Raw genomic sequence first — 1,080,784 nt, 5'->3', positions numbered from 1 at the left:
AGGGAGCTGAGCAGAGATGAAAACACCACGTTCGCTCTTGGCGTCGCTTTGGCCATATATTTACTGTGTCTGTAACTCAAGAGGAGTCTTGTTTGGACTGTGGTCTTGAGGGCTCCAGTTTGGCAAAGGGGATATCATAGAAGCGGTTGGGAGAAGAGCCAAGAATGTGAACAGTTGGCTCAGCTATGACACCAGTGTCACCTTCCCCTTGTCAGAGAAAGGCCATTGCCTGTAGCTCCATCTCTGGGATTTGATAACCCGGTCTGGAGTATTTTTATTGTATAGAACAAGCGGTGAGTGCAATTCTCCCTGGAAAAGGGAGGAAACTGGAATTACAGTGACCACCCTACCCTAAAGCTTTGAAGCTTTTAAGCAGGATAACTGCTTTGGATCCCTCCTGGATCAGCTTTTGTAGTCACCATCTCTCTTTCAGGTTGACCCAGCGCTTAAGGATATGGTGTAGTTGAGAACTGTCAACGTTAGGTTAATGGTTGGACTAGGTGATCTTCAAGGTCTTTTTCCAACCTAGATGATTCTGTGATTCAGGGACTGGTAGGTACCAACATGGAGCTGCGACTCCCTCCCAGCTAGAGCAAGCTGATAGTGGGGGTGTCTAAAACCTCCAGCCACTACCTGCTGGCTTGTACAGGAGCAGGACAGAAGTCATGAAGGGGCAGAGCACTCCGGTTTGCTAGCAGCGCCCAGTTCTCATCTGGGGTGCTGCCACCTGATGTGCAGGAGCCCCAGGAAGGGTGCCTAGAGACCGAAGGGAAAGGTGCTTTCCCTCAGAGCATCTGATTTCCTTCTTCCTGGCAGCAGCCCCTCGCTGTAAGCCCTCCCTGCTCATCCCACGTTTCTCCCTCTCTACCCAAGCTCCACGGTACAGGAGTGGCTGCACCCACCGAGCCTTCCCCCAGCACCCAACCCTCAAGCTGGCTGGGGCCTCCCTCCACTGTCACACTAAAAAGCAAAAAGATAACGACAAGACCTCTCTGCTTCCTTCTAGGAGGCACCTCGCAGGACCAGAGATGTGCAGGCTCTGGACCCCGGGGGCCAAGGCAGATGTCTTGCCTAGACATACCCCGCCATTCCCCAGCCCCGCATGAGAACACAGAAATCTTTCTCCAACACAGAAATCTGTCTCCTCACGCACTTTCCTCCCTGCTGCTACTGCTGGCTTCTTGCAGCCTATTAGAGCGAGAAGAGGAGGAGGAGTGCCAAGAGCGGGATTTCAGCAAGAGACAAAACATTAAGTTAAAGATTAGCCCTGCCTGGGGGAAGCTGGGGGACATGCAAGGGGCATGGGGGGGCTCTCAGAGGCCTGGATTCATCCAAAGCTGACAGGTCCTTTTGCTACAGCACAGGTGTGTTTCCCTCTGGTGTTCCCCTCTGGGAAGGCAGCCTCTTTCCTCCAGTACCCAGGTGATGACCAGCCAGTCTCCCAAGGGCCCAACACACCTTGTCACGACAAGATCGGGACAGAAAACACCTCCTCCATGGAGGAGAGCCACCCCCAGGGAGTGTCAGGGGAACCAGGAGGCCCAACCAAGATCCACAGCGCACCAGGCGAGAGAAAAACCCCCAATGGTGGCCCACCAAAGGCCACTTTACCCCAAGGCAAACGGTACAGAACTACTCAGAAACTTCAGCTCCTGCTCATACAGAAACCAGCCCTTCATAAGGATTAAAAATAAATAAATAAACCCATGAGAAATAAATAATAAAAAAAAAAAGAGCCAGGTCCCTGAGCTCCGACCCCACTAGATGTCTCTGTCGGCCAAGGCACAAGGGCTCCTGAAGCCTCACCAAGAAGGTCCAGGGAAGCAGTGAAGGGGCAGGTCTGCAGGCTGCAAGCCCCAGACCCCTCTCCCGAAGGCCAGAGGGGAGGGAGCCAAGAGGAGAAAGAATGAACAGAGTGGGCAGGGAAGGGAAACAGTGTAGGCAGTGCTGGATGGAGCCAGGCAGCTCGGAGCAGCTGGCCTTGCCTGCAAGGTGCCTGAGTGAGGTACTTTGGGGGAAAAGCAGCTCTGAATCAGCCTGGAAAGTCCCATCCCTCAGGTTAAAGGTCCAAGTCTAAGAGTTCACTGATGGCCAGCAGCCCACTTGATATTTTTTCCCCTCCCCAGTTCACCAGTAGTTCCCAAGTTCTTCCCGCTCAGCCTCAGCACTCAGAGGTGTCAGAGGAAACAGTCCTCTGCTTGTTTCGTGTTAAAAGAAACCAGTTGTCAGGCCCCAAACGCCGCGTTTCGTTTTGATGTGGAGCATTTCTGGTACCACGGGATTTAGGCAACATAAACCCAGCCCTGGTTTGTTACTCAGAGCTGGTCAGGGTGAAACGCTGCGGAATTGGGGATGGGGAATTTAACAGTCCCACCGAGAAGTGGCACTACAAGGGGTTTGTATAATCCAGCAGCAGCTCAGAGGTGGAGCTTGACAAGAGGCAGACTTGCCCCTGGGCACACAATATATAAGAGGGTCTGACATTTGCGTCTCATTGCACCGGTCGTCTTAGAAACTGTGAGAAAAGTAAAGAGATCGGGGAACCCGATGTAATCATTGGGGGCAACCTCTCACCCCAGGAAGCCAACACAAACAACAGGGTCAGGGAACAGGGAGCCGAGAGGCTTTCATGCTGCTAGGAGCTATTGGGATACCTATGGGGGGCAGTGGGGGGGGTGGGGGGAAGGAAAGGCTGCACCCCCTGGAAGTGAACCCAGGCAGGGCTGCCTGGAGGTCAGCACCCCGAGCGGCTGGTCCCAAAGGGGAATGGATGACTTGCAGGAGGCAAACCACCAGGAAAGCATGCCAGGTCTTCGGGAGGAATTACAGCTGATGAATCAAAGGAAAACATCCCACACAATTGTTTGGAAAGCCTTCTCACACAGCCCGGCCAGGGCAGCCCAGCTGCTCCCAGGGACGTGCAGAGCAAGAGGACCCAGCGAGGGGTCTGCCTCTGCACCCCGAGCTACAGAATCCCAGAATCATCTCAGTTGGAAAAGACCTTGAAGATCCTACAGTCCAACCATGAACCTCACACTGACCGTTCCCAACTCCACCAGATCCCTCAGCGCTGGGTCAACCCGACTCTTCAACCCCTCCAGGGATGGGGACTTCCCCCCTGCCCTGGGCAGCCCATTCCAACGCCCAACAACCCCTTCTGCAAAGAAATCCTTCCTAAGAGCCAGTCTGACCCTGCCCTGGCGCAGCTTGAGGCCATTCCCTCTTGTCCTCTCACTTGTTCCTTGGCTCAAGAGACTCATCCCCCCTCTCTGCACCCTCCTTTCAGGGAGTTGCAGAGGGCCAGGAGGTCTCCCCTCAGCCTCCTCTTCTCCAGACTAAACCCCCCCAGTTCCCTCAGCCGCTCCGCATCTGACCTGTGCTCCAGACCCTGCACCAGCTCCGTTGCCCTTCTCTGGACACGCTCGAGTCATTCAATGGCCTTTTTGGAGTGAGGGGCCCAAAACTGAACCCAGGAATCTCCTTTGTGCTCGCAAAGACCAGCGCCACTGCCATACTGGATCATGTCCTTTACACCTGGTGCTTACTCACTCCTACAACTGAGCACAGAAAGGTTTAGGGGTGACCTCGCTTCCTTCTTGCCCAGCACGTGCACAGCAAACCCAGAGGGGATGAGGAACCTGCACGTTGCCCAGGTGGAGCCAAAATGGGGGGAAACCTCTATAGACATTTTGCTTGTCTTTATCTGGGAGACAACAGCCTTTCACACAAACACATGTGCCTGTCCACCAGTAAACACTACCACGTGCCCTAACACTAGCCTGTCCCCACCACTCATGAGCTCTGGAGAAAGCATTTAGATCAAAAAGCAGCTGTGCAGCATCCGACATCCCTCACAAACTAGTAGGCTCAGGTTCTTGCCTCCTTCCTCAAAGCCATTTTAGGGCTTGCAAGCAAGAAAGCAGCAAGTTATCTTTGGCCTTCAAATCACCACTTGTGTTATTACTTTGCCATCACATCTGTGCCAGCAGGGAGAATCACTTCACATGCCACTGTCTGTCTGCTGATTTGTTTCCCACACGTATTCCCCAGCTTGCTGATGGGGAGATGAGCAGGGAAAAAAAAAAAAAAAAAAAAAAAAATTAAATCCAGCACAGCAGCCAAGATTGTAAGCGGATTGTCTCCATAACATCCTTCAACAACAATGATCTCAATCCACTAGGCAGACCTTCTACCTCACAGTTACTTAAACTCTTATCTTATCATGGCTGAAGGCTCACCAAGTGCCAAATGCCTCAGCCCCACTTGGTTTCTCTGCCCAGCAACTCCAGTCTAGATTGTGCTGCTAAACTGGGCTCCGCAGCCTGGAAGGGGCAGGTTCCCCCCTCCCTCCCTCCCTCCCCAGGCTCAGATCCTGGATGCACTGGGCGAAACAGCTCCCATCTCCTGTCTTGTGAGTGTTGCAGCATCACCCCGATAGCAAGAGGAAAACACCTTTACTCCCCCCCACCCCTTGGGGAACATCAGGTGACGCTATTTACAGACACAGCAGCCGCCGCAGAACTCCTGGAAAGCATCTGACCTAACACACGCTGCCACCCCGACTGCCTGGGGCAGCTGGCAGACGTTCTTGGGAGAAACCCAGGGTCGAGGGAGCAAAGTGGGGACTGAGGTGTGCTGGGTGGAGGGTCTGCCCAGGTCTGGGAGCACACACTCGGGCAGAAAGGCAGCAGGAAAGCTCCAGGGGAGCAGGTTCCTGGCAGCTGCCACTCGACACGGAGCAGACAAGCAAACCACCTGCGCAGTGAAGCAGAGCTTGCACCTAATCCAGCACTTTCCCTCCCAGGGCTCACAGTGGGGGACAAGAATGACAGCAGCTTCTATAATTCAGGAGCACACTGTCACCCACAGGGAACACGAGATGCTCTGGCTCAGCCAGCTCTTACAATCACCTAAACTCCAGCTGGCGGATGGTTCAGCTACTCTGAGACAGTGGCTTTGGCTGTCTCCAAAGAGATGGGAGTCTCTCACTACACACTGGTGACCCTAAGATCAAGAATGCCCATTAAATGCCCATTTTTAAGCAGATGAAGCTGTCCAGAGCCCTCTGGTCTCTGGACCACATACAGCCTAGCAGAGGGGCTCTTTCACACTAAAAGCATACAGTGTTTTTCACCTACCTTGCTCACCCCAAAGTACAATCCCCTCAGTGAGAAGAAAATGCCAGACCCCAATTTCTGTATTACCAATAGATGAACCTGAAAAGGGAACATAAGAGCAGCCTCTCAGTAAGCTGCAGGAGACAGAACACAAACCTCAAGCTTTGCGGTTCTAGACTGAGCTTTAGCAGTGGTCAGCATCACACTGATGGAGCTCGTTTCTATCCAGCATCAAGTGTTTATTAGGCCTAGTCAGAAGACAAAGCATCCACCCTACCTGATTTACAGCCTCTCTTAGAGCAGTCCAGAGGACTTCTTTATGGAGGCAGGTAATTGCCCCTCTGAACTGCCAGGTTAAACATCTACAACAGAGCATGGCTGCTCCTCCAGAGCAATACAACCAGCAGCTTCTGCTCAAGAGAAGTCCAGAGAAGCCATTACAGGACACGACAGCCTGAGCTGCAGCTCAGTTGTTTCCTTACCAGAAGCACTAGTGTTTTTGCACCGCAAACAGCTGCGGGACTGGTAAATCCACCTTGGGACCCCTCATCTGGAATGAATTCTTTCTGCAGCACATGCCAGCGCTGCGAGGCCTTGCCTCAGCGGAGATCTCCGGCCATCCTCGTGGCAGCCCAGCCTCTTCATGCAAGCACAGCTGGCTACAGACCCAGCAATGGGCTCAGAGAGCACGCAGAGAGGGGGACTAGCAGGAGAGAAAGACGTTTTGTGACACGACAAGTGGACAGACAGCATCTTTCAGCGGGAAACGCTATGCCCAAGGCAGCATCACGCCTCAGAACAACAGCATCCTGGTCTAGAGTTCACTGGCACAGGTAAAACCTTTCACATCTGCTGCACTTACAGTAAGAAGGATGACAGCTTCTTTAGGAATACACAGACCTTCCAAAGGAGAACAGCATGGAGGGTTGCCTTGGAGACTGCAGTAAGCAACGTGCTGCCAGATGACTGGGTCTCATACCACAGCAGGCACTTGCCAGAAGGGTGATCTCAGCGGTGTGCACTGCATTATCAAACATTCCTGGAGGAAAGACTGAATCTGTGCAAGGATCGGGTGAATCAGGCCACGTGGAAGGTGGTTCTTTATGTTACCATTAGTCATGTTCTTTGGCTTTGCCCTCCACCCCAGCATGGCCACAGCGCTCATCAGAGCGTCGAAATGGCTCTTCCCCGAGAAAGTTCCTCCTTTTGCACGCACAGGTTAGCGGGACCGGTGTGTGGCACCCACCAACCACCCTCTGCTTCCCCGGCAGAGATGCGAATACAAATGCACTTTAAAAATTTATTTCCCCCCTTCTTGTGCGGGCTGCCATTTGACAGCGTATCCAAGGTCTGATCCCACTCATCTTTCATGGAAAACGGCTTTATCCCGTCATGACCAATCTATTTAGCGGACGATATTTTAAGAATTACTTCAGCATTACAGTCAAGCTACTGGTTACGCAGCATTGGCAGCACAGACAGGATAAGCAAAGAAAGCAATCCATGGGAAAATCCTCAGCTTGTTAAGAAAAATCAAGCTTCTGGACTAAGTGCTAGGCACGAGCAAAGCCTAAAATATAAACAGCAACTGCCACATGTTCCTTTTGCCATGTAGTTCAACATTTCAGGGGTGAGCTTTCCAGTTTCTGGTATGCTTATATTCTGTAGAAGAAAACCTTTCGCAAACCTGTAACTCCTATACAGGACCACAGCTCTTGGTACTCATAGGACCAATGCTTGTCAGTCTTCAAAACAAGAGACACCATAGCAGCACCATAACATTCTCCTTTCACAGAATCACCCAGGTTGGAAAAGACCTTGAAGATCATCTACTCCAACCATTAACCTCACACTGACCATAAAGCCTTTTTATTCAACATAAAATACTTTTTATTTATTTTTTCAAAAGCCTTTTTATTCAGGACATGTATTGAAGTGACCCAGAAAGAGTTAACCAGTACTCAAGTAATTTGACAAGCATTAACCCACTGTAGTTTTGTACTGGTCACTCTTCCACTGCAGGGCTGGAATCGAGGAGGGGAACAGATCAGGTGGAGGATTAGGAAAACATCTCTCATGGTGAGAAATCTGCCAGGCTCCCAAGGGAAACGATGAAAGCCCTGCTGCTTGAGTCACTTAAAACTGGATCCAGTACAGGAAAATCTAGTGTAGGGAACAAGCCTTCCCCCATAGAGGGAAAATGGAGAAGTTGGATGACCTCAGATCTTTCCCATCTCCATTTTTTGTGGTTCCAGAAATGTGCAGAGGCGATGGCTTACGCAGCGCAGAACAGGTAAGTGGGATGATTAACGATTAACGGTTGCTACCAAACCTGCCAGAGTGAGTCAACCCAATCTGTGCAGCCCATACAACAGCATCTGGGCCCTGGACTGTGAGGGCTGCACTCAGTCTGAGGTGAGGAGCAGCTTCTGAGGGGAGAAAAAACATCAGCATCCACAGGAAAACCCTCGTCCTGTGCAACAGCCAGGACAACACAGGACCGTGGGTTTACAACAGCCACCTTGGTGGCTTTTAATCTTGACTGGTCAAATCTCCAAGCTCAAACATTTGAGACAGAAGCTACCTGACAAGGAATTTATAGTTTGCATAGTGGAATTGTGGTGTTGATGTGTTTTCAGACAAATTCTTCCAGTTACTTACTAAATCTGAGGCCTCAGAAAAAACTAATAGTGAAGGAAACAGCCCCAGTAAGACTGAACAGGATACTGCTGGTTTTGTTGCTATTTAAGAGCCACACGCTTCAGAAACAGACTTACCTATTTACTAGCTGGGGTGAGGAAGAAAAGCTAAGCAAAGCTCATTCCTTCATTAATATCAGCCTCTCGTGCTTTCTTTTCAGACAACTGCTGCTAACGGCTGGAAGATACGGGACTAGACAGATCATTAGTTTCCTAGCAAATCCCAGCAAGCATAAGATAACTCGATTCATCTGGTTCATCCACCAGAGACCCGCACTGCATTCCATGATACACTAGCAGATAAACCCAGAAAGAGAAATCAACCCTCTGAGCCTGCCTGGATCTCTGGAAGGCAGCAACTGCCCGTGCAAGGATACTTGCCCTTGACAGAGGCTGGGCAGATCAGCTAGGAGGTCTATTACTATTGTCATTCTAGCAGAGCACCAGCCTGCCTGTTAAAACAAGGTATTTGCAGGGTGATGAATTCCGATTTCAAGATAATTTATAGCCTTGGTAAATAAACAGGCTTACGGCTGTTTAAACACTGTTTAAACAGTCATATACAACAGCCCTGGGCAAGCACTGAAGAACAGAAGAGTTGTCTGAGCTGGGAACAGAAAGCAGCGGAAAGCAAGTGAAACTTGAAACATCAGAAATTAAATTCTTCCCCTCTCAGAAACAACACCTCATCCCACACCCCCAAACAGAGTTCTCACTCACCCTTCTACCCACATCTCTGTGCCAGAAACCCAAGACATCTTTAACGTGACAGGGTATCACGTCACCTTTCACCACCTGCCTTTTACACTGCTCAATCCTACTCGCTGCACACCAGTTCACATCGATTTCACCTCACCTGTTTGGGCCACTATATACAGTAAAAATGGAAGTTATAACTTCTGCTGCTGTTAAGCTTTTGTACTTTGTGTGTTTTGTTTCTTTTTTTTTTTTTTTTTTTCTTTTTTAAGTGGGCTTGATAGGACTGGAAAGCCTGCAGACTGGTTTAGACACCAAATTAAGACACCTTTGAAACCAGGGTCATGGGGATCCACTTCATTTTTGTTCTGTTACCAGAGGTGTTTTTGAGGGGCTGCATGTTCCGCAGCACAACTACAGCCACATTCATCGGGGCTGGAGCAGAGGCAGGGAAGGAGGAGAGATGTTCTTTGCTTCATTTTAGATGTCTTCCTGCGGGCAAGCTGCAATAACCTGCTATACAAGAACAAGAGAAGTTATTAAGGGCTGAAGGCACCAACTTGAAAGCAAGCAGCTAAAAAGTGCAAGAAAGGAAACAGCCAGCCTACAGATACCGAAACACAGTAATCCTGTGGACAGTGGAATTATTCTGGACAATGCAAGGGACTGGATATTCCCTAGCAGTCATGGGATGAGAGGAAAAGGAAAATTTCAGCTGCCTACCAAGGGCTGCTCCCAGGAGGAAGGTTCAGATGAATCTCTTCTTCCAGGGAAGGGACAGAACGTTCTCCCTGCAACCAGCTTATCACCCCGCTGCGGCCCGCGGGGGAATATAGGAACAGCCCTGCCGTGGCCAAGAGCACGGAGGAGATGAACTCATTCCCTCCCCCATGTGCTTGTTCCTATAGATCGAGCCACTGGGAATATTTATCCCATGTTTCGATCACGCCTATGGGCCTGCTTGGCCGGCCGCCCTGAAGAGATTACGAGCAAGGAAAGGTAAATTGCTAGCCAAGAGTGGCAAGGTCTCTGGCCCCACACAGCGGCTAGGATGCGTTCAGCAAGACTCCCACCCCGAGCAAAGCCGTTGCAGACTCGGAGCAGTATGCCCCGCCGTTTGCTGCTGGGCCGGCTCGCTCCTAGGCCGGGGACATGATCAGAGCAGTGAGGAGAGCTGGAAAGCTGTTTCAACCATACCTTACCCCACGACTGAAGGGAAGCGCAAGTTAGAGACAACAGAAGCCACGGATGAGGGAAAAGACAGTCTTGTCCATACAGGATCCAAATAGCCTCTCTTAGACAAGAGACAGCTTCTACGCCAGCCTGCCGCTGCCTTGTCAAACAGCCTCAGGCAATCCTCTCAACCCCCGTTTCCTCCTCTAGGACAATACTTCAGAATCACCTTTGTAATGAGAAAACACACAAGACATTACTCTTACAGCAGATGACCTCATACAGACATGCAGAAGGCTTCACCGCAGCACGTATGTTTCACAGAGATGATGTTGCCTCACCTGAGGAAACAGCGCAGGGCTGGCAATAGCTCCCAGGAGCCTTCAGCATTGGTCCCTCTCCAATTACTGCATTTCACCCAAAGAGAACACAGCTCACACCGGGAAGGCTGCCAGGGCTGCCCATCCCTCCCTCACCCGGCAGGAAGGGTTCATGGATAGGTGGAAGGAAAGCTGAGCACAAGTCCTGGTCCTGGCCCAGAAAGCTGGCATCAGAGTTCATAACTTTGGATTTGGAGCTGAATTGCCACAAAACTCAGAGAAGCTCGAGTGCAGCCTGTGTCACGTCTATACATGTGCTATGCCTGTGTCTGAGCCAACTGGAAGTCCTGTGGCTGCATTAGCTCAGTGCCAAATCAGCACTAAAGGATCCCACCTCTTACCTGAGTTCACCACTGCTACGCGGTGCCAGTTCAGACCCGGTTCACATGCAAATGTCTCTGAACACAGGCAAAACGAACACGCATCTACCTGCAAAATACCATACAGAGGCACCTGGAAAGAAACAGGTCGGGTTCAGAGCGCAGTCGGGATCTTCAGGGATATCATCTCAGTCTCCCAAAGGTTGATCACCTAATATCCTGGAGCACCCCGCCCAGAGCACGACAAACCACGGTTACCTAAAGTCATAGGACACACCAGAAAGATAAACTCCAGTTGGCTCGGGCTTCATCTCACGCCTGACCCACAACACCATCGGAACTGCTAGGGTGCCCGACACCAGGCTGGGCACTAGTTGGTGCCACACAAAACACCCCGAGACACCTCTAACTGATTTACCGTCTCTTCTTGCTCAGAAACGTAGAGGTTTAGGATGTTTCCCAAACCTTCCCACCAGATCTAGTTTCTGCTCGCAGGCGTAGGTGTTACTGAGAATCGCTGCTGCTGGGAAGAATTGTTCAGCAAACACACTTTGAACAGGATCCATATAGAAGAGGTTTGTATTTCCTGAATGGAAACGAAACCCCTTTATATAGGCTGGATTGGAGATTCAATGGCCAAACTGTTCCCTTCAGACCTTATTTTCTTTGGACCTTGAGTATACCCCACATGAGACGTCTGGCACAGAGCTTACAGGATACAGTTTGCTTTGGCACCGGCTGGATTTTGGAGCTCACAGTGTTTAAACAGGATTTTATGAATTGAACAGTCTCACTCTCTTCTGTAACGCTTCAAATTAAGGTTTCCACATATGCCTTTAATAGAGATTCACTAAGACACTTATTGCATGTTAAATAAACATAACTCAGGGAAATAGAACACCCTCACTGACGATTAACAAACATACAATTCAGTCAGGCTGCCGCAGCTGTTAAACCTCAAATACAACTTCAATGTCATAATCAGTCATTTTATTAAGATAATAATTGCCCTATTAATGCTAACTAAATGACTAATGCCTTCACGCTCCTGGGATGCTGTTCACCAATAACCCTCGAAGCAGACACAGCAGTCAATTCCCTCTCCATCTCCAGAGGGGCCCAGGTTAGTTAACAGGACAGCCAGGAGTTGCTCATTGTCCACTACTCCAAATAAGCTTCCAGACAGAAGTTACGAGACGTGTGACCTGTATTTTTGGAGAATGAAGGGGGTGTGTGCAAACAAATGAACATCTTCCTGAAAAATGATGGGCAGGTTAGTTAATCCAAAGGGGGAGAGACCCAAGCTTGTTCTTAACCAGGTAAGCAGGGCCAATGTAACCAGCTACAGAGCTAGCAAAGTAGGAAGGGATCCCTACCCTAACCGCAAGGCCTCCTTACGTGCACATGTTGCCAAGAACACCTCACCGGGACCCCGTTTGGAGGGCTGGGGAAGCCCAAGCAACCTGCATGTCCAGCACCCTGCTCTGAGGTGCTCAAGCCATCCAGGAGGTAGAATCACAGAATCATCTCGAAGCTCCTCCAGTCCAACCATGAACCTCCCCCTGACCGTTCCCAACTCCACCAGATCCCTCAGCGCTGGGTCAACCCGACTCTTCAACCCCTCCAGGGATGGGGACTCCCCCCCTGCCCTGGGCAGCCCATTCCAACGCCCAACAACCCCTTCTGCAAAGAAATCCTTCCTAAGAGCCAGTCTGACCCTGCCCTGGCACAGCTTGAGGCCATTCCCTCTTGTCCTGGCGCTGGTTCCTTGGTTCAAGAGACTCATCCCCACCTCTCTGCACCCTCCTTTCAGGTAGTTGTAAAGGGTGATGAGGTCTAGAAGGGGATGGAAGATGCCACCACGCAGCCCACACCTCCCAGCGTGACCTCACAAGCCGAGCTCTTTCCCCAGGAGCATCTGGAGCTCTGCAGAGTCCCAGCTCTGTGCCTCGTACACCAGACACAGCTGTTCAGCCCCCACAGTCTAGGCACTCGTGCGGTAGTCAGGACCAGACTCCGTTGCCCGGCTGTTGGGGCTGACCTTCTGTCATGAGATGGACCAGATGTTCCAGCATGGGCTATGAAGGGGCTAAGCAGCAGCCTCGGGGCCTGAAGCCAAAGCCGTGTTGTAACACTTGGCTGCCTACGCAGAGAGATTCCCCTGCCCCTCATTCCCAGATTTTTGGTAATGATTATTACTTTAAAAGTTTAAAATAAAGAAAGCAAAAGTGGATTCCTTGCATCCTTGTCATTTTAATTGGAAGAATATCTTCCATAAATGGTAAACGTAATCGACTTCACCTCAAAAGAGGCAGGGAGGAGCCAGTTATCACTCACCATGTGATAGTAACCTTTATTGTAGCTCAGGGATTCAACCTATTAGCACAGGCAGGCTCCCATTTGTTAGACTATAAAATAACACATTGCCAAGCCCTATAATGGGCTGCAGATTTAGATATTGATTAATGGTTAAAATATCTCTGAAATGTACTATGTTAAAAGGGAAATGACCTCATGTTTCCTTTGAGACTCTTCACCTTCCTCCCGCTCCAAGAATTTCTACAGCATGGCTTGCTGCGATCCCTGCCACCCCCTTGCTGCAGGGGACTCCAGCACGACTCGCACGAGCCCTTTTTCAGAGCTCAGTTCACTCTCTAAAGCAACGCCAACCAAACTCGGCTCAAAAAAATGACACAGACTCCTTGTTAACCTGTTTGCCTCTCACTCAAGCTTCCTCTGCTGACATTGGGGAAAAAAGCGTCAGATTCAAGCCAAAAGGTTTGCAAAGACTGACGTCTGTGGTTCAGGTCAGTTCAGCATTAGACATGCTGTGGTTTGAACACAGAAAACATGAACGAGAGAGAAGACAGAGCTTTGCCGATGCCTTAAAGTTTTTCCATGGGAGACACTGCCTGTCCTGGGCCCACGTACAGTGAACTGAGACCCCAGAGGCCCACCCAGACACCCCACATGCCTGCCCGACCTGCAAACACAGGGCCGTACTCCTCAGTATACCCACAGGTGATTTTTATGTCATTCACTTCTTTCCTGTTCTTCAGGATCAATAAGAAGGCAGGAGCACCAAAGGCTCTTGAGATACACAAGCACACATCAACGTCACACCAGCGTGCCAAAGTAGGCACGTTTGAAATTCAAGGTGTTTGGATCAGAGTGTGATCTCAACAGGAGAGAAACACTGAATCCTGCTCCAAGCCCGAGGCTCCGGAGAAGACATTTGGCAAGACCACGAAGGGAAGGCCGGTAACCATGACAACCACTCATTTCTTAGTATCAGACAACAAAAATGACTCCTGAAGACACAGGCCCCGTGACCACTGCCTCTGTTTCCCCTGTCCTGGGAGGGCTCTCCATTAGTCACGCCACACACAGAACTACACCCAGGAATGTAAAACAGGCTCCCCCTTAAATCAGAGTCACCCCCCACCACCCCCGATAACCACACTTCCTCTCAGCACACTCATAGGAAGCTGCTGAATTTCATACTTCTGGGTCACACTCTTCCCCATTTCACACGTAATACGGACAGATGCCGGGCAGTCCCCTCTGAGCATTTGGCTTCCAAAGGCTGAAAAAAACAAACGGGAAAGTCATAGGAAAATTAACAACGTGGGTGCTAAGAAACAGACAAAGCTTTAGGAAATCCACCATTTCGTGGCAGAGCTTCATCTATCTAGAACAGCAGAAACGATTCTGAAACATGCAACTTAATTCTCATTGTTATTCACCGTACACATCAGGTAAGCAGCTTTCATCTCCACTGGGCAACCACATCACTGATTTTTATGATCTGTGCACAGCGCATAAAATTAGGAATAAAATTAAAACTATTCAGATCTCAGCACTAACGCAACTGCGGTGCAGGCAAAAAGCACTGAACAAAGCAGCACCCTCACCCCCCCCAGCCCACCTCTCAGGCATCTTAAACAGCTCACACAAGTAAATTCTTCCTTCTACCTTTCACTGCCTTCACGTTGGCTGCACCTTCCCAGCACCGAGGGCGCCTTCCGATTATGTTGTCCTCTCAGCACATTCACCTGGATACAACACAGAGAGCTGCTCCAATAAAAGCTTCAGTTTTTTGAGACAGCCGTTTGTTGTTGTTATCTGCCCCTGTTTTGGGGAAAGGGAAGGGCTTCTAGATCCCTGGCCACCCAAGGAAGGCTCTAGAAGCTGGTCAAGATAGAAATGGAAACTAAGGAGTGGGGGGAAACCCTGCATTACTTTGGCAAGTTTCTTGGCTCTTGGCCTCAATTCAGGCTTTTTCTAGATGACCTTTGCTTTCTCAAAGTGAGGGTTTTTTTTCAAAGACTAAAAAACACGTACCCTTACCTCCTCTCCCAGCAGCATTCCATAGCTCTCCACACCCCAGAGCATGATTAGATAGAAATGCAGTCACTGCACAGCTTATGCCCCCACCCCAATTCCAACAACATTTGTACTTTAGCGTTATGCTGTACTACTCTCTTTCCACCTTGGTTTTCCTGCATGTTGCCAACCACAGGATCCTGAAAGCAGCACAGCTTAGTCTCCTGGATCTGATGCAGAGGAGTTTCAGCCAGGGTCTCCAACATTCATCTCCTGCAAAACCAGATTCCCATTTAGAGCTCCTCTCCTTTAAGCTCCCAGTTCCCCAGGATCGGCTACAGGAACTCACCAAGCAAAAGGAGCATTTAAGCCCAGCCAGGTGCTCATGTTTAGCCTAACTGGCAGATTTGGGTTGAGCTGCACCTGGCACCAAGCCTGGCCTGAAGTGAACCCACCTGTCCCCACCACAGAGACACACACACCCCAACACCCACCCAGTCCAGCCCGCTGCCCAGGCAGCTTCCTCCATGCCAAATAAAACTGCCCTGTGGGGTCACTCCCAGATGACCAGTTAAATTTCCCTGTGCTAAAGCTCTGACACCAGGACTAGGTATTTGCTCTGTGGGGGACCTTTGGGTGGCTACAGACCAGGACATGCACCCTTCCCGGTGCTGATGCAGGGCAGCTTCTCAGTCGCTGGCAAGCTCCTGCCTTCCCACACAGCTCTGTCTCAGAGGGCAGCGGTTGCTTTTTCAGATGGGAAGACCAGCCCACAAGAAAACAGCCTGAGAGCCTGTATTTTCCTAGCTCGTCGTCCTTGAGCACCTGCTTTTCTGGCCCGTGTTCATCGCAAGGCACTCTGTGCAATCCACATAGCCCAAAGAGAAGCTCTGTTCCATAAAGAGAGCCAGGACTGTTTCAGATGTCAGTGTCTACAGCTGCTGTGTTGATTTTGAGGGAACAAACGTGCCTAGTGAAGCAGAGAGGTTAACATAACCCTGTCACTGCTCAATGCTACGAAAAGCATTAAGGTTCAAGGAGTGAGTACAGAGATCTGCGGTGAGCACACAAAAACCTTATTTGGAAATGTACCGATTTAAACACACAAAAGAATAAGAATGGAAACAAAATGCACAGAATTTCAAAACTGACATCAAGCGAGCTCTGCAGAATGAGCTTTTAATTAAGCCATGTTAAAGGCCTCTTCTTCAGAAAAAAGGACAGGGGCTTAAAGCTGTCCTCTTCTTTGAAAGATTTTGTAAAGTAGCTCTCATGAGGAGACCAAAGTTGCTGGGGGATGGAGTTTTGAGTTGGGGAAGACAGGTACCACCCTGCCTTTGGCAAGAGCAGCAGAAAGGAGAGGAGGAAAGCAACTCTGGCCTGGGACACTGCCTGGCTGTTCCGGTTCTTTTACGACTAAGCGCAGACCACTTGAACTGCAGCGATCAGGGGAGAGCTCAGGGCAGAAGAGTCAAAAATAGACAACTGGTCTGCTTTAACCCCAGCACTGGGGTCTTGCAGGGGCTTTCTATCTGGAGATACACATGTGTAGGTTGGGAAATGAGGAGAGAGGAGGGAGAAAATACAGCAGGGACAGGAAAGTGGAAAGGCAATTATGGTCTACAACTCTGTGGTGTATTTTGAGCCCATGGCTGCAAGTTTCCCTTCCTTTACTTCTAAAATACTTCTTTACCCAGCTGTGCCAGGTGCTTTGCAACAGAGAAGAAGGTGCTATGTGAACACGGGGTCTTAATATAGCCTGGGAGCTGAAAAGAAAATGCAGCAAATAAAATTTTAAAGGATCCCACAAACAAAAAAAAAAAAATCAGGAAAAATCTCTGCTGGACTAAATAAGGAAATGAATTCCCCTAATTACCACAAGATGCTCCCCAAGTCTGACAGTATCTCTTGGAGCAGATGTGTTCAAATAATATTTCCTCAGCCTCCAGCCTGCGTGGGCAGATTCCAGCACCAGCCACTAATGTTAAAAAGTACCTAATGAGTATCGACATTAAGAAACTGCCTTGGCTTTTGGTGTCTGCATTTTTCCCATCCTCCAGGCCAAGTTGCAAACATTTTGTTGGTATTATTCACATCAGAAAGTGCTTGATTTTAAAAAAAACAAACCACTAAAATCTGGATCCATGAAAGCAATTGCTAGAAAGGAAGGACTGGAGTCCTTGAAGTTCTTCTGTAGACAGAGTAAGTGCAAAGGGGCAGGTCTGAGCTTTTTCTAACAGTGACAGCAAACTCTGCCTGCCTTGCTCAGAAGCCCCTGCAGATGTTATTTAGGGTTGAAGAATTACACACTCACACATACATCCCAAGCAGGTTTCCCTCACTAATTTCCCATGTGATTAGCTGTATTCGAAATGCTGCATAGCGATGGAGGTTCTTGGAGGGCTATCTTCACCGATCAACAGGCAAGTTTGCAGTTGCAGAAGTGCAGCAGATAAAATTATGCCAGGATTTTCTCCACTGTGCTTCCCTTGCTGCTTAGGAAGGGCCTGTCCAAAGATCTCAGAGATTGTGTAGCAGACCCAAGAACAGATGTTCTGAATTCTGCCATCCGTTGCCTCCCCTCTACCACTGGTGTTACATAGCTGCTCTACAAATGTTTAAGTGGAGATGATTATAACAGCTTGCAAAGAACGACTTCACAAGAGCCTCTTCCACGTCCCTCTCCCCTCTCCTTATTCCCATGCTCAGAGCAAGCTCCTTCTCTCCTCAGTAATCCACATTTACGCTCAGAAAGCAACTGCTTTAATTAGACGACGATTGCTTTAAACAGAAAAAGATGCACTGAAATGAGGAGACTCAGGGAAAATTTGCCTTTGCCTGCGATAGCCACCTGACCTCTTATCAGAGCGATGCTGTGCATGTCCCTTGCAGGGCTCCATGAGGACAGAGATGGGATAGCTTCTTGAAAGAGCTGGAAATTAAGGAATGCTACTTGAAACCTTGCCAGTTAATCCTTCAAAGGGTGAGGGACAGGTCCCTACAGCACTACACTGACAGCAGGTATCTTCCCTGCTTGTTTTGAGCTCGGTTTCAGAATCCAAGATCTCGTCCTCCTCAGGGCCCCCCTCTCTACCCCCACTCTCCATCCTCATTTCTGAACGAGCTCCAAGGTTGATTTCCTGCGTGTTTGAATAGGACCAGCTTGACACAGCCTGCCTTGGGATGAAATCACCAACTTGGCTTGCCTTCTGTCTGAAAAACAAATCCTTCTGCAGGGCTTTCATCTAGAAAAAGGACAAGGATTCTGAAACGCAGGCAGGCCTCTGCCAAGTTCCTGCGAACTGCTGCCTGAGTAAAGCTTATGTTTGCTGTGTATTTAGCTTAGCTTTAATAGGGTTACCTAGCTGAGATTTTACACTAAAAATAATCAATGAACCTCCTCCTGTTTGCTCCCCTAGGAGCTCAAAATAAGGAAGTAGAAACAGAGGTGAAATATGGAGTGCTTCCAGGGACTAGCTGTTGTCAAAGAGGAATGGCAAAATGGGGAAATCTCACGTACCACGTGAGCAAAGGCCAGGGCAAGCTCGGAGAAAGGGAAACTAAGAACTAAGACACCAGCCTCTAAGCCAGAAGACCTTCTTCCATGACCCAGTCTTCCAAGGTATTTAGGTTGTGATGGGAATAACTTCTTCTGGGATATCTGGGCTTCAGCTTTCCGATTACTCTGCAGAAAATGGTGATGATGATGCTGACTTACGGGGAGCTGAGAGCTCTGCACGCAGGGTGTGCAAGCAGTGGCATGCCGTGGCCTGGTGGTATGACACGGTCTGCTGCACGCTGTGGTTCCTGCACCGGTTTTGGGACAGGGTTGCTTCTATGACAGTCCTCAAATTTAACAAGCAATTGATGTGCTGTTCTAGCTACGGATGGTAGGTGGTGTTTGCATCCTAAATGAGGGAGATGCTGTGGTGGGTTGACCTTGGCTGGGTGGCAGATGCCCACCAAAGCTGCTCTATCACCCCCCCTCCTCAATTGGAGGGGAGAGAATACATAACAAAAGACCCATGGGTTGAGATAAGGACAGCTTAATAAAGCAAAAGCAAAGGTTGTGCGTGAAAGCAAAAGAGAAGAGATTTTAACCTCTACTTCCCATCAGCAGGTGATGTCTGGCCACTTCCTGGGACGCAGGGCTTCAGTATGCATAGAGGTTGCTCCGGAAGACAAACGGAAATAACAAATGCCCCCCTCCTCCTCCTCCTTTCTCTCAGCTCTTATCACTGAGCCGACGTCACACGGTATGGAATATCCCTTTGATCAGCTTGGGTCAGCTCTCCTGGCCATCCTAAGATCTTGCCCAGCCTACTGGTGAGGGGGAATGTCGGAGAGACAGCCTTGATGCTGTGGGAGCCCTGCTCAGCAGTAGCCAAAACACTGGTGTGTTATCAACACCCTTCTAGATATCAATACAAAGCACAGCACTAGCCGGGCTGCTATGGGGAAAAATTAACTCCATCTCAGCCAGACCCAGTACAGATGCTGAAATTATAGCGTACCTGTTGTACTTGGTTTGCCCCTAAACCTTGAAACTAGCCCAAGGCCTATCTCTGCCCTTCCCCAACCTCTCTAATTTCCTTTCCCAGAACAGAAAATACAGTTTCTGCACTCACACAGAAAGGAGCAGAGACGGGCAGTACACTGCCCTCTCCCCAGCAAAGCACTGGAGCAGAGAAGTGCAGTAGGAGCTGTGGGCTCAGTGATGAGAGTTTGCTACACAAGGGCTCCTGTACTGCAGGAGTTTCTCAGCCAAGCTCATTAGCCCGATCCTCCTCAGCTTAGGCAAAGCTGAACCACAAAACAAGGCACTAAACCGTACTGGGTTGTGAAGGTGTTTGCTGGGGACATGCAAGCAGCTACAGGCAAGGCTGGGTTATGTATTTACGCTGCAGGGGCTTGCACTGATTCCTGCTAACACTTCTCGTTGCAGAGCTGGGGTCTGAAAGCCACCATATGGTTATCATTGGTACCGGAGAAGCATGTGGCCAGGACATGTGTAACTCACATTTTCCTCTGGACCACACTCAGCCTGCACTTGTTTGTTGTGGGGGAGGGACTGGAAAAATCATTGACTCACCGTCAGGAACAAAACATTTAAAATCTTCAGTTGAAAACGACTCTTTTTAACAAAGCTCTTCTGCTGGTGCAGAGGAAAGGGAACAAGTACTGAGAGGGGAAGTTTGGGGGCTGCACAGTGTTTTCCATCAGTGGATAGAAGTGGGAAGGGTCAGCTCTTTCTGGCATCGCTCTAGTGATGATGTGGTTTCTACTCTGGCCTTGCTCTAGTCTACACCTTGTTGAAGCCATACAGAAAAATAAAGAGCCACGCTACCTCTATTCCTCAAGTCATGTCTGGTTTAGGTATCACAGCACTTAGAAATGTCTCCATCAGAAATGAAAGTCAGGTGGGAACCCCGTATCTCAAACTACCCACCTGTCAGCTCCGATATAACGTTGCAGACAGACCAAAACTGCACTCTGCAACTGGCCCATGTGATGCTAAAACGCAGTGTGCTGGGAGAGGAGGGGAGTAAAGGTTTAACGTGGAATTCAGTGCATCACAGGTACAATGCACAGCCCTCTTAAACATTTACTGGCAACTTCATTTTGCAGCTTTGTGCCTCAGCTTACCTGCAGTAACGGGTCAAAGCTTGCAATGCCCCTGTAGTTCTAACAGTCTTGTATGATCTACAGCAGCAGAAGAAAATAAGTCTACAGAAAAATTAAGGACATAAAATGGCTGTGGGCAAAAAGGCCTCAAATTTGGGCAGCACTACCCTCTGTCCTGTTCCACAGCTGAATTCAACAGCTGCACTTGCGTCTGGTTCAGTGAGGCTGGCTGAAATGCATTCATCTACTCACAAAGCTCCTGCAGATCTAAGGAGGCTCTGCTGGGTCTAAGATCTGAGCCAAGCTTAAGCCTGGATTCTGTTGCATCCAGCTCCATTTGCCACGACGGATTCTGCCAAGCTCGCCTGAGCACGGGAAAGGCTTCCAGTTCTAATTCTCATCTCTGCTCTCTTGCTTCTTTCCGTTCTTCCTCTCTTGTTGTGCTGCCGGAAAACACACGAACAATGGAGATTAGCCAGAGCTCAAAGGCCTTTCAAGTGTTTTCCAAAAAGCACGAAACCTCTGCCTCTATTCCTTGCTGGCGTCACACAAAGCCAATTCTCCCCCCACCCCACAGACTCTCCCGGACATCTGAGAACAGAGAGTGCCTTACATAACTGAAGGGGGTTCCTGTCCTCAAATCTAACAAACAATGAGATGACTGAACATCTGGAAGGAACAGATGCTTCTCATATCCCCGGACGGCGCGTTGCAATGTGTACTTTATGCCACCCAGGGCTGTCTACCCACGAAGAAAGGGAATATGGGCTCCTTGGCAGAGCGGAGCCCCTCAGCCATGAGTCAGAGAGCTGCTGGTTCACCAATGTGTTGGATGTGCAGTTGGTGTCTCAGTGCCAAGAACAGATTGAGCTGCACTGTCCACCTGATGATCCTAAAATGCACAGCAAAGATAGGGAGGTATTCACAGTACATGTGGATAGGATAGACCAGGAATAACTGGGGGTAAGCTGCTGCTGAGGACTGTGCAGATGGGCACGTGCAAAATCAGCCGGCTCAGCCCACCTGCCCCTTGGCCCTTTTCTTTAGAAAATCTTCTCTCTCAGCTCACGGTGGGGTGCACAGGAGAACTGACCTGCTGGCTCAGCCTGTGGAGTCCCCAACCAGAAAGACTGATACACATTTGCAGGTAAATAACAGGGACTAAACCCACAACCATCAACTGCAAATGAGTGATCTCTTTTTGCAGCCGAAACCACTACCAGCGCAGGAGCCTCTCGTCTCCTGTGGCAGACCAAGAGCAGACAGGACCAAATACACCTGTCCTTTGGCCACGACATCTGAGCGCCCTGCTCAGGTATCACGTTTTCTCTGCCCAGCACCCAAGGAAGCAGGAGCTGTTCACTTCATTTTCCAGAGAGCGAGCGGCAGCACAGACCCGCTGAGGCTGACAACCCAAGGTTTCATGGGAAGTACACTTTGAAAGACCGATCCCGCGCTATTTTCACAGCCCAGCCCTTTGTGGTCTCACCTTTGGAGAGGGACAAGTGAGATCATACCTGCTGGGTGAGAAAGGGAAGAGCTGTGCTGACAAGTCCCACCTACCGGCACCGGGATAGGGAGAAGAGGACGTTGCAAGTGCCGCAGCTCTAGTCTGTACTCAGCTAAGCCGAGCTCCCGAACTCCAAACTCGTGGAAGTTTATAGTTCAAATCCACAAGGTATTAATCTAGTTCAGCCACTTCCAACACAGTCACTAAGCTGCCAAGCAGCAGCGTTGGGAGTTACATAGAAATAATCCCAGCCTGAGCTTCTTGTGGCATCATAAATTGCCTGTGTCGTCAGTCAGCAGAAACCTGAGACGAAATTCTTTCCTTTGCAGTTAATTATTTCCAAGCCTTTGCAGCCTTAGCAGAACTGGTGAAAGGTGCTGAACCGACAGCCCTGGAGAAATAGGCTTTCCATTTGTCCACAGAGACGGGCAGAAGTGAGCCAGTAGTGAGAACTTCAACCTGCTCTGCCAATGTGCTGCAAAGCTTGTGCTTGACTTGGACTACTCTTCTTTCCTACCAGTCCACACGAAGCAGCTCTGCTTGCGTGCCCCTGAAAAACCACAGCCTCAGACTCCCAGAGCTTCTTCGCAGGGCCAAACCCAATGCAAATTTTAGCCCGTGTGTCTGGCAGCCCTCTAAGGGTGAAGCAGCCTCCTCCAGACCCGTTGCTGACGTTTATCGTGGCCAGGTGCAAATCTTCTTGTGCTGGCCTAGTGCCATGAGACCAGCATGTTTTTAAGAATTTCACCCTACTACCAGACAATGTTTTTCAATATTTTGCATTAAATCTTCTGCTGTATTTGATTAGCCTGCAGCAGCTGTTTTCCACTCTCACAACAAATCATAAATCTATAAGCTTATGTGTGAGAGACTGTCTGTGCCTAAGAATGCTTGTGTCTGAGAAACCGCGTGGCTGCACAGCTGTGGATGAGCCTGTACCTGAATACAGGCTTGAGTGAGATAGAGCAAATCAATAAACCCTCCTACATAATTAAGTTTGGATCTACGGTGAAGGCCATATGATTGTCCAGGGTGGTTTATACTTGTTTGTATCTGCATGCGTGTAAGAATTCCCACTTGGACACGCAGACAAATTTGTGTGATTCTTTAAATGAGCGTTGCACACGGAGAACATGAGAATCAATGTTAATAAACGCTTGATTGCACCAGTGTGAGCTCACGTATGCACATACAAAGGAAGGAAGGTGAGATTTAGCACAAGAACATACAACACACGAGCGTGGGAGTATCAGAGCACAGGTATGAAAATGTTACGAAGCCCCAGTGCACCCATTCTCACGCACAAAAACATGAGTCCATGTGCAATCGGGTTTGTGATTGTGTGTACTCAGTCAAGAACTGCTTGTTGTGAAGCCAAGATCTCCTGTCCCGTGGCCAATTCAGATAAGGAGAGCAAATGGTAGAAAGAGAAGGGAGGGGAAACTGCTACATACATTTAAAAAAAAAAAAAAAAGGCGTTATTCAAAGACTATAAAAGGCAAAAGTTTGGATGAAGGAGAAGAGAGAGGGTTGCCAAGTTGTTACAAAAAAAAAAAAAAAAAGGATCAAGCTGCTGCCAGGTCTTGGCACGTGTGCTTTTACTTGTATAAATCAGTCACTCTAGACCTATGGTAGTTCTTGCTGACAAGCTGTCAAGCTCCTTGGCTGGGGGAATAGGGCATGTGCTTTACATGCACTTACAGAATAGTAAACTGTTATTAAAAGTGGGAAAAAACTCCAGTCTGATTTACTTGTGGTTTTGCCTGCTCGGCTGTATCATCACAGAACAAATCCACTCGTGCGCGGAGTAGTCTGGGTGCATGGAAAACTACAGGCTAACCTCCCTGTGGAAGCACTTGACCTCTTAAGGGGATAGGCAGAAACAAAACATCTCCATGAAGAGAGAACATTAAATGAAGAAACAGGCTAAAGCCACAGAAATGCTGTGGGGATTTCAAACAGCCCAAAGCACAGAGGGACGTGGTTCACCCATGCTTTGAACAGGACAGACACCTGTAAACGTCTCAGCCTGGTTCAGGAGAGGGGGAAAGCACCTCTAGGCAGGCTTAGATCAGCCTGGGATTGGGCCCACTGCTACGTAAACCCCAGACACATTAGTTGGGCCCAGAGCAGAGAAACTGCATAAGCTCAATTAGCAGCCAGCAGTCCTGAGCTGCCCAGGGGTGCGGCGCAGGGAGGAGAAGGCTGATGTTTTTGATGATGAGGGAAGCGGGGAGACGTGCGCTTTGTCTGAAGGCTGCTGGGACCGCTGGTGAGAACGGGCTTTAGACAGCGAAAGATAGGAAGGATGGATGCTCAGCTTAGGGGAGGGAAGGAGAATTAAAAGCAGAAAAGCCAAAGAAGGATTTAGAAATGTGATACAAACAGAAGAAATAGATAATTGTCTGAGGAAAACCTGACCAGACTAGTTCTCTCCGTATTGACTTTGCAGTTAAGTGCAGCCTCAGCGCTGCCTTCCCACGTTACAGGGCATTCACCCTGTTTTATCACTCGGCGAGCTGCACAAACACACGCACGTCTATGAACACAGGCATGCAGCAGTCTGGACGATCTGCCTGTGCTGCCCCACCAAACCACCACGTCGGCACTCATCCCAACTCCCATCCCGTCAGCCTTCCCAAGACAGAGGCCTGTTTTTCTAGTCCATCCCACAGAACACATGAACTCCTTTTGGATAGTATTACAGCACTCCCAGTGTCAGTCCACGCACCAGGTTTTTAGGAAACGTGCTTGTCAGGCTATTCAAACCTACAAGAATAAAAAGTGAAACCCAACAAAGATATGAAATTTTATGGCGCCATTTGTAGCAACGCTTCCCAAACTAGCTTTGGCTGGAATGCAGAGAGTTGGATCATACTGATCCAAGACCCACAAAATACACAGAGCATCCTTACTGGAAGAGATTGAGTTTTTCTGTATGTCTTTTACTGTTTTCCTCAGTTTAGGGGGTGAAACCTGTTCTGATCAGTCCCCAGAGCTGGTTTGTCCTCAGCAGCACATTTATGCCACTCTCTGAGTTTTACTGCTTATTTGTTGTAGTCACGTTTGGAGGGAAATACTTATAAGGTGAAAAAAGAACTACTTTAAAAAATAACTATCCTGCTAACAAAACAAAACCCAACAACTGCTGCGGCCTAATTCTCAACCCAGATTGAGAGCTTATTTGAGCGTGCAAGCAGACAAAATTCCAGTATTAATCCTACCACTATAGGGAGTACAAGTTCCTCAGGACATGGACTGTGGATAAAATGGAAAAAAATCGAGAAAATGAGATGTTTGTGTGGATTTGCAAAGCAAGGCTGTAGCCAAATCAAGCACTCGGGGTTTCCAAATCACAGCTCCTGGCCCCAGCTGACAGACTCGCTGCCTTGCTAGTAAGACTTGAACACACGACCAGAACAGCTCACAGGATGCTATGAAATGGTTTGTGCTGCTGAGGTCTCAGGGTGGATCGTGGGGAGAAGGTTAGACTTGTGCAAGACTCGTATGTTAAAGTAGGTCACTGATCCAACCCATCCATTTAGGGTTATATGCCTTACTGATGACTTCAGCATCTAACTGTCTTGACAACACCAGCGAGGAAGCACTGCTGCCAAAACATTAATGGATCTAGGGCAAAACTCAGCCCCGAGCAGGGAGCCAGCGTAACACCCAGGCACCTTAACCACCTTCAAAATGCTTAACAAGGACCTGGAGTTCACATAAGCAAACCGAATCATTAGTGAGCACGTTTGCAACAGCACTTAACGTCCCTGGGTGGTCTCTGCAGTTACACAGAGCTCTAAATCTGACGCCTTCTACACGTGACTGAGGATCACTGCCCGTCTTTTACAGATGGGGACAGTCAGGCCCAAATGGTGGGTTGTGCAACAGAGAACTGGACACCACCACCAAAACCACAGGCCTTTACTTTCTGAACAGTAACAGCGTACACCCAAGCCCAAACGAACCAAAAAAATCAAGTACAAACACTTCAGTTGTTAAGTACATGGTTATCTCAGGTAGTTTACTTCGGTCTTCTTTAAAAGGTGTGGCTGTGAACAAGTCATGAGGCATGGGGGATTAAAGGCAGGGGGAGTAAGAGGTTAATTGGATTCTATTCGGAGAGGGATTTAGGTTGGCTGAGTTTTTTCAGTCAGCAGCGCATAGTGGAACATGTCACTTGTAATTGAGCTAATGAAACACCTCTGGAGATAAAAAAACACAGGCTAAATTCAGACTTGGCTTAGAGACTTGAAGTTCATTCATCACAAGGTTATGGAGAGATGTAGCTGCTTTGTTTAAGGACAGCGGGCTGGAAAGGTAACAGCGGAACTGGTTTTACTTTGCAAAATCTGTTTTTTCTCACTCAAGGCTGCTGGACCTAGGGGTAATTAAGCAGATTGTTTTGTTATGGACACTCTTCCAGGACAGGAATTTAAACTCTGCCAATATGCTAATGCAATTATACTAAGTCCAGCCTCTCCCCTGCTCTAATGATATTATATTTGTTTTCTATAAATAGAATAGGGAGGCCAAGCATTTTGCTCCATGGAAAATACACATGGCTTAGCTGAAAGAGGGCAGCAAATACCTGCCCCTCTCGATGCACTTTTATGGTGGGCTGCCATCCTCCAGTGCAGTTCCTTTTGGTTTTCACAAGGGGAATTAAGGTTTTGTTTTCTAGTCTTCAAAGCCATGACAAAATCCCCTCTGCCCCAAAGCCAAACTACCAAACATGACTCGAATGCAAGTAAGGGAGTGCTGGCTTCCTGAGTCTGCCGAAAGGCCAAGCCAGAGTCCTGCAGGGAACTGCATCCTCTTTGTGAAAAATGTGAAGGATCTGAAATTACCTTGCCTTCCAAGCCAGGAAGTAAACCTTTAATAGCAAGGTATGTTATGGAAGAAAAATTGGAGGCATTTTCAGGAGGCAATTTCAAAAACACAGAGGTATTTCGTCCAAAAAGAAGAAAGTCTTTTCAAAATGAACCACCAACTCAGAATGAAAGTTACTTTCTAAATTAAAAAGTTGCAGTGAAAATTAGTTTCCAATTTTACGGGTTTTATATTCTTGCTTTGGGGATAATTACGATAATGCAGTAATTTTCTTTCCAAGACACTTTCAGAAAACCAAAACTTCACTTCTTTGTTCACCCTGTCTCCCTTCAGGAGTTGAAGAATAAGTTAGCTTTAATGAGAAAAGAGGACACAGTTGACACCCATGATAAAAACCAACACAGTAATGAATTTTATGCAGTTGTATAAGAAATTTTATGGGCACGAGGACCTCAGTCTCTGAGTGCACTAGAACGCTTCTGTGCCAATCTCACAAGTCAAGAAACCCTGAAGTGATGTGGCTGCACCCTGTATGAGAGAAAGCCATAACAGCACCTGGTATTGCATAAAACACAAAGTTACTCCATGAGGAGATGGAGTGTAGACTTACGCCTGTAGCCCCTGCGTAGACTGAGCTGGCACGGAGATCCAGGAGGCTGGTTTTTTATATCCTGGTAAGAGTGATGTTTGTTCAGCAGGAATTGCCTTTTTCTCTTTGATTCCCTCTGCTGTGGAGGAATTCTTCCCTCCTCCTTCTGAGGTTTGATTCCTCTTTCTCTGGCTTTAGGAGAGAAGACAGATAAGTAGCTGCCTGGTCTACTAGCAGGTACCTAGAAAATGGAACATCTCAGGTTAATTAAGGGATCAAGGTGGCCAAGGTGCTGAAGGAGAGGAAAATGCACCCTGGTATGTCAAGCAAGCTGCATTCTGTGCTGCTAGATTCTTTGTCTCTCCCAACATCCAGCTCAGAGGCTCTGTGTTGGACAGCAAACAAAAGAAAGGCTTTTTCAGAACACGGGTCCTGCAAACCCACTTTGAGATGGGAATTCAAGCTGCAGGCTTTCTGGCATCATCACTAGCAATAAAGACAAAACCAGATCGTGCCCAGTTACAGTTCTGCAGCTGATTCAGTGAATTTGCACAAATGGCAACCGATGGGGAAAAGGCACCATTGCCCCCAGAGTTCTTCTCGAAAGAAAGGGATCCAGTTCCCTTCCCCAGAGCTGCGTTGCTCCTATAGCGCTGAGACAAAGAGGGGCAAAACCAGTAGCAAAAAAACTACTTAAGACATCACAGGCAGCAAAAAGGATCATCTCCGTGGAAGAGCTTTATTGTACCGAGGGCTCTATAGCCACTCTTTTGATGAGAGCCATACTTTAAAGGCAATCTGCCCTGAATTATAAACCATACAATATTCGAGGAGCCAAGAGCTTGCTATTTCACACTAAGCGCTATTAATTGTTCTGGTTATCATGTTGTGCAGTTTGACCTAACCTACTGATTTCCCCCCACTCCTGCTGCAAAACATCCATCACTTTTTAAAGGGTTACATAAAGCTACAGGGAAAGGTTCTGGTTTGTGTTAGCTTGATAGCTATAGACTTTAATAAAGCACCCATCACAGCTGCCTAGCTACACTATAGATCAAGCTCCTATAATTCTTTTCATGTCTCCAGAGGGGAAGGCTAAGCAAAACATAAAATTTAACCTCCCAGTGCTTTATTTCTGGCTTGGAGAGATGTCAGAGGCCATGTGAGCTTTCACTTTTTCCTTGCTCCCTTAGAATCCACAGCAACAGACGGAAGGAAGCAAGCGGGAAAGGCGAGCAAGGACAAGAAGATGGCTGCAGAGACCGCACTCCTCACGTCACCTAACAGCACGCCAAGGGCAACATGCAACGCTGAGTTACTGGCCCAGGAAAGACAAGTGTAAACAAGTGGCCTTTGGGAACAAAACAGCTAAGGTAGGTGGCTTTGAGATCAGGATTTTTTACCTCAGCAATTCTACTAGGGATGAAGCTGCTTGTCCAGTGCTGCCCTGTGGCAAGCCTGGCAGGAAATCCAGCACAAAGGCTCCTCACAGCTGAGCAGGCACGTATGAATAGTGAGCGTGGTACATTCTGCAGGTTTTCTTGACGCTTTTCTCACCGAACCTGTTGCATACAGGGTAGTGAATTCCCTGGATGACTCACACTAGCACACATGGCAGTGGGATGTGTAGCAAACCCATCTTGTGTAGGAGCCTCCAAAATCTGCTTCCTTCTCTCCCACTGGAAGCAACAAGGCTCCTCGGTCTCCTACCACTCAGCGTGGAAAAGGTGAGGAGGAGCAAAGAAACAACAGGTTTAATTCCTGTCCCTTGTCTCTTCCTGGATGTGTTATTCCCTGTATCAACAGGAGAAATCCTGGAGAAACAGAGAAGCCACATTATTTGTTTGGTAAGAGATCCACCCTGGCATTGTTTTGCACACCTACCTCACACAAGGGCAAATTAATTCCAGGAGGTTAGCTCATGTCCGCACAAACCCGTTAATGGTCCTGAGCAGTAATTGCATCCTGCCTCTATCAGACAGATCACAGAAAATGAGCTGGGCACAACTCCTGTACAACACAGGCAGGGCTCAGGCTTTGCCACTGCCGCAGCCAGCTAGACCAAGAATTTCCCTGTGTTTTCTTTACACGGATTCAAGCACGACCAAACGGTGTTCACTCTAAGGAAGCATTCCTCTCTGAGGTACCAGACGCTGCCCATGCAACGCGCAGCAGCCGCGTTGCCTTCAGTTCCACTCACAAACATCTGAACGCCTGCCAGATGGCGAGTGGAGGAAGTCATGTGTGTGCACACACGCGTACGTGGGCCTTCTCCCCAGACAGCGTGGATCAGCGACGCTGGAATCGCAATACCCAATGATACGATGTGTTAAACAGTTTGTAAAAAAGTTTTAAAGTCAAAGAAACTTGAGCAAAATGAAAATATTGATTTACCTTACAGTCAGATAAAAAAAAAAAAAAAGAGCTGTAAGCTTTAGAAGATAAACACAATTCTGTCTCTAACACAAATAGAATTTTAAGAGCAATTCACTTTGTTCTTCAGGGAGATTTTTCACCCTGGGCTTGTGCTCACTTTTGAAAAAGAGGCTGACCTGAGCATTTTTTTATTATTTAAAACATAACAAGTCAACCCAAAGCCATTTCTTTTTGTTTGGCTCTTTCTTTCTCTGTATTAATTTCAATTCAATCAACGAGGCAGTTGCATAACTGTTGTTTATAATTGCTGTCACGTCAACGCTGAAACTGATCACTGCAACACTGAAGTTATATAAAAGGTTTTGTTAGGATTTTTGTTATTTTTCTCATTTAAATTGTGGGAAGATGAAGTTCTACCCTGGAGAGATGTTTTGGTTTTCTGAGCTCTGTTGCCTATTAGTCTTGTGCTTTGGTGTCTTTTCTCTCCAGTTTTGTTCTACACAGTGCAAGGGTCTGTTTATGCACATAAACTCTCCAAAAACAGTTCTGTCCACCCCATTAATACACAGGCTATAAAATACACTGTGCTGAGTCAGAGAAGCAACTGGCAAGAGTAAAGTTCACCAAATGGGTAAGCTCTTAAGGAGCAATTTAAACACATTTCTGGAAAGGCAAACTATTTAAATGCTTAAGTGGACTGGGATTGTAATTTACCTTGCTCTTCTGAAGCCTGCAGACTGTTACCCTTCCGTGATGTAGTATCAAACCCCGAGGGATCACTTCTCCTTGTGTGTGAGTCAAAATGTCTTCTTCAACTACACACAGAGAAATGATCCTGGAATTGAGAGTCATCTCCTCCACCAGCCCACAAACACATCATGGTTTCCTCACTCCTCTCCCAATACTTCTGGTTATTCCTCTTTGACTCAGAAGTCTACTCACCTGGAACACTTTTCCCCTGCCTCCAAAGAATTCAGATGATCCATTTTGCTGTTAGTTTTTTGTCCTTCTAGAGGCATGAATGCCAGGGGCATACTCACAGCTATCTTGGGCCCAAGGTAGTTTCAAAGCTAAACTGCACTGCAAACATAAATGCTTTAAGCCAACAAATAATTAAGGGCTGTACTTTGTTTTGGTGTAAATGAATACTGCCCATACTTATTCGATGTTCCTTCATACTTAACAGCAATCTATTTGTAGCTGACATTGTTTTTTCTTAGAAATAGTCTGGAAAATGTCAGAGTCTATGCAGAGAAAAAACTAAAAAGAAAAATATACTGAAGTACCATCGACACTCCCCTCTCCACCAAAAAGCTCCCTCTCAAGACCGCAAATTACATCCGCTTCCTTAAAATTAATATCTCATCCATAAATCCTGCCTCCCTGTGGACGAGAAGCTTGTTTAGAGATGAGCGCAGGGTCGCAGGGAACCATGCCTCTCCTTTTCACTCCAAACTCAAGAGAAGTTTGCACAGGCTAACAGAAGAGCGAAGCAAGGTTCTTGCTGGAGGTTTAAGCTAGTAACCTGTCTCATCCGGTGAGAATTAACCAAGATAAGGACAGTAAGAGCAGCTTCTGTAGAGAAGCAGCAAGGAGAGTTGGTCAATCGACGCGTTTGTTCGGTCATTGTTCAAAGTTCCTTCTGAATGAGCACGTACAGGGGAACAAGCAGTGACTTGTGAGAAAAAACTGTTACCTTCTAAATGATGGGAGTAGTACAAAACACAGGGCCTGAGCATCTAGCTTTATTCAGGCCTAGGGAAGACTGAGAATGCAGTTTAGGCAGGTGTATTCGCAAAGATAACTCCCACCTAAATCCAGTCAGTTGCACTGGAAATGGGAGGCGTGTCTGAGAGTCAGCGGTAGTGGCGCAGCCACACAAGTTAACGTACAGTTGAGCCAAGCACCTCTCTTAAGTTGAGGTCATTCCCTTCAAAATTTGGATGGAAGAGTTTAAACATTCCCTTCAAATTTGGATCGAAGAGTTCAAAATTTCAACAATCAGAGATAAAGGGTCAGGTGAGATACACAAATAGATGCCCGAGGAGTTGCTCTGTAGTCTTTACTGTGAGACCTTGTGACTGAGACAAAGGCAACTGATGATCGAAGGCAATTAACTCAAGCCTTTAAGAGTGGTTTTCAAACACATGTTTTTCACTCTGGGTGTCTGGGGCCTATTTCGAAAGGATTTGTGGAAGGCAACTAAGAAAATCAGGGCTACTATCCTTAAGTGTAAATGAGCTATTCAAGAGTGCATGCCTCCTCTGAAAAGTGTTAACAGATCCCCAAAATCAGAATGACTGAAAACCACATGTCTCTGAGCTGTAACGGAGGCTCTAACATGTACACACTTACCCCTGCTCTGCTTGCTCATGGTCTCACAGCAATCTCTGCTCTAAGAATGGTGATGACAGAGTTATGCTCAGTGCTCTGGAGACGCAGCATGCACAAGCAGCTTGTGAAAAGCGCTTTAGACATAATCCAAGCCAGGTTTCTCTTAGCAGCTTCATTTTCACCAGGATATCACATACGTAGGAATGGTGCAGTAAGCCCTGGGAGAACTGTTCCCTGCTCTACTACATTCTCGGTAGCTACGAGTTCAATCTCATCTCGGCCACTCTCCTCTGTGCAAAAGAAATAGTACTTCATTACTGTCAGGAATAAAATGCTTAAACGCTGTAAGGAAGCCACAAAAAAACTTCATAGCGTACACTTGCTTTAAGGATGTCTAAAAGATGTTTCAGGCTGAACTTAAACATATGGTTGTGCTTTGGAAAAATCCGCTCGAGTCACAAGGCTGACCCTCGATATCCATCAAAGGTATGCATTTCAGCAGCCTTGCCTTAGCTTTAGGACAGTATATGCTCATATACAGTCATACAGGCTTTAGATTTGTAACGGTCTGCTAAGCATCACTGCATACTCCTAACTGGGTCTGTCTGTCTTCAAAGCAGCAAAATTCTTGCTTTTATGGGAGACCAACAGACTCAAAGCCTTTACATCTCAGCCTTCCTTCTCTCCAAAGCCTTCACCAGATACGTTCCCTCTTCCAACCATGCTTTTGATAAAATACTTCTGTCCCTGTGCAAGGTCCCCAGGAAAACAAGAACTCAGAATTCAGCCACTCTCAACCCCCCACCTCCCAGGCTCATCGTGGCTGCTTACTCCACACCACAGAATGCTTCTCCATTTTTGTTTTCACTCCCATGTCAGATGCTGAATGTGATTTGACCGCCAGTGTGTTAATCATGCCTGCCTGCTTGTTTTCATACAGGCTACTGGGCAGAGTTCTAATCATTTCAGCCAAGCAGTTACAAAACTTCCATTTTCCTACCTGTGCCCTAGCTAGGTGTTGATCCAGACAGCATTCCAGCTCGGTCAGACAGGTGGGTCTGTAGGAGGCAAATTAATTTAATTGCAAGGGCTGCCAGAAACAGCAGAGGTGTATTTTAAGTCCCATGACTCTAGGCTGTTATATGACTATTTTGAAGCTCACAGCTGCGATCACGATGACTCTGTCTACTGTCCTTTTTAAACATCTTCTGCTTTGACTAATTTGATTAGGCTCATTCTTGGCTGGCTTTCCATCAGTAAAACCCCGTTCAAAAGATGGCCCCACCGCTTTTGCAGAATACAGCCTAAAAGAGAGCATTAACAAAAGGACATGTAATATACAATGGAAAATTAAACAGAAATGTGTACTTTATTCTTAATACTCTTCACTCATGTAACTTCTCCAGTCATTTATTAATGCTTATTTTGTTTTAAACTACCTTCCTCCCAATGACAGCTTCAGCAACAGTGAGTTCTCCTCATACTCAACTATTTTGAGACTCATTATAAGCAAAAGTTATAAGCAAATGTAGCTCTAGCAACAGAGTTGCACCTTCTTACACAAGGTCAAAGCTAGTCTTTTGTACTGGAAGACAAACTCTGGTATAGTTAAATAACGACACAAAGCAAAGATATACTCCATAAAACATTAATATTTTAATGAAAAATCTTAGCTTCATGTTTCTATCCAAAGACACTCAAAACTAGTTTTTCTCCCCCCTTAATTTTGACCTATAATGGGACCAGTTTGGAGATATTTTTTTTTTGTATTTTAGAACATTTTTTTTTAAAGATTAAACAACCAGGCTAGCAAAAAGGTACCCAATACATACTTTTCTTATATCAAACAAGCTAGTATTTCAATACAATGTAACTATACAGAATATATACATTACACATATGATCACAAAGCAAACACTACAGGCTCAGAACAGATTTGAAAAAACATGATATTCACATTGATTACAATAACTCTAAAAATGATTGTAACGTTGAAACGGCACTTAGTTTACAAAAAAAGTCACAAAAATATATATAGCCACCAAGAACTATGGTTCCTGAAAAATACTAATAGCCAGATAGTATTATATAAAATGTGAAGTGTATTTAAACATCGTATACATTAAAAAACAAAACCAAAACCAAAAAACAATTCTGTTAAGTCAATAAACATGCCAAGTAATCTAGCTGTGGCCAGCATCAACAAGAGAAGCTGTACTGTGGATGAGATGACGACTGGATATACGGCTGGTGACCGGAGACTGGCACAGTTAAGGGGGTTTCACTGTTACTAAAATGCACAAAGAAGCCCAACAATAATTTAATTCACATTTTTTCCTCCAGCTTACTCTTTTCCCTCTTCGGGGTTTCACCATAGGGCAGCACCTAAAGTGAAGGCACTGCAGGAACAGGGCAAAGAAGCTGTCCAAGAACTTGGTGTAGCCAGGGCTATAAGTCAGAATATCAAAAGCATGCATCAGCTAAACGAATGGTTAAACAAAATCACTCCTCTGGGGACTTCAGCAACCCTCAGGAAGACCGTAGGTACAGTTGCCACACAGGCTGGCAGCACCAGGAACTGATTCGGCTTTTTTTTTTTTTTTTTTTTTTTTTTTGTTAGTGCAACCAGATTTGCAGTTGAGACCTGTGGGACACTGAATTACTGTGATAGCACACATTGAGTTAACAAAAACCCAGAGCAGTAAGTACTGTTGCATCAAAAAAATTCACATTTGTTTTTTATGGTACATTTCCTCAAATACTTTGAACCGACCTCTATTTGCTAGGGGCCTCTGATGTGGCTGAGGCACCATCCAGCCTTGAACCCTCTTATCTGTCATCAAGATGCTATGGAATTTATTATGTCCATACTTGGAGATGAGAACCCTCCAAAACCGGGTTTCACCTTGTAAGCAAAACTCGAACTTAATCGATCGGAATGAAAATTAGCTATTTTCCATATTCTGATGGTGTGGAAGTTGCAATGGATGTAGGAGCAACAGGTGCTCCTACATCTGCATTTTCTCCATCCCTGCAGGGTGCACAAAGCTCCCGTTCTATTTGCATATAAAATGCTTCATGGTTTGTCTCAGAGAGAGACCGGCAATAGTCTCAGTGCTCTTACATCCTGGGGCTGGAGGGGAAAGCCAGCAACCAAGAAGCGACTGAAGCCCTCATATAAAAACTTTAAACCATAGCTTAAAAACAATAAAATTTTATCCCGTAAGGGACATATAGGGATCATAGTCTTATAAAATATATTTTACTGCATTGGCAGCTATTACTTTTTTAAAAAGTTTAAATTCACACCTTTTAGACTCAAGATACATGTGAACCCAGAACCATTTTCAATAACCTAGTCTACTAATCTCTCAGTATGAGAGACTTGACCATAGTATCTGCGAGCCTGACAACTGAACTCAAACTGTAGCGAGACAGACAAATCATCAGGAACACACATCTTTTTTCAGTGGGGTATAAGAACAGCGACAAGCAGTTCTGATGGGGAACTTCATTTGCTAAATGTGTAGGCATCCCCCATGGATCTCCAGGGGAGGAGTTGTGCTATGTGTCTGCATTGAAAAACAAAACAAACCCTTACAACTTGGCCAAATCTCCCGCACAGCTAAAACATCACTTCTTTTTCGTCTGCTCTCTGTGGGGAAATAGAAAGCTGCTGATTTTTTTCCCCCCTCTCCCAAAACACCGTGTTAAATCAGGAAAAAACCCATATCCCTTCCTTTCCTATTGTTCCCATCAGACGTACTGCTCTACACAATATGCAAGGAGTAAAGACCCTGCACAGACTCTGAGAATCGGGGTCCCCAGCATACGGCAGAACCTTGCTAGTTCTGTGGTAGTGAAGGCACTCTGCTTGCAACATAGATGGGTGAGGAAAGGATTTTCCACTGAGTGCAAAGATTGGTGCCACATGGGAGAAGGACATGCAAAAGCAAGACATAAATCACTTTGTGAATGAATCTGGAGACTAATCATCGACAAAGGAACTGCTGCAATGGGTCATACGTGTAGCCAGTTAGAAGAAATTCTAAACAATTTTTAAGGGCCACAAAGATGATGAAGGGACTAGAGCATCTGCCATACAGGCTGAGAGCGATCGGACTGTTTTGTTTGGAGAAGGCTCGGGGGATCTTATCAATATGTAAAACTACTGGATAGAAGGGGGCAAAGAAGATGGAGCCAGGCCCTTCTCAGTGGGCACAAGCTGAAATACGAGAAATCCCACCTAAACATACTAAAACCTTTTTTACGGTGAGGGTGGTCAAGCACTGGAACAGGTTTCCCAGAGAAGTTGGGGAGTGTCCATCTTTGCAGATATTCGAAATCCAACTGGACTGAGCAACCTGTTCTCGCTGACTCCGCTTTGAGAGTGGGGGTTGAACTAGATTTAAGCATCTAGTTCACTAGTTGAACTAGATCACCTCCAGAGTCCCTTCCAATCTCAACTGCTCTGTGATTCTGTGATCCTTGTCAAGCAGAAATATAAATGCATACCGAATACTCTTTTGGGGGGGCGGGGGGGGGGGAGAAAAAAAAAAAAAAAAAGAGAAAAAAAGAAAATGCAGCCCAGAGTTCAAAACCCTCTCATAATGTACTGAAAGAAAATTATGCTTTAGGTTTAATTCCAAATGTAGTTTAAGGCAAGTTTCTTCTAGCTTAGTTAGATATCTATGTCTCTCAATTTGGAATCTAAGCATATTAGCAACAGAGATTGTTTTAAGATGCCTATGTTTTTACATCTCTCCTGTAAAGAACACCAGCATTTCAAAGAACTCAACACTTCCAACAAGTTAGGGAAAAGAAATAAAACGATATTTGCATTTAATCTGTGTTCGCTTCTATGGAGAAAAGAGATATTAACAAGAAACAATTACAAACAGGAAAATTAACAAGTAAACCCAACCCTAAAACAAACAAACAAAAAAATCCTCTAAGAACTATTGTTCCTGCAGTTGAATCAGACTGAAAAGTGAGAACTAAATTAAGATGTTATGCAGAGATTACAGGCTCGAAAAGATAATGTGTAACACAGTGCAATGAACAATGAAACCCATGACTTGCCTTGTACCAAGCTGTTAACAGTTAATGATACTCATTTCTTTTCAAGGAAGAACAGATTAGAGCTACAAAGTCTTTTTAACTTTTTTTCCCCCCTTCTCTTTGGTATTCAGAAAGCAGTTTGCCTTCTGACACAAAATTTTAAGCCTTAAAAATCTAATATCCAGATATGTCTATTGTGTATTTGCATATTTTCTCACCAATAAACTGTTTAGCAAAATATCTAATGGGTGAAAATTATCAGAGGCTAACAGAAGATTATGTCCAGCTATACCTGACCACCTTTGATTATTTCATCTGTACAGTCTGGAAATGTGTTTCTACGTGAAGTACTTTTTACTACATGAATCCCCAAGAATTCTCATATACCTGCAAAGTGGAGTAACACTTATCTGAAAAAAAGAAAATGATGTATTTGAGTTCAGTGTCATAGCCCTATAATTCAGGATAAAATTCAGCAAAAGGCATTGCCTTGTCTCACTGGCTTCTCAGTTACAGAAATCAGAAGTGGAAGAGAGCTGGTCTTTAAATTCAGCCCATCAACAGACACTGGACTAATTCACAGTACAGCATCCCAAAAAAAGAATTTCTCCTTCAAGCCCTTTTAAGACTACTTACAAAGGTAGACATACAAGACTGAATTGTAGCAGAGAACTTCTTTGCAGCATGTTTCTAAAACACCCTTTGGATCTGGTGGAGAAACTTCATTCCAGTAACTTGCAAAAGACTTAAATCCCACTGGTTTTGCTCTATTTTACTAAAATGTGTGTTTTTTACCTAAAACACAGCAGAGAAAAATTGTTAAAAGTCACTGAAACCCTTTAAGCTTTTTCCAAAGGGCAATAAACTTTTTTCCTTACAAAAGTTGGCTATTAGTAGAAACAACTCAGGCCTACAGAGTATCAGAGCTGCCTAAGCTAACTGAATACAAATTGATCTTGCAATAAAATACGACTTTTGTGTCTTCTGTTTCTTCAGGAGCAACCTGTCTCTATTGGTTTCATTTCCTCCTCGTGTTTGCGTAAAACAAATCCAGACAGAAAACAACAATTTAAAAAAACAAGATTCAAAACTAAGGGAGTATACCATGCCTTTGGAATCCTAAGACCAAGTAATACCTACTCGTTCAGCGTGTCATCTGTAGGCGACAGGCATTTGGCATCAAACACTGAGTTAACTTCAGAAGCAATAAGAAAAATCACAAACCTCCTAATGTATTTCCTAATTCAGGTTTCAAAGCAGTACTATAGCCCAAACAGCCTCGACAAAACAGGACTCACTGCTCTGAAAATCCCACACCCGAAATTTGCAGCTTTTTCTAAATATGGAAAAACGAAATTGCAAATCTTTCAATTTATTGCTTACTTGAGCTGTGTGTGTAGCTGGAGTAATGGCCTTTAATAAACCGAGTTGGCAAGGATTTAAAATGTTTTGAAACAGGAACAATTCATCATTGCTATATAGGCTTTTTGTAAACAACCCCCTGTTGGGTTAGAAAGTTGGCCTCTAAAGAGAATAAATTGCTTGTTTTGTCCAAAACAGACTAGTAAAAATCGCAGAAACTATACATGCATATGTATAAATAAAAAAATGTGCAATAATGCACAAAAGAGCTCATTTTTTTCCCATCTGTAAACTCTCTCTAGCTAGCTTTTGGAGATTAGTAAAAATACAGTATATATGATAGGGGAAGTGACCAGAACTGCAAACAGTCTGGCTACGATTTAAGAATTTCAGTTTGGGAAAACCTGCATTTTCATATGTGGTTCCCCTTCTACAGAAAGATACAGTCATGAGATGTTTGTCAGGCTTGCACGGATATATACTTTTCTATCATCCTCCATTCATTATGCACCATTAGACTTTTCCTGACGGTACTATTTCCACGCCTAACCTTAGATGGGCAAATCTGGCCAGACTATTTGATCAAGCGGTTTCTAAAAGGGCTGGAATATAAGAAGTAGGAATACCTGGCATGACATCACTTGGTTTGTCAAAAGTGATTCATCTGAGATGAAAAGGGACAACGTGTTTTTAAAAAGCGTGTGGCTGTTAGTTTCAAAAATGCTTACCATTTCCAAGAAAAGGGTTACAGTAAGCGCTTTGAAAAACAGCAGGCACAGAGATAGGAAGTGTCATTTTTTTATGCAGAAGATTAAAGCATCCACTCAAAACTAGTCAAAACTGTTCAATAATGATTTCCAATGCATCCTTTTGTTTGTCATTTTAAAAAGGTTTCCTCTGATTTCTCTCCCTTAACCAGAGGGTCTGCAGAAGCAAGAGAAACTTAATGAGCTGCTCTAACTGTGGAAGAAGAAATAGTTAAAGTGATCTGAATCAGTTGTTCTTCTTTAGAAGTGTATCACAGCTTCCATGATGTTCTGACAAGATCTTTTTGTGCATTCAGTCTTAAATATTTTCACAGAAGTGAGCATTCAGTCATGAAAAATAATGTAACATCTGTTGCAGTTTTCTGTTTAAAGCGTAGCTTACAAAGTAAAAAGGGAAAATCTCCCCACTTTTTAAAAAAATTAAATTAAAATGTACAGGACCAAACACAGGCACTTTCCAAAGAACAAAAATGAAACCAAACCATGAATTATTCAATAGTAATAGATGACAGCTCCGGTTTCGGAGGGTCACCTGCGGCTGCCTCAGCAGTGGCGTTAGTCTTTGGCTGCTCTGGCACATCTTCTTCCTTCTCTGCCAACCCACCCAGAGACCCCAAGGGGAAAGTGCTTTCACAATTCTGAGTTGACGACACCTGTGAAATGACAGGCATTTGGACAGAAGAGTTGCTTTCAAAGCCATGCTCCCCTAGCTCATACTGCCCGAGGGTCTCTTCTTGTTCCTGGTTTAAGTAGTCCGGTACTAGGAAGTCACTAGAAGAGGGGCAAAGGACAGAAGAGAAATGTCATTTCTCACACAAACATCAGCGATATCAGTTTCTCTGCATCAGTTACATCACACAAGCTACATACTGCATTGCACAGAGAACAACGATATTCACTTCACATTGCTCTAAGATCATCACAGCGACATACTTCACTGAGCACTATAACCTGGTTCTCATTTAAACACACAGAGAAGTTATTCAAAAGCATCTCTTTTCCACTGTTGTGCATCCGTATTTCCTACACAGCAACTTCTTATTATTTAGATTGTATCACCTTGATGAGAATGAAAGTTAATGTCTCGAACATCATATGGCACTGAAAACCTCACTGCAAAAAGGGAGCACTGAACCTTTAAAAATAGAAACAAAAATGAGTTCAGCACTGGCAAAGATGTGGGCCTTTTCCACCACTGAGAGAAGATCCACCCAAGAAACAGCAGCAGCACTCCTCTCAGAGTGGACAGGCTGTAAACAGAAGCATGAGGTGAGGAAGCAAGGGTTCTGCTGAAAGCACGAGGAGGCTGCCAGAGACAGCGGGGTTTTGTGATGTTGACACGTACCACGCTACTGCAAAAAGAACAGAATTGCATTTCCTTCCTGTTTCAGCCCTTTCTGGACAACAGTTCTGTAACTCACTCTTACCAACTGGTGGCTGAGTGTATCCAAAGAAAATCTACCAAACTCTCCAGTAGCATTTTCAGAGCATGAGCACATTACAAAAATAAAATTTCTTTGCAAATTTTCAGCACCAGACATGTAAGTTTGTACTTGAGGCAAGTATAATATATATATAACACACATGTACATTTGTATGCTTTGGTTCCTCCTTGCAATAATCCCTTTAAAAGCAGTCCTTTGCTTAAATGACAGCAGCATTCGCTGCTTCAAGTCCAAATTCACAATCAACTACGCTCAATGTAGTGCTTGTAAATTCAAGCTAAAGGAAGGCCTATAGACAACTAAAATCATATACTTTAATCTGACTTTAATTTGACGATGACAATAAAGTGCTTACCACAATCACGGCATCATCCCTTAAGAGTTTTCACTCTAGTTTTGGCACAAGCGCTAAGAACAAGAACTGCGTAAACCCACTTATACTTTTAAACAATATTCTGTTGGGAAAACAGTGACTGGCTTTCCTGGTTTGTTTTGCAAATTTTTCATCCTACATCACTTCTGAGATAACCAAATAGAACAAATTGCTGAAATGTTTTGTAGGGGGAAAAGCATAATGTCTAGAAATCACGAGAGATGGTATGGTAGATGCCATAACATTTACAATACATTTCTTTTGCATTGCTGAAGACAGATGACTTAAGACGCACCAAGCTGCACCCTCTCTGTAGATTTAAGAGCTGTGAGATCTATCTCCCTCCAATTTCCCTCATCCACTTTCGTATTTTTCCATCTCAAATTCCAACGGTTACAAACATTTCTTTCAATATGAGAATACAGAGCTAGTCTCATGCCTCAGAACCCTTTCAACAGTCTTCAGTGAAGTGCATTTGTGAGATATGCCAAGTCTTTTGTGCCCTGATAAACAAGAAATGTCCAACTGGCCCTCACTATTTCAAACCCTATTAGTCTGATCATTTAGTAGTATGTTACCTAGAAAATGAAAAAAGAGAAGGTATGGAAGCATGCAATCTTTCCACAATATTAAGCAAGTACTTAAAATGAAGTAATAAGTCTATTCCCTATGTAAGCGAACAGGCTACGTACGAGATTTTGAACAGCAAATCATTTACAGAACCCCACAGATACTATAGTATAGAACGCTACGGCTTAACACCATCAGCCTGTCCATAGATACTACTGAAAAGAGAAATTAAGTAGCCCAGAAGCAGCTTCTGCATATCACTCGATTCTTCAGTGCCCTCCTATATAGCTTATATGCTGTAAGACAGATCAGATATAACAGATAGTGGCACAAGAATGAATTTGACTGGAATTAGCTGGCAACCTGATGAGAGGCACAGCAGGCTGCCCTGAAAGCAGGAAAAGATGATTTAGGAAAAAAAGAAAAAAGGCAAAAAGGAAAAAAAAAAAAAAGCAAGTTTCCCTGTTAGGTTTTTGCTGTGCACCTCACCTGCTCTGGAAGTAGTTTGCTAGCTCTGACGCTTCATGGTTCAAGCTCCTCAGGTGAACGATTAAATTTCCAGAGTTGGTGAACATGGCGCCACATGTTTTGCACTCGTAAATCCGAGGCTTGCGGATAATATGCCGGGAAACCCGCATGTGGTGTTTATATTCCCCGAAGGAAGTGAAAGTGGCACTACATATCTGGCACCGGAAACAGCGTTTACCTTCGTGCTTCAGGCGATGCATCTTTAGCGAGTAAGCTCGGGTGAACTTTTTCCCACAACGGTCACACTGAAATGGTTTAATGCCTGCGGAAGAGAGAGCAAAAAAACATTCACCTTTTGTAATGAGAGGTCACTGGCAAAATCCTTCCAGATTTCTAACAGCAAAAGGACAGCAGCTGTGGCCAGTCACAGCGAAGCGCTGGTTTCGGATGAAATTCTCTGCTTAACTTCAAAATGGCAGAAACAATTAGAACAGAGCTATGCTTTCTCAGAACCAACTGCTAACAGGTTTCCTAACAATGTCACCTGTCCGTAACGCTTACACGTCTTCTTCCCCACAGTTTAAAATGAACATAAACCTCCATGGATTAGACAATGGCTAAGATCCTGAGCCACAGCCAAAAAGTATCCGATGCAGCAGTCATCTCAAACCATCTTTGAACTCCTTTGATCTCGGGAGATTCTTGTGCCAGACTGGTTCCCAACAATGCAATTATCAGACTACCCTTAATTGCAATGTCTTTTTCTGGCTGCCTTTGGCCTCAGAGAATTGTTCTGGCAGGGGGACTGTGTGCACAAGGATGCCCCTGTAATGCAGCAGGAACGGTGATAAAAGGGTGAAGTAGCAGCCTTTATATTGCGTGGGAACCTTTCTACACAAGAATCTTCAGGAACTCTGCATGACAGACAGCTCTCCAAGACCATTTACGTTCATGCTTCTCATTTTTTTCTCATATTTAGAAATTCTGTTGCTAATTCATTTTTCATTTATCACAGGCATTAATAAAACCCTGAAACATATGAGCTCTACAACATGTTGCAGTGGCTGAGAGTACATAATCACACCCAAACAGAACTATGACAACATAAAAGACTGAATCACCAAAAAGTTAAGATTTAATAAAAAGTCTGAACTCCAGAAAGTGTGGAAATCCAAACACGAGGCCAAGAATCTGGAATATGGAGCTCTATTCATAATAGGGCTGTCAAGGAATAAAAAAGGTTTTTTCAAAAGGCTGAATGTGCATCAGTCCAGGCTGTTAATTCCACCAGTCTTTCACTCTGCTTTCCTTATGTTCAAAGCGGGAGCTGAACTTTTAATTGGGGCTTTTATACAGAGAAAGCTGTAGTTAAGGTTACACTGAAACTCCTTGTTAAGCATGTGAAAACAAGTTAATATACTAGAATATTGTCTTGTGGAGCTAAAACTTTTCATGCTTTCGTACTGTCCAAGGGCATCTACTTCCTCTGATACTCTAAGGAAAATCTCTTCAGCCATTTTGCTTATGTGAAAACACTTTCAACATTTACAAGTTTTGAGAGTTTCTTTTGCATGCTAATTACTCTAAACCAGCTATTCAAATCTCTCCCGACTTTGCCCAGGGGTTGCCAGTTGACAGGTCGGCCAGAGATGCTTTGCTGAAGCCTCTCTGTCTGCCATCAGTTAAGACTTTAGCAACTGGCTTGGGATAACGTCACACCTGATGTGCCCACAAAGTTTGCTTTTTTAAGTATTAAACACGTATTATTACTGCTGGCCTAAGCACAGTGTGGTCATTTTGCTTGAAATTATTTGACAGATAATTGCTGACAGTGAAAAACTTACACTGCGACAACTGTGGTTGCTCTGCCCAAAAACGGTACAGCATCTGTGTGCAGGTAAGAGTCAACCTCAAACCAGGAGATGCTAAAGGATGAGGCTTAGTGCTCAAGTGCAATAACCCTCTAATACTCCCTTCATTCACTAAAATGCCAATGCTATTGCCAGGTAAGGCTGACAAGTTTTGAAAAACACCGATAGCAAAGACATTAGGAGTTCATACTTGGGTTAGAAATCAAAATGAATGCAACGATTTGGGGATTGAGACTCAGAGGAGGCATTCACACAAACCTTTTGCTACCTGTACTATCTGTAGTAGCTAAATTGATTATCAAACCAACTCAGTTGTCCTGCAATCCCTCCACAAATTCTGAGATCCAAAGGCATATAACATTCTTCAACGCAAGGACATAAGATAGGTAATATTTTCTTATGGCTGCAAGTCTCCTCTAAAACACAGCAGACAATTACAACATGTAAGAGGAAGAATTTCAATCTACATCTCAGTACAATAAAAGAGCCAAGTATACTTTATTTCATCTCAAATCTTTATCATGAAAATGACTTATTCTGATGAGTTTCAGGCAATCAGATTTTTTTTTCAGTCCACACAAACGCTAATCATCCATGAGTAGAGCTATCAGTCAGATTTGATGTATCAAAACAAGCGTTCAGGGAGACGTACCTCTGCCCAGTCTTTCTGAAATCAATTCTCAAGCACTTGGCAGGTGATTAAAAAAAGAATCGCATTATTATATTTGCTGCACAGTGAGCAAACCTCTGTGAGTCTATAAATTAGTAACTCTTGGAAACGGTAACACTTCTTACCTGAGTGGATGAGCATGTGTTGTTTTAAGTTCTGAATGCGAGTGAACCGGACCCCGCAGGTTGGACACTGAAAAGGTCTGTCTGGACCATTTGGGCTGGGTCTCTCTGTGCTGCTGGTAGAAGGAGCAATGTAGAGTTGGTAGGGATACTGAACGTTCTCCAAACTACAAAGAAAAAATTCACTGATTTACAAGCAAGCTAAGAAAAAAAGCAAGAAGCCTTGCCCATGGAAATCTGAACCCTGAACACATGGTTCATGGGTATGCAAGGAAGAAAAAGGCTGTTGTTTCACATTTCTCCTGAAATCTGTATTTATGCTGGAAATCTCTGCCTCTACAGCAGTGGGTCCGACCTGCACCTGAAGTCTTACAGTCACTGACTTTGCACATCTGAACAAAACCAGAGAATAACCTCTGACTTCTGTTTCTTTGGGCAACAGGCCCAAGCACCAGCTGCAAACTGAACTTTATTTTCCAGGCATGGGCATTTTCTCAAGCGTATCGATGATTTACAATCAGCAAACAGCCCCTGGGGAAGAATTTAAAGAACTGAGCAAACTGGAAAGCAAAGGAGTATTTTGCAGTTCCAGTGATATTTACAAATGAAATTCAAGCTGATTCATTTTCATTTCAATCCAAGTTCAATGAACAAACATTAGTATCTATAATTACATATTTCTAAGTTTAAAATATCGATGTAATTAGTCAAGACTTGCTCCTTGTCTGATTCAATTGGCTCCGAGAATAGTTCAAGCGCTGTATTTAAAAAACAGCACACAGACTATAATAAAGGAACAATTTAACTTTCAAAGTAATTTATTTAAAACTGACTAATTGCTCCTACATAGCCTCTAGCTGTAAACTGTTTAAGGGAACTACAGGGTTATAATCCAAGTCCTCTGGCAAGAAACCTGCTTCGCTAAAGGGCATAGTGAAATAAAAACAAAACTGCTGGTACAAACATAATAACAACTGGAGTTTGTACTTACCTGGGGTTTCCCTTTCCTGAGCATTCTATATTTTTTGTTGAAGTAAGACATTTCAGCTTGCTAACAGCCTGATGGCAGATCAGACGTCACTGGAAGCAGGGAACTGCTCTGACCCTGAATACTCCACGGCCAGAACCATGCAATTTTAGTTCTATTAAACTGTAACGTCTGAAATGTATTGAGAAAAAAGTACAACAATGTCTCCTGTTGCACACAGTCAGAAAGTCTCCCTGATTGAACAAATCCTTTCGCTGGGTTGCTTCCATCTCAAGCCCAGATTGCTGGTTTCGAGGTTAGCCTGAATGTGTGGACTTCTAACGTTCACAGGGATGAAACGTGTGCTTTGCACAAATACATTTTCCTATGCACATCATACAAAAATCCACAGAGCAGATCAGCACAGGAGGTCAAGAACTAGGACCGTCCTTTTAAAATAAATACCTTGACTGTCTTTTTCTACTCTGGAAATGGCTGTCAATACAACTGTGAGAACTGGATATCTGAACTCGGAGTACAATGATGGGTCTTGCTGGCAAAAGTTCCAGTTGTAAAATTTATCTGGAGAGAGAGAGCAGCAGGTATTGCTCAACACACACAAGATAAAAGTGTTTCCTGCGGGAGTTTAGTATCAATAAGTCTATAAAACCCATACTGATTTCTGGTCTCACATGGAACTGGAATAATATTTGCTCTAAGGAAGAAATTTTATTGTCCTTCACTTCTTTTTATACACAGTAGGGTCCTAGAGAGCTGTGGAAAAGACAGATGCTGACAGACTACTTGATCTTTGCTAAAGGGAGTATTTGCAAGAGGGAAGTTACCAGCTCACGTCCTGGGCCTGGCAGAATGTAGTTCACTGCCACTTAGGGGTCTAAAAAAGCCAACTGACAGCTCACCAGATGCACTTGCAGTAAGTGAGGGTATTTTTTTTAACATAGGTTGTGATTTGTCTAACCAAATTTCTGACAAACTCTGGCACTCCCGTTCCTCTCTGTGAGCAGATCACTAGACAAAGATCAGATTTTAATCTACTCAGATGCGGAGACACTAGTTTTGTCTCTGGAGTTGGTATGACCATGCGCTTTCCACTTTACCAAGGAAAACTCATATCAAAACAGACTAACAGACAGGTCTGTTATCCAGAAAATTTAAAAAATTGAAGAAAAACATTGCAAGAAAAGCGTAAGGCATAGAAGTCCAGCTGCCATAACAGCCGAACTATACCAAATAGCCAAAAAAATAATCAAATAGCCCAAATGATTGGGGCCCAGAATAGAGAACTTGCCCCTCATCTGGTATTTGATGAACGTCATGCACTCTGGCTAAGGGGCAAATCCCTTCAGAAAAGGTTTCCTTGCGCTCAGCTGACTGGAGAATTCACAATTAAAATTTTCACAGCCATGTGCCAACAGAAGTGACAGCTGCAATGCAGGGGTGATAAAGGGGTGACTGGCTGGGCAGCCAGAACTCCTGCTCTTAGATGTGCATACAGTTATACACGTGGTGTGCTCAAATAAGAATTACGTTTTGGCTTTTTGCAACAACATTTAACTTGCTTTATGGAGATCTTCGTCTTCTGGTAACATGTCTCTTAGGTCCTTCCTCCCTCATTCCTGCGTTAGGGAATTGCCAAGAGGCAAAAGTGCCTTGTGCTCCTTGAGCTTTCTAGGGAGACACTCTAACTAGGGCAGAAATTAGGAGCCACAGCTCTCCTTTTGTTCCCAGCTTTCTGAGGCTACCTCATCCTCAAAGCCTGTACTGGTGCCAGCTGCTCTGCAACTGAAACAGAAAGAAGAAGTGCTGTGGGGACAATCTCCCTAGAAGAAATTTAAAATAAAGTTTGTTTCTTTCCTACATAAAAGCTTCATGACGAGAAAGGCCGGTTAAAGCTGATAAAATAGGAATCACGAGGCTCTCCAGCTACCAGTGACTGGCATGTCTTTTTCCATCCTCGCACTGCAAGCAAGCTGAAATACCTATTGGTGACATAACTGTGGGCCTCAGCACAATGAAGAAATTACATTTGAAACACAACCATATTTTCTCTCCCCTGCTTCCTTCTCTCCACATATACTCAGTTTTTCATGACTTGCAATTTGTGATAAATGTGGCATTTAACAGTTGAGATTTGTCTAACATGCCAGAGAATTTCTCTAACAGCTAGATAAAGAGATCGGTTTAAAATGTTTTCACTGTAATGCTTGAACATTCTACTTGCAATTTTTTCTTCTCTTCACCAAGAGATTATATACATATTTAACTATGTAGAACTAAACTCTGACAAATGTGAATGCCAAAATGCTCAGTGAGCCTAAAAATGTTCTCTATTTGTAAATAACAATTATTTTAGAAAAGTGGAGGTTCTCATTATATTGGATCAGAGAGATCTTTTATAATTGAGCTTTTGCAACTCCTTTTTAAATGCAGCCACGAACTGATACAGAGACAAACTGTTCAACCAGCCAAGGCTGAATTACAGATCTGCGTTAGAAAAGTCTATTACAATCCAAATGCAAAATATCAGAGAAAGAATGTATCAGAGTTCACTGTGAAACAGTAGTTTTAATACTTAACAGATTCCTGTGTGTCTATTGAGCTGACAACAACTGCATGTGACCTTCTGTTTATGAAACGCTGATTATGGAGGAGGACCAATTAATGATGTTAATTATTTAACACAGAAACTCAAGAGATAAGACATTTTAAATTTTGAAATATTTATGATTGTTTCCACAGTGGTAAGGATGTAATATTGAAAGACCTTCAGATGGGCTAGCCTTTTGTTTTGTTTTATTAATAGAAATATAATATATACTTACTACAAAATAATTTTTTCAATATAAATTTGCACTGTCACAACTGATTTTGACATTTTGAGAATCTCTGCTAATAAAGAAATGTACAACCTGGACTTAAACTAAAGGTGCATTAAAAAAAAGAAACCAAACAAAAAGTGAGGGGAAATTTTCTCCATCTCTGATTTATTGCTCAAGTTTTCATTTGATTCAGTTAGAGATACGTGTTTTATTTTATTCAGAATCCTTATGCACCCAAAACCGTGTGTCCAAATTGCTGCCCAGAGAATTGATGGGCCATATTTATTTGCTGATGTGCCCATCCTGTGCTTGAAATGGGAGTTTAGAAGTCCAGTGCTCGAAGGGCTGTCACAGCGTATCAGAATGCACCGTCCCATCCTGACAGGCATATACATGCACACATGTGAAAGGAAAATTCTTAGGACCTGAAAGCACCATTTTACACATTTACCCGATTCACGCAATAAGTACAGTCTTGGCACTTTCATTTGAATTTATAAAATAAATCACTTGGTAGAAAATCTAGGTTCTGGAGTCTAAAATTCTCGTAAATTCCCTTAACTACTAGTTCCTTTACTGTTATATAAACAATGTGCAAATTCTAGTTCATTTTGTTGATGCTTTTGTTACTTTCAAACCTGGGCATAAACTAAGGCAAATAGTCTTTCCTTCTCTGCACGGAAGACATCTTTTAGTGGGAATTTTCAGTGTGTTTGAAGGATTTTATATATTTTGAATCTTCTATGCAGTTTGTGCTGAAGCTCTGCAATTTTATAGGAAATTTCTGAAACAATCCACGGCTGAAAATATGTATGCCACTTGACTTTAGAATGATAGCTTTTAAAACCTGGATTAGTTCTAATGCAACATGTGCTCCTACTATCAATTCAAACCCTAAGTGCTGGGTATTATTTTTATACTGAGGTTTGTTAACAGACAAAATCCTCTCTGTCATACAAAAAAATCTTATGTAGACAGTTACTTTCCCTTCAGATTTAATCCTACAATGGGACAGGTTTTAGATGGAAATGGCAGGAAAGATTTTTATGAGCTATGAAAATGCAGCTCTCGATAGTTATCTCTATAGGGAGTGTCACTTGACACAGTTTCTGGAACAACTCCCAAAGGTTCACACTTCTTCCTCAGACCCACTTGTCTAACAAAACACTATGCAAGAGCTACCTTGTCAATACTTTAAAAATGTTGCTTAGAAAGGGAATAGCTAGCTATATGCCACACTTGACACATACCACAAAAGCAAAAAAACAAAAGTCAAACCAGCAGCGTGTACCCTTGTATGGCACTTGCAGGTACATCACTTTGCTGTAACAGAACTACGGTACATCTTTGACCAAACAGACCCATTTTAGTTTGGCCTTCTCTGCCAGCCTTCCCTGATAAGGGACAACCTTAATAACTCACTCAGCACAGCAAAAGACCGCTAAATATTTACTGTAAGTGACACAGAGCTTCTTGGTAAGAAGCTACATGCAGAAAGTCTGGGAGAAAAGATTTAAGGCTGCTCTGCCTGTTCTGTGGTTTATGGCAATAGCAATGTCTGGTGAAGCCAAGACGAAGTACTTGCTTTCATTTTGTTGCTTTTGTGGCTTTACGTCAGCTTTAGCATGCATGCAACTACCACACCTGTTTCACAGTAAAGATTCTTTTTTTAAATTATTTATTAATAAAGAGCAGTGATGAAGAAACAGCAAAAACATGACTATCTTTCTTCACCAGTGTTGCCTGGAAATAGACAGGAAATGAAAAGCAACAAGTAAGCAAATTCTGACTTTCATCACCTACATTTTCTAAAGCATCTGAACCTTCAGGCACTGATCGTACTTTGATCAACACAGAGAAGTAGATGTAAAAACAATTAAACATTCTGGGATGAAGGCTGGGTAGGTTAATTACAGCACAGCACTTGCTGCAGAACAGTCTGCACACTACATAGGTACATACCGATCATCATCATCTGCGTGAGCGTTAGTGCCAGAGGTGCTTTGGAGTGTGGGTAATCCCTCCGTAACCCCCTCATCTATTGAGCCTAGGCAAAGAAAAAAGGGCAATTTAATGCAAAGAAGTGTTCAAAAAGGGTTGGGGGGACGGGTAGATACACATAAAGCTTGCTTTCCCAAATCTCCGAGAGACACTGCTTCCTGGGTGATAAGATACTAAAATTGTCTTGGGAAAATCGTTTAGAAAACCCAGAAGCAATGTGTTCCAAAGCAACTTCTCCTCTGCAGCTAGTAAATGGACAACTCAAGAAAGTGCAAGTATTTGGCACACCTAGAAAATGGAAAGACATCTATGTTAAATACAGCCAGAGCTTTCAAAACACATGCAGTGCTAACACTGTAAAGCAGAAATGTTACCTTCACCTGAAGGGAATATCTCATCAATTTTCAAGACTTCTTGAGCAATAAAGAGTTCAATCCTGCCACACTACGTTGCTTTTGTGTTCCAAACATTCCATATATATATATTTGTTGATAATGCCTTCATTTATTGATAAGATGCCAAGACAGGAGGAGCCCTCCGAGAAGTCAGAAATGCAACACAAAAGAGACCAAACATCTGTTTGTAAGAGAAACGTCTACACAGACCCATTCCAGAGCTTCAAGCAAACATCGCTCAGGTGGGTTTTGGAAACAGATTCTAAGGTAAATGCAGCACTAAAACAAAACTACAACTTCATTCACTTGATGTGGCTGTTGCTCAGACAGGCCTCCCTCATCATCACTTGGCGTTTGGCATTCAATCCTTGTTTCAGCGTATTAAACAAGGTTAGTTTGGCCTGATGTCACTGTAACAGGGAGGGAAGTTGGCAGTACAGGACTAAAACAATTCTAAGAACTGGTAGCCACCTCCCGCCAACCATACCCCTTGATTAGAAAAAAAAATCCTCTGGTTTGGTTACATGCGACCATGTTTTGTTCCCTCTTTAAGGCGAGTGCAGAGAGCAGACTGGATCACCTCACATTCCTCCTTTTCCTCTGATGATGGCTCTGGGTGCAACAGGAGATGATAAAAATGAATGACTGAACTCCTCCAGATTTCCAAAGGATCAGAATTGCTGTTGTTCCTCTCCACAACAGGGGCTCCCAAATCACAACGTGTGCGTAGAAGTCGCTTGGAAGTGGTAATTCCATCTCATCTCCTTTTCCCTCTGTTGAGACTGAATACCAAGCACTGTCTGAACTTTTCTGAACAGCCAAGTCGCCTTTGGGTCTCTACCACTGATTCCATGTCAGATGAGAACAGATGGGGGAAGACTTCTCTGTCTCCACCTACATCTTGAGAACAGGCGAGGCTTAGGAGAGTGCTAGGAGCCGCTCTTGCTGCTATGGTAAAAATAATTCTGCTTTCTAAGAGAGTGGTACGTGAGCAATCTGAATTTGGGAACCCTCCTCTAGAGCTCACTAGGAAAATCAAGTAGCACGAGGTCTACAATGACAAGTGTCAGACAAAATGGAAAACCAAAGAGAAGGAACAAAGACATGGAAAGTGAAGCAGAAAATGTGCATATTTTGTCAAAAAGAATGGGAGTACTGTCTCTGAAAAAGGCTGTCCCTATAAAGGACAGTGTGTTCTACAAAACCTTACTGAAGTAAAAGATTATTGTCTTAACGTGACCGCTTGTTATGGGGCCAGTGACGGGAGGAAACTTGTATCTCTAGCAGGTTCAAAAATATTTCATTTTGTTATGAGCTGACAACCTATGTTTGGGAAATTCAGCAACTATGCAATCTATAAAGTAACAAAAGTTAATCCCATTTTGACTTACCCAGCTTTCTCATGAAATATTTAACTGAAAGTCAACTGAAAAATAAGCCCAATTGCTCTTAGGTTTAATTTTATGCCTTCACCTCTCAAATGGGAACAGTGTTAATGAGTTATGAAAATATCTTCTCAGACATAGCTATTGTTGTAACTATAATGACTTATTTATCAAGGCCCTGCTTCACGTCTCCTTCCGTATTATAAAGTACCTCCAAATATAATAAATTGCAAATGAACAAGTCTTGAAATTGCCCAAAGAGTGAATAAGAGCTTTTTGCAGTATCAGAGAGAGAGGCAGGAATGCTTTTATAAATGCACTATAAAACACTGAGATAAATATATGCAATTATACGAGGAAAATATGTTCAGGGAAGAGAAAGCTGTACTTTAACATATCTTGCTGCCTCCATTTACTGTTCTTATATTGCTGCATAAGGAAATACATCTTTGGGAGGTAAAAAGTGCTTTCTAGCTACAAAACGTGCCTTATCATATATTAGGTACACGTGAACTGTGCTAAAAAGCAAGCACACTGTTTCTCTTTACAGCAAAATATGAAGAAAAACTATTCTGAGGATAGTTAACAATGTTATGCAAAAAACACTAAATATGAATTCAAACATATTCAAAGACAAAAAACAGATTTGCACTTCGAAGACTTTGGCCCAGCTCATTTTTCTTCTCTCTGTAGCTGTTTTAAGGAAGAACATGCTGTACTAACATCCTCAATAACAGACATTTAAGTTTAAACATTATAATCACTAAAGCCTAAGACCCTCTGCCCCGTGCCGTATACGTGGTCAGGTACATGACCTCAGTGGTACAAAACCTAGAACGGGAAACAGAAAATGCAAAACTTTCCCAAAAACATCATGTGGCTTCCAAACGGGTACCTTCTGAAGACAGATGTGCAAATTTGCTTGTTAACAGAAACCACATCAGGAGACTGGCTAAAGCAAGAACAGAATTCAGTAAGGTGCCTGACTACTGGAGTACATTTCAAAGTAATTTTTGTTTAACTCAAAGACTCTTAGAAAAGGAGATTCTATAGCGTTCAGTGGCACCTCTCTCTCTACAATTCAGTCCTAGTCTCACATTCTCACGTCACAATTCACTCAAGCCATTTTTGGGTATGCAATTTTTCTGATATTTCTCACTCCAAAAAATTCCACAGATCATATCTGTAATCCTGAGTATACACCCAGTTTCTTAAACTGCTTGGGTACATTTACAGTTGGTAAAACTCCCTCTTTTCACTTGATATGCTGTTTTTAACCTTCCCTAATCATTATTCCTGCTTGTTCTATTTTGTCTGTGATGGTACAATTACGTTAATGAAATAATTTGCGTCTCTGATCGCACGGCCCGGGCAAGGCCTTTCCGAAGTTGCTACTATAATGAGTTAAAAACTGAGTCAAACTAAACCTCTTCTTGAACAAGGACCACTTTTCCTGGAGACTACCCAGCAAACTGTTTCTGTTAGTTTTTAATCTATGCACTGTTTTAGCAAACTGCATTTAAAGATTTATATTTAAACTGCTATTAAGTCTGCTTCTCAGAAAAGGTAAACAGCCTTGTCTCCAGTAAATAAAACATTTTAGTTTGGAAAAAGCATTACTGATCTAAAACATTAACACATGAGCTATACAAACTGACAAACGAAACCAACATAAAGTCTTGAAGGACGGGAGAAATGGAAAATATTTTCATTTCTTTTTAGTGAGTACTACCTGAATAGTTGAACAACACTGATTATATATTGCAATCCTGGAATGGTCAGACTGATCTAACACTCACGTTACGCTGACCAAACAAAACAAACAATGCAGGCTACTAGACTGCCTTTATTTACTTTGTTGCATTTATTTATTTAATTAACCAAAGCAGCCTTTCATGTATACATTATTTGAATGAAGCAGAGCACTACATTTGCCATTCTTATGGTCTTCAAACAAAACAGGCTTTATTAAAAATCTTTCAGTAAACAAACTCTCACCGAGCACAGGTCAAGCCACTTAACTGAAAGCAAAACAGCTGACTTAGGCAAAATGTTGGTAATTAAACTAGAAATATTGCAAAACCTCTATCTTCTGGCTTACTAAAAGCCATTCAATGCATTCTGTGCAAAGAGGAAAAAAGGGATTGCTACAGTAACCTTTAAGTATTAGGTATTAATAAACAACAGCCTGCTAAAAGAACCCAAAACTGGCTTCAAATTGTCTTTCATGGAAAAAAGGTTTCTCTCAGCAATTGGCAGTATTTGAAGAAGCAACTTGAGAACCAAATCCCACAGAAATGGAAAGATTCTCAATATTATGACTGTGTGGTTTTGTTTTCGTCTGGGGCATTTAAGATGTCAGTGTTCCACCACTTATTTTGCAAATCTTCTTACAAAGGCTCTCTGTCATGATTATACAAGATTTTATGTCTGATGCAAAGTACCATTCTATCCCTCTGTGGCTACAGCCACAAGTCTTTCAGACTCGGTGTTGCAGCTCAGCTGAGATCATGCCTTTTGACACTAATGAAAACAGAATTATTTTCCCCAGTCAAGCAACTAGAAGTAGAAAGGGGTTATCAATCTCTACTGAATAAGGAGGTCTTCCTACAGGCTTACCTTTCTCAGCTGCCTTCTGAAAAGTATTTAAAGAGCTCCAAGTCCTGTCCCCCATCAGGTTTTACATGTAACATTTCATAAAACAGGAAAAAAAAGGCAGTTTCTCAAAAGTAAAACACGAAGCAGATTTCCTCCAATAAAATCACAAGTGCACACGTGCCTGTTTGTACATACATCTAACCCCAGAAATGGTCGTACCTATAGAGGAAGACTGTGGGCTGATCAGGAGATCTTCCTGCACTTGCTCACTTCCTGGGACCGTCTGTTGATCGCTCAGAGAGCTCTGGGATGCGCTAACGGGCTGCGATACTTCCTCGTGAACCTCCTCATCGCTTAACCTTTCCACTTTGACACGCACGTCCTCTTCAATCACCAGGGGAGAATTGGCTTTTGTGCTCTCACAAGTCACGTAATCTGCAATTCTTCTGTTGGACTCGGAGGGTCCAGGCATTTCCAAAGTCCTAGAGTTCTCCGCCTGCTTCACCTTCTCAGACTGAAGCCTTCGATCAATTCCAAAAGGAAAAGTCCAAGGAAAAGCTAAGGATGAGTCCACAGGCTGATTTCTGGACTCCGGGTAAGAAGTTGAAGGATTCAGCACTTGGGGGGAACTGGTTTGGGTGTTACACTTAAGGGGGCTCTCAGGAGACATAACGATGTAGCTTTTGCGCTTTCTTCGCGACTCTCGGCAAACAGGAATGGTTCTTTCCACCACGCTGCACTCAGAAGAAACTGGAGAAAGGCTGCCGTCTCGAGAAGTAAAATTGCAGTTTGCGCTGTTCTCCTGTCCCGCATCCAGCACCTTCTCCTGCTGGCTGTTGGGCGTATTCCACAAAATGCTGGACTTCATGAATTCTGAGCACGTGCTAGCAACGCTGAACATCTGCATGTAGCTGGCTGCTGCCAACACATCAATAATGTTTTCTGTATTAATAGATAGTGTTGCTGTGTAAGCGTATTCCAGAAGAGGTATAAAACCAGTCACTGTCACATGGTGTAGGTCTAACACGCTCTTGCTCTCGTCTTCTGCTTGGCCGACCAGTTTGGAACGGAAAAAGTCGCTGCAGGCTGCCAAAACCACCTTGTGCGCCCTGAAAATTTTGTCCTGGACGCGGATGGTGATATCACAAAAATGTCCATCGTTGCGGAGCATGTTCAGCTTCCCCAGCATCTCCTGACTGTGAGCAGGGGAATTATGAGTGAATGTTTTAACACCCATTTTTTCACCTTTCTGCTAGCGTTCTTTCCACATACGAGAGATCACAGGTATCCTAAAACAAAGAGGAAAACTGTCATTTTCATCTCTGAAAGCAAAAGTAAAGTGGTTTCATGATTATAAGACTCTGTATGAAGAAAATTCAGTCGAATTCTCTAGGGTCGTGCCTTTCTAGGATGCAGACTGTGCAATGGACTAACTCTACAGAAATGCAATTACCTACTTGTAATTTTCAAAACCACAGATCAAATTATTTGCAATCTACCACCTTCCACATTTCTGCTACTGCCTGCTCAAAACAAATTCCTAACACAGTTTAGAGAAAAACAAAGGTCTGTAATCCTAAAAAGAAAGCATTTTTGAAACAATCATCTGTGTAAGAAACCGGGATTTTTATTTTCTGGGCCCAGGAAACTATTGCTCACAGTTCTTAAACCTGACAGACTTTGCCAAATGTTTCTTTTGAGTGGAAAAGACGTGAGCTTGGGTCCACTTACAAGTGTGCAGGAGCAAGCAAATGTCCCAGACAAGGTGTTTAATACCAGAAAAGCTTTAGAGAAACTACAGCGTGAATTTTCAGAGGACAGAGTTCAAGCTAGTAAACATAAAATAACAGTTGCCAATAGCTCTTCTTTCCTGCTGCAGTGCAGGTACTGATTGCCTAAAGATGCTTTTGATAAATAGGTTTGGACTAGGATGAGAAGTTATTGAAATTTCCTTCGAAAACACAACAGATTATAAACCTCAAAGGAAAGTTTAAGTTTAAATCAAATACACACAACTGGATTTTACATATGTGATAAGCATATATAGCAGGGCAACTTCTTTCTTCTGAAAAATACCAAACTGCCTTCTTGGGGACCAGTTTTCTCCTACGTGTGGGAGCAAATGCATGTTTTTTGTGCAAGGTCCTGAAGGAGTAGAAGGGGGTGTACGGCCCGCACTGTCTGCAAGTTCTAAGGCTGGAGCAATATCTGAAAACTAAATGTCTCTGATTTGAGGGGGACGAAGCTGATCCACGAGTCGCTCCCTCTGCAATACAGAGGGGAAAGACACTGTGCCAAGCCAGGTGCAACATGCCCAGACAGCCTCTCTGCCTGCAGTGGAACTTCCGTGGCCACCAAGGCTGGGTCTACTTGAAGAGAGCGGGGCATCTCTGAACAACGAAAATCAGTTCCTGAATTTCCTCCAATTATTTCTGAATTATTTCACTGTAAAGGAAACATAAGCCACCACGTTTCACCTTCTTAAGGCCCCCCCACAAGCCTCCATGAAAAGTCTTCTGTGTTCCACATGACTCACATGACATAGAAATATCATCTCGGTAAAGTTGGTGGTTAAACATCAACAACATAATTGGATCTGATTATTTCCTGGAGTCAGCCAGCTTCTTCACATCATCCTTCTCCCTTCCCTTACACGTATGCAAAAACATACCACGCTTGCAAACTGCTCGTGTGGAGCTTCACAGATACAAAGAGCACTGCAAGTTTGGAACAACTTACCACAAATCTCACAAGTCTTAGCACATATTTAAATGGCAGCTGTCAGAGCCTACCTTGCTCTACAGAGATTTACACTTGGCTGCTTCTTGTTCCTACAATTTCACTTTTGATACTGCAAACCCTTTCAGACAGAGGAAAAATATCTATTTGAGAGAACAGATTAACTAACACTTAACAATATATATAAAGCCCGAGTGAAACTGCAAGGGCCGTTTGGATTTAAAATGAAATTTCACACTACTGCAGAGGAAGAAGTTAAGCACAAGCAAAACACTCCCTTCAGTGAAAGAAAACATATCGACCTCAAGAGGCATCTGAAGACCCAGACTGTTTGTTCTCCAGCATGAACCAAATGAAAAGCATATTTAATTGATCTCAGACCAAAACACTACAGTAAAATCTTGTAACAGCATATTCTAAAATGGCCTTGGGATACCCTTCCTTCTGGATTCCCAGTCGGTGCAGCAGTTCCTTGGCACATCAGAAGTCCAGAAGTACTTCTGTTCAGCAACTGGCTACAAACAGAATAACACATTGGCAAGGGCTATCAACAGTACATCTAGTATTTAGAAATAGAACCGATACATAACTATAAACAAGGAGAAAAATCTAAGCAAGCAATACTCCCAGTTCTTATATGCCCAGAAGACTAAGCCATTTCCCTTCTCCGTTCATCCAAATGAGTAAGGCTCGTCTCTCCGGAGAGCTCTGTTCTGCTCACCTCCTTCAAACCCTGCTCTGAACCATTCCTTGTCCTGCTTCCCCCTCCTGCCCACCTCTCCCCTCTTTGGCTTCCCTTCCCCTTCTCCTTTCATCTTTTGCTTCCTCGACCTTGATCTGGTTACAGAATTTAAAATAAAATAGCGGAAGTCAGTGATGTGCAGTAAATTGATTTAAATCTATTACAGGGGCAGCGTGCCTGCCATGAATGTGGGATATTGCTCTGTTAAGTCACTTCTGTAAAATAACCTTCCCCCTCACGGCACTGACACCACCGTTCAAACAAGTGGCTCCTACACAGGCTTCAGTGTGGACAAAGGAGTAGGCATATGCAGGCTATTTTCAGAAAAATCAAAAGAGGTGGGCTGAGGAGGGGGAACAGTATCAGTTCTTTACAGTTAACGAGGTAGTAAAGACATCAAATATTTTTAGACGGTAATTTAAACAGTATGAAAATATTTTCCACATGAAAAGATGAGCATGCTAAAGCTCAGCCAGGTTATAAAATGGTTCGATTCTCTTTGTTAATCTTTCAGTGGCATAGGGCACTTTTATAGCTGCACTAAGTCACGGTGACGAAAGGGGGTAAAGGGCTGCAGTATTACAACTTCACCTCAAGCCCAGCATCTCTGGATCATCACCATTTCAAAATGACATTTTGTCACGTCTTATTACCGATTATTAGATAGTCCACGACAGCAATTGTTAGACCATAAGGTATAGGGTGTTATATTCAGGAGTGATTAAAGAACCATAAACTAGAACTAAATATACACCATAGCCTGGGAGCATTGGGGTGGGGAGATCAAGGCGCACACATAAACTAAGTGATAAGTGGGTTGGAGCTGGGAAAGTTGTTCATCTTCGAGCCACAAACCATCAGTGATTCTCTAAGCAGGGGCTGGGGTTGGCATCAAAGAAACGGACAGTGGCTTGCTTCTCCTTCCCAGCTGCTGGCAGCGTGGCTCCTCCTCCCCACAATCCACGCACGCCCTTATGCCCTAGCTCACACTACATTAGAGTGTTTCAAAGTTCAAGAGAAACACGGTGAAATTTAAAGACACTTTCAAAAGTTTTAAAAATATTCTCAGCAGGACACTTCGGCCTGTATCCAATGGGCTGTATTTAACTTGGCCGCAGAACCTACAGTTCGAGGGAATGGTTTTTCCAGCGTGAATTCCTGCGCTGGAAACGCGTGGGGATTCACCACCAAAGCGCGGATCCCCGGACAAGGTGAGAATTCAAACACGAGCACTTCAGGACTTCCAGAGCAAGGAGAATTTTCTCCACTATTAGCTGAAAGCAGTCTGAAGGTAAGTGCTACCATACCAAAGACTCTGTACAATTCATCTGAAAATTAGTTGTTTTTTTTTAATCCTAAGAGCACTAATGCAGACCTGACCTTTAAGTACTTCAAAGTAACTTAGTTCAAAGTAACAGAACTTCTTTCTGTTTCAAGGCTACTGAAAAACAAGTTTTAGCAGCAGTTACCAGTTCACATACACTGTTTTGGGACAATGATTAAACCCATGTCAAGTTTTGGTGCTCAGAAACAATAAACATGTGAAAGTGTTCACTATGTTGTGTAAATGGAAAAGAAACGGTAACAGAATTGAAAAAAATTGCTTCTATGACTTGCCTACTTTCATGCACTCAAAAGTTAGCTCCTTACTCACCTGATGCCTGATGTTATGGCTCAAATAATTTTGAAACACGGTACCTATACTAATCTTGGGGATTTTTTTCTTTGGAAGAGTCAGTTAATCAAACTCATAGAGCTGTTCGCATTCAGTTCTCACTTAGTTATATTGTTTTACAACAGAAGTGGAAAATTTTTTAGCACCATAAAACTACCACCCCACATTTAACCTCTTTATCCTGACCCACGGCAACTTACAAAATATCACAAAACCACTAACTTTTTTGAATGCTAAAACCAACATAATTCAGATACAGAAATGACACACTGGCTTTAGTGCCCAAAAAGCTCAGGGAATTCCCACCCTTGCGCTCACCCATCCCTCAGGTACACTGATCCAGCTGTGAGGTCATGGTGTAAATCAGATCACTAGTCATCTTTTTTTCGAAATTTATTTTTAACCCAGACCACACCTTGGGCACTGGTTACAGCACCATCCCGCACACAGCGGCAGCAGCCCAAGCACAGACAAATCTTCTGTGGGGATAAAGGTGTGACCTGGACCACCTTATCTCTGCCAGCTTCTCACAGGTACCAGCACCCCTTGCTCCCTCAAACTGCCTAAGTGGTTAGTATAATTAAGTTTATAATTGAATTAGAACAACTGCTCTTAGCGCATACTTAACTGCAAGTTTGCTATTTCTCTTTCAGACTTGAAACACTTGTTTATCTAAACATGCATCTGTTTCCCCCAACACCAGCTGGCCTAATAAAAGGTACTATCTCCCACTACAAATCTTGCCTTGCTTCACTTGACAAAACTGCTGGCTGGAGCTGCCAACCCATTCTCGTTTCAAACGAATCCACAGCACTTTCTAAACTTTGTTTCAAACCGTGTTTTAAGCCAGGTCAGTAAACCTAGTTTGAACTCAGCCCAAGCCTAACAGTCTTTATGAAAAAGAGACGGCAAACACAAGGTTCCTGTGCTCAAAATTACGTCAATGTGCAGTATTCGCTTTGGTGTACTGGAATCTGTGGAATGCAAACCTGTAACCTTTAGCTGCAGTGGGTGACTGGACCAGGGAAATGAACCATCCTGCTAAGCATGCAGTGTTTCAGAACTTCAATTTCCTCTAGGACAGCATACTTCAAACTGTAAGTGCACAAAGGAGCTAGTGTTAGCTTAGCTACTTCATAAACACCGTTATGTTAAAACCCGAAATAGATGCTGAGCTGCAGCCTATAAACAGAGGCTGAGGTGATACTATACCCTGCAGAAAAGGAGAGCATTCAGTGCTGGGGCTGACCTGGTCCTCAGTCTCTTGGTTTGGGAACCAGACTTTTACTCTCCAAACCACTCCCATGGAAATTGCTCCTGTGTCCCTTTCTTCCCAGTTTCACAGAAGAGGACAATTTTCAGGCATTTTCCGTTGTAAGGAGTTTGTGGAGGGCTTTTGTTCTTGAACAGGGCTCTTGAGCTGCATGTTGGACAGTCCCCCAGGAAGACCTGTGTCTGCCCAGCAAAGAATCACGGACAGCGAGATAACCAACTCCGGAGAAATCCACGTGGGAGCTTTAATGGTGGAGCAATTTCACATAGCAAGCTGAAGACCTGAAATACTACAGTCCAGCAATTTGTTGTTAGCAGTAATACTCCTTTTCACAGTAGAAGGCATATAAATGAGTGTGTTGTGCTTTTCCTACATACTCCAGAAGTACTGCATTTGATAAGGCCATTTATTTTGTAAAAATTGGGGTTTTGGCACACCACTTTTGACAAGTTCATGTGCCAGAGTTTTTAAGGCCATTGACTGCATCTGCCATTAGTGTCGCTCACAAAAAACATTTGTTAGACACTTTGTACTCACGCACAAGCTTGTACCTATGTTCACCACTTTATTTATTTATTTTTATTTTTTTTTTTTTACAAGAGCACTTTCCAAGGATGCTACAGTGGCAAGTTGCTTCACAAGTGCCACCTCTCCCTCTGAAAAATTCCTGGCCAAGAGACATTCTAAAAGAAGATCTTCCTAAATTTTAGGTACAGATCACCAGAAGCTGCTCCAGAAGGGTGGCACACTATTTCAGAACTAGAGTTAAAGCTTCACAGAGGCAGACTAAAGCACTATCAGGAAGCAACTATGGTTTCAAATGTGTAAGTGCACAGAAATAATTCTAATTGATTCAGGTCAGTATAAATAGCCTGTATAATTTTCAGGTGAAAGATGAACTCTGTGCACAGGCCTCTGTTTAGCACTTGAAGAAACTGCATTGTGGCAAGAAGCTCCCCCCCAACCTTAAATGAATTTGTAAGGATCTAGTTAAGTTCCTCGCCAGCAGTTTACAAAGTCGAAGCACCAAGGCTGCAACTCTTCACAAAAAATTGTTGAGAAGATTTGCACATCTGGAAGTCCTGAGCTGCACCAGGGTCCATGATAACTTTACTTGCTTGGTACCAACCACGGCAAACCTCTGCAGGACAGCAAACAGAGGCAGGTGCAACAGCACACGTTATTCCTTTAAGCTCTCTGACAGACCAGGAATAGTATTTATCTGCAAAGGACAAGGAGAAAAAGCATCCAACAGTTCCTCTTCCAAACTGATTCCTCAAGAACAAGGATGGCCCAGAGCATCTGTGAAGAACCTGTTTCATATTCCTAACAGATGTCTTCAGTTTCCCCAAAATTAAACCCTACGGGGGTTTAATAGAAAGGAAAAGCTTTAACTGTAACATGCCACAGGAAGAAAGATGATGTGTGAGGGCACGGCAAAGTCCTAGATCGCAGTCGGAGCACTGACTCACATTATCATTGCTGTTGAAAACATTAATCTTTAATGTAGATAGGAAAAGAATGACTCGGATGATGGAAAAGTGGATTTGCATGATGCAAATCAGGTAGGTGCATTTTAATTCTCAGAGCTAGTGAAAGCATTGAGACAAGTAGTGGGGTGCCAAAACCAGCAATTTATTCTACAAAATGGTTTTATTGTAAATTGAGATGGTAGGTCAGCTGCAACAGAATACTTCTGAAAGGATAAAATTAGAAAACATTTACATATACATTTTAAGGGAAAGTTCAGGGTGTGATTTTTGCAGTAACAACAGACTTCTCTCCCCTCACAGCAAAATACAGACTATCTTAAAACTGGTTTGCACGACTGGAGCTTCAGCTGATAGCCCTCCTCTTCGAGATGCTGTGGCTCCCAGCCACTTATCTCTCCAGCAATTTATCATTCCAAACCCAGGGACTGGTTTTGACAACTGTGCCTTAATCACTGTTGGTTTTTTCAGAAGAAGTTAATTAGATTAACTTCTTGAAGTATATTCCCATACAAGAGAAGGCAAAAAGTTCACCTATTCTGGCTTTCTCTTTTAACTGTTATTAGCATCAAGGTGTTAGCTTTGGTCAGAAACCAGTGCTGCTGCTGAATGCACCAAACTCGAGCTCTCCACATGCTGAAACATGTGGTTTACTCAGCGGTGAGGAACCTGATAGGGCCCAGGTATGAGGCTAATGAATGAAAGAGCTCCCGTTTCTGTGCAAACTCCTAAAAATAGTTACAAAAGTTCTCAGCGCTCTCCTCAGCTTTTGTCACAAGCCCAGGGCCTGCTCACCAAAATCGTTTTGTCATCCTCATTCATCACCCTGAAGTAGGTTGCAAAGTTTTGACTGACCAGAGTGTGCTTCTGGCCAGCACTTTTTCAAAACTCCAGCAGCCCGTCCCCCAGCTGCCACTGCCCTCCTGGCACACAGGGCGAGAAGTGCGTCCACTGAGCACGGCTGTCTTGACTCAGGGCTGATCTGAACAGAACTGAAGGGGCCTGTGAGAGAAGCCAAACTGTCTCGTTAGAGACTCTGGAAACGACATCTTGCCAAATCTCTGCTGCGAGGCAGGAGGGGGACAGGCACTGTTCTTGCAATCCACTTCTGCACGTTCCTGTTACTTAATTTCAACTTTGTTTGCCCGAAGACAGGCACTACCTTAGCACGCTCTTCTACTTTCTCCTTGGTTTTGCAGAATTATTTTTTTTTTTACACCATAGATATTAAACACAAACAGCACAATACCTGCTGTTAAAGCAATCCAGACCGAGAATAAATCAGAAATATTTGCTTAGTTCCAAATACCTCGATTGTACTGGTTCTAAACTATAAAACTCCAAGTAAAAAGTGTACAGATTCCAGAGAAGACCAGTCTTCCCCATGCTACAACTCTGCCTCAGCATATAAAAGCAGGATGTTTGCTAGATACATGAAAAAAAGCAACATCTACTGTAATGAACCAGGGGAACACATCTACTACTTTTATTTTAGAATGTTAAAACCAATTTAAAACATATCACAGAGCTGTTGTTCTTGTACCATGAGGTCATTACAAAGAAAAAGCCGTAAACCATCAGTTAAACTGTCACTATTTTTCAGGAGTTGCTGTTTCTACACATAATGTGAAGCGCAACTGTGTCTTTGGGATTCTTGTTTTGGTTTCCTGATTAGTCATTTGCATGGAAATGAAGAAGTTGGGTGTAAAAATTCAGCAGTCATGATCTGACAGCCTGGCAGGAGATATTAGATAAAGAGAGCCTGGGTGCAGGCTGATAGGAAGAAGCCTTACAGCCTAAAGAGGAGCCTACGTTAGAGCCCAGCACACAGCAGAGAGAAGGGAAATGCAAATGCATGCACCTAAACCAAGCTGGATCAGTCAATAGCAGTGCCTCCACAAACCTCCAAAACCTTCCCAGTGATGGAACAGAACAAGACGCAGAACTTACCAATCTGTGTCGACACATCTTCCAGAGTGTCCCTTGCAGACTGTATCTGTCTGAAACCCCCAAGCATGTCCTGGAACTCAGAAAGGAGATCTTCCAACCCCTGCATCTGGCAGAATTAAGAAGTCATCTGCCTGACCGTAATAGATGACAGATGCCAAGGCCACATTCATTAACTTCACCAGCAGCTACACACTGGCAGCAGGCTCTCCTGCAGCTCTGGCTTGTCACTTCCTCATGAAAGTGACACTTCTAGATTTATCCTTGCCCCTCAGCATCCCCTATATATGGCCTACAGGACATGGCCTGTAAGACTTTCTTCTGACTGATCTCAAATTGGCAAGAGAATTTAATCCTACTGTAAACCCTTCTTTTTAATTTCTATTGCAGGAACTGCACACCACTTATGTCTCAGGCAAATGAGAGACAAATGAGAGTTTTGGTCTCTGCAGCTGACGAACTCACAGCTGTCATGAGGCTGCTCTATAGCAGATAACCAATACACAGATAAATCGCAAAATTATTAACCGTGGAAGTGTCGCAGAGCTGGAATTCAAGACATACATAGTGAAATTTAACCTGCTAAACGGCTTCTGGGCAGTGAAAATTCATCTGCACAGCACTGTAAAGGGCTGTGGCCAACAGCAGACCCTTCTGACTGATGGAGAAGCTATGAGCTGACAGCAGCTTGTAACCAAAAAAGCTTGGGAACCACCGACAGACACCGAGAGCTCTCTACGTAGGCACTGAGTGTGCTAGACTAATACAGCAAGAAGATTAAAGCATAGCTACAACTCCTAGTCTAGATAAAACTGGAAGATTAAAGATCACGTTGTAGGTGTGTAAAATGTTACCACTCCTTTCATTAGAAGTCAATCTAGAAAGGTTTCCATTAGGCACCGCTGTGATTACGAACATGCAAAACGGTATTTTAATCCCAAAGGTGGTGGTGTCCTGGGAGAAAAGGCAGGACTATTCAAAGATTGTCTCAATTTGTGGCACACACCTGCCAGAAAGCTTGGCAACACTGACACTGTGTTGATTTTATCTCTCAAATATTTAGTGCAGAACCTCCGATTATTTAAAAATTTAGAGATGTTTTCATCTCTCAAAGATACATGATTATAGGTGTTTGTATACAACTGCAGAAATCGGGCTAAATGAAAACAATCTGAAGAAAAGAAGAATGAAGGATAAGAAAAACAGAAAATGGGACACCACCTGTGTTTACTGAAGCTAAAGTATGTCAAACTGACTTGATAATGTATTTTTCAGAAAAAAAAAGGAAGTGTCACATGTGATGAGAACTTCATTAAAATGTTTGAATAACATGACATATAGAGTTATTAGTGAAAACAAGGAGATGAATAGTCAAACTGAAGCTAAGGAGCTGGCTGAAAAGAAGTAATTCATGCACTTGAAATAACAGGTTAAAGAATTTACCTGTGAAGTGCCGTAAAGACTTGTTTTAGCAATGATCTCTGAGTGTTTCTGTAGAGACACTGGCTCACAAAATGCTGATGAAAAGGTTAAGATGTATCATCAGCACAATGCATAAAAACAAAATGACTTGAGAATTGGAGTCCTAGGAACAGAACGAATTTCACGGGAAATCCAACAATATGAAGTAAAACCTTGGCATTATGTACCAGGGAGCTAGTAACGGACTTGAGCTATAATCTGGAAGCTAATTAGTTAAAAGTGACTTTGGAGTAAGATCTCCACACTACTAAATTAAACGGAACAGCAAACTGAAAGGCCTGCAGAACAACCAGACTACTTTAATATCTCATTTTTTCTCAGGTATTCGTCAATATCTATTTTAACCTCCTGAAAGGTTCTCAAGAGGGTTTTGGGGTGTGGTTACTTCACTGAGCTGCTCCCCCTTAACATGTCTGTGAAGTAAACTATGCCTAGAACTCTTCAGAGCATCTGACTTAACCCGAGGATGCTTCAGCTAGAAACATGTACTAGCTAGAACTGATAGGGCATACACTCAACGCACTGATCAGCAAGACGGCTCTTAATCTCAGGATCTAATTAAAAGAAGAGATTACGATAATCAGGGCAGTACAGCAGTGTGTGCTGTATGTAAACTGTTGATCTGACGCCACTGACTGATTTTACACAAGAGCTAGAAGATGTATTTTGAAACCATTTACAGATACATAAAGACAACAGAGTCACTTTCTTAAAAGACTCTGTAACTTTCTACATAACTGAAGTTCGCTGGCTGTGACAAATCCCATGTTTGGTGCAGCAGCTCAACTCTTAAATAAGATTTATCTGGAGAGAGTTTAAAACAGTAACTTTGCACCATTCTGGTGCAGACCGGGCAAAGAGCTTCAGGAACGCAATCAGGTACAATATCCTGGCTAGTCTTTATTCCTGACGACATGCAAGAAACTCCACACATTTTCATAGTCCTGTATTCCACCCCCGCACACCCTCCCCCAGTCTTGTTTTCCCTAGCGTGGAAAAGTTTTCCAAGTTTTGGTGCGATCATCTGAAGTCAGTTCTTTCAGAGGACAGAATGTTACCATTCACGACTTCAAAGGACCCAGATTTAACCTGTTGCCTTTTTGAAGCTGCAGTGCAAAGTATAAACTTTATGTGCCTAATATAGCTTTCACGTGGTTGAATAAGCAAACTAGATAAATGCCACTTTCCCCAGCCTCCAGCACTTTGAACTCTCATTGTAGGAATCTCACATTAGTGTTCCATATAACACATAAAAGCAAATTTTCTGACAGTACTTAAAACTGAGGCTCATTTAACAATACAAGCAGTAACTGCTAACAGGTCTTGTTATATACTGAGTTACATTTATTCTCTTAATAAAAATTAATGTGCAAACTTCACTAGATAAAACCTATTGAGGTATTTCACAACAGATTCACTGCCTTTCAGATTTCTGTTTTTCACCAGTTCTCTGAAAAAGCACATGACCAAACTATTAGACTGCTGGTTTAACAGTGGTTTGTCCCGAAAGCACATGCTGGAGATGTGTCTGCCATCAACGTATAAGCTAACCTCTGTTTGGGTTGTTTTTCTACTAGAATAAAAGCAACAAGTGAATTCACAGTCCTCTTCATATCCTCACGTAGGCAAGCCCCACAGAATGTAATCAGATGACACTGAACGGACTGATGTGTTATATCCCCGAGGCACACGTTCAAATTTAACCACTCTTTCCATGACAGTGTTTGTGCATAATTTTTGTGTGATCTTAATACCTTCTTTACACTTTTGCTCCGTGCAAATTCAGGTTGAATTTTTCCCAAATGTCTCAGTGCAGAAAAACCACTACATGACCGTTTCCCACCCCGCGTAATAAAAAGCGAAGCTTCTGTTTTATAGTCTTTGGTCTTTAACAGCAGTACAAACAAATGACACAAAAGAAAAAAAAAACAAAAACAACAAAACCCAAGTTGAACGTTAAATTCTTCTAAGTACTGCAAATTGCCAAAAAATATCCTAAAGTACTTTTATTTGTCACGTGTCAGCAACTTTCTAGTTTAAACTAATTCCAGAAAGCTATTTTTTCTTTTTTTACCATGGCTACCCATAGCATTTCACTCTTCACTTTCAGAAGCTCTGCAAGCACATCAACATAAACTTATGAAAAATGTACATCAGAAAGACTACTTTAGCCAACCTCCCAAATTAGTTACAAAAGCAAAAATCTCCAAGCCCTTTTTGGTGCTACCACGTGAAAGAAATACCAAGAAAAACAGCATGGGTTTTGTATCTGCATATCAAAATATTCTAGTATGGTTCAAGATGTTCTTGGTAGCACTACTGCAGTAGATCCACAAGAGTCAAAAGAAAAAAAAAAAAAAAACAACAAACCTTTCTGTGCTTCCTCACACACGTATACACCTATTTACAGAATAGTGCCAAGTCCTACTACATGTCTTTGAGGAGAGAAAAGGGCGCATGCCCCGTTTTCAGGCAGAAAAGGGTCGATTTTGGAGACCATTTTAATTGACAGCAGAGTGAAAACCATGCTTGGAAAAGAAATTACTTCTTCATTTCCTCCAAGACAAAACCAGGGCCTAACTGCATGCCTTATGCCCCAAGAGTGCCAACAGCAACCAGACTTTGGTAGCTGAAGAACCCCTTCTCTCGGCTATCACCCCCAAGGCTGTGCCTCCTACGTTATTGTGCGCAAGGCTTTAATTTTTGTCACTTGGAAATGACAAACCTGTCTCCTCATTTTACAGAAACAAACGACTGTAACTGCATATCACAATCATGAGGTTTGTGACAGCCAAATTTGGCTAAGTGCTAGTCTTTACTAGTTCAGCACAAAGCTTACTTGTCAACCGATTTGTTGTTTGAAGTATTCAGGTTTATTACAAAAAATGACAGCTTTCCTTCTCTCACTTTTATTCCAGATTAGCAAGGAAGCATTATACCTTAATGAAATCTACAGTAACGAGAATAAATGAATTTTTCTGAAGTCCAATGCAAATCTTAAGTCTCCCTGAAGCGCGTTAGCCCCATTAACGCCCGCAGTGCTGGAAGCCTGCGCTGACAAGCAACGCCACGGAAAAACCTGCGTAAAGAGCAAAGGGGAGAGATCAAGGCAAAGTCACACACCGTGCACCATCTGAAGAGGCGAAAAGGCATCGCTGATCCAGACAGCATGGACGGCGGCCAGCTAGTCAAGGTGTCACAGACATACAAACAAGCAGCCACCTTTCGAACGGAAGCGGCTATAAAGAATCCTGAACAAGTCCAAGCAAGGCAGGAATGTGGTTGTGTCATCGCCCTTTTAGCACTATGTGTACCCTTTATTTTCCTAATGACTCATTTATGCAGATAAACTTAAATGCCTAAAAGGAGTTCTTCTTGGCCCCCAAAACTAAAAATCCTTGTGTTTATCCACAGATCACCTTATCAGGTGAGCAGCAACTCTACAGGCTTTCTAACTTGCTTCCCTTGTATGGCCAAACCTGGACTGGCAGAAGCATATCTGTGGTTCAGGCTGGGGATAAGGAGAGTTTTGGGGTTTTTTTTTTAAAGCCTTTAGCATCTTTACTAAGATTTCACAGAAACTTCTCAGAGTAGATCTTTCTTAACAGGGCTATTTAGGCTATTTATCCACTTAAAAAAAAAAAAAAAAAAAACAAAAAACAACAACCAACCAAAACAAGACACTGAAAGAAAACTGCAGAAACTGTCAGACCTGCAGAGCTCCAACACTATGTAAATACCCGTGTTTAACATGAGACTAACTTGCCCCTTAACCCACTAGTGATTTTCAAACCCACTAGTGATTTCTAGGGCTCCTGGGTTTCCACAGAACATGGCATCTTTATGCTTCCAAAACCTTCCAAAGGACTTTAATCTGGCAAGTACCCACCCTCATTGCAGCTGTTCCATAAAGCACTCTTGGTAACATCCCAATAGAAAAAAATAATATCCAAATAGAAAATATTAATATCCAAATAGAAAATCAACTACCATCTCTAGCTAGATTTACAAACTAAGACCTTCTTCAATATCTGTAACTATTTCCAGTAAAGTGGTGCTCGCTACAATTACTATGTTCACTTGTACTTTTGAATATAAAATATTACACACAGTAAATGTTTATAATGTTATCACAGATGAGCTACAAAGCATCCTTTTATTAGAAAGCATCTCTTAACGCTCTGAAAAAACTGCCTTCATTCAGTCTTCTGGGGTAAAGCAAGCAAACAAATGTTGTGGTCAAATCACCTCAAAACAATATAGCAGAGCTCAAAGAAAAAAAAAAGTCATGTAGAACAGCCTCCGCAGACAGATGTACTAAATAGACTGGGACAATACAGCTTGGAAAAGGAAAAGAAAAAAAAAAACAACAAAGAGAGAAATCTGAGAACACAGAGATCTATAAAATTGCAAATGAGGTGGTGACTGGAAAAAGATTCTTTATTCTTTCTCATACTACAAGAGCTAGGAGGCACTCAATGAGATTACCATTCATTGGGTTTAAAACAAAAAAAATAAATACAAACAACCCCAAACCCAGGAATTATTTTTGCACAAACTGTGGGATTCATCGCACAGCATACTGTGGAAGCTACAGGTATAAACTGTTCAAAAGGCTGAGGCAAATCCACAGGTGACAGGTCCAACAGGCACTACGAAACACGGCTGTCAGCACCTACCCTCCAGCTCAGGCCACCTCCAAACCCTGCGCCGCTGGTAGGTGCGCCGAGGAGCGATTACTGCGCTGCCTGGGTAGGCTCTTCCACTTTCCCCCTAATGATTTCCTCCTGGCCACTGCCACAGACCACATGCTGAGCCCGACGCACATTTTGCAGTCCTTATTATCCCATCGTTCACGTACTCTGATAAACCTGTTCATGTGAAATAATTATTTTCCCCAGCTCTAAATTGGAATATATTAAAAACGCGCTATCTGCAAATAATGCACGGTTTAAGTCACTTCCTTAACTTGATTAAATGGAACGTAAGAATTAAACGAAATGCCGAGAGATTACAATTCCTCTCTTCCCATCCATCCGCGCGAATGCCATTTTATTGGGTTTGTCGTTCGTTTCCTACCACCACCATTTCATTTAGGCACCTTGTACAGAGCAAAACTAGACATTTGTTTTCATCCAGTGAAACCGTTAGAAGAATCAATTTGATCTCCAAGGCAAGTTAAGAGTAATGGACTCCTATGTTTACTTAGCAATAAGTATACAACTATTTAATTAGATCTATATGCCAGAAACTGCATCTTTCGAGGCAACAGCAGCCGCCACAGAGTGAGGCGTTTCAGCTACTTACATAAAACAGGGTTTTCAGTAATTTTTCTCTGCTTACAACTGCTGAAACGCTAACCACCTACTTCCATATCAAAAGGCTACTACAGGTAGAGGCACATCTCCCACCCCGTTTTGTTCCTGCAATCTTACACAACGCTTTTTCAAAGAAACAAGCGATTAAGTTGCTGCCCCTTTTCAGCCACACACGATTCCAAGACTGATGTCACATTTCAAGTGACAGACTGTGAACGCACTCTGCAACCATGGCATTTAATTTTGAAGTCAGCACTTGACACATTGAAGTATTTGGAATTCCTTAAGTCTGGCTGTCTGCACAGTTGCATAATTTGAGCAGGGATAACCTACTTACAACCGGGCAAGATAGAAGAATGTCAACAGGTGATCCCTTCTACATCAAGGGACATCTCCTTCCCCGTCACGTGCCAGCAAAAGCATCACTGCTTTGTCACAGTCTGACTTTCTTCTTAAGCTAGCGGAGTACAACGCCTAAACGGAGCGAAGTTACACGTATTGCCAGATCTTCTCGTAGGAATATACTCAAACGTTCCCAAAGCCCACTGAAAAAGGAGTTTACCAGATGTAAGAGACAGCGCCCAATACGAGCGCAGAGCGCCCAAGACCTTCTCCTCATCGGTGACACACAAACACCATTCACCTCGCAGCGCAGGCATCACACATCCATTCACGAGGACGTAAAAATAAAAAGCCTCCTTCAAGCAAGGCACGGGACACAACTGAAAATAACGTTCGGCCGCTTGTTCAACCTCACACGTGGGGGAAGCTGTATTTGATTTTGATCCTCTTAGCAAACAGCTGACCAGACCCTCCTAGCAGCACACATTCGCTACAGGCACCGCAGAACGAAACCACCCCTTTTAAAAGTTGCCAGAGTTTATGATTAACCTCCTGTTGCAACAAACATGGCAAGGATTCAGTTTCACTTGCTGACTACTTCTCTTACGTATTACAGAAGAAATACATAGGGACACTCCCCCCTCTCCAAACCTCACAGTCACAAGAAGAGGAATTCTCTCACCCTGTAAACAAAACCAGCGCAAAACCTTCTGTGTGGGAAAGCGAGCGCGATCCTCCCTCCTGACAAGCCAGCATCCGCACAACATCCACCTGGGGAGACTAAAGTAGGGCTGGAAATTCCCTTCCCCTGGAAAGGGACTGCTCAGAGTGTTCGCACCAATTAAAGTTTCGGATTAAAACCAGCTGTTTAAATAGAAGTAGTCCCTAGGGAGAGACACTTAGAGCATTGTAACTGGTTTCTGGTATAAACAGTTTTACATCAATGGAGGCATTTATACCGGTAGAGCTGTGTCTAAGTTAGCAGGTTAACACTTGTTCAGCTCCAGCTCCTTAAGTAGATGCACTTAAACCCAAGCAAGGTCTCCAGGTGCATCACACCTTGGATCTGCGTTACATGTAGACATCAAGCTGCAGTAAGAGACCTCAATGGCAGAAGAAAAGCACATCACACTCGAAATACCCTAAAAGACTCCCGGATGCGACCTGCCTGCGGTAAACAACACGTCACCTCGTCTATGAAAACATGCTGCCAGAGCCGGGGATCAATTCGGGAGGTGAACTGGGTGACCTCCACCTGGTTAAAAGCTAAATGTACTAGACACCCCAAGGATAAATACAATAAGAATTAAAAAAGGGGAAAAGGAAAAGCCTCATGTCAGGCAGAAGCACAGAGGGAAAGCAGGGGCAAACATGTAACTGGGAAACTGTGGGCATGGCAAACCAAGGACCTCCTCACGTGAGGGAAATAATGAAAGCAGGAGAATTCTAGAAACATCAGAATAGATGTTGGGCTGGAGAAATTATGTATATGACCGGAAAAGAGAAACTGAATATATTTTAGACCCACGGTTTCCAGCCTGGGATCCGCAGGTACCTAGGAAGTACACAGATGACTTCTTTTTATTCTGGCGGACTGCTCAGCAAAGAAAACCCAAAAGTGGAAGCAAAAAACCAAGGTAGGCTTAACCTGACCGTATCGCACTGCAGCATCAGCAGGGCACGGGAAGAAAACAGGTTGAAAGTCTCAGTCATGAAAGATGTAACAGGCAGCCATGAAGCGCAGCCAAGGAGAAATAAAACATGGGTAAGAAGGGGTGACCTCTCCGGCACGTGTAGCAAGGAAGTGCTACGGTCTGGGGGCAGGCACCGAAACAGCTGCTGCCGGGTGTCTGCGGGAAGATGCACGACATGAAAGGACAAACAGTGGAAACCTTCTCCCTGGAAGCGTGGAGGAGAAATGCCTGCCTGCCTGCCAAAGGCTACCGGTGAAACGCTGCCGGCGCCCCTCCTGCAAACACGGGCATCGCGGGGTGCACCGGCTTTGGGGGGGGCAGTCAGGGGGATAACCCTGGTGTGTGTTTGTAGGAGGAGACAGACCCTCCCTCATCACTGGGCAGAATAAAGCTCCACAGCGCAAAGAAGAGGTGGGCTGGAGCAGTCATCCCTTAGGCTTTGGTGGAAGATATCCGCATGTCTATTTGGGTGGGGAAAAAAAAAAACAACAAACAACACACAAACAACTTTGCAGCTTTTTGTAGACAGGAAGAAGCCTCCTGGGGTGTGTGTATTTAACAAGCTGTGGTGTTCAAGCACGGAGGTATTCCCCAGCACACCTGCGTGTGGAAAGAAGTACAGTGGATTTTGGAAGGCAGCGGTACCCTTGCCCTGCGCGTGTGAAAGGAGGCAATAGGCTCTTGGCAGGCAAGAAGCAGACTATACCCCCGCTCCACCATCTGTCAGTGTTTATGTTTGCATATAGGAAAATAACCCCGAATACATGGAAGGAGAGCAGAAAAACATGCAACAGATCTCGGCGGATGAGCGCTACGATATCCTCACGGTGCACGGACACGGGTGCAGGCAGAGGCCCCTGGCAGATGGGCAGTAAAGAACAGGCAGAATGGGGTGTTGTAGGGGGAAAAAAAAAAAGCCAACAAAAACAACAACAAAGGGACAGCAAGCTTTGCCTAACAGCTAGTGGGAATCCCGCTTTCCCTCCCATCAGCCTGCGGTGGGAGGCAGCAGGTATCCCGCTGGGATGCAGGAGACAACACAACTCCCCCCACCCCCCCACCCCCCCACCCCTTCCCAAAACTACGTTGGCGTGAGCCCAGGCAGCCGAGTGCACCCACGGGCTTCGGCTGGCAACGCAGCGCGTCAACACCGGGCAGCACAATGCCCCCCCGGGGCTGCCCGGAGAGGACAAACACACCCGCCCTCCCCGGGAGTGACACGGTCCCCCATGGGAGGGGGACACACGTGCGGAGGAAGCGCACCGCGCAACAACACACACACCCCCCCCTCAGCCGGGCAGCCCCGGGGACGCCGGTCACGCCAGACCTACCCCTCGCCCCCCCCTCCCGGGAAACCCGCGTGCACAGCGCGGCGGCGGGAGGGGTGTGGGAGGGGGAGAGGGGGACGGACCCGCGGGGTGCAGCAGTCAAAGCCCTCCCCCGGGTGGGCGCCCGCCTGCGCGCCGTCCCCCGCCCCTGAGGGGAACCAACGGCCGCCGCGCCACCCCCCCACACCCCACAGCCCCCCCCGCGCCCCCGCCGCAGGCCCGGCCGCGCTCCCCGGTTACCTGCGGTCGGTTGGGGGCCGGCTGGGCCCGGCGTGCGCGGGAGGCCGAGCCCCCTATCTGGGGCCGCGCCGGGGCCCTGCCTGGGCCATGACGGTGAACCGGGAGGCGGCGGAGGAGGAGGAGGAGGAGGAAGAAGAGGCCGCCGCCGCCTCCCCCTCAGGCGGCGCGCGGGGGGGGGGGGGGCCGCGCGCGAGCCCCCCCGCGTGAGGTGTGCGGGGGGGGGGGGGGGGCCCGGGGGGCGTGCACGCGGCGGCGCGCGCTGGCCGGCTCGCGGGGAGGGGAGGGGCGGAGGAGGAGGAGGAGGAGGAGGAGGAGGAAGGGGGGGACGGGGGGGGGGGAAGGGGAGGGGGTTCCCGGCCGTCCGAGCTCCCGCGCGCCGCGCCGCCCGGCCGGGCACTTTGTTTGTGTCCCAGAATGCACCGCGGCGGGGCGGCGGGGGCGGGGCCGCGGCGGCGGGGAAACGGGGGGGGGTTGGAGGAGGAGGAGGAGGAGGAGGAGAAGAACGGAGCGCATGCGCAGTGCGGGGCGGCGGGACCGGCCGGGACGGGCACCCCGGGGCTGGCAGCGCCGGCGACGGGGCGTTCCGGGGTGTGCGCGGGCCCCCCCACCCCTACACCCCCCTACACCCCCCTACACCCCCCTACACCCCCTTCCCCAGCGTGTGTGTGCCCCCCCGTGACCCAAAACCCTGCAAACTGCCCCTCAGTTTTCATCCATCCCGATCAAATTCAGAGCTGACGAGTCTCGAATTAATCCGCCCCTATAATTTGCTCCAAATCCGCGCCAAATCGGGGTAAGCATAGCTTAATTTAACGTCATTAGCGCAACCATTTCCTCCATGGCTTGTTTTACGGTGGGTTGTTGGATTTTTTTTGTTTTTTCTTTTTTTGTCGGGCTTTTTTTTTTTTTTTTTTTCGTGATGAGCGCTCGCTAAATTGAAGCAGGAAACAGATTGAAAGGCCGCCGTCCAAAAATGTTAATCAGCAGTAAAAAATTTAAAACCGGCCCCTGGAAAACGCCACACTGCTCCGTCGGCAAAAAATAATAATAAAAAAAAAATCAGAGGCCAAACTCCCTGCGCTGTCGTAAAATCCCTGGGACCGTTTTAGCTGATTCCTTGCAAAATTGGGGAGAGAATCAGAGTCCCAGAAAGCTCCAGGGTTGGACTTTCTGCTGCAAAATTCTCCTTTTGCTTCCTCTTATATTGACTTTATGTTGCAAACCTGACACGCGGCCGCCTCCCGTTGCAATCTACTGTGCAAAGCAGGAGCAAAATAGCACCGATTTCAGGAGGCTGCACGTGCTCCCGCTTTAATAAGACATAATTTGCAAGGAAGAATCTGCGCCTGGCTAGCCGTGGTAACTCCTGAATCACAGAGGATTAATAAAAAAACTCAGACTGCCATCCCTTGCTTTCAAAATGCTGCTCTGAAAAGTGTGGGGCTGGGCGTGTTTGATGGTGAAACTGTTGGAGATCGAGTGATTTTAGTCAACCGACGGCTGTATCCTGCTTGAGATTTGCTCGGAGCAGGCCACGGGCTTTGCACGGGTGGGAAATAGAGTCCAAACTACCCAAATTTGTGTCTGGAAGACAGTAAAATTCAGCGTGGTCTATGTCCTCACTGTGCTTCGGCAAAATAACAGAATCCTCCAAATAAAGCATTTACACCAACAGCCTTTAAACCTGCTACGTGCGGCCTGGAAATAAGCCATAAAACTGCACAATGAAGCACCACGTTGACTTTCTTTTTAAGGAATTAATTAATTTCACATAAACATCCCAAGAATAAAGCACGGCCCCAGCGTCAGGCGAGCGATAGGGCTGCGGGTACCCGGCTGGGACACCCAGGCTTCCCCAGGAGCAGAGCTGAGCTCAGGGTGCTCGACCGGTGCAAATCAGCGTCCAGAGGTTGGATTTCCCTCCAAATCCACGGCAATTCCCCCCAAACGCAAGGCGGGGAGCTGCCCTGCGCACGTGTGCATTGATTTCCCCCCCAAAAATCGCCACATCTTTGGCGGTTTAAACCCATCCTGAAAGAAAAAAAAAAAAAAGCGCCCTTTATTTAATTTCTTTCTCTTTCTCCCTTTTCCTTACAACCTCCTGGAAAGGCACACCCAGCTCCCGGCCGCCGTCTCCGCGTGGCTCGTTAGGTTTCCAATTAACGGCGGGGCGGGAAGCCGCTGGGTTTGGGATACAGAGTGCATCATCACCGCGGAGGAGCATATCGTCCTCCCCAGCCTGACTCCAATATGAATTTCTTCTCACTCCAGCAGAAGAGGCTGTTTTATTAATAACAATTTATTAGCCCTCGATACCTGAAGAGGTTCTCCAGCGATTCCCAGAGCCACGTTTGCTGGAGTAAATCAGGGAGGGAGACGTATTGATTTACGCCTGCTCGGGTTTCCTAAGCTACTGGGTCATCCTTTATTACTGTTTGCTTTTTCTGCGGAGTTGCAGTTTCTCAGCGAGAGGCGTTGCAATGAATTGCCGAAATACCCACTCCCAGTGTTTTTGTGGTAAGGGGATTTGCCCTTACGCACGTTTTTACAACATTGTGGCCTCGATTTGTGGACACAGATGGAGCAACGCTGATATAAACCCTGAGTAATTCAGTGGTAAATCTGGTCTGTGCATCTACTGCTCATTTATAGCGACACAGGGACTTCAAGGAGTCCCTTGGCTGAACCGGCTGGAATTTGATGAGTATAAAACACCAGTGGGAAAATGAGGAGAAAGCTTTCAAAGGGTGACCCGTAGCCTCCACCTTTGGCTTTTAAACAGGATGCAAGCTGCCGGAGCCGGGGGTGCTTAGCAGCACGGCCTGCATCGCTTTCAGGACTTGCTGCCTCACCGCGAGGAAGGGGGTCCCATCTGCAGCACGATGGATGCAGCTGGAGGCTGTGCCATCCCCTCAAAGCCCTCCTGGTCTGTCTAAACAGAAATTGTGGTTTCCCATCCACCCAGGAGACACCCAGCTACCTCTCCCGCCCATCCCTGGTGTCTGGCTCCGCACTTTAATCCTTGAATCTCTCCCTTGCTTACCCCATTCAAGCATCCAGAACGTGCAGTTCCTGGCTGGAGGCTGGTTTACCCTCTTTTTGCAGCCTGTGGGATACATTTCCCTTCGCTTCAGTGGCTCCTGGAGCAGCTCCCGTGCTGCTAGGAGCTGCTTTCCTGCTCTGGGCAGCTGCATCCCTAACATTGAAAGCAAATGACACCTTCCCAGCACAGCCTTCCGCTCCCCTCCCTGACCTTGACACCTCCGGAGGGAAAACCTCTTTGCTCCCACCCTTGAGGACTCTGCCTCCTCCTTAATTTACCACCGGTGTGCAGGAGTGGTCTTGTCTCCATCCTCCTGCCTGTTGCAGTCTCCAGGGCTCAGTTAATTTGCTTTAGTTCAATCCTGCTGACTTCTCTCTTTGGCAACCCTGGATTTTTCTCCTGGCAGCGGGAGGATTTGGGGTTTATGACCTGGGAGCGCTTTGCCTGGTCCTCAGTGAGTGCAGTCCTGGGGTTAAAGCATCCTGGTTGGCAGGAGAGGAGGTTGTAGCAGGCAGTTTAGGAGAGGAACCTGGTATCTAAGATGCTCTGAATTGCAACAGCCCCTCTGAAATGCCATCACCCAGGAGCTCTGGGAACCAGACCACTTGCTTGGGTGACTGAGGATGGATTTAACAGGTATCTATATGAAGAAAGAGAGGTCTAGGAGAGCAGAAGGGTCGTAAGTAAGACTGAGGTGGATGAGCTGAGTAATGGCAGAAAAAGGACATTAAGGACATGTCAGGTAGGATGTTTGCATCAGGAATAGGGAAGGATTCGTGGCTGGAGTGCATCAGGTGCTGTTGTGACCTTGCTGGGACACCGTGGTCACTTTGTCCGGGGATAATAAATTCAGCCCAGAGCTGAGGAGGGTATTTTACGAGCTGATCCTACAGAGTCTGGCTTGCAAAGTTTAGCAAAATAAGGCTGGAAGAGGGTACAACTCATGTCTACAAACACATGGGCGGGGAGGTGTAAACCAAGGAGTGAGGAAAGCTGTTAAACTGAAGAACAGCGTTAGCACAGGGACAAGGGGGAGCAAATGTCCAGCAATAACTGGGGTTGGAGATCAGGAGAGCCCAGCCCTTGGAGGGAGGAGGTTTTGGAGCAAACCACCATTTCAGCAAGTACCTGGTTCTGTCCATGCACAGGGGAGCAGCCTGTGGCATCCTACAGCCTCTGAAAGTGCCTTATAAGAGGAAATATGCCGATAAAATATAATTACCCCTGATTGGGGAGCAGGACTACTTGCAGCATGGGGTGGGGGGGGTGGGGGGACAGCCCTGGGCTAACCCTAATAATTTCTCCCTGATGGGACTACAGAAATGCATCTCTCGGCCCGCTGGTCCTCGTCTCTGGGATACCATAGTGGATATGGTGACAGAGAAGCTCCCATGAGGTTTGTTATCCCACTATTCTTTTTTAAAAGTTAAATTATGGTGGTTATGCTGCTATGATTAATTAAGGGCTCTTCCCTACCCGGTAATATCCCAAAGCCTTTGGCGTTGCTTGAAATTCCAATTATTCAACCCAAACCCAGCAATGGCAACAAAACAGCAAAAAAGAAAGGTGGAGCAAAAGCTGGGACAGGCTGCTGCCTTAATGAGCTGAAACCCAGGACCCAGCTGTATGGGCGCCAAGGAAAGTCATCTAAAATGAATGTCACACCTGGTTATAAATAGGGTGGCATGTGTCGCTGTGCCCATTAACGTAGTGGCACGGCGATGGGTTAACCCTTTCCTTCACCCTCCCACGGCGCTAAATATAGGCAGCCTCTGCTCAGCCACGGCAGCAGCATTTTCTAGCTCCATTGGTGGATGGAAATCACCCAATATACAGAAACTAAACCACAGCCACTGTGCCACATCAGGCTGTGCTTTCACCTAGCTGCAGAGCCCATCTGACCCAAGCAAAGACATGCAAATTACCTTGTAATGAGTCCATGGTTATTCCAATGAGATAGCTCCAAGATCTGCATTGCCATATACCAAATTTCAGCAATCCTGTGTTTCACAGGACAACGCCGCACCTAGTGAGACAGCACTGAGTTCCTACTACCTATATTTATTATGTAGTTAAGTGAAGGAGCCAGCATCCCCTCTGTTTTAGCTCTGTTTAGGCTGTATGACCTCCTAGTAAGTAGCAGAATTATCTATATGTATGTATGTATAGAGAGGAGGTAAGTGCTCCTAAGCAGTCTGCAAAACACAGGTGATTCAAAACTTTTGGGGAATAATTTTTGCTCCCTGGGTTTTGTCTACTCTGCCATGTAATGTATCAATTTGGCATCTTGAATGACCATTTATTTATAGCTGAATAAGCTATGGAAAAGGGAGGTTTAAAGTATTGCTCTTGGGATAGAGACTAAAAAAAAAAATATCCTGAGAAAAGTGCAAATAGAGACAAATGCAAAAAGGTAAGAGGCAGAAAATCCTTTATTGAAGGGGTAAAGGCAGAGTCACAGACTGTTTTCAAAGTTAAAAACAAATACAAACAAAAGGCTAAAAACCAGAAAATTATATTTTCCCCCCTTTAAATGAAAGTCCAAAGCATAATTTGGGTTAGATTTGTTATGCTTACACAGCTCGGTTGGCAATTGCACCCTGATCTGGGGGCACTAGGGAGGAGGGTGACACCAGTCATATACCAAAGTGGTTAAACGATGAGCAGAGACGTCCCCTCTCCGACCCCGCTGCAGGTCTCGGAGTGGGGATGTGGGAGCAGCATGTTAAAACACAGTCTTTTTTTAATTTCTTTTTTCCTTTTTTTTTTTTTTCCTCTCTCCTTTCCAGACAGCTACTGTACAAAACCAAACAGAAATTCATAATAAATACCTAACACAGAGGCTCAGTACATTGCTACAATCCTTCACTGAAGGGAAACATATATATACATATATATATCCTAATATATAACCTCTTTGACTTAAATCAGCGTAAAGGCTACGTGTTTCTACGGGAAGGCTAGGGCAGGAATCCCACTTGACCATCACCCAGACCCCACACCTCAACCGAGCATCGCCACCTGCAGTCCCCCCGTTCCCAGCGGGGTCCCCATCCTCCTCCTTGCTGGAAAAGCAGCAGGATTTGCCCACAGCAGGGAGTTTTTTTGCATCTAGGAAGGGAGTTTTTGCATCTAGGGAGTTTCTGTATCTAGGAAGCTCTGGCTAAGCAACCGCGCAGTGAATATAAAAAAACTGGAAGAGACCCTTGGCGTGCACGACTCCTGTGTGATAAATACAGACGTTTTCCTTGGCACCGTCTCAGACTGAAATTTCTGACCCATCCTAAATGCTGGTTATGATGCTGGAGAGGAAACACACGCTGGCCTTTGAGTTAAAACCCTCGCAGACTCAAAGGGGAAAAAGAAAATAACCCTGCAAGGCTACATGACTTTAGCATCCAGCTATTTGGTAGAGCGAGAGAGGGCTTAAATTCCTGGAGATTAATTAGCAGACGCAGAACATTGCCCGAAGGTAGGTCTGAACAAACAGCTCTGCATCCAAACTCTGCAGCTGGCCTTTATTTTTTTTTTCTTTCCTAAAAAAAAAGAGCCAAGCCCTCGGTACCCTCAGTCCTTGGCTGTAGCCCATTGGTTTCAATAGGAATCATCTATGGGAGATAAAAGCTGAATATCTCGGGTTTTCAAGTTAATGATAAGGTTTCTGGCATGGCTTCGGGGGAGCAGCTCACCCCACAGTCCCATCTCAAACCTGCCTGGCCAGTGAGAAAAGGGTCTCACACGATCTTAAGTCAGGCAAAAGCAACAAGAAAAAGGATTTGCTCCATAATTGCAAATGGGGAAGCTCAGACATCGCAAATTCAAGTCCTCCTCGTCCAGCCCTTCTCCCCTTCCTACCACAAAAAGGTTGTTCCCACTGGAAATTCAGCATTTTGCTGCCAAAGGAGGAGCCGAGGCAGGGTAGGGGCATCCGCAGGGAAGCAGCGAGGGGCATCGAGGGGAGCCTGGAGATACCAAATCGCTCATCCAGTGATGGCAAAACCTTTCCAAATTCCATCCCCACTCCCCAGGGACTGGCTGCTGCCAGCACACGGGCAGCGATCGCTTCGAAAGGGGGAAAGTTCAGGGACTGAGCCGCCATCTGTGCCGGGGCCAGACAGTGGCTGGGCTGGGGAGAGGGGGCCTAGCTCTTCCCCACCGGGAAGGAAGAGCTCCAGCTTTGCCAGGCTCGGTTTTAGACCAAGAATTACTCAAGCAAGGCTGGAGCCTGGCACCAGATCTGAGATTCTTCACGTATCCTGGGAAAGCAGAGGTGAAGAGCAGCACCAGTCACTGCGGTGGGCTGGGAAAGAGGTTCAGCATCTGCAGATCCCGGGCTCATCCCTGCTGCAAGGCAGGTTAGCAACTGATCTCCAAAATTAAAGCAGAGCTGAGAAAATGAGCACGCAGGGGACTGGAAGCCAAGGATAGGAGAGGAAAGGCTGGCACACCCAAGTGTCGGCTCCAGAGGGGGGACCGGGTATTGCAATAGGCATTCCACAGTCCAAGCACTGCAGAATTAGTAAGTAATTAATTCTCATGGTGGCCCTGCAAGCCAGATCAGGTGTAATTAAGCCTTGGTTTTATAGCTGGGGAAATCGAGGCATGGGGTTGCAGCTCTAGGAAAGACCCTGCAGATGCTGGGGGTGTTTGGGGGCAGTGGTTTGTCACCTTGTAGACTATAAACCAGCAGAAATGGCTACGACCATCTCGCCTGTCCTCCTGCCTAACACGTGCCAGGATCCGGCCCTCGGCTTGTTCCCACTTCCAGCCAGATGAGCCAGTTATCTCCCAAGCTAAGCCCACAGCTGATAAAACACTCCTCAAGCTCAAGGACACCCACGCTGCTGTAGGGAGGGGACGGCAACCCGATCCAAGCCTTTTGCAGAGGGATCCCGATTTTATCAAAGCCGCCCACCCTGGACCTCCTTGACCTGCAGCTGGGATGGGGCGATGGCAAAAAGCAGGCTCTGCATTTTTTTTTTCCAGCAACAAACCCCAGCGAACCGTACATACAGTCTGCACTCATGTTTAAGGACAGCTCTTTGGGAACACCTTACAGATACGCTTATTTTTCCCCTTAAATTACAACTTGCCTGCAAGCGGCCAGCCAGAAAGGAAGAAAGAAAGAAAGGAAAAGAAGTGATTCCTCCCCGTTTTGCCGCTGTTATTCCCCCCTCTGAGGTAGACGTCGATGGGGCGGGGATGAACCGCTGGAGAGTGGTTTTTCGTCTAGCGAGCAAGCCCGCGGCGTCCTCGCCGTCCTGCCCCAGCTTTGCCAGCGCGGTGCATCGCCGCCGAGCCCGTCGCGGCACGGCTCAGCACTGCCGCAGCACGCAGGCGGTGGTGGCCGGTGGTGGCCCCGGCGAGCTGCATTTCTCCGGGGCGGTGATTTTACCAGCGTAATCGATGCAAGAGGCGTTGCGTGTCCGCACGCCCTCGCCACAAGTTTGGGAGCAGGGGGACCAGGGACCCAGGCGCCAGAGCGGGCAGGGGACGTCTCCGCAGGGCTTGATGTCCTCAGGCTTGAGGGCTCTGTCGCAGGTAGAGGAGGTTTGACCCTCCACATCCCGACAATCCACCGTCCGCCTCTGCCAGCCGGAGCCGCATGTCTTGGAGCACTCAGACCAGTCGCCCAGGACCCACTGGGAGGTCAGCATCGGTCGGATGACGTTGGCCGACTTCTTCTCTTTGCCCTTCTGCTTGCTGAAAGGGACATCCTTGGGGATGAAGAAGGTGTACTTGACTTTTGGTGGGAAGATCTCACTGGCGATGGTCAGCAGCTGGACGGTCAGAGGCTCCGGGAGCTGTCGGAAGCTCTGCAGCCTCTCCAGGGTCGTCATGGAGCCGCTGTATTTCAGGATGGTCCCCTTAATGAGGATGTCCTGCTCCATGGCCGAGATGGCAAAGTCTCCGTTCAGCAGGTATTTGCCCTCGAGGGTCCTCAGGGCCAGGTAATTCCCGTCGTGACGGACCCCTCGGTGGCTGCGCTGTTTGATGTCGATGTTGGTTGCTCTGGCGGGGATGGTGACGATGTCGTTGTAGCCGTATCTGCACGAGGCAAAGGGACACGGTTATTTTCCTGGACTTCTTAAGAGGAGACCCACTTGGCGAGTGGGATCGTGGCTCTGAAGCCGTTCCTCTGTAACCCAGAGCGCTCAGGAGCTGGAAATATTGCAGCCGTGCCAGATGTGTGCTCAGCTGGAAGATCTTGCTGAATTACATGCAAAAATGAGCGATGCAATCAAACGAACAGCCCCACGGTTACCAGCCTCGGAGGGAAATTTCCCCTTACTCCCTTTCTTTTGAAACGGATGAAGTGTTTGGGACTAAAAGCCTGGCTCTGCCCAGCGGTGCTGTCACTGTTGATGCTGAAGGATAGCAACAGCGATAGATATAGATATAGAACAGCAGAATAAACAGATATAGAACAGCAGAATAGGAGAGAGTCGGGGTGCTGTAGGTGCTGTACGCATAGAAAATACATACACCGGCCAGATGTTGCTGCTAAAACCAGATCAGCAGTTAAACAGTTAACCCAACAGACATCTCGTATTGTCGATGGCTTGATATGAACTCGAAAGCCTTTCCTACAAGACAGCAAGCACTACAGCAGCAAAACCATCCCTTATCCATGAGTGGGCATCTCTGCACTCTGAGCTCATCTTTGGAAGGGTTTTGCAGCCACCACCACGGTGCAGAAGAGCTCCTGTTGGAGGGCACAGAGGACATTCCCAGGCCAGGGAAGGATTTCCCTGCAAAGCCAGCCAGAGCCCATCCCCAGAGCACCACGGCTCCCAGAACAGGACTGGGAAGGCTTCGGTACTCGAGCCCTCAGCACCCAGTAATTACTTGTCGCTATAATAAAATGTCACCCTGGCGTGACTCACGCCGTGGGGCCGGCAGGATTGTTTTCCACGCATCCCCACGGTTGATGCTGTGGTCGGTAATTAGGTTTAGAGTATTTTGGAATAAAGCCTTCGGGTCAAACCCTGCTCTCAGTCACCCTGGCCTCCCTAACCCTGATCTTAATGGGATCTCTTCTTGGCTGTAGCTACCACGCTAATCTCTCTTTAGTCAACCACAAACAATTCATAGGAGAGTGGAAGCCCCATTTCAGCTGGCTCCCTGGAAGGAAACCATTTAGGAAATCTAATTTGACTGCGTGAGTCACCTCGCCGCATGGAATTGGACGCGTTGGGCTTTTGTTATGACCTTTTCAACAAAAGCCTTAAATTCAGCTCTTTGGCAAAGCCACGGAGATCTCGGGCGAGGGAAGCGGCTGCCTTGATGCCCATGTCCCAGGACTGGAATTCACCCCCAAGCCCAGGGAAAAGTTATTGAACTATTTATATCCCGCATCAGCCCTCGAAATAACGTGTCCAGCTTGCTGCGTTGGGGTGAGATGCATATTGTGAACTCCTCGGGGCAGCAGATTTACTTGCAGTGGCGTACCGAGCCCATCGCCGGTGTCAGCACCAGCTACTATTTTAGGAAACAAACTCTGCTTGGCTTGCATAACACTGCCCCGAAATAAACTTAGCGTAAGCTCTGGAGTTTGTGAAGGAGACCAGGCTGTTGCAAGGCCACCCGGCTGAGGGTGTCTGCATGGCTGCAAGCCCAAGTTGATGGTGTGGAGGGGAAGCCAAGCACTCCTCAAGTCCGGCTACTGCAAACAAGATCTGCAGCTAGGTGTGATGCTTTCGGTACAGAAAGCAAACTGGCTTTGCATGACCTAGGAAGAGTCTTAATATTCCTAACCTAGCACTCTTGCAATAAAAAAAGAAAGGAGAGTGAGATGGGAAGCTGTTTATTCTCCCCCCAGCCCATCTCTGCAGACCCCTTCTCCCCTTACTTGGATCGGTTGAGCGAGCCGGATATTTTCCTGCAAGTCGAGCCGTTGCCGCCGCACACCCCACACTTGTCCAACTTCTTGGAGGACCCGACTACGTGATCGCAGCCAGCCTTGATGCACTGCCCGTGGATGCAGATGGAGAGGGTCTCCGGTCCGCACAGCGTCCCATCGATCACCTGGGGGGCGGAGGAGCAATTAGGGCATGGCTGTGGGTGTGTGTTTGATGTGAGATGGGGTAACGAGGGGCGATAGGAATTATCATCACCAGATATCTTACTTTGGCCTCAAAGACTTTAAATTCACTCCTCCCTCTGGCTCGGCAGAAGAGCTTGCATCGGTCTCGGGGTGACACTCCTGCGTACTTGGGAACCCACTCCAGGAGGTTCCCTTCCAGATCCGTAAAGTTGTAGCTGTTGTACTTCTCACACTGCTGCTCCCGAAAGCTTTTCCCTGAAAGGAAAGGAACGGCTTTAAACTGCAACAGGGGAGGTTCAGACTGGACATTAAGAAAAAATGTTTCCCAGAAAGAGTGGTCAGAGAGTGGAATAGGCTGCCCAGGGAGGGGGTTGAGTCACCATCCCTGGGTGTGTTTAAGGGTCGTTTGGATGAGCTGTGGGGGGATGTGGGGTAGGGGAGAACTTTGTAGAGTCGGGCTGAGGGTTGGGCTCGATGATCCCAAGGGTCTTTTCCAACCTGAATGATTCTGTGATTCTGTGTGAAAGACGAAACGTGACCCAAAAGCCGCAGGAAGCCAGCAGGAACTGCTGTCCTCCCGAGGATAGCAGGAGCATGCAGCGAGCGTGCAAGGAGAGGAGGGATGCCACACACCTCTGTGGGATCACAGCCCCCAGCAGAAGGTTATTGCCCCCCCCCCCCTGAATATTCAAGGGAGAGCTGAGCAATCCCTGCTAATGGGTTCTGGACAAACGGGGGTGGGAGGTGAGCGTGCATTTGGGAATGGCTTCCTTTTGTCGTGTGGGTGGGTGGCTTTGCAAAGCTGGGCTTACCATCGGGCGGGCACTCATCGGTGTGGCAGGACTGGTATTTGGCGCGCTGGCCCTCGCAGTACCTGCCGCCGTGCTGGGGCTTGGGGCTGTCGCAGTGGCGGAAGGAGAACTGCACGCCGCCGCCACACGTCCGGGAGCAGGAGCCCCAGGGGCTCCATGGGCCCCAGCCGCCATCCACCGCCGGCTGCAAGAGGCCACGAGAAGCTGCTAGATCTGTCCCTGAGCCCATCCATCCCCTGCTGCTCGCTCCCAGGGCGAGTAAAGATCTGGAGCAACATTAAAACCAGCTCCTCTCCCCATGTCACCAGCTGGGGCCCTAAAGCACTTAAGCACATACTTCACATGAAGTTGTTACTGACTTCCACCAGTCTGTCCATATGCCTAAAGTTAAGCTTGGGTTTAAGTACTTTGCTGACTGACTCAGAAATCACTGCTAATTCCCCCGGCAGGGCAAAAAGCGATGATTTAATTGCAGAACTGCAGCTGCTTGCTCTGGTTCAGACCAGCCCATGCCTTGGCAAAAGGCATGGAAGTGTTTATCTACGAGCCAGGCTTGCCGGTAATAAAGATTCATGAAAGCTGCTGTTGAAAGAGAGATGTCCAGAAAACAAATCAGGCAAATCCAAAGCTAGTCCAAGAGGCAGCACCACTGGGGTGAGAGGTTTGGGAATCCCAAAGGGTCAAGGCCCAGCCCGTCAGTCCCTAATCCCACCCGTTACCTGGGGTTTCAGGGCATCCTGTGGGACGCAGCGGCTGTCCCAGCAGAGCCCGCCGGTTTTGCAGGGGGTGCCGTCGGCCCACGGCAAGCTGCCATTCTTGGTGTGGCAAAGGGGCTCCCCGCTGCCGGTCCTGCACCAGAGCTGGGCACAGACATCCTCCTCCGTGGTGTTGGGGCAGTGCTGGAAGTCCTTGCCAAAGATCTGCTGGCATTGCTGGTCCAGGCTGTACAGGGCTCCTTGGCCGGGCAGCTCAGCAGGAAGGGAGAGGGGGTTGGCCGGGGCATCGAGCAAGCAGTCACCTGGGTAAGGTGCAAGAATTAGGCTGGAGATGCATCAAGGCTTGACACCATGGACTGCACAAAGAATGGCTCCCCAAACCTCTGCCCGTGGTCAGATTTGACTCCCTCTCCATCCCACACACCCCTCCAGGCGTTGCAAAGAGCCTGAGAAATTAAGGAAGAGGTTGTCTTGAGCGACGAGGCTGCTGATGAAGCCTTACCGTGCCCTCCATCCAGGAACTCGGTGAGGTACATGGCACTGCAGGGAGACCAGGGCTGGGTCTTGTTCAAGTGGATGAAGAGAGGGGCCATCATATGGTGCTTGCCGAGGGGCCCGAAGAGCCGCTCGCAGGTCTTGGAGTCGTCGTGGGGCATGCTGAGCACATGGCCTGGGGGGCAGAGAGCCTCGGTGAGCCACAACCTCCCAGCCCCAGATGATGCACGGGCAGCAGGGAGCATCTCTAAGTCATCAGGCAGTTCCTATGGCTGAAAAAAGCTATTTGCTTCGATAAATCGGAAGCAATAAACAAAACTCAAGGTGTCTCCAAGGTACAACCCGCTGCGTGCAGGGCAGAGCCGCTCAAATTAGCCAACGCATCTCTAGGAGTGGCAAACCAAGGGGGAGAAGTGCTTGATCCCACGCCTCAGCTCACCACATCAGGTAAATCCACCCATTCACACCAACTCAGTCACTTCTAAGAACCTCTGCTGGTGCAAAGCAGCTTCTACCAGTGCCAGAAGCTCCCCAGCGCTGCCCAGGGCTTGGCGGGTGGTACCCAGCCGGGAGATGCTGGTGTTGGGCTCTGCTACATCCCCTGCCAGCAGCGGGGCTGGCCACGCCGGGCTGAAAAAGCAGAAACCCCCTCGGGAAGGGATGCATTACCCAGTTCGTGAGCCAGGGTGTAGGCTGCCTGCAGGCCCTCGTCCTCAATCACCGAGCAGCTTTTGTTGCGGTCGCACATGGTGCCGATATCGGCCACTCCCAGCGTGTCGCAGCTTTGGTGCCCGCAGAAGTCCTGTTTGGGAGCAGCACCGAGGGGGGGTAAGGCAGGGCGAAGGGGTCCCCGTGTTCGACAGCTCCGGAGCTGGGCAACCCCACTGGTGCTTTGCACCCCGAATGTAACCACTCCCCCCAATCGCTTTGCTGCAAGCTCCGTTCTTTGCGTGGCGGGGGGATCCCTCCTCTCCCTCCAGGGACACCTCGACCCCTTTCCTCTCCCCCCAGGGACCCTTCAGACCTGTCTCGTCAGCAGGATGGCGGTGTCATAGTGCTCCGGGTGCCGGTCGCTTGGGGGGTTGAACCTTTGCTGCCAGCTACAGAAGTTGCGCAGGGTGAGCCCGCCGTTGTCGGACACCTCCGGCCCCGCTGCTGCCTCGTCCACCACCAGCACCTTCACCACCACCAAGTTGATGGAGTTTTTCAGGCTGGGGTGCTTGTAGATGCGAGCCGCCATGGCCATCAGGGTCAGGACGTGGTTCTGCGGGGAGAGAGAGGGGCAGGCGAAGCCTGGGTGAAACCTTTGCCATCAGGCTCTTTTTTTTTGTTAGGAAAGGAGAAATCAGCCTCATTTCTGAAGCCTACCACATCCAGACCGACTCAGGCAGCCAGCTGGGTTGATGGACTAAGTGTTGCCTTTTCTGTATGTGATGCTTTACACCCTGTGCCGGCGGGAAGGATGGGCAGGACAAGCCCACCCCTGCATCCCCCTTCTCCAGCCGCTGTGTCTCACCTGCCACGAACCCTTTGCACCCAGAGACCCTTCGGGAAAACCTCACGTGTCCGAGTGCGTGCTCTCGCATATTCCCAAAGCATTAACTTTGCCCTCACTGCCCCCGGGTAGGAACCGCCTCATGCGCAACATCTCCCTGGTGCAAAACCACCCTCGCATTGCTGTGAAACTCCTGCCCGTGCTGGTCGGCAGGGTTTGAGCCCAACATCCTCAGCGACAAACCGGGGCTAAAGCACTTTGATGGCCAAGTCTTCGCCCAGCAGCATTCCCTGCTCGGGCGACTGGGACGACCAGAGATTACTTAATATGTCAAACGCGCCAGCGGTGTTTAGGCTGATGTAAACATCTTATCGGAGCATCGAAATTCCTCTTCTGCTTGGCACCCATTCATGGCCCCAGAGTCAGAAGAAAAAAATGCAGCTATTACACAATATAGTATTGGGAAAGAGAAAGTGGCTTCTCTCCTCCCCAGATGAATTACACCCCACGGTCTCGCTTCAGCGCCACTATCTAATTAAACTGGAAGGACTTGTGGAAACCCTGTCCGATGGCTGAGTTTCACCCAAAATCCTTATTTCCTGAGTGGAGCCAGCTCTGTGCGCTCATCCATCACGATGCTGCCGGGACAGTGATATGCACAAAACGCCATTTTCTTAGCAAACGAGGGAGATGTTTAGGGAGATACTCCCCCCCGCCCCAACAGCGATGGCATATTTGCTGCACCGACAGCCACTCGCCCAGGGCACTTGTGGCTATTTTAAATTATTCTGCCACATTTTATCCCGTCACTGGCAGCTCCATGTAAACAGATGTTTTGCTTCAGCAAGACATATCCTAAGTCCTCCCCGGCTCATTATCCAAGGGCAGGCCCCAGCAAGGATGATGGGAGCACTGAATAGACTGGTTTATTTAGACTGGCCAGATCTCTGTGACATGACTCACATCCCAGCCCGAAGCATGCAACAAATGTCACAGAGAAGTCACCGCCGAGGCAAGAAACCCAGGCAAGATCCCCGCGAGTGGTTGCTTCAGGGGACTGGGGGAATTGTTTACCCCATGGGGAAAAGTCTATCGGGAACTTCCTAAAATGACCTGCGTCAAGATCTAGAAGGATGCTCTACGCTGGAGCTGTGCATCATGGCATCATCCATCACTTGCGAGGGAGAAAATCCTGCCCCGTCCTTTGCTAACCCGTTACAGGTTTCTCTCCATCCTGGTGGTTGTTACCTGGGAGCTCTCAGTCCCTACCGCAGATCCCCCAGGACACCGACCCTCGCGTCCTCGGGGTTACATCCAGCCAAGAAACTCTTTCAGCAGCAGGAACGGAGGGACTCGGAAAACATCCGTCCGCCTTCCCTTCGCCTGGAAAGCGAAGATGGAAAGCGAACCGAACAAACAGCTATTTAGTGCAGATTAAAAGGTCAAATTCACTTGTTCCACCATCTGGTGTCTATTTATACCCATCCCTGGATCGTGCAGGAGTTGGTTGGGCTTCAGATGGATCCTGACTGCTCCAGGGAGAGCAGCAATCCACCTGCACCGCCTTGGCCTGGCCAAGGGTTTGGAGCTGGGGCCAAAGCAAATTACGGGATCCCCAGGGCTCAGGAGAGGCTGACTGAGCGCTTTCGGCCAACAACCGGCTGCGGATGAGTTGAATCCCGCTTGTCCCGTCCTCCCTGTGCCTTTGCAAACAGGCTCTGGCTTGACGAGCCACCCAGGAGGGAACGCTGCCTTCTCCAGGTTTTCCCTCCCAGCGTTGAGGCTGAGGATGGGGGTATCGGGATCAGATGCGGGGCAGCCACGGGGTCGGTTTTGGGGAGCCCAGAGGCACAAACAGCCTTGTTCCTGCCTCCTTGCGAGGCACTACCCTGACTTTTCCAACCAGCATCCCAGGAGATCTTGATGGGATTTCTGTCCAACTGGTAAATACAGCTGGAAAATCAGCCCCTTACCTGCTCTGGGGGGAGAGGACAGCAGCCCAAGCTGCAGAGGATGGGGGGAGCATCCCTTCTCTGCCCTATGTGCTGCTTTTATGGCCAGGCTTGAGTATCACAGCTGAGCCACCCCGCTGCAGGGGGTTCTACTGCCTGGTGATGCCTCCCCAAACCTCCCTCTTTTTCCCCTGGCTGCAATCCTTCATTCCCTATGGTCTCAAGGAGATCAAATTCCACCCATTTCCCACCCCCAAAATAAAGGGGGATGCCTTTTCTCCGACACACCTGCATTACAGCAGCTCGGATATCCCTCCTGCCACAGCACCGCTGCTTCTCGAGAGCCCTGAGCCAGACACGCGCAGGCACCACCAGCATTGCCCGGCAGCAAACAGCACGTGCAGAGGGTCAGCAGTGGAGAAAATAAACACAAATCAGAGCACGGGGAACTGAAGTGGTTGTTTTTAACCTGATAATGCTGAAGGACTTCGCTTTCTGATACAGGCTCTTGCAAAATCTCTGCTTATGTTCTCCTTTGCAGGAACCCCAAACTGTTTTGGTTTCTTTTTTTAGTTGTTATTATTTTGGGGGGGAGAAACTGCTCTTGCACAGACACTGACTATTATTGTGGTATGTACGTAAATGATCTAATATCGCCGGACCCACCCAGCACAGGAGGATGGCAGGGAGCACCCGTGCAACACCCCGGCACAACTCGCCTCCCTCCGACACATTCCCCAGCTCGTGGAGATTAATGCTCAACTCGACCTGGGGCTGTAGGTTTGTTTGTTTGTTCATATGGTTGTTGGGTTTGGGGTTTTTTTTTTTCCCCCCTCTCTTTTCTCCCTAGAAGCCAGCGTTTCTGTAAGGGGAAAAAAAAAAAAAAAAAAAAGAAACGCTGAGATTTCTGGAGCGCAAACAGATGGGAGGAAGAAAACACAGGGTCAGATGCGAGGGCTGCCCAACTTTTAAAAAACAACTGGTAAAAACATATCCCAGCCTGTCTGTCTCCCCTGAAGCGATGTCTGCGTGCTGGCCTCCCGGCTCGGATACCCACAGCGGCCGGTGGCCGCCCTGCCAGCCTCCTCCTGCAGTTTGAAGCCTGGGCCAAGAATTTCCTTGCAAAAATGCTGGCGGCAGCCAAGGGAAATGGGGGGCATGCCGGAGGCGAGGGGGACACCTTGCCAGCCTGCCGGTGTGCCTGGCTGCCCTCCTGCCTTCCTGGCTCTCTGCCTTTTCCATCTACCACATCGTTTTTCCCCTCTTCTCTTTCCCTCCCTGCTGGGTATTTGGGGCTGACCCACCAAAGCAGCGGTTATCCCTTTTCAGAGCTGGGGGAAACTGAGGCACACGCAGGACTGCCACCACCTCTTTGCAGGCACGGATGAACATGAAGCAAAAACCCCGTCCCGAGAGCATCCCGCGGCAGGAGCGCTGCAGTTTGCAGTTGCTCCTGGGCTGCTTCGGTGGGAGCCGGCTCCCTTCACGCTGCGCCTTTCATACCGAAGCCCTTGATAATCGGTGGTGACCGCGCCAGCAGCGGGGCTGAAACGCAGCAGCTGTTTGACATTACGGGGCGAAGCGAGGAAGCGACTGCATCGGCCAGGGGGAAGATTTAGGGAGGCTGCCCGCTCCTCCGACCCCTCGCACCAAAGCGGATGCAGGATGGGGTCACACCGGGGGGGCAAATCCCAGAGCATCCGCGCAGGTCCCCCTTTGCTTCGCAAAGATCCCTTTTAATCCCATCCCGGTTGCCTTTGGGATGGGCTCAGGAGGGGCCGGCTCCTTTTGTCAAGGGATTAAGCAAACTCACCCGCTCAAGCTGCAAAATATCCTAAAGCAAGCCTAGGAGCCGGACACGAGGGGACTTGAGGCTCCAGGGTGGCTTTGGCTTTACCTCCAAGGTCACTTTGATGGTCAATCCAGGTGTGGGAGAGCTGACAGCGGGACCCCAGCAGTGCCCCGTGCCGTGCACTCCAGCACCCGCCTGGTTCTAGAGGAAAGGGATTGCAACAGCACTCCTAAAACCTCGTAAATATGCCTGGAAAAAACACAGAAGTCAGGTGAGGAATCCTGCCTTGATCAGACCAATCTGATTTTGCCCTGTCCTCAGTCATCACTGGCTTTTGGCGTCGGGGATCGCAGATTCCGTGCTTGCAAGAGCAAGGGGGAAAGAAAAGGGGATCGCAGCCATCATGTTTGCAGAGGAAAGCTTGGAAACGCGTCTCATCTGCACCCAAGAGACTGGAGAAATCCCACCACAGGAATCCGATTCTGCTGCCAACTGGCTGGAGATGCTGTGGCCGGTTTTTGTAACCGCCTGTTGCTTTAGGTGTCTCGGCAAACATCCCCCGGGCCTCGACGAGCATCTCCGCAAGTGCAGCCTGCAGGTGCTCAGCCCCAGTGCCCTTTCCTCTGCACGTCAGAGGGATGAGCCCCTCCACCGTCTCCTGCCTCAGTTTCCCCCACTCAAAACCCCCACTTAATTCTGTTAGTGATGCTCACCGTCTGTTTTTTTTCTTTTTCCCCAAGTATTTTGGGTCCTCGACAGGAAAAATGTAAAGGAAAAATTGTGTGTCCAGCCTGGGGCCTCGCACTCATCCCAATTTAAGGGGGCTTTTCCTAATCACCACAGGTCTCATCCTGCCAAGTCCTCCACGACCTGCCAGCTGCTCACAAGTGTTATTACTCAGCACTGTCCTGCTACTAATTTCCCCCCAAACACCCCAATTCCTGCAAGCGTCAAGCCAGAAGAATGACTAAACCCCCATATTTCAGGTCTGGTTCTGCTCTCACTTAATCATTTCCTCCTGGTTTACATGAGTATTGATGGAGGTACAATTAAGCTCGTGTTATCTAAATTAGGTTAACAGCTGAGCTTTAAGGCTCTGATTGATTAGAAATAAATCATTAATAGAATTTTCCCAACAACAGCATGACATTGATAATAACTTGCAACACTCGAATGCATCTTATGGTGACTATCTTCTACTTGAGCTGTTACAGCTTATGCAAGAAAATAACTGGGAATACAAACAATGCTTGTGACCTTTAATAAATATTTGGTAATTAAAGTGTGGTTACGGGAAGAAAAGTCACTATATCAATATGGTTTCTTCTGACTCAACATTTCTGCTCCCTAGGCATCTCCCAGCCAGCTCTCTAAGATCTCACTAGCATGAAAAAGCCATCACTTTTTTTTGGCCCACAAAATGTAGGTATTTAGGGAGAAGCGCGATGGCTATTTGGTCTCCTGAGTTAGCAGCAACAGTGCTTCTCCCTGCATTTTTGTTGCTGAGAACAAAAGACACAGAAACCCAGCAGGTGGCTTTTTTTTTTTTTTCTTTTACTGCTACACCAGAGCTGGTTAAGTTTTCCCCCAAATACTTAAATATGCTCTTGCTCTGTTCATCCCAAACAAGATCTTTAAATGCTTCTTCCCCATCAAGAAATACCCTGTGAGATGATGCAAAGATATAACTCTTGGGGACAAAAAAAACGAAGGTAAAACGGGAGTCAAGCAGACTGGAAACTCCCTGATAACTAAAGAAGGAGCTGCCATGGACCTCCCAGGCAGCATCACCCACCCCCAGGGCTGTACCAGCCAAACCAGGGCAGGGTACCCGCGTTTCAGCCCCTTGGTTGTGTGTACGTGCAGCTCAGCAGCCTCCAAGAGCTGCCACGGCACAGAATTACCCAGAGGGTTGTTGCTTTTTCCTCAGCTCAAGCTGGGCATTATCAGGATTCCCCCACCCCAAATATCTGTAGCAGGAGGCAGACCCTCACGTGTTGTTTTAGAACCACTGGGTGCCCAACCAGCTGCAGAAGATGCAACACTTTTTTTCCTGTCCTCTTGGGGAATCAGAGACCAGCTTCACAGTACGGGGAGAGTCATTTCCACCACCACTTACATGCCTGTTGCTTCAAAATTCAGATTACTCCATTGTAAACTCTATTTTTGACTGCTGTGAGCTCGGAGGGGGGGGGTGGGGGGGTCATCTCCATCGCTCCTTGACTCTCTGCTATCTGTTCCTGCCTGCCTTGGTGGCGTGCAAAGAAATACCAAGCAAGGGGCAAAACCCGAGTGATGCTGAGCAGCTGAAATCAGCTGGAGCTCCAAGGTTTAGCGTTTCTTAAGGTCTGACCCTGCCTCAGCAAGGCTGGAATTAAAACGCTGCTTTATTAAGAGCGGAGAAGCTGGATGAAGCCCCCGGGGGGGAAGGATAAAGCGGGCAGAAATGGCAAAGCCAGGCTGCCAAAGCCTGGTTTCAGCTGCCCGACTGCTCCCTGCTGAGCTCCAGCCTCAAGGACTCCTCCAACAGCCCAACCAACCCACTGCAGAGGACGAGCAACTTCGATGCGCGGTTCTCCCCCTTGCAAAGACCCGAGTGCGTTTAGACCCTGCAAACCTGAATCTGGACCTGAGGACCCGAACAACCCATCGCTGCAGGGACCACGGCGGCGGGGGCTTTGCAAGAGGCATGAAAAATAACCCGGCGCCAATGAAAGTGGCCGGTCAACAGCCCTGGAGATGGATGTAGGGGGGATGAGAGGCTGGGACCCCCGCTCCTGGGGTCTCCACGACGCTTGGCTGGGGGCAGAGTCTCCGCAGCCGGAGCATGTGGGAAGAGAGGGAGCATTTCTGGTGGTGGTGGCTGGGGGAAAGGGCTGTTCGTGCATCTGCTCGGCTGCGAACAGGTGGCTCAGGAGCGGAGCTGCGCATTACTCAGCCCCTGGTTTATTTACTATTTGGCCCAAGCTCCTATCCGGAAGGGAGTTAAGCCCATCGCCTTGCAGCACAGCTCTTTCCCTGTAGCAAGAAAGGCATTAACCCCCTCTGTCCTCCACCTATGGGGTCACCAGACGGGGGGGACATCACGGTGTCCAGCCTGTGCGGACACAGGCTCCCTGGGATGGGTGCTGGCTCTGGGAAACGGTCCCCAAACACCGCCCGAACCCCATAGATCAACCCTGCAGGGGTTTGCCCCAGGGATTTACGGCCCCTACGCAGCAAGGAGGGGTGGGGACAGAGCCAAAGTGTCCCCCACCCCGTCCCCAGCTCTGTAACGCGCTCACCCAAGGTGGTCCCTGGTGTCCTGTGGGGGCCGGACAGGAAAGGGGGGGACACAGAGAGGCAGCGGGGATGGGGACAGGAGGGATGGAGGTGACAGGACGGGGGACGGGAGGGATGGAGGGGGGACAGGACGGGGGACGGGAGGGATGGAGGGGGGACAGGACGGGGGACGGGAGGGATGGAGGGGGGACAGGACGGGGGACGGGAGGGATGGAGGGGGGACAGGACGGGGGACAGGACGGGGGACGGGAGGGATGGACGGGGGACAGGACGGGGGACGGGAGGGATGGAGGGGATATAGGGGACAGAGGGTATGAAGGGGACTGGGGGTTGGAGGGGGACAGGAGGGGATACAGGGGCTGGAGGGATTGAAGAATGAAGGGGATGGAGTGGGACAGGAGGGATGGAGGGGACTGGGGGGACAGGAGGGACGGAGGGGACGGGGGACACCGCCAGCCCTTACCTCCACGTCCTCCCCGTAGAAGCGCACCATGGAGGCATCAGCCACCAGCAGCGTCTCCACGTACCGCGCCTGGGAGACGAAGCGCTTGGCCCGGCGGCGCGGCCCCCCGGGCTCGGTGGCGGGGACGGGGGGGGCGGCGGCGGGGTGGGCGCCCGGCGGGGCGGCGCGGCGCTGGAGGCGGTGCGGGCGTCTCCAGGGGGGGCCGGGCGAGGGCTGCCCGAGCGGCTGCAGCTCGTAAGCCGCCCCGTCGAGGAGAAAAGCGGCTCGGAACCCCCCCCCGCCGCAACGGCTGAGCACGGCGGGAGCATCGGGGCTCCCCTCGACGGCTCCCGAATAAAAACAACCCCGGCGCGGGGGGCTCCGTCCCGGGGGCCGCCGGCCCCCCAAGCGCTGGAGGCGGAGGCGGGGGGCCAGGAAAGCGGCGTCGGGGCGGAGGCGGAGGACGACGGCGCGGCCGAAGGCGGCCAGGCGCAGGGCCAGCTGCCCCGGCGGTGCGGGCAGGCGGGCGGGCAGCAGCGGCTGCGCTTCCCGGGGGGGCGGCGGCAGCGCCCACGCGTGACACAGCAGCAGCAGGTGGAGCGGAGCCCGGCCCCCCAGCAGCGCCCGCCGCCCCATCGCCCCCCGGCCCCGCTGCTGCCGCCCCGCCGGGCTCTCGGCGGCTCCCCCGCAGCCTCCGCGCCGGCTGCGGAGCCCGCTGTATTTATACTTTCTCCCCCCGGCTTTGACATAAGAGGTTTATTTTTGATCTCTCGCTGTTCCCCACTCCCCTCCCCTGCCAGCCAGAGCCTGGGGGAGGAGGAGAAGTGAAAGAGAAAAAAAAAAAAAAAAAGCGGAGAAAAAAAAAAACCCACACACTTTAAAAAAAAAAAACCCAAACCAAAAACCAACCCACTTTTGGATGCGATTTGAGGCCAATCAGGCGCCGGGAGCCCCGCCTGCCTCCAAGTGTCAACTCCAGCCTGTTACTCTCCCAGCATTAACCCCTTCAGCCCAACCTCTGCCCGCCCGCCCGAGCCTGATCCTGCCCAAGGATCCAGCTCGGGGAGGTGGTGCTGCCCCAGGGGTTGGGGTCTAGCACCCAGTTCTCCCCCCGCCATGTCAAGATTTGCCCCAGGGGTGTGAAGGACTGATTCCTCTCCCATTCCCCCCAGCATCCCTTCGCTGGTGGAAAGCACCAGGCCGTTGCCAGCTGGAGAGCATCTCCTTTCAGCCTGCAAGGCAGAAGGTGCCTCGGGAGGTTTTGCCCCTCGGTTCCCATGTCCTCGGCTTAACCAGGGACAGGGGGGGCTTTGGGCCGTGGGGAAAGCTCCGACAGTGACACACACAAGGAGGATTCCATGCCCTGAGCAAACAGCTGGGTCCACATGGGGTTTCCTCCAGCTGGAATAAGGCAACGGGCTAAATCAGGCTTGTGGAAAATACCTATGAGAATAAAACAATGCAGCCAGCAACTCCTGTCACTTTATTTTATTCTCTTTTATTTTTTTTTGGGGGGGGGGGGGGGTGTGACTTTATTTAAAACCCAGATCTCCCCCTTTCAGACTGAGTTTTTCTTCCCATCCTCATTCCCTTGCAGTGAGTGAAAATCCCACAGGAGTATGAAAGTCTCAGGCTGTAAAACCAGGTAGTACCATCATGTGCTCTGCGGTGGCAGACACGGGGACATGGGCAGAAACTCGCTGTCCCTGGCTGGGAAGCCGCTCAGCACCAGGGAACAACCAGCTGTAATGGAGAAAGGGAAATCACTCCTTATAGATTACTCCTTCTTTCCTCTTAAGCCCTCCTTCCCCATTAGTTCATGAGATTCCTGGCCTCTGGAGCGCCCTTTGTGCGGCACTGAGATATCCAGGGATGTCCTTGCCGCAGTCTGGGGGTGGTGGGTCCTAACCTGCTCCACGCCCTGATTCTCTAAACCTTTCACAGCACACGCTCAGGACTGGGCTTGTGCTCCTTTAACCTTGCTGTGGATGCAAGTCCAAGGACCAGCTCCTCTCCACCGCTTTTTTTTTTTTTTTTTTTTTTCCCCTTAGCTTAATCCTAAAATGATCTGAAAGTGTAAAGCGGCGTTTGGCACCTCAGCATCCCCGGGAAACCGGAGTCAGGCCACAGCTGAGCAATGGGGTGCAGGGCTAAAGGCTGCTCTCCCTTTACTGGAGGATGTATTTACATCTGCCCCTCTATTATTGTCTCCACTTAAAAGCCACATCCCTACCTATATAGTAAACACACAGCCCTGGCTTTAAATAGCAGCTCTGCCCTGGGGCCAAGGCTCTGATTACTTCTCTTCTTTTTAAAGTGTGGTTTTTTTGCTACCATAGGAGGGGAGGAAATAATAATTAAAAAAAAAATATATATATAGTAAAAGCAACCCCAGGCATGGTGTAGCTCGGTCTGGGACATCTCTCCAGGGCTGTGTACTGAATGTGGTCCCTCGGCACCCAGCGCCTTGGCTGCTCTCCTGGCAGGGAGCTCAGCCTGCAGCTGGAGCAGCTTTTTTATAGTGGCCAAGGTGGGTTTTCCCCCCCTCTGCAGCTTCGCTGGGCTGGGGACAAAACTCAGTTTGCGTTTTAAAATCAGAAGGAAAGCGCAGAGGCAGGACCAGAAGCCAAAAGCGAGCCCTGACTCTGCCTCCCCCCCCCCCAAACCCGGCTGAGGGTACCTGTGTGGGTCTCAGCGGGCTTGGCTCTGCCATGGGAGGGTGGGCAAGGAGCCGTGGTGCCCCTGCTCCGAACTAGGACAGGTAAGGCTGCAGGCGACACGGGGCACGTCTCTCCGACAGGATGCAATTTATTCCCGGCTTTCCGCTCTCCGAGCTGCATCTTTGATCTCGGAGGACACGCTTGCATCTTAGCTTGAAGGCACCGCTGGTTTTCATTAGCGGCTCGCTCTGCAAACGGTAGCTGGAATTTCTCCTAGCCCATACGAGCCTCGCCAGGCTCGTTAGGAACCAGCTCGAAGGCACGCTGGGAGACGGCAAAACCTCACCTGGCTGCCCCTCTGCAGCTCCTCCCAGCAGAGGAGGTGGCACCCCAGGATTTTTTGGGGTTCCTCCTTCTTAACCCACTGCCACCAAACCTCGGCTGCCACTCGGGGCTGCAGCTTGCGTTTCTATGGGGCCGCCTGACATGTGAAAGCCATTAACTCCCTCATCACTGTGATTTAAAGACCCTTTTGATCAAACAGCTTGCAAACGCCTGCCCTGCTCCCCTCTGCCCGTCCCCAGCGCCCCAAAGCCAGGCAGCGGGCAGTTCCCTCCTACGTCCTTCCCGCAGCTCCTGCTGCCCAGCATCCACCTCCCAGGGGGATTTTGGCTGCCAGGATGAGGCCCACGTCGCATCTGCTGCTCCGCAGCTGCGAGATTGCCCCATTCTGGGGGGCTCCAGGATGCTTTGCTGTGCCCTCCTTGCTCTGCAAATGGCACCGCATCCCAATTCGCAGCGCCAGGGCGGTGTTTTGGGTTGTTGGCTTTGCCCTTAGCCCAGGGAAAAAAAAAAAATGGGAGAATTATTTGAGCTATCAACAAAACAGCTACAATCTCAAAAAAATATTGCCACTAGATGTCAGTGCCTCTCTACGCTGAGTGGTGGGAAACCCTAAATCCATCCCTGAGAGTTTGCTGCCCCAGCCAGAGGAGAGTGAAGGGGTCCTGCAGCCAGCGCAAACCCCACCTGATGTCAAAAGAAACAATTCCATTAGTTTTCCTTTTAAAGTAAGCAGGTGGGATGACAAAAATTTCTCCCAGAAAAGCAGTTGGGCTTTAAATCAGGGGCTTGGCCCTGTGTCCTGCCAAGTTATCTTCAGTGAAACCATCTGACCTGCACAGGTTGGCAAGTGAGATTCAGGGAAACGGTTTCTTGCCTGAGGTTTGCATGAAAACGGGAGATTTGGGCTTGATTTGGAGCGAGTGAGAACGGGCAAGTGAATTAATTAAGCAGCAAAATGTACCATCCTAGCATTGAACCCCCACCACGAGCACAGCCACGAGAGGGCCCCCCTGCCTTACAAGTGGTGGTTGTTTAGCTTTTGGTACCTAAAAACCCTCCATACCCCATAAAAAAACTGGGTTTGCCTTCCCCTTAGTGCAATATTTGCACCCCCCCCCCCCCCACCCCACCCCGCCCGGTGCAGCAACCCATCCCTGGAGACTGTACATGGATGGCGTGAGGGGTTTGGCGGCTGTGAGAGTGATGCAAGGGGAAAACTGTAATTCCTGCTGGGTCCCTTAAATGTGGGGGAAAATCAGTGTTTTGGGATTTAGGAAAGGGCAGGCTGGGTGTCAGTTTGCCAGCTGATGATGCCTCCTCTGAAAACTGGGTGCCTCGAGAGCAAAGGACCACGGCTGTGATTGCATTTGATTTGATTTTGATTTGAATTTGATTTGAAAAGATTCTACCTCTGATTTCTAAACCATCTTAAGGCACCTCCATATTTAGTCCTTGTTTTTAATTGCATTTTGATTTGTAATCCAATCCATTGCATCCAATTACATCTCATACCTTGATTTGCAGAGCAAAGAAGTGTCACCAGAGGGCAACCTTGCTTCAGGGTGGTTTTGGGCTCCAGTTGCGTGCAGGTGTGGCTGTAAGGGAAGCAGGTTTATAGATTTCCAAAATCAAGGGCTAAATCTTATTTCGAGCACTGCAGCCTCCTCCCAGGCTTTGCGGTCTTTGGGGAGCTGCTTCTCCACTTCCCGGCTGGGTCTTGAGGGTTTCAGGGTGTCCGGAGACCAACACATCAGTGAGGAGAGTCTCCAAGGATCACCCGGTTCTTCCCCAAACCCCTTGCAAAGCTGTGTCAAACCTGGAGTTAAAAACCTCCAAATTTGACAGAGAATTCCAAGCCTGCCCTACGGCTGCTTTTCCTATGAACCAGCCCATTAATAGCGCTAAATAAATACAGCAAGTTATGATGAAATTACTCTTCTCTAGAAAAAAAAAAACCTGTCTGAATCCCCCCTCCCATCATATTCTACTCTCACATGGTTTATGGGCTGACGAAAATGAATGAACTTCATAATGGTTTGCCTGAGTGACGAGCACCCTCGGCAGCTGGCTTGTGAATCTCCAGCACACCAGGTTTATTCCAGATGTGCATAATTTTGACAACCTTTCAGCCTTATCCAGATCTGCAGCTTCACCCTTTCGCTAGCTTGGTGCCTTTATGTATCTTTGGTTTATGTGTTTCTAACATGAGCATCGCATAAAGCTAATAAATCGTGGGAGGACCCTGTCTCAGGCAGGTGGGTACAATATAGAGCTATGTAGTCCTGGGTCATAAATTTTCAGGCTGAAGGGGTGTGTGTGTGAACGATAAGAAACATGTGATACTGTTTTTTGGGGATATGTTGGACCATTGTCTAGCTCCTCTAAATGTCCACTTACTGTTTTAAAACACCCTGGAAAAAACTGTGTCTTTAAAGAGGAGAGACAATGCCAGGAGGGGGGTGACGAGAGGGGGGGATTTTGGATGCTTTCTGGGTATATGAACTATCAGCAACCCCAGGATTTGCAACACTGGCTGGAAATCAGTCAAGACCAAGCTTTAGGATTTTTTCAGCGTACCTTGGTATTCCCATATCGAAGCCCTGCCAGATGCCAGAGGTGAAATTATGCATCAGGACCGTGTGAGAAGGCAGCAGCGATGCTCCTGCTCCAGGAGCAATGAGACAAGGCGCAGGGATCCTTCCCCTGTGTCGCCTGTGCTGGGGGGGGGAGCAGGCTGATTTGATTTTTGTTGTGTTGCGCACAGATGTGTGCTTGAAGATGTTTAAAGCACAGATCCTCTTCCCTCACGGGGCGGGTGAAGTGCTGTTGCCATCCCTGTTGAGTAGGAGAACTGCAAGGGCTGCATGGGAAACCCAAGGCAGAGCATCCTGCCCGTCTCCAATCGCTATCATCCAAGCCAGAATAAATCTAATTAAATTCAGCATCTTCCTGGACCAAGGATGGGGCAGGATTTAGGTGACAAAGACCTCCACGTACTTAGGTTTCTTGCGTATCTCTCCCTCAGTGACCCCGTCTAGACCCAGTCAGATTTTTTTCTCCAAGCCTTTCTTTCCTGGAAAGCTGCCTAACAACTCACTTTTGACTCATCTTCAGTCCCTGGAGAGGATCCTCCTTCCTGCCCATGTGGTGGCGAGTTGGGAGAGCACAGCCTGAACTTTTGGGTGAGAGCCCAGGCCTCTGATCTGCCAACCTTTCAGCCCAAGACAAGTGAACGTCTTGCAACGCCAGCTTTTCCCTGCCTACAACCTTTCCACTCTATCTTTGGCCTGGAGCTCTCAAATGGTCTGTTTGAAACTATTTCTTTTGTGAACTGGAACACCCAGGCGATATGTGAGGTTCGGGTGGTTTTTTGCTTTTTTTTGTTTCTAAATTCACACCCTCGGCATCGCAATGATGAAAGAAAAGAACTTGTCGTCACTTCCCAGAGTCACTTGGGATGAAGCAGAAGGAAGGTGGGAGAAGGAGGGTCCACACTGCAGACCAACTCACGCTGATATTTCAAGATCAGGGTGAGCTATGGATTAGGCCTGACTGAGATAGGTTTTACCCTACAGTGGTTTCTAGGAAAAATCAAAGTAGCAGCCAAATTTACCTTATATACCTTAATATACCTTAATATCTGTAGCTGTTCGGTGAGGTCCACAGGCATCTTCCATCTCCGTTCCCTGCTTACCACGTGCTCTCCTTTAGGTCACCTGTATCCAGCCCATTTCCATTAAAACCAGGCAAACTACAAAGCAGCCAGATTCAGCCCTGAACGCCTGGAAAGACATTCAGGGTGAGACCAAGGTGTTATCTTGGGCTGGCTCTAAAGGGCTGCAGGGTGTAAGCAACGGCCAGGAGGTCCCCAAAGAAGGGACATGCCTGCTTTCTCCTGGCCCTGACCCTCCTCTCTTGCAGGAATCTGTCCCTTCGTGTTGGCAGGAGACATAACAGAGATATTAATTCCCCTTTGCCCAAGCTGCTTCGAGAGGGACGTGCTGTGGAGATAGAAGCACCCCGAGAAGATGCCACAACCCTGGGACTGCTCAAGGGCTTTGTCTCTAGTGACAGGGACTGGGAAAATCACATCATGGCCTTGAGCGAGAGAAAAAATAAAATAAAAATATGCCTTCCTTCTTGTCTGGAGTGTTCTGAGATATGCCAGTAGCCCCTGGAGCTGCCTGTAACGGGTGATCCCTAAGGGTGATATATGCTCCATATACTCAGCAGCTTTTCTACTCACCACGGGCAGGAAAATGAAGGCAGCAGATGATTTGGCTTGCAAACAAAGCTCTGGCTTTGGGTAGGTGAGTCCCCCCTGTTCAGACAGAGAGTGAGGACAGGGGAGGCTTGATCCATCCCCTGACTTCGACCCCAAAGATGCTGGCACACCGTTACCATTGTGGGACAGAGCAAGCCCAGCTAAAACCCAGCATCTGAAGGGATGGAGCGGGTCTCAGCTCAGGCCCAGCCAAAACACTCGCATTTTCTGCCTGCCTTTCCCCATCAGGAGGCAATCAGATGTTCTCCAGGCTGGAGGGGAAGTCCCACCAGTTCGGTTTGACTCATCCTCTGCCGAGAAGATCTACCAGATGGAGGAGCTGGAGCTCCCGGGGCAGCAGTGACTAACCCTGGCTTGAATGACCTCTGGGCTGGGGTACTTGGAGCCGAGTTGCTCTCATGGTGCACGTAGGGGCTTTTTTTCTGCTCCTTTTCCCATCTGCTCCTCACCGGTACCTCTGCAGAGCAGAGACCCCCCCAGGCTCCACGCAGCTCAGCGTACGTGCCACTCTGCGGGGTCTTCTGCTGTGTGCTGAGCACCAAAGGCCTCCTGAGATGGTGCAAGCGCTGCTGCCCGCCCGCCACGTGTGAAGGGAATGAGGATTTGCCGTCTTTAAACATGAAGCCACAAAGAGCAAACAAAGCAGAGGTAGGGATGGGAGGAAGAACAACAGCCTCCCCATCCCGCTCAGGAACCCGGCGCGGCTGCAGAAATAAGCTTCACTCCCAAAGTGTCCCCAGGAGCCACAGGCTCAGCCCAGAGCTGGGTGCTGCTGCTGTTAGGTGGCACCTCTGGGACCATGTGCCAGCCTGGATGTTGCTACGGTCTCTGGGATAAACTCGTCCTGTTGAACAGGGGCAGCGCTGTGGGGAGGAGAAGCTCCCTCCTGGCACCTCGAGATGCTTGAAGTCGTGTCTGTCTTTTCCCCCTCGCACCTCCACTCCCTGTGCTGCCCGTTCTCTCTCTGCGGTCCTATCGACATCCCTGGACACATTGCACTTTGGCCAGCAGACAAAACCCCTGATTCACTGAGCCCAGCACAGTCAGATGATTATTTTGGGTTACAAGTTCAGCTGCAAGGCACACGACTGAGCATGGGGAAGCGCTGGCACCGAAACGAGCCAGGCTGCAGGCTGTGGGCTCTGTGTCTTAAGCAACAGCCTTGGCTTATATTTCATATATGCAGAAATTCTTAAACTGTTCTTGCAGCTTTTGTTGAGGCTTGAAATGACATCAAGGCCAGCTTGTCTGTGAGAAGGACTTAATTGGACTGTTAAACCATCCTGGAGCGCTGGGAAGGAGCGTGGGCTGCGGGACACACAGGACTTGGGTGCGCAGTGGTAGCCTGGGAGCGTTACTGAAATATCCATCCTTCCCTCTGGGCCCCAAACCAGCTTGTGTGGAAGCAGAGCTGCTGCAGGGGAGAAAGACCCGTTGGGCATCCTGCTGTCAGGGTGCTTTTTGCTGTCAGTAAATCTATTCCTCAGCCACAGATTACTGAGGACTCTTCATCGCTCTCCTTCTCGCTGTCCCGCTCTAAAAAAAAATCCCACCCACGATGAGATTTTTCTACCTCCCCACAGCACCAGCTGCCCCAGCAGCCTCCCTGGGCACGGGGAGATTCCCGTATCCTCCGTACGGCGTGTCCCGGGGTCTCGGAGGGGGGGATGTGATGGGTGTTAACACTTGTGAGTGCTCCCTTTGGTGGCCCTGGGGGTGGAAATCGCCCCTTCCAGGCTGGAGCCGCTGAACGGGGCTGGCGTAGGGTAGTGAGGGTGTCCTGGGGTGCCTTGGGGTGAAGAGCACCGGGGTACCCCGGGTCTGGAAGGTGAAGGTGGGGCTGTCGGGGCGGCTTTTTGCTGGGGTGGCAGGTCTGAAGGTGCGTGGAGGGACGCAGCCCGCTGTTAGACTTCACCTGTGAAAAACATTAACATCCCCCCGAGGAAGTCAGAAATAACCCCCCAGCTGCCAAAAAGCAGGTCCCCCCTCTTTGCTGAACTCTCCCAAGTAACAGCGCGGAGCAAAGGACCTTTCACCTTCACTTCACACCCCACACCCCCCCCCCTACTCCGAGCTTCACCCCTCCCCTTCGCTTCGGGCAGGACCCGGCACGGGCAGGAGGGAGCGCGGCAGCCGGGAGCAGCCCTGGGGGGGGCTGCAGGGTCCCCCCTCCCCGCTGCAAGAATACAAGTGAAGCGGGGGTGTCCCCCCCATCCCACCCCATCCCGCCCGGCAGCCTCCGGGCGGAGCGCGGTTCTCCCGGCCCCGCTCCGCTCCGCCGCTCCCGGCCCCCCGCACCGGAGTGGCTGCGGCGGGGCCAAGCCGCGCCCCGTTCCCCCCCTTCATCCCCCCCCCTCCGCCCCCGGTTCTGCCGTATATAAACCCGATGCGCCCCACAAGGCAGGTAGCGGCGGGGCAGGCGGCTCGCACGGCCGCTCCGCTCCCCTCCAGCCTCCGCCGAGTTTGGGAAGAGGAGGAGGAGGAGGAGGAGGGAGGAAGGGGGGGGCCGGGTCCTGCTTTCTCCCCCCCCCCCCCCCCCCCCGCCTCCCCCAAACCCCGATGCCGCCGGCGTGACCCCCCCGGGACGATGCTGCCGCTGCTGCCGCTGCTGCTGCTGGGCGCCCCGGGGCTGAGCCTGCCCTCGGGGGGGCCCCCGGCGGACACCGAGGTGGTCACCCCCCTCCGCCTGGACCCCGACATCAACGGGCGGTCTTACTTCAGGCGGGGGCCCGCCGAACCCCCCCGGGGAGGGCAAGCGGTGGTTTTCCAGCTCTCGGCTTTCGGGGAGGATTTCTACCTCCACCTCTCCCCCGACGCCCACTTCATCGCGCCCGCCTTCGCCGCCCACTACCTGGGGGTCGCGCCCGGCGCTGCCCGCCCCCTCCCCGGCCTCCGCCACTGCTTTTATTCGGGGGATGTCAACGCCGACCGGGAGTCTTTCGCCGCCCTCAGCCTTTGCGGGGGGCTCCGGGGGGCTTTCGGCTACCGTGGAGCCGAATATCTCATCAGCCCGCTGGCGGGGGGGGCGGCCGGGGGAGCCCACCGCCTGCAGCGCCGCAGCCCCGGCCGCCCCGTCGGGGCCGGAGCATCCCGCTGCGCCGTGGGCTCCGGGCTCACCCCCGGGGTGCTGCAGGCGCTGGACAAGTACCGGGGGCGTGGAGGTGGGGGGAAAGGGGGTCGGGCCAAGCGTTTTGCCTCGGTCCCCCGTTACGTGGAGACCTTGGTGGTGGCCGACGAGTCGATGGTGAAGTTCCACGGGGATGACCTCCAGCACTACCTGCTGACCCTGATGGCCACGGCCGCCCGCCTCTACAAGCACCCCAGCATCCGTAACCCCATCCAGATCTCTGTGGTCAAGTTCCTCCTCATCGGGCAGGACGACAAGGGGCCCAAGGTCACCGGCAACGCCGCCCTCACCCTCCGCAACTTCTGCGCCTGGCAGAAGAAGTGGAACAAGGTCAGCGACAAGCACCCCGAGTACTGGGACACCGCCATCCTCTTCACCAAGCAGGTGGGTGCCGGGGGGATGACCTGGAGGGGCTGTCCCCCATTTCAAGGAGCCCTGCACTGCGCTAAGGCCTCCTGCCACCTGTGCCCCACCTCTGGTGCACGCTGGAGGAGGTTGTGCTTGTGGCTGATCCCCCTTTCCCGAGGGACCCTCCACGCTCAGATGCCGGGGCGGGGGGAGCGGAGGTGTGGAGCGAGCCCTCTTGAGCCAGCCCTTGCTCTCCTCGGGGCGGGTTTTGGCCAGCAGCCTGGAGAAAGCCCTGCCGGGGGGTGAGTGAGGCCAGGAGGTGTGTAAAGGGCAGGTTGTCCCCACGGGCAGAAACCCGCCGCTCCATCCCCTGCCTCCTGGCAGCAGTGGCCACCACCCTGAAACGCCGGGTCCGAGCCCAGAAGAGGAGGAGCGTGGCCTCGCTTCCCCCTCCCGGGCTGGGAAGAGCTTGCCGTGCCACCTGCCAAGAAAAAAAAACACCTCTCTCCACTTCCTCTGACTCATGCGCGGGGTCCTCCTGAGAACCTGGACCTCTCCTCCATGCTGGCTGCTCTGTGTGGACCCAGTTCAGGGCTGGAAGAAAAGCACTGGAGATGCAGCCAGCGCTGGCAGCAATTTTTGGGGTGGGGGGAGAGGCGAGAGTCCCCCCCACCGCTGCCGTGGGCTGGCTGCATCCCTGCAGTGGGAGAGGGGCTTTGCCGAGCTGCTTTTTCTCACCTTTGGCAAGGGCTCCGCGTGGGGTGGGGGGTGATTGCTGGGCCGAGATGAGCTCTCCATCCCGCACCTCGATAAACTGGGTGACACTGAAGCGGTGACACCGCTCCCAGAGCCTCCCCCCAAACGCTTCTCCTCTTCCCTGTGGTCCCATCTCAGCGTTGATGTCGGTGTGGTGCCTGGCTGGGGTGTTACAGCCCTGCACCCCCAGATTGCTGATGGGAGGGGAGAAGGATGAGCCCAGTTGGAAGGGGATGGTCACGTCTTACCCTGGCAACAGCAGGCTTTGCCAGCAAGAGCAACTTGCGTTCTCTCCTTCCCCCATCCCTGCGCAGACGTTCTGGGATTAAGGACAGGTCAGGAACTCCCCTCAACAGCAGGGACACCATTCCCAAAACATCTTTCCAGGTCAGGCACTCGTGGGTGGGAAGGATAAAGCATCCAGTTCCCTTCAGCTGCCCCCAACCTGGGGTCAGCGCAGGCTGACGATGGCCCGGAGCAGGAACGATGCTGTGCAGGACGTGTGAGACCTCATCCCACCCATCCTCCTTGTCCCCTCCCCAGCCCCGGGCAGGGGGCCGTGTCCTCCGGCCGGCTGTAAATCCTGCCGGAGCACAGGCAGGGCTGAACCCCAACCTGCTGGAGCAGGTCCTGCCTGCTACGGCTGCGGAGAGGGGGACGCCTGGTGACACCCCTGCGGGGATGAGCCAGCTCCATCTCTGGTGGAAACCCAGTGAGGTCACTGGAGCCGCACGTGGGATGGATTCGGTCCCAGCGATTTGAAAGCTGCGGATCACGGTCGGGCTGCATTTTTTGCACATTGCTAAACCACCCATTCCTGAAATCCCAAGGCAAGCTTCGGTGCAAAGGCACAGCATCGAGGAGACATCTGCCTTCCTTGAGTGCATCCATCTGTGGTCCCCCGACACCCCGAAGCTTATCTCCCTGCCAAAAAGCTGTTACATAAGCCCCCGACTTAATTTTCATCTCCAGCCCGGTTGATAGGCAGTTTCCAGTTATGTCAACGAGTTGCTGATGAATGGGGCTGTCCTCTCCCGCTCGGCTTTGCTCCCTCCCGACGTCGGTCGTGCCAGACTGCGGATTTGCCTTTGGGGAGCTGGGTCCTGCTCAGCCGGTGGGTGCAGATCTTCACCTTCCTACCTGAGCCGGTGCTTGTTGGAGCCTTCAGCTACGCTCCTGCCTCTTGGAAACAGCATCACACGCCACGGCAATGGGCTCGGCCGTGCTTCCCGCCCATCCCGAACCTTCCCACCAGCAAAGGTTTGCTGAACATCTTTGGCCTGCTGTAAAACTGAAGGGACGTTGCACCAAGGAACATCTGGCTGGAGCCTAGCATGCAGCAGAGGCTGCGGGGGAATTTGGAAACCCATAAAATTTCGGGGTTGCTTTGGACAGATGTGGGAAGCCTCCGTGGTAGGGAGAGCGCTTACAACCCGGTCTCTGAGTAGGTGAATGAACGCGCTAGTGATAAGGATCCCCCTCCAACTGAGCTGCAGAACATCTCAAGAAGTTCGCAAGGGGATGAAGAAAAACCTTGGGAGTGCCCACAGATGAAGGTCAGGCTGGCAGGAGAGCCCTGATGGGGCATCCAGCGGGTTGCTTGCAGCCCCTTGGGGCACTGGGCACCCCCCCTGTATTTGGGCTGTCAGAGAGGGAGATCGGTGACGTGCAAATGCAGAGCTGGCCCTTCGCCTGCCACTTTCCCACCTTAAACCTCTTTTATTTCTCTCTCCTCCCCTCTGAAGCTCCACCCTTGCATTGCATCCCCTCCTGAGCAGGCTGGACCCCCGGCAAGGCTGGAGGAGGTGTTTGGGGTTAGAGCCCAGAGATGCTGCCCAGCCTTTCAAAGTGGGCTGCCCCTCGGAGGCTGGGGGGGGGGGTGTTAGGGAAAACCCCATGAAGAGCTGCTCATCCATGTTCCCTGCAGCCATCAGGCGAGGTTCAGAGCGAGAAGTGGGTCAGTGTGTCAGTGCAGGTGTTGGGCTGGGAGCCAAAAGCTCGCCGCGCCAGCGAGGAAACGGCAACTCTTCAAAGAGCAGCGAGTGGGGAGCCGCCAGCGGCTGCCTCTTCCCCGTGAGGTTGTGTCATCCCACCCCTGCGCCCCACCTTCACCCCCCCAAACCCCCAGCGCTGGAGAGCACGGGCAGGGGGGCTTGGGCAAGCTGGACTAGCTCAGCATGGTGATGGCACTGGCTCTTGGTGGCATTTTGGGACAGGGGACCCTGTGCTGGGGCTTGCCAGCCCCATTTAGTCACCGCGTGCTCGCCGGTGGTGGCGCTGCCACCGGGGATGCTTGTCCTTGCCAGCATCGATGTGCGGTGGGATCAGGGGTGCAGCGGGGTCCCAGTCGACAAGGAAAACTGTTGCAGAGCAGAGAGCTGAACCTGGCTGCACGATGGGGTTTTCCACCGGCCGCGATAGACCCAAGCCTTTCTCCGCCTCGCCTCTCCACAGATCACGGTCTTGTCTGTGCCTCCAGACTTCGTAGCCACAGGTCTCCTGTTAAAGCCATCTCAGCCCTGGCCAGGGCTCTCTGGAGTCGTCGGGACTGTTATTTACCCACGGCTGAACCTGCGTGCGCGGGAATGCCTTCAGCTTGGAAACCTCGCTGGAAATGTTGGCAGAGCCGCTCATGCGAGATTTCGAGCAACCCAGGCGCTTTGGCTGGGCGAGCGCTGAGCATGAATCACGTTTATTTATAGCATGGGAGCGCCCGGCGAGTCCCTTGCGTTTTCTTTTCATGTGGAAAGCAGCTCCCTGCCCCCCACGTGGCCTCCCCTGCAGCTCCCAGCCCGGCTGGGACAGCACCGAGGGATGGGGACGATGCTCCAGCCCTCCCAAGGCACCGACAGACCCCAGCAGAGGAAGGGGGCATCCGAGGACAAAGCTATTGCTGAGCTGCCTCAGCGGTGCCTCTTCAAACAGGGACTTTTTATTTGCACGAGCACCTTTGGATCCTGAAGAAGGGTAGATCCACCTACAACGGGACCTTTCCTGTCCTCTGTCCCAGCTGCATCTATGTGGGGTCCAGCAGTGCTTGTGCTGGGGGTGGAGAGCTGGGCTGGTTCCTCCTTCAATCCATTGGGCTTGGCTGCTCCTCGAGGGATGGCTGCAAAGTGCCTTGGAGAGACAAGAGCACATCCCCCAGCCTCAGGCACCTCTGGACCTGGCCCAGAGGCTTCTTGTTCCTAGGAAGAGGTTGAGAAATGAGGTTGAGAAACGGGTCAGCTGTGAGCCCAAGGCCAGGTGTCTTCTCATCCACCCACCTGGGTCTGATCCTTGAGTTTCTGCTGGACAAGGGAGCCAGGCTGACTCCTCCGTGCCGAAACTGGCTCCACCCTGTCCGGAGGAGCCGTTCGGGTGGGAAAAGCTGTCGCTGAAGGCACAGGAGAATGCTACACACAAAAAGCATCCTCAGTGCCAGGGTTAAATGCAAACACATAATCACAGCCTGGCCTGGGTCAGGGTGAGGTTTCCTTTCCTCACCAGGCTGTGGCTGGTGTGGTCCCCATCCCTTTGGGCTGCCCCCCACCTGCCATCAGCTCCCCATGGGGTACCAGGGATGGGGTGGGGATGGGGGACCGGGATGCCTGCGCTGGCCTCGAGACTGACCCTTTGCCTCCATGCCTGGCAGGACCTGTGCGGTGCCACCACCTGCGACACGCTGGGGATGGCGGACGTGGGCACCATGTGCGACCCCAAGCGCAGCTGCTCCGTCATCGAGGACGACGGGCTGCCCTCGGCTTTCACCACCGCCCATGAGCTGGGTAAGGCTCCCCGCTCTCCTCTTCCTCTTGGGAGGAATGCCAGGAGCTGGCGAGGTTCAAAATAATTTCAGCCTCCGGAAGATCAGACAATAACCGGTATCTGGTGATGGGGAAATTCCACCTTGGGGCATGAGGCAAAAGGCTTTGCTGTTGTGGTTGCTACCTCGGTTTCCAGGATTCGGGAGTGCTGAAATAACAGGCGGAGGGCACACCTACCTCCGGAGACACTTGCAGGAGGAGGAAGAGGGAGGGGGGTGAGCGCTGAAGTCTCCTTCTCTTTGCAATTTCCCTCGTCCTTCCTTTCCCGTGTGCATTCCATGTGCACGAAGCAGCCGGGACAGAGTCTGGGAAGCTCGCTGGCTCAGCGATGCTGCCAGTGGGGTGGCTCGCCTGTCTCATTCCTGCGAGCTCCTGCATACAAGCATCGTCCTTCCCCAGGTGTCTCCTGGGCTGTCCACACCCACTGCAATCCTTGCAAGGGTCTTCCCCACTCCGTGCCTCAGTTTCCCCCATTTCAAGAAGCTGCGGGGGGCTCGACTCTGTGTGCCAAGCAGGGTTATTCATGCTGCCCCCTCTTATCCCCCCCCCCCCCCCCCCCCCAGGCCACGTCTTCAACATGCCCCATGACAACGTGAAGGCCTGTGAGGAGGTCTTCGGCCGGCTGAAGACCAACCACATGATGTCCCCCACCCTCATCCAGATCGACCGTGCCAACCCCTGGTCAGCCTGCAGTGCTGCCATCATCACCGACTTCCTCGACAGCGGCCATGGTGAGCCCTCCCGTGCCCCTCGCCCTCTTACCTGTGTCCCCACCCCATAGGAGCAGGATCCATCCCTGGGGCTGGTTGCTGGGAGAGGCTGATGGGCTGTAGAGCAACTCTTCTCCCCCTTCTGCCAACAAAGTAAGGAGGAAATGAGGAGTTTGGTGCTGTCCCCGGAGGTGATGGCTGCCTCTAGTAGAGCACGGCTCTACCCAGCATCACCAAGCACCAGGGCAGGGTCAGACTGGCTCTTAGGAAGGATTTCTTTGCAGAAGGGGGTGTTGGGCATTGGAATGGGCTGCCCAGGGCAGGGGGGGAGTCCCCATCCTTGGAGGGGTTGAAGAGTCGGGTTGACCCAGCGCTGAGGGATCTGGTGGAGTTGGGAACGGTCAGGGTGAGGTTCATGGTTGGACTGGATGATCTTCAAGGTCTTTTCCAGCCTTGAAAATTCTGAGATTCTGTGATGAGGTCACTCAGGTCTGGGGTGCAGCTGAGCTCAAGGGTATCTGGCCCCACTGGTGGCCTATGCCTGGGGTAGCTTTGGCCAAATTATCGGCAGCCATCCTCACCTCCCCGCAGCGATGCTCTCCCTCCCCACACTGCTCCATCCAATCCCCCGAGGACCCAGTAGATCCCCACTCTCGCAGGAGACTGTTTGCTGGACCAGCCTGCCAAACCCATCCCGCTGCCCGAAGACTTGCCGGGGACGAGCTACAGCCTGAACCAGCAGTGCGAGCTGGCCTTTGGTGTGGGCTCCAAGCCCTGCCCGTACATGCAGTATTGCGCCAAGCTCTGGTGCACAGGCAAGGCGCGTGGGCAGATCGTCTGCCAGACCCGTCACTTCCCCTGGGCTGACGGCACCGGCTGCGGCGAGGGGAGATTCTGCCTGAAGGGTGCCTGCTTTGAGAGGCACAACATCAGTAAGTACAGGGTGAGTACCTGCGCCGTGAGTCCCAAAAACATCCCACGGCATCATCCTGAGTTTTTGCTGGCTGAGCAATCCCCTGCCTCCTGGTGTTGGGGATCCGGCGGGGGGGACGCTGATGTGAAAAGAGATGGAGGTCCCTTGGGTATCGCGTATTTCTCAAGGAGGGGTGCTGCTGCTCTGCTCCATCCAGCAAGTCTGGGAGCAGTCAGCAGATTTTTTTGCTTGCAAATGGATGGTTCTGAGACTGGAGAGCCCCGGCTCGGGATGGAGCTGGTGACAAAGGGGATGCAGCACCTCATCCCCCTGCATCCCCGCAGGTGGATGGCGGCTGGGCGAAGTGGGCGCCCTATGGGCAGTGCTCACGGACATGTGGCGGCGGGGTGCAGCTGGCCAAGCGGGAGTGCACCGACCCAGTGCCTGCCAACGGGGGCTCCTACTGTGAGGGCATCCGTGTCAAGTACCGCTCCTGCAACCTGGAGCCCTGCTCTGCAGCAGGTAAGGGGCTGGAGCTCAGCTCACTTGTGTTTCTGGGCATGACCTATAACAAAACCATAAAACTGGAGCTGGAGGTCTGGGCTGGTCCCCAATCCCATGCACATCTCTGTTTTTTCCAGTGCCAGGGAAAAGCTTCCGCGAGGAGCAGTGTGAGGCTTTCAACGGCTACAGCCACAGCACTAACCGCCTCACTGCCTCCGTCTCCTGGGTCCCCAAATACTCCGGTGTCTCGCCCCGGGATAAATGCAAGCTCATCTGCCGGGCTAACGGCACCGGCTACTTCTACGTGCTGGCACCCAAGGTTGGTGAGAGACCCCCAGGGTCAGCATCTGGGTTGGAGGATGACTCCAGTGTGCCTGGAAATTAAAGATTTTTCCTTTTCTGGTGGGCAGATGGTATTAGATGAGGTTGTAGAGGAGAGGAATTTACCAGGCTGGTATGGAACAGCCTGTACGTGTCCGCTTATTTATTTCAGGGCTGGAGTTGGTCCATGGAGGGCGAGAACTGTCAATGTTAGGTTAATGGTTGGACTAGATGATCTTCAAGGTCTTTTCCAGCCTTGATGATTCTGTAATTCTGTGTGATTCTGTCTTCTGGGTTTGTAAAGGTGCCTCTGGGACATGCCCATAGTCCTGAAATAAAGGATAATAAAGGATAAGGGATGTATGTGTCTGACGGGGCAGGTGGCCAGACGCGGGACCAAGTGGGGTGGTGTTAGCTGTGTCCCCAGTGCAGCCTGTTCCCTTTGCGCTGATGCAACAGAAAGGGCAGAAAATTATGTAGATGGAGAAGAAAAGGGATATAGCCCCATATAGCTCTTCTCAGAGACCCTAAAAAGCCTGACTGAAAAGCAGAGCATGAGCAAAGGGTGACATGGCGCCAGATAGCATCTCTTCAGGACTCATCTGCTGGATTTGGGTAGCCCCGGGTTGGATGGCCACAGCTGGCGGGGAGGTGTGGGGTGGCAGAGGGAAATGCAGTGGCCTTGTTTTGCTCGCCCTCGTGCAGGTTGTGGATGGCACCCCTTGCTCCCCAGACTCCACCTCAGTCTGCGTCCAGGGTAAATGCATCAAAGCGGGCTGCGACGGGAAGCTGGGCTCCAAGAAGAAGTTTGACAAATGTAGCGTGTGCGGAGGAGACAACAAGAGCTGCAAGAAGGTCTCGGGCTTGTTCACCAAACCCATGTAAGTGTTACATGAGCTTCCCCCTCTCCCAGCTCTGCTTTATGGGGTGGATGTAGGAAGGTGGTGGAGGTGGTAACGGGGGCTAAGTCCAACCCGAGCAAACTCTCCTGGTGCTACTGTACATTGCTGCGTGGAGACCTGGGCTAGCGCTGAAGGAGAACCAGGACACATTTAATGTGCTATCGGCTTCTGCTGGTGGAGTTATCTCTGGTACATCTGTACTGTAGAGCCAGAGGAGCTGAAGCATCTTCCCGTATCTGGGTCACCTCATCCTAGATGAAACTCAGTGTAGGGAGGAGATTCAGAATGATCTTCACGGGAAGGACAAGATAACTGTAGTGGTGGGAAGATTTCAGGGCTGTAGCTGCAGAGCTTTGGGCTGAGGGCATGTCGTAGCGGGATGTCCCCCTGCCTGATGGCCTGCCCTGCCTGCTCTTCTCTTCCAGGCATGGCTACAACTTCGTGGTGGTCATCCCCGCGGGTGCCTCCAACATCGACATCAGACAACGGGGCTACAAAGGGCTGATCAGTGACGACAACTACCTGGCGCTGAAGAACGGGCAGGGCAAGTACCTGCTGAACGGCCACTTCATCGTCTCGGCCGTGGAGAGGGACCTGATGGTGAAGGGCAGCGTCCTGCGGTACAGCGGCACTGGCACCGCCGTCGAGAGCCTCCAAGCCTTCAAGCCCATCCAGGAACCCCTGACTTTGGAAGTGCTCTCTGTGGGGAAGATGACCCCTCCTCGGGTACGCTATTCCTTCTACCTCCCCAAAGAGAGCAAGGAGGACAAGTCCTCCTACAAGAAGGAGGGCAAGACCCCCCCAGACCTCAACAACAGCGTCCTCAGCCTGTCCAACCGCTTGGACGGTGGGAGACCGAGCTACAAACGTCCCTCCTACAAGTGGGCGGCGGGCGGCTGGGAGGCTTGCTCCGTCACCTGCGGTGATGGGTTGCAGAAGCGCTCGGTGGCTTGTCGCGATTCCTACGGCCAACCGGCCGCCGACTGCGACGCGGCACAGCGACCAGCTGATGTCCGGCTGTGTGGGGAGCCCTGCCCGGCGTGGGAAGCTGGACCTTGGTCTCCCTGCTCCAAGAGCTGCGGTCGGGGTTTCAAGAGACGGGCGTTGAAGTGCTCGGTCCCAACTGGGCGTCTGCTGCCCCGGGAGAGTTGCAATTTTCGGAGGAAGCCACAGGAGCTGGATTTTTGCACCTTGAGGCCGTGCTGAGCGGGTCAAGGGGTGTCTGTGAGGAAGGCCATGGTGTTCCTCTGGCTGGATGCGGTCAAGCAGCAGCCAGGGGTTGGGAGAGGGGGAGATGTCCATAGCACATAGCAAACAGGGGGGGAAAAAAAAAAAAGAAAAAATGGGAAAAAAAAGGGACCTGGGTGTGGGGACAGAGCACGCACACCCCACATACCCAGGAGAGAGGGCTTTTACCGACCAGGTCGCTCGGAGACAGAGCGGGAACGAACGTCTACCTCGAAGCCGCCGAACGACACGGAAACCCACCGGCAGAGGCTGGGAGTTGGGGTGGGGACAGATGGAAACGAGGAGGGTGGCTGCCCAGGATGGATCTGAGTACAGGCAGGGAGATCCCCCTAAATTGCACAGTTGAAGCCTCCCTCGTTTTCCCAGGGCCAAGCCTACCTCCCCCCTCCCTGGACTCCCCCAACACTCGTGCTAAATGGGACCAAAAGGATTTACCAATGCAACGACGGCAAATTATACTGTCCAACCACCGGTGTGACGAGGTGCTGGGACTCATGCATCCAGGGCTTGCTGGTGATGATTTGGAAACCCGGGTGGTCCGGAGAGCCCCAGCAGCATCCCCGGGTCAGGTTGGAAGGTGGTGGCTTTATTTTCGTTTTCTCCTCATGTTTATGACCTGACCAGTGTAGATTTTTATGGTGCTTAACTCTGTATTTTTTTAACCTCCTTCCTCCCCTGTGATGGATGTAAACCTTGCATAGTGGGGACGGCATTATTCCCAGTGGGCTCTCTCACCTGGCTGAGGTTTTCCTATGGTGCTTTGGGATGGGGCTGTGTGAGCACCCAGCACGTAGCTGGATGCTCCTTTACCCCCCGGTCCAGGGCAGGTTGTAAACTGCCCGCCTGAAGTTTTTCAGGGCTAAAAGGGATCACTACAGAGCTGAGATCTGAGCTGTCATTCCAAAAAAAATCAACTGTACTGTAGTACCACGATGCGGTGCCACACGGGGTCGGATGCAGCCCCGCGAGTCACTGGTACTTGACTCTGCTCTGGAAATGGTGCTTGCTGTTTAATGGGACCAGTATGCAGTGCCCAGATGTCCCACCACCCTCTGCCCTCCAACCTTTGGGCCCGGTTGGGTTATTTTTCCTCTGTGTTAAGCCTCTCTGAGCTATCCTGAGCTGAACTCTAGCAGACCTGGGGTGACTTCCCCAGCATCGCTTTTGTGCCACGAGAGCGGAAGATAAATTTGGGTTTTGGGCTTTCTTGGGGGAAAGGGGCCCAGCGGGGTTCAGGCGTGTGGGGAAAAAGGGGGTGTTGAACCTCAGCTACAATCAGTTTCCCCCTCCAGGGTTTTGTGCAAGGGTTTATTCTGTACCTCTGATGGTTATGTAGCATCATGCCCATTGTGGTTGGAGGCTGTCTTACCTCACACACCGCCCTCTTCCCAACGACCATTTAACGCATCATTTAGGTCTCTTGCTCAGATCAAATCATCAGGGACCATTTCACTTTTTGCTTTTCCACTGATGAAGGTGCCTCTTAATTAATTAGCTGGGACTGGGAGCAAGCCAGCGTCTCTGGGTTGAGCCATGCCATTACTGGGATCAGCAGAAAGGGACTATAGGGAGGACACACAGATTATGGGTAGGCAGAAGATGCTGTCTCAGCAGGTAGGGGCTTGGAGCCTACCTTGCTTGCTCGGTCCCGTGCAGGTCTGGTGTGGAAAGTCCTTGTGCCCTTTGATCTGCTCTGAAAGGGCTTCAGTGGGCAAGGTGAGAAAGATCACAAGAAACAGGATCCTGGTAGCACAAGGGTTTTCTTGCTGGACCTTTCTACCAGCTGAGCAAACTCCTCGTGACAATGTTTGCAGACCCATCCTCCCCTGGATTTATGTAATGCCTTTTTGAACACAACAATATTTTGGGTCTCCACACTGCTCGATAGAGCCAGGAGCAGATGTTGTGGTTGCTCTGCACGGCAGGGGATGGGATTTAATGTTCTAGGAAATCCCTTCCATGTCTCCATTCCCATGAACAGATCATCCATTTTTGGAGGGTTTTCCTGCATAGCCAAGCCTGCCGTGCTTTCATCTGGGGACAGAGTTCTGAGGAGCTGCCCTTTGGTGTCTTGCCATCCAACAGATGGTTTCCAAGCCACTGAGAAATCCTCACCCTTGTTCATGGGGAGGGGAAGGATGGGGCGGGAGGGATTTCTTGTGTGTGGTTCTTTTGCCGAGTGTGCAGCAAAAGGACGGAGATGCCGATCGTACTGGCTGCTTTGTGTATACCATGTATACTAAACATCGATCTCTGCTGTTTGTGCGTCAATAGCAAACCTGAAATAAAACCGTATTTAAAGTTACGCCTGGTTCCTCGGGGTATGCGATTGTGCCCGTGTCATTTAGTTGGTTGCTGCAGAGTATTTCTTGTCTTACTGCAATCCTGGCCTCGTTGAAGCCTCAACTCATTAATTGAAGGAAAAAAAAAAAAACAACAAACCTTGGAAGCCTAAGAGGTTTATTCTGACTTGCTTCTGCTACAAGATTTGTTATTGGCAAAAAAAACCCCAACCCATGAAGGAGCCCAGTGGTGGATTAGTCCCTGCAAGCCCCAGGGCTCGCTTGCACCGGGACGTTAAATGCATGAGGCTGATTTGCTTTAGCCTGAAATCCGGATGCTCTTTTGTCAGGATAACAGCACTATAGAGTTAAACGGATTAATATAAACTGGAAGAGCACTCTCATATCCTGGAACAACCGTGTCTGCACATACCATTGTCCCGGACCATCCCTTCCCAACGTGCTATTCCAGAGTCATCCTCTCCATATGCGGACAAAGCCTCAGCCACATCACCTTCAGATGGTCCAGGAAAAGCGAGGTTAGCTTCACAGCTGAGCTGACCCAGCGCAGCTGCGGGGCTGCTGGGTGCCCGGAAAACAGCGCCTGTTCCTCCTGCCAATTCCCAGCACGCCCTCCCTGAGTCAGAGCCCTCTTCCCCTGTAACACCGGGGCCAACGGTGAGATAAACCCCTTCCTTTTAAGGGGACACGTCAGCTCAGGGATGCCTGATGTCACCCCCACCAGCTCTCACCAGGGACAGATTGCCTGGTATTTTATTTCTGCCAGCAAATGCAATTTTTTCCCCCGCTATGTTGTAATGATTTGGCAAATTTCATGTGTTTTATTGGAGGGCAAGTTCACTTTCCTTTTCATTACCATAAAGAAACAAACACAACAAACTCGACCAAGCATCTTCCCCCTTGCTGGCTCCTACAGGGAAATAAAGGATTTATTAGGAACAGAGAGGGAGATTTTCCACCTGGTGCAATACCCTGTGCCATAACTTTCCCCTCGAGTATCTGTTCAGGAGCAGAAACCTAAGTTAAAACCAATGCCTTGCTCTCCCAGCACCAGGCGACGGCCACACTTTTAACCAGGTGCTCTTAAAAATCACTGAGAGACACTAAAAACCACACAACCCCCAAGTATTTACCTGGTAAGGAAGGAAGAAACTGAGTGCTGATGCCAGAAACACCCTCTGGTGTTTAGCCAAGCCGTGGTCTCTTTGCACAGGGCTCTTTGCCACAGGAAAACCGGTGGTGACTTAATGGGGCTGAGCCAAACCTGACCCCTGGCACCAGGCGGGTGACACAGGTGATGTCCCATATCAAGCCCGAAGCCGCAGGAATAGGCTCCTGGTGAAGGAGAAATGATGTGGAGCATCATATGCTGTGTCCAAGGCAAAGGAGTAACTTTTCCCAGCCTCATGAGATGCTGCCACCGATGGCTGTCGGGCTTTCTGATTTTCTGACACTGCAAGATTTTGTGTTTTGCTTCCCTTCACTGTGAATTTGTCTTCTTTGGATTCCCTGATATCTAATAAAAGGCTGAGCTGTCTGCTTTTCCTTTCAGGGGACACTGATGCATCTTCCCCTGCATCCTCCAGCTCCGCTAAATGTGAAGGAAACCTGTAGCTTTGAAACCTCAGCTTTGCTGTGGTTCAAATGGGGTTAAAAACAGCCAGGTGGTGGACAGGTTGGCAGACTGATGGGCATAAGACTCTTCTCCTTAGGTCAAGGAGTCATACCCAGGAGTCCCCATCAAGCTCCCAGCAAATGTCTCACCAGCAAAGGGCAAATCTACAGGCTCCCAGGAGTTATTTACACCCTGGGAGAGGCACAGGGAGTATTTCAGAAATGCCCTTCTGGTAGCATTTCATTTTCTTGTTCCCTGGCTCTGGCACATGGAGAGTGCTGTGGGGTTTTGTGTAAAAGAAGGAAAACCTACAAAAAGAAACCCTACTAAAAAAATCCTTTCCAAAAAAAAAAAAAAAAAAAAGACCGACTCAAGTCCTCTGCTACAACAAATGTGTTCAGTTCTCCCAGTTGTTTAGTTGTTTTAGCCTCCCATCCACTTTCTTCACCCTTTTCTTGTGCATGTCCCCAGGCATCTACTTCTGGCCACCTTTGGAGAAAGGTGCTGGATTAGACAGACCTCTGCTCCAATCCAATACACCTTTTCTTATGTTTTAAGCAGTAAAAATAGCATGAAAACTGAATCTACCCCTGTGGCATAGTAGCACAAGGCATGGCTGGTGTTCATGATGGGACATTGAGATCTCCAGCCTCTTAAACTCTTGCGGCAGCATGTATAACAAGTGCTAAACTCCCCAGATGATTTAATACACAAGGGGATTGGTTGAGAACGAAGGTCCTGTGCTGCTCCAGCCAAACCACTGCGTGCTTCACTCCAAACCCATCCCTGGCTGAGCCCAAGGACTGAAGATGGCTTGGGCAGTGCATACCAAAAGCCTTTATGAAACTAAAACTCGATCCTGCATCTGGGACCTCCTGCAAATCTGCTTGTTTTCATTTGTCCTAAGCTGAAACCCAAGAAGCTTGAAAAAAAATTTAAAAAAAAGGGGGTTACCTGAAGTGTAATGTCAGGGAGAGAAATGATCGAGGGTGAGGGCAGCGCTCCTGCCTCATCTGTCTTTCTGCTGCAGGGTGCTTCAACATGTCTGCGGGTCCAATCCCTGAGGGTGAGATGTTGCCTTGTTATTAGTATTTCTATTATGATGATTATTATTACTATTATTATTATTATTATTATGGTTTGCCAGGAAACAAAAGCAAAACCAGACGTAGGTTGAACAAATGGACCTAATTGATAACACATGTCCTGCAGAAAAACCTCTCTGGGGGGGGGAATAAACTGGGAAGGGCAACACAGCGCTCGGCTGTGCCCTGCGCCGCACAGGGACAACAGGGATGTTCACCTGGACTCAGGGATGTGAAATGAAATGCTGATGTGGAGCAGAGATGAGAGACTCCAGCCCCTCTCCCTGCTTTTCTCCATCGCCTCTCCTGGTGCCGACGGCTGCGATAACTGCCCTGAAGCCGATCGCAGAGGACAGACTGTGCTGGCTACGGCCGGTCCTCCCTGAATCTGGCAGGCAAAAACCTGCTGTCCAAGCAGAAAAGGCCTTTTTCCCACTCCGGCGGCTCTGAGGATGTGTCATTGATGCTAAGCCCGGGTCAGGCACTCGCAGAAAGCCCAGGCAGCATTTCTGCAGCTGAGCGATGGAGACGAGCTCCAGCACCGCTGCGGGACCAGCTGGGAAGGGATGCCAACCCCCCGGTGATGCCAACCTTCGCTGGTTACTTGCAGTAGACTAAACATCCCCCCGTTGTCCTCCCCAGCCAGCAAACTGACACGTTCCCACAAGCATTTCTGCTGGTTTGGGGTTAATATTTTTTTTTCTAATTATACAACGTGGTCAGTGCCAAACTTGTCCGGCCAGCTCTAATCTGGCAAGCAGGGCTCATGGATTTATGACAAGCAAACCCCCACCTGACTGGTGGCAGGAGCATGATTTTATCTTTTTGGTGGTCTCCGTCACATACTTTCACTCCTATAAATGCATAATCCTCGAAGAAGTGATGGCAGAAGGAAAGACACAGCGTTTGTCGGCCGAGCACCGCGTCAGCATCTCCGAGGGAATGAGCTGAGTAAATCAGGCAGCTGTTAAAGATTATAATCCTTAACTAGGTAAAGCCCTTGGAAATTGCAGCCATGGGGTGAGCGGTGAGAACTTTCCAGCCAACTCCTGGGGAAGGTGCTGCGTTTGGGTTTAGCCTAATTAATATCAAGTTCAGCCAAGCAAGCCTGGGAGGCGGATGGTCTCCCAAATGGTTATTAATGTGGCTTGATTATTTATTTTTTAAAGCATTTCTTCGCCCCCTCCCCCTTGTAAATGAATTTAGCGCTGGTGAGAGGTGTTGGATTGACAGCTCAGGAAATATAAGCCCTCAAGGAAAAATGTTTTGGAGTCGTGGAAGGAACAACAGTGTACGTAATCCGGGCGTAAGGGTAATTATTTGCAGTTACAGCTGCTTTTTGCTCTAAAATCAAAAGTAGAGACTGCAGGGATTTGACAGACCGTCTGAGACACTTTCAGGTGGCTGAAGCATCGGGCACGGCCAGAGCTGGCTAAGCAATACACTCTGTCCCTGAGCCACCGAGGCACTCAGGGCCACGTTTCGGTGCTTAATTGCTATTCGTGCTTAAATACTGCACATTTTTCTTAGCCCTTAAGCATGTTCTTAATTTTGAGCAGGCACTTCAGCACCTCCCTGCTCGGTACCGCCTGTAAGCAAAGCAACTTCACACACATGCTGGAAGTTTACACTGAGGCTGAATCAAAGCCTTTGGTGTGTACAGAGCTGAGAAAATATCCTAAATATATCTTTCCCCACGTCACAGAACATGATTTTTTTTTTTTTTTTTTTTTCTGATATACTACTTTGGCCTTTTCTGCAACTCTATATTGTTCAGAATATTTTCAAAGTGCAGCGCACAGGCTCTGGAGAGCAGAAACACATGTTCCCCAAATTATGGTCACTATAGGGACCACATCATCATGACAGAGATAATTAAGGGCTCTCTGTGTTCTCGATGACATATGTTGCCCAGAAGGACCCCATATACTATAGAAACACAGGCATGAGAGGTAGGGGAAGGCCATCTGGACAAGGGATGGAGGGGAAGGTGCAGGGAGATGATGAGTAAAGAGTAGACTGAGTCTACTTAAGCCTGGTCTATCTGGACATCTTAAAAAATCCCAGGGAGTTTGGGGAAAAAACCCAATATCCCCATGCTAGTTGTTAAGTGAAATTAGAGAGACTAAAGGCCACGGCTTCATCCATCTTTAGATGCCTCCAGGACTTAGGGGGAGGTGAGATCTGGGTTTAGGGGTCTTGCTCGGGGTCACACAGGATGGCTGCGGCAAGGTATGGCCTTGATCATGGTTTTCCCAAGTTGCCCATTAACCCCCTGGCTTCAGCACTTACTGTGGAGGTGAGGATATATTATGTGCAAAAACAAACACGGAGGAAAACGAGAACTGAAAGACAGGGAGAACCTGGGCTGTGTTTTTTTTTCTCCCAAAGGCAGGAGAAAAAGGAGTGAGTGGAGAGAAAAGGAAACAAGGAGAAAGAAGAAAAACAAGGGAACCCTCAAGAGGGAGATGCTAATGCAAAGCAGCTGTTATCCCACCTGAATCCTGGGTTTTTTTGGCTTCTCCACATCCCTGGAGCATCGCAGAGCAGCCAGAGACCTTCCGTGAGTGGTGCCTGCTGTGCTACACCATCCCCAGAGGGGCAGGTAAAACGTGGCTGCCAAAAGGTGATGGGGAGGAAAGGAAAATCACTTTTATGTGTTCACAGTGTGGTTGTATAAAACTGTTTGAAATGTGTGTCTTTTTGAAAAGGAAATCTTTGGCTCAATCCCCTTTAAACTTCTTTGTTTCTGCTTTTGAGGAGGAGAAAGGGAAGTGAAAAAAGACAACAGGTATCTTCCTTCCAGTCCTTAGCATCATCGCCTCAACAGCAAGGATCTGATGTCTTGAAGAAAATGTGAAGCACATAATTTTAAAGCATTTAAGCTGCTCTTTATTTAAAGAAAAGTCCATCTCCAGTATAAATGATTTGGTATAATTCCTTCCCTCCTTCCTTCCTTCCTTCCTTCCTTCCTTCCTTCCTTCCTTCCTTCCTTCCTTCCTTCCTTCCTTCCTTCCTCCCTCCCTCCCTCCCTCCCTCCCTCCCTCCCTCCAACCCTCCAACCCTCCCTCCCACCCCCAATGCAGATGCAAATAGAAAAGCTTTAGGGATTTTATTTCTAATGCAGCTGAAGGGTTGCTGGAAGCCCTCAGCCGAGGCAGTTTTCTGGTTGCAGCTGACATTTCCTATTGGGACCCGAAAAAGAAAAGTCTGCTGTAATTAGCGCGTCGCGTGTGTGCGTGGGGGAGTCAATGTTTTTCTTTCCTTTTAGCAAAGAAAAACAGAATAAAAGGCACAAAATTAGCTCTGTCACAAAGCCAATGAGTTGGTACAAAGTGATGGGCATCCAAATGATTTCTTCTGAGCCGCCCCAGGGGATGGTGCAGGGGCTCTCTGGCCCCTGGGGTGATGCTGAGCATCCCACGCAGCCAGGCGCTCAGCCCCGGCACGTGCCACGCAAGAGCCCCTCGCCTCCACGCCCAGGCCTGGAAATTATTCACCAAATCCGTCTGGGATTCCCTCCTAAAAATGCCATCGGGGGGTTGGGTTTTTTTTTAGGAGGGGTGAGTTTATGTGGGAAAAAAATAACCCTGTCCTTCGCTTTGCCCTGGGTACCAGACTACATGGCTTTTCTCTCCTCTCTGCTAGGGATTCCTCTTGCATTTTATTTCTGCATAGTTTCTGCTGGTGGGCAGCCAAAAGCACCAGGGAACCTGTTTCTGATTCATCCTCTTTCCCCTCCCCGCTGCTGGGAGCCCCCAGCTCCTTCGTGATGCGGAGACATGGCTCCGGCAAGGGTTAACTTCCACCGCCTTTTCACATTTTTCCTTTTTAATATTGCCTCTGAAGAAACAAACAGAGGCGAATCCCACCCTCTCCCCAGAGACTCTTTCTTGGCTTGTTCCAGAGAACATGCAAATAATAATTATTTGTCCTATATTTGCTTTTTCGGTGCCTCATTTCAGCAGCCTTGGGGATTGAGTAAACGAAACGACAAAACGAACAAGGAAAGCAATAAACCCAAATAAATAAATAACTGATAAAACTGGAGTGGGAAGGAGATAAAAAGACCCAACAACATTCCCCTTGTGGCGCGGAGCGTAGGGGCTGAAAATGTCGATAAACCAAACAACACGGTGGGACAGACAGACGGGGGCTCCGGGGCTCCGCTGAGGGACGCCAGCAGCGTGCTGCTGGCTGGGAGAGATGCAAGCACAGACATCTAGAAAAAGGCCCTAAATCCTCCTTATTCTGGGTAGCGAGTCCAAGTCCCTGGGGGATAAATCCTTCATGGAGCAGCAGCGAGATATTTCAGTGCCTAAATTTGCTTGCATTAAGGTGAAACTCCTTTGGGCTGCGACTTTCTGGTTCTTGCTTCCCACGTGCTGCTATTTCCACTCCTCCATGCTTTTATGCACCTTTTAGTCTTCCCTGGATGGCTTTTTCATCCCTTAAATTGGTTTGCCTATATATATATACCTTCTCTCCTCCCACGGCTGTAGGGTGTTGTGCCAAATGACCTCTGAAGCTAGAAGCAATCTTGAGCTCTTACTCAAATCTGGGCTGCAGAGGTTCAATCCACGCTCAAGCCCTGGCTCTCCCTGCGGGACGGACTCCAAACCCACTGGAGCTGTGGTAGGGCTCAGGTTTGGACCACGAGCCAAGGGCGAGGAAGAGTTATAAAAGGCATTTTGCACTAGACAAATGGGTATTTGCAATAAATCACATTTCTTTGCTGGATCAGAGTCTAGCTGGCTGCAGGGGATACATAAAACTCCTCTCCCGACCCATTCAGTCCTTCAGTCTGTTGCTTTACCTCTTGTCCTGGGATCAACTTCAATTTCTGTGGGTGCCTCCTACAAAAAATATAGATCCTGCTGTACAAAACAAATAACGCTTTATTTTTCCCAAATGGAAAAAAATATCAAGTTGGTGGGTGCACCCCAAGCTGCTCTGAAACTCCTGCAGTCCTAATGCATCGTATCTTCTGCAGGTTCTGGTTGGGTCTGCGGTGTCCTCGCTGGGGACACTGTTGCCTACATTATAGATACAAAGAGCCAATTTTGTGCTTCTCTGAGTAGAAATATTTGGGCTTTGCCCAAAATTTTGTGAAAAACAATGCAAAGAATGTGGTGAAATGAGGAAACAGGAGGAGCCGCATTGTCGCAGGTGTGGAGATCCTCCTTTCTCCACTTTCTGTTAGATTTTCCCTGCTAAAGCAACACTGGCAGCTGCTCATAGCCCACATCTGGTCACCCCTGTCATGGGTTTGGGCCACCTGAGTTCACGTCTGGATGCAGCCAGTATTTCCAAGGCATTTTCACATCTGACTGAAGAGAGATCCTATATTTTTCTTTCCCGGCGCAGTGGATTTCCCCTAATCTCTCATCTCCGAACTCCTTGGAGCCGATAATGAAAAGCTTCCTGCTGCTTTGGGACCGCTGCTTTTCTAGATTAAGAAATGCTCCTCAAGGAAGCCGACAACCATAACAAAACCATTTGCTAAGATAACATTATTTCAGGATCGCGGCTTCTTTCCCACATGCGCCGCAGCTCGGCTCCTATGAATACTAAAATGGCCCTGACCAACAAATCTTCCTAAACCCCAGAGCGTGCCCTATGAAGGTGGTATCCATCCCAGCACATCCCATAGATGATTTGAGTTGCATGTTGGACTGAATTGGGGATAAACAGGAGGTACCAGGCACCTGCGAGGGGTTTTGGGGATGCTCCAGACTTCACTGCTGCCTCCTGCATCCCACCACCCGCTGCCCTGCGGGTCTCACCCACCAAAACGGGCTGGCTCTGGCAGCCACATCACCTTTCCCTCCTCGCCCGCCATGGAAGGCAACCTTTTACTTTACCCTCTTGGCACATCCCCGCCTGCTAAACATTAACATCTGCTGAGTATAAACCAGTTAGCCGGGAGTGTTTGTACAGGCTTTGCAATCTGTGCTTCCATGTTTACTCACATCGGGCTTGTTTAAAGCCGATTTGACAGGAAAATGAATGTGTGTGGTTTTGTTATGACTCAGGGCAATCTGACATCTCCCCCCCAGCCTGACATCGCCTCGTTTCAGGGACAGCCAACCCGATCCACAGCCCACTGCCGCTCAAGGAGGGCTTTCGGCAGCGCTTAAATCAGGGGGTAAATAAATCAGGGAGTGGTGAGAGGAAAATGAATGGTGCAGGTGGATGATATATGTATTTTATTGTGAAGGAGGGAGAGGTACGTCGTTCCTGGTTGATGTCACCTCCATTTACACCAGCTGGCGATGAGACCTCCCCCGCCTCAGGGTTGGAAAGGCAGATGAGAAGGGAAATGATGCTCAAGGGTTCAGCTATTGGGTCTGGGTTAGGAAGGGCGCCCAGCATCTCTTTCCCTTTGGAAAGCAAAGCCCACAAATCCTCATAGATGATACTATTCCCCTATAAAGGTGAAAGTGAGGGTGTGGAAGGGAAGGAAATATTAATGTAGACCCTCTAGACATGCAACCACAAATTGGGATGCTCCTGAGCTTTCAGCATCTGCTTAGAGATTAGGGGGGACTGAAAAAACATGCCTTATCCTAAATTGTGCAAATCACATCCCCACGAACCCTACAAATGCCCGGCAGAGGAAGAAAGCAGAGGTCTGATTGCACCTGATGGCAAGGGGATGGTTTCCCAGCAGGAGGCTTTGGGGGGCAGAAGGATGGTGGGAAGAGTTGCCACCAAGGGCGGTTGGATATGTTGGCCTTGAACTTGCATTGCTGAAGGGGGAAGGGAGGTTCCCCAGGGAAGAGAGAAACAGGAGCCTCAAAGTAGGGAGAAATTCCTCCTTGTTCACTATTTCCTTCAGAAATCTAAATACCGCAAATAGCCTGAGAAGGAGGCTGCTTAGCAGATGGGATTTGGGCCCTTTTGGGAAGCTTTCTATCTGTGCCGCTGGGAATCCATCATGGGAATCTGATCTCAGGAGGCTGCAAAGCTGCAAACCCAGGAGGCTTGGGTAGCTTGGGAAATTCAGAGTTATGCCTTGCCCTGAACCTTGGACGGGAGCCCAGCTCTGATCTTGCTCCATTTAAGCATGCCACTAAGCCCCTTCCCCAGCCTGCGTCTCTAGACCTTACCCTGTTGAGTCCAGCTCTGCAAGGCCACCCCGAGTCCCACAGATGGAAGCTGGACAGATAAAACAGCCCCAGCCAGCCAGAGAAAGCCACTTTCTGTCCCAAAGCCACGTCCTCAGCCCCTTGCTTCTTCAAAGCACTCTTGTATCCAAGCCAACGTCATATCTGCTCTCATCAAAGACTTTCCCAGTGTCCTTTCCTGGCACTGCTGACTTCCTCCAGCCTTTTCTGGATGTTCCTGTTCCTGGGGACATCTTGCACTCATCAGCGCAATCCCAGCCCTCCCGCTCATTGCACAATCTGGGTCGAACGCTGCGACCTGGGAACTGGACGGCATTTCTCGCTGGACTGCTCCGAACGATCCTTGTGGGCAACTTATTTATCTCCTTTGCGGTCCCTTGTGCAATTTGTATAAAACCTGGCCTCCAGGAAAACACAGAGAAATGCTGTGGCTGCTCAGATTTCCCCAAATGTCAATATTTTGACTAGGGAAAAAAAAAAGAAGGGTGAATTTTCCATCAATTTTAGGGAAATTTGGTGAAGACTGCAGGGATTCTGTGATCAAAGCTGGGATTGGGCAGTGGAGAGATGTCCTTTGGTGCTAGCTCAGGCAGCGACAGTAGGAAAGCTCATGGAGAAGGGTGAGGCTGAATCAAAGGAGATCTCCACTTGGGTTTCAAACTGCATAATTTATAAATCTTCCTTTTCTTCCCCCTCTACTATCTAAACCAAAAGACAACACCTCATCAGTGAGTGATTCAGGCACCATGAGGTCCGAGAGGCAGCAAAACATCCTTGTGTACAGCATCTCCTGCACGGTGTCTGGCAAAGACTGGGGGGATCGTTGTAGGGATAAGAGTTTTCCAAGCTCTGTGATATTTTGGGGATAGCTGCAACCCACTGACCTCTAGCCAGCTCGTTCCTTTGAAAAAATTCCAGTTTAGCACCCGCTTTGCAGAGCTTTGCCTCCTCCCAGCTCCCTGTGAAGAATCCTGTGTTGGGTTGAGCATTTGGTGGGTCCCAAACCCACGCCACAGGGTCCAGCCAGAGGTGCTAAAATAAGGGTGTAATCTTGGGTTGTGCTTTAAGCGTCTCTGGATGGAGAGGAACGTGGGTTGACCCTGTAGCGATGCCTCCCCAGAGCATTGGTTTTCACTCTTGAGTGCTTAATGGCTTGTGTTTACGAGAGCTAAAAATATTTACTTGGGGAAGAAGGGGCAGGGAGAGGGGACATCGCTTGAAGATTTTATAGGCTCTGTTTTGGAAAGAGACTTATATAAAAATAACGTGGTATTAAAGATAAAAAAAAAAAATAAAAAGCACAACCAAACAACAACCCAGTGCTGAGCAGAACAAAGTCTCTGTGTGACCCCGAGGATTGGGATGGATGATGGAGACCCCGGCAGGAACCAGCCCCTCGGAGCCCTTGCTCATGTTTCATGGCCAGGAGGATTTGTATTGTTATCTGAGCTCTCCTCAGCGTTTCACCCAGTTTTTACAAGGCCTGGTTCCCGCCTCGCACTGTTGCTTTTACCACCTGCTAACAGCAGTTCCCGGGAGGAGGGAGATTTGGGGGTGATGCTCTCCAGGCAAAATTGCTCAGATGAAACCCAACCGGGGCGGCCGGCGAAGAGCGGGTGGAATTTTGGCTGGGGCCAGCAGCTCCCGACTTGCATGCTAGAAAAAAGAAGTGCTAATTCCCTTCTCCCCAGGGGCCTGGGCCAGCATGAGCCGGGGTTATCGGCATGGGCAGGGCACCCTACAGAAAAGGCCACGCAAGACCGAAGGCACAGCCAGTTCAGCTCTTTCGCTTGATTTTTAAAGGGCATTTTGTTTCCAGCGAGAAAAGGGAATAAATCAATGACATTCATCGCCCTGAGAAAGGAACGCCTGTACCCCACCACCATAAGACCCTTTTTGTGCTGCTGATCATCGGGCCTCCAGTGACATTGTACCGGTGCTACGATGTGCCGATGTACACAGTCTGTGCATTGTGTCGAGCATTTCCAAGGGTGAATCGGGGCCCGGCGATGCTGCAGAGCGTCAGTGCGACCCTCTCCATTGGCATGAGCTCCTCGGGCAATCAATGGGATATTGTCTGCTGAGAGTGCCGGGTGGCATATAGCAGTTGGAGCAGTGGCAGAGAGGTCAAGAACATAAAGATGACCCAAGAGCCTTTCGCTTGTGCTTTTTAACACTACGCAGTTTGCTTCATTTTCAGCACACCTTGCATTTAAGAGCTGTCATGCAGCAATATTCCATAACAAAGCCTGACAAGACTTAACAAAGGATCTCAGCTTAGAAGAGATGTCACCCAGCACAGGAACAGCTCTGTCTCTGCGGTGGCAAACGGCAGCGGAGGTGTGGGGTGGCTGGAGCTCGCGTTGCTGCTCCATCACAAGAGTGGTGGAAGAAACAACGTGGTGCTCAAGGACTCTGGGAGTGCTGCCAACCCGTTTGCTTCCCACCAGGACTCGTAGATGGTTTGCAGGAAAGCACATTACTGAGAACAACTCCGTGTCGCAGCTCAGAGCCCAAATATGGGTCTGATCTGAATTTTGTTACTTTGCCCTTGCTTCTGTCATGAGTTGAGCCCAAATTTGGGACTGAGACAGGCCCAAAGTGAAGTGAGCTTAGAAACCTGGAGCTGTGTTCACAGTTCCAGCTCACACCCAAGCCTGACAAGTCTCTTGCAGGGTCGTTAGTGCCAGTGATGAAAAAGCAAGAGCGAGCCCCACACCTCCACCAGCTCCTGGCTGAGCCTGCAGGCTCGGGAGCTGAAGAATAACCTCTCCACTTGTAAATGCAGCAAGTTTTCATCTGGGGCAATGAGTACAGAGGGATGTCCCTTTTTTATAGCCAGAACCAGGAAAAAAATCACTGCTGAAATCCCACTCTAAAGCCAAACCTCAGCCCCAGGGAAGCTGCATGCGACTGCACTACACCCCATCTCTGCAGACTGGGTGCGATCATGGAAACACCAACGTGGGCTTCAGCAGCTGTCTGGGCTCTGCCAAATTACTCGCTAAATGTCAGTATTCATTCACCACCAATGCTCGGATTTGCTGTTGCATGTTTGCATGCGAGCAGATGTAAGGAGAGGAGTGAGAGTAAGGTCCTTGCACGGGGTACGGCAGTGTGCAGGGGTGACAGCCTCTCTGGTTGTTTCGGAGCCTCGTGCCAGCAGGTTTTGGGGTAATCGGTGTCAGCAGCTGCATTTGTTGAATCTTTTGGTGTTTTGCAAGCCAGCAGCATGGTGAAGCCAACGGAAACCTCCTGTGAGTTTTAACGGGGATGGGGTTGGGGCCGGAAGGAATCTGCAATCTAAACGCCCACAGACCCTGCAGACATCTGGACACGGACCTGACCTCCTCCCCAGTCCTTAGCCACGGCTGAGATCACACACTCCGGGAGGAATAAGCCTCAAATATCCTCGTTGCAGATGAGGAATCCTACCTGGCTGCAGGGAGCGATGCACTGGGAGAGCATCTGTTGTTGCGGGCACATTGGGGAGCTGGCACATTCCATTGCGTCTGGTCACGCGTGGGGATGATGGCACCACCGAGAAGTACAGCTTGATGCTTTGCTTGGCCTCTGAAAGAAGAAAGCCTGGGGGGCTGGGGTTGATGAGATCCCCAGATCCCCCACTGCTGAGCTCAGGGGGTGTCTGATTAAAGGATGGGGTCCTCAGTGGATAACCATGAGAAGAAGGATGCAATGTCAGTACTGAGCAGCTCTGTTCTCAAATTCCTGCTTTCATCCACATGGTATGATTTTCCCTGCTTGAATTCCTCACGTCTATTCTGATCACATCTGACTTCTATCTCCAGCACGTCTGAACGACTGGTTAGAGAAAACAAAAGTTGGGAGGAGGGAGATAAGGTTTCTGATGCTGGAAATCTGTTTATCCCCTCAATCCTGGCGGCTACCTGCAGCACATAAAAAATCCTCTATGAAGAATCACAGGTTTCTCCAAGGGTCCCAGGAAAACCTTGCTTTCCTGCCTATCTCACAACACATCGACACAGATAAAATCTCCCTCCATGCCCAGCACGGATGATTTTTTTGTGTGTGTCTCGGCCCCACCAAACGTCCGTGAAACCCTGCCATAAACAATGAGTCAGCTAATCCAAACCACACGGCAGAAAGACGCTGGAGGTCAACCCAGTGCACGGTCCCAATCTTGAAAAGCAGAATTGCATCTCGAGAAAAACCAATAATAGTCAGACATTGGTGGAGGAAACACCCTCCCGCTTGCGTGGCAGCAGAGCTGAGGCCCTGGGAGAGAGAGTGACAGTGCCTGGTGTCACCAAGGATGGGTGCCAGGTCTGGTGGCACCCACCTGGGAGATGGTCCCTGGGGAGGTGTTGGCTTCCCACATCCTCGGGACTGCCTTGCTTTGCAGATACTTCCTCTGGATCAACTTCTCCACTCCCTTGCTGCTCTATCCCTCTTCCTTTGAGGATGATATCCATCTCCATTTTGTTTCCCCCTCCTCATCTTTCGCTCTTGGAAAGGCCTGGCTTGGACACGCTTGCACAGAGAAAAAAACGACCTCCAGCCAGCTGCCAGCTCTGCCTTTGGCCTATTGCTCCGGTTTCATGTTTGACTCTAATCCCACAATTTATACAGCGGAGAGCTCTGGGCCAAACCGAACGTCTCAGGAACCTGCCAGAAACCTCAGCTTTTCCTAAGCCCTATAAACAGTTTCCTGCATCCATCCCTGCACCTGCTGACCGTGACGCGCTGCCGGCCAGGGATGCTGGTCCATCTGGGGGGTGCGGGATGCCCCCGGTGTGCCCCACGCTGCCCTATCTCGCCACCTTCCCCGCCTGCTTGGCAAACGTCTCGCTTGAATCGAAACCGGCTGCTCCCTGCACCGATGGGAAATGAGCTAATGACACTGTTCCCCTGGGACAACACCATTTTTCCTGGCAGACCGGGCACCAGCCCTGTCCAAAAAGTGCATTCCTGCTCTAAGTTGTTTACAGAATTTTTTAAATCACGTGGTGCTTTGCAGGCTGGAGCATCCTTTGAGGGCTGGGTGCCCCCACGGCTGGTACCTCATCCTGGTGTCCAGACCCAGAGGTCTAAAGCAGGAGGATTTTATTATTGACGGGCTCTTCCTGCAACATCTGAGAGTTGTGAAATGCTCACTTGAGGCTGGAGCAATGAAGAAATTCAATGTCACACAGCGTGACCTTGGGGCGGTCCGGGAAGAGGTGTGCAAGGTTATGGGAGGCAAGAACGGAGCAGGGACAGGGACAGGCGGGAAAGAGAAGAAAGGAAAACACTCAACTCCTGCCTCCGAGGCCACTGGCTCATCTGAATTGTTGCGTTTCACACTTTGCCATTTGCGCATGAGAAAAACCAAAGCAGCGGTTTAGCGATGGAAGTGGAACATCCAAGGGAAATAAAACAAATGATATGATTAGGAGTTTTATCTTCCTGGGGCACTGATTGATTCTTTTGAAACTGAATTGCAAAACCTCTCTTCATGTTCCATTTTTCACTCTGGTATGTTTTCTGAACAAACAAAACCTCAGGGATGCAAACAAGCAGCGTGATCAGGGTCCGAGGTGCTTACGCCAGACGGCAATAAAAAGGTGCTTTCCTTGTTAATGCCATGATGTGTTTGAAATAAAGTTAGCACGAAGCAATAAACCGTGTCTCAGCTTTCTCTATTTGCAGCGCTACTTTTGGTGCAACAAATGCTTTCTAACCCTCCTTCTGAACAGTCTTTTGCTGGGGATGGACCACTCCATCCCAGCGAGGATGCTGCAAATTATTGAGCACCATCTGCTGGCACCTTATTTATTCACTCACTATTTACTTGTTCACGACACGGGACGTCCTTTCCCTAATCAACCCAGCTCTGCTTTGCCAAACAGCCAAACAACCTCTCTCCATCTGGACTTGCTCACCACTGCAGAGTCCGTGCACTGAGGCATCGTGGAGGCTTTTTGTGGGTGTTACACAAGGGCAGTATCTAAGATATATGTAAAAGTGGGATAAGAAAAATGGATGGGCCACGTGTGCTGGGTAAACCATTGCCCGGCAGAAGACTAAGGTAAAATCTCCACTGAGGGCAGGACAGACCCATAAACCTAATCATAATGGCGAGTTCTGAGCTTAAATTCATTAAATTGGCAGTGTCCTTCCCGAGCGCGAGATTAAAACCAGGAGATTTTGCAGGTCTTTGCTGGCAGGATTCAGGACTCCAGTTGAAAAGGACATAAAGCCGTTTCCTCCTATATAAATCACCTATTTTAGCTCATTCCGAGGCCTAAAACAATGATTTCAGACTCAAGTTTGCTGCTTGGTAATTCCTGCTGGCAGCTGGCTCCATCAATCTCTGGCACAGGCACGTAACTCAAGCCTCTGACAAGTGCTGATTTACGGCTTCGGCTAGTAAATCAGCAGAAAATCATCGCAGTGTTCACGAATATTTTTTCAGGCGGAGCCTTCTCACACGCAAGGCGAAAGGTCCTGGGACCCGGCGCGACAGCCCTCTCGCTCATTTTGGAAGACAAACTGCAGGCTGTTCTCACCCGCGTCCTACAGGCAAAGCTCCTGCTGCCCTGGTGTCCCTGCAAAGGGGGTTTCCCAAACCCATCCCTGCGATGTGGAGGGATGGAGATGCCAGGAAATGAATACAAGAGCGTTTTCTGCTGTTGGAGGCAGTTTGTGCAGGCGTTAAGTTGGCATCGCAGCGCTCTGGGAGCACAGAGTGGACGGATGCAATATTATTATGGGGGTTTATCAGGGGGGTCTATGGTAGTGGCGGTCCTGAGGGCTCCCTCAAAGGCCAGGAGCATGTCCTCCAGTGTCAATCCACATGAGATCCAACTCACTCTCCTCTGCAGAGGAAGAAGAGGGTAACGATGCCCTTTAGGTGAATTAACCGAGTGTGTAACGTTACACAGGATGACACTGGAGCAGAGTAAATGAGCTGGGGGCTGTGTTTCCCAGCATGTACATCTCTCCTGTGTGCTGTTCTGCTGGCAGTACAGGAATGTGAAATTTTCACAACTTCAAAGCCCCTCTTCCAGTCTGGGCTGTGTGATCCAAGCCAAAGTGCAGCCCTAATCCATCATCTAAAAAAGGGGTGTTTGTATATTTGTGTAAAATGACAGATTGGAGAGACCCGGAGCTGGAAACCAGATGCTTTCCCAAGAAATTAAAAGGCTAAGGATTTAGAAACGCAGGGACACAGAAAGATCCTGTGAAGAAAACATCACTGCGGCTACTGTCTTTAAAAACGCTGATCCTTGGCTTTCCACAGGCCATTGGGCTGGAAATGGCAGCATCTCCATGAGCATCACAGGCCCTCTTTTATGGAGGAGACAAGGGAGATGAGATGACATGACCAAGGTCACACAGTAAGTCAGTGCTGGAGAGGAAAGCAGCAGCCAGTTGTCCCTGTGGACTAGAGGAGGGTCTCCTTTTTCAGTTTTCCACTGTTTCATCATAAATGAGTAAGGCCTTAACGGGGCTAGTTAAGCCAGCGAGTTCAAAGAAACTACAGAAGTCAACCCTTTAGAGCTCACTCTCTTTCCAAATAATCATCCATCAGTAAGGGTAAACCTCTGATGAAAAGGTTTGTTTCTGTAAACAGTCTCTTCATCGCACAGTCCCACCGGTTCCTCCCTGGTCAAAAGTAAAAGGCAGAGGACAGCAGGGCTGAAACCCATCCCAAAACCCTACCAAGCTAAAAGCACGTGGTGATTTCATTCCTGGCTTGGATTTATTTATTTACGTATTTATTTTAATACACTTGTTTGGATTTGGTCATATGCAGGAAAAGCTGATCTCATTACAGCTAAAAATCCCCCGTGAGAGCCAGAGCCCTGCGATCTGATGTCAGGCTCAGGCTGTGCAGGTGGAAAGGAAACCTCCTGCGTGAGCCCCAAAAGCTGGGCAGTTCCTGCTGTTCTCCAGCATCTCACGGGCACCAGCCAAAGTCATCTGCACCCTCTGTTAAAAGCCACCCGAGGTGGATGAAAATCCATCTGTGCATTTCTACAGGGCCTTAACAGACCTCAAACAGCCCCTGGGAGGAGACGTGTCTCCCCACCACAGTCCCATCTTCATGGGGCATGGTAGGAAAAAGCATTTCTATCAAGGATTCAGCAAAGGATGCTGCTCCAGCCGTCGCTGGGGATGCACTCCTGGTGGGGTGGTGACTCGGAGCTGGGCAGGGTGTTAACAGTTTAACAAAGCTGCTAAAAACGTTCACAGGAGGCTGGCACGCAGGCCAAGTCTGTAAAAATAAAGATCAGTCCCCAGGTGCTAGCCAGGAACGGGGGGAAATTGCTTTTTTCAGGGTGTTTTAGAAGTGCTGGGAAGCTTCTCAGCCATCAAGATGGGATCAGCTGCTGGTTCCCGGGTCCTGCTGGTCCAGGGCACTGGAAAACCAGCAGGATTTGTTGCACGGCCTCATGCTGTGCATGTCAGAAGGGGTTTCTGCACCGACGTGCCCAGTGGTGAGGCATTCCCTGTACAGCACAGGCTCTGGCCGTTGTTCCCAAAAGCCCAGGCAAAGAGTCCTGTTTCATTTTATACGCCGTGATTAGCCACGTGGACGATGGGGTTGACCACTGGTATGCATGGCAATGCCAGAAGTAAATGAAACTCCTCCCCTGGGGAAAAGGGTCGATTGCTTTTGGCCGCAAAATTTGCGAAATTTTCATTATTTTTTCCAAAATGCCTCCTTGGAAAATGCCTCTGCATTTTGATTCAAAGAAACATAAGCCCACGCTTTTGATTGTGCAAGGGAAAAAAAAAAATCATTTATATTTTTGAAAGCTGGATAATTTTAGCCAAACATGGGGAACAGAATTTGAATAGGATCCATGGCCATTGGAAGGGCTTAAGAGAGCTTCGAAGAGTCTGCTGACAAGGGAGTATTAGCCTGTTGACACCTTTCAGATGCAATGAGTTGAGCTCGCTGCTACAACACAAATAAGCGGTAGGGAGGATGACAGGCGAGCCCTTGCAGCGATAGGTGCTGTGAAAACTCGGATCCAAAACACTGTCCCTGCTTTAAAACTGCTCGTGAGCTGGGATCTGGGGTGCTTCTGCCTTATCCTCGGCTTGTAGACTGCCGAAAAGAAAGGCTGGAAGAAAGGGATGGTGGGGAAAAAGAGCATAAAAGATAAAAGGGCAGAGAAAAACACCGTTTTTTACAATTTAATTTCCTTCTTTGAGTGGGAGCTGCTTTAATAATATGCACAAGGAGTGAATAATACTTTAAAATATTCCCAGAGAATGAATAATATGTAATAATATTCACAGAGCATTTATTTGACTAATTTCCCCCAGTGTTTTTGGACCAAGATCTAACAGGCCTGGATCTTAAAGGGGAGATCTGTGTTTGACTTCCTTGGGTCTGGATCAGGCCCCAAACACCTAACGAACCCATGTTCAAGCAAGCATCACCAAAGGGTCAACCAATATACCTCCAGTAAATGGTTGGGTCACTTTTCCCTCCTGATCTGCAAATAAATTATCTGCCAATAAATGGAACCAGAAGTGGCTTGGCCAGATGTTCTACCGGGGCCCCAGGGAGTCGTGGTGAAGAAAGGGTAAAATGGGGGGAGAACAGAGAAAAAAAAAAAAAAGCCAATAAAAAATAAAATATTAACATCCCAACCTCATTTGCCGCTCGGTGCCTCCCCAGCCGCAGCAGCTGTGCCCGTGTTACGGAGCGAGGTGCAATGCCCCAGCTGGGAGGACGTGCCAAAAGCAGGATATGGGAAAAGACTGTTTTCAAACACAGATGGATTAAACCTTTATTCCTTTTTAAATTACATTTTAATGCGCTGGCTACTCTGGAGATGTCGGCAGGACATGCTGGGCTTGAACAGGTTTGGGGCGAGTGTCCCCAGAGTGACTCAGGTGGCCCTGGCAGATCTCCACCCTCCCCAGCCCACCCTTTCCTGTCCTCCTGTTATTTGTAAACCACTTTTGGCAGCTATCGCAGCACCCCATCCTTGTGCCCTGGGTCACCTCGAACTCCTCCAGGTCCGCTCCATCTCGATTTCGGTGCTGTGGGGGTCACCAAAGCATCTCCCCTTCCAGGCGCTCGGATGCGTCCTGGGGTTTGTCCCACGGGTACCTGCTCAGCTCCTGTCTCCCATGGGAGATGGATGAAGGTTTAATGTCTCTGCATGTCCTGCTAGGCTGGGTTTGCTCCCCCTCCAAAACGTGCAGCCACCTCTCGGAGCATTTTGTGTCCTTAACAGAACTTCTTGAATTGAAGAATCACTGTGAATCGACAAAGAATTAAAAGGCTCAGTTACTCTGACAGCTTAAATCAGGGGTAAACACGTGCAACGCGTACAAGCCCCTCCACCATGCTAGGGGTAGCACTCTGCAACCCAGACCCAGGCGGTCACACCTTGGTGCAAGATGCCACCCTGCCAAGAAAAAGAAACCCGTAAGCTGTGTCTCATGTGAGACGGGCTGACGCGTTGAGCAGTATGGGTGGGAAGGGGTCTCGGCACACCCCCAGCCTGACACTTCTTGGGTTTTTCGGTGGGCAGTTTGACTCAGAAAGGTGATAGAGGGGCTGTTTGGGTACCTCGGTGGGTATTTATGTAGGGGTGGGAGAGCTGGCAGAGGGACTTTGCCCTGACCCGTGAACCTCAGCGTGTGTCTCGGAGGGTAACGGGTCCGAGTGCTCTGTAACCCCCCAGAAAGTGGAGATTTACAGATAAAGCAGAAGGACCTTTTATTTTGTTTTGTTTTTCCAGCTGGAAAGAGAAAGAGAAGGGAACGTTCCCACAGAGGAACCACCGTATTTACTTTTTTTTGGTTGCTTTTTTTATTGTGGTTGAGCTGAACTGTACCAAGTCACTTTAGCTCTCTCGAACGCAGGATTTTCTCACTTTCCGGTAAACTGCAGTTACCATGGAGAGGGCTGAGACAAGCCAAATGCAAAACATTGGAAACTTCACCCAAACTCACCGCAGCCATATCAAACAGTTAATTAGAAAGACCGTCCATGTGTTTCCCATTCCCTGGAATGGTTTGAATCAATTGCCCCGTGATTTATCACCTGTTTTCTGTGCGAACGGTTCAGCTCTGCTCTCATGCATGTGTTGGAAAGGGGATTTGTGCTGTGCAGTGAAGGAGGGAAGGGAGATATTAAGGACTTTTTTAAAAAAAAAACCCAACCCAATCATCAAATAACCAATTCTGCCCCTTCCCCCAGTATAAATCTCCCACTGGAATGATATGCTTTGGATCTTGATGGGATTTCTAGCCCTTGGCAACAGGGGGAAAAAAGGAGAGACAGCTTTTGCCTTGCTTTGATTTTGGAGAGTGGAAGATCATAGCGTGCCTGGCCATTCCTGAGGCTGTGTTATACTGTGCCCAGATGGAAATTCAGACCAGCGTGTTTCCCTGGGGCTGTTTCCTTTCCCCCCGCACATGAAGTTGGGCGGGTGGGTGGGTGGGAAGCAGGGAGGGGGTGGCTGGAGGGGAGAGGAGAGAAGGAGAAGAAGAAGAAGAAATCCAAATTTCCCACAAGATCTCCTCTCGATGTGTGAGGTTGTCCACCCACTAAGTGGTAACACCTCGTCGCACACCACGGTGGTGGCGGAGGTGTTTTGGTGACACAGCTTGTGGCTGGAAAGTCACTTGGAGACGGTTTTGTGCTGCCAGGTGCGGAGAGTCTGTCTGTCTGTCCAGAGACACGGCAATCCTCCTTCCCTGGGTGCCACCTCCCTTCAGTGAAGGCGTTGTGGTGGCCCCTCCGCTGCTCAGGCATCCCATCGCCACCATGGAAAGCGGGTGGCCGGCCAAGTGGGTAACAGCAACAGGTTGATGGGAAAACACCCGGAAAGTTTCATTCCTGAGCTTGCCGCGTCCTCCCCACGCGAGCCGGGGCTGCAGCCCTGCCATACCTCTGCTCCCCCTTCACAAGGCGGGGGGGAAAACAACACACCTTGGTCTCGCCTTGCATGCAAGCGCTTCGAAACTGGGTTGGTTCCTCCTGCAGGGACAGCCCAAGCATCCACAAGCAGCAAATGATGTCTTGGAGGAGATCCCTCCATGTTTCAGCTCCTTCCAAGCTGACCTGGTTTTATCTCTGCCATCTCCCTTCACATCCTAAGCTGCCAAGCGGTGCCTTTGCAGTGGATTTGTGAGCCGGGATCACCCGAGACGAACGCGGCATTATCAGTGTCAGCCGTTCCCCCACACCCGTGCTCCGGTGAAGTCTTCTGGCCGGGATGTGTAGGGCTGATTGGAAATCCTGCACATTTATCTAACCCATCCCCCAAAGCAGCTGTTGGCCTGAAAGGTGGCTGCACCTCTCGCGATCCACATTCCACCTTTCCTGCCAAGACCGGGGGAGAGAGGGAATAAAAGTTGCTTTCCTATCATTAGCAGATGATTGAAAAACCTTGCAGTTCCCCCGGCCAAGTGTGAGAGATACCAGCCCCTTTAAGAGAGACCCAAAAGGGTTTGACTGGGGGGCTTGGGGGTGAGGGTCACACTTAAAAGAGCTGGAAATGGGGATTTGTGTAGGATCCCCCAGCGGAGATGATGACAGAGGAAATCTCAATTTGAGGGGAAGCTGAGGCAGCGACAAGCGATGAGGAGTGGAGCAGAAGTGTGCCAAAACTGTCATTTATCCACACTCCTCCCTTTCCACAGTGAACATATGATGCACGGACTGGTTTAGCTTGAACTAAATTTACCTCTTCATCGCTCTGATTACAGCCAGTCTCACTTCTGCCCTGACCCTGTGGCCATCTAAGTGCAGCAAAATCCCCGTCTGGCACATGGGGGTATTTGTCCCATCTCTTCAGATCGTGTAGAGGTCTAGAGGAGGTCTCCTTCTTCAAAAGAAAAGGTCAGGTCTGTGCCTCTGTTTCCCCTCTCACTGCAAAGAAAGTAGCTGGTGGCAGGGGACGCACGGTGCTGCCTTGGGAAGGTGTGAAGCAGTGACCCCGTTGTGAAATGGCTGAAAGACCAGGAGAGGCAGTTTGTTCTAGCTTGCAAGGTGCTTTTTTTTTTTTATTGCCTGTGACCCTGCAATCTGCATGGAAGGAAACTGACTTCAAGCGGCAGGAAAAAAGAGAAATTTCCCAGCAATTTCTAAAGGTTCTCCCAGCCTGGGAAAAAATGGAAATGGTGTATATGTGCCCTGAGATTGCTGCGAACCCTGGTACTACCCTAACCCGCAAGACCCCAGCCCCAGCGTAAGAGCCCTGGACCAGGGTTGAGAACCTGCCGGCAGCAGGGATGTTTTTGGTACAATCCTGCTGTATTTCACGCACGCCGGTTGAGCTGGAGGTACTTCTTGATGTCTTCTCCTAGATTTGGTGGAGCTGCTCCCTGGGGAAGCTTCTGCGCTGGATTTCATCTCAGCCTTGCTGCAGTGACCCTGCAAAGCCACAAAGAAACCACCGACGCCTCGTTTCAGGGCTGTGGGATGCTCTCCCCAGCCTCAGGCTGTCAGCAAGAGCAAGCTCCGCTCACCACTTCGGGCCCCTACGATGAAAACGGACCCGGCTTTTACAGCTGCTGATGGGCAGAGCGGCGCGGGGGAAGTTTCCCAGCAAAGCTGAGCAAAGAGCAGGCGGTTTTGTTGGGGAAAAGGAGGAGAGGGGCTCTGCTGAAGGCCCCGAAACCTCCCAGCAGGAGGGAAGAAAATGGCAGAGAGATTTGCAAGGCAAGAGGGAATGAGGCTTGCGAAGAGGAATGACCTCTGCGAAGTGCTCCGAGGAGAAGCAGCTTGGAAAGGAGGATCACAGCTACAGATGTGTGAGTGATGGATCCAAGATAATTCAGCTGGGATCCAGCTCAAATGGGCGGCTTTTCATCAGCGCATACGCTCCCGTCCACGACAGCTCCTCTTCAAACGCTCTGCTCTGATGGATTAAAAACCCTTCCTCCTATCTTTGTTTTCTAAATCCAGAGTCAAGTCACTGTTTGGTCATTTTCCTTTTGAAAACGTGGCTATGAAGTGTTTCAGCATTTAGGGAAAACTTTCCCCAGTTTGGGGGGGATGAAGCTTTACATCAGGTTGCATTAAATTCCTTAAGTCTTACCCATTTTGGTGAGCAGGTCTCTTAGGACTCTGCCAGTGCTGCACGAATCGAAATCAGAGCTGCCAAAATTAAAAGCCTACACACATCCCAGGGGCTCACAGGGGTTGGCAACAGGGCGTTTGTCACCCCTGCAACCTGCAAGAAGTAATGAACATGGAGGAGCAGAGCCAGAATTTGCTCTGCAGGCATACATGTGCCTTAAACAAGAGCAAAAAAACCCCAAACTGCTTCAAAATATTAAGAGCTAAACCTGCTTGCTCTGCAGGTCCCAGCGTGCTGGTGTGACACGCGAAGGCTCTGCACAGTGATGGTAGCGGGGGTTGCTGGCCAAAACGTGAGCGCTGTGAGATCCTGGACTCGAGCCTCGTGATCTCAGACTCCAAAATAGCTTCAATTCAGGATAATCATCCAGGTAAGCGCAGGGCACGCTACATCCCCGCTCCAGGCAAATGGTAGAAGGCAAGTTTCTGTGTTCGGAGTCTAGGTTACACTGCCTTTTCATTTATCAGGGAGACGCTGTGGTTTTTGCATTTTATTATATTTAATGGGGTATTATTTTTTTCTCGCTGGCTGTTTGTTTGAGAAATTTCTCCCAGGGGAGCTTCTTTTGATCGCTCGGTTGCCAGACAGAATGACATCAGACAGACGCTCAGAGGAATGATAAAAAGGCAGAGCCTTATTTCTTAATAACAGTCTCTGGCAAAACACAGAGCTAAGTTAAACACACTGGAGAGCACCAGGCCCTGATGCTGCTTGGGGTACAGGGCAGGGGAGAGAGGAGGAGGCTGCTCTCCCCCAACTTGTGCACCAAGACCCCCACATTAGCCAGGGATACTGCCAAGGTCTCACATTCTTCTTCAAAGCAAAGGAGAAGGGGCAGCAGAGGATGTTAAGTCAAGTAGGTGCTAATGTCTTGCCCTGTCCTAACTATCCCTTATTTCACAGAGAAGCTGTGCAAATCTCCTCTATTCTGGCTTAGCCTTGATTTTCTATTTAATCCTTGCACCCCATTGTAGTGCTGATTTCTCCCGCAGCCACAGGGACTGATCCCCCAAAACGGTACCAGTTTAAAAAGATCTGAGCCCTTATTTACGAAGGGGAAACCCTGTGCCTTGAGCATCTCTCAGCCTCATCTCTTACCCTCCTCCTGGTTGACAGAGGTTTAGCCAGGGATGTCCTCCCCAAAGGAGCACTTGACAGCTTGCTCGTGTTGCAGCTCACTCGTTACTAGCGGGTGGTTTTCTGATTTGTCTTCCTCCTCAAAAGCCACTTGCCCCCACTGCGAGCATTGCACCTTTCCTCCCCAACCCACAGCTATCTTGATCTTCCCCTCCTTCGCAAAGCAAAGGTTTGCTTGTGTTTCCAGATCAATTCGTGCCAGAGTATGATTATGTACTGAAGTATAACACGTGCAACGTTGCTTACCTGTTTATTTTGAATAATTTCTTTCTCTGGAGCCAAGCCCCCAGGATGTGCCTTCAAGAGGAGCAGGTCTCTGGGCTGCTTTGGGAGTTTCACAGCTCCCAAGTCCAGGATTTCCCAGCATTTCTGCCAGTTCCTGCTGCTCTCTTCCTCATACCAGCATCTAAAGGCAAGAGTTTAATGAGATGGTCAGATACTCCCTTTTGGAGATGGGCAGAAGACCAGGAAATAAGTGATCAAAAGTTCATGGCTGCCTCAAAACCCAATTACAGACATTGCAGAAAGCCGACAGCTCCCAGTCAAAGCCCCTACAAAATTTGAAACTAAACTAAAAGCCATCTAAAGCTGTAGTTACATCTGGCTTTCAGTTTCTTCTCACTGACTTCTCTTTTTAAGTTGCTCATAAATTCTTGGATAAAATTCCTTTTGAGCTAAAGCTTTCTATGTTTGGACGTTCCTCAAAAGTACTTTTTTTTTTTTTTTTTTAAAAAAAAAAAAGAAGAAAACCTGAGAAAATGGGTCTGGCCATTCACATATTTTGTCACGTAAAAATCCTGTCCTCCCCCCACCTTCCCCAAACCCTTCTGCCCTCGCTCTGGTCAGCCAGACCACACCAGTGGAACTGGAATAATATGGCCAGTGAGTTGCGTGAGACCCGTGGAGGGGCTGGGTGGAAGAGGCCTCAGATCTCCTTCATCCCAGCCCCTTTCTCCTGGCACTTTTGCAGAGAAACAGGCCAGATTATTTTCTTTACAGTTCCTCTCCCACGGTTGTTCCCTGCTCTGCGCCACCACGGGATGCAATGCAGAGGCAGGCAGATGCGGGATTTGCAGGCTGGGTAAGGAGGGGACAGAGCCTATAACAATTTTGGGATAGCATCAGTGAGGAAAAAAAACTCATCCTGAACTCCTGTAATCACATATAATCCCCAATACACGTGTATTCCCCAAGTAATACCCCTCTTCTTAACAACATGCAAAAGGTGGCATGTGAAAATGCTAAAATCCACTGTGTCCTACATATTCAGGGTGAATTTGTGCTCTGTAAGAGGTGGCTGAGATGGTTCCAGGTAAACACGGGTCTTGACAGTCTGGGTATACCAGAGGGCTTTCCCTCCTCACTGGTTCTTTGTGTGCTCTTATAAGCAGGCTTTATGGGGGACTCCTGAAGAGCAACCAGTAAATAAGGCCGTAAAAGAGTATTTTCCCTCTCCTCTATTTTCTTTTAATGTACTGAATTATTTAGGAAAAGGCCAGCAGGAAGATCAAAGCCGGGACTGCCTGGGGTGGGAGCCCTCCCTTCACCCAGGAGCTGAGAACTTGCCTCGGGAACAGAGAGCTGGTTGTCAGCCCAACACAGGAGATCATTTTCCATTCATGCTCCGTGATCATTGTCTGGACCACAATGGCCATCCCCAGCCTCGGGCAAGACGGTGGTGCCATGCTCCGGTGGGTATCCTACCCCTTGGAGGATGGCCGTGCAGACAAGAGATGCAGTGTGGTGGCTCCTGGGTCGGGGAGGAAGGGGATGCACGCGTTAATTCACACATACAGAGCGGGGTTTGTAGCAGTCTTGTATTTTCTTCTTTTATTTGTGTCAATGCTTTCCTCCAGGCTGAATTCCCACTTTTCTGGTCAAGTCTGCAGAACACAGATACCCCAGTTTAATGTGTAACACACAAATACAGAATCTGAATAAGTAAAGCCACCAAAACCTAGTCCTTATAGATTTATTGGATCAAATTTACCTTCCAGTTTCTTCAGGGGTGCCTGTAGGATTCAAGACTAGTGATATGAATCAGGATTTCTCCAGCTGAGGGCAAGTTTGGGAAGAGCCTTTGCATAATTTAGATGGTTTTGCCTCACTTAGATGACTTTGCCTCATCTGCAGGTACCTTAAAGAAGCTTAAAAATTGTGCTTTTGTCTCCAAGCTTCGGAGACAGAGCGGGAACTGCTTTACCCCCTCGAGGATGCTCTCAGAGTCGGGATCCTGTATCCACACCCAGAACCATCCTGGCAGTTTAATTCAGGTCCTTAATACAGCACTTGTCTTCTTTGTCCCTTTCCAAGACCTTCAACTTGAATGTAAACACAGCTTTACTGCCACCCACGAGGACATAGAGCTGGCTTGACCCTACGGGGTTAATAAATCTGGATCTGAGCCAAAAAAAAAAAAAAAAAGGTAGGAAGAAACCCCCAACCAGAGCCCAGTCCCAAGGCCCAGTATCGCATCCCCTGCCCCTAAAAACTGTCCGGCTCCAGCTGAGCTGGATACCGGGCTGCAGACTGGCTTCATGTGAAACAGATGATCTTGAGAGGTCCTGGAAGAGCTGGCAGGGCTGGAGGCGTCCCTGGAAGAAGCGCTCCGGGGTGGGGAAGGGCGGTGAGAGGGTGGGACGGCAAAGGCTTCTTCCAGGAAAGAGCCAGCTGAGGTTATTACATGCAGCTCATCGTAACTTCCAACAAAAAGGGGCCTGGGAAGGCTGGAGTGAGAGACGGGCCTTCCTGGAAAGAGGGGGGTCTGAACGGCTGTAATCTGGGCAACACATGTGCACGCTCCTTGTCTGTATGAACCCCCTCTGCTTTCTCCCCTCCTGCTCCCGATTTTTCAAAAAGGTGGAAAGTTTCCACCCCTGCCTGCTCCAGTGTCTGTGGGCTTACGCTGTCCTCCAGCTTGACACCCTGTGGGAACGGAGTTTCTGGCCAAACTACCATCAGCTGGGAGAAAAAGGCACCCAGGTGCTGGCCGGGAGAGCCCCCCCCAAAAGCAGATGTTGCATCCCCCACCCTGAAAGAGCCTGGTGAGCAACCACATGCTCCTAAAACCCGCAATTCCTGGATCCAGCATTGCCCAGAAATGTTGCCCAAGAGTTAGGCTATTAATAACAGCAGCAATAACGCTTAACACGTGGACTGTGCCTTCTGCTGTCCAACTGCCTTTCCCGCATTAACCACCTAATTAACCGATAAGGGAAGGAAGCGGGGAACGGCTTTTCCAGTTCAAGCCACAATGTGAGATGAAGGATGCAGGATACATTTCCCCAAACTTAAATTTGGCCCTTTCTCCTCTTGCCAAAACAAGCAAACAAACAAATATCTGAAAGTTCAGCGTGGCTTTTTGTGGGACTCTAAGCGGTGGGGACGATGTTAATTTTACAACCCATCTGCAAGATCGTTTTGCTGGCAGCCTGCAGGGACGGAGACGGGAGCGTTGGCTCTGACGGAGACCCACTCGCTGATCCACCCGGGGATAACGCGGGTGACAGGACACAGAACAATGGCCTGGGATGGAGCTGAGAGGTTTTGATAGCAGCTTAAATGGGGAATCAGCAACATTCTGTCCCCTGGAGGTTCCTGTGGCATAGATCAGAGGACTAAAGTTCAAGGAAAACGTGAGCCAGCATTGTGCAATGCTGGCAAAAGGTCCCTTTTCATGGAGAATGCTTTGAGGATGTGGTGAAGAAGAAATGTGACCACTTTTTTAGCTTTTTTCCTACCACCCTGCCACCCAGATGGCCTTGGGCAGGTCCAGGTGGGTCTGCTGACCTTTCTGACGGCAGCCCTGCGATTTGTCGGTGCAAAGGGAGGCGATGCAGGGGTTTGCTCTCTCTGACAGCCCTGGTTGTCACACAACCTTCCCCAGGGACACACAGCTCCGGAGAAATGAAGGCAAGAGGCTGTTCCCCACACCTTCTCTGTCAGACAATTTGGGATGCTGGTAGAGTTTGGTGTTTCTTGGATTTAGATATAAAAAGGGGGCTTGTTTTCAGAGCAATATAGTGCTCAACCAGAAGCAGGCCCTGCATCCCTGTCCTGGACTCATTCCACTCCGTTCCATCGGAGACCGCGATATCTATTTTCTGAGCCAAAGCCATCTCAAACCCATCCTGCTGTTGCTCAGGGGGGTTTGGGTTTCAGCTGCCAGAGAGATTACTGCCTACGCGTCCTCTGAGCTGCTGGTGCCTCACAGACCCTCATAGCGGGATGTAAAGCCCATAGTCCCACTCCTTGAACCTCCTGGTTTGTGCCCAGTCGTTTGATCCTGCAGAAGGATTCACAGCCCCGAGAGGGCAGCACGTCCTGGGTGGTTTAAGGGAAGAAGGACCCGGTGTCCACGGCAAGGAAACCTCACAGGAAGGAGACATTCTCATGAAGGTTTTAAAGTTTCTTCTCCGTCCTGCCCCGCTGTCGGATCTGTACAAGCCCCCAAGACCATCCCACACCGACACACGCGCAGGCATGAGGAGATGCCGCGGATGAGGCCTCGGGTCTCAGCTCTTCCCCTCTCCCCATGCTGGAATCTGCAAACTCAGCAGCAGCCGCCGCAGAGCGCGCGAGCTGGGAGCCGCTGGCTCCGCGTGAGCCATGAAGCAGCCCCAGCCCAGCACCATGGCTGGATGGAACCGGGGCTGCTCACGCCTGGGCATCGCGTGTGATCCTGGCTGCGATGCCGAAGCGCCCTGTCACATTTCCCTGCAGTGGCCTGGAGCCAAAGCGTGTCCAGTGATTGCAGTGGGGTCTCCATGCCATGAAAAAATCATCCCTGGCAGGGTAGGCAAGAAAGAAACATACCCAGCATAGCTGGAATGAAGAAATTCCCTTCTCTCCCTCGTGCAGACAGAGGCACGAGTCTCTAACATGCAAGACCGCTCGCTTGTGACTGCAGTTTCATCATGGCCAGATGAAATCTAGGAGATAGGCTAGGAAATTAGAGGCCCGGCTTTGATGTGCAACCACCGCCCGTCTCCTTTCTGTTATTCCTCCTCCCTTGTGCCAAACCGCTATAATAGATGCTTCTCCTCTGCCCCCACGATTTGGGGGTCCCTGCACAGATGAATTCATCACTCAGATAACTATCCGGCGGCCACGAGGCGGGGAAGGCCAAGGTAAACACGCATCCATCCATCAGCAGACGCACGACAAAGCTCTCCCCCTCTTTGAGGGGTTCACCCTGGGAGTTCAATCGCGAAGTGATGGCTGGAGCGAGGCGGGGTGGGAGGGAAGCCATCGCTCACCAAGCTGGATCAGCCCTGCAAATACCACCGAGCCACAGAGGACGATGCCAGCGTCCCTGCCAACATGATTCATCGGGGAGGAGCACGGCCCTCCTCGGAGGTGGGCCCAGAATTGCCAGCCAAACTGATCTCCTGCAAAAGTCACTGAGGGGAAGGTGTTGGTGCCGCATGTGCTGGTAGCTTTGGCAAGAAGGCAGCAAGGACAGGACAGATGCTATCAGCTCACAGCCACTGACCTTTCTCAACTGCAGAAAACCAAAAGTGGCATCCCCGTGGTTTAAAATATCCCCCCAAAAGGAAAAAAAGAAAAGGGAAAGCGAGACAAATTCCCATGAAGACAGCAAAGCCCTGAGCGCTCCTTCACTGTCTCTTCCCATCTTGCCTTCCCACGGAGGCACGGATGGACCCTGGCTGATCTCCAGACCCCAGCTGGATGAGCAGTAAAAATTTTCCAACGCAACAAACTGCCTGATCTGTGTGACACAGGGAGCTGCCTCCTGAGCAGAGGGGCACCGAGCAAGATGCTCCCTCCCTCGCCCACCCCAGTCGCAAAGGAATTTGTGGCCTGCTGGGCCAAGCGAGATAAAAATCACCATCCGGCACTGCAGGGCTTCTCTGGGGGATGCTGGGACTGAAGGGATGGGTTTTTTGGCTAAGGGATGGGTTTTTTGGGAGGATAAGTCAGGCTGGGGGTTCACAGCAGCCCAATGTGGGTGGAAGGGGCTGGGCTGCCCAGTACCAGGTGTTAGCAGAGGGAGAGCGGGGCTGGCAACCACAACCCCGCACACATGTCTCATGGCTCCTGACCGGCCCTCCCAGCTGCTCTCATCAGGATTACTTTTAATCTTGATTAATCCATTCTTTCCATAGGCTGTTAGCACATGACATGCCTCAAGAAGGACTCCTCCACCTCCCACTTCATACCAGTAAAGCCTGCTGGGTGCAAACCCCTCTACCTAGAGCTGGGCTGGTCCCTCTTCTGATAAGGGTGACCAATGCTGTGTGCTACACTGGTCTTTGCAGGGTTAATCCTACAGGAACACAACTTTGAGACCTCTGTGTCTATGGGATGTGATGGGAGCTGGTCTGGGCTCTGAGGAGAAGGAGCAGACACGTCCACAGAGCAGCACAGCCATGGGAGCAGTTGGCCAAAGTCAACAGTGATACTGGGAGAGGAGCTCAGGCAGTGGTGGGGAGATCAGACATTGATGGATCTGAAAATGTACCATGTTTGCCTGGAGCTGTCAAGGAAAAGAAATTTATGTGCTGATAGGGTGGTGGCAAAGAAGAAAGAGAGAAACAAGAGGGTGTAGCAGGTTCTCTCAATGCTGTGGTCCACCCTTCAGTCCCACCCTTGGGTGGATTTGGGTCTCTTTGGACAGAAGATGGTGTAAGAGTAGAAATTTGGAGTGAAGGCAGGATCAAAGCCTTAAGAAGCTGTTTGCTCTGGTACAGCGTAAGACATAGGTGCACAGTACAACATTTTCCTGCCCTTGGTGTCCATTTTGCCCTTAGTCTTTGCACATAGAGCTCTGCCCTACGATTCTGTTGAGTTGGCTCCAATAATAAACTTAATTTATATCTGGTGTGAGCCCTGACTCTTCCCTCCCACCAACTCTGTGAGATACAAGTGCTCTGCCTGTAAATGCTGATATAAGGGAAACACACTGCTCGCAGCGAGCGCTCGATGCTGTTCCCATTGGCATGTGATATATCATGATTAACAGTCTCTCCTTCGTGATATTACTGGCCCCAACCCGTGATCTTGGGAAGAATTCAAAGTCTGGCTTATCAGCAAAAAAATAAGCTAGTTAAACTTAAAACAGCAAGACTCAGCTCAGGCTAGAGGATGATTTATGAAGAATCATGGACTTTGGAGACGGAGAGAGGGAAAGGAAGCCACAAACCCCACATACAGCCTGTAAAAGTTCCAGTTTATAATCTAACACGAGTGACTGTACAGCTTGGGTTGAAAAATCATCTGGGATTCATCACAAGGTAGAGACAAGCAGCTGCAACGAGTTCACGGGCAGGAGCGTCGCTCCCGTGGGCGCGATGCAGAATCCAGCTCCTCTTTTTGAGCTGCTCCTGTGCCCTCCTCGGGTACCCCCATCTCGGGCATTTCCCAGGCTTGGGGCCCTGAAGGAAATTTCTGGGGGTTCTTGACTGAATTGAGCACAGCCTGGCTCTAACGGGACTTCACAGTATCCTCTGTTTCAGTTAAAAATAGCTGCAGTTCCCCATTTGGGCAGCACCCAGTTGTTAACTAGGCAGAAATATCTCCTTTTGATCTCTAATAATTTGTTAAAAGGAGGCATCTCCATTATGAATATGTATCTGAAGCTAAAACAAGGCAAAGGCAAATGACTTATAACAATACATCACACTTTTTTTTTTTTTTTTTTAACAAGAGCAAAACAAAGTATTGGAAATAAAGTGAAAAGAAGATATCAGAAACAAGGTGTCATTTTTGCAGAGCCTTTTGATTTGGAAGAAACTCACTTTTTCCACTAGGAAGCCATTACATCCCAAACCTTTGGCTCACACTTAAAGAAAACACTGCAGGCGTTATTAATGATCACTAAAATCTGAGGACCAAAGCATCCAAGCTGACGCCTCCCTTTCTGCAAAAGGATTACATTCATTCATAAAACAACAACACAAAAAAAATCCGCCAATCTGATACCATCAAGCTGGGATGAAAATCATTCAGGAAACAAAGCAGCGAGGCTGGGTTTCTTAGCTTTGGCCATATCATTCTCATTAAGGCCTGATGTTTTAATACAGTCCCTGGAAACAGGGGAAAACCTGAGGTTCCCTCAAGGGCAAAATCACAGCTTGGCTTTCAGATGGGTCCTGATGAGAAGCGGACAGGTAAAATATTTTAATCAAGACTGAAATTCTTATGGGAGCGTCGATCAGGGGAAATTTTCCCTTCCCTGCTGACTGCCCAAAAGGTGTTTTGCTGTAAAGTGGGTTATAGGGATACGTGAGCGGTTATGTAGGGATGGGAGCGTGCCCGGTAGGGCTGTTAAAGGCCAGGCTTTAATTCCTACCAAGGCCAAAGCCTGGGAGAACAGCTGAGCGTGACTGCTGGCATTTAATACCCAACATCTGCGTCCTTACTGCTTTGCCACGCGAGGACCACCGCCAGGGGATGGAGACGGATGCGGGTGGCAGCGGGTCCCACCGAGAAACCTCCCGTGTGTTGCTCTTGGAGGAGGCAGCTGCTCTTTGCAAGGGCTCCTGGGACTTGTTGCACCATTTTTTGGCAGCCAAGTGCCAATCTGGGCGGGGGGGGTGTGTGTGTTAACTGTGAGTTACCTTCCTCCCAAAGCTGTGAAAGCAGATACTGCTCAGCTTATTGGAGACATCCTACCTGGGGGATACCCCAAACCTGAAGTCAACAAGGATGGGGAGCACATGCAAGTTTAGAAGAGGGGGAGAGGGTGGGGGGGTTGTTCCCCAGGAAGCAAACTCCTTCCTCCCCACCAGATCTGCTGCCATTTGGGCTGTGAACGTTGGCAGATGCACAGTTTGTTATCCGCTTCCCAGGAGAGCGGCGATAGCCCGGACCCTCGGCTTCCTCATGTTTGATCTGGAGCTGGCACCAGGGGAACCAGACGGGGCGGGCAGATAAGAGAGTTGAGTGCTGTGCTCCGGAGCCATCACCTCCGGCCAGGAAGGCAGAGTGTCACGGATGAGCGGGAAAGGCTCAGGGACAAGGGCAGAGGATAAACTCCTCTCCCCTCTTCCCTGCGCTTTAGAGAACAGCAACAGCATCTCATCTCTGCCTCGTGCCTCAATTTTCCCATCTCTGAAAAATGGATGGGGCAAATCCTCCTGCTAAAAGGGCTTCTGAGGTTTGTCTCAAAAACAACTTGTTGGATAACCCAGACACAGCACCCTCGGTGTGCAGGGAGGGCAAAACCCAGGGGAAGAGCCCTCTGCTCCCCAGCTTGGCCCCCTGCAACACCCCTTTCCCAGTATGGGGGTCCTATACTGAGCTGGCGAGGGCAGGAAAAGGTTTGGGAAAACCAGGGAGAGCCAAGGCAGCAAAGCCTCCCTGAGAGGGTCATTCCCCTCCGGCCCCTTAACCTGCTCCTTTAGCACGAGCCTGTGTTTGTGCATTCTTGTTTTATAGGGAGGGAAAAGCCAGCAAATATAAACTGAGCAAGCAGGGGAGCTAACAAACCACTCTCAGGCCTGTAAAAATGAAGCTGCAAAAGGCAGGGCTGGCCTGGGGCAGGGGATTGGTGCCTGCACAGCCCCTGCAGCACCAGGGTCTGCTAAAACCAGGGCTACCGCACCAAGCTCGTGACATGCCAGACCCCACACACAGAACATTTCTATGCCTAAAAAAAAAAAAAAGAGACTTCGTGGTCCCATTTGGGGCTGGTTGGGTGCTTTCAGGCTGGGGGTCTGTGCTGTGCCCACCCTCCAGCCCAGCCATCCTCCCAGGCAGCAAAGCTTTCGCTGGGACAGCCTATCCTAGCAGAGCAAGCAGGAGTGAGGGCTCTGAAGTATCGCTCGCTGCAGCAGCTGCGGAGGGAGCAGCCTGACAGCAAGCCTGCCTTTCCCGTCCACCCCCTCTCTGAATCAGCCTGCGCAGGACGTTGGAGGAGACCGTTTCCTCCAGGCTTTTAATTTCTACAGCCAGGAATCAGCGGAGTCACGGGACACCACGAACACCAGACCTCAACAAGAACTTTGCTCCCTTGAAGTCGCAGCCAGGCTGGCGAAGCACAGAGGGGTCAAAGCGTCCTGCTCGCTCACTTTCTGCTGCGGCAACTCCAGTTATTTCCACACAGAGTTTAGGCAACGATCGCACATTTGGCTATTTGAGCCCTTGAGCATCAGGCTGGTGTCTCCCAGGACCTGCCCCCAAAAGCAGCAAGGACCGAGCTGGGAGGTTGAGGCACTTTCACCCTCTGTGTCCCCAGCATCTTCCCCAATTCAGTTGTCATCTGAATTTTTACCTCCAGCCCCAAACAGTTATCCCCCAAGCCAGCCAAATGCTTTTAGCTAAAACACACAAACCAAAACGTGTGGTTTTATAAAAATTCCAAGCCAGCTGTGTGGAAAGCAGCCTGGCACCGCAGCGACACACACTCCACGCACCTCAGACCCTCTCCCTCCGAACATGGGCGGTGCGATGCAATTCTGCCACAGAGATCTTTCCAGGGCTTTGGAAACAGGGAGCACTGGGTGCAGTGAGCTGTGCTCATTCTCAGCTTCACAGCTGGGTCCGCCTCTGCTTTTGGGTACCCTGCTTTCAGACACCGAAGCCCTGCTCTTCCTAGCAGCTGAGCACTGATGGTTTTTATTGCATTAGTAGGTGCCAACAGCATTTTGCTTCTGAGACAGCCCCGTCCCTACGAGCAATGGTGCGAGTTGACCCCCGGCCGGCTGCCAGCCCGACCGACCATTTAATTTCCAAGTTATCCCCATCGGCCTCCACGGTTTATGTAATTTCACTTCATGTGAAGTGGATCCACTTCCTTCTCCCCGGAGGAAGAGATAAACAGTAAGGAGCCAGCTGCCGAGTGGCGCGCGGCCAAACCGAGCCCAAACTCAAGGGAGCTCGCGCTGCACCCCAGGACCCTCTTTTGGACATTGGGGTCAGCCCTGGGTTTTACTCTGAGTCCTCATTTACCCTAAAGAAACACACTCGCATCGCTCCAATCTAGCCAGCACTCCAGCGTAGACAAGTAAATAAATGACCAAAGCTAAAGTAAACCTGTTAAACGAGAGTTTAGCAAGTGCAGGCGGAAAAACAGACTCCTTTTTTTTTTGCCTCCTCCCGTTTTAAAACTGGTCAGAGGACGTTGGCAAACGCTCTCACCGTGGCCTAAGAGCCAGATGCCTTTTCTCTGGGACTTTCCTAAGAGGAAGCAGAGAACAGGCTTCGCTCCCTGTCACCGCACACTTTAACTCAAGTGGTTTTCACGAGAAATCACTTACACGTAAGAGAAATGTTCAGACACCAGCCTGATGATCCTGAGCCACAACCCTGTCTGAGGACGTTAGTCCCCACTCTTGGGAAGACCCGGATCTGAAAGAAATCAGCACTGCAATGAGAAATGGAAAGCCATTGCATATCAATTCTCGCTGATTCTCCTCTTCTTGTTCTTATCGGGTCAGGAAACCCAAGCTGGGTCTTGATAAAATTCTAGATAAATCAAAACCAGCTTTCCTGGGTTACTCTCCCCTCCTTAGAGTTGGGCCTCTCACATCCCAAAATGGTGATTTGGGATCCCTCCTCACACCTTCAGTATTAACTTTTGCTTTTCCAGTGGTTATTCATCTCATATTTATAAAACACCCAACACCTGGGCTCACACAGGATTTGCATTTGGGGGGTGGGATTCAGGTCAGCTGAATCCACAGAGGAAAAAAACTAAAACCAACCCCATCCCAGCCCCAAAATCTCTTCTTTCTCCTGAATTTCCAAATACATGCCGGTGGGAAGCGTGAGGCCTCGGCACCACCAACCCCAGGGGCTCAATGCCAGCAGAGGCATCGGTCCCCATGTCCTGCGCGGAGCTGACATCAGTTCCTCCCAGTTTTATTGACACAGTCCCAGCTCTGGCCTGATTTTTTAATTGCCTCATAATTCCTGCAGCACTTAGAGTTTTTATAAGCCTCCTGCTTTCCCCCAGGTCAAGAATGAGTGCCCCCAGCTCCCCCGTTTTCTTAATCACCAAATAGCGAGTGAGCAGTAAAAGAGGAACGTGGATGCCATTTCCTCGCACCGATGGGGTACGCACACTGTGCGGGGCACTGCAGCTTAAAGGAGGAAAAAATATGCACAATTTAAGGAGCTTTGTGGCCTTTCTTGTCTCCTTCCATCTCTTGGTGCCAGCAGGTACCCAGAAAAGTGGAGAAGATGTTGGAAAATGGACAGATGTCCTTCATGCCCTGAGCACTCTGGGCTCCCACTTTGGGGAGGTTTTTGAAGGCTTTTTGGTCACACACTTTGGAAATATCTTACAGGACACGGTAGCAGTAAGAGCTGAATTTAAACCTGCTCAGTTCACCAGGAGAAGTGGGCCTGATGGACTGCTCGTGGGTGGTAGGAAGCAGGTGGGCTTTGGCTTGCTTTATGGCAATTAGGAACAGATCGAAGCTATACTAGACTCTCTTAAGCCGGGTGTAAGGGCTGGTTTGAGTCGCAGCCAGGTGGGGTTTTCTAGGCAAGGTTTCTCATTAAAATAGCCACCATGCAACAAACCCGAGTGTGGCTGAGCACAGCCAGCACTGATGGAGACAATCCCATCTCACACTAGTGACGTTCACATCGCACACGAAGAAGCAAAATTCTGTGCTCTGTTATCTGGCCAAGACAGAGAAAAGATATTTTCCTCCCCAAACAACCAGGCAGATCTCCTGGGGCCCAGAGCCACCCCCTGCTCAGGGCAGAGAAATTCCTCTGCAGCATACACGCAGCAGGGCTTGCGTTTGTGAACAGGAGATATAGGATAATATATGTTACCGGGTCACTTGGTCCTGTTTAGGTTGGCCAGGCAACACGGAGTTCACACATCTGCCAGGATTGCCCAGCTCGCAGCATGGTCACGCTCTGCAGCCCTGGGAAAACCCTCGTGGGGGAAGCCACAGGTTTATCTGCTGTGTGGGGAGAGTTTTCCAATGCAGCTCTGTAAAGGTGACACATCCCCAACCTGAGGCTACACCGGAACAGGTCCCATAGGCAGGACGGGAGCTGGTTTTCGGTGACATGCAGAGAAGGGCTAAAAGTGAGAGAGTTTGGAGAGATGCAGACGTCAGAGGTTACTACCTGGTGTAGCTGGCTCTGCAAGACACTGTCCATCAGCAGGGAGAGTCGGCCTCTAACACGTGAGCCTGCACAGAGATAGACACTGATTAATTGGATACGAAGCCAACACAGCCAACTGCTGAAAATGGGTCTAAAAGGTAAAGCTTGTGCTGGTTGCAGGATTTTCACTCCAACACCACAAGCCCTGACACGTCACCTCCTCCTGCTTGGAGCTCCTGTTCTCCCATCATTTGGGCAAGTGCAACTACCACCTTTCCCGTATCAGAGGTGAGTGGTGGTCCCTGGAGAACGCTCAAGGGTGCCTGCACCAACTCAACTCCATTAACTACTCAGAATCACAGAATCATCTCGGTTGGAAAAGCCCTTGAAGATCATCCAGCCCAACCATTACCCTCATACTGACTGTTCTCAACTCCACCAGATCCCTCAGCACTGGGTCAACCCTCCCTGGATGGGAGCTGGGGGGGAGGACGAGCAACGCAGCATCCCCTGACAAGAGAGACAAGTCCTTCTGACCTGCCAGTCAAACCAGTTTGACTGGGGGAAATGGCCGGCCAAGTGAATCCTCTGCTGGGGCACTGGAGCTGCTGGCAACAGCTGATTGTGTTTATTCAGATGAGAACAATTTTCCTTCGCTTGTGCTCTCGACAGACCCTCCAAGTCCGCCTGCCAACAACAACACGAGGGCGGGATGGGGACCGTATCTATTTCCAGTTGAGCTGTCAGCTGGCCTGGGGGGCTGTTGGGTTCACGGGACTGCTGATTGAACAAGCATCCTCAGCTTTGAAAGGGAAACGTGAAATCACACAGCCCCAAGCACACTGCTGAACCCCCCCCTCTCCTAATAACCCACCTTAGAAGTGCTCATACACCATCACTGTGGTACCCAAGGCCGCAGGGATGGACAGCAGGAGCTCGTCCAGGGCCAGCGTTTGCCGTGGGGGGAGATGTCAGGGAGATTGCACATGCACAAATACACACAGGCAGGGGGTAATTTGGAGGCCTGGGCCTATTCGGAGAGGCCAAGTCCGCTCTTCCCGTGAGAAAGTCAGATTGGAGCTTCCAGTGAGTCCAGTTAAGTTCAGAAATACCTCTTTATCCCTCAGCAAGCCCTCTGGTAACACTGGAAAGGGACACAGCTCCTCCTGACCCCTGCTTTCCCTGGGTACCAGGATGAACAGAAATAGCACGGGGGACAGGGACTGAAGTGGAAAGGTCCCAAGCGACCGCCCCCGTGTCCCAGGACAGGAGGCAGGGAGCCGCTTTCCTGCGCACGACTGTCGACTGTCTCCATCCCTCTACACCCTTCCCCGGAGCACCTCGTGCTGGAAGCGTTACAGACCACATGTGGGCATCGCCTCAGGGTGCACCCCAAGAGCTGCTTTTACAGACACCCCCCTGTACCCTTCCCACACCAAACGCAGGTAGGATTGCTCACAGAACTCAGCCTGCACACACTCCGAGTGCCTCCAGAGCCTGAAAGACTAAGTAGAGGACACAGCCACAACCCAAGCTCACACACTATATGATTTTGGGGTAACACCAACTTCTCGCTGTCCAATAACCCACACAGCCATCGCTATCGCAGTGCTGATAAATTCAAAGATATCTAAAGGTTGCTTGATTTCACATGCTGGGGGCTGAATAATTTCATTAGCATCTTAAGTACTAAAGAAGAAAACATGTTCCTAGCTCCGAGGCTCATGGAGCAGCTCAGAGACATCCAAGAGTGAAGCAAACTGCAGAAGGAGCAGGAGCAACAAAAGTGGAATTAAAAAGAAAGCTCTTCATGTTTTTTTCAGCCAGTCCCTGATGCTAGAGAGGCAAATCATGATTTGTGGATGCCTAGAGATAGAGAAGTGGAGACCATCTGAAAAGGGAGTGCATAAATAAGAGTTTGTATGAGGGCTAGAGAGATAACTTGAAGGGAAAGAGAGCTAGACAGGGTTTTTCCAGCTGAATAGAGTTTTGCCAGACAGCATTTCGCAGGCACATTTCAATTTGTTGAAAACACCTATTCAGGACTGCGAAAGCATTGTGTTTCAGGAGGGTTAGTGCCTCGTGCTGCACCCTCATTCCTCTCTTGTATTTGATCTTATTTGTAAAGACAAAAGGAAATATTTCTTATTGCAAATGTTTCTTCTCAGGTTCAATTCCAAACGTCTAAATTTAAAGATGAGACCAACAGTCAGAAATTTTTGAATTTCTGACAGGATGGAAATTCCTTCTTTTTTTAAAAAACTCTGCTTTCTGCTGGCGGGCAGACCGAAGGATCATGGTGCACCAACTCCGGGATTCTCCTGCCTCAGTTTCCCCACGCACAAAGCAAGGACGAGGCTACAACGTTGGGAAGGGGCGAACTCATCTCCGGCACGTGCATTGCGTCAGGGCTGCCGATCCCCTACGGTTCCCTTCCAGATGGCCACGGAGACCCAGACGGAGCCTCAGACTGCTCGCTCCTGGCTGGGCAAACACCGGCGAGAAGCTAGAGCGAGCCGAGAGGGTCGGCGGAGGGCTTCCCCTTGGCGCTCGCAGACAGGCTCTTCCTTCTCACCAGACGTCTTGGCTGACGGCTCGTCGCTCCGCTGGCGGGAGAAGCGCCAGCTTTGTCTCCTGGCACATGCCGGCGGCGGTGATGGAGGGCGAGACTCACGGCGATCGAAGGAAGCCGGGTCGAGCCGGCAGCTCAGCCTCCCCTAAGTGCATCTCCAGCACGCGGCCGCCCGGACCGCGCCGCTGCCTCTGCCGACAGTTTTATTGCTGCTGAGGGCTGAGAGAGGTCCGGGGGGTGACCTGGCCCTGCACCGTCCCTGCTCGACAGCTGCTCTGACAGCGAGAAGAGTTTCGGAGAAATGAGGGAGAAATCCCCTGGAAAGCAGCTATGGAAAGTCGGCCACCCTCGGGGAAGTTTCTGCTTGGCCTTCCTGCAGTGCAGAGGAAGGCTGGCAGGAAAACCTCCCCAGATGAGCTTTTTCTAACAGGAAAGAAAAGGAAAAAAAAAAAAAAGCTGAGGTTTGCTAAGGCTGCCTGCAAACTGCCCTTAGCCCTTCCTGCACATCGCCTCCTAGTCCTGGCCCAGGTCCTCCCGCAGATGGGTCTCACCCTCTCCTCCACAGCAGAGCCCAACACTAGCCCAAATGCAGTCTTTGAAAGCCCCAGGCAACTGGGGGGCCATTAACCCCCCGTCTGGAGCTACCAGCACAGCCCCGCTTCACTCAGCAACCCCCTTCCCCCAGACCTTGTCCCTTCTGGGATTTTAGATGCACAAAATGCACATTTTCATTTTTTAAAAGTAAAGATAGCATTTCACAGAGGTAAAGCTAATGGAGATGATGGAGAGAACCACCACCCTTGACTAGGCTTAGCCAAAGCCCTGATTTCTGATTTTTTTCCCCCGTTTTCTTTCTGCATTGCCCGTACCAACTCTTGGGCATCCTCATTTGCTCATGCAATCACCTGCATCTTCCCCAGGCTCCTGGTACTCATCACACTCCATCCTGCAACCACTGTGGAGCATTTCAGATGGAGCCCATCACCTTGCAGAAGATACAAAAAGCAACGGGGGGAAATATCTCACAGGCAGAGCCAGGGCTGCAGTGGAAACAGCCGCGTTGGATGGGATCACGGGGAGACGGGATGGGGGTGGCAGGTCTCTCCAGCCCTGCAAGCATCCCACCCACACACCCACATCTGCCACTGCGGGGAGGTCAGGCATGGAAATAGCACCTGGAGATGAAAATATTTGGCCACGCCGGCAGCCCAGGTAGCTGCTGGGTGCGACGAGCGCCGAGGCTGGGAAAGTTTATAAGGTGGGCTGCGGAAAACTGGCTGGCGGCTCTGCAGACAAAGCCTGGCTCCTTCCAAAACAAACAGCGCCCTCTCCAAGCACCAGCACATGGGGCTGTGGGGCTCCCAGCCGCCATGGGGTATGAGGGGGACACTGCAAAGGGAGCTGGAAATAACTCTGGCCCTTAACCCTCGCTGCTTCTGGGCTTGAAGTGCTGCTGGAGAAAGGGCCAGTGGGATGTTTCATTTGCACTCTTGGCAACAAGCCACCAGCCCAGAGCACCCACGCCCCGTCCCCCCATAAAAACGCACAATTGAACCAGTTTTAGGAAAACACGTTAAGAAGTCTGTATCTGACACCGGTCGCGCTCAAGCGCTGAGCTCAGGACCCCTCTGCAGTCACAGGAGCCATCTCCCCGGCTCCTGCCCGCGATGCCTGAGCGCTGACCCTGTCTCCCCATCCTTCCTCTGTGCGCAATTTGCTCGTGGTGCCCGACGCAGCCCGGTCCTGATAAATGCCAGCGCCCAGACGTGACCTAGGTGTGGAGGTGGGCGATGGCCGAGGGCCAGCTGCCCCGTTATGAGATCCCCCACTGTTCTCCTCAAAGAATAGCCCCTTGTCCTGCCCCGACAGCTCCCCCTCGGCCAAGGGGGCTGGGGGTAGTGGGGCAGTGTGGTGTTGGGGACAAAAAGCGTTAGTTTGGAGACCCAGAGACAAAGGAGTCACAAAAGGGGGTCAGACGGGGCTGCCCCAGCCCTTGGCCCGTACTCAGCGGTACTGGAGCGATGGCTTCATGCCAGGGTGCTGGCACTCCAAAAGGCAAAAGGGCTGCTGCCCCTTCCCCATGAAACTTTTGTTATTTGGCGCTGAGGAACACACCGCAGGAGTGGGACGTTGGGGGACAGTGGCGAGGGGATGTCGGGGGAGTGAGGGGGGTCTCCCACACATCTGCCTTCCCTTGGCTCAGCACAGAGCAGTCTGGATGGGAGCGAGTCCTCCTGCTACACAGCAGCATCTCATGCTAAGCAGGGGAGGCACCAGACAGGCATTTGCTTCAAGCTGCGGCGAGAGTTTATTTTTCCAGCTAAAATAATTTAATTTAGTGGAAATTTTTCTCTCTCTCAACCTGTCTTCTCCTGTAACCAGTCCATCCTTGGGAATGGCTGGTCAGCTGGATGGGAACCAAGCTGGATGGCATGTCAAGTCAGAAGGCACATGAAAAGCCAGCCTAGGCGATGTCATTTATTTTCCAACCAAGAGCGTAGCTGGGGGTGCTTGTTTTCTTCTCTCCACCAGAAACCCAAGGCCCAAAATGTCATTGCTAATGGAATTTACTATTCCTGATGTCAAAGCAGACACACAGGAGGGGGTACGTGTCGCATTACACACTATGCTGCCTGTGCACTCGTATGCATGCACACGTTTTGTCCCGCTCTGCAGATAGAAATATCACTGCCGCTGCCGCGCCACACGCAGAGATATTAAGGGTTTATTTTAGCAGAGCTCGCCCAGCTACTGAAGTTGTAAGCACTAAGATAGCTTTATACGTGTTGTCTTGATGTTCTTCTCTTACAACCTGAACAGACAGCATGGAAAAGGTGGAACAAGATGCACTGAGCAATGCTAAAAATAAGCAGGTAGCAGGTCCACGGCCAGAGAAAAATCCACTCACCTGCTACGGTCTCAGCAAACCCCTCTCCTGGTGAAGATCCTCACACAGCAAGTGCAAGCACCAACCAGGGTCCTTGTGGGCTGTGGAAGGGTTGGATATCCGAGCTGAGCTGTCCACTCGTTGTTTGATAATATCTCCTGAGCAGAAGAAGTTAATGAGCCTGTAGGAAAAAAAAAAAAGCTTGTAATTCTTTATAACAATGCTGCCAGCTATACATTACATTTAATAGGACAGTTATCATATGTTAAATACTGGCATGATTAAAAACATATTTATAAAGGATTAACAGCTCTGTAATGGCTACATGTCTGTTCCGAGGCCGTTAAATGTCCCAGAATATGTTTCTAATCATCCATACAATAACCATCTTAATAAATCAGAATTAAAGGCATATTTGGGTGAGCGTGGATTCCAGACTGCACCTGGTGGCTTTTTGCAGAGAGAAAGCAGGGGGGGGGAAAAAAAAAACGGGCATAAGAGGTTTGAAGAAAAACCAACTGCTGTTTGCGGTGCATGAACACGGAGAGCATTTGATGGAGACACACCGCTCCTGTCAGCGAGCACCACCTCCCTGGATCACCACTGACCACAGGTTTGTGGGACTGAGGTGAGGAGAGGCTGCCTGCCCGCAAGCCCAACCCCGCTGCTGCGCTTCCCACCTGCTAAAAAAACCCAGCGCTGCCAAGAGAGAAACCCCTCCACAGCCCCCTGGGGTAGGAGAAACCCTTTAGCTAAAGCACGAAAGCACCCAGGACGGACAGACTACTACTGTGGCTGCTCCAAAATTTTTCTTGTGCCTCTATTTGGTTTCTTGCCCAGCATCGCAAGCTCACGCTCCAGCCGCGCTCCTGGGGATGGATTTGGGGCAGCGGTACCCCGCTGCTAGCAAAACGCCCAGGCGCAGCGAAGGCATTTAGCAAAAATAAACGCCGAGGCAGAATTTGAAATGTTTATTTTCCAACTCCAGGCCATACATCCAGTGACACCACTCTGTTCCAGTGAGTCTCCCTCTGTTTATATCAGATGATTAATGAGACACAGATTGTCTTTAGCCCCGACGGATGTTGCAGTCACCAGGGGTAAATACAAATTTGGGCTTGATCTCCCCCTTTCTCCTCCCACCTCCATCTGCAGCCACCACGCCATCCTGATTGGCCTGGAGAACAGATTTTTCTTCCTGTTTTATGCAATCAAAAGCAAGATTTTATTGCATTTTTTGTTCTTTTTTTTTTTTTTTTTCCTGTCCTGTTCATCTGTCCTCTGCAGTCAGCCCTCTTTTGGCTGGAACCTCTGATAACACAGGAAGGGGGTCTGAGCTGCAGGAGAAGTGAAGACACAGATCAACCAACAAATAAAGGAGAGAGACGGAGAGGTAATGAAGAAGACAGCTTGGGATTGGCCTGCCCAAAGCACGCTACTAAATTAGGGGAGAGAGATCTGCCAGGATACATATGGCAGTGCTTGAGAGTGCAGCAACCACCGGACACTATAACCAGTTATAAAAAAACCAGCCTAAAACCAGTGTGATGCACAGATGGTAGTCCCAGGGGACACAGGGTTGTCCCTGCTCCAGAAAACGCACTTCAGCATCACCCACGTACTTGTTCCCGCTGAGCTACCGACCTGCTCAACCTCGACCTTTCCCACACGACACCCGTCGGTGCATCTCCAATTTTCCTACAAAGGGAAGACTTGTAAAGCAGCTCAGCTTTGCCCCCATCAAGAAACTACTGTAAAACACTCCCAAGAGTTTATTTCTAACAGGCATGCCGCAGCGCAGTGCAGAGGGACTGGCAAGCTAGGGCTAAAAACAGAGGCACGGAGTCTAAACTGCAGGTGCCATGGCTAATTAGCCCCACTAATCAAATATCACTAGGTAATCATGTTGCATAGAGATGGGGAAGCTATAAGAAAGGGCAGGACATAAATTAATGAGCTTCAATTAATAACGATAATAGCAAAGACATCTTTGCAACAGCAATCAAAAGAGACTACTGTAAGGCCTTTGGCACGGTCTCCCACAACATCCTGCCCTCTAAATTGGAGAGATGTAGATTTGTTGGGTGGAGTGTTTAGTGGATGAAAAATTGGTTGGATAGTCACATCCTGAGGGTAGTGGTCAATGGCTCAATGTCCGGATGGAGATCAGTGATGAGTGGTGTCCCTCTGGGGTCCGTACTGGGACCAGGACTGTTTAATATCTTCATCAACAACACAGACAGTGGGATCGAGGCACCTTCAGCAAGTCTGCTGATGGCACTGAGCTGTGTGGGGTAGGTGACAGCCTGAGGGATGGGATGGCATCCAGAGGGACCTGGACAAGCTTGAGAAGTAGGCCTGTGGGAATCTCATGAGGTTCAACAAGGTCAAGTGCAAGGTCCTGCACATGGGTCAGGGCAACTCTTGGTATCAGCACAGGCTGGGGGATGAAGGGATCGAGAGCAGCCCCAAGGAGAAGGACTTGGGGGGATTAGTGGATGGAAAACTGACTGTGAGCCAGCTCACAGCCCAGAAAGCCACCCGTGTGCTGGGCTGCATCCAGAGCAGTGTGGACAGCAGGACAAAGGACAGGATTCTCCCCCTCTGCTCCGCTCTCGGGAGACCCCCCTGCAGTGCTGGGTCCAGCTCTGGGGGCACCAACATCAGAAGGACACGGACCTGCTCGAGCGGGGCTGGAGGAGGCCACAAAGATGCTCGGGGGGGGCTGGAGCACCCCCCTGTGAGGACAGGCTGAGAGAGTTGGGGGGGTTCAGCTGGAGAAGAGAAGGCTCCAGGGAGACCTTACAGTGGCCTTCCAGTTCTTAAAGGGGACTTACAAGAAACATGGGGACAAACTTATTAGCAGAGCCTGTTGCAAAAGGACAAAGGGTAATGGCTTTAAAGTAAAAGAAGGTAGATATAAGGAAGAAGCGTTTACAATGCGGGTGGTGAAACACTGGCACATGTTGCCCAGAGAGGTGGTAGATGTCCCACATCCCTGGACACATTCAAGGCCGGGTTGGATGGGGGTCTGAGCAACCTGATCCAGTTGAAGACATTCCTCCCATTGCAGGGGGTTGGACTAGATGACCTTCAGAAGTCCCTTCGGACCCAAACTATTCTATGATTCTAAACGGGGCTGGATTGAAACCAGCTTGAATGTGTCACTGCAACAATGCTTTCGCATCCCCCCAAAGTATGGCTCAGGGCAGCAGCAGTTGACACATTTCTCCAGCACTCAAAGCTCAAATTGAAAAGCTGCCATTAACATTAAAAGGAAAAAAATAGCTTTTTAAAAACTCCATACGTTTCTATTTTTTTTCCCCTTCCTTTCCTTCTTTCTGATTCACCCTTCTGATATTTTGCTTGGACTCCAATCCTAATGCATTCGTCCTTCTTAGCACATTTTTGGGCTGCTTCCACCATTGTTCTTGGAAACTTTTTTTTTTAAGGACATATATTTAGATATACAACCTGGTCTCCCATGTTAAAAATCCTACCTCAGGCTGGAAAGGGAAGAGCATATAGAAAAGGGAATCAGGCCCCAGGCCAAGGCTGCCGCCTGAAGCACACATGGTGTGTGTGGCAGGAGGCATGTGCTGCAGGGCTGTGCAGGCATGTGCGAGGTGTGTGTGTGCAGCTGGGGGTGCATTTGTGCACACGTGTGTGTGCAAGGGGTGTGCGGTAGCTGAGCCACAAGCATGTGCTGGGGATTACCTGGCTCTGGGTGACAGGGACCTCTCGGTGTCAGCAGAAGAGGCGGCACTGCCGGTGCGATGTTTGTCTGTGTGTGGCATTCGAGGGCTCCGTCTCCAGCACAGAAATGTCTCCCAAAAGCTTTGCCAGCACAAACGGACGCTGCAGTCATCCCCATGACCTCCCCATGGCTTTGGGGAACGGCAAGGGGTTGCACTGGCCGCAGTCACCCCACAACAGTCCCCAGCTAGACGAGGCTCAGACCATCCAGGTTGCTACAGGTATCACGCTTTGCCGGTGGAGCGGGTGGGTTTGGACGGGCTGGTTTTAATAACCCATGAGCGCTCAGCCCGCACCCAAACATCTCATTTTGAAAAGGCAGGTTGGAGTCCAAGAAGCACTCGCAGGCTTTTCATAAACACACTTTAATAATCTTCATCAAGAATTTTAATACAGAGTGAGCTGCCTGCCAGGAAATGCATTTACACTGTCAGCTGCTGAGAGAAATAGCACTGCACCGCTGCTCAATACCAGAAACACCCTCTCTCCCTCCCTCCGAGCTTTTCTCCTCTTCCCCTTTGTATGAAGCGTGGTGCTTCGGAAACCAGAGGGGCTAAAAACCCTGGTGGGGAGCCAGGCAGCTCCTTGTAGCACCCCCTGAATTGGGGTGCAGCCCCTTCACCTTGCCCCGCCACGTGCCCACCATCATCCCGCTCCCATCGCTTGCCAAGCTGGACCTTGGCTGGCCTCATGCTTCTCTTATTTTTATTATTTATTTTTGGGGGGTTTAAAGGCCACAACCAGCATCTTTCCTTCTCTCCCGTTAACCTGCTGAAGGTGCTGTTGCAGGGCGATGGCTAGTGAAAGTCTGCCTATTTAGACTAGGGGAACACCAGCGGGTTTTGCTAGCTACAGAGAGTTACAAAAGCTTTTCTTTCACAGCAAAGATTAATGGGATCAGAAAACATTTCCTTGCTGGCTGTGGTATAAACAATTAAAGGGATTAGTCGAGGGCTTTACCATCCTCTGGCACATCGGGTTTTGGTTTCTGCCAGAGGCAAAATACCCAATTTGATGTACTCCGAACCCAGAGGGCTGCTTATGGTGGGAATTGTATTTTACAGCCTTTTTCCCAACAGCTGAAAACGCTCCAGCTGTAACCACCCTCCATCTGCTGCTCCAAGACCCATCTGCACCCAGCTAAGGCTGCTGTCCCCAGGTATGGATGGATGTCACCCCTCCATGGCCTGTGCAACTGCCCCAAAGCCAAGTGCCACCTGCAGGGAAGGGCTGAGAGACCAGGGAGGGGACAGGGGGAGGTTGGAGAAATACCCTGGGGTGACTTCAGCATCAGCAACTCCTTCCACACACTTCTTATCAAGTCTTATATTACTTGCAGGGAGGATTTCTGAACACCAATTCCTGGCACATCAGACAGTTCGTCTATTTATAAGTCTGTTCCCAAGTGACTGACAAAAAGAAAGAATAAAAAAACCTCCTGATCCAGTGAAATAAAATGATGAGATTAGAAATACACGTACCAGATGGCCTCTCTGAACCTCATTCAGCAGAGGTGGGGAATGCCAGCTTTCCAACAGGAACAGCACCATCACCTCCACCGCTTTCCCTGTCCTTGTGAAGTTCTTGCCTTATTTATTTGCTTGAGATCAGAAAAGCTGGTGGAAGCTGTCTGGCAGAAATACCAACCTTTTGCCAAGCGTTTTGAAGTTTCAGCGCAAATTGCCTTTTACAGGCAGGGGGAAGAGGTAGAGAGAAGGTCATTTCTCCTTGAGAAAATGCCCAAAATGCTTCAGAGAGCTGAAGGGGCTTTTTCATCATGTAGGCAGCCCCTGGAGGGGCAAGGTGCCAGATGGGTTTGGGGAAATGGTGGTGGGAAGGATGGATGGGAGGTGCCTGGGTGGTTATGGCATGCACGGGCTCCATCTCTGTTACTGCCAGGGCAACACAGGCTGCAAGATACCTTAATAATAAATAAACCTTAAAATCAGTAAAAACTTAGAAGATGCAACCCCCAAAAACCTCTCCAGAGCAGACAGGAATCTCCCACGGACTTTGAGCGGTGCAGTGGGCCTCACCTTAGAGATACTCATTACTCTTGTTAATGCCCTTCAGCTCTTTAAGGCATCTACAAAATTGCTTCCACCTCCCCCAGAGCTCACTCCCTTCCCCTGTCTGAGGGATGCTGCAATTCTGGGGCAGTGCTTGTCTATGCCCTCGTGCTCACACACTGCTGGGAGCAAACTCGAGGCCACGGCACAAAGGCAGCAAGATCCTGCAAGAGCTGACACAGCAAACGATGACCCCAGAACTGGGAGAAAAAGCAACTTGTAAAAACCTTCACCAGTGCCACAGGACTCTCTGGGCAATCAACAGCAACCAGGAGCTTCCTCAGCACTGAGGAGCCGTGGGCAGTATTGTCCAGGTGCATCCTTGCAGTGGCTTCTCCCTGTGCCTGGGGCATCCTAAAAAACCAAGCCCTGGAGCAACGCACAAGCCACAATCATACGCTGAGTGGCCAAGGAGAAAAATCTAGGTATCCCGGTACCTCCTGTCGAGCTCGAAGCAGCAGGCTGCACCGCTGCGGAGCCGCTGCTCCCCGGGGGCTCAGCTTTCCACCAGCCGGTAGAACAAGATGTTGTACCTTGTTTATGTTTCTATGGTATTACCCTGCCTGCTGGCTCCCATCCTACAGCCCCCACCGGCTAAATCTCTGCGAGGTTAATTTCTAACATGAAAAACGGCCTCCCAAGAGCAACTGCGGTTGATTTAAAATAATAAAAATGGAAATCTCAGATTTGATGACTAATCCCAGGAGACCAGCTTAAATTAGTGCTAACCAATCGGCCGCAAAAGACCAGAGGAAAATTCCTGCTGGACTCTCTCCTCAGTCCACTCCCTGGCTTCATTTTCCATCCCCAGATCCTTCCAGCCTGCAAACATATACAGTGTTGCCTCGGCAACTCGGAGACGAGATATATGTACATGAAAAAATGAGACAATCTCTTTCCTCGGTGATTGCCTGGAAGGTGGAAAATGTAAACCTATTCTAGTCTTAAAGCAATGTCAGCTTGCACCAGACACGCTCACACCCCAACCTGCTCCTAAATGCGCCACCTCCAGCTCCCACGTGAACATAAATAACCGTCCCCTCACAGGCATCCATCCCCCGATGTACCTGCTCTCTCATCCCAAGGGAGGATGATCAGGACAAAACACACACTTTGCCCAAAGGCACTTTCTCTCTCGCATACACAAACCAGTTTCTTCCTCCGTCTTCCAGGAGTTCATTTATGAACTCCAGTTTAAGAAGTAAGCACGCTTTCAGTCCAGCCTTGACCAGACAGACTACTCAGCTGGACTACTGTAGTGACACCATCCATGGGTGCTACACTTGTTTTTTGGGACGTCCCTGCGTCTCAAGGCTTCTGTGTGCATGAAAAATAAGCAGAGAGCAAGTACACCGGGAGTTCAAAGCAGAGCATCTATGTTGTATGGTACCTCCTGTCATCTTTAAATCCTGCTCCGAGTCCCCACTGCTCTGCGCAGCATCACCCTTCGCAGCCCACGGTCCCCACGGAAGAGCAGCGTGGCCAGCTGAGATGAGGCTGTCCTGCAATAACGCGGGAGCACAGGGACGTGCCTACAGATCTCCCGGGGGCTGCTGCAGCCATTGCCACCCACCCCAGCTGCCTGTGCAACCCCTCTTGGGAGCAGCATCCACACTCTCACCAGTTATTCCCCCCTTAGCCTTGTGCTGAGTGAATCCTCATACTGGAAGTTTCGTCTGCATTATCAGCGTTTTTTCCTCTCCAAACCCATACCCTAAGGACCTGCCCAACCTGCAAGCAATCAAAACACTGGGTCTCATGAACTCCCCGCAATGTCTTGGCTGCAAAAGGACACGATGAAAAGACCAATTCCCCCCACTCCACCTCGGCACCAGTCTCCACTTCCCTTTGTTGTGAACCGTGGCTATCGGAGCACTCCTTACTCAGATGTTTCCCATCTGGAGTCAATCGCTCCATTGGTCCCCTCAACAGGCAGGAATCCTGTGGCATGTGTCTGATTGATTAAAACATGAACAACTTCTTACAAATAACAGGAGGGGTCCAAAACAAGGGAAATAGCTGGGTGAAGAAGGGCGCTTGCGTGTGTCGTGGATACAACTGGCTTCCCTCCACACTTTTGCAGCGTCCTTCCCCAACCAGGGCTTGGTCCATGAAGCACTATTTCTTTTCTGCCCAGCTATACACTCTTTGGTGTAATTCAGCAATAGTGGTGTTTTGGGAAAGCCTGGGCAGGCAGTCCTGGTGATGCCCCAGCTGCAAAATAGTTTGTACCCAGGAGATATCCTTCTGTAGGGGTATCAGCAGAATGGGAAACATTTTCCTACTGCAAGTGAGAAGTAGGATGGACTGGCCAGGGACAGAGATTCAGGGGCTGTCATCATGAGCAATAAAGATAAAACCCCCTTCGTTGTCCTGCTACAGCTGAGCATGAGTCAAGCTGGAGGCTCTTGGGGTGCCATTCCTTCAGCTCAGCCACTAAGTCCTTTGCTTGGGATGCTGTAAAAAGCTTAAAATGAAATTCTGGCTTCTTCAAAAGCAGTGCAGGCTTTGCCACAGGTCTCAGCCAAGCTAAGAAATCACCCCTTGCTTCCAGTCCCACCACCATCTTTTTCAATAAAGTTCCTCTTCTGACATTTTCCCCATCAAACAAAGGATGTGTCTGTTAACACCTGCCACCCCCCCATGCCAGGGGCACAACCAGATCCACTTCCAGGCAGCTCCATCACTGCACCACCTGATATTAAATAACCTCATCTCACATCGAGATTGTCATTTGCAAAAGTGGGACAGCAGCGTTACCACCCACTGCCGAGACATCCAGGAAACTTCCTTCGGGAGGGACTTTGAAATGCAAAACTGGGATAGTGGAGGATGGCATGTCATTACTCATAAAGACAAGGCGAAATATGCTTCACCAAAGCGTGAAAAATATTTATATCCAAATACAAAGTGTCTCTCAAACTTGCAGTTCCCTGTGCGCTCGGGAATCTGAGCCCTATTTGTGGAAATGGCTGGGAAGGTAAGCTAATTTCTGCCATTAAAATGTGCCAGTGCTGGGGTGCAGAGAAGATGAAGTGGAAAAAAAAAGGGTGGGAAAATGTGATTTGATCTGCTTTTTAAAGCAGTAACAGTTTCACTGAAAAGGCTCACAAACTGTAATGTGTAGGGTGGAGCAGGATTAAGATCATAAATAACTCCCAGAGAAGAAAAATTATGCCCTTTCACATGCTGGTAGCGTGTTATCTTTAAAGCCAAAGAAAGATAAAATAACTGTCTTCAAATATCACCACCTTTCATCCAAAAGGATTGTTTTAAACTTGTCTTACAGGGATCACTTTTTTCCTATGGACGCAGCGTGGCCACCTCTGGGCTGGAATGCAGCAGTGGCTTTGCCACGCAGGACCCCGCCACGGGAGGGGATGGATATTTATCCCGTTAAAATGATGAGCTGGTGTTGCAGCAGTTACGGGTAACAACCTCTCTGGAAGGGTAATTAAACACTGTACCGGAACGCTGGCTGGGAGGCCAGTCTCTAACTAGTGGAGATGAGGGTGAGGCCTGATCCAGGGGCAGAGCATCTTCTACATTAGAAACCAGCCCAGGACACGACTGGTGTGGGGCTGCTGGACCAGACACATGCTGGATCCCCCCCAGCCCTGCCAATCCTTTTCCCCCCTCTCTGTATTTTTGAGAACTAAGCATCCTGGGTTTCCACCACAAGACCTGTTCCACCTCTGAACGAGCCTTTTCACTTTAAAGATAAAGGCTTAAGATCCAAACCATAAACCCTACCCCCCAAAAGCAAGGGGTTTGCTTCTCCCAAAGGGGATGAATGCCAGATTCCCAGCTGGATTAGCCACACTGCTAAAGCAGGAGCTACTTTCTCACCAGTAGCACTGATGAAGGGCAGAGGTACTATTCAGGGCTGTTGATCAATGGTTGGGAATACAGACCCCGTACCGAGTTTAAAATGCAGGTGGAATTTTAGGTAGTTGGGATGCGTTTCCTTAAACTGGAATTTAGGCAGGAGTCCAAGACTAACACCCCCACCTCTCCTCTCGCAAATAGTGCCGAGGGCTCTTTAATGACCACGAGTGGTCTAGGCCTGGGTTAATGTCTTATCCATAAGTTATTCAGTATTTCCTTTTAAAGACAAAATAGTTGGAATACCTCTCTTTCTCTCCTCAAATTGCAGTTGTGGCGGCTACAAAAAAAACCCGCAGCTTCTGCACTATTTCCATATGCGGCACCGACACTGGGAAGTGTCCGTTTCATTGGAGTCCCACCTCTTGAATTTTTATGGGAACTCCAGTGTTATGAAGTTTATAGCAGTGCTAATACCCGCAGAGATAAAAGCAGCCTCCTTGTTACCATCAGAGCTTGGCGGGGCTGGGAAAAGAGGCTCCCCAGACTACTGGTCACGTCTCAGTGTATCCCGGGTGGGTTTTTGGGGTAGGTGTATCTCCTGGTCCTTCCACCGAGGTGACATCAGCGGGGGATGATGTCCAAAAGGGCTCCCAAGGAGCGTGAGCTGCCCCCCCTGTCCCAAACCAAAGCCTCGAGGCAGATGCAGTAATCTGATTTTGCACCAAAACAGTGTCCCATATGTAGTCAATGACCTGACTATCCTGGTCCTGAACACCTTAGAAAACTGGGAAAGACTAACCACAGGTCTGGATCCATCCAACATCTCCAGCCTGCTCTGGAAATTATGTCTTCTTCCCACGATCAACATTTTTTTCCTCCGCTTCCTTCAAGTTTTTCAGACCTTTGTTGAAAAATCGAACACAGAAAAGCCAAAACCATTTTGTTTTCTGGCACCAGAACTGCTCTTGGGAGGCTAATTCCCACATAGCGGATCTCGTTGTTGGGGAGGATACAGCTTCAGATACAGAGAAATCGAACAGGCAGGCTGAGCACTGCACAGAGCAGAAGGGGTTTGGCCGGGATGATTACAAAGGGAATCCTTTGGTAAGGCTCGAGGACAGACCCAGCCTAAAACTGTGGCTCTTCTCAGCTCCTAAAGGGAAACATTTTCCCAAGTGCCAAGCCTTTAATCCTATCGGGATTTAAAGCTTAGTTTGTTAAGCAATTTGGAAACGAGGCCCAGGAATGATTCTCGCATATCAACCGCGAGGCTTTGTGTGTGAATTGGTGTGGGTTTAGGGAACACCACTGACCATCTCCTCCTCTCTTGCAAGCATTATCTCACATGGATGCTCACAGGTAACAGGGATTGGGTTTTTGCTTAGATGGTCCCAGTGCTACAGGGCCTCCCTCTTTGATACGAGCTGCTAACGGCTACTGTAACGTTACAGCTGCTACTGAGGAGCTGGAAAGGCCATTGACAGGAGAAGCTTTCCATCCATCCAGAGCACAGGCATCAACTACATTTTTGGAATAGCTCAAGCAATCGGGATTCCAGAGATATATCATTAGGCGGGGAAAAAAAATGACATGGGGTTTGACGTCCTGCTATAAAAACCACATCTATATCCAAACATATGCATACATACGTATATACACACACACACCTCCCCACGCACACAAAGGAGATTCCATATTCCTGGAAGAAGTGCTCAGTAAGCCCAGCTCCCCTTTAAACACTTGCTAAAAACATCAGGCGCAAGGTTAGCTAAATTATAGCAAATAAGACTTCACACAATTCCTGACTGACTTTTTTTCCCCCCAGAAAAGGAGAACCATTTTCTGGTCTTTTTAACCTCATTGCTGTGAAGAGAAAAAAAAAAAACACCCCACAAAAAACCAAGCAGGATACTCTGAAACATCAGTCTCCATGATTTGCAGAGAGAACTTCTGCCTAATCCCTGCCTGTGCTGCCAGATGCAGCTGAACATACAAGTGGCACACGGCAAAGGTACGTTGGCATCAGCTTGGAGCTCAGCTTAACGGCAACGGGACTAACGTGGCTGAGTTTAAGGCACCGGTAAGGTAACAGGGATGTTTTAATGTTGGTGGTTTCTCTACAGGTGTGCTGAGAGGGGGTTTGGAGGCTGCTGGGTGCTATGAGTGCACACATTAAGCAACCATTCCTGTACCAAGGAGCACAAATATAACCCTCAGCCTTCCTCATTTACAGATGGGGACCTAAAACGCGAGGGAGATGCTTGCAGCACTGCCTGAAGGAACCCTCGGTTCTAAATGCCGGGCTTTGTATTTTTGTTGCACTCAGCATTGGCTATAAACCCTCCTAGTTACAGCTTCAGGTGCATTTGGAGTAACTCAGAAAATAAAGCCACATACTGTACTTTAAGCCTCTGCTCCAGTTATTAACAAGTCACAACATCCCTCCAACTAACAGTGGGGGGGACCGAGTGCTAAGAGGAAAAAATTGCCCGAGAGCCCAGTATTTTCAAAAATTTTCATCAAAGATGCACAAATGTTCATGGTGCTGCCCATTTTTTTTGCCTGTCCCACACGTGTTTCCAAACTGCAGCAAAACACGAGGCCGGCACGTGGCAGCCGGGATGGGTCTCCTCCATCTCCCCCTTGTTCCTGCAAACGTCCCTCCAGCTGGCATGTGGTCACCCCCCCCAGCAATTTAGGAGCACCAGGACATATTGGTGTCACTTTGCTTCACAAAGAGGTCTTGCTCTCTTTTTCTGGGTTGGGGGAAAGGCTGCCAGTGGTGTCACGCAAACCTGCTGGGGCCTGGCAAAAAGAAAAAATGCTTTCCCACTTCTGCAACGCTTTCTGCATGGGCATCAGTGAGGCTTTCACATACGCTAGTGCCTCAGTTTATTAGATGGAGGATTATTGCAGATATCCTGGAGAAAAAAGCCTCAAGCCTGTGGGAGGGAAAGAACTCACTGCAGGAGACACATCCAATCCATAAAATCCCAACAACCCTCTCCCCAACAACCCTCTCCCCCGGTTTTACTGCTGACCACAGTTACCATGCTGGGACACCATCTTCTACAACACCCCTAAAGAGAATTTTTCAAAGGCTCCTAAAAGAAACAACACCCAAGTCACGGCTAAAATCTTTACCATCATGAGCCCTGCTGTTTCAGCAAGCAAATACACTCAGGACAAGGGATGTAGAACAGCTCTTCCAGGGCATTAGTGCCAAAAACACACACAAGGAGGCATTTTCCCTACCCTATTTTCACATTTCTTGACAGGAATGGCAGCAACTACAGTGAAAGTGGAAAAGAAAGGCCTGGCCTAGAGCTCTTTGATATGTTGGTAAGCTCTCCTAAACGCCCATTTGCATTTGGATCGAGGATCTGGGTCACTTCGTAGACTGTCAAGAAATATATTTTGGTTTTGTGAAAAATGTCAGTGAAAGAAAAAATGCTTCCTTTGATATTTCTCTTTAAAAGGTTTCAGGCTTCCTTTGAAAAGAATATGCCAGAACATTGCAAGAGGGGAAATATCCAGTTTGGACACTTCTAACAGAAAACTTTTATTTGAAAATAATATTTTCCCCCCCTAGCATCCCTCTCATCTTGTATTCCCCCTCCCTCTGCTTGAACAGCAAATTGTTTCCATCTCCAGATTAGCATGTACTCAGTCCAGATTAATTCCTTCATTCCTGCCAGGTGCAGCTTTAGTTTCACTGCAGAAGCCAGTGGATCTAGAGGAAGATCCCACAGTCCACTGAAGACACTTCACTGTTCTAATCCATCGTGGAGCATTTATTGGCGCCAAAGGTACCTGTTGCTTTACCAAGTCACCTCCCTCTTTTCTAGTCTGGTACAGAAACAGATAATTATAAACTGATGATGACACGTCCTAGGATAGAGTCAGGATCCCTGCTTTGACAGCGTAATGTGCTTCTGAGCGAGGGTTAACGTGGAGCTGGCTGGGACGCTTATTTTATGTCATCTGGCAGGGAGGTGTTAATTCACAACAGTCAAAAATTCAGCTAAAATGAAGCAGTTGCTCAAGTCAGAAGGTTGGGTGGGATATACCTGGTCCAGCTCTTCCCCCTGCCTGACTCGGGCCAAAGCTCTGAATATTCAGATGATTTGCCTTGCGTGTTTGGGGCAGATAATCTGACCTGGAGGCTGCCCTGTGCAGGATCTCTCTCCAGCTGGCTGTTTGAGCTTTCCCACTTTGTGCAAATAATAAGTATTCTTGGGTCTCTGTTGTCCTGTGGAGCCCACATTTAAGTCCTGACTTTACCATCATACTGCCTTTAAGGGCTTAAACCATCAAGGCAGGTCTGGAAAGGTGTAAGACCTTCTCTGGTTCAGAGTCAGTCCAGATTTAAGCTTGCATTGCTTTACTTCTGAGCCCAGGGACTCATGGACTCCCTCCCTGGACAGACTTCACAGGGTCTGGCCCAATTTATCTACTTCCAGGCTGCTCCAGCATCTGAGTGGAGAGGACAGAGATAAAGCAGGGGGTGAGACAAGGGGACAGCAGCTGTGGGCTGCTCCTCTGCCATGTCCCATCAGCCTCCCCTCCCTGGGGAAACGAGGAGCCCTCCCTGCAAAGGGCTTTGGGCTCCCAGATGAATGGCACTATTGAGACTCCTGTTACTAAACATATCTCCGGCTCCGAATCACTACACAAATGATTTTTTTTGGATGCCTCAAGTCACCAGTAAAAGTTTCCCTTGTTTTCATCTTCCCAGCAGCTCCCAGCCACAGCAGAATGCTCTCCTCCTGCCAGGATAGCCAGAAAAACAGGAAAGGCCAGAAAAAATCACCCAAAAAATAGGGGTCACGCCACTCACAGCCACCCTCCACCTGCATACGCAGGGTTTGCTGCACCCATCAGCTATCCTGCAGGCAAATTGCTGACATTGGAGACTGAAAAGGAGAAATAGAGGCAGGGGGAAGGCTGGACTGGTCATCTTGGGCACACCTGTATGCCATTTTTTCCTGAAACATTTTCACAGATCCGCAAATAGCACAATACACTCCGAGTTCACATTGGTTTTGCAGCTTGTTCCAAAAGGAAACAATTTTGAGGGAGTAAAAATAGTCCCCTTGGACTTTTTCAGACAACCTAGGCACAAGTTTGGTTTCTCTCACACCTGTGATTTTCTGATTCAAAAGAGATTGCCGCTTCTAAATTTTCACCTTTTAAATTTAGTTGAAAAAATCAGAATGGAAACGGAAAAAAAGATTCCCTACAGACCAAAGTAAGTCTTGATTCGATAAGAAACCCTTCAGATTTTTTTACTAGCTGAGAAAAATCAACAGGATTATTTGGACTGAGCCACAAGCACTTTCTTAATTATTAAGCTTTTAGGAACTGCCCGTAAACCACAGAAACCATTATTCACACAGGTCAGGCTTTGTATACCTGACCTGGGAAACCTCGCAGAAGGCAGAATTTAAGACTTCCTGAAAATTATGTCAAGCCAAGCTTTTCAGATGAGTCCTCGCAGTCACCAGGCACTTGGGAAAAAAGCTTTAACCTCAGCCTAAAGAGCTGCAGATGCCACAAGGGGGTTTGGTCTGGAATTCACTCGTACAAGAGCTTGACTTTTAATGAGATGACAGTATTAGCTCAAGTTTATAAGGCAGTTTTTAAGCTGTTTTCATGTAAAGTTTGCAAATGTGGGAAGAGCAGATGGGCTGGGGACAGAGGTTTGGTCATCCTTGCTACGCGTGATTTGGATGCAGGCGAGGCGATCGCTCACCCTTCGCATCCAAGCCCCGGGTGTGGGAATTGGCAGCGGCGGAGGTGGAGAAGGGAAATTTGGGTGGACCCTGAGCTGAAAAGGTGGATGGGCAACCACCACAGGGCTGACATCACCCCCACTTACGTGGGTTGGGGATGATTTAAAGCAGGCGTGGGGCTGGGTGGGCCTGGGTGCTAATTCGGTGGGCTGCTGCCTAGAGAAAGCCTGCCTGAAATAACACCCCGGGGGCTTGGGGCTGAAACGCCGGAGCAGCCTCCAGAACAGCCCCAGAGCACGCAGCGAGCCAGGGAGGTAAATAGAGCAAGGGGCTACTTACTGCAGCATCAATCCCCAAAATATTTGGGAAATACCCAGTGCTCCACTAACTTAAAGGTACCGCCTTTAACCAGGAAACATATATTTTTTTTTAACCATTACTGCCCTCAAAGTGGGTTTGCTCGACCAGAAAAGAAGCTAAAACATGTAGGTGTGAGCAAGCTGGCTTCCCCTGGAGAAATAAGAGAGCAAACGCAGAGCTCATGCCTATAATTTGAGGGGAGCTTTTTTGCTCAACATAATAGGTTTGTAGCCTCTGTGGTTAAAACAGGGGAAGGAGAAAAATAACAAAGCAGGAGAAACTTGCAGTTGGGTTAAAAGTGACTGACTCTTTGGAGAGTTTTCAGAAAAAAAGCCAAATCTAAACAGAACTGCTTTGGGTCAACTTAATATATTCTCTGATTGAAAACAGTATTCTGTTTCACTTTGATTCATTCTTTTAATTTGGTAGTTTATTCTTTTACTTTAGTAGAACATTTTATTCTCAGTTTGGGCAATTTTTGAAAAGCTCCTATACAGAAAGAAGGGTCAAAAGGGTTTATTTTGAAAAATGTCAAAGCAAAACATTTCTACATCAAAAAAATGACCCCTTTCTGGCCAAAACGTGCTTGCCAAATTAGACTGGTATTTCTGAGTCATTTCTCCACCGCATTTTTTAGTGAATTTACTATTTGTCAAAAGAAAAAAAAAAAAAGGTTAACCTTACTCTAATGAGAGCACATATACATTGGGTTCACATAAACACACTTTGTGAAGAAGAAAAGGTAGTAGAAAGATCTTGCGCTTTACTTTGCATTTGTTTCAGCATCTGTCCCTGCACAAATTGGATGTAAAATAGAGGCACACAGATAAAACACAGACACAGACCCTCCCTCCCCTTGCTACAGACATTTCTCCAGCGAGATCTGGGGAACCACAACCCAGCCCCATGGAACAAAGCGATTCGGGTAACATATTGCAGCAGATATGCTTTTAGGTTTATTTAAACTTCAAAGTGGGGCACGGTGTATGGGATTGTTCAGGAAGAAAATCACCGGTAGTTCTGGCATCTTTACTCCAAAGCAAGACAGTCCAGCTATTAGCAGGTTCTTAACACAGATTTTTTTTCCTCTGTCCCTGCAGATAGCCCCAAAAACCCCTTCTACTTAAGAGAGACTTTCTCCTCCATCAGATGATTTTCAAGAAACTTATTTAAATAAAATCTTCCAATTGCCTAAATTAGAAAAAGAAATGGTGATTCCTTGCAGGTGAGCTGTCAAGTGCCATACCTTAGTCCCTGTCACTAGAGAAAAAAAAAAAAAATCAAAAACATTTTCCAGTCCAAAATCTCTGCTTCTGATGAAGGAAAAAATAATGGTGAAAACAACAACAGGGGTCCACCTAACAGCATTAAAAATCTAAGCATCTCCAGCTTCCACACTTAATGAGCCACAAGTTTGCATGCTTGTCATCTCCGAATAACTACAGGCAGCTGCAGAGAATGAGATCAGCCCGTGCTCCCTTGCACAGGAGAGCTGCAGACCCACGCTCTGGTGGATAAAATGGATCTTTCTGGTCCATTCCCATTCCCTGTACACCCATCCAACTCAAAAGCATTTTTGGGAAGACTCTGCTAGCAGCCCACCTCTTCAAATCAGCCCAAAGTGGTATGGGATGCATGTGGCAGAGCTCCAGTTCCCCAGGCTAGGATTTGCCCCTGGGATTTATGCGCATCGGTCTGAACAGTACAGAAAAAAGGAACCATTTGGACAATTTAACATCCAATGAAGGTGTTAAATGCAAGAGTTGTAATCACAGTCTCTGATAACACTCCACTGTCCTGGAGTCCCCAAGCTCTGCTTTGTTCCATGTTCCTTCTATGGAGCTTCCTCCCTCCAGCCTGAAATATAAAAATCCCTGCTAGGACAGCTTGAAAAATGGCCATTAAATAATTTTTCCAAGGGAAGATTGTGCTTTCATTTAAATAGAAAAAGCCCACAGAAAGCATCTGATTTCCTTGAAAGCGTTTGACTTGTTTTATTGGAAAATAAAAAGACCAGAACCTGAAAATCAAGAAATTCCACTCTGAGCAGAGAATTAACAAGTTTTGGTCACTAGTACCTTATTTCTTTTCCAACAAAAGTCAACCCTTTCCTTTTTTTTTTTTTTTTTCCCCAGACACATCACGAATGAACATTTTTCCTGGGCAAGCAGCACATGGACCTTAACTTTGCCTTCAGGCATCTACATATGACCAGAGACACACAGGACTATGGTTTTCAACTGCCTGGAGAAGGATCTGAGCGCAATGCTTGAGCACGGCCATGTTTACAGACCACTGGAGCACATTAGAAGAACAGTTTGTCTCCCCAGAGATGCAATCTGCCCCAGAAGAACATTTTTGCAGTTGTGCAGTAATGAGAGGAACCACACAACCACGTAGACGGACACCAACATCTACCCCCAAACCAGGCAGCTCTCTAAAGTTTTCTTGGGCTTATTCCACATCATTTGCCTGCAGATCAGTCAGGAAACAGCACAGTTCCTTGCAAAGGAGGAAGAACGAGACCTCTGTGTGTACAGAGCTGCTGTGGACACAAAGATCTGGTGATGCTCTCCAACTCCCTTGGTTTTGCATCAACTAGCCCACCATATAAAATAAACACACAGCCTTTCTCTAAATCCTTCTTCCTAGCACTCTGTTGTGACAGGACGGGAGGCTATCTTCACTAAGATTGATTAAACCTTCCACATCTGCAGGGTTAATGACATAAAAAGCTTTAGATTCAGCTGTTCTGAAAACAAATTTCCATCTCCCCCACCCCCTGAAGCTCTCTCGCTCAACCAGCACTTTGGTCTCCCCTGAATAATTCATGTTGTTTCCCAAGGTTGTTGTTTTTCTTCTTTCCATGAAGGCAGTCTGTGAATACACCTGTTTGTTCTCCATTTTGTTAATGAATAATCGTGAATTATCCATGAAATGCTAAATGGCACCATGATCTCATCAAGCATTAACCATGCATGAGACAAGCTTAGCAACCAGGCAAAACACAGCAGCCCAAGCTGGAGACCACTTCAGACAAAGATGGACTTTCCCAGTACTTAGCAGGGCAGGAAACAAAAATATCTTTCCTGGCGATAAGAACATCAGCACCAGGAGAGATGAAAGTGGCTCAGATGGGGCTGGGGCTGCGTGTGCAGCACTTGGGGATTTCAGTCCCACCGTGACAAGCTTCATCAGACTTGGTTAAATCCCATTTTTCTCTTTCATTCTTTTTTGCCTTCTCCTTCCTGCTGCTTGTCCCATCTTCCCCATTTCTGGGCTGTCTGCTGCAGTAGAAGCATCTGCGGGATGACACTAATGCTTTCAGTCAATGCTTTTTCAAGGGCACCATGGGCAGAACAGTGTCAGTCTGGGAAATTTTTTACTTCATTTAGCATCAAGAAGCAGAAAATTCTGACCACTGGGTTGGACATTGAGGAAAAAAAAGCGCAATTAAACACTTAAACACCTTCCTTCTCCCTTTCCCTAGTTCCGATTTCCCGTGTTTTCACTGTGGGTTACACTCTGTCTGTCCCAACTCCTTCGGGCAAGGTGGCTGCAGCTCATTTTTAAACCTGCCCGTGCTGGGCTGCACTGGCTGCTGGATGCGCTGACTTTTCAGTGCTCGACAGGGTGTTTCAGATCTGGCTGCAAGCAACTGGGACCAGCACCCAGCAAACAAACTGGGTGCTCACACGAGGATGCAGCAAACCCTGCAATGTATGCCCAATATAGACAGGATACAAATAGCTGACCCACTTGGGTCTTTGCTTCTCACTGAATCTCCAACCTGAAACAGAATCATCTCCATAGGAAAAGACCTTGAAGCTCCTCCAGTCCAACCATGAACCTCACACTGACCGTTCCCAACTCCACCAGATCCCTCAGCGCTGGCTCAACCCGACTCTTCAACCCCTCCAGGGATGGGGACTCCCCCCCTGCCCTGGGCAGCCCATTCCAACGCCCAACAACCCCTTCTGCAAAGAAATCCTTCCTAAGAGCCAGTCTGACCCTGCCCTGGCGCAGCTTGAGGCCATTCCCTCTTGTCCTGACGCTGGTTCCTTGGGTCAAGAGACTCATCCCCATCTCTCTGCAACCCCCTAAAAACCTGTACTCTAAAAACAGTACAAGAGGAATTAGGGGAAGAGTGGGGTGACAGTGACTAACAGCTTTGCACAAGCAGAGGGGCAGCCTCGCTAAGGGAGAAGGGCTGGCGCAGGGACCTGTGGGCAGAGGACCATCGTATTTCACCAGTATGGAACCCATCAGCTCCTTAACCCACCCAGCATCCCTGAGGGGTGGGAAAGCGTTTGCAGATGGGAAACTGAGACATACAGAGGTTCAGGCCCAAGGCCACGGAGTGAGTCAGTACCAGAGACAGGATTAGGACTCAGGAGGTCCTGGTGCCCATAGCTGGCTCAGCCCACCTTGGCCTCCTGCTGTGGACTTGGGTTTCCTCTCTGAAGGATCTCCCGACCTCCGGTGGGGCACTAACCCGCCCCACCCCTCCACCCGAGGAGCTATGACAACATGCATTGTAAACCACTGCAGTCCTGGACCACATCAGCCAAGAGACAAGGCAGGTTATGGGCTCTCCAAATCCCCTGCAGACACAGACGCCAAATCTAAATGAAATTGAGGGAGCCCTGGAGGCTCCCAGTCCCTGCTGATTCCATTCAGAGCAAGGTACAAGGAAGATGCTCTTCAAATTACTCTTTGCACTGGTACACCACAGCAAAGCAACAGGACTGGGGAAACCGAGGCACCGAAGGAGTCAGACTTGCCCCAAACCAGAAGCAAACCCTGTGGCAAGGTCAGGTACTTTAGCTGCAATAATCCCAGACTTCATTTAATCACAAAACCATTTCTCCCCTCTGCCCCAGGAGCCTGGTGTGCTTCATTCCCATTCTGATCAAAGCCAGCACGAGCTGTAAAATAAGGACGGTTTACAGTTATCTAATCATCAGCTTTTCAGTCCCTAGACACACTGGAGCCAAAGGTTTGAGTCCCACCAGGATCCACAACGTTGTTTGGCTTTAGGAGGTTCCCTTCTGATGAGAGCTTTAAAATTCAGCTCTTTACTGGGGAGATGTTTCCTAAGAGGGCACAGACATGTAGATAATTGCAGCCCAGCCCCAAATTATCTCTTCTTCTGTACTGTTTTGAGGTCCACGATCTCCATCCTCTGCTCAACAGGCACCCTTACGCTCCAGGTCCAGATTCAGCAAATCACTTCAGCATGTTTGCATGGGAGGAGGCTGCTAACTTCATATTTAAACAGGCCCCAGTCCTGACATCCCATGCTCCACGTGCTGACCCCATGACTTGCACAACACATCTTGATCTGGAGGAAAAGGAGTGATTAATGCTAAGCAAAACACTTTCGTAAGCTGTCATGAGAAAGCGATTGTGTGAAGAAGGGCTTAGCCAGTCACTTATAAAGCTGAACCTTACTCAAATTAACTTCACTCTACCAGTAAACCCTTGAACACAACCTGTTCTTTCTGGGCTGGGCATTAAGTCTTGTTTGCAGCTGTGCTAGCAAAGCCCAAGTGAAATACAGAAAGCTGGAGCAGTTCTTCCTGCCTTAAGCATGGCTCTAGCGTCACAAGCACATACATGGGTGCATGAAAAGACACGCTCACAAGCCAGTTATCCTCCCTTTATGTTATTGTGGTGCCTGGCCTTACCGAGATACCTAAAGCCAGACTCTGGGAGTGGTTTCACACTCCAGGACTGTCACACAGCACCTCTGTCCAGAGCTGGGGACATCCAAGCCAGCCCCTGCACTGGCATCCTTTGGACGAGCAGGCAGCAGGGTGGCAGCAGCAACTTTTTGCACAGACCTAGTCACTTCCCAACACCAAAACAGGATTCCCAGGCTCAGGGTGGAATGAGAAAGTGGCTGTAAAACCCCCTTTCTCTTACCTTCTCCCTCTTCAGTGCAGGGAGAAGGATTTTACTGTATTTGCACAGCACCCTGCACAGGCAGCTTTGATCTCTTTGAAGCCTCCAGCTGATACTTTAGAGCCTCACTAAACTCTCATTGACCAGGAATACAATCAGAAAGGGGGAAAAAAACCACACATCAGGATGTTTTCATACAAAATATTTATTTTGCTATCTCCTTGTTTTTCTGGAAGGCCCAAAAGAGCAGGAGGGAGATTAGAGTCTACTTAGCAAAACTGTTATGCTTGCTATTTAGGGATGCCATTCCATACTCGGGCTTTTCTGTCAGAGCCAAATATTTATCATGTCTGGAGTAACTAGCTTGTAAAATGCAGAGGTGGGAAGTTTGTTTTTTCTTGTTGAATAGGCTTTAAAGCAAAGTGCCTTTTGCCTCCTTTGTATACAGAAGCGTGAAAGTCCACCAGAGGTAAGCGGCGTTGGTGGTTACAGCAGGATCTAAAAACATCCACATTTTAGCTGGTGCTGAAGTGGTAAATATACAGACCCAAGACATCTTAGGCTACAGCAGCAAAACAGCCTGGTTTCAAGCACGGGAACTCATGCAAATAAACTCCACCTCACTATAACCCTACGAATATCCTCAAAGTCCAGCCCAAAAGAGCAATACTAATAGCTTCAGCCAAAAATCATGTTTTCTTTTTTTGTTGTTTTCAGGCCCCCCCTCCAAAAAAAAAAAAAAAAAAAAGTCAGAGCTGAATTTTTTTCCATTGAACACTGAAATATTCTGCAGAAACATCTCATATTTTCCAGCCAATTCAGAGCAACACTCGGTGCTAAAACGTACACAACCCATTTCACTGTAAAGTGGAATATTCAGGGAGCCAACTCCACAGCAAAATCCTTATTGCTGGATCCTGTTTATCCCTGGCAAGGAGACGATGAATTTGGGGAGGAATCTGGTTCATTTTGTCCAGTTATAAGACAGAGACGTCAGAAGGCACAGACACAACCACTTCACAGCCCAATTCTCATCTCACAGCATCATTTCACTGATTTCAAAGCGTCCTCTGAGCTAGTGGAGAAATCAGAGTCAGACCTGTGCTCATACAGGCTTGTGTGCAACACATGTTGGGCTGCCTTCGCTCAACACATTTCTTAAGAACTATTTTCTTAAGTACAATCTGTATTTAAAACACTGGGGACGCAATCAGCCCCCTAGAGCGGGAGCAGAGAGAAGTGGGAATGATGTTAATTCTCAAAAGTAAATTGAAAAAAAAAAAAAATAGTTGGAGAGTCAATGAAGCAACAAGACACAGGCGGGTCAGGCCAGCTGGTAAGGGAAACTGGGAGAGGGCAACAAGGGCTGGCTGGGGATGCAGCTGGGGCTTGAAGGATTACGAGACAGCGGGAGAGGAGCAGAGGGAGTTCAAGAGGGCCAGGTCAGAGGGACATGTTAAGTGGATTTAAGGGAAGAGAGTTGATGCAAATCCCATGCTTTGGGCTTGGAGGAAGGTCTGATTCATACCAACGCCGAGTCATTTTTACAGGTCAGCCTAAGGTCTTTGAAAGCAGGCTGACCAGCAAGCCTGTCGTGCCTTTTACCGACCACCCTTCGGTGCGGGGACACCGGGTGCAAATCCAGTCTGAGCTTACCCGCATCAGACCATCTCCAAAGTCAGCTCCATCAATGCAAACAGAGTCTTGGAGACACAACCGAAACGCTGCACAGTCAAGGAGTCAACCCGCTGCATTTATGGGCTGGATATTCCCGGGAAGGACCAGAGCTGATCGTTACAGGCATGAAAGCCAGTTTGTGAGAGCAAGCTGTGACAGGAAGACAGCACAAAACAGAAACTAGCCCATCTAAGAAAGCAAATTGCAGAGCTCAGCAGTCACCAGGCAGCCAGGAGGATGTAGGGGTGGTAAACCAGCGGTGGGATAGGCTATGGTAATAGCTTTCCAACAGCTTGGGATTTTGTTGTAGGTTGTCCTGAGATTTTTCCAGCCAAAACCTTGCGCTTAATGTACTTCGGATATTTGTGCCCAGGTGTTATTGTTATTTTACCATGGTTTTATCATCATCTAATAAAGAGTGGGATTCCTTTTTGGCATCCTTCGCTCCTGCCTGCTCGCCTGAGTCCCAAAGCAACGCGTGGTCCCTGGCTTGCTTTCCATACTCACTGCTTACTAACTGCAAGGACAACCGAGAGGTACCTGAGCCCAGACTAGCCCGGTTCTGCAAAGACACACACAGCTCTGGGCACGCAAGCTGCCCCCGTGATTTTTGTAGGCAGGGGTTAAGCAGCAGCAGAAAAGCTGCTACAGCCTATATCTGACTATTCAAGGAGCCGCAGCCCCCACAAGGAATTAAAGCAGCATGGAAAAGGCCTGCTGTGTGCAATACCCACCCATGGAGACGTGAGTGCAAGGTCGGGACCTGACATCGCATCACAACACGCTGCCATTGCTAGAGGGGAGCAGAGAAGGAGCCTCCCCGCTCCGGGTGCTGCAGGGGGAATAGAGAAGAGGCTCCGTTTCACTCAGTGGGCAGGATAGCAGGGCTAAAGCAGCCTCTTCCTCCTCCCAAATCACTATTGCAAGCAAGTCTTAAGCAACTCTACAGCAACCTCGGCCAGTTTTCTTTCCTACCCTGCCCCAAGTATCCTCACCATGAAATAGTGGCTGTGTTCCCACCGCATCCCTCCTCCAAAGGATGCTCGAGCGCCTCAGTCCTGCAATCAGCTTCACGCAGACAAACCCAAGCAGATCCCAGGGCAGGATCAGGCCTTCAGGGAATGCATCTTTTCCTCCCCCAGTGGCTTGCAAACACTGGCTTGCAAGTCTTAAAAAAAAAAAAAAAAGCTGAATTCCAGTCTATTCCATTACACCATACAGTCTCAGATTAAGGTTCCCAAGCATGCCTTTAATTTAAGCTTAATAAAGCTGTTATTGTCCAGTCACTAATGACTGCTTATTAAAAACATATTTATTGCATACGGTGCTGAGAGATCTCACAGAGAGAGCCCGAGGCAACAATCCCTACCTCCACCCCGTAGCGTTTAATGAGAGATACATGTGTATGGGGCCGTTAATTCACCGCAAGTATGTTTCGAATAAGCACTTGTGTCTCAGCTGAGGTAGCGCGCACGCATACCTGTACGTGCACCGACACAAGGCCTAAATGAAACGCAGATTTAGAAACTGGGTTTCGACAGCGTGAGCGGACAGGATGAAAACACATTATAGTGTCACACCTAGCAAAAAGCAGGTTTTGCCCTGTATTAGTAACAGTTTTAAGGATGTTTGGGTATGGGTGATGGGCAGGGCAGGGTCCAGACCCCTCTGCATCCTCCCTGCTGCCCTGCATTGCCCCTTAATTAAACCAGGACCACAGGCCTGAAAATTAATTTTATCCCAAGAGGTTGACAGATTCACTGAGATCCAGAGATAGCGTCAATACCAGGGAAAAAGTCCCATGGAAACACCAGGCTTTTTGCTTCATATAGACAAAGGTTAAGAAATCACCTGACATTTATGAGACGCAAGCTGGCATCGCTGAATTTTATGAATAGGACCTGCAGGAAGCAAAAGCCTTCTGCATCCCAGAAACTGCATTTTCAATTCCACGTCTATAAACACAGAGATTTGGCTGATTTTGGTACCGTAATCCCAATTATTGAAGTCTCAAGATTCTCAGCCACGCTGCAGATAAGCAAAGTACACAAAGAAGAGGAAGGTGGGGTTACAAGCAACCTGCCAGAACCAGCACCTTACCTCGGCACCCACCCCTCTGCCTGAAATACCACGCAAAACCTGTGTCCTGAGCCGCCAAAGGGAAATTGGTCAACAACAGAAGAACTGTTTGGGATTTCCAGTGAATTTTACAGGCACGCTGTGCCCAACGTCCTGCTGAACGCCTCGGGATCTGCCAACCAGGCTAGCCACCAGCTGATTTTGTGAGGGGGACCTGTCCCTCTTGGGGACCATGTGCCCTATAAAATAACGATGTCTCAGATACACAAGACATTGACTCTGCTCCGTGCCACTTTGCCCACCTCCCCCGAGCCACCCACTTGTCCAGGTTTATTTGCTCAGCTCAATGAGCCTTGCTGTGTCTGTCAGGGGGTTGTTTTTTTTTGGGGTTTTTTTTTTTTTGAGGTCTGACTTTTGGAGCATTCAAAAACACTCCCCCCCACTTCCCCTTTCTGTTTTCCCTCGAAGCAGCTTAGCCAGAGGTTGGGGGTAGGAGGGGAAATGCTGCCAGAAAAGCTCCTAACAACCCTCTTTGGAGACAGGGTTTATACGCTCAGCTGTCCCTTGTAAACTAAGCCCTGTGTGAGATTTTTTCCCAAACCTTTCAATTCCCCCTCCTTGCCCTCACCCCTCCTGCTTTGCTCACACTGCAACTATGCAGAAAAAAATACTTTGGTATAAGAATGTCCTTTTGTGCAGCAGGAGAGAGGGGGCAAGAGGAAAAATAAAACAACCCAGGCTGCAAAAAGGCAGGGGGAAAGCATCAATATCACCGTGGCTGTCCTTTCCCTGAGGGCTCCAGAGGGCTTTGCTGGACAGAGAAAAGTCCCTCTTCCAGACCCAGGTCCCCAAGACCACAGCATGGCCAAAAATCTGTTGTTCACCACCGCAGCAGCATCACCATCATGTTCTGTAAGTGGAAGTGACAGCACAGGGGGTTTCTGCCAGGATCTTTTTCCTGCAGCCTGTGCACTGGGGGGTTCAAATAACGCCTGAACACAGACAAGGTCAAGGTCTACAAAAGGAGCAGCCCTTGGTGGGCACTACTGAGCCCAAGATGGGGCAAAAAAGGGGAGTCCTGTGCAGAGTGGGGAGACATTGCTTCTCCGTGGAAGCAAGGATGATTTGTTGGTGTTAGCTGGGTGGGATTTCACTTGTTTTAGCTGGAGAGGGGACCAGTCCCGCTCTCCTCTCCGAGGCTCTTGATGCACATGTGGAGGAGACAAGACAGCCACCATCCCTGCAGGACCTGACGTGGCCCAAACCCTTTGGAAAAGGGAAACACTAAGCACTTTCTGGCTTGGAGTAGGATTAAAAAAAAAAAAAACCAAAAAAGCAAGCAGAATTTGCTCTGTTGTGGCCAGAGCGGATGTGTCAGCACAGCAAGTCTCCAGGGCGAAGGATTTCTGGCTCTGGCTGGGATGGACTCACAGTGCAGAGAAGAGGGTCCCAGAAATGTGTGTCCCTGCTGACCAGATGTGTGTTTTCTACACACCCGGGAGAAGAAACTCCAGCTAATTTGACTGAGCCAGGAGCTGCTGTCACCTCCCTGCCTTGCCAACCCCAGGCGGGATGAAGCACAGGGGATGGCAGCAGGTGCTCCGCAGTGGCAGGGCCGAGCCGGGGAGCTGGTGGCACTGAGCACTACTCAGAGCATCCTCAGCACATGCCCCTGCCTCATGACGAGCTCAGGAACAGCTCAGGGCTGGGCGATGCTGCCCCAGGAGCCATCACACCATGCAAAGGCATCGCTGCTATCAAAGCAGGTGTGAACCTCCCCGCCGGGGTCTCGCTGTCCTCCCAGCCGCTCGCTGACATTTGGGTGATAGACGAGCAGCATTACTCCAGCTCTGCTGCCTCTACAGCACAGCCTGGGCCCCGAGCCCAAGAGTTTCGCTCCCTGAGTTAATGGAAATATTATACACATGGAGCTGGCCCCTTCCCAAAGACACTCCGGCCTTGCAGAGGGAGCCACTCCTCATGGCTGTCTGCTCTGCAGATGGATGCATTGGAGGGGATGGAGGGAAGAAGGAGCCAAGAGCCATTTGACAGGCAGCAGGACATGGCAAAGAGCACTTGTCTGTCCTCCTTGGTGCAGGCTGTGCATGTAAATTAGGGGCAGGAAAACAACCAGCCATCTCCTGAACCCCAGAAAGACTCATTTCAAGGCAGTTGGGCAAGGAGAACCCCAGGGCTCACCCATCACTTCAGGCATGAAGCAGCGGGACTCATCCATTCCCAGGTTGTCCTGCACTGAGGTGCCAACCAAGCAAGATAAAACCCCTTCACGTCCCACTAGTCCAAGCTTTACACAGTGCAATGAGCCACAACTCAAGGCGGAAGAGGTCAGAGAGGGTTTTCTGCCATCAGAGCATCCTCAACAGCTCCACAATGCCTGTGGCTGTTTTTAAACCACGTGCAATGCACTGGCCTTTCATCCCAGCTATGGAGTCCAAACGCGAGGAGAGTCTTGTTTTTATTAAAATGTTTTACATCTTTTAAAACCTCTCTGCCAGCTGGACGGCTGCACTCTCAGGGCAATTATATGCATCATCTAAACATAATCTAAAATGAAAGGACTTCATTTAATTAGGTTATTTAAATGACACGTTTGATGGAAAAAGCCAAGCAGACTTAACAGGATATTTAATGCTCACGTTAGTTTGCATGCATACAGAACATTATCTGAAGGCCTCAAAAATTAATGGCAAGACTTCTGTTGACTTCAGAGGCTGCAGACCAGATGTCAGCAAAGAAATGATCAGAGAGATGATACAGGGAGCTGCCACCTGGAGAGCGTGGGCACCACTGCCGCGCAGGAGGTTGCCAAAGGGGAATTTTCACTTTGGTCAGAAGTCTGCGGTTTTTCTCCCTTACAGAAATAGTACTGCCATGAGTTTCACCAAATTGTTTTTTCCTCCTGCTTTTCTCCTGATTTCCTCTATGTGGAAATCGGAAAGATGTTTTAAAAAGGGAAAATTCCTTCCCTTCAGCAAAACCAAACCTGAAAGCATGTCTGCTGTTGAAAAATAAGAAATCTGGTATTTTGTACCAAAACCAGCTGTAGGTGTAGTTCCGATTCTTTCAATTCCTTACTCTCAAATTTGAAAAGCCTAAACCAAAGTGCAGATTTTAAGCTTAGTTTAGAAGCATGACAGAAAATACTTCCAATTTCATTACCCTCTAAAAACCACGATCTGCAGGTGCAAAAGGCAGAAGATGCACAGGGCATCCACAGATGGGAAGGTACAGTCTCAGGCGTCACACTGACAAGCACAGCATTAAAAAAACCCCACTTTGCCCAGACAAGCTGTGTTTAACCTTTTCAGATGGTATATAGCCATTCTGCTGGAGTACAGCTAGCCCAAACAGCTTCTCTTTCTGCATACGCAAATGTAATCAGCGCTGAGAGTTAAGAGCCAATTCCTATATGCCATATCCAATATTTTCCCACTGAAACACAGAACAGCAACTGCAACAGAGAAGAAAAAGAAAATATAGAGGATTGTCCTTGAGGAACTGATAGGAAAGACACATCTGTAACACTTATATGGGAAACTATTGGAAAATTTTCAGATTTCACTAACTGCGTAAAGTGTTTTGAAACATCCTTTTACTTTTTCCTAGCAGATGCTGCTTCTAACAATTCCCAGTTTGTCATAGAGAATGCGAAACTAACCTTTCCTCTATTTCCTAGACACTACCCAAAGTGATTTCCATCCGTAACACAGCACCTAGAAGTCCCAGTGCTGGACCAAGACCCTTCCTGTCGGGCAGCAAAAGGCAACAGGCACCCCTTGGCGATGCCCCCCTCCCTCCGTGATGCCTCCATCCCCAGGGCAGTGAGCTTTACATGGTGAGCAGCTCCTTCGCTTCTCCCTCAGCCCCTTCCAGCCCAGGAGGGCAGCCAAAAATGTCAGCAAGTGAGTCACCAGCAATGGAAAGACTTGTGCCGCTAAGCCCAGCTCCTGGCCCTGGCTCTTGCAAGTGACACAACCATTTTGGCGCTTGGCCCTCGCTCTCTCTTTAATCTATAGATCTACAGCCCCCATTGCTTTGCTCCAGAGGGGTCTCAGTGTTGCATACATACACGTTCCTTGGTCCCTTTCTCACCCCACTGCTGCAAGACAAAATAATCTGTGGGGCTGAAGGAAGAAAAACAGAAGTGCCTCTTGAAGCTGCAGGAGCCCGTCTTAAATCCTGACACTTTTTGGATATGAAAAGCTCTGGGGGGAAGAACCAAGTTAAGGAAAGCAGTAAAAGCTTCATGCTTGTCAGGAAGGTAGCAGGGAGCGTAATGCCCTGGCAATTTCCTGGCCATGGGCTGCCTACAGCTGTGGGACTGCCCTTTAAAACAGGTACGAAAGGCAGTGGGCTGGAGGCAGCCGAGAGCAAATGAAATGGGAAATATTACCCACTCATCATTAACAGGTAATCTGTGCAGGCAGGGAGGGGTGTGGGCAGGGAAGGGAAAGGGTACAGGCACAGCGGCAGCGCTGGAGCAGACACTCGTGGGGTGCAAACACCCTCAGGAGCACCCGATGGCTGCCACGGGATTTGGACTGGAAGCTCAAGGCTAATGGCAATGACATGTATGAAGCATGGCATCCCTGTATGAAGACATTTAGACCCAGATGCTTACCAGTGCATCTTTTATAAAAGATAACTGTCATTATCTTTTAGCACACAGGCCTGATTTAATGCACTACCCCACCTCATGCTACTTCCCTGCAGTTTATAAGCACCCTCCCTACCAAGACGACTATTCCCTAACTCCAGTTGAACTGGCTTTAACTTCAGCACTGGCTCCTCTTAGTCCATCTGTGAAAGCTCAGCATCATCTGCGAGGCTTGTGCATTTACACCCAGCAGAGGTTTAAGCAAGGAGAAAGCATTTCCAGCAGATTCGGGAGAGTTCAACAAACCATTTCCAAACCCAGCAGAATTCTGGGGAAACCTGTCCATGGCTCGGACCCTGCAGTGCAGGCGCTTCGGGAGGTCTGCGGGGAGGAAAACAGCCCTGGAAAAAAAGAAAAGTCTGAGAAATTTACTGAGCTTGGCTTGGTATGTGGTTGTGCATCAGAGCTGGGTAAATGAAGATCTCAGGAAAAGGTTGGTTTGGCTCAAGCCAAAACAAACTGTTTCCAAAACTGAATAAAGAAACCAAAAACCAGGTCCATGAATAGCCTCAGTCCCTTCCCTGCTGTTTCCAAAACTCCACTTCTTTTGGTGAATTAACTTTTTGGACCTCCTACAATGAAACAGCCACTGACGAATATGAACAGAGAAACCGAAAGCACGATCAAATAAACACTCTCCTTGTGTATATTTGGATCTTTCATCATGTACTAAGTTTCTGTGTAGGACTTTTATTTGTATTTGTAAACTTTGAGATAAAGGTACTCTCAGAGTTTACTTCTTTCTAACATCACACATCCAAATAACCAGAGAGCACAAATACCATACAGAGCTGTTTACCTTTTCCCCATATTTCTTACTTCAGTATCCTCCTGCCCAAAACCACCATCAAAGCAAACAAAGGACCCTGAACACAAACAACCTTGGTAGCATGATGCCAGTCTGCAAAAAGTTCAAGGATTCAATCTACAAATCCAGCCGTGAGACTCCAGAAACGATTGCGGGATTGGCAGCAGCAAGAGATTAATCATGTTTAATGATACTTTACTTTCCCCCCTCAAATTAATTTAGGTCTTCACGAACCATTTGGTTTCAAAATGGGTGACAAAAACTGGCAGCAAGATACACCACAAAAATGGGACTGCTGGGTTCAGTGTAAGCCCACGGTCATCAAGTGTAAGATCCTTGTTTCCTCACATGGTGCAAAACACACCGGCAGCCTGATGGGACATGGTTTTGAAACGGGAGAAATCCCAAGCAATCACCCAACCGAGATGAGGGAAGGCAAAGTGTGTCCGTCTTCTTTGCATCCTAAACCACAAACTCTGAGAAGACAGTCTGGAGGTGCACTAGGAAGGAAGCACATCAATGTATCCAAATTTTTCAGTCCAGCATCCCCCGAAAATGCCGACATTACCAAAAGCATCCCAAGAATTATATCCAGTTATAATTTTACGTGTCAGCAGTGAAACAGGGCACTTGTATTTTTTAGTCCTGTTTAGTCCACTCACTGCAGACAGAGGACAAAGTCTGACGACTGGCCCAAGACGCAGTCTATGTGCAGACCTACTTCAACTGCTTCTCACCAGGGATAAGCGATTTCCACCATTTACACCTCACCCAGGCTCCTACCAGATGGTTTTTAGGGGTGCAGACAACATACAGCCTCTCTGAGCAAAGGGGCTCCTGACATCCCTCCTGCAATTAACTCCTTTTCTGTTTAATAAGGGAAGAAGCAAAAAGAACACAGGGAAAAATAATAACCACATTCCTTCAAAAAATTCCTCAAAGAGTTTCCTTATGAATTATATGCACAGAAAAGTCATTTGTGTGGGCTCTTATTTTATCAAAACCATCCCACTTCCTATGTCAATAAAGGGCCATTACCGGTTACATGATATTTCTGGCTTGTAACTTGATGTCTTGCCCGTATTTCTTTGCACTCAAATCAAAAATGTCTTGTCTGTGAAGCGCAGGTCAAATAATCTGGGTTTTACAGTTGTTGGCAGCTCAGAGATCGTTTTCTTTTTTTCTTCCCCTTCACAATTGCTTGCTTCCTTAAACCAGTCAACATCTCTGCCCTCGGTTATCTCTTCTCTCCCGTAATTAGAACCCCCCTAATGAAAACCCTGGTATCGCACACCACACACCCAGGACAAGTCTCCATTGATTGCAGCAGGAGCCACGGGCACGGAAACCCACCCAACCCTAAGCACCTGCAGGAATTTTGGGGGACTGTCAGCAAGGAATATAACCAGGGACTTATCAGCTCCCTCGAGTGGTTTGCAAACACCTTGAATCAGGCTGATCCTAGGCCCAATCAGGGTCTGATCCTGCCTCAAAAGACCACTTCCTTCCTCTTGAATACACAAATAAATAATAATTTTCCCCAAACTGATGGGGTTACACTAGCATAGGCCCAAATGAGAAGGGGAAGAGATGCCTTGCTGCATCCCTACCCTGGGATTAATTTTCTGACCGCTTCAGCTTTGCGATAGCTTCAGCTCCTAGATGGCAGCTCTGCAATAGCAGAGTTCTGCTGGCTCATGGCAACAAACGGGGCTTCCTCAGGTTTTATTAATTGCACTGTAACTACCTCCGCATTCATGTTTCTCTTTCTAGTGATTTCTTGGTCTCTGGGAGCTGCTGATATTGTGTGTCTCCTCTCGGGCCATTTGATATCATGATAGAGCCGATCCTTCTCAGCGCCTTTCTGTGCTTTTCCTGCTGACTGTGGTCCCTCCCACTGCCTTTGTAATTCTTCACCTCTGTGCACCAGCAGCACAGAGGCTTCCTCCGACTTTCAACCGAAGCCAAAATTGTCCTTGTCCAGCTGGGTCTGCCATTAGTTTTATTTTAGTTTCACATCCATCTCGCTCCGGCAGATGGGAATAAGGCAGATGCTTTGCTGCAGGGCTGCAGTCAGGCTCCCCGCTCCTCTCCTTAATTTAGGAAGCACCGTAAGCAGGACCAGGTTATAAATTTCTCCAGATTGTTTTGAATCTGGAGGGGGAAAGAAGTGCAGAGTACCCGGGATCCTAGTTTTGCTGCCTCAGTCTACAGTTTAAGGGAGAAATAAGGGCCCTTGTGTTTATTTCACAGCTCTCGGGGGGGCTCTTCCAGTGCTCCGTTAAGTGAAGACAGATGAGCTGAGTACACTAACCTCAATGTCTCCTTGGGACCCTGTCTCCAAACCTCTTGGAAGTCAACATCCTTGAAGGAGCATCCGATTCCCTGAAAGGTGAGGTTATTCCTAATGAATCTCTCCAGGGAAGCAAGAAAAGGGAGGTGGAATTCTTGCACATGCAACTGAAAATCCTGGAGATGGCTCTTGGCTGGGCTGCGCTAATAAATAAGGACTAATTTCTGAGAGCATAACTCATGCTGGTGGGAGATAAGAAAGGAATGCAAGTTTCCCCTCTGAGAACAGCCTAGAAGAGAGTTATCCTCTGAGATCAGAGCAGAAATCATCGAGTCAACAGCAGAGGCCAGTCACCAATAATAAATCCAACCTCAGCAGAGCAGAGCCTGGATCGGTGGAGCGAGGCACCCGGCAGGCAGCAGGAGAGTAGGAGGCATGCCAAACTCTTGTCCTGGAGCAAGAGTTTGGTGTTTGCAACACAAACTCCATTTAAACAGCAGGCCATTTATCTCGGGTTGTGAAGCCAATGCATTCCTCCAAGGTGAGGCAACGGGCCTCGAGGACGGGAAACAGTGCTAGTCCTTCCAGTAGTGGTTTCAGTGGCACTCCTGACTGGGGAATCGTCAGGGAGGACGGAGGCAGGTCCGAGCGGTTTAAAGCTGGAGAGGGTCCCGGGAAGCCCAGCACATCTCTGCTTTCACAAGAAGAGAAGCAAGCCTCCTGGTTCCCTCTGCTCTTGCATGACTTCTGCTCCACCTGCTCCTCTTTTACCACATTTACCAAGTGATGGAGGTTCAACCAGCTTCTTAAGTGCACCGCTGCTTAGAGGGTCTCATATTTCTTCTGAAAAGCTACATCTTCCTTTGCACTCTCAGTTAAGCTTTTGGATTGATTCAAAGTATTGTCTACCTTGGATCTTGGAGATGTCAGGTAACCTTTACCCTGCCACCTCCAGGCTTACCGAGGTCATGCTATTGGTGTACAACCCCCATCCCTGATCACTCAGTTATTCAGAAACCCTAACACAAATTAACCTTCTTGCCTTTTCCTTCATGCTCTGGCTGCTTAAATCTTTCCCTCTAATCTTCACCAGAGGAAGGTTTTCACTACTACTTCTCTTAAATGATACTGCAGTTGTGGCCTGCATGGCTAGTTTGTCCCACCCTATTCACTTATAACAAGGTGATGCTCGAATATGTGACTGAAGAGTGTCCTGACTCACATCCATGTGAGTATTTTTGTATTCATTCTGTAATGGAGAAACTAATTTTCAGTTGAGAATCCTGTCCCAAATTCTAGATTATGAACAGCCTAAAACTTGGGAAATTCTTAGTGCCTGTCTTGACCCTTCCAAATCCAAATCTGGATTTTAAAGGAATTTAGGTCTTCTAATCCTAGGTACACACTCAAAAGCCTGCCAAATACAAAACTGCATCCAAACCATGGGTGTAACAAAAGTCATTCTGCAGGATGTTTCCCATTCCTTCTGCTTTTCCACAGAACCCCCGTTCCTGGTCTGTGGGGGCTGCGTACACATCTCCCTCTCCTCATCTGTAGTGACTTTTTTTTGGCAGCCAAGCCTTCACTGCCGCAGGAGAAATGGGCTGACAAAAACTCCTAGAGCAGCCTGGTCCCTTCCTGCTGTTTTGGGACGCTCACTGGTTTCACTCTTGCTGCTCTGGGCCTCGTAATGTCACTGCAGCCAGGTGACATCATGGTCAGGGATTATGAAATGCTCTTCCCTGCTGGTCAGGCGGGGCATGGCAGCAAAGAAACACATAATATGTGGATAGAAATAAATGACAACGACACTACACAGCAGCAATCCTACTGCTGGTGCCACGACAAATCCTACCAGCCACACCAGAGCATCCTCACACAACTGATGCGTACGTCCAGCCTCAGAGTATGCCATTTTGGTACAGTACCATAGAAATCTGCTCATTCTTGTCTCTCGTCTTTGCTGTCAAGCGTGGTGTGGACTAAAGGGAGCTGCAGCAAAGCAGCGGCTTGTTAATGTTGGAGGAGCCAGTGGCTTGTCTTGTTGGATGCCTCTTTCTTGCTCCACATGGAAGATGTTTGTCTCAACCACTTCTAGGATCCTGCCCAACAACTAATAAGGGCTTGTTGACACAGGACACTAAGGAATAGTCATCTGGATCTTTCTGGATTGGATTAGCTTAATGGTATCAAACTCCTGCGTGGTGTTATGTTCAAATCTTCATTCACGTTGGGAAGCCTGGGGTCTACGCAGTCCTCTCGTGTGCTCTGACTGTCCCTCTTAGATTAACACCTTCAGTTAACTCAGAAAAGCCTTTCTGAAAGTTTTGGCACAGGCAGGCCAAGATCTTTGCTTCCTTTACAGTTTCAGAGACAGCAGGAGACACGAGGACAGTGTTAACTGAGCATTAGACCTTGTGCCAGGGCAGACTCCCTCCCCAGCCATATTTTCTCTTTGATGGGAGCAGGACAGGGCTGCAGTGAAGTCTGAGAGTCAGGAAGCCCTGATTTAAAATTGGACACCTGCCTATCAGGAAAGACAGCAGAAAGAGTGCTGCTCCAGAGGACTCACAGTTGTGCAGGGAGAGGAGGGTTGGGGGCTGAGTTTTCCTCCTGCTCCCCTACCCTGTCTGTACTGGGGCAGTGGGAAAGGGACACCACAGACCTCTGGAACGGGGAGCTGAAACCCAGCTCTTCCCCATGGCTCAGACCATGTTCCCAGAGTGCTTGCTGCACCTGCTCTGTATCTATAGATCACTCTAGGGGGGAAAAAAGTCAAGGCAATGGAACCGTGGAGAAAACAGGGTGGGAAAATCAGATCTCAGCTATGCAACAGTGCATTTTTCTATGAGCATAATAAATAAAATCTTCTATATTAAACCAAAGCCAAAGCCACATTGTTGAAATCCTAAGGGGCTAATCCAGTTTCCTATCTAATCCCACATCTCCCCAGTGCATCTTCTAACAAGCTCCGAGATGTACCCTGAATAAATGGAAAAACGTGAGAAAAATTCACAGCAATCCTTTAGCCCACGTGTTTTAAAAGTTATAAAGGAAAGCTCCCTTCAAAGTGAAGGGTTTGGAGCTTTGCTGGAGCTTTTTACGTATCAGAAAACATGCTGTTGTAAGACAGTTACCCAGCGCATTGTCAAATTGTCAAAGACAGGCAATTCTGCCACAGCAGGCACTGTGAAATCTGTTTCTGAAATAGGGATGAGTGTATTAATGAGAGTCACAGCACCTAGGAAGCTAACAAATTGAGTTTCGGCACTGGCTTTCCCATTTACTAGCGACCATACCCTCTGCTCCACACAGTAATTGCTACCAGCTTAGTAATGTACTTGCAGGAACAGCTCATTTCAGTAGAAACCCCAATTTCAGAGCAATGGGCTCTTCTGGGGACCTCAGCTCCCAGCAGTGATTCTCTGTGGTCAGATCTTGCAAGCCATCAGTCAGCACAGCCCGACTGACAGGAAAATCACCTGCCCCTCTTGCTGCATGAGGCATGTCTCAGTAAGACAGAATTAGAGAAGTAACCTCCTGCAAAAAGGAAAGGAGGACTTCTTGGGACACACATGGCTTTAAGCACACCTTGGGCTCAATGAACACTTTTCCTAGTTTCAAATCCACCTTGTTAATTCCAGCGGGACCGTGCCAAAGCGACTGAGGACCCAACTCAAGCTGGTTACCTGGACTCCAACGTCCCCAAAGTCACTTTTTCCAAAGCCCGTTTTTCCCATTCACCACCCTGCCATAAAAAAAAACAAACCTGCAAACACCCAACATTAAAAACCTGCTGGGAACGCACTGGGATTTGTGGCAGCAAACACGGGCCAACGTGACAGAGACATCACCAAATAGCTATGCAAAGGGCTCTATTTTTAAACCTTTGCCTTGGCTACCTATTAACTCCTTTTCTCCTGGGATGAGGCGCAGAGATTCCTTTAAGTTTGCAGAAAGCAACAGCCCCGATTCCTGCCTTTTAGCCTTTACGATTTGTTTTCATCTCCAGGAGGGAGAACTGCACCCCCTGGACTCCATTTCAAGGCCCGGCTGTGTTAGTTTTGGACAGGTCCTGAGCTGTTTCATACTTTGCACTGGCACAGACTTGTTATACCAGCTGCTTAATAACAACACACCTGTATGCAAGCTGGGTCTGGGGGCTGCAAAGTAACCAGGCAGCGGTCTTAATTATTGCAGGGTGACACAGTGATGTCGGCATGACCTCATGGTTTACTTTAGCCAGATGATCTGATGCGATGAAGAGCACATGTTTTCTCAGCTGTCCGTGGCCCCTCCAGGAGACCTGACTGACCCGTGGGCTAAACCTCTGGTCTGGAGGTGGACACCTGTATGGAGGAACTGGAGCTGTTCACTCATCCTTAATAAAGTTGTATCTCTTCCCTGTTGATGGATAATCAGTTTTCCTCTTGGAAAGATTTATTGAAAGTGGTTTGGGGTTTGGTTTGGCTTTCAAAACTGATGAAAAGACTCTAATTCTCTCTTTCGGAAATCTGTGCCTTACTATAGCTGCCTACAACGGGCCAGGAAGCTACAAACCCAATGGCATCCACATAAAGACTAGGAAAACATCTCTACAGCAAGCTGAAGGCTTGTGCAGGAAAATATGAGACACATTTACGTAATAATTATAACTCACACTCGCACAGAACCTTTCAGCAGGGGATTAAAAAGCACTTTGCAAATATTATCAACCACAACTCTTCTATGAGGTAGGTATGAGTCCTCCTTTCTCTGCAGAATCCAAGGCAGCGAGAGGTGTTTTTCCAGCCCATATTTTGAGAAGGCAGCCTGCACGTTTGGAGGCCTCGGTGTTTGGATGCTGGACATGAAATCCCAGGAGGCCTGACTCCCCCGCTGGATTCAATGCCTGCACACAGAGGTGACAGCTCAGCTTGTGATGATCAGTATCCTCACAAACCAGCTCTGAAATGTTTTGAGAAAGGCAACTAAGGGGCTCATGCACTGAAGAACAGTAGCCACTTTTACGAATAAGAACATATAAGAAACTAAGATTAGGACTAGAGTCCAGGAGTTTTAATTACCAAAGCTTGAGTACAAATGCATTATTTCAGCATTATTATTGTACTAGCTAGGAGAAAAATGACATGTTCTTTCAGTCTTCATGCTTTAGGGAATAATAATCAGATGCACCATGGAGTACAGTTCACCCCATTTTCATTAATGTTTGCTTTTGCCAATAAGATTAATAGATTTCTGCTCTTCCCCCAAAACCTAACTAATGAATTGGAAAATACCAAGCCACACTGGAGGCAAAAGGAATTTGGAATCATCCCACTTATGATGCTCTAGAAGATCATCTCCTCCCTCTTCCCTTGCAAACAGGACTTAGTCAGGACAACACAGAAACCAGGAGCTGTCAACACGAGAGGAAGGAATTGCCACTGTGCTCTCAAGCCATCTCCTAGAGCCACAGTCATATCATGGCACAGGGGTTTCCACAGAATCATCTCGGTTGAAAAAGACCTTGAAGATCATCTACTCCAATCATTAACCTCACACTGACTGTTCTCAACTACACCATATCCCTCAGCACTATATCAAGCCCTGAAAAGGTCCGATTTCATGACCTTTTACAGACTGTTCCTGGAAACCTCGAAAGACCACAGCAAATCTGATATTTAGACCCATTATGGCCAAGAGGAAAGGTGGCCCAGAGCATGCTGCAAGGGTTAATTCACTAGCCCTGCTCCTAATACAAACATGTACAGACCTCAATTATGCTACCCGCGTTTTAAAAGGGCCATAAAACATATATTGCATTGGCAAGATAGTCAAAAGCACCCCTGGGACTTGTGCTCTGAACTCCTTAAAGAGGTTTTACTTGATTTGATTTTTATTTTTTGGTTAGGGTTTTTTTTTTTTTTTTTAAACTTATCCAATACATCTGCATTATTGTGAGGTATGTGCATAAGCTCTGGGAGAATAAAGAACTTCTATCTGTAAGTACTCTACCTATATATAAATAGATCGCATCGGACCAGAGGTATTATTTTCAAAATGCCTGAGTATCTGTCATCTATCTCCCACATCTATCTCCCACTCCCCATCTATCTCCCACAGCACGCGCTCCCAGGTCTCTAAAGATGAGCTGAAATGGAAGCACGGACTCCAACTCACCGGGTGCTTTTGAAAGCTTTGCTCTAGACCACTCCAGTCTCTGCGTTTTTCCCTGATTTCAGCACAATTCCTCCTCAGGCATGCAAAGTAGCCTTAAAATGTGGCTGCATTCAGAAAAGTAACTGTATAAAAATGACACCTCATTACCACAAACATCTGCCCCACATGTTTCTGGTGAGTCATATTCGCTCCGTTTACAGAGCAAAAACACAAACACATGTTTTTACTCCTCTGACCAACACAGTGCCAGTGCAACACGGGAAAAGCCCATGAGGGTCTCCGCTGCCTTGTGTTGTCACCACAAAACGGCCAGCTCCACAGTCCACATGGTGACAAAACAGCCTCCTTCCCCACACGACACCTTTTGCTCTTATTTCTTTTACGGGTAGGGAGACAGATGCGCTGGGGTCCAAAAGGATTTTCTTAAGATCGAGAGCAGACTGATGAAAGAGCTTTTTGTAATATTCAAATGCCAATATCTGCAGCCATAGGGGTTGCAAATCTTCAGGTGCTCTTGATAGCACCTCGATGACTGGGTTCAGGTTTGGGCCCCTCACTCCAAAAAGGCCATTGAATGACTCGAGCGTGTCCAGAGAAGGGCAACGGAGCTGGTGCAGGGTCTGGAGCACAGGTCTGATGGGGAGCGGCTGAGGGAACTGGGGGGGTTTAGTCTGGAGAAGAGGAGGCTGAGGGGAGACCTCATGGCCCTCTGCAACTCCCTGAAAGGAGGGTGCAGAGAGGGGGGATGAGTCTCTTGAGCCAAGGAACCAGCGCCAGGACAAGAGGGAATGGCCTCAAGCTGCGCCAGGGCAGGGTCAGACTGGCTCTTAGGAAGGATTTCTTTGCAGAAGGGGTTGTTGGGCATTGGAATGGGCTGCCCAGGGCAGGGGGGGGAGTCCCCATCCCTGGAGGGGTTGAAGAGTCAGGTTGACCCAGCGCTGAGGGATCTGGTGGCGTTGGGAATGGTCAGTGTGAGGTTCATGGTTGGACTGGAGGATTTTCAAGATCTTTTCCAACCGAGATGATTCTGTGATAGAACCATCCCCTTCCAAAACTTGCAGCCTCAAGGTATCACTGCTCTAGGCTTAATAGTGCAATATTGCATTAGGCTAAGCATGGAAATATGCACCCCTTGAGATGGCAAAGAGCTCTGCTGGTGAGCTTGGAGAGCAGCTACTATTATTGCCATTTGCTGAATGAGGAAACTGAAGCACAAACCCACGACAAGCAGATGCCCACTGTCATTTAAGACAAGTTCAGAGCTCAATACACAAAAGGATTGAGTGATGTCAAAATGGAGACCTAAACCTACGCACAGGGGCTTCTGCTTGAGCAGAAGATGCACTGTTTCAGTTTAGGTGAAATAGAAATGCAAGGAGTCTCAATCCAAACTGTCTGACAAAACTGTGTTTTCCTCCACTGCAATGCAGTTGAACAAGCTCTAGCACTTCCCGAATTCAGGGAGTGAATGATTAATGGTATCAGAAACCACACAGAGTTCCCCATCCACACCCCCAGCACCTCAGTAACGTCAGAAGGACTCTCTGGGTAAAACATAGCAGCACAACAGAGTTTTTGTAACAGAACACCTACTCCAACCTTCATCTACACCATGGAGAGACCAAGGAGAGCAGACTCAACAGCACACGCTGCCTTTGGTGAAGCTGGGAGATCTGGAAGGGAAATGGACTCTCAATTTACGACTAGAGTAATCCAGGTGTTTCTAAACCTCTATATAACACAAAAACTGAGGGCCAGACCCAGACCTGCAGTCATGTAAGTATTACAGGTCGGGCCCACCTTGCTGCTGCTGAGGCATAATGAGCATTCACCCTGCAGGATTGAAGTCAAGCAGATGAAACACCCTCTGCTCAAGTTTAACTGAGTAATAAGAGATTATCCATCATTACAGTGCATCCAAAGTGCCTGCTTCACTCCTAAGATGGTTTTATTTTATGGTGCTAGGAACTACTACATCCTGGAAAAAGCCTCGAGAAGTAAGTTTTGTTGCAACAAGTTAGGACCTGCAAAACCTGACAAAACAAGCAGATAAGCACGTCCTCAAATGCTCTGCTGAAAACAAGCCTCAAAGCCACCAGCACTGCAGTGTTTTGTCACAGCTTAACACATCAGGACAGCTATTAGCTATTTGTTAAGAGAAAAACCACCTCTGGATCCCCCCAAGCACTGTGCAAAGGCTCCAGTGCAGTCCTCTGCCTTCCCATCGCAACCAGACACAGCATCACCAAAGGGCAAGTCAGAGCCTGGACGAGACAGTTTTTCAGGCTCAAAAGGATTATAGTTGAAACTCCGAGGTTGTTCTGACCCACACGTCATGTGTTTCTCATTTTGACCCTTCCTAATTCTGTACCCCCCCTCCACTCACGCCATGGAGGGTGGTCACACAACCTCCGAGCTTTGACGGTATCCAGAGCCCATCCGAGATCATGCTTTGGCATCTACGTACAGTGAATTCCAGCCAGAAATGGCATGCAGGGCACAAGCTCTGATTAGGAAAAGCTGTTTCACAATGAAATGCAATTACAGGACAACTGGTGGATTCTGCCAGGAAGAGTTTATTTTGGGTTTTTTCAAAACAAAACGAAACCAGAAAAATGTGTGATTTTTATTGCTGGTGAAAGGTGCTGGATTTGCACTCAAAGGAAGCACAGTATTGTGAAATGAGCTGGGGAGAACTGATTTCCCTATCTGATGAAGTTTTGCAGTATCCTGAATTTCTTCACATCCATATCACAGCAGCAAGAACTCAGAATTACTTCTTTTTTTAAGGATTTTACATTAGCTTTGATAACAAAGCTGTCAGCTTCTGACTGCAAATCAGAATATCCAACTTAAGAACTGCCAAAATTTAAGTGTTCATATTTGTCAGTAGAAAAACCTTTAGTTTTCTCAGGAATTTTCAGGGACTGAGAAACATTTAACTAAAATCCCTCTAGATGAGGCTAGTAACCAGCATGGTAAGCAAGCCTCAGCAGGGGTTGGATCCTAATTTTACATCTGCAGATGAGTACATCGTGAAGAACAACTCACCCCTGGCTTATATTGTCTGCCCACCTCTGGTGGTGTAATGGCTCGTGGTATTATCCCAGAAGCTGTTAAATAAGCCATCTGGGTTTAAACATCCACCACCCTGCTAGTAAAAGGGCATCAGCTAATATGTAATTTTGGAGAAATGGGAAAAAGGAAGCAAATTTCTGATGGAGAAGATGATGGCTGCGAGGGAGGTGGGGTAAAGACAACCTCTAAATCCAACCTAAGAGTCTGCAACAGCAGCTTCAGCTAACAGCTCTAACAAATCATGGTACACACAGGCATTTTACTTCCCCCTCCATTACAGAGCATATAAGTAAAGAAGAATCCTGCTCTACAGGAAGGAAAACAAAAATGTTGTGCTGCTTTCAATGCAAATTCCACAAGTCAGGGAAGCGTCCCCATTGCAGGGTCTCTGCGGTCCCTTCTCCAACACCCATCGTGTTAGTCAACACACGAGCGCAGACCAAGCGCAGGGATCTATGGTTTCAAAGCAAACACACAATTGCTTTACACCACTGGACCACGTTCTCTCCATCATTTATCTTGGCCAGTGAAGAACTTGCACTTTTGATTAATTTTGTTTAGGGGAGCGGCAGTGAATTCCAGGCCACAGCGCTCTGATGGGACATGTGGATGGAAACCATCGTCGCTGAGCACGCAAGCGCTGCTAGGAAGTCTTCTTCAGAAAAGTCCCCAGAACTGCTGAACCCTTCTCCCAGGGCGCAGCCGGTTGCACCAAAGCTTTCCCGTCGCCCAACAAAAGCCGCGCTGCGAAGAATAGGGCTGGGAAAGAGTTTAAGCGGTGCCAGGATGCAATCGTTCCAAAGAACTCAGAAACCACAAAATAACTTCCCCAGTCATGTACAAAAACAATCATTTTGGAAAAGCCTCCTGTGAGTACATATACTCATTTACACTCTGTTGTTATTATTATACATGTTATTCTCCATTGGTGATGAAATCCATATGTCTGCTTTTCCCTTCGTTCTTTCTACATTACTATCTGAGGCTTTGATTTATTTCCTGGCTTTCTCAATTGGTTATTCAGAGCCATATAGGAGGGAAAACATGATACTAGAGACCCAGAGACAAAGTCATAAGCAAAAACAAAGGGGGAAAAAAAAAAAGACCACAGTGCCAAGTATCACACATTTGTAGTGTCTCTCAACAGAGGTGGGGGAAAACATCGAGCCGTTCTCTGAAATGAGACAGACAAGGATTTATTGCAAAAACTATGGTAAACTAAACTTATTGGGCAAGGGTTAAGAAACTAAGGACCCAATCTTATAAACACTGAAGCACATACTTAACTTGATTTCGACATCAAAGACGACTCACGTGAGTAAAGTTATTGAGCATGTGTTTGCAGGGCATGAGGGGTTAGCGTTACAGTCATAAAAGTCTGAAAAGGCTGGGATAGAGCGCGCAAATAAGCAAGGATTAAAAATAACCAAAATAGAGAAAGCTGGCAAGGAACTCTTGGCAGCTAAAATAATAATAGTAAAAACCCCACATAAATTAAAACATTGTTAACATTATATATGCGAGGGATCCTCAATCTGTTTGTTTGCCAGACTGAGCAATGAAATGGTCTTGCTGTTGGGACCTTTGTTCTTTATCACTCCTCTTATTGCACGTCTAAAATTGGAGCCTTGTATATGAGAAAACAGCTTTATTTGCTTAAATCTTCGCAGCCAAATAAGACAGCCTGCAGAGCAGGATGACTGCAGGATCAGCCCTGGTGGTTAAACCTTCCCAGTAGGACCTTCTCTTCCTTGTTGCGTTGTTTCTGCTGGAACAGTGCCTGATGCCAGCATGTAGATGGAGCAAAAGGTTGTTTAAAGCTAAGACAGGGCAAAAGCCAAGCTGCCCACCAGTCCTGTTACTTTTGCATCACTGGTAGAACAACTCTACCAGTTCCCATCCTAGATGAAGACCATACATCAGCCCGTTCCCAGTAATCTCCGCCTCAGGGTACACATTCACTGCATGAAGAGCAGATCTAAGCCACCAAGCCTTAAATGTTCCTGCAGGTACCACAACACAGCCACCATGGGCCACCTGACCCTTCAAGGGGCCAGTTGGCATCTTCTAGAAAACCTCAGAAAAACAATATGTTGCAGAAAGTTTATTGTGGTTCAGAAAAAAAATGCACTTTCAAATGGTGGACTCCTGCCTATTTCTAGATAGCGGCTCTCCAGCCGAGAGGAAAAGTCTCACCCGTTACTGCCCTTGTCCAACTTCTGCCAGCTCAGAAGAGTAACACTTTGAAACATCAAGTTCGAGCTGGAAAAAGTTAGTGACAGCAAGAAAGTGAGGAAAAACCCACTTACCCGCAACTAGCAAGTTTCCTGTGGGAAAATTAGAAAATTTTTTTGTGGAAGGCTGTCAAAAAAGGGATTTTTCCCATAACTTACTTTCTTTCAGGGGAAATGCTGGAGTTGCAGCCAGCTCTATTCTAAAGCTCTTAGGTTTCCAGTATTAGGCTGGGAATATAATAAAAATAAGTTTCTTTGGAAGAGTGCTGGTATTTCTAACTCCTAATAGAGCTGATTTTAGGACCAGCATGAACAGTGATTAGTAATTTTTCAGAAAACCGTCAATGGGAGATACAGCAGCACTGATTAAAAACGTCAGTAGGAGCTTTGGAGTACAGTTTAGCTCCTGTTTCCTTCTCCAAGCTACTTCCTTTGCCATATTTCTCAGAGACAAATTATTAATTATTCTCGGTCAGATAAGAAAGCTGTTGTAGGTGTCTGTCTTTGCCGTTCAACATCCCCTTAAAGCATGGTCTACCAAACTTTGGCTGAGGAGCTTGATCACTTTGCTTCATCAGCCACTTATTCCTCCACACCGCTCCCATTAAACAGCCACCCCAACCCACTCAGCAGCCAGATGTTCAAAAAACCAGCCTTGACATACAAGTCCCTTCTTAAGGGAAGCGGTGGGAGCTGCTCACTATTCCAGCTGACGGCAGCAACTGCTCTCCTTAAATTATCCCCCCCTTGTTTCTTTACCCCATTTCAGATGGGTGTGAGGTCCCACCAAAGCCCTGAGGGGCTGGGAGAGGTCTGCTGCTGACCCCTCTGAACCAGATGAGGCAACTTCTGCTGGTCATCACACATCAGTAGTTGCTGGTTTTGGGCTCTGCTCCTCCACCAACTAATTTTTAATAAGACAGCAAGTCCCATTTTGAGTATTTAAGGCAGTTAAGGGCTGAAACACTCACAGCTCACAGAGGACAGTCCTTTCCGTTGCTCCCACTGAAAATGAGCAGCACACTAACACAACTGGGTTTGACAAGAGATTCCCACTTCCTGTATTTCAAGGAAAGTCACATGACCGCTAAGAATTTCACCACGTAACTTGTTTACAGGTTCCTCCTCACATCTTTTCACTGGAAAAAGCTAACAAAAATAAAGGTGGAAGAAAGCAAAATTGGCCACAAAAAGAAATTAGGGGTTTGTTAAAGTCCAAACCTTGCTTTCCTGGAATAGTTGAAATGACAATCCCATATTACTGCACTCCAGTAAAACCCAAGGCATGTTTGCTAGAGCAGTTATCTCAGACAGTCGATATCTAGGGACTAGATCAGCACAAACTACATGCAACAAGGAATGCGGTGCATTTTTATCCCCAACTTCTTCCAGCAACCATTAACTTCCTTCCTCTACTCTTGAACTGTCTGGGTTTTCAGCATTTGGTACCATATCCCATACTCAGAATTGGCAGGAAGATTAAAGAAGTCTGCAGAGCTTGTCTTCACGAAGCATTGCAAAGGGATCATGTCATGGCTAATCCCTCCCCCCCCACCTATCACTTATTATTACAAGAAAACTAAACCTCCCTGGAACCAGGAAAGGTTTTTTTTTTTTCATCTTAAGATTGTCTCCACTTACAATCTACAGTGTAACGTTAAACCTCTGTCTCCAGTAACGCTAGCCCCGCTGGGCATCTGATCTCACCAGCGAGGAACTGTCCTACCAGAGCCACGGAAGTGCCGGCAGACAGGAATACAGGATCCAGACTTCAGCTCCATGGGACAGGGAGACTACCTTGTGTTCTGATAAGATGCAGCAGAAGGAAGAAAGAGCCTTAGGGATTTTTGAGAGTCAGTGAAGCCTTACAGCTGGATGAGAGAAAGCAAACGCAAGGCTCAGTAGCTCGAGCTGAAGAGATATTGCAAAAAAATACATCTCTTCCCTTGGAGATACCATCTGGGCCAAGAAACAGTAACCTGAGAGGGGCTGTGGTTACTGAACTATGCTAGATAACACCCTTAGACTGTCACCAAGACTTAGACCCGCCCTTCTCCAATCACTTTCCCAGAAGTCCAACCTTTTTCCAGGCATTGCTTTATTTTTTTGCTGAAAAGTTTGCTTGCCCTTGCCCCGTGGCTGGTTTCCTGGAATACGCTTCCCCTGCACTGATGACAGCATCCTCTCTGCTCCTTGATTAGTCATGGCCATTTGCAGACACCCTGAAAGAAACCCTGCAGCATCCCTTTACTTCCTTAACCACTACAGGTATAAAGCAGATGGTACCAGCGGCGTTGAGGTTTACCAAGGGAAGAACCATGACTAGATACAAGCTTGGGATAAATAGAGGGAACCTACTTACCCCCCTGTCGCAACACAGAGGCATGAGCAGACACCAGGGACCCCGACTCCCAGCCCTGTGGTCTGTCCAGCCTGGGAATACTAGCAATTTTGCCTGCTCCATGGCTTCTTGCCACAAATAAAAGCAATCATGCTTCAGGGGCTGCGCTTTCTTCCCATAGACGAGCTGCCTCTGCACATTCCCAAACAAAGCATTACACCATATGAAAAGAAGGCACAAGCCATGCAAAGCCCATCCCGCTGGCTAAGACAGGAAATATCTCCCATCATCTCAGCTAATCCTCCACCAATACAATGAGAAATGATGTCCAACAGCCGCCAAAAGATTATTAAGTGAAGAACAAAAATACTGCACCGCCCATTGCAACAGAGCCAAAGGCAATAAAAGGGGAAATACAAACTGCAGCCAATGGCTGGAAGGAGGAGGGGGCGAGGAGAAGCAGCAAACAGCAAGCAATGCCTTCAGCAAAGCCCCAGTGTTGGAGTACAGGTGGTTCAAGGACTTCACAGCTTAACCCCAGCTCCCCAGGAGGCAGCAGCATCCTTTTTGCTTCATCAATGCATCTGTTTTGCTGGAAAACAAGCTTACGTTTCCAACAACTTGACAGATACACAGGAGAGCGCAAGAGAACTAAAGTAAGGCCAAAGCGCTGATGTTAAAGTAGAATCCCAGAATCATCTCAGTTGGAAAAGACCTTGAAGCTCCTCCAGTCCAACCATGAACCTCACACTGACCGTTCCCAACTCCACCAGATCCCTCAGCGCTGGGTCAACCCGACTCTTCAACCCCTCCAGGGATGGGGACTCCCCCCCTGCCCTGGGCAGCCCATTCCAACGCCCAACAGCCCCTTCTGCAAAGAAATCCTTCCTAAGAGCCAGTCTGACCCTGCCCTGGCACAGCTTGAGGCCATTCCCTCTTGTCCTGGCGCTGGTTCCTTGGGTCAAGAGACTCATCCCCCCTCTCTGCACCCTCCTTTCAGGGAGTTGGAGAGGGCCATGAGGTCTCCCCTCAGCCTCCTCTTCTCCAGACTAAACCCCCCCAGTTCCTTCAGCCACTCCTCTTAAGACATGTGCTCCAGATCCTGCACCAGAAGCAGACCTGAGCACACAAAGCTGTCAGATACAAGCCAGGTAACCAGAAAGATCTCCCAGGCCACGCGAGCTCAGGCAATACCACATTTCACAGCAACATGCCAGCTTGGCATTGCATTTTCTATATGTTCAACAGCTTCTCCCCTTAGGTTTGGCCATAAGGACAGGACACAGAGGCCACGGCTCGAGTTTACAGTACACCCCAAGACCTACCTCCAGCTAACAGAGCTTCTAGGAACAGGAGACATCACTAGCAGGGTCCTACCTGTGCATCCTACCACAGAAGCACTATTTTTCCCCTTTTATCAGCATGTTCAACTAACAGAGTGGCTTTAGCTGCAAAGACACAACTAGAATAACCATTTGCAAATACTTTACTAACTACATTCAGGAAGCTGATGCTGCTTACATATTTCAGCATCAGGATATCAAGAGTTCTGGGTTATCTGGGATAATCATGGCCAGCACTGGCATGCCAGCTACTTTGAGGGGTATGGCATTTGGATGCTCAGGACAAAACTCTTGCAATATCTCCCTACTGCTCCTCTCACTGGTGCTCAAGAAGGTCTGTGAAATTAAGCAAGGCATTTGGATGGACAGCACTGAGGGAAACTTGGCATCTGCTTCAATACCAGCCTCCAAAAAGCATTTCCCAGGTTGAATAACTTGTTTTTAAAGGCAGTTTTCCTTGAGGGCTTTTCTTTGTTTTCTAACAAGTGCATTTAAGGCAAATAGATTTAATTCCCGCAGAGGCAGCATAGATAAGCCACCTTCCCTTTGCTCCCTCTTGGAGAAAATCTTCCGCTTCTAGTGTTTTTACAGAGTTCACATACACAGTCCCATCATGCTGCTGCCATGGGAAATCTTACTTTGGGGAATTTATCAGGAAAAAAAAAAATTATCCCACCGAGGAGGTTTAGACTTGATTTATTTTTTCCTTTCACGTGACAAGAATAAAACCCTCTAATTGTGCTTGAATTCATGTTTTCAGTTAAAAGCAGTGTTTTGAAGTTTCATGTTTTACCTCAGTAGAAAACATAGATATTGTAAAGCCCACCCTTACCATTCAGATCTTCCACTTGACCTTCTCGACACACTGCTCCGTTCCGATATAGCAACCCTTGCCACCACCATTTTTTGTTTTTCCAGCCTACAGCTTGCAGACACCCCAGCTACCCTTGCACATCTGATACTTCATCAGATCTTCTGTATTTATGCTGGTTTACACTTCTCTTCCCTTAGCCAGCAATTCTTCCACTGCCACAGAGCAGGCCTCGGTTCAGATGAGAGCTGTGCTCTGCAGAGGGTTGCAGTGACAGAGCAGTGCCACTTGCCGATCCCCGACAGCCGAAGCCAGACTTAATCCCCTGTATAAACAAGGGCCTGGGAAACAAGCATAATTGGTTTTAATTTGTTGTTTGCTTACATTTTTAATAACGAACACGGAGATGTTGACACCCTGCAGAGCACAATCTCTCCTTGGTGAGCTTTTCCTTGCCGACTCTCATTTCCACGCAGTGATATTAACCGATCCCCTCACTTCAAGGAAACATTTCTCGTGTGCTGGAGAGAACATGCTGACTCATATCCTGCTTCACAACTTCACCAGGCATTCCTGTTCCTCCAAAACATTTGGGAACACCTATGGATAAGTTTGGGCTCAGGGATGCAGGGTGAGATAGTGCTGAGAAATTGAGATCGATGGAGTTTCCATAAACCCCACACGCCAGCCCTTAAAGTAATGCCTAGATCTCAGCTGACTCCTCAGGCAGTTTCCACCCACCCAGATTTGAAGGCAAACAAGCATATTACATCCAGTTTTGCAGTCACATGCTTGCAGAAGCATTTGGGGAGACCCAGGGACCGATTGTCTTTGAGCACAATAAATGCCCGGGTCTCATTTTCAGCGAGGCTGAACTCCCATTGATTCTGGTTAGAGTTGCACATTACTGAAAATTGGGCCGTTTCATTGCAGTTCAGCAAAACACATGAATATGTGATAAAGTCTGAGACTGGGCCTCCTCAGTGGCACCACAATTATGCTAATAATGATAATAAAAAGAGGATGTTCCCTCCCAGAAAGTTTATAGTCTGAAGAGACAGCCAGACAAGACCGGAGCAAAGGATTATCATTATCACTAGTTTCTGTGACTCAGAGGGGCTTACCCAGAAGTCACACACAGACTGCAATAGTGCTGGGAAGGAGTTCAGCACCCTAATTCCCACACCCCTACCTCCCACGTGCCATACTTCAGCAGCTCTTCCCCTACACCTTCCCCACTAGTGGGACCATCCAGGTTTGGAGAATAAAGCTGTCTTTTAGAGGGAAGAGTCCTGCAGCTACTCAAGTTATTATGAAATCCTCCAGTTTCATAAATACCCAAGACACTTGACATCAAAGTCTGGTTTATGACAACTCCCAGCTCAAACATCTTAATTTCTGCACACAGGACACTGCCAATTGTTCTATAAAGACATCATTAAAATCCTATGGGAACACCAAAGCGATTACACCAAAACTGAACCACCCAACACCTTCAGAAAATCTTAAAGGTGTTTTCCTTAAACACACTCATCAAATCCTTTGCAACAGAGAGTGACCTATTCCAGTGTCTGGGTACTATATTCCCACTGTGGACCTATTGCCAAATTTTCCACATGAGTAATAGTGAGTAGGTGGCACAGAGGGAATGCACATCCTCGCTTCTCATCGGGCTTGAGATCTGCCACATGCCCCAGTCTGGCAGAGTGAGGCAGGGGGGCCCAACTCCCACCTCCACTGTGCCATTGGAAGTCATCTGCCCTCCAACCAGGTACTGAGCAACTTCATTGCTTGGGTCTGGTCTGAGTTCAAACCCACATAACTCCATCCTCACCTAAAAGCTGCCATTGCTGTTAAGCAGAATCATTTTCTCCTGGAAGACTTAGAGAGGGTGGTTTCCAGTGGAGGTTGCTCCCTATTAAACTGTCAGAGTTGTTCCAGGCCTTGCAGCAATGAAATCAAGTTTGCTACGTGGGGATGGCTTTTATTCAAAAGCCTGATGACTAGACTCCGCACGCAGAAGCTTCACCAGTTTGAAGCTCCTGGAGGAGTTAATGGAGAGAGGTAAGGTGCCACCAGGCAGTGTATCCCTTTGTTACTCTCCATCACTCCCTGAGGGTGGTTGTAAGTCTACAGAGAGCCCAAGACGTGCATAATCCTGACTTGGACACCTAGGTATGCATGTATGTGTAGCACACAAAGATAATCCTCCCACCATCCCGGCCTACACCAGCAACTCCTACAAGTGACAGCTGACAGCATGCTAATGCCGAGTTTGAAGGCTTGCAAGAGCCCTGTTTATACATCCCAGCACGATACTTGTGTTTTTATTCGCAATAGAAAACCACATGAGACCCAGGCCTAGGTCAACTCCAAACCCTCCCAGGCAGATCTGTTAGCTGGCCAGTCTTCCTTCCTCCTCTATTTATGCACCTGGTGATTTATGTGCAAACCTCGTCCATGACAAATTATATCCAGGGTTTGTTCCCCACCCAGAAGGGAGGGTGTTTCTCTCCACTGCAACAGTCGCCTCAAACGCTAATCTCATCCTCCGGCAGGCTCGCAGCACCTCCCTGACTGGCAGCACTGACACACGTATTCCCTCTTCTATCATCCAGAACCTCAGGGATTATGAAACACTTTGGGTTTGAGTGGTTTTTTTCAGGCCTGGCAAAATCTCACTTAATAAAGCTTGCTGTTTTGGCAGCGAACCATTAACAACTGTTCTGTGTCTGGTTTTCTCCTGCTTACATCTACCTTTTAGCAGCAGCCTCCAGACCGTGTTTCCCAAGTTAAAGGTCCACAACATAGTGCCAACAGCCTTCAAGTTGAAGATATACAAGTCTACTCTTCCCTATCCTCATATCTGGTTACCCATCAGGAAAGGCAGTTAAAGTACCTGGTTGAGAATAAATCACCAGTAATAGCCATTATTCCTTGACATTTGCTTGTTGTCTTCTATGTCACAGCAAGTACTTAAGTAAATATCAGGCAAATAACTACATAATTCAAGCATTCCATTTCAAAAGAGTTTCTGGAGTCATCACAAGTAACACAGGTCACAGGGGAAGCGTTTCTTCACATTGACACCGCCACATATTTACTTGCAAGGTGCTCACAGAGCAGGTTGATGTGAATTGGGCTCTATTTATGTTGAACTTGACCAAAATGTCTAACTCTGGAGCTATTAAATGGGCTAAACCCTGGGGCAGCAGGTATTCGATTAATGTGGAATCAGAAAAGCCAACAGAAGCGTGCATGGAAGCTCTGGGCATTTTTTTCATTCCCAAATAACACACCTATTGCACTATAAGGCTTATAATCTTAACACAGGTCTGCAGGAACATGCAAGAATTGGCACGCAGATTTCTTTCAAACTGTCTGAAGCAGGGAGAAAACCATCATTATAGGAACCTGGAAGCCACCTCTGCTTATGATTAAGCTCCCATTCTGCACACAGTTGCTTTTCACCTAGCAAGACTGGCAGAAAAAGATCTCCCACATAAGATACAGTACTATTGCAAGAAATTCAGAAAATGACTGTGAAAGCATAAGAAGTAGCAACAGAAGTGATCCAGCAGATGCTTCTCTATGATACTTTTCCAAAATGATGCTCATCTTTAAACAACCACCTAACATACGTAGAGAGCAGTCACCCTGCTCACCAGCTTGGCCAGACAGTATCAGACACCAGTTAATATCCTACTTCCTATTTCACGCAGGAATCACCAAGTTTTCCATTACTAGAGACCTAAACACCCACATTGCACCATTTTGCCCACTCCCTGTCTGTGGTCAATGATTTTTCTGGATTCCACTCCTGCAAGCCTTCCCAGCACGTGGCCGTAACAGCTAGGTTAAGCTCATATTCAGACATACGATGCCAGTTCCTCCACTGGTCAGCCAAGCCCTTCACATCCATGTGGTAGCAATTAAAAGATGAGCTCCCTTCTGCCTCTGTTTTGCTGTTGCTTCCCTGGCTTACTGCTACATTGCTCTTCCTTTGCTCCCCTTCTCACCCTTTTATTTCCATGCGAGTAGCATCTCTCCAAGGAGAGTCTCCATGAGACTTCCTGGAGCACTCTGGGCTAGACTGGTCTTCTCTTTGGCTATCCCACCCCTTCTCCATGTGCAGATGCTTTCTCTTGTGCCAGCAATGCACACAGATCTCACCTCAAACCTTTTTACACCTCCTGCCTCCACCCCATCGTTGTCTTGCTGTGATCCAAGAGCCCTTTCTCCTGGGGCCATGCACATGTCCCATATTCCACATCAACATCTCACATACATTTCCTGAACCTGGAGATAAATGCACCCTCCAGCCTCCCACTATGCCATATTCTTCACCTCAAAAAAAAGCTTTTTTGCCCCTCTTTCTTTTTCTTTCTGCCCCTGGACCTGTGCTACACACGAAGCATCACCCCACAGTGATGATTTCCCCGCCTGGAAATGGAGAAGATTTCTGCATCATTCTCTTTGGAAGAGACACCTCAAGTAACTCTAAAGGAACAAAACCCCTAAACAACAGTATTGGCTCAATGCAGTAAGTACAACCCCAATTAGCCGAGCAGAGAAGGGGTATATCCACAGCTCCAAGGTATTGTAACCATATGAGGAGCCATTCTACATTTGAGAGGAAGCCATGGGATTTATTTGTATCATGCGATGATGAAATAGTTTCTAATCCAACAGTAACTAAGAAGGATGTTAAGCCACAGCTAGTAAATGAGGTATTTTGAAATCAGCAAGCCCAGAGAACTTGTATTCAAGATTTAAAAGGGACCTGGCCAAAGAGTTCTCTGGATCATTAATGTTGACTTTTAATAAGTGTTTGGAACACTGAGGGCTGGAAGAAAGCTTATGCTGTGCCAGAGTTTTAAGAGGATAGAAACAGGATGACCCACATAATTATCCACCTGTGACCCTGACTCCTATCCCAGGTGAAATAATGGAACAGCTGTAAAAGAACTTCATTAATAAAGCATTAAAGGAGGGTAACAGCAAATGCCAACAGCTTGGGTTTATAGGAAGCAGATTTGTCACTAAGTTGAGAAATTTTTTTGGAGTTGAATATGTTCCTTAAGCTTGCATGCTGGATGTAAAAAGAGTACAAAGTTTATACAATTTAAAGCCAACTGAGGCCTTACAAAAACCTCAGCCTCCTATCCCTGTAGAAGGACTACCAAAACAGTTACAGAAACCCCGATGCAAGCCAGGAAATTGTGGGGTAAGATGGGCAAGCGATCCTCGAGTCACCACATGCTGCGGAAAGACAGTCGCATGAGCAAAGGGAAAGGAGCAGCCATCACGGGAATTTCCCTGGTGTGAAGTGCAGAACATCGTCACTCCCTGCTCTGGATTTCCTTGGCTCAACGCTTCCACTACTGAGAAGCCCATTGGCTTCTAATTAGTTTTGTCTTCAGTGCAACGTCAACATGACATTCATAAAAACTTCATTTATTTGAAACCAAATCCATAAACTGAAGCTCAAGCATGAATACCAGAGATGCTTCCAGGTACACACCAAAAGATGTGCCTCTGGTGCTCAGAAATGTCAGCGAGAGCCAGAACAGAACAATATCCTACTGGTAAGGGACTAGTAAATTCATTACACATCGTGAAGGCTTTGGGTCCTTGCCCAAGGGTAAGAAGAGAAATGTGGGGAAAAGAAGTAAAGTTGCTGTTCATGTCATCTTCCGGTATGAAGCAATGGGTGATGAAGAGCCAAACTGCGAAACGCTTTTGGGTCCGATATTACACAAAGGATGCGCTTCATCTCCAGCAACATCTCTGCCCTGCCTGAGGCTCCGTGGCAGCCCTCCTCCCTCAGCCCTTCCTGGGAGGTCAGCTATGGTGTGACCTTCGTGAAAAGGCCAGTTTTCCAACCCAGGAGGCAAAAAAAAAAAAAAAAAAAATCTTCAGTCACAACCCTGTCAGCTTCCTCTTGCTTTATGCCTGCATGGGAGTCCCTGCCAGCTCCAGGTGGAACGTGGCGAGTTGAGGAGAAAAGCCATTCTTCACTCTAAAATTGTTAGCACACAGCAACACACATCGGGTATCACCCCTCCTCTGCCAAAAGCTGGGCTACCCTGGGCATCTCATGGACAGACAGAGGGTCTGTGAACAATTTCAAAATCCCCCTGATGGTCATTGCTGAGCCTATATGACTTCATCTCAGTTACTGTCATGTTTTTGAGAGTCAAGAATAACATTAATTTTCCATATCTTGTGGTTTTTGGAGGGTGTGAATAAATTCTCTTGCTGTGAGTTATTTAGGTATCAGTAAACCCAACCCAGCAGTGGTGAAACCATTGAGCAATACAGAAGGCCCATGGTGGAGATGTGGCAGGCAAAGACTCACCAGTATGACACATCACGAGGCCCTCAGTGTCAAGTCAGGACCATCAAGAATTGCAGACACTTCTTATGGTCACAATAGGTCTACTCAGAGGAGTTACCTAAGCTCAAAACTTGAGAAAAGCCCATCTACCTTCCTTTTCTATGTTTGGTTTCACACCTTACACACATGCATGAATACAAAATGCCGAAAGGCAACAGACTTGATTCCTAATGGTCTGAAAGGGCACAAGTAATCTCCCAAATCCTTTGGAAAAACAGCTTGTTGGCATATCAACAAGAAAAGTGATGCCATTGTGATCTCCCACCACCGTGCTGCTTCTTCCCAAAGATGTATCTCAGCAGGAGCTTTAAATGGAGGCGTCATATGGTCCAATGGCCACTGAAAGTTAAGCGTAGCTCAGAAGCACTTAGACCTAGTCTCTCACAGCCTTATTCTCCTGATGTTGCCCATGTTGCTTGCTTGAACTACAGAGCAGCTAAAAGCTAGGACTACCTGTTAGGCCATGTCAGTCACAGGACTACAAAACATACTCTGGAGAGCCAAAAAAACCCCAAAGCTGCTTTTGGTCTCAGGCTTTATTCAGCTCATCCCCATATTTAGAACTCCAGTAGCACATACTTTCACCAGCTGATCCTGATGAATTCTCAGGGTTGGAAGAAGCAAGGAGGCCACAATGAACCGTGTACACCAAAGCCTGAATGCAAACTTGTACTAGTTAAGGCTACTTTCCTCCCTCACCTCTGAGTTTCCCTTTCTTCCTCCATAAACATCTTGTTTCTTTCATGTGTGCTCCTCAGCTGAGCTAAAGCACTCAGAAAACCCACACGGAAAGCCTCCATTTTACTCAATGGATTTTTGAATCCAGGAGGAACGAGCCTCCTACATGAACAAGTGCAGGAAGAACAGGAGGAGAAGGAGAGACCTCATTTAAGACTATACAAGGGGAAATTGCAAAAAATTACCTAAACCTTTAGGAACATATTTATATTTTGATTTCATGTAATATTACTTCCTGGTTTCCAGCACGTATTCCCTGGGCGTCCCCTATCAAATATCAGGCAGTATTAAATCACTGATCCCTGATCCCCGTAGCTCTCAGAAAAACATCTGTACTAATTTGTTGGTTTTCCTTAACACGAGGGCCAGATGAACTCCTCCAGGGCTCAGCCAAGTGAGATCGCTGACAGATGCAGAATAGAAGTGCAAAGATTTTTCCTTTATTAAAAATAAGGTTCCACACTCCAAGCCCTGAGCTTGTCGTTTGCCAGAGTGATGAAATGACACGCGGCAACCTTGATCCAACACTGTTGTGGATACAAAAACAGGGTTCTTACCTAATGCTACTCCACTAGCAAATGACTTCTGACAGCACATCCAAATTGGCACGGGCCAACAAGGTGAGGGGTCTGGCAAGTGGATACAGCCGTTTTCTGCTAGAGGTCTCTGAAATGTCTCAATGGTATATAGTTATTTAAGTTCACCGACCTGTGAATGCAGCAAATCTGGCACCCAGCTCACCACTTTGAGGGCCTTGACTCCATTTCTGACAACCTTCGCTGCAGCAGATCGACCTGAAGCTGCCTTTTTAAAAGGGACAGCAGATGTGGAGTTAAGCCAGCTCTTCATCCTCGCTGTTCACGACAAGGTACATCAATCCAGATCACCAGCAAAGGCCGCTGCTGGAATAAACTGCAAAGCCCCAGAGGGATGAGCTAGCACCATCTTTGGTGGGCAACCCCTGATACCTTCCAGCTCTTTTGCACATCCCCTAAGTCAGACTCGTGCTAAAGGTGTACCAGGTTCACTCTCTACAACTACCTGAAAGGACGTTGTAGAGAAGTTGGTGCTGGTCTCTTCTCACAGGTGATTAGTGACAGAACAAGAGGGAACGGCTTTAAACTGCAACAGGGGAGGTTCAGACTGGGCATGAGGGAAAAATGTTTCCCAGAAAGAGTGGTCAGAGGGTGGAATAGGCTGCCCAGGGAGGGGGTGGAGTCCCCATCCCTGGGTGTGTTTAAGGGTCGTTTGGATGAGATGTTGGGGGATGTGGTATAGGGGAGAACTTTAGGGCTGATGGTTGGACTCGATGATCCCAAGGGTCTTTTCCAACCTGAATGATTCTGTGATTCAGGTAGTTTGCAGAAGCAAGTAGGAATCAAGAGCAGCAAGCCTCAGCTTGCTCCTATCACCTTAGCTGTGATGTTCTGCATCAATGGCCTCATGCACCCCAGCAAGGTGTGAACACAGGCAGTTATTAACAATCATGCAGATGTTCCTCTCAGCTACTTTAATTTTCCACCACCACAATACGCAGACCTAGCCATATTCCTATTCTGCAGATGAAGCTGTGATCCTCTCCTGCTTTTGCCCTGACTTGGGGAAGGCACTCTACTCCAAAAACAGTTAATTGAACTCAGTTGAATAATCAGCCCTCCCTTGAAACAAAGACTAATTTTCATAGGAAGAGCTCCCTTCCAAGTTCACAAGAGTCCCAAGGGAAGGTGCTGTCTGCACACAAGTAACACTACAAGACCTTGTTTTTTCTCCCTGTCTGGTGGGCCTTGTGATATGGATGCTGCTCTTCTGCAGAAGAGTTTGTACACGCCATACGGGATGCTGAAGAGGTATCAGAGGCACTAATAAGAATATTAATCTGTGTGCCAGCTAGCTGCCAGGGAAAGACCTACTGGCATGTATAACCTCAGGCATGTGTTTAAGCCCAGAAGATTCACCACAAAACTTGTCAGCACCACGTTATCTCAGCACAGGAATGACTCACCCCCCTTTGCCAGTGCTGGTGGTTCACTGTGGGCATTCCCCCTTCAGGAAATTCTCCCTGGCGATGACCCAGTCAAAAGGCAGGAAAAAAACCCCACAAAAACAGATCCCTCCACCAGAAGCCTGAGGATGTGTCCCAGCCAGGGGCATTGGTCAGCCCATTGACAGGCTGTATCTGCTTTCAATAAACTTTTATAGTCTGTCAATGCGCTGAATCCTATGCAATAAAATTTGTGTCATAAAAAGAGTCTTGCAGTGCCAGTATCTCTTTTTTTTCCTTTTTTTAATTTGAGGACAGCTGGGAGGGATGGATTCAGGGGCCAAGTTCATACGATTTTTTTTTTTTTAAATCACTTTAAATTACAATGGGAATTTTCAGACCCTCCTTCTGGGGAGAGCAGCCATTTTCAAAAGTGACTTCATTTCCAGAGCTGGCTTACCTCCCAGTATTTGAACAAGCAAGAAAAGAAACATTCAGAAAGTAGATAGGTTTCAAGTTTGGCTTGATTGGTTTCAAGTTTAAGAGTCATAAACCAGCCGTTAAAAGTTCCAGGCGAATTCTAGGATGGTTTAACTTATCAGGCTGCCAGTCCTGAACTCCAACTCACTGACCAGAAAAGATCCTGCATAGCATTGCCTTCGGTAGACAACTTAATGCATAAACCTGGCACAGACACAGAACCTGAAGGACCCTCAGCTGGTAAATCTGTAGATTTAACCCTGGCAAGGCTTTTGCATGGACTTTCACAAGGGGCCATGGTCTGAAACCCTTGGTTTGCATCCTCTCCCTGGGATGCACTTTAGTGGCAGTCGTTAGGGGCCACATTTAGCCAGTTTTAATCCCTTTCAAGTCCCTGCACCTAGTGAAAGGGAGAGCAAGGGACTTAAGAGCAACTCAGAGACCCCAGTAAAGCACCAACTGGACACACAGGGACCAAAGAGACTTCAGGGCAGCTGACAGTCTCTTCAGTCCCTACCTTTAAGACGCAGATAACATGGCTTTCTTAACAAGCATGTTAGGAAGATAAATATGCTGCCAGTGGTTAAGAGGCTCCTTAGCTCTCAGGATATGCAGCCCAATTCCCAGTCCCACTGACGGCTGTTTAGGGCAGTTTTCACCCCAGCTGACGGTTGTTTGTAATGCCTGGTTATCAGGCAGTTTTCCCTGGGAGGAGCAGGGCTTTGATAAAACTCCTGCAAAAAGCTATGAGTAAGCAGGAGGAATTTTCCCTGCTCGCATTGTTTGGTCTGTCAGTCACCCCTAGCTTTGCTACATGATATAATACATAATACATGAGCCTACGAGAGAGCTGTAAATACCATGTCCCAGCATGTGTCTAGGGGAGGGGGGTTCACGCACGTAGGGTGCAAACAGCTGGAGCTATAGACAGCTGTTCTCCACCACAGCACATTGACTGATGGGGTCTCTCGCTGAGATGTCAGCTTTCGCTAGTGTTTTAGGAAAGATAAGTCGCTAATGACCGCTGCTTAAATGATTCTTGGCAGGAAGAAAAACACAGAGGTCCTTTATGAAGAGTTGCTCTTTATCTGTCAGAATAGCAGCGCCAGTTAATTTAATTTTTTTTTTTTTTTTCCATGCTATATGTTGTCTCTGGGGTGGGTTGGGGGATGCACGTGGGGGAAGAGCTGCTTTCCAAGTCTTCTAGACTAGATGTTAATGTCTAAGACGTGACGGACTGCCTGCTAGAGTCCCATGGCTGTATCTCCTAGTATCACCTCTTCAAATTTAAGCACTTTTGTTTCTGGTGAAAGGTGGGGGATTGACAGCAATCAGTTTGAACAGCCACAGGAGAGGCGAGGAAAGCTGCTCTGGTCTGCCCTGACACAGAGGGATCAGCTCAGACTGACAACACTGCCTGGCTGCCCATCCCAGAAGGGTGATTTATACCGATGGGTGGCCTCCGGTTATTGTGGTTTCCCACAGGATCTTTTTGGAGAGTTCAGCTAGCAGCCTGGCTGGCCAGAAAGCAAATTAAAAAACATAATCAATGCCTGTTCTCCAGGTGGCATCACAGGAAGAAAAAGCAAAGACAACAAGCCATACCCTGACGACAGAAATCTTACTCCAAATTTGCATGACTTCAGAAGTCACTCATTCTTGCTTCCCTATTTACCCTGTATGTCTCCTACCTCTTTGGGACTTCAACCTCCACTTTTGCATGGCAGCAAACCCAAGTTGCATGCTTCTCGACCCAAACCAAGTATACATAAGATAGCATTTGCCAAATCCCTTCATAAAGAGCAGGAGATGTTCCTATGAGGCCATTGGCATAGACGCAGTGAAAGGGCACTGTAACTGCAATGGGGAGAGCAGGTTCTGGAGAATCTGGGTCTAATCCCCTCCTGTGGGACCTCAAAAAGGTCACACTTTTCCTCCTCAGCTTCTCCGTCTGCACAGAGATCACAGAATCATAGATGATGGATAGCCAGACTGCCCTACCAAGTGGTGAGAATTAACTAGTGCCTGTAAAGCACGTTGAGAGACTCAGCTGACAGGTAGTATATAACTGCAAACTCTATTATATCATTCCACCATCCCCTTTGCCAAAAATCTGCCTTTGCAGAAAAGATCCAGACACCAAATATGTTATTAAGTGAGGATGTCTGACAGTAGTTCAGCTACGTAGAGATGTTAAATAGTAATAATAATGAAACAAAACTCAGCATTTGAGGATGCTGTACATCTTCAAAGCACTTCACCAAAACATTAACTGATTATACCCAAAATAAATTGCTCGCAGCTGTTAGAGATCCATGAGGTATTCAAAAGAAATGGATGGAACATCATCCATCCTGGATCATACAGGAGATGCATGTGCTATAGTGTAATCAAGAGCTCAAAGGAAATAACTTGCAGGGAGTTCAGCTTTTAGTGCTTTTCTGTACACCTCAAAGCATGGTTTATTGTTAGAAAAAGTATAGAGGACTGAGCTCCCTCTTCTTGACTGCAGAAGAAAGTTGTTGCAGAGCCAAAGCCTTATTCAAAGTTCAATGTCATCGCGTTAAAACTCCTATTTCAACTTAATCTTAGCAGAAATAGCTGCATGCCAGACAGCTTAAGGCATCTGTGGTGTTTATAGCCACAACTAAGAGAACATAGATTTGGCCCTCTTGTAGTAAACACAGCAAGCTCATCCAACAACCCGTTTTGCACTCATCTGTCTTAATTTAAGCATGGACCTCACTACTGCAATTCCACATTATGCTGAAGAATTAATACTACCTCCCCCCCCAATCAGTTCACATCCATGGCCATCCCTCTCCTCTGTCCACTTCTCCCACCCCCAAGCAAGCAGCTGCAAAAAAGCAGTTTCAGGTGCATGGCAAAAAGGTTGTGGCTGTAACTGCCCGGTGGCACACACGCCCTCAAAAGAGCACCAGGGCACTTGCATCTAAATAAGCCCAGGAGGAGTATTATTTCTACACACAATTATTGGCTGGAGCTAGTTCCTGGCCTGTTCCCTGCCAGAGCACAGCATCTGCCTAGGCAGATGCCTGGAAAGACACGAGCAGGGACCTGGCATCTGCAATAACCATTAAGGTATAAAAGGTTGTTTGTTCGCAGAGCTGGAGACTCGCTCGTTTACAGCGCACGGTTGAACGCTGCCACGGCCCCGGTGTTTGCCACTGACCCACTCTGTGGTTCGCCTACATTCCCCTCGAGGTCCCAAAGGGCAGAGCTCAGAAGAAAACAAGCCTTGAGAAGCCCCAAAACAACCACTAATTTAAGACCACTTTACCACAGCGTTAGGCTTGGCCTGTTTAGTCTCTCCCTTCCAAAAGCAAGGCAGCCCGCTCAGCGCAGCGCAAACACCTGATCTCTCATCACCTCACAGCAGAGGGGCAGCACGTCAGGCAGATGTGCCCTAGCACAGCAGGAGAGAAAGGGTGGAGAGTGCCCCAGGTCCAAGGTGGAGCGCACACAGAGCATCACCCCCGATAAAACCTGCAGCAACCAGCACAAATCAAAACGGAGAGGTCCAGCAGAGCTTCGTTTCGGGGGATGAGGCTAGCAGAGGGCAGAAGAGCAGTGTCACCGTGGAAAAAGCGGGCAAGACACAGGTCAGGAATAACCTGCCAGCACCACAGAGGTCCGAGACAGGAGCTTTCCAGATACCAATGGCTAAGATGAAGGCAGAGCAGCCAACAGTGGATCTGCACGGGATCACTGTGAGGAGCTTTGATCAGGTATGGGGGAAGTCAGGGCTTGCTAGGAAAGGGGAACAGCAGAGCGATAGCAAAGATACACTGACACTGCCCACATCTAGAGGAAAGAAAAAGCAGCCCTTCATTTTCTCAAGTATTTAAGCTCCCAGCACGCAGAATCTCGCAGGAGTTTTGGTTTCAGCCTTTTTACCATTTGCACGCCGTGTACTGGAGATCATCCTGCCACACATCATCAACATCCCCAAAGAATCCCAAGGTGACTGCATTTAAAATGAAACCTCCAGTACCCTCCAGGAAAGCCGACGCACCCTCGGTAACGGAGACAGCAACCTATTTAAAGATGAGCTATTTAAAAGCAGGAGCCTGTGGTACTTCGCCAAACTTTTCACTTAAGGAGAGCACCAGAACACATTTTCTCTGGTTTGCCCCCTGTTCACAACACACCAACTCAGAAACAGTGGAGGGGTTTGTTTTGCAAACTACATTTTAGTGGGGGTTCACTACGTTTATTGGGTGCTTTAGGCTCTAGAAGACAGGAATCACACCCTCACACTGTGCTACAACTTAACTGGGTCTATATAGATTATTTTAAGGAAACTGTTTAAACACACACCCTGCAAGCCACATCAGCTTGAGATACATGCTTGAGGGCACAAGCATAGAAGAGGGGCTGAAAAGCTCATCCCTGCCTTGTACAGGGAAGAAAATACCCTCATCACATCACACAGCACATCCGCTCAAGGTGTTTGGTATGGTCTGATATCAAGGGGCAGTGCTGCTCCGGACAGAAGGATGATGCAAGAGGCAGTGTGGATGTCAGTTAAAAGAAACATCTTTAGATGCAGCTCTGCCATTTAGGATCTGTAGCACAAAACATAAGGCAGGCTGTCAGCAGGTTGCATTGCTGAAGTCTGAAAGTACAGTTTAAATTAAAAAAAATAAAAATCTCTCTGTGGGGCATTGGAGAGGAAAGAGCCAAGACCTGCTGCAAATCAGCACTGGGGTGCCTTGGCAGAGCTCGGTGCGAGTTCCCAGGGCAGGTGTGAGCCATGCCCAGAGCCCAGCACTGCAGCAAGGGGTCAGACACCGGGTGATTTGGGGTGCTTCTCGTGGTCATCCCTCACCCCAAGCGCTGCAGGAGGGTCTGTGCACCCACACGGTCAAGGGAGGAGAAATGTGGAAGGGCAAAGCACGCACAGCACCTGCTCAGGCTGCGCCTGGATCCAGTCAACACTGTCAGCCTCTTGCTCGGAAAAAAAGCCACCACAAACACCGTTTCTCCCATCCAAGCCTCTCTCCTTCCCCCTCTGAGCTCATTCATGGCTCAGGCTCCAGGACAGCTGCCGGGTTGCCAAGTCCCCCCCAGCTCACTGAAGCACAGAGCAACACGATCGGGATGATAGCTGGGCCAGCTGTTAGAAATCACTGCAGGACTCAAAACAACTAAAGACCAAGCGGGGTGGGGGGAAAAAGAAACACCAAAAAAACCCAGCAGAAAGTCCCTCACTTCTTTTCCTCTGCCTGGACATCGTGGTCTCATTGTTACCACTGTCCTTAAATTGACAAGTGAGCCCTGGCCAAAATGACAGCTCATTAAGAATATTTAAAAATTACACTGGGTGGGGACTAAGGAGCCCAGGGAACTGGGACCAGGCAGTGGATTTTTTCACACCTAAGCGATTGTTTTGAATGCAGCTCAGGTCAATAGAAGTGACCTTGACCCTGACTGGGACCAGTGCCAGTGGACTCCAGTGCAAAGCCCCCCTCCCTCCAGGCATCAGCAGAGCCACACTGAAGTTCATGGTACTGCAGGGAGGTGAGCTGTGTGTCTGCAGGACCTGCTGGTACAGGGGGGCTTATATACATTTCTATATAGTCTCTGCTTGCAAAAGTTGCCCAACTCAGCAACCTGGAAGCTTAACTCTAAGGCAGAATCCTCTCTCTACCAAAGAAAAAGGTGTTTAGCTACAGGGAGTTACTGTCTCCTGCAGCAAAATCCACCAAACTCATTTGAAAACACCATTTTGTTTAAATTAGAGCACATTAAAACAGGCAGCAATGCCCCTGGCTATGTTTATGGGAAACATGTTGTTTTCTCATGGTGACTTGCACAGGGGGCTACCATGTCCTCAACTGACACTAAACATCAGCAAAGGGACGTCGAGAGGATGGAGAAGAGCAGGACGTGTGCTCCCTGAACATGCAGGGACCAAGAATAACACAAACTCAACAGCTCAGCAAGGAGGATGGGATTTTGAGATATAAATACCCACAGGAGCCCCACTGACAGCAGTTGTTCTCCCCAGAGAACAAGGGCAGGGGGGAGTTAGCTGACCAAAAATGTTCATACCAGCGCCCAGGCACCAGGCCCTGCATGGGATACCCCTCGCCAAGGAGGGGACAGAGGTCTGTCCCTGCACATCGAGTTGGGATGGGGCTTGGATGCCATAAACGTTGGTGATGGTGACAGAGGACTGCATGAGAAGCTGAGGAAATGCAGCAGCACTCAGGCAGTTAAGAATATAATATTTTCTCAGCATATCACCTTACTGCTGCTCCACAGCCTTCAAGGCAGGTCTTCCCAGCCCCTCCGTTTTCAGCAGGCAGGATGGGGGCTTGCAGCTGATTTCAATTTGAAACCATCACCAGGGGATAACATGATTGTTCCACTTGCCCTCTGCTCTCTGGCTGGCAGGGGCTTTTTGTGGCAGCACTGGGCCACTCTCCCTGTATACCCCACTGCTTGCACAGGGCCTAATCCAAGACACAGAAGGCTGGGAATTTCCCTCAAGATTTTAGGTGTTCCTTTGCCTCTGGGGTGGGAAGGGGGCCAGGCTAATACCTCACTCTGCACCACCAGCCCCACAGGTGCCCAGATACATCCTGAGCATCAGAACTGAAGAAATGCTGTGCTAGCTCCATAGAAATAGCAGAGCCCCAATCTGTCAGCTCTGTTTAGCTTTGCTGCAAGCGCATCTGATGAAGCAAAGCCAGAGGTTATGCTCCCCATTACAAAGCTGGAAATAAGGTTGCAAGGAAAAAAAAAAATCAAAACAAAACAGAGAGGACAGAGTTCTAGGCTGTGCCTGTCATCAAGATGCCTCCTGAGCTGCTTCCACCATCATCTCCCTGATGCACAGCCGTGTTTCTGTGCAGAGTGTTTCTGCAGTGCTGAATCCTTCCCATCTTTCCTCCCCTCTTCAGGGCAGCATATTAACCCCAGCGTGTGGCCATCTAAAACACCCTGCCCCTCCTGGCTGTGAGTTAAGCACAGCATTTCAGGGGGAAAGAAAGGGGGCTGCACCTCAGCTGTTCAAGAGACACTCTTGGCTCTTCAGAAGGAGCAATCATTGCACACACATTTCAGCAAACCCATGGGCTCCCACATCCTCTCAGCACATTAAGAAACAGCTGACCTGTTAGTTATTAGAGAGTCTGGTCCAGATGAACTCCTCCCTTCCTGTCCTCTGCCTTCCAGAACACTGGTCTCTCCCTTTGGAGAAGTCTCTCACCTACAGCAAAGGCTCTGGCCGAAGAGCCCAAGGGTTTGTCATTTTTGGTGAGAACAGGAGCCACTACAACCTCTCTCCTGCAATTGCTTTTCTTCATCAAGCCTCCAGCTGAAGCATCCTGACAGCTCGCTACCCTCATTTCAGCCCCAGCTCCCTACACTGCTTCTTCCCATACCACAAGCTCACCCCCACTGTCTCCAGGTGTGTAATAGAAGCATGTTTCTGCCTAAACACTACTCCTGGGCGACTGGCTTCTTTCTCTTCCATTCCTTTATCCTCTGAGGCTTTGCTGCGTGCACAGAAGACGGGACAGATGTACAGGCTGCTGCAGCCCAGGGTGCCCTGTGGGACAGTAATTGCAGGATGAGGTAAGGCAGAAGGAAGTGGGTGCTCTAGGCTGAAGGGAAGGACAGCTGTGGCTGTTCCCAGGATCTGGAGCAAGCTAATTGATAAATACCAGAGTTGGACCTGAAGGAAAGCTGGGCATTCACAGCCAAGAAAGCCGAACTGCTTTGGAAGAAGCCCTGGCCTTTGTTGCACAATCTCTATGCAAGGCACTCACTGTACTCAGAGAGCAAGAGGCCAACTAGGGATAAGCAAATGCACACCCCCTCACTCAGGCTTGCACAGCCCAAAGCACAGCTCAGCACAGGCCTCCAGCTTCCCACCTACCAAAAAAACAGAGCCTCCAAAAGCCAGCACTGCAGCTTAGCCTGCACAGGGAACTCTGAGTAAGAAGCAAGAAAATTTCAGTTTCTCTCAGGGCTCAGCAAATTCAAAGGCATGCACCATCCTGTACAGCCAGTTTCTGTAACTCAGTGCCTGACAGCCTTTGAAACCTCAGGGGAGTCAGCAGCAACAAAGACCTCAAGCATTCTTTCCAAAACAACATTAAATATACAACCAACTGCTAGGTAAATAATAATAATAAGCTTCACAACATAGAGCAACACAACCTTGTGCTTCTCTGGACACTTGCATTTGACATTTTATTAAAGGAAAACTCTGTTTGGTTCCCACCATCCCATAAATTCACCCAAATCCTACCTTATCACACAAGCAGCAACTCAGATCCAGCCAGGATTTTCTCTGCTGGACTGGTCGCTCTGACTGTTACAGAAAGGACCTGGAAAGAGGGAGAAAGATAGGTATGTCTTCAGAAAAATCAGGGTATAACATGCTCACATCCTCCTTGATGTTCCTCAAATCTTTAATCTCTTCGGTCACCGCAAGCTTCTTACCACAGAGAGGCCATCAAACATGCCCAGAGAGCTGCCTCTTTCATCCCTTCCCTGAAAAGCTCAGCCTCATCTAAGCCTGACTTATATAACCACCTTGCCCTCACACCCCTGCGAGGACAGGTTAACTGGAGCCACGAGGTTGACCTCCTTCTCTTTTGCAGGTGGGATGCTTTTCTTCGTTAGCTTTCTTCCTCCTCCTTGTTTCCCAAACAGTCACAGGCAACCCAGGGAACTGCCTTTTAGATGCACTTTAAAGCCTCTGTGGCTGATTGATTCTGGAAGACTTAGGAAACTCCTTATTTTTCCACTTTATCTAAAAAGCTTCATCAGGCTTAGAGAAAGCACGAGGAATTATTGCGCAAGAGAACTTATCTGCGTCACAGTCCTGCACCTGGAAGCACAGGCCTAAACCACCTGTACAACACATATACACGAGGCTTCCCTTCTCGTAGGTGCCAAGGCATCCACAAAATCACAGATTCATTTCAGAAATCACTGACGTGCACGCCCAGCCGCAGCAGCGGGATACAAACAAAGCCTGCGCGTACGCACACCCGTGTATGTACGCACACACACACGCAAAATACACGTGCACACCCTTGTGTGCAAATTATCTGTCTTCCGTTTGTATTTAGCTTGGCTGCACAGCCTGCTCTCCGTGGGCTCGGCCAGTAGATATCCAGGCTAAGATAAACACCAGACAGCTGCTGGGAGCCAGAGATATTTTGGTGATTAACAGCTGTGTGGGGCTATACAACAGAGACCCCCCCGACCTCTGTGATCCCTCCAGAACAAGCTGTTTCATTTCAGATTTCTGTTTGTCAGGCGAAGGCTGGAAGCGATCAGAGGAGATTCTCTGCGAAAGTCACAGGTGGGAAACCTGGTGAGGAGAAGCTGTTGCCCAAAACCCCATCCCCTTCCCGGCACGCCGGCTGTGGCAGCTTGCGTTGGCTTTGCCCAGCGCCTCTCGCGCAGCACCTGCAGCCACAACCGCAAAAATTCAGTTGCTTATTTCAAGGTTTCTTGAATCCACAAAGCAAGAGCAAAAAGCTTCCAGTGAAGCCTCTCCTCATGGCATTTATCACAGAATCACAGAGTCATTCAGGTTGGAAAAGACCCTTGGGATCATCGAGTCCAACCCTCAGCCCGACTCTACAAAGTTCTCCCCTACACCACATCCCCCAACAGCTCATCCAAACCACCCTTAAACACACCCAGGGATGGGGACTCCACCCCCTCCCTGGGCAGCCTATTCCACTCTCTGACCACTCTTTCTGGGAAACATTTTTTCCTCATGTCCAGTCTGAACCTCCCCTGTTGCAGTTTAAATGCAATATGTTTAATATAACCAATACTTCAGAAGAAGGTCTTGCAAGCGCTTCACTTTGAGCTCCTTGCAAATGGGCTCTTCTCTTCTAGTACAGGCACGCAGCGACAGTCTTGTCCTGGAAGCTGGGAAAAGGAGACAGATGTGGGCTTTGGAATAAGAAGGGTCTGATACACGGGGAAGACAAAAGAAATATTATTACCCCTTCCTACCAAGAGGGAACAGGATGCATAATGACCGTAGCTGATCATTTCCAAAGAGCATAAGGAAATTCCCAGCCTGACTTTCCTGGTTAGAAAGGGGAGCCGCAGCCGCGGCAGGACTGCTGAATGGAAATCCATCCCGAGCAGCAGCAGCCTAGGATGCCTTACACACAACTGCAGAGCCAAAGACGTTTTGACGGAGGAAAGGGGCGAAAAGTGGGAAGTTGCTCACAATGCGACTATAAAAACAAAGTCTAGGGATTAGTTAATAATGTGTGGTCTGAGAAAACAAACACATCTCCCCATAAAGACCCTAGTTCAAATAAACTGGTGCTGTTGTCATTAAAACCCACCATCTGCATGTCTGTTTTCCACTGGGTCTAGTGTGAAATTTAAAGGGACCACTGCGTGGAGAAATAGTCCCTCCACATCATCCTTTGGGGCACTTCAAAATCCAGATGTGGCTGAAAGACACCGTGACTTGGACTCATCCCTGCATAGCATTTGCATTGAAACTAAACGTATATAGCTGCAAGTCCTTAAGCTTTTATGCAAGGAAGCCTAAGTTGATGGCAACGGCTTCTTGGCTTCAAAATGATGAAGCCCGCAGACCCTGAAAAGCCAGTAAATGTAGGTGTGGGGAAAGATGGCTGGTTGTGGCCAAGGCGATCGCATGCCCCATGGAGCTCTCCTCCTGATTTCCCTCTCTGCTCCCAGCTCCCTCCCTGCGGTACAATAGGTAAAGCCCCGGGCCTAAGAAACCAGGGCTGGTACTAAAGCGCCCCAAGCTCGGTGGGGGAGTGGAGACCTCCCTGGCTCTGCTCAGGTCGCCCGTTCATGCCTGATTGCAGCTCATCAAGGCCCAAAGTCTAATAATGAAACAACCGAGGCCGAGAGCTCCCTCTGACAGCTTAACTGATGGTTGTAATTAGGGACTGGCCCACACAGCTTTTTGTTAGTGCGCCCGCAGCCCAAGAGTTATTACGACTGTTGTGGAAAGACGGTGCTTCACGTCCAGGAAAAAGGCATCAAGGCCCCCAACCTTCAGGGAAAAGGGGAGCAGAAAGGCTTGGTGCAAACAGGGAGCCCTCTGTGCTCTTACGGATTCATAAATGGCCATCAGTGTGAATTTTAAGTGCAGAGCGAAGTTTCGTTTACCTAGAGTTTTCATTCCAGGTACATCCAAGCACATTTTTATTTCATTGCACGTGGCGTATTCATCATTGTTAAAGCTTCTGCGGCACCCTGATTATTCCCTAGACATTGGTGACTGCAGGCAGTCTCTTGAGTCTCTCTGCTTCTTTCTCTCCAGACTATCTATGTACCCCTATATGAGGCTGACCACCTCTTTCCTGAGTCTGTGGCTCACTGGTTTTGGCCATGATTCACCTACCAGACTTCTCTGAGTTCTGGCTAAGATCTCCCGCCGCAGTTGTGGTGATGCGGGTTAGCTGGGGTGTCTGTATCACTTCCTCTGTTTTGCTTCATGAAAAATTAAAAATATTTTCTTACATAGCAAAAGACTAACCATACTAAGAAACACACTCATTTTCTAGATGATAGGTAGAGCAGAGTCCTCTGGGGTCCCTACTTTCATCCTTCTTTCTGTCTTTCCAAGCAGAACCTGGCTTCTCTTTCCTACACTGCAAACAAGATTTTGGGTTTTGTCGTTTGATTCTGCAGCTTCGAGTTTTCTTACTCCTGGGCAATGTCTGCTCTTCTCATAGCTGTTTTATAGAAGAACTTGTGATTGTAAATGGCAAAGTGAAGGAAAAGGAAGTAAACTGGTTATTGTGCCAGAATCACTTCTGGCACTCCTCCCATTTCTATTTTCTCTTACATTATAAAGCTGGAATAAATCAGAAGTGAGCAGTACACCGGTAAACTGATGAAAGGGGAGCAGAATCAGCACTCTGGTCCCTTGCACTGGGATGAAAAGGTGTAGTCCCATGCAGGCAACGGTTAGCCTGAATTACAAGTGGTGGGGAAGGAGAATAGACTCAGAGTGTTTATTAGCAGTCATAACCTTAATCAAATAACACTCAAGGATATGTAAAGAAATCTGTTCCACTGCAGCCTCCCAAGCCAAATAAAGGAGTAAATGGGACTTCTATCAAAAATCCCTTTTAAAATTCATGCATGTTGGGTTCTAAAAAAAATATCCCAATTTCTTGGGGAACAGCCAAAGCTCCAGAGGAGCCGCCCTAGATCAAACCAGTGGCCCATCGCACCGAGCATTCAGCCTCCTGCTGTAGCCAGCTCCAACGCACAGGAGAAAGGTGACGCCCCAGGATGAACCTGGCCTCTTGGGCGACGATGTCCACATGAGGAAGGAAGAGGATGCTCTCCCCAAAGCATCCTTGGGCCTACAGGCATCTCCCAGCTCAGAGATCTTGATCTACCCATTTCATTTTGCATAGCAAGAGCCTCACGTGCTCCCTCTCCCCCATCTACCGGACTGCTTTAGTCAATGTTTACATATTATGGAGAATTACATGGGGAAAAAAAAAGAAAAGAAACAGACTCTGTGTAATAGAGGTGCATGTAAATAATCACTAGTCTAATCCCCTTTGACAATGAAAGATATCCAACCAGAAAATGTTCACGTCTGTAACTCAACCTGAAATTTAAGCACAAGGAAGTCGTGTCAAAAGGGGACTTAGGTTCCCATAAAAGCCTTTCTACTTCCAGACCCTGGGCCCCCTAGCCAAAAAAACAGAGCAAACTTCCAGACATAACATCTGAGAAGTGCAGGCCTCACAAAGGGACTTGCTAACCTCTGCCAGAGAGACAACCACCAAGAAAACAAGCAGAGCGACGGAAGCCTTCAAGCCCAGATGAAGTACCTGCCACAGAAGAGAGGCACGCTTTCCATCAGAGATCGAACAGGCTGTGGCACATTATCCCACGGGGCCTGGCGAAAGCCCTCTCAGGGGAGTCATTTGAAACCAGACTGGACAAAGCCCTGGAGAAGATTCGTGGCTGGAGTCTGTTCTGCTCCGCTCTTGTGCAACAACCCTGAAGTTGATGCATGACAGAAGAATCTAGCTTGGGGTAGGAAGGGGAGCCCCTGGGCAGAGAGAGGTGGATTAAATAACTAAGGATACGCAGCGTGTGAGGCCCACCAGCATTGCATGGGCAGGACTGAAAATCTTCCTGAAAGCAGCACACATCATCTAGGGAGTGGAGGGCACCTCCGAAGGAGCAGGTACTCATGTCTGTGTGAGGATGCCTGGGGTTAATGCCTCCTTTGCAGTCAGTGATGATGTTAAAGAAATGAAGCAATAAGAGCCAAATTTAGCTCAAGACCCCTACCAAAAGCAGGGTGGACCACTGGAGCATCAGCTTGTGTTCCCGTTGCCTCCATGCCCTAACAGGTCCTGCCTGTTCTGCCTCCAGTCCCTAACACTTGCATGCTGCACCCTCTGCCTGCACAGAAAGCAGCGACACCCTGATGAAAGAGAAATATTAAGAGGAAAGTGTTGGGAAAATGGGCAGAGAGCAAAGCTGCTCAATTGCAGGACTTCACGGTTTCCCCTCTTGCCGTAAGCGGTGCTGGCTGCATTTCACCTTTCTTTACCCAGAGCCTCCAGACACAAGACTCCACTGGTATTAAATTCCCACCACGTGCGACAGTAACCCTCCCCTGATACACCGGGGAGTTTCTCTTTGCTGGTTGGGAATTTTCCGATGAGATGGTTTCTCATTGGAAAATGCCAATACACTGAAATCAAAGCCCTTTGTGGGAACGTACCAGTTTCGGGGAATCTTTCATGGGAAAATTTTCTTCAAAGCCAGGCTGGAGCTTTCCGCCTGAGAAGTGTGAGTGAGGGCACCCCGCATCCAACATCCCCATCACCTGGCAGAGCTGGCAGCCTGCCGGGATGTGGACACCAACACCCCTTTCTGTATTTTCTTCTCCCCATCTCCACACCCCTCAGACCTCTCACCGTGAGGTTCATGTCTCTGCAGACTTATTTGACCCCTTATAAATGCTGTAACCCTCAGGGACACACCCTTCAGCCCTGGGGCAGGTCAGCATCTCAGGGCACAGAGAAGTGCAGATTGGATGTGAAACCACTCTCACCAGCACGTGACTCTTCTAGATCACTTGTCCACCAGCTTTTCCTGAGGAAAACCAGGCAGAGCCTTGGGATCACCCTGGAAATGGGCTCAAATTTGGGAGAAGCTCCCATCCGGGAGCTGGGCCCTGTCCTGCACAGAGCTCTAGCTTGCAGGGAGGTGTGGTGGCGTGGGGGGGGGTTCACGAGTGTCCCCCTGTCCACAGTGGTTCTCCCTCGTCCCTCCCAGGCTCTGCGATGGCTGAGACAACAGCACCATCTTGTGCCTCTTGGCCTGGGGAAGAAAAATTAAGGGACAGCCCCAAAGCTCCCTCTTGCGGCTCTTGCAGTGAGCAGGTCACACCAGCCTGGAGCAGATGTTTCCCTGCACACCCCTTGAGGTGCAGGGTGGAGAGGAGGCGTGAGGCCCCTGCTAAATCTCTAGTAGCTAAATCTCTACCAGACCTTGCAGCTTACCTGTTTCCCAAACGAAAGCATTTCTGAGAAGTCACTCCTGGGCACGGCAGGACGTGGCATGTTGGTGCCACGTCTGTCCCCAACTCCAGCCACAGCAGCCGGGGTCCACACAAGGACATCACGTAGGCAAGGGTTTATCCAAGGCTGGATTTGGTAGGTCAGACCTGCTGCCGCAGAGCATGGCACGTTATTATTTCAGGAGCTACCAGGTTTCACTAAATTTGTTCCCAAAAAAAACATCTGCAGGGCTGCGGTCCTTCAAAAGATATTCAAAGCCAAGGGGAGGCGTCTCCATCTGTGACCTGCTGCTGCAGTGCTAGGCCCCGTAAAAATTAACCTTACAGGCAGTGTAACTTAAACTGCCAACTTCTTGGCTCAACAGCTCAAGGTTGTTTCAGGAGGATGTTTGCTGCAAACGTGCTGTCGCAACAGCAGCCACAAGGCTTTCCACACCTGCAGGTTCAAAGCTGGCACTTTTAACCGATTCGGCACAGAGCTGGGGGGGATTTGCTCCTATGAGGTTGTCCTTATTTTTTCCCAAGCGATTTCTTCCCCTATTGCAACCACTTTTGAATTTCACGTCGTGATGAAACTGGGTCCTTCTGAAGTTTTCCCCCAGAACGATCCACAGGACTGACAGATTGCAAAACCTCTTAGTGGCGTCTTATCTGCCAGTGCTTGTGCCGCACTCCAGGCTAAATACAGCTGCTGCCAAGCAGAAAAGATGAACTTTTTCTTAAGGACAAGGAGATCTACAGACCAAGCGTAAGGAGCTTTTTAAAGAGTATTAGTAGCTTTAGGTGTAGCTTTAGCTCCATCTTTGCCACCGGAGAAAGGTACTGACAGTAGTCCTGGTCCCTCATGCTAATCCTACAGCTGGATGTTTTAGGGTACCTGACCTGCGTTCCTCTCACCCGCATAGTTTTCCTCTCAAGCCACAATAAAGAAGTGCAGTTTTCAATCCCGTTCCCCTCTTTCCCTCCACGCAATCTCACTTTTTCATTCCTAACCATTGTGCAATTGTTCTCAGCTCCTTCTCCATCCCCTGCCTCCCACAAGCACGGGGCCATGCCCACGCTGCTCTCCAACTTGCTGGAGACACTTCGCTGAGGCTGCCAGCCAGGATCTTACCAGGCTTGACTAGCGCGAGCTTAGCGTCGCAAGTTAAGCTTGACTTCCCGCGTCCCTCGCCACGCACGCTGAACTTTCCAGGGAATATCACGCCTGACAGCGTGCCAGCCTTGTTGTTCGCTATCGATGAGATAATGTCTCTTAAATCTGGATCCCTGACACGAGGGCGTTCAACCCCCTTTTGCCTGTGGCTGCATTCCAATTTCAGGACAGAAATGACCGGGAGAAATATGAGAGGTTAGTGACATTTTTGGCTTGGAAATCGTCAGCCTGTCGTGGAAAGGAATGTGATCAAAAAGAGACATCGCTGGTGTTTATTTTCAAGCCCTTGATGTGTGATGCACTTTAATACACACTGTTCTAATGCAGCTTTTGGGCTTCAGGTGAACCTTATTTTTGTTGGCGGAGCATATTGGGTCAAGAACAGCCCTTAAAAGGGATCGCAGCGCATCGTGCCTATTTATACCCTGGACGCTGTTCTCCTCAAGACAGGAGAGCCAAGGGATGGACAGGCCCTGCCTCCTGCTTTTCCATGCAGGTGGTGGCAGGAACATTGCCAGATGCCTTTTTGAGGGCCTGCCTCGAGGGGCAGGGGGGATTTTTCAGATGATCCATAGGGGCTGCTTTGGAGATGCACATGAATCTGGGATAAAGCTCTCAAAACGTGCAAGGATGTTTGTGCTGAAGTGTGTTGGGAATGACAGCCATAAGCTAGTTTATTAGAATTTGCTTGCATGGACAAAAGGAAAAACTTAATACAGCTTGATGGAGCCCAGAGCAGACTTGGTTTAATAAAAGCACATTGCCTTTTGAGATAGTGATGAAGTGCAGTGCTGGGAAGGCTCTTTATCAGTCAGTCACGCTGGGAAAGCTCCGGTCGCTTCATCTTCATCACTTCCTCAGAAAAGGAGCAACGAGAAGCAATCTCCATCCTCTCAGTTATTCAATTGTTCCGACAACTCTTTTTCTAGAGAAACTACTTCCTCTCCCAAGGCCACATCCAGAGGGGCACAGGAGGTAATCTGGGGGAGAGATAAAGCGTGCTATTTGTGTGCTGGTGCTTGCAGCACGCGCGTGCTGGAGGTGAGGGAGGAATTGAAAAATTTTTATTGGCCTAATCAGACAAAAACGTTGACGAGGTCCCTACCGGCTCAGGAGCACTCTCCTGTCGCACAAACAAATTTCTCCAGCGGCCCTGACTGTACGGGCAGCAGATAACATCAGAGCATCTGTCAAGAAGAGAAGATTACCCACTGCTAATGCTCTAAAAGGCCTCGGTCCCGCAGCGGCTGTGAACATGAGTAAACTAGAGAATATGTTGCAGACAGACCATCCAGCAGCATTTTTGCAACAAAAAAAAAGTCACAAACACTATCATCTAGCTGCCAGTGGGAAGAAAGCTCAGCTGTGTCAGGAGCAGGGCATCCTGTGCTGGCCAGGCACAGAAAGGACGAGCCACCAACCTGACAACCTGATCTTAAGTAACACAAGCTCAGCTTCCACGGCTCTTTCTCACCATCCTATATGACGATAGCTCCTGAGGTACCCAGAAATGGCATCGATTGTCCAAGGGGACATGGCTCACGGTTGCCCTCACAGTGCTGTGCACGTCACCACCTTGCAACAACCAAGCGAAGCTATTAAATATCAAGTACTTCCCATGAAGCTGACATTTTTAATCCCCACGCTGCCTTCCCTTTTCACACACTGGTGGCTGGGGCCTTTCCCCACTGCGAGGGGCTTTCCCCCCCCTCCCCATTTCTCCAGCCTTATTGCTCCCTCCCACTCGCAGCTGAGAATTAAAAGACATAATAAAGAGCCCTTGAACAGGAGGGGGAGCGTCTGGTGGGGGGGAAAATAAAATAAAAAAAAAAGCAGGTCCCTTGTTTGAGCCCGGGATTCATCTGCCTCTCCCCGCGGAGATAAAGAGGCCCTTTCACCCCAGCAACCAGAAGGTTGAAGCTGGATATGTGCTTACCAGCACGGCCGTGGCTGGGAGCTGCCAGCCTGGGGTCTGACGGCGGTGACATTTCTCCCTCAGATTAGACGGTAACGGTGCAAAAACGCATTAGAGTTGCTGGGGAGACTGCCCCTTCATAAGGCTGCACGCTTGGGAGCGAGCCGCTGTAGCTATGAAACCGGGCCACGGCGTGGCTTCAGCCCCTTTCTGCAGATTAAGGTTAATAAGAGCCTCCCCAGCCCGCCGTGCCCACCGCGCTCTCCCAGCGGAGAGCAGACCGGACGAGGTGGGAGCCCAGCGCCTCTAATATCCCCACCGGCGAGCGCGCTGTGCCCCCGCTTTTGTTCTCCGCTTCTGCCCAGTGATTTTCATTACAAATATCCTCTTATCATGCGCGCATGGGGGGAGAGAATGGGGGGACCGGGCCCACACAAAGAGAAAGAAAAGGCTGCTTGCTAGAAAACCAGTAATTACAGGGCTCGGGCTTTCCTCAAGGAGGATTCATACGGATTCGACATGGCAGTGTTTCACACGTACAGCCCCTCCGGGGGCGAGCTCCTGTTTCGATTTCATTATCGGCAAGCTGGGCTGCCAGGGGAACTTTTGCCCCGAAATGAGTTTGCAAAAGGGGACAGTTGCACTTCTTTTATTATTTGCTTTGAAAGCAATTTCGCCGCTGCCCCCAGAAGCCTCCGCGTTGGCTCGGGCGCGCGATGGGAGAGCACAAATGCCATGAGTTGGCTTGTCGTTGCAGCGCTGCTGCTGCCCCTAAGCATGGGAAATCTTCTTCTATGTGGTCACCACCTATTTTAGCAAAATATGGAGGCATTGAATCAACCCTTCAAATGTCTCCTAACCCCATGCGTGACTTGTGAAGGCTGTGCTCTCAAGGTGCTTATAAAAGATAAGCAAATTCTCCATTTCTCCTTTTACAAGGGAGGTAAAACATAACCCATGTATAAATGGATGCAAGAAAGCCTTGCAGGACTGAAACTTGACCTTTTTTACTTCCTTGCCACAGGTTCTGTGTGATTTTCTTCAGTTCAAGCTGAATGGGTTAGCAGAGCACCCAGAGCTTTGCAGTGCTAGGACATCGGCACAGCTCTGGGTCAGGTTATCAACCTGATGTTACAGCTGGCTGAAACGATGGCTCAAAACAACCAGGCCAAGTTCATGCTGGAGGTCTGAGAGAAAAGGAACCCAAACTGCCTCCTCCCTGCTCAAAAACCTGGTTAGCAACAGACACCTCTCCCATTCAGTAATGCATCCTTATATGTTGTACACAAACCTGAAAGGGGGCCTGTTTGGGGTAATTCTATACCATTTCTCTGGGGAATGTGTCTTGGGGCCAGTTTTTCACCTTCCTTGGTGCTTCGCCAAGAACTCTGGGACATTTGTAGGACACCTCGCAGTAGCAGGACTGATGACGAGAGCCAGAAAACTCTGTAGGAAAGATGTTTCTGCCATTAGCGCACACGCTTTTAGGCAAACTACCCCAACCCTTTGTGTTTTTATGATGTGTACAAGACAAGGACCAGCACATCGACCCACTCTGCAATCTCAGAGGTGAGGTACAATTGTTTGATGACAAATACTAGGAAACGCGCTGTCACGGACAGAGCCCCATAGTGTAGGAGTCACTCCTGTCCCTGCAAGCTCACAAACTCAACATCTACCTGCGTACTTCTAGGTGCCTGGATCTGTTATTCTTGGGCCAAATGCAAGGAGCGGAGTTGGACTGTAGCTTAGGTTTCAGGTAACCCCGATCTGCTACTAAAAATGAGTCCCAGGTTTACACTTTGGCTCCTCGTAAAGACAGGACCATTTGCAAAACTCAGACCCAAGCCCGGCCTTTGGTTTCCAAACACGCTGAATTTTGCTTTGGTTCTCTCTTAATTCCCATCGTCTTTTCTTTCTCTCCTTATTTACTTGTTAATTTCCTGCACCCCGAGCCCTGCTGAGACCAGCCTCTGCCTACATGGGATTGCTCGCTCCAGCCCTTCCCTCTTCAGGGAAAGGTCAGGAACGGAGGTTTAGTGTGCTGAGAAAGAAAGGCAGCAGCAGACAGACAGAGAGCACTCATAAAGATCTGGCTGTGAGCCTCTCTGAGAAAATGTCAGGTTGGGGAGGCTATAATAGTTTTAATCTGCAGTACAAGGGGATTAAAAGACTCGTTCTCACAGGACAAAAGAAAAAGGAGCGGAGCGGAAGGAGCAGAACAAGGAGAGAATGAAGGCTGCAAGGGGAGGAAGGGAGAAAGTTAAAGAGCTCAACTATAAAGAGCATCGGGATTTAAAGAGCTCCGTCTTCTAGCGTAATAAATGTGAAGTGGCCTGCATGGAAAAGGGGCTTTAGCCAATGGCTTTGCTTTTGCTTTTTCACACTAAGCACACACACTCCAGCCTTCTTCAATCAAGGCAACTTGTTATGTTTGGCTTTGTTGATTTTCAGGGGCAAAGGAGTAGGAGGGGGAAACAGAAGGTTAATGAGGCTCTCCCAGATGCGACACTCGAGAGAAGCTGGTGGGCATTATATTTTTTAAACAGTGGTTTATGGTCTTTGATCCTCACCCCTGCTGTCCCTCCTCCAGCACGTCCCTCAAACCCCCCTTGTCCTCGAGGGCCGTCGAAGAGCAAAGGGGCCTGGGAACAGGAAGGAAGTACGTGGAATTGCAGGATGCTCTCCTCAAGTACTGCTTGAGCAACCTTTTCAGCTGCTCAGTGAGGCCAGGAGATGAAGAGAGAGTAATTGAAAAGGGTAAGGAAAGAAGGCGACTTTAAATACTTTTCGAAGGGGAAAAAACAACCCAAATGCCTCAATCGCAGGAGATGTAAGGGCCAGTCAGCCACCAACACGGACAAGCAAGCTGCGCTCCAAAAGGGAAACCAAAGACTCAAAGGCAGCTTTTAGCATCGCTCAAGTACTGCAGGAGACAGGGTTTCTTAGGGCTGGACGTTAACCTCAAATCAAGGCAGGACTGCTCCACTAGATTAGCAGGGAGATTTGGACGTGTTTATATTAAAACACTGCCAATACTCTCCTCAAAGACAAGAGGATGCTTCCCCCACCTGGAAGTAACGACATACTTTAGTCTTCAAAATCTTTGAAGAAATGGCAACGGGAAGGTAAGCCAAGCACCCAGGAGTGCTGAATTTCCTCCCATTAACACACTCACCAGCCTAAAGCACTCTGAGAAGAGAGAAGCGGGCTTCTAGCAGTCCACTATGTTAAACATGAATGTAACACTTGCTCTGATTATTATGTTATCCATCTTCTCAGCTCAGCAGGCTTACGAGTCAGGAGAGATGCTCCAGGACACCACCAGGCACACTCAAATGTCTAAGGCAGGTTCTCTCGACTATTTTAGCGGCTCAGCATAGTGCTGGGGGCTGGCTAGTGCTCTGTGCACAAGTTATACTCAGAGGGAAAAAAAATAAAAAGATTTTGTAACATAATAAGCAAATTCCAGACAGGAATTAGAGTATAGCATATCCAGTGGAGACAGGGGGCTGGAGTGGCATTAAGGTAGGAAGAATATAATTACCTGAACTGGACTGCGGCCAGGATAATGGTATTAATTTATTTCAAGCAAGCCAGAAGTGCCAAAACCTGGATTTTACATTTAAATCCAGAAGATGGCAAATCACAGCATCCCGATTCTATTCTTCCAGCGTTTGGCTGGAAGGAAAGATCTCCTGAGGGGTTCACACCCCTAACACCTACTGCCTGTGGCCATGACGGGAGAGCTCACCCTCAGCTCCATTTGGGAAGACCGGTGCCATCCCAGCACAAAGCCCTGTCGATGCTCTGCTACGAGGCAGATCACCAAAGCCACGCCTGCACTTTGCAGTACAAAAAAACCCCATCATCCTGCTCCCCATAACTCACCCGCAGGCAATAAAGCCACACTCAGTCACAAATCTAGTCACAAGCTCTCTTGAGCGTAGCCCCTAGTTCGATCTGGTATTAATTATCCACTGTTCTGCAGAGATAAATGCTTAATCCTCTGGCTGTTGACCCTGGAAATGGACCAATCTACCCTGGGGTGGATATTATACAGGGGAACTTGGCTTCAGCTATGATCCCCGCATCATGTGCTGTACAAATGTTCACTGGCTTGTAGGTAATGGATTTCATAGGGTGTACGGGATCTTTCTGTGGCAGAGCTAATCCAGAATAATACATGACTCAAACATTCATCGTATCAGGTTTTTCTTCTTCCCTCTATTTTTTTTTTCTTCGACGTAATATTTCAAATTTCATGTGGAATTTCTCATTTTCAGACATTCTCTATTTCCTTATAGCTTACCAGCTTTTCTCCTCCAGGACCGATACCGAGGTGAACTTCCTAAGCAGCAGTGCCCGAGGGATGTGCAGATGGGTCTGCACAACCCCTGCTTCTCTCGCTTTCACTTTCTTCCAGGAGAAAGGCCAAAGATCCCCACATTGCTTCTCTGGTTTCGCACTCACTGGAAAGCCTAAATCAAGAAGTTTTCTCGTCAGGGGGAAAGACGCAAAGCTGATGCTACCACAGATGGGAAAACTGTTCCTATTTCTGACCAAGCTGTTAAGGACTCTGGTCTTTCCCATGTCTGAGCAGTCCCACTAATGCCACCATGTGCCAGGAGGGCAAACCACTGTCCCAGACCCATTGCCACCAGCCAGGCGTTTCAGTACACCCGGGGAGATGCCTGCTCCCCCCTTCCCACTGGGCTTTCTTGCCTCTCCCCTACTTGCTCTTCCCTTCCCGAGGGTTGACTTACAGGCAGCTTCTTGGCAAGGGTGAATTTTAAACCCAAACACAGAAACAAGTTTGACATGGAGTATTATTGTACACGGAGTCAGAACAGAAGTCACAAGTGCTTGGGAGCAGCGTTTTGCTCCCCATTTAACAAAACAGGTTTCAAGACAGCACTTTTCTACACTGACTGGAGTAGCTGCACCCACAAATAGCTGATACAAAGGTTTGAATACAGAAAATACAACAGGGAGTCAGTGTGTGGTGGCACTCTCTTCTTCCCTGAAAAACACAATCAAAAAACAAGCTCTGGTTCAACACAACAACTACTGTTTAGCTTACGGTGGTGCCTTGAGGCTCTGTACCACTGCACTCTGTGTTGTACACACACACGCGCGCGAGCAGCCCTGCTTGCAGGGAACTTGCAGTCTAACTAGCCAGCACTGGGGGAAACTGAGGCAGGGGGAGATGAAACGCTTTCCTCAGTGCACTTGGCAAGCGGTGGGCTGGAAGCAGATCCCATACATCCAGTAGGGCCTCGAGAGCTGAGCACCCACCTGAAGCCTGTACTGCCCTGTAGCTAACATGACAGAAGCCTGCAACTTCTTCTTGAGATCAAATCTGGCTGCTGTCACCACCCTCCCTTTAGCAAGAGGTATCTAGAGCCTTCTGCACGAATTCCTGCAGAAAAAGGGAGCTTGCTGGGAGTATGACACACAGAGCGAGTTAAAGGTTTTTTGTTGGCTTTGTTTGTTTTACCAAAGCAGTGTTTCTAGTCTTAGTCCAATGGAAATAAACTCTCAGCCCACCTGAATGCAGAAGTTTGCCTTTGCCACCGTCATGCTCAGTTTAATCTGAAAATTACCATGAGGCAAAGAACTGGCAATAGAAAAAAGCTGAGCTTTTTATTGGAGTTTGTATTCCTTAACAACGAGATACAGAGAGGGGCTACTTGTTCCTGCCCTGTTCCTGGGCAGCTTCACCTCAGCTGTGAGAATGGACTAAGATCTAGGAGGAGAGAATGGGAGTTTGAAGCCCAGCCAGTAAGAGCATGAGAAAGGGCTCTGGCAACCCTGGTTTCTGTTTTCCTCACTCTAAGAAAAGAAAAGGGGTTGTGGAGATTAAAACAAGGATCTTGCAATCCAAACTCCCGGGGTCTGCTCCCAACTCCGCCACTGACTTCAGAGCACGTGCGAGTAAACCTACTTCATCCCTCTCTGCCCCAGCGCCTCCCACGTAAACTCAGAGGAGATGTTGCTGCTTTGCCACGTGAGCGAGTCTGCACAGTGCAGGCTGTGGGGCCCCTGGGTGAAAGGTGCAGATCAAGCAGTTGTCTGGTACAACCCCAAATCAGGGTTGCGCCATCCCAGCGAAGCGCCAGCTCTCAAGTTATGCTCCTCAGAGCCCGCCAGCAGAAATCGCAAATTATTTCCATCAGGAGGATTGAATACTGAGTCATTTGCATAATGCCAGAGGTCAGGGTTAAGGGCAGGGATGCTCGGGCTTCCTGGCAAAGGAGAAATGTAAGCTCGTCCTTCCAACATCACATCCAGTGTCTGTAAGGACTGTGCTAGACCTTTGCCCTCACGTGGAGCTGGCAGCGCGTATTTTGCCGTCCACCTCTGAAGGATCCTCTTCAACAAACACCCTCTTAATGATATCCCTAATCAACGACAGACTCCAATCGTGTGCTCCAAACCCGTAAAATTAATAAGGAAGTGATAGCAAGCGCACGCACCAAGAGCATGTGGGAAGCCCCCAAACACAACAGGGCTATGCTGCACCAACCCTGGCTGATGGCTCCTTCTCCTGCTCCTCAAGGCAGGCGATGTAGTAAATGGAAGTAGTAGGAGAAAGAAGGGAAACAGGAGCCTGGCAGTGAAAGACAGGGGTAAGTGGCTGCTCCAAGCAGATGTCGTGCTTAAGGATATATGGGAGTCCTGCTTCCCAACCTGCTGCTTGGCCATTTGGGATTATCCCACATGGAGCATTCTCCAACGCTTTGCCTAACCTACTCTTAAGTCTCTTAATGCACCTGCTCCCTCCTTTTCTAAGTAGTCACGGCTGAGAAATGGCTCTGGTAAGCGATGCAAAACTGCTTTGCTTCATTACATTGGATTCTGCCTCATCTCGGGATGCCCTTAGAGCTCCCTAAAATACACTTGCTGACAGCAAGCCAATCCTTCCCTGTATTTTCATACAATACATGCACACAAACAGAAGCATGAAGAAGCACACAAGAAGCTGTGTGTCCATTATTAAGCAGCTGCCTCTGGAAAGAGCAGAGTCTGCTTTCAGCAGTCCACATGCTGGAGTTACACGGCCTTCTCTCCACACATGCCAGAGAGTATCCAGCTCCAAGAAGCAGCAGGCCATATGAAATGTGCTGTTTGGTACTGTAACACAGACACTAGCTGGGATCCTGCAAGATTCCCTCTTGCGAGGTCTCCTCTTTGAAGCACTTTAAACTGTAGACAACGCCAGGAGCAGTATCCCCTTGATCAGCAAAGCCCAGTGCTGGCCAGTTCATATTTCTCCCAGGAAATACACCAAAACAGGGCACCGAACTGGTGTGCTGGTGCATATTCTCCGTGTCCATATCCTCCATGTCCATTTTTCCCCATCACAAAACTGTCAGCTGGGCAGCCCAAGCTTGCAAAACCACACAAGTCTTGGATGACCCGGAAAAGCGGCTGCCAAATCGATACGCCATTCTGTGCTGGGTGGCACTGGGCATCGTGACCTGACAAGCTTTCTAGAGCCCTCTGCACACAGCTGTTGCAAGAGCAGGAAGAGCAAACCAAAGCACAGTGACAACAGAGCTAAGGAGGTGCTTTCATGCCTGTCACTGCGGTCTAACCCACTGGCTGTCCACGACATGCGGCCGGTGTTCCTATTCCAGAGCTTGCTGTGACAAGCACTTTTGTGTGGGAGCTGATTTACTTGCTCTGTGTCACACGTGGGGTCAGCTCCTTTCCTCCAGTGCCTTCCAGGTGACAGTGTCTGGGACTAAAACGTGACTCAGCAGGCAAAATACATGGTAATCCTAAAGTCCAGCCTAGCTACCACTCCTCTTTAGCCTGGGGACAATCCTCTTTTCCAGGACCACAGTCTACCCTACTTGCATCCTGCTGCTTGGGCACCAAAAAATGCCAGAACAAGACCAAGTCAGAGCAGTGGCAGCGGGAGGCAGCTTATCCTCGTCCCTAAGGAAGGACAGCAGCTTTGATTTCTGCCCTGCTTTCAACCTCCCAGTGAGGTGGGATAGATCCCCAATGCTGACTTCAGGGCTATACCCACATCTCCATGCTCTGTTCTCTCCCTCTTTTTTCTTCTGGTAAAATGGATGGTGCTGCGTAGGCACAGAGCGGGCTGCTTAAAGAGCAGGGACAGCATTTGGTCCTCCCTTCACCTGTCCTGGAGAAACATCTACCAACAACACACCGTCGCGTCAAGTCTCTGCATGCCAGTGCCAGGTGGAGCCTGAGGCCACAAAAGCAAATCTGTGCTGTCTGCCTTTAGATGTTAAAGATGGTCAGAAATGTGGGGCAAGACAACAGGGGTTGTGGGCAGCCTGCATATCCTTCTCCAGCTGTCCAGCACAGCAGAGGCCTGGCATCTTCATTCCAGGCTCTCCATCAGGTCAGCAACGGAACAGGCGCTACACAGCAGAAAAGCATCTTCAGCCCCTGACACTGGGTTTAATCCATCACCCAGCCAAAACAGAGAAGCCTGGAAGCAGCCTCATTTAGCACTGGCTGGAAAAATTCTTTACAAGAAGCTCTCAGACATGTTCAGTAAACACTGAAAATCAAATCATCCCATGCCTGTGGCTGCTTCTCTCCTCCACCGCTGGCTACACCAGCCCTGGTTAATGTGCCGCAATGCCTGCTTTGTCCAGGCCACTAGATGCAGATGGCGCGACAGCTGCGGTCTCGAGCTCATCGCTGGAGCCCTTCAGCACCAAGAACTCCAGCAGAATGTCCAAGAGGCAGAAAACCAGGTGCCTGAAATGGAGAGAAGACAAAGCTTAGGCTGGTCAGGGCACAGCGGAGCTGGGAGATCAGCTCCAGACACGCAGAAGCCAAAGCTCACGCAAGGAAGAAGGATTCTGACTGCCCTCAGGGGAAAGACAAAAGATCTCGTACCCTAGAAGAAATGTTTTAAGGGATGGTTCAGGTTTTTTTCCACCCCCCAAACCAGTGGGTGTTTGAAGCTGCTGAGCAGCACAGAAAACACAAATGTATCTCCTGGAACGAGGTGGCACATGCATTTCTCTGCAGTTAATCACAAAAACGTTGCCTTCCAATGCACAGCGATGGGTGTACAGAAAAACACTGGCTATATGCAGCTCCCTGAGCTCCTCTAAAAACAACAAACTAAGCCAGGATTTGTCTTATTTCTGCTGACAGTCCCCTGACATCCACAAACTAAGCAGGCCCAACAACATAATTAACAAGACTGGCTCAATAATCTCCAGCCAGACCGAGGTCCTAGACATGCACCTTCATAATAAGCAAGACAGATGCCCTCTGATAGTATAACTCTAGGATAATTATCCAGATATGTTCTGTGCCAAGAAACTGGCAGTGTGAATCTCACGGCGAAGCCCTGAGTGTAGCTTACAGACCCCACTGCAAAGGCTACTGGGGTAAAGAGACTATAATCCACGTACCTGTTTATCACAGGCTGGGCCAGGGACTCCAGTACCAGGTTCCAGCTCATCCGACATTTACTGGTTCCAAGGATTTCTTGGATCACATCTGTCAAGGTCAGAGACAAAGCTTTAGGAACTGCACATTTCCACGGTAGTAAAACAGGGCCAGTCTGCTGCTGGTGGGTACTAAATCAAAGTTTGTGATGGGGCTCTGAGCCTGAGGCACCTCGTGCCCAGCATTACCATGACAGAAAACAGCCAGGGACAGGACTAAATGCCAGAAAAGGGTTCCAGGCTGGAAGGGCACAGACTGGTAGTGCTTCTTCATTCCCAAAGGATAGTAAAGGCCACTTACGCTGCAGCAAGGAGTTCAAAGTTCAGACTGCACTCACACGATTAGGCAGCAGCAGCTTTAATGCCAAAGGTCCCCGTGTCAAACTTCAAGAGAGGGAAATCCAGTGCAGCTGGGCTCATGATTGCAGCCCGGTGGAAAAGCCACTCTTTAGAGTGAGAAGCCAAAGGCTTTGCTTTATGGCTCTTCTCAGCAATGGCACTGTTTGGCAGCAGGTGGGAGCACGGCGTGGCACTGGCTTTCCTAAGCCCTACCTTGTTGGAGCTGGCTCAGCGAGAACTGCACCATCAGCACAGAGTACGCAGCCCCTCTGCATCTGGGAATCACCAAGACATGTGTCCTTTCTCTCTGAGCTGTGCTGCTCCCCGAATGCTTATGCAAACTACCTAGAACTGGGAAACTTGTGGGTTTTTTTGCTTGCAGGAAACCATTCAAACCTCAAAGGTCAGGAACATTTCTCAGTGCCTTGGCACAGGCAGACTCCATCTCTGGGTTTAACCACATTTCCAGAGATGCCAACGAACCGGAGGGTTCCTCAGCCTCCCCCTGCCACTGCTCCTTTCTCAAGGGCAGCTGACACATCTCTGGGGCACACTTACTAGGCAAGATCCCCATCAGGCTCTGCAGGGCCTGCTCTGCTGCTGCTTTCTTCTGTTCCTCTGTCCTGGCTGGTTTAGGCACTGCTGGTAAAACCCCTCCAGGCCAGATGGATTCCTGTAGCAACTGGAGGTACTGGACCCAACGCTGGGTGCAGGTCAGGTTAACCACCTGGACTTCCAGCCACCTGTGGGTAGAGGGAGACAGAAAGAAAGGTCAGAAAAAGTCAGGCTTGGTACCAAATCATGAGCTTTCCACCGACCAGAGGCCCTGGAGAGAGAAATCAGTTTGCTGGGTGAGTTATGCAGTTCTATACGTTAAACATTTTCACAAGTATTAATTAGCTGAGTTTCCCCGTGCACAGAAGTATGTAGATGTTCCCCCACCTTATAGAGAGAGACACTAACGCAAAGTCATGGTGGAAAAGCAAAAGCCATGAGAAGCTCCATCGCCCTGCTGCCTGCAGGAAACCAGTTGAGTAACTGGTGCCTAAAGGGAGCACGGCTAAGGGGTACAACTGCCTTAAGTTCTTAAGTTATGTCCACACACAAGATGGGAGAGATGAGAAAGAGCTGGGAGAATCACCAAAATTGCTGTTTTAACTCTAAAACAAGCCCTGTGACTGACTGGAAGGACACGAGCGTGGTCTGGCAACCAGTTCTCCCCTCATCAGTCCCTCTGCTACTTAAATAGTCAAGAGTGTCTTGCCTGGAGACCCAAACACACGCTCCCAGGATGGCAAGGCACAAATATCCTGCTGCTTTGCACTCCTCTCATCCCCCTGCTTCCCTGCTGTCCAGTCCTGCTCCATCCACTGGTGGCAGGCAATGAAATCATCGCCGCTCCCATCCAAAACCCCGCGCTGCACGTCTATTAAAAGGCAAGTTAGGTACCTGCCAAACAAAACTGCTGGTCAGCCCTCCCACTGGGCCAAAACCATGCCCTTTACATGGTAACAACCTGCAAATCCCGGGGCCGAGGGAACGCTGCTCCACGTTAGGGCTCGGAGGCGTCTGCAGCCTGCCCGGGGGGAGATGTGTCTGCACCACCCAAGCGCTGGCTGGGGAAAGGTTCTAAATCAATCAGGCAGACCCTCTTTCCCAGGCGTGAAATCACTTCCCCGTGTAATAGAAAAAGCCACAGCTGTCAGTCAAAACTCGCCACTGCTTAAAATCTTTCACCCCAGAATAAGGAGAGGCCGAATCCCTGACGCCACAGGGGACAACGGGAGGGTCCCCAATGATTGAACAAGACCGGAACTCGGCGGCCCCGCTGACGCCGTCCTCATCAGCAGGAGGGCCCGGAGCAAAGAGGGGAGCGTCGGCACGGGGTTGGGTAGGGAGAAGACTTGCGATTTCGCCAGTACTTCAAGAGTCCCAGAGGAGAAGAGTCCGCAAGCAGGGCCAGGAGACCCGTTCCTCTTGGCAGCTGGTGTTCGTGCTTGCAATTCCGTCACCACTACGCCCCGGCAGCTCATAGTACATCCAAGAGCATGGCCCCTGCCAAGGCAAACTTTATTTAACCTGCGCTCTGCCAGACTGTCTGCATTCTTCTCAGGCGAGGCATTCAGGCCAAGGGCGTCTTTCCCCACGCAACACGAGCGGAGAGCTGGGAATAGCAACACCTAAAGGTAACCAGGGGCAAAGGAACGGCAGGTAGCCATCGCCAGGACAAGGGCTGCCACACGATGCTCCCTTCTTCAGCACAAAACGAGGTGTCTAGCTGCAGGTCTTGAAGGATGCACACCTAGGAAATGTCAGCTGCAAAAGCAAAGACCATTAAAAAACCTGAAAATGAAGCCTTGGTACAGCTGTGAGGCCTGTTATGTGTCAGAGCACAGGCAGTGCTCCTGGGGATCCCAGTAACGGCGCTGGAAATGGGGAAGCAGCCTTTACATTCAGCCTCACCAGGGACCTCGAGTATTGGGGTTGCTACAAGATAGTGCCAGAGATGCAAAGCGTAGCTTCTACCTGTCTTAGAGGACAAAATGTCACAGCACAGTCTTGCCTGGGAAAAGGCCATGTTTGAAACACACCTGCTTAAAAGGGTTTTCATCTCCAGCTATCAGTAGAGTTTAACAACCTGGATTATGTTAAACCCTCCAGCCAACCCCAACCAAATTAAGTGTTAAACTGTGGCTCCTCTAGGGGTAAGAGCCTTCATTAACATGTTTTTTCATTAACATGTTTTCTTATGCAACCTGCTTTCCTAAATGAGAAAACATTTGACAAGCAACAGAAGTGCAGAGACTTGGGGGCAGAGTTGCAAACAGTACGACCCTGCATCTAGGGAGATCAGACTGAACGTTGATTTGAAGTTCACCTCAGCAACAGCCACCTACCATCCTTTAAAAGCTTGCAGAAAGCAAAGAATAAGTTTTCTTTTTCTTAGGAATGTTCCTAAAATAGAAAAAAAAAAAAAAAAAAAAAAAAAAATCAAGCAAATAGTGAGCAGAGTGAAAGCTGAATTTTAAGAGAATATAGCACGTGTTTCCAGACAGCTCGAGAGTGGACCGAGAACTGACAAATGCTGGAAGGCCCCGTACAAACAACCTACCATTTCTAGCTCATTTATTTCCATAAAGCCACCAGAACTAGGCAACGAGGCCTGGAAGTAACACCTATAAATCTGATCACACATGCACACGCTGTGATTATGCAAGTGCTTACGGGTCTTAGTTCCCACAGTTGCAAAATGCCACTGATGGATTGTTCACTCAGCCTGGCAGCTCGCTGCCTTCCGCTTTGGATAGCGAAGGGCAGGATCGGAGAATGGCTCTGTCGGTTTTGCCCCACCTGTGCCACAGAAGCTCCTAAGAAGAAGACAATTTGACCCATCGCATGGTGCTCAGATGGCAGGATGCCCACTGCTAGGAAAGGGGGAAGAGGCACCACAAAGTAGACAAAAAGAAGAAACTAGACAGGAAAGGGGATGAGAAAGAAGAAGGAGAAAACAAAGCGGGGTGAAAACGGTAGGAAGACTAAAATCACTGTGCTCTGGGTTCCCTTTTGTCGGTCTGTCAGTGTGCGGCCCCATCCCAAAAGCACTGGGAAGAGAGGAACTGTCAAGACTGGTCCATCTGGCTCAGCATCCTCCCTGGGAGAGCAGCTGATGCTCTCAGACGCTTCAAAGGAAAATATCAAAACAGAGTAACCTGCCATGAAGAGTTTTCCTCCCTCCTCTCAACGTGCACGTGTTAAACTCTCCGCCAACACTCGCTCTGGGGGACGCACGCCACGTTTACACAACACACACAGGGGCACGCATGAGCAACAGTTATTAAATGGCAAGGAGCAAAACCTCAGCTCTCACAAATGCACCTGCAACTCAGGGAGGGTCACACCAAGCTTTACTGAAGAATCCCACCTGAGTAAACCCCAGATTTCTAGGGCAAACTGACCTTTCCATCAGGCAGACTTGCTGCCCCAGGATCAGGAATAACACCTCACACTTCTTACACAGGAACTCCAAACACGTGCTGGTCCAAAGCTGACCTTCACCAGCAGATCACAGATGATTTTTCGTACTATTAAAGGACCAAGCATTTGAGATCCATATGCCACATCGAAAGCACACACACGCCTGCTCCCAGGTAGAAATAAATCCAGCAAGAAACACAAATAGACTTAACTTTCTTTTTTTTTGGATGGCTGATGAGTTACTATTTCCATTCTGCTATTTCATGAAGAAATAGCCTTAATAAGAAAGAAAGAAAAACAAACCCATCACCAAACCATCTCCTTACACTTCAGCTGAGACCAGAAATAGATAGAAAGTGACCTCCTGGGCTCAGACGTTCAAATGCTTTGATAATGCCCAGTGCAGAGAGACAGACTGCAAAGGCTACTAAGTCCTGGATGTTAGTCTGGAGGTGCATAACTTGCCCATGCTGTAAGGGTCCTCTGTTTGAAATAGCTGCTGATGAAGGAATGAAATGGCTGCTAAAAAAGAGCCGATTTAATGCCATGGCTTAAGCTGGAACTCCAAGGTCAGCTGAAGGGGCCCATTAAGATAGGAACGGCAGAAATGCCCTGGGAATGAGAAACAAGGCCTGGGGGGTACATATCTTGGCCCTCCTCCGGCACCTAGAAGCAACAAGGGCTGCTCAGAACAGCAGCCTACAGTAAAGACAGACTACGAGTCCGCAACAGGCAAAACACAGTGTACAGACTTGGTTTTACCTGGCTCCTGCGAGCTCAATGCACTCGCTTAAGTGGCCTACCCAGAGGGTTCACCTGCAGATAGAGAGAGCTCAGCTCAGCTAGTAAAGGTTGGACAGGTTGGATTTGCTTGGTCTGGAAAATAAAGATGGACCAGGAATAGGACAAAAAGATATGGTACACTCAAATAGCTGCTAGAAGCTGGTAAACCTCTGCTCATCCATCAAGGTTAGGGCAAGAACTGCTAAGTTCACTCGAGCCGAGGAAAGGTTGAGTTAAATAAGCTGATTGTAATTAAAATCTGAAGCAATAGCAATGCGATTCCCCCAGAACTGGGGATTTTAAGGATTTAGACAAACACAAACTGAAGGCCACGTTAGGAAGATGACAAAGATGAGAAAGCCCCTACTAGTCTGCTTTAGCTGTGTAAATACAAATAGCTCTATAAACATACATGAGCCGTGCATAACAGTAGCAAGTCCAGCTCAACATCTCCTACTTTCCACCCCAGAACAAGGCCTCCGTTTCCCTGAGGTCAGTTAACACGGCATGGCTAACCAGAAGCTCAAAAAAGGCCCGTGAGACCAAGGTAGTGAAAAAGATTTAAGAAAAAGGCAACATCTGGAAGCACAGCACAAGGCATTCAAGCATCTGACTCTTACGAAATCAAGAAAGGCTGGTACTTAAATCACCGGACCATCCCTCCCTTCACAGTCCTCGTCCCCCAAATTCCTCCCCAAATCGTGCCTCAAACCACAAGAATATCCTTAACTCAAGGGCTCTGAAAGAGCAACATTTCAATGCTTTGACTGTAAAACATTTCTGAGTAAGGCTTGTAAAACCGAAGAAACAGCTGCAGCGGGCACAGTTAGAAGAATGGAAAAACACAAACCTAGAGCTTTCGCCCCCAGGCTCGGCTTTTAGCACCTGCTACTTGAGCCCAGGTCCACCTTCTCGGCACAGCCGCCAGAAGAAACACGTGCAGCCAACTGCTGGCACACTCAGCTTAAAAACACCTTCAAAGCAAACCCACACTTGTCCCGGCCATCAGTAAACCCTTCGCGGAGGAAGGAAACAGGAAAGAAAAAAAAAAAAAAAAAAGCCCTCCATAAATCAAAGAATACGAAGATCCTGAGTCCTTTTAAGCTTCTGGCCAAAGACACACATGCAAAAAGTAAACTATCCTTCTCGCCTTACTGGAAATGTTCCTCTCCTGCTGCCCTATAAAAAGTTTACAATTGTATATGCTACGAACAATACGTCCTGTACCCCTGCCCCAGCACGGGGTAATGAAGTGTTTGGCAGCGGCCCGGTGGCTGAGCGCCTTCTCCTCGAGCAGAGTGTCTTGCACCCCCCAAGCACAGCTCCCCTGAGGGTGGGGGCACCGAAGGAACCAAGAAACAAATCAAGCTGCAGGGAGCTCACACCAGTAGCATTGGCAGCCGACATGTCTTGATTAAACTCACCGGCGTACAGCAGCGGGATTTTTCTACCTGCTTGACCCAGGCAGTGGGAGGTGGAGCTGGAAGAAGCCCTGTGAGAAGCGGGTATGCGGGATGTTTTACTGTTGGGCAGAGAGGAGGAAAAAAGAGATCATCCCCCACTGCCTGTAAGCATGAAACCGCACCTCTGTGTCAGGACTGGGGGCACCACTCTGTGCTGCTCTCTCCAAAACACACCTGCCGCAAAAAGAAATCGTGTAAACACACAGGGCTCCAACTCTCAACGTCTTTGCTCCCCACTGAATTCACCGAGCTGCTCTGTTTTTTTGCTTTTCTCAAGTCAGATCTCCCTGCGATGCCGTGGGGCTCAGGAAAGGGGGAGAAAGCTACGTGATTTAAAAAAAAAAAAATCGTCCCCAAAATCCCTTGATTTTTAACAAAGCATCCCGGCTTTTGATAACATCTTCATCAAGTATTTATTGAGCCAATTAAGCTCTCAGCGGTGCCCCAGGGAGAGGCCAGGCTGTCTCAGCCAGGTCCTGCTCAGAGCAGATTGCTTCATTAGCCCACTTCAGAATCAAAATACATAAAAACACCATTAACCCTTCATGAGCCAGGGGAAACTAAAACCAACAAGCAGACGTTATTTCCTCCCAATCTCTTTCTTCTTCATCTGCTCTATTTGAAAGAGGAAGTTGTTGTGGTTTGGGTTTTTTTTAAATCTAGAAAAAAAATTGGCAAGTATCTCATCGCTGAAAGAGAATCAAAAGGAGAAAAAGAGAGATGCAGTTAAAATAATGTTGCAATTGTTATCAAAGCACAGAGTGCTTACTTCATTCTAGTGGCTGGTTTTGGAAGAATGCTGCTTCTAGAAGAGGGAAAAAAAAATTTTGTTTGGGACAGAGACTCAAAGTCAGATCCAAAATTTCCAGGTGCTTGGAGACAACTGAATCGAGGCCCATTTCCAAGCTGATTTTTATTTACTTTACATACACACTGTCCCGAAGATCGCTTTTGCTGACATACTACAGGCCTGCAATTTCTACTGCTCCTTGCAGCTACAAGACAAACAGCCAAATCCAGAGATGAGGAGGAAGATGCCATAAGGTTGGTTCCCTATATACAAACTTTGTTGCTGGCTTTTAGGCCAGGGTGCACCCTTGCAGCGCTGCGGGAGGGACGGGACCTTTGCTGCTACGTACCTGGGCCTGCCAGCACAGCCCCTCGCCAGGTGGTTGCAAAGGTCCTTATTAAATGTGCCCGAATCAACCCCCCCAGGTAACAACAGCGAAAGGATTTAGTTGCCCCAGCTGCACTGATATTGCAGTTTTGGCAGCTCCTTTCTGCCAGCAAAACTCAGCCCGGAGGGGTAAGTTACCTGCCAGCTACAAAACCAAAGGAAAGCAGGAGCAGTCACGCTGGGAACAGCTTTAGCATAAACCTTCCCGGCTTCTCCTGAAGAGCACGAGTCAACCTGTGGCTTTAATGTCTTTTTCAGAAATAACCCCGGGAGGGAACAGGGAGCCTCCGCAGTAAATGCCTGCCCACACACAGCCACGTCCCCCCCCAGGATACACCCTACGCCGGGTGACACATGTGCAGCCCAGCTTTGTGGCGAGCCCCGGTGCAAGCTGGCACCGAGATGAGGTCTGGCTCACAGCCCCTGAGGGGCTCCAGGCGGCCAGGGCTGGGCAGAATTGCTTGCCCATGGGCAGCGTGTTCCCAGCACACCCGGGGCTGCAGGTGCTTGGCTGCCTGAGCGGGCAGGTTTACTCAGGGACATTTAAGAGGGTCAGGCAACACTACATGCCAGTGGCACTTTCAAGTCAAGAGGATCAAGGAGGCTGCCAAGGGTCTTTGTTTTCGCCAGTTCTGTTGGCACAGAGATCAAGGAAGAAAGAAGAAAAAAACCAGAAGAAAACCCACCCAGCACGCAACTCCCTGAAGCTATGAGCTCCTTGACTCACGCCAGCAGTTGCACAAGTGCCCGCAACACCTGGGCTGACATCGTCAGGCTCCGGCACAGAGCACCGCAGCCAAGAGGACAGCAAGAAGGCAAGGGCAAGCCTGGGGTTGTGCATGGGGGTAACCCCAGCACCAGCCCCCCCCAACCCCATCCTGAGCAATGGTCGGACACCGTGCTGCATCCCCGCTGAGGGAGGGATGGGAGACGTGTGTCACGTCACAAACTGTTCATAAACAGGAAACTGTTCGTAAAGAGGATGTCTCAAACAACTCAAGTGGGATGCCCTGTGGGGGAGAAGCGGAGCGAGCTCTGCAGAGGTAGTGTGGTGGGATGTTTCTCTCCCCCTCCCTCCTGTTGTTGCCCAGAGACAGAACTTGCCTAACTGCACAAGTACAAGCCAGAGAAAATGAGAACCTTCTGGAACAACCTACTGTGCATGCATAAGAATCACAGAATCATCTTGGTTGGAAAAGCCCTTGAAGATCCTCCAGTCCAACCATGAACCTCACACTGACCGTTCCCAACTCCACCAGATCCCTCAGCGCTGGCTCAACCCAACTCTTCAACCCCTCCAGGGATGGGGACTCCCCCCCTGCCCTGGGCAGCCCATTCCAGTGCAGATATCTGGGCTGCTGAAGGGGCCCCCAGCTTGGCTGCAAGGACCCTTTGCTGCCCCATTAAATTGACAACCCAGACCTTTTTGTCAATCACAGGCCACTGATATTGGTCTGAGAAGTTCTCCCTCGGTGGGGCTGGAAGCTGAGCGAGCCCCCAGCGGGAGGGCTCATGAAACCAGCCACGTGGCTGAACCGTTACCCCTCAATGAGGCAGGGATGGAGGGGGGGCACACATGTCATAGCCAAACCTTGCCCAGATCATTTCCATGGGCAAGCAGGGCCGCCTCTGTTGAGGCATTTGGTCTTTAGACCGGGTTTAGCCAACCCGTTGATCCTAACCCTAACAGACTGAACCCCCTGCCAAAATCCAGGCTGTAAAAAGAATTCAGATGCTCCAGACTTACTGTTGCTAAGATGAAGACTATCATGCCTCTGTGGCCTTGCCCAGCTCCTGACCCCCAGTGACGCCTGGCAAGATCCAGCAAGATCCAAATCAAAGACAAGGCCCTTGTTGCTACAGCCTCCCCAGGACCACCCAGCCCTGTTTTAGTGTACATAATCAAAACCTGTGTTTTGCCTGAGGGTTCCTTCTCTCCTCTGATCCCACCCCAGGGCACAGTGTCCCTCACGGCAGCACCCAAGAGCCAGGCTCCCTGCAAGACCACAGCCCAGGACTCAGCTCCAGGCTGGATCTGAGCTCAGACAGAATTTCCTTTCCTATGCTAGTTCAGCAGAGGCTGAAACTTTGGGAGAACCAGCTCAGGAGAGCAAACCCTACAAGGAGAAGAAGCCAAAGCTAGCCAGACTCGCAAAGGGAACTGGAGCTAGAAGAACTTGCAAGAAACCACTCTCATAAAAGCCTGATGGTCATCTCTAATCAGTCTCAAAGCGTCCCTGGCTCTCCCTCTATATCTCACACAGACTGGAACATCACCTCCCCAAACCCAGCCGCTCTGCCAAGGAACGATGGGGCAGGGACAAAATCTGGAGGAACACCAGAGTGACCCAAAGCAAACAGCAGGCCAAGCGGTTCTGAGCTCCCGGGTAAGGCTGGGGTGATTTGCATTTATTTTAACTCATGCTCAGTGGAACACGACACCATCAAAGCCACCTACGTAGTTCCTCACGCTCCCTTATATACACACAGGCGCTTCCGAGCGCCGGCACGGACTCTGCGCCCCAGCCCCGCTCAGGTTACAGGGTGCAGACAGCCGGGGTGCGCCGAGACACCTTCCCTCCGCTCGAGGGTTTGCAGTGTCATGGCTTTCTCTTGTGGTGTGGGAAGGAGCTAGGAAAAGCATACAGACCTGGATCTGCACCTAAAATACTCCCAGGTCCATCCCCAGGATCCGGGCACTCTGCTGGGGCTCCTCTCCAGAGAGAGAAGCAGATGTGGCCCTGGGAGAATCACCCCCCCAGTAGCAGTTGAAGGGCATGGCGAGCTGGTAGCCGGTGGCTGTCACCCCGGCTCCATGGCTGCCCCCAGCCCGTCGCGGTGCTGACAGACCCCTGACCCAGTGACCATCGCGCCGTCAGGGACAGACCGAGGGCAGAGCGCGGGGTCACAGCCACAGCGCGGGTCGCCGCGTATTTTTAACGCCTCTTTTGACTCACAAGGCTCTAAAAAGCACACGGATTCTCCAAATGCTTTTTAGCTCTTCCACCAAACACCCCCAGAGCCCAGAATAGCCCCTATCTACTCCCCGTTGCAAACAGGTCCCCATTGCAGCCTCCCCAGGAAAGAGAGATCCGTGTTTCCAGCCCGTGGGAGGGAAGCAGAGCCGGACAGAGGAGGGGTGCGGAGCCGGAGCGGGGCAGCGGGTTTGTTTACAGGCACGGACCCAGCGCGCGGAGAGGCTGCTGGAAGCAATCCTCGGCCCCGGGGTCGTTCCGGCTCCCAGCGAGCCTCCCAGCCCCTCCACCTCCCCTCCACCCACCTCTTCTTTCGGCTCCGAAAAAGGATCACTCCCTGTTACATAATGGGACGAGCGCCACGCTGATGCGGGCTCCCTTTTACTTAACAATACCTTTTTCGGTCATACAGCCTTCCTCTCCCCGGCTGCCATTAAACTGACAGTCAGGGGAGACTGATAGTGCCTGGCTCCAGCTCTTTCAGCTGCAGAGAAGAGGGGAAAAAGGAGCGTGGTGGGATGCTCCATGCAGAGACCCCATAATCAGCAACAGCCCGGTCACAGCAATCACTTGGTGTCACTGCAGGGGATGCTGTGGGCACCACGAGCCCAAGGGAGAAAGTCCCCAAAGGAGAGGGGGATTGGCTCTCTGGAGAAGCTGGACTGTGTTCTCGGTGGTTTTTTTGTTGTTTACTCTGCTCTGGGATGAGGGACACTCGGTGCAGACAGGTAGCAATGCCCATGAAGGCAGCTGTGAGAAGGCTGCAGGAGCAGCACGCTACTCACCAAATACAAGCTGGCAGAGGAGTATCCAGCAGCAACCCCCTTTCTTACACCCAAACCACTGATGGGACACCTTCTTTCCACCACCCACCACCTAACCCAGCCACTGACAGGAAGAGGGGACCCCCTCACCTCTCGAAGAGATGATGCCTACTTGTACTTTGTGACCAGCAACAGTTAGAGACAGGATGCGTGCCCATCTGCCGCCCCGCGTTTGTCTGCCTGTCAGAGACCCTGAATAGCACAAGCTCCCGGAACAGCTTCTGGCATTTTCTCCACCTGTAAAGGGTACCCAGACGCAGTGCCAGCCAGAATGCCAGTGCCAGGGCTGTGCCAGGTCTGGCCGAGCAGCGATCAAGTTGCAAATACTTAAATGGAAGAGAAATATCCCCAAATCCACGCTGTGCTCCCGGATAGGCAGCTGGCAGCAGGTCTGAGCTAGAGACTTCTTGAGCTGCTCAGGACAGCAGTGGCCACCTGGGCCAGCCAGGAGTACAAGAGGTCTCAGCCACCCTTCTGTGTGGCTCAGGAACAGGGTGCAATGGCAAGCCAGCACAGAGAACCCCCCTTCCCAATTCTCCTCCGCCGCAAAGGCAGCTGCCTGCCTCGTCTTGCATGTCCGTCTCAGGCATTGTCTGAACTCTGCTCTCTTGCCAGATCACAGCTTTCACGACAGGCAGACCCTGACTGCTCTCAGGGCAGTATCCTGCTGAGCCCCAGCCCTCCACATGGGCTTTACGCTCACTAAAAACCTGCCACCCTTGATTAAAGATAGGAGAACCTCTGCCCTAACACTCCTCCCTTTCAGGAGACCAAAGCACTGTCCCAGGGACAGCCTTCTGGGTTGGGGTGGTGACTCCCCTGAAACAGGGGAGGAAAATGTTCCCTGCAGCAACCCATGAGCAACACCATCCTCCTGGCAACGGGTCAGTTCACACTGTGCAGCTCCTTCCCCCCGTCCTCTCCACATCCCGACCTGCGGCCTCCCAACTGTCCCAGAACAAGAGCAGAGCCAGCACGGATTTCAGCATGGACACATCCCAGGGGCACAGGGATCATTCAAAAGGTTGTATTTACACCCTGATCACGACACCAAGAAGCCACGGGACTTCCCAACACCACCTCCAGCCAGAGGTTTGCCTGCAGCACACGTGGGTTCAGCCAGACCTGTCGCAGCAGAGCAGCTGCAAACACATTCACCCTCATGCTGCTCCACCAGCACAACTTGTGGAGCTCCTTCACCTCTTCCAGAGCCAGGCATGTGCTCTGTGTGTGTGTGACAGCTTCTCTAGTGGAAAATACCAATGCCACGTGTCGGTGCTGCAGGCTCCCTGGATGACCGGGACACAGCTTATTAGGAGGTGATGACGTGCCTATTCAAGCTTTCATACCTCTGTGCTTACACACAAGGATTGGGTTCCAGCTCATTCCCCAAGAGACCAAAGCCCATTTTGGAGAAATGGGAGCAACATCCACCTCCTCCCACCCAAGGAAACAGACTGGGGAGCGATGGCCAGCAGCCCCTGACCTCAAAGAGCTTCAGCAACCTCTGCTGAGGGTCAGCTTAATTTACCAGCTTGGTTATAATGTGCTGCCCTGCACATTCTGACACTGGCTTTGAATGCCTGCGAGAGAAGAAAGAGCGCAGGAGTGGGAAAAGCATTGCTCCAAGACTCCTCCTAGCCAAAACTCTTTCGGGAAGGCTTTCCTTTTACTCCAGAGGACCATTTCCTCAGCTAGTGATAGGCACCGACCTACACAAGACGACAGAAATGCTGTCTGTTTGTGTGTCTTGGCCTAGTGCCTTACCACACAGAGGTACTGGCCCCAGAAAAGCTTGGCAAGTATGTACCAGCTGGAAAGGAAGCCTGACCCTAATACATCTGCGGGTAATTGCCCAGGGCACGGGCACCACTGGCCCACCGCAGATCAGAGAGGGGTGCCTCAGCGAGAGCAAAGGCCCTGGGAGGACGCACTCCGAGCTGTTACTTGACAAGTTGCTGTTCCCTGGGCCTGTTTATTCTCCTTTTGTAGAAAAAACAAGCCGAGCTCCTGGGCAGCGAGAGACCACAAGCCAGTCTCTCCCTGGAAAGCCAAGGAGTTGGGCACTCTTGCCCTTTCATAAGGCGAGAATCCTCCCATTCCCAGGGTCAGATCCTTCCTTTCCCCTGTTATTAAAGGATAGGAGGCTGCTCACTAGAGTTATGTTGCTGCTCACGGGGAAAACAGCTCCTAGTGCACACCTCTGAGATGTTTACATACACACGACATCTTCATTACAGAACCTTGTTGTTTGCTGCGACGGAAAGCATTTATCTGCGTTCCGGCTCCATTCAGAGCTGCATTTTTATCTGCATTCAGAGCTCCATTTTAGACTGTAACTCCAAAGGCAATGCCACCTCAGAGAGCTGTGAGGTTGGTCGCTGAGGCCTTACCTTTGAATGAGGGTCCCGAAGAGCAGGTGGAAGACCTTCTGCATGTTCTCCGTGCACAACCAGCTCCAGTGATCCATCAGCAGCAGACGAAGCACGTCCAGGGCCAGGTCAGCCAATGCTGTCTCAGAGTCTGGCAGAAGGAAGAGGAGGGTCAGATGAAGAAGACAACTCAGTGCCTAAGCAAACCTGGTGGAAAGCATCATCCAAAATTCACTCTTTTTCCCCACAGCCTGCTTGATGCTTTTCTCCCCAGCCTAGGACCTTGTGCCACGTGCCCAGGCTCTTGCCTCAGTCTCTCTCTTTCATTTCCACTTTCATCCAAGCAGCCCCAACCTCCCTACCAAGCCCAGAATGTGGTTGCTCCAATTGCCCAGTTCCTTCTTAGTTAAACTGGGGGATTATCAAATCCCAGTCCACGCACGGGGATGGCAGTGTGCCCAAAACAGGTGAGAAGGAAGGCAGCGACTGTAGCCAGGAGAAAAGTACATTGCTGAGGACTATTTTCCTCGCCTTCACCAACACTTTCCCCTCTTCCAACGTGCAGTTTTTCAGGCACAAGGCTCCGTATGGTGTCTGCACGCTGCCATCGTGTGGCAGGTCCAAGTCTCAGCAGCAAGATGGATGAACCACACCTGGATAAACCAGATGTATCAGTTCACACAAAAACCCACACACATGCCCACATATCCCTGGTGACAGAGACCTGGGACAGCAAAACCTCTCTCTGACCCTCAGGAGGATGTCAAAGCCAGCAGCGTAAACACATTCTGCTTGCTAGAGAATTATTTCTATGCTGCTTGGCCCCAAAGCATCAGAGCTTATTGATGTACCACAAACCTGAGACAACCACTCCTAGGCCAGAGCCCCGACCTGAGGCTGCCGCGTCGGCTCTGTTGGCAGAGGGAGCTCCTGCAGAGCAGCTTCCCCTGCTCTGCCATTCCCCAATGCCTGATCTTTCAACCACTGCCTACAGAGAGCCAACGAGACTGTTCACACGCGATTTACTGCTGGAGATAAAGGGGAGAGGGATTCTGGACCCCAGCACCTCTCCTTCCCTCCTCTTCCTCTCCCTGCTGCGTATGAGCTGGACTAATTAACTCCAGGCCATTTCACTTGGAAAAGAGAAGGCATGAGTGCATTTGGTGCCTCTTGCTCTGGGCTATGTGGAAGTTACTCGTCACTTGCTTTGAGACTTAACTTCCCTGTGCGAAAGCTGGAGCAGGCTGTTCAGCTTTACCATAACCCCATACAAAGAGCATCCTCAACAAGCTCTGTTTACTCCCGTAGCGTCCAAGTCCCCTTTCTCAGAGAGCTGCTGGTCAACCTCTTCCGAGAAGTCACCCAGTGAGCAGACACAGACACCAGTTGCCTTTTTAGCCAGCCACTCCCCAGACTTTCATCCCCCTTACCCTGCCAGACCAGCCTGCCCTGTCTCGGCTCTGAAGCATCACAGACCTGCAGGCATTTGACATCATTTACCTTAAATTTCCTTAAGAGTTCAGCTAACTCGGCCTGTCTGTATCTCTTGGGCTCTGTGGCCTCCAGTTCCAGTCCTGCTTCCCAGCACACCCAAAACAACTGCGGGCGGGTGTTCAAAGATTATAGGCAAAGCTGGTAGCACAGGCTAAGTTTCAGAATAACAGACCCATCCTGTCACAAGCACATGCTTTCAGTCACAGCTTGCCAAACTTGAACCACTGGAGTGAAACTTTTGGAAAGTTCCAGCTGATACAGCTCAGCTATTCCAAGAAAAAGATTAGAGAACATATTTTTTGTTCGCGTTCAGGATAATCTCGTAACCACTCTGAGAGGCCGTAGCCTCCTGTGCTTCAGAGGAGGGATCTCTAACCAGAAAAGGAACATCATTCCTTGAACTGGGATTACATATTTGCTATTCCCACCAAATCTATCCAAATTTAACTGAATCTCGAAAGGTCCGTGGACATATCAAGGGTAACTTGGAGACTACGAAGAAAACATCGTTTGGCCATTTTTCTAAGAGCTTGATTTTATAACACTGGCAGTTTAAGCAGTGTGTCCTTAAGAAACTTATTTCTGCTGTAGCTGTACTGAGTACACTAAGGTGAAGATCGACAGTGACACAACTGAGCCAAGACCCAGTTTGCTTCCACTAGCAATAAAGACCAGAGCAATCGCCTAAGAGGACTGGAAAAACGCAGTTTGCTTTCCCTTTAATCAAGGTGCAACAGGCAGGAGACCAGCTCCTCATACTGAAGCCCCTGCAAGCTGAGCCTGCAGATGTTGGAGCTGTTGCAGTACTGAGGGAGATAAACTGAAGCACTGACAGAGGGGCTGAGCTCACCAGAGTCCGGATGTGTCCCCTGCTCCAGCCTGTCCATACCCTCCTGCACAGAGCCTTCCTTCGCTTCTCTGCCTCCCTCGCCTTCAGGAGCTTTGCTGGGGACTGCCTCCAGCAGCTTCTCCTGCTTCTGGATGAAGGACTCCATAGCTGCCAGCGACAGGGTGCCAGAGACCTACAAAAGTACCACAGCAGTGAGCTGCACCCAGCCCGAGCTGACCAGACACACCAGACAGCCCCCCACCACCTGGTTTGCACCTTGCTGTGGTTTTACCAGCACAACTACGACTGATTATCGCCTCTCTGCAAAAACCTGGCGGGCAGGAACAAGGCTGCAGCAGCCACAACTCTTGTGCACGTGGATTATTCCCAGCCAGCAGCCAAACAGGGCGATGATTCGGATCACGAAAGGATGGTGAGAGGGATCTGAACTTACAGCGCCGCCCTCCCTGATTGAGTACACGATCCTGTCATGCGCTTCGCTCACGCTCAGCACTGGAGCAATTTTACTGGATGAGAACCTCAGCCTGGACCTGAAGAGGAGAGACACACCAGAGTCAAGGTTTCCTCTGCAAACTGCAAGTGAGGAGTTTCCCAGCCTCAGCCAAGAACCTGGACCAGCCTCCTCTGTCCAGTGTCATGTCCAAGCTAAGCAGTCTGACAAGACCTAGAGTGGTTCAAAAAAAGCATCTGCCCCCAGGATAACGAAGAGGTGGCAGTAAAACCATGCAACAAAAGCATTAAGGTGCTTTTCCTCAACTACACACAGGCCTAGCCAAGGCTTTCTGACATCCACCTTCTTTGGCACGTATGTGACATATAAATTTTCATGCAGATACAGGCATTTCTGCTCAGCAAGGTGTAAGCATTGCAGCATACACAGGAGAGCGTTCAGAAACGCCTCTGAGATGAAACATACCCAGCAGGATTGGGAAATCCAATCATAAACACACACACACAGAAAGGAGGCTATTGAAGGGCGTTTGGGATTGTGGGACAAATTGTAAAATAGCCTGTTTATCATTAAGGAATGTCCTTTTCAGCCAAGATGCTTCAAAACTTGTACTTTTTTGGTTTGCCTTTTTGTCCAAAGCAGCTTTTTCTAGCAAAACATCTCTTTTCCGGAAAAAAACAGCCATACTCATGCAGAAACCTTCCCTTCTGTAAGGGAAGAATCACTGATGAGCACAATGAGGCTGGTCACTGCCAGCAACACCAAATAAACACTCAGTGAGCAACATACATGCAGTGACCTTAAACACTACTCCTACATAAATATTCAGATGTTTGCTGGGCAAGGCAGCACGCCACTGTGTGAAACATGTGGGAAAGGCAGGAGTGAACCTTCAGGTAGACACCTTACAGCTGTATTTTGCAGTGACTCACCACATATATAGGTCATGTGCATGTTTAAGGGTAAAAAGCAATTTTCCAGCAGCATCAACATCTTTGCCGGCAAGTGCCACCGCCCCATAGGTCCCTCAGGAGGAAACCCACCTTCTGTGAAAAGCTGAGCATTCTTAGAAAATCCTTTATCCAAACAGAAACTCAAATAACCTTGCTCAGTATGTGACAGAGAAAGCAATTTGGCTACAGTACAACAGCTTATCCACAACAGGTAAAGCACCAAGTCTTTTCCCCACAACAGAGTCGGTTTAGGCATGAAATCCGTGTTGTGCATAAAGCATGGGGGAAGCTGGGGGAGCCCTTACTTGTTAGCCTTCTTCCCGTCTGTCTGAGATTTCCCATCCACTTCAGACTCGCTGAGATCCTCCGTAGGGCTCTGGGGCTCTGACCTGGGGAACGCCGTCTTCAAGGTGTCCACAATGGCATTGACAACGATCTGCAAAAGCCAGCAGTGCCGTCAATTATTCAATATATTCCTATTCCTTGAATACGAATTAAGAGTTTTCAGACTTGCGCTCTATTTTCCAGGATAACCCCCAGGCTCTTTGAGATGGACTCCAAGTCTTCCTAGCTTTATGGCTTTCTGGGCAAGCTGAGCCCAGCTACACAGAAAGCGTTTGAGTTTTTTGGCTACTACCACAGCAGCCACATACGTAGACATTGAAGGCCAAGAGGCACATCTGGGTGCAGTTGCAGGTGGCTCAGATAACCAGTTTCCCACTTGTCTACCTTGTCTATCCTGGAGACAACGAAGGGCTTCTTGACGAACGCGATCCTGGCGTCAGTGTTCAGGGCGAGGAACTCCTGCACCTCCTCACTGTTTGCAATCTCAGGGACCGCACACAATTGCTGCAAGGAAGGATGTAACTTTAGGTCTTTTTTGAGTTGACTTCCCAGCTCAATCGTGTAAAGTGCTGGGGAATAGATCTGATGTGCTCCACTGTCAGTACAGAGCTGTCCCCAGCACTGCTTTCCAGCTCACAGGGGCATACGAGCAAGCATCTCACCTTCAAGAAAGATTCTAGCAGACTTTTTCTGGCTTCCACTTTATCGCTGTCCATATTTCCAAACGGGAGATCAGGGAACAGTTTCTTTGGGCCTTTGATATCTACAAAGGAAACAAATCCCTTAGCAAGCTTGAGAAAACTGCAACAGTTCTGTTAAAATCTTAATGCTCTCATGCTTAAAACTACCACTACGCACTGCCTGGCATCAGCCCAAGATAATATGCCCCTCAAGGCAGGGTAGCTGAATTAGACCTCAAATCCATACAGAACTTGCATTCTGCTGGACTTCATATCATCCGTGCCTTTCAAGTTCAAAGAAGCAAGAACACCAGTTTAGCACAAGGACTCTAGATCACTCAAAGAGCCCCCAAAATTCTCAACAAAGCAGTTTTCCAGCCAAACCCTCAGATCTGTCAGAACCAAAGGATTATGTAGGAAGAGGCTAAATTTAATGAAGCTTTATACATAAGTAGCATTAGAAGAAACATTGTTTTCCTTTTTAAAAAAGTTTATGTTCAACCCATACTACTCTCCTTTCTTACATGCAAGCAACATGCTTGCAGATACTGGTGTTTCTATTCACTGTTACAGTGCAAAACTACAAAAGCAAGTGTTGTGATCAGAACAGGAGCAAGGATGTTTTGAAACACTGGAATTTGCTGCCAAAAGGAATAAATCTCTCCTCCAGTCAGCTCTGCACAGAACAATGGAGGAGGTGGGCATCACAAAGAGCCCAGAGCTGCACATGCAGGACAGGATACCCTCAGAGCAGAGGAACATGGACTGGGGTGAGAGGGAGAAGGATTTTCTAAGGGAGCTCATGCAGGCACTGACTTTTCAGGAACTTGCGGAGCTCCGGTTTCTCCTCCAGTCTGGTTTGGAGGTTGAGGAACTCCCGGTAACGGCGGTTCACGGTGTGGTAAGCCATTTGCTGAAGGCTGCCTGCACTCTCACCCTCCAGGGCTGTCTCATACTGAGGAGGAAGGCAAGAGTCAATAATCCTTACCCCAAAAGATTCCTGATGTGCTGTGGTCCCTGTTGGCCCCACAGTCCACAGACCCCACAGAGGCCCCATCCAGCGGTTCCTCACATTGACCCTTCCCTGAAGAACAGCAACTGCACAGTATACAAACCCCTCATGATGAAAAAAAAGGATACAAAACACTCAACCAGCCCCACGCGACCCTTGGCCACGAGTGGGAACTCCTATCCCGCACCCAAACAGACACTGGAAAAGCCACTGTGGCCAATAATCCCCCACTGCCAGACAAAATCTGTTGTTGAGCCACACACAGAGCAAGTCCCTGTCTCCAAAACCACACGTGCGCCCCTGCCAGGGCAGAGAACTTGGAAAAGGGGTGACAGCCAGGGGACCCTTTACCTTGACAGTGTACAGGGTGTAGGGGTGGAAGCCAGTCCCGCTGTGCTCTCGGGCAGTGATGGTCCCAGTTATCCGCAGGTTCTGGATGACGACCGGCCCGTCGGGGCTGCTGAGGGGCTCGAAGCTGAAGGTGCTGATGGAAGCCGTTGGAGAGGAGGATGAGAGCAAGGGCAGAGTCTGCCCAGAGTCTGGGGGGCTTTGTGGTGGGCCCTCTGCTGCCCTCAGATCTTTCCCCAAGCTGGAAGGCCTCTGCGAGGAGGACTTCCTGGGGACAGCTGGGCTTTCCTCTTCCTTCTCCACTGCCAGGTCGATCTGGATGTCAGGGCAGGAGCTCAGCACAAAAGCAGAGGTGGGAAGCAGGCCAGCATCCGAACTGGTGGCCATGCCCTCCTCCAGGTCCCCCACGCCATTCTCGGAAGTGGCCGGTCCCTCCAGCACAGCGGAGGTGTCCTGGAGGGGTTCATCGAGGAACTCCCCCGCGGGTGATGGCACCAGCAGGTCTGTGTCCTGGCCCACATCGGGCGCGGGGGACTCCAGCTCCATACCCTCGCAGGGGAAGAGGGAGCCCAGGGCTCGCGGGCGGAGGAAAGGCTCCTCTGTGTGGCACAGCCCGCTCGCCACATCCTCTCCCTCCTCGCCAGCAGCCCCTGCCTCTTGCCTGGGCACCTCCGTGACCCTCGGGGAGGGGGGCAGCCCAGCAGGAGCAGCGTCCGTGTGCACCACAAAGGGTAAGAAATCAGGCACTGGGGGTGCAGGGGGTAACTCCTCACCCCGGGGCTTCTTGGAGAAAGTCCCAATGAGGAGCAGGTTGATCCAGTCAGGATCGGCCATCTTCCTGATGGCTGGCAGCAGCACATTGCAGGCGACCAGCTCCACCACCACGAAACGTCCCGTCCGTGTTTCCAGGTGGGGCCGGGGTACCAGCGCCCGCAGCAGCATCTCCACAGCAGCCCGGGCGTAGCCCACCTCAGCTGCTGGGCTGCGGAGGGCAGGGTGCGGCCCCACCAGCAGGCTGTACTCCTGCCACAGGGTCCGGTTGCCCTCTGGATCACCCCTCAAGGCCTCACGAGCCTGCAGGTAGCTCTGCAAGTGATGGCCGCAGAGGAGGAGGAGGCGGTGGGCCAGGGCTTGGCGGTCCACTCGCCCCATCCGCCACCTCAGCTCGGCGGCCAGGCCCATCATGGCCTTCTCCACCTCAGCCTCGAAGGCCGGCTCGTTGCTGACGGTGCGGTACCAGGAGGCGACGAAGTCCCGCACCACTTTGCGGACGGTGCTGGCAATCTCTCTCTCCAGCCACCCCTTGGCCGCCGGGCAGTGGGGCTGGGGCCGCAGGGAGCTGACAAAACGCTCCAGCCGCAGCCGCCGGCCGGGGGGGCTGAGGGCCCGGGGGCCCAGCCAGCCTCCCAGTGCCGCCAGCACCCCGCAGAGCAGCCCCAGTGCTCGCAGGTCGAGCAGCAGCTGCAGGGCCAGCAGCCAGCCCAGCGTGGCCACCAGCACCAGCAGCGCCCGACGGACCCCTGATGGCCCCTGGCCTGGCATGGCAGGGCTGGGCAGGGGCAGCCGCCCCGGGGCCCTGCTGGTTGCCACCTCAATGGCCACCACGGCCTGAATGGCTGGACACTGGGGCTTGTCAAGGCTTAACTGACCGGTCTCCTTCACTGGGCACCGCAGCACAACCGACCGGGCAACTCACCAGGCACCGGGGCTTGTCGGGGCTCAACCGACCAACGTTCTTACCAGGCACCAGCGCCCAACCGACCGGGCCCCTCACCGGGCACCGGGGCTCACCAGCGCCCAACCGACCGCGCTCCTTCATGGGGCGCCGGGGCCCAACCGACCGGGCTCCTCACCAGGGTTGGCTCTGCAGGCACCGGAGCTCACGCCGCTGCGAGGCACCGGGCCGTACCCTGCCCATCCCGAGACACAAGACCCTCCCCTACCAGACTCACCCCCCTCGCCGGGCCGCTCTCGGCGGCGAAGCCTCCCGGGGCGCCGGCCGCCACTTCCGGCTCCACTTCCGGTACCTCCCGCGCCGAGGAGAGCGGCCTGGCGGCGGCCTGGCGCCTCCCCACAGCGCCCCCTGGCGGGCGGGAGGGCTCGCGGGAGGACTCAAATACAAAACTTCCAAAAACATTCCGAAAAGTTTTTGGCGCGAGGCAGGGCAAAAACTTTCCCTCCCTCCTCCCCGCTTTTTTTTTTTTTTTTTTTTTTTTTAAATGCATTGGAAAAAGCGTGCAGCCCCCGCGCTGGGTTTATTCTGTCAGTCTTAAGAGCAGCAAAAGTTGATAGCGATGCATTATTTTTATTTTTGCATGTGTTAAAAAAGAAGTATTGAATTTATTATGTATGTATTTAAAAAAAAAAAGTTTGCGTCTCTACTATTTGAAAAGAAAAGAGCCTGCTGGTGGTGAAAACAGTCATTCGAGGTGCTGAGCGCCCTGGAAAACACCTGAGTCTAATTAGCCTCATTAAACATTGCCAGAAAAAAGAGAAGAAAAACAAGAAAAAAAAGGCACATTGGGGTCAAACAAGCATGAGGATCATCACCTACAGCAGGTAATTATTTGGGAGCAAAGTGTGGTGGTGCTTGTCTGTGGTGGGGCTGTGGGGAGAAAAGGGGCCTGTGGAGGGGTAGGTCTGTGGTGGCTCCCTGTGAACATGGGGTGCTCCTGCTCGCGATGTTGGCTTTGGGGTTGTGTTCAAAAATGTTTTGTGGATGTAAAAATTACACCTGGGTTTTCTTCTGTTGTGACTAAGGAGGTGGAGAACCCCTGGTAACCTCCGTTTTCTCTCTACAAGGGGCTTCCCAAAGACACTCATGGAGCTGCTGGGGACAGGCCACACGAGAGGAGACACAAGATGGTGGCAGGAACAAGCACTATGCAAAAAAGTCAGAGAAATTTTAAAAATCCTCTCTATGCTGGAGTGGGGGATGGGGATAGGGGGCTTGGAGGGGTCCCTGCTCTGTCGTTGGGGACCTTGCTGTGTGCATCTGGGTTCTGGTGGTTGGAGTGTTGTGGGAAGGTGATGATGCAAGATTTATTTATCCTGGGTGATGCTATTTGTTAAATATGGAAGGGTTGTTTGGGGCTGAGAAACTCCCCTGGCTGCAACGTACAAAACCTGTCAGGGTTTTTCTTTTCTCCTTTGTGTGTGATTGCAGCTCTTGAGTTCATGTGAAGAGAAAAAAATAACAAAAAAGCCCCCAGAACAGGAGGCAGCCGATGCTCATGTCTGCGGGAGCTGGTGTTGGGTGAATTCAGGTGCTGCAGATGGCGGGTATGGGGAGCTTGGTGTGAAATTGCTCATTCCTGAGTGAAGAATTTGGCACTATTGTAACAATTGCCCAAAATATGTCAGTTTTGAGAATGTCTTCTAGCCGTGGGTGGGTACGGCAGGAAGACAGAGCAGCAAAGGAAAACTTGGTTTAATGAAAACTTTCCTCTTTAAAAAAGGATCCTTTTGGGAAAGACTGTTCAAGGGGCTCCTTGCAGCCTGAATCCCTTGGGAAGCAGAGGCAGGATGCTGGTTTCTGTACTGGCATTGCTGCACATCCAGGGGCGTTTTTGGGTGCTGGAGCTGTTTGGGTGCAGGGTTGTGCTGTGCCCCTCATTGCCCGGGTGCTCCCACCCCTGCTTTGGAGTGTTATGGTGTAAATACATACGGTAGACAAGCGCCAGTACCCGGTACCATATGTTAGATGGGTGTGAAGAAATGATGAAGCAGGTCTGATGTTTTTTTTTTTTTTTTTCAAGCGAGCAAAACGTATGTCTTGCAAATCGTTGCTGCCTCCTAGGCGTGCTCCAAAGTACATGTATGCACAGGAGAGCTTGAGGTTTTGGGTTAGCAAAGCTGAACAGCAGAGCCTGACTTCTGCTCCGGCACTGAACCTCGAAGAGGTTTACAACCTCCTCCTTCTCTGCTGGAGCTCACCACGCTCGCCACATTGCAGTTAAAGCCTCGTGCCTCAGTTTCCCCCTTGGCTCCAGCCATCTGCTCCAGTTCCCCTTCCTTCTTCAGGAGAGATTTTGGGGAGAGGAGTTTCTGCAAGCTGTTGCATGGGCTGAGCAGCCTTACCCTTATATTAGGGTACTGGAGCTGGAGGATGCTGAGCTGCCACAGCGATACCAACGCATTTTAATTGTGATGCCGGCGGTGACAAATGTCTCTGTTCCCCCACTGGTTTCTTTATTGCAGGTGGGAGGGGGGCAGCGGGGTCCTTCGGCAGGTACTAACTCTTCAGTGCCATGTAACCGTGCGGCATAAAGAACCCGCGGGGAGCTATTGTTCCTGAGTTGGGTTGGGAAGCGTGGCCAATTAAAAGAGATTAATTTATAACAGGTACGAATGAGGAATCTGACAGCTTATTATTAATGGATAAATGCAGAACAGAGTGCGCGGCGCAAGGAGCAAAGAGCCTTGCTGATCTGGGGAGGCGAGACGCTGTGTACAAACCAGCTCCCGCCTGCCCTCGGAGATGAGGCTCCTCCCAAATGGTTGATAGTTGGGATTAAGTCACCTGCCTGAGATGCTTCGCCTTTCTCAAGCACCTAGCTTCATTTGGATCACAAATCTCCCCTCTTGCAAGCATGGGGGTAGGACAGGGAAGAATTTCTGGGATCCTTAAATATTTATGCCTGTTTTAGTTAAATGGTGCTTTGCTTAATGGGCCGCTCTTGGGAAGGGGGATACCTCTGCAAGGATGCTTTATGGAAGTTATGGCTGCCTGGAAGTTTTAAAGGGGGTGGATGTAAATGATACAGGAAAAAAATGAACTGGCTTGAGTATGCCATCTCCTAGAGCTCCTCATCCTTGGAAAAAATATCTGCAATTCCCTGTTTTGACAGAACTTTCCTATGTGGGAAATAACTTAAGATGAGATTCATCTTCTTGCTGTTCGGATGCAAAAGAGTTGATGGTTTGGTAAGGCGCTGCCAGAGCAGGCAGCTTCATCCCAGGGCTGCTATCCACCCTCTTTTTGCCAAAAAAAAAAGGCAGGAACAGCTTGATTAAGAAGGATGGGGAAGGCGGGTCACATAAATCCCACCCTTGGTCATTCCCCATAGCGAAACTGGGGCTGTTGCCCATGTTGCTGCGCTGTTTGGAGGACGAGTATCTTCTGAAGCCCTACGATGCTGCATTCGTCAGTCAGGTCTGCTTAAATACCAGCAAATAAATGGACTTGTTCTTTGAAGTAGGAACTCGGAGGTCAAGTATAGAAGACTTAGACACCTGACTCTTCTTCTGCGGACTTGAAAGAGGGGTGTGTGAAGCTGTTGGGATGATTTTCATGACTTGAACTCTGACACAAGCTGCAAAGCATCCCCAGCACAGCCCTGGAAGGCTGGTTATAAGGTCCTTTAGGTGTCTACACTGAATACAGGTGTTTTGCAAGCTCTTGCAGAGCCTTCCCCTAGTTGCACCCCTCCTTGCTTAGGTATGAAGAGCAGACTGGCTCCTTACATCTATTCTTCTGGGTGTTTTTCTTATTTTCTGCCTCCTTGGGAAACAGGGTTATTAATATGGAGACAGTCTGTACAGTGCCTGGAACAAAAAGACCATGGTGGGACCCTAGTTGCTATAGAAATGTAATTTGGAAGGTCCTTTGCCTCCTACGTGAGCCTTTAACTGAACAAACAAGTGTGGTGTTGCTTTTCTGCGATGTTCCACCAGCTTTGAGCTTGGCTTTGCACTTGCTGTCCTGTGATGTTGATTTTGAAGGGGCTCTTGGGCACTGGAAGCTGTTCCTCACATAAATATCCTGAAGCTGGGAGTCTTTCTGCCAGGGATGATAGGTCTGATCTACCTGGTCGATTTAGCAGTGCAGCTCTCCACCTGCCAGGGAGTGCAAGGCGATGAAAGACGCCATGCTGAGGTGCTCAAGAGTTGACCAGCCCTTCCCAGTGCTACTTCTGCACTGTACAGGCTAAAGATGTCCCTGTGCATTGCTCATACCTCCTGGGAGGGTCTGTGCTCATAGATGAGTTTGCTATGGAAATCCATCAGAGCAAGAGAGGAAGAGTCTTTTTGTAGCCAGTCCTGACCCTGAGGGCATCTTGAGGTGTGATCAAGTTGTCTGGGTTTGAGGTCAGTCCTGTGTTGGTGAGCTGGGAAGGGACTGGATAAGTGGTCACAGAATCATTCAGGTTGGAAAAGACCCTTGGGATCATCGAGTCCAACCCTCAGCCCTACTCTACAAAGTTCTCCCCTACCCCACATCCCCCAAAGCTCATCTAAACCACCCTTAAACACACCCAGGGATGGGGACTCCACCACCTCCCTGGGCAGCCTATTCCACTGTCTGACCACTCTTTCTGGGAAAAATTTTTTCCTAATGGTCCTCATGCTATCCAGGGATACGGGCCCCCTGTAGAGGATTTCTGGTGCCCCGTGGTTTGATGAGCATGGATCACCATTGCATCCAAGCTTGTCAGCTGGACTGTGGCTTGGAGACCTCACAGACATGAACCACACTTGACCATATATTCCTTAAATCCTCCACCCAGACTGTGCCCTGCTAGGAGGCAACATCCCAGCGAAATCTCGCACTTGGGTTGATTAACATACTCCTAGCTCATAAATCTAAGAAAGTGGATTTGGGGAAGAACTTTCCTGCCTCCAGTAAAACTTGCCTTTAAATTATTTAACAAGCTTCTTAAGCAACTCAGCCATTTTGCATGGAATTTGTCAAGGCTCCATCAGCTATACACAGTGCAATGTGACAGCCATACTTTTATTATGAGCAGTGTATTAATCTTGGAATAGTGCTATTTGTTTTCCTCTCTTGCTTTTATGGTGCTTAAAAGCATGTATCTTCTCCTGAAAATCAATAACTAAAGCTATGAATAATAAAAAACACTGCAGTGAATGGCTCATAGAGATCCTATGGATGTAAGTTGCAGCAGTAATGACTCTGTTTGCTATCCATTAAGTATGTGAACTCAGAAGAATTATGCAGATTATAATAGCTGTATCAACATAAGTATGTTTTGCTGATAGACTTTCCTGATTGGATCCACAGGATATAAGCCTGCTAATCCCCTGTGCAGAGGACCTGATTATATTAGAGTGTTCTGCAGATCTGCAGATAGAAAGTTAAGAAACAATTAAAAAAACTCCATTGGCCAGTGTGTGGGGTTTCTCAAAAGCGCTCGGGTTGCTGCTGTATTTGGGTTTTTCTTGCAGCAGATGTGTTTTTTCTCTGTGTCTTCGGTGGAAGCCAAGAGCCCAACTCCAAGCCCCGGTGACAATGCAGACGTGGCTGGTTTATGGACAATAAATGAAATTTGCCCCGCGCTGAGCCTTAAATGTCATGGCAGCTTTGCACTGCAACGGCTCAGCCTGAGGCTTGAGCAGCGATTTGGTGCTGGGAGGGGACCTCAATCAGTGCGCGCATGGTGTAGCCTTGCTAATTGCTCACCTGAGTGGCCAACTACCCTCATGCATGCTGCCGGCGTGTGTAACAAGATGCAGGCCTACGGATGCTTTTTTAACTCCCCTCCTCGCCTGCAGCTTTCTGGTGATTTGCTGGCTGAAGCGAATAATAGAGCTGCAACAGGAAGGAAAAAAAACCCCACCACCCTGTAATTAAAATAATCACCTTGCTGTGCACTTGACACAAGGTTAAACGTCATGCAATTTTGTATGTAAAATTTTGCGTGTAAGATCTGCTTATTAATATCACCTTGCTAATGCGGCATGTCACCTCAGTAGGACAGTATGCTCTACAAAGTCTGCTCCGCTTTTTTATTTTTTATTTTTATAATGCTTGGCTTTCTTGAAGTTGGGGAACTGGAGGCTGTGCCACAGGGAAGCGGTGCATCCTGCTTGCATGGTTTGTCTGTCTAAGCAATATTGCTGCCCTATATAATGACCTAAACGAATGGAACCATTTCCATAGCACACAGGATGCACGGCCACGTGGAACGTGTCTAAATCCCTCATCCACATGCCCACTAAGTTTTCTTGGTCCCGTAATTTCTTGTACTGCTGTGGGTTATTTGGGCACAAGCTCCTTGGCTCCCCTCTGCCTTTCTCATCAATGTTTGGAGAGACTTTGGCAGTTGCTGAAATGAGTGGAGTTTCTTGCGTATTAGGACTCAGCAGAAAAAGATCCCCCCAGTCAGCAGAGATGCATACAAGATTTGAAACATGCTTTTTTTTTTTTTTTTTGAGAGAGAGAAGATGAAAGCACCTTTCCACCAGAATATCTTCCAGCATCTTTGCTCCATGCTGAGTGATTGCCTGTGAGGTAGGGGAGAGCAGCATCGCAGCTCTGCGGAGCTTTGGGTATCACAGCGGGGACTCGTTTGCTCTGAACTGAACGTGCCTGGGGTAGCGTTTGCAGCAAAACTCCTTTGGTTGGTGGGAGAAATCAGACCCAGGATGGACGGCTTCACCTATCCCTGCTGTGGGTGAGACCTGCAGCCAGCAGGAGTAACTGGAGTGAGATTTTTGTCCTCGCATCTGTCTCCTGGCTAGCACTCAGCTTGAACCTTTCCCTAAAGTATGGCTGAAAAAGGAAGTTTAGGGCTTGATGGTGCCTCAGGATCCACAGGACAAACACTTATAGCTTGAATCCCATCTGGGATGTGAATGCAGTTAATTTTGGTTTCCGGACTGTTGGGGGAACTATAACGAAGGGTGCTGCATCTATATTCTAACATTAGCCATAGGGTTGGCCTCAACTCCTCATACAGAGAAACTGGAAGAAATGGTATTATTTGGGTTAGCATGAGGAATTTATTATCAGTGCTGGTTATTTTTTGGTTGGGGAACCCATTCTGCTTTGTGCCGTCCAGACTGGGAAGCCGTCGCCTCGTGCAGCAGCCTACCCTACACCAGCTAGCATCTCATTAGCAAATAAAATTGTTATTTTCGGGATAATGCTGCGAGTTAATGTGATGTGCGCGTCATGAAACCCCAAACGTGCCGCATGCAGAATCGGGCGAGTTGCAGTGATGAATGTCATGCAAAACTCGGAGGCACTAATTGAAGGTGGTTTCAACAGAATATTCAATTAATGCTCTCTGCGTCGCAGACAGTCTGGAAAAGGCGCTGTTTTCTCCCGAGGATCTGTGTTACTGTGCAACAAACAGATGAAAATGAACCGTTTTACGGCCTTCTAATTGAAAGTCGATGCACCGGTTTTATTAAAATTTTCATGGTGGGGGGAACTGGATGCCTCAAGGGCCCAGTAATGGGATGAATAAGCTCCCTCTTCTGTGCTGCCTTGCATCCAGCCCCAGGCAGAAGCGACTGAAAATAAATGCCTGAGATATCCCTAGTGGGATCTGTGGCCCCAGCATCTCTTCTTGTGTGCGCAGATCCATTTTATTTGTGTCCACTGCACTTTAGACACACCCTCGAGAGGAGCCAGGAACCCTGGGAAAAATTGCTTTTATGGAACAGAGTAGGGGACTGTTGGGTGAGGAGAGCGGAAGTGATTTTTCCCATCCCTCTTTGTGGGCAGCAGGCTAGGCTTCTTCTGGCTTTGAGTCTTTTTCCTTCTTTCTTGGTGCCATTGTGCCACACTCTGGGGAGCTGAAGCTTATTAGTAGGAGGATGGAGCAGAAGGAGCTTCTCTGCTTTGCCCCATCATCTCTCCAGAGCAGGAGACCCTTAGAGTGGGGAATGAAATAATTAAATGAACTTTTTTTTTTTTTCCTAGTCTGGCCTCCTGTTATCCTGCAGTAAACCCTGCTTCTCTGCATTTTCCAGCCAGTGCTGGCTGCCTGGGTAGCTGCATCTCCTCCCAACCTGCCCACAAAGTCATGGCAGCTCTTGAGGGCATGGCTGGGAGCGATTTCGTTCCTCCCTCTGCGTTTTTTTTTTTTTTTCTAGCTCCTCTGTTGCCCAACCTATCAATTCCCAAAGCTTATTGGGGTGAAGTTGCTATATATGTTAAGCAAAATGCCCAGACCGAGGTGATTGTAATTTCTGGTGCCGTTTCTGGCGCTGTCTGGGTGCTAGGAAGCAGCACGAGGAAGATGCTTTCGGTGCAGCTTCCAAAAACCTGGTGCGTTTGCTGGCTGATGCATGGAAGCTGTTAGCTGAGGCCTTCCGTGGCGTTGTGTACGGGTACTAATTTATGCTCTTGCATCCAGTGATGATTTAGCTATTTTAAAGCATTATTTATGATGAGTTCCTATACCCATTTTGCCATGGTGATAGTGTTGTGATAATGTGAATTTACAGTTCTTTCTGACAAGAAACTGTAAACCAACCGGCTGGATATTTTTTTGTATTCCTACAGGCCTAATTTGTAACATAAAGCACTTAATAATTGTTATTAATGAACCTGCTGCGGTCGGTCTATAGACCCAGCTGGAAATCACATCTGCTATCAGATTTGCAGCAAAGTCTTGTGAGTTGAGGGGGGCGTGAGCAGCCGACGTGGCCAGGAGGAGACAGCTTCAGCTGGCCAAAAGAAGTGTCCATAGATCAACGGGAGCTGTAGGGTTTTGGGGAGGATCATGGAAAACTTAAAATCTGAGTGGCTGCTGGGTGAGGTAGGAGCATCATAATGAAACAAAAAAAAAGAAAAAGGAACTGCTGGTTTCTTAGGGACAGGATATTTGGGACAATTAAATGCGTGTTGATAAACAATTGCCAGGGACTTTAGTAAACATCCTCAGGGATTTTCATACCCATTCCTCACTTGAATGGAAAGCAGCCAAGATTTTTACAGCCAGCTACTGATTCCTGACTGGTTCCAGTTTCAGATACCCAACCTGGGATGGAAAGATAACGGATGCTTCTCATTTTTCCTCACCTCTCCCACCGGGTTGTGTGTGACCTTGAGAAAGGTGTTAAATCTTCATGTACCTTGGTTCCTGGCTGAAATAAGGCCATGTTGTAGTCCTCTGGGTTGCAGCCAAAATGGTGTAAAGATACAGGCAGCGCAAGCTTTATTGGCAATATCTTTTATTAAACCTTGCAAATATCACTCCTGGTAGTCCCTCCTGTTTGTTTAGATTTTGGGATGTTCACTGACTTGGGATAACGGGCTTGGATCTGGGTGGAGGCATCTTCATTATGGGCATGGAAATGACAAATTAGAATATTTTTTTGGAAGGCATACAGATGCTTTCAAGCAATGATGTCAGTAATTAGATGACTTCAGAGGGTTTAATCATCCAAGCATCCCCCAGCTAAGCCCTCATCTCCTGATTCACAGCCCTGTGCCTTGTCCACAGCGGTTGAAATGAGGTAATGCTTTGAAGTATCATGAGCAGATCTTTGCAAGGAGGGTATTTTGCATAATTGGTTTCTGACAAGGCCTAAAATACTATTTAGAGTTACATGGCTGAGTGTTAATTTATGCCTATACTCCTAAGCGTAACTTTGTTACATGAAAGTGTTATTTATGATGCGAGCTCAGATCTATTGTGTGTTGGTGATAGCGCCGTGATAATGGAGATAGATAACTCGTTGTGGCAAGAAGCTATAAAAGAAATGGGTAGATGTTTCTCCGCAGTTATGGACTTAATTTTTTAATGTGAGATATGGTAGCGATCGTGAGTGATGCGATCTGGTAGTCAATAGGAAGCAGGATGGCAGAGGGTGTTGTTTTTTGTTTTTTGTTTTTTTTTTTTTTTTTCCGAGAAATAACTTTCTTCTGGAAGATGCTTTTTAGCTCATGCTGAGGCTGATCGCTTCCACCAGCATTTTAAGTGACTTGAAATCAAAATAGTGGGTATTGACTTGTCGCTTCTCTTTGTTTCTCTTAAATGTACTTCTCACATTTAATTAAAGCTTAAATCATATAAAAAATTAATCTTGTATCTTTAATACGATAAAACTGAGCCTAGAAGTGGTGAAACAAATTGTGTTTTGCTGCAGTCATTTCGACGCTTCCTGACTAATTCAAGCATTTCCACTTGGTGGAGAGGGTGAGGACTCTACCCTCATCCAAGGTGTGACTTTTGAAATACGTAGATATTTTTATACCCTTCCACCAGAGAAATTCTGTCTTCAGCTCTGAGTGTTGGTGACAATGGCTTTGTTCTGAAAAGGAGTGAAACGCTGGGTTTCCAGACTCCTTCAAAACATTACAGGTAGGAACATATCTTGGTTTTGCATTAGCTTATTTATGTCTTACTTGACAAAGCACAACGGGAAACAATTGAGGGAAAACAAGTCTGAGGTTAAAGTTGTTTCAAAACAAAGAATGCAAATACTGGATTTTGAGGAGTATCAAAGCAGGATGATTCAAAGTAGTCGGATGTTATTTTTCCCCCCTCTTCTGTGAAATGAAATTTTCTGCAGAAAAAGACCTGACTCGGCAGAGCATTGCACTTCCGACAAATCTCATTTCTCTGACGGAAAGCGGTTCCGTCCCAGCTTTTTCCACTCAGACCTGCAACTTACCCTTTCCCGGGCCAGATTTATTCCTTTGCTCAACGTGTTTCCTTGTAATCGAGATGGCCCCAAAGCTCTGGGAAAGGAATCAAAACAGCTCTGGGTACTTCAAAGGGTGGAAGTCACTCTAGCACATCGTGTTAGATGTCCTGTGACAACTAATCCAGTGTGTGATGTGACCCCTTTCCAGGTGTCCCTGCCTCTCTCAAAGACCTTGAAAAGAGTCCTGATAGACTGAACTCGACTTCTGCTTAAATCACCTGCCTATGATACTTTCCCTGTGAAAATGCAGGGGACTGTGGAATATGAAAGACTCACGAGCCAGATGAAATGAGAAACAAGGGGAAAGCAAGCAACACACACGGGCAGGCAACGTGTTAGCAAGATGGAAAGAGTAAATGCTTTACTGCAAACAATAAAAGCCAATATGAAGCTATCACGCTGGACATAAAGCTAACAATTTACCAACAGCCCTGTGGCATTAAATCATGGTTAAGGTCAATCTGAATATAAGGAGCGCTGATGTGTGGACTGTGTAGGCAGCTCCCTGGGATGGGGGAGGAAAGATGTTTACATGAGCAAGAAGGTCCATGCGCTGTTAGAGGGGGTTTACCGGCTAAATATGTGCAGAACTGAGGCTCATCTCGGTTGGGTCCATAAAAGGCAGATCATTGGCTTCATGGGACAGCCTGGAGAATGCAGTGAAACTGCTTGTTCTTGGCTTCCCCACAGGCTTTCCTGCATATTCATAATTTCCTGGGAGCTACTCGTGGGAGTAAAACTACATCTGTGCTTTAGTGTATTGAGGATTAGAGTAATGCCCGGAGGAAATGGAAGAAATCTATTGTTTGGTCTTGAAATCTCATCCCTAAGTGATGCAGAGGATGCTTGTTAATATTCTCTCTGAAGGCTGTTCATGATGATTCTTCACTTTTCACATCGCATTTAAAAAATTTTCTTTAAACTGCTATCACTTAAAATCTTCTTAGCAATTATGGTTGTTTAAAAAAAAAACTTAAAGAAAATCCCCAAGGTCAAAGCAGTCTCATCTTTATATGGATTGCAATAAATTACTTCAAGTCTATTCATAGCATAGGGAAGACCTTTTTATGTAGAAAGGATCATTATAGAGTTGCCAGGTCGTTAATTACATTGGGTTCTTCTACTTGCTATGTGAGTCATTTCCATGAAGCAGCTAAGATCATGGTGAGAGATAATGCAGTAAAAAGTGCATTAAAATGCTTGAAATGTCCTTTTGCTCATATCTGTACATCAGTCAGAACGACAACTGATTCAAAAAGGGCACTGCCAATTTAAATCAATAAACTTTTACTGGTGTGGCTGTGGCCTGTATAGATATTTTGAGTCAAGGCAGGGGGCTGGTAGCATGCTCTATGTTGATGTCTAGAAGTATTAAAGTTTAATAGACTCTCCAGTCCCATTCTGGCTGTCTGTCACGTTGGTGCAAATCCAGAGTCGCTCCATCGCAGTCAATGGAGGGATGCAGGTGCGAGAGCAGAATCTGGCCCTCTGTGCCTTATTTACCGCTCCAACCACCTGCTTTAGGAGATAAAGCAGCTGCTATCTTTCTAGCTTTAAATGTGACATTCAGCCAGTTATATGCCTGGTCCCCTCATCACTTTAGATGCTTGTTGATTTTTCTTAAATGTCAGAAGAGTGTTTAAACTTCATTTGAATTCGGCTGCCAAGCGTCGGTGGCAGCGCTGTCACCTCCCGCGCGACTCTCCCACGAGGTCTGTCTGCCGTGCGCGGGAGTCCTGTTGGTGTGTGGTTGTCTATTAAAACATTGAGGTGGGGGGGAAATTAGCCCTCTCCTTTGCCTCCAGGGAAAGATTTTTTTTTTTTTTTTTTTTTTTTCCCCCTGCGATTTACCTCCCTTAACGCTACCTCTTTTCACATAGGCATTGGCGTGTGGCTGGGGGTGGCCTGTTCTCACCCCATTTTCCTTCCATCCAGTGATAGCCAGAGAAGGCACTGGTAAATAAGTGCAACTTGGCTTTTTCTAAGGTGTGTGCTTTTAAAAGGGTTGCCAAAATATTTTGCAAGGGAAAACTCAGCCCCTTTTGTCTAGATTTTTCAGCTCAAGCTCCATCAGTCTAATTCAGTGGTGGGGAACTGCCTTCGTTTTCAAACTGAGGCACGGTCCTTCTCCTCCACTGACCTTGGCGGTGATGGCATCAGGAGGAAGAGGAGGCTTCATCTTCTGATCTTGTTTTCCAAAGGGCTCCCTTATGGTGTGTTTGGAGGGGGAAAATGTCAAGGGAAAGCTCTCTGAAGCTCTCAGCTCTGTCTCTGGCCGCTCTCTGTTCAGGTTGGGTGTCTCTTGAGAAGCCTGTGCAGGAATGCAGGCTGTCAGGAGGAAATTACTTCATTCTGGTTGGTGTGAGAAAGAAACAGCAGCTTGTCCAAGCAGCTCCAAAAGGCAGTGTCAGACCAGGGGGCTGCAAGGTAAATCCATTCTGGATTTGGCTCCCATGGGAAGGGTTGTGTAAGGCAGCTTCAGGTGAACCCAGGCAGATCTCCACCAGCCCTGAGCAAGGTGGGCTGTGGCTGGGAAGGCAATCCATCCCAAGCATGCTCTCCCAGGGTCTCTAAGCCCCAGTGGCCTGCTGAACCCTCAGTAGTGGGGCTAGGAGAAGTTTCCTCTGCATGGAAAGGACCGTTATCATCATCAACATGGCTATCTAGAACAGTTGATACTTAAGATTATTGAGGTCTTCAAAATACAGAGCTGATCAGTAGCTGCTCTAAATCAGCATTGCTTTGTAGGCTTAAAGCTTTCTATCAGCAGGAGATCACCTCAAAGCTGGAAAATGGTGTTTTTTGGAAAGCTGTGGAGACTGGCATGTGGGTTGTGAGTAAGGGGAGGAGGAGGAAGCGCGGTGCATGGCTGCAGCGTACCGGCCACTACTTCTGTGCAGGTTGAGCAGCGTTTGTAGCAGGACTGAAGTGCCTGGACCTGAGCTCTGCTCTCCACTCTTGAAAGGGGCAGGGTGGCTGTGGGGCAGGCACAAATGTGCTGTGTCTAATCATGAGCTCAAAGCCTTTGCTATCAAACCTTCAGCTCTTCACAGTCTAATTACAACTTGCCTGGTGCATTGGTTACGATGAGCAATGAAGATATAATCACTGCTGTTATTTGTCCTTCCCGGCTCCAGCTGTTAAAACAATTCCTCCTTCATAGCCCAGCCAATTTCATGGCTCTAATGTGTCCCCACCGCTCCCAGCCCGCTCCCGAATCCCGCGTGTGAGGAGCGATGCACCAGAATCTCCATGAAAGCAGCCTATTTCCTGCATGAAGCCCGTGAAATTGGGGAAGATAATATTTTCAGAGCTGCTGGTACCCTGATTGCATGTTTGTTTGAAATGACAGTTTATGTTGTCTCTCTCTTTCATTAGGGAGGTTCAGCGATCGCGATGTTATTAACTAACAACAGCACTCACTGCATATAAACATGATTCCGCAGAGACACTCCAAGGAGCACTTGAAGGCAGAGGGGAGGGAGATGGAGAAGGAAGAGAGATGTGATGTTTCTTGCCTTTTTTTTTTTTTTTTTTTTTTCCAGAGGAGGGAAGGTTTGGAAGAGATTTTTAACTATATTAGAAACTCAGAAGAGTTTCATTTTGTACTGAATCCCCTGACGGTGAAGGGGAAGCGTAGCACTGACTCTCCAGTGTAAGATGTCTGACAGTTCCTGCAGTGCTGGGCTCTGCCAGGGCTCGAGAACTTCCAGTGTGCCAGTAAACTGCTTTCTATATAGATTGGTGTCTTAAAGATGGGTCTGAAACAAAACCTTCCATCTCAAAAGGTTTGCTGCAGGCAGGGCACAGGCTCGATCAGCCACTGGTGCTCTGAGGGTGGGGAGATGAGGGTCTTCTGTTCCCCTAGCAGATCCTTTCCAGCCTTAATCATCCTACAAAGAGGACCAAGCTGCACCTAGTGATATACAAGGTGCCTTGCTGCAACTGCCTCCCAGTGTTAGCAGCATCTCCTGAAGCTGGTCCTTCCTCCACCTAATACCCCTCACAGCTCCACCTCTGCACCAGGCAAATGCTGTCACTTAATTAATGGACCATGAGTCCATCCCAAGCAGTCACCAGCTGAAGCCTCATCACTGCCCTTGAGAAATCCCCTGTGACAGGGCTGCTTTGCGTGGCATCCGCAGGCTTCTCTTGATGCCATTTAGAGATGGAAATCAGTATGGACTAATAAAACTATTGCTTGGGTGGGGGGAAAAGGAGGAGGGACCTTTCAGATTTTATAAGACAAGGACGTTATTGGATGCTGGGTTGCTGGAGTTTTTGTGGACACGGGCTTCTGCAGATAAATACCCCCCTCCAAAATATCAGCCAAATCCAGATGCTGTAGCTTTCCAGGGGAGCCTCAAAAGCTCCCTGCCCCAAAACTCTTGCTCTGTAACCTTGGGCTGCAAAAACACCATCTTCCCCAGGGTCTGTTGGCACCATGGGCTCCATGCTAAAAAATGACAATGTCCGGGAACTGGAGGGTCAAACAAAAGTGTTCAGCTATGACAATTGCCCTTGGGAGGCAGCCCTTGCTGGGGTGACAAAGTGGTAGGAGCTGTGGCTGTTGCATCTCTTGCTGGGATCGCTGAGAAAACAGAGGAGACGGTTATACTGCCAGGACTGTGGCTGGTTGGAGGGTTTTGCCCTTATATCTCTCCTGTCTGTGTGATGGAGGAATAAGATGAATCAGTTTGGCGTGTGCATCAGCACCCAACCTGCATCGCGGATGTGCTGCTGATTTCCCATGCTGCTGGTGCTGCCTCTTATTAAACATAAATAGCTGTGAAACGGACTGCGGGGGGGGTATCTATCCTGAGGTATGGAGCTTGCTTTAAATGGAGCCAGCAAAGTTGCTTACAGCCAAGACTGCCCATTATAAGATCCTGTTTGCAGCAAGTTAACTCTCTGCCAAGCGATAATTGTTCAGGCTAAAAATTTCCATGCTGCAAGTCTGCCTCAGGCTATATGAAATTGGGGGAGAGGGGACGGGTTTTTGTCTGGTTTTTGTATTATTTTTTTTTTTTTTTTTTTTTTTTTAAAAAAGTAACTTAACAACGGAGCTGAAGAGATCCCTTCTCTCCATGAGATGGAGGCAGAGACTTGGAGTTTGGCAGGGGAATGCGAAGGCTGTGCAGATGCTGAGATTCAGCAGTGGGTAAGAGCAGGGAGAGGAGCGATGGGTCTAGTGAGAGATAACTGTCTATTTTCATTACTACTGACTCGTAAACAGGAGGCTCTGCTGTGGCTCTAATAGCTGCCGTCTTGTTCGTCCCCGTATGGGCTGGTTGGTTAATGTGGTTCTCCTGGCTAGATAGAGAAAATGTTCACGAGAGATTGTTAAAGGAGCTTGATTAAAGGTATAGCAATTTAGGAAATAGCAGAAGGCTTCTCATTCAGCCTTAATTTGGCCATTTGCATGGGTTGGTTCACTGTGATTGTTTTGAATGATGTAATTGGGTGTTATTTTCTCTATGGGAGCGTTTTATCTATTGCGAGGAAGTGCTAGCTACAGCGCAAACATCCCTCCCTGGGTTCTGGTTTGTCTCTGTCTTGCCTGCAGGAATAAACATCAACAACAAAAGACAGGAGAGGCTGGAGACGTCCTTGGATGCTGGTTTCCAGCAACATGTGGGTTAGGGACTTTGAGCTAAATGTGTGAGATTATGCTCCTGTTCCAAAACCTTTTTCTTCCTGAATTTGATCTCTTACTGACCTTGCCCACACTTCTGCCTTTCACAGCACCCTGTTGCAACAAGTTTGAGCTCTGTATGTGTGTGTGTGCGCGCAGAGAAAACACCGGCTTTGGTTTTGCATTTGAAGCCTGCCAAAAACCAGCGTCTGAACTTCAGAGCTGCTCATCCCCCGTGGCGCTAGTGGAGAAAGCCAGTGAGCTGCATCTTTTCCCCCCTCCCTGGGGAGGGCTTCTGGGCTGGGGTGGTACCCGAGGCCCCCTCCCCAAAGGCGAGGCAGTGGGCTGGCGCTGCTTCGGCAGAGCTGGGTGGTGTGAATGCCTCCCTGCATGTGCCAGCTGATTAGAAAGCAGAAGAATGGCAAGAGAAAATGAAAATGGGAAGGAGCTTGACAGCCCATGGAGAGGTATTTCAGCTGCAACACAAAACATTTGGTGGTAATTATAGAATAACCTTCATTTAAATGCAAATAAGCCTGTAATTAAGATAAGGGCTCTGTCATTTGCCAGTATTCCTCCTTCCCTCCCTTGCCAGCCATGGGTTTTGAGATGTTCTCCATCTCACTGTGGCACTGCCTGTTTGTCTGAGGGCTCCTATGGCGAGGGATGGTGAGATGAGCAATAAAGGAAACAACTTCTGGTGCACTTTGAGCCCATCCCAGCCAAGCAGAGGAGTCTGAGATGGCACTGCGTGTCCTGCTTGGACCCTGTGGCTGACAGCTTTAGCTAAAACTGTCGCTCCAAATGCTTCTTAAGTCTCTGAGGCTTGAAAATTGGATTTGGGCCGTGCTTGGATGTTGCTGAGATGCAGACCTTCTCCACAGGCCGTGCTGGAGTCTGTGCTGGGGTTGCGATGCTCAGCGGAGGCTGCAGGAACAGAGATGCTCTGCCATGTCCTGCTGCATCTGGGAAGAGCTTGGGGGATGAGCTTGGAGCCTGGTTCAAATCAAGGCCAGGGTGGTCCACAGTTCCCATGACAAAGATGAAGTGCATGTTGTGGAGAGTACTTCTAGCCTTGCTTCTTGCTCGGACTTTCAGGAGACTGGTCTTTGCTGGGAGAAAAAGATGTCACCCTTGACCTTAGCCACTCAGAACTGGGTAAACACAGGTTGGTAGGTTGAGTTGGAGTGAACTGCACGTGTATGTCCACACAGGACTGGTGGACAGGGTGTGATAATGGCACTCTATCCTGGAAGCATCAGTGTCATGGCACTGAAAAAACACTGATGATGACTTGTAATGCTTGGAAATATCAGTGTATGGGGAGGCAGCGCCCTGCCACTGCTCACTGGGAGCACTTGCACAGGCAGCAGCTGGGCTTGCACCGGGTCTCCTTGCTGGGGAGGGAAACCAGAGCACTGGAAACAGCCATTGCTGGAAAGGTTAGCCAGCAATCTTTGCTTAAACTGTCTCAATCTGTATGAAATGTTATCTCTCTGCCTGACTAAAGATATGTGAGCCGAGGGAGCGGAGATGCTCCCAGATTGTATTTATCTAGCCCTTTGAAAGGGCGTTTGAGGAATTAACTCGGCAGCTTAGGAGAACTTTAATGTTTCGGTAAGTGGCTGGTGCCGCATCTCCACCTGCCGCAGCGTGACACCTGCGATGGAGCATCTCCGTAGCAGACGTGGCCTGGTTAAGAGGAGGTAAACTCCTCGTCCCAGTTGTGCAAAAGCTGCCAAGCTCCCTAGTACCACTGGTGCCCCTTTGTTCCCGGGCTCTTCCCCTCCCATCCTGCTGAGAGCAGGCAATGCTGTCTGGATCCATCCCTCGGAGCTGGGAGTGGGCGATGCTCTGGCTGAACCAGCTTCCCCGAGCCCATCTGCATTGCAGATTGCCATGAAAATGATGCCTGGTATATTCATGTATTCCCTTTTTCTTCTCCTTCCTTCTCTGGAGGCTTCTGCAGGTGTTGGGGGAGGAGGAAAAGCAGGCTCAGAGCCTGTTGTGGTGGAAGTGGAGGTGACTCCAGCCTGCTCCAGGAGCAGGGTCTGGGGTGCTTTCTTGTGATGATGGTGAGATTTGGGAATTAGACCTGCGACTTGGCAGCAGCAAGACTTTCCTGTTCAGTAACTCCTGGGGATGGAGACAAAAAGGCAACCAGAAGCGGTTGGAATAGATGGTGGTGTAGATACTTTCCTCTGGATTTCTCCAGTAAGCGATCTGCAGGGGAGAGCAGAAGACCTTGTCATCTCTAAGATGCAATGCTAAAGAGGTCACATTTCTCTTAAATACTGTCAGCGGGATTTGCTCATGAGACTGCTGAGCTGAGCAAGGGAGGCGGGAGAGGTTGGAGAGGAACAGAAATTTGCAGCCTGCTGGCCTGGATGATTTCTGTGCTCCCAGCAAGGTCCAACTGGTCTCCATCCCAAGAGAGAGCGTGGGGGAGTGTAATGGTACAATTAAACAGCGAGACACATCAGCAGGCCCTCAGGCTGCTCAGGAAACAATCCAAAGGAGGAAAAAAGGAAAGAGCAATTTACTGGTGAAAGTATTCTTGAATATACAAAGAATATGTCAATATAACTCTGCTTTTAATATTTGATACTGGCCTATAAATAATTCACCTAAATGTACAGCCAGCTTGGTGACCTCTGAAGCAGTACTGTGCGCAGCGGGGGAGCAGAGAGCGCATGGACTTGGGATAAATGCTTTATAACGGTAAAGGGGACAAGGAAGCCCCGGGGGAACCCACGGGGGAAGAGTCCCCGTGCTCTCTTCCTGCTGCCCACGAGATGGCAGACGGTGCCCACGCAGGCACCCATGCTTGAGCACCCACCTCACCTTGGTCCAAGCTGCCGGACTTGCCCAAAATTCAGCACTTGGGGCTCTTTTAGCGTACCCGAAGTCATGAGTTGCATCCCCAAAGATGTGAGAAGCTGAAGAAGCTCAGCACTTTGGTCCCCTGTAGATGGGGAGAAGGGGATAGGATTACTTCTAGGAGCTAGACTTGCTGCTTGGGGAGGCCAAGCTCCTCAGAGGTGGCTCCTCAACTGAAATGCCTGTATTTGGGATCTTCCCAGAGACAGAAAGGATCCTCCATCAGCTTATTTTCTGTAAGATGGAGCTAGGCTGGCCGACGGACCCACTCAGGAATGCTAACAAGGAGCCTTTAACGTGGTGATGGACATGGGAGGGGAGCCCTGCTTCCCTGGGGAGGCGCTGACTGCAGTGCTGGGGGCAGTTTCCCATCATTAGCCGTCTGATTGCGCTCCCAGGCTGCGTGGAGGTCTTGGTGTCAGGCCCCTGATACTTTATTGATTACTGCCACTTGTAACACTTCATTTTCTCCATTTCCTCCAAATCCAAGCAGCTGGCAGATTTCTTTTCTCTCTCCTCCTGGCCCCTCTGAAATTACTTTGAAGGTTTATTTGTGATTTCCTATGTGTTAAATCTGTATTGAAGTTGAAAAGAGTCGTGAAAGAACTCGACCCAGTACCTGCCTCCAGAGGGGATGCAGGCAGGCTCTGCCCACGGTGCGGGGGGTCCACAGCTGCCTCACCCGGGGGGGGATATTCGGGTCTGCACGGTTTGCAGTGGGAAGGGTGTGGGTTAGTGCTCCCTGTTGGGGGTGCCACCCCATCCCTGCCTCCCTCACCCATGCCAAAGCCAGCAAAGGAGGCCACTGTCCCCCGTGCTGCCACAGCACGGCAGAGGGCAGCAAGCCCCCGCTAAGCCAGCCTGTCCTGGTCCCCCGTCCCCCTCCCCGGCATTGCCCCTATTGCTACAATAGTTCATGTGCTACAAACAGGCCCAATTACAGTATTGATCTCCTACACGCTGGGAGCTGATGGTAGGTCCCTCCCCAGCTGGCTTGGTAAACAGAGCTCTCCATCAGCAGGCACTTCATGAATGTCACAGAGCAAGTTTCTCGTCATCCTCCTGTGGCCATACCAGGCAGAGTGCTGTAAGGAAAAGGTGAACCATCTTGTGAGAAGTAGGAAGAAATTGGGTCATCCCTTCCCCAGCATTTTCTGTGGACCTAAAACTGGATCGCCCATGCAAACCTCATGAAGTTCAACAAAGCCAAGTGCAAGGTCCTGCACATGGTTGGGGCAATCCCAAGCACAAACACAAGCTGGGTGAGGAGTGGATGGAGAGCAGCCCCGAAGAGAAGGACTTGGGGGTATTGGTGGGTGGAAAACTGACTGTGAGCCAGCAACATGCGCTCGCAGCCCAGAAAGCCACCTGTGTGCTGGGCTGCATCCAGAGCAGTGTGGGCAGCAGGGTGAGGGGGGGATTATCCCCCTCTGCTCCGATCTCCTGAGACACCCCTGCAGTGCTGGGTCCAGCTCTGGGGGCACCAACATCAGAAGGACACGGACCTGCTCGAGCGGGGCCGGAGGAGGCCACAAAGATGCTCGGGGGGGGCTGGAGCAGGTCCCCTGTGAGGACAGGCTGAGAGAGTTGGGGGGGTTCAGCTGGAAAAGAGAAGGCTCTGGGGAGACCTTAGAGCAACCTCCCAGGACTGAAAGGGGTTACAGGAAAGGGGGGAGGGAGTGTAGGGATAGGATGAGGGGTGACAGTTTTAAACTGACAGAGGGGAGATTTAGATTAGATCTAAGGAAGAAATTCTTCCCTGTGAGGGTGGTGAGGCCCTGGCACAGGTTGCCCAGAGAAGCTGTGGCTGCCCCCTCCCTGGAAGGGTTCAAGGCCAGGCTGGATGGGGCTTTGGGCAACCTGGGCTAGTGGAAGGTGTCCCTGTCTGTGGCAGGGCATTGGAACTAGATGGTCTTTAAGATCCCTTGCATATGGGGGGCTGCAAGATTGCAAGCAGTGGGTGGACACTGATGTCCCAGTTATGCTATGGGTTGGTGACTTGTTGACGGTACTTTATGGGGATTCCCATTTTCCACGGGTTACTTAAAAGTGTTGCTAAAAAAAATGAGTACTGCCCACCAGAGAAACCCTTCCTGGAGAGGTGAGAGAGCTGATCCTTGCTGTGGTTTAGGAGGAAACATGCTCAGGATTTCCTGTAATGAAGTCAGTATGTGTTACTGGGGGTGCAAAAACAGGATGTGGTCCATGGTCCAAGTTGGGGGATCCAGCTTGTTTTGCCTTGCATCATGTACTTAAAAATGAAATTACTTGCTCTGGACTGAAAGGATTTCATTACTGTGAATCTCATGTTTGCTTTTGTTTTGGTGAGGAAGGGGAGAACACTGAAGGTTGGTTTGGTGTGGTGTTTGCCAGCCTTTATTGCTTTCATGGCTGGGCCAAAATAATCCATGACTTGCAAAGCCCTGTCTGCATGGCAGGTCCTCGAGGGCTGGGGAATTGAAAATCTTTCCTGGAGCGCTTGAAGTTCAGAGTAGACATGACTAGACGATGTGATGTGTAATGATGGGTCATGTGTGGATGAGACCTGCTTTTTTTTTTTTTTCCTGGCTGGTAATGCAATGTACTGTATGCAAGGCCTTTACTGTGCAAAACCCCTGCAGCGTATGGGGCATATTAATTTGCCAAGCCTCTAACTGGAAAGCCCCCCCATGACCTTGGGAGCTGGAGCGCAGCTCAGGAGGGTGCTGCTGTCTCTGCAAGCCTAGGGCAAGTGATTTTTTTCTCATTTTACCAATATGGTCACCCTGTGCTGCTGATATGGGTAAAAATTATGAGTGTGCAGTGTTTGCTTTAAAGCAGTTTCCTTGTACAGGTAGTCCTGCGGGAAAGCTGCCTCCCTGCTCAGTCCCCCTGCAAGGGACGCTGCTGAATGAGTGGTGGTTTCAGAGGCAGTGTCCAAGCTCCCGTGGAGCTGATCACATAGTACTGGCTGTGCACCATAGCCAATGAAAGCCATGTCCATCAAGAAATGGAGTCCAGAGCATTGTTTTTACTGGCTCTAATTAGAAATATTATGGAATGGCCCAGGTGTGTCCTTCTGTCCTTGGGGTGAGATGCTTGAGGAACAGGGAGGAGGGTGTTTTGCCATGACTTGGCAGTGCAGGATGAGTTGGTACCTGCTGGTGGAAGCAGCCTCGTGTCCCTGAGCTGTTAATACCCATTATCTGAGTGTTTGCGCACAAGATGATAAGGACAGTCAGGGAAAGGGACAGAAAAGCCCTTGGTTTCAGCTTCTAGATGTATTGGCTGAATTAAGTGGTCCCAAGCTTGGCTGTGCAGTCCTGCTTGAACATGTCATCCTCATCTGGAATGGGTTGAATTGACCGTAGCATGGCTCCTGCTATGTGTCTGGCTTAAATTATTACTAAGCAACTGTGGGAAAACTGTCACAGTAGGTGTGAGATGAAATGGGTGAGACTGTACGTTCACGTTTGATTGGTATGAGGTCCTACTCAAGCTCCTTTTGGGTAGGAGCATGCTGGTGGTCTTACTTAAAGCATATGGTTCTCTACCTACCACGGGGTGCAGAAGACTCTGCTCTGGATTTGAAAGCTCCTTGAGTAACAACAATAGGAGCAACCCAACGGGACAGCTCTTTTTTTGTGGGGGGATTTACCAGTAAGGCTAGGAAGCAAGAAGGATTTAAAACCCTATTTGTATTTGTCCGGTGTTGCAATTTGCAGCCAAATCATGAGACTTGGATGCCGAGAGAAATCTATAGTTGCCATAACAACCAACAAACTATAATTAGTCAAAGAAGTGAGGAGAGGGGTCCAAAGAACAAATGGAGAAAGGAGCCACTCTTCGAGGGATGTCAATAGAGATCAGAAAGCCTGGTCACAAGCGTGTTACAGGAGAACTAATCTCTCCAGAAGCCATTTGGTCTTTAGGCCTCCAGTGGAGTTGTCTGAAGCCTTATAAACTCTGGATTTTCTGATGTTTTCACTTCTAGAGGACAGAAGGTTTAGAAACACCCCATGCGTTGAGGCTGTTGCTTTTCAGGCTCTTGCTTTTGAGGCATGATTGGGTTGCACTGGCGGAGCCATGTAGGCTGATAAAGGGGTTGCAGAGTTTTTTCTTGACCTAGAGAGGTGGGGTGTAGGATGTGAGGAAGAGCAGAGCTTGAGAAACCAGGCTGAGCTGCAGAAAGGACTCCTTTAGCTTGGCAGACAGATGAAGAGTGAAGCTTTGACACTGCTGAGTAACCAAAATGCATGTTTCTGCATTGCAGATCAGACAAAACTCACCATAGCGCCAGCAGCAAAACTTTATCCACAGCATTTCAAGCAGTTGATGGAATGTGTGCTGGAATGGTTGAAATGAAGTGTGCATGGGTAGGGGAGGAAGGCACAGCCCATCCTCTGCCCGCTGAGCTGCAGCCATGTATGCAGCAAAGTGCATCCCACCCTCTTGCACAGGGTTGAGTTTGCAAGAGGGGACGTGTCTGTACCTCCTTTTTTTTTCTCGTGTGGCTGTTGGCTTGTCCAGAGAGGCTGGAGGTCTTGGGGCCGTTGGTGCTTGTGTTTGGTGTTATCTGCTCTGAGACTCAGCTCAGTTGTCCTCCTGTGACTGGGGCGACAGGGACCCCATTCTCACCGGCTCCTGCAGTTGCACGATCCTCTTGCTGAAATTAGGTTCAGTATCCCTGTTTATCTGGGGAGGTGGACTGGGGTCCGGCAGGGCTGGTGGGCTTCCTGGGCTCTGCTCTGCTCTTCCACTGCAGGCTCCCACAGGCTTGTGCCCTTGGCTTTCCTAAAAACGGCTTCTCCACTTTGGTTTTTCTCACTTGGGACTTTGCTGTCATTAAGACTGAAAATTGTTACCAACGTTACAAAAAGCAGTAGCAAAAACTGCGTTTAGCAGCAGAAAACAGTCCGGTGGCAAGTTAGGTCAGGATTAACAGAGAAGTCCTTTCAGGGGCCCTGGGACAGAAATCCATGGTTGGTTTTTTTGGGTTTTATTTGCAGCCTGGCCTGGTACAGGCCACTCTGCTATTCGGTGTCCCAGTTCTGCAAAGGGAGTGCCAGCAATAAAACCACGTGTCATGTGGGGAAAGATAATTAGTTCAATCACGACCCCGAGCAGTGCTGCCCCGGCTCTCTGCCCTCTTACCCCTTCGCTTGCTCATTTCTGAGGAGGCTGTTCTCATACACGTAGGGGCAAGAGCAAGGCAAGCAGCATCCACGTGGAAAAAGGCATGCTAGCATGAAAAAAATACCCATGAAACACCTCACAGACAATATAGAACAAAAAAAAAAATTATAATATGTCTAGAATACAATAGAAGCAAAATCTCCTGGCAGCAAACATTCATGCACTTGACTGCCAAGAAAAAAGGACCTTACAGAAGATGAGACATGAAAGGGATCCCTGCACAAAAACTAAAAGTCGGAACACAATAGTATATATTTCAGGCATATGAAAAGGAAGTGCGACAGTAATACTAAGGAGACAAGATACTCTAACAGAACCAGGAGCTGAGGAGAGAAGAAACTCAATCAGCAGTGACACAGGAGGCTTGGAGAAGGCAGCTCTTTGAATGAATCGGAGTCCTTTTAAAAAAAAAAAAAGGCAATCCTGCTTATTTATTTTTTTTTTTCCCTGGGAATTAATCTTTCTCCATTTTTCTCAGCTTGTACAGGAACAAGGGAACACATGAATAATACATTGCCAAGACCAAAAAGATACAAGGGGCTGCATGCACGGGAACTAGCGGCATCGATAAAAATATTATGCAGTACAAGGATGACGCTGCTGGCTTTCGGCAGTGGCAAGGGGTGTGCAGGGGAACCAGGGGGAGATGAGGAGTGGGTCTGCTGCTGGGTGGGCTCCTCAGGGGAGGCCACGGAATATGCAGAAGGAGCAGAGCAAGATGGGGCTGGGTCCAGAGCGGCGCAGGAGCTCAAGCTGGCTTCTCACCTGGGTTGGTGCCTATCAAAAATAGGCTTATTTCTGTCAATAAAGATTTGCGGTGACTCTTACTGCGGTCCCAAGGATTTGGCATCTGTGTGGGGCTTGCAGCGATGTCTGCAGGAGCTTTTCCAATGCAAAAAGCACCAGCGTTGCTCGTGCTGGTGCTGGGGGTACCGCCGACAGTGCTGCGAGGGAGGGATGCTCAGAGAGAAATCCCCGAGCTGCTTCCTTGCTGTCAGCCTGGTGACAAGGAGGGAATTCCCAGCTGGGCGTCTTGCACATCTCTCCCTTGTCAAACCCTAGCAAGACTTTCTGCCTAGCCTTAGAACAATTTTTTTTTTTTTTTGTGTGTGAGTATATTTAACAAAAGAGATTATTTTTGTCCCGCTAGAGTGACTTGAGCCGGTGCTTCAAGGGGAAGAACCTATTCCTGAGCTAAAACTGCAGGAGTTGTCAGAGCCTTGACTCTCCTGGTCAAATGAGTTGGTGTCAAAACGGTACAAGAGCTGACTTTTAAAAAATTAAATATTCAAATACAGTTGAAGGGCTTAAGCCTGGTGTTTTTCTGGCCTTGAAAGGTACAAGAGCCCAGAGGCAGAGACCAGGGCTTTCCAACAGTTTGATGGCTCTATATGAGAAGCTAAATTCCTTTTTAATAGGTTGTTCTCTCTATCCAACATCAGAGAGCTCGCCTTTCCCCTCGCTCATCCCTGGCAAGGCCCTGCTGACTGCAGTTCAAGCACATACATTATTTTTAATGATGTCCTGTAACAAGAAGCCTCCTGCAATCATCCCATTTAGAGCTCAAGCCTCTAAAGGATGGCTTGGAAAATCTGAAGTGCTGAAGCACCTTGGGAAGAAACAAAAACCTTTGCCAGGCATTTCCATGGTATGGCAGTGCCAGGAGATTGCAGCCCTGATGCCACAGCTGAAGGCTGGAAGGGGGCATCGATTTGATTATCTGTGATTTCCCCAATCAAGCATCATTTTAGAGCCCAGAAGGCGGCAAGGGAGATTTTTGGTCTGACCCAGCATGGCTCTGCTGATGCTACTTGCCCTAAAGCAGGCGTTTGGCTGCAGTCTGGTAGGCTCAGAAACAAAATACTCGGTTCAGGGTAGCCTTTTATTATTATTTTTCATTTGTTATGTGAGGAGTGAGGCTTCAGAAAGAAAACTTTGGTGCTGTTTTAGTTGAATTTAGTGGAATCTTCAGCTCGTGCTGAAGATGAGTCTTGTAGAAATGTGAGAGACTGGCAGAGGGAGGCGCAGCTTGTAGGAGCATCCCATCCCCGGGGACGCTCAGGGAAGGTCCCATCTGCCAGCTGGTAGCGGGTTCTTCCCACACCGGAGGGGAGCAGGGAGGATGAGGAGGGGCTTGGGGAGGACTGGACCTTGTTGATTTGTCTGGCTGTTACTTTTGTTTACCTGTCCTAATGCTTTTTATGGGGCTGCCATAAAAAACACTCATTAGACAGTGTTGATTTTCATTAATGTTGATTCACCAAAAGCTTAATCAATCTTCTGTGACCAACGACCCCATTCCCAAGGGAGAACAAAGCTGTTGAACAAATTAGCCTTACAGATTGGAGGCAGAGCTTGCAGATGCGACAGCCTGGGTACCAAAGCGGGCTGTGTGTGGATTCCTGTAATGTGCCCAGGAACAATGGCACTCAGCTGCTTTTTTTTTTTTTCTTTTTTTTTCTTTTTTTTTTTTCTCTTTTTTTCAATTTACATCCTGACCGAAACATGCTGGAAAGGAGGCTCAGCCCTTCTCTTGTCTCACTTTCCCTGTTACAGGCCCTGCCGTCTGCAGGCACAGGGAGACAGAGCAAGAAGGAGAGCTGTTAATGGACTTGACTGAAATGCAGACGCTCTCTGTTTGCTACCTGGCTCCACCACCAAGTCTTGCGGTAGCCGCCAAGTCCCTCGTGTCTCAGTGCTGTGGTGCCTTGCCCTTAATGATGAGTGCAATGCTTTTCCACCTCCCCGGGGGGCTGCGAGGGTATAAGCACATCAGTTGAAGAGGGGTTGGTTTTGCAGTGAGAGGTTGTTAAAAACAGCCGGCATCCAAGTGTGCTCTTCATCTCTGCTAGACCAAAATGCTTGCAGTGTGCTTGCTGAGAGAGGTATGTAAATGCTTGGAGTGTTTTCATAGAACCATAGAATGGGTTGGGTTGGAAGGGACCTTAAATATCATCCAGTCCCACCCCCCTGCCCCAGGCAGGGACACCTTCCACTAGCCCAGATTGCCCAAAGCCCCATCCAACCTGGCCTTGAACCTTTCCAGGGAGGGGGCAGCCACAGCTTCTCTGGGCAACCTGTGCCAGGGCCTCACCACCCTCACAGGGAAGAATTTCTTCCTTAGATCTAATCTAAATCTCCCCTCTGTCAGTTTAAAACTGTCACCCCTTGTCCTATCCCTACCCCCCCAATCAAGAGTCCCTCCCCCCTTTCCTGTAGCCCCTTTCAGTCCTGGGAGGTCACTCTAAGGTCTCCCCAGAGCCTTCTCTTTTCCAGCTGAACCCCCCCAACTCTCTCAGCCTGTCCTCACAGGGGACCTGCTCCAGCCCCCCGAGCATCTTCGTGGCCTCCTCCGGCCCTGCTCGAGCAGGTCTGTGTCCTTCTGATGTTGGTGCCCCCAGAGCTGGACCCAGCACTGCAGGGGGTGTCTTCTGAGAGCGGAGCAGAGGGGGAGAATCCCCCCCTCACCCTGCTGCCCACACTGCTCTGGATGCAGCCCAGCACACGGGTGGCTTTCTGGGCTGCGAGCGCATGTTGCTGGCTCACAGTCAGTTTTCCACCCACCAATACCCCCAAGTCCTTCTCCTCGGGGCTGCTCTTGATCCCTTCATCCCCCAGCCTGTGTTTGTGCTTGGGATTGCCCCGACCCATGGGCAGGACCTTGCCCTTGGCCTTGTTGAACTCCGTGAGGTTTGTACAGTCCCACCTCTCCAGCCTGTCCAGGTCCCTCTGGATGGATCCTTCCCTCCAGTGTGTCAGCCCCACCACACGGCTTGGTGTCGTTGGTGAACTTGCTGAGGGTGCCTCAATCCTGCTGTCCATGTCGCCAACAAAGATGATAAACAGATTTTTTTTCTGTAAATGGGATGGGATAACCTCAAGCTATAGCCAGGGAGGGGGTGAGATACTGTTAAACACATCTAGGAGGACTGATCTGGACCCCACACTCTAGGAGCGAGGGTCTGGAGCATCCCTAATGGCAGAAAGTGATGGGACTTCGTTACAGAGAGCTGGGGAGGATGCTCTGTGCTGCTCTGTGACATTAAACTGGTGTTGCTCGGAGGCTCTGCAACCTGTTCCTCATTGTCCTCAGGACTTGCTGGCCCACCGACTCATTTCACACCGACTTCTGCCCAGCTGTCAGGTTGGTAATGACTTTCCTTCTCCCTCCTGGCCTGGATTTGAATGGCTGGTCTGGAGGTGAAAGGCCCCCGTTCCCATTACTGATCCAATTTCCTGGACTTTTACCGGGTAGATAGGAATTGCCAGAGCGGAACAGCCTGATGGGCCATCGAGCCCGGTGTCTCCTCTCTGACAGCAGCTTGTGTTTGCCGTGTAATTAAAAGCCTTTGTACTATTTGACTTGTAATTTAATATCACACTGCCACATACATATCTCATTCAAGAAAGAATAGGCCCTGACATTTGCAAAGACGGAGACAAGCCCTCTTCCTCGCGTGTTGCATCCGTGGGGTCAGCTCTGCATCCGCACTGTGCATCCCTCGCTGCGCACGGGCAGGGACTCTGCCCTGAGCGTGTGTTTCATGCGAGGTTCTGCGCTCTAGCAGGGATGCTTCCCTCCGGCATTTTCCTGGGGGAAAAATTTAGGGAGAGGGGAGTTTGCAGGGAGCAGTGTTGTGGCTGCCAGTGGGGGAGTTTCTCTGTGATTTATTGGGTTCTACTGCAAACGCTGAGATTAAGGAAAGTGCCTTAAATGGTCCTTAAAAGCTGGCTTTGGTAGAAGAGATGAGCCTGTGTGATTACGCCCTGTCTGCCTCAGCGTGGGCTTGCTTGAGCCCCTCTTGGCTGACATTGCTGCCTGACTTTGCGCTGGAGCAGATAAGGAGAGTGCACAGCCCTATCCATCAGCTCTGCCGCAAGGGCAGGACAGGGCGCGGGAGGTAGCGCGGCATCAAGCCACGCTCAGAGGGTTTGTGGCAGATGCGTGCCTACTCTCTTAGCCTTAACAGAGGGGTCGGGTTGCTCTGCCGTGCCGTGATAACCACGTGGGAGATGGCAATCTGCTGTTCCTGCGTTCGCTGCTCTCTGTCCCGGGTAGGCGTCTGTAATGTAAAGCAATGCTGCTCCATATGTATGTGCTCTACGTGGTGCTTTCCCTATAGCTTGCGCCTTGTTCTGCAGGCGGGCTGGTGGCCACCCTCCCCGGAGGGGCCGGCCATCACAGGAGTGGCTTGTCCAAAAACACAGGGGACCGAGGAGGGACTGCTTGAGTTAAGATGAAGCATGTTGGGTGCAGAGGACTGGATGCGAGAGCCTGTGAGAGAAAACCTTGGCAGGTCTCGAATCACTCTGCTTGTGATCAGAAGCAGAGAGAACTTTTGAAACTCAGTTTTAGTGCGAGTGAGATGATGCTGAAAACCTTGTGCTGGCCGTTTTGCAAGGGTAAAGCTCACCTCAGTGCGGGTTGCTCAGTGAGGGTTTCCATCAGCACCAGGGTTTGCTGAGACTCTCTCTATAGTGGGGCTCTACTTAAGACTGATTAATTTGCCCACCTGAGTGCTATTCCCTCTAATTGACTGAACCTACAAGAAAACAAACCTGGGCTGATCAATAGAGAAATAATTTTGCAAATTGTGGACATAAATCATTCCCGATCGGCGTGTGCTCACGTTTGTTAATGAATAAACCAAACTAAATCAATTTTCCCTATTAAAAAGCAATTGTTTCATCTATTATTACTTCAGGCAGGTGGCGTGAGGAGGGGGACAGTGGCTGCTCACCTACCGCACGCCTGCCATCCTGAGATGGGATCGGGGAACCGCACGAGCGGGTACACCATGGCTGTGGTCTGCGTGTGTGTGCAAGTGCAGTGGGGAGCATCTTCTTTTGGGAAGCCATATGCCCAGCCAGCCACGTGTCGTGGGGTATTAATTAGCCTCATTACTGCAGTATTTTCTCTGCAAGGAGGAGATAAAGGAGCCAGGTGCCTGTGACAGTGTTTTGTGTTGCTGCTGTTGTCACCTATTGCTCATGCTGCGGATGTTCAGCCCCTGGGATGGGAGCCCAGCGGGATCTTCCAGCTCTGATTGTGGGTGCTGGGTATTTTGGGTGGCTTATCCCACTGCTCCCTTTCCCTCGGGGAGATGTCCCTTCTTGGTCTGTGTGTTTTGTTGCTGTCAGAGCTGGAATTGGCCAGCCAGGCAATCGATGCCTTGCTCTATCCTTGGGTCTTTCCCCTCATCAAACAGTGGGGATTTCCCCCCTGTAAAGCGCTTTCAAGTCTGGAGGGGTTCTGGTCTGGGTTTGGAGGGGTTCTGGTCTGCATCTGGACATCCAAACCACTGCCCTTCTCAGAGATGAAGGGCAATTTTCTATCCCCTGAACAACAGGAGGAGGATCAGGGCTGCTTTGTGTTCTGATTTACAGCCTTTCTGGCCAGGAGGAGAGGCCAGGGTCATATGCCTCTTGCTATATGTGATAACTGCCTGTGAGAGCCATGTGAGTGCCCTAAGTGCCTGTTTAGGGAGCCCCATCTTTTTATTGATTTTTGAATAGTACAAATGAACAAATAACAGTGCAACAATAAAAACAGGGGGATAAATAATCTGGTACTTGGCACGCTCAGCTGAACGGGGCCAAATGAAATGCCACACAGACGTGTGCTTGGAGAAGGTCAAGTTTTTAAATCTAAACTGGAGCTAAGTAAAATATTGGCTAACTAACTGGATTCCAAAGCTCATAAAATGTTGATAGTGCTGAATGTCGGCTGGAATATATCTCCTCATCTTTTAGACAGGGAACTGGTCTTTTCCTTGATCTTCCTTCCCTGGGGAAATGCTCCTTGGGAGCCTGTCAAGTGGCTTGTTTTCCTCTGTGTTGGCAGGGCAGAGCCGGAAAGGTCGCTTGGGTTAAGAGCAGCAGCAAAAGCTAAGCTACAAGTGGTGCTTCAAGTTGCCGTGCTTTGATTTCTTAAGCTGAGCCATGGGCTGGGATGGTTGCGGAGGATGCTTGGGAGAGGGGATCTGGGCTCAGACCCTGACTTGAGCATTTCCCTTCTAGTGTTGAGCGTAAGGAGAGAGGGTTTGGGTGCAGGGGGTGGAGAGGTGTGTGCGTGTGTCTTTCTCTGGGCCCCGGTGTCCTCCTGCGATGCAGGAGAGCACCCTTGTACTTCATGTACTTTGGCATGGACTTACCGTGAGGATGGGTGTTGTGACAGGTGAGATCTCCCACTAGAACATCTGTAATGGCTTAATAAATCTGAGGGTTCAGGCCAATGAAGAAACCACTTGCACTGCCCCCTCTCTACCCTGGCAGAGCCCCCCAGCAACTAGAGAAGGGCAGATTGGTGCCCAGGGCACCTGCTGTTCATGTGGCTGCGGAAGCAGCGTTGGATGCACCAGCTTGAAACTGCAAAGCTTCGGGCTGGGGCCTGAACCAACCTGCGCCTGCAGCACAGAAAATAATAGTGCCTACCACAAAGAGGTGTTGGGAAGACAAGTCAGTTAATGTTCGCACAGTGCTTTGAAACGGGGAGGCTTTTGAAGTCGGGATTTGGCTCTTTGCTTTTCTTTCTTCTTTGTTCCCTTCAATGCTCTGTAAGGAGTGTGGCTCAGTGGTGTGCCGGTATCAAGGTTTGATGGCCTCTTGCTCCCCGGGAGAATTACGTTCTCCCTCGACGGCTTCACTTCAAGGCAGCGCGTTCAATTGGTATTCTCTGTATGGCATTTGCTCTTGTACATAGTGCATTTTTATTCAAATAATGGTATTGATCGTGGAAAAAGTAATGGAGAAAATAAATGAAAACAAATAAACACAGAAGATTTGTACTAAACTTTTTCAAGGTCTGGTTCTGAAAGTCAAGGAACTGTCTGTGTCCTCCATAGGAGCGGTGACTGGTGATGCAGCTGGTACCTCCTTTATTAGCGTGTAGTTGCAAAATGCCTGTGGCAGCAAAAGGGGTATAAATATGTGAATGGTTGGGGCAGGCACCTGCTCGTAAATCCCGATCACAACCATATGTGGTCTACGCCAGTTATGAAGATATCCTGGCAAATATACCTAGCAAATGGGGTTTTGCACCAGCTCAGCTCATGGGAGAGGAGATGAACTGCTGCCTCTCCTTGCCAGGATACGTTGTATAGTCTGCTTGGCTTGGTTTGGCCAGGCTTTTAGCTTGCAATAGCGTTGAAAGATCTAGGCTTGTGTTTTGGCTCACGGTCCATCTTCTATCATTTATTGACTTGAAAGCTGGCATAACAGCCCTGCTTTTGAATTTGATGCCAGGAATGTCATCAATAGTTTGAAGCATCAGAAGCATCGTTCCCATCTCATACCGGTTGAAGATGATGACTTCAGCACAGAGCAGAACTACAGCTTTAAAAATTACTTTTTCTTCCCTAGAACAGACATTTCACTGATATTTCTTGCTCCTTTGAGAGTTCTGTGGTGGAGAGAGACTCTCATTTTTTTGTTAGAAATATTTCCAGGCCTTGTGGTTGATATGAAGGCAAAAGGCATTGTCTGAAACAGTTGGAAGGACTATAATTTTAAGCTTGTTTGTGGTTTTGGTGTTTTGTTTTGGGTTTTTTTCAAACTAGCCCATCATGGGGAGGGTGTTTAAAGGTGAGTTGCTTCAGCAGTACTATATTTTTGCACCCAAAGGATAGAACTTTCTTTCTCATTTGTATCAGACTAAATATTTCTAGATTAAAAAGCAACCAAAGAAATGAAAGTGCGGTCTTTACTTGAAAACACCAACTGGCTGCCCTTTCCCAACTTGGTGCAGAAAGGCTGCTGGGGTGCTGAGATGGGACAGCACAGCCAGCAAGGAGCAAATGCCCCAAAATTACACTCCAGCCTGTTCCCCAGCCCCAGAGAAGTGTCCTCTCCCAGATCAGATGTGGCCTTCAGGTGGTCCAGGTGGGCATTTTACCTGGGTCTTATGTGTGGCTCCTGCAAGAGTTTGCGAGTGATGGAGTGTGCTGGAGGAGCTGGCCGGTTCCAGCTGACAAGATAATGAACTGCCAAATAAAGCATGGGAGAAAGGGAAATCCATGATAAATCCACCTCTCACGCACTGCAGAGGAGACGGATAAACTCCCTCTCTCCTCATGACAGCAGGATTTTTCTCTCCCGCGTCCGCCGCGAGAGATGCGGCAAGGATAGTGCTCCCATCTCCACCCCTCGCTCCCCTCCTTGGCACTGGTGGACAGACGGACAGACACATCACACCGTGTTGCATCATGTCCTCCTGGAAGGCTGTGCTTGGTTGGGGCAGAAGAGCTGTCCCCGGAAGTGCCATGTCCCTTTGTAGGGCTGTGTCTCCCTTCAGTGTTGCTAAATGACCGTTGAACCCTCATGCTTGACCGATGACAATTAATTTTGAGGCCATCGGGCTCTTGTTCCCCTCCTCTGGGATGGGGGTGTCCTTCAGCAGACTGAAGCTGCTCCTCCAGCTAGATGCCCCAAAGTACAAATCTAATCCCAGCTCCCAAACCCAGACCTTGCTGCTTCTGCTTCTTCCATCTCTCTTCACAGGGATGTGATGCAGTCTTAAATTTTCTCTGAAATCTGTGAAATGCACATGCTGGTGAGATAAATTGGGGTCAGTGGAGCTTTTGGAGGTGGAGAGCTGGGGTATTTTGGGTGCGGGTCGCTCACTGCGTAGGCCGTGCCGGCAGTGCATTAGCGGAGAAGCAGAGCAGGAGATGAGGTGCATCAGAAAAGCAATTTAGCTTGTGGGCCACAGACTGGAATAACAAGGGTGGTGGCAGGTCAGTGTGGGGACAGAGCCGAGCAGCCCCCAGAATAGTGCCATTAGGGACATCCTGCAAAGCGTGACGGAGCCGTGCTGCCTGCCCGGGCTGGGGTCAGGCTGGCTCTCAGCTCTCCCCGGCTTTGCCCAGTGGTTCAGAAGAGGTCGGTCTCTTATTTTCAGTGCACTCACTCTCCCAATTCTTTTTTCCATGTCTGATTAATAAATCATGAAGTTTGCCCAAGACTCCCTCTGTCCCCACCCAAATACAAACATTCCCCATCACCGCCACCTTGCAACTAGCAAAGCTGCTCCCTCTGACAATCAATTACCCTCCGGAGATGAAATTATTGTTTAATGGCTTTTGGAACAGGCTCCTGCTCTGACATTCATCACAATCAATAATGCATCAGCAGGGACAAAAGAAATTACCTGCCTCCTGCTAAGTGAAAGAGTCCATTTGTATTCTGCATGGCCCCTTCACGCCCACTGAGCCGGCAACCACCGGTGGATCGTGCCGACGGCACAGAGGGCAGCTGGCTCCGGCTGAGCTCTGGCAAAGTTTGCTGAAACTTCATCATCGGTGCTCTTATTAGCAGGGCTGGGTGCGAGGGCCAGGATTAGGTGATGGAGGATGCCTAGGGATGGGGGGTGCAGGTGAGGTATGGTTTGGGACAGGCTTTCCTTAAGATTAAGATTTAGGTTCTGCCTTGCTGAGAATACAGCTGGGATGGAAAGCCTGGCTGCTGGACTACTGAGGGCTAATCTGAAGGGTGGAATAAATGCATTGGGGCAGGGTGAGGGGTGGGTGCTGAGATGGGAGGGCTGGGAGGAGAGATAGGACCATGGAGGGCGAGCCGAGAAGTGGTAGGTATCCCTGAGCAGCCGTATTAAGCCTGGCCTAGGTTGCCTTGCAGGCATCTTCTCCCTTCAGGGATCACTGCTCACCATGGCTGTAGGTTGGTCTTTACCTCCAATAAGTCAGGAAGCTGCTCTGGTCTTTGCTCCAAGCCAAGAGGGCAGAGCGTCCTCCAAGGGTTAGCTCTGATCTAACTCATCTCCTGAGATGTGGTATGATATCAGCGTGTCCCTGCAACGGGATCGGTGTGATCGATGCATCTGCAATGTGAGCAGCATGTCTCTTAATGTGTCTGCAGCCGGGCTTCCGGGTTATTCAAGGTCCTCGGCGGGGAGGGGGGGGACACCGCTGGGTCCAGCATGTGTTGCTGCAGCATTAGGGAGCAGTGCTGCACCCCAGCGATCCCAAAGAAACCAGTTGTTACAGCAGGCTGGGTGTCTGCAAGGCAAATTTTGCTTTTTCTGCCCTTAAATCTTCAGATAAAAAGCCCAAATACTAAATAGACAGAGTGCTGCTTCCCTTAAGGTGACTTTTAAGGTACCAGGTCTCCAGCAGCATCAGTCTCCCAGCATACGCCACAGTCCGGGCCATGCATTGGAGGATCTCGTAGTGATTAGGTAGTGTTATTTTATTTTAAGTGGCCGTCCCAATTAGTGATGAAGTGGGGAGCCTCATCAGCTCAGCACCTTGAACACCGCTTGCGTTAGTGCCACTTGATTGCTATTGTTTGTTTTCCCACCTCAGCCATCGCTTTACCCGGAGCATAACCGTGGGAGCTGGGATCAAGGTGGTGGTGGATCAGATGGGACCAAGTCTGCTGGGCAGGCTGCCGAGGGTCCCTGTTCCCACAGTGAACAAAGCAAGTCCCTGCTGTTGGACTCCAGCGGGGAAAAAAAGCCCCAAATTCCCTAATTTTTTTATTGCTTGAAAAAGAACATCTGTGATAGGGAGCCTGTTCCCACAAAGAATTTGAGGATTTGGCAGCCCTGAGGGCTTCCCAGGGAACTGGCTCCCACGGTGTATGACCAAAAGCACCTAACTTCTCAGTTTCCCCAGCCTGGCATGTGCGTTGGCTCATTATGGGGCTCTTCACTGCTGGTTTCAGCCCACGGGCACCTTTTCTTGCATCAGGGGTATAAGCCCTGAAGAGCATCCTGTGCAGCAGCAGCGCTGCGGGGTCCTGAGTAACACCAGCCATTCTGCAAGGGGAGGATTGCGCAGCAAACTGGGCTAAAGAGAAGCCTTTCTATGATTTTTTTTTCTTTTTTTTCTGGATACCCTGAATTGGCTCCTTGCTGAAGGTGGATTGAGCAAAGGGGTTCACCTCCCCATTTGGGTCTGAAGACATCCTTTTGAGTGGAGTCTCATGGTTTTAGGGCTTGCTGGCAGGTGGCTGACCGAAAACCAGCACTTGCTAGAGACCATCCCTTGCTGTGGGATTCCCAGGCAGCAGCGAGAGGATGTCAAGCGAGGAGTGAACAAACACTGAGGCTGGAGAAGGAGAGAGGAGGCAATGAGAGCGGCAAACGGCATTCACACCGGCACCGTGTTTAGCTGTAATCTAACATGACTTTCCCCTCTGTTGGCGAAGGGGCGCACATGATGTTAACATTCATTATCATGTCATATTCGATTGACTGCCAGAACGCATTACGCTTTCTCCCGTAACGCGCTGAACACTGACAAACCCCATTCGCTCGCTCCGCAGAGGTCTGCGCCTCTGAATCGTCGTGGCGTGCTGGGGAGGTGGAAGGCCATCGATACAAACGTAATGAGCGTCGTCCCCATGGGGAGGGCTCCGCTCGTGGCGGGAGTTACCGCTCGCCTGGGATGCAGCTGCGCGGGATGGCTCCTTTGCAAAAACAGATTAATAATAATAATAAAAAATAATGAAAAGATAAGCAGGGTGCAGCAGGAGAGATAACACTTGGGGGTGGGGGGGTGTGCACAAGCGTGCTACCTGACTATGACTAGCGAGGAACAAGGAAAGAGGGTGCTGCAGCAGTTTGATTCCCCAGGCTCGGTAATCAGGGAGGTCAGCTATAAAATGCCACCTGCAATCCTGGAGGAGACGCAGCATTTCGGAGCAAATTCTGCTCAGGACTTCACAAGCCTCCATGCCCAGAGAAGGGAAAAGGCGCTTGCAAAGAGAGGAAACATCCCGTTTGCTCCCCGTGCAATAGGCACTAGGTAGTGAAACTCCTTTTCATCCCCCAGCAAGGGGGAGCATGTTCCTGGAGTTGGCTGCACAGATGTTATCACCAGGTGTTCTATGTGGATATCTGCATATATCCTTACACTGCATGCAAGTACCTAGGTACTTCTGCACCTTGCCTGCCTCGTGCTTCTCCCATGTTCCTCCAACCCATGGCACCTACAGACTTGGGTTTGGTCTCCAGATGATCCATCCAGCAGATATTCAGAAAGCCAAAACCTCCAAAATCCCCTCTGGTGTTTCCCCCCAGTGCAGCCCTGTAAAATAATACATCTTCGCCCTGTCTTCTCCCAGGCTGAGGTTTCTGCAACCATACAAACTTTGCCCAAGCTCCCTATTGATTGACTCGGTGATTAAGCTGTTGAATCAGCGCTGCCATATTTGTAGTGTCTAACTGTCATTTTTCTCCCAAGATCTTAAAAGGATTTTTAACTGTCAGCTATATCCTGCATATTTGCTCCTAATAATCAATATTGATTTTCTCATAATAGCGTCCATCTAGATGCCATGCCTTATTTGTTGTAAGATTAGAATCTCGATGAGCTTATAAAATAAAGCACATATTTTTCTCACGTGTCTGCATGTGTGCATATGCAGAAATACCCTGTTGAGATAATTATCTTGCTCTGCTGGCAAAAAATTTGAGTCATGCCCTGTAGCTGTAAAAAAAATATCCAGCTTTGGCCACTTTGCTCTTGCTTTAAGGTGACCTGTCATTCACATGGGGAGGGAGATACCCTCGCCCTGGGATGCTGCTCCCCATATGTGTGATCCTGTCCAGGGAAGATCTTGGCTGTTAGACTGCGAGACCAGGGTTTGTAAATGCTTTTAAAACAAGTTTTTCTCTACACAAAGGAACTGGTTTGCATAATGATCATCTCTGACGTTGAAGCCTGCTGGAAGTTAGTGTTTCTAAGTGGTTTTTTTTTGCAATGGACACTGGTATGTTGTTGTTAGAAACCATGAAACTGGGTTTATGGTTGTGTTTAATCCCCCAGTGTCTTGGGGCTGGCCAAGAATCAAACTGTTCTCCTGAGCTGTGAATACAAGACATAAACAGTATCCTAAATGTGTGGCTAATATGTTCTGCATGGCATTACCTGCCTAAGCAGTAAGTGGTATTCTTATGTTGGGTGGGGTTGGGTTTTTTCCAGGAATCTTAAAGCTTATTATTGGTTTTGGTCAGAGAATGGTAGGATTTGACTGGAGACAAACTCCCATTTCCTAAGCAGGAAAAGATTTCCCATAAGGAGGCACAGCAGAGATAACAATAAAACAAAAGGTGATTGAATGTGACTAAAAATGTGCCAAAGAAAAGACAGGGTTTTACCCAAGGTGTTGGAAGAAAAAGTCGATTTTCCCATTTTTGACAGAGGACTGCCAGATAAGATGCTTCAAATCGGCTTATTGAATTATAAAACGCCGACATTTCGAAGCAGAAAGCTTCGCTTTGAAGTGAAATGCTGAGATTTTTCATTCTGACATTTCCCAATTGATATTTTTGGTAACTTTCTGCACACCTGGTAAAAGTGAGATTGGGGGGAAAAAAAAAATGCAAGGCATTAAAATAACTGATTTGCTGAATGGGTAAAAAATGCCATCCTCTAGATAATTCTCATTAAAACCAAGCTGTTCGTTTTCTGCTTCATCTCTCCATCACTATTCATAAGCATGGCCCAAAGTACCCATCAGCCTGATTTTTTTCTTTTTTTTTTTTCACCAATTGTGGCAAAGGTCCCGTGGAGTTTTGCATCTCTGAACCATTGGAGGGGCTTTCTTGAATATGAAGATTTTTCTCTTCTTTTCCACTCAAAACTTCCTGATTACTGAAATTAACTCCCAAGGGAGGTGGGGGAAATCTCTTCTGCTTTGCGATGGTTTCATATTCCTTTTTTTTTTGGTTGGTATAAAAATATTGTCTCCATTTGGATTTGCTGTGAGGGGGATTTCTGGGAGAAAACTTGATAAATTATTCTTGATTTCACACAATTCAATTTGGAGTTAAGCAGGATAATAAAGTCGCTGCTCTTGCCAGAAATAGCTGTTGCAGTGGAGACAGAGTTGAATTGCTTTGGTTCATTTTGGGTTTTTCTAGTTCCCGGGCATTTGTCTAGGGTGGAGGGAGCAGAGCACAAAATGGGGGTCACCACAGAGCCTGGGAAGTATTTGGGGGAGGAAACCAGGTTGGAGATCTCTCTAATTTCTCCAAGTAGTCCATTTGCATGTGTTGGTTTCAAAATCTCTTCTGGCAGAGGATATGCAGATGTTTCTCACAGGGCGTGTTTGGACTTGGGCTCTTCCTGACGCTCGCTCCTTGTCACCCCCTCCACGGGCTCTTGGCCACGGGATGGGATTTGTCGACACGCTTTGTGCAACAGGGATTTTTTCTGCAGCAACCTAAAGAGGGGAGTGTGCATGGAGAGAAGGCTGGAGGGTTGTAATATGCACCAAAATGTGCCTTAAAAAAAAGAAAAAAGAGTAATAAATAAAACTAAGGAGAGAAGGAAAATTAAACATCAAAAGAAATGAAAAGGCAGCGAAAGACAAAGTGAAGTTCTGCTTCTCAAGCGTCTTTTGTGGCTCTCTGCACATCCCGCTTGGATTTCCTCTCGGTTTGGGGGCTGGAGGAGGGGGGCAGAAAGCTGCGGCTGAGCAAAGCTGAGCCAAAGATGCTTCGTATGGTAATAACCCCTCCTGAGAGTCCCCAAGCGCCGTGCACATGAAAGCCCTGCCCCTAGCACTGCTGATTATACAGCCTCTAATTGTCTCCCATGTCTGTGCGCAACATAAATACTGGAAAAGAGAGAAACCTAGATACTGTCTGCTGAGCTGGCCAAGCCAGCCAAGTTCCTAAAATATCCCCCCATTGCATTTGGGAAGGAAGAGTCGGGTACAAGCGAGCCACGGGTCCTTCCCGTCTGGGGACGGGGTGGTGATGGCCAGGGGTGGTGATGCCAAGGATCTCCCCAGCCTGGTGCCTGCAGGGAGAGGACATGTGTTTGGGTTAGTTTTGGGTAAAGCTTCAGCTTAGCCGCATGCGCTCAATAAAGCTTTTAGTTCAATACCTCTTAATGCTAAGCCTCAGTGTATTAACTCAAGACTTCCCCGTGATCAGGGCATAAACATACATGAGCTCTTACTGCAGAGAAAACATTGGATGCTTCCCTCAAAATAAGATAAAAGTGGGAGATACCTTCTCCTTCTGCAGATTGTCAGATAGTCGAAGCTGCCCCAACTGGTGTCTGGGACCTTTTTTGGTCCCAAAAGGACCAGCATCATCCCAGCACAGCCCCGGCAGTGATGAGGAGGGGGATATCCCTGTTGCTGCGTTGTCTTCCCTTGCTCTCGGGGTCCCTTTGCCAACGCCTAGCCAGACGCTCAGCTCCACATGACAAATATTTCAGGCAAGTGTTGCTCTCACGTCGTGTGCATTTGCAAAGGAGCAATTTATCAGAGCGATTTTTATCCTCATTAAGGCAAATTAAGCCCACAAAGCTGGCAATGGAAGGGGAGAGCAGAAAAAAAAAAAAAAATTGGTGTTCATGAAATATTTATTAAAAACAGCCATTGTAATAAATATTTGAAACCTGGTTATTAACGTTAAATCATATCAATGTCAAGTGCACGTTTCACATCATCTGTTCTGCTAATTGGGTGCAGGGGTCAGCAGACCCGTCCCGCCACGGGGTCAGCTGGCACTGGGTGCCCGGTGCCACGCTGGGGCTGATGGCGATGCTTTGCTTTTGGAGGGTGAGGGCAAAGCCTAAAATGCAGTAGATGATAGAAATAAGTGGAAGGAGAGCAAGCCCGAGGGCTTGCTGCAAGTGGCGTGGCTCTTCTACACCCGTGTCCCCACGTGCGTGCCCCGATCGTAACCCAAACGCCTCTGTGCAAAAGCTGATGATTATTTTCCAATATGTATAAGCACCATGGTTCACCAATGGGGCAAGATAATTATCCTGAGGAGGCGTAAAATAAGGGTTTGTGCTATAAACCACCCGTCTCTATGCGATGCAAAACAAGGAAATAAATCTCCAAACTGGGATAATAACGCAGGCAGTAAAATCAATATTGATTATTAGAAGAGGGGGCAGGAGGCAGTAAAACTGGCTGCGAGGCGAAGGTAAGATTATTGTGGATAGCGACTGTTTAAGTGATGAGCTGCGTTGGGGGGGGCAAGGGCTTTTCCTGGGGGACACATGTGTGATATGGCTCTTTATTGGGACCTTTGGCTTGACACACAGGTCTGGAAAGGGTGGTGGGGTGGAGGAAGGGGCCGTGTTTGACACAGGAGGCCCATGGTGGGTTTGGGATATCTTCCCCTGCACAGCGGGATGTGCCGGCACCGACCCTTAAATGGGGCTGGCAGGAACCAGGTGAGGCTTTTTCAGAGGGGAAACCCCAAAGATTTGGCTGTTTTGCATGGTTTTCCCCAAGCTGTTGATGTCTGGGAAAAACTAATTTTAAAAATGCATGAAAGTGTCTGTTATTAACAGAAGCAGTCTTTGGTTCAGCTGACCTTTTGTTTGAAACATCCTTTATATTTATTAGAAACCCAAACAGCAATAAAAGCTTGAAAGGGAAGCTGAACACTTGGTTAAGTCTCAAATTCCATCCCCTTCTTGCAAATAGCTGTTGGGGGTCAAGGTGCCTCATAGCTGGTGCTTGTACAAACACGAACACGCTGCCTTGAACGGGCAGGGTAGAGACATGAGCATCCTTTGCTTTTCTTGCAAACCTACCACTGCTTTACTACACGGGCTTTGGCAAGTAATGCTGCTCCGTGCCTCAGTTTCCCTGCCTTGGAGGTAGTTACTTGACACGTAATTATTCAGAGACTGGTGGTAATTATTGAATGCATAATTATTCAGAGACTAGCGGGAGTATAAAGCGTGTGAAGCGGTCGGATGGGCACCCAGGAGCTGCTGACACGAAGCTCCCAGCTCCACATCAGCCCATCCCTCATGGGCACTGAGTCAGGGAAGGAGGATCCTGCCACCAGCTCAGCTCAGCCTCCTCCTGCTGTGGGTGAACCCTTGGTTGCTCTGCTCCATCCAGGCCCCTTTGCAAAATACATTTTAGTGATGCCAGCCCTCCAATCTGAGCGGTAGTGAGTATTTTTAAAAAATATTTGAAGCAAGCAAATAAATAAATGGTAATTTAGTCGTGGACCCAACCCAGCCTCCCATAAAAGCTGATGTAGACCAGATTTACAGCACCGTGCTGAGATGCTTTTATGTGAAACAGAGCTTCAGAGGGGAAGCCATCTATCAGGCAAGGAGCTGGAGTGAATGAGATTTAAAAGGCAGCTTCCTTTTGTTCCCTAATAGGTTGGACACTTCGGTGCAAAAGTGGGGGAGGCGGGAAGGGGGAAATCAGAAGGTGTTAGGAATGACATTTATAATGGCAACACCATGCACCTATTTCGGTAATAGGCTTTAAACATTTAAGAAGGTGAATCCTCTTATTTCCTGTGTTTATTTTCTCCGTCGCTGTAAATTTATCAGTCAGGGTCGACTCTGCTGCAAGCTGTGAGGAACCTGATGTGAAACGAGAGACCTTGGGTCCTCATTAGCGCGGGGAACCTGTAAGTTCCCAGGTTGCAAATCTCCTGTGTTAATTTGAGTTTACTTTTTAAACTTAGTGTGATGGCTGTCTAGCGGCCGTGGGCAGCTCCTCTCCTCTCCAGCATCCCTGCTCTCCTCTCGGTACTCGGCTGGGGCTGGGAGATGAGATCCCTTGGCTGAGTGCAGCTGGCACCGGCGCCTTGTGGGACCACTGATGCTCTCGCCATCTCTATATCTTGAGGCAGGGGCTGGCCAGTGGCCACCTCCCTCACCTCTTTGGTAGCCAACCTTGGGCTGAAATCCCCATGCTGGCGAGCCGAGGCTGGGCTAAACATCCCCCCAACCCCCAAATTTACCAGTAAAGTTCCTTCTCCTGACTTTTAGCTGGAAATTATGCAGCTATAGCCTCATTTACCTAAAAACTAATTTTTCCTTGGGAAAACCAGGCTATTGCCCTGCCTTATTTTTGGACTGAGGTTGGGGCAACGCTCATCCCCTCTTCCTGAAGCTGCCGTTGCTCCTCTCCACACATGCAGAGGTGATTTGCAATGTCATTTGCACTTGCTACTGGCTTTTTCCTCCGGAAGAGTACAGGCCAGTAATTCCAGTCTGCCAAAGAGAGGGGAGAAAAAATCATTAGCTTTAATCTTTGTGAAGGGAAGTGCAGGTGAGGGAACAAAGAAATGGGGAAGCAGAAAAAGAAGAGGGTGGACGAGAGGGTGTGGAAGGAAAGTCAGTGTGCGGAGAGATCAGATGGGAGAGATGGCTTTCAAGGGCGCGGGCGTGATGAAGAGGACAAAGGGCTGAAGGAAGGGGCTGACGGTGTGCAGGGAGGCAGAGCTCTGAGCAGGAGCTCCCCCCCCCCACCCCGCCCGGGACCTCTCATTTTGGGGGAGCTCAGTGCCACCCACATGGGTGCCACCTCCCCGCCAGGTCCAACCCTGGCTCCTTTTTCCTTGGCTGCGTGCACAAGTCCTTTCCTCACTGTGGCACGTCCCCTCCTGGGTGGCACGACGATGAGGACGACATCCCCCTGCACTTCTCACCCCCGGGCAGCCCTTGCTCCATGCTCCTGCTGGCTCCTTCCCAGCACCAACAGGATCCAAACCCAGCGGTCACGGGCATCGCTGCCACCGAGCTGCTAGTGACTCACACTGTTATAAAGCTGTCCGTAGGCTGTAATTCTCTAAAACGTCTGGGCTTAAGCTGGGACTATTTATCTTTCATCCCCTGGTAGAGCCAGAGCTTGGGGAGGGAAAAAGGAGCGGGTGTTGTGGGAAAACTGGGATCCTGTAGAAATCGGAGGCTGTGGCTGTTGTTTACGAGGTTTAGCAATATGCTGCCATCAGGGCATCTTGGGGTGGTCCTAGCAGAGCTGGGTCTCTCCGGTCCCTCCCTCCACGGCCCCGGTGTTCAAGCAACAGCAAAGTCTGCTGCCCGTGCGCCGATCCCCAGGGAAGGGATGGGAAAACTGACGTTTCTGTCGGCTGTCATGTAACATCCAAGGCATGGCTGGAAGGTGCTCGGTGCTTCAGCGATAAGCATGTTACAAGGGACTCTATTAGGGGAAGGTGTACGAGATCTGCTGGGAAAATAAGTTGTCCCTACAATGCAATATCCAGGTGATTCGGATTGACACAAATCAGCCCCCTGAATGAGAAAAGAGTTTCTAAAAAGACAAACTGCATTGGCTTTTTATTTCAGATCTGAAATGACTCAGCAGTGCAGCTGGCTGGTTTTTCCATGCTGGCTAACAGATAAGAAAACAAGAAGGTGGTGGGAATGCAATGTTTTGGGGCGATTGGAGGCTATTCCCTTGCTGCCCTTTGGTTTTCCCTTTCTCCCCGCTTAGAAATAGGCCAGAAAATATTATTTTTGCAGAAAGACTGGTTTGGAACATCTCTGCCCTGGGATCGGGGTCTCCGCTGGGGAAGCAATTCCCCATTCAGCTCAGAGGTGCAGGGCTGGAGCAACGTCTGAAGCGAGCGCTGGCTGAACATTTATAGGATATGATTTCAACTATTATTATAACTACCCTGTATTGCATCGTCTAATAAAGACATCAATTTAAACCCCTTACAAGTGGCAATTACCTAATAAAATGCAGTAAGGATCTTCCAACTTGGCAGTAAAATTAGCATTACCGGGTTTTAATTAATGGCCCAAGCCTGAATGGCTCTTCTATGTCCTGTGCAAGAGGAATGGCTGCATGATCGTGCATGCAGACGGGACAAGACTAGGAAAAAGAAGTCAATTAGCCCCGAAAGGACTCCATGCCTGGGAGACAGATGGGTGCTGGAGGTGCCAAGCAGCAAAGGGGACGTGTGGGGTCCAGCTTGTGGTGCTGGAGCAAGCGATGGGGGGGCTGTGCAGTCTCCGTGGGTCATTTGTTCCTGATGCCGCTTCCCCACAGACTGAGCAGCAACACCGTTGGCATCGCAGCCCCAGTGCATGGGAAATCCGTGTGAGAGCCCAAAAGCTTCTTGCAGCTGAGCCGGTGGCTCAGGGCTCTTCACAAAACACTTGTTTGAAGAGCCGCACGGCTTTGCCATCACCCCTTCTGCCCCCCCCACTCCCCAAGCGGTGATGTTATGCTCTTCCCATTATTTTTCCCAGATTTGTTCAATATCGTGCAGCCTCCATCCAGGCTGGATGCCAGGTGGGTCCCTTCCCTGCTGAAGCAGAGCTCTGCGACAACGCTGCCTCCGGGGATTTGGGTGAGCTCTCCCTTGCTGTTACAGCAGCACGCACAGACAATATTTGATCCAGTGTAAAACGGGCTGCTACAAAGTCAACCTGTCAAAAACCGCTGAACAAATTTGAAATGGCAGGGTGACTTTATACCTCGCCGGTGCTTTGTATCGTGTAACCGCCGGATTTTTGATGTGCTACAAGAAGCCCTAGAGCTAGGTTGACTTGCGCTGTCAAACCCCAGTCCTCCCTGTCCTTTTTCCTCGCTTCCCATCCCGTTTTCCTCTGCAAATTGGTAGCTCGTGGCTAGCTGGCAAGCTGCCTGGTGGAAGCAAATGGCAGGGGACGCTGCACTGATGGAGGGAAGGACCCCCAGTGCGTTTCTCAGGAGGGTGGAGAAATCGCAATGCTCTGGCAAGATTGCTTTTCTGGGGCGGGGGTGGGAGAGAGAGCACAATCTGCCTGCAAATGTGCATGTTGGAGAAGGGAAAATCAAACTGCTGCGTTTAACGGAGCCAATTTCCTCTCGGACCGGGAGGCGGCGAGGCGAGGGAAGCAGTAGCTCAGATTGGTGCTTCCCGAGCTAATTGTATTGACAAAATAATGAAAGTATTTGTATGCACTTGTTCTTGTTGTATATAAACTATAGCAAATAGAAATCCACCGTTGGTTTTTGTTTTGTTTTGTTTTGGTATTGCTGTTCTCAGGCAATTTGGAGCTGGGAAATGATAGGAATTCACTGCGCTGGTGGGTCGGCAGGAGACTTCATCTCTCACCCTACTCCTGCCCTCGCTGCCCAGGGGGATGGAGGGATGGCATTTAGTCCTGCCTGTGCCACCGACATGCCTTGTGGCCCCGCAGAAGTCACACACCATCTGTCGTCTCCCCCGATGCTCTTTAATTTAAAGGGTGGCTTTTGATTAAGGAGCACGAGCTGGGTTGGTGCGTTGGCTCCGAGGCAGAGTCCTGTGCGGCAGCGGGCAGCTTCCCGAGCGCTCGGGATCTGTGCGAGCTCGGGGCTGGTTTCTAGCAGAGCTGAACAAAATGCCACCCCGAGACACATGGTTCCCATACCCACAGCAGCTGCACGCCTTCCCTCTGTCAGAAAACCTGGCTGCTTCTGCTGAGTGCATACTACACTGTGATTTTTTTGGGGTGGTTTTTCCTTTTTTTGGCAAATCTGCTCCTGTCGCCCATTGCCAGTGCAGCGTGGGAATCCCTTCCCTTCGGTTTCCCCTGGTTTATGGGGTGGTTCATCACATTCTGTGTGTGAGCGTGGTGATGGAGAATGGTGCTGCATGAAGAGTAATTGCTTAACGTGCTTGCTGATCCCAGATCTGGGATCAAGCTGCCAATATTCAGGCAGCTTGGAGTCAAGGACAGATCCTTCATCGATTTGTGGTCAGTTGGGGCCTGCGCATCGCTTGGAATGTGTTACCGGAGCTGCAGGTGTAGCTCTGTGGAGCAGAGCCCAGTGTCTTCTGCTTGTCCAGGGTTGTGGAGCCCAGACCTGAGACTTCTGGGTGCTGCTGCAAGATGAGACAAAGGATCTGCTCTGGGAAAGCCTTGCAGCCGCCTGAATGAGGGGATCACTGTGAATGTCTCTGCTCGGCGGATAGAGGGATGGAGAAGAGAAGCTAAATGACCCATGCTGCTTCTTTGCAGGCACCTTGGTGGTCTTTTTTGCAAGTCCTCAGCTCCCTCATCCTCTGCCAGTGCTATGCAGGAGGGAGCCCCGCTGCTGAACAGCCCTTTCGGCATTTCCAGCTGCCCTTACTGCCTGGTTTACCCAGGCCAGCGTTGGCAGAAGAGGGACCAATAACTTTGGAGACAGTAAAGAGAAGCCAGGAGCCCTTCATAAAGTGTCACTGATGTGGAAATACAGGATCAAATGAGTAGCAATTCATGTGTCACCGCATGACAGAACAAAACCCTCTACCGAGGAATTAAAGCCATAAATATCCTACAGGGCCCCTTCCTGCTAACATGTTCCTGACATCTGGAGTGGCAGCCCACTGGAACCTATCTGCTGTCAAAGAGCTGTTGCAATTAAGTCGTGAATGCAGAGGGGAGAAGGGGGAAAACAATTTTTTAAATGACTTGGCAGGTGATGGAAAACCAAAATACCCTTTTCCATTAACGCGAGCAAATTTACCTTAAAAGGAACTGGGTTAAAGACTAAGTAAGTTAATTGCTGGAGTCATTCAGTCAGTTTTCGGTCTCCGTGGGGCCAGTGCGGGAGCGATGGAGGGTCTATGGTTGGGTTCCCACCTAGGTCTGTGCTGTGGCAATATTTAATGCTTCTTGGGCTTCTGTGCTCCGCCATGGCTTGATGGGCACGCAATGATGTGGAAACGCAGCCATGGCCAGCAATGGGGAGGCAGGTGAGGGTTTTAGCAAGGCAGTGCTGGGGTTTGCTGTGTCAGGCAGGAGCTCTTGGGTTTTTTTTGTGTGGGCAGCACTGCCCGGTGCTCCCATCATGTGGCAAAGGATGGGGGGCTAAGGAGATCTGCTGAGTCTGGATGTTGTTAGTCGGGACTAGAGGGGAAAGGGTATCAGGGTGGTGACTTGTGGTGCAATTAGCTTCAGTTGTGCCCTTAGGAAGCTGGAGAAACATGTCCCTGCATCCCGGGCTCCCCAGGAGCCTGGTGGGTGCAAACAGCAAAGACCCGCGGATCCCTCTCTGGGTCAGCATTGCCCCTCTCCTTGCTCCAGGGGGGAGCTGAGGCATGGGGATGGGAAGGGCCCCATGGGGATCACGGTGCTGTAGTGCCTGCTCCTGAATTGCTCTTCTCCAAATCAAGGGGGGGGGGGGTTGTTCTCTGCCAGCCTAAGGAGGTGCTGTGCAGTCCCTTGCAGATGGTCCCCACCCTGCTGTCCCTCCTGCACTGCAGGATTTCAGATGGCTCAACCGGGCATTAGCCACAGCATCCCTCCAAACCTTTACCACCCTGCAGAGCAGCACGAATACAATCCTGTGCAAGTCCTAAGGCTGCCCAGCCTCTCCCTCCATCCTGGCCATGGCAAACACTGCAGGAATGGTGCCTGCAAAGCCTCATTTGAATTCTGCGTGGCTGCTCGGTGCCACCCTGCTCGCTCGCCTTTCGGTGCTCTTCGCAGAGGTGGGACTGCGCTCGATGCAATTTGCATTTCTGGAGTTTACAGGAGGTGTCACGAAGCAGATATACTGGCAAGCTGTGTCTCGCAGAGAATTTATTTTGTCGGGGTTTCGCTCCCTCCTTTCCAATCTGGCCGGTTTGATTTCGATTAAAGCATCTAGCTCCTCCGCTAGAATATAAGACACCAAACCCAACAGCAGGCTTTGTGTTGGGCTTGTTTTTTCCTCCTCCTTGCCCCACCATTTGGCTCATCTCCAAAGGGCCAGCCGTTGTGAGACTGCCGCGTACATGTCTTCACTGGAAATTTTTCTCGCTGGCCATCTAAAAATCAGGAAGCAGAATTGATCCCGTATGCCTCAGATGACCAGGCTGAGCTCGGAAATAACGAATCACAGTTAATCAGGGGCTAAGAAGTTCAAAAGTGCTTTGATGACTTTTTTTCTTCATCTTATTTAAGGTACCTGTAAATGGGCCCAGTTTTCAGAAGGGAAGTGCCCAGCCCTGTCTGAAGACCGGTCCTATTGAGATACTGAGGAGTCTGTCTGAAAATTGCCAATCACTTTTGGCTGCAGTTTGCTAAACATTAAATTATTCCACCGGCAGCTTGGATCAAACCGGCATCTTGATCAAACTGTTTTCTGTAATTTTTCCCCCCCCATAATTTGCACGAACAAGGGGAAAAAAGACCTAATCTGAATAACCTGCAGCAAGTGGTTGGAGCTGCTCTCACGTTTGTTCCCCTTTGCTTTCAAAGCGATGATCTTTTCTTCCCAGCCCCATCTGATTCAACACATGCTCTCAAGGGCTGTTTGGAAAGGTTGGGGTTTCTTGTATCCGAAATAAGGACAAGGCCTGCGGCATCGCCTGGAGAGGAGGGTGGTTCTTGCTGCCCTCCTGGGGTCGGGTCCATCTCTCAAAGGCAGGGGAGAAGCCCATCATCTCTCCTTGAAGGAGCTCCTAGGAGTCTGTGCCTCTCCTTCCCTGCTGCCCTGCAGGCAGCTGCTGAGGGCTGATGCACTTCAGAAGTTTCCATTTGCTTTAAAGATGGGCAAATTGTGGCCTCAGAGAAGTTTCTTGGTGGTTTTGTAGGGGAAAGGAGCTAGAGCAGCTCCGACCGAGTTGGCACGTGGCATGGAGGGGCTGAGCGAGGAGCAGGGATGGGGAGAAGAGAAGCGCTGTGCGTTCTTGCCAGCTCTAACGAGCAAGGTGATCGCAGGCTCGCTGCAGCGGTTTCAAGGGTAATGCCTCCATTACACACCGTCCAAGCTGTTCCTCGCCACGTGCACCTGACCGCAGGGTCCATCTCTAAGCTTCAAACACCCACCAAAATCAGGCAGAACTTCACCTTCTCTTCAAACTTCACCTTGCAGAGCCTGTGCTGGAGCATCTGCCAGGTTTCCTGGGCTACACAGCCATCCTCTTGTATTATTCTGGGTAAATAATGTTTAGTTTTTCACTCGGAGCGAATGGCCTCTGAGTCCATGCGGTAATTTCGGGCCAGCTTGCAGTGTCTGGGAGTTTAACTCTCCAATTTGGCCTGCAGCAGCGCTGGGCAAATTGCTCGCAGCAACTAGTTTATTCACCCCCAAACGCGGTTTTGTGCTGACCCAAGCGGTCTACTCAGCACATGTTTTCAGCCAGGAAAAAAGAAATTAAAAAAGAGGCAAATTGTTTCCAAATGGTGTGTGTTTTCTATAAAGCCAGCTATACAGATTTTTTTTTTTTAAGGGATTTGTGAAGGAAAAAAGCCATCTGAAAGCAGTGTATTTCAGCTGGTTCAACTGTTCCAGTGATGTTTTCAGCTCTAGAAACACACGTACATGTTTTTAAGCGACCTGTTATGTTGGTGGCTTGTTCTTTTGAGTTTTATCAGGAGGCAGAACATGCTGTATGTGTTCCTTGTATGGGAAAATTGAGGGGAAAGCACTGAAATAAGAACTATCTTATTTTGTACATGCTATCGGAGAACCCTTTAGATTGATTTTAGATTTCGATCTGGATGACGCAGGGTCCTGAGGCATCATCTTGATGCTTTCTTTCAATGGGAAGAACCACTGGCTTTTAAGGTATCGGTTAACCCTTTCCTTTAACCCCAAAGATTGAGGTCCATCCCTGCTCCAGCTGTTTTCTGGACAAGAACCCACCTTTACTCTCTGAAGGTCACCACAGCGGTGGTATTGAACGCTTGGCTGCTCCAGGAGCTGGCTTTGGATGGCTGTTTTGCCACATAAAGCTGAAGGGCATCTCACTCTCCCCCCTCAAGCCCTTCTGGCTCATATCACACACCCGTGAGGCTGCTCGGGAGATTGGGAGCTGCCAGCTCCCTAACAAGAAAGGCCCTGGAAATGCAGAGCGTGGGGACTGCAGTGTCTTGGCAGAGTTGTCTGGACATGTTTATTGCACAGAGCCTGATTATTTATAGACAGCTCTGTAAGTCTTTCACTACATCTTGCTAACCAGACCTGATGTTTCCTCTGAGAAGGGCTGCTCAGATGTGTATTAGAGCTGGCCTGGTGCTGCTCCCCAGGGCACCTGCCTGCAAAATCCCACCTCGGGGTATGTGCTCTTGGTGTTGGGATGCCACCGCTCTCATCATGCCCTAAAACACCTCATGGCCACGTGACATGTCTGGTGATCCCCTAAATCATCTCATGGCCACAGCAGCTGGCATTGGTGGCCCTTCCCATGCCAAGGCATCAAAAATGCATGCCAAGGGCTGTGACCGCAGCTCCTAGGCATCTCTCCCCATCCCAGAGCCATGCTTCAGGTTCAGATACTGCTCTGTGAATTTATCTAATTTATCTATAGGTGTCTGAGCCCTGGGGGCTGCACCTGGGGGCTGTACCTTAGCGGGGGGGGGGGCGGAGGCGGGGGGGGAGGGGGTTGAATCTGCTCCCAAAAGTTTATGGGTGTCCTAGAACTCCCTGGAGAGAGGCGGCTGCAGAGATGAGGCACTTTGAAATGGGTGAAACACTGTGGCAACCGTTATGATTAAAAAAAGGGAGCGTCATCGATGGTTTTGTCTTATTTAATGCTGACATCCTGAGGTCAAACTGTTCCTCTCCAAGGGAAGCACAGCAACATTAGTCAAACACAGAAATCTCTAGCTTTGTAGTTTTGCTGCATGATTTATAAGCCACAGGGGTAAAAAGAAGTTTTTCTCTGAAAATACTAGGGAATATTTCGATCCTTTAGTTTCCTTGTTGCGTTCCCTTGCTCATTTTAACTTCAGTTTTACAACATCAAAGCACTGGAGTTGAGCTCTCCTGGTACCCGTTTGCAGGATTCGGTATCCTACCACGTCTGGCTGCTAGCTCTTGCCAGTCGTACAGCAGTAATACATCACATAGACACCATCCCACGTCCCTCTGGATTTCTTTAAATGAGCACCTCCTGTTCGAAATAGATGGTAAAATACTAGTAATGTATCTAACGTGGTGTGTCATCTGGCACAGGAGCAAGAAATCCATCCTCAAGCCACTTGGCAATGAGTAGCATGAGCTTTGTCAGTGCTCAGAGCATGGGGCAGCTGAAATCCAGGTCTCTACCAGCATCGGGACAGAGGATTACTTTTCCAGCCCTCAGCCTTGAGCCATGGTGTTAGGGAAATGTCAGGTCATCCTTCCCTGTGAGCATAAAATGGGTGTTTAAGCGTTTGGGTGGTTATTGCTGCTCTCAACTGGTCCTCGCATTTCAGCTCGGAGACCAAATGACACCGCGTGAACTTCTGATCAAGTCAAAAAGTAAAACTCCCTTTTAGGAAAGATTTCAAAATGATGGAGGGCTTTGTTTCATTTTGCATTTGCAACTCTAATATATTCTTCCCCTGCACTCCCACCCACTCCTCACACTCAACCCCAGACTTTCTACTCACATGGCTATCAGTGTCACTTCTGAAACATGTCTTTCCTTGAAAATCCAGCTTTTCATCAATTAAACATTTTTGACAGCTTTTCTGAAACAAATCCTCTTTTCAAAAAAAAAAAAACCAAACCCCAACCCAACACCCTCTTAGCTTTCCTGCAAAGTTTTGGTGGTTTTACCTTAAAATACTCCAGCAGCCCTACTGCGAAGGGGGCTGGGTGATCCCAGCTTGGGCAGCAAGATTTTGGGGCAGCTTTGGGCTGCTCCCGTGGGTGCTGTGGGGAACAGCCCCATGCCTGTAGCTTGTCACCACTGCTGTTAATTGAGTGCCACTTAGTGCTTGTGCAAGTCACTGGCAGGACGGGTGGGAGAGGGTTGGGATGGAGGCGTGTGTGCTGGGTGTTTCTTTCGTGAAGTGCATTGCTGGTATGTCCCCAGGTCCTCAGCTGGCTCGTTTGCAAGATGTTTTATTTCTCCTCCTCTTGCACCTCCTTCTTTCCTCCCCTAAACCCACCCCCTCCAAATAACAACCCACCCATCCTTCCCGCATAGCCAAACCCCCTTTCCCCATCCCCTGCTGCACACCTCTGCCAGTGCATTTGCATCCAGGTCCTCCCAGTCTAGCCCAGTTCACCACTGGCCGCTTCTTGCAGCGACTTCCAAGCACAGACAGATAAAACACGACTGCACTGCTTATAACGAGGGTCGTGTATCTGTGCTCCCACGGCATGAACCTTGTGCAGGCGTGTTCCCTGCCTTGGCTCTCATCAGCTGTTTTTCTTGGAAGAGCAGGTAAATCTCTTGCTTACTTCATCGCCTTTATCCTCTTCTGCTGTCTGACTTGAGTCCTTCAATGCGACAAAGGAGCTGATGATCTGAAATGAGTCTCTCTCTCCTGAATACATCCTCTCCAGTGGTTCCCCCTCTCGCAACATCCTGCCTTTGGGGAGCCGGGGCTGAACATCACAACCCAAACACTCCAAGTGCCTTAGAAACCATAAATACAGCAACCACATCCTCTTGCTAAAAAGCAGAAAAGCTAGCAATAGATCTGCAAAGCTAACCTCTGTGGCCAGCTTGGCCCAGACCTTGCTCTTTTGCCTCAGAATAGGTCCTATATGTTATATTTTCTATAAATGCAGTTTAAAACAATCTACTCCCTTTCCCTTTACTGAAAATACTTGTCTTTTTCATGCATCCTTCTCCTCCCATCTTGATCGAATTTAATTTTCTTGCCTAGTGGCACTTTGAAGATCCTAATGAACAGAAGGTCCCATCCCTTAGTGCCAGTCATACAAAAATGGTTTTGTGGGCACACAAATGCTTAAATGATAAGGCTGAACTGGCAGGACATGATGGCTTTGCAATGACTTGCAGACTCCTTTAATTAAGGTGCACATGTTTAGCTGGAGAAAAGCACAGTCTATGAAAGTATGCTAAACATGTTGATTTAATTGGCAATTACTGAATTTAAAGTAAGCATTCAAGTGTAGCCAAACCCCTTGTAAGACAAAGTCTTAGCCCAAAGTCTTCCGAGGCAAGCATCAAGAAAACAAGGCAGAGGAAGATTAAATGCCTTGCCCAAGGTTGTGCGGAAAGATGTGCCAGAGCTGGGAACTGAGCTGGTTTTTGCTGGAGCAGGCAGTCCCATGGCTGTCCTTCCTCCACAGCATCGCTCGCGTCCAGAGCGCTTTCTCATCTCTCCCCATCAAACCATGCTGCTCTGGCAGCATTGTAGAGCTCAGGGAGGCTTTTTTAACATCATCTTCTCTTGGAAGTTGGCTTTAATGACTTGGTGTTATTCCCTTCCCCCTTTCCAGTGGCATTGGGAACGTCATCGAGCAGCTGGCGTGAGGCTTGTGGTTGGTCTGAATCTGTCTTTTGTGCTACTGGCCCAAAATGGTCTCCTGCCATCTTTCCCCTCTGAATGTGTCGGTGGTTTGGATCTGCGGCTGTGTCTGCAACGGCCACAAACCAGCAAATCAAATCCTGGCCCCCTTAACCTTAGAGGAGCTTCGTTTTTTAAATTAGCGGTGGGTGCAGAATTCTAATTATGCTCATTAGGGGTGTTTATGCTCCCCTCTATTTCTGAGCATCCTTCCGCATTAAACATCCCTCACAGAGCGGGCGACACGGGCGGGGAGAGCTGACAGTTGCTTCCATTCCCTATAAAATAATAACCCGCCTCCTGCCCGCAGCGCGGGGAGCCTGGGCGCAGATGCGATGCCGTGGCACCGAGCGCGTTTGGAGGGACAACGTGGAAGGAGAGAGGCTGCGCGCAGCCAAGCCGGGACAGTAAACACCAGCCAAGGGCTGACAGAGCTTATTGGTGCTGGCCAGAAAGTGGCACTTGTGCTTCGTATTCAAATCTGGATTTTTTTTTTTTTTTTTTTTTACAAAGAGGACTAATTTGTGAGTTTTCTTGAGGTTTTGCCAAAAGCTGCTCCAAGCTCCCCTTTGGGGAGGAAATGTTTCAGTAGGAAGTTTTCAGGGAACCCCAGAGCTGTTATGCTGAGCCCTTTATTTGCTGCAAAGGATCATTTAAATTATGCTTTTCTAGCAGGGAAACATGCACTTTGCAGCATCTGAAACAGCCGGCGCCTCCCTGAGCTTTCCAAAAGAGGGAAACTCCCTCCTGCAACAGGTATCCTTCACTCCGAGCCGCAGCGATGGTTTTAGGACTGCCTTAATTCTTGCTAAAGCAAACGTAAAGCCTTGCCTATGTGCCAAGGCAGGGGTCAGTCCCTGCACGGCTGCTCCTCTGCGTGCTGCCGACTGCACCCTCCGTGCTTCTGCACTTCTGACCTTCCCCACTGGCCATCCATCGAGGAAACGTGGAGCAATCAATTCAATCCAGCACAATTTTAAATTTGTTTTCTTACACCTCCAAAGAGCAATAAGCCACGGCACAGCTGGGGAAAGCTTTTTGCATGTTGAAGCTTTGCATCCTGTATCTGGATAGAGGAAGAGTTGCGGATAGTAGCAAGGAGTGAGTATAGATACGTGTTGCAGAGGTGGACCAGGCTTACACAGGGATGGGGATGGTAGTAAAGGCTTGTACAATGTCGCTACTTCTGCAATTAGCTACTCGGGGCCTAAAGGAGCGAGGGATTTCTGTGCAAAGTGCTGACTTACAGAGGCGATGGTGCCGTGCGTGTGAAAACTGGTGGGAAGCCAGACAGGCGTGCGAGGAGGGAGAAAGGGCTCTGGGCAGAGGCAGAGGGACTTCCAGCCTGGCGAGGAGGTGTGCCAGGGAAAGGGGCCAGAAATCCAGGGAACGGGGCCAGGGCAGGGTTATTATAATTCCTTGGAGGATCGATTTGCCAGCTACTAAAGCAAAAGAAAGCAGCACCCTGAAATAGAGACTAGTTATTTTGCAGCAATTAACTGTTGCTGCCGGCTGCTGCTTTTGGAGGGGAACCAAAAGCAAACCGAGGGGCAGGGGACCCCGTGTTGGTTTGGGGTGAGTGCTTGCATCCCTTGCTGACACACTGTGGATGTCCATCAGACCCTCGTGCCTCGAGGCTGGCTGCACGCATCGTTTGGAGAGAAGGAAGTTGTCACTGTCCTCCAAAGCCAGGAGCTGCTGGATGATGCTGGGTGACGTGATTTTAGGTCCCTGTGGGGGACGGAGGTACAGAGGTACAACAGCCACTTATAAACCAGACCCTGCTTGGCGAGGCCATGGACATCACGGTGGCTGCCTGCAAGGGTTCAACCCTCTCCAAAGCCCTGAAAATGAGGACCTCCAGCAGGTGAGGAGTTGCATGGACACATGCATTACTACTAGTGCCTGTCCCAAGCACGTGGTGTGTTTATATACGTGCCATTTATGTTTTTACATGATGGCTGTGCCCATAGCACGTGGAGGATGGCGTACAGACTTTGCAAATATCTGCCAGGATGCCGGCTGCGGGAGAGGGAAGCGCCGGACAAGTCAGTTGATGGGGGCGGGAGGATGATGGCAGGAGTCTCTTCTTTTTACAGAAAGTGAAAAATCAATCCTTGACCTTTAAAGGAGTTTATGAATTCCTGGCTTAGGGATCAATGTGCATTGATTTTTGTGTGTCTGCGTGGGCTCGCCATGTACACTATCAGGTGATGAAAGCTGAGTTTTGCTGAGTCTGGAGCGGGCAGAAGCAGGTGCTGTCTCTGCCAAGCAGCTAGGAATAAAAACATTATTTCTCCTCCTTCCTCCGTGGCAGCTGTGAGTCTGGGGGTCGAGGTCACCTGGAAATACCACGTTTGGTATTTTGGTGACATAGAACCTCCCTGCCTCCTGCCCTGCCGCACAGAGGCACTCCATCAGCCTGCGGAGCATCCAAGAAAATGCTCCTGCCACCTCCTGTGCCTCACAGCCCTGCCCAGGGATGTTGCAGACTGTCTTGCCTCATTATTTAAAAGGTCTGCAAGAGGCGGAAGCTGCTGGCTTGCCTTGGGGGCAGCACCAGTGTTGATCTCCCCACATAAGTCAGGATGGGGCCATGCCTGCTTGCTTGGGGGTGATTTTGGGCAGTGTGCAGGCATGGCTGTGTTGTGGTGGAGGAGAGGACAGAAAGCTGCTGCTGTGGGCATGTCACCATGCAGAGATTTGGTGGCCATCAGAGTTGCCGCTCTTGCGTTAACCCTTGGACAAAGTGCCCAAGCCCAGGCTAGCAGAGGAGGTGCTGGTGGGAACCCAAATGCTGGTGACAACCGCCTGGGTAGCAGCAAACAAAGCTTTCCCATTTCTACCCCAATAAAACAGCACTTTTCTCCAAGACTGCAGACTCAGCCAGCACTGAAGTTAGCTTAATGAATTAAAACTCTGCAAGGCTTGACCTCGGAGGTGTGACGTTCCTCCTTGTGAATGAGGATTTAAGGGAGGAGATGCGCTGGCAGCCCATTTCCTGACCTGCTCCCACGAGACATGAGAGCAGAAGCAAGGCCCTCCTGTGCACATTTCTATATATATTTGGTGTATATTCATGTCCTCCCACTGATCTCCCGAGATGAAGCCGTGTGAGCTGACAGCTGCAGAGGAGCCGAGAGGTGCTGGGGGTGGGATGGGAACAGAAGGCTCTGAAGCCTGCTCAGCTGCTACGGGCTGGGGAGGGGAGCAAGGCAACAGAAAGGCTGACGTGTCTCAACTCACAAATGTTGAAGAAGGCATGGCACGACATATCAGTGCCCAACAGCACAGGCCTGAGTTGAGTCCCCAGCATAGCGTAAGGATAATTGCTGTTTTCTGCAGCAAGCCCCCATTCCTAATGGGCCAGAAGCACCAGCTGATATTAAAGGGGACTATTCTGGGGTTTGACACAGATGGGTTTGAAGAGCTCCATCTCCATCCCATGAAGTGTGGGAAAATAAGGTTATGAGGCTTGCTCTTGGAGCAAGAAATAACCCGTGGAGTCTGCAGCAGAGCCAGGAAGCAAATCCAGGCCCATCTCAAGTCATTTTTCAGAAGATCCATCTTTTTCCCTTGCATCATCTCCCTCGGGGTATTTTCCAAGTCTCTGATCTACAGTGAAATTCAGTAAGATGTATACTCACCTCTGCTGTCGTAAAATCTACCTTTATTAATAGGTAGCATAACAGGGTGCCAGAAATGCCCTGAAATATTGCAACGTTGCTTGTTTTTAGCCATCTTTGATACCTATGGTGGATCCATAGTGAAAAGCAGAGGCTCCCCAGCCTTGTCTCTTACGATTTTCCTCTGCTGTGGTGAATATGACAAGAAGAAGATGCTTTCCTGTCTTCTGGTGGTTTTCTCACTGCATCCACGGATCCCGGCTAGTGCAAGCCCCAGGACTTGGTGTTGGCAGTGCCATGTCAAATCTTATCTTGCCAAAAAAACACTAACTCCCCTGAATCCTAGAGCTGCCAGACCTGATGTGGTGGGAAAGGGGTGGGAGGAGAAAGTGGATCAGGAGATGAGAGGTGGGTCTTGCTGATGCCCGGGGCTTTATCCCCCACCCCAGGACCCTGCTGGTCTTGCCCTGGTCGGTGGTGCCTGGGCAGGGTTTGGGGGTCCACAGGGTGGGAGCTGCGAGGGAAAACAACCCGCCTGGTCGGCGGGGATTCTGACGCCACTTTATTTAATCTGACAATTTCTCCAGCCTCTCCTACTGTCTCTTTTAATGTATTCGTATTTGTTTGATCTCCTACAAACTTCCCCTCTCTGATCTTCTGATGAAATAATAAATCTGGGGCCCTTGAAGACACTTCACGGCAGGAGAGTCTAAACGAAAACCCTTTTAAGCATTTAGAGTTTTTTAATGTGACAATCCCCTCCTGCAAGGGTACCGTATATACTGGATTCCTCGTGACTGCTTCCTGTGAAATACAAGGCCATAAAACCTTGTAATTTCCAAGGCTGGATCGGCTTCCCCGTCTTTGAAACACAAGGATGTGGAATATCCTCCTGCCACATGGCTTAATGGCTGATGAGCAGATGCAGAGGATGCTCGTACTTACATTTGGAAAGATGCACACCTGTATCCCAGGTGAGATAGGTATAAGGCAGACTTGCTGTACGTGAGTGTGATGGGGAGAAAAGAGGAGTTTGAGGGCAGGTATTGCTTATTTTCACTCCTTAAACTGCTTTAAAAGGTAAAAAACCCCAACAAAATGGGTAGGTTTTTCTGATACCTGGCTGGTGAATGAAAGGAATAGGGGTAATTACGGGCAGCTCTGCTTGTTATAAATAGTGATAACAACCTTTGTGCAAGCTGTGGTGTCATCTGTTTGCAATCCCTGCTACTCTAGTTGTAAGGCAGGAATTAATTAAAACCAACAGCCTGGGAACCACGAACACGTTGGATCCATGTCCTGAGTTTTACTGGGAGCTCCTGAATGGCACAAAAGCCCTCAGAGTTGCTGCAGATGACACCAAAATCTCCTTTTATTTGACTTGAGATATCAGAAAGTGATGGAGTATAAACTGATCCGGCTGCTGCAACCACGCCGAGCGCTCGGTGTCCAGCCGCAGAGCTCCCTCCTGCCTGCAGTGTGATGCTGAGCACCTCTGCCCTGGATTGGAATGGAGTTGAAATGATGCTGTCAGAGAGACGGCTCTGGGCTGCTCTGCTGAGGTTGTCAGAGCCACAATTCTTAGAACTGTCGAGCTGTGACCCCAGCTCGAGCATTTTCCAGCACTCAGGCATGGGTGCTCTGCAAAGCCTGTGCTGAGCCTGCAGTGATTTGTGGGGTCTTTGCAACTTTCCTGCAAAACCTGAGCTTTTTGTTTCCAGCTTTTCCTATAGGCACAGCCTTTTGGTTTAATATTAACGTTTCAGGAGCGTCATGCCATGCTGTCCTTGCAGCTCTCCCCTTATGCCAACTCTGAGAAGAAAAGCAGCCATCGCCCTTGCTATTGCAAAGGCAAATGCTGCATTGTGTCTTGCACGGCCAGGCACTGCTGCAAAACCCGCTGAAATCAGAGGAATTTGGAAAACGCAGTGCCATCGTGTGGCTTTGCTCCTGGTACTTGCTTGCAAGGCAGGGACAGAGGCTTGGCTTCCCCACGCAGCTCCGCAGAGCCAGCCCCGGGATGTATTCCCCATCTCTTATTTCTTTACAGTGTGTAATGATGTTTTGTCCATTTAGTGGTTTCAGTTGCTGTTGCTCTTCATTGCATTGGATCCCTCAATCTGCAGTGTCTGATTACATCAGTGTCCAGGACCCCCCTAATCGTGTTTGCTGGCGTTTAGGTTTCGTGGAGGAGGAGGGCAGATTTGGGGAAGCCAGCTGCAAAAGAGCATCTAGTGTTGGGAAATGAAGCAGCTCTGATCCAGGTTGTGAATTTTTGCAGGGCAGAGCCACATTTAGGGAGTCTCTGGAGTATGAAGCTACACACGATGGCAGCTCAGGGAAGGTGCTGGGTCTGTGATGATCCAGTACTGGGGGGGTTTTGAGCTGCTGGGTACTCAGAGGCTGGTAGACTTCCAGAGCTCATCCTAGCTCTGAAATAGCAACAATTCACCATGCACACAACTAGTGCTGTTGGGTAACGCGCCCACGAGGTCTGCACCCTGAAGCCGTGCCCCAAAACGTCTTCAGCCATACACGCGATGCCCTGTGGAATGATAACATGCTGCAAAGGCCTCCGAGCTGCAGGAAGAGGTTTCTGCTGCCCTCTCTACTTTACAGTAGCTCCATCAGTCCCGGTGACGTGGTCATACGGGTAGAAATACCACCAAATGGCTTTGGGAAATCTCTCGTGTGCCAGCTCTAGACCCTGAGCCACGCAAGGCTGGTGCTAACCTCTGCGAGCCCCTGAAAGGGGCCATCCTCTCGCTGGAGGGTGGCACCACCCAGAAGTGCCTAAAAATTGCAAATCCATCATTTCTAGCCAAGGGGAGGTACCTTTCCCTCCTCCTGCCTTGGGGTGGAGATGGTAACTCCCTTTCTTGTGTGCTGTGGATGTCACTAAGTGCTTTGCAAAAGCATGCATGGCTGCAGAAGTGCCAAGCGCTGTCATTATTCACATCCCAGTGGCACTGAGAAACTTCGGTCGAGAGCAAGACTGATACTTTGTGCTGGATTTTGCAGGCGGACTGGCCGCGGCTCTGCATAGAGAAAAGGGGGGAGGCGGTGGAGATGGAGAAAATACCTTACACAAGGTCACTGAAGGAGAGAACAGTCTGGGTATTTTATTTCCAGGACCAATAGCCTTTCCTTGTGCTTCTTTTTATCATCACAGTTTTCCCTTTTTTCCCTTTTCCAATGTTGGCACCTGCTGTTTCGATCCCATCCGTTGTGAGTGTTCGGGCAGTCAAACACCCGGATTGGCTAAACATCCTTAAGTGATTTTAAAATGAGGGGAAAAACATGAGCTAGGGAGAAAATAATGAAGTTTGTGGCTCTGAATCTTAAGCAGTCGCTTTGGTAGGGGCTGTGTGGTGCACACGGATGAACTCGCCCCTTTACAAAGCTTCCCAGCCAATTGGCGGTTCCCTCAAGCCAAGCTGCTTTATAATTAAGTGATAATTGTTTTTGCTGGGGAGCACACAAGAAAGATAAACAGCTTGAGGAATCAATAAGCATCAAGGTCATAGGCTGAGTTATTTACTGAATCATCTGCAATTTATCTCCCAACTTTTCTGTACAAAAGAAAACAGTGACTATTTCACAGAGGGTTTAGGAGTACTGGGGTGAGCATCCTTACTTTAAAACAAAACAAAACATTGCAAATTTGGTGGCTTGATTTGGAAAACCTTCAAGAATTAACCAAGGAAGGTTTCGGGGCAAACTGCCAAGGTGCAATAGAGTTATCCACGCGCATGCATACACACGTCCACACATGCACTTGCTCTCTTACATTGGTTTAACCAAATCGATGTAAAGCCCTGCCTGGACGCTTACTTCTCATTAGCTTAAATTTGTCCTTAATTGACGTAGACCAAACTGCGGTGAACTTGGTTTCAACTGAGCTGTGAGCAGCCCCTCACATCTGTGGATTTGAATGGCTTTGAAGCTGAACTCTTGCTCGGCAGAGGCCAGTTTGCAGCATCGGGCGGTCGATGAGCACAGCAGAGGGCTGGGGGGAGCAGAGGACCTGCGGCGACCGAAAGCAACGGGTCCTTTTTTTTTGCTCGTGGCAGCTGAAAGTGGTCTCTCTGCACAAGGGCTGTGTGGTGGTCCCAGCTTCGCTCTTGGCTTGGTCCAGTTGCAAAGGGGCAGGTATATGCCTGCTACCCTAAACTGAGAGACAGCCCCTGCAGCGTGGCTAATGCATCAGTGCCTGTACGTGGCACATTTCTTGCCTCCTCCTTTGTGGTACCTCATGCAGGCTTTGCTGGAGACCCTCTGTCTGTTCTCCAATCCTTGAGATAACAGTTACGGAGCGCTTTCCACTGGGGGACCTCAAATTTGTATATTATCCCTATTTTACTTACGAGCTAGGAGAGAGGACCCAATGGGGGATTTAATTTGCTCGAGGTTATCTACTGAGCCAGCAGCAGAGCGGGAAACCCAGGTCCAAGCCTGGTATGTTATACACCAGGCAGCACTGTCCCCTTGCACTGTGCTACAAGGGATGTTTAATTTGTGTACCCTCAAGTAAAGTGCAGGAAAGACTTTTCCCTGGCTAGAGGCATGCATCATCCTCATTACCTTATGTGAAATCCAAATAATAGTGAGCTGCAGAACTGATAAATGAGTAAATAGCTCAGCTATAGGACCCATATTTCCAGCACTTGGATGCCTGCAGTGCTCCGGGTGGGAGAACATCTCTATTTAAAATATTTCCCCTTTGCCAAGGGTTTGGAGGAAGGTGTCACATGCCGCTTCGCCCATGGCAGCACCGCGCTGCCAACTGACCCCAAAAGACATTAATGAGATCAAAATCAATCTGGCAGCTCACTTGCTGGCGTGGGAAGGCTTTTGCCAGTGCTGTGGCTGCGAGCGGCTCTCCTGCCGCGGTAATCTCTTCGTGCCGGATTCCACCTCCCTGTGCCTCACTGTATTGATTAACTAATGTCAGTGCTAGGCTTGTTTTAGATAAAGTAGCTTTGTGGATGGCAAAAGGCTGGGTGGATGCAAGGTGCTCCTGGCTGTCGTGGTGGCAGGGAGGTTTGTGGCAGGGCATTTCTGGAAGAGCTTGAGCCCGACCTGCTCTTCTCTGATCACTGAGCTTCGCTCAGCTGCAGGACCGTGATCTGTGGCTTCTCCTTTGCACGGGCTCCCTGGAATGCCCTGGGAGACACTCCTGGACCCCCTAAACCCTACGGCTTTTAGCATCCCTCATCCCTTGCTGGCTTTCCTACCTCCTTCCCCTCATTCTCCATAAGAGCATCCCTCCCCTTTTTCAGTCTCCTGATGATCTCCATCGCTTTCCTCCCGCTCTGACCTGCAGCATTCATTAGTCTCCCTTCTGCGACTGCCAAAACATCCTCCTATTTCTCTGTCCTGTTTTCCTGTGAGCAAAAGCGCCGGAGCAGGTACTCAGAGCCTGCTGTGCTCGTTTCCTTGTGGCATTGGAGCTGAATTTAAACAAAGGCTGGAGAGGGCTGGCTCAGCGAGCTACCAGGTCCCGGTGCTTGCCGATGGAAGTGGCAGGAGCTAGTGCGTTAGCAGGGATTATACAGCCCGTAGCTGTGTCACTACCTACTGTCCAGTCCTCTGCATCCAGCTGGGACAGCAGAGCAGATTTCTGGCATCAATTTTTTACGTCTCTACTAGCTGCCTTGTGTAGTTTCAGACAAGGTCAGCGGTCCCCCTGGATTTAGGGGAATGATATTTCATTTTTCCCATAGTCTGCCTGGTCGATGTTTCAAGATGCTTCCCATGCTGTGGAGTTCATGGGTTCAGGCAGCCGTCAGAATGGTATTACGTGGCTATCTCTGATGGGAAAAAGTAGGGCTGCTTGACCCAAAGGTCCCTTCCCGTCCCCCGTACAACTCACTTTTGTTCAGCTCTTTACTCTAATGTAAACCCGGCGAGCTGTGCCGCAACCCCTTTTCCTGTGCATCTGCGCTTCGTGCCACCAGATGCTTTCCAAGTGCTGCGCCTGTTATCTTGGGTTCCTTTATCTAATGAATTTATCATATCAAGGAAGCAATTCACACACCTCCTTCACTCTCAGCAAAGGCTGGAGTGCATTACCCATCATGCTACCGTCCAAAATTACAACTTGGCATAGATCAATCCTGGCTTTTGAAATCCATTTAAATGGATGTAGCGATCTCCAGCAAGTGAGACTCGAGAGAAGAGATGCTGTGTTAATCTGTAATGAAACAAGAACTAACCCTGAAGGGAAAGACAAGCGAGGGTGAATGGGGCTCTTGTTGGAATGAGCATTTCCCGTGATGTTCTCATTCTCTTTCCATTTTTGCTATATACCCTCTATTTTTTTTTTTCCTCTATACTTTCTTTCTGTGCGTTGCCTTTTTCCTTTGGAGATGCTCTATATAATGATCCCATCACTTGAGCTTTCCTGAAGAGAAACGAGTTCTTTCTTTTATTTCATTTGCTCACGACCCTAAGAAATTTTAAATGGAGATGGTGCTAGTGAAAAGCAAGCTGTAAGCATGAAGATGACAACCTTATATTATATTTATAAAGTTTGCCTTTAGATGAGTTTGAATATACTTTCTGTACTTCAGGAAAGAAACTTTTGAAATTACTCTCCCACATTACAATTAAATTAATTTCTTAAAGTTGAAGTGTTTGCAAAGTCAAAAAGTGCTTCCATTCGCTGTATCTCTGTGTCATAAACTTCTCTGCTTTACAACACAAATTAAATTGTTTTGGAGCTCGAGACTGAAATTTTCAAAAATGCCTAAAGCACTTTGATTAGAGCTGGTTGAAAAAATTTTCTAATGAATCAGTTTTCAAAATGAAAACACAAATTCACCGAAATCAAATCATTTCATGGGGCCGTCACCATTTTCTCATTTAAAATTTCATCAAAATGTTTTATTTCAATGAAGTTGAATCCCCTTGGTTCAGTTGATCATTTTGCGTGCAGGCTATGTTGCAATTTGTAGTAAGAAATGGTATTACAAGAGGAAAACAAAGCCTTTGATGAGATTGTTGTGATATTGCTGAGGTCAACCTTTTTTTTTTTTTTTTTTTAATTGTTTCAGGGAGGCGGGAAACTTGCTTTTTCTGGTTAATGAAGAAAACAATGCAGGTTGGAATTTCCCAAGGACAAAAATGTGGTGTTTGCTCCAGCTGTGGTCTGGGTGCCTATTTCTATTGAGGTTTCTCCTAGCACTGACCCCATCCACCCAACACTTTGCGATCTCCCCTGTCAGAGGAGCTCAGCTGTCGCCACAACTCATAAATCAAAATTTTGTCTGCAGTGTAGCTGGGACGAGATTGCTTTGAAGATTAATTCCTTTGAAAGATTAGGGCTGCGGGCAAGATTAGGACCTTTCTCACCCCTTGAAATGGCAGCGGTGATGTGCAATGTCTCGAGGTCTGAGGAAACGGCAGGGCTGGGTGGTTGCAGAGGGGGTTGGGGTTGTGTTTGGGGAGGGCTTGCCTGGAGCGGTGGGGCAGCAGGTCTCCAGCAAAGAGAGGTTGTGTTGCGTGGTGGGTCACCATAAGCCATGCATGCACCTCCAGCATCCTGGTCTCCATCTGCTCTCGAGAAACGTGTTTCCATTGGAAATTTGGGAATTACATCCTGAAGGCTGTGCTCCCCCAAATCCCATCCCCATCCCGAGCCATGGGGACCTGCTCTTCTCAACGCAGTCACGTACATCCCCACAGTGCTTCTCCAAGTCTCTCTTGTGCTTTGGTTGAAGCCCATCGGTTGTGCACCCCAGTCTTTCCATATGCAACAGCAATTGCTAATGCTCTTTAAACATAGAATATTATCTTCTGGGGTATGTTCTGCATGATAGGACTCCATTTGAGGTCAAACCCTCCTGTGGTGGTGGTTGAAAAAATGAAGGAATCATCCATGTCTTGAGGAGTTTCTTGTCTAGTAGGTAACTAGGCATGGAGGGAGGAGTGGAAGGTATTGCAACCCTATATCATACGCTGCAAAACAGCGCTGAGCTGACTCAGAGAGAAGCCACCATCCTAATAAAAGACTTCCTCAGTCTTTTCAGAGCTCAGCCTTGCTGCCAAACACCCACTTTTTGCAAATGCAGTTCTGCTACATCCCGCATACCCATGCCATTGGTATTTGCTAATTTTCCCTATTTTTTTGCATGCTACCTGTAGGGTTGGCAGAGTTGGGGTGAAAGCCCCATCACTGAGGTCCTTTGCTGCTTCCAGTGGACCTTGACAGCCCTGTGCCACAAAACCCCATGAACATGCTGGGTTGACCGGCCAGGAGACTTTTCAATTTCCCGGTGCAGACGGGTGCAGCATGAGGGTTGGGATTTAGGGCTTGGCCCAGCCATTTCTCCTGCCTGCTTGCCAATTAATCCCCTGCCGAGTAAATACATTCCCTGCGCTTTATCAACCTGCAAAGAGTCTTAAAGACAAACAGAAAAGCAAGAAGGAAACAAAACAAACCACCCGCCAATAAATTAAATGCACCAAGGAAAACACAGAAAAGACTAAGCAAACCCCAAGCAGCCCCTTCCTCTGAGTTAATTAATTGGAGCCCTGTTTGAGGACAAGCACCCTCTTAAATCCCCCATTGCTGAATGCAATTTTCTCAGTACAATCACTCAGTGTCCCTGACGGACAGGAGCCCAATCACTTCTCGACAGAAGGCGAGCGCTGCTGCAGCGCCGGAGTGAAAATAATAGATTTTTAACACTATAGCAAGGCTTGTAAGTACCCGATGCGAAACAATTCCCCCCTCCCGACCTCCTCTCTGTTCCTCCGAGGAGGCCACCACTGACAGGAGATGCTGGGCTTCAGCTGGTGTTTCCTACAACAGGAGACGTGGTGGTGATTGACTTCTCCCACCGCTGTTTGCAACGGGTGCAGGAACCTGCAAAAGGCTGGGCTGTGGGATGTGGTAGTTTATTATTCGTGGAGGCAAAGACCATGCTGCTACCCCTGCCCATCCCTGGGTGGGGGGGACAACATCTCGGGGTGTACAACCACCATGCAAAAAGTCTGGGAAGGACAAAGGCTTGGACGGGAGTTGTGTATGTGCAAGCAAATGGCCGGAGTAAAATTCAGGATGTATTTTGCGTAGCTCCGAGCAGCTTTTAGCTGTTAAATTGCCGGCTGTGTCCTTGACTATGAACTAGCCCTGAAGATTTTGGTGGATGTATATACAGCGTTGGCCAGCCAGCATGGGTCACGGAGGTCAGCGCTATTAAAGGCCTAATTCTCGGGCACAAGGCTAACGACTTAACTATGTTTATAATATCAGCGAGAACCCATGTCAAATCCATTGTTGCATGATGTGACCAAATCCATTACTGCACACATGGAAATCAATTACTGCACATTAGGGAACATTTAACACTTGAGCCTTTTCTGCCGCGTTATTTGCACGGCGTGGCTGGAAGAATCGTTATCTGCCACTCTGGAAATGGATTTTCTTTTTCTTTTTTTTTTTTTTTTTTAACATCTGTAACAAATGTGCACAGGTACAGAGCAAAACACGCGTGCAGAAGCGCTTAGTTAATGGCCAGGGGCTGAACAGAGGTGGACGGGGGCGATGCGTGATGCACAAGCTGGCGTTACTACTGACAGCGCTTACCCCAAACGAGTGGGAATCAATGTTTTCCTCTGCCGTGTTCACACGTACTCCTCTATCTGATGTTTCTGTCTCTCAGAGCCACCTCTCCCACGCAGGCAGCAGACGTCCCCACGCTCATTGGCCCACACTTCTGCATTTCGTTTATATTTTCTGTGTATTGAACCAAAAAAACCCTCAACAAACAGACAACCCTGCATGTTCATGGTGGTGTTGCAGGGGATGGAGCAAGGAAACAGTGTGTTGGGACGTGCTTTGGTGGTGGTAGGTGGGGGAGAGCCTGTGCTTGCTGGTGCTCGGGAGATTTGGCTTCACCTTTCTCCTTAAACGCGCTCGTCTCCTGATGCTTGCAAGGGCTGAGAAAGGATTTGAGGACACAGAAAGACAAAAGCAGTGCACAACAGCAGGAAAGGAGAATCCCCCTCCTGCGTAATGGGATTGAATGGAGCTCTTCCCCACCCTGGAGCATCCCTTCCCATCTCAGGTTGGGGGGGGGCTGATGCATCTCCCGTTTTGCAGCAGCCCTGTGCACCCTATTTCCTTACACCCTCTCCCAAATACTCAGCCCCACATCGGGTTTTTTCCCTTCTACTCCCGCTTGCATGTCCTCCTTTCCCCCAGCACTAATGTGCTCACTTAGCAGGCGCTCGCCACCTTTCTTCTCCTGCGCGCACCCTCGCACACGCACGGAGACGAAGGAAATGGATGAAGGTTAATTTTTTTGGTCCCTCTCATAATGACTCATCCATAACGATTTCTATTGGTTATATTTCCTTGTGTGACAGAAACAATTTACTGCATTCCTGCAAAGCCTATTTTCTCTGCATGATCTGCTTGTGTGGAGGTTTGGGGAAGTAATTTACAGATATTTTGCCTCAAAATAGCTTACAAAGACAATAGAGTCCTGTTGACACCCAGGTGCACTCCTCGTGAGCTGGGGAAACAGGATAAAACAGCTTAAAAATAAAAATACTTTGTGATAGTCACTCAAAGTCAAATTCTACATCACACACCATGGTCAAAAAGCTCTTTTTGCTGGTGGGGACTCAGGGAGGCGCAGGGCTTCTCCGAGGACTGCTTTTGATCTGGGCTTGGCTTGTAGGAGGATCCTCGGTGACATAAATTAGCAGGAGCTTCAGCGGGGTTTTGGGATGCTCCTTATGGATCTGGTCCTGTATATTCTGCTATAGGGGAAAGCCAGCCACAGGTCATGAGAGCACAGGGCTCCTCCATTAGGTACAATTTCAGTGTGTCTTGCTGTAGGTTCAGTCCAGAAGCCCGGAGGGAAGCAGGGGGTCGTGAAAGGGTGTGTTTTGGCAGAGCCCAGGGTTTTCTTTCTGTGTTAGTGCCCACCAGCCCCGCCGTAAGCTGCCCGCCTCGCCAAGCTGCTGCCTGTGCTTGGAGCTCTCTCCCCGCTCCGTGAGCAGTAAGCTCTGAGATAATGCCTATTCAAGGTAATTTGCTCAGGCAAATGCTTCTGCTAATGTGCCTGATGCTCTATGATGGATAGCTCGGTTATTTCTTGGGTGTCCATTACTTCAGGACCTAATCCCCCCTCCCTTCTTGTTTCCATTGCCCCCCGAGCTCAGCATCTCCTGTGCCTGGCAGGGCACGGGAATCACCGGTGGTTGATTCAAATGGAAGCAGCGGGGGGGCATTTCATGTTTTCTTCTCCATCTGCTCATGCATTTGGCCTTGAATTTAGTTAGTGGGCATGGTGGCAGAAAGGTGAGTGTTGCCATCCGCTCTGAAAGCAGGCACGGTTTTGCCTTCTCCTGCAGTCACTGATGTAGATAACAACCCCCCCGGGCTGGGAGCAAAGGCCACTGTCACGGTTACACCAGAAGCTGCACGGGGGTGGAGGCAGGTCGATGTGCCAGGCGCTGGGTGCCTCGGCCAGGCACGGGGGATAAATTAGAGAGGGTGAGAGGAGGGGGAAAGGTTTCTGTGCCAAAGAGCTGGGCTGCACTGACAGTCACAGCTGGAGTCAAAGGGATGCGGCGCACGCGATGCATTTGAATCCTGGGAGCTGGAGCGTTTGGTGTGAGCCTGTGCTGGTTTAACTCAGGATGGGGGAAACAGAAAAAGATAACCAAAGTTTAGATGGCCTAAACTTTGTGCCTTGCACCCAGGCTGAATCCAATCTGGGTGCTGCAGCTGGTTTGCCAGTGGTACCTGCCTCCTAATTGTCTGGGATTTCCTGGGAACTCTTAGCTGCCTTTCTGCTTTCCCTTGTTTCCATGCTCTGATGTTTTTTGGAGAAAGAAGATGCGTTTTGTGACTTATTTGATGCTGTGAAACCTGAATCGACCAGAAATTTCTTAACACGTGCTGGTTTAACACATTATGCTCTTAGAAGAATTGCAGGTGTCAAGGTCAGGACGAGCATTGGCCATGTCTCTGCGTGCCACTATAAATGATCCGCCACTCTTCAGCCTAACCTAGGGTGTATTTTGGAGGCAGAAAGATAAAGGAGTGTGTGTCAGCAAGATGGTAGGGGCTGGCACAACCCCTCTTGGTCCCACTGCATCCTACAGGGATCCCCATCAAATACCCTGTCTGGAGGTGGATGGAAACCAAAGTTTGTTGGTTGGACCCCCCCATATTTTTGCATAAACTGTTGGTGTCACTCTCCAAAAAATGAATGAAGGCAAACAGCAGAGCTGTGATGCTCAAGGGAAGGGCTCTGCTGTCAGCACCGCTCCCCCTGCGCCCTGGAGAGCCCGAGTCAGGGACTCCTGCACAGTACCTGCCTCTTTCCAGCATCCAAGTGTCCCTTGCTGTCCCCTCACAGGGCTGGGGTGTTGGAGGGGGTCGGGGGCCATCGCGGATCCGGGCGTGGGGAAAGGCAGGCGCTTGTTTGCAGGCCCAGGTCAGCCGGTAACGCTGGCGGCAGCAAACACTGGCTCTTTATCTGCCTCCTGCTCTGCAAACACAAGCCCTCTTGTTCCTGCACATCGCGCTCGCGGCAGCACCCGAGGAGCGGGCTCGAGTGCTGCTGCAGGCTCGGGCCAAAGGCTATCGTTAACTGAGCTGTCAACGGGCCCTTTGTGCAGGGAGTGAAGGCAGAAGGCTGTGACATGAAGCCCGTCACCCCTCTGTGTGCTGTGGGTGACCAAATACGATGTGGCTTTGTCACATCGGTCCCTGCTGCAGTGTAGGGTCTGGAGGGACTTGGTTGCATCGAGCGCCCACAGCCCTGGTTGTGTTCGGTGCTGAATAAAACTGGGAAGAGCAAGAAGTAGCATCCTCTTTCTCCATCTCTCCCCAACGTTGTGTTTCTCCTCCTTTAGCTCGCTTGCCCAGCTCCCTGCGCAGTCCCAGGGAGCTGCCTTGGGGAAGGCTCGGGGCTGCTTTTGCAGCCTCAGGAGCATCTCTGGATGTTGTCCTCCCTGCCTGAGGGCTGCAGAGCTTGGTTTGAGCATCTCCAGGAGCTTCCTTGAGATGAGCAAAGGTGGTGCTTCTCCTGAGAGCAACGGAGACTGCACCAAGGTTTTAACCCCTCCGTGATGAAAGGCATGTCAATGGATAAATGCTAGTCTGTGAGTGGCAACAGGAGAGAGGACTCAGCTGCCGCAACAAGGCAGCTTCACGCTTTGCTGTGGCCGTGCTGGTGACCCCAATTAGAGCCCCGCTCCACTCCCTCACCTCCGACGATTGCACGTCCTCAGCTGCTCCAGTTGCTGCGTCTCTCATCGGTGCCCCACGAGCAAGGGGGAGCATGTGGTGGCCTGTACCAGCACATGTAAATAAGCTCCATCCCTTTGAAGGGACCTGTTGGCGGCAGGAACCATCAAGCGTGTGCAAGCGGTGGCACCAGTTGCCACCAGATCCAGGTTGAGGTCTGAAAGCCTCAGTTTGGGCTCAAGGATATGGCTAATGCCAAGGGCTGGTTGCTGTGCTATTTTCACACTTTTTTGGGAAACTTGAGGTGCTGTACATTGGCCCAGCCCAATTAAATCCATTGTAGGCAATTAGGGAGCATAATTGGCTGATTGGATTTGGGAGGCATGAGGCCACAAGTCGCCTTTCTGCTGGTGTATTCTGAGAGTGGAGCTCCTGGAGTAAAGCAACTGATTTGGGGCCCGTTCCCAAATTCAGAAGAACTGTGTGATCCCTGACACTGGGTGTCTGATGCAACCGCCTTCGCCCCAAAAATGTTTCAAATTCTGAAAAGTCATTATCAGAGCTGCTTGTATCCAACTTTCTTTGTGACATATCAGGGGGTGATTGCCCATAATTTTGCTGTTTTTTTAATTTTTAGGCCATCCATCCGTCACTGAGGCGAAACTCTCACCTGAAATTTTAGCTATTGAAAAGCCCCCTCTTGAAAATACAAAGCAAGTTCCCTGGATGCTGAACAGGTTTGTTGCAAATGTGGCTCCAGCACATTTTTATTCAGGGCCCTTGCACACCAATCTGGAGGATCTCTTCTTCCTTGAGCCATCCTGACCCACTGTGAATATTCAGCTTGGTCCCAAATGACACCAGACTTGGAGCAGGTATAAACTTCACCTCTATGCAGAGGTCTGCTCTTGTGCTCATTCCCTTGAAGCATTCAGGGAAGGATTTTAGGGATATACACACCTTTTGCGGGTTTGTTGGCAAAAGGCTGAATTTCTCCCCAATTTATTTGATTATGTTTAAGGGTCTGCATTTAATCTTTTTTTTCCACCCATACCTGTTGCAACAGGACAAAACCCCGGACCACTGGTGTGCAGAGCAGGTAGCAGGGATCTTGCATAACTGAGCCCCAAAAGAGCAGCCTCGGCCGTTGAGGCTTCTTTCTGTGCTAATTTGAAATGAGGTGAGCGATGGCAAATTGAGTTTCAAGGGCAGCAGAGACAACTTGTCAATTTAGCCTCGGCTCCTCTCTGTCGGTGCAATCCTTAGGAGCTGGATCTGAAGCTTGTTTACGGCAGTGGATATAATAGCTGCAATCCTCCAGGTAGATTAAGCAATTTCTTCATTTAGGACTCTCAAAACTCTATGACACTGTGAGGGATTTTTCCTGACCTTGCGAAGGGCGAACGCTGCTTTCCCCACCACCCTCGTGGATTTTTCTAGTGAGTCCAGGGGGAAAAATAGGGCTTGTCAGGATGGAAATTGCCATGGGATTGGGTTTGTTGGGGAGATGTGGGTCTGAGCCGTGCTGGAGCACAGGGAAATCTTCCCACCACCTTCTGCGTTGAGTTTTAGTGATTGCATTCCTAGCTGGGGATGTGGCTCTTTGCTGAGCGATGGGTGAGCAGGTCCTGTCCTCTTTGCGTGCCTCATTTTCCCTGTCTTAAACTGCCCTTTGTTTAAAAAAACAAAACTTAGAGATTTACTGGCAACGTGTGTTGGGCAAAAGGAAGGAAACATTATTTACTCTCACAGTAGCATCCAAAATCAAACAGGTGCTTTGTGAATACAAGAGTAGCCCCAGACTTGGCAGCGAAGCACTTAAAACATCAGACGATGAAGCACCGGGGGAGACGTTGAGGCAGCGGCAGTGTCAGGGAGACAAGGCGTGAGCCAGCTGCAAAGACCATTCCCCCAGACGCAGTTTCGGAAAGGCCCTCAACCTGTGACTTCAGTCTAAAGCCTGAGTTTGTACTTGTTGAGCAAAGGGGCCTACCTGACCCCCCCCTGGTGCTAAAGCCTGGCCCACGGAGGTGGATAAGCAACTAAAGCTGGAAGCAGCTGCTCACGTACTGATTTCTTCTAAGGTCTAGATGCTGTCAAGGGCTGGAGCGTGGGTGCAGTGTGATATGTGGTTGGTGTTGTCTTAGCTCGTCCTGGGCAGCTGAGAACTGCTGTGGGGTTTTGAACGGGGGGTTTGCAGGGTGTTTTGCAGGGGGGGCAGTGGAGCGGAGACATGCAGAAATCTCAGCAGCGCCTGAGCAGGCGACATATTTACCTCCTTCAGGGTTCATTTGGAATAGGCTTGTGCATGTGAGAATCCCACCAGGCAACTCATCTGCATCTTGAGGTACCTAAATGCCTTTGCAGATCTGTCTCTCAGTAGCTGCCAGAGCAGATCAGAGCGGTAGCGCATCCAGCTCAGGACCCTGCCCGGAGTTGCCAGTACCCCTGGATGCCCAGAAAAAGGTGGGAGGGAGAGTTTGCACCGGGACAGGCAGACAAGGTCAGGGTAAGGGGTGAATTGCCAGGAGCAGGGGTGTGAGGCAATGAGCAGTCTCTGCTTGGATGCTGAAACTCCTCGAGCAGAAAAAAAAGCAAATAGAACTTTTTAACATTTAAGAAAAAAGAAAAAAAACCACACAGTAGCAACGCGAAAGCTTTCAAGGAAGAAGCGTGGTTGGTGACATCCCTGCTTACCTCCCCGCTCCGCTTGCAGCTGATACGCTGTCTGATTAAGTCTCAGTAGCATGAATGTTCACAGCTGCATGTAGGACATGGAAAGTGCCTAATGACTGCTCGAGCTGGCGTAATTCCTAAGTAGGTATGGCATGTGGTTGCTCTGTAAAGGATTTCGGGACTGACAGTCTGTGAAAAGTGATAGAGGAGAGAAATGCCAGAGCAGGGAATTAAACACATGCACAGATTAAATGAACTCAGTACTGACAAAGCAGGACTGCTCTGGTATTGCCTGAGCCTGGCTTGGGCTCACACAGCTGGGGAGCAGAGAGTGTTTTGGGGTGCATGCATGGAAAGTGGGTGACGACGGTGTGTGGATGGGAGGGGACGTGCAGAGTGAGCCCTGGGTCCACCCGATCTTCATCTTTTGGTGATGCTTCATGGGGTTTCTTGGATGCTCCAGGGGTTTCCACGTGGAGCAGGGACCCACCAGCTGCCTGCTGCGGGCGCCAAGTCCCAGCTTGCCTCCTGACAGCTTTCTGTGTCTTCTCAGCCAATATTTAGGGTAGAAAGCAGCAGGATCCATTCCCCTGGTCTTTGGGCCCGCGGCTGTTTCGCTGTACAAATGCTTGCTTGGGGGAATTGTGCCTTACAAATCCCCTTCTCTGCTCATCTTCGCCTCTCCTGCTGTCCCACCAGCCAGCCCTCCCCTCCACACATACATTCTCTTCCCAGGTTTTCATTATGGTAATGAGGGGATTAAAATAATTTTCAATATTTTTAAACCAAATGGTGAACTCACGGGTTGCTTTTGCTGCTGCCATATTGCTAAGTGTCTTAATAGGCCTATTTCCTATTTAGATATACTTCATATGTCATTGCTCAGATGGTCAATGTGCAACAGCCACTATAACCATTCCTGGTTATGCAGTGAGAGTAAGTGACCAGTTTGTTGAAGCCTAATAAAAGAAATTATCGGCATTGTGGAGCAGAAATAAATACCTGGCAAGGACTGCGTAGCTTAGGAGGACAGTATGTGGATGCGGTGATATTTTAGCATCGGGATGCTGGTTGAAATGCAAACAAAAGTGGGGTCCTCCAGGCTGTGCATGCTCCTGGGGGGACTGACTGGATCATTTGGTTTTATTCCTTGTTGACAACGTAAGTGTGTGTGGGGAAACCAGCAGTAGATTAGCAGGAAGACATTTGTGGGCTCCGAAGATGGGATCTTAAATTCTTATTTTGGGGCAGGATACAGCTCTGGGCTCTTGGGCTTGATCCCCAACATTGAAAAAACCTCTCAGTGGCTTCAACGAGCTGCTAAATCTTGCTGAAAAGCAGGAGGTTGGTTTGCTCCAACTCCTGGGTGCTCCAAAAGGTGACCAGGAGCCCAGCTTGGCTCTTAGCCTCCATGAAAGGGGCATGGGTAGGTTTGCTCTCAGCTGGAGCAGGCTTTCTTCCATCCCTCCCTTCAGGGCTGTCAGGCCTGTGATGAAGCAAGTGAAATCAATACTCCAGGGGGAAAAAACCCAACAAAACAGACCCCAAAAGAAGCCAAAAGTATCATAATAAAGCGTAAAGTGTTGCAATAAATATTATTAGAGCATCTTTGGCAACAATAAAAAGATTAATTTGCTATTGCAGGAAAGAAAAAAAATCAACAATGGGTTTATGCTAAAAATTGCTGCCAAGAATTGCTTTTCATCTAGTGCATTCTATTTTATTGGGTTTTTTTTGCCTTTTCGCCCTCCCCTTCCTCCCCCATCTCCCTGAGATATCTGTATTGCTGTAGGTGATGGTGAAGGTCTGATCTATTGGTAGGATATCCCTCAAACATCTCACACGCATCTCCCCAGGGCTCTGCGTCTCTGGATTTTACTTTTCCCCCCCCCCTTTTTTTTTTTTTTTCCACCCTGAAGAAACTGATTTGCCTCCAGCTCCTCTAAGAGGGTTATGCATACTAGACTGGCAACATCTGATGTATGGCCACATTTGGAGCCACAGACTACACCAGCCTTAATAACATTCTTCTTTACAAAGTGCTTACTGTTAAATATTTATGAGACGATGCAAGAACAACCGCTGCCATGGTCCACGAGTGCACGAGCATCCCTCCTCCCTGCGGTTTAATGGGCCTGTGTTATGGAAGGCAGGTGGGCAGCCTCTCCTTTATTATTCGTATATAGCTCTGGGCTCGCCAAGCCTTGACCTGCCCTTACTAATCGCGTTTTCAATGGCTGAATATTGGGCATTACAGATTTACTCGGGGCAAGGGACTCTGTGGAGTCAGAGGGCTGTGTTTTTTAAGTTCTCTTAACTGCTCCAGCCTGGCTTGGGTCCAGGGGATATGATTTTTGTTGATGTGCAGAGGATGGAGGCTCGTGGCGAGGCTTGGCTGCGGAGCGGGAAGAGTTGAGTGAGATGAGGTCCTGTTCTGAGATGCTTTTTGTTTTTTCTGACTTTTTTTTTAATGTTCTTAATTTAGGGTCAAACTCTTCCTCTTACCTTAGCCCCCACCACCCCTTTGGGAGGTCTCCGAGGCTTTTTACGCTTCCAGTTTGGCTCTTGTCCCACCCGTAAGTCTTTTAAAGTCTCTGAATGCCAGTTAGGTGCTGCCAGAAGAGTAGCTGGAGGGGAAAGAGGTGACTTTTTTCCACCCACTGGGAGGATAAAAGAGCCACTGCTGCTGGCTAATGCCTTTCCTTTGGTTTGGGAGGGTTTATTTTGACAGTCGCAGATCCTGGCTCTGTTCTCCGCAGTGGGAATGTATCACTGCTGGCAATTCTAGCGTTACTTACACGCAGCATCATTAAAGCATATATTATATCCCAAGGGGAGATGGTCTAAACTCAACATTTCCAATTGTTTTAAAGTTATCTGATTTTACCCAAGCGATAACGATCTACAAATTGCACTCGTCATCTCCAAAAGCAGGCTTTCCTGTAATGTCCTCTTTGCGTTGGCTGCTGGGGAATTGCTTTAATAAGCATAACTAGCTCTTATTAGCATTTCCACCCGTAGATTCGGAGCTTTTTTACGGAGGACATGGCTTTACCCATCACTTTGCAAAGAGGGAAAGGGAGGCGCAGCCGGTGAAGCCCGTTGTCCAGGATGCTGCTGGAGCACCAGGCTGCCTCGAGGCACGTTGGCACTTCTGCTGGAGGTGCCAGCCAAGCTCCCGAAAACCCACACGAGCGTGTGAAAACTCACAGAGCGGCTTTAACTCCTTCAAACATTGCCTTTTTAATTTTTAACCTCGGGAACGGGGTTTTGGTTCAGCGCCAGGCTGAGTTTCCAGTTGGCGCTCCCTTATTTTTATTTTATTATCTGAACACTGAGGGGATGGCGAACACGTTTGTAGCCTCCAATTCAGCATAAAGCGATAACGCCGCGCGACTGAAATGCTCTTTACTCCAGTAACTTTCACTCAACGATAGGGAAGGAGCTCTAAACCTGGTCACGGTGGCAGAGCAGTGTTTCTGTAGAGCCTACTGCAAGCCAAGGCGCCTTTAATAAAGAAACGAGATTACAGCAAGGAGGCTTTTAGGGTAGACAAATTGGGGTGATTCTCTAGCTTGCTGCTTGCTACCTATTTATTCTGGCAATGGGCTGGGTCATAACAATTTCCGGGGAATGCTGGATGTGGGGTTTTGCTGCCCTCCCTCATGGCAAGCAGAAGTGGACCCTTAGGATTGCCTGTGCTCAGAGGAGACACACAAATACAGTCAGGACTGTGCAGTCCCAGCTCCTGGACTATTTAATGTGAAATCGTGGCTTTAATCTTCCAAGAGGAAGTTTTTAACCATTGTAAGAGAGAATAAGGTGACTGCTGTCTAAGGCCAAAGAAAAAGGACTGTGCATTTATGTACTCCCGTGATTTTTATGATCACCTGAGGACGTTTGGGGCATGAAGACTTAGTGCATATATATTTATTTCTTTCCTTGATGTATCTGTATGGATGGCACATACATGGCATGCACGTAGGCAACTCAGTGTTGCAGGGTTGACTGTGCTAGAAGCCTCCTTCGCCTCCCAACATTTATATTACCATGCCAGGGCGCAGTGAGTGACAACTGGGGGACATCTAGGTGGGTGAAGAGGGGGAAAGGGATAAAGGACCAAGCCCTGGGATTGAATGATTTGGCAGGACACTGGTGTTGGAAATGTCATCCGGCCTGACAGTCACTGCTGTAGGCTTGAAACTATCCCAGCCATCAGATTGCGTGTTGCTGCTGGGTGAGCCCCCAGGACATGCGTGTTGAGCTGTAAATGGGACACGTAATATTACTAATAATTTCACAGACAGCTCTGTTCGTTTCTGAAGTGAGAGGAGACACTTGTGCTATTCCGTCTGGCTCTCTTTATGGTATAATCTCCCATTGAGATTCAAGGCACAGCTTCGCTAATTAAAATGATGAATGCCGGAGGAAGGCTTTGGGTTTGGGTTTGGATTTTTTTTCCTTCTTCTGGTAGGTCTAGCTGGTATCTGCACACACAGAGACTGCTTCAGGCAGAGGATATTTGCTCGCTGGATGAGTACCCAGGATAGATAGAAACGCTCCTGTACCCACACACAAATACTGGCTGAGAGATACCTGAGCCCCACTGAAAGCTCGTGCAAGCCTGGGTTTTGTGTCGGTGCACGCAGCTGGCGCGGCGTCTTGAACTGCGCCTTTCGGAGCCAGCCTTGTGCAACATGAGAGCCGCCGTCCTGCAGCAACGATCTCGCCTGCCTGCAAGGAGGGTGCCGAGCTTTGGGACAAGGTGGCTTCATGGGTTGAGCATCCTTCCCGTGGTGAGCTGCAGCTCTCCTGGGGACACTGGCCTCAGGATGTGACGGGGTTTAGTGCCACTGCTGAGCTGGGGTAGCTGGAGGGCCGCTGGCATGATGAGCTGGAGCTCCTGAGGAGATGCGGACACCTCTCCACTGCTGTCCCACGCTCCCCTGACTGTTTTAAAGAGCTGCCGTGCTGCTCCCTACTGGCAGCCACAGATTGGTGATGTGACTTTTTAATATTTTTTTTTTTTTGCCAATGAAGCTATGAACTTGCCTCGTCTCAGCCCCTGGAGCAGGAAGCAAGGAGCATGGGCAGCGGTTGCATGGGCATCGCTTACCTTCCCAAAGCACCACCAGGGGCTTTGATTTTAGTTGCCCACCAACACTTTTCTACTTTAAATGTCTTATGTTTTAATTAATAAAAAGGCAGGCTAAATTAAGAGATCTGATGGGCTCTCTTATCCTGTAATTAAAGCCTTTTTTTTTGGAGTACAGCCTTGAGTACAGGCATGGAGGCACTCGAGAACAGTGGGAAGATCTGGGAGCAGATGTGTACTCCGGCGGGTTGTGAGCGAAGGGAATGAATGAGCAGAAATGCATCAGGATGGTTCGTGTGGGGGATTGAAATGTCTGTGTCATGTGCTGTCACCAAAGCAGAGCTTTAAATAGGAGCTGTCTATAAGGTGCTTGCATAACTGGTGTGCTAACATTAGCATGGGGCAGGGAGGCTATGTGGGGCAAAGGGGCTAATCTAGACAAAGCAGGATTTTTTTGTTTGTTTGTTTTTTTGACTTGTGACATCCTGGTTGTCCTCCCTGTGTTTGTGAACCAGAGGATGGCAATGATGGTCAGGTTGGACTTGCCCCTGAGGGTCAGGCACACAAAGGACGGCGGGGAGGCTGCTGCATCCCCGTGGTGCCGTATGGGCTTGTGCTGGCCGGGCTGTGGGACTTGCCGAGACAGCTCCATTGCGTGCGCAGGCAGGGAGCTGCCCAGGACACTCACTGTTGTTTCTCCTCCTGACAAGGTGGCTCTTGTCCGAGCGCTGGCTCTCAGCTGGAGCATCCCGTATCCCACGTCAGAGGTGTCCCAGGGCCGTAGTGGCTCTCCCCCCAGCCCTGAGGGATGGACAGAGCTGCCTCTGGCTCCTTGGCCAACTTTACCCACCCTAGGTGAGGTTTGCATTCAGCTCCTCGCTTCCTCAGGACGGCGAGGGCTGGAAGTGTTTGCTGATTTAAGAGTAAAGTGGAAAATAAACCCCATACCTGGGCCAGAGGGAAAAGATCCCAAGTGAGTCCCCATCCCTGGAGGGGTTTAAGAGTCGGGTTGACCCAGTGCTGAGGGATCTGGTGGAGTTGAGAACGGTCAGTGTGAGGTTCATGGTTGGACTGGAGGATCTTCAAGGTCTTTTCCAACCTGGATGATTCTGTGATTCTGTGACTCAATCAGTGGCTGCTTACCAGCACGTCCTCTGAGCGTGCAGGGACCAAGTGACAGCCTCAGGGAAGGGGTGACATGCACTGCCCCAGGGTCCCAGCCCAGGGAGCGGAGGGGATGCATTACCCTGCTGAAGCTGGCTTTTCTGTTCTAGAGCTCCTCTCTTGCACCTTCTGAATCACATCCGAGCGGGTGGCAACCCCACACGTGCTCTTCTGCTCAGCTCCTCTTAAATTCTGCAAACCCCTAGACATGGTGGGACTTGGGTCCTCCGTGTGCTGTCACCCAAGTCTCCCCTTGGGATGCAGCTCAGTGTGGTGAGATCTCATTCCTACAGGCTTGGGAACGTCCAGGCAGATCGTTTTGAGCTTGGATCTAATTTCCATCAGTCTTCGACTGGTGATTTTGCAGCCAGCTCCTTCGCCTCCGATCCAAACAGCTGTGCTCGTGGGGGCATGGGAAGGCATGAAAATCTTCAGGCAGATGCTCGAACTTGAACTGCTCTTTAATTCAGATGATTTAAATGGAAATCATGAGAGCTTACCGCGGGACGCGTCCAGCCGCTCCACAGCAGTTGAGCGTTGTACATTTTACGATCTGAGCTCTTGCAGGACTGGATTAGTTTGTTTTCATTTCTCCTCTTGCCTGCTGATCATCCAACTGTCTCACTGTTTGGGTGAGATGCAAAGATGCTTAGAAATACCAATAATAATTAAAAATAACAGGCAGTGGAACCAAAACCGCAGCCTGCAGTTTGGCTAGCGGCCATTGGAGACAGCTCAGTCCTGAGGCACAGAGATAGGACCTGCGTGAAAACCCCATGTCCTGGAGGCTTTGGGTGGTGGTGGTGAGGTTTTGATGGATAGCAGCCCCCGAACCCTCTCTAATTCTCCCTGGAGCGTGTGTTTTAAGACATGTAAGGTGAATTTCCTATCTACATTGAGTCACTCAACTTCAGCGTCCCACCCTCCAAATCCATCTGGCTCTCTGCCCACAAGATTATGTTATATAAACCACCTCTAAATGCAGTGTCTGGGAAAGTGCCTTTATGTTTTAATTTCCAAATAGGCAGGCAAAATTGAGTGCTCTGATTGGCATCTGCAATCAGAGCCCCATTCAGCAGGAGCTGTGAAGGGAGCTGATTGCAACGAACGCTGCTCTGACCTTCTGGGGCCTCCGCTGCTGCCTCTGCTTCATTAACAGGATAAATATTTTTCCAGAAACAACATTTCTGAGCTGCCAGAAGTCATGACAGGGATGGGGACTAGTCTGTGGCACGGTCTGCATCGAGGCAGCTCTCTCACACACTCTATGGCTTAAGATTTGGGGGATAAATGGGTTTTTTTAGCAGGCTGGTGATACTGCCTGGGATGTGGCTGGGGACACCTGGGCTCCGCTCCTGCACTGCTACAGAGTGGCACAGTGTGATCCTCCCTCCTTTCACGCTTGCTGTTCCTCAGCAGCTTTCCTCCCTCCTTTTCCATTGAGCTTGTGAGCGACACAGAGCAAGGACCCTATTTTGGGATGTTTTGTCTTAATGGAGCCTTGATATGGTCCCGGTGCCTTGAAATAACATCCTGGCACTTACGGTGGCAATGATGGTAATGGGACAGGAAAGACCAACTGCAGTTCTGTGTCCCAGGAGTACATCAGGGCCACGGGCATGGCTGATAACCCTCAGTCCTGTGCTGTGGCTGTGCTGCAGTGCCCACAAGTTGGTACGGAGTCAAACGCCGCGGAGTGCCAGAGCCTGGTACTCAGATAACAGCATCTGCAGCATCAGCTGAGCCCCTCCAGTGAGTTACAGCCTGGTCTCTGCTCCAGGGGCCTCTTAGCATCCTGCAGCCGGTAATAGATGTTTTTAATTCTCGGGGAATTATTGAACAAACATCAGGGAAATATGTTTTACAGTCCAGAGACGGCTCTGAGCATCGTTAACATTGTTATTGGAGACGAGGCGGATGATTTAAGCAGGGACCTCTGACAAAGACGCACACCTGTCCATGAATAAAAGGCTGCAATTTAATACCCGCGCCGTTAATTAAGAAGAGGATGAAGGTCAAGTGTAGTGCCCGTTTTAAAGGTCTCCCGAGCCCGTCAGGCGAGGTGACAGCACTAATGCCTCCTTCGCTGCTCCTTGGCATGCTGAACGGGCATCGGTTGCGAGAGCGGGTCTCGTAAGGGCACACGAGTGTCGGGCACCTCATGTTAGCTGTGGTCCGATGCCACGTAATCTCAGCACAGAGCCAGGCGGCGCGGCAATAGAAATGAGCAGATGCTGCCAGCTTCAAGAGCGGGAGCGCATCCGTCTCCTATCAGAGCAGAGCAAACTGCCCTCCTGGCCAGGCGCTGACAGCCATCAGCATCCACGGCCCTGGCTGGAGCGGGGAAAGGCTGGCGCATCCCTTCATTGCACGCCAGTGCCTTGGAGGCGACAGCTTCCCCCTGACCTGCCAGCCTGCCCCGATGCCAGGGTTTTGGGGTTTCATCAGTTTTGCGTGGAGCAAAAGACAGCCCGTCACCCTGCAGCAGTGAGCTCCTGAGCTCCGGCATCGCCGGAGGCAGCTCAGGGCATCTCCCCAGTGCTGGTATATGTGGATTTAGCTTTGCCCCAGTGAGGGGAAAACGCAGCCAGCTCTGCACATCTGCGCAGAGATCCTAAACCTGCATCCTCGTCAGCAACACAACACTCTGTGCAAGTGCTCAGGCCAGTTAAGACGACACTATTTGCTTTAAGGGTGGCATTGCATGGTTATGTCATTGCTCCTTGCCCTGGAGCTAGTCAGGGCTTTGCTAGGCACGAGTGCCATGAGGTGACCACGTCTCCCAAGTGATAGATCCCAGCTAGCCACAGCTGCTGATGCAGATGCAGCAGCACCAGAGATGTTGTGCTCGTATCAGTTCGGTGTCTTTGGTATAAATTGGCATAACCCACGTGCCAGGGTGCTCCATGGCAAGTGCCCCAACAGCCAAATGATGCCAAGCAACGTCCCTGTGAGCTGAATTCAGAGGGAACAATGAAGCAGGGAATTGCATCTTCACGCTGTCGTGGGCTGAGATGGTACAGGAAAACTCGTGCAACAGACCCAGGGCTGTGAACTGGGAAAAAGCTCCATTTCCACTCCCTTTAAATCCTCCCTTGGTCTGCTGAGGTTCCTCCTGTTGTATTAGGGCTTGCAAAGACTCACCTGAGCTGCCTGAACCCGTCTCCCTTGGTCACAGCAAGCACACGCCAAGGTTTGGTATGTCCTGCCCTGCTTGGTCCTGCTTGTCTCTAACATCTTTGCTAGTGACTGAAAAGGTTGATTAAAAAGCAAGGCTAGAAACATGATAATCCTAGGAGGGCCTCAGAAGCTGAAATCTTGTATTTTGGCTGTCAGTGAGCTCTAGAAATGCTGGTAAACACAGATTTTGCTTCATTTGGATGCAGAGATGAGCCTATGGGAGATTTTGGAGAAGCAGAGCTTGTTTGCATGCATGTTTAAGCGCACAGGCGTAATCGTACACATGTTGGCGTACAGTTTGGTTCACTTCACTTGCATCCTGCGTAGGCAGCCATGCAAGGAAATTACTTCTGCATCAGTTGTGTTGCTCTATTACAATAAAGGACCAGCAGCTGGTAAGCTCCTACTGCTCCTCATCTGCCTCCCCTCGGACCAAACAACATTTCTTCTCCAGTGTAACTTATCTCTTCTTCACCCACACGTCTCAAATCGTTTTCAGTGTCCAACTCTACTGCTTTCCTACTGCCCATGGCTTCTAGGAGAGAAAGGTGGGGGGGAGGGAGGGTGGGGCGTGATCCAAATGCTGTATCTGGTAGCAAGATGCTGGTTTTTGATTTTACCCAGGATGGAGTCCCCATCCCTGGAGGTGTTTAAGAGTAGGGTTGACACAGCGCTGAGGGATATGGTGTAGTTGAGAACTGTCAGTGTTAGGTTAATGGTTGGACTAGGTGATCTTCAAGGTCTTTTCCAACCGAGATGATTCTGTGATTCTGTGATTAGAAGGTCTCTGTCCTGCTGCCTGCAACATCTATGTTCCCTTCTCATGCGAACGGCTCAAGTGCCCATCTTGCGTGCAGCAGCATAAGTTGGAAAGTCTCTGGCAAGCTCTTTGCAGCTGGATTTCCAAAGAAGTGGCTCCCACGGGGCTCTGCATGAGTCTTTTTCAACGAAACTGCACCCAAAGTTAGTGGGTTTGGTGTAGGCAGCTTGGTGAGGAGGGGAGAAAACCACCCAGCAAGAGCCGCTGCGGGAGGAGAGGCAGCGACGCGAACTCATCTTTTACTGGAGCCTTGGAGGATCCCCAAATGAGTGTATTGTTATGAATTCCCCGATGGTGGGGAGAAAAACTTTGATCAGAGCTCGCACCTCATTAGACATCAGAGAATTGAGCCGTGAGACACCGATCCATAGGCAGCCAGGCTTCATTAGTTTTGCTGCTCATGGGACTGCCTGCTTAAGGAACACGTAGATGCTACAAAATTGACTTTTGTTTTTAATTATTTTTATGAGGACTTGGTTCACCCCATGTTTTTTTGCTCAGAGGGCTCCAGCGAGATCTTTGCAGCAGGCGTTGGGTGGCTGAAATCAGAATGTTTTGTCTCATCAAAGCAAGCTAAAAGTTTTCTTTTAGTTGAATATTAATGTGCGTATCTATCTGCCATGCCCAAGGGATCATGTTTTGGATCATGGGTCCCATGGGCCAGGTTCCCAGCTTGGACTCGCAATCCCCCACCACACATCCATGTTTCTCCTACTGCTGCATTGCAGGAACTGACTCCCGACCTGCGCCGAGCTGATGTTTCGATTCAGCCCAAAAAGCCCAAGTTAAACACTGCAGTTCAAGGATGCCAGGCAGCAGAAATGTCAAAAAGAAACATTTCGACATTTCCCAACCAAACCTTTTCAGAACTCTCTGAAAACAAATAGATGGAAGAGGCAGAGGGACTTGTCAGCCGTGGTTCGGGGGCAAGCAAGCAGATTTCAGAGCAGCAGAAGTCCCCGCGGGATGGAACTCTGGGCTGACTTCAGCCATTAAGGTAGAACCGGCTGCAATCTGGGGCTGGGTTTGGAGAGCTTTGCGTGATCACGTTCTGTGAGTTGAGCTGTTGGGCTTCCGTGCTCAGCTCTGCCTCTGCCCTGCCCTTGGTTTTGGAGCATCCCTTCTTGCAGAGGGAGGTGGAGGACAGCCCTGAGCATGGAAGGCACGGCGGCGCTTCCGTAAGCATAATTCCTGTAAAACTCCTCGGTTGAAAGATGTGGAGGAAGATAAATGGGGCTCTGAAAAGCCTGATTTGCACCATTATCCTTCCCAGCTGTGCTCTGAGAAGACACGTGGCGAAACACAGAAGCCCCATGTGCTACAGACGGACCCCACAGCTGAGGGGAAGGAATTACTCGCTCGCGGACCGTGTTCCAGTCGAGATCACAGCTCCGTGAGAAAATAGAAGCAGACAAGGTAGTCCTGCTATTGCCTCCAACCTACTTGATACAGAAATGGAGAAGAAAAGCCGAGTGCAGAGCAGATGAGAGAGATATTTGCCTCCTTGTGTGCAGGCTGACAAGAACCGGGGATGGACGAATTCATCGCAGGTTCTCTGTCGAGTGGAGGCGGGGAATAGGAAGCCATCCAAGCTGATTAGTGAGAAGTCTCTCAAAGAGACAGGCTGGCTGGATTTAATTCCCTAGTCAGCATTCCCAGTACATTGATCTCCTCCTAAGTAGGAGGGAGGGGGAGCAGAGAGAGGGATGGTGGGGAGTGGGGAGAGGAGAGAAAAATAGGTTAGGAGGTGGTGAGAGAATGAAGGCGGAAGGAGAAAAATGAGGAGTGGAAGAAGAGAGGAGGAGAAGGGAGAGGAAGACGGCAGGGATGCAGAGGTGGCAGGGATGCAGAACCAGCCTTGGTTACGCTCCAGCTGTGCCATCAACCAGCACCAGAGCTGTCACGAGTGTTGGAGGCATTACTGGTGAATAATGAGGGAATCCAGCTTGGTTGTCCTCTGACCTCCTCCTTGCCCACGCCAGGGACACAGCAGCCCTCCGTCACGCTGCCAGTCATGCCCAAGGAAGGGCAGGGGATGCAGGAGCAGTTGGCCATAGCCCTGAGCTGTCTGGGTGGGGAAGGAGGATGATCAGGTGCTTACAGATGTGCTGCAGAGCACAGAGCAAATGCAGGCAGCTTTATCATCTGATACCTCCTGCAACACCGGGGCTGGAGATGGGAGAGATAAAGTCTGCAAGACAGGGTCCCCCACTTGCAACAAGCATGAAGCTTTAATTTCTAGCCCCAGCTGGTTGTGAGATATTGGGCATTAAAAGTACATTATTCTGATTACTGTCTTACTTCTTCTTCCACTGTTATTCCTCACTTGGATTCCAGCTTGATTTTAGTGTGTACTCCCTCAAGATCCACAAGTGCCAGAAGTCAGTGCCGTATACCATTCGAAAGCTCAGGCTCCCAGCTTTCAGATGGTATAATTAAAGCATTAATCTCTTACTCCAGAAGTCTGTAAGACAGCAGCTGCTAAAATAACATGGAAGGACTGCTACAAAAAGGTGCTTTGCTTCCAAGATAACTGCAACAACTTTTAGGGTCAGCAAACATCCTCTCACGCTGGGAAGGGTCCAGGGGCAAGAACAGTACTGGCCTTTGAAACTAGAGGCTGCTGTTGAGTCTCAAATCTGCTCCTCCCTAAACAGTTGCAACCTGCTATAAGGCAAAACATATTTGAATTTCTTCATGCTTTGTTGAGCTTGAGTTGGCCTGGTGGCTTCTCGTGTCCAAACCTGCTTCCCTGTGGTTGAAAGACCTTTGGGAAATGCAGCCTTGGGCTTGGTGTTGCTGAGAGAGACGGTGCTGTGCGAGTCGAGGATCCATCATGATGCTGTTGGACGCAGTCTCAAAAATTGTTGGGCTTTTTCTTGATGTGGGAACATTGATTATTTTTGATTTTTTTAATAATCTCTGTGGGAGATTATTAAAACAGATTTTTTCTGTTGTGTCGGGTTTTTTTTTTTTTTTTTTAAGATGCTGTTGCAAGTAGCTGGACTTAATCTCTGTGAGTAATATTAATTTCTGGAGCAGTATTGAACCTTAGGAGAGAGAAGGCTCTGATATCCCATGTGGAAACTTTGCAGGTAGGTACCAGAGGTACTATAGAGTAGGTACCAGAGTGTGACTGGCTATTAGCAAGTATTTCTTTCTAGAAGGGGTTGATGGGCATTGGAATGGGCTGCCCAGGGCAGTGGTGGAGTCCCCATCCCTGGAGGGGTTGAAGAGTCGGGTTGACCCAGTGCTGAGGGATCTGGTGGAGTTGGGAACGGTCAGTGTGAGGTTCATGGTTGGACTGGATGATCTTCAAGGGCTTTTCCAATTGAGATGATTCTGTGATTCTGTGACATAGCCTGAATCCCTTCTCTCCTCTTCCTTTGGCATCCAGCTGCACAGAGCAAAACATCTGCAAGGTCCAAGGGAAGGTTTGGGATCTTGACTCAGCTTTGTGAAGGCCTGGTTTTGGGCTTGTGTAAATATGGAAAGCTGAGTAGCCCGTGGAGAAACGATACCCTGGAGCTCGTGGAGATGCTCTGCTTGCTCGCAGGCTGGGATGGCACCGTGCCCCAGGTAGCAGGTCCCGTGGCTCTCTGTAGCTGTCCTTGGAGAGGAGCAAAGCCTCGGTTCCTCTCAAAATGCAAGCGATGAGCTCTGGTAGTGGGAGAACAGATTCCTCCTGAGGTGCTGTGGCCTCTGAATCCACGCAGGGTGTGGTGGGTTGACTGTGTCTGGACACCAGGTACCCACCAAAGCTGCTCTATCACTACTACAGTCCTCATCTGGAAAGGGGAGAATATAACAAAAGGCTCGATGAGGTAAGGACAGGGAGAGATCACTCACCAAATACCATCATGGGAAAAACAGACTCGACTTGGGAAAAAAATTAATTTATTGCCAATCAAATCAGAGTAGGATAATGAGAAATAAAACCAGATCTTAAACACCTTCCCTCCACCCCTTCCTTCTTCCCGGGCTCAACTTTACTCCTGACTTTCTCTGCCTCCTCCCCGCCAGCGGCGTGGGGGGACAGGGAATGGGAGTTGCAGTCAGTTTGTTGCCCGTTGTCCCTGATGCTACTTCCTCCTCAGGGGAGGACTCCTCACACTCTTCCTCTGCTTCAGCATGGGCTCCCTCCCATGGGAGACAGTCCTCCACAAACTGCTCCAGCGTGGGTCCCTCTCATGGGGTGCAGTCCTTCAGGAAGAGGCTGCTCCAGTGGGTCCCCCGCGGGGTCCCCAGTCCTGCCAGCAAACCTGCTCCAGCGTGGGCTCTTCTCTCCATGGGGCCACAGGTCCTGCCAGGAGCCTGCTCCAGCGCTGGCTTCCCATGGGGTCACGGCCTCCTTTGGGCATCCCCCTGCTCCAGTGTGGGGTCCTCCACAGGCAGCAGGTGGGTGTCTGCTCCCCTGTGGACCTCCATGGGTGCAGGCCACAGCCTGCCTCACTGTGGTCTTCACCACAGGTGCCTGGAGCCCCTCCTCCCCCTCCTTCTTCCCTGACCTTGGTGGCTGCAGAGTTGTTTCGCACATTCTCCCTCCTCTCTCTGACTGCAATTTTCTTCTCCCCCTTCTTAAATATGTTATCACAGAGCACTAACACCATCACTGATGGGCTCGGCCTTGGCCAGCAGCAGGTCCCTCTTGGAGCCAGCTGTCATCGGCTTTATCGGACACAGAGGAAACTTCTGGCAGCTTCTCACAGAAGCCACCCCCGTAGCCCCCCCACTACCCAAACCTTGCCATGCAAACCCAATACACAGGGTTTCTCTTCATCAGGGCATGAGCTGCCAATGATTTTCATAGCTTGCTTAACGCACTTCAGACCGATTTCCATTGGCTGCTGCAGAGGAGCAGAAGAAGATGGATGTTTTCCATTACTTGATGTAATGACTATGAGGCAGCCTAATGAAACCTTTACAACTGAAGTTTACAGAGAGCCCGCAAACAGTGATCAATAGTCGAGCTGGAGCTCCCCTGCATAGATTAGTGGGGGGCCATACTGCAGGAGACCAGCGGGGAGAGATGGAGGATGGAGCCGGGAGCACTGGAGCAGGGAAAGGACAAAGTCTTGGAGATGTCTTGGGTGTGAAATAGGATACACAAGGAAGGGAGGTGGGAGTTGGTGGGTTTTGTTGCTCCCACAGCATGTGCCTGCTTTGTTTAGCTCTCCAGTGCAATGTTGCTGGCTTTTCCATTCCCTCTGTGGGTAAATCATTGCATCTCCAGGCATTAAATTGCCTGCAGAGCTCTCTTGCTACCTTCCTTCAGCTACAGTGCCCCGAAGGAAGAAGGAATGAGTGCAAAATCCTTGGGAATTGGTAAAAATTTCCCCCAGAAGAATCAAGGTGGGCCTACACTGAAAAAAAAAAAGGCAAAATAAACCTCTTAACCACATCCAGGAGGTGCTTTAAGCTCCATGCTTCCCATCTGACCCACGGGAACCACGTCCAAAAGCCAGCCCTGAGCCAGGCTGCTCTGCGGCTTGGATAAGCCATTGCATCAGTCTCCTCTGTGTAGTGGCTTAGCAAGTATTGCTGAGTGAGAAATTAGTGCAGCACAGCCGGTTTTAATTGACTGGCCTGTTGGTAGGTGGACAACAACGCCGGGAAAGGGATCTGAGTGTGCACTTAGGACCATCTCTGCATGCATGGCTGCAACACGATGCTGGAAACTTGCTTTACGGAGCCGGACTTCATTACACGGAGAGCAGGAAAGCGTGTTCCCAGCTGAAGAGAGGTTAGTCTGTAATTTTCAGCTGAGCGAACAGGCAGGGCAGGGTGTCACCAGGACAGCATCTGTGTTAAGCAGGAGATGTCCCAGCTTTTGTTTCTTGCAGAGGACAACTCCTTCAGGCTCCAATCTCCTCCCTTGCAGCTGGTGGCTCCCACCTGCGGGAGATGCGGTGTTGGGAGGGCAGGGATGTGGTGCTGTTAGCATCGCCAGGCGCAGGCACTAATGGGTTCCACCTGCTAGCACACAATGCTGGAGAAATAAAAAATGCTCCATTGTGCCTCCGGAATAGCTGCAATTAACAAAAACTGAACAACCAAAGGTTGGATTCATCTCACGGAGGCCGTGGGAGAGAGCTTGAAATGTACCCACAAGCACTGATCGGGGTCTCGAGCCTAATTAGCCCCCAGGAGGCACCCAGTTAGGATGCAAGACTGATGTGGTGTGGGCTCCAGGCAGGTCTATCCCACACAGAAGCGTGCTGAGCTGCTGCGAGGAAGGGCTGAACGCCGTCCTTGAGATGCTGTCAACCTGCAGCTATAGCAAAAAGGGCACATGGGCAGTATCAATGCCTCTGCTGTGCTGGGCGAAGCCATCACCTTGCTACCTGATGCTGAAATGCTGCAAGAAGCCATCTCCAGCCCTGAAGATGGGCTTGGGCTGTCCAGACTAGATCGCCAGGCTCCATCGAGCGCTTAGGGATATGGTGGAGTTGAGAACGGTCAGTGTGAGGTTAATGGTTGGACTGGATGGTCTTCAAGGTCTTTTCCAACCGAGATGATTCTGTGATTACCTGCAGTTTTGCTGGTAGGCTGCGAGCAGAGGGGTTCACACTCACACCCCAGGATGTGACTGCCCTGAGCCGCCCTCCTCAAAGTGGAGGAGCTGCCCCTCCAGACCATGGGCACTTTCATCCCTCTTGCTTAACACCAGCCAAGTCTGTGAATCTAGATGTGGCACAGCTGGATCCAGGCAGGTCTCTATCCTCCTAGGAAATGGTGCTGATGTCAGGCAGAGCCCCAAGGAACACTGTGGATTATATATATTTGACAGGGACAGAGCAGTAGATTATGGCTCCAGAGCTGTGTTTTATTCATGACTCAGCCATTTCTCCATCTATAAAATGAGGATAGTGATACATTCTTCCTTTAGAAAGAGCTTGTTGTCTCCAAGTGTGTTAAAAACTCTGGCAACGATGCACATTAATTGAACATTTTCACTTTTTCGAGTTCCAAGAGAAAGTTTTCAGGGAGGATAATTCTTATTTGATCTGTATTTAATAATGTGAAGTGCCTGTCAAAGATGGCCGCATCCAAGGCAGGAAGAGGAGAAAGGACTCTGGGTCCACTCTCTGTTGTGGCATTGGGGCTCAACGTGCTGAGCAAGCACTTGTAAATCAAGCCAGCAAAAATTAAAGGCCCCAGTAATGGGTTGAATTAATCTGCTCTGACTTCCACGTCTAAAAGTTAGATGTCAATGTCGGGGTTGGTTGCCTCGGGCTCCCTCCTAGTCGGTGGAGAGAAATAGGCATCTCCAGAGGCCATTTATCTCCTCCCAGACAGGCTGGTTGGATGAATTGCCCTCTGGAGGTGCAGGTCTCTCTCCATTGACAAAGGGAGCTCTGGGTATGTCTTATATATTTATATTAAAAATATAGGGGGGGGGATGAAGGTGAATCCTGCCTGTTGGGATTGAAAGGAGACGGGTCTGCAGTTGTGTGGGGACTTTGGGTGCAGAGCTGCAGAGGTGCTTTCAGTTGCTGGTGCAAGGCCATACCTAAAGCAAGGGGATAACCAGCCTTTTCGGAGCTGCCCCCTCCCACACCTTTTATATCCCGAGGAATATTTCCCCGCCGAATCTCCAGACCGAAGCTGGAGTTTCTCTTGGCATTATAGTCACGTATACTTCATGGTTTGGCATGAAAACCAGACGGATGCCCCACAAATATTTGCTGCATAGCTGCATCTCACAGGTATAGGCAGGACCCTTAAACTACCAGTCTTTGTGAATACCAGCAAGGAAATAACATAGGTTCAACTAGCAAAGGTTTGCATGTAGACGCTAGAATGATGGGCAACATTATAAAATCATAAACCAGAGAAAATGGAAATACTGGGCTCCTAACTACTAAACCCCTAAGCTCTGCGCGTTTTGTCTTCCTAAAAACTATTCCAGAGATGTCAGAAACAAACTACGCACTTCCACAGTCTCTTGTGTCCTCCTTCTGTATTTCAAATGAATAATAGATAAAGGAATCATTTCCTTTAAAGAGAATGAGTTGAATGGAGTTTGCTTAAAAAAAGAAAAAATCCACACGAAAAGGCACCTCAGCACTCGTCCCTGATTGCTATTATAAAAGAAAACTTCCCTTTTTCATTTATTATTGAAGTAAATTAGGTTGATTGTCAGAAACTTGTGTGTTGGGTAGAAACGTTGCCATTGTGAGTTGTGGTGAGATGAACGTGTTTAATTTACCCCTTTGGTACATTCAGCAGGCGGCTGGTGAGCGGCTCCGGCTCTTGGCTCCCCTGCCTCCTCCCGACGAGGCAATCGCCAAGTTTCCTAAGGGATTTTCCCTGCTGGGATTTTGTCTCTTTGCAGGGTTTTCTTGTCCCCCTCCACCTTAGGGCTGGGTAGGGAAAAAGAGAACAAGGAGACATGTTGGTTTCTTCCCTCTGACAGCGTGCCGTAGCAGCCAAGTCCTTGCCTGTTTTTTTCGGAGCCAGAAAACTGCCTGAAAGCTGCTCAAAACAGGCAGGAGTCAGGTGTTGCTTCCAGATTGCCTTGGCCTGCGGTTTCCTCCATCAGAGCCGCTGCCCGCGGGGGAGCAAGGCTTCATCCCCGGGCAAAGGATGAATCGGCAGCCAAAGGGGGATGCGGACTGGCTGGTTTTTGGAGGCTCGGTGGGTACCATGGGTGCATTAACAGAGTCGTATCAGAGAGACAAAAGTATTTTGGTGCCACCATGGGCAGCCTGCAACTTCGTTGGAAGTCAAGCTGTGGATAAACAACGTTCAGCTTGGGACAAGACACGACAGATCTGTTGGTAGCCCTCCAAAAGCACCGTTTCTGATCTTGCTTGGATCAGAGGGATGCTGCTGACTTCAGGCCTGCATCCAGCTCTTCCACGGGTAGATGTAACCCCCTCCTAGCTTGCGATGGAGAAGACATCATTCCTGTCTTCCTCCGGTGCTTCCAGGTGCCAGGAACAAGCCGAGGGAGCGTTTGCCGCTTGGAAATGAGAGTGGTGGGATCCTATTAAATGTGCCGGAGGAGTGCGGAGGGTGTGAGTGGAGCTTCTGGCAGGGGCAGTGCAAGCAGAAGTGTGCCTGATGCAGGGAAAGACATTCATCAGCTCGGGTTAATGAGACTGATGGAGAGGGAAGATGCCGCCGTTGAGATTTCAGCCCCGGTGCACAGTGAAGGAGCCATTGAATTTCAGGTTATTGCTCGTTCGCTGCTCACGCCGCGCAGGCCAGCCAGGCAAAGGCTAAATCTCCGTGTTTCCACTCGCTGCACGCCTTGAGTGCATGCAAATCCACGTGTGGGTCAACGGTGGTAGGAGCTGAGATAGGTGGAAAATTCCTGGGGGAAGCCCAGCTCAGGAGAAGACATTGGTTGAACCGTACGCTTTGCTGCTAAATACTGGTGCTGGGAAACCCTTTGCTGGAAGAACAAATGAACCCAGAACAAATGAAGGGAACATCTTGAAGCAGAAAGGGAGAGAAGGGGGGGCTGCAACCAGGTCAGTGCTAGAACCAGTTGCTGATATAAATCAGCAACAAAGGGAAATCTTAAGAGGAGCGTGATGCTGGGTGACGCTCTCTGTATGCGTTAGCTTAACGCGCAGATGAGAAGCACGTGCCCTTCCTGCATCTTTATGCTGAATTCGAGGGTTTGAAACTCACTTCACTCAATGCTGTTACTGGGCAACGTGTCCTGGGTGTCGTCCTCCACCCCCTGGTTGTGTCTTGAGGTCATGCAGGAGCCCTGGGTGTTTTTCGGATGGTGCATGGCATGGTAAGCACGAGGTGAGCTACATAAAGCTCCAGTGACTTCTGGTAATCAGTGAGCATGAGAGCTCAGGGCAAGAGCAAATGAAGGATATCATCTTGGAGAGGAAAGGCAGAGAGAAGGAGCCACAGCAGACCTTGGCACTCAAAATGTTTGCTGCTATAATATCGCTGGCTGGAAGCATGATTTTTCCCTTTGCCAGTAGGTCTATGTACACAACCCTTCCACCGTGGTTGCAATTACACCGCTCTAAAGTATTTTTCTGTCGTTGCTTGTTCTGCCCAAGGAGCAGGACAACCTGTCCCGGTAACCCGTCCACACTGTACAGCACAGAGCCACTCGTATGCCAACAGTATTTGGGTGCCTGGCAAAGCCAGGGCAACTGCTTGGGTCAATTTGTTTCTCATCTGGATTTGCAAAATCAGAGCCAGAAGCAACTTCTCAAGAATAATCTATCTCCAGCCCCCCTTTTGTGCGTTAAGTCAACTGCAAACAGGCAGGAGGAGAAGGCAAAGAGGGAGAAGGTTTGATTGAAACTTTCCCCCATTTCATTGTGTTTGGTTTAGCTTGAATTTCAGGCAAGGCACAGGCAGATTGTGGTAGCAGAAACACAGCGAGCAGCTTCAATGACAAACTTCGGGGTTTGATTTCAGGGTTGGCCATGCAGGATTGTGCTTCCCAAGATCAATTGAGGATCAGGTGCAGCAGCGCAATGAATTTAGGGCCAGAAGGGACTTTTAGATCACATAAACAGGCCCTGGAAAGTCATTAGAAACCTCTTTCCTGAGCCTAGGATTTCGTGTTTGTCGAACATAAATCTTCCAAAAAGGTGTTCAGGGTTGATTTAAGGATCTCGAGAGATGCTGAATGCAGGACTGCCATTGGTAGTGGATTCTAAAGGTTAATCACCCTCACTGCTAAACATTTGTGCAGTATTTAATTTGTCTGTCTTTAACTTTTGGTTGTTGGTTATTGTGGCGTCTTTCCCTGCTAGGAGAAATCACCTGGCATATTCTCCTTTGATCTAACTGGACCTCCCACTTCTCTCCCCCCCCAGACTAAAGAGTTTCTCAATGTCCTTCAGCTCAGCTGTTTTTTATCACCCAATTTATCTCTGTAGCTCTTTCCCCTTTCAGATTTCTCCAACTTCTCTTTTTTAGTTATTTTTTAAATATGAAAAAAATTAAAAGGGCTCTGCAAAACTGAGGGGAGATTTTAAAAGCCAGCAAGGTTCAGGGGATGGCTGAGGGTAAGGTCTGTGTTGTTGCTCCTCCACCGCAGAGATAGTCCTGCTAAGCACAGGGGAGCCTGCCTACTGCTGAGCTTGGGCCAGAAACAAGGAGGCAGGGGGGGGGAAAAAAACTTTGTGTTTTAAAAAATGTAATAGATTTTAAATTGCATTCTGTTTAATGAATGAGTCACCCAATTACCACTGCCTGAACACCTGTGCCCAAGATTTGAAGTCTCCAGAGAGACTTTCACTTTTAACAATATTTATTATGATGAGTGTTATCGCATTAGATGGAATCAGCAAAGGAGGAAGGCTGCGGTTGTGGACAGCGTCAGGGCAGCGGTGGGGTTATCTTCCCCCAGATGTTCCAACGCCGCAGCAGTACCAGCAGCACGTGTGGCATGAATTTCTAAGTGTGCATCTCCCAGTGTGTAGGGTTCATGGTTGGACTAGATGATTTTCAAGGTCTTTTCCAACCAAGATGATTCTGTGAGGTCCCCAGAGCATTTTGTCCCTTTACATCATGCTAACCCCTCGCTCTCAAAGGACAGGAGCATACTTTGCTCCAAATTCTGCATTTTGTGGGTGGGCTGATTCCCCATGTGGCTCAGGACCATCTAGGTAGGGAGAATTTGCCTGGAGAGCTCCTTTTTTTTTTTTTTTTTTTTGGATTAACAAGTGGGGGGTAACCCAAGGAGCAATTGCCATGCTGTTATATCTGGTTTAATGACTGCAAAGTTATGCAATCACCAGGGAAAGGAGATGAAGAAACCCATATCTGCAGCAGAATCTCAGAGAAAGCAGGGGCTTGTCTGCTCAGCCCTTGGAGCTGCTGCTCCCTCATTGCTGAAAAAGCCTGTGGAGTTTATCAATAACCACAAACCACCTGAGCCTGATGCGGCTCGTTGCGCTGTGAGCTGCAACACCTGTGATGCTGCTCAGAAGAACTGGGTTTTACCCTGCCTGGGACTGATTAATTGCCTCCCAGGTGGTAGGTGTTGGTGGGCCACCTCCTCCTCAGATGAAAGGCAGGTAGGAGGAGGGTTTAGGCAGACATAGAGCTCTGTGAGAAGTTGGAGTGTTGTTAGGGAGGAGAAATAACTTTATTTTTGGTGTTATGGGCTGTGCTGAGGAGCTTTGCCAGGAGGTGAGTTGGTCTCTCCCCTTTATCATTTAGAGGTCTACTTCTTGCAAACTGGGAGAGGGATTTGGGGTATTAATCCCCCTCCCCGTTACAGGTTGTTTTTGGAGCTTTGACTAGGCCTGGTGGTGTGTCCTGCAGCACTTTGCAGTGGTTATTGTCCCTCTGCTCTACCTCCTCAGGTCAAGTTGCAGCTCAAGAGATGCTTTTGACTCTGTTTCTGCCCACACATGAGCTGCTAGACTGGGAGGTGACAGGATCTCTGGCTTGAGGGATCGTGCGTGTGGCCAGGGGGTCTAGGGTGAAGTGAGAAGGGCTGGGGAAGGTGGATGTGTAAGATACAGTAAAAAGCAAACGTTCTGTTCTCCCTCTCCCCTGCTAATTCTGAAGCACATCCAAGGCTGTGCTTTCTCCTGGGGTGCCCCTGCAGGGTGTAGGGGTCTGGCTGTGCACTTTGTGGGAGAAATGCCAGCAAAGCCAGTGCTTGGGGGAGGGCACTGCCTTCCTGGTATGTCTGTGCTATCTGCCTTCTCTGTCTATGTGCCACACAGGTGACCCTTCCTTGGAGCAAATTAACACTGTGTCCCTTAAGATAGCAGGAAAGGGGGTATGATGTGCTGCACCACCCTCCCCTTCTTAATCCCCCCTCCACTTAAGCCTGCAGAAGAAGGCAAAGACCAGTCCCAGCTGGAAATACCAGCTGTCTTTTGCTTCGATGTAAAACTTCTGGGGGTGTTGGGGGGGGAAAGATGTGTTTTTGCAGCAGCTGGTGCAAGAGAGCCAGGTGCTTGTTGGGGTTAGAAAGCCTGTGGCTCGGAGGCATCGAGATGTCTCAATTTTGACCCCTCTTGCAAACCAACTGATGATTTGAGAAGGCATCTCTCTTTCGAGATCTATATTTGTGTTAGCCTCTTGCCAGGTAATTTCTCATCCCTCCCACTCCAGCGTCGACCGGGTCAGGGCCAAAAGCCCGTTGTGTAGGGATGGGCGAGCTGTTGCGGAGCGGTGGCTGCGGCCGTGCTGGCTGTACAGAGACAGAGGTATAATTATCCCAGCTCCCGTCGCTCTTTGTGCTCTGCCAACGCTTCTGCAGGCCAGAGGGCTGAACTGATGTATTTATGCACCTTCCCCTGTCTGTGTTTAAACAGCACCTTGGAAAATGCAGTAAAAGAAGCCACAACTCTTCTCAGTGTCCTCTAGGGGTTTTAATTTATTTTTATTGTGTTGGATGCTAGCTTCATTGTGTTTTTTTAGGGTTTTTTTTCAATGCTGGAAGCTGGCTTTACTGCAGAGCAGAGGTGGTGCAAAAAAAGAGGCCACCAAACAGCAGAGTGTTAATAGGTATGATAAGTTAGCACAGAGGGATGTGGCAGCGTTGTCAATAAGCTGTGGGGTCGCTTTAGCTCCATGTTGAATAGCGAGTCTATGTTTTTTCCCCATAGTTATAATTGTTTTGGGCCCCTGTTTTCACTGGGGCACAGCCTGAATCCCTGCTCTGTTTGTCTGTGCAGCCAGGCTTCTCCTGCATCCTTGTGTAGAGATCTGATGCCAACTGAGGATGCTCAGTGCTTGAGGGGACAGTGTTCCCCCACAAAACAACCCTCAAAGATTTCTGTGGAGTTTAAGTTTTCCTCCTTGGGACTAGACTGTGCAATGGGGAAGGCTTCTATGCATTTCCTTAGGCCACTTTGTTATGCTTATAAAAAAAATTGCTAGAAATTGTTTTATTTGCTCCCCCAGTAGCTAAACTAGTGAGAAACAGTTGAGCTCTCTGCACCTTGAATAAATGAGCATCCTCTTCTCATTGCAGGCAGGGCCAGGCTGACTTGCAGCCACCTCAACTCTCCTGGCCACGCTGGACCCCTGCACCACCTCGAGGAAAAGACATCTCCAAGGTACTGTAGACTGGTTTTTTTTTTTCCTCTGATTACAAGATGATGTGTGTCTGAAGGGCGTAAATCTGTTTTCAATGCATCAAAAGGTGGGTTTTTTGTGTCTGTGGGATGTGAAGTTGCCTGCACGATGAGTTTTTTGGGAGCGTGGTTTCATCTGACTGGCATTAGGTAACCCTGCTTAATCCAGCACCAGAAGCTTTTGAAAATGATTTTGCAAACCTGGAGATGTTTCAAGCTTATGAGGCTTTTGACCTGTCTCATTTATGCTCGCCTCTTGCATTGCTAAGGGAGAAGCTTCGAAATGTGAATTACATAAAATATGGTGAGAAATCTTTTGAGATATCTAAATCGTGTGCATATACACATAGGCGCTTCCATCTCCTTAAAACTTCATCTCTCCTTCCTCAGTCAATCCACGTCTGCTTATATTATGCTGCAGCAGCTGGGGGCAGAGCGGGTAGGAGCAGGTGAAGGATGTAGACTTGGGCTCCCCATCTCCCTTCCCCAGCGGCATCCTGCCCCTCTTTCTGCTTTCCTCTCCGCACTCCACCCAGATCCAAACACAAAGTCCTCATTCAAATCCTGGTTTTAGATGTGGGGATGGTGGGAACAACCTCCAGCAGGCTGGGGGCTGTGCGTTTCCATGTCTTAAGTGGGTTTTTTGATCCTTTTTTTTCTGCCCTATTTCTCAAAGCTGAGAACCATGTCAGAAAATGTCTGTTAGGCTGAGAAATTAATATTTCTTCCTAAATATAAGTGTGTGGTATCTGCCTGGTTTTCATACATGGCATGTGTGCTCTTCCTGCTGTATTTCCTTTGCTGTTGCAAGGCTCCAACCTGTTGGTCGTGCTCTGGATCTGCACAGCCATTTTAAGTGGCCTTTGGTCTTGTTGCAGAAAGAAGAAAGTTAAGTGTATGCCAGGAGGTGTTGGAGGTGGGAGCATGCGGGTGGGCTGTGTGTCATCTTTCCAGGGATATTGGTGAAAAAAAACAGAACTTCAAAGCTTTGGAAAGCTGCAGCTGATAAAGGGTGACCCTCTGGTTGCTGCCTCTCCAAGTCCCATCCCACCTCGGTGTCTATAATCCCAGCCAGCTGCTCCGGTCTTGTGCCGGCGTCCTGCAGCACTGCGGCAATGTCCCTGGTGAGATCTGAGGGCAGAGACCATCTTTCTTCCTCCTGTGGCATCAGAGCTGCGTAAGAGCCTCTTCCTGAGGCTGCTGCAGTTGAAAGGAAAGGGAAGGAGGAAGGAAACAGCAAGGAAAGGGAGAAGAGGGAAAGAAATGGAGGGAACTGGCAAGATGGCTTGAACAACCTTAAGGATCCCACGCTTTTCCAGTCGTTCGGTGATGCTGTGTGTTTGCCACCTAATTTCATCCCAAACACCCTAAACTGAAAATAAAGTGCTGTTTAATAAACAGCAGTCGGCATTTCATTTCCCTGAATGTTCTGGTAGCAACTGCTCATTATTCCAATGATTTCCCCCCACTGTAATTATTCGGAACCGACTATTCACAGATTCTTCCATTGACTTATATATCTGTACACACGCACACTGAAATATGTGTATATTTTGGTGTCCTATTGAAAATTCAATAGGATCCAATTTCAATTGCTATTGCCTTCCCCCGGTGCCTCCCCTCTCCAATTTGCCGATGCTACAGCTGCACGATGGAGAAGAAAGGATGCAGCGTCTAGCACGGACGTAAACAGCAACGTCCAACTGAAATGGGGAGAGAAAAATTACTTCCTTGTACTACCACGCTCTTGACAAGAGCTGGCTCTTTCTTTTTTTCTCTTTTTCTTTTTCTTTCCTCTTTTTCTATCACGTCCAATTTTCTGACTCTGCTGGGCAGGTTATAGAACTAATCTTAAACGTGGTTTGAGTCTACTGTATAACACCACAAGCCTTTAAAGATTGAGGGGAGGGGAGAAGGAAAAGGAGCACGCGAGGAATGCAATTAGTTTGGGGCGGCAGGACGAGCGGGAGAAGCTAAAATTGCAAATGCAGGTTATTTAGGGGAAAATGAATCTCGTTCCTCCCAGGACTGGCTTACCTGGGTTTCTTTTTCGGCAGCTGGAGAGTGGGAGACATGAATTAGATGGGGAAAAAATCCCTAGACAGTCTGCAGGGTCTCAAATGGCACTTTCATCACAGAAAGTGTTTTGTAACGTGTGCATTTATTTTTCCCTCTGCAGTACAAAGGCTCTCATGTTTGAGGCCTGCCAAGGATCGACTGGTAATTAGAGGCTGGGCTGGATTCTGAGGTGTCACACGGGCTCTCGAAAGCAAAATAGGTGCTGGGTGTGTTTGAGTACTGCAGCAAAGACATTGTTTCTGTGTTGAGGATGAGGATAGCCCTTCCAGAATTGAGAATATTGGTCAATAAACAGCATCTGGTGGCTTTCTGTGTGTTCCTGGGTCCTGAGTTTGCTCAAGGTGAGATCACCTGGGATGTCGAGGTGGCTGCAGGCTCTTTTGTTGCCCACAGGCCAAACTGGTGTGCTGGGTCGCTGCTGAAGTCCTGGCCCTCTCGTTGCGACCATTATCTTCAGAGGGGCTGGAGAAGAGCTGTGTGAATGTTTTCACCCCTGAAGTCAATATCTCATTGTCAGTTTTGAAAAAAATCCGTGGAAATGTGAAAACACAAGAGCTCCAAGGGCAGATATCTTAAAACCAGCATGTCTTGCAACCCAGGCAGCTGGCTGAGTCTTTGTCTTCCTTCTCCAAGTCCCAGAGAGGGTGATGGAGAGCATGGTGAGGGGGAAAAAAAAAAACAAACAAACAAAGAATCGTAGGGATGTGCCAGGGCTGTGTCGCCCTCAAGCCCAGAAGCACGCACAAGGTAGTAAATATCCTCTATCTTCTCGAGCCATCTGTTTGCAGAGTCTTTGCCCACGCAACAGTGCCTCTTCCCTGGGTGGACTTGTTGCCTCCTTGTAATCCGTAGGTAAATAGACATCTAATCAACTGGAAAGCAGGGAGCGGAGGCGGTGAGCTGCGATAAGAGCCCAGTTGGGACGGGGACTAACGGCAGCACGTGCTCTGGCGGGTGGGTGCTGGGGAAGGTTGCTGTGAAATCTTTGGAATAAGGAGGAACCTGGTTCATTTGGGAAAGGAATAAATGAAGGGAGTAGTGGGACTACTCAGCACCTCTCCAGAGGCTTTTACCAGCTGGGTCAAACCCTGTTGTTTTACTTCTGTGTTGCAACAGGCTTGAAATTGGGAGAATTTTATTCTCTAGGTACTGCAGGTGACGGGTCCTTGTGTGCTAGGCGAGGGCAGGGTTTGCAAGCATGGCACTGTGTGAATCCCCTCCCTGCAGGGATGCAGGTCACTGCTCCCTCTGAGATTGCGCCTTTGTGAAGTCTGAGGGCCAAACCAGCACGGGAAGGTGTCGATCAGAGCTGGGTGACTCTTGCAGGGTGCAGTCTCGTGCCTGGGTGGCTACGTTGCCTGGCTGAACCAAACCCCTTCTCTAGCCACCCTTTCTTTCTGCTCCTTCTGCTGTGAATATCATGTTCCTCAGCACATAATTTGCCATTGTGGAACATTTTGAGTTGGAAGGGACTGATAAAGCTCAGAGTCCAACTCCAAGTGCAATTTTAATGAGAAACAAGGTGTGTTCAGCACTGAAGCTGCTGGTTTCTGGGGTTTTTATCTGAAGGGTTCCTCACAGAGTGCTCCATGGGGCTGTTTGCATTAGGCATTGCAGCTGTGAGCTAAAAGCAGGCCCAGTGAAAGGCACCTGTTTTGGGAAGGTGTGATGGGGCTTTCGGAGCTGGGATGGTGACCCAGTGCCCTTTAGTACATGGCATTACCGTGTTTAATGTACTCGGCGCTAATCTTTCTCTAAACAGAAGCGATCTTGCTGAGTTCAGCACTGAAGGAGCAATAACCAATGAAGGAGATGAGATTAAGAAAACTCACAAGAATCAAATGTGCTAGAAAGGGCTGGGGAAGTGCCAGGGGCACTGCAGTAAATGACCTCCCTGGGAATCGAGGACAAATAAAATCTATGCCCTGTCTCTCTTCTCCCAGGCGCCTTCTGTCGATTCCTTAGCCCTCCCCTCCCTGGTATGACCATAGATGTTGCTTTCAGGGTTATTTTTGCACTGGAGTACAACAAATCCTCTGTGCTATGGGGCCGAGATGAAGATCCGTGTCACTGCATTCAGAAAAACTAACCTCTCGAGCTCAAGGAGAGCTGCTTCAGTTGGCAGTAGCATTAGGTGCTTTATTCTGTCTGGAACAGCCTTGAGAGGGCAAACAAAACCTCTGTGCTGTGGCTCTTGTTTCCAAAGGCTCTCTGCAGGAAGGGCTGCTGGCGATTGTGTTTTTTGTTGTAGGGTTGTTTTTTTTTTTTCTCTGTGAGCCAGAAAGAGAGCCCAAAATTTGCCCAAACGCCATCAGGCTGGGATGAGAATGGGGTGCAGCAACCTAAGGGAATTGGTGGTCCCAGTCCCAGCTCTGCCGGGCTCGGTGGGGATATAGGAAAGTCTTCTGCTCAAGTAGCTGTGGAGCTGCTTCCAAGTGCTCAGAGGGGATGGTGGGGCTTTCATCTGGGATGTGGTGGAGGTGATGGGAGCAGTAGAGTTTGATTGTTTTTTTGTTGGTTTTTTTTTCCCATATGAAAGCATTGGGGATGGTAAATGCCTTGGTGATGGGCTGGTGGAGGTTTTCCCCTGGTGGGTTTGGTTGCCGGCAGCGTGAGGGTGTCCTTCACGGAGCCTGGGCACCCCAAAACGTCTCGAGAGCGGCCGCTGCCTCGGATCCCTACCCCAAGCGCCGTGCAGGCTCGGAGGCTGCGAGGATGACTTGGCAGTGATATATTTACTACAATTACCATCTCTCTTCCCAGAGGAGGAAAAAATAGATGAATAATATGTTTTGAAGGTGTCATGGAGTGAAAGCAAGAGAGGAGCTTGAGCCTGAACTTATGAATAACTTATAGGCTTCCTCCCTTCATGCAGTCACTCCATTTGGGCTTATCTTCCTCACCCGTAGGAGGTGTAATTAAAGGAGCAAAGCCGGGCATCCAGGCGCACGGCGGCTGCCTGTGGGCACTCGTCTGTCTGGCTCCATGTGTCCTGTGCATGCAAGGGCACAGGAGTGCAGAAATGCCTTTGTATGCAGACGTGGGCTGGGCTACACGTTGGGCTTTACAAACTTTCCCCCCTCAGCTCTTATCCCTCATTAAGAAAAAGGATATGTTGCACATAACTCATCTTTGATATTTTGGTATAGCTGGTAGAAGTGTTTCTTTAACTGTCCCCTCACGCTGGTGAAACTAGAAGCAGAAGTAACCCAGGATGGGGAAACACTGCAAGAGGAAGGAGGCAAGCCCTGCAACCCTTACTTAAGATTTGGGAGGTTTTTGTTCAGTTCTTGACACAGCTGGAAATCCCCTTCCTGACCTCATGCGGTGACTTAGCCTTTCCAAGTCTTATTTTTGTAGCCATAAAATGAGAAGTAATTTGCTCTTGTCTCAACACCTTTCTCTGCTTTCTCTATTTTGACTTTAAGAGCTCAAGGGAGGGACTGTTTTTTACCGGGTGTACATACAGAGTCTAACATAATGGAACCAGGATCTTATCAAAAGCTTGTGAATGCTATTGTAATGCATATAGTAATTATAGGTATGTATATGTAGGGATGATGAAAAAAAATCCAATGAAACATGGCATTTCCCTCTGGAAAAATGTTAGCGGAATAAAACCACGCCTGGGAGTATGTCAGTTCCAGCAAAAAATGTCTATTAAAAATTATGCAGTGCTGTTCAGCAAGGTCACAACGCTCCTTTTAGAGCCAGTAAGAGGTTTCATTTCAAAGCAGCATGTCACTTTTTTTTCCCCACTGCAGACTTTTAGCTAAGGTGTTGTATTTTAGTCTTCTATTCAGCTTTGGGGAGGGGGGGAAAAAATCTCATCTAAAATTTTGCAGAAATTTCTGCCGAAAGTGGCCTTGTGCAGCTGGATGTGCATGGAGGTGTGGTATCCCTGTTTAACACCATATATATGTGATTTCCAATGAATAATTTCTTCCCCCTGTCCCCCTATCTCGGGAGTGCAGCCCTGCTATCTGTATGTTCATATCAGCCCCGCACGTAGATATGTATGAGTGTAATGGATATTAGGCATTTATTGCAAGGCATTCTGTTGAACATCACCTGCTGTTCAACATGAAAAGTTGATGTTCCACAAAGCCACAAGCCGAAGGCTCCTTAAGAGCTGTTCTGGTGCATCGGGTAAATATACGTGCTCGGAACAAGCGCTGTGTGAATTAATAATGCATAGAGCAAATCTGTAGGAAGAGCAGCTACTGCATAGGGCCTCCTTATAAACTGCTCTCTCTGCTTAGGCAAATAGACAGGGAAGTTGTGTTTTTTAAAGCATAATGGGTAGGTAATAAACCAAAGTAACCTAATCAACCGCTTCCAGCTGCTGTAAGTACGGTAGCTGGCTTGGCAGCCAGGGTCAAATTTGGAAGCGTTGTGAAAGGTGGTAAAAACTACGTGGCATGTTGCGTTATTGTAGGTAACTTGCCTTGACAGAGTAGTGGGGAAGCAGTGGAGAGGATGAGATGATGTCATGGTGGTAGGAATCCTTACCCCCTACCAAGGTCTCCCCATGTAAAATGCATCACCTGGAGGTTTCTGGGGCAGTGACAAGTTTGAGCTGGAGGAACAGCCCCTCACTCCAAAAAGGCCTTTGAATGACTCGAGCGTGTCCAGAGAAGGGCAACGGAGCTGGTGCAGGGTCTGGAGCACAGGTGTGATGGGGAGCGGCTGAGGGAACTGGGGGGGTTTAGTCTGGAGAAGAGGAGGCTGAGGGGAGACCTCATGGCCCTCTGCAACTCCCTGAAAGGAGGGTGCAGAGAGGGGGGATGAGTCTCTTGAGCCAAGGAACAAGCGCCAGGACAAGAGGGAATGGCCCCAAGCTGCGCCAGGGCAGGGTCAGACTGGCTCTTAGGAAGGATTTCTTTGCAGAAGGGGTTGTTGGGCGTTGGAATGGGCTGCCCAGGGCAGGGGGGGAGTCCCCATCCCTGGAGGGGTTGAAGAGTCGGGTTGACCCAGCGCTGAGGGATCTGGTGGAGTTGGGAACTGTCAGTGTGAGGTTCATGGTTGGACTGGAGGATCTTCAAGGTCTTCTCCAACCGAGATGATTCTGTTACCATGAGATGGGTAGGATCAGGTATTAAATACCCCAGAATCTTTATTTGTTTCCTGAGAAATACCCTGCTGAATATGCAGCCAGGACTGCATCATTAGCGGTGCCGTTGCCATTAGCTCTTCCCATCCTAGCGAGGTGGGAGGTTGTGCAGGCACTAGCGAGCTGTAGGCTGCTCCTGAGGGTACCATAAAATGGTGGTGGAGAGTTGGACCTCCTCATGGTCTATGGTTTGAACCAAGACTTGGTAGAGGAAAAGGAAGGAGTGCTGAAAGCTTTACACCTGCTGCTGTTTTGGCAAGACCCCTGTGAAAACTGATGGATGATGGCAGCAGAGATCTTGGGGAAAACCTGAAGATGGGGGAAATGCATCTCCCTGGCTGGGGACGAGGGGACCCTTTAGCTGGTGGCAGGGATGAGCAGGGATCAGACAGGGCTGTTGGGGACATCCAACCGGCGCTGCTGATCCCTCCTCAGCTGTCAACTCGTGAGGTGTGGATCATTTTTGTTGCCCCTCTCCTGAGGTCCCATCAACAGGTCCTGGTGCTGGTGGTTTGTCACCTTTCCTCAGCAGAATGGCTGGCCCAGATCTGACTCGGAGAGTCTCTCTGGGGAGCAGTGATAGAGGGGAGAGGGAGAAACACAGCTGGATTTTTCCAAGAGTTTGCAGCCAAATCTTCTGAATTGCAAAGTGAACAGCTCAGATTTTGGAAGCCTCTGAGGAGGAATAAATACAAAAAGCCAAGATACCTTTTTTCCTTTGTCATTTTTCTGCCTATAATGTTGTTTTAAGGGGTTGTGAGTCACCTCGAGCAACAAAATCAGCCATTCTTACCACCACTGAAAATAATGAATATTTAACAAGATATTATTTATTTAGGTTGTGTCAAATAGGAGTCTCGGGGTTCAGTGCCTGTAATATTCTCCATCTTGGACAACAGCTGAAAAAAAAATTAAGGTTTTGTTTGGGCCTGAGGACCTTTTTCATGTAGGCATGTTGGTGTCACGCTCTTGACATTGGGTTGTGGTATGGACAGATGTGGTGGTGTTGGGTACCTTGAGTTGGAGAAAGGTCTCTCTTGTTTCTGTTGTTGCAAAATAAGCACCAGAAATTGGCGTGTGGGAAGGAGTTTAAGCAAAGGGAGCGGGTTCAAACCCAAGCAGGGTGCAAGTGGTCCAGATGTTGCTCAGAGCAGGAGATACCTTGTTGTGAGGAATCGGATGAGCATGGTTACATCAGGGAAGAAAAAGCCTTAATCTGGAATAAGAGTAGACTTCTGCTACAAACGGAAGAGTTATTCCCTATTAAATTGTCTTTTAGAGCAATTTCCATGGGGGATCAGTCCTATAGGAGGATGGTGTGGGGGAACAGTGGGGTGTACCTCCCATCACATAGGTGGTAAAACTGAGTCAGGGCATGGCTGGGGTCACCCCGGGGGGGTGTGTGTGGGGGTGTCACCCCGTGGGGGGGTCACCCTGGTGGGGGTCACCCCCCTTTCCCCAAGAGGGGAAGGGCAGTGGTGGGGGAGCCCCCCGGTGCGGGTGCCAGTGGACGGGGGTGTGGGTGTGTGTGTGCGGATGCCGAAGGGGGGGTGCGGGTGCCGGGGGGGGGGGGGTGCGGGGGGGCCCGCAGCCAATGAGTGCGGCGCGGGGGAGGGCTGCGTGCGCGGCCGGCGGCGTGTTGCAGCCGGGCGGCGTGTGCGGGCCGGAGCGGCGGGCACGGCAGCGCCTGTCCCTCGCACCTTGCAACCCCTTCCAACCCCCCCTTCCCCCCCTTTTTTTTTTATTTTTTTTTTCCCTCCCCCACCCTGCGGTGCCTTTTTTTCCTTCCTTCCCCCCCCCCCTCCCCCTTTTCCTTCCTGCGCTTTGCTCCGGGAAACGCTGGATTTTAAACCTCTCCCCGGCAGGCAGTGAAGGGAGGGGGGGGGGGGGGGAGGGGGGGGGGGGAAGGAGAGGAGAGGAAAGGAAAGGAAAGGAAAAAACGCAGCCCGCGGTGAAACATGGCCCAGGCGAAAATGCACCACCCCGTCTCTTGGGTGATCTTCGCCGGGATGGCCGCTCTCCTCCTCTCCCAAGGTAGGGCCGGGCGGGGATGCTGCGGGGGATGCGGGCGGGGGGTGCGCGGCCCCACTTGGGCGGGGGGGGGGCTGTGGGGGGGACTGAGGAACCCTCCCGAAGCGGGGGCAGAGCTGGGAGAGGGTCCCCAGCCCGCTGTTAAGTTGCGGGGGGTGCGGATGCGGGTACGGCACGGCTGCATCTCCCTATTCGTGCCCCCGCCTCCCCCGGGGCACCGGGCTGTGGGGGAACTTCTCCCATGGCGCAGCAGCCCCCGTGCTGATTTTTTTTTTTTTTTTTTTTTTTTCCGGGGGCGGGGGGGAAGCCGGTGCCGACAGACTCAGCCATCTCAACTTAGTTCCTGCAGGAGCAATGCATCCAACAGGCTGGGGGTGGTTTGGGGGGGCCCCCTCTGCTGCGTGTCCCCCCCCCCCCCCCCCACTTTGCATTGCCGGACCCGTCTGCAAGGTCGTCCCAAAAACTCGGTGCAGCCCCGGCTCCTGCCCGTCCTCCCCCCCGCCGCCCCGGGCTGGGGAGTTGGGAAGTCCTTGTCCAGCCTGTCCCGGCTGCCTGCCCACCCCCCCTGGGGATGGTGCTTCGCTGGCGGGGGGGGCTGTGCGAAAAAGAGCAAAAAGCAAGGGGAGAAGAGGAGGGAGGGGGGGGGAAGGGAGGAGGCAGGAGCCAGCCCCATCTGGCCGGGAGCGCCGAGCCTGTCAGCTCGCGTTAGTCTCCTCGCAGCCATCTGGAGGGGCCGTGGGAGTGGGGTTATCTCGGGTGGGGGGCACATCCTGCACCGGGCCGCCCGTGAGGCTGGGAAGGGGAGATGCGCCCCGGGGATGAAAGCGGGGGGAGGAGGGGGGGGTTGCAATGCATCGTGGCCGGAGCGCGTCCAGCCCCATCGCGGGTGGTACCCGGGGCTTTGCGGGGGATGGAGGCACCCCTGTGTGTGGGGGTGATGTACCCCTGGGGGGGGTGTGGGGTGTGGATGCACCCTCCTGCGTGGGGGAAGGGCGAGCACCCCTGCGCTGCCCCGGTGCCCACCGAGGGCTGGGGACAGGGTTTGGGTACCCCCATGCCCAAATCCATCCCTGCCTGGTGTCACCCCCCCGCCTCCCCTCCAACCCTTTCAGCCGAGGTGCTCTGCAGGACTCGGGTGGGGTGTGAAGGCCCTGCCTGCGTGGGGCAGGGGCGCTGCCCGAGCCGGGCTGGGGGCTGGTGTGAGCCGGCGGAGCGGGGGGAGATGCCCGGCCGCCATCTCCGCTCAAACTTCTCTCTCCTGGGCAGGCTGGGCCCGCTCTTGCCGAGAGCCACCCCTGCCATATCGACCGGCGCGGGCTGCTTAGCATGCACAGCACACGCCAAGGCATTTCTCCTCTTCGCCTTCCTCCCTCTCTCCCTCCTCAAGCTCTCTCCTTCGCACAGGGTTGCTGCTTCCCCGCTCCTGCTGCTCGGGATGCTGGCATCCCCGCATCCCGGCTCCCGAGGGGGTTTTCTGGGGACGGGAGCCCTGACCCCCTCGGCTGCTGCCTCTGCGGGGAGCCCAGGATGGGGGCGAAACTGCCTTTCCCCTTCTTATTTCTCCTACCCAGAATTTCTGCTTCATTTATTTATTTATTTATTTTTGGTAATACTTGCCTTTGGCTCCTGACTTGGCTTCCTTGCAGTCTTACTCCCTGCCTCTGGTCATCTCTCATGCTTCCTCTCCCAGCTCCCATCAAAGCTTACAGATCAGAAAGTAGTTGGGTTTTTTTCCCTTATTTTTTATTCTCCTCGACAGCAGACCGGTGGGGAGGAATGCGCTGCCTCCCCAAGCAAAAAAAAAAAAATTCCCCCCTCTGCCTTGCAGGAGTCTGCTGTGGGTGCAAGAAGTCCCTGAGTCACCGCTGGGGTGGGGGGAAACCATAGACAACTCCACCAAATGGTTCCATTTCTCAAGTTTAGGTTTGTATACAAAAAGAAATAAAAAAAGTGAACACAAGATTTTTTTTTTTTTACAATGGTGAAGAAATTTCATTCCACCACCTAACTGTTAGACTATTATGCAATTGGCATATTGCACTGTGGGCTGGGGGGCGGGGGGGCGACCCAGAGCAGAGCTGTGGGGTGCTGAGCAAAACTTTGCCCAGGGCAGCCTTCGGTAGCAAAAGGTTGGGGGCTTTTTTGGGCTGGGAGATGGGTATGCTGGGTTAGCGGAGGGAAGGACTCCCCCTGGGAGGTTTTCTTGCATAATTGTATTTAAAAGAGTCATTAAAAAAAATTTAAAAAAACATAAAGCAAAAATAATTTTGCTTTTTAACAAAAAACTTTGGGGGAGTTTTGAGAAACTGGGGGTGGTTCAGCCCCAAAGGTAGTATATAGGTAGGCATGCATTGCCACATAGTTTCATGAACTCCTCTGATACAGTGGGTTTTTTTGAATTTCTAACTTTTCTCTCTTGCTTGTTACACAAAAGTGGAGCTGGCTTGTGTTTGAGAATGCGAAAATTATTGTCATGCAAGAAAACTGTGTTTTAGACAAATCTACTACAAATAGCTCAAGAGATCTGTGCTGCCCTCTGCAGCAGTTTATCAATACTCCAGGTCATTTACCTATTTACAGCCAAACAAACAATAAGAAGAGTGGTTTGTGAGTGTGCTTGAGAGTAAAATGGAGCGTCAAGTGGGATAATTCGCAAGTGCTTGACCATCTGCATTTGTGAAAACCTCCTGAAGTCCTCCAAGTTTTGCAGATTCACTGTTGGTTTTCTGGAAAGTGCCCCCAAACGGAGGGTTGTTGAGTGTCCTGACCTAGGAAAGAGCCATGCCAGCCCCAAAATTGCCCTTCTTAAGGGAGTTGTTGCCTCTGAGGTGTTGGTGGGAGAGACCAAGGTCGGGGCGCTTGCTCAGACGCTGCATCTCTGTGGGCAGGAGATGCGAGTGTCCATCCCGTGGCCAAAGGTCCAGCTTGCCTCGGGGAAAGGAGCTGGGAAGAGGGAGGCTACGAAGGGCTGGGATAGCCCCGGGCATCAGGAAATGAGTGGCTAGTTGGCAACACAACTCTCATTGTGTTTGCTATGTTTTTTTCCTGCACGATTTTTAAATAGCGCCAGTGAATATCTAGAGCGTATTTAAGGACCCAGCAGCAGTGTTTTCTCTTCCCTCTTTCCGTGTTTCAAAGTCTTGCCTGTGCCCGGTGTCCCTGACTCACACCCACCTGGATTTCTTGAGGAAGAGGAGGGCTTGAGGAAGAATCCCCCCCCCAGCACTTGGGAGTGGAAGAGAGAAGAAAACTCTTTACTCAACCATGCGTAAAAGGATTAACCAGGCTAAAAGGTCATAGAAGATTTAGCTGGGCCTTTAGCATCAGTAAGCCAAGAATTATGGGAATTTGATTTACAAATTAGCATAAAGACCTTATTCTAATAAGCATACAAGCTGAAATAGGTATGTAAAATAATAGCATATGTCAACATCATACACGGAGTGTTTCTCATCCGAAAGAATTATTCGCTCTGTCAATGCGGCTGGGTTGCAGATAACTCCCCAACGGAGACACGGGCTGCGCTCGGGTGTGATGAAAAGGCTGGATCTGGCCTGGAGATGTGGCTGCAGGGAGGAGCAGGCAGCTGCTTCCCCTTGGGAAGGGCAGAATTTGGGAACTCTGCGTGGGTCAGGGCTGTGCATCCTGGGAGGACTTTTTCTTGGTGGAGATGTGAGGGGAAACCTTCTGGCAGTTCATGCAAGAAGGTAATTGCGTTAATGAATGTGTATAAGAAAAATTATGTGTATCGACATCTTTCTGTGAATACCCGGATTTATTGTTCCCTGGGGAAAATATTGGATGTGACTTCATGGTGGATAATAGTTACCGTGCAGGTCAATAAAATGTGATATTCACCCCAACAGCAGAAAATAGCTATTTAATAGGTAATAACAGTAATAATCAATACCTACATGATTAGATAACCCAGTTATGTGTAGTACATAAAAGGAGGGGAATGCGTTCTGGTTACTCAATGGCCTGATTTGGAGTGTTGCTGAACATCTGTCATTCCTGTTGATTTTAACTGAAGCTGCAAGCAGGTACCCGACACCTTTGGAAATCAGGCCACCACATGGGATTAATTGGCACATTTTTTTAAGACTCAGCAGAGTAAATGAGAACCCAAGCAGACCTTTGCCACTGGGAAGATGCTCTTGAAAGCAAGGCCGCGTTGCACAAGAACGTGGGATGGCACCCAAAATGCTGGGTCGATGCTTGGGATCTCGGTTTGGTCGGTGGCTTTGCCGTGGGCGCTCTGTGCAGCGTTGTACGTGGGGTTTTCCACGTGTGGCATATCACTGCTTCCCTGGGAGCATCCCCCCGTTGATTTGGTCATGCAGTGGTGAGCTGGTAGAATACAGCGAGGAGTAAACTTGCGGTTGCTCTATGCTGTGTGTATGGAGAGATCTCTATCAGAAGAGTCGTCATTTGTAATGAGATAGCTGATAGCGTGGCGTGATGGGGAACATGTGCTGGAGTTGGTTCATGCTGTAGCTGCAATAGGTTTAGGAGCCCCAGTTGAGGCGTAGAGATGTGTGAGGTCCTGTGTGTGCTGCCACATGTTTCGGGGCGTGTGCTTGCTTGCTGTTCTTAAAATGCAGGGAGGAAGAAGGTGGCTGTGGTTATCTATGGTGGGACACATGAGGAGGCGATGAAGCAGACCTGGGTTGCATGGCTGAGGAGGTATGGGGCTGGGACTCATTGGTAGGCCAAGAGGAGGCAAATATGAGTTTGACAAGTGGAGAAGATCAAGTGGTAGCTGTGAGCTTGGGGAAAAAAAAAAATCTCTAGTACAACTAGACTTCTGAAGCATCATAGGGACCATCCCAACCAGCTCAAAACAGACTTGCCAATCCCTGTTTACAAGACTTGCTTCTGGGTGCTTTGGAGGCTGCAACCAGTTTTGGGATGTCGTAGCGTGTAGCAAAAGCTGCTTTTTCTTTATCCATGTAGGCATTTTGACCATCACAGTAAGCCTGGCTTACGTTTTTTCTGTCTTCCTCTTGTGCCAAACGTGATTTGTGCATGAGACGAGTGCATTCAGTATTGGAAGTGTCTGCTTCGTGTATTCTTTTCTTGCAGCTTTTGCTTAAAAATATCCATATTGTGATTCCCCCATATTGTATTTTTTCCCTATGGGGAAAAAAATTGATCATTTGACAGATCTGGGTCAAGTTAGCAAGCAGGGTTTGCTGTTTTCTGTGATAAACCGGGGTGGAGGTGGAGGGGGAGAGCTCACCAGCTTGCTTCCCAGGCAACTCGCAGTCAGACAGCGGAGGTGGGCTCCAGCCTTCCTCCGCAGCATGTGAAGCACCACATGGGGAGTATCTTTCTGGCCTTGGAGATCGTAAAAAAAAAAAAAAAAACAAACAAACAAACCAAAAAAACCAAAAAAAAAAACCCACCACAAAAACCAAACAAACCAAAAAAAAACCCTCTTTTGCATGTGTCTTTCCTTCCCAAACTTCAGTAGTGGCGGGAAAGGGGAAAATTCTCTTTGCTTGTTTGCCAGTTGAAGGGATGCCTTACCAGAGCAAAGCTTTAAAGAGGGTAAATATGACTCTTTTTTTGGCGTTACTGGTAGTGCTTCTTTGATGTGCAGTGGCAAATTTCCCGTTAGACTCCGTGGGACCAAACATGATCCATCTCGGCTGTTCATGGCAAAGGCTTGGAGCTGCAACTTGGACTTGGAGTTAAGCTCTTTGTTTCAAATAGGGGCCAAAAGGAGCAAGGTGCCAGGTTTTGGGATTCTGTAGCGGAAGTCCAAGCTGTACTGCTGTCTCCCATTTTCAGCCAGCATCCTGCACCTCCTCACGTGGGTCTTTCCATGCCTTTAAGTAGCTTTTATAGGCAAAACCCGAAGTTGCTGAGGGTGAGCTCTCTGTCGCTGCATCCCCTGGGGCACCCCAATCCCAGTCGGAGCACCCTGATCCCCAGGGGCCTCCAGCCCTTTTGTGGGTGCTGGTGCATCCTCTGGCCATCACACACCCCGTGCTCCCGGCACGCTTGGAGCCATGGCTGCTAACCCGGAGGAGCTAGCCACCTCCCTTCCTCCTTCCTGAAGCATGCACCTTGCTCTTGGTTAATAATAAATCAGAGGTGCTGCCTTTGCCGTGCTCTGTTATCTCCCGCCATGAAGGATATCGTGTTTTTTTGATGCGCTTACAGTTAATATGTTCAATGCTGAAAGCTGTTGTAAATTAATTGACCTCTTGACCCCCTTGTCCTGTTGACTGTTCCCACTAAAGACAGTGTTGGGTTCTTGGCATCCTCCCCCCGCCGTTTTTCCCTTCCTCTGACTCCTCCGCCTCCCGCATGCTTTGCTTACTAATCAGGGGGAGCCGAAAAAGGCCCTCTCTGAGCAGGGCTTCATCCAGCCGAGGAGCTGCGGCTCCGAAATCCTTTGTAGCAGCTGTGCGGGGAAGCCAGGATCTCGAGGACCCATGGTGCATAAATTACTGCTGGTTGGAGTATTCCCTGTGCAGCACCGGGGAGGCGGTGCTGGAAGCTGGCATGGCATCTCCCGCCTTCCCCCGGGGACAGGGACAGAGCCATGTAGCTGCTGCCAAGCTAAAAAGTCACGGTGAGGCCCTGAGGACCTCCTGGAGGTGGGTGGACCCCAGCATCGGTAGGGTGCAAGGGTGCTCAGCACCTCTATCCACCTAGTGAGCTCTGGCTCATGCCAAGCCCTTAATTTTGGAGCTGCAGTGGCTTGTGGGGAGGATGGGAGTGGGTCCTCAACGAAGGTTTGCTGAGAAGGGGCAGAAAAAGATGCTGTGAGCCTGGAGGTCCTGGACTGGGACGTGGGTCCTGAGTTCATGTCCTTTGCTCATCCTGCAGGGATTTGGCCTCATTGCATGGTCCTTCCCCTTCCTCGCTTGGCCATGCACTCCATGAGGATACCAGCTGTCCTTCCCTTCTTCTGTCTGGCCTAGCTAACCTGGATTTAGGGGTCTTCCCCCCCACTATATAATTATACATCACTGAGCATGGGGAAACCCTCGTTTAGCTTGGAAAGGAGCTTGTGATACTCGGCCCGTGTGGCTGGTTCGCATCCTCCTGTGACTCGCGATGGGAGACAGCAGCTGCTAAAAAGTGGGAAATGCCACAGGAAATTGTGTAATATTAGAAATGAAGCGGAGTGGGGGTTTTATTTATTCCAAAATGGAATAAAGTAGAACAATTGAAAATTCCCAGTGAAAGTAAATTCTGGGAAAAATATGCATTGATTTTTTTGAAGTATTTTTGTTCTGATTCGGAGCTTGCAGAAGCTTTACAAAGTTGTGAAGTGATTTCAAACAGAAAAAAAGAGATCCGAAGGCTGTATTCCAGCGGTATCAAAAGAGCCTGGAGTCTCGAGCCTAGCTACACTTTTTTTATTGTTATTTCTTCAAAACAGATCCTTTGCTAATGTTTTGATTTTGCCAGAAACAGCATTCTTGATTTAAAGAACTGGTTTGAAAGCCACATCTGACCTGCCTCATTGGAAGCGTGACAGGCACTTGAAGCAAAGCAAGGTTCATTAATATTGTAATATTATCTTGCAGTTTAAGTGTTGGGTTTTTTTCCCCCCCATCTTGTGGGAGTTATCTAGTGAATAGCACTAAGTTCCTGGGTTGGTTTGGTTGTTTTCTAGCTTTTATTATCTTTCTGCAGGACAGATGGTATTTATAGATCAGAGGGTGCCTGCGTTAGACTTTTTTTTTTTTTTTGAGAAGTCAATCCCCAAAGCCAGCACCGGGGTTTTTGATAGCGGGCCAAGGCACGGGAGAGCGGCAGGGCTGGCTGGCAAGAGGTGAAATTGGATTTAGCGTGAGTGACATGTCTCTTAATGAAGCCCTTTCTGGAACAAGGCTGGCGAGGAGCGGGAGCCATTAGAGGCCGGTGGGTAATGGCGAAGCCAAAACCACGTTGTCATTGAAGACCACATTTAAAAAATTGTATTATTTATTGTTTACCTTTTTGTGCAGCTTTTCTGCGTGTCAGCGGTTCCCATTGTACGTTTTGGGCTTCAAAACCTGACATCACATTAGCAGCCGGCTCCAAAGCCCCCAAATAATGCATAAACTATGATTATTCCTTCTGATCCACTTGTGTTTATGTAAATGGCTTGAAAAGCGGTTTTCAGCTTATTTCAGAAGCTTAAGGGATTCATACCAAGCCTATTATTGAAAAATCAGAAAGTGAAAAGCAACTTCTGAGACAAGGAATTAGCAACTCAATGGCAGCGTATGTACCGCTGGCTGTACAGGATCCGGCTGTACCGCAGATGGGAATTCCCCCAGGATTCAAAATTTTAAACATGGGAACTCCCCCAGGATTTGAAAATTCAAACGCGTGGCAACAGGTTGTCGGGCTTTACGGGGAGGGGGGGCTCGAAGGAGGATTGCAGTTACTCCAGAGGGGCGAGGGTCTGGGGTGGGAGGCTGGGGAGGGGGCTGGGCTGCAAACCACTGGTGGTGCTGGTGTTGGTGATCAGGTTTTTTTGGCGGATGGTGTGTGTGAGGAGCGTCGCTGGCTGCAAAAGCCGCCGGCTGCTTGGCTGATAACCCTGGCTCTGGATCACATGTGTCCCCAGCGTGGCTGTCCCTGCCATGGGCGAGCCTTTTCCCTCTGTCCCATGAGAGATGGGAGCAGGTGCAAAACATCTTTGGGGCACTGGCCCCTTCTAGCCAGCCCTGCAGCATCTCATCCCTCCTCTCCTGCTGCTTTTTTTTTTTCCTGGTTTGGTCCCTTTCCCCCTTCCTTATGTTAATTTCCCACCTGAGCACCAAGTACTTTATAAATAGCAAATCTGAAATGAATTTCCTAGCAGCAATCATTATCTCCCTCGACAGCCATTAAACATTCACACAAGCAGAGCAAAATGACAAAGGGGATTGATTTTTACAGTATGTTGGGGGGAGGTAGGAGAAAGGAAATATGTTGACAAGGCTTTTTCCCCCCCCCAGCTCTACTCTCCCCTCCTTTCCAGATCCTCTACCTTGAGGAATTTAAAGTCACACAGCAACTCCTTTTTGCCACCAGGTTGGAAGGGGGTGGGAGAGTGCAAAGTTAGAAATAAATAAAAATAAATTTTATTTTTTTTTAAAAAAAAAGCCCTATTCCCTTCTTCAGCCCCTGCAAGCCTCGCTCCAGTGGGTTGGCTGCGTGCGACTGGTAAACATGAAGTTAGTTACGTGGCCCTGGCTGCTGGGATGAATATGTCAGAGTTAATGCCTCCGAAGATGGAGGGGTGGGCTGGAGGGGGTGGGGGGGTCCAATCTCCGCAGCCTTCTCAGCAGAATAAATGTGTTGATGCAATAGTTGGGAGCCGGCGAGCTGCTGCCGTATGAGGCACTGTAGCTGAAAATTTAACTTTGATTTCAATTTTCATATTTGTCAGCAATAATTAGATTCAAGAAATGTTTTTGCTGCTGTTCTAAAATACTAATAAGTAGGAGCCTTTGTAGTATGGCTAATGGAGTCTTTTTTTTTCCTAGTGGGCTAGAAAAATTCCATTAAAGGGAAAAGTCATACTATATTACCGTGCTTCAACATGCATTGACTTTGCTGCCACAGGAATATCTGCGCTGGGAGACAGCGGTCCTCGCTTCGAACTGCGGGGATGGGGCTGGTGTCCCACGACCCTGATCTGATGGGGCTTCCAGGGGAGGGCTTGTGCCGGGGGGGGGTGATGCTCTTTGGGGCAGCTGGAGGCTTTTGAAATGCTCTGAGATGTTGCGGTGGTAGCCTGGCTCTTGTCCAGCCTGTTTGCTGTGATAATTGTTTTTTTTTTTTTGGTGTTGCAAATTCCTGTGGGGTTTAAAGCCTTAGATCAATTAGGGGTCTCCCCTTGTTGGCTCTGCCCAAGACAGAAAGCCCCCTTTTCCCCCCTCCCCACCCTGCTGTCTGGATTTCCCTGGCGGCATGTGCCAGGTTTTATCCCAGAGCAACGCCGGAAAGAAAGGTGATATTAAATTTGCTGGCGATATGCACAGCAAATGGGGGAAGCTCTAAGTTGTGTCATTCTCAAGTTACTTCAGCCTATTAAGCAAACAAAAGCACTTGTGGAGTGAGAAATGGAAATGGCCAACACAGCCCGATTAATCCTGGATGTACAATTCCATTAATAAGCCAGCTTTTAATAGGTGGCTCTTTCCAGGAGCTGCTGGGACTAAGAATTGATGTATTCACTGTAATTGTATTGCAACTAATAGGATATGAAGAAAATTGTATGGAGAACCTGTTCCTTTGCCACCGTTTTCCAATCAGTTGAAATAATGCTCCCCCCTGGAAGAGCCCAGTGAGGTAATGATACTTAGATCTAAATAGGAACAGGAATATTTTTAATTTCGGTGGCAGGGATTTTAGCTTGTGCTTTTGCTTGCCCATAGAGCGGGCAGAAGCTGAAACAGCAGTTAGCAAAAATGCTGGAGAAAATAGGGATCCCAATCCCAATGGAGATGCTGTGTGGCTGGATACTGGGACTGCTGCGATGGGATGTGGCAGCTGATGCTGGGAGCTATACTGGGTCTAGGAGCTTCCAGCTCCATCTGGGGAGTTAAGGGGGGGTTTTCTGGGTGCCCAGGCACGGGGCTGCCCCTCTGGCATCTCACTCGGAGCCTTTTGTTCTCTCCATTGGCAGCCAGAGGAGCCTTTACCCTCCGTAGTCGAAGTGGTTTGCTGGGAGAGCTCGTTAATGAGCCTGAGGTCCTCACTTCATTCATCCCCTGTGTTTATTCAGACCCACAATCCCAGGGCTCTGACCGTTTGCTTGATACTCTCTTTGCAATGAACTTTTGTTTCCATACCCTTGCAAAAACTCACCTCAAGCCTTACGGAGCAAACGTACCTTTGTGGCTGCAACTCTGGGTCCCCATGGGTATTGGGAGAGGGATTTGGGCTTTTATGGATGAACATCTCTCTAAGGGCTCTTGCAGGAACAGCATGATGATGCTGTTGGTGCTGCAAATCCCAGCTGGGCTGGTGGGTCATGCCCAGCAGTGCCCCGGGATGCAGATCTCCATCATATCAATGCAATTGTGGAATAATGCACATTAAAGCGTGAGAAAATCTTAGCCGTAAGAGCTGACAGATTCAAAATCCAGGCAGCCAGGATTATTGCAGCCGTTGCTTTGCTAATGGGCTGGGGAATTTGGAGAAGTTCACAGCCACTTTTTTGTCTGTTCATCACTGCTGGCCACTGGTTTGGGGTTGTTTGTTTTTCACTCCTCCTCCCTATTTGTATGCATGCTCTGACCCTTCTTTGGTAGCAGGCTAGAGAGTAAATATAAAGGGGAGGGAAAAGAAAGGAGGAAAAAAAAATAGAGCCAAGGCACAGTTCAGCTCAAATCCCTGAGGAAACAGATGTGATTGCCTTACAGAAATGGTTCCAATAAGGCCAGAAAGGAATATTGCTTTTATAGCTTTTGGGATATAAAACATTTAGAAAATGTGATTGACTGGCAGGGCCTAATTTATCATTTACCCATTTCTTTCTCCATCCTCGTATCCACCCAAACAAAGAAGTATGCTCAGACTCATTTCCTCTTTTTCACTTTCTGTCTCTCCTGCACATAACACATGTGCAAACCCATATTTCCTTGCACACCGAGCCATGTGCATGCACACGCAGGCACGTGTTCCCATGTGCTCCTGCCTCCTTGTCCCTCTGCCTGTGTCATGGATTTATCATCATTCTGCTAAGCACTCCAACTCCTGTGGCTATTTATAATTAATGCTCAGAAACCTGCCAATCCATTTAATGACACTAGGAGGTCATGGCCTCCCTTATAGCTTCCCATTAATCATCATTAGAACAGTTCTGGGTTTTTTTACTTTCTTTTAAAATGTTAATTCACCTTTATAATGCTCCTTTCAGCTCTGACTGTAAAGGGAGACTCTGTAGTGACTCCAGACTGTCTTGCAAGTGTGTGCAGGTGAAAGGCGCAGTGGGACAATTGCACTTGATAAAGTCTCTTGGATGTCTCCCGCTGGAATGAATTACACTCACAAACTCTGCGAGATGGGATTTCTTCACTGCCCTCTGCTGCCTGCTCCTCGCAGTGATGCTGGCACCGCTCTCCCTCCCTCCCAGCTCCATCTCTGGTACCACCGAGCCCCGAGACCCTACCCCTGTGCCGCTGGGAACTGTCGCAGCAAGCTGTTCCCGGAGGGGAATAAACTCATCGATGCTGGCGCAGAGCTTGGTAGGGCCGTGTGTGCCCTGCCAGGCTGTGCTTGGGCATGGCTTTGCTGGGCAAACTTGCTTTGGCATAAGGTGGCCTCACGCGTAGTTTGGTTTTACAGGGTGGTGGTTGTTGCATCCCCTTGGCATCTTGGTTTGGGTGGAGCGTCAAACTTGTCCCTTGTGAAGGTTAAAAATCCCAGTTCCCAGAGAGTAGGGTTGCTCACAGGGGTGCGTCCATCTCCTTTTCTTTCCCGCTGCCGCCCTGGAAAGAGGAAACCCCCAGCCCTTACCCTGTATCCCAAAGCACCCGCTGTCGTCATCACAGCCCCAGACCCTCAGGGAGCCGATGCAACGGCACAGCAGAGGGGGCTTAGCAGAGATGTCAAGCGGCAGCTTGGAGTAAGGAAAGCTCCGGGTGCAATCTGGTAGCTTTTGGCAAGCAACAGCTCCTCTTAAATAGCCCTCTCTTGACTTGCTGTTGGAAGCAATCGTCCCCTCTCTGAAGTCAATCTGCGCTTGCCATTAACGGGAACGGGTCCAAAGCGGTGCATGTCTGATCCGCGTTCTGGTTTGGATCCTTTTGGGAGGGGTCCCTGGTGTTGATGGTGCACAGCTTTGCAGGAGTTTGCTGCGAGGCACGGCGCCACGTGAACGGCTTCTCTGATGGATCTCCTGGAGACTTTCTGTAACCCTGGGTGATAAACCCACAAAGCAACCCATGACTCTTGCTCCGTGATCGCATGTGGCTCGGCAGCACCGACACGCAGCCCCTTTGGTGGGAAGCACGCACAGCCCCACGTGGGCTTGGGATGGGTGAAGATTCATGCTGGCCTCTCTTTTTGGGTGAAACAGGATCACTCCTGCTCCTTTGGGGACTTCTGGTCGTGGTGAGAGCCAAGCCCAGCCCCGTTTCTCTGAGTAAACACGCCAGCAGCATTTGGCTTAATGAACTGTGGCTTTTAATAAATGGCTCTTATCTTGCTGAAGTGCTGCTAAATTGTCAGGATTTAAAATTAGCCTAATAGATTTGCGGGCGATGTTTTATTCACTGGTTAGTTGGAAAGAGACAGAGAGAGGGGGAGAGACGGCTCCACCCAATTCTCCCTGTATTATACAAGAGTTATTTATTTGTTTGGGCCGAAGGGGAAATGTTCTGGATTAATGTACGATGCCTCAGCACCTGACTTAATGAGAATTTAGAGACCTATCCCAAACTGATAGTCTCCAATTAATCACTCAGTGGCCCCTCTGCTTTGCTGTCCCTGGAATATATTTTTTTCAAAGTGGTGGTTGGGTTGTGGTACCCGCTGCTACTTGCCAGGAGAGGGGGACAGGGACGGACTAGGGAGGGATTTGAGTGCTGTGGTGTCTTACAGGACTGCTCCTTGCAGCTTTGCTTCATGTTGACGTTGAAGTAGAGCTGGTATATCCTTGTCTATACCATAGGTATACCTGTGCAACCTGTGTTCTTGAGCATAAAGTTGAACTGGTCCTTGCCCAACTTCTGATACATCCTGTGAACTTGCCTGAGCCACTTTGTGCCTTTTTCTTTTGGCAACGCGGAGCCAGTTACGATCCTGTTGACAGTTTGGAGACATATGGAGAATCAAGGCAGAACAGTGTTTTATAATAGAGTAATATGGGATCTGGTTGGGATGAAAGATGCCAGGGAAATGTCAATCACTATCATTATCCTAACAAACTGCTGTACCTGCAGAGATAATAATAATATTTAGCAATTATATAGCACCTAACAAGCTCAAACAGCACAGACGGAAGCTAATTAAATCTCCCAAGACTTGCTTTGGGTGGGTGTTTTCCGAAGAGTGTGGACCAGCTTCTGCCCAGAGGGTTTTGTGCAAAGCTCAGTGCGTTTCTCCCCCGTTTCACAGGTGGGGAAATAGCAAGGATTTTCAGTAGGACCTCGACAAGGGCGAGCCTGAGCTCGGGAGCAGACTCGCAGTGAGGGCAGTGGGCAGTCTCGGCGCTGCATTGTGCTGTTGGCTCTGTTTGCAAGAGCATTGTGTTGCCTTGACTTGATGACCTAGATAGCCAAAGGTGCTCAGATGCTCAACGTAGCGGTGTGCTCGTTGCTTGTCCTTTATGAAATCAGGGAGAGCTTGGGTGCTGGGCACCCAAATGAGGACCCTGCCAGTATCCCTTGGTGGTACAGATGATTTGCAGGGCTGGATGGTCAATGGTGCATTTTCTCCCTTGTTTTTCTGGCTTGCTGGGCTGCTGCTGTTTCCCCCTTGGTTCATCATTCCCCTGCCCAACCTGCATCCCTCCTGAGAAACCTTTTTGGAAGGTGATACTTCTCAACCAGCATCCCAGGTTTGGCTGGGGTATCTGAGATCACAGTGATTGAAAGCAAGACTCGCAGTTTTTCTCGATTTGTGTTCTTCTCACCTTGCCCTTTCTGGAAAGCAGCAGCTGAAATATGTGAGTGCTTGGATCCAGCTGGGATCCTCGGCCCCTGCCCAGCAGCGTGCTACTCCAGCCCAGTGAGGCAGCGGTCTCCCTGTGACTTTGTGAAGGTCAGCGTTCATGTCTGAAGTGGGGCTGGTAGTAGCAATGCATGATGCACGGTGTCGGCCATAAAGGAAATATTGTATATAAAAGATAAGTTTTCTTTTTTTCCCTTTCTTGTGGCAGAGGAACAAGGCGCCGGGTTCATTTAGCATTCATAAAGTCTTGCTTTGGAAACGCCTTTAAGTACTGCTGAGGGAGACTTGAAGGAGCGTGTTTGAGAGTCAAATGCACATCTCCTTGGGCTCTCCTTTCATCTGCTTTAAAAAACACAATCTTTTTTTTTTTAATCTTTTTTCCCCCTCTGTAAAAATACTAATCTTCTCCAACAGCAGCAGACACCCAGGGTGCAGGCGCTCGGCAATTAGTTCAGTGAACAGAATAAGCGAGGAGCAGAGGGAAGGGGAGACTCAGCCAAGTGCCGGGAGGACGGCGAAATGCAGCCTGCTAATTAGGAGGCAGCACAGCACGGAGCAGGGGGACGGCGCCTGGTTAATTCAGGTGCTAAGTTGTGATGTGTGTCGTCTGCGTGGGTGATAACATGCTTGCTGGAACACCAAAGTTGTCCTCAGGGGATGCTGGGTTGACCTTTGGCGGAGAGGAGCACCTAGAAGGGGGTTTAGGTCTTGGTCTGGAACCTGAAACCAAGTGATGAAAGAGCCCAGGGAGGATGAGGTGAGGATGATGCATGCAGTTTGGCTAGATTTACAACCTAGCAAGCCTATTCCCAACTCTAAGCTGGCCACGAGTCTCTGTTGGGAGGAACATGTGGAGGTTTTGGCTTGAGTCCTCCCTGGACTCCTGGCCAACAAGAGGAGAGGAGTGGCTGTCCTCCAGAGGCTGGGCTCTCCCAGCAGAAAGTCATCGTGTTGGACTTCCATGTCAGCGTGGAAATTCAACAGCCAATTCCTGGTATCGTCGCAGGAGCTGAGACAGAAGGAGCAAACATGAAGAGAGAAGAAAGCAACAAGTGTTGTCATCACCCAACTTTCTTCAGATTGTGAAGAGCCAGCTTTGTGAGAAGTGTCAGATGGGCAGAAGTTCAGCTCAGCCCCTTCTTTTGGCTGAAACTTTTCTCGTCCTTGAAATCTCTCTCCTTTGCTCTTCACTTGAGGGAAGGGGATTTATTGCAATGAAATATGTTGTCTTGTGGCTTTTTATGAAAACAGCACATGTCACTGCCCCTGTTTCCTGGAGCCAAAGGATGTGGCTGGATTTCAAAAAGAAAAGGACTGGATGATTTCATTATTGCTAACAACTGTTCCCACCAAGATAAGGACAGTCTAATCACATTCCCTGTGCAGAAGTACCAAGGGAACCAAAAGGGAACGCTTCCATTTGATTTTCCGTGTTGTCTTCTGTGTTTTGGTCATCTTTGGTACCGTGTGGTGCCAGAAGCAGACTGTGAGGTTAAATGTGCTTGTGGGGGGAGTCAAGGCAGCAATATGTGGGGGAGTGTTACAGTTATCAGGGCACTGGTGTCTCAGGTTGGAGATGCTCTGCCAGCAGCAGCCTCTGTCCGACCTCACGCATGGATTTATTTCACTGACTGCCCGCAGTCAGGGCTTGAGCTCTGCTGTCCCAAACTCCTTGAGCAAAATGAACTGATGATGGAGGCTTCGCACTGAGCAGAGACGTAGTTTTTCAGTCTTTTTATTTGCAAGTCCCCCAGAAGTGTCACCGCCCTCCAAAAAATTAGAGCTTTTTGCCAATTGGTTTGCTTCTCAACTACGTTTTGCAGACTCCTGATAAAGATACCCCTGAGAACTGATCTGTAGCTGGAAATTACCTCTGCAATGAGCACGCTCCATCTTGTACTGCCGAGAGATGATGTTGACCATAGTGCAAGTCAAGTAGAGCCAATTTGGCTCCAAACTGCCCACCCAAGAGATGGTGAGGACTGGGGGAGAGCAGAGCCAAGAGGTGGAGGTGGGGCAAGTTTCAGCTGTGCCCTCTAACACTCTTCTTCTGCCTTCACGGAGCTGAGCTGCCACGTGTCCCTGCTGAAAAGGTTCGTGTTGCAGGGAAGGAACTCTCTAGGCTTTGATTTGTCTTGTAGCAAGAGATAACATTATCATCTTGTCCTTTTAATGATTTGAGGACAGAATGTTTTTCACATCAATTTATCTATCTCTGTAGCCCTGATTCTTCTCTCATGCTGCTAGCGGGTGGATATTGTAAAAATCCGGTGCAAGCGAAAGGGATGAAGTAACTTGGTCTTCTTCCTCACCCTCCCCTTGTTTCCATGCCCTTGGCACTTAGGAGCTTCGTAAAGGCACTAATTGATCGATCCTGTTAACGCAGTCGGCGAGGAGTTGTCATTTGGCGAGCAAAGTGGGGTGCTCACTTCTGGAGTAGAGGGTCACCGATTCAGGTCCCAGCAGCGACCACCCAAAGAGAAAAGATGACTTATAATTACATTCATAATTGAAAGTGATTAATGGTAGCAAAAGAACTTCGAGCGATTTCTTGTAATTAAATACTAATTTTAATTCCTTTGCAGTGCCGAGCACCATATTTGCTTTACTGGTGATATTTATGGCTGCGCCTTAGCACAGTTTAATATCTTAAAAATACATGCTAAGTGATTAACGCTTTTTTGTAACTGGGTAAACAAGTAAATATCAATTAATTTGTTTACTTTGTGTATGTAATTAGCGATTATTATTTCATATTTTTGAGGATCTCTCTTCTGGAGGATTTGTGGCTTTGAGTGGAAGCAGAGGAGCCCTTGATTGCTCCCAAGCCAGGGGAGTCCTGGTCTCTGCTCCAGGCTGCTCTAGCTGCAAAATAAAACCCCAAAGAGCCAGGACAAGGAGTCAGGGATCACATCTGCAGTGGTTTAGGCTCAGAGGACATCATGGCCAAGTTTTGAGCCTGCTGGCAGTGAAGCCTCTTGGGAGCGTTTGGAGCAAGAAGGAGGGAATTGTCTGTTCACGGCATGTGCTCGCTGGCTGTTGCTTGGTCTTGAAAAGTGGAAGTGTTACAAAATCAGCTGCTTCTGCCAGGTTTTTGCTGTCTGTAAGTGACACCTTTCAAACTCAGATGCTGCTTGCGACGCTGAGTGTCAAGGGCTGCTCGGGGCTGCCCTCCGTCTCCCCTGTTCCAGCTGCCGATATCATCTCCTCCTCCCCACCAAAGCTCTTTGGAGAAGGCTTTTCCCCTGCTGATGCATGCTGTAGCCTTGGCCAGACCTTTGGGGATATATTTGAAGAATTTAATATTTCATCCTTAATACTATCATTGTATTTGATTTGGTTTTGATTTTTGACATGTCAAACGGGGCATGCCACCGCTGACTAGCATGGTTTGGGGTTTGGCCGTGGACAGGGAGCTGATGGATGGAGTTTTGGGTGGCTGTGTCTGGGTACAAGCCTGGGGGGGATGCTGAACCAGGCAGGATTCCCATCCTGGGGAGCGTGGGGCTATGTCAGAGACCTGCCAGTGCCCAGGAAGAGCCACAGTGTTCTGCTCCAACTGAAAATATCATTAAGCCTGGGTTTGTTCGTTGCCCGTACCAGCTGTACGGCTCTTTTTTCAGGCACTACAGAACGAGTGTTACATGCCTAAAAGTGCTCGTGTCCTTCCTGCACCTTGACAAAGTTGTTTTCGTGTGAGCCAGGCTGGGAATCTGTTTCCCGAGAACTTGGTCCTGCTCGCATAACAACACACTGGGCCAGAAAGCATTTGATGGAAATCTTGTCTCTTCCTCACCAGTTCCTTGATTCCTTGCTAATGCTTTTCATTCCCTCTTGCTGCTTGAGAGAGCTGATCGTCTGATTAAATTAAGACAGACACAAAAGCAGCTGGCCTGCCAAAGCCTAGGATTTTATTAAAAATAATATTGTTTACAGAGTTCTCTCCTTTTATGGTGCATATAAAACAGCGTGTTCCACCCGAGCAGCCGGCAGGCTTGCTGCAATTTACCCGGGAAGAGATGGAAAGACATTAAACCTTGTCTTGATGGGGAGTAGCGAGGGCATGGAGGAGAGGAAGGTTGGGGATAAGAGACAGAGGCGTAGCTGTGACAGCAAATGAGAGGCAAGGCAAGAGAGAAAAAAGCAGAGAAAAGGAAGGATGGTTCCCAGTTCCCCACCTCCCTTTCTCCCCTTGCCATACCTGTGCTGAAATGAAGCATTCAAAGAGGAGAGAGATCATGGAAGAGATGAGATAAACTAGGCCAAAGAGCTCCAGCTGGGGAGCCAGCCTCCACCTGAGCGGGGAGGAGAGCTGCTTGCCCTCCTTGCAATATTCAGGAGCCCTTCCCAGGCTATATGTGCAGGTGGAAAGGCTCTTCTGCTCTGCTCTCAGCTTGTTTGAGGTCTTGCAGCTGCTTTTGTGAGCCTGTGGCTGGTGGGGCAAGTCAGTGCTGGGAGTGCTGACTCCAGTCCAAGCAAGTGCCCCGGCCTACCAAGACCTCACCAAAAAGCCCTTGTGGTTGCAAATCATTTATTTGTAGTTTATTTGCACTTCAAAGGTCTGCCCGGGGTCAAGGGAGGGTGGGGAGGATACAGTGCATAGCAATGGGTCATGGCATGAGGGGCTGGCAGTAAAGCAAGGAGAGACCAAGAGGTTTTTCCAAGGTCACAGAAGCAGCTTGAGATAGCACCTAAACTTGAATCAGGGCCCCCACCTTCAACACACCTTGGTGCTGGCTAAAATGGGTTTGTGGCTTGCTTTGGGGGGCACAGAGGAGCATTGCTAATGCCCTGCTGCAGGAGTGCCCTGTCCCTGCTTTGCTTTCTCTTTTCTTTCTGTGTCTTCTGTTTGTTTGATTTGGTTCCAAATAATTAATTGTAAACAGCCATGGCTAATGGTTTGAATGAAGGATGGATGGGTACTTTAATTAACTCGTGAAAGGATTATACACTTATGTTTGCAGTCTCCCTGACCCCAGCCAAAGTAACAAGGCTTGAACATCCCCACGTTTCGAGGGAGCAGAGCACTGCGTGAACGTGACAGCGTGCTGGGGACGGGGGATTGGCCAGTGGTCCCCTGGGCTGCGCCGGAGAAGCCACTCAGACCATCCTGGGAAGATGCGACAGGGATCCTGATTGTAGTTAGTGTGTGGGGGTCAACCCTCTCCCCTTTGTGGATGAGCCCATGGGGACTGTGGGAGAAACAATTCCTGCCCCATTTCCTTGGACTGCTGAGCCCCAGCATGCTCATCACAGTGAGCACCTTCTGATGGCTGATCACCTGCTGGTTTTCACACCTTAAAGGAGCTTGGTGCAGGTGAGGGAGGTGTCCTGTGAGTTGTACAGAGACTTTAGAGATCGATTAGACCTGAGCCACATTTTGGGCTAATACATGTGAAACTTGGATTGAACGTGAGCCATCTGCCCCTTCTTTATAAGGTGGTTATCGTACAAGCTTCCAAGGTCTAGCGTGAGAAGAGTTGCCATGCACTTTCCAACCTAAATCAGACAAAATTCAGTCATTGAATCGGGTTGGGAACAAGCTCAGCATGCCAGTCTCGGGGAGCTGAAACTGCTCAGCTCCCTTGTGCGGGAGGATTTCTGCAAAGCCAGGAGGGGAGGGGATCACTAGACAAAGAGAGGTCTTGGCGGAGGTGGCCCTGGGTTTCTCCTTGCTAGCCTGTAGGCACACTGAAGCTTGATGGGTGTCAAAACCTGTATCGATTCTTCAGTCTGAAGACAGTGAAAGGTTTGGGGCTATAGCAACGGGTGCTCCAGCTTTTGCAGCTCAACACGTTGCTGTCTTGTTATTTGTTTCTCAAGAATCGCTGAGTAAGATGCTGAGAAAAAAATCTTTGAAGAAAAGTGTTGAGCATCCCCACCATCCTCCAAGCCTTTCCACACACTGTTCCTCCCAGCCCATCCCCAAAGCTAACTCCTCCCCATGACTTCTCTGCTTTTTAGGACAGTGCTAACAGATGAAAGGTGGCTCCCGCATGGATGTTTTAATGAGCAAATAAAACCCAGACCTGATTCCAGCAGGATTGGTGAAGGAGCAAGACTTTTGCAGCTCCTCCGCTGCATGGTTCAGAAAGTTGGGACCAGGCTGGGTCAGATAATTTTCTGAGTGAGTCAAAAGTGCTTTGAATATCTAACAGAGGGATGGGGCTGTAGCTTGCATCATGCTACTGAGTCACCAGGCAATTTCCCGTCCTTCCCAGTGCAAAACACTCCAGGTGGGAGCTTCAAGCTTTGCTGCTTAAAACAAGGCTGATTGGGCTTGTTCTCTCATGGAAAATGCATGAGAAAAAATGAATTTCCATGCTGTATTTCGGATCAAAAGCCGTTTTTACTCTAAACAAGGCCTTTTTGGCCTTGGTTCAGTAGTGGTATCTGCCCCTGGAATCCTCCTCACTTATCAGTCCCCCAGCAAGCCGCTCTGTTTGATTGCTAATCTGCCTTATTATGTTTTGAAATGCACTCTAATATTTTAGTGTTAGTGACTTTTTTTGAGGCCAAATTCCAGCTTCTGAAGTGCGTACCTCTCTTTACTTCAATGGCAGCCTTTCACGTTTATCCCAAGGCATAACATGGTCCTCAGACTGTTTGAAATTAGATGCACTGATTAGAGCATCTCTCAGCCACTGCCACTGTTCTGCACCTCAAAGGATGACTCGGAGAAGAGGCTGGAAGTTGGAGCTGGGAGTATTTATGTGCTCAGCATGTGATTTCTTGGGACTACATGCTTGCTGTAGCTCTCTTCAAGTGACCTGGAAATAGATGTCTGCTTGTAGGTCATGAAATGCCTTGTTGGTGGCGTTGATGTGTTTGGTAGGAGGTCTGTGATGTGTGGGGGTCGTGCCCGTGAGGAGATGTACAATTAATTCAGAGAGGAGAGACGAACACACAGGGTCAGTTGGAGTTCTTGCTTTTGCCCTGTTTTTCTTTTTAGCAAGAATGGTGGAATACTGAGCAAGTCACTAAAAACTGTTACACCTGATATTGTAGGTGGAGAGGGCTTCTGGTTCAGGTATTTAGTATTTTCTGTTCTTGCTGAAGCCAGCAACAATCTAAAATCTGCCATGTGTGCTTGGAGGTGCTCAACACCCGTTGCAGTAGGGTGCAAACCTTGCAGAGTGCTGTCTGACAGTCAGAAACGTGTGCCTGGAGTGCTGTCTGAAGCCTAGTTAGGCTGCTGCTCTGATTGTAGTAGCTCCTTGGAGAAACCTCCTTTTGTTTTACAAGAGTGAAGCATTTTGTTAAGGGAATTCATTTAGTTGTTTTGAGTTTGTGGCTTTCTTTTTTTTTTTTATTCCACTTCAGTATGTTCTTGGGGAAATTGTATGTGCTATAGGGAGGTGGTGTGATGGAGAGGATGGATGTTGCAGATGTGGGTTTGAGCTGATGATGATGCTACCTGGAGGCGCAGGACCCGCGTGGGGCTTAGCAGAGGAGCAATCCCAAGTTCTAGCAATGACATGTTTTGCTCTTAAATACTTTTTCTCTAAATGCTTTCTCACAGGCTGGGAAGCTTTAATATATCAGCATTTCAGATAGGGAAACTGAACCCCCCAGGGGAAGGAGAATGTGTTTCATGGAGCTGGCTGGCTTCAGGAGTTATTGTTCCTGTTTGGCTTGGGTGGTGGGGGCTTGTCTGGGAGGTGGGGCTGTGCCTTGGGGTCTCGCTCACCTGGGGATAAATGGTGTGATCTAAGTTTGGAGACAGGTACTGACCCACCACGATAACGTTTCAGCCTTCAAATCTTTGCAAAATGGATAAAAGTCCATCTGAACTCCAAGGTGCAGCCTTGAAATGAGGGGGTGATTAAAACAGTGGTGCTGAGGGATAGGGAAATATGTTGGATATCTCTATTGAATTCAAGTCAGCAGTCACCCTGCTCTTAATGACCAGTCCTTGCTGTCTCTCCAGGTAGGAGTGATATTTGTCTGAACTGGTTTAGCTTCTTGAGTTTCTAAAGATGGCCAGAAAGCCTGGTCTGAGTTGTCTCGGGAGTTTTTCAGTGCTTCTGTCAGTCAGTGTCTGAGGCTTAGCTGTCACTTTTAGCTGAGCTTTTTCAATCCTCCCCTTGTCAGAACCCTTGAGTGGTGTGAGAGGGGGGACAAAGGAGTGATGGGATGGTCCATGATGGGCTGAGGTGGATGGGATGCCTCTCGAGTCAAAGCCAACGTTATTATGTGAACAGTGGTAGCACCGTGTCCGAATACCACATAAAGGGGGACAAGAGCTGGGGGTGACTGGAGAGGCGAGACTATGATAACTCTATCCAGTGAAGCGGGTTGTCCCTGGAAATAGGACATGAATAAGTAATCTGGATAAATAATGGAGCTGTCTGAACTGTAACAATAAAGAATAAAAGTGCTGAGTGTGGCTTGCTGTGATTTGTGGGGTCACGCTGTCTGGACGGTGGAGCCCTTGCTCCCACTGGTGAGCAGGTGCTCGCAGGCGGATCTCGTTGACGTTGCGGAGATGACTTGTACAGCGCTCGCTTGCCAGCGGGACGAAACGGTTCATGGTCCAGCCTGTTGTTACGCTGCCACAACACGTTTGTGAAACCTGAAAGCTTGCTCTGTCTCAGCCTGCTGCTGAGTCACCTCCGTAGGATTACAAAACCGTAGGGCAAGGTGGGATCCCAGCTGATGTTGCCCCAAAGTGGAGTTGGCCACATGTGGGATGTCCTTCATGGGTAACCGAGCTGCTCTTTTGGTGATGGAGCTGGTGTAGCTTCCCCGAGACCTTCCACAAAGGTTTCATGAGCCGAAGTGAAAGTTATTCCAAGTACCCAACCCAAATTTTCTCTGCAGCAAATTAGGCAGTTTTCTTCTGCCTCTACGAAGGGATGTGGCAAACAATTATTCACCGCTTCCTTCATGTGATATTTATGTATGGGAAGAGCGCTGTCATGTCTTACTCAATCTCTTCTTTTAGTGACAGAGCAAACCCCAGTGTCTTTCATCTTTCTCTGGAGCTGTCTGCATCTCTCACCAATTTCATTGCTATTCCGTGGACTCACCCCTACTCGCTTGTGGCTCGGACGTGCAATCAATTGCATCATATCAGTTAGAGATGGGTGTCTTGCACTGTGGCAAACGCAGTTTGGATTGACCTGAAAAGAAAGGGAACCTCTAGCTGAGGGTTCAGTGGAGCCAGATGTGCTGCGGAAGAAGACGATCCGATTAGCACAGGTCAGTGGGTAGGTGCTAATGTGTTAAGCCACAGTGACTTAACCTTCAGCTTTCTAAAAGCACGATGTCCACATCAGGATGAAGTACTGCAGCTGAGCCCTTGCATTAAACCAAGTGGAGCAAAATAATTCTCCTTTGTCTTTCTTACAAAGTTCATGTTAACGTAAGATTTGCCATCTTTTTGTAGCGTGGTCACTTCCTTTATAGTTTGCGGCCTGTTGTAACGCCCCCGTCCTCTTCTGCGTGTGGTTCCCTAATTGTTTTTCTTCAGTTTTATACACACGTTTGATCTTTCCTCCCTAAGCTTATCACATCACGCTTGTCCATATTGGATTTCCTATCGCTCGGTTCTGGAGGTGATTTGAGATTCTGGTCCTACCCTTGGAGCCCTTCCAGCCCCTCTCCTCCTGGCTTGGCATCATCTACAAATTTTAATAAGTGTGCTCTTGGATCTGTAATGCAAACTGTTAAATGCAAATGTTGGAGAGAGAGCGTGGGGTTTGGGACGGGCCCCAGAGGAATCCCACTGTAGGTTGCCATCCCCGCTTGGTCGTAAATAATAGATAAGGGCTCTTTGAGAGCGCTTTGTCAACAGACTGTTATCCCTCCTCCCCTCTGCCCCCAGCCTCGGCGATTACATCCAGACCATGTTTCCTCAACTTTCCTTGGAGGGTGCCGTGTGGGACTGGCATCAGAAGCCTTATTAAAGTCAAGGTGTATCACGTCTACAGCTTTCCTCTTATCCACCAAGTCTAGTTATCCTGTCAAGGTGGAAATTAGGTTGGTTTGACATGATCTGTTCTTGACAAACTCATGTTGGTGGTGGTTGTGGGGTTTTTTTTCCTCACTTTATTAAATTCCCGGGACTTACAAGCTGTGATAGTTTGTTTTAGTATCTTCCTGGTGATTGAAGTTGAGCTGATTGCCTACAGCTCCCGGCTTTTTTCTTAAAGATATGAAGATTTCTTGCCCTTTCTGCTGGCTTCCACGAGCTCCCCGAGAGCAGCGCTGGTGGCTTGGGGATGATTCTGCCCAATTTTTTTCAGCACTCTCAGGAGAGCTTCCTCAGTCTCTGCCAGGTTATTTTTTTTTAACCCTCTCCCCTCCCTGCGCTGGTGTGAATGCCCATCTCCCTGTTAACATGTCTTTTGGAGCTGTCTGCTCACCGTATACCTTCCTTTATACAGATATAATCAAACACAGCAGTGAAGATCACTGCCACGTGCTTTCCTCTCCTGCTTGGTAACAGACCTAACCTTCCTTTTCCTCTTCCTTTGAAAACATCCCAAAGCCTTTTTGTTCTCTCGTGTCCCTCGCTAATTGAAACTTGTTTTGCATGTTAGTGTTGCTGACTTCATTACCCCTGTATGCTATTGAGAGTCTGTTATACCCATCCCTAATTATGACCCCTAGTTTCCCCATTTTGTTTTATTTTTCTGTGGTTCCTTCTTTATTTCTAGGTCATTGAATGGCTGCTGATTCAGCCATAGCAGCCTCTTACTATGCTTCCTATCTTCCTTTTGCGTGAGGATAGTCTGCTATTGTGCATGTAATATCGTCTTTCAGTAACAGCCAGCTCTCCCCTTCTTTGTACCTTAGATTATTTTCCCAGGAGACCCCATCTACCAGCTTCCTGAATTTGTTGAAATCTGGCTTTTGAAGTCCCTTATCCTTATTCTGCGGCTTGCTTTCCATCGGGTTGTGAACTCTATCATTTCATCACCGCTCTCGCCCAAATTACCTTCCCCCTTAAAGCCTGCAGTCCGTCTTTACTAGGCAGACCCTAGTCTCAGGTTTTTCCCTGCACCTTCCCATACCCTGAGCTCCCTTGAACACATAAGAGGGGCTCGATGGACTGTGTCCTGCTGTGTGGTGTTTGTGCTTTAAGTACCATGTGTCCTTCTGTCTGTCTCTTGATTCTTCGTTTGGTAAGGGCTTGCCAGGGACGGAGCACCCATGCCCTTGGTTCCATCCTCTTGTCCTAGGCTTGCATGTTTTGGGTTGGGGGCTCTCCTGGTTGTGTCCTGCTCCAGCTGAGGACATGAGGCAGTCTGCTGTCATCCTGATCATCTCAGCTGCTTGGGCAAACATTATGTCTGTGTGTGTCCAGCTCCTTGTAGGAAGGACTGGCTTATTTCTTCTCTACTGCTTTTCCTGGCAGAGCCTCCTGTGTCAATGCCCTGTGCACGGCGGCTGTAAGGCTTTGGTGGCCGTGGCAGACCCCATGGGGCTGTTCTGGGGCCCTGGGCATGCTTCTTGTCACTGAGCTGGTGGCTGTCATCACAGCTGAGAAGGCAAAAATAGCTTACACTTGACTCTGAACTTTAAGGCAGCAGACTTGGGTGAAGCGAATCCTGTCCTCTCTAACAAAGATATGTGGGGCCAGGTTGACAAAGACCTTTAAATGTCAATAAAGCAATTCTGCACAGCCCACAAATCTTGGTGGGGAGCTGACAGGGACTGCAGTGCTGGGCAAACTGTCTGACTCCGGAGCAACGGGTCTGTCTCGGAGCAGCCTCTGGCAGAGACGAGACCTGCGGAGTAGCTGCGGTCACAAGCCGAGGGGTCGAAGCAGGGCACGCTGATGCTTGCTAGACCAGATCAGTCTTCTTCAGTGGTTTCTGTGGACATTGTGGTGGGAGACCCCTTTCCCACGGGCTTTGTGGTAGCTTTTTAAAGCAGGCAGCACCAGGCTGTGGCAGCTCAAGCGTGGTTTGTGCAGGGCTCAGTTGCACACATGGAGATGATGCAGAGCGGCTGGATGGTGTCAAGAGACACCCAGCAAAGTCTGAAATTGCAACAACAGACTCAGGCTGAACTATCTCAGAAAAACAATCTATTCCCTTTGAGTTTAGCATGAGATTTGCTCCACTAGCAGTGCCCAAGAAACCTGTGTATGTTTTTCTTGTGCAAAATGCTGGCACCAACCATGGTGGAGTTAAACTCTCCAGAAACCCCTGGCTGGTTCATGCCTTGAGTTGGTGTTAAATACGGGGGTTTCAGGGCTGAGCTTCCCCCCAGCTGCTCTCTGTTTAGATGGAACACGGGAGGCTAATGCCCGGTTAGCCATGCACAAGGGATGCCATTTGGCATTTCCTCGGAGGTCACGGAGCCGGCAGCTGGTCGCAGCGGGGCCATGCGTGCCCCAGCGCTGTCCCAGCATGTGACATGCTGGCAGGGGTGATGTGGGCTCGTTGACAGACACCTTCCCAAAAAACAGGCTGTTGTGTTCTCAGCCTATGCTCAGGGATGTGTCGCCGGCACCTGGCCGCTGACAGCTGGATGTGCTGCTGCAGAGGAGGCACAAATTCACAGGCTTGGAGCTACGCTGCAGTGGAAAATATATCCCCTGTGTGCACCGAAACTCAGGCAGAAGTGCCGTGGGGTGGGTTGGTGGTGCCTGGGTCCTGCAAAGCTGGTTGGGACCTCTCCCCTCTGTGCATAGGGTCAGCGAGATGCAGTGCTTCTCAGTAGCCCAGGAGGATATTAAATTTAATGTGTTGATGTCCAGAAATTATCATATTTGGGAAACACTCATTAATCTCTGTCTGCCTCCCTGCCTTTTATTGTCTTCCCTTCTTGCGAGCCCTCCTCTGCCGTGACTCTTGCTCTCAATTCATGTCATCTTCTCTCCACCCAAGTTTTGTCTCCCACCCCTTCTCCCCTCCCGCCCAGCTCCCGCTGCACCTCTGCACCCAGGGAAGCTCTTTACAAAGGCTGCGTCCCAGAGTCCGTCAACTGCCAAACGAGAGGCAGGGGTAGAGCTTTTTAAATGCAGCTAGATTTTATTGGTGGTTATTTTTATTGCTTTGCAAGGTGGCAGGAGCGGAAGGGGAGATGGTTGATAGCTTGTTGGTTCTGGCTGTGGGCAGGTGACGGGCAGGGGGCTGGTGAGCGCCTCTATCTCTGCACCTCAGCCTGATCCCTGGCCTTGCCTGCTGGTTTTGGCATGGGGACGCTCTTCCACACGGGCTGTGCTTCATGCTGGCACCTTATCCCCAACCTGTACCACAGGGACAGGTCCCTCGGTTGCTAAACCTGCAGCCCTCCACTGTAGCTCCAACCCAGTGTGCATGCTCTGCTGCAAACATGCAGCGGCTCCCACCCTCCCCTATATCCAGGCCCTGAGGGAACCTGGATTTCTTACCATCCCATCATATATACACTGAATTTTCCCTGCTCCAACAGACAGTGTGGTGAAGGGGAGGAGGCTTCTGCACGGCAGCAGCAATAGCTGGGGCTGCTGCTGGCTTGCAACCGCGCCGGCCCTATCCCTTCCCTGGAATTTTCCCGATTGCTAAGCACACTGATTTGTAGAAGTCGAGCAAAATAGGCTTCTTAACTTAATGAGTAAACTAATTTGTCAGGCGGGCGCTGTTCTGTTTCCCTCCGCAGTGCAGGTCCTCTCTGCCAGCATTGCACATCTTGACACGCCGGTTACTGTACGGTTGGGAATAGCTCGGCCCCATCAGCAGGGCTGTAATTTGGCACCAAAGCTCTTTCCACACAAAGATTTTTGTTTAATAAAGCATAAGACTGAACAGTTTGCTCTCACTCATAGGTTCTGAAATATGCATTTAATTTAGGCTTAATGAGGAAATTATTGTATATAAAATGAAATGCCTTGTGATGGCTTTCCAGGACGGAGCTGCTGTGGGATGAGAGCTGTTGGGAGAAGTTAAGCTGGAGGATCTTGGGGATGGACTATGCTGAGGGCTAGACCTGGAGTGCTGAGGATGAACCTGCAAGGCAGGAGGGAGAGGTGCTTGTGGTGAAACCCCAGGATGGGAATGGCCGCAGCAAAGGAGAGCAGGGAGCTGTAGAGAGGAATGACTCGAGTCTTCCAAGTTTTTACACATAGACAAGTTTCCTGGTGTAAGTGAGCCTCACCAACATCAGTAGAGCTATTGCATGAGCACTGGTCTCCCAAGTGTGTGCAGTCTGTGGGTCGCAGAGGAGGAGAATCTGGACTGAGCTGCATCGGAGAAGCTCTGAGGGTGTGTGTTGGACATGCAGAGCTGGGGTAAGGAGCCCACGCAGGGCTGTGTGGTGCAGGAGGTAAATGCCTAGTTTCAGGTACGCATGGGAGGAATAGCAGGAAAAGAATTCGGAGATCTTTAGCTGAAGGTGAGTGCTAGTAGTGAGGAGTGTTGTTCCCCAGTACCTCGTACATGGGAAGGCACAAAAGATCTCAGTGGCTGCTTGTGATTCTAAACAGGACTGGATTATTTCAGGTATTTAGGTATTTATTTTGATAATTCAGCAAATACAGCGATGTGTGCAGGGTTGCCGTGGTCTGTAAGGAAAAAACTTTGGCTAGCTGAGGAATAGCTTTCGATGAAAGGGCCTAAAGATGCGAGCTCCATCCATTCCCTCCAGTTACACGGTTGGAGCAGTGGGGACGAGTTCAAAGCCACTGCACAAATAAACTCTAATAGCTTTCCTCTTGCATTTATGTTATTAGGGGGTTCGTTTGACTGGCATTATGATGATAAATGAAAAATGCTTTGCACCATTACGTTGGGCGCTAATGCGTAGTGGGAAGAATTTCTACTCGTTTTAAAAAAAAAGGCAGCAGCAGAAGGGAATGTGATGGGTTTGTGCAGCGGCACTGAGCTATTTGCATGCAGCACAAGCCTCTTGCCCCTTTGCTCTTGTGGGGTTGGGGTAAAGGGAGCAGTAAGGGGGGCTGCTGTGTGAAAACAATCCTCTGAAGGGTTGCTTGTCGTGAATAAATAGATGTATCTACACCCCAGGGCTCGGTGGGGCTCTCGTCTGGTAGTTGCTCTCCCTTTTGCACCGCGTCCTGCCTAACCTCATCCCTGCAGGGGCTGGGATGCTGCCTCCAGCCCCAGGTATGCACCAAGAGCAATAGCTTCAGGGTGAGGAGCGTGCTGGGCCCCGAAAGCTCGTGCCAGAGGCTGCAGCCACCCTTGGAAGCCACAGAGGAGGAGTTTGACAGTCCAAAGGCTTTCCTTCATTTTAAAGCTGTGGAGCAAATTGAGTTCAGAGGGTCACTGTTACTCCCAGCTGCTGCGACAGAAATCCCTAATGCACCGTATGCCTGCTTTCTCCAAAGCTTCAGCTGCTTTTTTATGAGGCACTGTCACTCTATTATCTGTCTCTGAGTTGGTCTTTAGCTCTTTAACCTCATGAGAAGGGAGGGGAAAAAAAAAAAAGAGAGAGAGAAAACAGGATGCTCTCTAGAGCAGCTTTTCATCCTTGGCCACGGAGCTGTAATTGGGTGCTTGGTCCTACTTGAAAGAGGCACATTTGAAAGGGTCCTGCGCCAGGGAGGGGGGGGCAGGGGCTCACCATCCGTTTTGGGAGGGGAGGTGGATGCAGGGGTTTGGAGATGATCAGAGGCAAACAGGGACTGGCTACCCTCGGTGGTGGTGTGCTGCCACCTGCTTTGGTCCCCTCCCTGGTGTGACAGGTGGGGAAGGGAGGAGGTGGGGACGCTGGTGACAGGTAAGGCTTGGAGGAGGAGAGCTCAATGCTGGGCTGGGGGCTGTGGCGTGGGGTGGATGCTGGCCAGGATGCATCACCTGTGGGTGCTTGGGTGCTGCCACTGTCATTAGGGGTTGTGGGTGCCTAGTACAAGCTGGGGAGGGAAGGATGGAGGGAAGAGGTGATGCTCGTGGAGCAAAGAGATGAGTTCCTCGATGTTCCTGCTGCTCTGAGCTGTCCCTGCTGCTTCGTGGAGGGAAACTGAGGCAGGGAGTTTAGGTGCCAAACCTAAGCCTGACTTTGCAACCTTGAGCTAAACGGGAAGAAGGGGAGCAGCGGAGGGGCTATGAATTAACCCGCCACCCTGCTCTCCTTCCAGCAGCGTTTCGCTGTTCCTGGCCAGCTGCTTGGCAGGCCCTGTGCACCATGGCACGAGACAGGGCTTTAGCTCAGCACTGTCTTCTGCATGCTAAACACGCCATCTCCCTGCAGGATCCTGCAGCCTTCTGCACTGCTCTGCTGCAGAGGGGGTGGGGAGATGGCTTTCGTCTTCTAGCACAGCAGCAGGCGGACGGCAGGGAGGTGGAAAGCAGCAGGATGGAGCCCTGCTCCCTTGGACGCGTTCCTGCGGGTCCGTTCTTCCCCCCAAATGATCCCAGCTCATGCTCAGCAAGCACCCGATCCGAGTTGCTCTGTGCCCATGTGCTGCTGCAGTGTGTTAACAGCAGCTCCTTTCCCTCCTGCACCCTGCAGGGATGTGCAACCCCGAGCATTGTGTTTGTTGCTCCTTGCCCCGGGGGTTTGTCTGCCTTTAATTCTGCTCCCCAGTGGGTCTGTAGGTGATAGTCCTAGTTTGAGGCTCGCAAGTTCCCTGTTCCTTGGCCTACAGCAGCAGTTGCCAGTGCTGTGGGACAAGGTGGCGGTGGTGTCACATCCTGACCAGGGTGCTGAGGCCACCGGTGGCATCTAACTGTGGGTATGTGGGGTTTTGTGTGTGTGTCCAGGTTGCAGTTGGTCCTGCATCAGTGCAGAGACTTTGCAGGAGAAGTTTTGAGGGAAAAAAAGCAGCTTTTACATTTTTTTAGGAGGCACGTTTTTATTCATTCAATTGAGTGAGGTCTTCTGTTGAGCTTGTTGGGAATCTATTGGGTTTAGTGTCACTTCAGGGAGCTCATTCCTCTTTTCTTTCCCTGTGCTCGCATTGATTTTTTTCAAAATATGAAAGCAGGCTCTTGGAATCGTGGACTGGTTTGGGTTGGAAGGGATCTTAAAGCCCATATAGGTTCCAGCCCCCTGCCCTGGGCAGGGACACCTTCCACTAGCCCAGGTTGCCCAAAGCCCTGTCTAGCCTGGCCTTGAACCTTTCCAGGGAGGGGGCAGCCACAGCTTCTCTGGGCAACCTGTGCCAGGGCCTCACCACCCTCACAGGGAAGAATTTCTTCCTTAGATCTCATCTAAATCTCCCCTCTGTCAGTTTAAAACTGTTACCCCTCATCCTATCCCTACACTCCCTCCCCCCTTTCCTGTAGCCCCTTTCAGTCCTGGGAGGTCGCTCTAAGGTCTCCCTGGAGCCTTCTCTTCTCCAGCTGAACCCCCCCCAACTCTCTCAGCCTGTCCTCACAGGGGAGCTGCTCTAGTTAAACCTGGGTCTCATTCCTCCAAACTGACTCTGAGGTGGTTTTCACCAGCCCTGGGAGCTGCTCCTGGTGACAGGGGTGTCTCGGGCCATGCGTGGTCCCGGGCTGAGCTTTGGGGCTGTGGTGGTCTCTGTTCTGCAGAGAAGTTTGAGGGAAATGAGCTATGGGAAGGATGCATGAGTCGGGGAGGAAAAGCATGAAGGCTTTTATATTGCAAGAAACGGGAGAGCAAGCTGTGGCAGGCGTGGGGAGAGCTGGGAAGGAGGGGAGCGATGGGGTGGCACGTTTAGGAGGAGATTTAAGGCTCTTGGCTGACTTACGGGGTGGAAAGAAATGTGCAGCTGTGTGAGGAATAGGCAGGTAAAGGTGTCTGGGGGAGAGGTCTGCAAGTCTGGAGGCCTGCAGGGACCCTTGAGCAGTGGGACATGCTGGTGGCCACGCAGGGTCGGATCTCTGCATTCCCAGATAAACTCCCACGCTGCAGCCGTTGCTTCTGCTTAGGTTATACCAGCAAAGGTGATATTGCACAGGGGTCTGCAGGGCAAGAGCATATGAGGCAGCTTGTGGTCTTCAGAAGCAGGTCCTTGGTATTTACAAAATGTTCCGTATTTTTAAGCAAGATCCAGAAAACGTCTGATGGTGCTTTTTCCTCCTTTCTAATATTTCCTTCTTTTCAGAGCTAAAATAAAGCACTGAAAGAGAGGGAGAGCACACCAAAAATGGAATTTTTAAAAAAAGTTTTTATTCGTGCCTAACAAAGAAACCACCATGGAAATATGTCTTTTTTTGGGAAAAAAGACATTTTGAATGGGGTGAGGGTAGAGAAGGAAAGAGAGATCACATTAAAAACTTCTACCAGCTCCAGTAATGAGATTAAGGGAGCTGCCAGATGAAACCATCTGCCTAATCTTTTACCCAGAGCCGCTCTGTTCCCAGTTTCCATCCAAGGATGGGACTGAAGCCACCCTCTGCTAGGGACTGGCCTGACAGAAGATGCTCTGGTGCTCACCTCCCCGCAGCCAGGGAAGGACCGTGCTCTCCAGACACCAAGCTCCTCACTGCCAGCCACTGTGCTGAGCACCCGAGGAAGAGGGGGGAAAGAAAAAAGGGAGAAAAGGAGAAAAAAAAAAAAAGCCACTCATAAAAAAGACAGTTTGACATTTTCTTGACTGTTTTGAAATTTTCCTAGCACAACAAGCTGTTTATCCGCCACTCCAGCTCTTATTGAATTAAAGTGTGGAGGGGGTGTTAGGAAGAAATCAATTCGTGCTCCATATGCTGCTCTGCTGAGGAACGTGGCTCTTTGCACACTATGGAATATGTAGGGAAGGGTGGGGGAAGGAGAGATAAATCCATCAGCTAACAAGATAAGTGCCTTGTTCCTCCATCTGTTACTGCTGTGTCCTTATCTGGGATTGCAGCATGGCAGCAGCGATACATCTTGTGTCAGGTATTATATTCCAAATTCATATGAATGAATTTTCATGCTCGCAACAATCCATGATCCAGCCGTGAGCCCCGCCGTGGGTGCGGGGTTTGCTGCGGAGCAGCCGTGTCTTGCAGGCTTGTCCTCACCCAGCTTCTCTTTTGCTGTTGTAATTTGTTACTTGAAGAGGGATCAAGTAGGCACAGCACCAGCTCGGCGAGGGGACGGTGCAGCCGGGAGGAGGACCTGGAGGCTGTCCAGCCTCGGGATGCCGACAGTGCGGACATGTGCTTTACAGACAGGAAAATCAGCCTGGGAATAAAGCGTGTGTTTAGAGGTGGCAGGAGGAACAAGAACTTCTCAGGTCTTTGCTTTAACGCTGAGTCTCTTTAGGTGGAGTTTCGTGATTTGCTAGAGCCGCTCTGGGGTGTGGAGGCTGCGGTCCAGCCCATGTGTGGAGAGGCAGTGCCAAAGTGCAGCTCCTATCATCCTTAGATAGCGGTTTTTTAGAGGCGTCAATCTCCGCTTCTGATGGAGGAGCCAGATTTCTCTGTTGCACCAGATAGTCAAGCTTCTGGGAGCAGAAGTTGGATGAGAATCCCCATCCTGCTGAGCAACCTTGGGGAGCTCATTTAGCTCTACATGCCTGAACTCCTAATGGTCTGCTCTGCCCAGCTGCAAACCAACTCCAAATGCATCTGGCTGTGAAAGCGCCAAATTTCTAGATGGTGCCTGTGTTTAAAATCAATTTAGTTCTGGACTGGCCTCAAGACCTGTACTGGATTCAGTGGCTCAATATGTAGAGAGCTGGGAGCGACTCTCAAAGTGTAGTCTTAAGGCTAATCCAGAGCTGTCTTCGCCGGATTGTTGGCACGCTCGTATTTGACTGTACAAACGTAAGCTAAGGAGGAATTTTATGGGCAGTCTTCAAAATGTTGGTCTCTATATAACCAGCTCACTGCCTGAAATCTTGGTCGTTACAGCTGTCTAGTCAGCTCGGTGTCTGCAAAGCTTTCTGCAGCTTGAAGGGATAAATCAAAGTCTGGCCAGGATGCAAGGAGGCTTGTAAAATCCACAGCATCATCGCGGAGTGATGCAGCTGGGGTGAGCAGCGGTATCAGCGTTTGCTGCTATGTTTTTTTTTTGAATGCACTCGTGTTTGTTGTCGTGCCAGTTTTTCCTGGAGAGGACACTATAGAGATACAGAGGGTTCAGGCGGGGAATAGGAATGCATCTAAGTCATCTCCAACTGGCCATACTCGACTGAGTCTCTCTTGACCTGCAACCCCTTGGGTTGCCCTGGAGGACCTGTCACTGCCGAGCAGATGAATTAAGTCTGCACAGGCTTGCAGGCAGCTTTGCAGAGGTTTTTTTCTCTGCCTCTTGGCTCTGGGAATATGATTTTTTTTTTTTCTTCCTGGCTGGGCTTTTTGCACAACTGGGCTAGGGGCAGGGGAAGCTGGAGGTGGGGGAAGCCAGAGTGAGATTGGTGAAGGTCAGAGCCAAACCCCAACTTTTGCTGGGAAGAGAGAGTGTTTGGAGCCGGCTGATTTATTTTTAGGTTTGTTTGGAATCTAGGTTCGTATTTGCTAGTGGAAGGCATGGACTGTGGCACCGTTCCCAAGCCAAGAATTTAGAAACCTGTTTTTAGAAGTAAAGTCTAATTCGGAATTAAAGCACAGGAATCGCTAATAGGCTCGTGGGACTAAACCGAGGCTGGATCCTATTTTCTGCTTCTCATGTGTGCGAGATTCCTTGGAGTATCATCCATGGAGAGGGATCGCTTGGGGTGATGTGTAGGGCTGGGAGAAAGAAGGTGAGGCGAGTCAGTCCATCACCAGGACTTTTGGACAGAGAGAAAGTGAGATACTGCCATTAAGTACCTGACTCCTAAGCATCCATCTTGCCTGGGACTGGGATTTAGGAATTCAGACCCTCTGAATAAATGACATAAATAAATGAATAAATTAGTTTGGGGGCTGCTTGTTGAGGTGAGCCAGAGGGAGATGAAGGTGTCTTCCTGCTGCTTGGGATATCGGTCCCAGGGTGCACAGGATGTAGGAATTGAAGCAGGAATAAAAGCAGGAGTTGTGCCTATTTTCTGGTGGTCTGTCCCTCACCTTTTGTGCCCTGCACGCCTCAGCTGGCGAATAAAAGGAATAAAAGCGAGGGCACTTATCTTTGCTTGTGTGAGCATCAGGGTGAAGAGCACGTTTCACTTGCAGAGCGGGAAAAACTTTCAGGAAAGGGTAGGGAACAGGACCCTGAGCTCAGCTCACTCTGGGTTTCATCAGAGCACGGGAGGCACGGTTTGATCTTGAAATATCCTTTCTAAACCCACGCTCAAGCTGAAAAGGGAGAGAGATGCCTGCGTGAGAAGCGGGAGCACGTCGTCTCTGCCCTGCCTGCGGGAATTGGTGCTGGGACAAAACCCAGCCTCAAAAGCGAGGGCTGTGAAAACCAGGTGTGCCGAAGCCGGAGAGGAGCTTTTTTTTCCTCGTTGCCCACCTTCTTGTTCTTGAATAAAGATGCTATTTTTATTTTCCCTTCTGTTTAGCCCTGATGGGCTTAACCCATCTCTGCAGAGGCGCAGAAATCCCAGCTCTAATTTCAATTAAGAGCGCTCCTTTTGATTGCAGCCCAGGCTGGGGTTTGGGATCTATTCCTAATCCCTATATTAGCACTGATTCATCTCTTCCATGAGTATTATCATCAGCGGCCCTTAGGGAAGGGAAGGGAGGGGAGGGATCTTTCGGGAGGATAAATACCATTTGTTTGTGTTTGTATTAGCTTCCACGCTGCATCCTGATTACATCCCGCATTTTGACACAACAATTATTATTAATTTCCCAGCGTCTGCATTTGGATTCTCGCCGACACAAAGGGAAGATGACGGATAATGTCAGGCTCGGTAATTGGGTGGGGGAGGGATGGAGAAAAGGGGAGTGGGGGGGGGCAGATGGGATATTATTAGATTGCAATTCTCGGTGTGGAACGGGGAAGGTATTTCTCAGCAGATGTCGGCACCGGCTATTTATCCGCACGTTAGCGCCGGCGGAGCGATTGTCTGCGACGCGCTGGGCTCCCTCACCCCTGCCCCTCTCTGCCGTCTTCCGCATAGAAATCCCATCAGCTCCTTGTTGTGGGAATTGGCTTTTCCGGAGAGCCCCGCCGGTTGCCTTCTGCTCAGCCGTCTTTGCAATTAACTTTGCAGAGGTGATCCCCGGCCGGTGAAGCAGCGAGCTGATGGAGGGCTTTTCTCTGCAGGCCGGGCTTTTCTCTGCAGGCCAGGCTTTGGGAGAAGCCCCGTGGGTCCGGGTCCCTTCGATGCTGGGCTGTAAGGAGTTGGTGCTCATTGTAGGAGCTCCTGTGTCTTGCCCAGTGTTGCTGCGGGCAGAGCCAAGATGGGACCTTGCCAGTCCTGCCTCCTCGTTTCAGGGATGTGGTCCTTGACCCAAAGCATCAGATGCTTGGCTGGGGCAAAGGTGGCTGCTAATGCACTGCAAAGTTGATGGAGAGAAGAAATGGGAGCAGGACATGTGCCCCAGTGCTTCTCCGTCCTTGCTGGTGGGGATTTTTGATAACTGCCTGCTTTTTTTCCTTTAATCGGTCATCATAGGAGAATTGCAGCAGGGTTGGTGCATCAAGCACAGCCCGAGAGATGCAAAATCTGGAAAAATAGCCAGGAAATCCCTTGTCCAACAGCCGGTGTGCAGAGGTCCCCTTTCCCCAGATCTCGCATCCACCTCCTGAGTGCTGACTTGCACTGGGTGGTGCCTGGTGGGACCCAAAGCAATGCTCTGGAAGGGAAGGTCTCCTGCCCTTCCTGCGTCTTGCAGTTGTCTCACCCTCCCACAGCGTTTGTGTTTGTGAAGCCCTGGGTGGTTCTTCCCCTGCTCTCCCCAGGCGGAAGGAGATTTGAGTTCAAGCTGGGAAAATAATAAATAAACCAAAGAAACTAAACTATGATTCAGGGAGCATCGATTTCTGAGGTTGATTGGAGAGGTGGTTATGATGGAGGAGAGGAGGAACAGATGGGTCTTGGAACCTTTGGGGAGCCTTCCTCCTCTTCATTATAAATCTGTACAGGGCAGGTGATTTGCTGGAATATCTTTTCCTCCTCAGCACAGTTACTGAAGATGGTGATGGACTTGCTCTGGGGGCTTGTGCATGGGGGAGGAGGGGGCCTGCAGCCTTGTGGGGCTTTAGCAGCGAGATCCCCTGGCTCTGGCTGGGAGATGAGCAGAAATGCTGCTGGTGCCTGACCCTTGCTGAGGTTGGAAAGTGCCTTCACAGCTGCGCTTAAAGCAGCAGCACAAGGTCAAGGTGCGTCACTGCCTGAGACAGGACCAACTTTGTAACCCGTAAAATCATCCAGAAGAGGTGTGGTGGTGGTTCTTGTTTGAATGTCTGAGCTTTGGCTGTGCCTGGCATCCACACTCAACATTGGGTCCCATCACACAAGCAAGTGGTTACCCTGTGCTAGCCCCTTGGCTAGACCCTGGTGTACTAATGGGGCAGGAGTAATGCTCTGTTTATGGGATGTGGGGTTCTTTTGCTAGCTGTGCCCTCGTTGGACATAGCCACATCCCTTTGCTTGTGCTGGCTCCCTCTGTGTAGGGGCTGGGCAGGTTTCTGCTATAGGGTAGGATGACAGGATCGTGGGGTATCTCCAAGTCGGTCGGGATCTCGTGCTGATGAGCTGGGCCTTCCCAGTCACCCTGCAAAGTGTTTAACCCCTGAGGCACTGCTCCCGGGCTTCACCCAGAGGGACACCTGGCCCAGCACAGCGATGTCAAGGCAGTTTGATGCCAAGAGCTGCGTTGTTTGGAAGTTGCACCCAATCACTGGAAGGGTTACACAAGTTCATCTATATGTTGAAATGTCCTGCTGTGAGCAGTGGGAGGACTCCTGGCCCTTCGTGGTGGCAGAGCTGGGATTGTAGGGGGAGACCCTGGTCCTGGCTCCAAGTTGGAGTCTTGCCCACGGATAGGGCGCTTTTGAAAGCTTTTTACTGAAATAAAGCTGCTTTCCCTGCTGCACGGCGGCTGGTCTGGCCGATGCACAAAGCTGGGTTTGCTGGAGAAGCCGGCTTTGTCTCCACCAGCGATGCAGAAGGTGCTTTGCGATGAGCCAAGCAGCTGGGCTTGGCTTGCAGAGGCAGGGCGAAGCCACGCTGGGGAAGGGGACCTGGTCTGCAGCAACTGGAAGAAGAATTAGGAGATTTGGTTCAGGTTTTGTCCCTCTTGGCAGCTTGATGAGCGAGCTGGGCTGCGAAAGGATCTCCTGGGGGTAGTCATGAAGCATTTATCTATGGGTTGGAATGGGCATGACTTGGCGCTGCCAGATAAGAGGGATCAGTGTGATGCTTTGCTCTGAAATTGGGCCAAATCGCAACCTCAGGATCTAGCTATTGAAATGAAAGGACGTGTATACATCGTGATATTTAGTCTTTTTAGAAGTGAGATAAGCTGGAAGGGGAAGAAAGGCTGAGTTAGGCAGGGGTGAGGTGGCGTGGTCCCGCCCTGGCTTGATTGTGCTCTAGGACCTGAGGGATGAGGATCATCTCGGTCCCTGCTGCAGATCCTGGCCAAGCCCCTTCTCCTCATTTTCCCTCTCAAACTTTGATCTTTTTTCTTCAGCCTTTAAGCACTTCCAGCCGTGGATTTGTATGTTCAATATCCAGCACAATTCCTGTGGTGTTGCTGGGGGTTAGCATAATGGCAATAGTAATGCAGGGAATTATCAGAGACGTTATCAAGACAGTCAAACCCAAACTTTGCAGCTTTTCCCATTCACCCCTAAAAGCAGGAGTGGCTTTCTGTGTGGTGTGACCTGTAGGTGCTGGAGCCAGGCCATTGGGTCATCTCATCTAATAGCAAATCCTTTGTCCTTAGAACAATAAATCCAGTGTTTCATTCGCTCTCTTGCATCTTTTTATGTCCATTTGCACATTGAAATCTCTTCAGCTGACTCCTGCCAGTCTTTACAAAAAGCTTTTGCTGCTTCAGATGTTTCAAAGATTGAAGGGTTGCCCATCAACCGGAGAGCTTTCCTTGTAAGCAGTTCTGGCTCTGCAGAAGGCAGTGGGAGGGAGGTGAATGTGTTTGGAAGAAATGGGGAAGGGAGGCAAAAAGAGAAGGGGTTTTGTACCCTGTTCTCCTGGGGGAAGCATTTTTTTATCTCTAAATCTGTGTAATTGATGCCCAGATACTCTGGTGATGAGTGCCTTAGAAATGCATCTGCAGTAATAATCTAATATCCGTTTGTTAGGGCTCCAAGGAAATCTAATAATACTGATGCTTTGCCTAATAGAGCTCCTTTCATCCCAGGATAAAATGCAAGGAGTTTGAGATGGAAAAGACCAATTTTAGGTCGTGCAGTTCATCTCCCTTCCAATGCAAAGTCTCGAGGTATTTTACACACATTAAATAATTAAAGAGCAGTTATGGTCAGGGAGGCAACTAGGTGAAGAAAGCAGCAGCTGGTGAGCGAGCGCACAGCCCAGCTCCCCGGGTCTGCTGCCAGCACCACTCGCTGCGAGGAGGAGAGCTGGGAGTTTGCTGGGGGTGGCACGCTCCCATCCCACTCCTGCGGCGAGGTGTGAGTCAGGAAAACTGGGTTTTACTGGGGTCTTACTGGTCTGGACTCTTGAGCAATGCTGGGGGTGGAGGTGATGCGCCCGACTCATCCAATCCTGCCCAGCCAAGCACCGCTGCTGCCGTGCTGGTTAATGACGATGACTGTTCTGGGACATCATCCCTGCTAGGTGGGGATTTATCAGGGCCATCAGGATTGGAGGCCAGCTGGGACAGCTTGGTGGCTGTAGGAGTGACCTCACCTCTTTACTGACCACCCGTATGAGCGATGGAGGGTGGTGACAGCTGCTGGAACTCAGCCATGCTGGAAGCCAAAGTGTCCCTTCTGCAGGAGCAGCTTCATAGAGGAGTTGCCACCCAAGTTTCCAGTTCACCAGCAGCTCCTGGCGGTCAGTGTAGCAGAAATATCTCCTTCGGTTTCTGGTGGTTGCAATCAATTCATGTCACAGAATCATCTCAGTTGGAGAAGACCTTGAAGATCATTGAGTCCAACCATGAACCTCACACTGACCGTTCTCAACTCCACTGGATCCCTCAGCGCTGGGTCAACCCGACTCTTCAACCCCTCCAGGGATGGGGACTCCCCCCCTGCCCTGGGCAGCCCATTCCAACGCCCAACAACCCCTTCTGCAAAGAAATCCTTCCTAAGAGCCAGTCTGACCCTGCCCTGGCGCAGCTTGAGGCCATTCCCTCTTGTCCTGTCACTTGTTCCTTGGTTCAAGAGACTCATCCCCCCTCTCTGCACCCTCCTTTCAGGGAGTTGTAGAGGGCGGTGAGGTCTCCCCTCAGCCTCCTCCAGGATAACACCCCCAGTTCCCTCAGCTGCTCCTCACAGAACTTGTTCTCTAGGCCCTGCACCAGCTTCGTTGCCCTTCTCTGGACACGCTCGAGTCATTCAATGGCCTTTTTGGAGTGAGGGGCCCAAAACTGAACCCAGTCATCAAGGTGCGGCCTCACCAGTGCCAAGCACAGGGGTAAGATCCCTTCTCTGTCCCTGCTGGCCACGCTATTGCTGATACAAATGTCGGTTGGTTATTTTCAGAAAGAAAGCTTATGAAGGCCTGGGTTTACGTTTGCAAGTGATGCTCTTCAGCTTCACCTCACACAGGAGTGGGACTGACCCTGGATTTGGGTCCCTTTGTGCCAGGCCCAAAGCTGGGGTGACCCCAGCTCTTCCCTGGCTCGGTAGCTCACCACTGGGAAGTGATGCCATGTAGGGTTTTATTCCCCCCTTGTGTAGGGATTCCCCTAATTGCCCTAAAGTGGGGATGGGCAGGATCTGGCTGCTGGGCTCTGCAGGGAGAGCAGCTCCTGCTCCATCTGGAGGAGGCAGGGGCAGCGGGGGCTTCCATGGGGCTGCAGCTGCTGTCGGTTTTAGCACGTTGTGTCTCCAGGTTCCCCAGGACGGGAGTGGCAGGAGGGTGGGATTTGGGGATTTGCAGAATTAATGATATCTGCAGTGAGGTATCTGGCCCCTGTGGCTCTGTGCAGAGCAGAGCTGGCGGCAGAGGGAAATCACCTGTGACCGGTTCCTTGGATCTGCCCTCCTGTAAATAATCATAGATGAAAATGTCAAGCCCGAAGCTCCTAATGCCAGGCTAAAGGAGGGGATAAGCAGAGGGAAATGCATGCGTTGGCGTGGGAGGGCGAGAGATGGAGAGAGTGATGGGGGGAGACGGTCGGTGCGTGACAGAGATGCAAGCCCTGGGCAGGGAGGGCTGGAGCCGATCTCCTCCGATCTCCTCCGCAGGGAATGGGCTGAGGGACACCCCGGGGGGATCAATCCCATGTGGGACTCTGCAGCGACGGGAAGGTGTCGCTGGGTTGTGTGGTACCTCTGACTTAGGATGATCTCCCTGGGACGGTGGTCCCAGCTTCTCAGGCCAGCTCCCAGTGCCAAGAGTTTGCCTCAGGGAGGGGATTTTTGTAGTTAAACATGCAGATGTGCCCTTTCACCCACGCAGAAACACAGAGCGCGGAGGGATGGCTGCTGCTCTTCCCCCAGCCAGGGCTCTGCCGCCTCCTCTGAAAAGACAGCTTCCTCCTGGTCCTTTGCTTCTCTGCTGAGAGTGCTAATTAGAGGGCCAATTAGTGTTCAAGGTCAATTTGATTTGCACACTCACTCCAGTAGGAATCGGAGGGAGCCCGTCTCCTCGTTTTGCACAGCAGACACTGCTGTGACTGGGGGTCACTGCCGAGCCAGGCTGACTCGGAGCAGGGAAGCGGGAGGTGAGACGGCTGCTCCCTCTCTCCGTCGCCACCCCGGCAACCTGGCGATGCGCCGTGCACATCTGGGCTGCTGCCGTGCACATCTGTGCAGCACTCGAGCGGTTGATGGGAAGCGGCAGGTAACAGGAGGACCTCTGCCACTGTGCAGCCAGGGTTTGCTAATGGAGAGTGAAGCTCAGAAGCACTCAAATGGGAGGAAAAAAAAAAAAAAAAGATTTGGGAAGCTCACAGAGGTAATAGTGAAATGAAAGAGGAGTGGAGAAATGAAGGGTTTGGAATTGTTTAATTTACATCCAGACACCAGTTTTGCTGCAGAGGATGGTAGTAGGTCGCAGTCTTCAGCCAGGGTCATCGTCCTTGTCCTCGGTTCCCCGTGACGAATCCTGCTCCAGCCTTCTGGGCAGGAACACTTTGCCTCATCTGAGGGTTGTGATGGCACTCGGGAGGGATGCAGTGATCCCTCCAGCAGTTCATGTGTGTGGGGATAAGCCTGGCAGCAGCATGGCTGGGTCTTCAGTCCTTTGCACTATCAAATTTGGCTTCCCTGGGTGTGGGACTGGTAGCAGAGCGTGCTTTCTGTGCCTGCCCCAAGTGCAAGGGCACAGCAAAGGCACAGGAAAACACCTGTATGTGGTTCTTCCCTGGACTCAAGTTTTCTGCCTGCGTTCGATGGTGGATAAGGTGCATAGACCAATGCCTGGAAAATATTTTGTGCCCGAGGTGGGGGTTGCCCACCCTGCACAGTCAGCATGCTGACAGCCCCCCACCCTGACCTTGCCATAAGGTTTTCTGGGCACAAAACAAGAAGCAGATGGAGCAGGAACCTGTACCCAGCCACGGGGCACCCTGCCTGCCCAGCTGCCCCATCCCTGCATCCCCCCAAAACCCCGTGGGTGCAGAAATACCCATACGGTGTGCGGGCAGGCCCGGACACGTGTCCCGAGAGACGCAGGCACGTCTGCCATCTCCACCAGCGCCTGCCTTCCCCACAGCCAAAGCTGGCTGTGTGAAATCTGTGCTGGGGGCATCCGCTTGATACCAGCTCCAGTCCAAAGCCGATGAGAAATGCACAGACCGGCAGTGCCGGACTGCATACTAATGGTGTGAGAGCTCGCAGGGAGCAGGGAAGAGAAAGGGAAGGAGCCAGACTGCAGCTCCTGGCTACCCGCAATTGATTTATTACCAGGTTTGCTGATGAATGTGTGAGAAATGCTATTGGTGATAAAGCAGAAAGCCCGTAATTAAAGTAACAGCTTTCAGTTTTTAAGCATTGCTTATGTGATTTTTTCTTTTTTTTTTTCTTCTTTCTGACAAATATTGCGTCTAGGTGCTGCTCGGCAGCATCCCTGCCCCACCATCATGTACCTTTTGGCAATTGGCGAGAGGCAGGTTACGGCGTGGTTTGGTCAGCGGCTGATTTGGAGAGGGAATGTGGGATTTGGGAGACAAGGGCTCTGCCGTGGTGGCATATGCCTCTGCGCTGTGCACCGGGGAAATTCCCCTCCTGCCCTTGCGCTTGGCAGAGCGCTGTCAAGGGGGTGGGGAGGATATGGGGCGCTGATGCTCTTCCCCAGCATGAGGATTGGGATTTTACTTTAAATCATTGCTGCGTGCTGGCAGAAGATGCTCAGCACCTTTGTTATAAGTGGCTGCCAGGGTTTGCTCCTGCCCAGACCAGGGGGTTGCTCCTTTCTCCTGCCCGTGTGTGCGTGTGCAGGTCCAGCACAGCCCAACGGGCTCAGCAGCCTGAGCACTCCTCATCTGCTCCAGCAACGAGTCACTGCAGCTGGCTCAGAGCACCTTTCCCAGCGCCTTTCCCACTTTATCCCCTCTCCCGGGCTGCCAGGGTGTGGGAGAAGGGTACCCCCTGCTTGATAGGGTATGGGGCTGGTGCTCCATGGCAAAATACGCCTTGTCCTCGGGTAGTAAATCGAGCAGAGAAGCACCCCGGCCCCTGCAAGTGAGCGGCTGTGATGGATGGGCTGGCAGATAGAAGGATACGTGCAGTGAGGGATAGGGGGGTGGAAGGGGAAGAGGGGGTGAGCACTCTGCTGATGACAGATGGACAGGCAAGGGGGTGTGTGTATAGATATATATGTGTATATATATGAAAGTAGGTAGGGAAAGGGTCTCTCTGATGAGAGATAGATTGGGAGAGATGGATGGATGGGATATTTATAGTGATGGCTAGGTAGATAGAGCTGGATGTGTGTTGATGAATAGGTGGATGATGGATAGAGGGCATGGATTGTGAGAGCTGGTGAGCTAAAGGGTATATACGGTGCTAGATAGATTAGATAGAAGGATATATGTGATGATAGAGAGATAGTATAAGCAGCAGCCTTTGAGTCCCCAGCAACGCTGCTGCTTTTAGCTACTCTGAGCTCCGGTGTAATCTCATTTTGCCCTGGTAAATTCCTTATCAAGGCAGCTTTTTTAAATGAAATCCCCTTAAAAGAAATGAAAAAAAATGAACAGATCACAACCGGCAGCGCTCCCCGGCTCCTCCGCTGACAGCCGCTGACCCGGGCTGGCCGTTTCCATGATTACAAATTAACTGATGCTCTGCAGCAGCTCCAAGTTTTTCTATGCAGCTGCGGTGGGGTTTGCCTGGGTGCCGGCAGGGAGATACCGGTCCCTCGGCTGCCACCTCCCTCCCCAGCTCAGGGAAGCCTTTCTGTCCTCGGGCAACCTCACCACGGTGTCATAGGCACGGAAGGCATCGGTGTGCGTGATGTCTCCGGTGCTGGCTCACGTATGTTTTGGCAAAGCCTGGTGTGATTCCCAGCGTTCGCCAAGAGGAGGGCTGGGAGACAAACGTTGGCTCCTTTCCCTCTCCCTGCCTCCTCCTGCAAACAGCTGAGGAGCCCCGAGGACAGATTGTGCACGGAGGAGAGCGAACTTCCAGCCTGCAGGATTCGGGGCTGCACGCCGGTGGTTTTTCCTTCTCCCTGAGCAGGCAGACAGACTCGGCAGACGTGCAAAAGTCTGTCGTTCCTCTGTGCCTATAGCAATTAAGATGTGCTAATGGGTTCAGAGGAGCCCCTAAAAAATGTGGATGTTTCGCTGAGCCTTCTGGAAGCTTTCTCTCATCTGCAAACATTTCTGCTGGTGGGAAGCGAAAGCTTTTGGCGGCAAGTCCTAGCACCTAAACGTGCCTTCTGCGGTGGCATCTGGAGTGACCCCTCTTCATCCCACACGTGGTGTGGAAGGTCAGGGAGCCCTTGAGATGTTTTCTGAGCATCCCCGTGGAGGTTTGACCTCAGCCTGCCTTTGAGAGCCACGGGATGCTATTTTACCTGTCGCTCTGTGTCTGTGCTTGGTTTGAGAGAGCAACAGGAGCGCTGGACTTACTGCAGGCTTTGCCTCTGCTCCGCTGCAGTGAAGTGATTCGCACAGAAGCTGGGCATTATTTTTAAAGGGTTTTGTGGAAAATACAGCCTAGACCCGGTTGGCTTCGCTGTCTCATGTTGCTGATGAGGAAGAAAGTACTTCGGGTCTCTTAGCTTCACCCAAGAGCTGGCTGAAAAGGGGGGGGGTGTCATCTGGTGATGCTCAGCACAGCATTTGGGGAGTTCTGCCTGAGACTGCAGGACCTGGAGCCCCAGCTGCCCTGATGCTTTGCTGTAGTTGACATTTTTTGACTGGTGGTCACAGATGCTGGATGCAGGTTCCGTGTTTCCACTATTTTCAGTAGAACTGAAAATATTTTCCACTATTTTTCACTGTTTTCCTATTTCACATGAGTAATGTGGTTGGTTTCCTGGACTGAGAACCTGCAAAGCGTCTCTGCTGCAAGTGAATTGTATCCCAACCCTTCTGGTGAATACCTTGCACCAAAAATAAAAGCTAGCGTGCTGTTGCTTGTTTTATTTAATGCGGTGGAGGAGTGGGGGAAACACTGAGCAGAACTAAAGTGCTCACGCTGGGATTTCCTCTACTCTTCCTCCTTACAAACAGCCTTGCAAACTAAACCCGCTTGGCCAAGCGTGTGTGAATCGGAGCATGAAGGCTTTGTGTAGTGTCGGCTGCAACCCTCGGCCAGAATATTGCATTTTATTTTAGTGGAAGGGCTCAGCTTTCCAGCACCCGCAGCTGCGTGTTGGGAAGTGGAAGGAGAGATGAGAAGGCAGAGTTACTGATGGAGAGCTGGGCTGCAGGGGTGTAGCATCACCCACAGCCCCTTGCTGGGCTGGTACGTGGTTCTCTGCTCCACGGAGGGCTTTTGGTCTGGCATGGAGGTTTCTGCATGAAGACTTGCTGGTAGCCAAGAAAATAAATCAAAACTTGCCCTGCGTTTATGAAAGTGCTCTCGTGCTTCCCCCCTGTAGTGTCACCAGCAAAAATAAATGGATGTGAGGGATGAGGTTGACTCTGATGGAGGGTGCTTGGTGCTCCTGGGATCCTCCATCCTGCACAGGCTGTGCCTGGGGGTGCTGGCCCAAATCCAGCCCCTCTCCCAGCAGGGTGGGTGAGGCCTCTGCTCTAATCCAGGCACAGTATTGATGCTCAAATAGGCAATGCTGAGAAGGTGGGACTGGGTGGGAACGTAGCTCCAGCCAGCCCAGAGCCTTTCTTTGATGCTCTATTAATTGGAAGCATCAGGGGATGTGTGAGGAACTTGATGGGAAGCAAATACCAGGTGGAAACAGAGGCAGGCTTGCTTAGGAGGGGAGACTTTCTGTGCTGGTGGGCAGGTGGTATGACGTCCTTTGTACCAAGTTTTCGGCCCCTGATGGTAAACACTTCGCTAACCTTATTATTATTTTTATACGCCTATAGTTTGCTTCAATGATCTGAAACAAAGCTGTGGCTTTCGACTACGCTTAATGGGAACTATTTGAATTTCTTTGAATTTTTTCCCTTCTGCTTTGCAAAACGTTAATGCTCCTTACGGAGGCACGGGCTCTGCTCCAGGCAGCCTCCTCCGTGGAGTGCTGCCTGCCTGCCTGCCCGCCACGGCGCGTCCCCTTCCAGCCAGCTCCTTGCTGCCTTTTGATTGATTGATCGGCGTGGCAGTCTAATAAGCGATAACAGCACATATGACAAACTAAACAACCGTCTAATGAATTGATTGACATCCGAAGGATTTGACTTGATGCACAACCCCAGTCACAGATAAGGTTAATGAGGGAGAAATTAAAATGTAGCTCAATGGGTAATGAATACAGCATGTGCCTTGTTGTAACACATGCCAAATCCATCACTCTGAATCAAGCGATGGTAGCAATTTCTAAATTATTTATTGCACCCCTCATCCTCCTGTCTCAAGGGAAGAGGCACTTGGACCGGCTTTTGTATTTTTTTTATATATATATATAACTGTATCTATCTATCTGTGCATTGTGAGGATCCATAGCCAAAGAAAATTGCTTTGAATTTTGCAGTTTTCATGTTGTTTTTTTTGTAAACTCAATAGCAAAAAATACAACAATCCAGAACCTGTCATGCCATTTGAATCATAATAGCTACAAATTCACTCCCCTGAATAAATGGAGAGGCTTATTTATCAAATATATACAAGATGTCTGTCTAGTTGTTAACACACAGAGGTATGAGTAGGCAGAGGAAATCGAGAAAGTTTACATATTCACTGCTATCTCCAGGGACCTTTCCTTTCCTCCTACTTCTTATTCTCTATCCCCTCCCCCAATTGCATCTCCAACTTGCTTTGACTTGCTCTGTGTGGTTTTTTTTTCTTTTTTTTTTAAATGCGTCTGGCTGACAAAACTTGGGCTGTCAGAAATGATCAAGAGATGAAGTTGCCAAGGAAGGGGAGAGAGATTTGCATGGAGCTTGCGTCTCCCCATGTCTTGCTGCCTACATGGGAGGGTATCTCCTCCGCTAGCCAGGAGGAGCGTCGGGGACTGTCAGTCTGCTCGAGATACTTATTATCACGTGCATTTATTTCCACTTTAGGAAAGGGGAAGCCAGATTCCCTGGAAGTGGGTCTATACTGGTTTTCAAAGGTCTTCCTCGGGGCCAGATGTGGATGGAGAAGCCAACGAGCATTGTATGGGCCCCCTGTATTATTATTTAGTCCTGAGCTGGGGTATTTGGAGCCAAGACTAAGGGATGTGTTGCCCTGAAGTGGGGTAAGGAGCAGACAGGGACCAGGCAAGTAGTTGTTTGGGTTTGTGCTTTCTTGTGAAGCTGCAGTTGGTGAGAGGGTGTTTGCTGCCCGTGTCGGCGGCCTTGGATGCTGCACGCCTGGGAAATTATCCCCGCTGTGCCTTGATCCGGGCAAGCTGTGAAGTCCTTGGCACCGAGCCGAGCTCTTCCCGTGAGCCTGGCGAAGTCTGCCCTGCTCCGGGAGGGAAAGCCACTTTTGGTCCCGCTTTGTGCCCCCAGCAGCAGCTAATGAGTTCATTTTTGACCTCGGCATCCTTTCCCTCATAGCGAGGCAGGGACAGAAAGGACTCAGGTAGCATGACTTCATCGCAGATGGAGGGAGACTGGGCAGCTAGAGGGGAAAAAAAAAAAATAATTCATCTCTTTGCTTATAAAGTGCAGCTGGGTCTGAAGCCATTCAGAGGAAATGGCTGTGGATCCCCCCCGTGCCATTCTTCAAAAATAGAGCCATTCTCCTCCAAGCACTCTTCCAGGATTCATTTGAAACCCCCCATTGTACCTCGGCAGCTATTGGGTTTGGAGCGCAGGAGTTGGTGGCTATTAAGAGGTCTGCTCCTGCCACAGGTGTCCTTTGGAGACAGTGCCTCTCTATTACGGTGCAGCAGGTAGATGCCACCACCCGGCGTCGGGGAGGCCAGGAAAAGCAATCTTAGCAAGGCGCCGGCGTTTCAATTAACCGGCAAGACAGCCAACATTTCAGCACCTGTACATCTCTTTCTCTAGCAGCCGGGATGTATTGTATTATAAATAACAATAAGCAGGCCCAGTCAAAGGCTGTAATTGAATCTCTTCATTTTGCTGACTTGGGCGAAAAAGCCCCTTTGAGTGAATTACGATGCCTGTATATAATTTGGGCAACGCGTAAAGGTAACGCGCTCAGTGTAATTAAAGCAAACATCCCTCCCCGTCGGTGTCGCTGCCCTTGGGGTGCCCAGGAGCTGCTTTGATGGTCTCGCCGTGGGGAGGTCCTGCTGCAAGCATGGGGAGCATCACTCGGCTCTCCAAAACTTCCCTTTCCCTGAAGACCGAGCTTTTGATAGCTGTTGAAGAGGAAAAACAAATTCCCTCCTCTTCTTGCAGCATGGGACTCAAACCTCAGCTCCTTTCACCCGGTGACTTTGCCTCCCTTGCCAGGGTAGGGGAGATGGCAGCCTACCCAGGCCAGGGGAGGGAGCAGCAGAAGCTCAAAGCTGTGGGGATCGCTCCTTGTGAGGGGGGTCAGGAGCCCCATCTCCCCAGTACAGATGTCTCGTGGTGTCTCAGGTGCATCACCCTGGTACAGGTGTCTCTGTTGTGGTCCCTTTGGGGGACTCGCTGCTCCGCTGTCCTCTTAGGGCTTTTCCTTGTTAGTGGTACTGCAGCCTCCTTCCTGTGTTGCCCACCTGTTCCCCAGTCTCAAAAATCCTCATTTTTGTGGTCACAAAGACCCTCCTGCCTGCTCGTGAGCTTCTGGGTGGTGCCCATCACGCACATCCCAGCTCTAAGCCCAGCATTAAGAAAGTTTTTTGGATCTACGTGAATACTAGATTGCTTTCGCAGCTGAAATAGTCACACAGATGATGTTGCCGTACAGGAATGAGCAGTTCAGTTGTCCTTTGCTTTGAGTTGTAGCCAAGGATGTCTTTTGGCTAATGGAGAGAGCCAAAAGTTGATGCCTTCCAGATTTTCAGTTCCCTTCCATCTCTTGAGCCTGACTACAATGCTCGCACTCGGCACCCACCCTCCTCCTCTCACCGATCCAATCCAGACATCTCCCGAAGGCCGGCACATTTTTCAGCCCAAATTTTGCACTGACAGAATATATTACATCTGCATTGAGGCAGAATGTGTAAAGTGAAGAGGAGCTGGGGGGGAGCGCAGGGAAATGAGGTTTGCTCTGCTGCAAGAGCCTGGAGTTACATCGGCAGCTGCAGCCAGTAGTTCTTGGTCTCTGCTCACTCCCTCTCTGCTGTTTCAGATTTTCTTGGAGGTTTGTGTCGAGAACATGCTCCGTGTATTTTTTTTTCTTCTCTCTAGAATCCACTTTGTATGTCACTTACTTTTTTTTTATTATTATCATCTTAAACATCCATTATTTAGAAACTGCTGGAGCCTGGAAACCAATTTCCGTGCTTATTTCAAAGAGTTTGCAGCGTTTAGGCGGTTATGTACAGGCTATTACATGGACTGACCATGGGAAAACAGAGCCTGGCAGGGTTGAGTGCCTTGTGGGGAGGGGGTGGAGGACCCCCGCGGGCAGGCGTGGGGATAAATACAGGATAACTCCTGCCTGATGGACATCTGTACCTCAAACTGACTGGGCGATGAAAATCAGTATTGCTTTCAGCACAGGGTCCTGTGCCAGGGGAGGGATGGGAGCCCAGATTTTCTTTTTTGTTTTTCTTCCCAGATTTGGGAGCCCCCATATGGGGTTTGTGGTGGGCAGTGGTGCCTCTGGGCATCCTCACCCATGGGATGTTGGGCTTCTTCCCTGGGTGGGAACATGGTTGCGGCAAGTGTCCTTCGTTGTTCTTGGCTTTGCAGGGCTCAGCGTGTAAAGTGGCGGATCCCTGAGGATGCCTTAAGCTCCTCAAGGGATTAGGCAGGGTTATGAGCAATCCCAGGACGAAGGAAATGTCAAGGCAGCTTGCAGCCAACCTCCTCCTCCTCTCCTCTGGCCAAGTAAAGGAGTGGAGGGACATTTTCATCTTGATTTTGCATTTGTGGGTGGATGGATGCATGACTGAGGAAGCCCCCGGTGAGGTAGGACTCCCTCTTCCCAACAAACCATGCTGATCATATTTAGGGCCAGGGAGGTGGTGGGAGGGAAATCCAGGCTTGAGGGATTGAGTTCATCCCCCTTGTAAGCCGGTCAAAGTCAGCGGAGTCGCGGCAAGAGCAGGGCTGGCCCGGTGCATTCGCGGCCCAAGAGCAATCCCTAAATGCTATTGACTTAGTGTAACCCTCTGCTGAGCTGGCTGGCAGTCACACCGAGGGCCTGCCCGGCACTCTGAGTCACAAGGATCTCTCAACAAATGCAGCACAGACTCGGGGGAGCCCTGGGCCGCTTCAGTGCCCTGATCTGGGGGCAAGGGAGCACCTCAGAAGTCACCGTCGCGAGGACGTGCGGACAAAGGGAAGACCTGTCTCAGCAGGACCTGCTCTTTTTTCCCAGTGTTAAGACCCAAGTCTTTTATCCTGAGATTTCAAAAGAGCTGAAAAAGATCAGTCAGTGGCATTATCTCTGCTTTTTGCGAACAGGGAAGCCAAGGTGGCAGAGCTGGTCCTTGCCCTCCCTGGGTGCTCCCACCCCTCTCAAAACTTCCCAGGGACCCAGCACCCAGGGTTTGCAAGGGGTCTCGCCCATGGAGCGCCTCTCCCTCCCCATACCCTTTAGAAAACCAAGATGTAATTTAACTCGTGATTGAATCAATGGGGTGCTGCAGCAACTCCTCCTCAGCACCCACGCTGGCACTCCTCCCCACGGGATGCCAGTTGAGCATCCCTGCCCCAAATTTGATGAGCAACTTGATGTGTGTTGGGTCAACTTGGATTTGCAGGACTTGTGCTGCAGCCCAAACCTGGAGGCTCTACAAGCATCTATTCAGCAAATTCATCTGTGTTGGAACTCCCTGAGCGGGCAGCCCCTTTAAGGCAGTAAGACAGGCTCCTCTCCGAACTACTGCCATCCTCATCCTCACAAAACAAAGTTAAGACTGAAATCCGAGCTGTGCTGTCGATGGTGGGAGGCAGACGGCAGTGGTGTTGGAATTTTCTCCGCGTCGCTGCGAGTTAATTCCTTCCAGTAAATCATCCAAAATAATTTGCGGTGAATATCAATTTTCTGTGTGAACTTCTCGCTGGCTGCACAGAAGTATCTTCTGCCGACACGGCTCCCTAACTCTGCTGATCTGAGACAACAAAGCAGCTGGGGAATAAACAGGAGGCAAGCTGGAGTCCCCAGGGCTGCCGGTGCGAGGGAGGTGCCAGGGCTGAAACACGCTCGCAGATAAAACCCACTGAACGCAGTCGATGATTAAAGGCTAATTTGCTGTCTGTGTAGTGTTAAGTGCCCCCCTTTCCTAACGAGGAGAAGGCACTGCCAACCACTTTCTCCTTTGCCGCCTCTCTTTTATTTACCTTTTCAATTATTTTAATGCTTTTCCGATCTTTGATAACGAGTGTGTCTCCTGGGCTGGGACTGCCAAGCCCACCCTTGTGCTGGGCTGGTGACGGAGGATGCTTTCTGTGCTAGGGAAGACTTTTATGGGTAGTGAATGTCTGGGGGAAAAAAAAAAAAAAACCAGCTCAGCCTGCTCCACCTGTCTTGTGATGGATTTCAGCCTGTGAGTGCTGGCACTGGCTGTCACTTGGTCAACCTTTCTCCCCACCAGCTGGTAGAGCAGAGCTGTCCCAGAGCCAAAGGCACGGCTGTGCGGGAGCCGTGTCACCCCAGGATGGCGGCCGTGGGGTGAGGGACATTACCCGTTAGCATCTGAACCACCGTCTGTCCCCACCAAAAAAAATCTCCAGGAAGTGTTTTGGGCTTGGTTTGGTTGGTTTTAAGGATGATATTTCATGGTCTGTCCTTGCAAGGAGAAACACGAGTGGTGTGGGATCCTGGCTGTGCATGCACAGGGTGATCCTGGGTGCAGGATGCTCTGAAGGAGGCACCCACGGGGCACGTGTCCTGCTGCTGCAGCCTAATGTCAGCTTTTTGGAAGTATGGTTATTTCTGCAGCTTTCCTGTGCCCGGATGCTCCCATCACCTAGAGCACACCTGCAGATGGCTTCAGGAACAAGGAATTGAGGTGACACCAAGTACCCCGTAACGCAGCATCGTTGACCTGCCGTAGTGATGCATTGCTGATGGGGCAGGCGGCGCTGCTCATTTACCAGTGCTGATGCCCAGGGGTTTGCTGGAGCACGGCAGCACTTGCAAGGCTGTGATGGATTAGTCCCTGGTTATACTGTGGTTATTTTCACACCAGGGGTTGGAAAACCCATTTGGATATTTCTGCTTTTATTCCTATTGAGATGGGAGCAGGCTTGGGGAGAGCTGGGATGAAGCTCGTTATTATGAAGAGGATTTGCCCGGTGGGGATTTACCAAGAGGAGCTGTAAAAGGGAGGAGGAAGGTGTTGTTTCCCCACTAGTAGGGTCTGACGCAACTTTTTTCCGTGGTACATGTTGCAAATGTCTTCAGCATCGCCTCTCAGCAGCTCTCTAGCCCGGGTTTTTCTGCTGAGGATATGGGTGCCTTCAGCTCCTCGCCTGCAGGAATTAGCCGTGTTGCAGCTTCTTTCCTGGGGGGAGAAAAACTGCTCCTTGTTGTTTCTCCCTGTGGATCAGGCAGCTCGAGCACCCTCTCCCACCCCGACCGGGTGAGCCAGCTTGTGCAACCCACGTGCACCGATGATGGGGGGTCTGCCGGAGGTGCAGCCCCCCCGGGGGAGCTCAGCTCCCTGGCACAGCCCAAAATAGATCTGGGGCACCCATTTGCAACCGGTGCTAGGATTGCACATCGGCTCCCGGTGGGGGAAGCGGCCCTGATTAAAAGAACTATTTATAAAAAGCCTGGATGCGGGAGAGGAAGAGGTGATAATTAGCTGGTGGCGGTGGGGGGCTTGGGATGGGTACCAGCTCAAACAGGCAGATCCATCCTCCCGGGGCAAAGGTGGCCAGGATGGGGAAGGGAAGAACTCCCTTCTCCTTTGCCCCTCTCCAAGAGGCCCAGCTGATTGATGCTATTTTATTATCGCTGTTTTATTTTCATAGTTACATCCACTCTTCGTTCCCGGCAGTGGGAGCAATAAGGGCGTCGAGGGCTGGTTGGAATTGTCTGTCTGTGTGGCGAAGAGGATTCATCAGCATTGGTTTGGGTGATGTTTTCCACCAAGAAGGGTTTATTTGTTTGTTTGCTTATTTGCTTTTTAGATGGCTGTGAGACAGAATGAATTTTTCATGCAGAAGAAATTCAGCAGTGTTTTATTGTTTGAAAAATTGGCTTTAAGTACATGTGTGTATATGTGCATATAGGAAAAAAAAAGTACTGCTCTTCAGTCATCTCCACTTATTTATTTATTTGTTTGATGTATTGGGCAGATTTATTTAATTGATGACAGCATCTAGAGCGTGTTAGGCACTTCCTAAGCTCTCACAAAGGCTGGGTTTGGTTTTGCTTCAGCGACACGCAGCCTAAGGACAGACAGACTTGGCGGTAGAGGTCAGCAGAAGGGGAAGAGCCGTAGACAATTTATGTACGAGCTAAATCTCTTCCCTCTGAGCTGCCAAGAGCCAATACCTGCAGCCTCTCGAGGGGCTGGATTAGCTCCCCGTCACCTCCCCAGAGTGGATTCGGTTTATATATATATGTGTGTGTGTGTGTTTCTCTCTTTCATTTGGCTGGGACAAAAATTGCTGAGTCAAAGACTCATTTTCTTACTGAGCCCCTTGGAAGGCAGATAAAGGGGACGGCGGCGCTAGGCAGGGCTATAAATAATGCATAGAGCAGAGGAGCAGCCCGAGCAGCCCTCTGCTTACAAATAGATTTCTCAATAACATACTACCCTGTCTACCGTCCCCAGTACCAGCACTTCTTAGCTCACCTGAGGCTAACACCTACCACTCGTGGAAATAAATAAATAAAAGAGCCTAATAAAGCCTCTAGTTATCACTAGTCCTGCCTGATCTTATCGTTGCAGCCCTCTTAACGCCCTGCTTGGCGTAGTATCCTGAGTTTAACGCTTCTCAAAGTCACCATGCTCAAGGTGATATGAGGACGGGGGGGGAAAATGTGCCTGGTTTATCCTTCTGCCTGTGCCTCTGCCTGTCCCCACCACGGCTTGAAATGCTGCTTTCCCACCATCTCCCTTCATCTTTGGGATAAGCTGCTTGTCCATTTAAATACGGAAAATGCCAAGTGGGAAGGCCAAATCCAAGGCAGCTGAGGATGCAGAGCAGGTTCAGATGCAGTTGGGTCTTCACCCACAAGCATTGTGACACACAGAAACGCATCTTAGGATCCACTCTTGCTCTGTATCATTGATCAAAATGCTTCCAACTGCTCGTTTCGAGGTCTAACTGCTGATGGCCTCTGATGTTGATGATGACTTGGCAGGGTGAAAGCCCAAGGCTTTCCTGGTGGCTCGGTGGCCCGGTTGAGACTATGGTTCAGTCTTGGCTGCTCTGCACGAAGCACTCGCCTGCTCGGAGTTGTAACTGGCTCCAGCAACCCTGTGGAGCAACGATGGCTCGTGTGGGCTCAGTCTTGAGCTCTCAGCGATGCTCCACTGAGGCACGAGTGAGCCGCAGCACAAAGGGAAACGAGGGTGTTGTCGAGTTGGCGAGGGCTCATGGGGGGGCTTTTTCATGCAGTCCCAAGCCACAGGGGGCTTCAAAGGCCCTTTCCCTTCCCTTTGAGCTGCTTGTTCAAACAAGCCTGAGCCCTCAAAGTCAAACGCTGAGCAAAACTGTCGCGTTTCATCCAATTATCATCGAGTCTCGATGCAGAACTGTACATCGGCCCCCAGTTGGCACAGGGGATCTGGGTGAATAAAGGGAGGTGCTGGCTCCCCTGTCTCGTGGTGTATGGACAGGGGATGCTGCTGAGTGAAACCAAAAAGCAGCAAATGTCAAACCGATGAAAGAAAATCTTTCTTCTTTTTTTTTTCTGCCTTCTTACAAAACGCATGGTTACTCCTGAAGTTTCTCAGCCTTTTTTTTTCTTGGTCTTCGGCCTCAAATCCCTTGTCAGGAGCCACCTTTGAAACCAGAAGCATAGCTGTGGGAGGGCGGGTGGGAAGAACACATTTCACAGCCAACCTGGACAACCTTGGAGAGTTTAGAGGAGCTCTGAATCATCCCGCTTCAGGGCGCTGGGCAACCTCTCATTAGAGAGGGTCAGGAAGGGAGGTTGGCTTGGGAAGGGTAGCCCATGAGTGCCATCTTCAGGATTGTTGTTACCTTTTTTTCTGAAGTTAAAACGAGCAGGTTGGGTGCTGCTGCTACCACAGTTGACTGCTGATTTGAGCATGCCGAAAATCCAGCGTGGCCCAAGTTTATGCTGTGTTTTACCCCAGCCCTCCTCCCCAGCTCTCACTGTGGCCATGCATGCTCTGGGCAATGCCTCCTTGATGATGTTTCTTTGGGTATTTTTGCAGTGCACTGCACTAAATCGCCTGATTCAACATTTTCAAGGGTATTTGGAGGAAATGTGGATGGTTCATTGAGTGGTATTTGAAGGAAGCGGAGAATTTAATTAAAAAACATGAGGGGAAAATTAGTAGTAAAGGAGACTGATTGCAAGGCTTGACGTAGGGAGGATTTAGGTACGGCAGCCCGGCCAGCACAGGCAGGATCACCGGGAAGTGCTGGCTCCCTGCTCCATCCTGGTCCTCTGCCCTTTGGGAGAATAGTAACAAGGGGAAGAGAACGGGGGAAAAAAATAGCTGTTTTTTATTGTTGTTTGTGATTTTTACATAAATTTTGCAGATTGCACAGCCTGGGTTTTTTTTCTTTTTTTTTTTTCCTCCTGTCTGCTCTGTTTAATGCAAACGGCACCTTCCTGCTGATTGCAATCACACACTGATTGAGAGAGGCTTGCTCTGCCTGGGCTGGGGAGGGAAGGAGGGAGCCTTAACCCTTTCTCTAGCCTCCCCTCATCCCTTCTTGCTGGCTCAGTCCTTCCTCGCTTGCTACTGTGTGACTCAAAACCCCAGTCCCAAAAGGCCTTCTGCTTATATATGCACAAGATGGTCCGCAGCTCTAATAGTGAATTTATTTTAATAAGCGAAGGCTTTGAAATAGATACAAACCTGTCTGCTTCGGGGCATGGGCCCAGCTCTTGCTAATGTGATTAGGACGAAACTTTTCTTGCAGAGAAATCGTTGCCTATCTGCCTGCTGCAGACGGGTGCTCCCGGGAGGCAGGGAGCAGCGGTCACTGTGGGAGGCGGATGCCTCCGCTCGGCAGATCATTGTCTATTCTGTCCCGGTTCTTGTATCCTCCTCATCAGCTCAGCGTCGCGGCTCCTTCCTATGGTGCATTAAACACCCGGCCCATACGGCCCCCTTGCTCTTACCCGTTCCTCACGGGTGGATTGATGGGTGCCACGGGAAGCCGCCTTGCAGCGAGCGCACGTCGCTTTGTGTCGGTGTGTGCGTGCACCGGCGCGGCTCCGTGCTCCTGGGGGACCGGGGCCAGATCCAGGAACCGGGGTTACATATATAAAGAGCATCGTGGAAAGCAAGTCGTTGGTGGTGGCTTTGCACAATGGCTGCTGGCGCAGTTTGGGCTTCTTGCGAAGGCTCATCTTGTGAAAACTTGTAAAAGCTCTTAAACCTCCATAATCCTTAACGCAGCGAACGCGCAGCTTTTGGCGGTGGAGCTGTGGGCATGGCCCGGGAGTTTGATGGGTATGATTGCTGTTTGCTCAGGTTTATGCCTGTCAGCTGTGTGATCTGGGATCTCCATCCCACATGTTGCCTTGGGGCTTGCATCGCAGCACTCCGAGAGCTGGCAGGCACCCGGTGCAATGAATCTCCTCAAAAAAAAAAAAAAACCCTCCTTCCCCGGGGAACAGGGATGCGGTGATTGCTCCTGTTTTGCTGCAGATTGCTGGTGCTTCGGGTGGGGGAGCTGGGTAGCTGCGAGGACACGCTGCACGGGGCTGATAACTGAACTTCTTAAGGGTTAACAGCTTCATGCCAAGCGATGTCACCTGGTTCTTGTGCATCAGGCAAAAATACAAGCGGATGTGGTCCTGGTCCCCTCTTGCAGGTATCTGGGGGCTGTGATGCCGCTCGGTGGGAGCTCAGAGAGACCAGGCACGTGCGTCCCGAAATTTTGGCTGTGCTGGTTCTCCCTCCTCTCTTGCTGTGTGATAAAAGGCGCCGTAGGAGATACGGAGTCGAGCACCTTGCAAGCGCGGTGATGCCTGCGCCGAGGTCAGGAGCAAATGTGGTCCACGGGCTGATAAGTTACCTGTGAAGGCAATGACTTCGGGGATTGGATTGCGTTGCCCAACTCGGTTACGTCTAGATAACATCGTGGTTTAAGACATCGATCATTTCAAAGGAACCTGCAGAGGGATTTTAATGCCTCGCAAATTGCTTTTCCTTCTATTCAATTTACATTCACGATTGCACAGAGCATATTTAGGAGCTTTCCAAACTGCCACAAACAATGACAAATCTCTCCTGAAATGTTCTCCTGTTGCAGTAAATTTGACCTGACAAAAGAGAGGGAGAAACTTCAGCCTCCTTCTGCGCCGTAAGGGCCTCTTAACCCTGCAGCAAGCTGGGGCTTGGGCTCGCCAGCTCCATACCTGCTGCCCTCCCCAGCAAGCGCAGGGAAACACTTTGCTGCGATGCTACAAACACCCTAGGGCTGCGTGGGGATGCGCTGCCAAGAGACGTGTGTGATGAAAGTCCGTGATCCTGGAATCACGTCCATGTAGAAAGCTTTATTGGTGGAGCTGGAGCCTCTCCAAGGGCTGCTGGTGCAGATTAAATAGCCAGGTGGGGTATACAGCTGCCCTCGCCGCTGGAGACGTGGTGAGGAAAGACAGGGATCACTTCTGCAGGAGGAAAGCCCCTTGCTTTAGTTGAGGTTGTGAGGTTGAGACCCGGGTCTCTGATTGCTGTCCTGCCGAGCACAAAAGCAAGATGAATTGATTGGGAAAGGAGCAAGGAGCTGGAAAATGGAAATATGCACAAAGATCCGGCGGCGTGGCTGGGATTTGTAGCAGAGGAGCTCTTCTACATGACATATAACGAGTCTTTAAGCAGGTTTTTTCCAGGGATGCTGGCTATGGCATGGAGCACGAGAGGTGTCTCTGGATTGAAATGCAGTTTTTGCTGTTAGACAGGCTCGACCATGCTGCCAGCCCTGTCGCTGCCTCTTGTGTCCTGCCTGGCCTACCACCCCGATGGGATTCTTGCTAATTGAAATGTAATCAATACGGTGGTGATTGGTTTGCTGGTGGGAAAGGATCCCTTTCTGCTGCTGAAGGGACAGGCTGCCCTGATACCTGGCGAAACACACGAGTCTCTGGCCTCACCTGGGGATCTTGGCCGTGCTATTTTGGAATTCCCAAGCTGCCCCAGTGTGGCTGGGTCTGATCCTCACGGTTTAGGATATACAATGCACTTTAAATTTTTGTATCTCTGTGCTCCCACACCCATGGGTTTGGTGTAGGTGTCTTTCCCGTGGCTCCTGATGGGTGGTGAGGAGAGGGCTGGAAGAGGAACCCAAATACCAGGAGGAGGGAAGGATATTTTTTTCCAGGTAGCCTCCAGGACTCGCTTCATGCCAGCACGGCTTTTTCCCCATGCTTCCCTAGCCACCAAGCCATGGTCAGGCAAATAAGACTCTTGCCTGTGTTATTATTTCATTAAAGACGTTAATTCTGGCCGGCTGTCTTCCTGCCCTGCCTCTGCATATTCATGAGCCTGTGGTGTCTTCCCGCTGCCATGGACAGCCGGAGGAGCTGCCATCAGGGCACGCAGCGGGTGCACGGTCCCACGAACGGGAGCATGCCGTGCTCAGTTCAGCCTGATTTCCCTCCAGCTCTTCTCTGCTGGTTACAAGGAACTTTTGAGATGCAGAGATGCAATAGGTTTGCTCCGAAACTCATTGGGCTTTTCCAGGAGCATTTGTTGCCCCCAAGGATGTCTGCAAGCCCACGTGGCTCCTGCTTGCTCAGATGCACGCGGGTGACCCCACAAAGTACCCCTAAGCTGCTGCAATTAGTTTCCCAAATGGAAATCTGAAGATCGCAAAGAGGCCAGCTGAGGTCCTTGTTTGTCGTGGCCAAGACATCAGAGTGAAGCATCTCGCTGTGTCAGCGTCCTCTGATTTCCTATCTGGTGCCTGCCAGAGCATTGCCTGCTCTGATAGAGCCAGAGATTTCAACTAGAAAATGTCAACTAGCCCTGGATGGATTAAGCCCAGGAGTTTTGGTGTTGTTCCTGGCACCTTTTTATCTCATTCCTCCATGAAGCTATGATCCCCAGGAATGACCGTGCTCGAGGGGAAAGAAGCAATCAAATGCATCAAGGAGTAAAGCTCCTACAAGAGAGAAAAACCTATTGCCAAGGCCCTGAGTGTGGACAGGCTTCCCAAGCCCTTTCATTTAGCTAGTGCTTCTGTTTGGGGATGGTGTGCTTGGCTCTTTCTCCAATTTCCCTGCGCTTTGGGGGTCTGAGATAAAGCCTTTCAGTATTACTCATCTGTCCCAGGAGTCTGGGAAGGGCTCTGAGGAGCTGGAGGCTGTGGTGGTGTTTCTGCTTTCCAGCTAGAGGTGGATGCAGTGCTGCAGGCTCTCTACGTGGGGCTTTCAAGCTGGTATCAAGCATTGCCACGTGCATCTGTGTCCCAGCTCTCTCCACCTCATTCCCCCTTTTTGGAGCTGTGCAATAGCTGAGCACAAAGCCAGTCTGTCCCATGGGCCTTCTTGCCCTAAGATGGCTCCAGAAGGCTGCCAACCCCATTACTGTTCTTGATTTAATCCTGGCTTTTACGTTACAGACTGAAAATCCTCACGGCCATTAGGGCACATCACATTAGGGATCTAGAGACGTGCATTCAAGCCTTGCTTGAGGCTCATGCTGAAATACTCCCACGACTGTCACAACCAGGGAAGTGTGCTGGCATGCTCAGGCAGTGGGAGAGGACTTGCTGCATCTCCTGCTCCTCTGCCATCAGCTGGAGAAGCTGATGGGCTCCAGGGCTTTGGCTGAGGAGCGAAATGACGTAGGTTGGGGTGGCTGGGAGAGTTGCTGCTGTCAGCTGTGCCTATGCTGAGCCCTGGTGCAGAGCTGGCTGGGATGCTCTCGAAGGAGCTGCTGAGCTGCCAGAAGTCACAGAGCAACACACGAAACACCAGCGAGCATCAGGTTGGGTGCTGGGCTTCAATGGGGGATGATTCAGAAGCTGCTGCGCAAGCGATTCAGCCAGAAGCCAAAGCAGGAGCGTTGGGATGGAGGTGCAAGGGCAAGAGTCTGTCTCCGGCAGTGCGATGTGTCGTGCTTCACCAGACTGACCCCTGAAGTTCATCCTTCCCAGATGATTGGGATACCCAGAGAAAATGAAATGGTTCCATGCTCGCATCTTCTCCCAAGTGCTGCGGTTAGACTGAGGCTTCTTAGTCTGGAGGAACATGACCCATGGGCATGGGAGCACCAGGGCCCTCTCCTGGCTGGGCAGGCTGCTGCCTCCAGCACATTTTTGATCTGCTCCTAATGCTTTCAGCTTTTTAGGGGCTCAAGCCCTTTCCCTTGGGGTAGCCCTAAGAGGTGTAGAGGAATTCTGATTTTTCAGTCTCTGCTGTCCTATTTTGCCATGTTGTTCATCCGAATCCAGGTTGGCACCGTGGAAAATATCATGATTATGTTCCCTTCCCCTGCTTTGCCCCTTCAGAGCCAGCCCTCTCATTGAATTAGCAGATGCACCATGGCTGATCATTAATCTTCTGTGGCTCTTGAGCACTGCTGGTAAATCTGCTGGGGTGAAGCTTGTAGAGTTACCTCTGCAAAGGGCTCTGACCCTGCTCAGGCTTCGGGAGGGTCCCCAAGGTGTCACCCAGCTGGTGGTAGCAGTGACACGGTGTTGCTGTGCTGGCTGGCAGGGAGAACAAGTGCTGGGCTCTCTCCATTTCTCTTCTCTCCTCCTGCCTGGAGCTTGCCAGTTTGCATTGCATAGGAGGAAATGGGAAAGTCATAAATCCATCTTGAGTGTTTCTCTTCTCTTTAGGGGAAAAATAATAACCCCAAACAAAACAAGCTTGCAGTCGGGAGAAAGGAATTCCTAATGACAAACTTACTTCAGCTAGGACACCAGGGGCTTCAGCAATATGAGATTAAACCTGCTGTGCTGAGACTCTATTACTCCATATATTACTGTGTGCTGCTGGACTGATGGTTCTCACAGGCGGAAATATAACCCTTTGAAATGTCAAGGCACATAATAAAGAGACCTAGCAGGGGAGGCTGGATGGCTCCGGGGATTGATAAAGCCTTTACAGTGCTGGCTCTGCTGTGAGGAGGGGTGGGTGCCTCGTGGAGCTCACACGCTTTGCTGGCCCTTTGTTAGGTGGCTCGAAGGGAGAGGTGGCATGGGAGAATTTCTCCTGGAACAACCCTGTTTAGCCAACTTTGCTTGGGAAATAAAGGCAGAGACCTCAAAATGAAAGCTTGGATGAATAGTCGACTTCTTCCGCAGTCCTCAGCTGTAAGTGTTTGTCCCTGGGGTGGCTGTCATGCTTATACCTCTTAATTAACTCTTAATACTTCCCGCATCCTCTTTGCGCTGCAAATCTCTTGTGGACGGAGTGTTTCCCTGGGAGCCCGCCTGGGTCTCCTGAGTTAGTGTAAGATCACGCCGTAAATCTCTCAAAGGGCCTTCCTAATGGCTGGTGGATACAGCCATTTCGAGATGAGGGTAGGCAGCAAGTGGGATCATTGTCAAGGATCTTTTAGCAAATCCTTCAGGGTTAGGAAAAGCATTTACTCACTGGCTGGTGGATCTGTAATTCCCGTTTTCCGGAACAGGCACAAGCTGCTGGATGAGCTGATGCTGGTGGGTCTGCGCCTGCTGGTCCCACGAGTCCTGCTTGTCTCTGCCGTGCAGCACAGGGCTCCCTGTTCTCCCCGAAAAATGCTGGTTGGTGGCTGTAAACTATGAACTTTCCCATCTCTCTGTGGCTGCTGTGGGCTCGTTAAGGCGAGAAGAGGGGAATAAATCTCCTGGAACTCATGAACTATTTACAGCTGTGCTGAGCAAGCAATCCGCAATTATTTATTTATTCTCCCCTGTCGGGCTGTGCTTGGGAGCCCAGGGAGCAGGGAAGGCTGCCAGGGCTGCCCGTGTCCAGCCCCACATGGTCTCCTCTCCCCTGGGGAGACACCTGGGGAGTCCCCAGAGGTCCCAAAAGGCAGCACACATGTCCTGGGAGTATCTGTGTGCGGTGCTAGATCTTGTTTGTGTTTTAGTGAGGAAAAAACCCAACCCTTCCTTGTGCTGAGCATATGTTCAGCCTTGCTCTGGCTGGGCATCCTTGTCCCAAGGCCACAAAAAGGAAGAAAATCATATTGTAGAAACAGAGAGCATTTTGCCTGGCAAGGAGAGACATGTTGGAGGAGCCTGTTCCATGTGAAATGTATCTGCAGCTGGTTTGGAGTGTAAGGAAGGGTGGTGGTATAAGCACACAAGTAATTCTGCTCAGGCACATGAGTAAGGGCTGGAACACAAACTATTTCAGCTTGTGTGAAAGTTGTTTCCCCTCTTTGGACTCTACTTCCCTGTCTGTAAAACGGGCACATGGGCTTTCAGCTCAGGACAGTGTGTGGTGAATGAAGGTGATGAAGGCTTGTCACGTGCTTCCTCCATAAGCTCCTAATGGCTTGTGCAGATGATGAAGACACATGCAATGTTTCTAGGGAATGGAGCCATTTCTTCAGTTTGAAAATCAAGGTCTGTCCTTGAGGGGCTGCAAGTTTGATGTTTGTCCCCTGCTCTGAGCCTTTTGGGTGGGGATTGCCCACTGGTGCTTCTCCATCCGCTTACTTTTATTAAATAGACTATTTTCCCTGCAGCATCCCCAGACAATCAATAGGTATTTATGAGTGATCATTACAATAATTATGCAGCTGCCTGTGTTTTGTGAAAACTGGTCTTTAAAGCAACCAGGCGACAAGGCAGGGCTCGTTAGGTTGTACCCGCAGCGCCCTGTGTTGCATGGGGATGTGTATGGGAGGCAGCACCAGTCACCCTGTTGTCCTTTGCCATGTCCCTGTGGTGCTGCCCCAGCCCTGCATCTCCCCCCGCCCAAATTTTGGCTGAAGGAAATGATGCTGCAAGGAAGCAGAAGCAGCCCCTTTGACTCCCCTGGCAGCACTGGAGCCTGCTTACCGGCACTCATGTTGCTTCAAAGGTTTTTTTTATGTCATGGGGCTTATGGGCCAAGGACACTTCTCGCCTGCAGCTTTATATCTGTCAGTTTGATCAGCAAATGGGGGAGAGGGCCATAAAACTGCGGAGGCTGAGTCCTAGTCCCTTTAATCCCGCCAGGAGGGCCGGCGTTATTTCTCCGCCGGGAGCGCTAATAGGATTCTAATACGCTGGCAAATGGGATTTTTTACAACTGCCATTCTGCAGTTACTGAGACGGTGTGTCACCAGGACAGCCCTATAAATTCTCTTGGAGATGAAGGGGGCTGGTGGCTTGGGAAGGGAATGGTGCCCGCTGCCACCCGCGGCAGCCCTCACGGATGATGCTCGCGTTGGGGGTCAGCTGGATCTCCCAGTGCTGCTTTTTGTGCTCTTGGGGCATCACCACAGCTTGGCTGGGTGGTATTGCCAGGCAATACATGCTGGTGGTTGGGCTGATGGGATGTAGGGGTGGTGGCTGTTGCTTGTAGGGTTGTAGGGTCGTTATCTGGCCCTGTGGGCTCACCCTCCTTGCACATGTGTGTGCCAGGACCGACCACCTCTGTGATTGCTCTCAGCAATGAGTTGGGTAGCCTCCCCATGGCCTTGAAGGAATTAAGCCCTAATAAACCTGGGGAGGCTCTGGCAGGACCCATTTCTTCCTGCCCTCCATCGCTAGCCCCCAGATGAGTCTCCTCTGTCACTGTCAGGCTCCAGCGCAGAGGTCGCATCCAGCACCCAACTGCCTTTCCCAGCCCGCTCCAGTGCTGGGGCCCATGGCAGGGGACCATCAAGTCTGTGGCACCGTGGGATGGGGGTTTCTTGGCAGTGCCAGTGCCCTGCGTGGTTGCTGCAGGGTGGCCATGGACAGAGCACCCACCCAGGGCAGGGAAACCCCCTGGGCTCATCTTCGGGGCCCGATTCCTTCCCTCACTTTCATGCGTTTGGAGATGCTGATGAGGTTATAGAACTCGTTGCATAGGAGGGCAATGCATTTATGGCCTTTCTATAAATCCCTCGCCTAGCGCAGGTGTGGCAGAGCGGGCAGTAGCCACGGGTGCAAACAAATCTATTTGAGCATCGTTTGGGCACCCACAGGACACGCAACCTCACTTCATCCCCTCCTCAGCGGGCAGCGCCTGACTCGACTGCCAGAGCCATAAATCTTGTATTACTGTATCCAATCTCAGCTCTGGATTGCTTTTTCTCCAGCCCTGATCGCAGAAAGTCAAGATGGTGGTATTATTTTCTGGAGCAATCACAGGTTGATGGGTCCTTGCAGCTGCTTCCACGCTTTTTGACACCGGTAACTAAACAGCTCCCCACACTCTTCTCTGAGTAGCACCTATTTCCCTGGGACGTCTGCTGGGGTTTTGTCGTACTTAGCTGCAAATTGGTACAGGAGACTGGCCCTATTCTTCTTGTTTTACAGCATTATAGGCATGTAGGCTTTATCTTATCTATTATCACCTCTGCCTGATAGCTAACAAGGTCGCATCTACCTCTCTTGCAAATCCTATTTGTCATCACATTTCTAGAGCTTCCCAAAAGTCCCAACCTGACGTCAGGCATCCTCGTGCTAGGTGCTGTACAAGCAGATTGCAAGAGGCAAACCTGCCCCACAGATAATAAAGCAGCTATTGTTATTCCCATTTTACAGACAGCTGAGCCAAGGGGAAATGCGTGGTCCAAGTTAATAAAAGCTCACGGAATAATCCCCCATGATTTATCCAAGGTTATAAAGGAAGTCTGAGGTTTGAAAAGAGATCTCAAGAGCGCTAAACAGAAATTTGCCTATCTGTAAACAGCTCGCTCCAGGTTTTTAAATTGCTGCTTTAGGAATGCAACCGAAGTAGCAGAGTTTTTTCCCTATTAAAAAAAAAAAAAAAGTTGAGAAGTTCTGCATATAAATCGGCACCAGAGAACGAGATCATGTTGTGCAATAAATAGGTGAAGGCAGGAAAATGTCACTTTTTATTGTGGCAAAATTTGTGACGAGAGAGAATATCTTCTCTTAGACTAACTGATATGTTTGGGGAAAAGTGAAATAACAGCAGACTCGCTTTTGCACAGTCTCAGCTGCAAGAGGAGGTGGAGAGAGGAAGGAGGTGGGTGTCCCTGGTAGGGACATCACAGGTCCCTCTGCAGCAAGGACATGGGAACAACATGGGGAAGGGCTCCCGAGCTGCCACCAGTTACAGCAGAGAGTTAATGCAAAATTGGTACCATCTGCTGCACTTCAGGCTTTGCTTCCCATGCTGTTCAGTCCTGCCCGCACACATCTGTGCAAGGAGGGGGTGTGGAAAGGGCTGCTGGGGACAGCAACCCTTGTGCTTACCGGGCAGTGGTTTAGCTCAGGCTGCTCCAAATTCTTCCAAATTCTCGAAATCCCAAGCTTTTCTCCTCTCGGGCCAGTGGCTGCAGCTCTCTGTGCTCCCGAAGCGCTGGAGCTGGGCTTGAATCGATGCAATGTCTTGCAGGCTTTGATGGGGATGGGTGAGATGTCCTCTCCTGGACCAAGGGGCTCTTCAAAGCCATTTCCCGGGCTGCATCTCCCTCTGCTCACTTCTTCCCAGAAAAGCCAGTGGAGATATGTCCCTTGGACAAATTAATTCCATTGTGTCACCATTTTTTATTTTTTCAGTCTTCAGAGTGAGACTTTCTAGGAAATCATCCGGTATCGTGGCTCTCAGCTTCCTGATTGTCAACAGCTAAACACCACCCTTTCCCAAGGCGTGCTGAATTAAAGCAAAAAAAAAAAAAAAAAAAAAAAATCAACACCTGAGCTATGCCGGCAGCTCGGTGTAAACAACCCAGCACCTGCTGCGTTAATAGTGCGGAGGAGAAGCGATGCTGGAGGCTTCAAACTCTGCCGAGCTGTCACTTCGGTGGCTCCGACAGGGTGTTCACGCTGACTCCCCAGATGGCTCAGGCTGGCCGGGGTTTGTGGAGCAGCAGTGCTCCCCACGCACCCCTCGCTGCTTTCCAGACCGCGCCAACATGGTGGGTGCGAGGCGTTGGGGTGCTCAGGCGGAATTTTGGGCTCTTGGGATAATTCTGTGTGAGCCTGTTGCAAACCTTAAGTGGCGTGTGCCTGTGTTTTGGTAGGTCCTACGCTTTCCATGTGCTTTCAGGAGGTATATCCCACTCGGTGCCTTGGGGCCATGTGATGGGCACAAGTCACTCTGTCTCCGCCTGCTTTGTTTTCTCTCTCAGTAAAGCAGAAATGCCAATATGAGGGTATTCACCTCTTTTCCATATCCAGCATCCTTTCCTAGCAGCTGTCTGCTCGTGTCTTTGAACAGCACCCAGCGTAGCGGGGTCCTGCCTGGGGAGAGAGCTGCTGCTTCTGCCGTCGTAGAAATTAAATATTAATATTTGTATCACAGAAGCTGTTCTGTTCACTATATTCATTTTTCTTCTCTTGTACGTGATCAAGTGGAAGGTCTCCTTATGACAGATGTGGAGAGGGGAGTTTTCTCTCTCATGGTCAAGATGAGATGGTGACTCGCTGCGGGGGGTCCCCACGTTCAGCAATGTGGAAGATTTCCACGTTTCCCTCTCCAACCCCCAGATTATCTCCACCCCCCTGCCCGAATCCGCCAGCGTGATGCATTTCCATGTGTTCTGCATTTGCAATGCTCCAGCAACGTGCTTGCAGCCCTGTTTTCCCCCCGAGGACTGCAGAGCAGGGTGATGGAGCCAGACTGCCACAGGCTCTCCTGGGGGCTTAATTTTATTTCTCTCATCCCCCTTTTTTCCCCTCAAGCTTCAGGGGGAAGCACCATTTCCCCTTGCAGGGCCACCCGCATCGCAGCGATGCCGTGCAGCGCGAGGACTGATGCCTATACCATCGCCAGTCCTTGGGGGAACCAACTGAACAAGAAACAGGGAAGTGGTAAAAAAGTTCTGGAGGGGGTTTTCCACCTCCTGAAGCATTTGGCACTGGGTGCTGCTGGCAACGTATCCCAAACCAATGGGATTTCAACAGAGACATCCATTTCTGCAGCTAGGAAACAAATAGTAACAACAAACAGCTCGGTGATGGGGGCAAGCAAGTCAGAAGAAACATGAATAGTTTGCTTAGAGAGGACTGTTTCATTCTTGTCCATGCTGAAATAGGATGCTCCTTTCCCATCCAGAAGGAAAATTAGGTTGTAGTGATGATCTTTGGATCTTATTTGTAGAAGGGTTCATATGGGAGGAAGGAGAAGTGGTGAGGAGAGGGACAACAGCCTATTCTCTCTTTGAACCTTAATGTGATTTTTTTTTCATTAAATATTTTTATATTAATTTTTTAAATTAATTTTTATAATTCTTTTATGCATGCTGGATAGTTGAGCTCAGAATAATCTGAAGCTTTGTACCCTGTACCGAGGATACAGTGAGTATGAAAGCTGTGCATGGCCAAGCCTTGTTAGGAGCTGAAAACTGTCTTCTTGACAGGAAATGGAGAATAAGACGAATAGATCAATTTTCATTACAGCCAAAGCTTAACAGTAGAGGGCCTCAAATTTCCTCTGGGGTCTAATGTTGTTTAACTTATTTCTTAATGGTCTGAAACACAGGGTGACCGGGGCTGTGGCCTTTGACTACAAGAGAAATATGAAGTTGCCCTAATAATGGAGCGTTGGGAGTTATGAAAAGGAACTGGATAAATTAGCTTGTGGTCTTGTGTGTGGCAATGGCTATGTCCTTCTGGAGAGGTAAATATCATTATTAAGTAAGGGGAAAGGGAAAAACAGGGCAAATTTGCTGTATATAGAGGAGAATTTATTCTAGGGAGAGAAATACTGGGATGCTCGATCCATGTGTTCATGCTGGAGCGGTGGGATTTCACGGTGAGCTGCGTATCCCAGGGCTTGCAGAGGGGCAGCTCTGAAATGTGCTGCTGGCAAAAACCAGGCAAGTTTCTGGTCTCAGCAGAGATGCGAGGAAATGAAAAGGCTGAGGAGATGGGTTCTGCGTGCGATTTTATGGTGAGGAGAAGCTTTTGGTTAGGCACTGGCAGGAAATAGCGAATATCTGCTAACAAATGGTGCTGATGTCCTTAGTCACGCTGGGTGGAAGTGACCCGATGCAAAATAGAGTTATAGATTTCTTGTGCTGCTGGACATATGGCTAGACTGGTATTTAAGCGCTGCTTTTGCAGCCTGTGGGCTGCAGCTATAAATGGAAGGAAATGCTGATACAAAGATGTTTCTGGAGACTCCCCACCACTTCCAAGAAAATAAAAATTAGAGAAAAAAAAAAAAAAGAGAACTTTTGCAATGCAACAGTATAAAAAAGAACCCCAAACTGAATTTAAGTACTTAATAAGAATAATTTTTTTCACTTAATGTTGGCTTTTTTTCTCCCCACAACTCTGCTTCACCCTGCCCAAGGCTTGTTCAAACCTGGTGCTGCCGTGGTTCGGGCCCCATCCACTATCCCCAGGGCAGGCGTATGAGCCCTCGGCATGACACACACGCCTGTGTTCCAGACTGTGTTGCTGCTTTAAATTCTCCTTCCTCCATGGGTTCACTCCATAGAAAGGAGCTGTACTTGGGGAACGTGATTTATCTTCCTTGCAGCAAGCGTTTGGGCTGGTGTCCTCCTCGATTTGGGTGATTTGTGACATTTCACCTGTCCTTTAAGCTTCTGAAGTTGTTGCACTTGAGCAGAGCAAGCTTCAATGAACGGTGAAGAAAAAAAAATAAAAACTAAATCCGGTACGTTCATGTTTTTCTTTCCCTGTCTACAGCTTGTTGAATATTCTCCTTCCTCGTCGGGAAGCGGGAATAAAGTTCACGGTGTCGGTAGCATAATCGAGCAAATGGCCTTTGCGCTTATCAAGTGCCTCTGTTCTGCTTGGGCATTTAATCACCCGCAAAAGCCATTTATTGCCTCGTATACTCCTCTTCTATGAACATTAGCCCTTAAATACCTGGCATAATTAAAGGTGAAGCTGCGGCGCTGCGCTCCGTCTCCTGCCCGGGGAAGGGTAACAGATGAGGTGGGAGTTCTGGCGGAGTTCAAGGTGAGAGCTGTAAAGCCCATTTTCTGCATGTGTCAGGGACATTATTTTAGGAATGTGTAATTCTGCTGGTGAAAATTGAGGCTGGCTCAAATAATAATTCACGCTTAATGAACTTAGAGTTATAGCCCCGGCTCTGCGGTTCCCTCTGTGCCTGGCGCGGTCCATTGGCCTTGTCAGATGTTTAAAGGATGGTGAAGAAATGACAAAAAGGATTTGATGGAATTAGGCGGAATTCCCCCCAAAACCTATTTCTTTGTGTTTAGATCCCTGTCTGGGAAGAAAGAGAGAAATTCGCCACAGCTTTGGCTGTAATCCAGTCGGCTCCTTGATCGGGACTTTTCAGGGCTCTAACCTTGTGCATTTTTCCTGCAGCTCAGCTCTTCAAGAGGCTTGTGCCCTTTCTTTATGTAAGGGAAAATAAAAATAAAGTATTGATGAAGGGTTAATACCCTGTGCTGTGTGCAGGTAGCAAATTTAAGTACCTGCCTGTCACGTTCCTTGACACATCCTTGGCTACCCAACAATCAGACGTTCAAAGACTTGATCATTAATGCAGTTATCCTTGTAACACCCCTTTGATAGTAAATTAATGGGCTGTGGTATGTAGAACATCAGACTATTGCTACTGCTGGGTTTATACACTAGCAAGCTGTATCGCAGGGAAATATTCACCCTCTGATGAGGTTGGGGAATGGAGGCAATCGACCCAAAGCTAAGCATCAAATTATTGCAAGGAGGGAGCTAAATGTGAGTCTACCCCATATTCAAACTCTCTGTCCCAGTCGCTGGTTAAATGCCAACTAGGTGACCGTCTTGCTTTCATGCAAAAGGGAATGCGGCATCATCTGCTGATGGTAAAGTTGTGCATCCATACAGATTGTCTTAAGATGGTGAAACCTTGGTGCTAAGGTCTCCTCGTCAAGGCGCTGAAGCAGCTGGTGTGGTATTTCACCTGAAGTAAAGAAAACAGTGATTTTATTTTTATTTTTTTGTTAGTACGTTAGGAGCTGAACTGCTGGCTGTTTGCTCAGCACTTGTTTCTGCCCCCGAAAGCCCTTCCATGGACTTAGTGACCTGCTGAGGAGAAACGGCCGTGGTGTGGGGCTGCTGGTGCTTCTTGAGAAGGCAGGTAGACCCGCTGCAGATTGCATGTCAGGCTTGGCCGGCAACGCGGGCGAGTGTGACCAGGGTGCATCTGGCAGCCGGGTGCTGCCGCCACGGCCTCCCATGAGGCTCTTCCCAAGGTTGCTGCAGACCTTGGGTGAAGGAGGGTTCGCCTTGGGGCCAGCGGGGATCAAGACCCCCCAAGTCACAGTCCCGTTATCCCCCCCTCTGCTTCCCGAGCACTCCTCTAGTGCAGGGTTGCTGAGCCCCACGTCTCTTCCTAGAAAGACGAGGATTTTTCTGGCTGTTGAGAACACTAGGCATCTGTATAAACAATTGTATTAAGCCGCTGTTGTAGTAATTGTGTTTGTACAGTGAAGCAAAAAGGCTCGGTTTACCCCTCTGCTGTCTGGAAATGATTCCTCCAGGTTATGTGCGAAGCATTTCTTCAGTGTACTGATTTCATTCAGGGGAAAAAAAAAACCAAACCCGATACTATTACAATGACATATTCTTCCCCAATGGTAACTTTATCCCTGCTTCTGGCTCAGTGCAGAATCATAATTCATTTTGTCACAAGGATAGCAAATAAATAATAAGAATAAATTGAGCAGATTATCTCATCTTTAAGCCATGCCCAGCATTCATCAAATCCATGCCAAGAAGCAAGACTTATCTGCAGTCAAATTGATCCTACAAGAACACCTACCTTAAGCTCCATTAGTGTACCTCGGAGCCGCTCACCCATCTCCCCCGTCCTCGCTCGCTTAAAATGACGAGTCATTAAAGTGACACACATTCCCAAAGTGTCTTTTGTATAAAAGGTCTGGTGAAAACGTTATGTGTTGCTATTTCTCACCATTGATTTTTACTGAAAGGACCAAAATATACAAAGGCTCAATTCAACTCGGTAGAGTTTGCTACTCGTGCTGCAGATGCAAAAACATCCATTTTTTTCTCACTTCAGTAAAGTTTTAATAACAGATGCTGCAGGGAGTTTCCACAGGACTAGTGTCTCATTACTCTTAGAGGAAGTGCTACTGTACATTTACTAGTGTAACACAAAGTGTTATAAATAATTAACGTGGAACTACACCGAATAAACCTACTGCAGGCCTACTAATTGGTAAACAGACATGTATTTCACTCGGAGTATGCGAGAAGTATTACCACTTTCAGTAGGATGATTCATTTGTATGAATTTAAGCTTATGAATAATGGTTTAAAGGGCTGAGGCTTGCTTTTATTTATTTCGCAGCGCTCAAAAAATGGTAGGTGCGTCATATGAATAAAGGTGAGTTTTGTTGCCCCAGGAAATACTGACTCTAAAGCCTCATCTAAACTAAAACTGGTACTGAAAGAACTAACTTTGTTAGCGAGTAACAATTATTTCACTGGAAGTCTGTGCGTTCAATTCAAATTATGTTCACCGAACCTACTCTAAGCCCCCTCCCAAGTTATCGCAAAAGAGCACACGCTGAATGCAAAATAAGGTTGTTAATTTGCAGTCGTGCTCTCAAGGTGTGTGTAACGGAGGTCTTGCTGACAGCACAAGACTTGTCTCCCCGTACGTTTTAATATGAATTTAACCTGATATATTTAAGCTGGAAAACATGCAAGGGTGAATGGCTCCATTTTGGCTCAACTTGATTGGGAACATATTTAAGATTAAGCTGGAACAAGCCCTTTTTAAACAGAAATAGATTCGTGCTTACAAGAGTGTTTGCCCCTGTTTAGGTGTGTTGGTTTAATAACTGGCTTTTGTTAAAAGGCGCAGGCTCTTGCTTAGCTACACACCCTCTATTATTCCCTCCGGGTGGATGCCAGGAGGAATTTTCTGCTGCAGGTTTGAGTTACCCTCGTGCAAAGGGAGTGTAAACTGGACGTGAAACCGTTACCAGGTCAGGTGAGAAACATGCTGGCATTGGGTTTCCTGCAGCAGAAGGGACAAGCTGAGGTGAAAGCTAACGTGCCAAAGTGGGAAACGTTAGAAAGATGGACTTGCAAAACACTCAGGTTTGCAGCAGGTATGGCAAAAAGTGACACTGTGACTCAAAAAGGCAAGCTGCCAGCATGGTGGCACACAACATTTCAAGACTATATATAAATATCTGACCTATTTCTTATGGATAGCACAATAAGGACTCGATCAAAACGCCATTGAATTCTGCAGGAGTCTTTCCATTGACTTCAATGGCTTTTGGATTGGCCCCTATAAACGGCTCTTGAGGAGAAGATAGTGGTGCATTTGCCTGACTATTTTTATAATGTGTTTGATCACTCACTCGGTGATTTTTCAAACTTCAGCCGTTCGCAATGGGGAGCTAGTGCAAATTACAATGTTCGATGTCCAAAGAAATGTCTCTTGAAATTGAACTGAGACTCATAAAACAGATAAATGTGTTGGCATCCCATGGCTGCCAAAATGAAAGGAGAGCATTAACACTCATTAAAAGGGACAAGTCAGTGCCATGCTTCCAGTGACCCTGTCACAGAAACACGAGGGTTTTCTAATTCTATTTTTCAGTTCTCCCAGCTTTTGGACTAGCGTGGGGCTTGTAGGATCAGTGGGCCAGCTCATTCCCTGTCCTCTTTCTGAAAAAATGGGAGTCTGGGGCAGGTCCAAGAAGCTTCTCAGAGTGTGGCTGCAGAGTAACATCCCTCTTGGAGATGTTTCTTCTTGACCCCGAAGCACAAGGGCTTGTTTTATTCCGCCACGGAGCTATGCAAGTTCTCATTGCTCGTATAAGTCTTCCATCCTTTTGGTTCCCTTTTAAGCTCTTCTTTTTAATGATACCCAGTGACAGGGAGGTTAATTATGCCTTATGGAAAGAGAGGTCTCGTCTCGTACCTTTGCACGGTGTTGCCTGTTGAATTTTGTGGAGGGGCTCCTCTGTTTCTGCTCTTTGAGGGCTGGGAAGTACTAGGCAGCAGGCTTGTGGTGGAAGGCTTTTCCATCTCCAGTTACAGTGAAATCAAAATATCTGGTAGGGTTGTTTTCACCAGAGCTTTTGCTGAGCATCACCAATGGGTATCATTTTCATAAGCTGGAGTGTTATTTCCCAGCCTTGGGTTTTTTTTCTTTGGTCTTATTTTATAGAATAAAAAAAAAAAAATATTGGAATCAAAATGAAAGCTTTCAGTGAGGTTAAAAGATTGTTCCTGGGAATATTCTGTGATGTGAAGGAAATTCACGGTTTCAGAGTTTTGCCCCAGGTTTTGCCCTAGATTTCAAAGTCTCAGAATGTCTTATAAAAGAGAATTTACATGTTTTGACTTTTTTTCCAGGGAATAAAGATGTCTGGTTTTACTCCTATTGTATCATGTTCATCTAGACAGTAATATTCAATCTTTGTCAAACCTAGAAATTTTCAACTGAAGGCACAGAGCATTTGAGAAATATTATGTGCATAGATTGCTTTATGCGATAATAATGGAGTTGTTTTTTTAAAAGCCTTTTGTGGATGTCTTAGAAGCAGTCAGTGGATTAGGTGTAGAAAAACGGCTTGAGGTTTACTCATCGCGTCTCAGCTAAATTGCTGGGTTTTGCAAGGACGCCTGCTTGGTCTGCAGGTTTTCGGATGGGTACAGCATTGGCTGGCGGTCCCAGCATTTGGTCCAGCCGTTGTTTTTGAGGAAGAGAGGATAAGTTTTTGTTGGAGTGAGAGGATCTGAGGCTCCTCCACAACCTGCAGCTGGAGGTCACCTTCTCAATGTCACCACCTGTCCCAAGGCTTGTCATTTAATTCTTCGTTTCCTGCTCTGATCCTGCCAACGATAATCTCCCTTCAATATGCAGAAGGGGCAAGTCTGGGACAGCTGTCTCCCCCGTGTCTGCTGTGGCAGAGATGACTGAGGAATTTATTTAATTTCTCCTCCATGTCCTTATGCTCTAATTGGTCCCCAGCAGACCAGCTTTGTTGGAAAGTTTCCTGCTGTTGATGGGCAGGGATATGGCTGAGGAGCTGGTTTGTGGAGGTTGTGGGTGGGATGATGAAATCTCAGGTTGCTCTCTCTGGTCTGACTTTACTCTCCACCCTATGGGAAGACCTGAATGTGGGAGCAGTGCTTGTCCTGACCCCCTTTCCCTTCCAAATATGTGATTTTTCCTGGGTCACAGTGTCCTTCTCTGCTATTTACTGAGCTCTAAAGCCTTGATTTTCTCAGCGAATCCAGCCTTTGTGTTGCTTAAGCCAAAACCAAGGAAAACTTCTCCACCAGACCTATGTGACTTTGTATCTGTATTTGTCTTCTAAAAATCACACTGCTGGACCCAAAAAGCAGTGCCTGACCCATTGAGCAGGTCAGCTCCCGCCCCCCCCATTTTTAGGCTGCTTTAGGTCCAGGCATTCAAACGATGTTTCTAGATCTTGGAAGAGGCCAGGATTATTTTGACCATGGGGGAATTTCAGTGACTGTGCTTATGGTTGCCCAGATGCTCTTTGGAGAGAGTTTCTCCTTTCTAGGATTCAATATTACTGTGTCTTGCCACTCAGTGCTGGAATGGGCTGTTAGAATTGACTGACCAAAGATGTGAGTTTAAAAAAAAAAAAAAACCCAACAGTAATTAAGAATGATATACTTAGCTCAGTTTGGTGGATGGACAGCAATTTGTCAAAGATCTGTTCCATACAGCTGAACGGGGAATTAAACTGTTTTTATACCCTTTTCAAAGTAGATGAGAGAATTATGTCCTATGCTTAACTTTTAAGTCCCTGTGACCCGCTTAAGTGCAGGTTCTCATATTTCTGTGTGACGGACTTGTCTGTCAGTGCTGTCCTGGAGGGCCATAAAGTGCTGCTGAGCCTGGTCCTTGCGTATCCTCAGGAAAGGTCCCGTCTGTCCCCCGATCCCTCCCGTGCCAGGGTCTCAGGCTGTGGTCTGATGCGGATTCTCCTCCATTAGCCACAGCAGGACTTTCTCACGATTGAAATGCGCTATTTTTTGCCTAAAGGAGAACTGAAAATTAAGCGAACTGATCTGTTTAAACCTTTATAAATACGTGTTTAATATCTGCTTAATGTGAGATGGAATTTATGAGCCGTTAAGTGATGCTAGATCGTTTTTATAAGAATAGAGAAGTCTAGTGGGAAAATTTCCTCCTGGGACATAATCTCATATTATTATTTTTTTAAGAGAGAGAGATTTAATATGTTATAGTTGACGTTTTCAGTGACATTAGAATATAAATCTTTATAAATAAATCTTTAAGGGTTTAAGTTAATGAAATCCTTATGCCAGTGGTGAGGATTAAGCCTCTTCTGCGGATGAGTAAACTGAGGCACGGATACAGAGATGAGCAGACCCAGAAATGGGACCCATGAGTCCCACTCTTGGTTTATGGTAGTTCAGCTACTTCATGGCTTTCCCCCAAATGCTGTGCTTCACATCTCCTTGTTTTTTTGGGGGGTTTTTTTGGGTTTGTGGTTTGGTTTGTTTTTTTCTTTAGTGTGGTTTTGTAGGCATTGGTAGCAGAGTACATGCTGCATCACCTTGGCAGCCCCCAGGTCCCTGTCTCTGCCCCTGCTTTCTTCCCATCATTTAAAAAAATCTTTTTTCCTTTTTTCCTTTTTCTTTTTTTTCTTTTTTCCTTTTTCCTTGCCCCTTTTCCTTGCCCCTTTTGCCCCTTTTCCTTGCCCCCTTTGCCCCTTATTTCTTGTTTCCTGTTTTATTTTTCCTTTTTTTCCCCTCTCGCTTTCTCCACCCCCCCCCCCCCCTTTTTTTTTTGTGCACATCTGAAAGAAAGAAGCCAATAATCTGTCCACTCCCATCTCCTGCTCCATATGCTGGGGGGAGATTCACGATTCAGATGCTCGTGGCCTTTCTGCGCTGACGGTGCTGCAGTACCCGGTCGGAGGAGCACTGGTGCTGCAAGGGCAGCCCCCTCCCTGAGCAGAGACTTGCCGCATCACAGGGCTCGGGGAGGGGGGGACGAGAGGCGGTGGGGGGCATGGGCCAGCCTGGGGAACGACTCAGACACGTTGTATGTGACGTAGCGATTTTAGTCTTGGTGACTTTGGGGGTGGCACTGCTGCTTTGAGGAATAAAGAGCTTTCTGCTTCCTGCAGCTGGTGCTGAAATGAGATTTTTTTTTTTTTTCTTCTATGCGAAAAACATCAATGAAATCCCTGTGTTGCTGTTGCAGTTTGCTTCTAACATTTTGAGTATTTCTGAAAGATCCCCAAACATTTTTGATATGAAACTTTAATATTTTCTCTTCTTTCTGAAACCTGCATTTTGAGGAGCATACAGATTGATGGGTGGGGGATGGATGGACAGACGAGGCAGATGCCACAGTTTTCATCTCATCAGGTAGCTCCTTCCCATCTGAAGACCTAACTTGATGCCGAGTTATTTTTCCAGCTCCAGCCCCGTTTCTCCCATTCCCAGGAATGCCTCAGAGGTCATTAGCCGGATGATGCTGGGAGGTAAATCCCAGAGCACTCCCTGTGCAGATGCAGGTCTGAGGCAGAGGCTCCCAGGTACTGCTGACAAAGCCTGCGCCGTGCCAGCAGTGTCCCTGTCCCTGTCCCCAGCTGTATTTATCATTCAGACCTTGTTCTAGGTTCATATTTGGTCCCTGGCCTGCAGCAGACGTGAGGCATAGAGACTTGCATTCCAGCTTCCTCCTGCCTGCAGCTAATTAGGTTCAACAGAGCCTCATTAGGATATGCTCCAGACCAGGGGTTTGACTCTTTCCCTGGGGGTCTCAGATGGATTGTGGCCTACAGGGATTGAGTTTTGCAGTCGTAAGGTCTCGTGGCCTCTTGCCCCCATTTTGGGGGTGCAGGGGGATCGCAGCATCCCTGCAGGATGCTCATGCCAGCACCTTCCCGGGTGGAGCTGAGAATTACTAATAATCCATCAGAGCAGGGCTATCTCGGACTATCGGCAACCGATTGCTGGGTTTCTTATGAATAATTAAAAAAAAAAAAAAAAAAAGAGGAGAGAGGCAGAGAGAGCTGAAGAAATAATCTTTTTACATTTTAATCTGAGCAGTTTTCAAGCAGTTTGATAAGGCGGGTTGTAGAAATGTCAGCTTCCCCTTATCTCTAATTGACTTAAAGTAGAAGCAGGCTTTAATCCTTGCATGCAGAGGAGCTTCTGATGGGGAGATGAGGGCAATTGATTTCTGCCTTTTTAATTAACAGTCTGTCTGCTTTTAAAAACAATAGGGAGGAGGGAAGGGAAGGGGAAAGGCACGTGGTGACATTTGGAGCTAGTGGCGTGGGCTGGGTGATGGGCAGGCACTCGGTGGGCTGTTGGAGAAGCTCAAGGTGCTGCCCGGTGTGAAGAGAGTTAGGTTGGACTAGTCCCAGTTTAACAAGGGAATTGTTTTGGAGACTGGGGCTCTGGGGATTCCCGCAGGGCTGTTGCATTAAGCAGACCATGAGGATTAGGGTTATCAGCCTGGCTGTCCCGGGCTTGGGCATGCTGGCTGGGCTCGGGCTGTGGGAAATGATGGAGGGTGGCAGGCTGTGGTCCCCACCATACTCTGCCTCCTCCGTGCAAAGAAACTCCCTGTGCACAAAACCCAGGTCCTGGAGCTGCTGCCATGAGCAGGACACTGTTTTCAGCGGGGATGGGGCAAAATCGACCTCATAGTTGCCATTATTTTGCAAGGCTTTCCTCTTGCCTCCTGACCCCACTGTAGCTCTGCTCATTCCAGACAAGTGCATGCACACATGTGCGGGACACACGCTTTATTGTGGTGTAGGGATATATGGAAAGTGTTTTCTGCTTGGGCAGCTCAGGAAATAGAAGTTTGCTTGGTGTCCTCTCCCATGCTGGATTCCTGGCATCACGCCGATGAGCACCGCAGAGTCACTGACCTCCTGCAAACCCCAAATTTTGCTTGACCCTGCCGGGCAGGACATCAGCAGTGCCAGAGGGTGGGAGTTTTCTGCTGATGTGGCTCGTGCAGCTGATTTCTGGGTGGGCAAGCGGCACAGATGTGCCGATGATAATGGCTTTCGCAGTGGGGGGAGCTCGCTGCTGTGACTGTTATGGCTCCATTTGCTGTCCTGCTGCAATACGCTTACACTTGTCCGCTTAAGTGTCAGCCACGCAGCAGAGAGGGTTGTTTATGCAGCACTTAGTAACATCTACGGGGTAATGGGCTGTGCAGAAGACCCTGGGATAATTGGTAAAATGTCTGGAAGTGGATTAGCTGTGTGTCTGGGCGGCAGATATTTGGAAATATATACATACGTTCAATCTTTAAATACATATTAGGCTAAACTCCTGTTTCTCCCAGGGATTGAAGAGGTGGGTTTAATGATGTGTGAATGAAGTGGGTTAAAAATCTCGCATCTCTGGGCAGTGCTGAGCACATGGCTGGGTACCAGGAGGGGCTGCGTGCCAATAGGATGATGGGGTGTGAGGGTAAACGGACACCTCATCCCCCCCCCCCCGCCATGCCACTGTGGCTGAAGAGCTGCTGAGGCAAGGTGGTTTTTGGCGATTGTGGCTGAAAGAGAGCGGGGAGATGTGGGAGGCAGGCATCGGAGCATCCTGGGAACAGGCAGCTTGCCTGCAGCTTGTTTGCACTTTGCTCAGGCTCTCAGTGGAGGAGGTCAGGCCGTTATCTGTCTGCAATGCTCCAGCTCCCCTGGGCTTCATCCTGCTCTCTTGCATTCCTCAGCCTTCTTTTTATTATTATTTTCTTCTGAGCAACCTGCTCTCTACCAGCAGGAGGCAGAGAAATAAGTAAACTTGCCTGCCCAGGGATGCGAGTTGCTCCGTATCATCCGGAGCAGGAGGGTGGCCACTTCCAAATGTGGGTTTTTGGGCCATCCCCAGCATCTCAGCTCTGCACAGAGACCCCAGGGATACACAGCCCTGTGTGCTCCGGCCCACCAAACCCTCCCACTGCTCGTTATATTTCAGGCGCTTTCAATGAATTGTTTAATGAGCTTCCTGCGAGGCTGAGCAGATGAGAGGAGCGCGGAGTTTGGAGAGGAGATGAAGAAATGTGGGGAATGCTTTTGATTTGTCAAGAGCCACCACGAGTGTGTGTGTGGGGGGGAATCAGACAGAGCTGGAGCATCCCTCTTGTTAGTTTGGTGTGGAAACAAGGCTTAAAAATGGAAGACTGGCCCTGTTCTCTCTGGGGTTTTTAGCCCAGGATGCAGCGTTGCAGGACCTGCGTTGTAGCACTGTGCAAAGGCGATGCAAATCCCAAAGGGTTTGGCCTCTAGCAGTGTGTTTTCCATGTGGTTTATAGGTATCAATTTTTCCACTTTTAAATCTCTCTAATAATTCATAATTTCTTAATACCATGTGCTGTCTCTCTCTTTCTGACAAATCAATTTGTTACGGGTTATATCTGCTGCTGAACCGTGATGGGGAGGAGAAGGAAGAACAGTGTTTTTTCTCCGCTTTTCACATTCCCTTTCATATCCTAAGGGTTATCAAGCCGCCACCAAAATGCCACAACCTACCGTGACGGGTATTTAAAGGAAAAAACCCAACCCCAACAACAATGTAATTCAGTAGCAGAAACTCTAAAACACATCTGAAATGATGAAGCGAGGTGCAAGTCCTGCTTCCCCATGTACAGATGTAATAGAAAAGCATTATCCTTGTGTGAGCCGCTAATATGTCCTGATGGAAGGAGCCCGCAATTCAATTTATATCGTGCAGTTCCAAATAAATATGAAAAAGCTGCCAAATCTGCTCAGATAAATCTTCGCCGGCTCCAGCGTCCTCGTCATCTGCAAGGAAAAATGAATGAGGGGACAAGCATAAGGGCAAAGGTGTAGACACCCAGGGTACAACAGCCTGATGGGTTGGAGGCTTTACTCCAAATTTCAGAAGAGAGTTGGCAGACCACAAGGATTCATTAAAAGTTAGTGGAGCTGAGACTTGGAATTGTATGGAAAAACGGGAATTAGACCTCTCAAATCATCTAGGTCCTTTGGGAAGCGTTGTCCTTGTGGTGCTGTAGAGCGGCACACGGTTCCCATGCCCAAAGCTCGGCACGGGTGTAAATTGATACAGCTCCAGCGGCTTCATCGATTTCACGTCAGGATCCGGCCGGAGGGGCTTTTTCTTCAGCCAGCCTGAGATTTTTGCAGCTTTGTGGTTCAGTATAATTAACATCTGGGAGGAATTAAAGGGGTCTTGGGGGAGAAAAGCAAGATCTGAAGTTTAAATAACAATTTAGTTTCAGCACAATTAAAAATAAGCTGCTTTGTGATTACTGGGGCGGCTGCTTACATGGAGAGGAGGGGAAGGTGGTTTGGAGTGCGTCTACCCGGTGTAAACGGGAGCTCTGGGAAGAAGAGATAAAGGTGGTGGTGAGCAAGGAAAGGGCAGGAGGCTGAATAAGGACCAAACCTGATCCTTGAGCTCCAGAGAATAAATGTGGGTTGCATAAATAAGAAAAGCATCACATAGCACTGGAGCTCAGTGATAAAAGCACTCACCACTTCGGGTCTTCTCTAGAGCTTCCTTGTCATTCTTTGTATGCAAATGTGGACAGAGCCAAGCTCCAACTCCACTTACCAAAAAAAACCCACCCCAAACCCACTCTAGAAACTCAAATATTGTGCAGGTTGGGTGCCAAGACCCTCTTGAAACTGATTGGTATCAATGGCCATCTGTGAATCCCATGCGATTTCTTTAATTGCTTTATTTTCACTCCTCTGATTGCATCTCACAATACAGAACTTGAAGGCAGGGAAAACTGAAGCAAACAGAAATTATTTTGTGCAAATGCTCCAGTTGCCCAGCAGCGAAGTGTTTGGAAAAAACTTCAAACTACTTTGGGTCTGACTTTAAAATACACCCAAATTTTTACAAACTTGCAGCAAATTAAATTTTTTATCCTGCCTTTGGATGGGGTGAGGCTTTGCTGTTATATATGTGCTAAGAAACTGCCCTGAAATAGATTTTTTTGGGATTTTGGTCATCTTCACCCTGGAAGGAAGGAATGACAGAGTTCAATGGCCAAGTGAGAAATACGTAAGTGACCAAAGGAAATATAATTTTAAGCAGGGTTTAGCTGGCCTGTGGAAGTCACTGGTGGAAAATATCACTGGCAACAGTTGAATTGGGAGAGTTGGATGAAGCTTCAAACCTACAAACTCGTGATAGGGTGGGTCTGTGGAGGGGAGGCTGCTTCGCCGCATCCCCCCAGCGCACCCACCAGCCATCCCTTGTCTCCGTGTCCCCCTCCGGTGATGGACCAGCAAAAACACGAAACCACATGGAATTCATCAAAGCGCAGCGAAGGAATAAACCTGCTCATTTCCTTACGAAGCCGCGTTGTACTTTGTGGGTGAGAGACAGCAGAGTCCCTGTTTTTGCTGGCTTTATGGATTTCCATATTTATTACTTGTTTTGTGCCGCAGGGGGGAAGAATGTTTTGCAGTTGGAAATTTCAGCGGAGGATGCGAGGGGTTGGAGATGCTTGCGCTGCTCCTGCGTCTTTAGGGTGGTGACAGCGTTTGTTGCTCATTAATTAAATAGAATCTGTTAAGGTGTTTTTGTTGGGGTTTTTTTTGTGATTGAATGTTCTCTGTGCTTTTATGTGATGGCTTTATTTAGATCCTTGCTTGGGCATAAAACCCTGAAGCACAAATGCAACCTTTGCTTTGTTTTGGGGGGATGTGCAGATGGGAACAGAGAGGTTTTGAAATTTTCTGATTTCATGTATTTTGAAGGGTGGGAGGTAAGCAGACATCAGTAGAAGAGGAGAAGCAAAAATGACCCTCGACTGACTTAACAAAATTCTGAAGGGTTCTCATAAATACGACTAAACGCTTTCAAGCCTGTGAGTTCTGTGCAGAAGGTCCGTGGCACACTCGCTGCTGCTTTGGTTCTGGTGTTGATGGGGGCCTTTGCATGAAATAAACATGATGGGTTTATGGGAAGCTTGAAAACTTTAGTTCTAAAGACCAGAAGGCCAGTGGAGAATGAGGCAGGAGAGATCTCTAGGCCAGAGCCTCTCCAAATGTATGTGAAAACTGGAACTCTGTTTGGTTTTTTGTTTATTTTTATTTTTTTTTTTCCAAGTGGCAATGTGGGTCGTGGCAGCTCTAGGAAAGTTTCATAGCCCCTTCAAGCCTCTCCTCAGGAATTATCAGAGAGGGCTGGCACAGGTCAGAAATGCCAAATGATTTTTTTTTTATTCTGAAAGACATTGAGACTTGCTTTAGTTTTCCCCACTATCTTTCCTCTCCTCTTTTTTCCCTGCAAGACATACACAAATGAAGAATGGAGAGTAAACTCACTCCCTGGAACTGCTCCGGGTGGAAATTACAAAGGATTTTTTTAATCCCTTTCTCTTCTAAATTTTTTTTCCTTTTTTGAGGAGAATTTGATCCAAATAGTCTCCACAGAAGTAGTAATTTTGCACAGAAATCCAGTTTGCATTTCCAAAATACACTCAGAAGAAACATCACTAACTTCTACCAGTTATTGCCGACTTCTATTTCTTGTGGGAATGAGTATCTCATTTGTCTTTTAATTTCTCAGAGCTCGCTTAGTGGTTAGTTTTGGACCCGGACTTATTTCAGTGATCATTTCCACAGCAGTTTGTACCCATTTCTACATGATATAGTTGGTGCTCTGCCTTGCAAGCAATTTGGGCAGTGGTGGTAGTGTTGTTCCTTGTACAGAGCTTTGCACGTGAAGCTGCGATTGAGTCTTCTGGGCGTTGCAGTTGCCCAAATAATAAATAAAATTAGCAGAAGGGAAGAGTGTTGGATAATTGGTCAGTGACATATTTTCCGTTTGAAATTCTTGTGCTGCTGCAATAGACTTGTTCCTTTCCTTTATTGACCCTTGATTAAATTTTTGTAACAATTACAGACCAATAATAGGCAGCTATTGATTTCCGTGGAGGTGAGTATCAAGATTTACCGACGTGAGAGTGGAAGCTATTGACTCCGAGGAGAATAATAGCTGGTATTGAGTTAGGGGGCTGGTTTAATGTCTCTCCAGCTTCGGGGTGGACAGACTGGAGAAATACAGCGCCTTGGTGTCTGTACCTGCCTGGTGTCAACTAGTTCCTCCTGGTGTGTCATCAGATGTGCTTTGAGACTGGAAATCTACTGTGTATCGATATTAGAACCACTTTTGTAGGGATTGAATCTTTTATTGGCAAAATCCAGTTTTGATGAGTTCCCAAATTGATGGAGAAGTTGGGACCTGCTGAAAATCCCTGAAATGTTTCCTTTTGGCGTTTTCAATTCAACTCTTCCGTTGAATTCAGCTCTCTTGTTTTGGGAAGTGGTTTGTGCTTCAAGATCTTTCACTTTCTGTTGCATTTGGCAGGAAAAAGTGCTTGTGAGCTCGCTTTTCATCTCAAAAACTCTCATAAGATCCCACTCTTGTGCTTATCACCTTTTCAAATTGAGGCTGTGTGTGTCATCCTGGGCACTTGAAATTAAAAGGTACTTTGATATAGTGCCTTTAACGGCATCGTAAGGATAATAGGCAACTTGAAATTGGCTGCTTCATCTCCAAAATGACAAGAACCTGCTGCTTGAACTGTGATTTGGATCTGCAGATGATGCTGTCTCCTCCATCGCCCGTGTGGACGTGCCAATAGGTGGCAATCAACGCACACGGACGTGGCGCGTGGTACCTCTCCTCGCATGTATGATCCCTGTTTTGCAGGAACTAATGTGGGAATTGTATGTCCGTTGATGTGATGGGTCTCCCGTGGAGGGAAAGAGGAGGCAAAAAAGGGGATTTAATCCTTTTTATGGTGCTACTTTAGGACTCCTTGTGAAGTTTGGTGGCTTTGCTGGGAGGGTGGGATGGAGAAGGGGGACAAACCAACTTCCTTGTCTCTTTAAGAGCCTGCGTTGGTGTAATGGGATCCTGGATCCTGCGGCTGCACAAATCACAGGCAGCCAGTTCAAGTCAATTCATATTTTTGCAGTTCGTTAGCAGCTCGGGAGGAAATTGCATTTATTATAATTGCCTCTAATTGCACCAGATTAGTGATTACAATTATTGATGGTGGCTGATTATTCATTAGGCTTCAAATCAATTCCCCTGCTTCATCATTACCCAAAACAGTAACTTTGATGAAGAGAGAGAGAGGTCTGGAGGAGTCCACGTCCACGCTCCTGCCAAGGAGCCTGCCTGCCTCCAGAAGTCGTGTGAAATCAGCACTCGAAGCTGATTAATGCCTTGACGCGATGGGAGAGGTCGTTAGCCAGGACTTGGGATGCCTTTGGTGGCCGGGAGCTGAATTAAGTCAGATCTTTTCCGCACGGTCGGGGCTTGTCCTGTCTCAGGTGGCTTCCTTAGCAGGGCTGGCTCTCTTTTGCACCGTGATTGAATCTCGTGGAGAAGAGTTGCAATAAACCACGTGGGATATGAAGTGATTTGTGATCCTCCGAGGCAGGGGGGGCAGTTGGAAGAAGTGAGGCGAGGGGAGCAGCTCCCCCAAACCAGCCCCCAGTTGCCCGTGGTGGCAGTCCTGAGCTCGGCACTGCGCACAGCCCCAGGTGCAGGCAGCCAGCCACCTGCGCCGCCTCCAAGAGATGCCTAATTGTCACGAAAGCTGCCTGACTCGCATAATAACCGGCGTTTTGGGTCGAACGCGTCCCTCGAGCAGCGCCCGCGCCAGCCTGCTTGGATATTCAGCAAAAGATGCTGCGTGATGCAGAAGTCCGGGTTCACCAGGTGCATTGCGATGCCCTCCGAGCTGTCCCCATCCCTCTGCCTTCTCTTCGAGTGGGTGCCCAAGCTGCAGATGGGTTGGTTGCTTGTCTTGGGGGGGAGATGGGCTGCCTTTCCACCCAGATAGACACGACTCTGGGAAGCTGTAGCAACTCAGGGTGGTAGCTATGCAGTTCCTTTGGCTGGCATGGGTGGTGTTGGCTCTGGCTGGAAACGCTGCTGCTCACATCTTCAGCTCTGGCTGGAGAATGATGGTCTTGACCCATCACCCTCCCATTCCTGGTCTGCAGCTGAAGGTTGCTTCAAAACCTCAAGCTGTCCCAGTGGCAACGTCAACGGGCACCTCTGCAAATCTTAATTTATGTAGCGCTGATTTGCGGGTGATAATACTGGGTATGGTGTTGCAGAGCTTGAACGTTTTCCCAGAAGTGGTGGATAGGTCAGAAGCCTTCCATATTCTGGGGGTCTGCTGCCAACCATCCCCTCTGCTGCCCCATGAAACCGAGATCCCAGATCCCTTCGTGATGGGGGGACCAAGGGATGAACTTAGTCCTTGAAGCAGCGCTAGCTGTTGGCCTCTCTCCAGTAATGGAGCTGCTTTGCGGGAGTCAAGGGGACTGTGTGCCAAAATTATGCCTGCTGGGCAGGATTGGGATCTGTAGTTGAGCAGGACATGCAGGTCCCAGATGTCTTCTTAAAGGCCAGTTATTATCTACCTTTTCCACCTATTGATCCTAGTTCTGCTGCTGTGCTCAAACATCGCTAGGAAAAAAGAATCATAAAAAGAGGGGGGGAAAGAGAAAAAGTGCTTGATTCTGTTCATTAATCTCCCCTGTTCCCATCATTGGGAGGAGTGGGGCCTGAAGGCTCAATTAGCCTTGGTGGCTGTGGCTTGGTGACATGTGACAGCTTCCATCGCTTTCTTCCTGGAGACATTGCCTCCCCACATCTGTCTCTAGCTGTTTATCCCTCACAGCTGGGCACCCGTGGCCCTGTCGAGGCTTTGTGGGGGATGGCGAGGTGGGGGGCACTGGTGTAACATGGGCATTGCCTCTTGCACCCGGGTGGGTGAGGATGGGGACGTGGTGGGCAGGAGCTGGGACAGATGGGGTCAGCAGTGCCTGTCCTCTTCAAATGCAAGATTTGTGTCTGCTGCGAGGTCCGTAGGGATGTTTCTTTTTGAAACCTGAGGGTTTTATCTGAAAGTGGAAGGATTAGGATTCCTGGATCCTTATCCTGCCCTTGCAATGTGAGTGCTCGATGCAGGTAGGTGGGAGCCTGGCGTTGCACTGTCATGGTCTTGAGCGTGTCTATCACTCTATAAACTCAGGGAAGGTTTTACTTAGGGTGAGACGGACATTTCGCCTCTCACTATAAATGTCCCAGTTGGAAAGATGTAAATCAGGGTCCCCTGGACCTCCTGTAGTGCTAGCAATTGCGTTTGTCCTGGGGGAGATAAAATTCAGATTGCAGTGCTAATGCAGCTAATATCTCCTGCTGGGGTTGAGGCAGAGCTTGCTATGTTTTATGCATGTCCCAGTAGCATTGCCAAAATGTTTGAGCGTGCCAGAAATGATATGAACAGGCACCACTGCTTCCACTATCTCTCCTGCTACCTGCTTGTAGCGGGTGGATGAGCAGCAGGAGAGGAGCTGGATGTGCACCATGAGCTGCTTGTGCCTCTTGATCACTTCCCCAAATGCCCTCTGACTCCCACTTCCTTGGTTACCTTCTCCCCCTCTCCTGGGCTCAGCAGGACTGAGCAGCATCTGTTCATTTTGGAAGTTTCTACCTCTTCTATTGTGTCTAACATGGCTGGTCTCTTTGTGCGTCTCTCTGGTTTTCCTCCTAATTTGCCTGAGCATATGCTCAGGAGTGATTTGTTTTGGTGATTGTTCACAGAAAAGAGTTATTCTTTTGTCCTGCTATTTTAAATAGTTATGAGCGTCTCAAGTCCCCAATTAGTTTGCAGTTTATATTCAGCAGGTATTGCCACAGCAAAATTCAGACACTCTGATTCCTCTCCCAGTGTCTCAAAGTGTCCTGTTCAATGTTCTTATGTAGTACTTTGCAATCATCTGTAGGGTTTTGGTGATGCAGTGGAGAGATCTCCTCTTTCACCAAGGTAAGAAATAACTCAGAAGCATGGCTGTAAAGCAGGTTTTTAAGGTTAGAAAGGTGTTAGCAAAGCGAAAAGACACCCCGGTATTTTCAAATCTCCTGATTTTTGATGTCTAGACTCCTGCTGAAGGTTTGAGATCCAACAATATGGTGAGCATCTTCCACAGGTTTGCATGGAATTTGTTGCCAGTAATACGGATTTACAGAAAGTGAGTTTTGAGCATGTCTTATTGAAAACTTTACCTTGCAAAAGTAAAGAAAAAACAGATAACAGTCAGGAGTAAAAATGGCATCATCAGAGCCTTTCTAGTAGAGCAACACAGCTTGAACTTGACTAATGAGCCAGAGTGTTTAAAAATAGATATAGCTATATATATATATCGCCTTTGTAACTTTGAAGTATTGGCAGTTTTTGGATGGCCTGCAAACGCACGCAATTTGGGGTCATGTTTGATGTCCACTGTTTACCCCAAATTTTCTCCATCTTGCTGCTTTATAGTTTCATTGCTGGAAGCTCCTCTCCATCTTGTGACACTGTCCAGTGCTCAGAAGTGACATTAGGTGTCAAGTTTCTCCTGGGGGTGCCTGCGACCTCAGTGATGGGAGAGGGTTTTCCCCCTTCCCCTAATGCTGAGTCAGTGCTGTTTAGGGTTGAATGAGGAGATCTGCAGGCTGTTAGGGAACCAGGATTCTCATTCTGGGGTGGAAAGATCTTTACCTGCAGGTAAAAGAAATTAGAAAGTGAACTAGCGAGTTGAAATCGTTATATCCGAGAAGTGTGCTGGATAATTAGCACGGTGCCATTGCAGGACGTGAACCCCAAGAGAGGAGCACGATTCCCAGTCTCCTTCCTCTCTTGCCTAAATGTGCCGAGGGAGTTTTCAAGCGATTTACAGCTGACTTAGGAGATCAATCTCTCTCAGCAGATGGGAGGGAACTCATTTTGGGGTTTTGAAGCAAACACAGTTAAATCTTCTTTTCCCGGCTGAGCTGCTTGTCTTGGGAATGACAAGAGGGCTCATGGCCAGGAGCTCTTCCCTGCTTCTGCCATGGGACCCACGGAGTCACCTTCACCGCAGGTCTTCAAACTGTGTGTGGCTTCACCGGGGGGACAGGTTTTGTAGGGGCCACGCAGGGAAAAGGGGGCTCCTGCAGCCCCGTTGCCACGTGAGTTATTGCCATGGGTTTTAGGGTGAAAGCACAAAATGCAGTGATTTACCTGGGTGTGCACAGCAGAGCCTGGAGGGGAGCCTTCTCATGGGGGTTCAAGCCCAATGTCTTACTGCTAAGCCGTTGCTTCTCCATCTCTTTTGGACAGCTTTCACCTTTTTTTGATGGCTCGGAGTGAAGTTACCTGCAATTGTCATGGAAACGGGCTCTGCTGCAGGGCTGGGTTTTAACACACAGCACAGAGCCATCTGACCCTCACCTGCCTCTGATTTCCCCCCGTTTGCCCCAATATCCTCAGTCTGAAACCACCCCGGTGCCACCGTCGGGCTCTCACAGACTGGCTTTCCGAGGAAGGATGCTCAGCACGTGGTGAAAAGTTGCTTGTAACTACTGCAGGAGGGTCCGGCTTTCTGATGGACTTTGTGTTGCTTGAATCTGTAGTAGGTGATTCCCCCACCCCAGATTCCCTCTGTCCTAGGCCTGAGAGAAATTTCTGAATAAGTGGAAACTGTTGGAAAAATATCGTGTGTCAGAAATAGGGGAGTATCCATCTCAAGTTGTATCTGAGGCAGAAATACTCTGTTTGGACTCATGTTGCAGGAGGAAAATTGAAATGAAATGCTTAGAGTTTATTGAAGAGATGAGAATCGACAATTTTACCCTTATTTATTTATTTTTGATGCAATCACTTGGGTTTTGGGAAGCACTGCTGTTTAAAGCACGAGCGTTTTCTGTGCATGAGTGTGTGTTTAGTTTGGGGTGGTGTTTTATGGTGTGGAGATGCTTCTGTCTGGCAAAGGCAAGGTTTCCAGTTTCCTGTGGGGTCGTGGCTGCTTTGTGGCCGTGCTGGGAGATGGTTGAAGCAGTGCTGGCTGCACGTGGAATAAAAAGGCAGGATCTGTAGATATTTATTCCTGGCTTTGCCACCGACACAGTCGGACCTCGTGGGAGTCAGAAAGGTGCTGCGTGCCTCAGTTTCCCCTTTCAACGTGTCTTCTCCTTATCATTAACACCGCCTGAGCCACGCAGGATGTTACTGGGGCACAGCCCAAGAGGGAGGGAGCGATTGGGAGGGAAGGAAGAGTTCGGAAATAACTTTTGCTCAGTGCCCGAATCCCAGATACAACCGAAAGCACTTTGGAAAGGTCCCAGATGCTCGCAGGGAAGCGGGCTGCTCAGCCAAGCGGGACGGAGAGGCGCATGATACAGCGATGCGGTGCTGGAGAACGACAGCCTTGTCACGCTGACTTATGATGGATGAGGAAAAAACCTATTTCTCATCGGCGGTGGGAAGATGTGAAGTGTAAAGAAGGATGCACCAGGAGTCTCTGGGCGATTCATCTTGTGTCGGGCATGCTCCTGGAGTCGGCAGAGTTGAGAGAGAGTGTGTGCCAGCAAAGCCAAAAGGCAAAAAAAGGAGGGGCCGGGGAGAAAATTCATTATGTGAAGGATAATCTCACCGGGAAATATCAAAATGTCAGCAGCACCCCAGATAGGGGTAGAGGAGAAAAATTAACTGGGGACATTTGTCAGCTGTTAAACCAGGCATGGATCGGAGCAGAGCGGCTGGATGCCAAGGCGTTGGCTGCCGGAGCGGCGTGGGATGGGAGGTGTTATGAGGGGGGAGCAGGGCAGAAGGGGAACATTCCCCCCACTGGAGTGGGGGGATTTTGGCATCGGGGTCGGGCTCCGCTGTAGCAGGCAGCCTTGCGGGGCAGTATCTCCTCAGCACCCTTGCTCCCCTACGTGCCGTGGGGTGCAGCTTTGAGTTTTTTGGTTGGGTTTTTTTGTGGAGGGGAAAAAAAATACCTTACTCCTACTCCCCAAGACCTACTTTTCACCCCTCGGGAATTACTGTAAATCTTGGTATTTTCTTTTCCTTTTTTTAATTGCAAAAGATGGTGCCTCTCTGCTCGCAGAGCAAGGGTTGGTGACCTCCTGGCTTGGCCGCTGGTTCTGGCCCCGTTAAAGCGATGTGGAGCCCCATTAGCCACGGTGGAGAGCTGAGGGGACGATCAGGCTGCCGGATCCGTGCCGTTATTTGCAGGAAACGGCCTGACCGCAGCCTGCGCAAGGGCCTCATTTCATCCCTGGCACAGAGAGTACCAATTTCCAGCAAGGGAGCTGAGCTCCCATCTGGACTGCAATAACTGGTTGAAAGAAAGTCGAGACCGAGCCCTGACAGAAGAGGAAAACCTTGATATTCTTTGTGAGCAGGATACTTATGGGGTTTTAGTGTTTTATCTCATCCTAGAGTGAATTTGCATGCTGCATGGTCGAGAGCATCACCGAGCTGCCCTCAGCATCCCTGCGTGAGCTGGGGAAGGGTCTGCACTCAGGGAGGCTCCCGATGCCTTGTTTTCCATTTGGTAAATCTAAAAAGTGGTTTTGCTTCGAGAAATCTCCTGGGTCAGGTGGCAGCAGTAAATAGCCGGGGCGTTTAGAAATGATTGAGCCATTATTTCAAAGTGTCACCAAGCCTGCTGCCCCAGCAGCGCGTCTGGCAGTGCTTTCTGCTCGGTATGCACACAGCGCAGAGAGAAAGTTTAATAGCTGGAGTCCCAGGGCACAGTATTTGGTATAACAGTTGGGGCTTGACACCAAATAAAAATCCCCTATTAAAGAAATCAGGTTAATTTACTGTGTGAAATGAACCAACTTAAACTGCTCCCAAATAGACAATATATTGTACTTTTTCAGTGGGAGTGGAAAAATGATTGGAAGCCTCTGCAGCAGCCTGTTGGTCTCCTCCCTGTGCTGCTCCTGGGGCTGTGACGGCTGCTCTCTGCCTTCATGTGCCTCAAACCTTCCTTGTGAAGGGGCTGGGCGATGCAGAAACCCTCCAGACGGGAGCACTCACCATCTCAGAGTTGCTCTCAAACGGGCTCTGCAGCATCCAGGCAGCTGCCACATCCATCCCAAGAGCTTTTAGAGAGGGGTCTGCATGCGCCTTAAACCAAATCCACGCTGAGGTCCAGGGAGAGGTTGCAAAGCTCTGTATTATTGTTCCTATGTGCATTATTTTTTGTGGTGATCAGGAGCATGCAAAGCTCAGGGCCTGGGGAGGAGACCTCTGCACTGAGCTGCTTGCACGCTGAGCACGAAGTGAGGGAGAGGTGGAGAAAGCTTTGGGTGAGAAATGTCAGCTGCTTTGCTGTAAAATACCAGGGTACCGCTTAGGGCCCTGTTTGGCTCTCAGAAATGGGCTTGGAACGCAGGTGGCAGCTCTCTGGGGAGCCCTGAGTGCAGCTCTGAGAGAACTGGAGGACTGGGGCCACTTGCTGTGGTGGCTGAGGGACCGCTGGGATCTCAGCTCCGCTGCCCTTTGCGGGGCGGGGCTGCATCCCGAGGGCCCGTAGTGCCAAGCCCTTGGTCCATGTGTGGGACTTGCAGGTGTGGGTGGGAGATGAGGGGTGCTGACAGCTCGCCCTGCATTGGGGTGTCTGGCTCTGCGCCTCGTTTTCCCCATCTTCCCATCGGGCAACGAGGCTATTTCCACCTGAAACCTCTTCTCCAGCTTGAGGCTGGAAGAACCTGCTTGCATTTGAGTCCTCTGGCAGAGATGAGCCCCCAAATGGCTTTAATGATCCTCACCATGAGCAATGCGGGGAAGCAGAGGTGCAAGTGCCACTCTCTCCGCTGCTCTAAGTGAGACTTTTCTCGCTGAATCCTGAAAGAAAAAGACAGTCTCCTCCGCAACCAGAGACCCCCTTCTCCTTCCCGCCCCAGGAAACCGTGGTACAACTTGAAACCGATTAATAATACACAAAGGGATGATGTGGTTGGGCAAAGTGTGGCAGTTTTCCTCAGCTAGCTTGTGTTATGCTTTTATTAAACCGCGATCTAAAGCAAAGGAGAGGGAGTGATTTTATAGCCTGCAGCGCCTTGTTTGCAGATTATTTTCCAAAGATGCGCGGTAGAATATCAATTGCTTGCGATGAGAAATCCCGGCAGGTGCTGCCTCGAACAGAGGAGGCTGAACAAGTCGGCGTGGTCCCTCCTGGTGTGGATACGCTGGTGCAGGCAGGACTCAAGCTGCTGCTCAGTCCCGTGCTCTGACTCGGTGTAAAATGGGCTGCTGTGGGATGGAGATGGACGCTGGAGCTGGGGACAGGCTGTCGGGGTGGGCAGAGGGCTTGGAAGATCAGTGGATGGTGGGGGACTGAGGCAAAGCCCCCCTGCCTGTGCTGTTCCGGTGCCTGCAGACCCCTAAATCCAGAGGTTTTAGTGGAAGCACAGATGTTCAGCCCTGCATGTCCAGGTTTTAATGGCATCGCTCGTTCGCAGGGAGCGTTGCAGCGGCTGGGGTTTTGGACGGGGGACAAGGAAACAGCCCGTGTGTCAGATGGCAGAGAAGGGCAAAAAGAAAGGAAAAATGAAAAGGGAACCGGAGAAGCGCAGTGACTTGCCCAAAGTCATGCCGCAGCGCGTGGGGAGGGAGCCAGGCTGCTCTCTCAGCCTGGGGACCTGTCTGCTAGATTGTGCTGCTCGAACTAAAAGCATCTTTTCCCTCTCTTTTGGGGACGTGTGGAGGGCAGCTCGTGGCTACTGGTGTGTTTCCTAGCCGCTGTGGCGAAAGCGGCTGAATTCCTGAACGGACAGCAGGAAAAAAAAGGGGGTAAAAAGAAGCTGGGTAGGGGTTTTGCTTTAAGAAAATAATACTCCCTGGTTCTTTGCTCTGAACCCTCCACGATCCCTTTGAGCCCCCTTAAGCGCCAGTCGATGGAGGGTGCAGACAGACTCCTGTCATTAAGCAGAAGCTCTCCGAGAGCCACAAAGCCCAATCAGCAGGAGGGGAACAATCGAGGCGCTGGCGGTCTCTGAGCTCTTCTGCTGATGAAGAGCAGGGTCTGGACAAATTTGGAATAAGAAATCAGTGGCTGAGGAGGAACACCTAGTGACCTAGCTGGGGAAAGGAGGCAAAAAGTTCTCATCTATTACTTCTGTGTCTTTTCAGAGCACCTTTAATCATACCCCGCATCATCTTCATCAGAGGGAAGGTGGTAATCAAGGCAGCTGGCTGGGGATGATGCTGTTTTTATACGCCGCCGAGGCTGTTCTTCTTTTTGGGGTAGTCATGAGAGTAGCTCTGGAGTGTGGGGAATGCGTTTTGGGCGTGTTTGGCTTTTTTTTTGTAGCCACTCAGGAGTTGGCTCATTCTGCGTGAAGGACAGGGATAGAGATGCTCTTGCAAAGGGAGCTAACGAAAGACAAATGCAATGTAGTCTCTTATTTATTTTTTTTTCTCCTGTCTGCTTTCTTTATAGTGGTAAAATGATAGAATTTCATGCAGTCAATTGAGGCTATTGAGTTGTTTTGCCACTAAAGTGCTGGAGCATTGACTGTATAGATTCACAGTGTCCCCTCGGAATAACATCCCTTTTAACAATGTGCCATCAAGGAAAAGCTGTGCAGGCTTTAAAAGGTTTTCCAGGGTTGTATTTCTCTCTCTCTTTCCACTCAATGCACTGAAATCAGACCTGAAGCAAGTTTCAAGGGAAGCAAGGGGCCCCGAGCTGTGGCCGGGAGGGAATGGGTTGTGCCTGTGCCCTGCTTTATGGCAAGACACCAAATCCCGGGTTTGCTTGGGGTTGGGGCCCTGTGGGATGCGTGTCTCTTCCCTGCTGGGTCTCTCACACCAGCTTGTTTGGCTCCTCCAGGAGTTACTGGGAGATAGCTAATGCTTGGTACTTAGGATAAAAGTAAGGAATAAAAGGAATGCAAATCCAAGGTTTGGAGGGAAAGCATACAGCTGAAGAAACCTTATTTTCTCCAAATTCCTGTGATTTTTTATTCCCCCCCCCCCCCCCCTTCTGCACGTGCTCACCCACATTTTCTGTCAGCTCTTGTCTGCTGCCCCTCTAGGAGAAACCTTTGCTTGAATTGAGCAGCAAAGGGATGTGCCAGGTCCATAACTCACGGGCTGAAATCTCATCATGGTGCTGCGCTTTGGTGGTGGCAATGGTCTTCGCTCTCCATAGCCGGTTAAGATGAGTTTTCCTCCAAAAGAGAAGAGTAGCTTTGCTGTGTGTCACCTGGTGTCGTCCCCGTGACTGTCACTGCTCTTGGGCATGTGTGGTCTTTAGACTGGCTCTTAGGAAGGATTTCTTTGCAGAAGGGGTTGTTGGGCGTTGGAATGGGCTGCCCAGGGCAGGGGGGGAGTCCCCATCCCTGGAGGGGTTGAAGAGTCGGGTTGACCCAGCGCTGAGGGATCTGGTGGAGTTGAGAACAGTCAGTGTGAGGTTCATGGTGGGATCTGGAGGAGCTTCAAGATCTTTTCCAACCGAGATGATTCTGTGATTCTGTCTCCCGGAGGGTTTCAGGTGGGGCTGGGTTAGCTGGGCAGACCCCCATTGAGTTCACTGCCTTGGGGTATAATCTGTACCTCTGTGTGAGATGAGTTGCAGCCAAAAAAAGGGGCTTGGGAGGCGTCATCCAGGGTGAGCATCCACCTCCTGGGCTGCTGGTGCTATTCGGTGGGGCAACTCTGCCGGGGAAGCGCCGTGCTCATCACCCCATGCCCGTTATCGAAGCACCTCCCCGCTGCGCCGGGCCTCCTACCAGCCCATGTGTAATGCAGATCTCTCCGGGTGTCCTTGCTGCATTAGCCCTGCTGCTGATCAGGCTGTGGCTGTGATATTTATGAAACTCAGCTTTCCAAATTTCAGCTTGTTTTAACCTTCAGTCCTCGGTTTCCTGGCTCTTCAGTGTGTGCTCTTTTAATAACTGTAACCCATCTGATAATGTTGTTATAAATTAATGATCTGTTTACAACCTTAACTCTGTTTTAATGAAGACTTTTTTTGTTGAGGAAAATAAAAGCTGCTGTAATTATACCTTGTAACTGCAGGGTTTTATAGCCGGTGAACTCATCCAACAAGCCATTTCGATTAGTTTATCCAGGCAAATATTCTGGTGTTGATTTCATACATATAAAAAACCACACAGCTACTTCCGTGAGCAGCAGAAATAATTATTCCTGGATCCCTGTGTGTCTGTGTCTCAAGAGCAAACTGGTGCTAGATTTTCTGATGTCGAAGGAAAGTTGAATTCACAGTCCTGCCTTTCTCTCGGTAAGAGCATTAATAGTATCTTTCATCTGACTAGCTTCCTATTTTCCCCAAACTTGTATCTTGGAGATAAATGTGTCCTTCTATCAGATTTTATTGGTATGGGTTATAAGGTTTTAGAAATCACTAGAGATGGGGAAAGGAAACAGCCAGGCAGGCACTGCCGGCATGTAAGCCTCATTTCCTCAGGAAACCAGACTGAAAATACTTTGGGTGCCATTAAAAAGTTGGAGCTGCTGGTGACTGTTGTTTAAGGATTAAACTTCAGAAATACTTGGAAGCTGTTTCCCAAGTGCTTGGTTCAGTCTGTACTTTCCAAAGTGCTTATCTTGGTCGGTTGGACAAATTCCTGCATTTCTGAGGAGCTCAACAGCCAACTTGTTGAGCGTGTTGGAAAATTTAGCTATTTCTTTTGGGTACCTATATGGACCTGGATCCACCAGATCCTTCTGAAAATGTTAGCCATCACAGATCCTGGTACTTTCATTTCATTTTGCTGGGGGCTCCCAGTTGTCTTGAGATTCACCAGCAAGCCTTTGCTTTCTGCTAGCTGAGGTTGAACCTGATTGCCAGAACACGTACAGTGAGGACAAAAATGGAGAGTAAAGGCAATGGGCTGCGATTTGGGAGACCTCAATTTTGGGTGGCCCTCAGTGCTGTGCTTTTGACAGAGTTGCGGAGGTAACTGCAGTTGAGCGTGTACACTTTTGGGGGCATTTGTTGCCTGTGGGACTGGGAAAATCAGGTTAGTCTTCCATGCTGATGCTGCTATAGAGGAGCACATGAGGATGGTGATTCCATCATCTGAGGAGGCTTCCTTCTTCTGTCTCTGAGCCACCTCTTCATCTCTCTGCCTGGAAATCCCCTCCCTAAGCAATTACTCCTTTCTCCCAACCCTGCTGAACATGGATGCTGGGTGGCTGCACGGTTCCTGGCTGTTGACCGCATTGACACTGGGGATTGAAGTTGCCTTTGTTGACAACACTCCCGTTGTGCCCTGCTCTCCTGTCGCTTCACCCCCCACACACTGCTGTTGGCCACAGACCTTGCTTTCTCCCCACTCTGGCTGGAGCCACTCATCTTCTCAGCTTTCTGCTTGTGTCAGATTTGCAAGTTGAAAAATAACCAGCGCTGGGCACGGAATAAGAATTCTGCCACCCTGCACCCACAGTCACTCCAATTCACACCTGGCATAAAATATGAACGTTTTCTGCCTCAGCAGCAGCCTTTGCAGTCCTGGCGATGGCACCAAGCTGGTGGGTCTTTGTGGACCTCCTCCTCATCTGCAAGGTGTTGAAAGAAATGAGTTTCCTGGAGATTTTTCTTATTCTATTTGGGCTTGCTTTTTTTTTTTTTTTTTTTGTGCGATAGGACCCTGGCTCTACCTCCTGCTTCTCCATGTTACCACGATGCCAGTTACACTAATAGGCGAATGATGATTTTGTTCTTTGTTTTTTGGGAGGTTGTCTCGTGAGGACCCTGGAGCGGGGATGTGCTCTCCCAGCTGGCACGCTGGCCTCAGCGCATCGAGCCGCTTTCTTGCCCTGCAATCAATTCCTCCAATTCCAGCCCCCTGTTGCAACAACAAAAAGTTGTGCAAAAGCATTTCCCGCCCCTGAAAATCCATTACTGACCCTGTCACTGTCCTTTTCTCATGGTTGCTTTTTTTTTTAAATTTATTTTTTTTGGCTGGGTTCAGGGAGGCTGTTTTCCCATACTGATTACAAGCAGTTATCAGAGAAATACTTTGCCAAGTGTCAGCCCGCAGCCACCTGAGGCAGCAGAACTAAGAGTTATCAGTATTTGAACAAGTATGAAATGGGCTTCTGGCCATGACTGGGGTGACGTCCTTCTTTGCGTCCTTGTGATGGGCAGGAGATATCATCTAATTAAAGATACTGAGCGTAGATGGAGGAATCGGGATTCGGATCTGAGTTTGGCCAGCCCTTAGTGGGTTGCCCCGTGAACTTGATGTCTCCACATGTGGGATTAGGTCCCCCAGATGCTGAACTAGGACCATGCATAGGGACTGTCTCACTGCTGTGACCCGCTTGGAGCTGTGCTGCCAAAGCTGCTTTTAGATCCATCATCACATATTTTAAAATTCCTTTTACCTCTAAGCGTGGAGCTTCAGGCAATGTTTCTCTATCATTTTATTTTGCTTATTTATTTATTTTTAATTCCCCAGTGGTGCTGGTATCTGAACCTTGGGGATGGGAGAGTGAACATCATGGGAAATCTATGCTTTAATTTTCTATCTTTCTTTTTCCTTCCTATCTCCGCCAAGAATCTGCATAAACCAGCTCCTCCACGTATCATTTATTCATATGTATTTTAGCAAGAGGCTCTGCCTTGCGATGGAGATGTCATTTGCAAAATAATAAGGTCCCGGTTGCTGCAAAAAGAGCACCCCCGCTCTATCCCCAAGAGGTCATTCCCTCTAAATTATAAATCTTTTTAACCATTACCTTGTGGGTATACATGAGCACAGCACTTAGATTAATTCCAGGTCTTCCTTGTCGCCTCCTTTCCTTTTTTTTAATGTACACATAAACCATTCAGCTCTCTTGAATGTCGGATCTGTATTCCTAATTGGTTCGCATCAGAGGATCTCTTTGCCTTCAGCTGCCGAAGTCTCTGCATTGTGAAGGGACGTAAGTCACAGGTGTCATCAGATAATTAAGCCGATATTAGGTATCAGGAAGCGGCGCTTCCCTTTTTGATCCCCTCCTGTGCCGTACACGGCATCGCAAACACCTGGCCCAGCCCCAGCACACCCTCATCCCCTCCGCTGCGGACGGAGGGAGGAAGGAGATGGAGGCATCATCACAAAATGAAAAAGGGCATTATTTTTCTTTACAGGGTCTTTTCCCGCAGTAGGTCACCCTGCAGATGCTGAGGGAGAGCAGGGCACAGGCGTTTTGGTGCACAAAACCCTTTTTTTTTTTTTGGCCACGGTCCATCCTACCCAGCAGGGCACGGTGCAGACCCTCATGGAGGGCACCCATGGGAACCAGGGGTGTGAAGCCAGGTTTTTTTCACCTCTCTTTTTCATCCCTCCTCCCAAACGCAAGACTGAGCCCTTAGCCCTGATTTGGCTCAGCCCTGCCAGAGACAAGGGAGCTGTGCTGGCTTACGCCGGCGCTAAATCCCTCCTTATATTTATGGTGCGTGGGGGAAGGATGCTTTTATGGGACATCTCCCTTGAGCCTACACTATTACCCTCTTCCTGCTCCCTAAACTTTGGCCTTTGGTCCCTGCATCTGCCCTGAAAACCACCTGAGGCTGAGACAGCTGCATCCCAGGACTATTGATGCAGCCGCTCTTAGGGAGGGGAAATTATTAATAACCTAAGGTGTAATTATATATGTCTTAAGCCTTGCTCAGGCTCTGCTGACATCTTTCCAGAGGAGGGAGGAGGGGTTTCAGGGAGACACCTTGCTGTTTAATAAATAAAAGAAGAGATTCATAAAGTGTCTGGCAAGCACATTCCTCACATAGAAATGTTACGGAATAACACAGGATGAATAATAGAAAAGGTTATTGAAAAATTCATAATTTCCAAGCGCCAGTGAAGGCCAGGCTTCCATGCCGTTTATTTGCCTGTAGAAAAGTGATTAAAATATATATTATTGTCCTGTCTATAGGAAAATGTATTATTAAGTGGATACTAGCATGACATTTGAAAAATCCATTTCATTCCATTTAGCGGCGGGCGGTGGGAGGGGAAGGGGGGGTCTTTCTCCCGCTTTTGTGGAGGAAGGTTTAACAGGCATTTTAGTCAGGCCTTCACAAAAACAGCAAAAAAATAAAAAGGGGGAGGGTTTAATTACGGCCCCTTGCCTCTCAGCGGTGCCATTCATTCTCCATTTTCATGCTTTGTGCATTAAAAATGAAATGAGATTCGTTCACCTTTATTTATTACTTTAATTGTCAAGAAGGGGAACCGAGGACAGACGGCTGGTTTGATGGGTGAAGGGACGGGGGGTTTTCATGGCTGATGGGTGGGTTTCTGCCAAGGTTTTGGGTGCTTTTCAGAGGTTCTCATTATCTCACTGGACATCAGGTCAACCTCGGAGGCCTGGAAGCAGGTGGAACTTTACTGTTGTGGTGCTGGTGACATTCAGGTTGTCACTCTGGGCTCGTCCCTCTTGTTTTTGGGTGCTTTGTCATAGCTTTATAAACAGTGAGTCCGTGCACAGGCCATGCTTGCAGACCTGTCCTGAGCATTGACTTGGGAAGCTGGAGGATTTGGGGTTTTTTTGGGGATGCTGGGTGCATTGTTTGGTCTCTGTTGCTCTCCTAACCCATCCAGTTGTGCAAAGCTGGGTGGGGAAGTTGTGCCAAGAAGTTTCCTTGACAAAATGCCAGGATGCTTTATTAGGACTGAAAATATCTCTGAGTTATCCTCTCAGTCTTGTCCTCTTGGAAGGAGTCAGTTGGTGAGTGTCCCCCCACTCCTGAGCCAGCCACATCCCTGCAGCGTGTTGAGGGTGGGTGTTTTGGGGATGGGTAGACACCTGGGTCAAACCGGTGTGTGAATTTGTGTTGCACCCATGGGATCTCATTCTCACAGAACTTCCTGGAAAAAAATACTGTTCTGTAGGTGAAAGGTAGGTCATCCAACAGCTGGATTTGGGATATTTGGGCTTTTTCTCCAAGAGCAGGTCCACGAGATGGACCATTTGGGCAGGAAAGTTGTCATACATAGCCAGGAGCCCCTTTACCCCCAGGGAGTGCATTTTATATACTGTCTGTGTACACTGAATTTATCTGGGGATTAAAAGGGAAGAACTAGACCCACTGCTCTGTTAATGTTGGCGGGGATGCGTCATTTCACATCAGCCTGGATCCACCCCTGAGAAGAGAGGTGGAAGCTTTTCTTCCCCCCTCCACGCCTTAGATCTTGAGCTGTGTCTATATTTGCTGCGTTAATGACTCGGAGCCTATCTCCAGCTCCTCTTTAGTTTTATTCATAGATCCCATCTGGGACTGTCGGAAATAGAAAGGCAAAACCTGCAAAGAAGCCATGTGGCAGGAGGGGACATGAGGCAAATAGCTGCTTCTAAAAAGGAAACAAGGGTTGGGATTGACTTAAACTATTCATCAATCTGGAAGGATTTGCCATGTATCTTCAATTAAAACAATTTAAGAGCCAAGGCCCCCTTTTTTGTGGTTTTTAATGAAATGTTTTGGTTTTGAGGGAGTGTCCTAAATTGAGCAGGGCCTCCAGTATCTCCAAAAAGCAGCTGACCAAGCGCTGATGTCGATCATCTCTGGAGGTACCTCCGTCCATCCTTCCCTTGCGTGGAAAGCCCCAGACCCTGCCTCTCAAATTAGATACCTGAAAGTACGTAAAACCGAGCGCTCCTGCCTGTGCCGCAGCAGCCGCGTCTCTGAAATGTAGCGGCGTTCATTGTGTAGAGCTCTTTAAATCTGCATGGAAAATCAGATTGGGAGTGAAGGAATATAGAGATCTCGCTGCAAAGGAGAACTTAATGTACCCAGAAGCCGTTGATAGACTGCCTGATACCCAGCAGTCACAGGCGGATGGGCAGTCTCTTCCTCTCCTGCCTAGAAAAAAAATATGTCTGAGAAGGAAAAGAGGCCGTGCGCAGGACAAATGGCAATATTTGGTGGTGGAGGGCTGCAGGTCAGTGTTCACCCTGGATTTGTGAAGGACGCGGAGGGGGGATTAGGTGGGGAAGGCGCGCGGGCAGGCAGAGGGATGACAGCATGGCAGCGGTGTGTGCGAAACTCCGTGGTCAGCATGGCAAATTGCTGGACACAACTTCTGCGATCAGCTATCTCTCCTTTCTTATTTATTTTTCTTTTCTCCCCCTCTCTTACAATCTGGAGCTAAGCTAGCCTCTTTCTCTAGCTCTCCCTCCCCAGCCCCAGTACCCATCTTGGACGATCTAAATTAAAATCTGTTATCATTTCCCGGATAATCCCCTTTGATGCCCTGAATACAGCAGAATCTGTCCTGCTTCAACCTTGCATGTAAGTGCTGATAGCTTTTGAACAGCTAAATGGCTTTGTATATCTCATACAAATGTCTGTCTCATCCAGGAGCTGGCAAGCACTGCGCAGTCGGCTGGGGAAGCTTTATGAGTTACAAGTGGAATTACTTTGGAGAGATGCTAAGGAGGCCAAACCTTTCAGTACACGTTCCCTTGGCATCTTCTGTCTGGCAGGGACGGGGCTTGCATTGTCTTAACCTCTCGGAGCAGCTAATTGGCGTCGCGGCGCTGATGCAGTTTGTCATCGGGGCTTTCCTGCGTGCAACCCGCTGCGCCGGCCCAAATCTACCACTCTGAGCTTCCCTGGGGATACCAGTTGCCCCCACACTGAGCTCCTGGTGAGCTTTGTGTTGAGGAGAGCTCATGCGCAAACTTTATTTGTGGGCTTTGTGCAGAGCTTGAGGCGGAAATGAGTGTTTGTGCATCTCTGCCCAACCTGGCTCCCGGTGCAGTTGACATCCCTGGCTCGGGCACTGGTGCTTGTTCTTCCAGTAGAGCTGATGTTGGTGCTGGGGCTCCTGAGTCACATCCCCAGCGTGTTTGGCTCTGGTGGTGCCACTTGTCCCTTTCCATGCTGGTGTTTTTCATTTGTGATGGGGCTGCGAAAGCTCTGTCAGCCCCTCGCTCCCCTGCCTGCCTTCTCCGGGGAGCTGGTTTGTGCTCAGGGGCAAGGTGAGGGATGACTTCATCATTAAACCTGCCCCTCAAGCTGCCGTCGTCAGAGGGGAAGTAAGAGGAGAGATGGAGCCTTGCAGAGGGAAGCTTTCCCCAGTGGGAAGGCATTGCAAATCGGCAGGGCTGGCATGGGGAGGTGAGCTGCCAGCACTCTGGGCACATCCCGGGTCTGCGAGCGTGCCCATCACCTGCTGCAAAATGCAAAGTGCAGCCCAAAAACTGATTGCCTGTCTAAAATACAAGCCTGGGAGAACAGTCTGAGGAGCAGCCGAGAATCGCTGTAGCCGGTGACGTCTTGAGGCCCCCTCTGAGGACCCGGCAAGATCTGTCGGCGTCTGGGGAAAGGGAAAGAAAAAAAAAAAATCTGTGAGAAGCTGGTAATAGTTTAGTAATGGCCTGGTGACTTGAGCTGATGTGGCAGAGTACAGCTGTGACTGAGAAGCATCTTTGCAGCTCTTAGCCCCAGGTGACAGAATATGAAAACACAGCCTCCTGTTTGGGGAGCTGCGCTTAGCAGAAAGGCCAGAGGAGGGAAGATTAAGGGGGAAGGAGCCGAAGGAAAAGAGGGGCAGGGCTTTATTTTTAAAAGAAAAAAAACCAAAAGAACCAGAGCCTTTTCAGTTGCAATCACTTCTCTGCCCTCTCTGCCTTGCCACAAATGGGTCTGCATCTCTTGGTTACATTACGGGAGTGTCGGTGATGGGTGCTGGGTTGGGGGCGGGCTGCCGGGGGGTGCGAGGTGGCTGCGGTGTGGATGGAGCAGGTGAGGGGAGGCTGTATTTCTGCAGATCGACAGCCTTGTGTGTAGCTCGGGGTGGGGAGAGGACAGGGACACACGGATGCAGCCAGCACCAGCTGCATTCATTTCTCAAAGCTGCCTGCTGTGCGGGAACTCATCTGCCAAACCGGCCAGAGCGTCGGCAAAGAGCAGCTAAGTGGACTTAACCTTCCACCTCTGCTTCTGCTTCCTCAACAAAAAGAAAAACCCCAAACAAGCTGATCTTGCTGAGCAGGGGCTTTATCTGAACCAAGGGCTAGGGGAAAGCAGGCAGCTGGGCTGCGGTGAGCATCTGGCTCAGGCCTGGCAGCCCTGGCTCCTCCAAGCATCCAGCATCCCCATGGAAAGAGGGATTCATCCCTGCTTCTTTCTCTTCAAAGGCTCTGAAACCTCCCAGCCGCTCAAGAGGGAGCTTCCCCTGGGAGGGAAGCCCAGAACTGGGTGGTAAGAGAGGGGCGGTGGGGAGGCTGGTGGGGAGCTCCCAAGGCAGGAGCTGACCTTGCAGCGTCAGACCGGAGCTATTCCCCAAGCCCAGCCGGATCATGGCACAGGATCTGGCTCTGGATGGCACCACTCTGCTTCCCTTCTAAGGCGCCATGATTTCCTCCCCCCCCCCACATTTTGGACAGATGCTCGTGGCTGGGAAGAGCAGGGCTGGACACCACCCACCCCGTAGCATCCCTCTGCAGAGGCAGGTTGGGGTGGCAGAGCTATGGGCACGGTGCGTGCCTGGCCCCGCTGCCGAGGGGCAGATGCGCTGTGTCCTTGGGGCTGGTGACTCTGCTCCGAGGGTGGCTTCTGCCAGCGATGCTGCGGGAGCCTGTGGGCATGGTCAGGGCTTCCCAGGGCTCTGCCTCGGTTCCTCCCCGCTGCAGAGCTGGGATCTTGCTGGCAAACACGGTGGTTGGTTATTGTCAGGCTTAGGATCAAAAGTGGTCACTGTTGTGATGGGGGGTGGGGGTGGGGGCTGGTGGTGAAGGAGGGCAGTTCCTTGCTGGGGGCAGAGATTAAAGCTTGAACTCTCAAATGAGCAGCATCCTGATGCCGCTGGGTCTCAGGGACTGATGCCCATGGATTGGGTTGGATATTTGTGTGCTGAGCTGCTTCTGTCCTCTGCATCCAGGCAGCCAGCGCCTTCCCACTGACAAAGCAGGTTTGCTCCCCGCCTTCCCCCGCTGCCCCTTTCCCTGTGCTGAATCCAGAAGAAAAGAAAAAGCACTCACCCTCCCTTAATGAACTCGGCATTAATCGCTTGTGTCAAATCCTTGTGCTAACAAGCTAACGAAATCAAACAGGCCTCCCCGGGGAGAGCCAGGGAGTCAACACTCATCCATTAAAATGGTAATTTTGTATTTTTCACCGAGGCATTTGTCGCCTCTTGCCCTTGTGCACTCGTTAGTGCTTTGGCCTTTAAATTACAGGATTTTTTTTTTAAAAAAAAAAACAACCAAACTACAGAACCAACCCTCTTCAGCCTTCTTCTCTTCCTCCTCCTCATTCTGGGAGATGCCGAGCTGCATGCGGACAGTTATTTTGGCTTCAGTAATAGAAAGAAAGTGCCTGTTCCTTCAGAGACGACCGCCTTTCTCCTGGCGGGATCGGAAAATTGATCCCACCCCCTCCAAAAAAAGCAACTCGTGAGCGTTTTGCTTGAATCCAAGTGGTAATTTCAGGTCACCTGTTATTTGTGGGCTCGTAATAGTTTCTTGCTTGTGAGATTTCTGCAGACTGCTGGGAAATCATCGAAATATTTGCAAGTCCTAAGGGTTTTTGCAGATGATGTCGGCAGTGTGCTGAATGCAGGAGTTAGGGGCTGGCTGCTATTTGATGCTCCCCCTGTTATAAAAAGTTAGTTAGCAGGGAAGTGTGCTGCAGGAGCGAGATTTTATTAGGCAGCCAGAGAAGGTGGACAAATGCAGCCTTCCTTCAGCAGGGCTCAATCAGATCTGGCTTTTCAGCATAAAAGCTGCTTTTTCCAACTGCTTCGGCTGCTCTAATGAAAGGCATCACCTCTCCCTGCAAACCTTGCTTGCTTCATCGCTGCTACAGTGGGAAAGCTGTTAAAATTATCGTGCGTGCAGCAGAAACGAGGAGTTATTGAAATGTAGCATCTCCAGAACAGCCCAGGAGAGGAGATGCCGCCGCTCGGGCATTGCACGGGTTAGGGAAAGCTGGTCTGCTGCCCAAGTTGCTTCAGTTTCCCCATCAGTAAAATAAGAACAAGGAGATACCCTTCCCGGTGAGATCTGCATATGGAAAATGCCACGGGAGGGTTGCAAATTGCTGTTGTGTCAGGAATGCTGAAAACAAGACGTGGTTTTAAATCCAGGTTGCGCTTGCTTGCTGTGAAATAGGTGCAAGTGCGAGGTAGGGCCGTGGGTTGGGCACGGGGGCCTTGTTCACTTTTTCCAGCCTGGGAAGCTGTTAAGTGACTGGTTCCCTGCAGCTGAAGTGTCTCAGCGCCCGCTCTCTGCTGACGCAGGAGGGTGTTGTGTTGAACTTGCAGCTCTTTGAGACGGGGGCTCACTCATCTCTCAATCGCGAGCGCAATTAAATACACCCTAACGACGTGTCAGGCGGCGCGGGGATGTGAGCACGACGGCAGTGTTTCCCTGCGGAGCCTGCCATGTAGAATACAATGAATAATCATGCCCGTCCTCCTCTCCCCACACAGAAGTATTCCGATAAATAAATAAAATAAATGAAATTTTTTCATTTCATTAAATTTTTTCCTCCATTTTTTTCCTTTCTATTTTTCATCAAAGCTCTCCCTCTGGTGAGCAATTTCCAGGCAGCGTGGCACTTAGCGGCTCAGAGGAGAGGATCTGCCGTAGTTGATGTGTTTCTCATCTTCTCATTTCCCCATTTTCCAGGATGAAGAGGGCTGGTAGTCCTCCTCCCTGGACTGGTTTCTGCTTACCATGATGCAGCTGCCCACCATGCTCTCCTGGAGCTGGTACCATTTGCACCCACGAGCTGATAGGGAGGGGAGGAAACTGTGTGTGGGCAGGAGGGGCTTAATTTTACTCATTTGGTATTAAAATAGGGTCAGGCAGTGATTGTCGGTGCAGTAAAAGAGAAGCCAAGGAGGCTTTTGTGTGTGTGCACAGTGGCAACGCCATGGGCATTCTGCAGGGCTGTGGAATCAGGATTAATGGCTCCAGCATCCTTCAAGCAAACTGTATCTCAGAGTGCTTTCTAGAGTTAAATGACACAAGACGGTGGGTAATATATGGTGTAAATCGCAAGAAAACAGCAGCACAAAGATATGGCAGGGGGAATAAATTAAAGCTTTCCGTCACAAAGCCAATAACGGGGAAAGGGGGAGTGGAGAGGTGGAAACAAGGGAGAGGATATTTATTTTCAGATGAGGTATGAAAGCAGTGAGAATCAATGACTAGAACATAGAGCATCTCATGCGTATCACCAATATATACACAGCCCTTGCTGCCAGCCCTGGCCAGATGCTGGGGGTGGGGGGGGGACTGAGGGTGCCCAGATTCTTCAGCCACTGTTAAAAGTGATGCAGTGTGTGCCTGGCTCATGGCACCAAGCTCCTGCGCTGAGGTTTTTCCTCTTGCAGGTGGTTGGTTTTGCTTTTTTCAGAGGTGCTGAGAGCTTTTGAAATAGGTCTCCTTACGGTGTCTCAAGCTGGGTCCCCTCTTCCCACTTCTTAGTTGGTCCTTCAAGGCCAGTCTTGCCTGGTCTCATCCAGCAGATGCAGTGAACCTCATGTAGAAAACTAGATTTTTGCCTCCCACCTTCCCCAAACCTCCCAAAAGAAGGAAATACGGATCAGGCTGGTAATGGGATGCTAAAGGTGAATTTTTGCAACATAACTGGGATAGCAGCATGGTTGCATCAATTTTTTTGGAGCCTAAATCACTTGGGAAAGCAAGGCATGAACACCCCGCTCACCCCAAGGATGTCAGCAGTTTTAATTTATATGATTTGTTCAAGGTCATATAGTGGAGCAGGACAAGTTCCTGGCGAGGAAGCTGCATCTTTTCCCCAGGCCTGCTTTTTATCAGGGAGGGGGCGAGAGGTAGAGGAAGAGGGGAGGAAGATCCCTCGTGCGCCTTGTTTGACAAGTTTGCAAACCAGGGAGCGGGTTTGCAGGCGTCCTCACGTCCCTGGCCACGCCGGGGAATCTGTCTGCTGCTCCCTGGCTCCCCGCTCGCCCCCTCTGATAAGGTAATGAGATGCAAGTCTTTGGTGTGTTTGACAAGCTGCTGTCCTACAGCGCGAGAGCTGAGAGTGCTCAGAGGCTGGGAGAGGAGATTAATTAATGCTAAAAGACACAGTTTGATGTGGCAATGAAATTTCGATTATAATAATCTCTAATTATCTTGTAGCACAAGTGCCTCGGCTCTCCCAGGTGCCTTCCCCAGTTTGAAATTGTTATTTGTCAGCATCAAAGAGAGAGAGGAGCGGGTGCAGGGGGTGCACGCGTGGTCGCTTGGGATGGGGAGCTCATCTTCTACTGGGGCTGTCCCTTAGCAGGGATGTCTGTCTCCTTCCACGGACCCTGTTGCTGCCTGCTGTCCCAAATCAGGGCAAAATGGGGGGATTTTGGGGCTTCAATGCGCTTTCTATATAGGGTGTAATTTTCAGAACATAGGGAGCCAATCTGAGGTCTGTGTAGCTGTTTTGTGGCACTTCTACTTTGCCTTTCCAAAGTGTGTCATTCAAACACCTGGTCCCCAGTGGCGGTTTTTTTCCCTTATGGTTTTTACTCAAAATCAACTTATTCCCAGGGAGAAGTTCGGTCTTGACAAAATGACACTTTGCCCAGGAAAGCCATTTCCTTCAGCAGGCTTCCAGGTGCTTTATTGCCTATCCTTCAGGCTCAGCGAGCTTTAAAGTCCTCCTCCTCTTCTCCCGTCAGCCTGAGCCCTTCTATCCCAACGTCTTCACTGTGAAATTGTGACGTGTCCCTTCCCAGAGGGATCTGGTGGCCTTTTGCAGAGGCCCCTGTGAGCAGGGCTGGACACTCATGCTCTGTGTGCTGAATAGCAGATGGGCACGTTAGCATCTCTAGGAGCAGGAATAATTGGCTGCTGTGCTCGGTGAGGGTTGTAAGGGGGTCTGTGCTGCTCTGAATCATATTTATCTACTTAAAAAGGTCTCAGGAGAGGAAGCATCTTGTTTTTCAAGTCGCTGCCCCCATGGCGTGCTTGCCATGCAGAGGATTAATTTACCCATTGCCTTCTTGGGGCTGCAGAGGCAGGAGGCATCCTTTAACCCCCCTCCTCCTCCAACCCTTCAAAGACTCGGGGGGTTCCCCTCTTTCCCAGGGAAGGCAGGGAGCATCACCAAGCCCAGGGTGGGAAAGGGGTACGGCATGTTGTTGGCTGTCACGACCTGTTGGGTATCGCTGGGCGCAGCACGGTTGCACTTGTTGAGATGCAAAAGGGTGGGGGGAAAGCAGCCAGCTGCAAGTGAAGCAGCTTTCCCAAAGTCCTCCCCAGGCCTTCGCCCTTACAGGTGATGGAAAAGTCCCTCTCTGCTCTCCCACTCCCCTCCGATGCATCTCTGCTGTGAGGGGGGAGCTCCAAACCCCCCAAAACTGCAAACAGCAAACCCGCTGCATCCCACCTTTGCACTTCGGCATCTACCGAGAGGGAGGGAGGAAAAGCAACACACACACCACAAAGAAAAAAAAAAAAAAAAATTAAACCCCTGCGTGGGTTGTTTTGAGTCACAGATCTGTTTGCAAATGAGCTTGGGGGCTCACTGGGTAAAAAAGGGCATGCTTGGTAAATCCTATTTCACTTCACCAATGAGCTGAGAAACTCTTGGATAATGGGTTATGAGTTGTAGATCTGTTTGATTGCATTGTTGCAAAGTGGGAATTGTTTTGCAACATAGATTCTTAATCACTGAGGCATCTGTGATTGAATGCGTCGAAAATTGGTTGAAATTGAAAGTTAACTATACTGCAGACGGCTTATTCTTGTGTATAATTGAAAATAAATTCTAATAACTCTTCTTGAAAAGGGCTGCCAGGAGGAAATTTCCAACCTTGTCCTCTCCTCAGCCCCCTCCTCCAAACCCACAAATCCTCCCCCCTCTCCTCTGATCCTTTTCTTCTCCATACAATCCAATCTCTGCATGTCACTCCCTGCATCGTCAGCTGTAAAATATTTAACTTGCAAATAGTTCCTGTCATAACGCCCGGGGATGGGAGCGGTAGAAGAAACTAGAGGAGGTGGTTGGTTGTGCAACGTATAATTGTACTGTGGGGTAAGGTGCAAGAATAAAATGTCAGCACAGGGAACATCAAACTTTCTGCAGTCTGTTGCATGGGCAGCTGCAAATTTGCAGGAGCTGAGGGTATGGCCATTTATAGCCTAAAATTATTTCCTTTGGTCTGCAACCAGGCATAGAGGTGCTTGGCCATCACTGAGGCATCTGCTCTGGGTGCAGGTGAATTATTCCTCTGTTTGCCCATGAGGGCGATGGAGAGAATCAGGGTCTTGTTTGCCCAAATATTTCAATTCTCTGGAGCGTTTTGCAGTGTTCGTGGGATGGTTAACGACGGAAAGGAAGTCAGCGGCAACTCCTCCTTGCTCTCTCGTAATTTGAGATCCAAAGGATGTCTTATGGAATTGAAAATTAACAAAATTAAACCTGATACAGGGGAATTTTATATCCATAATAAAATTTTAGTAGGAATGCAATGGCCCTGTGAGACCTCCTGCCCCAGGTTATTACAGAGGCTGAGAGTTTAGCAGACCTCAGGAAGAATTGACTGCTCCGGAGAATAACGTCATCTGGCATGGTATGGTGCAGAGGAGAAACCTTTGATGACGTCGTTCCTGCAGTACTCAAGGGCTAGTGGTGGGTAATCCAGGTCTCAGTGCACTACGTGGTCTTTTGGGATGTCTTTCTACATTGGCTAGACCTCTACTACACCAATTCTAGGTGACTCTTCCATCCTTGTCCCACCTGCGTGCCCTTAGGGCTGTAATGCAACCCCTAGGCTTGCTGTTTCCCCCCTCCATGTCTGGGCTCCTCACGCTCCAGGAATTTTTTGGGTTAGAGATGATGATGCGCACAAAAGGTCCTGCCTCACCGCTTTATGCAGACCACAGAGACGAAAATCAAATGGTACCTTGCTTTTTGCAAGCTCGAGGCAGTCTGCTGGGGGGTTATTCTTCGTGGGACGAGAGGTCAGTTTTGCTTGACAAAGAGAAGGGACTTTGTTTTTTTCTTCTTCCAGAGCTCTGTACTGTGCTCAAGCTATTTTTATTCCTTCTTCCACCCTCATGATGGGATGAGGCAGTCAACAGGGTGCTTTCATGGCCTCATTTCGGAGAAGGCTGTGCAGAAGTTGGAGGTGGGTTATTATTCAGTCCTCCTTATGCTAAAGATGCTTTGAAGCCACACTTGGACCTGCTCGCAATCTTAGCCTGGACCACCAAAGAAGAGAGGGCAGAGCAGTACTCCGGGGATGGGGAACAGAAAAAGAAAAGCTTTTTTTCTGTATTGACTCTCCTTTGATTGCTTGGGAAAAGCAGGCTGTTCTCTTCTGTGCTGCCCAGAAAACTTTGGGCAATTCTACCTCCTTTTGGAAGAGTACCATGACTTTTATAGGGGATAATATCTGTTTAAAGCTGGGTTAACTACGGAGTCCTTCATCATTACTTAAAGTTATCATCCAAATTTGGCACTTGACATCTTTTGGGAAAGCGCCAGCAATGAAATAAAGCAAGCAGTGGACCGAAACTCAATCTGAGCTTATAGATGTCTTTGCATGTATTAGAAAAGTTGCACAAAATCAAATAAATTGATTTTAAATCAATTTATTTAAAATGGTGCAAACTCCTAACACAGACAGAACTAGTTTAACCTTTGCTTAAATTGATTTTGCTTGCAACAGTAAATTACTGAGTGAGACTGAACTGATTTAATGGAGGGTTAAGCCTGTTTAAGTGTGTCCATTTTGGGGGTTTTCATTGGTTTGGAGGGTGAGGATGGCCCAGTCATTGGGAGCTTTTGGGGAACTTGGGAAACCTGATTTTTCTTTCTTGCTCTGCCACAGATGGCAGGTCCCCCTCCCTGGGCCTCAGTTTCCTCCATGTGATGGGGGATTATAAAATTTTCCTGTTTTCTAGGAGTGTTGTTGCCTTGGGACCTTGGTGGTGAGAAGTGGACACCTTAGGGTTTATCTGTCCTGAAAGAAAAAAGCTACTTCTTTACTAACTCAAGTTCAAATAATAGTAAAGTAGTTGCTAATAGTTTTAATTTGAGTTGGTCAAGCTAAGCCAGGGCTGTATTTTGGTTTGCAGGATGGAGAAAAATACACATTTTCCTATCGGGAGGTCTAAAACCCAACCAGGGCTGCCTGCATCCCTCCTCTGCCCATCAAATTTTGTATTTGGGAATGCATTGGAGCATCTCCTCCGGGATAGGGAGGAATACACGCTCCACAACCGTACATGCCTTTTGTTTTGACATTTGTCTTTCAGGGCTTGTTCAGAGAGGTGGAGGGAGGCTGCTGCGATGCACCAGCTTAGGCTGGCTCCTCCAAGATTTACCAGAGCTGAGCCCCAGCAGAGAGTTTAAGATTAAGGTGGTTTTTCCATATGCTGGAATGGCTCAGACCTGGGTCTTTGGGAGCAGAGGAGCCTCCGTCCACCTGAACAAGTGTTTTTCAGTGCATCGTAAATTTGCTGTGTTGCTTGTCTGGGAGTGATGTGATTTGAATTAATCAAAATGCTCAACTGCAGGAGGAGAAAAAAAAAAAAAGAGGTCTAGATTGATGGAAGAAATGGAGTGGTGATAACTGTGTTTTAATCCAGTAGCTGAGGGTTTAGAGCAGCCGCCTGGGAATCGATCCTCCTTTTTGCCTCGGGAATTTGAACCCCCAGCTCGCCGGGAAGCGCTGAAGGACGTTGGCAGATGGGAGGTGCTGGGCTACCCTCCTGCTTGGAGCTCTTTGCTTTGTATACCAATAGATATTTATTAATTAGGAATCCGAGTGGCTCCCTCGTTCAGAGGTTAGGCTACTCACTAGGGAAGCTCTGGTCCCTATTCTCATTAAGGTTTAATTACACAAAGTAAAATATCAAGAGGAGGGAGCAAGCCCCCCTGAATGCTGTGTGAGGGGGGTGGCTGGCAACACGCTGGCAAGTGGGAGATGGACACGGCTTTGGGTCCCTACGGATGGGAGAAGCTGAATGGTTCCCATTGGGGGGGCAAAGGGGGGGACCTTTTCAATTCTGTCACTTGGAAGAGCTGCGATGTGAATTTGGGGTGTCCAGCCTGCAGCAGTGGTGGTGTAGGACAGTGCTGATGCCACGGAGGTTGGTCGGCACCTGAGAGAAACCAGGTATCGCCGTGGAATGCATGGCAGAGGATCCGAGGCTGCTGTTAACTTAAATACCCATCTGTGTGCATCTCGGGAGCCTATAAATTTCAAGGGATAATTAGTAGCTGCTGTACAGAAAGCAGCGGGGCACTAACCATTTTCACTTGAGTTTCGGAGTGTCTTCTGCCCAGGCGGTGGAGCGATGGGGAGGAAGGACGGCGTTGTCCTTCCTCTTCAGACCTCCCGGAGGGTCCAACACCAGCACAACTCATTGCATGGGGTGGGGGCTCATCCCTGGGGGAGGAATTTAGAGGGTGAGAGGACTCAGGGAATGGTTTGTACATGGATGGCTTCATTTTGAATTGGAGAAATGGTGCTGGATGAGTGACAGCCTCACCTCAAACTCTTGCTGCTTGCAGCCCTTCTCTCTGCTGCATCTCCCGGACTTTTGCAACAGCAGGCACCTTGATCCTGCTTTTCCAACGTGGAAACTGAGGCAAGGAGCTAGACAGTGATTCTACTGCCAAGATAAAGACAAGTTGCTTAATTTTCCCACTGCTTCAGTCACCAGACTGCAGGTTTGGTTCCCGAGGTGGCTGCGGACAGAGCAGAGTCAGAGGGGCATCACGGGCTCGGCCTCGCCCCGGGGAAGGGAGGCTTTAATGAGTGCACGTTTTGGAAGTGCTCTCAACTCTTCAGGTGAAAGTTGCTCTCCAGGAGAAGTGCAAAGAGCGCTGATTTGCATTCTTATTGCCGGCAATATCCATAGGGAGAGAATGTCAGAACAGCTGTTATGTCAAATTACCTTCCTCCAGTAACAGGGGATTTTATCTGTCATCTCGTGGAGGGCAGAGGCACTTGCACCCCTTGGGGGAAGCCTGGTTTTGCATATTTTTTGCATCTAGTGCTTTGTGAAATGACTGAGCCTAGCCCAGCACAGTGCAGGAGAGGCACTGGGCGAGCAGCTGAGCAGGGTGGGTGGCAGGTTGAAGGATGGAGCAGAGCAAAGGGGATGGAGCGAGGGCTGGGGGCAGCCCCGGTGCTGCTCTTCCCCTATCGCTTGCCCAGGACGATGCCCAGGTCCTGGGCCCATCCTGGGCTGTTGTAGCAGCTCGGTGTGTCCTGTGTTGTAAAGCCTTTATTACAGGCTTTCGATATAATCACTTCTTAATTAACTCAAGCGATGGCTTTATTTCTTGGAGCTCATTTCCAAAGGCTTAATTTTATTTCTACACAAAATTAATATTTTACGTTTTTGTGCTTGGAAGAAATGCCTGCATCCAGGCAAGGGGGGAGAGGAGGAGGCTGAGCCAGCGTGGCTCCTCACACCAAAACATTTCTGGTGCCGTCTGTGTTTTCCTAAGCAGCCATCAAGTTCTGGTGATCATTCGCAGGGAGGAAAAAATAATAAAACCAAGCATGGATCAAGATCATTAAAAGGCTCCATCTGGACTGTGCTAAGGATGGGCGATGGCAGCAGGACCTGCCTGGCCTCTGCTATACCCACTGCAGCTGGGGGACAGCCAGCCAGACTATTTTTACATTTAGACAATATTTGGGGACTCGCAGGAGCCTCTAAATGTCCTTTGTGCCTCTTGGCTCTTTGTGCAGTAAAGCCCTGCAGCGGTGGGGGGATGCTGAGTGCAGGTCTGGTGCATCTGTGCCTGCATGTGCAGGGCTGGCGTTGGGGCAGGGATTGCCCTTTGGTTTCACGCTCCTACAATGCTGCAGTCCAGGGCTGCCGAACGGCAAAATGTGCTGCTGCTGCTCTCTCTGCCCACCTCACCCTGCCGTGAGAGCCCTGCCTTCCCCTCCCGCTAGGGGGCACACGTAGCTCAGGTGGGTTTTGTGCGTGGGGCCCCGTCGTAAAGCTCCAGGCTGGGAGCAGAGATTCAGTCCCAACAGTGATATGTTGTGCCTCAGTTTCCCCTCCCATAAAGCTATTCTGATGCCTTTTCTTGAGGCGCTTTGGAACCTATCGGGCCCCTTAGGAGAGCAAGGTACATCTGCTGTTGTCCACATGAATGGCTCCAGCTTATCCATGCCTTTTGCTCAGACAGCAGCTTGGAGCAAGTCTAAGCCAAGTCGCATCCAACGGGAATCTCTCCCTTCCTCTCCCGCTAATCCCCATCCTGCCCTAAGCTGCTCACGGGCATTAGGTCTTTAAATAAGCTTTGGATGGGACAGCGCACCCCAGGGAGAGAGGACTACAAATAGACCCAGCTAGGTGACTCAGAGTGCCCTGAAGTAGCCACAGGCTGGGTCAGATGAGCTGGATGTCCACAGCTTCTGTGTTAAGCACTTTGGGATTAAATCACCTCCCCCAGATCCCAGCCTGTGGCCAAGCCTGGGAGCTGGGACTCGGTCCTGCAAGGGTCAGGCTCTGCTCCCCATCCCCTGCATCCCTGCTGGGGGTACCCCAGGGATGTAACGGTGCCCTATGCCCCGGGTTGTCAGGTGGTGTTACGTGTTATGTCTTATTAATTGTAACGACTGGATCACACTAGCAAGCTTTGATGCATAATTCCGTTGCTGTGCTATCATTCCGGTGCTCCAAACAGAAGGAGTCTAGAGTGAGTTAAGCGCTGGAAGTGAGGCAAAGGGACGCTGGGAGATATTAAATTTCTGTAGCCTTTCAGAGGCTCCATAATTCATAATCCTGAAACGCACAGGCTGATAATTGCCCTAATCACTGGAGAAACATGGCCAAAATGTACTGAAATAAGCCATAAAACTCATTACAAGATAACAAGATTCTATCTATTCTCGGAGGTCGCGTTAAAGCTCGGCAGGTCAGGGAGTTAATCACCTCCTCCAGCAGAAGCAACGCCGATAAGCGGCGGTGCGGGGTGCGTGCCCGCAGCCTGCCTCTGCCCGGGTCTCACCTGCCCCTCACCCTGTGGTACCCACCTTGGGTTTGGATGCATATGGGGTGCAAGTGGGGTGGGGAAGCTGGCATTTGGCTTGGCCGGGAAGAAGTACTTTCCCTGGGGAGGTTGAGCTTTCCCTTCTCATCCAGAGAAGCAACAGCCTTTCCAGAGTGGTGATGCTTCCCTCGCCGTCAGCCACGGCCCGACGCTCCTGTAGGACCTGCCTTGTATTTTCTACTACTTTTCATATGCAACCCACCCTTGGCAAAACAAGGGAGTGATCCCTCTGCAAAATTTTTTGCAGGGTGTGATGCTGTGTGCCATATTTTTCAGGGGATTGGTCATTAGGATGCTTTCCTTCATCACTGGTGTGTATCAGCTTTTATCCAACCCAGCTCCATGCTGCGTTATGTCTTGAGGAGGACTTCAGGTGTCTCAAATCACTGCTCGGGGACACCCGCTTTGGCTTCTGGTTGTGAAATGTCCCTGTTAGGGGTCTGTCTGAGCAGGGGGATGGACTCTGTGCTCCTGTCCCTCGGAGGGGCTGGGGAGGACCTGCAGGTGCTCCCCCATCATGGGACAGCCGCGTGCTGGCGCCGCCGGCAGCTGCCTCCCCGCTGGACTTGTAGTGATGGATACCGGGCACGCCGCTAATCCATAAACCTCAGTAAATGCTGCTGATGAGTCAGTGCTCATTTAACATGAAATAGCCCTCCTGTGAAATCCATCTCCTTGGATTTAGCAGAGCTGTTTGTTGACTAAATATTAATTGGTTATTAAAAGTATCAGTGAGGAGGAAGAAATTCTAAGTTTCCCCAGGGCTGTGGCTCATTCTGTCTCCCGTGCACGTGCCCCTTTGTGGCCCTGTACGCAGGGACCCCTCCTCCTTTGCCTGAGCCCTCCTTGCTCAGATTTGTTATCCTTTTATTTACCACCCTCAACCTTAAAGGGTGGGAAAGGGACCCAAGGTCCTCTGCCACTGATAGTAGCAACACCTCCGCACATCCCTCCTTCTCTGACCCAATCCTCCTTCCTTTTTCCTTCTTTTTCTCATGAACTTTAAAAAAATAATTAGTTTTTTCCTCTCCCCTGCCTTGAGGGAGATAAATGCAGCAAGGGGAGATTCAGTACCTGTGATATTGGGGAGCAAGAGCGATGGTGGCACAGTAAAGTGTCTTCTAAATCCCACCAAATCCTGCTGTAGCTATGGAGGGGGCTGCTGGAGGGAGCCGTGAGTTTGATGGGAAGCTGCGAGCATGGGCACCACGAGAGCTGTGCCTTCCCCTCCATCCCGTCATCACTGTGGGGCTGTGGGAGTTGGCCAAGCCTAGAAGGCACCGAGGACAAAAACATCTCCTGCTCTGATGTAGCGTGGCGGGGTTGAAGTGAAGAAGGCCCTGGGGTTTATTTACAGATGTTGGGAAAGAGGGTTGTTGCTTGAAGATTAGCAATAATACTCCCCAAGGGGTGCTGCATCCCTCCGTGTTGCTGCTTGGGGAAGATCCATTTGCTTTGCTGTGGCTGGAATGGAGCATTTTAAGCAGAGAATTGGGAGAAATATGTACATCCAATGTGAACTTCAGTTGTTCGTAGGGAGGGTGGTCAGTGGCAGCCTGGCTCTGCTCCTGCTGCCGGTCTGAGCAGACCCACCCCAGCATCCCAGGTGGTTTGCAGTGATTTTCTTGTGGACGAGTTGTAGGGCGGGATTTTAAACAGGAAAATCATGTCAGTTGGAAAAAACACATCATTTTTTTCAGTAAGAAACGAATGAAAGGAGTGCTTTTTGTGTGCTTGCATGGACCTGTGTCCTGCTGGGTGACAGGAGCAACAGTTTAAAGCTGTCATGCATTTTTCTGTCCCCTAATCCTCCCTCCTGTTTCATGAGGGATGGCAGGGAGCCCCACGAGTCCTGCAAATGAAGATCCCCACAGGTGCAGAACATGTTGCTTTGCCCAGTGTGAAAAATCAATAAATATGCTTGCTGCAAAAAAACCACAATGCACAGCAAAACTTGCTACAAAGCGGGGAGGAGGGAGAGCAAGAGCTCCTCTCAAAGGAATAGTTGTTTGAGAGGGAGACCTTAGAAAACCGGTAATAAAGCGAAGCACTTTGCTGGGGAAGTAGAATAACATCAGACTGGGGATGTTACGGGCACCCGGCGGGAGGACACAAACCTGGTGAAAAGGTTTTGACTCCAGCCCTAGGTTTTCCAGAAGAGTTTTTGTCCTGTTCCCATGCCAGCTTTGCAGCTGTGAGTGGAGCCAGTCATGAAAAGGGGCTGCGGTCCCTCTCTGTTTTCCTGGAGCATCCCTGCGGGCCGGGCTGTGGGGATGATGCTGGGCAGCTTCCCCGGCTTCGGCAGGGCTCTGTCCCCATCTAGCGATGGCTGCGCTGTGGCTGGCACTGCCGCAGCCTCAGTAGCGCAGGAATGCTTCGTGTTTTTCGCTTGATTGCTCCCATGCAATGGGAACAAGCTGAACTTGACCCCTGCCTGCTCAGGGCTGCCTTCACCTCCCTGCCCGGCAGCACCAAACCCTCACCGGTCAGCGGGAGGGAGGGGAGTGAAACACACCGCAGCGACTTCTGCTGTTAAAGCTAAAAGTGAGAGAAAGCCTGTGAGTTGAAGGGGATGAGGAGCAGCCAGGCTGTCACCGCTCCTGGTTTTATGACGGTGTTAGAAAGAGCAACCTGTAATTTGTCAGAGGGGGCTTTGTTTGCCCTGCTCCAGGCCGGGGCTGCATTTTAGGGCATCCTCTGAGCAGGTATCGACCTTTTCAGGAGAGAAGGGGAGAGGGGTTTATATCTCATCTACCTGCAAAAGAGAGGTGTGGAGGCAGCAGGCAGGGCTGGGGTGTCGAGCGTTTGGAAGTCCAGCAAGGGGAGGAGGAGGAGGAGAGAGCCAGCAGCCGACCGTGGCGTTGCGTCCACAGGGAGCGGCGGTGATGGAGCGCTCGGGGCTGCAGCCTCCCGTGGCGAACGGGGCGTGCTGGGCCGTCTCAGTCTGGCGGTTTTGCCATAAAACCCCACCGCCCGTCACAAGCGCAACACATCGAGCCAGTCTCGAGCAGAAGGATTTCTTTTGTGCGTGCGCTACTCTCGGTAGCAACCATCAACTCTGCACAGGACGGTGTATTTGCAACCAGCAGACCAGGCTGCGGCGGGACGTGCTCTCCTCCCTCCAGAGCATCCTGCACGCCCCGTCGGGCACGCTGCTGCTTTGGCGTGTGCCCTGCCTGCGTGCAGGCCACCACTGTCCCCACTGGCAGCCCGTGCAGGCAGACAGCAGGCTTGGTGAGGCATATGGATGGGTGCAGGCGGTCCTACATCTGTTCCTCCCATCAGCTCTCCGCGGGAGTTGTTAGCACGATGCTCAGCCTGGATGAATAACCCCCACGTCTTCAGGAAGTCTTAAATCATAATCCATAGTCTTCCCATTCAGGCAGCACACGGGGTTGCAGATGCTTTGCAGAGGGATGAGACCAAATTTCTCCCCCTTCCTAGTTGGAACAAGCGAGACCATACGTCGTATTTCTACACGTTTGAGGTTTTCAGCGTGTAGCTCATATACCAGCAACGAGCGTGTTGTAAAGGTGGGCAGGTGGATAGATGGAGTTGATAAAACTTCTCCTTAATAACAAAAATCTTTTCTAGTACTAAGCATTCCTTAGTGTTAGGGCCTGTTAGGCTGCAGATAGCATTGTAAAAGATGGGGTAGGAGGCTTTTGCTTCAATCGTTCAGGAATGAGCTGGAGAAAACCCTTCACGGGTCAGTCCTGAGCCGCAGGAGGAGCGAGAAGGCTTCCCGGGCTCCCCTCGCACTTGCATTTTCCATCCCTTAAATGGGAACAGTCTGGGAAAATTAACTGGGAAGTGCTGAGGCATGCAAAGATGAGGTTGCTGAAGCGTTCAGCTTAAGCGCATTGAGGTGAACTCCCCCGTCTCGCCTCCCCCCCACCATTTCTCCTCCTTTATTTGTTACTTTGCCTTTCTCCAGCTCTTTCCTTTGCCCCCTCAGAGGGGAAGCAGCCGTGTGGATGCGTGTGCGCACACGTGTGATGGGAGGAGGTGGGCATTGGCTCAGCATGGAGCAAAAAGAGCTGTAACAGAGGGAAATCTGGATTCAAGGAAACACTTTGAAAGTAGAGTCCTTTAAAAGAGTGGGGGAAAAAAAGAGGAAGTGGGAGGAAAATATCTTTCAATTTTTGCCATTTCAAAGCTTTAAGCTGACCTGATTTCAAAGAATGCGTGTGTAATACTTTCCCTCTTTCTTCTCTCTCTCTCTTTTTTTTCCTAATAGGTAAGTGACATTTTATTCTACTCATCCTCAAGGCAAAGTTGTTTGGGGTTTTTTGATAATTTTTTTTTTTTTAAAACGGGGGGGATAAGACAATGCAGTGAAAGAGCCACACAGGCATAGCAGCCGGTGGCACCGGGAGAGAGGGATCAGAAAGCTGTGCAGGTAGGTGGCTCCAAGCGGGGACCGCCACCGACCCGGGGAAGGGGTGCAGCCCTTGGGGGACACACAGCCACTGTGGCCATCCCCAAATCCTCTGTTGCGCCCAGTTTTGAGCAAAATGTTGAGAAGAGCCTCAGCAGGGGCCTTCCCGGCAGCCCTTGGGAAGCAGAGGGAGGTGCTGGTGGGCAGGAGAAACCCGTGATGGGGGGCAGGACTGTGGACACGGGGCTCATTCCCCATTTCTGGGTGGTGCCATGGGTTTTGGTGGGCTGGATGTGCTGATGGCCAAGTGTGTGGATGCGGTGGCTCACTGACATTTTTACAGCCTGCTGCTTGTTCATCCCTTTTATTAACAACATGGGGCATAGGAACGCTTTTGGTGTAGGAGAAAAACATGATATAGATGCAGAAATTAATCCAGTTAGCATATGGAAATACTGTTGTAGCTCCTGGACTACATACTGCAATGAAACTAGACATCTCCTTGCCTTCCTGCACGTCCCTCTCAGCCCCAAAAGCTCTTAGGGTAGGTCTGATGGGGTGAACCTTGCTCTTGCATTTCTGAGCTGCAGCAGAACGTGGAAACGGCGTCGCGTGAATAACTGGAACGGTTTAGTGGGAGCTGGTTTTGCTGATGGTTTGCGGTAGGAATGAGGTAATTTCTTGGGGGCCTTTCCAGACTGATCTTCTGCGAGTGTGCTGATTTCTCCTGAAAATTTGGCCTGGCAAGGCAAACTTAAATTACAGCAGTAAATGCCCTGGGCACTGTCCAGGAACAGGCGGGAAAGAATTATTGTTTCCTGCCCTGTTTTGCTCTGCAGCAAGATGTCTTTATAACCACGTGTATGAGCAGGACATGGTATTGCCAAGCAGGTATGCAGCTGCAGGGCTTATCTGGAAGTCTCGCAAGAGAAAAAAGTAGCTGTAAACAACAGCAAAAAACCCTACCTAAGCAAACAGCAGTGTGTCCTTCCTCTCCCAGTATCCCTGTGGAGCCCAGAGGAACGTGGAGCAGCATGTTGTGAGCCCTTTCTTTATTTTTCATCTCCCTTTCAGCTCCTTATCAACCGAGTTGACCACCGTGTCACAATCCCTCCCTGCTTGTGCTCATGCTGATGCTCCAAGCAACCGGCTGCCTGGCTGGGTTATTCCGGAGCCCAGCTCCGGCTGAGCTGCTGGCAGGTGAAACTTGGGGAAATCTGCATTTTTTTGACTTAAAATTGAAGGCAGGACTGGGAAAAGAGGCTGGTAGAGAATAAATACGGGCTGTGGAGACCCCAGGTCTATATGAAGTTGTTTTGTTGTCTATGCAATCCCACCCGAGGTCTGCACGGATGTGCAGCTCCCTGGGACTCTCAGAGAGAGCTGTTCATTAGCAGCTTGCTGTGAGGGGAATATTTTTTAAGCCATATCGTTGTTTCTCAGCTGCTTATATTTTCTTTACCAGAAGGAAGTGTCAAGCCCTTCTCCAAGCATGTTTTGCTGCTCCAGTGTTGGGGGCGTTAGGAGGAGCAGGGATGGAGGCATGGGGGGACTTTGGAAGAGACAAGGTGTGTGTGAGGGGGCTGAGGCACGTTCCTGCAAACAGATAATTAATTTGTATTAAAAGTACAAGTTGAACCTTTTGGGCTGGGAGGAAAAGAGAAGTTTGAAAAAAAAGTCAGTGTTTTGATTTCCATTTTGAACTTTGGTGTTTTTTTCCCCCACCTGGATTTGCAGAATGAAAGGGAAAATAGAAAGTAAATGACTTAAAAACCACTTTGCTCCAAGAAGATAATTTTCCCTTTGCTTTGATGTTTTGTTTCAGGGAGGGGGATGTGTTGGCTCGAGGTTTGCTTTATCAGGTGACTTGAGATCTCATTCCTGCGCTCCCGGCGAGTCCCGAGCATCGCTGGCGGTACCCGGGCTGCTGCGGTGGCCTGGGGGACCCAAGATAGATGGGGAAGTCGAAGCGAAAACACCCCTGAGGGGAGCTGAGCTGAGAGGCAAAACACAAAGTGTGTTTGAGGCAAATATTTGGACAATCTCAAGGCTTTGTTTAAACGAAGCGTCAACCATTAATAGGCGATCCCGCCGGGAAAAGCAGATCCTCCTGCCACGCGCAGATTAGAGTGGGAGAGCTTCACTGAGGCGGGGGGACTGCAGTCAAAGTGGTCCCAAGCTCTTGAGTTTCTGCTCAGAACCCGCTTGGAAAAGCAACAAATGGAGCAATTTCTTCCCCAAAAGGGTGAGGTCCTGCAGCCCATCGCCGTGGTTTGGTGTTGGGAATATGACACGTGCCCTGCAGCGCTGAGGGTTTGGGGCAGTGCTGGATGGAGGTTTTCTTGTGTAGTTTAGCAAGAAATCTTAATGAGATGGTGGGGATATACGGGCTGGGAGACTAAAGCAGCGCTGGGGCCATTCCCACGCCCCTCCAGCCCCGTTACCAGACTTCACAGGAATTAGGAAGCAGCACTATATAGATTTTAATAATTTTTCCTTTGATCTTGCTTGTCCTCATACCTCTCCCATTCACACTCCTGTTTTTGATCTCTCTTGTAAAGTGTTTACATCCCACAATTATTGTAATTACCTGTAGGAAACCCAGGAACATGCTGCCAAACGTGGGTAAATCAAAGGGCTTTTAACCCTTTCCGTGCTGAGCAGTCCTGACAGCAGATGCCTCTGAGCATGCTCCCCATCCCGTTGCCCTGCTGGTCCTGACTTTGCTCTATTAAATGTGCTAAATACTGCAGGTGTTAAACTCATTGCTCAGGTTTTAGCGCCCATATGGGGGGAGTAAAATAGCTTTTGCTCCCTCTTCTCTCTGAATTCCCTCTGCCTGACCCTGCACCTCTGCCTTATACCCCTGAAGCAAAGGCTGAAAGCAGTTCCTCCTCAGCCAGGTGTTTGGGGCTGCATAAATGACAAGAAAAAAGCCTGTGGAGGCTGTAGTTGATAAGAAAAGGGCCTTGATCAAGACCCAAGAAGAAAATAAATGGACCTGTTGCTTCTAATACCTGCCCATCCCCTGTACCGGTGCCGTGGAGAGTCTGCAGGTTTTTTGCTGGTTGATGGCTGCGGCTTGGCCGTGGTGGGACCGGGGCCCAGGCCTTGCCTATGAATCCCATTGGTTCCCATCAGCCCCAACTGACAATGCTTTTCCTTTCTCATTTGGGAATGATTTTGCCTCTCCTTGGCCATCTATTTGTTTATTGATTTGTTTGCTGCTCGGGGCTGGCTCATTGTGGCTTTTTGGGGAAGCCCAGCTGGAAATGCTGCTGGGAGCAAGACAGCGAGCGATAGCAGAAACGTAGAAATGGATAATTGTGAAATACGGAGCTGTAATTCCTTCACACCGAGGTGGTAAATCCCTAATCAAGACGGGTAGTGAAGGTGTTGATGGAAGGAGGGTGGGTTCAGCAGGACCCGGTGGTTTGCTTTGCTCCAGCCAAGTCGGGGGTAGCTGGTTCCCGGCCTCCCTTGAGTGTGGCCGATGCAAGAAATTCAGCTGCAACCCGCTGCAGGGAGCCTTGTGCTCACAAGCCAACATTGCCCAGGCTGTGAAAAAGCTTTAAGGCTAAACCCCCGCAGATAAGCCATCCCTACAGGCGTCTGTTATGGCAGAGGAGTGATGGGCTCAGCGATGCACGACGCTTTCTCTCCCCGAGCGAGATGGAAAGCACGGGGGAAGCACCGAGCACTGCAACAGGTCGCATTTCCTCCCTCTCCTTTTAATCCCTGATTTTGGACAAACACGGACCCAGAAAGGGAGAGAAGAGGAATTAAATTAACGAACACAATTTCTCCCTGTCATTGCACTCTGACTAATGAGTCTATTTCTGGGTAATAAGAAGGAGCAGGAAGTGACAAGGCACTGTAATGAATTAGTGGCCCAGAACCTCGTTAGTCAGAATAATCTTTCCATGAAAGATAAACGATGCAAACATTAATTACGAAGCCGCTGCGGAAATGCATTTTGTTATTTGGCATCCCAAGACATCTCTCCAAGTTATTACTGGAGTGAGGTGCTTTAGGGGGAAAAAAAAATATAAAAAGAAGAGGTGATATGTTGGTCTCCAAGGATCACCTTTGGGAGGTGACGCATAAGCCGAGCAGCAGGGTGACTTCCAGGGGACATCACAGATTTCCAGGATGTCCCTCCCTGCTTGTATTAATCATCTGTCTTGCAGTGATGCCTATGGGTGCCTGCCAGCCCCATGCCAGGCACTGTGGGCATGAAGAAATGCCAAGTCAAAGAAATGCGTCCTCTGTGGGCTTAAAAAAAGAGCAGAAATAATAAAAAAGAAGAGTTGGGAGGTAGGGTTTGGGTTATTCATCTATGTCACACTGCAAATGGGGGTTGCAGAGTTTTGGCTGCAGGGTTTGGGTGAGCTCGCTCTGTCCATAGCTTGGTCGTTACTGCTTTTGTGTAAAAAGACAGCTTAGAACTGGGGCAGGTACATCCCTGTGAGCCACAATCACACCTCAGATTGCCCTGGAGTCAGTGGCACGGCAGCAGCTGAAACCAGGCTGGATTTTAACGGCAGGGAAGGAAGCAGGAACATCTTTAAAAAAATAATAAAATTAAAAATTGTATAGATATATGTATGTCTATATATCTCATGAGGGAATAAGGAAAACAGTTCTACCTCCGCTCTCTTTCCGGCTACTGGCTGCTCCCACCTCCCCTGTATTAGCACGGCTTGTCCCAATTTTCTTCTTTGTTGTTTTTATTCCTGACGTATTCTGGCTCTTCTTGGAAATTTCAAAGAGGCAGCACCCGGTGTTTGGTCGCAGCGGCGGCTGTGCCTTCCAGGTGCAATTACTTTGCAACACAACTTTATTTTTGTGCAGTGTCTTTCATATCAAGCAGCTGGGGAAAACGCTTTGTGGTGTCTAGTGGGGTTGGGGAGAAGGCGAGGGAGCAGTACCTGGGGGAGGGATGGAAGGAGATGTGTTTGCTGTCAGTACCCACATCACGTTTTAATTCGGCAGCCCCAGCAATGAGACTTTGTCACCCCCCCGATGCAGATGGGATAGATCTGGTGGATGTGATGTTCTCCTGGGACTTTGTTTCCCTTTGATGCTGCTCTTGGAGGACCTGAAGTCTGTGCCACTCCTGACCAGGTTTAGTTTTGATGCCCGGGGCGGGTTTTATCCGAGTAGCAGAACAAGTCAGATACTCGCACAGATGCTTTTGCAAATCCTGCTGAGTGTTTCCAGGATTATATAAGTGTTATTTTGCAAACCCTTCTCTTCGCCTCCCTGGATCGGAGATCACGGGCTGTTAATGGGAAGTAATAGTGGTACATTGCCTTTGCAGAGGGTTGCGAGGATACAGGCATCTGTAATTACAAGGTGCTCAGAAAGTGCCGTAATGGGGCCAGCTATGTATTGCAGCAATGCAAATATTTCATAATAATATCTGTGCTGCTTCTAAGAATCTGTCTCCGAACGCATTCGTACCGCTCCAGCTGCATCGCTCTGAGATGGGTCTAGTTAACGCAAAACAAATCTAATAGCCTGTGTGTCGCCGTGCTGCTAAGAGGGTATTGCTGGGTCTGGGTGAGACTTGGTCAGTCCAGTTTAAGATGTCTTTTTGCTGGTCCCATCCCTGAGTCTGTGTCCAACTTACTTAACTCTGGGGGGCCGGGTACGTTGTGGGGAAGGAGGGGTGAAAGCCCTCTCTGGTGAAGGACCTCACTGGCCGTCCCGCTTAGCTGGCCCTGCCTGAGCCCTTAGCCTGCAGCAAATCCAAAAGCAAGTGCATTAAGTGTCCTGGTCTTTCCCCAGAGGCGTAAGCAAACACGCTCAAATGTCAAAAGAGCAACTGGTTATTGCAACACTGCCTCGTCCACAAGACCCCATGTCCAAGCCATTAAATGTGTTCTGAATCCCAACCTGGGATCTATTTTCTTCAGGGTGTTGTAGTGCTAGGCTTCCACTGATGGCAGTGGGTGTGAGTTGCCTAAATGCTTTGGAAAGGCTTCTTTGGGGTCTTTCCTCTGCCCATAAGGACATTGAAGGAAAGCGATGAGGGGCAGGAGGGTTGGGGATGCTGTGACAGCAGCCCCGGTGCTGAGCCGGGACCTGCTTGGTACCCACATGGCAAATGCTATTTGTTCCCCTGGGCGCTGGGAGAGATGCTGTCCATGCCTGCCAACACTTGCACCCTGTTTCTGCCCTGCCCTGGCATCTCCTTTCCCTCAAGAGGCCAAGGGAAGGGGGAAAAAATGATCAATGAGTGAACCCGTCTCACTTTGCAGAGCCATAGGGAGCCCTCAATCACAGCATGAAATTACCTCACGCTCCCAGTAATCACCACCATCATCTTGGCTATTGTCTTAAGAAGGGGAGAGAGAAAAGAAATAACCCTGACCTTGTCTTTTAAAACATTATTATTGTTTTCCCTCAATTGTTAGCTAGTTGGGCTGGTACTTGAGTTAAAGGAAGAGAGAAAGAAGCTGGAAATATGCTGTGCTAAACCACTTCTACCCAGAGCTAAAGGACTCTGGTGCCTGGATAATTAAGGAGCCCAGCAAGCCCCCTACGCACCAGGTTATTGTGTTTCTGCCTCAGGTGCTCTTCTGCATTTTCAAAGCGCACAGGAATGGATCAAACAGGATTTACTCCTTTCTGCAAGGGCTGGCTGACAAGCCAGGATTATGCTCTGTGAAAGCATCTGATGAGGAATGAAATGAGACGTTGCAAAAAGCACTCTTTAGAAAATACAGCGAAGCAGGTGGGAAGGGAAGAAGAAGAAGAGAAGCGGCAAACGGGGATGATGATGTCCTGGCTTCGTGGCTGGGTGGCTCCTTGGGTGGCATGGGGATGGGAACGGTGACCCGTGCTCCCACCCGTGAGGGCCAGCTGGGATGTTGCGTGAAGGAATGTTGAGGTTTTGGTTGTGTTTGATATTGGGAAGGGGCTTGAACCTGAATTTCCCGGAAGGACTCCTAACCTCCTGGGTGGGCTGGTGTCTTCTGTAAGGTTCCTGCCATGACTTTCTGCCTCTTTGAGACCTTCTCCAAAGCTTATTGAGTGCATTAAAGCAATTTTTAATTTTGGCGGGTTGAGGATACAGCCCATAGAAAAAGGGGAACCCTTATTCTAACAAAACGTGCTGAACCCCTACCGAGGGATGCCACAACTGCCAGGGGCATTTCTGCAAGGAGCGCTGTTACGGCCAAACAGTCCTGTCCTCTTCTAACGAAGAGCATAACCACAACACCCTGGGGAAGCTTGCATCCCGTTTCCCCTCCTGCTGTCTGCCAAAGGGTGACAATTTAATTTCTGGATACAGCTGGGGGTGAGCTCCTCGCCATGGTGGGACACAGTGTGGGAGCCAAGACCCGGGAGGGAGCTGCCACCCTCCCGCCTGGGCTTTCCACGCCAGCGCGGGCTCTCGAAGTGCTCGCGTGCTGCCGATCGTCTTTTGCAAGCAATTGTCGTTTTGGAGGCTTGACATCCCTGTCAGGGGATTGTGTTTTTTCCTCCCCCCTCTTCCCGTCTCTCCTTCATCCCCCACCCCGGTTTCTGGCCCCCCCGGCATGGCGATGTCAGACGGCTGATGTGCCGCAAGGCAGAGCCGAGCGGGCGTACGTGTGCGGGGAGCACAGCCTCCGGGAGATAATTGACTTCAGAAGCGTTTCGTATGAGATCTGGGAAGAAAGCAAGTGAAAATATGTTATTTTACAACCTTGATACTCCTGACCTCATTGGAAATAAATATACACATAACAGCCTGGAGAAATCAGATGCTGCATTTAATGGAGAGGCAGGGATGGGAACACGGGGCTGTGGTGGCCTCGCACGGCTCCGTCGGGTACTACAAGGCTCCGCTACGGAGTAGAGATGCTTGGGAGGACGTGCAGGGTGCTGGCTTATCCCAAGGCAGGAGAAGAGCAGCCCCATTTTCCTCCCCAGCTGCTGCTCAGCGCAGTGGTGTGATGCTGTAGATGTGCTGTGCTCGGGGGGTGGTTTCGGAGGGAGCTCGGCCCATGTGCCGTGGTCCAGCTGCACCCCCAGAACACGAAGCTTTGGTGTTGACACCCCGGTGCACCCAAATCCCCTGGCCCAGGTGTGTGTGGAGGGTGCTGGGGCAGTGAAGCTGTGTCTCCCACCACTGCTACAGCCTGGCCGGGGGGGGGGGGGGGTTGGGGCAGGGCACCTTGGCTGCCCCTGCCTTCCCTGGGTCCCTCTCTGCCATCTGTGCCAGGGTCGTTAAAGGTGTGAATTAGTGCTTGTCGTGCAGCGCTACTTAAAGGTAATGAAGTTTACTTGGCTGGGTAAATTACCAGCTCTCTTTAAATGGCCCTTTTTTTCCCTTCATTGCTATGCAGATGTATGCTAATGCGATGGTCTCCAAACACAACTTTGATGACCTTCTAATTTTTATTTATTTATTTACTTGACAAAGCAGTTTCGGCTGGCAGTGTAATTTAATTAGCATCCCTATTTCGGAGCTGGCCTGGCAGGCAGGGGAGAGGAGCTGGGACTGCAGAGGAGCTCTGGCAAAGGAGATGGGGTGGGGGGGGGACTCCCCAAGCTGGGGGTCTGGACCACCCAGGGGTGTATTTGGGGTGCAACCGTGCACTGATGAGGTTTATCACATGGAGTGGGGTGAACCTTGCGCTTCTGGGGTGGTACAAAAGGCAGGTGCTGAAAATAAGCTTAATGGGGGGAGAGCTTTGGATGGAGGCTGAAGGAGGGCACTGCAGGGAGCATCTCCTGCAGGCAGAGAGAGCCTGTGCCGTGCTGCCAGCCAGCCCCTGCCCGGGAGGCTGCTGCCAATTCGTTATCTTCAGTGTGGGGAGCAGCTGGGGGGACAGGGACTGCGGACAAAGCGGTATCGCCTCCTCTTGCAAAGCGTCTGCCTTGCTGTAATGAATCGCAGCCCGGGAGGAGCGCCTCCGACATCGCCGGTGATATATCTGGAATTTCTCTCCTGCAAGGGAACGTGTGGCACAGCAGTAATCGGGGGCTGTCTGGGGAAATCAGGTGCTTGGACACGCAGGCAGCCACCGAGTGCCCGTTGATAGGTTTGAGAAGGGGCGTTTTCCCAAATCCCCCTCTCCTGCTGGACAGCCCTTCCTTTTCCCCTCCTTCTGCCCCTTCCCATTCCCCAACACCCCCCACCCCCCACCCCGCCGTCCTCTCCCACCCACAAAACATCCCCTCGGTCCCCGTGCCGGCGTTGTGTCGGCGGCAGGCAGCCCCAGGCACGCCAACTCCAGCTGCTGCTGTTTAGGTATAAGTGTTTACATTTGTTTATCACAAAGACACCCCTGAGAGTTCCTGGCTCATCCGTAAACGGGGCCGGAGAGCTCAGCAAGGAAACCTGTGAGAGGCATTCGTCAGCAAAAACATCCCCATAACCAGCACCTGGCTGCGTCCTCTGCTTGGAGGTGCTGGGAATGGGGCTGGGTGCCTGTGTGGGTGGTGTGGGAGATGTTGGAACCTCCCAGCTGGGGCCAGGGGGAACTTTGTCCCCAGTCCACAATGTTGGGGTGCCTCTGGAGTGTGGGACTGGGCTCTGCCAGCCATCCTCTCCTCCCCTGTGGTTTGCTTGAGGTGCTCATTTTGCAACTATCACACCCTGAGCCTGGTATAGGAAGAATAACAACAATAATACTATTAATAACAAGAAAAAGGTGCTGGCAGTGGGGCTGTGGCCTCTTCTGCCCATTTGTTCTGCCTGGTTAGAGGCTAATGTGAAACCCACGGGAGGGGAGCGCAGCTTTGAGCGGACCTGGCTCGAAGGAGCCTCCCACCACCCTCCTCTGCCCTCGCAGACCCGACATTGAGCCAAGCAGCTCCGCGCACGCAGATTTGTATCTCAGACTACTGAGATGTTGGTGGCAGCTGGGGAAGAGCCTCGAAGCCTGCAAGAGGTGGAAACTTGCTGCTGTCCCTCGCGTGGGTGCAAAGTGCGGTGTCTGTGGAGCGCAGAGCCACAGGGCTGAGTCTGGGAGGTCCATCTGTGTCCGTATGGACCTACTGAAGCTCCCCAGCTCCAAAGAGCTACCCAAGCCCCCTCCTCTCAGATGCTGGTCAAGCTGTCCATCCTCGGCCCAGTAAATGCAAGCAGCCCTGTGCCAGGCGGGCAGAGAGCACTGGAGAGGAGGCTGCGTGCCTCTCCCCAGTCTCTCATCATCCCGTTTTGTCCTTGGCCAGGAGTGGAGAAGCGCAAACCCATTTTGGTGAGCGTCTGGTCCCCCTCCAGCCCTGGGCTGGGCCAGAGCAGGGATGTTGGCAGCAAGGAGGTAGTTCAAACTTTTATTGGTGTATTCATGTCCTCCGATTGACTGATAAACTGGCTCCTCATTATGTTTTTGTGTTCTACTCGTCTTTTTAATTAGCCTAAGGGCCTCATTAGCAGCAGCAGCAGCAATGACTCTGTGATCAGCCTTGCCTGGCATCCAACCTGCATAATGTCACACAGGCTCCACGCAAAGGGGTTACCTGTGAACGGGGCAGAGCCGCTGCTGAAAGCCTCCCCCTTCCTCCCCGGACCCCGAGGGAGGGGGCACGGGGACAGGCCTGGAGGTGGATGGTGTGCGGTGGTGTTGGCTTCATGGTGTGCTGCTGCAAAAAAAGAGAGTGCAAGAAATGCTGCCTAGAGATTCTGGGTGTCCTGCTTTGCTCTTCTAGTTCCTATGGGGTGGCTGGTTTATGCATCAGTTTCCCTGCCCTCGTGCTGTGCCCCTTCCCCTCCTCCTGCCCTCAGGTAAGTGGAGGGTGAGGGTTCCTCTGGCAGGATGGTGAAAGGTTGCAAACTGTCCTTGTCCAGGGAATGGGGACCTCGACTTCTGCACCCGACTTTGCTGCAGGAAGCCAAAACCTCTGGCACCACGTAGCAGCCAGGCAAAGCACTGCTCCGGCAGCCAGCTGGTGCCCCCTTGCTCTGCCTGTGCCATCAGGCAGCCAATTAGCAAGAAATTAATATTGTGATTAGCAAATATTATGATTTTCTATCTGAATCTGTAATAAGCTGATTATTCACTTGTGAGCAGCAGCCGCTGCTGGTGGATGCTGCTGCTTTTCGCCCGCCGTGCCGGTACAGGGCAACATCCCGGGCCAGGGGCCTCATCCTGCCCAGGATGTGGGAAGCCTCCTCGGAGCTCGCTGGGCTCTGGGAAGCACCGAGGGGAGCAGGACGCAGCCATGTGCTGCCTCTCCGACGAAGGGCAGTGATGGGAGGGAATCAGGCAGCCCCTTGCCTGCATAGCAGCCCTTGCAGGCAGGAGCAGGCAGGCAGGGCTTGCTGCAGGAGCATGCAGGGCTGCGGCTTGTCAGCAGATGGCAATGCCCTCCCGCAGCACTGCAAAACCAGCCTGGTGGCACTTTGGGGACCGCAGGGGCTGCAAGAGACCACCCTCTCCAGGCAGCCCATTGCTGCCGGCAACTCTCACGGCGGCTGAGCATCCCCGCAGCGCTTTGCTCTGGGGAGAAACGGGCTCAGCGTGTTATTTTGTTATTTTCTGGCTTACCTGGTTTCTGCTGCAGCTCTGCGTGGGGCTGGGTTTTTTCCTGCTCCTTTAGGAGCATCTGTCTTGCTCCTCCCCAGAGGGGGTCACAGGCAGGGCTTGCTGGGTTTTCCGTATCAATTAAAACGCTTTATCATTTTTATGTTCACAAATATCCAGGCTGATGTGGGGCACGCTGGTGGATCTCAAAATCTGCTTCTCCTTTGCATGGTCTGTTGGGGAGAAGTATACATTTTGGGTCTTATGGAAAGCATCACTCATTCAAGCATTTATTTTGCAAGAAGGCACTGGCAAACTTTCCTCCCTTACAGTTCCCAGCATACTGATGAGGTGTGACAATAGATCATTTCCTCTGCGTTGTTAAAGAGAGGTTTTCCTTCCTCCTGCCTGTTTTTGATTGGGGAAAGCGAGGCACTTGCAGTGATTTCTCAAAGTGAAGAAAAAGGGGGGAGCACCGTGGGCAGGGGAAACAGGAGCAGAAAGCGAGGTTTCGTGTACTGAAAACAGTGTGTCCTCCCCGTTCCTTTCCTGTGCCCATCTGGGACTGCTCAGTCCGTTTCTCTGCGTCCACGTGCGAAAAATACTCCTTAAAACTGGCTCAAACGTGAGCATTTATGACCGTTTCGTGCTCTGGGGCTTCAGGTGCATAAGGGCCAGGTCTGAGCTGACTTTACAAGCCAGGTTTCTGTTCTGGGCTGTTCTGTACCTGTGAAATACTCCGTATTTTTGGCTGTTTATTGGTGGAAGAGGGTGTGTGGGATGGCTTTAGCTCGGTGGAGAGCTGAGCGCTAGATGGCGAAAACGAGCCATGGAAAAAGCTCCGTGGTCCTCACCCTGCCATCCTCCCCGCTCTCGCCCCTATCAGCTCTGCCGAAGACTTGGGGGAAAAAAACAGAGATAAGTTGGGGGAACGCGATTTCTCTGAGCGTGGCTGCGACGTGGAGCTGCAACTCTTCCCTGACCTTGAGCGTCCTCAGTCCGGGATACGATGCTGGTGTGTGGGTGGTTCAGCTTGGCCCTCCTGCTCTTCTCCTCCCTCCTTTGCTCCGTGATCCCACCAAAGGGGTTGCTCGCAGCAAAGCCCCACTGTCCCCGCTTGCACAGGTTGCAGCAGATGGGTGCGGGGCTCTGAGACTGGACAGAACTCACTGCTGCGGTGGGAACTGGGAGCAGTAACGGGCTGGTTGGAGGAGGTGTGGGGGGATATTCTCCAGCATTCAAACTCTGGGAGAAGTAAGGCTGGAGGGGGGGCAGGAATAGGAGGAGACGGTCCCGCAGCAGGCTGGGCACAGGCTCATCCTGGGCTCCTGTATCCCTCTGCGTGGGAAATCACTGCACCTCTGATGAGCACCATCCCATCCTGGGGTCTCTCCACCGTGTCCCCAGGCTGGTCCCCTGGGGATTTCCCCTATGGGTGTGGGTCGTGTCTCTCTGTCCCTGTGAAGGCACACGGAGCATTCTTGTTGTAACAGCGAGGCAGCATCATCTCCGCTCCCCTCCGGCGCTTGTGTCACAGAGTTTTTGGGCTCCTGAGCTCAGACAGACTCTTCGCTGCCTCCGGGGGCTCTCGCCTCCATTTCGGGGAGCAGCTGGCTGCCTGTGCTGGGCAGAGCCCTGCCCGGCTCCCGCCCACCGTGGGCAGAGCGGGTTCCCGCTGGTCAGCCATTTGTTTGCTTTCCTGCCATCAGGCTATGCCGAGCTGAAATTACTTCTCATCCGAGCAGCTTCGCCGCACGTGTGTTTACGACCTGTGCCTAAGGCGTGTTCCTTCCCGTCGAGAGTTGGCTGGGGCTCTTGCAGCTGCTTTTCCTCCCGATGCCAAGTCTGGAAGGAGTTTGTTGCATGCTAAACCGCAGCAATCCATCCCAGCAGGGAGCCGAGGCAGAAGCGCTGGCTCAGGGAGGGCCGTCTGGCCCGTCTGTTTGTCTGTCCGCACACGTAGCCGTCCTTCTGCGCGGGCTCTTCTGAACGCCGATAGCCCTGGTGCTCCCACCTACCCGGGGCTGTGGGAATGAAGGGGTGCAGTCGCTGCAAGCTGGGGAGCCAGAGGCATCCGTGGCTTTTCAGAGGCGAGCTTGGGAGAGCTGATGTTGTTTCTAGAGCAAGAAGTGAGGTTGCTGCACGGCAGCGTGGGCTTTAGGGGGGGAAAAATGGAAGCGGGTGCAATGAGGGATCCTGGGGTACATGGGAGAGGTGCTGCGGTGCTGCAGAGCAAATTAATCCTCTCTTTCAAGCACACACTTATCCAGGGACTTCATTTTCTGCTGTGGATTTGCCACAATCTGGATTTTAGTATTGAGGATTTCAACTTTCTGCCTTTTCTTAATTAAAATTGCTCGGTGGTTTTAGGGAAAACTGTGAAAGTAAGGATCTAAACTACCCCAGAGGCTCGGCAGTTTGTAAATGCATTTAACCCCTCTCCTGGACCACAGCAGGGCAGGTGACTGCGGGGTTGGTGATGCTGCAGGAGTAACACCGAGCAGCCAAGCGAACAAAAGGCAACGCGATGGGGACGTGGGGACTCTTATCCAGGCTGAGTTAGAGACACCAGCTCTGTAATCACTGGCAAAAAGGAGATTAAGAAGGGGCTTCGTTGAGGGCTTACACATTTCTGAAGGGAATTGAGCGGATTGATGCCACGAGGCTCTTTGAGCTAGTGTCAGATTAGAGGAACAAGTGGGCATCAATTTAAGCCAAGACGCTGCAAAGCAGGACACTAAAGGAATTTAGGTGAATATACATATATTAAAAATATTTTCCTATGTGCTGTGATTAGTTAATCTAAGTCATTGACTACCCAAGGCAGCAGTTGGAGTAATCAGTGCAAATGACTTTAAAATGAAGCCAAGCTGGTAATTAGGGATAACAAATGTCATGTCAGGGAAGCGGTGACTTGGCTCAACGGTGCTGGAGCTTTGCAAAGGTTGTCCGGACCCTGTGTCCACCCGGTGAGCGGGGAGGAAGCGTAAAAGATAACGACAGGTTGTTTCGTGGCTGCAGGAAGCTGACAATGCAAAGGTGTTGGGTCATGTTACCTGGCTCTGCGTGGCTGCTGCCTTGGGGTTAATGCTCTCCAACTGCCCTTTTTGGGTTGGTTTATGGGTGCCAAGGGACCTCTGCTTGGAGAGGAAGCGGAAGGCTGTGCACACAGCCAAAGAGTAGCTGAGCAAGTTAACCAAAACACCCAGATGACTTTTAACTCGTTATCAGTATGCTTCAGAGTTAACATCTACTGGTGTGAATGCGTGATAAGACATCTGACACGTCTGCAATGCTTAGCGCCCAAGTCTCCGCTGTCTGTACTATAATTCAGAGCAAGTGCAGACCTTTTCTGAAGGGAAGGACTATTTTTGCATGTTTCTGAAGTGCACAGCAGGGCCCTGATTTCAGCTGTTATCTCTGGGGCTCACTGGAACAATAACAATATCTGAAAGCATGGAGTTTTGTAATGACTGTTTTTACAAAGTCTCTCCTAGTTGCGTTTGAATTTTACTTCTTTTTTTTTTTTTTTTTAAGTTGCTCTGCGAATAAATTTAATGCAGACAAAAATCATAGCCAGCCCCCTGGAAAGTGTCACCTTCACAGTGACGCCGACCGTGGCACTGACAAAATCGCCTGTCGGGGTGACGCGCTGGCAGATGGCAACCTCCACTGGGACAGAGCAAATTAGTAACTAGAAATCCTGCAAAGAAATGGCCAAAATAACCCCCAATCTAGTCAGTGATGAGGGCGAGGGCTGTGTCTGCTGGGAGGAGTGGGCGAGGGACCGCTGCCGGAGGAGGGTCTGGGTGTAACACGCTGCCTCGCACCCTCCCAGCCAGCGTTTGCTGAATCTCTGCTAAGCCCAACCACCTTCCCGGCAAAGACAAAGCTAGAAATAGCCTGGGAGTGTTTTTTATTCTTCTTCTTCCCCTCCTTTTTCTTTTTCTCCCCCTGCTCTTTCCTGCCCATGACTCCAGCAGACATCTGTCTAATGAATTTGAAGGCATTTATACTGGGCAAAGTGAAATGTATGAGGCTGATCGCCTTCATCTTATTACCGCTAATGGGAGCCCGCGTAGATAAATCCTCATGGATCCTGATGGAAACTTACCTTTAAATATCTGGCATTCAGTGTGAAATATGGTAATGCTGAGTCCAGGAGAAGGGGGAGACACGGGCGTTGCCTGCTGCAAACCACAGGACTTAATTTGCTCCTGGGAGGATTTTAAGAGCGATCCCGGTGAGACGCAGTCGTGGAGGAGGAGACGGCAGCTCTGGGCTTGGTTTTTGGGAGATGAGGGTTCAGCAGCTGCCTTGGGGGGTGATCAGGGCTTGGACAAACCTTGGCTTGACCCCGCAAGTGGGACAGCCAGGCAGCTGAAGCCATCATCTCGCCTCCTCCAGTCTCCGATTGCTCCTCGACGCCGGGCGTGGATGGCCGTGCCCTCCGTGGTCAGTGAAGAGGGAAGGAGGTGCTGTTTCCCAGGGCTGTCAGAGCTACAGTTCTTTTAGTATTTAATTTTTTCCCCAACAAGCCCTGAACTGGCTAATTAAATAGCGAGTGGCTCTTAAGCACATGCTTAAGACTAAGGTTTAATAAGGCATTAATAGGAACTGTGTATTTTTACATGTGTACCCAGCCTTAGGTGGTCAACCTCAACCCAGGTGCTCTTTAAATAATCAATAGTTATTTATTAAACATAGAGCAGCTATCCAGCTTAAATTTAAATTAAAGCCCTAGCTGAGAGATGAGCTTGGGTTTAAAGTATTAAACAGTTAGTGGTCTAGCACAGCATGTGCTGGCATCCTAAAACTGTTTATCTTAACCTGGCCCCATCCCTGCACATCTTCCCACGCCATGCCCAGCTGCCTGCTCTGGCAGCCCAGAGGTGTTGTCACGGGGCTGGGAGGGCTGGGGACACCCATCCCCGTGGCCTCCTGGCTCCCCTGGGGCAGCTCAGTGCCTCTGTCTCTGGAGCACCGAGCAGCTGCCGGGGGAATAGCAGAGAGAAGCAAAACATTGCCATTTAATTTGAGCGAGCTCCCTGTTTGCTCTGTAAATAGCATCAAAGGTTAATGTTTTGAAAAGTTTTAGGCTGGCTTCTTTCCCTCTGCTGGCAATTTGGGTGCGTAAAGCCCAAACCGGAGCTCTCCTGGTGTTGCCACTTCGCACTGGAGCCCTCCAGCTCCCCTCGGCGTGGGGCTCATGGGCACCATATGGCAGGAGCCCTTTTTTCTCTGCAGGTTTGATGGGCAGTGGGGCAAAATACTCCAATTAGGGCATAAATTGCATCCATGGGGCAGATGATGAATGCTCAGGGCACACAACATTGGTATAAAGTTAATGCAACTCTCAGCATCACCTTCCCATACTTTGTCGTTGCTTTCGAGCTTAGAGATGTTCACTTATTTGTTTTATTATATTTTTCTCTGAAGGGGGATGGGATGGCTCTGTTCTGCTTGCACTTGAGCCAGATGCTTCTGGCATCTGGGGGCTTGCAAACCTCCCCCCGTGGAGCAGCTCTCCTCTGGGTTTTGTCTTCACTGCTTACGCAGCCGGCAGCCCCAGGCTGCGAGCTGGTTCCCAGCAAGTTGTCTGCGTTGAGAAGCAGCTCGCTGAGTGTCAATAACTCGGCTGCAATTGGTTCAGCATTCCTCTAAAAAAAAAAAAAAAAAGGGCCTTAACTGCTGCTGTTTATTCCTCTTATTTTCAGTTCATTTTATGCAGCTTCAAACACAGCCGACGCTCACCTGGATCCATTAATGGAAAATAAAGGTCAGGGCTGGAGGCACCGAGCGCTGCTGTCCCCGGTTCCTGTGTGCGGCGTGAGTGTGGGGGCCGCAATCTTTTCAATTTTCTTTCTGATCTGGTGGAAGCAATCGGGGCTGAATTGGTCCTGAGTGGCAGCAACAGCAGCAGCTGGCTCACACCGCCAGCCCAGCCCAGGGATGGGGACAGGACAGGGCAGGATGTGGCTCCTTGTCACCCCTCGGTCCAGGCTGGATGTTTTGCAGCGTTGTCTCCTGGGATGAATTGTGTGGCTAAATTTAAGAGCCAGTTGCAGTTCGTGGCTCTGTTTCAGGGATTTGGGATGATGCAGGCCAAGGTGCTGCCCCAAAACCTCCCTTGTCCCAAATTAATGCTATTAACGTTTTCCTTAAGGAGATTTAACTGATGTTAAGGGCTAAAACAAGCTAAAGGTGTGCTGGTGGTTTTAAGGGGGGCCCCTCCACCTCCCCAAAGCATACCGGGAGCTGTGATGGGCTGAAATACCGCTGGTGAGCGGCATGAGTTGCTGTTCGACACGGGACTGGGGCTTCTGGACTCCGGTCCCCTCTATCTTGACAGGAAACATGAATGAGAAACAGGCATGTGGGTGACACGTAGAGCTCGATGCCCTGGGTTTTCCATGGAGGCTGAGACAACGGAGCGCTCTCACTCTCCAGGAGATATCCCGTAGAGCTGAGTTATAATGCAAGGACGGACTCCTGTCCCTTCACGCTTTGCTGGCTCTTTGACGTGCAGGTCCCATCTCTTCACACAAAATGAGGGAACCCCATTTTGCCCAGCCTGCACTTTTACTTCTATCGCCTTATTCTTCCCCCCCCTGCCACCCCTGAAATTTGCTGCTGGGCTCTTTGCAGGGAGCTGCTGGCCCTGCAGCAGGAGGTACGTGCAGAAATGGCTCCATTTTCCTATCAAGTGGCCTCGGGGCTGGGTGGTCGGTGCCCAGGGCTCTGGCAGCCCCTGCCCTGAAGCTCCTAAACCTTGGGGTGCCTCTTGCACCTCACGTAGCTCTTCGCTTTATTGCCTTTCATGTGTAAACGTGACTGAAAAGTGGAGTCCACATAAAGTCAATAGGAACAGGTTAGCAGGAGCTGAATGTCAACAGGCTGGAGCAAACCTGGGTGGGCAGCAGACCCTTACAGAGTTGGGGGTTTTCTCCTCTGGTCTGCCACCGGATAACTTAATACAACCAAAAACTGGTTTTGAATCTTGCCTTTGTGGCTTTTCTCCTGATTTTAGCAATGTGTCAAGACAGCTCTTGAGTCTCTCGCGTGCATAGTCACTGTGTGATGTGTTTCTATCGGGCAGTGGCTTGTGCCGAGCATCCTTGTCCAGCATGGCAGCACGGCTCTGACCAGCACGCCCCACATTTCCCACCTCCCTCAGTCACTTTGTGATGTTGCTTCGTGACAAAGTCCTCCTGGCCGCTGCCCTCAGGCTCCAAGGTGGCAGTGGGGGAAAGGGGAGCTTCATTTCGAGGTCGGACACAAACTCCATTGCTCTTTATTCCTTCCGAGGCACTCGCCCATCAAGGCTTCCCTGTAGTCAGGTCCCTTTTGCTTTCTTGGATCTCCCTATGGCCTTATCTCCCAGCTGCTCCTTCCACGAGCTGTATGACCACCCTGCTTAGACACCCAGCTCCAAGGAGCATCTCCAGGACCCCCACTGCGGGCAGCAAGCCCCGGGCCAGTGGGAAACACACTTTAGGACCAGCAGATCCTCTTGTTTGTATTTCAAAGCACCACTGGATTGGGACTGGGATTTTTGCCAGAGTCTTGCTAGAGGGAAAGTTTTCTCTGGCTCAGTTCACACAACGAAGGATTCCACCCCCCCACCCCCCCCGCCCGCTTTATTCTGATACCTTTTTAACAGGATCAGCTAAATAAGCAGATAGAATATACCAGTTCACAGGCCCCTAGAGGTGAAAAGCCACTGCAGATTCAAGTATTTTTTGTGATCTCTAAAGCAGCTGTATTTTATATGCTGACCCTGTTTTGCTGATCCTGTTAAGGGGTATCGTGAAACACAGCACCTCATGGCTATATGTGTTTGGTTTTTGGTAAGCAGGGGTTTTTTTTGATCATGTTTCATTTTGGTGGATCCTGTGCCTTGCCTCAGTCCCTGTCTAACCAGACCCCCAGACATAAGGGGGCTGGAAGGGGATTTCCATTAACCTGGGACTCAATTCCCATAAGACTCTTTGAGAAACTTTATGCCCCACATCTTGAAGGTCACCCTCTTCTCTTCTGGAGTGACTGATGGTCTGTTTGGATGGAGGGAGCTGTGACAGTTCAGGGGCCAGGCTGGCAATTTCCTAGTTCTGTTAAACCCTGTATGGGATGTGGGTGCCATGGGCAAGGCTGGGGGACGTGTCCTCCCCATTAACCAACTCTCCCATTTCTGGGGGGGTTGTAGCTTCATTACACTCTCCCAGTGACCCCCAGGTGCATTACTGCTCCTCCCAGAACATCTCCATCCCTCCCCTGTTTCCATTGCAGCCCTTGGTCCAGGGACCGTGCAGAGATTTTGGGAGTCGCCATGACCTGGTGATAAGAGTCATGGACTTCCCTCCTCCCCCTGTTCTTGCAGGACTGAAAAACCCAACCACTGATGTTCATATTTAAAACCAGCCCTCCTGCAAAGCCCTGGACCCAAGTCCCCCCTGAGTTACCTGTCAGATCCAAAGGAGCCTGTCCAGGTACCCCCGCTCATGCTAATGAATAAAGACAGTAATTAATGATCGTCATTACTTGTGTCACCGCTGACTGTGCTGGCGATTACAAAGGCTGCTCCCGCATTGTGCTGGCCGGTGGGAGAGGATGAGGAGGAGTGACCGCGATGCTCGAGGCCGGCCAGCCCAAAAGTGCCCCTCAGCGTCACCTTGCTGAGCACGAGAGCGACCGGCAGCAGGTCCCCGTGGTGCTCCAGTCACCTCACCCTCCTCCTCCTCCTCCTCCTGGCATCAATCAGCCCGGCGGAGCCCGCTTCCCCAGATGGGTCTCACTTTCTGTTCCATCTCATTTGACACTTCATCAGCTGTAGACAGCAGAGAGACATGTCAGCTCCTGAGATCCATCCCCTACCTGCCAAAAGGCTTGTGCTCCTTGGCAAGAAATGTGATTAGTCTGCTTCACGGCGGAGATTTCTCTCAGCGTTATCTTGGGGGAGGTAATCGCAGCCCCCAGCCCATTTCCTTCCCCAGCCCAGCAAAGGCTTGTTGCTTATTTTGGCCCGATGTAGAGGTGACACAGAGCTCTCTATGCAGTGGGATGCTGGTGCAGTTCCTACCCTCTGCACCTCTCTGGTGCAGGGTGCAGACCCCCTTATTCGCTGGGTTAAGTACAAACTGCTACCCACTGTGAAAAAGTACCAGCAGCGTACGTGGGCTCACGGTCAGAAGAGGGGGAAAATGCTTTTCTTCCTCTGTGGAAGCACCCTGAGCATGGACATACCTTCTGGAAGCTTTGACGCTGGCTCGGTGCGGAGGGAGAGGCTGGGCAGCAGACGGCTGCCGGCAGATGCAGCCATATCATGCCAGCAGCCTCGTACCTTCCTGTTTCATCCTTCCATATTCTCTAGCAGCTGGGAAGATGCTGAGCCACTCCCTGAACTCCCCCAGAGATCCTGCTGCTCATCCCTCTCCATAGCTGGTCCTCGCCTCCGTGTTCCTGCTGCTGTCTGGGTGTCAGGGCTGGTGGGAAGGTCCCTCTGTATTTCTCTGCGTTTCCGAGGCTTTCTGCATGTGTGTCGGTGTCCCATAAACAGTAATGATGGACATTATGTTTTTGAGGCCCTTTGAAGGGAGAATGTAAAATCTAATAGGTAAAAATATGCTTCTCCATGCAAGTTCCTTAGGAAATTAAACACAGTCTGGCTTTCAGCGGTGCCTGCGTGGGTTTTGTGAGACCCCTTCCCAGGGACTGGTGGTCCCGGGGGCTCATCTCACCCCCATGGAGCTGGGGTGTGATCTCTGGGTCCCTCTGCAATCAGCTCGAACCCGGGGAAATATGTTGTCTCTGGAGTTGTTGGCAGGTGGAGAAGCTAAAGGAGGTGAGGATTTAAGAGTCTCGATTCCTCCCGTTGCGCACTGGGGCTGTGACTTGTGATAATGCCCCTAGGCACTGACTGTAATGCACGTAATAAATTAAAACCAAAAATGTGATTACTTTGTCGCTTGGAAGACAAATGTGTGTGCCTGGGGAGTAACAAAGCATGTTTGATTTGTTGTTGTTTTTACTATGTTTACTATTATTATAACTTATTCCAAATTATTCCAGTCTGAAACGGGAAGGAGGGTGTAGCTTGCAAACCTCCTTGGAGAAGTGGTTTTGGGGAAGGGACTTAAAGGAGACAAATCCTATAAAGCCGAGTGTTGTGGCACGGGAGGGTCTTGATTATCTGGATTCTGGTGGGGGAATTGGGAAGGTCTGGATAACGAAAGGCGTTGGATGGAGCTGGTGCACATCAGCTGGACTGTTTATGTGAGCACAGCGCTGGGGGCTGATGTGGAGACAAAAGCGCATTAGGGGCGAATGCTTCACAATCAAAATAGGTCAGAGTCATTACCCCCGTTTTTGGGACAGAAAGCTGAGGTGGAGCCTTGCTTACACTGGCTAACCTTCAGCTTGGAGATGAGTCCTTGACTTTGGGTCCAGCTTGCTTCTCCATCCCTCCCACCAAGCATCACCCGGTGCTTCCAAGACCCTACGAGGAACCCACGGGAATGAGTAAAGGAGGATCTGCTCTTATTTTTTCCCCTGTAGGAGCAGAAATCTCCAAAGAAATCTCCATCTCCCATCATTCCTGACTAGGGAAAAAAGAAATGGAGCTTCTAATACCCATCTCCACAGGAGTCTCTAATGCTAAAGAGCTTAGAGGGAGCACTCATGACTTTGAGAAGAGTAAAAGCCTCCCTTGTCCCCTAAGCGGTGTCCGGCTCAGTGAGCCAATACACTCTGATAACATGGCAGATGGGTATTTCTAGCATTTGTTTTGATGATGAAAGTGTACATTGTGCTCAAAGATGCCCCCAGGACACATTGTTCTCTGGATAAAGTGATGAAAATTAAAACTAAGTTTCCTAGGTCAAAAGGACGCTCATTAAACCGTTCAGGCCTAAGAGGAAAAAGAGGGGGGAAAAAAAAACCCAGCTAACAAAACCCAGTGCTTTTCTTAAAGGAAAGTGCCTCTGGGGGAGCCATGCGGGATGTGGGATCTGTTTGTTGTTTGCCTGCGCTGAAAAAGCTCGTTTTGGATGATGATCTCTGTGCCTCAGGTACCGTGCCTGTGGTCCCGTTAGGGAGCAGGTTTGGGGCTGAGATGCTGGAGGGGCAAAGGACTCTGGGGTAACTCTTTTTTCAGGGTTGCGTCCAATGCATTCGTGCCAGACAGGAAAACGTGAAGCCGTGGGGTTTAATTTAGGGAGAATGTGTTTTGGGGCTTGGTGTGCTGCATCAGCAGGCAGTGGGAAGCTGGGGGTGTGCTGGTTGGTAGAGCTGATGGTGGGAGAAGCATTGCAGGAATGGGATCACAAACTATCCCACCGTAATGCTACAAGGTGTGTGCTGCTCTGCAAAAAAAAAAAAAAAAAGAAAAAAAGAAAAAAAAAAAGGAGCCACTGGGGGAAGATGCAGACTTCATGTAGGTTTGGGTCCAAGAAGGGACCATGAGCGTTCCCCGCTCCCTCTGCAGCTGCTGGGCTTTTGTCCTCTGCTTTCTGACCCCCTCGCTGGTTTAGAGCCAAGTCAGGAGCCCCCAAAGAACGGCGTTTCCCTTGGTGAATGGAAAAACACCACGGTGCAGAGATGGAAATGCCAATCAGTGGGAGCTCGGGGAAGAGAGGAGCAGCGTGTGGCCTCTGCAAATTGCAGGAGAAGTGACACAGTTATTCAGAGCCACTTGGGTGGCTTGGGAAAGGGAGTTGGTTAGATGGGAAAAGTGGTCTTGGATTCCTTTTATAACCCCGTTATTGAGACAGCGTGGGCAAATTGTTTTCCATCTTTGTTGCCCCGGTTTCCCCAGCCATTCAGAATGGGGCTGATTTTTACCTTCTGTCTAACAGATATAAGCGAAGCGTGGTTTGTTCTTGCCAAGTGCTTGGGCATCCCCAGAAAAGTGATGCCATGGAAAGACAGGGTACTTTTTGGACTCAATAACAGAGTACCAGACACCTCAGCTATCATGTTTATGCTCTATACAGTTGTTACCCCATTTGAGAATATTTAAAAGCCAGCCAGGCCACCCATCAAATAATCCGATCTTGTTATTCACAAGGTTTAATAGATCAATTAAGAAGAAAAATTGTGTTTTGGAAGCGACCTCTCCCCTCCCTTCCTCCCAGAAACAACCCCAAACCAACAATCCTCATGCTGCTTTTTCTGTGTGTCTATTTTTATGCGATATAAACCGTGCTGTATCTCTCTGACTGCTTTTCCCCTTATTTGTTACTTGATTTGCCCTCCAGAGATCAGCAAAGAGCATCAAACGTCATTTTAGCTCTACCCTCTAGATCAAAGGAGAAGATTAATAGATGAGGGCTTTTATTGTGTGGGTACGTGCGTGTGCGTGCCGGGGTGTAGAGCTCTCTCTTCTCCTTAAACGTTTTCTGTCTGGAATCAAATTTGGAAGACTCTGCCCCAGAGTTGAACACCAAATTCCTCTTCTTCCCCTTCCCCCTCCAAAAAAACCCATCAGAAATATTAATCCCCTCAGCAGCAAGAAATGCCCTGGGGCCTCGGGTTTTGTCATCTTTTTCTCCATCCTCCACCAACCCCCATTTATTTTCTGTCATTAAACAGTCTCCTTTTGATCTGGAAATTAATTTCCAGATAAACTCAGACACACAGAAGCGTGCACGGGCGCGCGCATCCATGAGCGGGGAGACGGTTTGGTGGCACCAGCTGAAATTACGCCGCGAATCGAGCTGACTTCTGCTGCACCCCTGAACCACAGCAGGCACCAAATGCAACGCGTGTTTGGAGGATAAAGCTGTTCTATGGGAAAATATACATATGAATGTGTACTTATATGTATTTTTTTTTTCTATATTTTTTTTTCTCATTTTTTGCAAGCTTTTTTCTTTGCGGGGAGGCAGCGTTTTTGTTCAGGAGCTGCCCACTTTTCTCCACAAGCAATATTTTCAGTGCACGGAGCTTGTTCCCACCCGCCAAGCCAGTTTTCCTGACGCCCCAGCTGACAGGGAGTCCCGCTGTAATCCCAACTTCCCTTTCTGCTTTGAAGTAAGACTCTATTCAGGGTGGTTAAGCACAAAAGCTCCAAAAGGCAGATGTTGAGGGCTTAAAAACCAGGAGAAAAAAAAAAAAAATAGGAAAAAGGCTTTTAGTGTTTCTTTTTTAATCCCTTCATATTTTAAGGGCTGTGCTCACCTAATGAGAGATGCCTGAGGGCAGGGCTGCCCTTCGGACCAGTAGTGAGACGTGTGTGATGGGGAGAGGTGGGAACTTGAGTTCATTAATGGGTTTCCTTAACAGCAGGTTGTGCCTCAGTTTCCCTTTTTCTGATGTCTGGGCAGCGGGTGTGAACGCCAGGGAGGGGTCCAGGGACTGAGCAGAGCCTTGGGCGATGCTGGGGGCATGGAGAGGTGTCGGGTGGGGGGTGAAACATGAATCCAAACCTAAAAGGTGTTTAAAAAAAATCGTCTCTGCTTGACTTTAAAAGGGATTTATTTGTAATTCGCTCTTCATGTATGTACTATTAAGGATTTGGGCTCTCAGAGGTTTGGTTTTTTTAGACTTACTACTTTTTTTTTTTTTTTTTTAAAGGGAGCACGTGGGGGGGGAAAAGCAGCTAAGTTCACCTTTAAGGATTTATTATCATTTCTCTAGAGCTAGTATTTACTGGGGGTATTTCTCTGAGGAAATGACTGTCGATTATAAAAAATAAAATAAAATAATAAACACCCCCCACCCCCCCAGTCTCTCTTGAAGCCGGTAACCTTGCAGAGTGATGGATTGTCTTGCTGAAAGTGGAGTTAGGGAGAAATGGAGGAGGAGAGGAAAAAATGTAGATACTGTAGTGTACTCCAGGGGGTCGGGAAAGGGATATGAATTATTAATTAAAATTAATAATTGAAATAATTAACAGCTGCAAGAGATTTTTGTCCATCCTCCACATAATAGGGTAGCAATGTTTAGTATCAAGCTGTAGTAACCACTAGTAATTTGATGTTAATTAATTCGTTGGCTCAGCATTCCCAGCATTTATGGGTGTTTTCTTTCCTTATAAATATATTAATAAGTTTAAGTAATTCTACAAAGTAATTTCAAGAAAAAAAAAAAGTCCTAGCAAATGGCAAGTCATTTATTTTTGATCAGTAATTAAAATGGCTTTTTCCCCCCATGCATGCACATCAGAAGAAAATGGCTTTGTTCTGAGGAGCTTCTAATTTTTATTCTTCTTCCTCTGATACGAATCGATAACATTTGCTGTTTGGGGCCAGACCGCTGCACTCTCGGCGTTCTGATTTTTTTTTTGTTTTTTTTTTTTTCCTTCGTGAACTTTCAGAGCTTGTTGCTGGGTCTCCTAAAGACCAGAGGTTTTCCATCCCGTGGCCCCATAGCTCTCACGCCCTTGGATAATTTAGGCAGGACTGGAGACAAGGCTCCAAAAGACGTAGCTTAGTGATGATGGCTTGTATTCGGGGCAGAGAAGTGAGGGGGTGCTGGATAGATGGGGGGTGGCTGTGGTTAGGAGGAGCCAAACCCCTCTGAAAGCCCTGCCCGGGAGTAGATCCACCTAGAGGCAGATAAATGGGGTGCAGGAGGGTTTATTGCCAACCCAAGTGCTCTGCAATGGGGTCGGAGGTGCGGGATGCAGATGGCTGTGGGGATGCTTAAAGCGTGTCTGGGAGGGTGCAGCACTGCTCTGCTGACCTTCAGTTCCCTCTTTGGTGGGGAGAAGACCCCAAATGTGTCTGTTTTGAACAGCGAAGGTGTCAGACCCCTGTCCCCGGGTTCTGGTGTCTCCTGCTCCTATGTATCTTACAGCAAAACAGGCGCTGTGCAGCTGATTTGGTGTGGTGAGGTTGTTCTTTGCTGATGGCTCAGGAAAGGGTTGGTCTGGATGAAGTTCTCCCAGGTTGTGGCAGCTCTACAACTTCTCAGGAGGACCAGGGAGCCCTTCCGGGGGTAAAAGCAACCCCAGCAAGGCTGAGCCCATGGTCTGAGTGACAGCAGCTGCTTGTCCCCATGGGTGAGGCTTTGCTAGATCAGATGGAGGTTTTAAGGACCTTCCCGTGGGAGCAGATGCTGCTGTACCTCACCCAAGTGAAGAAGAAAAATTGGGGTGCACGGGGGAAGAAAGGGAACAAGGAGGGGTTGGTAAAAAAGGTGGAAGAAGAGCAGTGATGTGGGGATTTTTTCCTGGGCTGGGCTCAGAGACAGCATCAGCCTCCTGAGTTTGTATGGGGCTATGGACTGAAAAAGGCATTTCCCACAGGACATCAGAGAAGGGTTTTTAAGTGGACTGACAGCCCCAAATTCCATCCCAGGTTGTGCTGCTGGAAGCGAGTTCCCTTTCAGAGCCGAGGCAGCAGAGACGGTGCCCTCTGTGCCGTGCTTTGCTTTCCACCTGGGGAAACTGAGGCCACACTGACACACGGGAGAGCGAGGCTTGGGGCTCCAGGCAGTGTTATTTTGGCTCTGGATGGGGGTCTGGGAGCGCCGCTGGGGTGGGATGCTCGGCATTCGGGGTGCTCAGCATTCAGGCTGGTGGCAGATGGGGGCTGTTGGATGGGAAATGGCATCACTCTCCTCGGGGAGCAGCAGCATCTTATCTGCAGGCAGCAGCGGCGGTGCCTCCCTTTGCAAAGCTCAGCACAAAATAGCAGAGCGGGGAAGGGACTAATTCCCTTCCTCGTCAGCAGATGGGGGTGAGACGTATTTCTGGCCTGGCTGGTGGGAGAGGAGGTTGCAGGGAGTTATAGATATCCAGGCTGCTTTTGTGTTGGGTAACAGGGGCAATTTAGGTGCTGAGCTGGAGGGATGGAGGTAGGAGTCTCAGGAGATGGAGCAAAAAGTGGGATTTTTTTTTTTTTTTTTTTTTTTTTTAACTTGCTCCAAATGCTGTAGGAGCTGCGAGGTGCCCGGCAGCAGGGACTGACTCTGCTTCTGCCCCAGGGAGTGAAGGACCATTAAAAGTTTGAAGTTAAACTGATGGAGCTCAGCTATAGCAGCAGACTAGCGTGCATTTCTCCCACTTGGGGATTTGCCCTATATTTAATTTTTTTCCTGACTGCTTTAGTGACTCTGTAAACGTTGCGGAGTTTTTGTGTATTTTTTTTCCCTTCCTGCTAGATGAAGTGGGTTTGGTTTTTATTGAATCAGTTTCCTCCGAGGATAGAGGTTGCGAGTGGATAAAACCTCTTTCAATCCCATAAAAATGCCGTCAGGGGATTCACTTAAATTTATTTAATCCTGTGCACTTTATCGCGGTCACTTCATCATGGCAGGTAAGTGGATGCTAATGGATCCCTTCTTTTTACGGCCTATAGCCTCCTGGAATTAGATCCCCCAGCTGCAAATCTCTCGTTTGTGGTTGGCATTTTATCTTCTTTCTTTCATTTGATTAGCAGGAGGGGGGGCGAAAGGCAGGGCGCCCATTTCAGGGTATTAAGGCCAGGAGAGCTCGTTGCTTTAATCTAGTCTAACCTTCTGGGTAGCACCAGCCAAAATTTCACCTAGAGGAGATGCTCTACGAATGTCAGGAGGTGAAATCTTCCCTCCATCCCTCCCACCTGAGCCTGGTGAGCCAGGATCTCTTGGTCCGGGGTTGTATTTCCAAAAAAATAGGGAAACTTTTTGCTCTTCTCTGCCTTGGGGATGAGTCAGAGTTGATGTGAATATGCCTCTTCCAATGGCCTGATCCACTATTCTCCAAACCTGACAGGCCCTTTTCATTGAAACGTTGAACTTCATTGTCGCTAAACCATTTTCTTTTATAAAGTCGAAGTGTTTGGATGCTTTCAGGTGAAGGTTGTTGAATTGCCCACTCCATTAATGCTTTTAAAACTGGGAGATTTTTCCTTTGGTGTCACAGTTCTGCTTTTTTTCGTGAACTTGCTTTAATATTTAGTTGAGGCTGCTAAATCTGAAGCAGTTGTCCTGTCTGACCTCTGAACTTCAGCCTGTGTTTGCTTGGGCTCAAGGCTGAGGGATGCTGTCCCCATAACCGTGTGGTCCAGGCCCCTCTTGGAGCTCCGACACCTTGGCTTAGAGAGGGAGAACTGCGTGGGCTGTCCCTCGTGATGCTCTTGAATCCTTTCCCACCCGGAAAATATAGCTGTCCAGGTTTAGCATCATGCCAATGATGACGTGTGGAGCTCAGATGGAAATTCAGACCAACTCAGGCTTTGGTGAACATAAGGGCTGCCAGCTTTGTGCATTGGGGCATCACCATGTTGTCCCCAGGAACAGCGGGAGGGACTTCTGCCTTTTGCAAATCTGTCCCAGAGCGCCGAAGGGCAACCTCAGGTAGTGCAAGGTCTTTAGCAGAGCCTTAGCTGAGGGCTATAATGGAGAGTTTCCTGATAGCAAAATGTCCTTTTACAGTACCAAGCACTAAAATCGGTCCTAACTCCAGACTACTCTTCAAAGGAAAAAGCAAACCCCGGTGTGGGGAAAATTAATCTAGCGTGATGCTGGTCATTGGTAACATGGGAGGAGCAGTGTGCGCTGATCCCCAAAGGGATTTATTGCCTCTTGAAGGGATCCCCCACACACCAGAGCATCCCTCAGCACACACTCCCCTCCCACTGCCTTCCCGGGCAGGGAAAGGCTGATGTCAGAGTGTTAATGAAAAAACTAAATACCTCTTGAAGTGCAAAGCCATCGGCTGAAAAAGCAGGGGCTGATTTTGAATTATTAAGGAGCCCTATCGCCACTTGCTGTGGAGGGAAAGGAGGGAAGGGAGGGGATATTGGTGTTTCGGAAGTCCAATTATTTCTGAACTGCAGACAGTCTTATTAACTTGGGCAGAAAATTAATTAGTCTAATTAGAAAACCTCATTGGAATTCGGTGAGGAGTTACTGGGGGAGATGATAGTGGTGGGGGGTGTTGGGGAGTGACAACAGCCGTGGGAGAGAGGGGACAGAGGGAAACGCGAGCGATGGGGGAGCTGGTCAGATTAATGGGAGCAAAGGAAGCCTGGGAACAGATGGGAGAAAGGAAGGAAGATTTTTTTTTTAGTCATAATGGTCTAAATTTGGCAATTATTTTTTTTCAAAAACATGAGTATTCCTATGTGCGCACACTTTTATATATCTATTATATATATATATACACACTTTTGTATATATATTATATATATACACATGCTCATATGCATGTATATATAATATATATAGAATATAATGCGGAGGAGATTTATCAGAAGGTTTCTGTGGGTGGTTGTATTTATTTCTGATACGCCAGTCCGTCAGCATGGGTTTTGTTAGAAAGTGCTGGGTGGGTGTTTTTTCATCTTCACGAATTTATGAAGTCCTTAAAACATCTGTTCCATCCTGATTCCACAGTCCTTTAGTGGCTCGGGGAGAGAAAGAGATGTTCCTCAGCGGAGCTGTCTGGCTGCACGTGGTTTGGATAGAGACGCGTTTGCTGAGTGTTAATAGTGGGGATGGAGGAAGGGGGAAGGGAGCAGGATCCCTCCTTGGAAGGGATGGAGTGAAGGAAATTCATCCCAGCGGTCCAGGCTTGATGCAGGCAGGACCCCGAGGTGCTGCAGTCACAGGTTGGGGAAGATCAGGATTTGGGGTCGGGCTTTTTGAAGGAGTCTTGTAGGAGTTCAGTAAGAAATCAGCTTTTTAGTCCTTTCCTCCTGTGAGCTGTTGGTTACAAAAGCAAGCGTGCTTTCATCAGGCACCACGTAGGGTGGAGATAAACACTTGATTCTTGGCCTTTTCGAGTCAAGAGTATTAAGGCCAGAGGTGGGCAAAGGTCAGGATCTAGTAGGCACTCTCCCTAAGCCATCACAAAAACCAGCAGCCAACCTTCTGGTATCAAAAGAGCTCCCCAAAATAAGATAAAGCACAGATTTACATAAACCTGCGCACTGCGGCGTTCGGCATCTTGGTCTGACCTTTGGGTCGCTGCATTTCCAAGCTGAACTGATGGGTGGGTGTAACATCCACCCCATCAATGGCTAAAATAGGCTAGGCCTGTGTTTGCAGCTCAAGATGAGCAAGTGTTACCCCTCCACAGACCACGCTGCATCCCCCCGGCCACAGCCTGTGGCCAAAAGCAGGTGCCCGTAGGTGACATTGTGGGGTTTCGCAGCCAAGTCTCCAGCCTTGCAGGCTGCACAGCCTCTGGGTTTTCCCCAGTGCCTTTGCTCTGATGGCTTTTCTGCCTGTTACTGAAATAGCCTGTCAAGCTCAAGCTAATAATGAGGCATAAGTCAGATTCTCTCTGGTAGGTTGCCCTGGGTGTCTATCACAATCTTTAGGGGTGACCCAATTATGATAATTGGCCGATCTTGCTACTGGTGTTCAAAAAGAATTGCCAAACAAAGGAGAAAGAAAAGCTCTCTGGAAATTCTCAGAAAACCCAAACAGAGCTTTTTTGCAGATCCCCTTTTGGCCTTTAATATTAACCTCTTCAGTCTGCCCGACTCTGATACCTGCAGAGAACAGCGAAATACACCCCCAAATGCAGCGTAGGTGATGTGAAATAACCCCCCATCCCCACGTAGGTGATGCTCCACGCGGGTGCGCCATCGGTTACCCTATCCCCAGGATTGCTGCCAACCCAGAGATACAGCCGCGTGCTCAGCTTCGTGCCCAAGAGTATATGTTTAGAGCAATAGTTTCACTCCCACTCAGTCATAAGACCTTGATTTTGCAAGAATTATCTTAGATTATTCAGAGATGGACTCAAAGCAGGGAGGGAAGAGGAGTGATTTCTTTTCCACCCAGCTGTGTACGACATGTACCTTCACTTAGTCAGGGCGAGATAAAGGGAATAAAGACAATTTTAGCCCCGTCCTTGCTTCTTTATGTCCCCCACCACCCACCTTTTCTTTCCCGACGCACCAGCCTTGTGTAGCGCACCGGTATTATTTCTGCATCAGAATAACAATAATACGGAGAGAACATACTGTTACGACTGCTGTGACCTCCTGCCCAGCATGCTCCGCTGAAACGCTGCTGGAATTGCAACTTGGCACCGATCTCTTTAGTGAAGGATCGCTTCTGGCTAATCTATAATTTACAAAACACACTCAGATTCATTTTTTATAGGGTGTTTTGATATGATGCCATTTAAAAATCGGAAAGAAACGACGCGCCTTTAAAAAGGTTGCTCCTGGTTCTTCTTCCTCTTTTTTTTTTTGGGGGGGGGAGGGCATTTTCCTGCTGTTACCATCTGACCAGAGAAAGGGAATTTCTTGCTATTGCAGCTTTCTGGACTGTTCTCTGCAGTGCTGGGGACGGAGCCTCATGTCACACCTACACCTTTAGCAGCCAAGCTGGCTGTGCTCACTGCAGCCCTCTGTGTATTCGTGTCGGCTTCCCCCCCCACCCCGCCCTTGGCTTGTGTTACGTATTTAGAAGCAGGAAAATGATGCATTTTATTCCACCCTCCGCTTTTGCTTAGGAAGGCTGAGCAGGGAGGGAGAGGAGGGACCCCTATGACACCCGCCAGATGACGCTTGGACTTCGCAGCTGTATCGTCATCTGGTACCTGCTGCAGCCTCTTAGGTCTGGAGCACTGAAAAGTCCTCGCTGAGCAGGGAATATAAAAATCCTGATATACCAAGAGAGAGTTTGAGCTGGTGGTGGGGTGGCTCGGCACAGAGGGCAGAGCCTTTTTTTGGGGGACTGAGGCTTGCTTCTCAGGCGGCAGTGCTTCTCCCAGGTTGTTTTATTGCCTGCAGGCTCCTCTACTCTTCCGTATGCCATTTTATGGTGCCCCTTTCTGACTAATGCGAATCCCATCCGGCATATATTAGCAGGAAGGGCATCGTTAGCAGGAAGAGCAGCACTGTAAGAAACCAACCATGAATCTTCTCGGGCTCGCAGGGCTCTGCGAATAGCACAGGAGGGATTAAATATGTTCATCTTTACAGTCCAAAGGGAAGGGAAGAGGTTTCTCATCAGACCCCGGCTGCAGCGTGTCCGTGGTATGATGATGTAGCTATAATTAACCTCCTCCCCGACAGAGACTGAGTTGCTTTTCAATCACCTGCGAGTTGCCCGGTACGGGAAGGCAGTGTCTTGAGCACGAAAAAGCTTCATATCTGTTGATAAATAGAGGCCGTGATCTTCAGCAACCAGGTACTTGAATGCAGGGAGCGTCAGCAGACCTTGTGCTCATTTATATCCGTGCGCAGGCTGAAGTAGGGAGTGTTTTATGCCTGCCTTCATCCATGCAAATGGGGAACGCCGGCCCGCTGGCAAGGAGATCTGCGCTCTTCGAGAGATATATGGGAAACAGCTTAACTTTTCTAACACTTCCATGCCAGCCCCAAAGAGCTTTAGCTATTATTTTATTAAAACCTCCAGGATAGAGATGGACAAACCATCTTCTGCACCCCCCCAAATATCTGTTAATGCAGCTGGTTGGGTGATTTTTCCATGGGTGTGTTGCAGGGAGATGCGTGATGGAGGCAAGCGAGGCTTTGCAGCTTGACAGAAGGTCCATGTATACAGCTGATCGATGACAATTTGGTCACCTACTGCGGGATGGATGGATGCAGCGGGATGTTGGTGCTAAAAAATGGGGTGAGGTGCCCCAAACCCCTTGAGGAGGGTGGATTGGGGAGGAGGAAGGTGGATTGGGGAGGAGGAAGGTGGTCTGGAAGGCAAGACGGAGTGACACACCGGCTGATGGGGGCTGGCAGGATGGGATGTTGGGCTCTGCGTCCTTGGGGATGCCGTGATCCCAATTACTGGGTTAAAAGGCATCAAACTCAGTGTGATGTCTGAGGAGGAGTAAACCAGGCTCTGGGGAGGAGCACGTGAGTGAGAAGCATTAAACAGAACAAAACTGATAATGAATGCTGCTGTTATAGCACCTGTCACAACTGCTCAGGAGTTTAATACTGTGCAATTTCAGAAGAGAGAAACATCTTTCTGTGATGATTTCTTCTTTTCTTTTTTTTTAAAGAGAAAAAATATTCCATGCTCTCAATGCTTCAATTTTAGCCTTTTTTATCCCTTTTGTGAAGTGGGGAAACTGAGGCAGCATATTGCACAGGCAGATCTTGGGTTGAGGGTTGGTGGGGGTTATTGCAGCGTCGCTCCGTCTCCTACCCCACGTGCCTGTAAATCCTCAGGAAGGAGCCGTGCAATCTTATTTTAAGAAGCCCACATAGCCACAACTTGCTGTATGGTTAATATTTAGGTCAGCAGAATCTAATTCGCTTTAAAATCATAATATTATCATTGTAATTGCAAATGTTTTCATTAGGCACTCGCACTTGGGAGCCTGGCACATGCCTGCAAAGGGATTTTGTTTCCCACTTGGGTGTCCCAGCTGCTGAGCAACATCAAGAAATAGTTTGTCTCCCTTTACCCCCCACCTCCAAAACCCAACTGCTCTTCCCTGGGGGAACCATCATCCTCCGGAGAGTCCTAACAGCCCCCTGTGATGACCAGGAGTTGAAGTATCTTGGTAAATGCCACCACAGCACTCGGCTCAAATGCAATATAGGTTATTTTCTTTTTCTTTCTACACTACCTGCCTTCAAACAGGCCTCGCACCGAGCGAGCACCTGGGGAGTTGGGGATTTGCAGCCATACCCTGCGAGCATCGAGCATGGGCGAGGAGAGAGGTGTTGCCAGGCTGCCTTTTTTCCATCGCCTTTCTGCCGCGCTTTAAATTCACCGGCGGAGCGAATTAGCTTTCCTTAAGTGAGTTATTGTGTCTCAAAGTCAGAGCTCTGCTTCCCGAGAATAAAACAAAACTCTCTGGAGATCGAGTCTTAATACCACCTGCCTGGAAGTCCTGATAGGGGACTTAATGCCGAAATGAATATTCATCCTTTGCGGTGGGAATTTTGATCCCGCTTCCCATCTCTGGGGGGATTACAGGCCTTTTCCCAAGGGCTGGGGTGGTGACAGCTTGTTTTGGGATGGGGAGCAGGCCGGCTGTCCCCAAATATCCACGTCCCAGGGCTGTAGTCCTGATTTTCAGGCTGGGCTGATGAGAACACTAACTTAAGTTGGGACAGGGCAGAAAAAGTGACACTGCCTTCCCCGTGCGCTTGCTTCTTCCAAGTCTAAAGACACAGGATGGAAAGATAACGCCATGCTGCTGCTTGCAGTCATCCGTCTGTCTGTCTGCAATACCTGTATGAGCATCTTGGATGCTTCATACCAGGAGCAACCAGCCACAGATGTCTGTGCTGCAGAGGAATTGATCCTCCACCTGGAAGTAACAGGGAGAAAACTCCAGGGACCAGCTCCTGGATAGCAGAGCTCTTTGCAGCTTAGTTGTCCCTAGCTGGGGCTGGAGAAAGCTCTGCCAATCCCTGCCGCAGCCCGTGGGAGATAGCTGGACTTCGTTATACCTTGTTTAAATAACATTTTTGTTTTCACAGTGGCTAATCTCTCCAATTCCCCTAACGCATTGCCGCTTGGTGACATCCGCTGGGGATAATTGGGATGGTGCCGGGATGCGGGGCATCTCCCACCCCCTCGCCAGCACCAGAGGACCTTGAGTGCAATTCTTTCTCACGCACGAAATGGCAGTTTTCCTTGCCAAAATCACAACCTGTGCAAACTCTGCCCTAATCAAATCTATCAAGCCCCAATTTAGGAGCCTAGCTGCTGTCTGTTTATCAGGGAAATGGACTCAAAATTGGTCCCTTTAATGGAAACCCGGCTCTCGCACAAGTGTTTGAATTAATGGCAGTGCCTGCTGCGAGCCGGCAAGTTGGGCATTTGATTCCAGTTACAGGAAATTGCCATAATTTCTGCTCTGCGCTCCTCTCAAGTGACACTAAGCATCTATCTTGGGTTTTTTTTTTTCCTTATTTATTTATTTTGGGAGAGGAGGATGGCAGTGTACGTGGGCGCTTTTCCCCACCCAAGGCAGCCAAGGGGTTGTCTTGTTATCATGGCAACCTCTGCTTAGCAGCAGACCTTTTGTATACTGAAAAAGGGAGAGAGAAGGGAGGTCTGGAGGAAGAAAAGAAGGGATTGGAGGAAGAAAAGGGCGCAAGTAAGATCTTAAGGGCTGCTTTCCGAAATGGGACTGTTGATACATGGCTGTTGGGTACTGCCTGCAGCTGCTGTGCTCCTCTGGTATAATCAAGCTGGGAGAACCAAGGGGTAGCCCAGGAGATGTCCGACTGCTGGGGCTGGAACTCTGAGGAGCACTAGGGTCCCTGGGGTGCCATCCCTGCAGACCATCCCTCCTTCTGGTCCCTCGGAGCCATCCTGCAAAGCAGCGGGGTGGCTTCTCCTGCCAGAGCTCCTCGTCCCGCAGCAGGCAGGCGTCTCCTTGGGTGACCTCCTGGAGAAGCAGTTCTCTCACACACATCTTTGACGAGGGAGACTGGCTTCTTAATTTTGATGCCTGAACACAAGTATGTAAATATCCCACCCTGTGCTTCAGATGCTGTGGGTCTGAACTGTTTATTTTATCTGTGCCTGAAGGTCACCCTCATCCCCCTGGATGCTCAGTTGGGTTTGGTGATCTTTTTTTTTTGTTCTTCCCCTTCCTTCCTTCCTGCTGGCAAAGGTTACTCAGGGAGACAACCGCCAGGGTCCCAGGGCTCTGCTCCTGGCTGTAAAACAGGGAAAATATTGAAACTGAGGGAGGGCCGTGAAGATGAATGCAGGATGTTTGCAAAGCATTTAACACTGTCATGAGAATCACCAGAGAAGGGCTGAGGAGGAGGTGAATAATTCTGGTTTTGGTGCTGGTTTGAACAAAGTAAAATAAATAAGGCCTGGAGCTGCCCGAGCAACGAGGACCCGTGCCGAAATCTGTTTCGGAGTAGGGATGTGCCAAGAGCTGCAATTAATACATGCCCTAATGTTTAATCACTTGACTCCTCAACGCCTGTGCTGGTTGCTCAGTGTGTCCTGGGGTTTCTCTGCAACGTAAAGCAAAAGGATGAGCTGAAGTCTCTGAGCACGGGTTGTGTCTTTGGGTGTTCAGCGACAGCGATGCCAGAAGATGGAGGTGGATCCTGGGGCTGCTGGCTTTTTCCTTTTTGCCCTTGGGCGCCTCTCGCCAGAGCAGGCTCTATCTCTAAGACCCAAATAAGAGAAGTGAGTTTCTTTCTCCACCCTTTTAAAATTATGTATCTGGCTGTTGTTTTGCTTGGGTTTGGCATGGCGCAGGATGACTTGCATCTCCTCAAGTTAGGATCCTTTTATTTTTAACCAGACCTGGCCTGAAGTCATGCAGTGCTCCTCAACAGAGCCATAAATTTTCAGAAGCAGCCTGGCAGCCAGCGAGCAGGGTGCGGACATCCGGAGAAATGAGTTTCTGGGTGTATGGGGGGGATGAGAAGCTGTTGGCATCCTCTTCCAGGCTGGGAAGGGGTGTGGGGGCAGTGGCCCAAAGGCCCCAAAGCACTTGCTTGGGCCATTTGTGTAGGAAAATTGGACGAGGTGCTCCTCTTTTCTCCCTGAAGGAATATTGTTTTAAGAAATGATGGCAGGATGGCAGTATAGGACAGCAAGTAAAATGTGAAGAAGTATAGTCTACAGGTGTGTGGTGTGAAATCTCTAAAATTTAAAGGCTTTATTAAAAAAAAAAAAAAGCGTGATACGCAGCTGTAAAGCTCCCAAATCAGCTAAGGGGGTGCGTTCATCGGACCGTCAGGTCCCAGTGGCAGCAGCTCAGATCCGCAGAGGTGGCTCAGGAAGGAGGAAAGTGGGACCTGATCCTGTTCTCCCCATGGAAAAACCTAGAAAATCCCACCACTGTGGGTTCAGCAGCGCATTAACAGAGTTGGCAGCCATGGGGGAAGAGGTGGTTTGTGGGTTTTGGGCACTTGTTTTGTTTTTCTGCTGGTGTGTAAGTACTGGTGAGCCCTTTTGAGGTATGCCAAGACCCCTTTTTGCAGAAATAATGTGCCCCCTCTTTGCTCCAGGGGATCTGCCAGCAATTCTGCACAAGGCATTTCACCCTTGTACGTGTGCGTGTGTCTGTCTGGGTGTGTTGCCACCCCTGTTTTTCACCACTAAACCCCACGTTTAAGCAGCAGTCGACGCTGGGGCTGAACGCTGCTGTGCACTGGGAAGGAGAAACCCAAGGGTATCGTTAATGCCTTGGCATCCATCGCCAGCAGGCAGCCTAATTCGGGCCGTGCTCCCCAGGAGGAAGGTTGTGGCTATCTCTTTCTGCCCTCCGTTTGCCAGCCAGCGCCATCCTATGATCCCGGCTGACCTTCTTAAAAGGGATCAACCGCGGAAAATGAAGAGATGAAGAGTAAAGGGAGGAGCTGGGGAGGGGGAGAAGGAGGAATGAAATTAGGAGCAGATATTAATAACCATGTTAAATATTTATCTGACCTCCTTTCACATGATCCTTTTTAATGGTGACCCAAAAAGCTGATGTGCTAATATTCGCTCTGGCTCTCCTTTCTGCCTCTCTGTCAAAGGCTTCAGGTTTGAGCAGGGAAAAAAAAATTCTTTCACGCCCACCCTGGGAGGAAGTGTTGGGCTGTGGAGAGATCAGTATCCCAAAGGAGCCTCGATTAAAAAATTGACACAGCTGATGAAGGGAATTGTGATGGGAGCAAATGTCCCCTGGGGAAAGACAAATAAATTAAAAAAAAAAAAGAAGAAAAAAAAAAAGAAGAAAAAGGGTGATGGATCAGAGGGGTGGGGAAAAAAGTAACAGTATTTGTGGGAACTGCAATGGATTTGTCTGGCAGTCACCAGCACCATTGGACATCTTCCCACACAGCCCATTTCTGGCACAAATTGGCATCAAAGCGGTGACGCTGAACTGAATGGCATGAGCTTCTCTGGGCCCAGGGCTTCTCCATCTCTTCAGGCACTGCTGCTGGGGTGTGTTTGTACTCCAGACACTATCCTGCAGTTGGGAGAGCCTCAGGTCTCTCCTACCCCATTGAAAAAGAGAAAACCAGTAAAATCTCTTTGGAAAGCCACCTCTGATTAGACATTTGCTGCAGAAACGGGCTCTAAGCATGTAGTTCTGCTTTGCTCCATCCTTAGTATTGCCTCTTCTGACTGAAGGATTTCAGGTTTTTAAATTTAATTTATTTATTTTTTAAGCAGTCCTGTTCTGAATGGCTTGAGGCATTTTGAACTATTGCTCGGGGAAACATTGCTAACTTTAAAACTCGGGCTCAAACCTCGGGGGCCAGGAAGCATTATCAGCTCAGTGAATCACGGGTCATGTAGAAGTCATTAGTGAAGGTTTGTGAATTCCTGACCGGTTTTCCTTCCCCATGCCTGAAAGCATATTGTGTTTGAGTGCAGAAATACGTGCTGTGGTTTGACCCGTTCGGGTGAAGATGAGAGTGGGAAAGTGCATGAGAGCGGCGATGGTTTTGGTCGGGGCTGTGGTTAAGCTCTGCAAGGCAGGTCTGAGTTGGGGTGCAGGGGAAAATCAGCAACAGCTTAGTGTAATTTTAATGTAGGGAGCTCCTTTATGGCTTTCTGATCACATATTTGCTGCTTTTCCATTTATCCCTTCAGTTTCCTTCTCCCGTCAGCTCCTGAATTGCAGGAGCATCAACTGTGCCTCCAAACCGGTCCGTGTTTTCCATCAACTCGTCAGCTTGCCTTTTGCTGCTGAAGTGCCTGCTGTGCTTTCTCTCTTGTTTTGGTGGCTCAAAGCCCATAAAAAGCCCCTGAGAGCCGATGTGAAATATCCTCTCATATTATAGTATTTGTCTTTTTAAAGGAAACTGAATTCATTAGAAGCAGGACTGAATACAGTAGTGGGATTTTTCTAAACTCACCAACATCAGCCCCCTGGGACGACACCTTTTCAGTTGGCTCGACTAAATCCTCTGAGATGTAATTTGTGTTTTCAATTTAAGCAACAGCATCACCTCACTTGGCCTCAGTTTCCCTTTCGGAGGATGGAGCTGGCAGCACTTACCTAGCTCTGTAAAGCGTGTTTGAGATCTAAACCTGGTGAATCTTTGCCTTGCTCCGACGGCCGGAAGCCTGGGGAACTGACAAGCATTTTCAGTAGGACAGCGCTATTTTTGGGGGTTAAATAGTGGAATTAGGGATGGAAAGTGCTGTTTGAGTCCAGTGTCAGAGCACAGTGTAACACAGGAGTATTTTTCCAGCAGGATGCCTGTTTCCAGGACCTGCTGCAGGAGCGTACCTTTTACAAATTAACTGCGTTTATTTTTAGGGGAGAAAAAACCCCATGTTTTTTGCATTCCTGAGCTTGTCCTGGATGGAGAGTGGTGCTGAGCGTCTTTCACAAAGTCCTATCGCCATCGCTGCCAGCAAAACAGAAATGTGTTTAATCTTACTAAATGTAATCCTGTTGTAGAACAGGAAATTCTCCACTGGTCAGAGAGGATATTAAGATGCTTGCTCTGAAAAGTGTTTGAAATTATCATCATTAATCTGGAAATGATTATTGCTTAGTTCAAGCTGAGTAACGTGAAAAATAAAGTTAACCTGAAGTGTATATGGTAAAAAGTAAATTGGATTTTTAAAAAGCCTCTCGTTTTCCTAATGGAAGATAAGATTAATAGCACAGCTCAGGAATTTAGAAAAAGTGCAGATTTCCAAAATTTAAAAGCAACTGGTGTTTAAGATGTTTGGAAACCTCCCAGTCCGGGAGGTTTCTCTATCTGGTGCTCTCCCAGCACCCACTCTGTGAAAAATCAGATCTCTATAAATTGTATTAAGAGCACCCCAAACCACTGATTGCCCAGAAAATAACTGTGGTCACCTAGATGAAATGGTTCTTGCCTTCCTTTAAAGTGGGTTTTCTCAGTGTGGGTAATAAGCATGTTCTCCAGATCCGGTAAATGTAGTGATGTTTTAACCCACGGGACCAGGAGAAGGCACTGTTGCAAGGTGTTGGGTGCAATTACCCTCATCACGATGCAGAAACGTCCACGTTAAGAGTCTCTTCTCTTTGGCATCTCGGGTTCAGCGTGACACGAGGCTGAACTGGAGGTGTTGCAGCTGGCAGGCAGGCTCAGGCAAAGGGGTGGTGGGTGCAGATGTGTGAAATGGGCTGCGGGCACTTGATTTCATCTTAAATTAATGTAAGAGGGAACCTGAGGCTCTTTGAGCAAAGCCAAGTTGTCCAAGTCTGGCCTCCAACAGATTTGTGCTAATGCGGAGTAGCTGGGAATCCCCATCCGTGGACCTGTGGCTTCCTCCAGAACAGCTCTCTGAAGGTTTCTGGCATTACTATAGTCTCCCTCACCATCATCTTTGACCAGGTTTGGGTTAGGTTGAGTTGTGGATGTGTCGTCATGTCTGAGCTAGAGCTGCACTCTCATCCTCGCAATGGGAGCTGCCGTTGACTTCTATTTCAGAGCTGAGCCAGCGCCTGGCAGATGGAGGAAGCCGCATGATGAAAAGGAGGGCTTGGGGGGGAAGCTTTTTTCCTTGTGTTTCGAGCAGAGAGATTTGAGATAATCTCTGATATTCCCCTCTTGCTGTCAGTCCTGTCTCAAGTTTGTTGCTGTGAACTCTCTTCCTCGTCTGTTTTTTTTTTCTAGCTCGCTCTCTCTGATTTGGATCTTGGAGAGCTGTCTCCTACTGACACTCACTAATCTCTGATAGCACCACAGTAATAAATCCTGGGTTTCTTTCACTTCCTTGATCCCTGTTGATGCTCTTGTCTCTCATGGCCCTGATACCTAGGTCCATGGGGCCAGCAAACTCTTGTCCCCACACATACCCCAGAGCCTGTGTTTGCATTGATAGAAGGTTAATGCCAATGGGATTCCACAACTTTTTGATTTATTGTCTTTCGGCATTCATCACTCTTTTCTTTAAATTAAAACTCCCTCCAGATGGGGTCTCTGACACAGATTTATTGATCTGCAATAAAACCTCCCTCATAACCTGTACAGCTGCCCATTCATCTTTCAGTGAAGGAGGGATCATTTCTCTGTGGATGTCCCAAGAATGAAAGCGATCTGCTAACTTTTTCCTCCTTCTGCCTCTGTCTGTCTGGTTTCACCCATGATTTCCATCCTTCGTCTCAGGTCATTTACAAGGTGCTAGATGGGAACAACATCATCTCTGAGCTAGCCCTCGTGGCCCTTCAGGTGCCCAGAAGGTGACGTGGTAGCAGAAAGGCCAGCTGGAAAGGTCCCAAGTGATGGTACAAGCCATAGGAGTCTATTTTAGATACTGTAAGTCCTAATGAGGATCTATCCCTGACTCTCACGGGGATGTGCAGAGGGAGGGCATAATGGCAATAAATTGTGTGGCTTCTCTCTTGCAAGAAACAGCAATAATTAGATGCTGAAAGAAATTCTAGCAAAATAGGTTGGCTGGAAGCTGTAATGATCTCTTTGCTTGTGATGTCTTACGTTCACTTGTGGGGTTTTTTTTCCACAAATAACTCAATTTCCTTACCTAGGAGAAACCCATCTGAAAATGTTGTCTTAGGTGGTGATGTGATTTCGCTCGTTTGTTTTTTTTAGTGATGTGATCACGCCTTCCAAAATGGTTTCAATCTTGGGCTAGAGTTACTAGCAAGATTGGTGGTTTTGAGAAATGTGTCCAGAAGAACAAGTGTATGTGTGCAATATAAAATATGATGTGGAATTATTGAGTTTCTGCAGTTTCAGGCAGATTGACAAAAAATATGTCCCCAGAACAGATACTAAAGGCTAGACTTGCCCAACTAAACTCTTCATCCTGAGTTTCCCACAGTAGAAAGATGAAAATGAAGTAGAAGGCCAAAATTTTGGTAGCTGGAAACCAACTCCTCTAACCTGCATTTATGGTGTGAAACCTGGTCCCTGGCTCAATAGGCCTGATACATAACATCCTCAGGAATCATGCAGCGTTGCTCCTTCTTCAGGAAGCAAATGGGATTAGGGAAGGATCAGTCATTCTGACAATTGAGACGGGGTTTTTTTAGGTGATTCAAAGCACAGTTCTGTGTGAAGCAGGATTATGGTATGTCTGACCAAAGTCACTCGACACATTGATTGTATGTGTGTAAGTCTGTCAGATGTTGACTGTGAATGTGAGGGATGACTTTGGGGAACCATGTTGACCCACCTACATCCATCCGGGTCATGGTCATTCCCAAGAATGTCTTTTCTAATGCTTTACCTAAACTCCAGAGATGGTCAAAGCTGCACCAGTGGCTACTCGGAATGATGTGGGGGCAGATGGAGCTGCAGGAGAAATGCACAGGCTGGCAGAGAGGTAAATGGATGGATGAGGTGGCCCAGAAATGGTAGATGGGAAAGACCAGAGAGCTGCATGTGAACAGTGCCCATGGATAACTCCAGAAGAGTGTCGGCCAGGGTGGGGGCAATCAGGGGAGGATGGGCGAACGTTGAGTCAGAAGGGATGGCATCATCATTTATCACCATAATCAGGAAACCAGGCTGAGAAGGTTTTAATCACTGTGCACGGAGCTGGAATGCAGAGCAAGTTTATGGTTTACAGTGAGCGGACTGACACAGCTGATTGATGTCAAATATGTCATGATGTATATTGTAAAGCCAGGAGATTTAATGGTGTAACTCCATGGTAGTCTTGGAAGTGAGACGCTGCAGAGCAGGGAGTGATGGATGGGCTCATTTACATGTAAAATTGCCGATGGCATTGACAGCACTGGTATGCGGAGAGAAGATAAGAAGGAGACAGTGAGATTCGCTCTGACCCTGGTATTGAAATATTAAAATACAGCTGTAGGATCACCTGGACTTTGCAAACTGAGTGTATGTCTGTGTGTATTTGAGCGTATATATACACTTGTGCTTATGGTTATAATTATGTGCACAGTATGCCTTTGCGAAGTAGACGGCTCCACGTAGTATTATCAACTCTTGGCTCAGGCAGAAATAGTTTGTGCTACTCCTGTGTCCTTGGGGAGATGAACTCCCGCTGAATCCAGTTATTGCTTAGCGTTGGAGGAGCCTTGGTCCTGGTGCTTTTGGGGGTAACGTTGCAGAGCAGAGGCAGGTTCATGCTGGCAACCGAGCTCAGAAGAGTTTGCTCCAGAAAAGCACAGGCTGGTAGCCTGGGGCTCAGCATGTCCCATGGCACAAGGCTGGTTTTCCGGCTCCAATGAACCATTAACCTAGATTTCAGTGTACTCCTGTCGTCGCCACTACGTATCAGGAGCAGGACTGGTGTAGAAGGTGCCTTTGTAGCTCAGGATCTCCCTTCTAATTTTGGTTGACCGGGGCAGGGGAGAAAAGAGAAAGGAAAATTTTGGCTGCTGAGGTGATACAAACTGAATGTGGCAGAGCAGAGAGCCTAGCCTAAATAAACTGTCAAAGGATGTTTTGTTTTCATTATGCCTGCTGCAAGCCCTTAAAATTCCCTGTTGCGCTCTGTAATGCGATCCTCAGCTTATTTCTTTAGGATAATGTGGCTGAGATTTGGTGAGCTGCTTGTAAGGAGCCTGGGGAAGGTCATTAGGAGAAGCAAGCCTTTTGCTTCTGGGTGCCAACGCACTGCTGCTGGAAAGCCTGGAAGAGGTCAGGAGTCCAAGAGGTCAAAGACCCGTGTTTCGACTGGTTTTAGAAGGATTTAACTCTCCTTTGAACCTCTCCAGCTAAAAGCCTGTGTGCTGTCCCCAGCTCAGGCAACATACCTGTCTCTGCAAATGACTCCATTGAAGCTGATGGACTCACCCCCAGGATAAGTCATCCTGGTTATCTCTTGCAGAAATTTTGAGGGCTGAGAAGCAAAGGAAGAGAAAATCTTCTTCTGCAGCTGCTCAGGCTGGTTTGAGGAAGGATCCAGGAGCAGCCAGGGAGGGGATGGGGGAGAAAGAGGAGCTTGTAAAAGGCTCTTGCTCCCTAATGAGGGTTACTTACATGGCATTTACCTTCATCCTCTTGCTTCCTGTCGCCTTTGATCCCATCCCTCATTTCAACCTACCTGACAGTCAGTGGAAGGGCCTAGATTGGGATGTTTTCCAGAGGCAGGTTGACTAAGCACCAACTGAGCTGACCCTGATATAAACGCTTAAGAGGCTTTGCAGAGGATTAAGTGACTGTATTTTAATCTTGCCGCCTTTGTGGGGATGTGTCGCGGGTCCTAGCACGCTGCCTGGGGCTGCAGATTCATTCTCCCTCCCTGTCCCTGGCTGCTGATGCTCCCAGGACAGATGGACCGAGTGGAGCAGGCAAAAGGACAGTATTTCCAGGAATTAACTTGAATTGCTCTTTCCTTAAATGAAAAGCCTAATATTAAAACCATCCTTGCAAAGGACTTTTTTTTTTTTTTTTTTTTTAAATTTATGAGCTGCTCTGTCATCTTTGGAGACAATGTGTAAATTATAGAGTAGCCATATATCTGAGCCAGAGTTGAAGGCGAAGGGTGCTCTGTTAGAGAAAGCAGTCATGGGGGTGAGAAGAAAAGGATTTAGACTTTTCTTGACTTCCTGAGCTGATTTTGGTTCTGATCCCAAATCCTTGGAAGATGGTGTGAATCCCATTTTCCATTAATTCTCACAGGCTCCGAAGTGAGTGAGCCCTTTTCTGAGCAGAAATAGGGATTGCAATACTAGACCAGCAGTGTCCGATCTCCAAAAACTGCCAGTGGCAGATGCTCAGGAAAAAAGTAATAGAGAGTTACGCTGGAGTAATAAATTTTATCAGGGAAGCTGTGATAGGGGCTGTGCAAACAATTATACCAAACCTGTCCTTGCCCAGATGGGTTCCCGAGATAAAATAGAGAGTCACCAGTATTTGAAATGTCATCGCCTGTGGGAGAACTGAAAGGGTCATCTCTGTCCCCTTGTAGCCCCAAGTGTTAAGAAATGACAAGGTAATAGAGAAGTGTTGATGCTGGTTTGTTATTTTCTTGCAGTTCCCCTGTGTAGCTCCTTGAATCTGTCTCCAGGGCAAGAGCACTGGCAAAATCACTGGAAGTGCCTCATACAGCATCAGTCCTGAAAAAAGGAGATTTTTGTGGACTTAGGGTCTGCAGGGGGATGTCTCTCGACCGTGGTCACTCACAGGAGCTCTGTAGCCATCCCCTTGCTCTCTCATGTACCTTCTGGGGATTCATGCCATACAAAAGACTTGGATGCACTTGGGGTTCCCCTAACCCCCTTGGATGCGCTGGCATTGTGGCTGCAATTTGCTCATTTTTAGAGGCTCTAATTGTGCCCAAACCACTTTGGGTCTAATCGCCCCACATGGGAAATATGCGTTTATAGCGACAGCCCCAAGAGCCATGTGTCCTGTCTCTGAAGCCTCCACGGCAGGCAGAGATCTTCCCAGCTGCCTCAGCAGTGGTCTCCTGATGCCCACCAGGAAGGGTTGTGTTTCTCCACCGTGCCTTTAGCTCGTGCCACATTAACTACCAGGGCAGCCCTTGTTAGAAAAAGAGACTGAGGGGTTTTAAATTGTGTTTTGGTGCAAGCCAGTAAGGCTGCCTTGGTTTATCCCCATAGAAAATAGTGGGAGATGGAGTTTGACATTTTTCAGTGAACTGACCAAAAGAGCAGAGACATTTAGGGGAGATGTGGCACAGCCAGTTGATGGTTGTGTGTTTGCCAGGGTACCAGCCCAGCGCCTCCGCCCCTGCAGAGTGGGGCCAGGAGGATGCCAGAGGGCTGGTCCCTGCCGTGGGGAGCAGCAGCGCATCCCGAGAGTGTGCTCATCCCTTGCTGGGGTTTGCTCCAGCCTTGTGACGTTGCGTTTTGGCAGGTGGCATTAAAGATATCATGATTTAACCACCTTTTGGGTGCTGCTGCCCTTCAGGGGAGAGGGAGGGGTGGCTTTCCTGAGTGTGTAGCAACCTCCCACAACTTCTCCCCTAGGAAATGCCCCTCCCAGTGTCCCGCTCCCCTCAGCTCCCTCTTTTGCCCTCCACCACGTCCCGGTGGCAGCCAGCCGCCCTTCCATCCCTTACCCATGAAGTTGAGGCTACTTTTTGTTTGTTTATTTTAATTATCATCTTTCTCCCTGGCTCGGCGCTCCCGCAAGGGAGACAGCGTCTGTGTTAATGGGATTATGCGTGCTGTTTGCTGATGTGTACGTGTTTGCCACTTCCTCTCCCTTTGAATTTCACCCAGATAATTGATTTCTGTCTCTTCCTTGGCACTTGCTTTTGCGGCGCGGGGTGTTATTAGTCCCCTTTTGTTTCATTGCTGAGCGACGAAGCCTTTACAAGGCACCCGAGCAAAAACAATTGTTGAATCTCTTACTTTCCTTATTAAATAAGGGGATTGCAGGCGGCTTGAAGCCCTTGGAGAGATGTAATAACATCAGCGATGGCTTGGGAGCGAAGCGGCTCCTTCCTACTACAAGAGGTTGGGTGGATTATCCAGGTCTCCATTGCTGGTCATACACCTAAGTTGACTCTGGTTATTTCCTGTCCATCTATTTATCTCAAGATGCTGGGAGCTGAGGGACTGAATCCTTCCCTGTTCTGCATGTGGGGAGCCGAGGGTGGGCTGAGATTCGTGGCACTGGCGGGGACTTCTCTTCTGCCATGGTTGGTCAGGAGGTGATGAGGGAAGGTGGTTGGTTCTTCTTAAGCTGGGACATGCTGATTTAGGGAGACCAGCCTTTCCAGGAGAACAGGCCAGTTGCAAAGGAGTTCTTGAGAAGACCTAACAAATACAGAGAAAATTAAAGCATTTTGTGAGTTTTTAAAATATAATTGATTTTTTTAAGGAAAAAAGTGATCTTCTGGCTCAAAAAGAAAACTTGAGGCGCAGCTGAATTCTTTTAGTTAATAAGCAAAAAAAGTTGAAATTTAAAGATCATGTTGACTTTGGCCCAGTTTTTACTTGAGTTTAAATAATTCGAGAACTTTGGTTTGTGAATCTTTAGGGCTTCTTCCCTCCCTCCTTCCCTTCACTAGAAAGGGCAAAATTTTTATAGAGCAAGAACAGTTATTTTCTGCCCAGCTTTTTTCAGACTGCGGAGATTTCCAGAACATCCTGTCTAATGTCACACAAGCACTCTGGGCATGGAGAAGAAATTAAGTTGTTGAGCTAAAGAGTATCTCAACTCCATGAAAAATAAATACAAATGAGTCTTAACTAGCTAGATTCCTCTTTGCTCCAGTGTCTTGGCAGAAGTAGGATGTGCTCCCCCAAAACTCAGGGAACTGTCTCCTCTCTCTGCCCTTCCGGCTCTTGGTTTTGTTTTTTTCTATTTGCATAATTTCTCAGTTTATTTTCTCTTCCTGTTGTCTTTTTTACCTTCTTTTCATTTATTTTCTTTTCTCTCACTGCCATTTTTCTGTTTGATTTCTGCTTTTTTCTTCCCTCCCTTGCTAGCCTAGAATGTGGCTAGCATGAGTGAGTGATTTCTAGAAGGAATGAAATTGTTTAAGGGGGGAAAAAAAGCAACAGCATTTTCTGTGCATTACTGTGTAAAATGTACAATAATAAAGCAGAACCACACTAAATGAATTATGGTAAAAACCCCAAATTACCAACATGTCAAATACTATTAGCACTCAGATTTGTAGAAAGAATGTATGCACAGAGGAAGCTTTTCTTATTTTATTTTTTTTCCCCTGCTCCCTTTGTAAAGCAAATGCCAGCCACTCATAAAAGCTGGTTTTGGTGTCTTGAATGAATAACTGATAACAAGAAGAAAAGCAAGACACATTTCCAAGAACCATTTTTCATGATGTCAGAGTATCAAGGCAATGTGTTACTTCTTGCAGGAACTTCAGATGTGTTCCTATATGTGAGCGAAACTCTCATTTCCTTGGATGGGATCAATGATCGCTTATTCCACCAGAGAAGGGAGATGGAAGAGAATCAAAACTAAGGGGGCCAAGAAAGAGAAATTCTGTCTAGGAACTGATTCACTGGCATGGCCTAGCAAATCAAGGAAGGGTGGATTTAATAAGAGGGCCAGGTATCTTTTGGCATCCTCAAGGACTGTGGTTATTGCAGGTGGAGTTTGCAATTGGTTGGGTGGCCCTGAGTCTCATTGGAGGGGACCACCATGGCTGTTACATGTTAAGTAGTCCAAACAGCTGAGGTAGACCACCTTAGGCTGCGGGGATATTTTCCTCATCTAAAGCATTTTTAATTTTATTAATAAAAATTGCTCTTGCAGTGATTACAGTTATTTTTACTTGTATGGTTGCGTTTGGAAGGATGAGTTCAGCCAAGAGATGAAAACATTTTGAGTTTGGCCAATGAAACCACATGTCCACGTTGTCAATGTTTGCTCCTGGGTGAGTTCTCTGAAGAGCAAAAGGATAGAGCATGACTCCGTCTCTCTTTCATCAAAGCTGCTCCATTTTGCATGAATAAATATTTGTTGGGCCAGCAGAGATTTTATAGCCCATCAGCTAGGGCACTCAGCCGGGATGGAGGAGACGTGTGTTCAGGTTCCTGTTCCAATGCGTATTTAATTATTCATCTGCAGCAGAATGGCTCAGAGAAGAGACTGAGAGAAAGAGCCAGAGGCCAAGCCTGTAGCCTGATAGCTGAGATACTTAGTTGCCAAGAGAGGCCGTGATTTTTTTATTACTGCAGATAGCTGGGGTTTTTTAGGGTTCAAGTGGGTTTTCTGATCCAGGTCTGAACAGGAAAGCTATACTGGATTTTAGAGATTTCTCCTGATAAATTGGGCTGGTTTGGGGTGGGTGGCAAGGTGGTGTTTGTACATCTCTATATGGACATTTTCCAAGATCTAGGAAAGGTGGTGGTTCTTTGAAATGTCCAGCTTTTTCCAGGGGGGATAACTCCTTCCCTTCACATCACCTATTGGACCTCTCTGCTCTCTTGCTCCCCAGATACCTTCCAGCAGTTTCCCTTCTCAAAGGACAACTTGTACAACCTGTATTTTGTCTGTCCAAGCTAACATACACCCAGTCTCCCAACCAACACTGTAGACAAGGACATGCTTAGTGCAGGATACTGGGGCATTTCTTTGAAGAGCTTTCCTCCTAGCTCAGCTGCTACAGCTGCCACAAAGTTCAGCTGAGGTGGCTGTCAAGCCATGTGTGTCCTGGACCAAAGGTCTGCAAAGAGTTCGCTTTATTCTAGATATAGGCATTTAGCTTGAAGTGAGTTAATTAGCAGCTGAATTAGAAGGAAAGGAGAAATTATAGTCTAATAGACCCATGACTTGCAGAGTTTTCTTCCATCCGTGCTTTTCCAGGAGGACTAGGACTTCGAAGGTGTGGTGTAGCTTATAATGAAGACACACTCTGAAGTCTGCATGTATCCAGCAGTCAGACTCTCCTCCTCTGCTATTAAGTGGGAAGAAAAAGGTCACCCTCTTTGATCTTCCCCGGGCAGGTCTTACAGCAGAGGAAAGCTGAAGGTCCTTGACATAAAGGCTGTGAAGCAAATTAAACAATACAAAGTATTTGTTGTTCCTTTGAGGCTTATTCATTACCAATTTTCAAAATTATGCTGCTCCTCCCCCAAAATATCTGGGATCCTTTTAAATAATTACCCAAATCAAAACAATTGTCTCAACTAGAAGATGCTTTAGCAGACATACTAGTTTAGGCATCTTCTTATTAGATGGTGGTTAATAGCAAATAATGCGTTAATTGTGCAGTTAGTAATGGTAGGTTCCAGCCTTCCTAAGACTTTGGATTTGGTACGTAAATGAAAATAGTTTCAAGGTGTAGGCTTAACCTAAATTTGGGGGAAATTTTGTCTCAACTTCAGGTTGAAACCTACCCCCACTCTGAGTGGGAGACTAGATCAGGTGATCTCCAGAGGGCTCTTCTGACCTAAGCGATGCCTATGTGAAAGGCATTCTTCATGTCCTTGTCACATTGCTTGGATTTTTTTCTTCAGAGTCAGTGGAAGCCTTTGAGCAGCTGTGAAAAGTTGATCGTTATTGTTACCATGCTTTGCTTTCTTCTCTTTAAATGCTGGATTCCTGAGGAGCCCCACAATGAAAGCATTGAGATGGTCAACAAGAGCTAGAGAAGCATCCTAGCTAGGGCACGGGTACGGCTTCCCAGGGACGGTGTCCTTGATGGCTGGGCAGCCCCAGAGGCGACGGTGACTTCATCCAGTGACCTTTGTCTTGTCGTAGCAGTCCACCCCAATGTATGAACGCATGTTCCTGCTGGGGTGCAGCTTGAGGAAGGCCATGTGTGTAGTGCCACGTTTTGTATTAAACAAAAATAAATTCCCTCTAACGTGAGTTTTTCAGACAGGTTGTCCTAATATATTAACTTCTGTCTGTGTTTTGAATAGTCAATTTCACGGTGAAATGAGTTCTTAATAATATATTTACCACCTGGGAGAAATCTCCCAGCCATCTGGAAAGGAGTGGGGATTTAGTGCCTCCAAATGGAGATTGGTTTTTTATTTATTTATTTTGCCCATGTTTCCTCCCCCCGCCCCAGATGGGAACCAGAGGATGCTTTGGGTCTGAGCTGACCATGCAGCAGGTTTTTTGGGTCTTTTGCCCCATCTCTTATAGGCATGGAGGGGGTCAAGAAGCAGGTGGAGGTTCTCTGCAGCTTCCTAGGATGGAGGCTGGTGTCAAGGCAGCATGGGGATGCGTCCCCTTCACCACCCCCAGGCTAGAACAGCTTTTGTTCTGGGCACTGAGAGGCTGGTTTGAAGGAAGAGGAGTTTTAGTTGTAGATGCTGGCAAAGACTTACTCTTTCGATGGAGTTGTCAGTGATACATGACCTAAATCCAGGCTGGTTTGTGTAATACATTTTTTTGAACTCTGGTAAAACAGAAGCCAGATGCAAACCAAGCTATCCCTTGATTATGTGGGGAAAATGGTAAATTCATCATCACTTGAAGTCTTTTAAGCAAGACTGATTGTCCCGCTAAAACCTATCCGTTGCATCAGCAAGAAGTTATCGGGTTTGATAGTGTTTGCCTGAGCGCAAGGGAATAATCCTTCTGTTTGCTACAGGGCTTACAGGGTGAAATTGTGCAGCATGGCATCTTCAGGCTGTCAGATTTGATTGTCTCTTCTGGCCCTTGACATTGTGGATTGATGGAAACTCATCATGGCCTTTCTCTTGTGTCCTTACGTAGCTTCCCTATGTGCTAAAACCTCATCTTTTATGTCGCTGGAGTATGAAGTTCCCACGTGCCTTGAGGGAACTGAATGTTCACCCAACATGAGTCCCTGCAGGAGAAGAGGAATCTGGTGGCTCCAGGGCTTGAAAAGCATTAATTTTGTTTACAAAAGTGATAGCATTAGCATATCCTGATCCCCTGCTTTAATACTCTGCACGGGTCGCTCGCGTGACATTAAATGAAACTTTTTGCCGTGGGGTTTTGCACAACCCACGTGTGGTGCTATCAAATCCACAAAATTACTCAGGACGCGTTGGCACATGTCGTTGTAGGGGGAAAGCTCAGCAGCCCTGCTGTCTGAATCTCTCTTTGCTGTCTAAATAATCTGCGCTGTGGAAATGTGTGTAATCGGGTGAATTTTAACTGGCAAAATCTTCTCATTGGGAATGGGGGGAAAGTCCAGGATATAAAGCTCTGAAGTGATGGGGGCAGCGGGGTTAGCACACGCCCGTCTCTCCGTAGTACCTGCTCCCATAGTCTCTAATGCTGTTGTGTCTACGCAAGCTAATGTGATGTAGGTTGCCCTCCCCGAGGATGGCATAAATGTCCTTCGCATTTTTCCTGGGCTAAATGAGGACAGGCAGGAAAGCAGGTCTCAACCTAGCGTTTTCTGCTGCTCAACTTGCCCCTTTGCAGGCTGTAAGAGGTGGGGGGAAGGGTTGAAGGTCCCCTTCGACTGAGGTTGAAAGCACTAAGGTTTTGTTTGTCCGTGCCATTTATCCCATCTATTTCAGCCATACGTGGCAAGGGATGCCTCTAGCCACGCACCCCTTTGAACTCTGCAGTCTCTAATTCATCTAATTCAGTGTGGACACCTGGCTGCTCCTGAAATATGGCGGGGGGAGTGGGGGGAGGGAGCCCTGTTAGGAGCTGCATTTTACAACAGGTTGCACAAAACCCCTGGATTTAGCTCTCCTTGAACTTAGAGTTGGCAATAATTGAAGACCAGATTTTGCAGCTGCTGTTCTGACATGATATTGCTGCCGGGTGTTATGAAAACCACTAGAGCTAGAAACCAGTGCTATATACTCTTCTTGGAGTTTTAGCTTTCAAACATATGAAGCATCAATCTCTAGCTAGCGGCTCATGAGCTATCAGCTCCTACAATCAAGTGGAAAAGAGTATTTCAAAAGTGCTTAGTTACTGGAACAGTACAAATGCTTTCTGGACCAGTAAATGCTTCCATGTATTGGTCCTGGACCATGATTAGGAAGATTAAAATCTGGTCCCTGAGAAGGTGCACTGCCTGGCTGCCTCTACTGCAGAAATGTCAGAATAAACAGGAGGATGAGGAAGGATGCTGGGCCTCTGGGATCTGTTAGCTCGCCTTATGGGGCTGTTTCCAGGTGTGTCGGGGCATGTTTTCATTTTTATTTTCCCTAGGGGCAAATAAATAATTTTCTTTCTTGATCTTTTGATACAAAATCTTTGTCTTTGAATCTATGAATAGGCTGATTCTGTAGGATTTCTTTTCAAGGCTTAGGGGTCATTCAAGCTATACCTGAAATTTTTCAGAGACATTAAAATCTTTGGGGTAGGTCGGGGGTCAGACATAATCTTGGGTCTAGCTAGAAAGCATAGAAAGCTTATTACTCCCTATTTGATGTTGCCAGCACCATAACTGGACTACCTTAATTGATTAAGCATGATCCATATGCTTGAGTGCAAAAACTGTGTTTTTGTTGGTGTGACTTGAGCTATAGCCCAGCTCTATCTGCCCAGCCTCCAGAAATCCACCATACGATGCTGCAAACATTGTTTTTATATACTTAAGCACATCTCACACACTATATGTTTGTGATATTGCCATTGAAATTACCAGTTACACCACACAACTGCTGCGATTTTACCTATTATAAGAGAATTGTGGGCTTGAACCCCCCCCGGATGGTACTTTGGGGGGTGAGGATTGTTGCTGTCTGTTTTAATGAGAGCTGGGTAGCGCGTGTGCTTTCGAGTGTCGTATTCAGTATGTATGAAGAACCACATTAGAGTGCTTTGTTGGCTATTTGGGGGCTATTTCCTTTCATAAGTGTGGGGTTCAAGGGCAAATAAGTTAAAATTTGGTGGCTGCAGCTCGGGCAAAGAGAGCCTTTGCTTGCTGGCAGGTGAGCGATGGTGTAGGGCCGGATTTGGTGGAAGGAGCAAGCGAAACTCCTCCGGGGACCTGTTTCCTACCAACAATTTGGGATCCACATCAAGATTGTCTCAATCTTGCCCCTAAAATGACCCCCCGGTCGCCAGCACCAACGGGGTTGAATTTCCATCTGTGACGTCACTGCGCATTAGCTTGATTTATCTTGAAATGATGTAAAAGGTCGGGATGTTTTAAATTGAAACCATCTCCATTCACAGTCCATTTTCCATAAGCCGTTTTACTGGTGATGTGACATGATATCAATAACAATGAGGTTTCTCGCTGCCTGCTATAGTTGTTTATGGAAAGGAGTTTCAGAAAACATATTATTATAGAGAATAATGGATGGGCTGTAGGGAGACAAGGAAATAATTGCATTGAGGGGGCTTGAAAACATCATAAAGCCAAGAATGGAGTTTGGTTGGACTCTCATGTCACAAGGTCCCTAGGACCAAACTAATTCTCCATAAATCTGTGCAGTCCATTTAGACTTATGGGCTTTCTTTTCTTCTTTTCTCTACTAGATATTTTTTTCCCCCTCTTTTCTTTTGAAGAAACACCACAGAGGAGATTGAAGTGAATAAAAACCACCCAATCCACAATTATGGTGATTAATTATCCATTTGTATTTTGTTAGCACCTCTGGATTCTCTGTCAGGGGGCTGAGAATCATCCAAGCACAGAATAGAAAAACATGCATCCTTTTTTTTAAGGCTCTTGAAGCTTTGTTTAAAAAGAATAAATAAATATTTTAAAAAAACAACTACGGAATTAAAAAAGAAAGAAAAGGAGCTTCTGCAGAGTTGACATCCAGATCAGAAACGTTGCCAGCACTCTGGCTGCTAAAACCACCCGCCTTTTGCTCTGAGTTGAATTTTTGCCACTGTTGGGAAGAGTCACAGCTGTTAAAGCAGTTAATTTATAAGCAGAGCCTGTTTGAAGTAGGTTGTAAAAAATAAGTCTCTTCCTCTCAGGTGCTGGGCTAGGAGTGAGATGAGAGAGCAGGATGAGATCCTCAGTGTGCCGGTGCTGCTTTTAGCGGCCTTGGAGGTCCAACCATGCATGAGGTTGGAAGGAGTTGGGCATCTCAGTCCTTCCCTGGCCGCTCCTGCCTGCTGATGCTGCCCACCACCCCGGGCTGCCCATGGTGGGAGCCGCATTCTCGGCCCTGAGAAACACAGGGGGGAGCAAACGTCTTCCTAAAGTTGGTCTGAATGAGTCCCCTCCAGTGGTCCTCCCGTTGGAAATTTCAAATTGATATATCACAAAAGACCCATTGACTGGCCATTTCACAGAGAAATTTTCCCTCTATTTTCCAGTCAATCATTCACTCTGGCCCTCTAATTTTTATTTGCATTACATCAGCGCAGGGGGAAATTCAGAGAAATCGGGACTTTGACCAGTTCTTTCAGAGATTGAATGAAAGGGCCTTTTCTGCCTTGGGGAGAGGAGGGGGTTGGTTGTTCAGATTTCCAGGGTCCAGGAATAAAAAACCAGCCTGGAAGCATGGCGTTATAATTATCATAGGATTAAATCACAGGATTAAATTGGTGGGAGCTGGTGGTTACACTTCCATGGGCTTCCAAGGACCTGGGGTCAAAGTCAGGATGGATGAGACAATTTATATTCCCTGGACGTGCTGGTTGCGTCATGTTTCAGCCCTGTTTTTCCGCATTTGTGGGGTTTAGCATTCTCCATTAGCACAATAAGGACTCGTGCTGGTTTTGCTCCGTGATAGCCGCTGAAACCTGTGATGACTTTTCGGGGTGGGGTCTGCACACCTACACTGCTGCACGCGCTCACCTAACCCCAGCACTGCTCTGCGCTAACGCTGGCTGAATAATGGCTTTTTTAATTATTTTTCACAGCTTGCTTGGTGGCCAGAGCAAAGAAATAATACTGGCTTGGGGTCACCGCGGCGAAAAGTAGGGAGTTGTTTTGGTTTTTTTAATGGCATAAACCCAGTGTTTCTGTCAAATCATAATGAAACAGTTTATGCAAACCTGAAAATAAACCCATATGCTTCACTTACGTAGCCTGTTTTTAACCTTTATATAAATGTCAATTTTTTGGAATGACAATGACATGTCAAGTGAGAGATTGAAATGTAACACACAAGAAACATCACCGCAAGATGTTTTGACTTCTCTTCAGCTCCCTCCTCTCCCCGTTCTATTTATTTTCTGTGAAAACTGTTCGCTAAACCTGACTTGAATCCGCAGATAGTTTCGGTTCCTGAAAATGACATTTTTCTAGCAAACATGCTGTCAGTCGAAAACAACAAAAAAAACCCCAAAAAAACCAAAACAAAAAAAACCCACAGGCCCTTCTCACCCCTTGGTGCCAGCCCCAGCTCTGGGGTTTTCAGCACATCTTGTAGCTCAAAAGCATTTGGGCTGGGAAAAGCCTGCCTGAGGGACACGAGGGTCTTTTGACCCCTCTCTGGCACACAGACTTTTTGCTTTTCCCTCTTTACAGCCCGCAAATTTTGCATTTTTGACCCAATTACGGCGCTTCGGTGGCTCTCTGCAAGGTTGGAGGAGAGCGTTGCGGGGCTTGGTCGCCATCCTAGCTGATGCAATGCATCGACCGAGCTCCTCTGCAATCGAAAGCGAGATCCGAAGCCAGAAAGCAGAGTGTATTTATCGCGTCTCGGTGGCACCGAGGAAGAGCTATGCGTTAGCATCGTTATCGCCAGTCTCCCCGTGGATTAACGGAGGCGCAGGTCAGCCAAGTGACATCCGCAGCCTTATGCGAGATGAGTTGGTAGCAGGAGCAAGATGCAGGCTCTGACTCAGGAGAGCGATGAAGTGCAAACCTTGAGTACTTCATCACTCAGGCTATTGCTTAACTGCTGGCTTACACATCAGTCCGCGCCCACGTGCTTTCCTGAGTCACAGTCTAGGAGGGGAAAAAACGCTGCTCCTCAGTGTCTCCATCCAAAGTGTCCTCCTTCACCCCCCCCCCCCCCCCCTTTTTTTTTTTTGGCCACTGATGGTGTTGTGAAGTAAAAGCTTCACGTCGCTTTCAGTCGTTGGAAAGAGGGGATAAATTGAGCCTTCGCAGTACTGCTCTGCTTCTGTTTGACCCCAGACAGCGCGCAGTTTTTCTGTTGACCTGGGGAACTCACTGCTGCGGGAGAGTTGGGGGTGTGAGGATGCCCCTGTCCCCCACGGGTTGGTAACGTAGAGCAGGGTGAAGTGTGAGCGCTCAACCTTATTTACAGCAGCGAAAAATTAATGGGAGTCATCTTTCGAAGGTAGATTATTTCATTATCATTGTAATTGGTACTTATAATTAGTTGCTACTCTGGCATGTGATGTTCCCTGAGCACTGTGGCCACAAAGAGCAGGAGCAAAAAGGAAAGGTTATTTTTTATTTTTTTTTAATTAATTATGACTGTTGTTTATTTTGTTAGATATTTATGCACTTGCTATTTCAATCAAGTAACCTCAGCTTGTTTTGCTTTGCAGTAGGCAGATGGCAGGGCTTTGCCTGGCCTGGCTTTGGTTCAGGTTTGGCTCTGCCTCCTGCCCCTCGGTCGCTCGTGCAAACTGGGAATGTCTCTGCCTGCTCTGCTCCGCACTCGGGCCGGGCATGGCAGGAAAACTCACCGGTGTTAAATTGTTATTAAATTACTGCAAAGCCTTAGGTGGGGATTTGAAGCTGCCCCGCTGCTTTTCCCAGCAGGGACAGGTGAGGGGGGACCCTGGCACCGCCGTGAGCCCAGGCATCTTACTAGAGGACAGAAGCCTCTTGTCAAAGCCAAATCACTCTGGAAAGCCCCCAGATATTTGCAGGCTGCCTGCTCGGAGTCAGGCAAAGGGCCTTCTTTGTGGTGCGTCAGCCTTTCCACTGCTGAAACAATAAATGGCCTTATCCTCGTTAGCTGACGCAACCTAACAAAGCGCCATTGATTTTGGTAGGTGCTTCATCAGTGACAGGGATGCGAGGGATGGGGTTTATGACCCCACCGGCTTTTCCAGGCGTCTGCATACATGCGGTTGGGTTTTAATGAGCGCTTTGGGTCGCGAAGTGGGTCAGCGCTTTCATCTGCTCTGGCTTTGCCCCCCTCCCCGCTCCCTCCTGCAGCAGAGACCCGAGGAACTCGCCACACGGTGGCACGAGCTGCTGCATCCCCGGGCTGGGTCCTGGCTGCGGATGAAGCGGGGTGGGGGGGGTGCAGCCGTGAGGGGAGGGGGGTCCCGCTGGGACACGGGGCTGTAACCTGCTGATGCGGCTCCCCACGGATCCATGAGCTTTGTGCAAATGGCAGTCGTGGTGCGCTTTGAAGCCTGAAACCTTGAGCACTTCAAACAGGCAGAGGACAGGCAGATGATGTATGGGAAATTAATATCTAACAGGGCTAAAAATTGTTCTCAATGTTGCCCTAACTCCCCTGCCCAGCTGAGCTCTATTTACTTTCATCCCATCCAGAGCATTTAGCACAAAGAGACCCCTTACACCCTTAATTTTCTAAAACACAAAGCCTTCCATTTCACTGCATCCAGCTGAAACATTCTCCTTTTCTCTCTCATTTTCCGGCTCTCTTTTGAAACCCTCCTCTCCCTCACAGCAACCTCTCAGGGGAGGAACAGAAACCAGCAAAGTTTGGAAAAGAGAGCAGGTCGATAACCCTTTTGTGGCCGGTTTGGTGCAGGGAGGGCAGCGAGAGGCATCCTACACCCCAGCCTGTGCATCAGCGTTTGCGTGAGCAACGACCTGCCGCCACAACAGGCGCGTTCAGCCCCGGTCGGTGCACAGCAGAGGATTTGTAACTGGAAATCGGGCTGCTGGAAATCTCATTTATGTCACAGTAGGGGGAAAGCGAGCGAGAGCTGCGCCTCTGCCGTGGCATAGAGCAGAGCATCCTGGCTGAGCTCTTTGCACGGCGGGGACTGTGGGGCTGGGGAGGGAGGATGGTTTCAACATCAGGGTATCAGCCCAAGCCCAGGGGTAGCTGAGTTCAGCCCTGCCCTGCCCTGGGCTCTCAGAGATGCGTTGCTCGCCCATCTCTGGGGTTTGCACCCTGCCTCCTCATCGGCGGCAGGGGGATGAGGTCAGGGAGGATTGCTGCAAGCTGGGTGGGAATGGTGTGGGCTGGAGCGAGCCTGGCATTTCATACCCCACCCCTACATGGACAGGGTGTGCCTGAGATTATCAGGGCTGGTAAAAAAAGCAAAACAACAACAAAAAAAATACCCAACCCAGAAAACAAGTCTAGTTTCAAAATACCGCCAAGCAGATTTTCCCAGGCTGATTTGCCAGCCCTCATTCCTGGGCTGGTGCAAAAACACCAAAGGAAAAATACTTCTTTAGCACTGACAGGTTAGAGCTGGGGGTTTCTGGATGGTGTCCCGGGGGCACCCCTGTACCGAGCTGTGATCAGCGTTGCCATAAACGGTTGAGAGCCGGCCGCCCGCGTTGCCTTCAAGAGGTGGCTGCAAAGCAGGATGGTGCTGGGATCCAGAGCCCTTGCTGGGGCATCAGGCCCCTGTACCGTGGTCCCTGGGAGAGCTGGCTGCCATCGGGATGGGGTTTCAACTTAGTTGTAAACACAGCTAAGCCTCCCGGGGTTGGCGTGCCAGCATTGTGAAACTGGGAAGGGTGGGATTGTCTGTGCCGCGCCAGCTTCCTGGCATCCAGCTTTGCCTGGGGCCTTTAATTGCTGCAATTTTCTTAATAAAAATCTGAGGGTGCTTGCAGGGGTGTGTTGGTGTGCAGTGCACATGTTCTGGTTGCCCAGAGGATGGGAAGGTGTTGCTGGTACAAGAGCTGGGTCTCTTCTAAACACGTCCTGGGTGTTTACGTGGGGCTGTTGGGGTGCTTGGAGCCTCCAGGTGCCATATGGGGTAGCATCCCAGTACGTTTGGGTCCCAAGCCTGCTCTGAGAGCGCCAGCCCCAAGTCACAGAGGTGTGCAGGACATGGCTTTGTAGGGTGGTGCCAACTTGTGGTGCTGATCCTCTGCACTGGACTGAAATCCAGTGTTTTTCACCTTTTGTGGCTTCTCAAACAGCCCCTGGAGAGCCCCTATTAGCAATACTGGAGGTCTGACGTATCCTCCTGGATATGAGCTGGGATGTGTCGCTGACCTGCCTCCCACAGCCTCCATAGGAACAGCTTAATCTGACCCCAAAGGGCGTCTTTAAGCAGGTGCAGATAGGCTCGTGTCCCTGGCCGTGGCATCCAGAGCAAGGCAGCACCGAGCCCAACATCTGTCACCCGTTGCAGATCCGTGTTTCCTGAGGAGACAGCAGGAACCAGCGACTCGTGAGCTGTCCCCGCAAAGCTGGGATGTCTTCCATTGCCGGAGGGCCTGATCCTCAGCTGGTGTAAGCTGGCACCCTGTCACCGAGCAAATGGGCCAGCTGCTCGGTCGGTGGGTGTCGATGCCTGTCCCCGAGCAGCCAAGCCCGCTGCACCGCTCTGCAGCTGAGGGCCAGTTTGAACTGCTCTCCTCTCTCTCCCTCCTACTCTTTTCCTCACTTCTCCCTTTTAATTCTCTCCCCGTCTGTTCATCCTTCTCCCCTTCTGTTCATCCCTCTCTATTCTCGAGCCATCCTTCTTTTTCTCCATGAAAAAGCTAAGGGTAGGAAGGGGGAGGAAAGGAGAAAAGCAGTCCTACTCGATAGTTTTTTCCAATAACCTTCCCTAAAATCTCACCAGGTTACATTATGCTCTGATACTTTAAGCCAATCTGCCTAATGCTACTGCAAAGGTCAATGAAATTCACCCTAAAAAATTTACTCCTGGCTCATTATACCTTTGGAAAATGAATTAGAAGCACAAGCTACCCCAGAGGTTTCTGATATTTTTCTAATGAACATCTCCTAATGGAAGTAAAAGTAATCCAATACCAAAAAAACCCACCAACTTTAAAGAAACATTTTGCTGGTCCATTGTACTGTAGAGCTGAGCATCTGATAGCGAAGGTGAGGAGGAGGGATGGGCGGTACGATGCCTCAGCGACATCATTTACACCCAGCAGAGGAATTTGTTAAGTTGGACTCTTGCCCAAGCGGTTGGGCAAGAACTTTGACCTCGTGTCCGTGCCCAGCCCTGCTCGCAGGGTGCTGTGGGCAGCTTGGCTTCGCGCTCCCGCCAAGGCAGCATCGACATCGATGACTCGCTCTGCGACTTCCCGGGCCGGTTGTGACCACGCGGCACCGACTCAGTGTGCTTGCAGTGATTAATTGCAAATTGTGACCCAGGTTGCTGTAAATGACAAGTTTTGAAGGATTTTCAGGCTGAAGATGCTCAACGTGAAATGCCTTTAAGGAGCCTGAGTGGTTTTTGGTTTGGGTTTTTCTTGAGGGAGTGGTTGAGAGGGCTCTATAAACCCCTGTACCTTTGAGCACTCGCAGTCACTTACTGCTTGTCAGATGTTCATCCTCTTTTCTAATGTGTAGATCCAGCCAGGTGCAGGACAGAAATAAATACAAACGTGCTCGCTTAGTCCTTTGAGCACCCAGCTGTGGTGGCATGAGAAACTGCTCTCCATAGTGCCCAGGACTGTGTTGATTTTGAATCAGTGTCAATATTGCCTAGGTTTGTGTTACTTCTGAATTGGGTTTTGAATTTTGAATTGGGTTTTGAATTTTGAATTTGATTTCCTGTCCTGGAAATGGAGTTCCGTGGTGGGGAGAAGGGGGGGGTGTTGGCTGGCCCTGTTCAAAGCACGCCTCTCCGAAAGGTTTGCTAAATGAAAATATAAACCACTAAGAACCAGCAAAGGCGCCTGGAAATGGAATGAGGTGAATTACAACCAATAAAAACACAAGTGTGCTTTTATCAAAATCAACATGTTCCCATGGGAAGCTTGAATTTCAATAAAACAGCATTTCTAACCAGACATCCCCCATCCCTCCCACTTGTGCAGGGGTTAAATGACCTGGGCTGGTTAGCTGAACATCTCTGAGGACCGAACCTGTAACTTCCACTGGTGTAAAGATGCCATTACTGATAAATACGTAGGTTGAGGTTCACCACACTCAGGCTTAGTCGCTTAAATTGTAGGTGTCAGGTCTAACCCAGAGAGGACAGTTCAACCCCTCCTGAAGCAGGTGGCTAAAGGATGTGGGATACCTGGACACCATCTCTCTCCTCTTGGCTGGATGGGAAGCCTAGTCTTAACTACCATAATCTGAAACAGGTTGCAACTCCAGTCTGAGCTGCTGCCTTTTTCCAAGAAGCTGCTGGGAGTTTTCTTGCAGAGATATTTTTTTGGCACAGGGAAAAGCTTCGGGGAAACTAAGAGACTGGGCATAACTCCCTTCAGTTTGTCTTTAATTACAGCTAGGGAAGAGGTGGTAATTACAACACACCCTTCCCTTGCAAAGATCCTCAGGTGAAATCAGTGCTTGGAAATATGCATACTAATCAGGAGAGGGTTTTTTGCCAGGGTTGCTGTTGTGTTGGTTGGGATTGAGTGGAGCGAGGCTGCCCAGATGGCAAACAGGATCGTGTCTGGCAGAGGAGGCTTTGCGGCGCAGCTAGGACAGGGAAAGCTGTTCTCTCCCTCTTGCTACGGGTATTAGGCGGGAGCTGGGGACAGCGGTATGGTGCTTGCAATGTCAATTATTAGCGTGTTTAGTAAATTACCTAGTAAATTGGCCCTTAAAATTTCCAACTGCGTGTCCTCTCTTGCACTCCAAGCCTGCAGCTGAGTTGTTTACACTCTTTCAGCAGGGAAGATGGATCAGCTCTGTCTCAGCTTCTGGATGTCTTGCAGAGAGGAGCCTGAGCTGATCCTGCACGCCGCTGCCGGGCTGGGAGATGAAGGGAGGGTCATGCCCACAATCACAGGAGCCCTCGCCTTGGCCCAAGTTAAAGCCAAAAGAGCCGTGACGGGGAAGGGTGGACCCCAGGAGCCTGTGTGTCCTTGCCATACGCATGTGTCCACGGGTTCCCATCAGCTTCGCCACTGTTTGTGCGTGCGAGAGCATCTCCCGCGGTTCGCCTGATTGCCTTCCCTCCTTGTGCTTTTTCTTGGCGAGTGCTGTGCTTGGTGCGGCGAAGAACCGCTGGCACAGGGCGGGAGGATGTGCTTGTCCTCCTTTTCTCACAACAGCAGGCTGGGGGAGTGACTGGTAAAGCAGAAAGGCAGGTATCCATGCCACAGGGAGGGAGAGGAATGTTCTGCTCGCTGCATGAGATGGGTGAGCCAGTGCTGAGGGTATAGCTCAGGCCAGCAGGAAAGAGTTGGCCATGGTCTACTGGCCATTGTCTGCTCCATAATCCAACCTGTGGAGTTTACCTCCCTCGATATCTCTACCTGTGACTGATTAAAGAGCTGAGAGATCATTGTGAATGAGCCTGAGGGATGCTTCCCAGTGAGGGCAACCCCTCTGATGGGGCTTGATGTTTTGCCCCTTGCTAGACTCATTTCAAAGCTCGGGGGCGGGAGGGGGGCGTGCAATGAGGGTGATAGCAGGGGTGCTTGGCAGAAAAGCTGGTCCCATGCGCTTTTGGGCTAAAGCCACTCAGGGTCTGCCCTTGGGACTTGCCCTTTGGGGTCAGGAGAGCAATGAGAGAGTTGGTTTTGGTTGGGACTGCCCCCAGGCCATTCCTCCATTGTCTCCCCTGTTCTCTTAGCTGGGATGTGCACGGTCTGTTTTCCATTGCAAAGTGTATTTTCCCTTCTGTGCATTTCCAACTCTCCTTTTGCCTTTTCATGTGTACTGTAAAGGTCAGCCTGTATCTGGAACATGCTTTAAATTTGCACAGAGAGCAGGGGGCAGGAAGAGAGGGGAGGGTAGTGCTGCAGCAGCTCCAGCCCTTCCAGAGGGAGGTTTGCTGCTTTTTTTTCTGCTTCTACGGATAGATGTGATACAGGACCACATGAAGGCCCCCAGACCCACGTGGAACCTGAGGAAATAGCCTTTTCTTAGCAGAAATCCCCCAAAGCACCGAGCGATAGCGTTGTAACTCACTCCGCCGGCTATCACGAGCCGCTGTCCCTCCGCCAGCCTCAGCTGTTGGGGCTACATCAGCCTCGTCCTTCCTCTCTCCCCGGAGAGGACTCTCACCTCCACCAGCCCGCTGCTGTCAGCCGAACCGTGTGCCCTCTCCTCCTCCGTGCCCCGCTGCGCCAGGCAGCACGCGTCCAACCCGCTCCCCCTTCCCGCCGCCCGCCCGCCTCATCCTGCATCCCTTGCACTTTTCCCGGGAGCGCAGGAGGACGCCTCGGGGAAGGTTGGCAGGCCCAGCGCCGTGCCCCCTCTTGTCTCCGCGTCAGGCCCTTACCTTGCCTGTCAGCTGCTGCCTCCTCTTGCCGGGACCTAAAGCTGCTTCATTTCTGTTTTAATTTTGCTGCGGTTTCACGACAGCCATTGCTGGGTCAGGAGTTACAGAAAGGTTATTGGTGAGTGATGGGTATTGACATCCTTAACAGTGCCCTGACCCCATCAGTCTCGCTCTGTTCTTCTTTTTCCTTACACTTGCCCTGTTGTTTTTTTTTTTAAATTGGCCTTTTTCATGCATAAAGCTTGCTTCATCAGATTTTTACCCAAAGCCACAGTCGGCGAAGCAGGGAGGGAAGCACTGATTTCCCACGGCTGAGTATAGGCGTTGAGGGGGGTTTACACCCTCTGATTATTTTGCTATCACAGAAACGCTACATGTGACTTTTTTCCTAACCTTCTCTCCCCCATCTGCCAGTACATATTTCCTAAATACCCACCTGGATTGTCTTTGCTCACGCCCAGGGCTGTGGTAGCATCAGGGGGCTCTCACAAACCCTGATCTTACCCCTGGACTCGGCACTGGTGAGGCTGCACCTCGATGAGTGGGTTCAGTTTTGGGCCCCTCACTCCAAAAAGGCCATTGAATGACTCGAGCGTGTCCAGAGAAGGGCAACGGAGCTGGTGCAGGGTCTGGAGCACAGGTCTGATGGGGAGCGGCTGAGGGAACTGGGGGGGTTTAGTCTGGAGAAGAGGAGGCTGAGGGGAGACCTCATGGCCCTCTACAACTCCCTGAAAGGAGGTTGCAGAGGGAGGGGGATGAGTCTCTTGAGCCAAGGAACCAGCGCCAGGACAAGAGGGAATGGCCTCAAGCTGCGCCAGGGCAGGGTCAGACTGGCTCTTAGGAAGGATTTCTTTGCAGAAGGGGTTGTTGGGCGTTGGAATGGGCTGCCCAGGGCAGGGGGGGAGTCCCCATCCCTGGAGGGGTTGAAGAGTCGGGTTGACCCAGCGCTGAGGGATCTGGTGGAGTTGGGAATGGTCAGTGTGAGGTTCATGGTTGGACTGGAGGAACTTGAAGGTCTTTTCCAACCGAGATGATTCTGTGAACCACCAGCTCCCCTCGTGCAGGGGCCAGGCTGCGTGCTGGAGGCTCAGCATCAGGAATAAACTCACCCCTGCTCCCGTCCCCCAGCCCTTTGCCTGGTGGGTGCCCTCTGCAAACAGCCGCTCTGCAAGGGGGAGAGTTTGCCCAGCGCTGGGCTGCAAAGCGCGGCTGTTCAGGTGCATCCTGCGGTGCTCGGGAGGAGTTTGGGAGGGGGAAGCAGCATTTCTACCTGGTAATTAAAAATAATAGTTAAAAAAAAATCCTTATTTAATAGGTGCTTTTCCTTGGTTGAGGCATGGTGCAGTGCCTGGCTCAGTGGGGTCCCCTCCACAGCGCACCTCCTAAACTTCAGCACCGGGGCCGCGGTGAATAGCTGCTCCCTGATGAGCAGATAAATACAGGCCGGCAGCTCCCGGGCCTGGCAGCCCATCATTGCTTCATCTGGAAGGATATAAACCTCTGCACAGGCTATTTGGAAATATGGCAAAGCTCATTTTAAGTGCATCTTATCTCTCCCCATTGAGAAGCTTCTGCGGCTTAGCAAGGCTGGGTTTGCCTCCCTCCTGCAGCTTGTCTGTGTCTCTGCTCCCCACCCCAGCGCTCTCCTTCCCTCGATCCCACGATAAACTGGCGCGACGTTATCAGATGCTTCAGCACTAAAAACTCTCGGCACGCAAACTTTTTTTGCTTTATTGTTGCATCCATAAAACTGGCTGGGAAAACTGCTGAAGCAGTAACCCTGCTTGGTTTTAAAGGCAGCTGCAAATCAGCCCCACTCTCTGGTGCAGTACTGAGCTGTTTTTATGAGCCCTAATTAAACAGGATCTGCCCTGTGGTCTACCTTCCACCCAGCCTATCTGAGGGATGGGGTTTAACTGCCAGGATTATGGTTCTGTGTCCGTGGGCTTTGGTCCCCCTGCGAATGAACTGCACTAGGATGGTGAACAGAAACAGGCCATGCAAAGCTGTACATCACACACGTGTTTCTGCAAGGGTCTTAGCTGAAAAACGCAGGTTGGGGACCGAGTCAACCAGTTTGGGGTTGGAGAAGCAACATCTAACGCCGTTTTGTGACGCTGAAAAATGGGAATGGGCATTAAATGTAGGAAATACTAATTTTGGACTGAGCACCTGTAGGAGATGGTGAGCTATCGAGGCTCCTGGGTACTGCTGCCTGTAAAATATCAGGGCAGAGTGGTTTTTTGGTAGTCTCAGGCTGCCTTGATTCAAGGTGCCCCTTGGAAGGGTATGGGCGTGGGCTATCCATTTGCTTGTTTTCCCACGGAAAACTTGGCAAGGTTTGCTTCTCCTGATGTTTCTTTGTGGTGACAGGAGGTGCAGCTCAGTCCCTCTGCCCCAGGGGCTGAGCGGTAAGGGAAAATACAGGTCAAAAGAGAAGCATCACTGTCTTGCCGGGGCGGCGAGGGGAGGCGCTGGCAACTGACACTTGACGATTTATTCAAACCCTTGAGTCTTTCCAAGAAAGCAATTTCTTTGATATTTCTCTTGGCATTTGAAGGGGAGAAAAGGTAGTATCTCCCACGTACGCTCAGTGTTTTTGTCCTTCTCTTTCCCGAAGTGATGTTGATTTCTCACTCTGCAAAAGTCAGCTGCGTGTTGCAACCCATAAACGGGGTGCGGGGGGAGGTGGGGGGGGGAGAAGTGGTGCCTGGGAGGGTGTAAATGTGTAGTGCGTGTAGGGTAGGCAGCGTGGGGACCCTGTCATCGTGTTTGCACAGGCAGGAGCATCTGTAGGGGTGTCCGTAAGGACACCGGGGCGTTTCATGGCATGGCAGGATGCCTGGTGAGAGGCTCCTTCCAGGCAACTCTGTGCACCCAACACTGGGCTCCCACAGACGTGACATCCAGAAGCAACAGTGAAATATCAGCAGCATCATGGCTGGGCTTAAATCTTTACCGAGTCTCCATTTTTCTTTCTTTAAACGCTTACAGAATAAATGGAATTTATAATCAGAAACCATAAAATCTCTGATTTATGGTTCATCTTGATGACAATATTTAATAACTCGTGTATATTTTATTACATCTTTTTAATGCCCTGTTGTGGAATTTTACTTAGGCATTTTGCCCTCTATATCAACCTGTCGCAGCACAGATGGGCTGACTTTTTTCCTTTGGGCTGACGGCGGAGCCAAGTGTGCTCCGGGCTGGGCTCTGCCCAGGGCTGCCATCAGTCTGTCCAAGCGGGCTCCGAAAGCGGGGCTGGATGTCCAGCCATGGTCCAGCTTCTTCCAAGAGCTGCTCCCCAGATTGCAGATCCAATTCTTTTCCCTGCCCAGGCAGCTCCTTTCCAACATCCCCAGCCAAGTTTCAGTGCAGGTGGGGATTGAAATTCAGCTGTAGGGCCTCTCTTCCCTCCTCAAGGACTTTTTGCTTGGAAACGCGTATCTATTTAGGTTATTGCTCGAGTGCATTCTCCTCTGGAGAGCACTCCCCGCCTTTCTGGGACCATTAGTGCAAATTAGCTGATGCATCCTATCAGCCCCCAGCCTGCTGCACCCAGGGTACCAATCCTCTTCTCAGCACTTGCATGGGGAGGGGAAGCTCGTAGGCACCGTAGCTGCGTTCTGGCTTTGTCAAAAAGCAGCAGCTCCCTCCATCCATCCATCCCTCCCTCCCTCCCAGCTGGCTTTTATAACTGGCTGCTTCCCAGCCCTGCGTTGCTGGATTATGGAGAAAGGAGAGGGGGCTGGAGGGGGTGGGCAGCAGCCTCAGGGTGGATGTGTCTTGAGAGTTTGGATGTGGGAGTGGGTCATGCGCTGCTTTTTTGGGCAGCTGGAGCTTATTTTGCACACACAGCCCATGCCGGCATGGGGACAGGTCACATTTTTGTCAGTCTGCAGTGGGATGACAGGCTTGGGGGCCACGTTGCCCTGGTCAAGCCTGGTACGTGAGCCAGGAACGTGCGGTAACAGCCGTATTTCTCCTGCTGAGCGTGGTCCAGTGGTTTGATTTTCTTGCTCCTCAAGAAAGATGGTGCCACAGCCTCAGTGTTGAAACCTGCTGCTGGAGCAAGCCAGGATGGGCTCAGAGGACTAGCTGTGAGCACACCGGGCCTGGAACTGGCAGGCACCCCTAGGAACTTGTTCGGTGCGTCTGTGCGACGCCGGCTCTGCTGACAGTCGCTGCCCATCCATCCGGTGCTCCCCCCCTGCTCCCCTCGCCTGGCTGCACTTGGCAGGAGCCAGGCCAGCAGAGCAGCCAGGTGGAGAGGAGGAAACGGGGCGAGACGACTCACTGGCGTGCCCGGCCATGTACAGGCAGGGCTGCCTGCCTTGCTTGCCCGCACGCAGCCCCTGCGTGCTGCAGGGGCGGCCGGCAAAGCCTCCCCCTGGGCTCTTGGTAGTCATCTGTTCTGCTGGGCAGCGGCCGAGGGGCCCAGACTGGCTGGGAGGGTTTATGGGGTTCAGGGGACCTGGGGATGGTGGGAGAAGTGGCAGTCATGAGCGTGGAGAAAAGGGAGAGAGGGTGGAAAGCAGCCAGGCAGGGAGGAGAAAACAGCATGGGATCAAAATCATCATTTTTGGGTGCAGCAGGGTCGGGTGCTTCATGCTGAGGCTGTGGGCGAGGACTGGGGCTCTCCCCCTTGAACGTTCCTTTCTGGAACAAACAATCTCAAGACAAGCTAACCCTGGGTGAAGGTAATTTCTTCCCAATTCCCAAAAAACTTAATGAGCTGAGAGAGAAGCTGACTATTAACCAGGTGATGCTGGCTCCCCTCGTGTGACAGCAAGGGGCTTGGTAGGGCTGTGACCATCTATTAAGTGAAAGGGCACTTGCAGAGCGATGTCACTGTGACCCTGTGCTGTCCCTCGAGCAAGGAGCACTGCAACTACTTGGTTTTTGCATGGAGAAGGCAAAAACACCAACTACCTGATTCACGTGCACTTCTCTGCATCCATTAGTCTGCTGGGCAAGCAGGTGCTGATGGTTTCTTTTTAAACAGCTAAAAAATTTCAGTCTCCTTCCCAATGTTTTGACAGTTTGGGGGTTTTTTTTGTTGTTGTTGTGTGGGGCTCAAACTGTTTTGCAGAGAACTTGCAGGGCTAGATGAAATGTTTGCGCTGGGAAATCAGCCATCTTCAAAAGGGCTCCTGTTCCCTTGCAAAACATTTGCAGAGTTTTCATCTGCGTGTTTTGGTTCCTCTGATATGAGGCAGGAATCGTCCTGGGAATTGTCTTCCCATTGGTTATTCTTCTATCTCTTCTCCTGCCTTGCCTCTGCTAGGAAATATAAAAAGGCAGAAATGAGAATAACTCCAACCAACTGCCACCAAGAAAACATCCTCTGTATTGCAGGTCTCGCTGGGCTTGGTTGGTTCTGGTCTAAACAAGGTCATTGATCCCAAACAAAAACCAGCCTGATAGTAGTTGAATGGCCGAGACCTCAGATCACAGGGGTTTGGAGGAATTTTTGCCATCTCTGACTACAAAGCAATTGCCCCATATTTCCTTTCCTGACTGGATGTGATTTTTTAAAAAATTTATTTAAGACCATGGCCGAAGAGGACCTTAAACCTGTGTTGCTGCCTGGGATGATACCTGCACAGATTTGAGCCGGAAAAAAAAAAAAAAATCTTTGGCAGGATAAAACTCCTTTCCCGGTAGTTAATAGAGAAGCCAGGGAGGTGCCTTTCCCGGGCATGCGCGTCTCAAGGCTGGGCTGCCCGGCTCTGATGCTAAATTATAGTCTAGCTCAAGAGAAGCCTCCTGAGGAGGTGGGAAGTGATCATAGCCTATAAATACCTTCCAGGCAACACTGGAAATGAAGAAAGGGATTTATTCATGGTCTCCGAAGGTGGTAGGACAAGGAGCGGTGGCCTGGAGCTAGGAAAGGGAAAGTTTTTCTGCCTGCCCATTAAGAAAGTGCCCCCCCAGTGGCGCAAGCGGGCAGTGGGGGGAGAGTCCCCGGGGAGGGAGCACAGGCGCCGGCAGGGCCGGTCGTTAATGGGGATGATGAAGGGAAGGATCTTTAGACAATGCAAGAGGTCAACCTGTTGACCCAAGCCGGCTCTCTCCTGGCCCTACGGTCTATACAGTGCCATGTTAAATTCCACTTACCCTACTTTACTGCGGGCACTTTATAGCTTGACTTAATGGCTAGGAAATCTCTTCACTTGACTGCTCCCCTTAAGAAGGCTGTCTGTGATCCTTGGGTTTAAGCAACAGTTCACTGTCTGCAAAGGGATGATGCCTTTTTATTTGCTTCTCTCTTTGGAGCCTGGACTCGAGGTCCTGGCTCCTCTTTGCCACTGATCTTTCCCTTTCTGACCTCGCCCCGGCCCCGCCGCCTTCCAGAGTGTGTCTTTGGAGTTTGCATCCTCTGAGGGCTGATTTAGCGATGGTGCTATTAAAGCTGAGATCAGTGGGCGGCATGGGGGTCCCTGGTGGTGCCGTGACCCATTTGATACCAGCCTGGAGAGCAGGAATCAGCTGCCAAAGGTGCGGAGAATGTTGTTGGCAGCAGATGCGCAGAGTGCTACCAGCCTTCCTGTTTTTATTGCGGGTCTCGTAGGTCTCATCAGGGTTGATGTTTTTCTTAATGTTACTGGCATCATGTGATTGCGCAGGAATCCGGGCTTTTGTTTAGCAGCAGCTTTGAGATGCTAAGGTTGCAGAAAAAAGCACAGAAAGACGACCGGAACCTGTAGGCTAATAAAACCAGCCCATCTTAATTATGATCGTTTTTATTTTACATGTCAAAGGTTTGGGGGGTGTAACTTGAAGCAGCGGAGGTGCTCGGAGGGAGGATTTTGAAGGGGTGCGGTGCTGCACTGGCTTGGGTTGTGGTGATGGAGGGATGACCCTGTGGTGCAGGGCTGGGGAGGTGCGAAGCGTGGGGAGCTCTGACTCATCCCTGGAGGGGAGCCGGCCATGCTGGGTGTTTTTATTTAAGAAAATCGGTGATAGGCAAGGGAGAGGGGGCGTTTGAAGCCGTGCCGAGGCCGGATGGCTGCGTCCCGGTGCTGGCGGGCTGGGAGGAGCAGCGTGTCCAGGAGTGATGCCCCAGGGTGGGGATGAGTAGGCGCTGGCAGCATCCTTCCAGCTTGCCTTGAGGCTGCGCTCCCCGAGGAGCCTCCACCTTTCCTTGGACTGAGTAGTGCATAAATGCCAAAGGAATGTGTGTCCCTTTTCAGAGGCTGTTACAGTAAATTGTTAGCAGGCGACGACACAGCAGAGGAACTGTCGCCATCGGCAGCTTTTTGTTAATCTGATCTGAAGGGACCCCTTGTGAATGCATCTGGAGCGCTCCCCGCTCTCCCTGCGAATGCAAATTGCAGCGTGCAAGCTCCTGGTGCTTTTGTGAGGTTGGAGGTAGATGAGGGAGGCTGATGCATGAGAGGTTTTTGTGTCTGCACCCAGGCGGTGTGCTCCCCGCTTTTCGCTTTGCCCCCGTTTGCCCATTCCCAAATACTCATCAGGGCATGGCCACTAAGGATGGAGAAAGCCACCTTTGAAACTCTAGCTGAGAATCTTCTATCGAAGCACGTTTGCCGCTAGAAAGTGCCTTTATTGCAAAAAACCACACAGGTTTCCTGGGACAATTTCTATTTTTTTCCAGAGAAATTGATTTTCCATTGGGAAAATCTAAATCTAGATGGTGGCTGGTTGCCTGGAAGGAGCTCAGCGGGTTGGCTGGTGATAGATAAGCCGGGAAGAGTTGTCCTTGCTGGCTGGAGAGACCCACTGGGAGGGCAAGGGGACCCCCCCCCCCCCCCAGCCAAGCCTGCCTGCAAGGCAACTTGTCATGTTGTGTCCCACCTACAGGGAGTTTGTGAAACCCATGTGACACTTCCAGGAGCTGGGAGCTAGCCGAAATGTCCTCCTTGCATTAGCTGAAGTGGTATTTCCAAGGGGAAAGAAAAAATTCTTGCTATGGAAATTTTACTTTTTGGGAATTTCTGCTGAGATGGGGAAGTTAGGGGATTTTTTTTTTTCATTAAAAAAAATATATATATATATATTTGAGTTTCAGTGGATTTCCATTTTCTAGTCAGCTCTCTGTGAGATACCGTTTCTGCAGGCAGCGTATGACTTTTTTCCCCTCAGGAAATTTTCTAATATCAATTTAATTTTGACTCTCACAACTGCATCTATTCCACGGGGAACCTACTCTACGGCCTCGCCAAGAAAGTGTTTCCTCTTAGCTGCGAGTTCATTTTCCAGTTTAAAAACATCATTCAGTCATTCCTAATGAAAGATATAATCAACTTTCAGGCTTCATGGCTTAGCTGAGCCCCTAATAGAGATGGGGAAAGCCATTCCTGTAATAGCTCAGGCCTTATTTCCCCTGGCAGGCGTGCTCACGCCTTGCAAAGGATGGGTTTCACTGGGTGAAACTGCACCCAGAGGGACTAGAGCAGGTCCATGTGGTTGCAAATCCAGGAGTTGCTCCCTGGGGATGTGGTCTTGCATCCCGCAGGGATTTGCCCTCCTCTGTAATTGCGGTGACGCTGTGCTCCACAAATTCTGCACGGCTTCTGCAGAAGCAGATAATAAAGGATTTGGCCCAGCTAGACGTGAAGAAAAAAAAGAAGGAAAATAAAACCCCAAAAAAACAGCAAAAGCACAGTTTGTGTCCCATCTGATTGTGTTTTCATGCCCACACGTCTGCTCTGCATAAATGTTTTTGGAACGCCGGGGGGAATAGTCTCTTGTTGCAGTGACGTGCTGTGCAACAGAAAGGGTTTGGGTTATTTGGAGACCTTGCTGAATTACACCATGGATACGGTACCGCACGTCCCCTCCTGTGCCCGCGTCTTCCCATCCGCCGCCTCATGAGCGAGTGGAAATACGAATGCAAATAGCACCGGGCAAATAAGATCAGGTGGAGATATGGAGCAGCAGGAGACCTGTAAGTCACGTCAGGTCTGTCTGCCCGGCTGGGATTGGGCTGCACTGAGTAACCTGAGTTAGTTTTAAATAAGCTCATGCAGCACTGGAGGTCCAAACGGGACCTGGCGGAGTTGGATGGAAGTTAATCAGCTGAATATTTACCCAGCCTTGGGCTGGATTGGGTGTAGGCAAGTCCTGGAAATGTGCAGGTTGAGCTCAGTGGGCAAAAATCCCATCGACTTGGGCTGTTGGAGGGCTGCTCCTCCGGAGTGGGTGCCCAAGCCTGTCCCCTCTTTGGGGTGGCCTTGTGCACTAGCAGATAGTTTGTTCCTCCATTTCTGTGTTGGAGGAGACCAGCATGGTGCTGCCAGACAAAAAATGCCCTGAGGACCACAGTATGCTCAGATGTGACATGGGGCAGGGGAAGGGGCTGTGGGGGTGGACTCATCACTTGGATGCTTTCTCTCTGCAGTGGGTCTTTAGGTTTCCAACCCTGAAGTAGCCTATAAAGAATCTAAATTTCGGAAATTGAGAAATAAACAAAAGCTCAGAATCCTCCTCCCCTCCCTCAAAAAACAGATGAGCCAACAGAAATTTTTAATTTAAATACTTGGGTACAAATTACCTGACAATCCAAACAGAGAGGCATTTTGAACCAGCACTCGAGCTTTTCGTTCAGAAAATATTGAAGCATCTCGACCTGACAGTTTCAGAACTCGCCCATAAAGCTTCTGAAGTGAAAAATTAATCCGAAGTAACCTCTTTTTCTGCTTTTCAAAAGCAGATTGGCTTTTGATGAATGCTTATACCTCCTCGATAGATCCCAGTCAAGCGAGCCCAGCTCTTCCCCCTTGCCTGGTGTGAATCCCCGGAGGGTCAGCATGCCTGAGAGGCTGGTCTGGGCATGAGCGATGTCCCCGGATGTCTGGAGCATTTCCATTCCTAACTCCTCTCCTTTTGCTGCCCCTGTCAATCCGCGTCTGTCCGTCCTTCTTGCAACAGTCATGTGTCTTTTACTGCTGCCTTTTATCCCCTGAATCTACTTTATGGGATTAGGCACGAAATGGAGGGTTGTAGCATATAATAGTGGGGCTGTAATTACCTTATGAATACAGTGTAATTACACCATGGTAAGGCTTTTGAATCACTTCATCACCACCCACTAGTCCCTATAACTGGAATTTCTCTACATTTCAGCTATAAGGTTACCTGCATCTCCACAATTGTGGCTTTGGCTTCCTGGTCACCGTGGCTGTGTGTTTTTAGCATTCAGTGGCACCACTGATTTTGCACTTAGGCTCTAATTAATTTGCAGCCGTGGAGCTAGCCTTGGAGTTGTACGAGCGTAGTGGAAATTACAGGTGTGGAAAGCGTAGCTACCGTGTAATCACGCCGCGATTGCTGGGTAATTGCACCCCTCGTGCTGTTAGCATATAACCACGGCACAGTTTTGGTGGGACCTCCCCCAGGCCTATTGGCACTGGTTTGGTTGGGCTGAGGGAGCTGAGCTGCAGCAGATTCCTCCAGCCAGACACAAACATCCTTCGATTAAAAGCCGTGAAACAGCAGCTTGCCTGATCCATCCTGCTTGCGGCTTCGAGCCCATCAGCCCAGCCTGGACGTGGCTTAGTGGCACCACTCAGCAAACTTCTGGTCTGGCTTGATGAGCGACCTGAAGCTAATTGCTGACCCCCTCATGCATCTCCATCCCCCCCCACTCCATTAAAACAAACGTAGCCATTTCCCTGCCTTTTGGAGCTAGTTGAGATACACAGATGACAAGCGCTGTAACATAATGGGTTTTTATTATTATTAAGCTCCCAGTGACTCTTTCCCTGTCAGTGTAATAGGGCTAATGAAATGTCCCCACCGCTCATGGGAGTTGGGAGGACAATTTGGTCCGGTTCTCTGTAGCATTTGGAAGAGGCGAAACGCTGGTTGTTGTTATTTATTACGGATCTGGTTTACTTAGTGCTGTGTTTATTGAATCTGTCTCCCACTCGCAAATGCTGAATACGGTTCCCAGCGCCGCTCCCGGTGCCAGGGATCCTTCCTGCCGCCGCTGAGCTGCCTGCGAGTTGCCAGCTGGACTTGTTGTGGACTCCAGCTCAGGACAGTGGGCCAGGTTCCTCCCTGGTGTAACATCTTTGACTTTAATTAAGCTACGCCAGGGAGAAATTTGGCCCGCTTTGTTTGCTTGCTGTGCCCTGATGCCAGTCAAAAGGCAGGGCGGGTGCCAGCAAAGGGCTGTGACAGCCCAATTTCAGCGTGGGACAGGAGTCCCTCAATCTTTGTTTGGTGTGGGGCACCAGTGTCTGCTGATGAGGAGAGAAGGGGGAATCCAATGAAGTGTAGGGCTTCACATCTTGTGGTATTCTCAGTTTCATCTCCCTGTCCTCTTCCCTCACTGCCTGGAGGTATACAGGAAAAAAAAAAAACAAGAGATGGGGAAAAAATGGGCAGAGGATCCTTAAATATTATGAGGGCTGTCTCAAAGCTGAAGAGCTGCTGCTCTCAGGCCCTCTGGATCAGACCCAATTTGCTCATTACATGCTTGTAATGGGTATCAGAGACGTGCTTAGAAGCAAAGCCTTGTTTCCTGGTGGCAAAGTTTACCTGGTGACTGCACCGGGCTCACCACCACATTCCCATGGAGGGCAATTTCGGGAGAGCTCCCTCTCTCCGTAACTCATCCCTTCTAGCATCCTGAGCACGGCAGCCCCAGCATCGCCCGGCTTGGTGACAGTCACCCCCACAGCATCCCCTCGGCCACCACCCACCGGACCCCTCTGTCCCCCGCACCAGCGAGGGCCGGGCTGCGCTTCCCCATCGCCTCCCAAACGCTGCCCGGAGGCGGCCGCTTCCCAGGGAGATAATTCAGTTGCCTGGTTCAAAGCGGAGTTAAAGTTTCTGTGCTGGCAGATCTGGGGCAGAGCTTTAAGAGCGTCTGTATTTCCCCCCGCGCCGTCTGAAGTGAGGCACATCCAAGGCTTGCAGCCCTTGGCTTTCATCCGCCTCACCGCAGGCATTTGTGAACCTCTCTCCTCTGAATCGGCTCTCCCATTTTAATATTTCCTGGGGTGTTTTAGAGAGTGGCTCTCGCTCTCTAAACGCAGGGGCATTTAAAAAAAAAAATGTATAATCAAGCCTAAATGCAGCAAAGTTGTGGCTTTTAATGCATTCTCCCTGCTGCGGGGTGCTGTGCTGGGATGAGGTGGGTGCTGTGCTGGGATGAGGTGGGTGCTGTTGGGTGCAGAGGGATGTATTTGAGGCTCTGACAGACAGAGGTGCACCATCTCCCACTATCTCTGCAGGACTCAAAGAGCTGCCTTCTTGCTTGCTTCCCTGCTGGCACTGGGGTCTCATCCCCGGAGGCTGTGAGGTCCTTTTGTACCCGTGTCTGCACATCACGGGTTATCTGAGGACACGGGGTGCAGAGAGCAGAAGGCTTGATGACAGCAGGGACATGCTTGGAAAAGCTGTGGTGCAAACAGTTGGAAACTGATAACTTGCAGTGATGCCTTTGCCAGGAGGGAAAAAAAAATAAAGACCCTGTAAATTCACTTTGTTTTCATATTCAAATACTCCTTTCCGTGTGGTGTGTGTGCTAATGTGTACGCTGGTGTTATGGCATTATCGGAACAAAATATTCAGATGATTCCTAACAGAATTTGTGTTTCGCAAGCTACTTGGAAGTGTTGGCTTGGAAACAGAAGTGTAGCGTTAGGAGCCTGTTTCTCCCGGAGGATAATAACTGGCCCCAAGCTGCTCTGCAGAGCTGGGTTTTGGAGTGTGGGATCCGGGTGGCTTCTCCCAGCAGGCAGGGACAGAGCTCCAGAAATCCCTGCTAGAAGGGGGCACAGTGCAAATTCCCCTCCCCAGCACAGAAGGAGCTTCCTAAATGAAGATCAGGAGGAGCCCGCAGTCCCTCCTGCCCTTGGTCCTTCCAGACGTGCTCACTGGCTGTGGAAAGACACAGCGGGATGCGTAAAGCTGTTCTGAAATGGCAGCTCAGCTTCTGCTCTGGCAATGGCATTGCTGAACCCCTGTCAGCATCCCGGCACCAACGGCTCCGCGCCTGGATTCCTTGGCTGAGACCGGGTCGAGGCTCTTAGGCCTCCATTCCCACTGAAATGAGCAGCAAATCAATGCAGGCCTAATAAAAGATGATTGGAAATTGCTAATAGGAACACGGGAGGGCAGCCCTGCCTCCTGAAGTCAAGATGAGTATGGATTTTCTCATGCCAGGGACTGTAAACACTTCTGAATTTCCTGGGGAGCCCAGGACGCTCACCTTCTCCCTTTGTCCTCGTTGTTCTCCTGCAGCCTTCAAAAAGGAGCCGGGTAAAGGCAATTAGCTAAATTAATTAGCCGGTGGTGGCAGGGAGGGCTCAGCCTTGCCTGCTGGAGTGAGCTGGGGCAGGGTGTGTGGTGGGGGCAAGGAGCCTCTCAGCGAAAGCGTGCGAGATCATCTCACGGTCCCCATCCCACAGTACATGTGGAGGGGCAGGGAGGAGGTAAATCAGGTCAGGGAGTGGGGACACAGACTGGAAAGGCTCTCGGTGCTGGGCTTCAATTCTGGCTCCCGATAGCCGCCTGTGCCAGGCACCCCTTTCTTATGGAGTCACATCTCCCTTGCTCCTCTCCTTTGGGCAGTGTCGTGCCAGCGTCCCAGCGCCCCTCAGCCTCCCGATCACCGCCGCTGAACACGCTCCTCTGCTCTGTATTTGGCAGCCAAACCCTCTCCTGCCCTTCATATTGGTGGTGCTGGGGAATGATGTATGAAATCCGGGTCGGTTTGATTCATACGAGTTGTGTTCACCTTGCAGAACAGGCTGTCACAAAAAATAATAAACCTCCTTGTTTTAATGCCCGGGGAGGCTGTTGGACGGGCGGCAGGACGGGTTTAGATCCTCTTCCAAGGAAAGAGGCGCTTCTGAGAAAGACGGATTGCAAGCCATGGGATGGCTGCACAAACGGTAAATAACAATTAGAGCCACGTCTGGAAGCTGCGGTGGGGAGCAGGGTCCCGTCGCGCTCCGTGTGGCGCCGCTGCTCTGAAAGGGACAGTTCCTGACCCACGGTCTGTAAGGTCTAAATGGATGTTGCAAATAGCAGAGGGTCGCCAGCGAGCAGTGAAGCGACCTGTCCCTCATTGCCCAGGAGGAAAGGTGGCACAGTCCTAGATGCTGTGGCTTGCTAGCTAGCTCCTGAAAGGATGCTCTCCAGGAGGGCTGCAGTTTATCATCGCTTACTTCAAGGGGGCTTCACCAGGAGAGACAAAACGCTGCTGAGCAACTGCTCAGCCCTTGATGTCTATAGTCACAGAATCACAGAATCATCTCGGTTGGAAAAGACCTTGAAGCTCCTCCAGTCCAACCATGAACCTCACACTGACCGTTCTCAACTCCACCAGATCCCTCAGCGCTGGGTCAACCCGACTCTTCAACCCCTCCAGGGATGGGGACTCCCCCCCTGCCCTGGGCAGCCCATTCCAACACCCAACAACCCCTTCTGCAAAGAAATCCTTCCTAAGAGCCAGTCTGACCCTGCCCTGGTGCAGCTTGAGGCCATTCCCTCTTGTCCTGGCGCTGGTTCCTTGGCTCAAGAGACTCATCCCCCCTCTCTGCACCCTCCTTTCAGGGAGTTGTAGAGGGTGATAAGGTTTCCCCTCAGCCTCCTCTTCTCCAGACTAACCCCCCCCAGTTCCCTCAGCCACTCCTCATAAGATGTGCTCCAGGTAGTGCATCGCTTGGACTTGGAATTTTTGCCACGCCACAGCATAGCCCTTCCTTGGGTCCCAGCCAGCTTTCAGGAGGCATTTCCCTTGGAGTAAACGCACCAGCACAGAGTAGCTGGTGATTAGTTTCTCGCTGTAGCCTCATCTGTCTCCTTTTTGGGGAGCAGCTCAAGTCATGATGCCCATCTCTGCTTGCCATCACACTTTCCTGGTGCCCCCAGCCTGACCTGAGCTTGGCCTTCTGGTCCTTCTCTCCCTCGGGATGCTCTGCTGTCTCCTGTTTCGGGGTGCAGTGCCCGCAGCCCCATCCTCCTCCCTGCCCTGCAGTGGTCCATGGTGCCAAGGCAAAAAGTATTAATGGGGGGAAAAGTTAACCACGTTTATTGAACTGCGAAGAAAGTTGTTTTTATATCCCTTTATTGCAATATAAAGACAGCTTTTATAACCTTTTAAAGGGGCATAAAAGCAGCTTGGAGACTAGAAAACTCGCTCCAGTTGAAGGCAGGCAAAAAGAGGGACGAAAGGGAAGAGAGCAAACATCTGCCATGCCCTGAGGGCAGAAGTAACTGGGAGGTGGGTCTGCTGGGTCCCCAGTTCCGAGCTGGTTGCAGTGTCGCCTGTCTTGGGGAGGTTTGGAGCCCTTGCTGCTATTAGCAGCCCTGGCTCTGGGCTTTGACACATGTTCCTCCTCTTGGCGACTGCAAAGCCAGTTCCTCAGCCCTCTCTTGGGAGGGGTAGGTGTCATACTTAATGAGCTAACCTCTTTTATTTCATTTTCTCCCCGGTCCTTTGTGAATAAATACTGCTTTGGCTTTGTTCCTCCTGGAACGAGGGAGGAAGGGAGTCTGTAAAGGTCTTGCTTTGAGGCTGGAGGGAAAGTTTGCTCTGCAGACTGCTCCAGCCTCTCCCATGACACCCAACCTCTCTGGGGAGGACTGTGGGACTCCGAGGTGGGCCAGTTGCAAACTCGGCGGCCCGGGCAGTGTCGGTTAATTGGGGATGCGTTTGCATCTGAGGCTGGCACACTCGTATCCTCTTGTCCCCGCTGCTGCCTGCAGCATTTTGGGGCAAGTTTCAGGGCTGTGCTACGCTCCCCCTCCTCCACGGCACAGGCCTCCTCCCCGCTCATCCCAGCCAGCGGGTCCATGGGGATGCAGTTGAAAGCAGCATCTTCAAAGCCAGGAGGAAGCTCCTTCCACCTTTTCCAGGGCTCCTGCACAGTGGGCTGAAAGCGTTTGGTGTTGCAGGTGGTTACAGCCCATGCTGGCACGCTTCTCCCAAGACGAAGACAGGTTTTCTCCGGCCGGTGGGGGAGATGTGCCTTTTTCTTTTCCTTGTTCACGCAGCAGTCGGTCTGACGCGACATTAAAAGAAGAGGGTGACCTTTACACCAAGTCTCCAGCTCAGGGGAAGGGAGAGCTGAGCCCCCGTCTGCAGCAAGGCACATTTTGAATATGGATAGGTCGTGAGGCTTGGTTATCCCCACACCATCTCCCAAATAATAAGCTTCCAGAGATAATGCTGTAGGGCCGTAAAGAGGACGAGAACAGGAGCAGCTGCTTCTAATTTCGCTTCATGGGGAGGGAGGCAATGCTGAGAGCACCCCGCATTCTCTGCACATATTTTTCATCATTATAGGCAGAAATGCCAGAGTGGTGACAGATATTAATGCAGTTCACGCCGGGAGAAAATCTTCTTTCCATCAGACTCAATGTGCAGCAAGAGGGCAGTGCCATTTGCAACCCTAGGGAGGATATGTTTGAAAGGTGATGTGTTTTTTACCCAGGAAGTTTTATTCCAAGACAAAGTTCAGTTTGGAGAAAGGGCACCTGGAACCGTCCCGCTGGGGGCTGCGGCATCGCTCCGTGCCCGTGCCATGGACCTGGGTGAAGGTGCATTTGCAGCCGTGCTGGGAATTAATTCGGATTTTGGTGTAACTCGGATTACCCTCCGTTGGCTCTGCGGTGGCTGCATGTCACCATGGGGGTGTCATTGCCCCATGTGACAGTTTTTGTGACCCGAGGGCCCAGCCTGCCCCCAGTCCCCGATCCCACAGCGATGCTGTGAGGTTTGCAGACCTACTCTGCAGAGGGCTGCACTTCCTTGTGCCCCTCAGCCTCCTTTTATTTGCTTATCCCACTAAATATTCATCAGTAACATTTAAGACAAAGGAAAGAGATAATTACAAGGGGAGAGTTTTTTTGCAGTATTAAAGGTTAACAGAATTCTTGGCATTTGTGCCTTGTCGATCTCCATATAATTATGCTCATTTCCCAGAATTCAGAGGCGACTGTGTCTGTTAACGCTCAAAGATGGTACCCCGGGAATTAAATTTATGAGATCGTTTCTCAAAATCTTCAGATTCAAACCAAGCATCTTGCTTAATGGCATGACTATTATTAATATTATTCTTGGATGCATAGCGCCGCGAGGGTCAGAGGACCAGTGGCACAACTAAAATTGATACAGGCAGACAGCAGCGTGCCCAGCTTTTGTTCCTGAGGAGCTCTTGAGCAGTCTGGCAGCCTCGGTGCCTTGTGAAATGAGGCTTAAGGTTGGCAAAAGGTGGGCCCCGCAAAGGTGCAGGCGTTCAGGTTTGAGGTGCTGCTGAAGAAGCCCCTTTTTGACAGTGGCCGGTCGGGAGTCGGAGAGGAAAACTTGCGTCTCCCCACCCTGGTTTTGAAGGTGACTGATCCAGGTCCAAAGGCAGCTGCGGGCAAAAGGCAAATCAGTGTCTCCAGGAGAGTCTGATTTTCAAAGATGCTGAACACCTGGCAGTGGGTTGGGGTTTTGCTGAGAGCTGCTGAGTGTGCTCAGTGGTTTCAAAAGAGGGATTTCAGGGGCTCTGCTCCTTAATATATGCTTTTTTTTTTTAACACCGTGGTCTAAATCAAGATATCTACTCGTCTCGTGGTGCCTGCTCCGCCTGGTTTGCATGGACCAAGCGGCTTTCTGGTAGGAAAGGGCTTGGGTGGGGAAAATGAGATGAAGGGCAGGGGTGAATGTGGTGATGGGCCAGCACCAGCCAGGGACATTTGTCTTCTCACTTCTCCTTAGAGTTTAGGATGTGTGTGTTGATATCCAGATGGGCTGGGGAAGGCTTGGCTTGGTGTATCTTGTTTGGGGCCGCCCCAGGAGAAGGCACAGAAACTCTTGGAGCTGCTCCTCCAAAGGGTTTTTCATTGCAGAGCTCACAAATGCCCCCAGACTGTGGGCAGAAGTTCAGGGGGGAGAAGCTTATGTTTTCAAATTAAAGGTGGCCCTGCTGGAGCTCCCAAACGCCCTCGGTGGGACCCGAGGCATGGCTGGCTTTGCTTTCCAGCCTATTCAGCTTTTTCGCTCTTCCCGTGCGCACTTCTGTTAAAACGCAGAGTGGATTGAGTTGTAGAGCACTGGGTTAATGTCATACGCTTATAAAATGCTGTTAGATGGCTAATGGCATGGTTTTATCTGATGTCATCAGCTGTCTCTGGCACCTGATTTATGCCGATCAAACGCTGCTGTGGATGTGGAGCGAGTGTAAAGCATGCCTTGTGGGGCGTTAATATAGCGACGTAACCTCCCAACAATACAAGAAGAAACAGGTTTATATAAAACCGATATTGATTTGTACCAAGGATCAATCCCAGTTCATAACTTTCACTGTGCCAGCGTGGCTCAGTATCTCCTCGACAGTGTTTTTTTAACTCCCTGTATAGACGTTTAATATTAAGGCTGCACATACGGAGGTGTCACTTCATAAATCCGTGTGTTGTGTTGGCTGGGTTGTTGTAAAAGGCTCAGACACTGAGAACCGTGGGAGAAAGGAGTAATCCCAAAGGGAAAGCCAGGCCTTGGGGATTGCTGCGCGTCCCTCCCCGAGCTCGTGTCCAGGCTGCAGCACTGCTTGGACCATTTGTAACATACATCAGAGCATCCTCAAGGATGCTGTCGTGTATCTCTGCGTGTGTTAGGGATGGCAGTGCTATACAGGGTATTTTGACAGCTAGTCACGAGGCTTCCTCCTGCCCAGGCCACCTTCCTCTTCCTTACGTGGTACCTCCTGGGTTACCTCTTGAGGTGTTGCAGGGAGGTAAGTCCTTTGCTGGCTTTGGCTTTGAAGCACCAGCTTGGGGACAGGCTTTTGCAACCTTTTGCAGGGTGACTGGTCCTCCAGCCCCTTGGCTGCAGCGAGCACGAGGCAGTGCAGCTCAGCCGGAGGTGCCCTGGAAGGAGTTAACTCGTGCTTGAAAATCCCAAGGCTCCGAGCACGATGTGAGAGCAAGCGACAAACCCAAGCCCAGCAGTTTTTTAAAGGGCAAACAAAATGTTCCTTTTTATGGCGAGGCGCCTGGTGCAAAGTGCAGGCAGAGCAGGGCGGCAGATCCCGGTGTGGCTTTAGGGGAAAGCTCCCAAAAGCACACTTCATTCGAATTTAATAGGATGGTTACTGTAAGTTTATATAAATGCCAGTTAAATATTAACGGCATCTTTAGCGGGGATTAATGGGGTCTCCTGTGTTGTTTTTAAACACCATGAAGAGAACGCTGGTAGTCACTGCCTGCCTTCAGTGGAAGGGACTGCGGGCTGAGTGCCCATGAGGATGCTTCTTGCATTCAGAAAACTGGCCTAGAAACGGCCCGGAATGGGCAATTTCTCCAGCTCGGCACAGAAATGCCTTTGGGGCGAGAAGGGCTCAAAATGGCTCCAGCCAAGTAAGGCTCTCAATCATTGTTTCTTAATTGGGGCCACCATTAACGAGGGGGATAAATGAGTCAGCGTGGTGAGCAGAGCGGGGAGCCCACGTCCTTTGTGTCTGTGGTGAATGGTTGTAGACATTGAGGGCTCAGTAGTTATTCAGGAAAAGCTCCCCCGCACTCGTGTGTCATTCACCTGACTAATGCCAAGAAAATTAAGCACTTTTTTGCAACTCTGGGCTTATTGGAGAATAATGTGGTATGCGATAGCACGAATGGGGTTATGAAATCATGTTTTCATTTTGAAGGAACAAGAATGGCTCAAGCATAAATTATGTTTCTGATCATATTTGGCAATTTCAGATTAAAAATAAATTTCCACTTTGGGGTTATAGATTGCCATCTATCAGCTTTGTGAAAAGGAAAAAAGGAATTAAAAGAAAAATCTGGCTGTACAAATTGCCTTGCTACGACCTACTTATTGAAAGCAATTTTTTTTTTTTTTTTTCAAGAATGGAATCTTTTCGTGTAGGGAGATGTAGCCGTGTACGTATATAGGTTTTCAGGCAGGTATAGATGCACAGGTTGTATGGGAGGATCTATCAACCATCCCTGCAAGCAGCTACATGAAAAAGAGATGCTGGAATGGTGCTAGATTATTTCTGAGAAAGCTGAAAAAAATGCAGCAATCATGTTGTTTTATTTGATAGAGAAACCTTAACTGCAATTTCGCATCTGGTTATCAGCCTTCAGGACCACTCAAATCAGCAGATTAGATGCTTAGGCTTCGTTTTGCTCAAAAAGCCTGCAATTGGGGCAGTGTTTGCTGGAAGGCTCCCAGGCCTTGCAGAAGGAGCCGGGGTCCCTTGCAGCAGCCTGGGGGAAGCACTGGCCCTGGCTACGGTACCTCCCGGGGGCATTTTTGGGGATGGATTTGCTCTCTGCTCTGCCTGCATGACACACCCCCCCCCCCCCCCCCCCCAGCTATCGCTTCTCGGATCGTTCCGATAAAGATGCTCCTCTGCAAAGCAAACCCAGGGGCTCTTGCTCCTTCTAACCCCTTCCCTGACCATGCTTTCAGCATCCTCCCTGCCAGTTGCCATTTCCTCAGGGGAAACCCTTCCTCTGCCTCCCTCCTTGCTCCTCTTCCCAGCGCAGTCCAGAGCAATGCCCACGCTGCTTGTGCTACCCTGTTTGTGGTCTCTGCCAGGAGAGGGGGGCCTTTAGCCTTGCTGGAAAGGAGGAGGTTGAGGAGATAGATACGGAGATAAATATACACCTAGAGTGTGCCTGTGCTTTGCTCATTCTGTTTGTCTCCTGCCTGTTGCTCGCAGTGGAAAAAAAAAAAAAAATACTTTTATCTAAGTGGGAAGAAGCTGAAAGCAAGACTCTGCGTTTCGTGCTCAGATAGGTGCTGCTTTGCAAGCGGCTTAGCCCGCATACGGCAGACTCTTCTTCTGCTGTGGTCAAAAACCAGCGAAGGAAAAAAAGACTCTCTCATCCCCAGAGGAGGCTACAAAGCTCTCTTTCTCTGGCTGCTGAACCTTCACAGCTGGACTCAGTTGCTGGCTCCTCTGCTGCTGGAGCAACTGAATTATTTAAAGGAACCTTGATTTGGTTTGCTCTTTGCTGTTTTCATGCGTTGTGTTTATTGTCTATAGATATTTTTACAGTCTGAAGCAATTACAGCTGTCAGAAAAGAGACGAGCTGTGACAGGCTGATTTATATGTACATTGTACGTATGCAAGAGAGGGAGAGCTGGAGAAGGGGAGATAGACCAGGGATTCAGCTGGGCTTTAGGATGCAGCAGCCGGTGATTTAAATTCCTTGGGATTTTCAAGCAACGCTGATGATGTCCTAAAAGTGGGCCAAATCCAGCCCTTCCGAGGGCTGAAGCTGCTCGGCAGGTCACGTTCTGCCCCAACCTGGCATGCTTTCAGTGTAGGCAGGTGCTTTCTCTCATGATTTAAGATGCTCCTGGCGATCTGGACCCGAACGCTGTGTTAAAAGGTTAACTGGCTGTAGTTATTGGAATCCCGTTGGTTTTGCTGACACAGGAGATGGTCTCTGCCCATCCAAAGGAGCGGCCTCACGACGAGAGCGAGCTCGTGCGTGATGAGAGTGGCGATGGCACACGAGGATGTCCCCCAGCAGCAAAGAGGTAGCATGGCAGGGTCCCCATCCTCCTGGGGGTGCTTGGATGGTGCAGCAATCAGCAAAAGCAGTGGTTTTTATTCTTCATAGACTCGTGTGCCCCGGTGCAATGCTGTAACCCCAGACAGGGAGTTTCACCCTACTGCTGATGGTCTCTAACTTTTTGCAGTGAGGTTTCAGGGTCCCCTCCTGTGTAATTTGTTGGCCCAAAGGATGTGCTGAAGGCAGGTGCTTACCCCCTCGCTACCAGACTGGCCAGGAGCAACAGAGTGAGCTACAGAGATTAAACTCCTTCTGCCAAGAGCTGGGGAAAGCTGCTGTCCTCTCTGGGGAAACGTAGGACTTGAGGCAGCACGTCCCACCGGTGCTAGATTCAAGGAGCAGAGAGCCTTCAGAAGAGGAAAAAGTAGAGAGACTTGCAAAGCAATCCCCTTCTCATATGACCTATCAGCACACACAATAATAATAAAGCTTTATTTGATTGAGTGTTTCCTCTGCCTGGCACAGCTCATAATGTTTTAGAGATTAAATAGCACAGTTAGTGAATTAAGCAGTAGTTTACAGGGGATTCGGAGACTCCAGGGATTAGTAACGGGCTATGGATCCTTTCACATCTAGGTCACCAGTTTGAATCCAGCTCAGGTTGGCAGCGATTTCACAAAAAAAAAAAAAAATTGGTGCTGTGTAATAGCTGCCGAGCACGCAGTGGGGAATGGAGGGAGGGAGGACTTTTGGATAAGGTCCCGTGTCGCAGAGAAGTCATTGGGGACAGCGGGTGGAGGAGGCCTGGTTTCCCCTAACGCTGGGCTGCGGCAGATTTGGGTGGGGGGAGCTTCCAGGGGCGCAGCACCCCGAAAGCTGTGGCTCAGCTGCTGGCTCTGCTGTTGCTCAGTGGCTCCAGGACTTTGTGCTCTGAGGATGGCTCCCTGGCACCTTTTACCAGCATGAAACTGTGCCTGGAAATATTAATGTGTTTAGCCGCTAGCGGAGGGAAGGAGGAATTACTAGGCATAAGCAAATGCGATAGTTGTTAAATTATGAGCTGATAAAAAGTATGCGGGGACCGTGCTTGCAGCTGGGGAGGAATTCGCCACTTAAGCTCGTGCAGAGGACCAGGAGGGCACGTTCCTGCCTCTCCCCATGCCCACCTGCCTGACTTTGGTGGGGGGGGGAAATTGTCCCGTGCCTCAGTTTCCCCTCCTGCGTGTAGTGACTTTGCCGCCTGGGGAGGGGATGGTGCAGAGGTAGAGGAGGGCAAATGTCAGAGGTAGTCCGGTGCTGGCTGCTGGGTGCAGGTAAGCACGCCGGGGAGGCGAGGGGAAGGTGATGGTGGAGGTAGGGGGGGTCCTGACATCCCGTCAGAGATGGTGGGAGCCATCCAGGAGCGTGGCGCAGCAGGGGTTAAAGGCTGGCGTGTGAGGTGCTTGCCACCGCCCCGCTCCCCGCCTGCCCGGGTGCTGGGGGCTGGGTGCTGGGTGCTGGGGGGGAGGGGGGGGTGGGGGTGCGGGAGCCAAAGGGCCGGTCAGTGATGGAGCCGCTGCCATGACAACCCCGGGCAGTCATCCTCCGCGCCGCCCGGGGATGCTGCCGGCCAGCCGCGCCGCCGGGGCTGGGATGCTGCCGCCGCTGCTGCCTCCTCCTCCTCCTCTTCCTCCTCGCCCGCTCCCCTTCGCCCCGTCTTCCCACCGCTGAGGGCACCCCGGCATCTCAGCATCCTGCATCTCTCCTGCATCCCGGCATCCTGCATCCCGCCTGGACCAGCCCTCCTTTGGGACCCACCAGCGGGGCTGGAGGAGAGGAACTGCTGGGCACCCCGGAGGCCTTTGCCCGCTGTGCCTTCTTGCGTCTGGACCCGTCGGCTAGCTCGCTCCGGGGGGTGTTTTTTGTGGTTTTTACTGGTTTTTGGACTGCCCCTGCTCCGCGCTGCGGAGGGGAGCTGCGAACTCGGGACAAGTGCGCGGGAGCGGGGCGCAGCCGGGCGGCTCCCCCGGCGCCTCCTCGCCCAAGTGAGCCTCGGACTGCTTCCCGGGAAGAGCCGGCTCGCCCAGCGTCCAGCACCTTTGCCACTTCTCCTCCTCTTCCTCCTCCCCCCCGGCCCTCCCGTCCTCCTCCCTCACCCAAGGATACTGGGGACTCCCTCCGGATGCCGCTCGGCAGGCTCAGTGCTCGCAGGCTGCCTTGCCGGGGGTTCTCCTGATCTCCGTGGAGCTCCGCATCGCTCGCCCCGGTGGTTTTGCTCCCCCCCGTCCCCACACACACGCACCCCATCCCTCCTCTTCCTCCCTCCCCCCCCCACCCCACCCCCTTTTCGCTCCTGGTGGCCTTGTCGGGTGTGTTTTTTGCCTGTTGGAAAAGTCCCTGCTGCCCAGGATGGGGGTCGGTGGGTGCTTAGCCCTGCCCTGGAGGTGCCTAGTCGTCCTCTGTCTCAGGCTGCTCTTCCTTGTGCCCGCAGGAGTGCCCGTGCGCAGCGGAGATGCCACCTTCCCCAAAGCTATGGACAACGTGACTGTGCGGCAAGGGGAGAGTGCCACGCTCAGGTAGGAGCAGCTGGATTTCTGCCTTGGGGTGGGGGGAGCACCGGGGGGTCCCGCTGCATGGGGAGGGTGGTCAGTGCCTTTGGGGATGTGACTCAGTTTCCCCACGGGGGATGGATGCATCGTGTCAATCGGTAGCAGCAAGCTGAGAGGATTAGGGTACCAGGGGACCGGGCTTTGGCTTAGCACATCCCCCCCCCCCGCCACCCCCTACCAGTTGTCTCCGGGAAAGTTACTGAGGGATGAAAAAAGGGGAGTGCGATTCCCTCTCAGCCCCCCACCCTACACCACGGGCTGGGCTCCTGCTGTCGATGATCACGACTTTGGTGGGGGTAAACATCACTCTGCTCCCTGGGGTGTAGCGCCGGGAGTGCCTTTGTGCCCCAGCCTGGGGAAAGGGGGAGTTGTTGCCCCCCCTCCCCGCCCAGTGGGGTTTTGTGCCTTTTCCCCATGTCCAGACCTGCTGGGATGAGGGGGGAGCACAGCATGGGGCTGGTTTTGGGCAGGCGGATGCCGCCCTCCTTAAAAACCCCCTTGCTCCAGGGACAGGGGGGTGCTGCTCCCTGCCAGCATTAACTCCTCGGTGTGGGGGGAAACGTGGGGCTGGGCGTTGCGCCGGGGTCCTGTTGCCTGTGACAGCAATCTGAGGGGTGCAGGGGCTGCCAAGGAAACCGTAATTGCGATCGGCGTAACTTCTGGGACATCATATGTCCAGATACTCATCCCTTGTCCTCGCAGCAGATGGGCGCAGTCATCCAGGAGGATGTTTGATAGGGACGTTAAAAATAAAAAGCCAGGTTATAATCGCAGTGCTGGGGAGCGGTGCTTGGAACTCCGGCGTGCTCGGGAGTGACTTTCCTCCGTAGGTGACACCCAACATCTGCGGGGCCAGCTGGGTGTGTGCGGTGAAAGCCGCACTCCTGCTTTACGCCAGCCAGTGGGGAGCAGGGCCAAGCCAGGGCAAAAAAATACCTTAAGGAGGAATTTCATCCAGAGGTCTTTTTTCAAGCGGTGGGAGGACTTAAACCATGGTTTGGCCCCTGGAAATGTGAATCCCCTCCCTGTGTTATTTCCTGTAACTCAGCCGTTTGTAGCCGAACCTCTCGCCCACCCCAGCCCTCGCATGTTCCCAGCAGGGAGGGAGGGAGCCGTGTTGTGGCCGTCCCTCCCGATTCTTCTTGCGTCATGGCACGACTGGGCAAAGCAGCTTGGAAATGGGTGGCTGAGGGTGGAGGACAGGGTGTCTCGCTTAGGAATTTGCCCCACTGAGCTTGGCTGGAAAAAAAAAAAAAAGTCGCTCCTTTCCTCTCCTGAATTGCTCTCCCAAGCATCGAAAATCCTACAGATCTTGCCACCGGGGTGTCAGAGAGGGAGGGGTTTGGGTTACTGGAGGTGCAAAATGCACAGGAAGGGTGGCAGCAGTGGGGTGGTACGGGCACGGGTGCTGTGCAAATTTACTGGAAGGAGGAGAATTGTTCACGCCGTAGCGGGGGCCTGCAAAGCGATTGTGGCACAGATCGTGCTGGTGCTCTGCCCTGGCACCGAGCGCTCGCCCGGTGTCGGTGGAGAACAAAGGAGAGCTGGGGTGAGTCAGCAGGAGGGATGCTGTCCTCTGTCCGTGAGGCCTGGTGGGAAGGGGGCAAATGGTGACCCTGGGAGGTGGCCCTGGAGAGCAGGAGGGCAGGCAGTGGGCTTGTCATCGCCCCAGAGCTGCTGTACGCACGTCCCGGTTCAGCTGGAGAGCTGGAAGGGTGGCAGGGGATGTCCGTGTCCCTGCGCAGACGGGTGGCCCATCCGAGCATCCCCCAAGAGACGGGCACATGGGCTTTGGGGTGTGCAAACTGTGCCGGTGAGATTCCTGCTGTCCTGCCCCTAGAGTGGGCGTTACTCTTGGAAATTAATGGCTTGCTGCTGCCGCCACCTCGGCACACTGGTTCGGTAGCTGGAGAGGACTGTGTTTTACATTTTGGGGCATTTTCCTTCTGGTTTGAGGTGGGAGAGGTGAATCTGCCAGGCAACGCTACATCCCCCGGTAGGTCTCGGTCCCTGCAGCCGTGCTGCGCTGTGGCAGGAGCCGAGAGGAGAAGAGCACGTGAAAACCACACGTTTCCAGAGGAGGAAATCAAGGAAGCGTGAATCTTCCTGCCCGCTCCCCTCCCGGCCGCAGCCCGGCGTAACCATCGATCTGTTGTGGAGGAGTTAACTTGTTCAGAATAGCAATGCTGCTCAGAAAGGCTTCGGGGACCCCGGCCTCCTCCTGCCCAGCATGCAGACAAGGGTGGCAGTCAGGGAAGTGTGCATGGGAAGCTAAAAAAAAAATAGGGTCTTCTCTTTTCCCACTCGTTTCCATGCGAGGTGGGAGCGCGTTGAGTCACAGCCAAGGATTTGGAAGGGAAGAGATGTTTCTAGAGGTCCCTTCTTGGTTTTTCACAGCCGACAAAAGGGAGAGTAAGCTGAGAACTTAGCAGCAGACGTTGCCGCTTCTCACTCGGAAAGTTCTGTCCCCTCCCAGGGAGAGGGTTTGGCTGTTGGAAGTTATTTTATCTGGGGTGGCGGGGTGCCGAGGACCCCAAGCTGCTGTCGAGCAGCGGTGCCCTGCCAAGGAGGCTCTTTTCAGCTCTGTCCCTGCCGCCCCTTCAAGCAGAGCTAATTCAGCACCGGAGGAAGAAGCTGGATTGATGGCTGGGAGGAGGCTCCCCCGTTGTGAGGGGCTCAGGCTTTGCTCCGTGCAAACCCAGCTACTGTAAATCTACCGTTAGGAGTCAGTTTAGGACCAGAGTCACCAGAGATGTTCAGATATTTCCTTCTGTCTTGTGATATCTGCTGGAGGGTGCAGTCATGTGTCTTGCTTCAGTACCAGAACTTTAGATCACTGTATTAAATTTAAACCTAGATTTAGACCTTGGGATAGAGCTGCCATCTGGGATAGGAGGGGCGAGATTTGCTCCTGGATGCAGCAAAACTTGCAGGAATAGGGTTTGTGGGTGTTGGGTCGAGCAGCTTGGCATTTTTACTGCTGCATGTGTTGGTCCCTGAGCTGGGGCTGCTCCTGCTCTTGGGGTTACACCGCGGGCTTGACGTGCTGGACCTCCCACGGCCACATCCTGAGGATGAGGATGGTCTGCATCCCCTCCCACCGTGTCCAGACAGCACTAGTAGCGAGTGGTTCATGCTGGAGAAGGCCCCTCCTGAACTTTCCTCTGGAGCTTGAACCAAGTCCAGGCGTTGCTGAGACCTTTGGAGCAATTCTCTTAGCACCAAAACAAATGGCTTGATTATGATTTCACTTTAATTGGCATCAGTCAGCGCTTTCCACGGCGAGGCTCTGACGATCCCATCAGCATGCACAGGCGCTTGCATGGTATCCCCCCAAATTCACCGGGTGCCCCAGGCAGATGGCGAGCAGATCTGGCTGTAGGGCAAGCACCGCTTCTTTCACAGGCTCCTCTGTACACCTCCCCTGGTTTTCTTGGCAGGGTGATGCGATGCCTTTATTTGTTCCCCCTTTGATTCTAATGCTGGAAGTCAAATCTGAGTTTAACATGAGTCAAAGCTGCTTTTTAACCCTGATGTTTCCCGTGGTTTCCACTCAGGCTTTGAAAAGGGCCATGCACTTTGCCACTGAGATCTGCCATGGTTTACCTAAGCCTGTTTTGCAAATTTATTTTGCCCCTGTTGTGCTCTTGAAATAATTTTGGAGAAATGATAACTTGGCCGCGAAACAAAACAAAATCAAGCATGTTTGTTTGACGGATGCAAACAGAAAGTGCTTGTTTGCTAAGCAGAAAAGAGTATTTCTCAGAAATGAGTCTGTTTTCTGTGACTCTTTGCTGCCCCATCTTTCCCCCTTTATCACGGGAATTTGCCTTTTTGTGGTGTTATTGTGTAATATGAAAAATACGGAGAACAGCGTGGTGTGTTCCAGCACGATGCTTTTGCTTGGGTCCTGGGGGAGGCTGTGTGTCTCCCCCCGTGCCGGGCTGCTCCTGCCAGGGCTTTGAGCGATGGTGATACTCTGCTGAGGTTTTGGGCAGCTGCCGCTGAGGTTTTGGGCAGCTGCCTTTGTGGTTTGCAGTCGATGAGTGCAGAAAGCCTGCCAGGGGGCAGGGAAACCCCCTCCAGGCTCTCTGTCCCCGAGAAAGCAGTGCTCGCCATCCCCGTAGCCTTGGGGCTGAGTGATGGGGGGCTCGAAGGGCACTGCCAGGTGCTCAGCGTGGGGCTGGGCTCCTGGTGTGGATAAGGAAAGCAAGATGGGGCAGAGATTGTTCACAAAAAGGCCAAGCAGTGATGGCTAAATCTCCTCTGGTAGCTGCACAGCTCTGTGTCCGTTTTGCTCGAGGCTCCTGCTTGCTGGTGGTGGGAGCTGCAGTAACCCCAGCGAGGGGGTGGTTGCTTATCCAGTCCTTTCCCACACACCGGCACCCCTGAGGGCACCCTGAGTTACCTGTTCCTCATCGCAGCACTCCCAGCTCCTTCCCTACCTGGCCAACTCCCCCCATCCTTGCACAACACCCCATCCAGATTCCTGGATCTCCCGCCCCAGGGCTCAGGCATGCTGCTCCTGTGAAATACTCATCCCGTTCTGATGGTCTCCAAGCCCAGCCCCTGTGAAATATTCATCCTGCTACAATTATTTATTTCAGAGTCTCACCTGGCAGAGACTGAAGCTCCTGGTTGCTTCTCTGCCCTCTTCCCAAGCCCACACCTGGGCAATACAGCTTGGGCTTGCAGGCTGTGGAGGCCAAGGTGTAATTACTCTGCTTTTCTTGATTACTGAGCAGTGAAGGACTTCTGAGGGCTTGGGCTTGGGTGGGACCAGCCCCCAGCAGTCCTGTGGGCATGGGGTGAGAATGGAGCTCAGCTGCCAACTTATATATTAACCACCAAAGTTTATTCTCCTGACTCCTTCAGTATCCATAACGCTGACCTTCTCCTTCAAACCTCTCTCCTTTCTGTTCCTGAGGGTTAGGGAATAAGTTCAGGGCTGGGGTGACCCCTCCTATATTAAGTTGAAGAAGGGGGAGAGCATGTTCTCCCACGTCTGCGCCCTTACTTGGGAAATCAGTGCAAACGTGAGCAGTACTGAGGGTTAGGATTTGAGTTTCTGTTCCCATCAGTGCACAGTGCCCCTTCACCCCGACCTCTCTCCTCCTCCCACCATTACTGGGTCCTCCTTTCTGGCCAGGGTTTTCTTTCCGTGTTCCTGAAGATCCTCCATCAGAGGGGCTGCAGAAGCCCCGAGCAGTGCCCACGTGCGATGCTCGCGGCTCTTTGTAGCTTGCGAGTCGATTGCTTTGCTTGCGACGGCATGTTTTTGAAAGAGGAGTTTATTGCTAAAGTGACATGTCAGCAAATCTTCGCCACCTCTCTCCGATCTCGGAGATGGAATCAGCTTAAAGTGGGGAAAAAAATTGTCATATGCATGGATTTTTTTTTTTTTTTTCTTCCCTGAGTGCAATTTCCATCTGAGATGAGACAAGCTCCTGATTGCTGTGCCAGAGGAGGGTTTCCCTTTATAGCTCTCCTGGTAGAGCTGCTGCCTCTGGTTCACTGGAGCTGCTTGGGCAGGGGTCTCCTAGGGGACAAATGTGCTTTTCTGGAGCTGTCATCTCCATTGTAGGGTTAAGCATCTCCGGTCTACCAGCTCTGAAAAAGATTTAAGTCAAACAGACTTGTACCCTGTTCCTCTGGGATGGGAATGGCTGATGTGGAGGATGAAAAGCGAGGAGGGAGGGAGGTCAGAGCAGCCTTGCAGGTGACAGAGCTGGCCAGGGGAGGGCTGCTGGGGCGGCATTTCGAATTGTTAAGCTGCGGTTATGAAATGGAGGTTCAGTTTGTAGCCCTGTTATTGACCCCTCCTGTGACGTTAGGCGCCCTCCTAGGTCCTATAAATGTGTATATTCATGTGCAGCAATTGCAACACTTCCTTTCTCTGGCTCCGTGACTCATCTGCTTGCATTGCAGTCTCTTTGTGGTGGGATGCAGCCTTCTGTAAGGAAAATGCGATGAGTGTCCTACTGGAGGGCACCACAGATGTCCCACCAGTGTCCTGCCCTCGCTTGGGGTTTGAAGGGGCCACTGCGAGCATTTTTGAAGTTGGAGGTGCCAGGGGATTGTCCTTGCAGGGGTATATGGTGTATGGTTGGGGATCTGAAGCAAAATCAGGGATTGGGGCCAGCAAAAGCAGTGCCACCCCCAGCTGTGGGACTCCTCACAGCTCCAGACTTTGCTGAGAAGCTGCTCTCATCGTGACCATGAGCCTAACCTAAGCTTTGGACCTAAGGGCTTGTAGGTGACAGTCCAAGGCATGGCAACTGGCCTCATCTCTAGCTCTTGGCCATCCTGATGCGCCGTCCCTGTGCTGTGCTGCTCTGCCTTGGCAGAGTCCTTTAGGCAACGAGCACACCGCTGCTCGGCATTGCTCATGGTGACCTAGCAGCTCCACATGTCTTGTTGAGGTGGGTTGGGGACGTGGGTCATCTTCAGTTTGCCTAAATCATTGTCTCTTCTTCTGGCTTCGCTGGAGTCGCTCCAACTTATACTGTTGGAAAAATCCTAGCAGAGTTGTTCTTTTCTCCTCCCAGATGTGCCTAAACCTGCCAGTTTTGAGCTCAGACACCCCTTTCCTTCAGGAGGAAAGGGGGAAAATCAGGAAGGAACTAATCTATGACCGTATCAGTTGGAGAAGGGGCTAATAGAAATTGTAATGAGAATAGAGAGCCAAACAAGCAAATGGGAAAATGCAATCCCACCAGTGCAATAGAGAGATTTACACCGACAGAGGGGCTGATCCAGCGCTCATTAATGTCACCACAAGTCTTTATGCTAACTGTAATGGACTGTGGATCAGGTTGGAAGACAGCTTTTTAGTTTTGCTACAATATGTAAACTGTTAACGGGTTGCGCGTGGAATAGCGATGCAGAAAGCCCTCTCCTAACAAAAAGACTTTGCTCGTTGTTGCATGCAGCACCTTCGCAAAGCAAACGGGAAACACCTTCTGCTCTCCTTAGGTTTAGTTTTCAGGGGTGCAAGGCTGTGAAGGAGCCAAGTCTGAGACTTGGGCTTAGCTGTCTGGATGCTGCAGCATCTGCTGAAATGCCAAACGCGTCTTAATCATTAGTATATTAAAAATCTCACTTTAAATAAGGCTTCTTCAGCTGCTGGTGAGTGGTGTTGGCTCTCGCCACCAGCAGTCATGCTGGGAAGCAGTCGTTAGTTTATATGCAAAGTGAGGAGGCAGATGGGTAGGTACGGAAAGGCTGAAGGCAAACTTGACTTTGCAGCTGGATCGTCCCCTGGAAAAGCCAGTGTCAGTGAGATGGAGACAAGGTCTGGGGAGCTGAGCCTGGTCCGAAGGTGGGGACACCTTTGGGGAGAGTGCTGAAGGACACCAAGGGTCAAACAGGGACGTGCGAGTCCAGCTCTGCATGTCAATGAGGACAGAGTAAATAAGGAATAAAACCACCTTCCAACATGAGCAGCTGGTGAAATATCACAGGTTTTTTTTTTCCCAGAGATGGGAGATTTTGACCGGCTCTGCGCCTGCAACCATAAATGGCTCTGACACCTGCGTCTGTTTTATCAGACACATGCAGAGCCCCGGACATGATCCAAACATTCATTACTTTGGATTTTTGAGTCTGATTTTTTTCTTTTTTTAATTTTTTTTTTTTTCCATGGTGAGATCATTATTTTCCCAGCTTCACGTCCTCTGTTCAGCAAAACCGGTGTGTTTTTCAGGCTTATGTTTCTTACACATCTTTAATAAGAAACATGATAGAAAGCTGTTGAGAAAAGCAAATTCTCAAAGGTACGAAAGAAGAGCAGGGCAGCTCCGGGTTCAGAGCCACTTCCAAATCTCAGGATGGTTTGGACGATAGGCACAGCAGTGATATTTGAAGGCATGTTTGGGTTCTTACCCTTAAGTCCTCTAAATTCAGTAAATTATAGGTGTAGGGCTTTATTCCAGGATGATCTTTATTATCTTGCATCCCTGTTCCTCTCTTACAGTCCAGTACAAAGCTCTTGATGAGTTCAAAAGAAGAGTGACCTCGGTGAAAACTTGAACAAGTTTCTAAAGGTTTGATGATTATCTTAGATTGCAATTCAGTGGGAGCTGGGCAAGCGCTTGCCTCTTGTACTTTTATTTTAAAAATTCTGATTTCTACAGTTTGTAACATAAGAAAATACATTTTTCTAAATTTCTGAAACAGATCTTTTCACTAAACATTCCTTTTCTTCCTTGTGTACCTTGACTGGAAAATGGTTTAGAATTTCCTTGTTGGAAAAAGGGCAGGTTTGGGTTTGGTTGGAAAAATAGTGTTTCTTTCTTTTAATCTGAGTTTGAGTTCACTGAAGCATCTTGTCAACTTTTACTGGAAGCACTCTGATTAAGCTGAAGTGAGATTTTGGGTTTTAGAGTGTCTTAAAGGAAATAGTGTGATTTTGATTTCATTCATCTAAGAAGGGAAGGATTTCTGGATACGCAGAGTTTGCCTTCAGCTGAAAAAAAAATCTTTCCCTTCCCACCTCTCAGCTGCTTTATGTTTTGGAGTCAATTTTTCTATCATACTTCACCCTTCCTACTGCTTGCTTCTAGTTGGAGGAGCTGTTCTGCTTTGAATCAGACAAAGTTTATGTGGAATATATGTCTTCCAAGGCCAAATTTCAGGCTGGCCAATGCACGTTGTGACCCTGTTTGCTCAGCAAACTTGCACAGTGTGAGAGTCGGGGCAAAATGTGGCAGCGTTGGGAGGGAGCAGTTTGGAGGAGCTCTGAGTGTGTGTGTGTTAAGTGATGTGATTTAGTCCTCTGCAAACATGAGGAGCAAAAGGTATCAGTTAGCCTTGACTTGTGTACTTGTGAAATTAAAGCAAGCCTCTCCCCTCTCTAGGTGCTTGTATTCTGTGGCAGGTAGGATGTGGTCAGAAGGTCAAAAATCCTGTCTTGGGTTGTTCCTGCTTTGTCATGGAGGTGGTTGGTTGAGGGAGACGCCTTCACTGGTGCGTGTCAGCTGGGTCTCCTAAATTTCTCTGGTTGTCCTTGGCTCGTGGAGGACAGCAGCTGCAATTTCCTTGCTGGTTTAAAGCCAACAGCATGCAGACTGTTGACATTGTTTAGCGAGACACGGGGCTCTTCACCTCGGACACCTCAGTGAGTCTGAAACCAGCATGCTGGACATTTTTAGCCATTCAGGGGTTCACGTGGTGACCTCCATCCATTCAAGTGGCACTGCCCAAAGTAGTCTCAACAGACGGCCAAGGTCTGAAGAGATCACAGGGTGATAAATACCCTCTTGGTCCTTCTAGAAAAGACTGAAAGCTTGATGGCAATGCATCGTGTAGGAGAAACTTCTCTCACCCTGCTGGGACCGACCCTCCGGGCTCGGTGGGAGTTGCAGCAGGACCCCGTTGCAGGTTCAGCGGGTTGGGAAGGTGCAGAGCAATGTCCTGAGCCCAAGGGGTTTGCAGCCCACGGGGAAAGGGAGGGTGAAAGCCTGCGGTGTGCGGAGAGGTGCCACGGGGCTGCGGAATTGGTGCGATGGGGAGATGTCAGCTCTTCCTCTCAGCTTCCCTATGCAGCGCCAACTGTCAGTGATTTAACTAACGTTTTGTAAATAAATGTGGCATTCGGACAGCTGTCACCGCGCCTGTTATAAACACTCCTTTTGTCACTAAAAGCTGGCAGTACCGCTCCGTTTCCCCTGCAAATGCAGCTACCACTGCCAGTTAGCTCCTGAAGCCAGGGCTGTCAAGGAATCGCATGCCGGCCGGTGGCTGGGAGACCGTGGCTTCGCGCAGGGAGCCCAGCGAGGCATTGCCAGGGCCTGGTGCGAAGGCAGCTTTTGCATCTCGAAAATGAATAAATGGCCCCATCAGCAAGCAAGAAAACCCATCTGAATGTGGCTGTAGGGCTGGTAGGTTCCCAGCCAGCATCCTGGGCAGTCCAGCTGCAGTGCCGGTGGTGGCAGCGGTTCCTCTGTCATCTCGTCCCAGCCCCGTGGGAAGCACGGGTAGGATACGATGAGATGGGGAGCCCAGCCAGACTTGGGCTTTGATGCACCAGGGGAGCAATTTGGCACTGGCACCGTGAATGCTGTTCGTGTTGGAGCATGGGCTCTTCATGCATCAAGCTTCGGTTTCGGTAAATTTGGTCTCTCTGGGACTGGGTTGGATTTGAGCGGAGAGATCTGTCCTTTGAGGCCATCCATCTTGCTCAGCATGCTTGTCCTATTAGGAGAATATTCAAAACCTTCAGGCAGTCTGGATGCTTCTTGTCCTAACAAACCTGACTGGAGAGGAGATGCTGTTGTCTTTCTCCTTCCTGGGAAGTCTTGATCCTGTCCTGCTTTTATCTTTCAGGGACCCTTGCAGCTGCGAACAACCCTCCCCTGGCCCACGGTGCTTCTCTCCTCGTATCTGGTGGTTTAATTTTCAGCAGTCAGCACCTATAGCCTTGCCGTGCTGTACTGATGTGTGATGCAGGCAGTATAGAAATCAGCACATGACATCTCTCTCTCTAAGCTGCTGTAAAATTAGCTTCATCTCAAGTGGCAGAAAATGATCATATCCTCGCTTGAGGGCGATGAAGAATATTCCTGAGTCACTGCTAGTGATGAAACAGGCAGAAAATCCAGAGTGATACACAACTGCCCACTCAGTTTTAATCGCTGAGGCCATTTGCTGCTGCAGAGCCTTAAGATGCAGCTTTCTCCTCCTCTTCCTCCCTTTCATCCATCACTCCCCTTAGCGGCCTGGGCTGCGGATCCCAGGAGGGGCAGAGCAAATTTCCCATCCCACTGGTGAGGCTGCAGGCCGTGAGCGTCTCGTGATTCTTCACCGTTTCCCTGAGAGGAGAGGGTCAAAGCTTCCTTTTCTTACAGCAATCAGAGGAAGAAGATGGAGCCCGCCCTCCTCAGTTCTCCTCCTTACAGGCTGCAATCCTGCAGCCTGGGAAAAACTCTCCTCCAAGCTCACCCTCATCTCCACAAATCTTCCCTGCTGCCTCCGAAGCAGCTGCTGTGCCCACGAGGACGTTTCCTTTCGCGTTTCTCCCCTGACAGCTTCAGTTCAAAGACATCTCCCCGGATTTTTGTGTCTTGGATAAAGCCACCCTCTTTCCTATAACTGCCAGCTCAGTGCTTGGGAAACCTCTTGCCAAATTTGCTGGCGACTAAGGCCAAGAAAACCCTTCAAAACACTGATGATCAGAAGCAAAGCGCTGTAATGCTTCCCTTCCTTGCATATGCTCCCTGGCAGCATGTTAGCACTTAAGGACTCCTCGAAGGAGGCTTCCTCCAAGTCCTACCCTGCCAGCTTTCCCCCAAAATTCAGATGGAAGCCCCCCACGCTCTGGGTGCAGGTTGAAGGGTCTGTAAAACCCTGGCAAGGTTCACATGAGTCCTTCAGCTTGGAAATCGCCTCCTTCTTCTGGTCTTCCATGTGGCTCAGTTGCTGCCGACCTGGTTCAGCATCGTTTCGGGGGAAAACCGTAGCAATCCTCCAGTTTGTGCAGGTGTTTGAATGAACGCTCTCTTTTCTCCAGTCAGGGCTTGTCAGTATTTATCCCTTAACCTGATTTTTAGATGTTCTCTATCCTGCAGATTTGCCAGGATATGCTATTCACACAAAACTCTCCTGGTGTCAGACTTCTGCTAGGATAGCTTAATAGCTCCTACCAGCCTGCGAGGGGAATAAGCAGGACTGGCAACAGTACAGACATGCAGGCATAAATGTGTCAAAGCAGGGGTTTTGCCAGCGTAAAAAAATATTGCAGAAGCTCACTCCCCCCTGACGGAGATTGCTGTACCAGCGAAAGTTTTCCGCACCGGTCGGCCAAATCCAGACAAGTTTCCACGAATCCCACTTTCCTCTCCGTAATCCCCGTCAGCTTTGCACGCCGGGCATTTATTTGTCAGCTCAAGCAGGTGCAGAGCTGCAGGACATGGGCTGAGCATCTCGCTTTGGTGGTTATTCCAGCATACAGCCACTTCATTCTCGCGTCAGGCAGCGCGATCAGCACTCCTCCTCAGCTTAATTTCCTTTTGCCTCATCCCTTCCCCAAAAAGCAGAGTCTGGATGGTGTGTTTTGGGTTAGATTCAGCAGGAACCCGGGAGAGAAGTATCAAAATGAATAGATGGGTGGTAATTTGGAGTTTTTTGAGTGCTAACTAGCCACCCCCGAGCACACTTGCATTCTGCGCACGCCAGCCGTTGTCGCACACAGAGACCATATTTGTGTGTGTGTATATATATGTATTTATATACCTTGTGCAGGGCTAATGAACGAAGACAGATACAGTACAGGGGGAGAGTAATTTGTGCAGATACCTGTCGAGAGAGGCAGGAGATGGGGATAAAGCCAGTGGGAGCCAGCGCAGATGGCGAGCGCAGATACCACAGCCGTACCCGAGAAAACCCGTCTCTTGGCAAAGCAGCGGCGGGGGCCGCTTTGGGGAGAGGTGGGGGGACAAGCCCGGTAGTAAATGCTCTAATCTTTTGTCTGGGTGATGCTAACTGCTGCTTGTTTCTCCTGCTGTGAGTCTGAAACAGCCCCACTAACCTCTGGCAAAATCAGGAGGATAACAAGGGAGGGAAGGCTGACTTTTTTTGCGACATGTATTTATTTTTTTCCTGGCTTGAGAAGGAAGAAATAAAGTTGGATTTCAAGTGGGGTTGTTGCCGTAATGGAGGGAAATGAGAAATGCTCTTCAGCTGCCTTCTCCTTTCTCGCGTCCCCATAAATAACCCTTCTCGCTCGGAGACGGCTCGGCTCTTACTTAGAGGAGAGAGCTGGGTTTTGGCTGTTATTTTTTTGCCGCAGCTTGAGGGCCCCTTCCCTTTCCTGCCTGCAGTTCACCTCATCAAGCCTGCTCCTCCCAAGGGCTGCTCTCTGGGTTTCTCTTCTGACGTGGGCTCTGGTTTGCGGAGAGCCCCCGCGGCGGGCAGGGCTGGTCCCCGGCAGCCTTGGCTCTTGGGTACGAGCATCGCCGCCGGCTCCTCACCTGCTTTATCGCTGCGTTGCCAAAGCGTGGAGGTCCCAAGCAGTGGTGGGTGTCAGTCCTGGCTTCCTTAAGCCAACGATGAGCCTTTGGGGGGGTGGGCAGCAGCAGTCCCAGGTGCCTGCTCCTGTGGACATAACCACAAACTGCTTAAAATGCCCATGATGTTCCACGATCCTTCCACGTCCACCCTCTTTTAATAAAAGCAGGTCCAGCCGTGCGACAGCTTTATCCAGCAGTGAAGCATTGTCCTTCCGCGGGGGAGGCAGAGCTTGCAAAGTGTCTGGGAACCAAGGGACAAAAAAAAATAATCTTGCTGTAGATTTTTTTTATGATGTCCGTGGCATCTACTAAGGATTTTTTGCTAGGTTCTGCATGCAGTTTAGCCACCCTGTCTCTAGCTCACTTGCCTAGAAGTCATTAAGAGCTTCTTTGTGAATTCATGGAAGCAAGGTGCAGGTGATGTCTCTTCCTCTGCCTGTCCCTTTTCCCCTTCACCATTTCTGCTAATTTTTGTGAATCAGCTGGCTGATTTTGGTCAGGTTTTACAGAGGGCTGGGTGTTACGTTTCTACAACTTCCATGAAAATAGGCAGGGAGAGGACAAGAGACCTCGTTAGTCCTCTGAAGTAATGACAGAATGAGCTCAACTCTTGTACAAAACACCCAAGAATCCGTGTGGGCACTGGCTGTATACAAGACTCAAGGGAAGAGGGAGCTCCAGTCTGAGCTTACATCATTTAAAACTAAAATGTGTAGGAAAACACGCATCCTCCGTGGTATGTGTGGAGCGACTCGTTAAATGCAGCAAGGAGTCCAGGTGGGGAGGGGTTGAGTGCTCCAGATTGCATGTAAGGAAAACCGTGAAGATGATGTTGTGTTGATGGAGACAGGCTGCCAGTCCCGGTGTCAGGGAGAAGAGACAAAAGCTCAGGGTTTCGTGCTTAATGCAGCTGATATCAGATGGGGGATGCTGCACTTAGCCTGCCTGAATGGGAAGACTGCAACAGCTGGTCGCTGTGGCATTGCTGAAACCGGCTGGCTCACCCTTCCCTTCAGTTAAAAAAAAATAAAAGGCGAAAAAAAAAAAAAAAGCACAACAGCAATGACAAAAAATTTAGAAAAGCCAGTAACTCGCTTTCCAGAAGTTCCTAATGCTGCAACAGGCAAAGCGCTGGAGATAAAAGAAATAAAAAAGCGGGGGAAAGAGGGAGAAAATGCATTTATGAGCTCTCAAACTAACAGCATGCAACTCTCATATTATTTTTCCTCCTTAGCCTTTGAAACAGAACAACGGCCCGGAGCCTTCTCGGCAGATGGACAATGTGCGTGCCTTAACCACTTAACAGCCATTAGCCTAATTTCACGTACTGGAGCCAAATTAAATAATAAGTAAGAGGCTATGAAAAGCTGGTTTGGAGGCTGCGTTACTGCCTTTCACTTGATAACCTTCTCATAAACAGATGCTCTCTCTCTACCCTATTAACCTTGTCTGAGAGCGGGGAGGGGGGCTTTGGTGAAGCAAACAAGCCAGACCTTGGTGGGGAGGGGGCAGGCAAGCTGGAGGGGCCAGATGTGGGGGTCCTCCGTATTTTGGAGGCTCCTCTCATTTTTCTCCCCCAGTGCCCCAGCTGAGGAGGAATCGTTGAGCAAGAGCCCGTTCTGCGGTTGCGTCCAGGTCATTTTAACATGCCAAATGATTCATCTTGATCAGCGAGCCCATCTGTACCTGCTGGGTGAGGCTGCACCACCCGGAGCTGATTTTGCGGACAAATCTGCTTTACTTGGAGGAAAGGGGAGATGGTGCTGATAGACACGAAAGGGGAGGTGGCCCTGTGGCTCAATGCCTAATCCTTCCCCGTTTTTGGCTCAAGCAGAGCATGGGGGGCTGCTGCATCCTCCGGCCTGGTTGTACCACTAGCTCGCCCTTTAGATGAAGTCATTTTGCTGCTCTTTGCCTCCTTCCCCGCAGTGTTGAAACAGGAACAATAGTACTTGCCTCAGCTTTGAGAATTCGTGCGTATTCGTTTGCAAAATGCTTTTGATGTTATTTTGGTGATGGGAGGGTGAGGCGTTTGCAGGTGTGTGCATAAGGGCTTGTGTGTATTTTTGTTGCTGCAAAAGATTGGGGGGGGGGGGACGGGGGGCGGACTGCCTTATTTCATCATCAATCCCACCCCCACTGCTAACTTTGCATCTTGACTTTGGGCCTTTTTAAGTTTTCAGGCGGTTATAGATGACCGCGTAGCTATTTTTGGTGGAAGGTTTTATTTATTAAAAAGCCATCTTCCTTCATTAAAAAGATACATTGATGGGAAATAGATGAGCAGCTCCATTACTGGTGTGTAGCGTGCCGTGCAAGCCCAGTGCCGCCGAGATGATGTGCTGCATCCCCTCCCTTGATGCAAGAAATATCATTCCATGGAGCCACCCGAAATTTGGTGCATGAGCCATCCCCTCGCCCCAGCTGCAGGGTCCAAGACCCTGGGATAGATGTGAGAAGGTTTGCTCTTAGTGCAAGATTTCCAGCAGTTCCTTGGTGCCAGCAGCAATTTGACTTTCCTTCTTTGTTGGTTTTCCAACCAACAACGCAGGCACTGCTTTCATATGCAAAATCCGTCCTCTGACTGGCACAGGAACCGATAAAGCTGGGTTTCTTACAAGTTTGCTTCATTTTGGTCCACGTAGGAGTAAATGACTTGCCACCTGCGGCGGGGACATTTGGAAAGGCTTTGTGCTGTGTGGATTCTCTGAGGTTCAGATGAGGATGAATCTCATTTTTATGTGGCCTTTCCTTCCATGGGGCACTCGCAGAGTCCCTCTTCTGTACCTGGCTGCCTATCTGTACTAGACTTGCAGGTACTTAATGTCTTTGAGCCATCTGTTCCTCTGTCAAATTTAGTTAAAATTGGCCAAAGGCTTCACAAATTATTGGGGAAGATTGCTAGACAGAGGCACATAGGCAAAGAGCATGATTGCATAAGCTCATTCCAGTAGGACTCAAGGCTAAAAATACATCAGGGTATGTTATTTGGAGACAAGGCAGCTGGGGAGATGGGATCCACATCCAACCTTTCCCCAGCACGGGGGTTATTAGACTATTTTTTGGTATTGTAGAAAGCTTCTTTGTGGCGATGGACTTTGCTTTGGGTAGGATGTGGTGCTTTATCTTCTCTTTCTTGTATCATGTGGCTTTCTGTCCAAAATGGGCCCCGTTTTCCCTTTTCTGAGGCGCTGACCCTTACGCTGAGATGCTGCAGCTGTACTTCCAGGCAGCTGTTTGCTGAAGAACGCCTCCAACAAGGGCTGGGATGTGATGCTTGCTTGGCGGTGGCATGCGGCATCGCTGGCGCAGCGGTGGCTGCAGAAGCAAGCGTGCAGCTTGGCCGCTTAGTAGCGAGCTTCCCTTGCTGGAGGAGAGGAGAGGGGAGGGTTGTATGTAGGTAAGAAGGTCGAGTGAGCAGGAGGAGCCCCAGGTCACTCTCCCTCAGGCCAGTCTGAACAAGGTCTCTGCTCGGCGTGGCGGGATGTGCCTCCTGCAGACCTCCTCAAGTGCCTGTCTCTGATTTTGTGTCTCAGCGTGGTATTTCTCAGCCCCAGTAAGATGTTAACAATGGGAGTGCTGGTGCTTTCCTCTGAAAGCTCCCCTCCGGTGCTGCCTGGATGCCATCCTCCCAAGTGCAAAATCCTGAGTGGGCGCCAGATGGGATTGCCCTTGTGAAATGACCGAGGAGATCATGGGTGGCAAGAAACATGTGGAGAGGCTTTGTGCCATGCTGTTTGGGGGGATGGAGTAATAATCTCCTCCTCCTGTGCGTGCTGTGTGTTCCCCCTGCGAGTGCTGGCTCAGGCGATGCTCGCGGGGCATCGTCAGGTGGAGCTCAGTGTGCTCCCATCGCCCACCGCTTCACCCGGGAGCGCGTTTCAAACCAGGATGTTCCCAGGCAGATCAGTCTGAGCTTTGGGCATCCAAAAATTTAGTGTCTGATCTAAGCAGGTCTTGGAAAGAGAGATCAAGTCCATCTCCTTGAGTCCTGTCTCTTGTCGTTGGCCAGAGGGGGGTTATAGATGACCAGCATGGGCTAAGGTGGGATGAAATGTGTCTGTTAGAGACAAAAAGCAAAGAAATCGGCAAAAACTCCCTCAAAGGCTGGGTGGTTCTCGATCAATTAGCATTTCTGTAGGAGCCCAGAAAAGCACGAGCAATCTGGGATACTTGCTGCTGTAACTGCAGGTGTCTGAGATGATGGATGTCTGCATCTGAGCGTGTTTGTCTAGTCCCCCTTTGTAGTCTCTGGAGAGCAATGGGCCTTTTTAGGGTGCAATTCATCCCAGTCTAAGGCAGATGTCTAAAATAGGTCAGACAGATTGTGTCCTAGCAGTGCCTTTTTCTCTCCATTTGCTATGAAATGGGGTCCAAACAGTTAGCTTGCATGTGGAGGTGATAAATCCCACCCAAGCATTTAGCGGAAGCCATCGGATCAAAATAGGAAATATCTAACATTGATCAGGGCGTGGTATTAGAGCCAGGCATGGGTGTTCAGCAGCAGGAATGCACTTGATAATTCACCAAGTAGAAATGGGGGAAGAAATGGGACTTTTGGTGATTTTTTTTTTTTTTTGCATCCTGAGTCCATCTGCGTCTCATCCCTTTAACTTCCAGGAGACTCAGCTAAGCAATTCTGCATGTGGCTTGTCATTAGGTACCTCACCCAGCAACCTGCAAGTTCATTAGTATTCTTTTTAGTGCTAATGAAATGTCCGAGCTGCATCTTTTCTGCATGAGAGCCTGAAACGCCTTAGTAGTAAGGGAAAATCAGACTCCAGTGCTATGGAGACCACCCAGAGCTGGCCCCTTCTGCCAGCAAAGCACTGTTTGTGTCAGTGTGGCAAAACCACAGGAGCAAAAAAAGGAAAAAAAACAACCCTAGAAGCGGTCAGAAGAGAATTTTATTTTTTTAATTGCATCTGCAACGGGGCCTCTGCCAACGTGGCAGTTTGAGCTGAGGATCTTCCCACCCCAGCACAGCTGTCGCTGCAGAAATCCATAGGACTAAACATCTGCAGGTAGAGAGGCAGTGTTGAGGGTTGGGTGAGGGACGCTCTGCTTTTTCCTGCCCCTATAGGAGCCTATAGGGCTGCTTGGCTCCCCTTTGTGTGTTGGGTAACACGGGTGCAAACCCCTTTGCTGGCTGAGGCGGTGAGTGCCAAAAAGACAAGGCAGCACGAGGGCCGTGGCTGTGCCCTGCCTGCCTAAGAGGCTTGCATTGATTTTTATTTTCTTCAATGGAAGCAAAACTGACATCCATTAACCAGCCTCCCAGCCTCTCCAGAGCAAGGGATGGAGGCAGCAAAGGCTTTATTGCTAATTTTTTTTCCTCTTAGGCTTGTTTCTCTCCTGTTGCTCTTTGCTAACGTTCAGCAGCTCTGGCTGCAGCCTGGGAGGTGTAGAGAGGTTTGAGAACGGAGCAGGAAGACATAGGAGGTTGAAATGAAGCTCCCCTAATCTGACTTATCCCCTGTGTGTACCTGTGTTTTGGGAGGCCCCCTATGTATTTGACCAGCTTAGACTTCCCCACGTAGCTCTGTAAAACAGCCGTGGGGGGCAGGCGGGTGGGAGAAGCTGTCTCTTCTGGCTTTATTTGGCAGCTCTGATGCTTTCGCTGCCGGTCTGCGAAGCTCTTCCTCAGGGATGGAGCACAGCCAGGCTGTGAATAATGGGGCACGGCGTGAGCTCTTGGGGCTGTTAGCAGACGCTGGGAAATGGGGTGCTGCTCCGCTAAAGGCAGCTCCAGTCTTTCCTCTCCAGAGGTTTTGTTTAAGATAGGCTGGAGGTGAGAGATGAGAGGGGCTTGAGGACAGCAAGAGGGAGGATCTCACTGCTGAGGTGCCTGAGATGCTGGTGGCTTCATCACCAGCTTTGCACCCTTCCCGTCCCACACCCAACTGCCTGTCCTCCAGGAATTATCCCAAGTCTCTATGCAGCTCTTTGAGGAAAAAAACTTTGTCCTCTCTCAGGATCTGTGGCAGGTAGAAGAGAGCAAAAACCATTTATGGTTGAATATGGACTTTAATTTAAAAAGTTTTGTGAAATAAATAATATATATTTACATTGTACATCTATATATGATGTAGATTTTTGAAGCTTATGTATATTTTATATATACACATCTGACATTAGATGTTTAATGTCTCCTGAATTCTCAGCAGAGTATTTTGCTCGGTGTTTTGTTTATTTACTTTTTCCCCCCCTTAGTTTTGGTGTTCTGGTTTCTCATCGCTAGCTGTCACTGTGCAGCTCTTCAATAACTATGTTTTGTATTCAGATGCAGAGTTTTCTTTGGGGGGTTGGTTTTTAATATACTGTTTATGAAGAAGCCTGATTTTGGGAACAATGTATGTTTGCAGCAGAACGTTTCTGCAGCGAAAGGGAAGGTCTCAGAAAAACAAAAGAACACACAAACAAGAGGGAAAAAAATGATGATTATTGGGACAGTGAATACTGCAGAAATACCTTTGACATTTTCCCAGACTTATTAGACGGGTCCTGAGCTGACTCTGGTACCCAGTTTTAAAATGTCTCTGTCTGAACGGGACTTCAGCTGCTGATTTAATGCCAAACCTGTTGTTGCTAGCCCAGTCGTGCTGCACCGTTCCCCACTGGTGAAGCAGCCTAGGCTCTGATTTTTAATGAGGGAGGTGTTAATGCTGTGGTGGGTGTAAAGGCTCCTACCTTTGTTAGGGAAGGACAGGAGCTTCCTGACTCCCTCACCCATCCCCATGCACTTGAAAGATGCTCACAGTCCCCGTGCATGCTGTGCATCGATCCCACTCCGTTTCGGGATGCTGGTGCAGTAAAGTTAATTAACTTGATCAAAGCATCTCTCCTGTAGATCAGGATCTTTGTCAGGATGCTGTGTCCTTGGCTTTCTGGGTGGTGGTTTGCAGTGTTTAGCTTGCCCTCTCAGCTGCTCTGGCGACTCGGTGGGACATGCTGTTGTAGCCAGTGTAGGGCTGATGGGAGCACTGGGAGTCTCTGTCTTGAGCTGGGAAAAATTCAGATGCTGGAAATGGAGGCACTGGGAGCTGTGGGCTTCATGCTTGATTGCTTTCCTGATTGGTACCATAAAAAAAAAAGCATTAGAGAAAGAATGTTTGATTTAAAGAGTGCCTGGATGCTGACACCATCTCTGTTTGTTTTCCTTCCTTTAGCAGAAGCCTTTTAAAATTTTTATGAAGCATTAATGGATCAGAGATTTTTTTTTTTCTCAAGCAAATTTTACGAGGTGAAGGTAACCCCCCTGCCCGCCCCAGGATCCAGCCCAGTTTAGCACTCTTGAGAAACGTAGGACATGGAGTGCTTTGGGGTAGTTTCCTGAGCCCTGGTTCGCACTGGACGGGGAGGGGAGAGCTCATTCCCATCCCCGTGCACGCCGTGGGATTGTTGATCCTGGAAGGGGGAGAAGCTGCTGGGAAGGATGGGTCGAAGAAGTGGAGGGATGCTAATGTGGATATTCAACTCGGTGTCGTAAACTAACCCTGAACTTGAGAATGTCTGTGATTTGCCTCTGGGTTTGTGGTGAAGGATGTTTGAAGGTTAATGAACATCGCGGGGAGAAGAATGAAATGTAGCATCCTGGCCATCCTCACCTGGCTCTCCCTTCAGCATACTGGCATTGCGCTTGCAGGCAGTAACTTGGTCAGAAGTGCTGGATAAAAGGCTTCTTGAACTTCTTTTTTATTTTGTTTGAATCTCCTGCGTTGAATGCTGTCATCCTCCTTTGGAGGAGGAAGGCTAACCTGGCATTGGAGCGAAAACCTGGAGGTTGTGGTTTCTTCGTCCAGCTCTGCCAAGGATTTCCAGGCAGGGCTGATGGTGGAGAGCTTATTTTACAACAGTGCCTCAAGCCGTATCCCTTCAAGAGTTAGCTGGGTAAGGGGAGAAAACAAGCCCTGGCAGCAGCCCTGCAGAAAAGCATGGAAAACATCCAGCTCCGAGGAGCTTAATGGGAAGTTATTAGCCTGAATATCCTCCTTATTGTGGAGGCTGGGCTGCCTTATCATCCTGACAGCCCCAAGTAATTGATGTCCCTTCAGAAGGAAGCTGAGCTGAGGTTTTGTGGTTTGGTGGGAGGCTTTGCTCTGCGTGACCTTCCCGTTGAGGAGCAGCTGGGGATTGTAACGCCATCGGTGCAGCTCCGGGAGTGGGGCACCGGCCAGGAGACGTGGGCAGGGAGGGCTAGTGGAGGATGGACAGAGGGCAACTGAGGACACCGATGGCTCGTGGTGGCATTCAGAGCTGGGGCTGCCATTTGGTCCTGTGTTGAAGCCCGTGCTCAAGCCCTGTGCCTGAGCAAGGGGGAGTGTTTCATTATCGCTACTGATTGCTCAGACTGGGGGGGATGGCCCATGGGACTTCCTTACTTCACTAAAACAATAGTACCATTGAGCTCACCACCCCCCAAAATACAGAGCCCAGCCAAGGATGAGTCAGTTATGGGTTAAAGAATATCTACAGTTACCGTAGGTAATGGGATGTAAACCTGCCACTACTACTGTGATGCTGAGAACATCTGTAGAAAGCTGGCAGGGGGCTGTTTCAGCTGCTGCTTAGGATTTTTTCCCAAAGAAAAGTCCTTTTTTTCATGGACTGCTACAGAAATGGTCAAGATTAGTGTCTGTGATTCTGGTAGGGCTTTCACATTCATAGGGCTTGTTTTGGTAGCAGGAATTAAAAATAAATCAAATGCCTCAAATATTAACTCTGTCTGTGCTGGTCCCCAAATAGCTCCTTGTTAGACTATCCTGTCTCATGTATTTTTTTCTTGAACTTTCTTGAAATATGCAGTAGCAATCAAGGCAATTAACTATAATTGCAGAGAGACTACCTTGCGAAGGCGGGACACAGAAATAGGCAGGTAATTACAATGAGTTATAAATGGATGGTTATTTACATCAGGAGTGATGCACAGGGATTTAGTTATCGGAAGGGTGAACTGGTGGTTGCAGCAAAGGACAGTTGTCTGGGGTCATTGCTTCGAGACCTTTGCGTGCCAAGGCACCTCTCTGGTGCTCACCTTCTTCCTCTGTATCACGGGGAATGCGTGCTCACCTTCTCAGGATCATTAGCAAGCTGTTAGGGTCTTTAAGAGCACTCTACCATCTTCAAGTAAAATGCAAAAGATTATTTAATTAGGCAGACATCTGAAGAGACATGGACTTTTCAGGACAAGCTGTTAGATCTGATTTCCGACTTGAGCGATTCCTCGCTGGCAATCTGCTGGTCGCATCCCGCTGCCGAGTGGCTCGGGGTGGGCTGGCGGCCAGTAGCCGTGCTCTGGTGAGCGAGCAGCGGGGACACGGTGTAGGGGAGAACTTTGTAGAGTAGGGCTGAGGGTTGGACTCGATGATCCCAAGGGTCTTTTCCAACCTGAATGATTCTGTGATTCTGTGAGTCAACCCGTGCTGCTGATCTGACCGGTGGCTTTCTCCTGGTTGCAATGTCCTGACTCCTCGTAGCTGTAGAGGAGTTGCCTTGCTGATATATGGGAAGAAAACAGGCCTTGTAGGTCGTCTTCCTTCTTGGAGAATTCATGGGGCAGAAAGATGTAAGCTACCCCTCTGCAGGGGTGATGCATCCGTTACAAGGCCCAGCCACGTATAGCTCTGTGCTGTGCTTTTCTAGGCTTGACAGGAACCTCAAGTTACCTTGCCGCTACTTCTCTCTGGAGGAGCACTTTGTATAGACATCACGCTCTACTCTGAAATGATTTTTTTTAAATCTAGATTTGAAAATGGTGTTATGAATAAAGGAGGACGCCTTTTCCGTAGTAACGACAAGCATCCTGAGAGAGCAGCCATTAAGGCAAGTGGCTCGGAGGGGCGGCGTAGTTGGTCTTGTTTCAGGAGACAAGGTACTTTGGTGGCAGGACATCTTGTGAGTTGTGTAGATTTCCTGGCCCTGGTCTCCCCAGAGAGGCTTAAAACTTTTAGTGCCCTCTTGCTTGGATGTACTTAGCAACAAAGAGATTTCAATTATTTAAAGATACAGGAAGACATGAAAGCCATTAGGAAGGGACCTGATGCCCCCCGGAGATATTGCAGTCTTCTCCATGCTTCCCCTCAACAGCTTGCAGGACTAGCTGCAAACACCAGCACGGACACAGGGGAGGAGGGGTGTGTGGGATGAAACAAAGCTGGATATTAGACTGGCTCTTAGGAAGTATTTCTGTCCAGAAGGGGTTGTTGGGCATTGGAATGGGCTGCCCAGGGCAGGGGGGGAGTCCCCATCCCTGGAGGGGTTGAAGAGTCGGGTTGACCCAGCGCTGAGGGATCTGGTGGAGTTGAGAACGGTCAGTGTGAGGTTCATGGTTGGACTGGAGGAGCTTCAAGGTCTTTTCCAACCGAGATGATTCTGTGAAAGCACAGATGATAATTGCCTTGGCCTAAAGTTGGAGCTGGTTTTCAAGTGGCCCCAAAGTTTTGTCTTGGAATCGGTCAGCTGAGTGCAATGCTTGCAGCTTGGCATGGACCCCCGAAAAAAGAGAATAGCAAAGCCCATGCAAGGCAGGTTGATCCCAAAAGAGGAGACCAGGCAGCAGGGGGTCAAGACTTGCTATCCCTTGTGTTCATTGTTGTAGACATAGGGCTTGATTCCCAAGGACAGTCAGTTCAGCACCTTTCAAGATGCGACACACCAGCGAGGGACTTCCTTTCAGCTTCTCCTTGAAGGAGACTTGAGCCTGTGTGATACGCACACATGCTCCAGAAGGAGATAGTCTCGGCTGAACATATTTCTTGTGTTTCATTGACACATCATCCTAGAAAGAGCCTGAATTTATGTGACGCCTGTTAAACTGCGGAGGAATCTCAAACCTCGTGCGAAGCGAGGCATTAGATACTGTCAGGTTTGTACAGGCAAATGCGGAGCTGTGATGTGCTCGGAAATGACTCGTGCTCTGTCTTACACATCGAAATCCATTTTAACAACACAGACAGCAGGTCAAGACAACATTAGCCTTCCCTGTTGCATCTCCAGGTCTTGTAGAGTTTGTTTCTATTCCCGTAGCTCCTAGTTATGATGGGAAAGGACTACAGCCTAGGCTTGGCATGCGCCTTCCCCTCTGCTTGCCTGGTGATTCACACTGGGGAAACAAGATCTAAACCCAGCACCCTCTCAGTCACCAGGTCTTGCTGACACAAAGGGCTTCATTGCCTGTGACACAGCTCCATCTGTGATACTTGTCACCATTTTGCGTTTTACTGTGATTAAAGCTAGCCGGGGAGATTGCAACTAAATGGCTTCTTTTTTTAACAAGGGAGGGCTGGCTTAAAGGAAGGTCTTTTAGGAAGCTGTTTCGTGCACAGAGGGGAATTTCTGATCAGAGAGAGATCTTGGTGGTTTATGATGAGGTTAATCTCACTTCCTTCAGCCCTGTAAAACTTAGTCATGTAATCAGCCTCCTCGGGGACTGTAGAGGACCACGCAGCTCGTCTTTCAAAGGGTATCTGGCAGTTTAGAGATGCCCTTCTGGGACAGTAGAGGAAGAGGAGGCTGCCGGTTTGGGTACAGACAACTAGGCACCTAGGGCTAGGCGAGGTGGAGTCCCTCCCGGTCCCTCCGCATAACACGGGTTTACGGGTGATCTGAGCGCAAGGAAATGCTAGCTCAGATGGGCGGGGGAGTTTGGGGCAGGCTGCCTTCCAGCCTGACCGCAGGAAAGCCTGGCTGCTGCGGCAGAGCTTGCTGTATCTTGCGCCGAAGCTGTAATTAGCTCAATCACAAAGCCGGCGGCTGTGATTTAGAACTGTACGTTAATGCGTGTTCTCCACAGAGCACGTTGGGTTTGTTGTTCACGGGAGCGTGGTGGCAGGTCACCCTGCTGCAATAAGCCCTGTCATTTAGACAAGACTAAAACCAAAGTTTTTGACTGCTTACCACGTTCCAGGTAGTTGTTTTTTATTTCTGCTGGTAAAGATGGTACTTTTAATGTCTTCCAGATTTCACCATTGCTCTTTTGTAAGTTCTCCCTTCCCGTCCTTGCGTTGGCTGTCCTAAATTGCCGTGCAGGTGGCATCAGGTTGCCAAATACTGCAACTTTCACCCCAGAGGTAGCTGCATTTCACTGATGGGTAAAGTAACTCATTTGTTTATGAGCTTGTGTTGTTGGATCCATCGTGATGGGGGCTGATGCACAAACAGCAAATGGCTTTAATTACAATTTTAACTGACATTAAGGTATCATGGTCGGAGATACAGAGCAGGGAACTCCCTGGCTGGGGTGAGGACACGTAAAGTCGGTAATAGTGGGTGACCAGCAGGTCTTCTCCAATTGCAGAGTCTCTTCTTCACAGAGAGAAAATACATTTGATTTATTACAACTGCGACTGAAAATAGTACTGGAGCGGTAGGAGAATTAAAAACATGCGTGGCATGTATATGAAACAGAATAACTAATCTTTCCTGACATTTACTGTCAGTCATGGGTAAGGAGAAGATAACTAACTCTGCCTCTCATGTTCTGTGGTCTACAGTCTTCAGTCATGAAGATAAATGTCAGGCATCAGCTGTCCTTTAGTACAACCAGATTCTGGCAGGCAGCAACATTTCAACAAATTCTTATGCTGGAAGGTGAATCTTTGTGGAGCCCAGATAATGCATCTGAAATCCTGGGGACTTTGCGTGAGAGGTTTTAGTCCCAAAAGAGAGGGATCCAAAAAGTCCCCTGCACCAGGAGCTGCCATGGTGGCCCTGGTGGTCCACGGTGATGTCCTCATGAGCCAGATGGGGTTTGGAGGAAGCCCTTGTGCTGCTCTAATTTCCCTGAAGTGTTTATGTCCTACATAAATCAGCCTTTGTAGTCAGTCGGACATGGTATCTCTCTTCTTGTGGCAGCCGGATCAAATTCCACACGCGTTTTTACCGAAGAAGTAATAATGCCTTTTTAGGCCATCTGAAATAATTTCCCCATTCATACCAGAGCTCTCAAGTTATTTGGGGGAAAGGGAAAGCATGGAAAACTAAGACAAAAATGGCTTTTTATTTTCAAGTGTGTCATTTGAAACGAGGGGGGACAAACACACAGTTCTTGTCATTTTAAATTGAATTGCTTAACTCGGAGTTATTTTGGAAGGAGTGTTAAGTGAAGGAGGTTCAAGTTCAGTCATCAAAATGGGGAAAAATATTTTGGGGCTAGTCTGAAGAGATTGGTTTTTCTTTTGTGGGGGGTGAAGGAAGCGTCTACCCAGCTATATCCTCCATGCAAAAAGAACCAGAGAAAGGACGTGAGGACCAGCGGGGGCAGAAACAGGGATGTGCCCCCGTTTAACAGCGCAGGGAGGGAGCACGGCTGCTTTAGGCGCCTGGGCGTTTTGTGAAACTGCTTATTGACATTTACAAACACTATTTCCCTCGTAGAGGTGCCTACAAGGGCAGAGTTAGCATTACTATTATTAATAATGAATAACAGTAGTACGGTAAAATGTGTACTTATATATCCTGTGTTGTTCAGTGCATCTCCCCGTGCTTTACAGAGGAAAAATTGTAAGCACATGTGAGAAGGGTAAATATGAGGCAGGAACTCATAGGGAGATGAGATGGAGATCAGGAGGTTCATCTTTTTCTTCTTCTTGTCCTTTTTCTTCTTGGCTTATGTATTATAATTATATAATTCCCAGTTAACAGGGATCCGGTTTCTGCATACAGAATAAGTCCAGGGCGGGTGAAAAAGTGTAAGAAAAGGTCATGTAACATTCCTGTCATACAAAATCTGCTGGCGAGGCGGGAGAGAGCGGGGCTATCGCATTGCGAGCTACAAATAGAGCCGTTAGCGTGCCATCAGATAGCTGCCGGACATTGATAGCGCTTTATCAATGGTATAAAGATAAATGTGAAGATAAGAGAGTCGGTTTTGCCTTGAAATCCACTTGTGGTTACCAAAAGGGTTTGTCTTCATGTTGATTTCTTCATTCTGCTCCTGTGGTAAATGCCAAGTCTTGAAATCTTATTTATGGTGAAGCTAATGAAAAAATGTCCAACAGAGCTGGTGCTTCACCCAAAGGATGTGAAGATCTTCTGTGCTGTCTTAATTAAGTGAGGTAACAGGGAGACTTTTGAAGCCACCTGACAGTGTTTGGATGGCTAATTCTCTCCAGCATTGAATTAAAAATTAGGAGCATTTAATAAAAACGGGGTTAGGTGCCCCCTGAGTTATGGTTTCAGCAAGATGCACTTAAGCTCAGCCTTTCTGCGTGTTTTTGAAAGTCTGACTCATATTTCCCAGCACTTCTCGGCAGCTGTGAGGGCACGAAACTTTTTTAGATGGGAGATAAGATTCTTGTTGTAATCACGTGATTCAGGGAGCTGGTGCTTTAAGGGAAAGAGTGCTAAAAATAACCAGAATCGGTGACAAGATAGTAGCAATTTTGGCTTTTTGTACCGTGAAGGGCTGGTTGCCAGCCCTACGGAAAGGAGTCAAGGGCTTCATTCTGCAGCGTGGCTTCGAAATGTCATTACCCCTGTGACAAGTTTGGGGTAAAAATAAAAGAGGAGAAATGATAGGGAGGAGAAAAGATGGAATGAAAGCGAGAGCAAATAGTGAGAAGAATGGGAAAGGGTAAATATTGCAAAATTTTTTAAAAAGGGGCAAGGGAAGTAGGGCACAGCAGGTCTTGGACTAGTGCCTCATGGACTAGGGTGGTGTTAGAGGAAGACAAAAGGAGCAAGACAGAGAGGGAAGCACAATGACTTTAATTTGTAGGCAGAGACTGTTAAGAGAGAGGAGAGAAAAAAAAAAAAAAGAAAAAAAAAGTGATTTGGGTTCTTTTATTCATTACTAACCATAAAAGGCCCAGACTGTGTTGCCAGTGGCTTTAAAATCCAGGACCCTATTAAACCTTCCTTGATAGTAACTCAGCACTTGGAAACAGAGTTAAAGAAGGAGCGAGTGTGTGCGGGTGAGAGGGAGGAGGGATGGGGGAGCTGGCTGAATCGAGGGGAGACTTAGGGCGAAGATCTCGCCTTTCTTCTGGCAATGCTTTTGGGGGATCAAGAGGCTCAGGCTGCCTGTTTGCCTGGAGAAGCCTGATGGGACCGACAGCATCCCAATGCCCCTTGCAAAGGAATCGCCCAGGCTGCTGCTCCCCAGAAAAGGGTGCTGCCCCCCATTCCCAGGTATTAAATCAGGATTTATGCCTCCCGCTCACAAACCAGCTGCAGCTCAGGGGAGGCTGTGCTGAATGCGAGATGAGATGGGAGAGATCAGCAGATAAACGCGATGGATAAAGCCAGCAGCAAAAGGTTCTTTGGATTAAGTCCTTTTATGATAAATAGCAGGCGTGTTGCTGTCTTGTTTGAGGTTCATATCAGGGTAAGGAGAGGCGCTGGCTGCGCTGGCCGGATACTTTGCAGCCAAGCAAGATCAGAACTGGGCAGTCTCCAGGTGGGACTGGGAGAGCACTGGGGCAAATGGGTAATTTCCCTCCCTTCTGCCTCCAGCATCACCGATGGTCCCCCTGCCCGCCCCCTACATCCCCAAGGACTGTCCTTCCCCGTGTGGCCCTGCACTGCCAGCCTGCAAACCCTGCCCGGCGTTCAGCTCGGGGCAGAGTTGTAATTAAAAGAGCTGTTCCCCGAGACCCAACAGCGTATTGATTTTGTGTGTGTTGTCTGTGCGGGTGTGCGCTCCTTTCTCCTCAGGGGAAATAGAAGAAACCATTCATTTTTAAGTGACACTTGGACGTGACACACAGGTCCATGCCGTGCCACGTACTCTGCTCCCTCTGACACGTGCACAGTGCAGCGGGGCGAGAAAATAGCTCCCTCAGGAGATGCTCGCCACACAGCCAAGGGGGATCTCAACCCCCCGAGGACTTCGCTTCCCTGCTGGAGTTTTGGTTCAGAAAGGCAGTGGTTGAAATACAGAGATGCCTGCTCGACACCTTGTACCCAGGATCTCCGGGCGGGGAGCCACGGGTTTGGGCAGCCTCTGCAGCTCGATCAGAGATGTTGCTCGACTGGGAAACAGGGAGAAGGAAACAGGGGTACTCTGTTCTTCTTTGAGCATCCCTCCTCTGAGCTGACCCGGGGAAAACGGAGAGGCTCAGGGAGCTGCTGCGGTTTGCTCCGGTTCGTGAAGTGGGTAATCAGCCCTTTTTATGAAGTCCGACTCCAACCTCTTTGAATTTCATCCCGTGTTCTCCCTGTTGCAGAATAGAAATGGCTGATAAAGGTCTTATCTGGTTGCTGTGCATGAGGGAATTGGTGCTGCTGGAGGAGCGTGGCTGTGACCAAAGCCTTCTTGGGGTTGCGGCGTGCTGAGCGTGGCTGGGGGATGGAGGCCAAAGCAGGTGGTGACACCCAGAGAGGCATTGCTGAAGTAGCCAAGAGGCATGGTGCAAGGAAATGCCTTTTGGGGTGAGCTGCTTCCCTATGGAGTCTGGGAATTGCCGTCTATAGATGCACACCTTTGCCTTTCCCAGAAGGATGTGGTGTGTTTGCAGATTGTTTTTTTGCTTTAAAAGAAAGATGACAAAATGCAAGATTAACCCGAAGAAATATGTGCTTCTGTCATCGCTTTCCTTTCCTAATGGAAATACAGAGGATCCTGCATAGTAACTAATCAGTCAGCGGAGGAGTAAGATGGTTAATGTGGCAAAAATACTCATCTCAATGACTTGTCTGGGAGAGACTAGACAGCTTCATGCTTAGTTATCGATTTGAGAAGTGGAAGGAGATGCTGGCAGCTTTACCATTTCTGTGGTGAGGAGAACATCAGGGTGGGCAGATTTGGGCATTTGGATCCCTGAAAAAAACCAAAAAACCCTGTTAGCAGAATAAAGAGATCCTCGGGACCTCTCCCTCCTTGTAATTGTAAGGACAACCGAAAAAAAAAAAAAGCTCTAGTCCACAAGGTCTCACCCTAAATCAGGCATTTCTGAAGGGTCTGAAAGGAGAGGAAAGAATCTCATTAGCCACCCTTTGAAAGCTTAATTTCAGGCAAGCCTGCCAAAGCGCCGGTTGCCCCTCGGATAGGAAGCGTTAGCAAGCTCCGACGGCAGCTTTCTGTGTTCAGAGCCGAACAGCCTCAGAGAATATCTTTAAGTATTATTTGAGGATTTGGCCTGCTGGAACCGGGCAAGCTACAAAATCCAGATATTGTTGTACTTGGCAAGAGCATCATGCTCCTTGCAGAGGGGAAGGCTTTGTCCTTTGCTAAAGCTTGAGCAAACTTCCATTAAGAATTAAGCGGAGTCCTCTGCATTTCAGCAGTCCCTCACAGCAATCTCTGATGGCTCCCTTTGCGTTTGCCCTGCTTAGCTCAGGGACATCTGCAGAGCATCCATTTTCCTAGAAAGCTTTGATTCCATCTGCTCTATCGACTTTGGTAATGGAGTTAAGACCCCCCGGCTTCCTGAGCCAGGGCACAGAGATTATCCCTCTAATATAATCTAAGGAAACCCCTCAGCTCCCAGCTGGCTCAGGCAGTTGCTGGGTGATAGAATTCCACTCCAGAAACAAAAAACTGGTCAATCTGGCTTGATATGTAGGGCCTGCGGTTGGAGATTAATCTGGAACAGCAGTTTACACAGCTCCACCAAAGTTCTCATTTTCTCTTGATTTTGAGGCTGGATGAGTTTTTTCACTTGAGGATACTGGTGTTTTGCAGAGAGCTTTGGGGAGGTGAAATGTCTTTTTCCAGAACATGGAGTTGGTCCTCCAACTGGACCCATGTGTAGGGGCTCTCTATGCCTTGTTTTCGACACAAAACCTCCTCTGCTTTTCCATCACCTATCTCATAGTTTCACATGTTGTGGGGATAGGACTCAGGAAAACCCCAGGTATCAAGCGTTGAGCAGGAAGGGAAGCAAGTGACAGCATCCCCTTTCCAAAGCCTGTCCTGCAGCTCTGAGCGATGCTGGCTGAAAGCTCCCCATCACGCGTTTGGCGTCGAAAATTTTACATGGGAGCATCTTTTCTTTTTAAGGGGAAATTTTGCTCTCTAAAAAATGCCCTCAAAAAACCAAAACCGAAAAAGAAATACAAAACTGCAGAGACAAAATAAAAAGATATTGATTTTTAGTTTGGATCCTTCCAGAGAGGAGACTATGCAATCATGCAGTCCCTGTCTGTCTGCCTTACCCACTCCTTTGCCTCTGTAGTTTTTGAGCCCTTTGGCCAATTTCTGGCCCATTTCTACCCAATTTGACAGAAGGAAAGAGGTCTCAGAGATATTAAATTTCTATAAATTTCATTAAAATAGGTGGCTGGGTAGAAGGGACCAGCTATTACAGCAGCCCCATGAGACCGAGGCTCTGGCATATGCAGAGTCTTTGTTAAACATCAAACAGTAGCTGAGGAGAAAGACTTTTCTATATAAGCAATTTCAGGAAAATAAAATCTTTGACCAGCCCTTGCACCTTAACAGCTGCTGGGGAACCTGGCTGTAGAGCCCTTGAAGGCCGTGTTACATTTGTTCCACTGACTGTGGATAGCTTGTTCATTCAGAAATGAACTTGTAAGTCCTCGAAATAGGTCACAAGTGGGATGGAAGAAGCGTACGGGCCTTGTTCGATCATCTCTGCACCAGAATAAATTTCAGCCGTCGAGATCTGGCCGATTTCTCCCCTCCCCAGCACGCTCCACTTTCTTGCTTGGCTAAAAATTGCTGAGCTCCAAATTGGGAATTGGTTCCGAGCAGAGCCCTGTGCGCCCGGCGGGGAGAGGGATGCGGAGGGGTGGGAGGAGGCAACTGGGAAGGCCAACCAAAAGCTCTGTATTATTAAGATTTTTAGATATACAGTTTTGATAAAAGCTTGCAAGTAGCAAATTTGCTATCAAGCCTAATGTAGCATGGCAGATTTTGTCTGAGCTAGCAAAGGATCACATTTGCAGCTCCTCTGAGGCGGGGAAGTGGGCTCAATAGGCTATTTTCCACATCCATGCTCTGTTCCTAAAAAAAAAAAAGGGGGGGGGGGAGGAGAAGGGAAGGAAAATAAAGACAATTTCTCTTTTTTCACTTTACCCTGATTTTGCATGTGTTTGCCCTGAATGTTAAGAGCCAGTAACTTGCATGCTAAATACAGGCTTTACCATGGGATTTGTTTTTTGCTGGGTGTGCAAAGTTGCTTAGGAACACTTACAGATGGATTGCGGCATTTTGGCAAGTCTGGCATGTTACCGATCTGTTGGCATTTTTATTTCAACCCTTGTTTAGTGGAATTAATACCTTTCTGTGCCATGCTAAAGCTGCAAGGCTGCTGAAGCAATGGGGGAAGGCAGCAACAGCATGTTCTGAAATATCCATCAAAAGTTGTTTTTGTTCTTTGTTAGTGATATTAATCAGGAACTGACTTCATAGAATCATGCAATGGTTTGGGTTGGAAGGGACCTTAAAGCCCATCTAGTTCCAACGCCCTGCCCCGGGCAGGGACACCTTCCACTAGCCCAGGTTGCCCAAAGCCCCGTCCAACCTGGCCTTGAACCCTTCCAGGGAGGGGGCAGCCACAGCTTCTCTGGGCAACCTGTGCCAGGGCCTCATCACCCTCACAGGGAAGAATTTCTTCCTTAGATCTAATCTAAATCTCCCCTCTGTCAGTTTAAAACCGTTACTCCTCGTTGTATCCCCATGCTCCCTGATCAGTAGTCCCTCCCCACCTTTCCTGTAGTCCATTTAAGTCCTGGAAGGCCACTGTAAGGTCTCCCCAGAGCCTTCTCTTCTCCAGCTGAACCCCCCCAACTCTCTCAGCCTGTCCTCACAGGGGACCTGCTCCAGCCCCCCGAGCATCTTCGTGGCCTCCTCTGGCCCCGCTCGAGCAGGTCCGTGTCCTTCTGATGTTGGTGCCCCCAGAGCTGGACCCAGCACTGCAGGGGGGTCTCCTGAGAGCGGAGCAGAGGGGGAGAATCCCCCCCTCGCCCTGCTGCCCACACTGCTCTGGATGCAGCCCAGCACACGGGTGGTTTTCTGGGCTGTGAGGGCACATTGCTGGCTCACAGTCAGTTTTCCACCCACTAACACCCCCAAGTCCTTCCCCTTGGGGCTGCTCTCCATCCCCTCCTCGCCCAGCCTGTGTTTGTGCTTGGGATTGCCCATGGCCTTGTTGAACTCCGTGAGGTTCGTACAGTCCCACCTCTCCAGCCTGTCCAGGTCCCTCTGGATGGATCCTTCCCTCCAGTGTGTCAACCCCACCACACGGCTTGGTGTCATTGGGGAACTTGCTGAGGGTGCCTCAATCCCACTGTCCATGGCCCCAACAAAGATGTTAAACAGCGCCGGTCCCAACCCCGACCCCTGAAGAATGTCCCTTGTTGCTGCTCTCCACTTGGACATGGGAGCTGTTGACTGCAACTCTTTGAGTGTGACCATCCAGCCAATTCCTTACCCACCGAGTGGTTCCTCCATCAAATCCATGTCTCTCCAGTTTAGAGACAAGGACGTTGTGTGTGACAGTGTGAAATGCTTTGCACAAGTCCAGGTAGATGATGTCGGTCATCTGCCATCTGAACTTGCATTCCAAGCTATTGATTAAAAAAGCAAAGTTTTGGGAGAGAGGCAGTTGGTTCAGCAGTCATGCTGTTGGTCCCATCATCACCCAGCTGAGATAGATATTATCACTGCAGTCCCATGAAAGAATTCCTGCTGGATTACAAAGTCACCCAGTTTCAGCTCTGTGAGTTCCAGCAGGTTGTTTGCGTGTTGGTTATAGTTTTCCCAAATCCATTTTGTATTCAGTCGGTCTTGCTAGCTAGTCATTTTTGGTTTGCAGTTCACTGAGAAATGCTGCAAAGCCACTGTCTGGGCACCAGCTCAGGCTGTGTGTTGCAGAGTGTGTGACCCAGCCGGGGATGGCTTTCCTCACTTACCTTCTCAGAGCAATAAAACAGATATTTAGACGTGGCATGTAGGAGGCTGGAAGTTTTCCTGTGCTGATATACTAGCATTTTTCTCATGCATGAAGCAACTCTTCTTATTTTAGGAGTCTGTGGCATATTTTCTTGCTCAGGAGAGCATAGGGAGATGGCTTATTTTTTTATGGGATCAGGCATGTGTTTTGTTAATGCCCTCTGCGATGTGCTACTGGTTTTATTTGCACCATTTGCTGTAATTCTGTGGCTTACTGACCCAATGTGCATCTGCCCTCGCTCACAGCACCAAACCCAAGCATCTTGCAGCCTCTGGCTGTGTCCCTGGATCTTGTATTATCCTTTTTGCTCTTCATTCCTTTCCCCTATTTCTCTTTGGCATTTTGTACCTTGTACAGTTTATTAATACTCCTTTGTCACTGCCTGCCTGATAGGTTTTCTCTCTGCGTTCCTGCAGCATCCCTGATCTTACAGTCTTGGCTTCATTTAAGGGGGGGGGGGGGGGGCGGGAAACAAACCCCTGCTGCTTCTGCTAAATCAAGTGGTGTTTGTGTTGGGAAATGAGAGAGTGATGCCATCAAACTTACTTATTCTGGAGATTGGCTACGTTTGCATCCCGACTGCTTGCAAATCGCATTTTGTGGAGCCAGGGAGCTCATTGCTCAGCAGCACATCTCCCGTGGCCCATGCCCTGGCCCTGGCGGGAGGGCAGCTGCTTATTTTTATTGATATTCTAGGAAAATGGTGGGGTTTGTCTTTTCAAGGGAGACGATAAGCCTCTACGGTGCTGCCGCTGGTCCCGCGCCCTCCTCGGCAGCACCCAGCCGCGGGCAGAGCTGAGCTGGGGCGACGGCCCCCAGGGCTTCCCCGCTTTGTACCAACAGGTCTTGTAAATGTACAGGACCATTTAGGCTTTTAAGACATCCGAGGCCACTTTTCATCGCAGGCTAGGCTGCTGCACAGTTTTACAGGGTCATAAAAGCCCTGACAGGAGTCATAAAAGCCTCCAATTGCACTGCACAAACCCGTGGAGTATATTTTAAGGGCCCCTGAGTTTTCATTTTGCTGCTTTTATGGGAACTCATAAAAGCCTCGATGAGCACAGCCCCTGATTGGCTCTTCAGCACGGAGGTAGTTAAAATTACAGCCACGGACAAATTGTTCCAGTCTAAATAAATCAGGGCTTTGCATGTAGTATGAGAGAGGAGCCCCACTCCCCCTCGCAAGCCAGGCTGCGTGCACACAGGGACACGCGTGTGCTCCTCGTGTGTTTGTCCTGGTGCCCGGGCGGGACCGGTGCAAACTCCCCGCTGTCCCCGGTGACATGGGTGCTCCACCATCCTTACGGGCACGTCTTGGTTGTCCTGCTACAAGACACGATGCATCTTGCAGAGCTTTCTGCTGGGCTGTAGGTCCTGCTGCCTGCACGCTCGCTTCCCTTGGGCATGGTTTTCTGCTGCATCACTCATCTTGCATTATGCGAGCACACGCTTACCCCATCCGTGCTCCCCCCAAACACACGCATAGGTACTCAGTCCCTCCAGCTCTGTGCTGCCCCGTAACCCTGTGGGGTCCCTTCCAACCCAAACTATTCTGTGATCTGATGATCATTCGTGTCCCCCGTGCCCCTGGCTCGAACCCCAGGGGGATTACAGGGCTGTCCCTGCTTTCTCTGCACAGACTGGCTGTCACCGAGGCAGGGACAGACCCCAGCACACGGTCGTGGCTGTGATGAGAGCTGCTGGGGTTTGGCAGGGTTTTTTTGGATAAATGGTATTTCTATTGAGCAATGTCAGTTTGTCAAAAGGGAAATATTTCATAGAAATAGCTTGTTGTGACTTTTTTTTTTTTTTTAACATTACCTAGCTAGACTAAAATAAATAAGAGTGGTTGAAATTAAATGTGATGTTTAGAAACTGCAGAATCGGATGTCTTGGTGTGGTGCAACCTGAAAACAGGAACGTTTGGGGCGGGTCCTGCCTTCCCTCACTACCCGGGGCAGGGAAATGTTTCTCGGTGCCGGGAGTCTCATCTACCCAGCTGCGGAGATGAAGCAGTTTGCAAGCAAGAGGGACATGGTGAAGGTCAGTGTAGCAGGAGGAAGGAGGCGAAGCACGTGTGGTTGGAGCCGTGGAGCGGTTGCGGCAGCGAGTCAAGGGTCTGGTTTTGCACTGGAAACTTCCTCGGCTGTTGTCCTCTTCTCTGCACCATGCAAGGTGGCGGCGAGGTCAGGTCTTGGTTGCTGGGTGTGCCCGGTGCTGCTCACCCTGAGCCCTTCCCTGTCTCTCATTCCCATGGGCATCTCCTTCTCAGCAGCCAGAATTTTCAGTTGGGATGTTTCTACCCTTTCCCTGAGCCGGTGCTCACCAGAGGGAGGAAACACTCAATACCAGTGGCTTCTTCCATTGCTACAACCACCTCCTTTTCCCCGGCTACTTGCCCAGGGCATCACCCACCATGCTGGCCTGTTGCTTGGCGTGGTCTGCAGGAGCCGTGGTGGCTCCCAGGGGCCATACAGGCAAAGCCAAGCCTAAGGGGCCAGGCTCAGGTCCCATCTCCCCATGGAGAGGGACCAGCAAATTCTCAGCTGTGTGACCTTCCAGCCTGGAGTCTGTTTGTCACAGCTTGGGGGAGAGAAAGGAAGCGATCAGAAAGGTTCTCTTTGCTCTGCAAAGATAAATGTATCTTATTTCTGTCTTGCTGTAGCTTTATATAGTAATTATATCAACTACAGCTGATCAAAGCATTTGTTAAAGAGAAAACTATCTCTCCTTTGCTTTTGTTACTGTTTGCAGCCAATTTGACAGGCTTTATATCTCCGACTACATTTTCTTTTATTTTCCACGCTTGATTTCTCTTTTTCTTTTCCTTCCCCCTTGTTGGCACCTGGCACATAGACGTATCTCCCTCCCTTCCTCCCCCCCTCCTCTTCCCCTTCCCCCTCTCTCCATCTGGCTTAATAAAAATGTTTTTTAAGCCATCCCAGGGACTTGGGAGCAAATAGCAGCAGTCGTGCGAGTGATCAATCTACCTGTGCCTCGTGCTCCGGCCGAGCAGGGAGGTGTGAGCGGTGAGTGGGGCGGCTCAGCCAGGCAGGAGAGCAAGTGGACCAGCTCCCCTCTCTCCTCTCCTCCCGTGGTTTTCTATTTTCTGCCGTTATTATTCCTTCAGGTGTTTATAAGGGTTTAACCTCTCACCTCTGAGCGCTTTTTGTGAGACTGGCACAAATGGGCTGCCCCTTTGTTTGAGCCATATCCACAAATCCCAGAAAGCGCATCCTTGCTGCTTCTTTAATATTTTTTTTTTTAGGATTCCTTTATTTCCCGTTGACTTTCCATCTTTCTTTAATCTCATTTAAAAACCTCTCGCTCTTCCAATGTCTGCGCTTCTTTCTCTCTCTCTGTTATTGGCTTTATGGCCAAATGCTTTAATTTATTTGCCATATAATATCTCTTTACCACCGTTCTGGGGATACAAATTGTTTGAAAGACGTTACAATAATATCAATGCTTGGCACATCTGTTTGTCAGTGTGCAGCATTTCCAGCTCAGCCACTCAGGGATGGGTGAGAGGAAGGTATCTTCCTCTGCTGGAGCATCTGGGGAGATTGACTGTAATTACCTGAGCTAAAACTTAGCTGGGATTTGGCTTCCTAAGACAAAATGTACCGGGCGGCCCTTCCTTTCCCAATATTAGCACCGTGGTATTTGCATTAGCCAAAATGAGCTGCTGGTTAGTAATTAATTCACTCCTTGCACAGGAAAAGGTTTGAACCAACATCTGGAGGAAGAGTTCTGGCCTGGTGTTTTGGGTCATAATTGGGGGATTTGGGTCCAAATTGTTGTGAATTTGTCATGGTGGTGATTTGGCTCTAGCCCTTGTCCAGTTGACAAGGGTGCTGGACTTGGAGGTGGGCGCAGCTTCATTGATGGCGGTGGGGAGTCATTGCTTTGCAGGAAGGACACGCCGCCCGCGGGGACGGCAGCTCTCCTTGTACCCATTGCACAGCTGGGAACGGAGCTGCAGAGGGGTGAAATGTCATGACCGGGGTTGCAGAGGCCCTGCAGCAGTCACGAAGCCAATTTATTTCTGGTGATGCCTTTTAGCGGAGAGAAACCAGCTGCCTTGGGCTAGGCTGGGAGTGAGACACCAGCTTGCCTTGGGCTAGGCTGGGTGTAGCACTGTTAAAATCACCTCCGTGCTTCTGCCAGTCAGCAACTGCCTCCCCCGCGGTGTTTTTAGCTTTCCTTATCAATGCACTTCATAACTTCTAATGTGCATTGATTGCTGTCTATTTCTCCTTTTATTTTTGTGTTATGCTTGATTGCTGCTTTAGCAATAAGAATAGGGCTTTTAGCCAAAATTGTCTTTTTTGGATTGCGGAGTCCTGACTTTTTGGCTCTCTAATAAGTTTTGCGTTACGAGCCCACATTTCTCTGTTGACATTTTTCCTTCCAGCCAATTTCTCCCATAATTTTCCTCAGCGTTGGAAATGAGTCCTTTTGAAGCACTGAGTATATATATTACTGATTGGGGCAAGCCTTTATTATCCGTTGTGAATGTAATCAGGTCCTCATCACTAGTTTCTTGATAATCACTGAGCACCGGTTCAGTCATTAATTTCGTCTTTATCCATCATGTCTTCTTTCCACGTTATTTGCTAAATAGGTTGGACGTGATTGCGACACTCAGCATCTGAGCTTGTAACTCTTTGCTTTCTTAATGTGTTTACATTGTCAGTGTAATGCTGTCCCCGGTACTCAAGTCTGCGGTATTTTACTATGAAGGATGCTCAGCCAAGTACAGTGAGCCTGCATGGAGGAGATGAATACTCCTTTGTTAGACAATCACCATTGACGGTCTTTAGACCCTGATGTTTCAATACTGCCTGCCTGTGAGCTCTAATTTATTATCTCCCCAAATCAAGCTCCTCAGGACCGAGCTGTTTATCTTTCCTCTCGTTTGCAGCATGGTGCTCATGTAGAAATTCATCCTGGTCTGTAGTTTCCCTTCATGGTCTGTGCCTGCTTGAGCTGGTACCGCTTGTGTCGGTAGCAATCCATACGTATCCAATGGGTCTAAGAGATCAACAGCTCTAAAAGTAGGAAACTAAATGGATTATAGCAAAGACTTTGACAGGCCAGTCATTCCGATCACTCGGTAATGCCAATAATATCACCTTTCTTCTTGTCAAAGAGATTTTCCAGTTCCTGCTGCCTCTTAGGAGGTCCTGCGGCACGGATGGATGGAGAAGCAGCGGGTAAATGGCTCCTTTGGGCAGTATTTGCCAAGAAGGGTTGCATTTGCTCACTGAACAGCCTTTGAGTTTGTGCCCTGCTTGCATAATTTTAAGCGTTCCCCTTGCATCAGGAGCATAATGCTGTTCTGAGTTGCTCAGCTCTGTGATATTTTATATTATGAGAGCTGCATCGTGTCTGCAGGGTCGCAAGGAGCCATGAAAACCTTGGGGTCTCCCCCCACCCAGGGTGAGCAGGGGCAACCCCAGCCCCGACGCATCGTGGGGTGTCATGTGGTGGTCTGTGCGCATCCCCATTAGAAGGGATACAGGGAAACTGGTTTAACTGGGTATTCTCAACAAACTAACACACCCTATTGATTGCAGGGGCTAATTAGCCAGGACAGGGCTTAGTATTGCCATGCTCTTAACCTCTGGTACCTAAACTGGCTTTCTTACACCTACTCTGGGCCTTTCCCTTCTAGTACTGCATCATGCCAATTAGAGAGACCTTCAGTGTCTTTCGAGAAGGGTTTTCAGAGCTCCTCTGAATTCTGCCAGGAGAAAGCTAAGGCTGCAGGCATTAAAAACCCCAGACTTCCAATTGCTGCTGATCCTCGCGCTGGTCTAAAATGAGCCGAGGGATGACAGGGGCCTCAGGGGGGAAGACATGGTGACTTGCAGGATTGAGCTGAGTCCCGGTGACACCTTTGCTGTCCTCCTCCTCCTCCCCCAGCGATGCGCTGCTGCTAACTTTCTTTATCTGACAAGCCACCATGCTTCCTCCTGGCCACTTCTGTCTCACGCCGTGACTCAGTCTGGGGGGATTAGGCACTTAATATAAGGAATGAGACCATCCTCAATTACATTAGGATTATAAAAATCAAAAAAACAAATGCAAAAGGGCTGTGAAGTCTGTTTCAAGCCAAAGACTGTTTTTTCAGCAATGGGGGTTTGGAAAAAACATCCCCAAATGTTGGTTATTTAGTACTTCCTGATGTGTCCTGCCCAGCTGGTAGTGGCTGTCCATGGGCAGAGGCAGGCGCACACTGTGATAATCACCCTGCTTTTGGAGGTGGCCAATTTTGTGCCTCCCCATTCTTGTTTGGTGCATTGAATTTTGGTTTCAGGGGAGGTAGATGAGGGTATTGTCGTTGTACAGGTGATAATAGCACACAAGATGTAGCACCAGCTCTGGTTTTTGCTGCTTTTCTGACCCAGGTCTCTGATGGAGACCACAAAGGATGCGCTGAGAATTTTGGAAAATGTTCCACTGCCACTGGACCAACTTGTATACTCAGGAAAAAAGTAATTTGACCAAAATGTGGAGCTGTAAATGTGGGGTTTTGGTGGGTAAGGAGGTCCTCTGAGCCCCATCAGGGATCAGCAGAAGGCATCTCCAAGAGGAGCTCATCCCAACCTGTGTCAGATGTTCAAGAGAATTAGTAGGACTCTTGCTACGGGAGGACCTTAGACCGCTGCCATTGATAGAAACAACACACTGTTAGAAATCTCAGTTGGAAAGACAAATCCCATCTTTTAGGAGGGAATGCCACCCGACGGGGGTTGAAGCACAGGTAAAAAGCCCCGTGCCCTGCCTGCTAAAGCAGCAGGTTGGCATGTTGTCAGTCCATCCAAAACCAAGCAACAGATCTCCAAATGGATTTTAAAATTCTCGATCATGTCTTTTTCTTAATGCACATCTCGTCCGGCGGTCACCTCTCCTTGTTCTCGCTCATAGTTTCAACTTCCCTTTCTCTAGAGGCATCAGCCCCTCTGGATAATGTGCCCTGACAGCTCCTCTTACCGGAGCTTTCAGCATCGGTGTGCAGGGCTCTGTGGAAGTGGAAGAAAATCCACCTTGTAAGTGCTTTTATGGGCTACAACCAAACTGCATTGAACAACCAGCCCTAGCACCTTCTGCCATCCCTGAAGCCGAGCAAAACCTCAAGAAGCTGAAAAACATACGGTGGATGAGCTTTGGGATTTTTCTTCTCTTTTTCCCCACAGTTGTGAAAAATGAAGGGTGCGAGAGATACTTTACTGAGAGAAAATTGGGTAGTCTCCCAGGGAAGTGGTGAGAAGAGAGGAGTGCAATAGCATCTGCTTGGTCTCATTTCTTAACCCACCCCCAAATCCCTCAGCCCTCCCGGGACAGAAAAATGGGCTGGAGAGCTGGGAAACCTTTGTGCTCTCAGCACAGGCACGGGTCCTGTGCGGGGACGAGGCACCTGTGTGAAAAGCAGGCTGTGCCTCCAGGATGCCTGGCGTGCGTCTCAGCTTTCCAAATCCCCATCATTTCTGAAAAGATTAAAGCCGCGCTTTTGAAAATCCCCAGGTTTTCTGCTGGTTTCTTTTCTTCCCCCCCCCCCCCCCCTTCTTCCTCCTGCTTTCTCTCCCCTCCATCTCCCTGCATATCCAACGCTTCTTGCTGTCATCCATCTCTTTGCTGTATGCCCACGGAGAGGGTCCGTTCTGTTGTCCAAGCCTCGGGAGCTTCTTTTGGTTTTAATTAAGAGCGAGCGAAGGCAACAAAGTGATTTGTAAGGGGCAGCATCCAGCGGTGGGATGCTGGGGCAGGGATGCAGAGCTGAGTCGTGTCCGTGCCACCGGGGAAGGAGCTGGGTATGTTCCATTTCCTTTTATGCTTTATAATTTCATCTGTTGTTTTAGGATAATATAATTTACTTTGTTTTTAATACAAGGGCTACATAAGCTACCATCTGTAATATTTTGTGGACCCTGACATAAATTTCCATTACGGTGCTTATTAAAACCTCTCTTTATTGCCCTGAACATCCACGGCGGTCTGCAAATTTGTTGTTGGGTTTTTTTTTTTTCCCCCACTGCCTTGTGAATTCACTAGATTTATACCTGCCAGGAGTCTTTTAGGGGGTGATGCTTGGAGGCAGGGAGCATCTTTTTTATCTCAGCCTGTAGAGTGGAGCTCATGTCCCTCGTAGGGGCTCCCAGCCCACCTCAGCATGAGTAAGCAGAGGGCAGCAAGTCCTGCTGGGACTACGCAGCCATGAAATATGCCAGGATTAAAAGCTGGAAAAGCTTTTGTGAAATGTGTGTTTCTCTCTCCTTACCCTGCCTTCAAAATCAAAATATTTCCCACAAGTGCTGTTGTTTTATCAGAGCAGGGCTTTTCCTAGAAGGGACCTTTTTATTCTGCTCAGTGTTTGTGCAGTGTCTAGCCTCGCAAGATCCCATTCTCCATGTGTTCATAGGCATCCTTCTAATAACCATGATTAATAATGAATGACAACCATTAAATCACTTTAAATATCTACGAGCAGCGCGATGGAGACCCCTTGCTTCCCGGCAGTGGTAATGCCATCCAGGTGTGGATAAGCATGTTGCTCTCTTGTGCCACAGCCACAAAAGGTGGGGGGGGGGGGGGGGACAGGACTGTAGAAATTTGTCTGGTTGTTGCTTTATTTAGTAGTAATGCCTGGAAATGTGGGGTGAGGATCGGGAGAGAAATTCCCATGTCGGCTGTACGGGTTGGGGGTGTCTTAGTTCATCATGGCACTGCTGGAGATTATGTGAGGCAGCAGCTGCTCTTCCTTTGCCGGCTTCAGCTGGGTAGAGCTCTCTTTAGGGGCAGCTTTATGCCTGGAGAGCGGGTTTCCTGCGGGCAGAAATAATCCAGATTATAGGGACCAGCTGTGCTCGTGTAAAATGGTGAACCGCCATCCAAGAAAGCCTCTGTGTCTATGAACTTTGTATCTGATTAGGGACTGTGCTATATCAGGGCTGGAATGTGTCCCTTGGCGCAGTCCCCATCTGATGATGGACCATCTCTCTATGGCAGGATCCACGTGATGCTTTAGCCCTGTCCAGTTGAGCCTGTATCAGCTCTGCCTCTACTCCAACAAAGTTGGGCCATGCTTTCTGGCTTTATCCCATAAATCTGCCTGTATCAATGGCAACAGGATGAAGGACAGCCGTCAGCAGAGCTGTTAGGACCCCTCAAAGGTTAGAGCAGCTGAGGGGGACACGTGTCCCGTTTCTCCTCACCCAGGGTGGTGAGGCTGCCGTCCCCGTGAGGTGGGACAAGGTGCCTCCCAAGCTCCCTGCACCCGTCGTAAGCGCCAGTGCAAAATTAAGCAAACACTCCCCTATTGTATCCACGCCAACCCTGCGTTAGTGATGCACAAACAAGAGGAGAATTTGTTCCTCTCAGCTGCCGGGAAGCCAGTGCTGCACGCTCACGTGACTGAAGGCAACGGCCGGGATTTTCCACTGCCCTGCACCTTGTCTTTCTCACTCCTGTCATCACGCTTGTTTGGTCTCAGCATCCCGCTGAAGTTCAAAGGAGCCTTTCGAAGATGAGGCACAAATGGTGCCCAGATGCTTAACTCGCGGTGGCTTTCAGAGGTGTCTCCGTGCCACGTGTGCCTGTGGGAATATCAGGATGCCTGCATGGGGCAGGAGACAGTAAAAATACGAAGTTGCTGTTTGTAGATGCTCAGTGGAGTAGAACAAAATGAAAAGCCTGTCCTGCTGTGATGAATTCCCCTGGTCATTGTTTCTGAGCGCAAGCGGTAGCTGAAGTGGGGCAGAAGGAGAAATGCTGAAGCATACTTAGGTAATGGCGAGTGAAGGGCGGGAGGGGTGGATAAATTATTTAAGGTACAATCATTAGAGCAATGGGGGGAGGCAAAGTTTTTGCTTTTTGCTTCGCTTGCAATATTGAAAATGGGAAAAAAAATCATTTTGGATCAAGCTGGAATGAAACCTTAATAACTGACAGCTGAAGGAAAATAAGAGAATTGATGCCAGGTTGACTGTTCCTCATTCAGTGAGAACTGTGAAGGGCTTTGCTCGAGTGCTTTCATAGTGAGACAGGCCAGAAGGCCAAGAGAGCAGCAAAGTCCTTTGAGATCGTGCCTGTAGCGGCCTGTTCCTGCCACTGCTCTCTGTCTGGAAAACCAGGGAGAAGAGCAAACTCCTCTTGCCTCACCTTTGGGTGGCACTTCGTGCTTCGCATGGAGAAGTCCCCGGGTTTTGGGCAGCCCCCTGAGGCAGAGGATGCACTGGGATGCAGCAGGGAGAGCATCGCTCGAGTCCCTGCTCGGTTGATGGTGGGCTTCCCCTCCTCGTGCCGCGTAGCTGGGCTGTCTGCATCTGGCTTTCTCCTTCTTCCTCCCATCCCATGGTGGGAGACTTCCAAGTGACAACTATCCCCCTTTTCTGGATTTCTCTTTTAAGGGATGAAGCTGCTACAGCATCCTGAAAAGCACGTGATGCTTCTTCCCATGCCCTGGCAAAGGCGATACTGCAGGCTCTGGACAAGTGCTTTTATAGTCTTTTAAGATTTCCAGAGCCACTCTTGGAGGGCCGTTAAGACCTTCGGCTGGTGATAATTGGATTTGTAAGACAGTGCAACGTGATAAAGTGCTCTTGTTGGACAGGATCCCAGTTTTCTTCTATCATTCCTATTAATGTGATAAATGTCGCTGTCTCAGCTGATAGGGCCGTGTTGGATAATAAGATTGGAATCAGCTTTGATTTCTCCAGCTCAGTTCTGCATCATGGCTCAGCAAGAACAGGCAGGGAGAGACCCGACAGAGGTGCCCATTGGTGGGGCAGGGGTATATAAGCCTTCACTCTGTGCCTTTTCTGAGCTGGCAGGGCAGGAGATGAGGAGATGGGTCCAAGGCAGCGGCTGCAAGTTTTCAAGCTGTTCAGCATGGAGCGGGTGAGGAAGGTGGCCTTGGAGGAGCTGAAGCAGAGGGTTGGATGTGTCAGGCAATGAAAACTCTCCTAATTAAAGCTGATGGCAAACAAATGCAGGAGACCAAGTACAGCTGGGAAGCACTAGTTCAATTTGGAACTGAGCAGCTGTGAAATTGGACCCGTTGACCACAGCTGGGGCTGGAGGAGAAGAAACAGGGAGTATGGCTGGGTGGGGAGGAAAATCAGGGATGGGAGAAAGCCATTATGGCTGTAGGGGTATTATTGCTCCCCATGTGTCTTGATGTACCATAGTCTGTAGGAGGTCCTACTTGTTCTGCTCCTTGGGAGTTATGTAGCTAACCAGGTCCTGGACTATGGCTGAGTGGAGGGAGAGGTGGCACTTTGGTAGCCCAGTGTGCTCCATGTCCTCTGCAATGGTGGTAGTAGCCAAAATGGGCAAAAGCTTTCGTGACACGTAGGCTGTGCTCCAAGGCATCGTGGTGAGACAGAAAAAGGGGGACAGGGTGGTGTTTTTTTTCCATGTCAAACCTCCAGTCTGACTGAGAAGTAATGGTTACTCTTGTTCCTTGTGTGAATATATGAGAGATTTCATTTAAAATCAAAATAGTCTTCTAGTTGGAGATGTTTTTTTCCCTGTTCTTCTCTTTGTGTCTCTCCCCTTTGTTCCTCTGAAGATGTGTTGTGCTGCACTGTGGCTATTCCTTGGGGATGGGATGTGTGTACCTGGGAGGATGCTTAATAATGCTGCAGTAGCAATTCAGTGCTGTGGGTGAGCAGTAAATAGTTATGACATTCTGCTCATGGGTTTTTGTAGGACCCATGCTTTTTCTTGCTAAACGAATGCCAAATTAAGCCTCCTTCCTCTACAAGGGTGGTTTGAAGAGGCAGCTGGAGGCACCAGCCTTTGAAATTAGGTGGCAAACTGAGCCACTGTCTATTTTTGCTTAATATTTTGTGCAAAATGAGGGCAGCGGGAGGAGAGGGCAATGCGGGTGCTGTGCCCAGCCTTCCTGCCTGCCCCTTGCAGAGCGGTTAGCCCTGCTGCAAGCCACGCGTGGGGACAGAGAGCTGCTCAAGGTCCTTAAAACATTGCTGGGGTTTGGCGTGGGAGGTAGCTCACTGACCAAGGCAAATAGTTAAACACGCCCCCCCACCCTGGGTACAAAGTCAGCTGCACAGACTTTGCTAGCCATGCAAGCAGAAATCACAGTCAAAGCACAGGGAAGCTACTGCAGTGATCATCACCAGCTTTATTATCCTCAGGTACCCTTACTTAGAGACCAGCTGTTTGCTGCACTCAAACGGAAAGAGGAGCACACACTGTTCAAACAGTCAGGCAAAGTACCCTGGGCCTGCTGAGTCCCAGTTTTGTAAATGTTATTTCCAATCTTCATTGACTTCCCGGCGTGTCCTTTCAACTAGCTCTGATTGCCTCCCTCTCCCGCTTTGGGGAGCTGGGGTTTTGTCCTTTTTGTTGATTGCTCTGATCTACGCAAAAAAGGGGAGGCCAGCAGGCAGCAACAAAAAAAAAAAAAAAAAAAAGAAAAAGTAATAAATAAATAAATAAAAACCCCAAGTCCTAAACGATCTGCCCTGTTTGTACTGTCCACAGCTTGGAAGTGATGTACTTGAACGCTCGGACCGAAGCTGAATGGGCTTGGGTAGGGCTGCAGAGAGCAAGAATCGCAGCAAACTGCTCCTTTTTGGGCATTTTGGAGGCAAACTCTGGCGGGCGGGTGTGCTTTAGTGCTGGGAGAAACCTGGCAAGTTTTGCGAAAGCCACAAGAGCTGCTGTGGAGAACTGAGAGGTTCGGGGTTTGATGGCGTCAGTGTGGCCTGATGCGTGTTGTGGCAGGAGATAAAAAGGCGGAGAGGAAGAAGCTTTGCTTCTTCCTCCTTATCTTGTTGAAGGTGCATCCCTTAGATGCACATCTGCTCACGGATGGATTTCTGTGGTCCTGCGCCATCACAACAGGGCAACGGGAAGGATTTGGAGTCTGATTGAGTGTTGGGTTTTGCTCGGTTGGGTTTGGACCTGGCTGCGAGCGGGCTGGGCAGCGGCTGCAGCCCCGGGGACTGCCTGGTGCTGCAGCTGAGCAGAACCAACCCCAGGTCTCTGATTGCTGCAGGGCCTCATCTCCACCGTGTGTACTCCTCGCTGTCAGCTGTGGCAGTTTTTGCTTGGGGAACGAGTGTCAAGTATACCCCAGAAATGTGCTCTGCAAGGACAAGAGATCCCAGAGCAGAATTGGAAAGCAGCTGCTTCCTTATTACACCTGGCCTTGTACCCAGCCAGTCCATCATCACGTTGTCGGGACTCTGACACTTCGTGTAGCACAGAAATCCTGCCGGGTATAATCAGTGTTAGACAAGCAGAGGGATGCTGCCCTGCTTTGCCTAAAAGATGATATCAGCAGAGATATCGCAGAGTAACGATTTCCAGCTGCTAGATAAAGGCCAGGCAGAGGAGAGATGCTTAGGGGCTGCGAAGCCAGATGTTGGCAAGGGTTTCTCCCACCCATCATTATTTGGAGCCGCTTCCACTCGCCCCCTGCATTGACTTGTTGTGTTTTTCAAGGCTGCAAATGCCCAGCGTCCCCTTGGGGAGCTGCGTGTCTGAGTGTGCACACACCCGCCTTGGTGGCCCAGCCACTAAGCACTGACCCTTGGTCATCCTCTATTTGAAGTTTTCTGGGGTCTAGTGTGTTTTATTACAGCCCTGGAGCAAAGGAGTACTCCTTCATGTAGCACTTTATGTGCCACAGTGCAGTCTTTTTTATTTTATTATTATTATTATTAAACGTAGGATTTTTAATCTTGAGAGAACGGATATTTATAATTTACCACCTAGGGCTTGGTAATTAATATTTGTGTAGAGCTCTCAGCGATGTCTTGGATGTGAAATGTATTATATAAATAAAGACCGTCTTGCAAGCAGCAGGGGAAGAGGGGAATTAAAAAAAAAAAAAGAAAAAACCAGGTTTCTGTGATGTTCGTGGGAATAGGTGAAGCCTTGAAGTGATTCAAAGTCCCCAGCACCCAGGGACCGCGGGAAGAGCCAACTGGGATGCTGTGTGCGTAGGTCAGAGGCTCCCATCGCTCCAGGCTGGCAGGCTTTTCAATCTGGAGGCTGTTCACGGCACGTGAAATGAATTTGTGTTCTTACACCGGTTCCTAGCAGACCATAAAATATGATGCACTCGCGGGGTCTTTGGCTGCTTGTAGGGAAAGACCAGGATTAAATGGGCCGTGGAGATGGAGCTGCGGTGGAGGTGCTGCAGCGAGGGTGCTGTCACCGCTGCTGCCAGGGTGCTCGTGTGGTTCATGGGTCCCTTGTCCCCATCCCCTCAGCCCTTCGAGCTCTGAGGGGCAGAGCTGGCAGCCAAAACCCTCTCTGCCAAATCCACGGAGGGAAAGGGGGGTAACCGCAGAAGAGTGAGGCGAGAGAACGTCCCTCAGACATGGGCCCTGCATGTTTGGGGTCCTCTGGGAAGTCAGGGATGTGAACCCCACTGTCCCTAGGAAATCTCCATGATTTTCAGGTCAAATTGTCCTGGTATGAGAATGAATGAGAAAGCCCAGGTGCCCCTGGTGAGGTCACAGGCACCAGATGGCTTTTGGGGGGCATTAGGGAACCTGATGCCTAGATGTGGTTACAGTACTTTCCAGCAAAAAAACGTGCCTATTCAGAGTTTGACTTGAAAAGAAACCCACCAAAAAAACTGAAAAAATGTGGGAAATAGTTGCAAACCCCACCCCAGTACCCTGCATGTCTTTGCACGCAGGAGCCACTCACGGGGGTGGTTAAAAACTTCCATCCACTTAGATCCCATTACAGGTTTTCATGACAATATTCATTTCCCTGGAAAAGGGAACTCTGGGTCGACTGGAAGTATTACTGAACTAAGCTCGGACCAGCAATTTTGGGTTGGGGAAAGGAAAAAACGATGTAGAAAAACTTGCTTAATTTTCCAGAAAAACATTTTGGATTTTTGTTTCAATCACATTTTTTTGCTTAAAAAACCCCCGTAGCAAACTCTTGTTATTAAGGTTAAACAAACACGCTAACTAAAAAGAGAGAACCTGACAATGAAACAAAACCTTTATTTTCTGGTTGAACAAAATATTTAATTTGACCCAAACAATTTTTCACCTGATTTTTCACTTCTGTCATAAAATCAATTTCCTGCATAGCTCTGTTCTCCCACGCTGCCAGCATGATGGGGTCAGGGAATCCTTTTTGCCTTTCCTTTCTTTGTGTTATTTTTTCTTTCCCTTCCCTTTCTTTCCTCTTCTATTTTTCCTTTTTTCCCCCTTTTTTCTTTTCTTTTTTTTTTTGCCTTTCCACCCTTTTTTCTTTTTTTCTTTTTTCCTTTTTGTCTGCTTTCCCCCCCTTTTCTCTTTTCCTTTCCTCTTTTCCTTTCCTTCTCTCTTTGAACCTCTTTGAACTGCACTAATTATAACGTAGCTCTTATGTAACTAATATGTGCAGGTAATATTGTGATTATATATAGAGAGCCATATGGTCCTGTGCAGTCACTTTCAGTGTTGTTAAACCGCTGAAGCGGATAAACTCCATGTCCATGCACAAAGTAATTGCACAAAACTAATTTGTGTTTGCAAACAGAACTGAAATTAAGTATGTAAATAAGCAGAGCTGCCGACTAAATATTATAGTAGGGAAGGAGGGGGGTGGGGAGGAGAAAGTGGAAACAACTTCATAACTGCAAAGTACAATCAGTGCATGAGATGGAAATGGTAAGTGTTTATAATGTGCAGAGAGCTAATGCTGTGAACAACTGTTAGAGGGTTTCAGGCTATAAATCCCGTGTGTCTCTCCTTCCTTAGCCCTGCCTCCAGCTGCAGCACCAGCTCCGTCATTCAGGGGGGAATATATATATATATGTAATAATTTAATGGTTTTTGCTGGGAAATAGACATAGTTTAACCCCGTGTCATTCGTTTAGAGACTCTATTTTACTTAAAAACTTTTAAAAAGGAACATTTTATAGCCTAGGGTGAGCAGCGTGAATAATAGATGCAGGCATACGCTTCTGCGACACATAAATTTGGGGCTGAGGCAGCAGCGCTCTTCCCCCACAACGGGCAGAGACCCCCTGCCCGCAGGGGTGCGAGCTGGACGCTCAACCTGACCTGGGGAAGCGGCTGCTTTTTATTTTTGGGGGGGGGGGGGGGGGGTTGCTGAGGGAGTCTTGGGTCTGTCGAGCGACTGGGGCTCTGCAGGGACATATCCCAGGGGGATGCAAATGGCTTTTTGCAGTGCTGTCGGTGGGGAGATTTGTGCACGGGGCTGTGTTCGTCACCCGTGCGCATCCCGGCAAGAGGAGTATCTGCAGCAGGCAGGCACTTTGCGCCGACTCGAAATGCATTGGGGTGCCCAAGTGGGTCCCAAGCCATCCATGCACGGGCCATGACCCCAGATGATGTGGGAGAAGTGATGCTGGTTGCTGCAGAGAAGCTCTGAAGGGTCCCTCGGTCTCCAGCCGGCAATGGGCAGGTTCCCTCTGCTGGCAAACGCCAGGCTCTGGCCCCTGGAAAGCTCTCGGTAATTATACTGAGCCGGTGTAAAGCCAGAGAAAGGGTTTAATTGCAGAAGTGCTTGGGAAAATGTCACAGAGTGTACACACACGTGATATCCTGTATTTACCAGGAGAAAAGGTGCTGGCAATCCTGGCTCCTATTTATAACCCCGTTAAAGTCTTGTCTTGGGACTGGAGGAAGAGCTCAGCTTCTCTCTGCAAGTTTTTGCTTCTTCTAAAATTAGCATCATGTTTGGCTCCCTCGGATGGGCGCTTGCAGGTGACTGTAAAATGGGTTGAAATCTGCTGGCGGAGGCACGCTGCATGAGTGCAATGTCATTATTACTGCTATCATCATAAATGGTGATGTCCTTGTCATGAAATTGGTGGATTTCAGCTCTCTTAGAAACCCGAGAGCTTAGAAAAAAAGCTACCAAGAAAATAAAGCGGAATGGCTGTTTACCAGATGGATAAGGGGCAGAATTGCTTGAGGGATATTATGACTCCTTGTTTTCAAGATGGTGCAAAAGCACAAGGTAAAATAGATACATTAATTGATAAATAAATAAATACTTCTCGAAAACAGATGGGTCCCCTTGAGCCCAAAGCCATCTCTCTTTGTTTCTTTTCCAAGCTCGTACTTCACAACAGCGTACGAGTTGTGTACCAGACGCACACACGCTCTCCTCTGCCGCAGTGTGTTGTCAGTGCATGGTCTGTGCCGGCTGGTTTTGCCACAGGTAATACATCTAAACTGGCTCCAAGTTACCTAATTTCTCTTTGTCACATGGGGAAAATACCCCTGCAGCAGCCTGCATGCCTGCTTCTGCTTGGGCTTCCTTGCCCTGCCACAAAACTCCGCTTTTCTCTGCAAACGGGGTGCGATTCTGCACTGTGTGGTGGAACCACGGTGCTGTTCCCCCCAGCTTCTGCTGTGCGTGTGTAATGGGCTTTTGCAGAACTTCTGTGGTGTGGTCAATGGAGCTAAATCCAGCTGGCAGCCAGTCACAAGTGGTGTTCCTCAGGGCTCGGTGTTGGGACCATTTCTGTTCAACATCTTTATTATGATCTTGATAAGGACAGAGAGTGTATCATCAGTAAGTTTGCAGATGACACCAAGTTAAGCAGGAGTGTTGATCTGCATGAGGATAGAGAGGCTCTACAGAGAGACTTGGATAGATTGGATCAGTGGCCAACGTCAATGGGATGAGCTTCAACAGGGCCAAGTACCAGGTCCTGCACTAGGGCCACAACAACCCCCTGCATGGCTACATGCTTGGGGAGGTGTGGCTGGAGCTGTCTGGAAGAGAAGGATCTGGGGGTTCTCATTGACAAGCAGCTGAACAGGAGCCAGCAGTGTGCCCAGGTGGCCAAGAGAGCCAACGACATCCTGGCTTGGATTAGAAATAGTGTGACCAGCAGAAGCAGGGAGGTGACAGTCCCCCTGTGCTCTGCACTGGTGAGGCCACACCTGGAGTGTTGTGTCCAGTTTTGGGCACCTCAACATGAGAGAGATCTCAAGGTGCTGGAGCAAGTGCAGAGGAGGGCAACGAACCTGGTGAAGGGCCTGGAGAGTAAATCCTGTGAGGAGAGATTAAAGGAGCTGGGACTGTTTAGTGTGAGGAGGAGAAGGCTGAGGGGAGACCTCATCACTCTCTACAGGTCCCTGAAAGGACATTGTAGAGAGGTTGGTGCTGGTCTCTTCTCACAGGGGATTAGTGACAGAACAAGAGGGAACGGCTTTAAACTGCAGCAGGGGAGGTTCAGACTGGACATGAGGAAAAAATGTTTCCCAGAAAGAGTGGTCAGACAGTGGAATAGGCTGCCCAGGGAGGGGGTGGAGTCACCATCCCTGGGTGTGTTTAAGGGTCGTTTAGATGAGCTGTTGGGGGATGTGGGGTAGGGGAGAACTTTGTAGAGTCGGGCTGAGGGTTGGACTCGATGATCCCAAGGGTCTTTTCCAACCTGAATGATTCTGTGATCTGTTACTGGGAACAGCCCGTTGGATGTTTCATTTCTAGCATGTATGGCTCGCCGTGCTGGGTCATCTCTCAGGCTCCTGTCTCTTTGTGGTGAATCAGTGGGGAGGGCTGGGGTGCCCCAGCAGGAGCTTTTCGGAGCTCTCCGAGCGGGCACACTGGATATTTCCCAGCACTGAATATGAGGGAGAAACCTAACCCTGTGCACGCTTTGGCTCTGGAAGGCCGATCTTTCAGTGGGTGTGAGGTTGGGTGGCTCTTTGGTGTGGTTGCTCTGATTAAAAAAAAACAAAACAAAACAAAAAAAAACAACAAAAAAAAAGAGGAAAGCGTGGTCTTGTTGAAACTTTAGAGCATCCTTGGGTTTAGCTGCTAAACGGGAGCTCTTGTGTAAGAGCCGCAAAGGCAAAGCCATTGCCTGACCTTTGGTGTCACTCCAAATTTTTGCATGTCGCCCGGGTTGAAATTGGGCTTTGACTTGGCTGAATTCAGGGAACTTGTTGCAGATTTGCTGCTGCGGGATGGGGATCAGACTCCTCGCCTTGACCTAAGCTGAACCCCAGCCTGCAGTAGGCAAGGCTTTGGGTTCGGTAAACGGGAAGGTAAAATTTCCAGAGCTACTGGGAGAGGCTGCTGTGAGGCTGATTTCTACCCTTAACCATGATCATTTTGTTCTGTTGTTGTGCAAATGTTTTAAAAATAACTAGGGAGGAAAAAAATGCAAGTGCAGGGGGAAAGCACTGATAAACACAGCCTGAAATGCTGTTACAGGCAGACTTTAGAGCCTGAAATCACCTCAAATGTATTCTGAATTACCTTGAGCATATTTAGACAGATCTATTTTTCATTGCAGGACATTAATGTACTGACTTGGGGGATTTTTTTTTTTTCTCTGCACAAACATTTCTGTCGCATGCTGCGAGGAAGGAGTAATAACCCTTCCTAGCACCAAGACAAGAAGAAAGACTTTGCGAGGGAATGGCTGGGGAGATAGTTGGGGGCATGGCTGCAAGTCTGGACTCCGGGGGATTATTTTTTTCTGTGCAAACCAAGGCAAGCTGGAGCTTCGGAGCTGACTCTGGATCCTTCTCCACTGAAGCTGAGAGTCGATTTTCTTACCTGTCTTGTACAGTTTGCGAGGCTGTCGTGCTCTGTGCAATATTTGTATCCCTAAAGGTTTGTGAATTCCTGTGGGTTAGAATTCAAGGCGCAGATTGTATGAATTAATATAAATAGTGGCAAATTAGCTTTTTCTCCCAGGCTCTGTGCTATTAGGGCACCCTCCCTCTGCCAGGCAGGGGCTCTATGCAGATCTCTGGATGAATTAAATAGAAGCTCGAGCATTGTGTCTCCCAAATCCTCCTTTTGCAGCTGAATAAGCGGGTTGAGGTTGCAGCCCCTCCAGCTCTCGCTGTGTCTGGCAGCGTGAGGACGTGGAAATGGAGATGCTCTGCAGGGTTGGATGGAGGAGGAGGAGGTTGCTGGAAAAAAACAGTGCAGCTGGCGGCCCGGAGATGGGTGGGAAGGTCTGTCTGAACAGCAGGTGAGGGGCAAGAGGAGCAGCGTGGCAGATGTTGAGGGGCTGGCCCAAGCAGGTTTTAGGAGAGGAGGAAGCAAAGGCACGCGGGCGAGACGGGCTTCTCCGGCGAGCAGCTCCTCCCTGCGCAGCCTCCTGCCAGGCTGGCTCTGCCATGCCGGGAGGAGCTTTACAGGGGGGAAGAAAAGAGGAAGATTTCTCCCGTTTGTTTTTTTGCTAGCTGCAGCTCCTGGGCTTTGCTGGAGCTACTCAAGGGAGGGGATGGAGCCAAAGACTTCTCCTGGCTTCTGGCATTTCCAGAAGTAGCCCTGAAGACAAGGCGAAAGGGGTATCGCCCCCCTCCTCTCTGACTGGCTCGCTGCCTGCTTGGAGTAACTGTAAACCTTCCCTGTGTCCTTATGATTAATGACCGAGGCAAAGAAACACCACGGCTGCTGCTCAGCTCCTGTGGTCAGCAGCCTCCCACCCATGCTGTGCCTGACCCCAGGAGAGCAGCCTTTCCTTGGATACAGGTCCTGGGGTTATCCTTGGATAATATCCTTGGAAGCCCAGCAGCATGCCACAGGGCAAATACCCCTCTGGAGAGCTGGGACTTAGATGTCCTTTCCAGCAAGGATTTAGGTGTGAAATTGGAGCAGCTCCTGCAGATGCCCTCTGGGCAATGACTGTAGCTGGAGGTGAATGTCATGGGAAGTGGCTTGGCTCATCGGTGCTGTCTCCAGCACCGGGCAGGTGTCCAAGCAGGTGACTTTACAGCAGTGATGGGCTGGTACCTGGATGAAATGGGACAGAAGTAACGTGAAATCTCTCTTTACTTTTTCCTCTTCCACTGTTGCTACTCCCCCTCCTGTTCCCGAGGTGGTAGCGCATTTCTGTATTCCATCACCTATGACATGGCACTGTCCTGTAGTCCTTCATGGAAACGCTTGGTTTCTTAAGAGGAACAGTATCGATGGTAAAAGTGTGGGATTTTCCACTCATCTAGAGACTTTCCCAATTAGAAAGGAAGATGGAGATGTAGAGCGTTAGGTAGGTTTAGTATTCTGCTAAAAATAATCTTAAACGTAGAGTCTTCCTGCAAGTATAATTTAAAGCAGAAATGGCAAGTAAGAGATTTTCCTATCTTTTAATCAGTTGTGCTGTTCATTTGCCAAAAGGTGAATGGCTGGTTGGTTCCAGTCCAAAACAAGGTTTGTTGGCCTTGCGTTGCCCTTAGCTCTGGCATTGCCGTGCGTGAACCCCTGAGGCTGCAGCCGTTGAGCTCTGTCCGATCACCGTCTCCTCCGTGGAGCCACGTCCATCGCAGGGCTAACAGGGTCCTCTGAGAGTCCTAGCGATGAGCTAAAGAAGCTGTTGGATGGGGATCCACCTTCCTGGCTTCGGGACCCCTGGTTTGAAACAGGTCTGCAAATAAGTTTGCAGATCAACTAAAAAAAATTAAAAAATAGAGATATCTTTTCTTTTCTTAAGTCAATAAAGCCTTGGTTGTCAGAGAGGAGCGTGCCCTTAAGCTGGTGACCTTGGCAGTTATCAGTGCTGTCAGAGATCTTTATTGCTTCCATCACGCTTGCCAGGGATGAAGTTTTAGTTGTGTTGGTGGCGTGACTGCTCGCGACGTGACTCGTCTGGGCGCCGAGGGGGGGACGAGCCGCTGAGCATGGCTTTGGGAGCAAGGCAGTGGTTTTGCAGCTATTTCACACAGCTTGCTGCGTTCCCCAGCCCCTTGGTCCTCTGTGCAACCCCTGGGGATGGCTCTGTGCCCTGCAGACCCTCTTCTCTTCACCCATGGTGGACTAAGGTCAACTGGACCAGAAGGGTGTGTGGACCACTCTCCCCCTTAAGTATTGAGGGGTCCAGCTTGCTTGGGACAGAAGGATTGAAAACTTGAAGGCGTAGAGTGGAAGGAGACTGATAGCGAAGGAATTTGTCTCAAACCACGCGTTTTCCCCAGCCCCTCTGGTTTCCCTTGTGGGAACTGGCCGCTGGTTGTTCCTGCCTAAAGAAGGCAACGATTTGTGAAGTAAAAGGCAAAGAAAGTGGCAGTGTCAGGAAGACAAAAGGGAACATTAAAAAACAACCAGCTCCTCCAGAAGAAAGCAGTGTGGTCTAAAGAAGGATCCTTGAAAAATATAAGGCGTGAGTCCGAAGGAAGGAAAAAGGGAGCATGCCAAATTCCCCTCTAATCCCCTCGACAACAGCCAGATATAATGGGTTGCCAGACTTTCCCCTGAGCTTGTTTTGCTTTGGTCCGGAGATTTTTGCAAACTCTGGCATGCTGGGAATTTTAATCAGGGCCAGGGCCTTGTTCATGGCGGTGTTTATAAATCTGAGTGGAGGAGAAGGTCCAGATTTCGCCCTTAAAAAAAACAAAAAACCACAAAACCCAACCAAAAAAAAAAAAAAAACCAACAAAAAAAAGCAAACAGGAAAAAAAAAAAAAAAAAAGTGCTGCTCCAGAGGGGAGGCTTACAAGCTGTTCCCATCCTCATTCTGTCCCGGCTGATGGAAAATCACCAGCGCTTGCCTCATGTAAATGGCACTTTATCCACTGGAAATGTGAATGCTGTCACCAGTGCCCAGGTCTGTCAAGCTTATCAGCTGAGCTAGTGAGACGGAGAGATGCACCCAGTCCTGTTCACGCCAGGAGAGTGATAGATAATAACATTTCAAGGGGAGAAAAGGCAGTGAGGCTGACGGACGGGAATTAAGGCGCCCTGTGGAAGTCCATCGCTTATTCACTCCTAGTTTCATATTCAGGGGAAATGGCGTTTGCTTTCCGGTTAGTTTTCTTTCTTCCTTTCATGCTTTTTAAAAGTCAGGTCGGCAGAATTAATTCTCTTCTCCCCTCGCTCCCATCTCTGTATGTGTCACTCCTCATTTGCACCTGTAATAGGGTCTGGCAGATTTACATTTGGGGTTTTGGGTGCTGAGAAAAAGAGGGAGATTTTTTTTTTTTTTTTTTTTTTTCTCAGCCAAAGCAAGTTGCGGTGTGGGAGCAAGGGATGCCCAAGGAGGCATCTGCAGTGGGGCGGCGTGAATCCTCCTCCAGAAGTGCTGCTGAGGCAGAGGTGTTTGTGCTTGAAGATATCTGGGTATGAGGGATTGCTGCCGTGGTCGTACAGGGCTGGCAGCCAGAAATCTGGTGATGGAGCTACCACTGAGGGCTTTGAAGGCAACACCACGGACGTGGGCTGGAAAGAGGCTCCAGCAGTGGCTTTGGGGGGGCTTAAGGAGATGTTTTCCCAGCCCTGAAGGAGGGTATGTGGGAGGAAAGGGAGCCTGGAGGTGGCTCGTTGCAAGAGAGGATGTCTGGGCAATGAATCCCAGGAAAAAAGAGGTGCAAAAGTTGCTTTTATGGGAACTAATCATTAACTTGGAGTCAATGCCTGGATAAAAAGGTTTCCAGTCTGCTGGGGAAAGGACCACCAGGAGGGCAGGGTCTGTTCCTGTGCAGCTCACAGGGAGAGCCGTGGGATCTCTCCTTAACTAGCACCGTGCCCCAGCCCTCTGAGGGATTATTAATGCAGATCAGAGCTGTTTTCCATATGTATGATCCTGAAATATCTTCTTCCAGAGTGAACCTTAAGCACAAGCGCTATAATGTAATGAGTTAAACTGCTTGTTCGCAGTTCCACTAAAAGCAAATGGACTGGGAATTTGTTTTAAAAAACTGGACAGAGCTTTATCGGCCAATTAATCAGAATGTATAATGGATAAATTAAAGGGCAGAGTCAAGCGAGGCTGCCAAATAAAAACCAATAAAGTGCAATCTGCAAATGGACATGACATTATGGGATGCCACACAACAGAAGCAGGGCCTGATGTGTGTGTCAGGCTCCCCTGATCCCCTTGGCTTCCCAGCCTGTGCCTTGGAGGGCAGCCCGTCTTGTGCAAGTACTTGTTGTTCAAGGCTTGAGACGTGTTGCTGCTTGAAGGGTGTCACCATTCCCCTCCTAAACTGGAACAAGCCACTGGCTGGGTCCAAGACTGCTGGAGATTTGGGTGCCTCTGCAGAAATTCAGATTAATTTAGGACTGGGCACCTTTGTGGGCAGCCCCGTGGGCCCAAGGGGTGAATTTTACAGTCCCCACGGGACCAGCTTTTTGATTTTTTTTATTGACAGTGCTGGAAATAGCAGCATTTGGGGTCCCTGGACATTACAATAACTGCTCCACTGCTTTTATGAGCAAAGCCAGTTCTTCCAAGGAGCTCAGGCAGGGGGCTAAAAGGAAGAGCTGGCAATTGTAGAAATGAGTTGGAAGAGATAATTTCCTCCCAAGCTGTGCAAACTCTCCACAGTTGATCAGACACTTGAACGACCACACAGAGCTGCGTGCGGCTCCCTCGGCAGCCTGGACACCCTCCGGCTGCGGCCAGCCCCGGGGAGGCGTCGGGAGCAGATTTACGATCCTCCTCCGTACACGCCTCCGAGGATGGGGAATTTTCTCCCCAACAATTAAACCCAAGCAGTAAATTGACTTTGCAGGTAGGGTTGGGGGCTCGGCAGCGGGATGGGGGGTGCTTCCCTTTCAGGCTGAGCTCCCCGACTGTGCTCATACTGCACAGCCAAGTTATATCTGTCCTCTAGGTTTTAAAAAAACAAAAAAACCCAAACAAAAATAGACTTTGCTTGCTAGCTGTCACGCAGTACTTCTCAAGAGCATAAAAATCACCCTACTTCCTCAGTCTTTGCGTTGTGCTAGTCGTAAAATCGGGCTGCCGGCGCTTGCTGGGAGCCCTCCCCTCCAGGTGAATGCGGCTGCGTTGTGCTTCCTGGGAAAACGAGGCTGCATCTGCTTCTCATGCACTGGGTATCGTCTCGCAGCACAAGCTGGGGCCACTTCCAGGTCACTTGGCACATCACAAGTGTTTGATGCATCCTCTGAAGGGACAACAAAGGTGTGAACCTGTCAGGAAGCAAAAACACAAATAACCAGAAATAGATTTTTAGTTGATTTTTTTTTTTTATTTTTTTAAGTGCAAGTGTAAAAAAACATGAAAGCACTTCTTTGGGGCCCTTGCTAGCTCAGTAGCAGCAGGGTAATAGCAGCAACAGGGCACTTCAGACAAGGAGGGAAAAATATTTAAATTATTTGAAGCAATATTTAGTTTACTGAAAGATGGATCCAGTGGAGAGGAGGTGACTAGAGCACTGGCCGTGCCTTTTCTTCGGGAGCTTTGGATGCCAGACTGATCCCGCCGTGCGTGTTCTGTGGCGTTGCTCCCTGCAGAGAAACTTCCATAAGGAAATCTTCTAGTTGAGAGACGAGGCCAAATCCTGACGAACATATTGTTTGTGAGCAAACACCAACAGCTAGCTTCTCAGCTGCTGCAAATGACATAGCCATGTGGTGACTTCCACCGAGCTGTATCAAAGCCTCGCTTGTCTTTATGTGCATCAGCTATTAACATGTTGCTCCTGACAATGCAGTTACGGGTTGAGCCAGTGTTGTAGCTGTGTGGTATGGTTGGAGCTGAGAGTCAGATTGGTAAAGACTTTCCCTAGTCCTCTAACACTCATGTCTTCTTTTGAAAATCCCCCTGGGTGCCTGTCTGCTTTTCCAGGGCCTTACGTGCTTGCGCCAACCCTCCTTTCTCTGTCTTGCCCCCAAAACTGCAGGGAGTCTAAGCTAAGTGGGGATTTCAGCTTGCATCCCAGGCTTCCCATCCCAGGCGTGGATAAACGCTCCTTATTTCCCTAAGTGGGGATTGGGGACTGAGCATTGTCTCAGTAAGGAGATCAGGATTAGGTCTGGTGGGTGTTTTTGTCCATCAGAGGGGCTCGGTGCTGAGGAGAGGTGGAGGACGAGTCACGGTCCCTCGCACCCCTGGGCCAGCCATCCCCATCGTCCTTTTTGCTACTGCAAGCAGCGAGGTCGTGGCATCGTGGCTCAGGGGGAGGATGTAGGGTGAGGAGGGAGCGGAGCTGCCTTTAGGATGGTGGCATTGCGGTGGCAAGGGTTGCTGTTGGCATCTCTGTCTTGCAGAATAACATGGTGCTGTCCCCTCCTGCCTGCACACAGGCGGAGTGGCAGCCCTTTCTGCCCTCCTTTCCTGCCATGGGCCTCAAAGAGGTTCCAAAGTGCCGTTAAAAAGCATCTCCCAGCTCTCCTGGAGGTGCTCGGAGATCAGGGCAAGCTTGTGAGTGACATCCTGATGGGTGCTGAGCACCTGCATTTCCCTGAGCATCAACCCCCGCAGGCAACTTTAGTGCTGAGCTTGCCTGAATAGGGGCTCTCGGGATTAGTCTCCTCGACTGGCTCCGCTTCCAGAGGCTCAGAATCAAAGAGGATTTGCCCAGCGATAGAGCAAATCTTAAACAGCACATTTGTTTACTTGCAAATCACGACCGTTTCGAGGTGCCCAGGCCAAGCTTTGCATCGCGTTTGCGGGCAGCAGAGACCAAGGGCACTTGCTCAGCAAGGAAACAGCCCTGTTGGGTGCAAATATTCTTCCTCATTAAGCTCGGGGAGAAGCAAAGTGCAGGGAAGCGTTGGGTGCTGTTGTGTCTTCCAGCGCTCTTTGCAAGAGATGCTCTTTGCCCGTCTGTATCCATCTGCTGATGAAGGAGTAGCTCCTCGCTGGCTCTAGAGGAGCTTTCCTCCATGCAGTCTCTTGCTGGAGCCTCTGCTGTGGGGTGGGCGAGCCAACGGCTGCAGCAGCGGGGAGAGCAGCGTGGGAGAAGGTTGGAGCCTAGCGAAATCTGGGCATGTTTTCTTTCTTTTGGACAAATAGCTTATTCTCTGAAAATTCAGTTGTGGGTCGGCCAGCCCCATCTGTGAAGCCCTGCCAAATCTGGTGAAGAGTTTCAGCCAAGAAAGAAAGAAAGAAAAGGAAAAATTAAAAAGCCTGGAAAATGTCCATTTTCAAAACCACTTTTCAAAACAAACATTTCAGGTCTTTCTTTCCAAATTACGTTTTCTTTTGACATTTGCCTCTTTAATAGTATGTATTTTTAAAGGGTTTGGAGCAGATGACCTCAAGTGCTTAGGTTATTTGACTTGTTGCTTCTGTACGGGAAATATTTTTGCTGCCTGGACTCAAAGCTATGGGAAAAGCAGATCCAGTCTGCTCAGGGACCTGTTTGGTGCTTGTACAGTGACTATTGCAACCCGGCCCCGTCCACAGCAGGGTCTGTGTGTCCATGTTGGTGGGAGGGCCTAAGGACTGACTTTTCTGGGAAAGGGAGACAAATGGTCCAATGTCTGCTCTAGTTCTTAAGCTGAAAATTGAAATTGGGAGCCATGGGTTGAAAAGCGACTGGGTTTGCTATTTCAAAAGGAGATGGTTTTTGTGGAAGAGCTAAGCTACACCTGCTTGTGTTTCCACTCCCCCTTTCAATACCTCTCTTTCCTGGTATCTCCTCTTCCTCCACAGCGTTGGTTTCCTGTCTGCTTTTCTGCAAGAGCCGTGAGCCCCAGAACAGTGTTGCCAATTCTTTCTCACTACCAGATTTTAATGGGGAAGAGGGAATAACTGGGGGTGGTTGCCAACATCTGAGACCACGCTCTTGTGACCGTAAGCGGGCAGAATCCTGTAATAATTTCAGTTGGATGTGGCTTCTTGGATGTCATCTGGTTGAACCTCCTGCTGATGTGGGAGTCAGGTCCATAGCGCCGATGTTAGTTTGCCTCATGCTTTTAAAACTGCAAACCACAGAGCATTCCAGTAAAATAACCCTCCAGACCAGTGAATGCAAGGAGGCCTTGGAGTCATCAGCTTGCTAGAGCACTTTATTTGGCTAAATATGCCATTGATTTGTTTGGGCTGCATTCCGACTGTGTGGGCTTTGTAAGTCAATACAACTCCAGTTCTACTCTCTACACTCAGTAATTGCTAGGTAGTAGATTGTATTTAGAAAATGCAATGCTGAGTGTGTGCTCGAACAACAGGCGTTGGGGAGGGTCATCATCAGGAGGAAGGCAGGGTGAAGGCTTGATGGGGTGTTGCATGGGTTGGAGAGCAGAGGAAGGAGGAGGAGGTGAGTGAGGGGTGCTGTGTTTCTGAGATGCTTGAGGAAGAGGTGTAGTTGTGTCTGCTTTGCTCTTGCTGGCCATGTCTGTGAGTCTGTGCTTTCTGAATATTGCAAGTCTCCATCGACTGCAGGTCTCTGCCACCTTGGTTGTGCCCATGAGGGTGTGATCTGTTCCTCTGAAGAGGCAGCAGTGTCTGATGGAGGAGATTCTGCCTGGGAATGAAGAGACCTGGGCTTTATCTCCCCTTGTTTTCCCTTCCCTCTGGTGTGCTGTGCTGAGCAGGATGGGGTTTAGTCCCCGATCTGGGTGTTGTCCTGCTCCCCAGTGCAAATCCATTCCCAGCATCGTGGTTACCAGCACGGTAGTCGCTGAGATATGCAACTATAGGCTTAGAAGTGACTGTACTAACCCCAGAGCAAAACGTTATGGGTGGCAAGGGGGTTAAACAGCTTGCTGGAGCCAAGGGCACAGTCAAGTGGGATTGGCTTTTCTTTTCCCTTTCTCTTAAGAAAATGTCTCTGAAAGCAGACAATTGTAAATAATTTTTTTCTTATAGAAATGCCGGGTTTTCATCAGACACCTGCAAATCCTCCTCGCCAGCACAACATAGAGCTCCCCAAACCTGTTCAAAACTGAGACAGAATTATTTAAGAGGTCCATTTCTCAGTGAGAAATCAAATATTGCTTTGGAAATAATTCTTTATGTAACTTCTCACACAGAGGCAGGTTATACGCACACTCCCTACGCGTGTGTTTTTCCGAGCTAATGGTGAGAGTAACCTTGGTGTCCCCGATTGCAGGCAAGGTCCGCACTGATTTCCCAGGGAGCCTCTGCAGCACCTTAATCCTGAGCCTGTGTGCTCTTAGCCAGCCCCCCCCCGAAGCCAACCCATCTTCCCATCAGCAAACACACCGCACGCTTGTTCCGACACAGCGCAGCGGAGCCTGCGATGCCAATCAAGGCGCATTCATTCGGCCGTGCGAGCGGCGGTGCAGGGGCTCCTTGCTCTCTTTTAGTATAAATTAGTATATATTTAGAATAACAAACTCCTGTCTTGCAGGAGGGATGTATTCGAGGCCGCTTCTGCCACTCGCAGGAAGGAAGGGATTGCGTGGGTGCTTTTTTTGGGGGGGTACAGGACATCTGAGCAGGCAGGTTATTCCTTTTGTGCTCACTGCCCGCTGCATTCAAGTGGATTTGCAAGTCCAGCTGCTGATGTGGGAGCTTTACCTCTGCCCTCAACATGCAGGGGCTTGTAAAAGCAGGAGGTAATTTTTGCATTTTAAATGCCTTCCCCGCTTCATTAACACGAGCTTCGCGACGGGGCGTTGGCAGACGAGGCTCCTGTCCCACACAGACGCTGATTTACAGCGCTCTGCATCCACACGCGGGGTTTTTGGTTTTTAAATGCTGGTATTTATTAGCTGCCTTCCATCTCGTGTCACTGTCACTTCCACGTCCGCCGCCGATTGCCGAGGAATAAATAAAATTAAAAAACAAAATGAATCAGCATCTCCCTAGGACGGAAAGAAAGAAAAAGCAGCGTGTGTGCTGCTTCCCCCCCTCCTCCCACCTTGCTGGGCCTGCTGCATCCCTTCACCATCTAAATCTATTCCCCCAGCAGCTTTTAGTCTATCTTCGCTGGTGCTGGAGCACAAATAAAGTATGTAACAAGAGTCTTTCGGGTCCAGTAGAAACACAGAGGGAAGTAGTCAGTGTTAGCTGAAGGAAGCCAGCTAAGGATGAAACAGCCAGGGTTGAAGAAAAGCCATTTCCAGGCAGGGACGAGGTGCTAATTAAATTAAACTTGATATTTCTGCCACTCATTCCTGCGCAAATCTGAAAAAAGAACAACTTCAAAAATAATTTTAAAAATAAACCAACAAAACAAACAAACAAATCCCCAAGAGCAGGTGGGGAGGGGGGTTGCCGACTACCTGATTTGCTGCAGTTTACCCACCCGGTGCCTCAATCTGAGCTCGTGCGTTCCTGCATCTGCCGGAGCCCTTTGGAGATGCCTTTGCTTTGATGCTGTGATTGATTCCCCCGAGGGACCCGCGAACACTACCTGGGGAAGCAATTTATGATTATTTTTAGCTTTTCAAGCACCGAGGGGGATTCCATGGGCAGGGCTGAGCCCTGCCTGCCTTAACCCCTTGCAGCCCGCCCCATCCTTGGTGCCGGGGGTTTGGTGGGAGGATGTCAAAACTAGGAAAATGGGATGATTTTTATAAAGTTAGGGATCCTTACAGCTCACCCTCCTTGTGCTAAGCAGCCCTGGTCCGTGAGGAATCGTGGTGTATTTGTAGGCAGAGGTGCTGCCCTGAGAGAGCACTTAGAGGCACCAATGCAAAGCAGGTAGGAGGAGGGATGGAGGAAATCTGCTCTTGTAGAGGGCAGAGCAAATCGTTAAGAAAAACCAGGAGCTGAGGTTGAAGTGGTGCTTGCATTGATGGCAGTATCCAAAAAAAAAAAAAAAAAAATCATTCAGGTTCAGCTCGCAAACAAAACATTTCAAAATGTCACCGGATTTAAAATCCAGGAAAATATTCTGACTGGATTTCACTCTTTTGCCTCAACAAAATCAAAGTAGTCTTCTGTTTGCTTTTGAGCTTTCAGATTTATGGCTGATATAAAGCAAATGTAAAGGAAAGGTTGCAGAGAAAGACTGTTTTAAACCTAAGAGTTTTGAATTAAAAACCAGAACAAAAAGGCGGGACAAGTGGCATGTTCATGGAAATACGTTGGTGCTTCTCCATTTGCAAAACCAGGATTGAGTAACAAAAATAGCACTTTCTGCAGAGCATCTCATCCATCCCTAATGATGGGATGGGGAGGGAGGGAGCCAGAGCTCCTGGGTGCTTCTCCAAGCTCTGGGAAAAAGCTTGGGCTTGCGCCAGGGCTTTTGGACGGGCTTTTGAGCTCTCGGCAGCCAGCGGACACGATTCCCATGGCCCGCTGCGATGCAGGAGCACCACGGGTGCACGGCCCAGGCTGGCGGGGGAGATACCCAGCTCCAGCCCCCTCCCAAAGCAACGCCGCCGCTCTGTCTCGCCTCCGGATGGATTTTCCCATCCTCTGGGGTTGGCCTTTGTCGTGGCGAGCCCGCTCTAATTGGCGGGGAATCGGTCCTGAAATGTCACGGGAAGATTTATTTCACAGCACAGCCTCTCCAGGTGCTAATTGTGCTCTGGGATAATGGCTCCTAGAGAAAATAATCCCAGGCTCTCCTGTGCTGTCTTCCCTCCCTCCCCTGCCTTTTTTTTTTCCTCTTTTTATTCTCTAAACTCTTGGTGGATCCTGGAGGGCTGGGAGGCTTTGGGTGATACCTGTAGGGAGAGGTAATTCTGCCTGCAGCAAAAAGTGGGAGCGGGTTTAGTAGGAGTGGGGAATAATAGAAAATATCGTGGTGGATGCAATTTAGGGATGGGATGCATCCCTTTTCAGTATTGTTGGATGAATTAGAAATGTGGCTGTGTGGCTGCTCCCAGAAAGCGCCTTGTCATGGGGCATGGAGCTTCGCAGCCCTGGCAAGGGGAGAAACGCCAGATTTTCTCCCCCCAAGAAAGGAAAAAACCTCAGTGAGCCCCCAGAGTGGCAGTAGGTTATGGGAACGAGCCACCCTTGATGGTTTTGATCTAGCCAGTCCCGCCTAGCCGGCTGAATTTCGGTAGTCCTGAGCAAGGTGGCGCTGATGGAGGTGGCTGTGTGTAATCAATGGTATGTTTTTGTCAAACAGGACAAGTTTTTTCCTTCTCCTAACCGAAACAACAATATTGATCTTCTTGGTCAGTTACATAAAGCCCATCTGCATTAATCTGATTTAATGGGGATTTAGCTGGCACGGGAGTGAACCTGTTACTGTTCTAATCTCATTTCAGCAACACATTGCTGCTTTTTAAAATACTGTTTTCCTTTTCCCCCATCTCTGCTGTCCCAGTCTATTTGGATCAGACTTCTCCTGGCTGGTTCCTTACTTGGTTTTGCAGCTTTTCCATGTTTTCTTTTTCCATGCTGGGTGTGCTCCCCAGTGGCTTAGCCATCCTAACCACCCGCAGTACTCCCAACAGCCCCCAAACCTTCTGCTTTTAGGCTTGCATCCCAAAATTTAGACCACATCCACTTATTTCTCCCTTATTTACACAAAGTCTGGTGGCATCCCTGGGTGCTCCTGCACAAGAGGAGATGCCAGCAACTTCTGTGGTTGTGTAAGCACTGTGCTGCCGACCTCTCCTGCCCCCAGCCCTTTCCCAGAAGCTGCTGGACCATGTATTGAGGTCCACAAATTCCACCTCTGCCCCTGCAGCCCCAGGGGTGAGGCTGAGCTGGGAGAGCTGGGATTTGCATTGTGGCTGCAGCACCAGATTGCCTGATTATCGGTGCTGCAGCGGAGCCGGGAGGCCTGATGGGTTTTCTCACCTCCAGATGGTGAATACTATGAAAAGTACATGAGTATCAGGGGAGGGAAGATCAAACACCATATTTTTGGCGCTTCTGCTGGAGGCTGGGGAGTTGCTAGGACCGAGCAGCAAGAGGCAAATTAAAACCTTGCATTAATTCCATTAACTATGATCATCTTCTCACCAGGGATGAATTTAAGCGCTCACCATTAGTATTATTATAGACAAAAGGTTGCGTCAAGATGCCCATGCAACATTAACTCGACCCCATAGTGGAGACGTGCTGTGATCCATGCCTTTCCCTCCCGAGCCTTCCCTGTGTTGCTGTGACTGTGTGATGAACCCGCAGACCCTCCATCCCTTCTCCTTCTGCCTCCCCAGGCAGGTGAGTGAGGAAGGTGTTAAAAGGCAACGCAAGGCACCGGTTTTAATTTGCCAAGCGACTGGCTCTGCCGTCACTGCGAGGCGCGGCCCCAGCTGTGCCATTAGTGCCTGCACAGCTGGACCGCTGTGCTCGTGGCAGGCAGGGCTGCTCTCCTTGATCTTGCTGTTGAACCAAGTGCAAATACATCGTAAACACACGGTTGCCATTTGTAGCGCAACTTTTCTGTTTCAGAGTTGGCAGCAGGTGGGAAGTTTGGGGGTTTTGGTCTTTGCTGAGCCCAGTTTGTGTGCTGGGGGAGGCTGGTATGGTTTGTACGTGCTGACACCTGCTTTCTATGGTGGTCTTAGCTCTTTGTTCCGTCTTCTTCCTCTGGAAGGGTGGGCAGGACTACTGCTTATTTCAAAATTCATCTGTAAGGTAGAACTAGGCTTTTCCTACCTTGCAAAGACACAGCTACAGAGGTCCCCAGGTTTCCTCTGGGAACCATGCAGCCTGAGATCTTCTCCGAGCCAGGAGGCACCATGTAGTTGGAGTTTCTGACCCTACCAGGGCTGGTCCATGCTCAAAACATCACGTAGTGCCGTGCCCGGTGCTCCCCTGTCCTCTGGTATTTGCCTGAGCTCTTGCAACAGGTCGTTGGACTGAGCAGATCCCTCTGCTCGGCTGGGAGGTGGTAGGTTTGGGATCATCTTCTCCTTCTTGGGTTCAGTTTTGTTTTAATCCTTGTTTTCCCCGTTGCCCTGGAAACACTGCAGAGAGGAGAGTTGGTGGGAGGAGGGAGAGCCAGGCGACCTGACATGTTCCTGTGCAAAGGGTGGCTGTGGGAGCAGCTCCTGCTGCACCGTAGGGATGGCCAGGAGGGTTATGGGGCTGGGATACCCACGCGGGGAGGTTATTTGCAACTTTTAGCAATTAGGGAGCCTCTTTAAGGACCGCTTCAGCCCATGGGTAGAGGACAAAGAGGCTCAAAATCAGCCACACAAATGCCAGCAAAGGAGAAATAGCTCAAGAGGAGCTACCTCCTGGTGTTAGTGTGGGGAAACTGTGTTCCTCTTGTTGAATCAGCAGAAATCACAACCTTTTTTTCCCTCTGGCCATCTCAAATATCCCCCTTGTCCAACCACCTTGCCCACACACTATGTGTGCAATGGGGGCTTGTCTGGGATTTCCATTTGTCTTTGGAGTGGTCCTGGTGGAGCAGGTTTCTGGTCCATCCCACCCCAGGTTGGACATAAACCTCCTCAGATCCACCTGGAGGTCTTTCCTTGTCCCCTCCGGGGTGTCTCGAAGCCATCACCGCTTGCTGCACAGCCTGTGCAAAGCCTAGCTCAGCTCTGTCATCCAGGCTTTGCAGGCAAAAGCGATATCCCAGACAAGCTCAGGGCGCTGAGATCAGACAGGCAACAGAAGAGGAGCAGGATGGGGCTGGTAGCACAAAGTTCAGCAGCTTTTTCTTTTTTTTCTCCATTGCCCATGGCTTTGGGGTCAGAGGGAGCTTGTCACTGCTGGGCAAGGCAGCTCTTCACAGTGGGGTGCATAACTTGTCGGGGAGCACTGGTGAGTTACAAGTCTGCAGCGGGTAATTTTTCCTTCTCTTTTGCATGGATTACACTTGTTCTCTGCTTGGCCTTTTCAGCAGGGAGAACAGTTTGGATACACATTACCTACGCAGCAAAGTGTGCTCTAATTGGCCAAGAATTGGTCCCAAAATGTCAGGGAAAGATTTATTTCCCAGTGCAGCCTCTCCAGGTACTAATTTTTCTATGGGCCGCCAGATAATGGCTCCAGTGCACAATAGCTCAGAGTCCCTAATCAGGAAACGGAGCTGTAATTGGGTTGAAGGGATTTAAAATCATTAAAGCCACATTCAAGGGGAATAAAAAAGGAACCCCCACCTTTCTTTCCTCTCCCCCACCCCTCAAGACAGAGTGACTGTGTTTAATGAGCAGCTCCTGGCATATCACTTATGATATTCTGGTAATTGTGTCGGCAGCAGAGCAGCCCAAGAGGAGGTTAGTGAGCGTTCAGAAGTGTGAAAGTCTCAGATCCTGCCATTTTGGTGATTTTTCTGGTCCGGTACCCAGCCCTGCAGTGCCGGCGGGTGCAATGAGTCCAGCTCTGTTCATCTCCAAGTCCCTCATCACTGCTGGATCTGACTGTCCCCCAGCCTTGGTGGTAGCTACCCTTGGGCGCAGAACGAGGTCAAGGTTATTATGACAATTTTGTGGGTGATTTTGTGTCCATGCTGGTCTTCTGATGTCATTCTATTGGTGAAATTGGTGAGAACTGGTGAAAATCAGTGGTTCTGCAGTGGGTGAAGAGTGACAGGAAGCTGAGCAAAGGTCTCTCACACTGGGCAGAGCAAAATTGTTTTGCTTTGATTTTTCCCTTCTTCAGCATCCTGCTTCACACTTTTACTTGTTGAATTTCCTCCTTTTCACATCAGACCATTTCTCCAGTGCTTGGAGACCTTTTCAATTCCAGATCTGTCCCTCCAAAGCCCTTGCAAACCCAACAGCTCAGTGTCACCCAGCCCTTCTGAAACGTGCGTCGTCTCTGATAGTCTGTGAAAATGGGGATGGCAGCAGGCGCCGGGCAGGCCCCGGCAGAGCCCAGCCTGATGTGTCCCACTTTGACAACGCACTGCCGAGAGCTGCCTTCGCTGAAATGGTGTCAGAATATAAATGCAAATACAGGAAGTTTTGTTTGGGTCAGATGAAACATTTTGCTTGACCCTGCAGGATTTTCTTTACCCCTGGGATTTTTTTTTTCTTCCTTCCATTTGTTCATCCACCCAAACTACATTATTGACACAACTCTACTGGAAATGCAGTGGCATTTGTCTTTTAAGCAGCACTGCTGCACTGCTGTTGAATTAACGCCGTTATCTGGTGTACTACAACTTCAGGTATTAATTTCTCCTAAGCCGCGGGGTACACCGCTGCACCCTCGACTCCTCTGGAAGGATCATGGGGAAGGTGACGTCAAGAGACTCACCGTTGGTGGGGGAAATATGATGTCCAGGTTTAATTGGCAATGATTGTTTTGTCTTCTGTACAAAAGCAGCAAATCCCCAGAAGCTGGTCAGGAGCACAGCTGTTTATGGTGAACAGAAGCTGCTGCTTATCTCCTTGTAGCAACCTGTCTCCAGGAGATCACGGCTTAATTAATTCGCGTGTTATCGAGAGTGAAATTGTACAGACATTGTTTAAAAAGAAAAAATAAAAAATTAAAAAATAAAAGAAATAAGAAGAGATAAAGGAGGAAGGAAGGAGGTGACCTGGGAGCCAAGTTGAGTGAACTCTGTAGAGAGCCAAGGCACGTGGCTGCTGGAAGGCGGTGGGAGAATTTTCATGTGATGGATGAGCTGCTCGGGCAGAGGAGAGCAATTCCCTGGACCCAGGCATGGTGTGAGGGTGCGGAGCAGTGATGGACTTGCCCAAAAACACATGTGAGGGTTTCCACTGGAGTGGGGTTGGCCAGCAGGGACAGGGGAGGGATCTGACCCCTGTACTCGGCACTGGTGAGGCCGCACCTCGATGACTGGGTTCAGTTTTGGGCCCCTCACTACAAAAAGGCCATTGAATGACTCGAGCGTGTCCAGAGAAGGGCAACGGAGCTGGTGCAGGGCCTAGAGAACAAGTCCTGTGAGGAGCAGCTGAGGGAACTGGGGGGGGTTATCCTGGAGGAGGCTGAGGGGAGACCTCATCGCCCTCTACAACTCCCTGAAAGGAGGGTGCAGAGAGGGGGGATGAGTCTCTTGACCCAAGGAACAAGCGATAGGACAAGAGGGAATGGCCTCAAGCTGCACCAGGGCAGGGTCAGACTGGCTCTTAGGAAGGATTTCTTTGCAGAAGGGGTTGTTGGGCTTTGGAATGGGCTGCCCAGGGCAGTGGTGGAGTCCCCATCCCTGGAGGGGTTAAAGAATCGGGTTGACCCAGTGCTGAGGGATCTGGTGGAGTTGAGTCTGGGGTTGATTTGATCGGTTATTTTCTGTCTGACCGGTGTGTGTAGGCCGAGTGGCCGCTTGCAATCAGTGGGAGAGCTGAGTCCTTCCCAAAGATGCTCTGCACTGGGCTAAGCTGAGTCCTGGCTCTTAGATCCAAAGCTTGTTTTAAAAGCTGGGTTAGACAGCCTTATTCCTGGCTTCGGCAAGCTTTTTATTAGTCCCAAGCATGGGAACAGTTGGCCATGCTCTTTCTCCAAGCGGTTCACCCCAGAACTGGCCTTGCACCTTGCTGCAGACCTTGCAGCAGGCAGGGCAGGCAGGAGAAGAGCTTGGCCCTAAGCCTGGCCCCAGGGCCACTTGCACTGAGCAGCCCTGTAGCACCCCAGAGGTGAGGGCTGGCGAGCAAACCCTGCTCCTCCCCAGTGCCGCGGGGCACGACTGCGGCGGGCACGTCTTCCTGGGGCTGCGATGAGAGGTGTTGCTGAAGGAAATTGCAAAGTAGCATTTCGGTGAGGGATGCGGAGTCACTTAGAGTGCATGCAGAGGGAAATTTGACAACCTTTCCCATTCATCGCTCAAAGTGCTCTGCAGATCAAAGCCAGAGAGACAATAATACATTTTGAACTAAGAACATTAATTTGTATCCAGAGCATTTTAATAAATAATTTTTAAAAATCCAGTTCAGCCCTGTCATCTCAAGCCAATTCCACTTAATATCCAGCCCTTCGACTGACAGATTTTTAACACCGTAATTAGCATGTATGGCTCTTAAAAGCCTTCGCCAGTATTTCAGGCCTTCTCTGCATTACAGCATCTTCTCTCCCCTCCTCCCGGCCCCCTTTTTCGATATTGTTATTCCATTTGTAGTTGTTTATTGTGCCTGCTGAGACAGATTAAAGACAGGAAGGAGCCTGAGAGTTGTTCTTAGGAGCTCCTGTGCAGTATGGAGTAAGCACAGCGGAGCTCACGGATTCAAAACCTGGAGCCTCGCTTTTAAAACTGCATGTCTGAAGAGTGGAGGTGGTTTCTGAAGTGTTTCATTGTTGCTTTGCTGGGTCTTTTGTTTGATTTGGGGTTTTTTGGTGATGGGGTTGGGTTGGTTTGTTTTTGGAAGGGGAAGAGGAAGGAGCACAAAGTTTCTGTTTCCTTAGTGAAAGCTGAGGTTCTTGTATAACCACATACAACTGAGAGCTGGGCTTAAAAGGAAAATAAGAGGGGTTATGAAATACTTGGTCATATTATAAGGTTTGGCAGCACCGAGAAATATCCTCATGTGTTATTGCGTAGGACAAAGCTTCACGTGCTCCATCTGAGGATGAAAGAGGGTCCAGCAGCAGGCAAACACAGCACAGGCCCCTTATTTCCTCTTCTAAGTCTTTAAGTGGGATGTAAATTGTATATAATGCAGGCATGCTTAGATCTGAGTCTCCTTCCTCCAGCAGAAATTGCCGGTGAGCGGTGGAGACGTTTGCCAGTTCCCATTTGTGCGCGTGATCTGATACACAGATTGAGCACGATTTTGTTTTCCTAAGCCACTGGAGTGTGAGCCGGCAGGGAACCAGACCTTGTCCAGAGAAACAGAGACACCAACTGCTTTCTTCTAGTGATTTTTGTTCCACTTCACTGTTGGCTAAGGATGGGCCCAAAGCAAAATCCCAGCTCTGAACAAAAGCCTGAAAGCTGAACCCGCTCCCAGACTGTGGTTGCTGCTTATCTCAGCCGCGATAGGAATCAAACCTGGAAACCTGTGTCTCTGCTGTTGCAGCACCTGACCTTTGGAGTGTAATTGCCCTGTCCTGCAGAGGTGTAAGCCTCGGGGGCATTCGTCTGTCTCTAAATCTGCGAGTATTTCTGTGCTGGAAGACTTAATGCTTTGCAGCAAGCACCGTATAACTAACAACCTTTCCGGGTACCTGGGAGCTAGGCAAGCATTATCCCTTCTGTTTTGCCACGGGATGAAAATCAAAGCGAGGAGAGGCAGCGTCTGACTTTCAGGCAAAGCAACACCAAGCCCTGTTTTGCCATTCACGACATGCTCACACAGACCCGCGTTATGCGAGTAGCTGGTGGGGCCAGTGTTGAAGCCAGCGTGTTGCCTGCTTGCCCCGATTTGGGGTGCCCCCTGCACCCCGCAGGCACGACTCATGCTGGTCAGAGGTGCTCAGGCTCCCAACCCCCCTGGTTTTTGCCCCTCTAACAGTTACAGGTGCTCACGACGTAGCGCGGGTCGAGGCATTAAAACACCGCGCCGACTTCTAAGCACGGTGGAGCCAATTTGGAGTGCAAAGCCCCGGCGCTCTGCTCAGCTCTGGGGGTGCCCGTAGCTTATGCAATGCAAATTTGTGGAAGACCGGAGCAAAGCACTCGCTCCGACTCGTTATTCCTCCCGCAGATGCTTTGTGGGGGGACGCTGCCCGTCCCCCGGCCACGGCGCAGGGCCACGTGCCGCAGCAGCCCTGCCAGCTGATGGTTTTGACAGGATGATGGGCTTTGGCACCTTCCCTTCGCCAGCTTGGAGCTGGCCCACGGCGCGTCTGCTGGGTCCGCGGAGGCTTGCAGTAAAGTTTAGGGCTTGCGCCTGGCTTATTGTTGGCACCGGCTGCTTCTTCTCGTTGCTCCGGCAGTATTTCTTGTCTCTGGCTCGTGGCTGGTTTGCAGCTGCAGTGTGCTAACCTTCACCCTGATGGGGGTAATTATTCTGCAGGCCCCAGAAGTTGGTGTAGTTAAAGCTGTGCTGCAATTTGCTTGCAGAGCGAGGTTAAAATCCCTCCCTCCTCTCTGCTTTTTATGTTAAAGATTGCATTTAGTCGCTGGATTTGGTGCCTGGTTTGCAGGAGACAGCTGCAGTTCCTTGTAGTCTTTTGTTTTCATGTTGCCTCTTTGGAGATAAAAAAAAATCCACCAAGGAATGATGGGTGAGCTCTTCTTTGTAAAGCCTCGTTTTCCTTTCTTTCTGGAGTCCTTGCAAAATGTCAAGCGCCCTTCTCCTGCGTCCTAAGTGCACCCACTTACACAGGTTCCTGGTGTAATCCTGGTATAAATGGAGGAAATCCATTTACTGGCAGTTAGTCTGAGTAGGAGGCAGGATACCTGTTTCTCCCTGTTTGCTCTGTGCCAGTCTGGCGGCCTTTGAAAACTGGAGTTTTAGACCTAGGAGTCATCTGCAACTTGCAGATTGCAAAAATTGGCAATTTTTGGTGCAGTGCCCGAGATGAGCCAGTGTGGTTGTTCCATCCCGCCGCTCTGGCTTCTGCCACCGTGAGCCATGCAAACGGGTTGGTAGGAGATTTGGGCAGAAGACAGGGTGTTTTGTAGGCAGGTGGTTGTCTGATGCGCAGAGATTTCTTCAGCAGCCTCCTACCCCCAGGGTCACCCGAGGCTGGTGTCCCCGTGGCAATGAGCGACGCTGGGTGAAGGTGACACTTTCCCTAAAGTCCCAAGCTCAGAGGTTGAGTTTGCTGTGGGTCAGCTTTTGTACAAGATTGGGAGAGGTGGAAAAAAAACAACAAACAACCAGTTATGAAAGTTGAGCAGGACGAGGAAAGTTCAGGCTGCTCTGTAATGTCAAGGTGAGCAAAGCGATGGCATTTATGTTGGAGATATCCGGGACTCAGGATCTGGGATTAGTGTCAGCTCTCATGTGGCAACCTAAATTAGGAATGCAGAGGCTGTCTCTGTTTATGATACCGGGGTTGTTAGGCGCTTCAGGTACTGTCATTCTTATTTAAGGATATATTTAAGGATTAACAGTAAGAAGTCCAGCATTAGCAGGAGAGAAATGAATGTTAGTGAGCTTAGGCTTGGAGGGCTTATTTTTGATCATCATCATGTGAGCTGCTTTAGGAGAGATGAGCTCCAAGATGGGGGGGTGGGGGGAGATTCTTGTATTTTTGCAGGAAAAGAAAACCTTTTGCAAGTTTAAATAGAGATCAGAACTTAGCAACAATGACAGTTGTATGGGTAAAGCCGCGTAACTCCCTGAAGCTGGTGCCTTTGCCGGGCTGAGGATCTGGCTCACAGCATCCAGCCTATTTTTAGCCTCTTTTTTTTTTTTTTTTTCCCCTCTCATGCAGAATATGCACAATCAAACAATGTCCACAGATTTCTTTGTTGTTTGAAATCATTCGGTGTTTTTAATTGGCAACCTTTCTGTTTTGCCTTGATCACAGTTGACTGCAAGTAGGTTACATTTGCTATGCGCGCTGTCTCAGGCACTTGGACTGGCTTGCAGAAGTTATCTCCTGATGCTGCTCTTTTCGACTGGGTGCAGGCACAAAGATGTTCTTGCTGCCAAACATTTTCCTACGTGTAAACTCCACGTTTCACTTTCCCTGGCTTTGGCTTTGATATCTGCTGCCCACAAGCACTGGCACCGCTGAAAAGCTGTTGAAGATTCACAGCTCTTCACATCCCAAGATTAGACAGGCTCCTCTTAAAACAGAAATGGGCGCAAAGAGCGTTTCTTTTGTGCGATGAGTTAAGTCAGTTCTGGCGGCTGAGAGGCAGAAAGAGGGAGGTCTCACCATGCTTTCATCTCTGTTTTAAGGAGGAGCTTAAAATGTGCATCCTGGGCTCCTGTCTTTGGAGTCTCCATGATTCTTGTCTGTCTGATTATTATTATTTTTTAAATTATTATTTTAAAATATTGTATTGTCCGGTCTGGCTTGCCCTTCAGGCTGAGTTTGGGGTGTGCTGTGGGGTGTGCTTCAACCCTCTGTGTGTGAGCCCTTGCTGGCTGCTGGGGTGGGGACCACACAGCTCTGGTCCAGCGCTCCTGGGGTGCAAGCGAAGAGGGTGGCCGGGCTGAAGGCAGGGGACAGAAGTCGAAAGGGTACCCCATTTTGTGTTAGAGGCTGGTGCTGGAGCTCAAGGCCTGCTGGGTGGATGTATCTGCTGCTTAACCAAGCCGGACAACTAGTGAGTCTCCATTACTTATGCGCTTCCTGAAGCTGAAACAATTGCTATTATCCCACATAATATTGCATGACCTACATTTTTACTTGAAAGCCTCCAGCTAATAATTAGTTTGAATTTCGATTTATAAATAAACACATTCATATTCTAGTTTTTCAAACAGGGGAAGAAAGCAAGCCTCTTAATAGATGAGATCCTCACATCTCCCTGTCAGACTCTACTTTCCCCCTGTTCCTCTGACTTTGGGGATGGGCAGGGAGGAAGGAGTGGATTTGCCAGGCTAGGTGAGGGAGGAGGGTTTGGATGTAATGAGACCGCTGGGCATTTTCCTGGAAAACGGTGGGAGCCTCCGCGCGTGGGAGATCTGGGCCATCTGGATAAATAGGGTCAAGCTCCACGTTGGCAGCGATGAGGCGGCGCGGTGCGGTGGAGCAGCTTGGCCTCGCCAAAGGAGCTGCGGAGAGCAGCGGATCGGTGCACAAAAGCACCTAGCAGAAGGCACATCCTTTCCCTTCCCCAGGTCTCCCGGCACGGTCGGCGTTGTCGCTGCTTCTCCTCCTCCTCCTCAACGTCCATCTGCCTGCCTGGCCGCTCGGCGCAGCCGCATCCAAAGGCACGGGAGGCAGCGTTGGCCTTGGGTCAATGCCTGGGACTTGGCATGTGTGTGTGGGCAGGGGATCGTTAGTCACCAGACAGGTTGGGTGTTAATTAGCAGTCCTGGGGAAGAGAGAGGACCGTGGCTTGTGGAGATGTGATCTCTCCCAGAGAGGAGAGATGCAGCTGGGCTGCATCCCGCTTGCAGCTCTGGGAGATCGAAGTGCGTTTGTGGTGGAGAGCTCAGATCCCATCGGCACCGGTGGGTGCACGCGACGGCAGCTTTCCCTGTAAAATCTGCAGTGGTTGTAGCGCTGGAAACGCCTCATGATTTGCCTTTCTTCACACACCTCAGGGCTTTCTGTTGCTCGAGGTAGAAAATGCAGAAAGCTGTCATAGTCATAATGCTTATCCAAAATCCTGGTGTCCTCATTCAGTCATTCGTTGTCCAAGATTTCCCCTGTATTTTGACTTGGCCTCTGGTCTCCTTTTCTCATGGTGTGGTACCATGTGTGCAGTCTGATGGTTTGAGGTCTTGGGGTTTTTGTTTTGCTTTCAAGAGAGAGTGAATGGTAAAACTGCCAGAGCTGCATCTTTTGCCTGGACCAGGTGGTCCCTTCCTACCCAGTACCTATCCACACCCATCCCTCTCCTTCTTGCATTCAGCCATGGCTTGGGTCATTGGAGTGTGTTTTTATAGGCAGATCTTGTGACACAAGTGGCTGCACCTAGGACTTGATTCAAAGCTGATGGAAAAAAAAAAAAAAGAAAAAAAAAAAAAAGCCTGACCTTCTTAATACACAAATCCCTTAACACACCTAGCTGTACAGTGTGTCACCGCGTGGGTAATTGTCATTCCACTCCAAGCTGATGATGTGTGTATGCCTCGAAGCAAGACAATCGCCAGCCTTTGTAATTTCCTTTATGGAAAAAAAAAAAAAAAAATTCCAATCAAACTTAATAGGGATGAGACCAACAGAGTTCTGTGGAAATTAGTGTGAAAATTTATAGAAAAGGGTAGACAATGAGGTGTCCCCGGTGGGATCCCACGGGCGAGTTTTGCCGTGCTGTGGGAACGTTTTCATTCTCCTGTTGCTTTGGTAGCGCTTGCCCATAAGGTGTTATCCTAAGCGATGCCACTTCAGGTGCTATTTTTATTCAGGAAAATGTCAAATCCCTTCTTGGAACTTAGTGACTTGTTGTCTTGGTAATTTCTTGCAGAAACAGGATCTATAAAAATCCGCTATTTTCTTGGTACTAGGCTTTTCTTGTCTATTTTGGATGTAAATATTTTTCAGAATCAGAAAAAGAAAAAGGGAACCACTTTAATAGGACACGAGTGGTGTAATTTCTCCCCCAGAATGGCTCTCGTAGGGCTTCTCGAGGCACAGATGTAAGCGGGGAAGTAGCTGTGTGCACTCATGATAGTGTCCCACTGTCCTTTGAATGCCAAGATCATATCTGGCCCCGTTCTTTCTTCATGCGCTGGTTTCCTAATCTGAAGCCCAGCTCGCTGGGAGCTGGAAATCCAGCGACGAGTGGGTTTATATTCATTTCGAATTGAGAGCGGCAGCGGGGAGGGAAACCTACGCTATTTTTATTTTTTTCTTGAAATTTCCGGCAAAGATGACATTTTCAACAACAAATAATTGCTTAGGGAATAACTCATTTCCAAACCCAAGCCATTGCGAGTCATTTGCAAATAAAAAAAAAAAAAAAGGCAAAAATCATACGGTGCCTCTGATAACACCGAGATACTCCACTCTTCTGTGCTTGGGGGAGGTCAGGGTTGGTTCATGCAATACCTCAGCCAGCTCCGGAGAGATTTCTGCTCCTGCCTGATGGCTTCCAGGAGCTCTGCCTTGTCCTGGTGAGGTTGGAAGCTCCAGATGGTTGTGGTGGTCGCTTTGGTGGTGATGGAGGAGGAAGCGCAGAGCCTTGCTCTTGCCATGATCAGTGTTGACACCTGCGTCCATGTGTTGGGTCTCCCCGCAAGGTGCAAGAGGTGCTTTGAGGAAGGCAGGGGCTGGTTTTGGGGTGCTCATGCCATCATTCAGGCTACTGGGCTTTACTGCATTTTAAGCGTGATGCAAAGGAAAAGTAAGGCAGGAGTTGCACAGCCCTTCTTGGGAGAGAGGGAGATGATGAGCGGTGTCTCTCCAATCACAACAAGATCCCCAGAGTCCGAAAGGAGCAAGGCTTGGGCACGAAAGCCAGAGCTGCCCTAATAAAACATTTACTGGGGTTTGGAGACCTGTTCGCTCCGACACGGTGCATACATATTAAATGATCAAAGTTTCCATGCCTTCGGAGGAGCCGGCTGCTAATCTAATGCAACCCTTGGGCTTTGCTCACCACTGACTCTGCATGAAAGCAAACGGCGGCTCTGTTTTCCTATTTAAAAGATTTCCAAGCTAAGCCAGGCGGGTCACATTTCAGGAAGCAATAGGATCTGGCCTCTTAAAGGCTTTGGCAAGGAGGGGCTTGGGAAGGTGGGTTGGGGCTTGAGGATGGATTGGTCTCCACCTCTCAAGTCCTGTCCACCTCTGACTCTGCTGCAGGCTGGCTGGGTGCTGCTGTGGTCTCTCCCCCTCCTCCCCCTCTTATTCTTGCTCTTCCCCTCCCTAAATCGCTCAATCCCGCATCCCGTTGCCCAGCCCACAAAGGGCTCCGCTGGCTTTTCAGATCCCAGCCTGAGTTGCAAAGCTCAGCCAGTGGATTAAAACCAAAGCAAAGCAGGGGAAAAAAAACCAACAAAACAAAACAACAATCCCACTCTCCTTGGATTTATAAACTGAGCACACTCGAGCTGGAAGGTGCCGAGGAGGAATAGGAAAACACAAAGCCCCCGGGGTGCCGTTTTTCAAAGCAACGCAGCCCTTTATTTGACTGCCTACACTTGTTTTAGCTATGCAGGGAAGCGAGCAGGTAAAAAGCCTGCCAGAGCTGTTCTTTCGGAGGTGCTGGGCTCCCTCAGGCAGCCACAGGTGCTGAGCTGGCTCAGCACCTCTGCAAACCACCAGCTATCCCATCGTCTGCTGCTTTTGCAGAGCAAATACTTCACCTACTGCTTCTCACTGCTCCAGTGGTTTGGGACTGATGGGTTTGGCTTCCCACTTGGTTACAGCATCTTTTCTGCTTCTTGAGAGTCTCCCGTGTCTTTCGTGTAATTCCTTAACTAGTTTCCATTTACTGGCGGTCTCTTTCTTTTAAGGTACTTGAATCTGTTTGATCATCAACAGATTTCTTTCTGTCCATCTGATAAAAAAATTAAATCTGGGCACTTTTTGAAGGCTTCCTCCCCACCCCCCTTTCTCTTTCTCCTTCTGTGCTCAGTGTAGAGTCAGCCCTTTCCTAGGAAAATAAAATAAATAAAAATTAGAGTTCAAAGTGTGACATCTCCTCTTAAAAAGAATAGGGTGAGAAGAAAAAAAAAAACACACCATATATTCTTACAGATGTGACATCAAAATGGAAAACTATAAAGGATGCGTTTTCAAAGGCTCATACAGGGACTGAGTTGGTTCAGTGGGGAAACGGGCAACCAAAGTCTCTCCTGGCACTTTGAAAGCGTGTCCCCGAGCCACCACAATGCTGTTTTTTTAGCTCGACTGCGGGTGCTTCTCCGCCTGCCAAACCCATCCTGCAGTCAGCTGTGTGGGGAGCAGAGGGTGCTGCCATCCCCGCGGAGAGGTGGGGTGGGTCGCTGGTGGAAAGTGGGTGATGGGGGGATTGTCTTGGGACAAGAGAGTGAAACGATGTTAAAAAGTTGGGTGCTGGTGTCGCCAGCGTCTGCTGTGTCCTTGTGTCACCTTGGCATGTTCATCTGTGTCTGCCAGCAGAGGCATCTTCTTCCTTGCTTGCTGCAGAGGAGCTTTGGGGAAGCGAGCGTGATGAGGGAAGGAATAAGAAAAATATGGTGATTCCATTACAAAGGGATGCTACCCGGGCAGGACAGCAGAGCCGTGGGATGTCAGCTCCTTCTGTGTCTCAGTGATGGCCACCGTCAGTCGGGCTGTGGGGATGGACAGCAAGAGCTGCTGGCCCTGCCGAAAGCTGCTGGCGGCTGGGGGCTGTGTCGAGGCAGGGCTCAGGTGTGGGGTCACCTCTGGTTTCCCACTCAGCCTGGAAGTGTTTTGGGGAAAACACCCGTGCGATCGGCCTCGTGATGCTGTGGAGCTGCAGATTGGTCTGTGGGTCTGCTCTCACAGCTGAGCAGCATCTGGGAAGTCCTGCGGGGCGGCAGATGTGTTAGCGGCACGCTGTTACCCAGGTAACTACCTTTCCTCCCCTGAATCCTAATTACTTGGTTTCTTGCCATACTCTGTGGGGCCTGGCGACTTATTTCATCCTGTCCAAACCCACAGGCTCCCCTTTTGCACATGCAGCCTCCCAGCCCGGCTCCCTCCCTCCCCAAAAGGCTTTTTTACCCTGTGGGTCAGTACCTGGGCACAGTTGAGGCTGAGACATCATGTCCATAGGGAGGTGAAGATCTCACCCACTGCTCTAGGACCTGTTCAACAAGCTACTGTGGGGCTTGGAGCAGCCATGAAGTTCCCTGGGGGTCTCATCCAGCCCAGTGTAGGGTCCAGTGTGCTGGTGGTAGTGCCGTAGCTTCAGGTTGACACCTCCTTAGAGTTTCAGCTGACTTCCTGGAGGCAAAGACTGTTGGAACTCCAGCAGCAGCAGTTGTATTGCATTAGTTGAGATAAAGGGAGTTCCCAAATTGCGTGTGAAAGCTCTTGGCTGGCCCCATACGAATGGAGCAGTGTCACGGTGAGGCACTCGTGTACAAAGCGAGCTCATCTCCAGGTCTGCATGTGTTCAAGGTCCGCAGAGCATCTCTGCTGGAGGCAAAGTACCCGGTGGGCACAGAGACCAGCCCTGCACTATCCAAGCCCGGATTTTGCATCTCTGTTTTCTAGGGGAACTCGTAAGAGTCAGGAAAAAAAAGGACCTGCGCTAAGTCCCACAGGTCCTAGCATGCAGAAGCCCTCCCCCAGCCCTAGGCAGGTGACTTGCACAGGCGCAGAAGGCTTTAGGAGGTTGAGTGATGTTTCAGACAGTAGTTTTTCTTTTGTCACTTCATCGGCTTTTGCACAGAATCATCTTGGTTGGAAAAGACCTTGAAGATCCTCCAGTCCAACCATGAACCTCACACTGACCGTTCTCAACTCCACCAGATCCCTCAGCGCTGGGTCAACCCGACTCTTCAACCCCTCCAGGGATGGGGACTCCCCCCCTGCCCTGGGCAGCCCATTCCAACGCCCAACAACCCCTTCTGCAAAGAAATCCTTCCTAAGAGCCAGTCTGACCCTGCCCTGGCACAGCTTGAGGCCATTCCCTCTTGTCCTATCACACCTTTCCCGAGTCGTCCTCAGCACAAACTCCTTCCCTAAAGATTTTCTCCAACAAAACTATCTCACTAACCTCATCCTGCCACTTCCATTGGTGCTCATGGCACATCCTGGCTGTCTGATGTGGGACACGAATGCCTGGGGACCCCCAACTGCAGCCCCCCACGACTGTGACATCCGAGTGCTTTCAGCAATGGCATAGACAACTGCCTGATGCAATTGATTATTTCTTTTGGGGAGGAGGAGCTGCAATTAATTTCTGCTTGTCTTCATTGCTTTTTGTTGTCTTCCTGGCTGCTAAACCACGTGTGTGGAGGGAGACATGTCCCCTTAATGGTGGGGACCCTTGCCTGGTGAGGAGGCACCAGGAAACCTTTTGCTTCTGAGATTGCTTATCCAAATACCAGTTGTCCAATGTGTCTCTGGTGGTCGCCCAGCACTCAGTGGGTGGTATGAAGAGGGAGCTTTCTTGGTTTGATGGAGCTTGGGCTGCGGGGTGGGCTTGTGCCCAGCGACGTGCTAAAGTCTTGGGGCTGGTTGTCTCGCCATGAATCGGTCCCTTGCTCCTGCTCCATCTGCCTCTGCGTCACCTTGGATTAATTACAGTACAATGCAATATACATTTATATGGTGTCTGCACAAGCGTCTCAGGGCCCTTTGCAATCTGAAAAATCTAATTAAGGTGCAGCCTCCAACATGAATGCTTATCACCGAAACGTGTACAGCGAGACAGAGGCGGCGTGCCTCCACGGCTCAACCAGGAGCTGAATCCACACTCTCATGGCATTATTAATTACTCCAAGCTTGGTGTCTGAGACACCAATCGATACCGTGGGCCTGGCTAGATAGGAAGCTTTAAGTGAGCGTGAGGGAGAAGATAACCATCAGCTAGAAACCTGGCGGAGGCTGTTCTTGGCCTGGGAGAAGGAGGTGTTGCTTTGCAGAGACAAGTGCAGTAGCAGCACGTGTTTAACAGCGACTTTGATGCTGGAAGGTTATTTACTTGATGCAGAAAGACGTCAGCGATATTGAATTTTGGCCTGGGGAAGGTCCTGCCTTGAGGACCAGGCTGGTGATGGGTGCAGCATCATTCTGCAGGGTTTGCTACAAAAGTTATTTGGCCTTTTTAGTTGGTCTCACGAGTGGCACCAGCTGTTGAGAATGTAGGGAAGGGAGGGAGGGAGCACCACAAGTGCAACGAAAGCGTAAATAACCGGGGGAAAAGGGAAAGAAAATGTGAAGTGGCCCTTTAAATATGAGCCTCCAGAGCCCGGAGCCCAACTAGCGTTCCCTCAAGTATTCAAATGAGATTGCAGCATCAGATTGGTATGCATTAGGCTGGTCTCAATGAAAATTAACATGTAATTGCTTCAAATGAAGTAAGTGAGGAGGTAATCTGTTCTTAAATTGGATTCGCAGGATTTTGTGGTACCATAATGCAGCTGTGAAATGAAATATATTTTAAGGATGATGTCCTCAAGGGGAGAGGGGAGGAGGGGGGCGGGTGGGTCTGTATTGGGAAGGGTCCCTTCCCTCCCTCCCTCTATTGTTTTTGGTCTTATTAACACCATTTTATAAATGGGGAGAGGGTATTGGTGTGAGTGGCATGGCTGGAGAAGGTCCCATTGCTTTTGGCTCCATCATGTTTCCTTCCTTGACATCCTTCCTGTCCCTTCCCTTCCCCTCCTCTGGTTCTCCACTTTTCTTGCTGTGCCAGTGCCCTTCCAACACCTTCTCTCAGGGGCAAGTCCCATCTCATCGTGATGGGAGGTCATGAGATGGGTCTCTTGAACTTTGTTCATGTGGCAGACAACCTTCTGGTTATGTGGCGGAGGAAGATCTGGCCATGTGGTGGGCTTTGAGTGTCTGTAAGAAACTGTAGGTTCTTGCTAGGGAGCTGCTTTCTATGAGGAGATGGATGTTGGAGCAAGAGGCACAGGGTTCCCTTCTTGTCTTGGCCACTTGTGACCTTGGATGGGGGGAAGCCTGTTCTTCTGTTGAAGGGGAGGGTCCTCTGCCCATCACGCTGGGACCCAGAGTGGCACTCCAAGGCTTGGGGATTCATCCCCAAAGGCTTGGGATGCCCTGCTCCTCCCATGCAGACTCGTGTTGCCTGGATCACCTCTCTGTATTAATTTTAAGGGTTTGCTCATTGTCCTCGTGCTGTCCATCTCTACCCATCTGACAGTAGAAGCAATATGAGCTTGGGTGTGGTGGTGAAATTGCAATCAGAAGCACGAGGGAGAATTGGTGTAGGAAGGTGATGTGGTAACTTACAATTATTCTCAGGTTATAAATATATAGTGTGTAAGAGCATATATTTGCTACGGGTAGCCCCGGTTGGTCAGCTGTAGCCTGTACCAGTGCAAGCTCCCCCCATTTCCCCATCACAGCCCTGTGTTAGTGTCCTTGGCTACTGGAGAGCTCTGTCAGTGCCTTGAAAACCTGATCCCATGTTCTTCCCTGGGTTGATTTCCCCGTGTTGTCCCCATCGGTGCCCTTCAGCCCTCTGCTTGCAGCACTTTTCTCTCCCGCTTGCCCCCTGCTCCTCCTTGTCCCACTGCCTCCCGACTCGCAGCATCCTTTAGCAGCCGGCTCCTGCTCGCTCCTCACTCCTCTCCGCAGTCCTGGCAGAGAGCGCTCACCCCTCACCGTTCCTATTTTGTGCCTCAACTTCTAAGGAAAAGCCACTTCAGTGATAATTTCCCACTTGTAATAAGTTAAGTGCATCGCTTCCTTTCGAATACATTTTCAGTGCAGTTAAGCTCAGCAGTCCCTTGCCTGTGTGCTTAGTTAAACGCGCTCCTTTGCAGACCGTTGGGGTGGATGGCATCGCTTTATTCCTGGGCCATTAGTGTCAATTGCGCAAAGCAGAACCAGGATTTATTCAGGGGGCACAGCTCGTAATTGAGCGAGTTCAGCGCCGGAGATCGGCACTAACTGCTGGGAGTGCAGCCTGGAGGAACTTCCCCGCTGGGCTGGAGGAGGCAAGCCGGAGCTGTCGGGGGGGGGGGGGGGGGGGGGGGGCTGAGAAGGATGGGGAGTTGGGGTGTCTTGAGTGACTCAACCCAGGGCTTGTAGGTGGCAAAAGAGGGTTTTTCTAGAGAAAAGTGCATAGCAAGGAGAGATCTCACCAGGTTTTTGGAGGCAAAGAGAGGAGACTTCTCCACATGTCCTCAGATGAGAAGACCCTATTTTATAGGGGTGGCTTTTGCCCGGGACTGTTTGTCTGCTGGCATCCAGGAGCGCCCCCCTCCCCGAGCATTTATTTGAGCTTTGGGAATGCGTAAAAGGAGAAAATCAGGAGGAACAAAATGTCCCTCGAGCTCAGCGCAAGATCCCGGCGCTGCAGGAGCTCCCTGGCGGGGTGGCGTTTCATTAACAAACCAGCCGTGTCCCTGCACAGCTGCCTACAGGCATTTTGGTGCTGGCGTCACCCCCGGTCCCCGGTGCCATTAGCGGTTTTGGAAGGCACCCAAGCAGATGGGCCAGGAGCACGCCCCGGTGCCACTCCACGGGGTCAGTGGCAGGGGTGGGAGCCCAGGTTAGGGACACGTTTCCTCAACGTGCAGTCTGGGAGCAGCTGCCCTCATTGATGTTTTGTGGCACGCTCCGAGAGGCTGAGATGGAAGATGCTATAGATGTGCAGAGCCCTGTTGTTAGCAGAGACAATAGGAGGATAAATAGAAAGGCTGGATGAGCCGAGCACGGGAGCAGGGGACTTGGAAAGGTGCTAGTGCACTGCTGCATTGCAGAGAGATAAAGACTTTTCCAGACAAGCCGTCCCTGCCTGCTGCATCGCGACCTGCCTGCTTCACACCAGTCCTCGGGGCTGGTTCAGGGCTCTCCTGGGACTGGCGAGGTGGTGGGTGCATGCAGAGGTGCTCGTGGCTGCTCCGTACCCTGCCTGGCGCTCGGTCGCAGGCTGTAAAATGGGACCTCCGGCTCTTTTTGCAGCTCTTCCTTCCTCCTCAGTCCGGTTTCCTCCTGTTTTCTTGGCATTTGCCAGTAAACTCGTCTAAGGCAGCATACTGGGAGTTGTTTGCAGCTCTGCAAATCCCGGGCAAGGAACCAAGGCAGATCTTTTCGAGCCCGGTATATTATTATTAATGTAATTAGTGTGAATCATTTGGATGTATAAACTTCGAATTGAGGTGATCAGGTACTTTACAAACATGCGTTAACTCACCCTCCCTGGCAAGGAGGTGCCAAATATCTTTTAAAGTCTTGCAGAGGGCAGGACTGAAGGGCCGGGACTTGCAAGGAACCCGCTGCAGGTTGCAGCATGAGCCGGTGGGAAAGGCAGGACCTCCCCAGTCTAGAGCCCCGACTCCCTCTGCAACAACCAAGATGAAACTCTGGGCACGGAAGAGAGGGGGAAGCACAAAGGGTTTTTATTTTCTACGTCTGAGCGCTGCTTTTGACTGGCTCAGCGTGATTTTGAAGAGGCACTGGGGCGGCAGCTGATCTGAGGGCACCTCCTCACCCCACAGCCTTTGGAGATGCTCCAGCTGCTGGGGGGGGGGACTGGAGGTAGGCGCCAGCCCCAGCAGGACCCCCCCTTTCCTGCCCCGAGTTAATCATTCGGTCAGCTCCTGCCTGGCAGGCGCAGGCTCCCCGTGCTGGGAAGTGGTTTTTCGGTCCTGACAGCCATCCTGTGCCGTGAAGTCCTCGGGCTGTGTCTTTGGTGGTGTCACATCAGTGTGAGCTCGAGGGATGCCCTCCAGCTGATCTTACAGTTGAGGGCGAGGACGGCTGGGGTGATCCTGGGGTGCGGGTGAGGACGGGCATGCCAAGAACCCCACTGCTGTGTCAACCACGCAGCCCCCAGCAGGGATGAGCCTTGAGCCTCTATTAAAGCTGCCTGGATGAGCAGTTGGGGCTTTTCAGCAGTCTAGGACCCAACCTATGGACCGTTTTGATCCAGTAGCCCAGTTGCAGTGTGCGGAAGGGCCAGTGGGATGGGATTATTGCTGGAGGTGCACACACCATTTGCCACACGTGTCGATGAGCACGCCTGCTCTCAGTATGTGCTGCGTGTCACACGCACGCACCACCTGAAAAAAAAGCCTTTTCTGGCAGGTTGGTGCTTGGTGTGTAGGGTAGCATTGCATGTTGGTGCATATGTGAGCAGACGGTGCTGCACTGAGTGTGTGTGAGCGTACGCAGTCTGTATGTGCACGGAAAGTGAGCAGATGCTGTAAATCCTGCTGAAGAAGGGCTGGACTGGTAGAAATTGCTAGTGCATGACTTAACCCAATACAGCAAAGAGTAAGGAGAGGGAAACCAGACTGGGTTGTGGCAACGAGGCTTTTTGGGCTTAATATTTATTAGTAGAAAAGCTTCTAGACTTATCTCCGTGATAACCACACTTAGGGCTGTCAGTGGTGTGTGCATCCCAGCTGCTTCATGGGCAGCACATGTCCCGAGGAGCATGGGACAAGCTGATCCCACCTTTCCCTTCGCTCAGGAATTGGTGGCCAAACCTCTATTGCGTAAACATCATAGGAAAGTCTATGAGAGCGGTGGGACTGGGCCTGAATGGGATTGAGTTGTTCACAGCTCAGCCTTTAATTAATCCTAATAAATAACAATAAAATGTGATAATCACAGAAATAAATCTGCAATGTGAAGCTCCTGCCTCCGGCGGCGGTCTAGTTTAGTTGATCATTTATAGCGTGGCTGATGGTGCAGAAGCTGAAGGGTGATGCCTGCGACATGAGATGCTGGGGACAAGGCAGGGCCAGAGCAGCTTGTGTCCTTGCCCAGCCTCAGCGGGAGACTTTTACTCCCAGTTTTAAAATAAACCCCTAACTGGTTCCTGCAAGCTGATTTCCAGCTTGGTCTGGCCTGTAGCAGAGACAAAATGCTGCTGGTGTGGAAGGGATTGCTTCAAAATCCAGAGGTGTCTGGGAATTGCTGAGTTAGGTTGGGAAGACAAAAAACATCTAGGGATGCTTGAAGGTGGGTCGGTGCCGTGGTGCAACGTGTGTGAAATTCCATCAGGTGGCCTGGGTTTGGGAAGGTGGTTTCTCCAGGGTGGGCACACAGTGAAAATCAGGTGGTGCTGCGAGCCCGGGGGGGGGTCAATGTGGTCGCGGTCCCAGTTTGGACCACCAAGTTTGCTGGGGTGAGCCAGGCTTAGCTCCGTCCCTGCCTCCCTGCGACGGAGCTTGTACCCTGATAATTGCAATGAAAGCGGCAATCAGGTTGGTAATTTCACTGAGCTCTTTTCAGTTCTAATTAACATTATTCATTTCTTGTGTGTCCTGCTGGGTTGAGACAATCTGTGCTCTCCAGCCCAGCCCTCTGGAACACCAGCGAGCTGCGTAAGAGGCAACAAAAAAGTGTTGCGTGCCAATTACTACACTTCAGTAATTAAAAACCTCCTTCCCACTACTGCCGGGCCACCTCCTCTGCCGTCATTTTCTGTGTGCAAACTCGCGAAAACAAAGAGGGAAATTCAGGAGGGCAGGTCATTGCTGGCGTGTGCCATCTGTTTCTGTGCCAAAAATGCAGGGAGGTACCAGGGGCTGTATGAAGCACGATTGGGATCAGTGGTCAGGACACTCAGCTTCGGCACCCTGTTACTTATTTACTCCTGATACTCGATTGTGGCGGCTGCGGTTTGGTTGAGGGCTCTTTGGGAGCAGGTCTGTGTCTGCAAAGCAGCCTGTTCCCCTCCAACCAGGGCTGGTTTGTCCCCACTGAGGGTTTTGGTGGCGTTTTCAGCCCTGCTCATCTTTGTGCTTGTGTTACCTAAGGTAGCAGAAACCTTACAGTGTTACTTTCCCTCTTCCAATTTCTGTCTTTGACTGGTGTTCTGGCAGCTGGGCGGACGGTCAGCTGCACCCATGGGCCCCTTGCGCAGGGTGCAGAGGGTACAGGCGTGAGGATTTTGTGGCTGTATGAGCTCAGCCCCTCAGGCTGCGGGGATGACGACTGGTTTAGGGGAGAGCAACCATTGCTGAATGGACCAGCTTGCTTGGAAAGGGCGGATGGCAAAGCCAAGAAGCTTTGGCTACAGGAGATGTTAAGGGATCTGGAAAGGGCCACAGCAGCTTGCGCCTGTATCTTCTTTGCACCCACCGTGCATCACTGACCAGGGAGCGTGGGGCAAGGAGGGCATGTTGGGATAGGTAGGTCGGTGCATGCAACTGTCTTCAAATGCCCAAACTCCATCACTTGTGGTCATTTTGAGGTGCCCTCAGTGGCAACAGGCAGCAGAGGGTCCAGTGTAGCCTGAGGAGCTATGCCTCTCTGCAAACCATCACTACCTACCCCCAGGATGATGCGGCAGTGGTGTCGCGGCAGTGTTTCCACCTCCCGGAGGAGAAACCCTGAGGTTTGGGACTCTGGGTTTAGAAGGAAGGAAACAGCAGAGAGAGGGAGCAGTGTCATCTCCTTGTGCTGACAGACAGCAGTTTTTCATCTTCCTGCCAGGAGAAGGCCTTGCCTTCCGAGCAGGAATGTAACGAGGATTAAGGATCTTGAGAGAGAGAAAATTACCTCATCTGTGCTTAATTATTTTTACATCATCCTTTTGGAGGCAAGCGCTGTTTCCTGACACGCCGGGACCTCTCTCTCCCCTCCCTCCCTGGCCCATCATGGGGCAAGAGGGAGGATGAGAGCCTCCAGCAAGGTGGAGGAAGCATCTCAGGGCTTTGCACCTTGCCAGGAGTGGGGTGGGAAGGGGGGAGGCTGCAGGCTCGGTGGTGGCTGTGCTCTCCACCTGTGCTTGGAGCCTGGCTTCCCTGCCAAAGGCTTTCCGCTCGGCTGCCTGCGTGGGGGAGAGGAGGGCTTCCCATCCCTGTGCCGGCTTTCTGGAGAGAGGAGCTGCTGGAGGAGGGAAGGGCGAGCAGATGGAGGGGTTGGAAGAGCATTGGGTCGCTGTGGCGAGCCTTGGCCATGGGGACCCCGACCGGTGCTTGTGTGAGGAGGAACAGGGTTTAGGACAGTGGTTGGCAGGAGCTTGGGTGTGAACGTGACCTGCCATTCCCTAAATAGCACACTGTGTCCAGAGGTCAAAGTGTGCCTTCCCCAGGAGCTGTTTCTGTGCTTTATTAGATATATATTGGCTCAGGAGCTTTAAGAGGCAGGGAAGAAAATAAAATAACAACTTTAAGCCTGCCGATCCCAGGGACAGAGAAGCGTGTCTAGGTGATAAGAAGAGATTGTGGCCGGGTGCTGTGAAGGGCGAAAGCACTTATTTCACTGTTGCCTCATGCGTTACCTGAGCCCCGTTGCTTTTCAAAAGCACTTAAATGCCCATATGATAGAGGGAATGCTTGGATTGCACACTGTCTGGCTCCATTATTATCCAGGGATCTCCAAGCTGATGCATTTCACAAAAAAAACCTGGCGCGGAGGGAGGAGAGATGAAGTATATATTTTTAGTTCAGCCTGCTTAGAGGTCCTCAGGGATAATCTCCGCAGAAGGGACTGGTCCGAGAAATTCAAGCCACGTCTGGCTTCTCATCACCCAGTCCTCCTCCGCGATACGGCTTTGGCAGTGAGGGTGGACACCCCTGTGTTTGTGCAGAAGTGCTGCTCGCTGCAACCGCAGGAGCCTATTTCACGGCGTTGCGATGGGCAGGCCAGAGCCAAGCACCAAATATCCACCTGCATTTTATTTGAGCACTATTTTATTCGAGTCTTAATCTACCAGCAGAGTTGAGGCTCAGAGTACAGTATGCTAAAACTATTTTCTGGGAAGAAATCTCAAGTTTTGTTCAACTTGAACAACTAAATTCTCAGGTTTTGCTCAAGTTGTAATGCAGCTGAGAACAAGAGCCGAGTTCTTGGTGTTCAGCCCAGCCTGAATCTATTGCTGCTTTTTATGTAGATAATAAAAATCTGCTCACATTTAATTTATTATTATCGTAATATCATTATGGAACAGCAGTAAAATTGTTTAATTTATCGGATGTTTTTCACACCAGAGAGGGAGGATGGTGCAGTAGCTTGGGTACTTGCCTAGCAAATCAGCAGGGCTGCAGACTTACCCATCTCACCTCGGGCACGTCACCTCGTGGGGATCCATCATCCCTAACCTCCAAATGTTGTGTGTTGAGGCTGAGTGGGTTCTTCAGGCTTCTCCTGGAATCACTTCCAGGAGATACCTCCAAAAAGAGGGGATGAGACAACTTGTCCCTAGGTGGTTCCCTGTGTCTTTGCTGGCATCAGGAGCGGACAAGGGAACAGGTCGCCCACCAGTGAAGAGACAGCTCATCCCAAGAAAGGACACAATCCCTAAAGTGTCAGGATAAGTCCGCGTGCCACAGATATATTCATCCTTGCCGTTAACTCCCCTGCTACTGCAGTCTGACACGTGTAGCCTGTTAAGCCCTTTGCATTTGTTGAGGTTACCCCTTGTGAGACCTCCCAGAGGCTGCTGAGCTTGTTTTCGGTGCCTCTGAAGTTAATTTGCATCCCAGCCACAGCACAAGTAATGAAGTAGATTGGGGAGAATATAAACAGTGGATCTTAGGCTGAGTGGTTTTATGCAGGGACATTATCCTCCATCGTCGGCATCCAGCAAAGCGCAGCTAAGTCCTAACAGCTCCATAATCCCAAACTTGCTTGGAGAGAAGTAGGGTTTTAGCTGCTTGGGAGAAGGCTTGGAGAGTAGGAAGCCTCCAGGCCCTCTGCTCTTTGCTCATCTGGAGACAATTTGTGGAAATGGAGGATTCTAACCTTGCTTGGGGATGTGGGGATGGAGGGTTACAGGGCTCATGGAGACCTTTGGGAGGAGCAAGACTGGCCCCCGCTAATGTGGACAGGAAAATAATCTCTGTCAGGAGCAAAGTCTCTTCTAGGTTTGCGCCGTGTTGTCCTTTGGGGGAGCTCAGTTTCTTAATGAGGCTGGATATAGAAGATTTCTACCTCCAAAACATCGCTCGATAAGTGAAACGCTTAGGTGGGGTAAGGTGCAGTAAGTGAGGGAGATGCAGCGATGCAGATGATGGGTAGGGAAGGCAGAGCTGACAGAGGGACAAATGGTAGGAAGCTCAAGGTTTCTCTTTAGAGGTGTGTCAGAGCTGGCTTTATCCTGAGATAAATTTTCCTCGCTCCTTTGTGAAGCAGCACAAGCTGCTTTCCTGGCTCTACTTTGCATTTCTTTGCCTGGCCGCAGGAATATGAAGGTCTGCGGAGAGAATGACGAGTGGTGGGTTTGGGCAGGAGGTAGCAACCTGCATCCACCCCAAAAAAGTGTAGTTTGGACTCAGGATGGAGATTTTAGCTGAGCTTTGGTTGTCTGTGAGTTTGCAAAGGAGCAGATGGGAACAGAGGAGCAAAAGGTCCTTTGGTGGCTGGTACGGGATGGCTCTGATCTCTCTACACCTGAAATCATCGTGAAGCTCTTGGGCAAATCTCTGGAGCCACTAGTTTAGATGAATATCGGTGCCCTGAGCACCACAGGTAAAGTGCTGACATTGTCCTCTTCGGACACTGAGAGCACTTGGTCTCTGAAACAGCTGCTGGCAGCAAAGCTAAAAATAGTGCCAGGAGGACCAGGAGGGGCTGGGGAAGGGGGGGGGGGGGGGCAGAGCACCCAAGAGCAGCGTGTTGATGGGTCCCTTCTCTGCCTCTTTGCAGGTGCTCCGTGGACAACCGAGTCACCCGAGTGGCCTGGCTGAACCGCAGCAGCATCCTCTATGCCGGCAATGACAAGTGGTGCTTGGATCCTCGGGTGGTGCTCTTGGCCAACACCAAAACCCAGTACAGCATCCAGATCCAAGACGTGGACGTGTACGATGAGGGCCCCTACACCTGCTCCGTGCAGACAGACAATCACCCCAAGACATCGCGCGTCCATCTCATCGTGCAAGGTAAGAGGAAGGGAATTCGTAGAGGGGTTGGGCTTGCTTTGATTTCTGTTCCTCCCTTTTGCCCTGGTGTCTTCTCCTCCCATTGCTCCTACGTTGAGTGTGTAAGATGATTTGGTGCAAATGTAGAGGCTGATCAACAGGCTCAGAGAGTCCCAGTGAAGCCAGGCAAAGTATTTATGCAACTTTCCTGGAGCAGTCATGGGGTTCTGATACAGGCAGCTCTGCCTCCCGCAGCAGTCCCTGGCAAACCCGTGTTGCTGTTTGTTGTTGTATTTTGGTGGGGTTTTTGTTTTCCATGCTGGAGGCAATGCTCGAAGTAAAACTTGTGTTGGGGGAAAAGAGAGAGCTGGCAGATTTGTGTACTTTGTGGGGGTGTGTGTATGCCTAGCAACAATATGTGTTTGTGTGTTGAAACTGTACTTCTGTGAGGAGGAGGAGGAGGAGGAGGAAGGCTAGCATGGGAGGGTGGAGCTCTTGTGGTGGCTTGCCAAGGCTGCACAGTCCGCGACATGCATACACGTCCAGTTTTGGGCACCTCAATACGAGAGAGATCTCGAGGGGCTGGAGTGAGTGCAGAGGAGGGCAACGAAGCTGGTGAAGGGCCTGGAGAGTAAATCCTGTGAGGAGCGATTGAAGGAGCTGGGACTGTTTAGTGTGAGGAGGAGAAGGCTGAGGGGAGACCTCATCACTCTCTACAACTCCCTGAAAGGACATTGTAGAGAGGTTGGTGCTGGTCTCTTCTCCCAGGGAATTAGTGACAGAACAAGAGGGAACGGCTTTAAACTGCAACAGGGGAGGGTCAGACTGGACATGAGGAAAAAATGTTTCCCAGAAAGAGTGGTCAGAGTGGAATAGGCTGCCCAGGGAGGGGGTGGAGCCACCATCCCTGGGTGTGTTTAAGGGTCATTTAGATGAGCTGTTGGGGGATGTGGTGTAGGGGAGAACTTTGTAGAGTTGGGCTGATGGTTGGACTCGATGATCCCGAGGGTCTTTACCAACCTGAATAATTCTGTGATTCAGCAAACGTGCAAGCACACACAGGCTCTTGAAAGGGGACGTACAAGCGTGGCCACACACGACGGTCAAGCAGATGGGCCCTCACGCAAGATAACTCCCGTGTCCGTGCTGCAGGACGTACGCTGGGCAAGGGGGAGCCTGCGTGGTGGGAGATAGGTGACCCGGTGCACTCTTAGGGAGGCAGCCTCTGGGAAGATTAATGGAAAATTTCTAATCCCTTGCTAGCAACCTTTTTTCCTCCTCCTTCTGTGATTTGGCCAAGAGCCCTCTTAGCATGACACACCAGCTCGAGTATTGGAATCTCGTCTCGGGCTAATTTTCGAATGCTGATGGGTGTATTGATTTGGAAACAAGCTGGGTTAAAAAGGCATTGGTCTTGTACACAGAGTTGGGTTGAGCTAATCCGTCGTCGATATGCCAGGCCTCAGCGTTATTGACAGCCTAATGAATAGAACGGGGGAAAAAAACCCAAACCCAGGGCCTTTATTTTCCCCCCTCCCTTCCGTTCCATTTTCTCTTTCCTCTTCAAGCAATCAAGCAAACTAAACAGAGCCGGACTTTCTCCATCTCCATTAACTGCGGAAAGAAAGCGGATGCATTGCCAGCTCCGGTCCTTGCAGTTTATCTTGCAATCTGTTATTACCTGCCTGAGTTTCTTAAGCCAAAGTCGATCACCCACAAGTTCTGAAGTTGTTATCAGGCACCGGGGCGATGCAGGACAATTTCTATCTGTTCTCTTCTGATTCCTGTTTCCTGACCTAAATTTCCCGTATCACCAGATACCCAGGTCCATCCCTCCTGTGTCTTCCTATATCATTTGGAAGAGATGTTTGGCTACTGGAGGAAAAGGTCATATCTTAACTCCTCGCAGCGGTACAGTTAAATACTGAGGGAATCAGTGATGGATTCAGTCCTATAACGTGCATCCTCGCCGCTGCTGACAGAAATACCCACTCTCAGGAGAGGGCCCCCTAATTTCAAGAGCTATTGCTTGGCTCACCTGACCCTTTCTCAGGTGGAATGTGCAGCAACGTGCTGGAGCAGGACATGAAAGTGAATATCATATCCGATTGAAGGGAAGCCTGCCTTAATGACCCCGATTAAAATCTGGCTGGGGTGCCACGATTAACTCTCCTGCCTTGAAAAATGGGCCCAGTAAATACGCCGGCTGGTATAATCCTGTCCTAAAAGACATTCAGCTTGCAGGAAGCGGTGCTTACCCCTCCCTCCCAGGAAATCAGGGCGTCCAAGTGCCGGATTTCAGAGATGTGCCAAGTTCAGCACGTGGCTGTGGGACCTCTTGCCCCTTCCCACAACCTGATAGGAAAGGAGAAGCGGTGAGAGGAGATGGGAAATGGGATCTCCTCTTTTAAACGGGGTTAGTCCAAGTGCAGCCAGAATGAGGGAGGTGTGCAGGTTGCTCTGAGCAGGTCCTGACTTTCCGCTTGCTGCACTAGGAAAGGGCTGGGAGCAGGAGCACTCCAGCCTCTCAGGATGCGATTAAATCGTGCCCCAGGGCAGGCTGTGCTCTCCAAATGGACTGGCCGTGAGGGGCAAGGATGTCTTCCCCTTCCAGCCAGGATGACAGCAGCCTGCCAGGGAGGTGTGATGGGTGCGTATCGGCCAGCGTCCAAACACCCTCAGCCCTTGCCGTGTATCCCTCCTTCTCCCCAGGTTTAGGGGATATTGCTGGGAAACAGCCATGGACATTGGGAATGAGGAGCTGGGGCATCCCTGGGGTCTGCCAAGGGCTGCTGGAGGAAGAGGTGCTACAGGGGGAAAGAGCAAAAACCAGAAGAGGGATAGGGGTGGGAGAAGGAGCCTCCTTTAGTATGTGAGGGTTGGGGATGGTCCCCCAAGGCAGCAGGAGAGGACCACCTAGAAACCACCAGGAACCAAGGATGTCCATGCTTCAGCAAGGGAAGTGCTGCACATTTATTTCTAGGTTGACTGTATTGATGGCTGAGATCCCAAAATAGGTGGGTAGAAGGCACCTCAAGAGCTAATTTAGCCTGTCCCCCTGCAACGAGGCAGAGACATTGCTGGCAAACACGTGTGAAAGCTATTCTTGAAAATCTTTAACAAAGCAGGTTCTTCAGTCTCCCCAGACGCTCTATTCTACTGCTTCGCTACCTTTATAATTAGAAAATGTATAGCTAATATCTAACTTAAACCTTCTTTGTTGCAAATGAAGTGGAGTTTTTCTCAGCCTATCCCCAGCGGACGCGGGGAACAATTGATCAGTGTCCTCTTTGTAACAACCTTTTGCTTTTGGGAAGGTTGTTATCGTGTTGCCCCTTAGCCACCTTCTTTCTGAAACGATGCAAGCCCCGTTTCTCCCACCTTGCCTTGTCGGTCAGGCTTTCAGAAACACTTGTCAGTCTTGAAATCCTGCTACAAAAGGCAAAAGGTGATTGCTGCCGATCCAGGAATAGCAGGTCGGCGCATCTCTCCTTCCCGCTGCCTTTGTGCTAATGTGGGACAAATGAGCCCGGGAACGAGACAACAGACCCTTGGCATTGAATGCATCAAAGTTCAGACCTGCTATTTCAGGGACTGCTTTAAATGAGGTCAGGCTCGGCGTTGCTAATGCCAAGTTGATGCGAGCCAACAACATAGCAGCAAGAGGTACAAAGAAGGTCTTAGCACTTGGACCTCCCCAGGGAAGAAGCTTCCAGACTACAGCTGGACCTAAAATGAACAACTCGGGGAGTGTCTGTGTCATCTGCAGTGTTTGGAAGGTGATCCCTGCCTCTCCCACTCTCTCAGCCCTCATTTCTTCTTCGGTGGAGTTGCTGTAAGACAAGACAAAGCAGAGGGAAGCAGCACTTCCCATGTTTGCAGGAGTCTGCTTCGGACTCTTGGGAAGAGAGAGGTGTTTTGGGGTGAAAATCCCAAAGAGACAGAATTCAGGGAAGCCCCACTTGCAATAAGCATTGTGAACTTGGAGGGAGGGAGAAACCCAGAGTGAGAAGTAGGACTTGGGCGCCGTTAACCTCCGAGGAGCGATGCTTTCCCTCCCTCTCCCCCACTGTATTCCCTTGCTTTTCCTTAGCAAGTCCCACTTCTTGCCCCTGCAGCAGCATCTCAGGCGCAGCCACCTCCTCCTCCCCACTCCCAGTAGGACACTTCAGCTATTTAAGCTGTTCCCCCGGTTCCTGGGTTTAAAAGAGAGAAGAGAGGGAGGAGGAGGACGGTGTCTGGAAAGCTCTTATTTGTATTGATAATAAGCCGTCTCCAATGCGTGCCTGCAAAACACTCCCACTGCCTCGTAAGATGCATTAAGGAAAGTTGGCCTTATCTCGGCACGGGAAATGGACTTGGGGAAGGAGGCACAGTGCCTGCCAGGGTTTAATCTCACTTAGGCACACAAATTTGCATGATAGAAAATGGTGGAATTTTAGTGCTTAGAAAGAAAGAAAGAAGAGGGGAGGGGAAAAAAAAAAAAAAGCAACTGGGGGATATTAGGCTTTCTCGCTTCTTTATCAGTTTCCCTGGCCCTATCTGGCTCTTTCTGTTGTCACTGGAGCAACTAATCACCCCTCCCCTTTTGTTTGGTGTAAATGAGTTTTCCCACTCCTTCCCAGCCCGGGTTAATCAGCAAATCCCTGCCTTTGTTTGATAGTTAATTACCTGCTCACCGGAGTTGGGGGGCTGCGGGCGCAGGTGGCCCGGGGCCACCCCGGTGGCGTGGGGCACACGTGGCGTGCCGGTGGCACCTCGCCCCCAGAGCGTCACTGCCAAGGTGTGCGCCAGCGAGATAAAGCCACCGGTGGGGCTGCGGCGCCCGAGCCAGCTTTGTTTCAAGCGCCGAACTCTGCCCAATTAATTTTCCTTTGATGCTATAAGCCCCTTTCACTCGTGGGAGAATAAGGATAACTTTTTGCGGCCGCTTTGCTGCCTTGCACCAGGGTGCATGGGAAATTCCTGCCTTGCCGAGCGGAGGGGCAGCGGTTCACGTGGCTGGGAGGAAGGATCAGTCCCTGCAGTCATCATCACCCTGTCCTAAGGCCTCAAGGTGGCTTGCAGGGAAAACAGGGTAGATGGGAATGTGTTGCTTGTGCCTGGCTCTTTCTTTTTCTTGCCAGAGACACTCAGAACATTCATGATGATCCTCTGCCCAGGAGCTTTGGCACCCGTGGGCCTGAGCCTGTCCCCTGCACCGCCAAAGCCACTGGTGCTGGGGGTAAGGAGGGGCAGAGGGATGTGCCCAGGGCTGTTAGGTAGCTCAGTTTGGCCACATATGAAGCCATGGACTGGGGTTTTGTGCTGGGCAGGGTGCTTCCCAGCAGAAACCACAGGAGCTGCTTCTGGCAGTGGTCTTTCTGCTGCGTCCACACCTTTTCCCCTGTGAGAGCAGCTGTCCTTTCTAGAAGCAAAAGCAGGTTTAGATAATGCCTTCTAAAAGGCACGCGGAGAGCTGGGAGAGCCTCCCCAAACTGGTGGAGAGAGGGAAACAAGTGGCACAAAGTCAAAATCTTTCCTTTTCGCCTGCACTCTCAGCTCCTCTGACTGATCCATTCCTTCCCCTTCTCTCTCGTTGCTAATCACCGTCCGTCTGTCAAAGCATCTTTTCCTTTTGTATCGGGGCTGTGGTCGAGGACTGAAGGTCTCCCACACGCTCTTGTGCACTGTCCTAGTTGTTGGCTTTGTGGCCCCGGGCAGCACCTCTGCTGTTCCCACACCTGTCGCTGCCCCAGATCTCTCCATCTCCCTCCACAAGCTTACCAGCCCTCACTTCTCTGCAGGGCCCATCACCCCAGAGGGTGGGTTTAACCCACTGATGTGCTTGTCCGTGTTCCCTCGTGGAGTGGCCGCGTAGCCGGCGTGCGGCTGGACAGGCTCCCGCCGGCCTCCCCCAAGTCACTTGACCTCTCTGCAAATCAATTTAACATCTGTGAGGCAGAGATAATAATTGTCACCTACTTCACAGGGGGGTTGATGAGGATTAATTCATTAATGTCGACAGAGGTCTTTGAAGATGGAACGCGCTATCTGAGAGCTAAACGTTATTATTAATTAGCAATTATATTGTAGGGCGGGAAGGGGGGAAGGCAAAGACTCCAGAGCCCATACTCCGGGCTCACACACTGCAGCTTTGAGCTGGCCCAGTTACGTGCCCACTCTGCTGCTGGAGGGAGCCAGGTGAGCTCCGGCCCACTGGGGTCATGTCCTGCTCGTGTTGTGGCATGACCTCCTTCAGGGGGCCTGTGGGTGAGCCCCATGGGTGCGGGGGGACTAAAGAGTGGGAGGGATGGGGAGGTGAACAGTTCTCGGGTGTGTTAACTGCCGTCCTCATTAGAAAGAGAGCAAGCTGGTAGCGGAGAAGTAGTGGTGAAGGGAAGGCGTCCTCCGTGCTCGCCTGGCACCCCGGCGATGGTAGCGGGCCAGGCACTGCCAGACCCATGGGAGGATGTATCCTGTTCCCAAGCAGAAATAATTGGCAGGAGAATGGAGCGAGGGGAAGGAAGAACCAGTGATTCATAGGACACGCAGACCGTTTTCATTTCCTTCATGTTTTTCTTTTTTGCGTACACCAAGGCTGTGGCGAATTTCTCTTGTTTTTCTCCCCTGGTGAACTGCTAACGCTGTCATCCGGTGGGCGGCAGGGTTCCTCTAAGCAGCACCGACACGAACTCTTTGCGGCCCCACTGGGTGCTGGGACAGCACAGTGATGCCCATGGGGCCATTTCCACCCCCGACACCCCTGTGGCTCTGCTGTTTCCCTCCTCCCCAGCTGCAGCTGCGTGGCGGCAGGACCAGCTCAGCGTAACTCTCTTTCCTACTCCCTCGGAGATGCGTGGAGGTCGCCCTCTGATCCCCCCTCTTCTAGCAAACAAGAGCCTACTCCTCTTTGAGCCTTCCTGAGCACACGAGCTCCTGGTGGTCCCCTTCACCCGTCCTCTCCAAAAGCTTTCAGGGAGAGGTCGCCCGCCTCACCCGGAGCCATTCAACAGCGACTCCACTAATCCTTTCTGCGGGGCGGGTGAAACGGGGAGGCCAGCGGCACGCTGCACCGACAGCTCTCCAAGTGAGACTGGAGGAGGGCTCAAGTTGTCTGCAGGTCTCACGCTCTCCTTCCCCAAGGATTTTGCAGGCCAAAGGGGTGGCACGGCAGCACCCACGCCTCCGGGATGCACATTGAGCATCTCCCTGCCGCCGCGTACGGTTTCCAAAGTACCGTTGTTCAGCGTGATGAAGCCAGTGGGGGTTTAATGAGGTCACTGCAGTTTAATGTTACTGCAGTAATCTCTTTTGTTTTACTACATTAAAATATTTGTGGTGGAACGGTTGGACCACTGTAATGCGATATCGCTACCTTAATGTTATTGTTACCATGGTAACGCTAATGGCGGCTCAATAACATTATTGCAATTTAATCTTACGACAATAAAATTAAGGGTAGAACAGTGAGACCTCAACAATGTAATGTTACTACAGTAACAGCATTGTTATCGTAATCGCGGGAGCAGAGTCAACTCGTTGTAGTGTAATACTGGTACCAGCGCTTTATTGTTACTATAGTAACGCGGAGCATCCGCCGAAAGTCGCGGCAGGGGATGAATGGGAGGAGACGTCACTGGTGCGCCGGTACTTACAGCTACCCCAGGGTTGGCAGCACAGGAAGGTCACGCCGGTATAAAGTCACCTTAATCGTCTAATTCCGCAATTGTGGTGTTTTTATCGGGGCTTTTCTTCTTCTCCCTCCGTCGCCGGAGCTCTTTGGAGCGGGTCTGTTGTTTTAGCAGCAGTAACTCTGCAGGGAAGGATTTAAAGCACTGCCTCCATCTAATTCCAGATCCTTCTGCCTGGCGTTTTATAGCATGTGGCTGTTATGGAGCGATAACGTTTTATATTTATATGTCATCTTCCATTGTGAAGGAGCCCGACACAAGCTACAAATTATTGCCATGCTGCAGGGCCAGGCAGGCAACCCGGCACACGCTGCGTGCGAGAGGAGGGGGTTTATTCCAAGGGCACTGGAGCTGGCTTTGCTGCCCCGGAGAGATACCTACTTGCTGGGCACCAAAACCTCGGCGACTGAGAGTCTCCTTTGTTTTGAGGACTTATCCAGAGTCCCCAAACTTTGTGAGATGGGGCAGGGGTCTTCGCACATCCTGAACTGCGTGTCCCAGCTGGCAGCACAGCTCAGATCAGGGCTGGAAAGTCTTCGTGCGGGCAGGCAGTGAGGATTGCTGCTGCAAAAGGCATTTATTATTGCAGTGCAGGTCGTTGCAGGGGATGCTGCAGCTCAGCATCACTTGTCAGCGTTTGATGCGGCCCCAGGCGCGGGTGTGATGAGGTTGGACGTGGCTCAAGCAAACGACATCCTGGCTGGGGCTGCGGGATCAAACGTCTTGGAGTGTCTCAGCCCGGACTCACGGGGCTCACCCTAAATCTGACAAACGCTGCGAGGCCACTCTCGGGTGGAGCGTGGCTGCTGGGACAGCTCTTGATGTGCACAAGGCGCAGGTGACATCTCTGTGCCACACATGGGCTCGCTGCAGTTTTCTCCAGTCTCCAGGGGAGGGAGGCAGAGCTGCCGATCTGTCCCCAGCATCACGGCCGCATCCCTGCCGCATCCCTAGTCCTTACCTCTTGGCAGGCAGGGATTTATCCTCTGCTTTGAGCCCCGGTGCTCCCGGCCGGCTTCTCAGGAGATCTCCATCCCTTGACAGCTCTTCGAAACGTGAATTTGGCTGTGCTGCTGCCTGCCTGCCTGCGTTGCACAAGCCCAGCCGCCAGCCCTAGCACAAATCTGGGCCTGTTCAGTGAGGCAGCTGCTCGCCTCCCCTTGTGCATCAGCATTTGATCTCTCTCCATGGGTATTTGGACTCTGACCACCGCAGTAATTCCTTGTTTGTCCTTTAATAAAAGACCCATGAGCCCCCTTGACACCGGAGCTGGAATCGGTGGGACCTGGGCTGTCCTGCGTGCCAGCTCTCCATGGCAATCTGGTACTGCATCCATCCTGCCAAACCAGCTCCTCCGGGAGTTACATGTTTGAAAACACCAGCAGCGGCTCATCTCCCATTCAGTGTTTTTCTCCATCATTTGCTTTATTAAATATTGATTTTCTGTTGCATTATTAAACCTTAAGTCCCGAGCATAAATTCAGAGTTGATACTTTAATCTGGCTCTTCTTTGTGGCCTTTAGAGCTGATTTTTCTGGCCAGTCCCCCCGGAGGCAGGTCCAGAAGCAAAAGCCTGTTGCAGAGGCTCAGGGAGTCAAGAGAGCAGGAGCAGGGGGCCCTTCCCAAGGGAGTTTGGTGCAGCCTTTGCCGTTGGAGGTGGCATCCACAGGGATCCTAGCTTGCAATCCTGCACAGGCCATGGGTGAAAGGAGGTTGGGGGTGGCATCAGCCAAGTTTTTCAGGGAAGTTTGTATGTCACCGTCTGGGGAAAGGATATAACTGTCTCTTTTTTTTGATAGCGTGGAGAGATTGCAATCTGAAAGGGGAATTTAGTCTGGAGCCAGTGCGTGGGTAGAGTGGCAGGGAGGTGTTTCCTCCACGTGCCCCGCTCTGTTTGCTCCCTTGGGTTCTTACTGCCTTGCTCTGCCAAAATTGCCACGCTCAGGAGCAATGCTCTCTGCTGGGGAAGGAAGCCGCAGATGGCGGTGTCTTGTCCTAAATACATCTCTTAAAACGCAGCTCCTGAGCGATGCTGTACAAAGCTGTGCTTTTCTATTGTACAAATCCCCAGCGAAACCAGAAGTTGGTCTCTGCCAAAACTCCCGCATCCCTCTGGCTTTGCCTGGTGGTGGGATTGCTGCTAGCACCAGGCTCGAGAAAGCCACCGGCCAGGCGGGAGCGGTGCAGGCAGCCACCGGCACGTCCCCGGTAGCCAAGGTGGGTCGCGTTGACTCGCACCGGCTGGGCCCCGCTCGCCTCCCCTCCCGTATCGGAGAGCTGCATGCAGCCGGCCGCTGCCAGAGCCCTGCCTGCCAGCAACCAGGTGTCTGAACATGTTTCCAGAGCCAAGATGACTCCACAGCCAAAAAGGAGGAGGGGAAAACAGTGTGGCAGTGCTGGCAGGTTCAGGAAGATAAAAAAATAAGGAAAAAAAAAAATAAAAAAGGCTTGTGAACGGCTTTTGGATCCCCATCCAAACAGGGCATGCTGGGCGGCATGAAACCCACGCCTGGCAGCCGGCACACTGAGCAGTGATTTAAAACCAGGCTCCCAGCGGCAGGGAAAGAGGCAGAGGGGGAAGCAGATGTGAACATAATGCTGGAGATAAAGGAGAGGCCAAGGGAACAGCTGCCGAAGAACGGGCCCGGCCCTGCCACCTCCTGCAGCAGGCACCAAGTGCTAAAAAACCTCCAGCAAATATCCACAAGCTTAAGGATGGGCTGGGAGGGGGTCACTGAGCCTGTGGAAGAATGAAGGGAAGGACCAGGGGGACAATGTGCTGGTTTTTGCACTGGTTGGTTTTTCTTGGGTTTTGAAGGAGAGATTGAATCTTGGAGAAGGGGGGTTGTGTTGGAACATTGGGAGAGTTGTGATATTTTCTTGTCTGCTCTGGTGGTACCATGGGGAAGAAAGAGATTTAGCAGAGGAGAAAGGGGAAGAAAAGTGGGAAGTGGAGAACAAAAAGGCAAGGACCTTCAGAAAAGACGTGGTAATATGGTCTTGAAATATTTCTGGTTCAGGTTTTCTGGGTCTGCCTGGTTGTCTGCTTGAGAAGCTGGTGGCGTGTCTGCCCTGTCCCTCAGAGACGAGGTGGTTTTGTTCATTAGTGCAGGGCTGGGTCCCTGGAAGAGTCCTACAGCGCAGCCCCACTGGGTGCAGGTGAGAGGACGGGGAGGTCTTGTTGCTCTAGGTGGACCCATGTGCTCATTTTTCATGTCTGGGTTGCTGGTCCCATCGTGTCAGCGGTAGATTTGCAGAACATTTCAGCTCTGGTTTTCTCTCCTTTCCTTTGGTAGCATCTAGTGTAAGACTGGGACAAGGCAGCGAAGGTCACAGACGCCATCCTGACTTGCTGTCCTACATGAGATGAGATGAACAGGTCTCAATCCACCCCCCTCGCTGCCAAAGCCTCCCCATCATTGAGCCCTCACAGCAAACGGGCTCCCCGATTTGTATCCGGGACTGTCCTTGCATGGATCAGCCTTGAGACAAGGGGTCAACAGAGCTATCTTCTCCACGGGTTTGCCCTCCTTCTAATCCCTCCTCCTCGCAGGCAGCCCGAGAGCTTCAGCCTTTGATCCTCCTCCTCTTTTGCAAACACTTCTCTCTGCTTGTGGAATTAAATCTCTCTCGCAGTGTTTTCCTTCCCTATCTTTTCTTTTTGGCCAAGTCTGTCTGAAATACTATTTTTTTTTTTGCTCCTTCAGCAGCAGGGCTATATAATTGATGGCCTCGCCAAGCTTTCCAAGCTGAACATTAAACCCTTCCTGCCTTGGCTCCGACCGGAGTTCATTACTTTCTGAAAAGCTTCGTTGTCTGTTTGTGCTCAGATGATTGTTGTTGTGGAGGGGAGGATATTGTCAGCAGAGAGAGAGGAGGAGGGGCTGGATTTGGCCGGCACTGCTTTGTAATCAAATCCTGCTCTCTTTCTTTTTAGCAAATTTTCGAGTGGAAAAGGCCTCTTTTAGCAAAATTGAAATACCGGCACCCTCCTGAAGGCAGGAGCACAAAACTCAGCCCCATAATGAACGTGCAGCAAAAGGTTGTCTCGCTCTTGGGGGTGGCAGGAAAACACGACTTTGTGAATTGCCTGCGAGAGCGATGCTCAGCCCCGGGTGGGTGGGAGCAGGGGCTGCTCTGATCACCACAGGCTTAAAACTTGAAGTTCTTGGTGAACCCTCCCAAACTTTTGCATCCAAGAAGCTGCCTTGGGAAGGACCAACCCCATGCAGTGCTGGGAGAGTCCCTCCGGCACCGTGATCTCCTTATTCTGGTGCTGGGGTTCACTGGGCAGGTGTGTTTTTGCATGATGCACGTCGCTTTCTGCATCTTCTGGCATTTTTTTGGCAAGATAAACAGAACTGCTTTCTCTGGTTTGCCCTACGCCAATGCTTCTTCTAGCTCCCCGTCTACCTCTGTGGTTTTTCAGCACTTAAAACACAGCAAGACCGAGGTGATTACAAGGATTGGAGATGCAGTGACACTTCCCTGCCAACAAGTAATTGATTTATTAAAGACATTACAATACTTTCATGGTTGAGCGTAAGAGTTTCCTTTGAACTTGCTCGGAAATCCAAAGGGATTGTGCCTGTTTGCAAGTACCGAGGGCAGAATAAATCTGCGCTTCCCCATCGCCTCCCCCCCGCACCACCGCAATTTCATTTCCCTTTGACTGGCGCGAGTAAATATCACAGCTCGACAACTCCAGTCCAGTGACCGGTGTGATCCAATTTAATAGCATTTAAAAATTCAAAGTGATTGTTAGCCAAATGGAAATGTAAGATTTCATACCCAGCCTGCCTTGGGGAGAAAAGGAAGAATGAGGGAGGGTGCGGGGGATGTAGACAAATGGACTAGATAAAAAATAATGGAAAGTAACTTAATTAAAGAAGCTCGAGCCAAGTTAAAAACAGTAATGGTTTTGAATCAGAGGACCACAGGTTTTAAAAATGAAAGGGAAAAAGGAAAGAAAGTCAAGGAAAGTGTGGATAAAGAGCCTCCAAAATGATTAAACGAGAGGAGAAGGAGCCATAGGAAGGAAGGGGTAAAAATAGTCTTTCCATGAAGAGCACGTGGGGAATCAACGGTGCCGTTGGTGAGGCTGGGCATTAGAAAGACAAATAGGGAAATTAAAGGATTGTCTGGGGGGAAATAACTCCCTCTGGCTTTTCTGGCGTTCTAGGAGGTGCGAGGGTGCCCAAGAAGAAGGCTTGAGGGCTTCGTTTAGGAGAAATGGAAAACATAGGAGCAGTCCTGATGGAAAAGGAGAACAGCCCCTGCGTACTCCGGGCATGCTGATATCCCTGTCCTGCGGTAGCATCGCTTCCTCTTTTTCCTTTCCTTTTAACTCTGTCAAACGTAGCCTATTTGGGTTGAAATTTGGTAATGAAATTTTAATTGCCCCTCTGTGTACGTGGATATCCTGCTGTGCTCTCTACAGCCTGATGACTAATTTTGAACCGCAGTGCTCTCGTCTCGTGTGACCCATTGGAAATACCTGGCCTGGCAGCCGTCCTCGCTCTCCCAGTGCCTTTTCCATGGCTTCCTGAGCGCCGCAGAGCATGAAAAGCAGGTGCTGATGGAGCATCGATCCGAACGGGTGCTTTTGGGCCATTTGCTCTTCAGGCCTCACTTCTCCATCTGCAAAGTGGGGATAATAATGCTCCCTTATCTCACCGGGGTGTTTTGGAGATAGGGTTGTGAATGTCCGTGCGGCTGCCAGACCCCGAGAAAGCAGAGGCGACGATGTGCACGGTACCGAGAGAAGCCAGGCACCTGTGGGAAAGGGTCATCCTCGGGGCATGTGAGCTGGGGAGATGAATTAAGGCAGCAGAGACCAACCTTACCTCTACTTTTGCTGAAATTTCTGAGCGCTAAACCTTGCAGTGCTAAGGCCGCTCTGTTAAGGACCACTTAAGGCATGGGAAGGATGGTTTTGCATCATCACACGGACTCTGGATCATTGGTATTTGCTCTCCTGCTTTTTTATGGCATTTTTGGCCAAGCCTTGGGTTGATCCCCTGGGTTTGGGGCAGTTGGTGTGTTGGGTCAGGGTGGATGCTAACAAAGTGCCTTGGGTAGGGTGCAGGACCCAAAATACTCCATGGGAAGAGCGAGGATGGATGGGGGGCTCCTGGAACCTGGAGAGGAGAGCCTGAAGGAGCAGGACTATGTAAAGGAATGACTAAGGGGAGGAAGGAGTGGACTGGGGCATCTTTGAGAAGGTAGGTCTGCCTCTGCTGGAGTCTGGTGCGAAGAGATGTGTTCCCATGGGGACAGGAGGAGCGGCAGCATCTGGAGGCATAAATCACCTCACCTGCGGTTCCTTTTGAACTGCTGGGCCTTGCTGACCTTCTGCTTTATAAGCTGCCAAACAAAGGGTCTGGTCATAAGCAGCAGCCTCCAGACCACCTAATCAGAGAATAATGGAGCCATGCTCCCTGCCTGATTCATTAATTTTTCACTGGAGTCAAAGGCGAACATGGGAGGAAGGCCGCGCAGAAGTAAAGACTCTGGCTGGAGCACGAGGAGGCACCTGCAAGGGCTGGAGCTGAGTGTGCAGAGGCCTGGGGAAGGACAGGAGGAAAGGGGCTGTTTGGGGATGAGCAGTGATGTCAACGGCACCTGTAGCATTAGAGATTGTTTGCATCCAACCCTGCTCCCTGCACCAATGAGGGCAACTCTCCGCACATCCACCTCTTGCTCCCCATCGTCTCCCTCCCCTAAGCACGATGCCGGCGCAGCGCCGAAAGGTAGTTTGCAAGAGGTGATGTCCAGGAGGGCCAAGGATGCAGCCTGCATTCATCTGCTGTCTCCTTTCTCACGTCTTCATCCAGACCCCCATGGACCAAAGGCTGTATTTTTGTGTCTTGTTGGTGCAATGAGGCCTGAGGGTGTCAAAGATGACGTAGGGGAGCCTGGGAGGGGAGGAGGGATGTAAACAGATAAATAGAGGTGAAAAGGACACAGATAGACCCAGAAGATACAAATAGACTTCACTTGCAATTCAATCAAAACTCGGGACTTTCACTCGGTTCCACATTAACGCCACGAATCTCGACGGTTTTTGAAGTAAAAGCATCAGGCACCCGTCGCAGCGTTTTCAGGAAGCGCCGCTCATCCTCCTGCAAGGGCGGGCGAGCCGCCACGCTTTCCCTGGGCACGGGCTGCGCGGCTCCTCGAATTAGATTAGTGTCAGTGTGGAAAGTGTAATCATAAACACTTACTTTGTGCTCGAGTCAGGGGAGAGGGAGCATGAGTGCGAGAGCGCGGAGATAAGAACAAATATGCAAGAGCATAGTGTGTTTTTAATGGAAGGGAGATTTATTTCTCTCTGTGTCTTTTTAAGCCTCTAGATAGATCATAAAAAAACCCAACCCAACCCACACACAACCTGTCTGCCTGAAATAGCCGAAATGCAATTTAAAGAGCATCATTTTAACTAATACTTCACTTCAGAGACACCTGCCCTATATTCATTCGAGATGCGGGCTGCATTAGAGCATCTGATTTATCTTTGAAAAGGATGTTTGAGTTTCTTTGTTCCTGCCAGGGTCCCTTTTGACGAGCGAAATGGTGCAGGGCCAGTTCGGCGTGCTCGGCCCCCCGTGTGATTCCTGTGGACAGAGAGCTGGGGGGGCACAGGGAGACCCCCCCCACACTCTCCAGGAGTGCACTGTCAGTGCGGGGCATGGCCCCTTGCCCTCTGGCTGGTTTGGGGGAGAGGAGCTGAGGTTTCCTGCTGAGTTTAGCAGGACAGTGTGTGCTGATGGACTGGACGAGGAATATCACGTCAACTTACTGCTCGTTGGTACAGGAGACTCCAGGTTGATGGGGGAGTGCTATTTGCTGGCACATCCACTCAGGATGCGTGCCCTCAGCCAGATCTTGGCTTACGTGAGCCCTAGCTATGGATAGGATGTGGCTAGCAGGACTGTCCCCATACAGAAATGTCCCCGCCTACAGTTCCTGTGACCATAGACTCTGGGTATATCATCTTATACGCTGTTGTCTTTTTAAGAAGCCTACGAGGAAGAGAAATACTTGTCATTGTGTTGATAAAGAGAGGTGAGACCCAAAGAGAGCTGAGTGTTTTGCCCAGGACTGCTCTGACAGCGCAGGGAGCGGTGCAGGCATCAAGCCATCCTTCTCTGCAATTTATTGACCTGCAGCAAGGAGGCTTTTCTAGCACATGGAAAAAAAAAAAAAAAAAAAAGGAAATTCCACAAATCATTATTTTCTCCTGGGATGTGACCCGGTGGAGGAGAGGATCCAAGGTTGTCCTGCATCCCTCAGGAGATGGCAGTGCAGGAGGTGGTCCCAGACAGCCCCAAGATCCCAGGCGGCTTGTTTTTGCTGGGGGACAGAATTCGAGGACGAGGGAGTGTGGGGACAAGTGGGAGGGAAGACGGAGAGAGAAGAGCTATTGTCAAATCCCTAACTCGCCCTTTGTGATCTGAAGTTCACTTGTAATATTTTTCTCGACTCGGGTTGCTAATGCGTTTTGTTCTCCAGAGTGTGCGTGGCCCGACTTCCCGCGCAGCCTTTAATTAGTTTCTGGATGATGACATCTCCGCTGAGAATCGTCTCGTCGTGTCCCTCCGATCTCGGGGGGAGATAAAGGAATCTAATAAAGACATTCAGTATTTCTAGGTGATGGGTTTGACAAGCTTTAGTATTAACAAGACGTCGTGTTCAAACTTTCTCAGGCGCCCTCAGCACGCTGCGGCTTGTCCCCACGCGGGGACTTTTCCCAGGGGGTCTGACGGAGCCTCCGCCAGCACCTGGAGTAACGAGAGGGACAGAGCTGGGGACCCTGCATCCCCAAGCAGGGTGAGATGGAGTCGCTGTCAGTTTGATAGTCACCGTGGAGGTAGTTGTGAGAGAGGCTGTCGTGCCTTGAGGAGAGGTGTCAATAATGCTGGAAAGATGATGCAGGTGTCTTAAGGTTTTGAGATCCTTCAATTTTCTGCTTTTTATGAAGCGTTGCTTGGCTTGCAGGGGGGAATCCCAGGAGGCTCGGGGTGCAAAAACTGGAAACTAGATCCTTGCTCCGTGCGGTGTGTGTGGAGCTGAAAATGAGATCTGTCTAGACAGGGAGCTGAACCATCGAACAGTCCTTGTTCATCTGCATTTCTTCACGGTTAGCAATGCAATGGGGTTCTTTGGGGTTTGGGGTGTTGTGCTTTTTTTTTGAGAGGAGTCTGAAGTAGTTTATAAAGGAGATCAGCATCATTAGACTCCTTTTAGAGAAGGCAACAAAGTCCAGAGCAGTGCCATGTCTTCCTTCGGGCATCATAATGTGAAAGCAGAACTTGGGTCTCCCAAACCCAAGTGATGGATTCTGCCTGCTCTATAAAGCAGCTTATTAATACTCATGTTAAGCAAACTGTTGCTTGATTTCCCAAAGGTGTGGGGCTTGTTGTCAGGTATTTCTTCCTCTTTGTGGTAGGAAAAAAGATGTAGAACCCTTATGAGCCTTGAAAGCAGGGGAGCAAATCTAACCAGGCAGCACCCCAGCTCCTTAGGGTAGCGGCAGTCTGGATCCAGATTGGTGACCCAGACCTGTCCAAAAGTCAGGAGAAAATCCTTGTTGCTGGAGACCCAACTCTCTCCTTTCATGCCATGTTTATTCTGGCGTATCCCTGGTTGACTGCGGTAGGAGTATTGCTGATTTATGCTGTCATAAGTGGAATCAGATTGGGCTCCCTTTTGGCACTTAGCTATAAAGTTTGTCTGCAGAAACCCTGCTGCTTATGCGGTGAATTATACCCGCATTCACAAATACTTTACTAATGAATGATTGGAAACGTCTTGTTTCCCCCCTCCTCCTCTGAATTATTATGATGCTGTGCCGTATAACCTGCTGCAGAGACGGGCGTAAAAAATTTTGTGTCCTCCAAGCTCGGGAGAGCTTTGCTGCAACAAGAGCCGTTATCTGCTTGGGAAATCATTTAGACACATCTCGGTGCTGTATGACACATCTCATTAGGCCTTGCTTTAAAACAAGCAATTGCCATTAGTTATTTATTAATTGCTTATTAAGGCCACAACGTGTATCCTCTTCATTTCCAGGCTGCTTTCTTTGGTTGCCACCAGGTTTGTGCAGAGGGGGCTCGGGCAAAGCTGAGCCGAACCCCGCACGCCAGTAGGGAAGGGAGTGATGGTGCAAACCCAGGGCAGAGGCAGCCCTGGGGGGCAAGATGGGCCCCTGGGATTGTAAAGGGGTTTGTAGACAAGGAGTGTAGCTGCAAACAGGCTCTAAAGCTGCGTTTGCCTGTCCTCATACCCCGTGGACTTCCTCAATGTAGCTCCTGAGCTGTGTTGATAGGATGGAAGGAAGAAGCCCTCTCTGCTTTCTCTTAATTATGGTTGTGTTAGAGTGGCACAAAGTGATTTAAAAGCCCATTATAATACACCTGTAATTGAAGGTGCAGGTCTCTCAATTTGCTTTCTGCCTTCCTTAAAAAGGCAGAAGGGTTTTGAACACAAAAGAGGGAGAAGGCAGCTGGAGCGCCGTGCCTTCTCCCAACCCGGGAGCTGCTGCCAGAGGAGAGGAAGCTGTCTGGTTACAAGCTGGAGGGGTTGGATGGGGAGCCTGATGTTGGGGTCCCTGCCTTGCACCCCGGTCCCTGGTGGCTTTGGCAGACCCCTCCATTGCTGGCCCGGGAGCGTGGGCTCAGTCTGGCTCGTAGCATCACTGCAAAGAGGGCTGGGGCGCCCGGGGCTCCCCCTCAGTGAGTCCCAGAGGCAGGACCCATGGTAGCAGTGCTCTGTAAAACACGGGGAAGTTTGTGGGTGACAGCAGTAAGAGACTGTTATTAAAAGCAGGAGCAGCCACAGCCTGATGTTCAGGAAGCTGCCAGTTCACATCACAGATCGCCTGCAAGTCTGAATCTCCCTCTTTTTCTTTCTTCGAGACACTTTTATAGTTGTTCTTTGTTGTTTCCTTTGATCTGGAGCAGATGTTGCTCGTGCTGGAAGATGGAGGTTTGCATGTTTTATGAGGGGGAAGCAAGGCGCTGCCAGGCTTACCGGGAGAACCCGCTCACTCGCAGGCTGCTGCTGGGGGCTGTGAGTCCTGCACAGCACCAGGAACTTTGCTGGGACAAGCACCTACCCCTCATGAGAAGGGGTTTGTAGGTCTGGAAAGCTCAGATGTGTATTTCTGTGTTACTGGCTTGGCTCCCAAAACTGGGTAGAAAGGAGGTGGTTAAGGCAAAAAAAACTCCTTGAAGGCACCCAACTTGGTGAGAGGTTCATCTGAAGTCTCCTTCCCTGTCTCTGCTGGAGATGTTGCTCCAGATTCACGCTCCCCTCATACTCAGGGGTCTCTTGCCTGCTGTGTGTCTGAAATTTGGGGTGCCCGGGGAGCTCAGCCATGCCAATGGGTGTGTCAGGAGACAGCAGCGGGGACACGGTGTTGGGGAGAGGGAAGCCCAGGCAAGCAGCGTGGTCATTGCACGCAAGGAAGATGGGTGGGGAATTAATGATGATAGGAGATGGCAGGGCCAAGGGGTACATGCATGGGCTTACGTGAGCTTTTGTACCTGCGCTGGCTCTGGGACGGGTGTTTGGAGGTGAAAACATAACAGGGATATAGTCAGTGCCAGTGGCAGGAGGGTGTCTGTGTGCCAGGGAATAGATCTGTGTAGGCAAGCGCATATGCTTGGATCCGTAAAGACATATATCACCTGACTGAACACCCTCAAACGTGTAACGCACCATATGGTTTAGTTAAATATTTAAGCAAGCTGCTTTCTGTCCCGGGGACTCCGTGTGTGCGAGCGGGTGCCAAGTCCGGGCAAACTGGGGGCATGCCTTGGGCACCTGGTGGGGGTGCAGTGGCTGAGAGCAGCCCAGAGACCTTTCTCATCATTGTGGCAAGGATAGGGGGGGGAAAAAAAAGAAGTAGTCAGATCGATAAAACACCAGCCTGCCTCTGGGGAAATCTGTGCTGTGTCACTGGAGCAGCTTGGCCAGCACTGCCATGTTTAATCACTTCTGAGCTAGAGAGATGCTGAACACAAAAGGACTGCCCGCAAGGAGAGGGTTCCCGCCTGGGAAGTCTGCATTTATTTAGCTTTATTTATTTATTCATTCCCATAGGGGCACAGCTCCATCTGCATCCTGCATTCAGCATAAGAAATTTCTCCTCTGCCCCATTGCCGCAGAAATGCCAGCTGATGGTGAAAGCGTTTTAATGCAGAGGGAACAGGAACACTGGTGATCGTTAAATAATATTAAATATATACTTGTGATCACTTATTTATTAAGATTTCCCTCTCTAGTGTGGTAAAAGCCTTACAACATACCTGTTCAGTCTCCAGAAAGCCATTTTAAATAGTTCGTGCGGTTAATTATTCAAACGTTTAATTAGCATACAATAACTGTCGTGTTAAATCCTACCGCTGCACATTTAATTTAAGGGTTAGCTAACGAATTCACTGACATTGTCGCTCTGCTTTACTTCCCAGCCATTCCTGCCTCATCTTGGCCCGGGTAGGCCGCAGTAAATTGCCTCTTCCCCAGGGTGTTCCGAGCTTTCCAGGCCACGGTGGGCTTTTTCCCTGGTGCTCGAGCATCTCAAGCTCCTTTTGCACTTGTCGAAGAGAGTTGCAGAGTCTCCCGTTGCCTGGCCAAGCAACAATGCAATCATCTCTTCTCCTCTGCCTGGTCTGAGCAAAATTTAAATCTTCTGCTGTATTGCTGAGGAGGAGGATGTAACATTCATGTTTCAGGAGATCCAAGTTTAATTTGTTTTAATTACATTTTAGAATCTGATCAGTTGATTTGATTACAGATTTTGGTCTATCACCTGGGCGGGTGCAAATCCGTGTGTGCGGTACCAGTCGCGGTGAAAAGTCTGACTTGATTATATATTTTTTTTTTTTTTTTTTTAATGTCTCTTTGAGCTCTGCAAAACAAGCTGAATTGGGTTGATGTGGATGCAGTAGTTAAAAACATGAGAAAGGTTCCTCTGTGATGTAGCGAGCATCGCGTTGAAGGTGATAGATATTGCTCTAGTTTTGTCAGGACTTACAGCTGGAAGCTATTGCTTCTTCCTGGGTGATGACGGGCAATTCACTGCGCCTCCGCTTGTCTCTTTCCACCTCTCTGAAATGGCAATGGTAATACCTCCTTGGCCTATTTTTGTTGTCCAGACCTTAAGCTCGGTCCTTTTAAAGCACACGGTCCCAGCCTCATCAGCAACACGGCGGGGCAATCATAGCTCCGTTGTAATTAATTGCCTGTCCTTAATGGACTACCTGGCTATTGGCAGAGCATCTCCCAGCTCCGTCTGGGCGGGTGGTCCCAGGAGGCCTGTGCTGTCCCCTTACGCTGGGCTTAATGACACTGATGCATATTAATATTTCTTTTGGTGTCGTCTTCCTGCCCTCCACTGTCCTGCCCCACAGCCCCCCACTGTTCTGGGAGCGTCTGATCCATAGTTGTCCTCCGATGCATGATTAGCAGATTAGCCGTTGTGCCCGGAGCAGCAAAAAAATGAACTCCCAGAAGCCCTTCAAAACAGAGAATAATTCATTACCCACCTTGATTTCCACTTAAAATGTACTTTAACTACACTTCCAACTACAAACCCTAAATCACCCTCATGTTCACAAAAAATCCATCATTTTTTATTTTATTGCACGGCACTGGCATGACATAATCCCTTCCAGAGCGTCTTGGAGTGCTTTACGGATCAATAAATTACTTACCTGCACAGCAGAGGCAATGCGTGCAAGGCCATTGCAGTCATTCCGGCTCGGCGCAGCCCCGGGAAGGTGGGGAGAGGCAGGGAAGGGGTGCTCAGGAGTGGGGTCCAAGTCAGGAATTGGGGTGTTGCGACGGTCTGGGCTGCAGCTTCAAGTGAACCGATGAATGAGGCTCGCCCAGGGAGGGTGGAAGGAGCAGGATGCTTTGCAAGTGATTTGTGACTCTTCTGCAAAGCGCCGCAGCGGGGTGCCAATCCGCTGCTAGGCTCCGGAGAATGGCCTGAAAAAAAAATAAACTGAGGAAGGTGATGGTCTTTATTATGTTCTGCAGGTGCAGGCTGATAACAGCAGCCGATCATTTTTCTTGTACAGCCCTGCCGTAGAGCTTGTAGAAACCCTAGCCCTCCCTGGCAGCTGCATCGCGGCCTCCACTCAGTGGCAGCAGGGGCTGAGCGCTCCCTGCTTGCTCCTCACCCCTTCCCCTTCTCAGCCCCCCTTCTCATCACCTCCCATCCTCTACGTGTGTCCCCTCTTTGGGTCTGGGCCCCTTGTATCTGCTCCTGAGTGTTCATGACGGCAGTGCCAATGCAGCAGGGACAGCTTCATCCCGATTGAATTTCCATTCTCATGGTGGTAGACCTTAGAGACTCTTCAGTAGACTTGTCATCTTCATGCCCAGCTCCTCTTCTTGGTGCTTTTCTGCTTGCAAGGGCGTAACAGAGAGCCTGCACGGCTGCAGGAAGAGCTGCAAGCTATGCGCGTGCTTCGGACGCTCTTGTTGCGCCAGGAGCGACTGCTACCTTTGGGGGAGTTTGAAGGGGGTGGGTGGTGTTTTCTTGGTAGGACACAGAGCTGCTAGGAAGGGTTCATCATGGCTGGGAGGACAGGTTGGGTACTGGAAGTGGGGTGGGGAAGAAGCACCGTCTCACATGCTGTGGAGGTGCTGAGGAGGAGCTGTCTCGAGCCTCCCTATAATGAGTGAATCCCCTCTGGCTACAATTTCTTCCCACTTCAACCCTGTCTTCTCTGCCCCCATCTTTCCCCTGCATGTTCCCATCAAGTCAGATGACACTGATGGGCTACTGCATAGCTCATCAGGGTGGAGGGAGGAAGGAAATTCAGCCTCCTTCACCCACATTTTGAGATTTGAGTTGGAGCAGAACCGGTGGCATTTTCATTTCCCTCTTTGTGTCGTTGCAGTGTCTCCGAAAATCACCGAGATATCTTCTGACATCTCCATCAATGAGGGCGGCAACGTCAGCCTCACCTGCATAGCCACGGGCAGGCCAGATCCAACAATCACCTGGAGACACATCTCGCCCAAAGGTAAGAGCCAAATGTTACCAGAAATATTCTTTGAAATTCTTTGAAAACAACACAGTGCCGTTTGCGAGCGGCTGGGGGGGTGTCATTGACTGGTTCATGTGGCACTTCAGTTGCAAAGAGAAGGTGATTGTGCCCCAAAAAGACGTGACTTAATGCAGGAGTTGATGACTCTGGTGGAGAAACATCCATCTTGGTGGTCTGGGAGAGGAACTTACGGTTTTGCTTGTGTGGAGAACTGACAGGAGGTGCCAGGTTGGGTTGTTGTGCTTCAATGTGCTTGTCCGACCCTATTTTGAAAAGTTTTCAGGGAATTCTTGCACGATGCTTCAAAGGAGGACTGTAAATAGCGCAAATGAGCAGGAAAACACACAAAGCATTAATTGGTGGCCTTGTTAATTGGTAAGCAAAACCTGAGCAGAACTGTGTGGGTGTGACTGCTGGGAAGCAAATTCCCATACGTGCCTGTTCGGGAGCATGTTATTTTAAAATCGTTTCCCAGTTGCTTTTTGGCATTTGCTTTGCATTTTGCTGCCCTGTTATTCCCAGGTGGCTGCGAGGTTCTCATCAGTGAGCTGGGGGTGAGATCTGGGGGTTCGGGGGGGGGATGAGCTATCTGGCCAAGGGGCAGTGCCTGGCTCTGATCCTCTGATCCCATCTAAGTGCTTCAGTTCAACCTCAATCATTTTTCCCCCGAGGTTTTACCAACGTGGGCTGTTGTCCCAGACAACTGCCTCAAGTTGTCCTCGGGGATGCCCCGGCCAGGCTGTCCGGCAGCCGAAGGAGACGACGCAGCGGCGGCAGTGATGGATGGCGCCACGTCTGCTCTCTCTGTTCAGCTGCCTGACGATGGCTGCGGTGTCTCGGTGCAGCTCCATTGATTTTTTGCTATTTGTCTGCACTGTAGCAAACTGCTGGGCCAGATCCATCACTCTCCATAGCCCAGGCAGAGACCAAGCTGAGTTGGCAGCATCTCAGGCCCTTCCCTTGACAGGACCCTCTGTAAAAACCATTCCCTCCCAGTTCCACGTGTTGGCTTATCCTCCTTAGGTGGTCGTGCCTCCGAGACGGTGGCCTTTGGCCGGGGTCTGTGCGTGGATGAATGATGAAATGCAGGGCGCAGATCTGTGTGCTCCTCTCCAGCCCCGAGCGTCTATCCGTGGCATCAAAGTTGCTGTCACTGTATCTGTCACCATCAGGTGGCATTTGTGGTTGTGGCAGTCCACGTGCTCCCACCTTGAAGCCTTTAATTCTTTCTCCTCTCCCCTTGTCTACCTTGACCATACGTTTTTGTCTCTCTCGACCTCCTCAACTGCCTGTTTTCCACGTGCATCTTGTTTTCCCCGCAGCCCCACTCTCCTCCCCGCATTCCCTCCTGCTTCCCCAGGACCCTCCTCTCCCACTCCCGTGCCCCTCGCTGCCTTCTCCCGCGTGCCATCCATCCTCCCCTAACCAGGCTCCCGGCTTACGATGCCTCTGTCTTTTGCGAGAGCTATTTTCTGTGTTTGCTGCCATCCAGCAGGTTTCTTTCCCCAGGGAATCTTTACCTGCGCTTGAACCAGATGTTTCCATTTTACTTAGGACTTAGCTGCTATGGAAACTGAGGATGCACCAGGAGAGGAAGAGTGAGCTAATCAGAAATTACCTGTGGCGCTGTGTAATTTGCAGCAGCAGCTCTTACCTGATTTTGGCCATGATTAGGCATTCTGCTTTCAAAACTCAAAGGGAACAAATGATCACAGAGATTTACTTGAGTCTGGCCTCCTGCTGATGGAGGGTGCTGAGCCCAGAGGTGGCCTGAGACAAGTTTGGTGGCTGCCGGTCTCCATAGGCAGCTCCTCCATTTCTCTCTCTGGGTCTGCCAAGCCACCAAGGGGGACTTTTACTCCTCCATTTTGCAGTCAGTGCACAAAGGAGAGACGAGGATTGGAAGCACGGGAACTGAAATAAGAGCCAGGGCAGGCGCACAGAGGTTGTAGAGCAGATGCCGAGAGGGTAACCCTCTCCCTGGTAGGATATACTCTAATTCGGAGAGCCAGGAGCGAGCAGGGACCCCAATCTAGCTGCCAGCCCCTCTCTCAGTTGGAGGTCTGCCTTGCTGCTCATCCCCGGGGAAGACTCGAGCGAGCTGCCTCCTGTTCCTTCTCGCCGTCTTTCTCCGTCTCGCTTGGAGTGGTGGAGAGAAGGGACCAGGGAGAATTGGTTAAGGGAAAGCTGGTGCATAATTTAAGGGTTTGCATAGCGGATGGGTAAGCGGCTCTCACCGATGTCGCTGGGGAGAGGCTTTGATAGTGCTGTCTGTGCCAGGCACGGACGGACCGGTAGCTGAAGGAGCCGGTCCCCATGCTTATGCTGGCGAGTGCTCCTCTGTGCAAAGGCACTTCACGGGCTTTATTATTTTCTTGGCAGCTGTAAGTCTACTGCGCGGCTCTCGGTGGGAAACGGAGCAAATAAGAGTGTTTGCTCACCGGGGGAGCACACGGTCAGGTCCTTCAGAGGGTTTACAAAGAGCAGCCCAGCTCCCCGGTGACTGATCTCACTTGAGACCCTTTTCCAGCCTCTCCCAACTCCCTTGACCTCTTGTCTGTTTTCTTCGCCTGCGCGTTGCTCTGGTCCAGTGCAGAATGTGTTTAGCAGCTTGGTCTGGTAAGCTCCCTTGAATTTTCATGTCTGCAGTTGTTGCCACGTTATGGAAGCTGTTAAGCCTGTTTTTGAGGCTCTGTTTGGTTTGGGGGCTGGAAGAGTTCTCCGCAGCCGAGAGGAGGAGAGTATTTTTGCTGTATAACTCAAGACCTGAGTGAACCTGAGCAAGGGAGTTAGTGAATCGCACGAGTACTGGCCTTGTTGGTGCCTCCATCACGGCTCAGAGCCTTTCACGGTGGCTGGCCCTACCTGTGCCCATCCTCATCCTCCTGCCATAAGCAAAAGCTGGATGATGGTTCTAGAGAAGGGTTTTGTGAACCTGTGGCCAGTCCACGCAAGATGTGCTACAGCCTATCTTCTGTCCCTCTGCCTCACCCCTCTCTGTGCTTTCTTATTTCTTCTCCTGGTCATGCTGTACTAGCCCATGGCACCTCCTGTTAGTGCAGCTGAACAGTTTGAGGAAGGGAAGGAAGCTGAACAAGAAGGGGAGCTGGTGTAGTCACAGCTTCTTCTGCCTTGGTGGAGGAGGCTTAACTGCTTTGGGGCTCTGCCCTGGGCTCGGATGCTCCAGCTAGCAGCGCGACTGCCACCAGAGCTGCCAGGCACCGGGGTTCAAAACGCAGCTCACCAAAACCACGCTGGGAAGCCAAGTTCTGGCACGCAATGGGGTGGCTCCATCCCCCCTTGGCACCCTTGCGGGACCAAGACCATGAGGATGGCACTCAAGAGAGGCATCCTCAGCAGGGCGGAGGGGAGGGCAAAGAGGGAGAGGAGGATTTAGATAACCATGGTCTGGGTATAACATCCAGCACGAAGGCAGCAGCATCTTTCCAGAGGAGATGGAGGTTGTGCAGAGAACTTGGACACTAGGGTCTGAAAGGTGGTGATGTGTGTGTCCATGCACATTTGTGTTTGCACCCATAGGTGCCAAGCATCTCTTTGTTTCCAAGGCTTTGGGGATATTACAGTCCCCAGCCTCGTGGTGCTGATGCTATCTGCAGAGAGGTCTTCTAGTTAATAGTCTGGTTTTGGTCACTCAGGTGTTTCCATAGTTACTGGGCTTTTTATTTATTTTTTGGGGTAACTTTGATGTTGTCATGGTGATGGCCATGTTGTCAGGCCGGTTTTCATCTCTCGGTGGATGAAGGCTGGGATTTCTCAGCTAGGAAAAAGTGCGGCATCCCGAGCTGCTGGGCACAGGGTGATGCCCAAGCGTGCAGAGCTGCTCGCTAGCAGAGCGAGCGGCACCGTGTGCAGCTAACCGGGGGATACTTATCCACGTTGCAGACATGAGACTCGTCACGCCTCCTGTTAAGCTTGGGAAAAATGCTGAGGAATTGAAGTGAGGGCTCTCCCAGGAGGCACAAGGACTCGGCAGCCCCTGTCCCAGGAGGAGCACGTGTGGCTTAGCAGTAATAACGAGGGCTCTGTGGTCAGACAGCAGGTGTGGTTATCCTGCCGTGACAGGGCCAGGGGCACAAGGAAAGGGTGTAAAAACTAGGTGTGTGCACGTGGATACCTTTGCTGGCACATCTGCCTGGCCAGCACTGGTCTGCCACACGCAGACGTCCTGAGCCAGAGCCTGCATCCAAGTCGTCATCCTTAACGACCCTTGATGGACTTTTCTGCCATGGTTTTGTCTAATTGCTTTTTGAATATTGCTGTAGATGATGGATTCTGGTGTAAGGCTTAAGACAGTGGCTGCCAGGGTAGGAAACATTATGGTTTGGCTTGATGGTATATTTACTCATAAGAGGCCTGATTGAGAGGTCTTTATAGTGGGAATCCCTCATTAATCTCAGGATTAGGCTGGGTGCTGAAAGCTACATCCCATGTGGAGCCGGAGTCCTGAGCTGAGTCTGAGCTGTGATTTGTGGGGTAGGTGCTGTCTCGGTGTTTTGCAAGGCAGAGGCATGAGACGGGGAGATGCTCAGAGGGTCCCGACGTTGCCACATCCCGGATATCCTCAGCGATCGGTCCGTTTAACCCCCGTGGCCCTCTGCGTCCTCCCTGGAAGAGGTATAATAGCAGTCCCTTGTCTCGCAGGACTGATGGGAGGATAACTACATTCAAGACGTGAGGCGCTCAGACGCGGCAGTAATCACAGCTCGTATATGCACTTAAGATAGATGAGACACTGTGGCCTAATGTGGCAGAGGTCTCATGAGATCATCTGTCTATACATCAGCAGCAAACCAGTGAAGGGACTCTGGGAGAGTCTGGTATATTTGGATATATTGATTCTCTCTGGCTCTTGGCGGGGCTTAAAACAAGAGGAGAAGCAACTGCAAAAAAAAATCCAGCTTGAAGAGTTGCTTGTCCCTGGGAAGGGGACACGTCCTTCCTTCTCAGAGGTTTGTCCATTAAGCATCTCGCTTGTTGTCTTCATCATTCCAGGATCCTCTGTGGACGGGGGGTATATGTAGGTCAGACATTAGATTTGAAGCCTGTCGGGGAGGCACAGAGAGAAGGAGGATCCACTTGGGTGGGAAAATCTCTGCCTGCTTCTGTGCTGCCCTGTCCCTCGTGGTGATCAGCTCAGTGTCCTGCGAGATAGCTCACTTAAACCCTGCCTCGTTATCTAATTAACTTAAAACCAGAGAGCTGTGCTCTCTGCTCGTCCTTCTAACAAGGAAATCTCTCCCAGAGAGCGTGGATGGTTTGTGTAAGGCTGCTTCTGTGTCCATCCTGGGTCTTGTGTTTCTGCACTGTCTCTTGCCTCCTTTTGAGGTGGTGTGTGAACCAACAGAAGTGATGTCTCAAAGAAGGGACGTGAGTCCTTCTACGGTGGCTGTATGATGGAGCACAGAACCAGCCCTGAGCTGCAGCCTTGGGTTGGCTTGGCCACCATGCCGTAGGTGATGTCCCACCTCACCTTGTTGCATGCGTCCCCCCGATCTCGTGGTGGACGGGTGTCTCACAGAGGCTCATCCAACTCATTCAGTGGCTGAGCACCTCGTCCTCCTTCCAAGAGGCAGTTGCAGGCCTGGGCTCCAGATAAATTAACTGAAGCATTTCAACCGGCTCCAATCCTGTCGGCAGCTCAACCGTCCCCTTGTTTACTGTTGAAATAATTACTGCTTTGCCATAATATTAGCTCTGAGCCGTGACTCCATTACCATTATCGCCGGAATATTACCCATTTATTATCTCCCAGCAACCCTGGAAGATGAACACTAGGCTTCAGAGACCAATTGTTTTACAACAGACAGGATCTTGGTGTGCATTGTTTAATGAGGTAAACTACATTATAGCCGGCATTAATTTGGCTGCGGTGCACTCCACTAAATCATTGTTAACCTGTAAATCTGCCACCGGTTTTGATGCCCGCTTAATCAGCGCACGCCGGACAGGTCGGCCAGGAAAAGGGTCACTGGTGGCCTGGCTCCATTTGCATCATGTGGGGTGCAAATAAATAGGTTGGAGAAGCAGAACTTTGAGATGGATGCTGGTTTTGTGCATGGTCATGTGAAGGAGAAGCTGGCAGCTGGCATTGCCAGGGGTTGCTTGGAAAGCCTGTGGACATGTGCCGTGACCAGCTGGGAGCAGGGTGAATATTTAGCCCCTTGAGTGCCAACAGCTTTCCCATCGGCTCCCATGGGAGCAGGATCTGGCTCAAAAGGAGCCAGGATCTGTTGGCGTTGCTTCGTGGGCTCCAGGGTCTGCTTTCCTCAAGGAATGACTTCAACACGGTTAGTGTCCATGTGCTAAGTGCTTGGCTGTGGGTAGCTCCTTTTAGCATTTCCTTTCCACCGATGTGCCCTGGTTCCTCCTGCTTTTTCTAAGCAATGGGAGATTATGTACTTGTACATGTATATATATAAAAGTAATATTTTTGATTCCCCACATGGTGGAAATGAACTCTCTGAGCTGATTTGTTTGCATACTTGGCATAGGCTGCCTTTAAAATATGCATCTCGGTACAAAAATAACAAGACCCCTACCAGCTACAAATGAGGCAATGTCTTTCCCTTAAGAAAAGGGAAAAAAAGAAAAAAAACCTCTCGGCTTCAGCATATTCCCTAAACATAGCTTTGCAATGTCACGCTTTCCCTCCTTGCCAGAGGCAGAGCGTGCTCAACTCTTTATGGCAGCCTGGGGAGGTGGGTGGGCCAGTCGCTCCCATCTTCTACCCTTGGGGGGCAGAAGCAGGCAGCTCTGCCTGCACCCCCAAGTTTTACCCTTCAGCTCATCCCGTCAGTCTCCAGCTACCTTGCCCGCAAAGGCAAGACCCGCTGCAGTGTTGCAAAAGGCCCCGGTCTGTGCCGCTGCCGTGCCCGGTGCGAGGCAGCTGGCGCCCCCGTACAAAGCCATATTAATAAAAATATCAGAGATTTCTTTTTCTCGCTCCTGAGCCGACCCATTTGCATGACAATCTTGTCAGCCCTGCATGCGCGAAGCGGCGGCGGGACCGGCTTAGGGCAGCAGGGAAGTTTCTATTCACTCCCATTGCTCGGGATAACGCCCTCGCCACCCCCCACCCGAGCATCCCACGCTTGGGTTTTGTGCAGAGACGGCGATTTTCACGCCACCGGCAGCATTGCCCGTGCCAGCATCCTTTCTCCATCCCCAGCAGCACCTCGGCTAACTGCAGGAAGAAGCGTTAGTTATTTCTTTGGCGTGGTGGGACGAGGCGGACAAAACCCAACACGCTGCCGGTGTCAGCTTGCTGGATTTTCTGTCTCTTCTTCAGCGCTGAGCACGGCTCCCTCCTTCCCTGGTAAATGCGTGGCTTTGTGTCGGTGGCTCGCTCCCTGCCTGGGACTCGCCTCTCATTCAGCTGGTGTGGGGAAGAGCAAGGGACAGGAGTGTGTGAGATTCGAGAGATCTCCACACAAATTAAAACCTTTTATCAGCCCCTAATAGCTGTGCAAACTAATTATGTTTGGGGCCAAACTTTGCCAGCGACTCCCCCGAGGTATTATTATAAAAATCTGAGCTGTGGAAACGCGTCCCCATTCTGTCAACACCGGGTCGCTTCAGCTATAGAAAACTCAGCTCCGGCTCATTTTAGCTCCCGTGATGTGCTTTGCATAAGCCGCCGCAGTTGTTTTTTGGGAGGAGAGAGCCCGCCTGGGCTGCCACACATGTGGCCCAGGTCTGCTGAGCCAAGGGCAGGGCTGGCTGTGGGCGAGTAGCACCGAAATATTTGTTTGTCCAAGTTCTGCTAGCCTGGCTCAGTGTGCTGCTGCTCTCCCACAGCCATCAGCATGGCCTCGGGGCTGTGGGTGCACAAGTGGATGTACCTCCATCCCCAGAGGGATGGGACGTCATGATGAGGAGTGGGAAGGATGCCCAGAGAGGTGCTGGAGATGCTCAAACCCCAGCAGACGGGTGAGGGGAATGAGCAGCCCAGGGAGAAAGCGCAGCTCTGCTGCGAGGCTGCACGTGGGTGGTTTTCTGGTGGTGTTGGAGCTGATTTCCCCAAAAATTTGTGCCTTTCTTTTTCCCAGCATCACCATTTTCTCCCTTCCTTCCCTTGTAACATCTGCTCCACTTGCTGAGCTTGCACAGGGCAGGGCACTGAGGCCAAAGACATCCGTTGCGTTCCCTGGCCTGCTCTGTCCATTGGTGGAGACAGCACGTGGAAATACTTTGAGCCAAACTCCTGCCCTTGGGGTGTTTACCCCAGTGGGAAGGAGGTTTTTGCCCCCGCCACCATTCCTCGGCTGTCCTTGCTCTCTTCCTCAGCACAGATTGCCAGCTAATGGGGTGGAGCTAGCGCAAGCGCTCTCTATTAATGGAGCAGAATATAAACAGAATAAAGCCTTCATTTCCCGGGCTGTGATTTCATTATTAATATACTTTACAGTTCACAGGTTGTTCATTTGCTTCCATGTTTTCTCAGCTGGTGTAATCTGCAGCGCAGAGTGAGAAGAGTCATAAAATTTCCATTTCCAGTTGAATGTGCGTCCAATTCGCCGTGAAATGTTTCTCTCTGTCGTGAATATTAAGTGCCCGAGGAGTTGGTATCCGCAGGATTAGGCAGGGCAGGTTGCCAGCCCCTCTCCGCGTCCCAGGGGTGCGGGAGAGACGTGGGTGCAGAGAAGGAAAGGTGACAAGGCGAGGTCTAGGGACGGAGGGAAGGACCACATGGCAGAGAGAGGAAGAGGCAAAAGGGGAGGAGAGAGGGAAACTGTGCAAAATATTCTGGAGCGAAAGGGAGAAAAGTTGGAGCGTGGCAAAGAGACTGGCTGTAAGGAGGGACGTGGTGGGTGAAGGATGCTCCAATGGAACAGACCTGTGCTCCACCTCCTTGTTTCCCTGTCCCATGGCCTTGATACTTGGCAGGAAAGATGTTGTACTAGTGTCTGCTCAGGCTTGTAAATCAGTTGTTGGTGTCTGTGCTTGGCCAGTGCCGCAGGCTTCGGGGCTGTGCCCTTCCCCTAGCCTGAACATGGGTAGAAAAGAGAGTTTTTTTGTCTCTGGTGAGGCGGAGAAATGCTGCTGCGCTGGTGTGGGCAAGGAGCTGAAACGTGCTCGTGAGCTGGAGCTGCTCAGCTGCCCCAGACCAAGCTAAAGAACAGCAGTGAATAGCCCTGGTGTTGCAGGCACCGTTGCACATGCAGAAAAAGGGCTTGTCACGTGAATTGGGGGGAAAAAAAATAATCATGGTCTGCTCGTGGTTACATGGCCGGCAGGAGAAGTGGGGAGATTTGTTGTGTATTTAGTGTATTCTTTAATGTTTGTAGCAAATTGAGTGGTCGCTCTGGGGCAGGGCAGCAGGAATTTGGGTAGCTGGGGTAGGTGGGTCTGCCCCAAGGCTGGGCAGGCAGCTGGGGCCAGCGGTGCCATGGAGGGGTGCCCACAGCTGCAGTGCTCAGGCAGTGGGCACATCTGGCAGCACATCTGGCACGGTGCGGCAGCTGGAGGTGGTGAGGGATGTGTGCCCCGGCTACCCCTCCCCGGCCTCACGAGAGCGGTGTGTGATGTGGTGTCGCTGCCGGGGGAAGGGGACAAAAAGCCAAATCCAGGTGATCTGCCCAGGCTGTGGGGGTAATTCAGGTGCTGCCCAGAGCTGATGGCATCGTTTCCTGCCGACTGTTTGTTGAAATGACTTCTGCCACAGCATTCCTCACTAGAGGGGAAAAAGAATGCCTCTTCCTTTCCCATCTTCTCTTGGTCGAGTCAAGATAATAATAGTCTTTTTCTGATCCCCTGAACTTTCCCATCTGCTTGGTAAAACAATGGCAATTCTTTTTCCTCCTGGTCGGTCTCTCTGTCTTCCTCTCTTTTATTTTTATCCTCCTACAGTATAATTTAAAGCCAGAGCAATGCCGTAGCCCATGGGTTTTTCCCCTTCCTGTGATACACTGCTGTTTAAAATGGCTTTTCCCTGGCAGAGCAATGCCTCTCACTGCCCTCCCAGTGCCCCTAGAGGGGCTGATACCTTCACAGGAGGCCTGGAGAGGAGACGATGGGCGCAAGCGAGGGGGCTCAGCCCGCTCTCTGCTCCCCTTGTTCCCAGTCCATGCCAGTGTCACTTGTCCCTGCAATGCCTGGCACAGTCCCCTGCTCCCTGTCTCTCCTCCCTGGGCTGACAGCATCCTTGCCAGCCCCCCACAGCCTCCTGTGCCCCCCAGCCACGCCGAGCCCGTCCGTCTCACCACCCATGCATTTCCCTGGCTTCTCTCAGTAAGCCGCAATATTGCGAATGATTCTCCAGAAATGGAGACATCAGTGCCATAAAACACGAGGGACAGAGCAAGGCCACTGGGCTGGAAAATAGCGTGTCTGAAAAAATAAAGACGGGCTAAAGATGATGGAGAGGCAACAGTGAGCTTCACCCTGCCACGATTCAGGTGGCTCCGGGGGGTGAAGAGGGGTCAGGAGGTCCCAGGGGAAGGAAAATATCCCCCGTTTGCAGAAAACCACAGCAGTGATGGTGTCCGGGAGCCGCATGCAGGGATACACAGGGAGAAGGGAAAGTTTCCCAGATCCCTGTGACTTCTTGCCAGCACTGGGGATGGATTTAGCCAGCACTTGATGCTTATTTTTTCACTCTTAATGCCATTATGCCACTTGCTTCCCATCCTAGGGATATTTTCTTAATGCGGCTGAAATACAGCTTAACTGAGGTTACAGGCATTTAACGCTTTGGATTGCAATTGCTTCTTAAGAGCTTGTCCTACGGAGAAAGCCTTTGGGTTTAAATTTGCAGCCAGAGGGACCCTACGGTCCTGGCTGCCAGCAGCTGGTTTTCAGACAAATCCAGAGGAAAGCGGGACGCCTCGGGTTTGGCAGGGGACGGGGATGCTCTCACCGGCAGAGCAATGCCGGTAGCACACAGGGGTGTGTGGTTGGGATGGGTTATGGTGGATCTCCCAGTTGGGGAGCCCCGTGACAATTTTTTCAGGTGCTTTGCGAGGCTCCTGCAAGTAGCAGGCAGGAGCATCTCATTTCTTGGCGTTATCCTGAGCCGCCTCTCTCCTCGTCAAGCCTTGTGCACCGCAGCTTCTCGTAGAGACGGCGAGAAAGCTGCCAGAAATGGGACGGGCTCCAGGAAAGCCAAGTTGCAACAGGATTTAATCGAGGAGCAGCGCTCCCGCAAACAGGATGCGTGTGTTTGTCTGAGTGATTTTCTCTGGCAGCATCTGTCACTCTCCAACATTTTGGTATCATTGCAGCAAATTATTTAAACACTACCCACTGTACCCCATCTGTCAGGCAGCCCCTCCACACGTATGGGGCCCTACCTTGCTGCCTCTCCAAAGGAACTCACCGGCAGAGGCTGAGCGCCAAACAACAGGACAAATTAAATCAAAAGCACAGCTTCGGCACCCAGGGGGAAAATGCACATCAGCTTTGACTTATTGCATGGCGCACGCTTACAAGAGAGAAGCAGCGGCTTTTGTCACTGCAAGGGGCCGTGAAAAATGAATTAGGGCCGCTGCTGGGAGAGGGCACGCAGGAGAATCTTTCATTCTGGCGACGCTGTCCTCTCTCACCTTGCAAGCGGCAACAGGGAAAAAATCGCGGGGAGGAAGAAAAAGTAAAGGAAGAAAGGAGAGAGGGCTTCTTGTTGGGCGGCTCGTTAGGGTCTGGCTCTTAGGCTGCGGGAGGAGGTGTCCCAAGAGCAGCGTCAGTGCTTGAGCGGGAGCGTGGAGCTGCTGGGAGCTGCTCTCTCATCAGTAACTCTCCGGAGAGGGCTTGGCTCTGTGGGAGCCTCGATACTTGGTTTTCATGTGCCTTTTGCCCGCGTTCCTGCAAGGAGGCAGAAAAGCTGTGTGGGAAGTGGCTCAGTGCCGGTCGCAGCCTCTGCCAAACCTTTCCTTTAAGAGCATCTGTCCCTCCCGTGGTGCCACCACGAGGGCCACTGCCTCCCCCTCAGAGCAGGTGGACCCCAGGGGCTGGGGAGGAAGCTGTCTGGTTCCGTGCTTGTGAATAATGCATGGCTATTATTAAGAAAAGCAGCCCTCTAATGAGCCCTACACCCATCTTTGCTACAGATCTGGCACCACTTAGATGCTTTGTGAACTGCAACCATTGCTAATTTGCTCTAAGGGGGTGGCACGTGCTGTCTGAACCTTTTCCTGGGGCTCGGGGTCCTTAGCCGTAGCCCAGGAGGAGGCAGGGGCTGGGAGAAGCCGAGGATGGCTGCTGCCGGTTTGCCGAGCCCTGAGCTGCCTGCGAGCGAGCCCGGCTCTCCCTTGCACCGAAATAAAAGGGCTCATTCTTTATCGACTCGTTTGCTCCTGAGTTAGAGCCTCGTTCAAGGGTGGTTGGTCCCCGAGTTGTTTTGTTTTGTTTCTTTAAATATTAATTTCCATAATCCTTTTATTTCCCAAGGAACTACTTCTTGCAAACAAAAGGTTTAATGCTCCTCTTTTATTCCCGGTAACAAATAAGTTGTCTGAGGCGTGCAAACATCCCGGCAGCAGCGAGCTGTGCGTGTGCAGCAGCCGCCTGATGGTGATGAACCGCATTTAAGGACAACTCACAGTGCGTAAGGGATGGGGGAAAAGCATCCCCGAGGGAATCACGGGTACTGTGGCAGCATCTCCCCTGAGATGCTCGTCTGGAGAGGGAGGGCAGCGAGCCTGGCCGGCACTGGGAAGCCCCCGTGTAGCCCGGGATTCCGATCTTTTGCGTGGAGGCGTCTCTGACATGCCTTTTGGAGATGGAAGATTTGAGAGCCGAAGGCCGGGAAGCACAATAGAAGATAGACTGCTTGTATCTCATTGTCTGGAGAATAGATGGGCTGCGGGCTCCTGGAGAATAGGAGCTGCCACTCAGGTGGCTTTAATAGAACAGGCGGCAGATAGATTTCAATAAAAGAAATGAGTATAAATATTGTTAGCAGAGAAGAGAGGAAAAGAGAAAAAGATCTTGTTCGACGAGTCACAGTGGGAAACTTTCAAGGACTTTTAAGCTAAAAACTCTTCATAATGGTGCTACAATGGGTGGCTCGACTGACTCGGCTGCACTGCGCAGCACCGGCGAGGTGAGCGGACCGGGCGGGCATCCCCGGCACAGCTTTGTGTGGGAGGTCCGGCCCTGGGTGCAGGGCCCGGCGGCGAGGTGGCCGTGCCAGGAGAGCCCGCTTACATTTTGGCTCCCCGTGCCTTGCTTTGGCTGTCCGTGGTGTGGATGGTGAATATAAGCTGTGAATATAGGCTGAGCAGGCAACGTGGTGATCTCTGCAAGTTGCGTGTCTCGGTGACTAGCAAGATGTGTCGCACATGCTCACTTAGTTAAATACTTAAATAGTTGTAGGACATGTGAGCCTTGACTGTGATCTCAGGGGTGACTGTGGGTGCACTGAGCAAATACAGCCACAAAGGGAGGTCCTGTCTCATATCTAGCTCCGAGCGGCACAAGAAGTTGAAGAAAACGTCTTCCCTGGCAGCAAAGAGCGGAGGTTTGGCAGTTGTGTTCAGAGGGTGCCTGTCAAAATCCCCGTGTCCTGTCCCCATGCTCATGGGCAGCCAGAGATGGGGATTTCAGAAATACTCACCTCTGCTCATGTCAGACCAAAGTCATGCCCAGGAGGGTCCTCCAGCACATCTCAGAGAAATGCGAGGCCCCATCAGCTCCCTGTTACGCCCAAAACTGTTGCAGGGAGAAGAGAATCCACAGTGCTGTGTGGCCGTGCACGAGGAGAGGGTCCTGCAGCCCAGGGTGGGAGGGGACACCGATACCAATGCAGAAGGACTTTATGGCAAGCATGGATCTATCGCTCAGCGTGCACCTGCCGGGGCTGTGTTGGGAGCCCTTGGCACAGCGGTTGGCACTAGCCACCCCTCTTCCTCGCAGCCCATGCCACCACGCATGTGGGCACAGAACAAAACTGCCTGTGAAAGTTCGGCTGAATCCAATTAAATGAAGGGTATGAGCAAGGAAAACAGGATATTTCCCCTCTCCTTGGTGACGCTGGGCACGACTCGTGATGGTCACCACCCCCAGGGCATGAGGATGAGGAGGGACCCCCAGCTGCAGCAGCGGAGGGAGCTACTGCGAAGCTCCCGCAGCCCTGAGTGCTACACAAAAGCCCGGCAGCGAAAGCACCATCCCCTGGGGCTTCGCACAACATCAGGCCACAGAAACATGCTAATTAACATGGAAAAACGTGTAAGAGGAAAGATTTCTCCCTTGTCATTGGGAAACTTCAAAAAGAGAGAGACTTGGCCCTGTGTAAGCACAATGCAGCCTCTGATATGCTGTGTGCCTGTTTCTGGGGTTACAGTCCTTAGTCTAAAGGCTTGTGAAGAGTGAGGAAGAGGAGGTTCGTACCCCGGGCCTGCTGTAGGCTGGTTCTGTAGGTGTGTTTTCTAAAGGGATCACTCCTTAGGGAGGGTCACAGATGGAAATGGGCTGGAGCCTGTGGTACAGGGATGGAGTATTTGTGAGAAGAGGAGAAGAGCATGCCATGCTTGCCTGGGTCGATAGGGTAATCTTAAAAAAAATCATTTTTTTAATGATTGCTCTGGATGATTTCCAGCAGGTTAATTACCCCCAATCTTTCTCCACCGGAGCGTGGCAGCGTTAAGCCGGCACCAAGGAGTTGGAAAGGACGGGTGCGCGGAGGGGAAGCTGCCCTAACTGATGTTGTTCACCTGATCAAAAGAAAAAGGGAAAGGGAATTTTTGAACTGCCTGAACTTTGTTCTGTATGTGTTAGTTGAGCAGCCAGGAGCGCGTAATAGTGATTAATAAGAGGTGAAGCAGGTGCTTCCCCCATCTTTGGCCAGAGCACATGCTGGAGGCAGCCTTGGCTCTTCTTTACCCACATCACCAGGACTGTCCTCCCTGCTCTAAGAGCCCAGGTTTGGGGTGATTCCTCCTCCCACCTCCTTCCCTGCACACCAGGAGCCGAGCTGCCCACGCGACGCTACTAAATCACCTGCCCTGCACTTTTCCGCCTGCTGCCACGGCAGAGGAGAGGTGAAGCAGGTCTCGGGCGCCGGCAATTCGCTCTTATTACCTTTGTGTGTTTTATTTATTTACTATAAACCATTATAGAACGGCCATCACGACCGCATCGGAGTGACGTTTGAAATATATGGCTCTCGGTTTTAGCACGTCACTTGGAGCCGGGAGTCTGCGCGATGTTAATTTTTATTGCCAGAAGTAGCCATAAATTGATAGTTCAGAATCGCTGTAGGGACTGTAATTAACTAGTTACTATTTCACCTCCAAAAGGAGCAATGTTTCACGCTCTTACTTTTACTTATCTGGAATCAGCCGCTGTCAACATCTGCTGAAGCCTGTATAAAGATTTATAGACCTTGGAGGTAAATATTGACTAATGGGCAGCTTGGCTTAATGTTCACCTTGAAGGACAATAAATTGTGCTATTGATTGAAGAGAGATGTCAATATCTGCATTGTTGTAAACATTTTAATAAAATTATCTCCATAAAATATTCTCCTTCTCTGGCCAATCCTGGCTAGTAGGATTGGTGCCCGGCAAACGCAGCAGCACGGTGGAGCGGTCAGGGTAGAGTCTCAGGACCAGCCCTGGGTCTTTGGGCATCTGGAGATCAAACCCATCGCGGGGCAATTGCTGAGGTTGTGCCTTTGGGCTTTAGAGGTGGAAATATTGCAGCCCTAGACGGCTGGGCTGCCTTTGCCTTCCGGAATCAGGGCAATGTGGCTTTTGTCCCCTTGAGGCTGTTTCTCATGGATAATGGTGTCCAGGGTGGGTGCTCGCGATGCCTGCAGACAACACGTAGAGCAGGAAGACTTTGTTAGGGTTGTGATCTTTAGGAGCTAGCACGGTGCACAGAAGCAGGAACGGCAGCCGTGCTGCTTGCCCTGCTCAGGGCACCGCAGCATGCTGGCAGGAGTTGTGGCGAGGCATTAGCAAGCTCTGCAGGACACTGGTGGAGAATGGGCAGTGCTTGGACCTACCTCTCTCCCAGTTCAGTGAAGCTTTTTTAACGGCATCACAGGCAGCGTTCAGGCAGGGAAAGCCGTACGCGGTGTGTCCTAGAGACCTGAACATGGCTGCAATGGCGAGCCAGGGGACAGTGGCACGTAATTAATTTGGGAACATGTGTTCGCTTTCTGGTGAGTTATTATCTTGTCAGAGGCTCAATGGAAGAGAACGGGTAGGAGGAGGCAGAAGGGAGACGAGTTGGGCTGGGAAAATGAGGAGAAGCAAGGGAAGGAGAAAGGCAAGGAGGGAGGAATGTGGCTGCACGAGACGTCTGCTCGTGCCTTGTTGCATCGGCACCGTGCAGGACCCAAGCGCAGCTTCGCTGTCTGTTGGGTCAGCTCCGTGCCAGAGCAGGATCTCACCTCCATGGTTCCCCCGCCTCCGTGATGGCCGAGATCTCCTGCACCGGGGGCCTTGCAACGCTGCTTTGTTGATGACAATCTCTCTAATGTACCCACAGTGGCTTATCTGCACCACGTGAGAGACATCGTTCCGTTATTTATACCTCTGTATTTCGGGCTGTTTGCTGCCATGGTGCTCGCCCGTCTCTGGCGGGAGGCTCCCAAACGCTGCCGAGCTCCCTGGCTCTCTTTGTGTCATGGGCAATATATTGATTATGCATCGAGTCTGTCTTGGCTATTTTGCAGCTCCGGGCTGAGTTTTCCCCTTTGCTCCTTTGTGCTTCCCCTTCCCTGAGGTTTTTTTATGGAGATCTGCAGAGCTGCAGGTCTGGCAGAGCAAGTCCGAAATAGTGCGTGGTGGTCTGCGTGCAGGCTCCTGCTCGGCGAGCGGGTGGATTCAGGCTCTGGTTTTCCAGCTCCCCAGCTTTCACTGGGTTAGTTCGTCATCCTCGGCTGATGAGCCAGGATTACGCTTTTGCCTAGTCTGTGGCTGTTCCATTTCTGGCCAGTATTATATTATTAGTATTAATAATAATAATAATGATGGGTGCTGGCTGTGCTGGTTTTCTAGCTCCTAAGGAGATGAGAGAGCTCTCCCATTAATTCCTGCAATATTTCAGCTCCTAATTGTGCTCAAGCAGAGACAGCCTTGAAAAGTTCCCACCATTAATTCAGGCGGAGCAGGACCAGTACCTCTCTCTGGGGGAGCTCCCAGAGCTGCGGGGCCCTGGGCCAGCCCTGCCCTGAGCATCCCCAAGCTCTGGGTGCTTCCGGAGGCAGGGGCTGGGGCAGTTGGGTGCCCCTTGCATCGCTCTAACTCCCCAGAGGGCCTGATATATGTGAGACTGGTTGGAGGAAGAATCCCCATCCAAAACCTGGGCTGGGGCTTGTCTCGCTCCTAAATGCAGGGAACTGAGATTCACCCAAAGCAGCATCTGTGTCTCCGTGCAACCCAGCATGTGGATAAATGTCTCTCCCGTGCCCCGCCAGCCCCAGGGGACACCAGCAGCCACGGTGACACGGGCACCCTGTTGCTTTCTGTAAAGCAAGGTCTGCACTTGCAGATCGCGTTTGCTTAACCCTGGCCCTGCTCCCTGGGTCCCATCTATTTGTTTTTCCATTTCTGGCAGTCACTAATGAATGAGATTTGTCCAACTATCAACAAGACTTCCATTATAAACAGGCAAAACCGCAGAGGCCAGGGAGCCGAGCGGTTCAGCTGTTACTCTCGGCCCACGCCTTTGCCCCGTGGCTGATGCGGGCGCTGGCGCGATCTGGCAGCGAAGTGGTTTTAGGGACCTGGTTTTCCTGCAAAGTCCCTTATGCAGGAGGGGACGGGGGGACACGGTGGGTGTCCCAGTCATCTGGTACCTCACGGAAGGGATCCCTCATGTCACCTTATTCCTCGAGGGTGCCGTAGCTGACGCTAAGGAAGCAGGATCTGGCCGGAGCCTTTAGCAGGGACGATCTTCCTAACGCTATCGTCATCTGAGCATGAGTAATACCAGATTGTGCTCAGGGCAAAAGCAGGCAGCAGCTCTGGTGCGAAGCATCCTGTTTCCATCCGAGGCAGGCTCTGTGCGTTAGGGGCGATGGGCTGTAGCCAAAATCCCACGGAGGCCAATGCAAAACGAGCCAGACCCCGAAACCCCGAACTGTTTGCGCTCTACCTCTCCGTTGGCCGATGACAGTGGATGTATCTCAGACCAGCACTACGCAGGCACAGAGGAAGCCTTCACCTCTCCATTTCCTGAGCTTTTGCAGGTGGAAAGCTGACCCTTGCGGTTACTTTAATGACGTCTTTTGCTGGGTAATGAAATACACTCCCCAATCAAACCGGGGACGTGTGCTATGGCTCGGCTACGGCGAGAGCTAATTCTTGCCACGTGCGAGCTGGCTCTGGTGCACTTAGGGAAGGGCCTTTGGTTAGTTAGGAAGCAGAGTGTCAGAGTGTTATCTAAGCCTTTGCACAAACTGGAGTCAGATTTGCGCACGGAGCATCTGAAGGCCACCGGCTGTGTCGTTATTTTATCAGCAGGCAGCGCTGTGCTACAGAGAAGCCGATTCTAGGTCAGCCATAAAAGGGATTTTTTTTTTTTTTTTTTTTTCCCCCTCTGCTTTTGCAGCTCACACTGCTGCAGGCCCAGTGGACGTAACGCTGCAATTTTTGTGTCTCCAAAGGATATTGATTTTGGGTAACGCCTTCATATCTTGCCCTTCAGTTGCACTAAGTACTGATGAGCTCAGCAGTTTTGACTGCGAGACAGTCGGGTGGGAATTTCGGCGCGGGGCTGAGGGCGTGGGCGGACGTCAGCAATTCATCACGGTGGGTCACGCGGGAAAACTTGCTTCACCACTTCCCGAAGCTCACACGGTGGTGCGGGGCTGCCTTCCCAATTAAGTCAGCCTGGGATAGTGGGATGCACACACGCATGTGCACGGGGTCCTCGGTTTGGCTGCCGAGCGTGCGAGGGAGCAGCGGATGTGCAAAGTCCCATGCGGAGGTGGCTGCCACAAGGTCTGGTGCAGGCTAGAGCCAAGGTGTGATTTTGTTCTGGCTGAGCTTTTTTGCTCTAGTTTGAGCCGAAAGTAGCATCACCTGGGATTGCAGCAGCAGGATCCCAGCCGCAGGAGCTCGCCGTGTCGAGCTGTGCCGGGGGCGTTACAGAAATCACATCAGTGCTGGCTTGGGGCCCTGCATGCAAACCCCCGCATACACGTGCTTTCCAGACGGCCGCCTTGGCAGGCGGTGGCGTGTGACCACGCTCACTATTTCTGTACCGTGGGAAGAGATGCTATAAAAGCATCAGCCGGTGGGATGCAGACGGTGTGTGCCCCGACGGGAGCCTCCTGCGTGTCTATTTTGCATGCATTTGTTAGGAGCAAGATGCGTACGGTTGACCAGTCAAGCGTGGCGAGCCGTGGCCCACCGGGTCACGCTAGCGCGGAGATGGCAGTAGCCGGGCGGGAAGCGAGGGCGAGCGCGGGATCGCCCGGCTCTGCTGGCCAAGCTCGCTGGGTCCCCCAGGGACTGGGGACCTGCATTCGGCCTCTCTGCCATTGGCACTCACTCCCAGAAACAGCTGTCCAGAGCTAATTTATTTCCTAATGCTGCAGCAATGTTAATTTATAAATTACACTGGTAATTCAAGCTATTATTAATTTCAGATGGTGTAGGGCAAGCCTAATTAAAATATGACACCAATTGCCACACATATGTACCAAGGACTACCGTTTAAAATTTATAGGAATATTAAGTGTGACACTGGTCTCGGAGATGCTTCGCACAGTAATTACAGCATCTCGGCTGCGGGAGAACCGATGGGGAGATGGGGAGACGTAAACGAAAGAAAAGGAGAAGTTGCCCCCATTTAGGGACTGTCAAAAACCCACTGGTGCTGTTTTTTCAGGGGTGAGCAGTGTTTCTTCAGGATGTTTGGCAGACGTGTCTTAATTGCTAGGTTCCTTTATTTAACTCTGCATTTGCTGTAACGCCGCGATCTCCATCAACCTGGAGACTATCACGGCCCAACACCTGCATCTCACTAACCAAGTGCTGTGGGTTTCCAGGAGTGCTTCAAAGCGAAGAGCAGGCTCTTGGAAGGAAGGGGCGTGGGGGGGTGGCGTAAAATGCCAAAGAAAAGGAAAAACTGCACAATACCTCTGCCCAGCTTTGAGCAAAAAAAATGAGGAGGTTTTGTGGGGCAGCCCAGGCAGGGGAGAGGGGGGCGAGCACAGCCCCCCATGAGGACCACACAAATGAGCCTGGAACGGCCAAGGACAAAGCATTTTAGCTAAAGGGAGATGTTGGCACCACAACTAATGGGAATAAACTGGCTGTGAATTAATTGAAGTTGAAAAATTCAATAGGGGTGTCTGTGTAGAGCTGGGTGAGCCCGGCAGTGCCTCCCAGCAAGAGAGAGGGGTAGGATGCACAGATGCTAAGGGAGGATGATTTCAGATCATTCTAGCAGGGTGCAGGTTTCACCAGGACCACTTTGCCCACCCTGTGCCCGTCGGGGATGTTATCTCCGGCAAGCGATGCGCTCAGCGGGCCCCTTTCTGGCAGGGGTTTTCTTGGGGGTGGTGGGGCACAGGCATGTGGGCATGCCAGGGCTGGGAGTGGCAGGGTGGGTGTCCTAGAGCAGTGTGACACAGTTTGCTGTGCCTCCCCGTCACTCACAGCCCTCTCCCTCCACCCCTGCAGCCGTGGGCTTCATCAGCGAGGATGAGTACCTGGAGATCACAGGCATCACGCGGGAGCAGTCAGGCGAGTACGAGTGCAGCGCCTCGAATGACGTGGCAGCGCCCGTCGTCCAGCGAGTCAAAGTCACCGTCAACTGTGAGTAACGTGGGGGGGCTGTTGGGTGGGCCAGGGCCGGAGCGGGTCACCGTGCCACCCCACGAGGGGACGGGACGTTGGCGGTGGAAAGTGGGCCGAACCTATCTTCTGGGCCCCAGAGCTGAAACAGGCGGCGGCAGGAGTTTTCTGAGCAGGTGGTGTTTTGCCCTTTTCCCCCCTTCTTTTCAAGCTCCATTTTTTTTCCACCACCTCCTCCTCAGCTGTCTCCATCAACCTGGGTTTTCCGCCCATGGTGAGATGCTGTGCTGATAACCTCCAGGGAGAGGAGAGAAGTGAGCAGTAAATAGGATTTTTTTTTCCTTTGGAAAAAACACAAGAGAGAAAGAAAGGGCACGAGGAAGAAAGCAGCACCATTTGTGCTCAGAGATGGAGGTGAAGACCCTCCTAAACTCCCCTCTGGCCACCCCTTCAGCTCCATGGGGTTGGCATAGGGGTGTATGTGGTGCCCAAGAGCCGGGGAGATGGGCCCCATGAGCCTGAAAACCCCTGGACAGCAGCACCAGAGTGGCAGGAGCTGGACTCAGAGATGATTTTGGCTCCTTCCTAAGTGCAGAGGAAGAAAATAGAGCTTGAGGAGCAAGGGGAAAGGGGTAGGATGTCCCAAGGCTACTGGGTGTTGACCCCAGGTTTCCTGGCTTCCCTGCAGACCCGCCGTACATCTCGGATGCGAAGAGCACCGGGGTGCCGGTGGGGCAGAAGGGCATCCTGCTGTGCGAAGCCTCAGCCGTCCCCTCCGCCGACTTCCAGTGGTACAAAGACGACAAGCGGTAAGAGCCGGGGGTGGGGGGACAAAACAGGAAGGCACATCCCCAACCCCATGTGAGCTGCGCCCGGTGCCAGCAGCTTCGGCGACGGGGCTGGGGTAGCTGCTCGAATTGCCAATAACCCTCAGCACAGGCCAGGTTCGGATGCCAAGGCAGGTCCCCTCCGAGAGCAGCAGCAGGTTGTGTTTGTCAGGGGCTAATCCAGGCCGCCACTGAGTGTCTGTTCAAAGCAGCGCTGTCTGGGTGGTGGAAAATGGATGAGGGGCAGCTGGGGGGGGCATTTTTCCAGGAGCCTCTTTGAGCCAGACAAGTTTTGGCCTCCATCTGGGCAGGCAGCGCAGGCAGGATCGCTGCTGCCCGTGCCTCCACTTGACAGTCTCATGGTAAATCCTCGCTTGGGTGAAGCATAACGGCCGAGAGCGATATTGGCAGCGCGAATCCAAGCGCTTAGGAGCAGATGAAACCCCTGTCATCGTTTTAAACGCTTTGGCCAAAAGGCGGGGTCAGCTCCTTGCTCTTGAAAAGGCAGAAGAAACACAGTGTGGGTCGAGAGGCAGGGTTTGCTACACCGCAGAGCTGGTCTGCCCAGCGCTGGGGTGAAAATCGCCCTTTTAGGTCAACTAGCAGGTCCCATGCCCTGCCAAAGGGCACAGGGCTATGGCTGGGAAGCAGCACAGGATCCTGCTTTGAAGCAAATGTCTCTCTAACCCCAGGCAAAGCTTTTTTAACCCATTTTTGCATTGTTTCTCCCTGGGAAGCCTCAAGGGGCTGTGGTGCATCCAAGCACAGGACAAGCCACGCAGGTCGCTAGTAAGAAGGCATGTTTTAGCCAAAAAAGATGCTAAGTAGCTAGAAGGGAGGCTGGGGCCACCTGCCTAGGCTGTTTTGGGAGGAAAGGAGCAGGCGGAGTGTGCAAAGCGGCGGATGTTTGCGTGGCGGATGAAAGGCTTTGCTCAGAAGTAGGTCAGATCACGAGGGCCCGCCAAGCGGCGGCGGGAACAGGCTCAGCCCGCCCGGATCGGCAGTCGGAGCCCGGCAGGGGCGATAATGGAGATCCAGCACCTCCCGGGAGGAATTAGCAAGTAAAAGAGCTGCAGGAGTGAAGCGGGAGGGGGACACCAGTTCACAGAAGTCAAAGCACTCGCTTAATGCTTCAGCATTTCTGCCGGCTGAGAAGTGCCTCCCCGCTACGCAGCGCAGAGCCCGCCGCAGTGACAGCGTTTTGGTCCATCCAAAGATGTTTGCTGCAGCGTCTGCTGCCTGCACACACTGCCAGCCCAGTCGGGGGCACGCAGGGAGCTGGCAGGGGCAAGGGAAGAGGAAGGTGCAGGAAGGCATCCCACAGAGCAGGGAGGAATGAGGAGCCCCTGAGGCAGACATGAGAGGGAAGCCGGGCTCTTCTGGATGGGAAGGAGCCTTTCCCAGGTACCCTCCCTGGGCCTGTGAGCATCCCTCCCTCTGCACGGCATTTGCCGAGCCCCAAAGCCATCACCCCCCACCCCCTCTGATTCTGCATCTGTGAGGATGCCTCTAGACAACATGTGGACGCTGTGGGCTGGCAGCTTAGGGACATCAGCATCCATCTCCCCTATCTCTCCCAAAATCTTCCCTTCTTCCTCTTCATGAAACCTCATGGAGTTCAACAAGACCAAGTACAAGGTCCTGCCCATGGGTTGGGGCAATCCCAAGCACAAACACAGGCTGGGCAAGGAGTGGATGGAGAGCAGCCCCAAGGATGGGATTGGTGATGGAAAACTGACTGTGAGCCACCAATGTGCGCTCACAGCCCAGAAAGTCACCCGTGTGCTGGGCTGCACCCAGAGCAGTGTGGGCAGCAGGGCGAGGGAGGGGATTCTCCCCCTCTTCTCTGCTCTTGTGAGACCCCCCTGCAGTGCTGGGTCCACCTCTGGGGGCACCAACATCAGAAGGACACGGACCTGCTCAAGTGGGGCCAGAAGAGGCCACGAAGATGCTGGGGGGGGGCTGTAGCATCTCCCCTGTGAGGACAAGCTGAGAGAGTTGGGGGGGTTCAGCTAGTGAAGAGAGGGCTACAGGAAAGGGGGGAGGGACTCTTGATCGAGGGTGCAGGGATAGGATGAGGGGTGATGGCTTTAAACTGACAGAGGGGAGATTTAGATGAGATCTAAGGAAGAGATTCTTCCCTGTGAGGGTGATGAGGCCCTGGCACAAGTTTCCCAGAGAAGCTGTGGCTGCCCCCTCCCTGGAAGGGTTCAAGGCCAGGTTGGACGGGGCTTTGGGCCACCTGGGCTAGTGGAAGGTGTCCCTGCCCATGGCAGGGGGGTGGAACTAGGTCCCTTCCAGTCCAAACCATTCTATGATTCATGCCTGATCTTTCCCCTAAGCTTGATGTCCCTGCTCACAGGCAGGACCATGGGATAGGGGTTGTGGAAAATAACAGGTGCTTCTCCTCCTGATGCCATCCCCTTGACCTTCTCCCCTTCTGCCTTTCTCCCAGGCTGGCTGAAGGACAGAAAGGACTGAAAGTGGAGAACAAAGCCTTCTTCTCCAGACTGACTTTCTTCAACGTCTCCGAGCAGGACTACGGCAACTACACCTGCGTAGCCTCCAACCAACTAGGAAACACCAATGCCAGCATGATCCTCTATGGTGAGTAGGGCCGAGGGAGCTGGCCAGGGAGGGGACACAGCTTAACAGTGAGACTGCCAACATGCAAGACACAGGATGGGTCTCTTTCTTTGTCTTTTGGGGGAGAGGTGTGTTTGCTGCTGATCCTTTCTGCCACAATGCCATGGAGTGGAGGCCATGGTGAGCCCAAGGAAAACTTCGAAACCTATATCCTGATTTGGGTGCCACGTCTGCCACTGTTCAAAGGTGTTTGGCACTGTTTGGGATCTGCTGTCAATGCAAAGTTAGGACTCGGCTGCGGGTTTCCATCTTTTTGCTCTGATGAATACCTAGGAGAATCTCTGTTTGACAGCATCCTCCCATGTTGAACAGTGGGAGGGAGGGATGGCATTCAGGGTCATGGCGGCAAACCTGCGGGATCATGCCGCATGGTGCGCCCCATTTCCGCCCGAGAATAAACGGCCCCCGTGGCTCCACCACCTCCCAGGTTGTATTTTCTGCTCCTGCCAAGCAGATATATTCCTACTGATGGTGCCAGAGGGAGGTGGGAAGGTGCAGAGGGCAGGGAGGGCGAGCAGCTTTGTACCCTCATCCAGGGGCTGTTTTCTCTGCGTGTCAGAGCTGGGCTGAGCGCAATGCATCCATCTGACACTGCTCATGGCTGGGAAGGGCTGTAATCACTCGACACATTTGTCAAGCTTCTTCAGGTGATGGCAGAGCCAGAGCTGTGCTCCCCAGATCCCTCTCACGGCCACTGAGAGCTGGAGGCGGCCAGCAGACCTTGTCCCTGGCCACTGCCACAGGGATATTTCCCTGCCAGGGATATGGGGCAGGCAGTCCTCATTGCTAAAACATATGGGAAGAGCAAGGAGTGGGGACATCTGTCCTCTCCTGATATCACCCTGACGTTGTCCTCCTCCCCGTGGCAGTCCCACCCCGTGGCGAGCACTGACCATGGGTGACAATAATACCAGCCCACAGAGCAGAGGCTGGTATTAATGGCCACTGAGAGTGTTTGATGGGTTTCCTACGTCCTCGAGCTGTCCTGGTATTGCAAACCCTTTCCCAGCATATCCAAAGGATTTAATTAAACCCACAGAGAGCATGGAGGAGACCCCCTCTTCTGTAGGAGAGATGGGGCTGGAGGGCAGCAGGGTCCTGGTGGGTCCAAACATGGGGGCTTGGGTGGCTTGTAGGTGTGTGATGGTTGCAAGTAATGAAACAAAAACCCACTAAAAGGAAGGAAGCGTTGTGGGATAGGAGAAAGAGTGTCCCTGGAAATCTGGTCTCTTTGCTGCTGTCCTCCTGCGTGTCTTTGCAGAAGGCAATGCCCATCTCGTGTCTTCCTTCCGTCGCCGTGTACACGCATGGGAAGCTTTTCTGGTTCAGCATGGGTGGGTGCAGTGACCAGCTGGGCAGGGGCTCGGTAGGCACTTCTGTGGTGTTTGTCACCCTTTCGCAATGGCCATGCAGCGTGTTGTGTTGTTCCCCCCCTTTTTTCCTCACGGATAGTTTTGTTCTCCCTGGAAGAGGGACAGAGTGTATTAGCAACCAGCTGCCATCATCCCAGGCACCTCCATCGTCCTGAGCATCTCCCATGCCGGTGTCTTTGCAAAGTCATAAATAATCCATCATCATGTAATTTTTCTCTTCCATTGTTTTCCCCCTGAGCACACAAGCTCAAGTAGCATGCACCAGGTGACTTGCAAGGCTCCGCGCTGCAAAGCATCATGTCCCTGCCTGTTCTGCCTTGTCTTTTCCTCACCTCTTGTTCCTGGATGTCTAGAGGGGGAGTAGAGGGGAAGATGAGCCTTCCTCACCCCCAGGTCCCTCAGTGGGGTGGCTCAGGGCTAGGAGGCTGGGCGCTGGGTGGTGTAGAGCACACCAGGATATGTGTTGGGTTGTTTAGCATGGTGAGCAGGTGTGTGTGTGGAGACCCTGGGAAACAATGTTTGCTTCTCATTATCCTTAGGGAGGGGCTGGATGTAGTTCAGGGGAGCCCCAGACCAGGAGAGGGGAGGATGCCGGGCTTTCCTGTGCTCCCCAAACACGGGGCCGGCATTGCAGGAAGGGCTTATCCTCACCCGACACTGGTACCGACACTTCATCCCATCTTGGATGCTCAGCTCCATGCCCGCAGCCCCAGTGTAGAGCTAACCTTGGATGTTAATGAGCCTAACAACCATTTGTTCCCCGCAAAAAGTCTGTGCTGTAAGTGATGAACATTAGTGTCTTCACCTGCCCGGTAAGCCATAGCGTTGCCTAGGAACTATCTCAGCTCTCTTCTCCAGCGGGCTTCCTGGTGTCCCCAATAACCCCATTTTTTTAGGGAGATGGACACCTCTGGCACCACAGAAACACCCCAGCCCAGGTCTGTCCTTAGGGTGGCTGTGCCAAGCCCCAGCAAAGCCTGGGCTACATGTATGTCCTTAGCCTTGATATTGTAGGTTTATGGGGTTAAAATCTTCAGTAGCGTGGGACCTCGGTGTGGGATCCGCAGATGCAGAGTGGATGAAAAGCCCCCCACGTTGAAGACAACTTCTCCCTGCTGATGGCTTTGAGAGCTGTCAGGTATTTGGTTTCTAACCCACAAGCGATGTTTTGTATAACTCGTGCCGTCACGGCAGTCAGGCAGGATGCACTGAAGCCTCCTGCCAAAGTCTCAGCCTATTTCATGATCCCCTTAGCTTTGTTGGTCTGGCTGTGACTCCCATCAGGGAATGAAATTGGAGTCCTTTGACCAGCTGTAATTTCCATAAAGGCACATTGATTTAATGATCATTTCAGTCTTTATTAATTGAGTCCCCTCAGGGGACAATGGCTCCCCAGGCCGCCCTAACCTGCTGCGGACCTGAGGGGACCGTGACACTGCCGTCTCCTGGCACAGGGGTCCCTGGCACTGCCAGAAACAACCCCCACCCCATAATTAGCAGCAATGCGGTCAGCCCCGCGCGCCGCTATCGAGCGTCATAGGGCCGAGCTCGCCGGTCCCTAAGCAACCGGCACCTTCGGTCTGGAGATTAATGTGTCTTTATTTATCGTAATGAAAAACAAGAGGGAAGTTACATGCAATGGCTGCGCGACCTGCGCCATGAGAAACATCTCACCTGTGAGGTTTTGGGGACAATTTTGTGAGTCTCCCCTTTTCCCTGAAGCTGAGTGAGTGTTTTGGAGTTTTCCCCACCCATTTAATCCATGTAGGTACCATGACGTAAGCCTTTCCAGGGCTGTGTGACAGAGGCTAATGTAGCGTACATCTTTGAATCCCTTTTTTAATCTAATTTTTCAGGGAGGTCAACTGGTGCTTTATTTAACACGTAGCACTTGTTATTATAGGCCTGCCGCCTCATTCAGCGGCTCATTTGGTGCTGTCTGTAACGTGATGGAGTGCTCGGTGGAACCACATCATTTTCTGGAGTTGGGGAAGAGAAAAGCCCTCCGCTTCTCCTCAGTTGTGCGGTCCCAGAGGCTGGTGTCAGGCGATAAACCTATTTGGGATTTTGCAAGAGGGATGGGCCCTGAATCCATGCCAGAGGGGAACAGGAGGAGCACGCAGGAGAGCTGAACCCCCAGAATCCCCCAAATCCCAGCCCCTGAGCTTTGCGTTTTACTCAGGGTGCAACCGCAGACTTTGCCAGGGCCTGCCCCAGGTCTGGGGTCCCACAGGTGGCTCGTCTCGGCTGGTGCAGCATTCTTCCCAAACGGGGGGACTGTGGCCCCGGAGAGTGGGGTGCGATTTGGGCAGCAGCATCACACTTGCTACCCCACCCACTTGTTTGCCCCAGCCCCAGGTCGAGGGCAGGCTGAGCGAAGCGTCTCAAGCCTGCGCTTTCCATTGCCCTTTTGCCTTAACTTTCGCTTGTTCTTTAATTTTTAGAAGAGACAACTACCGCTCTGACACCCTGGAAAGGTCAGTAATTTGGGGACCCCCGCAATGCCAGTGCTCCCCCCCTCCATTTCCCCATGGGTCCCTCTGGCTCCGACCCCAAGTCCATCCCAGTGGGAGCCGCGGCACCCGCCGCCTCGATCTCCTGCCCTGCCACCCCACCGCTCCCGCTGGTGTAGCGATGAATTTAGGGCTTTCTCACTGTTTTCTAGCTACCCTCCCATTCTGCCTCCTCCCCATCAGCCTACTGTGCCCATCTGATCGTGGTCTGTGCTCTCTGCATGCCTCGTGCCCCCGTCATGGTCCTGTGCTCCCTCCCCATCGCCATGTCATCGGGGCTTTCCCCATGTTGCTGTGTAAATGGTCTTTGTGGCAGGTCCCTCCTCCTCTGGGATGCTTCTAGTGCCTTTTTTCCAGGCTGTGGTAGGGGTGGAGCGGCATCCAGTGCTCTTCCCAGCGTTATTCGTGGCCAGGGCAACACAATCTTATTTTAGCTGGCCAGCAGGCTTGGGCTGTCATCTTGGTTTTGGGGCTCTGTAGCCAGGCAGCTTCATTTGTGATGCATTGAGGCCGCACCTCAATTACTGGGTTCAGGTTTGGGCCCCTCACTCCAAAAAGGCCATTGAATGACTCGAGCGTGTCCAGAGAAGGGCAACGGAGATGGTGCAGGGTCTGGAGCACAGGTCTGATGGGGAGTGGCTGAGGGAACTGGGGGGGTTTAGTCTGGAGAAGAGGAGGCTGAGGGGAGACCTCCTGGCCCTCTACAACTCCCTGAAAGGAGGGTGCAGAGAGGGGGGATGAGTCTCTGGAGCCAAGGAACCAGCGCCAGGACAAGAGGGAATGGCCTCAAGCTGCGCCAGGGCAGGGTCAGACTGGCTCTTAGGAAGGATTTCTTTGCAGAAGGGGTTGTTGGGTGTTGGAATGGGCTGCCCAGGGCAGGGGGGGAGTCCCCATCCCTGGAGAGGTTGAAGAGTCGGGTTGACCCAGCACTGAGGGATCTGGAGGAGTTGAGAACGGTCAGTGTGAGGTTCATGGTTGGACTGGAGGATCTTCAAGGTCTTTTCCAACATTGATGATTCTGTGAGGGGTCAGCCCTTGGGATGATTTTTACACGCCGGGAGGGCTACGGGGGTAGCACAGAGACAATCACATCTCCAGATCAGACCGTGCGCATGGTTTTCCAGCCATGCCAGGATTTGGGGCTAAGTGGGAAGCATTGGGAGGTGTCTGTGAGTGTGCTGGAAGAGTGCAACTGGCGGGAGATCAAATGGTTAATGGTTCTTAGTGCCCCGGTCGGGCTTTGAAGTGAGGGGATGTGTCCTGGGGTTTCAAAAGCTGTGGGTTGATCAGGCCTCGTGGGCAGCCCCACTCTGGCAGGGCACTGGCCTGGATGTCTTCTTGAGATCTTTTGCCAGCCTAGTGTTCCCCTAGGCCAACTATTTGGGGTGTTTTGGTGAAAGGCACTGGGTCAGGCACCCTCCACATCCTTTTCCAGCTATGAGCTCCTCACCCCCAGTGATCCCCAAAGGCGTGGTTGGGCTTGACTCTTCTTTGACCACCCAATTCATCGCATCTCATTTTTCTTGAGATGGTCACGCCCATGGGCAGAGCGCATTATTGGTGGTGAGCCCCAAAAACACCAAGTCCGGAGGGTAGTGCTGCTGGTGGAGTCTCTGCTGGGTGGGCAGGTGGGTATTATGCCCCCCACCCAAGGGAGACAAGTGGGGAACAATGGGGTGGTCACCCCTGCTCTGGCTCACTGGGGCTGGCAGAATGTGGGCAGTGTTGGGCAAAAAATATCGTCCCTGCTGTAAGTGTGGCTTGAAACTGGGACAAATTTTGGAGGAGGGCAGTTGGCCACGATGAGAAGGGGATGGGCTTGGGATGGGGGGGTCATGTCCCAAAGACCAGGGTTGGTGGGGACAGGGATGGCTGGCACCGTGCTCTCGAGGACTGTGCGGGCAGATGGGGGTACCCGGGGAGCACGAGGCAATGCCACCATGTGCAGTAACACCAGGGGCCCCAAATGGTGTGGTTTTGTTGGTTTTATTTCTTATTTTGTGTTTGATGGGGTTTGTTGGCTTTGTGACTAACCACGTGGGTATTTTCCTCTCCCTTCCCACAGGCCCCGGCGCAGTGCATGACGGGAATAACGGTGCGTGGCGGCGAGGCGGCTGCGTGTGGCTGCTGGCCCTCCCCCTCGTCCAGCTCGCCCGCCAGTTTTGACCCGAGAGCCGGCCCGCGGAGTAGCGGCGGCGACGACCATGGCCAGCGAGCACAAGCAGAAAAGAGAGGAAAAAGAAGAAGAAGTGTTCACCGTTTCCGAAAATAATCATAAGAATTGAGAGAGTATCCGGCCAGGCCACCTGGGGGAGGGGGAGAGAGGAAAAACATGCAAAAAAACCGCAACGGGAATTTGGAAAGGAGAGAAAAGAAAAAAAAAAAAAAATCCAAGGCTTCCTGCTGAAGATGCAACGCGACTGAGTCTTTTTTTTTCCCCCTATTTTTTTGGTCTCCCACCCCTTTTTCCCCCTGTTTTCGCCGTTCTCTGCCGTGGGCCAGCGTGGAGGATGGGCAGGGCCATTGGGGTGCGGCGCTTCCCCCCCCCTCCCTGGTCCCCTTCGCTGCCCTCGCCCGCCCGCTCCCTCCTGAGGGGACCCCTCCATCAGGACGTGCTGGTTTTCTTCTTTGCTGAGATTTCCCCATCTTCTCATGGACCGTGCCGCCATTTGTGTTCCAGAATATATATATATATATCCATGTATACATATATATATATATATGTGTATAGATATATAGATCTTCAACAGTTACCACGCTGCCACAAACGGAAAGGGAGGAAGGAGACCGGCATCGAGCCACGCGTTCATCGTACCACCCGCGGACATCGTGAATGATAAGGGATTCTGAGTCATGGTTAATTTTATTAATTGTATTTTCTGATACGAGCCTAGAACTCTTAGTTCCTAAAAAACAGAAATGCAAAAAAGAGGGGAAAAAAAAAAAAAACAAAAGAAAACAAAAAAAAACCACAAAAAAAAAAAAAAAAGAGAGAGAAAAAAATCCGGAAAGGAGAGGGGGAGCAAGCGAAGAGAAGTTGTTGGCTCGCTGAGGAGGCAACCAGCCGAGGAGGTTCGCGAGCCTGGCGAGTCGGCATGGAGGAAGAGGAGCCCCACGCCGAACCCCCCCCCCCCGAAACCGGCCCAAAAAGCGGTTGTCCGAACTGTTCCTGCCAAGGGCACGGGCGACGCTCGCCACGCGTCGAGGCGGAGCAAGACGCTGAATCTTTTTATGGGATATATATATACAGTATATATAAATATACATATATATATATAATTTTTTTTTTCGTTAGCGTTCTAGCCACGGTTCCCACCAGGGTCCTTCCGCTGCCATTACTGCATGCTGTATATGGAGTTAGGTGTGTATCGGTCCTCAACGAGACGAGCGTCTCGGTCCACGCGTCCCCAAACCCCCCTCACCTTTCTGCCCTCGGGTCACCGGTGCGCTGGGGACGAAGGGCTGTGGGGGACCGGGGCCTCTCTCCGTCACCTTTCACCGTGTGGCCCCGGCCCCTTCATGGCGGAATAAAACGAACCGAGGGACAGAGGGAGATCTATATAGCTCAGTTTTATATTTTTTTATATATATATATATGTATGTATATGTGTGTGTGTGTGCGTGTGTGTGTGTATATATATATATAAAAAAAACAAAAATAAGGAAAAGAGGGCAAAGTGATTGGCACGTGGCCGAGCCGCCGGCCAAAAACGCGGGACCAGTCGACTCGCCACACGTTTTGGCGGGGGTCTCTCCTGCGGTGGGTTTTCCTCCTTCGGTTTCCTTTTCCTTCCCCACGGCTGACGGCGGGGGGCACACGGGGGGCCCGGGCGCGGGCGGGCGGCGAGGGGGCTCTCTCTGCCTATCCATTAAAACGATTGTTCCATGTGGCCGCTCCGTCTGGTTGTGGTGCTCATTGCCGCGGGGGCCGGGGCCGCCCCGTGCTTTCCCCCCCCACCCCTGTGCCGACGGGGATGGGGAGGGACACCGGGGGAGGGATGCCGGGTGGGACCACTGAATCCTCGCAACGGGGCCAGGAGAGCAGCAGAGAGACAGCACCCAGACCTCATCAGCAAGCCCATTGCAGGTAAGGCTTTGGGGAGTAGATGGGGAGGGTGTGGGGCGCAGCTCTGCCCTAACCCCCCTATACAGGATCCCACCCGGCTGCTCAGGACCCCAAAAGTTTTCCATGCAGCCCTCGCACCCTGTCGTAGAGTGGCCAAATTGAGTCCTGGGGGGAGGAGAGACGCGGCGATACGAGGTGGGTGTGGGAAATGGGGTGCCCCCATGCAAAGCTGTGTACGGGCGCAGTGCGGCGGGCCGGCGTTCGGGTGTAGGTGCAATTCACTGTCCACACAGGCAGGGCATGCATCAAGCTTGTCTTGTTTCTTTGCTGGTGTACAGAAGGTGACTTAGTGCATTTGGTCCTCAGCCTCGACTGTAGCCTCCAGGCCAAGCCACCCAGCATGTTTTTGTAGGCTGAGAAGCTGATGGTTGGCGGTGGTGGGACTGTTCTGTGGGGTTTTTTTAATTTCTTGACTCATTATGAATTTGTGTAACCCGAGAGATGAGTATGGAGAACAGGGAAAGAGCAAAAGAGGCAGCGAGGAGTTGCCTCACAGTGTGACAGGCCGAGCGATACTGGTGAGGGAAGAGCTTCACTCAAAGTCTTCATGGCATGTCCCCAGTAAGGGACAGGGTGGTGAGGACATGTGGACAGGACGGGCACAGGCAGCTTGCTACATCCCAGAGTCGGGATGGCACAGAAGGTGGTGGCTGGCCAACCCTGCCGTGTGGTAGCCAGCCCTTCTGGTGGCCATGGTAGAGGAGAAAACATCGTGGCCAGTTTTGTCCTTGGCAGCAGATGTACCCCTGCCTCTCCCAGAGGAGAAAATAGCAGAGGGAAAATGGTGGAGGTCTCTGTGCAGATCTTGGAACTCCAAGGCCAGGCTGGATGGCTGGGGTAGAGCAAGCCTGGCAGGAAAGGCAGTGCCCAGATGCACAGGGAGGGAGCTGACCTCTGGTATGGAGGAAATTGGGCCATCTCCGTGGCCTCTTCTCTGTAAATTTTTTTGGTGCTCTAGGCGTCTGATCAAGGAGTGTCTGATGGCAGAGTTAGAGGGACAAAGAGCAAGTTAGAGGCTGCTTAATGGATACATCTATTTATTGACTATGTATGTATGTCTCTTGGTGGTGGGGAGGGATGGAGGTCACAGCCTGAAATAGGTCCTCCATCCCTCTGGGCGTAGCTGCTGTGCTCCTTGGCCTTCGGCATGGGTCAGGCGTTGCCAATGGCCATGGAGGAAACCCCTTTCTCGACCCGGGAAGGGAGCTGGCGGGCACCCTGTGGCTGGGCTCGTGGTGGGAAGGGGCTGTGGTGCCTCCCTGGTACTTGGTGATGGTATAAAAGGGGATGATGCAGATGAAGCGTCGGGATGCACCGTGATCTGAGGCTTTTGGGTGTCTGTAGGTGTTTCTCTCCAGCGGAGGCAGGTCTGTTGCTGGATACCCAGCAGAACTGGCGTTAGCAAGGCCCCATTGGTGGTGGCAGGATGCCCAGGGGTGAGTGTTGCTTCACGGCAGCTGTAGTTACATCGCATTGGTCTTTGCTTATGGATGGGTTGTTTTTTTTTTTTAAAAAAAAAGGTTCAGAACGGAGAGGGTTTCCTGCAGGGATCAGCCATGCCACTCACCCTGCCGCAGAGACCATCGGGGAAGGCATCTTGACTGGGAATGTGAAGTGAGCGTGGAAGTCAGGATATCACTCGTCCCGTGCCCAAGGTTGGGAGACTTTCTGCCAGGATCAGGCAGCCCCAGGGAGCAGCAGGCAGGCAGGGTGGCTCTCCCTTTCTGGACCCCTCTCCTGGGGAGGCTGGTAGGTTTTGGGAAACACTTACCTTTTTTGCTGGGGTCACTCGAAGGGAACAGCAGGGGTGTCCCTGATGCATGGACTCGTGGTAGTTCATAGTGGTGCCGGGATGGAGCCATTCACTCGTCTGCCTGCTGCACACAAGCACCCGCCTTCATGGGGCAGGGCAGCTTGTTGTGGGGGTTTGGGGATGAACTCTTGGGATGAGGCTTTTCACCTGTCTGTCAGGGAAGGGGAAGAGAGGCCTGGTCCACCGAGGGGATCACGGAAAGGAAGCAGCCCCCTGACACATCCAGCATCATCCTGCAAGCCCATGGTCCCCCCAAGTTGCCTCAGGTGCCTCCAGTGGCCTTCCCATCCTGGGATGTATTGGCCAAGAGATGTCATCCTTGGAATTTCCCTTGGGAAACAGGGACTCTCAGCAGCTTGGCAGCATACAGCAAGGAGGGGAGCAGCCACCCACAGCCCATCGGGCAATGCCTGTCTTCTGGCTCATGCCCAAGCTTGTTGGCAAGACATGGGTCCTGAAGTCTCATAGCAGCCAGTCCCACGTTAGGGGAGTTTGAGTGTTTTCTCCCAGTTGGTGGGTTGGAAAGGTGCGGCCGTGCCCTGGGGAGCAGGGGGCACAGTGTTTTTAGGGCAAGATGGTAGCCATGCCGGGGAGATGCCGAGGGTCGCGGTTCATTCTGCTCCTGGTCCTTTGATGAAGGCATTTTGTCCACGTCATGTGTCGTCGTATCGTGATAGGAGAAAACCACCTTTAGGAGCACATCGTCTGCGAGGCATCCCTTGCGCAGGGGTAGGTTTAGTCACTGGAGCAGGCCTTGTTGATGGAGAAGATGCTGGGAATGGCTCCGTTGCTGAAAGGAGGCCCCTGATCACTCCGCTTCCACTGCATATAGGTGAGCGATGAGAGCAAAGCCAGTCCTTACCCTGCAGGGGCTCCGTCAACAGGTACGTGCTCATCGGCGGCTGGGTGATGGAGGCAGGAGGCACCCGGGACCCATTGGTGGAGCCACGAGGCAGGTTCTTGGGGGAGACACATGGGACAGGGCGAGGGATCGGCCGAACCGCAGTGGGCCCCTGGTCTGGGGGCTTGAAGTGTCACCATCACGGGGGCGATCAAAAGAGGCTCCCACTAAGCGTCGGGAGCGAGGGAGGTCCCGGGTGCTCAGGACCCCTCCCAGCCTGTCATGGCATGTGCCGGGCGTCGCATCCCTCCCTGGGGTGCGTGGGGGGTCCATGAAGCAAAGCCCCGAAGGTACAAAGTTCGTCAAACTTTATTGATACACTGCACAATCACAACCATCTCTTATTCTTGCCGAATTAGAAAAGGTTACAACTACAATGTAACATGCACAAATCTCAGGTAGTATAGCCACCCTTGGAATACAATGATGGACGGAAACTGAAGACCAGCCGTCGCGGCCGTTGGCAGGAGAGACCTGGGAGCTGTGCTCCCCCTGCCCTGGGCACCCGGCCGCCCCCCGAGCGTCCAAACGCGGAGAGTGGCGGTTGCAAAGGGGTCCGCCGCCGGCCTCAGACAGCCGACACGTTCCTCACAATGGCACGTTACATGGCATGAGAAAGTTGAACGCCGTCCTGGCGGAGGAGGACAGGGGAGCCGACCCGGCCCAGGGAGGAGAAGGATGGGGCGGGGGCAGCCCTGGAGCCAGGTCCCATTGTGGCGTCTCGTTGTCGCCTCCTCTCTCCGCTATGCCACGGCCTCTGGCCCTGCGTGTCTGGGGCTAGTTCAGCGTTTCTGCCGCGGGGACAGAGAAATTTGGGGCTGGCCCCGGGAGGTGCTGGGGTGGAGAGGGGGCTGTCGTGGGGTGGTGCGGACCGGCAAAGGCGTCGGGGTGAGGCGTCTTCCATGCCCAAGGGTACTTTTGGAGCGGGCACACGGGGAAGGATGTGCGTGCCGGCTGATGATGATGGCGTTCCCGCTCTGCAAAGGTGCCTGGGTAGGACCAGGATCGCTGCCAGTGCCGCCTTCCCAGGATGGTGGTGGAGAAACAGAGCAGGACCACAGGGACCGCAGGACACGGACTCGCCCGGGCAGTGCCGTGCCGGATCCCTGCCCATCAGGTAAGCCAGTGCGTCGGGCCAGCTCCGGAGCAGCCCCTTCCTTGGGCCACGTGCTTTTTGCCCATCAGCCGTGGGACGTGTTGGACATCCAGGGTGTGGGGGCAGGAGTGTCCGTTAGAGATTTTGTAGCTGTTGCTTTTTTTTTTGGCAACAACCTTGCGCTGTGTGCCAGTCGGCGCGGGTCCTGGGCAGCCCATGGAGAGCAGGGACAAGGAGAGGGCACAGCAGCATCGGGGACGGCACGGTGGCCCATCGCAGCCTCTGGCTCCGGGTTTGTTTTTTTTTTTTCTATATTGCACACTGAGGACCGTTGGCCCCAGCTTCCTCACAGCTGCAGAAAGCAGGACGGTGGGGCAAGGTGTCAGCAGCAGCAGGGTTTGCGTGGGAAAGACGGTGTGCGCGGGGCCGTTGCGCTTGTGGAGGGAGAAGGAAGGGGCAAGGCATCAGGACAGGGGGATGCTTTGTGCACTCACTCAGCGCTGTAGAGTTGAGTCTCTCTGGCACAGGGTTTGGCGCTGCATGTGACTTTTTTTCAGGAGCAGGACAGGAGGGGCTGTTCCCAGACCACGGCCCCAAAGTATTCGCGGACAGCAAAGGAGCGTGGGGAAGGCTCAGGGCCGCCATCATGGGTGAGGGTGACCGTGGCGCAGATCACTGTCGGGCGTGCAGTTTGGTACGCAGGGAGGTGACGTGGCCGCTGCTGTCGTGGACAGTGCAGGAGGGGGCAGAAGCTCCCAGGGTGCCTAGAGGAAGCAGAGGGTAGAGTCTGGGCACATCCATTTTGGTGTTGAAGGCATGTTGCAGCAGGGAGGATCGGCAAGCAGCAGGACAGGGGCATCGGAGTCATCCTTACCGTGCCAGCGCAGCGAATTGACAGAGCCTTGTCCACAGCATTGAACATACTGGACTTTCCTCGGGCAGGGGCACGTGGCAGGCGTGAGAAGAGGCAAAGTGCGGATGTAGAAGCTCAGGGTTGGCTCCTGTGCTTCCTTCACCCCTTGGGGAGGATGCTTGGCCAAACGGTACTGGGAGGCCACACTGGGAGACGGACTGGGGAGGTCCAATCCCCTCTGGGTGCGCGCAAGGAGCCGTAGCAAAAGGGCCTTGGAGTTTTGCTGTGTAGTTTAGTGCTTCTGCCCAGCATTGGCGGTGCTGTGCTTTTGATGTGCTGGTTGGAAAACCAGCCCGGAGGAACCTCCCCGACGAGTGTCGGCAGTGCATCAGGGTGAGAATCACAGGGCAGGAGTCCGGAGCGAGGAGGGATGACGGCCGCAATGGTGGGAAGGGTCTTGTCCCCACAGGGGCCACCAGCAGTCTCCAGGGCTCACGTTCCTGGGAGAGCAGCTTCGTGTCACTGGGGAGGTGGGGTACGATGTTAGCCGGGAGAAATAGCAGTGGGGATGTGCGTGACCTCGAAGGGTAACTAGTCATGTCAGGTGACCCCCTTGGAAAGGGCCGGCGAGCGTCGCGGTGGGGCTGCACCGCCGTCCTGGGGAGCAGGAAGGGCCAGGCGATGCTGGGGGCGCTTAGGGAGGAGCTTTGGCGGCGAGAACTGACATTCAGGACTGAGAGGGCTGAAGGCAGAGCCAGGGGGCTTCAACCTTGGGGTCTTTTTGGGCATAGGCGGCTTAGCGAGACAACAAGACAGACGTGCCCAGTGATGGCTCCGGGCAGCGCCTGCCCCGACAGCTCCGCGCCCACCGCGTTGGAGACGAGGCGGCCGCGGGGAGCCTCATCTGTGCCGGACCGCGTCCCCGGGGCGACGGTGGCAGGTGACAGTCTGGTGGCACGTGGTGGGGTCTGTACAGCGTAACCGGCGGCGAGAACGATCCCGGCACGCGGGAGAAGGGGCCATCCTCGGACGCTCGGCGCCGCCGCCCGTCCTCCGGCGCATCGCCCGTCCGACGGAGAGGAGTCCCCAGGCGGCGCGGCGGGCCGAGCCCGCGGCGGGGGAGAGGCGCGGCGGGGCCTCCCGGGACCCTCCGCTCCCTTATCAAAAGTCGAGAAGGAGGCGAGCGAGGAGGGCAGCCCAGAGGCAGAGGCCAGCGGCTGCCCGGGATGCCGCATTGCCGCCGTCGTGCACCGCTCCGGGCCCTGTGCAGGGGAGAGAAGAGGAAGACAAAGGAGAGCGTTAAGGCTAGTGTTGAGATAGCACAAAGGGAATGTCCTGGTTCATTCATGTCCCACCCCCTGTGCTGAGTGTCCCCTGGAGCTGACTTGGGGCTTCCGGTTCCCCTTCTGGGCAGGTTGGGGGGTGAGTTTCACAGAATCATCTCAGTTGGAAAAGACCTTGAAGATCATCCAGTCCAACCATGAACCTCACACTGACCGTTCCCAACTCCACCAGATCCCTCAGCGCTGGGTCAACCCAACTCTTAAACCCCTCCAGGGATGGGGACTTCACCACTGCCCTGGGCAGCCATTCCAACACCCAACAACCCCTTCTGGAAAGAAATACTTCCTAAGAGCCAGTCTAACAGGTTTGTCTTTGGAAGAGCGTTGTCAGTGTTGGCATGGGGTCCGGGTGATGTCAGGGAGCTCAAGGGACATTTAGGGGATGTGTGGTCCTTGTTTGAGGGGGAAGATGTCCAAGGCAGGTTCCAGTCGAGCCCCGCTGCACTGGGATGTCACTCTCCTTGGAGAGTCCAGGTCAGAAACAGGCCCCATGCTGTGTCCATGCTGGGAAGAGGGTCCCCAAGATGGTGGGAGCCAAGCAGGGTGCAGAGCAGCGGCTCGGTTTCATCAGGAGCGGAGCATTGTTGCACAGGCAGGTCCTTAGCAGCGGCACCAGGGTGAGGACGCTGTGGTGGGCAGCAGCGGGGAGGGTGGGCAAGGCTGTGAGGGCACCCATGTGTCCTAGAGGGTGCAGGCAGGGGGTCTTTCATTTTGGGTGGAATATGGGAGTCCCATGGCCAAGAAGGGCCGGCTGCGAGTCAGGTGTGGGGGTGTGTAGTGGGTTCACGCCTGGGATCTCAGGAGTTGGGGATGCCAGGAGGGGTGTGTGGCTGGGGGCTGATGCAGGGTTCGTTCCTGCCAGGCAGATGGTCAGGGGAGCAGAGGAGAAGCTGGATGTCCTTCAACAGGAGGAGCAGCCAGGCCGATCGGTGAGGGAGGCTGCCAGGATGCCCATCATGGAGAAGCCGCCCATGTTTTGGCCAGCATGCCTAGGGCCGTGGACGAGACACGTGTGACAGAGACGTGACACTGGGAGAGGCTGGGTGTGCATGAAGGTGGTGGGTCACGGTGTGGGAGGCGCGGGGCGCAAGTACAACTTCATGATCAGCAAGATGCAAATGGCCATGAGGGAGCTGCTGGGACCGGAGGGATTGGAGCACTGCAACTCGCAGGAATAAAGGCTTGCCAGTGTGGGAGATGGCATTGTCTGGATGCATGGAGTCTGAGGTACGCGGGGACGTTTTGGGGTTGCAGCATGGGGGGTCCTCAGCAGGCAGGTCAGGTGAGGAGGAGATAGAGATAGTGATGGGCAGGGTGATGGGCAGAATGAGCAGAGAGCAAGCGAGCAGTGTGGGACGGTTGGCAGACAGGCAGATAGAAGAGGGGGGGAAGCACATCCCCATGGGGGAAGGGAGGCAGAGCTGCAGGGTTCTTTCTGGCCAGGTCGTGCAGCCAGCTGGCTGGGTTGGAAGCTGGGTAGGTAGATGGCTGCAGAGAGGAGAGCCTGACAGATGGAGGGCCAGGCAGGGTGGGTGGGGGTGTAGCTGCCCAGCAGGACAGGTCATGGGGTAGATCATCGGGTAGGCAGAACGAGAGGCCAGGCAAGGAGCACACGCGTGAGGGCCAGGGGTTGTGCCAGGGCAGTGGCCAGACGGGCCGTCGTTCGGCGAGATGGGCAGATGGAAGCCTAGAAAGGTGGGTGCTGGTCGTTGCTGAGAGGGGACAGTCGTAGCAGCGGCTGGGTGACTGGCCAGGCAGGTACGTGGGCCAAGTGAGGGAAGGAAAACCGTGGCGACGGTGCCGAGTTGGGCAGGAGGCAGGCAGCGCGAACAGCCGGCGGGTTGGGAGCGTGGGCGGGCGGGCAGAGAGCGAGCATGATATGTTCTTTTGTCATCTCCTTGCCTGCCTCTGGGTCTGTTTCTGTCCCTGTTTCTCCCTCTCGATCCCTGTTTCTCCCTGTGTCCCGGTCGGCCCTGTTCTGCGTCACCCCATGCCTGTCCCCGCTCTGCATCTGTGTGTCTCCCTCTGTGTCCACATCCGCTTGTGTCTGCATTACCATCTGTCCCTTTTCTTCTTCCGTCTCTCCCTGTGTCCTCCTCTGTATTTTGCCATCCATTTCTTCAGCCCTACTTCTGTCTCCCCGTCTGTCTCTGTCTTCCCTCCCTGCCCCCCGTCCCCCTTGTTCATCTCTGTGCCTCTCCCTCCCCGGGTCTGTAACATTCTCTGCATCCAGCTGATTTTGTGTTTGTCTCTCTCTGCCTCGTGGCACGTCTCTCCACTTGCCCCCCTGTTTGCCTGCTTCCCTCTGTCCCATCTCTCTGTGTCTGAATCCGTGTCTGTCTGTCCATCTTGCCCTGCCTCCCCTCATGGCTGTTGGTCTCCCTCAACAACCGTCTCTCCCCCTGCCTCCATCTGTCCCTCTATGTGTGGGATTTTCTGTCTTTCCCAGCATTTCCTTTCACAGAACTGGGCTCCCTTCAGCCGTCTTGGCCCTCTGCCTGCACCCCCTGGTCCTTGTCCCTCTTTGTCATCCCCTTTCTTGGTGCCTGGGTCTGTCCTAGTCTGTGCCTCTGCCTCTCCTTCCATCTCTTGGTGCCCGCCTGTCGATTATTCTGTTGTTCCCCTCTCTCCTTTTTTTGCCTCTCCCTTATTTTTGCTCCCTCTCTCTGGGGGTGTGCCCCTCCCTGTCCCCACATCACAGTTCCTGTATGCATTTGTCCCCAGGTCCTTTTCTCACCAAAGCCTCTACTTTTTGCAGGTCTTGTGGTCTGTCTCTGTCTTTCTGCCTCCCTTTCACCCCTCACTGGCCCCCCTCGCTCACTCTCTGGCTTCCCTCATTTTTCTTCTGCTCTTTCTTTGCCCTCCTTGCACTTTCAGTGTCTGTCTGTCCCCTGTTGTGGAGTCCCTTTCCCCATCCCACTCTCTTTCCCTTCTCCACTTTCTATTACTTGTTTTGTCAGTCCCTCTGTGTCACCCTCCATCCTCCTTTGTCCGTGTCTCTCTAGGCAGTCAGCCCACACGTGGTCTCTGCATCTCTCCCTCATAGTCCCAGTCCCTCGTGGTCCTTCCCGTTGCCTCTCTCACTGTGTCTCCATCTCCCTCTCCCCTTTCCTCTCTGTCTCCCACTCTCTGCCTCCTTTTTTCCCCTCTGCCTCTGCGCCTGGTAGTCCATCTCCCTCCACCACCTCCACCCCTCTCTCTGCAACTGCCCTCCTGTCTCTGTCTCCTGCTGCCTCCGTCTCTGTATGTCCCCACATCTCCTGCTGGCTCCTGCCCTCCCGTCTCTCCGGTGCCAGTCTGCGTGCGTCTGCCTCGTGGCATGTCTCCTCCCCTCTCCCCGCAAGTCCTTCTCTCTCTCCCTCTCCCTATATTGTGTTGGGGGCCCCCTTTTCTCAGTGTCTGTGCCTGCCTCCCTCTCTGCCCATCTGCCCTTTCTGTTCCCATCCACTGATGTTTTTCACCAGTACCAGCCCCTCCACCACATCTCTCTCCTGCTGCCTCTCCCCGCCATTGTCATGTGTGTGGTTTCTCTGTCTTTCCCAGTTCCCCCTCCCTGTACAGGTCTCCCTCTTGACATCTGTGTGCATCTCTGTGGCTTTCTTCATCCATCTCCCTCCCTCACATCTCCCATTCCTCCTCTGTCCCTCACCTGGGGGTCTTTCCCATGGTTGGTCCATTCTCCCTTTTGTGACTATCCCCAGCCCACTGTCAGTCCTCATTTTTCTCTGCATGTCTCTGTCTTGGGCCCTGCTCCATGTCTGTGCATCCCCCCCTCTCCAGCCTCTGTGTCTCCCCTCCTTTTTGTCATCCCCTGTGTCACTACTCCTTGTTCAGCCTCCCCCCCTCTCCGTTTCAGTCTCCCTCTGCATCTCAGTTCTGTTTGCCTCCCCATCGCTCACCCCTGTGCTGTCTCTCTAGTCTCCCTCCTTTCTGTTTCTTCCCTGATGGGTTTCTCCCTCTTTCTGCCTCTCCTCCTTCAGTCTGTTACCTTGTCTCCTCTGTTTCTCCTCCGACCCTCTCCCTTGTTCTGCACACACCCACCCCCTTTGTCTCGACCCCTCCCTGTGTGTCTGAGTGTCTCCCTCAGTCCGTCTCAGTGCTCCTGGCATCCCTGTGTCTTCTCCCCATCTGTCTGTCTCCCTTTTCTTTGTCTCTGTGTGTGCCTCACGGTCAGTCTCTGTCCCTCCCTCCCTGTGTCACTGTGCCTGTGTCTCTCTCTCTGGCCTCTGCTGTCTCTGTTTTTTTTCCTGTGTCTTGTGCTCTCTCTTCCTCAGTACATCTGCCTGTGTTGTGCCGCATCCCTCTTATGACCTAACCCATTTTTCCTGTGCCAGCGTCTCTTTGCCCGTCTCCCTCCTCGCACGTCTCCCCCCGCGATGCTCCATCTCCCCATGCCGCCGTCCCCGTCTCTCAGGGCCCTTATCAATGTCCCCATGTCACACTGTCTGCACCTTTTTCTGTGTGTGTCTGTCTGTCTCCCCGTGTGTTTTGGTCTCTTTCTGCTCCCGGTCTTTGTGCCCATCTTCCTCTGTCACTCTTGTCTGTGCCTCTGCCGCTCTGCCTGCCTCCTGATCTCCAGCCACACACATCCCCTCCCTGTCTCCCACCCCCCCACCTTTGCACTCTGGATCCCCTGTCCCCCCTTGTGCTGTCTCTCACTTTCTTCCTCTGGTGCCCTCTCCCTCTGCAGCATTTCCCTGCTCATCACTCGCTCTCCCTTGGCTCGTATTTGGTCTCCTTTTTCTCTGGTGGTGACCCTCGTTCGCATCCGCACATCTCCCTCCCTGCGCCTCCCAACCTCCCCCCTGTCTCCCCGCCTCCCTGTCCTCCCCTCTGGCGTGTTCCCTTGTTGTGTCTGCTGCTACATCTCTGTCTGGTGGTTGTCTCGGTCTCCCCTGCTCTCAGTCTCTGCAGTGTATGTCTCCCCCCATCTTGCTCGATCTCATGAATGTCTCTCAGGGGATGTGCCTCAGAGGTTTCCCTCTTCGTGTTTGCCCAGGTCCCCCTTCTCTCAGCCTCCCTCTGTGCCACTCGTGGGCATCTCTCCTCCAACTGTCTCTGCACTCCCTCCCCACCATCTGCACGTCTCCCTCTTTCCCTCTCCCCTTCTGTGTGTTGTGTGTGTCCTCTCCTCCTCCCTCCCCTCCTCTTCCTCCTCCTCATGTCCCTCTGTCTCCCTCTCCCCCGTGGCTGCCTCTGTCACTCCTGTTGTGTAGCACTCTGCAGAGTCACCCTTCCTTGTGTCTCCTCCTGCCGTGCCACCCGTTGTCCTTTCTCTGTCTCTTGTACGTCTGTCTCTCTGCATCTCCCTCTGCCTCCTGCCATCTCCCCCTGTGTATTTTTCCTTTTTTTTGGCCATGTTGCTTTTGGTAGCTCTCTGCCTGTCCCTCTGTCAGCATCTGTTGTTCTGTCGGTCTCCACCCAATTTGTCTGCACATCTGTGTCTCCTTGCACGTGCCTCTCCATCTCCTTGGATCTCCGTCCCCACATCCCTGAGTTGTCCTCCACATCACACTGTCTACCCCCTTTTCATCAGTGTTTTTGGTGCCTGTCCCTGCCCTGAGCTCTCGCTTGGTCTCCTCACCTTTGGGTGCGCATCCCTCCTGTTCGGAAGGTCTGTCTGCCCCCTTCCTGTCCCTCTCTGCCCTTAGTTGGCCACCTTGCCATGCAATCCTAATTCAGCCTGTGTTTGTCACCCTCTTGACAACCCTGTGTGTCGTCTTCTGTGTCCACCTCCCTCTCCCCCTGTCCCCATTTCCCTGTCTCTCCTGAGATGCCCTTTGGTTGGTCATCCTTGGACTGTCTCTGGCCCTGTCCATGTCCGTGTGTCTCCTCCTCTCCCTTTCTGGCTCTTTTCTCTTCAGCACACCAACGACACACACCCCACACTCTCTGTGCCTGCCTCTTGCCCTCTCCCTCTTCCCCTGAATGTCTCTTTCTCTCCCTTTTGTTGTTTGACTCCTTTTTCTTTGGAATCTGACCATTTCCCTGCCTGCACACCTGACCATTTGATCTGTGTGCATGTTCCTTGTTGGCTGGCTCCCCCTCTTCCCCCTGGCCTGATGTATTTCTCCAGGTCTCCTGCTGTCCCCTTGTCTCCGGCCCATCTCTGATCATCCGTGCTGCCTTGGGGTAGCTCTGCTCCTCTCTCTTTCTGCTGCTCATGTCCCTTTTGTATGTCCTTCTGTTTTATGTCCCTCCTGTGTCGTCCTCAGTGTCCTTTCTGGCATTTCTCTGTCTTTTGTGCTCTCTCCCTTCAGTCCTCTCTCTGTCTTGGCAGCTGCCTATGCCCCTCTGTCTCCCTCTCTCACCTGCTCTCTTGGCAGCGCAGTTGCTCCATCTCCCTCTTTCTCTGACTCTCTCCCGTGTCTTGCCATCTCTGTGTGTTCTCCCCCTCACTGCCTGTCTCTGGTTTTGTCCCTCTACTACTCATCTTTGTTGGGGTCTGCTGCTCCCTTTTATTGACCCTCTATAAGCTCCCTCTCTCCCATCTTGGCTCCTCTCTCCACCCATGTTGCTCCCTCTCTGCGTGCATGTATCTCACTCTGCATCCCTCCCTCTCCCTCTGCTCCCCCTTTTCTCTGTGATCGTGTTCTCTCTGTGTCAGCCTGTCTCTAACTCTTGGTGTTGCCCCCTCCCCATTCCTGGCTGTTGTTTTCTGTGGTTTGAGGGTTCCTTGCTCCACATCTCAAGGTCCCTCTCTGTGTGTCCCTGCCAAGTCTGTCTCTGTGGCTCCCTCCCCTCGACATGAGTGTCTTATCTCGGCCTTGCTCTGTGTCTCCCCCCTCTTTCTCTCTGTCCTCTTGGTGTGTGTCCCTCTGTCTCAGTACCCTGCACTCCCTCTCCTATTTGTGCTTCTCTTCCCTGCCCCATCTCCCTGCTGTCCCTCTCTCCCCTACTGCATCTCCCGTCTTGGTGCTGGCATTGTTCTCCCAATTGGCCCTGATCTGGTCTGTCTGGTGGTCTCCCTGCCTCTCTCCTGGTGACTTCTGTTGTTTATCTCTTGCAGCCTGCTCAACTTAGTCTCTGTTGTGTCTCTGCCCTTCCAGTCTTAGACTGTCTGTGGTGGTGTGGACACAGAGACAGGGGAGAGGAGAAGCCTTTATTCAAAAACAGGAGCAAGCAGCTTGTCAGCGTTTGGGCAGCAGGAGGTTGCCCTCAGGGGTAGTTTGCCCAGGTGTCAGGGGTAAAGCCACAGTGGGAGAGAGGCTTGATAGCTACGAGCCAGGACATGGATGTGCACCAAACAGCCCCCCACCCAGTGTAGGTCAACCCCTGGATGTTAACAGGATGTTTTATCCCTGAAGTTAATAAAGTTTTTTTCTTGACATAAGTTCTGTTCCTTCAAGCAACATTATCCTTCCAGTTCACCAGCAACACCACATTGCCAACACAGGGCTGTTCTCTCTGTCCCACTGCCGGGCAGTGCAAGGAAGGCTTTAGATTCAACCCCCCAGCCACGAGGCATGCACTGGATCAGGACAAAAGATAACCCACACCAGACCACAATAGACCAGCTTTCACCTGATCAATTATTAGAACACAAGACAACAGACCAGAGTAGAGGGGAACAGAACCCAACTGCTTCTTAGACCCAAACACAACCATACAGAACAGACCAGGGTGAAAAAAAAAGACCCAAGCAGGACCAACTTGACTGCTCTGGAATGGAGTGGGGTAGGGCAGAATAGCATTGACCAGGACACAACAAATGAGAATACACCCCCATAGACCAGACCAGAAGAGCGGCCATTAGAACACTCTAGAACAGACCATGATACAACACAACACACTGAAGGAGAATACAGTGCCATAGACCAGACCAGAATAGTCTGCAACGGACCAGAGCAGAAGAGAACAGAAGACAGAGGCATGGTAGAATGCAACAGATTAAACAGAAAGAGAACAGACCAAAACACACTGGAACAGATTCAACCCTGACAGAACAGGACTAACCAGGGACTGCACCAGAGCAAAGCTCAACAGACCAGAATAGCACAGACCACACCAGACCAGAACTGACCGCTACAAAATAGAGAGAAAGAATGCAGAACCAAACATAGGAGAACAGAAAAAAAGCACCTTAGAGTAGAACACATGAGAGCAGAAAGAAGAAACTGGGGGGGAAACACAGGGCTGGGACACCAGGATGGGGGCACACCACAATACATTAGTTTGCTTGGAAGGGACCTACGCCAATCATCCCGTCCAACTGCCTGAGCCTTTCAGGCCCAACTAAAACATCAAAGTGTGTCAGTAAGGGAGGGCCTCACCCCAACACCTTGGAAAGCCCAGGAACACCCTCTCAGGAAAGGTGCAGTTCCTATCATCTCCCTGGAGCATCCCCTGGCAGGGCACAGCACAGCCCCACTCCCGTGCTTCCCAGCGCCACAGGGATGAGGACAGGTCAGCACCTCCCACTCCATTTCCACACCTTGGGAAGCCAGACAGAGCCACAATAGCACCCTTGTGCCCTCCACCACTCCTCAGGATGCTCTCAAGCACCTGAATATCCTTCTGAGAGTGCAAGGCCCAACACAGCACACAGTACACGAGGTGAAGCCACACCAACACTACTGACAGAGAGGTAGTCACCTCTTTCTGCCAGCCAATGTTCACCACACCACTGACCAGCACCCTTTCCACGTGGCTGCTCTCCAGCCTCTCCACTCCATCCCAGCCGTGGACCACAGCATCGGGGCGCCTGTTCCGTTTCACCCTTCTCCCAGCTCTCTAAACTCCTGTCTGAGGCTTCCTGTCCCTCAAGTTGGGTGATAGCACCATCCTGTGCAGTATCAAGCTCTCAAGCCTCTTGCCCTGCCACACCAGCAGCCCCTTGACCCCTCACATCGCCTCAGGACGATGCCTCCACCTCCTGCCACAACTTTTGCACTGCTTCACCCCACTCAAGTGGCCCTGTGTCCCCCTTCCCCAAAACATATGTGCATCTCCTCTTCCCCAACGAACAACACCAGGCACTGCCCCCCACCGGGAAGAGCCCCCTGCCAAGTGACAGTCCATCCCCCCTACTGCTGCATACCCCATTGCCACCTATCAAGCATCCCCCCCAACAGCAACAATGACCCAGAACCTCTAGAAGCCACTTGCCCAGCTCCTACGACACACCTGCACCAAAGCAAGGTGCCTTGAGTGCTGGGCTCGCCAATGCCCCACAAGTAAAAACCAAAGATGTGCACCTCACGCCACCCCAAATCACCAAGCACTCTCCAGGGCATGACACAGCCCACAGATGGCACCTCCAGGAATGCCAAGGGGCACATCTCGGTGCTGTGGCACCCGCTGCTTCCCTATTGCCGCCACGGTCCCAGACAGCTGGAGTATAGGGGTAGCCCATAACCAAGACACGGGTCCCCACCACGACACGACACTTTGCCCCCACTCTCTGCCCTGATGCTGCCAAAGTCCACACCAACAGGGACGCTCTGCTTGCTCTCCACGGCTCCTCCAGCCTGCCACCCAGAATCATCTAGGTTGGAAAGGACCTTGAAGATCATCTAGGCCAATCGTTAACCTAGCACTGACAGTTCCCAACTACACCATATCCCTAAGCGCTATGTCAACCCGCCTCTTGAACACCTCCAGGGATGGGGACTCCACCACCTCCCTGGGCAGCCCATTCCACCCAACTCCATCCTCTCCCTTGCACCGGAGCCCAAGCCCAACTTGCCAGAAGGCCACCGGGACCCTCACATGAGGACATGCCACAGCTACATGTCACCTTTCTCAATGACAGCTGTCCAAGCCACCATTCCTCAAACACCTTCCTGCCCAGGTGCCTGACACAAACCACCCTGCCATGGTCCTCGATGCCTAAGCCACCAGGCCTGCTTCTGCCAGTACAACACAACTGTTGGTAGTCCCACCTGTACAACACCCGGGAAAAACCCCGCCACCACACACCCAAAGTGCGAGCTCACCTGGCCCAGGCCGCCTCCTCGGCCCTGTGGTCCAGCGATGTCACAGCTCAGCCAGGAGCCTCTTCTCCGCCCACAGCCCTGGCTCCACAAACAGCCACCTGCTAGCCAAGCCTGCTGTGCACCCCTAAACACCCCATGCGTGCCCACTTGGGTCACTATGGATCTCATCAGCTGATGCACGCTCTCTCTGCAGGACCTTGCCGCTCAAATCTCACGCCATTCAGCACCTTGAGGGGCCACCAACATTAAATACATCCAGTTCTGCTCCGTTGCTGGCCACCTCGCTGCCTCCTCTTCTTCTTCCTCCTCCTCCTCAGTGGACCTTACTGCAAATAAACAGGGCACCTACCGTACAGGATGATGCTGGCGTTGGTGTTGCCCAGCTTGTTCGTGGCCACACACGTGTAGTTGCCGTAGTCCTTCTCCGAGACGTTGAAGAAGGTCAGCGTCGACAGGCGGCCCTTGCTCTCGATCCGCACGCCCTCCAGTCCGTTCGCTAACCTGCAGGGAAACGTGGATGCCAATGCTTGGAGAGCCACATCATGCCCCCTCCCCGGGAACCCCCTCCCTTCCCACCAACCAATTCCCCTGCTGGACTCCCGCATCCCGCCAAGACCCTTTGCCCCACCATGCTGCCCAAAAGCACACTGCACTCTCCGTTCCATAACCCATCTCCCTGCCCGACCCACACAGCCCACTTTAATCCTCACAAGCCACAGCCACCATCCCCAGGAGAAAAACTACCTTGAGGCCTCCTCAGCTCTTAGGTGAGTGCTTGGACCCACCAAAATTAGTTGATCTCAGCTTTCCACTGCACGAGGCCCTCGGCCGCCACCTCACTGCCCTCCAGCCATGAGGCTGGTGTGGTTGCCCACAACCCCGCTGTGCCACACTCTTCCCCCCCTCCATGGCCCCTCACCTGGTGTCCTCCTTGAACCACTGGAACTCCGCCACGGGGACAGCTGAAGCCTCACACTGCAGGATGCCCTTTTGGCCCACCGAAGCGCCTGTGTTCTTGGCATTCGAGATGTAGGGCGGGTCTGTGGAGATGCCACGCCGTGTCACACCGGCCTCCGCACACGCCCACCCTACACAATTCCCCCATCCCTTGCACTCACAGTTGACGGTGACTTTGACTTTCCTCACATCTGGGACGGCCACGTCATTGACAGCGCTGCACTCGTACTCCCCAGACTGCTCCCGCGTGATGCCCGTGATCTCCAGGTACTCGTCCTCGCTCACAAAGCCCTGCCCTGGGAGATGTCCCGAACGCGTGGCACCATCACCCTTCACCCAGAAAACTTAGAACATCACTCAACGAGCATCCTCACCCTCATTCCAGGACACAGGAAAAGGGCCAGCACCTCCACAAAAGCTGCTGGCAAACCATAGGCCACCTTCATGCCCCCCCCAGCCACCTCCACGGGGACATCCATGCCTCTCACACATGCCGGGCAAGATCCCTTATCAGACCCCTGAGTGTGGTCTCACCTTTCCCAGAGAGGTGCCGCCACGTGACAGTGGGCTCCGGTCTCCCGAAGGCCAGGCACATGAGGGTCACGCTGCTGCCCTCGTTCACGGTGATGTCTGACGAGATGTTGACGATCTGAGGGGGAACTGCAAGACACCAAGAAAAGCACAACCACCATCAACACACAACCCCCAGCTGCGGGACCCACAGAATCATCTAGGTTGGAAAAGACCTTGAAGATCATCTAGTCCAACCATTAACCTCACACTGACTGTTCTCAACTCCACCAGATCCCTCAGCGCTATGACCCTGGCGCCATCCGTGCCATCACCAACCCTGTGTCACCAAACCAGCACCTCGGACCACTCACCAGTTCCCTGCGCCAGGCAGGGGCCAGAAACATCGCCTCCCCACCCCACCCCACCCCGCTGCAGTGAGACCCTGATAACAGTCTCTTGTTACGGCCTGCAACAAGACTCATATTTGAGCATATTTATTAAAGCTGTTTAAATTACTGAGCGTCCGCTCCATTCAATACCAGCCACAGTGATTTATATTACTCTATCCCCAGATACTCCACCTAATAAATAACTTGGCAATCTCCGCACCCATAAATATCCCCAGCCCCAGCAAAAAGCAATTAAAGCCCGCTTGCCGACGCCACTTCCTGGTGCTCTGGGCTGACAGACGTGGCCCCTGAAGTGGCCTGTGCCCTGGGGAGAAAAGCAAGCCATAGAAAACGACCAGTCCAAAACTAAACATTACTCCTATAACATCGGAAATGATGCCCCATGCCCCCTCCCCAAGCACAAAAGATGTCATGAACTCCAGCTCACGTGGCATCGCGTGGCCAACCCTTGTGCCAAGGGCTCTCCTGGGGCACTGGGATGATCACTTGAAAACTGTTGTGGCTGACACCGGCACAGCCTGGAAGGGGATGTGAGGGCTGCCCAGCTCTCCTGTCACCCCCAGGGACGGTCCCTGCCTTGCTCAGGCTGCTGCATCATTATCCAAACTGAGCGGGCTGGGTAAGGACAGAGGGATGCCCAGCGGGGCACCAGGAGAGCTGCAGCTACCACCCATGAGGTGCTCAAGCCTCACTGGGCTTAAAAAAAAAAAAAAAAAAATCACCCCAAAAGAGCTTTTCACTCCCTGGCAGCCTCCCGGGTGCAGGCAGAGAATGGGTTTTCCCCTGCCCGCTCTCCCGAGCTGCGCGGGAGAGGCGGCGCGCTGGGACATGCCGCGTCTTTGCCGCGGTGCGGTCTCTGTGGCCCGATGGGCCCTGCAAGGCAGTAAATTTCCCAGCAACTTGACACATTAATATAGAAGTACAGTCTGTTACAGCAGAGGGAGATTGTCTGAGTCCTTCAGGGGAAAGCGGCAATCCGAAAATGAAAAGTGTGCGCTGGCGACCACTGGAAAATGTAGTTAACGCTCGGAACGGAGCCGGCCGGCTCCGATGGTGCAGCCCTGACGAGCTCCGCCACGGGAAGGCTGCCAACGGCACTTCCTCACTCCTAGAGATGATCTTATCCCCTATTATCAGCATCCTTGCACCTCTTCCCTCCACTAACAGCACCTCCAACAGCTACCAGGAACATCTGAAAACAACTACAGCGTCCAAGACAAGTTGCCACCTGCTCACAAGCCTGCAAGCCATCCTTCCCTGCCAGCAGTTTTGGTCTGAGATGGCAGCAGCACCGTTAGCGGATGCTGAGACCTAAGGACCCCTGCTCCAGACAGCAGCCAGCCTCTCCCTTGATTGCTCTTACCTACAAAAGCCGTGGAGCCAGAGAGCGACAGCGCACGATGCAGGGCGCCGGCAAAATCACGGCCATGCGCGAGGGCCACTATCCCTTCCCACCCACACCCCTCCCAGCACTTCTCTGGAATGACCCCCTGCTCTATGCTTCACGCTACCTGAGGGGCTATGCAAGCCAGGGATTATAGGGGAAAAAAAATAATCAAACCACCAAATACTGTGCTGCCATTATCTCCTTCTTACAGCCGTACTACGTGCTCTCGGTACAGGCTAATGCTTGCAGGCGAGTGTGCTGCCAGAGGAAGGCAGCAACCTCCAGGGCAGCTAATGCCAACTCCAAATGCTCAGAGGCTGATTCCTGGGGGCCTGCCATGGACAGGCACAGCGCTCACCCCCTCCAGAAGCCCTCCCCGGCCCCAAGACTGAAGCACAGAATCATTCAGGTTGGAAAAGACCCTTGGGATCATTGAGTCCAACCATCAGCCCTACTCTGCAAAGTTCTCCCCTACACCACATCCCCCAACAGCTCATCTAAACGACCCTTAAACACATCCAGGGATGGTGACTCCACCCCCTCCCTGGGCAGCCTATTCCACCCTCTGACCACTCTTTCTGGGAAAAATTTTTTCCTAATGTCCAGTCTGAACCTCCCCTGTTGCAGTTTAAAGCTGTTCCCTCTTGTTCTGTCACTAATCCCCTGTGAGAAGAGACCAGCACCAACCTCCCTACAATGTCCTTTCAGGGAGCTGTAGAGAGTGATGAGGTCTCCCCTCAGCCTTCTCCTCCTCACACTAAACAGTCCCAGCTCCTTCAATCGCTCCTCACAGGATTTATTCTCCAGGCCCTTCACCAGCTTCGTTGCCCTCCTCTGCCCTCGCTCCAGCACCTCGAGATCTCTCTTGTATTGAGGTGCCCAAAACTGGACACAACACTCCAGGTGTTGCCTCACCAGTGCAGAGCACAGGGGGACTGTCACCTCCCTGCTTCTGCTGGTCACACTATTTCTAATCCAAGCCAGGATGTCGTTGGCTTTCTTGGCCACCTGGGCACACTGCTGGCTCATGTTCAGCTGCTTGTCAATGAGAACCCCCAGATCCTTCTCTTCCACACAGCTCCAGCCACACCTCCCCGAGCCGGTAGCCATGCAGGGGGTTGTTGTGGCCCAAGTGCAGGACCTGGCACTTGGCCTTGTTGAAGGTCATCCCGTTGACGTTGGCCTATGACTCCTCGCAGGATGGGGGCAAGACGCTCGCTTTCTGGAGGTGCAGGGGGAAAAGTGATATGGCAGCACGTGGTCCCTTTTCCCCCCTTATTCATAGTCCTGCCTTCCTTGTAAAACACTACAACTACAAGCAAATTGAATACAGAATAAATCCCAAGGAAGCGAGGAGCAGCGCAGTCTCATCAGAGTGGCTTGCAGAGGATTTTCGTCGACCCTGTGTAATATTAATCACGGGTAAGTTAATGCATAATGTTTGGTAGGCCCAAAAATACATTTGCGCTGTAATTTCTTGTTTGTTCAGAAAGTCAGTGAGAGAAATTGAATGTGAAAGCGATGCCACTAAATTCAATAACAATAAGCCCATGATTTATCTCCTTCCTTTACTGCTTGAGACCCGAACCGCCCGACATGCTGATTCACGCTCTCCATCCGGCCTGGGCATGTGTTGGTTTCTGCTGCCACTCACAGGGACTGTGAGATCCTGTCCCTCCCCTCACCTCCCAAACTGGGTGCTGGCTGTGGCATCGCGCCTTGGTGACGCTGCCGTATCCCGCGATGCTCCGTGCCACACTCAGGGTATCTCTCGTAAGCACAGCCAAGAAATCCCTGGGACTCTCCCAAACACCACCTGGGGTGGTCATGGGGCCTCGTTCAGTTGCCAGCTTTGCCCCTGCTGCTGTTCCGTGGCTGGTCTGACTGGGGATGAAAGCAACTGGAGATGTTATCAGACACCCAAGCGGGAGGAGGGGTGGCCGCTGCCTCGCTGGGGCAGGCGTGGGTCTGGCCCGCGCTGGCGGGGACGCCTCTTCCCTGCTAAACCGTGAAGGAAGAAACAGCACGTCGGTACTCGCTGCGTGACCAACATGTGATGCTGATGTGCACGACTGCGTGCAGGCCGACTCATCTCCCACCTGGTCCTTAGCACCGATCCCTACCGAAGGCGCTCGCCGCCGTGGCCCCAGACTATTTTTAGCTGCCAGATTGTTACTGCTGCACGACTCGGAGCGGAGAGCCTGCGTGAGCGCCATGGCTGACGCACGACTGATGTCCCTCCTCCACATCATTAGCTCCTAATCCATTAAAAGAGAACTCTTCCTACACCTTTGATAAGGCGAGGTGATAGATGGATACCTATGGGCTCTTCAAACTGCCAGACAACAGCCAGTTGCTCACCTCAACTTGCGTGACGGGTGCCCAGAGGGACGGACAAGGAAACGCAGCATAACCCTGTGCCAACGCACCTCGACTTCCCATCTGGTCTGAGGAAGAAGCGATGGGAGACGAGGAGGTGATGTCAGGAGTTTTAACAAAGCGTTGCTTCTCAACAGCAAAAATTACCACCTTTGATCGAACGCATTCTGACGAGAGACCAATCTGAGAGGCTCATCAGAGTTGATTTTATTGAGATAATGCATTAAGCACAACCGACAGCTACAGTTTGGTCAACAGAATGATTTTGGTCAATTTTCCCAGCCAAGGCGTGCTGCGCCGTCGCCTCGCGCGCTCTGCAGGCACTTCGTTTCAGGGGAGATCTTCCCTTTCACTTCTCTGGGTCCCTTTTCACAGCCTTCCCCCCATAAACCATAGTTTGTGTGATAAATTTATGGAAAAGGATCGTAACACACTATTTTAAACGTATTCTCTCTGCCATGGAGGTGAGATTTTCCGGCCTGGCTGATATTCCCCCAGCCACCACATCTCTCCCCCTGCCTGTCTGTCTTTCTACACGCCATCTGAGTACAGCTGAAAGGGAAAGAAATAAAAAAACCCCACCCAAAACAACCTCCCTACGGATGCCTTCAGAGCCCAAGACCACCTCATAGGACCGCAGAAGTTTGTTCTCCTCCCATGAAACTGGACTGCAATGCCATGAGACCCATTGGAGTTAAGCACAAAGGGATCAACAAGCCGGCGCAGACCCCTCCATCCAAGGAAAGGCAAAATCCAGCCATGCCAGGGACCGACAGCTCACGAGACACTGCACAAATAAAACAGGGGCACCGAGGGCCCCGTGCTAGGTGGCATCTCCCAATCGCTCGCCATGCACCCTTTTTTTCCAGGTTTTCGCCTTGAGACGGGGAAAGCAATAAAACCAAAACTCAGAGTGTTATACCTACTGTGTAACCACCTGTCAGTAAATTTATGAACAATTAGGAAGTGAGAGTGCTTCCCAGGGACCTATTTGTGCGTACGCTAAAATGTTCTTTCTGTTCGGAAATATAATGGGGAAACAACTTCTCCGGTTCTCCCCCCTCTTCCTCATTTTTGCTGTTTTCAGTAATTAATCAGCTGCCACCGTGCTTTTGTTCCATCGGCTGCTGGTCCCCACAGCACGTCTCGACGCCTCCACTCCCACCGGCTCCTTTTCACCGATTTCAAGAAGCCCGAGGACAGTCCCCGTCCCGTCCCTCCTCCCTACACCCGTCTGGATTTCGGGTTAGCGCGTCACACCAGCTGCTTTAGGGACAGTGGCTGTGCCCACCTGGGCAGTGGTGCTGTTTTCTCTCTGCCAGTCAGGCTCTCTCTCTTTTCAGACCTTCCCCCTCTCCGTGCCCTCGCTCCTTCATTACTTTTTCATTTTTTCCCTTTGCTGCCTCCTGCTCTTTTGATGCTCGGTGCTTTTCTCTGTGCGTACATTTCCTTCTCTCTTCCCTTTGTTCTACAAGTCTCTGGACTTTTCTTCTTATCCTTTTTTTCTTTGTTTTTATTCTCCCTCCAGTTGCTTCTTTCTTCAGTCTTTGCTATTCCATCCAGACTTTCTCTGGGTTCCCTTTGGCTTTGAATTTATTGCCACATCACTGCCGCATCTCCCTCATTTGGCCGTCTTTGCTCTCTTGCCCATCATCTGTTTCTTCAGGGAGAGAGGGAGGGCGAAGTAGGGCTCCTTCCGAGCCTTTTCCCATCCCAGGACACCAGTATACACCACTTGTCACTGGTGCTCCTTTCCATCCATGGGAGCACCGCTCTCTGTGCTAGGCAAGACTTCACCCACCACCTTTGGCAACACAGGCATCACTCTCCAAAGCCTGATGTGCTTTTTGGGGAAATCTGGAAAGCGCGCTGGCTTCTCACCGAGCCACCTCATGAGTCCACCATCAACCTGATTCCTGGCCAAACGGCCACAACCTCGACCTGTGCCACCCCACACACCTCTGGAACCGGCTGCACTCCTCTCTGTGACTGGGAGCATGAAGGATACGTCCTCACTGAGACGGTCCTGCCCGCAGAGGTACACATCGGACACTTCCTGCTGCCATGAACGTGACGATCACCACCACCTTCCCTCTCCAGCACCACAAGCTACATGCCCTCAAGCATCCTGTCATGACCCTTACAGGCTCACAAGAAACACGAGATATTGTCAGGTCCAGGGCAGGAGCGAGCTCTGCTCCTGCAAATACACACCAGGCCTGGATACCACATCCCATCCTGCTTCTGCCTCAGGGGAAAAGAAATTGTTTCCCCACCTCCTGCTGCCACGCCACGCAGGCCAGGATCTCCTCTCCTGTTTGTGGGCTCTACAAGTAAGTTTGTTCCCCAGATGCCTGATGGAGAGTCTCGCACAAGACCTGCAGGCATGGAGACAAGTGGCATCGAGCAGCAGCACCGATTCAAAGCCCTGGCTGAGTGACACTTATGGATCTCTCGAGTTTTGACTGCTCGCTGAGGCTTTCACTTCCCAGAGAAGTGCCTTTCAAAGGCCCCCAGCCTCAGAATGAAAAAAAACCCTGCTCCTCCCAGCAGCTCCCCCCAGCTCTTCCTAAAAGAGCTTGCGCTAATTGATTTTTCCTCTGCACTTGCTTGCAGTTGCATTTTGTCCCTCTTGTGCCATCCAGCTAAATAAACCACTTTGCCCATGTGAGGTCCCTTTCCCTCCCCCCCTGCTCATATGCCCCCAGAGAAGGACGTGGGAAACATTACTTTAAATGCCATGGACATTATGTCCTTTGGGCTCTTGCTCCTGCTGGGAAGATGTCTTTCCAGCCTAAGTGATTTTTTTTTCCATTTCCTCTTAACAGCCCTTTGATTTCCTTTTTATTTCCCTGCACTCCGTCCCCACCGCTACAAGCCCAACTTCTGGGAAAGTCTGCTTGGATTAACCATTTTGCTCATCCCCATCGGGATGATTCACCTGGTGCAGGGAGGGCTAGCCACAGCTACAAGCCTCCAGACAGAGCTGTCAACAAAACGCTTGATTAGACCCAGAGGTGAGGCAAAGGGGAACACATGCTCAGATACAACACGTGTCCAAACATCACCAGCCCCTTTGCCACCCCACCTGATGAGCAGTTTCAATGCCAAGAGGGGAGAAATGCACACGGAATAGTCTCCTCTACCTGCATCTTTGCCACCCTGGCCAGAAATCTTGGCCACTGCCCGGCAATATCTGTGCCTTTGCTCCAAAAATGTGAAGACATGAGCTCAGGCTGGTATGGAGGACCTGGGCTGAGCCCTCAGGCTTTTAAGACCTCGGTGCAAGGAGCTGCCTTCCTCCTGGGATGCCCTCTTTCACTGCTGCCAGGATGGAGGGCAGTTGACCCCCTGAGTAGCACATACAGGATGGGCAGGTGAAGAGCGCTTTGGTTACCACAGGTCACCCAGCAAGACAGAGATGTGCCCCAAGAACCACCTTCTCCATTCCTGCAAACCCTTAATCCGAGCTGTATGTAAAATCTTGCCAGCCCAGCATGCTACGTGAAGCAATGGCAACCTCTGCCAACATTTTGTATCGGACATTTTGCATCATGTTTACTGCGCTTTGTCTCTTTTCCTCACTATCAGTTTGTTTCTTAGGTAGACACAAAACACCAACCAACAAACCACCCAGTAAAGGATAAGTATCCCAAATGCAGATGCAGCTCTCGAGCAGGGCACGAGCCTGCTCTGGAGGTTGCAGCTTGCCAGACGTTACTTGCTCTCACCCTTTCCCTTCTCCAGACTGCTTCTGTACACCACGCGCACGCCCTTCACGCCAAACTCTCCAGCATCTAAATACTAAGCAGTTAATATATAAGCACTTTCTACATTTAAAGCCTGTTAGCGGGTCTTTCCTAGGAGAACCAAAGAAGGTTGAGCCACTCCCCTCGCCTCGCCGTGCGCCATACAGCCTCCAGGTAAGGGTTTAATAAGTATCGCAGTCTCAGCTCCTGCCTGGATATCAAAGGTAGGGCGATAAAAGCAAGCTTAACTACGGCCGTTCTGAAATCTGAGGTGCAGAGGGGAGCCCAGAGCACAGTCTACATCAGGGAAAAAGAGCTCAACGGGGCCAGCACAGGGTGGGGGGGTTGCCCTTTCAGAGACTGGAGGAGCCAGTTGTTATCAGGAAGAAGGAAAAAGTAAAGACTCAATTTGCTTTTGAGACACCGAAGAGCAACGCCTGCATTTGTGCTGCTTTGAGAGGTGGCAGATGCGACAAGGGCTGCGGGACTGGCTCTGGGAGAGCATCCTTAGGTGCATTTGGAGAACCGACCACACAACTGCAACCTCACTACTGCAAGCAAAGGCCACGGTCCTTCGAAACCCATCCTGGCTCCTGGGGTGAGGAAATGGCAAACGCCGAGATGGGAAAATGGATCACACCAACCAGAAACTAACAGTAACAACACCAACAGCTGAGAGAGGTTTTAATGAAAAATCTCTGGTGAGTAGGATTAAGGCAGTACAGAGGAGGGTTCTCCGAATAAATCAGAAACAGGGGACATCTGAGGAATACCAAAGACCACTATTAGGGAGCGACTGGCCAGTATCGACGTTCACCACCAAGATCTCTGCCACACAGGGTGCTGCATGGCACGTAGATGTCAAAGCGACGTCGCGCTATGCTACACAGTTTCGGCACATACGCCCTCCTCTCTGCAACCGCTGCTACGAGGAGGGTGCCGGGCTTGCTCCTTCCCAGGACACTGACTGCAAAAGCCACAGCCTCGACCAAAACATTGATCCCGAGCTCTGCTTTTCAGACTGAAACATACCCTGTGTCCCAAAACGGCCCACACCAAGGAGGCATGGCTGGGTGCTGCCTACGGTCTACCGCATTCCTTGCACCAAAACCATTTTGCGGCATGATGCAGGTCTTTCAGCTCATCTCTTCAGGCTTGCGCCTCCCAGGAGCGGAGGTGAGCTTGGCGGGGGGGGCATACCTGTAGGCAGGAGGGCTCACCCGAGGTCCAGCCCCACAGCATCCTCCGCTCAAGCTGTTTCTGACAACAGGAGGATGAGGTGGTTCATCATCTACTTATACAACATTAAATGCCAGTTCTCTCTGTGTTCCTAACTCTCCCCAAAACACACCGGCGCACCACAAGCACCACGCATGTCCCTGAAAGCGTCCGTCCCATCATCACGAGGCGGCCCTTGAAAAAAAGAGGAAAAGGGAGATAAAAAAAACCCTCTGGCTTCCTGCCATCTATGCTCTTATCAACCCTTGTTAACGGCTGTTGCCATGAACCAATCCAAGAGACATATCAATAACGACATAAGAGACACGTTTACTGTTGACTGCGACTCCCTGGCAGATTTATCACTGGGTTGCTAGGAGGGAAGGCCAGGCCCCGCAGTAGCACAATTAAAACCCGATTGAATACGGGGACAAAGAATCAATACTCTATTCGGCCACTTTTAGTTTTGCAAAATACAAATATAAATTAATTGACCTGAACGTGGTTGCTAACTGGTCATTACTGCCTGCTCACTGGCCAGCTGGCACGAGCGAGGCATGCCACTGGGTCATGCACAGCCGTTCCCCGCGGTCCTCCTGCCACCGCTGCCGGGACAGCTGCCTCCTCAACAAAGGAGGGCCCAAACCTCGCTTCTGAAGCCATATTTAGTGCCAGGAGAGCTACAACCAAAACAGAGCTTTGCTCCTGTCCCTGTAAAGCACGTGCTCTGCTTGCACGCGTGGCCAGGACCGAACGTGTCTTTGGAAAACCGCTCCCTTCATCCCAGCACAGAGCACTGGGTTACGTGTTCACAGAATCACAGAATCATCTCGGTTAGAAAAGACCTTGAAGATCATCCAGCCCAACCATTAACCTCACACTGACTGTTCTCAACTCCGCCAGATCCCTCAGCGCTATGTTATTCACCCTTGTAGAAAGCTGGCTCGTCCCTGGCACATGAGTGTGGAGACTCCACCAGCGGTGCTGGTGGGTGACACCGCTTGGTCTGAGCCACCAAAAAATCACATTTTAGCCACCAAGAAACTGCACTGGAGCTGAAGCAAGGACAGAGCACTAGAAGGATTTTCTCCTCTGGCCGCCACCATCAACAGAACAGCAAGGCAGCACCTACAGATGGATTTTCTTGGCAAACCACGTGGCTTGAGCTTAACACATGGAAAGAGAAACACAGAAACTTCTCAGCACGGTCTGCTTGACCGACGACTGCGTCACTGCGCATCCCCAGCTCCTCTTGGGCTTCGGAGAAGCAACGCCGCCGAGAGCCACAGTCATTGATGCGGTGGGCACGATTCAATGGGTTTTCCTCACAGCAGGGGAAAACCTTTCCCAGTACAGTTAGGAATGTCTCACCACCGGACAGTCACTCTGGATGCAAACTATCTCACCTTCACCCACTTGAGCCTGGCAAGTGCCCATATTGCAGGCTCCGCTCTGAAAAAGGGGTGAGGGGAGCGGGCCCTGAGCGCTGCTGCCAGTTCGCCTGATTTCATGAGGTGCAAAGCACTCGGATGCTTCACGGGTGTTGACTGGATGGATTAGCACGATTAGAGAGCAGACAGGATAAACAGATTAAACTTCGCAGACAGACGGACTCCAAAAGGGAGAGAGGGAGAAGCCCAATGAAGGGGGATGGAGGGGATGCTCCCAGCAAACCTCCGCTCCCTTCTTGCTGAGGTGAGCACTCCCCTCTCTGCCGTAGCCCAGTGCCCCCCAGCATGCTCCCACCAAGACCGGGCAGGAAAACTGCTTGGATAAGTGGCCACAATCAAACCCTGCCTCCTCCAAGTGAGAAGGATACATAAGCACATACATATCCATGTTGGGGGCTTCGCAGAGACATGCCGAGGCCGAGAAATTTTTCAGATGTGCTCATTGCAAAATCAATATCCATCAGCTGTTTGAAATTAAAGGAAAGATTAGGTCCTGGTTTTATACACGCTTTATTGTATTCCGAGAGCTTTCTATTCAGTCAGATAAATCTTCTTTAAGAGGATTAGGAAACTTTCATTATCTTTATCTAACCTGAACTAACACTAACTCTGAAAAATTAATCTAGAGACCGGACAAAAGCCAGTAGCCGATGCAAAGCCTCAAGGATCTGGAGGCAGCACCCACCAGAGTGCTACAGGCACCTCTGATCTGCCAGCACCCAGATCCCCCCATCAGAGCAGTTTCAGGAACACTGCTTTGCAACCCAACCATGGCTGGTACACCGACACGCTCGCCTAGGAAGCCTCCAAAAGCCCTTCAAGGCCCCGCGGTGACTTCAATGAAAGCGCACAGTCTGTCCTGGAGCCTTGTGCCACTGGGGCCCGTGCCCGCCAACGCTTTGCTTTCGGCTTTCCCAAAGCATCTTCGGACACGTGCCCAAGTGCCTTACCCAAGCAACATGGTCCCGAGCAGCGGAGACGGGTCAAATTCACAGCAGGGATGGGCAAAAGGGGGAGAAAGAAGAGACACCAGCCCCAGTTTTAGTTCTCAGGTGTCCTCTGCCCTGCGTGATGACCGTACAACACGGCGAGGCTGAGACAACCCAAATCCATCTCCTCCCTACCACAGGAGGTGCTTGTCCACACCCTGCTTCCCATGCTGCTCCATCCCTGAAGCAACGGATGGTGGGCTCATCTCTCCATCTCCATCCCCAAGGATGCCTCCAAACCCTTCACGGCCTTCCATATCAAACGGTCAGCTCAGCAATAACACGAGGCCTGTTCAAACCTACCTTGCACAATGAGATGGACGCGCGAAGTCTTGGGGTGATTGTCTGTCTGCACAGAGCAGGTGTAGGGGCCCTCATCGTAGACATCCACGTTGTGTATCTTGATGCTGTACTGGGTCTTGGTGTTGGAGAGGATGACCACGCGGTTGTCTATAGACCACTTGTCATTGCCAGCGTACAGGATGGTGCTGCGGTTCAACCACGCTACTCGCGTGACCCGGTCATCCACAGTACACCTGCAAGGGAAGAGATGGAGGGTCACAAACCTGGAACAGAACGTATGGTGAGCATCCCGGCTCCCGAAAGGGGTCATGAGCAGGACAGGAGCTGCAGCACAGACTGCTAGCAGATGCCACGGACACGCTACCCTGCCACCACATCCTGCATCCCCCCATCGCCTAAGATTTCACAGAAATGGCGGGTTCACCAGCAAAAAAAAAAAAAAAAACAACCTGCCTTTTACTTTTTTCATACAGAGCTGGGGAATCCATTATGTTTGACCTCCGCACCCCCCCCAATCACCCACCTCTGCTGCCCCTGCCTCACCCTCACTGTGTGCTGAGAATTTCAGATGAAGCTGTAAAATCTGCTGACAGTTCGGCTTGTCGGCACGACCCTCAAGCCATCCCCAGGGTGATATATGCACCCACTGCTGGGGGAGAGGGGCCGCGGCACAAGCGCGGGGTGAGGGGAAGAAGAGAAACAGCCAGAGACGGTGAAGGCAGCGTGTGGGGAAGAGAAGGGAACATTTGGATAAGGAGCTGTAAATCCTACAAGTGCCTTGAAAACACAACACGGTCGTTTCCATTATTTATTTCCTGCTTGGCTCCCACCCTCCCTGCTCCAAGACACGCGGGGGCTCGGCAGCTCCGGTCCGCAGCGCTGACTTATGCTTGGCAAAGAACAGGGTGTGTGTGGGGGGGAAGGGAATTAAAATGTTCCCAGAGAACATGGTATTTTCATTCCGTTTGATAGATTTTTCTCGATCTATTTACTTGTGGCCTTCTCTGATGCCACCACAGCACCCGCAGCAAAACCGCCAATAATTTGGCAAAATTAAGAGCCCAGCATTTCTCCGGAGCTTCGCCTTTCTCACCCGAGGCCTGCGGGAGGGGAGCTTTCTCTCAGCATGAAAGCAAACCAGGGAAACCAAGCTAGGTGCAAGCTTGTGCCGACAGCGGCAGCGCTGCCGTAGCTTGGCGCAGCCAAGATCTTAGGGAAAGGCACCTACAGTCAATCAAGAAACTCGTGCAAGTCCCTCTCCGCACGCCTGTAAATTCAAAGACGGGCTGGCAGGCTGTCCCTGTCCTCATCCCCGCCACAGCACCTCTCCTGCAGAGGCTTTGGGGGTGTTATATGCCTCCCTTGCCGGGATTGCAGAGCGTCACCTCGATCGAGATTATTAATCGGGTGGAGGGAAGGGGCAATACTTGGCATGTTTGAGGGTCCCCCCGGGCGCTTGGTTCAGAGGAACGAGCCATATATCCTCCCACAAACAAGTAATTTTCCCCTTGCAGGAGCTGTACGTCTCCGCCAGCCACATCACGTACGGATGCCGGGAAAGACGGATGGCCCTCCCCGCCTGCCACGGCACTGCCGGCATGCCGGGAGCCCGCCCGGTGTCGTACGTGCCCTGGTGCTGGCTCTGCTTCGCCGGACAGCATCGTCCTTGTCACAAAGCCGAGCCCTCCCTTCGCTCAAATTAACTGGGGGAGAGCTAAGCGCAGCCAAGTTAAGTTCGGCCCTGGGGGATTCCAGTCTAGTGGACTATTACCGCTGTCTCACTTCATTATAATGAATAATAAAGAGATACTTACACACGGCTTCTGTAAATTATTCATTGCATGCACTGAAAAATCAGGGCAGCAATATGTAAAACAGACAACTTGCATGTCTGCGCTCATATAAATATCCAGACTACAGCCCTGCGAGGTACTCTGGGGTCCCCTCATTAGGGGTGAAGCACAAGGACTAGGGTTTGAAGTGACAGGGACGAGGAGCTCATGCCCTCACTGAGCACGTTCAACCGCCGCCGCCCAGCTTTGGCTGGTGCGTACCGGGTGCTCTTCCTGGGGAGATTTGGGGCCAGTCTCAGACCCCTGAGAACTGGGGTCGCCTGTTCTGCGTTTATGACTCAGAGCTGCGCCTGCATGAGCATAGATGGATGTCCGTAGCATGGGTGGACATTATCACCCTCCCTTGCCTGTAGCACCTGGGGACTGGTACCACCCACAGAGCAAATGGGCAGGAGAAACTTTCAGACTCCTAGCAAATTCAGGCCAAGACCAATGAGACAAAGGCTCCTTCTCCCCATCCCTCGAGATCACTCTTCAGTTGCTGCCACTTAATAGCTGATTTGGGACCAAATCCCTTCAGCTCTGCTTGCTTTACATCGTGCTCCTCTCCACTGGAGCTTGGGTTGTCGCCTGCAGCTGCAGGCCAGGAAGGACCAGACAAACCACCCTCCTTCAAAAAACAAGCCCTCCTGCACCATGTCAGAGCAACCACCAGCAGAAAAGCCACCGTCCATCAGCTGGCACAGAGAGCGTGGCGTTTCCAGAGGCATCTTCTCGCCCGACCTCGCCTTCCCGCCAAGAATTTTCACATGCCCTGGGAATTGGCGCTTCAAAGGCAAATACTGACCAACACCCCAACATGAGGAGCACCCCGCCAGCTTCTTTACCTGGCTCAGAAAGCGATCTCCATTAGCCGCTAAGCCGCTAGCGCTCCCTTGTCTGCTGAGCCGTCTTTGCTACCTATTTCCAATTGACCAGGATTATGATAATGTCTCCAGTAAGCAAACAGGTAAAGAGACTTCTGCAAAGTGTTTAGATAAAGCAGACAAGCTCTGACAAAGCTGGATAATAAAGCGGGCCAGGAGGTTTTCCCTTGAAGGGATCTAATTAAGAACAAAGACAAACCCCCATTAACAGTCTCCTGAAGGCGCCGTATCCATCTCCAGAAGAAACCCTGCCTTACGAGTCCAGAAGGGACAAAAGACAATAAAGCGCCTGTCAAGCAGGAGGGAAATAAACTTGTCCTGGCTCTGCGGTTCACCTGGAGAAAACCCATCAGCGAGGTGGGGGGAGTATCTGGGCCTGATACTGTCAGCCTGAACCCAAGCTACAGCACCCGCCTCGTCCCAGCTCCCCCACACAGCCCTTCTTCATGCATCGTGACCCGTCCCATCTGCTCCTCCATCTCTGCATCCCACTTAGACCCTCACCGCCTTCGAGCAGAGAAGTTTCACCATCTGCAGCCCTTTGGCTGCCTCCCACCGCGACCGCTCTCGGCCAGAGCAGCATGCTGGGAAACCTCGGATGCTGGGCTTCACCCGAGCTCCAGCCCCCCCCAACGCTCACACTGATACACGTGGCCTCTCAGGCGATGAACCCAAATGCGGCAGCACGGGAAGATGCATGAGGGAGGGAGTTGGGGGCAGCGGTGCGGTGCCGCTTCCCCTCTAATTGCCCCTATTCCTCATCCTTAAATGCTAATTTTGAAGTTTGCCGAGGAATTATTTCGCTTAGTGTCAACAATACAGATAACTCGCCCGATGTGCTCTTTGTGTTCGGCAGCACAAAGTGACCGTCTCCCTCCTCCCAGACCTATTAGGAGAGACCCCCGCGTTGCTTCCACGGCAGGTTCCTGCCTGTTCCCATCAATGACACTGACAACTCTTCTCCTACGCATGGGACGTGACATAACACACATCGCCTTCACCCCCAGCCTTTCCCAATCCACATCGCAGACCTCTCCTGCACTGCTGACTCAGCTGAGCACGAGGGTCAAGCCTGGGGCTGCACATACGTTGTGAGGCTGTGGCTGCCCTCAACACTTTCCCACATGAGGAAAATACCACGTCCAGGGTTGGCACAAATTTTCTGGCACTGCTTTGGAGGGATAAATGGCACGCGAAGACTTGGAGGCATAAAGCAAGTCTTGCAAACCCCTCTCCGTGGGTGAAAAGTATCCCGAAGGGTGGGGTGCTTGGGACCCCAGAATGTTGATGTGCATCCTGAGCAGTCTGGAAGACCAGTTCACACCCGCAGAGCCGAGACCGCTGGCCCCCGGCTGAGCCGAGAGGCTTGGGGGAGCTGCTCGTCTCTGGCTTAACCCAAAACCCTCCCACTTCCTTATGCAAACCACCAACGCTCTACTTTTAAATACTTCCATGGCCCTTCAACCCCAAACCGCTTTTCTCTCCTGTAGGCAACACGTCTCATCAAAATGACAAATGGAGATGCCGAAACCAGTCGCAAACTGGCTGGCTGACCCAGTTTTCAACGCCTAAAATAGCTCACCCAGATCCCGAGCGAAGCCCCTCGACAGCAACAGGGTGGTGCTTCACCCTGGGAAGTTTCCAACCTAAAGTGCCTGTAACAGGGGCAGAGCAAACACCCCGGCACTCTTGTCTTTGAGAAGAAATTGTTAATTACGTTTGCTGGGGACTCCTAATGGGATTTCTCCTTCTCTTCTCATCCTCGCCCTGGCTACAGAGTTAACGGGCTCTGAACGCCTTTATTCTGGGCGGCTGGAGCAAAGGCAGAGGAGATTTATTTGTAATCATCGGAAATAAACACACTTCCTCAGAAGTAAACACAAAAGAACAGAACCTGGCTGGGCTCCCACTTCGTTAAAGATGCAAATTAGAAGCAGGCCATCAAAACACAGCGGCTCCTCTAATCCTCTCTCAACAATGTAAACCGTCACATTAGCCGCGGGTACAATGGCATCTGTGGCGTGTGACAGCGGGTCTCGCACAATAGCTCCCCGAGGGCAGGACTGTGCCGTCTGGGTTTCCGTCACTGTCATCCCTGATATTTATTCTCAGTGTGGAGGGCAGAAGGTACTTTGTCTTCATTCCCCATCCCTTCTGCTGGCACCCTGTCTCCTCTCTGAGGCACCCGCAGTACCCCTTCTCCCAGCTCATCCCAGTGCCCAAATGCGGGGTGCACAGTCCCACGGCATCCCCACACCATCCCAGCGCCCCAAGGACAGAGGGGACCCGGGATGGGCCATTTGGCACTGCCCGGCACAACTGTCTCCCATCCAGCAAGTCCCAATCCATCGCCACACCCGCGTCTCCCATGGGAAACCGAAGAGCGTGGGATGCACAGGGAGCTTGGCCAGCCTAAAGTTTTCTTTTTCCCCATAAAGTCCCCCCCTCCGCACCGTACGCCAGTTGCCCCAAATGCGTCCCACAAAGCCACATGCCACCAGCTCTTACTCTCTCCAGGCTTAATTAATTGCCTGGCCCCACCGCTTCCACACTGCCATGATTCCCCAAGTGCTCCCAGTGCTGTTCAAACAAGCTCTGGACCACCAGCAAACCCTTCCCCACTAGCCACCCCCTCCCCAGAGCCCTCCAAGGGCTACGGGACCCTCCTGCCCTCCCCAGGGGCTCAGGGTTTGTCGGGGAGAGTTTCTCCCTGCCAGTTCCCCTGTGATGGCGGTTTGCTCACCTGCTACTGAGCGCCAGAATAGAAGCTGCTCCCCGTGAAAAATCAAAGCCCAAATTGATACATTAGAGGTGGCTAAATATAAAATATCCATCTACAAAGATAATAAGCCTGTGAGGGCAGGGGCTGCCGAGTTGCTCCATTTCAGATAGTTTAATGGTGTTTTGGTCCATGACCGCAGCTCCCAGACATCAGAATGATAACAAGATGATGAGGAGGGCAGGCGCTGTCTGTGCGAGGCATCAAGAAGTCAAGACTTACCGCTCACTACACGGCCCCCTGAGGGGGCCATACCACACCAACCACCACCAACTGGTTTGCACCCAGCATTCACAGGGCTTTGGGCGGCCTCTGTGACAACCTGGAGGATGCAAAGCTTGAGCCTGATGCTGGATCGCCACCGAGCTCGAGCTGACGCCAAATTCTTTGGCCTCAAAGGGGCTTGCCCCATGCCTGCACCTTAGGCTGGAGCCACGGCCCCGGGTACCGCTGTGGGCAGCACAGAGTGATGCTAAGGCTGATGCAGGGACAGCTGCAGAGCAGATGGCTTAGAAACGGATCGTAGTTTGCTCAGTTTGCTCAGGGAAGGGACGTGCGGCGAGGCGAGCTGCTCCATGATGCCCCCACTGCTGCTAACAGACCACATCTTCTCCCCAAAGCCCTTCACGGGATTTTCTGCATTCACGCTCCACGTTGAGCAAATCCAGAAACCACAGTCGGCTCTGGTCAAGCGAGCTGGGCTTTCAGTCTCATTCCTAAAGCCCTTCTTTCACTCCTCATTGCTTTTGCTTCCAGCTCAGGGGATCACACGCTGCCCTGACAACATCATTGGTGAGAGGAAGGGTGGTGTGATGGGGTCAGGCGCTCAGGCATGCTCTGCTCCCAGTTCCCACTTGATTTTCCTACCATGAGTCTCAGGGTCAGCTCAGAAAATCTCTGCAGCCCCCAGGAAGGTCGGCACAGCCTTCAGCATGCTCTGGACTAGGGTTCTTACTCAAGCCCTTTCCTACAGGGAGCCATCACATCCCTGCCCTGCACAAAGCTCCCGGTTGCTCTCCCTGCCCCACGCAAGTCATGGCCATTGCAATCTGCTCTGAAATAAATAAAAAAAAAAAGCAACTGCAACCTCAGGACTGTACCGGGTTTGCCAACAGCCTCTGACTACAGCCCAGGAGCCCCCAATTCCCCACACAGCTGCGGTCTGGCCACGTCCACGCATCGGGATGCTCCCCCGGCACAGCAGGGAAGGTCTGAAGGCCTCAGCCTAAGACCCAATGGCCAATAGCTGTTATTAGCTTAAGAGAAATCTTCATAAGGAAATACAAGGTGGCAGCAAAAGAAATAGAGCAGAAGGCCTTTCGATAGAGCAAATCAATGGGGATGTTTATAGAGCGGGTGGCATTTAAATGCTACCATCGGAGTCAGTCGATGCTGGCGGCCACACCTGATCTCCTGAAGAGATGAATATGAAGGCACCGAGCAGGGGCAGCCAGTCCAGGAAAACCATGGACGCTGGAAGAAGTGCAGCAAGGCATCTTTCTTTGCCCAAAATGGTACCTAAGTGATTACACCCTCTCCCCAAAGTCAGGTCTCCGACACAGCCGAACACCTACTTCCAACTTGCTTGTGGCCACTGGGCTATCCTGTGGTTTGAAGAAGGCTGGGATGTCTTTCCAGCTCCTCTCCAAAGAGATGCCCAACATCCATCAGCATTTACCATCAAGCCATCGCTACCTGTCCTAGGAAACATCAGCAAAGAGCTGTCTTCTCACCAGGGAAGTCAAATTCCCCTCTACCCTACACCGGGGCTCTGCCCTGCCTCCCAGCAGGGACAAGAAGACCCAACAAGAGACACCCACCAACACCATCACCACTATTCGAGGGTGTTGATTAAGGGACACGATCCGGCAAACCCCCCTGCTCGCGGCACGCCAGCATCGGCAGAGCCGCGCGCCTCAATCAGTGCCCGTGTACGGATTCAATCAGGGCTAATCTAACACAATGCAGCACCTGCGCCCCGGCTGATTTCTAGTGTTCTTCAATCAAAAGGAGGAGAAGAAACGCAGAGTTTATTGCTGGCAGCGGTAGCAGACCCAAACAGTTGAGAACCTAGAGTCCTTTATGCCTGCAATGGGCTTTTAGGGTTGGGTTTTTCCCTTGCTATTGCTTTTCTCTATTTTTTGTCACCCTTCCCAAGCAGGGAGAGACAGAAGTAACTGTTTTTGCTGTCACAGTTAGCCATGTAGTTAACTACCAGTAATTAACGTGTGGCCATACGAGGCTCCGACCACTGTGATTCAGCTGTCCTGATGGGACTGGCGACCGTCTCTGTCTCGGCCAGGCAAGGGAGCTGTTTTCAACCCATGAGAGAGTGGCTGCGGCTCCAGCAGCATCCTGCAGTCGCAAAAGAAGAAAGGATGCTGGCAGCCTGATTAAAACACGGGCCAGGGTGCGTCTGCGACAGAAGGAGCTCTTGTACAGCTAGAGCAAAGCGATCGTACATCTGTCCCTGGCTTGCAACGAGGGAAAATTGGTCTGAAGTTGCCCCAGTGCAGAACAGAGCAGCAATGCAGTGAGGGGGCTGGCAGAAAGGCACGCGGGTGACAAGCCTGAAATGGGTCCCTGGGAGAAACGACAGCACGTAGGGTGCTTGGGATGGAAACCTGGCCAGGTCTCCATTGCACGTGGTCCTCACACTCTTGGTCGGTCTGTCCGGCCGTACCACCCTCCCCATAGGGAAACAAACCTCTTCTCCTGACCCCCCCATAATTACCACCAAAAATATATTTGTCATGAGACGCCTGCTCCTATCTCTGCGGCTCTTAAGGGTAATGGAGAGGTTTCAGTCTTTGGAGGATAAGTCTCAGGCTCTTGGCTGCTTGCCCGGGAGGATTATTTTACATCAGGTTGAGTTCTGTAGTAATTATCTTCAAAACAGCTGGACTGCTGGATAAACTCGCTGTATCTTAATGCACAATACAAGAGCAAATACAGAGAATTAAACTGCAATTTCAGACAGGCCTGACAGATAGGTGGAAAAACCACTCGCCGGTGTTTCTGAGGCTTCGCACATTAGGGGTGGGGAGGCATTTTCTCATTTAAAATCAATTCAAACTTCCCCAGAGACAGAGCAGAGGGAGAAAGGAGATGCCAGATGAAGATGTTTCACCCCCAAGCTCACAGCGGAGGAAAAAAAGCACCATTTTCCTGACCCTCACAGCTGAAAAATGAAGCGGTATTTGATCCCGGCTGGAAAGCTTGGTGTTTTGCACAGCCCCGAGCCTTCAATAAAAGCCCAAACTTTCCAAGCACTCGGCTCCACGCTGCACCCCTTGCTGCAGTGCTGGTGGGCAGCCATGCAGGGAAGGGTGAAGGGGCAAATCAACTCTCTCTGTCCGCACCCTTGCGCCTGGACATCACTTCCAGAGCCTCGTGTACCCCATCCCAGCAGGATGGAGAGGTCGACAGACAGACAAACTGACTCCCTCCAAACAACTGGCCCGGACACAAGCACCCTCACCCCAATCACTGAAGGGAATTAAAAGGGGAAAAAAAAAAATCAGCTTCCTTCACGATGGTGCCGCCACAAGATTTAGCGTGTGAAATCCCTGAAGGCAGAACTAATAACCTCTAAAAAGAGGGAAATTCTGCTGATGGAGGGTGAAGCCATATTTCATGGTGAATGCCGTGAAGCGCTCCTGCCAAACGTGAGATCTGTAAATGACCTGGGTAAGCCATCAGCCCAAGAATATAATTGCCAATTTGCAGAAATTTCACCAGCAATTAGGCAAAATAAAATAACCCACCAGAGGAAATCCTCTGCTCGCCGCTCCTGCGCCTCCGCTGACCCCTCTGCTTTCCACCCGCCGTTTCGCCGCTGGGATGAAGGCTGGATGCTTCATGCGACGGGCGCTAAGGAGCCAGACAACAGCCCCGTGGCACCGCCAGATGAAGAAGTCATCCCCAGCGTGAGGTGACAACAGCCACCCCTGTGCAGGAGCCAGCTGAAGGCCTCTCCTGCCGGTACCCCCTCTCCGAGCATCACCAAGGGCTGGGTGCCTGATCCTGTCAACCCCGCGGGGCATCCACGCAGCCGAACAACTTCGTGCAATTAGGGGGTTTATTTGTTTGAGTTGTACGTGAATATACCAAATTACATTATCAGATCATAGTCCTGCTTCTGATTTATTCCTTCTTTGTTCTTCAAGTCTTCGTACATCTAAGCAATTAACCTCTCAAAGAGCTGGAGAACACATAATTATCCTCATTTGTCTAAACGTCACCAAGATGGCTGCCTTTCAATTAACCTTCTGGGAATGGAGGGAAGTTGGAGTGATACAGTGATCATTTCCAACTTCAGCGTAGGGTTTTTTTTTTTCCCTTAAAGTAATTTAATTGAAATATTCAGATGATAAAATATAGCCAGATAACTGTTACTGCAGGTAACAGGATCAAGAGGGGACTCGCAATCAAAAAAGAAGTCAAATGAGGTACAGTAATATTATATCAATACGTGGCACTTCCATCTAAAAATATCAAAGCACTTTGTGCTTATTAATGACGGGAGCTTTTCGCACTCCCCTGCCGGGCTGCAGGCTAAGACTTACGTCACGTCTATAAGTTACCGTGACTGATGGGGAAACTGAGGCAGGGGATGAGCTCTGGTGCCTGCGGAGCCAGAAGCTCGCAGAGCAGGTCCGTGCGTGGCCGGAGCTTCCCGAGAACATCTCCTCTGCGGCCGGTCCCCACTCCTGCCCCGGGAGAAGGTGGCTCCATAATGAAGTTAGCACGGGAGATTATGGTCACAGTCGAGCTGGTTTTGCTTTTGTTTATTTTAATAATAGCCCCCGTTTTGCTGAGATAGCGTCTGCCACACCAAGCGAGGGATTTGCTCCCACCCATTGCCTCACTAATAAATATGCAACGTTTCCGCCGGAAAGCGCCAGGTCAAACTTTGCACCCTCACTAAGCAAGACACCAGTGTCGTCTGGCACACGCGAGTAATATTTATACACACCCCCGCACACAAATATATATGGAAAATAAACAAGCAAACCCCGAAGTTCATCGCATCTACTCCCTGACAAGCGTGGCTTCTCAATTCCTCACAGTGCCACGGTTTCGCTCCCAGCGTGAAATCTAGCCCTCCAAAAAGCAATTTTGTCTCCGGCACCTCGCCTCCCGCGCCGGCGGAGCGGAGGTGGCTGTGGCAGGGCAAGTGTTTGCCCTCCCTGCAAACTCAGCAGGCTGGGAGAGGCCAAGACGGAGCTCCCACATGAAGGGAAACTGAGGCACCGAGAGATAGGGATGCACAGGACTCCTTGCCCACATCCTTCCCTCCCACCCTCACGTGCCGAGCGGTATTTCGGCACCGGGCGGCCGCTCTGCTGATCCGTGCAGACGAGCTGAGGGGAAAGGATGCGGGAAAGCGCGAGAGTGCCTGTTAGGGACACATAAACCCGTGTCTCTCCCGGTGCATTCATCTGGAGAGATGAAGCGAGGATAACACAGTAGCCACCGAGTTTATTCTCAGCACAGGCTGACGGCGACATAATTAAAATGCAAGCCAGAGTCAAGGTACCTATCAATAAATCTTTGCTTTTGGCTCTTAGGCTTGACAGGAAGCCTATACCTGGCGCGGGGAGTTCAGACCGAGGGGGAGGCACGGATAAAGGCTCTGCTTTATGGACGGCCATTTTAATGTTTCGTTTGAGTAATGGGCCTTGCAAATTAGCACCCCGGCGGCCTGAAATACATATTTTTCCAAGGACATGCAGGCTCCCGATCCGACAGGTGATGTGGGCAAACAGTCCCCGAGGGGAGCTGCGATCTCGGCGCTTCACGGCTGCAGTCATATTTTATCCCAGCTGCGATGACGAAGAAGGAAGCGGAGAGCTCGGGGCGGGGGGATCCAAAGGCAGGGGGAGGAAATGGAGCAGAAAACGACCCTGTGCGAGACCAGCGAGGGGCTGATGAGCGGTGGCGACAGTGGCAGGGAGCGGCCAGACAACTCTGGAGGGAAGCGATGCTGGACCGGCACGGCACGGCTCAGCCTCTGCCCTTTGAGGGAGCCCAGCAGCCACCTGAGCAGCACCGGGGCACATCTGCAGCACACACCTCTCCTCGCACAATCAAAACTATGGATTTCTGGCTCTCGCCGGAACTCGTCTGAGCATCTGGCTCTGGGGCCTGAATATTTGGAAAGGCCGGAGGTGCCGTCGACACTGTAATTTCACTGGGGAGAAGGGAGGATGCCTTGGTTGCAGGGAGAAGCAAGCCTGCAGCCAGCGGGCTAGCTGCTGCCCGACGGAGATCCGGCTCCTCCGTTGCAAACGTGGCAGGAAAGATCGAACATCTCCGAGTTAACTCAGAGAGGACCGTCGGGAGATCGCTGGAGAAATAAGTGCGGCTGAACACGAGGGGGAGCTCGGGCCAGAGCGCACGGGGGAGAGGGGAGCAGAAAGTGGAGCCTACCCGCTCACTCTCTCTCCCCATCCTCCCTTTCTGCCTCCCGTCTCTCCTTCCTTGCCTCCTTCGTCCTCTCTACCTGCCCCACACCACCATGCACATAATCCACTCAGCCAACACCTCCCCGCACCAGTACGGGCTGTGCTGCATCTCCATAAAACCGTACGGAGGGCGAAGATGCTCGAGCACCAAGAGGATGTGTCTGAGCTGCCCCTAGATGCACGTAACTCCACGTAGCATCTTCCCCCCTTGCACCGATATCGCTGCACGAAGCTGGGCGTGTGGCGGGCATGAATTCAATCACAGAGCTGAACACGTGTCTGCAAATTGTTCTCAACCTCTAACGATGAGCCGGACACCTATAATTCTCCTCGTTGTCCCCACAGCCTTCTGCAAGAGGCACAAGGTGCCGTCTCCCCACAAGCACACATCCCTCTGCCCTACCTCTCCTTGCCAGCAAAGCCGTAGAGATGAGCATGGCCTCTGCAGAGCCAAAATGCAGCAGGTTTGGGGTGCAAGAGCCTGCCGGACCCCCAGGAACCTGCTGCTGCTTCCCCATCCCCAACCTGCCACCTTAGGGATAGTATCTGGATTTTACTGCAAGGACTAGAAAGCAAGCTCAGAGGCCAGAGTTTGCAGGCTTGTTGCTGGCTCTCAGGGCCATTAGCTCAGGTCCAAAGTGTCCAAACAGGATTTAGGAGCAGGCTGAGCTGGTGGGACCTCACCAAGAGCCAAGCTCTGCCAAAGCCCCCCTGCACAGCATCATGTCGCATCGCAGGACCAGCAGACCAGCTCCTGCTCTCAGTGGGGCATGACCCAGAGCCCTGAATGACCCCGTACCCATGACTTGCTGCATCTCCTGGATGATTTCAGCGCAGGGAAGTTGTACACTTTGGGAGCGGGCGGCTCTGCCTGCAGCTCCTGCTTGCCCTGCCAAGTTTCAGCCATCCAGGACATGATGTGGAGAGACAGCTATGAACTCGCTGGGAGAGGCAGGAGTTTCGGCGCAGTATATATAGCACTCCCGAGACACGGCAGAAAACCTGCGTGCCTGCCACTGGCGTGTGCTTTTCCAGTCAGCGAGGTGCTTTGGGGCAAAGGGGAAGGAGCAGCCTTTTGGATGTACCATGTGTGCATCTCTATCTGCAGCATCTGCCTCCAGCCCCGTGAGGTCTGACCGCAGCTCACCGGGGCAAATGCGACGACTTCCACCTTTCTCTGGAGGCACAGGGCTGAGCTCTCAGCGATCTTGGTCACCCAGGGGTACTACATTTCATTTATAGCTACCCAAAAGCTACAAACCCACCCTGGACCGTTAATCCGTGGTCCTGTTGCCACCCTAATGACCTGAGTAAGGGAAGCCGAGAGCTGTTCCAGGAAATTCCTAGGGCTTTTTTGCCCGTAACGCCAAAAAAAGGGGGATGGTGATGCCAACTATTTCTGCCACCCGCCTGCGCACGCCCGCGTGCACCTACAGAGCGGGGAGAGGGAGGACCGGGCCAAGGCGTGCAGAAATCATTTTCTCCTGGCAAAGCTGCCGACTCAAGGAGAAACATAAAACCCTCGATGAAGGGCTTGTCTAGTTTATTATAACATCGGCTTTAATTTATGCGCCTGCCTTTTATGATTGTTCTCTATCACTGTTCCTGGGGCTTATTTATAGAGGGCCATTAGCACAGAGAGCAAGCCCTGATGAGTGAGCATTTGCAGCGTCTGCCAGGGGACCGGGGATATAAACCGAGACGGGGAGGAGGCGGCGAGCTCTCACATGGGGCTGCGGCGAGTCCTCTCCCCGAAAGCCGAGAAGGATAATTTGATCTCGGAGCGTGATACAACTTCATTTCACGTGGCTCTCTTCGGGCAGGCTGCAGCCTCCTTCACATGCACTTTGCTAAATTCCCTAGCCCCAAACTAACTCGGTGCTACGCTGCTGCAGCTTGAACAGGGGGGAGGCAGAGAGCTTCGATCTGACCATACACGTCAAGCACTAAGAGGCCAGGAATGCAGCGAAAAGCTTCTCGACGGCGCAAGAGGGACAAGGAGGGGGGAAGGCAACCTTGACTGCACGCCGTCCAAGGAGCACATCACAGGCTGCAAACACCAGCACTCATCCCCACCCGCACCCTCTGGTCAGGCATCCCAGCCCCACGCCCATCTTGTCCCCTTCCACCTAAAAGCAAAACCCTTTGAGGACCGCACAGACAGCCCGTGATACTCAGGGGACGGCGGGTACTGAAAACTTCACGCCACAAAATCATTCCCATTTACAAACATTGCTCTCCAAACTCCAGTGCAACCAAGACAAGCAATCCTATTGCCGGTAATTAAAACCGCACCCACCAAAATGATGCGTTAATTAGTGGAGCGGGCAGGGTCCAGCCCACCCCCAAAATACACCCATGTGCAGGGAAAAATACATCGGTTAAAAACACAGCTAAGCGGGTAGGTGGGTCTGTTGGCAGATAGAGATGATGTAAAATGAATTTGTATGATCAAAGCCTTCCCATACAGTTCGCAGGTAATTTGTGAACGAGAACAAAAGCTTTAAATTCATCCACTAAATTATTCACTACAAATCGTCCTCTCGGCTCCCGCGCTTGTGTCCTTCAAGCTGTTCTAGGTGGTGATTACGTCCCCTCGGTGCACAGGGAGGCCTCGGGGAAGCGGCCGTGGGAAAGACGGAGCCGCCGATCCAACACTGACAGTTTGATTTACAGAGAGAACTGGGGAGAGGAGACAGCCACCCTCAGGAAAAAAGAAACTTCAAGCTTTAACCATCCCATCAAGGGGGTTTCTGGGTTCTTTATGTGGGGTTTTTTTCCCTTTCTTTTTCCGCAACAAGCTCCCGCTGCAGGCAGAATAGATGATGCTAAATTATTTTGGAATATGCTGAGAATGCCCTGCTTGGCCAAGCAAAGCCTCATAAATCATTCCTTTTTCCCACCCCCTTTCTCTTTCTTGATCTCTCTTTTCAAGCTGTATAATACGAGCTCACTGGGGAGCCCATTGCCCTGGCACCGCGAGGCACGTTTCAGGTGGGCACTGCTGAGACACGCCACTGGAGCCAGACCTGCTGCCGAGGGGATGAGACCACGCGACTGGGAGAGACGTGTGGCACCAGAAAGGAGTCACTCAGGCTGCTAATGAGGTCGCTACCTCCCAGCGACCAGTTTTGGAGCCCACCTCAATGCAAGGTGCCAAGGAGCTGTCTTGCCGGCGTTGGAGCCAGGCGTGCGGGCACTGCTCCAGCTCACCACCCAATTTGCCAGCACTTGTTGCTCTGCTGCCCTTCCTCCAGACTCCCTCATATGGGTACGGCACGTCCTCCTGAATTAAGGTTCATCAAGGGCTCACATCAGGCACGGGACAACCTATTTTGACCAGCTCTGGGGTGAGCTTGAGCATGACTGGTTACCCTCACCCTAAGATAACTGGCTTTGGCTGGAGAAGGCAACTCCACACGCAGCTCGGAAGGGATGGGAGATGTGGTTGCATCCAGGTGCCAGATGCTCAAACATCACTCCTGATGGTGACTAGGACCAAGCTCCAGTCTTCTTATGAGCATGGGGTCCCTCCAAAACAGGGGGAGATGCTTGCAAAGGACCTGGCAGGGCAGAGCGTGCTGGCAGTAGTCCGGAGCAAAGGAGAAGAGCAGGCTGGGGAGAGGAGAAGACCTGCATGGAGGAGACGCGGAGCTCATTCGGCATTTGTGCGTAGCTGGAGGGGCTGTGTGGCCCGGGGCTGTCAGCCTGGCTCTTTGCACCATGATTAAAATCACTTTTCTTTAAAAACCCCAAAGCTGAGATACCATATTCAAAGGCAGAGGCCCCTACAGTCAGGACTGATGGGAGGAATAGCACTTTGGATCACAAACCATGGCACAGCAGAGGCAGTCATTTTCTAATACCTGAAGTGACATTTCCTGAGTCCCTCACACTCAGCTGTGACACCGACAACGTCATAATAGGGATATGAGAGCTGCATGTCTCTGCGCCGGCCCTGTGCCCATCACTCAGGCATGATGGAGAGGCAGCAGGCTTGGGAAGCTGCTGACAAGAAGGATCAGCGAGCAGCTTTATTTGTGGCTCTGGGCAAAGACTAAACCCCGTTCCCTCCCTGGCTCACAACAGCTCAGAAAAAGGCGGGTTGCTGCCTTCCGTGGCTTGGCTGTGAGCTGGCCTGGGAGGTCTCAGTCAGGCATTTCAGAGGGGGTGAGGGCAGAGCACCCTGAAGATGCCCTGGAAAGCCCTGGGTGGGAGGGAGCCCCCTCATCCATCAGTGCTCAGAGGGTGCAGGACAGGGCTCAGGGTATCAGGGGCAGAGCTGGGGTCCCCCAGCCCTCAGCATCACACTGTCACTCCTCTCCACCTTCACACCCACAAACACAAGTGGGGTTTTGCTTGGGTTTTTTAATCAATACCCTTCTGCCTCCCCCAGGAAAACACTAAAAACCCAAAAGCAATAAAAGTCTCACCAGCCACCCTTGCCTCTCCAGAGCCTGAGCTTTACGACACTGTAGCTATTTATCGCTGGCTGTGTTTTGCAAATACCAGATGTGACGCTCATCCTGAACAGCCTAGTTTAAGGCCCCTTGGTTATTCTGTAGATGGAGCTGCTATTTTAGACAAGACAGATGCAAAACAAAAACAAAACCTAAAGTGGAAGGGGGAAAAAAAGCCCTCTGAGCACTGCAACAGCGACAAAATTCCACAGCGAGGCATTCGTCTTTGGTTTTTAACCCAGAGGAAGGTGAAAAAGCCAAGCGGGACTGTAAGTGCCTGGGGACCATAGGTCCCAGCAGCCCTGCAAGGCTGGACGGGAGCTGCCCGTGGGCAGGGAGCTGCCTGGAGCTCTGCCAACGCCGGCACCGGGGCCAGGTCTGAGGATGACCCAGCAGGCAAAGGGATGCACTAACTGGATTTGCACATCACCACCTCTCCCACAGCAGCCTCCTGGCTGGGAGAAGCGGCTGGTGATGTGCGCACGCAGCTCCCTTCGGCATTTCTCTCCCATTGGCACAGTGTATTTGGGCCGCCCAGCTGCAATTCCCACCTTTTCCATCGGGATCTCTGCCTGCATCAAACTCCCTTCAAACCAGACCACCTGTACCAGCGGGGCCCAACGTACCAAATATTTCATCCCCAGTGTCCCGGAAGGGCTAAGGAACATGCGGACGCGCTCCATAAACCCACCATTAGAGATCCCCTGATGGAGATGGATTATAATTTGCAAATGATTAAAACACAATTAACGGCAGTAGGGAGGTACTCGAAGCTCTGCAAAGGAGCCGTGCAAATGAGGAGTTATCAGGACCTTCAGTGTCCTAAGCACCTGTCAATTCTTGGTTGAAACAAGTGCATTAGCCTCGTCCAATATCCATCTAACCTTTCCACTCTCCCTTGCTCTGTTTCCCTGGCAACCATTTAAAAGTGCTGGAAAAAGGCACAGCTGCTTTCAGAAAAAAGAAAAGGAAGAGGGGAAAAAAGCAATATGTTCTTTTAAGGCGCGCGTGTGCTTGCTCACTCTCTTCCCCCTCCTCCTCTCGGTCTCTCTTTTAGGTGCCTGTGTTTTCCCTGCCCAGCTCGGCTCCGACTCCGAGCGCTCTGCGTGTGTTGCCACATTTGGAGGGCAACGAGCAGGGTGGGGATGGCCATGCCACCCTGCTTTCCCCGGGGATGGCCAGATGCACCACGTGCTGTTGCACAAAACCACTTGGGACTACCGCGAGACAGAGGGGAGCAAACCCAGGAGCTGGCTCAAGCACAGGAAGCTGCTGAAAAGGGAGATGCTGCCCCAAAATGGCCCGTTGCTGCAGCACCCGAGCCAGGGGAGCTCCGTGTGTCCTGTGCTCTTCACCTGGCACGCCGCAGCAGAGCCACGCACAACCTGCACAGCTCTCCGAAGCAGAACAAGCATAAAACTCAGTATTTCACGGCGCTCCCTGTCACTCTCTGAGCAAAACAGCAGTTAACAAAGATCAAAACTGGAGGCTGTCACTAAACCCTCCTCCACCGCCTGTTAAAGAGGGTTATTTTTTCCCCCTTGCCTTTTCTCACCGCTCCCACCTGCCTGGGCATTATGTCCCAGCACATCCACGCCGATGAGAGTGGCATTTGTCCTGACACCTTCTACCAAAGGGTAGAAGGAAAATGGCAATGAGAGCAGCCGTCATAAAAGCCGGAGGGGGGAGGACAGCTCCCAAAGCCTGTCGCCATCGTGCTCTCCTGACTCTGCAAGCAAGTGATGAGAGGGGCTGGAAGCACATCCTCTTCCCCAAGGGTGAGCCAGTGCCTGGAGCAACCCACTTTGGGTGAGGAGGATGTGGTGAAAGAGGGAGAAATGTGTTTTTCAGGCGCTTCAGGAGCTGTCATGAAGGATGGAGTGGGGGAAGCAGCCGGCGAGAAGAGCAGCGGAGGTGGGACGGGGGGACCCAACACCCCCTGAGGTGCAACGTCAAAGCTGTTCGGTCCTGGAAAGTGCTGGGAATCTCCTTAGAGGAGAAGGAGCCTCATGGTGTTGCATTCGCGGGACTGAGCACAAACCTTCCTCTGCACAGGAGAGGCCCTGGGGGAGCGCAGCCCCTGGGGATGGCCCCGTAGGCAATCAAGCCTCATTAGCTCCACTGCTTGGTCTACACACCGATTTGCTGCTCCATGTACCGGCCTGGCTACCTGCAAGCACAGGAATTGCTAATAATCCTGTATCCATCCACACTTTGTGGCATGGCCCTCCCCAGCATCGCAGACACCATCTCAAGCTGTGATCACCTGCAGACACGACCTCAAGCAGCATTGAAATCAGGGGCAGGGGCTGAGAACCACCCCGCAGCGAGGCAGAGGGCAGCAGCATCCCTCCTAGATGGGGTGTGAGGAGCAGAAATGGGTTGCAGCAGTGCAGGGAAGAGCTTAGTTGTGTTAATTAATTGTGTGGTTTGAAGCATGCCACTGCCACTTAACGCTCAGTGTCTTAAACAGAGGGAGGGGGGAAAGAAACAATCCATTAAACAACACACACCAGGGGAAAAAAAACCCAAACCAAAGGAAAAAAATCACCCTAATCTAATGTTCCACAAACACTGGGCACCCAAACAACCTATCTTTGTCAGGAACCTTAGTTCCAAGAACCACTTACAGGCTTTCATCAACATATTATAATATTAATCAAGACTCATAATGCAGACTGATTTGCATGCCAACAAATATATTTACACTGTAAATTGTTTGTTGAGAAGCCTCAGAGAAATATGCAATTCACTGCTATTGAACTTGGGTAGCGGGGGAAAAAAAAAAAAGTAAAAGTACTAACTCCCTGTAGAGTTGGTTCCTTCTGGTTTTGGCAACACAAGTCATTAGCATGCATTTGCATTTCCACGCGGGCTTTTGCTCGCAGCCATTTAGCTGGATCACAGCAGCTGGAGATGGAAGGCTTATTAAGGTCCTTGTAGCTAAATCCAGGCCACTGTCTTCTCAATGGAGGAGAGACAGCTTCTGGTAAACCTGTGCAGCACTACCCAACAAGCCAAGGCACGGCAACTGTCACCCACAGGGGACTCTGTCCAACCCTTGGAGCAACCCCAGGCTATTTATGGGGTTTCTTCTTCCCCAGTGCCATGTGGGACTGGCAGGATGCATCAAAGTTGAGTGTCTCCAGAGAAGTCCCGCTCCCGTGGAGGGGAGGATGGCCACAGCACAAGGAGCCAAGCGGCTGGGGAGGCAACGGGCAGAGGTCCCAACACCCACAGCTCCCGGCTGAACTCTGCTAAAAAGCCTGAGGACGGGCGGTATCACGAAGACCGTGGTAGCATGAGGGAGGTGACTTCACACTCTCGGGTCCTCCTGCACCTCCCTGCCCACAGGGAAGGCTGCTCAGAGAGAAGACAGCTTGGTTCAGACCCCAGGATTTGAGGTGTTGACCCACATTGACAAGCTCTTACAGTCTCCAGGGCACTGCGTGGAGCAGCCAAGAGGAGCATCGTGTTATTACCAGCAGTTGCACAACACAACCTGTATCTCCAACCGCTGAAGGAGAGGACAAGATGGGAGACAACGCGACTGCGAAGCAGCAAAGGGATTCCAGTGGAGACAGGGCTCTCTCCCCTCCCGCATGGTTTGCACATTCCTCATCCCGAGGGGTCTTCCCCTCCCTTCTCTCCTACTGCTTTGCCCCCTTCCACCCCGGCTCTTCCCACCACAGCCTGTGGGTCCTGCCACGTCTCTGAGCCGGGTGTAAATGAGCGTCTGCTGCGCTCCCCATCCGGCCTCTCCCCTCGCTGCCTGCCTGGGGCTCTGGAGCTGGAAAGGATGATTAGCAAAGGTGTTAGAGGAGAATTAAACAGAGTCTTCTGTGGTGCCTCTCTAAGCTGCCGAAGAGCGGATTAGCAGGAGGCATTGATCTCCTGGTTCAGAGATCTTCTAAAGAGTGAGGCAGAAAAATAATGGGAGGGAGGAGGGGGAAAGCTAATTAACACTTCCAGGGTAGCAAGCTCTCCCTGTGGAGCTGATATTAATAGACTAGATAGAAGGTGCCCTGGTCAGCAGAGTAAGCGGTGTTTGTTCACCCAGTGGGTGTCCGTGTGTGGCAAGCGGGGAGGAACTGGGGGACCGGACCAGCACGGAGGGAGGGATGAGATGACAGCTAGCAACACGGCACCTCACCTCAGGTCACCACTGTCCCCACTGACTCGGGACTGGAGCGCAGCATCGCGCCGCAGGCTGCTCTCACACAGGTACCTCCGGCCGCAGCCGCTGCCTTTGCTTTGTAAGATCGAAACACGGAGGGAAGCAGGAAGCTAAGGATGCGCTCCCCGCATACCAGTGAGTTATCCCGCCCCCCGGCTAGCAGCTATTTTGGGATGACATTAATGTTATGTTGGCTCACACTCACAGAACGCTCTTTATAAACCCGCCGTGTGGCCAGGGCTTCATCCCCATGAAGAATAGGGAAATGATCTGAAAGCACGGGAAGTATTTCAGCGGTGCAATGAAAATCACAGGAATAAACTTTCAGGGTCCATCAGGTACTTTGATCTGTTTACATTTAATACTCCATTTCTCTTCGCATGCGAAGTGCAAGCCCCTAATCCCTGCTCAGTAATTGCCAACATTAAAGGACCAGAGCACAGTCTTAACCATTCACGCTAGCTAATGCATACACAACCATTTCCCCAACCCTCTCCATGCCACAATATTACGGACAAGCAGATGCCTTCGAGCTCTCTGTTCGTAATGCTTGCCCTACAAAAACATCAGGGAAGGAGAAAGAGGTGGTTTGGGGGCGAGGGGGCATTTTATTTGATAAAATCATGAAGAGCAGTGCATCCTGCACAGTAAGAATCTCCGAGACATAAATGTCAGGTTTATGAACAATTGAGCTGCTCTGTGCTTGCCCAAAATTGCTCTTTAAGGTCAGCACTGTAAGTGTTCCCTTGGGCAAATGGACTGCAGAATGAGTGCTGAGAATGGAAAGGCGCCTCTCCGTCACCACAGTGGGACTGAGACACAGCACTGGGGTGAGGACCCACGACCCCGAGGTGTGGCTGCCCACACAATCCCAGACATGCACGTGTAAGGCTTTTCGGGTAAAAGCCTTGTGAAAAGAAGGAGCATCACTGCCTCCAGCCCTGAGCTGGCACTCTGGGAAAGCATCAACTCCACTCTCAGAAACACAGATTTAGCCGTGTGGCCACAACACTCGGATCGGTTGTGCCAAGATGCTTCGCTTCACCATGGCCTCAAAGTGCATGGGATGCAGACGTACCCTCCTCCTGCCCGTGGGCTGGGGTTCCTCAATGCCCTGAGCACACACCCTCTGTGGAAATGAGTCTTATTTTGGCAGCTGATATCTGTATCAGATTTGGTAAAGGATAACAGAAGGTTGAGAGCCTGTGAAGGAGCCAAAGGAGAGCCCCAGACTATTTGGAGAAGACAATGGGCTGAGCGCACTCCAGGGGGCACATAAATCTTGAGGAAAGACCAGCCAGATTCGGCTTATCCGGCTTTAGCAAATGGGCTGGCTGAGGGCAGATGAGCTGAAGGCAGCGAAGGAGTGAGCCATCCATAATGCCAAGAGACTGCTTCAGACCAATTTGAGAATGAGAAATCCTGGCAGGAGCTGTAAATCCTTTGGGTGCACCCTTGGGTGCCAACAGGGCTCCCATGTGACACCCAGCTTTGTGGCAACACAGGCAGGGTCAACCAGCTTGCCCTAAAGCAGGCATGGTGACAGGAGGACTGTGCCTGTGGCCAAAGATCCCAGGATGCCTCTGCTCCTCCTCCCTGCTCTTCAGGAAGGACATCCCACAAGGGCACCCATAGGGCACTGGAAAACATCTCAGGGCATAAATCAGAGCAAGAAGGAGATGGGGAACTGATCTCACAAAGGTTACAGCAAACAGCCTTGATAGGAAGCAGGAGGGATGATCTCTAACGCAAGTTGTTTTATATTCCTCTGGGTTGTTACGATGGGGCCTTGATGGGCCATATGGTCTTGTCTTGACCCTTAAATCATCTTATGCCCTTCTAACAGCAGCAAGCGCTGTTGCTGGCTTCCAATCCTTGTTATTCTTGGCACTGGGAGGCTGGGATTGTGAGGCAGCTCAATGCTGTAATGAGATGCATCAGATGGAGACCATCTGGAAGGAGCATCCAACTTTAACCTTGAGGGCTACTTGGAAAAGGACCTTCAGCCAGGAAAAGCCGCCTTCCTGCCGACAAGCAGCCCTCTCTCGAATGCTCCATGCAACACGCTGGGGTCTTGGGAGTCGTCAACCTCCAAAGAGCTCAGCAGTAAGCTTCCCATGCTTGATGTCTACAGGATGGGTTGTCCATCTGCTCCCTGCCAAGCCACCGTGTCCTCATGTGGTGGGAAAGCGGTCAAGCGGGGCCAGAGAAGCGACTACAGGCACTCAGGGGAAGCAGAGCAGCAGACAGCCAGGCGGGTCGCGGCTGGAATAAATCAATTATCCAACGTTTCTCATCCGGAAAGGCAGGAGGGAACTTGGAGGAAGATCCAGCTCCAATCGGGGAGCTGCAGGGGACGGCTCTGTCCGCTGGCGTTTTGGACCTTCCTTGCCTTTCCCCTCACCTCCTGCTCCCAATTTCCATTCACTAATAACCAATCCTTTGCATTTCCATATTCCCATCTATTTAAGAGCTCTCCATGCATCTGACAGATATTGCTGACAAATCTTGCCCGGCCACCCCGAAGGAGATAAACTTTGCCGTTAGCAGAAAACTCATTTTCCAAATGACTCCGAGGCTTCTGCCTTTGTTTCCATTCCAATTAGGAAAGAAACCCATAAAAATGGAAAAAATTTTACACCCCAAGTCTCTGAGATGAGAACCTGCTCTGGGTGCATCAAAACATTTCTCGCCAACATGGTCTTGCTTCTGGGGGTGAAAAGCAGGAGGGATTTGCACCACTAGCCTTACGGCCCCTATTTCACAGAGCAAAGCCCCGAAGCACCTCTAAGCCTGTGCTGAAAGCCTAGAAAAATCTGTTACTTCAACCATTTGCTTAAGTGCCTTTCTCAATTGTACCTTTGTTCTTTCCATTTTTTAATTAAGACCGAAAGGCCGAGGTTGTAAAAAGAGCCATTGGGAAGCTGCATGCACGGGAAGAGGGAAAGTTCATCTGAATGGAAATTGAGAAGCCAAATCCTTGGAAAGGCTTTCAAAAGCCCACCTTAAACGATTTTCTTTGTTGTCCAGTGGGTTAAACACCTCATTGGAGCTGGGATATCTGTCTTGAAATGCTTCTTCAGATCTCCCCAAAGGCTGTTCCTGATAGTGTGGCTGCACGCGGGCTTTTTTTTTTAGCAAAGAGCTTGTGCCAGGGCCGAACAGGAGTGGGACTCAAGAGCACAAGGAAGAGATGTACTTGCCGCCGACGCATCTCTGACGCCTTCGCTGCCTCTCGAAAAGCCAGGACTTTGCTGACAAAGAAATCTCTAACCAGCCTAAGTACATCCTGTGGCCTGACCCCAGATGCTGCTTGAAATTATTCGAGAGGGATCAGGCAAATCGTTTCATATAAAACATCCCCCTGAGACACGCTGTGAAAAGATTCATTAAAAAACAAAAAAAAAAAAGAGCAGCACTTAGGCAGAGAGAGGCCGTGATGGAAATAGCAACCCAAAAGGGCTTCAGGAGGGCGAGCTTTTCTTCCCACCGAGGATGACCGGAGGGCACAGCGTGAGCTGTGTGAGCTGCGCAGGCAGCTCTGCTGATGACAAATGTCACCATTTCCAGGTGGAAGGATTTATTCCCAGCCACAGACGTCTGCTGTCCAGCAGTGTTGGCTAACATGAATCATCCACACAGCCGATCTTAATTTAACGTCTGTCCGTCCATCTCACCGAAGCGGATGCCAACAGATACCGAGGCCCCATGGCAGGACCAGGCTCACTGTCTGCACATCTCTAGGAGAAACCCAGCAGGGTCACAGAAGATCCTGAGAGGTAACACTCCTCAGATGCTTCTCAAAACATCTACAAACTTCAATTCCCCAGCTGGGTTTGGATGGCAAACAAGATGAAGGTGCTGTCAGGTGACTTTGCTCCCACCCCTGGGGCTCACACGATTATAATTTCCTATTTTGCCCTATATAAATCTACCAGATGCTGTGCCCAACGACCCAAGTTGGCTTCTTGGGCATGGGAAAACCTCTCCCTGTACAACTATCCATCTCGTATTTGTCCACCAAAGATTTAAAACTTTCTCTAAAGCGCCTAGTGCTGGTCAAGACCTCGAAAGAGGACACTGCACCCTCTGCCACGGACACATGGGGGAGAAGTAATTTTGGTGAGAAGGGCTGACACCGCTTGCCAAGAGAAGGGCAAACGGGGGCGGGGGGATGAGGCAGGGACAAAAGCCGCAGCTTCAGAGCAAACCCCCAACTCCTGACCCAGATTCTCCGCTGCCCAAAGTGACCTCTTGATGCTCTCCAGGCCCAAACCAGGTCAAGAACTGTTGCAAAGCTCCTCACACATGCTCTCTGGCCCCAAGAAATCTCCCAGGGCAGCGCAAAGGGGCTGGGACTTCACAACCTTTGCTACTTGTGTTTCTCTTCCCGCTGTCAGCATCCTCGTCCCCAGGAGCCCCGCGCGGGATGAAGGTGCCTTCGACGAACGCGGGATGCAGTGCTGATAACACCAAGCCACACAGGGAGCGTGCGAGCCACCCCACTGTGTTATTAATACATGAACTTTGCCACTGCCCTCCCACGCTGCCTGCTGATTTTTATACCATATTGCATAATTAATCTGTCAACATTCTGTGACGAGGTATAAATATTAATAATACGATCACACAGTTGGCTGTTCCTTTTAAAATTCAAACTCCGCGAAGATAAATCGCGCACTTAATCTTAGCAAGCTTTGAAGAGTGTATTAAAAAGGGAAAAGAAAATAATTAAAAAAGAAGAGGATACATTTGATTTTTCAACAGGATTGCCTGCTTTTACCTGGATTTGCCCTCCCTTTATTTCTGCCCCTCCTTTTCACGCTCTTCCCCGCAGATGCGAGCGCAACAGTAGCATTTGCTCAAATGTTTGGCTGCAGCGACGTTGTGGGAACAACAGAGGGGAGAGGTGGTGGGTGAAAGGCAACCAGCGTGCAAGGTCTCCCTCCCCAACCAAAGTTAGGACCAAAGCATGGGGATGTGTGGTGGGACACCAGCTGTGCCCTGGTGAGAGGATCCTTTGCTGGGTTAAGTCCTCCCAAGAGCCCTGCACAGATTCGGCTGGGAAAAAAGCCAGAAAAGGCTTTAAAAATCTCATCAGGCAACATCTGAAGGGTGAAGAATGGGGAAGAGCACATCCCCACAGTTTTGCAGCTGCTTTCAGTGCCGCCCCGAAGACCAGAGCCAGACGTTAAGGCTGCGGTAACCAGCTGAGCCTACAGGAACGGGAAGCTCAACGCACCACCAACTTGCAAAAAGCTTTAAAAACACAACTCGAGAGGCCCCGGTGCAGCTCAACACTTCAGAAAGTGCCAGTCTTGAAACACGCAAGATGTCCAAGGTAGCACGCACAGTTTCTGAGTGCTTTGCCAGGCACGTGCCCTCACAGACCCTCCCTTAGATGGATGATTGCAAAGTCTCCTGCCTGAAGAAAGCCTGCGCTTTGCCACCGCGGTCTCCGGGACGGCACTCCAAACAAGCATCGACCAGTGGCTCGTGGCTCCCCAGCCCCAGCTCTGACTGGTAAGCTCCGCATGCCAAAAGCTCCCCTAAGCCTTTGCAGGAACAACTTTCCTGTTCATTCTGGGCTGCAAGACCTCAGTAACGCTCGCTGCCCACCCTGCCCCGGGCTCATCACCCCAACGCTTCTCCTCCATACTACTTTCCATGTAATATTCATCTCCAGTTGAGATCTCTCCTCTTCCTGAGCTTTTTCTTCTCCCAGAGACAAAAAAAGTGCTCTCTGTCCATAATGTACCTAACACCTCATGAGCCACGGGGGCTCCTTTCTTCTCCGTGCCCATTTAGTCCCCCCCAGCTCAGGTGCTCTATCTAACTCTGTTTTTGTTTCTAAAAAAGAAGGACACAGAGGAAAAAAAATCATAGTACCCACCCGCCTCCGCAATACAAATAAGGTGAAGCAATGGCAAACTCTTCCCTCAACACTCCAGACACTTTGTTTAACAGAGTACTGAAATGAAAGGGATACTTTAGATTAAAAGATTTGTTTAATGGTCTGATTAATTCATTCCAAACAGACAGAAACTGTTCTGAGGATCTCTGTTAGCTCTTAACCTTTCCAGCTTGGGTGGTTTTTTTTTTTTGTGTATAAGCGAGGATGTGTTTTAATTTAATATTCAGCGCCTGCTGCGCTCTCTCTGGGTTGGATCACATGGCTTTTCTTCTTCACACCGAGAGGGGACCAAATGCTTCTTAAAATAAACAGAGAGAAGCTGGTAAACAAGGAGGGCAAAAGCGGGAGGGCTCACCTGACGGCCCACACGCGCCACGGGCAATTACCCCATTCACTGTGGTTCAGTTGACAAAATTAATTAGCACTGAACGCTGCTGGTCCATATTATTTATGTGCTAATGAGCAGGAGAAGTTGCAACTCAGAAGGCAAGCACACCAGGTGGCCAGAGGCAAGTTTCCAACCCCCGGAAAGGGAGAGGACCCCAACCCTGTGATCCCAACAAGACGCCTCACAGAGCCTGGTACAGGGTTGGGACTTTGAACGTGGAGGTTTTGGAGAGGAGAGCTCACCTGCAGGGATGGCAAGGCACGAGGAGAAGCTGCAGTATTGCTCCTAGGTCTTTAGAGACCTGGATCAAAGAGCAAGGGTTTTGCTCGCTGCTCTGTGCCTGCTCTTCATGGGCTCCGTATAGCAGCTACACCTTCACCCTGAAGGACGTATGGTCCTCGGGCCACCGCAGTGTCCATGTGCCCTTGAGTCCATGCTGGGTAGCACAGCCAGGACAGCATCATTCATACAAGCAATAGGGTTCTGCTGCCCTCAGCTGCACTAATGCCCCTGGTGCCTTCTGCTCCTCCAAGGAGACCTGAGGAACAACCAACATCAGACATGGGCATGCACCATGACAAGATGGATGGTTTCCAGGATCGGCACACTGCCTAGACGTGATGGAGGTTCAGCTACCAGTTGGCAAAGGCCATCTCTCTAATGGCTGACACTGTCACGCTGAAATTCAGGGAGGCCTATCATGTCATACCTCTCTCCTGCAGGTTTTGAGCTGTTTCCCTTTCCCTCTCTTCTCTCAAGCTATGAAGACAGATTCCTCCTCTGATTGAAACATAAGGCCACTTTGTCAGGAGGAGAAAGGACAGTGACAAACAGGTGCATTAGCACAGCGGGCGAGTGTGAAGAGCTCGCACCAAGCCCTGGATCAGACAAATGCAACGTCTTGCCCCCGCTGATGCTGTTCCCATCCCTGGTTGGCCGACCACCCCGCACTCCCAGGCTCGGGTACCCGCAGTGTGGCATCACCCCTGGGGAAAAGCAAGCTCAGCGGAGCAACGGGGAGATGATCCCCAGGCACTGCTCAAGTAGCAGGCTGGGAGAAGACGAAGAGGCATTTAATTTCCGCCCGATGTGCTATCACTTACACGAGATCACAGCTTCTGCTCTTGCTTTCACTCATCCCCCTCCTCTAGGACTGCGGAGAAATATCACCGCTCGCTTCAAGTGAGGCAGAAAGGTCAGCCATGGCATCTGCTAAGAGTACTCCACGTCTAGTGCTCATCTCTTATGTGAGCCTCTAACCGTGGGCTGCTCGGTGCCTTGCCACCTCCCCAACCGGAGAGGCAGCTCTCTGCTCTGGTACGATGGGACCGTAACAGGTTCAAGCCCCGGGGGATGGTGAGCAAAAAGTAATTAGAGGCTCCATTAATGCAAAGGGGGCTGATTTCAGGTTGCATGGACAACCTCCGACCCGGCAGGTCAAGGGTGCTCAGCTTGGCCATGCTGACCCTCTTTCAGCCCAGGCATTTTCTCAGAGCTCCCTTGAACACCGTGTTATTTCCACGTCCAGTCTACTAAGTGTGCCACAACTAATTTTGTCTAATTGATCTATCTTTGCCTGTTTTACCAGTCCAGATGCTATGTTATGCCCCCCATACCAATTCTGACATCCACAAACAGAATAAAAGCCAAAAAAACAGCTGCCCAGCCAGAAAAATCATTTGACTTTATTCATCTGTTTATTATTTTTCACCCCATACGCTCATAATTATGTGGGTTTTTTTTTTCTATTTTGCTGCTTAACAAGCAGGGGGGAGGGGGAAATCATATTCTAGAGTTTTTGCTTCTATACGCCTTTTCCCCTTTTTTTAGCACAGAACAGATGTTTCACACGTCAGTGTCTCTCTTGACAAAGGCGGCTTTTTTCTGTTGGGGAAAAGATGCTCTGAAGGAAATTTTCCTCCGAGCTCTAGTCCCAAATTTCTTCAGCTTTCCCACGGCTCTTTCTGTGCCTCCAGCTAGAGCACAAGAGAGAGGGTGTCCTCCGGGCTATCCCAGCACACCGGTCTCTCTTGAGTGGTTACTCAGCTTTACACATTGCCTTCAGGGTGGTTTCTACAAAAATGGCACAATAATGGAAATTGCCATTAATGGGAGTAAATAACTCTCATTAACTTCAACTGTAACTGTCCCATAAGGTAAAAGGAGTCCACAATTAAGGACATAATGCAGCGTTAGACCTATAGGAGGATAGAACTCCACTAAAACCCTACAGACAAAACCACATTTAGACTACACTTACGGCACAAAACCCCAAGTGCCAGCTAGTGCTTGCAATCACTAGCTGGCCATTACGGCCTTGACACAGGGCAAGGAGAAAGGAGGTCACTTCAGCCGTCACTTCTAAGAGGTATCGCAGTCAAAACAGTACAAGCCCAGGACTCAGCACCAGGACATCTGGTTATTTGTTGGCTCACTGTATTTTGTGCTTGTTTTCTCCCCGCGCCTCAATTGACTCATATGAAAAATGGGGACGGTAATAGCCAGCTAACAGTGGCAATCTTTGAAATATTAGTGCTGCTAAAACAGGTGAGCTGTCTCAGCTTACAGAAGCGACCCTGCTAGCATCGCCAGACACCGTTTTTTTTTTTTTTTCTGGCCTTAACAATAAATCACCAGCTCATCTCTGCTCCGTGATAGTCAGGGAATCAGGGTAGTGGTCAACTAGCAGCGCTTCGGCAAATCCCTTCACAAGCGTGAAATACTGAATAGTGCAGCACTAGGAGAGGGAGGAGAGGACTGGAGCTCACTCTGCCTCTTCCTCCAGCTCCCCTGTATGAGGAGAACCATATGCTTGAAGAGAAAAGCAAATAAACCTCTCGCTCTTTATAAAGATAAAGACCAAAGAAGTATACCTTGCATGTACAAGGGGGCTTCAAAACTCCAGAGTCTGTCCTTGCTCGAGCCAGTGGCACAAACTGGTTTCACAAGTACAAAAGTATGGCCAGGACCACGGGTTAGACCAGCAGTCCCAGGTACAAAACCCCAGGAGCATTCTCATGCCTCCAATGGAGTGATCCCTGGCTCCCCACTCCCCAGCACACTCCCGCTTCACTCCATGCTCAAAGCCCAACGCTTCAGAGCCACGTCTCCTCCGGAGCTGCCGCGATCGGAGCTGGCACTAACCCCTTCTGCAGGACGAGATAATGTGCATTATTTGCTAAAATAAGTTTGACATTAATTAGCAGGAATCTTGCTGGCAAAGACTCACACTGCGCAGCAGATGTGATGCGGGCTCACAGCTCCTTCCCTCCCTGCCGGGTGGATGGGGGGAAGAGCTGGAGTCACGGAGTTTGTGTGACGCGTCCAGGAAGACTGCGTCAAGAGGGACTGTCACCACCCGTGCCAAGCTGAGACGCCCTCCCAGCAGCAGGCTGGATGTGTTTTAAAAGAGACAGGCTGGGAAAGAGACAGATGTCACCCGTGATAGACAAGGCAAAGGCGGAAGATGGCTGGCACCAGGGCTCTGCGCTCCCCCCGGGAAATGCCGGCTTGGGACACGGTCATTTGATTTCCTCCAGAAAGTGGGTAGTGAGTGATTGAAGCACTCATCTGAAAGCGCTTGTTCCCTCCAGAACATCAGCTTCAGATTCAAGCCAGGCAGCTCAATTCCTCATCCTCTGTGCTCGATAAACCCTGGTCCATAAAATTTATTGCATGCTTCTAGATGACAACTGCAGGAAAAAAAACCCCAATGCTGGAGTCGCGTCTCGTGTAGACAGCCTTTACAGATGGCATTGCCACGGCTGATTTACATGAGACAAGAGGCAGGCCAAACCTGAGCGCCGTGAAAAATCCCATACCTGGGCGTAAAGAAACCCCTTCCTCTCCGTGGCCCCATCTTGTTGCACACTCGTTTGTGAGAAGGGCCCCACTCCACAGGTCAGCTACAGCATCCCGATGAAAGCTACAGTATGTCTAGGGACTTTGGAGAAGTCTTTGGTGGCTGCTCGCTTGCAGCCACCCATACCAGGCTGTACATCAGCACTACATAACCCACATCCACCCATCCATACGTGTGAATCGTACATAACAGACACAACATAAGGCAGACGGAGGACAGCAATGGCAGGAAACGTCTCTCTGAGCCCAGGAACGCTGTGGTAGGACCTGCTGCTACCTTTCCTATATTGACGATGAAAAGGAGTTTGGTCCTCCTGCATCACACACTTAGAAAAGCCACAAGAGCGGACGGTCAGCCCCGGGGAAAGTGTGTGCTGTCTCTGTGGCCGAGGAAGGGGAGGTAAGGGAGATGCTGCTGATGGTACGAGACAGAATAAAACTGAGCATCCACCGACCCTGAGAAAAGGTCAAGGACTTGAGACGACCAAGGTATCTGCAGAACAGGATGAGGCACAGACAGGTCTAGAGCGCCTGGGGGAGCAGGGACAAAACTGTAAGCGTTCTGGAAGGTCAGGACTGAAGGATGCAGGACCAATGTACTAGGAGACGCAGTCCCTTCCCTCTCATGCACACCAAACTCACCGCAGCCACAAAAGAGAGGGCCGTGTGAGCAGAGCAACATCTCTGCCACTTTCCATCCTCTCCTCAAGACTTATTAACCAACAACAGGGGAGAAACACTTGCAATATCAAAGTTCAGAGCAAATAAGGACCCAAATCATGCAACATCCCTACATGAGGTGAGCTGACCACAAAGCTGTCTCCATCAGGGCTAGTGGTGGCCTCCTGAATCCATCCTCACCCTTTTCTTCTCAATGGCGGAGGGGTTCAGGGGCTGGGAGAACAGGTAGGCAGAAGAAGTTAAAAAAAAAAAGGAAAAAAACCCAGAACAAGCCATGCCATGGTGAATGGAGTGGAAAGATTTCTGAAGGAGCCATGTTTGTCACATTAAAGTGAGTGAAAGGCAGGCGCGGGCGCTTCCCTGCCTGTCAAGTGCGTTTGTCTCTGGTCCCAGGAATTTTCATTATTCATTATTCACCCAGCGTGGACAGCAACAGGAGCGCGAAGCTCTGTCTAATCCCCACCTGATAATGTATTTCTGATAAGCATGACGGAGCCGACGCTACCGACCAGATTCACATTTCCAGCGGATAAAGTGCCATTTATAGGAGGTAGGTGCCACGAATTTAGATTGGGGAGATAAGGGGAGGTGCAGGCTGATGGGTCCCAAGGGCGTGAGGGAAGAGCAGCAATGTGAGCCTGGGGACAAAGAAGACATCCACGCCGCTGCCTTACCATCCTATGGCAAGTACGCACGCATGCAATTAATATTACATGGGACCCAGCTGAGGACAAATCAGCAGCAAAGACACAGGAAGAGTCTTGGGTTGACTCTTGTCTCATCCAACCTAGGTTTTCCCTCTATGGTACAGACTTCAAAACAGCAGAGGCCGAAAAACCCACCCTTGACACACAATTCAGAGCTCCAGAAGTACACCGTGCATGGAGAGCGAGCGCCGATTTGGCGGCTGCCTAGGGTCCATGTCCACTAGCAATTATCGTGCCTCAGATCAACCTCATTGACTCCAATACTACCGCGGTACAAAGCTCCAGCAATGGGCCATTAATATTTATCAGGCTTCATACAAGGAAAAATGGCTTGTATGATATGTTCTGTGTAATTTATGTCATGTATTTTAACAGTGGGTCATGGCAGAAGCCAGATAACAATAACCTTGTCAACTAGCAGGATTTATAGCCTGGTTAAGATACATATAAAGGTACCCATATTATTGCAATCCGTAAGTATTTCAAATATGAAAACTCTAAGGAAGAGGTATAGGTGCCAGAGGGCTAAAACTATGGCTATTTGAGAGAGAGAGAGAATTTAGGTCAAGTATAAATATGGAAAAAGTTCCTGATGCCAAGATCTACAGGGCTGTGCAACCGTCTCCTGGGAGGAAGGAGGAGATGCTCCATTGTTTTCGACATTTCAAACTAGACTGGATGGAGGACTAAATATTACATGCGGTAGAGAGGAGCCTACATGCTAGCAAGGAGATAGACTAAAATACAACCCCACTATGAAAAGTGGCAACGGGAAGCTGACACAGCCTTCCCATCCTATTCCACAAAGCAGCTCCCCATGCATATTCGGAGCCAGATCTGCTGATTTTGGGTGACACAGACAAGTTTGTAATGCTTTCTGCTCCTGTCAGGCCTGCAGAGTCGATGCAGCCAGGAAGGAGGGAGCCGGAGCCTCCCCTGACTGCCGCATGATGAAGAGCGTTATTGCCATCTGGAGTACCGGCTCTGCGACCCCGTGAGAGACAAGGAGGCTCCGTGGGTATGGATGAGGACAGTATTTCAGCTGGAAGAGCCCAGACCTGGTAGAAAATCTTTTTTTCCTCATCAAGAGCCAAAACACAAACCTGCTAAGGCTCTGGGAAGACGGCGTGTGACTGTTGGACTCAGTCTCCCTGAGATGGGGCACACGCCTCAAGAGCCCAAGATTCAGTTGCTAACAATGTTGGTCATTACAAGACACGTCAGCACATCGGGTCTCAGCCTGAAGCCGAGAGATATTCACGGATTTACCCACTCTGAGGCTCTAGCCCTTCTGCGCCTATCGCCTAATGACCTTTCCAGATCCAGGATGTCCGTGCAAATGCCAAGGACCAGCTCCTCCAGGAGGAGGGGCGATGAAGACTAGCCAGTCCCAGAAGACAAGAGCATCCCTGTAGTCTCGCAGAGCTCACGGCAGCTGGAGGGCAGCGGGAGAAGTACAACGTAACTCTCTCCACGCAGCGATCATAACTTTGCAACAGCAGCTCTTTAACAGCTTCCCTCACTAACAAGCTGCTCTTGTTTTCATGTTTTGGAATGGCTTAATCCTGTATATGATAACATCCCCAACAAGCGAGTGCATTAAACTGTGACAGCTTTTCACTGACCTAAGCAATTGCATTGCGAAAACGCCATTAGCGTCTCTCTCTTCTTCATCTAATCCCCCCATCCCCTCCCTCTGCCTTTTCCCCGGCCAGTAAGAGCTATGCTCAATACTGCTATTAAATTACCCTTAGAAATACGCTCCTCAAAGAAAAATCAATGCACATGTGTTTTAACACTTGTCACAAATAGATCAACTGGGCAATCAAACATATATTATTCCACCCGAGGTTTAAATAAATAAAAAGGCCACATGTTGATGGCGTGCTCCCACGCCTCACGCACCTCCTGGTGCCCAGTGCTGCTCCTCGCTCCATCTTCATCTGCTCTGACAGCGACGCTGCACGCACAGCGCTGCTACGAAAAAGGCACAAGGGGGAAGGGTCAAGCCCCGACACACCAACGCTCGTCACGCCGGGGTTTGCGGCGATGCTAACGTACGCCCTGCGAAGTTTGGGAGGGTGCAAGGGCCTGGCACCGCAGCGCTCCCCGACTGCAGCATCAGGCTGCGTGGAGGCTGCTGTGCAGGCTCACTTGGCTTGGTTTTCAAACTCTTCTCCCCATTGCCTTCCTGACGCTGTTACTTATTGCTCCGAGTGCCAGTGGGACGATTCTCCCCAGGAGCACGTCTCAGCGTCTCGATATAAAGGGCCATTGCTGATGGTTTGTATGGGGAACATGCACACAGGTCTGAAGTGCCTGATAAATAGATCGTGAGCCTTCAAATCTATTCCTACTGTGAAGACGTTTGGTGCAACTATTTTTACTTCAACATCATTTTCTCGCTTCTTTTTTTTTTTTTTTTTCACCCACCCTTCCTCTTTTTACCTTGGTCCAATTGGGACAGAGGGGGATTTCTGGCTGACTAATTAAAGCCCCACACGTTAATAAACTCCCAACACTTTACTGCCTCAGAGTGTCCGCAGCCCCACAGGAAATTAATAAGAGCTTTAATCATGAAGAGACTTGAAAGGTCAGTGCCTGCTATGGGTCTCCAAACACAGAAGGCAACAGAATCATATCATATTTCTAAAACACCCCACTGAGAAGCCATGGGGCTGAGGCCGGAGACAAAATAACAGGCAGAAAATGAGAGGTGCAGCTGTCGTCATGGGGTGAGGGAAAAGCAGGACAGGGGAGGCTGTAATCACACGCTCTGCCTTTGTCTTCTATTTAATCTGCCCTACCTTTCTTATTTCTTTTTTTCCCAGTGCAAGGCCAGATTACACGTGATCGATTTGCTTGAGAGTAACCCTTTACCAACCTACCTGATGGCTCATCTCATGACCTTCCTCTCCATCTCCTTGCTAAATGAGCTCTCCCCAGTTTTCCCTTCCCAGCGATTTGCATGCATCTTCCTAAAGCTCCTTTCAATATATTTGGAGGTACATAGATAAATTGATATTGTAAGTAGATGCTCCAGATGGACCAATTACTGAATTAATGCGTAATAGCTACCTGGCTACAGTAGCTAGTTATTTACAGCAGTCACCAAAGCTTACACATATAATCTATTCATTCCTCAGTGTGGTATCAAAGCGCAGCATTGCAAGTACCAGCTTCACGAGGTATTTTTAGCCCAGCCCTGGTGAAACTCCAGTGCTTGAAGGACTTCAGCTCAAGGAGCATCTCCAAGCAGAGGCACAAACCCAGAAGGATAGCTCAGAGCGAGCGCTTCTGGGGCTGGACAGCACAGCCCCAATTAGCAAATGGACTGGGGTGATGTTTCCACATGCCTATTCCTGGCACAAAACCTCAGCCCGTCATGGGTTTCACTATCCACTCCAACAGGAACATCTCTAGGTCCAACAAGAGAAACCATCTCTAGGTCACAGCTATGAGTCCAGGCCTGGCGTGGACACCATAAACTGTCCACAGTACAGAAGACTGATATTCAGTGTGCAAGTCAGGAAAGCCTCAACCTTCCCAACCAGCCAAACCAAGCTAAAGACCCTTGGTCGTTTCCTTGAGGACTCCCAAAGTGAACAGGCACAAGAAAAACATTACCATGTCTGAGCTTCACATCTGCACACAGCTCCTCCTCACCTTTCCAAACCCCTCCGAATGGCTCCAGCAGCTCTTCCCTCTCCTCCCGCTCTCCCCAATTTCTTTGACCTCTGAACCTCCAATGATGTGATTTCCTACCTGATTGATTGTAAAAGCTTCAGCTACTCTAATCACAGATCAATGGCCCGCTCCATGGAGAGAAAATCATCCTCAGTGGTGTTTATCATCCCTGCAAATTTCTGCCGTCCTCTCGCTTCTCTACATCTTTAACCCCTCGCTGCCTGCAGTCTCTTGTTGCTCTCGCATTGGACACTCCTCGGGACAGGCCAAGGAGGGAAGCAGTTCCAGGACATACAAGTGTCTGCTCCCAGCAACCTCACCAGCATATTTTCTCCATGAAGAATGAAAATGTTCTGCTTGAACAGACGATTTTTGCCCCTCGTATCTCCCAACCTCCACAAGCTGGTTGCAATCCCAGTACCAAGAAGGAACGAGGCCAGAAATGAGTCCAAGCAGAAACCAAACTTCCCTGCAAGTTGGAAGGAGGTGCCAGAGGGACATAAAATTTGTCCACTCAAAGCAAGCATCCAGACCTAAGAGCTGAGTCTGGCTCAGCCATGAGCCAAAGCGAGCTCCTGCAAGGCTCATACCCAAAAGCGAGGGATCAGACCTAACAGATTGCTGCTCCAGCCCATCTCCAGAGTGTATTTCAAGAGCTTTATGCTCCAGAGGCCTTTCCATCTTCAGGTTTACAAGCTAAATCCCAAGAGGGAAGGAGCCCCCAGCACTCCTGCCAAGGCTCAAACAAAGACTTGGCAATGCATAGCCCAGGAGAAAACCCAGCATTGCAACAGCATCAGGTACACACTTCAGACACCCTCCCGCTTGCAGGCACACAGCATCTGCTTCTTCCCTCGAGTTCAAAGACTCTTCCCTTTGGGCAGGTTATAATTGAGCATCGTGACGCTACCCACACCGGCCGCTCTCGGAGACACAGCACAGGACAAGACCCATCATCACTCCCCGTTTCTCTCCGGCAATTCCTCAGTCTCATTTTGACTTGTGGTTCCTTATCCCCTCTTGGGATTTGGCCCCATCTACAGAGATAATTGGAAACACACCCTCAGCATCCTCCTCCTGTCAGGAGCCAGCTGCCTGATGCTTTAAAGGCAATCTCCCTGTTTTTTCCCTCCCCATGCTCCCCACAAAAGCCTCTGCTGAGATTCTGGCAAAATGAGTGCCATGGGGAGTGGGAGGAGACAGCCCCGCTCTCTTCCCAAATAACTCGTCCTCTGCAGGCCAACCTCAGCTTCCCCTTTAATTTCCAGCCAGATTTCATCTGACAGCGCTTTAGAAAGCAGTACAAGAAATCACCATCGGAGCAATAATATGATTACAGTCCCTCAACGGCCATAGCTGAGGATGCAATAACTGCACCCGTCGCTCAACTCTGGCTTTGGCCTCGCTACAACCCATCCTCCTCTGAGTGACCCCCATCCTCACTCTGCTATCTTTTTATTATATTTTATTATATGCTGGCTGCACCAGGAGAGGGAAGGAGCACCCAAACCCACGGGAGATGCAGACAGCAAACCTTCCCAGCGAGAGCTGGTCCCCCTGCAGCGAACATCCCTCCCTCCCTGCGACAGGGGATGTCTTCCTTCGCCGCCGCCAGCACTGACGGCCTCCTGAAGAACTGGGATATATATATACACACACAGAGATACATATATATATATAAAAAGAAGAACGACCCGCTTAATGAGCTCTGATACCCTCCTTGTAAAGAGTGGGAAATTATCTGCGAGTCTAGGAATATCTTCATTAAAAATGCATTTAGCTGTGGAGCACTCCGAAAGAGAGACCTGTAATACATGAAAGATTAGCCCCAGATTGCTGATTGGGCTCTTTCACATCGTTATGGTAATTAGGCTCGCACAGGCTGTTGTGCTGACTCCGACACTTTGCCGGGCTTGCCTTTGTCTGGGATTTAAGGTGGATTTTCCCCCTGCTCCTCACCCCTTCTCCCTCCCCACCAATTCCTCCCTCTCTGCTTGTCTCGACCCCCGGCCGAGGAGCGGGCACTACCTTGGCTCATCAATATGCAAAGTGCCACGATCCGATTCACCCGCGCTCCCTGGCTGCCTCTGCCAACCCCGACCCTGCCTCACACAGAGGAGAGAGAAGAAATTAATGGTAATTATGAGGTGCGAGTGGATATTACAGCTCTCAATCTGATTGCCACTGAAACCAAATAAAAATGCAACTCAATCAGCCGATTATTAAAGTGGGGAATAAACAAATGGCGACGCGCCCTTGTCCTTCCTAACACGCTGCCCGGTTCCCCTGTCTGCGGACCCAGGGGAGCCCAGCTGGGTCATGCCTCCAGCAGACAAATCTTGCTCCGGTCTTGTTGCACTTGGGGGTTTTTTTTGCCCCCTCTGTGCCATTTGAAAGGGTAATCCTGCTCAGCCCATCCAGCCTGCGGAGATGGAATGAGAAAGGTGTGCTTCAGATGAGGTGTGAGGGGAAAGGAAAATGCTCAGAAGGTTTCCAGGCAGGACCACATCTAATGATTGTGGTTTTCAACAAGTCTCACAGCTCACACCTTGTTGTGAAGTACTGATTTAGCTTTCTTGAGCATTTGAACCCCCTCTGAAGAGCACACGGCTGTGGACCTCCTCTGAACCACAGCAGAAATGCTACAGCAAGGTGAGCAGCTGCCCGTGAGCCACTTGTTTAACTTCAACAAGGAGAAAGGGCCATTTTGTGGTACATAACCCGTGAGGCAGCGAAGCCGGGAGCATGTTGTATCGCTGCTCAGGCAGCACTGCATCTCTCCCTTTGGTCTTAACTCAGGATCCACACACAACAAGGTCCTTCAATGCTCCCCAGCTCCTGAGACTCAACCAAACCCCATATTATAAAAGATCTGAAGCAGGATGCCAGCAGCTCCTGGGCAGCAGAGGTTTCCGAAACCCCTACTTGCCATCAACTGCTGAAGCACCTCTGGGGCAGAGAGGGATTTTAGACACAGCGGCCAAATCCAGCCAACCTAGAAATCAAGGAGTGCAACCAACTACATGCCCACCCCACCCAGCAGCACAAATAAGGCGGCACTGCCTCCTCCCTCCTAAAATAGGTCTGGGCTTCTCTGCTGCCACCATCCTGGATGATAACACTTCTCTGATGACCCTGAGCCTGTGCCAGCCCGTATCATTGCTCACTAATCCCAGCCACGAAGCCCTCTAACCCCGCTGCTCGCCCTCTTATCTCTCGCTCCCCTATCTGTCCACCTTAGATTTCAGATGGCGTTTGCCTAATCCAGCTCCAAGCCCAGGGGATCTCGGCATAGTCACTGGCCTTGTATTAACCTTATGGCACCAGGGCACGTTTGGAGACTTTCCAGATGTGATCTGAGCCTCTGACTCAGAATAATAATAGACAGGAACGATCATAAAATAATCTTCTTGTTCATCTCTCCCTTCCTCATACATGTATTGATGTGTTTCTATAGCCCCTTCGCTCTATTCATCTATCTATCCCCTGGCATGTCCTTAATTAGCTACCCATTAGGTTTCCTCTTTCCTGGCTCCACATTTTATCCCTTCTCTGATTACAGCAGGGAATACTCTTTAACCCTGCAACAGACCACGGGGGAAGAGTTTAGGCAAGTGTCCACGCACAGGGGGGTGGCCGAACTCCACGCTCCCCAGGGAGGTCTCAAGAAATTCCCTCTTGGAGGCAAAAAAGCTTCTGATGAAGTGGCGTTGTCGCAGCTGTAAGCTGGACACTGAGGGGACACTGTTGGGTTGCCCATCTGCTCCAAACCACCACTGGGCACAGGAGAAAGCCAAGCCACAGCTACCGTGAGGAGGACTGCAGTTTTGGAAACCCACCCTCTCCCCTCCTCATTCCCTGCCCCCTTCAAATCTTTCTGCAAAGTCCCCCACCTCCTCCAAGGCCATGTAAATAAGGCACAGCGAGCGAGGAAGATGCGATGGTGATTGCTGCTTTTGCTATGTAGCAGGGGCTTGCAGAGGGGGGGGCCAAGGCTGCCTGGAGCTACATTATACCTGCACAGTTTCGGGAAACCATGGTGGGTGCTGACACAGCGTCTGCCTTCAGAGCAGATGAAACTTTTTTCCAATCCCAGCCCCCAGAGCCAGTGTTCGTGTCCAAAAAGCACAGCAGAGGCTCTCTGTGAACACCACCACCGCCACAAATAAACCTGAGCACCAGCAGGATGACAGCTGTAATGAACCAGTGCATACGTCCCACTTGGAGGTTTCGGAGAGGCTGTTCAGCTGCTGATGACTGATGACATTTGGATTTCGGCGAGACAGCTTTCACAGGAAATCTGCCGAGCAGCCAGTTTGAAGACACCCCCTCCGCTTCCCCTAGTAATTGCTTAATAAGCATTGCATCGCAGCGGCCTTGTTTGCTGCGCGTGCGTCTGGCGGTGAGGGACAACACCACACCGGGAAGCCAACACTTACAGCCTCATGAAGGGACCTCATGAAACTGCCTGTCCCAGACTCCACCGTCGAGGCAGCACCAGCTGTACCCATCCCATCCCCAGCTCATATTTGCTTACGTTGCTCTTAAAAGCCCCCAGCAGTGAGACATACTGATCTCTCTTCCTATCCTCTCCCAGCACTTTCCAATCCTTGCTACCAGAAAGATTGCTATTCCCCAATATCTAACCTTGATCTTCCCTACTGCAAATTAATCCGATTCCTTCCTGTTCTGTCTCGCTGTGGACATGGAGAGCGATCGATCGGTCTCTTTTCTATAACAACTTCTGACATATTGGAAAAAACAAGATCACATCTCCCTCTTTCGCCTTTGGGTCCTGCAGGCAGCAGTTGGAGGTTTGCCGGGAGCTCTGCTTGGCCCTGCAAAAAACACCCAGCCTTGCTCAGCACAGAGAGGAGCTGGTCTGCAGATCTGCTCCCTCCCTCTTCTGCTGCTCTGAGAGTTATATTGGGGGGCTGAAGTCCCCGAGCCTGAATGATACGGGGTGGGGAAGGATGTGGGAACTAATAACCGACAGACCAGATGGTCATTTCTAGCTCAGGTGATAGAAAGACTTCAAAAAGTAGCATTCAAGCCCTGCTCCCCACACGCTTGCACAGCCGCGTCTCCTTCCACCCTTGCATTTCTCCCACCGAATGCCCCACGGGTGGGTGCCCCAGTCCCGGGCTGCTGCCTCCTCCCAGGAGGGTCCATGTCCCAGCTGGTTCCTCAGGCCATGTGCCAGCCCGGTATCTGTGCCACTGCAGCTCAGCACCACCACAGCGATGGGGATGTCAAAACAAGAGCGAGCGGCTCGGTCAGGAGCACTGCTATTTATATCCCGAGGGACTGATGAGCACCAGCAGCAAGGGAGAGCACAATGGCGAGCGGCAGGAGCTTGATTACCAAGGGGTATTTTTAGAGCGTGTGGGGGGAGCGTGTAAATCCTCTACCCCGCCCCAGCTGAGGGTTTTCATTCCCTCCATCCCCTCCCGAAACTCTGACACGGCAGTGCTGGCTAACGACACGCCGATGCTGCTCCTCGTGCGTGCAGCCGGCATTAGACCCCTGCCTGACAACTCACTTGTGCTCGCAACAGCAAATGGGTAAATCGCTGCAATTACACTCAAAAAGCCACGTCCCCGTCCTTCCCTCCCACCCCTCTGCGCACATGCCCGCATCCTGCAAAACAAAGTAATGGGTGGCAATTGAAATGCTTAGACAGTCAGTGGTACCTCGCTCTCGACTGGCAGAGCTGGAGCCAACGTACCGCACCGGCGGGCGCTGCTCCTTTAGCTGGCAGCGGGAGCCGGAGCTGGGCGCGTGCGTGGGAACCCAGCTAGAAACCATCTCCAGTCAAAGGGGAGGCATCAGCTTTTATAAACCCACAGGTGACAGGCCGGCCTTCCATCGTGGCTTAATCACAGGCAGACAGGAGCTGCTATTTGCAGGCACATTAACACAGCTGTGTCAACTTCTAGGTGAATCAGCTTTGCTTCATCAGACACATCAACAGACTCAGCACTGCCATCTCCTTTCCTGCTCAGATTTATTTAAATTGCAAGATGCAAATAGCATTCTCTCTCATTTTCCTACCCACATCCATCTGGAAATATCTCTCAGATTTTCTACTCTGGCGTACCCGACTTTTTTAGCACTCCCCTTTCCTCTTTCCCACCTCAATGTGATCCAGATCCGGGCTCCGGTTCACAAGGGACCAGTGAGTCAGAGATGAGAAGGGTCTGGGTCACAGTGGCCACTTTTTCAAAGACCAGATCATCTAACAGCTGGGCCCTTTCTGACCAAGACCTCAAAATTGCTTCTCCAAAGACGCCAGCTACCCAAGCCTCATCCTGCCCGTCACCTGCATTGGACTCAAGGGATGGATGCCAGCATACTTGGAGTTTCAGAGCCTATCTCATTCCCCCTGAACATCTCAGCCCCACTTTAAAGATGTTGGATATCCAATAGTTTCTATCTGTATGGAAAAATGCTAGCCCAGCATCTCTGAAAACCAGGCTATGTCTTCAGGGACTGAAGAGGGGTACAGGCACGGAGGAGCTAAGGAGATAATGACTCCACAGCTACCCAGGTATAACCAGCCATGTCAAAACCTTCCCAAAGGGCTTTGTGTACCTCAGCCACCCTAGGAAAGCTCTCTGCTGGCACTCAGCTCCCCTTTGAATCCATCAGCTCTTCCCGACTCCCCCTGGATACGCAAGAGCCATTTCAGACTTGTCCTTGGACACCTCTTACACACAGCAAATTAATACCGGCAATCAATCATTAATCAGAGCTCTCCTCCAGCTACCAGGGAAGGGGGCTGAAGCAGGCCAGGCTCTGCTCCCATTTATGTCAGACAAATGCAAGCCCGTGGAGCGACTCCAGATCTACACGGCACAACAGACAGCAAAACAGGGCTCGGCACTCAATCACGCGGCACCCGAAGCCAAGCACAGCAGTCAGCAGCCCAGCATCTGGGCTGTATTTGACTGGCTCCAGCAAAAACGCTATTAGCAAAGAGAAAAAGGAAGAAAAAGTACACCAGTGGCTAGTCACCCGCCCAGCCTTGCTAAGAGAATGTAATCGTTAGATACGGCTTTTCCCATTATAGTTCGTTAATGACTTGCCATTGTCCTCCAAACATGTGAGGAGGGAAGCATGGAGGACAGAATCTCTCTGGCTGATTGCAGAGGTGTCCTGGACTTGCCACACAAAACCCTCAGTTGTAATTAAAAGCTGCTCTTTCCCATTTCTTACAAAGGCAGGTTGGCAATTACATCTGCTCTGTCAAGAACTGCATTTTCCCTTCCGTACATACACATACATATACAGATATAGGTAGTCTTTAAATGCAGTTATTTGCCAAAGAAGGAATGGCCTCACTCTGCAGGCATTTAAAAAGGACTCCCATCATTCCAGAGTGTATAAATACTTTTAATGTCCTTAACGCGGCCAGCCAGCCTCGTCCAACTGCTGCAGGGCTATTTCGTCCGTGCTTGAAGCCACATCTGGAATGACACCCATGCCCACTCTGAATTACGGGAGCTGTAATCCACGTGCCCAACCGAGGCTACTAACCTGCTTATTTTAATTATCTGTGACACCAGCTATAGATATGTGCTGTGAAACTCATGATCTTGTGATTTCTAGCAGCTCTCTTCGGGGACCACGCAACACATTACTGCCACAGACGACAGACCTGCTCATAAACTGCTCTGCCTGCATGTGCTGAGAGGAGTGCGTTGGCTTTTATGGGCTACGCCGCCTCCCAACTATTTGTAGCTACTGTAAAAACCATGCGGCAGCTGCCTGGAAATGGGGAGAAGAGCAATTTGGGGCAGATTTGAGAGCCAATATCTCTGATCTCCTAGAAGGATGCAACCTGCTGGGGAAGGCAGGAGTCACCAGCGAGGCTCTGCTCCGGCCACAGAGCAACCTCGAGGCAGGCGATGACACACCAGATGCTCGGCTGATCCCACCCGTGCACATCTCCAGCAAAACGCCCGTTTGCCCCTGCCGTGAAGAGCTCCAGCAGCACCAAGGCGCTGTGTAGCCCCCGTGCCTTAGCGTTCCTCGGTCCCTGCAGACTCCTAGAAGCAGCCTGCCATGGCTGCCTTTAATAACTTTGCAATCAGGTTTAAATTGCCACTGCAAAAGGTTTATAAAAGTTTGTGTTGCCTGCTAATTAAATCCATACAAATGCCGGCTCGGCATTAATTTACTGTAAAATTAGCGTGAGGCTACAGTGGGTTATTTGCAAGAAACTTGCCCACGCTGAACTACCAGCGAGGAGCAGCTGACCTTGGGAATTATCTCCCCAAACCCTCCCTGCCACAGATCAGACGCAACTATTCTTCGAGGCGCCACATGCAAATATTGTTGCTTTTCAATTATTTGGCGACTGATCCAACGGCTTGGAGACAGCGGCTAATTAAAATCTAATTGAAATAAAATCATTTCCAATTCTGCCGCCTTTCATCGCCTCTTGGAGCAAAGGTTTCTTGTCTCACAGACCAGCTGTCCTCGGTGTCATTTGTCCCTTAGGTCTGCAAATAGTTCCTGAGCTCTCTGCTGGGGTGTTTGCAACGGGGCCGCCGTGATGCGGGACCAGGATACGTCCCCACGGGATGAAGGAGTGAAGGTGATGGGGGGGGTTGAGGAAAGTCTTGAGTGAGGGGAATAAATAGAAGCAAAGCGAGAGAAAGAAAGAGGATGGGAAGGAGAGGTATGGAGAAGGCAGGGGAGGGGGAAAAAGAGATGAGACAGCCAGGGCAGAGGAGGGAAGCCAGCCCCATCCCTGCCCAAATCCAGACGGACATCACTGAGATGCCTCTTCTCCCGGAGCAGCCCCCCAGCCTGCTCCAGCTCAGCAGCACACAGACGGCTGAGCACGGAGGCCAAATATACCCTCGGGTCCACTCTGGAGGCTCAACCACACCAGTTGTGCTTGATCTGCTTCCATGGGAAGGTTATCACCGTGCCAGGGGGAACGGAGCGGAAATTACCATGACGGCAATGCTGGCACAGCCAAATCCTACAAGGCTGAGCCAAGGGACCCCCTCCGGCCATGCAGCGGGATGGGCAAGGAGCAAGCTGGCTGCACAAACTGCCTCTGTTTCACCCTTAAAAGCGAGGGAAAAAATCATCTGCATAATTCAAGCAGAGGTGGCAGAAATGGCTTCCTGATATAGCTGCGCCTCAGCCACCAAATATAGAACTGGACACACTGTATAAAACCCAATTACTACTGTGAAAACCTCTCTCAGACATACACACTTGAGACTGTATTAACTCCAGCAACACAGTATATCTTGTCATGCCAATAAAGTTCTTGACACTGAAATTGAGAGGAGGAAGAGCATCTATATGTACACAGGGACCAGGGACAGAGAGCCACAGAAAGCAAAAGATACAGGAGAAGCAGGTGATTATAACAAGCCGGTTTAATTTGCCTGACACATTTGCCCTGGTTATTTTTTCCTTTTTTTCCTCAACAACTTTACAGCTCAGCAGGAGTGATCATAATAATAATTAAAAAAGCCAACCAGGGTTATAAATAAAATGGGAGACAAAGAAAGAAAGAAGCACACGCGGTGTTTAGAGGCAGCTAAGCAGCCACGCCGAGGTCTTTGGAGAGAAGTCCTCCCGTGTGCCCTCCCAGCTATCCTCTATTTATCCCTTTGTGGCCAGATCAGATGCTCTATCTCAAGCCGGTCACTCAGCACCGTGGCCACGTGTGACTGGCAGCACAAGAGCATCCCACGGTGATGCCTGACAGCATGGGGATGGGGAGGTGCCATGGCCAACCCCCCCTTTTTGGGGTGCAGAGGTGATGAAGAGGCAAAGGCAGGCTCAGGGGGCTGTTGCAACCCTTTTCTCAAGTAAAAGGAAAACTGCCTTCCCCTTCCCTCCCCTCCTGTCCCTGCATTTGCTGCGTCCTCCCCATCCTTGAGCAGCATCTCCGGGGCACAGCTCCCCCAGAGACACCTACCCCAAGTCCCTTTATCCCCAGCCGTACTGCTTGTAGCCAGCTCCCACCTGAAGCGCTCGGCTAACAAAGTCTCCTGCTCCTCAAGTTTCACTCCAGCGAAGCGCTTTTCGTTATTAATCCTCGCAAGAGGTTGCAGAGGATCACATTGATCAAACGATATCTGCATTAGCAGGAACACAGCAGAGCTGTCACTACATTGCGCAGCTCTTTCTCCCTCTCGATATTCACAGTAGCTTAAGGGCTAAACAAACTTGGTTTGAGGAAGGAAGGGAGAGTGGAATTCTTTTGGCTCCACCATGTGATTAACAGCGGGGTCCCCTCGCATTATTGAGGTGGCCTGGCATTTGGGACAGAGATCTGTACGGGTTTCTCCTTGTGCCAACTGGTCCATGATTGAGTGGGGAGCAAGAGGCAGGGAGAGAGAAGGATGGCACCCAGCTGCACGCCTCACACAAAAACTTCTGGCCAATATAAAAAAATTTTTAAAAAAATCATGGGGGGACCTAAGGATTTGCACTGAGACAAGAAGAGATCCTGCTCTGCCCCTCAGAGCACTGGCAAAATCCTTCCCATCCCCTCGTGCTCTTGGGGGAAGATGATGGTTCTTCATATTAATGGTGAGTGTCAGTGTATCAATTTCAGACTCTCCGAGAGTTGAGATGAAACATGTGCCAAGGTCAGGGCTAGAAGGCTTAAGTGTTTCTATTGTCATCCGCATAATAGCATACGGATTCATTTCTATCATTTTTATCTCTCTTCTTTTTTAATAATCCTATAGCGAGGATATAATTCTCTATTAATACATTATAGAAGAAGCTTAATGGAAAAAAGCGGGGTGCTGCCTTTTTTTTTCCGACTTGCAAGCAGCGCATACAGAAAGGTGGGGTTTGAGGTTGCCTGTTCTCTTATTTTTTTAACTGAAAAAGTGTTGTCGACAGTTGACTTGACTCTTCTTTTTTCACATGACCTCAAACAAAATAAGAATAGAGCTCTGTCTCCTGGGGAGGCTCATTAGAGGTCCCCCAAAATTGGAGGTTTTCTGAGCCGTTATTTCACGGTGCAGGGTTTAACAAGGACATCTCTCTCATGAGGTTTTCTCTTAAAAAATCATTTAAAAAGGAGGTGACAACAAAATCCACCCCCAAAAGCGGGGTTTCAAACAGCCAACTACCCCTCGTCCTCCAAAGAAATCATGTCTCAAACAGCATAATCCTAACAAGTTCTCCAGATGTCCTCTGAGCCTTCCAGAAAATAGAAGACAGACATATCTTGAATTTTTAATGTGAAAAACAGCCAGAAAAGTAGGAAAGCAAACAAACAGGAACAAAAACAAACAAAAATGAAGCTTTTTATTCCTTCTATATATGTAAATCTCATCTCCCATAGATTCCAGCATCTGTTTTTTCCAACTCTTTTGAATCTCAGTGTAGCCACCATCAGAGAAACTACATCAAACAACTCTGAAGCTGGTGTTATGAGGTCTGCTTTGGAAGAGGACAAGCCTGCTCTCCATCCATGCCATACCCACCACCACACACAGCTACCAGCACACAAATAAATGCCTGTGTGGCCAGTCCTGGGGAGAGAAGCCTGGGCTTTGCCTGGACAAGCCAACTGTTGTCTGCAAAAGCCCTGAAGTGCCACGGTCAATGCTGGTTTCCTGGTGTCAACTCAGCTGGTTGACTGTGGTCAAAAAGGAGCTTCCAAAGATTGGTCTTATGGCATCCTGAGATGCAAGTGTAGCAACATGGAGAAGCAAGCAAGGGGCGCAACTGCTAGACAACTAAAAGGTTCTGACCAAGACTGGAAATGCTGTTCGTTCTTCCCAGCATGGCTAAGGAGCAGCCCACACACATGGCATGGTATCAATTCTAACTGGGAGCCCGGCTTCCCGCCAGTCACCGCCATCAAGCAGCCTGTCACCCGCCAGTCACATTGCACACAGCCCTAAAATAAGCAGCCCAAAAATACCACATTGTTTTAACCAAACGCTGGCAGCTAGAAATGCCTCCTGGAGGAGGGGAGGTGGGAAGGGGAAGACACAGCAATGAGAGATCAAGACAATGACAGCAGTGTCCTTGTACCGATGCCAAGCCTGACATGGGGGAGTATTGTCCCCCATGACCACGACCACGCTGCAAGGCATTTCTTATACACTGTATATGTAAATCTTATTTCCATACAACATATTTCTTATATGGTGTATAAGAAGACAACAGGGATGTCCACCTCCCCTCCGTGAAGACCCCCTTCCATAAAGGCTTCTCTTATGACTTAAAGCTATTCCAGTGGAAAAGCCTTGCGGCTATATTCCCACTAACACAACCCTTACTCCTCTTGTTTAAAATATGACGATCAGGGTAAACTGTTTCCAATTTCCTGACATCCAAAGCCCAGAGCAAGGAGATAAAACGTTAACACTTCCAAAAAGCTGTAGCGCTAGAGAAATTACGGCCAGATCCTCTGTGGCTCCAAAGACCTGGCTGAATACATTCTGGGGCCTCCTGCTATTCCCAGCAGAGCATAACGCAAAAGGTGGATGAGGCCCAGAGGTCCACACCCTCACCCCCATTCACCAAGAATATCCAGAAACCCAATACTTTTACCATAGTTAAAAATAAAAAAATAAAAAAGAAAAGCAACCCTTCTATTCATAGCACGGCTCAAGAGGATACAAGTTGTAATGCTGAGTGAAAGCATCCTTGGACGACAGCCCCTGGATCCCTGCTGTGCACAGTAGGGCTGAGGCTCAGGGAAACCGCTGCAGAGAAACAGGATTCAACCTCTGCCCAAACCACACGCTGAATCCCAAATGCCAAAACATCCCGGGGTTCACAAGCAGGGGTATGGCAAACACAGGCTCATCTGAAATGCTTTTAATCTTTGCTCCCGAAAGAGCAGTCTCCTCCCACGGGATTTCTACAGGAAAAGAAAGAGCTGCAGGTATGCATGGGGGGAAAGAGGGGGATGAAAAAAACATATTTTCCCATCCTTGGAAACAAAGTTTTTGGCAAAAGCCTGCCCCATCTACACTTGCTGCCCCAGAGCTGTTGCTTTGCCGTGGCTGGGCAGGGCGGTGAACACTCGCCAGCTCCCTTGGAAGGGACATTGATCTCTTCGTCGCATTAAACACCGTACCAGCACTCACCGTGTTGAATTAGTGCCGGTAGATTTCTCTGACTAGAACATGTTAGAAATCACAGTTGGGTTACAAGAATCAATTAGGGCCAGATGGGTGTGCGAAGAAGTTAAACAATTTGCCTTATTGTAGGATTCGGCGCTACGGCAAAGGGTTCTTTACATTTTCATTTAGATTTAAAAATCACTCGAGTGCACCCTCTGTATAATTCAATCGAGGAACGGAAATGAAACTACCAAGCGGGTAAGAGATATATTGTTCTTCTCCGGAAGATAAAAGTGGGGAAAAAAAAGAGAGGATTAGAGCACAGATCCTCAGCAGGGGGAAATCTGCATAGGGGCACCGAAGTTGATGCGGCACCATCACTTTACAGCATCATCACCATAATCCAGAGAAGGTAAGAGGACGTCCTCTCCCATCAACCCGGACTGCATCTGGCCATCGGTGGGAATTCAAGCTAGACATTTTGCAGGACAAGGCTTATGGGGACCGACGTTGAGTCACCAGCCCATCCCCAGCCAGGATGGGAAGCCAGTCACCTTCCCATGGACGGGACAAGGACCCACGCGGACCGACTCCCCGCAGAGCTGGAAACTGGTAATGAAACCTCGCCAAGGTTAGTCAGGGGAAAAAAATACTCGCTAATATGCAGCACACCTCCACCGCTGCAATAAAGACAAGATTGAATTGCAGAACGTGGCTGCGGGTCTTGTTTCTATACGTTTCAATGTTGTGCTCCAACAGGTCGGAATATTGTTAGCAATTCCGTCTGCAGAGGAGACATTGCTGAGCTGGGTAAAACATGTGGCAAATTTCTTTCTGCGCTCATCTTGGATCAGGTGAAGGCATTTGATTATATAGGCTCGGGGGTTATTTGCATTATGGGATTCCCAACACTCCTCCTGAAATGGTTAGGAGCATTATGTAAATCAGCCAGAGGGGAAGCTTTCGACAAACGTCTCAGCTGATGGAACAACTTTAATCTCAAACCTGGCTACTTTTCCAATTACCTTGTACGCCTTTTGCCACCAACTGCTTCGTAAGGGAAATCCAGCCTTTATGGGGGATCCCTGAGTCGTTACGTTAGAAGAAGGAAAAGGGCAAAGATCCTCTTCAATTTTCCATCTGCGTGCATGGGCTAATGTGATGTGCTTTCTTCAGACAAGAGGAAAGGTTAAACGGAGCCCTCGTCGGAGAGGAAAGCCAGAAGGCTTAAAGCCGAGATCTGCAAAGGAATCTGAGAGCCAGGCACCCAAAGCCCACTGAAACTCAAAGGACGATGAACATCTAAGCCCACGAGGCTGTTCCGAACCATCAAAATGGAAATAAGTTCAGCCGCTTTTGTGCCTGGGCTTGGCTTTTCTGCTCCAAAAGAGTACCAAATGCAGAGGGAGAAGTGGCTGGGATCCATCCCACTTCTTTCCCCCTCCCTCTACACACGATGTGAAGGCAATACAAGGCTGGCAGGGATCAGCAGAAGAAACAGCAGCATTGTAGGGTAGGAAAGGGATGAAAAAGGGGACCAGAGAAAGGAAGCTTCAGACAATCTCAGACAGCTCCCCTTTTCCAGAGCTCAGTTTGAATTTGCACCTACTCTGCATCACTCAAGATGCTCAACTCCTGTTACATTTTTATTTCTATCCTTCCTCACCTTTTCCACACACCAGACAAGACTGGGACTGTGAAGCACCACGACTTCGCCAAGAGAAGTCCCTTTCTTGAGCATGGACAACTCTCCCTGGGAAGCAGCGAATCATTTAACATGAAATCTCAGAACAAATGACACTGTTCAGAGGAAGAGGAACGACATTGAGAGGCTCCTCTGAAGCTGTTTTTTAGGAACAACTTCATTTCTGTTGCGCGTTGACAGTTGCCGAGCTGCTCCTGAGCTCCCTGCGTTGGAACGTCCATACCTCCCTTCAGATACACCTTGATTAATTTTGCTTCATTTATTATTTAAGCCCAGTACCTTCGTGTAAAATATTGAAGACCTGACTCATTCTTTATTATTAAGCCCTGCCATGCACCCTAGGAGGCTCTACGATCTCCGTAGCCTTCGATCCGCTAGAAGAGAACAAACTCATCTCAATCCCTCAGTAAATATGAGGGATTGCTGGAGGGATGCTGTCAGCATCATGCTCCCTCTTACCTCGGCCGCCGTACCGCCTCACCACGGAAAACACTCTGAAAGGCTAATTCACTTTCTAACATCTGCATGGCTCATTTGCTGCTCTCCCCTCTCCCCCTCCGCTTCTCCGCAGCTGGCATTGAAGTCGGTCGGCTCCCAGTAATCCCCGTTTGTGGATATAAATGGAGCAAGCCGGGAGCTGCGACTATGGCCAATTAGCCACCGGCCGAGGGCGGCTCTGCTGGCAAGACCACGTGGAAATCCTGCTCGCCCACGGGCCTGAGCCAAAAGACAACACGGGGAATGCAATGGGGACAAAGTCTCTCATTTCAGATACTTTCAGGGTGGTGATGGGGCAGCATATTTTTTTTTCCCCCCCTACCAGAGTCCCAGCTGGCTCTCATCATTTTCAGCCTAACCTTGCATTTCTTTTACATCACTGACTCATTTCGGAGGCAGAGGTAGAAACAGCCTTTTTAAGCCTAGCCTTGGGAAGCTGGAGATGGGCTTCACACCAATCCCACCCCCCAGCTTGTTTTCTGAATGCAGAGGGACCACAGTCAGTGGCCACTCCTGTCTCTAAGGAAAGCATCTTGAGCTTCCCTTCCCAGGCATTGGTGCTCACCAGCTTAAAAGCTGGACTATCAAACCATGCCCAGGCTTAGGAGGAATTTACATCTGAATTTCACAGCTTGGGTCCAACTCTGTAACAGGCTGAATGGGAACAGAAAATGTAGTGAATGCTTCCCGCCTTTGAGCGTGGATCTACACCCCGAGATGAAACTCCGTGGCTAAAATTCATCCCTACTTCAAAGGCACCAGCACAACTCAAAGGCAATAAACCCAGGAAGGGGAGAAGAATGAAAATATTTCAATGGCAGAAGACAAGGCCTCACATTTCTATGGCTCTCAGAGTACTTTGAAACATAACGGAGTGCACAGTCAACTACAGGTCACAAGAGAAGTCAAGTTCACATCTTGAAATCAATCCCAGCTGATGGAAAGGGAATTCTGGAGCGATAAAACACTACTGGTTGGAGCTGCAGTTATGCAAAAGCCCAGGCAAGCACCTTGCATTGGACACTCAGGATAGCGCTGAGTTCAGCTAACTACAGCTGTCCACGTTCAAAGCTCCCACCAGAGTTGACAAAGAGCGATGGCCAACCCCAATCATAGACTGGTTTGGGTTGGAAGGAACCTTTAAAGCACCCTTTAAATGAGCACTCTTGCTTTAGATGACTTTTTTAGGGTGCAACGATTCATCCTCTTGAGAGACCCAATGACCATCAAAGACATTCTACAGCTCCCACTAGATTTTCAGCCCACAAATATCATATGACCTTGTGGGAAGGGAGGGGAGGGGAGCCTCGCCGCTGGAGCCCGGCCCTGCTGACAGCGAGTTCACACCAAATCCGACAAGGAGCAAATTACACATTTGTAAATATCAAAGGCAGGTTGTTTTGCGAGAAGTTCAGCATCTTGGGTTTGGGTTTTCTTTTTTCTCCCCCCACCCCTCTTTTTAAGCTTTGTCAATACCAACTGTGCTATTCATCCTGGAAACTGTATAATGATGAGAGAAACTGTTTATTTTTCTGTTTAAAGGGATGAAGTATTTTTCACCGATATTTTACATGTCCGTAAAAACGATTTATGGGATTGAGTGGACGGGTCACACGATGCCCTTTGCCTGCTCAAGGGAATGGGGGAAAAAAGGTCACTCCAGGGTGAGATTTCAAGAGCTTCTTTGCTTCTCAAAGGCTTTTATGTGAAATACCATTCCCCTGTGTCTTTGGCAGGGGAAAAGAGAATAGGACTCTAAGCACTAGTCAGCAGGGGCTAATCTTGAGAAAAAAAGATGGTGCAAGACAAATATAATTGCGTTTGTTAAGGGACTAAGGCAGGTAGACAGAAGGAAGACAGTGGATTTGGTTTGCTTCGGTGTCAGCTAATCCTCTGGAACGTGTGCAGGCGAGGCAGCCCAGCAAGGAGAGCAGGGGACAGTAACAAATACACCCGTCACGCCTCTTAACGTGCGGTTACAACTAAAAACCAGCGGAGGTAATAAGACAAGTACACTCCTGATAAAAGTCAGATCAGATCTCATAACAAGTATCCAGCACGGTGTTTTCTCCACCCTGTGATAGAAAGGCAGCCAAGTTCTAGACAGCATCTGAACGAAGCAAGGAGCATCGTGACGGAAGAAGGCTGGATGATATCACGTGAGGGTCCACAGCTGACCCCCATGACTGAGGAGCATCTATGTATTTCTCCTCCTCCACCACCTTTGTTTCACCTCCTGCCTACTCCAAAAGAAACCTCCATATCTGATCAGTCACGTAAGCTGGAGAAGGCTGGAAGGAATAGATTTCCTCCCTTCTTTCTCTCTCTTTTTTCTTTTTTTGGATTTATGACAGAGAGCTGAAAACCAAGAGCCTCTATTCCTGGAAGAGCGGCGCTGGCTGGGAAGCCCTGCGGCTGGCAGATGCACGAGGCAATTAACCCCCGTGCACGCAGAAGGGGAAGGAGAGGGACTGCCTGCAAAATGCGGGGCCAAGGGAAACGGAGCCCAGGTCCCCCACATCCCCTGCTCGCTGCCGTGGGGCAGAGCCAGCTAGGGGACTGAGGGACGTTACCTCCCCCAGGGGTCAACACCGAGCTGCCACATGAGCTGGGGTATGAAGTATGCAAAGTATTTAGGCAGTCAAATATCTTACAGGTCCTGAGCCCCCCGGAGCCTTCTCGTGCCTGAATCCGCACTCCTGTACCACGATGCGAACCGAAGCCCCACAGCACCTAGCAAGATCAGCTGCTAATTAAACCATTCCCTCGACAGCTTGCAAGTTAGTTATGGCTCATTATCCTCACTTAACCGACTGGAGAAACTGAGGAAGGAGAGAGATTAAAGGATTTGCTAAATCTCCCGCGGCAGTCAGTGGCAGAGGCAAACCCAGAGCTCATAAACATTATAAATCCCCCACCTCAGGGCTCCCAACCCCGCACAACCTTCCACTTGCCGTTTTTACTACTAACTATTGCTTATTAAGTGCTCAGTGCGTGCAAGAAGCAAAGCCTGGAGAGCACCTCGCTCGAGAGCTCACGTCTGGAGGGCAGGTATAAAAGGGAGAGGATGCTGAAAGCCAAAAGACCATAAAACCTGCCTCTCCAAACACACAGCTCACAGGAGAGGTTACCCAGCCCAAACTACAGCACTTGACCGCGACGCTTAAAAGGAACTCAGTGCCCTTTTAGTGTCCCCCCGGCTGCCAGCAGCATCTTGGAGGAGCTGAAAACAGCCCAAATTTTCTCCAAGCAAGCCAATAAATCAGCCACAGGAAGGGCTGGCAAAGCAAAAGGCCCTGGGGGGAGGCTGCAAAGCCCGGAGGCTATGAGGGAGAGGATGCTGAGAGAGGAGAAGGAGGAGGGCTTGGGAGAGAGAAGCGGTGACGAATTTAAAGGGAATAAAGGAGACAGCAGAGTGGAGGAAGGAAAGGGAGCTTTAGAAAAGAGGAAGAGATTGACAGAGCGAAACAAAGATGGAGGAGAGGCGCAGAAAGGAGAAAGAAGGAGACAAAAATAAAGGAAAAAAGCAGAAGAAGGAGGTAGCAGGGAGAGAGAGGAGGTGGCGAGCTGGGGAGAATTAAAACAGTGACAGCAATTTAGCAGCAGAGTTTTATCTTCGAGTTTAACAGGGGAAACCAACTCCCTGCTTAAGGAAGGTGGGTTTCTCTCTCTAGCTCTCTCTGCAGCACCGTCACCAAGGAAGGAAATAGCAGAATTGGGCCCTTCCCCTCCTACTGGCAGTGTTACTGTTCATTAAAGATGGGATATTGCCTGCTCCCCCCTCCTCATTCCTCTGCTGCGCTGGATTATATCCTCATTACCCCCTCAACGACAGTTTGCCAATCATCGTTTGGTTGTTATTATTATTCTTGATGACAAACTCTGGCAGCTCATGCTCCCTTGACAGAAAATCCTTGCCTCCCATATCCTGCCCCACCATGGGGAAGGATCTTTTTTTCCAAGGGGAAAAAAAAAAAAAAAAAACAAAAAAACAAAACCAACATTTCAAGAGCAGTTTTTTTTTTTTTAACTCTGCTTATCTGTTTCCTTGGGTCCTGTTTGTTATTTCGCTGCAGATGGGCTTGGTTTAGAAACAAACAGGATTTGCTGTGACGCCAGTAACTTCCACCTCCCAAGGAAAAGCAAAAACCCAGCAGAGCAGGTGGGATGTGGGGCTGTAGGTCCCCGTTCTGCAGAGCAGCTCTGCAGTCCGACCACCCCATCCCTCCGTACATCATGCCCTGAGGTCTGCAAGTTGGGCAGCTGGGAAAACAAAGCGGGGAAACAGAAAGAATGGGTTAGACCTTAGGTCTGGGACTCCCTTTGCACCCGTGTTTTTATCCGAGAAGAGAAACCATGCCTCTGCTTGCCATGGAGAGCACATCTGCTGAAAAACAGGGGGGTTCTGTAAAACCCAATTTATGGACCCCAGAGCGTAAAAGCCTGTGGAGATGCCATGAAGGAGATGGAAGGAAATGTTCATTTCCAGCTCTGTCCCTGGTGATATCTCTGGTGCCTCAGCAAAGCGCTGTGCTGCCGGAGAAGAGGTCACGTGCCAGCGGGCACGGCCGCCCAAGGACACAGGGCTTTGGGGCTCACGGTGGGATGCTGGCCCGCACTGAGACCTAGCAGACAGGTCTTGGGGGTTTTCAGCCACTGGGAGCTCTGCCCAAGGCAAAACCAAGAGGGTATTTATGGGTGCACAAGCACTGTCAGGATCGCAGACAGCCCAACTGCAAGAGAGCTCACCTGGACAGACATACGGAGCCGCAGAAAGACATGCTAGCACCAAGGAAAAAAAAAAAGAAAAAAACCAGGATCGATATCTCCTGATAAGGGCTTCCTTCCTACAAGCCTTAAGCCCTACGGCCCTCCCTAAGGCAGCATCTCGCCACAGACAAGAAACAGCAATTTGAGGGCAGACGTAGCGTCTTTCATCACTTGACCTCCCCAGTATCTCGGCAAGGCTGCCCAGCAAAACTCGAAAGCAAAAAGATCCCTCCAGAGATGGGAAATCAGGGGTATCCAGTTTGTCTCCGTAATGGTATCAGGCAGGGCTGGTGCTGGAAGCGCCGATCCTCAGAGCTTCACCTTGCAAATAAATAGCTCTGAATTGCAGCCAGAAGCAACGGGATCTTTCAAAGACATTATCTAGAAGCAGTCAGTAGAATGCACCTAAAGTCTCATTAATCATCCCGCCGCTTACAGTACTTCTTAATGGCTTTTATGGTTTATCCTTTGAACGCCAACAAAGAGTGTGATTTCTCCTGGCTTATTCTATTAAACAGAAATCAATATCTAATACAAATGTGCCGACGGTGGGATATTTGGAAAGGCCAAGGAGGCACCTGCCGGGCCTTTTCTCTTCGCCTCTTTGATGTGGGCAGTGCGAGGCGCAGGCTCTCGAAGGGGCAGGGATCTGCTAATTGCAGCTCCTCGCCTTGCAAAGCCAGTCCTAATCGGGAGACAGGCTGTGGGCTGCGATGCCCCTGGGGGGGCCGGGGGCTTGCACAAAGGCTCTGAAATCACGTACTGTGACAACATCCTTTCCCCGGTGCTCAAAACCAAGGAGGAAGGTGCTGCGAGTGTGCAAGAGAGAGAAAATAAAAAAGAAAGAGGGGCAGGAGCAGGGTAGGGTGGTTTTCATCTCTTTTCTACAAGGGCTCCTGTGAATTTGAGCGATGGTTGCAAGGCAGCTGAATCAACACTAAGCACAGGTATAAATAAGCTTCTAGGAGCACGGTCTCAGGAGCTGAGGCTTGTTATTAATTTTTGTGGCTTGAGAGGCAAGCAGGTAGATGATGCTTCAGGTCTTTCACTCCCTCTTGGTCCCCTGGAAATGGGACTTGAGGGTGGAAAGGAGAGGGGCAAGAGAGGATTTGCTTTGCTGAATTAGCTGGGGAATGCACGCAGCTTTAGGACAGGAATGATCCTTTACCAGCGAAGCTTTTCAGCCCAGCTCATGCCTAACTGGGGCCCTGACCCACCACCCCGAAGGTACCACAGCAGAAGCCCGGAGAAGAAGAGCAGCCACCAAACAGAACCAGCTTTGGGGTTTAGCCTGCATTACACAGGGCCGCCTCCTACACTTGCAAGAACAGGACCTGAAACAGCTACAAAGAGCTGCATTAACTACCTTAGAAACCAATTCCAAGATCCTAATAGAAAATGAAATTTGTATTTGTTAAAAACCACTTAGAAGGTTTGGAGCCTTCTTTTTATACCTCGCTTGGAAACACGCTGTTAAGTAATTTGCAATTTACCAGTTTTAAACCGTTAAGAAAATCCTTCCTGAAAACACCAGAGGCAAATCACATCACTCCAGAAATGAGCTCCTTCACCCAGAGTCTTCAACAGTACTAACCACCTCATCGTGTCAGAGCAGGAACAAGGCTCAGCCCACTCCACCACCACTTTAACACACACCCAACATCCCAGAGCACGTGGGAATAAAAGAGAGAGGGTGGGTGTACGTCTCTTTGGGGTCACTGCCCTCTGAAGCTGACACCCGGAGCTCTCTATCCTTGCACATCCCAACCCATCAGTGCACTGCCGTGACCAGGAGGAAGCGGACTCAGAGCCCAGAAGCATCTCAGAGCCACTGAAGTCCCCTCACTGTGCTCGCTGCCTTCCTGAGGGTCCACCGAGACACAGCTACCGCTTCCCTACTCAAAAGACACCAGCAAAAGGATCCAGAGGAGATCAGAGATGGAGGGGACAAAAGATGGGGAAAGAGCCAGCCCAGGCAGCACACACTTCCATCAGCCCTCCGTGTCCGTATCGGTGGCACCCTTCTGCAGCACCTTACGGTATTATTTAGCATGGCTAATTGTGCTTGCTTCCTTCTTCCCCTTCAGAAAGTTTGTCTTTGGGGAAAGAAGAGGAAAAAAAAAAAAAAAAAAGAGGAGCCAAATAGTTACGGATGCTCGAGGCACTTAGCTACACTTAGCAACCCTGAGCCTGCCAGAAACATCCTCACACAAGTGACGCTTCCAGAATTAACTCCCAGCTCTCGGCATGCTTGAAAAGAAAAAAGGAGAGAAGCACGTTAAGCCCCTTAAATGGCAGCACTTGGTTCTGCTTCAGCACTGGTTCACACTCGGCTGCTGTTATTCAAAATGAGAAAGCAACCAAACGCTGAATGCAGCCTGGCCGGGGCACGGCTTCCTACCTGCTGTGCATCACCTTCACAAGCTGCTGCCGAAAGCAGCCGGAAATTTGGGTGTTTGGTGAGCATCCCAGCTGGGGCTCGAGGTTGTAGGGGCTGGCTGGGCTTGGGTCTAACTCCTGGTGCCTAATCCAAGGGGAAATCACCCAGCAGCGCAAAGATGGGTGCAAAAGAGCATCGGTGGAAAAAATGCGGGGGTGGAAGCATGGGTGGGAATGTCCCTGGCTGTGACGCCGGTGAGTAAAGTCCTCTGAGCATCAACTGCTCCAGCACGGACCCCAATAAAGGGGGTTTGCAGGGAGCTGCCCCTGCATGCACAGCCTGAGCCCCTGCATCCCTGGGGTGGGCTGGGCAGGGGGCTCCCGGCAGAGGAGAGAGGAAGCGCCTGCTCATCTGCCTCCCAACAAATAAAGGGAGGCGATGAAAAGAAAATGTCATTTCTCTGGCAATGCAACAAAAGGTCATTTTTTTTTTTTTCCCCTCTTTCCCAGGGAAGGGCGTCTCCGGTTTAAATAATGAAAGCTGTCGGGATTGTTCTTGCGCCTATCTGGATCTTTTTATTTATTTATTTCATTGGCTCCCGCTCTGCCAGCCCATACATCACCGCAAGCCTATCTGCGGCATCAGAGTCCTTCCAGAGACACTCCTGCTCCCACCACCCCAACTCCGAGGCAGAGCCCACAGCCAAAGCAAACATCTCCAATATCTCTCCTCCGAACTGAAATGTATTTTAATAATTTAAAGCTTTATGGATCCTTTTGGTTGCGTGGTAAATTATTCACAAATTCCACAATGACAACACCACCGCCGCCCACCTGCGCACATGCGGAGCAGGTGCACCTACACAAAGAGAGACGCTCTTTACAACTTCTGAGATGCTAAATCATGTCAAAAGGAAGGGATGAAAGATGGAGGGAGGACGCCAGCCTCAAAATCACATCCTCCGCTATTTCTCTCAAATAGATAAACGCTCCGGGAGAGTTTCATGGGGCATATGATGATAGGAGACATTTTTGTGGTACACAGGTGTGAAAAAGGGAGACAGGAAGGAGAATAAAACCTGATAACACTTCACTCGGGCAGCGGCAGCAAAGGCAGGTGCTTTTTTTTTCCCCAGCTGCACAGAGCCGAGAGGAGCAGAAGGGAAGTGCCGAGCAGCCGAGCCGGCTCAGATCCCAACCAGGATCTCACCCTATAATGTGAGAAAGCCTCCAGCAGCGAGTCAGCTCTGTTCTTCCACCAGACAGGTATTACACTCACATCAGCTCATCACTTGGTTTTCAAAACTTGGGTGCATGATGCCTGGCTTCTGCTGACAGCCTACGATGGGGCTGATTGTAAGCAGGCAGATTTATTCGTGCCAGCCAAAGATGTATTTTTTTTTCAGAGAAACTGAAAGGAGACAGTCGGAGCACCTAAGAGACATGTTTGTTTGCTGTTGGAAATGTGGAAAAAAAGACCATCTGCTAAAGAAGGTGCTGTTTGATAAGTTGAGAGCAAAACCGGCCCCTCTTGAGCCCAGCCTAAACAAAACCAGAGCAGTGCAGTACACCGGGGAGCAATGAAAATTAGAAGGATTATTATTATTAACTCCAAGAGCAAGAGTTACAACTTTGTGGCTTATCTGGGAACCACCTACGCGTGCATACATACACACAACACACACCTATTTGTAGGAACCACCTCCAGCTCTCATGCCCCCTCCCAGGACACGTGCACTTTGTTTTTATATCGTGTGGTGCACCCTTAATTTCTTCTCACCAAAGACCTGCTCAAAAGTCGGCAGCTCCAATCGTGATTTTGAACCCCTCAATGTCTGGGGCTGCTCTGAACAGCATATGCTGAAAAGGCGTTTCATAAGCAAAACTGGAAGAACACAAATCGACTGATAAATTCAGGCGGGGTTTTTTTTCCCCTTGCTTGATGCTGATGAGGATTTATTGACAGCTTGCCGAAGTAGCTCTTACACATCCTTCTCCAGCATTTTATTCCATCTGAGCTCGTGCCACTTCATCTCATGGAGCCTCTCTACAGGAGGACCACTCCAATGACCTGCTAACAGGGACCCTGGGGGCTTATTTTGCCCACTGGGAGATCCTTGAGATGCCCTGGGAAGGGGAACGGCGATGACAGCTCAACATTGGGCCCCCGCGGGGCTTTTCAGACATCCCCACCCTCACAGGGAAATATTCTTCAGTTTTGCCATGAGGAGAGTAGGGAAGAGACGATGCTCATAGGTGAGGTGACAGCAAGTGGGATTTATCACCCAACACATTGGGAAGAAAAGCCAGTCCAAACTGAGCTGAGCACAGAGGTTTTGCCTCTGCCTGGGCTTGCGAGGGACATGACCTTTCTGAAAACTCTGGTTATTTATTTTGATAATCCTTTTGTTGGGATAAATGCTTTGCTCTCACTACGGCCCCAAGGTCATCGGAGTTAATGAGGAGAGGAGAAAGGCCAAGTGAATGGGATTTGTCCTTTGCAACGGAATGCATTAGTGGAGGAGAGGTGAAATGAGGGGGCTGGACTCTTCCTCCTCCACTTTTTACTTGAAAAAGGCCAATAATAGCAACACACGGCTGCAGAACAAGTCTCTCTTTCTGTCTCTTCCTTAATCTTTTCTCTTATTCCCATTACTCTCCTCATTGTTCTCCTTCAGTCTTCCCTGGCCAACGTCACCACATCCGTACTCCAACCCTGTTATTCGCAACCCACACCCTGATGGGAAGAGGAGAGGAGGCTCACATCCACACACTGGATCCTCACACAAAACACCCCCAAGGTAGCACCATTCTGCCCTGTCCAAGGACCCCACACCCTTTTACAGACCCTCACACCAAGGCTCACAACTGCCCTCTGAGCAGAGCAAAGGGCTGGAGGGGAATCCGCCTACACCTCCCTGCTCAGATGCAGCCATTTTGGTGCAGAGATCTGCAAGAAGAATATTAAGCTTGGTCTGAATGCAGCAGCCTCGCTCAAGATTTATGAAGGATGAAGGAAGGAAGATTCTGAGGCAAAGCATCATCTCAAAAATAACTGCCGAGTCCTAGCGGGTATAAAAGATCTGTCCATAAACCAGTTTGTCATCACCGGTCAATAAAAATGCAAGCAACGGGAGGAGGTGGCGATTGGCGGTGTCCCTTGCCCTCCACGTCGCACCCGAGTGATCCCAGCCAGACCACCCGCACACAAAGGTGTGCAAAGGGAAGCACATTTTCAGCCTGGCTCTCAATACACGTCCCCTGCCCCAAAGTCTCAAGGTGAGGATAGTCGTGCTCATTTTAATGCATGGAGCAGCGGTCTGGGAGTTCAGGGGAGAAGGATGGAGTCACGCCCACAAAAACCAGCTGGGGTGTGGGGACAGAACCGCACCAGCGTGCTGGTACCTACCAGCTGTCCAGGAGGACCTTGTTTTTTCCCTGCCATCTAACGTTAATGCTTCAGCTGTCTTCTGAGACGTGAAGGAGAGGAGGATCTGGTGTCACATTGGGTGAATCACCCGCCCAATTCCCCTGGGCAAAGCCTCCCAGTCACAGAGCTGCCCAAGGCATGGGAAGAACGTCTTTGATGAGGTGCACACCAAGCTGAAGGCAGTTGGAAAGCAGATCAGTATGTTGCTGTGATAAAGTCTGTCTTTAAAGGAGGTTGGTGGCTTTTCTTTCTTTTCTGTGTTTTTTTTCAAGGCTGCCTGATACAAAGGAAAATACCCCAGTCGGTAAAAGATGAAGGAAACTTCTCTCATCACCTTTCCTATCACAGGCAGCCCAGACACTCCTAGCAACTTCTACCTGCCAGCCCTGGGAAACCTTCACATTTGATTTCCCCATATCGTATGTTCAAAGAGGGGACATCCCTGGGAGAGCGGGGAGGCGACGCCAGTTCAGCCGCCAAGGGCTGACAGCAGCAGAGAGGGAAGCGCCAAAGCTGGAAAGGATCTGTCAGAGTTATCCAGGCTCTCATCCAGCTGGGGCAGGTCTGTTTCTTTGCTGTATTCTCCAGTGTTCTATCAAGTCAAGTTTTAAATAGCTCAAATGATGGAGTGGACTGTGTAGGCTTTGAGATCTCTCCAACAGGAGAATTTCTTCCACTGCAAAATCATTTATTCCGTAACAGCACACCTCGTCTCAGCTTTTGCCCGCTTTAGTCTCTCCTCACCTTCCAACCCAACAGACCATGCTCCTCTACCCCCATCCTCCTGTAGCACCCTTCGGCAAACACCTACACCCACGGAGGTATGGCGACCACCCTCGGCACTACCAAGCCAGCCTGAGCCAGGAGACCCAGGGAGGCAGGAGCAGCAGCGACGTGGGGAAGATGAAACCCTTTCCTCCCAATCCCCAGCCATAAGCTAAATTATTTGGGTACCTTCTCCGCTATAACCCGCCAACAAAGGGGAACATGCCAAGATACTACTCAGGTTGATTTAGAGCCACCAAAGAAATGTGCCTGACCAAGCACACTGGCCGCACTCTTGCTTACTTGTTCTCCTCTCATTTTTTTTTTTTTCCCCCCTTAACCTTCTGCCTGAAAAAAGCCTTGCCATCCCTTCTCATTACTAATCATTCATATCAACCTCCCAGGAAGCACTCTGGGGCCACTTGACTATTAACAGGGCACTAAATGCAAGGCGGAGGAGGATGTATTAATATCTAATAAGAGTGATAGATGATGTGAACCGCTCAGGCACTCCAACTCAGGTACTCATGTCAGGTACTGGAGCTAATTTAAAATAATAATAATAACAACAATAATAACAACAGCAGCAGCAGCCGCCTTCATTTTCCAAGTCAATTGATTCCTCAGCAGGAATGCCATCTTGACAGATTTATTTTGATCGAATTGTCTAATTGAATACAGTTCTTGTTTCCCTTCACTTTGTGACCTTTCACGCCTGTGAAATAAATGCAATTTGGAGAATTATTCCTCAGCAGCAAACTCAGCTCCTCCAGGGCTGGGGTAGCTGCTTTGTCTCTCCAACTTGCCAACAAAACATTATCAAGAGAGTCCTCTGCAAAGGAGGCACCCACTCCTGGGTGCTGTGCCAGTATTATTTTTCCACTTCCATGTAAAAAAATGTTAAATAAAGAGAAAAAAAAAATATATGGGAGGTTTGCAAGAAGCACAACCAAACATACTTGCTGTTTGGGCAGATTTTATCTTCTGCCTGTTCAGGTCCTTGGCGTTTGCTGCACTGAGGCTTCTTCCAGTTTAATGGAAGAAGTTTCACTCCCAGTTCTGTGATGCTACTGGAAGAACACGTACCATCCCCTTTCCTTCCCTGAGCAAAGACACAGGCTTCAACAACCACTACCAGCCCTCCATCCAGCTTCACCTCCTCCCCAGGCCCTCCCAAGCACATCCCAGGCTCCTCCTGCCTGGGATGCTCTGGTGTGCCAGACACGAGGCGACACTTCCCATAAATTTCACAAGAATGAGTATCAAAGATTAAAAATAACTAAGCCGTGTCCCTCGCAGACAAACGCGCTGTCTGCGCGCCAAGAGAGGTCCTGGTGAGAAGAGTTGCAGCTGAATCTTTTATAATAATATCAATCAATATTAAAAATGCATGGCCTGCTCAATTTTTAAAGCATCTTAAATTAATCTTTAAACACAACTATTTTGCTTAAACCAAAGGCTTTTGGTAGCCTGAGAATGGTATTTCCAGCTGTTCCCCCGGGTTCATGCCAGGTATCTAGAAGAGGTCTAGTAAGTAAGTAAATAATATACATCCAGCACAATTCCCTAAAACCACAAAAGGGGTGAAAAAGCAGAATTTACTACTAAATTCATTCTTGACTTAGCAGCAAAAATGTCTTTATCTGCGCAATGATAGGCCCTATCACCAATATTCAAATAGCTAAATCTACTGGGTTTAGGCTGGATAATGAATACGGCTGCTATCCCTGGAGATTAGAGCAGTACGGAAGGGAGGGATGAGGCTAAAGGGAAGCTATGGGGCAGTAGCAAAGTTGGACTGAACACATCTGATCCTCTCCAACATGTGGCCATGCCTAAACCAACAAGGCAAAATTTGGGCGATACCCCCATCCTCCCTGGGCTGCCCCACGGCCGGGAGCATCCCGAGAGCTTCCTGGGGGTGGGAAACACCACTCAGCCAAGCAGCGAGCTTCCCAGTGACAGTGTCTCTAATATATTCAGGGGAATGTGGCGTTTCTGATGGCAAGACTTCTGCCTCACTTGCCGTTTAATGTTAAGAGGCTTGTACAGTCAGCAGCGTTTAAAGAGTAATGACTGTTTTCATGGTAAATGCTCTGTTAAATAACCCAGGATTATTGTGTTGTGTTATTGCATATATAAAATGGCATTTCAAAAAATAATAATTGTTTTAGAGCTAATTGATGTTTTTCCCCAGCTCCGTGTGTGGAATTTTTATTTGGTGGAGGGACGGGCTGCTGTCAGGAAAATGGCAATAAAGGCAGCGAGGCTTCGATCTGGCAAATTCACTTGCAGGTCCGCCTGGGTTTCATCTGGTTCAGGTGCTACTTCTAGCTGAGCAATGGAGAAAGTTCAAGGCATCTGCTCTAAAATGCAAAAGGGAGGGAGCCAGGCCAGGGCAAAACCCCACTGTAGCTGCTGACAGGCACCTCTGCACCCCAAACCTGAGCATCCACCCACCACTGCCCAGCACAGGAGCACCCCTTGGCCACACACGGTCAGCGAGACACCAGAAAGTCATCATGCCAGCAGCACTTCCACCTCCTCCCTTGACATCTGCTCTGCAAACTCCCTCCCCTCAACCCCCCCAGCTCTGGACCGTTATTCACGCGGTGGCACTTCAGAGCCACCAAAAACTCCCCAGGGGATGACTCGTCCCCCTCCCCTGTCCCCAAGTGTTATTTCTGCAGACAGCAAAGAACCGCCCTAGCGCTAGCTAGCTGCAGAGGGCTGATGAATCACGGGTGAGCAATCCTGCCACAGAAGTTTAACTGTGATCATGCCAGAAGGGATTTGGATGGCTCAGCTCCTTCCCCTCACCCACCACCTCCCGCAAGGCCACCCTCTGCACCACATCTCTGGGGACACAGCCTCAAGGCCAGACAGAGCCACCACCATCATCTCTGGGAACCTCCTGCTCATCACGTGGTTATTTTGGCATCTACCAGCATCCTGCCAAGGCACTCCCCTTCTGAGCTCTGCGCAGAGGGAGCTCGAGCACAAAAATTTAGTGACTGCAAGGCTGCCGAGAGCCCAGACTCCCTGTTTACAGCCCTTGCAGTCTGCAGGCATTTCAGTCTGCAATCAAAGAGAGGAGAAGTACTCTTGGCTTTCAAACCTGGAGCCTTTGAGCTCCTGTGACAGCAGCAGCCTCGCTGACCCTTGTCTGGAGGCTTGTGGGGCACTCAAGCAGTCAGAAGCACTGGCGGAGTCCTGAAGCTTTACAGAGGCAGTGACTTTTGGGATGTGAAGTTAATCACACAAGCGAGCGTCTCGGAGTTGCCGGAAAGGAGAGCGGGGCCATCAGAGACCATAGTTAAAAGTCTCAACCATCTCCTAAGATCTCCACGTCCAGACATGAGCCTGGTGCCAGCATGTTCAGATCACAGGGCAAGAGTGGGGGGCTACGCAGCGCCCAGAGGGGACCCACTGGGTCACTGGGTCTCATCCCTGGCACTCAGGCAGCTGATTAACCCAAAAGAGTCCGCAGCATCTCTCCTCCACGTACCAGCATGCCACAAACCACCTCACAACAGCTTATAACAAACCGGAGACCTGTAGTGCAGAGGCCAAAAGCCACCAGCTCTGAATCATCACAAGAAAGGAGAGGAGATGAAAGCGATCGCCGTGCCCCGGACCCTTGCAGCAGCAGGGAACGGGTAAAAGGAAAACGTTTAAGTGAAGCGTGCGCTGAGGTTTACAGATGGACAGGGAGGAAATCTCCCCACTCTTCCAGCACAAGAAGGACTGCATGAAATAATTGGACTGTGAAATCTAAGGGAAAACTGCCAAACCAGGAGAGTTCAAGACCACAAGACTGCTGGTTTGAAGTTGCTGCTCACACTTAAAACTCCCTCCCGTGCCTGTCTTTGCCAAGACGACCGCCTCACGTCATTGCTCAGGGTGGACCCTGCGGTCTTGTCTCAGAGACGGCAGCTTCAGGGCTGGCCAAACTCACCCATTCCTGACCTGCAGTAAGATTTACCACCTTCTGCTGCAGCCTTTCCCAGCCCCCAAAGACAAGTTTGACCCCACAGTCTAGGAGACCGCATCCCGTTTGAGGGTTAACGGAGGCATGGCAAGAGTAATCTCCTTTCTTAGCATCACTCCATGCACCGTACCCATCCCGTACAGCCCACGAGACGGTGGCTGAATCCACCTCTGTGTGCTCGAACAGTATGAGCAATATCCCTGACTGCACGCACAGACTCTATAAAATAAGATACAGAAGGAAGATCCTGAGGTCAAAACCTTCCCACCCTCATTTTCTCCCAATCTCTGCAAAAGCCAAAGCAACTTGTCCCCGGCTCCTCTCAGGCGGCAACTCTCCAGTTCACTCTTTTTCTCTCCAAAAGGAGCCTTTAGCAGGTGGTTCTGAGGCTCCATATCAACCCTCTCCCTTCCCTGGAGGCATCTGGAGCCCAGGAGGACACTACCCTAATGGGTGACACCTCATTACTGCAACCGCAATGTCAAAGCCCATCTCTGTCCCTTCAGGGTATCTAAGTGCCTCAGATAACTAGAAAAGTCCCTTTGTGTGTTTTCCCAACCCTTGGCTGTACAAGTACCATTTAATCAAGCTCAGTACTGAAGCCAGAAACGAGCCAGAACAGGCTGTGCAGCCACAGGCAGGATCAGCGCAGCCTTTGAATGAGAGGTGGGGGCCGACCCTGCTACCCACAGGTGACAAAGGGGACAGGAGCAGCGACGGAGCCAGACATCTCTGCGATGCTCGAAAAGGCCCAAGCAGCTTCAAAGCTCCAAACAGCTCATGGGCACTTCAGCTATAACATAAGTATATGTGGTAAATCCCAAAGCTTTACCCTACACATTAATGCCATGGGGTATTTATTTCCCCAAGGCTCCCAGGCTCTAGTTTGACTCTTCAGTAGAAGCAATACACTCCACCTCAGGACCCCTAAAACACATTTAGGGCACAAGAACTCCACTTTTGGCCGTACCCGTGCCTGGCACCACAAGCCCAAACACTGCTGTCAGCTCATAAACTCACTTCCGAGTGCGACGCCCACACTCCAGGCTTGGGTTTCTCCCTCTGTCCATCATCTTCCTCACACGGATGGTATTACCATGTGCTTTAATTAGCACCTTCCCTCCAGTCTGGCCAGCTTGTCTGTCTTACAGCATTTTTAAGATGACTACCACATTTTATAAATCACACAGCAGGAGATGTATCTCCCTCACATGCCATCCATGCCAGGGGATGCTTCAAGGGGAGTCGCACACCCACTGGCACAGCTGGTCCTGGAAATGTGATGACATGAAGATCTCACCTTGCAAAGAGCTAACACGCATGTGTACAGCTGTAGGAGCACCACCAAAAGTTTGCAACCACCATATGAGAAAAACCATCTGAGAAAAACCACAAAGAAAAGGCACCCCAAATCCAAAACTTAAGTAAACTAATCAAAAGACATGACTTTTGTTCACCACCTCACGGTCTGGGGCTTGATCCTCCTCTTTCAAGTGGTTAACCACTGCTATTACTAGTAGGGAATTACTATTTCCCACTTATCAAGAGGAAAAAGAAACACAGTTACAGCAAAACAGCTGCTTGCAGCCCAGGCTACACTGGTGAAATGACTGCAAATGACCTTTATTTCTTGGAAAAACATGCTCAGAAGCCTGATGTGGAGACCTGAGACAAAAATCACTGTAAGCAATTCTGGGCAGGGACTATCTCTTCGCTATACACTCGCACAGTGCCTGTCCCAGGCTCTAGACCCTACCACAGTATAAATAATGATAATCTCTCACTCAGCAATACAATGAAACACTTGCTTGGTACTAAAAATTATTTAAAATTCATACCTACATTGGGAAATTATTCAGTAAACTCTAATTACTTATCAAAAGCAACGATGATATTTTTAAGGAGAGGGAGTGCCCATAAATACAGAGCCATAAATAAACTGCTACTCAGTAGCAAGAATTAATTTGTATTTAATTGCTAGAAATTGCTATCAATTACTAAACATTCCTCGCAGAATAGGCAAATTCTTTTAAGAACAATTTCAATTGCTAATGGGAAGTCTTTTTCCCCACCCCCCCGCCTTCCTTCTTCCTCATCCCAGCTCCTGCCGAGTGCAGGAGACAATCCATCCCAGCCCGTCCTGCGCCTCGCAGGACCTGGGTTTCTGAGGGGGCAGAGAAAGACCCGTAAGGATCCAAGGAGCTGCTCAGGCTTCAAGAAGTTTCACCATTTTTGGCGAAACCCTGAAAGCAGCAGGAAAAGCGGTGGCGAGAAACCTCCCCTGACATCATAGCAAGGATAGGGATTCCTTGCAAAGGATTAAAGGAGGGAGCTAGCAGCTAGAAGTTACGTATCCATCATGCAACCCAGTGAGAGAAACACCTCCCAGGGACCACTCGCCCCCCCTGTACGCTAAGCAAAGCCATGGCAGACCCTGCGGGGAGCCTCCCTGTGCTTGCTCCTCTCCGGGGCACTGACCTTGCCCCTGGTCAGAGGCAGGGCCGGCTGCAGCGATGCTCCTTCGCGTGGAGTGGCAGGAGGTGAGCCATGCAGCACGCCCGGGTGCCGCTTCCCCGCACCGAACAGCCCCGCTGTCGCTTCTGACTCATTTTCTGGTGTTTTCTGCTTTGCTGTTGGCATAACATCCTATCAGCACAGTTAATCACATCCACGCTGAGTGTGAAGGACAGGCCGATTCTCACAAAGAGCCGGAGGCCGTGCAATCCATCCCGCTGCTCTCGCAAAACAGCTTCCACGTTTGCTGACAAAACCGCAGCGAGGCGGCAGCGTCCTGCCAACCCCGAGGGAGCTCTTCCATGCACCGTCGGGTTTCGGGGCTGCTCTCACCCCCACATCCCTCCAATTCTCACCCAGCGTCCCCAATGCGAGGTCAGACTGATGGCTGTAAACACCTCCCCGATCCTCACTGCCCAAACAGACACGCCAAAAAGTTACCCGGCAGCACAAAATGCAGAAGAAACGTTTGCCCACGATGGCTGGGCAGAAGAATTCTGCTTGCACAGAAAGCACCAGGCACAGAAAACACCCAGCTTCCCCCCAAAGCCCATCCTCCTAGGTGGAGGCACAAGTATATACATATATATATACGTATAAGTGGGTGAGAGATGATCAGAAGCAGGGGAGGGTGCTGGGAAGAGCTGCTTGTGTCTACAGCTTGAGTAAAGAGAGACCCGGGGTCTCTGGGACTGTCAATCCAACATCAAGGCATCACTCCATCACCAGTCCCCCCAGGACCGGGCTGACAGTCACAGGGAGGCATGTGCCAGCCATGACAAGCAAAGCAAATGACACGCACATCTCCTGCTTACAATAACAGCCCTTCCGTGTCTAATCCATCATATTTGATGCAGATCTCTTACCCTGAAGTGTTGTCAATGAGGATTTAATTTAGTGCTAATTAGACAAATATTGCATGTTAAACACCCATTGATTATTAAGAGACAGTAAGCGCGGTTTGGCTCTGCAGTGTGCACGGACACGCTGTATTATATCTGGGATGAGGCTGGTAAATGTCTTGCTGTTTCTAATCATCAGATAGTAATTAACGTCCAATAACTTGTAACTTGGTTTATCATTATAGATTTAGGAAGGCAGTAATAGTACTGTATGCTAATTAAATATCAATTGATTATTTAAGGCATATAAAGATTTAGCAGCTAGGTAATAGATATACACAGTTGTTAAACTTTAATAACCATCACACAGCATTCTCCTGTACTATTAAGTTAGTGTTTAATGAAAAAGAGTGTTGCTCCTGAAGGTAACTTTTGGATGGGATTTTCAGAAGTGCTCGGCAGCATGCAAGCCCCTACCCAAGGATCAGAGTCCTCCAGCTGCGGGGAATAGGAACAAAAGTCAGGAAATTTGGAGACCTGGATTTTTTAATTGAGGGATCAAAGCCCCAAGGTAAGTGAGGTGGCCAAGGTCATAGCAAGAGGCAGTGGCAGAGCCCAAGGCGCTCCTAAACTTCCAATTTGACATTTTGCATCTCAGCTTCACTCTCACTCCGTGCAAACTCCTGAGAAGCAGAGACAAATCGCCAATTCCCTGACAGAAAAAAGCTTTCAAACCTGAGCCCAACACCTGCTGGCATCCCACCAGCCCACAGGGCAGCCTCAGCCGAAAACCTGATCGAAAAAGACACGCACAAGAAGCTGAAGTCTGGAGCAATCTCCCTCTAAATAATAACCATAAAGGAATCAATAGATGTCAAGCCGCATCACAGAAACCAACCAAGCCCTGCCACCCCCTCGCCCACAGTGCCCACTCCCCATCGCTGCCTCTGCTCCCCGGGATGTCCCCGTGCTCCTCAGATGGGGTCTGATCCCATGCCCAGCACCAGTGATTTAGGAGGGTTGGGAAGACTGGGCTCCTTCCCACGTGGGAGGAAAAGAAAAATGAGAGACAGAAGCCCTATGTCTGAAAGAGAAAAGATAAATGGCTTCTGAAGGGAAATAACCTGCTGGACTCAGTGGGCTTGGCAGCACCCTGCTAAGTGCAGCATCAGTCTGGAAAACCAGCTGCAAGCTCAGCAATCGCAGGACAAAGCATGGGTTTTGGAGAGCAAGGCCGAGCAGATGTCAGAGCTCCTTCCCAGAGGGAGCCCGTGGCCAGGACTGGTCGGTCTTGGCCACCTTAGATGGCTCCTGGCTTGGGGCGGTGGGCTAGGAGAGGGATGGTGAAGGGATTCACAGCTGGGAGCTGCCCCTGGCCTCGGGGCATTGCCAGGAGGGATGTGGCTACAGCGTAATCCCTGCTGCGGGTCCAAACGCAAGCGGCCAGCGGGAAAGCTGGCTGAGGTGACAACGCACCACGGACCCTCAGAGCTCAGGATGAGGCCAACAGGGAGAGCCAGCACCTTTTAGTGAAGGCAAAAGGTCTGATTTACTGGGCAATAAAAGCAAAATCAAGGAAAATGCTCCAAGTGCACCTGTGAGAGTTTGCAGCCCCAGTTAGAGAGTCTGGGCAGGCCCCAGCTGCCTCTTAAAACCTTCTCCTGTGCGTAAGGGGTCCGTATGGTGAGTAGGGAAGGGGTCGGTGCGATCTGCTGGGGAGCTGGCCGGCTCTGCTGGAGCATGACATCCTCCACAAGAAGGACCACCATGCAAAAAAGGTGGCAGGAGGCAGCAGGATGAGGCCAGCATCCATCCTGCAGCAGGCTGGCAGTCCCCACTGCCTGGCAGAAAAACCAACCCAACCTTACAGACCAGAGAATATGCTGCTCCACCCTGGGCCTTCTCACACGGGGAACCATCAGAGGGAGTATACAACAATATCAGTGACTGCACGTTGCTGTTTCAGAAACCTTCAAAGTCCTCGATGGCATCCCAAAACACCAGTCCTGCAGCACAACGATGCTACAAACAGACACACTCGACACCAGGAATCCTGCGCAAGGGATATTTAGGACATAAAGACAGTCCCTCAAGCCCTCTGTGCAATCCAGCAAGATATTACCAACCAGCTGCAGCCTGAAACCACTGCAAACATAGCTTTTGCTATCAGTTGGGCAAAGAGTTAGTATTGGGCTGGGCCTCAAAAGCAGGGAAGCACCTTACAGCAGCCAGCCCGTTCCCTTACAGCCTGCTCTGGATGGTGGTTCCCTCATTCGGTTTCCCATCAGCTCACAGAACAGCAGCTACAGCCCTGCCTGGGTCACTGTCTGAGGCATCTCCTGCTTCCCCCCTTACCCACGAGGCTTGTGACACTGTCGTACAGAGGATATTAGATAAGTCTGACACAATTTCTCCTTGACAAATCTCCGCTGGCTGTGGCGCTGCTTCTCGCCCTTTCCTAGTCGATCACAAAAATTTTGCTTGACTGTTCGCTCCAGAGCTTTCTCAGGATGGAAGGCGAGAGACCTCCTAGGACAATTTCTCCTCCCTTTTTCACACCAGACACCATATTTACCCTTCCCCTGTGATCTGGAGCATCTCTTGCCCCCCTCAGAGGATCAGCAGCTCCAACCAGTTCCCTGCAGAGTCAAGCAAGAACATTGGCCCAGGTAATTTATATGGGAACCCCAGCAAGAGAGTAAAGCAGAGTAAAGGAGGAGCAGAGAGCAAGAGAAACCCCCCCTTAAATAGTTTTGCAGCGGAGTTTACCCGTGCTGCAGCAGGCAACAAAGAGAAACGTCAAGAGCAATGAGACAAGGCAGGGGAGGCGTCGCAGCAGATAAAGGATTCTTCAGGTATGAGACAAAACCAGCTTTGGAAACCTCGCAGAAGTGAGTTTAAAGTCTCCAGAGGATATCAATTGAGAGTCTGTCACTTGGTGTCAGGATAACTTTCTGGACAGCTCTCGGAGCTTGTTAAGCTCTCGCTTGGGCTGCATTTGAGCTCTGGTGGCAGTGCTATCTGCTAGCACGAGCGCTGAAATGAGAGATGAAAAGGACCCGCTGAGTCCACGCAGCTTCTCCATCATCCCCCGCCACGACCCGCAACACCCCAACAGCGACAGGCACGAGGAGCTCAGCTGGTGTTTGAGCTCCCGCAAGGACAGGATGTCTCTAAGCAGGGTCTAAGCACCGAAACTGGGTTCATCCCACCCCAAAACAGGGGCTGTGGTGTCCAGGAGGAGTTGCAGGTGGAAGATGGGCAGAGGGATGAGATGCAATGGCCTGTGCGACGCAGGTGGTCAAACCAGACGGTCATAACGGTGTCTCGGCATCACAATCTATGGCTCTGGGAGGAAACTAGCCGCTTCCCCCACAGCAATCATTTCATCAAAAGCCCTGCAAGACTCCCGCTGTTCCCGCTAGCCCTGGATCCCTAACTTTAATTAAGTCCAAACAGCCTTCTCACAAGAACAAGGGAGGAGAGGGTGACTCAGACAGCGATGGGACCAGCCAGCGTAATTATCATACAGTTAAGAATATTAATTAAAAACAGCCCTCCCCCCAGTTTAAAAAAAAAAAAAAAAGGCCAAACTACTCAAAATTCCACTTAAAGGAATATATGGGGATAAGGAGCAAGAGCAGGGAGGGTGACGGAGAGAGAGATGGGATGCAACGTGAATGCTAACAGCTTCCCACCGTAGCTGCTGCCGCAGTAAGCCCCAGGCCTGGCTGCTTCCAACAGTTACTCCGAGTCTCCTTGGAAATGGGCTCAATCTTTTCTTCTACCTGCTGCTGCATCAGAGCAACTCCTGTGATCACACAAAGGACTTTAAATCTCGGCTTTAACTGCCTTGATTGAATTAAATGCAACAACACGGTAAAGCAGCCTCTTCATTTAAGGTATAAGCATGGAGGCTTTCTCTTCTGCTAACGGCACTCTCCCTCTTTCTGAAATGATGAGTTGCTCATGGGTTATGCTCTTTAAGAAAGAAAAAAAAAAAAAAGTCATCTGATAAAGTGGGTTATAAAACCGGTGGTGGTAATAAACGGAGAGCAAGGAGCCTGATGCAAAGCCAGCAGAGAAGGCAGAAACCGCTGTAGGGATGCAATATCTGAACCGTGATTAATACATGACCGCGGGTGACGGTGGTGGGAGTGGCGCGGGATGCTACTCGCTGCGCTGAACCCGTGATGCAGGGGACACGGAGAGCAGCACTGTGCCCAAGAGGGGACCTCACCCGGGCAGCAGAGGGGAGGGTATCAATGGAGGATGATGAGTGGCTGGCTCCCAAGTGTCAAAGCCGAGGGAGGAGAGGCGCCTGGTAGCACAACACCCTCTCGACTGCGGTCACCCCACGGGACGTACTGTGGGCTGCAACCAAGGAGCAGAAGGGGACAAAGCCGAGCACCGATGTGAGGCAATGGGTACAGCCTTGCAGTGACAGCTCATCCTCCGACAAGACTACTGTCCCCTGGCCAAGAGAGATGAGGGAAAAGGCATCCTGCGTGCCTGGGTTCATGTTAGGGAAGGGAAAGAGTTGGGGAAAACTCAGCATGCAGAGACACTGCAGAGAAGGGGTCAAAAATGATGAGAGATGTTGTTCTCTGCCAGAGCACAACTCCGATACTCCCAACTCCTACCCACAGCCATAACTGCCCGAGAAACTCTGGGCCGTGTCACTCCAAGCCAGATCTGCAAGGGCCAACACAACCACAGACTCCTCACAGAGGGTGAAGATCCTAGCTCCTATCTCTCCTTCCAAAAAATGACCCACGCTCATCCTCTTTTCTTGGGACTTGCTTGCCTCTCTGCAAAATGGGGATAACAGCAGCATGCTCCCGTGGCTCTTTCAAGCCGCTACACAGAGCGGGATGTCTTATGAGAAGGTGCCCTGGGAGCATAAACCATTTCTTTTTATCAGCCTCTGTTATTATCACATTAATGTCATCTCCACTCACAGGATGAATGCTCAGGTGCCCAGGAAGCACTCCTGGCTCTTCCCTGTCCCTCCACAGGAACAGGACACCCTGTCGACAAATGCCCATGAGAATTACGGCCGGGTTCCCGGGCGCAGACACGGCTATCGGTTCCTTTTTACGAGCCTTCATTGTTATTACCACCTATTTCTTTTTACATTCCTGCCAAAATACCAAACATTAATCTCCCTCGCTCCCTGCAGGCAAAACATGGGTAATTGGATTTATATGGGTTAGAAATTTGTTAGATTTTTTTATATACATATATATATACACACACACATACACACAACACAGAAAATATAAACAAATAAGAGGCGGGGGGGATGTGCTGCCCCGCTGTGACTGGTCCTGGGACTTGGGTACCAGCTGGCTCAAGCCAAAGCCCCCCCACATCTCAGCTCCCTGCAGCCAGCACATCCCCATGGTCCAGAGAAGGACCATGCTGACTGCTGGGCTCTGATTTAGGAACTCATCCCACAGCGCTGAACTTCACACGATGGGAGTTACCAATCGTGGCTTTTTCTTCGGTTTATCCTTTCCAACACTCTGTTTTTCCCTTTTACTCATTCCCTTCCAGCACCTGCCATTTTCTTTTTCCCCTTCTTTGTTCTGCTTTTTCCCTCCTGGCCTCGCATTTCTCTTCTCTCCAGCTCCAGCCAGGAGGTGACACCTGGTCTTGGTGCACCAAGTGAAGACAAAGCAAGATGCTCCATGGGACGGCTCCTCGGGTTTCCCCGCTCTGAACCCCACCTGCACTGGAGATGGCACAAAGCACCTTATCGGCGTCAGCACAATTTCCTGATCTGATCCTATGCCACAACAGTTTTTGTTCTCATTATCCTCCCCCTTCACAGAGAAGCAAACTTTGAAACCCATTTGTATCCTGAGGAACAAGCAGGTATAGTCATGGAAACAACTCATTTTAAGTAAATCTTGGGAAATATTCATAGGAAAGCAGAAGTACAATATGTGAGTATTTTGCACTAAAGAGCCGACCTTGAAGGGTTCTGTCTGTCAGGGAAGACAAGACCTACGCATCAAATCAAACCTGCAGTAAACAACCCATTACAGGCTAAGAATCTTGGCAGGGGCTGTGGGGGAATTATTTTCCTCATTAAAAAAGAAGAAAAAACAGAACATCCTAACCCTCAGAGGCTGCTCGCAAGGACGGAAGAAGAAGTGATAGTCACTGAATCAGATATTCCTTATGAACTGTCTGCTCGGCTGCAGTATCTAAAGATTATCACTTAAAACAATATGTCCAGCTGTTGTAAAAAGCATCCGTGGTTTAGGGCTGAGAAACACAAGGAGGAGGCAAACTGTGAGAGCAGTCAAGGGAACAGAGAAACTCTTCGGCAAACCAGGAATGTGAGAGACAGCCACGGTGCCCCTGTTTCATTTTGCAGCGTTAACACCTAATCGTTTTCTAGAAACAAAGACCAGAGCTCCTGGAGCAGCGTGCCTGATCCAGGGGAAGGACAGCTATTACCGCTTGCAATCCCAGGGAGTTCATTATGCTTGCAAAAAGATCTCGCGTACCCTATAGCGAAAGGATTACTAACAGTTCAGTCTCATCCCCTGGAGCTAAATATCACCGCTTGTAACTATTTCTGGCTAGCAGAGCTCAAAAACTTAGCGTGGGGGTTGGCTTTTTGCTAGGCAAGAGGACCTTCCCTGGGCTTGCTTGGGAAGGTGATGGCGAGTGACGACTCCTCCCGCTGCAGAGCCGGACCAGCTCTCTGCGCTCTCAAAACCAGGCTTTTCTGAAGGAAAATCCCAGTGCTCCAGTTCCGACCCCTGCGTCAGCAGGGCTCTAGCTCTCTGCCTACACCCGTGGCAAAGCCTCTCTTGTCTTACCTGCACCGGCGAGGCCAGAGAGGTGTTGGCACAAGCAGCAGCTGAGGGGGAACCCCCCAAAGCCAGCCCTGAATCTCCCCCTCTCCCGAGCAGAGGACAACCAACCTCTCCCCATGCAACCGAAGCAGGCACCCCCCCCAAAACCCCCCGAGATGGAGCCTGAGCTTCATCCTGCAGCAAGGACACCACGACTTCAAACTCCCTCCAGCATCTCCTCCCCTGACTCTAGCAAGGACATCGGCACGGCACGGGGAGGGCTGTGAGGCTGCTCCAGCCCCCCCAAGGTGGGAAGGGGGCACGACCAGGGAGGTTGGGCACCACCTGCGTGGTCTCAGCATCTGCGATTCGACAGCGGCGTTTTCCTCAAGGCGACGGGCAGGGAGGGAGCCCTCCTGCAACCCCCCGACCTTTCTCCAACCACCCTTCCAAGGGCTGCAATATTACAGTGAAATTAGCGGGCACTGTAATTATAACTATCAGGAGCAGATAAGACAAGTTAAATACCAGCTACCTAGGGAGAAATTATTATGCCAGCCAGGAGGATCCAAATGCCAGAATCCGTGGCTGTAATTTCACTGAGTCGCCAATTACAGCTCCGCCACGCAGCGAGCTCTACCTTGGAAACGGCAGGTATATATTTAGCTGCTCCAGAAAACTTTTTGGGTAGGAAGGGGGAGGGAGGGGGCAGCGATGGAGCAAGTCCTCACTAATCTGCTCTTCGCTAATCCCCACGCTTTTAGCATTTGCACACAAAAAGCGGTAACTCTCTTCCCACTTCTAAGCAAGGATTTAACAGCAGAGACATGGCTACATTAACGCTTCTTTTCTCTGCTGGGTACCACGGTTGCACGTTGCACGGTGGCCAGTGAGTGTCACAACCCCCATTAACAGGTAGGTAAACTGAGGACTGGCAGTTTGACTGAGAAAGAGGCAAAAAAATCTGATTTCCTGACTTCCCAGACCTATGCCCAGCGACTGTAGTCCTGCCGCCTGCTCCTGCTGGTTGTATTTTACTGAGGCCTCATCGTGTGCTGGGAAATAGACTGCGGTAGATTATTACACCAAAAAAAAAAAAAGCAAAAAAAAAAAAGCAGCATTGTCAGAAATAATTAAAACTATAATTGCAAAAATAAATGGAAGAACAGCATCTCATGATGTTTTATTCTGTCTTTTTATTTTTAATTGGAATTGTTCTCATACTCACTAATTGACAAAATACAGCCAGTCGCGGAGTCTCAGATGAGAATGAGCAAAGCTGCCTTGGTTTTTTGGTCTCTTTCACGGACAAGCAACGGGGGAGGCCACGGCCTTGCCAGAAGCAAGTAGAAAGGCAGAGGGGGATTTGACTTGAAAATCTGCCTTTTAAATACAGCAAAAAAGCACCTCTGTATTATGTCGTGTAGAGAAAAGCCGAGTTATACACGCCTAACATTTCTTGTACACGTCTTAGCACCACCTATGAGCACTCATTTCATCTAGTCATAGCTGGCAAACAACTGCTGTTGGCTCCATTTTACAGATGGGGAAATTGAGGTAGGGAGCAACAGAGGGACCTCCTCAAGTCCCAGCACCCCTGCGGTGACAGCCCAGAAGAAAATCCAGCATGCCTCGTCTCCCAGCTACTCCCTCCAACCACTGAAACATACTCTTTGCCTTAAAAAAGAAGTCAATATTTCTTAAATACAGATAAAACTATAAAGCCTTGAAATTTTGAGCAGCTGTTGTTTTATGTCTTTATGAACTGTACTGATGCCTGTTATAAAAGGTCGGTTGGCTGGTGGCATGAGCAATACGATCACTAGACATCCTCCTTTTAACACCTCTTGAATATTTGCCCCAGCAGCGGCGTTACCTGCATCGCCTTCGCACTCCGGCGGCCCTCTGCAACGGTGAAGATGCTTCCACCACGGTGATGCAGTTGGGCTCAAACACAACCCGAGGTTTCTAGCCAGGGTCAGCCCGCTGGGATTGCTAACCGTGCTGGGGACCTGCCAGCGATGCCCCCGTAGCAACTCAGGGGATGGATGCCCATGCCCCGCGGCTCGCAGGGCACGCATCCAAGAAGCATCATGCATAGAAAGCTGAGACTCGATGGCACTCTTCCCAAAACCAGAGACTTAATCCTTGTTTCCACATCAAATCCCAGCTGGGAAATTAAAAAGTGACCTTCTTCACCCTCCCTGTCCGTTACCAGTGTGCTCCTTGTTCTGTTTCGTGTCCCAAACTGGCATGTAACATGGGTTATTGCTGCCATCTAAACACCTGCCCCGCTTCACGGCAGAGGGGTTTGTATTTCAGAGTCAGGCAAGAGGCAGCTTGATTTTAATAGTGCACAGAGAATTTGCAAACTGCCTTGAGTTCCCCGGAGAGGAAAGGTGCGTGACTATTACAGGAATTGTTTGTTCTTACAATAAAAATAGTGAATTATCAACAACCTCTGCTTAAAACAAGGGAATCATTTGCTGCTCATCTAAGATGACCTAGAAGTTGCCTGTAGATGGAGCCTTAGTTTCTGCAAGGATTATGCTAAGCTTGCCTCCGAAAAAGGGTGGAGAGCTGGAAATGGAAGCGCCCAAAATCCAATACAGGAAAACCACAACCAGTCTGAAAAGCCTCCAGGTTTCCTCCATCGCTAGCGTGCGGTTCTGCTCCCTCTCATCTCCTCCTTTCTGCAATGCAACGTGTGGTTAAAGAGCTGCCCTTGGAAAGCAAAGAACTTCCATCAGCCCAGCCAAAGCCAGTGAGAGTCACAGGCTCAGCCCGTCTCATGACCAGCCCGTACGAAGCAGGATGGGAGAGGACCTGGCCCCTTCAGACCTCGCAGGATTGCGGCTAACTAATTCTGCAAGTGCAACAAGCTGGAATTACAGGTCTCGTTTTTTCAAGGCCTAACTCCTTGGTTTGAGCCCCAAAAAAGTGCCATTTTGCAAGCCGAGGACACCACATCTTCTCCTACTATGGGCGCACAGACTATTTGTGGGGAGAAAACCCCATCGGGGGGCTCCACACTCCATCTACCACAAGCATCACACACACGGGAAGATTGCCCAGGGCAGTTTCCCCTTCCTGGCTCTCCGTGGGGCACCACAGCCTGCAAATAAACACCAGCCACATCCTCGAGGCGCTCCATCTTTGAGCTGCTGCATGCAACCCGCGGTTGATGCTACTCCCTTGGGCTACTGCACGGAATTCCTTGCCCACCTCCGGACTCCGAGGGAAGACAGAAAGCTGCTCGCTACCCAGAGGGGCAGCAGCAGGGAAATAGGGGAGGGAGAGAAGGTGGGGGGAACGCTGGAAAACAATGCAAGAAAGGATGGGGCTGACTGAGGGCAAATGGGAGCTGGAGGCCAGAAACCTGACTGCAGCAGGGAAAAGTTAAACTTGAGGAGAAAAAGGGAGGGGATGAGAGCGTGGAAAAGATGCATCAGAGAGCCCGGACAGGAGCAGATGCCGAGGAGGGAAATGGGTAGAGAACAAGTGCTTTTGGGACGGGGGCTTCCTCTAAGTGCCAGCACTCTGAGTTCCACTGCAGGACGCACTTTCTTACAGGAAGGATAAAATACCCAACCGCTCCGGGGCTGGCTGCTTCACAAACATCCCCTCTAGCAAACAGCACAGAAAAGAGTCCAGAAGCTTAAAAAAATAAAGGAGATCCAAGTCAGCCCTCTGCTGGCAGCAGGCTCGGCCAGTGCTGGAGCTGCGGGGGCTCCCCGAGAAAGGGGCTCAGCCCCCACCCCCCCCCAAGCAGGCACCCATCCTGCTCTGCCCTCCACGAGCATTGCCTTGGCGGGCCCCAAACCCCACGCTTCACTGGGGAGACAAATTCAGACAGGAAGGAAAAAAAGAGCACCAAGGCCAAAGGCATCTCTCTGGGGGATTGTCGTCTTTACACCGCCTCGCTCACTCCAGCTCAGGTTAATCATCGTTGCAGTTCAATTATGAAGAGCACAAAGAAATGCTCTCTGCTCTCCTGCTATCACAGCCCCCCAGTTACATGGGGTGATGACAATTCGTCCCAGTGGGGATGAGGAACAGGGATGTGCCCTGCACAGGCAACATCCCAAAGTCCGGCAGGCGCCGTGACGGGAGGCAGGCAGACAAGCGACCGACACCTCTCTCAGCAGCACAGACCTCGAGCCGGAGCCTGTTTCCCACCACCACGTTACACACCCAACATTTCCCTTCTACAAACACCACCCCAGCCACAGAAATCCTTCCTGACCCCCCCACCCCGTGCCTCCGCCGCCTGGGTAAGCGGAGCATCCTCCGCTGAAACCAGCACAAGCTCCTCATCCCCGCTGACGGAGAGCACGGCACGCTCGGCTCGCTTGTGCCATCCCTAAGCCTGGCTTTGGGAAGAGCAACCTCTCTCTGCTGCAGCCTTGTTACTCCAGGTCTGAGCGAGGGAGCAGCCAGCCTCGTGGGGGGGGGCCACATGCTGCTCACTATTGCGGAGAAAGCAGCAGACTAACTCCTCTGGACTCGCTTGCTCCAGAATCACACCACCCCCTCCAATCCCTGGGCTTCTTGCCCTACGTCTCAGGGTTGCTTGCCCAGCTGGATTAACCAGCTTAGATCCTCCCTGGGCTGCCTGAAGCTCACAAAGCACAACCCAAAGCCCCGGACACGAGCTGATTCCCCACTGCCCTCCGAGAAAGGCTGGGCTGCTATCTGCTCATCTGGCCACGCTGCTGCGATGTCTGTTGAGAGCTGCTATCCTACATGGGTAATGCACCATGTACACCTGTAACTCATTCAGGGAACGAAAAGGGATGCTCTGCTGTATCGTGCAGCATAGAAGCGGCCCATCTGCATATAAGCTGCCTGCATTTCTCCTACAGCAAACAGCGTTAAGGTAAAGCATCCATCAGAATTCATAAGATGCACCCCTGGAGTAAAAGATTGATTTGATATTAACAGATTCGTGCAGAGACTATAAAGTGATCAAGGCGAAACACTGACACCTCAGAGGCATCGCAGCCCTGGAAACCCGCTGGCAATGCAGGCTGGCATCGGTGCAAGCAGTGCGGACCCCCCTCCCCTCCCCTCCTACACAGGCACACACACCGAGACAACTTTGGGAGCGTCAGGCAGCACTAACTCACTGTCTGCCACCTAAACCCTTTTGTCAGCTCCTCGTCTGGCACCCGCAGCCCCGACAGGGAGGTTGCCAGCGGCGCGCCGCAGCCCGCCACACAGCCCCGGCACATCTGTCCCCCCCACCCCCACCCCAAAACCACTCGGCTGGGGTGTCCCCTGTCACGATGGGGCCAAGCCCCTGGGACTCATGTCAAGTCTCCAGCCGGTCCCAAGAGGCTCCGGCAGCCCCGCTCGGCGCACAGCATCCCCCTCAAACCGCGGCCAGGACCCCCCCAGTGCCCCCCAAAGCAGAAATCCAGCTGCTCCTACCTGAGCGTGGCACTCTCCCCTTGCCGCACAGTCACGTTGTCCATAGCTTTGGGGAAGGTGGCATCTCCGCTGCGCACGGGCACTCCTGCGGGCACAAGGAAGAGCAGCCTGAGACAGAGGACGACTAGGCACCTCCAGGGCAGGGCTAAGCACCCACCGACCCCCATCCTGGGCAGCAGGGACTTTTCCAACAGGCAAAAAACACACCCGACAAGGCCACCAGGAGCGAAAAGGGGGTGGGGTGGGGGGGGGGAGGGAGGAAGAGGAGGGATGGGGTGCGTGTGTGTGGGGACGGGGGGGAGCAAAACCACCGGGGCGAGCGATGCGGAGCTCCACGGAGATCAGGAGAACCCCCGGCAAGGCAGCCTGCGAGCACTGAGCCTGCCGAGCGGCATCCGGAGGGAGTCCCCAGTATCCTTGGGTGAGGGAGGAGGACGGGAGGGCCGGGGGGGAGGAGGAAGAGGAGGAGAGAAGGTGCAGAGCAAGAGATGAAGGTCACAGATGTGTGTCTGCTCGAGACGCTACTTTAAGATTCAGTTGGGCACGCGCTGCGGAGATCTGGCATCAAAAGTTTATAACCCAAGGAGGAAACGTAAGTGTCTCTGGCAGGAAAGGGAGGGCGGCCATAAAAATAGGCTGGGGGAGGAAAACGGGCTTGGAGTTGGGTTGTTTGCCGGCTGTTGCTCTTTTGTTTAAATCATTGAGGGAAAAGGAAGATGAAGACCAAAAAAAAAAGAGAAAAAGAAAAAACCCAAAAAGCTCCCCAAAATGCCGATTCTGTCGCAAGATCGAAACTTCCCCGCGGAGCTGCAGGCGATGTCCCCACCGCCCGGACGCGAGGCAGAGCCGGTGGTGATGCTCCTCGGCTCCGCAAAGTGGGTCTCCGGAGCCACCCCCCCGCCGCCCCCCGCTGGGGGCTCGGGGTGGGGGGGGCTGCTCTCCCAGCTCCCCTCTCTCAGCTGAAAAGCGGGGCGCGGGGGAGCGGGCGAGGAGGAGGAGAAGAAGGAGGAGGAGGCAGCAGCATCCCAGCCCCAGCGGCGCGGAGGATGACTGCCCGGGGTTGTCATGGCAGCGGCTCCATCACTGACCGGCCCTTTGGCTCCCGCACCCCCCCCCCCAGCACCCAGCACCCAGCCCCCAGCACCCGGGCAGGCGGGGAGCGGGGCGGTGGCAAGCACCTCACACGCCAGTCTTTAACCCCTGCCGCGCCACGCTCCCGCCGAGCAGAGGGACCGAGAATCCCACCAGCCCAAGCGGGGGACCCCCCCCTTTAACCATTTCCACCCCAGCTGCAGAAGGGGCTTTTCTCATGCGCAGCCTCGCCCTCACCGTAGAGCCCCCGAAGACACCGCTGGGCTTCCTTGCCCACCCCAACCTCCTCGCTGCATCTTTCCCAGCATCTTTCTCCACATCCACCTGTTGATGCGGGGCTGGGACCGCTTTCTCCCCTCTGCCCAGGGAGTGGAGAAGGGCTGGGAGCCTGCCTGCAGTGAGAAACCGTGTCCTGCCACCATGCATTTGCCCCACTGGATGGTGTAAGGTCCCACTGGAAGGGAGCCCCTGTCCTCACTCCCCAACACAGAAATGTAGCAGTAGGAAGCCCGAGGGCTTTCCACCCCACCGGTCACAACACTGGCAACACATTTCCTCCTTTGGAGACACCCAGAGACCACCATTTCCCTCCTCAAAGAGCAACCAAGGGCACCAAGACCTCGGTGACCACCCAGACACATCTGTCTCTGTGCCTACAAAGGAAACCCAACCTCACGCTGCCATCTCCCCCCAGCCTGCTGTACAGTTCCTCATGCCCAAGCCAAGACAGGCTGGACCTCGGTTGGGTGCCTTTTCCTCCAAAGGGCATCTGCCTCTTCTACCAAATATATCATGGGGAACGTGCCCCTTCCAGGGGCCAGAGGAGAAGCCTAACACCCAGTGAAGGAGTTTTAGCTATTTTGGGACCCCAACCTCACCCAGAGACCCAAACACAGCTGCTAGAATTGATAAAGAGGTTTTACAAGGGTTTTTCAGTGATCCCAAGCCCAGTTATCAGCATTGCAGGTCCTTTGTACATGGCAGCGGGATGCAGTGACCCTAAATACACCACTAGCCACGGGCTAGCACTGCAGAGACGCGTGCTGGCTCCCAACACCAGCTATGGCTGCAGGCACCAGAGGGATGCTCACTGCAGCTTGGATAAATAGGACAGTCTAGGAGTCAAAGGAAGCACTGAGAAAAGCAGGGCTGAGTTTTCCATCAGAAAGCTCTTCCGCCGCTAGAAAGTTGGCTTAACCCCGAACATGCAGGTTGGCTGCTTCAATGCCAGGCATCCTTCGGGGGGCAGGGATGGAGAGGAAGGACACCCCATCTCCCTCCCGATTGTGTCTGCTGGCAGGGAGGGAGCAGCAGCAGAAAAGAGTCAGCACAAACCCACTGAAACCCCCCACCAGCGAGACAGCCCGACCCCAGGCGCTGCCGAGCCTCGTCCAGCAGCAGGATGAGCTTTAGGATGCTGCAGGGACCAGAAGCTCTGCTGGGTAAAACGATGTTTACCCCTTGGGATAAGAAGCTGTAAGGCAGAGTGCGCATAGCAGAACGCTTACCAGAGCCGGTGCAATTCGGGAAAGGGGAGATTCAAAGGGGAAAAAAGCCTGTCTGCCTCAGAAAGAGCCTCTGAGGAGACTGGAGAGACATGGCTACGTGAACAGATGTAAAGGCAGGGCATAAACAGACAGACGGATAGCTAAACTGGCTGCTGCAGACAGCTGGGCACAGGTAAGCATATATGGGGCATCGGAGAGGGAAAAGAGGGTGCTGGAAAGGGAATATTATACATATTTACGTAACAGAAACCTGCCTAACTGGGTAGAGACCCAACAGCCTGGAACAGCTACGCAGGAGACGTGTCTCACCTCAGAGACCACTTTGGGCATCCCACAGCAGGTACAGACAGCCAGAGCAGCCTCTCCTGCTCCCGTCTTCTGGACCACCCCACTGCCAAGTATCTCCCAGTCCCACTGCTCTGATTAATGCTGCTTCCTGAGTGAGCACAATGCCACCAAATGAAGGGAGCAAGCTGGGACACTGGGGAGAAAAGGGCAAGGGAAAAAGAACTCGAAATCAATCCAGGAGGCTGCAAAATCTAGATGTAAACACAAAGTCAGCAGACAGGAAAGCAGAGCCACTTTTGTGCCTAAGACAGTTTGCAGACCCGAGGTTGCATGGGCTAGTCATGCGGGTGGCTTCAGTTCAGGTCCATGTCTAAAAATATCGCCTAGCTGAGAGGGACTCAGGCTGGCACAGGCCCTGGGGGCATCAAGCATATGGCAGTGGCGGATCCTGCTCCTCACGGTGACGTTAACAAGCCCTGACCTTCTCTCATCATCCCAGAGGCTCAGAAAGAAACCGAGACTGCAAGGACAAAGTCCTTCCACCTCCCCGTCTCTCACCTCCCAGCCGATTGTCAATCTCAGCTTTTATTAGTGGTGCAGTTTGGCCTCCATCTCCCTCAGAGATTTCTCCCTCGTTGCTCTAATCAGGAGCTTGCAAATGTCAAGAGTACAGGCCTGGAAGTAATTAGTGAGGGACTGGAGCTCGGGGGCCATGGAGCAGCTCAACAGCAGCGTTGCTCCTGCACCGCACTGGGGAGCAGCCTGCAGCCACCGGGACCTATGGACGGCCACCCTGAACTTTATTCTTCAGCCTCACTCTGCTCTTGGATTATTTTCCCCTTCTCCACACAGCTCAGGGTCTGCTGAGATGCCCTCTGAGCAGCAGGGAGCAAATCCAGCTCCCTTGAGATGAGCTGCAGCGAGGGATGGGGGGACTCCAATGATAGCGGGACCCTTTGCACTTGGCCAGTGTCACGTCCCTGCTCACAAGCATCCTTTGGGACACTGCCTCTTCCAAAAGAGCCCCAAAGAGTAATTCTTTTAAACAAGACACAGATATTCACAGCCTATGGCCTTCCCACAAGCGCCCTGCCTGGGTAGAGGAACGCTATGAAGCACAGACACAGCTGCACCAGCAAGATGCACTTCACACCAGGACAGCAGCTTCTCCTACGGAGGGCACAACCACCATGGCCTCATCAAAGGGGAAAACACAGTCCTCAGGAAGCAGAGAAAACTGCAAAATCTTAAGGCAAGGATAATGGGAAATAGCTTGCTTTTCTTTTTCTGAGATGAACTTTGGTGTCTCTAAGCCATTCTGCCTTGTTCACAGCTGAAGGGGTTAATGCTGCCCCCAGGAAAGCAAAAACCCAGCAGAGCCGTAGGGGAGAGCAATCCTTGGAGCACCTGGGCTTGTTTAATCAAAGAGCTAATCCTTGCTCCCAGGGATTCGCCCTCCAGCACTGGTGGAAGTTCTCCAGATCTCCCTCTGGAAAACCCAGACAAGCTTTTTCAAAGACGCCGCCGCTCCTCTCCAGTCCCAGTCCCCAGCTTGCAGACAGCTGCTTGGCGCTTTCCAAACTCAGGGCTCTTTTAAGGCATCTCTCTCCCAGGGCATGTGAAATTTCTAATCCTGAACATCTTGGCCACACTATGTGGCCAAGATGTATGTAACACCTTCATGGCGAAGAGAGAGAGCTGCGTCTTGTTGGTATCCTGCTACGTACAGATGGCGTCTGGGCTTGGGGCTATAAGATTTTTAACTAATATCTTTCTGCACTATTATCCCCTCCTCCCTTTTCTCCCACCTCCTCTTTCCCTCCTTCTCTCCATCTGTCCCTACCCCGTCTCTTCGCCACCTTTTCTCTTGCACACTTGCAGCTGCTAATTTTTACCCAGCATATTTGGCAATCCATCCCGACACCTCTTCCCCCACACCCCGCCGCCGCCCTGCTTCTTGCTTTACCCGTTTGCTGCCCAATATTCTCATTTCTTCACCTGAAAGCAAGAGCGTGCACAGGCAGGAGGAGGATGCACACCCCATGCAAAATAGCGCAGCAGGGAGAATCACATCTCAGTCTCCAGGTAAAGCTGAGCATCCGCTGGTGTGTGGGATGGGGGGTACAACAAAGCATCACCCCCTTCCCAGGCTGAAATCCTCAGGACAGCTGTTCACAGCTGGATTGACCGCTGCCCAGCCAATGGCACACACGTAGATCTCCCCCTCTGTCACCCCTGCCTGCCTCCGGCAGAATTTATTTATCCCACTTAATTTTTCCAGTTGTTTTATCTTGTTTTATCTTCACACTAAATCAGGCTCTCTCTGCAAACCGAACTTTTATTTTCTGTGCTGTTACATTTAATGCATTTTATCGCATGAATTTAGCGAAAAAAAGCCGCTGAGGTAATTGTGAAAAAAATGCAGCCTATTCTTCAAATTGATCGCGGTGCTTGAGCTCGCCAGGGCAGAAAATGCAAACTTGAGACTCATGCTCCTTGCTAACACCCGAATGCTGGACTGGTTTAGCAGTCAATGCCCAGGTAGCTCCTCCGACACCATCCTCGTGCCCTAAATGGCAGCACAAATCCTCCCCACTTCCATAAAATCCTTCTAAGAACATGCAAACCCAGCCTGGGGTCACGCCGACAGCGTGGCGAGGCAGGTCGTGGTTCAGGAGGACCTGCAACACCCGCTCAACTCCACAGCTGTGGATTTTAACGGGATTACTTTACACTTAATGCTCAGCGTGCAGCTAAAATCCCCAGCTGAACCAGAGACATATGGCACGCTTAAACTGCGTGTAAACCTGACAACTGAAAATCAAAAAGGAGGCAGCTCTGAAGACACCCACCTTGCGGAGTTAAAAGCAGCCTCCCTCATTACACCAAATATTAAAGAAAAAAAGAAAACAAACCAGCTCTGAATACACCCTGCGCCGCTCAAGCAAACCTCGAAGGGGCTGGGACACCCGGGTGCGGCAGAACCGTCACAACATCGCCCGAAAAGCTTGAAAGGCGAGGATTTCATTTTCCAGCAGTATTTCTGACAAAGATCCAAGATTCTTTTTTTTTTTTTTCTTTTTCCTAAGGAAAGCAAAATGTTAAGATTTTCTTTGCGATGCCAAGATTTTTGTTGTTGCCATTCCTGTTGGTATTTAGTGCATTTGGGCAAGTTTTCAACTCCCATGCGGTCTTTCCCTTAAAACCTGACTCTCGAGGGAAGGGGCGGGGGGACCATTACAGGCATACGACATTTTGCTTCATTGCCAAAACATTTCCATATCAAAACACGCCAAAGTTCAGCCTACTTCACGAAGGACATTGTTTGCAAAAAAAAAAAAAATAAAAAATTGCCAGCTGATTGCCAAAGAGCGCAACAAAAACCCCACCGCGTTGCATGCTCCCTGCCAGCCTCCATCAAATAGATGCGTCCAGGAGCCCATTCCTAAATTTCCCACATCCCTGGGAAGCAGAGGGAAAAATCAGACTGGGGCCAAAAGGAGGGAATTGGAGCAATATTACCCCAAAGGGCCATGGGTTTTCCCAGAGGGAAGGAGGACAGGGGGAAGGAGGACAGGGGGAGGGCTGCTCCATCCACCCGTGGCCAGAAGTCTTATTTAGAGGGAAAAGAGGCAAAGTAGGTTACAAACAGCCCCCAAAACCTTACATATCTTTTCTGCAGAGGGAGGGACACAGACATTTTTCCCAGCTGCACACACCCACCAGATCCAAGGAAGCACGAGCCTATCAAGTACGCCAGGCTCTCCAAAATCATCTGCCAGCCTAGAGAAAGCCAAGGGCCATACATGCACTTGGGTTCCCACCATCCATGAGCATCTCAGGTTCACCCTAAATGCTGACTCAGCACCAGGAGGCAGAGGACAGAGTTTGGCAAAAGCCACAGCAAACGTTCAAGTGCCACAAGCTGAACCTGAACCACAGGGAGAGGGAAGAGGGGGAGCAACCAGGAAGAGGTCATGCACAGGATGGTGGTCTCCAACTGAGGGCACTGGCCACCCCAAGGTCCAAGGGGCCAGGAGCAAGGACAGGCCTGAGGCATCTCTGAGATGGAGGAGTTGAAGGAATCACAGAATCATCTCGGTTGGAAAAGACCTTGAAGATCCTCCAGTCCAACCATGAACCTCACACTGACCGTTCCCAACTCCACCAGATCCCTCAGCGCTGGGTCAACCTGACTCTTCAACCCCTCCAGGGATGGGGACTCCACCCCTGCCCTGGGCAGCCCATTCCAACACCCAACAACCCCTTCTGCAAAGAAATACTTCCTAAGAGCCAGTCTGACCCTGCCCTGGCGCAGCTTGAGGCCATTCCCTCTTGTTCTGGCGCTTGTTCCTTGGTTCAAGAGACTCATCCCCCTCCCTCTGCAACCTCCTTTCAGGGAGTTGTAGAGGGCCATGAGGTCTCCCCTCAGCCTCCTCTTCTCCAGACTAAACCCCCCCAGTTCCCTCAGCCGCTCCCCATCAGACCTGTGCTCCAGACCCTGCACCAGCTTCACTGCCCTTCTCTGGACACGCTTGAGTCATTCAATGGGCTTTTTGGGGTGAGGGGCCCAAAGCTGAGCCCAGCCATTGAGGTGCACCCTCACCAGTGCTGAGTACAGGGGTAAGATCCCTTCCCTGTCCCTGCTGGCCACACTATTGCTGATACAAGCCAGGATACCATTGGCCTTCTTGGTCACCTGGATGTAAGATGGGCAGGAAGATGTGCAGATGGGAATGAGCTCTGACAGCGAAGGAGCCAGGCTGGGTTTGACCTGGTTTCTCCATCGTTAGTCTCATACTCATGTATCACCTAATGACTTCTCACTGGGACGAGGTGTGGAGGCACAATCACATTCCCAAATTAGTCCAGAAGCAGGAGAAACGCCAGAAAAGGGGGATCTTGACCACAGGTGGCTTCGCATTGCTGAGCCTGGGCATGCAATGTGCATTTGAGTCTTAGCAGCCATTAGAGACTAGAAACAGAAAACAGGACCTGGGATTTACTCCGGCGTCTACCACACTCTTGCCCTGACCACGGGCAAGGCAGTGAGCCTCTCAAAGCCCCCCAGCTTCTCCCCTCTGCCAAGAGGAGTAGGAACATTTCTTCCCTCTCCTGGCAACATTACAAGGCTCATTTCATAGAGGCTTACAAAGCGTTTTGTGAGCTCTTAACTGAATGAATAAAAGAACAAATAAATAGTTTATCCTATTTCTAAATATGAAGCCATTGCATAGCCTCTGGGCTTATTTACAAAATACAGAGACATGGAAATGATCAGAGCACAGTTGTGCCACCTACGCTAGATGCTGGAAGAGGGAAACGCCACATTCTTGGTTGTCCTGGGAGGCTCAGAAACGGTGCCTGCAGCACACATTCAGAAGGTGAAATAAAGGAAAATCATATCTAGCCATTCTCTGCAGCGTGCACTGATTTTTTTTCACACCTGTCAGACACGAGAGCCACCCACCTCTAGGTTTGCCAGCTCAGACCAAACCTCCGACCTGCCTCGGTATCAGCAGAGTAGCCAAGACAGCAAGATTTAAAGATGAAGAGGGAAGGAGAAAGGCAAAAATTTGCCTAATTACAGAGATGAATGGAAGCTTGAAAACCTATCTTCCCTTGCAAGCAGGAGCTTGTGCCCTGCAACACAGGATGGAAGCACTGCACTTTGTGCTCTACCTGCCCACCACGCACCCCTCACCCCTCCAACACGGTCCTCTCCTCTCAGGCAAGACAGCCTCCAATGTGCTCTCACCACAAAGCAACGCACTCTTGCCCTGTCTACCACCACCCCAGGCAAGGCCAGGAGCCTTGACACACTCACTTTCACACCTACACATGTGCCCGCTCTCCCAAAGCAACCAGCCAACGTGCGTGAACCTTCAAAACATCTCGCTGATGGGGCAGCTGGTTTGCAGGATCTCTCAGCTCTCTCCTGCACTGCCTACTGGAAGGGGCAAAGGCAGGAGGGCTGGGAGCGGAGGGGAGTCGAGCAGAGTCTCTGCAGAACTGGGGATGAAAACACCCCCGTTCCCCCTTCTTGCCCCTGCACCCTCACTGCCGCAGTGCTGCTGGGCAGGTTTGGCAGTTGTGTTAAGCAGGTAAAGGTCTAAACACTTATTCTCAGCCTGTTTGAACTACCCAGGCTTCACGGGCTGCGAGTCTCAGGAGAAATAAAAATTCTCAGTATTTTCAGTCTTTTCCCTCTGTGGCCAGTGCAGATGATGTTTTTTCACCTTTGAAATTCTTGCTTCTAAGGGCTGAAGCAAGGCGAAAAAAACATTAGGTGAGGGAAGGATCTCAGTTCCTGCAGGCATTGGAAAACTTCCCTGGGAGTTTGATTTGAGCTGTGGGTAAATGCCAGTGCAGGTCCCTCGCTATCTGAACCAGCGGATCCACTCCGTGCATGTCTCGTTGCTGATTTATTCCCAGTGGTATTGGGCACAACAAGATAAATATGCAAGTTGCAAAGCCGGGGTGTGGATGTGAACATCTCCATCTTCCTAGGTCGGTTTTAATTCATCTTTTAGAGTCAGCCTGGTCTGAGCCATTCACTTCTGACTCCAACCCAATTCTCTTCAAAGCCTGGGTCTGTCTGGATTCTGGGATTAAAATCTAGGTTTGCAGCAAACAAAACTAAGCATGCTTTATGAAGAAAAGTAACCTTGGGGGAGGGTTTGACTGCAGTTTCAAAGGCTGAGCAAGGTTTCTGTACACAGCACTGACTCAGTTCTGCTTGCTGTCAGCAATCCCTGCTATCTCCAGGTTGCTGACAACCCGACAATCTCCGATACTGCAGTAAGGAAACAACCTGCAAGCTGCAAAGCCCGTTATCCCATTTTGCAGAGAGAATAACGAGGTAGGAAAAGACAAAGGAACCCAAATACCTTTGGACAAAGAAGTGACCTGCCCAAGGCCACCCTGGAGGCCCAGGGTCCCTCCAATACGGACCATTCCCCATGGATACATGGCTTTGGAGCATCCTAGGTTGCCACCAGGAGCTGGTTCCTCCACCAACAAATAGCCCTGAGGCTCCTTCTACCGTATTCAGGGCAAAGCCCCTTTTACCCAGCAACTCAGACAAGGACACATGGCTGCAAAACCATGACCGTTCCCAAAATTATCTTCCCAGGCTGGACAAGGTCAGTGCAAGACACCAGGGTCACCCTGCCCAGGGCTTTTCATCCCCAGGTAAGAGCCCCAGATAACACGATGAGCTAGGGAGCTCCATCCCTCGCCCGCCCAGCCTGCATCTCCTCACGTACGTTATTATTAAAGCCAGCATTTGTCATGTTAAGCAGCTGTTCCAACATAAAGCAAAACTGTCAAGAAAAATATGAGCGTTGCAGATGGGCGGCATTTTCTTCCTAACTGCTTTATTTTTATTTATTTGTGCTTTTTCCCTCCCATCTCCTTCACCCTTTAGAACTACCCCTGCTATTGCAGCTGGCTCTGCAAGCCACCATCCTGATAAGCAGCCACTTCCTCACTTCTTCTGGACTTTGCAGGCTCTCCTATTCATTGTTGTTTCTTGCTACAAATTGGCACTTCTAAAGAGATTTCCAGGCCAAGTATTAACCCCCTCCAGAGCTCAGCCACATAAACACACACGTTATTTGTCAAACGAGAGGAATGCAGTCAAGCTGTAGGGAAATTTAAGTGACTTGTCTGAAACAGCACCAAGGAGCGAAGGCAGAGGAGCCGAGACAGATGTCCCCAACTGCCACAGGACCTTCTCTCTTCCTTCCAGCCCCGTCTGCAGCTGAAACCCTGAAATCCTCCGTCTGCCCGATAAATCAGCAAGCGCAGGCTCCCTTTCAGAGCTAGAAATAGGACCCAGGAGTCCTGACATCACATGGCCATATTTAAGCACAAAACAAGGTTTCCTCTCGTTGCAAATTCCAGTCCAAACTCCTTTAGAAAAAGGTTTATAGAGGTTTTATTTATTGTCAACTCCTGGATGATAAAATGAGGCCACTACAAGTCCTATTTATTTCCCACCCTCGCAGGAATCGGAGGGGCTGAGATGTGAAACAAATGAAGGGCTCCAGCACTGACCCTGGGCTCGTGCTGGTTTGCAGACCGCTGGGTGATTATTTTATAATAGCTGATAGCATCTGTGATTTAATGCAGCTGTTAGAAATTAGCAAGGACTCCATCGAAAGCGTCCCAGTCACTCACGATAACAGGCTAATAAATCATTCCCCTAGTGCTCCGTGGCATTTATGGTTCTATTTTAGAGATGCAAAGCATAGATCCGGCTGCTCTCCTGGATTTATTTTTATTTATACTTTTAATAATGCAATTAAATAAATAAATTTAGGATGTTGTGACTCTGTTGCCAAAAACAGCACCGATGAGAACTTCCCCTGCATGACTTCCCTTCGTTATTTTCTTCCCACTAGCCAATTAAACGGCAAACAAATGGCTCTAAGGCTCCTCCAAGATATTGTTTCCAACGCATGGGGTGAAAATCTCACACCGCTGAAATCCAGGGGAGGCAGGAAGGGAGACAGGGGAAGAAAGGAGAAAGCTAGGGTGGCTTCCACTCTCCTCTCCATCCAAATTTCCTCCCGTCACACCACAATCCCGAACGCTGCATTTCATGGAGGCATATGCGAATGCACTCACAGTTGCCCAGTCCTCTACTAGTCACTAAAGCCAGCTTGATTATTTTCTTTTGGGTTAATGATCAGGGGCGTTCCCTACACTCCTGAAAAGAATAGAAAAGCAGCAACTTCCTCCGTATCTACTTATTGTGGCTGTAACCTGGGCGCTTAAAAAGCTCCCCTAAAATAGGATGCCTGATGCCAGAGCAGAAGGAGGGTCTCACGAGGCCGGCTGGCCAGCCTGGCATGTCTTTCTCCACTGAACCACATCACGACGGAGCACACCCTGCCCTGTCTGTCGTCCCTCCAAATAAAACCAAGGGAATTACATTTGCTGCCTGGGATGATGTGCCTGGACCAGACATCCTGCTTCGGAGAGAATGGCCAAGGGAGGCGGGAGCACCACCGCGGAGAGGGAGCTAATCATGCAGAGATGGACGTGAGCTCCAAAACCTTCCTTCTCCCTTGCAGCCTGAGGGCGGCGTCCCAGATGGCTCCACAAACCTCACAAGGAGGAGCAACGCACCCCTCGCCCTGCCTACCATCACCCCAGTGAGCCCAGAAGCCTGCCTCTGCCTTGACACACACGCAAAATTTGCACCTACACACCTCTCCCACGGCAACCAGCCGACATGCATGAGCCCTCAAAACATCTCGCTGATGGAGCAGCTGGTTTGCAGGAGCTCTCAGCTCCTGCCTGCTGGAAGAGGCAGGAGGGCTGGGAGCGGAGGGGAGTCGAGCAGAGTCTCTGCAGCATCCTTGTATGCCAGAGAGAGGTCGTGATGCATCTCTTCTGCTTTTTCCCCCTAAATGAACTCCCCGCACCCGGCATGTCCCGGAATACAATGCACCACAGATTGACAGCTTCAGGGTCACAGCTGATTTCAAAGGGTTTTTCTGCAAGGTTTCACCGGGCTCGCTTCGCACGCCGCCGGGGAAAAGCCAGGCACACCCAGCTCAGCTGCTTCAAAGCGAGAGAGGCAAAGACTGAGGAGCAGAACTGGCACTGGAGCTGTCCTGATTCACTCCCAAGGGAGGTTCATGCTGGGTTATATTTTGAGCTCTTGTGAAGTTCTTGTTCTTTTTTTTTTAAATCTCCTTAAAATGAGCCTTATCCTGTAATCTCTCACATGGCCAGTTTGCATTTGCGCAGGGAGGCTGACAAACACACAGACATCCTTGGATGCCTTTCAAGGTCCACTTCACCTCTGGGGCGTTTCCATCACTTTGGAGACCTGACCCATCCTATGTTCAGTGTAGAGTCCACATGCACCACCTGCCTCATCTCAACATTACCAACCTCCTTGCTCTTCTGCATTGCAATCCACCAAAATAAATTAAAAAATAAAAATACTATTGCTTTTCCTTCATCTACAAATATTTTCAGTTAATAAGGAGAGGGAACCAATTTATTTCTCAGCCACGCACGGAACTGGTGTTAGCAAGTTTAGAGTAAGCCAACACCCAATGAAGTCTGTACAGACTTCAGTGCAGCTGAATCAGATCTCTGCTGGGTCCATTTAAAATGCTCTAAGCATTTTCATCATATCCTTACTTTTAAGTAGAGTTACAGTCAGAAAAATTACTCTGCATACACGACCCCAGAGGTTTCATATTTCTTCTCCTGTGATGACAGTTCCTGACCAGATCTGCTTAATTTACAAGTTGGGAGATAGGGTTGCTTTCCCCCCGCTCCCTTAAAACTGCCAGCCCTGCAAATTCCTCTGGAATGGAAATACTCGCCCGCTCTGCCACCTCAGCGCAGGATATATGGCCCTGGGCACGGCTCCCAAGACACGAGCGGATGAGAGAGGGAAACCCATCTGGCTCCCGACCCTGGAGCCGCAGCTCTCCGGAGACAAAGCACTGGGTGCTCTCGCTGCCCCCATGCAACACAGCAGCAGGGAGGACACAAGGATCTTCAGCAGTAAGATGCTGAAGATGGAGTTCTTTGAAGATCACACCAGCAGAAAGCCACCGTGTCTAGCTGTGGTGGGTTTTTTTAATTATAGAAACTGATTTTTTGCAATTACTGTTTAATATAATGGAATCTATCATTAAAGCAATGGGTTCACAACTGCTCTGATCTTTTCCCATTTAAATAAAGACGAATGGAGAAGGCTCTGGGAATTGGCACCACCCACCAGACCGGCATTTCTAACTCTGGAGCGCGAGCGCAATCAGGTCAGCCAGGAGAGAGCTGTTACCGACATATTCACAGCTTCCCCGGAGTGAAAACAAACAGAGCTTCTCCCTGGTGCCCCGAGCAGGGAGATGCGAGATGTGCTGAGGAGGAAAGGGCACAGAGCACGCAGCTTGGGACCTCAGCGGGTCTCTGAGCACCTTTTCTTTGCTCCCCTACTAAGTTTTTGAGGCACACACATCTCCCACAGATGGAAGAGGAGTCACAAGTCCGACAGCCCAACCAGGGTCATTCCCACCCTTCCCAGAACTGTCTCCACCATCCTTGGAGCTAAGCACAGTTCCCAGCCCAACACTGAACCTCTCCAGATGTCCCTCCTAGCCAGCAAAGAAGTGCTTTGATAACTGCAAAACCCCATTAATGCCTTCCTAAAAGAATCAAGTCTAGCCAGGTATTCCCATGTGTACAGCCAGGCCTAATCCTGAGTCTAAGATCCAAAGCAAAAGCCCCACTGCCCTCCACATGAATCCACTTGGTATCAACTATTCCCTTCCTTACCCCAAATCCTCCTCTTAGCATGCAAGAAACTGAAAAAGCCTTGATCTCAAAGGAAAGCAGAGGGCTTCAGTAAGCATTTTTAGCAATGTTTTAATAATAAAAACTCTAATTAAATTTTTACATGTTTAAATACATTTGTCATGTATTTTCATTAATAACATTCTGTGCCGTCTTTAATTTGATAATCTCCTCACACTCTGCAAATAACCTCCTCCAAATACCACAGCGTTTCTGGCACGCTGGCGGCACGGAGAGCTGAACAACTCTCCCAAGGCCACACGGCACATCGGTGGCAGTGGCCCACAGTGCTCTGCTGTGATCGATACAAGAGGGAATGGGAAACGCAACTGAGTGGGCAACCTGGAAATGGGTCTTCAGGGCAGACCCAGGAACCCACATCACACCAAGACTCTGGCAAGTGGGGATGTGGGAATGTTTTTCTTGCTAGGACCACTACAGACAAAGCAGGTGAAGAAGCAAGAGGACAACAGGCATCAGAGGCAGTTCTCAGAAAACATCCTATTTTCAAGACTGTTGGCACATTAAAGACAAGCCACTCAATTTTCCAATGCCTTAAGGATCTGCTGAGCTTCAGCTCTTCTCCCTAATGTGGAAGATAAAAGTGGGAAGCAAGAAATGACCCCAAATATGCCTTAATCTATTCTGGCTTCTATGATATCATCTTAACAGAGGGCAAAAAACCTGTCTCTGAAGACTAATTCAAGTTACTGGTTGATCACTGCCTGGAGCAGACTGGTATTTAGTAGCTGGGCAGAGCTCTTCCGCAGTTTTGTATTTATTTTATTAATATTATTATTATTATTTTTAACCGTGGAATCATTTTATTAATATTAATAAACCCGCAGAAAGTGCTAATTTCCTCCATCATTCTCCTAATTATCTCTATTGAATTGTGAGGATCATCTGCATGAATAATGACTCCCCATGCATTTGCCTCACTGTTCCGCCTCTGTTCAGCAAAGAAATCGGCAAGAGCTGGATCCTGCACCCGCAGACGGGAGGGAAGGATCTTCTGAAGCACCACCAGATGCCTCCTACACTGGCAGCAATAACTAACAGGCTCTCCCCCAGCCTCAAAAGCCTGGCAGGGGTCACCAGACTCATTCTGCATGAACACAAGGGATGGGACAGGTCTGCTAAGGGGAAGGCGACTGCTCTCATGTTACTTCTCAGTGCACAAAGCCTCTCTCTGCTTCTCTGGAGCTCCAACAACCTCACAGAACAAAGATTGCACGGGTAGCCTGTTGCACAGCGTCCAGACCTCCCAGTCACCCCAGAGTCAACGGCAGTTTTGGCCGAGGCAGAATCCCACCATGGATTTTGGTCCCAAGAGCAAGGAGCCAGCAGCATCACCAAGGGATATCACCCTTAAGCCACACACGGATGGGACCAGAAGGTTCTAGATCGATGTGGAGGAGGTTATGCCACAGTGACAGATATTCCCAAAGCAGAGTGTGCAAGATAGTCTTCCCAGGAAAGACCGAGAACAGAGAAGCCTTTTCTTTCTTTCTTTTTTTTTGTTGCTGATGCCAAGATGTTTTTCCTTCCTAAGTCATCTATAAAGTCTTGAAACCACACGCAGCATGGGAATGTTTTCCAGCTCTGGAAACACCCCAAGCACTGGTATTTAGCACAAAACCTAGGAAGGCTCATCAATGTCACCTCCACAGCTCCTTCATGGGAGTCCCTGCTGTGCTGGCTCTGCGAGATGAGCCAGGAGGAAAAGGGACACCAGCACATCTCTCCAGCGTGACTCCAGCACAGCCTGGCAGTAGCAGCTGCACAACCCCCTCTGGCTTGCTAGGGGACCGTAAGTCTTTAAAAGATGTATGATGTTCTTGGATGGGATCCATTCCCCTGCAGCTACCACACGCCAACAGGCGTGCACGAAGGCAGAGGTCTGCCAGCACATGCCAGTCTGACGCCGAATCTCTGTGATGGATCCTTTGCAGGACCTGGTATCTTCTGCTACCGGTGCTGACCGCTGCAGGACATCTGGCTAGGGAGAAAATTCAAAGCATGAAGATCTCCATAACCATCACTGCTTTTATCATGGAAAAACAGCTCTGACCATCTGCTTGCTCAGGCAGAGGGAAAAGACGGGGCATTTCTGACTCTCCCACTCCATTTCATTTGCTGTGAGCATACTCAGTTATGTGACACCCAGACTTGCTGCCCTTCAACCACAACCCTGAGCTGCAAGGTGGCCACGCTTGTCTTTCTGCCTCCAGAAAGTCTTCCTCTGGCAAGGGGAGAGGACACACATCAGTGTTCTCCTTTGCTAGCAGCAGTGTGGTGGGGAGAGGGGGGGTAGGTTAGCGAGGCTCTCACTTCACAGGAGAGGCTGCCTGGATCATATTTGTATTCATTTTCATGAACTCCCCATAAAAGTCACTAATAGAACACAATCTGCTAATTAAATTTCACGCAGGAAGGCATTTTCACCTTAGATTAGCAGTGTCCTTGCACATTTTTTGCTACTAATGTACTAATAACATCTTATTTATCTTATAAATGAATTCCGTTAGACTTATCATTAAATTTGAGATATTAACGTGCTCAAACGAACCCAACGTGAAAGGGGGGGAATAATTCCAAAGGGATGGAAACCATGAGTCCATTTTCCTTCCTTGTTACTGCTAGAAAAGAAAGGCAGCGGGCTGACAGCTCAGGGGAGCAATGTCCTGCCTAACTGCTGCAGAGGTGCAAGCAAAGGCAAGGAGCCCTCACCAGCCCCCAGGTCTCACTGCCAGGGACGTGCTACCCAAGCAAAGGGCACGCAGAACTTCTGCAACCCCAGGTCTTTGTGGAGAGATCTACGTTAAGTGGTTTCACACCACAGAGCACGTAGGAGAGGATGGAGATGCATCTCGCCCCATCCTTGCTCATCCCATCAGGGCCCTACCTACAGACCTGAATCAAAACTCAGGGTTCTCGTTTCCCAAGGACTTGTGCTCCCCCCAGAGATGCCCCATCTGGGCATGCAAACAGGCTGGAGAGGCCAGCTGCTGCACCTGCTTCCCAACCCGGGGCCTGGATTTAAAATATTTGTCGAAGGGAGGGAGGAGGTGGGGGAGAGGCGTTCTTGATCATGAATCTTGGCAGGATGCAGCTGCTGTCTGTGCTTCCCCACGACTGGCTAGAAGATGGATAACGGAGAGGAGGCCAAGCTGCAATGTTTAAATCCCGATCTGCTCTCACACGCTGCTGAGGATCCTCCCCTTCTAGAGCTGTATTATCTGACTACACGTCCTCAATCCTCCCTTGCACCCAGCTCCACGGGGGACACATCACCATCCTCCTGAACATCACGTAAGGGCCTGATGCCAACCACCACCAACTCAGCACACACCGAGCTGTGCCTCAAAGAAGGGGACACATTTTTGTAGCCAGTTTTTCCTTCTGCTGAGGCTTTTTGTCCCAAATCAGGGTTTAGTCTTTACGCAGACTGGATCAAATCCTGCCCTGGCTGAGCAAAACAAGAGCAATGACTGTTTCCTCCTCAGTAGCTTCGTACGTGGCCCTACGGTGCTTAATAGCCGAACTTTGCAGAAGAAAACAACATCCAACCTCCACTATTCTGACAACAGCATTTTTTCCCCCTTTCTGAAGATCCAGTACTTTCCCACTTGTAATTGGATGAGGCAACATTGACATCCAGTGGCCGATTAGATTAATCGCAGCAGAGCCAGAGTATTTCCTCTGGGGCTGGAGTGAGGGCTGGCAGTGCAGTCTGAGCTGCCAGAGGCAAAAAGCCACTAGCACCCCACCGCTGCCCTTCCTCTGCATCCCCCTGCCAGGGCCACCACCACAAACCAGGGGAAACTGCATTTCATTATTCCCAAATCCTCTTCCATGCTGGAAGATACTATGGCCCCCCCGGCAGAAATCAGCATTTCTCCTCCAGCTGGAGATGCCATAATTTACACCAGTTGGTTTCCTTATTTTGTGTCCAAGTCTTCTCGGAAGTCCAAACACTCTGCAGGGTGCAAGCCAGCCACGCCACATGAGCTGCCTTGCTGTATTTCACCCCTAGACACAGGCTTTGAGGCCGTTATAAACCTGATGGGCATCAGCCGTGGCTACTTGTCCATTGCTCCCTAGCTACATGCTCATTTCTTGCAGGACACCCACCACCCCAGCAACTTCTCCTGGGTAGGACAGCCCCTAGACGCCTTTCCATGCTGGATTTTTCCCAAGGGCTCACCAGCACCCGCTGTGACACTTCACAGAGATGGGGACACGCTGCCTTTATTAAGCACAGGTCCATCCTGCAAGGGACCAGCCACTCCTCAGGCATTTACACTATTGCCTAACCCCTGCGTGCAGCCAGAACCTCCCAGTTCAGCATCAAGCCCTGCCCAGTAGCTTCTCTGCTATCTCAAGCTCAACCTGCCCATCTGTTTGCAGCACACACCTTCTGCCCACCACCCAGTCCCACCAGCTTTCAGTTTTCTTTTAACCATACAGCACTGTGGCACACAGTTAGAACCTGACTTCTTCCCATTCTCAAAATACTTTCCAGATGCAAACTCTAGCTGGGCGTCTGTGAGCTCTGGGGGAATTTCTGCCTTCCCCACTCACAGACAGTGAAACTGAGGCACCAGGAAAGGAGGAAGACTGCGGTGGATGGGGGAAGGCTGTAAATCCATGCCATCAGAGCCTACGGACCATTTTGCCAACTACAGAACAATTTGCATGCCTACAGGGGCAGTTAGATGTTGTTCCCTCCCCAGACAGCTGTAAAAAAAGAGGCTCCCCCTCCTCAAATCTGCTTTAAAAGGTTCTCCAGTTTCTGCGGGGCTTCAATTTTATTTTAAAAAAATATTAAGGCAGATTACATGCTATGCAATTAAATATTGATTGGGAATTCTCCCCAAGTATGTTTCCCCTCCATCGCTCTGCCTCCGCCGGGAGATGTCAAGTTCTGTTTCCTAAGCTGTCCCCATCCAGTGATTACGTTCATTAGGACACCAGCCTTGTGGTTAAAAGTACTTTCTTTGCTGATGTACGTTTAATTAGACAACTCTTTCCTAGAAATTATTTATAGCCAAGCTTGGGAGCTATTGTTAGTCCGAATGTAAATAAGATTCAAAAGGGAAATCCCAGGGCACCCCTGTGGCTGGTGAGCCGCTCACTTCAATCCATTAGCACTGGTCCCAGCGCCCCTGCTTAGCGCAGGCTTCCAGGGGCTTTATGGCTGCAACTTGTGCTATTTAACAAAATAATAAAGCAAGCCAGGCTAGGCATGGGTTTCCAATTCAACTTTTGATGGACAAAGAATATTTTCCCTCCCGTCAGCGCAGGGAGCTGGGAGACCTACCAGCTTGCAGAGAGAAAGGGACGTGGCTGGAGGAAGGCAGCAGGCAGCGTTTGGTGGGAAAAACATCAACTTTAATTAGAGCAATATACAGCTTTGCAAAACCATCTGACAACACCTGAGCAGGGTTATGTGTTTGTTTGAAAAGGCTGGGTTTGGAAACGAGCCTAGGAAGGACACAGACCCAGCAGTCTCAAAACCCTTTATAGTGAGTCCGTGACAAGCTACAGCACCATAGCTTCGGATGGAAAAGCAAGTCCATTGGTGTGATCCTCACCAAAATGAGCAGACCAGCTCAGAAACACAACCACCACCTCCAGGCGAGATGTTCATCCAAGCCCCAGTCCTCCTTCTGAGCCCCTTTGCAAGCAGCATGGTTGAAAGACCAAATATCTCTGTTTTCAACCCAAATTAAATACTGGGCTGGACAGACACACTCTTCCCACCACTCCACGAGGGATTTACGGAGAGTGTTTGCCAACCCCTGCATCCAACATGCAGCAACAATCAAGCGATCAAGCCTGGATACTCCCCGCTCCTGCCAGCCCTGAGCTCGCAAACCAACCGCACATCATTTGATGGATGATTCACGGGGTTAATCTTGCATTTTCACACCTTTGGCTGTCCTCCTGGCATTTGAGGGAGGGAAAAAAACACTCAAGCGGTGTTATTTAGCAGAACAGCACTCAGCAGCTCGGAAATAGCTGCTCCACGCAGGGAGCAGCAGCAAGGCTATGCGCGTGAAGCGGCCGATAATTCAGGAAAAATGGTAAATCTCTAAAAACTACAAATAGCGAAGAACAGCGGGCTGGAGATCACGGCACCAGGCGTGCCCGGCGCAAGCCGGCTGCATCCATGTGCCACACAGCTCTGCTGGGACCGGGAGGAAATGCAAAATTAAAGGCCAAAAGCTCGGCTGCCAGTTTTGATTTCGGCTGCCACCACACTGGGCTCCCCGGCGCCGCAAAGCTGCCCCAGCCCCGATGGTGACAGTGCCAGCAAACCTGCCATCACTGCTGCCAAGCCCAGGCAGAAGCCATCACTGTTCTGGAGGGTAACACCATGGGGAGGTCTATTATTTTAAACATATAATTGATTCTAATTCATCACTTATCGCACGGTGACAGATTTTTATATAGTTTATTATCTCAGTCGCAGCACGGGGGCCCGGGGGGGCTGGCTCCTATTGTTCAGCGGTTCCTGCTCCTGCCTCATCTCTAGCTGCTCCCGTTATCTGTCTGATTAAGTTAGGGATTCTGGTATCTCAGGGTCCCCAGGTAACTGTCAGCGCTCATATCCTCCCCTTGCAGGATTAAAGCAGCCTTTATGCACCTCTCCTCCTTGACCTGCCTTGTCACACGCTGTCTCCGTGCTTAGCTGACGATTTGGGGACCGCAGAGATGGCCACTGCCACCGCCCCCCTGCTCCCAGATGCTCAGCCGTGACATCAGGGAAGCCCCTTGCGGCACCAAGCCCTTTGGAATTTCCAGGATGCAAACCCAAACCCTGTTGCCTCCATCCCTCCCCTCCCGACACCTCCAACGGGAAATTCCAAAAGCAGCAAGAGTGAAGGTACCCAAAAGTGCTCGGTTTAGCACAGAGATGAGCAAACACACCGCATCGCTTCCCAAACTCATCTGAAACCAATTCAGGCCTGATCTGCAGGGGCTGGAGCCCCACGCTTCCTCCCCAGCGTTTTCCCCTCTCACTGGAGCAGTATGGGATCGCAGCTAAAATGGGTCGATTTGGAGAATTTCCATTTCACAAGGCGCTTTCAACTTCTTCACGCTTTGTTTTGGTTCGATTTCGCAATGAAAAAAAATACAAAAGCACCCACATACTTTCTTCCGACGAGCCCAGCAACTCCAAAAACGCCAGAAACCAGAATTTTCTTTTGACGCTTTAAAGAGTCACTTTGCAATTTCAGTATTTCATTTCAGCATTTTAGATTATTTTGAATTATTTCTACAACATTTCACGATACTAAATGCAACGCTGAGCATCACACAGCACAGCTACAAGGATGTCATTATGTGACATAACATAATGATTGAAACATTTTACAATTTGATCCTATTTTAAAATCATTAAGGACTGCTGCTTCTCCGTTCTGATTGAAACATCTTGGGTTTTTTTTCCTAGATCAAAGCACGTCTTGTTCAAAATGTAAGGAAACAGTTTGACATTGTTCAAAAATGGCGTCAAAACCAGTTTTTACAACACAAACAGCAGAGACTTTCATCTCGATGTCAAACTGCTTCATTACAACAACAAACACAAGGCACTTTTATCTAAAAACTAGGATGTTTTAGTTGACTTTAAGTAGCAGCTGCCCTTAATTATTTTAAAAACAAAAGGAAACATTGCAGGGATTAATCTGCTTCAGTGCCAGTGACGTCTTGTAGAAATTTATGAATAATAAAAACAAACCTCTGAACAGTCAAATTCAAGGAAAACTTTAAAACAGTCACATTCTTTGGGGTTTTTCTGCCAGGGAGAGCGGTGCAAGGGAGGTCTGTGCTGCTGCACCACGCCGTGGGGATGCTGGCAGGGACGCTTGTGCACCGCGAAGCCTTTATCAGCCATCGCCAGTCTAGTAAGTAATTGCAGACCAGGTCTGGCATAAAAACCAATAGCCCTGACCCCAACAGCCGGTCTTCCCCTGGCAAACACACCCGGGAGGCTCGGGAAGGGCTTTTTGCTGGGAGGGAAATGAAAAGCTCACTTTTGGCTTGGACTTGATGTCCCAGCAATGGCATCCCTGATGTCCTCTCCCTACCATGAAATGGAGGCGAGGGATGCTCTGTACAGCCAGGAACGAGCAACATCACCTAGATAGACCCTGATAGGCTTATATTTAACAAGAATTATAGTCAAAAAACTTATTTAAGCTCATCTTAGCACGCTGTGGTTAGGACAGCTCTGCTCTCTGGACTAGGCACCCGTCTTTGAGGGCAAAGAGCCACAAGAGGTATTTTCTCTTGCCTGGCTTTCTGTCCAGAGGGGAAACCAGTTCTGTAGGTTTGGGACCTTCACACATTACCTAGCATCAAGGGAGCCAAACTGGTCAACTCCTTGAAACTGTAGGAAGTAAATGAATAGCAACAGCAACTATATATATGACTTAGACTAAACAAAATGATGTTTTCCAAACGCACATGCCTGCACGTACACACGAAGAGCGGATGCTGCAATCTGTCTAGGGTGCATCAGACACTGTTGATTCAGATGTGACCAGGGAGACCCAGAGAGGACCACTCCAAAATGGAGCGAATTAAAAGCGCTGCCTAACCAGATTAATTCCCATTAGCAGCACCGGCTTGGGGGAACACGACTTTTTTCCCATCCTTTGGGTGCCCACTTGCAGCAGCACGATGCTGGCGTTCCCCTGAGCCCTCCATCCATGCCACGTCCTCAGAAACCAAAACCCTCCGCTCTTACAAACACAGAAGAGGCCCTTGAGGTGCTGTCGGCCGCTCCCCGAGCAGCTGAATATTCCTGAGGTGGGCTGGGCGCTCGGTTGCAAAAAGGAGAGCACTCGTTTCGCCGCCAGCTATTGCCTTTGCTGCTGACATTTTGCTCGGTGCATGATGAGCTTCCTCCCCCACTTCCCCTAGGAATGACACTGCTGTTATCTCCGCTGCATCTAAAGCACACACAGACTCAGTTTAGGGACAGTTAATTTCCAATTCTTTCCAGATGGGTTGGAATAATATCCCCAGGTGGTAAATACATTATTAAGAAGGCAGTTTGGTGTGAAATTGGCTATTAAAATATAGATAAAGTTTAATATATTGAGCTCCTTGTCAGAAAAATCACTTTAGAGGGAGCTTATTATTTGTTTGATATTAAAAGAGTCACAGCTCCGCTCCAAGTGACAAATGGGGAGGGGGAGGAAATGCCACCAGTAATGAACAAAAGCTTTTTAACATTTAAATTTAGGTTTCCGCTCAACGCCCCATGCTGTTCTGGGCATGCCTGGCCCAGCGGATCCATCCGCCGCTCCTCAAACGCCAGCGGCCGAGGACGCCAGCATCCCGCACCCACCCCAAACCTTGGCCACCATGCCCGTGGTGGAACACGCTTTTTCTTCCCCTTTGGCAAATTTCAAAGCAAGCAGCCTCCTTGCTCCACATTTCCTTTACTCTCTGGGGCATTTAGGAGCAGAAATCAAAAAGGAGTAATTTAGCAGAAAAACCCACTTCGTAACCTCCCCAGCGGTATCACAAACCCCAAGGGGCAGTGTGGGATGCTCTAACTGCACGTCAACGGCGAGCCTCCCCTCTTGCTGAAGCTCTGTCCCATTGCTACAGCCCAAAAAGGAAAAAGTTTTACAGGTAAACCCAGACTAAAGCCTTGAGATCTGCTTCCCCCATGCCAGCACGTGCCGAGCAGCAGCATCCCCACCTGGGTGGGATCCACGAAGGATCATTATGCAAAACGTCATCGGTCCGATATGGAATAACCAGAAAGCAAAAGACAGGTTGAGTCTTCCCACTGCTTCGTGCAGGGCTCGAGTTAGGTCTCCTATTACTAAGACTTCATTAGTTTTACAAAATATACTACAGAACATTTACTAGCGGGCTATGAAGAATCATAAATAATTAAAATTAAATTACACTTGTCAAGGAAATGAACGAACCACTTCTCTACAATGCATTATCTGCCCGCACTTATTTATTTATTTTTAAATCTCTTGCTCATGAACTTAGCAGGTTTTTATAAGCAGGGGTTAGAACAACACGCTCTTTGGACAAAAAAAAACACCACTGACCTGATTTTTACCCCACTTAGCCACAAAGCATAAGAAATTACTATTTAAATCAATGGTGCTGCGGTGCATGTACCCACATTTGAAATAAACAGTGGTGTTAAAAGCATTATTAATCAGCATTATTATTATCTGGCAATTAGCAAACTTCAATAATTGGCACTTATTAGATCTTCCACTTGATGAGAATTTACTGTCAGAAGCCTTTGAGGGGAGGCACAATAACAGTGGAAAACATCTCAACTAATTAATTAAGCCTCCCAACAACCCCAGAACCATTATGAAAATAAAAATAAATAAAAAAGGCAGTTTGTTACTGCCAGAGTTCATGTTAAGGCTCCTTACCCCTGAATTAAGAGATTGCTCGGGGCTAGCAGATTCTACCTCCGCACCACTGCCCCGAGCAGAAGTTGGACTCCTACATCCTTAAGCCTTTTATTTGTACCTATTTATCCCCCTTTTTTTTTTTTTGCCTTCTTGCCAGCACCTCCTAAACGTCCCTTCCACAAGTTAACACCCCCCTGGGGTGCAAGCATCTCTCTGGGGACTGAGGGAGCAGAGGCATGCTTTTATCTCCCAGTTCTGTTCGCTCTTTAGATTCTAATGGTTTTGATGTTTTATTAACAGTCCTGCTCTGTTCGAGGCAGTTGGAGGCCTCCTGTCATTTGCGACTGACAGCAGAAGAGCGGGAAGAGAGGAAGGGGAGTGAGGAAGAGGAGCGAGCAGAGCTGCAGGCAGGGGTCTGTGAGCCCAGCTCTGCCGCTGAGCTTGCACAGATGCCTCAGTTTACCCTTTTGCCACACAAATCACCCTGCTTTCAAGCTTCACTAATATCTTTAATGGCATTGGAGGTTTGTGGGATGAAAGGTGGGATACGAGTGCATGGTACTAATTAGTTAATCAATAGTCAGTTCCTTAATATTTACAAAAACAAAACAAGAAATCCATGAAAAACAACAAGGTTTACCCGGGAAGGTTTACACACACAGATTTATGTTCCTGGGGTTGCACACGCTGGTCCTGGTACTTCATTGCACCAGAAGCTGCCTTGATTTGGAGGCTTTTTTTTGACTTTCCTCTATAATACAAGGAAATGGCCCAGCAAGAAGCACCTTAAATAACACCACTCTTCATCCCGGCGTTGGAGAAGACGGTAAACATGCAGCAGGCAGCATACTGTGGATATGCAAGGGGAGAGCTGACCCCACTGCATGCTGTCCGTTGGAGAAAGGCAGCGTACGAGCAATGGTAGTTAAATTTATTTAACTTGCACGCTGCAGCAAGGATGGCAGGGAGACCCCAGGGAGCACCAAAACCCCTCAAAGACAGCCAGAGCCTGGCACCAGGGTTAGGACAAGCTGGTGGCGATGGCATACTGGGGGTCTCCATCCTTCTTCATCCAAAGGATACTGGAGGAGAGGAGAGCCCGGCCTGCAAGCACAGCCCCTGACCACCAGCCCACAAGCCTTCGGTAGCAGAAAAGCCAGGTCTCATCTGCAGTCTCCTCCACGCCGTGCTGATTAGCCAAGCGCCAGCCCTGAGCTGCAGCTGCTCCTCCAAAGAAAACTCCCACCCCTCCGTGCCATCTCCTCCTCATTTCTCTTCCCTGGCAGCCAGACGCGTGCAATTATCCACCGAGTCTGGCTCCCCGGCCCTCCCGCTCTGCCCAGCACCTCCACCCCCAGCTTCCCGCGCGGAGAAGTTTGCAGCGAGTGTGGCGAGTGCCTCTGCTAGTGGAGGAGGAGGATCAAGGTTGCTGATGCTCCTTTCAAAGAAGACCTGGAGAGGTTTGGAGGAGAGGCGGAGCTGCCTGCAGGCTTCCCCAGAACATCTTATTAGAGTCACTTTCACACATCACTTGAAAGCCGCCTGACAATGTCCTTTCTTTAACAAAGCAAATATTGTATAAATTAATAGCCCTTCAGGGAAAGACAGAGGCAAGCGCTTCCCATCACAGCCCCCATGGCCACTTTCCACAACTCGCTCTTGCAACCTACCAAGAGCAAACTGCTGGCAGGCTGGGGAGGTGACATGAGGACAAACCCTCCACCTTCGGCATGACACACAAAGGTCCCTGGAGGCCAGATTGCACCCCAAAACCTTCCCGGAGGAGACTGCAGAAAGCGAAACAAGCATTGAACCCGATTTCTCTCCACCGCTGCATTCCTCAGGCAAGCCCAAGGATCTCTCTTATATCGTCATCAATATTTCAGCACACACGTTTGTAATTTATGATGGTAAAATGATACTTCTGCGAAAGCCATCATGTATGCGGCTCTCCTACTTGCAAATTTGAGGGCTGCTCCCACTTGCAGCGAGTCGCAGGTGCAGAAGGCTTGCGGAGAGGAGATAGGCTGTGGTCTTTGTTCAAAAAGACCAGGAGACACCTCGATTTGAAAGGGATGGGAAGCGCTACCCAACCCGGCCGCCTCCGCCTGCCGCTCATGGCCGGTGTGTTTGGCCCCTGGAGTGCAGCGGGGAGGATGCTGGGCTGGGATAACAGGCAAGCAAGCTGCTAAGCATGGCCAAGGGTAGTCTGCTTTCTACCCTTCCAGTCCAATTTGTGTTAAGGAGCTTAAAATCCCCGTAAAGAGGCTCACGTCTAGCTCTGCGTGGACTTTGGGTGGTGGGACCGTGGACCACGCAGTGCCTCGGCTTTGCTGCACCAGCCCAGCCCGCCTCTTCCCTGCAGGACCCCTAAAACAACCCACATCCCCGACTGCTTATCGTAAAGAGAAGAGGCTGGCAACCACCCTCTCCTTTTTGCCAAACTGCCACGGAAAGGCTGGAGAGCAGACAGGGCTCCCTACAGCCCTGCCAGCCACTTTTTAACTGCATCAGCCTCCCAGAGGTGCAGCCCTTGGGGGCTTCACACAGCGCTCCTAAAAAATTCATGGAGTTGGCACTGGTTTCTCTCCCTTCCCTTACTTTGCTGCCTATTCCCTTTTATCATGTTTAAAAACCCTGAGCTCCCTCCTCCATCCATCCCCGCAAAGCAGCTCCCTCTGTGAGTACCCTCACCAGAGCCCCACAGTTGATTTAACCTCTGTTATCTCGGCGATTAGCCCCGCCACAGAGCAGATAGTTGGCTCTTATCAGCCCATTAAAGAGCCAAAGAATGCTGTTACCAGTTTTTTATCTGCAAAAGGCACACAAAGCCCCGCTGATTATTCTATTAATTTGTTAATGAACCTGTCTTGCCAGACAGACTCTCAGCGCCTTTGCAAAGTAGGGGTAGGGAATTTTAATCTTCCTAGGGGTTCAAGGCCCTGGGCTCACAAGGTTTTTCAGCTCCAAACTTCTGTAGGATCTGAAACAAAAAGTTCAGCCCCATTATCAGCTGCCAAACACATCTGCAAGCGTTTCAAAAACTGCTCCTGCGTGGTGCTGCTGCTAAATAGGGACAGGGAGCAGCCCTGAAAGCGTGCGCCGAGGCGTGAGTCCCTTCCACAAGTGGCACCAGGTCCACGTCGCATTGTTGGGTTGAACGAACCGGAGCGGTTTGAGATGAAGTTGAGTACCAGGCACCTTCGAGTCCCGTGGGCCAGGCTTCAAGGAGTGCCAAGCACCCAGACTAACTCAAAACCCTAAAATTACCCAGCCAGAGAGAGCCCGCGCTGCCAGCACTGCGGGTATTGGATCCATCTTGGGCTGGAGATACTCCTGCGGGTCTTGTTCTAATGAAAGACAGAGCAGGGACCCAACAGCACAAAACGAGTGAAGACAAAGCAGCTGCCTTGGACCTGGCAAGGCAGGGCTCTCTCCCTGCCAAGGTCGGCTCAAAATCTTCCGATTGACTCAGTAATAATGAGATATTAAAAATAATAAATTTGAGGTTGCGTTCGTCGACCCTCTGAGCCACCGAGATTTGCAAGTGCACACTCTCTTGCTACGCAGGAGCCCTACCACAGCACCTTAATGCCTCCCAATCTTTAATATATTTACTCTTGCAACACCCCTGTGCAGAAGCGATATTATTACGACTGCAGAGAGGCACAGAGAGCCTGGGATGACACAGAAAGACAGCAGCAAAATGAGCGATTCAGCCCAAATCTTCTAAATCCTGGGCTGGTGCTCTAACCACCAGTGTCCTCTTCCTCTGCCTCCCCTTACATTCACTCATAGTCAGAGCTGCTTCTAACTGGGGAAGGGATGGAGTAAAGACTGAAATAACCAGAAAAGGATGGTTGACCTGTCAGGATTGTGTGCTGCATTCAGAGTTTGCAGCATTCATTTGTCCCCTTGGCCCACCTCTCTTCCCCTTATCCTGAAAAAAAACCCAGCACTTGCTTTTCAGTTATTTTTAGGCAAGGATAGCTGGATGCTTAAGTACTTCTAAAGCTGCCAATTGCACAACAAATTAAATGTATAACCCTGGAGCACTCAGAGGATGAATACATTATGGACAAAAGAAACATGTCATCACACCCACACACAGCTTTGTTTACTCTGCATTCATACATGACTCTGTTGTCACCTCCATCCCTGACTCCTAATGATAAAAGACAAAAGACAGAGAATTCCTGCTCAAACCCCCAAAGTCTCCATCTGATACGCACAAATGCAATTTGTCTCAAAACCTCCCGAGGCCCCGATCGCAGGGAGATGCATACAGAAAGAGCTGCAGGTCCAACCCAGCTCACCACAAGGAAAGTGCCACCAAGGCTGGAGTAGGAGCTGAGCCCAGGCATCGCTCCATCTCATCACAGCTCTGTCCAAAAATGTGGGACTGGGCTTCCTTGATGCGTAGGCATTCACAAGTCTGAAAGCAAACAAATTCCCACAGGCATTCAAGAGCTGCCACTGTTCCTGTAGGAACCCTTCCTATTTATGGTGCCAAGCGACGCAAGGTATTTGTATTCACCCTTCTGGGTTTCAGTCATCCTTTCCGAAGCAGGCATCCTGTTTTTACGCTGAACCAGAGTTTGATCTGAAAACCAGAACTGATACCACACAGGAGTTTCAAAGACACGTTGCCTTCATTAGATCAACCACTCGGAGCCTCCTCATCATTCATCCTTGTCTCCTCTGAAATGAGTAACCTCATTTAGAGTCTACATTTTGATGCCTCACCCCAAGTTCCTCTGATATAGCCCCAATTCCAGGGCCAACTCAAAGTTTCTTTAAACCAAAGCAACCACAGTACCTGGCAGGACACGGACCAGCTGGCCTGCAGGTCTACTCCATCTGCTGCTGGTAATGGCTTTCCAGCTCAATGCACGTTTTCACTGCCCAGAGCAGAGACAGTTCATGCTGTAAGGAGGCCAGAGGATCTCTACATTAAAGATCATGAGCATGAAAGGACAGGGTCCATGGCTGAAAAGAAAGGGTGATGTGTGGGAGTCAGGCAGATCTTCAAAGAATCAAAAATACCCATTTTTCACCCAAGCACACTCTCCCACAGATCCTCAGGGATCAGCCTGGGAAGGTCTGCCTAGGAGATAGTACTGTAGGAAGACCAAGCTCCACACAGCGCAATGTCAGAACATTTATTCTTGTCTCTCTCAGATTCCTATACCCAACAATGTATTTTGAGCCCTTCCCGAAGGGAAAGGCCACAGTTCAATTCTGGAGACTCATTTAACGGGAGACACGCTGGGATGCTGCTGATGGTCAATGGTAATCACCCCGGGCAAGGCAATCTTGCAGGCATCTTAACCATTAGATTCAGCACTAACCTCTGTGAGCCTGACACACCACTGGAGAAACAGGCACCCTTCCAATGAACAGCGTTTTACTACCAGCAAGTCCATTTATAGAACTCTTCACCAGACATTTTGTCATTTTTTTTTTTTTTTTATTTCCCCCACCACTACAAGGTAACACTCATAGCACGAGGACAAACCCACCAGTGCATAGTTTGTCAGCTCAATGGCTTCCTACAGCACTGAGCACAACTCTGCATCAGCTCCTGACTACAGTCTTAAGTACGACAGCAATAAATATCAATAACAGCACATGAAATGGAGCTGAGCTGGAACACGCTGGGGGAAAAAAATATCTGGAAAGGGGTTATTCTGCTTTCTGCAGTCTGGCAAACAAACCTCCAGCCCCCAAGCCTTACATTATTGGGTAGCCTGCTCTTCCTCAGCCTCATCCATGCATCTTCACCCTGAAGGACTTCTTACAGCCCAGGATCCTCCCAACAGGCACTGTCGTCTTCTTCCCTGCCTACACCTTTCTGTCTAACCAGTGCTTGGTATTTGAGTCTAAAGGTTAATTAAGTGTGGCTGCAAGAATGAAAGGCCACAATCAATTACCGCGCCTGCTTGTCCATTTGAGTCAATTTTTAATCATGGTGATTTGGTATTTTGGGAGGCATGGGGTGAAGAGAAGGGCGAAATTCTCTTTCTTCCTCTCTTTTTGAAAGATATTTATTCAAGCTGGATAATTTCCCTGTCTCCAGGCAGATAGCATGCCTTCCCCTGGCACATGCCACCTTCTCTCACCTTCCCTTTGTTTCTGCATAGAGCTCCAGAAGAAGGCAGCCAGCAGAAATGGGGGAACGCAAGAAAAACTGGCTTCGATATATTCCCACCACAGCTTTCTGGACCTGCTGCCTATCCCAAGTAGTCTGGGTTTTACTTGACCTGAGGCTGGAAGGACTGGAAATAGATCTTGCAACACTCAGGTGAAGCAGCATTTATGCCACTGACCCTCATCTCCAGCAGCTCTTTGAAACCCTGCCCAAAACTTGTTTGTTCCAAGATATATACCTCCAAATCCCCCAAAAGGCATGGGGCTGCCCACCTACCTCCTCATCCAGCTAAAAGCCCTCCCAGCGCTCTCCAGGCAGCATCCCCTGCTCACACCTATGCCTCACAGACATGACCCACCCACATCCCCCCCAAAAACACTCACTGTGACCACACCAACTCCTATCCCTTACCATCCACCCGCCACCCCAAAGGCAGCACACTCACCCAGCCCCCAACAAGCTCCCTTTGCCTGTTGTAATAATTAACTATTTAAAATTCAACCAGTGCTAATCGCAGCAGTCCGGGCTGTGTTCTCATTACCCAGGATCAATTCCTGTTTAATATTCACCTCCAGGGGCGGATGTGGCTGGAATGAGTTGCCGATTTCTCTCTCGCTACGCCAAAGCTAATGAGTGGCTCCTGCTATTGTAGTACAGTCACTCTCCTGTAATCAGTCAAAATAACAAGCAACAGCACCTTCCAGGGACGCAAAGTCTTCTACATAAATATACATAGACAGTCAGCCACGCCAATGGACTTCACATCTCAATGAGCTATGGCCAAGGCGCAGCCCTTCCCCAGCTGTGGGCGTGGGGACAAGCCCATGGCCCAGGAATTAGCTCTTTACCGGGCATCACAGTCATTTATAAGGGCTTGTCTACATCTGGAAGTTCCTCTGGATTCAGAGTGTGGACGGCTATCCCTGCATTCATGGACACACACCTAGCACAAAGGTGCTTCTCGTCCCTTGTTAGCTTCAACAGATGCATTGGCCCACCAAAAGAACGATCTGCCAAGTCATTCCCTAAGAACTTCACGTGTGCAGTACATGCCATGCAGTAAGCCCTAAGAGTCAATCTTCCCTTCAAATGTCTCTCCGTGGAAGAACACAAGGCTGTTGCAAAACAATAACAGGGAAAAACCACCCTGCCTGCTCCCTCTGAGGCATTTGCTAACAGATCTTGCATGGGACATGATTAATTTCCATCTCCCTCCTCTCCCACCTGAGGGAAAAATGGAGATGCCTTCTTTTCCCTGGGCTTTTGTAAGCGCTGAGGGAAAGCTAAAACCCATTTCTCAGAGGAAAGCATCCTAATACATCGAGCTGGTGGGACTATCATCAGGTAACAGCACGAGCAGGGTAACTGGCCTCACTCGTGTGGATGTGCAACTAAATTAGCATGCAAAAAAGTCCTGCTAAGGCTGGCCTTAATTAAAGGGCTGAATTAGTGAGACACGGAGAGCACGGAGGAAGAGAGTGGGCCTTCTCCGCAGGGCTGTAAACATGTCACCCGCACATCGGCCAGCTCGTCCACACAGAGATGCAGTGGCACATCATCCAGGGACGCGCAGGGAGAAACGAGTGTCATTTCTCATCAGCCCTCACGTGGACAGGTCACAGGACAGCAAGAAAATGGGACCTGGCAGGAGTCTTCATCAAATGACCAAACGAGCCTATTTTTGTTCCTTAGCAGCAATTAAGGGCAGAAAATTAAACTAGCATCTTCACGGCAGGCGGTTGTCACCTCGGTGGGTGGCATCACGCTCCTCGCTCAGCTGCACCGTGGTGGTTAATGGCAAGGAGGTGGCCGGGGGGACAGGAGTGACCTTGCCCTTGGGGAAACCTCCAAAGGGCAATGGAGAAATGCCCACTAGCTCTGCTCCTCTCTAGCGATGGCACCATTGATGGAGCAAAGGGAAATTGTCTACCTGGTGTGTGTCCATTACCTCCCAACAGCTCACAGGCAAGGAGAAAAACCACAGATGCCTCGAGGCAGTTTGCTTGCTAAAAATCAATAACTAGTATTAAAAAATGGATCCAGTTCCCATTGGAACAGACTGCTCAGGGCTCTGCCATAATTCTGCAGAACAGTCAATATTTACTGTAAGTATCTCAAATAAAGACCAAGCTTCGATTTAGTAAGATCGTTATTGTGCGTTAATAATATGCCAATTGATTATTAAACATATTTACTGAGGGTATGAAAAATAGGCTAGGAGATGAAAGGGCATCTGACGCAGGAACATGATGTTAACTAGGGAACCTAATTGCGCAGAGCTGCATTAGCCAAATTATCTTTCTGTCATTAGGAAACATTTTATAAAGGCATTAAAATGCTACAGATAGAGGAACGACACATGAACATTCAAAGGAGTTGGGCAAGAGGACAAATTGCATCACGACGATGCATTGCCCGTGTCGGCTTCCCCCTTCTGCACAGTAGCAGCACTGGAGGACCTGCTGCTTTGTGCTGGTGCTAAGGGCTCTGCCTGCCCCAAAAACTAGAGGTGAAAGGCTGGGAGCAGACCAAAAAACAGCCAACCCTTTATGGATAACCTCAATACCATCTCTACTCCAAGCCCCTGGATCCTGCGGTGTGTTTCTGTCGTCAGAGCGCTCGCAAGAGCATCCCAGGGTTCAAAGTGACATTTGGCTGGGTGCTGAACAAGGCTTTCTGCTGTCTGAGGATTTCACAACGCGTCCACAAATGGCACTTCAAGTAACACTTGCGGCTCAGCAGTCAATTCTCACTTTGAAAATACAGGGAAACGTCAATTTCTGTGTGTTTTCCTCCTAGTCTAAATTGTACTCCTCTTGCTGAAAACCTAGCATAACTGATGCAGGTTTTTTCTTGCCCTTTTTCCACAAGTTCTTGATGAAATGTAAATGATTTTCAACTTTGATCTTTATGCTTCCTGGCTCTTTCTGACTATGTTTCTTCCTTAACAATTTGACTCGAGCTTTCTCCTGAAATAAGGCTCTGTCCTCCCATCTGCACCATGCAAATTACTGAGCAGTTCAGTGCAATAGCTCAGAACAGGCCACTCTCTTCCCTAGCAATAGAAATTATTTCCATTTGGAGTAATATATCCCCCTGCTCCTGCTCGATGGATTGCTGCTTACCAGGCATTCAAATTTTGCTCATCTTATGCCGCAGGGCAATTTTGAATGCACCAAAGCCCAGGCAGCTTGGCCACGGGATGCAATCAGATTTATGTTAGAAACAGGGGCCTCCCAAGCAAAAGGAGGATTGGGATATAGAGTCTCCCATCTTCCCTGAAGCCTGCAGAGGTTTAGGTGAAAAGATTTTGTTCAGGGCTACCCAACAACTGTGTGCAAATCAGGGGCACTGGGAACCTGCAGAGCTGGGCTTTGGACGCTCTACACATACACTACTTTGGCCCCACACTGAGTAAACTCATTATATTTGGGCTACTGGGCACATTTTACATACAGCTAATAAAAAAAAAAAAAAATTAAAAAAAGAGTACAAAGATCTAAAGCATGACTATTTTATTAAAAAAAAAAGATATATTTAAGAAAAGGGGGAATTAAAATTAAATTCAGACCCAAAGCACATGATGCTTTCCAAGAGGGAGCACTGGGTTTCATGCCTGCGTGCCCCATACCATGCCTGCTCGTAGCGCATCCCCCGTCCGCCCAGCCTCGGCAGCAAAGCCAGCTCTCTCCATGTCTGGGTTTGATCCTAGTCTCCAGGCGGCGAAGGCTGGATAATTCATGTGTTCTCAGAGGCAGTGAGAGAAGAAAGGTATAACTTGCCTTCAGGCTTCCCACCCCTCCTCCTGAGACGCTCCTGCATGGCACCGGTACAAGACTTTCTACTTTCTGCCCTAAAAAATGGGCTTTTCTGTGTCCTTTGTATGGGGCGTCTCGCAGGGACCCCACTGCCAGTTGGCCCCAGCACACCAAGCCCCGCCAGAGCAGGATGTGGTACAGCGGCACAGCCGATAAATCCACCTCCTCAGCCCCCAGTGGTTTCCCACTGGTTGTCTGCCTATCTATTTATCTAAGTCCGGGAATCCTAAAAATCCTTGGTGCTCTCTCAGCACCTTTCATTGGAGGATTTCAGAGCATTTTCCAGATGTGAAGAGCACAAGCCACCCCACTCCCCTAGGAGGAAGGTAAGCAAGATTAAGACTAATCCCAGTTCATGGAACTAAGGCCTGAGAGGTAAGGGAGGGGGGGGGGAAGGAAACAATGCAAGAAGTCACACTGGGTCCCCAGTGCCTTCGATTTACCTTCCTCTGGTTGAACCACCATGCCCAGATGTTGAAACACAGCCGCAAGTCCCAGCACTGCCCTTGATCACCCTCCCAGTTGAACAGAGACCTCAACACTGACTCCACTCCCCTGAGGCCACGGTCAACAGCTCCTCTCCAGCATTTTCCCATCAAAGGAGGCCTGGGAGAGATGCAGCCATGACAAGTTCTCCAGAGATGCATGGACCCCTTCGCAGAATATGACTTTTTTTTGCGGTGTTTGATGGAGAGGGAAAGTTCCCCTTGGAAGAGACGGCTCTGCGGCAGCCACCGCCACTGCCGGAGGGAAGGTGATGGATAGGGTGGTGGATAGCTCTCCGTTTACCTCTCCTGTCTGCCTGACTGCTGCTGGAATGAAGATAATCTATGAGCAGTAGCGTGCATCAGCACCGCTCTCTCCCCCATATAAATCAGGAGGGTGAAGCCGTATTGAAGGCAGCGCTCCCTGAGCCTTCCTCCTGCCTGCCCGCAGCACTATCCATCTGGTGTTGAAGGTCAAAGAAGCCTCTGAGGACAGGATAATCACTACAGAGAAGAGTGTTGCACTCCATCACTTGCAGGGTGGAGACAACACGAGCCATGGAAAGGGTGTAGATATCCCACCTTGCTGCCCTCCCTTCTTCCCACCCGCGGATGAAGCCATCCCTGCTTCCACCGGGGCTGAGCTTGGCTGTCAGCCATCCCGGTGGGACTAGGCATCAAGAGGTTCTCGGCAGCGTTGCTTGCAAGGGTTGGGTGGGCTTGTCAGCTCTCCTGCTCTCTACTATGCCCCTGTTTTGATGTGCAACCCTTGAACCAGAGGAGCAGAAATGGTTTTGTGCCTCCTTTCGAAAGAAAGGAGCCTCCAGGGGTGAGATCCTCAGGAAGAGCTTTGGTAGCATGAAGCATCACTACTAATGTCTCTCTAGGAGCACAGTCTCCACACCCATGGAGAGACCCTGGGAGCTGGGCAGGGAGGATGAAACCCAACCCAAGCAGACCGAGGGCATCCTGCACTGAGCTGCGGCGTGCCGTGACGCTGGCCTCGGAGGCTGTGATTTATCAGCCTTGTTGACACGGTCAATAACCTCATCCCTCTTTTTGACAAGGCTGTGATGGAAGAGGAGGTCAGAGGGTGTTCAACAGGCCCTGAGGTGTGACTGACGGCCGAGGTGGGAGAGGAGAGCCCGCCAACCCATCAGACAGCCTCCCGCCAACTCCCCACCCCAACGCCAGCCTGGCCCTCATCCACCATAAAGCTGCTTCCCGCATCCCTCCTAGGAACTTGGCAATGGCTTAATTTATCTGCTGCACAACTTAATTAAAGTCAGTGCCAGAAACGAGCTGATCGAATCATCAAATCCGCCCTGGATCCTTCTCTCCGCACGCCAGCACAGCCACTACCCAAAACACACCTCTCCTTCGCCAGCCCTGCACTCGGGGTTTCCTTTGATTCGTGTTTTGCCTAGACAAGAGTGACTTATTCCTTACTTGTTTCCCTCTGTGCCATCTTGCAAGCCACGGGGCAGAGCTGCTCCTGCACAACTGGCAGAGGAGCGCACGCAAAAGCAGCTCCATCCCCCTTCTTGGGACATCATTCTTCCAGGCAGTAAAAGGGGGGCTCATTTTAGCACGTTGGGTTTGAAACCCCACCGTAAGGAGAAGCAGGCTGGCCCTAGGAAATCCAGGCTTCTGGCATTTGTCTGTGCCAGTCAAAAGCCATAATTGGTCCCCGCTTTAGGGAGGAAAAAGAAATAACCTACCTCCAAAACCACCTCTCTAATCAATAAGCATTTGTCCTTTGCATCTGTGGCACGGTGGCTGTGGGCTCCCTGGGGCTGCTGCCAGCCTATTTTTCTTCTCCTTTCTCTGGCCCATTGCTTAAGTTAGGTGCTGAGCTTCACCTCTGGACCCTCTCTCTCCCCCAAGCCGATCAATAACTAACCCTCTGCTAATGACCTTTCCATCCCTCTGGAGGAGCAGATCCGTCAGAGAGCAGGGATGAGCCAGGAGCTTGCTCATCCCTTCTTGGACAGTGACTAATTGCTGCCATTAGATGCAGAATTACAGACAAAGAATGAAGGCAGGGAAATGACTGACCCGATGTTTAATGCAACCGATGTCCAAGTGTCCATCGCTACTGCAATGCCGGGGGAATTATAATGCAGCATGGAGGCAAAAGTCCTCTCGTGGCCATGGCTGGGCCCAGCCAGGCTTCCTGACTGCATGCCCAAGCTGGGCAAGTTATTCCTTACTGGAGAGGCTGGAGAGAAAGATGTTGCTGGTAGCAGCAAAGTTTTCCCTATCACAAAACATGACCTCTCTCACTTGGACTGAATATCTAAGACTAGTTAAAAATCTCCTGCAGAGCAAGAGTGTGCATTCCCCTCCTCCTCAGACTCATTTTGAATATCTCCAGCACAATTCAGAGCATGACCAATACTTGCCCCCCTATAGCTGAACTGCTCATTTAATCACCAAGAGGCACATTGCAGGGAATGAGGAGAAATGCATGAAATCACCATTCCGCATCAGAATAAATAAATAAATACCCACAACTGCTTCTGCCAGCCCCTTTCCACAACGCGGTCGCTCTCTGGGCATCTCTGAGCCCAAACACATCCCCAGCCTGGCTCTGACGATGGTGGCGGAGCTGGGCCGGACGCACAGCTTCACTGCGACCGGTGACGTTGGTGGCAGACACCCTCCCCAACGGGCTGCTGGAGCTTGTGACACACCAAGGGCGAACAGGCAGACGCTTTTGACTTGTACATGGAGAAAGCTGGCTCGGAAAGTCACTGGAAGAGAGTAAACAAGCAATTCCCACCAGTGTGGAAAGCAGGGGGAGCTTTTTGTTGCTGCTATCGTCATCACTGTTGTTTTCCTCCCTGCAAACCCCAAGCCAGACTATCCCTTTTTGTAAAGCATCTCTCTGATATGGAAAATTTCAGCAGCTTTCTGTGCACAGCTGAAGCAACATATTCCCATCTCAGCTTTGCCTGCCTGTCTTTATGCATCTGATTGAGCCTGAAGATCTGCACTTCTGCCAGTTGCAGCTTTGCTTTGGACTCCGAGTCAAGTTTCTATATGCAGGTCTCTTTTGTGGGGGATTTCTAAGCCCTGAACTGCCAGGCACAGAGTGAAACAGTCAATGCAATTATTCTGCGCTGGATCAAGCCCAGCTGAAAAGCAGCAGGCACCTTTCCACCCGCTCCTGTTGGCTTTAGACCGCGAGTTTACTGAGGAATCAGTGCAAATTGTATAGCTGAGCATCAGGATCCTGTTTAGCTCAAAAGGGGTTTGGTAACATACTGATGGCAGTGGCCTTGCTTTCTCTTTCTGTACCGTGGTTGCCACAGGCAGCGAGAGCGGAGGTGGCTGGACTGATGCTTCGCACAACCCCTCACTCTGGTAAAATCCTTCTGGGACCGTCAGGCTCAGCCCCTCATGGGACCGTGACCCCCAGACCAGCCACCGCTATGTCCCGACACAGGCTACACCTTGGGGCTGGCAGGCACGAGGCAATTCGGGTCCCTAAGGGAGCAAGAAGAAGAGCTACCTTTGGGATTTGCTTTGCAATCAGGACCGGGTAGTTATCATGTCTTTGTTAGGATAAGAAATGACTGGTCATTGGAGTCAGAGCAATTAAGAAGAGCGATTACCATAACACGCCACATCCTTCTTCCCTGTCTGCTGTCTTGCTTAATTTCCCGACTCCGTGCCTTTCCGGGGAAAGCTCACATAGGGTTTCTCATGCGGAGATTTTAACCCTGCTGAGTTTTTTGCCCCATCTCATCAGGCACTCCCCCCTCTCTGCCTCCCACACACCTCCAGCAATGACACTTTAACTGCAGCACGAGGTGATTTACCGAATTTAAAAAAAAAATAAAGTCCTTCGCACTGAATCTTTTCTCCAGGTGTGGTAAATATTCATCAGTGCATCACCACGCATGGCTCCATGGCACCACTCCTGCCTAGGGCCCTGTTCTAATAAGGCAGAAGCAAAAGAGTGAAGGACCATATTTTTGGGCTTTTTTTTTTTTTTCAAAGCCATTTCAAATGTCCCTTGTGGGAGAGGAATGCAGGAGACATTTTGTAAATATACACAACCATATCATTCTCAGGAGCGATATCATCGGCTGCAGACAGAGACAGGAGGTACAATTGCCAAGACAAAGAGAGATTAGACAGACAGACAGACCAAGAGCAGGAGAAAAATGGGGATTTAAAGCATAATTCATCTAGAAAGACTTCCAAGTGCCTTGCGAATAGAGCAAAACTTTGCAGAATCATGCTTTGAAGTGCACCCACTCTACGCTCACGTTTATCAGCGCGCCCAGCAGAATACTAAACCCGACTAAAAAGCCAAGCTCAAACCACCTCGGGTAGAGGGAAGCAAAGTGCCAGACCTCCCTGTAGCCACTTGCCTTGCACCGGCAGCTGAACAGCCACAAAGAGCAGGACCCGTTCCCTGCACCCAACACGAATCTACATCCCTTCCGCACAGGGAGCGGGATGAGCATCCCCCAGCTCAGGAGCTGCTTTCCCAGAGACAGAGCAAAGACGTCCTTCCCCTGGCCTGAGCTGTGGTCACAGCTCCATGGGTATAAACCAGCAATTTAATCTCAAGGGCAGATACAGCCTTGTTTGGGTGCTGTTTTGGCACAAATCACAAGACAGCGTGGCATCAGTGGATGGCAACGTGCCCATCAATAGCGCCGTTCTCCTTCTACCCGGAGCTAATCCTGGTGCTGACAGATCTGAAGATATACGAGTCAGTGAAGGATGCTGAAGCGAAACAGTTGCTATCTACCCCGGGAAGCCTGAGCTGCTTCTCTCCCACTACCCTATTGCTATTCACCGATGGATCGCACAGAGTGAGGTTTATTCTCTCCTTGATTGGCACGCACTTAATTAATGTTAATGGAGCACTCGCATCACGATCAAGGAGAGACTCTGAACCCCAAAGTATACTAAATCTAAAGAATTACAGCAGAATTCATGGTCTAATTACAGTGTATTGTTGAAATACTACTTAAATATAGTGATTATTAAAAGCATATTATTGATTGGGGTTTAACTGCTATGTAAATAAATCTAGTCAAGGGAAACTGAGCTACAAATTCATTACCCAGCCATAAATCCTCAATAAATATTTTTTCATGAATCAGTTGTTGTTTATTATACAATAAATGTCTTATTAAGTCAAAATTAATTGCATATTTGGGGAAACTTCATCGAAGGCTCCCTCCCTCCTCTGCCACACGGGCGCTTTGCCAGGCATCCTTTTAATATCCCCCTTCCCAGCTACCTGTGCCCCCCAGGACCGGCGGGGAGCAGGTGCTGTGCCTGCCTCATGCCAAAGCAAATCCAACCAGCACGGTGTCGGAAAAGACACGGTCCTGCCACCGCCACCTGGGGCTTGGCTGCCTGCAAACCTTGGCAATTAGCAAAGCTCGTCAGCTGCCTTCTCCTCCCGCAGCCTGAGCACCCCAGTTCCCACGGGGGACCCCCCTTTTTCCTGCGTCCCCTCCTGCAACAAGCCAAGAGCACGTACGGCCCTTGGCAAAGCAAAGCCCACTGGGTCTTCGGGAGCCAGAAGACATCCCCCAGCAGAGCTGGTCAAATCAAGTAAACACTTTAAGCTAGAAACGATGAAATTTTAATGAATTTCCCATTTCTTCCACAAGTACAAGCATTCAGGCTCCATAGCTGGGTGATTTTCATAGGTCCCAGCAGCTAAGAAAGAAAGAATATGAATTCCTCTTTGGGCATGAACTATCATGATGAATAATAAATAAAATAAAAAGCAGCAATATTTTGCATCTACCAAGAGCTTTTCATCTGTTGAGCTCAGAATGATTTACAACAAAAAGTAAGTGTTAGAGGTGTTAGGAAAGCAGAATTTCCTTCCTCTGGGAAATCTCAGTAGTTCAACATTTGTTTTCATCTTGAGATAGGGTGAGAAGTTGAAAGGTTTTTCTGGAATCATCAGTTCCACAACACTGAAATTCAGAAATGGGGACTTTTTTCTTTGTTTCATCAAACCGGTGCGTTGTACCAAACTGCACTTGCAATGTTTTGATGTGCCAATTTCAAACAAAATGTCTTAGTTTGGATTTTCCCCAGGAAAAAAAAAAAAAGTGGGGCATAATAGATGCTCCTGTTTCCAGTCCCTTCTTACCATCACAAATGTAAATCTCAATGAAATGCAGATTGCTATTAGAAGATACTTTTTTTTAACAAAATCCACCCAGCTCCAGGATCCTAAAGTCCATTTTACAGATGAGGAAACCGGAGGGTCGCAGCGGCAGGATCAAACTCTGGTGGAGAAGGAGTATGTTAAATATAATAATATAATTGTTTCCACCCTCTTCTGGCCTGTCCATCCAGGAAGGCAAGAGAGGAGGAATTGCTGCCTGTGCTGTATTTTGTCCTGAGCAACAACAAAGGCAGATGGAAAACTGAGTGCGGTTTATACACAACACCGCCAGGACAGGAAAGGCTGAATCCATCTACCGGAGAAAAACTAATGCTCTCATTAGAAAGCTTAATTATTAACATCAGCCTCCAGTTATTTTCCCTGACATTCGTTTCATTTCTGACTTCAGAGCAATTGCTCTTTGCAAACCCACGGCGTGCTCGGCGCACGCTCCCCATCTCGGCAGCCTTGCAGTTGACCAGCGGCCTTGCTGGTGATGCTGTCACATGAATTTCCTTTTCCACTGGTCCTCCCATCCCTGAGGAATCGATATCTCCTCGTTCCTAATGCCTCGAACAAACAACAAGTCCCCGTTTCTGCCTCCTGGAGATGTTTGCGAAAGGGGGATGCGGCACAGAAGGAAATGAGACGGGGACAGGATCATATATATTTTCCTTGACGTACCATTTATTGGAAACACATCAGTAGCCTTTCCAGAGCTCCTGATGGAGAATTGATCGCTAGGTCATAAAACTAAATCGCGGTGCTCGTAAGAAGAGTAAACACGGGAGCCGGTGGAGGGGCAGGCACAGAGCTGCAGAACCGGCTCACTCGATATCTGCTTACGGTCTCCAGGGATTTGGGAGTCAATGGGATAAATTGGATCAATGCTGAGCTTCCCCTGAGACCCCATAAATCCCTAAATAACCAAGTGCATAGCCCTTTTTTTTGTTTGTTTTTTGACATTTTCAAAATGGAAACAACCAAGACTTCTATCAAAGGTGCCCATCGCATGAGGACAGGAGGACGCTGACCATGAGTCACACATGGAGCCTAAACTACGAAAGCTGAGGAGGAAACTGCTTTTTGCCTCCACTTCCCTGGCTGCCCAAGGGGTTGTGCACATTTTGCCCTATCCTCCATGAGACGCACGGCCCAATTACACAGCAATCAATTTTGGGAGCACTGAGGAGATAATGGAGTGATAAGAAACAGCCACTGCGGATTTGTCAATAGCAAATCATGTCAAACCAACTTAATTTCCTTTTTTGACGGTGTAATTGGTCTCATGGATCGGAGGGGGGGAGAGGCAGCAGATGCGATATACCTTGACTTCATTAAAGTGCCTGACATCGTCCCATGTGACATCCCCTACGAGTGAAGTTGGGAAGAAAGCTCAGGCAGCGCTGGGGGTGGAAATGTCGTCAGCTGAACCAATGTAGGGAATAGCTGGTGAGCATTTCCCCATCACTGGGGAGGGCATTTCAAATGAGTTCCCCTTGTCTGCCATGGGCCAGAGTCTATTTGCTTTATATTTCAGCAGCGATGGCGGTAATAAAACAGAAAGCCTGAGATCTTGCAGAGAGGAGCCTGGAATGCTCCAGAAGCAAGGCTCAGAATTCAAAATACTTGTGATAAATTAGACAAACAGCCAAAAAAAAAAAAAAAAAAAAAAAAATCAGCGAGATGAAATTCAATAGACAACTGCAAAGTAATACACTTAGGATGAAGAAATCAAACGCCGGATAGACAGCGGTACTGCGGCGCGGGGTGTGCAAATAGACAGTCAATCACCAGGTAAATACAAGTCGACCATCGCACGGCTGCAAGGGAGCTGGGGGGGCAGGAGCAGCAGGGAGGGTCCACTTTGGGATGCTGGTTCCCGAGGAGGATCGTATCGCCGGCAGGAATCGGTTACCGTGGGAGAATGTAGATTATTCTCCTCTCGGAGGTTTTGAGAATAAATTAAAGATATTCGTGACCCTGTATTAGTGAGATGGTGGCCAATCTCTTGATCATTGATAAAAACAAGAGGTGTTCTCTCTGCTGCCTTACAGCAGGTCTGAAACCATGAAAAAGCTGTGTTCTCCCTTTAACAAGGTCTCTATAAATCCATCACGGCAGCCGGTTAGGAAGCACCTGCATGTTTAAAAGCTACTTTTATTGTGAAATGCCATCAAAGCTTTGTTACAAGAGAGCAACAGGTGGAGGAAGAACTAAGGGTTAGACAAAGTTTGGGCTGATATTTTCAAAGTCAGCTATGAGACAGATGTCCTCCTCTTATTAAAATTAATGGGAACTGAGCATCTCAATCTCCCAGGTGACTTTGAAAATCTCATCCTCGCTTCCCGTTTGCTGCCCAGTGCCTACACCACCGCCTCCCTCCTTCCACCTCAGGGCCGTCGAGAGAAACAGGGTTACGAAAAACAACATTTGCACCGGAATAAATTAATATTTTTTATTTTTTTTTAAATCTCTCCCTCATCTCCCTCTCTCCTGCTCCCTCTGTAATTTACATACATATAACTAATTGCACATTAGGAAACAAAGGAGAAGGGGAGGAGAGATGAGAGCTCAGATCTCCTGCAATTGGAGAGCACCCTGGTAGGATGGGGCACCCATCCCAGGGGCAGCCCCCCGTGCGCAGCAGCCACCCGCAGAACTAATAACTCTGCTAAGGGCATTCATCCTCTGCCTGCAAAGCAAATCACACTTGCTGGCCCTGACAGCCCCAACCCTGGGGAATCGCATCAACTGCAAGCCCAGGAAATGTGCAGAGATTACAGCCAACATTATTCAAGAGCAAGTTAGATCCCCACCATCCAGAGCGGCTAATATACTGGTAAAAAATGCACTAGGCGGGAGGGATTTCTGACACAGCTCTTCATAACCAGGAGGAAAGTGCATTGAGGAAGAGAGGAGTAAACAAAATGATATACTTCTGCTGTGCCACGTGCCTGGAGGCACTAAAATATCCTCCACCTTGGCTAAGCTGGACACTAAGAGACTCCCAGCCCAGCTGTGCTGCTGTGGATGCTCAGGGCTTCATACACAGCTGTGGGGTGATGTCAGGCATCCCGCACAGCCAGGCTGCCCCACGTCACCTACACTGCGATGGGTACCAGTGTGGTCTGGAGGAAATATTCAGGCAAGCCCTCTAGGATCCTCTGCCCAAGGATACCTGCCACCTGGTACTGCGTATCCAGCCATTAAAAGTCACATTGTGCACCCACTGCAAATAGAAGCATATTAAATACACCCAGCAGGCCTGCATCCCCCACATCTGCTGCATCTGGAGCAGAAAAGGCAGGTCTCCATGGGTCATCTATCTGAAAACACTGCCCTCCCCATCCCTACTGCATCAGGGTGCTGAGTCTTGCCCACCTTTTCTTCTCCCCAGCCCTCCCCTCCCCATGGCACAATATTAAACTACCTGGAGACTGGCAGATGTAGCCCACCGGTGATCTGCTCAAGTCCAGGCTCAGCAAAGAGGCATGAAGCTCCCAGCAGAGCTGAGAGCAGGAGCAAACCTCTCCCATCCATTAATCATAGCTATACTGGGTGCTGGCTTGATTTTGAAAGCAGCAGGATGGAGAGGAGGGACTGATGACCTGAAAACCAGCTCTCCCCTTCACCAGAGATTTCCTCCCTCTGCAATTCCTCCGCATCTCATCTCCCAACACATCTCTCCCAACCTGGGGTCAAGATGTCCCTAGTCGACACCAGCCCCAGGCCTCAAAGAAACAGAAAAGCTGCCAAAAGCTGATGATTTCCTCCCCTTCTCTTCCCAACCATCCCAAAATTGCAGCGAGAGGGAGCGAATGAATCACCCGGTGGGGATGGCAGCGCCCAGGTACGGCGAGGGGGGAGGAGGTGGGGAGCGAGCCTGCGTGTCACCCGCAGAAGAAACATCCTTGTGGGACTAAATTGCATTCAATATAATAAACTATCATCTTGAAATGAGTGCTCCAATTGAGTTTTGATGTAAACACTAATATTTTCTCCACTCCGCTATTCTCTTCCAGGGAGATCTCATGTATATTTCACTATGTGTCCTACCTACTATTGCTCTCATACATCAAAGGGTTCGAGGACAAGGAGCCTGATTTTGAAAACATTATTCTTTTAAAGATTTATTCGCTCGTCTTGACCACCTCCTCTGCTGAAAGGAAGAAGCTCTCCATAAATTATTTTAGCGCCCTATGTAAAACACGCACGTGCCCGCCGTCCTTAGCTTAGTAAACTTTGCAAGAAGAGAGACCTTCTGGCCCTTCTCCCTCCTGCTTTACTCACTTCTGAGACGCTTCCCTGTGCTCTCTGTGCCAGACTACTCCAGTTGCCATCCCAATGTCACCCCATCGTGATCCCAAACAGCAAGAAGAGGAGGTATGGGTATCCTAAGCGACTTGCCCAAGGTCATATGGGAAACGTGTGGCAGAGATGCTGTCCCATCTTGTGCTTCTGCCCAGGTAAAACCAGTCCTGAGGCTCAGCATAACATAGGCAGGGCTGAAACACCTCTAAACCCCGCTCGGAGCTCTGCACGACAGCAGTGTGCACCAGAGCCCATACACCCACCCTGAAAAGCATCAGCTCTAACCAGTCCAGACAGACATACGTCGGGAGAGATGAAGTATTCATATCCTTGTTTTGTAGCCACAGAGCCTGACTTGTACAGGGTCACAAAGGACAGCTGCCAGAAACATTAAAAACTTTCAGAAGGCCGAATAATACACGGTTCTTTAAGGAACAGCACATGCAAAATTAACCACGCGTTCCCTCTGCCCCCTTCCGCGGCAGATGCTGGGAGGCACTCAAAGGAAGCTACGTTTATTTAAAATTAAATAAAAGAAGCTAATTTTGGCATGCAAGAACTAATGCACCTGGGGGACTCCTTGCTTCAGGGCACTGCCAACAGAAGAGGAGTAACAAAGTTAAGAAAGCAATTAAGAAATTGCTGCAGACACTCGGTGGGAGGCTGGCTCTTGAGTGAAACCACAGCGTACACAGTTACGGGAGGAGATTTCACCCCTGTTTCTGCCACCCCAAGAACTTGGGAAATGACTGTCTCCAAGCCCCCCCGCCCCCCAAGCTTGCAGCATATAAGTCCTTGGGCTGTGCCCTGCTCCTCAGAGTGTGGATGTGTCCTTTGAACCTCAGCTTTTGACTTGAAAATGGGAGGAAACCCCCTCTCCCTTGTCCATCCTGACTCTCTGGTTTGAAGAGCAGCTGGTGAAGAGGAGCAGAACGTCCCCAGGGTCTCCAGACCCCACAGCAATCGGCAGAGCTACAGTCTAAACACATCCAACCGAGCAGCATCTCCTCTTTACTGCATCCCTGGGGTCAAGTTTAATATTGTCCTGGTCGCAAGGTAGGCACTGCCAGCCTTTTGCCACGTCTGGCATGGGGGAACTATGGAGGGTGGTGGGGGAAAATGTGGACCTGTGGAAATGAGTGATGATCTGGTGGCTTCTCCGTGGAGTTTTGTCAGCACCATGTGGAAGAGCTGCCGTGGAGTTTTGTCAGCACCATGTGGAAGAGCTGCAGCATTGCACACTGCTCCCGGCTCCTCGCCACACGCAGCCCACCCGCACGTACCCCCACACTCCCCAGGCCTGGCATCATGCTACAATAATATCTTTTGGTCTCTGCTTAGTGCAAAGCAACATTTGGCATCCCCACCACAAGTGTGGTGGCATGCACGGAGCCAGGATGCACGAGGACACACGTGAAGCTGGGGCATATCACAGGGGCCACACAAGCAAATTAGGGGCTGGGAATAACACACAACCCTCAAGGCTACCCTCTGTCTTAAATTACCCACCACAGGCTGCACACAGTGTTCTGGCTCTGCACCCCTTTGCTTCTCCGTGACTCATCGATATTTTGAGGCTGGAAGGGATGATTCTGACAATTTTAGCGTGGCCTTGGAAAAAATTGCAAAACATTGACTCAGAGCAAACACTGGGTATCTAGCGATCATCCCTCTGTGTGCCTGCTCCACACAGGGAGACCATGGAGAGGAGGAGGAGGAGCAGGGCTGCAGAGCATTTCCTAGTTCCTTTCAAAAGTCTCTCCCTCTCTCCTCAGGCCGGCTGGTTTCTCCCAGCACAGAAGCCAGAATGCAAATGGAAGCAAAGTAAAAATGTTCAAAGGTTTCAAAAACCTCTGCGTTTGATTTGGGCGGAGCTGGAGGCATTCCTGCTTCTGTCTCCACTCACACACTTGCTCAAGGTCTCACCCCAGAGCAGCATCCCCGGACCCTCGTGCTATTTTAAATGTGGGTGCACGCTCTGACCCCAAACTGGAGCAAATCCAGGGAAGAAAACGCATCGTCCATGAGGGATGCACAACCTACACACAGCGTGTGTGCAACGGCTCAGAGGGCTCAAGCTCAGCTTGAGTTCACCACTCCCTCCCCAAATAATCACCCCAAGAGGCAGAAGCAGAGAACATTCACCCAAAAACCAATTTTCAAGTCACTGCAAATTTGTCCATAGTGATGCAAAGGATTTGGAGAGCCGTGAGTACTCCTAAGCTTCGCAGCTGTCTCTTCTGCAGCAAGGTAAAAAGAAAATGAAAACACACCTCAGAGCAAGCAGAAAACCAGGACCAGCAAGTTCCAAGCCCAAGCTTATTTAAACCCACTAGAACATAACTGACCTTTAACATTCCCTCTGCTCAGTGAGAGGAGAGAAATACCCTGAACAGTCCCTGCTCCTCTGGCAGGGTTTTCCTAGGGGAAACTATGAAAGCTATAAAGATGGAAAACTAAAACCCACAATAATCTGAAGTAATACAAATTGTTTTCTTTTCTTTTGGCACAGCTCCTCCATTGCTCCAAAGGAAAGCCAAACACCAGGAAGGAGCAGAACCTTTCACCCCAAAAGGAGTGAGGGTGGCAACTCTTTACCACTGGTTACCTACAGCGCAATGTGGGGATGGGTTTGCTTTTCATTCCTTGTCAGATGGCCTCAAATCAGCATTTTCCGAGCATGGGTTCATGGCTGCAGAAAGAAACCTGCGCTTACATTTTTGCTACATGGGACACTGAGTAACAGAAGGGTATTTCTGGCTCAGAAGCGGCCCAACGGTAGCTGAAACGTCAAGCACAGCTGACTTGCATGATTTTCCATTGATTAAGATGACAAAGTTGGGCCAAAATCTTACAGAGACAGATTACAGAGGGCTGATGCCATCTAATCTAAGCCTCAGTTCACTAGCTTTAGGCCTAAATCCTAGCTTAGTCTGGAAATGATCCGTGCTTCCTTGGTTATCTCTACCAACTCAGGGAATAAGCAGTCATGTAAAACCACACACTGAAAGATGCTAAGGAATTAATGAATAAAAAAATACCATATGCTCTCCCCACTTCGGAGCTGTTCCTTGTGGGGGGGGAAGGCGATGGAGGGGGCATGCTGGGTCCAGAGGAGGATGCTGCTCCCCTGCCCACTCCCTGCAGCCGGCAGAACCCCCGGTGCCAAACACTACCTGAGCTTTGCCTCTTAGCAAGGCACTGCTACCAAAAAAAAGCAGCAAGTCAGAGTTCCCCTCCTCTGCTCGGCCAGCAAGAGTAGACCAAAGCCATAAGCTCTTTGAAACAAGAGTCACAAAACTCCCCGTTTCAAAAGTGGAGCAGGAGAAGGCTGGAGGGATGTAAAGCATCCCAACGCCCTCTGAGCACTGCGGGACCGTGCGGCAGCGGCCAGGTAAAACCTCACCTCGAGTCCCCCAGCACCGTGGCAGTGCCGGGGGGAGCTGTTTAGCTGAGGGTCTCACCCCTGTATCAACAATAAATACATCTGCAATAAATATGCAAAGTTGTAACTGATTTGCATTGACATTTGGTCTGGGGGGGGAGCTGAGGGGAGAAAGAAATAAAGTCCATTATAGCGCAGAGTAATTTAGGATATTACCACCGGCATCTGAATTACAAATCTACCTCTCATTACTGGTATGTTAACCGGGAAAGGCAGCTTCTCAACAACATGCAAGGCAGAGTTTATTAGCATGAATTTGCATAATAATTAGCTCTGCAGCAAGCAAAGGCTGTTGTGCCTTTCAAAAAGCCAACTTTCAATGTCAATATCCAGCCCCAATTTGGCTCCCGCCCTAGGGCCCTCCGGCATCGAAACGCCGCCGCGGGCGTTCGGCAGCCGGCTGCCATCTCCCGGATGCTGTCGCCTTCATCGGGGACCCGCGGAGGTCCGGCCTCATCCCTCGAGCTGGTCTTGGGTGCTGGGAGACACAGGAGAGCTCCTGGGGAGGGTCTTTGGCAAACAAACTTTATTGCACAGAGAGCTTCTACATTGCACGGAGAGCTTCTTTCCCCAGTGCGTTAGCGGAGTTGGCTGCTGGATGGCTCCAAAGAGCCCCCAGAATCCCCGTTCGAAGCAGCCCCGTGACATTCAGAGCTGCTCTCCACCCCCCCACAACCCATAATGCTAAATCTGTCACCAGCCACACGCTCATCACTGCCCCTCCTGCACCCCCACTGCCAATTAAGCTTTTAGACAACATGTTTTACATAACACAATTTACAGAAAACACAGGAGAAAGGCATTTGCTACCTAACAATGGCATGATGAAGAATGTAAAATCATATAATATCATACGATAATAGAGGGAATTGCATTTATTCTCCATCTACCCAAGCTGGCCCCCACCAATATGATACTGGACTGTACTGATCAGCGCTCTCCAGTTGGGCATTTTCCAGGTAGCCTTGTGCCAGGAACAGACTCCTTACTAGCCAGAATGGAAAAATAAAGGCAAACACATGAGGCTATTTTAGTCTTTTTGCTGAAACTACAAGTTTCATCTTCGAGGGGTCTATCTGTAAATATATATATATTTGCAGGTGCATTTCAAATGCAAATATCTCAGTTTGAACAAGCCAAACAAAACACACTTGCTGGTGGGAAGGAGGCTGTAGTATTTTGTTTCTCCAAATGTTTTCTTTGATATTTTTTTCACAGCTTTTCAGCAAAAAGTCTTGCCTGGGAAAACTCACTTTCTCCAATCCCCTGCAGGCAGCTTCCCTTACCTTGCATGCTCCCAGCCTTCTGTTTCAAGAACTTTTTGGGGCAGTCCAAACACACCTCTGGGTTAGAGGAGGCGCTTAAATAGGACTTCTGCCCCGGGAAGTCACGCGGGGAGTCACACATCTGTTTGCAAGGCAGCTGCAGACGGCAGCAAAGCCATCCAAGTGACAACTGATATGTGCCCCATGTCACAGCCAGAGCTGCTCGAGAGGAACCGGAGCCTCTTCGTGAGAAGTATTAATTGCTACCCCAGTGTGTGTTGCTACTCCAGCCCTCTACTTCCTTCCATGTGAGCGCAGGAGGCTCCTGCTTAACCCCTCGGCACGACCCGCAGCTCTCCCAGAGATGGGGCACAACATTTCCCAACAGAAACCCACCTGAGCTTGCACTCACCGTGCCCAGAGCTGCTTTACAGAGGATACAGCTGCTCTTACTGCTGTTTTAAAGACAATGTGCCTCAATTTCCCCAAGAGGACATTATATTCTCAAGCAGAGACCGAGCTGATCGTTTCCAGACAGCAGCATCTTAACGTCAGCTTGAACTCAGCTGCTTCCAACACAGCAAAAACCTTACGCATCTCTAAAAAGAAATGCGTTCCCCAGCTCAGTCTCAGACCTGCCATCTCCAGGCCTTTGGCTGCAAGTCCCACTCTTTGCAGCCTCTCCCCACCACGACGCACGCAGCTCCTGGCCAGCAAGCTGCTGCTGGCTTTTCCTTTCAGCATCTCACAGCGCTAGAAATACTCCTCTCAAAGCAGACGATCAAAACAAGTTTCTCTGGACCTTATGCTGTCCCCAGTCCTAGTTTCATCAGAAATCGTTTTAACCCATCATCTCTGGGTGTCGTGGTCTCTTGGGGCAGCAGCCTTCTAGAGGATAAACCTCCCTTAGGGAATGTGGCAACTCCTTGTTCTTTAGTGCTGTAAAATCGGGGTCTGACATGTTATCAAAAAAGCAGATTTGTGCCCAGCGTGCAATAACCCAATCCTAACACGCTCAGAAGAGTTATTGTATTTATTGAGGCCTGGGTGCTCGGTGGACTTTTCCACAAATCAAGCACCCCAACAGCAGGTTTTCGTGCTCCTTTTATACACAAAAATCAGAGGTTAGCACTTTTCCAAACATGCCTATTAGATACTGATTGGTTAGTGATTAACATACAATTATCATACAGCTCACATAATGCTGCTACTACTACACACGCTCTGGGAAGGGTCTTAACCTGGGCTGGGGTCTTTTTGACCTGCAGCTGTGCTTTTTAGCATTATAATGAAGGTAGTTCACTTTAGGACAGCCTAAAGTTAGTTTCATTGCCAAGTTAATTAATCGAAGAGTCACTTTGCCAGGTTGTCAAATAATTCATCCTCAACACAATCCCAGACATTCTCTTTTATGGTCCAGGATGTTCTGCTTTATTTTCTAGGGTTTGGAGATCAAAGCTTAATCTTGATGAACTTCTTATCAAAAATCAAGGTCAGCTTGACCGCGCTTCAAAGTCTTGCTCAACCAAGCTTCAAAACCTTGTAATTGTCCCCATATGTGCAGTAACTATAGCTCCTAGCACAATTATTAACCGTGGCTACTAGCAAATGTGAAGTACACTATATCATACGTACCCTTGAAAACCATACCTCAAAATAAACAGGGCTCCTAATTATATTCTATGCAGTTATTATTTCAGACAGGTATAAAATAGGTCAGTGCAAAAGGAGTCTGGGCAACAGCAAATAAACCTCAGCACCTCTACATGTCCTGAACCAGACCCACCCCTACCTCCCTGGGAAATAAGATGCACTTTTGAACCGTTCAGCATCATCTTATTAGCAGAAGGCTTCAGAGGTCCCTGCCCTTGAAACATGGGATTTAAAAAAGAAGTAAAAAAATAAAATAAAAAAGAGGAAAGCGTGGTCCAGGTTCTGAGTGGGCAGAATAAGGCAGTTGGGAAAGGGCTGGTGTTGGGGACTGCCAGCACTTCCCTGGGTTCCCCCAGACCGACGCGAGATGGTGCTGCTTCCCCAGGCACGGGCAGGGATGCGGCGGAGAAGGGATGGGATGCCGGGCAGGGATGCTCGAGACCACCCTCCTTGCTGTCCCTCCGACTCTCGCACTGCAGAAAATCGAGGGGCAGATGTGGGAAATGCAGAGGGCTGGGAAGGGGTGGCACAGCCAAAGTGCTGGCAGGAGCCGGTACAAGTGTAGCTCCTGGTTTTCAGCTCATTTGAAGGCTGTTCATAGAGAGAGACGGGTAAATAATTATTCCAAAGCGCTCTCCACCTCAAGTATGAGATTTGTAGTCAAAGAAGGAAATGCTTAAGTTCAGAGAAAAAAAAAAAAAATCTGCTTAAAAGTTGAACAAGTGAAAAGATATAGTAAACCAGCTAAACACTATTTATTGTGAAAGTCAGACATCTGTTCCCAATTTGGGCTTTTAAAGAAAAGTTGGAGAAGCTCTTCCTAATTTTTTGATTAAATTCTATTGAAAAAAGACATTTCCATGCACTTCCCATGCATGTTTTTCTTTTCAGAAAAACACAGAGCTGAGCATCCTGCAGAGCTCGTCAGCGACCTGGCACTCATGTGTGCCACCCCACGATAACAAACCCAGGCAGGGACATGGGGGAGAAGCGGGGAATAAGCATTTGGAAGAAGATGACTCTGCAGTGAATTTAAAACGAGTTATCGGCTGCTGCTGGGTAAATCAGCTTGGCTAAGATAAGAACCAGAACAAATATTTATTCCAAATTTACACTGACCTAAACCTGAGCGCTTGAGGGTTGAATAATTTCGGTGAACTATATATTTTTGTCAAATCATTTCCTGGGTTTCTTGTATGGGTTGAAAAGAGATTTAACTGGGAAGGATAAATCCTGGCTGCTCATACACTGTTGTCAAAAGGATGGGATGGAAACACAGATAGAAACACTGATAGATGGCAATAAAAATTATCTTCATAGTGTTTCAGTCTGTGCTGTTTCACGATGGCAAGACTAGACTAAGATTTCTCCAAGTGATTTTGAACTCCACCTTGTTCAAAGGCGACAAAAAAGGCAAAATTCGGCAAAAAAGGGTCCCAAATTTTCAGAAAGCTCTTCATGACTGCTCATATGCAGGCCCCTGCTCAGACAAGCACCCCAAATCACCACTCCTTATCAGAAGTCTCAGCTCAACTCCTCCATATCAGGTCACCCAGGAAATTCGGCTGAATTTTGTACCCCACAGGCTGATTTGGAGATGCTTAAAGACATTCTTCAGAACCTTCCTGGCTTGCCTGCCCTGCCTAAAGAGAGAATCAGACTTGTTGCCTGCACATCTGGCTAAGTGGGGTGCCCACATCTGTACCTGCAATTGCAGGCTATGCTCTTCAGCCCCAGGCACGTAGAAAAGGCATCTGAAGGAGAGCACCCTCCCGCATCACCACGCCAAGCATCGCTCCCCAGGACAGGGATGCTGGTGCAGGCAGGGCCCCTACTAGCGTTGCTGTTTCCCCTTCGTGGTGCACATAGGAGACCCTTTTTCACCAGGAAATTTTACCCGTTCTATCTACCGCTCCATTCTCGCAGGAATAAGAGCGAAGGCACGGCACGACAAGAACAAGCAGAAGCCAGGTTTACATAAACAGTGGAGAGCAGGACGTAAAGGTTATTTGTGCCTGCGGGCTACTTCGGGAACCTGTGAAATACAGAGGTCTCAGGCTGACTCGAACTAGAGAGAAAGTTCCTGTAGTGCTAAAGACTGCAGCTTTTTTAAGTACCTGAGCAGTGCAGGGGCTCGAGATGCTACCGAAAATGAGTGCAAGGAGCTAGAGCTTGTGGTGCAACATTAGTCAGCATCTCCCATCCCCTCCTTGTGCCAGACAACAGCCCCACTGCAATCTCAGCTCAAGCAAACATCCACTCGCTTTGCTGAGATTTCTTGTCGTAGTAAACACTGGGCAGGAGTGGGCAAAGACATGAAAATTGGCATTAATGTGATATTTCACACTTAAAGCTCTTTATAAGGACTAATTCAAACAACACTAAGTTATCCACATTTTATGGCTAGGGAAAAGGGAGCCGTGGAAGTTAGGCCACAGAGCAAATAGAAGAGCCAGGACTAGAGCTAATGAAGCAGCAGAGATCTCTTCCTCCCACCCCCATGGCTAAAAGCAAGAAACCGCCGGTTCTAACACCACAAATCAAAAATAAGCCAGAAACAGGCAAACCTTGTGTGGAAGAAGTAAAGTTGTGCGAGGTCCGGTTGGTGGGATGGGAGAACAAGTGGAAAACACAGGATTGGGATCCATGAGGAGCACGTTCAACTCGGCTCCAGCGTGATCTCTGAGTGACCTTGGGCAAGTCACCTCCATCCCTCTGCAACTGGGGATGGGACGGATGGGGAGAAACATCTCCCCTTCACTAATTTCCCTTATTCTCTACTCTTAAAAGGCAGGAACTGCCTCTTATTGCTTGCTCACGGACAACCAGATTAATTAGGCAATTCTGGAAGCTACCAGAATGCACCTCAAAAAAGAGCAAAAAAAGCACTGCAATTTCTTTACATTTTCAATCTACCTTTAGATTTCGGGGAGGAACTAACAATGTTCCTCTAACACCAGAAGGTCTGGCTAAAGGGAAGGCAATTGAGAGAGGCAATGAGTTACAATCGGGCTCACAAAGCTGGCACAAAGCAGCAGCCAGAGCGTGCGTTTGCATGTATATAAATACATCTCCCCGTGTGTGTATACACGCATATGGACTCTGGATGAGCGGGGCGGGGGTGGAGCACATAAACTTGGGGCGAGATAAAAATCAAATAAAACCCCACAAAAATTAACAAGGGGAGAAAGCGTTTTACTCAAACAAAGAAAGTCATTTTGCAGCCACCGATTTTTTTCTTTCCCCCTCTCCCCTCTATTTTTTTTAATTTTTTTTTTTTTCCGAAGTCGGCATTGTGCGGAGCCGTGTTCCTTTTCAAGATTTCAGATGTTGCTGTGTTCAAATGAATCCCATTTTGTCACAATCAATGACTTTCCCCGCTCGTCATTACCTCCAGCCCTTCGGAGCAGCCAGCGCCGCTGGCAGCCCTCCAAGCCCCAGGCAGGCGAGGCAGCGGAGCCCACACCTCTCCAAAACGCACAGCAGAGGTAAACTGGAAGAATGTCACCTACACCTGGGTAATTTTTAATTTTCTTTCTTTTCCCTATACTGTTAAATTACCTCCAGCTTATTTGTCTGGCTAGAGGTTAATGAAACATTAATGATGTTAATGAGCCTTTCATGCTGCAAGTTTTTTCAAGAAAGAGATATAATAGCTGTTTTCCTTCGCTTTTAATCTTTTTCATCATTCGGGAGTTGCAGGGCCAAAGCAATTAGCGGCTCACGCAGCTCGGTTTCCCCTCCCGGTCACAGCCCAGTGGGGCAAAGAGAAGAAGCCTATTAAACCCCCTTCACATGTCCACAGGTGAGGAGCTCGTGGGCTGATGCAACCACGCTGCTTTGGCCAGAAGGCAAAATGCTATTTGGGGGAAAAACAGGGGGAATTAACAATCTGGAGCTGTCGGGAATGGTGAAGCGTCGCCATTAGCTGTGTGCAGTTCGTTAGAGAAAGCGGCAAGACAGGTGATTTTCAAGAGGTTTGAGGAGGCTTGGGTAGGGCTGCAGGAGCCGAGGGATTGCTGGACACCTTCCTCTATGAAACCGCTCAGCGGAGAAGCCCACCCCATTTTGGTTTTCATCTTGGTGAGCTCTGATTTTGGGTGCATGACATCCCTCTGGACCACAGCCAGGCAAAAAGCGGCCCTTCCTTCCCAGCATGTTTTGTTTAAATACAAAAAGGGGGTGAGGGGAAAGACACAGCAATAGAAAAACTAAAAGATTTAGAGAAATGGCTGCTCAGGACCATCTCCGCCCTGCTCATCCCCACCCTGCTGCCTCAGATACCAGGAAGGATTTCTTTATCCTTCCCTAATCCTCTCAACACAACCGCACGGTAAAAAAATCCACTGGTCTCAGCCCATTTTACAGATGGCTCATCCCTCACTGGGCAAGGAGGGCATGAGCCGGGGGTCCCCCTCACCACGGCCGAGCCCCCCGCTGCCACTGCGCTCCTCGGCGTGCCGGGAGGTGACGCTGCCTCTGCTTTTCTTGATGGATGCATCAGTGCCAAAGGGCACACAACTAAATTACGAGCTGGCACTTACAAGGAGTGAGGGCTCTGGCTTGTGCTTCCATTAGAGGGTATCTATCTGCATTTAAAGCTGTGGAGCTCTGATAAGGAGAAGGGAGGAAGCTAGAGAGACCTCAAAAAATTGCCTGGACGAACTCCGAGATAAGACTTTTCAGACAGACAAAAAAGCCTGTCCTGATTTATAGAGCTTCGTCCGTCCTTGACAGTACCTCTGGAGCTCCTGATCTCAGCTGTAAAAAAGAAAGTTCCATCAGAAATGTATGTTCTGCCCCCAAACTATTTATCCAGACAACCTGTCAACCTACCACAGCTAGATCCTCTCCTGACACGGACAAGGCAGCAACACAATCGGCCGCCTTTTATTTTTACCCTCTCCTCTCCCCTGTTCTTGCTAATCACAGATGCTTTGTCCGCTCAATAATAAAGATCCCGGGTGCCTCAGTTTCCATTTTTTTGTTATCATGCCTTTCAGCCGGCATGTTTATTTATGACTGCTACAAAGCGCTTTCACAGAAAGATGCCATTAGGCTGGAATGATGCTCCCTTGACATTGAGATCAGAATCTGCACAGACGCCACGCAACAACTCATCTTTATGTTTGCCTACTTGTCTTAATTCCTTTCCTTTTATTATTATTATTATTATTTCCATCGCGAGGGCTGCCAGGGAGGGAGAGGCAGAGGGGCACTTGCAGCACAAAGACACGGAGCGGCTCCGAAAGAGGCCACAGATGGTCTGGGCTGGCTTGGCTAATCCTGCCCTCTTCCAGGGCAGCTGTTGGCACGCACACTCTTAACAAGCCCATTAAGAGAATAGGACCCCAGACTGACAAGGGCACAGTAATGGATTTATTCTCGCTCACGACGTGGAAACGGCTCTCCCGCATACCACGGCAGGAGCTTCCACAGCAGAGACAGAAACCTGGGGAAAGACTGATTTTGGGGTGACCAAGGTGCGTGGCGGTGCCCACTTGCCCCTCATCGAGGGCACCACTGGGGAGCAGCACAGGATAGCTGCGGGTTCAGAGCCCAAAATCCAACAAAACCCACACGGACGCTGCACTCAGCCTGTGCTGATGGGTTCACTGGGTCTCTCTGCTTACAAAGCCTGACTTGTCACCAAAAAAGAGGAGTAGTCACTCATTGTGATATCGTTAGGGTGACAGCCGTGTGATGGTGACTTTAACACGCTCCCTAGAGCCCCTACGATCCTGGCAAGCCCCTCTTCCTTCTCCTCTCCCCTGGAAACTCCTCCCAGACCTCACGCAAGAGCACGGGACACGGCATATCCCTCCAAAGTCATGCGAACACTGATGAGGTCTTCTCATTCTGCTTCACAGATGAGAAGGGGGGGGGGAAAACACCCTGCACCACAGGAGCCAGCTGGCCCCTCTGCTTCCCAGCTCTCATCCACACTGGAAGGTGGGCCCTGGGACATGCTCCCTTTCCAGCGCCACCCCCCAAATGACAGCGTGCCCTGTCCGCCACGCTCATGCAAGAGGCTGGGACAGACAAAGGGAGGTTTTTTGTACGATCTGGCATCTCTTTCAGCTGCTAGCCAAGGCGCGTCCTTCCCCCGGCATCGGCTCTCTAATTAGTTCTATTGGTTTCAACAGTTCGGCGGGCTCGGTGAATGTAATATTTAACACCCTAGAGGGAAGCCTTTCACACCGATGCCTCTTTCATCATCTCTGCCCATCTGGTGCTCACTTTAAGCTCGCAGAGCACCACCTGCTTGGAAAACAATGAACTTGTGCAGTTCCCCAGCTCCTCCAGACCAGTCGGACCCTCCGGGAAAGACACGAGGGAGCAAGCCTCCCCACGGCAGCAAGCCTCGACGCCCATCATGTCTGTCGTGTGTTTATTCAAAAAGCAATTATTATTGCATGTTCATACTGCTCCCCATCAAGGAGGCCAAGTCAAAGGGAGCAACGCAATTTCTCCTTCTATGACTTGCTCCAGAAGAGCTCATGAAATGCACACCACGTCCGCAGGGAGGGGGAGGCAGGCAAGCAGATGCTCTCGTGCTCCCCCCTTTCTCAACGGCCACAGCCTCACCATCACCACCTTTCTCAGCTTAATCAAGGATGAAGGATGGGTAACTAGGTAAGGGCAGTTAGCAGAGCAACGTACGAAAGGATGGGTGGTGCAACTCCACAACAGCAACAGGTAGCGGGTGTCATACGTCTGTTATGGTGACACCCAGGAGCAGGGTGCTGGGACCCCCGCTGCAGCGGGCGATGCGATGTGGCCATGGACATCTGCACCCTTACAGAGCAGAAATGGGAATCGAGCCCACGAAAACCATTTGCTTTCTGCAGCCACAGCACCACAGCTGATGTTCGGAGACATCGCTGCGTCTGGAAATGATTAGATTCCTTCCAGTGACTGACACCTGCTAATAACCTGGAAGATGGGTAGAGGATACTCACATTGTCATCTCCAGCTATCTACAACTTCATTTTCCATCATCTTTGTCACTCAAGGACAGCAGCAAAGGATATTATTGCTACTGGTATTGTTATTGTTATAATTTAAGCCATGCAGCCACAAATCTGCAGGTATCTGGGCTGGGTTGGGCGGACGCATTACACCGGTAGATTCTCCTTTAGATCGAAGTGAAATTTATTGCAAGGATTATGTATAATGTATTTTTCTATTAAATTAAAATAAGCTTCCCTTTACAAAGTTCAGTGTTAGCCGACAGCTGGAAGGACAGTGGTTTTAACCTCACGCTTAGCCACAGAGTCAGTCGCACCGGGAAGATGGATGAATGGACGCTCACTCTCAGGGAAATACAATAATCTTCTCTCTTTGCAATGCTGAACTGTAATTCTGGGCCTCCTGCCTCTCCACATAAAGCCTATTAGCCACTCATCAGGGCTAAAAAAAATAAATAAATAAATACGCCAGTGCACAACAGTGCCAAGGGCAGGGAAGTTAAAGGACATTATAACTCTTTAATTACATCAGTCTTGGAAAGAAAAGAGCTGTCATTCCCTCCTTCTTCCCTCCAGGGAACACTTGGTATCTACCTTGGCCAGAACCCCCTTAGGAAAGTTGTCGCAACATATGTCTTCCCTGTGATTCATGCCAGGGATGGGTTTAGTCCTGTATTAATATTCCCCACCCACTATTTACCGTGCTTGCACACACACACAGATACACACAAACACGCCTTTCATCTCTGCCTTGAAAGGAGGTGGGGGGCAAAACCTTAGTCAAGCTTCCAAGATAAGAGAGTCATGTGCAAGTCGCTGGGTTTAGCCTGCAGGGAGGATTTTCTTCTGAGAGCGCCTTAGGGAGGGTTGCAACCCTGTGATTTCAAAGAAACAACCCCTCGAGGGGCTGAGGACCCTGCCCTGTGGACAGCCACCACTAAATACAAGCAGTCATCACACCACGTACGGCCCCGATATGCCGAGGATGCAGAGAGTCATCAAAGAGCATCCCCAGAGCTCAGAGTGTTTTTTTCAAATAAGCATGTTTTTAAATATATTTCTGCCTGACAAAAACGTCCTTTGTAGAAATGAAAACGGTTGTCAAAAACCCATCGCCCACCTCCTAAAAGATCCCATTACAGCTCTGTATTGAACTTCTTTTTCATCAAGAAAGTTATTGAAATAGTGATGGAAACAGCCAATAGCGCTTTCGATTAAAAATGTATCACAGCATTTTGTGATTTAAAAGCAAACAAACAAGAAAGGCAACATGAAATGTTAATGCACACGTGAGCGGGTTTGATTTCTGTTTGCTGTTTGTTTGTCAAACATTTTCGACTATCAATTAATTATCAAAACCAGGCCAGAAAGCTGGAGCCTGATCCACACGCACCACAACGCCGATCAGAGAGGCTCAAGTGAGCATCACCGATCCCACGAGAAGGATGCACAGTCGGGGTTGCAGCGCTGGCAATTGCAATTTCCCCACCGAGCACCAGGCTATGGGATGGTTTCTGCAAGATCTATTTTGGCTGCGTGGAAGAGCAGTGAGTGATCGTCCTTTCACCCCTCTGAACCAACGCCAGAGACGGATGGGGCTGCTACCCATCAACAGCTCCCTGGTCACCCTGGAGGCAAGGCCATCACTCTGTGTTGTCAGAGTCACATCACGAAGCCCAAGACGTCTTTTGCAGCAGTCTCTGACCCTGAAGGACACACACCACTAGAGATGGGGCAGCTCCCGTAAGGGCTCTGCAAAAGGGAAGCATTGGGAGGTGCCTGGGTCAGCCCCACGTCCTTCCCTTCTGCTGTGTTTTCAAACATTGCAACACCAACATTTACTCCAAAAGCAAGCAGAAAAATAAGAAAAAAAAAAAAGAAAAAAGAAAGCATACGAGCTGAGGCGGGTGAGTAAGGAGATATGGCAGAGTCAGGAGGCAATGGCCCAAGGGACCCATTAACAAGATTCCTCCCACACAACCTCCAGGAGCCCAGACCATCAATAAAACCTGCTCTCCTCCCCAGCCAGCCTTGCGTGGCTCTGAACTTTCCGGCTACAGGCTGCAGATTGGATTCTTCCGTCATCACCATAAAAAGAGATGAATTGTCCACGGCTGAGGGACCTGTGATAAGACAGGACCCTTTAGGCAAGAAAGCACACTTCATAAAACCGACGCTGCCTTTCACCAAGGGCTGGCCCCACGCTGCTGGCGTGGGCACCTGGTCCTACACGCTGCAGCAAACTCCCCCCCTCTGCTTCTCATACCAAAAAAAGAACGGATGGAGATCACCTGCCCTCTGGCAACCCAGCAGTTCAATGTGGCTACCTACTGACACAGCACAACCCAGCGTGACGCATGCTGCCTCCCCGTCCCTCCCTCACCAGGACACGTGAGGACTCCCCTCACCCCAAATTTGTCAGGAACAGCTACAGACCCTGCCCTGCTCTTTGCTGCAGGAGCCCAAAGCCATTTCACCACTGGTTCTTCCACTTTAGCAGCAGGCAACTAGTCCTGCATGAGCTGGAAAGGGTGCACAACCCATCCTGGGCCTGGGTAATGTGTCTCCTGCTGTAAGCTCCAGTCCCAGGACATGCTGCAAAGCATCACCCTGCTCACACCCATATTGCGATGGTGGCACACCCCTGCCAAACCAGGCTTGGTGCCAGCGAAGCCCCAAATGGGACATTTCTCTCTTCCCACAACTCTGGGGGCAAAGAGAGGACCCCAGCAGCATTGCTGGAAAGCACAATCCCAGCCATGAAGAAAGTCTTTGAAAACCAGCAAGAGCAGATAGAGCCCGGGCTCTGCAACAAAACCATTTCTTCCTGTTTTGTTTTGCTTTGCATTCTCATTGCCAGGTTCATTATCAGGGCCCTTATTCCTGCACACGCTTCCCATTTTTCTCCCTCCTATCTCTCTGTGTCCAACACGGCAGCCTGTATTAGTTTATGTTAACAAGCTGTGGCAGCAGTAATCCTGGCCTCTCCGGCTCCATCGCCTGTTTTGCTGACCAGGCAACACCGTTTGTCTCTGCTGCCTGAGAGCTACCACCCAGGTACAGTTCCCAGTCCCCTGAGCCTTCCCCCACCTCAAATCCGAGCATCCCTGCAGGAATTACCCTGGGATACATCCTGTGCCAAATGCTGTGACCACACTGTCACTGGTCAGTGATGGAGTGCAAGCTGCAAAAACAGTTTGTCTGCCCCGCTGCCGCCTCTGCAGAGTGTCAAATGAATGGCAAAGCTCGTTTTCTCTCCAAAATAGACTTTTCTTCTTTGCTGCAGAAACAAGCATCACCCCCGCGGCCCCAGCGCGATGGGGGCTCCCGTGTGCCGTGCAGCACCTCCTCCTGCTGCCGGCAGGGCAGGAGGACTCGTTGCCCTCTCCTTCCCACCCCACCCCTGCAATCTGACAGCCTGCATTTGTCTTTTCAGCTTTGACTTCCTCCTCGGCCCAAGTTGACAGCAAACAACACTTGGAAAAAGAAGAAGAGGAGGGGAGGAAAAAAAAAATAAAATAAAAGTCAGGCACGCGGCAGCTGCTGTGGTGGAGGGGGCGAGGAACAAAGAGAGATTTCAATCACTGCTCCATTCCAAGGGCATGGCAGCACGATCGAGCTGCCTGACGTGTCCAGGAGGGAGAAAGGCTGGGGAGAGCTTGGCCACTGCCCCGAAAGCAGGATGCCTGGGCTCAGCCCTTCTGCCAAGGCACCTCTCGCTGATGGCACGAGTTTGCTCTTCACCACATCAAAGCCCGTCTTCCCACACAGGCTCAGCTGGCAGGGGCTGGGTGCTGGACCTTCTTTGCCGCCCCACGCTTCCCAAGCATGAACACTCGGACAGCCTGAGGCAATAAAATAAACGTCCAGCCCAGCGCCGCGCAAAGCCTCGTGCCACCGCACCAAGACGCTACACGGAGCCCCGCCGTGCTAATGGCAGGTCTGGTTTTAGCGCAAGCGTTTAACGAGCGGCACGCGTGTGCCGCTGGTTAACAGCGTGGCTCTCTGAGGCCAAAGAAGAAAAGAAATTCAGTGTAAGATTGCAAACAATTACTCCTTTTAGATAATCACTGTTTTACAGTCCAGACGCATGCATAAATATTGCATAACGCTGGGGCTCAGCACGTAATTGTCAGATATTATTCAAACCAAGTCACTACTTTATTGGCAAGAGCTGTGAGCTTGTCACATCTCAGGGTCAGCGACTGGATGGCTGAAGGATTTTCAGGGAAAGCTCAGGTAATGCAAGCAGCAGATCAACCGTTCCCTAAACTGCTGAGCACCGCCGTTTGCAAAGCGATCTCACATGCAGAAGCCCGAGGAGGCAGGAGCCCGTGCGGAGTCGCGTTTGTGCGCGCACACAGGGAAGCGAGGCAGCGGGGACGAGCAGCGCACAGCTCTGAGGCCAAACGTTCAACCAAAGCCCTCGCAGCACGGTCGGGAGGTGGTTTGCAGGGGCACAAACGCACGCGAGAGCCGCAGACATCCACCTGCACGTCGCGGGGAAGATGTTCCTGCAAGAGCTCTGGGCTCATGGCGCCGGGGCTGAGCTCCAGCCACACGCCACGCTTTGGACAGGGCTCCTTCCCTTTCTCAGCTGAAACTGTTTTGTTTGCAAACCATCTGCTCGGTGCCCCGTCGCGCCGGCAGCGGCGAGGGGGCCCAGATGGATGGGTTCTTTGATAATTCTTTAAAATGAAGCACCCAAGCACAACGGCACCATATGCCGAAGGGCCGGCCAGCTCAGAGAGCTGTCGCACGACCCTCCCTCCTTGGCTCGGCCACGCAGGCAGCGCGCCATGCAGGCAGCGTCCTGCCCAGGCCCCTCACCTGCAGAGAGCTTGAAAGCATTTCCAGGGGCCGCTTTGTCTCTGAAGGCAAAGCGGCCAGAAGGATGTTCCAGTCTCCAGCCTGCACACCAGGTCCTGATCTCCCACGGACCAGGGATCGCACTGCCCTTGAGCTGTCCAAGACAGAATATGGGGTAAAAAGAAGTAGGTGGAGATGATGAGGCTACTTCCTTTACAGAGTTACTTTTTGGCCCTGGTTCACACCTAGTTGAAACACAGACACCTATACAATTACTCTGCACAACAACCAGGGCTGGACTTGGCTCAGAGCATCTCCTAGACAAGCTCAGTGGCACAGGAGGAAGGCAGCTGCTTATGGGCCATAAACCCCGAGGAAAGCTCAGCTTCACCTCCAAAGGTTCATGTCTCCCAGTTTTGCTCTGGCACTCTGAGAAACTTTCTCATTAGAAGGAAAAGGCAGCCTAAGATTCCTGCACCGTCTCAGGAACTGGGGCTTTAAGGAAAAAAACCACCTTGCAAAACCCACGCCACAATCAGATGAATTTTGATACAAGCCACAGTGAAGGATGGCTCTGTGGGATTTCAGATAAATAAAGGCACAAAGGCTGATGAGACTGGACTGACACCTTTCAGGCTATGCTTTCCTGCCCCTACGCCTTGAATGTCAAATCTTCCTCCCGTCTGCCGGCAGCCCTGAACCCCAAAGCTCTGGAGAGCTGGGTGGAAGGGACTAATTCCCAGGCGGAGGGAGCTCCCCAAAGCCTCTGCTGTTCACAGAGCGGGGATGTCAGAGCAAGGGAAACCCCTTTCCAAGCAATTTGCATCACCGAGGGTCCCACACCACAGGCATAGGCCTCACTCAGCTCATGAGCAGGCAGGAATTGCAATAGCAAACAATGGGGCTTTGGCAACATGACGGCCCAGCTCCCGAGCTGCCACCATCGCCCCTGGACTGTATTGTCAATAAAGATCTGCAGTGAGTGTCAATAAAGAAAGAGATTACATCGGCTTCCAGAGAGAGAGTGTGAAAAAATGGGTCGGAGCAAAGAAAAGCTGCTTTAGAGTCCGAGCGCCCAGAGGGCACCTGTGTGTAGCTAAGCAGGGTCTGCAGGAGCACGCGGCTTCCCTGCAGGTCCTGGGGATCGCCCAAGCTGGAGACTTGAGGGGTTCAGGGCATCCTTCCTCTGACTAAATTTAGCCTGGCTGGCCTGAAAGGGGACAGAGATGGAGCACGGGGTGACGGGGAGAGGACCTCCCACGCCAACATCTCCTGAGCTCCTCTTCTTGAGAGATCAGACTCGCACCTCATCTGGTGTGCGGGAGATGGGTGCTTTTGGTAACACAAATCACACGCGTTGCCTCCAACATAGCCTGAACGGGGCCTACAAGTGAAGCAAAGTAACTGTGAATGTTGGTAACTTCATCATCCAACAAGACACAGGTGAAATGGTTCTCTTTTGCTAATGATACACCAGTGAGGTGCTGAGCTGAGGCAGGATAAAGCGCCTGGCCAGCTGGTAATGAAGAACAATAAATAGTGCACAAAATCAGTCCCAAGTTCCTTTCAGCAGCCCTTGATCCAGCAGCGCCCCGCCAAATAATGAAAATCTTGCTCTATTGTACCCATGCAAATCGCACACGCTGCTTGAAAGCGCATGCATTAATAACTTATCTGTTGGGCCAATACGAAAAAAAAAGTATCGCGTTATCTTGTCCACTTAACCATTAGAGCAGCTCTGAAGTGTATTTATTCACCTCCTACGATGCTCGTGGCTTCCGGCTCTGCTCCCAAGTCCCACATTTGCCACCATCCCTGAGAGTCACTCTCCTGGACAGACGGATGTTGGATCCATCCCGGAGCCACACAGCGAGCAAACAGGCACGGGACGGGGTCTGAAGCCTTTCAGGATAACTACAACGACTGCTCTGCTGCTGCCTTGGGGGAGCTCAGAGCATCACGAAACCCACGTTCAGACCCCAAAGGCAGAGGGGTCCAGCAGCCCTCCTGCCGCCTGTGTTTCTTTAAGGGCAGCCAGCAAAGGATAACGTTATCCAGGCAGAATTGCACAGGGGAATTCAGGTAAGCAGACTGTAATTAACCGAGCTGGCGCGCTGCCGCATCCGACAGATGTAGAAATGCACCTTGGGAGGAGAAAAAGGAGGAGGGAGAGAAGAGAAGAGGAGCGACAGCAACCCAGGGAGCTCTGCTGCTCCCTGCCCAGGCACCCCTGGGGGGATGCAGGGGGTGTGAAGGAGCGGCTGACTGTGTGGCAGTGCCTTCTTTCTTCCTCCTCCTCCTCCCAGCTGGTGGGCAGGAGCAAAATCCCCTGGGAAATGCAGGCAGAGATCAAAAGCACTGATAGTGGGTAGGAGCTGGAGTTTGGTTGTCCAGCATCCTTGAGCAGAGCTGGCCAACAGCTCAGGCACTTAGAGTAGGAAATAGGGAAATTCATGCTCGTTAGCTTAGGAGGCTCAAGCCACAGCTTTGCTGTCAGGCACATCATGCCTGGCTTTTGGTAAGCAACCAGAAAGCAGGATTTGTATGACTGACCTGGAGCCAAGCAGCGGTAATCTCCGTCCAGCCCAACTAACTCCCATGTCAGCTCCACTTCTCCAGAAATAGCTTATAAGAAATTTACCCAAGCAAGTGCCCGTCCTTGATTTGTTCTGCTTTGGCCTGTCTCACACCGGCACTCGCATCTCCAAATCCTACAGAGATGAACCTCTCCATGCCCAAGGGGTGACAGACCTTCAAACCTGAGTCCGGACAACATCACTTGAGCGCAGCAAGGGTGCAAGAGCAGCCTCCTGTCCTGCCCCGGAAGGCAACCCGACCTCGAACGGCAAGGCATGACTTTTTCCCTTTCTCTTTTTGCTTTGTTTGATAATTTGACTTTTCCCTGCTCTGCCTTGTAATCAGATTGGCAATGAATTACAGCAAGGGTGGCTCCGCTCATTTCAGATGTCAGAGCCTGCAGTAATTGCGGCACCCACTTAAATTTATGTCAACGGGAGGAAGCCTTTGCATGGAAGGGAGCTCACCCTGCCAGTGCTCAGCCTGGGAGAGCCGTCGCTCATCATCTCCAGGGTCTTGCTCCTGCCTTCACACCAGGCATACAGGCAGCGTGCCACCGAGCAAAGCTCCCCTTCAAAGGGGAACATGTTCCCCAGCTCGGTCCTGCTCCATGATGTGCCTTAAATGGAAAAAGCAGATGTTTGCTCTGCACACAGACTCCCAAAATCTTTCAGAACAACTTCAGCATGCGCTTCCCCCGCCCTCTCCTCTCACAGAGACAGCCGCAGCTCAGCATTTCAAGACACAAGAACATTTGCCTCTGCAGGGATGTGCTGGGAGAGAGAAGGAAGCCGACGGGGGAGCAGAAGTCCTCCCGACTGCGGGAAATTTTGCTCTCCAGGTGGGAGCTTTGCCCATCTGCAGCAGCAACGGGTACGGCGGGGGCCAGGCGTGGGAGCACGGCATCCCGCAGGTGGGACTTCTGCACCAGCATTGTGCCACAGCTGTTGCACAAGCCCAAGGGCACCCAGCTGCTGGAGACGCTCCAATGGAGCCGCCAGCAGCTCATTATCCTTCAGGAGAAGGGCCCAGGCTCGGAAAAAGGGGTCTGAAGCAAGAGGGTCCAAGAGTTTCCCAGGAGGTCACCTTTTCCCCTGCCACCACCCCTCTTCAAGCAGTGTGACGTGGGAGGGAACCAGGCACAGGAGGAGGATGAAAACCCTTATTAGCATGTCGGCCACGCAGGAGTTTTTGCAAGTGCCAGTCTCCAAGTGGCAACATCCCCAATGCCAGCTCTGCCCAGGAGCCACCAAAGGCTTCGCAGTGTCACATCATGCACTGTCACCCAGACAGAGGCCCCTTGTACAACAGCAAAACGCCCATCTCCTCCCCTGTGAGGACAGGTCCAAGGGGACTCACGGGCCAGGCCAGACCCTTCCCCAGCACCGGCGCCTGCTCGGCCCACGCGTTTCCCAGGGGTGGGCACAGAGGGGTGGCTGCCACGTAAGGACAGGCAGGACGGGGCTCACCTGCACCCTGACATGGTGGCACATGGGCAGGGGTGGTCCCTTGCAGGTCCCTTGTCTCCTCTTGCACATGGGAAGGATGCAATCACCTAACTCCAGCTGGAAGGGTGGATGGAGGAGGATGGGGAAAAGCAGCAGAAACCTCACAGGTCAGGCAGAGTTTCCAGCCACCCGAGTGTCACATTTGCTGTCATACTGCCTCCCCCTCCGCTGGCCTCTCCAGAGAGCTCCCATCCATGCTACAGACGAGCGGCTGTTTCTGAGGAACAGTGCAGAGTGAAAAAGAAAAAAGGAAAAAAAAAAAGCCAAAACCCACAATGACGAAAACAAACATTGCAAAAGACAGAACACATCAAATATTAAAGGAATCAAACTCCTCCTGTCAGCAAGGAGGACACAGAAACTGTTCCCAGATGTGGCAGGGCTGTCACCTTCTCTGATCAACTTGGCTTCAAACAGCTTGTCAGAGGGATGTTTGCACTTTCGGGGTCCCTAACCCCGGTGCCTCTCCCACCCTCAGCTCCCTTGGAGGGCCAGATCCTTCGCTGCCGTAAATCAGCCTGGAGCTGCTGCAGAGAGCGCTCTCCTGAGTGCTCACACAGGCTCACGGCAGGTTTTACTGCCAGCAGCAAGTGCTGGTCACTAAAGGGGAATGGGGTGACAGACTCACGGGGGGGCAATCCCCAAAACACCTGGTTTCCCCAGGACAGCTCCCAGGGGAAGGCACAGCACCCTTCACCCCAGGCACCCGTTACGGTGTGCGCTGGAGAGGTCCTCCTGGAAGGAGATGCTCGTACTGAGGGACTGCCCTTCCCCTCACTGGAGGGACTGGGACAGACTGTGTATAACCCACGGTGAAAACAAGGGAAACTGGGATTAGGAATAGGGGAGGAAAGGTGTTTGGCTTAAGCCCCTTCTTACGGTAGCACCCTACAGGTGAAGGGTAGGTGGGTATTTTGCTCACTCCAGGGGCAGGGCTGTCTTTCAAGGAGCAGGATTTAGGCTCTTACTGGGGAAGCAGGAGATGCCACAGCCCTATCACACCTGAAAAGCAGCTCCTTTCCTGGTGTATCCATCCCAGTCAGCTCTCACCTCCCCAGCCTGCGCGGCTCCGAGCACAGCAGCAAACTCAGAGGCTGGATCCTGCCCACCATCCCCCTAGAAGGGGCACACGGGGCATGAGTGAACAGCCCTGGGCTCTCCCTCTCCTCCCACACCATCCCTGGCACCTTGTGCCACAGCTGCCATGTCCTTGATAAGAGGTGGCACACCCCAGCCATAAAGCAGTCCTCGTTCTGCAAGGGGGTAAAAAAAAAAGAGCCGTCTGGGACCGGTTCCAGTAGTTGGACCATTTCTCCAAGCACTTAATCTCAACCTCCCAGGGCAAATATTAAATATCCCTGTCCCAGCTGCCTGGAAACAGGTACACTCACATAAGGCACTCTTCTATCTGGACATAAAACAGCGAGGCAAAGCCCTGTAGGCATGCTGCCCTTGACTCCCAGCGATGATAACTCTGTGTCTCAGGGTGATCTCCAGCCACACATAATTACATTCACAGTCCAAATTCAGCACCTCAGTATTTTGCATCACTGCCTGAGATTCGACCTCTGAATCTGGGCTTTCTGAGCCTATGAACTTCATCTTCACTCGTGGTTGATGCCAGGAATATTAAAAAAACCCAACACAACAGGCTTTGCAAGGTGGCCGCATGCCAGGTTCATCTGTTCCCAAACTTACTCAAAGTTTCCTGAAATCCCTCCCTCCCTCTCCCCGCGGCACACAATCTGCCTCCCCTCCTTCCCAGACCCCACCAAAGACCTCTCTGACCTTCCCCCTCCACAGCCGCTGCCTCCGTGGCACAAAGCTGCCCGAGGGTGCAAAATAAAGTGGTGTAGGATTGAACCATCATCGGCAGGGCACCGCCTGTGCCTCGCCTCACCCCGTGGCCTCTGCCCGTTGCTGCAACCTTTTATTGTGGCAGCAAATTGCTAATGGCCCGGTGGTTAGGCACGGAGATGATATTGGCTTTTCCATCGAAAAAAAAGCAGCTTTGCAGCCATTTCCCCAGGTCTCTGCTGAGCGGCGGCGGGTCCCATTTAGCAGTCACATGAGCAGACACTGGGGGAACCACAGCCCAGGAGCTCCTTCCAGCGCTAATTTAGACAAATTAAATATTCAATAACCCCCAGAATAAACACACAGAAGATCTCATGGCGCTCTGGGACTCCCTGACAATGGGTTCAAGCAGGGAGCTCATCAGCCCAGAGATGCAGCACCAGGATGGGGTGAGAGGTGCTGACAAGGAGAAGCAGTTTTTCCTTGCCCCACCATTGGTAATACCCCAACCCCAATCCATGGCCTCTGTCAAGGTCTAATGAACAATTTTCAGAGTGTTCAACGCCCTCACACCCCAAAACAGCTCTTCTGAGGGGAACACCAACCCCAAGCGGCTGCCCTCGAGAGGGTGCCCACCCACAGAACCAGCCCCAGGACCGACATCCCTCCCTCTACACCCCCTATTTCAACTTTTTCCAGAGCACGAAGCGATCTGCTCTCTAATCAAGGGAGCTCTAATATGGTAATGCCAGTAAATTGTAATTAATTTTCCCCCTAATTGATGCGTGGGAATATCCGGGACCCTCATTCTCCTGCCTTCAATTCCTTTATAAATATATGATTTGACAGGTTAATTTGAAAGTAAAAGTTTGGTTCTTTACAGCAATCCAAGCAGAAGCCCCAGAACACAGCCTGCTGTCTCGCTACGTGAGGCGTAATGAAAAGGGTTGAAGTTAGGTTACAGTCGTCATCATCATCATCTTTTTAATTTCACTAATTTAATTTGTCCCCCCCCTTCTCGGAAGATAATAAAAGCTTCATTTCACAGTCCAGGAAATTTGGCAGCAAAAGGTGATAGACAGCCAAGGAAAGATGGGAGAGATGCATAAGAAGGGTGCGCTTCCTTCAAAGTTAAAACACGGTGCTCAGCAGCCTGGAGAAGGGCAGAGGAGGGCACACAGGACACAGAGGCATTAAGAAACATCTTTCCCAAGGTAGCAAAGTGAAATCAGGCAACACTAATGACAGTGCTCGGTGCCAGAGGGTGCAAAAGCACCCTGCACCAGCAGGTAAACACACCCACAGCTCGCTTGGTTGCTATCTGCTGCAGAAGTGCTGGGTCACCTTCCAGGAGTTTTAATGAGTTTGTGGGCGCCGTCTTGCCGACATTCAGTTTTTTGGGGGTTGAAACTCATCAAGCCCAAGGTTATTTTTTCTACGGGCCACAGCACCAGGCGCTGCTCCCACCCACCACCACCTCTCGCAGAGCCCCAGGGTCCTTGCACACAAATGCAAAATCTTTCTCGACTTGTTCCTGATTAGAAAAGAAGCATCAAAACCAACCCTTTTAACAAGAAACAACCTGTTTTGATATATTTAACCTTTCTAATGAGCAGTCGCGTTGAAACATCCCCTTTCCCACTTCTTGCACGAGCTTCAGCGCTGTTTCCCGTTTTGACAGCCCGCTCCCCAAAATCTCCACGGGGTTCCAGCCTGCAGCTTCAGGTCTGGCATCGAGTCAGGCTGGAAATGCCATCCACATCCCCTGCATCCCTCAGCACCAGAGGGCAGGGGCTCCTCGCCTCGCCTTCCCACAAGGGTTACGATAAAAGCTCAAGGAGCTGGGGAAAGAAAGGACTAAAGTCACCTCGGACATTCGCCAGTGGAATTGCAAAGGATAAATAAATGCGAGTCTTAGATGAGGATGACTGGCAGAGAGTCGAACTTCAATACCGGCTGCCGAGGATATTTACTGGAAGCAGATCTGGACTAAGCAAAGCATATGGGAATACAGTTTCTCCAGAATCAACACCAGTGCTGTCTCTCGCCAAGCTGCGTTTTAGGGCTTAGGGGACTTTTCTGGTGGAAATCTGCAGGAAAATGTGATGGGGAATGTGAAAAACATGCCTGGATTTATGTCCCTATCCTGCCAAAATGATGTTCAAGCAGTACATTTTGCTAAATCCCTGCTCTCTTTTGCTGTTTTCTAACCACGTCTCTCTCTCTCTCTTGGTCACAAACTGCCCTTTTCATCCACGTAGCCAATTGCAGAGGCAAAACACCAACAAAATCAACCAACAACAAAGGCAGGCAGAGAGAAAAAGAGGCCTTTCTTGTCCTTTTTGGAATAATTCAGAGATTTGGTAGAGTTCCAGGAAGCGAGACAAAACTATCAATTTTCAGTTCCAAGGGCAGCTGATCTGATGCCTGTCCATGCTTACCCTCAAAAAATACTCATACGAATTGGTGCTGATTACCTAAATTCAGGGTGGAGGAACTGCTCACCCCCACTGCACCAGCAAGGAGCTGGGAAGTTTTCTGAGCCCTGGTAAGATGCAGCAGGTTTTCTTATCGCATGCATCTCCCTCTCCCTCCTGCCGTCTCTCATAAAGGGGAGAGATGTCAACTGACAATTTCTCAGCGAGGGGAAAAAAAAAGAAGAAAAAGAGAAGAAAAAGAGGGTTTGTATCTACTTTAGGTTATATTTTTATTGCCAGCCGTTACTGTAACATTTGCTCTGATTACCAGATTAATCACCAGATTGCAAAGCCCATTAAATAAAATCAAGTCGGACAGTTGAGGTGTTCCAAGAGCGATGTCTCTCGGTGCGTGTCCCAGCCTGCTTCGCCCTCGTCCTTTCTCTTCCTGTCACTCAGCTCCAGAGAAAGACCTTTCTCCAGACAGGATAGAAGGGGAAACACAACATTTCCCTCTCTCCCGGGGACTGATCCATTGGGAAATACCAGTGCAGCTGTACCCCAGCCTCCCCAGCATCACCCCACCCTTTGCCCAAGCTCTATTTCCCAACCCCACACATCATCAATTAGGGTGATGGACAGCGCAAACAGGGGAAGAGATGTTTCACAACCCTTGGCTCAGGTCTCTGCAAATGAGCGCTGTAGATCTCCCCTTCTCCTAATGTCACCTGTCAAAGCCTCCACTCTTCCCCGGAACAGGATCCCACATCAAAGCACAGTTAAATGGGGTGTAAATGCCTCTTTCGTGCACAGAAAATGGGCTGGTTGGCAGTAATAGGGGGAACTGTAAATGCTGTCAGCGGCTACATTTTGTTTATTGATTTACACCGTGTAATGGGATGACTCGATTTGAATCATATACACAGGTGTCATGTCCCATTCATCGCCACCGGATTTAATAAGAGGAACATTACACCGCTGAGCTCGGCTGTGCTGGGGGGGCACAGAAACTCCCGAGGGCTCATGTGGATCCTAAACCCCCTGAGTCTGTGAGCCCATCAGAAAAGCCAGAGTTAAGAGGTTAGTAGCCCAGGGCTGGAACCAGCCATGCTTGTGATGCTTGCTATGGCATGGGGCAGTTCTTACGCTTGCTCTAGGCTGTGTAATTCCTTGCTAGGCATGCACAGATTAACCCATCTACCGCCCTCAAACACCTTCCAAAATTACCCACCTCTGCTGGTACAACCCAAGCACCTCCAGCCCTCCACCTCCGCAGAGGCTTCCCGCAGCCCAGGAGCCCACAGCACCAAGGGAGGATGGAAAGGATGAAGCTTCTCCATGCCCAACCTCTACCTGCACCACCCAAATCCCAGGCTGAGTTCACCCTAACATGGAAAACCCGAAGGATTTCTTGTTTCTGTATCGCCTGTCTCTCAAACGACACAGAGGAATTAAATCCCATTGCTTAATTTCTGCGGCATCTGCCAGGCTTTCCCCCCCCCCCCCAAAAAATAAGGAATCCAATCAAGAATCTCTGAGCATATCACCCCAGTGGTTACGATGCCAATTAGGAGAGAGTCAACCATTCAAATGGCCAAGCAAAACAAGGCAAATGACAAGTAATTTAAACCCTGCTGGGCACTCTCTGACCGAAGGCAGGATGCCGCGTTGCAGCGAGCTGCGGCAGTTGCTAATTAGTAACCACTCAGAAGCCTGCAAATAGCCTTAAAACCACGCTCCAGGTACAATGGTGCAAGATACACAGCAACGGGGTGTTAGGTTTATCCCTGCTCCCATCACCTGAGGTACCCAGAGCCACCTTCATTTCTTGGATGGGGACACAGGGGCACGGCAAACTGATGGGTCCCATGCCCACATGTGGCAGGGACAAGAATAGCACATCCCACATCCTGGGGCTGCAGACATCCCATCATTCCCAAACTTCCAAAGCAACCCAGAGCTGCCTCTGCAGAAGGAGCAGGGTCACTCCCAAGGACAGCAGTGACACAATTCAACACCCCAGCTCCAAGCCCCCTTCCTTTCACTGCTCCCTTCCTCACCAAGCAAGCGGAGACAGGCCAGACGGCATCGTCTCCATTTTTTTCAGGTCATGCTTCCCCTTGAAATACCATCACTCGGAGCAATGAAGCTGTCACTTTTTGTATTTTTAGTTTTTCAAACCTTATATTTCATTCCACCGCCAGCTGCTGAAAAGGACGTGCAAAAGGCCGGAGCAGGGAGCAAAAAATCAATACGCTGCAGGAAGACAGAAGATCTGTTTCTATTCTTCATCTCTGACGCCGGGTACCCAGGGAACATCGCTGCAAACAAGGCTGTGGGCTACTGCCCTCTTGCTGAAGCCAAGTCCTCCTGCTTCCCACCCCAGCCACTGCACAGAAGGACACTCACTGTCAGGAAAGGGGCTGGCTTTTTAGAAAATGCTTCTCCTACATGGAATTAAAGAAGCTGAATGAATCCTACACGGACAGTAGGCAAACAAGGCAGCACTATACTCATTTCTCTCCAAAGCCCTGTCCTCACCTGCTCCGTGGACCCTTTACATTTCTCCTCAGGCTTCTCCATCTCATACAAACTACACATTTCTATTTTCCACGCCGACCACGGCCCTTCCCATCAGCAATCACACACCAACTTTCTGCTCTGAGGCTGTCCACTGCCAAAGCACTCAATTTTCATCTAATCCCTTTACCTTCTCTTGCTCCCTCCGCCTGGGGAGCGAGGTCCCCATAAATATCTCCAAAGCCACCTTGGCATCACATTCCTTCAAGCTACCCTGGCTCCTCTCTGAATGCAAGGGATGAGAAGGCGCTCATGCTCAGCCCACTTCATGCTTCGACAACCTGCTGCCTTGTACAGCGTGCAAACGTATTGGACACGTCCAGACAAATCATGCTCTCCTCTACAGGCACGATAAGGAAACAGATACCTACAGGAGCTCCTACAGCAAAAAAGACGTGAAGGGATTTGGATCCCGGGCAGTAGAAACATCTCTCGGAAGAGAAACCAGACTCTCTCATAATCTGGAGGGGTTGGAAAGACCTTTCTGTAGCTGATGGGGTGAAGCTGGTCACAGGAAAGTGCTAGTAGGGGCTTTCTTGGTGGTGCTGAGGAGGCAGAGGATGAACAAGATGCAGGACTAAAGGTGCTCTCCAGTTCTAGGCATCGCTCTTTCAAGAGCTATGCAATGCATCTAAAACGCCCAGAAATTGAGCTTATACAGCAGTTGAATAGGTGAAGTCCTCAGGAACAACATGATGTGATGGCTGGTATTAGCCCAGCTGGTAACACCATCCATCCACCCATCTACTCTTTCCATAGGAGCCCCTTCTCAGCAGTAGCCTCCCCATAAATCAGGGGGGTGAGGAATAAACATGGAGCATAGGAACTGCAGAAGCAGCAGCACTGCAGTCATAAATCAGGATCTAATTCAATCTTGCGAGATGCCTCGTTTGATTAATTTATGTCAGCATTTTCCGTTCCATCAGCGGCTGCTGTCCCTCCCTGCATCGCCTCTGCCTCCCACTCTCCACCGCAGCCCCACGCCGGACAAGCCGGCAGGCTCCACGCAGGAGGAATGGCCAAGAAGGGCTGCGGCCAGGCCCTGCTGTCTGCCCTGCCCAGCCAGAGCAGGTCCCTGTGGGACTTCACCAAGCCTGACCTCCCATCCTTGGCTGAAGCCCTCAGACCATGGATAGGGTGACTGCATCCATCTGCCACCCCCAGACCAGTGGATGGCAAGGCCACCAACTTCCTCACGGGATGGACCTGTTTGATAGAAGAAACTTTTTCTAATACCTTCCCAACATGGCCTCTCTGATCCTGGCCTTTTCCCACATATTGCTCTGACAGAATCCAGCACCATTATACAAAGAAAACCTGTCCTTTAAAATGGGTGTGTGTGTGTTGTTTTTCACAGCTGGAAAACCAAATGCCTGTTGCAATCATAAAATAAAGATGGACCTCATTTAAAACCCAGATGCTGCATCTGAGCTGGAATTTCCCGAGGGAAAGAAATTACCAAACTAAATGAACATGGAGCAAGGAAAAAAAAAAATAAAACCCGTGCTAGCTGTCCCTGCTGAATCTCCCAATAATGAGAGTCTGATCAAGAGTTGCATATATTAACTGATATCTCAAGACAAGAGCATACAAGAGTAACATCCACACTGACCCCAGCAGCCTCAGACAGCCCAGCCTTGCCTGGAAAGTGCACATCCTAAGAGCGCATCACACCCCCCAAATTTCTCTCTGCACCGCTCATTTATTTAGTAAGGAGGTAAGAGACAGTGAGATTGGTACTTGGGCCATCTGTTTGAGCTCTCCCTCCTCCCTGCCTGCACAAAAATTAGTGAGAGCCTGCAAGAAGCAACAGCACATGTTTAATTCAGCCCTGCAGATTGCTGGAGCCATCTTTTGGGCTTGGCTTATAGAGAGGCAAACTCTGTAAGGAGGGTTTAAATAAATCACCGGGTCAGAGGTGCAGACAGCCCAGGCACTGATGCACAGGCACTGCATTCTTTTCAGGCAAGCGAGGGACACGGCTCTTGCTCTCCACAAGCATTCCCCTCTGCCAAAGCCTGGGGCCAAGACTTAACACAGGCACTCAGCTTAACCCAAAACGGCTTGGTTAGCATCAAAGGGAGCTCGGATAAAGCTGCCCCTGAGATGAAATGCCTTGTTTCAGAGCAGCCAAAACCTGGCGAAGATCAGTGCCAGGTCCCAAGTGGGAGGACTCGGGCTTACCGCTCCCCCAGGGGCTGGCAGGAGTTTGCTGGGGCACTGAAAGGTCAAGCTGCCCTCGCACCGCAGCGGCAGAAAGCAGACTGTTAAAAACACGCCCGCTAAACCCGAGGAGTTCTGGGCATCTCCAATCCAAGAGCCAGAAAGCTGCAAATCGCAGGGGCTGCAGGTTGACACGCTGCCCAAGCCACTCCTTGCTGGCACCTTGTGTGATGGAGAAGGTGGCAGGATAGCTTGGTGCTTCAGTGACAGCTGTGCCTGCTGGGTCTTTGTGTTTAGGAAAAAACCCCACGGTTTCATCCACATGCTCCATCCCTCAACACAGCGATGGAGACACCCAGCTAGGGACACTGTGCCAGGCTGCTACGCTCTGCTGTCAGCCCCAAAGCCAGAACACACTCACAGATCTTCACTAAAGAAACACCAACGTGATGGAGATGTTCCTACATCTCTCCTCCTCCCCTCCAGAGAACCTTTACCACGTGATGCCCAGTTAAACGCTGGCTCAATATTGGACTACCAGCCTGGGGACAAGGCTGTCTGAGCGTGGAGCTAACACAGACGCAGTGGTACCATCCCATCTGCCTCCTCAGGCCTCACCCCACTCCAGAAGACAACGGTTATAAGGAAGAAGGCAATCCTAGGTGGAAAACACTGCTCTTCTCTCTTCACGCCCAGCTCAAGGCAAAGAACAGCCTCGCTTTTGCTGCGCTGGTCCCATGCCCTTCTGCTTCAACCTCCTCCTTCTTCGCCTCCGCTCCTCACCAGCTTTAGCACTCTCCTCCTGGCACAGCACCCCAGGACTCGGTTCCCCCCCGGCACGCCGCGGTGAGCCGGCTCCATCACCCTTCGCCAGGCAGTGGGGAAGGCTCCCCGCCGGCTCCTCTTCAGATGAAACTCCACTCAACCCATTTGTATTCAGAGCAGCAGCAACTTACAAGGTTTGGAGCGATTTCAGAACATCTTCACTGGCAATTTTCTCAAAGGCCGGTCTTCAAATGGTGACAAACCTGCCTTGATCTTCTCTGCGGAGCAGCAGGAGACGGGCTGAGCCTGTCCTCTTAATTAGTGTTACTCTCCCATTATTTCCAGGCTGGTAGAAATCCTGCAGACTCCTTTTCTGGCTGGTGGGCAGAATGGGATTTCCTTGGGACTTAGTGGAGAGCAGTACTCGGAGTCAGTGATATCTCAGTACATACCTCCCCAGGGAAGGAACCTGCAGCCAAAGGCTTACAGGCACTGTCATTTCACGCCTGCCTTGAAATGCAGCAGAGATTTCCTCTGTCACTCCGCAGCAAGCCAAAGGACACAGCCGTCTTCATCAGCCTCCACTGTACAGATTGGGAATGCCACCCAGTATTCAAGATGGAGACGGGTCTGTTGCACCCATACAGGGTCAGGGCATGCTCTGAGACTAAGCTAATTTCTCAGAAACTCAACTGGCTTTCATATATATTATTCAAATGTCACTCTCAGCTAAAAGCTGTTCAAGTTGCCAGGGCAGATAACTCCATGCGTGCTGCACATCACAGCTGTGATGTCCCCATCACTTCCCAGGCTTGCACGTGGTAATATCAGCACCTAACAGCTACCATCAATAACTGGGAACATGACTTGGCACAACCGGTCACCAAGTGCCAGCACCACTTTTTCCAGAGGCGAGGAAAACTGCTGTAAGACAGTAAACTGGCTTCCAGTAGCCAGGAGCCCAAGGCATGAGTCTGCTTGCCTCTCAGTCTAGCCCACTGGAAAGGAAAAGCCTCCAAGTTTGAGCAAAACTACGGGCAAGAAAAATCCCTTCCATTACCAAACCATCAGTGTTAAGTTAGAGTTATGCCTGCATGGGCAGCAAGGACAAAATGGAAGCGGGTTTCCAATGGTTGCACTATTTATACTGAAAGCTCAGCCAAGTTTGAGACAGACCTCTCATTTTAAATCAACATAATATTTATGATAGATCACAAAAGATTATGGGCCGGAACCTCAGCCAGTGTAAATCAGCAGAGCTCTATGCACTTGCACTTGACCCAGCTGAGGACCCAGTTCTGGCTGTTGGCTTTTAAAACTCTATTTTTCTTCAGCTACATAGCTTTTGCCAAGCCAAGTGTGGGCAAGAAAAACCCAGATACAGGGAGAGACAGAGACCTGTTCACATGGTCAAGGCTGTAGGACAGTCTCTGTAAGTGAGGAGGAGGAGCATTTGAGAGCTCCTGGCCTGGAAGGGTCTGGGAGCACGTGAACCAGCAAAAAAGAAGGTAAATTTAAAGAGTAGTTGGTGCAACAGACCAGGAAATCTTCCCCTTGTGAACTCTGCCATCCCCACAGAGTTCAAGGATGGGGCAGTGGGAGCGCAGCTCCACTTGACTCTCCCTTCATTTCTGGTGGAGCCCGAGCACAAAAGCACTCCATTTAAAGCAGCCTTGATTTCATAGCTACATGTCAAGTAGGCACAGATACTGCCTACAGGCAACGGGAAAACACAGCACCTGATTTTATTATTTTGGTTTTTAGAGTTGCCAAGTACAGAAGGATTCCACAGCCCTCTGCCCATGTCCCAATCACTCCACCTGCTCTGAGCTGCCTCCTTCCACATTTAGGAGGCTATGCAAGGCAGAGTTGAGTTTACACATCTTGGCCTCAACAATCTCTAGAGTTATGTTGTTCCTGCGTCTCCTGTTGCCTCCGTGCCCTTGAGACGTGGAATTTTTATGAGGTCCACTCAATCATCCTCACATAACCCTAAGTACCACTAATCAAATACGTAAGGAAGAGCAATTAGAGGAGGATGCTTCACTTCCACAGGCCTGTTACTGTGCGTTACCCAACAGCTCACTACAAAAAGACAACGTGATGGATATCAACTACATATTACTTATTAAACACCTAATACAGCTTTAACGGTTCTGTTTACTGAAGACTGTTAATCTTAATGAAAACAATATTTGAGGCAGACTGGCAGGATAATTCTCTACCCTTTTATCCTGGGATCTCAGAATACAGAAAGAGTAATTGATCCTCACAGCATCTCTGCGGGTATTACACCTCTTTAAAAGGGTAAACAGAGGCACAGAGACGTTAAACGGTTTGTACAAAGTGCATTTGCTGCTCTGAGAGTGTTGGTAGTGCAGTCCCCGAGCCCTCAGGAAACCCACAGAAGCATGTCTCTAACAAGAAAGGTCTGTGGCTTTTTATCCCACTTGCCTCTGACAAGCCTGGTTTGAGCTCTGCGATGATGGAGGAGCAGAAATAGCGCTTCACAGAAATTAGAGATGGAGGAGACCCATAAGGAAGCTCATCGGTATATTAGAAGAGATAAAAACGTGTCGGGGATCTAAACCCTCACGCTTTGCCACAGAAGTCAGTCACTAACTGACTGAGATTTGCAGGGAAAATCCTTCCTAGGCAAATGATCTCTACCTGCTACTGGGAGCCATCAGGTACACCCTGACTGGACCAGTATCGCTGATGCTCGGGGACGCCAGAGCTTCTAAGGCACTTGGGTACCCCAGAGCATCACTCATGCTACCCGGACCAAGAACCATGGTGGGGAAAGGAGGAAGGAGGGCTGGAGCTCTCTTAGCCCAGACAAATCCTTGTGCTCTCCTTTACAGCCTCTTCAACCCTGCCAAGCCAGGAGAGGGTGTGAAAGAGGGGGCACAACAGAGTGTAGGAAACACCTCCCTGTGGCATGTTCTCCAAGTCATTTTCCAGCACTGAGAGTACACTGGCTGCCTCTGGAGTGGGAGAGGTGTCAAGGTTCATAATATTTTCCTATTCTTCAAGAGAAATACTTTTTACCATCCCGGAGCCTTCATTATCACTACTTGTGTCCATCTCATAAAATTCATCAATCTTTCCCAAAATATCCCCCAGCCAGAAAAGCATGGGTTAGTCTAAATTCTAAGCAACGCACAGACCCTTAATGACAAGCTCCCGATGACAAAGGCACTCAGATGTCAATCTATCAATCCACGGACTGGCAAAAAACACCCTAAGAAAAGGCGAATAGACACACAGAGTCAGAGCTGAATCTCCAATTTCATTACGATAATCATGGTCCAGATGCATTCGCATTTGCCTAAGAGTATTTGATTTCCCCCAGCACTAAAAGGTCTTTTATTACACACCAACAGCACCATAACAGCAGCCCTGGAACGGGAAGGAAAACCATCTAAATTAATGCTGCTCTTGACTTCACCTCGCCACGTCAGCGGGGGCCCTCGGAGAGTCCCTTCACACCCAACAGGTCTGCACCGTGTCACCACGATGACACCTATATATCTATGCCTATATGCCCATATACTAGCATACAGACATACATTTATTTATGTACGCACATATATACACCCAGTTCTTCAGCAGGGGTTTCATTTCACCCAGGTATTCTCCTGGCCTCGGAAGGATTTATTCTTTTTAATCACACCGTAATGCCTTAGCAGGTGCTTATGCATCCGCAGAGCACGCCTGCATATTTAAAAGCCCTTTATGTGCTTTAGTGGAACTCTTGTCCCTGAGGCCACAAGCACCATGCAAAACAACCAAAAAACCCCAACAAAACCAGCATTTAAAATGGGTACACGGAGAGCAAGTCTGGCCAATCTGGACGTTTCTAACATCAGTATCTCAGGAGATGGAGACTGAAACAAATTGTTCTTACCCCAGAGTAATTTCACAAGATTTTATCCATACAGCAAAGTCACTTTCCACCAATGAAAATGATTTTCTGCCATGCCTGCAGATATCGCCAGAGCACTCTCTCAGCTACTGCAAGTCTTGCAACTTAAGAGGGGAATTGTGGACATGCAAGTCACGTCCGTCTGGATTTACCTACCGCAGCCTGGGAAATGCATCCTCTTACAGCCACGGAGCTGACAACCTGTTAGCATCACCTATTAGCCTGATCCCGAGCGGGCTGCAATCTGACCTGCTGCAGCTCAAGGGTCCGTCAGCTGGCAGAGATGAGGGGGAAGCAGAGGCAGGGATAGGTACACAGCAGGTACACATGAAAGCAAGCAGCTGAGTATTTACATGTCCACAGCCTTGTTAATGGCCTTGCGGCTTGTACTCTGGGTCCTGAGGATACCCAGCAGCAGCGGCTCAGCCAGCCTCACTCAGAAATGAATTCCCATCCCTTCGCTAATGCGGTAGGAAGTCTAAATAAGTGCTTTCCATGCACTTTGGACTTGTTTACACGCAGTTCCTGTACTAGCTGTACCGGCTCAGCAAGAAACAGCACAGCCCAATCCAATGGATATAGTTATTCTGGCATAAAGGCGCTGCGTCAGGGATAGCTTGTTTGCACATGCATAGAGAAACACGCCAGGCAGCCCTGCCTGCCTGCGGGCAGCAGCAAGGGCTATCCATCATTAGGGAGTCCAAGGAATGAGCCTGGACAGGCTCCAGTGGGAAAAGAGCGGGTAGAGGTTTGCAGCCCCAAGGGACGCCCATCTGATGGTGCAGTCCCAGGGGTGAACCCTGATTTTCTCCCCTCCCGCTGCAATGCTGGCACCCGCAGCCCCCTCCCTGCTCCCGCACAATGGCTGCGTCTCTCCCCTTCCCTCCCCTTCGCTCCCCCATCGCTCAGCCTGCCGCGGCGAGGCGGGCAGCGGCATCCCTCCCGTTGTATGTGTTTTGCTGGGTGACTTGTAGGGCTTGTCTGGCTAATGAAAAGCTGCTTTGGATCCCCCTTTGGGCTTTTCAGGAAGGATTAGCAAGGTTTCTCCAAAGCAGACACGGCAAGACAGTGTGTTTCTCTAAATACATCAGGGACTTCTCCAGCGCTTGGCTTTGGCAGGGGCTAAGTGCGGTTGTCTCGCAAGTTGTCTCCTTGCTCGGGTATACAAATAAGAAGGTGCTGTCAGGCATCGATACGGGGCTGCTAGGGCTTTACCTCTCTAGGGTGCCTGCACAAATCCAGCCCAGGCTAATCGCAAGTGAAAGCTGTTACCTGCTGACAGCTCTGCCGAGATCTAGCCGTGCACGCTCAAAACAGCATGGGTTGCGGAGAAGCTTCCCCGCAGAAGACGCTGACCCTTGCACGGCTGACACCCAGGCTGGCAGCCCCTCAGCAGAGCCCAAATAATCCATCGCACTCCACAGAGTCACCCTCTCCGGCCCTACTTGCCATCTTCTCGACCCGCTGGCCAGCATCCATGGTCTTTTGCTCAAACCCCGCCACAAAACGAAGCGACTTGCCTGTGGTCAAGCAGCAAAGCCATGGCAGAGCAGGGGCCAAGGCTGACCTTCAGCTCCATGATCTCAGGTCTTCAGGTGACTGCTGCAGAGTCCTAAAACTGGTGCTGGCCCCACTGATCTTCTCAGACCCAGACAAGCCTGCAGCTGACGTGTATTTCTCATTTGGAGTAACTGGGGCAAGTGATTAGCTGTCTCAACAACCCTTACGGGAAGCTGCTCTTGACAGGGGTAATTGAATGTTATCCCAGTAAAACAAGGGGAACAAGATGTGATAGCCATATCATCTCAAAATAGGCTACACACAGGCCATTCATCCTTCCCTCTGGGGGCCTGGCTTTGTTTGAGCAAGATTATGAACTCCCCTTCAGAAGAGCTTCATCATTTCCACATATTTCCCATTGGCCATGGGCAGGCAGGATCAATAAAGATATAATCCGAGAGACAGCTGCAAACACAAAAGTTCCTAATGAATTCCCGACCAGCCAGCCAGCCCAAACACGCATCCCGTCAGCTGGGAATTTGTGCAAAGCCATCACTCCGACACGCTTAAAATTTCCCCGTGGAGTGCAGGACCAGAGGCAAGATAGTGTCAGATGGCTCCCAGTCCATCTCAGAGTCCGGCGTTATCCCCGGAGCAATTACTCCACCAGACACCACCACCTCTGACAGAGGGAGAGGCAGGAAGCAGAGGAAAGTGTATTTGAAGAAAGGACTATGGAAACGACCTGGAATCGTGGCCCCGGGGACCCGGCAGGGAAGGAAAGTTGACGTGTGTATAATAAAGATGAGTCAGTAGCCCAGATTGCTTGCTCCAGCAAAGCTAATTCACAGTCTGTACCGCTCGTACCACCTTGGCTTTCCCTTTCTTGCTTTTCTCTTCCTAAGTCCTCCTTCTAAATGCAATTTAGTGTCTCTAAAAGTACACATTGTCCCACCACCTAAACAGTTTTACTACAGATGTAGCAAGAAAAAAATACACATGGATTTATGTGTTCTTAAATTGTACTGGACAAACTGACATCTCTAGTGCAGGCAGAAGTTGCACTGAAGGGAAGAGCTAGAGTTTTATTTCACAACTGCATCCTCTGTTAATCCACAACCTCCCATAGCTGCTAATAAGTTAAAAGCCAGTCAGCCCAAATTCGTTGTTATTCTGGCAAACATATTTACTGGTGGTTTTCCAGGTTTTTGTAAAACCTTCTTTTGGAAAACACATAACAAAACTTTCTAAGCCATCTGGGGGAACTCGGGTATTAAATTCCCATTCAAACGAAGCACGCACCCACAACTCCTGGGTGGGTTTGTAAATCCCAGTTAAACTGTCCTGACTTTGTATTAAGCCTGTTGTTCCCCCAGAGTACCCAGTGGATCTACTGCCACTATTTAGCTGAGAAACTCCTCCAAGCAATAGAGATCTGTTGTTTTCAAAAGCTAAAGGAACAAGATGCTTATCCCAGCTTCCCCAAAGCCATTTTGTGTACATGCAGAACTGCAGATGCTTCCATCTGTGAAGAGCCTCAAACACTCACATCCCTCACCTACGGCCACAACAGCCAAAGAGGGGAAACTCTTCGCTGATGGGGCTGTGGTGCCACATCTGGTCAACGAAACGTACTTAATGGACTACCAAATAGCAGCTTTATTCAGTAAAGTAGCCCACTCAGTAGCAGATTGATATACAATATATATGCATAAATACAGAGAGACACACAGGACAATTACAGGGGTCTGCCAGGAGCAAGGATAAGTACAGGGGTGTTTGAGCAACGCCCTGCAGCTAAAGGTCTAAAGATCTTTAATTTTACTTATTGTGAGCACAAGAAAGCATCTCCAGACAGCATTAATTCAAGTCAGGGCAGACAGAAACGTAGGAGGTCTCACATTTTCCCATGCAATGCAGAGGTTAAGCAGTATGTGCACGGCCTCCAGCCTGACAGCAAACTCTCATGGCTGGGGTTGTGCGCTGGGACGGGCTTTGCAGCTCTTTGTATCCACTCGCTGCTTGCCAGGCCCTTCCTAACCTGCCAGCAAAGCCTGGAGTCAAGTCTTAAAGAGTAAATACTCCACTCAGTAAAGGTAATTTGAATGCCCAAGCGACTGGGATCATGCAGCAGGCTTTGCTACCACTCCTGCTTCCCCAAAAGTTTACAAATGATGTTACCGATGGCAATGGATCACTGGAATCAATAAGTGTTCTGCTGCAGTTTGTATTGAGCTAATAAAAACAGCACAAGGCGCCGGCCTTGCTTGCAAACACTTTGCTCTGATTGACTTCAGCGGCTCCTTGGTTAAACTGTGCAAGGATTAGGAGAGCGGGGGGTCACGTTAGCACAGGCGTCAAGGTCCCAAGGCTGGTACGGCAGCTTCAAATCAAAGGGCCGGGGAGAAGATCAATTCTAAAATAGCACAAATTATCTGCCGTTTCCTAGTACCATCCCTCCCAGGCTCCCTGCGAACTTCATTAACACTTATTTGCTGAGGTAGGTGACGGGTTTCCAGGCTCTAGCCAGTGGGCATCGCTCCTCCCCGCAGTAAGGAAGCGGAGCTGTTCAGAGACCTGCCACAGGCCCTTTATAGGTACGTGATGGGAAGGATTCAAGTGGCAGGACAGGACGCTTTGAAATCAAACACCTTCTCTTCTATTAGAGGTGTTGCTGTGATTTTTTTGAATGGCCACAGTGTGCCTGCAGTGAGAGCTCGTGTACCTAGCAGTACTCAATTTAGCTGTATGAATAGAATTAATTACTGAGCGATTAAATGACTTGCTCAAAGTCAAAACGAATCAGTGGCAGCGCCAGAAAAATAGCCCAGCAGTCCGGGCTCCCGGTCCTTCACACCTGACATCAGATCACACCACTCCACTCGCCTGCTTGGTTGGGTATTTATTGGCTTAATTACATACGACCATCAGTCTCCCCGCCCTGGGTCGCCAGACTCAAGCAAAGCGGATCACCGAGGATCCAAGGCAAAAGGAGGCTCACCCGGTTGAGAAGGCTGCTTTGTCATTTGCTCCTCTCCAAAGTTAGCTGTCAAGAGCATCTGGGCATTTGGCTGGATCACTCCCTGATATATGAGGAGCTTGTTGAACATGTGCTGCCTGCAGTTGGTACAAGGTTCTTTGTCAACCCAAGCATTGCTTAAGTGCCCATAATAGGGAACAGGTTGCCCAACAGTTCCTCCTCCCTGATATTGATTATGGGGATATAATACTCCATAGAGCAGCAGCAGCTGTCTTTCACCGGCTGGATATTACGCTTAATAAAGCACTGCAAGTTCCTTCTCTCCTGCAGTTATTACTCAATGCACCACGACTCCTGCAAACAAGCTGTGTTGGCTCAGACTTGCCGCAGGCATCTCTGACTTAAAACAAGCACACAGCAGGGACCAGGTACGTGCCACAGGGACTCGGAGGGCAATAGCCCATCAAGTCCAGCATCCTGGATAGTCCCTATGGAGTCAGAGGAACATTCAGGAAGTTGTATAAGAGTCTATGCATCCAAAAAGGCAAAGGGAACAGGCAAGATCCTTCACTCGTCCTCATCTTATTTATGGTAACAACATACACAATCGACTCTACAGTCACCAGCATCACAGCAATCGAATTGACTCCCCGTGTTACACGAGACTGGCACCCTATCTACTCCCCTCTGGTTTTGAAACCTGTGAAACCCAATGCCCGTGCACATGCACGCCTCCATTTAGACTTAAGCAAGCTCTTGGGTTTAGTTTTACAAACACAGACCGCTGCATGTGCACACACAGCACGAAAAACAAGCGGAGGGCTTCAGCATGGGTTCCCTCCTGCCTTATTCCAGTACGCTCCTTTTCCTTACAAAGCACACTACACGTATTACAGCAACAGCTGGAATGAGAGGCTTTTGTGCAAAGTTCAATACACACAAAGAGGAACAAAATCTTTTACCAAACCTGCCTGCAATCAGAGAAGAGTGAGCAAAATGACGCACTGCTGGGGAAGAGAGAAGCAGACTGTAAAACGATTTGCTGAAGGTCACGCAGTCAGGGCTGCGACAGAGCAGGGATGAATCCTGCGTCCCAGGTCAATTCCTTAGCCACGCCACTTTCTAGCTGCCATATACATTTGATTTTACATCTTTTGCTGTTCATTCCTGTAAGCTGTGAGGCAGCGCTCTGTCCGGAGCAGTCCTCTCCAACCTCCCTGCTCGCAGGGGATGGCTCTGCCTGTACAACACCAGCCTAGAAGACAAGACTTTCTTTTCAAGCAAATGAAACCAGGAGAGACTGAAGATAAACACTTGAGCACCTTTAACTGTCTCCGCTGCTCTGATTTTTATTAACAAATGGTTTCCATAATAAATATGATCTCTCTCAGGAAGCCAGCCAGGGCTGGCCAAGGAGGCAACGTGTGCTGCCACGAGCTGGAATATCCCAGGGGAAGACCCTTCATCCCCACATCTCCATCTACATGGACATAACCCTTCCTAACTACTCCGTATCCCCATGTTTGCCCCTGGATGAAAGCAGCTCCCAGCCATGGCTCGTTTTGCCAGGCTGTCACTCACCGTGTTGTTCATTACAGGGAAATGAACTCCATTCCCAAATGTCCGGGGGACAGAGAGTAATTGGGTTCTGTGCAGCCTTTTCACTTAATTTACTCAAGTTGTATTTATTTCTTACAGAATTAGGTTTTAGCGGCTGATGGACAAGACATCACAAAGAGACAGAGGCAAATGGATGGGATAATAAACTTGGATTGTGAAAAATGATGTCTCTCCGTCTATCCTTTTTTCTTCCCCTCACTGTCTCAGTCATCTCTGCCACTCTTTCATCCTTTTACTAAGGAACATGGAAGGCTGTTGCTAAAAAGCTCTACTTCATCACCATGTGGCTTTGTAAAAGGTAACCTTATTATCTAAGTTCATCCCAATATGGAAAAAAGGATATTTAGTGTGGGTTAAAACATGCCAACAGAACAATCTGCTGAATTTAATGAAATCAAAACATTTGCAAGAACCTATTGATTGTGTTGACATTTTCAGCGAAAAATTATCAAAATGTTATTTTTGATAAGGTTGAAGTACTTCATTTCAACATATTATAATTATATCCGATATCCTTATGGAGAGAAATTCTGAATATTATATAAAAGTCAGAAGAAATTGCTGCAACTTGCCAAAATGAACCACACTAGTTAACATCAGGACTTCAGAAGACATTCTCATGCTGGTGCTCGGGGCAAAGCAAGACCCCAAAACTGAGAAGCCCACCCCTGCCACCTGATTTTGAAACCTCTTCCAGCAGCACAATCCTGTTCCAGAAAGGCAGAAGGTGGGAATGTCATGGGCTAATTAATCCCCATTATCTCTGCCCCAGCAGGCAGGAACCAACTTTGATGGGCTGAACAGCAGCATCTCGCATCTCCGATGGTCACAGCACCCCTGTGTGCATAATCCTGCGATGTTAAATCCCTTCTCTAAGTTAATACGGGATCTAAAGAGCAGTCACCAGTGAACCCAGTGCCACCACCTTCTTGGTTTGCTTGGAGAAAGGGCACGGGATGGCACAGGGGGCAAGAAGCAGAGGAAGAGCACACACGGCTTCGCCTCACCCTGTGGCACCATAAATTATGCAGCTGCCTTCATCCATTATTCAGCATAATTTATTTTGAACATTTAGATCAGCAGTTTGTGTGAGGAAAAAAAAAGCAACACAGAAGCGGAGGGGAAAGGGGAAAAAAAAGGGGAATTAAGTGAAGGAGAGAGGGAAGCGCTGGAACGGACGGTCCAGTCATTAATCAAAGATGGGCAGCGAGATGACAGGAAGAGATGGAGCAGCTGGAAAGCCACTTAAATAATAACAGGAGCTCCAATCTCCCTGGCCTTTGAGGAGCAGAGGGTGAACGTAAAGCCCTGTGCATGCACTGTTTTAAGGCTATGAAAAGCTTTAGCCCCTCCTCTTCCCAAAGCCCAGAGCCCCTGGCATGCCCAACAGACAGCAGGGCTGACCAGCAAACAGCTTCCCCGCTATCTGCAACACTTCCAGCACCCACCTCCTGCAAACACCTGGGTAAATAAAGCCTGCAGATGGACACCGTGCATCCATCTGAAGGATGTTGCCCTAAAACACTCAGGGCAACCCTACCAGAAGGGAGGACACCAGCCCACATCTGCCACCCTGAGCTTGCCAGGCAGTCCAGCTTTCTGAATTACAAATGCTTTCTAATACATAAGTTTCAGTGTATATTAGCATATTACTCCACGACTACTAAATTGAAGGAAATAGCAACTTGCCCAGCAGACATTCCCCAAGCTTGAGGCTGGTGAATTCAATGAATAAATTGCTTACATGAATTATTCCCTCAAATCTAACATGGACAGCACCGCTCAAGAGCAGCTGCCTCAAAACCACAGTGTTATCAGCAACTCCGAGGTACTTGGGGGCAAGAGGGAAAATCATGACCAAGATAAGCTAGGCCAAGTTATCACCACGAAATATCACTTTCTGCAAAGAGGAGGTGCCCTTGGCTTGCAAAAGTCTCCCTCTGCCAAGGAACTGGCAGATTCCCTTGCAGGCACTTTCATCTGCATCTCAAGGGGCTTCTCAGACACTCATTCCCAGTCCTTCGGAGAACAAGGGGTTACCGTACCCCGGTGCTGCAAGATCCTCACAGAGGAGCAAGTTGTGGACTTAGGTTAAAGGTGTTTGAAAAAAAAAAATCACGGGTGGTTACAGGAGCATTTACAGAGGAAATGCAAGCTATTCTCTGGAAGAAATCAATAAAAGTTTTGTTTTGTGCCTTTCAAATCCGCAGGGGACCTTTGGATCCAGCTAGGAAGAGCAAGTTTTGTTTGCAGCCAAAGAAAAATGTTTCTATTGTCGAATTATCATGGCACCTGAGGTGTTTGCTAAAAACCAAAACACCCACAAATTCCTTTCCCATCACCATCCGTGGTGGGAACACACTGAAAAGCAGAGGATTCGCACAGTAACCGTGTCCCAGCCAGACACACCAGGACCGCCACCGAAGCTCGGTGTGAGCCAGGCCAGCTCTGGGAAAGCCACCAGTGCTGCTGAGCAGAGGGTAATTTAATCCACACACGCCCCCCCGCTCCTATTTTTCCAGCCCATAGCCCTGGAAAGGCAACATGCAGGATGGGGAAGGGACCTGCAGGCTCCAAGAGCCTTGCCCAAGCAAGCAAACACCAACATGACAAGGGGAAAGCTCCAAGTTTTGATAACTCCACAGCTGCTCTGCTGTCAGGATTGGCATCGCCAGAGCACAAGAGCAACGACCCGAGCTGCGAGCCTGCCCGCCATCGGGCTGCAGCTCCTCTCCCGATGGCAGGGATTTAGCTGGCTTTGCCAAAGCTCACGAGGGAGGGGAAAGCAAGGTGGGAAAGGAGGTAGCTGGACCATTTCGTGCACCCCACCGGGATGGGGCCATCAATGGGACCCGGCTGGAGACATTAACATCCTGGAGCAACTCATCACAGCCTAGGATGGGTTCTCGCCCTCTGGCTGAGCCATTTTTCAAGCTGTCACCGCTGCTTTCAAAGAGTTACCAAGGTCTCCTTCTCTCTAAGTAACCCCAGAGGAGAAGATGCTGATGGTGTTTCACTGGATGGGAACATTACAGCTAGAAAACCAGTTACCTTCAGGGGAGACACAGCACGGAGCCCCATTACCAGCCAGGATTTAAATGCTGCGCTCAGTCTCTGTCGTTCCTCTCACCCTGACAGTCTGTCGCATTTATCAATGCTTGGTTTGCAATGTGACATGCTTCATCCCCACACCTCACCTACTCTTGCCCCTCTCTTCTTCTCAGATCCTGTAGAACTCAATACAACCTAAGCTGACTTTCAGAGCTTTAATGGGACCAGATGGTTCCATAAAATATAAATGCAGTGATAAAAATACCGACATACCTCCTAGCGATTAACTTTGGGTCTACCCTTACTAGGAAGGATTCAATTGAGCCTCATTGAACCGGCAAGCTTGCCGCCTTCCTCCTGCAGATGGGTCCATAAACTCTCTCTGTGCCTTCAATCTGCCTCAAGAGCAATGCCAGAGGTCTCTCCACCTCTTTATGGCCCTCCAGCCCCTTCTGAAGGTCTGGTCTGCCAACCAGCTAACGTGCCGTGCCGGCCAGTTCCTCCTCAAAGAGGTGTTAGGAAGGGAGAAAAGCTACAACAGGTTTCTCATAAATGCCACGTTGCCAAATGGTTTCATTTGCTGCGGCAGAGGATTTTGGGCAACACAGAACAGAGCAGATCCTTTCATGTCACTTAAAAATGCCAGGAAACTTTCATAGATTGAAAACTAAATTAAGACTAAAATTACCATACAATTTCACTCGGTAATTTTTGCTGGCATGGAAATGATCACTCCTTGCTTTGGTAGTGAGCAGATAATTCCAGACTTCAAAGGTTCATTTCAGCATTAAGTAAACCTGTTAAATTAGTGGTTTGAAAGTTGTAATAAACTACCTAGATGAACATGACATGGCAAACAGCATGACTTTTAGAAAATAAAGTCACACCTCTCTAATCTATTAGAGTTCTTTGAGGAAGGCAACGATACCTTCAAGAAAAGCAGGTATAATTCATCGGACCTTCAAAAATGTCTTAATTAATAATAACCAGTACCCCTGAAGAAGCAGCAGGCTATGAAGATGAAAACCATCTTCCTGGAGATGCCTTGTGAAGGGATGTCACATTTGAACAAGGAATCTGGAGCGTAAAGTACACAAACCAGACAGCAGCTGGAGAAGAGCAGCAGCTTGTCAGAAGCCACACAAAGCAAGGACGTGGGAGAGTGAAAAAGAAAAGCCAGATCTCCTGAGTCATGGCTCTCCCACCCCTGTATCAGGCAGATCCCAAGCACGACATCAACGTGGCAAGGAGGACAGAAGATGACATGCACGTTAGCTAGATTCAAGCCACCACTGCTGAGAAAATTGTGGTTTAACCACCCAAACCCACATCCCAGAGTTCCTGCAGGGGTTACACTGCCTGTGCTACGTCTTCACCCTTGCACCTGCAGGAAACTGGAGCTTTCCTTACCCATCGCAGATAAACCCAAGGTGTGCATAACACCTACCACGGCAAAAACATCCCGAGGCCGGCGGGCAGCAACGACATCAGAGCAGCAAATGGACAGAGAGACAGAAAGGAAAGCAAGCAATGACTAAAAAAAATGAGAAGTTGATAGCAGATTAAATCAGCCAAGCTGGGGTGAAGTTTTAAATGGCATGGGGAGAAAAGGTGTCAAGTTTGAAGCATTTGTGATACAAATGCTATTCATTTTAGGCAGGAGGAGAGGACTGTGGGAAATTCAACATTATCTAACACAGGCAATTAAGAAAACAATGACAGCTGAAATTTAATACAGACAAGTACAAGTTAATGCCTATCAAAAGCAACATTTCCAACAACTCATACACATTGATGGATTCTAACTTAATTGTAAGCACTCAGGGAAAGGAAAAAAAACACACATCACTCTGGACAACTTAACAAAAACATCTGATCAACAGACAGCAGTGACCAAGAAAGCAAGACAGTGAGAAAGGGAGAGAGAACAATAACTGAAAATATTGTGATGGTATTGTGGAGGAAAACAACATTCTCAACTTGCAATATCTTCTTCAGCATCGGATAGACAGATGTATGTAAAGAAGATAGGAAGAAACAATAAAAAACAAATCTGATCTTAAACACATTTCCATACCAAATGAAAAAATTGGGGGTGTATCATTCAAGAGAAGGATCAGAAAGAAGAAAAACAGATTGCAGAACAAAAAACAAGGTTAAGTGGTGCCTTTTATTCATCCTCCCATAATGAAAAGTGCATATTCACTGACACTGAAAGCCAACAAATTTGGAAGTGATAGACAACATCTCAGCAGAAATGCCCAAGCTGCTACAGGAGCTTTTGCCACGAGCTACCAGCACAGAGATTATCAGGTTTTGCAGCAGCATCAGACGTGAGCACGAATATCGAAGCCCGAAGACCTGCTTGTAGGATAAAAATCTATTAGGATCCAAATGGAGGCCAAAGCAAAACCCCTGGGAGTCTTTCCTATTTGTGGTTTTGGGCAGCCTGGTATTTATTTAACAACAGCTCCTCGTAGAGGTCCAAGGCCAATTACCAATGGCCTGGAGTTAGGAAAGAAAATTTTCCCTTACTTCTCTCTCGGGAGGATTTTTCCCCTTCGCTCACGAGGAAGCCAGGCACCAGAGGCATCCCCGCAACGACTGCTGCTGGAGGCAAGTCGAGTGATGCTGACAAGAGAGGTGCTTTGCACAGTGGGTTAACTCAGAAAAGGATGTAAATCGGAGCAAAGAACGTGGCCTTTTGCATGCTCCTCGCAGGGTGCGGGGAGAGGGACGGCCGCCGGCAGCAATAGCAAGGCTCAGCAGCATGAGGCACTATTGATTCAGCTTTGACCGACAGCAAAAAAAAAAAAAATGAAAAAAAAGTGCCGCTGGCCTGATCTGACCCAGAGGGAGATATGACACAGCTTAAAAAGGACCAGGTTATTCAGTGCCATTTATAGGCTCAGTATATCAGCTGCGGAGGCCGAAGAGCCGGTGGGAGGATGAGGAGGACCCATGGGAAGAGGGCATTACGGGAACCCCCCCTCCATCCCTCTAGTATACCAGAAGAAAACACTTTCCTTTTCCAGTAGGACACTTTATTAAATCCTAAAGTGTTGACAACCTCAGTCAGGAGACAGGGAGAAGGGGAGGCAGCTCGGTGCGTGTTTATGGGGACCTGCGATTCACAGCCACGGTCTGCCACCGCTCATAACCAGGGGTGGATGTGAAGGGCAATCCGAGCACATTTGCAAACAGATTTAATAATAAGGGGCTGTCTGCCTCGATGTGTCAAGCTATCTGCAAGTACTGCAAAAGAATATCATCGAGTGTGACATAATGCAAAGCAGGATAAGGTCATTTGCTTTGCTTTCCTCTGTTTTAAAGCATCAGAAAAATTCTTTTCAAAATACAGCTTTCACAGAAACATGACCGGCTGCCTTGAGGAACGGCTCGAGATCAAGCGTTTGATATTCAAAATTAATCCCAGGAGGATGAGGCGTGATACGTTCCCTTTCCCTTCATCCATTTCCAGGCTGGAGATAACTCTCTTCCATTAACTCAGCTCTCCCCCTCCTCCCTTATCCCCCGACCAGGTTTTCTTCACAGGCTCAGAGTTCATCTCTCTTGCCTTTTTTTTTTTTCCCCCTGAACCATTGATCTAAATGAGGGGTCTGATCCCACGCTCCTCATTCAACAGGGATTTTCAGCTGAGTGAAACCTTCACGAGTGAAATCTTAGATTTTTATCATCTCCACAAAGCCAAACACCACAAGTTTGCAGCCAAAAACACTCAAGGTTAAATTAAGATAACTAGGGACTCCCGCAGCTTTCAACCTTCAGGAAGAAACAGAAACAAACCCAAGAAGGGGGCCTTTAATGACAACTCCAAAAAGTTATTTAACTTGGGTTTTAAATTGGGATCACTGCAACACAGGCAAGCAAACACCTCGCACGCAGGGAATGTTTCAAAACACAACGTCTTGCTTTTAATTTTTTTCACACCAGAGTGGATTTCCAAGCTGTCCTGCCCCTGCAAAGCGCATCATCGCCTCTCTTCACCTGTCATGCCCAGTGCTGTTGCTACAGACATGCTTCCCCACGGAGCTTATATTGAGGGAAGCCATCCAGAGGGGATGGGAACCCCATAATATGCCTCGCTCTGACACCCTCCAGTCCTAAACAACCACTCAGATGGCCCAAAACAGATCGCTGTGCATGGCTGGATGCTCCTCGCACATCCCAGTGCCCCACCACGGGAATACTGGAATACACGAGTACGTGCCACAGCGAGGCCCCGGGGAAGAGCTGAATTTAGGGAGGGAAGTTAACTTTGCAAAATACAAATCCTCGTTATGAAATGAGGCAGAAGAAATAGAGCCCCAGCGACGATATCTCGAGACGTGTAAACAGCTGGTAACGGTTATCGCTAGGGACACCCGGTAACTCACCCAGTGCTGATGGCAGCGGAGATGCTCGGGGAAGTGTCGAGGACGGGGTAACGCGTAGCTAAGAGGCAAGGCTGTCTACCAGTTGCAGAAGTGGGCACGGGAAGTCACGACACATAAATCCAAGCTTTCTCACCCACCGCCACGGCACAGCGGCGGGGAGGTCCTGGGGGGGAAGACGCCGGGGTCTCTCGCAGGCTGTGTGCGAGGCGCGGTGCAGAAGCACAGCTGCACACATCTGCACTGCAGCAGCAGAAGCACGAAGGGAAAGGGCAGATTGGTCCCAGGCGAAGACTCGCCAAGTTTCTCTTTGCTATCTAACCCTTGGCTAGCTCCTAACATTATAATTGCTGTGCAAAGCTCAACTAAAAATAAAGAAAGAACAAACAAAAAACCCAAGCAAGCTGATATTCCAGGAAAAACAACAGTCCCTTCCCTCCTCCCAAGGCATCAGCAATGCTGCTGAGCTCTCAGATGAAATCTGCCTATGGTGACTGACTTTAAAAGCTTCCAGCTAAAGAAAGACACCATGCCACCAGCACAGTGCTTGGCCCAGCGGCATCCAGCAAGATGTTTGCACCCTCCTGGCCAGGCTGCGGAATAGCACCACAGCCCTTGAGTCCCAGCAAGCTCACAACAAGCACCTGGATGGGCTGTATTCTGACCCACAAACAGCAAAACTCTCAGGAGGCTTTGGGAAGCGAATGCTCCTGCCCTCTGGTCCGAGCAACTCAAGGCTTCGTAGCAGCTGGCGCTACAGCTGTGCCCATGGCCACCAAACTGAATGGCTGAACTCATTTGGGTAGGGAAATGCAGACCCACGCCCAGGCTGAAGGATGATTTAAGTTGTTTAATGATTGGGAGAAGTTTGCTGTGCACGTGGCCCAATGGCTCAGGATAACCAGACATGGAAAGCCAGGGACGTTCAGCATCCACCATCTCCCTCCAAATTCAGCACCAGCCATGAAGGTGAGCCACCCTGCAAGATGACACAGGGGCAAGGCATACCCACATGCCATCTGAGGTCACCTGAGCTCACCGTTCACACCCAAAGGACCCTGACCTCCTTCTCCTTACAGGGCACTGCAGTGTCTCCCACACACCCGACTCCATCCCACACTTGTGCTTCCCAAAGGTCTTCCAACATTACAGCTGTCCCAGCTGGTGTCTGGGCTCCGTTTATCTCTGCCGAGGAGACCTATCCTTTTTAACAAGCGTGTTAACATAACATACAAAACCCTCCAGCTCTCAAATTTCTCAGCAGCCCCAGAGGAGTACAGGAAATTCTTCTTAATTACAATGTGCGTGTTAAATAAGGACACCAAAAAGCAGCGTTTCAAAATACCTGGAAAAGGTTGTGAAGACATCACCACTGCTCCTGTTTTGGTTTAAAGGGTGGCCACCACATCGAAGAGCTGTGTAATCCCCCAGGCTTCAAAGGGGTTGATGTTACAGCAAGGCCACCAAGACTCCCACCTGAGGGGGCTTCAAACACAGTGGAAAAATTGAAGCTGTGGCTTCTCACATCAGAGAGGTGTGAGAAGCCGCAGTCGTGATGCTGCGGAGGAAGCAGCCCCCGACACAAAGTTTTAACTAAATAATTACAAGCAAGTCGCTATTTCTTTAACAACAGACCAAGCCCTTGAAAATCTAGTTGCAATGCCACCACAGCCTCATTTGTCATCTGGTGAGTAATCACTCACCATCACAGAGGTTTAACCCTGTCACAGGGGACACTGGCTCTGTCACTCCCGGCAGTGACACGGTGCCAAGCAGGACAGCCACGCAGGGATGTGTCTGTGCAGATCCACACCAAATTCCTGCTAAAGTGCCTTTTTCCAGAAGGCACGGGCGTGTGCACGTCCTTGCGTGCACATCCCTACCTTACACCCCTCCGGCTGGTGGGGTGCTCACTGCGACCTGGATGGGTCCAGCCCTGCTCCTCCCCAGAGCGCTGCCACTTAGAATTTGCTAATTAAGTCCTGTTAATGAATTCCCTCCGATGCCTATTCGCAGCACAATTGCGCTCCCCCCTCTGCCAGCGCTCTTGCCAAACAGTTGGCTGTTAGGAACTTGTCTGAGATCTGGGGGATCGTGCCAAGAAAGCCCATTTCAGCTTCACGGTCACGCACGCTCACGCCAGGAGCACAGCTTAACATTGCATTCATCCAAGGAGGAAGCCATCACAGCCTGCCTGGGACCCTGTCTGTGGCAGAAGAACAGGAATACAAGACATCATCCATTTTTTAGCAGGTCATTTTATGGCTACAAGTCTCTACTTCCAAGCAACTACCTACAAACAAGCTACAGATCAAGTCCCACTAGCAAAAAAATACCCAGCTACAGCAACCGGCTCTGAAGAAACCACGGTCCATCCATCAGTGGAAGAAAAACAAGGAAGGTGAATTATTTGTACAGATGACCACAGAGGCCTTCCTGTGTCCTCCAGCACTGATATCCATGTACATCTAACACGCAAGCAAACAAGGGTAATTCAGACATACGCTCAGCTGACATTAAATATGCTTGTTCCTTAGACACTTCTTTTCATCCCCAGGATGTCTCAACATCTGAGCACGGTAATTCCCTAGTGATTAACTTCTTTATTTATTTAAAAACAGTAGAGAGGCTTTCACAAGCACGACTGTCACTCGGCATCTCTCACCGACGGCGAGATGGGGATGATGTGTGACAAACGCTCTGCACCAGTGGTGGGTGTCTCCTCCAAAGGGAGGTATCCCCTGACCGGGGCACTGTCTGGGGGGGGTCTTGCACTGACTGCAGAAACAGCTCCCAGCTAAATGATACACAGTGTACATGCTCTTCCCCTCCTTCCAAATACACACTAAAAAATGCAAGAGCATTAGATGAAATGCATTAGACACAGCCCACGTGCATGCAGGAAGGATGGGATGCAGCAAACCCACAGAGCATCCCTCTGAGACAATCCTCCATGGACTCCCCAGGAAAGCACCCGCTGGCAGGCAACGTGAGAGGCAGCTCAGAGCAGAAGAGAAAAATCTTTAAATGCTGATAGAAATGCCACAGAGGCAATGGTGAAGCTTTGCAGCCGGTTTCCCTGCCTTCCCAGAGGGTGGCCAGGGCTTCTCCTAGAAAGAGGAGAAATGAGAAACGCTCCTGCTCAAAATGAATAAAATATGTCACTCCAGATCTTGTAGCTATTAAATCACTGGCTATACAATTACTTAATTATGTAGCAGCAAAAGGGGGGGGGGGGGGGGAGATGGTATTTTTTTCTCCTGAAAACTTCAATTTGCTACCTCAAGAAAATAATTACTCGATTCAAACATTAAATAATTGAGACATTCATTAGTAGTCCTATTGTATGATTAGCACAAGGAAGGTACCATTTAACGACTGAGAAATTGATTCACCAGGGAAAACGAAAGTCAGCCTTAATGGGCTAAATGAGAGCGGGGCTTCAAGGGCTGGCCGGCTCAGCAGAGGACAGTCACAGGTTGCCACCATGGCTGGCTGGCTGCAGCCACCACCGTGGTGGCCCTCAGAGCACAGCTGGGGCTGGCAGTGCCTCCAACCCAAAGCATCCCCAAAACTCCCAACACTGGGTTCAGACAGGGAGCTGCATCCCAGGGATGGAGTAGGTGGGCTTCTGTCTCTGTGGTTCACGTAGTCTCCTTGTTTGCACATAAATACTCCCCCGTGACATGACCAGAGCCAGGATTTGTGCTCACTTGCAACACATGAACATACAGGACCCTTCCCTGTGCATGCTACCCCCACATACCACTGCCCAGGTCTCTCCAGAAAGCCCTGACCTCCCCTCAGACACATCACTTAGCACCTTCATTCACTGCCTGGAGAAAAAAAAAGCTGCTGGTTCCAGCAACTCAGCCCTGAGCTACACCTCAACGTGAACCTTGTGTGAATTCACTGCTGCTGCAATAACCAGGTGCCAAATAATTTGATGTGGGAGATGGGAAGCAGGAACCCTTTATCCCTCTAGATGCAATCGAACGGTTTACAGTGTCTGCAAAAAGAAAAACCCCGTTGCAAATATGCTCCTGCTCAGCACAAGGTGAGGAGAAAGCCAAACAGGGTGGACAGGGGACAGCAGCTCCTGTAAAAGAGAGAGGGAAAAAAAGGCAGCACTGAAGGGAAAGCAATTACAAGCAATTATTGGCGGAGGCTGCCATGTGGAAAAACTCTCATTGTTTAAAATTTGACCCACTGCGAATATCTTTCTTAAAATGGTTATTGCCTTATCCTCTTGGATCTAAATAACACTCTCCACACTTGGCTGCTCTAAGGAAGACAGCGCAGCTTTGAGCAGCGGCTGGTGAACGTAGACGATTTTTGGTCAGTCACTATTTCCCTCCCGACCTACGTCACGGGGTCCCAAAGCTAATTGGAGGCACATCACTGCCTGAAACCCAGGCAAAACATTCCTGCTCCATGCCACCCACTCCCTTAGCAGGTTCGTGTTCACACCATGCAGCACAGCTTTCCTCCAGGCAGCACTTTCGGGGAAAAAGGCCACGGATAGGACAAGCATACCTCAGCTCTTCCTACGGAGGAGACACGTGGGAAGGGAAAAGCACAGAGCAAGCTGAGTTGCTGCAAAAGACTGTAGGACAGTCAGCTGCGATCCTTCAGCCCTGTTTATTCCCCTTTAACAAGCAGGGAAAATAGGGAGTTTGAAGTCCTAGACAGATTATTTATTCCCAATTTCAGCCTGGAGTTGAAAACTGCAAAGAGACAGCTTAGAACTGAGTGCTTTTATAACTTAGATCATGAGATTGCTTCTTTATGAGCTGACATCTTGCAAATACATTTTTTTTTTCCTGAAAAATATCATTACATATACAAAGATTGGCTTTCCTAGTAAGGGAAAGGAGAGATTTATCTTTGTCTCACTTTGAGGAATTCAAAACCCCACCTTTCACCAAAGATTTGGGTTCTTCTCTGCAGTGTATAAGGCAGCTCAGAGACTCTTTAGGTGGAGCACGAGCTCCTGCGGCTGTCTTAGCAACCCTCCCCAAAGCTGCACCAATGTCATCTCCAAGCGATGCCACCGGCACGAGAGCCACGAGGTCTCAGCACAAAAAGGTGCTGTATTGAACCAAAATGGTCACGGAACAAAAGTGGCCGTGTTAATCTCATCTCCATTAAAAAATAATAATGGATCAAAGTTTGCCAAATAGAAAAGGACAAAATCAGCAGAGAATTACTTTAATTATTACCTTCAAGCTTACAAAAAAAAAAAAGGGTATTACAACCGAGAGCACACACGAAAGAAAAACTATAAAGGAAGTACTTGACAGTGCCCCTTTAATTAAACTGCTCTGAATATCATTACCAATGGACCTTTGGAATTTAAAGCCAATTACAGTCTAAATACAAAACTTACTTGCTCACCAAGAAGCTTACACAACATCTTTCAGAAGTGGGCTTGGTGCACAGGGAAGAGTTTTTCCTCTGTAAAGCACTTTTATGCAAGCTGGGCACCTCAGCATGAGAGATAAAACAAAACAAAAAAGAGCGAGAGGATCCCCCATTAGGCTGCAGTTACAACTATGCCCACCATACCCTGCGATCCATACAGGGGTTATCGGCCAATGGGTGATGGACCTTTAATCCAAGCTGGTGGAGCTTTCCTGGGGTCCAAGTGTTCAACACCAGCTCAGGAGAAACTCAAGCCTCCGGAATAAGCTTCCCATCACAGCATTTCCAAATGAGACTCTCCACCGCTCACCAGCCCAAAAATCCTTTCCTTTGCAATCACAGCACAGGCTGCTGAGCTTTGGCATCGCCAGGGATGTGGCTCTACCTACAGTAAAACCTGGGATAGTGCAAAATAACAGGACATGCTGTGGCTCCTGCGCATCCCTCCCAACGGGCAGAAGTACATAGTCACCAACAGGATAACAGAGAAAAAGAAGCAGCCCTACGCTCTGGGGTCAAAGGCTGTCACTGCTTCTTGCCTTTGAAGGATCCTTCGGTTTCCCCAAGGTTTAGATCAGACCCTGATTACGGTGCAGCAAAACTCTGCAGTTTATCTTCTGGACAAAAGAATATGACTGCAACAACAGGAGACAGCAGCTGTTTGCATGGAAACAGCAACAGGGCAAATCCTGCTGCGCTGGCATCTCTGCTCTGCAATGGGGTTTGGAGGGAAAGAGTAAAACAGAAGGCACGTGGGATGATTCACTCCAAAAGTCAGACCACAACAGGGCCAGAACAATACCTTGGATAATCTGTGATGTGCATGGGGCTCATGGCAGCTCTGAAAATGAGAGACATGACCCTAAATTTGTGTATTAGAGGGTAGGGAGGAGACCAGGAGGCAAAGACTTTGTTCTTTGGTGCCCAAGGCTTCATATCATTAAAGCAAAACAATAATTAAGGATCAGCAATTACTCTTCTTTCCTCTCACACCTTTCATCTTTATGGAAAAATCCTACAGACATATTACAGACCGTGCGAGTGTGTTTGACTTTCAAAGCAAAGCGGGGAAACATCTCCCTGTCACAGCATTCGGTGGGACAGCGACAACGAACCCAACAGAAATATTCATCGCCATATGTTCCAGGAACGATTTCCACAGACGTTCATTAGTATCATCGCCATGAAACTCTACAGGACTTTCCTGCAAGGGAAGTGGCAGTTGCTAATTAAAGTGCAGACGTCACCCTGAGCGAGGAAGGTGAGGCTCAATGCCTCCAGTTAAAAGGCCCAGGAAGGGGAGAGCGATGGAGCATGCTGCAGATACCCAGCTCTGTCCCTAGATGTAACCCCAGCTCTTCCTGTCTCAAAAAACAGACTTTCTAAGGGATAATAATGATTTCTACAAGCTCCACATATTTATGATTTCTGGTAAGAAAACCAGAGCGTGGAGACACGCTCTTGCACAGCTTTGCTTGTGCAAAGTTACTCAAATAAAACTCAAACAGAAAAAAAAAACCACCACCAAAAAAAAAAAAAGCCAGCCAAAGCACCAACCCTGTAATTAATGAATTAATGCAAAATTATCGGGTGGTTTGGGAAGCCAAGGCTGGTACTTTCCTCATGATATTTAATATTAACATTTCCAGTTGATTTATTATCTAATTGCAGGGCAGCTGAACATCTTGAGGGGCTTGTGTGTAGCAGAACTGAGGAGCGTTGCTGCTCTCTGTCACCAGGTTTATGCTTCCCCTCAGCTCTGGTGTCCAGCAGATGAAGCTGCTGTCAGCCAGGAGCTGCTCTGGGGAAGCAACAGGAAAGCGAAGGCAGCCAAGCAGTGGGCACCCCCATGTCTCAACACTTGGAAATGCCTCTCTGGACAACCTGAACAAGAAATCTGGCCCAAACCTGGGAGATGGCTGGACCTAGGGGTGCCACAAGAGCCTTTGGAGCTAGAAGAACCAACTCATCATGGAAAACAGAATTATTATTCCAAAGTCGCAGGCTTAATACAAACTCTCAGAGCCTGAAACAGCAATTCAGAAGGGAATTAGAAGTGGGCTGATGGCTTTTCCAGGCAATTTCTTCCATCCTTAGCTGGACTCCCAGAGGGGCAGCACAAACAAGAAAAACGCAGCAAGAAGAGGAGGATGGAGCCAACATCACTGCTTAGACACAATGACTGACTTTGTCATCCTGCAGCTTCCAGCCTCCCTCCAGGGCCCACCACATGCCTCTTCTACCTACTCAGAAGCACACTTTGCTCTTCTCAGTCCTCGAAAAGAGCATGACCCCTGGCTGGGAGAACTGTTGGGCTCCATTTCCAAATTGCTCCTGACTTGCTGCACAATTTCAGGCTCTGCCTTGCTTCCCCCATGTGCAAAGGAGACCTCAGCAAATCGCTCTGAGACCCTCGGGAGGAAACAGCATCACAAATGCTGCTTTTAATAATTTAATCCTTACAGTCCTGCAGCTATCCCACTCCAGGATCTCCCCACGGAGCCAGCTGAACACGTGTGCAAGAGGACTTCAGAACATAGTTATTTTGAGAAGATGGATAGACAGGCAAAAAGACAGGGCTTGACAGCAAGCAGAACATTTCAAAGAATCTCAGCTGTTCAGTAGTCATCCATCATCCACTGAAAACATCAGCAAGCCAGGGCTGTATAATCACAAGAAAGTATTTAACATCTGTGTTCACCTATACAGAGTCCTAAATCGCATCTCGTGGGCTGGGGCCCTGAATCTGGCTCATTGCCACGGTAATGTCGCCAGGGACATCACCTTGAATTTAATATGCAGAGAGTGAAACGATGTTATTCTCTAATACACATATATGTACCTATTATGCATTTCAGGTGCATTACTATATACATATTCATCCCCAGGTACAAAGCATTGCACGTAAAATAAGCTAAGTGTTGGAATGAACACATCAAGCTTTGCTAACGGGGAAACTGAGGCAGGCTAAGAGCAAAGTGACCTGCCCGGTGTCCTGAGACTGAAAACCACGGCTTGTATCTACAGTCTGGCCACCTAGTCAGTAGATCACACTGCTTTTTTTTCTTCCCCTCTGACCCCAGCCAGGGAAGTAATTTATTTTTTTTCAACACAGCCTGAGCAAACACCCTTTTTGGTGGACCCCACTGGCGGCAGTGATTAAGTGCTCTTCCCTGCCAGCACTGCAGACAGCACAGGGCAAAGCCCCACGATGCCGACGAGCAAACAAAGACCTGGGATTTGTTCTCTCCCTCCACCTAATGAAGCACAGGATCACTCGAGGATGTTTGTTGGTTTTAATCAATACAGAAAGAAAATGGTCATGTCTGTTCCCTTCCAGGAGGGGAAAACATCCCCTTTCTGCTAAGTCAAAGCAGCGAGCTGGAGAGTGAACTCCTCAAGGGAAGAACCATGTTTCCAAATTCCTCCTCTACCTCCAAAATAAAGGGGAAAGTAATGAAAAATAGTCTTTTTTTTTTCCTGTCGCTGCAGCAGCACTTACAGTCTCTCGACCTGCAATTTCCCAACTAACATCCAAGAGAAATCACTAGTGGGCTCATCCTTGCCCCAGCCCTGATGGGACCCCCATGTGCTGGGGGGGTACAGACAGCCTCTGCTTGGGGCAGCTCGTCATCTGTATGGACAAGGGGACATAAAGTGACTTTGGCAGCAATGAGCTGAAGATCCCTTTGCTCCTTCCCTTTCTACCTTTACAAACATCATCCAAAGCCAGCTTGTTTCCTAAAGCTCTCCAAAAAAAGAGATATTGGGCATGAGGAAAGGAAGCTCGGGAAAGGCAGGCAGCCAGAAACACTCCTGGGGTAACCCCCACCCAGGGCACACCAGGAGGGTGAGCCCTGAGTCTGTGCTGGGGGAAGCAACACAAGGGACCCCTCCTGGGGCTCCTGCAAAGCCCTGGCCTCCTCCTGCAGCCAAACAAGCTCTCACCTACCAGCAAGAGACCTTGGTGGGACAAATGGGTGTCCGAGAGGTGACCCACAGCCCTGACACCCAATGCTACAGAGCTCTTCCTTGCTGCATCATCCATACAAACCCTCCGGCCCCGCTCTGTGAAAAGAGGGGGCTGCAACATTTGGTTTAAGGGATGAACTGGAAGGGAACAGAAGGACCTGGCAGGCAGGCGAGGGTTTGGGCTTTGCAATCTGGATAATCCATCTGAAACTCAGAAAGCAACTAGGAGAATGAAAGGAGGGAGAAAAAGTAATGAATAAAATAAAAAGGAGCACAAATCTGTCTGCAGCCATTCCAAGCAGCAGTTTTACCTCCAGTGCTCCAACAGACCTGGGAGCTTCCCTAGTAACTGGTAACATGTTACTGGGAGCCAGGGGATAGTTAAGCTATTTGGGTAATCACATCCAAACACACAACCTGCCCACGGGCACTGGTATAGGGTCAGGCCAAGGGAAACCTGCCCAGGATTTTAATCCTGCTTTGGTGCTCTCTTTCAGGGCAGGAGTCTGCAGAGCCACAGCTCCAGGGGTCTGACCAACCCCATTAACCTGCAACCCCTGAGCTCCTGCATACACACCCCACCCCACCCAGAAAAAAACCCCAAAAAAACCAATAACCAGCTGGTCAAGGAGGGATGGGAGGGGAGGTGAATGGGCACGTCTGGAAGGAGAGACGGACAGCAAGGAGACGCAGCAGGAGACCTGCTAACACATCCTCGCGTCTCATTTAAAGAGGATGAATCTGCGGCACAGGCATGGCATGAAAATAGAGAAAAAGCACATCAGCACAAGAAATCTCTAACAGATGGGACTGTGAGCCTACAAGAGAAGACAGGGATGGAAGCTGGTAAATGCACGTACAGCAAAACCTTGGCTTTTGCTCTTCTGCCCGGTACAAGAAACTCAGAACAAATATTAGATGCATTGCTTTTCTAAACACCTTTCCCAGGAGTTAAACACAGTGGATGCTGGAGGAATTCAGAGCAATTTCCCGCACGCATGCCACTGTCAAGGCTCCAAGCAGCGCGCTTAAAATGGACACCCTGGCTGGAATTTACTGTCTGCGAGACAGCACAATTACCTGGTTTTGTCTTCCTCCTCTGCTGCAGAGAGGAGGAGGAAGGAGAAGGCGAAGCAGCCAGCTCCTTGGGGTGCCCAAGCGCCTCTGAGGTGGGATCTCCCTGAGATGCCAAGGGCGAAGCTGGGGCAAAGGCTGCTTTAACCGACACCGTTTGGCTTGAAAATAAAGGGCCACCCAAGTCACTGGGACGCTTGAGCCCGACAGCGCAGGACGCTTCCCATCAATCCAAACCCCACAGTTTTTTCGAGGCATTATTAAATTAGCAAAAGCCATTGCTTCCCTGTGTGCCTTACATCCACAGACACTCCGGCTCCATCCCAGATTCAGGATAAAAAGCCCAGTGCTGTTTCACAGCTCAGGAGGAGGTTGGCAGAGGGCTCCAAGACTTACAGATATACTCGAGTGCGAGTTAGTTGGTCGCTCGCTCCCTTTCTCATTAGCGCAGCCTCACGGCAAACCCCTCTGTCTGGGTGTACTAAAACTGCAGCGAAAGCTGCGTTCATCGAAAATAAAGGCTCAGAGCAGCACTTGGTATCCGCCCCAGCAGGTATGACCCATCCAACGCAGCCAAAGGATGGGCTCTGTGCTCCGCGGGGGGCTGCTGCTACTAAAAAGAGAAGATGCCTTGAACCAGGCGATAGCAATAACTCATTCGAGGCTTAAAAGCGAGACTGGTGGTGGAGCTGGGGCCGGAAAGGCAGTTTCTCCTCTCAGCCCACCAAGCTAGCGAGGCACCACGTGCTCCCTTTGTACTTTTAAAGGAGAAGGTGATAGAAGAGCCGAGACTTAAGAGGGGAAAGCCCCGCAGTGCAATACGGCATTTAAAATGCGATAATTAAGTGAGCATCTTTTGAAGGTGCCTGTGAGGGATGCTTCCCAACACACCAAGGTTAGGTAGCTATTAGAAGTGGTTTTGTTTTCCCTGTGAGATGGGCCTGTTAAGCTGTTGGCGTCTCCTCTATGGAAAAAGATAACTGATCTCCTCAGATCACAGTGTATTCAAGTTCACAATTAATTTAGATAACTCCAGACAAGATGGGTTATTAGAAAAAAAATAAATTAAGAGAAATCTGGAGATTAAGGCTTATAAATCTGCAGGCATTAGGGAGAATTGAATTCTTTCTTATACGGATGTAAAATCAAGTCTTTTTTATATGATTCAATTATAGATTGATGGGAAGGCTCAGAAACATGGATTAATGATCTTTTCTTAAAGGAAAAATTATATAAGAAAAAATAAAAAGAGAGTCATATAACAGAAAGAATTACTACTCCCCAAACCATGATTAAGGTTTAGTAGGTTACGTTCAGAACAGCGTAAAAGGGAATTTGTGGATTCCCAACCACATTAAGCGAGTATAAACGGAGATAAAGGAAGCAGCATGGCACAGTAAATTATTGGCCCTGCAACATGGCAAAGGTGGGGGAAGCACATCCCCAGGCACACGGGGCCGACCACAAGCTGGGTCAAACGAACCAGACACTTCACACCAGGAAGGAGAAGGTGGTTTAAAGGGGCCCTGGAGCCTTCTGAAACATCTCAGAGAGTTTTACAGACGCGGGGCGATTGCAGCGATGGCAATGGAGCTGGGCTCCATCGATTTACTCCAGCCGGAGAGGGGAACATCGGTTTTTCCTAGTGAAGGGAAAATTGTTTGGACAGAGGCTGAATGGTAAGGGCACAGCACAAAATAGTCCTGATATTAATACCCCACAGCATCTCTCTCAGCCCAGCCTTCATTCTTCATCCCAGCGTAACTATTTGAAAATAAACACGGGGTTTTTTCTACCAAAAAAGCCACTCTAGCCCCTGTGCCCAGAGCTTTCCTTGCACTCTGGATACTTCAGTACTCAGCCTTTAAATAAAAAAGGATAACAGCACAGGGTTAACATGAAAATAAGCATCTTCAAAAGCCGCAAGGCGCTCAGATACTATGGTAATAGGGGGCATCGGAGTACCTTAGATAATCTGGCTCCAAGTGAATATTTCTCTAATGCTAAGTCCAAGCCCTACTCAGCGTGAATTAGCAGCCAAGCACATTGTTAGCGAAGCTATTGTTTATTGCTTTGTCCAAAAAGAAAGCACTATCTAGGTCACTCATTACAGGGGAGAGCTGTGTATGAGAATGCAGCCGGGTGCCATACGTGCTATGGAAATGAAGGCAATAAATGCGAGAATAATAGCAGCGAAGGAGGTGAGATGTGCTAGCGAGCAGCTCTAGAAGGATTGCATTGAAGGGGGAAGGCGGCGTAGCCAGAGCTCCTGCGCCGCAACACCGAAATCTAATTCACACCTCTTTGCTGACTGCCCTTTCGGTTCACAAGCATGGGGGAAAAAAGCAGAGAGGACACCGGGGCTTATTTTTAAAGCTCGCCTCTGAGGGTGAAAAAAATCCTCCTCAGTCAGGAAATGGGAATTTGCAATAAAATAAATAAATGTAGAGTTAAATAAATAAGCGGCCCACGGCCGATTCTCACGTTTGGCATGGGGCCGGGACTCTGCACAAAGCAATTAAAAGGAAAATGGATTCAAGTGGGGAAAAAGAACAACTTCCTCCTCTTCAGAAAGATGTCTTTCTGATGAGACAAAACCTTTACTTCACTCAGTATGGAGCAGAGTTAAAGGCCAAGGCAGTATTTAAGCTTGCAATTAATTTCCAGCCATTTCCGAAGGCTGTGATCAGTTAACATTTTAACAGCAGCAATTTAACACGGCATGTGCCTCGAGAACCAGGCAGGGACAGAGGTGCTACCGGGGCACCCCAGAATCACAGAATCATTCAGGTTGGAAAAGACCCTTGGGATCATCAAGTCCAACCCTCAGCCCGACTCTACAAAGTTCTCCCCTACACCACATCCCCCAACAGCTCATCTAAATGACCCTTAAACACACCCAGGGATGGTGACTCCACCCCCTCCCTGGGCAGCCTATTCCACCCTCTGACCACTCTTTCTGTGAAAGATTTTTCCCTCATGTCCAGTCTGAACCTCCCCTGTTGCAGTTTAAAGCCGTTCCCTCTTGTTCTGTCACTAATCACCTGTGAGAAGAGACCAGCACCAACCTCTCTACAACGTCCTTTCAGGGACCTGTAGAGAGTGATGAGGTCTCCCCTCACCTTCTCCTCCTCACACTAAACAGTCCCAGCTCCTTCAATCGCTCCTCACAGGATTTATTCTCCAGGCCCTTCCCCAGCCTCGTTGCTCTCCTCTGCCCTCGCTCCAGCACCTCGAGATCTCTCTTGTATTGAGGTGCCCAAAACTGGACACCACACTCCAGGTGTGGCCTCACCAGTGCAGAGCACAGGGGGACTATCACCTCCCTGCTTCTGCTGGTCACACTATTTCTAATCCAAGCCAGGATGCCGTTGGCTTTCTTGGCCACCTGGGCACACTGCTGGAACACAGAGTTAAATCCAGACCACTGCAAAGGCTGAGGAGGAGAGCTATGAAACCTGGGTCACCGGCGCTGGGAGGAACTTCAGCAGAGCTTTCTATCAAGTTGTGGGGTTCGGGTTTTTTCCCTCCCTATACTGTTATCCACAGGCATTGCTAATGGCAACTCTTTGTTTTTAATCCCAGGGAGTTTGCTCTAGCGCTTTCCACCCCCAAACGCCCATACAGCCTACTGCTCTTCACCCCTGCTTCCATTAATTGATTTGTACGGATCCTCTTGTCAAAGAAAATTGCCTGAGAAGTCCAAACCGTGAAGACAGTCACAAATTTTAGAAGCCGAAGATTTTGTGAAACGGTAACAGCCAGTGGGAGTCGGAAAGCGTTATTGCTTCGCCTCCTTGTTTGAAAATTAAGGGTCTTGGGTTAAATCAAAGTTTCTCTCTCCCTCTAATAAGATGACAGCCCAGACCATTCGACTGACTGCTGAGACACCGACTCCTCACTGCCTTTAGATTACTCGAGTGCTCAGAATTTAATCTCAAATGGCTGTTATTGGATTTTCGCTCGGGCTAGCTGGCTGATGGGCGCAGTAAGAGAAGCCAAGCCCCTACGCACCCATGCAGCCTTCCCAGCTTCTGGAGTTTGAAAACCTGCTGCTGCATGACGGTTTTGCAGGAGCTTTTGCTCCAGCACCTTCTAGGAGGGAACAAGCATGGCTCAGGAGGAGAGAAAACACCGGTTATAATTTGTTCAAGACAGGGCTGCTTCTCCTTGCGTTGCTTCTTACACACAAAGGTATTAATTGTAAGCAACCGCAAGGAATTGTGCAAGAAGTGATCCCTCCAGATGTGTTTAAGCTCACGGCGAGGCAAGGCAATTCTCCAATGTACACACGTATCTCAGAAGGGTAAATGTTTCCCTGCTTCTACCGGCGTCTTCATGCCATTTACACAGCGCCGTCAATCACTGCTCTCCCAAGAAGGGGAGCAATGTAAACTCATGTTTAATGCCAGATTTACACACATTTCTATTCGCCAGTAAATGAGACCATTACATATGTTGTGTCAATTGATTTTTGTAGTCCTCGCTTTGTGCACGTTGGCACGGGGGAAGTGCAAAGAATGCAGGCACTTAAAATTGGACCTGGCTCCTGGTCTCTATGTATCACCCCATCAAGAGGCACATCCTGACCTTTACCTTGTGGCATTACATTTCTCCTGGCCATGGACCTTCTCAACTTTATCAGCTGATCCCATCTCTGATATGTAAACGCCGCATCTGTGCCCTGTGTTTCACGTACAGACCAAAATCCCAGAATCTGCCCCAGACTTTTCCTAGGTCCATACTGGGTGTAAGCCCTCAATGAGGCTCAGGTATGCTTTAGGCCACGTCCGAATGAAAAACTCAGACCTGCACCATCCCTTAGCACACGGCTAACTACGCTCTGCTGAGGGCAGATGCACGCTGGCCAGCACAACCACAGTGCAGGATGCTGCTCCCCTCTGCACCGGCACCAACGTAGCTGCCATTTGGGTTGATTCACCACTCTTTTAAGAAAGTCCTTCTCATTGTGCCTTGCCAAAATAAAGCAACCTTCCTCACTGAAATTATCCTTTGTAAATACCCCCCAAGGAGTTAGCAATGCCTTTCTCCAAGATGATTCATCCTCCTACACAACGGACCATGAAAAGAGCAATCACGCTGCCATGTCAGTCTGCTGCAGGGACAGCGCTCCCCTCTCTGACTCAGCCCCCAAGAGCGGTCATGGGCACAGCTGTACCTGCTCCCCACAGCATCATCCACCCACCGTGCCCACGCTGCTCGTGTCCCCAACCTTTCAGCAAGCTCCCTTGTGAGGTTGCATCTGTGTACGGCGTGGGGCTCAAGCAACGCCCCGAGATGCCACCTGGACACAGCAGATGATCTGCAGGAAGCATTTTGCTAATGCTCCTCTGACTTGGGTGCTTTGCCTTCATCAAAATGCACAGCAGCACCTTCCAAGGCTGGAGAAAAGGAAGATGATCCTTTCAGGGGTGGCTTTTCACACACATCCCCCAGCCAAGCAGAGCCTTCTCTCCGTAATTAACCGCTCCAGCCCACGTGTTGGCTGAGCTCCACCAGCAACGACCTCCAAGAGCAAAGCCCTGGATTTCAGCGGAGCCGATGCTCCGCACCACTCAGGCCACACCGTAAAAAGCCAGACTGCGGCTGCAAGAGGCAGCAGAGCCATTCAAACCAGCCACGGGCAGTTTAACAGAAACAGAGCTTCAATCCAACATTAATTTGCAGCATCCTGGGCTGAACACTTCAGATAAGCAGCGCCAGAGCCAGAGAGATGACAGAGAAAAGCTTGCGTCCGTGGCACATCCGTGCATGCACACATCACCCTGCCTGTGGTCTGCTGTTCGGCTGCTGACGACCTGTATAACATAATAGCAGCACGCCGAGGTGTCTTCGCAGGCAGACCCCTTCTCCAAATCCCCAGCAACATTTTTTTTCCGCCCTGCAGGGCTTAAAACCTCATCCTGCTCCAGTTATTCTGAAAGGGAATTTAGTGCCTCGCCATAAATTATACGAGCATTGGACATAGGCATCATTTATGCACAAATCACTGTTCCCTAGAACAAAGCAAGTATCAGCCTCCTGACAAAACACTTTTTAGTAGGATTGGCAAATGAATAAAACCTCCCAATGAATACCGACGTGCTGATGAAAAAGTCCTACTGATTTTAATAGAAAATGATCATTTTCCTATAGGATTTTTTGAACCATCTTGCTGAATTTAATGGAGATTTTCTATTCTGGTCCACAATTATGCAAGAGTTAAAATACCTCCAGAGACGAGGAGATTATCTATTACATTCTATAGGATTGCAGAGTAATTTCCATAGAATCCTGTTATGTTTCTATAGAGCCTGACAAATTTAATCCCTATTGAACTTTACGGGGACTTTTCCATAAGGGACAAATAGACACTGACATCTGTTAGCTGGAAAATGAGTAATACTCAGAAAATAGAGGCCTTACACACCACTGCTGTACTCAAAATGGTCGAAAGATGTCTTGAACAAGGAGCTTAATGGGGAAAATGCATTAAATTGGTGTCACATGGCTGCATTAGTACGGTTGTGTTGCAACATTTCTTTCATACACAATGTCATTTATACAACCAATGCTTTACAAATTGCATTTGCTACCAATGTGCGCTTGATCTCATCATCCCATGCTGGGACTTTCCTGTATCAGCACAGAAAGAGTGAGAGCAATCTAAATCAAGGGGGAAAAATGCCAGTTTAAAGCATGGAGCTGGCGACGTATCTGTGCACATTCCTCTGCCCTAATGTTACTAATAAATGCATCGACTCCAAATCTCTCATTGAACTCTACCGCAGAGCTGGAAGAAGGGCTGCACTTCTCTTTCATGCACAGTACTAAAGAAAAAAAACATTCAGCTGAGCTATCTGGAGACTGAAGTCTTTTAAATTTAACCATAAGGTAGTTATAACAAGGAACAAAACAAGCAGGGACAGCCTAAGGTTTCCTGCGCCAACACGCCAATTTGTCCTAGACTGGTTCAGGGAACAAATTAAAAGACACAACAGCCCCCATGGGTCTTTTCCCACCTTTCCTTGTGCAAGCTGGCGTCAAACACGATGTATGCTTGCGATACGGATGTATCGGTATCACCCACTCATCCCTTATAGCCAGTTACTCCTCAAGAGCCCAAGACTCACCTCAGGAGGTCCCAATTTTGGATGCATCACCTCTACAGAGGTGCTCCGGTTCTTGCCTGGCCATTCCCGCACACCCCAAATAGCTTTTTGGAGGTTGCACGTGCTTTAAGCTCACCCTGCATAAAATAGACTTGAATGCCCCTAAGCCAGACTGAAACCCCTGCTTTGTGACAAAGATGTACCTAAAGAAATATCAATCACTGCAGCGATTGTAGTAAGCCCTTGTAATAACATCATTGCAATAGTAATAGTGTAGTAATAGCCAAATTAACCTTCAAACTATACAGCTGACAGGGAAAAATATCCCAAAGCAGTGTAAGACACCTCTTAGAGACGGAGGGCACCAGCAATATGAACCTAACACCCCTGGTAAGTGTGCGGCAGCGGTGGAGCTGAGGGGACCAAGCCAAGAGTGGGCACCCAGAGCCGCATGTCTGAGGACACTGCAGACATACCCATGGCAACAAGAAGAACAAGCACCTCCATATGTCTCCCCAACTGCATTTTCTTTCCAAAGAAAAGGACAACGTGGTAACTAAGCACAGCAGTAAAAAACATGGCTTTAATATTTTATCATTTGCCAAATGCTAGCGGGGTGTGGACGGTGGGTGCAGGGAAGGCTGTGGGTTGGTTTTGCTTTTTTCCTTCTTCTGAGCTATCCGCAAAGGAATAAATTCCTTAGTGATGACAGGACTACTCTTTTTGGTAGTTAATGTCTGGAGACGATTCCAAAGCAAGCACAGACCATGAAGGGGATGCATGGCATTTCTGGCATAGTAAAAATAAATATATATGTGTGTCTGGGTACATCCCACACCCACATCACAGCCCTTGCCTCTTTGCACATGCACATCCTGTGTTTCGATGAAGTAAACCCAGCTTCAACACACACAGACTAATAAAGATGCCTCATGTCCCTTTCAGGATCACATTACAGAGTATGCCACCATCCACGAAGAGAAAGCCTCATTGACTCTTCAATCCTAAGCGTTACAAGATTGAAAAGTGGGAGAAATGAGGGAGGCTCATATTTCTAATACCCGAAAGGAAGCAACATGATATAGCCTTTAATCCAAGCAGGCAGCCGTGGGTTTTCACACACACACAGCTCACGGGGAGAAGTAAAAAGACAGCTATGGAGAATGAAGAATAAGCCAAGCAGATACCAGACCTTGGCACTTAAAACAGAGACTCAAAGGCAACTCTCTACATAAGCATTTAGGAGTGAAAAACAGGGCAGGATCTTCAAAAGGGCTCCACTTGGGTCTGAGCCGGCTCCCATCAACCCCACGGTACAATCCTCACTGACATCGTGGTCAGAGATGAGTCATCAAGAAGATCCCATTAGGTTGCACAGCCCATAAACCCGATCTGCACATGGACACTACCTGCATCAAACACAAGCAGCTAAGATGCTTTCATAGGTACACCGATGGGCCAGAGAGGATTTGTCCAGAGATGGACTCGAAAAGGCTGGGAACTGCATCCACCTGGTTAGGCTGGACCAAGCCTTCTCAGACACCCTGTCACCAAGTGGTCACATCTCTCCTAAAGAAGATGTTGGAGATAATCTACCTGGCAACAGCTTTCCATGCAAAGCATGGAAGAAATGCTCACGTCTCTGAAAGGTGGGTAATACCTCCTGGGACATGAGCCATCCAAGGTTAATAGAAACAGATGGTTACACAAAAGGATGTGCTTATTCCCTACTAACCTGCCAGAAAGCCAGGCTTAGCCTAGTGACCTCCTTCCAGCCTACTGACCTCCTTCCAGCCATGCATAAAATCAGGCAGCCATGCCTAAAATTTCATGGTATAAAAATAAAGGCAATAAAAATAATCACTATTAGAACTGCATACTCAAGTGCTAGGTGGATGGCCCAGTAGCCAGTGCAGCTCAGGAGAGGCAGAAGCAAAGGATGGGTGCCTGCTACCTCCCACACCAGAGTTCATGACAGCCAAGCTGTCGTCCATCCTTCACTTCTCATGTCCTTACACCATAGAATCTGGTCATTGTGGCTGGCGTGTCACAGGGGAGGGGACCCCTCGCGTCCTCAAACAGCAAGCTCATTACAACCCTGTCTTGACAGCTTTTGCATCAGTGTTAAGACAGTTGCTGGGAGGAGCGTTTCAGCTGATTGTCAGCTGATGTGCCACCAGCAGCGCAGCAGGATGGCACAATGACACAGAGAGATGCAGCTCATCAGGGCTGGCAGCATTTAAATGAGGGTCCTGTGCTGGGTAAGATCCTGACCTGCCACGAGTGGGAGCCCCACAGCACGTTCCCAGCAACACCAGGTCCGTATCTATAAGAAACTCCTTGCAATATTTCATCCAACGCAAAATCAGCTGTGGAGACTTTGCAGAACAGGGCAAGGAACACATTTCCCCTAACACCACACTTCAAACACCCATCGCTCAGTGCAATTTCATCCCAAGGGTTAGGAAGGGCCATATGAGAAAGAAAGTATTGTCAGCAAAATTTGGCTTTGGTAACAGTATCATGGTAGCCTAAGAAAGAGCTTTCCAAAGCGATGGCAGCCCCACAGAGCCTGTGGGCAGGGCTGGGAGCAGGCATGCTCCTCCAGTGACCGGGACAGCCTGCTCTAACCCAACGCTGAGCTGGCTGCTCCACCATCCTCTGCTGGGGCCAAACATCACCTTGAGGGAAAGTTTGGTGTAAGCTTCAGCGAGAGAGCTTTGTTTTAATTCCTCCCTCCCCCGTGGCGTGCCACGGGACTGCCCCAGACTGTGGCGGTACCGGTACGGAGGCTCAGCCTCACCGGGACGGTGATTTGCAGTCTGCTCAGTCGCAGTTGTAGATCACTTGGGAGAATGAACCTACAGTTTTATAAACTATTTATTAGCCCTGTCCTGTAGCGCTACATCAATATGGCCATCGGTGAAGCAAGGCAGGAGCTATAAAAATACCATCTATCCAAAATAAGCTTCATAAAATCAAACAGAGGCCAGTACAGCCTAGGATGGGTTTGTGGCTTGACATATAAAGGGCCTCTCAATCTTTGAGATAGACCATTAAAATCCTCAAGCCCTTTTGGTTCACAGAAGTCTAAAACAAAAGGGGAAAAATAATGACACCTTTTCTGGCGGAGCAGGAGAAGGCAACACTGTAGTCATGCAGTATCATTTGTTTCTACAGAACTCAGATTACTCCCTTCTCCCAGCAAGACAACTATCAGCTCCAAAACCCAATGCAAAATGAAAAATAAATAAAATAAAACTTTCTTCTCCTCTGCCTTCCCCACCCAGAAAACGCTTTTCCACAGACAAAAAGTTTCTCCTCCCTTTGCCAGCAGTGCTGCGTTCTGCTCTGCACGGGAGAGGTGGTGCAGAGGGTGGCGGGGGGGACGGCACGGCTGAAGCACACCGATATCCCGGCCAGCGCTCCCCTCCAGTTCCCCGAGGCAGCGGGGTGAGGCAGAAGGCAGGTCAATACATTGTCAGAGATGATGATTAACATTTCCAGCCAGTGCTCCCTCAAACCGCCTCTAAAACACGTCTTAATAAACTGCATTGCAAATAGCCTTGTATTTCTACCTCACTGCATCTGCCGGGGTGAGATAATACGCCGACCTGAGAAAAAGTGACATGCTGGGAATGAGCCGCCGAGAGTTATACGACGCAGTGAAACCTTGCTCAGCACATCGCGCCCAGCCCCGGGCAGCTCGTGCCGCTGGCCGGCAGCAGCCGGGACACGGGGTGTCTGGGGCTCTGTACGAAACAAGGGGTGAGCTTCGAGCAAAGAAAATATCAGCTCGTGTGGGGTTTGGGGCTAAAAGGGCTTGGGGGAGAAAACCGCTCTGAACTGCTATTGACTGTGAAAATCACTGTACAAGGGAAATATTTGAAAGCTACGCACGTGATAGTTGGTTTTGCAGAGGCAGGCACCATGCTTTAAAAGGTCAGAGGGAGGTGAGAGCGAGTTTAAGCATCATTTTCCTGGAAACACAGCTCTGAAGCTTTGCAAAACTTCACTCAGTGCCTCACTGGGGAACCCGCCCAGCCCAGCGCAATCGCACCCACCCCGGCTTTGGCAAACTCCTCTGTGTTTAAACGATGGCAACAGGCGCTGTGACCGTTTGCAGTGTTGCTGAAAAACGTGGCTGGATCAAGCACAGTGTGTCTCAGCATCACCTTTCCAGAGGATTTTGAATCTCTATTTCCCCACATCGCGATGCTCAAACCCCACACAGAAGATGGACAACGCTGCCATTCCAAATTGCAACTCAACTCCTCAAAGCAATGAACGGTAAACGAAGCTCACGCACCTTCAAGCCCTTCCTCTGCAGCATCAGCCCGCTTCAATAACATCAGAAGAGAGAAAAAACAGCTTGGGTTGGACATGGGGGGAAAAAAAAAAAAAAGAACAAACGAAATAAAAAGATTTGGATTTACCTGCAAAGGAACTTCCAACCGGGCAAGGATGTTTTACATCCCCCACTCTGGACCTTCAAGTACTTCAACATTAAGTAAATGCCACTTACCTACGAGGAAATGGAAGAAATAAAAATAAAAGTTAAAGTTCACCAAGTATTATAACACTACGCATTTTAAAAGCAATGGAATTTGTAATTCACTTGCAGACCGGAGGAAACACAAAGGGAAAAAACTCAAGTTTTAAATACACTTTGGTAAAGGTCAGCTTGAATAGCACACGGTTACAGAGGCCATCCCGCGGGCTGTCTGTTTTCTTATTTATTTCTCACAGTCTCATTTAGCTGCTTTTTCCACCGCCCTATCCTGGCCTGCAGAACAGGAGGATGCAGCTTCAGAGGCAAGAGCTGCCTTTTCTCATCCCAAAAACTTAAATCAACACAGGAAGTCACTTCTTGCTTTTTCTTATGTAGTTTTTTTCCTAACAGCAATATTGCACAGCCTAGTCCAAGGGCTAACATCACGCTTTCCATCTCTGCAGTCCCAAACAGGCAGTGCCACCAACTATTTCCAACCCCAGCCCCGGTGCCCCGCTCTCTGGGAAGCAACTGCTCGACTCGCACCCACAGCCGTGAGCACAATCCATCTTTCCTGAGCTCTAGCTGCAACAATTCATCCCTCCAGATGGGGATTGTCCTTCCTGAGCTCCAGCCCAATGGCCAAGACCACGGCCATGGGACAAACACGACAAGCTATTCATCCTTTGCTTTCAGAAGGACCAGTTTGACCTTCTCTAGGACAAATTCCACCCTTGCCAATCCCCATCAAAAAATCTGCCTCCTAGATGTGATAAATATTAAGATATCCCTTTGAGATACATGGGAAGCCCTTCCATTTTTTCCCCAGGCATCTGAGACCACGGAAAAGTGAGCGAGACGGCGCCTGTACCCATCCGGCTGTTGCAGGAATTGAGGATGACGTGACGGGGCATGTCTCACTAATGCACGACTGTGTGTACTATAAATTACTTAAAGGGTGCCTGGGGCTATGGACAGATGCTGCTAAAACATACAACTGAATAAATAAATGGAAGGTAACGGAGAGGGGAGGGGATGCAATGGGGGAGCGATTGGCAGAGTTGTGTGCCAAGGTGTTAAAAAAACTCCCACAGAGCTGCCTAAACCTCTTCTGAGACTCCACTGCTACGTGTTTCAGATGCTGAGAAGATTGAACTAATAAAAAAGAAATGAGAGAACTGTCACTGCAGATTACATGGTATTTATTCCAAAATCTGCTCATTATAGAAATTTGCAAGACAAATGGGTTTTTAGCAGGAAATGGCAGCTTTTCCTTAAGTGTATAACGAGGAGCAGAATTGGTCGGGAGCTGAATCTTTCTCTCCATTTTGAGCTACTCCAGCTCCAAGTCTTACCAACCACCCGAGAAATACTCACGAGGCTGAAAAAAACCCCATTTTTTTTAACATTCTCCACCAGTCTCTTCATAATCCTATAAGAAACTACGATTAAGAAATATTTGAAGCAAGAAAAGCTCATTTGGCCTAGAGAGTTTCTAGGCGCTGAGAGCTTCTCTGCTCCTCAAAAGCATGCAAGCAGTATTGCTAACTCTCTGGATCCTTCCTTCCTTGCAGGGAAAACCCTTCACGAAGAAGAGTATTTGTGGTCAGGCTTTAATCCCCCTGCCTTGATAAATGTTTAATTCCTGGGCCTGCCTTCGTGTCTGAATATAGACTGGAGGTGGTTTGCATTCTGCCGTATCCGAGTGCTTCTAATGACATTTTGGCTTCTTTCCCAGTTAATTCCAAGTGCCTGAAACCCAAGCATCTCCCCTCTCGCCCTCCCCATCGTGGATGCACATGTGGATATTTGACTGATAATACACAAAGCTATAATATGCGGTTTTAAAACAAGTCTCTGCAGCGGATTCTCAAGAAAGAAGAAGAAGAAGAAGAAGAGGGGGGAAAATATGCCTTGAAATATTACAGAGTGGGAGCTGTCAAGTTGAAAAAGCTTCTACAAGGTTTTCAATGCCATAACTGTGTTATTTAGCTGGGGATGAGAATTTTCAGACACACATCAACAGGAAAAAAGGGGTTTCGGGAGGAAAAAAAAAAGAGAGGCGGCCTGTCTTATTTGCAGCTCTCCTTTGTTGGAAAGCAATTACAGCCTTACTCAATTTATGACCCAGAATGCACCCTAATCTACTTGTAAATGCGTCTTATTCACCACACAGCACTTTCAGATACAGCCAGGGTAAATAAACGGGAGATTGTTCCTACCTACGTTGCGGCACAACTGTTAATTGTAACGCCCCATGAAACTTAATTATGCAAAGCAGAGTGGCGACACTGCAGCCATTAATGAGATGTTTGATTCAAGAATAATTTGTTGTTTGGAGCCTCGGACTTGTTTTGCCTGTCCCTTCCACTGTGCTGCACTAATTCTCAATTCGTGCTTATTTTAATAGGGTGGCAGTGGGGCACAAAATGGCTCGGCTGAGAAGGTAACGGGAGAGCTCCTGGTTGGGATCCCATTTTGCAAGTGTGCAGCAAGGTAGAGATTTCCATACAGATTTCTTGCACTGCAACAGGCCCAAGTTCAGCCCGCCTCCCCTAGAAGAGCAGGGGAAAGCCAATGATGGGACATAAAACATTCAACCAGGTAGAACGCTGGGGATGCCACTGAGCACTTTTAGACGCAGGAGTGTTTAAAAAGAGAAGGACTTGGCTCTTTCTAGACCCCAAAAACTTCTATAGCCACGCTGGGATGTACACAGGCATGGACCCCATTCGTCCTCTACATGCACAAACACCATGCTTTGCTTTCCAGCTCCTTTGCAATGGTTGAATCCCAGCAGTGGTTTAGGCTGAGCCATCACGTTGCCTGCCTGCAAGTAGCATTATAGAAACCACAAATTAAAGTACAGAAGAGGATGAAGAGACAATGAAAAAGATGATGACTTGGTACAAGAACTTGTAGTACACCCACTGATAAGGTATGTGATAGGTAGAGCTACAACTGTTGCATGGAGACTTTCCCCGCTGCTCTAGGAGACTTTCTCCCTAAATGGGGAAAGAAGATTGGTAGTCAGGCCAAAGTCTATTATTTAAGCCTCTGGTTATTGATAGAAACACGCTATCTTTTTAAATTTACAAGCAAGCAAGCAATTCAATTTCATCCATTTACAACAGCACAAGATGTTTGCTCATATCTGCTGTGGAGATACCAGAGCCTTTCTCCTCTCAGCTCTCTCCCAGCCTCTGACTGCAGAAATCCCCCCCACCAACATCATTTCTGAGCTTTCCACTCATTTTTCTTCCCAGTGACACCCGCTCCCTTCTAACTCAAGCCGAGCGCTGACCCACCTCTCCAGTTGGCCCCGTTAATACCTGTGATTAGTAGGCTTTGGAGACAATGGCCACCCCCAGCCCATGAATCAACAGGATTTCTTCCCTTGCATGGCACCAGCAAAAGGAAGGAGAAAGGGTACTTTATCTCTGATATATCTGCTGTTGATAGGAAAGACATTGTTGGTCTACTGCGACTGTCTATTTTTTCCTTATAAATGCGACTCTTAAAATAGCAAGTCACGAAGAGGGTTTTAGACACATTCAAGGCCCTTGGGAACAAGCCCATCATGACTACACAACTGCAGTGCACGATATTGATGGCAACCCAGATAAAGAGTAACTCACAATCCAGCACACCGAATCCCGCCGACGCCTCTAATAAGCTCAGGACAGATGACAAGGTGCTCAACTGTGCCCTGGCAAGGTCATTACAGAGCATTAATAAAGGAGGCTTATAATGAACATATCACTCAGCAATATTGCATTTCCCATCTTCACTGTTAAGAGACAATGAAAGCAGTAGTCCCTCATGTCCCAGACTTGCGGGGTTTGGGTTTTGCTGCCGCAGCCAGCCAGGCTAAATGTGGCCAGGGGAATCATGCTGCCCCACGCAAAACCCCAGAGGCAAGTCAGTATTCCTAAGAAACGTTAATCTTGCTCAAAAGCCGTGACCAGCTCTGTGCATCACACCGACTTCTAACATTCTCCTTCCCCTTGCCTTGTCTGACCCCCTTCCAGCCCAAACCAGCTTTTCCTCTGAAGACACTGCTCCCACTAAAGCAGCAGCCAGCCCTGCTCTCCTCTCCAGCAACTCTGCTCGCTCGCTCTCTTTGTCCTCCACAGAGGAGAAGGTTTACGTTTGTTTGATTCTCCATCCATTGCCCTTTTTCCAATATATTTTGAAGTCCGAGCCAGGGAGAACTGGCTCCACCAGAAATTTGCACCTGGCTCTGCTGAAACTCTGAGTGAATTTATGCCAATCCCACTGAATGTTTTTTGGCTTCCAGAAAAATAAAAACCATGCCTGGAGAAGGGCATGATTTTTTTCAAAACATTTTGGCTTTTTTCCACTGTCTGATATTTCATTTTGGGTGTTACTTTGATTTTATAGAAAAAATCAAAAACAATCTGACCCCAATTGGTCAGAAGTGCTATGAAGAAAAAATATCTGATATTCACAGAGCTCTGGTCCTGTTGCCCTAATTCTCACCTTCTCTTATTCTGTAATTTCCTTCTTTGTAACACGGTGACTAGAGCTGTATACAGTGTCTCAGACGTGCACTCAGCGAGGGCTGAGATATTACTGTTGATTTATATGGGCTGGCTCTGCTTAGGGAGCTGTGATTTACTTCTCTGTGTTTTCACAACGCTGCTATCTCTTTGGAGACAGATTATCGCCCTCATCTTCCCCATATCCAAGCGCCTGGCGCTAAGCACTCGGTCACAGATTGCTAAGACACTTCCACATCTTTCCTCTTCTCTCAAGCTTTGTTTCAAGGAAGGTCATTACCACGTTTTTGCTCCCTAACCCTTTAACAGCCCAATTAGGAGACACAGCAGCACTTCTGTAGGCACTGGCCAGAGCATGCCCTTATCCCTGGAATGCAATTCTCCCTCAGACTTAAATATGGACCCAATTTTACACCTCACTTATCTCCACAATGGAACAGGTCAGGAATTTTTCTTCCCAGCCTTATCTCATATTGCAACTGTCTTTTGTTGGTCCCCTTCTCTTGATGCTGCAAATCATGCAGATCTTGCACGTAGACGTCTACAGGCCTCCAAAAGTCTTTATTTTTCTCCAACGTAAGCAGGCAAGCACTAGTCTCAGGAAAACCCGTAACGAGCAACCCCACACCCAAAGCCCAGCTAAGTGACCACGCCAAGGTGGACCATGCTGCTCCCCGGGTTGTTTTTGCAAGGACAGATTGCTTGGAGAACTGTGTCGGCAAAACGCTCCTCAGAGACAGGAAGAGGAATGGGAACGACGATACAGCAGAACCTGACCGTAAATACCCACTGAAGGGACCCGTTATGGCTTTGCCTTCTGCAGTGGTTTTATATATACATATATCAGTAAATACTTCAATAGAGTGAGTTTTCTGTACAATGCCTTTTGCCACTATTCTGCAAGCGCAGATACATCAGTGTAATATCAGGCTTTTAAAAGTGCTCAGAAAAAGTTGCTTGCTGGTCAAAGGCTGATTTCCAGCAGCTGGAGAACAACAGAGCAAGTTATGCCATGCCACTTCACCATCACGAAAAACAGGCATCTCCACCCAGCTCCCATCGCAGCGCCCACATACCATAACGCACTTATCACACTAACATTTCTGCAGCAATTCTCCAAAAGAGGGGAATCGAGCCACTTTCCACACCAGAGCTGTGGACCGAGCCTCCCACAGACGGCTCGGGTGCAGAAATCAGAGGATCGCCGCCTTGTTTCACGTCTCCCTTTTCATCTCCCCTTTGCCTCTGTTTCCCCCGCAGCAGGAACTCTTGAACGCCAGCTCTCTAACAGAGATATTCGAGAAGCTTAACAACTGAGCAGCGTTTTAAGAGCCTCTGAACGAGCGGCGTTATGTCGGTACAATGGTTCACGCCAAACAATAACGTGTTCTCGCTCTTGGTGCTGGCTCCTGCGATGACTGTCCTCAGCACAACTGTCAACACGACTCCCATTGAAGGATCTTTATTATTAGTGATGAGCTAAGAAGCAGGGTGAATGCAGCTTGATTTTGCAGCTCCAGCAGTTAGGGGAAAGAATAAATCTTGTAAACCCGTAATCGGTGTTGAAACCATGGAATAAGAATAAATGTGGAATCCCATCAGGTGAAGTCTCGCTTTGAAGTCCGTGTTTTCCCTTGCTGCTCCCTACATTTCTCCAGCGAGAGGAGCACAGGCTAGACACTAGCTTGTCTCCTCTCCCACAGCCCTTCCTCTATAATTTGTACCATTTATATCCCCAAACAACTTCCTACACACTTTGTAAACTCTAATATGCTCTTAAGGAGTTTTACGCAGTTCCTCTCTGATGCTCATAAGTAAAAAATCTTTCAGTGACGGTCGCCAAAGGCGAGATCAAATGACAGGTTGATTTAGTGTAGCTCTTACTAACAGCTTGCAGGAATTAGAAGTAAATAGGAGGTCAAACAGCTCGCAAGCAATTTGACATTGGCAAATGCAGCTTAGTTAGGCTCCTCCAGTAATAAAGAACAACCACGTCTTTCCTTCACCTGAGCGCTCGGCAGAAGTAGAAAGGTCATTACCAGCTAAAGATACTCCAAGAATAACACTTTAAACCTTTATTATTTTTAACAAGACGTGGGTATTTTAAATAGTGCCTGTGCAATAAACTGGCGGCATGCTACAGTGACTGGAAATGGCTCAAAATAATAAAAAAAAACCCAACTGAAATTGGAAACACAATATGTAACCATCCATGGTTCTTAAAGCTATGTCAGTCAGTTAAGCAAAAACCATGCCTGGGCATAAGTGAGCATGAAATTCAATATAAACATCCCTGCTCATTCCAGGCAGCAGTGGTAGAAAAATAGATGAAATATATACAAAATACTAAAGTAAAATATACAGTGAGCTTTGTATAAATAAACAATAAAGAAACAAGAAGATTAAAAAAAATAAGCTGTCCTCATGATATATAGTATTGCTGAGAACAAACCCATTCTGCAGTTGTCTGACTTCAGATACTTTGGGGATGCTGATTACGCCTTAATTCTCTTTCATTAAAAAAAAGAGGTAATTAGGGACAAAATAATTCCAGTAAATGTCAACTGCCTAAGACTCGGGAAAACTCAAGAGAGGCAAAGTCATACACAAATGTTTTGAAGTGAATAATAAATTAATTATGGACTCCAAACAATTATTTTTTAAAGTATCCCTAAAGTAAACTAACCAGATGCCCTGGGTGAAGAGGGTGAGAAATTGCCTTGACAGGCCACTAATTCTCTAGCTGCAGATCCCTTCTGTGAAGTGGGGATTATCAAAATAAAGAAATGAAAGTAAATGCAAGAGGCACAACATGGCTCCAAAAAGCCAGGGAAGGCCATTGCCATTATTACAAACAAGTGCAACCATAAAAATATTTCTGGAATAGTTCCTATTTGAACGATGGTACATATTTCAGATGGGAAAAGCATGTCCCCAGATTTTAAGATCCCCACTAGCACCCCACTGCAAAGCACCCAGCTCTCCCAAGCTCCTCATTTCGAGCTGTAGTTTCTACTCGGGGTCTGTGTTCCCAAAATAGTGACAGTATCGCTAAGTCCAAGTCAGTTCCCGAGTTCTCCGCACCTCAGTTTCCCATCTGTCTAATGGGAATAATAACACCGACCCATTTCACCGAGACACGAGCGTTGCAGAAGCACTTCGATGCTATGGTAACAGGCGACATTACACCCACCCACGCTCCCCCATGCCGGCTCCATTATTCAGCAGAAATGCAGACGGACCAGAGGAAACCTCCTCTCACGCTGGATGAAGGATGGGCAACAGCACTTGGCAAACCTCAGTTCTGCTCCCGACTCTGTTTTGCAAGTGCCAGGGTGTCAAGCAGCCACTGCCTGGGCTTTTCTGCCCCTGGGAAATCTCCCCAGCCCACACCATCCCACCAGGACACGTCACTGAATACCATGTGTGGACTCTCCTCCAGGTCTTCTCCTCCGCTGGGACCCAAAAGTCCCGCATGCAGGTGCAAAGTGCAGGGGAGCACAACTCCAAGGTCCAAAAGACTCCCACAGCAACCACACTGCACACAGACACTAAAAACCCCAAGCAAGGTTACCGAAATGGCTGTGAAATGAAGATGTTCCTCACCCAGAAGCTGAGTTCAAGCCCAACATGGGCTTCTCCATGCCCCTTCTTCTCTGTTGCCCTCCTCTACCTCCATGAGGTGGGAAGGAGAGGGGCTGACCTGCAACTCATCACACTTTCACTAAGCTGCAAGCAACTCATCATCATGCCAACCTAATAATTTCCCAAGTGCATCCCAACTGGCCACACGGCAGGTAATTAGAGCCCACGGTCACCAGACATTCAGGAGAGTCAGCAGCGAGCCGCAGCGTGGGCTCCAGACGTGCCCTGGGAAATTATGGGACCACGTGGGTTGTGCCAGCTCATCTCAGGATGAATGGCTTAATCAAAGGTAGAACTGACAATAGAACAGAAATTTTAGCTAAAGACCAGGCCACACAGGCCAGCTTGGTAGGAAATAAAGAAAATCAGAAATGTCAGCATTAGGTCTATACATTTGTGAGCCATCCAGATGATAATTTTACAGCAGTTTTTCCCTGACTTCCTACTCTGTTGCAAACCCCAACACAAGGCTAAATGGAGGTGTTTGAACGCTTAAAGACTTTTCACGTTCGCAGAAGAAAACCAGTGAGAGACAACCTTACGCCGACGTCTAGCTAGGGTGGAGGAAGAGGGCCACCAAAGAGCCAGAGGCAGAGAAAACCAGAAATACCTCCCTGGCTAAGGGAAGGATGCAGCTCCACACCATTTTTGTCATCTCTCCCCATTCGGCACTGTCAGACGAGCTCCTTGGTCACAGCAGAAGACCGGGGCCGTGGAGAGCAATTCTGAGCCATCTCTGCCAGCAACCTGTATTTGTTGCTCCCTTGAGTGGCTGCCTCAGACAGGCTTTGCTGTATTTTAGACCTGACATTACCCAGCAGGCAGTGAAAACTGGATACTCATTAACTTCACTGAGATGGGAGCAGTTCCTATAAAAGGTACTGAAACCATTCTAGCATTCGGTATGTGTCATTTAGCAAGACGCAGGGCTGTGATGTGTCCCTCTCGCTGTTTGGCGCTGTTTGTGTCCCTTTTCCCTCCAGTTTTATTTTTACACAGTGACATTTGGAAGAGAAAGCTGTGGAAAGCGGCGGTATTGGACACTCGATTCATTCCTGCTCCCTCGCTGTCACTTAGCGGAAAACATTCAGAAATTTAATATTTGATCTCACTCCATCCTCCCCCTTCCCTTTGATCACCTCCTTTTTGTGCCTCTATCGCTCTCAGGACAAAGATGTGTAATAAATGGGAGACATGGGCTGAGGAGGGAGCGGGATCCAAGGCAAAGGCATGAATCAGATTTACAAATTACTTGCTACCCAAGATTTTGGCAGAGATGTTGAGAGATTTCTGTATTTCATGCTATTTCAGGCCAAATTTCCCGGAGAGGGACTCTCGGCTGGTTAACAGGGAGTTAAACAAGGCATAATAGAGGCAAATAGTTAACAGTTAATGAATTGCCAAATACTCAGCCAATGAGTCAGTGCTCAGCTTATAACCACAGCGTGGAGCCACCAGTAGCATCATCTACTGATGGATTTATACCAATCTACTACTAATATCTGCAATATGTTTCTAACATCTGCTAACCACTTATTAACTCCGTACAGACTCCTGAAGAGCTATCAATGAGTGTAACTTTAATAAGAAGGGTGACCCCGTTGCTAGCATCAGAACAGAAGCCGAAATCTCATTCAATCCACTTTTCTAGCTGGGCTTCTTCTCTCTGCCAGAAATCTCACGAGAGCATCGGGCAGGATCAGAGCGGCACATCCAAGGTCAGAGAGTCCCTAACCAGCCTTGACCTTGGGACTGCAAAGCCCCAGCCCCAAACTTCAAAGCAGTAATTGTGCATTAGGCTGCACATTCCTCCTATCTCCTCCGTGGCCACTACACAGTATATTCAACTTCCAACCATAAAAATAAAAAGTTCATTACGAGATCAAGCGCAGTGACCTCATTCAGCACACGCCAGCTTCACGTGTTATAGCAGATATTTTACTCTTTCTATGTGAGAGGTGAAAAGTGTATGTTTAGGGAAGGCACCACAGTGAGAGGTGTCAGGAAGGACAGCACAGGAGTCAGATTTCCTTTCCCCAAAGGAAGTCATCCTCCTCCTCCACAGCCTGCTCACCTGCAGTCCCTCTCCACCTGAGAGCATGCACAGGGAGGAGGGAACAAGGCAGAACCCTGCTGCCTTCTCCTCACCCTTGCAGATGGTCCCTCCCTGGCACCCTGGATGTCAGCACAGCACAATGCCCTAACATCTTGAGTCATGATGTGCCAGCAGCACTCAGCAAAACGTGCTTAACAGCACGGTGGCTCCCCTTGCACGCTTGCAGAAGGACAATCCCCACTGTACAGATGGGGAAACTGAGGCACGCCGGTTCACAGCGGCCAGGTTTCCAGTGCCTGTGGTAAGCACGCTCCATTTCCAGCTCAGCTCTCAAGGTCAGGGAGGGAGCCAGCTCAATCCAAAGCCCAACTCCTCTATCCTTTGCAGCTCCACCACCTCCAGAGTCACACGCAATCTGCAAGCCAACAGATTTGGGTTCAAATCCCAAACTAACACAACTGTGCCCCAATGTCATGCCCGGAGGGGACCCTGTGCCAGCTTACCAAGGGAGGACACCCCACTTGCCCATCGTTACTCCTTCCAAAATAAATAGGTTTATCGTCACACAGTTGTTCAATCAGTCCAAAACGAGCTACTCTTATGGAAAAAACCAACCTGCGCCATGGCCAGTGCCACCGTCCCGCACTCCACAGAAAGGCTGCGGAGCTGTCGCTGTTTCAGGAGTCACTTTCTACATCCCAGCCGTTCAACATGACTCTGCCAACCTCCACCACCTGTTCTGCTTTCCCTGCTTTGGCCTCCACTGCTACAGCCCTCAGTAGTCAAAAAAATGCCCTGGCATCGCATAGATCCTTCCAGCGAGCAACAGGGTTTACAGCCTCCGCCGCGGCACCATCAGGCACGGCTGGCTGCAAAGCTAATGCATCGCCATACCGCCGCGTGGAGTAATGGACATTGCAGCACAAAATTAACGGTGCATCTGCTCCTCGCTGCAGACGCCGGAGAGAGTGGGCTGTAATTTCGTCTCTGATCCCCCAAATAATGTTTGTTGTCGTGCTGTAATCTTGGCAATCAATGTAACAGCTGAACAGATCGTTTCGGCTGAAATATTTGCTAAACACACTAAGACCTTGAAACCACACCTCAGCGTGTGCGTATTGTGTATGGAATTACATACTGAACTAAATAAGGACTGGATGGGGGGAGAAATGGTGAGAGTTGCCAGCCAATTAAAAAGCAAAAACAACACCAAGAAAAAAAAAAACAACCCTGCCATGTTTATCTCCAGCACCTTTCACCAGCCACATCTTATTGCATCTAAACCAGAAAAAACAAAGCTTTGAGCACACCACCATCCAAGATGTATCAACCAAAATGTGTATGCAAGGCTTTCAGGAGTGGAATTTAATAGTCACAGAAATCAATTGGCCAAACCAGCTGTACACATATTAACCTCCTGATGTCCCCCTGACTGAATGCTGCCTTCACTCATCTAACTATAAACAGGCTAAGCCACAAAATGTTTTTATTTGGGGAATTTAGTGAGAGTTGCTTTTTTATTTCTGTATTTAACCTACTTGAAATGCCAGCTTGGGAGACGAAAGCAGCAGATCTAGTGAAGACAAAGCCACAGGACACCACGTTATACTCATGGCCACGCTACCGACCAGCTACATGCCCTTCTGCAAGTCATGGCAAGCTAGTGTTTCCCTTCTTCCCCTCCAAGAGTTGTGTTTATTTGAACTTTCTGAAAGAAAGGCTGTGTCTTCTTACACATGCATACAACAGCTACGCTGCAGAACGCTCACCGTGGCTGGGATCTCTAGGCATTAATGTCTACAAGCATACATGGTTTGGCTCAAAGCCATGCTGCATTTCACAACACCACGATCATCGCAATGTCCAAGGATATAGTTGAAATAACAAGGTCTTTGGGGACAAGAGAGAAAAGTTGGTCCTTTTTGGTCAAACTCTTGTGCTTCCAAGCTTTTGATTTCTTTGAGCACTGTGAAGCATTTGTATAAATTAGTGCAGACATCTGGTATACATCAAATTTGACAGGCCCAGAGTAAGTTCAAACTTCTGATCACAACATCCATCACAGCACTGAGCTATTTATCAACAATTGATTGAAACAAAGAGGGAGAACAAAACCTTTCACTTCAGTAATTGATACCTGAGGACTTACAAGATCAGACCCACCACCTCCTAAAGACTGCAGGTTGCACAGTTGTCTACCAAGACTTTACCCCGTTAAAGCACCTTGCCAAACATGGATCTTCACGAGACCTGACACCAAAGAAAGAGTAAAACCATCTCCTGGACCTGCTCAAGGAATGACCCCTTCTCCACCAGCCCAGCCACAACCCTGTAATACTCTTAAATACTGCAAAACCCTTCATCACCTTAATATAACTGGTAAATGGGGAAAGCTGGAAGATCAGAGCTGTTACTGATGAAAGTGGGGTCTGGGGTGCTGGATAACAGGGGTCACCCCCCTGCTCTGCCACAGCCTCCCGGCGAGACCTTGAGCACATCACACAATCTCCTTGGTCTCAGCTCCCAGCGGGGTCTGGATCTCCTTCAGGGGTGCTTTGGAGAAAGCACATTTGCAAGTCTGGGGAGCCAAGATAAGACAGCAAAAGGGGCAAAATCCTTTCAACGAGACCCAAGCAGCCTTTTAATCCTGCCAGCCCTGCCAGATCACAGCTGCTGAATCACAGCACTCTTGACTTGGACTCAAAAGAGAGAGTTTGGGGTCACTGGGCACCTCCGCAGCGACCTGTCAGGCTCGATTCCTTGGCTGTAACATCCCATCCATTTCTAAACATCTCATTCAATGGGGTTTCAACCATCTGCACTGCACAGGGACTAGTATCTTGCCCGGGCTGCAAATTTGGCTTGGATAAAACTGTCGGTAGCCAACGAGTGAAACCAAAGGGGCAACGGCTTGAAGCCAGGAGAGCCACACCGGCACAAACGCCACCTCCACCGGTGCAGTTATCCCGGCGCCCGCGGGACCGTGAGCTTCCCTCCCGAAGGGAGATGAGGGAACCACTTTGCATGTCTTTATCACGCCACAGACTCTAATCTGGCAGCAGGAGCCAACCTGGCTTGCCTGGATCCCTCATGAAGATGCAAGCCTGCCAACCTGCTGAGAAACGAGCGGCTGCCAGCGCTCCCAGCCTTGGCAGCTCTCCCAAGGTGGAGAAGCAATGGGCTTTCCCTGGAGGCACGAGGCAGACAAAGGAAGAACCATGCTTCCTACAAGACGTGCGTGGTCTTTGCCAGGGGACACGTGTCCCCAACAATTCCCTGGTCTTGGCACACGACTCCAAGGAAGCCGGTACACAACCTCGTTGCAGCAGGGCTCGTGGAAGCCACGTGTGCCAAACATGGGAACGAAAAACATTGTTTTCCCTTTTAAAAAAAATTAATTTAGTCATTTTCCGTACATTTGCTAATTACTTGTCAGCATTTCTAATGAAGGTGCTGTGCTGGGCACTGGGAGACCAAGGGAGTTTCTGCAAAAATCAAACGTTGAGCAAGTCCTGCGTTTACCAAGGGATAGGCAGCTTCAAAGCTTTCCCTTCCACTTAGATTTTAAGCACTTCTACAAAAGCGCATTGATTTTGGGTTAAATTGACTGATTTTATTCATAGCTGGTTCATATAGTGTATTCAAAAGACAAATTGTACGAGACTGCAAGCTATGGATCAGCTCTGATAATTCAGAGTCCTCTTTCCTCTTTTTTTTTTTTCTTTTTTTTTTTGTTCTAAATATTTTCCATGCTTATAATTTGCTATTATTTGGCCCCTGCCTGGACAGAAAAGGCATTTTCACAGTATGGGAGCCTTTCTTTGAAGGAAGGGTATTATATTTTAATGCCAATTACAACAGAAGTAAAAATCAGACATCCCTGCAACTCTTTAGAGCTCCTGCATAGGAAATAGCCTATTTGGGGAGGGGATGTGTATTTTGTTCATATACATTATATTTATGCAGATAGTTTATTGACTCCAATTTAGTTGAAATATATAATAAACATGTGTATCAAGCACTAAACACTTGTAACAAAGATCAGCTCTAATCCCTCAGGTGCACTGCTGTAGCTGTTAAGAGAAGTGCTGTATGAATACTCTTTAAATATGTAACATGCCAGGAATATTTAAGGCTATTGCATATTAGGCACAAGACAGCAAGCCCGGGAGAGCCAACGATGCTGCCAGGTGCCTTTGGACATGGAGGAGGGAGGATCAGCTTCCGCCACCCCACCGCAGGTCACCATAAAGGTCCTAAAACATACACCCAGGCTGATTTCAGTACATCCCCTCCCATGCCACAGCTGGCCAGCTGCAAACAGCTGGACGCAAAGCAAAGCACGGATGCGACACCTTACCCCAAACAAACCGTGGCAGGAGGCTGGGCAGCCCAATTGCTGTGACTCGGTTTCCCCCATGACGAAAAGGGGGATGCTAAAAGCCACCGGTGAGAGGAATTCAAGGGGGAATTGTTTGCAGAATGCATCTGAGGTGTTAAATATCAGCTGCTAAATTAACATCTGCGTCATCGCTTATAACCCTGTTAACTTTGGTTACATTAGATACATCCTTGCAGCAACAACATAAGCCTAAAATGGCAGCATCACTCAACCCCATGTCATGAAAGGCTGTGAGATCCATTCTTTGAACTAGAAAGAAAAGAAACCTAAACTATCAAACTTCTTTCTCTAAAAAAAAAAAAAAACCCAAAGGTTTGGTGATCCCAAAATATTTCCTGCATCTAAACCACCAGGTTGTTTCAAGGAAGGAGAAGAAATTAACCACTTCAAAAGATGCTGAAGCACAAAAACAAGCAGAGCATTCGGTTCAAAGGCCCATCACAGAGTTTTCTTCTGTTTTATTTAAACCTTTTGGGAATATATTTAAATAGATGAAATCAAAACAAAACAGTGGGGTTTGCAGGAGAAGGGGTTGAGCTCCCCCCCGCCCTTTTTTTTTTTTTTAAGGAATTTTGCCATCCAGCAAATGAGCAGAAAAATGTGTTATTCACCAAGCTCTGCTCAATGCACAGAATAATAACAAATAAATAAATAAAAGGAGAAAGAGTGCATGAATCTGAACAGATAATGAGAGCCTGGTGGTGACGAACTAAGGGGGGATGCAGGACAAGCCACCACTGAGAATCGGTGTAGGGAACAGGAGCCGGCACCGTGCCAGCACACGCGCTCCCCGACGGGTGCCAAGGAATTAGGAACATCTCCTGCAGATCAGCATTTCCAATGAAATTATTCGTGTCACAGCCCAAACACGGAGGCTTGAAAAGAGGGGGAAATAGGCCACAGAGGGCAGAGCGCGAGGTCAGGAATGCTGCTCCTTTTGCTGAATTTCCTACTGATCTGATATTACAGAAGTAGATACATTGAGAAAAAAAAATAAAGCATCCCAAATCTCTCAGCACCACAAATATAATTAATTATCAGCAGCTAACCCCTATAAGTAGCTACCTTACATAAGAGCTACAACTCTTGAACAGGAGATGGGATTTGGACCAATCTAGGAGCCCAGACACTTTCTTTTTCCCTTGAAGTCAAATTCTCGAGCGTCTCCTCTTCCCCAACAGGCCAAATCCCACAACCACTTTTCAACACATCCCGGCACCTGCTGCCGCAGTTTGCAGACAGAGAAAGAGCAGATGCCAGGCACGTCTCAAAAGCAGGCTCTTCTGTTATCATTTCAGGGCATCCGATGCTACTAATTGATACACAGTAATACTCTCATTTACTCAGCAGCAAGCTGAAGCGTTGATAATTGATGGATTGGTTTGCCTTTGATGATCTGCAAAATTAAAAGCCCCAACCCTGCAAGATACTGAGTACCCCACATAAGAGCCTGCAAACTCTCAAGCCCCCACTGCAGTCAAGCAGAGGGAAAAGGCACTCACGACCGAGCAGGATTGGATCTTAATTCAACAGCCCCCATGACTCTGTGTAACTCTATCTATTAATATGGATTTAATTGTGGTTTTCTATTTTATCATTGTCAAATGAAATGAAATTAGGAAGAAGGAGTTGCAGGTCCTCCAGGGAGCATCTACATTTCCAGCCCCAGAGGGCTTTTGCTTCTGGGAGATGGCAAATAGGCAACAACAATCGCAACAAGACATCTCTCTCTGCTCCTTTTTGATAAAGATTTGCGACAAAATAAACCCCACAAAGCTGAGGGGACTGCAGGCATTGCATTCTACTACGCCAGTCTTTGAAATGCCTTCCTCTCCTACCCAGTTCCACCACGTTTTTCTGAGAGGAGATGGTTTATTCCAGCCCAGCCTTCCTAGGACGTGGCTTGGAGAACATCAAGTGAAATGCACACAGAGTTGTCTCAACAAGCCAGTCATCAAGTCTTTTTCTCCCAGCACATTCAGCAAGCTGAACGGTTAGTTACAGAAAAAGGGAGAATATCTGGCCACGCTGACATTAATCAAGACAGGATTTCTCTTATGATTTTTACAGATTTCTGACCTAATGTTGCCCACACGTCAGCAACATCAGATTCACAAGGTCAAGGAGACGTATGCTTGAAGGATGACAGTTATATGGCTCCTCTCAGACTTGCACTGTCAGTCAATCCATACTCTCTCTCAATACATTATTGCTTCTTCCGAAATGACTCCCCCATTTGCAAGTGATGATTAGCACTCTAATCTTGGCATAATTACTCCTGTGTCTCAATTCACACCAAAAAAAAAAAATAGGGGGGAAGAGCAATAAGGAGTCGATATCCCACTGTCATGCCACCGTTTCAGAGCCAGCTGCCTACGAGACAAGTCACGATGGCAGTCCTGTCCAACTGCTTGTGAACAATGTCACAAGGAACTGAAGAGGACACTGCCATCTGCATATATTCACCTCATTACTGTCTCACCAGCTCAAGTCACCGTGGCTTATCAGGTTTTAAGATGCGGTAAGGTCATTGCTACCGAAGTTCTCCTATTCATGTCCCAGCATTTGTTCTAGCTTATTTCTATCTAGATTCTCATATTATTGCCATTAAATTATGATAATTTAAGCATCCTGCATTCTGGGCAAAGCAGACAGAGATACCCAGTCAGGATGCCTGCCAGAAACATGGGCTGGCTGCACCTTCTGAGTATCTCTTAATTATCTCTTTCTCTTTCTAATGGGGAAAGGTCTGAGCTCAGGTGAGTGCTCCCTGCTCTCTTCTATTTGATTCAATTCTACGGCTCATGAAATATGCTCCCACTTCCTTCGAAGGACAAACGAAATGAAACAGCCTCTTGGAAGGAGACAAACAATGGAAGACATGGGTGAAGACATAATTCAAGACACTTTGGGAAAGTCAGATGGTGATTTTGAAAGGTACCCAAGGAATTAATCCAGGAACAGAAGTAACAGGAAAATAAGTCAATTAATTCACTGAAGCACTGCGTGGAACTGTGACTAGAGGTCTGCTGCAAGGAGTGCCCAGGGGAGGCTGAAAGGCACTGTGGAGCAGAGGGATGCCACATTTTCAAGAAAGGGGCTGAAAGGTGGATTTGCCGTGCATACAGTGGGGATGTGGAACTGGAACGGCACTGAGGCAGCAGGCAAGAGCCACCAAGAATTACCCTTTCCTCTCCCTTTGGTGAACATCCACCTGGGGTCTGAAGGGAGATATCTTGGATGGTGGTAGCTGGTAGCACTATGTCTACGTAACGGCAACTGCAAAGGACTATGACTTGTCTTTCAAGGACCTACATGTAACTGATGCAGGACAAAGGGGATCTCTATGAGGTACGAAAAAACATGGGTGCTGCAAAGTTGATGGGAGAAGTCAAAAGAAATTTGGCAGAGAGGTGGGCGGACAGGAGGAGTGTCTTCAGAGCAGCTGCTGTGAGCAACCATCACCCCTGGAAAAGTCCTCCACAAGCACTAAGTTATGACCATCATTGTGGGGAGGAAAAAGCAACACTTGGGGTCAATGTTGGCCAACTCTTGTCCCTAGAGACCCCTGGAGATACTGGACTCTCCCCAGGGCCAGAAGTGGGCCATCTCCAACAGCACAGAGCAGCAGCCCTTGCCAAAGATTTTAGTGGAAACCACTTTAACTCCCTTTGTTTGCTCTTTGAGGTTACCCATAGCCCCAGCAGGGACCACAGAGGACGTCTATCTAAAGCACCAACTGAAGCCGGAGGTAATTAAGTACAAGGGGCCTCCCATTGTCAGCGTTGTGACTCTGTTTTGGCAGCCAGCTCCAGCAGAGCAGAAGAGGGAAGATTTGATTTTAATCACACAGATTTCAGGTTTTATTTTGCTCATTAAAATTTCTGATAAGGATTTAGTCTGACATTATGCAGTATTTTGGAAGAGGATGTGTGGCAGTGGGGGGGATGGAAAGGACTGCATTTCCTTGTGATAAGAAGATCTTTCTCTCTCCCTATGACAGACACAAGGATATGAGCAGGTGTTATTTCAAAGGGAAAGGATTTGGGGGGAAGAGGAGAGCAGGAGGGAATCGTCCACACCAAATCAAGGATCTAAGCCTCGGATTACAGAGAAAAAAGATCCAAAGTCTGAGATTACGTACCCCATTTCAGAGCCACCTCCCAGAACTCACAGATCAGATACTTTCCTAATGCATTTTCAGGCCCCATCAGAGGGAAGTGAGCATTTTAACTGGCAGAACAAAACCAGAGATTTCCAGAGCCTCCCAACCTCCTCATGTCCCTTAAGAAACTGCTCCAGAAACAGGCTGGCACTCACCACACAGCTGTCTCCTGGCGAGGGGAAAGAGGACAGAGCATGGGAAATGAAATCATTGCAATTTCACTCCTTTCTGGAGCATCCTCAAATACTTTGGTGAAGAGGAAGGGTAACAGCTTGGACAGGGGAGGGAGCAATTCACCATTGCCCAGGAGTCCCTTGTTTGTTTGTTGATTAGGAACCAGCAAACGAAGGCAATTTGCCTCCTAGTTCTTCAGCTAGCTTTATACAAATGCTACTTTAACACCTACTAAGCGTTATTCATCAAGAACAAGAAGTCTGCATGAACCCAAAATCACCTGAGCAAGAGAATAAATTAGCAAATGGTGAGCTTCACCTGTGCTAGCTATTGCCAAGTATTTGAATTTGTACCCATAAACACAAAAGCATTTTGAAACAAGATGGATTTCTTTGTCCCTAGAGGATGTGTTGCTGCTCTTTTAATAAGCCTTAAACCAAGCAAGTTCTGCAGTGTGAATTGCGCAGAAGATGAGATGAGCTTTTAACTGCGGTTCCCTGTGCGCTCTCAGTCTGTGTACCCACCATCCAGAAGCCAGGCAGGAGATCTGGGGAAGGAGCAGAAATCTGTGAAACAGATTGAAACTAAATCTATGAAATACCCGGTAATTCCCACCAAACCAAGGGCAGCCAGAATGACAACGGCAACAAGTACTCAGCCAAACATTTCAAGCATAGCTGAAGGGCTTGTGCCAGTGAAGGATCACAGGTTCCTGGTGCATTTACACCAGCACCCAGAGCAATAAAATACCACTGCAAAAGGGGTTTCACAGGTTCATCACTGCCAACCACCCCACAGAAGCATTATTTTGCAACCAGTCCCTGCTTGGACCTCCCCTCGACATTGACTGTGCCACAGCTGTGGGCGAGGTGCTGCAGTTACCATGCTCAGAAGACAAAGAAAATAACACAAAGACAATCATTCATGTATTTTTAACTTCTAATGGAAATCAGTGGCTGGGAATGAGCAGAAGCACACATCTTAAGTGCAGTCAACTCTCAAGAGTCCAGAAATTCATCCTGGGTGCCAGTAAGGGAATCACTTTAACGTGCTAGATACAACGCACAACTGCCCAGCACTGGATCCAATCTCCAGCCCCATCCATCAGGTGGTCCCTGGGGTGCTTCAAGCCCCTCCCCAGTACCCATTAAGGGAGTCATTTCTAAGTGAAAAATTAATGATGAGGTTTGGGCTGAGACCCAACCCACCCCAGCAGGCATGGCACATCATGGGGGGCCACAGACATAGGGGGGAAAAAAAAAAAGGCAATCTGCCTCCCACACATGGAATCCTGAGCAGGACCCTGGAGTCACCGCAGGGCCACCTCCCCCAGCAGTGAGGGCACCTCTTCTCAGGTGCTGCAACTCATTTATTAGATCTCTCCTCTCTTTTCTCTCCCACCTTCCACTGTCTTTATTATCTTTTTTTTTTTAACCAAAGGGAAAAGAAAGAAAAGGAAATCTCTCCACCACAATAGCGTGTCAGGCTCCTATCATTTTCAAACCCTCCTCTCCCCTCCCTTTCAACTCTCCTTACTTAGCGGAGAATTTTCCTTCATTAAAATTAAGCCTCATTTCAGGCTCATCTTCTTTTCTCTCTCCTCTTCTCCAAATTGAATGGAACGTGATCTCCATCAACCTGGCTTCCCCTCCCTCTCCTCTCGCTTTCATAACCAAACCTTCCTCACCATGAAAAAATTACCCTACCAGCTGTCCTCCCCATCCTCTCCTCTTGCTACTTCGCTGCAGGCAGACCAGCCCCACTGAAGGCAACAGCTTTTCTCCCAGGAGCCTGCATGACTCCCCCCTTCCCTCTCCCCCTACATCTACCACTTTCAGCTCATTCTCTTTAATTGGGAGGTATTTTCTCTTACATAATGGAATGAGACCTTCTCCCTTCTGTATTTTCTCACAGCTGTTTTCACCTGCCTTAATACACCTGCTTTCTCTCCTGGAAAGTAGCAGGAGCGGATCTGGGGGGACCCCTTCCATTAACCCGTACCCTTGGTGTCCCCTCGCAGGAAAACCACCAGACAGTGTCAGCGGGACTTTCTCCTCCCCTCCAGGTTCCCAGTAACACGTGGCACCACTGGATGGTTAACAGCTGCTTGCAACTGCCTTCAAAGACATCTTGGAGAGGATGCCCAACGATATCTGCACATCCAGCCCGGCCAGACAGACTGCCCCTTTGCTCCATGGCCAATGCTCAGCAGGGATGCTCTTCTTCCCTCCCTCCTTCTTCCCAACACCATTTTCTCTTCCTTGCTTGAGCTTTTTCTCCACCAAAAAACGTATTTAACATTCTCTGACACTCAAGGCCAGCCGGCTCGTTAGCTCTGCTACACCTGGATCAGGATCTGGAGACAAATTGCTGCTTCATTATAGGAGCTGAGGCTCTAATCCATTTTTTTTCAGGCTGTTTAACTTGTAAGGACAACAGATGGATACAGGGCTGCATAATGCAGACTCCTTAAGATCCATCACACAGTCTTGGAAGTGCAAAAACACAAGGCTGAGGAATGTGAAACTAGAGCAGATCTTACAGCGGTCACCTTAAATTAGGCACAAGGAGAAAATGTGCCAAGACTAGAACTGGACTGAAACTGCCAACCTGTTTTACTGAAGATTAGAGGAAAAACAACCTTTTTTCCTCCACATCCCACAAAGTCATTGAAGTTTTTTGCTTCTCTCTCTTCAGTGAAAAAGAACAAGCAAAATGTCCAGTAAAAAATTAGCTAAGAAATGAACATAATGCTACTTTATTTTAGTTAAGAAGGGATGGTGTGTAAAAGCCACAGTCTGAAAAACATCAGGTTTTGCTTTCTGATTTTTCACAAAGACAACTGGCAACCCTGGACTATGCAAGAACTTCCAGCAAATGTATTCATTTTGGTCATAAAAAGACTTTCTGGCAGTGGGGGGAAAAAAAAAAGAAAATAAAGACATGTTCTAGCTTAGAAAACATCCAGCTCAATCTTCCTTTCAGCATCCATCTCGGACAAGAGCTGAACTCAGAGATCTCACATGGTGGGGGAGGCCCTCTGCTCCCTGTCCCCCCCAGATGTGCAGAGCAGCACATCTGCTGACCCTACTTTCGCCTGTGAAGAGCCCCCAAGACCTGGAGGTGACTGTCCCGGTGCTTTGATCCACCAGAAGTGCACGTAGATACCTACAGGGTGAGTATGGTATCTATAGGGAGCGGTGCCCTCCGCCAACGCCTGCGCCCTCGCCAAAATCCAGCACGCCCCAGCCTCTGCCAAGCCAGAACACAGCAGCGGCACACGTGGCGAACACCCTCTCCTTACAAGACTGGGGAAAGGTGCCATGTAGGTTGACTGAATTTCTGAATCATCAGCCGTCGAGAGGCATTTTCACTCCTCCATCAGTTTAACTGCTACCTACCAGCAGCAGAAGGTGACTGCTGATGGCCTGGGAGCGCTCATTTTCCCCCACTGAATGCAATTGTTTAGATGACAAGCCTGCGAATGCTGCAATTTCTCAGGTCTTCAAACACTTAATTCATCTCAGAGGTGATACTGAAACTGCAGGTTGGCATTTACCCTGGTACCACCAGCTCCTCCTTTGCTCCAACCAAGCCCAGGGGCTCCCAAAACAAATCAGTGCCCGGCTGGCAAGTGCCCTGCCTCGGGGCAATGCCGCCCTCTTGCTGGAGCAGATACTGGGGACGTTTGTACCCTCCTGGGGTACCAGCAAGCCTTGGCAACAAGGCTGCTCACGCAAGGATGGGCAACCATCCTTCCCAAAGGCAGCAAAGCCCCCTGGATCACCCCACTTTTGCAGAGGAAACCTTGGACACCCACCCCAACACACTGGTTTAGGGATTTGCCCGGACAATGGAAGGACAGCAGCTCCTGCTCAGGGGCAGGCAGATGAATAAGCACAAGACTCACTATTTAACACACACAATAAAGCATTCCCGCTGCCGGCATGTAGGTTCACTCGGCATTTGTTCACGTTTCCCGCTTCTTGGACTCTCTCCTGGTCCCTCTCACAGCTTGGAGGCAATAACTTGCCTTCTTATCTGACCCAGAAGGACAGCCAGCTGTCAGCACACAAACATGGCCTTTGTTTATCCTAAAATGAAAGCTCAGTTAATTAAAACCAGAAATCACTTTCTCTTATCTACAGCCTCTGGCCTATGTGCGGCGGGCAGGAGGCTCCCCGACCACGCTCACCCCCCCGAGCTGCAGAACAGCCCCGACACATGCTGTCCCGATAACCCTGCCGGCGCCTGTTGCGTCCTCCTCTGGGATGCGTTCCTGGGAGATGGGAATTTTTAGGGCAGCCAAGAGCATCTCCATGCTCCCGGGTGGGTTAACGCCACTCAGCGCTTTCCCATTCCCTTGACTGCAGAGCTTACGTGCAGTGAGTTTCACTGTCTCGGGGCACTGGGTTTGCAATCCTGCGGTGATAAAACTGACACCACAACTGACCCCTGGCAGCATTTTGCTCAGCCCCACACAAAGATCTCACCCTCTTTTTCTCAGCAGCCTGAAGCTGGCTGTCACCCGGGCAGGCAGCAAACAGGCAAGAGCCCCCATCACTGAGGCAGGGGGGCTGCTGCCCACATCCAGGGCCACCCCCCCGCCCAGTCACCACGGCTCCGGGCGTGCTGGAAGCCCTCGCCAGCAGCAATCATGGTTATGCAAGGCAACAGCTTGATAGAGTGCTGGTTCTGCATGCTGAAAATTGAAAGCGATCGACTTCCACCTTGCGCGTAAGGCAGAGAAAATCACATTCAACTCATTGAGAGGCTTCAACAGCAGAAAGATTGATCAACTTGATGAGAAGTGACTCTCTCTCTCTGCCATCCTCCTATCCCCCCGCCCTCCTCTCCTGTTGATACCAGTTTCAGTGCAAACAAGGCAGCCGAGGGCCAGGAAAGGAGCCCACTTGTTGATAGCTGGGGAGCACGGGGGATGCGGGGCTGAGATGCTGCTGGTACCCAGTTCCCTGCCTGGGGGTGGCAGTTCTCCCTGGGAGCCTCTTCCAGAACCCACCCATGAGTCTTGGCAAAGCCTCTCTGATGGGTAGGACACAGGTTTGGGCAACACAGAGCTCTCGCCTGAGCGGCACAAATAACTGAGCAGTGCAGGGGTCCAAATGGGTCACCACAGGGTAGTGGTGCCTCCCACCACGTGTATAGATGGTACCAAACCAACCATGCCTCGTGCCCCTCCCAGACACAGAGCACCCCTCACTCCATCACACATCAGCCCTGCCAATCTCACCCCAAGGATTCAGTAAAAGCAGCAGAAAAGCATATTATCCATCCCAGGGTCGATTCTCTGCCAGGCAGGGAGGGTGCAACAGTTCAAGCTTTACTGAACCGCAAAACATATTTGGTGACGGACACTAACATACCTGGGTATCACAGAAGATGGAGCTGGGGGCTGCAGGTCGCTCTGGGGAGGTGAGGAGGATGCCCAGGGTGCCCCCACCTCCCTTTGGCTGGCTGCCCGCACGCAGGCTGCTCCCTCCCTTCCCTCTCGCCTCAACCCGGCACTCGTCACTTTGCCATTTACACGTGTCACAGCAAAATCTTTCTCATTAAGTGGAAATTGAATTTCGTTAATTAAAGCAAAAGAAATCAATTAACCTTATCAGCAAACAGGAGCCATTTGAAACGGAATAAGGAAAACGCTTCTCTCCCTCTCACCCCAAGCCTTCCCTCGACGCTCGGAGCCGTGCATGGGCAGCACACCGTGGGCTGCAAACAAGCGAGATGGGAGCCTGCATGGAAGGTGGGGAACCGCTGACGAGAGGAACCGGAGAGGAAAGGGATTTCAAAGCAATTAACACCCCCAAGATTTACCATCAGGTTGACAAGCTCTCAGAGTAGCCATCACTCAAACGTAAGGATTCAATTAATTTTTTTTTTCCCCTCTCCCCGTAACTCCCCCGGTAGCTTTGCAGTGAGTAGCAGAATGACTCCAGTGAGGATGGAAGATTTAAAATCAAACAGAGCAGGGTTATTTTAAAGGAGATAAAAGCATAGTTTCTGTGTGTCCCCCAACCGCCAACGTTTGTTTTTTCTTCCTTTGCTGTACGCCTCATTGGCACAGCTCAGAAACGCAGCCATTTTGTAACTACCCCTGGATATTTGTGTGTGCTCATTTTCTTTTACATCTTGCAGAACCTTAATCCCAGACTCGAGTCTCGCAGGGAAAGGCCTGCTAGTCTGTGATGCTTGGTCCATGCTAATTGACGGAGTGGCCCCAGCACAGGGACTGGCATTGCCTCTGCCAGAAGACCTGTCCCTACTAGATGTGGTGGTGGTGATGTGAGACAGGGGAACACAGGACACCCCACCCTGAGCACACTTTTAACCTGATTAAGATCCCTAGTCAACATATTGCTTCTTTTTTTCTTTTTTTCCTCCAGTCACGTGGAACAGGCTTTATTCACAGCTTCCCCACAGCAAGTTGAGTCTGTGAGACCACGTGCTTTACAACCCAACCCTCTGCAAAGGGCTAGGTGGGAAGGAGGGAAGCTTATCACTGCTTCCCGTGGGCAAGGATGCTCCAGAGAAGAGCTGACATTCAGACTGCTGGTGGAAATCTGCAGTCTGAGCATGAGTCTCTCTTCCAACCCAGGCAGATGATCTCAGCCCTTCGCTGCTTAAGGTTGTCTCTTGGGGTGGAACTTTCCACCCAAATCTGTTCTGGCCAATCCTCTATCTCAAAAAGCCTAAGCTGAAGGAGTCCTTTAATATCTCAGTCTCTCTATGCAATAAAAACATTGCAATAATAATAGCTCCTGCTGAGCACCCCTGATCTATAGAGATCCAGGCACTTTAGAAAGGAGTAAAGCTATTATATTGAGGGGACACAGGAGAGAAAAAAAACAGGGAAATATAAGGATTTGCACAAGGAACTCAGCAACCCAGGCACCATACAGCCCCAATCTCTCAAACCTCCCTCCGAGGGCTGAGCTTACAGCCTGGAAAGCAAAGGTACAGCACCCAAAAAGCAGCCAGGCTGCAGAGGTGAGCGAGTCAGAGCAGTGCCCACAGAGGGCAGATGCTGAGAGCAGGGAAAGGGGTTTCAGAAAGCAGGTGAAATGCTCCCTGTTTTTTTCTGTGACCCTGAAAACGGTGCCTTCAAGGCTGGGTATGCACTCTCCCATTTCAGGGAGGAAAAGGAGACAGAGGTGAGCCCCCCCCCCCAGTTCCACAGCCCCCAAGAGTTGTCCCCTTCCATCACCTCCCAAAGCCTCTGATCTTCCCCAAATCCAACCTCCTCCTTACATGCACCCCAAACCACAGGATCTAGGGGAGGTCCCCTGAGGACACCCAGCTCAGAGAAACCTTTCAATTATTATTTGTGTCCTCCCCTTCCTCTCTCCCTGAAGTGCCAGCTGGCTGCAAGAAACCCTCAGATACCCAGGGAGGGGGTTAGAAAGACCTACCATCACAGCAAGTAGCCAGAAAACCTCCACACCATGCCAAAGGTACCTTACTACAGTCTCCACACTGCTCTCACCTGCACCCATTAAATACTCAGCAGCCATCTTGCAAACCACTCCCTCCTGTACACAATTAACTAATTACATGCAGCTGGGTAAATCAGCACTACCCCAGGGAACACACACTCATGGAGGTCAATCATTTAAGAGTAAACGCCCACCTTCTCCCAGATGGTGAACAAATACTCATTCCCTGCAGCCATCAATTTTGACAGCAAACTCTAGAAAAACTTCTCCTGTACCAGCCTAATGAATCAGGTAGCTTCATGCAAACCCTGAGCCTAAGGATGGAAGGAGGAGATGGAGGAGATCTCCCTGGGTGATTCAGTTTTTTTCCACACACCAGGATGCTCAGATCTAGTAGGTGAGATGCTCCTCCTGGGACCAGGAGGACCAGCAGACCAAGGAGTTAGCAGAGAGGCCTTTCCCGTAGGCATCTCATCAGTATGAGGAACGCTACTTCGGGTGCAGGGCCAAACCAGCGTGTGTTTTCAGCAGCGCAGACAAAAGTAGGGAAGAAAAAGATGCAAATATCTCAGGAATGTGCCCGGCAGCCTTTTGTGCGAGCACATTAGAATACAATACAAATGTGACTAAAAAAGACTCAACAGAATAAATACTGCACTTATAATAGGCCTCAGAGAGAGAAAGAGATTTAATGGCAACATATTAAATGTAAATCAACACAAAAGGTAACTGGGAAGGGAAGAGATATACCAGCTTAGGGATTATAGCACAAAGCTGAAATATTTACTCACGAGATTAAGGCACTTATAGGAAATGAAATATTGTCCTTTTGTAATAATTCAATCCCTCGCCTTTATCCAGGAGGATTGGACATATCAAGCTATTTTAGAGATGCAGACATAAATTCACACCTATTATTAGCAGAGGGATGTGGACCTGGTGCCTGCATCTGTCATGGCTGCTCTACAAGAACTCAATGTTTTCCAGGGAAAACTCATCTTAAAGCAACCACTGCCTCCACATACATACTGAGAGCCAGCAGCACCAGAGCTGCAGTGACCAGAGATGCTGGGCTGCCTGGATAAACCAGAAGATAACTGCTGGCTGTTTTGGGGGGGATCTTTCCTCCCCACAACTCTCATCCATCCAACACATCCTGGGGTCTACGGACCTGCTGGTCCACCAGCTGCTCTCCTGGGCAGTTGGGTCTGGAGGATGCTAAGGGCTGAGAGCGAGATTGTTCCTTGCAGGGTAGGTGAACACCATCACCTCAATCCTCAGTGCCTCAGTTTCCACATCTGCAGCTTGGGCGTATTTCCCTGCTGCATAAGAAGCTTTGGGGCTATTAGCCGAAACATGCTTGAGAAATGCAATATATCATCACCACACATGTTATCTCCCAGTTTACCGTATTTTTTTTTTCAGGCAAAAATAAGTTTTAACGACTCAATTGCATTTCCAGGTGCCAGGCAGAGCTGGCAGGCAATAAAAAAGACAATCTTCTGATTTTTCAACTGCAGAGCTTTTCCTAAACTAGATACCTCAGCGACTTGTATGGCCCCAATCAGTAAAGAATCTTTAGCACCTCACAATCTTTAATAGACTTGTCCTCCGCAAACCCCTTGTGAGGTAGGAAAGGGCTATTATCTCCTTTATACAGGTAGGGAACATCGGCTAGAAATAGTCTGCCCACGGCATTGTCTCGCTGCATTGGAGACCTGCCCACAAAAAAACTTAAGTGGGGCACTGCCAGGCAGCTAGCCTGAGCTGCTGCGGCCAGGCTTTTGCAGCCTGCGGAGAGAACTTAGTGCTGCCAAACCTAAAGACTTCCTCATGGCTGAAATGGCCAGTTTAAAGTGAAAAAAACAAACAAAACAAACACCAAACAAAAAAAAATAAAACAAAAAAACCCCAAACACCACAACAGAAAAAAACAGAGGGAAAAAAAAGGAAAAAAGGAGGAGAAAAAAAAGAAAAAGAAAAAAAAATATTGGCTAAAGTCAAACAAGAAGTATTCACCATCCTTTAAAACAGAGAGGCAGGAAAGACAGACCTCCCCCCAGTGCTGTCTCCTAGATGTGCTGGAGAGCCCGGTCAGCACAGCACAGCTCACATCTTGGAGAAACATCTCTTTTCCTGCATTATTTTTTTAATAACCAGCTCCTGGTGGAGAAAAGTATATTGGCATTAAAGTGCTGCTGCTGCATGCTCGGGGGAGCGAGCCCAGACGGGGTAACGGGAGCATTAGGAGAGCTAATGGTATAGCAACGCTGTGTGCACTAAAATCAGCCTCCAGTTAAAAGCTCCCAAGTTAATTCTGGCTGACGATCAACACACCACCGCAACGGCCTCTTCAGATGCCACGTCTGCAGATGTCCCCTCTGGTGCAGCTAACCCAGAGCATCACACAGCGCTGAAGTGGTTAATGCCATTTCGAGTGCACGGGGAAGCTGATAGACATAGTCCCACTCTGCTCTTTATTTAATAATAATTATCCGGATAGTAAACGCGACCCTGCTGTTTTGCTCACTTAAATTTTTTTGTTTCCCCAGCTATGGCAGTGTCACTTCTCCCGAGGCAGCCTCCCCCACTTCGCAGAGTTAAATTGCATTCTGATTCTATTAAATGGTACTAAATGTCTTCGAAATCAAAGAGCAAATATAATTTAAGTGCCATTTGGGTCTTCCCACAGGTTCTCAGCTGTTCACTCAGCAACCAACCTGTAGAAAGCTGCCTGGTGACAGGGGTATAGTTTAAAAGGAAGCACACAGCCAGTATATACAATACAATTCCCTTCTACAACGTGTCCTTTATGAAAATTCACAATGCACCGTGGTTACAGCTTAAAACAATACCACTGCTATAATAAGAAGAGAGGAGGAGGAGGAGGGGAGAGTGAAGACAACCAGTGCAGCCAGGGCAGGAGGGCTGGTAACAGTGGCTTGCATTGTGGCATCGGGATGGGTGCGCGCCCGTGCCAGGAAAGGGAGGCTGAAAAAAAAGTAGAAACCCTGCAAATCTCACCTGGATCCAGAGCTCAGCATGATGCCAAACGCAGCCCAAAGACGCTGCATGCACCAAAGCCCTGGGAGCCCACAGACCTAAGCGCACCCCACTGGCATGAAAACACCACCCTGACCCTGTTTTTACAGCCAACCTGGCAGGACTCGGGGGTGGGAAGGTTTCAAGCAGGGATGGGGTGTGTGCTGCCCTTCTGGGGAGATCCCAGGGGGAGCAGAGTTTGGCAGGCAGGGAAGAAAGCAGGGAGAAGTGACTGCTCGAGCAAGAAAGACCCTGTAAGCAGAAAGTTAAGATGATAAAGAAACCTGAAGGTATCAGTAATGCATTGCAATTTCAAGGCCGGATTTTAAGGGCAGGAGCTCAATAGAAGCAAAAAGCACTTAATTAAGGTTTTTCAGAAACACCAATTGACTCGAGGTACTTTCATCCTCCCAGCAACTAACAACCAGGCACGTTTAAAGGCAGAGTGCAATGCAGAGAGAAGGCGGCTCCTTTAAGGCACCCAACACTGGGTACCAAACCAGGAAAAAATCTCACCCGAGCAACTTCTTGGCACGGTGCATGACTCCGCTGGCTCCAGCCGAGCCAGAGCTCACCTACAAATGAGCAAAGCTGCAGCCAGCACGCCTCTGCGAAGCGAGGAGGCAGCCTGCCAGCCGACAAAGTTCCTCCTTAGCTCCTGCCGAGGAGAGAAACGGTCCCGGGTGCAGAGTTGGCAACGGCACAGAGGACATGGCTGAGCCCAAACCGTCGCAACGCCACCAGTCAGAGGGAAGGGGAGAATTACAACTGCTTACGGCCCTTCTCCAGTCTAGTGAACAACAAAATAACAGCCACTCAGTGCTGCGTTCTGGCAAGTGGTTTCTCTCTCCCTCTCCCCTACTGCTGCAGCATCATTGATGGAGCCCACTGGCTCCATCAACGCCCATCCTCTGCCTCCACCACTTCACCCAACACCCAGGGCACAACTGGAAATGTAAGGGTGCTAAGGCGGCCGCGTAACACAGAGCACGATTCGAGTGTGAGCAACAAAAGCCACCGGGAGGCAAAGCTCATCCCGAGTTGTCCAGACCGGGGACAAAGGAGCCGGAGGACTCAATCCTTCAGCTTCCTCAGCTTGAAGCCACAAATAGTTCAGGCCCTTGCTCTCCCTTGCGCTGGTGGAAGTGACTAATTGTATTTTGAGAGAGAAGCAAATCATCGCTCGAATCATCTGCACCAACTCCAATAATAGCTGATCTTCCTGCAACGATCTGCCACGCAGCACTAAAGCAGCCGCCTCATCAGGCACCAAGCCCTTGTGCAAAGGCGCTGTAAGGTCAGAGTCCAAGGTTGTGCCCTGCCAGGCCACAGCTCCCTCCTCAAGCCACAGAAGCATCCCCTAAAGCCTCTCTGAGCTGCCAGCAAACGGCGCCTATTTGCAGCAAGAAAAGCGCTTACGCAGAGAAGGCATTAGACAAACATCTCAGCGGCTCACATGCCGTTCGGTGCATGCAGGAGCAGGCAGATAACAGCTCTACAAAAAATACTCCTCACTGCTGAAGAGGTAGCTTCGATGTGCAGCTTTGGAGGCTGGAAATGAAGTTTTTCTTGCAGTGGCTCTAAGGACACGGCATCAGCTGCGAGACTCTCCCCCCATGAGCTTTCTGCTCCGGGGTTTGGGGAGAGCCATGGAGCAGACAGCACAGTTTGAGGGGTGCAAGCAAGCCCCAGAAAAACAGCCAGCACCTGGCCAGCATTGCCTCAAGGACAGCAGCTCCCCATCCTTGGTGGGTTTTCAAGCTGCTGGCCAGCTTGAGAAGCGGGCAGGGGTTTCCTGAGGAAATTAAAGGGTCAGCAGGGATGGCTGCACTCCTGACTCCTGCCCCATCACTGGAGAGCAGCCCCAAGCCCCAGGGATGCTGCTGTACCCTGAGGCAATGAAAAACAGCACAGGAACATGGATATTAGACAGCTAAGTGGCCCCCAAGGTGTTTGGCAGGTGTCATCGTCCCCCCTGCACAACTCAGCCACGAGAGGAACCGCAGACCCGTTTTCAAGCCTGCATCGCTCCCCTGTAGCGAGAGCAGCCGAGGGTTTTTAAACATTCAACACCGCCTGGCCAGACCGGGCTGCGCTACAGAGCTGCTTAGATCAAAAGATCTTCGGCTCAGAAGATTAAAACGCTCCAGGGATGGGTAATAGGATGCAGAGCTTTTCACCTTTAGGTGGCTGGCCCAATTTCTAGGTCAGAAACAAGGAAAAACCCCGTTTTTGCCACAGAGGAGGAAGCAGCTGGCTGTCAGCTGTCCCTTTCTGGGGGAGAAACAGCAAAACCCTGGCTAGGTTGGCACCACTTCATTGCATTAACCATCCTCAGGGACCCAAGACGGGCTGAGGTGATGGGTCCCACCCCGTTACATGGCCACCGAGGAGAGGGTATTTGCAGAACAGGGGACACTTCAGAGGGGAAAACTGCCCTGAAGCCCACGTCTGGGCCAAACAGGGGTGTCCTCTGCGTGGTGCAGGAGGACTTGCCTGTGGAGGGATGCTCCAACCCTCTCCGTGCAGCCAGGAGGTCCCTGCACAGCACACACGCCTCTGGGAAAACGCGCGGCACGCTGAATTCACGCCTCAGGCTCCTTTCCCCGACGATTCGCAAGCCTGAAATTCTTGGCTGGGCTGGCAATCTGGCACTTTCTGCCGGTGCCGACTGCACGTTCGGGGAACGGCGTTAAAAATATCCCTCACCGTTCAGACTCCCACGGGCGCGCTTTCAGCTGTGCCCCCTTTGCTCTGCCTGCTGCGGGGAGGGGAGCCGCAATGCAGGCAGTCGCTGTGCCGCCTTCCCATCTGATTTGCAAGGGGAGGTGGGCAACAGATGGAAGGAGCTCTTCATCTTTTTCTCCATTTTTAACCCCGCTGCACGCGGCTGGGAAGCCGCTGTTGAGGAAGAAGGCGGCGCTTTCAAGAAACCCACCTTCAAACCATCGTTGCGGAGCTCAGGGATATCTTTAACTCGCAGAACAGAGGGGAAGAGCAGCGGGACTGCGTCTGTAGGCTGGATCCAACAGGCTGAGCTCAACGGTGTGGATGAGAGAAGACTTTTAAGAATTTAGGGGAGGCTCTCATCATCTTGGGGACGAGCCATCTGTTGTCACAAGGATGATATCATAGTTACTACATCCTGTACCAAATGTTTCTGTGTACTGAGGTTAAGCCATCATCTCCGTTCCCTGGAGTTCACGAAGGATGGCACAATTCCTCAGGAGCTGATTAAAGCCAACTTCAAAGTTTAAGGGTAGGAGCCTGAAGACAGATCTCAGTTTGTCCTTCCTTTCAGTTTTCGCTCAAATAGGAAGAAGATCTCCTCCTAAAACCCCACCAAGTGTCACCTCATTCAGATTTTGCCATCTAAATGTTAGGTGCCAAGTCGAGCAAATCCTCCAGGTTTCCTCTACCGTCAAGAGAGATGCAAAAAGTGAGCGGTAACTCTTGGGTCACCCGTGTCTCTCTAGTGACTATGGAGGAACTGGGGCACCTACCATGGACTGAACTTTTAGGGGGCTAAATGCAGGTGCCATGAAGCTAACACCCTCAGTCCCCAGAGAAACCATGTTTGCAAAGAGGTCCTCCAAAACGATGCATTTATAACTGATATGATTACACCTGCCTGAATTTGCAAGCAACGATTTACGAGGCAGGGGGGAAAAAAAACAGTTTGACTGGGCTAAAGCCTGCTGAGCTGCAGCAGATGGCTCGCTGCAAGAGTGGGGAAGGAGGAGAGAGATCTCTACGCAGTTACGAAAGGTTGCCTCCTCTTCTTAGTCTGCTCCTTCCCCACCTCCTTCCCCACACTCCTCCTCTCCAAGACAGAGAGAAATATGCGGGAAATATGCCGGTGAAATCCCACACAAGGCGCTACTTGACTGACTTTTCTAAGTTACTTCACTCCCATCCAATTTATCCTAACTTTGCACGCAGACCGTAGCCCACTGAGAGCGAACTTGGCCGGCCTGTCAGTGTTCAAATCACATAAGACTTTGCCCTGCTGCACCTCGGCAAGGACCCACCAAGTTCTTCAAGGAGACCTCATGCAGCTCGGCAGCGCAAGGTGAAACCAAGTGGCTATGAAGCAGCGTGGATCAAACCCAACAGAAATATTTGTACCAAACTCCGTGAAGTGAAACCACCGAGCTTCTCACGGCTTTAATTACGACTGGCAACCTTCCACCGTATTAATAAAACTCATGTTTCTATGGCACCTTTCCTCCCGCAGGTCCCTGAAGTCAAAGCCCTTTGCAGACGCCGTGGGAGCGCGCATGCTGAGGGCGATGGGATGCAGCCACCTGCGGAGCACGATGCTCCAGCCTCTACGGCAGCGAGCAAAGCTGGCTGGGCTCCATCCTCCTCCTGCATTCCAGGGGTGCACGACGGGACCGGCCCCGCTATCGCCGGGCTGACACACGCAGCATCAAGCCTGTTTTATCTACCTCAAGGCAGAAGGTAACGGCTGATATTGGAAGACGAGCAGCACACGCCAAATCTGATCTCCTGACTTAGGTCTTTCTAGTGACTTGTTTCTCATGCCATTTATCTTCGCATTTAAATACATACTGCTTTTCAATTTTTCTTTTTTAAAGTCCCTGAGCTTTCTCCCTTTTGGGGAGAAACATGCCCCCCTGCAGCAGCTTGTTCTCCATACTGCCCTGCCTGCTAAGGGGAAGAAATATATATGGGGGGCAGCCACTGCCCTCACAGAGAAGGAAACAACCTTGAGGGTTCAATAACCCACAGATCTGCCCTCTTCCCGCCTGCACTGAAGCTCTTCCCAGCTGCAACAAGCTGCGAAAGGGACCGTAAAAAAAATAATAAGGCAGGCAACCCCCTCAACACACCCATCCATGCCATTCCTCAAGGTCACCTGCAGGCATTTGACATATTTTCTCCAGTCAACTCACTGGCAGCCAAAGCCCCGTTTAAGTGACAGAGCAGCCTTTCCAGGAAGGAAACAGTTTCCTCGATGGTGAAGGAACAGAATTATCCATTTGGAAAAACGGCGCCTCGTCAAGCTTGACACATACAACAAAGGCAGCCGTCCTCCGAGACTGACGGAGGCACAGCAGGCGAGACGAGTGGAATCCCACAAAACATCATTTGGAGGTATAAAATATTCACCATAAATTGCAGTGTCGCTCGGGACCTGGCATTCAAAGAGCGGAGAAGAAAGCAGAGCCTTGGCAATGACATTCGGCTCTCAAGCTCAACTTTCTCCCAAAGCCCTGAGGAGGGATGGGAGGCTGGACGCAATGCTCCAGGAGCGATGATCTACCTCCCGCCTGGTGCTTTTAATCAGTATCTCCCCCAGCATTTCGCCAAGAAAATTAATATCTTTAACCCCGTTTTACAAGGCAGAGAGAAAGAGGAATAAGAGATGTTTTAGAGAATAGCTGTCTCTCAAACATCCAACTCTAGATCTCTACCCATTAGGCAACGCTGCCAAGTGATAAGGATAAAGCATTAGATGAGGAGGCAGAAGACTTCCACAAAGTCCCAAAGGAAAGAAGCTCCTCTTATAGGGGGGAAAATTGGCCTGTATTTGACTCAAGATGAAGTTGCTTTAACGGGAAGATCAGACCAGTGTTTGATACCAGGGATGGAGCCAGCGACCTGCATCCCCCAAGCTGAAGGTCAGATCAGCTATTCCTCGGCACAGGTTGAGTGACCAGGTCAACCCAGTTAGCCATGAGTTACCTCTCCAGTCTGTGTTTGCCCAGTACCCTGCACTAGTGGGGGGGGGGGCACTTCATCCACCACTCATCATATGAATTCCTCAGCTGCTTGCTGGCTTCCTTTTTTTGCTTTTTTATTTCTTTGTCTCCTATCAGATGCCCAAATTTCCCGCAGAAGGTGAACGCTTCCCATGGAAATTTCACTTTTGATGAAAACCCAAGTTTCTGTCAAAAAAACTCTTCCCCCGTAAAATTTTCCACTAACTCTAATAAGTAACAATAACACTTGGATCTGAACCGCCCCTGGCTTGGTTTTGTTGTTTGCAAACCCTGCTGGAGGCTTTGCCCACCTGTAGTTATTATTTCATTGCTTTGTTCCTGGCTGTCAAACTTCATCTCTTTTTTTTAACCTTAACACCATATGTTTCCTAATGAAAAACGTCTCCATATTCACACCTGAAATTAGAGTCTTGTGTGAGTGCTCTTTCACAGAGCCCTTACGGAATTTCACTCCAAGGCTCAAGGAAAAAGAAAAGGCAAGAGAGAGGCCTTAAAGAAGAGAGGGAAGACCCTTTTCTTCTCATCTCCCTACGTCTGTTCGGCAGAAGCCGCCCTTCACCGGAGGTCTGGGGTTAGTTTTATAGAAAATGAAAATTGCAAAAGAGGGAGAAGAAAAGGGCTTGGGCATCACGAGAGCTGCCTGGGCTTTTCCCCTCTGAAAGCATGGTGGGGAAGGTCAGCAAGGTTGTCTTTTCTAAGCCAAGGAACTCTTCAGCTGTAAAAAGGTGCCCAAGAGCCTCTCCATCTTCCCTCTTTTTGGAGATGACCTTGCTGTTTGAGAAGATTCCCCTACGATATTTGATGCACCGATTCCCCTTGTCTTTTCTGAAGGGCTAAAAAGTAGATACCATCACGCAGCCTCAGCAGATCCCCACACCCAGGTAAACCTCTTGCAATGGGGATGATGCCCCCACAGGCAGCTGTCCTTGGTGGTGGGTACCACACACGCAGCATCTCTGCAAAAAGCGCCCCCCAAGCAATACCCAGACACAGACAAGGCAACACCACAGCTCACTGGCAACGACCCCGCTCTGCGGCACACGACATCCTCAACACCACTGAGGATTCACACCGAGGATGGGAAGTTTCAGAAGTTTCCAAGGAAATCTGACATGCTTTTGCGGGAAAACTTGGAAAAGCAGACAGCACATAAAGAGCCTGTGCACGCAGTGGGCATTTATTTTATTCCTTGTCTGGACAGCTGAGCAGGACATGGCACCAAGATGGGCTGGGGAGAGGGGCTGTGGTGCCTCTGCATCCCTGCTTGGCACACGCGGCAAGGAAGGAGCCCGTGACGGCGTCGGAAACACGCTGGGCATCACGCTGTGATCGGCCGTGAGTCATCTCCTCGGCCCCTGCTCCTGCCAGCGACGCTTCAGAGGCCAGGCTGACGGGGCTGTCAGCAAGGCTTTCTCTTTACTCTGAGCAACCACTTAATGAGCCAGTGCATTGCGTGTTTAATTAAACCGTGCTTTGCATATTTGTCATTCTTGAGTCTCAGGAAACTGAGCAGGGATAGAAAAGGGGCTGGCGTGACACCTGCGGGCACCCAGGGCTCCAGCAATCCCCCGTGGCAAAGGGGTGCACCCAGCCCTGGCACCCAAATTGTCCACAGCAGCTCACCCTGGCCCCAGAAATACTTTGCAAAGGACAAGGGGCTCCAGGGCCTCCCCTGTCCTATGCCAACAGTGGGATCAGTCACTGCACCTACTCATCCCTGCCAGGAACATGCAATCCCAGGGCTTGACAGAAAACACCATCAGGGCAATCAGGATTGCATCCTCCCATTTCCTCAAAACCAGCAGGCAGTAATGAGAAAGAGATGGCGAGAAGGAAGAAAAGCAGCTTGACAGCAGAGCTTCTGGATGTAAAACAGAAAAGCGAGTTGCTGCAGAGGAATTTCTGGAGGTATTTAAGTCCTGGATGAGGTCCTGGAAGAAGCGTTTCTGCTTTGACAAGGAGGATGTGCAAGGTGGGAAACTATTATGTTTTTATCACACTGATTTCAAAGCCTCAAGCAGAGGTCAGTGAGCAGCACCCAGCGCGATTCCCACAGCCCCCACTGGGCACAGGGACCCTTCGCTTCCCACCACCACGTTTCCACCAACAGCCCACGAGGACTTCTCACAAAAACTGCTGCTGCGATGTCAAGGATAGAGAAAGAACAGGTTGAAAATGCATTTTGTTTACGTGTGGGCAGCAAGACTAGGGAAAAGATTTATTTAAGACATTAGGAGACGTTTTGAGCCCCCTTTCCCCTCCTCCATCCACTTAGCAGCAATCAGGCATTTTCCTTCCCAGCTTACCCTTTGACAAGAAGTTAGATTGCTTTTTTTGCCTCCCCCTCACCACCTAAAAACTTGAAACCTGGGGGAAGACTCAAGTAAAAGACTAGGGCACCTTTAGTTTGGGTGCAGGGCTGCACCAGCTCCAGCTGCTTTTCTGTCACACTGGAAGAAAGGATGGAGCAAGAAAAAAATAAGATAAAAAATAAAAGAAAGACTGAAAATTGGATCCATTTATTTTACTTCAACCTTCACCAATAGCTGCTGGTTATTTACCATTATCTCTCCTTACAGTGTTGGTGTTGAGCTGGACTACCCTCCGCAGGCTGCTAACAGCCTATGATTACCAAGTAGCGCAGCACTTGCTGCAAAACCAGGCAGCGGCCAGCCCGAGAAACATCCTCCGTGCCAGAGACAGACAAACAGCCTCCTGCGAGGGGGAAGGGGAACAAGAGAGCCATGCAACAGGCTGAGATCACGCTGGGCACACAGAGGGATGAATTCTCCTCCCAGGGACCCAGCAAGGATACCCTGAGCACCCACCACTCCCACTGTTATAAATTTGGAGGTGTCATGCATAAATATTTCCCTCTCGGAAGGGCTCTTGCCAAGGCAGAGCTGCTTCTCTGCTGCACACCATAGGGACGATGACATATTGTAAAGGGTATCGCTGCATATGTCAACTAGCTCATATGCTTTACTTGCCCAAGATAGTATTTGTTTGGCCAGGGCAGGAGGGGGCACGCACAGCATCTCCTGTTTTATAAGAAAATATTGCCCCTTGGGAAGAGCTTTAACTAGCTTGTACCATCAACCGTGGATGAAGGAGCACTGGAAACGACTCGCTGCACTGCATTTCACAATTAATCTACGATTTCCTAGTTAGCTTTCCACAGCAGGGTAATGCACTTCACTATTAACCCCAAGTTCCCAGAGACAGGTAGGATGTTTCCAAACCCATTCCCATGAAAACACCCCTCCTGCTAAGGAATGAGAGGAAGCTTGGACGGGTCCCCCTGCAGAAAAGTACCCATCACTTCCACCCGTCTATGCCAAAGGCAGGCAATGCTGTTCAGCACAAATAAATTAGACTGGGAGTAACATGTGCCCCCAAAGCTGCAAGCTCAGGCGCTGCGAAAGCAAATCTGACCAGATGAGTTAAGGGGGAGCAATGAGTTAAGGGGCTGCTATTCAGATCTGCCTTGGCTTGGTTTTGTTTTCCAAGCAATCCCTGGCCTCTCCCTCCAAATTAGCATAACACTCCTAAAGCCAGGCTTTTCCCCTGGTGAGCAGCCAGCTGGGGATGTCCTATATCTTAAACCAGGTGCAAAACATACATGCTGCAGCCCATCACCGCTGCAACCCCCCCCTCGAGCCCCGTTTGCTGAAGCCTTGGAGGGCACGCTGGCTGCTCCAGCACCTATCCATTATCCTTCCATCTATCTCGGGCAGGTCAATGCTCTGTCACTCTTCCTACCCATCCCCAGAAAGCAGAGGGCTCCGGAGGGAGCTGCGGGCGTCTTCCTAGATTTATGGCCTCTTTATTTATTTATATTGATTTTTAAAAACTCTTTTTAAAGGGATAAGAAAAAAAAATAACATAAAAAGCACCATGACTCTCCTGATCCCTGGAGGGCCAGCAATGATTAGTGCTTAATGCATCCACTACTGTTCTGTGCACCTGGGGACACCCAAGCACCCTGCAGACATCCAAACTGGGGTGAACCCCCCAACCCGAGCAAGCCCAGGCTTTCTGAAGTGAGCAGCCAGCGTGGGGCCGCACCATCCCCATCCCCATGGTCCTGTAGCCAGTGGGTCCCACACAAGCTCCTAACTTTCCTTGTAGCTCCTGAAAGCTCTTCAGAAAGCCTCTTCCTTAAGCCTAAAGCTTACCAGTTACGGCAGCCCTGCTGTGGTTCAGAGTAAGTCATTGCAATGATTAATTACCCTCTCTTCAAAAATTGGACGCCACTTCTATTGTAAATGAGTCCAGCTTCACCTTTCCAACACTGGAGCCTGATACACTCTTTGTTGCTAGATTAAAGACCTGTCTATTTTCAGCAACTTCTCCCCCACAGAGAAATATGTAGACCACAACCAAATCACCTCTTAACCTCCCTTTGATAAACTAACCAGGCAAAGACACTTCTCTCGCACGCCAAGGTGAGAATTACATGCCTCAATTTACCTACGCGTTTTGTTTTAAACTTTCTGTGGGTTTTTTTTCCTCCCATCCTCATTTGAAAAATGCTCTCTGGAGCTGTGTATAGCCCCTTAATAAAGATCCTGCTCGTATTTGTAACACCACCTCCAAACACTCGCCATTCCTCACATGTTTTCAAAGACACTTCTTGCCCAAAGGAGTTCATATTTATATTGAAAGAGAAACACAGGCTGAGAGAAAATAAGGATTATTATTCCTGTTGTCTAGATGAAGGAACTGAAGCACAGAGATGAAGTGATTTGCCTAAGGTCATGCAGAGTTTGAGGAGCTGCCTGTGCCTGTCCATGCCAATAGTTATTTAGCAATAAGTATCGATAGATGGCAACGAAGAACACGGTTCAGCTCCTGATCTTGTTGCTCTGATGATACTCCAGGCATCTATCTAGCCTTCATTGCCCTTGACAACAGGATTTCACCACTGAGGTATACAAGTTCCCTGGGATGGGAAGCTGCTCATGGGGTTTTCCATCCCAGGGAAGAAAGGAAAGGCCCTGCTTGAGCACCCAGAGCCAGGAAAAAGCCAGATTTCCCACCGGTCCCAGCGGCCCTGTCACCTGAAAACACTTGGACCAAGGTCAAACAGCCACCTGCATCCTGACTCCAAAGGGGTTCACTGCAAATCCTTGCCTGCGCCCTCGCTGAGGGCACACCGAAGGCAGGGGTACCTCTGCCTACCAAAAACCTTTGAAAAGCAGGTTGTGATTCTTCCTGCGCTCTTCAACATGCAGACGGTCCCATTTCCCTCCCTGGGCTTGCACAGCTCGTTCCATGACTCGGATGGAAAGTCCCCTGCAATCCTCCCCGTCTCCAACAGAAATGCCCATCTTTTGGCTTCCCATCTTCCTGCTGACTCAGGGAAGTTTGAAAAAGTTTTTGGTTTTTTTTTTTTCTTATGCCTACCCAACATCTGGCTCCCCCCCAAAGCTTCCAGTGGCCAAACACGGGGGAGCAGTGTGACAGCCAGCGGAGATGGCAGCCTCCTCCAGCTGGGTGCTGAATTAGCAGTTCTACATTCAACTCCTGGCAGGATACTTCCGATAGCCTCGGAGATTAACACAGCCATCGTAAGCAATTTTTTTTTTTTTTTTTCATGCTGCCAAGTACCCATGGCCAATACGGTTCTCCTCACTTCTTTTGACACAGTCCCACTTCATTCTCCTAAGCCGACGATTAGGCAGTCAAAGGAGATGAAGAGAGATCCCAAGAAGCGGCAATCGCTTTGCTTGCTCCTCTCTGGCAAGCTGACATGAAGAGATCCCTCTTGCTAAACAGTTAAAAAGAAAACGGTCCAGCACAGCACATCAAAACTGCACTTTAATTAACTTTGGATTGTTTTTTCTCTCCCCCTCCTGCCTTTTTTTTTTTTTTTCCTTCTCTTTCTTCTCTTCTGGCATCAAGAACCAAATTGAGATGCAGGTGAATTCATTTTCATAAACTATCAGTTTCCATCAAATCTATCTAATCCATCTCTCTCTACAAAATCCCTTAAGCAGAAGATCTCGCTCCCACTCTGCCTTCCACAGCTGTGTAAGCCTCGCAGAGCTAGCAGAAATACCAAGCGTGGGTGGCACTACAAGTTCCCAGCTCTCTCTAGATGTGAATATCACTGAGCTTACACGTCCTCTCCGTTCCATCTAAAACATATGGCTTTAATGTATCACCAGTCACTTCCCATCAAGATCAAAGTTTAAATATATCTGTGGACTAGGACAGGAACAGCAGGTGCTGCTCGTGGGTCCGGACCGAGGGATCGGGGAGCTGAGCTGGGATGGAGAGGAGATGCTCCACGGCTGGAGCACAGCTGCAGGGAGAAGCTAGGGATGGACAGAGGGACTGGTGTTTGGGAAAGAGGTTGAGCCAGCTGCTGCCCCAGGAACAAGCACCCCTCCGTCCCCATCCCTCCACAGATACGGCGCAACACCCCAAAGATGCCTACGTCCAACTGGGAGCACCCAAAGCAACACACCAAGCTGATGCAGGCAACATCCCACAGTTCTGCACCCAAGCTAAAAACTCACAACCCACACCATTGAGCAGTGCAGAAAGTCAACCAGCCCTGCCTTCAAGTTCACCCTGGCTTTTCTACAAACTCCAGTATGCACCAGTCCAACCTCTACTACCAAGGCACTCAGCCTGCCAGGCAAGGTATTGGCAGCGAGCAGGATTAGGGCTGGGGAGGTAGCGGAGGAGGCAGGAGGAGACATTTTCAGTTATTAAAGCATCACCCAAATGTATTTATCAGGACCACACACAAAGGTGTTGGCTGCAGATTGAATGCAGTTCGTGGCAAGTGTTTCCCAAAGCCGCTGGGAGCTGGAGGGCTCATCAGAGAATCTTAATTGGTTTCCTCTTAAAAAAACCCAAATGCATAAATTAAAGCAAAATAATAAACTCCTGCCTGGTTTTCATTATTAATAATATTAACACAGCAAGACAACGCTGCAAAGCAACTTTCTGCAAATCCTCTCCCCCAAAATGGAGCAGCCAGGAGTGGGGGAAGCCACGGCAGTCAGGGGAGCTCCCTCACCCCAGGGATGGGTCTGTGGGGCAAAGAGGGTCCCAGAGGAAGGCAGGGAGCCTGCCTGCAAGGAGGACGTACAGGGGGATAAATTGGGTCTGCTACAACCTCCATTTTGTTGGTGCTCACAGCTTGCTCCTCACAGACAGGCCTCCTTACGCTCATCTTTCACATCCCCCTTCTCCTTTTATTATCTCCTTTCCAGTACAGGCACACAGTTGCTCCCGATAACTTGGTTTCTCTTCACTTTGTAGACAGCTCTGCTCTTTCATCATGGCCTCCGGAGGCTCGAGCAAACGTCAGAATCTTGCCTGTGGCTACTCTGGACCGGGCAAGGCCAGCAAGGCGAAAATCAAAGCAAGGAGATGATGCTCAGGCTGTAGTTCTAGTGCCTGCCTCAAGCCACAGCCTGACATGTCCCCGGCTGTCCCAGGACCACGCCAGCCCTCGGTGGGTGATCAACCTCAGCGGCATCAACCAGACTGAAGGTGAGCAATGGACCTTGCACACTTGGCATTCAACCAACAGCCAAAACTACAACCGCAAGTCCAGCTTCCCTACTTCAATTGAAGTTTGCCCTGCTCCCCGACGTATTTAAGTTTCAGCTCAACAATCTTACCAAAGTCTCCTGTGAATTAAATCTCTTTTTTAAGAGCTCAGTGATACTATTTTCTAAGTTACATGGCAAGAATCCAATGGGTGAACTGAGAATAGGAGTCAGTCCTGGTCTCTCCCATATAGCGAGATCTAATGAAGAAAACACAAAACAAACAGACTTTGCTCCTTTTACTCTTGCTTTTTTTTCTTCCCCAAAACTAGATTATTTATATTTTAATTAAAGTGAGCACAATGTAGCTCCGTAAGCGAGTTTGGCCATGGAGCGTTGTCTCAGCTTGGGTTGGAAGATAAACAAGCTCAAATACTCTCCGTGTGGCCCTTCATCGAGAAACACAAGGATCATGCTCACAATTCATCTTAAACCGTCGCATGATGATGCCCATTAGAGGGGAGAGAACGGGTGTTAATGAGATGAAGTGCGAGAATGGGGGGAAAATGAATAAAAGCAACAGCATGAATAGCATGAGAGGCAAACGAAATAATTACTCCGCTCACCATTGTTACAACAACGCAATAAATTTAATGTAATTCCTAAAGGCCAACCACTTTTCTTTCTTACTTGCTGCTTCTTTCTTTCTCCTCCTTTTTTTTTTTTAAGTTCCTTTTTACAGTTTCAGAATTATGCTTTAATTAGCATAACATTTAAATTAGCGAATGGAATCTTAATTAGCTGAGGAAATAGACTTTTGTTGGAGTGGTTGCTAAAACAAATAAATCCTCTTCCTCTTTCAAGAGCCATTTGCTTATGGCACATTTAATAGCCTAGTGTACCATAAACAATTTGAGACAAGGATAAGTAATTAAATTAGAAAACATGCCGACAGAAGTACCCCAGCCTGGCCTTCTCGGAGCTACAAGAGGATAATGCAAACCTTCCTTCAGCAGGGGAAAGTGTCCACGATGGGTCTGTTCAATTATTGTTTGCAGAACTCCAGTCACCCAATGTTTCGGTTTCAGTATTGGAGCCCCAGGGGTGGTTGATCCCTGACTTGACGCACTCGAGCTTGAAGGAGGGCTCTCGCGGGAACCCGAGGAAAGGGTTGCAGAAAGTTCAGCCAAAAAGAAAAACCCAGAAATGCCATTTCCTCTCATAGAAAAGCCTTGCTGGAGAAAAAAGTCCACGGTGATGAAGGTCTGGGTGTCATGGGGAAGAGTGGGACAGGAGCCACAGGTTGCAACGCCAAGACAAATTCCCACCAGAAACTTTTTCAGCTGCTGCATTTGAGGGACAGCAGTTAAGACGCAAGAGATCCAGGTCAGGGACCACCTTCTCAGTTTGATCTAGCCCTGCTCCTAGCCTGGTCCCTCTCTCTTGGGTAGGAAACATCTTCCCCAGCTACAAGCCGGTCATCTAGCCTCAGCACTACTGGAGAGGGACCAGCACCAGAACAAGGCACTCATCTCCCCTATCCTGAAAACCTATTTTGTGATGAGAAAAACGCCCTCCCTGGGAGGCTACTCTCTCTCCCTGTACCAAGAAAGTGTCAAGTCAGGTAGCTCAGGCTACAGTATCCATGTTTTGCCTTCCCCACACTATAAAATGCAATAAACTTTTCCCACTCCTTGAAAGGTAGGCTCCTTTTTTTAATATTTAGGAATGAGGTTTGTGGATGAAATGAGTAAGACGTGCAACACGCCCAGATGAACCCCCAGCAGTGGTTCTGCGCATCCTTTGGAGGACACGTTTCAAGGTCCTCACCAGCACAGGCAAGGTGCACAGTGTGAGTCAGCCTGCACCAGGTACTTCCTAAGCTAGACAGTCCAAGGATGCAACAAAAATAATAGTCTTAAATCTCCGCATTCCCAGCATTTGAAGACGAGCAGCAATATTCTCAGTCAATAGAGGCAGGAAACAGCAGGACGTACTCGTACGTCTCGCTCTGCCTTGTAGAGGACTGGGAGACCATTGCATCCCAAAGCATCTCACAGCTGATGAGCAAAGCCCTGGGTGGCCCTGCATGTGGGAATGCCTCTCCCTGGCCTCCCTCTTCTCCTACACAACCCCGGCAGCTGAAGACAGAGCGTTTCCAGCAGCAGGGCCGCTCTATCCCGCTCTGGCCAGGCAACTGCAGAGAGCAATAAAAGTTTAATGGCTCCCAGCGGGTCGATTCAGAAAGAATGAAAACGCTATAAATCCAGCATAGTGCTTATGTGGAGCTTAAAAACAAACTGCTCCAATCACACTTAGCGAAGTCGTCCAGTCTTCACAGAAGACGGGGATGAAAAGGAAAGATTTAACCTTAGCCATGCCTTGGGCAGCATTCAGGTTGGGTAGAAAAAAAAATGAGTTTGGGCTCACTGGGAAGATTTTATTGGCTTTGCTTTTACTTAGTGTGATGTAAACCTGTGTAGGCGCATCCCTCATGCAAGGGCTCGCACTCAAAGGCATCACCAGGACTCACGAAGCAGGTACGCCACGTGAAACACGGGAAATCGCCAGGCATCAGGCAAAACATGCCTCCTTGCTTTCCAGGCAAATTAGCCATGCTGAGAAGCCCCTGTTAAAAGCTTTACTACATGAAAGTTTCCCCATGCAAACCTATGCCATACCCACTGCCTCATTTCTCCTCTCGGTGCATTATAATAGCCAACGATTTTCAGTAACAGCCTCTTTCAAGGAAGATGCTCTATTACAGGTCTAACTCATTCCCTGGCGCTACTCTCTCTCCATCTTATCTCTCTTCCCTGCTTCACTACACAGCTGCCGACTATGGTGCCAGCTTTTGGGAGGATGGGAAAAGCAAAACTCCTTGTATAATCATCATCTCTCACAGCAAAAATGCCTCCAGAGCCGTGCCTCTCCGAACGAGGCAAAGGTGCACCACAGACCTATCCATCTTGTGTCCCCTTGCTCTTTTCTGCTAATAAAGCAAAGGATGTAGATGGCTACAAATAACAATTAGCCTCTGCTCTCTGGTGAGGAAAAGAAGTCAATCGGCAGAGAGGAGCCAAAAACCAGCTTTTTCCACCCACATTCTCCTTCTCCAGCAGCAGTGGCGGTGCCATCCTCTGGGTTCACAAGTTATTTCTCACTCCTTAGCAAGCTGCTCTGTCCTCAGCAGAAAGAGCTGTTAGGTGGCAAGGGGAAACCAAGAAGAGCAGCGTTTCACAAGTACACCGACACGTATCTTCACCTGACTTCAATGACAGGGTGTCGGCAGGTCCTCCACAGGACTTGGAAAACCCATGGGCAATGAAACCCACTACCCATCACAGAATCATTCAGGTTGGAAAAGACCCTTGGGATCATCGAGTCCAACCATCAGCTCTACTCTACAAAGTTCTCCCTGATCAAAACCTTCACTATGAATAAATTATCCACAGAATCCAGACTCTGTCCCATTTGGTCATAATTTAATCTCCATTTTCCCTTTCCTATGCATCCATCATCAACATTCACAGAAGGGTCCGGCCAAACCATCCCACACAGCCAGTTCCCATGAAATATTTGCTCTACCTGCAGTGGAGGGTTGAGGAGAAGTCAAGTGATCTTTGTTTTTAATCTCTGAGAAGGTATCTTAAATATAAAGAGGGCGTTTTGATACTGCTGGGACAAGGACATCCGGACTAAGGGCAGGCTACCCTCCAGCATCTCCCGTCCACAGCTTCTCTTTGGGGACCCTAGCACCCACAGACCAATGATGCTTCATTTTTAATAGAAGACCCTGTTTAATATTTTGACCCACCACTACTAAAGCCCAGAAAGCTCCTGAGATACCATGCACACGGCCCCAGCGTTGCACCACATGAACATCCCTCTGCCAGACAGCAGCACGCTCGCCCCAGGAATTAAGGGTTCACGTGGCAGTGGCTAATTACCAAAATTATGTCTATATTGCAGTCACAGAAGATGAGCTGGCTTAAAACAAGCTACGTCCTCCTCCCAAATAACACTTTTCATAGACATAAATACCCAACAAAACACCAGAAAAAGATACTTTCTTCTGGTAAAATAGCAATGGTAGCCAAATTACATATTGCAACCACCAAACATTTCTCCTTGGGATACTCCTGGCCCTTCCCCTGCTTTGTTGGGGGCACGGGATGCTCAGGGCACAACAAGATGGGGCGCAGAAAGGGGCTAGGGTGCTGCAGCAGGGCAAAACAAGCTGGAGCTGGAAGGATGAGGTCTCTGATGGAGACCGAGGCAAAACCCTGCCCAACACCTTCATTCCTTTCCCAGCATCGAACCAGCTTGGTCAGTTATTTATTTTTTTTAATTAGGTTTCAGCCCCCTGGAACCCAGACACCCAAAAAAGGCCCAGCTTCATCCTCTAAGCCATTACTTCAGCAATATTTATAGCTTTCCAAGAACAAAAAAACCTATCACGCCGAAGCCTGCGCATTAATGGCACAGCCTCGGGATAGATGACTTTGGGGAAATCATTGTGGCAAGCACTGAATGATGATGGATGGAGGAGGAAAGGGGGGAAAAGGAAAGAAAAACCAGCAGTCTGCAGAAACAGGGGGACAATTTGCCAACTTGAGTAGAGTCACACCTCCTTGCTCCAGTGACAAATTTGCTCTATTAGGCCTATAAACCATACTTTGCCATCACTGTACTGCAAAGTACGGGCTCACACTCGGTAATGGGCCTCTCAAGGCAAATGCATGCCCAAAATAAACACTTTCTAAAATGCCTAATAACTTCTTTTTTTTTCCCCCAACGTGCGTAAAAAGCACCCAACTGCAGTCAAACCTGAACTCAGACCTTTGCGTTTCTTCCACACGCTGCAAACCTCCGGAAAAAAGAAGACTGATAAAACCCCTCTGCCGCGTCCCCGGGCTGTACCAACATTTATGAGCTTCCCGCCACACAGCACAGCCCTTTAATGCTCAGCACAGAGTGTTTTCTTTACTATACTGCATTTATTTAATGAAAAGCAAAGGGCTGGCACAGAGCTGATGGGTGTCAGGACTCCTTTCCGACCACCCATCTCCAGACAAGTGATTCCTCCCCTCGTGCCTAATTTCCCCCAGCAGCAGCCCGAGATTGCTAACCCCGCTGTGCCTTGCAGGCGAGAGGCGAGGATTAACACGTCTTGAGATCCACTGATGGAGAGATGCTGCGGGTGAGGGAAAATGCGATTCCCTCGGACACAAACTCTGACGTCCCTATCTTAATCCTCGGCCACGACAGGACCGTTACCTTGGGATCTCACCCGGTGTTATTAAAGCATTCCTGATGGTTTTGATGGGGAAGAGACATTCATTGCGATACTCCAGACGCCAAGCTGACATCTCAGCGGCTGCGGGAACATCACAGAGAAAATCAGTTCCCCACCAGAGTGTTTGTGCAGCAAGGGGGAACTCGTGAACTGAAGCAGAAAATCCTCCACGACTGCTCTAGACTAATAATTGCCCAAACGCCGGGTGGTAGCAAAAAAAAAAACCCACCCACAAAGCGATGCCTGGCTTTCAAACCCGCCCTGCTCCTCGACCCGGAGGAGCTGGCTCTGCCATCGCCCCGAGGAGGCGAGCGAGCCATGGGACGCAGTGTCCAGCAACAAATTAAATGCCAACAGAGCCGTCTCGCTCAGGGCACCCCGTGGGCAAGCGAGATGAGCTTGCTCTGGCTCTCCAGTGCTTGCTCCTCTCCAGTCCCCCCCGTGCATTCATCTGCACCGCCTCTCCTCCCATCCCTGCCACCTTTTCCTTCACCTCCCAGCTTTTAAATCTCCCCCTTCCCATGGGCTCTGCCTCCCTCTCCTCCCCTTGCAGCGGCTGCACAGAGGGACAGAGCCCGTGTATACATCGTGGGTATTTACAGACGCTTCTCCCTCACTCTGCAGCTCGCTGTCAGCACGCTGGAGGGAGCGAAGCCACCCGGAGTCTGCCTCGGACTACAAAGCCAAGCAGGCTGCTCATGTCACAGAGATGCTTTCGCACCCGGCAGAGGCAAGGGAGCAAGAGGAGAAAAGCAAAACCCCTTGCAGCCTCTAAGGAGGTGCTGCAGGATGCTCCCTACCTCAAGCTGAGGCTGGATGATGGGACATCCACACCCTGCACAGACCTGGGGAAAGAGATGTCACCGTGGTGGCCTCGGTGATGTTGCAGAGAGCCCGACCGTGAGCAAGGGACGCAGACAAAGGTCCCAGCGGTGACCAAATGAAGAGGAAAGCGGGGCAGCGGCATGGGGGAGCAGGCAGGCTGCCCTCGAGGCAGGGAGCGAGCGGTCACAGCAGCCTAACCTTCAATCACCACAAGGCAGCGGTGCTTGGCTGCGAGCAAAATAAAAGAAATCACTGCGGCCTTTTAAAGAGCAATATAATCTCATGTTATTACCATACAGAGCGGCACACAGAGAGGCTCGGCACAGCAGGAGAGTTATGAGGAGTTTGGATGCTCTGGAAAGCACAGGCCGGTGTTTTTTGAACCGTGCCGGCAGAGCATCCCTCTGACTCACCGGCGCGTGGTATTGCTGCCCGGTGCCTGTGTCCTCGCCCACCGCTCACCCCTCGCTGGGCACGGGCAGACCCTTCAGCCAGGGAAAGGTTTTCCATAGGTGAAGCTAACGAGGCTGATCATCCGCTGATGGTTACTTGGCAAAACGCTGCGGCTCTTTTGCTAATTTACACCATCAGAGAGTCTTACCCCAGATGTTAATTATCATTCTGTTTTTTGGACACGCTTGATGACTTTGGTTTCCCCTCCTCCACGCGCTGGACTGTTTCCCCCTCTGCATCAGCGAGGCTGGAGCTGGTCCCTCCTGCCAGCTCCTGCCAGCACAGATGATGGCACAAACTCCGCAAAGGGAGAAAAAAAATAAGCGGGACCAAGCGACTTGGCAGAGCGATGCCAGAGCCGCATTCTCTCTCTCTCCTTTACATGGGAGATGAATAAGGACGTTTTAGGGCATCGCTAGAGTGTGGGACAGACAAACGCTTTGCTAGCTTAGATACCCTGGCTGGAGGGTTGCAGATGGAAGGGGGAAGGCAAGAACATCATTTGAAAAGGCACCTAAGAGTTAGAAGGCACCATTTGGGTTCAATAAAGCTCATCTCCAGCCAAGAGCTCCTGTTTGAGCCAAGCTCTCCCCAAGATGTCCACCTGCTGTGAAACCTTCTCAGCCACTTGTTTTTTGCCAAAGCAAAGGCCATCAGAAATAACACTAACTCATGATGCTTTCCCAACAATAACGCAAGTCACACGTCTGGAAAATTTTTGCCCTCGTTCCCATGAGATGCTCTCCTCTTTGAGAAGACCTGGGCCTCGGCAGACTCCACACTCAAATGTACATCTACAACACTGCAGTCCCTTTGGGTGAGGAACCATCCCACTGCCTGGCAGTTGGGTAACCAGCACCAAAGGAAGCCAAACCCTCATTTTTGGGGTCCTTTACCTTCTGCTGCAGCCCAAATGAAGACTAATGATGATGGTCCCACCCCTCCACAGCATACAAGAGCATCTCCTCCTTGAAGGGCAACAATATGAAGATTCAGACAAGAGAGGGCAATACCATTTAAAACTCAGCTTTCTCTGCAAGTCAAGCCCACGTCTGACCTAGTGGCGAGAGAACAGCTCAACTGATGATAAAGAAAATAGCAGACCAGGCAAATTTAGTTAGACTGGATTATGGGAGACCAGCACTCCCCAGGTTCTCCATAGAAGAAGTATAGTCAGGAGTCTGCAGTGAGCTGTTCCAATGAGAGGCAATAATTGAATTTGTTTTCATTTAATTTGAAGGGCCTTTAATTAAAAGCCAAGCCTGTGTGTGCAGAGAGATAAAGCTGAGCACGTGGAGACCGGGGGTAATTTGGGTGCTGAATGCAATAATTAATTGTAAACGTGGAGGTCAGGAGATGGGCTCTATCTCCCTGCAATCAGCACGCCGCACTGGCCAGCCAAACGGAATGGGCTTGCAAGCGCCGGAAACGCTTAAGTGATTTTTGAAGCCTTAATAGCAATTATAGAGCAGCGTGGAGGTTAATTTGCAGAGTTCATTAATCAGAGAAATAAACACGTCAGCGATCGCCACGGAGAGGGGAAGCAGAGGAGCCTGCCTCTGAGATGGAGAAGGCCGACCTCGGCACCAATGCTAACCAGGGAACCGGTGACAGCGGTTTGCATCCTCAGCTCGGGGTGAGCCCTGGCTTTTCGCACCAAACCGCTAGCCGTAAAACCCCTGGCCACTCACCCCGGGGCTCCCGCTAGCCAGAGCTAAATATTCCCCAGCTCTGCGAGGTGTTAACTGGATAACAAGACCACGTCGCTCTCCAGCTGGTAACTCTGGTCGTCTCAGTCATCCCATTCCCCTGCAATCTCAGCTTCTTGTAGATTATTATTGTTATTATTGTTACTACTACTATTATTATTAAGAAGCTTCTCAGCAATCCTGTCCACCAGCCCCGAAGTTACAACTATCACCCTCAAATTGAAAATTCACCCCACAGCTGGTAACACAGGAGTCCTAAAGCCCAACCCTGGTGGGAGCATCCCCTCCCCAAAGCTTGAAAGAAGGAGATGGAGCTTTAACAAAGCACTTTCAATGACAAGATATGCGAGGACACAGAGTGCCTATTAAGGGACAACGCTTAGAAATAGAGGAAATGGCTTGAATCCTATTAGGCATTAACGAAGTTAACAGATATGGGGCTTCTTGGCCATGCCTCATGAGAAAAGCGTGGTGCTTCTTGGTGGAAGTATCTCGGGAATGAGGTGAGGATAGCCCTAACCTGCAGCAGGGCTGAAAGGGGCTGAGGGGTATCATTGCTGCTTCACGTGGCTTAGACAAGTTGGATTTGCAGCAGGAGGAAAAACACCACAAGGAGCCAAAGGGGCAAGCATCCCCCTGTGCTGAGCGGCGGGAGAGAGCGGGCAGCAGGAGAGCTTCAGCAGAAACCTGTTATAAAAGGAGAGCGCTTGCAAGACAAGGCAGGAGACCTCCAGGAGCTCCCATGTTCACTGGGCTCTCCTGGTTTGCCCTTCCCTTTCAGCCTAAGGAGAGGTGACAGAATGGGGTGAGGCTTTAGGGAGGTGCAGCCGTGCTCCAGGCTCTCAGGGGAGGTTTCTGGAGGAGTAAAAGGGTGATGCCAGGCTGGCAGCTCCTTCTGTACCTGCTGCTGGGGACCCAGCGGGAAGGGAGCTGCAGAGGATGCACACACACACGGAAAGGCATTTAAGGGAGCAGAGCACCAGTAGCTTTTTCTTGGGCTGGTAATTGCTCCCTGGAGAAAGGCTGTACATTGCACTGATATTTTTTTTCCCCCTCCTTCCTTCCCCACAGTCTATTTCAGGAACTGGTTTCTGATGCTTTTTTTAAAGCCATGGATGTACTCGCATGGAAAACCTGTGCTTCCAAGGCAATGGGCAAAAAGAGTCCAAACCCAGCAGAGACAGGTCTTGTCTTGCTGATCTTCTTTTTGTCCTAGTACAATTAACAGTAGCCAATTAGTCCAGCCATTGCCTTGGCTCTTTGGCCACTTCAGGCACTGTTATTCCTGGGACCTCCACACAGAAAATGAGTTTTACAAAACTCAACATGCTTCAGGGGTTTGTTTTCACAGGAGCGGCCGTGTTCTTCAAAATATTGAAGAGTATCTATGACATTAAGCAAGGAAAAGCACCAAGCTCAGCACCCGGGACAGAATAATCCCACACACTGGTCCAGGCTGGGAAGGGATTAGCTGAGCAAGAGAGCTGTTGAGAGGACCTGGGGGTCGCAGTGCACCTCAGGTTGAAGATGATGAGCCACCACTATGAAAAAAGCAAAGAACCAGCCTACAAAGGCAGGAGATCCAAGGAAGCCACCACTCACCAGAGAGAAATCAATAACCAGCACACGCACGTGTTGCGGTGACCACGGTTGTCTCCTGCCCTTCCTGCACTGTCTAAACAGGAGTCCTGTAACGCTACCGATGGGCAGCTTAATGCATCTCCTCCATGCCCATCTCCCCCACCTTCACTAACTCCAAAGTCTGGGGACTCGGCCAGGATCAGCGTTAACTTTTCTGCCTGCTAGAACCGTGCTTAATTAAACATTTTAATTAAAATCTACAAGAGTGATTGCCCCTGTCATCTTCTGAAGGGAAGGCTAATAAAGTCCCTTTTATCCAGTTCAACGAGCAGCCCGAGGACATGCTGCTGGGCAGCAGTCTTGGGTGGCAACAGGAGAAAGCTCTGTGAGGAACTGGGTCCTTACCTGCACCCGCACGGCAAAAGCCAGAGCAGAGCCAAAGCCTGGCACGGACGCAAAATCTGGACACGTGGAAGCTTGGACATGGAGACGAGAGGACGCAAACCACCCAGTAAGGTGGCATCTCTTGCTGGATCTCATTTCTTCAAAGGATTTAGATCTCAGACCCTTGGAAAGACCTTCAAGAAACTGCTTTCACGCCGCAAGCAACCTCAGTTAGCATCGGGGCTGGTGATCCACGTCAAGCCCACCTTGCACCCGCTCTGTCCACCCTCCCTTTTCCTCTACACCCCTTTCCCTGCTGCCTCCTCCCGCTCCCCATCCAAGTGCCGCAGGGGCTGCGGCGGCACAGAGCATCCTCTTACCGCTCACCCTGATTGCAAGTGAAGTGTTTGAGCAGGATTTCAAAAGTTTTCTCCCTCGGTGCCCGTCAAGAACAAACAAAGTATTTGTTGTTGGTGGAGTAAAAAATTCATCAAAATAAAATAAAATCAGGAGCAGGAATGCACACATCTACATTTGAGTAAGCAGGGAGAGAACACACTCAGAAACTTTTTGATCAGAGCACAGAGTCTCAAATCCTGACAGAGAAAATGTATTCATAATTTATTAAAAAAATAATTTATAATTTATTTTAAAATTCATCAGACTCCTCTCTTTTTTTTCTTCTTTTTTTTTTTTTTTTGCCTCCCTTCTGACAAACAAGATTTTCTGTAATTCCCGAGAAGGGCAACCGACAGAACAATATTGCTGAAGGCTTCTCTCTGCTCTCAGAGGTTGGGAACATGAAAAGACGCAGCATCAGTGCCAGAGACACCCTCCCCACCGCATCCCTGCTGCCCTAAACCCTCCTAGAGATGCCTCTGCATCCCAAAGCCCCCCTCCCCTCTGCAGGGGAGCTTTGCAGACCCAAACACAAACACCCCCCCCCCACCCAAACCCCCCCAGGGTGACCCAGGTGGCCTCCCCGGCTGCTTGTGGGTACCACCGCCACGCTGCGCTTCAGCCAGCATTGAACCCTGGCTCTGACAGGTGAAAAAATAGAAGCCAGGGCAGAAAAGCTGCAGCTCTGAACCCTCCTGCTGTACTCTTTATCCGGGAAGATTATGAGGTTTACTGCTGCTTCTCCATTATCCTAAATAAAGCAGCCTTTCAAAATTGCTTCAGACATATTAGATCATGTACTTTTTACACTTCCAGAGACACTGGTTATAATATCTTTTTAACAACACTGGGCAGAATCTATTTTCTTCTTCCACTGAGCTGAAAAATACTGTTTTCTCAAGGAAGAAGAAAAAGGAGGAGAAAAAAAAGCTATTGATTTTGTTTAGGGTCACAATAAAATATCATTGGAGTGGGTGTTGAAATCCTCAGCCACGAATTATTTCCAAAGTGACAGTTTGGGCTGTGAAGATTTTTCTTGTGAAATAAAACAAAATAAATGAAACATTGTGTTCTTCTTCTATAGGTATACATTTGAGGTTTCCACCGGCTCCAGCTGGTTCCTGCTGGGTATATTTAGCATTTCAATCTATTCTCTTCCCATTCCCATCCCTGCTGGAGTTAATGCACGCCAGGACCAGACCCTGCTGCCCATCCAGAGTCACACCATGCCACGGGGCAAAGAAAAATGATATGGACAGGATCTGGAGGCACAACTCTCAAAAACAACGAGTATAACAGAAGTTGCCCCCTCCGATGCCCAAGGGATGCTGCCAGTCCTCCATCCGACCCTGCCCCTCTCCCATGCAGAAGAGAGGATGGTACCTGGTCCCCCTAATGCAGCATCCCCCCCGGCCAGGACAGGCACCTCTCATGCTGCTTTTGAAGGCAAAATACCACCAGGAACCCCAGCTCTCAGCTGGGTTTCACTTCTCCAAAGAGTCAGCAAATTAACTCCCATTTATATGCACAATCCACTTCCCTCTAATCTATCCACCTATCTCTGCTCTTCTGCTGGTACAAGAGATGAGCATTGGCTTTAAATACAATCATTTCTTTATAAATAAAGAACAGGCAACACTTCTGAAAGGGAAACCAGATGTCTACCTCCCTCTTCCGTGCCTTCCGCTCCTCGGCATTGTGTGCGGGAGATAGAAACACGCCACCAGGATGAAGAGATCCGCAGGTCCCTGCCTTCCTCTCTCAATTTTATTTTATTTATTTAGATTTATGCAAATGCCAAAAAAAAAAAAAGGTCACCTATCTATATGCTGTCAGTGCCCTTGATGTAACTTTAAAACGCATCATAAAGATGTCCTGTGCGCCGCAGTATAATTCAGTACCACGCACCACCAGGAAGGCAGGTAACAGAAAAGCCAAAATCCTCCCCTACTGTGACCAGATACACTCCCTCCCCTGGCCAGAGCCCGCACACACATGTACGTTTTAGCTTCCATCAGCTCTTTCCCTTCCCCATCACCTTCTTTTCAGGGAAGCCTCAACCTTTTTCCTCACATTTCTGCTACTCTGCTCAACATCTGTCCCCTACCAGTCACTCTGTGACCACCGGCTTTGGGCAAAGGAGCAGCTCCTGCCCCAACCTGCCATCCCATGCAGCAACCAGAGGGACTGTCCAAACCTTCCCATTGGATCGGGACCCCTTGCTCTTCTCCATGCCTCAAGGCACAGTGGGCTTCAAAACCTTTTGGTTTCATGTCAGGTAGAAATAACAAAAATGCCACAAAAGCATCAAAAAATTCATTCCAAAGTCTGACCTCATGTAACTGCCAAACTGGTCTCATGGTGCTACCATGTTCAAAGCAGGTCAAGGCATCCCCCAGCTCACAGAGGCTGTTGGGACACCAGGAGATGGTCTGGACCACGTTCCTGCTTGGGACAATGCTCCGCCAACAGGGCCACACCTGAGCCACCGGCCAGCCCCAACACCCAGCAGCATTTTGGGCAAGAAAAACCTGCCCATGATTCAAGGTGCCAAGAGAACGTGGATTTTTAACTCCTGAACCTCCTGGAGCCGACCTTCAACCAGGAGCAGAGCTCCTTGCTGCCGGTGCCTGCCTTCACTGCCACAGGATTTCTCCGCAGCAACTCTTCACGGTTCCCGGCCATTGCCCCTTGGGAACGTGCGCAAAGAGTGAACTAATGAGTCTATTAGACTTAATTAAGCTAATGTGAAATTATTTACTTAATCTGGGAAGATCTTATGATGGCGAGAAATCCCCACGGAAAAAAGCATACAGCTGCCTCGCACGGTCTAGCGAAAACCTCGCGAGCAGTCGGTTGCCGAGATGCTCAACTGCACGGCAGCAGGGGCGGGGGGCCCAGCTGAGTCCCTCCTGCCACGGGCTTTGGACCACACCACCGGCTCAAGGCACCTGGCTCCTCCAACGCACGCCGACATCGCCAGGAAAACCAGCCAGGAAGCCCCGGCCGTGTTTCGCCTTCATTTTCCAAATGCGCAGCTATCCCCGGCCAGCAAATCCATCCAAGTCTGGCACCTGGGGAGGAGAAGTTTTCAGAAGGGGTTGGCCCCTCTCCCTCCCACGGACGGGGAGCATCCTGCACCCCCGCATCCAGGCTGCACCTCATCGCAGTGGCCAAGAGCGGAGGGGGAGCAAAGGCTGCAGAGAGGAAAAGGGATTTTGCCTCGTGCATTTTGCTCGCCTGTTTTTTTTTTTTTTCCCCTTAATGTAAAAAAAGCTTAACGCTTGCTTTGAATTCTTAATACGACTGAGTTCTTTTTGCCACTTATTTTGTTTTGTCATGCACTACATACAATTACACATCTCTAATCCGCAAATCCTCCCCCGACACCAGAACACGTGCCAAGCCTTTACTTTCTGCAGCCGCCGCATTAAAGGCCTTTCCAGACTAGCTCACATCTCGGAGCGGCGGGATGCCCTTGCATCGCCCACAGCCGTGACACTCCAGACCTGGAAGCCCCCCAAGGACCAGCACTCAGTCCCATCTCTTGCCCTGCGTAGAGGAGGGATCTCCAGCCCCGGCACCACGGGCCAGGAGCCCTCGCTGGGATTAAGTCCTGGAGAAGGAGCCTCCCTTCATCCCAGCTGCAAGGAGCTCAGCTCAGCGTCTCTCAAGACGGAAATCACATTTCGCAAATCTCCCACAGTGAATCAACTCACCAGTCAGATATTAGCTCAGCAAAAAACTGGCAGGCAAATGATCTAATTAATAATCAGCACTATCAGGAGTTTCCGTTTTTCTCTGGCAGCCAAATAGGCAAGAGCTTCTCTGCAAACGGGAGGCACAGCTACCTGGGAACAAGATGTAATTATTGCCCCAAGGTCGGAGAGCGGCAGTGCCGGCGACCCACTCACAAGTCACCTCTTCAGGTCACACGCACAGGGACACTGAAGGTGTCACCCGGGCAGGCAGTGGCTCCCCAGGGACAGCAGAGCTGGCTCAGACCCTAGTTTCCCACCCACAAGTGTTTCCAAAGGCAGGGAAAGCAGAGCTAAAGGCTATCCCAGTGCACAAACCATCACCTGCAGGCTCCTGCCTGCCAGCACCAACCCCTCATCCAAGCCCTGGAGGGTACTAAAGTCCTTCTTGCACCCCCAGCACTGCACAGCTGCTGTCCCCGTGGGAAAGGAGAGCGTTTCCTACAGAGATATGAATGGCCAGGGAGGGTGCAAAGCAAGGGCAAGAGTTTCCCTCCATGCAAAAAGCTTCCCTGCAGCCTTGGAGCCTCTCCCAACCCCACTCAGGAAAAGGAGGAGGAAATAAGAGAGACATCAATTTCCAGAGCTCAGCGCCAAAATCCGGCCTTCGTCTTTGAAAGTGTAATTTATTCAAGCTGCTTTATTATTGCAGAACCCAGCGTAGACGGGGGATTATGGAGAGGTCACAGCTGGAGCAATAACAATAATAATAAAAAATAGTTAAGTCGGGAGAGTATCTTGTGTGAGTTCATCATGCATCAGGGAGACGCCTTTTTCCAAAGCAATGGGTTTTAAAGCAAAGGAAGAGCATCCCGCGAGCCACCAACTTAACGCAAAAGTGGCATGAAACAAACCTTGGGGGGAAGCAATGGGGATGGGGGGGCTTCACACCCCCTCTGTTTGTGAACCCAATTAGGCATATGTTGAGGAAAGGGTGTATGTATATTAGATTTTAATTAAGCAGTGTTAATTATAATCTATGAGATGTGCTTACTGCTTATCTGATAATTATGAGAAAGCCAATTTGGCTGCTGGCTTGTGACTAATTAAGTGGAATTAGTAATGATAATTATAGATTTAATTTTTGTTTGCCTTTATTGGCAATGGGGGGAAAGCGGCTTCGAGGGCTGAGTGGGGCAGGCAGGGAAAGGATGGGAAAAGCCATGGGAAAAGGTCACCATAGCAGGGATTTGGCCCAGAGAACAGGGACTTCCCAGCAAAAGTGGATTTTCAGTGGAGGAAAAACAATTTGGGTTTAAAAAAGAAAGTTTTGTGGCAACTGCGTGATGCAAGCAAACTTCAGCTAAAAGGCAGCAGTTTCGTGGAGAGATTGGGCTGTTTTTTTGCCAGCCCATCGTGCGGGCTGCCAGGGTCTTGGAAGAAAAAACTTGAAAATTTGGGCAATTTAGGGAGTTTGGCTTTTCCAGACCAGAGAGGGAAATTCCCCAGGGATTTCTCCCCTCCCTCCCACAGCCACCATGACTTTGACTCCCACTCAAAACCTGCCAGCAAGGAAAAGGTGATTTTGTTGAACGCTTCTGACTTCCCCCCCCCCTCCCCCCCCCAGTGTAATTGATAGGCTATAAAATAAATATCAAATACTGCAAAAATTGCCCAAGCCCTGGGAACGGGACTTGCATGTTTTTCAACATGCCCACAGGTTGCTACCGCTGCCTGGTTGCAAGTCTCCTTGAAATACGTGTCATCCTCCCACTTTGAGTATGCACAGGCTGCCAAAGTGGCCCAAAACATTACAGGACAGCAAAGTTTTTGTAAGAGGCAAAGAATAAAAACACAAGGAAAGGGGGGGAAAAAAAATAATAATATATTGCAGCTGGATTTTTAAAAGACCCAGATAAACTCACAGCTGCACGACACCACGTGGAGCTATGCAAGCTAAGCTAATGATAATTAAATCTCCTGCTGCAGGGGTGAACAGCAATTTCATGCTAGGTCTGTTGCCCAGGATGAGAGTTATCCCGGGAAAAACCACAGCAGCAGCGCGGGGCCAAAGGGTGGGACCAGGGAGCTGCTCCACTCGCTTCCCACGCAAAACCCAGGTGAGCGCCGGAGCTGGGGACACTCTGCCCAGCAAACTGCATTTCTCATCTCCAACGCCGAGCTAAATAATACATGACAATCTCAGGTATAAATTACAGGCAGGAGCGCAGGGGAGAGACAATGCAGGCTGAATGCATTAAGGCAACAGCCCCCTTGCAGCCTGACTCATTTGCAAGACCCCGCTGCAAAGGAGTGGGGGGTCCCCGCTGCGGCACCCCCAGGTCGCGGCGGGGCGAGGAGGGCTCGATGCAGGGCTCAGCTCGAGGGAAAGCGCCTGACCTGACTACAAAGTGGCTGTTTGCATCCACAGCCAGGGCGTTCCCAGGAAAAACCCTCGGGAAGCAGCTGCGGGGTCAAAGCGCTCCTCTCTCCGCACGCTGGATGAGTCCCTGCCGCTGACCAAAATAGACACTTCACCCAGCTACAGCTAAATTCAGTCCCCAGCCTCCCCCCGGATACATGAACACAAGGTCATTAGCCAAATCTCTTGTCACATCAGAAAACCTTCACCACAGCAGGCAGGGACGCAGCCCCGCCAGGAGCCCACCCTCACACCTCCTGAGGAAGAGGATGGTGTGGAGGTGATGCTGCTGCTTTCTGCCAGGCTGCTGGAGGAAGCAGATGCGAGACAAAACTCAAGTCCTGGCCACTTGTGAGCATTAAAGATTATTTGCCAGACAGGCTATTGCACCGAGCTCTGTGGTGGCTGGTTAGTAGGAGCAGCACAAGAGATTAAATGACAGCAAACTCATGATTTCTTTTTTTTTTTTTTTTCTTTTTTCATTTCAGCACCGACTCGAAAATAGGCCTGTTTATAAAGGGAAAAATTTCCCATGAGTCACGCAGTTTTCAGACAAAAAAAAAATAGCCAGCATCAGCCAGAAGTGACCAAAACACATGTTCGGATGGATAAAATTTGACTTCATTCCTAATGATGCTTGGGGGTTTGTGAGGCTGTACGCACCCTTACAAACTCCCTCCTGGAATTCCACGTGGAGCTGGGATCCAGCAACCCATCTGGATCCATCATAGCAGAGCCTCACATTTAAGTGCATTTGCTGAATCATTTGTTCGGGCTCCTGCACTTAATTTCTCCGTGATACATTTAATACCTTTGCTTCCTGTCCTAAAGAGCTGGGGGTTTCACCGGGAGGAGAGTGCAAACAGCTTTGGCTCTGACCTCGTGCTCAGCTCTGCAAGGAAATCGTTCGTTTGGCTTTCCCTGATGAGTGCCAAGGTAAGAGAGGTCAGTGTCCGGCCTTAGAGAGATAAATAATAGTTTACAAGATGACCCAGCTCCACGCCGGGATCTCTTGTTGAACACTTCTACCCATGGCTGGCAAAGCATGGAGTGCTGGGTGTTTACCTACCCCTCTGAAAAGAGGAAAAATGGGGTTTTAAGAAAATAACACTTCATAACATTAGACATGCTGTTGGATAAGAAAAAGACAAGGCAGAAGACAGGAGCTGGTAAAAGCTACAGCTTGTCATTTCATTGCACCTTCTCGACTCGATAAATGGGTTTCGGTCAGAGTATCTCTTCCCTCCAACCCAAAAAGGACCTGAAGGGTAAGTTGATTGCATTGATTGTGCATGCATTTTCCCGGCAGGGAAAGTGGCCCAGTCCCTCGCTGCTCCCATCCAAAGCACTCCACTTACTTATTACGGGAATATCGCCAGACTCCAGGGCCAGGGAGCGGGACGCTACAGGGAATTCATTGCTCTGAGTGCTAGGAACATTAAGAGAAGGCAGAGCAGGGGGGTATGGCAGCAGCTCAGCTCAGCCTTTTCCCCATCAAGGCCACAGGCAGATTATCACTCCTGCTATGGGTTTTGACAGCCCCATGGGATCATTCTCACAGGGCTGTCTTTAACCCTTAAGAGAACAGCACGTAGGAGCGAGGACAGCGCAGATCTGCTGAGAAAAACTGCCCTCGTGCAGCTCCTGCCCACCCCTCTGCCGATGCTCAGCCTCACCACCCCTCACACGTGCATCCTCCTCTTCCTCCCCAAGCAAGAAACTCCCTCTCCATCCTACCTAGATCCTTACACCCAGCTGTGACAATGCTCAGGCATCCAGCCCCTGAGCCAAACCATCTCCTTTGCTGCTCCCAGGGTCCCTGCTGCTGCAGAGTCTCCTGGTACCCATCCCAAAACCCCTGCCTCTCCTCCTCAAGGGGTCAGGGAAGAGTGTAAATCACTGTGGGAAGCGCTGTTGGACTCGGTACAAAACAGAAACTCATCTTAGGGAGGTCATCACTGCCACAGGGACGCGCAGGCTGGACAGCACTGCTGCCATTGCCTAGTCTAAACCAGCCACGGCACGGGGGTAGCTGCAGAAATGATGGGTCTGAGCCCAAATTCAGCATCAAACCCCAAAAACTGGAGCAAAAGGCTGAGCGTAAGGTCTGCGTCCAGCCATCAACTCCTTCACCTTCAGCCACGTGGCCGGGAGGTGGGAAGGGAAGGGGACATCCCAGGGCAGCACCAGCCTCCTCACTCCGCTGCCGTCTCTGGAGGCAGCGAGGACAGGCAGGAGACAGGGCAGGTTGGCAGCCTCACAGCAGCACTGCTCGTGCCCGGGCAGGCGGGGTCGGGGTACCTGGCTTTGCTAATTAACCCCCCAGGAAATCACCTGCCAACACAGCAGCGTGCTCCTTTAAGCGAGCCGCCTCCGCCTCTCCCCGCAAGAGGCTGAGCCGTGCCTTGCCGTAGTGTCTTCGAAGGAGAAGGCTATCAGCTCAAAACAGCCGAGACCTTTAGCTCAAATCCATTAATCCTCTTTATTAAACCCGGGTCACCTCTGAGTCCTGGCAAATTAACCAGCATCTCCCCACTGCAAGTACATCAAGAGGAAACGCGCTGTACAGCGCCTGTAATTTTCATGGACCAGGGCTCCGGGGTCAGAGGGCTTCCTGGGCTCCATTCTCTGCCTTTGTCAATTTAAAAGGGAACATCGGCTTGCTCTTGTATAAATTACGAGAGAGGCAGAGCGGGGGCCCGGGGCGGTCGCAGGGCGCTCAGCCGGCTGCAGCCGTGCCCATGGCTCCTCTCCTGCCCAGGGATGGGAGCAGGGGACAGTGAGGCCACAAACACCGAGTCGTCCCCCAGGGAGGAAGGGCAAAAAAAATGGGGTTGGGGACATCCTCCAAGCACACCCTCCAAACAGCTGGGCAGCCGGGGTACCGCGCTTGGCATCCTCCAAAGCTACCTTGGCCACGTGCCTTCTTGCTGCTTCGAATAAATGGCACATCCCCGGTGCCAGCCCAGCTGGGGGGCGAGAGAAAAAGAGACTGGAAGGGCTTTGCTCCAGCTCAGAAGTGGGTGGAAAATTGTTCCCTTGTTGCCTGAAATTTCACCATTTGAAACGTCTCCCCCTTTCTGCGCTATCCTGTTGGAACCACTCTACTCTGAATACCCACCAAGCCAGCACCAAAGCGAGAGCGGCTCTATTTCTGAAGAGCCAAGGACATTTAGCTGGGCTGGGGAAGACCTGGGGCCAAATCCCTTATAAACACTAATTATACACCCAGTCAAAGAGCTCCAAAAGAGAAAGCCAGCCCAGCCTGGCCTGGGGAAGACAGACCATGTGAGCCAAGGGATAAGGGCGGAGCAGGAGCTGGAGGTCACAGCACTCCCTTCCCGGAATGGGTCTCCTCCTGCTCCTGGAAACAGCATCCTCAAGACAAGCAAACTTTCCAGAGCCAAGCAGAGTGCTCATACATTCTGCGAGTGAAGAAACACATTTTTCAAGGGTAAAAAAAGGCGGGGGAGGGGGGGAATTTCCAAGCTGCTCTGTAAGAGCTATAAGCATCACATCTATTCCCCTAAGACAACTCCACACCGTAGCACTTCCCAGCACACTCTCCAGCCACAGCTCTACCACAGGGCTATAAATCCACCGGCTTTGGCTAAAGTTGCTCCAGTTTTACACCAGTTTAAGCCAGCAGAGACTGAGCTGGGGAACCGTGATCCAAAAGCCAGGATGCTCACCCTTAACTCAGTCCGACAGCACTGGGGGCTTTCCACCTGGTTTTGAGTTACAGGTAGGATTAATGCACAGCATCTTAAATCTCCTAGCCATCAGCTTGTATTACAGCTTTAGTTTTGTATTAAAAACATCATTTCTTGCTGTATTTAATCACCGCAAGGTCATTTCAGTGACAGTTGTCAGCATCCTAGCCAAGGAACCAGAGGAGCAGAGCCCTGTCCAGCTGACCAGATAAAAGGAGGAGATGCTGGGTTTCATTTCCTTGTTTTCAATTGAGAGGTGCCCACCTCGGTGTGCAGATTAAGGTGTGGGTGGGCCGATGTCAGCCCCCCGCGGGCTGAGATGGGAAGCTGCCGCTCACTCTGCTCATCAGGAGCCCCGAGGAGAGAAATTGCATAGTTCTCCCCATGGCCCTCTGCCCACCTCGAACCAATTTCTGCTCCTTTTAATTCAATTCAGCTCCTCCTGACCTTGGCTGGCTGGAGTTGCAGAGTTTCTCTCAACAGATAGCACCAATTACAGAGGTGTGAAAATGGAAGGCTTTCAATTCGGAGAGCAAACCCAAGAAACTGGGACTTTATTGAACTGAGAAACAGGGGGTGGGAAAGGGGGAGCAGATGGGGGCACGGGCTCAGAAATATTGCCTGTGCTTACTCTACAAACCAAACGCTTTGGCCGTTCCCTCCACGGGGGAAGGAGAAGGCTTCACCTGGGAAGAGGGGCTGCTCCAGGAGCTGGGATGGTGAAGGTGTGAGAGGTGGAGGTTCAGGTGCACGGAGTCGATGGCACCTGGGGACCGGGGATGCAAAACCCATCCACTGCATCCCTTGCATCACACCTGCTGCAAGCCAGCTCTTTCACACGCATTCCCCAACAGGCTGATTTCAGACCCCCAAAAATCAGATCTGACACAAACTGAGATTGCTTCCCCGCAGCGGATCGGGGCTGGATTGAATCTACAGTATCCGCAGCCCGATCTGTACTGTTAGGCACAGCGGCAGCTCCAGCCACACCACCTCCTCAGAGTAACTCTGCTTTTTGTCCACCCACAAAGCTACTGCCAGCCAAGGACTGCTGGGCCAAGCCTCTGGAAACCTGCGCCCCGAGTGCCAGCGTGAGCCCGGTTAGATCTGGGTAGGAGGGCTCTGGCAGGATCACTTAGCTGACTGCCTCGGCAGAGAGATCAACGCATGGAGTAGTCTTTATAAAAACTGCCTTCCTGCTGCACAGTACAACCTGTGATGATCAGAGAGTCCCCAGACAAAAGCAGGGGATGTTCAGTTCACGGAAAGGAGACAGAGACGAGCACCTCCCCGGGCTGAGCTCACTGAAGCTCTTTGCCCAACATGCCCCGACGTTAAAATGAAAATTAAAATTAAAGCAAGAAGTCCTAGATGCCTGGGATGGAAAACGGGGTCACTCTCACAAAAAGCAGCGTCACCGAGTATGGTCCCCCATCATTTCTAGATACTTCTAGGTATTTCACAGGCTGGAAGGATGCAGAAAAGCCTCCCCCAGACCTGAAAACTCCCCTCTCCAGTCCTGTCTCCACCCAGATGGTCAGACCATCTCCATCAGCACAACACCCATATACCAACCAAGCCCAGGGTCTCCCTTTGATCCGGACGCAACCCTTCCCCGATGAGGACAACCTCACGCCGCAAAGCTCTGCCTTCCAGGCCAACACACAAAGAGCAAACAGGTCCTCCCTGCCTGAATTTTGGGCAACCGTCCACTGGCTGGCACATCTGAGCAGGCTCAGCATCCCCTTACGGAGGCATCCTCCCAAGCCTCGGAGCTGGGGGGCCACCAAAATGAAGTAGTGGCTTGTTTGGACCTCTCTCTCAAGAGCTGCCACGGCTCGGCAGGACTCAATAGCTCAGAGGCGTGTGGTTTTAGAGCCAGTGCACAGCACCGTATCTCCAGCCAAGCTGCGACCGCGTCTCTCCCCAACGCCTGCCCATAAATCCTCCAACCCGGTAAACAGTCGAATTACGGCTCCCCGCCATTGCTTAGCTGCTTTTGACACTAATTGCTCTGCGGAGTGTGTGCAACTGGCAACACCTTATTAAAAGTGAAATATATTATACTGTCCACTTATTGCTACTTTATAAAGATAAAGTATCCCGAGGATATGGAAAGGCTGGCAAAGGCATCGACTCTCGGCCTCGGAGCGGCCGGCGGATGCTGCAGCGCACAAGGCAGAGGTAGGGCAGGCACTGCCGGGACAAACACGCGCTCTCCGTTAAATCACAAAGAGCATTTCCATTTGGAGCCCAAGGGTTGAGTGAAGAGCGTGCTTGAAAGAATTTCTTCTCTGTTCATCTCCTGGTTTCAACTCGAAAACCATCACTCTCACACCTTGGGGAAAGCCAGGCCAAGATGAGACGCGAAAGGGCGGGGGGGATCAAGCACACGTCGCCCTCCCGCCAACTTCAAGAGGAGCAGAGGGTGCCCCTCAACTCACAAGGCCAGACTAAGTCTTGTTAATCATGAATTCATGTTTGCCTACCTCCAGACATCGCTACCTGAAGTGTAGTACAGCCTCTCCTGCCGGTGACACTCACCAGGGCATCCGTTGCTCCAACAGTCACAGAAGTGCAAGCCCAAGAGCCCTGTGATGCTCCAGCTCTGTGCCAGCCCAGCACAGAGATTTTAGGACCCAATGTATAGATCTCACAGTCTTTCTCGTGTTTTTTTCAAAGGAGGAGGCTGAAACTCACTGTTTCACAAGGAAAAACGTGCAGAAACCTCCACTTCAGATTTGGAGCTACAGCAAGGACACGTCTTTTAACACATGTCTCTGCACATGCCTCGGGCAAGTAATTTTCCCTCTTTATTCCTTGGCTTCCCCGTCTGCAAAAACAGGGACAACGAAATTTCTCTTCTCCGTGAAGTGTTTTAAGATCTACTGGAAACAACCACTACGCAAGAGACCTGATACCTCCAAATTTCAGTAATAAATGTTTTGATCCAGTCCCTCAGGCCTCGTCTCACCAGGTAATTTTGGGAGAATTTTTGTTTTTGTTTTGAATTGAGAGGCTATTTCTGGTTGGGAACACGACAGGCAGCAGACGACAGGAGGAAGGCGGACACGGGGGATGCCATCAAAGGCACTTCTGCAGCCTGCGGTGCTCACAACAAGATGGTGTGTGGGGAGGGCACAGAAAACCACCCACGTGAGGGAAAAAAATCAGTTTCTGGGGACTCATTTTCAGTAAAATGGAGATATGCGTCACGTACATCACAGAAGTCATTACATCTACATCCCTCCTGCACTACAGAGAGTACAGATGCTATTATTTATCACTTATTGGTCATTTCCCATGTGGCAGAGACAACAGACCCACCTCCCATCAGCTCTGAGGACCACGGGGCACAGAAACACAGCCTGCATGGCACTTTGATTCCTGAAGGAAATGGCATGTCCTAAGCAACAGATTTGAAATATCCAGACTCTTTGGTTCAACAAGTTCAAATCCAAGCAGGATCAATACCTTCTCACTCCTGAGGTATCAGCAGGTAATTGGGTATCATGCAGTGATGAGCAACCTAGTTTGCTCAGAAGCTGCAAACTTTAATCTTCATCCATTCCTGGTACACAGAATGGAGGGGGAGGAACAGATCAAAGGAGAACAGATCAAATTCAGCTGCATTTGGACCTAGATTGCAGAAAAAAGGACTCATTCTTAAGCAAAACGGCTCGGACTTCTAAGGTTCAACATCTTGAGAGGATTTGAGTACAACACAACGCAGAGAAGTTGCCATCTCTCCAGTGCAGCCACCTGCAACCCCAGCGCTGCCTCCCTCAGGTTTTAGACTGCTCCTGACACCTCGACTTTGCACCAGAGCCCTCTCTAATTTCACACTGCAGCAGCCGACCACTTCAACCTCTGCAAATGTCCGCATCCTTTTTCGGCTCATGGACCCGCTACCCCAGACCCCTCCCCGTTGTCCCATTTCCAACCCTGTGATGCCCACAGCTTTTCAGCAAAGGGGCTCACGAGTGCCCATGCTGCTTTGTCCCAGGGCACCAGTCCTGCTGCCAGCTCTGGTGAGGGCGAGGAGATGCTGGTCCACGCTTTGCAAGCTGGAAGGTCCCGCCTGGCTATAGGAGGTTGCCACCCCAGCCACGGAAAGGAGAGGTGGCAATGTAGACGGATGGGCAGAGAAAGACAGAAAAGCGCCACGGGCAGCAGAACAACGTATTTGACAGATTTCCCTGCCGATCAAAGCTAACTTTACTTAGAGGTTTTGACATCTGATTAATTATGTCGCGCTGGCTTGCCTCAAAAGGTTGCGTTTCCGGCAGCCCTCGCCTTTCATCCTCGTGGCGTTTGGCGGCTGAGCCCGCTCCCCTGGTGCCAGCAGAGGAGGGGACGGTGGGAGGGTGGCTTTGCCAAACGTCGTGGCCCATCCCTGGGAGGCAGGAGATAAGGAGGGCGAGGGACGGCCGGGGACAGAGCCCCTTTGTCTGCGGTGCCTTTTGTCGCGGGTAGATAGGAGGCGGCTGCCTCGCACTGACATTTCAGTGACCAAATTAAAATGCGCCACCATGGAGACTAAATGTCATTAGCCTCATTAGAAGTGATCGAGTTAAAATAAACAAAAAAAAAAATTAAAGTGGAAATTAGCCAACGCCATTAAATAAAATAAATAAACGGGCAGATCTGGCGGGGACCATGCAGCCGATGCCAACGGCGATCATCTGGACCGCCGAGCCAGGAAGGGGCACGGCGGGAGCAGCCAAGGTCTCCATGGGCACAGGGATGTGCCAAGACAGGTCCCACTCGAGATGCGGCCCCAAACTGTTTGGGATTAGTCTATGAGGTCTTTCAGGCTTCATTTCCAGTTTTAGGATGTTCTACACAGGCTGGCTTTAAGGACCTTAATGGCCGTGTCCCGTGGGGCTGGCGCTGCGGGCTCTGCCAGGCCCTCTGCCGCGAAGGATGCGCCCCGAGCACGCTGCTCTAGCAGGGATGGGGTTTTTTTAGCAGCATCCAGGTTTCTCTCAGATGCTTCCCATTCGATTACTGGCCAACACCAACCGTATTTCTCTTATGCGCTGTGACAGGACCGCCGCACAAGGTGGAAGGCTTGCTGAAAGAAGTGCTGGTTTGTCCTTGTAAAGAGAAGAATTTTTCCTCTAACCCCTCTTGCTATGCAAACGCCATTTCCTTTGGGGCGGGAGAAGTCATCAGAAGGCCCTTGCAAGATCCTGCTTATGACAGAGCAGATTTGAAAGCCCAGAGATCTCCTTCCCCCTCCTTCCCTTCTGTCAAAAATTATAATCATCATTTTCCAGCTTGCTGAACAATCAAAGTGTGGCCTATATTCGCTGGAGCTCCTTCCACACGCCGCATGCATAGCAACAAGTCTGGGAAACAAAAGCCAGAAGTAAACAGTTGGGCGAGCGGAGGCGATGGGCTGGCAGGTGGAGAGCACTTCGTGGGGTGCAGACAGCCTGGCTCCCCCCCAGTCTCACCAGTTCGGAGCTGCTCTGCGGGGGCCTGAAGCCCCGTGTGAAGACCTCTTCTTCCATGCTCTGCAAGGAGCACAGGAAGAAACGTGCCTGGGCAATCTGGTTAGTGGGAATGGCAATGGTCCTGCTGTACCAGAAGGAAGCTCAAGCCTTCCTGCTGTGCATTTGGCTGGTCCTCACGTGGCTGATTTACTCACCATGGGCTGAGCCACGAAGGTCAAAGTCACATCAAGCACAAGTAACCCCAGCTGCCCTCCCCTGGGAGGCTTGTATCCTCTGCATAAAACCCCATGGATGCACCAGCTCTGGCCAACACAATGGACACTCCCTGTGATTTTGCTGTCCAGAGAGTCTGAGCCAATGAGGTCTGATCCCAGCATCCCACCCTGAAGCATGGAGCTCGCAGGGAGGTTTGCTGGGCTACCCATTCCCTGCAGTTTTCAGCCCGCTTCAGTCTCCAGAGCTGTCAATCCAGCACTTTTCACTAGCGCTGAATTCACAGAAAAGTAAATCTAAAAATAACTCTTCTTTTTCCCCCTTCCTCGCCTCATCTCACACGTGTTTTGCGTGCACATGACTTTGCCGCACAGGCAACAGGTCCAACTTCCCCAAAACGGCTCCTCCCAAGGAGGCTGCTCTCGACACTGATGCTCCGATGGGTCTCTGCAGCTTGCTGAGCCTCGGCGTGCAAGGCTGCTGTGTCCGGCTGGGAAACTCAGCCCACGGTGACAGATCCAGGACACGAGATCTGTGAGAAGCACCACGTCCCCTTTCCAGAAATCCCTTGAAACCACAGTCCCCACTTGCTGCCACCATGCAACTGCTCCCTGCTTCAGATGATCTTGAAGAGACACCTCCTCTGCAAAACACTCTTCCCTGGTCCTGCCAGGAGAAGCCCACCACCTCCACACAACTCAAACCAACGCCCCAAACCACTGCTCTCCGCCACCTTATGCTCTCTGAGCCTAAGCTGGGACTAGAGGGAGAGCCCACCAGCTCCAAGGTCCCGCTCAACCGGACTCCACAATACCTGGGCTCACTCTACCATCAATTCACAAGGGCAACGCATCCCCTGCCATTCCCACCTCTCTAGAACTAGGAAGCCACCTCACTTGGTCACCCTGAGAGAGTGATAATACAGTCCCAGAGCTTTTGAGAAGCAGGCAGGAAAGTGTTTTTTTCCTCTAAGCATGAAACGAAGAGGAGTTCCCTGGAAAAACCCACCCACAGAGCAGCAAGTGTCAAAGCCACCTCTGTATGTGCTGTTGCCGTGTTGGTAATTATAAGTACCATGCCTTCATTAGGGAAAAGGAGAGATGACTGGGAGGCAAGGAGATTTGCAGCAGAGCTGCTGTTATTTTTAAGTTTAAACAAAAAGAAGCGTGAGAGCTGAGGTCATTCCCCATCCTGCACACGCCAGCAGCTGAGAGCATCTCAGGGGATGGTCAGGCCAGAAGATAAGGAATGGGGACCAGTGTCCGGCTTTGCCTAACTGGGGAGGGGAAAAGGATAGGGCTGCAAAGCTCAGGCTGACCACAGGGTCATGAAGGATTTACAGAAAAAAAACCCCAAACAACACAAGTTTTCCTCTATTCCCACCTGATGGCAGCGAAAGGATCCTCTGGGTACCCTGCTGCCCTGCGAATGTGGCTCGTCACAGCACTCCAGCAGCCTCCTTCCCTGCTCCTCACCCAGTGACTTTGGTTTCCGATCAAGCAGAGCGCAAACTTCAAATTGCATATTCAAGTGTAAAATACAAACACGGCTGTTTATGCAGCTCGAAATTCGCCATAACCAAATATTCAAGCCTTTGGGGAAGATTTTCAAAGGCACCAGTTAAGGCACTCAGCTCCCATCGGTGCCTTTGAAACATTTCTCCTTTTTCAGGTTTTCACAGGGATTCGCACCAGCAAAAGCTCCTCCACCCGGCCGCCTGCAACTAGTGAACGCACAAAGGAGACGCTGTCAAAGAGAAGCTGCTGGAAAACTCAAAGCAAGGTTCACCACTTTGGGGCATCCTGGAAGGCAGCTGCCAGAGCCACCGGTCCCAAAACCCGCAAATTGCTCTGAAATTGTACTGAAAACTTGTGCCATGGGGATTTACACGGAGCAAAAGGTGCGTGTGTTTGTTCTCCCATCACCCTCCCTCCCCGCGTCACTGGAAATGAGAGCAAGTGCTGCTCCTCTCCAGCAGAAACAAAACATCCTCTAAAAGGCCGACACCAGCTTCCTCCCTGTCCCAAGAGCCACAGGATGGAGGAATCGACCTCTGACAGGGAAACTACAGCCCAAAGCTCAGGAAGAGGAAGACCAAGCCGTGTTTTTGGGCTGATGCCCACCAGTGGAGGCTCCCCATCCTGCTGGGACCTCTTCCCCAGCATCTCTGACTGATGGAGGATTGATGGCTGTAGTACCTTATCCACTAGTATCCCCAGCCTTTAGGAGAGCACAGAAAATCCCTTTAAGTCCCTCTTGCTCATATTGAAATGACACTAAAGCAGAACTAATGTGCTCCAGGTACCTATTCTTGGGCTTAGTGGCAGGGATCACCAGCCCAGCGGAGGGAGGTGATGGCCATGTCACAGGCGGTGGTGGCAGTGGGGAAAAACATCCTCCCATGGCACATGTTCTGTACTAGGAAGGGATGGAAAGGTGTTTTTAACTCTTTCAATGTCCATTTCTTAACTCTAGACTGGATTTACAACTACCACCAAAGCCGTGCTGCCCAAACAAAGGTGAGGCAGGGGAGGTGGGGGGTTGCACTGTTAAAATCTCCTGGGGGGGATGCGGAAAGCAGGTCCCAGGTGCAAGGGGTGATGGCAGAGCACTGGGGGACTCTCCAAGCTCTGCAAGCTTTATCTTGGCCCCGATGCCCAAGAGCAGTAAAAAACAGGATTGTCCATCTCACCTGGCGCCGCCAGATTTCTGACCTCCGAAAGGAGCCACTGCCATGACAAGTCATTTCGCTAAGCCAGCAAAGGCAGCAATATAAACGTCTGAAAAAGCTGATGTGCATTGATTTTTGCCACCTGTAGAGCCATGATGTCACACCGTAACTGCGGATTAGCTGAATATACTCCCCCCTGCCCCAAACTCATTCTCCAAGGCATCACAGCCCACCCTGCTACATCTCAAAACAGCAGCACCCAAAATGCCCAGCAGCTCAGAGCATTTGCTGATAGGTTGACAATTAAATTACCCACTCCACCTCCCCATCCTGCAGCGCTGGGCTCATTAAAAATCCTCAGCATCCTTCCCATCAGAAAGAGCCCACCTCAGAGCAACTGATGTCCAGGAACCCGCCTCCCCCACGGCACCAGATGACAACAGCATTAAGCCTTTGAAATTATTTTGGATGGAAACTTGTCTTACAAAGAAATAAAAAGCTGCAGAGTAAGACGCAATGTATGACCAGAGGGGTCAGGGTTTCATTATTGCATTAACCTTTCGTGTCTTTAGATTCCACAAGAGTAAATTGGTAACGAGACGACATGAGCCCCGATGGGAAAAACGCATCTTTCCTAACAGAAGTAATAGGGGGGGGAAGAACAGAGGTGGGAGCAAGAGAAAGAGGAAAAAACTGGCAAATAAGCTATTACAGCTAATAATAACTTTGCAATGCTATTTTCTGCAGGAGCCTTCAAGTTGTGATGTTTCCCTTCACTCTAATTACACCTTCTAAAAGCAGGTTCCCTTCTCACTTTAACCACCCCGTGTGAAACTCCCGCAGGATTTGGATAAAAATGGAGAGGGAAAGAGTTCACACTTCACAAACAGCCTCTGCATATCCCAGGGGAGCATCACCTGCATAAAACACGTGGGATTACGCTTGCAAATAATAAACAGCCCAAAAAAAAAAAAAAAAAAAAAGCTCTAGGAAAAAAAAACCATCCTGCTCCAAAGGGCCAGCAGGGACCATTCGACTTCCCTCCGCACCGGCTGCCATCCAGGAAGACTTTGCCAACACCACTTGTGTTACAGCCCGCGGCAGCGAAACCACGACTGGTATCAGTGCTGCGGTCAGGTTGGGCAGGGAGGGGAAAAAAACATCCAACCTCTGCAAGCCATGCAAAAATAAAAGGGAGAGGAGATGTTCAAATCCTGTGCTTCGAGACAGAAAGCGGCTGGTGTGGGGGCAGGAAGGCAAAGCACCAAGCAGCCGGCCCAGCGCACGGGAATATTTCCCTTCCTCTAATGCAGGCAGCAGGTTTCAGTTGATGGATTAACGGCTGAGCCCAGCTGGGCAAAGTCCTGGGCTGGTTTGGCTCAGGGGATGGTCAAAGCCAAAGCAGATATTGCTGCTTAAGAGCAATAAGAAGGGAAAGCTACAACCGTGTAAGCGCGGATCAGGAAACCTCTCCCAAGTTATTGGGGGTTTAAAAGCACGGGCCTTTTCCTTCCCTGGCACACACAGATGTCAGAGCTAGCCCAGCCCTTGGTCCAAAAAGCCACGTCCTGAGGAAGCTGCAGCAGGGCACCAGCAAACTGCAAATGCTCCGTGCCAGGTCTCTGCCAGCGCAAGGACACCTTGATGACGGCCCATCAAGTGTCACACGTCTCCCAGTTGACCCGCACGGCTGCCTCGCATCCATTTCTTTGCAATTTCAACCCAGAGAAACCTCTTCTAGCAAGACGGTGAAAGAGCCAACGCTCTACCCGGCACAGCGAGCTGCCCCCGCACCAGGCACACCCGCCTTCCTTTGCTCAAGATAATATTTTCACTAAACCCCCCCCTTGCATTTGGCGAAGTCAGGCAGCTCACGCAGCCGCGTCACCCTTCTCGCGGACTAAACTACAGGTGCACCATTTTGGTTTAAGGCGCTGCTGGCAGAGGCCCAGGGCTAACGCACATCACACACACACCCACCACACCCCCCCATGCAACCTCACAGAGCATCGGTGGTACCCAGTCCCGTTCCAGGGCTTGAGCTGCAGCGTGGCACCACTCTGCCATGGCACCCCTGGATGTGGATGATGTCCCACGCACAAGCCTCCACAAGCAAGTTTGAGCCTGAGTCCCCTCGTGTTCATCACAGCTGTGGGAAGAGCCGTTTTCCAGCTGTGACACAGCTAACCTCTCCCCCGCCAGCCTCAGCCTCTTCCCACACACGCCAGCCCTGCACAGCAAAGCGCTGTAACTAAACCATGGAAAGCTGCTGAAATTATAGCTGTGCCTCTTCCCTGCCCTCCCGAGTCCAATGTAATTCTCGCTGACAGTCATGAAAAACACATGTTGGGTTAAGATCGGATCTGAGCCTCGACACCCAGTCTCCATCTGCTCGCACAGGGACCGTAATTTTTTCAGCTGCTATAAAAGTGCACATCATCCTCAAAAAAAAAAATGCCGGCCACTTTCCCCCCCCCCACCCCGTCTCCCTCGGCATGCAGCTCTGCTGTCCGCCCCCATCGCTCCCCCCCGCGCAGATGCAGTGCAGGGCTGCGCTCGCTGCCCCGCCGCGACCCGCTCGCCGAGCATCAGCGCTGGATCCAAACCCACCATCTCCCCCCTCGCCCTCCCCCTGGCAAAGCCACGGGGACGAAGCCAACCCACATTTCGGGAGCCGCCTGCTCGGCTCGGGGAGGTTGCAGCACCTTCGCCGCAGCCCGACGTGGTCCCCCCTGGGGTGCCCGGATCGGGGGGGTTCGTTTTCACTTTGCAAAAAGGAGCGAGGGGCAGACACCCGAGTTTGCCTGGCAGGAAGCAGCGATGAGGGGGAGCACGGGGAATAGAGTGACAGCGCAGGAGGGCACAGCAGGTGCCCAACTTTGAAGGGGGGAAAGAGCTCGGTGACCCCATCATTTACAGCCAGAGGTTGCCCGAGGGAACAGACTCTGCCCAGCCTGGCCAGCCCCCACCGCAGGTGCCAGCGTGGCTCGGGGACCACCCGGCGCGGTGGGAGGTGGGGGGGAGGGGGGGCCAGCCCTGCTGTGGGGGTACAGGCACGGCTGTTTGAACCCCACTCGCTGGGAGCACTTGGCAATTCCCTGCTGCAGAGCAACTCGCTGCCTCTGTGTGCGCGTTCGTGCGCAATGTGCATGAAGTCCGGGTCCCCCACGCGCGCACACCGCTCGGCTTTCTCACCCTGCCAGCCGATACCCTCTCACCCCCTGGAAAAAAAAAAAAGGCTTTTTGCACTACCTGGGATGAAGAGCAGGGCAGTGGTGGCCGTGAAGACGATCCAGCAGGCAGGATGGTACATCTTGGAGCTGCGGTAGACTAGCGGCTGATTCGCTTGCTGCTTGCTGCTGCCGCCGCTGCTTTCGTCTGCGTTGAATTCTGAGCAGGTTTAAATCCAATGTTTGCAGAGGGAGGGAGACTGAGTTAGTGAGCTAGAGAGAGAGAGAGAGACGGGAGCAGGCAGTCAGTGTCTCTGATTTTTCCTTGCACACGCACGCACGCACACACGCACACAACTAGCAGAAGGAGCACCAGGCTCACTGCGTGCACGGGGGAAAGCAGACCTCCTACCAGGCACCCATTGGTTCGAGATGCTGACTGACACACACACACTTGCTCTTCTGCGGGTCTCACTCTGCAACCGGGGAGTTAAACGCGGGCATCGACCCCCTGAGCATCCCTCCCAGTGCCGGCCAGCACCGGTACCCGGGATGGAGGGACAGGCACTGTCCCACCGACTCCTCCTGCACCAGCCGCCTGCAAAGGGGCTCGGAAATATTTTTCCCCCCAGGTTGGAGCTGGCCAGTGGGGCAGCCCAGGGCTTCAGCCCCTTGGCTCGCCCCTGCCCCTCTGTGGGCTCTGCTCCCCTCCCCAGGAAGCCACCGGCAGCTCTGCCTACTGCCAAGAGAGGCAAACCGGCGAGCAATCCAAGCTTTTTAGCATGAGTGGGTGTTTTTCGCACAAGAATCTCTGAAACCAAGAAGCAATCTTCTCTGTGCATCCCAACCAGAGCTGTATTTTTTCCCTTCAGCAGGCTCACAGAGCCCCAAAAGGACACCGAGCCCAGGACACCTGCCCCTGCAGACCCCCTACCCGATACCATCCCGTTCCCACCACAGCCAAGGAGTATTTCCTCCAGCTCTCTAATACAATCCTCTCCTTCCAGGCTGCCACAGCTTCCCCCACCCTGCCTGGATCCCTGTTTTTCCCCAGACCTCCCTGGGTACATTCCCACCTCCTTGCCAAGCCCTGAGCATTCCCAGCACAAGGCATTGGATCCAGCTTCCCACCTCTCTGCGGGCTGGCCTTGCCATGTCCCCCCTCCCACAGCCACCCACAGATCAACACGTTTGCCAGCTAGGGCTTAAGTTTGCTGTATTGCCAGAAAAAAAGGTTGCAAAGGTAAGTTTCTGAAAGAAACAGCACTTTTTTTTGACATTTTCTAAACAAACAAAAAAAAATGTTTCTTATTTTGCATTCATTGCAGCTTTGTTAAAAATAAGTTGTAAGCATACTTTAATGCTTAAAGACAAACTAAAATGTTTAGTTTTGCTCAAAACAATCTCTTTCCCCACTAACTGAGGGCTAAAGGTCTCTTTTTGGGTTCCAGGCCAGCCCAATCATACTTTCAGGCCAACACTTTGGACTTCCAGCTATCAATCCACCACAGCTTTTTGGCACCAGCGGTCACAAACTCCTCCATCCCTGCATCTCCCAACCCAGGGTTTCATCCTGCTCTGTCCTCATCTGCCTGGGCATCCTCTCACCATCCCTGGTCCTCCAGGACACATCAGTTCCTTGGACTCTTCTCCCTCGAGACTCCTTTTTGCATTAAACTCATCATCTCAGGGAGTTTCTGGAAAAAGAGATGCTCCACATCGAGCGTGCACAATTTTTGGAAGGACGATACATCCTCAAACACCCAGCTGCAAACATTAATTCCCCCAATCTGTGACAGAGTCGGGGCTGGGGCCCTCCAGCTCCTCTCTGCCACCAAACACCTCACATCCAAACCCAGACACAGAACCCCAATAATTGCTGTCTTTCTTCCCCAGGTTTCTCCCACCCACCTGTCGCAGCATGACGCAGACTAATCACATAGATGGCACCGCATCCCCCTCCATGCACACACCTCTTATCTCACACTATTTTCGTACAAAGCAGCACCAGGAGGAACAGGAACGGTGCTTTCAGGGAGCAAAGCCATATCCATCATGCTCTCGAAGGGGTACACTCACCCAGCGAGGGATGGGAGATGAGCACGTATCGCCGGGATGAACTTTCTCTGGCTTTTAGCCATTAATCTCTATTCGTTTTTACTCTGCATGAATAAACCACAACTTTTTAAAAGCTTTTAACTCAACCACATTCCCACATTATCCGTTGAAGGCATCCCATCTCCTGCATCCTTAGGAGCATGCCGAAGGTAACACGCCCAGGGGCTTTCCTCTTTTAACAGGAGTAAAGTTATGTTGTTTGCAATAACCTTGACCTCTAAAAGAGCTAAATCATCGCACTGAATAAAAAACAATGAGCCTAGTGTCTCACCCAGCTTGAGATGAGGATGGCGATATTTCTATCCTGAATTTCCCTTTAACTGACACCCAAACAGCCGACGTCAAGCAAATTCATCCTTTGCTTCACAAGTGTTTTGGGAAACCAGCTGCAAGGAGGCATTTGGGATTTCCCAGGGCTGCAAGGCATGAGCCCACGTCCTGCGTGGACAGTCTAGGACAGGGACATCTGTCCCCAGAGGGGACTGCGCTGCCTGGGAGGGGGCTCAGCTGAACCCTCTGGCTACAGCTCACTCTCCAAAACCCACAGAGCGAGCTCTGAATCCGCCCAAGGCAAAAAGAAATATTGTTATCCTCAAGGAACTAAAGGAAATGAACAAAGAAATCATTTCTAATTAACAGAAATGTTTGATGGGCTCAGAACAAACATGTTGCTCTGCTTTCAAAACCCAAGTTGAAAAGCTATATTTGGGCAAATTTCAAAACAACACATTCTTACTTTTTTCCCTCCCACCACATTACTCCCATATGCCTTTTTTTTTTTTTCACCTGGCAATGACTATTAACCAAATCCAGCACACACTGCATCTATTTTGGCCAATTAGGCTGGCACCCAAATCGCCAAGCGCAGCTCGAAGGATGACCTCAGACCAGACCTTTAGTATATCGATGCCTTTGCTTTCCCATCTGCAAAATGGGAACAAATGTGCTTTGGTCAGGCAAACTAATCTATCACTGCTCACTAGCTCTCCAGGACCAAACAGGGTACTGCCCGTTTCGGTTGTTTGATTTCCAAGATGCAAAAAAAAATAAAGATGTATAAATATGCATTTAGCTGGTGGAGATTTTCTGGGATATTTGGGGTTGTTTTTTGATATCAAGCAGAGAATCTAAAATGCATATTTCAATTTGACAGACAGCACCTGATCTGTGAGGAGACATTATGGTCCGCTGGGCACATTTAAACATGATTTTTGCGTGTATTTTCAGAGGGTTTTCTCCCAAGCTGCCTCAATGCATATTCACATCTGGGACCAGCCTGGTCTCTGGGGCAAGTTAACACTTCAGTCTTCAATAAAGCTGAGATTCCTTCGCCCTCTGCTTGCACGGCCAGGGAAGGGGGGGCACCCCAAAAGCAGGAGCGCGGGGGGTGCAGAGCAGCCCTGCCCCGTTCACTGACGCTCCACCACGACGTCCAGCCACGTGTCCCCGGGACCCAGGCCTCAAAGCAGCCTTCACCAGCCTGACCCCAGCCGTGACCCGGACCCCTCGACCGAGAGGCCAAGGCCTGCGCGACCACAGGACCACACGCCGCAGAGCATCTTCTCTCCGACGGCCACCAGGTCCCGCGGGCCCCTGGCCTCGTCCTGGCCACCCGCCCACCCTCCTTCCCAGCCACCCAGCACCCGCCTCCACGGATCACCCTTTCCCAGCCCAATCCAAGGAAATTTCCAGCTCCCCCTGCACCTCTCCGCAGGGCTGGTTCTTTGCCAAGACCCCAAGTGCTCCCTTGCTGGGTTGCTGCTGTCCTCGGGGCTGTGAGCTGCTGGAGGAGCGAAGCAGAAGGTTGGGCTCCCCCAGGCTCTGGGGAAACAGAAAGTGTCCAAAAACCGGCGTGGCTGCGGGTTTTACCCCCGCTGCTCCCCCCTCCCCTGGCAGCAATGCCCAGCGCGGCACAGAGAGGCAGCCCCGGTGCCCGCCCCCTCCCTCCATCCCTCCCTCCCTCCATCCCTCCTTCCTGTCCCCTCCTGCCCCCCCTCCTCTCCCTCTGTGTGTTTGTGTCTCTGCCTGAATGAAAGGCTACCCTTTTCTCCTTGACATCTTGTTAGAATGTGAATACAACATCTATTGATTTGCATTTCATGCAAGGAAAGAAAAAAAAAAAAAGTAGCTTTTTTTTAAAAAAAAAAAAAAAAAAAAGGCGCCTCTCTGAACTCAGAGCTACTACAGGAATAAACAGAAGATGCAGGCGAAGGCAGCCTGAGCTGCCTGCCCCCAGCACCCTGGCAGGACTCTGCTCCCCCAGCTTTAGCCGTTCAGCTCAGACCTGTTCTTCAATTATCAGCCACCCCTGACCCAGCGTGGGGAGCACAGGGACCTGTCTGATCATCTGCCAGACCCCAGGAAGTTCAACAATCATCCCCGGGTACCCCAGCAGATGTATCACCTCCCCCCAAGTGCATCTTCATCCCTAGAGCCATTGCCAGGGGCAAACACAGCAAGTTACCCCAGGCTGGGCGAGCAGCACACGTCCAGCTCCGTGGTGAAGGCAAACCGAGAATAATTCAACTGGGCAAGACGACTAAATTAGCAGCAAAAGCAAAGGGAGAAGCAGGCGGGTGCTCGCTGATGCGGCGAGCAGCACTGCTCACCTCTTGAAGCTCCTGAGGTTTGCATTAATCTGCAGGCACGCTCCTTCCACGCAGGTCCCCAGCAACGATGCTCCTTTCATGCAGGTCCCAGCCATGGTGGCACGGACCCCAACTGTCCTGCTAGCCCTGCCTGGGGGAGAGCATCCTGCTCCTCAAAACTAGGGCCAGCAAACCCACCAAACGGGGATGCCCCAAGAAGAGAAACCCCGCACTGGAGATGGGTACCGGCACAAGTGGGTGAAGGCAAACAGCTCTCCCTCACCTACCGCAGCGGGGTGCTGGGAGGATTAATTAGTGTTTGTAAAGCACTTTGAAGATAAAGGCAGCCACAGGAGAACTCATAATCGGGAGCGAGATGGAGATGGGGATCAGGGAACCCGCTTACAGTGGGGTTTCTTATCTGGTGTGCAAGCTGCAGCCCCGGCTGGGCGAACGCCGAGCAGGTTCAGATGAAAGGTAGAACGGGAAAATTTCCGCAGCGTGAAAAAAAGAAAAATCAAGCACGTGCTGCTTGGAAAAAAATGAGTGAGAGAGAGATGAAAAGATGGGATCTAAGTCTCTGAAAGCTGGAGAGACCTGCTATTGATTCTGGCTTGGGAAGAAGGGGTCTGAACAAGAGCTGGTATGTTGTTAAGTGCACTTATCTCTTCTTGTTAGATGGCAGAACGGGGCCAGATGGACAGGGTACTTACTAATTTCTGTCAAGAATCATTACCAGCCCTGTGCTGGATGAGGTACCTCCACAGATGCCCTACAAGCAGCGGCGAAGGCAGCAGCACCATGAGACTGGGAACCCGCAACATCCCTGGGCGACCTTTTCCAATGCTTGAGCACCCTTGCCATTAAAAAAGCTGCTTCTTACATTTAAAGATAATTTCTTGTCTTTAATTTGTGCCCTTTGCCTCTTGCCCTCTGTGGGCACCCCTGAGAAGAGCCTGTCCCCTGTGCACACCCACGTGCTCCCAGCACCCCCCGCCCCCAAACACCCAGCCTCCAGAGCACCCTTATTTCTGGGAGAAATCCTCGTGGGAAGGAGGACGGTAGGAAAAGCCAGTCCCCTCCTCTGCCATCAGGAGGTTGGGCCCGCTTCAGAGAGCGATGAAACGCAAGATACCCTCACACAAATCTCTGATCACAGTAATTATCCGTTGTTGCCGTGTACAAAACATTATCTCTGTGAAAACGTCAAGCTCCTTCTGTACCACCCTCCATCTCTGCACGCTCCGGGCTCCCCCATCCCATCAGCTCCGAACACACACTCGCCAGCACCGGGGCAGGATTCCCTTCGCCCATCGGCGGCTCGAGAAAGGAGACTTTTGTTTGCCTAGCTTTGATCAAAATGACTGAACGTCAGGGAAAGAGCGGGGGGGAAAAAAAAGAAAACAGGGCAGAAACGAGGCATCCTGATCCATAAGCAAGAGACGGTTCAAGGATAATTCAGGCATCGCTCACTGGCTCTGTGCTTCTGGGGGTTGGGTTTTCTCTCCTTTTTTTTTTTTTAAAGAATGAGAGAGAAAGAAAACATTTTTTTAAGCTTTGCTCCCTTTCATTTTTCTTTGAGTTCAGTGGCTTTCCTCGTCAAGCCTCTGTAGCTCAGGTAAGAACAGAGGGCTCCAGATTAAAGAGAAACACTGCAGCAAGCAGAAAGCCGTCGAGATAACAGAGAGGACAAAGTCAGGAAAGACAAAGGAGGGAAGTCTGCTTTCTGCAAGATTCCCACTATTGGCTTTTATGTAGATTACTCCAGAAATGGGGACCAAGCTGCACATTTCAGACTCTGGTCCCAACTCTCTTGGCCTGGACGTGGGGATACAGGACAACGAACCGCATCAGGAGCCCTCGTCTCAGCAGCAGGGCGCAGTGTCCAGAGCTCTCACAGACATTTAATATATCCTGGATTTTTATAGATATCTAGGTGGGTGGACAGACAGACAGCACGCTAGACTGACAGCTCTAAATACCTCTCTGCACGAGCGTGGGTAGCAACCAAGCGTAGTGCCTCCTGCCAGAGCATCGCACGTGCCAGTGAAAAACCCAGCTGTGCAGCTCGCCCCAGCCCTTGCTCCTCTATCAAGGCGCCCAGCAAGGCCTGGTTTTAGGAAGAGGACTTGGTTTCATCCCTCCCGATCCCAGCAAGGGCCCACCAGCTGCTTCCTGCAGCATCACCCACCACGGCAAGGCTCCTGCAGCCATCATGAGACCCGAAGCTCCCTCTCCTCACCAGGCTGGGAGGTTTGCAACCCTAACGCTGCTCCTCGGGACCAAAACCAACCTGCAAGTTGAGAGGGGATTTGTCCGGAGCCATCCCCCCCATTGCAAAGCCAGGCACCCCACAGACTGAGGGCTTGGCAGGGTTCACGTCTCCTTTGCCAATGACTCCAGCAATGACATAATCCCAGGGTCCCGTCAGGCTCTGCTAGGAAACCTTCCTGCTGTCTTGTTTATAGATCTATTCTTAGCTCAACTTTGACTCATTGCAGAAACAGCAAGGAGCCTTTCATCCCGTGACCCCAAAGCACCTTAAAGAATATGAGCTGAGCCTTGTGGAGAGGAAATATTGTCCTCTCTGTTAGACAGAGGGGTCAACCAACGTATGAGGCCAGGAAGACAGGCAGCAGGCCAGCAAGCAGAGCAGGGAGCAGCAAATACGCAGGAGAGACTTTAGATGTGTACAAGGCCAAAGGCAGCCCACAGACAGCATGGGCAAGATGAGTGCACGAGGTGCATTGGAAATTGGATGAAATGGGGGGGCTTAAAGGGCTGAGGGCAGCGGCACAAAGTCCAGCTGGACACCCACCACTTGTGCTGCACCCGGGGGATGAGGAAGGTGGTTCTTCCCCTCAACCAGGAACCTCCTCTGAGAGCATTCTGGTGGTCTGTCTACTCCAGGTAGCAGCCGTGAACCCACCGCCCTCTGGTTAAGGCACTGGGAAGTGGGAAATATGTGATCAAGACCCCATTTTCAGCCAGGAGCAGCAGAGGGGAGGCTGAGCAGTCCTTTACTCTGCGCAAATAGCCCCATCCTTGGGACGCTCCCAGGGGAAGAGACCTCTTGGATGTTGTGAAGAAGCCACCAAACCACCATGTTCTCACTCTGCTCCTGGATGAAAACCACTTTGTTCCCTTTTTTTTTTTTTTTTAAATCATGCTGAAATGGTGATTACCCAACTGCAGGGGCAGCCCTGCCCCAGGAGCATGATGAGGACATCTCCATTAAAGCCCGGAGATGCTCATCGCCGTGTCACACCCCTAACTTGAGGAGGGAGAGCAGGTGCCGGGAGAGGGGGCACCGCACCCTCGTGCAGCACAGAAAGTATTTTCCATATGCTGCCTGATCAGTTATACGTTTCTTAAAATGCTATTGCACAGATATTTCAGAGGCATCATGTAGTACCATCTGTTATGTTATATATTGCACCGAGCCCGGCCAATTTTGAGATACTGTAATTTTATCTCCTCCATTTCATATGCGGCACAGGCATTTTGCAAGGCGAGTTGACGGGGAATGGGAATTTGCAGAGGGATGGAGCACAAGTAAATCAAAAGGCAAGGCCCCAAAATGAGCAGGAATGGCAACTCCCACACATCCCAGACACCGGAGGGGAGTTTCGGGGCTGCGCCTGGACATTTTGGGCCAACGACCTCACGGCAACACCTGCATTGCCCAGGGCAGAGCATGCCTCTCTCCATCTCTCCCGCTACATCACTGCCTCCGACAGCCACGCCGCGGGGTGGAGAGACGCCTCCGGCATCTCACAGATGTCCTTTTCCCTGCTTCCCCCAGCTTTTCCAGGCAGCACCGCCATCCCCCCATTCCCCCGTCTCGCCGTGCAAACCCAACATCCTCTCAGCTGCAGGAAGGCAGTTCCATGCCAAGGTTATCCCTCCGTTATTATCTTTTTTCATGGAGCAGCAGCAGCAAGAAGAGCTGCCAATGGAGCCAATTATTCTGCACCTTGGCCCCGTTCGAGAGTGCATCAGCAAAAAACCATCTCTGCCTTGAAGGACGAGCAGTGACAGGCCCTGACAAGCATTATTATAGTGAAACTCTCCGCCCGAGTTATCCGCATGGGTAACTCCATGCTGTAAGAGCAGGGGAAAGACCAGAGGCCAAAAAAACCCCGTGAGGTTATTGCAAAAAATTAACTGGAGCAGGTGGGCAGAAGAGAGAGGGGAAAGCCCCGTCCTTTGAGATAAAAAGTCGCGAACTTGATTTTTAAAGTGAGTGCTCCCAACTCATCAACCTGACACTGACTCCAGTTCTATCAACTCTTTCACAAGTGCCAGCAAAGTTTGGTGCCACTCCGCTCAATTTATTCTGATCTCATTAGAAAAAGAGACGTTAAAAAAGAGAAAACCTTCAGATTTCCTGTGTTTTGCTGGCTCCCTCCTCTGGCACTTGGAAATATTTTTATTTTGTAATGGGTTTGGCTATGAAGTAAATGGAAATATGTCCAGCGTCCTCCTTGGACCTGCTCTTCAAGACAAGCAAGTCTTGCTGTGACTCATTACGTGCTGTCAGAGAACCTGTTTTTAAAAGCTCTTTTAGTATGCTTGCTACAATAATTAAAAGAAAAAGGAGAATTCACCAAGAATATTACCCTTGCTACTGTCTAATATTAAAAAAGTAATCAAATACACTTTAAAAAAAGCAATTGCAAGCAGAATTAGCAGCACCTGAACACATCCACAGCACATTGCTTACAACAGCAGCAGAGGAAGATGCAAGAACCTCACAGCCAACTCCTCGGGCGTTGCCCTCCCAGAAAGCGTTTTTCCCTGACCACCATTAATAAGACATCACCTTATGCCTGCAAGCCCTGGGGCTTATTTTTCCCCAAAGGCAGAGGCACCCGCAGTGCCGCTTCCCATCCCTCCTGCACAGCCCGTGGCCACGCAGCAAACAGAGGAGTTCGGGGTGGGGTTAGGTTTTGTGACCGTTCTTTGTTTTTAAATAAAGATATGACCATCTCCTGTGGAGGCCTGGCACTGTCTTCACAAAGGTTTTGTGCCAGGCATAGATTTCTGCTTTCAGTTACTTTTTTTTTTTTTTTTCTTAGTTCATTAATAAGCATTAATACCTTGGGTTTGTGTGCATTTAATATTCCTCCCAGCACTTCAGTTTTTCGTTTGAAAGGGACACTTCAAGGGCTTTTTAAACATTATTTTGTCATTGTTCACGAAACACTTCTGATGGAAAACAGAATTTCCATTCTGTTTTAAAACTTGTAAACAACCTTTCCCCTTTATAAAGAAATAAAGTATGTTTATCCATCTACCCACTACTAGCAAGCAGAGAGCTACAGGGAGCCTGTTAACTCCGGGAGCTCGGGGTGGTAGGTGTTCAAAAATAATAAATAGTAATGCTTGCTTCTCCATCTTTCCTCTAAAGTTTCAAGGACTCTTGACGCTACCGCCCAACTCAAGCATGCAAAAACAGCCAGCCAGCCTCACAACACCGTTCTGTCAAGCCTGCCAGTTTTCTTTGCAGCCAGAGAAGCCAAAAGACCTGGGACCCAGCTCGCTTTACGCCCAGCTTTCCTGCTTACACCAGAAAAAGCTGCTCTGGTCAACCAGCACCAGCTGGCAGGGACCCTCTTTCCGTGCATTTCCATGCAATGCCAGGGGAAAGATCCATGCTTTGCAAAGGAGAGCTGGCAAATTTAAGCCGCGGTTGGGTCACCCATATAAAAGCAGGTTCTTTATTAAAGCATGAGCTTAGTTTAAGGAGATGCATCCCTCTTGCATGAGCGTGCAGCGCCTGAAAAAACGAATCGAGGGCTCTCTGCCATGGGGCACGCAATCTAGGCAGATCCCGTACTAACAACAGAAGCAAGCTCTGGTCCCCAGAGGAATTGGGGGTCTCACAGCAAACACGTTATCTTCTGGCCATGATCTTCTCCTGTCCCCAGAGGAAAATCTGAGCCAGCCCTCCGGAGCTGGGGTGGATAGGAAAAAGGAAGAAGTTCAATGCAAAAGGGAAGCTGTGACCGGTGCGGGGAGGAAAGCTGCCACTCCAAGGCACTGCAAAATCACTAGACCCCCTCAAGTGCTGCTCCCTCCTTCCCCAGGAACACAGCACTTTACATCTGGAGAGTTACTTCTGCACGTCAGTCATTACCCACACTGATCTGGAATACCCAGCCAGCTACAAGCTACACAAATATTGACAGGCTACATTATTAAATAAATAGATCTGCTCAAGCATTCAATATTGACCACTTCAAGGAGGCAAAACAACAAGGCCTGGGGGACAGGGGGTTTTCATCCAGTCCCAAACTGGATAAGCATGAATGCAGCCAATGAACTGGATATAGCCCTCTGCTCATGTCCTGAACACCAGCTGGGAGACGGGGAAGGGAAGGAAAGCCCTGGAGAGACAAGGAGGCAAAATCCTGACATGGGAACGATGCCTTGACAAGACATTTGTTTTTCTGGTTCTGTTCCCTTCTGGTCAAGTAACTTGAAAATTCAATAGTGTGCGTGGAGAACTGGGGCAAGGGAGGAGCAGAAAGGCAATGTATTCCTCTGGGGACAATCAATCACGGAAGGAAGGCTGCCAAATCACCCTCGAGCTGCCCAAGTGTGTTAATGGATGGGATTAGAGGGCTCCTTCTGGGGATCAAAGAAAAGCTCTCCCCCAGGAGTATGCTGCCTTCAAACTCCCAGAGGACTCCTTTTGCAGCAGCTCCCACAAACATTTTCTTTGGGGGTGGCCACAATCCCCTGAGTCTCATTAAGGATCTTGAAAGAAAACAAAACTTAATTTGAGGAACCCACACTTCATCCAGTTTCAAGTCAGAATTACACGCAGATGCCAATATTGTGTTATTTGCTAAGCCTTGGGTCTCAATTTCTAACCCCCCCCCTCCCCAAAAGCTATGCAACTAGTGCATCACCACCACTCCTGCACTGTAATTAAACTGGAAATTATCATTCAGAGTTTCAGCTCTTGCGTGGCCAAGCAGCATTCATCTCTCTGATATCAACCCATAAAAAAATAATAACTACAACTGGAGCTTGCTCGAGAAAATCAGTGTTACAAGTCATCTGGTTTGGATCACAAGAGTTCAAAACCAAGAGTAGCAGTAGCCTAGCAGCTCATGGCCCCCAGTAATAGGAACTTGCCTATTTCATGAACTCGGAAAGCAATCCAAAGGAGAATCATTCTTTATAATTGTTTTTCAACTTCTCCTCCAGCTGGAGGAATAATGACTGCACAATTCTCCTAACAACATGATCATAATCTATCAGTTCTATGAACTATAGAATGAACCCAAAGAGATAATTGGTGCAGGCACTGAATGATAAACATGTCAAGATTATGATTTCTTTGCTTAAAAATGAAACGAAGATATGATTGGAAATGCCATGCTTGGGGAGTATGAGCAATATTCCCATGCTCCATCATCTAAATTAGTTTATAATTTGCATACACTTGTATTTTTAGGCATTGTTCGAAGGCAGGGGAGCTGTAAAACATTAAGATCCAAACATCATCAGACTTTGTCCTTCAACAGCACCTTCCCCGTAAAGATCTCGACGTGCGTCGGGAAGTCCCATTAGCTCCAGAAGCAGACGTGGAGGTGCCGCTCTGCCAGGGAGCCTCAGGAGGGTTTATCACCTCCTTTCCACGGGGTTTACAACCCCAGAGATTTGCTGTAAGCGCAGTGTTTGTACACGCGCCAGTGGCAAGCTCAGCAATGAATTTTAGTGCTGCACCTCTCCGTCTGCCTTTTCCCGACGCTCCCAGAAGGATGACAAACCCAGGCTGGCATCTGACTCATAACAAAACCTAAACCACAGCAAAATTCACCTAATCTTCAGTTTTGTTACAAGCACTGTTTTTGCAGCCCTGTGAGCTTAGCAGACCACGGTGCTTCATTGGGTTAAACAAGAGACAAAAATACCAACAAACCCAAACCATATTCACACGCTGAAGCAGCCTCTGCTTCTTCAGCTGCACCCTCCTTCATTTTTCAGCAGCAATATAAATGAAAAAGGGAGGGAAATGGGCAGAAATAACCCACTTCCCGAAAGCTGCTGCAAAATCTCACTGTGGTTTTTTCTTCCGCTGTCTGGGGAGGGGATATTTGGGAAGAGCCAGGGGCTCCAGGTCCGATGCACACCCTTGTCCTGTGCAAAGATGCCCCACATCCCATGAAACCCCCATCTTCCCCTGCCCACGACACCCTTTGCAGCCCACAGGGACTCCCCGGAGAGCACTGGGTGGAAACAGAGACTGCTGAACCATGAAAGAGCGACTAACAGGTCCCTCTGCCCGTGACTGTTCCTGTCACTGCTTGGAACCCCCCCAGGGCTCCCTGCAAGAGCTGGGGGTGGGAGTCACAGCCAGCCTCGCCGCTCGCTCCATATGGCACCCATTAGCCTGTTGCTCAGATGGCACCGACAGCGCGCGGCGAAAGCCAGCTGCCAGCGAGCCGTGCTCGGAGGCAACGCTTCACCCAGGCAGCCCTTGCTACGGGCAGGCAAAGAGGATGGGGAGAAAGGACCGAGGTCCTGCACCCTCCGCCAGCCCCAAAAGCCCAGGTGGGCTTTGCAGCAACCCTGCCAGTGGGTCCTGCCAAGCACTTTGCAAACCGTCTGTGCAGGGAGAGGAGTCTGGCCCAAAAACCCAGGTGCAGCATCGTGCACAGGGACACGGATGGGAGCTGCAGAAAGGGACATTTCTGCTCTCAGACAGACTCTGCAGGAGCCACAGGGAAAACCAGTAAAGGAAGCCAGAAAGATGAAAGCACCGATCCCATCCTTTCTCTGCTAAAATAGAAAGTCCCTTAAAGCAAGTCTACTGAATTAAAGAGGAAGCCCTAGAGAGCCTCCATGCTCATGAACAAATTCAATTTGCCAGCTCATTTTGAACTTATAAAAGCCAAAGCTCTCTAAACAAGAGACAAAGCCTCGCACTGTGCCTCCAGCCACCCGGAGACAAGCCCTCAGACAGGGCGTCAGGCTCTCTCTTCAGGGTGCTCAAGCAAGCCAAGTCCAGGTCCCTTGCCCCATCTCAGAGCCCCAGTCCTGGCAACCAAACCCCATGTCACAGGAGTCACTCACCAGACACGCAGCCAGGACAAGAAGGGAATTTGCATTAAGTCTTCCTACAGCATTATTTTTTTATCGCTTGTATTTATCGCTTCCTTGCTTCGTGCTACCTAATCCAGCACTGCAGTGACACAGCCCCTCCGGGGCAGGCCAGCAGCTGCACAGGCACCAGTCCCTCACCCACTGCCTGCCAACAAAACAAATTTACCTTTTAAATAAAAGCAAATTAAAATCCAGTTCGAACGGAGACCCTGAACAGCAGCCCCTTGGCTAAAGTTACCCAGCACCTTTGCTTTCCATATGAGATACAAATTGCCACCAGCATCACTTTTATGGGACCCTGCAGGCATGGACAATTTGACCCAGCTCCTGCTTGCAAAAATTCCAGACCTCTGCACACAGAATGCTGCCGGCAGGACTGGAGCGTGTTGGTTTTTACAGATCCCACCAAGCCGAGCCCCCGTAAACCCTGGCGCTTCCAGCTCATGCAGCAGACACAGGGGACAACCCTCGGGCAGCCAAGACCAAACTGATCTGAACACATCCCTCCTTCCCTCCCCGAAACATCGGCACTGAAGCCCTAGGAGCAATATTAAAGGCTCTGTGATTTTTTACTGCATTTTAATGCATGCCATGTCCCTCGCGTGTTGGGAACGCAGACAGCACAGCCCTGCCTCGGTGCTTGGGAACCGGCGCAGAAGCACACTAGAAACTCAAGCCAATTGAATTATGTGCTGCAAGTAATTTGTTCAAGAAACACTGACATTCTTGTCAAACTATTCACAATTCCTTTTTTTTTTTCCCCTTTTTTTTAAATTTCTGACTAGCTCTGTAGATCACTGGATAACATTCAGGAAATGATCGGGATGATTTTCTTTTCTTTCCCCATCATCGCCATCAAATGAAGTTATTTGTGAATACATCTGCTGGAAACCAAACCAAACCAAACATGACAAGTCTATTTTCACCGTCGGCGAGGCGAAGTTGCAGGCGCCGAGGTATGCACAGCCCCGTGCGTCATGCCTGCATGCACTTGCATGAAGCATGGGGAACGGGGTGGCCACAGGGCAACTGCAAGAGGAGCTGGGGTGGGTTTTTACACTGGGTTTCACAGTAATAATCTCGTGACAGAAGGCTAAACCTTCCCACTGCAGGGAAAGCCATAATACACAGGGAAAAGGCATCCGCTTTGATAAGATAGAGGGGCTTTTGGAGTTGCATTACCCCAGTGCAACCTATTCCTAAGTCATTAGCAGCAAATTAATATTCTAGTAGTTAACAATTTGATTAATAAGCCTCTGTGGCAAAAGCAAAAGCTAAGACAAAAGGCACTGCATGAACCAGCAATTTGCCCTAATGATAAACTCCTGAATTAGAGGCAACTGCGTAGCGTTGCTGTGGGAAACATCTTCTCCAGGGCCACAGGAGCTCCTGCAATCTACCTGCTCCCATTTATATCAGCACTGCAAACCTCCAGAGGTTACAAAAGATGCAATTCCTCATTAAGCACATGCCCAGAGCCCACGCACAGCCTCTACCACCTTCTACCGTCCTTCCCCCAATCAGCCATGGTCCAAGAGCCGGAGGAGGCTCCTGGACTTCAAACTTCAGAGCCAAAGCCTGAGGTTTTGTGCTTGGGGGGACAGACAAAGCCAACAGCAAGGTACACGGCCCAGGACGGGAACCAGGAGCCAAACGCTCTGGCTCACGCCGCCACTGTGCTCATCGTGGCCCTTTCTGGATTTAAAATCTTGATGCTTATGAAATCTCTTCCCAGGAGGACGCCTGGAATAAATTGTCATCTGATAATAGCTACCAGGTGGTGAGGGAAGAAAAAAGCAGACATGCACAGAATGTTTTGACTTCAAACTCATGTGGATTGTCAGAGGGAGTGTATTTTGTGTCCCTTCCTCATCCCTGCCTCCCCCTCACCATTTTCACCTCTTCATCGATTTTAAAATTTTTTTTGGCTTTCTTCAGGTGGAAGGCAAACTCTCTGGGGCAGCGGCTGAGAGCCAGAGGCAGAGTCCAGAGCAAATCCCCACCACCCTTCAAAGGGACAGAGGTGGCCAAGTTGGGGTCACCACGCCAGCTCCTCATCTCCTCTCTAATTAAGTGAGCAGATGAAAAAGCCTCCACAGACATCCCTGCTCCTCTCACCTTCTCCCATCGTCCCTACCCCCTAGCTTACCCATCTGCCCCTTCTCACTCCAGTCCTCGCTCCTCATCATAACCGTAACCTTTCCCATTAACACATGCCCAGGCAGGGAAAACCATTCCTGAGCTCAAAGCATCTGCTTTTAATCAATTTGCCACGGAGCCTGCCTGAGCCTCGGGCAAGGAGCAGGCACAAAACTCCCTCCCCGCCCAGGATGACATTTCCAGGGCAGGGTAGCAAAGGGCATCCTTCTCATGAGCTTCAGAGGACAGTAAAAGGCAATGCCATCCCTCCCTGCCTGCATCTGGGGAACACGCATCCCTTTCTTCCTGTTCCAGGAACTTGACGCTTGCTCTGTGCGAGCCTGTGAGCACAGACACACAGATTACACCTTGTTCTTAGCAGGAAGGGATATTGACTTGGAAAATATCAAAACCGCCTCTGAGCCCACAGCACCTCTTCTCACAAAACAAAAAGAGACGGAGGTTCAATCAAAGAAGAAAAGGCATTTTACTACAGAGATGATCCGAGGAAATTAGCTTCTGTAATGAGGTGGTCAGCATGGAGAGCAAGAAGGAAATTTAAATGGCATCTTGAAATTTTAGAGGTCTTTGCTGCAACGCACACGACCCAGGAGGGACTGCGGCAGCAGCGGGAGCTGGCAGGAGAGCAGAGCTGCTGGGCCACCTCGTGTGTGAGGGGACGTCCAGCTGAAGGTACCGAGAAGTAACAGCTGGGGGAGCATCAACCGGACACCTGCATGAGTGGCCAGACCTGCTTGGGTCCTGAAACCACACAGGCCTGTCCTGCATGCACCCACAGCTGGTCCCCGCTCTCACCTTGCCTCTGCCTCTTTGCCTCAACAGTTCAATTCCTGCTCCAGACACAGCTTGAGGAAAAAGAAAGTGGCCACAGGCAAGCATTAAAGATGACTGCCAATATAATGACACGCATAATACAGTCAGCTCCATTGCAAATGCAATTGCAATCATAATGCAATCAATACTGATGGAAACACCATATTTATACAGGGCCTTTCATCACTCACATGTAATGCAGTCAGTGCCAGTGCAAATATGCCAGCATCTGAAATAAAATATTTGCCATACATCTCATGTACATGCAGACCAAACACTGCATTCGGGAGAGCCTCGTGATGTTGAAGGCTTTGGGAGGTTTCTGGGCATTCAACAAACTCATTAAAAAAATAAAAATCATGAGTCCAGTTATACTTTGGAAAATAATAAAACCTACATTCACATTGAATTCTCCTTAGCCTAAGTCACAGTTTCCACATTGCTCTCCCTGTCAGTTCTCCGCCCCGGCGTATTGCCTTGGCCAGGCAGTCATTAACCTCCTGATGGGGAGAAAATGGGGGGAAACATTCCTGTCTGCTGGTCAGGGCAGCATCCAAATTCTCCACCCAAGCGCTGCACCGGAGACGTGCAGTCCTGCTGCATCCAGCGATGCCAATGGGACCGAGCACCTGAGCCTCGTCATTACCTGCCGACATCCCCATAGATACCAGCGTGACTGGTCCCATTAAGGTGACAATGCCCACGTGGCAGCAGCCCCCGGCCACAGCACTGAAGGACTTTGCCCTTAGATTTCAGAAAGCACAGCACTGCTGAGGCTCGTAGGACCGTACGGCCCAGCAGCGCTGAGAGAGCAGAGAAAACCTTCCTGCCCTTGCTCTCCATCCCATCTGCCCTCTGAATGTGATCCAGACAGTCCATCACGGGTCTTGACACATTTAATGTCTTAGTAAAGAAAAACACGATGTGTTGATGCTCCTGTAAAGCTCTGACAACTGACAGCCTAATGGCTCCTTATTTTTTCCCAGCTGCAGTTTAGAAAATGAAATAAATTAAGCTCCTTAAGCAGGCCGGCTGCTCCGTGAGTAACGTGTTTGCTGCGCTCCCAGGCACCGGCATTGAGCTACGGGATCGGGGAGCAAGGATGGCCAAGGGATAGGACAGTGGAAGTGAACTGAAGAATTGTCCACTACTAATTTACCCATCCAAATCCACCTGGTGTGCCCCTTGCCTCCTCCCCCTCTGCTGGACCCAAGAGCCAGGACCCAAAACTCCAGCTACAGGTGACGCTGCTGTCCTACCCTGGAAGGGGTGGATGAGGCAACAGGACCCCTCTCTAGTGACAGCCACATGGCAGGACCAGGTGCTCCTCGGCACGTCAGACCTCTTCAGGGGGGCAGTAAAATCTGGGAGGTGCAGTCAAAGCTTAGAAGTCCCCTTCTGCTGGTGGCTTCAGTGTATTAAGCAGCGCTGCTGTAATTAGGCTAAAGCACCGTGTGGCCACGGGGCTGAGAAAGCATGATTGAAAGCTTTTCACAGGGAAATGGCCAGGTCCTTGTGGAGAACACACCAGCCATTACTCACCAGCAGCTTGCCTGGATGAGTTAGTAAGCCTCGAGCCAGCAGACTGGAAACCCTTTCTCTGAAATATCTCTAAGGCCATGAGTGATGAAGGATGGACAGGGCTGGAGAGGAAGCTCTCATCTCACCACAAAGCCTCGGGATGGCAGGAGAGGAGGGTTGGGAGTGGGGACACCACATGAGGTCCAGCACCCGCTTCTCCCGATGGAGGAGTCCACCCATTTCCCAGCAGCTGGGATGCAACGCTCTCCCCGACACAGAGGAGAAGGGATGGGGGTTGGTGGGAGCCTGATGCCTCTCTCCTCTGCCCTGGGACAGCCAACATGGAACATCATCTCCAAAGCATCACACAGCTGGCAACCCCAGGCAGGGAGCTGGATCCCAGCCATGAGGCTTTTGGGGGACCTCTGCAGCACCCAGCATCGTTTAGAGGGCACTGCAGAGGTAAGAACCTCACTGATCTTAATAACGTGGAGCTTTCAGATTCAGCTAAAAGCCTTTTCTCTTTCTTTTTGCCCCCACTAATGAACTCTTAGGCAAGTTTCCCCCCTGTCCATGAAGACTTCCAGGGTCACCACCAGTCCCCCCAGCCTGGAGGCTTCTTTGTAAACCCACAACTCCTCACCAGAGGGAAAACCCAAGCAAAGGGACAAGATGGTTGCAAATCCAATGAAGACAGATGGGAGAGTATGGTGACAAAAGTACCATCAGCTTCTGGCTCACCGGCTCATAAACAAACTCATCTATAACAGCCTGAGCAAAAAGAGCCCCTCAGATAAATGCACAGGGACAGGCTCACCCCTGCAAACACAACCCCTGCATCAGCACCAGCGACCAGACCCTCTCACACAACATACCGAGCTCTGCTGCATCCCCCCCCAGCCCAACCGGAGCACGGGACAGGGGCTGCAGCCCCCTTGCACACCCACAAAATCCTTGCAGCGACAGGGAAAGCTCACACAGCTGCTCCGAGCAGCCTCCCCGGCACTCGCACCCCAGCTGGAGCCTGGGGGGGCCCAGCCCACCCGCACCCCCCCCTCACTCAGCCCTCCCCGGCACAGCATGGCGCACAGACTGTTCCTTTCAGCACTTTTCTCGCCCCAAATTCCCTGCTCTCCCCCACCTCCTTCCCTGCCAGAGGCTATTTTTCTCCTAATCCAGGCCAGCCTCAAAACCAGGACTACCACAGCACCTCTTTGCGGGTGACATCTCCATCTCTCCAGAGGAGCTAAATGCATTCCCACCAAGTAAATATCCATCCTCACGATGACCCCAGTTCTTTTTGGAAGCATCCAGGAGTCGGAAAAAGGGATGAGAAGGGAAAAACATTGTGCAGGCCACTCTAAGGCAAAAGATGTTGGGATTTTTCAAAGCGCACGTTGAAGGTAGGAAAGAAAAGCCAGCACTAACTGCAAGAGGACTGGTGATACCCAAAGGGAGCAAAGGGATGGGAAGCAGCAGAGGAGAAATGAGGGGAGCCCCAATGTTTTGGGAGCATCGGGGCAAGGACACAAGCAACTTCATTTCCCTGGCTCTGTTACAGGTGAGTTCAACCCAGCTTGAGAAAGTTGTTTCGTTTCCCCACGCCTCCCCTCTCCCCCCCAAAATACCTGTGGCTGCAAGAAAGGCACGTTCAAGAGGGGATGGGGAGAAGGCAGAGAGGAGGAGAGCAGGGAACTGATGCTCAGGAGCTGCGAAAGGGCTAGTCTCCCTCAGAGCATGGCAAGACACACGGCGCGATGAAGCCGCCAAGAAGTTGTAATCAGGACTAATAGTTTGAGGTTCTTAATATTCCTGCAATCCAATAAATCAATGGCGCTAAATACGAGCGAGGGAAGGCGAGCACCGGATTGACAGGACAAATTAGGCTCGGCTGCGGGGAGAGATTTCTCAAACAGTTTGTTCCAACTGAGCTCACAGGGAGCTCGTAAACACAGCGTACGGCGAGGTTGCTGCAAGAGCCGTCCCTTGGGCGAGCCATGCCACCCCTCCTGGCATCACTCCTCCTGGTCCCAGTGTCCTTGCCACACTCAGGGAAGCAGTAGCACCCTTCCACCACTCCTTGGCACTCAAATGTTGCACAAACATTAACTAGTTGTTCACCTTGCTGCTCCCAGGGCACTGGGAGGATTAGCTTGGTGTTTACCCTAGTGCTTTACGGGTGCGTGTAAACCACCATTCAAGTGCCAGGAATTATTATTAGAGATATCTAAGCGCTGGGATTTACAATAGGATTAGTACCCTGAAGCAGAGCTGCTGCTGCCCAGAGTAAAGACTGTGACTTCTTCTCCAATTCTCCTGAGTATCCCATGAAAGACTGAAACGGGGATGCCTAACCTTCAAAATAGGAGGAAAGGAATAAGGCAGTCTAGGTCTCCCAAATCCTCTAGAAGACACCTTGCAATTACAGGAGATCTAGATCAGATCTTAAACAAATGCCACAGCTTTTGTGATGCACATATAACCTCAGTCAAGTTATAAAGCATGCCTGTGGAGTAAATGACCCAAACGCATTCAGCATCCACTTCTGGGTTTGGGACCCGAGATGCCGTACAGACAGCTCCTTTCAAATTTATCTTATTCCATACTCAAGTCAAACCTAACACAGCCCAGAAATGTGTTAGCAGCAGAAAAAAATTGGGTGGACAGACGTGTGTATCCATGCACTTGTCCCTGTGTTAGCCAGTGGGACATCTACAGAGAAACTGGCACACTCAGCCTGGTCATCTCCATCTTCTGCTCCATCCTTCAGGAAATGAGATGACCAGACTAAATACACCAGTCTCTGTACCCCTTGTCATATGTAACTTTTCCAGGTCCTTAAATCATTCTTGTCTCCACATGACAAGGGATTGGAAGGGCTGAAATTATTTATCTTAAAAAGGAGACAAATAGGAAGTCTTATGATAAATGTATATGAATTAATGAATGAGAGAGACAAAGTACATCTGGTATTTCTATCCTCCCTGCCTTGCAACACAAGAAGTCCCCTTTGATTCCACTGAAATAGTGACAAATTCAGAAATGATGAAAAGAAACACTTTCCCCAACCAGCCTATAAAATCTGACGAAGCCAAGAGCTCGGAAGGTTTCAAAGACATTTATATCAATAACACGGCTATCCAGAGTTAATGGTTAATGCTAATGAAAAGGAGATAATGAGTTTAAGCCCCTCTCTAACGACTGCATTGGGCTGAATATAAGTCATGGAGTTTAGCCAGCAACTCCAACCTGAAAAAGTTCCGATTCACATGATATTTGCAAGCTAGGCACAGCATGGATTTACTGGGGGAGATGGGGTTCTCCCCAACTCCACTACCCCTGCCCGTGATTCAGGGCCCATCTCACAACCCTCGCCTAGGCTGAGCCCTGCTCTGGGCACTGTTCCTATGAATTCAAGCGGATCTTCCTAGGAAATGTTTGCATTCCGCTTCCTCCCCTCCCACCCAAGAAAAAGAGCTCAGGGAGATCTGAAAAGCTTGTTTCATTGTATACCAGCTATCAGTCCACACTAGGACTGCAGCCTGAAGCTCTCCGGTTCTTATTATTTCTTGTTAAAGCTCATCTATATTCCTTACCCCTGAATTACCAATACAGGAGAGCACCACTGCTCTATTTTTCCTGGGAATCATTTCTTTGTCTTTGGTCTCTCACTATCATGATTGTTATTGATATCAAAAGCAGTGCCCAGAAACTTCAAATGAGAGGCAAACCTCGATTAAGTACACGTTGCAAGAGACGTTCCATGCCCTAGGAAGCACAGTCTAAGCAGACTGCACAGATACAAGAAGAAAAGAAAGATTTGAAAACATCCCCAAGGTCACAGAAGGAGTCTGCAGTGCAGCCAGGGAAAAAAAAAAAACAGTGCTGAGACATCCATGTACAACAGCGCTGCCTGAAAGCCACCCCTCCTCCTATTTTCACACCACCCACGGCTGAAAATTTAGTGTGCCAGTTCTGCATGTGCTGTGACGGCGACCAAGCCTGGCCCACAACATCTACCTTCTTAAAACTCAGGGTCTGGACACCCATGTTGCAACCACCTCGGCTCCTGCTTTCCTACATCACCTCAACACCCTCCTCCCTTTACTTCCCACCACGTTCTTCATGGCTGGCAAGGACTTTGGCACGTGACAGCATCTCTACCTGACCAAGGCATTAAGCCCATAATATTAAGGGCAGGTAATTAAGGCCAGATCTCCAGCAGGTCCTGATTATAGTCTGGGGAGATCAACAAGCCAAGTCAGAGGGACAGACTCCTCCCGAGGGCAGCTCACATCACCAAAAGCAGGAGCCTCTCTTCCTCCACTGACACAACCTGGGACTCGTTTAAATAACTGAACTCAGATGGTGTAAAAATCCTCCAGCACCTCTAAGCTCTAAATCACAAACAAAAAACTACTTGAGCGGAATGGCGTTTCCCTACACAAATATGTTGCAAAACACTCTGCACATCTGTCCTGGACATGAACAGTTGCAATGATCACCATAAAAGGGTTGAACATAGCAGAATGTTCTTTACTCTGGAGTGTAACCTCCTCGTTACTAAGTGCTATATAATGCCGAGCTCCTGCTGTAAAAGGCTCTTCAGAAATGACAACATAAAGAATAACGGCCTCCAAAGCAGGACTCAGGTGAAACTTGACAGTTAAAGCCAGGAGAATTTTATATCAAAATCCTGCAAGTTTCACAGGAACATAACACAAAGCCATAAATCACATTGGCTTTGCTTACAAGGTTGGTGGAACTCGGGAAATATAAAACCCCAAAACTTTTGATGAACATCCCGAGCCCTGAGCTTGTTACACAGTTTTGCGCAACTGTTTTTCAAACCCTGTTTACCAGGGGTAAATTCACTGACTCCTGCACGGTATTACTCAAAATAATAAAGATACAGTCCTGGCCCAAAGAAGGTGATGGCATGTAGAGGACATGTCTTGTGGTGCCCAAGGAGCAAGTCCTCTGCCTGCTGTAGGAGTCCAACATTGCTGCATCTGAGCTCAGGTGAGACAATTCCCACCCTCAGCTCCCGTGCCCCAATCCCTCTGCCCAAAGCAGGGGCAGAACCATTCCTCACAACCACCTCTACCAACTTCAGCATGAAAACGATGAGCAAATGCTAAAATGCTACATAAAGGCCATAAAAAAACCACACACAAAAAAGAACAGGGCCACTACAAGCACTCAGCGAAGACTCTTCTTCAACAAACCACCAGCACTTTCCACCACATTCTCCAGTTAATGTCTCCTACCTGGCCCTGAAGAACAGAGCACTGCATGGCCCAACTGCCTAGTCCAACCCTTGCTAGACGTTTTATGGGAACATGTATATTAGCAAACAAAATCGGACGCAAAAATAAAGTTGGAGAGGAGTTTTAGTGGTTTCATTTAGGCTGTGTTGCTTCCACTGGCTATGGGTTATCGATCTCTCCGGAGAAGAGTCAGCAGCCATAGCTGACATGCCGTCCCTCAGCCAGGGGTAATATACGACCCTGTTGGGAACCGCAGTTAACTGATGAACCCATCTGGCAGGGGAGCCGGAGAAGTGATTGATTTACTCTCCATCTTGGTACTTAGACTTCTCACCCTCAACAGGCCACGAAGCCTCGTTCATCATCTTCATCAATCAAATGGGTAAATATCATTAAATCTGCAGGCCACAGGCAGCATCGTTTATATTTTTTGCCCTTTTTTTTTTTTATTTTGTTTCAAAAGTTTGCCACCTTCTCTCCCCACAGCCGTTACTGAAAAACAGTGCTTCCACCTGTCAGGGATTCAGTGAGGCGAAATGGAGAAGCTGAGCCCTGATAAGATGGGACAGTGCCAGGTTTGGGGTTCCTCATCTCTCCCAAGCCACTAGGGATGCTCAGAGGAACAGAGTTCCCAAATACTCCAGAGATGCCTGGTCCCGTGCAGCATCAGAGGTGTCCGATGTGGTTCAGCTCACGATAGCTGCGTGCCACTGAACGCATCAAGGGAGTTTTGCAACTAGGTTGACCCACAGCATTTAAACACACCAAAGCACCACCACGCAGGATTTGTCACAAATTAGGGTAATTCCTCAGAATTCAGTGGAGCAGCAATGACCTACTTATGCTGAGCCATAACTTCCCAAGGACAACGCTCTGTTTTACGGTTCTTCCAGTTTATTGCAACTGTTTACTTAAACATTGATTGGTCCCTTAATGTAGCTTTTCAAAGTCTTTTTTTCCAAAGCACAGAGCCTGTTTAACAGCACATTGACACCACCAACCAGAGTATGTGCAGAAAGAGGTAACAAAACCCGTTAAAGAGCATGGGCAGGTTTGAGGTCATCCTGCAGCAAGCTGACATTTCATCCTGGCAGGCTCCCTCCCATCCGCAAGCAAGACCACCCTCTGCTTAGCTGAGTGCTCTGACAAGACCGCAGTCAAGGATGGATGGATGGACAACTGCTGACGAGTTTGCTGCCTCCTCTCCCAGCAAGACACTCCATTAGAAAAGTTTAAAAAGTAATAATACTAAAAAAAAAAAAACAGTGGAAAATGCTATACAAAATCTGACTGAAGGAAATTTCAAGCGAATTGAGAAAAGCCTGGAGTGAAAATCCATCTCTAACACAACTGAAAGAGCCACACGAAGGAACAGATGCAGCAGCCAACCCGTAAATTAAATCACCGAAGAAAGGTTGGAAGAGCCAAATGAAATCTCCACCTGTCATTACTTCTGAGGCAGAGAAAGGGCCGGGCATAGCGAAGGAGGGCCAGCACCGCAGCGATGGATAGGCAGACGAATCGTTTTATTAGCCTTAATTGCCATTTCAATACCATGCCCATGTCTCCACATAAGCCTTCATTTTGTGCAAAGTTGTCAGTTCATGTCCTGAATGGGCCAGGCTTGTTATCAGCAAGCCGTTTACAGCCCCTGGGCTGTGCATTAATTAAAAAGGCTTTGTGCTGAGGCTCATTCATTAGCACACTGCTTCTTTAATCACTGCCTCTTCAGCCACCAGGACAATCTATAAATCTCCTCAAATATGAAATAATGAAGTAGAATGGTTCAATTTATTACAATGTAATAAGTCAGGATAATGTGGGGGTGGACAGGGTGGCACTGGAGCTGTCTCCTTGCCCAGTCTTCCCATCTCATTACTGACAGCGACCATGAATGAGAAGAGCAGGAGGGATGCAGGCGAGGATGGTGAACACACAGGACAGGGATCTGCCAATCTTCTGCTGTCCCACCCACCTGAAACCCAGCTTGCCGCAGGTGATTGAAGATGATGCTGAAAGCCAGACATGGTTTCTCGGCCTCAGGAGGAGAGAAGTAGGTTTTGCTCTGAGAAGGGCCCAAAGATTTTGCTCTTTGATGTAGACACTGTCTGTGGGAGCAGCTACCAGCATCCACGCAGTAACGTGGTTTAAGTCCACCCGCTTTGCATCCCCGTTTTCCCATTTGCATCCCCATTTTCCCACTTCTCCTTCCTTAGACCTTGTTCCATCCTTCCTGGAAACATCCAGGTTAAGATGGATAGGCAAGTGCCAAGGAGCAGATGCTCCAGGAAACACGAACAAGCTACAAAAATCCACGTATTATCTCAATACAAAGCTTCTGTTTCTCCTCTTATGGCTCATCTCCCAGCAGCTGGGCTCTCAAGTCAAGCTGCCAAATAAAATATGACTGTACATATTGGGTTAATTAACAAAGGGAGAAGGACGAACACTAGCCTGCCTTTGCATTTCCTAAATAAATGCATCAAGGACACCTAACTAGTGAGGGGAGGCCAAACGTGAATTTTCCTCTTCACGAAAATTTGAGACTAAAGATGCCGAGGGAAGAAACAAAACTTTCAGCTATTTTAGAAAAGCAGCCACAGTTTCCAAAGAAAGTGCAAAATGAAAACTGCCCATACAAAAGTTAACAAAAGCTAATTACGCTCTTGCATAAAAGGGAAGATTTAGAGAAAAGCAAGATTTGTAAAGAACATCATGATGTCTTTTGAAAAATTACTTTCTCCTGTCAGAAGAGACCTAATAAGAAATATCCAGTGCACTATAACAGCTTTACAATTTGTTACTTTATTTTCAATGTTCTCCCTATTCAGTCTTAGAGTGTCTTGAAATCTTATGCACTAAGAGTTATATAATTAATGTGTCTATTAATATAATTAATACGATATGTTGATTTATCCAAGTCAAAATTCATTCAAAGGAAAGTCAGTTGTGATAAATTGACTGTAAGAAAAAATTAAATCGTCAAGATATCCCATTTCAACATTTTCTTTAAAATTGAAATCTGTCTTAAAGTCTGTCTTCATTTCAAAATCTAGGTTGGCATCGTGCAGGGTTTTTTCAGATGGAACATGCAAGCAGATGCAAGCTATAAACGTGCACCATTTTAACTGACCCAGCCTAACTTCGGTGGGGGAGGGACCCCTGCCCCATGAAAACGCTCACGGTTTTGATTTTTGTTCCTATTCATTGTCTGAAGTGCATTCAAAATGGTGTTGCAGGATGGCAAAGTTGTTTTTCCTCCGCGTCAGAAAGGACCGAATGTACACGCTGTTGAAACCCACAGATTTTTAATACTAGCAATCTGCTAAGTGCTAATTTGTCAACATGATACCTTTCATCTCCAAGGTTCCCAAAACACTTCATTTGCTCAAGAGTCACTTGTCCCACCACAATAAGATTTCAGATCATCCATACGGCGCCTCAAGCAGGAGGTTTGGCTTTCTCTTCCCCTCCAAGAAGGGCTCCTCAAGGAGACAGGCGACTAATTACTACACAAGTCAATAAATTAACGCTGTCCCTGGCTAATCCCTGAGTTTTGAGGTGCTTTTTAGAGGGAACAGCGTGCCAGAGTCCTTACCATCAGAAAACTCTATTATACGGATCTTCAAAAAAGCTCATTACTAACAAAGCTTTCAATCCCATTAATAAAACACATCAGTATATAATTATAATATTAGGTACTTAAATTGCAGTTTTCATCTGCAGCTCTCAAAGTAGATAGTAAATTTCCCATAGTAAATTAAGTTCCCCCTAATATGGGCTTGGTCAGAGTTTGCCATTTGAAGCTTTTTCGACAAGAATTTGATTTTGCGTTCGAAAAGAAAAATCGCAAAAAGGATCTGTTCTTCCTCAAAACGCTCATTTCCTTCTGGCAAGGGATATATAAGGGGGGAAACTCACCCCAAAAAAACTGTAAAAATGCTATGGGGCTGAAGAGTTGAAATGCTGCCAAGAGAGGAATTGCCATGACTCTATAAACTTTTTTGGTGGCAGCAAAATTGTTTTTACTGCAAAGCTGCTCAGGATGTGTTTGCACATCACCCCTCGCCGCACCGGGGGTCTCCAGCTCACAGTGTCGTACAGGGGATAAGCAAGACAGAAATGCCTCGTTATGTGAATAAAACCACCCCAAACCTCATTATTCTTCTCTGATGGACTCCCCAAACCTTCCTATCACTGGCTTTGGGGCGGGGGGTGTCAAGCTGGCATCTCTGTAAGATGTGCACCCTGGGTTTGGGCGGACAGGGACTAAGCCACGCTTACTGCAAGCTGACAGCGACATCAGGGCACGGCTGCCCTTGACTAGATCGAGGATGACAGCCGCTCCTCCGGAGTCACATCTTGGCCCACGCTGGAACAAATATGCTTCCAGCAGGCAACGAAGCTGAGTAAATCAGAGATGACAATAAAAGTATCGAGGAAATTCTCTGTCTGGAAGACAGAGCGCACCCAGCACACAAGGTTCAACTTTAATTTGTGAGGAGACCTGTGAGCTCGAGAGGTTATCGCATGAATACCAGTGTAAATGATATCACCATGGGCACCAAACAGGCAGCTCGATCACAGACCTATTAGCTGGTAAACACCAATCTTCGGTAATTCCAGCTATTAAAATCAACTTAAAGAGAAATCAGATCTCATTTCGCAGAGAGCGCGGGGGTCTCGATGACTATTTTTAAAGTTCTCCTGCATTCATTTGAGTTAACAGTCTATGACTTTTATATGTTCAGCTGCTGTGCTGCTTCCAGGTTTATTAAATTTACAACCAGAGAGACAAGACGGCTTGTTATTTTGCACAAAGACCCCCCCCCCAGAAGAAAGGCAAAGTTTCTTGGGCATCACTCTGAGCTGTAAGCTAGGAAGCCATGGGGGTTCAGAAGACCCGTTCCCCAAGACCACACAACAAGCCAGAGAGACGTTGCTCCATGCACATATTTACTCAAATTTCAAGAAATTATTATATACATGGTACCCCTACAAACACGCACATCTCTAGATGCACACATCTCCCCAGGTACAACAACAGTAAAGAGATTAAATAATTAAATGCAATATTCCAGGGCAGTGAGAAAGGGTTAACCTGCCCACTAGTAAGGGATAAATACCACTGCAGCATCCACCTTCCGGCACTGACAAATATATTTGGCACTTGTATCCCCATTCCTCCTGCTGCCCAAACCCCTTTTATTCACCAACTGTTTATTCCCACAGCTGCCCTCTGAAGAAGGCACTTGGTTTTGACATCTCGGAGGGGCAGGCTGGAAAGAGTGCTGAAAACACAACGGAAAATTATATATATTTTTCCCTGTTGATGACCTAAAGCTCTTTTTCCCTGAAACTGCTTTTCAATCAGCTCTCATTAAAATTAAACCCTTCTTATTGGATCTGGAGAGTTTTTACAGCGTATTCTCACACGTTTGACAACCAGCTCATGGGATGACAGCATCTCCGGGTTTCCCTTGGTACTTAAATGTTATATGTGAAGGGAGATTCTCCCTCGTCACAGGTAAGAGGATTTAACGGTGTTCATCACAGACCAGCATGAACACTCCCTGAGATGTCTGGGTAAAACCCCATTAAATCCATCCCATTTTTTACAAGCCTTGAGAAAGGAGAAGAAAGGACACGGCCAGGCGCAAACCACTGACATCTATTGTGCATCGCGACGGGAGAAGATGCTACACTACAGGGAGATTTTTCTTTTGGCACTTATTGTCTTCTAAACTCCGCAATCTATACAATATCTATGTTTGTAATCACTCGAAAATTTTCAATTAAATGTAAAAAACCAGAAACAAGTAAATCTATTCTCTCTTTTGACTTTTTTATTGATTAAAATGGATGCCTGAGCTGTGACCACCGAACCATGAAAAGCAATCTGTCTTGGATGGGTAAGAGATCGTTAGGAAATCGTTGTGCTGAGGCAAGAATAACTGTGCATGTACACACACACACATGTGCACACACACACGTGCTGCATGGGCACAGATAGGCACATGCTACCGTGGAATAAGCCATCTGCAATGAAAAAATAAAATTGTATATATATATATTTTAATATCAAGTTCGAAGCAATCTGAGGTGTTAGCCTGTCACAAGACCTCTTCTCGTTTTCTAAGTTTCATCGTTTTCCATGGCAGTAAAACTTCATCGGCTCCGTTGCCGTGGAGCAAAAAAACACAAGGTGGGAGAAGAAAAACCTCAAGGTCTGTCATTTGTTACAAGTTCCAAGAGCAAGGAAACCACTTCTTGGGTCATTAGGAGATTTTCAAGTTGATGACAAGGTGATTCTCCAGCTGATGTTTCACCTTCCCCTTTTGGCCCTGTCCTTTCAGGGAGAAGTCGAGGATGTTAAATGACTACTAGATATCACCAGGAACACTTTGTTTTGCAAAGCCTGGCTGGTTTGGGCGTGAGTTAACCTCCAGCAAGGCAAAGGAGGGAAGAAACTTCCCACATGAAGCTTTTGCCACTAGCACTCACTTAAGGATTCCCAGACTGCAGTGGGGATATCTAATATTGGCTCTTAACAGCTACAGGAACAGATGGAGAACGCTTTGGTCTGCGCTGACAATACTCTTCTTTTAAGCAAGACTATCCTGATACCAACTCTATTTTATCTGAGGACCTCAAATTGCAGCTTAAATTAACCGAACATTGGTTTTTTTGTTGTAACCCATCGCCATCCCACATGCTAAAAGCCTTGGGGAGTTCAGCTCTGCAAATTCTCAGCCTTTGCAAGAAAAAGATCTTTATCCGCTGAAGCCAGCCCATAGCCTGCTCATCTCTAGGTATCCTGGATCCACACACCCACCCAAGGGAAGAGCCATAGATAGAGGTCAGATTTGGCAAGTCCTGCTGTAAAGTGGAGCTTTAGAAAACCTCAGCTAATGACGGCAACGCTCTCCCTCCCAAACAGGAGCAGCCTGAAATGCCTTTCAAAAATCCACTTTCTAGCAGGTTTTCGTAGTCTGGGACTGAGGCCCCAGCAGCTTTCTCCCACCAGCACAGGTCCAGCAGAGAGGCATCCTCATCTTAGAAGTGGAAAGACCAACAGCAGTCACCCCGACAGCCAGAATCTCTGGGAGAGACAGGGATGCTGGGCAGGAGCGCCCGGCATCGACTGAGCAAGACTGGAAGGCTGGCAGTGTTCATCAGAGCAGCGTTACTAATGAATTTAGCACTGAAACAAGCTGTCATTTAGGAACGAGGGGATACCCACGTCCCCACACACTCATTCGCGGTATTTGTTAATGGGGAGGAATGAGGCACAACAGCAGATTCAGCCTGACTCATGCAGTTTGCACTTTTATTGGGTGCTCTTCCCCCTCCCCTACTTCAAAGTGGAAACAACATGTAAGAACAGAGCTGAACGGGAAGGGGTATTTGGGAAATGCTGCTCCCCACCATTTCTATTCTATCGATTTCAGTGTGGTGCAAACTATGAGACCGTGACTACATCTCATGCTCCAGGCAGCCTCTGCCAGGGCATCAGGATGGGGATGCTCCCGGATGCTTTAGGAAGAGTCCATCAATAATAAAAGTTTTATTATTGCTTTGATTTAAACAATAAGAAAAAAATTTTGGAAGAGAATAAAGTTTCAAGTCCCCAAACTGGCAGGGCCAAGAAAAGATTTGCCAGGTTTTATAGGGCAGATTAGTCCTGTCATCACCACGGCCGCCTTCGCCGTGCAGTACCAGATAAAAGCAGCAGCAAACACAAGCAAATTGGAGGTGAACTACGGAGCCCCAGACACTGCTGTAGGGCGGACAACCGTGCAGACACGTACCCAAGAGGAGGCACTGAACGGGTTAGCATCTCTCAGATCCCTTAATATATTTTCACTAATTAAGCTGTTCAATTCGCCAGCTTAAATAGCTGCCAATAGCTGCTACAAATTGATTTATCTTTTGATGAAGGTAAAATTTGCTGGAAAAAATGAGAGGCAAACAACGTATGGGTTTTGGGGGATTAAATTACTTTGTCTGGTGTTAAGATTCAAACATATTCTGGAGGCAGGATGAGTCTTTTACAAGTAAATTGTTTTTATACTATGCATTCATTTCTATGTAAACAGAAGTATACTAATTTACACATCCACCTACAATACCTGCTAGATAACAGAAGTATATAGTTAAAAGCCAGATGAGATTCTGAGCTCTCCGTGGGCACACACACACACACACACACACACACAAATAAAAAGCAATCATCCTGAAACCTGCCCGGGGTGGTGGAGGGGGAAGCCTTCTGGAAACACAGGCAATCCATTCATAATAGATATGGCCTAAAGCAGTCTCTACGTGAAGGGTCACGAGTGACTAACGCAGTGGAGGTCGAGTCTCAAAAACTGCATTTCAATTCCCAAACCATCACCGCCTGTGAGCTGCAGTCCCCTTGTATGGCACGAGCTTAGAGTTTACCACCTCCACTTCATCACTTTGCAGGGTTTTTTACTCATCAGTAAGAAATATAAGGTGAAGAGGGATAAATATTAAGAGTAAATCACAGCCAGCCTGACAAGACTGAGAAATAGGAGCAGCCAGCACAGGATAATTTGCTTGATCTCAAATGAGAAGTTTCCCCGGCGGGATGGGACATTATAACCCCGCTAAGTAAGAGAGGCGAGACGAGGAGTTGGCCTCTGCATCTCCAATATCACAACACACGGGGTTATGAGCGTCGACATCCCCGCAAATAAAGATCCTTCTCCTTTTCCCAGCAAAAGCTGTGCTCGTCTCACCTCCACAGCAGAAAGGCAATCTGCCTGTGTGCTTGCTCGCTCAAAACCGGCTTCTTCACTTCAGATCATCTCCAGCATCAGTTTCTCCAAAGAGGGAGTTAAAGTGTTCAGTGTCAGGGATACAGCAATAGCCATGGGGGGGTTGCATTTATTAACTGTTGTTCTCTGCATCCACTTTATCAGCTATTTTGGACATACGCATTCTCTACACAAGCACATGTCAGACATCTGAGAGTGGATAATTTGCCCAGACAGGCAGTAAATACATCCCATCTCATGCTTCCTCCTAGAATAATGTGCTTTCCAGTGTCATCTGCCATGTAAATCATCACCTTGCAATTTATCCTAAGCTACATTTCAACCTGTTCTGGACCAACTAGAAAAAAAAAAGAGAAACCAGCAGAAGGTCCAGTAACCCCTTCTGCCACAGCTGAACTTGGATGCTTCTTCCCTGGCCAAGATTTTGAATTTACTGCAGCAAAGACATCTATTGAATTTATGGCTTCCCAACCGAATTTCCAACTCTTAGATTTAGAGGAGTTCTAGATTTTCTTCGAGCTATACAAAAGGCATTTACATAAGATTTTGTGCACATCAGAAGCTGATTCCTTCAGTCTATTTCTCTCTCGCCATATCAGTATCCAACAACTACCCACCCCATGGTTACTGCAACTCAACAAGTTAGAGGTAGACTAGAAAAACCTCACGAATCGCATGAGAAATTACATGCCTGCGAATTTCCCACACCCCCCCAGCATTTTTTATTTAAATCTTCCTGCAATACAGAATCAAGTAAAGAATTGGGGTTGACGGCTCTGTCTGGGCTGCAGCCTTCCAAAGGAACAAGAGAAAAACAACGTTTCCTTTACAGAAAGTGAGCCCAGAAGTAAACAGAAAAATCTCCATGGGAACTTTCTACCAGGAAAACAAGATATTTTCCCCAGACCTCCTTTTAAAAAATGGTTATTTCCAACAGAAATCCCTTGAACCATCCAGGCTTGTCGAAAAGGTCGGATTTAAGCAGATATTTAGGCATCTGGCAGCCTAAGCTGGCTGGGGGAGCACGGTCCTGGGGGGACCCCTCTAATCTGTGTCCTCTCTGGCTGCAGAGAGAAAAAGCCTCCTGTGCATCTCTGTCTTCTCAATTTTGTGTTCAAAACACTTGAGAATCTCTCTTTTGTTCCTTGACTGCCTCCCTTAATCCTCTCCTCAGTCATTATTCAATATTTGGTTTTGTGACTACATTATTTAACTTGGCGGAGCATTTTGGGACGCAGCTTGCATAAAATGCTCTATTTTTAAGAATCGGAGGGGACCGTCACGCGAGCAGGGAGGAGACAGTGCTGACAACAAAGAGGAGACCAAAGCTTCACCCATCAAAAAAAAAAACTCTCCGGGGAAAGTAGGCTGGCAATCACAAAATCGTCATTCGAGGGAATAAATCACCAAAGCAAACTCCGACGTCGGTAATTTTGTGACGCAGAAAATTGATTCGTACTTTACAATCAAGGAGCACCTTCCTCCATAATGTATGCTCGGCGTTTTAACATAATTATTTGTGCAACAGTTTTAACATTTGCAGCCTTCTCTGGCTGTCAACCTGGAAGTAGTGAAAAAATAAAATTTTAAAATACTCTTCTTCAGAGACAGGATTAAAGAAAAAAAAAATCAATCTCTGAGCAACCTCCTTTGTATTTTGTTGTGACAAGCCTGAATTTAAACAGCCTGTGAAGTCAAAACACCAGGAGAAATATCAATACACATTAATTTAATCAAGAAACACTATTCTGCCATGCCAGGCCAAACTCAGCTTTATTTCCGCCGCGGTTTCCGCAGGAGCTGCTAGCACCCCGCTGCCTGCCCAAGCCACCCGTGGTGGCCAGGGGTCTTCTCAAAGCCTCCGATGCCCCTGTCCATTTGCATGCTTTCCCATGCACAAATCAAAATTCCTGGTGATGCAGAACCCTGCTAGCACATCCCCGTCTCTCCGCCCGAAAAAGGCTCATTTTGCTGGCAAACATGCCCTAGCTGGCCATCCTGCTGCATCCTTATTGTCTACTGTGGAGCTTTCAAAGGACAGGCAGATAAAAGGGTAAACATGTTAACAAAAACTATCTCCACCACACTTGACTTCGTCAAATCCTGTGCGTGCAGCGCGACACTTTGAAACAAGAATCTCATTAAGAAAGGGAGAGTTGAAAGGATAAGCCCCGGCATACCAAATGCAGAAATCAGATGTACTTGACCTTTCAAATGAATGTACATTTTCTGACTGACTGTTCATGTCAGAGTAATTCAAACAGACACCTGATAATCCTCTTAAAAGACTAAAATTTGGATACTGGATTGAGCACAATGCAGCGTGATCTGCGGGTGGTCTCGTCTCTTTGCTCAGTCCTGCCCTTGCCCCCAATTTCCCAAGGCACCTTGAAGTCTGCTCCCCTCCCTGGGCTTTCATGTCCCCCTGCATGCATAGAAGACGTTTCAAGTCCAGGATTCATTAACAAGGTAACGTCTTCTGTGCTGGCACAGCTGGAAACCAAAATCTGATGCTCCTTAACACAAATTGGGTGATTAAAACCCTTTGGATGGAAAATAGGCACCCCAATAATAAGATACAAGAGTGAGACCTCCTTTCAGACAGGCTCCAGCCTTGTTGACCCCGTGCACAAGTCAAAGGACCATGAACCCCTCTTGGGTCCTGTATATCAACATACCATCCGTCATGTATGAAGGGTTACTGAGAAAAAGAGACCTTAGATTAAGCCATGAGGATCTCCAACAAACCCAATGGCTTCACAGGGAGACATTTTGTCAGTGTGAGGTTAATGGTTGGACTAGATGATCTTCAAGGTCTTTTCCAACCTAGATGATTCTGTGATTCACATGGTGAATGGCTGCAAATGGAGAGGTTCACCGAGCTAAGTGGGTACTAATTACTACCCAAAGGCAATGGTCTTGCCTGGATCACCCCCCCTTTACAAGTTTTGGACATCTCAGAGATCCTGGTGAGATCTAGCTGTTCATCTTGCTCTACAGTTCCATTTCCACCAACAACTTCTGGGCTTTGTTTACCACATCCATGAAAAAAAAAGAGGCACAGATGCTGCCAAGCCTTTGAGATCACAAACCCCAGGGAGTTCCCAACCCTATAAACACTGGAGGAAAAAGGGGTTTTGATGTCTATTTATGGCCTGCATCTGTGAACAACCGCACACAGTGACAGACCATGCAGTGACTAATAACGAGTTTCTTTTGAGGAATGCCAAAACCCAACAGCTTCGCATTTCCAGTGGAGTCCAGTGGTGTTTTCTGGCCAGTAAGGAAGCTGCAAATACAGTTCCTGACATCGCAGTAACATCAGCCCCAGCCACGGTGGTGCCTGCACTCGCATCCGCATGCACGCTGCTGGCTCCTGCTCACGCCGCATGGGGCTCACGGCCATTGCCATGCAGAACAGGTACCACATGGCTTTGTATCCTCTGGTGAGCCCTCCCCTTTCTCCTGCCTCTGAGCTCCCCAGCATGTAATATTAGTTGGCTAATATTTGTTTAGATCGTTCCTGACACTTCGCCTTTCGATTCCCACTGCAGTGCATCAGCGACTCCGGCGTGGGTTGCTGGAGGAACGTTGCCTTTGCTGGGGCAGGGGGTGGCCAGCCAGGGTGGAGGGTGGCATTGGGGGTCTGCACTGCTCCCAAGTCAGCCCTCAAACCCACAGGAGAAGCTGCAAAGAAATCCCTTGGAAAAGTCAAATGTAAGGGGATAAACCAGCTCATTTCACAAGGCAACGGGCTCAAGCACGCTGCCCAAGTGTAGACCGGTCAGGGGAGCTGTGTCTGTCCCAACCCTCCTCAGCTCCAGGTAACGGAGCTCATTTTGTGGATTCCCACCCAAAGCCCTAAAGAACCACAAATTCCCATTATGAACCAGCGCCAGGGTCCCACAGCAGGCTGAGCCCATCACTGCAACATCTGGGCTCCATCCCTGAAAGGATTTTCATCAGATAATGACTCTCTGAAGGCCACCACGAGGCTCTGCAGAGCTTCCAGACCAGCGAGCAGGTCAAGACACGGTTGGTGTCACCAGGGAAAGGGAACATCTCTCTCCTCCAGTGGGGACACCACCCTCTGCCCCCTGCCCAGGGTTCTCACGTACTCACCCCATCTCTGAGCCCCACACCATCCCCAAACCAGGACCCACACCGCCAAGAGCCGGCAGCCACGTCCCGGCTGCCTGCTGACTCACAGACGCGTTTTTCTCACTCGGCACTCCCCCCCTCAACACCTCCTAACAGCTCATGAATTTTATAAACTAAACTCATTGTAACCAAACCATGAAATTGCAAATTTAACTCTGTCAACAAACAAAGCCTTGGCAGGGAGCTGGCGCTGCCTGAGGCAGGGCTGCCTGGCCAACCGGCGAGGTGGGGGGATCTCCTCCAAGGGACACGGCTCCCCGCTCGCTCCCCCGTGGCCATGGGGCAATGCCACAGACTGGGTTGTAAAGAATGATGGAGCATCACAGCCTCCACAACATCCACCCAGGACTTTCAGCAGCACCAGTCATTCCCACTATCCTTCCCCTTCGTGGCTGTCCCCACCACAGGCCCGAGAAGCGTTGCAAAGCTTCACCAAGCCCAAGACCCCTGGGCAAAGCCCTCCCTGCCCAGCTGCAAGGGCTCTGCCGCAGCCTCGGGGTCCAGCCAAGCCTGGCTGGCAGCACCGCACACTATGTCCATGTCCAGGGCGGGAGAGCCCTCGTTAAGTTAATGGAGTGCTAATTCACTGGCAGACCGAGGGGAGGGATCGGAGGAGCGCTGCCTCATTTGCTCGGTGGAAGTGGGCCATTAAAAGGAAGGGTGGGGGGTCTCAGGATGGGGTGGGCGGTGGAAGCTGCCATGCTGCTTGAAGGATGGAAAAAGGTCTCCCCAGGGATAGCTGGAGCTATGCAAACCGTTTTAACAGCGTGAAGCAGCCTTTGGCACAGAAAGAGCAGGAACAAACCGCGTCATTGGAACAAACTGCCTCGCTGCTGCCTGCACCGAAGAGGATGGTGGAGCACCACCAAAAGCAACCTTCTCCCCATTGCCTTCACCATCTCCTGGGTTCAGCTGTTGCAGCCCTACCACCACAGTCACCCAAGCCAACCCTTCTTTCCCACAGACACAATGCCTAGTGACCAAAAGCACTTGCACCAGCTCAGAAAAGTGCAGCAATACCTGTTAATGTGCGGTGTGTCCACACCGGGCTCCTGCCAACGTACAAATGCCACCTCACTCCAAATAAACACATTGCCACAGGATGTTTCTATGGCAACAAGCATCCCCGATATAGCTGGCACCAAGACTCCAGCACCGCTCTGCTGACACAGGAGGCCATGGTCCCGCAGGCTCACCTTGCTCCGCAGCTCCCAGGACAGAATTCAGCTGTTGAGAGGCTTCAAAACTGACTTACCGCTCCTCTCCCTGGGTGGTGACAGCATCACGACCCACACGGGTATCCCTCGGGCATGGGAAGGACGCAGAATCCCTCCTGGGGATGTCACCCGTCCTGCGGCACCAAGCCCCTGGCTTTGCAGCTGGCCCCGGCAGCCCTGCAAGCTCCCACCCCCGAGAGCAGCAGCAGAGCCAGGGTCATCAGTCACGGAGCCATGCTATAGGCAGCCTGAAATCCCAGGCCTACCTTCCCATCGATCTCCTCAGCTCCGTGAAATTAAGAAAAACGCAAGACAAACACAAGTGAACGTCCCCAGGCAGGCTGTCTAAGAGGCAACCGAACGGGAGCAATTCCCCCAAGCAAGGCTCGGGGAGCTGGCAGGCAGCACTTAGCTACAAAAAAAAAAAAGCCAAAAACCACACCAACAAAACAAAACCCAATTCCAGACAGAACACCAATCTCAGCTTAAATATCACCCCTGGGTCCACAGCACCCAGCACTGCCAGCATCCCCAACCATCTTCACCTGCTACATTGGAGGCTGCAGCAGGCAGGAGAGGGGATGGGGCTAGCAAAGACCTATGCCATTTCTACCCGGAGTAAATTTGTCCTCAAAGGCAGCAAGAAACAATGCAGAAGGCCTGAAAGGTCTCCCTCCCCCACAAAAAAATCATTTCCTAGAGCAGACTCATACTTTAAGGATTAAGTGTGGCCGGACAACTCAACACAACATTATTCATGTCTATTTTCGACAAGTGTCTCTATTCCACCCATCCTTCTCTCTCTGTCTTTTTTAACTGTCACTTTAAAGTCTCTCCTGTCCAACCGTGCATTGTGAAAGAACTTTTTTTAAAAAAAAAAAAAAGAAAAAAAAGGAATTTAAAAGCTTTAAATCCAGTTCTCTGGTCTCCGACCCCCTGAAGATTCCTGCACTGCAAATAAAGTGCTTAGCCGCCCTCCTTAAAAAAGATTTAATCTACCATATTTCCAGAGCTTGTATGATTAAACCCTACCTCTAATTCTGTTTTCAGAGCCACAGCTGAATCTCTGCTTAAAGGAAAGCAGCGCGGGCGCCTCTCCTCCCGTCTCCCTTATGTACAGGGAAGTGGAGCTGCATCCATGAGGACATGGGGGAAGAGCTGGAGGTAGAAAGGCAGCTCCAATCATCCTTGGCTCCTAGTGCTTCCTTACCAGAGATGGAAATATCCTTTTTTTTTTTTTTTTATGCAGTCTTCAAGCACAATTGACCCTCCTTATAAGCAGCTCTGAAGACATAAAGAGGGGAGGTGGTGGGGACACGCAGGGTATTTGATGGACCAACTTTGGCAGCTCAGAATCTCACTCTCTCAAACACCATCAGCTCTATCACATCCACGGCAGCAGGGAGAGAAATAGCCTCAAACTAGCAAAGAGAGGGGACCCAAAACTTCAGCTGGGAGAGTTAGGGCAGGACAGAGCCAGCATCAGTCTGCAAACCTGGTATGAGCACACCCAAACAAGAGGTTTGGGGGTCATACCACGTATCTCCAAGACGAAACACAGCAAAGGACTTGATACAAGTAGGGGTATGCTGGAAGAATTTGCTACTGGAGCCTGGTGAATTCATTACACATTAATCACTCATTTACCCTCAGCTAGGCATTATTGACCATTTACACCAGGCAGTGTCCTATAGGAGAGAGCGACAATCCCCCCTGCCCCAAGGACCTTCATATCCCAGGTCAAGAGGAGATGGAGCATTAGCAATGGGGCTATGAAATAAATACCTCACCATTACAGACAAAACTGGCTTCAAACACAGGCAATGTCCCTGCATTTCTCTGGCTTATGATATGCATGGAGTTCGTTAAGAACCAGCACTAATAAGGTGGTGTGTTTATTAAAAGTCTGGGGGAAATTGACTTTCCAATGAGACACAGTACAGTGACCTTCACCTGCTAATAATCTGGAGGGAGCTCAAGGCCAGCTCTCCAACACACCCAGCAAGCAGCAAACATGTCCCAGGGTGAGGTGGAGCTAAATCTCCAAGGAGCAAGTCACTGCAACAGCCAAGAAGATGATCATTAACATAAGAGTGTTGTAGCTCTCACCAGCATCAGGAGATCTGGGTTTGGGTTTGAATGGAAAACATCCCCTGACACTTAATTTGGGGAACTTCTGCTGAAATTCCGCAGGTAAACTCTACCAAATCAAGTTTCAAACCTTCCCTATCCCTTTGTTCGACAGAGACTTTCATGCTGCCAAAACCTATTTATTTCTTGCAAATCTCTATGAGCTACTGCTCATGAATAGAAATGCTTTTATCAAAAACTGTTCACATTTTCCACTGAAAATTTTAAAACAAGTATTTTCAGGGGGAGGCAGGTTGCCTTCTGTGAGAAAACCACACATAATGCCCCTTCGGAGTATTTTTTGCTTCAAAAACTGAGAGAAAATGTATTTTAGGAATGTCAACCTATGAGATGGGAACAAAAAGCCAATACCAACGTTTCCAAGCTTGGTTTGAAATAAGTTTACTGCAGACATCCCCCTTGGACCAGCCGCCTCTCCCAGGGGAGCAGGTGTGTGCCCGCGGTGGGACACCTGCCACCCCGCCATGGGGGGGGCTGCAGAGCCCTCATTGCCCAGCCAAAAAATGGTATTGGCAGGAGCGAGCATGCCTGGGAGCATGCAAAGCCAGCCGCTGAGGAGCCCCGGGTCATTTATCTTGATTTCTCTTAGCAACGCCGGCGAAGGTTAGAAAACATCAGCTTCGTTTTTCAGTTTTGAATTTAGCACGAGGCAAAAGCGAGGAGCGCTGCGAGGGTGACCTGAGGGGCTGCAGCAGCCCCGTGTTTCCCCAGGGACCACCCTGCACCCCAATCCTGGTGGGAAGGGACCCCCAGCACCGCTTCCCTGAGGACTTTGCTGCAATGAGTTGCCCAAACCAGGTGACAGCGCAAAGGGGTTGCTTGCTGAATCTCAGCCTGCTCCCCACAAGCTGCCATAATTATTGGGGCAAACTGGGGCATTTTCACCAGTGTCTAAGGGCTGCTGTGCATCTCTTGGCTTTGGATGGTTAATTACTGCCATCTCCTCTTGGGGTTAAACACAACCCCAGAATTAGAGGCAAGCCCGCTGTCCTTTCTGAAAGCCTTAATGTACATGTCACTTCGCTTTGGAAATTACTGCATCTGTTATATTTGGATTGCTCTGAAAAAAAAAAAAAAAAAAAAAAACAACTCCCTAATGCCAATCAATTTATTGTCTCCTCACCCCTGGTAAACATTTCCATGCAGAAGAGAAAAAGCATCTCCGGTCTCTACCACCAGAGATCCAAAGGGCAATGATATGTCTGGATAAATGAACAGGTAGATGTACTTTCATTAAAATCACCACATTTAAATTACTCACAGATGAGATTGAAGACATGAGGTTAAAAACTTAATTGACTAAATCAACTGAGACGCCGAGGGCTGATTATATCATTTAAAATAAATGTAATATTGGCCATCAAAAACTGCACAATATATTATTACATATCAAAAGCCATTATTCAAGAAGCACAAACAATATCCTCCCAAAGCCCCAGCAGATTTAAAAGCATCACCCTCCCCGGTTTTCTTTGATTGTTTTTCTTCTTCCACAAACCAGGCTGGAGAAGAAAAGCAGACGCCTTCCTGCAACTCCCCAAAATTCCACATCTGAATAAAACTCTCTCTGGATGCTTCCTCATCACAGACCGTACCCCCACGGGCAGTGACCAGCTATTAAGGTTAGAGGGGGGCCAGGCACAGCCACCCTGCCTGACCTTGCATGCTATTTGGGTTGTACCCTTACCCTCACATTTCTGTATCGCACCACTAACCGTGCCCTTCACTCAGATTTTTCCTAGGAAAATCTTAACTCCATCACCCTGAGAGGTGGAAAGCCCCCTCTTCTCGCCATAAATCATCCCTTTCAAAACCCTTTTGGGCTATTTGGGTTCTCTCCACTTCCAGCTTCACGCTTGAGCTTCGTTTCTGCAAGCTACCAGCAGCTCCAGTGCTGAAGCTGGTGGCTGCCACCAGCCTCATGCCCATGCCAAGGGACAGGACCTCAGTTCCCGCTTCAGCATCTTGAGGATGAGATACCTCAGCACGTGGTGTCCATTCTCCACTTGCTAAAACTCATCCCCACTATCCCCCCAGAGGTATAAACATTACCTTCTGCCTTACACCCTCGCACTCTGAATGAGTATTTTCTGAAAGCCTGAAAACCCTTCAGAGATCAAGCTTGTTCCATGGAAATCCAGATCAGCTTGCAAATGATTTCCTAGCCTGGACTGGGAGCTCATTACAGCCTGGGCGTTATCAATTATGGATGGCTCCAGTGGCCCTCAAACCCGGGCTGCGGTGCCACAAGGAGCCGTTTGCTCTGCGCCTGCAAACCTCATCCCCCTCATCTCCTCCCACTCTCCATCAACGGGCAGGAGAAAGGACCCAACCCCAGCATCGCTAAAGCAGGCAGAGGAAGGTGGGGGATAACCCCACAAGCCTCGATATAATATTAAGAAGATGCAAATCAGCCCCTGGGCTCTCAGTTACACTGATCACATTGTAATTACAAGCAGTGCCATCAAGGGTTTCTCAAAACCCACACCTCTTCTTAAAGGATCTGTCAGGGAAAGACTCCTCTACTGCAGTTAGTATGCGTGCACCATGCCCACGGAGGAGACGGGCTCCCGGTGCATGCAGCCCCAAAAAAACAGGGCTCCCCCCGCTTTACCGGGGCTGGAGGGCAAAGCGCTGACCCTCGCCCACCCTTCCCACATCCCTCTGCCCACGGAGCCAGGCGTGCAATTCAATTAACCATTACTGTACGCCCCGCTGGATGGGTGACATCAGTTGGGCTCTTGCCCAGAGATCCCGGGATCCCGAGGGATGGCTCATGCAACCGGGTGCCCACCATGGCTCACCCAGCTGCCAGGATGAGTTTTTCCCCAGGACCTGCAGTGTGGAGGGAGGACGACACGGAGCAGGGGGACGTGTCACTGCAGGAAAGCTCCTCGCTGCACGTGCTCCCCAACAGCACTGTGCAATCTGAGTTAAAGCAAGAACACAGCACCCCCTTTTCCCAGACCCCCTGGCAGCCTGGACATTGGGGACGAGGGCCCCAACATGGTGCTGGGGGCTCTGGCACAGCTGCAGCCCCTGAACTGCTCCCACGCAGCCAGCAAAGCATCCAACTGGCTTTTAGGACTCGTTTTATTTTTTTTGCTTTTTAGGGCTTTTTTTGCCTGCCCCACCGAGTGTCCCCCGCAGGGGGGGTTGCATTACAAAGCCATTTACTGAAAATAAAAAGCCAAAAGACCCAACCAAATGCATCATAATTGCAGGGTTTTCAGGCGCGAGGCGCTCTGACTCCGCATACGAGTGCTGTGATAAACTAGGCATCAGGAGCCCGAGCCAAAACCAAATCCTACCTGTTCCTCTCCTTCTCTGGAGGAGGGAGGCTGGTGGCAAGGGGAGGGAAGCCAGCCCATCTGGGACACCGCACATCTGGCAGCTGCCAAAAATCAGCTCACCAGCATCGCTCCTCTCCCTGCACCCAGGGGTAAAAAGAGGCAAAAGGATATCTGCAGCACGCAAGCAAGGGTGGTGACCCCCTGCGCGCTCCCCCCCAGCCTCACCGGGGGTTTTTAAGCTGCTGGGAGCTTTAAAGAGCAGCTGGGGACTGGTCGTGGGCAGGAGAGGTGTTAAGATTCCCAGCACGACCTGGGAGGAGACATCCCCAGCATCTCACTGCAGAGCGAGCTAATCCTGCCAGGTTAATTCTCTTCCTCAGTTCATTCCATCTTATTAAAGCCAGCAGGCACCCTGCAGAGGATTCATTACCTGTGTCACTTGAAGGCAAGGCTGGGCCTTAATGAGCCGAGAAATGGGGGAGCAACGCTCCCACAGCCCCCCTGCAAGGCACCTGGGTCGTCCTGGACAGGGGGAAACCCGCAGCCCCATTCCCACAGGCAGTGCTATAATAAACAAGAGGAACATTCAGGACTTTTGCAAGGTCCCAAGCTTCATCCAGACATAATCTCGCTCCCGTTTCCTCATATACGCCTGCTCTCCCCGCCTCTCACCCAAGACCCCAGCCCAGCCACGCACCGTGCCGGGCCTCGGCGCTCGCTTTGCTTTTATTTGCTGGGAATTACTGGCAGAGGGCAAAAGGAGATGAATTTTCAGCTAGGTGAGTGAGCACATTACCAGCCAGAGAGATGGCAGCTGCTGCAGTACATCTTCATCCCTTTAAATAGTTCCCAGCCTTCCCCCCGCAGAGCCAGGCTGGCTGTGTAAAAGAGATCTCTCCTAATTAATCTAGTCCTCTCCATCGCCGGTGAAACAGAGCTGGAGCTGGCAGATAAAATATTGCAGGAGCTAACAGAGGATGGCAGGCTTGGGTTAGCGAGGCAGAAAGCAAGTGGTGGACGTCAGCTGAAGGGGCACAATTATTTTACCACCATGCTATGCCTCTA

At 49.9% G+C, this 1,080,784-nt stretch overlaps 7 protein-coding genes and 1 long non-coding RNA gene across 23 annotated transcripts; 2 read left to right on the top strand and 6 right to left on the bottom strand.

Annotated features, from left to right (window-relative positions):
- Positions 1 to 7,097: 7,097 nt before the first annotated feature.
- Positions 7,098 to 27,596, bottom strand: LOC141933903 (uncharacterized). The gene is made up of 8 exons (XR_012626243.1): positions 27,293 to 27,596; positions 20,589 to 20,779; positions 14,878 to 14,984; positions 14,361 to 14,440; positions 13,890 to 13,971; positions 10,027 to 10,518; positions 9,710 to 9,914; positions 7,098 to 9,028 (listed from the first exon to the last, which is right to left on the bottom strand). It is a non-coding gene; the product is annotated as an uncharacterized LOC141933903 (long non-coding RNA).
- Positions 27,597 to 33,615: 6,019 nt separating this feature from the next.
- Positions 33,616 to 75,334, bottom strand: ZBTB44 (zinc finger and BTB domain containing 44). Of its 6 annotated transcripts, XM_074849008.1 has the most exons (7): positions 61,282 to 61,594; positions 61,022 to 61,127; positions 55,096 to 56,165; positions 50,460 to 50,544; positions 44,694 to 44,857; positions 42,049 to 42,349; positions 33,616 to 39,942 (listed from the first exon to the last, which is right to left on the bottom strand). In XM_074849008.1, exons 3-7 carry the CDS (start codon positions 56,111 to 56,113, stop codon positions 39,660 to 39,662), a joined length of 1,851 nt encoding a protein of 616 aa, XP_074705109.1. In that variant the 5' UTR covers positions 56,114 to 56,165; positions 61,022 to 61,127; positions 61,282 to 61,594; the 3' UTR covers positions 33,616 to 39,659. The 6 variants fall into 6 exon arrangements, with proteins under 6 accessions (XP_074705109.1, XP_074705111.1, XP_074705112.1 ...); XM_074849010.1 differs by lacking the exons at positions 61,022 to 61,127; positions 61,282 to 61,594 and adding an exon at positions 75,147 to 75,334 and having other exon boundaries at positions 44,694 to 44,806; XM_074849011.1 differs by lacking the exons at positions 61,022 to 61,127; positions 61,282 to 61,594 and adding an exon at positions 75,147 to 75,334 and having other exon boundaries at positions 44,694 to 44,803.
- Positions 75,335 to 80,603: 5,269 nt separating this feature from the next.
- Positions 80,604 to 98,314, bottom strand: ADAMTS8 (ADAM metallopeptidase with thrombospondin type 1 motif 8). Of its 2 annotated transcripts, none has more exons than XM_074848849.1 (9): positions 97,244 to 98,314; positions 89,284 to 89,523; positions 88,929 to 89,061; positions 88,267 to 88,434; positions 87,768 to 88,066; positions 87,049 to 87,232; positions 86,319 to 86,491; positions 86,042 to 86,217; positions 80,604 to 84,237 (listed from the first exon to the last, which is right to left on the bottom strand). In XM_074848849.1, the coding sequence occupies exons 1-9, from the start codon at positions 97,856 to 97,858 to the stop codon at positions 83,505 to 83,507; spliced, it is 2,721 nt and encodes a 906-aa protein (XP_074704950.1). In that variant the 5' UTR covers positions 97,859 to 98,314; the 3' UTR covers positions 80,604 to 83,504. The 2 variants fall into 2 exon arrangements, with proteins under 2 accessions (XP_074704950.1, XP_074704951.1); XM_074848850.1 differs by lacking the exon at positions 97,244 to 98,314 and adding an exon at positions 91,995 to 92,103.
- Positions 98,315 to 107,050: 8,736 nt separating this feature from the next.
- ADAMTS15 (ADAM metallopeptidase with thrombospondin type 1 motif 15) lies at positions 107,051 to 119,452 on the top strand. Its single transcript, XM_074848824.1, has 8 exons — positions 107,051 to 108,023; positions 112,378 to 112,510; positions 113,113 to 113,280; positions 113,919 to 114,202; positions 114,517 to 114,694; positions 114,814 to 114,995; positions 115,703 to 115,878; positions 116,325 to 119,452. The coding sequence occupies exons 1-8, from the start codon at positions 107,100 to 107,102 to the stop codon at positions 117,103 to 117,105; spliced, it is 2,826 nt and encodes a 941-aa protein (XP_074704925.1). The 5' UTR covers positions 107,051 to 107,099; the 3' UTR covers positions 117,106 to 119,452.
- Positions 119,453 to 244,204: 124,752 nt separating this feature from the next.
- Positions 244,205 to 270,922, bottom strand: SNX19 (sorting nexin 19). The gene is made up of 11 exons (XM_074848558.1): positions 268,890 to 270,922; positions 268,343 to 268,481; positions 267,509 to 267,609; positions 267,231 to 267,350; positions 266,807 to 266,937; positions 265,531 to 265,627; positions 265,098 to 265,269; positions 262,775 to 262,904; positions 249,743 to 249,927; positions 248,810 to 248,897; positions 244,205 to 248,141 (listed from the first exon to the last, which is right to left on the bottom strand). Exons 1-11 carry the CDS (start codon positions 270,426 to 270,428, stop codon positions 248,006 to 248,008), a joined length of 2,838 nt encoding a protein of 945 aa, XP_074704659.1. The 5' UTR covers positions 270,429 to 270,922; the 3' UTR covers positions 244,205 to 248,005.
- Positions 270,923 to 377,632: 106,710 nt separating this feature from the next.
- LOC141933683 (protein CEPU-1) lies at positions 377,633 to 733,115 on the top strand. Of its 6 annotated transcripts, none has more exons than XM_074848567.1 (9): positions 377,633 to 377,944; positions 586,078 to 586,162; positions 678,196 to 678,428; positions 700,999 to 701,124; positions 721,752 to 721,886; positions 722,554 to 722,674; positions 725,148 to 725,299; positions 729,156 to 729,188; positions 731,290 to 733,115. In XM_074848567.1, exons 1-9 carry the CDS (start codon positions 377,869 to 377,871, stop codon positions 731,388 to 731,390), a joined length of 1,062 nt encoding a protein of 353 aa, XP_074704668.1. In that variant the 5' UTR covers positions 377,633 to 377,868; the 3' UTR covers positions 731,391 to 733,115. The 6 variants fall into 6 exon arrangements, with proteins under 6 accessions (XP_074704668.1, XP_074704670.1, XP_074704672.1 ...); XM_074848569.1 differs by lacking the exon at positions 377,633 to 377,944 and adding an exon at positions 584,430 to 584,920; XM_074848571.1 differs by lacking the exon at positions 377,633 to 377,944 and adding an exon at positions 585,387 to 585,631.
- A 3,240-nt stretch (positions 733,116 to 736,355) lies between these two features.
- LOC141933686 (uncharacterized) lies at positions 736,356 to 738,612 on the bottom strand. The gene is made up of 2 exons (XM_074848577.1): positions 738,035 to 738,612; positions 736,356 to 737,924 (listed from the first exon to the last, which is right to left on the bottom strand). The coding sequence occupies exons 1-2, from the start codon at positions 738,610 to 738,612 to the stop codon at positions 737,714 to 737,716; spliced, it is 789 nt and encodes a 262-aa protein (XP_074704678.1). The 3' UTR covers positions 736,356 to 737,713.
- Positions 736,356 to 1,036,813, bottom strand: OPCML (opioid binding protein/cell adhesion molecule like). 5 transcript variants are annotated; one of them, XM_074848576.1, is made up of 9 exons: positions 991,754 to 991,779; positions 961,721 to 961,809; positions 844,712 to 844,796; positions 762,651 to 762,883; positions 750,786 to 750,911; positions 750,413 to 750,547; positions 750,214 to 750,334; positions 749,644 to 749,795; positions 736,356 to 739,275 (listed from the first exon to the last, which is right to left on the bottom strand). In XM_074848576.1, exons 3-9 carry the CDS (start codon positions 844,753 to 844,755, stop codon positions 739,175 to 739,177), a joined length of 912 nt encoding a protein of 303 aa, XP_074704677.1. In that variant the 5' UTR covers positions 844,756 to 844,796; positions 961,721 to 961,809; positions 991,754 to 991,779; the 3' UTR covers positions 736,356 to 739,174. The 5 variants fall into 5 exon arrangements, with proteins under 5 accessions (XP_074704677.1, XP_074704674.1, XP_074704675.1 ...); XM_074848573.1 differs by lacking the exons at positions 961,721 to 961,809; positions 991,754 to 991,779 and adding an exon at positions 1,036,583 to 1,036,813; XM_074848574.1 differs by lacking the exons at positions 961,721 to 961,809; positions 991,754 to 991,779 and adding an exon at positions 845,023 to 845,750.
- Between the last annotated feature and the right edge of the window lie 43,971 nt (positions 1,036,814 to 1,080,784).

The sequence above is a fragment of the Strix aluco genome, chromosome 23 (genome assembly GCF_031877795.1).
Source record: "Strix aluco isolate bStrAlu1 chromosome 23, bStrAlu1.hap1, whole genome shotgun sequence".
NCBI classification, from domain to species: domain Eukaryota; kingdom Metazoa; phylum Chordata; class Aves; order Strigiformes; family Strigidae; genus Strix; species Strix aluco.
Note: the sequence above shows the minus strand (reverse complement) of the source record. Positions and strands in the feature narration are given on the sequence as shown.

Bases quoted from the DNA above. Each gene is read 5' to 3' on its own strand.
- ZBTB44 (XM_074849007.1), bottom strand. From the start codon at position 56,113: ATGGGTGTTAAAACATTCACTCATAATTCCCCTGCTCACAGTCAGGAG. The intron at 50,545-55,095 runs GTACGACCATTT...TTCTTTGCCTAG, and splicing joins CCCACAGTCTTCCTCTATAG to GCTCAATAGATGAGGGGGTT. The intron at 39,943-42,048 runs GTGAGGTGCACA...CCCCTCTTCTAG, and splicing joins GCAAACTACTTCCAGAGCAG to TGACTTCCTAGTACCGGACT.
- ADAMTS8 (XM_074848849.1), bottom strand. From the start codon at position 97,858: ATGGGGCGGCGGGCGCTGCTGGGGGGCCGGGCTCCGCTCCACCTGCTG. The intron at 88,067-88,266 runs GTAAGGCTTCAT...CACCTTACCCAG, and splicing joins GTTCCTGGATGGAGGGCACG to GTGACTGCTTGCTCGATGCC. The intron at 87,233-87,767 runs GTAACGGGTGGG...GGCCTCTTGCAG, and splicing joins AGGATGCCCTGAAACCCCAG to CCGGCGGTGGATGGCGGCTG.
- ADAMTS15 (XM_074848824.1), top strand. From the start codon at position 107,100: ATGCTGCCGCTGCTGCCGCTGCTGCTGCTGGGCGCCCCGGGGCTGAGC. The intron at 108,024-112,377 runs GTGGGTGCCGGG...CATGCCTGGCAG, and splicing joins CCATCCTCTTCACCAAGCAG to GACCTGTGCGGTGCCACCAC. The intron at 113,281-113,918 runs GTGAGCCCTCCC...CCACTCTCGCAG, and splicing joins CTTCCTCGACAGCGGCCATG to GAGACTGTTTGCTGGACCAG.
- SNX19 (XM_074848558.1), bottom strand. From the start codon at position 270,428: ATGCCAGGCCAGGGGCCATCAGGGGTCCGTCGGGCGCTGCTGGTGCTG. The intron at 267,351-267,508 runs GTGAGATGCTTG...CCTTCCTTGCAG, and splicing joins TGCTAGAATCTTTCTTGAAG to CAATTGTGTGCGGTCCCTGA. The intron at 249,928-262,774 runs GTAAGGCCTCAG...CTCTACCCACAG, and splicing joins TTCGGGACCCTCATTCAAAG to GTGGCTGGAAGTCCAGGTGG.
- LOC141933683 (XM_074848566.1), top strand. From the start codon at position 585,996: ATGGGGGTCGGTGGGTGCTTAGCCCTGCCCTGGAGGTGCCTAGTCGTC. The intron at 586,163-678,195 runs GTAGGAGCAGCT...GCCTCTTTGCAG, and splicing joins GGGGAGAGTGCCACGCTCAG to GTGCTCCGTGGACAACCGAG. The intron at 701,125-721,751 runs GTAAGAGCCAAA...CCACCCCTGCAG, and splicing joins GAGACACATCTCGCCCAAAG to CCGTGGGCTTCATCAGCGAG.
- LOC141933686 (XM_074848577.1), bottom strand. From the start codon at position 738,612: ATGACTAGTTACCCTTCGAGGTCACGCACATCCCCACTGCTATTTCTC. The intron at 737,925-738,034 runs GTAAGGATGACT...TGCTTCCTCTAG, and splicing joins CAATTCGCTGCGCTGGCACG to GCACCCTGGGAGCTTCTGCC.
- OPCML (XM_074848572.1), bottom strand. From the start codon at position 844,878: ATGGGGGTCGGTGGGTGCTTAGCCCTGCCCTGGAGGTGCCTAGTCGTC. The intron at 750,912-762,650 runs GTAGGTTTGAAC...GGTGTCTTGCAG, and splicing joins CGTCCATCTCATTGTGCAAG to TTCCCCCTCAGATCGTCAAC. The intron at 750,335-750,412 runs GTGAGTGCAAGG...GCATCTCCACAG, and splicing joins AGTCAAAGTCACCGTCAACT to ACCCGCCCTACATCTCGAAT.